This window comes from Epinephelus lanceolatus, chromosome 10, assembly GCF_041903045.1.
Source record: "Epinephelus lanceolatus isolate andai-2023 chromosome 10, ASM4190304v1, whole genome shotgun sequence".
NCBI lineage: Eukaryota > Metazoa > Chordata > Actinopteri > Perciformes > Serranidae > Epinephelus > Epinephelus lanceolatus.
In genome coordinates, this window is record NC_135743.1 from 34,489,042 (window position 1) to 35,473,792 (window position 984,751).

General features: G+C 41.1%; 21 protein-coding genes and 1 long non-coding RNA gene across 54 annotated transcripts; 13 read left to right on the top strand and 9 right to left on the bottom strand.

Moving 5' to 3' along the window:
* Positions 1-1,564: 1,564 nt before the first annotated feature.
* Positions 1,565-8,479, bottom strand: prdm13 (PR domain containing 13). Its single transcript, XM_033640107.2, has 4 exons — positions 8,194-8,479; positions 6,569-6,700; positions 6,345-6,465; positions 1,565-4,289 (listed from the first exon to the last, which is right to left on the bottom strand). The coding sequence occupies exons 1-4, from the start codon at positions 8,359-8,361 to the stop codon at positions 2,800-2,802; spliced, it is 1,911 nt and encodes a 636-aa protein (XP_033495998.1). The 5' UTR covers positions 8,362-8,479; the 3' UTR covers positions 1,565-2,799.
* Positions 8,480-14,546: 6,067 nt separating this feature from the next.
* LOC117265514 (desmin) lies at positions 14,547-18,781 on the bottom strand. Its single transcript, XM_033640043.2, has 11 exons — positions 18,558-18,781; positions 18,188-18,347; positions 17,840-17,989; positions 17,277-17,396; positions 17,089-17,184; positions 16,860-16,994; positions 16,660-16,770; positions 16,460-16,570; positions 16,186-16,310; positions 15,107-16,087; positions 14,547-14,874 (listed from the first exon to the last, which is right to left on the bottom strand). The coding sequence occupies exons 1-11, from the start codon at positions 18,779-18,781 to the stop codon at positions 14,778-14,780; spliced, it is 2,310 nt and encodes a 769-aa protein (XP_033495934.2). The 3' UTR covers positions 14,547-14,777.
* A 4,409-nt stretch (positions 18,782-23,190) lies between these two features.
* On the bottom strand, positions 23,191-25,494 carry tstd3 (thiosulfate sulfurtransferase like domain containing 3). The gene is made up of 4 exons (XM_033640044.2): positions 25,210-25,494; positions 24,945-25,112; positions 24,219-24,378; positions 23,191-23,827 (listed from the first exon to the last, which is right to left on the bottom strand). The coding sequence occupies exons 1-4, from the start codon at positions 25,346-25,348 to the stop codon at positions 23,770-23,772; spliced, it is 525 nt and encodes a 174-aa protein (XP_033495935.1). The 5' UTR covers positions 25,349-25,494; the 3' UTR covers positions 23,191-23,769.
* Positions 25,495-26,152: 658 nt separating this feature from the next.
* Positions 26,153-67,684, top strand: usp45 (ubiquitin specific peptidase 45). Of its 4 annotated transcripts, none has more exons than XM_033641731.2 (18): positions 26,153-26,459; positions 27,656-27,766; positions 28,251-28,420; positions 29,487-29,587; positions 30,824-30,924; positions 40,946-41,097; positions 42,399-42,494; positions 43,396-43,526; positions 52,949-53,036; positions 56,030-56,111; positions 56,429-56,520; positions 57,257-57,313; positions 57,519-57,650; positions 59,500-60,166; positions 61,145-61,242; positions 61,414-61,500; positions 61,656-61,800; positions 64,758-67,684. In XM_033641731.2, the coding sequence occupies exons 2-18, from the start codon at positions 27,664-27,666 to the stop codon at positions 64,886-64,888; spliced, it is 2,433 nt and encodes an 810-aa protein (XP_033497622.1). In that variant the 5' UTR covers positions 26,153-26,459; positions 27,656-27,663; the 3' UTR covers positions 64,889-67,684. The 4 variants fall into 4 exon arrangements, 3 of the variants coding, with proteins under 3 accessions (XP_033497622.1, XP_033497623.1, XP_033497625.1); XM_033641732.2 differs by having other exon boundaries at positions 42,399-42,491; XR_004502496.2 differs by lacking the exons at positions 57,257-57,313; positions 57,519-57,650; positions 59,500-60,166; ... (2 more) ...; positions 61,656-61,800; positions 64,758-67,684 and adding an exon at positions 53,893-53,955 and having other exon boundaries at positions 56,429-56,484.
* Positions 67,685-75,620: 7,936 nt separating this feature from the next.
* On the top strand, positions 75,621-83,783 carry pnisr (PNN-interacting serine/arginine-rich protein). 2 transcript variants are annotated; one of them, XM_033640700.2, is made up of 12 exons: positions 75,621-75,730; positions 76,257-76,365; positions 76,535-76,711; positions 76,956-77,191; positions 77,579-77,741; positions 79,196-79,377; positions 79,591-79,731; positions 79,828-79,927; positions 80,548-80,601; positions 80,962-81,156; positions 81,734-82,865; positions 83,427-83,783. In XM_033640700.2, exons 2-12 carry the CDS (start codon positions 76,278-76,280, stop codon positions 83,458-83,460), a joined length of 2,502 nt encoding a protein of 833 aa, XP_033496591.1. In that variant the 5' UTR covers positions 75,621-75,730; positions 76,257-76,277; the 3' UTR covers positions 83,461-83,783. The 2 variants fall into 2 exon arrangements, 1 of the variants encoding a protein (XP_033496591.1); XR_013492225.1 differs by lacking the exons at positions 79,828-79,927; positions 80,548-80,601; positions 80,962-81,156; positions 81,734-82,865; positions 83,427-83,783 and having other exon boundaries at positions 76,956-77,127.
* A 1,336-nt stretch (positions 83,784-85,119) lies between these two features.
* coq3 (coenzyme Q3 methyltransferase) lies at positions 85,120-98,257 on the top strand. The gene is made up of 6 exons (XM_033640075.2): positions 85,120-85,379; positions 87,330-87,467; positions 89,572-89,671; positions 91,644-91,913; positions 92,686-92,845; positions 97,572-98,257. The coding sequence occupies exons 1-6, from the start codon at positions 85,207-85,209 to the stop codon at positions 97,757-97,759; spliced, it is 1,029 nt and encodes a 342-aa protein (XP_033495966.1). The 5' UTR covers positions 85,120-85,206; the 3' UTR covers positions 97,760-98,257.
* Positions 98,258-101,051: 2,794 nt separating this feature from the next.
* faxcb (failed axon connections homolog, metaxin like GST domain containing b) lies at positions 101,052-120,653 on the top strand. The gene is made up of 6 exons (XM_033641499.2): positions 101,052-101,522; positions 105,841-105,976; positions 107,056-107,252; positions 112,739-112,956; positions 115,950-116,066; positions 116,616-120,653. Exons 1-6 carry the CDS (start codon positions 101,263-101,265, stop codon positions 116,939-116,941), a joined length of 1,254 nt encoding a protein of 417 aa, XP_033497390.1. The 5' UTR covers positions 101,052-101,262; the 3' UTR covers positions 116,942-120,653.
* A 30,195-nt stretch (positions 120,654-150,848) lies between these two features.
* On the top strand, positions 150,849-174,532 carry fbxl4 (F-box and leucine-rich repeat protein 4). 4 transcript variants are annotated; one of them, XM_078171963.1, is made up of 9 exons: positions 150,849-150,907; positions 152,714-153,349; positions 155,754-156,087; positions 158,598-158,842; positions 159,046-159,259; positions 163,196-163,267; positions 165,575-165,699; positions 166,123-166,310; positions 169,290-174,532. In XM_078171963.1, exons 2-9 carry the CDS (start codon positions 152,853-152,855, stop codon positions 169,451-169,453), a joined length of 1,839 nt encoding a protein of 612 aa, XP_078028089.1. In that variant the 5' UTR covers positions 150,849-150,907; positions 152,714-152,852; the 3' UTR covers positions 169,454-174,532. The 4 variants fall into 4 exon arrangements, with proteins under 4 accessions (XP_078028089.1, XP_078028090.1, XP_033496630.1 ...); XM_078171964.1 differs by lacking the exons at positions 150,849-150,907; positions 169,290-174,532 and adding exons at positions 150,951-151,355; positions 168,206-168,423; XM_033640739.2 differs by lacking the exon at positions 150,849-150,907 and adding an exon at positions 150,953-151,355.
* Positions 174,533-185,400: 10,868 nt separating this feature from the next.
* pou3f2b (POU class 3 homeobox 2b) lies at positions 185,401-189,188 on the bottom strand. Its single transcript, XM_033641245.2, has one exon. The coding sequence runs from the start codon at positions 189,072-189,074 to the stop codon at positions 187,929-187,931; it is 1,146 nt and encodes a 381-aa protein (XP_033497136.1). The 5' UTR covers positions 189,075-189,188; the 3' UTR covers positions 185,401-187,928.
* A 53-nt stretch (positions 189,189-189,241) lies between these two features.
* On the top strand, positions 189,242-206,017 carry LOC144464530 (uncharacterized). 2 transcript variants are annotated; one of them, XR_013492228.1, is made up of 4 exons: positions 189,268-189,392; positions 195,962-196,097; positions 197,130-197,237; positions 204,170-206,017. It is a non-coding gene; the product is annotated as an uncharacterized LOC144464530 (long non-coding RNA). The 2 variants fall into 2 exon arrangements; XR_013492227.1 differs by lacking the exon at positions 195,962-196,097 and having other exon boundaries at positions 189,242-189,392.
* LOC117266197 (proprotein convertase subtilisin/kexin type 4-like) lies at positions 190,160-417,721 on the bottom strand. Of its 4 annotated transcripts, none has more exons than XR_013492226.1 (21): positions 410,635-410,807; positions 409,563-409,738; positions 391,277-391,369; positions 378,745-378,826; positions 367,031-367,134; positions 360,793-360,898; positions 291,095-291,132; positions 289,292-289,371; positions 286,452-286,540; positions 281,428-281,600; positions 279,343-279,558; positions 278,580-278,683; positions 262,396-262,509; positions 228,535-228,645; positions 228,127-228,220; positions 223,629-223,814; positions 209,131-209,254; positions 202,562-202,731; positions 198,077-198,154; positions 197,103-197,355; positions 190,160-195,680 (listed from the first exon to the last, which is right to left on the bottom strand). XR_013492226.1 is itself a non-coding variant. In XM_078171966.1 (21 exons), the coding sequence occupies exons 3-21, from the start codon at positions 409,731-409,733 to the stop codon at positions 197,170-197,172; spliced, it is 2,319 nt and encodes a 772-aa protein (XP_078028092.1). In that variant the 5' UTR covers positions 409,734-409,738; positions 416,879-417,004; positions 417,668-417,721; the 3' UTR covers positions 190,160-197,169. The 4 variants fall into 4 exon arrangements, 3 of the variants coding, with proteins under 3 accessions (XP_078028092.1, XP_078028091.1, XP_033497135.2); XM_078171966.1 differs by lacking the exon at positions 410,635-410,807 and adding exons at positions 416,879-417,004; positions 417,668-417,721 and having other exon boundaries at positions 190,160-197,355; XM_078171965.1 differs by lacking the exon at positions 410,635-410,807 and adding an exon at positions 416,879-417,158 and having other exon boundaries at positions 190,160-197,355.
* A 68-nt stretch (positions 417,722-417,789) lies between these two features.
* mms22l (MMS22-like, DNA repair protein) lies at positions 417,790-437,868 on the top strand. The gene is made up of 26 exons (XM_033641246.2): positions 417,790-417,910; positions 418,564-418,761; positions 419,117-419,242; positions 419,436-419,488; positions 419,989-420,076; positions 420,205-420,382; positions 420,626-420,719; positions 421,009-421,139; positions 421,549-421,662; positions 421,752-421,928; positions 423,217-423,279; positions 423,384-423,503; positions 423,847-424,082; positions 426,286-426,502; positions 426,635-426,924; positions 430,944-431,125; positions 431,429-431,579; positions 432,576-432,712; positions 432,934-433,076; positions 433,359-433,515; positions 433,678-433,823; positions 433,995-434,206; positions 434,533-434,699; positions 436,083-436,179; positions 436,359-436,526; positions 436,700-437,868. The coding sequence occupies exons 2-26, from the start codon at positions 418,589-418,591 to the stop codon at positions 436,773-436,775; spliced, it is 3,696 nt and encodes a 1,231-aa protein (XP_033497137.1). The 5' UTR covers positions 417,790-417,910; positions 418,564-418,588; the 3' UTR covers positions 436,776-437,868.
* Positions 437,869-438,425: 557 nt separating this feature from the next.
* klhl32 (kelch-like family member 32) lies at positions 438,426-477,556 on the bottom strand. Of its 2 annotated transcripts, none has more exons than XM_033639968.2 (11): positions 477,364-477,556; positions 475,747-475,868; positions 471,125-471,302; positions 464,403-464,510; positions 455,866-455,964; positions 451,700-451,915; positions 448,631-449,357; positions 447,465-447,523; positions 444,672-444,864; positions 441,935-442,029; positions 438,426-439,629 (listed from the first exon to the last, which is right to left on the bottom strand). In XM_033639968.2, exons 2-11 carry the CDS (start codon positions 475,767-475,769, stop codon positions 439,468-439,470), a joined length of 1,860 nt encoding a protein of 619 aa, XP_033495859.1. In that variant the 5' UTR covers positions 475,770-475,868; positions 477,364-477,556; the 3' UTR covers positions 438,426-439,467. The 2 variants fall into 2 exon arrangements, with proteins under 2 accessions (XP_033495859.1, XP_033495858.1); XM_033639967.2 differs by having other exon boundaries at positions 471,125-471,305.
* A 1,258-nt stretch (positions 477,557-478,814) lies between these two features.
* Positions 478,815-491,122, top strand: fzd6 (frizzled class receptor 6). Its single transcript, XM_033641295.2, has 8 exons — positions 478,815-478,952; positions 480,272-480,698; positions 486,227-486,423; positions 486,516-487,095; positions 487,224-487,643; positions 488,293-488,441; positions 488,540-488,971; positions 489,209-491,122. Exons 2-8 carry the CDS (start codon positions 480,513-480,515, stop codon positions 489,366-489,368), a joined length of 2,124 nt encoding a protein of 707 aa, XP_033497186.1. The 5' UTR covers positions 478,815-478,952; positions 480,272-480,512; the 3' UTR covers positions 489,369-491,122.
* Positions 491,123-492,245: 1,123 nt separating this feature from the next.
* LOC117266313 (collagen triple helix repeat-containing protein 1-like) lies at positions 492,246-497,446 on the top strand. 4 transcript variants are annotated; one of them, XM_033641445.2, is made up of 5 exons: positions 492,264-492,443; positions 493,489-493,563; positions 495,235-495,453; positions 495,577-495,793; positions 496,937-497,446. In XM_033641445.2, exons 1-5 carry the CDS (start codon positions 492,333-492,335, stop codon positions 497,077-497,079), a joined length of 765 nt encoding a protein of 254 aa, XP_033497336.1. In that variant the 5' UTR covers positions 492,264-492,332; the 3' UTR covers positions 497,080-497,446. The 4 variants fall into 4 exon arrangements, with proteins under 4 accessions (XP_033497339.1, XP_033497336.1, XP_033497338.1 ...); XM_033641446.2 differs by having other exon boundaries at positions 492,271-492,401; XM_033641448.2 differs by lacking the exon at positions 493,489-493,563 and having other exon boundaries at positions 492,246-492,401.
* Positions 497,447-497,507: 61 nt separating this feature from the next.
* Positions 497,508-502,117, bottom strand: LOC117266312 (solute carrier family 25 member 32-like). The gene is made up of 7 exons (XM_033641444.2): positions 501,638-502,117; positions 501,370-501,520; positions 501,156-501,241; positions 500,042-500,196; positions 499,496-499,609; positions 499,155-499,300; positions 497,508-499,049 (listed from the first exon to the last, which is right to left on the bottom strand). Exons 1-7 carry the CDS (start codon positions 501,828-501,830, stop codon positions 498,923-498,925), a joined length of 972 nt encoding a protein of 323 aa, XP_033497335.1. The 5' UTR covers positions 501,831-502,117; the 3' UTR covers positions 497,508-498,922.
* Positions 502,118-504,902: 2,785 nt separating this feature from the next.
* dcaf13 (ddb1 and cul4 associated factor 13) lies at positions 504,903-520,976 on the top strand. The gene is made up of 11 exons (XM_033639919.2): positions 504,903-505,091; positions 506,094-506,293; positions 506,382-506,489; positions 506,602-506,691; positions 506,840-506,995; positions 507,167-507,244; positions 507,641-507,723; positions 508,259-508,423; positions 511,102-511,237; positions 519,105-519,268; positions 519,797-520,976. Exons 1-11 carry the CDS (start codon positions 505,022-505,024, stop codon positions 519,882-519,884), a joined length of 1,338 nt encoding a protein of 445 aa, XP_033495810.1. The 5' UTR covers positions 504,903-505,021; the 3' UTR covers positions 519,885-520,976.
* A 1,158-nt stretch (positions 520,977-522,134) lies between these two features.
* On the top strand, positions 522,135-689,099 carry rims2a (regulating synaptic membrane exocytosis 2a). 17 transcript variants are annotated; one of them, XM_078171967.1, is made up of 36 exons: positions 522,135-522,369; positions 522,862-523,056; positions 548,250-548,282; positions 549,167-549,259; positions 555,929-556,139; positions 556,812-556,823; positions 570,226-570,518; positions 606,041-606,987; positions 617,269-617,480; positions 618,742-618,861; positions 620,549-620,648; positions 620,805-620,928; positions 622,756-622,802; positions 623,102-623,214; positions 625,258-625,305; positions 627,535-627,665; positions 628,442-628,613; positions 628,960-629,113; positions 630,316-630,342; positions 631,930-631,998; positions 634,515-634,653; positions 634,966-635,067; positions 637,584-637,700; positions 640,898-641,083; positions 642,785-642,891; positions 643,255-643,287; positions 651,679-651,711; positions 653,835-653,935; positions 657,291-657,457; positions 658,031-658,270; positions 666,808-667,025; positions 683,896-684,037; positions 684,279-684,391; positions 685,928-686,029; positions 686,207-686,346; positions 686,472-689,099. In XM_078171967.1, exons 2-36 carry the CDS (start codon positions 522,878-522,880, stop codon positions 686,673-686,675), a joined length of 5,229 nt encoding a protein of 1,742 aa, XP_078028093.1. In that variant the 5' UTR covers positions 522,135-522,369; positions 522,862-522,877; the 3' UTR covers positions 686,676-689,099. The 17 variants fall into 17 exon arrangements, with proteins under 17 accessions (XP_078028093.1, XP_078028094.1, XP_078028097.1 ...); XM_078171968.1 differs by lacking the exons at positions 630,316-630,342; positions 634,966-635,067; positions 643,255-643,287; positions 658,031-658,270 and having other exon boundaries at positions 522,137-522,369; positions 628,421-628,613; positions 666,781-667,025; XM_033640888.2 differs by lacking the exons at positions 617,269-617,480; positions 625,258-625,305; positions 630,316-630,342; ... (5 more) ...; positions 658,031-658,270; positions 666,808-667,025 and adding an exon at positions 616,998-617,065 and having other exon boundaries at positions 522,139-522,369.
* Positions 689,100-692,309: 3,210 nt separating this feature from the next.
* On the top strand, positions 692,310-693,960 carry dcstamp (dendrocyte expressed seven transmembrane protein). The gene is made up of 3 exons (XM_033641100.2): positions 692,310-693,395; positions 693,486-693,818; positions 693,901-693,960. Exons 1-3 carry the CDS (start codon positions 692,349-692,351, stop codon positions 693,958-693,960), a joined length of 1,440 nt encoding a protein of 479 aa, XP_033496991.2. The 5' UTR covers positions 692,310-692,348.
* Positions 693,961-697,522: 3,562 nt separating this feature from the next.
* Positions 697,523-716,906, bottom strand: dpys (dihydropyrimidinase). Its single transcript, XM_033641265.2, has 9 exons — positions 716,520-716,906; positions 714,577-714,735; positions 714,186-714,365; positions 712,277-712,466; positions 711,780-711,936; positions 708,142-708,283; positions 704,377-704,519; positions 700,689-700,896; positions 697,523-698,250 (listed from the first exon to the last, which is right to left on the bottom strand). The coding sequence occupies exons 1-9, from the start codon at positions 716,769-716,771 to the stop codon at positions 698,191-698,193; spliced, it is 1,491 nt and encodes a 496-aa protein (XP_033497156.1). The 5' UTR covers positions 716,772-716,906; the 3' UTR covers positions 697,523-698,190.
* Positions 716,907-804,688: 87,782 nt separating this feature from the next.
* Positions 804,689-942,098, top strand: zfpm2a (zinc finger protein, FOG family member 2a). Of its 2 annotated transcripts, none has more exons than XM_033640726.2 (8): positions 804,689-805,113; positions 841,220-841,378; positions 849,831-849,932; positions 870,001-870,125; positions 891,056-891,167; positions 936,939-937,145; positions 937,816-938,043; positions 938,448-942,098. In XM_033640726.2, exons 1-8 carry the CDS (start codon positions 805,074-805,076, stop codon positions 941,012-941,014), a joined length of 3,540 nt encoding a protein of 1,179 aa, XP_033496617.1. In that variant the 5' UTR covers positions 804,689-805,073; the 3' UTR covers positions 941,015-942,098. The 2 variants fall into 2 exon arrangements, with proteins under 2 accessions (XP_033496617.1, XP_078028101.1); XM_078171975.1 differs by having other exon boundaries at positions 804,782-805,113; positions 891,059-891,167.
* On the bottom strand, positions 942,039-973,848 carry LOC117265915 (uncharacterized). The gene is made up of 11 exons (XM_033640727.2): positions 973,698-973,848; positions 972,876-973,038; positions 972,621-972,692; positions 972,383-972,459; positions 971,699-971,799; positions 968,596-968,712; positions 966,571-966,645; positions 949,009-949,147; positions 943,313-943,395; positions 943,111-943,207; positions 942,039-943,007 (listed from the first exon to the last, which is right to left on the bottom strand). Exons 1-11 carry the CDS (start codon positions 973,755-973,757, stop codon positions 942,840-942,842), a joined length of 1,152 nt encoding a protein of 383 aa, XP_033496618.1. The 5' UTR covers positions 973,758-973,848; the 3' UTR covers positions 942,039-942,839.
* Positions 973,849-984,751: the final 10,903 nt, after the last annotated feature.

Consider the following 984,751-nt stretch of genomic DNA (forward strand, 5'->3'; position numbering starts at 1 on the left):
CAGTTGTGTTCTCTCCTGTTGTGTAAAGTGAAAGGTGTTTGACTGGTCAGTGGAGTGGAAGTGTGTGGAAAGCAGCCGCTGACATGACAGCATACCAAACCTGCTGGAGTCCTCAACGTGCAAATCAGAAGCGGCGGCTTGTATTTTGCCACCTCAAGACTCCTGCCTTAAAGGAATACTTAACCCACAAAATTATCATTTGTATATCAGTTATTCACCTGTGTTGAGTTGAATTTATGAAGAAAACTATGTTTTTCTTACGTGCATTCACCGTGAACGAAAAATCCAAAAAATGGAGAAAATTCTCGATGAGCTGGAGTGAAGGGTGTCTGCATTTAACAACAGCAAAACTACATCAAAGCATCCATTTACAAACTCTCACGCAACTCCTGCAGTATAATCCAAATCTCATATATCCAGTTGTATGCTCAGTACTTCCCAGACACATGCATTTTTGCGAAAAGGTTACTATTTAAATTCTGCTTAACGGAAGAGTGTTTTCAATGTTTTAGCAAAAATTCATGTGTTTGGGAAGTACTGTGCTTTGACTGGATAAATAAGACTTGGATTATACTGCACAAATTGTGTGGGAATTTGTAAACAGATGTTTTGATATAGTTTTGGTGTTGTTAAAATAACCCCCTGTGACTTAAAATCATCAAGAATATTCTCCGTTTTTGGATTCTTCGTTCACTGTGGAAGCATGCAAGAAGAACTAAATTTAAGAATTCAAGGTAACACAAGATGAGCAGTTCATATACAACTGGTCATTTTGTGGGTTAAGTATTCCTTCAATAATTAATAAATAATCATTATCAAGTTTTTGTTAAGTATTATGGAAGCACTGGTGAAATGGAACTAAATGCATTTTCTCAAGTACTGTATTTAATCACAAATCTGAATTATTTGTACTTCAGTAATCCCATCTGATGATACTTTATGTTTTTTACACATTATTTTGAGTACTATAGCTACTTACAAATTAAGTGTCTATAAAAGTCTATAAATCTATCTATGAAACATGATGCATTGTTATTAAAGATTATTCTAACACCTTATAAATTGTTGAGAATTAGCTCCACCTGACACCAGAAAAACGGGAAATTCCACGCATGTGATTATATGATCATATTATCACCAGTATTTTGCATTGAGTACATTTGATACTGTAAATAGGGTACAATTTGCTAATAATACTAACTTTAATTAAGTAGTGTTTTAATGCAGGACTTCCTACTTGTAATCTGTATTTTTTAGTTGCAATATTGCTATTTTTATTTAATCCTAAGGCATCTTATAGGAGAAATCATTATTATTATTATTATTATTATTATTATTATTATGACTATTATTGTTGGCAGAAGTATAAAAAGGAGACAGACTCGTACAGCTTTGCTTCATCAGCTGTGCATTGACGTTTTCCTGCAGGCCCGACTCTCTCATTTCTCTGTTCAGCTGCACAAAACACCAAACCTCATGCATATTAGAGAACATCATCAGATGCAACATGGAAAACGTTGTTATTGATTTTGAACACAGACAAAAAAAGAAAACCTCAAACAACTTTTACGATGTTTTAAATTAAATTTATTCAAAAACCAACGACTGACGGGAGTAAAATATTGCGCTCATAGACAATATCACTTATAAACAAACGTATACAACACTTCTCCACTGAAATGTGAAATATCATACTTTACACTTCTTTACATAGGCTATAACTGCAATCAATACAATTTTCTTTCTCTAGAAATAATTCCTTAAATAAACTGGGCGCTGCTGCTGCTGCTGCTTGCTGCTTCTTTCAGAGCAGCGTGCCTCGGCAAGAAAAGTGCAAATTTAAGTCCAGTGTGTTTCTCAGCGAAGCGCGGGGGATGTCATGAAAGTATGTTCGTTCATAATAATCTTAATGCATCGGTTATGATGAAATAAAATGCCCATTGCTGTTTTTAAAGTGCAACTGACAGTTTAGAGGGGAATACGGGAAAGTTGTGATTTTTTTCACAATGGAAAAAAAAAACAAAATAAAAAAGAATCAAATTCTTTTGCAGTTTATAATTTCCCAGAAAGCGTCCACATGCTGAGTGATGGAATGTAGTGCTCTTTTTTTGGATCAGGCCTTTAGTTAATTAAATCCATAGATCTCAGGGGGAGACATGATACAAAAGACAGTCGTTACCTTTCTTTTCTTTTTCCTTTTTTTAATTTAAGAGGTAATTTAGTCTCATATACTGCCTTGACTTTCTTCTTTTTAAAAGCGACTGAAAGGCGATGTTGTATCATAGTTCTTGTGTTGTCTGCCGTTTCTTTGATGGTTTTGTAGAATTGTCAGTATTTTCAGACGCAGGAGATAAAGACAGATTTCGCCATTTGCATAAAAATATGAAAACAATTATGATTATTTGCATTATAGTCAAACGAAAATGTCTGCAGCATCTCTGGCAGACTTTTGTTCGGCGTGGTTAAAAGCGTGCCAGAACTAAAGGCCACAGGTTATTTGGCAGAGCAGGGGAACATTGTTGAAGTGTACTGTAAATAACAACTAAATATATCGATTTTTCCCTCCAATATGTCATGATAAAACACCAAACAAAAACAAAAGTACCCCCTAAATCAAAAGTAATATTTAAACTGCGATTTTTCCTTTTTAACTTTGGGAATGTTTGTGCCATGTTGTTCAGACGCCCTTGGGTCAGTAAAATGTAAAAATGAAAGGTTCAGTACAAGACTAAATGACGTGTTTTCTTGTGTACATAATTTAAAGTCAATGAGCAGTCTCTCTGTGGGCATGAAAACATCTCAGTCATTATTTTTGCTCGACTCTTGGTCGCTCTGGTCGTCGGTGAAGCACACGTCCACATCACTGTCATTGTCGCTCTTTTGCTCTGCGTCCTCGAACAGGCCGCCCGGTTTGTCGTCCAGTTTCTTGACGGTCTGCCCGGGGTGTCTGGACTTGACGTGTCTCTCCAGATCCCGCCTCCGCACCAGCACCTTCCCGCAGAAGTCGCACCTGTAGGGCGTGTTCCCCTCCGCGTGGAGCCGGATGTGTTTGTTCAGGTTGCTGGGGTCTCCAAACGGCCTGAAGCACACTTTGCATTTGAGCGGTTTGTAACCTGTGTGAGTCCTCATGTGGATTTTCAGGCCGTATTTCCTGGAGTACAGCTTGCCGCAGTACAGACACAAGTGTCCCTTTTTCGGCTTGCCAGACCCGGCGTTGCTGGCGCTCCCGGTGGGGATTGAGTCCAACCTCGTGCGGTTCTTCTCCGCGGCGATTTCAGAGAGCTGCTGCGTGTGCATGGCGATCTCCCGGTCGATGTTGGTGATTGAGCCCAGGTCATGGTTCAGTGACGGCGCACCAAAGTAGGACATGGACTCCGGGTACTTGAGGAGGTTGCTGAAGTGGAATTTGAGCGGATAGTAAGGTGAGCTGTACAGGAGCTCCCCGTTATAGACAGTGAGGGGCATGAGAGGGATGTTACAGTCTCCACCGTATGTCTTGACCCCGTCGAAGTGAGGGAGAGAGAACCTCTCAAAATGGAGTCCAGGGGGCATCTGGGGGTAACGGGACGGGGACAGGCCAGAGTGCATCCGACTCTCTACGTGCTTGAAAGCTGATGTCTCCTCCATGTGAGGCAGCAACGGGAAACCTCGGATAGCGTTTGTGCATGGCACCATCGGAGATGCGGAGTCCATAATTGCAGGTGCGCACTTGGGAGGGTGGTTCCCTCCTCCATTTAGAGTCTCACCTACATTGCGGATAGGTTTCATGTTTCCAATGAGTTTGCTGAATCCCAGGCCACTCAGCTTCCCGTTTGCGTCCTCTCTGGAGGCGTCCGCGCCCGGGACTTTGGAGATGCCGGTCGGTTTGAAGGCAGAGCGCACACCCGGGTGGAAGCCCATGCTGCTCAGAACTGATGATGTGGCGCCGAGGCCGAGGATGTGTCCCTGGTTCCTGGCTGAGGTAACGCTCATGTCGAGGGCCCTGTCCTGCTCCTCTGAGCTGCTTTTCTTTGACAGTCCCACTTTGTGTAGAAACGGCGAGGAAGCCACTGCCCGCCTGCCTGAGTCTGAGATGGAGGAGTTACTGTGCCCGCTCCTCGGAGAGGTGGAAGTGTTAGGGATGTCTCCAGACTTTGGTGACCTGCTGAAGGTCTCCGTGCCTCTGGCCTGCTCGCTGTTCACAAACCCCCGCCCGTTGCTCAGGGCGCAGTGGAAGTGGACGTGGGCCTTGAGTGTGTTCGGGTATTTGAATATTCTCCAGCAGTACCAGCAGATGTAACGCTCCTCACCTGTAGAGACAACAGCAAACATGGCATTAATGATCAGATGGATGCGGATCATTATGTCACACAACAGTACGTGAAGCCAGATAATACAATCACACAATAGTTATTCAATTATACAATGTATTCCCGTGCGTAAAATGCCTGGTCCGTGCGTAAAATGAAAATAACAGGTCTGGCAACCTGTAAAGAAAGACCTGTGAACGCCCACACAGACAAGTGACTCTCCTCTTCCCCCCAGTGCCTCTTTAACAACACACAGCAGGCACACATAAATTAAACAGAGGATAATAGAACATGTAAACATAATGCAGTGTTTAGCATTAAGGTCGGGGGTTGTTATATTAAAACATTGCATCCATGGTCCCTTGAAAATACCGCTTTAAATAGTAACATTTTTATCAGTCACTGCTGCACATCACTTGATATTTAGGGGGAATAATGAGTGCGATCCTGTTTCTAAGATCTGGTGCCAAATGGCAATATACTCAGGAGGCCAATTCAATGACCCCCAGCCGAGCACTCAGAGGTTAATATAGATGTAATGATTTTGTAATCCTCATACGGGCCATTGTTTATGATCGCCATCAAAAGAGCAAACGCCCTGCCCAATCTGGCGCTCAGAAACCGATGCATTGAATGCGGGACTTTCCCCGGTCTGTGCGCTTTCCCGTGGAAGTGACAGCAGCTGTTGCTTGAAATCGCAAGTCTTCAGAAACAATGGCTCCGGCCCATCTGTTGACGCCTAATAATGGGAGAGAGCGTATGTCCAGGAGCGCACACGGTGTGTTGGGCCGGAGAATCAGGGCAATATACACCCCATATAAAAGTTAGCATTCATTAGGCCACAATACCTTGACGCACCCACCTAATTTACCGTGAAGCACTTGTTTTTGAATTTATTTGCTTTTGAATACATGAATATTAATGACGCGATGACATTTGTTAACCTCCGTATCGCAACTGAATCACCAGCCTCTTCTTTTTCCAGGGTCACAGAGACACGACGTTTTATGCCTTTATTTTTTTCTTCTAGTGTGCTTCAAGCACCGTAATTACTTTTTCACAATTATTATTTTTCTCTCGATGCAACTTTGATATCATTCAAAGCTCAGTTTCTATTATATTTACTCAGTTAAGAGGCCCTTCCGGGTCTAAATGAAAATCATCGTCAATCGATGGAATTCCCAGCACATTTCCTCTCTATATATACGGATTAGTTCCTGTGTTTTGCCAAGATTGGGACATAATAGGAAATAATCCCAAAGCGTTACCGCCAGATTATCATTACCAACCCAAACAAACGGATTAAAAGACCAAACACAGATTTATGACAAAACTAATCCACACAGGAAACCATCAGATAATCTGAAATGAAAGAATATCCATGGTAATTAATGCCAAGATAATTCCTCATCAATTATATTTGATGTCCTGTGATGTCTAATATTTTTTTGCAATCGGATTTATTTTTGCTTGTCATTACTGAATTATTGAATTACAATGGCCCACACCAAATCACTGCTTATGTAGGCCTGAAGTAAAATGTCCTCCATTTATTCAAACAATTTGAACTTTATTTCCAATTGCAAAGCGATTCTTACATTTATTTTATTTTCATTTTATAAAAAAAAAAAGGTTGGTGTTTTTATGTATTCTATCTTCAGTAATTGAATAAATGAAAAGAAAGTTGCCTGAGGAAAAAACAACATGCAATTGATTTCCATCTCTGAGCGATACAGCAGGGACATCACGGGTATTGGCAGTCATTTAACTGTGCAGTGACAGACCTTTCAACATGTCGATGTGTCAGAGTCAGACCACAGTTTGTTGCATGACACCAGAATTAATAGTAAACAGCATTATGCGCAATAAAAAAATCAGAAAAATAAAATAAATTCAAACTGCTAAAGTTCTCTTTTTGCGTAGTAATTTGAATTATTATTATTATCACAACTAAACTCACAATTTACCTGTAGCTAATAAATTATTTCATCTCCAGACAGCAGGCCGTTTGGTTAAGCTCTCCCCCCCTGGATCATTATTAGCAGTCTCATTTACCTTTCTCGTCGTGCGTGGGAGTGGCCGTGGTGGGGATGTCGTACCACTGGGCCAGAGCGTTGGAGTACCAAACACTGAGCTCCTCTCCTGCAGGGATTTCTCTCAGCACGCGGTAGAAAATCTTAAATCATAAAAGGGAATAGAAACAGAGATGAAGTGTCCAAATGGTGGAGGGGTAAAATCTGACATTGGCCTTTAAAGAGTGTGATGTGATGAAAATTCACCTGTCCGCCAGGTAAGTCCGACACAGCCTCCAGGTTTTGCTCTTGACTGTTTCTGGCGGCGCGGATCAATCCGATCCAGTCTGGCACGGGACAGCCCGACTCATCCACAAACTCCCCCCGAACCAAACGGATCTAAGCCAGCAAACAAAGAGTCAGAGTGTGCGTGAGCTTCACTATGACTATGACAGGAATGATTGGGAATATGAATACCATGGCTCTCATAGACAAACACATGCAGGTAGAAGTTGAAACAAATACCTAAAGAAATACTTAAACGAGCACATTTTGCTGTTTTCCTCTCCAAAATTTATTTATATCTCAATTTGTATCGATTAAACTCATTTATTTGTTTATTCATATTTTAATTGAACGAATTTTCTCACCAGCATCGTCGCCCATCACTGCTGTCTGCAGTATTACCTGGAGGTGCTGCGGCCACGCATGACCAAAACGCGCTTAATGCGTCTTTATCCGCTCTGCTGGTAATTTACTAAAGAGAATGACACTCGGGCCTAATTGAGTTGATATGGGAAACGAATTTGAGGAGTGTCAGAGCGTTTCTAAACTGTTCAAGGACATTAAAGATCGAAGCGTGACATTTGACACAGAGATTGCACCTGATGATCGCCGGCGGCCCGGGGCCACGCATTTAGACGCATCAATCACAACCCGCTGACAGCTGCAACAATAACAGGGTGCGGTTAGAGCCGCAAATTGTTTTATCCTGTGCGTGTAAAAATAGCGTTTGAAAGTTGTATTTTTTTAAGCTGATTTTTAATTTATTTTTTTAAATTTCTGGAGACTTTTATTTTCTAATTATTTGCTCATCTGGACTTCCAAAAAAATACCACCACACTACTGTTATCCAGAACAACCCCAGTCCATTAACATGAATTTCCTTTAATTTTATCTTTTATCAGTGTTAACATTATTATAATAAGCATTTTTCGTAGCCCCAGGCTGCGGCCCGGCCTCAGTGGCATCTTTCTGTGGCCGGATTACATTAACATTAAACGGCTCATCGGGATAACAGGCCCGCCAGGCGGTGAAATGTGAAGCGGCTGAGGGCATGAAATCCCACACAGCACAGCCGGGTCGCCCATTAGGCCGGTTAAGTAGAAGCACAGACTGACAAGTCGGCCACTAATGGAGCGCAATTATTTCCAACTTGACAGGCCAAACCAATTAATAAGCGAAGGCCCGATGGAGTTTGACAGTGCAGCTTTAAAATCCAAATCAGTCTGTTTGTTTTTAACTAAAATTTAAAGGGAATATAAAATAGTGTGTTTGGATATTAAATGGGTTATTTTTGTAAGTGGTTGCTAAATTTTCTTACAAAAAAAATAGAAGAAAAATAGTAAAACTGTTTGGAAAAAAGTTTTACAGTAACTAAATTGGTGATAAATTAAAAATTAAAAGTTAATTCAAAAATAGCAACCCTTACTCAAAGCTATCCAGTGCACCTGAATGACCCGCATCACCTCAAAATATTTCAAAATAAGAGCCCTTTTCAGGCTGCATGGTCAAATGCATTAAATTAATCTAAAATTTAGAGATGATCATATTTATTTATTTATTTATTTATTTTTTTTAAAAAAAAAAGGTTTTCAGTGTTTTAAACTTACCTTCTTCTTGGGTCCAACTTCTTTACGATCCGACACGTACTTCCCGAGTTTGAAGATGCCCGGTACCGGTCCTATCCGGAGCCCGGCCGGGATGCTGCAGTCCGCAAACACACTGACGGTGGTGGACGCCCGGGTGGCTTGCATGGCGTGGGGTGAGATCAGAACCATGAAGACTGATGGAGACCGAGTGGGGAGAGTGCAGGGAAGGAGGAAGAAGAAGAGGAGGAGGAGGAGGAGGAAGATGAAGAGAGGATGAGGACCGGCCGATATCCGCCCTCAGAGTGACGCGGTGGCGTTAAGCTCTCCGGCTTTTCTAGTGATGGTGCAGCCAAGGTGGCCCCCCTCCTCTCCACACCCTCCACCCCTCCCGACCTCAGGATGCAAGTGTGTATGGGAAGGGGGGGTGCAGAGAGGTGATGCTGTGCTATAAGGTAGTTTAAAGGGGGCGAAGCGGTCCTGAGTTTGCAGCAGCAGTGAGGAGTGTGTGCGTGTGTGTGTGTGTGTGTGTGTGTGTAAGTGAGTGTGAGAGAGTTGGGCTCTCCCAGCAGCTGTGAGGACAGGGAAAACGGGCCGGCCTGGTCACATGGAGACTTTCCCTCACCCCGCCGCATAATGAATTGCTCCAAAACGGTCAAGAGACACAAAGGGCCAGGCGACCTTCCCATCCCCAAAATCCAATTTGTCAAGGGCAGAGAAAAGAGGGAGCAGAATCAAAGGTCCACAGCAACCATTAATCCTCAGCATGTGGCTTTGTCCCAGAGACAGTTCCGATATTTTAACTGACAAATCCACTGTATAATTTCTCCATAAATCCTCACCCTTTTCCATTCTTCCCTTTCAAGCCGGGTTTTGGAAATCAGTGGCTACTTTAAATCTACTTGGCTGGCATTCTTTGGGTTTTATATACTTCAAAGCGCTTTCTTCTCCCTCCTCCTTTGTTTCCTTAGTTTAACAAAAGAGCAGGAAAGTTTAGAGGACTTGTTAACTTCTATTGACTCTCGGCGTGTGCCGGGTTGAGATCAGGCAGGTACTGAAAAGGAACCAGCAGCAGGAAGAGAGGAGGAAAAAAAACCTGCACCATCTTCCCAACGCACACACACTTGTGGTTTTCTTGTCTTGTCCTCCTCATTCAACACGTATTTTCTGCTGCATTGATCTGCAAGGGTGAGGAGAAATACACATATAATTTTAGGATATTTTTGGTTAATAGCTAAATTCAGGCATCTGTTTTAGTGAAATATTACATTTAGAATTATTTTTTAAAGAATGGAAGGCAACAGGGCAATTCATAATATCATATGTGACAAAAAATCTTTATTAGGGGAAGATCAGAAATATTAATCATTCAGTATTTAATTTGATATGGCCATTTTAAATCCATGATTAATGCAAAAAAAGTGGAATATGATAGAAATGATTGTGATTAAATGATTGATTCAAGGTGTTCAACTAACTGGCTTGAGTGTCTTGATTGACTGATTGATTTTACAATATAATAAAATAAAAGAAATCATGTCCTGTCCTATGAAAACCATGTATCTCCAAAACTTTGCACGAGTTAAGTAAAGCTGCTCTGCTTTCACTTTTGTGACACTACATATTTCTGATAGTAGGCCTACAGCTGCTTTTTTATAGTTTATATAATTTGAAGTAGGTGGATTTTCCCATAGTAATTATTATTTAATACTATATATATGTAAAAAAAATAAATAAAAATAAAATAAAAAAAATTGCAAAAATATGGAGATGTATGATTTTACTGCAACATGATATTAAAAGTCAAATGTAACATTTGACTCAGAACTTTGAAGTAATGGCACCATCAATCCAGCTGTGACCGCATTCATATTATCATGGGCATAATATATAATATAATTCTGCACATTACTTCAGACCACATGACTTAAATGATTGATTCACTTGTTGGTTCACTTGTGTTAATGGCATGCAATCATAAAGTGTATTGTGTCTCCAGCATGTGGCTCAGTGCAGCAGGTTGTTTAAAGTTGATGGAGCCTTTTGATGATGCAGTGATGCACAGAGAAGAAGACCAAGAACCTGTGGGAGATCAGTGCAGACCATGATCATGTTGACCTCTGACCTGCCCACTGTGGACAAGTAGCCTCTAGTTGAGATGCCCCAACATCTCCAGGATATTATAACAAAGAATATGAAATGATAAAATGCTCAGGAATGATCAGTTTTATACCTTCATGCAGCATTTAGTAGCAATGATTAAAATACAGAACACAAAACCAACATGAAACACAATCTTCAGATTGAATCAGAGCATTCATTAATGTCAGCATAGTTTAAAATCTCTTCGTGTATAAATGTCTATAATAAAATGTTGTAAATAAACTAATAGACATTAATCTCCCTCTGTCTCTGCAGGCATCCCGTGTTGCTCCCCTCTCTATCTCCTCCCTGCGCTCCTCCACAGTCTCAAAGAGCCTGAACGACACGCGAACAATCTCATCAATGGGCGCAATGTTTGCGCCTGGCTGTGCGGAGAGGTTATTTATTAACGCCTCGCCATTTGCGGCTGGTTCCCATCCACCCCTGCGCTGCTTTTAAAGCCCCGCACTTCTCCACAGTGAAATTAATTATTCTCCGAGGAGGGAGGGGGGGCAAAGACGTTTCCTTTCTGTTTGCGGAGAAGTCGCTGGGGTGAATCCCCGCTCCACTGTGCGCTCCGAAGCCCCGAAGAGCGCTCAAAAGACTTGGTGTCAGAGTGAAAACAGTGTTGGGAGCAAATGGGATGGAAAATTAAATGAAATTAAATGGCTTGACCGGCGGTATTGTTCCTCCTTCTTTTTTAAAAGAAAAAAGACACATTAATTACATGGTCGGATCTTTATTCTGGGACAATATTGCGGAGTCCATCAACAACATTCCGCCAGTGCGCTTCTCTTAAATGAACTCTCTTTAATAAACGTAAATAACGAGCTGAGAAGAATCGGAGTTGGGAGAGAGGAGGGTGACGTTTTTATGAGCGGCCCTGCCTGGCTCTTGCCAGCCTTTTTTGGATTTTAACTGTTTAAACGGTGGGGCTCTGATTTAACTGGTTGGCCATTAATGAGCCATGAATATAGAGGAACAACCTGTCTGCAAAGCAACGCGGTAAATACAGAGAGCAATGCCCCACCAGGGATCTCCATTCATGCTCCCTGACTATACTTCAGGGGTGCCAAGGGTTCACCACCACCTCTCCTGGACTGGTTTCAATGGCCTACCATTTAAGACCCCTCTGAGCTCCGAAGAAAACACATTTTTTATGTCGACCCATAAACTTTGTTTGGGTCTATTCAGAAGAGCCCAATCATTGTCCCACTTAGCAATGTGGCCTATTTCTCACAGATTCCCACGTCTTAGAAATGACTCTGTGTTTGTCTAAATCCATTTATTTCTCCACATGCAAGCCCACACCTTCGGCACCTCTCACATTTATTTGGTCACACTTCTTTAAATTAAAAAAGAAAACTTAAATCCTCATGCTTTTTGGTGTTCTGGACAGGTTGAACTCTGTCCAGCAAAAGAATCAGAACTTATTATTCCTTTCAGATGTGAGCCCGCTCTCAGACAAAGAGAAAAGCTTCGGACAGGCCTGTTTATCTTATTCCTCGCCTTTCTATTCTTTATTGAAAACCACCGCCACCATCGAATAAAGGTGTTTTACTTTGTGAGAAACCTGGGGAAAGATGCAAGCTGCTCCAAGGGCAGACCAGCTGCCTTGATGCGGGTGGGACATTAGCGACGCGTTTGAATAGTAATTATGCTTGTATGGGACTCCCACCAGATGACATGATTGGGATTTTAACCCAGACTAATATTCAAAATCGCATTAGAGAGGAGCCGAATAAACGGCACCTGATTCAATGCTGTTCATGCGTGATTTCATTCAAGAGAGCCTCCTCTCTTTTTTCCCCCCGAAGTGGGCTGCACCATTTCGGTATTCAAAGTCTCTACAAAGTTTTTTGCGCCGGGCTTTTTCAGGCCGCATTTCCCTGACTTAAACTCACTTTGTCTCGCATGAGGAGACTTGGATAAAAGCGTGTGAAGTTGCGTGAATTGATATGTTTCGGTGTACCTTATAAATTCATACCTTTTCTCACTCGAGCGCCTCAGAAAGAAAGTGTCACTCAGGCCGATTCTCTCTGCTGTCCAACGCATTTAGCAGGAAATCTATTTGAGAAGTTCATTCCTAGGCAAATGTATGCAGGCAGGGCTCTGCGTGAATGGAGCAGCGTGTCAGCCGACCCTAATTGGGATTTAGCCACCCAAAGCATATGCACAAAGTGACAGAAAATCACAGGTTTCAAAGGGAGTCACAACTTTTGCCCTTCTTGTTGAATATGGGCAGCTCTTTCCCTCCGCTCAGAGTAGGCTGCATTTTTCATATAGGATGGAGGTTAGTGACCCAGTTGGCTCTGCGGTGTGTTTCTGCAAACTCATAGTGTGAGCAAAACAACTATAAAGGCAAAGTGCATGCTTAAAGACACGTAACCTTGACTGCATTACATGTTTGAATGAGGCCAGATGTTTTAGCCGAAGTCATGGTTATTATCTGAACAAATATCGGACCATTTTATTGCTTTATTTCACTTTTCATGTCTTGTTTTATATAGTAAAAATATAGTTTTTAAACAGGTTTGTAGCGGACCTTTTTATAATAATAATAAAAATAAAAATGAATAAATGAAATAAAATAATAATAATGATAATTTGCCCCATTAAAATGTGTCGTTTGAAATATTTGTAGAGAATGCACAAGCAGATTTATGTATTAAATTTTATATGAACATTTATATGACCTTTTGCAAATTTACGTTTTATTTATTTATTTATTTATTTATTTATTATTTTAATGATACGACTGCACTCGTCTTTTCCAGTGCGTCAGTGTTTCCACTGTGGAGACGGAGCACCATGGAGAGCTCCGCATTACGCACACACGCACACATACAGACACACACACTGTCTCCCTTGTCTGTTAATTATATTGATAATAAATTCCATCCCATCATATTGATGAGGAGAGAATTTATCTTGAACTTCACCCTAAATGCAAGCTATAGGCTGATTTATATGTATATACATGGTTCGGGTTGGATGCACATTGATAATTCGCTGTAACAAACTGTATCCTAATGATATGACCGTCTCCTCATTATATCTCCGACTGACAGTTCTGGGTTCAAACTAATTGTCTCCTGCGTGTCCGGGTGGGATGAGCTTGTGGAAATGATGTCCGAGCGAAATATTTATTATTTCAACATGACGTCTGCGCATAATCATCGTAAATGATGTATTAAGCAATGATACAATACAGTAAAATGTTGATTGGAGGCGCATTGGCTCTGACAATGTTTACGGTAATTTCTTGCTTTTATTTCAGAGGCCCTATTGCTTGTTTATTATTATATTGTTACTTAAACCACAAGTCTGATTGTATAAAAATTGGATTTCTGCATTTTTTTCATACCTTAATCCTTCAAATATTTACCATTTCTCTTGAGTGAGAAATGTAATTGTTTTATTGCACATATTTCACACCAAGCTCTCAGAAAATTAGGATGTTAACCCAACCCACATTTGAAACAGTAAATATTAGGCATTTAACATTTAAATGTGTGCTTTTCTTACTTTCCTTAAATACTTTGATCTTTCCCATCTTCAAAAGCAAAATATATTAGGGTTCCACTAATGTAGAAGCATCCCACTGTGAAATAATATTAGGATGTTCTCCATTATAATAATAATAACAATAATAATAATGTCACAATAATGTTATTGCTGCCATAATAACACTGGTCCCATTTCCATCTTTTGTTGCACTTTCTCTCAGAGGATTGGTGTGTTGCATGTCTCGGCTCGAAGCCCCTGAGCAGGACACTGAGTGTGTTTGGCATCTGCTGCCCAGATCCAATCGCTCCCAATCAGCAGCAGGAGGAAAAGGTGTGGATGTGGATGGAATGAGGACAGGAAACGGCTGTGTGCCGTCACTCCGCTGCAGGACAGAATTTGACTGACAGATTCCTTAGCCCTCCAGAAAGTGTCAGGGCGACCGCCTTGACCCTCAGGTGACTGTCTTTCTCTGTGTTTTTGCTGCCCACTACTTCCTTTTCCCCTTTTTTCACTCTTTATCCTCTCAAGCCTTTGCTATCAAAATATGCAACATCTCTTTCAGTTGTGCAGAATTACCAGCATTTCATGAAAATAGTAGTGATAACATTCAGTGTCCTTGTAAGGCACTTCAAACACAAATGCTAAAAAAGACATCAAATCAAAACAAAGACAAGGTAATTGAATGCTGATAGCTTTATTTTGAGCAAGTAGAAAAGAAGGGGGGGGGGGTGTGTGAGGCACACAAAGGTTTAGAGACCATGTTGAGTGCTGCTAGTGAGGCATATTTAAAGCCTATGAGGTGAAGGTTTCACTCTGTGGCAAAGGGTCATTCATGGTCTTGTTGTCCAGGGCAAAGGGCGAAGGTCAATGCCCAGACATGGGCTCTGGTCAGTGCAAAGCTCAGAGGGGTGTGGTGGTTTAAGGGCGGGAGGAGGTCATTTGGGAATTTGTGCTGCTCATTCCTCGTCAGAGTCATCGGCTGCGCCGGAGATGGTGTAGGTTTGTTCCTGGTGGTCCATCTCCACCACATCATCGTCCTCATTTCTAACTGTTCTGTAGGGGAGGAAAGGACATGCAGAGGGCTAAGGTAACCAGAAGAAGCTCATTGGACCTCTGAACCCCAAAGCAGCTGTATGCTAGCCTTACGCCTAACCCTATCATAACGCAGGTTAAGATACCTTAAGTCATTCTTTGTTAATCAAAGGCATCATTTTATGAGCTTTAGTGCTGCAATAAAAATAATATGTTTGAGAGAAACAAAAAAGATACCTGATGGTACCTTTACCTAATGAGCACTGTCCTCCTCTCCGTCAGCTCCACAGCCTGCTCTGCATAGGGATCATTGTTGTCGTCATATCCATTGGATCCATATCCCATCCTGGTACTGGTAGTGCCACCCATTCCTCCACCAATCTTCCCCTTTCCACCAGTACCTGAAAGTGCAACATCTCCACCCACACCCTCAGTTCCTCCACTGCCTTCGATTCCACCGCCCATTCCAGCAAGACCCATTCCACGATCTTTACCTCCATCCCCATCTATACCTCCACCAATTCCACCACCCGTTCCTCCACCAACACCACCAATTTCTCCACTGAACCCTGTACCAGTGCCGCCTATGCCAGCTGAACTTGCAGCACCACTACCTACACCCATTCCAACACCATCCACGCCACTGTCACCCATGCCTCCGGCTCCAAATCCCAAAGTTCCACCAACACCCACACCTCCAGCACCACTGCCCACACCTCCAGCCCCAGCGCCCACTCCTCCAGCACCAGTGCCAACACCTCCAGCCCCAGTGCCCACTCCTCCAGCCCCAGCGCCCACACCACTCATTCCTCCAGCACCCACTCCTCCACCAGTACCCACACCCCCTGTGCCAGCTCCTACACCTACACCCCCAGCTCCAAATCTATGACTACTACCAATGTCTGCCCCACCTGTCCTACCAGCAGGACCCGTCTTGTCATCAGGACCTTCAGCACCCATTCTTCTACCCATTCCTCCAGCAAGATTGCCTGAACCTGTGCCCATGCCTCCTGCACCTGAGAACCCCCCCATTCCTACTCCACTCCCCATGCCTCCAACACCTCCACCACTACCTCCCATCATTCCGCCACCCATGCCACCAACACCACCAACCCCACCCATTCCTCCTCCACTGGAGCTCATCCCACCACCAATGGCGCTCATGCTACAGCTGGCAAGAGACAGGGTTTGCATCATGCCAGAGAGCCGCAGATCCTCTCCCTCAATTAGTTTTCTGTAACAAAAAACAAATATTCAAAATGACAATATTTTTTCTTTACATTAATTTACATATATTTCATGGCACTAATTCTTAAGTTATTCTTCCTTCACCTGTATGTTGTAATCTCAATCTCCAGAGCCATCTTGATATTCAGGAGCTCCTGGTACTCACGCAGGTGCAGCGCAATTTTTTCCTTAGTGGATTTTAGCTCAAGCTGCAGGGCCTCAATCCGGGCCTAGTAGGTTAACAGAGCCATTAAATTACTGTACGAATGAATTCATATGGTGGCTTTGTGCCTGAATGCATGAAAGTAAGCATATATGTTCACAACTGACTCTGGTGAGATCAGGTGTGCATCCTTTGACTACATTAGCTTGTCTTTACCTGCAGGTCTTCCAGTTCCTTCTTGTACCTCTCTTGTGCCTCTCGGATCTTGGCCTCAAGAGCTTCATTCCTGCTCCTCAAGGCATCCAACTCACGATCTTTGCTTTGGATCTGGAGATATTTTTATATTCGTCATTGTAGTCATTCAGTATCAGTAGTTAGTTAAGGCTCATTTATTCAGTATCACTTTTCATACTCACATCCTTTTTGGCGCCTGCTATTTCATCCCGAATGCCTCGAACCCTATCCACGTGCCTTGATGTCTTACTGGTCAGATCTTCAAACTTGTTTTTATACCATGAATCCATCTCCTAAAAATAAGTGATGAAATATTCACATTAATTTAACCTAAAACAAAGAGAACTTGACTTCAGACTGTGCTAATGTGTGATAATCTTACCTGGAGATTTTTGGCTGCAATGTCGTCATACTGGGCTTGGATTTGCTTCAAAGCAGCTGCCAGGTCAGGTAGGGTGAATGCACTCTGAGCTGAGACATGAGCTGCGTAGATTTGTTTCATGAGCTCATCAATTTCCTGAAAAAATAAGAAATATTTAGCAATAATGAAAATAAAAGGCAAACTAAATACATAAGCTTAATACATAATCTTATGTGATGATGTTATCCACCTGCTGATGGACCCGTTTCAGGAATTCAATTTCAACTTCCAGCTGCTCCAGCTTCTTCTCCAAAGCAATGCGCGAGGAGGTGGCTTTGTCAACATCCTGAAGAGCACACACCATGATTATCATTCGGGTTTGGGACTGTAAATTAATTTGATGATTAAGGAGATATTGGTTAATAAAAAGTAACCTACTGGACGGAAGGCTTCGATTTCTAACTCGGCTTTCTTCCTCAGCTCCACTGCCTCCTCATATTTGATTTTGATTGCCTCTAGTTGAGCAGCTGTAGAGTCCTTAGCCGCCAAGGAAATATCCTGAAAACCAAGAAGCCAGAAGTAATGTGGTCGTCTATTAGATTTGGAGGTGTGTGCAAGGGTGTGTGCAAAATGTAGATCAGCCACTTTTGAATTTTGCATTTTATATCTTCATTCCTCTGTGTGTGTGTGTGTGTGTGTCTACAATCAAGCCATCTCATCTGTGAATAAAACATAGCTGATGACAGCTGTACTCCATGACACCTTAACACGCTGAGGCACCTCTCCATTTGCCTGCCAGAAATAAGCCTGTTACCAGGTAAGGAACCTTGAAAACACCAAGTTGACGTCTTGTATCGTTGCTTGGATGGATCTTTCACAGCTCAGTGAGGTGTAAACCTTTGCCGGAAACTAGGAATTCAGTCTTTATGCTCTATTGAGTGTCTGAAATGTAAAAAGAAAAAAAAAAGCGACAATGTGCGGCTTGGAGAATTCTGTCTCACCCGCTGAACTCTCATCTGGTCAGCAATCTTTTTCAGCTCTCTCAGCTGTTCCTCATACAGGAGGCGCAGACCGGTTGGACTCTCAAAGCGGTTCTGGTAGGCCTGGATCTCTGCTTCCAACAGCTTGTTCTGCTGCTCAAGTGATCGAACCTGTCACCACAAGAAAACCTGTGATTTCAAGTGTGTCTAAACCAGACACCACAATATGTTTCCTGTCCTTGTGCTCACAGAGCTGAGAATAATATGGTTCCATTTTTCAACAAAAGGCATTTTTAGCCAGGCCTGAAAAGTATATTTATCAGCACTGACGGAAGAAATAAAATGTGGTTAGTTTGAAAGCAGTTTTACCTTGTTAATGTATACAGCCAGTCTGTCATTGAGGATGATCATCTCCTGTCTTTCAGTTGTGCGGGTGCTGAGGAATTGTTGGTTTTCAGCTGCAGCCACATCCAGATCTACAGCGGGTTCTCCATTTGGCCCAACACAGACCAAGGCTCCTACACCCACACTGAAAAGCCAACCGTGAGCCAAGGACATGAAATTTGAAGAAGCGTTAGATGGTACTTCATGAGAAAATGTAAACGTAATAAAAGTATTAAAAAAAGACTGGAAAATAACTGAAAACTGCACTTTGCACTTTCACAAACATTTTACGGCAAATAATAATCTCACTGTAAAGCCTTCTATAAACATTGGCACTGTAGGAGACAGAGCTTACCCTGCTCCAACCATGCGAGTCTTGCGTGCAGCCGAGGCAGTCCTTCGTCCCATTGACTCCACACGCATGGTGCCGGCCCCGGCTCTGCAGGGGTAGCCAGCAGAAGCATGACGGGCATCTCTCCTGGTGGGGGATGGACTGGACACCCTGACCTGGTAGGATGAGCTGCTGCTGTCCTCGAAGTGACGGCGGTAGGATGAGATCCTCTCAGGGCTGCGGCTCATGGTGGCGGCAACGACTGTGTTTCCTCTGGTTCTCTGAGGGGTGATGAAAAAAATACTCACGCAGGGCCTGTCTGTGGTTTACTGCACTCCAGGGCACCTTGTTTGCTCTCCCTGATTGTCAAGCCAGTCTCGGATTTTATACTTCCCAATGCCAGTCATACCCCAGCTCTGTCAAAGACAGCCCAGTTCATGAGCCAACACCTGTGGAATCTAGAACCTCTGCACCAACACCAACAGATATCTGTCAGCAGCTTGTGAGGAGCACAGCTTGGCTGGGATAGCAGCTGACGGCATCGCCCATTGGTCTTTCTGCAAAACACAGAATGTGATCATGTATTGGCCTCCCTTTGATTGAAACCACAATGAGTTTTGCCAGGATAATGGCACATCCACCACCCCAGTGTCCACTACAGCACTGGGCAGCAGACAGGCAAGCAGGCAGGGTCCAGCAGCAGCCAGTAGGTGCAGCACTGATGTGATCTGCTCTGATGGGACGAGGGACTTTAATTGAATGCTGAGCAGAAGCTGCAGGGTGACCTGATGAGGCAGCGGCTGCAGAGGAACAAAAAGCCCCAGCAAGATTTGACATAAATTAATACTTATTTGTCTGATGTGTTTTCAACATATTAAAACCACGGCAATCAGAAAAAAGAGAACATGAAATTACTGCCTGTGAGGGAAAATAAGCAGGCAGAAGAAAAGGACGGGGGGGGGGGGATAAGTCTGGAGTTTATGGTTGACATGGCACAGTGATATGACGGGAGAAAACAGTGCTCATGTCCGTTTAAGGCGATTTTTTATTGTCACCATCAGGGTCACTTGGTCAGGGGTCAGTCCATGCTGCACTGCCCTTAGAATTTACAGTAAACAATAACTACCAGCAACATTAACCCTCATAGAAAACCTAAAACATACTGCGACAACCACAGAATAACCAAAACATTATAACCTGTCCTTAACTAGATATTAGTTCAGCATATTTAAAACACAAGAATCCAGCTTATGAAATGCTTTTTAATTCATTTTCATTCATTTTTTTTAATTTATTGTTCTTGTGAAACTCTGTCTTGATAGATTAAGCAAGCATCTATTCATTTCCATTGACCTCAGATCTTACAGCAGCATGGGACTTTTGGGAAGAGGTGGAATCAATCAGTCATGGGAGCAATCTGTTTCCACCAACCAGCTCTTTTAATGTCACAACCAAATGACATTACTCATTATTTAGGTATTTTTATTACAGTATTTGTGAAGCCTCACTTCAAATGCCAACACAGCTCCACCTCCCGGGTTTAATTTTTGGGAGCGTATCTATGTTTCCAGGGTTCTATGTTTCCCGGGTTCTATGTTCCCCACTTACACAAAAAAGTTTCTATGTTTCCCGGGTTCTATGTTGCCCGCTAAACCAAGCGGGAAACCCAGAACCCTCTTGGTGTAAGCGGGGAACACAGAAGCTTTTTTGCAGGGTTAAGTGGGGAACATAGAACCCGGGAAACATAGAACCCTGGAAACATAGGGATGACCCCTAATTTTTCATTCAGCTAAAAATAGCTAAGGGGAACACAAGATGAAGACGGTATGGACATGCTTCCTTCCAAAGTTATTTATTGTATTTTCCTAATTTAAATGGACAGTTGACCCTAAAATCAAAAATACTATTGTTTCCCCCTCTTACCTGTAGTGCTTTTCATCAACCTTGATTGTTTTGGTGTGAGTATTTGTGTGTTGGAGATATCAGCAGTAGAGATGTCTGCTTTCTCTCGAATATAGTGGGTATAGAGGACACTCAGTTTGTGATGCTAAAAGTGCCACAAAAAAAAAACATAAAAAAAAAAGTAATCAGCAATGTCTCTTTCCAGAAATCATGGCCTGGTTACTCAAGATAATCCACAGATCTTGTTGTGAGCAGTTTCATGTATCTACCAATCTACACCCGCCTACTGTATCACAAAGCAGAAGGAAGCGTGCATCTACTGCTACTTCAGCTAGCACCCTTAGCTAGCTAAGATTACAGCTCTTCCGAGTACGCCATTAATGTTCACGTCATGCTGTCATGAGCCAAGCCTTTCGTCCATGTGCAGATGCACATTTCCTTCTGTGCAGTGATACAGTTGGTGGATCTCTAGGTAGAAAAAAATAGTTCGTACATGAAACTGGTCACAGCAAGATCTGTGGATTATCTTGAGCAACGGGGTCATGATTTCTGGAAAGACACATCGCTGATTAGTCTTTTTAATTGATTTTTTGGCACTTTTAGCAACACAGTCTGAGTGTCTACTATACCCACTATAGATACCCACTGTAGAAAGTAGATATCTCTACTGCCAATATCGCCAACACACTGCAACCCACACCAAAACAATAAAGGTTAATGAATAGCACTACAGGTAAGAGGAAAAAATGTAATTCTGACTTTAAATTAGGAAAATTAGGAAAATACAATAAATAACTTTGGAAGGAAGCATGTCCATACCTTCTCAATCTTATGTTTCCCTTACCTTTTTTTTTTCGCTGAATTTTATTTTATTTAGCCTATTTATTTTTTAAAAACGGGACAATATGTATTAATAAACAATTACTTAGTAAGTAAGAGTAAGACAAGCAAAACAACATACACAGAGACATAGTAGACCAAGAGTTGTGAGACCATAGGAATTTTTAGATATCAATTTATAAAGTGCCTGAGTGCTAGTTAAAGTGACGAGTGCTAAAGTGTAGAGTGCAAGAGTGCCAAGTGCTAAAGTGTCTGTCTGTTTAAGTACTTGTTATATTGCACATTGCTCAAAATTGCATCCAATAGTAAAATGCTAGAATGAATTGCACTAAATAGTAAAGTGCTAGATTGAATTGCACAATGCCCATAGCACACGATTGCAGGTGTGTGTCTAAATACTGCACAAAAGTAGCATACATAAGTCTATTATGTACGCACTACTGCATAAAACTGAAATAAATCTAAAGTTAGACAAGTTAAATTGCATTCTGTTCACAGTCTTTTTCACCTGTTGTTTAAAACAAAGTTGTGAATCAAGAATGGTTCCTAAATACTTAGATTCTTGTACGAAGTCGATCTTTTTACCTTGTACAAAAATATTAGGGTCACTGTCAATACTCATCTTTTTTGAAAAGTACATACTAACAGTTTTAGAGATGTTGAGGTGCAAATGTGAACTGTTGAGCCAGTGATGTACATTAGTCATGGCATCAGTCAGTTCAGCAGCTTGCCTTTTGTTGAGAAGAGAATAAAAAATTGAATTCTAATTAGACTTACTAGATCCGCCTATCATATCACTGCGCAGAAGGAAATGTGCATCTACACATGGACAAAAGTAAACATTAATGGTGTTCTCTTCGGCTGAGTTGTTACGTTAGCTAGCTAAGTGGTGCTAGCTGAGCTAGCATCTGCGCAGTGATACTGTTGGCGGGTGTAGATTGGTAGAAAGAAAATAGTTCCTACATGAAACTGCTCACATCAGGGTCTGTGGATTATCTTGAGTCTCCGGGTCATGATTTCTGGAAAGAGACATTGCTGCTGATGTTTTCAGATGTTTTTTCTTTTTGGCACTTTGACCTCCAAAAGCCGAGTGCCATCTAGTTCCACTATATTGTAGAGAAGGCAGACATCTCTATGGCTGGTATCTCCAACACTTGACAACTCACACCAAAACAATCTAGACTGATAATAGCTCTGAAGGTAAAAGGAAAAATATGTATTTTTGATTTGAGGGTTAACTGTCAAAACAGGCCAAATGATATGGTAGTATACTTTAGTTACATGCTTTAGACTCACGGACCTGCTCTATCAGTTAAATATAAATCTGGGGTGCACCATGCCTGCTTGGAGAATACTGTTTCATATAGCAGAAATAGCATTAACACTTCTGAGCCAGATTATTTACTCATGCATCTGGAAAGTCACTTAAAGGTCAGCTTCCTATTTAGTGACAATGATTCAACAAGCAGCTTCTTACTTTTCTGGGGCACTTAGATAATTTTGAAATCTTAACTAGTCACAGTAAAATCATTATTGTGTTCTGTTTGGACTTTCAGCTGGAGCTGTAAAAGGGAAAGTTAACAGGGAACAAAGTCCATGGCTGTGGTCGACATACTGTTAATAGAGGCATTCTTCTCAGTTGAAAACAAACACATTCATTATCATGGATGACGAAGGGACCTGTTAATGTTCCCTGGAGGGTGGGTGGCAAATTCAGTGGATATTAGACATGGTCCTTCAATACCGTAGATCATCTTAGTCCCAGGGGCTGTCACCTCAGTAAGCCACTCTATGACTATCTGTATCACAGATAATTCAAATCCATGTCTTCTTATGCTGTTTTTACTAGACCTGATGGACATGCTCCATAATTTATTCTAAATAAATAAATAAAAATTCCAAAATACAAACAAAATATCAATATTAATAAATTGTTTTTATTGAATGAAATTGGCAACAACTTCAGTTGCATCCATGAGCAACAAACTATTCAATATTTACAACACATTTACTTGAATTGTTGAATTGTCCATATTATGCAACAGCCGACTTCATCTTAACACACAATCATACACAGTTAAGTAGTCATTTGCATAGATAGTCTGGATGGAAACAAATACTTGAGCTCTATTAGAACTCTATTATTATTTGTGGTACGGTTTAGAATAGTCACTGGTTACATATTTGTCTCTGTAGAAGTTGTAAAGGGTTTATAAATAGTTCTATGCTGAAATAAATTTAACTTCAAGTAACACTGCAGTAGTTATTAAGTTTTTTAGCAGCAGATGTGATTGTTGATGTGTGCTGAGCCCTCTGGTTTCAGTCTTTGGGATTCACAGATGAGGAAAACAATTTCAATTACTGGCTCTTAAAACAAAAGAAAAAATGAACTGTTTTAAAACCCTTTACAAGACTCCCTGTTACACAATCTCAGTTGCCAGTCTGATCTCAGCTAAGAGCTTTTAATATTGTCTTCTGTTTCATCATCCCTGGATCAGTTCTGTTGTTCATTTTTCAGCCAGTCTTGCCATCCACCTGGGTAATGCTGAACGCTGAAATGGAGCAATAAAGGAGGCAAGTGAATGCAATGTTGCATAAACAGAGGTGTGTCAAAAATTAAACTGCCACTGTGTATGACTTTACTAGTAAAAACATGCGCAGTATTTAATGGTTTCACTATTAGACTCTCTAGCATTACGCAACAACAGGTCAATGACCTCAGGTTGGTTAAACTTAATGCTGTCTCATAATGAAATATAACAGTCAGATATAACATTAAGCCATAAAAAAATGTACTTGTACTCTAGCCTTTTCCCAGACTTATTGAGAAGTGTTAGAAATATCTAACATGTACTTTACATGCACTACAATAGTTCAGTAATCTGTGAGCATTAATGATGAGGTGAGAAGCAATGATTTTGACAGATAGGAAACACATCTCACTCTTTGTATCCCAGCGAGGTGGCTGTGTCTAGTGCCGTCTTGCTCCTGATCCCTGCCAGGCAGGTGAACACAACATTATCTGTGTGTTGGGGCATTTTACCACCATACTTTTCATTGAACTCTTCCGGTGCCAGCTGGAGGGCAGTGTTCACCTGTCCCACTGCAAAGTCAAAGAAGCACAGACAGGTCAAGTATGACCAGCAGTACTTGAAAGATGTGCTGTTACATAAAACAAAACTGGTTGTAAGCAGTGTCAAAGGACTTCACCTAGATACACAGGACTATCTAAGGAATGTTTAACCACAAGCAAAGTTAGGAGGAGTGTCCTCCTACATCAGTTTAGTTTTAAGATGTCTGCTGGTGTCATCCATGTTGAAATCTATTAAAGTTTGCTGGGACTGTAATCTTTAAACAAATTTTCAAATGCAAATTTGAAGCAAATAAGTGTGCCACAATAAAAGAAGGCCTGCGATTATAAACAGAGACACAGTAAACCAAGCAACTACAACAGACCCCTTAGGGTTATCTGATCATGTATACAGCATGCTTTGAGTGACAGCCACATGGTTTAGGACTTTCCCAGATTTGTCCATGACCCGCAGAAAACCTTAACTAGTTACAAAGGTACTACATTAGTAGTCTTGTGATCTTACAAGTAGCTATGACGTGACATCTCTGCTAACTTAACGCTAAGATTCAGTGTATTATAGGAAGAACAACACTTACAGGGGACGTTAATTGACCCGGGAATGACGCCGTACTCCCTGAGCTCCCAGGGCTCTCTGACATCTATGACTATTGCTTTCCGCCCAGCCAGGAGCTGCTTCATCTGGTCATAGCTCACATCTGTGCTCGGTGGCGCTGAACTGAACCTGCGGAGCAGCGGCCCTGAAGCTGAAAGCAAAACACACAACATGCCACACATATGAACAGTTTTTCAAAACATGATAGTGAGTCAACCAGCTGACATTCACACGGACAGAAAGCTCACTTTTACAAGCGTGGCGGGTGTTGACAAGGCTGGACACAGAGCTTCGTCCTCCCTGGACGGAAACTCTAGACAGGACGGTATTGTTCCATAACAGTCGCGGAAGAACTCCTGCAAACCCCCAACACCGTCTGAGAGCCATATATGACACCCTATTATACTCTCTACGCTAACACTTCCTCAACACAAACCCCAAATTACAAATGACGCAACACTAATAGGTGCAGAAACTATTGGAATTCTCAATGCCAGTGCTCGCGCTTACCGAACAATGATCTGCGCGTGCGCAGAAATACGGATCACCAAAGGGACAAAAATACTTTCTCCTTTCCCATCTCATAAAGAGCAAACGTAAGTCATTCACCTGATCTTTCAAAGGTCAACTTATTGTGAACACAAATACGCGCTATGTGCCATAAGTAGCCAAAACCCGAAAATACTAATGAATATGACAGACATAATGCATGTATGTATGTAAATATATTGCATTTATAGTCTTGCGAAAAACGGAAAATTGACAGTCAAACGTCTGTCCTCATCTGACCCGCTATGCCCTGTGGTTCCATGTTGCATTCAAAGGCATCGTGCTACATCAGCTTTCCTGACCACTAAAGATGTATTGATAACATCAGCTGGTATGATCTCGACACATCTGTTTGTAGAACAAAGGTATCATAAACCGCACCATCAAAATTACTGCTGAAAATGAAATAATAATTTGAATTTCAGCATCCACGAAACAGAAATACAATAAAAACATCACATAGACACCTCGATATTTTCACAATCATTTCAAGTTTTTCATTTCTGTAAATAAAACAAGACAATAATCCGATCTCTGTAACTTGATACCGTGAAGCGTTAGAAAAACTCCTGAATGCCTCAGAACCTGTGGCGTTTTGAGATTTCCCATTGTTCGTGAATGCAGCATAAGGCCAAACCGAGCTGCCGTAGTGCGTCACATGTTGACTAGGGTTGCTAGCTGATGCTACCGAAAGCTTGAAAAAAATTACAAAGTCTAAGGCAAAGACGAAGAATTATAGAGACAACTGGACTGTTGTTGTCGGTGCGTTGTACTTTGCTTCGCAATGCCGTAACAGAGCAGTGTGTTGTTGGATAAAACACATCTGTTAATGTTTTATTTATTCTGACAGTCTGATGTAGCTAGCTTGTTTGCTGGCCAGGAAGAGTTGACATCTCACTGTTGGCTTCAGGATAGCTAACACAGTCAACATAGGAGCTAAAATAAAGAGGTGAGTTCATACGGCTATTCGCCAATTCTAATAGTGCAAACGTTATCCATTCATTGTTTGAGGTTCTCTGATAAACGACATGTAGGCCTCTTATTCTCACCTAAATTGGACGGTCTTTGCTAGTCGAGACTTCTCAACCGTGTTATTGCACATTCCTGAGTAGTTAACGTTACTCCTATTATAGTATCATATTTTATTTGTTTGGCTGTATCTATTGTCAGTGAAATATTATGCAGTCCGCAAGTATATGACAGTTACACACTTTCTGTTGTTTAGGCTCATCACTCCTGAATGGGTTATGATGCTTAAGTGGGATCCCATGTAAATGGGTTGAACAGTGGAGAAACGATTTCAATTGTAACCCCTCAGTGGAGCTGGATAGTGATCTTAAACCTATGAGCTACCACGGAATATAAGGTCCAAACAGTGGAATATTCTTGACAGGCAAAATTGTTCACCTGACCTTAATCCAATTGAGCAGTGTTTCACCAGCTAAAGACTACACTGAGGGTGTAAAGCCCCCAAGCACAAGCAAGAAGATGATCCTGGCAGCAGTACAGGACAAATATAATCAGGGAAAATATCAAGATTCTGCTGATGTCTGTAGGATGCCAACTGGTTTGGAAATTAGTACCTGCCAAATGCTGGTAAAATATGATAGATTTGTTTCACTTACCAGCCAAAAAAACTTTGGTAATCTATTGATTGGCAGGTAGATTTTGAAATCCACCCGCCACACTGGCAGGTCGACAAAAGCTTCAATTTCCAACCCTGGATGTAAGCCTAAGACAGCCATTGGTTGCATAAGATTTGCAAGTAGATTTGAAAAGAAGAATACTGTATTTAAATATAAGGTAATTTGACCAGCAAATTTGGGTGTCTTAAAAGTGAAATGTGGAAAAAGAGCTACAGTCCTTAGTTCATCTAGTGTGAGTGTAAATGTGCTCAAAATAATGTTTAAAGATGAATCATAGTGACTCATTCATTTTAGATCCACTGCACCAGAGTACAAAGGCAATGATTTATGTTACTGCACAAATACTTACGGATTGCTTTGTACCTGGTTTTCAAAGCATTGTGTGCTACAATACAGAAAATAATCATGAGAGTTATAGACTAGTGTAAGCTTATGCTATGTTGAAGTAGTTTCATTTTATATAGTAATTCCAGTGTTTGTCCTCCATCTGCCCATCCAGAGCTCCAGATGCGGCTAAAGGACCCCTTCTCTTTAAAAGCCGCAGATATGACTAAGCGGACTAATAAACCGAGGAAACCTCGAGATGAGGAGTCGTCAGATGAAGTCAGTGGTAAGTCACTGGAGCAGTGCAGGGCACCAGACTGTTAAAGTTCGGGTTGTAAGTTTTGTTTTAGCAGAGTCCAGTCTATAGTGAATGAGATTAAGTCTTTACTAATTGAGTGACCTCTTATTAATAATAATAAAAATAACACAATATGATTTGTATTGGAAATACAGAATTGTTTTTAACTGTACGGATACAGATTTTGTAATTTCTTATATATTTTGTAAATAATATTATAGATAAAATTTGACCCACTAGATCAGGGCACTATGCTGCATACTAATGAATCCACATCACACGAGTGGAATATCCTTAATGGGGAATTTATCTTACAATGGATATCTTTTCTGTGGGGATGTCCCACCTTATGTAATTTACATCTGTTGCTGTGCACACTATCTCTCTTTCAAATCATAGTGGCTCAGAATAAGTCCTGAAAAGGGATCCGAAGGTAAATTTCTCATCAAAGCATGTTTTGTTTTTTATTTAGGGTTGACTTGCCAGCATGTGAGTAAAGCAGTGGACTTGAGCTCAGTGAAGAAATCAGTGCTCTCCAGCGTGTGGTTGGTGTGCTCTGATTGCCTGAAAGAGAGGACCATGATTGATGGAGAGCCAGCAGCATCGTATGACATCCTGGTGTGCTTAAAGTGTGGCTTCCAAGTAAGAATTGTTTAGTTGTTTTTTCAGTGTTAAACAGTGCAAACGAAACACATAGCACACACTAGAACTGAGCAATAACTGGATATTACTAATACATCTAGAGTATTCTTTTTGAACATGGAAATTCCCATACACAAAGAGACATATTATTATTAGTAACCTAGAGTGACAATGTCATCAATGTTGTGTTCATTTGGATTTTTTTTTTTTGTGTATTTACTTGGTCATTTATGTACTTTTATGTTTATGTAAAATGATTAAGTACAGTTCAATCAGTAATGAAAACATTCAATGTAAATAACAAGCACCCCATTGCAATGAATTGTTGATTAGTGAATTATTGCACCAAAAATTCACAAAGGGGCAAGCACATATGTTGTCCTTTATGTTACTGAAGGTCATGGTTATCTTTACTGCTATATTGTAGGCAACTGGCCTTGCTTGAGTTTCTTGAAGACATTTCACCTCTCATCCAAGAAGCCTTTTCAGTTTTGACTGGTGTGGAGCCGCAGGCACACCCACACAGAGTTTAGAGCCTGCGTCTCTACAACAGTCAGTTAGAACTGAAAAAGCCTCTTGGATGAGAGGTGAAGCATTTTCAAGAAGCTCAAGCAACTCCAGTTCCCACTATATAGCACCTAAGATTATGTTGTCTTCTATTTCTTTGATTTGAATAATTAAACCTAAATTGTCTACACTGAAATCATGACAGATAGATCTTGATGTACTTTTTTCCAACAACACATAAATAATGGTTACTGTAAAACGCTGACAGTTTAAATGAATAATTGACACACCATTATTGTTCTCATTGGAGAACAAATACCTTTGTAATTCCATTTAAGAGAGAAAAGGATAAATATGTACATTTTCAGTGTATTGCCTTTTGCTAAAAGGCTTCACAGATATGAAGTATTATTTTCTACCCTTGTAACTTCAGCTGTAGCACATGTAAATTTGGCTTAATTAAGGCGGAAATGAGTCATGATCTTTAATCATGGCCATTTGCACTGTGAATGTATGTGTTGCTTGATTACAAAACATTTTTAAATGAATCATCTTACAGGGCTGTAACCAGTCAGGGATCCAGCACGCTGTCAAGCACCACCAAGCTTTCCACCCAGAGTCTCACTGCATCACCATCAGCTTGAGCACATGGAAGGCCTGGTGAGAAACTTCAAACTGCATTCATTGTTAACTGTAATGAAAAGCCAAGACTGCACACACTGCCAGTGTGTGACACTTATAAAGATGCTGCCAGTGTGTGGGTTTACCTAGAAAACAAAAGGTATTGGCGTCTTGATGCATGTCATACACCAGCTAGTTTGTTTGTGTTTTGCAAACATTGGTGAACTTGTGGTGTGACTAAATACAACGTAATGTGTCCATGAAGATTGTGACACTCCTGTAATGTGTCAAGTGTTGCCTCAGCCATATCTTTTAACCATGTTCATTATTTTTCCTTTTCAAATTGGGCAAACCTAGCATATAGTAAGTCTAAGTATAACAGGAAAAGGGAAAGTTTACCGAGGTTTTGCCAAGTACCAAGCTTGCTTAACCGTTATTGATGCATAGAGCTAAAAGCAGGTTGACAGTTTTTCACACACACTTTCACGACACATCCATTTTCTCACCCAATGAAAAACACATTAATAATTGTTAATATTGCAGTGCAAAAACAGAACTCTGATGGACAGACAACACAGAGCAGCACAACTTAACAGCAGCACCGTGTAAAACCCAGTCAAACCAGTTGCAGCTGGGTTTTGGATGCACATCCATTCGTGCTATTTGAGAAGCGGTACTATGAGCAGCCAGAAAGGATGAAGAAAGACTTGCATTACAGCAGTAATTTATTGTACATCTTGTAATAAATGACTCTCAGCCAACACTGACATCACCAGAGAGATCTTAGTGTGATAAAAAATTTTTTTTTTCCATAATCAGTTTGCTGAGAAGCACAATGGATTTCTGCTGAAAAAGTTTCATATAATAGTATAGTATATGTACACATTTGTGATTTCATTGCACATTACTGCATGGGGACAGTATGCTCAAATGATAGTGTAGCACAATGAAAATGTCTTAAAAGTCATTAACTAAATCAGTAAGTGTTTTCCTTCAGACATTACTGACACCAAGATGGAACTGTGACACTAGACCACGGGATGATTGTAACTTTTTTGTGGCCATGAGCCAGCAGGCCATGGTTAATGCTGAGCCCTGATTTCACTCTGTTATTATATTTGATTGTGTGTGTGTAAATGGTTTTTCTACTTCAACCAAGTAATTCTGTTCTCAAATAATAGTTCAATTCAACAATAATTTCTTGAGGGGTTTTTAGATTGCACAGTAACTTAAAGCTTTTCTGTGTGTGTCTGTGAACCTGTCTCATTGTAACAGGTGTTTTGAATGTAACGAGGAGCTCTCCACTCACTGCAACAAGAAGGCTTTGGCTCAGACCCTGGACTTTTTACAAAAGCACTCTGTCAAGGCAACATCAGGTGAGGTGTTCGGCAACCTCATGGAGGTCTGTCCCCTGACTGAAGAAAAAAAGGTTTTGTAACATACGCACATCTTCACTGCAGTTTCAGCACGACTAAAGTCAATTCAGTTGGATTTCCTTTAGTTTTGCAGCCTTGTCTGTTAAAGAAGAAAATTATTGTCCTTGAACACAGACAACCTGTATTGTTTTCAGAATTGTACATAATTCTGTGTATTTGCACTTGTGAACCTCAAACAAGGTTTCACAAGCTTAATGTCTTAGTATCCGCAGCCCTGTGCATCAGAAGCTAAATAAAATAACAATAACACTATAACACCAAATACCTGACTGGCTGTCTTAGGCTGAACAAAGTGACCTGTAATACAAATGAACTGACTTACCTGGTCACATATATTAGGTTCTGATGTCTTACTGTCGGAGATTCACTTAGTTATCAGGAAATGACTGCAGTACACCTACTCCCCCTGGTGGCAGTGGTTATCTGAACCCCTGGATTGAACCTGTCATCCTCAGCTTAGAGAGAGCAAACATGTGCATTATTAGGCAATATTGCAGTGTTGCATATTTCATATGGCTGCGACTACTTCTCCTTTGATTTACCACGCTGTTGAGGGCTTGCGGAGCCTTTTTCATGCCTTCTTATGGTCATGAAATTAAAATGTATCTTTGTCACTGTAGGGCAGTGTAACTGTCATATATGTACATAGCATCTTACTTAACTTTGATGGTTTTTCTTGTAAAATCATGAAAAAAATCAAGTTTGAAGAGAATTTGAGTTGTGTTATGTTCATACTGATATCTGACAGCCTGGCTGCCTACTTATGACTTACTCAGTCTTATGTCCTCTCACCTCGCTCAGGCCACCTGAGCCCTCCTTGCCCAGTCAGTCAACCATATTAATATAACCCCCCCCCCTTGCTCCTTTCCATACTTTCACACTCATACACCTTCTGTTCCTACCTCTCCTACTTTGTGCTGGCATGCTGAGAGGCCTCTTAACAGGCTGTGGGTGATCAGGGTGATGGGCATCACCACTTTCGGTCTCACTGGCCACCTCGGCTTAGCCCAGTGGCCAGAGGCCAGCCGCCCAGGCCCAGTCAGGCTGGTCCCTCATCAGTCTCTCAGCCACAGCTTCAGAGTCACAGGATTGACGCCGTCGTAATCCCCCACCCTCACCCCCACCCTGCACATCTCATGACTGCACACATTAGCGGAATTAGGCGCTTGAGCGATGCTTCCCGGCTGGGTTCCCTGAAGAACAAGAGCAGCTGCGTGCGGTTCAGCCACTGCTCTGTCGTTCTTTGTCTTTCCATCGCTATCTGTTTCTGCCCCTTGCTTCCTCTGTTGAGCCGCTGTATGTCTCACCACCTCTGGGCCTGTGTGCTGCACTAGTGGGAGCCAGGGTCCTCAACAAGTCAGAGCAACTGGATCCCAACAGCTGGAGCGCAGTAATTCTCAGTGGAAACACACACACACACACACACACAGAAATACACATACGCGGAATGTTGAAATTAATGTTGAACTCATGCAAATACACTGTTTTATTTAGATCTGTATTATAGTTTTGTTGGCCACTGCAAATGATTTTAGTTTTGAATTCTCACATTGTATTCTTTGCAACAGAAAGCACAAACTCTCCCTGGAACAAAATCTGAATAACTTTTATTCGCCAAGTACATTACATACCTGAGGAATTTGCAGATTCTTTGAGTAAAATGTGTTTGTAGAGAGGGCCTATAGTTTGTGTTACGGGCCCACACCCAGGCATGCAGAGTTTTAAGGAAAAACAGGACCTCACAACAAATTAACAAAAGCATTTAAATGAGATACTCTGTAGAGCTGATTTACAAATATACATATATATTTCCAGTTTTTGATTTCGATCTCCATCTCCTTCACTTTTATCAAACATATTCCTTCCCCATTACTCTTCATTTCGATTCCACCTCGGTCTTTTTCAGTGATGCAGTTTCTTCACAGTATATATAGTTTTTGAAGACAAACTAATACATACCAGATGAAGCAGATATGCAAAGGGGGCTGTGGATGAACAATGTGTGTGTGTTTTATATGCCTGTGTATTTGTGGAGATGCCCTTTAGTGGACATGGTACCGACCAGGGGTTTACGCTGGTGGGAAACGATCTACTGAGCTGGACAGTCGCTACCTACAGCTCTCCCCTTTGCCTCTTTAAATTACCTGTCACCTTTCCTGCCACCCAATTGTTCCACACCGGTCGGCCAACTGGGTATTGAAGCGGGCAGCCATTGTTGCAGCAAAATAGGCGGTTGTTGGCTGTTGAGGAGCTTGTGAAATTGCATTTCAGTATGAAGGCCATGTTTTCAGAAGAAGCTGCTGTTGTACTGTTTTTCCTATAGACCCCAAACACAAAAGAGCCCCAGCAAGGATTTTTTTTTCAGAATCTATAATAATTTTGTACAACAACAGCTCAGGGTAGAAAGAAAGTCGATTAACTGTGCTCTCTCACCATCAAGGCCTTCAGCTCAAGTACCAGAGTCCCAGTAAAAAGCAAATTGACCTCAGGGAGCTAGACTCCAGCTTGTAACACAGCTGGGGAGTCTTTGTGGCGCAAATTAAAATGTTGGTTCTGAATAGGCATCAGAGCTTGTTTCTCATTGAAATCTGTCAGTTCTGTCTTGTTTTATGGCAGTCATCGTTATCAATGGCTATATTACTATGTCATTTTATTACAGTACTGTCTATTTTAATTTTTTATTTTAATTTCAAAACTTAAAGAATTTGTCGTGAAATTCTTTAGCTTGATGCTGGTATGCTGTTCTGTTTTAAAAGTTAATTCTCTGTGTCTTCAGTGCATTTAGACATGGTTTTAGAAACATAATAAATTAAATTTCATTGCGGTGAAGGCTATATCTATATTCAACAGAGGGTCTGAACCATCTTTCCAAAAAAAATAGTGGCATAAAGATATTAAGCAATAATGCTAAATGTGTGTGTAGTAAAGCCAGGCCATTTAGCGAAAAATATCTATTGGCAAAAACAATAGATGATACCCATAACTATGTTTTCAACGGTTTATAATCACCTGAAAATAAGCATCGTTGTGTTTTTAGAATGAGCAATTTTTATATATGGAGTCGGTCCTTTTCCATGTAGTCCACCATGCTGTGTCAACAGTAGCCCAGAATGGACACACTTAACACTGGCTCTAGACAGGACCTTTCAGACTGGAAGACTGGAGAGGTTCCAGTACTGCGACCTCACTGCTAAATGCCACTAAATCACACACACTGGATCTTTAAAAAAATCTCTATGTAAATATTAATACATTTTCCCCCAAATAGTTTTGTAAAGGTATTAGCCCTTTTTTAATAAAAAAAAATTTTTTTTTTAATGAGATCAGACCTGTACCACTATTTTTTCGTGAAATAGGCACATTCTTACCTGATATTTTTACGTCCACGCTCCACTGAGCACAACGCAGAACTGTATAAAATCAGGTCCTGCACAGCTGCTGTGGTTTTCAGCTTCCTCTCAGACTTGTAGAATTGTTCTTTTCCATCATTCCCAAAACACAGTGACAGACTGCTACTGACAACAATGAAGGACACAGTCAAACTGCAAAAATTTGGCAAGTATGTTATCCCCTGTCTCTCAGCTACACGTTCACCTCCACACACCACTAATACACAAGAACCCCAACGCAAATGTTGCATCACCTGGCATGTCATTGAAAAAAAAATAAATATCAAGGTTTCAATTGATTTTTTTTGTCATTTCACCATTTGCAACTATATTCATTTGACTAAACCAGGAAAACATCAAACTTTGTAGTCACAACTAGAGCTGGGCAGTATATCAATATTATATTGATATCATGATATGAGACTAAATATTGTCTTTTGGAAAATCATAATATCTTACGTGTTGTCTCTTCCTGGTTTTAAAGGCTGAATCACAGTAAAGTGATGTAATTTTCTAATATTAGCACACTGTTTTAGCTCCTCTATTATTTGCCTTGTAGTCATTATATCCACATTACTGAAGATTATTTATCAAAAATCTCTTTGTGTAAGTATTTTGTAAAAGTACCAATAGTCAACCCTACAATATCGCCGCAATATCGATATCAAGGTATCTGGTCAAAAATGTCATGATATTTGTTTTACTTTCCATATTGCCCAGCGCTACTCACACCAGTTTATAGTAATGCCAGTGTTGGTCATACTTACTTTAAAGATCTTATCCTCAGCAGTACATCTAGACATCAAAATAAATAAACAATCAAATGAGTATTGTTGTTTTGGCCGAAATTGTTGTGAAAATTTCAGATTTTAAGCCAAAGGTGTCATTTGTATTTTTAAAGCCTAGTGTGCTGAATGTAGTGCCGTCATGGCAGGAACATTATCATATGTTTATGTGAGGTTATATTTTCATTCTGTTTTTGTGCAGTGGCTGATTGACTCTTTGGAGAGACACAACATCTCCATTTTAAAACTTGCTTCCAACAGAAAGTCATTTAAGAGACAGTTATGTGTACAGTTTGTCAGTTTTCGGAGATTGATAAAATATCTCCATTAACTTGTCCTCCTCTAAAAGACCGTTGTGAAAGCCTGAAGTAGACAATATATTGTTTTAGGATTACTGCACCTTCATTCACCTGGTTTTCTGCCCCTGGTTGTTGATTTTAGAAATAGTAGTCTTTAGTTTACTGTCAGTTTAGCTCAGCCGAGTCAGTAGCCAGCAAGATGCTTGTCCCCTGGTGGTGCTTTCATGGAGGTAATCAAGGGTGATCCTGTCTTTATTCCCACCACCGCACATGAAAGTAGGCCAGATAGTGCGTAGGAAAAGCTGTGTATGTGTGTGTGTTTGTGTGTGTCTGTAAGTAACACGGCACTGGGTTCTCTTGGCCTCAGATGGCAAGGAAACAGGCTTTTCGTGCCCTGCAGTCACAACAAATTAGTGAATTAATAAGACATTTGGTGTTGCCTGGCCTTCCTCTTGACTGCCTGCTTTGCATGAGAGAGCTGGCCTTGAACCTCCACACTGCTTCAGTTGTGAGTGAACACGGAGGCATGAAGCCCACTGGCCATACGATTCGACAATCTCTTTGCCCAACTGTGAACCAGATAAGGAAAAAGCCACTCAAAAAAGCGTTTGGTTTTTTTTATATATATATATGGAAAACATATTTTTACAGGCTTTTGTATTGGCCTTTATTGCAACAACAAAGTGTCTCTGAGACAGCACTTTAAAATTAAAGAAAGCAGCAAATATTGGTGTGAAACCAACTTAAGAGTATATGTTTTGTTTGTGGCATTGGATTGAGTTTGAAGTTTCTCAAATGAGCTCTGGTGATGGCCTCGCTTCAGCTTGTGAGAATGTCAAAAAATTGCAAACAAATGAATGACAGAAGGTTATGCTTTTTGAAAGATTTCAGTTGAGCTTTTGTTTTTTTTTTGTTTGTTTTTTCCTTTTGTAAGTAGACTAATGCTGTCCCCTGTAAAAGTAAACAAGGCCAGTGTTTCTTTGTGTATCTCTTGTGTGAAAAAGAGCAGGGAGTGCAGAAGGTGTTGGTGTACATGCGTGCATGTGGACAATCCTAAGCACTGTGATGCTTTCCTCTACCCTGGGGAAAGGCTCCACAGTGTCACTGCTGCCCATACTCGGTGGCTGAGCAAGGAGGGCCAGGTGGTGGTGCCGAGTGCAGCACAGTCAAGCGTGGACGCAGCGCATGCTGACATTTGCCTTCGCTGACTGCTGCAGGGAGAGGAAAAATCTGCTTTTCCATATGCTTGTGCTCGTTGCAACCCTTCCCTCCACCCACTGCCCCCCTCCATCCCACTGCCCCATTCTGCCCCCCTCTCCCTAGTCTTAACCAGATGGCTCCCTGAACATTGTTTACCTTGGGTGACGGTCCCAGATGCAGAGTGTGTCCATCGGCATCCCCATTCCGCCTAGTTAGTTTCCTCATTCCTCTGCTCTCTCTTAGAGGAAGTGCCAGTTGCAGCTCTTACACTCAAGTTACATTAGGTCTGTTAATTTTGTCGATCCTCTCACAAACACCACAAGAAGACGCACTCATTTACACACTCATTCTCTCTCTCAATTACTTTCTCTTCTGCTCAGTTGTTCACACTTGGGTAAACACATCTCTTCACACCTTCCCAGCCTCACACCAAATCCAGAAATACACAGTTTGTTTTCTCAATCGGGGCTGCAGTCTTTCCCCATCTCCACTTGTTTTCCGTGCGCTTTGCATGTTGACATATGGGTGCTCCCTTATGGCTGCATATTGAAGATGGAAATAGGCCTCCAGATGTTGCCAGCACAGAGGGCCAGATGCATTTAGCACCACTGGGTGGAGCGTCACAAAAGCATGTTGTCCCAACAAGCTGAACCTCACCCCGTCTTAGTCCCAAAACTACAAGACAAGCCCAAAAAGTCTCCCTTCATTTCTCATCAGTGCTGAAAATTTTTCAGTTCAGTGTAAGTTTACAGCAACACAATTGGTGCAGGCATGAAAAATGTGATAATGCAGCAGACCTGAAAGAGAGTATGAACTTTATGTGTATGTATGAACGCCCAACTGTGGCTTTTCTTCTCAAATCTGTTGAACAGAAAAGTTGCCCTTTTATCCCCATTCCTTTGAGTGAATTTGATTTAGTATAAAATGCAAATTGGCAGGCCACGAGTGAAAAGCCCACAGTTCACATTCCAGCGACTGTGACCAGGGCACTGCAGCTAATGTCCTTGGCCTTGAAGAGGAAAAGCTCACAGGGTAGCGGCCAGCAGTAGAGTTACCACTGCTGTAGGTTGAATAGCTTTTTCAATAAGTGTGCAAGGAGTGGTTCTATTAATTGAATATATTCAAGGGCAAGGCCATTGTATATTGAGGAGAAGAACGGTGAGAGTAAAGGTGCAGGTTATTATGATGATTATGATGGTTTACGGTTCAATTGAATTTCCTTAGTTTGGACATAAGCGGGTTCAGGCCAGCGACCTCGCTGCCAGCCTGCTCTCTTGACTGGCTTATATGGGTGAAGTGCTCATGGACCAAACTCTTTTTGTGTTTACCAGCATTTAATTGATTTCTCTACAGCCTGTAGGCCTTAAGGTACTGCCATCAGTCCCGAACTTGCCATTTTGTGCTGATATGTCTTATTATCTGCTTACTACAAAGGAACTCATAGTTTCATTTACTACACAGCAGACCCACTGAATTCTTTCAGGAATGATAACAATTTCATCAATCATTGTAGCTGTACATCATTGATATGAATGAAAATATACATCGTCCCTTGACTTCCACTTTCTGTTATATATTAAAGAAGAATTTGAGGGTTTTTTTTTTACCTTGTCATGTGGCTATACGGTTGCGAGTGAGCAGTAACTTTTGTGCAGTCTCCTCGCAGTGTATTCACAGATGCTCCGGTGTTTGAGATCTCCAACCACTCTAGGGAAGAAAAAAAAAACGATTTTCAATGTACTAAAGCGTTTAAATCTCTGCAATTTCCATCCAATCTGGAAAGATTATCAATCCAAACAATTTATGGAGCAGCAAATGGTTGGCAATATTGGAAAATATTTAATAGGTTTAAACATCGTGAACTTGTACCAGAACGATTAAGAACATTTATAATTCAGAATATTGTGTAAAACAATCATCAGAATATCTATGCAATTTTACATTCTTAATGAAAGACAGGTAGTTCTTTCTTAGTCCTACCAAGGTAATATTAATCAGATATTGATAATTTGGTATATTTTAAGCAATCCATGTGTCTTTCATTCAGTATTTATCAAGTAGTGATTTTAACTGAAACTGCTGCAGCCAGCCTGTGGACCCTTTTTTATGTTTGTTCGATGACATCTCGGCAAATACCAGTAGGTTACTGTATGTTGTGCCACAGAGATCAGGGGGACCATGTATTACTATACTGAGCTTGTCTTGTGTCATAGAGCTCATGATATCCTGCAGGAAGCGAAATGGTTGGGTTTTTTTTTTGTCATCTTAGTGCAATGCACTAACTGCACATGCAGCCTGTTGCAGCTGCTTCCCTCCAGAGATCAATAAAGTATTTCTTAGTCTGATTTTCTGGATCCGTCAAACTTCTCTAATATCCAGGGCTTGAAGTTCTCCGGCACGGTGCTGGATTTCCGGCGCAGGCGCAAGTGCAGCACCCAGCAGCAGAGGCAGTTTTCAGTCGCGCCCATGTTAACCTATCTGACTGACTGTCCACACAGGCCGCTGAGCAAAGCGGAGCGCCCACGGAGGCTCACGCACTGCAGTGCTTCAGTTCGGCGTCTGGTCTATTTTTCACACGAGCTGCGAGCGCTTCTGTTAAGCTGGATAGAGCGGATCGTACCAAACAGGAAGTCAGACACAGAAAAGACGAGAGAATCCGGCCAATTTTAAAAATAAAATACATTTTAAAAATAAAAGCCTGTTTAATTATGATGTTGCTTGTCCGTCTATAAATATTTGTTCAGTTTGGTCTAGACACGAGAGAGATGAAAACACACACACACACACACACACACACACACACACACACACACACACAGAAAGAGAGAGAGAGAGAGAGAGAGAGAGAGAGAAAAATGGCTACAGGTTGGGGGCTGCAATTCAGAGAGATAGAAGATGCCCCTTGATGTCAAAGGTCGTGAGTTCAAGCCTCAACTGATGTAAAATGTGGCATGCCCCTGGACCCCCCTAGCGCAGAAGGCCCTTTAAATTAATATTACTTTTTTTAACTAAATGATCTATAATTTGTCAGCAACGTGTTTCATCTCTACTTTTATATCTAAAATTTGTAGCAGTGTTTTAGTAGATTCCACTCTAAGTGAGGTTGCATATTTTGTTCTACATTGTGTATTATCTGTTGTTGCTTTTTCTGACTTAATTGTACTTGAAGTCTGCTCTGTGAATGTGTAGGCTGTCACTGGACAACAATGTGAATATTAGAACAGGAGTCTCTATCAGCAGATACTTCATGTAAATGAGTCTACTTAGGCTCATAGGCAAAAAACCTAATGACGGCATTTGTAACTTGTTGCACAAAAACCACTGCTCAAAGCCAATGTAACTTTTTGCCTCTTCTGACCATTATTACACTTGGATAACAATGAAAAATTTTGGAAAACGTGAAATATCAATTATCTGTTCAATAGTGAGGGTGTGGCAGCAAAGAGTTGATGTTTGACCCAAAACTGGAACTTAAATCTTGCGGACAGGTAGAAAACACATCATTTATTTTAGTTCAACAAATTTTGTGCATTAGGATTTGAACCCTCTTCTACTCTAGTCTCCATATTCAGGCTTCCTTGCAAGTTAGCCAAACAGTAATGACTAACACATGTCAGTGACATATTTATTGGTATTTAGTCAGTATGGTGTTGGCTTTTTTTGTGAGCTGCTGCCATGTCCTCAGCTCACACAGCGACACTACCTACTCTCTACTGTCCCCAGCAGACTATCTGTATGTGACTGTCAGCTTCTGACCATCTGCGTCTGAGTTTCTGTTTAAGGTTAGTTTTCATTGGTGATCAGGAGTAACAGCTGGCTGTGGACAGCCATCTCTTCTAACCCCAGCCCCCACCCCTTCCCTACTAACCAGCGGAAACTTCTACAGCTGTCATCTGCTTTCCCAAATGACCCAGCTTTCCTTCCAGCTGCCATCCTAGCACCGTGCTCCCAGCCCCAGTCTTGCTTCAAGGCTAAGTCCAGTGTTTTCTGTATCCTGCTGCAATCTCAATTTAAGGGAGGCAGACTTCTATCCTCAGTCTCAGCCAAATTGCCAACTCAGCCACCATCTCAGCTCAGTCTTTCAGCTTGGCTGCCAAGTCTTGTTATCCAGAAATAACCTAGAAGTAAAGGCCAAATCCACATTTTAAAAACTGAATCTTTTTGTCAAATTCAAAGACTAATATTTGTAGTTTCCAGTCTTGTATATCTCTTGAATCTTTTCTCCAGTAGACATTTTTGAGTCTGCACTGCTGTGCATCACTAACCTGTTTTGTTTTGTATGTTGCAGGAGCATCACCTAAGATCATTAAGCTGCAAGAGGAACCATCAGACTATGCTGACCCACCCAAAGGCAAGAGTCCAGCCATCAACAGCACCTTGGTCCCTGTCAAAGGCATCAATAACCTCGGTAACACATGCTTCTTCAACGCTGTTATGCAGGTTGGTATATGGTTCAAACATAAATATTTTCTGTGCATGTGTTTCTATAATGCATTTTGTAGTAGAAGATTAAATACCATAGGAATTAACAAAGGGTTGGTGTGATTAAAGGTATCACTATCAATCTGAAGCATGATCTCATTATTTTTTTAAGTTGGATGTCTCACTGCACATAGCCTTGCGAGCTTGCAAGCTTTGTCTCAAGTGACCTTAGACGCAGGGATTTACATTCTAACATGACAATATGAATATGTATGCATTCACAATGTGAAAACACTTCTCAAGTGCTGCCTCTGATGAGTCTGGCCTATAGTAAACCAGAATGCATTCTTACAATGACTGTGAGTGTAAACAGGCTTGGCCTTGAGGTCATTTTGAAGTATATCCAATGCAGCAGTAAATGCAGTGCCGGCTTGGATACGCTCACCTTCCCATACACGAGTGGCTCTCAGTTGGTGCAGAGCATGTTCACCATACAACACAGCTGTAGAACCCTGCCAGTCTTTCTCTGGTCGTGTCATGGTGACTGCAAACCAACATGCCTCTTCAACAATGAAGCTGTTTTTTTTTCCGCCATTTTGTTAATCACCCTCAGGGCCCTCCTTGTTGATTGAAATTTGAGTGAGCTCGCTTTATATGCTTTTCCCTCCCTCTCCCTGTCTGTTTGTATTGTCTCCTTGAAAATTGCAATCTTTTCGGTGAAAACACATAATTGTCAGAGGACGGGCTGTGTCTGCGCTCACAATGCCAGCTCCATTGTGTGTTTTCCATAGCAACTGTCTTCATTGCCAGGATGTGACAAAACAAATATCTCTTGAAAGGGAAGGAAAAGATGTTTCTCTAACATGAAGGGACAATGACTGCTTCAGGCTATCTCCTCACCAAGGATCTTCTCTACATTTCAAACTCACAGATCATAGATAGATTTGAAAGCCTCTTTCAGAATAATGAACTCACCACAAGTTTCCTAAATCCTTCCACAATGGAGATAACATTTCACACAGGTATTTTAATTGACCACAGTGGATTGCCACAAGCTAAGTGTAAATACAGTTTAATATCTTTGAAGGATTGTGACTTTTTTTTGTCCACAAATTGGTGTTGGGTGTTTTCATTTGATGAATAGTAAAATCAGACCAATTCGATGATCCAGTGATTCAATAGTATTTAGCAGCTTAGCATTTGTTGATGTTATACCATACCTGATGATACCTTTACCTAATACCATTCAATGCATCGACTGATTAAAATGGTAAATGCATTGTTAGTAAAACAGTCTGAAAATAATGTTCTCCCCACAGAACCTGTCTCAGACACACATGCTCATCGACCTCATCCAGGAAGTAAAGGACAAAGGCTACAAACTGAGGATCAGCCCCTCCGTCGATACCAATGTGGTACAATTTACTGTTCATCTCTTCTACTTTCCTGGAGCTGTAGTCTCCTCCAGACTAAACAATAGACTGAGCAAATTTAAATGACTTTGTCTTTGAAATTCTGATTTTAATGCTGTACCTGTCTGACTCATTGTGCCCTGTTGTATTTGTTACATTCATGCGATCAATGACAATTGACTCAAAAAAGCAACTGAAAATAAATGGTTTTAGTTAATTACAAATGCATATGTAAAGTTAATTCTTTTCTTTTTTTGGCAACTTTAAATTTAAATAAACAAAATCAACTGTCAGTTGTCCAAAACTGTCATTACATACATTATTTTGACACATTAACAGGGCGCGACAGTAATAATTGCCAGGTTGCCATTGGCAACCAATTCTCGGCCTTTGGTTGCCATTAGTGGTAATCACAATTTAAACACTAAAGGTAAAGACAACAAACAGCAAAACATGGACTCCAAAATAAATAAATTCTTAACATTTTTTGCATTAGTGATATTTCATATTGCTGTTACAGTCACAAATGGAACCAGACAGTGCTGCACGTGTGTTAATGCTAGTTGTGTATGCACAGGCATCTGTTTTAGAGATAATGACGGAGCAAATTAAGTTGCTTGACTGTAGGTTTGAAAGTTCAACTAACCTGTCATTAAAGACATTCTTTTAGGACACATTTTCATTATTAAGCTGACATAATTGCATAGTATCTTAATCACTCAAAATATGATGTGACTAAAAATGCAACCATATTTTCAGTTTTGGCAACCAAAAGCTGATGCCTGTTTGCCAGCCTGGCAACCAGTTTTAAAGTTAGTGTTCAGCCCTACATTAAGTGATAGCTGGATCCTGTTTTGTTAATGTCTTTTGAAATTAAGAAATAAATGTCTTATTTTTATTCCAGAGTCCACTGACAGTTACGCTGCCTGGTCCAGAGCCCCTGACTGCGGCCATGTTTCTCTTCCTCCAGAGCATGAAAGAACCAGGGAAAGGCCCGGTCAACCCCAAAATCCTCTTCAACCAGCTCTGCCAAAAGTAAAGCGCTACTCTTCATGTCAGCTGCCAAAAAAAAAAATCACCCACGATGTTGATACTTGCTTCAGACTCTGTATATAAATATTTTATCTCAGGGTTGCTGTAGCCGTCAGACTGTGCCATAATTGTTAGTGTTGCAGTTCTCCATCATCACAGCAGCAGTTTACAATACAGGAGCCACAGCTTTCACCTGCTTTCGTCCCCTCACTGTGGTGATGACCGCTGTAACCAGCCAGACCCAGGTAGCACCTGGTCCCAGCTGAATGCCTTTCACACACTCTGAGCTCAACATACACTAAACACACTACAAGCACTGTACCTTGTTAAATGTGTAGCAGCAGCAGCTACCTATTTGTAGCTCTATCTGCTACTTGCCACACTGCTGTGCCACCTGTGTCATATTTGATCCAGAGCAAGGTCTAACAGGCTGTATGACAGGCAGAAACAGCCCCACAACTGTGAACTGAACAGTTGTTTTGTTCTCTTTTATGAACAGTGTGAATGTTTGGTTGGCTGGGTTCTTGTTTGAGCATGGTACACTGCTGGTTGGGCCCACCCTGTGCGTGTGTATGGGAGTGGGGGTTCTTGCACTGTTTAGTAGTGCAGGTGGGTGACCAGGGCATTTGACATTGGATGACTGGGTACATCTCTGGTGCGGCTTTGACAGTTATTCTGGTACCTAGCTTTCATCAGAAAGGCCTCTGTGTGTGTGTGTGTGTGTGTGTGTGTGTGTGTGTGTGTCTGTGTGTCTGTGTGTCTGTGTGTCTGTGTGTGTGTGTCGGCTGCCACCTCACCTGGTACTGCCTCAGCCTGCTACACACATGCAGGCAATTGTGCATTCAGACAGCAAGCGTTGCGCACACCTTTATGCATTCATACGCTGCTAATTTCAAGTAGGGCTAATCTATTCCACTGACATGCATTTGAATAGAGATATATGACTTTAAGCCACAGCACCCATTACCCATATGGTACACTTATACCACAGGTGAACTTTTATTAAGGCCAGTAAATGCAGATATGCAGCCAATATCCACTTACATAATTTTCAATGATCAAATGGTAGGAGACAACAAATTTATTAACTATACATACAGTACAGGCCAAAAGTTTGGACAAACCTTCTCATTCAATGCGTTTTCTTTATTTTCATGACTATTTACATTGTAGATTCTCACTGAAGGCATCAAAACTATGAATGAACACATGTGGAGTTATGTACTTAACAAAAAAAGGTGAAATAACTGAAAACATGTTTTATATTCTAGTTTCTTCAAAATAGCCACCCTTTGCTCTGATTACTGCTTTGCACACTCTTGGCATTCTCTCGATGAGCTTCAAGAGGTAGTCACCTGAAATGGTTTCCACTTCACAGGTGTGCCTTATCAGGGTTAATTAGTGGAATTTCTTGCTTTATCAATGGGGTTGGGACCATCAGTTGTGTTGTGCAGAAGTCAGGTTAATACACAGCCGACAGCCCTATTGGACAACTGTTAAAATTCATATTATGGCAAGAACCAATCAGCTAACTAAAGAAAAACGAGTGGCCATCATTACTTTAAGAAATGAAGGTCAGTCAGTCCGGAAAATTGCAAAAACTTTAAATGTGTCCCCAAGTGGAGTCACAAAAACCATCAAGCGCTACAACGAAACTGGCACACATGAGGACCGACCCAGGAAAGGAAGACCAAGAGTCACCTCTGCTTCTGAGGATAAGTTCATCCGAGTCACCAGCCTCAGAAATCGCAAGTTAACAGCAGCTCAGATCAGAGACCAGATGAATGCCACAAAGAGTTCTAGCAGCAGACCCATCTCTAGAACAACTGTTAAGAGGAGACTGCGCGAATCAGGCCTTCATGGTCAAATAGCTGCTAGGAAACCACTGCTAAGGAGAGGCAACAAGCAGAAGAGATTTGTTTGGGCCAAGAAACACAAGGAATGGACATTAGACCAGTGGAAATCTGTGCTTTGGTCTGATGAGTCCAAATTTGAGATCTTTGGTTCCAACCGCCGTGTCTTTGTGAGACGCAGAAAAGGTGAATGGATGGATTCCACATGCCTGGTTCCCACTGTGAAGCATGGAGGAGGAGGTGTGATGGTGTGGGGGTGTTTTGCTGGTGACACTGTTGGGGATTTATTCAAAATTGAAGGCACACTGAACCAGCATGGCTACCACAGCATCCTGCAGCGACATGCCATCCCATCCGGTTTGCGTTTAGTTGGACGATCATTTATTTTTCAACAGGACAATGACCCCAAACACACCTCCAGGCTGTGTAAGGGCTATTTGACCAAGAAGGCGAGTGATGGAGTGCTGCGGCAGATGACCTGGCCTCCACAGTCACCGGACCTGAACCCAATCGAGATGGTTTGGGGTGAGCTGGACCGCAGAGTGAAGGCAAAGGGGCCAACAAGTGCTAAACACCTCTGGGAACTCCTTCAAGACTGTTGGAAAACCATTTCAGGTGACTACCTCTTGAAGCTCATCGAGAGAATGCCAAGAGTGTGCAAAGCAGTAATCAGAGCAAAGGGTGGCTATTTTGAAGAAACTAGAATATAAAACATGTTTTCAGTTATTTCACCATTTTTTGTTAAGCACATAACTCCACATGTGTTCATTCATAGTTTTGATGCCTTCAGTGAGAATCTACAATGTAAATAGTCATGAAAATAAAGAAAACGCATTGAATGAGAAGGTGTGTCCAAACTTTTGGCCTGTACTGTATTTGCGTAGGTGTAGAGCTCTATTGCCTAGTGAACTGACAAAAAAATAAATAAAAAACAATATTTTTACTTTTTTTAAAAATGCAGAGAAAGAACCAAGAAATCTCACACACTATTGAACACTTAAGCTCATTTCAGTTACTTTCATCTTTATAGGAGCTGCAAGCATCCAGGTATATATGGGATGATCAAATTCCCTGAGCATCTTTTACCAAGAATTAAAAAGTGGTGGCTTTGTTATGGGGGACCTCGTTAATTCTTTTAAAAAGAGCTCTGATTCCAACACACCAGGTAACCAATCCACGAAAGTTGTTGCGCACCAAAAAGTCTGCGTTAGATGAAAGGGAAAGGTTGAAAGTACCGAGAAAAGAAAAGCCCTGACACACAGTCATAGAAGCATATTGTGCAGTAGATTAAAAGATACCATAAAATTGTGGCTAATTAATCTGATGTACGATCTAAACATTGTAAACTTGTTTTAACAACTTTGAGGAAATTCTGATTTATAAACTGATGTTCATCACGATTTCAGCTGCTTTTTCTGATTTACATGAAAGAACTGGGGAGTAATCGCATTTTCAAGGCCTTATTCACTTAAATGCTATTTCCTTTAACACCCACAAAGTGTACATGATTGTGGCAGCTTTTTGAACTTGCCTGACCCCTCACATGCTTCTCTGAAAGACTCCTCCACACAGCAACTCATCTACATTCAGTTAGGTCTGAAGCTTTAAGCTGGAAGGACAGGGTCAAGAACTACTTCTGTTTACTGGGAAATTTTTCTCCATTTTAGTGACCTTTTGTGATGGGTACACGCTGTTAATATAGCCTATCATTCTCACTTGTCACTGCAAGCTATTGTCACTCCAAGAGGTTTGGATCTGCCCTTGGCCTGTGGGGGCTGAGAACGCTTTTCCATTTCTCTTTCATTGTCTTTCCTAGTATGTTGGTGCTGACAGACAGGTTAAAGGCACTGGAGGCCGATTGAGCCCAATTTTGTGTGAGTGTATGTGTGCGTTTCTGTGCACAATGCATTTGACCTCACCCAGCTGAGTACCCCACAGGCTGCTTCTTCCTCCTGCCAGCGGAAGGGGGCTGGTCTGGGCTCGGACTATTGCCAAGTTATGTGGGTTGGATGGTTAGCACCACACACTCTATCTGGTGCCAGAGAGGGTCCCAGCTTGTACCCAGGCCTTGTTTTACTATAAAGCTCATCAGTGGTGTCAAGACAGGGGAATAAAGACACAAATATTCATCTTTTTTCTCCTGGGCACCTGGAGTCTGAGGTCAGGGACAGTGGTTTTCATACAGCGCATCTACTTCTACTATTTATTGAGAATAGGATGCATTCTCTATGCATTTCCAATGCATAAGCTGGACAAAAAGGCCACACAGAGGCATTCATCTACACCTGCCTCTTTCAAGGACTGATTCAATTTTCAGGACGGCCAGTGGACACTTTCTTGTATTGCAAAAGATGAAAAGTATGCTGGCTCTCAGCTCCGTCCATGTGCTGCGTATAAATGTCCACATACCCACATCTTTCAAATTTTGGTTCATAAGCCTTTATGAGAAGCCTTACATCCCTGATAGAAATAGCAGAGGACAACAATAGATTCCATCTCGTTCTCTGGAATCCTGGACACACACACACCTATACTGACACACAAGCAGTACACACACACAAAGAAACAGGGTCGGCATACTGGTCTGCCCAGGATGAAGACCTTTTTCAGGTTGAAGAAAAGAGGCAGATATTCATAGTTGGTTACAAAAGTAATACAAACATTGGTTTACGTGCGCGTGCTGAGCCGAGAGCCGCAGTCTGGGAATTCTGACTTTACAGTCCATCCATCCAATCCATTCACTCCGGTCTACCTGTGAATGTTTGGAAACCTGAAAATAAGGATGTTGTCAGCCTCTTTATGTCTGAAATACAAAGAAATAATACCTGTGCAAATGAGCACAAGTTGATGAAGACATTGTTTACTAAGTGGTGCATGAAGCATCTCCTCAGGCTGGTGTTGATTTTTTGTCTCTCAGTCTTGCAAAACCTTACCAAACAGTACCATGTAATTAGAAAGAGACAGAGAAGTCAAGGTGGCATATAATTATCCTCACTTCAAAATGAGCAAGTTGCAGCAAAAGAGACAAATATCAGTCCAGTAAAAAAAACTGTCAGCTGAACCAAAAGGCTTATTTCATTACTCCCCTAAAAATAGGACAAAAGATAGTATTGTCTACATATTATGCCATATCATTGTGCTCTGTCTGGCTGTGTAGAAGGACAACATGCATCAAACCAAACACGACTCAGGCATCAGTAGTAACCACAGTCTTGCAGGGTATGTGTTTGCATTCATTTAAAGAAAGGAAACTAAAAAGAAGTATAAATAGAACTGTACCCATCTCCGAATGATGTCAGTTGAATCGGATTTGGTTGTTCAGTACCACAGTTCAACTATGCGTTCCTTTTTTTATGTACAGATTTTGAGAGTTTGAACAGGGTTTAGAAGGACTGATAATTCAAATCCTCGTCTTTCAGGGGACAGCCCTTCCATAAAATAAAAGAAACATTTGAAAAGGGTTTTTTGATGGACCAGAGGTTAATAGAGACAGTCTGGTCTACTGAACATTTTGATTATAAAAGGAAAAACTATTCAATTAAATGTATTAGCATTTAAACCTAAGAGGGCTTTGATTTCAGGTTGCGGTTGGCATACAAGCTTTTAAATACACCAGCATCTCATAATATAGCTTGCGTCAATATGACTTTGCATTTTTCATCCTTTGATATCTGTCACATAGCAACATATTCAGCCAGTAAACATGTAATGTACAATTTATTCTCTCTTAGTCGCCTGGGTGAGAGGTGGGAGTTTTATTGTTGGTAAGGATAAATGGTACAGTGACAGTCAGTCAGATAAGTGGAACAAATGTAGAATAGTTGCAATATACATTTTTTTGAGCATATTGCAACTCATTGAGTCATAGTTAAATTTCTTATGCCTATGTGTGAGTAAATGCTGATGAATTTAATATGTGAACTGTGTGCGGGTGCATTGTGTTGCTCATACAGTAGGTGTGTGTGTGTGTGTTTGGGGGGGGGGGGGGGAGCTTGTGTGGCCTTGTGTCTGGTACTAAGTCATCCGGCTATTAATTGTGTTAGCACCGCAGCTGTTTGCATTGGCCAGATTGAGAGCAGCGCTACAGGGCCCTTCTGCTTCTCTCCACTGGGATGAGCTTCCAGACCTCCTCATTCCCACTGATCCCAATCAACCTTTTAATTTTTTTTTTCTCTCTATACTTCTCTGTGTCTGTCTCTCACTCTTTTTCTGTCTCACTCATTTCCTTCTCTGTTTTGCTTTATATTCCTCTCTCTGTGTCTCTCTCCCGGGAGGTCGACAGAATAGTTAGCGGAACAAGAGGGAAACATTCCTTCACATGCTGTTCATTTTTAGGGTTGGCGAGCAAATGACATATGTGCTTTCTACCATCCCCACCCCTCCACCCACCCTTCCCCATGTGTCTGCACGAAGAGGGCATAAGAGACAGAGACTGTGTGTGTATGTAAGGGTGGGAGGGTGACTTTAGGCTCCTCCAGACCTCCTGCTTATGACCTGTGTTGAGGGCAGGTGGTTGGCCATCTCTCCCCCAACCACGGACATCCATTCTTGGGCCACATGTCAGCCTATCTCCAAAGGAGGATTAATTTTCAAATGAACTGGTCTAATAATTATGATTATGAATGTCATTAATGATTGGCTACAAAACAAAAGATACAACATTTGCCTCCTTGAAGTGACAGGAGATACGTTAATGCTACACTAAAAAGCCTGAGGACCACTGGTGTCCATCAAGTACCAGTGAAGGACCTCCACAGTACTGTTAAAGGATCTAACCCACCCACCCAGCCCCCGCCCTCCAAATATCCTTAGCATTTGACTGATGGTTTCTCAAACCAGTGATGTGGCGTCTCGGTGTGTGTTGTGCCCGTCGGACCAACCTGTCCTGTGGTTATGTGGCTGGCTCGGCCCAACAGGTTGCAGTGGCTCTAGCCTTGGATGCCCATCTGCCCCTGGCATCTGTCCTCACATCTGCTTCACTGCGGACGGCCAGGGGACGGACCCAAGGAGAGCCTCCCCTCTAACTGCTCTGACATTAATGTCCAGGAGGGGTGTCCACCAACAAAATGGCAATAACATGCTCAGTAAAATGTCAAGGCCAGAATGGCAGAGCTGTGGTTTGATGACCTGTTGTTATTATTTCTAAATAATGTTAATCTTTGTTCTGTGTGGAGCACTTTTGTCTTTTGATGGACTTCTGTGTTCTCCAGGGAGAAGGAAGTGGAACAAAGATTGCGTAAATTGGCTATGTACTTTAGTGAACTGTCTACCTATTAAGATTTCTTGCCAGCATATATTATGACTGAAAAAAATGCAATAGAGGATCTAATATATTAATCAGGTAATTGATTTAAATAATTTGAACTTTTTGCTGAAAGGGGAGTCATGGTGTGCTTAATTATGCCATCTCATATTCCATGCCTTCATACTTAACAAGATGTGCATTCTTAAAAAATATCAGACTCGCTAGCACACCGTGTTTTTGCTGGGAAAGGCAGTGTGGGGATCTTTGCCCATTAGTGTGTCTGAGACACAAACAATAAACAAGATGATAAGTAAGAAGCAAAAGATGCATTAAACAAGAGGTGTTGTTTTATTTTAGATGTACCTGATTTCACACGTTTTTCACTGTGTAGCAGGAGACAGAAGGTCATCCTGATAGGGAAATTAAAGCAAGCACAATCTTTACAATAGATACAAGGCTTCTTAGGTACAACTCAAAGCAGAGGCTAATTTCCAGCTGTGGTGCAGCATGTAGAAAGCTTAATGTACAATGACTCAGCTTTTGCCAGAATATGTTTAACAAACGGTTCACTCTTTCCTTGTCAGGTCTACAAAGTTAGATTACTGTCGCAATCAAAACGTAAAAACTAAAGTTTAACATGTTGAAAATAGGACTGCACAACTTATCGTTTAAATCAGAACTGATCATAAAAATACGTGGCAACGAATGTCATCACTGATAAGTTTGGTAGATGTCATGATGCACGGCACACGTCTCCTAAGGTGAGAGCAGTAAGCCGGCAAATGCTGCACCCTGTTTAGCACATGTGACTAACTACAGGAAATGCAGTCTCCTTTGTCTCTGCGGGTAGCATTTGATTTACCTGGGTGTGGTCAGTAGAGGTTTTTGTTCCCCAGGATGGTGAAAGGCATGACAAACCCTACTCTTCCTTACTCTGCCTCTGATTGGCTTCCCCTAACATTCTTACCCTAATCCTAACTGATCTCACTCTTCTTGCCTAAACTTAACCAGTCCAACCAACAAAGGCAATGAGTACTTGCTAATCAGAGGGAGAGGAGGGCGATCATGCCTCTGCCATCCTAGGAAATAAAATTTGGTGTCCTGTAGCCGGGCCCCTGATGAAGCCATTTTTTAAACTAACCTTTATAAAGCTGAATAGTTTTACTTTGGGGCCCAGCTGCACTGATCCATCACAAAACAAAATTAAACAGACGGAAGGTATTTCTGTTGCTTACATTTGCTTTTAGATTACCCTGTAATCATGTGTTTGTACATCAAAACAGCCACAAATCTGCCAGAAACGGCAGACTTAGCTAGCGCTTATTAAGTAAAATTAGGTCAGAGTCACACTGGAGTATGACGTAACGTTGTGAAATATTTATTTTTTTATTGTAGTGGCCTTGTCTGTACGTACTCTTCATCTAGCATACATTTGATTTTTTTCTTTACAAGGAGTATGTTTTGTTTTTGAATAAAAAGCTGGAAATAGATAGTTTTTCTCTTTTTATCCGATTGATAATCGATTAATCAAAGTAAAACACAGATGAATCGGTCACCAAAGTAGTTGTTTGTCAGCAGCTGTAGCTGAAAGTATGTTGTGAACTATGAATTTAAAACAAAAAAAAGAATAGGATTCAAATGTAGGAAAATGTGCTTTAAATATCTGAAAATATCGCTTTGCTGTGACAATGTGTGCAGTGTTTGAGTATGTAAGATGATTGGCTTTCATTCTATTCATGTGTTTGAATTTTGAGTTCAGAATGTTTCCTCTGTTAAAACGCTAAAAAATCCCAGACAGCAAAGCTGAAAGAGCCAGTTTGAATCTATGAAAGGAGAAAGTGAGTTGGATTTCTGATAGGGCTTTGATGAATGTCAATAAAGCAAGTTTAAAAACTTTGAAGACAGATTTGTAACACTGAAAACATCAAACTGTGAACAATGTAAGAGTGAAGCAAATTTTCAACCTTTCAAATCTTGAAATGTTTTGATATGTGAAAGGAATCAAACCTCATATAGTGGCCGGCAGGATTTTACAGATACAAAAGTGAAAAAGCCTTGAAAAGGGGTAATGGGAGTTTTCTCATTTTTTCATGTTTTTCTATAGATTTCAAATGCTTGTGTGGTAGTTTTCTTCCTTTTGACTTGATTGGGTTTGATCACATACGTCGTAAAAATGTATAACCTTAAATAAAGGCAAATATTTCTGGTTTTTCCTGCCAACAGGTCGTAGTCCTTTCTCAGCTATGTTCTGCTTCCTTTCACCTTATTTTCATAAGTTTCTCTGTCGTCGTTGACTTTCACCTATGTTTTACTTTGTTTGTTTCCAGGGCTCCGCGCTTCAAGGGCTACCAACAACAAGACAGCCAGGAGCTTCTGCACTACCTACTGGACTCCATACGAGTAGAGGAAACTAAAGTGAGCTTACATATACACACATACACCTGTAAAGGCTGTAAAAAGCTTAAACACACACTGTTTTTCCAAGTTCAGAATGTATTTGGTGTGGATCTTTTGTTATGTTTTTCAAAGTTTGCTTAAGTTTTACTTTTCATAAAAGAAATGTCCCTCATATCTGCAAAAAGTACTCTTTGTACCTCTGGTATTTGTGGGGTTTTTTTCCAAGTGCTTTTTGAACATTTGTTAGGAGAAAATGTGTTAGAAATGAGGACGCTGTATGTACGTGCTTGTTGGGTTATAACAAACCTTGAAGGAAATTCAGGGATTTAAAGACCCCCTTCAGTGACAATAGAGTCTTTAACCTTGATAACATGTCCACATGGTGTTTTTTATAGGCTACACCATATCCTGAGTAAAAAGAAGCAGTCAATGCCATGGCTGAGCATTTTGTAGAGAGGTTTGTGTGTGTGAAGAGAGTGAAGGTAAGCAGGTACACTGGAGCTGCAGACGAGTGGCTAAGATGCGGTGCTAATCTGCATATTCATATCATCTGTGCGTACTAAATAAGGTAAAGGTTATATAAAGAGTTATATCTGAGCCTAAAGCATGAGGGGATTTTTTTCATGGACAAAAAAACTTAAGTATATCATTCTGATGAACAGAGATGAGTTTTGGGGGGTTTATCATTGCCCGAAGGGGAACATTATAAATGGCTATTTCTTAGCCACATTAATGCTAACAACCCCATCATCCTCTATTTAGTGTTTTGTACTAATTGCATAGACTGTTTAAAGTAATGGTGAAGTTACTGTGATGTCACACATTGCTTTGTGGACTCCTTTTTTGAAGTCTTGAGGTTTTTTTTTTTTTTCAGGCCTGGAGATTGCTGCTTGGCTAATCAACAAATATTACCATGCTAACATGGAAAACTAAGATGGTGAATATTATATATTATACTATATTATATATAGTATTTGATTATAATATTATACATAGTAAATATCTCTATTAAAGCACTTTAACTGAAAATTGTAGCATGCTCACATTAGCATTGTGAGCACCATTGTGCCTTTGCACAGCCTCACAGAGCCACTAACATGGCTGTAGACTCTTAGTTTGTTTTTGTCTATTTGACTTGGCAAGTTGTATTTTGTTTTTTAATTTTCAAATGTTTGCTTGGATTGCTGTGAGACGCACTGCCTTTTTTGTACTACATCAAACCATTTACTGAAAAAAAAAAATCAGCAATCAGCAGTGATGGTAGTTCACTGATAGTATCATGCTAATACCTGAATTGTGGGGAATTCTGTGTTTGTTTTGAAAGCCATCCGAGCCTACTGTAGTTACAATGGAAAACATTCAGTTTGTTTGTTGGCGGCTGTGTGCTTTCACAAAACCCAGTATCTTGGTTTTGCTTGGCCAGCCAGTTTTTGTGTTTTAACCTTATGGTGCCATGTTTTTGGCAAGTACAGAGAACCCCCTCCCCCCAGGCCTTCACAGGGCAATTAGGAGACCCCACAGCAGCCCTTTGCATGGCTGAGCTGGCCCCTGTGGCCCCACCAGTGGCTATGTGAACCAAGGAGGAGAAGTTAGCGGGTGTGTTTAGTGGTCAGCCTCAGACCCAGGAGGGGCCGCAGGCTGGGCTCCCCTGCTCCCATTCAAACTTGTGAACACTGACAGTTGTGCCACTTAGGGGACTTGCAAGTGGCACGACCGGCATCATTGTGTGATCTTGGGAAACCCACAGCTGCTGAATGAGCTCCAGGGCCGTCCCATTGTGCTTGAGGGTCACCCACAGCCCCCTCCCTCACACATACACACACACACACACACACACACTCATCAGCCGATCTCCCAATCCAATCAAGGAGGTAAAGAGGGAGGGGGTACTGCGCCCTCTATTCATTCACTCAGAAACTCATTTATACAGCCAAGCACAGAGATACAGTGGCATTTTGGCCTGCATTGTTGAATATTTTTTACAAATGAATGCAAACATTAAACTAGGTACTAACTTTTCTAATGAAGATGAGATGTATCATAGAAGTGTTTTTGATATAGCTGGACAAACATGACACACACATTTTTTCTTAAGCTGACAGCGAATAACCCATACCTACTGAGTCTGAATAAACCCATTCATATTGAATTGGCGTATTTGAGATATTCATATATACTGATTAGATTATATACACATAATGTCCTGTGTGAGTGTGTGTCACAGAGAGAGACTGGTATTTTTGCAGTGGGTGTCACCAACCTTTTAGAGGCCCTAAGTGTTTGTGTTGATTGGCCATTAGTATCAGAGATCCTAATATGCTAATTTGGCCCCAGTCAATTATCACCAATTAGCTGAGACGGTAGGTATTACTCTCTCAGGGCATGGACTGTCCTTCTTCACCCCGTCTTCATTTTAGTTTCCACCCCTGCACCCTTGTACCAGCAACCCTCTCCACCTCCCCTAACCCCCTCCCTCGGCCCCATCCCGTGTGGGACAGTGCATGCTGTTATTTTGGGGAGGGAGATGGGGGGTTGCTGGTAATTAATTAGTAGGAGAGCTTCAGCCTGGTTTGACTGCTGAGTGAGTGGGGTGCATGCCGGCCAGGCTGGGATTAATAGGACTTTTTGACCTAAATAGCCAGTCCAGTGCGTGGGTCCCGAGACAATGGGGGCTGACTGGTCTCGACCACAGACACAGACTGTGGCCAATTATCTATTGATTGGTGCTTTACTGTGGCTGTGCCTCTTCACAGCTCTGTCACCAACACACTCACTGACCATGTCACCTTCAATAAGAGGGCGCCGTGAAGGACTTATAGACATACACATACATGCGCTGTTAATTAAGATCTACATGGTAACGTTTTTAGACAAGGCTAGAATTTGATATTTCACTAATGGATGTAATGGAGAGAATTCAAGAAAAACATCCCAGAGTGGATTTTATTTTAATTGATGTATTTATTTTGCATTAAATCTGCATTGTTCTGTTATTCTGTGTTTGTGTCCAGAGGGTGAAAGCGGGAATTCTGAAGGCTTTCAACAATCCCACCGAAAAGACAGCAGATGAAGAGACCAAACGCCAAGTCAAAGGTTCATATACTCGCTGCGGTGGATAAGATGGCTAAGATCAATAGTCCCATCTTGTGGCAGTTAATGGAAGTACAGCTCAGTTACTAATCAGGCAAAGGGTGGTTCGATGGAACACAGCACAGTATAGCCTTTGTTGGATACACCTTCACTGTTACCTGCAACGTTCTATTCATATGATCAACAAAACCAGTTATATACAGTTAGTCCTCAGCCTTTATTGGAGATATAATAGTGAGCAGAAAGGTTTAGTGGAGTGAATTGACAGGTTAATGATGACATTTTTCAATTAAAAACTATGTCTCTGTTTTTCCCTCTAGCGTACGGAAAGGAAGGTGTGAAAATGAACTTTGTGGACCGCATTTTTGTTGGCGAGCTGACTAACACAATTATGTGTGAAGAGTGCGAGCATGTAAGTGTATGTGGTTGAATTATAGAATAGTCTGTGTGAACCAATCAGGCAGAGCTCAATGCAGTGCCCTCAATGGAACACGTATGAAGCACAAGGTCGGCAAGTTCACACGTTATTCAGCCAACCTTGACTCAGTAGTGCCTTCAAATACAGTTAATGTAAAACCCAGTTAAACTGAAATTTCAGTTTGTTTTGCTACTGCTTTATTTAAACAATCACTGCTGGAGTTGCAATAGATTTCCAGACATTTTCTGTCACAAATTGAATTTGTCACTGGCCTGAAGTGAAGCTAACCAAGATTAGGTTGCCATTTCTCATCTTGCTTTTATATCCAAGCATCATTTTTAACTTTGTTACCCACAACCAAACTGAAAAACTGAAAAATAAGTCAGAGAAAACAGAAGTCAACAGAAAAAACAAAACCAAAAAGCCCTTCAAGAACCAGCTCAGACACCAACTGTTTGCAGCAGGCATTTACAATAACGTGGGGGCTCAGCTTCGAGTTGTTAACAAAGCAAATGTCACTATGAAAACTTATGAACATCCTTGAAGGTAGAGAGCACCAGGTGTGGAGCTGGAGAGCAATAAGCAGAGAATCAATTGCTTCCCAGATGTCCTCTTAGTCTTGTTGAAAATCAGCAGCAGAAGTTTATTAACAACTGGCTGTAATTTTGACTTTTTGAGAAGGTGATGAATATATTTGCTGACATTGACTTGTGTGTGATTTTTCTTTCAGATCTCCACAGTGAAGGAGGCTTTCATAGACATCTCCTTACCCATCATAGAGGAGAGGGTGAGCTGCTGCAGTTGTTCATAAGAAAATCGATAAAAAAAATATCAAAGGATGATAATTATCACTCTAAAACAGCATACCTATTTTATTGAGTAAGAAAATTGACACAGTTAGATGACAGGTTGAAGTGTTTTCAGAAGAAAAATTCTGCGGTATTGGTTATAGTTCAACTTTGAACTGATGATTCTTTATTTGTCAAACTCAGATATCAAAACCGTCCAACCCTGGTAGGCTGGGGAAGGGCAGCCGGGAGCAGGACACACACATGACTCACAGCGACCAGGTTTTTTCCGCAGCACACTCGGTCAACAGAAACACCAGGAAGCTGAGCGGGCAGGTGGGGATGTGCATGTAAAGAGTACTAGTGCTGCTTAATCTAAAAGTGATTTCTCATTAAGCAGTGATTTGCTGGGTTTGTGCATTTGATTGTTTCTGTATCATGCCAGTGTTTGGGTTTCTCCGTTATCTGAAGACAGGTGTAGGTAAACATGTTTTTGCGAAGTGCTTCAGCCTGGGCTTTAGTGTCAGTTTCTATTTTTCCCTCCTGAATGTGATTTAAAAGAAGACTAAGGCTGATACTTTAGATTCCACAAGGAGAAATTCTCATTGTAACTTCACCACCAATTGAAATACAAAGTAATTACAGGATGTCATATGTCGTATAATGTGGGTAAGCTGATAGCTGATGTTTTTCAGATCTGTAATTACCACTTCATATTTATTCAATTTGATTCTTATTACACATCCATGTCATACCCTATTTCCATGTTGACTCTGCTCAATTAAGACTCTACCCTTGCAGATAGGGCCACAAAGCTTACACAGTATTTCGATTCTGGCACACCAGACTACATCCACACTAATACATTTTTATTTTAAAACACAACTATTGCTACGCCTAGTGTCCACACTACTCCAGCTGACTACAAATGCAGTTTTGGAAGCCATACCAGAGACCTTTGAAAATACTGCTGGCCTTTGAGTTTGAAATCTTCGGTCACATTTTTGTCTAGACGGGCAAAACTGAGATTCTTAAAAACAATGAAGGAGACACCTACATTTGCTTCCAGCTTGGGTCTTATTAGTCGCAAAGTGTCAAACCAAAATATCATAGCTAGGTCTGCATACCTGCATATTGTTGCCATGGCTTCCTCCTGTGATGGATAATCCTCTTGGAACCACTCTAATATGACGCTAATATAACTCCCAATCTGTTTTCTGCCACTGCCAGCACCTTATACTCATTTGTTCATTTAGGTAACAGTTCCAACTTGTCCTCAGTCCAAGCAAAGAAATCTCTGGTTGTACGTTTAGTCATCTCCATGGTATTGTCTGTCACTAAGAAAAGGAAAAAAGCCTGCACACTGCTCCAAGTCACAACTGTGGTTTATTAGGACAACGTTTCGATCCAGAAGGGATCTTCGTCAGGTCAAAGGGAACGAAACGTTGTCCTAATAAACCACAGTTTTGACTTGGAGCAGTGTGCAGGCTTTTTCCCTTTTCTTGCTTGCTTGTTGCTTGTTGACAGCCTCGCACCTACCGGTGATGTGCGTATATCTCCTCCTCCTCTACTATTGTCTGTCACTAAGCAACCAGCCGCAGAGTAGACAGTTTATACTAAACAATTCAGGTGTTTTAGTATAAATGGAAATTATATCTAATGCACTCTTGTGTACGGGGATCATTGTCGTTAAAAACATAATAGTGTGGATATGACCGAAGCATTGCAGGATATCTCCTATGATGTACTAGGTGGAAAATGTTTTCCCACATCGCGTCACCAAGCTGTCCTGTTATTTCTTTCTGTTACATCGGGCCAGGGTCAGATGTTTTCTCACTACAATGTCAGTTTCCAGCCATCCTTACAAAGTAGCATGCAATAGTCTCTCCTCAGAGTCAAATGTGCTGCTTTAAGATGATGTAATCAAGGCACAGCATTTACAGCATCCCTTCCTCATCTCTTGTGTGTTTGTGTCATAGATATAGATGTTGGTATCTTTTGCATGCCTTTACTGGCAGTGTGAGTCCTTTTATTCACATTTTAGCTGTGCAAGAAATAGTTGGAAGATAGCCAGAGCAAATTTTATGAAAAAAAAAAAAAAAAATAATAATAAAGATCCTTTATGACCAACATGTAAAATTGCATCCCTGAAAGGGGCTCATGTATCTGTTCTTGTTTCCCCCAGAAGCAGCAGAGCAGGAAGTCTTCAAGCTCCGTGGAGGAGAAGGGAGCAAGCTGCAGTGTGGAGCGGGTGGAGGAGGAGGGCGTAGCTGTTGGATCAGCTCGTGGTGTCTCTGTTTGCAAGATGGCTGCTGCCGGCAGCCTTTCAGATGGCAGCGAAAGAGACTCAGGTGCTCAGGACAGCAGTAATGACGCTGACAGTGAGGCCTCAGAGAGCGAGTGGGCCCCACGCACCTCCTCCTCCAGCCACAGCCACGGGCACATGTCCACCCCATCGTCCACCTCCACCCTCACTCCATCCCCTACGCCCATCTCTGCCTCCTCCCCCTCGTCATCATCCTCCATGAGGCAAAGTGGTGCAGTAGAGCAGCTCGTCACTGCAGTGTCTAAAGTCAACCTCGGGTTCGCTCCTGGGGACTGCTCTCCTTCTACACACTGTTCTCAGGAGGAGCAGGGAGAGACGCAGTCACGAGATAACCTCCACCATCAACACCACCAGGGGGCCTTCCAGGCACTGTCCCACAGTTACACACCCAGCTCCAAGGAGTGCTCCATCCAGTCCTGCCTCCACCAGTTCACTTCTGTGGAACTGCTGATGGGCAACAACAAGCTGCTGTGTGAGAACTGCACTGAACGCAGACAGAAACAGCTGCGCAAGAGCAGCTCAGCCGGTAAGACAAAACATATGAAACAACAAAAAGCTGAGTGTTTCTAAATTATTGCCAGTGGGTATGCAGCTAGCGATTGTTTGTTATTATTGATTAGTCTGCCAGTTATTTTCTTGATTCATTATTTTGCCAGTAAAATGTTAGAAAATAGTGAAACCTATGCAATTTACCAGAGCCCAAGGTGACGTCTTCAAATGATGTTTCATCCCACTAAATCCAAAGCTGTCAAGTTTATTATTGTACATGACAAAGAAAAACATTAAATGATCACATTTAAGAAGTGTGTAACCAGCAAAGGTTCAGCTTTTCTCTTTAAAAAAAATTCAAAAACAATTATTTAATTATGTAGAGTTTCATTTAATTTTCTTTTGATTGACTAATCAAAAAATCAACTAATCGTTACAACTCTAATTGCCAGATTATTGTACATCTGATCATTTAATCACAGGTCATCCCCTAGGAAGCCCTTTCAGTGATACTTCATTTACAAAATCCATCTTTGAATATCAAACTCTCAACCACAGTATGCTCGATTGTTGGCTGTAAATAGTTTTGAGTTTTGTCCTTCATGGCGGCCGTAGGCAGCTTGAGTTCTTGCCAGTAAAAATAGATTCCAACAATGACCAGATTTTGCTCTGAAAGAAGTATCAAAACGTCCATAGAAACTTCTCAGTCTACTTCTGTGGTGCACTTCACTCCTTTGCTCTCTGATTGTGTGCTCACTGAGTTCTAAACACTCTGACCATGTGGAGTTCATCAGTAGCAGCTTGTGTTTACACACATCAGAACAAGTGCAAATTCTTACTAGTGTCAAGATGAAGGGCTACAGTCTGTAATGTCAATGAGCACTTGCTGTTTTCAGTGTTTGCCTCAATCACTCAAATCTTTATACAAAAGATTCCTGACTGTTCATTTAAATACAACAAAGTGTATTTTTTAACAGTTAAATCTGACATTTCTTATCTTTTGTTGTTGGCATAGACAAGAAGCTGGAGAAGATTTACACCAGCGCTAGGAAGCAAATGCTGATATCTTTGCTGCCTCCTGTCATCACGTTGCATCTTAAACGCTTCCATCAGGTGAGCAGGCACATACACACTGCCTTTTCGTTTTTTGTCACGCTGACAGGAAATTGTTGAGTGCAGTAGTGTGGGTGTTTGACATATCCTAAACAGTGATGTTGAAGGGCTTCTGTTGTGGTCTACAGACCTAAATGCTAAATTGCTGCCACTCTGGTTTTGTATTTTAAGGCAGGGATGAACTTACGAAAAGTGAACCGCCATGTTGACTTTCCCCTCATCTTGGATCTGGCTCCATTCTGCTCGGCATCCTGCAAGGTAAAATATATTCGGTGTGCTTGAATAAATTTTAGTTATTCTGTTTGTAATGAATGTTCTTGGTTGGTACTGTTTCTGGAGACTTCGATCTCTGTATCTTTTACTTTTTTAGCTCTGTTTCTCTTTCTGCTAACCTTCATTCTCCTTCTTTCTAGAACCTGGCAGCTGGTGAGCGTGTCCTCTACAGCCTGTATGGGATTGTCGAACACAGTGGCTCAATGCGGGGAGGCCACTACACTGCATATGTAAAAGTGCGCGCTCCCCAGAGGAAAACAGAACACCACCACAGGAACCTGTCAGGTCAGGGTTTGTATCTCTGAGCTCCTTTAAGACCTTTAAACTATTTCCTGTGTTAGCATGATTGTTTGCTGTTTGTGAAAGCAGTCAGTATTGTGCAGCAAAGACCTTGCTCCTTGTAACCTCAGAGATGTCCTCAACAAAGGACAGGATGAATTGAGGTCTCTGCTCTATAGATTAGTGTTGTCTACTTTTTTCTTTTCTCCTCTCAAGAAGAGTGTCCAGATTTGCACAATAGCGCTGGGAGGTACTTTTAAAACTCAAGGAAGCAGTTGTCCTCGCTAGACATTGTTGTTATTGGAGCCATAGGTTGGTGATGACACAAGGATCAAACGTGTCATTATGATGACCGCAGACAAACTGTAGTTCAGTCATGTGGTACACAGTATCTACCTGTTCTAACACCTACAGACTGTACGTGAATATTGAACATTCTTCACCTTAGTGCCCCTAAACATTGCCCTTTGGATGCTTTACTTGAAAACATTAAGTGAATGCAATGTTTAGAGTTAGGTCTAGATAGGGTGACCAGATTACATGTCACCAGAGTGAAAAATTCAGGACAGTCCCAAATCACGAATCCTGTCTGCTTGTCACAAAAATTAAACATTACAGTTACAGAGAATATGAACAAGCTAAAACATGAGCTGTCTGTACAATGAAATGCTGAAGGGACCTGACATGGTGACACAGTAATATTGGAAAACACTGTACTGAGATTATTGTGTACTTTTGCTGCTAAATTGTCATGAATAGTTGATAACATTAGAGTTGTACATGCCTCCGATACTGCCTAAAATGCCGTAATGGGTATCGGCAAGTACAGCCTATGACCAGTCCGATACCACGTAATGCCTCATGTCATTACACATACGCATGCTACAGGCAAACGAAACAGAAACGGAGCAGAGTTTAAAAAGCATTCTACTGTAGCCTTTAAAATGTCTTTTTTACCAAATTGTGTGGCTGCACTTTAACCTGTGTCTTGATCTATGTCAACACTGGATAATAATGATAAAAAAAAGTTTTATGGCATTCATTCTATTATTATGTATTTATTTCTTAATAGTTTACATACAGTTTTAGGAGTTAAGACATACAACAATTCATATGCCACCCATTTTTATTTTACGTGCTGGTATCGGATTGATTAGTAGATCAATCTTTTTTTTTCTTTGTCTTTTTTCTTTTTTTTTTTTTTTTACACCCTGAATCCGTGAAAATATTCTGATTAAACCACCTACGTGGGCTACAATTCCAGATTTTAGTTATTAAAAAATGTCCAGTTGTAAGAGTATATGTCAGAGCGTTAGTGATGTGTTTTCACTTGTCTATTGCACCAATCAGGCTTTCATAAATAACGGATTGTTGATGTCATTCGACCTTTTTTAAACCAGATGATGGAGAATGCAGCCACCTCTGCAGGAAGAATTTGTTATAGCTCTTACATTTCAATTACAGTCTTAGCTGCTGAGAAGACATTTAAAATGACTGTAACATACCTGTCATCTGTGTGTGATGTGTCTTATAAACACAGCCAGGACACTGTGCTTCATGTCATCCTGAATTCTATGTAATGGATGGTTTACCCATTGTTACATACAACACAGTCATTGGTTTTCTTTTTCCTCATGACAGACAGTTGACTTTATGAACAAAAATAATATTTTGAGCATTGACTTTTGACTTAGTTGACACTGATGTACTGGAGGCCACACCCACCATGGCCATATGAACATGCCCACCCTCAACTGCTCTGTCCTGAATTTCACCCATTCCCATCTGGTAGGGATGGGCAGCACAAGCAAAAACACTATTCGAAAATCATGGCAACTATTGGACAATTTTTCGATCCAGAACAAATGTGTTAATAAGCCTTTTAGCTATTTAAATTGTCTAATTGGCTATTCAGATATTCAGTGTGTGAGAATTTCACCAAAGCTAAACTAGTTTATGTCACTGAAATACAGAGATATATTTAAATCAAGCAGAGATGTCTCAGACATACTTCCCTAGACTATTTAAGGAGAAAGGGGCGCAACATAAAAAACAACAATTTCCTTCCCTCCCCAGTCCCCAAATCTGTCCTTGTAAGACTATAAAACTACAGTTTGCTCATTCTTTACACAGTTCCTCTTCTATGGCATTACAAGAAGTTTGCCCTACAGGGTGAACCCTGATCAAGATAAAAAGAAAATCCTAACATTAGCACTTAAAAAAACAAACAAACATGAAACAGGACACATAAGGTACATGAAAGAAAAAGGTGATATACTGTATCCCTACAATGTCTTACAGAAGGAGTATCTCCAGCAGATACAGTGTAACCTTTAATATTTACACTATGTTCAAGTTAGTTAAGGTGAGGACACACATTATGACTATTGAGCCGACCATGACAATGATTTGTACAGGACGACTAAGCAGCAGGACATTCAGACACAGCGAACTAGCAGGCGCACTCACCTCAGCGGGCAGGATACAGTGCACATAGCAAAACACTAAGCAACTGAATACAGCAATGTCAAGGCTTTTTTGTTGTTGTACTAATTCTTTTGGTGCCAGCATGTAGTAGCCAGTTGAGGAATCTCAGTCCAAGGCATTCTACACTGTCTTCACCCTGTAACTATCATGGTGGCTGCAGCTTGATTGACAGTTGCAGCAGAGTACAACTTTTTGTCCCCGTGTGACATTGAGAAGCTTTAAAATGTTTTGCGCTAGTTGGGCTCGGTCCGTCTTTTTTATCAGATGTATTATTTGAGCTTTGTTATTGTGGAGCCAACCTCTGACAGCTTGTTGTTTACCCACGCTGGACTTAAGTCCATTTTTCTTATTGACATCCCCGCCATGAGAAAAAAACAGCACTGCAGAGCTGATTATTTCTCAAATATTTAATCATTCTCTGTGTCCCTGCAATACTGACACTGAGTGTTTTTTTTTTTGTTTGTTTTGTTTTTCAGGTGCAAGGGAGGCCGGCAGCAGCTTCCAGGGCCAGTGGGTGTACATCAGTGATACCACCGTTCAGACGGTACCAGAGTCAAGGGTACTCAACTCTCAGGCATACCTGCTCTTCTACGAGGAAATGCTGTAACGTTACAAACAAAAGTACTTTTTTTCCGAGATCTCTGTTAAGCTTTGCATTATTTTGGTTCATGCCTGTACTACTCGTCATACTGTATCTGTGAGTGGGTGGAGGGAGAAAAGGGAAAGACTTCACTGTACACTCACTTATCTTACATGAAAGAAATGACCCTCTGTGCCATTTGCATATAAATTCTTAACTGAAATTGGCACCTCTGAATATCTTAGATCACAGGCTGTAAAATAAAGATGGAAGACATGACAGCTCCTCAGAAGTGAAGCCAAAATGTCTCGATTCTGATAGCAGACAGAACTGTCGCCTCAAACTCTTCTTACACACTGTTTTCATCTTCAGTCTGACATTGCATCTAATGATTTCTAGGGGGGGGGGGGGGGGGGGGGGATTCAATTCTCCCTAACCAATCACTAGAGACTAACATAAATGCCTGAATCTAATGCCATTTTTAGTCCACACCGATGCATAGCCATGCCAGTATACCTGTTTTAATGACTTACTTAGGCCTTAGTATTTCTTTCGAAACATAGGCCATTGATGAATAGTGTCCACCCTCGTAACATGTCTATTTTGCTGGGGTTTTCAACTCGTCAACTCGGTGGACTAGGCTGATTCCAAGGTCTGGACTCAGGCAAGTGCAAGATGGCAGCGCCTTATCTGGGATAGTTTGGCTTCATTTTTGAACAGTGAGAAGAAGTGCAGGTGCGTCTTCCATCTTTATATACAGTCATTGTCTTCAATATATAAAAAACAAGTTATTTTCTGGTTTTCATTCCTGTTTAAAAACCCTAACCTTTAAAAAGAGGTGCGGAGAAAAGTGTTACAGAACCTGAGCTGTTATCGTCTATCTCAGTCACAATCACGTGCCTGAGATATTAAGTGCATGGAGTTTTCTACAGTTACTAACAGGAAAGCAGAATTATCGCATGCTAAACTGCACTCAGCACTGACTAGTTGATGTCAAGTGTGTGTGTGCGTGTGCACATACGCACACATGTATGAGTGAATGAGTGAGTGAGAGACAGGGGAATGTAGATCTCAGGTGCTATGTGTATCATTTTCACACCAGTAAACTATTGCAACATTTAATTTTGGTCAGTATTACAGCTAGTGTAATTAAACAGGATGACTTCTCTGTCTGCATTCACCACTAAATATTTGTCCATTGTTGGTAGATTTGTTAAGTCATGTGCTTGATTCTCTGGCGATGGCAGATGATAGATGGTAAAAATGCCAAGAGAAAAATGAATTCAGGCATGTTTGTCCTTTTCAGTATAGAGAACGACGCATGAGGACGAGTCGCAATATCATTTATGACACAGTTTATGGAAAATATGGGCGTACATTTGAGAAACTCAAGCTGTTATAACACAGCACCAGTGGTAGAGCTGGGCAATATGGAAAAAATTAAATAACATAATATTTTTGACTAAATACCTCGATAAATATTGCAGCTATTGGTGCTTTTACTAAGTATTTACACAATGAGATTTTTTATAAGTAATCTTTAGTAATGGGGATATAATGACTAAGTGGGTAAAGACAAATGAAAGATCAGCTGAACAGTCCGTAAAACCAGGAAAAGCCAACACTTAGGATATTACGATATCCAGAGACGATATGTAGTTCATCACAATATTGATATAATATCGGCATATTGCCCAGCCCTAACCAAAGTTCTTTAACAGTGGCTAGTAATTGTCTCAGCCTTGCCCCTCTTTATTTATGATACTGAGAATAACCAAGCTATGACGGCTTCTAATAGTTAACATCAGCGTACTGGTTTTAATTGTTACACATAGCACCTTTAAAGAACAGCACAACAGTTATTTTACAGCCTCCTTTAAAAAGGATTGTCCTTTTTTTTTACATCAGAATGTATAAATGTAAGACTATCAGTGTCAGCCAAAGACGAGTTTTGCAACTGCAAGTCAGAGCAGAAAATCAAAACCAAACACACGAGAGGTTTACTTCACACAGTTTCTTTGACGTTAGTTCTTTCAAGGTCATCAGTATGGCTCTCGAGTGTCGTTGCACAAACAAACGCGCTCAATGTTTATCAGACCTACAAAGCGCCTTGTCTGCCTTCATTGTATCCCAGGTCTACTGTAACTGTGTAGGTGTGCTCACAAACCGATTAAGATGTTCCACAAAGAGTCAGCACCACAACAGACTGGCTTTTTATTCCCTAATGCTATCATTAAGGTTGAACTATAAAAAAAAGAAACAAACTCAAAGGCTTTGAGCCTGACTAGAAAACAAACATATTTGCTGTAATGTGCATGGGTTAATGTTCTAATGAATGTATTGCCTATCCTTGAAAATGTCTGTCAAATGAGCTGTTCATCTTTTTCTATGAAAATATTTTAGATGAAAACCTTTTTTTGTTGGTTGTCGGACATTTGCCAAAACAGTAGAAAGGAAACGTTTGAATATGTGCATCAGAATCTAAAGGTTTATTATGTTGTTTTTGAAACAAGGACAAATTCAGTGCCTGTGCTTCAGGTTTAAAATTCCTGTGCATGGTGAGAAGAAAAACATATGCAGAGAGGGATATGTGTGGCATATTTATGTACAGTACAAGTTACTGTAGGCAAAAATAAAAGAGGTTATATGTAATTGTACATACAAGAAACAAAACAAAACCATGGTGCTTCAGGCGTGCAGGGTTTTTCCTCAATACAGCTTTTTGTTTCCAGAAAATCATTTAATTTCCTTTATGAAATGATAAACATTTGGAATGAGTATAACTAGATACTGTATCAAAATAAATCTAATTTATGAACTGAATATTCTGCACTCCTCTTTCTCACTTCATCCACTGCTCTTGTGAACAAAGATCACAAAAGGAGAAGGTTTAGCTGTTTCTGCTTTGGACTTGATGTCATCCTGCTTTTATTCTAAGCGAGGTGTTGTCCACCATCGCTCTCGGCTGTCGCTGTGGATCCTGTGGCGCCATACTCAACCCATCCTCGCCAGTGATCGGCCCTGACGGGTGCAAAGCAGCACTGCTTCAGAACATGTCGCGAGCTGGTGAAGAGGAGGTGGGTGTGGAATCAGGAAAAGGGCAACGTCCAAAAACATCGCCTTGCACGTCATCTTGTTCCCACATGCAGTGACATGCGAGTCATGCTGCTGGAACATTAAAACAGGTTGTCAAGGCGCCACCAACAAAAAGAGCAAATCTTTTCTGAAATGCATTAGTCTATTTTTAAAGCGGGGGGGGCTTTTGGCTCGGGGACATGCTGCTGTGGCATTAGATGTGATTTAATCTCACTTAATGAAAGGCACCCTCCCCCCTGCGTGAGACAGTTGTAAGAAACTAATGCTGCAATGCTCATTACTGTCTACCTACCTACCAGCAGTGGAGGTTACATTTTACTGTTCTCACCATGCACGCCATTGTTACTCACCTAGGTTGACACCACACCACACAGACCCTGCAACACATTTTCTCACGCAAACCTCTGCACGAGCCTTAGGCTCTGCTCCTCACAGTGCATTTACATCACCACTATTCATTAACACCAACACAGCACATGACAGAGCACTGAACAACACCTGCACATAACCCCTTCCCTAAAACAGAGTACGCGTTAAACAGATTTCAGACATGTTTTAGGAAAATGGTGACACCCAGTAAGAGCTACAGGGCAACCGGACAGCAGTCACTTCACTTTACATTCTGTTTTTGGCTTTATTTTGCTGTGTTAAATGTTGCCATTGCGATATATCCAGCACACATGCTTAGAGTATGCTGCCCTCTACTGTTATAGAGACACATTTAAGCTTTCAGAAATATCAGCACATGGTGTGTTAAATGGCTGGATTATCACCTGAGCAAAGTGGACAACTGCCTCAGTGCCCCAGAGCTTTGTGGGCCAGAAGTCTCTGAGTTCACTGTGCAGCAGTTACTTTGATTGCAGTCTTCTTTGGTAATATCCAATATGTGAATTGAGGTATATACTTACATGGTTTCTGCTTTCAACTAATATCTTCTTGGGAGGCCCTGTGTCAAAATGTACTCTATTTTTCCAGTATTTTAGTTTTTTAGTTATGTATTATTTATTATAATACAGTGGTGGATGAGGTACTGAGATCTTTTACTAGAGTAAAAGTACAAAAATAGCATCAGAATGTTCCTTAGGTCAAAGTGTAAAACTCAACATGCAAGCAGCAAAGGGCTGCAAGCCAGATTTGAACTTGCAACCGCTGCAGCGAGGCAATGCCTCTGTACGCGGGGCGCAGGCACTATCCACTACGCTACCGACGCCCCACAAAGTATTCTGTTTGATAACCTGATGACAAGTTTTGGATTTTTTTTCCTGTAAAATAACAAGTAACAAGAGCTGACAAAAACATGTAGTGCAGGCAAAGTATTAAGTTATTTTCACTACTGATATTATACTTAAATTTAACTTATAGCCAAGGTGGGTTGGGAACCCCTGGAGGCTGGATTTAGGGTCCACAGCTCATTTACGCCCAGGTTCTCCTTAGTGGGTTAATCTGGCCCATTCTTGGCTTCACTACACTTAAACAGTTTGGTGTGCACCAAACAGTAGCATCCACCTGTTTGGCTGCTCAGTGTGGGTCCCAGTCCTACCTGTATTTCACGTCAAACCAGTGATTCTCTGGTACAAGTATTATCTGTCTATTTACACCCATCTCAAACACACAGGATGTATCACAAAGTCCTGAACTGTTTGTACTGTAGCATCTGCATCAACCAGGTCAGTCCATTCATCTCAAACTGTCCGTTTGTGTATGTTGAAGTAGTTTGTTGATTCAGTCTTTACTGTTCCATTCCTTGGTTGTTTGTGTCACCCAGTCAAGAAGTATTTGTTTTTTTAAACACACCTCCAGATGCACTTTCATTAAAGCTAAACATATACAGTATTATATGTACAATATACAGTATGCAACACAAAACTCTTGCATCATGTCTTAATGTTAATGCTGTTATCACAACAAACAAAACTGACAGTAACAACAATAGAGCAGTAAAATTATATTTCACAGAGGGAATTTCATTCTGTCTCTGAGTCGTCTTCAGGCAGGAATCAGCAGCAGATGTTTCTTTGCAGCCAACTGAAGAAGCCGCTGAATCCTCTCAACTTTTATGACCTTTGAAAAAGCAAAAGAGAACTCAACACAGCAGAAGTAACAGTGAACCACAGTGAATGGCCCTGATGGTTCAGACACAGGTTGACATGAATAATAATCCCTGCCTGTTATAGTGTGTTGCTGCTCTGTGACAGGAGGTTCATTTGCAGGGATCACAGGAGGTGGTGGCGCAGAAACCAGAGTAGGATCTGGTTCGGCTACTGGCTGTTCCTCTATATTATTGAAGCCAATTTTGGCAGGACGTTCAGCAGAGGGGGTGAGTTCATCCTGAGAGCTGGTGAAGCAAGCACCACAGCAGAGTCTGGTTCTGAGCTGGGTGCTGGCTGTTCCTCTACATCAGCCAGGCTAATGTTGGCAGGACGCTCACTACTGGAGGTCAGGTTGTCCTGTATTGCAGTGATGAAAGAAGGTTCATTACAGAGGGTGAGAGGAAGTGGTAGAGATGATAAAACCACAGAGGTTCAGCACTGATGGTCAGAGGAGCTGGTGGAGGAGTAATAACAGCAGAGTCTTGTTCTCTGAGGGGCTCAGTGTCCTCCTCCAGGGCAGGCTCCTCATTCACATCTTCAGCAGAGAAAGTTTCAGCCTCTGCACCATCCACCACAACTGCTGGCTGGATACAATCCACTTCTGTGTGAACCTGAGGCTGAAACAGTGCACAGATCTCTCCCACTGCAATGTCAGTGATAGGGTTCAGGACCTCTGTTGCAAAACAGTTGAGCTTCTTGACCAGGATGTCCTGAGTGTAACCCTGTCTAACCTCTTCCTGGATAGACATTCCTGGAAGTCATCTCTAAAGCAGCGGGAGAAGGTGACCTGAATGAGCAAAGTAGACACAGCAGCGGAGACATGGTCCTCAATGGCTTTTGCAGCTTCAACAGCCATTTTACTGAGCTGCTGGGAGGGCATGTTGAGGGAGGTGTTTTTAGGAGGTAACCAGAAGCCCTGCAGGACTTTTGGAACCACCTCCATCACCACCTCCTGTGGGCCCAGCAGTTTGGGGCTGGGGGTGTCCTGGTGCTGCTCTGTCAGGCTCCTGGTGTGCCTCTGAGCCTGGTGGATGATTGTGGGATGTCTGTAGGACACAGTCATTCAATGTTTGTTTTAAAAAGAGACATCACTACCACTGTGCTCTAACTGAGAGTAAATGTGTGTCAAATATGACTCACTGAAACTGAGGAGCGGCGGCCTCTGGACAGTTGAGCAGCCTTTTGGCTTCAGACTCAAACAAGAATGTTCAGTCACCAGTACAATCTAAACAAATATACAAGAGATCACGTGTCTTTATGTTAAAGTACAAGACTAAATGTATGAGACTTTACCAGTTATTTTATGTTGGTGTAGACTTTGAACTAAACTGGGTCTTATAGGAGCCGATGTGCCAGCCGATCTGTAGAGCCGCTCATATATGGGTGTGTCAGACAACATCTGAAGGAAATAATGTCGCTCATTAGTTTGTTTTTCAGAGGTTTATCTCCATCTGAAAATGTTTACAATCTAAAACCCTCTCACACACCCTGATGGGTCAGTAGATGCTTCGGCTTCGTTAAATAAACTGCATGGATATTCTGTAGCAGGTTTAACAGTCAAAGCGACAATGACATTTTTCAGTTCAGCAATTGACTCAAGAGTACTCCAATACAGTTGATCCTACAAGTGAACAGTGTGTCCCCAGGCTGAAGACTGAGCGAAGTCTGCAGAGAGATTCTCATAGATTCCACATTCTAGCAGTGTATGACATGCTTTATGTCTAGGTCAAAGGTCAGCTGACTGACCTGGGATGACCACAGGCGATAACGAATGCTATAAATTAAAAGAATGTACTCGGAAATGTCTGGATATATGTGATAATGACCAGATGGATAAAAAATAATCTACTTTGAGTACACAGCTCACATTTGTGCAATCATACATAAGCACAGAACCTGTCAGGGACCACCGTGTGTGTGTGCTTATTGAGTCTGTGGCTAATTTCCAACTCAGTTAACTACATTAAATAACAAAACTGGGCAATATGACTAAATATGATTATTACTAAGGACCACACAAAATATTTATTACAAGGATCTTCCTGCTCATACCAAAACTCCAGACTAACACTCCTATAATGAGTGGCTTTTGAATTTAATGCAAAATTAATTAAATAAAAAATGCATTCAACACTATTAGGCTTTTTTAATCATGTTGTAAATGAGATGGGATTAAAATACACATTGAGAATTAAAATCATGTTCCAGCTAAGTGACTGTATGGCACTGCAACCTACTGCAGAGTACTGTTAGAAGGGACATTAAAATAATGACTTCTTTACATCAGTACTCAGATGATGAGGATATTTATTAACCTGGTGCCAACTTCATGCTTCCTCTGAAACTTGGAGTGATGACCAAAGTGCTCTCTGAGTCGTAGTAGAAGTAGCATCAGTGGTAACTCATATAATACGTTTAACATATCACATTGTGATCCCAAAATTTGATTTTTTTGTAATCATCGTTTCAGGTTTGATGATATCTACCTACCATTGTCAAAGAGTAAGTCACACAAAAACATTCTAATTCATATTCATTGTAAACTTAGTTTGACAGGAAAGCAGGTTGAGTACTCATGTTCGTGTGTGTGTGTGTGTGTATAAAGGCTTAAATCTACAAGAATAGTATAGTTTTATTGATTATATCACAGAGTTATAAGCAGAGTCATGCACCATTTTTAGATTTTAATTACAGCAATCAGCGGAGTGAGTTCCATACACGTTTTAAGTAGTTCAGCATCACTGTGCTCATTATCATCAACCACATCAGCATTTAAATCACTGCAGTCTCTATGCTGCCTTTACGTGCTGCTTGAAAGCTCTTAGTTCAGAATGAAGACGTCATAGCGTAAAGTAAAACTTGGTTAAGTGGAGAAACTGCCAACAGGTGTGTAACTGATGGTTTAAAGGGGGACACCACTTAAATTAAAAGTTCCAATATGTTATTGTCATGACCAAGGAAAGATCAATTAATATTTGTGAACATGAGTTACACTCTCTCAAAGACAGAAACCAGAGAGGTAAGTCTCAAACTTATGATGTCACAGGGTATAATGTCTGAAGCTGCTGCATAGACAATGAATGGGAGACTGATGTTGTGAATCCTCGGGATGTTTTCTTTTTTAAACCCAAATGAGCTTTACTGTAGTGTTCTCAGTTCTGAAACACAAAATGTACCCCTGTACTCAGAATGTTCTCCTGGGTGCTCTCAGTATCATCTATGACATCTTTCCCGATTGACCTATGGTTAAGTCCCCCCTCAAACACGATGAGCCAATTACAGTGTGTATAGCCATTCCCCATACACTCAGACATTCTCTGCTTGGACATTCATTGAAATGCATTACAGAAAGTCAGTTTTGTTCGGTTTTAAGAGCTTTTTCAGAGATTTGAAGTTTGAAAATGGTCAAACGGTGTGCATGGGGTACATGCAACTCTGACACAAGGTATCCTGAGAGGCTGGGCGATGAGGTGTATTTTTTACCCTTTAAACCACATCTCTACAGAGAAAAGTGTCTCCTTTGGATAAAGTTGTGTGGTAACGTTAGACCACAACATCAACTCAACGTGAATAAGATTAACAGGGATGTCTACATCTGTTCTAAGGTAAGCCAACACCGCGTTTGAGGCAACATATTATTACTTTGCTGGAAAGAAATATAAAGTTATCTTTAACATCTCTAGCTAACGTTAGCTAAAGTTAGCGCCTAGCTGTGTTGTTCATCATGTCACCTTGTTTGCTGGGAGTTCATTAGCCTACTTTGTTCTAGTTTTGTACTTTGGTGATCGTACATCATTGTTAGCTGTTGTCCATAGGGCTCTAGTTAAGCTAACGTTAACTTCTGGAATTTAGCTTCATTAACTTATCTGTAATCGCAGAGATAACAAAGGTTGGCAAATGTTATGCTGAATGATTCAGTGTAAATACTGTAGCACCAAACTAGCAGAGAGACACTCTTGATAAAGAACTGTCTCCTGCGAAATGCAATGTACTGTGACACCTGCCATAGCGCCAATCACTGAATGTTGATAGTTTGTCTGAGTGAGTAGAGGGGGGCGTGGCTTTGCCATAGGTCAATTCATTGTCAGTGGAGCAGCTCCAGACTTTATATCCTATGACATCACTAATTTAAGTTTAAGCACTCTAGTTTTTTGATATGGGGGAGTTGTTCATCTTTACTAATATTTTTAGACAGTCGAAGACCTTAGGAATAAAATGTATGAATTTTGAAAATGGGTGAAGTTCTTTAAGTGGAGAAAGAGCCCACAGTTGTGTTTCTGATGGTTTAACTCAGGGGTCGGCAACCTTTACTATCATAATGACAACAGCATCATATAGTAACATCATATCATAAAGTAACACAGCCATTTAAGTCAGATTTGGCCTATCAACATTGCTAATAATGGCGGCCCAGTGATGCAGTGGTTGTCATTGTCACCTCACAGCAAGAGCATTCCTGGTTTGAGGTGGGGGGTTCGAATCCCAGGGTGGGGGAGCCCTTCTGTGTGGAGTTTGCATGTTCTCCCCATGGCAGCATGGGTTCTCTCCAGGTACTCTAGCTTCCTCCCACAGTCTAAAGACATGCAAGCTAGGTTAACTGGTGACCCTAAATTGGCCGTAGGTGTACATGTGAGTGCGAATGGTTGCCAGTCTCTATGCGTTAGCCCTGTGATAGTCCAGCGACCTGTCCAGGGTGTACCCTGCCTCTAGCCTAATGTCAGCTGGAATAGGCTCCAGCCCCCCTGCAACCCCTAACAGGATAAGTGGTTGGGAAAACTGCTTCTATGAATGAACATTATTGCAGATCTAAATGAGCATTCATTAATATGTTTTAGCACAAGATGTCTATTTTGCAGTAGGATATTTATGATTATTTGGTACTTTAACTTAGCAGCTTTGTGAATAAAAGCAAAAAAATGGGTCTTTGCACTGGATTTGTGTCTCTATTTTCCCCTGAGACTTTTCCCTTTTTGGATTTGGAATCCACAAGTGGCCTAGCTAGGGAGACCCAAGACTGCTGTAGCCATTGCTAGTGATGTTTTTAGAGGAAAAGGCACCAGGCTGCAGACGTATGACATATTTTAAAATTAAATGTTAAAACATTTGTTTAAATCAGTGTATAGGCTACACTTTTTTTTACAGTTGAAGTTAATAATGGTGCCTTTACTTTTGCCAGTTCCCCCAAAATGGAGGACACTTTGCATTTCTTTTGTGGACATGTTTTGTGTGTTAGAGGCAAAACTGTATAAAGAGGTTACAAGGTTACAGAACACTGGAAGAGGAAAAAATAAACAGCCCCAAAAGTGACACCAACACATCAGGGATCCACATACTCTAGACTCAAAGGCACTCAAAGGCACCATCTTACAGAGTCAGAGCATGTACTTTGTACAGTTTTCTAGTCAGGGACATGACGATGATGACTATCATTATTATTGTTGCGGCTGTTACTATTATAATAGGTATTCTTAAAATCTGTGTTCCTATTGCATGAATTGAATGAACTAGCCCCTCACAAGGCAGGCACAAAATAAGAACTGTATGAAAGCCTAAATTGTCATATTCCCGACCGCCTCTGAAGGCAGCAGCAGAGCCTCGGCTCACACACACTTCCTCTGAGCGGTTCACGGTGCAGCCATTTTGATTCGGAGCCGCAGCGCTGGAGAGAAACTGTCTGGAAAAGGTGGGGATTGTGTTACTCAAAGCACAGCGATGATATAAGTTTCATGCACACATTCCTGCCAGTCTGGATTTGAATGTAAATGTAAAGGACAATTTGTTCACCCGGTGAGATAATTGTGGTACTGTCTGTTAGCTTTTAGGTTTAGCTTCGCTAACGTTAGCTCCCGTTAGCTTGGGTGAGCTTCCTTAGCTCACAAACGCATGATCAGTGGCAGCTTTAGACTACGGCGTTTCACCGACCCCAAATTTATTGCAGTATCATGCGTCAGCAATGACACAATACCCCATATTACATAGCGTTTGTTTCCAGGAAGACGGTCTCTAGCTAACTGGAGTGGCTAAATACAGTTAGCCGGTCAGCTATATGAAACGTTAGCACTTAAATCGAAGCTAACGCTCGCTGTTTTGTGGCTAGCAGAGGAGACCGAAGTGAAATGTTATAGGACATAAACTGCAGCAGCTCTCGTCAACAAGAGATGCCAGTGGTGCAAATCAGCATCTAAATCTAGCTTCCCTGGATATTTTAGGTGTGAATCCAGAGGAGAGAGATGTGGGACCAGGGAGGGCAGCCCTGGCCGCAATGGCCTCTGAGCCAGCAGCAGTGGATGCAGTCTTTTCAGCACCATCAAGATCCAGGTGAGTAACTGATGCGCATGAGAGCATTTTTTTCTCCAAAGAAATGTGACTCTGCAGTGTTTCTTTGCACATCTACCCACTACTCAAACAGTGGGTAGATGATAATGTTGAGTTTCCCATCATCTGAAATAGCCTTGTGTATTGGTGTGTATTTTTTGCCTGTGTGCAGGCCAAGTGGACTGGGCAGCCTTGGCACAAGCATGGATAGCCCAGAAGGAGTCAACGGGAGCAGAGCAACAGCCTATTCAGCCCAATGGCCAGGACATCCCAGGCATTGAACCAGTTGGACAGGGCAACCATGGTGCCTTCCAGGGTGACCCTGCGTTTGGCAGAATGTGGCAGCCAGGTAAATTTTAACCCCTGAAATCAAAGCACAATTCTCTTTTGCTTTTTTCCTGCACTGTTCTTTTTTTATTTTCTGGTACTGGATATGGTACGGGAGTATTTCAGGACATTATTAGACTGAAGAGAATTCTGGATACCAAGTCCCTCTTGATGTTGAGAATTTTTAATAGAAATGTGTTTTGTGGTTATGCCTATATGTTCACATAGCTTTGGCTTTTGTTTATTAAGTATTCTGTCATTAACAGAATGGGGAATGCATGGCCAGCCCCCTCCTCCTCCACCCCCTGACCAGGCCTGGATCCCTCCAGGGTCAGGACCGATGGATGTGGTGAATCCCAGCGAGGACAGCAACAGCCAGGACAGTGTGGAGTTCAACTCTGAAGCCCACCACGGGGTTTACCCCCAGAACAGCCATGGGTATGGGGCACAGCCCGACAGCTACGCCATGGCCCCCATGGCCATGAACCAGTTTGATTATCAGGTATGCAGATGCTACAGTAGAAACTGTTGAAGCGTTTGGGTTTTAGTGTGACAACCAAGTAACACAACAAGGAGCAATCCATAGAAACTGCCGGGTCCCAGCATCTAGGTGTATCAGTCATTGCTTTCTTGATGCGGTGCAGAGGAAAGTGTTGGCTTATTGAGGATCCAGCATGGTTTGGTATTATTTTTCAGCTGCTTTCTTTTCTGTTTTTTTTTTTAACAGAACAGACATTCCAGTTTAGTCAGGAGTGATGGATGATTGTCAGCTAACTTAATCTGGGGAAAGATATCAACAGCTCCACACAGTGCATGCCACTTGGTGGCAGTTAACAGAGGACCTTCTGTACTTTGAACTACCTTTAATTTTCACTTTGTCTCTCCACAGCATGGAGCTGCCTCATCCTTCGCCCCAACACCCACAAGCTTCCACTCCCCATACTGGCAGGGTCCTCCACAGAACAGACGGGATACCAGACCACCCGGCTTCAGAGATCGGCCTAGATCCCCTATCCAGCTCCCTGTCAAACAGGAAGCCCCAGCAACACTAGGTAAGTGTATTTTCTTTCACTAGCCAGCCATTAACATTATCTATCAAAGACTGTTAAGGTGCATCGATAGAGAACACGATTTGTGTGGTCACCTCAATGAGGGTGACATCCCTTTATTTTTGAAGATAAAAAATATTCCTAATTTTATGACAAAGTAGGAAAATTGACTGCAGCAAGCCATGCCAGACTCGACATACAGAGCTGTTTTGTACTATCATTAGGTACTGTGCATTATTAAGTACTGTATAGTTTTTTTGCCATCATCATGTATAAGTTGTCATTAGTTGTCAGTTGTCATAATTAATGTGAAAGACATAAACAGCAGCAAAATCAATACACCCTTTTATCTGTCAAATTATGGAACTATTATAACATTAGCAAAAATGCTAAACATTACCTGATTCCAGCTTTTAAGTTTTGAAGAATTGCTGCTTTTCAGAACATTTCTAGGTGTGGGATTGTTGGTGGAACAAAACAATCAGTTTCGTGAGAGCACCTTAAGTTATGGAAACTCCAGTGGGCATTTTTTTTTTATTATTTACTGACATTTTATAGGCCCAATGAGCAATTATGAATATCTTCATTCGAGTAATCGATAAAGAGAATAATCATTAGTTGCAGCTGTATGTAACATACAGTGTTCAGATCATCAACTCATTCCTTTGAAAAAGTTTTCTATGGAATGGCGTTTAGAGCTGAGTGCTTGAAAAATGAAAGCACATCAATGCAAACAAACTGCCACTCAGTCCGAACGAAAGACAGCACTAAAGCTTTTTTGGGTAATAATTATTATTTTGTAAATGCTTTGTTTAGTAGGAGGTTAGCGAAAATAGTTGTGTTTGGATTTTCATCGGCCCACAAATGGTTACAAGACACTTGTATATTTCTGGATCAGTGTCGGTGACAGCATCCAACAAAAAGCTGCCCATGCCCAAATTCATTGCAGTAAAATGTATCGTTGTCCGTAATGTCTTCTGCACTCATACTTTAGAATGCCATTTTCACTGTTAGAAATATAGCTGGTTAACAATACAAGCAAAAAGAATAAGAAAGTTCTGTTATTGAGCGGCATCTGAAGCCCACCCCCGGGCAATCTAAAATGGCTAGTAGTTGTCCCTTGCCTCAAACTGTGTCACTGTCAGGTCAGATGATGCTGCTGGATGCAGGAAGAACAACAGATTTTGCAGCTGCAAACTCAGCTCTCTGGGTCAATATAGCACACACTGAGAAATGTATTACTTCAGTCGACTACTTTTAACATCAACACTGATTAGACATCCACAAAAGGTGGTGAATTTTCCCTTTGATAAAACAGGAATCAAAGTTCATCTCAGGAAACGGTCAGCATGGTAAAAATTCACTTACAAGTGTGTAGTGGCTCAAAAGGGGTTTATGAATCTTAACAACGTGGCGGTATGTGTTTAACTAATTTTGACCTTGTATTTCACCTTCAGATGCGGTAAAAAGGCGCACACTACCTGCATGGATCCGAGAGGGCCTTGAAAAGATGGACAGGGAGAAGCAGAAGAAGCTGGAGCGAGAGCGAATGGAGAAGGAGCGTGCAAAAGATGATGGCAAAGAGCATGAGGCAGACGAGGAAGGGGATGGGCCACGCGTGCCCCGCAAGAGTAAATTTGTAAGCAAGTCATTTTTGGCCTTGACAGCAAAACAGTTTCCTTTGAAAAGCAGTTTACACTTTTTGTGTTGTGTTTGTGATGAAAGGACTTCGAGGGTCATGAACCGTTTTCTCTGGCACATGTATCTGGACTAACGCAATGGTTTCCTACCTTCACAAATGATGCAAGCTTTGCTGCTTGTTGATTTAAAGCCTTGCCTCCGTCTCCATCAGGACAGTGATGATGAGGGGAATGATGACAATGATGATGAAGAAAAGGCCTCCATCAAGAAAGAATTTTCTGGTCGAAGCCCATCACCTCCTGCAGAGGACAGTGAACCTGAAATGACTGACGAGGAAAAGGAGTTCCAGCTGGTCAGTTTGATCATTCAGATGATCTTCTCTGCATATTATTTTGAAGAGGATTCATCGTAAATAATGTATTTAATGTTCTTTTACCCCTGTCTTCAGATGATCATCACAAAAACACTTCTGACAGAGATCCTTCTTGAGGTCACCAATGAAGAGATTCGGCATGTAGCCAAAGAGACTCACCGAAAAGCCACTCGAGGTCTGCTCTCGTCTTTTCCAGTTTATGCATCATCTATGCTTGTCACCAGGACATTGTATTTAAATCTGAAGAGAATTCATATTACATAATTATGTGCATAATAATATCTTTAAGTGAAACTCAATTATGCCCTGTAAACTAGGGTGATTGAGCGGCAATCATGGGCGCTATGTCTGATACACATTTTCAACCATTCTCTGCTAATGCATCAGAAGGAGAGAGAGCAGAGCAATGCTTTATACAAACAGTATTTGAAAATCTGCTCTTCTGGTACATGGTACAAGGTCCTGCTCAAAGACTTTATGATATGACTGAATAATTCTCAGCACTGAGTGAGAATTAGTGACTTCCTCCATTGAAGCGACTGTGCATTAGTACAGATTGGTTCTTTCCCTCCTGTCCGACTGTTTGACTTTGATTGTTTGACAGAATTGTGTTTGTTAACCCTTTCTCTTTTCTCTATTTTTTTGTTTTGTTTTTTTTTTCTTCTCTTGTTACCAATGACAGCTCTTGTGAATAGTGCTTTATCTTTGACCCCCTTCTCTAGCGACTCTCTTGCCTTTGAGAAAATGGCAGTATGTGTTTTAACATGTTGTTCCTGTTGTTGATGTGAATCAAAGCTCCTGCAAAACAGCTGGCACAGTCAAGTGCACTGGCTTCTCTGACTGGTCTCAGTGAGTATCCCTTTTTCTGTCACTGGGGGGGGGGTGGAAAGGAAAATACTTAAACTTATGAATTTATGTTGGGTAGGAACATGGGAAACGCTATTAGCACAACACTTAAAAGAAGTGGAATCTCAGAAGATAGAAGCATGCCCTTGAATTCAAAGTATTTCTATTAGTTTTTCTGTCAGGCTACATGTATTAGTTTGTTTTTAAGAGCGTTATCAGAGTGAAGTTGAAAATGACACAGGATTAAGTGCCTTTCAGTGGGACGGGGGGTTGGGATTGAGGGCTTTAAAAGTGAAACCTGATTGTGAGAATATGTCTTCGCCCTAACCAACACTCAACAACCCGGGGGCTCTGTTGTGGCAGGTGGGCTCGGTGACTATGGCTCAGATGAGAGTGACGACGAGGATGAACGCAGCGTGCGAGGGTCTGAATCTTCTGACACTGATGAGGAGGAGTTGCGCCACCGTATCCGAGAGAAGCAGGACGCTTTCCGCCGCAAAGAGCGTGAGATGCAGCAGCTGCTAGAAAAACAAGCACAAGAGGCTCTGCTTGCACGTGGTAAGACATGTTGCTGGGTCTCTGCAAGTTTAGACTAGGAACACACTACATTGCTTGATTGTGTCCTATGATGCTGAAACTATAATATTCAGAATTTTATTTTGCATATTTTAACTGCTTACATTCTTGATTGGCTTTTTCTGTTTTAATTAAAGTAGGAGTAGTAATCCAACATCAAAGAAAGATGTTGGTAACAACTTAATCAGGAGTTAGGTGGTTTACATATTTCAATCTATGCAAATGCTCACAATGGCACTAGTTAAAAGATCCAAGTTAGTGCTGACTAGTCTCATCTTGAACATCTCTTGAGTACAAATAGGAATGTCCGTTTTAGTTAAATTTGCTTTTGATAGCCCCTGACCGACAACTAACCGCTTGATTTTTAATTTTTAAAACACAACAGACTTGTGTATCCGGTCAAAAATATTCTTCACTGTGAACCGCTTAATGGTTAATCGTGGACATCCCTACTTGCAGCCGTAATTATCATGAAAGTTGTGTAGTGTGTTTCTAGTATTTACAGCAGCTGATATCTTCTTGTTTATTTTTGACCTGAGTCTTTGTTGTGTTTCTACAGAAGACATGGTAAAGGAGAGATTGAGCAGAGAAAAGGGGGAATATGATGAGGGCCAGCCAGAGAATCCACACAAACAGGAAGTAAAGGAGAGGGAGGCGGAGCCCTTGGTAGAGAGACGTAGGTCCCGTAGTGAGAAGGAGGGTAGCGAGAGCAAGCACTCGGGTAGAGGGAAGGAGCGATCAGGGCGAGGTGGCAGTGATTCCCCAGCCAACGGTCACAGCAGCAGCTCCCGCTCCACCTCCAGCCACAGCAGCCGCCGTTCTACCTCTTCCTCCTCGTCTTCTTCCTCTGCATCTTCCCGCAGTTCATCGCGGTCTTCCTCCCCACGAAGGAAGAGGCGGCGTAGCCGGTCCTCCTCACACAAGGCTCGCAGGCGCAGCCGCAGCCACAGCTCCCACAGGCATCGCAGCGATCGCAGTGAGAAGGTCAGGGACAGGAGAAGGAGCAGCGTTGAGAGATCAGGCCGCCACAAGAAAGATCGCAGTGATTCCAGGGAGCGCAGGAGCCGTAGGAGTAGATCCAGATCCAGATCCAGAGATAGAGATAGAGACAGGGGCAGAGCCAGAGCCAGAGACAGCCGCAGTCGCAGCAGAGACAGAGAAAAGGAGAAAGAAAGGGATAAGGAGAGGAAAAGGAGCCGGGATGGCAGAGACAGCAGTCATAGTCGTAGCAGCAAACACAAGCAGAAGGCCTCCAGCAAAGACAGGGAGAGGAGGAGGGAAAGGAGTCATAGCCATGAGAAAGACAAGAAAAAGAAGGATAAAGATAAGGATAGGGAGAAGGAGTCAGACAGAAAGAAAGAAAAGCCAAAGACTAAAGAGAAAGAGAGGGAAAAAGGAAGCTCCGTAGTAACAGAGGAGAACGGCAAATCAAAGAAGAGGAAAGAGAGTGACTCGTACACGGACTCTCAGAGTGACAAGCACTCCCGGCAGGACAGCAAAGCCAGCAAGAAGGGCTCCGCCAAAGCTAGCAAGAAGCGCTCAGACTCTGACTCAAGTAGATCCCCTACCCCTGAAGTTAGCAAGGAAAAGAAATCTAAAAAATCTAAACGTAGTCGCTCCAGGTCGACGGAAAAGTCTCACAAGTCTGGTAAGAAGGCAAGCCGCAAACACAAGTCTAAGTCGCGATCAAGGTAGTATTCGTTTATTTCCCTTTCTTTCCTACTGTATGTTTTTATTGTATGTGTCATTGTGATTTCTCTCCAGTCCTTTTTTATTCAGTATAATTGCAGTAGCCTTAAAAAGGAAAATTGCTGACTGAATGTTGTGAAAATGTACTGTCAACTGCAGTCACGTCGTCTTAACTCTGTAAAGTCAATTCTGATGCAATAAAAGGTTTTAATGCTTTTTGATGGTTTTATCTATCAAATGCAAATTTCAATATCTGTCTGTTGCCTTAGTAGAGTCCAGTAGTCTGTTTTGTAGCACCTTGTCTAGATGTGAAATCTTTCTTCTCAGATTAAGGTCCTAGTAATGCCAAAGTGAACCAAAGACATGTCTTGCCTTACACTGTGCACTGTAGGTTAAATGGGCTTCTCTGGAGTCTGCACAACATAAGTTTCTATGAATTTATGTAGTTTTCTATGAGAGTACAGCATGGTGGGCGGGGGGGATTTGTGCATGTTTGTATTTTGTAGTCTGCGTGGGAGAATGTGATTGGTGCAGTATTAATGTTATGTCCACGTCTCTTTCAGGTCAACATCTCTCTCCCGTCGTAGCAGACGCTGAGGAGCACAGTTAACCTCCCGATCTGTGCACTTTACCATTTTAAATTCCATGAGTTGAACAGGCTTGTCTCATTATAGAGGCAGTTGTGTAGGTGAACCCCGCTCATACATCTTTCATCTTTGTACATATGTTGTTATTTTTAAAGTGTGACTGAAGAGCAGGAGTTTTTGAATGGTAGGAGTTTTCACTTGTATCATTATGCAAAGCTTAATAAGACTCTGTGGACACTAAAAGCTCAAGTTGTAACATTTTAAACCAGAACAGGATTAACTTTTTTTCTCCAAACATTATTGTATGTGTCCAATAAAACTGTTTGTTCCTTGTCTTGCCTCACTGTCTCTTTTTCTTAATACTATATATAACAGTAAACAGCATGTCTTCAACACAGAATAACCTGAGACCTGTTACGGCTACCCATGGGTTTATAATAATTCATACTTCAAAGGACTACATGGTGAACACTTGAATAGAGACTACATACCTGGAGATGTTGCCCAATACCATCAGTGCAGCTGGAGATATTTCTGCTAATATAATGTGCTGCAGTGCAGATTTTACCTTTAAGCTGCTTTACAAAATAGTATAACTTCTCGTGAGAATATGAGATGCATTTCTAGAAACATACCCTGGAGCAACATAGTTTACCATATAACAAGAATACATAAAGCTTGTGAAACATACATAAAACTTGTGATTACATGGAAATGACATTTATAGTCATCGGATGTGACAAAACACTCCCATCGCAATTGTCAAGAAGAATTTATTTCACAAGTTGCTATATATAACATTTCCTCTCCTCGTTTTAGTGACTAATGAAGATAACACATTTGAAATTGGACCAGTTTTGAGTGTGACCACTGTGGGCGGCAGTGAACTGCAGCATTTGTGCACTGACAGTTTTGTTATGTCACTTACAGACTCAGATTATTGTTGTAAGGATCCCCACTGAGCTAGACCTTTCTGTTAGAGTAAGATCCTTATTTTTCAACCAGAAACCCCCAAATCTCTCTGTAAATCCACCAGATTTCATTGAAATAAACAATAGTTTTAGCAGGTATAAAGCCAGTGTATTTTCACATCTGACTGGATGAAGTAAGGTTTATTTTAACCAAACAAGAGAAGGTGATTGTTTTAACAGTGAAAAGACAAACCAAGATGGTTTATGTGAGTTTTATTTTGTTTCTATCTACTTTGAATGAAGTGTGTTTTACAATGATGAAATAACTTTTTTTAATAAGTGGTTTGGTGATGGCGATTTCAGGGCTGATTCTAGTTAGGGATAAAGGATCTTACTCTTTAACAAAAAGGTCTGTCTCTGTAGGGATTATTTCCACAATGTTGTCAGACACTTAGAATAACAGCCTGAGCCTGTCAGTGTCAAAAACAAGCACTGTCAGTGGTCATAAACTGACAGTGCATAAATGACCTGTGTGGCATCCTGTTGAGTAGCTGCCAGCTGCAACGCTGTCTCAATACAGGACCAATTTAAAAAAAAAAAGAAAAAGTTGTCTACATTAGTCACTTAGACAAAAACATGGCAAACTAGCTTTCAGGCTGAAAAACTTTAAAGTTGCCGTTTAATAAACCGCTTGTTGTCCCTCAGTAACACCAATTCATGAACAATAGGAACTAAAGTGCGTGTTGTTTCCACCCGAACTGAAAAGACGTGTGCACTTTGGGTCAAAGTGACAAGTGCTGAGAATACATTTACAGTAGCTAGCTGCAGGTTTGTGTTATGATATCATGTACGCTAATAAGTTTGGTCGCCTCGTGTTGGGGCTGTACAGCCGCAAGACGGCCGCGGTAGGGCGGAGCGGGTTCAGCTGGGCTGCGGTGTGTCAACAGCGGACACTCTTGCCGCAGAGGAGTGGCTGTGTGAGGACCCAGCTACATGCCACTGTTCCCTGTCGCTTCAGGTACAGTCATAGAGGTGCCACTTTGTTTTTGACTGCTTACCGTCACATGTCACAGTTCACTTATCCACATTAGGGAGGAAATGTGTAGCAGTAATGAGGGAATTTTGATCTCTAGAAATCTAACGTTATATGAAGGTAGTGAGCTTTTAGCATATATGTTTCTTTTAAAGCTGCAACTAAAACCTTGTTAGGGGCTTGGATATATACTGGGCTGCAAGAAAGATAGGATGCGTGACTAAAACCAACAGTTGTTTTCATACTCGATTGACTTGTCATTACTTTTTTGTTTAATCAATTGTTATATAAAATGTAATAAAAAAAAAAAAGGTTTCCACCACCATTTATTTCTTTGAACCCAAGGATGCGGTTTGTGTTATCCAAATAGGCCATTACCCAGATATATTTATTATTAAGTGATATTAAAAAAAGATACTCACATCTGACACGCTCAAACCACCACCAGTTTCAAAAAATATTTTTTGCTTTGCTTGATAAATGACTGAAATGTTAATTATCAGAATTGCCGTTTTTCTACTTCTCCCAGTTAAATTATTTCATCACCAATTGGAAAATTTTGTGGCACCATATAGATACAGGGGCTTTTAAATCCATGGTCCCAAGAAACGTTTTCAAGGTTGTATGCATCATTTGCTGTTGTTTGTACCCTGTGTTAAAGGAATACTTCACCCCCCAAATGACAATTTGTATATCAGTTACTTTCCCTGAGTTATGTTGAATTCCTGGAGAAATATGTTTTACTTGTCTGCCTGCAGTGACAAGTAATCCAAAATCAGGAAAAATTCTTGATGAATTGAAGTCATAGGGGTCCACGTTGAGCAACAGCAAAACTATATCAAAACATCTGTTTACACACTCTCACATGCAGTCATGCAGTATAATTCAAGTTCACTTATCCAGTTGTATGTTCAGTACTTCCCAAACATGCATTTTTGCTAAAAACCAATAGAGGCTAAGCCAATGCTCTACACCACTGGTGTTTAAACAGGAAAACCTAGTTGACGTGCTTTACATTACCGCAACAGTTGAATCAAAGTCCAGCTCAAATTGCCTTATGATGCACATAGTTACTTTATTTTACATCCAAAAACCTCCAAAGGTGAACTTTATCATACAACATCCTCATGTAACGTTCAGCGTCTTGCTGCACAGTGCTCAAAAACTGTTTTTCTTCTTCTGGTGGAAACACCTGCCCAGACACAAAGGTTCCTACCTTATATAGGTAAAACTGCCAATCACCATGAGACCCAATTCACCAAACGATACACAAATTTCATGATCTGCTCCTACAACCTTTGTATTTACTTGAAACGTGCCTATGCTCTCTAAAAAAGCCAGAGTCAATTGACCAAAAACGTAATTCCACCTCACTGAACACAGGAGCTGCTGGTCTACCACAGTCTCAGTTGGTAGTGTTTGTGTTACTGTGTGACTTTGGTGAATCTAATTTAACCGGATAAAACACTGAAGACCCACAATAACACAAACTAACTAACTGATCAAGGCATTTTTAGACCACCAGCTCCTGTATTTAGTGAGGTAAAATTACAATTACAATCAAAAGAACATGGTTAAATTTCACTTCAGTTTTAAATGGTAAGGTCTTTGTAAAAAAATGCATTTGTTTAGGAAGTACTAAGCATTTGACTGATTAAATGAGACCTGGATTATCCTGCATGAGTTGTGAGAGAGTTTGTAAATGGATATTTTGATAGTGTTTTTTGCTGTTGTTAAACTTAATCAAGATTTTTCTCAGTTTTTGGATTCTTGGTTCACCAGAGTCATGCGAGAAAAACAAAGCTGTGTTCACAAATTCAGAGTAACACAGGGTGATGTTTTGATACACAAATGATCATTCTGTGGGTGAACTGTCCCTTCAAGTCTCATGTTTAGCCATGTATGGTGTTGATGTGGTCCTGTCTATGTTAACAGTGCTCGGTCAGCCTCCCAAAGCACAGTGGATCCCGATGAGGTGAGACGGTTCCAGTTACTGGCCGGCAAGTGGTGGGATGAACAGGGAGAATTTGCAGCTCTTCATGCCATGAATGACCTGAGGGTGCCTTTTATACGGTGTGTGTTTGATGTATAACATCCATTTCAATAGTTATATTTTTGAAATACCAAGATGTCACACCCAAGTCACTGTCAACATGGGATTGACTGGCAGAGGCATCAAGCAGTTGTGTCAAAACATAACCTGGAGGAGATCCAGCCTTGTGGTATATGAGAGCAGAAAATACATCAGGGACACATAAAAGACGCATCAATTGAAAGTGACAAGATTCCTCCACGCATCAACACATTTTCAGCAAATAGCATTTCAACTGCCCCAACGCTACATACATTAATGTTTTGGGGTGGGCTGTGTCTGTTTTGATTGATAAGATCTGCTGTAGGGGCCCCACAAGATAATCATTACATTACCCATCCAGCCAAGAGCCCGTTGCTGCTCTCCCCTTCCCCCTCTGTGGTTCTGGTGGTGATGATGATGATGTGTGTTTGTGGTGACAGTATGACAGATCCAGTGGCAGTGTATGTCTGGCTGTGGCTGATTTGCCTGATATGAGTCTGCCCTCAGGGTGTGTCTAAATGAGACGCAGCAGCAACACCACTGCTACTGTTGCTGCGCTACCTTTTAGACTCTGACATTCTTACAGTGATACGGTCAATTCTGACTTTGGAAAACTTAAATTGTATTTATTGAACATGCTGTGGATATGGTAATAAAGACAGAACACAGACATCAGTCAGTATCATTCATGCATCCTGCTCTCTGTCCCCTCTCTGCTGATCTGAGTCACTGCCTGCAGGTCGGCTACCTCTGATGCGTGTCCTTCTTAGCTGAAACAGTTAGACTACACATGGACATCTTTCATTTTAGCTTGTTTTTATTAATTTGCTATAAGCCAAGCTAGCTTACCGTGCTTGTGTAAACATTATAGTGCTGGATGAGAGACTGTGGACAGAGCAGACTGAAATATCGCTTTTAAAATACAGAACACGTTTATCATTAAAGAAGTGGCTTTTTACTGGCCAAGGTATTTAAACAAGTGTAGCTGAGTGTAGAGTAATACTGACTTCATCTGCACTGCGGCCTCTCTGCTGTTCACTGAATCCACTCTGTGTTGTGTGTGTTTTTAGAGTGTGTCCGTTTACGTGGAGGTCAGATAGTAATAATAAATAATGTAATGGTAATAAATAAAACCCAAACTTTAAAAAGTAACGATAAAAGAACCGATAATGTCAGAGCTTATCAATACTACGGTCTTTAATAATGCCCCGGGGCTGTTTAATCCCTAGCTGGGCCACTCGGAGGTTGCTTCTAGGCTTGATATGTCCTGCAGGCCTGCCGTAGAGCCTACATCCTATTTTGTATAATTGTGCTCCAGCTGTCTTCATCATTCTGAATCCATGACACAAGAAATGTCAAGGATGACTCATTTGCACTCCTGCCACCTAAAAAGAGGCAAACATTGTCTGGTGTCACTATTTTTAAGTTAAAGTTTAGTTTAAGTAGTTTAAGATTACATTTAGAGGTATTTTTTTATTACTAGCATAATCGTTCTTCACATAGTGGCTCTTCACGTGGCTTGACATTTCACTCAGATTGCAGCTAAGTAGCTTTTGTCTGTGTCTTCCTGTGCCGTGGTGGGGTTGGGAGCTAGTTAAGTGGATGTCTGCAAACACCTAATCCTCTTGCCTTCACTGTTTGCACGAATGCCCTTGCACCCTAGCGGAGCTTTAATGAGGACGATGCACCCCCAGATCTTGGCCTGTTCTGCATGTTTAATGCCTGAGGCAGGCCGTGTGTCAGGGAAGGTAGGGAGGGAGGAACACAGGAGCGAGGTAGGGATGAATTTGTAGCCAGAGGATATTTGTCGTTAGCTGGCAGACACTGTAGCACATGGTGAAATGGCAGTGGTTCTGACAGAGGATGGTGTAAGCTGAATGTGGAGAATCTCACGGTCTTCAACACCACATACACCTCCTTATGCTAAACAGCATTACATAGGCTGTGGATGATTTAGAATACACACATCCTCCCCCAGTATTTTTTGTTTCAGATTCAACAGACTGTGACTGGAACATGATGTGTGTGTTTTGGAGAGTAAAGGGAGGACAGGTGCTGATCCTTTGATTTGAGTTTTAACCCACTGTTTGTTTACCTGTTCAGGGATAATCTGCTGAATGTGCACAGAACACGTCACCCTGGGAAACCACTTGGAGGGCTCAGAATACTGGATGTGGGATGTGGAGGAGGCCTGCTCTCAGAGGTAACTGTGCATGTTTCTTTTTGTGAGACAGATGCACCAACAGTGCACATAAGGACACGCAGACAAAAATATCTCCCACTATACATTCTCTGTCCGCTCCCAATTGCTGCCTTTCACATCACATTGAGTCACTGCTTTTCAGACAGCAGCCTGTTTCAGATTTTGCTTTCAGTGCATTACAGTGCCAGTCCTTTCACATACATACCAGTGGCTAAAGAACATTTAAACGTCAGCCTAATTCTCCCTTTCTTTTGATCTGACTGGTCTCAGTTTGGTGGAGCGGACAGTCGGTCATTTACAGTTGTTTATCTGTTTGTTAGTGTTGATAGCTGGGCAGCCAGGACAGGGCTCCTGTCTCTGCCTTTATTTGAACTGAGGACATACCAGCTGTGTTGTGTGATTTGAGAAGACAAAATCAGGTCCTAGACTTGCATGGCTCTGTCACACAGGCTGTCATGTTCAGACACAAAACCCCAAAATGTGTCTGTTAAGATTGCAGCTGTGGTTGTGTCTCTGGGTGTCTTGTCTCTACAACACTTCCCATCAGAAGAGATCAGCTGTGGGAGGATGGAGATCGGCCCCTGGGCAAATGCAGCTAACCACACATGCCTGTGTGTTTACTTTTGTCCAGAAGAGGGCATTGTAGCTCACATCCAACCACTTCTGATGCTTCTCACCTGCTCTTAAATGCTGTTACAGTGTTTTTTACAGCATGCATTTCTCCATACTGAGTTCACTCGAGCCCTGAGCTCTTCTCACAGTCTGTACAACAGCAGTCAGTGCAGACTACACTGTGGATCACTTTTAATTGCTTTGACACAGAGGCATTCAATGACCTCATCTTTCAAATTTCATGAATTGTTTTCTTCCTCAAACTTAACCACGACAACCAGCACCAAAACTCTGTGTCCAAAGTTATTTAAGGTATGTTTAGATACTATTAAAAAAAATCCAACATAACACAAAATTAGCCCATAAAGATAAAAAACAACTACAGTCAAAGTGCCTCAGATGCATTTTTGGACTGCCTTCCTGTACCATGGACTTTTACCCTGAGTGAGCTGGCCAGTCGTTGTTCTTATCCTCGAAGAGCACCTGATTTTTTTTATATCTAACCACATAGTGCCTTAACTCAGTGCTTCACTCCCTTTTTTCCCCCACAAAATTAGCCCTTTTGTGTGGAGTTCTCATGTTCTCCCCATGTCAGCGTGGGATTTCCTCCAGCTTCCTCCCACAGTCCAAAGACATGTAGGTTAATTGGTGACACTAAATTGTCCGTAGGTGTGAATGTGAGTGTGAATGGTTGTCTGTTTCTATGTGTCAGCCCTGTGATAGTCTGGCGACCTGTCCAGGGTGTACCCTGCCTCTCGTTCAATGACAGCTGGCATAGGCTTCTGTACATTGGGATTACTTATGTTACATTCAACTACATCTACATCTTAAAAAGCAAAACAAACCCATAGAGGAATTATTTTTCCTCGTGGAGGTGGAAAGTTTATGACCTCCAGCTACATGATGGTATCCTGCTTAGAGACATTTTAGAGAGGAGATAAGGTGTGATGTGGATGAGAACTTGTGGCCAAATACAAAAGATAGGGTATATTAACACTGTTTATATATACATTCATATATCCTTTGCATGTGTAAATATGTAGTGGATATATGTTTTGTTTTATCATTGGAATGAACTGAATATAGGGAAATAAAGCCTACTGGGGCATATTGCAGCATCTGTTTGTTTTAATGTAATCTTGGTTTACGCAACAACAACAACAACAACAACAACAAAAGAGAATAAATAAAAACAAAGACAATAGTGTTACATATTGTAGTGCTGCCAGATATTAGTGTCAATGTGCATTGAGTGACACAGTGTTAATGCTGGGAGAGAAATGTCAGTGTTGGGGTATATAAGTTGATCCTGAGATTTTGACTTTTCTCTGTCTACTCTCTCCTCCTTGTCCTTCACAAGCCCCTAGGTCGCCTTGGGGCAAATGTGTTGGGTATCGATCCAACAGAAGAGAGCATCAGCACAGCCCAGCTGCATTCGTCCAGTGACCCGGACCTTCGCGATCGGGTCTGCTACAGGGCATGCACACTGGAGGAGCTCTCAGCAGAAGAGGAGGGAGGAGAGAAGGAGGAGCAGTGTGTGGGCCAGTTCGATGCTGTCGTAGCCTCTGAGGTGGTGGAACATCTGGCCGACCTGGAAACATTCGCCTCCTGCTGCAGCCACGTGCTGAAGGTGTGTCCTGGGATAGTGTGTGTGTGTGTGTGTGTTTTCCTCCAGCTGTTAGCTCATGTTAGATGTTTCTGCACCAAAACAGTATGTGTCTGTGTGTTCATCTGAGCGCGTGCTAATGTGCATATGGTGATTTTGTTGTGTTTGCATCTGTTGTGTTTCACTGGGAATAGGTGAGCATGTGTTTTTATGTGTATGGGCTGCGTTGAACCTTGACAAGCTTTACTGAGAGCTGTACATCAATACTGAGAGCAGATGATTGTAATCTCCCAGGTCACTGGGCCAGAGGAGTGGAGATGGGGAAAGAGCCTAATCTTCACTTAATGCCTCTGCATTTGGTTGAGGCACGACTCCACTTTCTCTCTCTCTCCGGCCCAAATCTCTCACTCCTGCTTTTTTTGCTTTAAAAAAAAGTGTTTTGCTGCAGGGCGCCTATGCAGAGATGAATTCTTGTATTGTTTGGATTCATTTTACTGCACTCAGTCTTGCCCACTCTCTCTCCCTGTCCACTCTCCTCCCTCCTCCCCTGTTGTTGAAATTGTTAATCTTGACCCAGCTTGAACCTTGAGGTTTGGCACTGGCACTTTCTGCTCTCTTCCTTGGACTCTGCCCATCTAATCCATTCTATAAATACGCTTATTACTAAGGCAGCACCTTGCTTGTGTACTGTACCTATAGGGATGTGATCTCAACGTAAAATAATTTATCTGACTTAATATTAATGGTAAAAACTATAAATCGTTCATAAACTAACTCTTCCTTTTTCTGTGTGCAGCCAGGCGGCTCTCTCTTCATCACTACTATTAATAAAACCAACCTGTCATACGCGCTGGGTATTGTTGTAGCTGAGCAGCTGCTGCGCATCGTTCCCAGTGGGACACACGACTGGGAGAAGTTCATCAGCCCTGAAGAGCTGGAGCGCCTCCTGGAGTCCAGTAGGTCCCTCTAATTTCCATACTGGGGGGAAAGAGCACACACAGAATGAAGTGGGTTCCCTTTTAAACGAGAAACACTAGATGTGTTAATAATCAGCAAAAGTGCTCAGTAAGAATAAAAATGAATCATGTAAACACCTCAGTCAGAAAGTGGCTCACTCGGAAAGATATTTCATTCTGTAAACAAGGCCTGGTTTAAAAAGCACACAATGTGTTCAGTAGATACAAATTTGATATGTTTTCTGCACATGTTCATCCACATGCTGTTCAGTAGCTCTGGGGAGATTCCAAATTATGCATTTGTCTTTGGAGTAATAAGTGTTTGGGCCACACTTTGTTGGATTTTTTATTATTTTTTTTTTCAATAGGAAAAGGAATCACCAACCCCTGATTGGCTCATTCTGAGCTGCCAAAATGACGGGTTAAATCTAAAATAAATGTATTACTGAGCTCACCAGATGGGAATTTCATCATTTATAGGATCTGACATTATGTTCAATTCCCAGCTCTAAATATGGGTTGAATAAAGCAACATTTCACTGTCTAAACAAAATAAATAAAGAATAATATTTTTTCCCTTACAGGCAGTTACATTTGTTTACACTGTACTGGTAGGGGAGACCAGGGTTGGTTGGCACGTTTTCACTCTGCACTGTATCTCTCTGGTTTAATTTATGTGAGAATATTCTCACCAGCAGCAAATAAGATGTTGAGGTCTCAGATAAAAAATATGTGTTTTTTAATGTACACAAATGTTTTCTAAAGTAAGGTGATTTGTGATTAAAGTCATGTACATTCGTGCCAACAACACCATCAGGGGCATCGGTTGGGACAATGTTAAAATGCTTTATAAAAAAATGAAGCTACCAATAGAAACAATTTGAACATTTAAGTCTACAAAAAGAAAACGAGAACAATTAATATAATATCTGCCCATTTTTTAAACCAAAAAACATTTTAAGCAATTTATCAGTAAGAATAGACCCGTTTCCACTGAAGAAGTTCCTGGTACTATTTGGGGGGCAGGAACTACTACAGGAACATCCTCTCGCTTGGCCCTCTCAATCGCCGTGTCTCCACTGAGAGCGGAGTACGAGGAAGGTTCCTGTAAAGTTACGGGCTCTGGATGTGACGTAATCATTGCGTGACCATTTACCGGGGGCCGTAGGGACACCGTTAGCTGATAGCCCTTAGCGGTGTCTGTAATAACTCACTAAATGGCCCGTGAAAAAAAATATTTTTTCCAACGGATGTCTTAGTTACAACATGATTGAGTTAACTGGAGTAGTTTCATGTCGTATCCGACAACGGGAGGCTTTTAACAGATGACGTCCTGATGTTAGCTTTGCTGCTGCTGTTAGCTGTCCCTGTCAGCTGCAGCCACTGATGCTTTCTAGACATCGTGATTTCCCAAAACTGAATACATACCACACATATCAACACAAAACTGCTTTGCTAGCTCAGTCATGTTGTAACTAAGATGTATAGAATCTGTACCACTTCACCCTTGTTCTACTGCTCTCTGTAACTCCATCATGTCATTCTTCAGTCAGAAAATCCAGACGATCCACCAGCAACTCAGCTCACAACCCACCCTCAATGTCGTACCCGAACTTCCCCCTCCTACCCACTCTTTTTCCTCCTTCCAGCTCCCCTCCACCTCAGAAATTTCAGATCTTATCCGAAAGTCCAACCCATCCACCTGTCGGCTCGACCCTCTCCCCACAGTTCTGGTCAAAGCCTGCCTCCCTTCCCTGGTCCCTCTCATCTCTTCCATCATCCACTCCTCTCTCTCCACTGGAACTGTTCCTACACCATTCAGAACCGCTGCAATTACCCCAATTCTGAAAAAACCCGGTGCAGACCCCACCAACTTCAATAACCTACATCCAATTTCTAATCTCCCCTTCATTTCCAAGATTCTTGAAAAAAACAGTAGCAATTCAACTCCACTCCCATCTATCACACAACAACCTGTATGAACAGTTCCAGTCTGGTTTCCGCCCTCTCCACAGCACAGAAACTGCACTCACAAAAATAACCAACGACCTCCTCATGGCAGCTGATTCTGGTTTACTCTCCATCCTCATCCTCCTTGACCTCAGTGCAGCCTTTGACACCATCTGTCACACCACCCTCCTCAATAGACTATCCTCCATCGGCATCACTCATACTCCTCTAGACTGGTTTGAATCTTATCTCTCTCACCGCACTCAGTTCATCCAGCTCAAACACTTCACATCCCAACCTTCCCCTGTTACTTCAGGTGTGCCCCAGGGCTCTGCCCTGGGGCCCCTCCTCTTCATCATTTATCTTCTTCCCCTTGGCAGCATCTTCCGCAAACATAACATCACTTTTCACTGTTACGCGGATGACACCCAGCTCTACCTCGCTAGCAAACCCACTGCCAACCTCCCACCCTCCTCCCTTACTGACTGCTTAACTGAAATAAAATCCTGGTTCACCTCAAATCTTCTGAAACTCAACTCTGATAAAACCGAGATTCTTCTCATTGGCACACAGTCAACACTTTCCAAAACTGACAGTTTCCCCCTCACCATTGACAACTGCTCCCCCTCCCCCTCCCCACAGGTTAAGAGTCTGGGTGTCATCCTCGACAGCACACTTTCCTTCCAATCTCACATCAACAACATCACCCGGTCTGCTTACTTCCACCTACGCAACATCAACCGCCTCCGCCCCTCCCTTACTCCCCATGCCACTGCTATCCTTGTCCATAGTCTCATCACTTCCCGCCTGGATTACTGCAACTCCCTCCTCTCCGGTCTCACCCACAAATCCCTGCACAAACTTCAACTGGTCCAGAATTCAGCTGCCCGTGTCATCACCAGAACCCTCGCCATCCACCACATAACTCCGGTCCTACAGCAGCTCCACTGGCTCCCGGTCAAGTCCCGCATTGACTTCAAAATCCTTCTGCTTGCATTCAAGGCCATCCATAATCTTGCCCCCCCCCCCATATCTTTCCAGTCTTCTCCACATCGCCACTCCCTCTCGCACCCTCCGATCATCCTCCTCCATTCTGTTGACTGTCCCCTCCGCCCGTCTCACCACCATGGGGAGCAGAGCTTTCACCCGCTCTGCTCCCCGGCTCTGGAACTCTCTTTCACCCGAAATAAGGAACATCAGTACACTATCACAATTCAAGTCCTGACTCAAAACACACCTGTTTAAGATCGCCTTTTCCCTTCACTAACCCCATTTCCTGTTCACATCTAACTGTTTTTACTCGTGTGTACTTTTTGTGATTTTCTTTTGTAATTTTCTTTTAAATTATTTTAATTGATTTTATTGTGTACTGTGCATTGTCTTTTATCCATTGTAAGGTGTCCTTGAGTGACAGAAAGGCATCTAAGAAATAAAATGTACTATTATTATTATTATTATTATTATTATTATTATATCCGCTGGAAAAAATATTTTTTTCACGGGCCATTTAGTGAGTTTTTTTTTTACATGGCAGCGGAAGCTATATGAACGAGCTAACCCTCGTCTGCTGAGTTTTAAAAATGCCGGCTATTTTGTTGCTTTCTGTTGACATCACATCCCTCCTTGAGTATATCCAATCAGCACCAAGTAATCCCCAAGCCCCAGCCAGGAGTCTTTCTGGGCCGTTCTGAGTACCTACTCCGAGGCAGGGACTTGTTTAGCCCCCGTAAAAGTTCCGGAACTCTGTCCTTCGCGGGTGGTTCCTGCGGTGGAGACACGCACCAACGGCCCCGGCCCCGTAAAATTACCCCAAAGTTCCTGCGGTGGAAACGGGCCTAATGACTAATTCATTTTGCGATTGACCTTTCAGAATAATGATTGTTTTTAATATCGGCACGTCATCAGTATCGGCTAATATCGGCTTAAAATGAACTATCATAATCGGCCAACATGCTTTTTCTTATTTTGCACAATGAATGAATATTACATACATTGAAATGCATCGTATTTCATGTCCATCTGCGGGTGGGCCATCACACCACAGAGTATGCATGCATAATATGATGTTAATTGCACTACAGAAGAGACTTGATGATCACTAAAATCAGGACAGGAAAAAAGTGGTTATATTGATATCAGTACCGGTTATCGGTCAAATGAGTTTTTACATATCAGCATATCAGATATTGCCAAACAATCTAATGTCGTGCATCCTTTAATAGAATTGTTAGTCAGCTACCATCACTCATCACGGACTTTCAGATCTTGTATCAAAATATAGCTGATTTCTGTGTCTGTTAACTAGAAGTAACACATTTCTAATATCTCTAACAGTTTTACGGTACGTTTAGTCCACAGACATCTTTTTTTTTTAACTTTTGATTCTATAAAACTAAAATGCCTCCACTAGAAAAAGATAGTAACTTTGAGATGTTTTGACGAAGTATATTAGTTCATGTGAAGAAATCAGACTTTTTGATGTTACATTTTGCGTCTGTGACCTTCAAAGTAGCAGAAAATAGCTGTGTACCAACCAGCCCCTGTCTCCCCTACTCCTTAATACACATTAATTTAGTTTGAGGAAATTCAGAGTCACATGTTTAGTGTTGTAACCAGCCATTAAAATCAGCTGCACTATCACTATGTTATGTTGTTGCAGGGGGGCCCAGAGTTGAAAACATTCTATTATAGGTATAAAAACAAGAAGTTTGCTGTTGCTGTCATGCTGTCATTCTTCAGCCTCTAACCTCTCCCCATCCCTGTCATCCCCTACCAGATGGTTTCTCAGTACAGTCTGTTCAAGGAATGCTGTACAACCCAGTATCAGGAGCCTGGAGCTGGACTAACAGCACCGCCATCAACTACGCCCTCCACGCTGTCAAAGTGAGAGATGATCCCCACACAGAGTGGGCTGAGGAAAGCAGCTCCCATCCAGGGGATCACACTGCAGCCACACACAGCTGAGCCAAACGACTGGAGAACAACAAAAACAACAAAAAAACATTGATGTGTGAAGCCCTCACTTCCCCGTGGGTCAGCTGTGATGCAGCGTATGAGACTGAGGTTATCAAAGGCAAAGGGGCAAAGAGCCTGGAGACAGAATTAAAGATGTACTGTATAAGACTGCATTACGCTGTTGGTGTTCTCTCAGCCTTTGATTTACTATGAAGTGTAATCAGTTTAAGATGAGCTTTTCAAGGCAACTGTACACACTCTAATTGTGTTATTCAGTAGCAGAGCTATATAACCACACAGCAGCTGAGTTTGTAATGCTCACATGCATCATTTACAGAGTATACCGTTGAATCAGCTTCATATTTTGGGTAAAATATTTTGTGATTTGCCATATTCTCTACTGAAGTTGTTGCATTTCTGAGGAGTGAAAATACAACAGTGAAGAATCTGATAGATTTGGTCGTGGCTGAAAACAATAAATATGATTTCATGTTGTTTTTTGCTGCACACTGGAAGGCGTTTTTATCCTTTAGAAGATGTGTCCACATGAGGGTGGGACAGTCACTTCCTCTGGGATTATAATGGGTCTCATGTGGAAGTATTATATAATACAAAGTGAGCCTGTGGCAGAGAATAAGTCATGCTTGCACGATGTTCTTAAAGAGACCAATAACCAGGCTGTACATTGCTGCAGAGATGATTTTTTTTCTTCTGATGCAGCAGCTAAGAGAATAGATTTGGGGACTAGAGGGGGTGATGATGGGTTTCAGGGGTCCCATCAAAGCAAAGAATCTTATTTCCCCTCATACATGTTATCATTTCTATAAGACTGATAAACACTATATTGATTTGTATATCACTAAGGGAAATGGTGGAAAACAATGGGAACTCCCACATATCTCACATTGAGTGTGCTACTGTAGTGCCTGCGGTGCACTATTATTCCCACACTACTTCAGCTGTCTACAATAAACACTCCTGCTCTAATGCGCGCTCCCTAAAGCCGCGGGAGTGCGCACCTAACTTGCAGTAGCCATGGCTGCAGTGGGGACTTTGAAGTGCATCACCGTGCCTGCCATAGATTACATGCACACCGTCAGGTCATCCTGTTCTGGTTAAATACTCCAGCTCTTACCGACCTGGACAGATTGGCACCTGTTGGCCGGAGGGAGACGGGATTTGATTGGCACCAGGGTGGCACCGAGAGTGATGTAAGCTGTAGGATCTATTCGGGAAGTTGTCTCCATCCACCTCTCGGCATGCTCCAACAGATTCACAGGTCAACCGGTGGATTTATCCGTCAAGATGAATTTCTTCCTACACTTCCGAGGTTGTTGCAGAGTGAGTAGACTTTCCATTCTGCCTCTGATTACATCCATATATCTCCCATGTTTACATTATTCATATATTGATTATTAACTCAGTCTGGACCTACAACAGGTGATCTGTGACACCTGCCCTGAACTGATGTGCTCAAATTAAAAAGTTTCCTCCTCTGCATAGTTTGCAATTTAGCATTTTTAGACCTATATTGCACAAAGATTATAACACTTTTCAAACTGATCATTTCTACCTTTATTCATATGTTGGCCAATAAAGAGTTTTTGCGGTTTTAATCATTCAAATGTAAACAAGTAAACTACACACTACAGCAGATAGGTGAAGTATGCCATGGTCCCTGCACAGGCTGCCACACACACACTTTAATGTCTTATATTAACATCACGTAATGCTGTTGGACATAATGGCCAATAGGCTGTGTGTTCATCATGGTGAGCCACTGGTTTCACTGGGATGCGGGGGGCTCGTCAGGGCGGGGTGACTCCTCCGCTGGAGCAGACAATAGGCCAGCTCCGTCAAGCCACCACAGTTTGACTCATTAATACCGGATGTTGCTCGAGTTAGCCGTGAAAATAAAAGCATGAGGATTTTACACAGCGTTACTTTAGTTCAAATTGTAGGCCCTTGTTTACCTTGAGTAATTGGCTGTTATTAGGATGTATGTAAATGGAATTTTATAGAAATGATAGTAGTGTAATATCTGATGATAGACAGAAATTAGAATCCTAAATCAAGGTTCATGGAAAGCCCTTTTCAGAACTTAAATCAGATCTCCTCAAACTACTATTTCTATGGTAAATAATGAGGTGTCATGCTCATATATACCACAATATTTGCAGACATAATTATTATTTAACCAAAGCTGTGTGAAAAACTTACAGAAAGATGGAACAATGTAGTAAGCTAATATAAAATGTAAATTGTATATGACCAAAATCATGAACTGTGGGCTGTTTCAGGAAAGGCAAAATAATACAGCAGCGAATCAGGTTGTTTGAGCCTATTTGGAAAAAACTGAAGTGAACTGAAACAGCCAGTCTGAACATTATTAACATGTGGAGCTGAAACTATTAATCACTAATCACTAAACTAATCAGGAACTATTTTGATAATCGCATCATCGTTTGGGTCATTTTCAATTAAAAAGGGTGCTTGAAGTCCTAATTGTGAGGGAATTTTGTTATGTTACAGCCTGTAGCCTTGGTCAGTAAAGGAAATGGATGATAGTTATGCTTGAGGTCAGCAGAAGGCATAAAAGAGGCCTCGAGGTTAGGCTACTTGACCTTTGTTATGAACGCACTCCATCTATCATCTCCCAGTTGTTGTGGAGGGAGTACAGCTGTCCAGATAAGGGTGCCTAGCTGGTTCCGTTGCCATAGCTCCCAAGGTTAAGGGGAAGGGAGATTGCCATATGCCCCAGGCTCAAGAGATGAGAACATCGTTTTATGCATGCATGTGCATTTTGTAAGAAACATTTAATGTGATTTACAGTGAGCCAGGTGAGCGTGCTTGTTGTTTAAAGTTAGTAACCAGTAGAAACGTCACAAAGCCATACATCAGTACAGAATAACCTTATTTGGGAGTGTGGAGTGACTTGCAAGGGAATACTGTCTGAGTTAAATGCAAGAACAAGGCAAGGACACCCTCATAATCTCTGGACGACATACACATGAGTCTCCTGAGGTCTTAAATCATCAGCTTCAAAAGTTCTTCAACTCTAAATGACATTAGAAAAGATTAAAGTCACTGGAAAAGTTAATGCTCAGCTACTGAAAAGTAAGTTTTCTTTATTTACAAAAAATGTTATTGAAACTGAGAATTGTCACTCTTATTGCTGGTGTGTATAGAACATTGTAGAAGCCATCAAAACAACATTGCAACACCACCCCAGGAGTGACATTTAATTTTGAAATCTGTGACCGGAAGTGAGGCTGTTGTGTTTCTGGGTACCTTGACAATGTTCTGTACACCCTGCAAAGGGAAAGCGGACTGGGTGCAGAGCATCATCCAGGGGAGGGCGAGACGAGATGTTCACTTCTTGTGATTTTCTGGAGAAATATTAGCCACACCGCCGCCGCCATGCCGTAGACAACCCGCCGGGCGTGTAGATGAAGCCTAACGGGGACTACAGCAGGGAGGAAGCGGGGTGGCTGTAACCGAGTGGAGGGAGGATGTACTGGGCTGCTGGCTTCGCCTCATCCCGGCCGTGTGTGGTTGAACTCGGGCGGAATCACAGCCTGCCCCTGGGGCTGTGCGGCTCCGAGCAGCAGCAGTCTTTGTATGGCTATATCATCGCCTTCCCTCTACAGGACTACGGGGGCATCATGTCGGTTCTGGGCTCGGACTCCTGGTGGAAGAAGACTCTGTACATCACCGGGGGGGCCCTGCTGGCTGCTGCAGCCTACCTACTGCATGAGCTGCTCGCCATCAGGTAGGCACCCACAGCCTAGTCTGTTTATCACCATCACTGCTTTTTATTCAGCCCTCAGAGCTGTGATTGTTAAACTGCTGACAGGGACTGATTGGTCTCATTGGAATAAAAAACATGAATGGATATGGGAGTCCTTCCATAGGATGTCATGTCTGCGCAGATCTCGCGGTGATTGCTGCCCATCGTGTTTTCCTCCTTCCAAGGACACGACACTAGATGGAGGAAAAAAATAAATTAATAAATAAAAAAACGAGTCACGCGTCAGCCCGTGTGCCGGCTTTCGTGCCAGCTCCGTCGGCACCTGAGCGTGAATAAACGAAGCGCTCCTCGGGCGCTGCGGAGTCACACCGACCTTTATTGAACTCTATTGTGAAACACACAGCTGCTGCCTCGAAATATGCAAAGAAAACACACATGCAATGCACAGCCAGACGTTGTAATGAGGTCGGATTAATAAGAAATAACCAGGTCCTGATCAAGTGATTAACTCAGGACTATTGTTAGTGCACAGAATGCGTGCCTGTCAATGGAGGGATTATTTTTGGCCAGGCCAGTGCCGGGGAGTAAGTACATCCTGTTACAGTGGCCTGGTAGTATCTGCTTTCACTCCCCCTCCTCCCCTCCCCTCCGTCATAATCTGTGTAACCTTGTATTTCGTGCAGAAAACGCTGCTGCTGAATCACGTGCAGGCTACTGAGGCTGGACCCGCAGCCTGCCGGCATCATCTGCTGCTGCCATGTGATGTGTTGTTGGCACTGGCAGCAGCAGCTCTGCCACAGTCAGCTGTTGTTCTCACTGTCCCTCTCCATGAGAGATCCTCCTTAGTGTCCACAGAGCTCTCTAAGTGGCTCCTCAAAGAGATTTCAGCCCCACATTTAAATAGGCAGAAGGATGCACGGGGCAGATGAGATGAGGAGGAGGAGTAGGGAGGATGAGGATGAGATTTGGAGAGGTTTCAGCACCACGTGACTGTGGACAGCGACTTTCGAGACTTGGATCAATTTCAGCACCACAAGACAGTGGACAGAGACACAACAGGCACGTCACAGTTCATAGATTTTGCATACTGTATACATATCTCTATATACACTCAGTTGCCAGTTTATTAGGTACACCTAGCTAATGCAACAGGCCTGCAGCAAACCCTCCATTCAGCAATTGTTGAAACAGTTTTGCAGATGTTTTGATTCTACCAGCCATATTATTTTGGAGACTGCAGTTTGTAGTGCTGTTTAACTGTATTGTACTCCACATAGAGGTGTTTCTGTTATGCGGCGTCCCTCATTCATACACATGGGATGGACAAAATCTTACGAGGGGGGAGAACCAGAGGGGTATAAGTGACTTTTGACCAACTTTACAGGACAGCCAAAACAAAAAATGACCAGACTTTGTCCTGACTTCATTTATTGAATATTTTCAGCACTGTTACTATGCCAAATAAGCAAATGTTTCATGTTCATATGTTATCAGTGGTATCCGAAATGACACAATAGCTGACCCCATGTGAAAAGAATTGGAGGTCGATATGTAAAGCATCCATTGGTACCAATTTTGTGAGCATAGCTTGTCAGGAAATGGGCTAAATAATGCTCCAAAGTTATGGTACATTTTCTTGAACTCTCACTTCAAGATATTTGAAGGAAGATGGGTCCTACAGATACCCATGAGTCTCTCCTAAAATTGAGAAGGCTTGTTCCCAGTAAATGTTTTTTTTGTTTGTTTTTTTAATACAATCAGTGTACTACAAATTACATATTAAAGCTGTATGTTTGTCTTTTTAATGAAAAGGACAACCAGTGTATTTGAAGAACTACTAATCACCTAACATGTATTTACAGATACATGACACATCCAAACAGGATTGTGGTGGAACTATTCAGAAATTCAGTTTGGGCTTTTGGTTTGATTTGGTTTTGTGTGTCACCCCAAGAGAAACATTTCTGGGGGCATCACTGTGCATGGTTATATGTGCTATGTATGTTTTTGCCACAAAGTCATTAATGAACAAAGATGCCCAGTATGTTTTTATACACAGTTATACAGTTATATGGTGTTATATTGTATTGTATAGTGATGTTATTTAAGTTTGATTAAGTAACAACAATAGACTTCAGAATGGTCAAACATCTGTGTTGTTAGATCTCTTCTGAACAACCTGTAAGAAACTGAACTGAAAACAACTGTAGTCGTCTATTGAAACATGTCATCAGGTCATATTTAAAACCAGTTCTCATAAAATTAGGAAAGGTCTTGAAGTATATGATGATAAAGCAACGTTAAGTATGTTTCTTTATGGCTGTTAAAGAGGCCGTGGGTCTCTAGCACCAGTCAGTTTGTGCTTTGAACGATGTAGTCTCATTTTCATCTTTAAACAGAGGCCTTCTGCACAGCTCAGCAGGGAATTAGATGTTACCTAATCATGTTACAGCCCAGAGAGGTGTTGATTTAACTTTATTGCCGCTTTAGAGGCTGTAGTTTGGAGTGCTGTTGAATCGTATTGCTTTATACTCAGAGGTATTCCTACTATTTTTATTATTCACTTATATCACTGAGGATGGACTGAATATTAGAAATGAGTTTTAACAAAAACTGAACCTTCAGGAAAGTCTTATTGCAGGACTGCTGTATTAGACGGCATCATTTTTAGCTCGCCACATCTATTAAACTGGCAGATGATTGTATTATTCAGAAATAATGTTAGATCAGAGGTGGAGTACGCCCCCTGTACAGTTAGATTCAATTATTCAGACTTGAGGAGCTTTGGCCAGTGATAAAAGACATGCTAAACAGATCAGACAGACAGGAACAAATGATGCTAATGCCAGTTTGTAAAGCCTCATTTTAGCCCTGCCTGTGTGCTGCATGAATAACACCTGGTGTGGAACAGAGACACATAGATCAAAACTGTATTTCTTTTTAACTCTGGTTAGCACCTGTAGTGGCATAAAAAGCTTCAGCAGGCCATATAAGTGTTATGGAAATGGAAAATTGTTTGTTTTGTATATGCCCTATTTTATGTTCCTCTTGATGGTAACATTTTTTTATTGAAGACCTTAAGTCATCAGTGTCTGATTACGAGCAGATCTGAATCAAACATTATTCACATTTGCCACAGGGACAACAGACCCACAGCGTCCAGGGGCCACAGACAGAGAACAGACCATCAGTAGAGTAGTTTATAATTGTTTGTAATTGTTCAGACAGCAGGCACAGATGTCAAATGTCCAGCAGTGTGTTTGCTTAAAACTGGAGCAGTGTGATGACTCATTCAGTCGATAATTTCAATTTTAAAAGAAGCTCTTAATGCCACACACAGTCTTTTCCACATACTCAGCCTCAACTCCAAGAAGGCTTTTTTTTTATTTTACTCTGAAAAGAGATAGTGTTAACATAATACATTTGGTTTCTGGGGTCATTTTGGTTAAATTAACATAAACAAGTAAACATAGGAAATCATTTACATGACAAGATGACAGATAAAATCATAAAAACTGTAATCGACTGATTAATAGAATGGATTTCTTTCTCCTTGGAGTTCAGCCAGGACAACAATATGTAGGTCTGCACAAAGCTGTTGTTTAAAGTTAATGAAGTGAAGCCCCCGTGGTCTGAAAATAAAAATGTGTTGGTGGGTGGTTGAGAGCTCAGGGACACAGGACCCACTTGCTGTGTCACCATGCTCTAATAAACTAAGGGTTGTCAGAGCCTGAAACTAAACAGCAAGTCCCGCTCTCTGTGCAGATGCTGAGTCCTGTTTGATATTTATCTCACAGCACTGGCTGACCTAGAAAACAAGTAGTAAGACTGGTCGCTCTCAGCCAGACTGGTGACAATTTAATATTTTAATCAAAGGATGCGTTCATGTCTTTTAAGTTTACGCCAATGCTCTCTTTACTATTGTTCCTGCTGGTGTCTGAGAATCATCAGCAGGGTTAAAGCTGATATTTCTCCCTGAAGAATCAGCCACTTGCTGCGGTTTGTTTCTAAAAAGCATGAAATGCAATATCCACAGAGTGGGAAAATCCTTTAAAGCATTACACACACGAGTTAAGTGCTAAATTCTGCTTATTGTCAGTCAAATGATTCCTCAAAAGCAAATAAGAACAGAGGATAAATTAAAGTTTGGTTTGACACCATGGATTTTAAATTCAGATAGACCAGAATATGTTTAGGAAACAAAAAACAAATAAGAACATTTTATTCAGTTATGTTTTACAGTATGCATTGTAAACTGATCTGGGAACATAAGCTTAAGTAGATTAGTCCAAACAACACTGTCTGTTTACTAATGGCATTGTTTTCCTCATCTGTGTAGGAAGGAGCAGGAGCTGGACTCTAAAGACGCCATCATCCTCCATCAGTTCTCCAGGCCAAAGAATGGCGTGCCCAGCCTCTCACCCTTCTGCCTCAAAATAGAGACATACCTGCGCATGGTGGACCTGCCCTACCAGGTGATACTCAGCAGACTGTCTCAGAGATTGATAAACACAGAGCTACAGGAGAGGACCCTGATGTGCTCTTTCCTGTGGTGTTTCTGCACTACACCTCCCAGAGATCACTAAACAAACAGCCTTCCATGTTGTTTTTTCTGCAGGTGTATCTTGCATTACTGTAGCTGGTAGTCTGTAATGTGGTCATGCTGACTACTAGGTCCTTCCAAAATGTATACAAAGCAAAACTGCTTTTGCACTAGGTTGACCAGTGATTCCCAAACGATTTGATTTTTGACCCCTTGAAAGGAGTCTGTTTCTACTTGCAACCTTTCATCACTGATCCAACTTTTGCAGCTCAGTCAAAGAGTGAGTTTTCCCTCCTCAGATGGAGTTCAGTAGCCTTCATTGGCCTTGCACAGACTCACTTACTGGTACACATTTATTTATAGATCCAGCCTCCCCTCTTGTCTTTGTGGGTATATCTCTTTTAAAACTAGAGACTAGTTACTGCTGGGCAAACAGACGTCAATGTTCTCTGCCCCTGCAGCCTGGAACCACTTGCAGAGAGATTTGCAGCTAGATAGACTGATCCTGATTAGGGCATTTAAAAATGCAGGGTTTGGAGGCTAATTCAAGTGGAATTTGTAATTGCTGTCTTAGCTAGATCTTTTTCTCTTCCAGTGATTGTTTGTTACACTCACACACAGTTGGGTGACTTGTGATAGAATGGTCGAAATTTCTGCAGCAGAGGCCAGGCTATCCTAACTTTAAATCCCTAATATGGGTTAAGCTCCAAAAACAATGGATCCTACAATTCCCATAATGCAACTCAGTGGCATCTTACATTAGACCCTTCCTGCCTGGTAAACAACCACGTCTTTCAAACTCCAGCCCTCTAGGATTTCTGTTATAAGTTGTTGTGTTGTCACAGTGTGAGTAATATTCCTCATGATGAGTAAACTGGACTTTCTGTGTAAGATCAATGGAGTCACCCTTGAGAGATCCCAGAAATCAAAAAGTGGCATGTCAGTCTACGATAACATGCTCTTATTGTCCAGAAAATGTCAGTATTCATATGAATCTGTTTCCCTCTGCAGAACTACTTCGATGGGAAGCTGTCGCCACAGGGTAAGATGCCCTGGCTGGAGTACAACCACGAGCAGGCTTCAGGGTCAGAGTTCATCGTGGACTTTCTGGAGGAGAAGCTGGGTGTCAACCTCAACATTAACCTCACCCCGCAGGAGAAAGCTGTGTCCCGAGCTGTCACCAAAATGGTCGAGGAGCACCTGTACTGGTAGGGGAATCATATATGTAGAGAGTATGTAGTGTGGGAGAAGTTACAAATGTGTCTTTGGAAACCTGGTAGAAGCTGTGATTCCATTCACTGCAATCTCTTTTCAGTCTCTGCTGAATTCAAATACGAATCCAATTACTAAGCAAATTTTAGCTGATTTTAGAGGCAGAACACAGTGACTTTTTTATAATTTGAGATAACTGTTGTGCTTGAGGGCTGATTAAAATATGTACATTTATATTTACATATTCATAGTTAAAGGTGCAGTGTGTAGGATTTTGTGGTATTGAGCAGTGAGGTTGCAGATTTGCAACCAACTGAGCCAATTCTTTCTCAGCATGCAAAGATATTGCAAAAATATTTCTGACCGGTTACACATGTTGAGCTAATTTTGCTACTCCTCAGTTTACAGCACTGCGCACCACGCGTCTGGTGGGAGCTAGCTAGCGATGCTGCTCCTTTGTCAATTACCACTAGTAATACCATCCAGACAAAGCAGCGTTGGTGTGGAAACAAAGGCCAAACCTGCTCTCACCCCTTCAGATCAACCCGGTGAGTAAGCGACTCAAGTTTGAGCCCGAACCCCCTTTAGCATTGTTAACTAGGCCTATGTTATCATTGTTAGCTCTAGCAGTGTCAGCATGGCTAGTAGTGCTAACATAGTTAACAATGCTAAAGGGGTTTTGCAGCTCAAAATGAAGCCACTTACTCACTGGATCGACCTGAGGATGGGCACAATTTTTCCGCAGCAACATCCTCCCAGTGGAGGGATGGCCCTACCAGCAGTAACGTAAATGAGTGGCACCGCTAACTAGCTCCCAACCGATCCAACTGGTGCACAGTGCAGAGCAGCTAAGGCTATCGTTAGTTAACCAGTGGAGACCGGAGGGTGGGCAGTGGGGACTATGTTATGCATGTTAATGCAGCCAGCGTGCTGTCTGTCGGCAAAGATGACAAATAAAAGACAAGACATTTACATGACAAAACAATAAAATTTCCCCACCTCTAAACAGATAGCTCTTTGAAATGTGCTGCTAAAGCTCAATGTGTTAACGGAGCACTGAACTAAAAGCAAAGGCTTCTTGTGTTTCATGTCATTTCAGATGTTTTTGTTTTTTTTTCTTAAAAATTAGCCAGTAAGTTACCAGTTAATGGGTGTCAGGTCTTGGAAAGCAAAATTAAACAAAACTGACATCTCTAGTAAAAACGCAAAAGGCCCTCTCTAGAGCCAGTGTTTGGTTTGTCCTTTCTGGGCCAATATAGAAATCTGGCGGTGTACTGTAGCAGACTCTGAGGAATAAGATGCGCTATGTAGATATAAAGGGCTCAATCTAAGCTGACAAAAACACATTTTTTAGTTTAATTTGATTATACACAAATGAAAACATAGTTATAAATATTAAACTCAATTTCTTCCAATAGATTCCCATAAATCCTTCACACTGGATCTTTAAATAAATATTTTAACACCAATATTAAACAGTGTCAGAAACCACCCACACAGATCACTTTGAAAAACAACAATGGCACATTGATTATAACAGCTAAAAATTACATGTTGAGGTCTTTATTTCATGTGTTTTTAAGCATTATTTACGCAGCCCTCCAGCCCAGACTGACTCTATCCTTACCATCAGTATTGCGTTATCAGCCATCCTTTGCTGTGGTGAGTCACTCCAGTACCTCTGGGTGAGAAACACACTGCTGCTAGGAAATTGTTTACCGCTCCTCCCACACTCTCATAGGCTCAGAGTGTTTTCCATTACCTAAAAGCTCTATCCATCTTTCACTCTCCAGCCCACTCACACACACGCACACACACACTGATCTAACACGGTTTGATCCAGTGTGATGTGCCCCATTGTTCTCTATTTTATAATGTCAGGACACATTTTGAACTAACCCTGTGAATCTTAGTCGTCACTTACAGACCATTTAAGGGTTTTCATCTGTAAAGAAAGAGATGAAATGAGGATGTGACATGTGTGACCTCACTGTTTAGAAATGGTTTAGAAATGTTGTAATTGGATAAAATACAGTTGTGAAATTGCACTTGTGTGTGTTGTGAACAGCGAATTCTGTACAACATTTCTTCAAAGCAGCAGAAGTCATTCATATAACCCACATCCCCTCTCCCTGTGTCACCTCCTTGCTCTCCTTCTCTGCTCCTCCACCCACCCTCTGCCATGTTTGGACCCACATATAGACCTATTGATTGAATTATTTATGTCAGGGAAGGGCAATGTAGCGGCCTGGTTCCTCTTTGAAGGGCTACAGAGTGAGTGGCCAGCGGCAGCAGCATCTGATAGTTAGGTCATATACGCTCTGTTTCCCACCACCAGCCCTTCTGATCGATGATGCTATAAAAATAAGATAACAGGAAACTAAAGAAATAGCCTCTGTGGCAACTGTGCTTCATGCTTTATCCACTACTGATACTGAAGCAGTCACTTGAATTATTAATCTGTTAGAGAGTCAACAAAGACAACAAGCCTTTAAAGAATTAGATTTTTAATTATTATGTTAAAGCTGCTTTTATTAATATTTTTCATGTTAACAATGAACCAAATGAGTTTGTACAATGGGAATGTTTTTTTTTTGTTTGTTTTGGGTCAGGAGTTGGTGGAGTCTAAACCGGAGCTAAAAGGAGAGTAAGTATTGGTCATGTGCACAAATTTAGGTTGTCAGAAGTATCAATACTTCGAGCCTTTTTGAATACCACATGGTTGAAATGATACAGTCTCCATTAAAGGGGCTCTAAGCAAAATTAGGAGTGTATAAGGTGTCAGGACATTGTTCTCAGCACAGTGCTGACAGAGCTAACTATGTTAACCAGGGGAACAGGAAGATGGGCACTACACTTGTAACCACTGTAACCACTTGCTTTGGTACAAAAGACGTATTCAGTATTGCTTTTATACTAATATTGTGTTTAAGATTAAAATTCTGGTATTGCGACAACTCTTATATAAATGAATGCTAATGTTGTTCTGTGTCTACTGAATGTGTACATAGGCAGTTGCTTGCTAACATGTTTAAAAACAACATTATAAGGTGATAATATCAGATATATGTATTTTTTTACAGCTTTTTCAACTGCCCCAATGGCCAAAATAACTAATAAATGCAATTTTAAATCAAATTATTTCTGCAATATTTCAATAAAAACACAATTGGTTGGTCTAAGTAGTTTTCTTTTGGTTGGTTGGTTTGTTGCTGTCCTCTGCTGATGATACAAAGTAAATCATCCCACCTTTAATATTGTCCCTTTATGACTTTTACCAAAGCGGTTGTTACAGTGGGACCAATACCACTATTACTCACCATTATCATCTCACAAGTCATGACCATCAGCGGGAGGAAAACCTGCGGTCTAACCCCCTTCAAAGTGACTCTTGAAACAAAGGACTGTACATCCTCACGGGACAACAGATAATGTAAGAGGAAGTAATGTATGGCTCCTGGACAGTCACCACTCTCAGATGTAATGCAGGTCTGATGCTTTAATTCAGTTTCCATTGAGCGACGAGTCATCCAGAGTGATCCAGCAGCATGCAGGCAAGAGGCTCCCCCACAGTCGTATCATGGCTCAGGGGTTAACCTTGACCAGCAGAATTAAGACATGAAGCTTCCAGGCTCTCAGACGAGCTGTGGGAGAAATTCAGTATTTCCAATGTGGTGGTGTGAGAAAGTGTGTGAGGATATTGCAGCTTAATCTTGTTAGTGTCTACACGCACAGGCAGCTTGGCTGGACAAACATCCACGGTAGTCGACAATGAGTGTACCAAACATTAGAGATAGTTACTCTTTTTATTACGCTTGTTAATGAGATAAACTGTGTCTTATTGGTTTCCTTTATTAAATCTGCACCAGTCACAAAGGAGGAGATGCAGATAAATAGAAGCAGAGTTAGAGAGGGATTTCGAGGCTTTGAGTTGGGCTTGTTTGCACACACACACACACAGGATCTGTCTGTCTGCTGCTGTGAGACAAATCTCTTCTTGACGTCAGCATGGCTCACGTAGCTGCCCAGGTTTCTTTGTGTTTTTTTTTTATTTTAATACAAAGTAAAAGGGAATCTGAATGACTCAACAAAGAGGCCATACAATGCAGCAGTAAGTGGATTTTTTGTCCAAGAATTTTAATCCAAATCTGTAATGGAATTTTTGGGATATGTGCACAGTCACCTTTTCTCCTCTAACCTATTTTTGGATGAGAGGCAGCGTCACACTTCAAGCATTTCCTCATGTACACAACAGCAACCTGACAGTTTGAAGGGCTGGATATATGATGTTGTCTCCTGGCAGCGGGTTGAGAGCAGTATAGCTGATAAATGAGCAGTAAGACGGAAGTGGTGGTGCACTTGTATTGATTAGGAAGAGGTTAGTTGTCAGAACTGGAATTGCTGATAAGAAATTGCATGCTTGCGTAAAGAGCTGCTGTTAGTATCCTGAGATTATAGCGTCTCATCACGTGCTGCTAAAATCCTAGCACCCCAACCCAATCGTCAGAATAAATGTTCGCATGTTTCTGCCATCCATGGATATGTTAAATGTGTATGTTTTACATATAGAGGACATGTTAAAACGCTGTCTTTTTATGCTTCAATTTTTAGTTTTATGTCGTGTTCTGTAGTTAGATTTGGGCACAAAAAAACACCTGGTCAGGGTTAGGAAAACATCTTGCTTTGGCTTAAAACTATCATTGCAAAACACCCGCTAAACACAGCTGGACATGTCCCAATCTACTGTTAAAAAACACCAGCTTTGTCACTGTAAACACTGCCAGGCATGTCCTGAACTATCTGGAAAAAACATCCATTTCTGTCGCTACAAACTCAGCGCACCATGTCACAAACTGTCATTAAAAACATCTGCTTTTGTTGATCTCAAACAGCACTCTGCTGCTCTCTGCTGCTTGGCAGACGTCTTGCCTAGGTGTCATCATGTCATCCATTAGTCTCCAACAGTGGGATTCTGGTCATAGACATAAATGTTGGGGAACATTGTTTTCTGCTTTTACAATGTCAACCTGCTTCACATCTGTGTAGATTAGATGCTACTGCAAATGATGCTGAGGATTGGTGAGGCTATTAGAAGGTGTAGCGTTTTTGGTAGCAGTGTTTCCCTCAGCAGCATGATCCTGGTACTGTTGAGATGCTGATAACATTTTGTAGGTTTGGAAATAGACTGAACTTCCCTGCTGCTGTGTATTGTTTTGTTTGCTGATACATTTGGCTTTATCTCTCAATCTGATTGCGAGTTAATGGAGTTGCATAACCTGGTACCATCGAAGAAAGAGCAGAAGGAAGCAAGAACCTCTTACTTCTTAGTGAGACTTCACTCCTGCAAGTGTTAGTGGAACTTATTCTGGGTTAAAAGATCTGTGATGTAGGTAGTTTGGTGCCAGACTTGTTCGTGCTCTGACGCAGTTAGGCAACCAGTGTAATGTTAACCCAGTGTTGTCCGCTGTGTGTGTTCTTTCAGGACGATAGCCTACTGCCAGTGGGTGGACAACCTGGAGGAGACTCAGAAGCTTCTGGCGATGAGCGGCCCCCTGAGTGACACACTGAAGTGGCTGCTGAGCCACCTGAATGGCAGCATGGTGCGCAGGGAGATGTATGGCCATGGCATCGGACGCTTCTCGAAGGAGGAAGTCTATGCACTGATGGAGAAGGACATGAGGACGCTGGCCACGCTGCTGGGTAGGAAGAGGGCTGTGTGTGCATGTGTGTGTGTGTGTGTGTGTATGTGTGTGCATGCATGTGTGGCATTATTAATGCCACTTCTCTTAACCTTTGCATTTAAATGTACTCCGTTAAGACCCACTTACCTTATCAAATGTATGAGGTGGGATTACCCAAACTCTGTTATATAATCTGATAATGGATTAACCTTTTTTTTTGATAATAGAATTATATGCATTTGTTAACACAGCAGCAGTCTAACTCACCGGATGTAGACTGTGACCATAAGCCTGCCACTGAACCACTGATTTTGGCGGGCATTCTCCCTTCCTTCCGCTCTTTGCGTGTTAGCGTTTGAGTGTTAATGTTCTTTCTTTGTGGGGCCATTTTAATGACAGTGCTTGCCTTCCCACATGTAAACATTCCACCAAAACACCCCTGACACTATGTTGCAGGAGCACCGTCATTGCACCCTGGGCTTAGCAATGCTCAAGACGACTGTGACTGGTTTAAAGGAATAAAAACAAGCTACAGCATTTTCTTTTTCCTATAGCAGAAAGATAATATGTGCTTCCAGACCTTTCTCTAGTGCTGGCATAGCACTGTGGAAATAGGTCTGGCTACAGGAGACCACTACAGTACACATCTCTAGCCACTCATAGGAAGAGTTCTGTTCTGTTTTACTGGATAGTCTAAAATGTATTTAGAAACTCATTTTGGTGGATTATTGCGGAGAAATTTGGCAACTTTTCCGGAAAAGCTGCTGTGTTATTTCAGGAAATCAGAAGTGACACCCTAAAGAAAAATTTGTATTCATGTTCATGACTGTGACATCTTTATCAAGCTAATTTGTTACAGACTTGCTCGGCTGTAATGACCAAAGTGAAAAGTGTTGGATGGCTCTGACAGACTAATGTGACCTAATGAAGCATTAGTATCAATGACTAATAGGCCCTGACAAATTATCTCAGAATACATATGTACAGTGATAAATCCTGAGATGAAAAGGCATGTTTTATCATATCAGTAAATCATTAACATATGTGTCATGGAATTAAGTAGCATGCCATGTACATGTATCTTATTTCCTTGCAGACAAAATATCAAAGGTTCACTTATATGTCAAAACAAAATGTGTTTGTACTTAGTGAGGTGTTCTGTAGAAGAGATGGATGAAAACAGGCAAAGTTCTGGATGTCGGCCACAGGGATACACTATCAGTTTTCAGATGGAAGCAAAGAGCCAGATGCTGGAAAGAAAAGTGATTTGCATCGATCTGTTTGTGCCATTTCAACCAGCGACCACTTGTTGTAAAATGGAAAGTTATTCACAGAGCAAAAGCGTGGGTACACTCAGCTTCTCTTTTAATGTTTTCCAGACTCAAGTGCCAGATGTGTGCATCTAAAATTTGTTGTTGCTGCCCTAACTGCAGTTCTCCCAGCTTCAAGATGAAATTAGTTTACTTTGCAGTTTATTCTCTGAAGGGACAGGGAAGGAGAAGAGTATTGATTTAGCACAAGTCATATCTAAGGCCAAAAATACTTAATATCAGCTATTTGTACTTGGCCTGTTTGTAGTGTTTTCTCTGTTCTCTCTGACACAACGTGTACATGAAGGAGTACTTGACTTCATCTTAGAGAGCTGTAGGGTTTCTCCTGACAAAAACAACTGCATTAGAGTATTCTGATTACTTATTTTTTTGGCTACTAATAACGGGATTGTTAGCTTGTTTATTTCCATTTTGTTTCATTACTCTAAAACTGTAAAGGCATTTTTGATTATAAAGAAATGTTGGATTCTGTGTCTTATAAGAATGTTTAATTTGTGCATTGCTATGTAGTTGACCTGAGAAGCGTCAGTGCCCTTCGTACTTAGCAAGTTTTATGTTGAGAGGCTCCTGTCTGTCTGGAAGATAAGATTTCGACCGTGCTGATGCTCCTGAGTAACTCACAAACTTTGTCTGACTCTTGTCCGGTGAAGTGATGAGGCGAGGATCTGATTGACGTGGGACAGACGTTGTATCAAAAACAATGATTGTTTTGTACTTTAAAGGTCCAGTGTGTAAAATTTAGGAAGATTCAGTGGCTTGTAGCAGTGAGGATTGCAGATTGCAACCAGCTGAAACTTCTCCCAATTAGAATTCCTTGAGTGTTCATTGGTCACAGGAGGTTTTTAGGGGGAGCAGAATTATCTGCAGTGGTTCCTTCCTCTCCAAAACAAACAGTCCAGGTGATGTAAGCCAAGTAAAACACAGAGTAAAGAAGTTTCACAATTCAAATCAGTGTTTCTTCTTTGCTGTTTGGCATGTCACAGACAGGCCGCTCGCCCAGCACCTGCTACTGTGTGCTCACCTTTTTTCTCTGATAACTCAATGTGTGCTCTCCTTATTTATGATCCAGATGTTCAGAATTTTTACCATGAGCTGAAATATTCCTCCTTCTCTTGAAAATAAACGGATTTGGTGATTTAAAAGGGTGAAAACACAGATTAAAGCTACAGATTGCTAAAAATTGGTGTTTTTCCAATGCTTGGTTTGTCCATTCTAAGCTACTGTAGAAAAACATGATGGTGCAACATGGCAAACTACCCAGACAAGGATCTGCTCCCTATTTAGATTCAGACGGCTCATTCTAAGACACTGAGAAGACTACAGTTCTTATTTTCAGGTGATTATATGCTAAAGAAAACATACTTATTATATTATATTCAATTCTTGCCAAAATATCTCACTAAACCCCACTGGGCCTTTAAGTTTTTGGTATGCACACACGCTGGGCCAAAAGTGTCTCGATATCAGACTACTTGCAGTAAATAAACTCATACTGTATATTCATGTACGAAACCACCCAGGCTCCTTAAGTTTATTTTAATATTTATCAGAATGAAGACTGACAAGAGAACATATTTTTTTCAAATCAAGAATATTTTAAATAGGAAAGAAAGAAAGAAAGAAAGAAAGAAAATGTCTCTGCATCCAAACTTCAAATTGTTGTATATTCTCTGTCTTGTAGGAGATAAGAAGTACTTCATGGGCTCTAAGATGTCGACATTAGATGCTACAGTGTTTGGGCATCTTGCCCAGGCCATGTGGACTCTGCCTGGGACACGACCAGAGCAACTCATCAAAGGTCAGTGGATCTGTGGAGTACTCAGACATGAGTGCAACAGAATATTCTAATAATGAACTGAATGAATGAATTAAATCATTGCGTATTTACTGTAGATACTGTTTCTTTAGTTCAAGCTTGTTTTGCAGTATATAAGCATTATTTGTGCTGTCATTTGCAGTTTTCCTTGCTGGTTTGTCATAGATGTAGTTGTCTATTCCAGCCACTAGATGGCAGTGATATCCCACTGCAATGCAGTGCTGCTGACACAGGCTTTGATTGTTGCTTTCACATCTTGCACAGAGTAGGGAACACATGAGTCTCTTATCCTTTAGAAAGAAAAATCAGAGCTTGTAATGTGACAAATGAAGGTTCCATGTTGTCGTATTGATACATCATATCTGATAAAAGGACTCATAATGAAGAGATAAGACAAAATGTGTCAGATGTATTGTGATCATCTGTATCAGACTCAAGATGTCACTAAGCACCAATGCTACCTCCTGCTGTGTTTAACAGAACCTGTAAAAGCTTGCTCATGTGAACTTGTCATGTCTGATGTCTTTACAGGAGAGTTGATCAACCTGGCAATGTTCTGCGAGCGGATGCGGAGGAAGTTCTGGCCCGAGTGGTTCGTGGAGGTGGAGGATATTTATTTTGACGGAGACAGTGAGAGCAGCGGCGGCGGCAGCGGTTCACCTACAGGCTTGCTGGACTTTGGCCTCTTCTCCAGGACTGACACTCTGGACGACAGCGACGGCAGCTGCCACTCAGCCGGACACACGCACACACACTCCCCTGATTCTGACCACTCGCTCTTTGACTCAGATGTGGGCACGGGATCTGACAATGACATTCAGCTTAAGGAGGATATAATGCCCGACCTGGAGGTTTGACCTGAGAATGGATGCGACTGAGACTGACAGGAGATGAGAACTGTGTCGGTTAGCTTGAAAAATCTGGCAGTCTGGACAGGTTGCCAGATGGCAGCTCTCACAGCTGAAGAACCTATTCCAGCTCCTCCACCTCTAAACGATATACCTTCCTGATGGACAGACTGGGTATTAATATGCAGAGCATTCAAACTGAACCTCATAACACACATGCTACTGTATGGTTTGCCCCCTCCTGTAACATCAGAACTGTCCCAGTGGCAGTTTCTCTTTGCCTTATTTGTCTTGTCCTAAGATACAAAAGCTGGTGCGAAAGGTTAACACAAAAGAAACATCTCATCTCATGAAAAGCGCGGCAACGACAGAGGAGCAGTGCAGACAAGACAGGTGGCACTTCACTTGCTGTGAAACGACGCAACTAATCACCACTCTGCCATGTGTCTTAACGCACAAACCCATTCGAACAGGTGGAGATTGATCGTGTGGCTGAAAGTAACAGCTGCCGTGTCTCGGCTGTTAACCATCCGTGTGCTGGAGAGGAAACACAGATGACATCGAGTGCCAGTCCATGCTCTAGATTGATCCTTGTGTCATTTCCTTTATGCTACTATATGTGGGGAGAATCTATATCAAAACATAATGTATGTCTCCATCTGAAGACCACAAGCCGAGATGTACTCAGAGGGAAAGAGGAGCAGATTTGTGCCTGTTTTATTCACTGGTTATTGTCCTTCTTTCCCCCCATTTAGTAATTATTTGCTTGCACTTTGTTATGGGGAAGTTGGAGCTTTCAATCACTGGTTTTAATACCTCTTTGCTTTTAGTAACAAGCTGTAATTCACATATTTGACCACTAGATGGAGGCAGCAGTCAGCCTGACGCCTCCTTTATTCTGTAACATCAAGGTCATTCAACCCAGTGGACCTGCAGTCCATTAAACACAGCAAATAATTTCTTCTTCAGTCCTAAACTTTAATATTATGGTTCCCATTCATAGGTGACCTGTCACACTTGCATACTGCGACTGAGCACAGCAACAAATCAGCCTTAGTTCTTTCAGACTAAAGAAATGGGTGAAAATAGTCTGCAACACTTTTTGTTGTGATATAATTTATTATCAGTGCCACTTTGTTATTCTTTCTATATGATCTTATGTGTCAAATATATATTTTTTTTGTTAATCTTTGTGTTCTTATTGCTCTCAAAGAGAGATGTTATTTTGCACTAGTGGAAATTTATTTTCACCTTATTTCAACGGGAGAAATCTGCTGTGGAGGTGGAGAAGAGTACAGGCCAAATGAATGGGAAACATTAATGTGTATATCAGTAGTACAGGACGCTGAGTCTTCTGATAATGATTGTTATGCGAGGGTACCGTGCTGCTTATGTTAAGTTAATTTTCCTGGGTGTGAATGTCATCAGTGAAGCAGTTGATGAAGTCTTTGTAGAGACAGTCGGAATACCAAATCAACAAAACTCAACATCGCTAGTTTAAAAATCTTGGGTGTAAAATGGACCAAAATGTCTCGGGAGGTGTTTGCTTTTGTCTGTCACGTTCAGCTTGGTGGAAGTGCTCGTAATGGCAATATGATTGCTGTAAAAAGATTGTGGTGCATATAGAGTAGATGTGACTTAAGTTTCAGGGTCAGTTCACCCAAATTAGAAAAACTTTCCCACTTAAATCTTGTGGCATTGAGCCATGCAGATAGTTTTGGTTTTATTCCTAAAGGTTTTAAGATGTAGGCGTCAATGTGATTTCTGCATCTGCCTTGATACAACAGAGGGGTATGGATTTTTGTTTGTGGTGCTCAAAGTATCCAAAACAATTTCCGATGTATCAATTCCTGTTACTTTGGATTTCTTTGGCAGAAATAACTTCCCATAAAAATTTGTATGTCAGATTTTCAAAAATATCCAGCTCAAGCAAAGATAACTAACATGTGAATCATTCACATGAATTTCCAAGCAGCGTTCCTAAATGACTCAGGTTAATGTTACTGTAAGGTTGTTTTACAGTCTTTCAGTTAAGATTTTTCCATCTGTGGTGTCTAATTTAAAATGTGTTTCCCCTCGTTCAAACAATTTAGAATGAATTTAGAATGAAAAGTGAAAAGCCCAAGTTCCCAATGAAGTCTGTGGACAGTTTCTTTACTTAAAGCTAATCAGTATTTCTTCTTTAACAAAGGATCAAATGACAATGTGTAACGTTAAAGGAGTTGCTTGAAATGATGAATCCACAGAGAATTATCATCCTAGTGCAGATTCCCTCAGCCTTATGAAGCATTTTAGTGTCTTCTGACCAGTGGCACTCCTAAGGGGGGGCCATGGCACAATTCCTGGCTCACCAACTGGCCCCCTGGCAATAATAATTGGAGGTAACATTACTGTCTGTAAGAGGCTGTTGCATGTGCATCTTTTGAAACTAGACAAACTATAGCATACATTGGTACCAACCATGTCGACATAGCTAGTCAGGAAAGGGGCTAAATAGCACCCCAAAATGCGGCAAATTTTTTGGCAATGCAACAACTGGCATGGAAATTTTCCAAGGAGTCCTTTAAACTCTCACGTCAAGATAACTGAATGAAAATGGGTTCTGCTGGTACCCACGAGTCCACGAGGACAATCTACTCCTTCAAATTAAAGCTGTATGTTTTCAGTCCATGCACATCAGATAATTAGTAATATTAACTGTAAAATAAGAAACCAAAGTATATCAGTATGCAACTTTCCATAATGACATAGTTTTCAACTAGCCTATATACTTAAACAGCATAATGGGATCCCATAAATTCAGTTATGACTTTTGCTTTTGGTGTGTGACTCCAAAATTTCATTTCATTCTGACTCTGTATTTCTGTTTTACAGCCCCCAGTTTCACTGTGTGGGTTCACTCTCAATGATCTCATCAGCATCATTTTTAAACATAGCAGGCAGGTGTTTTATTAAATAAAAATCCCCACTGTATGCTATCTGCTCTGCTCCAAATGCCGACAGACAAAGTTAGTGACTAGTTGGTGACCATAGTGGAGCATTCAGCTGCGTGAGAGGCAGAGATTTCCCTCAGGAGTCAGTGCAGAACATTGGACCTACATTCTACTACTATCAGATGGCCAGAAACACGGCTCCACATGAATGCTAATGTTGCTCCGTGTCTGCTAGATGTAAATGTTTGACAACAAAACAAAATCTGACGGAAATCTGAGAGACTAATATGAACACCTGGACACACAAACCAAGACTATCTGCGTGGTTATGTAGCACTTGGAGAAGATATGTGAAGATACGTTGTTTCACAGTTTGGGTGAAGTGACCCTTTAAATGAGGAGCCTGAATGGATAGGTGAGTTAGTGACAGAAGGCAAGAGTTTGATCGAGATACTCAGACTCTGGAGACAACCTTCTTCCATCATGTCGCCCTGTGGTTCACATCCTGACCCAACCTGGCTTGAAATGTGTGTTTTTCAGTCACCTCATCCAGCCTGGGCATCATATACAGTTGGACTGCTTTAATCAAGCCATATAAAAACTAAATGTCTTGTTATTGGAAACCATGTCATAGCATTACTGCTGGGGTAATGTAAATATTGTACGTGTGACAAAGTGTACCATACTGTATGTAGAGCTGACTGACTGATCAAACTACCTATGGATGTGCAGTCATAAACTGGAGCGACTGGATGATTTCAATAAAGACTAGCTGTGACAATTTTAAACAGACGTTTGTTATGAGATTGATTTGCATCCGTATTATGTGTCTCAGGTTAATGAAATGCTGTTGATGTCATGACGCTGCTTTACTGAGCTCTGCACTGTAGTTTCGTAATCATAATAGCCCACAGATTGTGTTATTTTGTCATATCTCTGACTGTATTTTATGTGTGTGTGGTTGTGTGTTTTCAATCAGGCTAACAAGTTGCAATCATTCAGGTGCGGAGGGGGGCTGATTAAGACTCTGCCAGCTGCTGGAGGCGAGACAAGAAGAAGAGAGGAGCAAGAACTGGAAGAGGAAAAGTTGCAAGGAAAAAAAAATTTAGGGGGATAGAAGGAAGTTGAGCCAGGGCAAAGAGGCACAACAAAGCGTGGAAGTAACCAGGAGCGGGAGAAGGAGGGATAAAGAGGAGGAGAGGAGCAGGTGGTGGAGAGGAGAGAAGGGGTGAAAAGGCCAGCATTGAGGAGTGAAAGGATAGATAGGAGTCACTGGGGAGGAGGAAAGAGGAAAGGAGCATCAGGAGTTTTTCGTGGGGAGAGATGGAGAGTTGAAGTTTAAGAGGAGGAGGATGGAGGCGGCAGAAGGGAAGGAAAAGGAGAAAAGTCAATGGGGAGGAGAAAAAGCAGACAAGAAAAATAGGAGTAGGAATTAGAGGAGAGGAGAGGAGGAGGCGGCTGGGCTAGGGGCCCGGGGAGGAGAAGCGAGGGCCACGGATCAGGAACCAGGATCCCCGGGGACGGAGCAGGTGCAGGCTTCGAGCGAGGCCTTTGGGCCTGAAGGGGCTGCCAGAGCTTAAAACAATCTGCACTGCTCCTTTTTTAATTTGGCTCTCTGAACAGCCCACCCTCCGCACTGACTGTCTCTCCCTCTCTCCCTCTCTCTCTATGCTTAACAGATCAGCGATCCACAAAGAGGGGTAAACACACACAGAGCAAAATTAAAATCGGAACTCCCCTGGCACGGCAAAACAAATTAGAGCAAACAAATTACAGAGAGTCAACACACAAACAGTGGAGCATCTGTGGCTCTCTGGACTACTGGAGCCGGTGGCTACCTCCCACACCACCACCACCACCTATAGTACATGTTCACAATAAACTCTGTGTCAATCCTACACACTCTCTGCAAATTCTCTTCAAATCACTGTGACTGTCTGCGCTCAAAACCGTCCTCCGTATGCTGTTGTTTTGGTCATAGTTTTCAGGAAACATCTTCTATTGCATGTTTAAGATCAGCTTTAGAAGGTTTAAAAAGACACTTAATGGTTGGTGGATGTATGTGAATGAGCATCTGGGTGTCATTCAAAAATACACGTACAGTAGTGCAGTCTTGAATACTAATTTTCTAGTCTGTTCTAACTTTTTAATGTAACACACCTGCTTTCGCTGTTGTTGTGTGGTGCTGTTATTCATCCACTGTACTGTTTAGTGGGGCTATGAGCTAAATTGCTAATATCAGTGTGTTAACATGTTGACAGTGACGTGTCTACATGCTGATGTATAGCAGGTATCAGGGCTGGGTGAAGGAGAAAATCAAATATCATAATATTTTTGACCTCAATATTGATATTGCAACATATTTGTAGGGTTGACTATTGCTGCTTATACAATATATTTACACAATGAGATATATATGGGTATATATATATGGATATATGTGTATATACCCAGGAAAACACCTCACTGAGGATATTATGATATCCAAAGTCGGTGACAGTACCATATCACAATATCAATATAATATTGATATACTGCCCAGCCCTAGCAGCCATACTGTTACACATCTTCACCATCTTAGTTTAGCACTTTAGAATTTAATATTTGCTAATCAACATGAAACACAAACTACAGCTGAAGCTGATTTGATCCCAAACCGGACTATTGGTCAAACTGAAATTTTGACCTGATTATGGTGCTAGACGAAATGTCAAGATCATCAAAGTGATTACAACTCATCTCGTGGGGGACACAAATGGCTGTACCAAATTTCATCTCAATCCATCCAACTGTTGTTGAGATATTTCACTCACCATAAATGTCAGCCTCATGGTGGTGCTAGAGAAAAGGACAGAGGCAAACTAATGACAATACGATTCATCCTCAGGAGACCACGAATGACTGCAAAAGATTTTGTGGCAATTCATCAGAAAGTTTTCGAGATATTTTAGATTGAACCAAAGTGGTAGACCTACCAACCAACTGACAGTTCAGTACTGCCATCCCTACAGCCATGTCGCTAGCTTGGCAAAATTTATAGGCTAACATCAGGATTTGGCTCCAGTGCCAGGTGAATCAAAACCTTTCAGAGCTCACACAGGGGAGAAATCAGGCATCGCCAGTGCTCTGATGAAGAGCTGTGCAGACAAATAAATTGTATGTTTGCTATAGAGAGAAGTGTGCAGATGTTTTGATCTTTTGTTTTATTGCTATTTTTTGCATTCAGTACCTTCCTATCTTGCAGTAGTTCTGTGAAATTTTTACTGAAACTATAACTTATATAGGGAAAATCAGTTGTTAAAGAGAAACTGATACCATTTAGCTGCACTTTACAAATAATCTGCAGCTTGTACTCTTTATGTTCCTCGTCATTTTTTGGCCAGTTTCAAAGAGCGTGGAAACTTTTTCAAGAACAAAGTCAATCTGATACTACTTGGATCTTAATTTCATAGGTTTGGACATCATTTCTATCAGTTATGTAAACATGGTACTAAAAAAATAACTGCTAAGATCTGGAATCACAGTTACATTGAGACTCAGACACTTACTCCTACTTTGTTTGAAAGTGAGACTAAAAGTAAGGAAGTACACTAAAAATGTCTCTAATAATCACTCACTGCATAGGAACAGTCTGCACACACAACTACAGCAAGCACACTGGGTCAAAGCTGAACCAGGAATCACTCTGTAAACTGTGATGGTTGTTTACTACAGACAGTTTGGGTGATAATTTTTATTAGTTTTCATTTTCTCTACCAAAAGAGATTGGCTTGATTTGTCAGACTACTTGTGTTTCTTAGCCTGTCAAACTGCTGCGTTCCCAGATCTCAGCAATTACTTTGGTTAACACAAAGTTATCATAGTCGATATAAATGATGGCCAAACCTATAAAAATAAGATCCAGCTTGTAATAAAATGAAATTATGCATTAAGGGTTGGTGGAGCAACTAAAAATGTAAATTACAACGTAACTCATGCAATGCACTGCACACCACAGATCTTAAACAACACAACTACATAGTTTTATCCCTGTTCTTCTCCTCTGTTGTTACTGCTTGCAAACTAAGGTGAATACCTCTCTGTGTATATCATGTAACATTTTGCAGTTAAGAAAATATGGGAGGAATGATATAATTAGTATCTAAAAACCAATGTAAATTCAGTGAGTTTTGTGTTACACATGTATTTCATCTGTTACTGTGTGTGTATGTGTGTGTTTTCTTTTTGTGTGTGAGCGAGCTCAGTTGGTCTTGGCTGGTCCTCTCCCTCGGCCCCGTGGCCCCTCTGGCCCTCTGGCAGTGGCTGTGGCCTGTCCATCTGCCTCCTACTGTCTGGGTCTGGTGGGACAGGGGCCATGGAAGACCCCCCGCACCCCTCTCAAACCTCCCCCCTCCGAACACCCTCACCAGCCCCCAGGCCAGCTGCTCAGGCCCCAGAATCTGCACAGTGCTGCCAGGTGGGCCCCAGGACACGCAGTTGGACCCCTTCACATACACACAAGTACACGGAGGAGCACACAAACACACACACTCTCTCACAATACCAACACATATGCTCAGTAAGCCTCTTTACAAATGGAAGCCATACAACACACATGGTTACACGGGTGGCCCTCATGAAAAAAACTTCATCCCTCTCACACCCGCACACACATCGTGCATGTGTGCCAACCCTTTAACATACAGCCTTTGCAGGCTCAGGTGTTTCCCACAGCACCCTATAATGGTCTGAGTTCACAGGGGTGGGACACCAACAGGTGGCGCTGTTTTCTTTACTAATTACAGCTTTATTTATTCATTGGCATGTGGAAGCTTCCAGATGACTTTGGCTGGCTGGCTCATTCACAGGATAAAAGCCAATATGTGTGTGTGTGCGTGTGTGTGTGTGTGTGTGTGTGTGTGTGTGTGTGTGTGTGTGTGTGTGTTTCAGGATGCTTTATTCTCTCCCATGGGACACAAGCCATCACCTGCCTTTTAGTACTCATAATTTACTTTGCAGTATTTTAGATGTGTTCTTCCTCTGAGTATTCGGCTTCACTGGAACAAAATGAATTATGTTAGATGACATATTGTGTCATCTATAACTCTGTCTACCAATGCCAACAGTCCAAACAGGGTGCTTATGCAGCTCCTGAGCTAATAATGAATTAATAAACAGACTGAGTGACAGAACCACAACATGCTGTTTACAATAAAACTGTATCATCCTGTTCTAAGGTCAAATACAGATTTCCACAGCAATCAGTATTTGGACCTCTTTGAGTCTTTTGCTCACATGCTGCCACTTGGTCACATCTTTTAAAAACCACAGCATTACTATGCCAAGGACACACACATCTACTGTAGCTTCCAGTGGTGTGTAAAAACTTCCCACATTCTATTTTACAGAGATCAGTTTAATTGATGTTTCCATAAATTTTGATGGCTGCATAATACGTCAGAGCCGTACAGTTAAAAATTTGAGAATGGTCTTTAATCTTTTTCATAATTTTGTCACATGTCAAGAATTTCAGAAAATCTTTTTTTGTTTTTATTTATTTAATACAGCAAAGATCCATTCCCTTTTATCCAATTCAGACACTAATATCCTCTGACATACTTTTATAACATCCAGAGTGGATTACAGCAATGAGTTTTTCTTTGGTCAACCCATGACAGCAACAATAAGTCATTATTTGGTCCAAAATGCAACTGCCAGAGTTCTTACTACATGTAATGAGTGTGACACCTGCCCTGATGTGTTTGCTTTGGCAAACAAAAATAAATCCAAGCTGACTTCAAAACCTTCCCTCTGACTTACAAAGCTTTGTAATAAACTCCCACAAATCAAACAATATACAGCTTTTTCCTCTATGCTATGGTACTTTATAGTTTCACTGGCTGGGTTCTTTGATAACTAGTTACTGGAAACAAACACAAAGTGTGCTTTCATCCACCTGTTTTTACTGAGTGGAAGGAAAACTCGAAATACTGCAAACAAGTCTTTACACGTGGTAAAGGTGGGAAATTTGGTGTATCGATAGCAACAAAATGTGACAGTGCAGTGGAAACAGACTCAGTGAGCAAATCATGATGCACATAAAGCATGTAACTGTAAAGTGAAGCGGTAGATTCAGTGCAAAATAGCAGCAGATAAAAACATCACATCTGTGCGGACGGATGAGGAGACTGTGCTACCAGCTGTTTATCTTGAACCAACTCTTATTATGGAACAAGTGAATGATCTGAAAAACACGTACACAGCATATGTATTGTTTATACATGACAGGAGGGTTAAAGGAAATATTTAGATACTTTACTTAAGTAAAAGCACTAGTATCACACTGTAAAAATCCCCAAACACTCCAGTCCTGCATTGAAAATGCTACATCACTATTTACTTAAATATAAATTTTGCTTATTCTCGCTCTAGAGGAGAAATACAGCAATACGGCAAAACAGCAGCATGAGGACATAAAAACAGATCAGTAGAGAAACTCTCTGGAGAAACTAGAATAATATGTATGTGGTGTAAGAACAATTGCACACAAAATGCTCAAGCAAAGGACATAATGGTTCTTTGCTTGAGCAAATGGACATAATGTGTTTAGTGATTATTTCCATTATGTATTAATCTGCTGGCTATTCTCTCCATTACTTTATTGATCATTTGCTTAAAAAAATCAGAGAATAGTGAGATATGCCTGCACAATAACCCACCCACTAGCCAGAAGATGGCTAACGTTACTAGGGTACGATAATGGATATGGAAAATGCTCATTTTAACTTTCCGAAACACTATTACTTTTATACTGGTCGGCTGTCTGATTTATATCAAGCGAACAAGAATCTTTAGCTAATAAATGTACATTATAGCACACCTAACCCATTGTAACAAAGGATAACAAGAACATTAGCCTACGTTAGCTTAACCTGTTGTGCCGTCTTCTTTGTCTTGCCAACAGGAGATTGTCCTCTGTAGTAGCATTTCCTGAACTCTTGTTTTTCGGCAGTATTTCTCTTTGCTGCCCGCAGCCTTTCCTAAAACAAAGCATGTCTCATTCTTGTAATAAACAGCCACATACCTGGAAGAAAGAAGATGAATCACGCGTCTTGTGTCGCATTATGTCTCACCAGGTTGACTCGGCTACGACCAACCAGTAACAGCCATGCTTACATAAGGGGTATTGTTTGTGGTGGAAATGCTAACATTCCAGTACCATATCTGAAGGGTAACTTTTGGTTCCAAAGATACCATACCAAAACACACATAAATTTGCATGTTTTCTGCCAATTTTATGAACATCTGGTTAAAATTTGTGCCTATTAGTGACAATTTAGGCTACACATCCAGCAGATACAGAACAATGTTAGCATTAGAGCTGGGTCTCTTGGCCACCTGAAGAATACAAGTCCATTATTCACTCTCCTTTTAGCTTTGTTTTTGCTCTCCACTAACTAAAATGAAAATATCTGGTGTAAAGCTGTAGCATAAAGTCACCTGTTAGCTGCTGTGGGAAAAAAAAAAACCCTGTGAAAACCAAAACAATTAGGGTTCTGGCCCGAAAACTAATACAATTAATTGAATTTTGCTATTAAGCTCAGTAGAACTGAAGAAAATTGCAGCGTTAAGTGGTAATTCTCTGTGGGTTCATCGCTACCTCTGTCACATACAAGAAGTCATGGGATCCATTCTTAAAATAAAAATTCAACATTTTTAACATTTTTAATTTTTTAACCCCAGTCATGTTATATTAAGATTCTTACCTTTCAGATTCTGCCTGTGTGTGTATTTGTACACGAGTCTTAAGTTGTGTGTCTGATGTTTGAATTTTAATCTGTAAAGAGTGACGAGAAGTTGAAGTATTCTGTGATGGACGTGCTAACTTCTGTTCTCCCTCTTTTTCTCGGATTTTTTCAGATCCATAAACTGTCCAACATCCAAAACTTTTCCTTGTCAAGTTTCCTTCACTTTTGAAGATCCTTGGAGACAGAGTGAGTCAGAGTCTCCTGATACTGTGGTGTGTTGTGGCAGAGAGACAGAGACACCGCCATGGACCAGACCCTATCATAGCTCCCCTTCTGTCGACCCATTATCTTTCTCCCCCATGCTCCTCTTCCCTTTTCTCCCCTTTCCCTCCCCTTGCCTTCCTCTGGATGTTATCTCCAGCCGCTTATGCCCTAATACCCCAATTGTTGTACTGTAAAAACAATAATTAGCAATCCCAAACGAGACTGAGGGGCGAATTTAACAGCTTTCTTCTGATGTGTTTTTCCCCCCTCTTTTTTTCTCTTTATCTCCCCCTCCTTTTTTCATAAGAGCAAAGAGAGGTGGAGGGGGGGTTCGGGGAGGTACTGGCAAAGCCTCTTTAAACTCTCTGGTATTATGGAGGATTATTTTGTGCAGAGATCCTGGCTTGTGTGTCTGGTTTTTTTTACCCTCCTTTTCTCTTCCTGGTTGTGGCAGACACGCTAGGTAAACAGTTTGTGTCACACTTGATTGCGCTTGAGAAATTAAAAAACAGGAATGACAATAGGCCGGGGCTTGGGATGAAGACTGGGGGGACACTGACACCATAAGACCCTGGCTCTTTGGGGACCCCTGGTACGCCGTGTGACAGAGCGGCCCTCGCAGCCACAACAATACAAGACCTCGTCCTTCAGAGAACACTCTTCGCTCCCGGTCTCTGAGTCTATCTGCGCTGGGCCATCTGCTCTCCTTCTCTCTCTTCTTCTTCCTCCTCCTCCTCCTCCTCCATGACTGTTTGAATCTGGCTCAATTATTCAAGTGTTTACAAGCACAAACACTCTGCCAGGTTGGAGGTGTGTATGTGTGTGAATGTGTTTTCTAGACATATTCCCCCTGTGATTTACATACAGTCTGTGTATATACACATAGACAGTGCAACATCTGCGTCTGTCACTGAAATCACTGCAAAAGTTATAACAAAACGAGCCAATTACAGTTTACATTGAACGTAGCTCAACTAAGGAAAATGTTGCTAAAAAAGCTGATCATCAAAATGTTATTCTGTCTGTGTTGAAATGCAGATCAGCAGAGTGCTATGAAAACAGCTGTATAACACTGAAACATCCACCTCTGTGTTGAGGATCAATGCAGTGCAGTTTGGTTTCACCCCTATAGAGGGCAGTGTGATACTACAAAAGAAAACTGCTCCAAATATGTTTTCAAACACAAACATCGAGCACTGAACAACAGAGAGGTGTTACAGTGTTCAGTATTAACAGCCTATAAGTATTTCTACAGTGTTGTTTGTTGCTAGCTTCAGCTTTAAATAGCACCAGTCACAAAACAGTTCATTAAAGGTGGTAACATGTCAAGTTGTAGAGCTAACAGATTCAAGTTTAAGTTGGCGAGGCTGCTCATACAAGCCTATTTATGTTTGCTTTCTGTCTTTTATTATCTTCTTGTAAAATGTCCTGGGTTGTATAAATATTTTACCCTATTATATGTGTGTACAGTCAAATCTAGTTTCAATTCCAAATTAAGCTCAACAAAAAATACTGTAGCTAAAACTGCAGCTACACTCAAATCTAATGTGTAAATTTATCAGTTTCATATTAAATCACAGTACCTAGCTTTACCGCAAACAAAACAAATGCTAAAATCTAGCTACATCTCAAGTTTCAACTCTAAATTTAGAGTTTCAATTAAATCCAAAATATATGCCAAATAACCTCAAGCTAATACTAAAGCTAAAAACCTAACTTACAGGCAAAGAGAAATCTATAAACTTAAGGTCAAATCTTACTGCAGGAATACTCAACTTGCTTTGTGCAGGGGGAACTTTTGCAAAATGACAGGAGGCCAGGAGCCAGTTATTAAACAAACATTAATAATTAATATATGAATAATTAGCCTGAAACCTCCAGGGGGTCCTGGGGATCCTCCCCTGGTCCTTTTTATTTTGATGCTTTTTAGCGCACTATGGCATCTTTAAAAGTACATGTGCCTTCAAAAAAATTCCTAGTGTGAATCAACTTATTTTCATTGTGAATTAGAAAACACTCAGTAGGCCACCCAGCAGTAATCAGAAGCATTTACATGAACCTGAGACTAAACTTCATTCTACAGCTAGAAAAAAACTGTAAATGAAAAGGCTAAACTTCACTTCCAGCTTTAGGCAAAAGGCAAAAAAACAAAACAAACTCAAAAACTGGTCACCTGGAATTTTATTAAATGAGTCTTGTGCTTTGCATGTGAAAACTGAGTCTGTCTCTACCAAACAAAAGCATTGAGTGAGCTAAGAGTTCCTACAAAAAGGCAGCCATGTGACACTGAAATGCTGCTGTGGAAAGCAATAGTGTCAGGGCGGAGGAAGAAGTGGATACAGTTAAACTCTAAGGACACATATTGATGTTGCACAGAGGAAAATGCCTCCAATCCTCATTATTACAGGAAATTATTTCAGTTGCTTAAACACTGGGTTGAAACTTTTAGCCTGTAATGTAAAACACATCAGTCTGGAGTTTTGGATCATGCTCATGTAATCTGCATTTCAGAGTTTATCCACAATTCACAACTTAAAAACTGATGTTGCAGAAGGCTGAAGTATTTCAAACTAGTTTGTGCCTGCCTCAGAGACCCATGCCCCGTTTCATTTCCTTTAGTCTTTACTTTGTGTAGAAGCATTTACTTGTGGCCGGCCAGAGCCACAGAGACTAGCTTAAAGCCAAACACGGGCACTAACCCATTTATCACCCTGGGCTTTCTTGCTTTCTTGTTTGTGTTCTCCCTGTGTTACAATCAATCATGTTTAATTCAATAGGCCTCACTTTGCTAAATCAAATCTGGAGTTTTGGATACGAGTTTGTGTTTACTCGTGCAGCGCATTTGCTTATGATTATTTGCATTTGACAATTTAGCAGGAGTAAACCTGAGACAGGTTCCACCCAAACTGTCACACGTCGCGCCTCTGTCGAGGGACCAACCTGCACTGGCCTGCCTGCAGCTCGCAGGCCTCCCCTAATATATAATCTGTTGTTACACTGTCACCGCAAGGAGCACAACCAACCCCGCGGAGACGCCACCGAAATTCATTAATCTAATTAAATATGTCGTATTGCCCAAATGAGACGCTGGTATGGCTTTGCTGCAGGATAAGTGCAAAGTAAGGCTGGGTCCCACAAGAGTAGCATACAGCCGACGTGCGCTAACGCTACTGCGCTTCATTACACTCTTAATTACCTATTGTTTCTAACTAGTTGGTGGTGTTTTAATGAGAATCTACAGGCAGTTAAATGTAATCTAAATTTTCTAATCTACTGGTCCATTACCAAGGAGTCAAAATGTTATTGGTTTTGTGAGTAATCAGACTTTTAAATGGTGCTGATATCACTCCCGGAGGGCAAGGAGTGGGTTTCGACTGTGTAATTGAATTCTGTTTTTTTTCCCCTTCTCTCTTCTTCTTCTTCCTCTTCTTTTTCGGGGGAGCTGTGAGGAAGATTTTTCTGTTGCGGCTGGTCGCTCAGGTCGAGGAGCATGTCTTCAGTTCCGGTCGGATCACAAGGTTTTTCCGCTCACAGGTCACCATGGCGACCCCTTCAAGAAAATGTGTGCGTGTGTGCCTGCAGAATGTGTGTGTTTATGTGGGATGTGAATATTTGTGTGTGCGCATGCATTGTTGTGTGTGTTTCTGTGTGTTTGTGCCCCAGTCAGCCTCAGCGCTCTGCTGTGCTGTCACCTGCAGCCAGATAAGCCAAAGGATTTATCACCCAGTGAATTGCCTTTGAGTGGTGGATAAAATGGCTCCAATACATTCTCATATGAAAACGCTGCGAGGTTAATGAGAGCCAAATTCACAGAGGGCTAAATCTATTAGGTTTTCATGGATGGAATCAATCAACATGCACCACACCGGCTGATTTGTCATATTGAAGCATTGCCCGTTTGAATTCCAAAACACAATCCTCCTCACGGAATGATTCACTTTGATTTTGATTGCCTCTTCATCAAGAATATGACAGCTATGAACTAATTTTCTTTTCTATCATGTTACACACTTATTAGCTCCGGCTGTCCTTGGCAGATGACTGATTTTTTTCCTTTTATAGAGCGACAGTTGGATTTTCCTCTGGTCTGTTCAAACAGTCACAGTGTTCCTGTTTTCTTTTTAAATCAAATTATTTATTTTTCAGGATTTTCATTTACATAAAGGATTAGCCTTTGACTAATTAAATTCTTTTAGAGATGTGTCTTTGCACGCTCCTGCAGATGGATTTTCCCGATACTGAGAGGTGCTGCTTATAGTGGTTATATATATTTACATCCCAAATGAAACAATATATTTAAGATGATCAAGTTGAAGGTACAGTTTGACATTTTGGAAAATTTGCTCATGTGCTTTGTTGCTTAGAATAAAAGTGTAAATATCAAGCTACCACCAGCGGATATTTAGCATAGTTTAGCACAGGGAGAAACAGCTAGCCTGACTCAGTCCACGCTAAATCCACCTACCGGGACCTCTAAAGCTCACAAACTGACATAACATCTTGTTTGTTTCATCCTTACAGATGACAGAGTGTAAAAACAACCAGCCCATTTTCAGTACGAACTTGTCAAATACCGCTGCTTTGTCAGTGATCTGGGTGTTAGATAGGCCTACTGACGTTCAAAGACACCTTTCGCGGCAGGATAATACTAACCGGGCCGTGGTGGTTGTTGGTGCAGTGGCCACAAACCAAACTCGACAAATATGTCAGTGGACATCCGCCTAAGATAGCAACACACAAAGGCCCCATCCGCTGCGTTTACGGCAATAATGTCATATAAGGAGCTAGAAAGTCCCTATAGGCCTACTGTTGTGAATGTTAAGTCAAACCATGCTTTTGTTGTAAAAGGGAATAAACGTACACACAAGGTGTTTTGTAATTTTATTCATTAAAAAAAGACTGCATGCATCGAGTAGAAACTGTACATTTCCAGTGAAAACAGGAGGTTATTTTGAAAGGACACAATGCATGTTACAAGCATAAATTTACACGACATCCTGGAATTTCAATAACAGACACAGGAGGATATCTAGTATGTCATATGTAGATAAACACAGACAGTGGAGTTGGGATGGGAAAGTGTTGAAATGACACATTGTGGGGTGTATTTCTAGGACGAGTGCATTAACCTCCTGGTTTCACAGCTAGTCTCACAGTCAGTGTTGGGCTTGTCACTCAAAAAATGTAATTTATTACTCATTGCTCTTTATTCTTTTCAAAAGTAACATTATTACTTTGCATATTACTCCAACAGTAATTTGTTACACTGCTCATTATTTTACTTTTCCATTACACCTCACAAAATTGGTAACTACGCCATCTCTCCTCAAAATTCAGACTTTGCATGTCGGGGTAATCTCCAGTAAGTGCAGCCAAGGCTAGATAGTTTGCAAATGATTTTTTTTTAACCTAAGGGGTCTTCTGTAGTCTGTGACTGGTATTTTGTCAAGGATCTGTCTGAAAGACAGAGAGTTAGTCGTGGAGATATGCAACATTTCATCCTCCACATATACAGCCACAAGCTTCATTAGTTGTTTGTTGCTTGCAGCCTTCAGCTGTCCGTGGTTAAAGTCTGATTTGTTGTGATGTTTAGCCATTGTAGTGCTACAGCTGTCCTCCACCACCGCAGATGGCTGACCATTGGTGGGGTGTATTTCCTGGAACTTCCTGTCATTGTGCTGTTGTAGTGCATTTTTCAGACCGCAGATTTGAGGTCATGTTATTTGCAGGGGAAAGAGTCTTAGTACCACTACCTAGAACAATAGTGTTCTTGTCATCTTTCCACTTGACAAAAGTAGTGGGGATATTTCCAGCCACTAAAGGTAAGCATTTCCGTCTTCCTAGCTAGCTTGCTGCTTGCTGATGTGCATGTGCGATGATTACAAAAACAAATGCAGGGATGTGATTGATTGTTGGATTTCAAATCAGTAGTGTAGTGATAACAAAAGTAAGGTTGCAACAACGTATTTGGTTTTGGACTAACTGTAATATTATTACTGAAATTTTATGAGTAATTTGTTACACTACTCGTTACGGGGAAAAGTAATATTACTGTTACTGCCCAACAGTGTTCACGTTGATGACAGAATTGCAGGAACATGTCGTTTTCAAACTACGTCTTTTAAACAAACAAGATTTAAAACATTAATTAGTGAGTTTTAGAGGTGCTGGTGAGAGGATTTTGTGACCCCTGGACAGATCCAGGCAAGCTGTCTCCAGTCTTTATGCTACGCTAACTGCCTGCTAGTGGTAACTTCATATTTACAATATAGACATGAGAGTGGTATCGATCTTCTCATCTAACTCTCGGCAAGAAAGCGAAAAAGAGGATCTTCCAAAAATGACAAACCATTCCTTAAAACAGACTAAAGGAAGCCTAAGGGTCAAGTATCTGGCTAACTCAAAAGAAAAATCCTTGGAAGCCAAATTGCACTGATACTTTTGTGTCTGGTGAGCCAGGAGCTTCATTATTGTTTAGTGTGCTGATACCAGAGTTGATAAAGGATTTCCAGCAGCTCCAGTCTCCACTGGATTTTCAGATCTTTCTTCAATAGCTCTTTTCAGATGGCACCACGTACAGTATGAGAGAGCTGGCATCACTTTATTCTCTCCATGCAGATGCTGTGATGCTCCACCAGAGGAAATGTCTAATCATTGCGGTGAAAATAAAAAACAGAAAGACGCATTTGTCTTGGGCAGCTCCTACCTTTCTCTCAGCGCAGTGATGGATGACAACCTTGGTGTTGAGTGTGTGTGTTTGTCTATCGCAGTGGTGCAAAGTGACCAGGGACAGGCGCCAACAGAATAAGGCCCTGTCCCCCAACTAATGAGCAGCATTATTCAAATGGAGTCTTTGTTGTCAGTGCACTGCGCTGTAGTCCGCATGCTGCTGTCACAGGCAGCATCGCCTGATGCACCACTTCCTCATTTTGATGCTCTATCAGTTTATCGCCTATTGAAATGCATGTGGGAAAATAAGGCACCTTGAAACTGTTGGTAGTTCAGATTTCACTTGCTGTACTGTATGTACATCCACCTGCAGGTGATCACACTGTATGATAGTGATCATCTACTTAACATCCTCATCTTCTATAAACAATTAAAGGAGTCATTTTGTTGCACTGTAGCCCCAGAGAATTCAGATGAAAGCCATTTCAGAGGAGGATTACCCTCTGTGCTGCCAATACATGGTGTCAGCGCAGGATCAGACAGTAGGTGGGCACTGAGCAAAAGGCACAAAAAAGGCAGCAAACACAAAATGTCAACAAATAGAGAAATATCACCCAGTTTGTCTATCACACTGTGGAGTCACATGAAAAAAAAAGAAACGAGGAGAGGAGCTTTCAAGGCCTACGCCAGCTGACAGGAGGAGCAGCGGTGAATAAAGGAGGAGGGAAAAAAAAGATGGGAGTCGAAAGAGAAAAATCAGCCTTTCTACAAAGAAGGACGGGAGGAAAAAAGAAGGCAGGGTGTTGGAGGAAGCTCCTCCGACCGAGCCCATCTCCAGCTGTCACAAATCATTTCTGCTCGGGAAGTGAGGGGAGGCGAAATGTCAAAATATTTGAATAAATTCCACAGAAGCCTGTTGAGAGTGGGGCGGTGCGGTGAGAGGGGTATTGTTGGCGCAAATGGGGTGGAGAGGGGATGAGAGGGTTGGGGAATAAAAAGGTGGGGTTGGGGGGCAGTGGTGGAGGGGGTTTGCATGTGAAATAGCCTTCACGGACCTGAAGAGGAACACGAGTTAAATGGAAATCAAAGGTTTTGGCCACTGCAGTGATATTTGGGCTCATCTTAAACAATTTCCTCCCCTGGTTTAGATTACTGATAATGACACTGACAACATACAACATTGCAGATACGCTTTGCACCCTCACTGCTTTTGTGAATACAGCACAGTTCCTGATTTTTGGACCACTGGAGTCGCCTTGCCTTGCCTCCACATCTCTGTACATAATGTTACCTGCTTCTCTGAAATCGATATGTTGATGATATGTGTGTTTCTGCAGCACATCTTTTCATGCCTACTGCATGTGTTGATGTTAAGGTGTAACGTGTTGTTTTCACATCCTGTGTTTTTACTTAAAATATGTTTCCAGTTAGTTTCAACTGTATATATTTTATGTTCATGTCATATGAATACTCTACCAGTGTATTTTACTTGTTTCCTTGCACACTTTAATAAACCATAATCCATACATTTTTCCCCTTCACATATTTTTAATTAAGCCTCTTTAATGCTGACATTGTTACACTGATGTTATTCCCATTTGTCATATTGTTAGTATATTCTGCCACATATTTGTTTGCTGTATCCTATCTCTATTTAAATCTGCAAAGGCACCCTCGGGTGCTCCTCCATTGAGACTGAGGCCGTCATCGTCCTGCAGTGTGTCAACTCTGCAAAGGTTAGCAGCATTACAGAGACGTTAGAAGGTGAAAAAGTTCTCCTGCTTCAGGTATGATGTATTCTCTGTCTGTCTGTCTCTCTGTCTATTTGTCTGTCTGTCTGTCTGTCTGTCTGTCTGCCTCTTTCTGTGAAATACCAAAAAGGTAACAGCACCCGTCACTGAGGTGGGTTCAGGTCCTGTTTGACCATCATATTACCCATTTAATCCCCTCTGTCCAGGGAAAATAACATGGTTCCTGTTGTGGTGATTGTCATGATATTATACGATTATTCAAAGAAGTGTCCTCAGAGGACACTTGGACATATCATAAGTGATTGCTTTAAGGAGCCCCTGCTCCTCATGGGTTTAGGTAATAACTTCATAACAATATAGAAACCAAAATAATGCATGTTGCCGAGGTAAGGACATGATTTCTGTTTCTGTTCGTTTTCTAAAAAATTGGCAGTTCACCATGTCATTACAGCATTTGATGAAAGTGGCATTCCACCAGTTATGAAGCTCACTTTATTTGTAATGTTAATACTCAGCCTGTGAAAAAAGAGGTTTCATTTCTTATGGGGCTCTGGAAGCAGCTGTGTGGGAAAATAACCCTGATGATGTCTTCAAGGTTATTTTGGCACGGGCTAAGAGACGACAAAATTTTCAGACAAAGGCTAAAAAGAGTTTGAGAGACATGCACATGTACCACTGACAGTGCACAGACAAAACAAAAGATGCCACTGAGTTGCATTGTGGAACATATAGGATCCAGCATTTTTTGAAGCCTCCCTGAAATACTGGATGCTAAAAGTCAAGATATTGAGGTTTCTGCTGCAATAGCTTTTACTTTTGTGTCTCTTACAAGCCCCCTAACTTCAATGCTGATTTTCTGGAATACTCTCTTAATATATCGTAGCTTTAAAAAAAAGGTATTATTCAGTATTCTCTGACATAAAGCAATATAATGCACGGGCAAATGCAATGGGATTTTTTTTATCATCAACTTGCAGTTTCTAGACAGAACAAGGAGAGACTCTATGAGACTCCCGTTCTGTAAGTCTTTTCATGTAGTATAGAATAAGTATAGTCCAAACATTAAAGGGACAGTTCACCCTTAAATCAAAAATACATATTTTCCTCTTAGTGCTATTTATCAGTCGAGATTGTTTTGGTGTGAGTTGCAGAAATCAGCTGCCTTCTTTTAAATATACAGGAACTAGATGGCACGTGGCTTGTGGTGCTTCTCTTATAAGAGCCTTGACATTCTCACATCAACTATTTCATACAACATTACTCTGAAATGAACACCTCCACACAACACATTGACATATGTTAATAATGTGATGAGCTGTTGGTGGTTATTGACAGCAGAAATTTCAGCTAAACTCAAAATGTTTTGAAGCACATTTCTAAAGAGTTTTGGAAGGAATAAGTGGACATCCAGTGACTTTGAGATCATAGCTTGCATCGTGAACACAGCTGGACATCTGGCAAAATGGTGACATTTTTACTAGTGCTTATATATTTAGTGTTTGTGGTGCTTTGCTTTTCACCCTGCAGGTCTGAATTGAAGCCAACATCATCATGAGTTAATGTTTAGTTTTGCTTTTTTTCCCCTCTGCCCTCCCATTAGTATTTATCATGCAAGGTGAAGAGTGAATTAAGGACAGGTTCTGGTGATAAAAGGCCTGATGATGCTTGTTTGTTCAAAGTCTCTGAATGCATGTACTCTATCAGCCTGTGTGCATCTCCTCTCTTTGTTCAGATGATCCCCGGGGTGCAGCAGAAGTCGCAGGGTCAGCGTCTCCTCTGTTTGCCTCTGAACTCACTAACACTGTATTTAATTAGGCCTCTAATCAGCCACTAAACACACAATAAAATGAGACAATCTGTATCTGTTTACCTCCCTCTCAACTCTCTAACACACATACACACTCACTTTGCATATTTGCATGTATAGTTGGTAAAAAAAAAAAAAAAAAAAAAAATTATCGGGGAGAAAGATCAAGGTCATGACTCCTCTTCACACCCGATTCCCTGAAACCAATTAAACTGTCGGTCGGTGAAGTTCAGTTGGAGGACACCGACTGGAAAACAATAGCAGATGACAGCTTCTCTCTGCTATCTCTGGCTGGGTTTTCTTGCAGCAGTAATTATATTTGCAGATTCTGTCATTAAGACTAAAAAGCCGGAGAAGTTTTGTAATCAGTCAGACATATTCAAAACGTTCTGCTAAATGGCATTGTCAGCATTTGGAAACAGAGTCAGATGTCAAAGATTCTGAGGGAGGTCAGACCTGAGTGAGGACTCAAATGGTGAAAACACGTGAACTGCAACAGGACATCAATCATATGGGCTTCATGAAAGGCAAAAATTAGTAAAATGAAGGATCCATAACGTATAAACATGTAATGAATTACTGATATAACACACACAAAAAAAATTGCAGCATCATTGTGTTTGATCAAATCTATCATTAAGCACATGAACAAACCTTCACAGCATTTATCAAGTGTTTATACATGTGTACAAATCATTTGGTTTTTAAATGTTTATTAATGTGTTCAAAACTCAAATTCAGTTTTTGGCAATTCAAATTCCACTTACTAGATATATCCCAGTACTTTTAGCTGTGTGTCATGACTGTTGTTGTGGATAGAATTTGAATAGATCAATACTTTATTAATAAATGTAATTATTAAATATAACAGATTAATATTTTCTATCTTATATGATTACAAGTGTGTTGTATTGTAAAACCACAAGACGGCACCTGAGCACTGCGCTTTGGGGTTGCATTTTGATGCATGAAAGGCGCTATATAAATAAAGTTTGATTGATTGATTGATTGATTGTCAACTACTTATCAGCTGTTACCAGTTACAAATGCTTTGCAGTAGAAGTTATACTAAGTGTGAACACATGCATTACTAAATACTTTAAAATGTCTTAATATTGGCTTATTGCATTATTGTATGTTTAAAGCATTTATTATTATTGTTTATATACTTTTAATAAATGCTAAATCTGAGGGGTTTAAAATATAGTGTTACAAGACAAGTCTTTTTTTAAGTCCTCATGGTTTCATAAACAAAATGAAATAAATTATGTATTTTAAGCCAGGCCAGTTGTGTTGTTCTGTTATTTACTACTTGGGTCCAGACTGAAATGTCATGACAACAACTATTGAATGGATTGCCATGAACTGAGGTTCACATTTCCATGTTCTCCATCAGATGAAACCTACTGACTTTGGCGATCCTCTGACTTTTCAACCAACACCATCGGCTGGTAAAAGTTTTCATTTATCCTGTGAAATATATGTAACCTGAGACTTTTACTCTAGAGCCACCATGGGATTCATATTTGTGGTTTTGAATGGAATGTCCCAGCAACTATCAGATAGATTTCCATTAAATTAGTTTACCACATTCATGGTCCCATTGAATTACAGTAACTTGGTGAACATTTCCCTTAGTGCCATCTTCAAATCAACATGTTCATTTGTTCAATAGTCTTCACTAGTCTTGGTTTATGACCAAATATCAGGCTCCCAGGAAGTGCGCCGAGCTTTGAAGCTAATTTTTGTAGTGGCCAAAAAATGGAGCTACACCAGCTTTTTCCTATTGACTTACATGATGAAAGAGATGTCTGTAAATTGACAGATACATTTTTTAAAGCGTCATATTCCCTGAAAAATTATTCGTTTCACCATCGGGATTTAATCCAATAGGTCAGATAACGTTTTATCCCCATTCAACTTAACGGAGTGCTAAACCAGAAGTAGCTGTAAGTCTCTAGTGCACCTATAGGAAACGCAGCGCAGCAACAGTGTCAATCATCTGGATAACTTTATACGCAGTAATTGAACTTTTTGGGCTGAAAGCACCACTAACTTTGAACGCCCGCCCCCCCTCAAAGCTGTATCCAGTTCTCTTTATACATCCATGCTGAATAGCCTACCTGCAGATCTCATAACACTCCCAACAGCCTCAGATGTACAGTGTGTTTAGTGCTAATTAGCAAATGTTGGCATCCTCACATGCTAAAATAAGCTGGTGGACATGGTAGCCTATGCATTATAGGCTACCAGATAAACATTGACATTGTGAGTATGTTAGCATGCTGATGTTAGCATTTAGCTCAAAGCACTGCTGTGCTGAGCCGTAAGCATGGCTGTAGACCCTAAATCTTGTTATAATAAATATTCCAATGTTGTGCACTTCCCTTATTGACTTTGACACACGGTATACCTTCACAATGAGCGTTAACATATATCTTTACTTTTATTGTTTGGTTATTCACTCTAACAGTTGCACTCAACCCTGTCACCTCGACTGACTGATTAACAGCAAAGTAAATCTTTACTTGAGAACAACTGCACTGCCAACTCTCTGTTGTCAATCATATGCAACCCTCTCAGCCCCAGGTACTACACACTTTAACTGCCCATGTACGGGTTTGGCACTGGTGACATGCCTAAATGCATAAAACATGTTGGACTCACAGATATATTTAAATGTATGTGAATAATAAATGTCCTGCCACCTGGAAGTCATGTTTATAATGGCACTGACCACAGACCTGTCTGAGGTAAATTATGCTGTACCATAACTTATGAAGATCCATTTATAAATCACAAGCCTCTACAACGCCTCTACAACGCTTCACTCATTGTTTTTTTCCTGGGGAAGTCTATTAAAATAGGAGGTTAGCTACAGTGCAAGGCTGCCTATCATTGCCTCAATCTAAACCAAGATGGGCAGGCATGCCTGGATATTCTCAGAGCCTCATGAGACATTTTCCTATGTGGGCTGACCGTGCTGCAGCTGGGAGAAAGGCACCCATATACTGTTCTATACAAGCAATAACCAGCTCCTCAGCCTCTATGCAAAAAGGAAGGAGAGCAGCAGACTCGTTATTTAACTGGCTTTTGACAGCTGGGGCATAGCAGAGGGACAAAAAGTGTGCAAGTGCATGAATGTGTGTGTGAGTGACACTGAAAGAAAGAGTGTGTGCGTCGCTGTGTGTGTGCGTACACATGTAGCAGTGCATGTGCTTATGTGTGTGTCCATCCCCATTTGCATTTGTGTGTGCTCGGCCATGTGCATATGTATGTGTGGCACAGTGGACCAGAACAGAGCTCTGACAGTAGCAGGACTGCTGCTCGCTGATGCCTGCCTGGAAGAGCTGACAGCAGCCCAGCCTGTCAATCACTGAGCATGCCCACTAGCCCTCTATTCACATCATCCTATCTTGTTAACTCTAAATCTGGCTGGGCGCTGTTTATACACTCTGTGTGTCTTTGTATGTGTATGTGTATGTGTGTGTGTGTGTGTGTGTGTGTGTGTGAGTGAGTGAGTGGGGTGGTGCATCCTTTTCTCTGATGTGTTTCTGTGTTATGGTCTTAGCTGCATGGGTCTGTTTCAGACTGAGATCAATCAAGACAAAGTGATGAAAAGCTGGTACAGGGATTTCTAAGAAACACACTCCTCTGTGAGAGTTAATCCTCTTTTGTAGAAACAAGTCCAAGCAGTTGATTTAATGCATTGATGCCAAAGTGTAACCGATTATTCAACATATTCAAGAACTATAGTGTATTACAATCAAAGCACCTTGCAAGTCACAGACATGCCTCCTATCAAAAAAAGAGCGATTTAGTCACACTGGGTGTATTTTTTATCTTGAAAGTGGCCCACATTCTCTTTGATAGGCCAAGCATTGTTGCCATTGGGAGAAAGAGAGCAAGAGCTCTTGTAGTCAAAGGTAATTATCTCCTCCTGTCACCCACAATGGATGCCTGCTAATGAGAGCTGGACTCGTGATTGGTTGCCCGCGGGTCTGTGGAGACACTCGGCTCTTTTGGTTTTGACAATAGAGCATCGGTGCACTGCAGAGACAGAGTGACTGGACAAGTCATTCATCTATGCAAATGCCAGCCAAAATGTGACCACCACCGTACAAACACGTACAAGATCCATTAGGCTCTTAATTATCAGCCCTGTACCCCCTGTGGGGTGTGTGTGTGTGTGTGCACGCGCGCGTGTGTGTATGTTTGTGTGAAAGAATCTGTGAATATGAGATTGTGCACATGTATCTATTGTCTGCATTTACTTTTGAATACTTTAACTAGAGGTTATGGTGAAAAGAAAAAAAGAAGAAAGCACTGAATACTCAAGTCAAAGTACAGAATACTTTAATATTTTAAGATTGATTAATTTTTTAAAGCTGTATCACACCAACAATATTGCTGTAAATATCCAAACTTGCTCAATATTAAGCTCAGCAGAACTCCACACACTTGGTTAGTTTTGTCTGCTTGTTACTGCCTTGAGGTCTAAAATGAAACCCAATTTAATCCTATTCTTATTTTATTTTAAATTCTGATATCCAAAAACCCAAGGTCAGAAAGACTCCTTTTCATATGGTTGGACACAAGCAATAATTTCACCGTGTAGGCCTGCTCTACCGACCAGACTTTTATCACTGTATGACGTGTCAAATCATACACTGTATGGGACACTGTGTCATCATCACTGACGTATATTGAAATAAATTTGGGGTCGGTGAAATCTCAGCCTCTAAAGCTGCCTGTGATCATGTGTTTGTGAGCTAAGGAAGCTCACCCAAGCTAACATGAGATAACATTAGCTAGGCTAAAACTTAAAAAGCTAAAAGATAGTAGCACAGTTATCTTACCGGGTGAACAAATGTGCCTTTACATTAAAATTAAAATCCATACTGGAGGGAAAGTGTGAAGGAAACTTATATCAGCCCTGCACTCTGAGTAACATTTTTCCATCTGTTCCAGACACTTTCTCTCCAGCGCTGCAGCTCCAAATCAAAATGGCTGCACCAGTAGGATACTGTGAAGTGCAAAGTTAATCCTCGATTTTGGGGGGTTAAGGCAAAAACAAAAGGCGTATTTAGATCTTATTAGATCCAAATATACAGTAGTAGCCTTACATTAAGCACATTACTCAATCAGTACGTTTAATGTGAATTGCAGTATGTAATGGCAGCATTGAGACTGCGAGACATTCATGTGCTGATGTGGTTGATGATAATGAGCACAATGATGCTGAACAACTTAAAAAATGCGTGAAAATCACTCAAGTGATTGCTGTGATTAAAAAATTAAAAAATTTGAATTACACATTTGTAGATTTGGATGTATTTACACCCTCAAGCATACACACAGACCCCCATACCGATTTATGAACATGAGCAGCGAACCTACTTTGCTGTCAAACAAACACAAAGCAAACACTTAACTATGAGATCTAAGTAATACTTTTTAAATTAAGTACACTTTGGAAATGGCAGGTATTATCAATGCTGTTATGATTAAAAAAAATAATTTTGTGATCTTGTTTCATCATATGTCAGATGTATTATATGAATTACCGCTGATGTCACTACTACAACTCGGAGAGGAAGCTGGAACTCGGAGAGGAAGCTGGAAGTTGGCACCAGGTTCATAGATAGTAACGCAGATGCATTAAGCTAATATGCCTTTTGTTAAGCAGTAATGCAGTTCCTAGTACGTCAATGTTTACAATGATGTGATAGGCTCCCAGGTGCAGTGATATGGTGTAACAGAATAAGAGTTAGCCTGTGTGTGAGAGAGTTGTCTGTTGTCTGCTGTCTGCCGTACTGCATAGATGTAGAGTTGAGCCCTCCTCCGTTTGTGCCTGGGAGACACCTAATAGCCTGTCTTGGCCTGATATGCTAAGAAAGATTGTACACGTCAAACACTGTGTTGGTGAGTGTTGTACCTGCCTTGAAGAAGTGCTCAGTAAACTGTTGAACTGAATTCCCTTGTCGTGACAATTCTTCCCCGCCTCCACTGATGATAAAGAGTTTTAAGATCACGACAATATGTTCATTGTCTGATTATCAACAAGTAGAAGTAATTATTTTAATGTCTCTTGTAGCAGTAGTCTGCAGAAGGTTGCAGTGCCAAACAGTCACTTAGCTGGAACATGATTTTAACTCTAAATGTTAATTTTAATCCCATTTTGTCTACATCTTGATTAAAAATTAGCCTGGTAAGATTATCTTGATGACGTGAGTTTAACAATTTGTTTCGCTCTCTGTATCAGTTTGGACTCTGTGCCACCCCATCAGTGGGCGGGAGTACTCGCCTTGACAGACAAACTCCTTCAGCTAATCAGCGTAACAAAACACCAGGGAACATCTCTCATCACCAACGGAGCCAGTTGATAAATCAAGTGTGTCCTGGACAGGTTTTATGCTCATGTGTGATTGCACAAATGTAAGTTGTGTTACTTGCTTCTTTTTGATCCATCTGGTCATCGTCACACATATCCAGACATTTCCATGTGCATTATAACAGTTCATTCATAATGTCCCTTGGTCATCCCTGTTGTTTGACACACCCATATATGAGCAGGCTCTGCAGATCTGCTGGCACATCGGCTCCTACAAGGCTCAGGTAAGACCCAAAATAGTTTCAAGTCTACACCAATATAAAATAGCTGGTAAAGTCTCCTACATTACGTCTTAAAACAAAAAGACATTTAATCTCGTGTGTATTCGTTTAGATCACCCTGGTGACTAAACTTTTCAGGCTTCAGCAGAAAAACCAGCTCCCCTCTGAGGTGCTGAAGATATGACTGAGCTGCTGGTGGAGGAGAGCAAAAGCACACAGAGAGTGTAGTGAGTTACTGACACACATACAGTCCAACACTACACCTTAACTCACCCTTGCTGTTGTCTCCCCAACCTGTCTGAAATGATGACAGATAAGCTTGTGTTTTCTTTCTGTTTGAAGGCTCTGGGAGTTTGAACTGGAGGGCTTTGATGAGGCTGATGCCAGACCACTTCTCAACCTGGTAAGAACACAATCCTGAGACTCAACAGTAGGTTGAGTCAACTGTTTCATGACACTGTAAATATGTCAGATCTGCTCATCATATCTCTCTCCTTGTTTCAGGTGTGGGAAGTGAACACCAGCATGAAGATGAGGGATGCTGAGTCTGAAGCCAGAAGGCTGCTCAACTGTCCAGAGGCCGCCCCTCCTCAGTTTAAGAGAGTCATATTTGACACACATTTACTCTCAGAGGTAGTGAGTGGTAGTGATGTCTCTTTTGAAAACAAACTTTGAATGACTGTGTCCTACAGACATCCCAAGATCATTAGCCAGGCTCAGATGTGCGCCAGGAGCCTGACAGAGCAGCACCAGGAGGCCCCCAGTACCAAACTGCTGGGCCTACAGGTGGTGATGGTTCCAAAAGTCCTGCAGGGCTTCTGGTTACCTCCTAAAAACATCTCCTTCAACATGCTCTCCCAGCAGCTCAGTAGAATGGGTGCTGGAGTCACGAAAGCTGTTGAGGACCGTGTCTCCGCTGCTCTGTTACCCATGCTCCATCAGGTCACCTTCTGTTCCATCTTTGACGACATGGTCCTGACTATCCAAGAAAAGGTTAGGTAGGATTACACTCAGGACGTCAACTGCTTTGCAGCAGATGTCCTGAACACCACCACTGATGTTGCAGTAGAAGAGATCTGTTTCAGCCTCAGACTCACACAGAAGTGGATTGTATCCAGCCAGCAGACATGGTGGATGATGCAGAGGCCAAAACCATCTCTGCAGAAGGCGTGAATGAGGAGCCTGGTCTGGAGGAGGACAGTTAACCCTTTACAGAACAAGACTCTGCTGTTATTACTCCTCCACCAGCTCCTCTGACCATCAGTGCTGAACCCTTGGCCACCACTGCCACCCACCACAAACCATTCTTAAACAAAAGCCTGGATGAAGCAGAGAATGTGGCAGCACCCAGTTTAGACCTAGACCCTGCTGTGGTTTCCACTACACCTGCTGCGATCCCTGCAGATGAACCTCCTGTCATCAAAGCAATGCAGACTGAGCTGCCCTCAAGTGGAGAGCCTCCTGCCAACACTGGCCTGAATAAAGCAAAGGAAAAGCCAATAACCAGCCCAGAACCGCACTCTGTTGGCATTTCTCCTCCCCCTGCTCCTCTCAGCCTCCCTGCTGAGCCTCTTGCCAAAATTGTCTTTGATAAGACAGAGAAACAGCCAGTAGCTGGTCCAGAACCAGACTCTGCTGAGGTTTCCACTCCACCAGCTCCTGTGATCCCTGCAGGTGAATGTCCTGTCTCCTCTGCAGTGCAGGTTGAGCTGACCAGCAGTGCTGAACCTTCTGCCAATTTTCCCAGACATAATGGTTTGAACCTGGATGAAGCAGAGGAACAGCCAACACCCAATCCAGGACCACATTTCTTCTCCACCTACTTCTCTTACACCCACTGCTGAACCCGCTGCCAATATTGGCTTCAATAAAACTGAGGAACAGTCAACACCCAGCTCAGACCCAGACTGTGGTTTTCACTCCATCACTTCCTGTGATCCCTGCAGATGAACCTCCTATCACCTCTGTAGTGCAGGATGAGCTGATCATCACGGAGCAGGCAGTGAAGGTGAAGGAATCTTTCAAAACTGCAGCAGGCAGGAATTATTATTCATGTCGGCCTGTGTCTGAACCATCAGGACCATTCACACTGTGGTTCACTGTTACTACTGCTGTGATGAGTTCAAGCACTGATTCTCCTCCTTTGCTTTTTCAAAGGTGGTGGAACGTGGTGGAAACCTCTCCAACTGGTATGATAATGCTGGTATCTGTAATGCATTTATATCAATAAATCTTAATTGTCATCCTCCATTACTGTAAAACACACAAACTAGCACCCTTACAGTGCCTCCTTTAGGGTGTTCAAACAAGGACACCTTTGAGAGAGTGTATGTTTTCACCATCTCGTTAAAAGAAAAGAAAAAAAAATTACAAAGTTATTGGTCATCTTTCAGGAACACTAGACTGACGAAGTGCTCTAATGATTTCTACTTCATGTCATCTCAAAAGAAACTCCACGAGTGGTGTCTACAGCAAATGATCCACAGCAATACGGCTTTATGGGTTCAACAAGCCAGCTGAGTTTAAGATACATCAAAGCCAAGATCTGTGTGCTTTGCGAAACATCCATATGACAAAGGATGTTACCTTTGCAGAAGGAAACAAAATATGTCTTCAACCACCAATAACTCACCACAAATTGCTTTAACCTTTGCAGGACACAGCTGTGACTTTGTCTCATTGTATTTATGGGCATTGGAGTGTTTCCCAGACACTGAAGACATTGCCACCTTTTCTCTGGAGAACAGAGCCTCTATCAGCTCACATGCTATCTTCTTTTTTTTTTCCTGGGGAGATGATGATGTGTTTTCCTTTATGATCACTCCTTTTGCTAGCTCCACCTGAAAAGTAAAAACATGTTAAAGTTACCACAGAGAACAACCTCAAATATCTGCACTGAGAGAAAATTCTGTTTGTTGTTTGTCTTCATCAACGCTGGATGGATTGCGGTGTGAAAACTAACCCTTGTCTGCTGTGGGTGGAGGGTTTGGGTGGGGTGGAGTCACAGTGGAGGTTGGAGGTTGCAGAGAAGAGGCTTTTAGCACATGGAAAACTTTCACTTAGACTGCTAGTCCCAAAACAAACACACCTTTCTTAATATTTGTGAAAATGTTAATGTTTACACCCATTAAAGTTAATGCACCACTAGAGATGACATTACAGCGCACACATCCAGATTACATTAACATTATTTATTGATTGAACTACACTGTATCTGAATTTTAAGCTATCTGTTAATAATTAAAGTGGCATCCAGAAAGCAAGCAGAGTACAGAGAACATTGCCAGAAATATTTAATGGTTTATTTGGCAGTAAGAAATGTTTTCCAATACTTTGGTAATAAATTTAATTGTGGCAGATAATGATGCTGTTACAGTTTCAAATGGGAGCATTTGCTTGTTCATTGCTTTCACACTTCAACTGAAAACCTTTGTTTTTGTTTTGTTTTTTTGTTTGTTTTTTACTGTTGGTCAGGTGAAATAAATGTTTTTAATTTTAAAGGTCCAGTGTGTAAGATTTAAGGGGACATACTGGCAGAAATTGAATTTAATGTAATAAGTATGTTTTTCATAGTGTATTATCTCCTGAATATTAGAATCATTGTGTTTTAGTTACCTTAGAATGAGATGTTTATATCCACATAGCGAGCGGGTCCTTGTCTATGGAGATCACCATGATGCACCGCCATGTTTCTAAAGCAGCCCAGAATGGACAAACCAAACACTGGCTCTAAATAGGGCCATTTCATTTTTGTGCTTTCACATTGGCCAGTGAAGTTAGAAGCCCATCTGTGACAAGCAGCGTCAGAAAAAACAGACCTTTTAAAAATGAAACTGCTTTATTGAGTATTTTTACAGATTTAAAGAGAAAGGGACCTCTGCAGGTAATTCAGCTATTGCTTAAATCCTCCTGAAGATCAGGATCTTAAGTTATCAGAGAAAAATGATGAGCACATATTACCAGGTGCTAGGCTAATGGCCGTTTCCGACATGCCAAACAGCGTTAGAGAAGCACTGATTTGTAATGTGAAACTGCTTTATTCTGTGTTTTTACCAGTTTAAATTACTGAGTCCGTTGGTTTTGGAGGGGTGACTCATGGTGAAACCTCCTGAATGTCTGCATCAGAAATAAGGTGAGCACACATTCAGTTTTTTGAGAAAAAAGGTGAGCACACATAGCTGTCACTGGGTGAGGGTCCTGTCTATGATCTGCCAAACAGCATAAAAACGTGAAACTGCTTTATTCTGTAATTTTTTTACCGGTTTTAATCACCTGGTCAACAGGAGAGACCTCTGCAGATAATTTGGCTCCCAGTTAAAAAAACCTATTGAACAACTAAAAAGTTTCAGCTGGTTACCATCTGTAGTCCTCACCACCAGACACCACTTAAACTACTTAAATCTTACATACCGTTCCTGTAACACATCTCTTTGGGCTATTGTAACTTGCATCAGCCATGTTTTAAATGATCAAAATCTGGCATTTTATTTTATCATTTGCAATCTACATAGCCCTAGCTAAAAGTTTAGCTATGCATATACACACTCTTTTGATCACTCACTTTCCTCAAATCCTTCATCTCGTAGAGAAAGCAGGGTAACTCGAAAAACACACACACACACTTAAACTGTATAAATTTCAGTATTTCAGCAAATGCATGATTCAGTATAATCTACAAATTGTCTCTCAGTTGTTACAATAACAGCCAAACTGTTTTCTATTATCATTTTTATGCAGCAGTTAAAGCCACCTCCGCACTGTAAGCAAGCTATGGTCCTTTTCTCATATAAGCCCCTCAGGGCAGACCAGTCCCTTATAGTATTAAAAGCTTTATGTGTTAAAAGTTTATGTGTTAACTAAATGTATATTTTGATTATAAGAAAATTGAGGTCTTTATTTTGGAGTCTGAGCTGTCAACATGGCGACAATATTTTGATGGCAAATCCAACGAAGTGCTCTTACAGTTGTACCAGTTTGTGGTAATGTGGAATTTTGTGGTTGTCTTGACAACCTTAATTTGACCAAGAGTGACATTCAGATGTTTGTTTAATATGAATACCTGACAAATTTTCAACTTCAATAAGAGACAGGCATGTCGGTCTGGCATTTTCTTTCGTCAGCTCTCTCAGCCTGTGGTTTGCTCTGCAGAGCTTCATAAGAAATTCTGATTTGACTTTGTCCCCCATGTCAACGTCTCTCTCTCTCTCTCTCTCTCTCTCTCTCTCTCTGTAGCCTGCAAACAAACAGAGTTAAAATGAAAATAACAACTGTCAAATAACAGTTCTGGGTGAAACACAGAAAACAGATCACTTCTGTCCATAAAGAATGTATGTCCATTAATATTTATGCTTAAAAGAACATGTATTTTTGTGTGAGGAATCACTCTAGATCTGACATTGAACAAAAAATATTCACATAAAACTCAGTGCGTAAGGAAAAGCCTGGAAATTGGAATCATACTGAGAGATAGTTATTTTCAGTTAGATTAGTTTGGGCCTCATAACATAATAAGTATCGGACTGTGAACTAACCATATACTGATCATATTAAAAGTCACTATATCAAATAGCTAACGAGGCATGTGACAGATGATGCAACTTCATTAAAAAAGAGAGTATCAGAATTTTCTGATTTCCTTCCAAAAAGTTGATTCTAATCAAAATCTTATATTAATAGGAGAAAAAAGTGTCTGAGTCTAGTCAAAAACGTTGGTTTATATTACGTGTTGTTATGTCGTGCGTAAGTAAAAAAATACATAAATGTTAACAAAACCTTTAAATTCTCAAATATCACTCAGCATGGGTCCGTCTATAATCAAAAGAACATGCAAGAGGATTGGCTTTAAGCCAGTCTGTGTGGAAGCTCTCACTGACAATGTGTCACAAAAAAGATACTGCCAAAGTCGTTTATTTAAAACATTTTGTTGGCCTAAAGAAATGTTTGTTTGTTTTAGATAAATCATTTTGAGTATTCATATGAATTATACCGTTATTTTTGCAAATTAAGCTAACAGCCTACTGTAGGAATCTAGTGCTTACAACAAGGTTATATTAAAAAAATATATATATATTTTTCATGTTAATGGCTAGTGGTGGTATCGACACATCTCTGTAGAATCCTGACCGGATGTTGATACTTTGTTGTACGGAAGTGATGCGACATTTAATGGTCCTATGGAGCGCCCACCAACTACAGACGTTTCAAACTCGGTAAATTCAGTCACTCATTTTGAACGAAGCTGTCACAATGAACGTCGTATACTTTCTCTTTAGTCAGAATTTTTTTTAATTTAGATGGCAATGCCATGACATTGACAGTGACATGATTACTGACTTTAGTGCAGCAGTGGTGCAATTATGAGGATAAAAATTGCAATTCTGCAGAATTAATCACTTTTATCCTTAGCTGACGACACGACCTTTGAAATACACTTAGTTTAGTCACCATAACATCACAAAAACTCGATACCACACAAAACGGTGGTATTCCCAGCAATATTTTCCAGATGTGTTGATTATAATGTGCGCTCAGTGAGTATGTGTATTGTCCGACTGTTCGTGAAGGCATCGCAAGGTAAACGGTAGCAATGTGGCTCGGTGGTTGAACGGGAGGAAGAGGATTGATCCACATGATTGGATACATCGACCTACGTTTACCGTAATTTGAAATTAATTCCCCTTTGACTGATGGAGTTTGCAAATGTAGCTGCGAAGGCTATGACATGTTTTGACAGCTCGGCTTGCTTGTAAGCTAACGTGGCTAGCTAACGTAGACTAGCTAGCTCGCGAACAGCTTTTTAATGGTAACACGAACAACATTAGCTGAGGTAGGCAGCTCACCTCTCTGTCTAATGTCACTTCTGTAATTGGCATTTTTAGTAATTTTACTGTACTATGGTCTTCAGAAGACAACAGTTTCTTAGCGCTAGTTCGTGTTAATGTAATTTAACGTTAGCTAACGTTGCAATAGGAAATGCCCTAAAGTATAAGGTTTTGGGACAGTTAGCTACCGTTAGTTAATAATATGTAGAAGAGATGACATTTTACCAAACAGACTCAGTGTCAAACGGCACAGCCATTTCTCAGTAGCATTCATAAAACTGACTAGCTTGAATTGTTTGTGCTGTTTTCCCGTATGTGTAACGTAAACATTAGAACTTTTGTGCTTAGAAAAACATTCATGCTAAAGCGTTACCAGCATTTGTAACGGTAAACATTAACACATTTTTAAGTTCAGTTGTCTTCGAGTGTTGGCCCTATATGTAACAGACCTGTTTATCCAGTATGTATGGATACTAGTAGTTCCAGTCTGGCATGAATGTTGCTGTATGCTTTTGTTTACATCCTGATCACATGGGCCCTTTAAAGTCTTGCAAATATGCACTGCTTACTGTAGCCTACAGCTGTGTAACATTAGCTGCTTGATTTGAATAACTTGTAAATAAATTTAATCAAAGTGAGGTGTCATGTCCTGATGTTCCACTGAGCACAACTCACAGCCTGCATGTTGCTTGCATCATGAGGAAAGGTCATTAATAGAAACAGGTATTTTTCCATTGTGCTAAAGCAGTGGTACTAAGCTACCTTTTGCTAATAGGGCGGTTGTGGCAGATGTAGATTGGCAGTGTCACCACCTATCACATTAATGCCAGGTGTTTGCTAAGTAAGACAGTAGTCCACCTATGGTAGGACGCCATGTACCTGTCAATATGCTTTAAAAGCTACAACTTAGATCAATAAGCTTTACTTTAACTCTCTATAAGATTTGTCGTCTGGAGGTTGTCCTGTTAGTAGTACAAGGATTTGTTGATTGAATTATTTTTGGACATGGATGTGTCTCTATATTTTGTAAAGGTTTTATATACATTAAGCTACTAATCTTGATGGAACACATTCCTCCCCTTTAATCTAAAATATATAAGCATTCAGAATTATGTTGAGTTGTACTCTCTGGTGCCTCAGTCATAACTGCTGTCTTGGTGTTCTCACTTATGTTTGTCTTTGCCTAACCTACAGGTCATGCATGCAGCCGAGCCTCTAGCCCACGCTTTGTACACCCCCGGCCCTTGAGCCAGTGCCCTTCCAGTAGGTGGAGGCTCTTCCTCCCTCTAGCCTCTGTTTCTCCCCACTGCCCCCATCAGCCCCAGAGTTCCCTATGTTAACCCTCTTGAGCATGTTTTACTATATCTGTCTGCGGCGACGCTCCAGGAGTGGGACTCGAGGCGAGGCCCTGACCAGTCGGCGGGCTGTGGAGTCCGGCCAGCGGGCAGTGTTGCCAGTGAGTGTGGAGGTGGAGCAGTATGCCAAGGAGGTTCTGGACTTCAGCTCCCACTATGGCAGCGAGAATAGCATGTCCTACACCATGTGGAACCTGGCTGGGGTACCAAACGTCTACCCCAGCTCAGGGGACTTCACCCAGACGGCTGTATTCAGAGCTTATGGGACGTGGTGGGAACAATGTGCCAGTGCTCCGCCACCTTTCCGCCGCACCCCTAAAGGATTCCACAGCCAGGATTATATTGAACTAGGCTTTGAGGAGCCTGTCTACCCTACAGCAGTGGAAGTGCTTGAGACTTATTACCCTGGAGCCATCGTCCAGATTTTAGCCTGCTCTCACAACCCCTTCTCCCAGAACCCACCTACTGATGTCAGGTAAAGACAACCATCTGTCCAGGAAACCGTCATCAGTCATTCTCAGTGTGCCAAAAAAATGTTTAGATAATTAACACTAATAAGAAAACCATGCAATACCAGCAGGTACACATGACTTAGAACCCAGTCTTCTAGTATTTGGAATGAACCCTGGAGATATTACTGACTTTATTTGAATTATTTTGTGTTTTTTACTTGTATTATTATGCTCTTACTAATCGACCTGGCATTTGCAGTATTTATTAAAGTTGGCTTTCCTTTATTATTCCCCTTTGTTTATAAAAACATGCCATTGGATTGTTATAGAGAGTCCTCCATAAATAATGTTTATGGCTACTTTAAGAAATTGTTCAACTCCTACAGCATCCTAGCAGAGCAGCACTCAAGTTTCTGCTAACAGTGAAACCAAAAGGCACAAATGTAAGCCTGAAGTTTTAGTGGTAATAGTCTTAAGAGAAACTGTAAGCAGGGTAATATATAATGTTGTATTTGATTGATGAACTGACTGATATGATTAAGCACCTGTTAAACCTGATAAAACAGGGAACTTGTACATATGGTAGTTACTTTTGTAGAACCAACCTCATCAATTCAGTATTAGCTATGAACCAGAAGTGAACTTAAGCTGACTTTTTTACTCTGGCAGAGACACACTCTGTAATAAGCCTTAAGGAGCATATTTATGCACAACACTGAAATGACACTGTGTGCCAAATTTCAATTCATCCCAATTTGTCATTTATGTTTTTTTGGGCACAGCTGTATTATTAATGAAAAATGATTTATATTTTAATATGTTTTTGGCAGTTAACTCCTATCTCTTTTTTTTATCAACCAGCATACACCAGTATTTGTTGGACAGTCATAAAGTTTACAGTGAACTGGAATTTCTCTAGTTCCTTGTCTGATTCATAAAAAGAAAGATGATAAACAAGTCTCTTTTTGAAAAATTGCTTCTTTAGGCATGTTTGTCTGCATACAGGGGGCTGAGTAGGAATACAAGGTCAGCATCCTACATGAAAATTCATTTTCAAATGTTATTGGCTGGCCTGGTGTCCTTGGAGAGAGCCTCCATAAGAGTACCAAAAGAGAAATGGATTTCTAACCAGTGTCAAAATGAACATAATGAGACCTTTACCTGTTGCCAAAAACAAAAATCTGTTTGGTTCAGTTCAAACAAACTCATGTCCGTTTGCCTGGTTAATACAGTTGATTTGGGCTGGTGCGAAAGCTGTCAGTTGAACTCTTCCTCTGACTAAACAACAGAATTGAGACAGCTTGAAAGGGTAGGTCTCAGGTGCGGTTCCTTTGCGGTGTGAAAGCCAATAAACTAACCACAGGACTTCATGACAACAGATATGTGATTTTAGCATGATTTCAAAAGCTAAGCTAATAAAAAAATCCATCTGCTGATCATTAAATTTGCTCATAAAGCAATATTATAAATTATATGAATAAGAACATGTATATAACTATTATGTGCAAATCATTTGGTAACCATGGTGACACATATGTGCATCAGGATGGGTATTTTCCCTGATTAAAAAGCTGTTAAAACTGCTGTGCTTATATTCGACTCAGTGTCCTTTGTCAGTGCATTAAGTCCATTAAAAAGAATCTAACAGTGATCTCACAGTAATAAACCCCGAATCATCACTGTACAAGACGCCTCGTTTTCATCCTGTCTCTACCTGTATTTCATTATTTAATTTGCAGTCTAATAATGCTTATATTAAGTTATTTCTTTGTGAGCTCCTTGTGACACCAGCAAGCAGAAATATGCACATCAGAAACATTAAAGTGCTGCATAAACGTCCTGATGATGCAGGATGACAGTTGCCATAACTGTCTAGTCAACGACATGTCAGTCGCCACAACTACATGTTTACCCCTCTTGGTTCTTTTGTAAAAGGTCAGTGTGAACAATAAACCTGATCAGACGATGTATCATATTTTTTTTCCTTGGTCACGACTAAATGAACTGAACTAGAGATGTGAAAGCCCCCAAGGAATCCTACTTTATAATCATACTGTAATTATGGTATAACTCATATCCTCTGCAAGGCTATGGTGTGGACAGCAGGAGGGAACTAAAATAGTTAATCACTGCACATCAATCGTCCTTTACGAGTCTTTGCTGAAGATGTGAGACTGAAGTCAGGGAGTGCAATCCTGAAGGATCATGAATGTGGTCAGGTGTTACAAGACATATAAAGCACCATAGTGCCATTGCAGAGTCAAATAAATGACTGCACAGATCCAGTGGATGGTGTGCACAGTGCTACAGGTAGACTGGAGCCCACAAATCAACACCGTGTTACAGGTCTATTTTCAGGGGGGATAAAAAACTGTGATCAAAGATACCCACCTATGGCTTTACAGTACAATTCTATGTTTGTTCCAGGTGGGAGGTGCTGTGGTCAGGAGAGCCCACCAAGATGCTGACCCCCCAGGCACGTCAGTTTTCCCCCACCATCAAGCATATCAACTTCCCCACTAACCTGCTGCGTCTGGAGGTCAACAGCTCTCTGCTGGACTACTACACTGAGCTGGATGCTGTCATCCTGAGAGGGGTAAAAGAGAGGCCCATGCTGGCCCTCTATAAGATGCCTGTCATTGACATTAATGACCTGAGTGACAGCGAGGAGGAGCTGTCTGATGTTGGAGGTCCATTCAGACAAGGAGATAACAAGCACCAGAGGACAGGCAATGGCTACTTTGACAGACTGCCCTATGAGGTGATTACAGATGTTAACGATGTGTACACTCAATCACTCAGAGTAGATACACACAGAATTCAATTTTTGTTTTTCAGACGTGATTCTTTAACTGAACAGTTTTCCTCTAAACATACAAGTTTACATTTAGTGTTACTTATGCGACACATTAATACTTTTCTTTCCTTAGAAAATATTTGTAAAGCCGGTGCTTTAAGTGTTTTGAGTTCCTCATTCTTATCATCCATGTTTACCACTTTGCAGTCTTCTTCTTCACTGCCCATGTGCATTGCAGCCTTTCTTGACATATTATTGCCACCTGAAGATCAGCGGAATAGTGCGAAACCATTGGCAGGGCTGTGTATCATGGACCCTGTGAACGTGTGTATATGTATGCACATGCAAATAGGGACCTACTCATAAAAACACAGCTCCACAGTGCTACTAGAGGTCAAAAGCTCCACAGGATACCTTAAAGCCAGTGCCAGTAAATCTTGGGTGTCTGATTGCTTTTCACATTTAAGCATGAAAAGAAGTAACTTGAATTTTGTCGCATGATTTTAGAAATATTACAAATTTACAGATGTCAGTAAACTGCACAACCTTCCAGTCAGGGGCTTTCCCGTTGCGCGTGCTTAAATTTGGTTGCCTACAACTCACAGTTTTTCATTTTATTATTATTATTATTAGTAGTAGTAGTATTCGGTGTACTGTAAGCCTAAAACTAACAATATTTTTTGTAATTATTACTGAATCTGTTGAATATCTCCACCAGGTATAAGCTTAAAGGCAATCATGTGTCTGGTTGTGTGTTTGCGTGCTTGAGTGAGTGAGTGAGTGTATCTGTCTGTCCGCGGCTAATCTCACCAACTATTGAACCAATCAGCCCCATAATTTGTGAGCACATTTATGACTGTATGCTTAAGGACCTCTCATGGTTGCAGTGATTTACAGTTGTTCAAAACCCTAATTTATTAACTGCTCTGTTTTATACCCTCATTGGCTGCTGACTCCTCTTAACTAGCTGATAGGGGCCCCAAGTGATGAACAAAATCAAATAGCAAAAGCATAGAGCAAGAAAGGTTTCTAGCAGTCAGCTTGGCCAAAAACAATAAGCCTTACCGCCTGTTGTAGGCAACGTTTGGCCTTCGTCATGGCTTGAAGACTCACATCCATTGAAAAGTTTGGTCTCATTTTGAACAGGAGCCTTGGCAGATTAATTCCATACCTGATATGATATAATCCACTGAAGTTAGGCAGTTATCTCTGTCACCATTTTGACTGTAAGGGATCCAAGAGGGACAATTTGAGCATGTGCAGCTGCGTGGTGTATTTTGCTTGAGTGGCAGTGTTTAGCTCCAGGGGCCGCCTAGCGGAGATCTTTACGCTATGAGTGCACGTTTCTAGTTTTTTTAGTTATTTTTTTAGTTAGTTATTTTAAAGTCAATGTAATGTCATTAGGTAGCAGCCCAATGTGACATCTTCCAATTTCTTGTTTTGTCTGATCAACAGTCCAAAATCCTAACATGAAATCCTCACATTTAAGAAGCATGAGCCAGAGAATGTTTGTCACTTTTGCATTATAAATTACTTTTAATCAACTAATCATTTACTTGACTGTTTTAGCAGTAAGACACTGCAGCACATTTACATTTCATCTGCCTGACATAGAGAACTCAAGTAGAAAAGTTTTGCCTCTTTTTGTCACCTTATCCAACGAAATAATTCATATAATTATCTGTCACAATATTACATAGATTCTTTTAAAATGACTGCTGATCATAACTTACAATAATCTCCAAGGTCATCAGCAACACCTTGCCCTAAAATGATTACATGTGCCCCGGAGTGTAAATGCACACTGTAATAACAAGTATTCCACACAAACACACACACGAGCATTGTGGCTTGGACTCATTCTGACACTTGATCTTGTGTGCACTCACGGACACAGAGTCATTTTCATGCCATACAGACGTATCATGTTGTCTATAGCGAGCTTCAAAACACCGGCAGTACTCTTGATATTCGTTCTCTTATCTCCTCTCCAAACCACTGCCATTAACAGCAGTCTTCACAACCGCCGTGTGTTTGTTTCAGAAACACAATATAGCTATTATCTGTCAGCTGATACCCGCTTGAACACCGTGTATTGTTAATTCACTGCAACACACACTCACACGAGCACAGTCATTCTTTCTCTTTGAGAGGCACACGAACACAGTGCAAAACAAGCCGGCTCACCTCTCCACTGATCCTGCTATCAGTGCTTTGTGTCCCAGATAAACACTATTTAGATCTGCCTGACAGAGGGGACGCAATTAACATTCTCCAGACTACTCTGTTATTCTCTGTTCTCCACTACATTCTACTACTCTTCAGTGTTCTGTATTATACTTTGCTTTCTGCTATGTTCTCCTACCAGATCTAACAATCCTCTGTTTTCTCTCCTGTTTCTTTTTGTCTCCCTTCCCTCATCTAACCCCTTCCTTTCTTTTCTCCTACCCAATCTCCCCATCTTCCATCCACAGCTCATCCAGCTGATACTGAGCCACCTGACCCTGCCAGACCTCTGCCGTCTGGCCCAGAGCTGTAAGCTGCTGCACCAGCACTGCTGCGACCCACTGCAGTACACCCAGCTGAGTCTGCAGCCCTACTGGAGCCGGCTGAATGACGCCTCCTTAGGACACCTGCAGAGCCGCTGCACCCTCCTCCAGAGGCTCAACCTGTCCTGGACCGGCAACCGCGGTGCTCTCACCCTGACCGGCTTCAGCAGGTCAGACTGTCAGCGAGCCACAAGTGCTAGAAGACAAGGATGTGACCTTGGAAAACTAGCAAATACTCACAAGCATTTGTTTCATGGGGTGAAATGCTGAGACAAAGGAAACTGATTAAAACCTTTTCTAGGTATTAGGTTGCTGTTGTGGGATGAATTTATTCTTCTCATGTCTTTCCCTCTCCTTCCATTCTCCCCCTCAGCTTCATGAAGGCCTGTGGTCTCAGCCTGGCCTGCCTGGAGCTGTCTTGCTGCCACTTCTTGAACGAGGCCTGTCTGGAGGTCATCTCTCAGACTTGTCCCAGGCTGCAGGAGCTCAACCTGTCCTCCTGCGACCGCCTCCACCCACAGGCCTTCACACACATCTCCAAATTAACAGGCCTCCGTAGGCTGGTGCTCTACCGGACCAAGATAGAGGTAGGCACGGTCAACACTGTATCTGGGCAACCACAATCAGAATGACATTTTCACCTGCGCACTTACATCTGTCCTGTCCAAATACAGCAGGTAGACTGGTTAATGATATGTTTGTATTTCAAATGGCTGCCCTGGCTGTTTGTAATATTGGAATATAAGAGTTGCGTAGTTACCTTGTAGACATGTAAGGCTACACTTCTACACCTTTTCAGTATTAAATATGACTTAATATAGAGGGAATATCATGTCTAGAAGTAATAGTTGGATTCTGTTAACTTTGAAGAAGTTACATTTACTGTCATGTCAGATTTTCACAAGTCATTGAATTATTAGAATATATTGAAATAAAGAGATGTGTAATTCACAGCAGGAAAGGCTCAGGCTTTCTGATCAATTTTATGAAATATTTGGGAATTCTGTAAGCAGGTCAGTTAACATTGATAACGCAGTTGTAATGGATTTTCAAAATGAACATTGTACTGAGCTTTTATAGGACATCTAGTCTTTGTTGGCTTGAAATTAAGTTTTGCAGTTCATTTTAGAGCATGTAAGCAGCAGTTGACATATGTTTTCATGACATTAAGCAAACTACATCTGCTGATGAAGACTGTGTTATATGGTTGGAAGCTCTACGCTGAGAGTCAGTAAGTCAGTTAGTATAAATGGTAGTTTACAGTACAGATACAGTACATTTCCTGTGAACCGTATCTCTGTCTTCTGTCGCAACTATGTTGTAAGCTGGTCATGAGCACAAGATGCCAAAATCATCACAAGTCAGTATTAAAGATCAGATGCTAGGCTAATTAGCATACAGATGGATAAATCACATCTCTTAGCTAATTACAAAGCAGAAAAAAGGCCTTGGTGAGTATTCATGTTACCAACAGCAAAAAGACTGACATGCCTGGACCTCAGCATGTTCACTTGACATTAACATGAGCATCAAAACATGAGCTGTTTTGTGGTCACTCCTTATTACCCCACTGCTTCATGTTTTTTGCGTTCTCAATTCAGGGCAGTTCCTGTTATGAATTTTGTTTTGCTGCAGTGGTAATTGTTTTCTCTCTTGTTTGCAGACATTCTGCAGAGTAAATTTATCTAGTGCTGGCAGAGGAGATGATTGTGTCTTTGGAACTGTTTGAAACAAAACTATATAGTGCTGCTTCTGCTACAGGAGGTAGCTCGCATGATTTCCGGTGTACCAAGAAACTACAGTATGTCTACAGTAAAACACAGTAAGCCCAGTCTTAGTGGACCAGTTTTAGCTTTTCACCCTTTGCACCCAAGTCATACCTACTCACACCTCCTTGTCACAGGTTGCATACAGTAGGTCTATAAGCTGTGATTAGTTCAACCAAAGAGTGATTTCCCTTTTTTAGATTGTTTCATTTTGATGGTTTTTAGAGGCCTGAAGAGGAAAAACAAAGATTTAATCAAAAGAAAAGTGAATCATCTCAAGGCCCTTCAGACTTATTTTTTGACCTCTTGGGTGGTCCCAGTCCACAAGTTTGAAATAGGAGCATAAGCTGCTGGCTGCAGTTTGTTCTGTACATACTGAATAGCTTCATTTATAAGAAAATAATTGTATTGTAAAGGTTTAACCTCAGTTTGATAAAGCTCTCAGAAGCCCTGCCCTTAATGTCAAGCTAATGGTCTCCACAAGCTGCTGATTTGATGGTATGCGTTTTCGGTTGGATGTAGCTCATTCTATGTTGTTGTCTTCTGAGATGAACTGAGTCAACTCTGAGCCCAGGGGATCTTAAAGACCCACACTGCATGTGTTCAGGTTCAGGCCTGTCTGACGTGTAAAACCACTGTATTGTGTTTTGGTGTTACACCTCAGCGTTTCTCCAGTGTTTGTCATGTTTCAGAGCGGCGTCGTGGGCAGAAGGCAGTGTAGAGTTTCTGCGGTGGAGCCAGGCAGCGTGCTGCAGGTTGTTTATACCCAGGCAGACAGAGCAAGCTGTGTGTCTGTTTGAGACCCTGACATCTCAGCTGTCATTACCCTGTCACTGCTCTAATTAAATGGCTAGCTCGCCAGAGAGAGGCGTTTATAAAGATGCCAGCGACAGACTCGAGCACACACACCAAACACACACACACACACACACTAAAGGCTTTCACTTTCATGTCTGACACTTTCTCCTGCCACTGAGGTACATGTGTTGGCAGTTGCAGTGTTGAATTCCCATAACTCTATCCATGCTGAAGAGCCACTGGAGAGGTCTCTGTCCTCAGTATTCTTGACTTTGTAAGGAGACATAAAAACTAGCTGTTGAGCTGTATTAAATTCCCTTAAATACAATAAGTATTACCTGAGTGCCCCAGGCAGCAGACAGGAAATCACTTAGGAGGAACTTTGGATGACATGACTGGACACGTTTCCATTATTTAAGTGTATGTTGTTGTTTTAATATATAGCTTTTAGATTTACACTCAGATAAAATGTCTGGGGTTTAGTTTGTTGCAGAACATGTTGCTCCAATACAGCACTTATTTGAATCAAGTTTCCTTTTTTCCGTCTTTTCTGTGTTTTGTCCTCTTTTGTTTCCTTATTTGTTGTGATGCAAGGGTCTAATGACGCTTTTTCATTGGCACTTTTGGCCATGCTGGGTCAAACCATGCTGCGTTGATTTATGTTTCCATTACCAGTTTAAACATGCAAGTTTTTCTGCCCTAGATGGACCATCTCAGGACAGGGTGTCTGCAGGTTCTACAGTCTTACAAATGTCTTCAATTCTAAAAAGTCATGAAATAGACTTACATTTGATTTTGTCAGGTCTTGATTGTCACAAAAATGAATATTATTTGTTTTATCTATTTTTCAAAATGAGTCAAGCTCTTCTGCTTGATGGTGTTAAAAATCTTAAAGCCTACAACCGAACCAAATACTGTCTTTTTACTGTATACTTGCACTCACCTGTTGTAGATTAACCTAACTAACCTAAGCATATTACTGCATAAAACCCCCCTCTGCACAGTCCTACAAAAACAGTACCTACCTTTATACTTACCTCTAATTCTTTCAAAATGATCTTGAAAAGGTCTTAAAAAGCATTAAATGTAAGTGTCTGACACCTGTAGACACCCTGCAGGAGTCGGGTCAAAGGGCGCCCAACCGCCTTCAAGCAGGTTGTGGTGATGTCAGATGGACTTTGTCATCATTCAGTGTTGATTTTAGATCCATTCAGTCATTCCATTTCCATTTTTCAAGCAATAAACAGTAGACATCAAGCAAAATCGTAACAGCAGGCTGAAAATCCATGATTGTAAGTAGCTGGTTACTAACAGCTCATGCACAGTGCGATAGTAAACAACACTAAAGAGGGCGCTTTTAGGTGTCATAACTCAAGACAAGCGCATCATCATTTAAAGACACACCTTCAAACAGATAGCTCTGCTGTATGGAGATGCAAATCTTAAATTCAAAATGGGTCAAGCCAAGGCAGCACAGGCATATGGAAAAGTGGTATTGATGCCCCTCCCACTGTCTTGGAGGACATTCTGGCCAACCTCCTCAGGTGGTGGGCTGACATCGGAGGGTTGTGAGCTTAATTAAGCTCACCTGGGCGTTACAGGCTATAAAATCTGACCAATGTGTTGCCTCTGTCTCTCCCTTCCTACAGCCGACATCCACCCTGCATCATCCTCCTTTGTGTTTGTCCCCTCAGCACCTCCACAGCACATATGCCACACATCTCTGCATTGCTTGCATTAGTGTTATTGCTGATTTACACACTCCATTGTTCATCTGAGTTAACCTTAGTGTAATAAATTCTTTATTTTATGTAAAACTCTTGTGTGGAGTCCCTCCATGTCACATTCCCTGAACCAGTTTGTGACATTTATTACAAATCCAAACTGGAATGGATAAAAATTTTTGAAACAAAAATATAATACAGTACTGTTGTGTCTTTCTCCTTGTTGTCTCCGCAGCAAACGGCTATTCTGAGCATCTTGACTTTCTGCATAGAGCTGAGACACCTCAACCTAGGAAGCTGTGTGAGGGTGAGAATGTACACACACACACACACACACACACACACACACACACACACAAACACAAACACACACAGGAAGAAGTCCAAATAAAACACAATCTGTTAACTACACAACCCACCATGTGGCCTTGTTGGATAGCAGCTTGTCCAAAAGATGGCAGAGACATCAGTAGTGTAGCAATAATTGAGCTGCTAACAATAAACTGGTTGGGTGTTAAATCCATAAAGGGCAGTGATAATGAGACTGAACACAACTGAGTGAATACTTTATTGTCTATCTTTGATTTCAGCCTCTCTTCACAGTCCTTAAACATATTTCTCTCATTACTGACTGTCTAATGTCGGCCTTACACCAAATGACTTTTCAAGCAATTTCACTGTCACAGACTTATTTCCAATGTCAGAATAAAATTATGAAAGTTTGGCATTCCCGTCATCTCAATGGTTTGGTGAAAGGTGGTCATTAAACTCAGTGTGAGCTGTTTTTTAGTCTTTTCCTGTCTTGATGTACCGACAAAATCAAACGTGTTCAATGTTGTAAGTTTTTAGTCTTGGCTCATGCAGATACTGAAATTCAATGACATGAACATTGTCATCGACTAACAGCTGTGCTCTCTCAAGTGCCAAACAAGAAGCAGCAAACCAGGTAGATATTAAACATGGAGGGGATTCCAGGGGGGTGCAAGAAAGTCTCTGTTTTCCTGTGGAGAAGCAGGAGAAACTGGTGGAGTTGTGGAGTGAACAAGATTTTGTGTTTAATTTGGCATGTATCTGATCCACCAAACGGCACTTATTTTATGTAGAAATCTTAATTTTTGAAGCAGCTCGACTCACATTTCCACAGTCTCCTCCCACTAAAATAGCAAACAGCTAACCAATGGAGGCTGGTGGGGCGACACAATCCAAAATGTAAAGTTTGTACGTAAATACAGTTTATCTTCATAGATTATATTGATGTTGAATTGACAAGAATATCGCCGACATATGACACCTTTTATCTTGTGTCTCCAGAGCCGTGGGTTTTTACGGACACATTAGGAAATGTTAATATGTCCTACTTCTTAAAGGGAGTTTGGCGTAATATTTTCCACAAGGAGCAGGGTGGGAAATAATCTCAAAAGGAATCTAGTTGTATTCTTGCAAATAGTGACCCCTAGATTTTGCATACTCTTATAGTGTGTGACTAAAAACTCAGGTTGTCTTTAGATGTGAGAGGTTGTCAGAATTGAGTCTTTAAAAGTCTTTTCAAAGTCTGCTAGTGTGTGGTCGGCATAATATGCACTCACCTGGTCTCAGACTGACTGAGTGACTCAGTAACTCACACACCCATTTTGTCACGAGCTGTTTTTCCATCCAGTTGATGGATACTTGATGCAGAATTTCAAACTATGATGTAGGTAGTGAGAAAAGGTGAAAAGCAATTCAAAACTTCAGCAGTTTCCTCGAGTCCTCATTGGTGATGAAGCTATGCAGAACTTAACAATGGAAATGCATAACAACAGCAACTCTTTCAGCCAAAAGTTGTAATATCCGTCCACTTCTAACTCAGAGGAATGTTCTACATGCTGTCATTACTATGGATAAGGTGTCTGCACTGGCTATACGGCTGTTAAATTGTGTTTCTTTGCTTTCATCACTGGATGAAAGGATGAAATATGGCCAACATTAACTGACACCAAAGAACAATAACAGCTCCGCAAACACAAATCAGTTCTTCTCTCTGGTCAAGGTGTTCTCAGTCGGTGCTTTGTTCTCTCTTGTGGAAGTCAGGTTGTGTCCCTCAAACCAGGCGATGCAGCTAATCAGCTTTTCAATATCGCTACATTTCAAACGTTTCCTCAAAATACACAAGACAAGACAACTTATTACCTCGTTTCTTCTGACAGCATCATTTTCTCACTCCTGTAGGATATCCTGAAGGCAATTTAATGAATTCTTTGACTGTTTGACCTGCTGCGGAGGAAGAGCATTTTATGGTCACAGAATTATTGCCTCTTGATAACGTTGCTTATGACAGCCAGACATAGTAACCGTTTACAAATCATATCCTTACTACCAGCTCAGTGGCCTAGCAGTAGAGTGTCTGCCCTGAGAATGGGCCAGGTCATACCAAGACTATAAAAATGCGCTATCTCTGAACCAATTGCAACATTTGAGGAGGCTGCAGCAGAGTTTCATATTTGAGGCTTAATTTTAAAGCTGATGTGGAGTCTCCAAAGGCTCTCCATGAAGCACCAAACAGTCTGTTGCTCTGCAAATGTGTCACATGATGGAGAGAGTGTGAATACTTAACTGCTGCCTGTCTCCACTGCAGATTGAGGACTATGATGTTGTGGCCAGTATGCTAGCCGCTCGCTGTCGCTCACTCTGCTCGCTGGACCTGTGGCGCTGCAGAAACCTGACTGATCGAGGCCTGGCTGAGCTTGTCTCTGGCTGCAGGTAGGTAGTACCAATGGGTTCAGTGCTGTAAACACTGTTTGTCTTGTTTCATTTTCTTGCTTTGACTGTGCTGGAACTGTATTGTCCTCCTTCTTAGTGCTGTAAAGCAGTATAGCAGATGAAATGTGTCACTACACAATATAAATATAGTGTACAGACCAGTAAAGGCTACCAATATTCTCAGTGATTACCTTGTGCTTGTTAAATCTCATAGGAGCTATTTTAATTTTTTAAAGGCAACACATATAATCTTACTAAGCACCATTTATTTAGATTGCACTCTATACAGTTAACACATTGTAAACACAAACAACTCAATATGGCAGCTGTAGACCACAGAGGCAAAGCAGAGCTCATCTGTTTTAAGCGAGTGTCTGAATTTGTGGACTCCAGTGCTCTCCTGCCTGGTATGTGTTTGCTCAGGATGCTGGAGGAGTTGGACCTGGGCTGGTGTCCCACACTGCAGAGCAGCACCAGATGTTTCCAGCACCTCGCCCGCAGCCTGCCCAGCCTACGCAAACTCTTTCTCACAGCCAACCGCACTGTCTGCGACTCAGACGTAGAGGAGCTGGCTGCCTGCTGCCCCTCGCTGCAGCACCTCGACATACTGGGTAACCTCTTACCTTACACATGTGGATATATCTTCATAATGGGACTGCACCTGATGATTATTCTTTTATTGATTTATCTAACAATCATTTTCCCTTTAATCAACTAACCTAATGACTAATTATTGATTATTCTAAAGATTATTATTTTATTAATTTATTTTTTTTCTTTTTTTCTTAAAAGATTATTTTTTGGGGCTTTTTGCCTTTAATGGACAGGACAGTGTGAAATTAGGAGAGAGAGAGAGAGAGAGAGAGAGAGAGAGAGAGAGAGTGGGGAGACAACTCACCACCGCTGCAGCAAGGCATCGCCTCTGTACATGGGGCACTTGCACAGCTACCGATGCCACTGAAGATTGTTTTATTTATTGATTAATCCTACAATTATTTTGTCAGTTAATCATCTAACCTAATGACTAATTTATTGATTAGTCTAATGATTATTTTTTTATTACTCTATTAATTCAACACCTATATTACCCAAAAGTAAATAACAAAAACATGTCTCATAAATATTTAAATATTTTATTCAATCATCTTCTCTTGAAAATAATCACGATGGCAGCATATTTTAAAATTACTCCTATTTCTACGTCACTATTGTGTTATGATAATAATAATAATAATAATAGGCGCTATATGTCAGATACCTTATCAGAAAGTACTGGACCTCAAATTTAAAAGCATTGCTGTAACACATACATTAATTTAATAACTGTATATCACAGCAGTCCTTTCCGTGATCTAGAGAATCAGTATTTTTTCTTAAGTACTTGACTTGGCATGGTTATGACATGGATTTATTTAATCACTGGAGTAATATGCATTTAAGATAATTACTGGCAAATGTATTTTTGCATCAGTGTTGGGCGAGGAAAATAACAAACGATTTACAGACTCTAACAGCGCACTGTAATGTTAGCCGTTTTCTTGCTCGTGTATGCCGCTGAAGTACACAGAAAATATAAAACTGTCAAATAACAACGTCAAATGTCATACGTGGTATCATTAGTAGTGGTGCAGAAAGTTTAAGTGACTACTACTAAAAGTACTAACAGAAACACGTTCAGCGTGTTGATAATCCTGACATATCATGCTTGGGTGGGGACAAAATGTTAACAGAGCAGTGCTGTCTGCTGCCGTCTTAACAAAGAGCTCCGGGATGTTTTCACTTCGAGTGTCTGTGCGCTACAGTTATTCTCCTGTGAGAATGCATTTTCACTTTGTAGGCGAGGTTTTCAGCTGCAGCTGGTTCTCCGGAGGAATCCATGCTTTCTCCAGGTGCAGCTTACTTTATCGACGTGCTTTCGTAATTGGTGACGTCAATTAGGTTGATGAATCGCCCCACCCCTACGTCATAATCATTGGTCATTTATAGATCTGTCATGATAATTAGGTTATGGTCTTATCAGGGTCAGCAAAAATGATTGAGGTCATATCCATGTATTGTACAGCATGATATTGCCCTTGTGTTTACATGCATGTTTAGAAGAATGTCACCAAAATTTTAGCTAATATGAAGCCAGAATAAACAGCAGGGTTTCCGACCAAAGCGCTAAAGCATTTTTTTTTTTTTACAGCACCTAAGACGAGTGAACAAAAAGAAAAACTATGCTGAGACATGTGTCACTGTCATTTCTGATCAAATTAAAAGTTCATTGCTCTTTGCAACTGCATTATTAAGCTATTGTATTATCATTATATCAGTTTCATAACACGGGTCTTAACATTGACATTAATGTTGTTTGTTGAGGTTATTTCTAGTACTAAATATATTATCCACCAAAAGTGGCTATCATGACAGACCTAGTCATTTATTAAATATTTGTTAATGGTGTTCATAATCAATTTATTTGACTTAAGCAACTAATATGTTTCTCATATATCTTGACATCTAGCACTGTGGAGCATGGTTGGATGTCAAAGTTAACAGCAGCAGACCCAGAGGAGCCTCTGAGGACAGAATCACAGCCATGTTAATATGTAACCATAGCCATATGTTTCATGGCTCGATGTCAACAATGTTGCCTTGTTCTTTACGCATGGCTGTCATCACAAGTGTGACTAAGGGACTGTGTCAAAGAATCATGGAAATAAATTTGCATGGTGCACTTCATGTGTACATGTTCCTGTTTTTTTTTTCCCTTTGATTTGAATTTTTCTACTTAAATTTCAAATTTAAGACTATCATGTATACACTTTTCTTTTTCATGATCATACCTGTAAAACCTTTTTTCCCCTCACAGTTCTTGCATGATACTTTGCCCGCAGTCAGTTACAGTCTTGTGAGTATGCAATGTGAAAGGTGATTGTTGGTATGATCGCTCATACCACACTCACACTGATGACTTGGCCATGACAGGTGGGAGCTGTGCATATTTTCTGGGATAAACACACATATTTTCCGAATGCTTGCATTTATTTGTGACTTTGCAGGGTCATAAATTGAGGCATCACTTTACATCGCACATGTCTGTGGCAAATCCCAAGTTTGCATTTGAGAATTTCTTAAAAAAGTTAACTGCGAACAGAAACCCAAATAATCTGCTTAATATTAATATGAATAAAATACTGCTCGCTAAGCAACGTTGCAACAGCATCCCACCGCAGTAACTGCTGTGCACAAACACTATAGTTCCAGTTGCATAAGGTGATGGGCTTGGCAGGAGAATAGCATGACAGGTGTTTTTCCCGGCTGGCTCTGCTGGTGTGGCCGTTACAGGTGTGCTTTAGCAGCTGGGTTGGTCTGTATGCTGGAGGGTAAATTATATGGTGCAAGTAATAAAGACGATGCTTGTTATTTGGGTCTGGACAACATTATAGGTGTCAGTTGCAGGCATAAGTGATTTTTTTTCACTTAATTTACTCAGACGTTTGCAGATGCCGTTTATTGTTTGTGTGGATTTACTTACTTGATCTCATTTCTCTGTTCTTGTTATGTTTTTGTCGTGTATCTTTCTATGTGGCTGGCCTCATGTTCAGGTACACGACTGGTGAGTGCTGCCTCACTGAAGAAACTCCTCCAGTCTTGTCCACGACTCCTCCTCCTGGACGTCTCCTTCTGTTCGCAGATAGACATGCGGGTCGTTCAAGAGCTCTCCGGCCTCTTCCCCAATGTGGCCATCAAGAAGAGCTTCACTCAGTGACCCCAGCGCCGTCTCATTTCCCACAGTCCAGAGGAAGTAAGAGGAGGGAAGTGCTCGCCAGCAGATACTGCCCCAAAGTGAATAAGAGGCAGGTCAGATGCTGTAGGAGATTGCTGACCCGCCTGCATCTGTATCACAGACGAGATCTTCTTTTAGCGGATCAGTAAATACAGCAGTTGCGCTGGGTGAGGAGGTTCTTTGGATTAACTGTCTGAACACAAACAACCACAGACTTGCAGTCACAGGATTAAAGAACGTGAGACTTTTTAGTAGTTATGTTTTTTGGACACTTTAAATCAGGGTCGTTGCAGTAAAGCTGCTACATCTTCCCAGAATCTGAATCACCACTCATGTATTGCCAAGCAACACAAGGCTCGGAAATATGCCTTGGTACTGGGTGCAAAACACAAAACAAAAACATTTGTGAGCAATCCTCCTTTGAACATCTTGTCAGGACAACAAAAAGGGACAAAAAATGTGTGAAGCATACCCTTATTGGAAACTGTTGGAAAAGCTGCTGTAGGATTTGTTAGTCTCATATTTATTTTAGCTGGTAACATAATTACAGATCAGGGCCTTGGTCAGTGCCTTGTCAGAATGTGCAGCAATTATGCTGGCTGTTGGAATGCACAGGGGTCATTCTGAAGGCATCTGACAACATCAAGCCAGTTTGATTTAATTGTAAGAAATCATACTTGATGCTTTTGTGTTTGAAGGTATCAGGAGCTTTAAGGGTGAAAACAAAGGAGTGAACGGAGCCTTATTTCACACTGTGTTGTGTGGATTATGTCAACTTAAACCTTAATGCAAGTATCACAAGTTATTTGTTGTGAAGAATCATACACAAGGATCTCAAGTTGAAAAGAAACACACCACAAACTGTTGTTGCACCTGAGATTCACTGTCATGTTTTCATTAGAAACATGTAAGAACTTGTGAAAAAACAGACTAACAGAGTAACATTTGTTTTAATTTACACATGAGCTATAAATGCAGAAGTAGAAAAAACACCCAGGGCATCAAATCAACAGACTGACTCATTTAGAATAAAGCACTGGGAAGTGACAGTCCAAAAATATACAGTTAACAATGATATCAACTGCAGCAAATCCTCACATTGGAGAAGCTGAAAAGTGACTGAAATTTAATACAATAATTAGTAAATTACCCAGTTTGCAATTAGTTGTCTGTCAGATCACTTAAAAGTTAATCAGCCAATCATTTCAGGTCTAATAAAAAAACTATGTCTAACGTAGCAAATCCATTAAAACATTTCTGATAGCATAATACTGAGAAGTCTGCAACCACAGCAAATGTGTTCCAGTTAAAGGTATACTATGCAGGATTTTACTAAAATGCGATGTATTCACTCCAAGACTGCCCCCTGAAAGTCAGAGATTCGAATCATCAGTTAGAGACCCCCTGCCAGTCTGTGTTCAGTGTACTTCTGGGGAGGCTTTGGCCCCCAGATTTGCTGCAGAGTGAGCGCTCTTCACTTTCACACTACTACAGGCAGCTGCAGACACAGAGGCAGCTGTCTTTCGCTGTTTACAGACAGTAACTTAGAATTCCTGCATAGTGTACCTTTATTGTTTCACTACATTTACCCTACAGATGGATATGATAATGATTTAGTAATTAGGAAAGAGCTTTATTTAAGATTGTGGCGTGGTAGGTGCCTTCTTTATCGACTATGACACAACAAGAACTACTTAAAACTTAACCTGAGACTTTGATTGGATTAGATCTGTAGATAACGTCACCAGATCCAATGTGCCTGATTCAGGTCAATTTCTGTTTTAAGTCTGCCCTTTAAATTAAACAGGGTGCTTCATTGTTTCCTTTTTGGTTATATAAGAACAGTTTACATTGGCCAAGTCAGGAAAAAAATCAGGTCAGGGTTTTAAGTCAGCCAAGGGCAAAGTAAAAGGTAATATTGGATTAATAACTGTGTTTGCTTACAGATCATTATTTTCATTCGTAATTGCTTGGCTGTGTAATTTTGAAGGAATAATGAGTGATTTTTGCCTCCAAAGATAAATGATTAAGTTCGAAAGTCACCAGTTCACAATGCTTTTGTGATGTTGCGTGCTTTTCCTGTTGTCTTTCACGCCAAGCTGTCTGTCACTGCTGTTTGACTACAGCCACCTATTTAGGTATTTACCTACCAAAATGAAGCTCCAATAGGAAGGAATACTGTGGAATAAGTTGAAGATAGTACGTTAAACGTTGTTAGATATTCTATGTGACCTCAGTATTTTGTCCTGAAACTCAGGGGTTTTAATATTTCATCTGGTTGTAATTTTTTTTTTTTTTTACACATACTTAGCTCCAAAAACCAGCACAGCAGACATCTTTACAGAGCGCACTGAATCAGCTCTGAGGTTATCTGTCGTCAGTGTTGCTCTTAAACAACAAACACACATGAAACAAACGATCACTTAGCACTGATGTAAACGTTCTAGCTTATTGGGTTGCAGTAATTGTATGATTGTGAAAACATATTGCTGTCCGTGATTATTTAATTTTTTGTAATATATGAAGCCACAGTTGTAATGTGACAGAAGTGCTTACGAAGCATTTCTTTTTTGAAAGAAAAAAAACTTGAAGTTTTATTTTAAGCACATGCTACTGTACTAGTCAATATTTGTGCCTTATACTCCTGTTTGAATGTGGTGTGGTGTCCATGTGGTATAGATTGTAGTGAAGTGCTTTGCTTATACGCCCTTCAACCAAAGTAATACGCAGAAACCTGGTCTTTAATCCCACAACACTATATGACCAGTTTATACGCCATATACTCTATATCAGCCATGGTAATTATTATGCAAAATAATATTTATTTATACTTCCCTGTGTGATAAAAATGTTATGTAAACTCGTTATCCTTATATACACAAATAGTAACACACATTTGGGGAAAATCAGTGGTTTTGATTTTATTGCCCAAATGAGAGGAATGATATTAGTTTCATCTTACTGCATTCAGTTTGTCTGGCCTAACAGACCACAAAGAAGAAAGGGTAACACTTTACTTGAAGGTGTCATAACTATGACATGACACAGTCATGAACCTGTCATGAACATTATGTACATGTCTTAAACGTTTATGACTGCTGTCATTAAGTGTCATTCGGTTTTTGTAATGACAAGTTGACATTGTTTGGCTTGTCTTGATTATGACAACTTGACATTAATCAAAGTGGCATTACCAGAAGATCTCTTTGTCATGACAAGATGACATTAAATTTGTTTGGGATGTCCTTATTATGACAGCTTGACATTAACTAGGATGACATTACCAGAGGATGTCTTTGCCATAACAACTTGAAATGAACAAGAAATGCACTTCTTTTTGTGTTTATGACAAGTTGACATAATGATTATTATTGTTATGACAAAGACATCTTCTGGTAATGTCACTTTAATTAATGTCAAGTTGTCATAATCAAGACAACCCAAACAATGTCAACTTGTCATTACAAAAACCGAATGACACTTAGTGACAGCAGTCATAAACGTTTATGACATGTTCATAATGTTTATGACAAGTTCATGACAGTATCATGTCATAGTTATGACAGTGTCATGTCACCCTTATGTAGATACCTTCAAGTAAAGTGTTAGCAAAGAAAGTGAATTTTTGTCATAGCACTAAGCACAAGCAGCAAACCACAAAGAATGGAAGCAGAGGGAAACTGTTAACGTAGCACCGTCAACTGGAGAAAAAGTGGAGATAAAAATGTAAATGTTGAGCTTTGGTGCTGTGAATGTGAATATTGGGAGTGCCAGACAGGTTGTGAACACAGAACTCTAAAGTGAACAAGACACAAGGATCTAGTAGTGACTAGCTTGCTAACTACAGAGATACTTTGTGTGCATAAGTTGGTTTTGAAGCATATTATGTCTTTTCGCTTTTGAAAATGCACTGTAGCATGTGCTGTAGCCACCACTAAGAACACAGGTCATGTTCTTATTTTGGGGGAGGGGTTGGTATTTGAAAGACCTGAAATGACTTAATGTTCTGTGAATACACTCAAATTACATTTAGTTGTGTTTTTAAATCTTATTCTCATGATGTTTTAGAGGTAAAGGAGCTGTATGCGACATTAAGAGCTTATCTTTGATTTTGAGTTTGAGCTGTCTGCATGTGTGGGTCTTACCGTGGATATGGCTGAGCTGGCGGTTAGCAGCTAACAGTGCATACAGCTCCCTTAATATCTCTGAATGTGTTACTGTGAATCCTGGCTACAGTTTTGATGCTAGCAGTTACCCGCTTCCATTCTTTGTGCTAAGCTAGGTTAAACATGCCACCAAACAATCTTTGTCCTGAATGCCCAGATTTTAGATCGATATCAACCTTCTAATGTGAGCGTGGGTTTGATGGGAAACCCCACAGTGCTGGAGTGTCCCATTAAAATTGTACTTATGTTGAAATGTATATATTTTCAGTCTGCTTTGTGTTTTAAACAGAATGGGTGTGGTAACAGTGTGACACACCAGCCCTCCCATTCAGATGATGCAAGTATTACTTCAGTGAGTCGAAAGCAGGCAGTTAACAATGAAAGCTTATTCTAGCTGGGTGACTCTAAGCCAAGAAGTGCATCGACACATATGCCTGTCCCGCCCAAATCCAGGCAGTCAGTTTGAATATATTTTGAGATAATTATTTCTCAAATGACTATAGCAACACAGTGAAAACACTGACAATGTATAGTGTGTACAGCAACTATCTGCAACGGCATTTATTTAATAACAAAGACTATTTGAACATTCTCAGATGGTCACTGTCTGACTGATAGAGCAGTTTGGTTCAACACCTCCCGATGTTTGTGTTGTTTTAGCTCCCTACCTTGAGTGAGTGGAACGGCCCTGCTTTTCTCTAATGAATATGCATTCTCTTCTTCTCCTACTCTGGATGTGTGATCAACCTTTGTGCCATTGGTAGGATATGCAGTGATGCTCCCTGTGCTGCAGTGTGAAAGCCACTGTTGTGTGAAAAAGATTGTACCTCTGTCATGATGAAACTGGGTGCTTCACTTTCACCAGATTTTAAATAAACTGGAGGCTTACGACTGATGCAGCTCTGGGCTCTGTGTCTGTGTGGCTCCTTTTAATGCTCTCAGCTCCTCTGATCCTGGAAGGACATGGATATGATAGGAACCAGACGGTAACAACAAAGTGTGTACGTTGCTAGAATTGACTTGTTAATATTCAATTTTCCCTGTCTCTTTGGCTTCAGTGAACAGTGCATCATCGCTGGCAAACCAAATGAAAATTGTTTTATTGTATCGGGCTGAGGATTCATAGGTAAAGTTGTGTCGGTGTGATTGGGGAAAAAAACAGTCTCCACTAAGGGCTGCACGATATGAGGAAAATATGCGATAAAGAATATCAAGATCGTGATAGTACCTGCGATAAATTAACAGAATTAATGGGAAACTTTAGTCGTTTTGAGCCTGGACTCTACTTTCTAGGGCTGCACCCAACTCAGAAATATGAAGATTTGACAATATTTTTTGTTGTTTTAAAGTTTGAATAGGTTCAGCAAGACGCTTAGTGTGACAGCGTCATTTAAGTATTAGAGTAAACAAGCCAACTGCGTCAACGACAGGTCAGAAATGTGCAACATTTCTTGACAACATAGATGTCAAAACAAAAGCCAGAAACTGTCGCATTAAGTTGCAGTGAGCTGTCAGTTCACCATTTAGTAGCAGAAGAGAAGATGTTTTCTCAGAGCCTTTCTCTGTGCTGCTGCCTGCATGTTCACAGCTCCCTGTACAAGAGTAGCGTGAAAGTCAAGGGTGCTCACTCTGTAGCAAAATCTTAAGGACCAAAATGAGGTACACTGCACAGCACACTGACTAGTAAAAAAAAAATAAAAAAAAAACCTTGACTGCTTGACTTGACTTGATTCTCAGTTGACTGAGGGGTCTCTGACTGATTATTCGAATCTCTGACTTTCAAGGGGTAGCCCTTTTTGTGTCTAAGGGCGCATTCACACCAGGATAGTCCGGCGGACTCGATTTGATTGGGAGGGGAATGCTGAAAAATTTCACACTGTCATTTGGTTCGGTTCACTTTAACACTGCACTTTTTAAAGCGGACCAAACCGCCTGGACGTCACGCAGTTACAACAGCTGCTCATTTGGGGTATTGCCCGAAACTACCACTGACTAGGAAGAAAAAAAGCATGAGGAAGAAGAAAACCTGGCTCATCGATTGGCCAGGACCGAAAATGGAAATCCATCCCCTTCAGCCGGCTTGGTCACCACAAAAACAATGGAGCAACACCTAATTTATATCAATAAGCGCCTGCACCTCCTCCTCACTACTCTTGTTCCAACTTTTTCTTTTTTTTACCTCTGTTTCTCCTGGTTCGCTCTGTTGGCTTTGTTTGTTTTTTTCTACCCAAAATGCACTGCGCTCTAGGTCACTTCCTCTCTTTGGTTCATTTCTTCTTTTTGGCTTGCTGGATAGTCAAGCATTTCCCACTGTAAGCGAACCGCACCAGGGTTCACTTGCAAGTGAACTGAGACCCCCAGTTTTCAAGCGGACCAGGGTTCGCTCGTTTGTTCCACACCAGAGTCGGAATGAGCGTGCACACCACTCCAAACGAACGGAACTATCTGTGGAAGCGGACCAAATACCGCCAGTGTGAGTTACTAAATGAAACAGCAATTTTATGAAATAGGCCTGGTATTTTGACACTGCTGCAGTGAAACATGCAGCAATGTAATCCCTTCAGCCAACTTATTATAAGTGTGTGACAGCGTTACGAAAGGATCCTATGCAGAAATGAAATACTGTTCCTTATGTTTCACTATTCTGGCCTGTTTGTTATTGTGTGTAACCAGATCTCACTCAAAGAGAGGTCTCATTCTGAAGTCTCACTTTTCCACATTGTTGAAATCAGCTAAATATTCAGCCATGACACTGAAAATCTTTTAAATAACACTAAGCTACACTTTCTGTACTCCAACAGTAACATTCTTCCCAGCACTCCCCTCTCAAGCCCTTGCTAACGTTTCCAATGTTGTTATCACCTCTTATGAGATTTCAGAACCAGACTTGGTCACTATAACCAACAGAGTGGTGAAAGGTAAGGAAAAATACTTAATTTCTCGGTATGATCCTTTCCATAATGTTGTAAGACACTTATAATAACAATCTGAGCCTGTCAGTGGCAAAAACATGCACCTCAAATATTGATGGTGCACAATTGCTTGTAGGGATTACAATACTGGGCCAATTTCAAAATTTTTGTCTCCATTAGTCACTTGACAGAAAGACATTAGAAAATATGGACAAGGCATGGAGGGATTACTGAATGGGCCTACTGGGCATAAGCAACTCCAAAAATCCCTGGGTGCAATATCGCAGTCTTTGGTGATGTGTTGCCAATGACAATAAAAAACCCCAACAAAAAACAATATATCGAGCAGCCCCATCGTCTACTGAATCCACAACAGCTAGTGAAGCCATTAGTCAGGATGACTGACTGGATAGTAGTGGTGGAATGATCCTTTTTGCCTTAACCCTCTGCCATTTTACAGTCTATTAATACCACAGAGAGAAGTGACATTAGCTTGTCTTCTTAACGGCCTTTTAATGAATTGTTTATGCCTAGTTTAATGATGTATATTGTGGCCCTGTAATGTGCCCTAATGACGGAGAACGAGGCGGCCTCGGCTGAAGTATTAATTTGGACTGCCTCCCCAATGATTATTCCTCAGCCAACAACACCACTGCTGCTGCCTCTGCTGCCGCTGTGCGTGTGAGGACGGATACAAACGTGATTCATGGAGGCTTTCCGCTCCGCGCTACGGCTTGATTTCTTGCTGTCACGCTCCTCTATGAGGCTGATATATCCAGGGGGGATCCACAGCAATTAGTTCAGCTTTTTATTTGTCTTTCAAGAGCTTACAGACGAAGCTTGATGAATCTGCACGGGGAATATATGGATGGAAATATTGTTCCTGAATAATAAATCCAGCATTACAATGTGAGCATGGGAAGGGTTAAGGGGGCTGGCACCAGGTTGCCCTATGCTTCATTTCTTTCTTTTCCTCTCTCTCTACAAACCACATGAGTGACACCAGAACATACCTTGACAAATATGGCAGCGCCCCACCGGTGCAGTAATAGTCCTCTCTTCAGTGAGACACGTGTCTGCAGAGTGCTGTGGTGTGCCTCCTCGGAGCCGTCCTCAGGCTGGGACTCGACAGGCCTCAGACCTGCCTGAGGGAGGCCTCACTCTGATACCCATCATTATGTGGCTTGGTGTTCCTTCTCTGGTTTCTCGACTTAGACTCTAGTAATGAAGACATCCCTGTCAGTCCTCGCACTGCTGTGTCTAAAGCTTATTATTTATGTTTTGTTTTTGAGGATATTGTGAATGTCAGTGCAGAGTCCTTTAAATCCAAGTAAATACTATTATCCATAGGTAACTTTTTGAAGTAGCAGTGATGGGCGATGTTTCTTTAGCCAAGTCTAAAGTCCACGAGGATTTTTAGTTGTAAACTTTGTCGAACTGTGATACCCTGGTGTAATTACTGTAAATAAGTGACACTGGAGACTATTCATAACTCTGATCTGATGCTAGTGGTGCGGATATAGTGCTAGTGTTTCTCAGAATTAGGACTGCATGTCTCATAAAACTCAGCGAGTTGCAGCAAGTCTTTGTTTGTCTTTTTGCTCGAAAGTTGTTGTGTTTTTTAAGGCAAAGAGCACATGTGTGCAGAAATGTGTTCTAGTCTAAAGGTTTCTAATCTACCATGTGATCCCTCATTACAGGTCATGTTCTCAGTGTGGATGTGAGTAATGGTGAGTTCAACCAAAGTGTTGATTTCCCTTTTCAGTTTGTTTCATTGAAGGATTTTTAGGTAGCCTGACATCGCCAGACCAAATCGCAAATGCAGGTTAGTTTGGAACCTCTCAGTTCATTTTGGATTTCCAAGGGGCGTTATCAGCGACAGTGGATCAAATGCATGTGGATGCAATTGGATAGACCTACAACCAATCAGAGCAACAAAACGTGTGACAAGGCGCTGAAGTACGGACAAATGTAAACAGACTACAGCATGCAGAGATGAGCTGTGATGGTGTAGCATCCATATGTTCGTGAGCGAGTGTCGCCGTTTTTGCCTTCTGAATTCCAAAATAGTTCAACGGAAAGTTTCACATCAGCTGCAGCCACCTTGGTTGTTTTCGAAAATGCCTCAACATCACACCTTTACCTTTACAGACCCAGGTATATTCCCACCACAGTGTCCTGGCGCAAGGATGTATATGCCAAAACTGACATCAACATGTACTTTGCTTAGAACGCGAAGGCTCCACAAGTTGTCATTGACTCAAACACGTCCCGTATTAGAGGGATCGAGGTTGACTGAAAATCTGTCCTAACGGGGTACATCAGCCAGAGCTAAGAAAGCCTGAGCTCGCAGATTCGTCAGATTCCTGGGCTACTTTTTAGGGTTTTGGGAGATGAAAGTATCCGGTATTACATTTATGTAAAATGCTTTTGTATTTTCTTCCTTAAACCTTCTTCTGGCTCCACAGCTTTATGTTGGGACTCCTTAAGAGGTCTTAACCTTCAGGTTGGAAAACACTGGAATAGAAAAACAACATCCTTTCCATGTTGTGTGCAAGAAAGCAATCCAGTGGATTCCCCACAAAAAGGCACTTTGGAGACGGGTCTGTGCATCTGAATTATTGAAGAGTGTTGTCTGGATACAGTGACCTTAATGACATCTTTGTTTCCTTGGAATAGAACAAGAATTGAGTAAAAGTCTGCATGAGACTGAGAGCATTTTTTAGATTGTAACCTAAAAGTTAGAGTCTTAAAAGATTCCCCCAGTTTAAGTGCATCTTTAAAATAATATGTGCATTGAAACTAATGAAAAACAAGAAAATAAATACTGTATACTTTGTAACAGAACTTTATGTTATCTACTGTATTCTGCTTTGTGTTTGTATATCTATGTTTTCTGTTTTACCAGTAATGACATGATAAATGTTTCATGTTTTTATAATTCTCTAATATGGATGATATGCAGTGAATGTTTATATATGAACCTTACATTTTCAAGTAAAAAACAAACAAACATAAGTGTGTCTAATTCTGACCACGGGATCAGTATGGATGACAATAATCAACCATGTCTCACAGTTGTCAACAGCAGTTGGGCCTGGCTCAGACTGAATCAATTCCACTCACCAATGAAGGCCATGAGATGCAGTTGAAAGCTCCAAAAAGCTAGTAAGTGGACCTTAATTGGGATAATTTATTCACGTGAGAAATTTATGGTAGATTCTGTTAGATAAGGATCATTTTGGTAGCACTGCCTTGTGTGTTACATGCATTTTGACCTGAAGTAGCACCCTACCAGGACAACTTTTAATTCTGTACCTTTTCATAATCTTTGTTAATTGTAAACTCTAATGAGTGCTGTCCATCTGAAGCTTCCTGTTCCCTCTGCAGCCTTAAACAGAGCCATTTAGAGGCTCATGGTCGTTGTCAAAGAGGATCTGGCACAGGAGCCATGTGAGATGGCCTCGCTGAGAGACGAGCATGTTTCACAAACAGGCCGAGCAATTATAGCCTGAATAATTACGCGCTGAAGGGGAGACACGATTCGCCCCACTGATCAGCAAAGTTCATGTGAAGTTATAATTAAACAATAACTCGTTTACAAATGAACGCACACACGCATTTGTGTACTTAAGTGTGCAAAGTGTAATTAGCTGCGATGCATCTGAGTGAGATTGAAGAACAACAATGTCAAATGGTGGAATTATGTTCTGCTCGTGAGCTTGTATCACTGTTATCTGTGTGCTGGGGGAGGAGGAGGAGGAGTGTGTGTGTGTGTGTGTGTGTGTGTGTGTGTGTGTGTTGGGGGGGGCAAAGAGAAGAAGACAGATTGAACAAGTGATTGATACAGAAGGCTGATTCATCCTCACACCATTCAGAGATGGACATGATGTCTGACAGGGGACCTTTATGCAAAGACATTAGATGAAGATCTGTGAGGAGTAAATAAAGTTAGCCACAGAAACATTCATTTTCTAAATGAATGCAATTCAAAAACTAAAATTACCCCAGGAAATCATATTGAAACATTACATTGTTACACACAATGCTAAATTACATTATGTGATCTGAGTAAGATTATGTTTTAATGTTGTCTCTTCAGACGACAGACAGAGAAATATCTGCCTATTGTTCAGTGACACTTTAATTGCTCTCCCTCTTTTTAAATGACGGCTGAATGTGCTGAGTCAGTGTTAAAGCATGTCTTGACAACAGAAAGAGTAGGGGAGAGTGGGGTCGGGTGGGACACAAGATACACGTCCTTTACTTACAGACTACTTGAACAGTGATGAAATTATTTTGAACCCTGAACACATACATATATCTGCAAATAATTTTCAAGTTTTTCAGAGCCCAACCAAAATGTGAAATGTGCATTTTTCCCCAAAATTCTGCCTTCTCAGGCTGGTTGGGACAGTGGGCAGGGTCGGCTTGGACACTAAGAATGAAATAGAAAAAACTGCAGTCTAAATTTGAACACCTTATATTTACAGTGTCACTTGTTCACACATTTCTTTAAGAAAATTAGAACATTTTTAAATTATTATATTTTCAGAATTACTGAGATATAGAACTTGGCTGTCTTTTTGAGTCACTACCAATCAGCTTAGTGTAGTTTCTGTAGCCCAGAGGTTTATGTAGACTATTTGGTTTCATTTTGCAAAAACAATTTGATAGTTTTATAAAAGTTACATACCAGTAATTGAACTCTGCACATTCAAAATATGCTCAGGGGTTGAAATGTAGGCCTCTATATGATGTTCATGCTTACTTACAGTATAAACAATACTGTTCCAATCGACCCCACTCTCCCCTACTATATGTCCCACTTCACTACCTATAATAAATGAAAATAATGCTGTTGATTAACAGCTTTAAAAACAGGTTTACTTACAGTGGAGGCTGTTTTAAAGCAGGCTGGATGGGGAGAAGAGTGGGAGAGCACACAGTAATCCTGATAACCTGATAAAAATGTGAGTAAAAGACACTTCAAACAGATTGAGCTGATACCCTGCTTGATGCTGCCAGGCATGCCTCAACAGGCTCTACAGGCTGAGATGTCCTTTAACATTCAGCGTTTGATTTTCTCAGGAGCAATTTGCAACAATAAGCGCAAATCTGCAAGGCTGATGTGGAGTTTGGTAAAAAAAAAAAGGTCTGTAAAAGCTGCGTCTGGGTTATTGTGATTGTCTTGCTCCAGCTGCATTTTTTACTGTTGAGTCTAGGGCTGCAACCATAATGATTACTTTTGCTGTGAATTGTTTCGTCTATTTAAATGTCAGGTGTTAATAGTAACATTAATGATGGCTCTGTTTTATTCAAGTGTCCCAGTAAACCACAACAGCGTGACAGTGAGCCAGAATGCACATTATCAAGACCCTGAAAATGAAGCAGATACATGGAATTCAGCCATCATTCATTTTATTATTTAGATCTGTGTTTGTCCTACTGTGACATGTCAGATGTCCTCTGTGGAAAAGGCCTACTGCTTGTTTGTCCCATCAGTGGTCCAACAGCTTAATGTATTAATTTTAAAGTAATATCAAAGTGACAAAAATCCTCAAGTGGAAGTGTTTTTGTTTGTTAGATAACTTAACACTGTTATGGTATTCTCTACCATTTGGTAGAACACATTTCGACTTGTGATAAATGGCACTCTACAAAACAAACATCTCCAGAGTGAACAGCAGCTTTCAGAGTCTTTACAGTGGCTTCCTTCCTGGAAATTAGCTGCAGAAAAATCAAAATGGTCCTGTCCTATTTATTTTCATTTTACACGTTTTACTGAGCAGAATGATGTTAACAAATAATCCTCCAAGACATCTGATAACTTGTAAAAACTTCCTCTACCAGTAAGTTAATGTTTCTCACAAAGACTGCCACTGAATACAGTGGCTTTCCAGTCAGCAGCTGTTGTTGCTTTGATAAATCTAATGTTATTCCATTGTACATCTATTGAAAAGATTATATCAGTGTGACTTTTCTGACATTTCCCAAATGTTTCTTTTGAAAATAAATCCATGTGTAGGTAAATCCAGGGTTATATGACTCAACAGAGTCAAGTTTAAGCACAATAGCAGCCGCAGATTGCAAACCACTTTACTCTGATCAGTGGGGACGGTGTTGCTCGAAAACACAGAGATGTTTTGAAGAAAATCACCAGAAGAGAATCCATCACCCAAAAATCGGACAGATGAGCAGCTCCGATCTCTTCTGTAAACTGTACTGACTTATTTTTTTTTTATCCATATTAGTTTTTTTATTTAAATGTCTCATGTTGATGTTATATGTAAAATGTTTAATTGCTTGAGTTTTACACTTTGTCCTCATCCATAAAAAGAGATGTGCTACTAAAAACTGTCTTTTAATTCACTTAAATTGAACCAGATTGTTGAAAGTGTGTGCAATACAAAAATATATACAGTACTGCAGTATATGTATAGGTATATGTATATTCCATTGAGTGGGACCATACAAGGACAAAACAATTCATCTGTTATCAAAATTACTGATATCTTTCTGTTTATCAAATAATGGATTGAGTGATTATCCCAGCACCAGCTGAGACAATAATAACAGAGAAATCAATATGAAAATATAATTATTTTCCCCATAAAAGAGCCCTATCATAAGTCCTGCAGGGACTGACAGTGGTGTGTGTGTCTGTGTGTGTGCTGTACTAAATATGAGCAAGTATGATTTAGCTCTACAGATCTACAGAGACCTATCATGTCTATTGACCTTATTGCATGCTATTTTAATATGCTTTTAATTACTTTGATCCCGACTAATCTTGTTGAGAAGGTCTCTACTATCTCTCTCATATTTGTTATGTAATGACAAAATGTTTCCACATCTCTGTCAGACAGCAAACTTCCCCATTATATTATAATGTTAATATTACATATTTCTGCCAAAAGTTCATGATTTCGCACAGATTTGAATATTTTATTGATTTTGGACCCGACCCTCACAGACAATAAAATGACATAACAGCTTGGACTCACCCTCGGCTCATGCTGCTGTCGCTAGATGGCGCTAGAGCACCGACTATTCCCCCTCTCTGTTCCTCCACAGCTCAGCTTCACAACACTGGAGCGTGTGTGTATATGTGTGTGTGTATTTTTCTTCCCTGGGAGCCTAATGGGAAATTTCAAGTCACCTAAATAAAAAGGAAGGTGTAATTAACGCGACGCGCTATTAATTGCATCTGCTAGAGAGCGGATGAAGGGCACGAGGGCGCACTTTTTTTGATTACTGGGCTCCACAAAAGTCTACTTCAGAGATCAGAGAGGGGGCTTTATTTCCGGGTGTCGTTTCGTGCCAGGCATCCAAATGGCAGGTCAAACGGCGAGCGATGATGATGCAGAGAGGGACATCTTTTATTTCCCTGCGTCAACAACAAAACAGCATGTGGAAAATGATACTGATGCACTGTTTGTAATGTGTAACACCTACTGGATCTCTGAGGGATAATATCCACTGTACCTATTAGCCCATATAGAAGTAAATTAACCATAGTGCCGTTGATTAAAAATACATTCTAGTCTATGAGAAATCACAGTCTGGTGCTGGGAATTATGGGAATATTACGGGACATTTTTCACAAGGAGGAGACGCTATTTTTATGCCAGTATTCTTATCAAAAATAAAAATAAAAAACGACATCAAAGAGCGACACTAGTTTTTCTGTATGATCAGCTTAATTGGTCAACGCCATCAATAATCAATCAGCAATAGATTCCCAAACGATTTGCTTAGTAATGCTGAGGTAAATCTCTCACTCATCCACACAGGCTCATCCTCTCCAGCATCAGGGCTGGCACCTTGTGGGATGAAATGGAGACGAATCCGATTGTAATTAATATTATGATGATAAACCACAGAGGGCAACACGTGTGACATTATTTCTGTAGTTAAGCAGGAAGAGGCAGGGAAATAACAACTTTGTATTCTGGCTGTCAGCTCCAAAATAAAATGAGCTGGGATAGATTTTTAGAGAGATGCTCATACAAATATCACACCACAGCATCCTGTGGGAATATTATAGAGAAATTACATATCATAGTGAATAAGAAAATACCATCAGGGTCACCACTGTCAATATCGCTGTCACTAGAAGTCCCTGCGGAAATGTTAGAGTGAGTTTTTTCTTATAAGAGCATTTTTTAAATCAACTGATGCAGAATTTCCTGTTTTAGATGCAGAAGTGTTATTTTAAAATTATTAAAATCTCACAAGGTGTGATGCGTTTACTGTCCGGGTTGTTTTGTCAGTCCAAGTGATGTAAGATTTAAAGCACAAAATGGCCAAATTAATGCAAGTTTTTGTCTTATGTTTTTTCTTTTTTGCCTTGGACAAAGCTACAGAAAAAAGCATCTGTAACCCAGGGCAGAGAAATGATATTAATATTAATCTTTGTTTATATCTGTATTATTCTTTTTTAGTCCGCAATACTGAGTGTGCAACAGAGAAAGTGACACATCTAGTTTCAAATAAAATAGCAGTGAAATCAAAATATTACAATCTCGGACCTCTTTCAGTCTTTTAAGGACCACTATTGGTCCTCGGACCTCACTTTGGGAACCCCTAATTTAACCCTAGATGGAAGCTGTGGTTTCCCCAGCCAAAGCCAGTCCATTTAAAAGCAGCCTGGGGCAGAAACAACACATCATCGGCTCACAATCTTCCATTCATCAGCCCTGATTTTCTCTCAGCCATTAATTCCACCCAAACGAATGAGCTCAAAGCAAGAAGCATATTTTTTTAACACCACAGATGTCAAGCAGACAGTCAAGTCACTGCAGCAGCTGAAGTCAAAGGGAAAAAAATAATACATTTAGCCTCGACGTTGGAAAAAAGCTGTTTAATATCAACCCCATTATTTAAAAATGTGCAAGTCCGTTGGTCATGTGTCAAGTGATGAAACACCAACAGGCGTTTATCACCTCTGCTTTATCTACCCCAAGTTCATCCAGTGAATATGACATAGCCTATATCCCCCCCAAAAAATAATAACCAAACGACTGGTTTAACAAGCAATTAAACAAAAACAACAAGAAAACAGCGTCGGATTGCTACAGGTCTACATCCCACAACTTGGATTTTTCCAGTGAATTATGAGTTGGATCGATTCATTAAAGCTACTGAGGAAGGATTTCAATGCCATGGTCGGTTCTGCTTGTTGTTTTCTGCAGGAGAAACATAAATCAGGAGAGGGGGGGAGGAAAAGCTGTTTCCACATGAGAGGAGAAAAAAAACACAAGTCCCTGGATATCTGTTTTTGCATAAAACGAAAAGCAAGCTACTGTACGGAGAAAAGATGTATATACATTTAGCTGTGACGGTTTAAGCTGTGGCAATCCCGCTGAAAAAAAAAAAAAAATCAAAATCAAAAATATGTCTCTCTTGTTCCCTACAAAACAAAAGCCTTCTCGGTGTCATTTCATATAGTATATCTCGCACTTTGTGTCATCTATAAAAGCCATTGTATAATAAATTACAATCTCATTAACAATACTAAAAAATAAAATAAAATGTCTACGAGCAATTTTCCCCATTGTAATAAAGCAACATAGACGAAGATGAACAAAATGGCTGAAATGAAATGCATGGCAACGACCTCACAAACAAATTAAAATAACAGCATAATAGTAATAATGATAATAATAATAATAACAATAATAACAATTAAAATAATTATAATAATAATTTTGATCATATGCTGCAGTTTTTGGAATGTCACTAAATTGTTTTCTGGGAGGAAATCTAAAGGCCTTATTATTATTTTTCATTTCTAACACACTCATCATGTTATTGTTATCCCCGTTTTTATCCTCTGTCGTCTGATTCATTGTGGACAATAATATTCTCTACAATAGTGTTATCGATTAATCTGAATTCAGTCTTAAAAGCACTATATTTTGATTGGAAACACAATCTAATGTAATTTCAGAGCGGGCATCAAATGGCAAAACAGAACTCCTTGGACAATTTAAACAAATTAAATTGATTTCACATTAAAACATATTTAGACTGAAAACACAATGCGCCACAAAAAAATTATTAAACCCTAAACGAGCATAATTTCGGCAACAAAATTAACGTTAAATACACAAATACAAGGCAGTAGGTAGGTTATGAATGAGACTGGATTTAAACAAAAAAAAAAACCCTCAACCTGTTTGTTCTTGAAAACATCAATCCAAAAAAGTGCCCCAGTGAAGAAAGAAAAAAAAAGGGATGAAGCCATGACTTTTAAAGTTATACAATATTTACAAAAGTGGATCCAAATGTTCTGTGAGAGTTGGTGACATATATTTTTTCTGTAGATATCTATATATCTGTAGCCCATCCTGCATGTTGTGGAAAAGTGCCAGATAATCCAATCAATCGCCACGGAGCCCTTCCTGAAGCTGGGAGACTCTCTGAGGGGGGAGAAATATCATTTAACGCTTGCTTTGTGAAAAATATAATGGACTTTGTGTTTGTACTGCTGTTTGACTTACGATAGAGGTCATACACTTTGTAATCACTGCACTCGGGCTAATTATTGGAGAGTTTAGCCAGTGAGCTGCACACATATAGTAATAATAATAATAATAATGATAATAATAATAATCTGTGTTCATAACTAAATCCTGACCTCAGTCCTCACAGAATAAATAAGAGCTGGATGGCCTGCAGTTTCCCAGCAGTGTTTTGAATGAAAGCGGCTCTGAGCTGCCTGGCTGACAGATGGGACTCAGGCGATGCTCACCCTCAGCTGGACTCCACTGGACTGGGGCTGCAGCCTTTACTGGCCTCCAGTTTACTCCATTAACGCAGCTCCCCTGACCCCCCCCCCCCCTCTGCACCACCCTCCCACCCACCCACCCATCACTGCTGGACGCACAATTTAGGGCTACAAAACTAAACGCCTTTGTATTTGCTTTCCCTTTTTACGCACAGGAAAAAATGTGTTCTGTGATTTGATAGGTATAAAAGTGGCGAATGGAAACCATTCAGCTATGCTTTTCGTCTAAAACCAGGTATCCCTCCTCCCCTCCCTCTTTTTTTTCGTCAAGTATAATTTCAATACACAATAGGGGCTACACCTTGAAACTGCGTCGACTGGAGTCACAGTGCTGGGCATGTATCCTCGGAGAACACAACACAGGCTTATGTTCCTTTAGCTCTGGCAGAGGAAAAAAATGTCCTGTCCTCCCCTCACTCATTTTCCATTTCTCAGATATTCACTGCAGATATTGTGTAAGTACTCACTGCAATCTATTATACATAAAACACCCACTATAGCGTCTCATAGTTCAGTGATTTATATATAACCTTGGGGATAAATAAAAAGGATAAACATGTCCTGGAGGAGCGGTCCAGCAGAGTTCATTGGACCGGGGTCTGGACCCCGTGGTGCGGCGGCGTGTCCCCGTACACATCCTCGCTCCCCGGCAGAGCTCCTCCGGGAGGGGTCATGCGTTTCTCCTTCTGTCTCCTGTTACAAAACCAAACCCTCACCACTTCTTTCTCCAGGTGCAGACTGTCCGCCAGGCCGATTATTTCCGACGCTGCCGGTTTAGGGCACTTCAAAAAATGGCTCTCCAAAGCTCCCTTTACGCTTACCTCGATTGAAGTCCGTTTTTTCCTTTTCCTCCCCTGCGCCGCGATTTTGTCCAGGCTGGTCGGGCTGCCCGAGGTGGAGTCCGCCTCCTCCAACCACTTGTTCAACAGAGGTTTCAGCTTGCACATGTTTTTGAAGCTGAGCTGCAGGGCCTCAAACCTGCATATGGTGGTTTGGGAAAACACATTTCCGTACAGGGTCCCCAGGGCGAGTCCCACGTCCGCCTGCGTGAAGCCCAGCTTGATCCTCCGCTGTTTGAACTGCTTGGCGAACTGCTCCAGGTCGTCCGAGGTCGGCGTATCCTCGTCCGAGTGGTCGTGGTGGCTCTGCGGCCGGTGCTGGTGCTGATGCTGGGACGGAGGGTGGCCGTGTTCGCTGAGGTGCGGGCTGTGGTGGTCGTCATGACTGTCTCTTAGGTTGTGGTGGTGCATCCCCTGCCCGCTGCCCGGGATCAGCCCGTTGACGCTGAAGCCCGGCTGGGAGTAAATAAGGCTTTGGCCGTTCGTCGTGGCCATGCTCGGTATGTGCGCCGCGGTGGTGGTTCTCCACGCCCGGCCGTCGTGGTGGTTCCCGTGCGTCTGGTGCACCAGGTGGGGCGGCCGTGACTGGTGCTGCAGGTTGCTGCTGGAGTTGTGCATCTCGTCCCGGGCGCCCTGCACCGCGGGTTTGATGTCCTGCTCCGCGCCGAGCGGGCTGGAGGACCACGGGGCTCCCTCTCCGTGGGACAGCGCAGTGATCCACTGGTGTGCGTGGCTGAGCGTGTGGCTGTTGCTCTGCAGCGGGTAGTCGCTCTGCAACAGGCTCTGCGCATCCCGGTACGCCGTAGCTTGCTGCATGCTGCCGGGCTCCGAGTGCACGATGGATGCGCTGGAGGTGAGGATGTTGTAGTGGTTAGACGCTGCGGTCGCCATGACTCTCGGAGCCGGACTGGTCGCTCTTATTAAAGGAACCTCGCATTTGACAGATCCTCTCCTGCCCACAGGCGGCTCTCAGGCGCTCTGCCAAGTGGACGCCGAGGCGCACCTGGACTCCGCCACGCCCCCGCTGCTCATTGGACGTCAAAGGATGATGGACGTGGTTACCAAGGGCAACGACGCAGCGATTGGCTGCGGGGAAGTCTCAACAAACACTACTCTCTTTGTTGGAGAGGTGCGAGTTGAGGCTCCCGTGGAAGCGGAGAGCCGGAGTGCAGCATGGGGAGACGGAGCACCGGGATCAGCAGTGCAACTGTAAGATACAGTTGATTTACTTTGATAATCATGTTGTGTGAAGACTCAGGCTGAGGGTAGCCTAGATCCAGAGACCAGCTTCCCCTTAATGGGAAGATTAAATAAGCTTGTGTGTAGGATATACAACTGTTTACTGAGGTAGACTTTACATTTTGCTGTTAATTGTTAACTGTAATTCTGCGCACATTTATGATACTAAATGTTATGGAAACGAGTGTGTAAAATCCTATTTTGATTAGGCGATGTAAACCTTTTTATTGCAGCAAAAGCTGATAGATTTCAAATGACAGGCATATATATAATCTGCATATTCATAGACGAGGCCTATAACAGAAAAAATGCAGTTTAATGTTTTTATGAGTGCTGCAGTGTTGCAAGATTACTGCTAAGACGCTGTAGGTGTATGCATATTAATATGTTACTTATGCAGCGTTATATGTGTGTGTGTGTGTGTGTATGAGAGAATATACTGAGTATTGATCATCTTTACATACTCCATCACTCAACCATTAGTTTGAAATTAAAATAGCATAATTTAGGCATTGAAGTTTGAAGCTCATGCACTTGTGGAACAAAGAAAATAGTCTGAAATCTAATTTATTCAAACCGGTTTTAAGACAACAGGCAGATAAAGCACATAGTGTCCTGTGAAGTTCACTTTGTTATTGAGATGTGAGGCATGGTGTGTTGCAGGAGAAATACATCAATAATACAACTAGTGTGCTTTCTAAATCGAGATATCTTACAAAGGAAAAAAGCTCAGGCACTTTTCAAGCAAATCAATTTTATTAGGTAAAAATCTTCCTTGTAATAAAACGTGAATAAATTGGATCAAACTGTGAGTAAACTGGACAGTGCTGGACCTCATATGTTGACTTATAGTCTTCTCTTATCTGTCCTCGCAGCATCCAAGTAAGTTTTATAACAGTTTAAATTGACATGTTTCATTTAAAAAACAATGACCATTGGAGTCCATTATGTTCCTGCAACCTATTTTAACCACTATTAATGACAGTATCCTGTAATTTTTACCAGCATTCATCAGTGTTTATAAAAGTGTAAGTTAGTACATTTCTCTCAATGAAGTCTTGTAAATGTAGACATCTATCATATGTCCTGACTGAAAAACTTTTAACAGCCCATAAAGTAAACAAATCCACTTTTGTATTCTGCCAGGCTGTAAAGTGAATTAACAAGCCTGCACAGGGAGGAGTGGCCTACACACAGGCTGGATTTGAGGTTCTATATATAGCTTGAATGACTTAAAAGATTTTTTTTCTTAAAGATTGAAAAACACCATTTATATGGTTCCCAAAATGCTCCTTTAACACATGTAGTTTGAAGCATTTCATGTGCTCCTAAATGGTTGTTTACAGCACTGTAAAGGGTCTTGGTGGGTGGTTCAGCAGTATTGAAAACCCTTTAGGATTCTTTACATCACCAAAAGAGATTTTGAAATTATTTTCTGGTCCTATATACAACTATTTTAGAGTTAATAGTGTGTGAAAAGCTTCTCTGGCTGCTCATCATCCAGCAAAAGTGAGAAAAGACACAAGTGAAGAGGAGGATTAAGTCCAGACTCAGGCCTCCAGTCCAGGGCAGGGAGGGCAGGTTTCCATCCCGTCCCAGCTGTCGTCCCCCCAGTGTCAGCTTCAGGGACCAGGACTTTGTCCAGAGAGGGGACATTCCTGGCCGACCGCTGCTGGTTGCCATAGGGAGAGGTAAATGAAACAACAGCAGTCGCGTCGCTGCTGCCCCCCCCTCCCTGTTCCTGGACTATCTAAAGGCCTCTATTTAGAGAGGCTCTCTGCTGCGGGGACAAAGCCTTCGCAGGGATAAAGGAGGGAGGGGTAAAGAGCACAGGGCCTTGAGAGGGAGAAAGGACTAGAAGAAGTGAAAAAGATGAGAGATTATGTCTGTCCTCAAAGCTGCTCCTCACACTGCAGTGAGATAAAGCAAACTGTGTGAAAAAAGAAATTACAAACAGAACTTCAAAAATGTTGTTTGGCAGGAGTATGTTTCAACTTGCTAACTTCTGAAGCAGCTCCTTAATTTTGAACAGCAGAAAACATTAATAACTCCTACTGTACAGATGCAATTAAAAAGCACTTTTGGTCGGTCTATGGCCTATAACAATTCAATCCACCAGAAATTAAGTAATACATACTGGCCACAAATTAAACCTATAAATCAATGGAGACAGTTCTTCAATATCCACAATTTATAACTTCTAAACTATGCAAATGACTGAAACTGTAATTAAACATTTTATTTAATAACTTGGACCGAGCAGTAAAATTAAAAGGCAATAAAAAAGCAATTATCAAAGAAATATTTTCAGCCAAAAAAAAAAAATTCAAACTGTGCAGTAAAAACAGAAAAGTCCACACAGTGAATATGCACTCTCACAAATCATTCTTAGCAATGTTAATTTATTCGAAAAGTTCACACAAAGACACATGTCATGTGTGTAGACTGAGGCCTGAGAACAATACAGGGACATGCAACAAAGGGCAAGTGCTAATTATAAAATATTCTCTGTTCCCTGCTTTATATGACCTGAACTGGTGCACACTGATTTAAGTTGTTCTTCAACTTTTCCTTTGTCTTGATGCTGCTTTAGTGGCCAAAATACACATTGTTAATCTCTGATGTTACAAAGATGAATGAAATATAAAATGTGATTATGCTGAAATAAATTTAGGGACACAAAGTTGTATATCTGATGCATAGTTTGTTATATTCATCCTTTAAAGACACAATGTGCAACCAAAATGTAGTAATATTTCAAATACAATTAGAAATTGTTATGACTTGTAATTATTAGAAAAGTCACTTTTGCAAGGATAAACAACAGTAATTAGACGTCTGTGATGTTTTCTGATTTTGTTGGTCTGTTTACATTAATAATATCTGTAAACAGTGATATAACGCAGGCCTATGATGATCAGTCGAACACAAAATGCTCCTATTCCATGTGTAACTCGAGCTCTTCAATTAAGTATTACTGATTGGGCCTTTAATGGGTCTCATTTCATAGGCTAATAATCCTTTATGGATGTGAATCCAGCTGCACTGATAGCACATGAAGCTGCCAGGATTTAAGTCATACGAGGAAAAGTTTCCAGGCACGGCTCAGTAATTCATTCTGGTAATATTGAACATTATTGTGGCGTAACATTGAAATCGGCCAAATCAAAAGAACATTGTGGTAATTAGGCTGTAATTCAAGGAATTACCACATCGCCACACAGGCTTAAATAGTCGTGTTGGGAGAAACGCAAAGCACATTATTTTAATGGTGTAATATGCAAACTATGGCTCGTTTCAATTACATGGCTTAACAATGCATAAATGATGCGAGCCTTGTTATTTGGACTGCAGGGTCCTCAGTTATTCAATCACTCAGAGGGGCCAATGTTAGGGGCCATGCTGCCTCCTCTCGTACAGTAAAAACACAGCGCAGAGCAGCGAGGGCCGCTGCCAAACTACGTTTAAGGGAATAAAAATGAACAGCAGAGAATGTAAGCGTTAAATTAACAGTAGGATAATTATATGACCCATGTGCTGTAAAGATTCAATTTCTAACGCTCTAATTAGGCGACTGTCTCCCCATACATCAGCTCACATCCCTCTGCCAATTTCTCACCAGAAAGCGTCCTGTGAGCGGAAATAATTAGATTTTATTAAGACACGGCTCGTGTAATAAAGAAAATCAAAGGAGGGGCTGGTTAAATATGATATGTTTTTAAAATCATTGGTTGTTCCACACACACACAGTCCACTGAGCCCCATTTAAAGACAAGGACAGTTGAGTCCAAACTGGAGGGAAAGAGGCTGGGATCCATCTGTGTAACTATATTAACCTATTTAATAAACTGGCCACTGTCTACAGGAGGAGAAATATACAGTAACTTGTGGTCTCAACTCCTTCTTACGGAGATATAGCACATGTGTGATAACTTTACAACAATGCTATACAACATTACTGTAGGTAAGGCTGCAACTAATCATTTTTGTCATATAACCAGTGAAATTTGCCAATCACAATTTCCTAGAACCCAAGATGACATATTTAAAGTCCCCCTCCAGTTAAAAATTTGTTTTGCTTATTGTTACTTGACTGTGATGTTGGAGCTTGACTGTGCCGAGTGTGACACTAGCAAGCTGTTTTAAAGTTCATCTGCTGTAGAGACGTTTCTCCGAGCTCATCTTCAGTGTAACACCTGAGTGTACCAGCAGGATTTTGTGACATCACAACTAGTCTGGAGCCAATCATGTTCCAAATTTACAAGTGCGAAGTGGAAACTGGAGCCTCCCATGTACATACACTGAGAATGGACTTTTCAGTAGATAGGAGACATCTTGTGTCTAATAGTTAAAGTGTGTAAATAAAGCGCATTTACATATTCATAGATACTTTTCCAATGATGAAGGAGTAGACGTAATTTCAATTTTTTGTTTGTTTTTGTGTGTTTGTAAAAACCATATGGGACACAAATTATTATTCAGAGCAATATTTTTGTGTTTAAAACATGTCTGGAGGGGATCTTTAAACTGCTTGTTTTATCAAACCAACAGTCCAAAACCCAAAAATATTCAGTTTATTATCATAGAAGTTGAAAAAAAAACCAGCAAATTTTTACACATTTGGGAGGCTTGTTTTTTTTTTTTTTTTACCTAAAAAGACTTGCATATAAATTACCTGTCAATCAACTAATTGTTTCACCTCTAACTATGTATATGGGTAGGTATGTGCTCCTATTGAATACTGTTATGATATCAGGACTATTACAGTTGGAGATATAATCCAATGAGGTACAGTAAGATGTTTACCAACTTAGCATTTAGTGCCACAAAGACATAAAATAGTCCCTGTTGGAGCATAATTGGTTTATTACAGTCTTGTCTTAAGGGAACAATCATCACTAATTGAGTATTTCGTTGCTTGGCTTCTACCACCTGCCACAACTTTGACTTGTTTGGCTCATACCAGACCAGATACAAAATCAGAACAAATTTTCTTTAATAAACACGATTGTATTTTCGAAATTAAAGATATCCTGGGTTATAACAAAGTAACTTGCATCGTGGAGTATACAGTAAAAGACTAAACATTCAATACTTTTTAATCAAGTGCAGATCAATTGCTGCAAAGTAATAACAGAGATGTCATGTTGTCGAGGTTTTATTTCAGATTAGCTGTTCAGATATCAATAATTCTCGTCAAGGCTCGTTTCAAGTCTTACATAACGGGAGCCGACCCACGCCTTTCATCCTTACTGTAATTGTTGTGTGCATCAAAGAGAGGGAGATTGACAGGCTGTATGGGAGGATTAATACAGTGGGTGAGTGACTACACACTGGGTCGGGAGGGAGGAACAAGAGAGAGGAGAGGAGACAGAGTAAGATACGGGGTGAGAAGGAGGAGAATGAGAGAAAAGTAGAAGAGGACAAAAAGTGGGGAGAGAGTTAACGAGAGGGAGAGCATTAATTGTGTGCATTGTGCCGGGGCTCTTTTGCTGAGTGTGGCTGTCGAGGTGCGGGCGCTAACCCCTCCAGCAGCCCGCCGTGATCTGAGCCAGCTCTCAGACTGCTGTATTCCAATGCAATTAGGCCACTCAAAGGCCTGCTTAAAGCTGCACCCACACACACACACACACACACACACACACACACACATAGACTCGCACACACTCAGATAGCAACAGCCCCTGTGGGTCCCCTCCATTGTAGCGGGGAGGTGTATTCTGCCCCTCTTTGAGGCCCTGGATGAAGAGACCACCCTGGGGAGCAGAAAAAAGGGAGGATTACCTCTCTTTCTGTCCCCTTCCCTCTGTCTTTCTCTCTGTCTGTCTCTTTATCTTTCTTTCTCTTTTGGTTTAGGAGTTCACCTCTAAATCAGCTCATGCAGGCACAGAGCTGAGCTTTGGTTAGCTCCTCCAAAGAGACACAACTTGGGGAGTTTTTGCAGGAGGAAACAGAGGAAGAAGAGCAATGAGCCATTTCTGTGATGGATGTCATTGTGGGACTGCTTTAGCAATATCACTTTCCTCTTCCTCTTTCATTATTCATACAGTCATATATTCCAACAAGTGGCGTGGGGCGTGTAGCTCACTAGCTCGTCCCCGTTGGCATCGGCGCCGCAGCCTCAGTCAGTCAGTCCCCTCTGTGTGCTGTATTAAGAGAAAGCTCTTCACGATAGCAGAGTTCTCTTGGCTGGGTTTCAGCGTGTCTCATTCCCCAGAAAGCATTTAAAGCAGATTACCAACCTAACGCTACACCTCCCTAATAAGAGAAGAGAGAGAGAGAAAAAAAACCTGGCACATTAACACCTGCAATACTACTCAATGGCATCAACAGATTAACGAGGTAATCCACACAATGAGGTCTTTGATTCGTGTGGTTTGGCAGGCAATAACGCCAGGCATAATGCACACTGTTATTTCAGACCGTCCCAGCACGAGAAAACCTGGCAGAAGCCGTTCCCTTTTTTTGTCTTCCCGTCAGATGAGCTTTTGAAGAATTTTAACTCGTGCATCTGGTGTGTTTGCCTGTTTCCTTGTCAGAGAAATAACCTGCTGGCTGCTCCTGTGGCACACGTGAAGGGAGAAGGGGAGGAATCACAGGCTTTCCGAAGGCTGTTTAAACAGCAGGGCTGAGGAGCTCTCCCTCGTCTTTCCCCCCATTTTTCTGCATAAGGACGTGCGTATAGGACGAGTGTGTGTGCGTGTGTGTGTGTGTGTGTATGTGTGATAGATCTCGCAGTCCCATTGCTCATGTGCGGCTCGATTAGCCCCACGTGCCTCGTTCGTCAGACGTGGAGGCAGAGCAGATGGCAGGAGACGCACCGTGTTACCATGCTGCGGCACTATGTAACGCTGCTCTAATTGAAACATCAATACTGCCCTGTCAATACACTACTGCTACTTTACAAAACACCATTACCTACAGACCTGCACTTGACTCGGAAACACTGACATCTTTGTTTCACAGTGAGATGCACCGGTTAAAAGTTTCTGTCTGACTCCAAAATGGCAACAAAGTAACTTTTCTCAACACGGTCTGTAACGGTTTCTGGTGTTTTTAATATCCTAATTTCAATTAAACACTCCAGTTGATTTCTGTTTGTATACAGCATTGCGGTGGTAAAGGAAGCATGCAGAAATAAGAGAGAGAATTTTTCCTCTGTAGCATCTCCGCTGTGGCACATTTTTAATGAATTGATAAAAAGTTGAGGGAGTTCACATGGCTGTGATCAGTAATTCGACGATATCGGAAATTCAGTGGAGAACAGAGAGAAATTAGGCGGCTAGAAATTAATTTGCTATTTGTCCAACTCAATGAGGAGTGACACAGCCCCTTTAATGAATGGATAATCCATTTCTTATTGCACTGAGCTGAATTCACCCTTCAATGAAGTGGAAAAAGACAAACATATCTTTCACTAACCTTTGCAACATCTGAAAGCAAAGCAAAGGAGGGGGGGATGAGTGTAGGGACCTGCTCCTGAGACTATTTGTTTTTGCAGAAAGATTTATATGTTTGTGTGTGTTTCTGTGGAGAGTGATTGAGTTTTAAAGCCAAGCTAGGAATCCACAATAAATAATCTGTGCCAACACTGAGGCCACACAGTCAACGTACTGTACATGGAATTGATTCATGATCAGTTAGCTTTCTGCACAGTGGAAAATAACAGTCTTTATTTACCCGTGGTTCATATTTTTTTTTCTTCAGTTTCCTGCCCAATGCCCTGTCCCTTCTCCTGACTCTCTGCTCACAATTTCTCCTCCTCCTGGATCTGACGAGTCTGCCTGTTGACAACATCCTGGAGAACCTGTGATGGTAAGGGCCTGTGCTCTCTGTCCACATTGTCCCTGATGGTCTTTGGCTCATGAAGCTCCTGCACAGCAGAAAGTCTTGACCCCATGGAGGACTTCTGTACAACATCTGTCTGCTGTAACTGTTGGATATAGAATGACAGGAATATGAGTGTGTGACATGAGAAAACTTCACCTACAGGAAATTATTGTAGTAGCATACAGTAAAAGCCACCAGGGCTGCAACTATTACTTTCAACATCAGTTAATCAAATTCTTTGTTTGGTCTAACCAACAATCTGAAACCTAAAGATGCTCAATTAGTTATCACATAAGGTAAAGACAGACCTCACAATTGAGAGGCTGGAATCAGGGAATGGTTGTTGTTTTTGCATGAAAAAAAAAGACAGGATGAAAGGATTAACTGATTATAAAAAAATGTCAGTCAGCTAATCAGTTAATTGATGAATTGTTTTAGATGTAACAGCAGCCTGTAAGAAATACAGTGGTGGTGACCAAATGGGGTAGCATGAAAACACACATTTATCTCATTTACAGAATCACATTGTTTCCTTTCATCTCTTCCACAGTCGAAAACAATCAGTAAGTGCATTCCCATCCAGATGTTTTTATGCACATTTTTAATTTACGCACAAAAAGTCAGAGTGGAAATGCAGTACATCTGAAAAAAAAGATGTGGCTCAAGAGAATTTCAGCCACCAAATGTTAATGTTGATGAACTACCTCCTAATATTCACACAACAGCATAGTGGATGAAGGCGTGCATTACTTTACATTTTCTTCTACCAGTTATCTGGATGGAAACTTGACTGCAGTATCTGGACTTGTGGTGCTGAAGCTTACCTGGAAAGCCACACTGGACGCCAGGGGCTTGTTGCCTGTCTGTTTATTCAATGCTAAGTCTCCAGAAATCTTCGACATCTGGAACAGATATTTGATGTTAAAGACAAATAAATGGCAGGATAGTGCAGAGTCATGGACCACATCCTGTTCCTAAGAATGACACCCAGGATCACAAAAGAGGAGTCACTGCAGTTCAACTTGCATTAAGGTGGGGGACTCTAAAGAGACAGATTTTAAAAAGAATTGTCAAAATCAAAGCAGCAGAGGTCAGGATATGCTGACTTCTAGTCCCTAGTATAGGGCAAGCTCCAGAACACTAGGTACTACATTTCCCATAATGCAACCAATAGAACCTTTTCATTCATCCCGCCTTCTGTACAACACCCGTGGCTTTCAACTTCCATGCCCAGAGGTTACTGATTTGTAACATAGCCTTTTCTGTTAAAAATTGCAAATCTGCATAAAGAAACCTTATGACATTGTCGGGGGTTGTTTTCTCCCAAATTTCCTTCAGAGTATTCTGTCTACAGGAGACATTACACAGCAGCTTGCACAGGCTAAGTGGCGATGACAAGTAATCTGACCTTTACATCTATGTGTAAAAATCTGTGGAATGGCCCTTTAATCCGATTCTAATATGCCATGATTTATTTATAGTTGTTGTGGTACACTATTTGTTCTTGTTAGGACTCCTTGAGGTCCTCCATCTGTTGCAGTTCACACCAGCACCACTTGCAGCAGGGGTTGTGACTCCTTCGACATCCTTTCCCCCTCCTCACGGATGTCATGAGTTTAAAAAAAAAAAAGCACCAGAAGTAATCTGATTCAACCCTGTTTTCTCAAGGAAAAAGACAAGGACAAACAGCTGAATTTGAAATCAATCAAAAACTGGCTCTGTCCACGGGAGCGACGTTTCCGACTCTGGTTACGATTTGATCTTGGCTCAAGTTTTCAGTGAGTGTTGACGTCTCAGAGTTGTGAGGAATCCCGAGCCGGCAGCTTACAGCGGGGGCTTCAGTGATACAGTATTTACAAGGCATGAGGAAGTGGGAGCGCTGCAACAGACGGCACCGTACACGGCGCTTTCAATTATTTCTCACAGCATTCATGAAAATAGAAGCACAGCGGGGAGTACAGTATGAACAGCAAAACTATAAAAAGACATGGAGCGAAAAGAGAACTCCCAAGCTAAAATAAAATGGCATCGTATGCTGTTGTTGGTGGAGAGCTGAGAATAGTGTATGTCCCAGAAATAGGAGAAATAGAAATAGTGTGGTGGAGTGTAGACAAGGTAAGCGGTGATGGAGCAAAATCCTGAGCATAAATAATTGGAGTCAGGGTTGAATTTTTTTAAGAGCATTTTAAAAATTTATTTTGAGACTGAAGTTGGTCTGACTTAATGAAACTCTGTGTAAGAACCACTTGTCTGAGCAGTGGTCCGGGCCTGTTGTATGAGTCATGTAGAGACAGTCTGCCTTTCTCCACAGGGGAGAAACACTTATCTGACTTAAGAATTTGAATGCCCTAGTCTGAATGAGTTTAGAGTCTAAATATTTTTCCAAAATGAACTAAAGCAAAAATAGAATTGTCAGAGTCTACAGCCACGCTAGCAGCTCTGTGAGGCTGTAATGCATTTGAGCTAAATGCTAATGTCAGCATGCTAACCTGCAGATGTTTAGTAGGTATTAACATGTTCATCCCTTCAATAATTAGCACTAAACACAAAGTACAGTTGTTACAACTCACTGTGAGTAGCTCAGAACTGCGGTTAAAGTGTTGTACAGCACCACCTGCCTTGCTAGCTACGTTTCCATCAAAATAAAGTAAATCTGCACAACTGCTTTCCAAAAATAAAATGATATTTTGCTTTCGTATGCAATAATTCGGTAGGAATCAACAATGAATGTTCAGAAAGGTCCTGAAACCGAGACAATGCCTGACAAACAGCATACTAACTTCAACACATTTAATATTTGAGGTTATGTTTATAAGATTCAGTATTTCTGTTACACAGGCTACACGCAGCACTGGAGGAAAGTCTCAGAGACGCTCTGCCCAGTTAGCACGAGCTAACACAGCAGCAGCAGCAGCTAACATTGGACACCAAGCGACTAAAGGGTCCCAACAAACTCACGCAGACACCAAAATGGCTCGATTCAGTCATTAAACCTGTTAATAACTATTAGGTTGCGTTAGCTGTGTGATGCTAACAGTTAGCCCTGTCACTGTGTGTGTGTGCATGTGGACTCACCAACTAAATCCCTTCTTCACCTCATGGTTCAGCTCAACTCAACTCAATTTTGGTACCAGAGACTTAACAAGACTTATTCAATTCAGTATAAAAATCCATAGGTCTTTATGCAAGTAACATCACCTATAATGGAGTCATTAATCCTTCACTGTCACATTTACTCCTTTTTGATCACAGACTTTGTTTTTTGCCGTCTGACTTTACATCAAACCAATCTCTTAATTTTTGTGCTGCCGTATCCTCTGTGCCATGTCACAGCGTCGACAGCCGCAGATGTATTCCCCATATTTTCTGATCCTCTAACACCAACACTGACACTACTTCATTTGTTTTTTTTTTCTGTTGATTTTCAACAACAGGGCTTCGAGCTTCGCAATATTAAGTTTTTCTTCTAACTTTTGCTTGAGATTCTTGTGAATTGAACTTCCTCAAGAATAAAGTGGAACAGGCAGCCTTATAAAGCGTTGATTCTAATGATCAAAACCTCATGAACAGGTGGCATTCATTAAGTTCAAACAAGCAATTTATGTCAAGTCTGTGCAGTTAGGAGAGTTTGGTGAATCTGACTTGAAACACTCGTATGTAAGCCTCGCAGACGTTTAGGGTAAGAACACGAAAATGTTGTTGCATGAGGCCCAAATGAGTCATAAAGGATAATTGTGGGCTGTATTTTTGTAGTTTTGGGTGATGATAACATATCAAATCTGTCTGATTTGCTCTTTTTTTATAGATGTCACCATGTTCCAAATCAGTTTTATTTATTACGCTTTAAAATGATGACCAAAACTACAGAAAACAACAAAGACCCATGTGGTGATAAACCATTAATATCCCTCAGGTTAAAAGCTGGCAGATTTAGCATATATCCAAGCACTGGAATGCACACACCTACACCATATCCTCTCTGTCCTCTAAGTCATCAACAGAAACAGATGACAACCAGCTTTTCCCGGAGCTGATCTCTCTCCTCCCTTAGATGAGAAGCTGTTAGTGAGGGAGAGAGCGAGAGCGAGAGAGAGAGAAAGGGAGAGAGAGGCTCACAGACAGAGATGTTTGTTTCCCAGCCCTTCCACCATCTCTGTGGGACGACCCTCCCCATCCACCCACCAACCAACCAACCCCCCCTCCCAACCTAGTGGATCAAACAAAGGACATCATTTGTAGGCCAAGTCTTTTTCTGAGCGTCTCTCTCCTCGGCTCTGCATACCAATCCAATACAGCCCAAGGAAAAAAAGCCACGCCGTGCTACGTGTGTGTATATGTGTGTGTGTCTGGGCCGGGGGTTGGAAGGTCTGTTTGCCTCTCCGCCAAGCATCGATTTATCCTTTTCTCCAATTTATTTCTCCTCCTTGCCTCTACGATCCATTCAGATCTGCCTCTAGGGGAGGAACTCGGGGTAAAGACGTTGTCAGGGCTCGTCGTTGCCTCCTAAGACCGGCTCAAAACTCATCTACAGGCCCGGGGACTGTGTACCCCTACAAGGACATGTCAGGCAGCAGCATGCACACAAACAGCGCTACCTGTTGTCCAGCAGCACACTTTTATCAGAGCTGTAATTGGCCTCATAATGCAGCGTAAAGGACACAGATTGAAGGCTTCAATGATTGTGAGAGGATAATGCATTATTAGTCTGAAAGGGAATTATATTTGTTTCAGTTCAGACACTGTGCTGAAAGATGATTCAGTAGACCACAAAATGTCCTCTAATTTCAAAGAGGAGTTATACCCTGCTCTTCTTTCTGCAGTAACAACTGCTGGTGAAGCCAGAATGATATTTAATTGTTCCTCATAATCAGGCCTAGACTCAGTACGAGCAGATATGATCAGAATAACAATATCTCAAGTCCCCATTCAACTGTCTCCGTTTGTATGATTCTGACATTTTCAGATGTTATTACTCAGACTCGAGGATTTGTATCCTAAAGCCTCGGCGGTGACGACAGCGTTGAACAGAAATGCTGCATGTGCACAAATCCCACTGTCGTACCCTTACACACACACACGCAGACCCACAGACACACACGTATGGCAGAGATCTGTAAGCCATTCTTCAGTGTCACAGTGAGCGACGCCTGGCACATCCTTACACCTGAAGTTGATCAATGCAGATATGTCCAGGGGGAAATTGAAATCCATAGGAAATTAGGCGGCGCCAGTGATTTATTGGAATAGTAAATCACAGTGTGTGTGATGTGTGAAACATGCGTGTTCCCGCACTGTGTACAGTACCGTACCTTGCGTCTGGCCGGAACAGTGATATCAGCAGCCTGTACCTTCCTGTCTCTCTCCATTTGGTAGACCCATTGAATCAGGTCGAGAGGTGGGTAACGGTCCCTCTGATACACCTCCCTGTGAGGGACGGGGTGACGCGACCCCATGGACACAATGCTCTGCAGGGGTTCCTCTGGAGAAAAAAAAAAAAAGAAAGCACAGAACTGCTGTTAAAGCGGTGCATGGCACTATCTGCCTCAGTAGCTACATTTCTATCCAAATGTCAAGTCAATTTTGCACAAATGTTTGAAATGTTGCCAAAGATATGTCTCTTAATACATTTACTTTGCTAGAGCAATAAAAAAATAGTTTTGCGGGATTTTGCTGCGTATACAGTACTTTAAGTTACAATCCTTTTGAGAAATCAATTCCTGTTTTTAATACTATTTATGATCAGCAGAAGCTGTTCAATGTTTTTTATTTCTGCAATTTACCCTCTATATGGTAGTTTTTGTTGGTAGTGATGGAGTCCGCCATTCCTGCCATTTCCACCATGAGGGACTGGCAGCAAAATTTGTTTTATCTCAGTGCTATCCATCCTTCTTCAGCCATATCTGAGCTGAACTGTGACTTAATACTTTTTGCTAATGCCAACCAAATGTTTCCCACTGCTGCTTCTTTACACTGAAGGCATTATATTAACAGAACTTAGCTTTTATTGTAAAGAGGTCACAATAAGATGTGAAATAAAATGACCACAAAAAAAGAAGTGAACTTGTTAGTTTAATGAAAAACCAGTTGTGGCAATTCAAACATGACAGCATCTTGTACGCATGCATAACAAACAGGGAACTCCACCTTATAAAAGGTTGTGATAAACAAATATTTCAGGACATTTTTAACAAAATTCAGACATTTTAAAGCGAAATCTTTAATAATTAGACAAATGTGTTTCAAATTCAATTCATTGCTAAATTTCTGCTGTGTGGTACAACACTTTTATCATATAAAATGCATTTGCCATATTCATTCAGCCTTTCTAATGTTACATTTTGATTAAAAAATGACTTTGTATGGAGATGCCGCCATTCCCTCATTGTGTATCACATTCTCTAAAGTGTAATACTGTGGGCTGAAAGAAAAAAAAAACTGAATCACAGAACTAATCTTATGTTTTACCTTAACCATAAATCAAAGTTTTAATCCTACACTAGCCCCTTCAAGACCATGAGCACCAAAATGACCTCACTTTAGAGGGTTTGTCCTCAGCTTTCTACACTTGAAGTAATCTGATCCTTTTAAGAATCAAACTGTAAGACAGGCACACTTGCAGTACAACGAGAAAATCAAAAATATATACCCGACATTGAATAGTTGTGTGGGTCTCTTAGAGGAGATTGCATTCATGCATGAATGTTCAAATAAATCCAGGAGGATTTTCTCGAGAATAAAACAGAGATAGTGTGTAGTCTGAACTCCGACTGAAGAATCACCGCCCCACACACACACACACACACACACACACACTCCCACACCCCTTCCCTTGCTGTTTTTTTTCTTTTCCAGGTACACTGCTTGTGTTCCAGCTTGTTTTTGTCCTGCTTTAATTGCTTTTTTTTTTTTTTTTGCAGAGAAGAAGAAAGACAACAACAAGGCGGCGAGGGCTGCAGCTAATGGAGAGGCTGTAATTGTGAATGGAGGCATTCATCTGGAGACGTCGTCCGTGAATTGCGCCGCACAATACGCAGCGGCGGGCTGCTCAGATCACCAACCAGTCACCAAACACACCCAGATGCACACATATAGACGCACACACTGAACCCCTTAGATCACTGGTGCTCAGAGGAGGAACGTAATCACACCTCGGCAAAGAGCAAGACACCGATCAGGGGAGGAGCGAAGGAGAGAAGGAGTGAGGAGCTGAGGGGAGAGCAAGAGGAGAGAAGAAATAATACAAGGAGAGAGGAGGAGAGGGAGGAGGAAGAGAGAGCATGGTGAAATTGATGTTTCCTACCATTTGATTTGGGCCATAGAGCCCAGGAGGCAGATCAGATAGAGCCACATGCGCACACAATCTCTCTCTCTCTCTCTCTCTCTCTCTCTCTCACACACACACACACACACACAGATATAGAGTACATGTAAACACAAACACATGCACACAAGCATGCAAACACATACATTCTGTGGACAAACTCACAGACATGTAAGAAGCACATCATGCATATATCGACACATACATGCAGGTAAGCCTGCATACACACACACAGACACACACACACACACACACACACACTTTGACAGACAGGAAGACACAAAAACACATATATTTAAGTTACTATACATCCTTATAAACAACTTGTCAGAGCTCAGAGAACCATCTCACAAACCCCATGCTTCCTACTATCTGGTGAAACAGTAAAACCCACACACACACACACACACACACACACACACACAAACACACACACACACACACACACACCCTTCAACCAAACAAACGCCATTAAGCCAAAACACACAGAAACATGGCTTAAAAAAGACACAACAAAGCCTACATGATGGTATATAGAAAAAAACCCTCTCATCTCAGCGAGGCGAGACGAGGCACCTGTCAGCGCGGCGGCTCCTGCTACTACAGAGAAACATCAGGAAACAACAACTCAATTAAACACACCATCCCTGTTCAATTACTGCCACATAATCACAGCAATTTACCTTCACTTGCTGCACAGCCACCAAACAAACACACACAGGGGCAAACACACGTACAGAGATGCAGAAACACACACAAACACACACATGGACGAGGCCGGATCATAAAAGACACCCAGGCTGGAAATGGAGCTTCATCCTACACATCATGAGCGTAGAGCTCAGTCTTTGGTGTCTGCTGGCTATCTGGCCTATATGAGAGATGGAGCATGTTGGAAGAGTGCATTATAAATGGACTGCTGATTTAATGTAGCTCTATAAACAATTACATTTACAAACACGTCTAATACATTATAAATGATATCCTGAGTACCAAAGTTTCTGTGCTGTAAATGCAGCTGACTTCACTTTAAGGTAGACAAAAGTACATAAGGAAATTTGGCACCTTCTTGATGATGAGATCATAGCCATCAAAATCACCAGTCAGTTGCCATTATGTAACAGGCCCATGTGATTTGGCATGTATTATGTCAACTGTTAAAGTAACAGAAAAGAGAAACATATTTTCCAACAATAAACCCAAAATTTATTTAATTGTTCCTGTGTTTTTTTTTCACGAAAATTGGTGATTTGATCCCCTTCAGAATTCTGTTTAACTTCGTTTCAGGTCACACAGCATGTACGCTTTATTAAGTATACCTAACTATAACAAATACAGTATAATACAAGCAACTGTCATTAAATCCTTCCTTCATGAAGGTTGTGTTGGTCAGTGTTTGTTGAAAGTGTTTTAAAGAGGTGTCAATAAAACTGAATGATCATTTTGGAGGCTGCGGTTTGTGCTGCTGTTTAATTGTATTACATTATACCAATGGTTCTCAAACTGTGGGCGGGCGCCCCTGGGGTGGACATAGAGCCACTGCAGGTGGGGTGTGGAAGACCAGGAGAAAAGTTGAATCAATATGATGTAAGCAGGGAAAATAAACGAAGAAGAATTAGCTGATGCAACATGATGACCTTTATTTTAAAAATTCAGTATGGATCCTTGTTAATTACGTGCTTCTCCAATTAATGTTAATAAATGATAAAAAAAAAATTGTGGAGTGCACATAATCTTCTTCGGCATTGAAAGTGGGGCATGACAGAAAAAGTTTGAGAATCACTGCATTATAATGAGTGGTGTTCCTAATATTTTGTCCGCCCAAATTAACATACATAGGTCGACAAAAGTCTCTCTAAAGGTTTCAACAAAAACTGAACAGTATGACCTACTGTCACTGCTGTTGTAGACTGCATTAGTTTTAGCTGGGTACACTAAATAAATCAGCACCTGTACTGCTTTGTTTTTATTTCAGTGAACTACAGATGTGCCAGGACTTTGACAGAGTACACCACAAGTCACAGAAAATCAGTATATATTTTTTTACATGGTGATTTCTACTCCCACTGGGATGTGTGTGTACTCTGTGATAATCACAAAGTTGACTGTGAGCAGAACAGAAATCATTAAATCACCCCACAGATCCTTTATTAACACTAAAACTTTCTGGACAGTAAGCGTGATTTTTTTTCTGATACCCAGGTGAAATTCTGACATTCACAGGTGCTCGAAATGTAAGTTCTGAAGTTAAAAGATAAGCAATCTTAAGTGACACTGTGCTCTTGTGGCTGAATGGGAGCAAATCCCTGCAGCATGATTCCAAACTCTGATGAAAAGTCCACGATTTGGAATTACATGTTTGACAAACACATATAGGTGTAATATACAGGTGCCATACTGCACATACTCTGTTCAGGTCTCCAAATACGTGTGGCCAGATAGTTTATGTGGCTCCATCCGGAGTTTGGTCTCTCTAACTCATGAAATATGATGTAAAAATAAAAAACACATATTTACTATATTGCCAAGATGAGTAGGAGATTGATACCACTCTCACGTCTGGAACTCAGGGTTCCCTCACATTTTCATGGACAAAATTTCAAAACTTTTCTACGACTTTTCAGGGACTCATTTTTTAAACATATCAGATTCAAGCTCTATAAAAACATAATTTCAGCTATAGCTGACATACATGAGGAAGAGATGGAACTCTGGGGTAAAATGAAGAAAAAAATGTCACACTTCGTTAAGTTGACAGCTTCAGAAAATAAATTTGCTGTTATGTTACATTATATGGAAGGTTATCCACTGAAAACTACTGCAAACATGTTATCATACACAACCATATTCCATGACTTTTCCACAACTTTTAATGATTTTTACTAATTCAATGACTTTTCCAGGCCTGGAAATGTGACTGTGAAAATCCATGACTTTTTCAGATTTTACATGACCATGGGAAACCTGGAAAATAGAGGTTGGAGACAGTTAGCTTAGCTAGCATTACAGCTGACCTAGCTCTGTCCAAAGGTAAAAAGTCAGCCTCCAAGCATCTCGAGTTTTTATCTAAGCCAAGCTCAGCACCCTCTGGCTCTGACTTCATATTCAGTGTACAGATATGAGAGTGGTATCAATCTCCTCATCAAAGCCTCTGTAAAAAGGAGAATGAGCCTGTTTTCGAACATTTTAAATAATTTTCTTACATATTGATATATTTAACAATATTAAAATAGTAAAGTAGTATTCAAATATATTCTACATACAGCATAACAGGACCTTGTCAGGAAATTATAATCATTAAGTGACGGTGTGAAGTTCAGACCTGGCAAACTACAGAGTGATGTCATTGGGGAAAATATCGAGGAATAGCAACACTATAAGAACCTGTGAATGAGTAGTCTGTGTGTGTGTGTGTGTGTGTGTGTGTGTGTGTGTGTGTGGACAGCAGATTGACTAACAGCTTGAACTTGGGTTAGATCCAGGAGCACGGGGAGGGATACATGGATGGATGGAGAGAGAGGGAGAGGAGGAGGAGGGAGAGCATTGATTTCTCAACAGAGAGATCAGCATCTTGACAGAAAGAGACGAGAGAGCAACAGAGCAAGACGCGCACACGCTCCACACGCACACACAGACACACAGAGACACACAGAGACACACAGATAGAGAGGGTTCCCACTGTGGCCCTCTGGTGAAATTCCATGACCTTTCCATCTCTTTCCAGGTTTCCAGAACTGAGCTGGAGTACTTCTGTGCCCTAAAAGCATTCCTCCTTCTTTCCCTGTCACCTGGTTTTGTTAAAGATTGGTTAAAATCTAGGTTTTAATGCTGATAAAGAACAGACAAACTGTCAAATGTATCCATATGTTAAATTTCCTAGCCTGAACAGTAAATTTGTTAAGGTCCTTGACTTTCCCTGACTATCTTTCAAAAGTCCATGATATTCCAGGACCTCCTTGACCGGTGGGAACTCCCGTTGACAGAGATCAACAGGAAAGTCTGGTTCAATGTCTCTCTCCCAGCATGCCTCGGTGATTTTAACAACCCTAAAACCCCCGACAGGGACACGGAGGACGGTGCTGTGGCTTCGTGCTGGTATGGCTAACAAGGTGTGTGTGTGTGTGTGTGTGGAGGTTGTGGGCACCGGGGGAGCTGACACACATCGTTGAGGAGGGGGTGGGATTGGGGAGAGGGTAGCCAGGGGTCACGCTGTAATTACACATCACAGTCCCTGTGGTCAGTGGCCCGGCTGACTTCCACTGACTACACTGACTACACTGCCTCAGCCAAAGAAGCAGAGATGGCAGGTGCAGGTGGAAGTGCGGGGTTGGGACATTTCTGCTCTACACTTGAGGAAAACTTTAGAACATTAGAAGTTTCTCTTAAAATACTTGTTTAATTTTTCCATTTTCTGCTTTTTATTCAACAGAATAATTCAGTGGGTGTTGTTTTTAAAAAGTAAACAAAGTAAACTCAGAGCATGTGTTTAACCTCTACAGTAACCCTGCCTCCATTCTCACCTTAGTTTGCATGTGTGTGGTTGACACTCTCACATACCGTGTGTGGTCCTGTGTGGGTGGTAGGTGCCGTAGAGGATGAGCTGAACACTGAGCAAGGCTCCGGATGCTTCCTTGTCACTCGACCTCGTACAGCTCCTCACTGTGCCTTTGTGGTCAGTCACCTGGAAATAAACATAAGCAGGGGCATCATTTCACCAAAAAAAAAACCCCACACTGAGTTATGTGGAAAACTTACTTGTGTGGACTGAATTCATTAAGAAAAAAAAGAGGAAATAACAAAAATGCCGGGTGTTATCATTTGGTTTAATGTAGTAAATTATTACACACTGCTCAGTAAACTATTCCTGACACAAATATGGTTCTACCTCAGGTTGAAACCAAAGTTACTGTATAACTTCTTGGTCATAAGCAGTTTCTACAACAATAGTGCCTTTAAATGATACATAATTCCACTGCCACCATATTCTTAAAAAACTAAATAGCAAATTTTGATCTTTTCAATAAATTTGCCAATATTCGATTCCTCAGATGCTCCGTGGTTCCTTCTCAGCGTGCATCTATGGGAAACTATAGAGTGCCTTGTTGTGAATCCTTATTTTGGCATCTCTCTCTGTTCAGGGGATCAACATGTGGCACTCCTTACTTACAGATCTCAAAGTGGATCATGACTTGAATCATTTTCAACTCAAGCTGAAACAGTTTTTAAAGAGAGATCAGTCATTTAGCTATGAGTGATACGGTGTCATTAAGTTTTATGGTAATTTTATTGTATCACTGTTTGCATTTTATGAATGTGATTTGTGACTTTGAATGTTTGGTGTGTTTGTGTGTGTGTGTGTGTCTTTTTATCAGAATCAGAATAAGGTTTTTTGCCAAGCAGGGTTTAACATACAATAAACTTTATTAAGAGGAAATGGAAATAGAGAGAAAGAAGAGAGAAGAGAAAGAAACATATATAAAGAATAGAAAAATTACAATAAAAATATGAAAAAATACTATGAAAATATGTCACATGTATCTGTTTTCTAAAGGCCCATAGAGGAACATTTATTGCAAACTATCTTATATACCGCCTCCTCTATCTTCTACTTTGACACGTTACATGTTACACCTGCCTCTGAGGGCTTATATCATGTAGTTTGATTCTGGCATTAGATTATTGCAGAGGTGTGGACTTGAGTCACTTCACTCAGGCTTGAGTCATGAATCTGATGGCATTATAGAAAACTAAAAAAGAGAGACCTGTCATTCAACTCTGACTTTAACACCATTATTAGTGGCCTCACTTTAGCTTTTTGACTCAGAACTTGCAATGGTATCCTCCAGGATCCAAGGCAGGATCAATCAACAGACAGATCATCATAACTGGAAACACTTATTTGAAACATTCAAATATAGTTGAATTATCTGAAACTCCCACTTATAGTAATGTTTAGCTAATCACCGAAGCAGTTCTATATCAGAACCACTATTTGGATTACAGAAATAGTTTGGATCTTTTGAAGTGGGGTTGTATGAGGTACTTATCCACAGTCAGTGTCTTACATAGAGGGGATGGTTGTTGGCATGCCACCAGTTTGAAGAAGCAGCATGATGTACTAATGTGGGCAGGGGGCAGCAGCCAAATGTATTTTAGCCACCTAAAAAAATATATATATATATCCATTTAAGCGTATGCAACATTGAGAATAGTTTAACCCCTGTACCTAGATGCAGACAGCCCCTTCCAACGGACTAGCTTGTTAGTTTGTATTATTGTGTGACTTTGGTGAATCCCAACTAACACAATAACACAAACAAGCTGGTTGAGGCAGCGGTGGACCGGGAGCTCCTGTGTTTGGCAAGCTAAAATTACTTTTTTTTTGGAAATGGAGTCTGGCTCTGAAGAGTACGAAATAACAGTCTCAGTTCCCTGTCAGAAATCACTGTCTGACAGGAAGTTAAAGCAGTGAAAATATTATACATACACTTAAACTGGTATTTCTTTCGGTGCGACCTTTTTATGTGGCTAAAATAAGTTTTCCTGCTGCCCCCAGGCACAACGGTGCATTGCTTAGCTTCTGTGGCGGTAATCCAGTGTGTTTCTCCAAACTGGGGGCGTGCCAATTGAAATTTTATGTCTGTAATACACTGACTATGGATAAGTGCCTCATACAGTCCTACTTCAAAAGATCCAAACTATCCCTTTAATGCAGCTTTTTCCATTTTTACAAATAAAAAAAACATCAACCTAAATTTAGATTGTATATACAAACAACTGCTTGATGTCTTACTCCAAAAAATACTCCAGTGCAGGTCAAAGACTTTACTCCATATAAACTCTCTGCATTTGCCAAAGCCGTTGTCCAGCCTGCATGTATATGTGTGTGTGTGTGTGTGTGTGTGTGTGTGTGTGCTATATATGTCTGAGAGTGTATGTGTGAGTGCTCCCAGCAGACCAGAGGCCAGGCATGGTGGCCCCCAGCCGAGTGCTGCATTGATTTGTTGTTGGTAAACAAACAGCTGGATGCCACAGGTGGATCAATATGCCTCGCATGCCTGCCAGCCTCCCAGCATGCCTTTCTACTGGGTCGACATGGCTTACCGAGGAGCTGCGACCCCGCTGTCGCTTGGAAACCTCATGAGTCAAATATTTTGAGTTGCCTGATTGTTTTTAATTGAGCTGAAGTTAATTTTTAACATAAATTTTCTCTCCTGACACAGGGGTCCATGAAATTCATTAATACTGTTATTGGAAGCCATAACTTTACAAACACTTTATTATTCTACAGTAAAACATCACATTTTCATGTCTGGTAATTTATGGTGTACTGCTGGCATGATAGAAATGATGTTCAACTACAGTGGAAAGAAAAGTGTGAGAGCTACAAGCAGATGAAAAGCAGGGCATAAAGGAAGGAGAAATTAAACTGACTTTTAGACAAAAGAGAGACAAAGAAAATGAAAGGATTAGCAGAAGCAGAGGAACAGAGGCGAGAGGGGAAGGATTTCAAAGCCAGAGAGAGAAACTACAGACAGAGGAAAAAAAAAACAGAGGTGGGGGGGATTAGTGATGGGCGAGAGATGGCAGGCTATCGAAACGGGTGAGTGTCAGGGAGAGGAAAGTGATACCCAGCGATAGAGGATGAGCCTGAGAAGGGAAAGGGGTTCAAAAAGAGATAGTGAGACAGAGGCAGGCAAACAGAGGAAGACCGAGAACACCATCGAGAATGACAGTAAAGGAGACGCAAGGGTCGGAAAAAATTAAGAAAAGGGAAACATGACTTGGCACCTGTTTGGAGATGACACTTTGAGATGAAAATTTGATGTTGGAGGCAATGCCAATAAGTTTCTTGAAACTCAAAAATGGCTCTCTTTTTACCAAAGTTAAAAAAAAAAAAAAAAAGCTCTGCTCTGCACTGATGTAGCGGCTGCCCTGTGCCACCACAGTCTGCTACTGCTGGACACTGAGCAGCTCCACTGGGTCAGCTGTACCCCAGAATGAGCCTGCAACTTTCCTGATATTCAGGCGACACTTAGTATTGCTCCTTTTGCAACAAATTTTTCAAGTTCTGCATATTTCACTACCAGTACCTTCACTCTTGTGATATTAATGAAAGTGAGAAAAAAAAATAGTGTATCCGCCCCCTGATTCAGATGCACTCCCAAATTTAATGGGTTCTTCCACCAAGTTTCATGACAACGACGCCAGCAAGTTTTCCGCAATCCTCAAAACCCCATTTTGAACCAAAAGCATAACCTCCTTGGTGGAGGTACTAATAATAATGATTACCCAAGGTTTGCCGTGAATCACAAACAGTTAGGAGAGGGGAACGACAACTGTGACTGGGAATGAAAGCGACTGGTGATAGAGAGTTTTAGCAGAAACTGACTTCTGCAACTTCTAAAAGTACAGTTGTTACTGAGAACATTAACAATGGCTCTGTTCTAGTAAGCCATGGCTGTGAGCAAGCATGTACAATAGCAGGACCCTGACACTGAAGCAGAATTCAACCACCTTCATTATTAACTCCTATTTATTATTACATACTGTGACATGTCAAAATGTCTTCCAAGAAAAAAGGCCTATGACTCATGCTAAAGTTGTGTATTACATCACTTCCAGCTCTTCATAAAGGGTGAAATGAAATCAGTATTGAATTTGCCTGTCGAATCTGATTCTTTTGAACTCCTAATCAAACCTGTTAGGTTCACTTTTCCACAAGTTTACATGAAAATATTAATAATAACCTAATATTCAATAACTTAAACTCAAAGAATGACTTACAAAGAACTAAAACATGTATTTGCTTTGCTCTTTTTTTCTATACAACTGTCTGACACAGATCACTGCTAATAATGCTTAATGCTTTTTCTCTTGCCCAAAATTGGCCGAATTCTAGACTTGTTTTTGCAAAACGTTAGGCGAAGCCCTCAATATCACATTGGAACACTGTCCGTTGATAGACATTTTTGGTGTACCCCCTATACCAACCAGCCTGACTAGGAAAAATTCAGATGTTGTTGCTTTTGTTTCGCTTATAGCCCACAGACGAATTCTGTTACAGTGGAAGAGCCCTAACCCTCCTTCTCCTATATCTTGGTTGAATGACTTAATATCCTTTCTGTCATTAGAAAAGGTGAAATATTCTCTCAGAGGCTCGACTGCCAACTTTTACAAAAGATGGCAGCCTATCATCTCATATGTAAACAATCTTACCTTTCTGGATCTAAAATGATTCTTTATATCCTGTGAGGTGGGCACCCTGAGCATCCCTCCTATCGGGCATACCTCCCTGTTTTATGTCATTTTATTTATTTTATTTTATTTTCTTTTATTTATTTTTTTGTGGTCTGGTTACTTAACTTAGCTGCATGTATATCTGTCTGTTATTTATTTTTATTTATTTATTTATTTTATTATTATTTTATTCTTTTTATTAAGTTTGAGGGTGGGTGGGAAGTGGAAGGAAGATGTTGCTTTGTTCCTGTTATAGCACACATTTTCCAAAAAGGGGAAAAATAACTGTGGAACACAGATTTGTACCTTGAGCTTGATTTCTGTATGACATTTGTTCCCAATAAAAAAAATGAGAAAAAAAATGCTTAAAGAGGAGATTTTAAAAGATTTGATTCAAGAGTTGTTAGTCAAAATGTGTTAACATGTCCAAAAAGGAAAAAACTTTATCATTTTACTTGTTACATTATTCTTGTCCTAAAATGAACTGAGGTGAATACTGTATGTGTAGTCTAGTAGTCTACAATTTCTTCTTTTGAGTGTAAACGTAATAATGATACTGTTCTCTCTGCAGCTGATATTATCATAAATTTCACTTATGACACATGATTGGAACAACATCGACAAACATTTTGTGTTTACACCAACATTTTTGTGATGGTGGAAAAGCATATAGACCGTCACAATCTCTTGAGAAATAAGGATAAACAATACTCATAAAGCAGGTGTACTTGTGTGTATCATATGTAAATGTTTCATTAGAACGCAACCCTGCACCTACCAGAAACAGATAAATTATTATAATTCTTTATAATCTGGCAATAAGACAATACAGAGGTAAAACTTATTTGGCAAAGTATAAATAAATCAGCCTTATTACCTTCACCCACGGCACCTCAGAACGTGGTACTGACAATCTGGTGTAAAATGTGAAACAGGAAGTTGCCAGAAAAGCACACAGTACTCACTACACTTACTTTCACAGAAAAAAAGAGAAGCTTCAAAATAAAACCCTAAAAAGGAACCTGTGAGCGTTGGCTGTGTTGGAGCGGGAGGCAGAGTCAGATGGGAGGGGAGGAGGAGTCTTGCTGTGTCTACATATGTAAAGCAGCAGGGAAGCAGCAGTGTGTCAGACTGAGGCTCTGGCCCAACCTGGGCTCCTCGCTGATCCCTCCAACACATCAATCATCCAAAACAGGGCCATCATGGCCACATTGCATGCTGGGAGACACACACGCTCAGGCGCGCACACACTGCAGCATACTTAGACACAAACAAGTGAAGTATTACACACTGGGTTGGATTAGCACAAACGTTTAAATTGTGTACATGCACACTCACACTGCACAAATATGGACTGAATTGCAAAAACAGGCGTATATGTTCTGAGGTAAGACATACAGATACCTACAGTGTCACAGTGCACACACACACACACACACACACACACACACACACACACCACACACACACACAGGGATGCAATTACACGACCGAACATTCTGTAACACACACACACACGCAAGCACACACTGAAAGAGTGCACATGACACATACAAACAGCTACAGTGCAAACTATACACACATGCACACACACACATGAGCGTGCACACACAGAGTAACACTCTCTGTGCCTCCCAGTCTCACACAAAGCACGCAGACAAACAGAAATAGGTATCCTGTGCCCACAGGGTGCCCTCGCCCCCGACCATCTGTGACGGGTGCCAACACACAGTGGGTGATATTTACATGGAGACCCAACCCCCCTCCACACACACACACACACACACACACACAGACAAATAAAAAAAGAAAGAAATACCCACAAAGGGCCGCTTGGATCGCTTGATCTCCCAAAACTCATTAAACATGCAGATATATGCAAATATATGCACCTCTAGAAATCCACCTTGGGCCAGAGTGTGTGTATGTGTGTGTGTGTGTTTGTAGCTGAAAGTACACGTTAGTGAGAATGTGCGTGCGAGTTTGTTTCAACTGTAGCAACTACCGAGGCTTCGACAGTGTGTGTGCCAGACTTGATGCTGTGTGTGAGTTAGTTAGTTACTGTATGTGCTGGTAAAGTGTGTTTTCACATTTGTTTACCAATTGTAAGAGGTGCTTCTTGTTATAAGTAAAGAATCATAACCATAATCATTACCTTTAAAAGTAATAACACTACATTTAGAAAATCTTATAAAAAATAACCCTTTAAAACTAAAAGTTTCCATTGTGCTTCTGTTTTCCTCACCTCTAGTTGTCTCAGTTTCAGCATGGATTACACATAGAGGACAAAGCTGTGTAACAAAGTCCCACTCCCACACTTCAATCTTTATAAAAGTAAAGTAGCAACATTAGTTTTGCAATTAGTAAGTCATAAGTTAGTATGCTGTAACCACCCGCACTAACACCCACTGTACCTGTGCTAAGTGTGGATCAAAACAACCAGCTAATGGAATAAATTATCAAAAATGTGTTAACATGTCTTAAAACAAATAAAACAGTGTTATTTCAAAATGTCCTGACATTACCATCATTATAAAGGGTGCAGAGGCACGTACAGCATCTAGTAGTCTGTTGAATGTTTTGTGCATTGATTAACTTTGTACTTAGATATATTTTGTAGGAATTGGGTGAAATGTGTTCATTTGCAAGCTTAACAATGATACTGATAATTCTGCACTACAACTACCAATAGTTATTCTACATCTTTAATCTAAATAACATCTTTAAATATGGGAAAGTTAGTTGAACACGTAGAAACCAGATTGCCTATCACAACACCTACGAATCATATCTAAATGTCTTATTAGAATCACTTTAAAGGGACAGTTCAACCCAAAATAAAAATTACACTTTACCTCTTACCTGCAGTGCTACTTATCAATCTAGATTGTTTTGGTGCGAGTTCCAAAGATATAAGCGAGTATTAAAGATATAAGTTGTAAGATGTCTGCTGTCCGTTTAATCATGGACGAGAGGCTCATGCTCACTACAGCGCGAGATGTAAACATTAATGGCGTCCCCCTCTGCTGGGCTGTAATGTTTACTAGTTCAGCAGTGCCAGGTGAGCTAGCAGTAGATGTACGCTTCCTTCTGTGCAGTGATACGGTTGGTGGGTGTAGTTTGGCAGAAAGAAAATAGTACCTGCATGAAACTGCTCACAGCAAGGTCTGTGTATTCTTGAGTAACCGGGTCATGATGTCAAAGAGACATTGCTGTTGAGTTTTTCAGAAATATTTTTTGGTGCTTTGAGCACCACGAGCTGAGTGCCATCTAGTTCCATTACATTGGAGAGAAGGGAGACAGCTCTATGCCCGATATCTCCAACATTTGGTAACTCACACCAAAACAATCCAGACTGATAAACAGCACTACAGGTAAGAGGAGAATTATGCATTTTTTTATTTGGTGTGATCTGTCCCTTTAAGTTACAGAAAACCAGGGTAATATTAAATAATTTCTTCAGTGAATATCAAACAAACCGCATCATATACATCCCAACACTGATTGGCTAATATTAATGTTTCCTATTGGCTGCAGGCACTGATCAAACTCCAGTTATCTGCTGGTTATTCCATTCGTCACTATGTGTTTGTTTTTGTAGGTGACTCCAGATGGGGCATCGGGGATGATGATGGTAAACATATGATCCGTCAGTCACGGCCTGCGAGAGTGGCTGTTTGTGTGTGTGTGTGTGTGTGTGTGTGTGTGGCCACAGTGCTGCAGGCTAAATAGTGCCATTATATTCCTACAGCAACACTAGTCACAGTCAGCTTGAGTCTCAAAGTCCTCTGGGATATCAGAGATATCTCTGCTCAAAGAACGCTGCCACCCTGCCACACACACACACACACACACACACACACAATCCCTCTGGGCATGGCAGCATGGAGCCAGGTGGGGTAGAAGAGAGGGCAATGCATGTGTGTTTATATTTCTGTGTGGTTTTTTGTGTTTGGCACAACAATGCAGAAATGCTGCCAGAGTCACATCACCAATTAAAGAGATGGTTTATTCAAATGATAGAAGAGGCATTTCATCTTGCCTCTGATGGACTCTAATAATGCAAATAGTTTTCATTTTCCGTGCACACATTTTGAGATATTCCTAAATCTCTGTTGAGCAGGGCTGTTGCAACAAACGCAATATCACAATACTGTGCTATTGACAAGCCAACTGCAGGGGATGGCAAGCAACCGCCACTAGCACTATGTTCATGTTTTTTCTTTTTTTTCATGAGAGCACCGTGTATTTACTCTCTGCTTCAAACACCAGCAGTGTGACGAGGTGCTGAGCATCTATTCTGTGCTGAGCGCTGCACACTTGTGTTTTTTTCTAGTTGCTGAGAGTTGAAAAATGTTCAGCTTTGGGTAAAAGGCTGGGGCCGCTCGTCACTCTCACTCAGTACCTAGCTGTCCAATCACAGTGAAGGAGGGGCTGGACAAATATCACAGAGACCAACTGCAACATTGCATTGAGAAGTTAATACTGAACCCACACAGACCGGTGGGTCTGTCTTCTCTCCTTACGTGCTTCTGCTAACTAACTTATTTGTAGAAACAACAAAAAAATGACAGACTGTTGAGCCACCCTTCAGGGCTATGCACAGTCCATTTTTTCGTCCAAAATTGTTGCATGACTAAAAATAAATATGACCTCACGTTGTGGCAATCATGTTTGCACACTGAATCTAAAACTTTTGTCCGTCATAAAAACAGGTTTGATTTTCTGCATTTTTGGGCAGCGGGACACAGCCACAGCAAGACAGAGGTACAGGGTATTAATTATATTCAGATAGCTTCACGTTCAACAGGTGAGATAGTAATATTCAGGTGAATAATGATGACGAGAAGGAGGATGTGGACCGCACACAGAATGTGGACAGACAGGGAGAACAGCTCCGCCCCTCATGCAGCTGCGGTGCCAAATGCAAGACAGGGAGGGAGTGTTTACAGCCAGACAGGTAACTCCAATGGAGAGAGGCAAAGGAGGAAATGAGTCTTTTCATTTTGTCACGTATTGTGAATTTTACACTGAATAGAACAATAAAACGCATCAGAATCAGTGTGCGTCTTTTTTTTTTTTTTTGGATGACGGATTTAAAAAATACATCCACAAAAAGACGGAGTCAGTGAGAAAATTCCATCACTGTGAGAGCCCTATCTGTTATATTTCTGCCTGCACACCAATACGGTGGAGAAATGGTGGAATTTAGCTTTTGGTGCTCACTGCAATAAAATATTACATTAAAAAAAATCCTAAGTAACATTTCTTTCCAGTAGGGATGCACCGAAATGAAAATTTGTGGCCTAAGCCAAATAAAATTAAACGCTTGGCTGAATACCGAGTATCAAATACCGAATGCCATTGTTTAGTTTTTCATTAGTTTTTGCAGATGAACCCCCTCCAGATTAGTGTTGTCATGGTACCAAAATTGGAACCCACGGTATGATACCAGTGAAAGTATCACGGTTCTGAGTAGTATCACGATACCACAGTGAAAATGAGGCAGATGTGCCTTTTGTCATTTATAAAAAGATAAATCACTTTTCTATAATACATCAATGATATTTCAATGGAATAAATTACTTACTGACTTATTCATACTTCAAAAATAGCATCAATAAGTGATTAACATAGGGGGGATCAAAATAAAATAAATAAATAAAATAAAAATCAAGCAAAAATCAACCAGCCACCCTCCTCCCCTGACAAGTAAAGAACAGTCCCTAAAGTGCGATTGGAATTTGAACTTATCCCACAGTAGTGGTACCTGAGGTACCGTAGTACTACGGTACTCAAATATTATGGTATCATATGTACGGTGGTGTTTTAGTACCGTGATCTACCGTTGGTACCAGTATATCCTGCAACACTACTCTAGATAGTTCAGTATTACATTCTTTGCAAACCACCTTTCTTCTATCACTCTCGAACACTTTGAAATATTGCCACACTACCGAAATTTTACTCCGCCTGTCACCGCATGCTGTTTGATTGCGTCATAAAACACTCCGCTATTATTCGGCCTTGCTTTTCACTTATTCCACCGAATACCAAATGTGTGTTTTTTTGCAATATTCGGCTGAATATATTCGGTTACCGAATATTCAGTGCATCCCGACTTTCCAGAAATCGTTTACTTGTGACAGCAAGTTCTTCTGCTTAAAATTGCTCACAGTGTGTTCTATGGATTAGCCGAAGTAATGGATACACTTCATTCAGGAAAGAGTTGTTGCCGCTGAATTTCTTGAAGGTCATTTTTCAATGCTGTGAGCCCAACAAACAAAATTCCATTCACCTCTATTTCATTTGGGGTGGAGGGAAAGATATCAAAACTACCGCATATAATTTTTTATTTGGGTGAAGTGACACTTTAAACTAACCCAACATCAATCATAAATACAGTATACTAATGGCTTGCCTGTCATATTTTACAGCTTCCAGTATAAAGTTACCTCTTAGCACATGAGGACAGAAATGCTCTAAAGAGATGAGAGAGGGAAGGTAAAAAGTACAGTGTGAAATAACGGACAGAGCAAGAAAGAGAGGAAGGATAAAGTAGGATCAAGGACACTGCTTATGAACGATCTTTAATGGTTATCATAGATATTAATGATTATATATCATTTTTTTTCGAATGCTATATAGTTATGTCATTGCAGTTTAAATCCACACTGTGCAGTGCTGGAAAAAAAGCATATTCTATATTGTGCAATACTGCCTGCAATATTGTCTCTGATAAACAGCACTGAGTTGAGCTAAGGCACCACAGATGGTAGAGCGAGCACAGAGCAGATATGAGAGGAGAGAGAGAGTGTGTATTTCCAGCCCCGCGGTCTCGTCTCCTTCACAGCGCTGGAAGGTCAGCCGAGCCTTGAGCCATAACACTCGCTCCCTTTTCACTTCAGTCCCGCTTTTATTCCAGCAGCACCACAGCGCTCTTTGACAATTGTCATCATGACGAATCAATATAGACTCTCCACAGACCCCCCTACCCCCTCCTCCGCTGCCCTTGAGTTTTTAAACACTGATCCAGCAGATAGTCCAGTTAAAGTCTCTTCCCAGGCCCTCCATTTTAAGGTTTACCCTTCACTCTCTACCATCCCTGCTTCTATCTTTTCTATTAGTCCTGTGTGTCCCCTGTCTCTCTTGTCTTGTCCTCTGGTTCTCTCTGTGTGTCATTTCAAGATTTAACTGGCATGCCATGATTAAAGAACCATGATACATCAAACTGTTGTACTTGTACAGGTGACTAGAATAGTCCTTACACGTTCCTTCAGTGGGACAATTGGTGGACTTAAACTTTGGGTGACCCATGATATGACATCATCCCTAATAACAATTTAGAAACAGAGAGATTTTACCATGTAAGTTTCTGTTTTAGGTGTGTGTGTGTGTGTGTGTGTGTGTCCTTTTTCTCTCTCTGCTCCTCCCTGTGTTGACTTTAAGCGTTATAACACGTCTTATTTTCAGGGCCCTGTAATTGTGATTGTGTGTGTACATGTTTCTCTCCAATCCATGGTAAAGTTGACAACCAGCGTAAAAACCAATCAGTGTGTGTGTATGTGCTGATTAGCGGTGTGCTAAGGCATGCGGCATGTAAGATGTGAGTGTTAATTCGTGTTGCGAGCATCGCAGTGACTTGTCTCGGCCCTCCGGTAATGAGCAGCGGCGTCGTTATGTGGCTCGGCTTCACGGTGTTTCCTCCCCGTCTCTGTGACATACTGGGCCGTGGTAATTGGTCACAGAGGGGACAGTAAATCTGTGCGAGGACGTGGGAGAGACACAGAGACAGAGAGAAAGAGTGTGTGTGTGTGTGTGTGTGTGTGTGTGTGTGTTTGTGTGTGTGCAGGAAGAGGTAGGTGATAGAGGACAGGGGGTGGGTGTCTTTCATCTTCACAGCTTTTTCTCTGTAAACCTCCAACTGTTTACAAGGACTGATGCCTATTTGCGCGCGCGCACACACACACACACACACACACACACACACACACACACACACACACACACACAGTCCCCCCCCCCCAATTGCTACCACCCACACGTATATACAGTAAATGACCTCAGCGCGCTACTGTCTGTGAGTATGGATTCTAATCAGACGTCGGCAGTATTGTGTCTGTCAAACCCGGCCAAGGTTACTTAACCTTCCAGTCTTAATTTCCCTTCCATTTTAGCTCCTTCCTCCATATCAAACATCAGCACATCTATGAGAGAAAAAAGGAAAAGAAGAGTGCGGGGAGGAAAATGAAGATTGCCATGCTTGGCTGAAACTCGGAGATGAAAGTAGAGGATGATTCACATTGCTGTGGCAAAATGAACTGAACCGAGCTGAGCTGTGCTGGGCTGGGCTATTTTTAAACTTCTCTACGCCGCAGCTACTGGAAGGGGACAATGTGAAGCAGAGCAATTCATTTCTATATCATGAGAGAAGGTATGTGAAATATGGTTTGCAGGAGGGTATGTGAAAATTAGTATAGGAGGCTTTGCCAAGAAGATTTTTTGGTGCATTGTGTAAACTAGTTGAGTTAGTAATTGCTTGAGAGATGCAGGAGAAGTATAAATTCCTCACCATATTCAAAGTCACATCAAAGGACTGGGATATGCCAATAAAGCTGACAATTTTGAGGCCATGTTGAATGATATACAAGCAAAGAACCTAGCTGAATGAAATGTTTTTATGGTAATTTCTACTTTTTGTAGAGCTTAGAGTAACCATTCAGTGTTATGGCTCATTTATGCTTAACGTTAGATACAGAGGTACAGTCGGATGTAGCCTTCTATCCGTACTCTGCGTTCATCTTTTCCTTATTTGTGCATGTTTTCTGAGAGCCTATGGATGCAGACAAAACAGAGCAGTACCACCAGAGATCGTGGAGGCAGTGTAGCAGACTTTAAGATGGATACGACTGCAGGAGAATACCGTGAATATCGTGAAATTAGTGAAAAGAATTCTCCATCCACATGTCGGGATATATATCATGGCTTCACAGACCACGGCTGTCAACAACTCTGCCCCCCGTGTAATGGTACGATATTATGACCTCCAAAGTCGCCTTGTTTGTTGATGTGTAAAGCTTTTGTCTCTGGCTGTATCTATGCTATCATAAACGATGCACGGTAGTATGAGGGCAGTGACGTTTACAACAACTAAACAGCCAAATCTATTTTCATTGCTAAAGGGAGTATAAAGGTGCCTTCTTGTTGAGGCTGGCTGTTAACAGTTGATGGCATTGACGTTCAAAGTTAAAATATTCTAACTTTTGTTATGGAATTTGTAACAGATATTATGTGGCTCCTTTACACAAGGTGAAAGCACAGGCAATCTTAACAATTAGTGGACATGACTGCAATAATTACATAAAATAATCTTATCTAATATATTCACCACTGCAACATATCCTCATGCATGTTTTGTTTTTCCTGTGCCATCCAAAAGGGGTTCTCTGTCTGCTGTCTACCATCTGCTAGTGAACGCAGCATAAAACAGTAATTAACACTGACTGAAAACCAAGAATAAGCAGGCTGAGGATCTATAGCCATGCTCACAGCTCTATTAGGCTGTAGGTGCAGTAACTAAATGCTAACATCAGCATGCTAACAATGCCAATGCTAATTTGGTGATGCACAACATGCATAATGTTAACTGTGTTCACCATCTTAGTCTAGCATACTAACATTTGCTAATTACCACTAAACACAAAATGTATCTAGTGTAGTGTAGCAAGGTGCCGCTAGTCTTGCTTAAAGTGAAAAACTACAAATAAAAAGCAGGAAAGCTGATGGCAGCGCTGAAAGTACATTCTCTCTCTCACCTTGATGGTCCAGAGGCCTCGTGGCTGCTCCCCCCAGCAGTGCACCGTCATCAGGGTCCAGTTTTTCAGGCCAGCAGTGGAGGCGTCGTTGGGCCGTGTGTCCAACAGCATTGACACAGTGCTGGCTGGAGATTCCAGGCTTATGGAGAGGTCACCGCGACACACGGTGCTGATGCTCACTCTCACCTGGTGAGAGACAGGTGGCCAAAAATAAATGAAGGAAAGAGGTGTGAACAAGGAGATTGATAGAGAGATAGGGAAAACAAGAGAGACAAGGTGAGGGGACAGAGACAGAACAACATGTAAACATGTTATCTTTCAGGTCATCAGAATATGGCTCCCTGTGGCTGTTTACTGAATGTGAGGGAACTTAGTGAAATAAAGACTAGTCATTTAAACACAATTTACTTACTGATAACCTGCATTTTTACCTAAGATAATAGTTTGACATTTGACGTATTTGCTTTCTTGCTGAGCATTAGATAAGAAAATAAATATCATTCTCATGTCTGTACACTAACTATGAGGTTGGAGCCAGCAAGCAGTTAGCTTAGCTTAGTATAATGACTGACAACGTGGAAACCAACTATGCTGGCTGTGTAATTAGCTTGGCGAATTAAAATGTTATGTTTGGTTTGTTTAATCCATATAAAAAACACGTGAAAACAACATTTTTTAGTTTTTGTACTTGGTGACTTTCAGCTGTACTGTTTGCATGGCAACTCTACAGTGACGACAAGTTTCCAAGAAACTCTTGCACCCGGCCAAGAAATAGTCCTGTACATACACCCCCATAAAACCATTTTGTTGTTTTTACACTTTGGTTTTTGTACAATTTAAATAAACAAGACGTTACCCATTAATTAGTGACATTTAGGCGTGCTGCTAGGCAGATTATGTTACCTGTAGATAGAGAGCTCAGTTAACTGTTTCCCTGTTTCCAGTCTTTGTGTTAAAGAAAGCTAGCGTCATATTTTGTGTACAGACATGGGAGTGGCATCAATCTTTTCATGACACTCTCTGCAAGAAAGCAAATATGCATATTTCCTAAAATATGAACAATGCCTTTAAATGTGAAGCAACACCAATTCAGACCGATCACTAAAAGGACTGGATTTTGGTGATCATTATTAATATGTGTGACACCCAGATGATTAGGCCAATACGGTAAACCTGCCAAGTTTAAATGCAAATCTAGTCAGTCTTGTCTGAGATACTGTACATGTCAGACAGATGGACAAACCAATGATCTGTCCTCTGTCCCCCGAAGATGAAGACAAAGACAAGTAGGGCACAGAAAGAGAAGACACAGTGAAAAAAGTGGCTGAGGGGAATATTAGCTAAATGATTTAAAGACGCACATGCAACCCCTCCAGCCCCCCACCCCAATGATTCCCACCCAGTAAACACTCTCCCTGTCCCTGTTCATCACAAGCAGCACATCTGGTGTGACAATGGCACATCGCAGAGAGAGCCGCCAAGCTGCAAAAAGACTGACAGCCCGCTCCTGTTTACAGCGTGTTACCACGGCAACACGTCCATCAATCACACCTCGCAGCGATGGCCTGACCCACGCTTTCTGCCAGGGAGCAGAGCCGCAAAGATGAAGCCTTTTCAATTTACATGCTGACACACTCCCGCTCCCTCTCTCTCTCTCTCTCTCTCTCTCTCTCTCTCTCTCTCTCTCTCTCCTGCTATTTCACAAGTACACACAACACACTCACAAACGGATAACTCGCACAAACTCAAATGTGCACGTACACAGACACGCACAGTACGTATGCCTGCTGACACAGTCAAACATAAACACATTTGCATGTATGTGCCTGTACTCAAGAAAACAGTTTTGCCATTTTCTGCAAATGACACAGCCAACACATTACACATCACAGTATGATCCTTTTTTTATCTCTTCTATTCTCAGATAGATCACATGACAAAGAAACAACGAAAACGATTTGTATGAAAAAAGTGTCCCTGATTGTGGACAGAAGTTAAGTTTTCAAAACACTGATGTCTTAATTTGTATGATGTCGAGATCAGGAGGAAACACTTGAGGGCTGTAAGAGGCAGTTTACAGCAGAACCACAATACAAGTACACAAGAAAATATCTATACTGTTGGTGAAAAATGACCATTTCACCTTTCCACATTTTAAAGGAATAGTTCCACAATTCTTAAATTCTTATTTGCTTTCTTGTCCTGAGTAACATGAGAAGATGAATGCCACTCTCTTATCTGTCCTTTAAATATAAACCTATAGCCAGTTATCTTAACTTATCATAAAGACTGGAAACCCTGTAAAGTCACAACAAGTTGTGGTTTAACAGGGGGTATGTGCGAGACTATTTGGTACGGATTAAACAAACAAGATATAACATGTTCATCAGCCCCTCCAGGATGCAACACAAATTCAGCCAATCCCAGTGAGTTTTGCACAGCCTTGCAATTTTGTCCAATCACCACAACTTCACAGCAAATTTGACTATTTAGAACCGGTAAAATCTCATTTCACTGTAGCGCTGTGCAGTGTATTGATCCGTTCAGCCCACTCTCTCTTTTCTCTGTTTATCATGATGCTACTGTGTGAGCTCCGTGCCTCCAACAGTCACACACAGTGACAGGGCTAACAGTCACATGGCTTATTTTATAGGACTGTAAATCACCAGTTTCATCACGATACAATATTATATCGATTCTCTAGACAACGGTACAATATTTGCTGATATTACAAAGTCTGCCACGATACGATTTTGAGGCAATTTAGGGGCCTATGACAGATATGAGATGATATTATATGCCCATTTAACACAGTCAGTTACAGAGGAAGCTGCCACACCTTACATTTATGGTTTGGGCCATAAAAGATAAAAAAAAAACTCTAACTGCTTACATTCAGTGAAGTTAACTTTAAACTGACTCCACTAGCACACATAAAACAGCACATGGGATAAGCTACCATTCAGGGATTTCTGCCAGAAAGTCCTTGCTGGTTGAAATGTTTTCATTTTAACACAAACCATCATATGTTTCCTAAAACATCAGGACTATCTGGCTTAAAGCCCTGAAGGCAAACTTCTCCAAACAGCCATGAAACATGGATTAACGACAAGATGATTTAACAAAAATATCAACTTCAGCTCAATAATAACTGTCAAGGTTCAGGGACGAAAGAATTGTTTTTTTTGCTGGTCACCAATTATTAGCTTAAAGGGAAATTTCAGTTTATTTCAACCCGTCTCCTATCGTCTTAAATTCGTTTCAAGTGACTAGTGACATAGAAATAATAGTTAGCATGTTAGCCGTTAGCCTAGATACAGCCGGGGCACATTAGTAGTGTCAGACCTGTTAAAACGTAAGTGAACGGGCATACCATCAAGTGCAAAGTTAGTCCACTAAACAAGCTTTTTTCCACAAAGACCGCCTCATATCGTTAGGATAAATGTCAGAGAACATATAGAAAATGACATGAAAACGTGTTGTCTTACCTTACTGGTGTGGTGCCATGTTTGTTTACCATTTAGCTCTGCATGGTGTTTTATCTCGTAACAGCATTGTTAACATTCACCATGTGCTCTGTCTGCTCTTACCTGTATTTTCTCCGAAATCCAAAATATTTCCACGCTGCTGACTTATTCCCAATTAAATAACGTTATCCTCATCGTCTTTCTCTCAGCTGCTTGCCATCTGCCCGCCACTGTTTGACGGCGACACAATCTTTCAAAATAAAAGCGTTTACTAACCATGACCGATATAGATCGATGTTTTCACTTTGCGTCGATGACATTGGATTGCTGATCATTTAATCGATATATCGTTCCAGTTCGATGGATTGTTACACCCCTAGTATTTTACCCAACAGGTTTAACAACAGATTTGAGCCGTTTCTGTGTCTGTGTGCGACTGTTGGGACGGCTCATTGTTGGATGTTATCTGCTGCTGCTGTCTTAGCTTGTGCTAACCAGGCAGAGAGATCAGGAGGAAAGCAGCTCATGGAGACAGTCCTTCAGTGCTGCATCAAATGGCAGAAACACCTGATCACTGGCAATCAGCTGTTGTCTCCCCACCTCCCACACCATCACAAATAGATTGTAATTCTATGGGAAACACTAAATGCTCATAATGATAGGCTCAGCTAAAGCATCACAATTATTTTTTAAATTTTCACTTGCCCTAGCAATGGCATTGGTGAAATCAGGCATTTCTGGACACAACAAACCCCAAAACAGCCCACAAAGTCCTGAGGAGATTGTTTAATTAGTGAGCTGCAGAGGTGCTTGCAGGTGGATTTTGGTACTCATGGAGAGAGCCAGGCTACCTGTTGTTTCTAAGCTACGCTACTCATGAAGCTGGTTATAAAGCAACTAGCTTTATATCTCTCTATATTTTCATACTAAAGTTATTCCTAAAAAATAGAAAAGATAGAGAGATAAATAGATTTTCGAACAATGTAGTACATGGTCAAGCCATCTGAGTGTGTTTTGAACTGCTGCCTGACCTGAACGTGCTCCAGAGTGTTGATCTCATTAGTCCTCCCATGGCAGGCCTCTGATTGGATGTTCACTTTGACAGTGCCTCCTGGAGAAATGATCCTAACCAATAAACACCATGTCAGTCAGTAGCCAGACCTCTTTCTCTCATGCTTATCAGACACACATACACATGCATCCTCTCTTACAGACAAAGCAGTGACAGTGTAGGTGACGACGAGATGAAAGATTATTGATTCCTGTTCTGTTGAAGACCATAAAGTAATGTGACACAACTAGGAAAACCTTGAAAGAAAACATTAAGATATAAATGACAATATATAAGCAACAAAAATCAGTAAGACACTATACAAATAAAACATCAGCAGCTATGGGGTTACATAAACATACAGTATGTAGTCGATAAAGCTTTTTACCTGATAGGATGGACTGTAACTTCTTGCGTGCACTTCCTCTGTGGGGCAACAGTGTTAAAGTGCACGGCTTGCTGCACCATCAGCCCTGCATCCAGCAACCCAAAACCATACCTGAAACGAGAAGGGGACGTGCACTCCATTATGTACTGTGTTTGTGTATACAATAAGGAAAAGCATCCTTATATGCTCACACACATGAACTGGAGGCTTTTACGTGGGCAGCTGAATGTGCTGCAGAGGAGAAGAGTAAGTGCTAATGGCTCCGACACGAGGAGGCAACAAGTCATTGACGAAGATGATGTTGTCCTCTGACACAATCGCTACCCGCTCTGTCCGGGCTGAGGCTGAGGGCTGCTGTTTGTACCTCCCGTAATTGCCTGGAGGATTGATTCTGAACAATGTGCCATCTCACGGACTGTAATCAAGCCTCATTATTCATTCTTTACCACCCCAATCTGGGTGCTGGAGACACAATGGCCGACCCTTAAGCGGCGTTGCTGCCTCGTGACTGTATGACCACTGCCTTTCTTACTTTCTCTCCTCCACTTTATCGCTCCTGCTTTGCCATCTCTTTACGTCTCTTTTGAATCATCCGCTCTCATCTTTCCTCTTTGCCCTCTCTTTTTTTCACAGAGCAGCCTGCTATTCAGCGTTCTTTTCCTCTCTAAATTCTCCTTCACTCTCCTCCATCAAACCTGAATTTCTTGCATCAGAACTCTTCTCCGCCACTTCAGTGATGCTGAAATCGCAGTCCTCATAAGTCTCTTCTTAATTCTCCCACAAATCTTTCATTTTCATGCACTTCTTCTCTTTTCACTCTTGTTAAAATCACAGTCCTCAAACTGAGTAACAGGGCTGTAACAACCTTTATTCTCCCCAGCCCCTCCTCTTGGAAATCCAGAGGGGGTGACAAAGAGCTAATTTCTGCCATTATTACCATACAGACCTTATGCCGTTAATCTGCAATAAGTGAAATTCATTATCCTGATGACGGGGTCTCTCGGAGCAGCAGAGAGAGAGACAGAGACAGGAGAAAGGAGAGAGCTGATCAATAACTCAATCTGCTGCCCTGCATGGGGCTCCATCTCCGCTGTCTCAGACTGTCAGTGTCTCTGAGGAGGAGGGGCAGGAGCTGCAGCCCACACCGTCCTCGTCCTAACAGCACGCCGCGCGATCAATGGACACAATCTAATCAGCCACTATCACCACCAATGACTTTTAGCATGTAGGCCCAGCATAATAGCATTAGGCAGACGGGTGTGTGGGGCTGAGGTGCGCTGCTGAAGTTCAAGGTCATTCGAGGGGTTTGTGAAAGCTGTGAAGAGTTGGAGCAAAACACAGCTGACAAGAGCTGAATGCAGAAGACTAGACCAGCAAGGAATTGACTGACATGGATCCTTCTGAAGAATTAAGAACCTTAATGTGTTTTTATTTGGCTCGTCAAGTTCCAAATGTGCTACTACTAAATGATTTGAGGTAAAAAGTGTCTTTATTGAGGTATCAATGTTTGTTAGAAGTCACCAAAAATGAACTGATTACAAGCAACTGTGATCCTGAATGCTCCCTAATACATATTTAAAGATGCATCCAAACTAGTTTTAGTGTTGTTGCATAAACTTTGCTCTGCTGTTATGAGAAAAACTAAAAGACACTCTTTGAACTCACTTCCTTTTTAAAACGATTACTTCATTTGACTATTGGCGCTGCAGAGAAACACAAAATGTGTTATGTAGAGAGGTAAGGGTTACATGTAACTGGGGTTTCAAGCCAGAACGACACATGTCTTAAACCACTAGGTCAGGGGTGGCCGTGGCTCAGGAGGTAAAGCAGGTCGTTCACTAATCGGTTTGGTTAGATCACAGGCGGTTCGATCCCTAGCTCTTCCAGCCCACGTCGAAGCATTCTTGTGCGAGATATTGAACCCGACATTACTCTGGATGGTTGTTCCATCAGTGTATGTGTGTTTAAGCTGAGTAGCAGGTGGCACCTTGTGTGGTGGCCTCGGCCAGTATGTGAATGTATGGGTGAATGTGACATGTAGCAAAAAAAAGTGCTTTGATTGGCCAGATGACTAAAAAGGTGCTATACAAGTGCAGGTCCATTTACCGTAAGACCACACCCCATACTCACTGAAAACAGACCCGCAATGCAAGGGGGCGTTATTTCAGGTAACGCTGAGACAATGAAAGAGCATCAGAGAAGGAAAGTTATCATGGAAACAACAACTTTATCTTTCATCACCACAAATGCAGGATGAACAGTAGAAATAGTGTTCATACTGAAAAGTATTTTCTAAAACAGCAGGGCATTACAGTTTTTAACAAACACCATTCAATAGGAGTAAATAGTGTATTTATTAGGAAATATTTTCACCAGCGGATTAAGCCACATTTTGTGCACTAGTGAGCATTAACAGTACCAGGAAGGTAAATGTTGGATTGACTATAAACAAACCACCATGTGTGTGTTCATGGTATTGAATGAACTTGTCACCTTGTGCAACAGTGTGGCATTGGGTAAGTTTGATACTATATCAGACTTCGGCTAACTGACAATACCTGATTTCAGCTTTGGTTTTGATCATTACATGGAATTTGTTGACAATTTAAAAAAAAAAAAAAAACCTGAATATTACCATATCTATGTACTATTAGTGAATCGTTGTTTACAGTTTGTAAACATAACATTCAAACTCCCTACACAATGTTGGAATAGGAAAGCCCACACCTTAGCAAGCTAACTAAGTTAACTGCCGGCATCTACCTGTCCAACAGAAAAAAGGCCAACTCAGCGCTGCTCTTTATCCCCATCCTCTCTTTCAGTGGTCGCCAGCAAAAGTGAAAGCCAAACCCAGATTCACTCTCATTTTGGAATGAGCTTTGTCTGCTTGGCATACGTTATTTTGTTTGTTAGGAACTCCTACATACTGTAGTATACCTGTAAGTACAGAGCCCACACAACTGTTCAACATGGCACTGCTCAGTGGCAGATTCACCAGAAAGAACACCAGAAATAGGCACTTGGGCTGCCTAATGTCCCGGATATATTCAATGTGATGGGGGCCATAATCACCATTACATTGAATGTATCTTATTATGCTATTTAGATCATTAGCTCACAAATTAAAGGGGAAATTTGCCACCTTTTATGTAGATGTCTAATAATTGTTGGTGGTAAATGTAGACAATTGAAGCAATAAATTCCACGTGTGTGCTATATCGACCGAGAAAGCTGCTTGTAGAGCCGTGCCAGCAGTGCCTACATGTACCAGTATGCATCACATGCTAGTCTTTGCTTATGGTCCCTGCCAGCCATATCCTCTTGCAAGGTGGGGTTCACACAGAATCCAGAAATGCCGGGAAGCACTGCCCACTTCCTTTCAGAGCCCATGTTAACCAACTGAGGTTGATGCACCACAGTGTGGTGCACAGCTTCGTGGCCAGTTTGTGATGTGCGGCAATAGTTTTCGCATCTGGTGAATTTTCTCTGCAAGCCGCATGTAAACACACTCATAATATATTATAAATCAAATAAAGGATATCTTATATATAACATATATGATCTGATTCTGATAAATGATAAAAGATGCAGGGCTTGCTTGCCAACCCTTCTGATTTTCCTGCTGTTCTTCTGGAGTTTTAATTATCCTTGTTTTAACCCCCACATTTCACAGTTTCAAAAATCAGCCCATCCACTGCATTTATAAGAAATAACCTTGCTGTTAGTTGTGCCCAAACACAGAGCAAGAGAGACAAAGAGACGCACGCACGCACGCACGCACGCACACACACACACACACACACACACAAGCAGATGGACAGACAGACAGAGTCAGAGAGACACAGAGAGAGACAGAAAATAGTAGAATTGCCTCAGCCTCTCTCTGCTGCATTTCTACGGCTGTAAACTCTGGCTCAAATGCATACGTCTGAATATCTGACTTTGCCAAAACATTGTAAAATGTCCATAACATTCTCTGTAGTCATATTTTAGGAGGCCATATTTGCAGTTGGAAATGTAGCTAGTCTGCAAAACAAGCAAAGAAAACAATAAAGTTCCGCTTTTGAGTGGCATCGAGAGCGCACCCCCAGGTAAGCCAAATAGTCTGTAGTTCCTCCTCCTTCCAACTACATCACTGTGACGTTAAATGATGGCACTGGATGAAGAAAAACTCGCTCAATAACATACGCACTCAAAGTTTACTGCTTCAGTAGACTGCATTTACCATCAACACTGACTGAACATCCACGTAGAAGGTGGCAAAATTTCTCTTTAATGCACTAATACAGAAATATTCCTCTGTCAGCTTACATGTCTTATGGTCTATTAATATGAAATCTGTATCTGGTATTTTGAAGACATAATTCTTAGCTAGAGTTAAAATAAGGTTCACGATTAGGTATGAAGATTCTGTCATGTAGAGTTCTGAATTTATCGTGTCATCATGAATTAGGCACTTAGACATTACATGTGTGAATATACTTTAGTTTAATTTCTCAGTCTGGCTGCCTAAAATTATTAAGTACAATGAAATACAAAAGCAGTAACAATAGATCACCTAACATATTTCACAGTGGAGAAAACTGATACCTTGACTTCTCATAAAACAGAAACTGTTGGTGACCGGGGCTCGCCACTCTGCTCCCTTTTAGTGATTAAATATACCCTCCCCACCCTGTACCCCTTAGTGAGAACTCTGCACCTATTAAATCCTACAGCTCCCGCAGATCGATCGGGCTTGCCCCAGCTCCAAGGCCATAAACCCACACAGGCATATATCTGATAGAGAAAGCTGCAGGAAACAGGTTTACCCACGATAGAACATGATGAAAATGACAGATTTTATGTCCCCTGCCATGTCAGTGAAACACCACCGCTGAGCTGAGCCGCTCCCCAGCCCTTTCAGCCATCTCATCATCAGTAGCAAGAATCGCAAAGACTAACACACTTTCAGGGAGAGCCTTGTGATCTCTCCCAACAAAAATGCGCACAGGATTTATCGCTGCTGTGGTGTGTGACACTGCGGAGTAGTTTAGTTACAGGATTTGTACATTTCCCTGTAATGAATGTGATTGAGATGTTTGGAAACACTGCAAAAATGTTTAAGATTAAAATGTCTTTAAGATGAAACCCACATAATGTAATTCATATCAAGCAATTAGTCAGAAAACATAGTCATCATATTTTCAACTTGTTCTCTCTCCACCTCCTGCGTGGTCGGAGGGAGGTTGAGCCAAGCCGACTACAGAGTGACAGCTGATCTTCTGTCCACGCAGCACGAAGCATGTTAAACCCCCGACCCCCCGCCTCCACACATATCGAATCTGCGGCCCTCGCATTTTCTCCATCCACTTTCACTCCTCGATAGCGCATGCCCTTGCAAACTCTTACTCCCTCCTTCTTTTTATCCATTAGGATGAAGGCCACTCCCCCCCACCTCTCCATGGGGCCTCTTTGTAACTGTCGAGGAACCCTTTTCACTTTTTGTTCTGCAGGCCTTCCCAGGTCCTTTCTCTGTTGATATTCACACCATCTGCCAGCAGTGGAGGAAGGTGCACACAAACCCAACTAGCACGGAGACATCAAGATCTCCAGGGTTGAGGTCCTCACTTCGTCTTTGCACACGGCATTAGAAACACAGTTTTAACAACTGGTGTGCTGCAACCAACACAGATTTTTGCAGCCATCCAGGGACCTAGCTACTGCGGTCTCACCCCTTGTTTGCAGTGGTACGTCCTGCTAAGTCCCCCCCAATAGAAGTGGCTGTAAAGAATCACTCAAGCCGCACTAAGCAGCTGCCTGTGAGTTAGGTCATTTTCCCAGGAGCCACAGAGTGGGCATTGGCAGGACCTCAAAAAGAGGGGACACCATCTGTTCAGCGCCTGAAAAGGTTGGTGACACCTTCTGTGGTACCAACAACTTCTAATTAAGTGGCCAGGAATGCAGTAGCAGCTCCAGCTCGTGATTGGTGGGCTTGCTTTAGTTATCCTGACGACAACACAGTAGACCCCCAGTCAGCTTCACGCACCTCTCCATCACATCTGGCCATTGGCTAATGAAAAATGAACGAAGAGAGAATACAATAAACACTTGATGAAGGTGACACATGACTGGAGCAGCCAACAAAAACTATATTTACTTTTGTTTTCTCTGATTTGTGTCCCTTTTTTGTACCTCTTAATTGAATGTTTATCAGGAGCATTGAAAACTGCATAAGCCCTGTGGTCAATCCCAGCGTGGTTTGTTTCCGTTATATCACGATGCACTAATTTCATTAATATTAGGATTTAAATGAAATAACAAACGGACTTAACGTTCTTCTGATTTCCATCGCTCTTACAGCCAAATCTGCTGCTCAGAAATGTTACTAATTAGGCTTATTAAGTAATTAAGAAGAGGTCTTAATTATATCTGCGCCAGTGGGACCTGCATGGCTGTAACCATGAAATGCTGTGCCGCGCTGCTCAGCTTTGTTGGTTTGGTTGTAATACAATTTCCCTCATTTAACTGTTCTGAATGTGTGTTTCTACAGAGAAAAAAAAGATTTTGGAATACATTTTTAGGCTGTATTAGGCAAATATCTGTCTGGCTTGAAATTACAGAGAAAGAAACACTCAGCAGGCTTCAACAGCACGGCCTCAAAATGTCAAGCGAATTACCTTGCAAAGAGTTAAAAGTTTAATGAAATATATTGCGGGGAGGAAAATGAGGGGTTTGGCACAGGCATGGACTTAGTCTCAGGAGAATGGGCACCAAGCGGCCCTCTCGGTCTCTACAGCCATCAGTCAAACTAGCAGCCACCCGTCCCCGTCTCTTACACAAGGAGACTTCTCTAGAAGCCACAATGATCTATACCCCATGACCTCACTCTCAGTGTCCAACATATTTTGATTTGTAGCTTGAGTGTTATTCAAACACAAATTCAAAAGAGGATGAAATTCAGCAGAGAGCTTTTGTTGGACGCACACCAAGGTACAGTCCTTTTAGATGTCTCTGCCCTTGTGGGGGGAGAAGAGAGAGAGAGAGAGAGAGAGAGAGAGAGAGAGAGAGAGAGAGAGAGAGAGAGAGAGAGAGAGAGAGAGAGGACTGAGTAAGCGCCGTGCTACAAGCTTGGCATAAGATTCCCTCCCGGGTCCCCAGTGCTTTTCTTTCACTCTGGACAAAGCAAACACTGAACCAGGAGCCTTTGTTTGCCTCTTCAAAGGGACAAGTTTTTGATGCCATATCACTAAATGCGATAGAGCAAACAGAAATGAAATGTTCAAGAACAAAGTCTGTGCTTAACAGGTATGACATCTGCTACATGATATCACCATGGAAACCACAAAGAGTTCGAAAGTTCTGTGTTCTATTTGAAATATTACAAAATATACTATTATGCCTTCAGGTTACAGGTCCCTTTAAGGGCATATGCCATTATTTGGACTATGGCAAAGACCTTAGTGAGCCTAGAACGTAACATGGAAAGCGGACATGCATAAATAGTGACGTTACTTTTGTTTAGGGTTATAAATCCCCAAGAGCTTCAATTTAAATAGTTATTTAGGATTTGGGAGGGGAAGAGTTATTTGAGAATATAAGAGAACATAATTTGTCCATTGTATTTGACTATGTTTTACAGCTGGGTTCTCTGAGATCCCACAAAGAGGTGATACATTTTCTGTCATGACTTATGAGACATGTCATTGCTTCAAAATCATGTTTATAAACACCTGTCAAAAATTTTATAAAAGTCATTAAGTATTGAGGTTAAGTATGTTTCTCAAACTGTTAAAGAGGGACCTGGGTTTCTCTAACACAACATTAGGGTTAACCAAATACCCTAAACTTCAATCAACAGCCCTGGCTATTATTAGCTTCAAAGATTGAATTTAACCGGGACAGGAATCTATATTAGATGGGCGTTTCACACAAAAGTCTTGCTCAGCAATCACAGGAATAGCTTACTATCGAACTAATTAGTTTAACCAATATTACTAATATTTACATACAAATCTGACTATCTGGAAATATCAGTTGTGAATCATTCATTTGATTTTGCCCTGAGAGGCCGCGCATCACAGACAGAGAGAGGCTCCCTGTAAACCAACACAAAACCTCTTTATCGAGTTAAAAACAATTTACAACTACAATCAGATTTTATGAAAAAGCTTTTCGATTATTTTGATTAGTGGACCATTACGGACTAAAGGAATGTAGGCTAAATAATCGAGGAATGGACACATTCAGATGTTGTGACCGCATCAGAGGTAGGAAGTCACCACGTTTTTTTTATTTTGTCTCTTTTGTCTCGTTTACCAGGTCGGTAAATCTGAATGAAATAAACTATACTTAGGTGGTTTCTGTAAAATGAAGTGAACAATTGAATTTAAACATTTATATTTGTATGTGCATTCTGAGTAGTTAAGTAATGTTAGCTCAGGTGGATAGGTGATGTCTCGGGCTTTGAGATGTTTTATACATTCAAAGAACTTATTAAAAATTGACCTGCTTTGATGCGTTAACAGCAATCAGACCTGGTGTCTAATTAAGACCGGTGTTTACTTTTTAAAAATCTGTAGCCACACCTGGCTATGAATGTTTTGCAGGACTTTGCTCAATACGGATGTGGAAATGTGATTTTTCTATTTAGTATTGCTAAAAACGGTGATATGGTGATGTATTGGTGGAGACTTCTGAGCTCTGCAGACTACAGAGCAGATTTTAAGTTGCCGACAACTTGCTGCAAGCTAACCATGGTGGTGACATAATTTAACTCTGAACAAGAAAAAAGAAAAGAGGGGTGAGGAGGATGCTCATGCCGTTGTGGAACTTTATTTTGAAATTTCTTCTGTTTTTCAACCCCCCTAGTAAAATATCAAAATTGCTACTAGTACATGAATTATGCATCAGTGGAGGTTTGGAGGAGCACAGGGTCCCAGCAACCCCCCACTCGTCTTGTAGCACAGTAGGGTGGAGTGGGTGATGTCTGTGTGTGTATGTGTGTAGGGGTTTGGGCGGAGGGGTGTACAGGCACCCCTCTGTTTGCCTGCTGCACCCCCCTGCCGGGAGACACGGCACCCCCTGCAGGAGGTGCAGTGCTCCGCTTCCCCTGTCCCTCGGGGCGAGTCGGTGTATGTCACACACAAACACACACTCAGCTCATTCAGCCCAGTTTATCTGCTGACCCATCAATCAAATGCATATCCACACAAACAAGCGCACACACAATTAACATCAACATTTTGCATCTGTGCTTACAACTGCAGTGCAACAATACTTCAGGCTTGCAAAGGAAAGAAATACTTTCAACCGAGTCACATTCCACTCAAAACTAAAGTTCCAAGAGAGGACATTAATAAGGAATAAGAAGGAGAGCTAAACACTGAGATGTCATGCCATTTGTTTATCTTAATAAACCTATTATTTCTAAATAATGCACACACCCATAAAGAGCCTCCACTTCCTCTCAATTACCCAACAATTACCCACACATAGATCCACTCTCCTTTCACAGGAAACAATATCATTGCATAGCTACAATAATATTAAGTGATAGTGGGATTGTTAGACTGTGGATGAGCTATATCTGTAATCTTCCCGTGCACACACTCACACAAATATGCACACACTTTCTCTCTCTGCTAAAACACATGTACATAGACCACAGGCTCAGTCACGGAGTAATTGGCTCAGCAATGAAAAAAGAGGAGGTCTGGATAATTAATTAATCTATCTGGCTGGGGCAGAGACGCAAGGCCAGTTTTACAACCCCACTAGGGAGACGGAGGGAGAGAAAAACAGAGAGAGAAAGAGTGGAGGAGAGAGAGTGGGGGTGGGTGGGGGCTGCCCTGGGACGATCTATGGCCTTCTATGAAATAGAAATAGCTTGCCAGAATGCAGTGGGTGTGTATACACTCACATTTTACACACAAACACACACATCTATTCCATTTTCCATGGATCTGTGCACCCTGGCACACACACACACATATAAAGACAAAATGACAAAATGCATACACACTCTCTGAACTTCATATTCATTGAGATTTATAAAACTGACAGAGTTGCGAGGTTATTGATCTTCAGTCAATTCACAGACAGACAAAATGGGAACAAACCTACTCTCAACATATTTTCCAAAGAAGATTACACTGCTTTATTTACGGTGATAAATGTGGGAAAATCACAAGAAGAGAAAGCCTTCTGATAAAATCCTTCCCACTGAAAACTTGTAAAAACTTGCTCTGTATTTCTTGATTCTTACAAGGGCACTGACTATCAGATTTTTGGTTTCTTCTAATTTTTTTTATGATTATGGCTGGGTATTGAAATCCTTTATTTTTTTGTTACTAACTGAAATGTGTGAGCCCATTTGCACGCAGGGACTTTTCCAAAGGCCAAAAAACCATCTCAGGGTTGCAGGAATGTTACCTATTGTTCCTGGTGCCAAATAGTCCATGCTCCAGGGTTAGGACTTTTGGATGAGCCAGAACCTTTCAGGGCAGAATACGGGGTGCTCAGAATCACTTTCACATCTGCATGTCTCTCGTGTCATTCCCTGCATCCATTCTAATATCAGAGTTGTGCAACAATACAAAGAAAGAACAACATGACTCAGTGTTATTTCCTCAGGTGTGAAAATTGCTTCTCAAACACTGGAGTTGTTTTTAAAAAGTTACTGGACTAATTTGCCTAAACTTTAGAGTTCTTCAGATGCAGTGGAAAAGCAAACACGGATGCACAAGTGGGAGTACAGTGCCTGATTTATTTCTGCTGCATTCACATGCTCTTCGAGTGGTCCCATTTCCTGAGTTGGGAAGTCGTTTATGAGCTTTTTACTTGTAATGAAGACACAATGTTGATGCTACAAAGAGGATGTGTTGTATTTAATTGCTCAGACTGTTTAACCTCCCAGTGAAGGTTCAGATGCTATCCAAGTGTGCTGAAACAATCTCAAGCTTTATATTACAAAGTGATTTTATGCCAGAATAGTTGCTGGACCAGTGGCCTGCGTCCCCTAAAACCACTTAAATATTGCTTTACGTTTGTTATCAGGGCTGATGCTCATAATTACCTTTTCCAACTAATCTAAGTCCTTCTGCGTGGACATCTAATAGCTACAGCCTAACAATGTATTACAACTTAACATGTGAGCCAAAATTAATATGTAATATATAAATTATTAAAAGTTTCTTAAAGATCAAGATCAAGATCAAGATAGCCTTTATTGTCATTGTACAGACACCTATACAACGAAACTGGGAGTGACACAACTGAAGGTGCATTAGGACTAAATATAAGAACAAAAATAAAACAAGTGGAGACAACCCAAGACAAACAAGACGAACGAGACAAGAGCATACAGGTCATTTACTTTCCTACGCCATGTTTTTGTGACATCAGCTTGACAAGTCATGTACCAAAATTCTCCAAGACCTAAGATGTTCAGACATGAGGGGGCGGTCATGTGAATTTTCCAGATGGGGAAACTCGTTTATCCGATTATTCCAACACCACATGAACGCAGGGTTCAGTCCAGTTCCTGTGGCATCTTGGTTCCTGGAACTATTTGATCACAAAGCGGCATTACTCTTTGATCAGACAGTTGCTGATTTAAATACAAATTTAGCCAATTTTAAACTGTTTTATCAAGGTCAACTTCTTGTATGACTTTGTGTGTGTACACAACATTTAACATTCGAGAACTTTCGCTTTGTCTTTCAAATGAAAAGAAAGTTTTTCCTTTCCTTTATATTTAAGTTTATATATGTTTTTTTAAGTATTGTTTTGTTGTTGGTACGGCAACTTCTGTGCTGAATACACACTTTAAGATAAAACTTTTAATCAATATGCAGCCTGACTGCTGGCAACTGAATGTTTTATTATTCTGTGTTCCCTCTCTAAATTTGGAAGTTTTGTGGGTTCGTGAACGCAGCTCAGGTGGAACTCTTCATGAGTACTTTTTTTCCCCCTTAGCAGCAGTTTGAGTCGCAGAGTGGATAACTGGATCAGATCAGATCAGATCAGATCAATGGATGGAGAAGCAGCTGCTGCAGAGGCATGTGAATGCAGACTTTTAGACCCAGCACAATCAACAGTTAAGTTTCACTTTGACTGTGTCTGACGCTCTACTGCTCCCTCTATGGCCAGAGTATGCTCTGCACTTTGTGAGTAAGGTGCAGTGAATAACCGAACAGTATATATATTACAACAGCACTGCCAATGAATGGTCCAGCTCCAAAAATAAAAAATCAATATGTGACGGCAGATGTTGTCATCGTGGTGGGCCGCCACAAATAAATTAATGTGCGAGAAACCCTGATGTTATTTTACCCTTGAACAAATTGTATGACAGAGTTGATGACAGGTAAGGGGCACCTAAATGCCTAATGAGGCATGTATATATATATATATATATATATATATATATATATATATATATATATATGAGCCTGAACCTGACAAATTTGAGAGCCTTCCATAAAAGCAACAGAGTACCATATTGTATTGAGAACATACTCCTCTTACAAAAATAGTGTCAAAATACACTTCTTGGCTGCTTAAATACATACACTTCTTGGCTGCTTAAACCCTGGCAGAGGAGTGAGATGAAGAGTGGAAGAGAGGAGTGTTGCTTTTGCACAATCCCAGACAGTTTGTCTGTCAGACTCAGGAAGGGATCTGGAACTTGAGAGTATTCTTTCCCCCTTTTTTCACCACGAGCCTGTGTTAGTGGTTGTCAGATCTAACAACAGGATGGGAGAATACAACACACACACACAAACACGTACACACACCTCAGCTGAGGAGGGAAGTGGCAGGTACATCACGTCTATGGTAATAGAACAGCAGATGGAACTGGCAGGCACACACAGCACCTTGTGCTTTGACACAAACACACACATGCTCTTGCATGTGCACACACTCACTTGTTCATACGTTACAAAAATGCACTGACACAAACACGCAAGAACAAGCTGCTTTTACCTGACGGTGATGAAATATCACGTCTGAAAATAAATAAACAGCCATAATCCACACATGTGCTTAACAAGATGTGAGTTTGAATCTCTCCCGTCAGTGTGTTGAGTGCAGGCCAGCTATAAATGGCTTCTTGCTCATGAGGAAGGGAGAAGTGTTGGTCCTAGAAGGTGTTGTCTGCTTCTGACCTGTCTCTCCAGGGCATCGTATGAGCGACGGTGTAGCTACTGGCCCTGATAATCTAAGAGATAAATCATCTTTAGTCACTCTCTAACAGCCTGACAGACAGACAGGCCTAAGTACCTGGGAGGGTGGCAAAGGGACACTTTAAAATCTCCAGTGATGAGGAGTATTGCCGAGAAGAAAACAGTTAGCCGCCCCAAGCTTCCTCCTATCCCCCCGAGTCTCTGGCTGCCATTTTGGCTGCGTCTCAAGGCGCTATTCCGGCTCTATCTCATGTCACCGTTCTGGCTGTCGTTCAATTCTCACGTTGGCTCTCGTTCAGGCTTCCATTCTGGCTCTGGTTCAAGCTCCACAGTGGCTGTGTTTTGGGGGCTTCATTGTGGCTCTGTTTCAGCAAACCCCCCTCCCTCTCCCTTCCTCCCCCTTCAGTTTTAGCACCCCAGGTAGCTGGCCTCCTGCCCAGCCTGCTGATCAGTGGGAGATTCAGGCTCAGGCCTTTTGTTTGGGGTGGCATTTTGCCTTTGTTTTCCCATCTCGCCTGTAATCTAAACACCCAAAACATCTCATGCTTGACAAATCGGCCCTGAGACGAGGGAGCAGCGGAAGACAAACGGCTGGAAGCGGTTCAACCCCAGGCAGGACTGATGGTGTCCGACTGGGCCTGACCTCCCAAAGGTTAAAGACACGTTCACTTACAAAGCAATCAATTACCCAGGCTGTGTGGGCGCTTTTAACCAACCTCCCCTCCTGCCTTCTACACAGCCGGCGTTATTGATGAGGGTCCCAGTGTACAGCACACTCCAACCTGGAGTGTGTATTACATTTCACAATTGAAATAAATCTCAGATTCTTGGTGTTAGTGCCTACCTGAACCTCTCTCCTGCTTTATATCGTCTCTCTCTCCCCCCCTCCTCGCCTCCCAACACCTCCTTCCTCCCTCCCTCCCTTTCTCCCTCCTCTCTGCAGGTTGTTGTAGCAGGTTTATTCTGGTAGTTTGGGCTCTGTGGGCCCCGGCAGGCCCCTCAGCTGTTCCGCTGGGTTTGTAATTACCATTTCATTAAGAATGACAGTTTCGGGGGTTGAAGCACCATTTCATCCGGGTCTCGTGGGGAAGGCGCTTGCCAAATTTCCAGCGTGAGTGGCAATTATCTCTCTTCGTGTCTGCAATTCACCATTTTGTACTTAGTGGCTTGACAACGGCTAGGAACATTTTGTTGGAGTAATAATAGGTCTGGGATATTTACACTGTAGCCCACTCAGGCTCAGCTCTGTGAACAGACTGATATGAGCTATCAGAAGAGATAGAAACAAACTAGAGGAAACACTACAGAGACAAGTACTACACTACTTCTTTGGCTTGCGTGGAGCCTTGAGAATTGATTCAAGGTTCAATTTATTTCATGTATAAGGTCATTTGGGTTCTGAGTAAGTGCTCATGTAGTATATTTTTATTTTGGATTCAATCATCATGTGTTTGTTTTACTGCACCTCTGCTTCTTCTAATGTTTCTCTTTTGGCCAGTAGGCAAAAATGACTCGTAATCTCAGTGGAGCAACTTAGTGCAACTATAAAAGTTAAACTAAGGCATTACAATTGTTTTTTCATGCGAGGAACATCTAAAATGTGTAATATAGCACTATTTTAAAAACACCATTTATAAATATATCACTACCTACAAGGCTGAACAGAAATCAGTTTAAACTATGTATGTAATGCACATGTACAGTAAGTACAGCAGCAGAAACTCAACCACTTTACTTGTTAACATCTTTCCTTTTTATGTGATCTACATGACCTTCATTCTCTTTGAATGCCAGCATTTTTATAATTGCCATCTCTTGTCTCTTAATGTACAGTTTGTACACTCATGCATTCATCTGCATGCCAAGGTACGTGCATACATGTGCGTCAAATGGTAGTCTGTCTTATTACAATACTCACATGCCCACATGTGATTAAAAATTGCTTGGTGGCAATAATTATTCATCCTGGCCTTGGACTGATCCTTTCACTAGTGTTGTTTAAGTGTTAGAGAGGGAAGACACAAGCTAAAGCCCTCGATTCATGTAAAAATGCACTCTAAACTCCAGGCAAAGCTAATGTGAGGCTTCAGCAGTCTGTGTTAAAAAACTCAAGTGGGTATCCTCTGATGTTGCAGTTTTTTAGTGACAGTCTTGGTGACCTGTCATCCTGCAACACTGTAATTCTCTTGACCAGACCAGAATTGTTCAGACTTCATCAGTCAGAGATACCAAAGAAGGGACACCAGAAACAGAAGAATATGCATCCTATACCATAATATGGGGGAAAGAGTGTCATTAAGTAAAAATTAATCAGGTATTGTATTACCCCATATACTGTGATTGGATCATGTTAAGGTCTAACTTAGTCTCAGTTTCAAGTCATTTAAAGGATAACTGAGACCCATGTTTTTGCATTGTGGTTGCTTTGTAAACACACTACAGGAAATAAACACAAAGTACAGGCTGGGTTATGCCAGAAAAGAACTGATTTGTAACTTCCACAATCAAAGGCAGAGTTAAAAGATTCAATTTAACGTGGAAATCTTAAACACAATAAGTGATATAAATAGCTGTGATACATATGAAAAAAAGAGAACTTGTGAAAGAAGTTCAAACCTTTCTTACTTTCTCACTTTCACACATCTGTCCAATCACTGCATTAAGTGAGTGCGAATTACAAATGGTAAATTACGGAAACTTGAGAAAATGTTAGTAGCAATTCTGAAAGGTGTGGGCAGAGGGGGTTTCAGAAGCTATCCTACCTTATGACAAACACTTTAAATAAAGTGAACTGACAGCTTTAAGCAGGTGAGGAGTGAACACGGCCTGAGAAGAATAAAGAAAAGTTTCAAGTGACTTCCCGTAGAGAGAAGTCAATTAATAACTAATAAATTTACAAATATAACTAACATAAATACTTCACCCACAAAACAATCATTTGTGTATAAGTTACTCACCCCATGCTACCTTGGATACTTGAAAACTTTGTTTTTGCATGCAACAAGAGCAAAACTATATTAAAACATTCATTTGCAAACTCTTGCACAACTCGTGCAGTATATCCAAGTGTCATTTATCCAATCATATATTGCAATTTTGCAAAAACCTAAATAATTACAACAATGTGAGGATGAGTAGTGTGCCAGGCAAGTGCATGTGTTTGAACTCCGCCCATGCATTCCTTTCAAATCCCGCCTCCTAGCTCGTTCATTGGCCAGGAAATGACAAGCTTGGGTGACTGACAGCAGAACTTCATTTTAGTGCATACAATTTTTGTCTGTTCTTGATTTTGTATTGGTTTTCCCAGGACTCTGACCATGCTAAGCTGCAGTGAAGCGACATAGTAACACACAAGAGGGAATTTTGTGGAAAAGATCTATACTGCTGAAGTCACGGTAGTCCAGTATAGAAGACATTTAATATCACAGAATGAGGACTGTGAATTTTGTCCACGATTTCTTCCAGTGTAGTTGCTCTAGACTTCTGGGCCAATGTGTACAGGACGAATTATAATAGTAGCCAGTAAGTATTGCACCAAGAAAGACTTGAAAAAATCGGAATGTTTATTGTTGTGAATGTCTGTGTAAATGACAGCAAATGCGAGACAGGAAGTGTGCGAGCCTTTTAAGTGTGTGTCTGTCTCAGCGTTTACTCCTCCCTCTTAAGAACAAAAAAATGGCAGGCGTCCGCTGTGCTGAGTTATAGTGACATGACTCACGCGATGTCTACTGCGAGTGACGACTGCAGCTCTTTTAATTGCATGTCTGTGCTGAATGATGGGATACTTAATTCCTACACATTCCACACAATTGCTTTTCACACTGGCAGAGGCCTGGGGAGGCAGCGGAGGCTTTTTGTGGCCATATGGAGAGGGAGGCAGAGCCCGAGCTGAGTGATCGGGAGCTTACCGCCTCATCCCTGCACCAGACTGGCTGCTATACTGTACTGAAGCTGCAGACGGGCACATGAAGCAGCACGACTAATGAAACACATTCCACACACACCGCAAACCACACACACACACGTGCATGCAGCTGGGATGTGGTTAGATTTAATTTAGCTTTAGTCTCCATAACACACTCACAGATACGTAAGCAAACACACACTCACCAGTCGTCTCTTAGTTGCACTCAAACACACACATATGCACATAAACAAGCTCACACACATTTGCAGTCTCTTACATAAAAACAACCAAACGCACAGCAGAATAAACACACTTTCACACATGGTCTCTAACACACGCGCACACACACAGACACACACAGTCAGCTGTATAAAGCGTGTTGACAGTCCTGTCAGCTCATGGTAGCACCATCAGGCTCCCTGCTGTCCTGTGAATGGGTCACTTCTCCTTCTCCTTCATCTCTCTTATCACATCGCCTGTTTTCTGTTGAGTCTGGAGTAAGAATAGCGCTCTAGTGCTACAGTAATTGGATAGTGCAGTAACGCTCTGACCCCAGCTTTTGTGATATTGGATTCTAAGTGGCTGATGAGTAACTGGTGATGTGGTAAAACCAAGCATACTGAACCAACATGTCGTTTAAACTACCACACTGCTCAGCACATGTTCTCTGAAGTCGTCCAGTGAGTCTATAGTCACGCTAGCTGCAGCCTGACTAACTGAGACTTTAATTCTCAGGCTAAGGAAAACTAAAAGTCAAATGTTTTAAAGACCCCCACCTCTGAAAGAATTGGTTTTCTTCTGTTTGTGTCACCTAAAATGTCTGACCTTCACTATACTGACGTGTATCTGTGCAATGTTTGTCACTAGAGAGGTGTTTTCACATTCCTCTACCAAAGAGGGCAAGGCCTGTGCACTTCTACTAAAATCTGAGATTCAAGCGCATACCCCGGGCAAGCTAGATTAGATACACTACTACTACTTAGATGGGAAACACATAACACTAGGAGAACAAACTTTTACACAACACTGGCAGTACTATAAAAATCTCAGGCAGACGGAATTTATCTTTCAGCACACTTTGATTAGACCTCTGTGATACTAACTGATAATAATGTTAACACACTGTAAAAACTAGTCAATAATTCTGTTAAGCTTAGTATAGTAATATGTTGACATTTGCTATCATGTAAAATAGTATGAAAGAGTTGAGGCTGATGGGAGTATCATCACTTTGAAGGTATTTGGTCACAAGATGAAGAGTTTGACAAAAAAGTTCACGAAGACCATGAATGTTTGCACCACATTGCATGGCAGTCTAGTAGACCGTTATCATGACATGCTGCTGTACATGAAACATCAGAGGATCACCAAAGTCAGGAGGATGCATCCTCTGGGAACCATGAATATCTGGACCAAACTGCACAACAATCCATCCAATGGCGTTTTGCAATACTTCAGTCTGGTCCAAAGCAGTAAACTAAAAATAAGGTTTCGTTGTCTTGTCATGTCCTTAACACAGTATCAGAGTTTTTTTTCACTCTCACACAGTTGCAGTGTGTTTCTACACTTGTCAGTCAAACTGGTGTGTCTAGCACCGGCATGTGAGACTGAAAATGTGAAAAACATCAGTCCCTGCGTACTACAGGATTTTTCCTGGGAAAGTCCTACCAGACACTGTTTGTTCAGAACTGCAAACATTAAAGCCTTCATGACTTGGAGGTTCATCAAAACATTTTTTGTAAATTACTTAAAACATATTGAATGCCAGCACAGGTATTAGCTATTGGCAGAATTAATGCTAACATACTGCTATTGGCTTCAGATGTAACGGTTAAATGTCAGCTCCAAGAACAGCCAGGAGTACTGTTCATTGATGTGACCCTGGAAATACCCTGGCCCCCACAGACCCCAGCAGGCCCCTGTGCATGCAAAGTAAGGATAGAGAGAGACATATAGAATATATGGAGAAAGACAGAGAGCCTGCTAATGCATTTAGTAGCCAGGCCTCGTTTAAGAAAAGCCCTTAATGACTTTAATTGATCTTTATTAGCTTCAATTAGTGAGGGACACTGGGGGGAAAACAAGGTTGCGATTCCTGCAGATAGATCAGAGAAGGTGAGTGGGATCCAAGGGAAGTCTAGGGGAGGGGGAAGGAGAGAGAGAGAGAGAGAGAGAGAGAGAGAGAGAGAGAGAGAGAGAGATAGAGAGAGAGAGATGTACAGTCTGTGTGTTCTTGTGATTTGAATTAGTTTGTAACGTTTAGTCTCTTGAGTTCACGCTGTAGATTACTAATGAAGTAAAAGCAGTTAACATGACTCACATGACGTCCTGTCGTCCTGCAACACAGTCAAACCTTATGGTATGGGTATAAAAAAAACTGGGAAAGAAAGGTGCACATTGTAATTTGCTCAGTTTGTGCACACAGACACTTAAAGTGTGCCCCAAACACAATACCGGGCCAGTTTTAGAGGTGGCCACAGTGGCACAAACTGACGTGAAGACACGATCATGGGTGTTGAAAATCTTTTAACTTAAGCAGAATCTTGCGCTCACCCCGGGACTTTATGGATTGCTAGCTAGAATTAGACACAAAATGAGTGTGTCCATTTCTAGCTAGCACACTGTATGTCTGTGCACTTGATACACAGGTTGGTAAAGGCAAATCAACATGGACTGCACTAAAGGTCCAGTGGTCAAATTCGTTTGAATGATGTGACCGCACTTTTAAAGGGATACAGAACAGATACTGATCTCAGATTTCCAACTACTCAAGCTGCAATGCTTTTCAAGCTTGGAATAGGTTCCTATAGGTTGGTAGCATCGACATAAAGTGGGAGTCATACATCGTGTGGCTGGTTGGTGGACGGCTCAATCCACTAGGATGTCACAGCAGCAGTCTATGAACAAATCACACAGTACAAATAATAGTGCAATAAACAAATGCCAAACACAACTACGAACATGTAGTAGTAAGTAGAATTACTGCTGCCAACCAGTCAAGTTGCAGTTTACATCCATGTCTGTACAGACTCCTAATATTTGTAGTAAAGTCTTTAAAGGAATTTATTAATAAAAGCTATAAAATGTATGTTTTGGCAAAATAGAAGTTTAATTATATTTACATGTATGGTTCCAGTGATTATTTTCCAGTGAGAAATGTGCATCTATTTTACAAAGGTGTACAGAGGACTGAGCTTCGCCACACTGTCCAAATCACCTGAAGCTCAAAATCAGCAAAACCCACGAGCTTGTGGTGGACCACCAGAGGAACACGATAGAACAAAGTTGTAGCCTTGACATCGGACAGTGCTTCAAACATGGATATTTCTGCAAATAAGCCATATATTCTGTAATGTGAATGCTTAACACATCTTTGACCTGGCAGCACAGAAGATCTATACACTCAGCATAGTTTCAAGGTGGATGCCTGGAGGTAATTAGTGTTTCCAATTCAGTATCTGACCAAATGTCTCCCCGTCTGTTCCTGAGTTATGACACTAAATAATTGCCAGAAAAGTGTTTTCGCCAAACATCATGATGTCACAGTGAAGCTGACCTTTGACCTTTTAGATATAAAATGTCAACACATTATTATTTTATCCTATTAGACATGTGTGTAAACATTTGTCATAATTAGCGTATGGATTCTTGAGTTATGGCCAAAAATGTGTTTTCTTCACTCAAGGCCTTCTTGAGATATCACGTTCATAAGAATATGACAAACACAAGGTCACAGTGACCTTGACCTTTGACCACCAAATTCTAATAAGTACATCCTTGACTTCCAGTGAATGTTTGAGCCAAATTTGAAGAAATTCCCCTTAAGGCATTCCCGAGATGTTGCGCCACGAGAATGGAATGGACAGTTGATGGACAACCAGTCACTGGCACAGAGGCATAAAAAACTAGGCCCTTTTTGGTAAACGTGACTGCATAATGTGCATATTCCTGAAGTAACATTTTTTTAAATACAGCCCAGAGAATGAAGGCAGTAAATATTTGTGAAATTTACTAATACTTTAAATAAATAATAATAATGATTATACAGTATATGCTAGCTGGTACTGGAGTGGAAATTCCTGTCTCCACCCCAACCCTACAGTCCCCTCATCTAGTCCACTATCCCATCCATCCCTTCCTCTTCCCAGCACTGTGTTTGTGTTTCTAGGGGGAGCTGGCTGACCCCTGACCCCGGGCTAATGAGAGCGATAACGAGGATTAAAAGGGGGTGACTGGAAGGTGTCTGAGAGTGGGGTTTAAACAATTACACTGGGCTGCCAACATGCCTTTCTTCATGACTCAGGAAATTACAGTCTCCCTCTCTCTCTCCCCCCACACTCTTTCAGTCGGCACACAAAAGAAAGGGCTTATGGAAAATAATAAATTATCTCGGGGCCACGTTAACTTGGATGTAAATCGCCGGGCAATTATGTTTTAATAGCCCTTTAAAAGAATGAGTAATTGGACTGACACTACTGGGGTTGATCAGGCTCACCCGTCTCTCTCCCTTTGTGCCCACTGGCAGCGAGCTCTGTGTGTCGGTCAGCCTACAGGATGAATGTATGTAAGGTCTCAGTTAGCTTGAAAAACACTGTAACGGTAATATCAGAGAATCTGAATGACTATTATCATCATGCTCAAGTTATAACTCTACTGTGGTAAACCAAGCAATATCAGTATTTTGTTTTTCATTTTGTGTCCTCTGTCTTTATTGCTTAAATGTTTTGGCTCTTCACTTCTTAGAGATGACTTATAAATCTGGATTTTCTCCTGATTAAGTTTTTGTTTTATAAATAGTGCTCTTTGGTTCATCTAATCATCCATTGTGGCTGTCTGTGCCCTCAGCAGATTCTTTGTCTGTTTATGCCAAACTAAACTTTACATAAACAGTAATGCAACGCTACTTTTGGTATATGCTTATTTCTCCAAAACATCAGAAGTTGTTGGAAATAATCTAGAATATCTCTGTCTCTGTAGTAAACTGCAAATTTATACTCTTTAAACATGTACACTACAAGTTTAGCTGATAACAAAACACACACAAAATAACAATCTTTGAACCGTTTACCAAAACTTATCAAATAATAAAGTCCTAATGATTTATGTTTGAACTTCTCGTCTCCAAGAAGGAGAAGATTTAGTATAAACAAAATCTGTTTATGTTACAGGTGAAAATGAAGAATGTGGATGGTGAACAGTGGGGAAATACATTCACAATTTCACAGGTCAAATTGCAGGAATTTTCTTTAAATATAATCTGAAGCATCTGCCATAAAAAATGTTGAAAGCTAAAAAACAAAATACCACTGACAAAAAAATATGCCATAACAGCTCACTGGACCATCCTGTACAATAAGAATAGATGAGAATGCGCATGCAGTGGGAGGGCGTTTATACATTTGTCAGAAGTTAGCTTGGGCGGTATTGAGGTATTAAGATATACGGGGTATTTTTAAATCCCAAAGGTATAATTTTCAAAACAGTTAAAAATACAGATGCTCCTCTTTCTATTAAACCGATACGGAGATGCTGTATTGAGGCGATGTATTGTAGTGCACAACATCCACCACCAGAGGTCAGTAACTACGTTACATTATATTATTATATTAAAAAAACAGCATTGCAGGCTACAAAATTACATACGTGCTACAGTAACTTCTATCACCAACAGCTTAGTTTTTATTTATTTATCTTTTTACACAAATATTGTCATGTACCGTACACCCCAGTGAAATGTAAGGAAGGTATGAAGATATCAGAAAAATATATAGCTCAAGCTAAAAGCTCTCTTGGCTACTTTGCAGGCATCCCCAAAATCTGCTTCCTGTCAATTGTCAAGTTGGCAAGGTGTCAGGCTTCAGTATGCAGTCATGGGGTAAAAATACAGTAACACCACCTGTAACACCTGTGGAACATCAGTCAAGCATTGTCCTGCACCACCTAGCAAATCTGGTGATAACTGAGGAAACATTTTGAAAGATGAACCTCAAAGAATGTCTGAATGTCCATATCAAAAACTGAAAAAATCCAAAACTACCTTTTTTTGTAATTATCATCAAGCATATTTAGTTACATTTGGGAAAATCTGCATCATGGAAAATCATGCTGCTTTGGCTACCAGCAGTTCCTGTTTGCACTGCGCAGTTAATAATTTGGATTTACAGAAATTTAAAATATAGACAAAGACTCTGTTATCACTGCAGACAGCTTGTATAATGTTTGTGTGTTTGGATTTGACTGTGTTATGACTCTGAGAGGAAGTGGTTTGATGTGTGTGGCAAATTGTGTCACAAAAAATGTAACTTATGTAAAACTAATGTAAAAAAAAAAAAAAAAGAAGACATTCTTAAATAAATAATAATACTGCAAAAGTCTGTATCTGTTCAGGACACATGTTCATCTGAGTAATGTATTTATAATCATTTACATCCCCCAGCAAATAGATTTTTAACGTCAACAATATGTATATGATGAGTACAAGTCATGTATGTAAGTGTTTTTGTATCTGTATGACATAGAAAAAGATGTCTGATAAGAACCTCCATCACTATAATCATCTCCACACACATGCACACACACACAGAGGTGAGCAAGACCTGGCCATCTCCCTTTGACCTCTGACCTCTGGCCCGGACTGTGACCTGTGGATGATCGGTGTGTGTCTTGATTTGGCCACCATGGGGGGAAATGGAGGCAGGATCGATGTGAGAAGGAAAGAGATCACAACAGGCCAAACCTGGTGAATCGAAAACTACCAAATAAGACTGGAACAACACGAACAGCGGGGGAAGGAGGAGAGAAAAAAAAAGCTACGAAAAATGAGAGAGGAGAAAGAAGACACACAAAAAAGGAAAAAGTAGTGATAGAGATCTGAGGCTAGACTGCGTCTGACACACTAGAAGGAAATAATCAAAATCCTCGGCAGGATGTCGGACCTTACTGCAATGAACAAGCAAATGGTGGGATAAACCTATATTTATCTCCTCTACTTTCATCTCAGGAGGAAGACAAACGGGGTAAGAAATTGATCAGATGAGCATCTGTTAGGCTTGGCAACAGTCACAAGTCTGCAGAGACGGTTTTTAAACCCCATTTTTCAATCTCATCTCCATTACTGTCAACGCTGTGCGGGCACTTAAAGGACTGTTCCACAGTAAAAGAAGAGAACGAGAGCTGTATATGCAAATGCAGGCCACTGCACCTCACATCTTCACCTTGTTAGTGGTCCCTTTAAGATAGAGGTTCTTTAATTCCTGCAGCCTCAGTAAGTGCTTGACACAGACAATTTGTGCAGTGAGTCTCCACAGTAGTAATGGAGTAAAAGAATAAAATGTTTTTTTTTCTTTGATGATACCTCTTGATATTCAAAAATTAAGAAGGCTATCTATATCTTATAGCTGCAAAATTCTTGGTATATCTTTATGGAAAAATAATAGAGGTCAACTAATATGTGTTCTTGATGGTCCATACTGAGACTAACATTTTAGCACTGCCAGTGAGATGGTAAGATGGAAGTTTCATTCAGTTAGTGGATCGCTCAAATTATTTTAGTTGAGTAGGGTAGACAATAACAACCAGCACACCCTCTAAGGGCCACTTGCAAGCACTTATACTCTGTGTGTGTGTTCAGACTGAACTAGGGCTGCAACAACTGATTATTTTAACTATCAATTCAGAAAAGAGTAAAAAACATCCTGTCCAGACAACAGTCTAAAAACAATATTCAGTTTACTATGTTGTCCTCAGACCACTGCTGTTTTAATGTTGCTTTTTGAGTCACACAGGTTTTGGGATAAATGGGTGTTAAAGAAATGCAAGGTATTGTGTTGGCGTAGTCTTGTTGCTATGTTATGAAGAGAAGATGAAAAATGATTTTGGAAGTCCACTTTGATTAATGTATCCATTACTTTTTAAGATCCTTGGACACACAAACACTGGAGTGTGTTAAACATTTTTGAACCACGAAATGTTATCATGATGACCGTCACTTTAACCTCTGTTGAGACATTCACGAATTACCTTGTTCATTTTATGAAGTAATCTAGCAGGAATGTGCCATTCACATATTTGATTGGACACCATTGCTGGATGACACTGTATCATGCAAAAATTGAACCAAGTTAAACTTTTTTACTGGTCAACCCTATTTTTTTTCGCTAAAACTCTCTCTCAGTCAAGACCCCTGATGAGACATTATAGCAATGTCATTGAAATGAATGAGAAAACTGGAATTTTCAGTGTTAAATCATGGTAAAACACACATTTAACTCACACAGATATGATGCTGCCCTGCAGACACTATTTGTTTGGTTCTATTAATGTCTTAACATTGATTTTATATATTTTTATATCCCTCTAATTTTCTATTTGTGTTAAGTCTCAACACACCTTTGGTCATCTCCACATAATATGTTTTTAACAGCAGCATTTGAAAAACATCCTGTGGCTCCTTAAAGGTCTTTACACACCAGGGGCATGATAAATAAACAACACGATACTCGCCTTTGAATATTCCGCATCAAAACTGTCCATACAGGCAGCAATGTGGACTTGGGACAGTTGCAACACTAATTCAGTTAAAGGTTGTGATGTGAACAGATTCACCAGCAGTGATGCAAATTTGCAACACTATCCTATTGACCCAGAGCAGCACCTGGCAGCCTGTCTGAGGTAAGTTGTTGTATAACCTAAGCTACTGACAACTATTTTATTTAGTTTCCTTTTACTGAAATCCTCAGATTGAGATTGAGTTCCCTCTGGTAACAGATACACAGTATGCATAGTACATTGGGCTTTTATTGTGAAAGGGAAGGAGTGAATATGTGATAGGAGTGATACATTTTTTGTCTTTGTTTGGATTACGTGACAACAGAGCCTCCGTATTTTATAATCTTCAAAGACAGGTGCAATATGATTGGTTGGTGCCTTCATTCAAGTTGTAAAAGCTCAGTAAAATCGACCTTGTTCCAAAAAAATTATGTTTCGCCATGAGGTGCTGTAAAAAATAACAAATGAGATACGCTCTCAGTTAACATTTTACCGATGAGGTCAGCATCAACATTTCTGTTTTGTATCTTCACTTTGTATCTGCAAAACATATTTGCTGTTGCAAATTAGCGGTATATAACAATTGTATCTAGGAGACAGGGTTGGCATTAGAATCATGATGATTTATATGGATAAACAAATATTCATGAAAGGTGTTACTGCTTTTCGTTGATGTAGACATTCTCAAAGAGGAACCATATCAAAGTGGATCATACTGATACTAGATAAAGATCCTTAATGCACTCACAGAGTTTTCTACATCCTATGAAGCACCTGCTGGTATGTGCCTGTATCTTTTTGTAGTGTGTCTCTGTGTATCCCTCTTCCTCTAGCTCCCATCTTCTCTGTGTTCCTCACTGAGGCTCTTTTATTCCCTCCTGAGCGGCTCCGTCACCCATGTCGCCGGGGGACAAGGAGAACGTGGCGTTTTCCCTGGATCAAAAATTTATGAGCAATTAAAAGTCGGCCGACGCCCGGCATCCATCAGCCCTGCGTGCTGCTGCCAGGCTGGGTGAGGGGGACTCGCAGTAAACCACAGGCTATATACTTTTATATCTGTTTTCCCTCCAAAGAGGGAAGGTTATGACAAAATTATGTTTTACTGTCCCCGGTTTCTGGCGTGATGTAGACATCTTTCACAGAACAGGCTCGTTGGAGGTCAGAGCCCCTGGAAAGGAGGGATAGAGAAATGTGTGTAAAAGTGTGTGTTGTGTTTATGTTGGGTGATTTTTTTCAAACCAGTGACAGAAGCCTTTAACACAATAGGAATAACATAGTATCTGCTCCTCTGGTCGATCAGTTACCGAGAGAAGAGTGACCTAATTACTCTGTTGTTTATTACTGCAGAGCTCTGATTTATTCCCCTATGCTGATGTAATTTCAACACTGAGTCTTTCTCTTCAGCAAAGGCAGCAAGACACTTTTTTTTCAAATACACAAACACACACACTCGTGCACAATGATCCATTGCGACACACCTAATACACAAAAAAGCACGCAAACTCTCATACATCAACGCAGTCACTCTTTCACTTTTTCTGGCTCCTTGCGACAGGCCCAGACTCATTTGCATCCTTAATTGTGTTGTAATGTACTTTTAATTTGAAAATGGAGGCAATTAATTATTTTGATATGGAACAAAATGCCGCAAATGTAAACACTCTAATAGTTCTCTGTGAACAGAGTATCATTTTTCAAAAGAGGGACTGAATCTTATCTAATTCTTTAATGCCATACAAGTTTTTTTCTCTTTTGGTAAGATACTGTTTTACCACTCATGCATTCTCCTTGATATTCACTTTGTCTTTGCAGAGAGGGCAGCGTTTCTTTGATCTATTCCGCCGCTGTTATTTTCTATCTAAATCTCCCACAGGATAATTACTGTAGTTTCACCTATGCTATCAGAAGAGATTAAATGAAATTAAGCCTGTTTGGACATTCTGCTTCTTCTCCATATGTCATCCCTCCGGTACAAGCCGCTAACACCAGACTTTCTATTTCTGGGTCAGGGAGGCTTCAAGTGGAGATGTGAATCGCAGATTAATTTTTTTTTTCCTCCGTCAACCATGTGATCAATAGGTGTCAGTGTTCAAAGGATAGCAAGCATTGCTGGAGGAGAGGAGAGGAGGGGGGTGGATCCATTTGTACAGGCCCCTGGAAAAAACTGACACTTTTGCTCCCTCAACCTGATAAACTCACCACGGAGAGGAACAGGATGGATGCTGGTTATTTTTTCCCCTCCTTTCACCCATCTCCATCACCTTTTCCCCCCGCATTCCCTTTCTCTCCTCTCTCACACACAAATTTTCTGTCCTCTTATATCTCTAAACCCCCACCCAACCACCACCCCTCACCCCTATCTCTTTCACTCTCTCCCTTCTGATTCTCCTGAGGGTGCTGGGAGCTCGCTGACATCACAGCCGGCCTGGCAACAGCCTATAAATTATGAGTGACAAGTCTTTGGACCAATAAAAGCACCACCATATTTCATGCACAGTAAATCTGATTGCAGATTGCTCTGGCGTGTGGCGGCTGACATGTTTATTGTCATCATGGTGGTGGGAGCTGAGGATGAAGGGGGGGCTTGGGGATGAGGGGGGGTCGCTCCCCAACATCAGAGTTTCTAAAGCTCCCAGTCTATATGGAGGTCAAACAGATGGGAACTCTGGGATGCAGGCGACCTCTTACACCCATCCAACAACCCCCCTAAATCCCCAAACACACACAGACATAAACATACATTCACACACATCAATGCCAACTCAGCCAACATCTATAAGGCAGCTATTTTTCCTTCAGCTTTTATAAAGCCACGCAACTGCTTCTTTCACTGCAACCATCTGTCCTCAATCTGCACATGCTCCCTATGGAACTTTTAAAGAGGTTCTGCATTGATTTTACTTATTAAAAGCAAGACTATGTAACTTTTGAAAGAAGGCATACACATTCTTCCTCTTACAAATGTACATTTTAATTCATAGGCAATAAAATGCTGTCGCTCAATTCAATACACTCTGGGCTTTTGCTGCAACAGTCTCTCTTGTTCAGGTATCACAGTAGCACACCAGCCAATTTGTGGAGCGGTGCATATTTGAAGGCATTAACTGACACCAATAGCACACACAGGACGTGTCATATGGTCAGAGGAAAACGTCGAGGTACAGTAGCCACGATCTATGGAGCACATGTGATAAAACTGCTGCTTTCCTAGAGAGCTGAGGTATGTTGAAGCTGGGACATACACTACACCTTTCCCTTGCAATGCTCACTTAGGCCACAGGGTACAGTGGCTAAAAGAGCCTAATGCATCACAACTTACAAAAAGACACACAAATAGATAAAACAAAAGTGAATAAAGAAATGCATCTCATTTTAATTATCCATATACAGCATTACAAAACACGCTGCAAGTACAGAACTGCTCCAAGGCAAAGGCAAGACAATAGAGGTTTCCAGGGGACACAAAAAAACTGTTGAATGCATTGACCTCTTGTAAATAATGATTGAAGCTCACAATGTTTAGTTTCTGATAGTGTATTACTGGACATATACACCAGGCATTAGTTACTAGTTTCTAGGTTTTAGCATCCAACAGAAACCTCTACTGTGTTTTACCTTTGTTCAAATATTTCTTGCGACTTGCACCTTTTCTTTTCATGAGCAGGCTTTTGCTTTATGAACAGCATGTTTCTTTATGTATGTGTTTAAACAGGTTAAGGTGTTTCTTAATTCATCTGTGATCACCTATTTGCATGTGTTTATTAGGTTGCAGTGCACTGACCCATTTCACCGTAACAGTGGCTGCTATAAAGGGCTGGGTATCTCTTAAAAAGTTACAATAGAGTGTGCCAGGGCTGACGTAAAAAACCCGGAAGTTTAGCATCGCGCTGGTTCCTGGAAGAGAAAGTGAATGTCATTTTTGCATTGCGCTTTGGATTATGTCAGAAAATAAGCTCTGTGGCTAACACAAGTTTATAATACTTACAGGTTTTGTTCAGCGAGATAATTTTCAGATATGAACACCTTTCATACCACATTTGAAGCTTAAATGCGATCGCCAGAAGTAAAAAGCTAACGTTAGGCTTTAACGGACTACATGACTACTCCACGGTTGCATGACTCTTGACGTCACCGCCACTAAGCTTTCAACTGATTTCAGCCGCTTTATTTTAAAAACATTGTATAATGGGGAAATCGGACTGTTTAAGCTAAATAAGAAGCTGTAATGGCAGACTGCCAGCACTCTCGCCTGTTCGGGGGTGATGACGTTTAATGTCCCCGACAGGGTTTGTAGTCGTATTGAGCAACTTGTTAGCAACCGCCTTTTTTACGACACGTAAAAGCTTCAAAATTCACAAGCAGGGTATTTACTGACGTGTTTTATGTCGTAGAACAAAACCTGAAATTTGCTTAAGCTTTTGTTAACCACAGACCTTATTTGAGGCATTTTACCAAAATCCCATTCAAAAAACGTATTGACTTTTAGACGAGAGAACCGGAAGTGCTAAAAGCGCTAACGGAGTTCCGGGTTTACTGGCACACTCTTTACCAGTACCAATACGAGTGCTCTGAAAGTGATAAAGATATGAACAGAGAACTTTATTTGATACTTCTTTCTGATACCTATCACGTGAATGGACGCATTCAGTTGTGTAAAATGCCACCAGACGCCACAGGCATGTAGTATAGCCATACTTTCCAATGCTTTGGTGGCATTTCAGCAGTCTGAACTGCCAACTCAAATACAGCACTCTTGATTTCACCACAACAGACTGTATGGGTTGTAGTTGCTGCAGTAGTGGCCAATCACACGCTGCAGCCTGTGGGAAAAACCACACAAATAGTCTTCTTTTCTTGATCTGGGATCCAAAAGAAGCAGGTATTGTCTGACTTGAGAAGTTGGTACAACTTGGTACTGGATTATTTTGGTTAATACCTTAGAATTATTGAGTATGGAGTACGGATAACCAGCCTTAATGCTGCACAACAAAAGTTATAATCATAATTTTAATAAATCATTTCAGCGCTGCTTTTGCACTGTGGTTAAAATAATTATCAGCACTGGGGTTTGTCTTTTCTCAGTTTTCTCTTGATGAAATTTGAATTTCTTTTTTGCCTATTTCGCAATGTTGGTTATCACTGCTAATGCCAACTTTTGTTCCCTTTTCAATTTCTTCCAAACAAAAATAGAATATTAAAAATCACTTTCTGAGTGGAGGACCTCAGAGAGCCTGAGGACTTCTCTAAGGAATAGGACATGTGCTTCATAAACTGGCTAAATCACCACTGAGTCAACTGCAACAACATGTAAAAACATGTGTATTACATACATGACAATATACAATGATCTGATAAACAACAGCCTACACTCACACAGTATACACCTACAGAATCCAAAGAAAGGGTCACTAACTCCTCACTATAACCTATAGGCATTCAGTGTTATCTTCAATTTTCTTAAACACGGATCCTCTCATTACAGATATCACATCTAATCTTTAATGTATCGCAACAACCTCATTGATGCTAAGTGACCCAGTGCTCATTGCACTGTCTAGTTCAGCCGTCCTTCCCCATGCAATAAACCATTCTTCATAATTAGCGTGGCCGCTACAGTATGATCTGGGCATTACAAGTCCTCAGCCGCAGCCCCTAAATGGACAGATTTCAACAGACGCCTGCTGGTGTGATCGGCATCATTATATTTTAATTAATCCATTCTTCTCACAGCAACACAGTAATTACAATCTATTTTATGACACGACATGCTGCGAAAGAGGGGATGGAAGAGAGGAACAGGAAGGCAGTGAGAGGGAGTAATAGCCAGAAAAGGGAAAAGAAGGGGAGAGGAAGGACGGGAAAAGAAACTACAAAGAGAGGTGAGGGCAGTGAGTTAGAGCCAGCGCGAGGAGAGGAAATTCTAAGGTGAGTGAGACAGAGAGCAGAGGAAAAACATCACAAACGCTATGACTGATTACCGATATGTCATCGCCCGGCTGACATTGTAAAAGCATTGTAAAAGCGTTTATACGATGTCTGGAGGAGCATGGGGCTCACTCTCTCTCTCCCTCCCAGATTCATGCTTCATACAGTCAGCGGGAGAAGCTCCATTTCCTCCAGCCTCTGTCTATATAAATCAGAGCAGGTACGGACACTCAGACACGCCGTGGGTGTGATAATAACATTAGAGGATTACAATGACACTCCTCCCTGGACAAGATCACCTGTCTCAACTGTCATAAAACAGCTGCTTTTTGTGGTTGAAGCGCTTTATATGAGGAGAGCGTGTAGGTGTGTGTGCACATTAAAGTGGTGTGTGTGCATGTGTCAAATACAGCAGTGAACAAGTGGAAGCGGACATTGCGTGATCCATCGTGGACCATTTACGAGAGTACACTTGTAATAAGTAACACCTGAGTTTAATACATAAATCTATGACTTGCAGCTAAACCTGACTTTAAATTAAATATATTATCTTAAACAAGCAGTTCTGTGTCACAGAGGCTCAAAAAGAAACCTTCAGGCCACTTACTATGGTTTATGCAGGAATAAATGAATTTTACGCCATTTAATTTACCTGAAATTATCACAGTTAGAGACCATATAGGGATAATTACTGTAATCATACATTTCATAACCACAACCATACACAGTTTATTTAACTATATAATCATACATCTGCCCATATGTGGAAATATCTTTAGGGGATCTTTGACATATTACACAGACGTGGAAATATGTTCACACTCACAGCCATGTCATGCACCATACAACACTGGTACAGCTTTCTGTATCATTCTTAGTATCACCTACTAGATAGTATCACCTTTTTTAGAGGTTGTTGATCTGATACTTGGTTTGAAAGAACAATAGTTAAGAGTCACCATAAATCAGTTAGTGTGATCCAGTAACTTGTTAATGACAAGAGTTACAGATAAGAAGGTTGCTTAGCTTAGCAAAAAGACTGGAACAAGGAGGGTGCAGCTAGCCTGGCATACTATGGCTTTACAGGGGGTTATGTGCCAGACTATTTCTTGGCAGGGAGCAGTAACTTCCTGAAGTCTTCACTGGTTGCCTGGCAACCTGACTGTGGTCAGGAAGTTACTGCTCCTGGCCAAGAAAATAATCTGGCACATAAACAACCGTAAAACCACAACTTGTCATTTTTACACTTTGGTTTTTATATGGATTAAACATATAATATATAACAATTATTAGAGGTGCTGGCAGGTTGATTTTGTCACTTTTGGACAGAGCCAGTCCAGCTGTTTCACCTGTTTGCCAGTCCTTATGCTAAGCTAGGCTAAGCTAAGCTAAGCAGCTGCTGTAGCTTTATATTTACTGTAAAGACTGATACCAATATTCTTATCTAAAGTAACTCTTGGCAAAAAAAGCAAATAAGCATCCTCGCCAAAATGTTAGAACTACTGCTTTAAAGAGACACAACCAAACCTGATTGGCACATGTTGCTAGACAGCCATAGCAACAAGTAATCAAGGGTTTCAGCCAAGCATGGTAGTTCACTTTTTATAAAGAACAAAGCTACTGATATGTAAATTAAATGATTATTGCATCCATTTACAAAGAAGCCTCATTTAAAAAGTGGGCAGAATGACCCCCTTTACACCTTGCATTAAAATGAGTCTTGCATGCAAATTGTATCTAGATATGATTTAACCTGATTATATGTACATGTGTTATAAATGTGTCCCAGTGTCCACTTTGAGATCCCATTGAGATCAATGATCTGTCTAGTTCAAACAACCAAACACAGTCTAACCGGTACCGCTAATGCAGTGGCATTTACACCCAAGTTCAATATGGCCACAATGCATCCCTGACCACCTGCAGGAGGTGTTTGGATGATCTGATCACAATCCTTCCTCAACGTATTTGGGTGTATTTGCACCTGTATTTTCATGTGGTCAAGCACTATCTGAGTGCAATCTGATCACCTGCAACACATTTTAATGCAAGGTGTAAAGGGGTTTGATTTTTTGGATAGGACAGATCAAGTGTGAAAGGGGGAGAAAGATAGGATAATATGCAGCATAGGGCCATGGGCTGGAAGCAAACCTGCAGCCGCTGCGGCGAGGGTTAGTGCCTTTGTACATGGGGCATCTGCTCTACCCCAGGGGAGTCAGTGCTGGTAGTATGCTAGACTTAAATGTAACCCTGATGGCAATAACACATTTGTGTTCAAAACCATTAAATGTTTGCATTGATGAGTCACAATACCTATGGTGAACGTGATATCCTGCTCCGTTGATGCTCCACCCAGGCTCTTTGGGGTCGGGGATCTTTGCTGTCTTAGCGATCAGATGCTGAACATCCCTCCATGTCAGCTCGGGACTGGGGCAAGAGACATGAAACAGAATATCATCAAATACACCCTTCCTTCGGCCCGTGTTCTACACCGACTGATACCACAGAGGAAACACTTCAACTCTGCTTGATACTCTGAAAAGAAACCTGCAGGGAGCTCAACATGGGCTCCAGTCTTGTGTTGAAAGAGGCTGGAGGACTGTTTTATGGAGCTTACAGCACATTCTATCAGGCACCAATGTAATGCTCATACTGTATTAATGCGTAGGTTTATTGATACATAAACTGCTGCAGTGAGACACTGCCATACCTTTTACAGCAGGTCCTCTAGACATAAAAGCACCTGTTTAAGTCAAGCTTACGGTTTTAATAATGGTGTCACTAAAAAACTGTGAATCCAACAAAGAATATTTGAGACTTTAACAAAAGAGCCTAGAGAGTCGAATGCAGAAAAAGTCTTCTTTTTAATCCCAGGCAGGGGAATTCTAATAGAGCGGACTCAAGTGTCATGTCAAGCAATATACTAATGGAATCCAATTAAGACCTTTAAACTGCGCCGAGAGCTGGAGGATATTAGCTCAGTTTTCTATAACAAAAGACCAAAGGGCCGTCAACGAGGGCTTTTTCAGGATATAAAAAGCATAAAGGAAATTGGGTTTTTCTGCTTTATCCACTCATTATTGTTCCCTAAGAAAATGAGTTGAATGGAGTATAAGAAAAACCGCTTGGCCACCCATTCTGAATAGCCTTTTCTCTTTCTGAGAAGAAGTTCCTCCACTGTTTGTGTAACATCCGTACATAGACAGTGGTGTCTCCAGTACAGAAGAACAGAACGAAGGTAATTAAAGGTGTGCCACATAATTAGACCTAATTTTTCCCATCATTAATGACATAACTGCAATAAATCACGCATGTCTTCTCAGCCAGGTTAAGGTATATCTTTGTAGTTTTACCCTATGTCTACACAAAGATGTGAAGAAAAGGCCTTGGAAACAACTAAATCACAAGTAGCCGCTTCATTGTTGTGCTGTTGAGTGTTAGACATCTCAGGAAATATCAGGCACAGATATAAACAGATGTATTCCATTCACGTATTGGAAAAAACGAAGCAGAACAAAAGCGAGGAGAGAAGCTTTCATTAGCAGCATAAAACAAAACCCCGGCAAGCAGCAAGAGCAGGCAGCTAAAACAACATGATAGGAATAATACCAGTAACACTAATAATAGACGGATAGAATGAAACAAAACACAACGCACAAACAATTATTTTAAGCTTTGATTTCAAAGGGATTGGAGTATATGTGAGTCTGTGTGTGTGTGTAGGGGGGGAATAGGCTTTGTACTTTTGAACTGTTGCTGCTCGCTGCATGCGTCTGTGTGTATGAGTGTGCGTTCTGTATTATATATTAGCGGCAGCAGCGTGATTCTGTTATGAGCACTCCCCCACCTCCATCATCAGCACCACCACCACCATCACCCCTCTGGTGGAATCAGAGAAACCCCCGCGGCCCCGGCTGGTTTGCATAAAGCAAACAAAATTAAATTTGCTTTGCTAAATCAAAGCATGTATGGTATTCCAAGCCGCTCTCTCTGGGACAAATTACTTCAAACGGCCTCCTTTGTATCATAACAGAATAAAAAAAAAGAATCAGCCCAATCAGCGGCTCTCCAAAACCCTCGACTCGGGAATTAATTATTGAACCGAGGGCTTTTCTCTCTCCTAGCAGTCCGCGACACAGATCTATTTATTTTGGAAAAGTCGTTTTGCTCTTAAAAACACACTGCTGGCTGAGAACCCAGTTTACTGCTATCTCTCTCTCTCTCCCTCAATGTTTTCACTCCTCTTTGCTGCACAGCCCCTGAAGGGACATGTGAATAGGTTTAGGCCACGAAATTAATCTGAAAACCCCACGACCAGCATCCACCATAGTGCTGGTTAGACAGAAGTATTGCTTATGCTGTAATGGACTTAAGATGAACTGAGCTGTTAACTTGCGAGGTTTCTTTCACAGAGAGGTGGCACTTTTTTCTTTGCACTACCTCTTTGTATGAATGCTAGACCATGTGTTCTCTCCTCCTGTTGGTTTTGGTTTGGCTGCAAGAAAGCAAAAATCACCATTTATGAAATCTGATATGCAGCTCAAGTGGAAGAATAAGGACTAAAGCAAGGGATCATTGAAGATGATTTTCAGGGTTAGTTGATGTTAGGGTTGCAGAAAAATGTCTGCAAAAAATTTAACGTAAGTTAAGTTAAATACAAGTACAATTTCAACAAAGAAACATTTTATAATGTACTTATTATGGGAGAAGATGCATATAAAAATGGGTTAATTGAACTACTACATGGACTGCATTTAGCCACACACTCTTTAATCACATGTACAGATAATTTGCCAGCATCCCATTAACCAGGAATTCAATAAAATTACAACCTTCTGCGTGCACAGTGCATCACATGTGCAGCCCACACTACTGCCAACATGACTGCACCATCTGAGCCAAATGACTACATGCTTTCATGTAAGTTTTATATTTAGCACTGGAGTGAACATATTTGATATTTTTTATGATAATTCAGTTAACCAGCAGACAGTAGCGTAAAAAGTACAAAGTTTATAACTTGTTCTTCCAGAGGTTTGAATAATCTCTTTCTATTTATTCTTTATTGTAAAAAAAATCTTTTTATACAGTAGTTGTTAGCTTTAAAACCCAAGTTTGCCTGGACCCCACACTGTTGACAGATTATGTCTTCTTATGCTGTAATAAAAGGTTTGTTTCTATCTGGATATGACATGATAAATACAGCCTGAGCAAATAGCCGTTATATTTCCATCTTACTCACATTATTTCTGGCTGAGTTTTGCAACCCTAGTTGTTGTTTCTATTTAGAAACCCCCCTAATTATTTATGACACATTACATGTGATTATATTTAACATCAACCTTTTTCTTTATTTTTAAAATACAAATTCTAGGGTACCAAAGCTGTAATTGGTGAACAGCTGTACTGTGGCTGGCGAGCTAACGTGCTAGCTAGCCAGGAACATGCTACTGTGAGCCAGCTACAATAGTTTTCCAAACTCCAAGCTTGTGATCTTGGTGGCTGAACAGGCAATACAGTAAGTTAACAGACTTTATTCAAGATAACTCAAACCATGGCTCTTTTGTGGAGCAGGTACTCCAGCAGTGGAGGGTTATATAAAAGTGGATGGTGCAAATGATAGCTTTTCCATTTTTGGACTCTTCAGTTTTCAATGGGCCTTTTAAATGGGAGACATTTTGGCTTGTCACAGTAGGAGAAGCATGTGTGCTTAATTCCATTTAGCAGTTTCAGGGTCCTGGTATTTTGCATTCTGCCTCACTGTCACACTGTCATGGCTTACTGGAACACTTTAACAAAACACAGCCATCGTTAATGGTATTAGTAACACCTGTGCGAAGTTCAGCGATGTGAAGATGGTCTGCTACGGTGAATCACAAGTCAAAGTTTACCTGAGGTGAAGTCAATGTGAAAGAGTTGTGCAGACTTAAAATGAATCGATTTCCCAATTGGGCTGTTTTAAATGCTGGTCAGGTCAAACATAAAACACACCTTAAGAAACACTGGACTGATTTCTTCCTGGGGCTGTTAGGTTACTTATAAACAAAACCTAAAGTAACTGAAAACTGACATATGACAAACATTCAAGTCATGCATGCAAGAAACACTACACACTACAACTTAACTTTAAACCTCCAAAGAATAGACAGCAACAGAAGAAATAGAACTGACATCACAGACAATCAAACGACAGCATGCTGTCCAGCACACCCATGATCACGACTGAGCTGCAGCTCACAGGGCTGGGGCAAAGCACAACGATATATGAGCCTCCTCCAGACCCTTACAGCCTTCTTCCCCTCGCCAAGGCTCACAAAGCAGCACAGCAGCCGTCACAGTGAGCACACAACTGTTTACAAATCCCCAGTTAATAGGATCAGGCCTCATTGACTGGGCTGCTCCGATGTGTCTGATGTAATCTATTAGCTGTATGATAGTCAGTGTCTCAGTCCAATCGATAACCCTGGGCCTCCATATTGCTCCACTGTGGACTGTTACTCCTCTTTAGTGCTGCTTAGAATGCAGACTTAGTGACTATAAAGTGTGCGTGTATGTGTGCGCGCGCGTGTGTGTATGCAGAGGTTTGTGTCTATCTACTCCTCCCTGTGTGTCAGATCATGCACTTCGGTGAATTTCTAATTTTTAATGTTGGAGTGTGTGTGTGTTTGTGTGTGTACAAAAGCTGTGAAAGGGAAATGTGTATGCAACTGTATTATGGAGTGTAGTTTATATATGTGCAATGTAAAATCATGAAACATACATACTGTAGCTGGTATTAAGGCAGATGTTAATGCTGTATCACTTCACGTTGCATGGATGCATGTGGGAATTACGTGTGTCTGTGTGTATGTTGTATAATTATGTTGACATTTGTAATATCCTCGCACCTATACACGGGTGTATTACTGTACAATGGTGCATATGTGTGTGTATTAATGCAGCTTTACAGTAGATGGCATGTCTGAAAGTGCACGTTTGTGCACATTTGTGTGTGTGCGCACTGTGTTTGTGTGTGTCGGAGTGTGTCTGTAGCTGGTGTAACTGGGTTTCCAATTAAGTTGAACCACAGGCCGGATCAATGCTAGTCCTCTGTGTGCAGGAATGAGCAGCCCTGGGCCCTCAGAGCATGCCCACGAATAATTTATCACTCACACGAGGCCCAGGCAGAGAGGAGGAGGAGGACGAGGAGAAGGAGGAGGAGACGGGGAGCGCAAGGACAAAGTGTCCAGCCCAGGGGAGAGAACGCAAAAGATGGGCAATCGAGGGGACAGAAAGATGGAGGGGTGAAGAAAGAGAGAGAGAGATCAGGACTCAGAGGAAAACACTGTCAGCTCCTGATCATTTAGAAGCATAACACTCAACGTTTTTTGTCTGGTAAACAACCACTGAAAAAGAAATTCTGCAGGGAGCACAAGCCACATAATTCCTTTGAATACAATATATTGTATGTTTGCAAATGCTGTAAGAAGTAACAAAAGATCACAGTGGGTGACATAGGATCAGGCAGTTTTCCAGTAATTGCCTTGTGCAAAACACATATCCAGTCAGTGTCATTTACTTCTAGTTTCGTGTAAGGTTCTGCTGATTTGATTGTTTATTTAATTCTTAATCAGTACTATTTCAAAGTGATTAGAATGGGACAACAGGACTGAATATCACAATTTCTCTGTCTTACAATCCTTACTGTAAGAATCAGAGTATTACTGTAGCATTGTAAGTATTATCAGTTTGTAGAAGGAATCCAACAACTACCGACTTTCACCCAGGAGGCCAGTGTTCACTTCCCGTAACATTGTAAAGCCAAACCCTGTTCTTTTCTCCAAAACCCAACTACATGCCCAACCACGTGCTTTTGATGTGTAAACCCAAACGTGTTTGTTTGTTTGTTGCTGAAGTGGAAAAAAGTCAATTCACAGCATTGTATCAATGTAGTGCGTTTATTTTGAAAGAGACTGTAAATGGTAAATGGTATATTTCCTGTGAAAACGGAAAACAGACAATGCAAGTGACAGGCTGAAGTTAGTCTCGCCATCAGACAATCAGAGATCTCCGCCTTCTGATAGTCTGGGGACACTCCTTTCTAAAGTGTGTTTAACATACCGGCAAACGGCCGGCAACAAAGCAACACCTCTTGCATTTTTGAAAAGGACACGCCCTCCCGGAAATGTGCGCCCCCCCTTTTCTCGTCCGCAAGGAGCTTGAAAATGGATGCCGAGAGATTTAACTCCGTTTTGTGAAATGTGTGCTCAGTCCACAAGATTGTGGAAATGAAGGACTTACAACGACTTTGTTTAAAACTTTTAACGCAGGACAAAAGCCATTTTGTACCGCTACACGTGTTTCTAGTCGGACTATGTTTACGAGCACAAGAGTTCAGCAAGCCACCGAAGGACCGCTCTGCGGATTTACTATTGGTTCTGCAACGTAGGGAGTTTTTTTAAACTCTGAAATTGTATCCGCCCATCTAAACACAAAATCAGGGAGAAAGACATCAGTCTTTAGTTAAGCAAAGCGTCTAAAGATTGACTTGTGAGTCTAGGCTGAAGTTGACATGGCATCCCAGAATATCAATAACCAAAGCAACCAGGGTACCTTGCACATTATATGTCTACATGGAAAGTCCATGACCAAATGTCGATACATGACGAGGTCAGAGTGAGAATGAGTTGGTTTGCAACTGCCCTTTAGAACAACACATAAAAGCATTTTCAGAGCCAAAAAAGTGTTAAAAATCATTGCTGAACAATAAATGTGCCCTTTGATTTGACAACATTATGGTTGAGGTTTGGTGTAATGTTGTCAGGGATGGTTTGGGTTCAAATTACAACTTAATTAAGGCTAGGGTACCTTCAACGTCATGGTTACAATAACAATTGTGTGGTTAAGTGTTAAAGAGCAATTGTGGTCATGGTAACAAAAAAACATACACATACAATGTGAAAGGTACCCTTGGTGCATTGGTTATTGACATTCTGTGACACTGTGTCAGGTTCTCTTCCTTTCAAGATACACTTTCGTTTTCACAGGAAATGTAACATTTACATACAGTCTTTTTCAAAATAAATGCAGTACGTCGGTACAACAATGCAAATTGACATTTGGGTTTAGGCAACAAAAGCACGTGGTTAGGTTAAGGAAAAAAGAATAGGGTTTGGCTTTATGATCTTAAAGGGCACGAACACTGCTCTCTCAGGTGACCCTCCGTGTTCGTTGGACCCATCTGCCCCACTTGGACTTTTGCCGCCTTAACTTTTGTCCTTGTCCTGACACGTTTCCCCCTGATGCTGCTGGGTGGCGTTAAACTATAACGGCAAACAGCTGCATATCATGCCGATTGTTAAAGGACGTGTTTTTTTCGTCAGTTTCTGACGCCGCAAGTCACTGCCTAAGAGCCGTATTTCGACAACTTTGGAGTGAGACAGGGCTAAAAAAAGACCTTATAGAGCAACAGTCCCTACATGGATTGTTGCTCTATAAGGTCACCAGACTTCCTCCTTTGCTCACGTCATAAGTCTTCAGCCTAAAGGGCTGTGTCATTTAAATTACTGATACTGTCATTTTTCTTGGAAGGATAGTGTCATCGGATTGGGATCAGTGCCTACACCGACCTCATTAAGTGCATAGGGTATTGGTGACATGTCCCCAATCAACATCAAATACAATTTTCTGTTCCACTGTTCAACTGCTTTCAGAGGGATGTCGTATGCTGTAAAGCTCTGTGAGGCAAATTGTGATTTGTGATATTGGGCTTTATAAATAAAATTGATTGATTGATTGATTGATCGATTCAATTGATAAGTTAATATATATTTCCTGCACTTTTTGTGCAGAATTTATTTTGAAACTTCGTTTGAAAAAGCTTGATAGACCATCCATGAAATAGGACTAATATTACATCTTCTAAGTAACAAACTTTTTAAGACATCTTTTAAAAACACTACTGTGGGAGCTACATGGTTTAGAAGTTTGATTTTTGTCTGGAAAAACAAACACTGAGTCATGCACAGGCAAAGTTGTTTGGTGAAGAGGTATAGCAACATGTAATTAAGATGAGAGAAGACTTTTTGTAGAGCTGAAACTCAGTGCTGTTTGTTAAAGGAGCTATATGTAAGAAATCTAAAGCAAATAGTCGTAAAATCATGCTAATATGTCACAGAGACTAAGGAATAATGTTAATATAACATACTGATCTCACCGACAACAACAGTACAGCCAGAATATTCGCATTTAAAAAACATTTTTACAGTCCGCAAATCATGTTTATGTTTTGAATTTGTGGGACACGACTTGCGGCAGTATTTTGAATTTGAGTGCAGTAACCGTTTTGGCCACATTCTTACATACAGCGCCTTTAAGTCTCTATCTGCCCCCAACACCCAGAGTCATACAGCAGGAACAGTGTGTGGCAAAGGGCTGTGTATTGGTAAGAATCTGGCAATACTATACATATCATGATACAGTGGTTACAATTCAATATATTGTGATACTGTAAGCAAGGTCATATACTGCGATTTTTTAAATCTAAGTTTAGGGAATCTGTCAATGCTAGCAGTTCGCCCTTTATGACTCTTCTACAGGCTTGCATTCTTTGTGTTTAGGTTGGGGATATGTTGTTATGTTGGAGTGGAAGAGTCATGTGGCTGAAAATAGATTACAACCTTTGCTATGTAGCTGTCAGGAGTTTAAACAAAACACAAAATGAACCAAAGCCATTAATCTTTGCATGTAAACTATTAGTTTAAAATCCATAGTGTTCTGAGAATCAATACAGTATCAAAAAACATGATGTCCAATACTCAAGTGTATCGATATTTTCTTACACATGTTAGACAAGTTGGATGTGATGTGTCTTTGTTATGAGGTTGATGCACTGTAATGACACAATTTTATAAATCTTTAAAAAATGCAAATGAAATGTGTACAAGCCTAAAACATGTTTATTCTTACGTGCATCCTTACTTAAAGTTACGTACTGACCCGAAGTTACTGTCTCATGTTAGCTCACACAGATCTTAATTAGTTAGACACAGAGAGGTTTATAGATTTCACATTTTGAAGAAAAGAGCTGGTACTGGATCAGTATCTTGAGTTTAGGTCGGAAATATCAGAGAAGAAAAGCTGGATCACTTCATCTCTGAATATTTGTAATTTTGTGGCTTGAAAAGATCTGATTTAAACATGTGGTGTAGCACCAAATATGAGCCATCATCAGCTTCAACTCAAACATCAGTAATAGTCTTCACTCCATCGTGTATCATGGACATATTTGCTGCCTGAAGAGATTGATGCATTTACATTTTGCCTAATGCTTGCTTCACTGAAGCTCAGCATGTCCAATTTTCTTGTTCATCTCTTTTTATTTAACAGAAACTGAAGGAGATATCACTAACAGTCAAGCTTGTTAGTCAGCAGGGTATAATGTGTTGGTACAAGACAAGCAGCAGTTTAAACCCCACTGTTTCATCCCAGGAGGCACATCTTCTGCTTGGACACTTCGCGTTAAAATCTTCTGCAGAGGCACACTGCAGCTTTAGTTGAAAGGCAGAAAAACCAACACACACATGGTTGTACATTTACAGAGAAGCACAGAAAGGCCTACATGTAGAGACAAACACACACAGTGGAAGCAAAAACGTGCCCACACACATGCATGTACACATATTCATAAGGTGGTGTATGACCCACTGCATCATAACTGCACAAAAACACATATAGATGCGCACAGTTACAAAAAAAACATACAAACACTCATGCAGACTCACACACACACACACACACACACACACACACACACACACACACAGACTGTCCCCACCCTGTGGAGTGTCAGAGTCCAGTGTTCTCTCCGTCTCTGTTCATAGTTCGTCTCTATTAATCTCGCAGTAGCGAGGCATGGACTGGTAAGACGCTCCGCATCGCTCTGTAATCTTCTCTTAATGTGCTGCACTCTAAGCCTAAGTGAACCCATTTGGAGTGACTGTGAGCAGACTGAGATTCCTCCCATGTTATCTGAACAAGTGTTACTAATGGGTTTATCAATTAGGCCAAGTCCAATAACTGCATGCCTGCAATCTCCTTTAAATACACTCCACCGGCGTAGCCCTGATTCCTGTGGTTAATGAGTACATGTGTACACAAGCACCCATGTGTGTGTGTTTCTGTGATGGACAGTTTGGATCTTAATGCCTGTATTTATGTGTGTGTATATTTCTGTGTGTGTGTGTGTGTGTCTCTATGACTAGTCCAGCACCATGTGCTTATAGCAGACAAATGAATGAGTATGTATGTGTTCAAATATAAATCCCTGTGCATGTGTGTCAGCATATAACTTGTGCACAAATATTGTATCCTGTATATTGTTGAGTGTGTTTATTGCCTATGCACCCCACCCCAATATTGGCACAATATTCATACATGTTTTGTAGTTTTGATGATGTCTATAGTTGATCATATTTTCCAGTTACTTAAAAATATGCTGCTCTGGCATACAGCTTGACTTTAAGGACTTAAATGAATAGCTTATATTGAAGTGTTGAATTATTTAATAGCTACTAAGTAATTCTTGGGAGCCCGGTTGCAGCTGGGCTAAAGTTGTAAAAATGAGAGTTTCTTTGTTGGAGGATTGGTTCAATATAGCAAACTAAGATTGAGCAGAGAACTGTCATACAGAAGAAACCTACAGAACAAAAGAAACCTGTTGAATCCTACATTACACAGGGGCTTTATCAGCTGATGTAAAAAGGCACGGTTAAAAATGAGTTTCACAGTGATGTATCAGTATCATCACATATAAGGCATGTAGCCAGGCTCTGTATGTTTTTGTCAGAGGTCATGCATGCCAGTGACTTTCAGTGCATTTCAAATGAAAAACATTAGTGCAGGAGACGCCCTCACTGAGGACGAGTGTGTGTGTGTGTCTGGCAGAGCATTTGAGTTGAGACCAATTAGAGAGAGTGGATTCACTTTTCCGTGTACTCTCCCCACTGAGATCACTGGCTGATTACTCCTTAACTCCCCACAGAGAATGTTATATACATTATTCCTCTTATTCATTCAGTGCACACAGGCGGTAGCGGAGAAAGTGGGAGAGGGGAAGTAAATCAATGTTGACAGAAAATTTTAGTTAATTTAGATAAACTATATGACTTTTATGCTGTTGATAACTCCAAGGTAAAATTGTCATATTCTGTAGATACTTTGAGAATGAGAATTACCTTAATTAGGCAGTTTGTACTTGTATGTATGAGGTCTAAATGTAAACCACTGATTTATATGATTAATCAGTCATATTTTATTTATTTTAAGAATTTGGAATCTATCGAATAAAATCCATTAACAACCTGTATTGACAAAGGCAATGGGAGCTACCTTGGAGTACCAGACTAAGAGTGGATGATGTCTCATGTCACGAAATGGCTAAATTGGCTAAAAGTTTAAAAGAGATTAAAGGATTATTAATACATGGGTGCTGTGTGATTGAATAAAAGTCTCACCCAAAATGGTTCACCTGACAGCACAGGGCAAACTGGGGCTAAGGAGGAGACAATCCATCTTTTCAGACAGCCCAAATGAACTCAGTAAAAGCAGGACAGGGTTGAGAGAAAATGGACATCTGCAGGTGTCAACATCCCAGAACATGTGGTGGAATCACAGTGAAACCAAATGTTGAGCTCCAAATGGACAGACTGGATGAATGAATAGATGAAAGAAGAATAAAGTGACAGAGAGGCTGACACGGTGATAAAGTGAACAAACAAACAGTCAGAGACAGAAAGACTGACAAATGGGACGAGCGAAGAATTGATTTACTCTGATGGTTTGTTGGACAGGTGTCAAGACGGATGGACGGAGGCAGATGGAAACACAGACAGACAGGCCAACATAGTGTCAGAGAGACAGATAGACAGTGACACCCTGACACTGTCAGGGCAGCAAAACACTGGAGGGTACCCGGATAACATAGCGTGTGCCATAGCATAGAGTGGCGCAGAAATGAGTCCTACAACTCAGAAATGACATATGGTCTGTGATTAACACAAACTTAAGAGGCGTTCACATTTTGCTCTACAATATAAAATACATCAGTAAATTTCCCACTCCTAAATTCTGAAGCCTTCACGTGCCCTACAAAAGACAGGTAGCTAGTGGCTAAATGAGACGACAGAACGTCATCATGCTGAACACGGCTTTACAGCCTCTTTGTGGTGGCAACGTTGAAGCGACAGTGGTGTAGTTTGTTTATAGCCTAATGTTAGCTTTTTGATTCTGGCGATTGCATGTACGATTGAAAAAGTGGTTATTATTTTAGAAGATCATCTTGCTGAACAAAATGTGTTAAGTATCATAAACTCGTGTTTGCCATAGAGCTTATTTTCCACAATAATCCAAAATACAATGAAAAAATCCCATTGGCTTTCTGTCGAGGGAACCAGGGCAATGTTAACTTCCACGTTGGCTTAAAAAAAAAAAAAAATCAATTGCAGCACTCTATTGTTGATGATATGATAAAAAAAAAAAAAAAAAATCATATTGTGATGGCTGCAATATTCCAACTCGTTAACATAATGATGTCATACTGTTATGCACAGCAACAACAAACATGGCTTAAATCAAAATTGCTATCAGCTCGGTGGAGAAGCTGTTTCGAAGTACATGTAGGCTATATGCTAAAATGTGTAAGAACTGACTTCAGAATAAAAGCGACCTATCTTGTGAGCATAATAGTCAATCTCACATTCATTCAACAAGTCAGACAGTCAGTCTGTCAATAATGAATAAATCAGTCAATCAATAAATAAACTACATGATAATTAAAACAAGCAACTACTGCCTGCAAACTCAATCTCAGAGAAACACTGAATTTCAGTTGTGTAAATAACTAGTCAAACATAATTTCGAAAGACCAATGTGACTTCAAAATGACAGTTCACCACCTCAGAGCATCACTCCAACAATATTAGGACATTCTGAGGCAGAATTTCAAAAATATCAAGATACATATTGAATATTGCGGCACTGCCCAAAAATATTGAGATACTATTAATAAACTAGAGCACTCGGAGAGTGCAGACCTCTGCCAAGTAGCTCGGATTTCCCGCTATTTTATTATTTTATCCACTTCGCTTCAACCGATCACCACCAAAATCATTATCATCTGTTCCTTGTGCCATTATCAACCTTTCATCAAACTTTCATCAAAATCCGTTCAGAACTTTTTGAGTTATTTTTCAGACAAACAAACACACAAACGCCAGTGAAAACATAACCTCCTTGGCGGAGGTAACAATATCCCCAGCCCTACAACACTGACAACATCACACTGTACGCTCATTTTGTATCAAACCTATATGCTGCAATATCAACTGTTCCCAAACTGTGCAATGTCATAACATCTAGTAAGTGCAATTTTCCAATTTGCTTGCATTTTTGATAAATTAACAAAGATAAAGGAAAAGATTGCAAGAAAAGTTGAGCATTTCTCATAAGACACAAGAAAAGCTTAAGAGTACAGTTGCATGAAGAGGAAATGGAGGTGGAGATAATGAAGTGATTGACAGAGGGATTAAAATCTGTAATCCCAAAGATATGTATTAAATGTACTGTCATGTCTGTATACATATATATATTTGTGTATATACATGTGTGTGTTTAGGGGCTTAGGGATATATGAGGCAGTTTGTTTCTGATGAATGGGGATCAGAGAAAAAGAAAAACTCCAGGTTTGCATGGGTGAGTGAGAGAGTATGGCAGAATATATGAGTGAGTGTGTTTGTGTGAAATGTGGGGAGAAAGAGTGAGACACAGAATGAGCAAGTGTGAGAAAAGGAGAAAGAGAGAGAGAGACAGACCCAGAAAGATATACAGACGGAGAGAGAGAAGCCAGCTCCATAAAGACGTGAGCAGAATGCTGCCGATCTGAGCCAGAGAGGTGATATATAGTTTAGTCAGTAGCAGCGGGTCACGACAAAGCCTTTAACAGTAATGTCCTGGGAGTCGCCTCGCCCAGGGGACCCGCGCTCCATTTTACAGCCAAGCGACTGAGACTGAGGCGCTGTGGCATGACAGCTGGAGCAGTAAAGCCGGCCTCTAGTACCATCCATAACATGAAGGAGGCGTAGACGCCGCTGATACCGCCACAAAACACCAGGCCCGAGGCCACACCGACAGCTGGCGAGTTAAGAGGGATGAAGAAAAAAAGGGGGGGCTTGGGAAATGGTAGGAAGTGGCAGACGAGACAAAGGAGGGAGAGAAGGAAAAAAAGAGAAAAGAGATATATTTGCAGATTTAGACAGACACAGAAAGAAGGGGCCGGAGCTAAAGATGATCTACATCAAAGGAGGGAGTAAGAAAACAAATAGAGAGAAGGAGAAATGGGGAGGAGAGATAAGGTGCAGCTCAAATGGACAAGGTGCAGAATTCTAATATAAAATTCTTTCAACAGTTTCTTTCAGTGCTGAAATGACAGAAAATTAATCTTTAATAATTTGCTATTTGAGTAATTGTTTAACTCACGTGTAAAGCAGTATTAGGAAACACTGTCTCTGTCTCACATTGTCTTTTTAGGACTGTCAGCTGGACACAACAATTGAAGACATCTCATAGGTCTCCAGGATACATTACACAAACAATTAATTGATAATCGCACAAATAATTAATTAAAAATAGATTAAATGACAAGTTCAGTAATCAGTGTATCAGAAGGCAGAGAGGGGCTGATGGGCGAATGACTTGAACAGACTAACAAAGCCGTCTTCTTCAGAAAAGACAAAGACGAGGTGTTAAGGAGGGACATGGATGAAAATAATTTCTGTAGAAGAAAGCACAGGGGGGGGAAATGGGGAATGTGGTCTTAAATATGAGAACAAATGACACTGACAGCTCCACTGGCAGAGAATAGAGCCAATCAATCATCAATCACAACCATGACAAAAAATCAAAGTAAATGCATCAGTACTATGGACTGAAGCCCCTCAGACAGTAAGCTTACACACTGCTGAAGTGTCCTTGGGCAACACACTGAGGGACGAATTCACAAAAGGATTGTGTGGCTTTTGTGGCCACAGAATCAGCAAAAATAAAAAACTGTGTAATTCTAAAAACACTCAGAAAGGGTGAAATGCACCACGTCAAAAACAGTGTCTCCGTGCTCCTTAGCTATTTTCACATACTTGAATTTGATAATGTGCAAATATTCAGCCTAAAATTTCCCCTTTTCTCTGCAAATGAGACCTGATGTGAAAACGGTCCAATTCCCAAAGATCAGCGCTAGCCACACACAGTTTCAGTAAAATTATTAACATCTTCAGAGAGTTAGTGGTAAGCTTAATTGGCATCACAGTATACCAGAGATTTAAAAATACAGACGGTCCTCTTTCTATTTAACTAACACAGAGATGACGAATGAGGCGATGTAGTGCACAGCACGCGCCACCAGAGGTCACTCTCTACTGGTGGAACAGGCAGTTGAGCTGAGAAAGATGTTGATTACGGGTGGTAGGGATAATGCTACAGGACTGTGAAAAGTTGGCCAGCGATGGCCAAGAGAGACAGCAGGGAAAAACAGCATTTTCAGATCTTTCTCAGTGAACTATGGGTTTATTTTAACCAAACAAGACTTGATGATTATTGAAACAGTGACAACTACCTAGGACAGTTTCAATGAGTTTTATTTTTCTTTCTGTCGAGTTTTTTCATGACGGGTTAACAAGATAATTAAGCTCGTCTTAGTCTGTTGAAAGAGAGAAACTTGAATTACAAATGTGTAGATTTCAGTTTCAGTTTAATAAGGAAAATAGTTGAAACAATATTTCCTTTTTTTTATATTTTGTGAGTTTACTAGACTAAAAAAGCTAAGAGAGTTTGTGAAATGTGCAGAACCTGCTGCTGGGGCTGTGGGGGTATTACATTTTTTTTCCTCCATACAAATACTGTCATATACCATATACCCTGGTGAAATGTCAGGAAGGTATTAAGGTATGAAAAATAGATAATGCCCAAGCCTAGTTGGTGGTAACTGAAGTGCATTCATAAGAGATGCCACACCCAGCACTGCCCCAAATGTGCCTTCTCTCCGTCACATTTAAATACCTTGCCTGAAGTTTTGAGGATGCCTCTGCACCCCGTTGGTCAGGACCCTTTAGCCCGCAGTCTGAAAATTCTAGTTTTCTTATTCTCTCTGCTGGTGTTCTGCGTGCTTTGCTTTTGGCTCAAAGGCAATATTTATACTTTGCCACCTGGATAATTGCAATCAGACGCAAATAAGGGCAAATTGCTGCAAAACTTTATGGGTGTGTTTGTGTTTGCTTATCAGCACAACAATATCCTTTGTGAATCGGACCTTGAAAAAGGAAAGATAGCAGTTGCAAGTGATGTGCGATTCATAGTGTGATCCATTCTCTGTGAACTTGCCCCTGAGTCCCAACAAAAATCAATAAGGTATCACCGTTATTGTTGTAGTATAACAATTGTGCAGTATGACTGGGCAGAGAGACACTCACTTTACTTCTAACATAAGAGCCAGAATCCCAGCAGCGGTCGGAGCAGCACTGGATGTTCCTGGAAAGTGTGTGACACAGCCACCACCAATGTTGGTCACAGAGACCTAAAGAGACAACAATCCAAACATGTCACAAGATACAACTATATAGACGCCGTGTCAGTAAATAGAGTGAAAGATGGGCACGTGTTTTCTCTAACTGCTCATCTGAAACGGCTTCCTATGGGAGGGTTTTGGGATAGAGTACAGCTTTGCAGAGGAACATGTCAACACAGTTTTACAGTGAAGATAATTAAAAAAAAAACTTGGGTCTAGTCTGACCACCTCCTAATGCGGGGTGGAAAAGGGCAGGCATCTCAGCAGACAAAGGTGATATCACACTGATAAAATTGGCCTTTCTGTTTCTGTAGCCCTGGAGTTCTTCCTGTCTTTTCACTGTTACTGTACCTCCCCCATCAACACCTCGGCTCCTTCCTCTCCCTTTCTCAGCCACTACAGCCATGCTTTACCTCCAATTAACACTCGTTTGCTTCTATGTGTCTGTGTGTGTGTGTGCCCAGCAGTCACCTAGGTCATTTGGCAGGCCTCTATAAATATCACACCAGTCGCTGCTCTTTAACAGGCTTCTCACAGCTTACATGAGCCAAAGAGCAGGGCTGCTGGCACACACACACACACACACACACACACACACACACACATATACACACTCATTAATGATAAACACTGTTGTTAGATGTGTGAGGCGGTACATGCACACTAACCAGAGGTAGTGAGCTTCCCACGCTGGCCCCTGTCAGAGTGACGGCCATCACACCGGGGCAGGGCTCGCCGAAGTAGGCGGGCTTTCCCAATTGAGAGACAGCACCGATGGCAATGTTGTAGATGGAGTTAACATAACCATCTGCACCGCAATGGTCACGCTGCATTCCACCATTACCTGACGCCCACACAAAGATGCTGCCCTTCCCACCTCGGCCCTGACAACACAAACAGAGAGACGTCAAAGTGAAAGAGCAAGTGAAAAGTGGATTTCATAAAGAATGTTTCCATCTAGCGGTCAGCAGAGCATTTCAAATAGCACATATGAAAAGAGATATCACAGTTTATAGTTACACAGGGCTCAATCACAGGGAAAAAAAACATAAGATTTCTTTGTGAAAATCCATATTTAAGATTAATAGACATTTTTTTAAAAGGTCGCTAGGATGGGGCAGGTGGTTATTTTTTGTTAGAGACAGTTTATGATGGTAACTTTACTCTTTCTATGTAAAGATGAAAACTCTTGTGGATAGTAATGGTTGTACCAGGTGGATATTAGAGAAATTGGTAATTTTTACCTTAAAGGGAATTATGCGTTTCTTTATTTTCTGTCATAAAATGTCACAATGTTGGATGTTCATATTAAACATGGCAAAATGTTCAAATAATGAGTTGAAAGTATGCATTAGTGATCCCTGTGAGCAAAAACATCAGGTTTCAGGTCGTTCCGAATTCTCTGTTTCCAATGGTTTATTCTACTTTGGCTCTAAGCTGATGTCTGCTCGTAACAGATTTCTTCATCTGCTCCAGACACACAACTGCAAGTGTTGACATTACATAGCCTACACTGCTACATGTAGCTACATGCTAACATCAGGGAAACATGTAGTCCTGGTTGCTGAAACTGTTAATTCCTCCCTCATTCCAGATCATATTCCTGCTGAACATGTCCAGTTATATTGTAAAGTCTTTCATTTGTGATTTTCAACTGGAGACAGTGTGCTATACACAGTCATTCCCTGGCTGCAAGTACACTGCTACATGTATTACGTGCTAACCTGAGGGAAAAATGTAATCTTGGTTCTTGATGTTAATTTCTCCCCAGTTTCAAATCATATTCCTGCTGGAACATGTCCACTTGTATTTAGAAGATTTTGATGGTGATTTTTCACAGAAAAAAAGTGCCACTGGTCTCTATTGCACTCATTCCCTGGCTGCAAGGATGGTGCAGAGATGCAGAAATGTGAAAGACCCAGAAATGCCGACCAATCAGAGTAGACTGAGCTCTTTTGGGAGGGGAAAGACAAAGGGTGCATACAGGTGTTCCAGCACGGACAGTACGAGGAAAAATTTTTGAACATTAAAATATCAAAACACGTATTTGTAGAAACTCAAAATACAAGTATGAACTTGAAAAAAAGCACAATAGGTCCCCTTTAAGTTCTGTTTTTAGTTGTTTTGATGTGTTGAAATCTGTTAATGTCAGCACCATATGGGTGAAAAAATGGGGAAGCATTACTCTCTCATATTTCTATAAATTCACAAGGACAGATTATACAAATCAAAACTGAAAGTAAACTAGGATGGATAATAAAGTGGGCCTCTGGGCTCATACATGTGAAAGAGGACTTATGATGTTCAACTGAGAAATTGTAATAACTTGTGATTTCAATCTCAGGGACTTCAGGGAGGCATTGGGCCCTTTGAACCCTTGGTCCCTAGGCCAGTGCCCAGTGTGTATGCTCAGTAATCCATCCACTACTCTGAATGAATAACACAATAGGTTTGTATCTCAAAACACCCAAGCAAGCTCATGCAATTGGAATAAACACCTATAGACTGTTGGAAAAATGAATTCTGTATAGCCAAGTTTTAACTGGACAAATTTTCAATTTCTCTAAATCCCTCTCTGATCTGAAACATTTCTATTCTGTAAACTCTTGAAAAGAAATAGCTGTGTATTTAAATCCATCTATATAATCTCAACACTCGACATTTTGCCCTTCCAATCTCAGCTCCACTGACAGTGAGGATGTCTGCTTTACATCTGACAGGCAGCAGTGTGAACTTGGAGATGAAAGCCGTGCCTTGTGAGTTCCTAGCCGAAGGGCTTGCGCTGTCAGGGTGTGCGGTCCGTCCATCTCGGCGCCGTTGTCCCGCGGGCCCCAACTGCAAACGTAGATGTCGATGAAGTGGATGTTGAAGGTCAGAGCTGTGGCCTCCATGGCATCAGTGACAGTGCCGTCCAACAAGCGGATACCTGGACGGATCGAAAAGGTCACATGGATCAGAGTTTGGAGGAAGGCTTGTGGAAAAAAAACAAAAAAATGACATTTTTCAAAAATGTACCAGAATTTTACATCCTGGTGCTGCTTCAAAACAGACAAAAGGATTGTGTTTTATGTTGTAAAAGTTAATGTGATATGGCCATCTACAAAAAGTTAATACAGTAATAGAGCTGCGACACAATACTGGTGCAAATGTCTGTATTTGTGTTTTATTCTGTGCCTATTTTATCGTCTGTTTACTCTTCTTTCAGATAACACTGTCTCTGGGTGTACTTCTTTGCTCTCATCTCCGTTTTCTGTCGCCGTATGACTTCCATCACTGTCTGTCTTTCTGTCTGCTCTTGCTATATTTTTATTTTTCTGCATTTCCTCCATGACTCAACGAATTGTGAGAATCTGCAAAGAAAGTGATGGCAGTGAACCTGGCCACTATCAGCTGTAAAATAAAACTGCACAATTTCTACCTTTTGTTTCTTTCTAAAAGTGGTAACTGGCTTTAGTTTAGCAAATATTGGCTCTTCAAGCTTGCTGGTCTGGGTCTGCATTGCTGACAAGCTATCACATTTTTGGACATAATGGCTTTTGGGTTGGGATTTTTTGCTGGATTATTAGTCACCAAGGGCCCTTTAGAAATATCTATCAGCCCCTATAGACTGAGAACCTGTGCTGGGTTTTTGTGCAAGGAGAGCTCAATCATTTACCAACTACCTGCAGCGCAAATTAGTGTTTGAATGTAAACTTGTAATGTAAATGTAAAGTTTAATCCATCTGACACCTTTTATAAATTTGCTCTTCAATGCATAAATTCAGAAAAGAAAAATGAAGGCATTAGCATTCATTTCATATAGGCCTATGATTTATTGGAGTGACAATACTGCTTGCAATACTTGCAACATGAGTGCAGCCAGAGCAGCCTAGGTTGCCATGCAATGTTATATTTTGACATCAGTGGATGACCAAATAACTATAGTGAAAGAAAGCTGAGACAAGTATTCTCTTCTATTCACCTCCAGGGAGCCCAGAGGGCGTCATACTCACTTACTGTGCTATCAAAGTTGAGAATGGCAGCAAAAATAACACCCCAATATGCGGCATTCACATAGTACATGGTTGGAATTATGGATTACTTCACATTATGCAACATCTTGTCAGTCTTCTACTGAAGCATTGTAACAAAAAGAGGCAGTGGTTCAGGCTGAAGCCAAAAGTGTGAGACTTCATTTTCCAACATGGAGACTGGACACTTGCCGTTAACACAACATTCAAAGTATTACATCACCTTATAAGTTGATATGGCAAACTTACAAATCCAGTAGACACAGAGCAACATTAGCATCAAATTGTAGTTGTAAGTTATCAGAAACATTTCATCTCATTTAGCTCTGTTTTGGTTCCTACCAACTCCCATTATCACAGACAGCTTTCATCCCTCAAATGGACTGATCAACCCACTGCCGTCGAGAACAAGGTTCAGCAGCATCAGGGTCAGAACAACAGGACTGTGCAACAGCTTCTTCTCACAGGTCGTTAGGCTACTGAACTCTTACTCCTCCCTGCAGACTGCTGCAGACACACACAAATGGTCTGACAAAAAGTCAACTTAATACTTCTTGTGCTACCGTGAAGTGCTGTGTTTGTGCTTGTTTTTTGTCTTTCTTTGAGCTGACGAGCTGACGCAGCTCCGCAGAGCTGAGGGGAACTGCAGAGGTGATGATTCTTTTGGATTTGTTACTACAAGTGACCCCTCTAACATACAAGAAGTCATGTGACCTATTATCATTACAAAAATACTGACCTAGCCACTTTAACACTGCTTAACTTAACATGGCGGATAAGCCGCTAACGGTATATAGTTAAAACAAATGAGCACCTTGCAGACCCCCTGATGGAAATACACATAAACAAGTGTGAATTCCCAATAGCTGTGACTTACATACTTAATTTCTTTTTGGGCACAAACTGTGGCTGCCAAAATTTTTGTGGACAGACCAACAAACCAATCAACCAACTGAGAGAACAAGCTATAGAGCCGTTGCGGTGGCAATCAGGAAGTAGAACTGCAATATTAGGTTCTCATCCATACACCTGTCTGACCCAATCACGAGCAGTGCCATTGAATGCGATCACACCAGTTGACTACCCTGGAAACCCAGAGTTCTCGCGAGAGTACAATTTGAATTTGCTCAGCGAGTCACTCTGGCAATCAGTAATGATGCTCATCACCCATGCCGCTGGAGCCAAGCTGCACCAATCACATCGGTGTATCTGATATAGGCGGGCCAGAGGCGAGCTAAACAGATGACGACAGCACTGTGACTATGAAGTCTGAAATCAGTCAGTAAACATTGCAAGATGGCTACGGATGAACACCACTTGTTTGAAATGGCTTTAGCCTCTACAATGAACGAGTTAGACTTGGCTTTTTCTCTAAAAGAGGAACAGAAGACGGCGCTTGAATCTTTCCTTTGCAAGAAGGATGTTTTTGCTGTTTTGCCGACCGGATACAGCAAGAGTCTAATCTACCAGTTAGCTCCGCAGGTAGCGCTCTGGATACGTCACCCCGTGTATTGTTCTGATTGGTCGTAGTGTTATCCAATTGCGTGCAGTGATATTTTCAAATGCGTGCTTGGTGCCGCCCCTCGAGTTGGGCCATTTGCATTACTCATAGCCAGACCCTAAATCTTTCTAGATTTGGGTCTGGATTTCCAGGCTACCAGTTGACACAAACAGTTGCCAATCATGACATCACCCCCACTTTTTATAGCATCAAATCACAAACATCCATTAAAAATGATTTATCAGGCTCAACTTGTTGTCTTTCATCATAGTCACTCAGTGTAAACTTTCAAAACAGCATCAAATCTAACAGGACCGCATGAATTCACCGAGAATTTCAAATACATTTTCTAAACACAAGCTAACAGAGAGGTAAAGCTCAGTCAGTCCTCATTGTCACGCAGTGAGCACAGGTCTCAACAGCACCCAGTAGTTCGACATGCATCTTTCATTTGGGTCTTGCCCCTTCATCTCCTGCGCGCCAGACCCTGTTTATGAGTCGGGATAAAATAGACTCAGGGAGGTGAAATTAAGACTAACTGTGGAAAGAGATTCCTGGTCTTGCCTCCCAAACAGTTTTTTTCTGTTTTCGTCGATTCTGCCAGAGGGTCTCATCAGCCTCTGACAAATGAGGGAGGGTCAAGGGTTAAAGATCACAGAGTTCAAATGTCAGAGTTCAACCAAGGGATTCCTCTATTCATACTCCATGTCTCGTGTTGATGACACCACTGTATGAGCGTTCATACAGCTGCGTCCAGATCTGAGTGCTGTGGGAAATTTTCTTACTCAAACATATCATGTACTCCTCATTAACTTGTGCTTTATAGCACTCTTAGAGTATCCTATAAAAATCTTTGATTTCACAACAGAAAATGGGCTATCTTGTGTATTCATCCCTCACCAATGTTACAACCAACACTAAAAAAGCCATTACTGAGGCTCCCACTAAAAAATGAGCTGTTAAATAGGGTCAGCACGGCTCAATAGCAGCCAGTCACCGTGTAGTCTCTCACTGTCACACAAACCCAAAGCCATACATGCACACGAAATAAATTACATACTCTTTTTCTTTCTCAAGAAATATTTAAGATCACTTAAAACCAAAACTTCATCTTAAAGACTTTCAAACAGATACATGATGCTACAGATACATGACTTCACAGTTGATGAGGTTGTTTTCAGCTGTAATTTGGCAACATAGACAAAACTAACACAGACTGGGTAAGGCTCTAGCAAAATAGGAGACTACCAGGACTACAAACTAAATCAACAATGATTTTCATCATTCATCATTTTCTGCCAAATTTTTAGAATGCTATGCTCAAAACCAACAAGCATTAAAATGTTAATTTCCATCCATCCATTTTCTAACCGCTTATCCTCTTGAGGGTTGCGGGGGGCTGGAGCCTATCCCAGCTGACGTTGGGTGAGAGGCAGGGTACACCCTGGACAAGTCACCAGACTATCACAGGGCTGACACATAGAGACAGAAAACTATTCACACTCACATCTATGGACAATTTAGAGTCATCAATTAACCTATCCTCAAATTGCATGTCTTTGGACTTTGGGAGAACCCCACGCTGACACGGGGAGAACATGCAAACTCCACACAGAAGGGCTCCCACACCTGGGATTGAACCAGGAACCCTCTTGCTGTGAGGCAACAGTTCTAACCACCAGACCACCATGCCGCCAACGGCATGCTTAGTTGTAAATTGCATGTTTTTCCTGTCAAAAAATGCAGCACTGGAAATGCTATTTATTTATTTGTTTGTTTTGTTTTGTACTGGAGATCACTGCAGAATGTGGGCCAAAAAATGAGTTTGAAGTATTTCATTATGACATCATTCAATGCATTTTGTTTAATTGTTTTTTGAGGTGAGGTTAAATCAGGTCTAGTTCAAAGGGTCCTTTCACAAATCACATTTTATCTCTAGAAGAATTAAAAAGTGAGAAATTAATCAATCTTTCATGTGCCCTTTTATTTTAATGATTTCGTTTTTGCATCAATGCAGAGAGCCAAACAAATCCACCTTGTTATTGTTAAAAATATTGTTCATTTAAGCATCGGTCATCCAGATTTTAGTTGCTTTTTTTAAGTGACTTCTTTTTTCATTATCACACAATAGTGGTTCCTTTTAAGAAATTAAAGGCCTACTACAAGTGTGTTTTGAAAATGCCATGTCATAGTCTTGGCCACTGCAGTATACACCCACAATGCACTGCCTCCCACTGTCTTGATGAGGCTGTATTGTTTTCCTCACCTCCGATCCTGGCATTGAAGGCGATGCCCACACCGCAGTAGGAGTTGTTGGCCTCCATGGCAACTACCCCTGCACATCGGGTACCGTGACTGAAACAGAGGGGGAAGATGTTAGCCACTTACTGAGACTGAATATGCAGAGATGTGAGTTTTCCTTTTTGTTGGATGTGTTGACCAGAGCACACCCCAAATTAAGCCTGGGCAGACAATTACATACAGTACAGCCTGCAAATTCAGACTGGTGGTTCAGACAAACACCAAGATATTGGAGACTGCAGCTGAAACCAAGGAAAGCTTTCTGCAGCTGATTTTCTGTTCATACACAGCACTGACAACACCGTAATATTTCTTGACTTGACACCACATGTATGTAGCTGTTTGCATTTACTACATTTTCGACATATGTTAAACATATTTACAGTAATAAACCAGTAATATTATAATGACTGTATAATATCCTTCAGTGGGCTAACTGACCATTTGTTAAGCATGCTGCTATAGTTAGGCTTGTTAAAGCAGGGGTGCAGAACTTCCACCACCCTCCTCTGTCAGTGACAATAAGTACATAAACACTGTTGACGCATGCAGGTGAGCCTGCTGCATCTCTTCCGCCCCCTGGAACGCTCTCTTCAATTAATTTTTTTATTTTTACTTTAATCCTTTCTCTTATCACAATATTCCTCTTACCACATATGTTTGTTTTTTTGTTGTTATTTTATGGAGAATCCACTCCACAAACTTTTCTTGGACGCTTCTTAGGATTTCCCGCCTCTACCCACATTAGCTACTGCTCCGTCTCTATGGTCTTTCCCCCTTCCTTTAAAAAAAAAAACCCCAACTATTTCTATCATACATGGTATGGGATGAGACATCAGAGTCATGCACATACCTATGATGCACTGAGAAAACAAAATAAATGCAGTTACAATAGAAAAATAAAACTAAAACAAATGTAACCTAAAATTTAAAAAATAACCTCTCCTCACTTTCACTCTGACTGGTTGATTTAAAACGAATCACTTCCAGTGTGCCTGCTTGGGAAAGTTGCCACAGGCACCACAACTCCAGTGTACTGTGAAATACAGTACAGAGAGCTTTCCCTCATGGTGATAGACTTCATCAGCATTGTGGGAACTTGTTTGGCAGTAGCTTGAATGTAACAGACTTTCATTTATGTGTAAAACTCCAGCACCCTAGCTTTTCTTTCAAGTTTAAGTTAAGTTTAAGTTTATTTACTTTATTAATCCCTCTGAGGGGAAATTCAATGTTTTCACTCTTGCTTGTCAATTACACACAGGTCCGAAAGACACACACATGCACAAACAGGACCTATACATGCACAAAGTGGAGAGATGTCAGAGTGAGGGGGCTGCCCTTGGTGAGGCGCCCCGAGCGGTTGGGGGGTTTGGTGCCTTGCTCAAGGGCACCTCGGCAGTGGAGGTGAACTGGCACCTCTCCAGCCACCAGTCCACGCTCCATATTTTGGTCCGGACGGGGACTCGAACAGGCAACCCTCCGGTTCCCAACCCAAGTCCCTATGGACTGAGCTACTGCCGCAGTTTACAGTGACAAGAGTGGCAGATTTACCACTGAAAATTATTATTAATTTTTGGAACAGTTTGGTCCTTGATTTCAGGCAGAGATAGGCAAAAGCGGCCTTTCTAGATTCTATCATCTATTGTACAGCTACATAGGTAATTATGCTAACATCACATCCATGAGTTGACTAAAAACGTTTTCAAGCTGACTCGTTTTCAAAGGAAAATTATGTAAAATGTGCCGTAAATATTAGGGCTGTGACAATAACCGCATCACCGCAATACTGCGGTCACGTGATGCCTACCGCGGTGAAGAGGTCATCACCGCAAAAAAAAAACAAAAAAAAACAAAAACTGATTCATCATGGCGGCGGATCTAGTTCCCAAGCCAAATGTTAAAAGAATACTCCGACAATTTGGGAGTCATGCCTTTCGCTATCTTTTTCATATTGAGACAACATGATGGATACCTAATTATTTTTCCTCAAAGTCAACCTGAGATTCTCACGTTCACAATGACATTATTCGACTTCATATGTGGAGCTTTTAATGTAAAATGGTGATCAAAGAGATGGGCAGGATTTCTGTTTGTATTTGAAAAACATATTTCAATTTGAGTATTTTCAAAAATTCAAATGTAAGTTAAAACAAGATACATTAGAGTGGAATTATTTTGAGAGAGATTTTCTCAATGATTCATGAGACACACAACAAGACTGGGTCAAAATCTAGTAAATGGCTAGATTGTTTATGAAACACTAGAGGGCTTATATTTTAAAAACAAGGGCTTTTAATTTGAAACAGGATGTTGTGGCATTCACTCAGTCACAAACTCACAGATTTTTGCTCTAGCACTCTTGACCAGCTGTTGCGGTTTGTCCACAAACTCAATGTAAATACATGTTAAAATTAAGAACAATACACACAGACACAGTCAGACAGCAGAAGGGACCTTCATCCTCTAGAGCTGTACCCACTGATCATTTAACACAACTCTGCCCTCCCCAGCTCAGCTTTGTGATGGATGTCCCTGCAGGACTGGTGGAGGCTGCGCAGACATCAGCCAGTACTGGAGGCAAGTTATACTAATCATGATAGCTTGTAAAACGTCCTATTGGTGTTAGTTAATAGGCCTAACTGAGAAACTGGTCAACCTCTAGTTTGCACCTTACATTAGAGCAGCTAAATACACCATTTAATCCACTTCTTACACATTTTCTCTTGCATTTTTGGTTTCAGAAAGACTAAATTGGACAACTCATTGACTCTCCTAAGAACAGAAACACAGGACAACAGTCATTACCTATTCTCCTCATCTCTGACAGGCATGGGATCATGGGACAGACCGTGTGAAGCACGCAGGTCAAAACTTCCGAGGGCCTCCTGTAATCCAGACAGAAAATAAATGGAACACGGTGTAACACTCAACGCAAAACATCAGAGCGACATGACAGGAAATGAAGGAATCCTGTGAAAAAGTCTTGATACTGGCACTTGAATTAGTCTGTCAACATTTTTCTCCTGACTGACGGCAATCACTGTCACTGAGGAGATGCCTGTGACTGTGTCTGTGTGGTTTATGCGTGCCTCATAAAAGTGAGCATGTTTGAATGACTTGTTTGCCAGTGTATATAGGCATAACAGGAGGAGGATGTCTTGGCAGCAAACCGTACAAGAGCAATTATGTATCTCTCTCCAGCCAGGCTTATCCATGCCAGACAATCTGCTCTGACAAAGTACAAGTTGGCCTGTGTGCTTCAAACTGCCTATAGGATTATAAATGACAAGGCAGGAGCAAACAACACTGCCACTCCACATATGCTTTATGGCTAGCCGGTGTAACACCAGCCTAACAGAATAAAACAGCTTTATGACTATATGAGCGTTTTATTGTCTCAGGTTTTAACTAATAGAGAAGTTGGGCCGTTTAAGAGAAAGTCAATACTCAGATTTCAGTCTAATTAAGACCCAGGAATGTTTGTGTAAACAAACAGCACTGATGGAAAACTATAACCTTATAAAAAGACTGCAGAAATTACATTGCACACCCATCCCTGAGATCCACTTGGCTGAGATCACTAGAATGACAACATTTTACTGCCCAGCTGAAAGGTCCAGTGTGTAGGATTCAGGGGGATTTATTGGCAGAGATGGAACAGAATATGATAAATACGTGTTCTTTAGTGTATAATCTGATGACAAAAACAATCATTGTATTTTCATTACCTTAGATTAAGTTGTTTATATCTATGTAGGGAGCAGGTACTTGTCCACCATGTTGCACTGCCAGACAGACAGACAAACCGACCATTGGCTTTAAATGGAGTCATTCGCGGTTTTATACCAGCTGCCATAGTTTAAGGCACCTGTGCGATGAGCAGCGCAAAAAAACCCACTGATTTTTAAATGTGAAACTGTTTATTTCATGTTTTTACTAATTTTAATCACTGGGTCCATTTGTTTTGGAGAGCAAGAGACCTCTGCGGATATTTTGGCTTCCATAAGAACCATGTGAATGTCTGGATCAGAAAAAAGGTGAGCATGCATTACGAGGTGCTAGGTTAGCAGTAAAGCTGTAATGCGCTGAACAGCATTGGGAGAACACTGATTTATAATGTAAAACTGTTTTATTCAGTGTTTTTACTGTTTAAATTGACAGGGTTTATGTGTTTTCAAAAGGAGGAGACCTCTGCAGAAAATTTGGCTCCTTATAAAAACCTCCTGAACATCTGGATCTTAAGTTATCAGAGAAAAAATGTGAGCAGACATTAGCATGTTCTGGGCCAGCACCTCGGTTTGCAGTGTAGGAGAAACATTGACATGTATCGCAAAACTGCTTTATTTAGTGTTTTTGCCTTATTTTTAAGGTCTGATTGTTTTGGAGAGGAAGAGACCTCATCGAATAATTCAGCTCCCAGAAAAACCTCCTGAACAATGACCACTGAAGGAATCCTTAGATTATATCTTGGCACATGGGAGAAGTTTCAGCTGGTTGCAATCTGCAGTCCTCACCGCTAGATGCAACTTAATCCTACGCACTGTTCCTTTCAATAAGATACGGTAGATATCAATTATTGTTGGAAAATCTCAATTTGAGTTGACTTACAAAATTTTTCTTCAGGTCCTTGTTTGTGTGATCCACCCCTGAGGATGACAAAAAAGAAAACGTAATAAATGAGTCAAAATCAAACTGTGATCAGGGTATTTAATACTGAGAGGAGACATCTGATGCTCTGGACAAAGAAGTTAAAGAAATCAACTGCACATTTTGATGTTTTGGTATGTCAGAGCATGCCTAAGTGCACTCATTGTTTCATTATTTTCTGTGGAGCCATGTAAGAGCTGTTTCAAGTCATTTGTGGTAGACAGGTTATTAAAACTTTGAAATTTTGAGTACCCTGCTAATTGGTGTAATTAATTTGCCAAACTGTAACGGTGAAGTTTTGTCAAGATCCAGGCTTTGCTGCATGAGGCACTGCACATGACTGATGGATGAGTGAATGAACAAATGGGCACCGAATAATCTCTCGTCCCTTCAAATGTATTCATTTTGCCATTTTTTCCCTTCTTTCCTTCACTCTGCACCTTTCCCTGCATCTTTCTTTTATCATCCTCTCTTTCCACATCAGTTGCCTTTCTTTTACTTGCCCCCTCGCCGTCCTCTCCCTCTCCTCACCCCGACCACCACCTCCTCCTCCTCCTCCTCCTCCTCCTCCTGCATCTCTGCTGCATCAGGGCTCCTGTGGTCTCAGTGAGAGACAAACGAATGAGGGCCCCAGGAGGGCCGCGCCTGCTCTGCCAGACATCACTCACTCTCTCTCTCTCTCTCTCTCTCTCTCTCTCTCTCTCTCTCTCTCTCTCTCAATCACACACACACACACACACACATACGCACACACATACGCACACACGGGACCTGCCAGCCTTTGTCCCATGCAGGCAGTGCCTCCGGGTTGTCATGGTAACTTGCAGTCGGTTTTGCTGTTGAGGCCTGATTGTGTTGAGCTCAGGCGGGATGGAGCCCTGGGTGGGTGAAGCCTCATTGGAGCCTGCCATGCCATGCCATGCTGTGCCATACCATGCCAGGTCAACCTGCTACGTCCTCTACATAACCACTAATGCTTTATTCTCTCCTTGTCCACCACTCTCGATCTTCCTCTTTACATGCGATTTGTTTTACATTCTCTTTCTCTCTCTGTGTTTTTACCCTGGTTGGCGCTACTGATGCCCTGGGTCTCTCCGACAGTGAAATATATTTTTATTTCCTTGGATAAATACAGAATTTTATGAGTGTTAAAGTTGCATTCGTTCAACTGCTTTCATCCACATCTCACGATCTCCATCCACAGATGCAGTTCAGATTTAAGGTTATTTTGTCAAACAATTGCATTTTACTGTATGCTTATAGCAAGTGTGGCTGAGTACAAGAAAAATGTAGCACCAGTTGATACTGAACATTTTCATAGATTTTTAGTTTCTTATTCTCAAGGGAACAAGAGAGAGGGCTCTCTGGCCAACTTTCCTCCTTGCCTGAGCCAAGTTGGATTTCCACACTGAACACAAGGCCAAGCGAGGATGCTGGGCAGGTTTTTTGCATACTTTTGATTTAAAGAGGTATATCGAGTGATACTGCGCTATGGGCCAACATGATGTCTTCATATGGAATTCAAGTGATTCATTAAAGAGTTATGAAATGTCAGATATCTTTTCCAAATGCCCCCTCATGCTGATCTGTTTTCCTTTATAATCTTCCAGCTTCATCATCAGTGAAATCAGGAGACTCTCTTATATTCCTCTGCTCCAACTCCATCTCTTTGCTCCAGGATTTGTCCTTTTCAGTTCAGAATCTCCAAGCCTTAATTCTCTATGAAGCTACTCTGTATTTTTTTTTATGTATTTATGAAACTATGCACAACAAAATAGTCACTTAAACGCGAAGACATCCCCCCGATTTTTGAGAAAAACATAATACTGCTGAAAAGCAAATGGACATCAGAGGTTTTTGGTGAATAAACATGCTCAAGCATATACCAGGGCCTAGATGTAAAAACAATGTGAATGTGTAAAACCCATGTGTGCACCTACACATAAATTGTTTTTTACAAAAGAAAACTGTGCAGTGACAATGTACGCACAACCTGTAAGTAGTGCTGCAGTCACAACTATAGATATGCAAACAGATGTTTAAGGGCTTTTCTACATCTATTTATGGCATTAGTGGGAGTGGAAATGAGGCACATGTATGTGCATGTGCACCTGGTTTCAACATGACAGAGATTTATAAAACAGAAACATCCATACGTACTGCTTTATAAATTAGAGGAAGAGAATTCACTTGCACATTTCTGTCTGTGTGTACACACAATTTTAGTGGTGAATCTATATATGGTTTTACGTATCCGGCCCCAACTGTTGCTGACATTATACCCCCTTTTACGAAGCCTCTTCGAGACGGGAATTTCACAGCGTTATGCCACCTTGCTGTTCTGTATAAACGGTACAATCGCAGAACGGGGGTACAGAGTTGTGTCGCCTTTAAGCTGGCAGAAGAGGCAGCAACAGTGGTGAAACAACCTCTGTGTAAAAGGTACAGCTGGCAGTACAGGACCATCAACAGGATGGGTGTGAGGTTTACACAATGAGTTAATTTGCAACAAACACCGGGAGATTTTAAAAGCAGCTGATAGCAGTTAGCAGCTAACTCAAAGAGGAAGAACTGCAGCCGAAAATGTCTGCAAATTGGGAAAACAATGAGGTCCTGGCATATAAAAGGGATGGTAAATGATTGTTATCCCCATGTTAATGCCATTGTTATTGTTTATAAAGACCTGCTAACTAGTATGTTTTATGTAACACTTGAGGCCAGTGCTGTTGTATTACATGTCACGCCTCTTTTGATCCATGAAGCTGTCACGCTGTCTAAAATCACACTGGAGCTGTATAATGCCACTGTTGTTTGATTCTGTGTAAAAATGCAAAGGTGGCATAAAGAAGGGAAAAAAAACATTTATTTTACTACCTGAATGGATACAACTACAACTACAACTAAGGGTGAGTGGGTGAATGTTTTTGTAATTTTGGTGAACTAACCCTTTAATGTTCCCCAGTAGCTACATGTAACAGTAAACGACAGTGAAAGCAAGTCTAATCACAAATTATTTCAAGGTTTTAAAGGAAAGAGTGCAACCTGAATATGACATTAAAACTCATTTTGGAATGACCATCTTTTTCAGTCTGGGTGAGGTTCCCCTTAGTACATAACTGCAGCTCTATCAACAGTGGATCTCTGCTGTAACATTAAAATAATTGCTTCTCTGCAGGAGGCAAAGGAGCCTGCTTTATTAAGAGTTCATCTTTGTTTCAACTAAGTTATGAGAAAGATGTCTTTGTGTGCATTTATACGTGTTGTTGTGCTTCTATGTATGTGAGTGAGAACCTGCCAGAACACAAAGACAACCACACAGAGTCACCTCAGCATTTACTTTGTGATGGAGACATCTTTGGGAATTATTAACGTCATGCTGCTTTGGAGGGAACAAGTAACAAGTGAGCAAACAATGGTGGGGGGAGAAGGAACGGAGAGGCAACAGAGGCAGGGGAAGGATGATTGGACCCAAACCCCATTGGACTGACACTGTGTCACTCTGTTACTATGAGTATGAGTGTGTGACACCAGTGACAATGGTAAGAGGAGGTGACCACTTTATAACCTTAAAATAAAGGGATCAATATGCAGTAAGTTGACAAAACAATGCAGGAAAAAAGGCAAATTACAGGCAGCACTAGAAAAAGTAGGTTTTAAGTTTAGTTCAGAACTGGTCACTGGAACTTCAAAGTATGTAGTAGGATAGAGACAAATCCAGCTTCTGTGTGTCTTGATAATTGATGCAGATACTTTAGAATGGGTTTATGTGTGCATATTTCATACACACACATAAGAGGGTTACAATTGTCTAACCTGTCTGAGATAAATGCACTTTTCAATTAACTTTTTAATATTACGTTTCAGCCCCCTAACTCTCAAACCATTTTTTTAGATTACAAAAGGCTGATAACTGATTTAATATGACTACCAAAAATAAGATATGACTATGAGATGCCATCCATATTTCTGGCCTGATACACTGTGTCAATGCGACTATACAGTAGTCCACCTGTGGAAGAGAAACGTAATTTTAAGTGTTGTCTGCATAAGTGTGAAAATTAATGTTATTGCTCTGAAAAATCTTGCTTTACTGCAGCATGTATGGGCAGAACAGAGAGGGACTATGTATTGATCCTTGTGGTACACCACAGGTGGTTGGTCTGATACACTGAAGAAGGCTTAGGCCGAAACGTTTGTTTGTTTGTTGGTTTGTTTGACCGACTGTGTGTTGCCCTAGTAAATTATACATTTTGACTTTTTTGTCTTTTGTGAGTGCTGTTGCCCACAAGTTTTTTTTGGAATCATTCTGCAACTTGCACCCATTGTTTTAAAAATATTGGAGTTGTGCGTCCTCCTTTCTTCAACTCCACAGGTGATGCCGACCTGCTTGGAAGATTGCAGTGCAGATTAAAAACAACGCTTTCTTGCAAATTTCTTGCAAATAGGACCTGCACCAGGACAGGATAATACCCAAGAGCCTAACTTGGTTTATCAACAAAACAGTGTGTTTAACTGTGTTAGAAGCAGCAGTGAGACATAATAATACCAGAACAAAAATTTTGTCAATGTTAGTTTTCATTCAAAGGTAATTCAGGACCTTAATGAGAAGCTGTTTCAGTACAATGATGGGGGCAAAATGCTGACTGGAGATTTGTCAAAATAGTATTTAAACTGATAAAGTTGTTGGTGGACAATTTTCTCGATTATTTTTGTAAATGTGATATGGGTCTTTAGTTGTTATATGACATGTCTGCCAACCTACGGAAGATCTCATTGGCTGGGCACATACATGAATTCATCTGCTTTTGCATGCTTCTCAGCAGTGGACAGGTTTGAATTGGGATTGACACGTGTACAGCATGAGCACATGTGTGCTCAGAGGTGGTGTGTCGCAAGGGTCAATTTGAGCATCAAAACACTGCACCTTCAAGTATTTACAAGTATGATCTGAGTGGAAAAATGCATTCAGTCAGGTGCATTCACTCAGGTGGCACCATACTGCCATAAATACAGCCATAAACGCACTCCAACACAGTCCAAGGTCTTCTGAGTGTGAAAGTAGAAAGCTACGTCCCACAGTTAGATGAAACACTGTAGGTGGTGGAGCCAATGCAAAACCTTCCATGAATACAAATGCTTTGAACCTGGCTGACCCAGTCTAGATTGTGATTGTGCGCGTGTGTGTGTATGTGTATGTGTGTGTGTGTGTGCGCACGTTTGCTGCTCTGCATGTGTGTCAGCATTCAGCGGCAGCAGCTGCACTCTATCTCCTTGCTCCCGCAGCATTCACGCCGGTCTTCGGGGTCAAATACACACACAAATCAGCCACAGAGATGTGTCGGAGGCCATTTTGAGCCGATGGTGAGTCGTGCCTGAGCCACCGCTGAGACAATGAGCCGACATCACTTCAGAGGAGGCCCCCGCTACACCTGGGGCCCCCCGGCTGGCTCTCGCCATTTAGCTCTCCTCTGTAGGAGTTACTGAACAAAAAAATAGCAAAACTCCTCATGCTGCCTCTGCTGCTGAAGGGTGGAGTAGGAGAAGGACTAAGACACATGAGGCAGGAAAGCCATAAAGAACTGATAACAATATTTCTGTAATGAAGCTGCACATGGCTGATAATTTGCCTTTGCAAGTGTGAAAAAGAAAAGGAAAGGTGTGTGTGTGTGTGTGTGTGTGTGTGTGTGTGTGTGTGTGTATGTGTGTGTGAGAGAGAGAGTGCTGCAGAGAGATGGGGTGTGTATCACCACCCGCCACAGGTGAGACTTCCTGGCCCTACACCTCCGTCTCATTAATCAGCTCGGTATTTAAGAAGGGCTGGAGTGAATACTTGCCTGTAATTAGCTGGCTTTGTCAAGGACGTGTGCGTCCGTGTGTTTGTGTGGGTCTAAAAAGTGAATGGCAAAGAGAGAGATCTTGGGGAGAAGACGGAGTTTGATGAGTGATACAGGGCGGAAGGTTTGATACAAGGGTGTAGAGGGAGCGTGGGTGATGGAAAGCCTGGCGCAGGGAGAAGAGGAGAAGCGGACAGGAGCGAGAAGACAGAGAAAACAAGTTGGAGGAAGAAGAGAGATGGAGAAAATGACTGTTTAGAGTGGTGGGGGAGGTGAGAAAAAAATAAACGAGAGAATACAAGAGAAGACTGGAGGGAAATGACGGTGTGGAAAAGATGCAGGCACAGACAGGGACAGAGCAGAGGGTATTTGGGGATGGAGAAGAGGTTGACTTCTAAAGTGGAACATTAGTATTCAAGTGGCACGCATTCGCCGCCCCCTCACCACACCCCGCTGCCCTGACTGCCCAGCGGCCAGCTCTCCTCCTGCGGTGGACCCAGACACGAAGCTGGAGGTGGCAGAGGAAGTGTGTGTGCCTTGGGACTTAAGTTCATTGAGACGCTTCCTTCAATGGAGATCTCCACTTTAGAGAAATGTCTTTGTTTTTCCATGGTGTGTGGGTGTCAGTGTGCTTTCAGCTGTTACTTTGCTGTTATTACCTGTGCAATTCATTATCAAAATTTTACCTGCGAGTTAAACATTTTCACTCAGCCAGTGAGCACAACTTATTTCTTGTTACACAACACAAGTGCAAATCTGTCAAGTGCCACACACCTACATACACAAATAATGATCCTGGAGGGCAGACACACACCAGAGCAAGAAAGTGAAGTCAGACTGATCTGTCAGGTTGACCATTGTGGCCAATGAATGAGCGCCTTGTTAGCGGCTTATTTATCGGCTCCGCTGTCTTTATGCACCGGGGGTCTGTTGTTGCCAGAGAAGCTCAGATCTTAGAAGTGTTAAATCTACTTTTGAATGTATATTGATGCATTTATTTATGGGATATTGACCTGAAATGTTTATCAAATGATGCATTTCATTTGTTACTGATTTTATGTCAATACACAAAAGTTGTTTGTGTTTGTGTGTATGTTTTGTGTCCAGCAATATTGCCACCACCTCAGTACAATGAAGGTGAATGAAATTTTACTTTAAAAATCCACTTTACTCCGGATAACTCACAAACCTCGTCATAAACAGTGCATTTTACTGAAAGAAATATGCACAGACTGTTCCCAGCAATTGTTGTGGATTATACGGAGTAAATGAGATACTACTTCTGCAGAGAGGTGATCTTGTTGAATGTTTTCAAAATTTTCACAACACTGAAAATGTTGAAAACATTCAACAAGAGTGCCCTTAACAAAATTCTCCTCACCTCCATTTTATCAGGCTGGAGGCAGAAATGTCAGAGATGGATCTTTCAAAACCAGGACAGACAAAATCAAGACTATCAGTATGGCTAGATGCCAATAGAGGTGAGCGAGAAAATACGTTCATATTCATTTCATGTAACTAGTCAGATTTTTAAAGATTAAGGCTGACGGCTGATGTTATTCTATTTTTTTTTATTCTATTCACACTGTTTCCAAGTAGGGATATAAATCTTTAAAAAAAAAAGGTAAAAAATATAGTATCATTAAAAAAGGTGAGTAATTTCCTAGAAGAGCTGGGTACTGGAGTTTTAGCAAACCAAACCAGGACTATTTTCAGCTGTGGAGTAATACTTGTTTGGTGCAAAAGTCAGATACGTGCATCAAAAATTTTACTTTATACTTTACGCCAAGAGAAAATTTGCCAAACTAACGGGTGCAAACAAAGTCTTGTAATTATTACTTTACCCCTAACGTATGGGCACTTTCCTTCCTCTGATGCTCCTGTGTTATATTTGTTGCATGTATAACTGCCACAGATAAATATGTTGACTTCTTCTGTGAGCTATTATCCCCTCTGCTGCTTCTGCTTGAAGCCATTGTGATGTTGAAAATCTTAAAAAATGAAAGGACAAGCAACAATACTGAACGTCAGTGCCAGAACTTAACGACACCACCCAGTGATATACAGTTGGCATTATTCAGCATGTCTAATAAGTTGTTAATTTTTCATGAAATGAACTACCCTCTGGGAAAAAAGGGGTGACTTTTTTCTCAGTGTTTGACATATCCACTGGTAATCCCATTCGTCTCCATCAGCATCACTCGACACACATCATGGTGTACAGCTCTCCATCTATTCAAATTCATAGCTCCCTGCTGCAGTGTCTATGTATATGACTTCCTTTTCTTCCTGCTTAACTACCTCCAACTCCTCCTCTGGTCTCCTCCACTGCTTTGCTCTCATTTGACTAATTATATTCACGGAGAACGGTGTTGACAAATTCATTTTGAAATCCATTAGTCCCGTGGCGTTGTTTAAACAATGTGCACGTTAATGTCCATTGCTTTAATACCCCTGATTCACATTCTAATAGCCGTCTGATAAATCAGGTTATCTGCGACACCTTCTACACGCCGTGAAGAGCGGAAATTAGAGAATTATTAACTATTCGTGGTGTTCTGTCGTGTCCGGGTGTGTTAGGGAGAAGAGGAGAGGAGATGACAGAGCGGAGGAGGGAGAGAGAAAGAGAGAGAAAGAAAACAGGGAGACAATGATGCACAGAGAGAGTGAGAGAGAGAGAGAGAAAGAGAGAGAGCAGAGGAATTAGAGAGATGGGTGAGGTTAAAAAGAGACCAGAGGGAAAAACAGAGTAAGAAAGAGATAATAAGGAACAATGAAGAGCAGCAAGACTAAGTGACAGTAAATCTATGAGACTAAGACAAACACTAAAGAAGAGGGACTGAGGGTAGAATATGGAAAAACATGCAGGAGGAAAACAAGTGGAGTGTCTACTTTAACCGCTTGTCCACTTTATCCCCACTTTTTACATATAAACTCAATACTTCAGTATACAACCTTATGAAATGCTGTACAAACTGGACACTAAATATAAATCACAGGTGAGTTTGTATCAGAGCTGAAGCAAATAAATGGATTTACAAACATCCACAGGAAAAATGGAAAGGCTTCCAACATTTGTGTTATGCATTTTCCATGTTATTAATTATGAAATAAGCGCTTAAGCGTTACATTTACTAAAACACTTCACTTAAGTGCAATTTTGAGGTTAGGCTTCTTATAGTTTACTTGAATATTTCCATTTTTGCTACTTTATACCTGATGGCTCTATATCTTGGCGGGAATATTGCACTTTTCATTCTACTACATTTATTTGATTACTAGTTATTTACTAGTTATTTTGCATATTCATATTATTGATACAAAATATAAATCAAGTAATAAATGTTAATGTATTATTATAGATTAACCTACCCAGCAGTATATAAGGTCATTAAATGTAGCTCCTCCTTTACCACCTGCAACATTAAAGTGATGAACACATTAATGTGTCAATTAATACAATCCAATAACATGGTATACATATACAGTATTATTTCAATAGCATAATGAGTACTTCTACTTTAGTAAAAATTTGAATGCAGAACCTTTACTTTTGACAGAGTATTCCTACACTGTGGTTTTGCTACTTTGACATAAGTAGAATGTCTAAATACTTTGTCCACCACTGACTGTATGTCAAATACACACCTGTATACCTGTGTATACTGTGTCTATCCCTCCATCCATCCATCCATCCATCCATCCATCCATGGATCTATCCTCTACTGTAGCCATTCATCCCTAGTCTTAGTCATGGGCTATTATGTCTGTAATAGGGAATGAGTAATACACCATTTTATTGCTGAACATGATAAAACACTCACAATAACCTGATCAAGGTAAATTTCCATTATTGGGATAATCATGAAAATCGTATCAAGAAGCACCTAAAGAGACTGCTGGTTGCCCAGCAGTCTCTTTAGGTGCTTCTTGATACGATTTTCATGATTATCAAGAAAATCGTATCAAGAAGCACCTAAAGAGACTGCTGGGCAACCAGCAATAAAAAAGACTGCAAATACAAGTTGCATATGCATCAATCTCAAAGAATGCAAGAGATCTTAATCAAGCATTTACATACTTTTTAGGATTGTTTAATTGTTTTTCAATAAAAAGGATGTGTCATGCAATAAAAATATCTGTTTCTGCTTCTTTCTGATGAGTGGCAGGTTAATATTGTGAATCGTAATTATTTGGCCAGGATAATCGTTGCATGATATTTTCATACTGTCCCATGCCTGGTCTGTAATAATAGATTCATCATGTCCCTTAAGTGGTCATGCTCAAACCCAGGTTGTAATGCTTACGAGGCTCCCAAAAACATTTTCTATTAAGTGTGTGCATTTTTGCAATATTTGGAATACGGTCAAAAAAAGTCACTGTAACCAGGCAATCAGACTGCAATCATCACTGCATTAAAATAACGCAAAAGGACTCCATTCTTTCAGGTATTGGTGAAAAATACTACACACTAGCATTTAGTATGGGAAAGGATTTTCCAACTCTGGAAGGTTTTCACAGTGACAGTTGTTTTTCTTTAATCGTGGCAACCAGCAGAAATATATGTATTTGATTTGCCAACTCAATGCTTTACCAAATGAAGTTACATTGCGTTCCTGGATTGTTTTGACAGTCTCCTGCATTGGCATCCCCACAGCGCCAACCCAGTGGTGTCACTGAAATGAATGAGGGGGCTGCATTTTTTTCCCCACAGTGATAATGTCTGTCTGAACACCCTAATTTACAGAAATACTTGGATGAAACGAATATATATATATATGAACAAGTCCTGCCTCTCCATGCTTGTTCCTCCTCCTTACTGCGTTGATCAACCTCCTTATATGAACTTTCTTTAAATTCCCACTCCCTCCTCCATCTACTTTTGCGCTTCCAACTCCACTTTCACCTCCTCCCTCCTCCTCTCTCTTGCCCAGGTCTCCAACCAAATCCTGGCTGCCTCTCCTACTCTTCCTCCCTCCTCCTTTCTCCTCCTCTCAACACCCGCTGAACAGAAAGAGAGAGTCTGTTAGTGTCAGTAGCCCTGCCTGTGGTGTCTGGTGGAGTGTGTGGATTAGACACATAGGCCTGATTAGCTGCTTGTTTACCGACCAGCACCACCACTATCACGACCACGGGGCTTCAAGGGCAACACCAGTGGATCATCTCCCCACACACAGCCAGACAAACACACAGAACACAGCTAACAGACACACTGCGTTGAGCACTTCTAGCGTGCTTGTGTACAAGTGTCTGTGTGTGTGTGCGTGTGTAGTGTGAGTGCCATCGTGCCCCCGTTGAGTCGCCCACCATGGCACAGGGCTCTTAATTAAGAGGAGTGTGTGTGTGTGTGTGTGTGTGTTCTGGGGGCGGAGCAGCTGGCAGGAGGCACTGGGGCCAGAGAACATCTGCAGGAGGCCGCAACGCAACACGCCTGCACACACTCACACACCTAAACACACACACACACGCACAGACAGAGGCACCTATACACACATTCACAGGCATATGAACGCAGACAACTACACACATCGTCGCCACTTGGCAACTCACACCCTCGAGAACACAGAAATACACACTTGCAAGCACACACACAGACCCGTTGAACGCTGCCATTGCCACTGCCGCCATACCAGTGGGACTGTCACCATAGCAACCCAGGACTGGTCATGTCACCCTGGTTTAGTGAGATGGGTGACAGCGAGAGAGAGTGAGAGATAGGCAGGCGATAAAAAGAGCAAAAGACAAAGACAAAGAGCGAGGGGCATTAAATACCCTCCACAATGCTCGCCTCAGTCTTGTTTTGAAACAAAAGGGTAAAGAGAGAGAGTGAAAGAGGGGGAGAGAAAGAGAGAATCCAAAGGCGTCTCATCCAGCGAGCAGCTCTGGATGTGAGGAGGTCAGCAGCTTTGAGGACTTCAGACACACCACAGGGCCCTCAGTAGTCAGTCTCCTTTTTCAATAAGTCAAGAGGAGCTGTTGTGTGTAACACAAATACACACACACACACACACACACACACACACACACACACACACACATGCACGTGCGCGCTTGTGATGTCATCATGTTGATAGAAAGCGAAAAGGTAGAGAGGGATTTTGTCCTTACTATGGGGCAAAGGCTACAGCTGAGGGTAAAGGATTAAAGGATCATATCAGCCTTGGTGAGTTTTCTTTGTCTCCTGCCGTTATCTGTGTCAGCCCATATAAGAAATTTACTTTAAAGGGACACTCCACCCCAAAATTAACGCCACAGATTTTTCCTCTCACCTGTAGAGCAATTTATCAATCCAGATTGTTCTAGTGTGAGTTGCCATGTGTTGGAGATATCAGCTGTAGAGAGTCTTCTCTCAAATATAATGGAATTACATGGCACTCTGCCTGTGGTGCTTAAAGCGCCAAAAAAATACATTTGAAAAACTTAACAGCTATGTCTCTTTCAAGAAATAGTGCCCTGGTAACTCAAGATAATCCTCAGACCTTGTTGTGAGCAGTTTCATATTGGAACTGTTTTCTTTCTACTCAACTACACTCGCCAACTGAGTGCTTTGAGCACCACAAGCTGAGTGACATCTAGTTAGTCATCTAGCTAGTTATATCATCATCATCTAGTTATTATATTTGAGGGAAGGCAGACATCTCTACAGCAGATTACCTCCAACACTCAGCAACTCCCTAAAGAACAATCTGGCTTGATAAATAGCAGAGGTAAGAGGAAAAATATGTTTTTTTTATTTTGGGATGAACTGCTCCTTTAGCATCAAGCGATCTCTCATTACATAAAAATACAGTAAAACTTAAATTAAAAGCCTTGTCCCAACTAAACGTCCAGTTCCTTTTACTAGCCCAGTGTAGATGCACATTTTGATACAAACATGCTTGTCTCAAATAGACGCCTGGCCTGGTTGCCAAGCAATTAATTTTTTTAACAGAAGTTCTTCAGATGTATAAAACCGAGTATTTGGCTACCTCAAAATATGTGACCATTCCTGAATTATCCTGTAAGTTATTCAAATTCCTTTAGTCTGGAAGGGTCCTAAGAGCAAAAGAATCAAAAGGGTTTTCTATAAAAAGGAATCCAAGTTGTGAGAACTGTCTTTACGGGATAAAGTGGTGTTGCGTCGGTGTGCTGGGTGCCGCTTTTCAATCTCTCTCTGATGTGCTGTCTGTCAGAGCTAGATCAAATGAATGATTTATAATTTATATACCATCTGTAGCCTAACTGTTATACAAGTAACATTCATACTGGTTTAAATAGACAAAACGAAACCAACGAAAAAATGCGTCCTTCGATGTCGGCATGATACGCAGCCAGTTGCCATTATAGTTTAATGGCGGCATCGGGGGGGAAACGTGGCAGATTGGTGGTGTTGTACCAACACAGTACCTTTATTTTGAAAAAGACTGTATGTGAATGTTAAATTTCCTGTGAAAACATAAGCGTATTTTGAAAGAAGAAAATGCATGTAACAGGCAGAACTTGACATGGTGTCCCAGAACATCGACAAACAACTCACCTAGGGTACCTTGCAAGTCGTATGTGGATGTGGAAAGTCCATGACCAAATGTCAATATATGAAGAGGTTGGTGTGAGAATGTGTTGATTGTGCATTTACCTAAGCAAACACCACAAAGTGCATTCGCAGTCTTGTATTTTTCTTAGTGGAATGCCAGAAAAATTTGAGTCAAGTCAAAATATTGCAAAATGTTTTTAGTCACACTTGAAATATGTAATCCTGTTGAGCGTTTAATATTGAGCAGTGTGTCGGATTTATACGACAGCACCTTCCGCTACAATTTGGAGGAATACCAACACTGACAATAACACTGGTGTATCCCTCTGAAAATCTGGTGTCTGAACTTTTTTTCCCTGTGGAAAAATAAATGTTAGTATGAGCAACTGTTATGTGTTTCCCTGAAAGATGAAGCGAGATACAGACCACCAATCATCCAGTCCACGGCCTCATTTGTTTACAGTAATTGCACCAGGGTATCACTATTAATGATGTGATGATGTTTAAAGATGGGACACGGAGCACCTTTAAATCATCTTCTGTTTGTGTTTAGCATGGATGTTCCATCACAGCGTTACATAACAGAGGGATGAGCTTATTAGCTGCTAAAGTTGATTTGTCAGAGGAATAAGTTCATGTACTACATAATAAAACTCAAGTAAAGAAAATGCTGTTGCTTTAGGAGGCATTTAGAGGTGGTGAGTATCTTTTGGTTTAAATTTAATAAAAAGCCAAAGGTTAGCAGTGAAGAAGGCAAGGGTTGATTTAAAGTGATTTCTGGCTACTGGAGGAAAAAGGTCAATAGTACCAGTATGATCCCTTGAGTCTCTAACTATCTGTGCATGAATTGGGAAATGGTCCATAACCACACACGCAAGGACACACACAAACACACATCACTGTATAAGCTTCTGTAGCTTATGTATTTATGTCAGGCTCAGCAAGTGGCAATGTGTGTGTGCATACAAAGCCTTGTGTGTCCTCTTGTGGATACACACATGTGTGATTATTTTCATATGTTCATGTATGTGTGTCTTAGAGAGAGATGTAGTGTGGCATGAGATTTACACATATTCATTAATCAATATTTGTGCTCCTTGGGCTGTTCCATACAGTATCGATTTGCAGCCAGAGCCTAGAGTATAGGCTCTTGACCCTTGACCCCAATAAAACAATAATATACCTCCATAAACTACAATGTGTCCCCAGTCTGCACTGACTGAGCTATTGAACTGGAGAAGAAAACTACATCAGTCCAGCCCAATATGACAAATGAGTGAATGCTTCTGAGCTCATTTCACTGCCAATAAGGACCTATGTTATGAAAAGTGACATCTATATCCATCAACAGCAGATTTTTGGAGACTTACGGGACTTGTACTGATATATTTGTGAAGTGGCAGGAATTATTTTAGGTGCACAGAAGTACAAGTCATGCTCATTTTCTGCTAAAACAACATTAGGTGACTGATATTTGGAGCACTTCCAAGGCTTGGATGAAGATAAATCTCACCTAGTTGAATCATCAGTGCAAGAAAACAAAATGTCAAAAGGGTAGGTAAAAATGTGTGGCGTTAACTCCACCTGTATTTCTGTGAGATATATCTAATTATTGAGCTTAAAGTGTTGTTGTGTGCACTGCTAAAGTCAAACTAAGATGAGGATTACATTTTGTAGAAGTATTCAGTGGTTTAAATCTGTTCCCTTTTTAGATGCTGGGTCAACGGATGAATTCACAACTATGGTCGGTGCAGTGCTATGTGCCCAAGCGTTTAGAATATGCTACACCTCCGATTCACATTTCACAGCTGAGGCTCAGATTGGAGGCATCTGATAAAGAAAAAAAAAAAAAAGCTACATAATTTCTCAGAAACAAAGCTGAAATAATTTAAACAAATGATGACGGCAAAACCCTATGGTACTGTTAGATTATCCAGCAAACTACTTTACCTCTACGGTGACAAACATTTGTGAAATCAACAGCACAGTATTGTCTGATTTTTTTGGCCACTTGGGGGCAGCAGAACAAGCTGTTAACACAACACTGACACATTATCAGGTTATAAAGTGATAGGATGAGGTTGTTAACAACTGGCTCCTATTAACAGTAAACATCCATCAGACACAACATTAGCATTCATTTGAAGTTGTGTTGGCCAACTTGTGTTTCTGACCAATAAGTCCAACATTTACTGTGCTTTTGGTTGGTTTGGTCGCCACCAAGCAGCAACCTCTGGGGCTGAAAAATTAAGCCACTTCCACGTACCACAAACTGCAGATCTTCTACAAATTTCTCATTGACATACTTTTATAAAAAAATCTCTGTCAAAAGGAAAATGTTAAATGCAATTGAAGCACTGTCAAGAGCATGCCGAACCCACATATAACTATGACCCTAAAGCCTAGCAAAGACAAAGAAGATGTCAGCCACTCAGAAGCCTGAAAAAAGCTATTACCAGAAGGCTACCTGGAGCAATGACCTCTGTGGGGCAGTCTGATGCCTCTGTTTCAAAAAAGTTACTGCACAGTTATGTACAAATATTTAAGAAGTCCTGTTAGCAAGGTTAGAGACAGTAATATTTTGGTCATGTCAGCCACTGCACAAAATGTTGCCTCATTTGTGATGCCTCACAAAGGAGATAAAGATGCACACTCTGCTATTGTGAGCCAAAACTCAGTTTTGTCTGTCTACATGGCAACACTGAAAACAGAGTTTCTGAAAACCTTACGAAACCTTTACGAAAGGTTTGTTTTTAGTGACCTTAAACGCAGTTAATGTGTGGATAAAAACACATAACAGTCAGTCGGCTGTGGCTCATAAATCAGGGTTCTTACACTTTTTCACCAATGATTTTCCATGACTTCTCCAAAACCTTTTACTGAATTTCCATGACCAAAAGAAATTGTTTTATTTCAATGGGACCACCAAAAACTAATTATCGTAACACTAAGTAAAATTAGGTTTACATCTGAAATGTATGGTGCCTCTCTAAAACAAAAAACACCAGACAGGCACACTTAGATACATTTTCTCATATTTTAATTCCAACGGTTTAATATTTTTGTCAATGTCTCAATAGATAAAAATGCCATCACATTTTCTGTCAGAGATAAACAGAGAGAAATAGTGCATTGGGGTAGGAATGCCAGTGCTAACTACTTATTACCCAGTAATCAGAACATGAGTTGTCAAAATAAAAAAAAGAAATAACATAAATAAATAAAATGTTTGGACTGCAAATGGTGGTTTAGGCTTTCGTCAAACAGCACTACATATGCCATTTGTTGGGACACTTCTGACAGTAAGAGTCTTTTAAGTGCGGAGCAAGCCCAAAAGTACAGACATAGGAACAATGGTTCTCACCACAGGTAAATTTCGCTGCAATCTGGCTGTCCGGGAACATGGCGGCGAAAAGACGGCTCGTGTTCTTGGATGACTTGAATGAGTAGTGTGAATTCATGATTTTTTGTGCCCACAGTATCTCTGCTTTGAGGACTTCATTTTTTGCAGAAACGTCCAGAGTTGTCTGCTTTGTTGCTGTGGAAACTCCTCACAGCATCAGCGTTCATAAACTCACCTATGGGTATTGCGCTGCTAGCAACTGTGGCTGGTCTCGTGCTTTTTCCCCTTCAAGTGGCTAACGAGCGCTGCCTTGCCCATATTTGAAATGTCAAATGTTTTACAGCACAGTTTGCATTTGGCATGTCTTGGGTCAGTGTCTTTTGCCAGCCATAATTGGTATTTATCCTTAAAAAGCCATGTATTATCAGGGCTTCGGTGGCTTAGTGGTAGAGCAGGCGTCCCATGTACAGGGCTGCTGCCGTGGCGGCCCGGGTTCGAGTCCAGCCTGTGGCCCTTTGCTGCATGTCGTCCCCTCTCTCTCTCCCCCCTTCACACTTGGCTGTCCTGTCCATTGAAGGCAAAAAGTGCCCCAAAAAAATATCTTTAAAAAAAAAAAAAGCCATGTATTATTGAAGCTGCACTTCCCTGGCATTTTGTCGGCATCGTCCGTTTGCTAGCAGAAGCAACTCCAGGCTAGTGGGCGTGCCTGCAGTTCCTAGGCGCGTGCACGCCACATGCCCAGTAACACAGACTGAGCCAGACTGAATAAACTTTTCACACCACCAAAATATCATGACGATCCGTGGCAATTTACATTTTATTACAACACATCAATTTTGTTTGGATTAATTGATGAAACTTTATATATATTTCCATGACTTTTCCAAAACTTCTGAAAAAATATTATTTTCCATAACTTTTCCAGGGCCTGGAAATTGCATTTTAAAATTCCATGACTTTTCCAGGTTTTTCATGACTGTACGAACCCTGATAAATGTTAAATGTGTGAGTAACTTGATAACAGGCCGAAATGAAACTTGGCTGTGGTCCTATCAAAGTGCTTTCTGCAAAACGTCGCCTGTACTCAAAGATTGTTAAAGTTGATCACGTCACATTGCATTGACCAAGGTTAACTCTCATTCATATCACATTAATAATTTAAGTTTACAAACTTAACATTTTTGAACTAGAACCTTAACTTAACAATACCTCAACTATCATACTCTTAATCAAAGTGACTGAAAATGGGTGTCAAAATGTTTGACGTTTTCCTCATTCTTTTATATTTGTGTTTCTTCCAAGTCTGTAAAATCTGAAGAAACAGTATTTTCTGTTCGCTCTGCAGGGAGAAACAGCAAAAGCGACATACTGTAAGTAATACAACTGAAGCACTGGTTTAAATTTGTGAAGATTCGCTGGAGAAGAAAATCTGTTTTGTTGCCATAACTAAACCAGCACAGTCAGACTGAGGAAATAAACATGTTATGATTAATTTAGGGACTCTTACATAGAAGATCATAATAAGGACATAATCTGTGTGTAATCTGCATGTTTGTGTGTGCGAGTAATACAGTAATGAAGCTGTGCTCTGGTTCCAGCAAAATTCAGCATTAATGATGGACCGAGATCAGCTCTAGCTGTGGGATCAAATACTCCGTCTGCTAAATAATGTAGTGTACGGGGCCGATGACAGTCCCATATGGACCAGAGAGAGAGATGTTGGAAGCCTAACATATAGCAGGTACTGTAAGTATGTCAGCAACCACTGTTAAACACTGGGGCTGGAGGAAGCATCACTGCCAAAAATATGTGTGTGTGTGTGTGTGTGTGTGTGTGTGTGTGTGTGTGTGTGTGTGTGTGTGTGAGGCTGTGTTTGTGCAATAGTGCACGTAGAGATGAATGTGCGTTAGTATTTGTGTTTGCGACTATGTCGGCAATGTGTGTCAGTCATCAATAATGTATGGCTCTTGGTTCTTCCCTCTTCAAAGCTAGTGACGCTCTAGTGTTCCACATAATTAACTCTCTCTCTCTAACGCACACACAAACACACGCGCACACACAGCTAAATACAGTTGAGGAAACGACAGACAAGTATACAAATATAAATGAGCTCAAATTTTAAGACATCCACAGAAAGTCCAAACAAAAAACCTGTCTCAACCTCCTTTTTATTATGTAATTGTGGTGGAAAATGACTGAAATGTATATATAAATTTGCTGAATCACTGTTCAATCAACTGTTGGATAGCTCAGAAGGGACACTGCAACATGAGGACATATTTGACATGAGGAGGTTCAGACTTTCCATTCGTAAAGATTAGAGGACCTCGGGGTGTCTCAGTTTCTTCAAATACACTCATTGGAAACTGGTTCTGATTAGACTTTGTTGTTTAAAAGAGAAGACAAGAGAGATAAGGAGAGCCATTAATGCCCCTCCTTATGTCCTTATTCTCACTGTAGGTTTGCTAAAAGTAGGCTGGTGAAGGGGGATTGGTAACCAAATCCTATGCTGCCGGTGTAAGTTGGTGTCTGTATCCTCCTGGTACAAGAACTTTGATAAATACATTCATGTAAGACAATGGAGACGGAGCAGAGTGATTATTTTTTTTACACTATACCATTAAAGGTCTTCTGTGTAGGGTTTAGTGGCATCTAGCAGTGAGGCTGCAGAACTGACACTTCTACCGTGTACCAAGCCCATAGGATTGCAATGGCTGCTGATACAAAACATGCTAAAAACGCAAATGGCCCTATCTATCTATCTATCTATCTATCTATCTATCTATCTATCTATCTATCTATCTATCAGTGTGTGATTTGTCCATTCGGGGCTACTGTAGAAACATCATGGCAGACTACATAGAAGAGGACCTGCTCTGTTTGTAGATATAAATGGCTCATTCCAAGATAACGAAAACAAGTCTTATTTTCAAGTGATTATAAACTAATGAAAACATAGCCTAGTTCTAGTGGATAGTTTCATGATATATCACTAGTTTCTATCTCAGACGTAATTTATATCATACAATATATCTTTTACAGCAATCAACAACAAAGTGATAGATCAAATGGAAGATAATGTCCTCTGCCTTGGCATGACCCCATGTAATTTTGCGGATGATTCAAAAGCAGAGTAACTTAACTTCAGAAAAAGGGTCAAAGGTCAAGTTTAAACTCAAGATTTTAATGTAGATAAACAACTTTAACATACGAAAAAGAATTGCCACATTTCCAATATTATGCCTACTGTGCAATTTATTTAGCTAAACACCAAAACAAAGTCATTACACTCTTATGTGTTATGGTCTGTTGCCTTCATAGGGCAGTAAAACTCAAGGGCAAACTGATCTGTCAACATAAGATGCTCTGATTTGAAAGTCCACTTAAGAAAAGACCATTTTCCTAAAAACACTGGAGATTAATTTAGATTCTAATTTTGACATGAAATGACGTGGGAAACCTATATTCAGTAGATTCAGCCACTCATTTAAATCTATGGTCCTTTCACAACTTTCTACATCTATGATCAAAAGAGACAAAAAGATACATTTATTTGCATCTGTATCTGTATCTGTCCATTCATTTACTCACTAATTCACTACCAGGCTACAATGGAGCCTATCCCAGCTGAAATAGGGCGAGAGGCAGGGTACACCCTGGACAGGTTGCAAGACTATCACAGGGCTAACACACAGAGACAGACAACCATTAATGCTCACATTCACACCTACGGACAATTTAGAGTCACCAATTAACCTATCCCCAACCTACATGTCTTTGGACTGTGGGAGGAAGCTGGAGTACCTGGAGAAAACCCACGCTGACACGGGGGAGAAGGGGGGCTCCCTCCTGGGATTGAACCAGTAAACCTCTTGCTGTGAGGCAGACAGTGCTGACCGCTACACCACCGTGCCACCCTCATGACAGTGCATCCTATTTGAATTAAAAACATTTCTTATTGTATTTAACCCTGTTTGAATCAAAGCCTGTTTTTCTTATTAGCAGCATGTGCCACATCAAAAAAGACCAAATAAATAATAAATTGATATGACTTAATTATTATCAATTTATCATATATTACCTGTGTATCCAAAGTCTGATTGTTAATCATATTAAAAATAACAAAGGCACCATGAATAAAAACACATTCCTGTGACTGAGTGTAAAAATGTTGTATTTGTGCAGTTTATATACAGGTGTCATGTTATGTAGAGGAACACAGATGTGAACACAAATGCAGGCACAGTGAAATAAGTGAAAAAAATAAATAAAATAAATGTTGCCCAATGAAATAATGCCTTCAGTTGTTTTCAGATGATGTCACTTTAAAGAATTTGTTTTCCACCCTTTACAAAAATCGATGTCAGTTAATGGCTTCTTAAAATGCCAAAACTAGCTCCAATCTGTGACTTAATGAAAATAACACAAATGTTGCCATCAAGTCAAGTGTTTTTATACCCTACGACTGACTCCTTTACAGTTTACAGAACACACAACAACAATGTGTGATGACATCACGAGCACAACTTTAGATGCGCTGCCACAGCATTTTAAGCCAATTTCAGTCATCTCTAATGGGGAAAACTAAATGAAGACTGAGAATGACAGACGATCATTATTCAGGAAGAATAAATGGCTAATAAAGAAATAATCAGGCAAGAAATGCAAAGATGGCCAGAATACATTTTTGTGTGTCTCATTGGATTCTGCTATTTGAGCTTTTATTGAAATGGATTAAAATAGTCAGAACGACGGGGTGGCGAGGATCTATTTTCTGACAATTGTGTGCTTTGAAATTGTGCTTCAGCGAGGAGGGGATGTGTAAAACACACACAGACAGACACGCAGAGGCACATCTGCACATGCATACACATACACATACACACACACACACACACACACACACACACACACAAGAAGTGAGTGGTGTTGATGCCAGCTTGGAGTGATGGTAATATCAGAGACTGGAGGAGCTGCTAATGAACAGTGCGAATGGGAAGAAAGGCTCCAGCTCAATCCACTAATTGCCTTAAAAGCTTTTCATACAATTTACCCTGTCAACAGAGATGGTGGTGGTGTGAGTGTGTGTATGTGTGCGTGTGTGTGAGTGTGTGTGTGTAGGTGGGTGGGTGGGATGTGGGATAAGAAAAAGAGATAATTCTGAGAAAACATATTGTAAGAAAGCGAGAAAAGAAATGCACAATGGTTTTACACCTACGCAGGCCCAGTCAGACACACAATCTCACACATACACCAAGTCGTCTTATTTAGTTGAAGCCAGTAACATTTAAAACTACAGCCAGACATTTCAGACACTCCAAAAGAGTCATAAACACTGATACACACACTCGCCCAATCGCTCATTCCAACACACATACATTTGCATATATAGCCATATCTTTTACACACACAGACACACTGCTCGCTCTGTGCCACACACCACGCTGCACTGCAGTGGGGCGCTGTAGCACAGCCTGGACCTCATTAAAGTGAAAAGCCTGCTGAGTGTTTTAAGCAGCATTAAGGCAACAGCAGAGTCATAAATACAGGTAGCTCTCCTCTCTGCTCTCCAGTACGGCTCCCTGGCCTATTGCTCATAACACACAGCTCAAGGACCGGAGCGACACACAGCACAGCACTGAACAGGCACACAGACTTCTCTGTGGCAAAGACTTCAATAAAACCAAGCTGTCAAAATCTAAATATTTCTACTGGCCCACAGCACTCAAAAAGTCTGGACATTTAAATGAACAGAAAGTATTCAGGAAATACTAGCTGTTATCTGAAAGAGCTGAGCATTACAAGGCAACTTAGTCAAACCTCTACTGAGTGTATTTAACACATTTTTCAGTGCTTTCAACATTCACAGTTAAAGTCTGTAAGCCTTTTTGCCCTACTACTATCTCAGTACCAAAACATCCTGGTGCTTAAATGACAGCGTAAATGCATCAGTTTGCCCCAGCTTCATCCCTACTACTGTTTGCTTCACTATTAAGCCACCAAACCTAAAACCAATACATTTCAATGGTATCACTGGAATCAGCAGGCAAAATTAATTACAAGCATGTCTTTGGTGGAGAGTTCAAATTTGACATGTAAATTCAAGCCACTACGTGACTAAAGCTGAAATGATGAGTGAATTAATGGATTAGTCAACTGAGAGAAACATTTCTTTGGAACAATTTTAATATTAACTAACTAATTAATCATTTATGACCTTTATTGAAGAAAAACGCCAAAAATTGTCTGGTTCCAGCTTCTTCAGTGTGAATGTATTGATTATCGCAGCCTTCTGTGCCAGATAACTGAATATCTTTGAGTTTTGTACAAAGACTGGGTTGGACAAAACAAGATTTTGGAAGACATTCCCTCAGGCTCTGGGAACTTGTGATGGATGGATTTTTTTTTATTATTATTTTCTGACATTCAAAAGACTAAACAATTATTCAATTGACTTGCCTTTATTTGTGACTTTGGAAACAATACAGCAGCTTAAGAAAGAAAAATCTAAACAGAAGGTTGCCCACAGAGATGTGGTTTTTTATAAGATCAAGCGATTCATCATGAAAATAATCACCAGATTAATTTTTTGTCGCTGCAGTCATGATTGTTCTGACAACTACTGTACGAACTCCAAAAAGGGGGAAATCAGTACCTATGTCACCAAGTTTCCAGTGCCACTTTATTTGCAGAATTGTGAATAAGTCAATTCTGCACCACTTCCTGATGTGATCAGGTACCAGGAACTTCACACTACTGCACGTGCATGTGTGCAAGCATTAGATGGATACCATCAAACACCCACACATACATGTTCTCCTACATACCTCTATAGTATTTACCATACAAATACAGTAAATCCCTTCTGTGTGTTTCCATAGTTTGATGTAAGGCTTTGCACTGTGGAGATCTTCATCTTCAGTGGATGTGCATCTTCGAGCACCCAGAGTTTCCTCTGTATGTATGTGTATGTGTCTGATGTTGATTGTATGGGTGCCTTTGCTGGCAGCCAATAGTGAGACAGTGGCAGGTCATGACCAGTGAGAAAGGGACATTGGGGGTTTGGCAGGGCTGTCATGGGGCGACTACAGAGGTCATAGGGGTCCTGGGTCAATTTATCAGTCGATAGATGGATGGAGGGTGCGATGAATAGGTAGGTGGATACCCCCAAAGGGCTGATGATGAAGGGCTGATGGTGACGAATAGAGCTGGAGGGAATGATTGGGGGTGTTTGTGTAGGAGGAGGGTTGCACGTGTGTGCATGTGCTCTGTTTTCAAAAGATGTGTTGGTGCATTTTTGTATGTGTTTGTGTCTGTGTGGAGGTGTGTGTGGAGGTGTGGACATCCTGTTCAGTGTAGGTGTGTGTCTCCAGTGTACGGAGGCCTCAAGACCTCGGACTCCTCCCTGGAGTCTGACGTCTGTCAATACAGACAGCATGGAGAGGCAGCGCTGGCCCTGGGTCAACACCAAAGCCAATACCTGAAGACAGGCAGTACACACATGTGCATACACAAGCACCAGGATAACACACGTACACACAGCCGGCAAGCCAATAACTGCAGCCCATTATTGAGCTGGCCAGGTCCAAGTTCTGACACGAGCCACAATTAACCCTTGAATCCTCAGCGGGCTGCTGGGTGTTCATTCGGAGCGGCTAACGAGGCTAAATGTAAGAGCAGTGGCTTCTGTAATGAGACAGGATAACTGTGCTGTGTTCCAGCCTGAGCGGGTCAGCTCTCACTGGCCCTGAGGATAATATCCTACTTCCAGATTCAGGTTAGACCTGCTTTGCCTAGAATTACCTAGTTTAGCTTCTGGAACAGGTACAGTTGACTGTCATTGGACCAATAAACCAAACTCCTCTTATCTCTGTCACACACACACACAAACATGGGTGGCAGCCTAGAGGTTTGAGAAGCAGGGTAAAGGCTGCTTTATGCTTCAAACAAAGTGCTGTTCAGAATGTCTATCTGCACTCAAAACCCTTTTCCCAAGGTAGAACTGAGAGGGTGGTGTGATTTTTTTCATAATTATCCATCAGCTGTGTTGAAATTGAGTTTTAACCAACCGTGTCATCATCCATTGGTTGGTGAGCTACCATTCTGAAGACTTGAGTTTGGTATTTTAGCTTTCGCCATGTTGGTTATTGAAGCCAGAAGTGACCATATTTGGATCTGACAGAGAACCTGAAACATTGCTGTGGTAACAACTTGTCAATCACAAGGTAGCAACACCCTAAGAGAGGCTACATCCACCTTCTTTATACAGTCTATGGTTAAAAGGCTTTGTCTTTACTGCCCAACACTAAAGGTTCAAGCAAAAACTCTTCATCTTCATCTGCATTTGTGATTTGCTGTCATTTGAAGTTTAGTTAATGTACTACAGCTTCACCTAGACTAACTCCCAAATGTCCACTGGATGTGACAACCTTGTGTTCAAGCTCCATCAAAACAGCAACTCAACATCTCCACTCCTCAATCTTTACACTCAAGGTCTATTTTTTCCAGAGCATTGTGCCACTTTGTCATGAAATTGGCATTTTTCTTGTTTGTTTATGTCACTTCTCTGAAATCTGTGAGGCAGTAGTAGGACTACCAGGGTTTTCCTCTTAATACACACTATTCAGGAAATACACATACAAAATAAGAAAAGTACATCAAAAAAGTTACTGCATTGATTGTGAAAGAGCTGCAAATGTATATTAAATTTGCTTGTACATCACAAAAAATGGTGGGAAAATGATTTCAAAAATTTTGCAAAAAGGGATGCTGAAGGGCAGACTGCTTGAACACAGTTCTGAAATGTTTCCAGTGGACATCTGAACCACAATGAAGGCGTCATCAGAAGACAAACCAGCTGCATCCAGTAGACATCTGAGGTTAAGCTTCTTAGTGTTCTGATATAATTCCCTCGTCCTTGTCAGCAAACATTTCCTTAGCACTTCCTGCACCTGTCTCACATTAGCATGTACAGTAGGTGCCCTAGGAGGGCTTTTACATTCAAACAGCTGTGGCAAGTCTTGAGTCAGCCACCAAGAACCACTGGTGCTCCATAAAAGTTGCTTCAAATCTGGATTTATGTTCTGAATATATTTTCATTTTTTCACTGAATCTGTTTGAATCAATGTGAGGAATGGACCTAATTACAGCTCCAACGATGTAAGGGAAAGTAAGGCTAATCTAAAATGTTAAAGTTTTCATTTTCAGGAGCAGTAAAATCACTTAGCCTTGAAAAGCCTGACAAAATCTCACATGCTCACTTTTAGTCTGGAAATCATCCAATGAGAATCACTTGAGTCCAACAGGTAGAAGCTGGTCCAATGAGCACACTGAGCAGAGATGATGTGCTTCTTGAAAAGTCTTAAGGAACAATTCATACAGAGGGATGTAGATAAATGAACCATGAGATCGGAACTGCAAAGACAGAAGGTGATAATGAGGCACCATACAACATGGCATACTTGGATTATACTGAATTCGTAAAGGTTATAGGCGGGGCTAGAAAGGAGATTCAAGAAAGTGAGTAGCACTTCTTCTCTTCTCAGCCACAAGCAAAGCTGTTACTATCAGCAACTACTAACAAGTAACAAACAACTCAAGTCAAACTTTATTATTTCAAATTTAAATGATCTAGATCATTTAACTCCTTCAGATACCTTCAGATAAGAGACTGTGTTTGGAAATTCTTACTATGTTATGAAACTATAGCTGGCTCCATACTTAGATCCATTGTCAAGCTCTCATCATGTATTCCTTACCTTGTAGCTATCCTTAACACAGCTCTTGGATGAAAAGATGGACACTTCTCGCATGTGAGAGAAGGAGGGGGGGTTTAAATATCTAGCTTGCAGAAGAACAATGGAATCATAATGAATCCTCTATTAATGTCTTACCCTGTCTTATGCAATATTTAAAATAGTACATAGTTTCCACATCTTCGAACCTAAGTTAAGTAAATGGTTCCCCTTCTTTTCTTCTCTGTGCCAACCTAATGAAGCTACTCTACCGCACTGTTATATAATGTGTCCTAAGATTCAGACTGGTGCAACATGGTCCATATAATATCAGAAATTCCTGATACAAGAAAGAAAGAACTTTTATTTTTAACACTTCAGAGACATTTAACAACCTCACACTGACTGGCTCATAGATGACTCAACACCCGTTGCCTTATGCCAGCTAAGAAATGCTTATTGATGTTATGGAAGGGTAAAGACATTCCTAATGGTGAAATGTGGCTTGATGATCTCGTCAAATACTCTTGAGGTGGAGAGGATTAGATATATTAGAAATGAGCAGGTGAACTTATCTGATGCCATCTGGTAACCTTTCATTCAATATTTGAGGAAGAATACAGTCTAATGCTATTTGCAGATTTCTTATGCCGATATTATGTAGGATCCTTAATGTAGGATTTTGTGTAGGGTGTCTATGGGTTGGTGGGTTGGGTGTTTTTATTGTCCTTTCCTTCTTTTCTTCTGCTGTATTATATTTAAAATAAGCCCTAAAAAGAGAATGCTGTCTGTATTAGTTTTGTAAATTCACTAATTATCTTTAAATTGCATTTGAATATCTACACTTGTATAATCACTAATGACTTGTGCATACTCTCAGTAAAATGTTTAAAATAAGCATTAGTATTTCTGATGGCAAAATGTACCATAAGAAGAAGAAAAACGTGAGACAGGCAGTGGAAAAAGTGATTTGGGAAAAAAAATGTATCAACCAAGAAGAGCCACACTACATTCCCCTTCTTCTCAGTTCTATTCCTCTCTTCTCCCCACTGTTTATTTTCCACCAGGGCCGTTATCAGACGCAAATGTGCGGTGAGCGGAAAGGAGAACGCAGAGAAAATAATTACCCTCTGCCTCAACCAGCTGGTTTGTTCATAAACACGCAATTATGATTTCATGGCAGTCCATTATATACAAGCCACTCCAGGGCAGAAAGCTCTGCCAAGGCGCGATCACTGAAAACATCTTAAACACTCTGAAACGGCTACTACCTCAGCTACTGAGTGCAATTTTCTGATTTGCTTGGCAGCTCCTCAATAAGAAATCAATTATGCTGTGAGAAATATGAGCAAAAAGTCCTGTACAGCCAATGTGCATGCCCTGGAAGAGCTCTACATAGCGACCACACATTCAGGACTGGGGGCAGAGGGGCCATTGTGGGTGTGTGAGGGGGTCAGTCGCATTCTGTCAATTTATTTGTTTGTTCATCTGTTGTTAGATATAATATTTCAGCGCGGGTGATTGGATCTTGATTGAATGTGAATTGAACCTGTGCTTTCTAGCAATTTGTAAAATTACATCATTTGCAGACTGGTGCTACAATTACCAGACAGACAGATGAGATAACACAGATCTAAAGTATAGAGAAAAAGGATACAGATAAATAGAAACAACCAAATCATATAAATATATCAGATTTTATTTAAATGGTTACTGAGACTTGTAACTGTGACCTTTTTCATGTGTGCTCAACAAGTTATAAGCCGATGCATTGTTTGTGCAGGATGACATATATTGTTGTCACGTAGAGGCATTTAATACCTTTACATGTACATTTATAAGAGCTGAAAACATGGCACAAAAATTGCAAAATAGTGTTCTCACAATATCTCTGTGTTCTTTCATTCATTTACATGCACACCCACTGTTTCTGTCTGCAGACCTGTCTTTTGTTTGTTTTCTTTTCGTTTTGCCTTTCATATTACCCTTGTCCTATCCTTCATTCTGATCACATCTCATTTTTAAAATGGCACCTGGGCTCCACTGTCTACAATACCATTGTGCCTTCCATTTCTTGTCATTCATGCCCAGCTTCAGAAAACAAAAATGCCTCACAATCTGGTGAGAGGAGTGAAAGAAGGGCTGAGAGAGGAAGTAAGCTTGGTCCCAGAGTGTGTCTGTACCTTCAGCATTCTGCTACTATTCCCGCCCAGGTTTTTATTTAATATACTTTAAAATAATGTCCCTCACTGTCACTGAACTTCATGTTGCAGACATTTCAGCAGTCAAAATTAACTGACATGTATGTTTTTGCAGTGAACTAAGGAAATGCGGAGAAATGTGTCTTCTAATGGCAATTACGTCTGTCAGTCGGTTGGTCTGTTCATCCACGACTTTGGACTAGATTAAAATATCTCTATCAACTATTGGATGTTCTCCAAAGTATGAATCCTACAGACTCAGTTATATCCTGACTTTTTCTCTCGTGCCATACTGACACATTTTGTTTGCTTTTAGGTGAAATGCACGGAAACATAGTGGCTAGATCAACAACTTCAGACTACATATCTCTAGCTAACCTAGCTTGTTGACCTCTCTGCTTACACCGTCTTTTAATAATTAATTGCCTGTGGGATGAATGAAGATGTAAGAGTCTGTCTGTTCCTGATCAATATACTGTTTTCACTGCTTACTTTTCTTTCTGTAGAACACACAATGTGAAATTACTTTTCTTTGACTCTCCTGTTTCTCTGACCTTTATCTCTAGTCCCTCTATGTGTATCTAAATCACCTGAGACTTGAGTGCACAGATCTGATTGGCTGAGTAGCATCACATGAGATGATTTAGCGCATGCAACTAGTCTGTACGTTTCCCAATCAGCTAAACCAGTGCTACAAATGCTGCAATGAGCAGTACAGCCTCACAGAAACACTAGCGTGGTTATGGGCTCTTAGCTTTGTTTCAAAGTAAACAACAGAGGTAGTGAACACATCGTTCCCTCATTACTATCCTCATTCTGTGCTGCACTGCTACAATTTTTGTGGCATAACATCTGTATTTTGCTCAATAACTCCGATCTAACAGTGCCATTCAGTTCAGAAAGATTAGGTAAAAGCTTTCCTAATCACACATAAGTTATGAAACGGTGGAATAATTACATTGTCATAATCCATAACTAAAATGAAAAAACATGCAAGTTACTGAGCTTGCAAAACAAGCTTTTTTTTTCTTGGTTCCTTGCATATATAATTTATATTTTCAATGTATATCAAGCTAATGACATCAATGTTTTATTTTTTCAATGTATTACATTGTGTCTAATGCCCTCTTAAAAGTACTAAAGAAAAGCACCACATAGATGAACAACCTCTTTCACACCATGAGACCATTTTTGTCATAGTGTAAGTCTTAAATCTCACCGTACACTAATTATAAAGTTTCACATTTTAGGTTCTGTTAACACATCTCAGTTGTGCTGCACCACTGACATTTCTGACTGCTGAAATAAAATTTCATTATCACATAGACAAATTACTTTTCAGGCATAGGACTGGATGACGTGAAAGATAAATAGGGGACTTATTTTCTGAAAAATCTGACTCTCACTAGCGAGCAATTCAGTCTAGTTTGACTATAGAGTTGTTAACACCTGCTCTTCATTCCATTGTCCAGGTACTTCCATATTCAATGATTTGAACCTGTCCTGCCAATTTCAGCCACAGTAGCTCTCAAATTCACTGCCGCTTATCAAAAATCTTTCATGGAAATTAGAATCTCTGCTTGTCTAGTTATTATTCGCAAACACAGTTGGTGTGCCGTAGTGGAGCCTAGTTGAATGGTGAGTCAAAAGGAGTGCAGCTAAGCAAAACAAGTCAGAGTCATCTAAATTTAGGTCAAGATGAGTTTCCACCTACTCCATCAACGACAGATTCCTGTGGACATCATCAACTATTCTTCCTTTAAAGTAGAGCACGGAGCATCTGTGGTGAGCTGTCTGCCGAGTTTAAACCCATTCAACATCCGCTGCAAACTGACCAAAGGATCAGAGATATCTCTGAAAAGAAATTGCATGGCGTGTCAAGCTTGCCTTGAGTTATTTCTTGTTGCTGTTAAAATATTATCTGATGTACTGGGCCACTGGATGTATTCTTGTTCTCTCCGTCAGACCTCGACCACAATGTGGTGACCCTAAACTGTGGGTTCAAGAATGAAACCACTCTGTTAAAGCAGCAGAGAGAAAGAATGAAGCGACTCAGGCAGGAAACAACGGAAGAATACTGCTGGCAGCAGGCTGACAGATGCGTGGCAGCAGCCTCCAACAGGAGCACACACATTGTGTGCATCTCTATGGGAGCCACCTCGGTGCATTGTGGGAGTTGTGCCTCAGCAGGGGGGCGTGTCACTTCCTGGTAGGAGAGACCTCACTGTTAGAGCAAAGTCTCCCGGGATGTTTGGCTTTGAAATACTGATGCATTGTGGGATCCGGGGTGTATTGTGGGGAGCGGTATGCCCAGCGGGTGTTGTGCCTGTGTGTTGTCCCGATGATTGTGCGAGAGGCTGTGATGCACATGCACACACGCGTAGACACACAAATACACACACCTCTGGTCTACGGATACACAGTAGCCCAGCAGGATTCTGCCTTTGTTGGTTTGGAATACACACAGAGAGTTCACTCTGCGTGTATATATATGTACTCATAAACACAGATCCTGATACACACACACAGTACACAGATTTACACGCACTCAGTCTCACAGAGGGAGTAAAACTCCCTGATGCTCCTGCTGCAAACACATGGGAGAGAGATGAAAGACTTTCACATTCACAGCAAGAAGCCAAAGATGGATCTCTTAAACTTCATCCACTGACTTCCAGCTTCACTATCAATACATACACGGTTAACACATTTCCCAGAGCTTATCCACACCATAGCTACAACATCCTCAGCTGCCGCTCCCAGCCTTCTCCTCAAAAAAGGTGGAAGTGTTGCTGTAGTCGAGCTCTGGCCATCCTCAGCTCATCCAAACCCCTCTGCATCCACACCATCCTCTCCCCCTTTCCTCCCTCTGCGATCAATGCGCTCCTCCAACCTGGACTCACATCAAAGTCGCCCACTTCCCTTCACCCTCCATCGCCCCCCCCCCCCTCTCTTCTGCACTGAAGGTTGGCTGATCCACAGGTAACCTTTTTCTCTTTCATTCCTCATCTCTGTCTTTCTTTCCCTCTCTCCCTCTTTCCCCCTCTCCTCCCCTCTCTCTCTCTCTCTCTCCCACAGAACCAGAGAGCATCAAAGACTGCTGGGCCTCACGCCAGGGGCTCCCTGCTAAGCAACCTACCCCGGACCCCCCGCCAACATCAACCCCCCTAACGCCACTGCACCTCCACCGCCACTGCCTCCTCCTCGCTCCCCGCAAAACCCGCATGTAACACACACACACACACACACACACACACCGGCGTATCCACCTCCTGCCAGGCCCCCGATCAGCGGTGGCTGCCCCACGCTGGCTGCACATACTGTAAACAACAAGCTGTCAACAGGGCTCAAGTGTGCCAGCCATCTGATGTGACCTATGGAACAGAAAGCTGGCTGTGCTGTGGGGCTCAGGGCTCAGCAGGGGGGTGGTCAGGGGGTACTGTGTGAGTGTATGAGAGCGAGGAAGCTTTGAGTCTGCAGGTGTAGCAGAGATGGACTGGGTTGCTCTCTAAATATCATGCCAGTTTTTAACCGCAGTGACCGCAGTTCAGACAACACAAACAACACATTTTGTTTAAAGCAGGATGTTAAAGGTTCTCTAGCATTTTAAATGATCATTAAATGAATCATTACCCCAGAATTGAAGGACAAAGCTATGCTGTAGGCTACACCGTCACTGACATGTGCTTTCTCAAAAACAGAAACTACTATACGTGTCAGGGCTATGGGGCACGATTAGGGCACATTGAGTTGGCAATAACTTTGGAGATTAGGTGGTATGGGCTGCATGTGTTTTCCCCTACAAGTAACCATTTGTAAACATGCTCACTAACTACTAAAAGTAAAAGTTAAAGCTAACTCATGATTCACCCTCATTGGTGTTTCCCCTGTAGCTGCAGATGCAGCCTTTTCCTCATCTCTGCTTGAAGCTAGCAGGTCAATGCTACATTAGCAAATCCCTGACCAAACTGTCTGCTGTCAAGTTGCATTGTGGGTTTTGTAGGTGCCAGGAAGAAAATTGTGTGGCCTTAAAAAAAGACTATCTCTGATAATGCTTTATCAATCCATCTTTATCCATTTTTACAACCATTCCATCTTGAGTCTGACAATGTTCTAGGTATTCAATGCTAAATTGCTGGAGTTCTCTTTAAAAGAGAGTCTCAGTACCGTCTCTACCTCGCAAAAACATTCCCACTGCAAACCTGCTCGGCATGATCACTGCTCTCCATCACAGTGAATGAAAGCGTAAAGACGGCAAAAGCAAGGCAGCAGTCTTCTATTCAGTAATGAGACAAGGAAAAATAGCAGTAACCTGGACACAACTCTTGTTCTGCAAGTACATACATTATCGCTCATCAGTATATCACAAAATATATGTTTAAGAGAATGGATACATAACAACCATGGGGTGCTGTATGCTGAGGCTGCCTCACCTGTAGAACAACTGTATCTCTGGCACCAACATAACAAGGTATTCTGCTAATAGCAGCACAACTTCATGGTATAGCTTAAAATGAAACATTGCATGGAGGCTCCCCATAATCCTTTGTGTGTTCCCTTGATGGGGAGTCATGTAAGACCAGAATTAAAGCACAATAGGGCCTGATCACAAACATGTGAAACATGCGAGTAGTGTTGAGGTGGTACTATCAATCAGTGAACTTAAACAACTCTGAACTATAAATCAAAACCAACACTGCCGCTATTTACAGTATACTGTTTACAACTTGTGTGTATTATGACTCTGACTTAATTGCAAAGATGCACTTCATTCAATCTCCCACCATCTTAACCAGACTGTTGCTATCCCATCCATGGTAGGCCTGTTGCGATGTGCAATAAGGTAAATTTAAAGGGAGGCGGTAACTTTTCCGGCCGCGATTAATTGCCATATTCATGCGTTTGTTTTCCTCGTCTCTCTCCACCAAAGAGACTGGACGACAAGAGCATTCACTGCCGAGCATCGTCTGGCAGCCAGGTGAGTTGGTTCATTAGCGTAATGAACGGAGGGAAAGCTCTTGTCATCAAGTGTCTTTGTGTCTGTGGGGGAGGCGGGGCTATGGGCTACACACACACACACACACACACACACACACACAGTGCGATCTTCGTGAGGGGGAGACGAGGCGGAGAAGAAAACAGAGAGTTGAGCGTAAGAGAAAGACAGGGAACTTGTTCCTAAACCAAATGACACGGCCCCTGTGTGGGAGTATTTTGGATTTAAACCAATGACAGAGGGGAGCCCAGTAATTTGGATGAGCCGGTATGCCGTGTTTGTTCTAAAACCATCTCAACAAAAAGAACAAATATGACCAACTTAACTGCACACCTGAGAGTGAGAGACTGACAGTCAATTTTTTTGTATTTATTTATTTATTTTGATATTTTTATGTTATTTCGGATATTTAAATTTTTTTTGCATTGCTAAATATTCTTGTTAAATGAATGTTTATTTCTCTTTAAAAGGGTGTACTTGCATCATTATGCCTTTATTATCATTATATAAGTTTATAAAATGGTCTAAAAACAGCAAAATTACAACAATAATAAGAATGGTCTTAAAAGCACAATATTACACAATATTATCGCTTATCGCAATAATTTCTGATGCAATTAATCACCCAGCAAAATTTGTTATCGTGACAGGCCTAATCCATGGTACTAATGGTGTTATATATCAATTTTGTATTGAATATTGCACACTCAGTTTTGTGATTTGCTGGTGAAACAATGTTTAAACCTCTCTAAAAACTGATTTTTTTAATAAAGTTTTTTAGAATATAACCTTTGTTTTAATGGCATTTTGATGTTGTAACAGATTCTAAAGAATCTACTGGACATACAGAAAAAATTAAAATCATTTACATACATTACCATATATGTGTGTTAACTAATGAGATGCCACTGCAATAATGGTGGATTGTTTACTTCCATCAAAGTCAACCTTTTTTCCAGTCCACAAATTGCTATGTTTTTGTTGCCACAGGAGTAAGGATGAGGTCAGGGTGGGTGGTGGGTACACACATTGCTGGAAGTTTGTAGCTGTAGATATACATCGGAAAAGTTCATGTCTTGTGTCACTTTTGACTTTTTCAGCATTGAGCAAGATGGTGATTCCATTCCCTTAACCAAGTGCTATGAGCTGGCTCAACATAACAATATAAACATTAATCATGCTTTAGATGCTGCAAGCAATCAAATAAAATACACTGACAAAGAACATAACCTGGGCAGCGCTATGTTCCTTACAAACATATATGTTTTCATTTAGGAATCAAATTGCATATAGTCACTACAGAGTAACACATCAAAGAGGTAAACAAAACAACCTCTAAGATGTATATTTACTTGTAAAAATTGTGCAAAATGGGGGGTCTAGTGTAATTATTTGACCAGAGTCACAAATCTCCATTACTGCCTTCAACAATCCAGGAGTCACTTACAATATCCTGTATCTACACTTTGCTTGTAGTACATTATCCAATAAAATCTAAATTCACCATTAAACTCCCGACAATAATGGGCTAAAGAGATGGCTACTCCCGCTGACTTGATAATGACATAATAGGCCATAAGGTTTAGAAAATAATATAACTGCACCAGTATTGCATACAGATTTGTAAGTTCCACGGCAAATATTAAACATTAAACAGTATGAAGAAAAATAATGGGAAATCCATGGGAAATCATGAGGGGATGAAAATATATACAGTAAGAGGCCGTTGGTGTGGAAGGTAATTGAGCATGCAGTAAAAACCACAGATAGGAGGATTCACGCTGTGACTGAGATAGGACGTTGTGACAATCCTGTATTCAACTCCTCTCTTCTCAAAACGAGATTTACGTCTGATATCCTTTTTCTCTGCACATCCTGTCTTTTGACACAACTTGTACGACTGCACTCAATCGCTGTCTCCCTCCCTCACTATTGTCTATATGCTATTATTAGTGTCATCTCCCACACTCTTCCTCCCTTCTCCTCCCCATCCCACCCCCCCATGTCTCCTCTCAACTCACACTCAGATTTGTGGCTCTTAATATTGTATCTGTCTACCAGAAGGACAGGAGCACGGGAAATGACATGTTTCCGCCTGGGGTGAAAAGACACACACATACTCACTCGCACACACACACACACACACACACACACACACACGCAGATAGCACACACTAAGGCATCGGAGACTGCGTCAAGCTCACAATGTAATTATGGGGAAACAGAGCAGTCAGTTACACACCTGAGTGCAGCTCGGATCAGAGCTGGGTGTTACTCTGACACTGATGGGGAAAGCCAGGAGTTAGTCTGTTAAAACACAATGACAGACAGCTACATCTACTGACATGGCCGTGCTGACAGAACAAATATTTGGACTGAGGTGAAACGGAAAAGGACGAGCCCCGATGTAGAACATGAAGGTGACACTGCCGTGCCATTCATGCATGTGAAACGTATTGTACAGATGTATGTGGACCAAGATGTGTAATAGAAGAGATTACACAAGCTTATAACAAGTCCTCCACCCATGTCAATTTCCCATGGACTGACACTGTCTGTTTGGCTGCATATAGAGCTACACAGAAGTCTGGTGCTGGAGCTGTAATGTAGATCATTTTCCCCCAAATGAATAAGCAGTGAGTGTTTTTTTCCCTAATGTGTCATAAAGAACTGAATGTTTTTTTCCAAGATACCTTTACAAAGAAACATACCTTAAATTTCACTCAAGTTGCACTGAAAAGAAAAATGTTACAGCATTAGCCATAATCATAAGCATACATAACATTACATTCAACTGGTAAACTTTGCAGCCTTAAAGAAATAGATAAACATTTTAGGAAATGTGCTTTCTTTCTGAGAGTTGAATGAGATGACTCTGCTTTCAGGTCTGGGGGTGTTGGGTACTGAGCTGTAACCAGGAGGCAATTAGCCTAGCTTAGCATAGAAATTGGAAGCAAGGGGAAACAACTAGCCTGTCTCTGTTTAGATTGAAAGAAAAAGCTACCAACACCTCATCGACTGCATCTTGTTTGTTTAATCCTTACACTAAAAGCAATGTAAAAACAACAATTTATGTTTTTTGGGGGGTTACATGGTGCAGCTATTTCTTGGCAAACAATAAGCAGGTGCAGTGACATCCTGGAGTCTTGCTGTCAGAGTAAAGTAGCCAGGCATGTAATGCTGAAGCGCTAAAACAAAGAGTCATTTTTACATTTCTGTTTGTGTATGACTGAAACAAATGAAATTGAACCTGTTAGTTAGTGAGCTTCAGAGCTCAGAGAGGAATAATTCTGAACAGGCTAGCTGTTTCCTCCTGCTTCTCGTCTCTCTGCTGAGGTAAGCCTATCACCCCCTGGCTCCATCTCTGTACTGCTGCATTCATGTAATGTTGGGAGAATAGGAAAACATACAAGCTGCCCATCATTGTAACTTGGGTGTTCATGCATTGCTTCACAGTGGTTACCCCTTTTTCCTAGTCCTGTAGTAAATGAGCTACTTTTGCGGTTTAACTGTTTTTAAGTGGTTCATTAAAGGGACAGTTTACCCCCAAATCAAAAATACCCATTTTTCCTCTTACCCATAGTGCCATTTAGCAGTGAAGATTGTTTTGGTGTGAGGTGCCAAATGTTGGAGATGTTGGCAGTAGAGGTGTCTGCCCTCTCTCCAATATAATGGAACTAGATGGCACTCAGCTTGTGGTGCTACAGGTAAGAGGAAAAATATATATTTTTGATTCTGAAATGAACTGTCCCTTTAAGACGTGAAACCAGATACAACGAAACTCCTTTTAAATTAGCTAAATCCATTGTATTAGCATTAATATCGGATTCTATGAACATATAACTGGGAGATTAAAACTAGGATGCTGACATGTACGTTTTTCAAACCTGGTTGCTCATAATAATGGGCTAAACAATATGATGTGAACACCACATTTACACATAGACATGAGAGTGGTGTCAAACTTCTCCTCTACCTCTCAGAGAGAAAGCTGATCAGCATATTTAATTTCATAAAAAAGATATTTCACATAAGTCAAGTTAAGGCATAAATACACTGAGTGCATTTGTTCAGGCCCTACTAGAGGTAGATGCTATAGGAACCCATGTGAGACACACCTCTGACTCTATAAGTTTCCCCAAATATTGAGCAGACTTATGAATATCACCAAGAGCAGAGTGTGAGGCCCTCTCCTGTTACTGAAGCCATGTGAATAACAGTTCAATGCTGCCGATGAAATACATTTCCAATGTTTTGGACTCCGGCTGATGTCTTTTTATTACCTGACAGCACCACAGACTGTTCTCTGCAGCTGCTTCACAAGATTACCCTGTGACCTGACAAAATCCCTAACAGAGAATCCTTCAGTAAACGAGCTGCTGGTTTAGTGTATCAAAGCTTCATCCTTTGCCACTACTGCTAAATGTTGAGACCAGGTCAGGTCTTATAGTCTGGTGTTGAATATCCCCGACAGGGTTAAATATCCCTGATAGTGTGGTAAATAATTTCTTTTCTCCAGATTCCTCAAACTGCATTCTTTTTAATACGTATTTCTACTCATCTTCACTGTTATGTACAAAGCCAGTTTGATACCATATAATTTATATATTTCTCCAACTAAAAAAGAACAATTGTCATCAGACCTAATTTAAGAAGACTGTGAAATACCAATTCAAAGAAACAGACTCCAGCAAAGGGGTTCAGTGAAAACACCAACCTACCATGCTCAGTGGTTCAGAGGCATTCACTGTGACAGACTGCATTTGACTTGTATACGATAGCACCACCTACGCTCTAACCATATTACCATGCATACAGAAGCACACGGTTTGAGGAGAGCATGATGTACTGTATGTATCAGCAGTTTCTCTCTAGAACAATAGGTGTGTAGCTCATTAAGGCCACGGTCTGCCATGTTCACGCTGAACCTTATCAACCTCTACATGACATAACATGACTGTACAGCAGCGCCAGACTGAGGGAATGTAGAGTCAGTGCGGTACAGTATTCTGATTCATTTCTTCTTCTGTAATGCGCACCGTTCACTTCTGTCTCTCTTTGTTCTGTTTGCTGTAGGTTTAGTATTCTCACTCAACCAAATGGAGGAAGGATCCTTTTCTTTGTGTAACATCCCTCCCTGATTTGAGTATGCATACATGTGGCTGTGTGTGCGTGTGTGTGTGCGCGCGTTCGTACTGTACCACGAGGGACGAAAGGGCCAGTTTGATAAATGGCTTAAATAATGAGGAGTCCCAGGAGCTCTCAACTTAACTACAGCGTAGGACTGCTGTGAATGAGATGTAGATAGATACACACACAATCTGCAGCGAATACCATAAGCTCACAATCTAATCTTAAAATCATACATTTGTTGTGTGCACACAGTATTACTGGCATCAAAGAAATTGATAAAAATAAACAGTGTAGTTAGATGTGTTTCTTTGCTCAGCAACACAAAGCTTAAAGCCAGAACATGCATCAAACAGTCAAGGTGTCATTAACTGTCACGCCTTGGTATGTAAACAACTAAGACCATTCTTGATGTCATTACTGCCGGTAGTATTCTGTTGGTGCCTCTAAACTCTACTTGATACTTACTCTGATACCTACTGTAAATACAGACACCTTTACTTTAATGGTGATATGTGCTAACAAAACAGTGGTGCTATATGCAAAACCAGCAGTAAAAGGCAGATTGATAAAAAAGCTTCGCTGCGTTGGTTGCCATCTAAGTGACTGATATCATGAACCTAATCACAATCTCGCAAAAGTTTATCTGTAAAAATTTCAGCTCACCACTGAGAGCAATCAGCCTCCAAACAAACAAACATTCACCTCCAGCTTGCTCGCTACATCAGCTTAAAATAGGGAAATGAGTCCGCTATCTTGGGATCTCATTTATTGAGTGGCTTATTTACCCAATTCCGATTCCATGTGCATAAAAATATCAAGTCTAACTACTATTGCTATTGATTATGCCAAATATATTTTGTGAGAGCAGCAGGAGGTATGTTTCTGTATTTATTTTATTCAGCAGGACGGAGAGACAAACAAAAGCAGTATCAGCACAACTTGAGACAATCCAATAATCATGTCTGGATTTAAAACATGGTTAGGTGATTTTTTTTAAAGTGTAGTAAACTTTACTCTGAATGGAAACCTCAATATATTCACATGTTCCTTAAAATATTCCTAAAGTAACTTCTATTTGTAATTAGCGTCATATTCTGTAACTTTATACAACTTTGAAATCAGTTTTAATAATATACTAACATAGCGTATATGATGTCACTACTCAGATGTGAGTTTAATATTTTTCCTGTCCTAGAGATTAGCACAGCAGAGATTTGTCCCAAATGCCGCCCTAGTCAGAGCTTAACAAAGCAGGCAGAATATACACATCAGCATCAGCAACAGCAAAATGGAGTTCACACACTGCTAATGGTTGTTATCATCTGTTTACCTTCATGAAACTAGAGGCGTGTTGAACTAATCTGATACCAGTGCTGTTGTTGTCTGTTTAAATCTGGACACCTCACTGAGTGAAACTTAGAGAGTTTATGTGTAAGTGAAGCTGTTGTCGAGATGTTCATACACCAGCATTTGTTTTTGGCTTGTGCAAACTTAAATTATACTGTCCTACAAGGTGTGTAAAATTAAATTGATGCAATTTTCTGCAAACAGGGCCCCGAGGCCCTGGAGTGATGCCCACTGATATCAGGTCAGCTGAGTCTGTGATGTCTTTTAAGTTCTTCCTAAAACATAATTTTATTGGGGAGCCTTTCCTGATTTTACTTGAGTTACAGTTCCTTTGAACTGTCTTTCAGTTCATTTTTTCATTTTCAAGTGTTTTTATCTGTTTCCTTTCAAAACCTGTTGTTTTTGTCTGCTTTTTTTTGTTGCCTTGAAAAGCACTTTGTAATGCTGCTTTGAAAAGTCCTTTACAAAAAAAGATCAGATTAATTTTCTGAATATGGTAAAAAAAAATTGTGTCTGATGTCCATTGGTCACATCTGGCCAATCTGATGACAAAGGTCAGCACTGATTCAGACACTGATCTATCAGTGGATCAGAGCATCACTAAAACCTGTAGCTTCTGTCACAAAGAAAATGCTGAAAACCATATTTTCTTTCCCTGGGGTCAATCTGTGTTCATTTGTTTCCTCTGTCTCTTAATGAAAGAGGACTGACTAAAGTGGTTTACAGTATAAATAAGGTTTTCACTCTCAGCTGACACTGGGAAAATCTGAAATCCTCCAGCAACCATTTGCAAAATGTCTCACAGCGGCATAAAATGTTTGCAAAGAAGCTGCTAATGTTGAACGTGGTAATGATGCTCAATGTTATAATGTTACAGCACATGTAGCACCTTTAAATGACTGCATATGTTCTGTGTCTGTGAGCGTACACAGTCAGGTTTAATATTGTGCCAACACATCAGAGAAAGAAAAGGAGAAACAGTAGCAGACATAATGACCCAGTGAGAGAAGCAGCAGTGTGGGTAGGGCTTCAGCACCAGGCACAGGGTACAGCACCCTGCATGAATATCAAAAAGCTCCCTCCCTTTGACCTTGAGATTAATATTTAAAAGCTGGCTACAGTCTACACACACACACACGTACAGGCGTGCACATACACACGATTCACTGTGTGCCCCGCGGCCAGTGGTGCACTGAAGTCTACCTCATTAACTGACTGTTCTGTTCTGTTTCTTGTATCTATAAATACTGTATAAAGGAAAGCTGATTATATACTGTATGTGTTATAATAGATGTGGATGAATGACATAAAGGTATCATGCTGATGTATTTCTAAACTCAGATATCCAAACAGCACATTGTTATTGCATGTCTTTGCCTATAACTGTAATTAATTATCTATCTAAAGCATGTTTGTGTGTGTATGTTCATTTTTATACCATACATCACAGAATTTAAAAAAAATGACAAAGAACACTGACTGGAAAATACAAGAAGGTAGAACACAAATCTAAAACGATCTATGATCCTTTAGAAAATGGTTGGCAATAATACAAATTGACATAGCACTAAACATGTAAAAACACTCGCTCTTTGAACTCATTCAACCTTTAGTTTTATCTTATTATCTGACTGCCAACTGTGCATTTTTGAAATAATCATCAATTCTGACTGGCATTTCGTGGACGTACGAATCATGTGAAACAGCAAATAAAAGGGATGAGTAAACAGAAAATTTTAAATGCTGCTTTTGCCCACAGAGTTTAGTCATTTTTGTCTTTCTTTTATTGGACGTTGCCCTGGTGTCCTTTGGTTCATTTCTACTTTTTAGTCTCTGTGGTACAGGAATGCATATTCTGAGTCTGCTGCTGTTTAGGATGTGGAAATTGTGTGGTACTTCACAGTTTTTAAATTTATACTACTTTGATAAACTTTAGAAGCTGTCACACATCTGTGACCTGAAATGCCTTGGTAAAAGTGTTTTAAAAAAAGTCAGATCTAATTACCTTAAAATGTGCTGCACTACTTACCTAACTCAAAAAAAGAATCAAGACAAACTCCACAAAAACATATTTGGCTTTGCCCTTTGGCTCTAATTACAGTGTTGCCTTGAAATCACGTGTTAGGCAACAAGCAGATCCTGTATCAGTACAATGTTGAAGTCTGACTGACTCTCGTGCTTTACATTCATTTAATTACATTACTTTCCTTCACCACCAAAACAAAAATAGCGCATATCTCATTGTGTAATGAAAACGGTAGAAAGTTATCTCTTGAAATGTAAAACAGGGAATGTAGAAAATTAGCAAACAACTCCCATCAAGCTGTCTGGGTTTGTTGTGTTTGCACTGCGAGACTGTCTGTGAGAGACTGCAGCTTAAAGCGGATTCATTTAAATCAAATCACTGTTTGTGTTTTCGGGATAAAATGTGAGCTTGTTTGGGTTTTGGACTATAGCTTGTATTGTTTCTGTATCATAGCTCTTCTCGTTTCACTTTTGTATCACTAGGAAAGAAACAGGAAGAGCTCGGTGACCACGTTTATAGCTGCTGAACACCGACTGCTGTGATGTCTGTGAACAGTTTTTCCAGTACTGTGATGTCTTATGTTAAATATCCAGCTCTTCATCTCTGTATTCCAAACAAGCCATGGTTGTTTTTACTAATAATATAAAACCCAATATCATGACATGCTTAATATATATAACAGTGGTCAGCAATGGAGAACAGCAAAGTTGTGACTGACTGGTTTCCATTTCTAAAATATCAGCGGTCAGGGCTATTTTCTGTTTTTTATATTGGACATTACATGATTGATCGTCACTTTTTCTAACACCCACACTCATCTCACTTCCTTTCTTGGGTGGGTGTGGGTGCAACACAAAACTCACACACAAAACACACACATCATAATCAGAAATCCCCAGCAACGCACAAACACACACACACTGTCCCTGCTTGCAGCTCTTTCTTCCACCCAGTATGCTCTAACCCACTTCTGTCCACCGCTGTGAGGGATGAAAACAAACACACAAACAAACAAAGTGATGAGCGGACGTGACGTCTGAGGCTTCGCTTTTGTTTCATCTTCTTTTTCTTGTCTGTTCCTCTGTGTTTAGCGCAGTGTGTGAGGCCCCGGTGCAACACACTTCTTTATGGAGAGACGATGGGGAGGCAACCTCACTGCCAGAGCAGGTTTATTTTGCCAAGTGTGTGATCAAAGCGTGTGTGTGTGTGTGTGTGTGTGTGTGTGTGTGCACCTGAGTGTATTAGTGCCATGAGAGTTTGTGTGTGTATTGTAGGTGTGTGTGAGAAAGACAGAGAGTCTGAGCAGCAGTTGTTGTTGGTATACTGGTTTTAAGTTGATATATTTGATGTGAAACTGATGATTTGTAGCAGATGGGTCAATGTGGATATTATAACATTATGTTGCGAGCATATAGAGTATTTACATATATAAAGCTGCAGTGCCAACTGCATGAAGCATTCAATTTGAAACTTTAACTGCAATTTTCTTCAAACAACAACATAATGGGACCTTGTGGGGGGGGCCCATAGCTTGGTAGGTAGGGCAGGCATCCCATGTACAAAGGTAGTGTCCTTGCCGCAGTGGCCGTGGGTTCGATTCAACTGCATGTCGTCCCCTCTCTATCTCTCCCCTTTAAGCTTCAAAGTGTCATGTCATTAAAGGCAAAAAAGCCCAACAAATAATCTTTAAGAAATAAAAGGAACCTCGTTAATCAACCAAAGTAATAAAAACACCAATCAAATAATGATTCATAATATCTGATCTAATAGCTGACAGGTGATGTATAACAATGGACGGAGACATGGCAAACTGCCAGTGATCGCAGCAGCTAATCAGGAGCCAAAGGAACATAAAAAAAAGACAAGAAAAAGATGGGTCACACACTCTTACTCCCTCTTAGTTTTAAAGGTCCTTGTCAGGGCAAAGTGACAACACCCTGACAGCTCATGTACTGCCCTCAGTGATGCACTGTAGCTGGTGTTGTTACCAGGAACTTGGCTGTCAATCAAATGAAGGGACAGGAGCTTTAGCTCAGAGGCACTGAACTAAATTCCAACTGCAACAACTGTGACCAATTTTGGTAAGCTTTCTAAATATTGAAAATGAACATGGATTAAGTTATGAATAATCAATAGTTAACAAAGTGGGGTTTAGCAATATATTAGTGTTGTCAAAAATATCAATGTATATTGATTCTGAATATTTGAGACAGTTTCAATACTCATTTTCCGCAGTACCAGTACCAGCAGCGCTTTTTCACTCTCATTATTGTTAATGTTTACTACAGTTATTTCACTGTTCTCTGCTACTAACCGAGAAAAGAAAGTCATTGTTGTCATCTTAAAGTCTTGTAATGTGACAATTTTAAGTGTTATGCCTTCACTGTCAACTATCAAATGCTGTTAAATATTGATATTTTTCAAGGTATTGTATCAAAGTTAGAAATTCCAATATTGTGACAAAATGACAATTTTAGCATGTTGTATGTGAGCAGTCAATTTAGAGAGGAATTCTAGAGATCTTTAGTCATCTGTAATGAAGGTTGTTTTCAAAGAAAACATTAAGACATGTCACAGTAGGAGAAACATAATAAAATGGATGATGGCCAAATTCAATTAAGCTTCAGTTTCAGGGTCCTGATATTGTGCATTCTGGCTCACTGTCACAATGTCATGGTATACTGGGACACTTTCAGAAAGCGGAGCCATTGTTTTAGGTTTTTTATATTTTTTAAAAAGGATTATAGCACATGGAATGACAAAATAATGTCAATTCAACAATGAGAATCAGTTTTTTTTTTTTAAAGAAACACAATATCATATATTCAAAGTACTGTGCATCTCAATGGATGAGAAAAAAATAAAGCCAGGCATGCTTTATGCATTTAAATGGTGTAAACATACTGATAGAATGGAGCCTTTGTTAATATTATTCCTGTGCTTCAGTCTAAATGTCTGCTGTGAAAAGGCCTATTTGTGGGATTGTATTAAATCTACATTTTATAAGTGTGAACAGTTGCACAAATTCTTATGGAAATTTAAAAGACTTTGTGGACTATGAGAAAAGATTTCTCAGTTATTTCCAAAGTTGCACCTTCTATGGAGAGACATTAGAAATTAGAGCCTGATATTGGCCAGGCCACTGTAATTGGCCAATAGCAGCTGATCTGTATCAACTTAAATATCATCAGATGTTTATAATACAGGCTTGACCTCGCCACACACTCCTTTTTTTATTGTACAAATTCAGTTTAATTTATGATAGTTCCAACTTTTCAAGAAAGCATTTTTAATAGGCTTCAATTTAATACATTTGAATCATATTATATATGTATATATATATATATATATACACACATACATATATATATATATATATATATATATATATATATATATTGGTCTCTTGTAGAACCAAATTTATGGATCCTTACAGAAATGTTAATGCTTTGTGTATTTGTTAAAAAACATTATCAGCCAGAATATTGTTATCAGATCTTCTAAACTCTAAAATGTTGCAATCAGCTTAAAGTATTCAGCAAAGAACTCTTTGTATCCATACATAGCATCGAAATTTTTATGCTGATGATATACACAGGTTGTGTACTGTGTATGAAAGCGGTCTTGTGTGCATCAAAGCCACAAAGGAAAACCAGGCATGGGGTACAGTATTGACATGTCACACATCCAACATGATACTACAAAGCTTCTCTCTATGATTGCATCCCTCCCTCTATCTCCTTACTCTCTCTTTGCCTTATCTTTCCTTCCGGTGCTGCTCTCATTCTCTCATACACTCCCTCCCCCTATCTGTCCTCCTTCTTCTTATCCTCCTCTCTCTCATCTTCTCTGTCTCTCTCTCAGACATGTAATATCTCTTAGTATCTCCTACTTACTTCCTGTACCTTTCTGTTCCTTCCGCTTTCACAACATCTCCTCTCCCTCTTTCCATTTTGATATCCTCCACTCCCTGCATCTCCTCACAGCATCTATGAACACATCCCTCGTCCCCACTCCCTATATTTATCTCTTCCTTATCTGGATCTCCCTCTCCTTCTCTCCATGCATGCCTATCTGTCTGTATCTGCTCTCTCCCAGTCTCAGTGGACTCAGCTCTCGTAAGGGAGGGTGCAGAGGGACGAATGAACCTGAAATGGTAAATTGTTTATTTCTGACAGCTCAGCGGCTGCATTAAGCACCAACCCGTACCCACTAAAACCCAATGAAGGTAGCAAAGTAAAAGAACGGAGAAAAAAAAAACAAAAACAAGTCATATTCATCACGGTAATTGTGTGGGCGCTTTGGGCGCGCGGGCGGTCGGGTGCCGATGAGGGATGGCGCTGCTCATGGGCCTTCCGAACGTCCATGAATCACAGCCAGAGTCGCTCGCCGGCCCTCAGCCGCCATAAAACAAAAGATGGAGATGAAAAATGCAGCAATTAAGTGATTTGATTTCTTCTCTACCCTCCTGTCCTCCTTTCTACCAGCCCCCTTTTTGGCCACACACACACACACACACACACACACACACACACACACACACACACGAAAATATACAAACTGAATAAAAGCCACTGACTTCTCCTGTGCAAACCCTGCAGCACATGCAAAAGAACATACACTGGCATACAGACACTGATGTGCACACAAACACATCTAAACACACAAGTACAAACACATGCACACAAAACATACACACACTCTGCATTTCAGTTTGTTCCTGTCACACATGCTCACAAGGGAATGAGGATTTACTTCTTATATATTGAGTTTATTATGTATCCAGCTCCAGGCTTTAGGAAGCTGAGACGCCTGCAACACTTAAATAATAAAGTGAATCACCTTGAGAAGCTTGGAGTGACAAATGGGTTGGTGTGAGGGATCCTTATCAGTGCAACAACGAAAATCTGAAATCATCTCTGACCAATAAACTGCTGTAGCCATGCAGACTGATCACAAAAGCCTTGCATTTGTAGTGATGAACCTTAAGGTCTACCTTATGTGTGGCTGAATGTAGCTGGTGGTGATACATTAAATTGTATTCTCATTAGTCCTAAGATATCCTCTACTACAAAAGCACCACAGAGCACTGTGAGCTACAGTTTCAGGAGAAGGGCTCATTTAACCAAAGCAAACAGCTTTGGCAATGTTAGCTTGCTAATTAGCAAGCAGGCTAGTTTACAAAGCAAATACTAGTCACAACAAGCTTAGAGCTAGGAAGTTATTTATAAAGCCTGTTGAGGATGTTAAAAGGAACTGCAGTGATTTAGTATTGCACTTCCAGAGGAACAGTGTTTGATCACATTTTCTCTGCAGATTAACACATGCTGGCTACCTGTGTGTATTAAGTGTCCAGTGTGGGTTACTGGGGTCAAACAATGGGCCTTATGCAGGGAGCGATATACAAACTAATCTCTCTCTCTCTTGTTCATATCCACATTTTGTTCTTATATTGGTAGTACCCATTAATTTCTGGGATTTACCAATATTTTCTTATGTTTGATCTTTTTTGATCTGAGTGAAAACTTGGTGGTTGAGAGCATTCTTATCAAAATGGGAGAAAAACATGTTGCTTCATTGTCCACAAATGGTTTTGATAATGTTTTAGTAATTATAATGATGAATTATTAAATTTATGGGCTAAAGAAACACCACTGGTCCATTGATCCAAAGTAAGACTATAAAACTTTGGATGATATTGCGAGTGTTCCGCTCCTGCATGGCTTACAAACTGCTCTGAAATGCCTTGGCCATACAGGCCTCACACAGAGATCTCGTTTTTAGAGATCTCACAGATCTATTTGATCAGACAGATGAATGAGTCGTTTCAGATCGCAAAGAGCTCTGCTTTTAAAATCGTCTTTTATTTTTAGTTACTGTGCGTCCCTTTGCTGAACAGTGTCGGAATGTGACTAAGCATGTTTACTCAAGTTCTACAGAAGCAGTACACATTTGAGGTACTTTTACTTTACTTGAGTATTTTTATCTCATGCCATTTTCTCCTTCTACTCCGCTACACTTCAAAAGAAACTACTGCACTACTTACTCTGCTACAATTATTTGATAACTTCAGTTACCAGTGACACTGCAAATTAAGATTTTTTAAATTGATTTAATTTTTCTTCATTGATGACTTTTATTTTCAATACTTAAATATTTTTCCTGCTTTTTTTACCCTGTTACTAGTAAAAGCCCAGCACTGAAAATTTTACTTAAGTAAAAGTATGTATTTTTTACAGCGTGGTGTTAGTTCTTTTACTAAAGTAAAATATCTGAATACTTCCTCCACCACTGCTGCTGACACGGCTTTACAGCATCTTACCGCCTTTTATTTGGTGGCATCTCTCAAATTCGTTGGCATGTGCCACTGGAGTATTTGCACACAGCTTGACAAATGCCCTTATGTAGTGTTTGGGTGGGGGGGGGGGTTACTTATACAAGTAGGTTACTTGGGATCCAGTGGAAATCATCTCTCTGTACACCTGGGTATAAGCAGATTCATCTGGTTAAGAACGTTTGGTGTATCTGGTGATATGTCTCTTAGTTTTTCTCCTAACAGAGAATTCAAAGAAAATATAGAAACAGAGGCTGCTGCATCAGGCCCAATGTGTTGCAGTGCAGCCAGTGAGTGTTGCAAGTCTTTGGTACAAGTTAAGCTCCAAAATCACTGGATCAGGCAAACCCATAATGCCACTTAGTCTTTTGATGAGACCTTTCCTGCCTAGTAACCTCCACAACTCAAAAAGTTTATAATGAGCAAACCCCTCACCCAAGCTTCAACTTGATAAATTTGCTAAATGCGTTTCTATCAAGTCAGAGAATAATGATTTGTGACATCCATCACTCATGTGACATCCAAACAAATTATTCAGATGTATCATTGATAAAATGTTACATTTTTGGTCTAAACAGCACATGTCTATTAGACTTTTGTGTACTGAAAAACATATAAGCTGTTAATTACATTAGTTTCCTTAGAACATGGACTGCCAGGGAGGTTTTGTTATGGTACGTCACCTGACAACAACAATAATTAACAAGTTTTTGGCACTGACTTGAAACTTTCTATTGAGCATCACTATCTCTTCCCATGTGCCTCTCTGGAGCAAACGTATTAGAACAATTTACCTCCTACACGCTGTAGTGTGGAGACTATATTTAAGCACTGCTCTCTATGAGAAATGTGGATGCTTTAACATTGTTTAGCATGGGGGGGCTTGCTTAATGGGACTTGGCTAAGCATGTGTAATTAAGAGCAGGGGTAAGTGGTGAGTTGCAGAGTGCATAGTGTGTGTGTGTGTGTGTGTGTGTGTGTGAGAGAGAGAGGGATATGGTAGCAGCATCAGGCCATGATGGAGTGCTTTGTGGAGCCAAACACCCATTCAGCAAGCTGTGTGCTCATTAATCCTGCCAAACTCCACTTGTTACATGCACGCACAGGAAATCATGAGGCTAGGTAAACAGGGAACTGCTGCGATCCATCACTGCACGCCAGCGAACACAGGAACACACTGATATGTAAGTGAACACACACACACACACACACTAATGCAGTGCACATGCAAAATGATAAGCTCACACCCATACAAACCTACAGTATAAACACTCAGCTGCACAAACCCGACAAATACACAAAGATAAACAGATGCAAACTAAATCATCATTCAAATTTTTATCTGTTATCTTACAGTAAGTACATATATCACTGTTTCTCCCATCAGAATGTTTTCCTTGCTTTAAGTTGAGATGTAAGAGAGACAGTATCAATCCAGAAATAGCTCTCTGCTGTACGTTACAGAGAAATCACATCCAGCGCTGGCAAAGGCCTGCACGCTATTAGTAGAAAGAAATACTGCCACAGAGCCTGGAAAGAAATCAATAGAGCTTGACCCCAGTTTGACCTCTCGTTGAATGGAGAAGTTATGGTACCACACTGGCCTTGACATTAGCTTATTTGATGTGTATTTTCCCAACAACAGCTCTCTCTGCTCTCCATCTTTCTTTCCTTTCTTTCCCCTTTTTCTCTTGTCTCTCCCCACTTGCTGCAATTGCTTTGTTTCCCCTAAATGCTTGTGAATACATACTGACATGCGCACAACCATGCACGCACACACACACACACACACACACACACACACACACACACACACACATCACATCACATGACAAATGCAGTATAGGGCCAGTTACACAGCCCAGTGGTTAGATGCAGTGTTGGAGCAGATCTGTTATATCTCTACGCCTGCCTGGCTGGGGCATTTACTGAAGCCATCAGCAAAACGACATTCCATATATCTTTGACAGAGAGGGGAACAATACTATTTACACCAATTTAGCCCTCGGAGGGGCTGGGGGGTTGGGGTGTGGGGGGTTTCCAGTTAATGGGTAACTTTTTTTTCTCTTCTTGTTTTAACATCCACTTTTCAAAATGGCCACCCTTCAGGGGGACAGATGAGACACGCTCCCAGACTGCTACGCACATGCTAATAAACTCCATTACAAGGCATGTAAAAAAAAACCCCCAACAAAACAAGGTAGCGCCTACGCAAATGAATCTGCTTTCTATTTCACTACACTCCCTCATCACACTCACACTATAAGCTGCTAAATAAGATACTAAATCCTTGTGCAAATAGACCTGACCACAAAACAACCAATGCAATGCAAACACAAACAGCAGAAGTTGATTTATTTTTTATGATTACAGATATAACAGTTACAGCTTTCACTCTCCTTTTAATCTCTCCTTTTTCCATGTCATGGCGCAGCTGCACGGTTCACCCAAATGAGCAACTCCTAACATTTTACTCAGCATGGTCCAGTCCAGGAACACAAGACCTGATAAGGTTAAAGGTCATGGGTCACCCAGGGGCCAATCAAGGGTTAGTGGTGGAGCAGGTTCAGGTTTGGGCTGGATGTAGAAGGTCAGCGAGGTCAGGTCACGTCAGAGAAAGGGCTAGTTGTCCGCCGGGGTTAGTAAAGGGTGACAAGAAAATTAGGGACTATTTTCCCAGAATGTAAAAACTGCCATGGGCATACCACACTGTAGGTGTAGGAAGAATATTCATAGAATCCTGTTTTCAGCATATCCCCATATCGGTTTTAATATGTCTAAATGTTTACTCTTGAGTGTTTGACCATTTTTACAGTGCTGACCCAAACTTATTACTGCAAGACCCGTGTGTAGTAGCAGATAAGGACAATCCATTGTGTTATTATGTTATTTTAATGGTCTGAGGAACAGGAGCACTGATGCCGGATGCTTCGTTGTAACATTAAAGCTATCTACTCACGCAGTGCTCCACCTGCTGAAAGCTGCTCTGCACTCTGAATTAAGCATGGAGCCTCTGTCCTGCATGTCTGATGAGGACAGCCTGTATCGTCTTTATTTATAGATTTAGTACACTGCTTCATTCACACTTATTCTTACAAGCCTAAGAGTCTACAGTCGCACCAGTGGTCCTACAGGCACAACAAGAGCTTTGAGCTAAAGGCTAAGATGCTCAACACATATGATAGCACATTTAATATTTACCACAGTGTTACTGAGCTTACGGACCGTGGGTCAAATCTGGCCCTGATGGGTGCTGGGTGGCCCCCTGGCCATTTTCCGGTTCACAGTGAAAACAAAAAAAAAATGTTAAGTGTTTTTAAAAGCGGCTGCTGTCACCACAGTCCAGAGCTGTGATGATGGGCAGATGCTTCGGTAAATGTCAGAAGTTAAAGCTAGATGGCGCCATGTAAATAACTGCATACTGCAGCAAGACAACAGAAATCACTGAAATTACCATAGATTTCTACATATTTGGACAATTTACCAGTTGTCTGAAGTTTGGTAGAAATGTTATCGCTGGCCTTTTAAGCTGCTGGCGCTATGTTGTACAATTCCGGGTATTCAGACACCAACATTTTTCCTGTAGCTCCATCTTGTTGTCTTTCTGCTTCCGTGAAGCCTGCTCCCTTTTATAGGATCAGCCTAAGCCAAAAGTCTACTGCCACAATGGAGTGTGCACGTCCAGAGCAAAATCTGTGCACATTCACATGGGCAGGTACCACTTCATCCCCCTATGGGCATTTTCAAAACTGCTTCTCCTCTACTGCCTTCCCCCCATTGAAATGACAGCTGGCAGTGAATTGCTACATGGAGGTGTGAAAGCAGCTTAAGGTGCCAAAGTGCATATCAAAGCATCAAAATAGAGCTTGTTTATCAAAAAAAGTGCCAGTAAAGGATCCCCTGCAATCCCTGACTGAGGTCCGTGTTTCTCTAAATGTCCTTAAATCCTCGAAACACCCCTGCATACATGTGCAGGGCTGCTGACGGGCCCCTGACCTCCTGTCATATTGCAAAATTGGCCCTCAGGCAAAGAAAGTTGAGTATCCCTGGTTTACCATGTTTACCGTCTGACTTTAGTGTGTTAGCATGCTAACGTTTGCTAGTTAGTGCTAAACACAAAGTACAGCTGAAGCTGCCGGAAAGTCATCAGTTTTAAGGTTGGGCTTAAACCAAAGTATTGAACATATTTAAATGATGACCTTATAGAACTAGATAGGAAGGTAAAGGATCACCAAAGTTATTAAAAATTCATCCTAAAGCTAAGGGAAACATTAACGTCTCTGCCAAATTTAATGGCAATTCACCCAATAGATATTTCACTCAAAACCACAAATGTCAACCTGCTGTGGCGCTAGAGAAATTCAGGGGATCAACAAGGTCAACAGGATTCATCCCTAGAGGGGTGCCACGAGCATGACAAAAACTATTGTGTCACGCACCTAAACAATCAACTTCAATTTTAGCTTTAAAAACAAATGGAAACTGATGCAGACAAAAAGTTTCATCAGTTGCATTACCATAATAGATGTCATTTTAAGGTTGGACTATAGCTATGACAGTTAACATAAGTTCACCCCCAAATCAAAAATCCATTATTTTCCTCTCACCTGTAGTGCTTTTTTATCAATCTACATTGTTTTGGTGTGAGTTGGCAAGTTTTGGGAGATATCGGCCATAGAGTTGTCTGCCTTCTGTCCAATATAATGGAACTAGTTGGCACTCAGCTTGTGGTGCTCCAAGTGCCAAAAAACACATTTGAAAAACTCAACAGCAATGTCTCTTTCCAGAAATCATGACCCAGTTACTCAAGATGATCCACAGACCTTGTTGGGAGCCGTTTCATGTAGGAACTATTTTCTTTCCACTGAACTACAACAACCATCACTACCACACCAATCATATCACCGTGCAGAAGGAGGGATGCATGTACTGCTAGCTATGGCAGACATAGTGCTGTGATACATTGCTTTTTCCTGGCAGTAAGGAAAAAAAATCAATCAATCCAGCATCAGCCCTATTCAATATATATATGGCAAAAATAAAACTAGACAAGCAAAAACATTCCAGAAATTCTACGTTCCTACAAATAAAACCCCCCCGAAAGTCGAGCAGATTTGGACGAGAGATAGATTCCATGCATTAAATCCTGTAAAAATGTGATGAACTGTGCAATAATGACCAAAAATTTGCAAATTATAAACACAGTTTGTGAAGATATTGGAACTGCAGGCTAAAAACAAGCACATTTTCTTTTTTACCAGGATCCATTTTTCTTAAACCTTCATAGCACTTCACAAACAACTGCAGAGATTTCGGTGAACATAGAAGTACAAAAAAAATAATGGGTAACAGCTCCCTTTAGACCTTTTTCCTCCTTCCATTTTAGCGCCTTATAAACACAGAAATGACCCACTGAACGCTTGGAACCACTGTATCAATGCCTGACTGACAGAAATGGAGCTCTACCTCCCTCCTGCCCAGCCTACACAACACAAACAGACTTACAATGAGGCCTGTATGAATGGAGACCTGTCAATCACAGGAAACCCATCCATCACCAGGCAATATACAAATGATCATCTCCTAGAATCATATTCACCAGGCGTGAGCAAGTACACACACACACACACACACACACACACACACACACATGGGTACTGTAGATAAATGCACAGACACAAACAATCAAACACAGGCATAAACAAAAATACACACATTCACATACAAAATGCACATAAACATACACACAGCCCATCCAAAGCGTTGGTGCCCAGACTGTAGAAGTCATCAGGGACCTGTAAAGCATTACCCTCTGTGTGACTCGAGCCACTCCAGAAATAGCCTCTGTAATGTATTCTTACCGCCACCGTCTCTTTTGCACAATAGTGCCCTTAATAACACACTCCATTTCTGTTGGCATAAATAAGGGCTCCATTTCCATCTTATTTCATGCAAATGAGAGTGCCGGCGCCCAAACAGGTAGTGGGAGTAGTGTGTGAGTGGAGTGTGGAAGTGTGTAGTCGCTGAGTGTAGTGGCATGATTGGGGACGAGTGAATTCAAATGAGCGTTGGAGAGACCCCACAATGTGCCAACGACTCCCACGCCAGCCTGCCAACTGCGTGACAGACAACGTCACTTACGGGCCCCGCAGCCTGCACAGGGTGCCATTACAGGGGCCTACGCAAAACCAATATTTATCCAGGCAAATGGTTCTCTGGAGAGAGATTATTGATGCAGACACTAGAGTTGCATTCCGGTAGTAGGCGCTGGTGCAGCCCACTACCATGACATCTCTCTGATTTGCTGATGGCATTGGTACGCTGTGTTTTGGAGAGCAGTGACTGGCTCCCATTTTTGCTCTTACCACTCTAAATACAAGCTACCCCAGCAAGAGGCATCTGGATTGACAGTGTTTCACAGTGGGGATCATTTGAATGACAAGGACAGGCTCTTCTGAAAACATGTCTACGCACAGATCATGTAAAAGTGCTATTTCAAAAGCACTGCTATGCTACACCTGCTGTGACATCACTGATGAAGGTGTGGCCAGAACTTAAACCGTGCACCCTGATCCAGGTCCCCATCCTCCACTTTGCTCTGCTTGGTTATAACTGCACTTTCATCATGTTGCCTGCAATTAACTTCTTCCTCTTTTCACGACTTGTCTCTTCTCCTGTGTGAAGGGTATCTCTGAGTTCTGTCTCTTGTGTGTATTTGAAGTCCGTCCTCTCTCCAGGTATCCTTGGTACAGAGGATGTTTTGTAGTCAAGGTCCCACCAGCAATTATTGGCAGCACTCCGGACGGTGCTCGATGTCTTCTCTCTGATTTTCCATCTTCACCCTACTTCTAACTCTTAATAGTTACTTAAAAGAATACTCCACCAATGTAGCATTACACTCCTATAACACTGTCTGACTTACAATGGTTAAAAAAGGATCAAAATAGATACAGAACCAGAGATATCTGTCTTTTTTATTCCAAACATTCCTCTTTCTTGTCAAAACCTGCCACCTACCCAAAATGCAACTCACGCTGTCCGCTGACAGTTCAGTCTGAGATTCGGGTGTCTTATGCTGAAAGCAGCTAATGTAGTCTCTAGTCACTAGCCTCAAACAAAGATGATGAGCAGGCTACAGTGGTCTGGTAAGCTCAATTCTTTCTAACAGTCCTTCTAACAGTCTTACAGTCCTGCTGCTGAAGCCTATGCTGTCATCTGACATTGGCTCCAGGCTACTGCCACCCTGCAAAAAATAAGCAGGTATAGAATGGGTTGGCGGATTAATGTATGGGTGTATATGACAACTATTCTGAATTAACAGGTTAGGGTATAGCAACAATGCCATTTCTCAGAAATGTAACTACACATCAGGACAGTGAGTACAGAGATAACATGTGGGGCCCGTAAGAACTGTGATTTGAGATTGTGGATTGTGAAGACAACATTAGGGATGTGGAATCTCCTATGCACGGAGGCACAGTTACTGGGAATTTGTAACTATTAATATATGTAATTATCTGTTATCATTAAAACATGATATGGCCTGATCAAGTACAGTACATCTGTGTTGTTGATATCAACAGGTGTAATCTGACAGACGTTACATATTTAATGTAAGGTTACGTAATTAATGTAAAGTTACAGAAGTTAGATTTAGGCAAGTAAAGTTACTGTGGTTAGGTATAAGAAGAGAAGCATAGTGATGACGTACCTTAAAGGGCCAGTGTGTAAAATGGGTTGAAAACAGTGACAGTGGTCAAATTCTAGATTGCAGGGCTCACTCGCTCACCCCTCCCGTCAGGTAAATGACGGTGGCCTTGTAGGGACAAAAAGCCTTGCGCACGAGTTTTTCAGGAGTAGGTCTATCTAGCGACGAGGTGAATGTTTATATAGAAATCTAAACCATGTTACGATATTGTAATGACTCCCTCACAAGCAGGAGACCAGAGTAGCATTTGGGAAAAAGGCCAGTTTATTTGAGCACTCCAAAGACTCCGGTAACACTCCAGGGGGTAAAAGACTCCGTCCCAAACTCTGACTCCTCTAGCGTAACAGACGCACTTCATACACACATACTCGTTTACCATACCGAGTGGGGACCCCCTCCCCTCTCTGCTCCACCAATCTCCAGCCCGCACACTGACTGACAGCGTAGCCTGTAAACAGAGCTCAGCTGTTTATTTAGCCTAGCAATATCTCCGGACTATAGTAGCTGCAATGGACGACTTTGAACGCAATTTTGAAGAGTTTCTTGTAGCGGACACAGACCCAGAGCCATACCTGTTTGAGCCGGAGCATACAGATGAGGAACTCCATGTGTTTGATGCTGAGCGGGTGAGAAGAGAGGCTGAATGCACAGAATAGGATTCGGTGCTACCATCGTTGGGGAGATATATCATCAGGAGGAAAAGCACCACAGAGAGTGCATCACAAGGAGTGAAGTTGCGTCTTCTTTTCCTCGCAGATGATGGTTCGGGTTCATTCTCTCCTGTTGCGTGGTAAGTGTGGTCCATTCGCAAACTTTATAACTAAAAAAACTTTTCACTACTCTCTATCGATGAACTACTAACACTCTCTGCTGTTTCCTCCTCCTTCTTCCTTCCTTCCGCTGTCTTCGTTGGTTCATTTATACACGCGTACATATACATACATATACAGTACAGGCCAAAAGTTTGGACACACCTTCTCATTCAATGCGTTTTCTTTATTTTCATGACTATTTACATTGTAGATTCTCACTGAAGGCATCAAAACTATGAATGAACACATGTGGAGTTATGTACTTAACAAAAAAAGGTGAAATAACTGAAAACATGTTTTATATTCTAGTTTCTTCAAAATAGCCACCCTTTGCTCTGATTACTGCTTTGCACACTCTTGGCATTCTCTCGATGAGCTTCAAGAGGTAGTCACCTGAAATGGTTTTCCAACAGTCTTGAAGGAGTTCCCAGAGGTGTTTAGCACTTGTTGGCCCCTTTGCCTTCACTCTGTGGTCCAGCTCACCCCAAACCATCTCGATTGGGTTCAGGTCCGGTGACTGTGGAGGCCAGGTCATCTGCCGCAGCACTCCATCACTCTCCTTTTTGGTCAAATAGCCCTTACACAGCCTGGAGGTGTGTTTGGGGTCATTGTCCTGTTGAAAAATAAATGATCGTCCAACTAAACGCAAACCGGATGGGATGGCATGTCGCTGCAGGATGCTGTGGTAGCCATGCTGGTTCAGTGTGCCTTCAATTTTGAATAAATCCCCAACAGTGTCACCAGCAAAACACCCCCACACCATCACACCTCCTCCTCCATGCTTCACAGTGGGAACCAGGCATGTGGAATCCATCCGTTCACCTTTTCTGCGTCTCACAAAGACATGGCAGTTGGAACCAAAGATCTCAAATTTAGACTCATCAGACCAAAGCACAGATTTCCACTGGTCTAATGTCCATTCCTTGTGTTTCTTGGCCCAAACAAATCTCTTCTGCTTGTTGCCTCTCCTTAGCAGTGGTTTCCTAGCAGCTATTTGACCATGAAGGCCTGATTCGCACAGTCTCCTCTTAACAGTTGTTCTAGAGATGGGTCTGCTGCTAGAACTCTGTGTGGCATTCATCTGGTCTCTGATCTGAGCTGCTGTTAACTTGCGATTTCTGAGGCTGGTGACTCGGATGAACTTATCCTCAGAAGCAGAGGTGACTCTTGGTCTTCCTTTCCTGGGTCGGTCCTCATGTGTGCCAGTTTCGTTGTAGCGCTTGATGGTTTTTGCGACTCCACTTGGGGACACATTTAAAGTTTTTGCAATTTTCCGGACTGACTGACCTTCATTTCTTAAAGTAATGATGGCCACTCGTTTTTCTTTAGTTAGCTGATTGGTTCTTGCCATAATATGAATTTTAACAGTTGTCCAATAGGGCTGTCGGCTGTGTATTAACCTGACTTCTGCACAACACAACTGATGGTCCCAACCCCATTGATAAAGCAAGAAATTCCACTAATTAACCCTGATAAGGCACACCTGTGAAGTGGAAACCATTTCAGGTGACTACCTCTTGAAGCTCATCGAGAGAATGCCAAGAGTGTGCAAAGCAGTAATCAGAGCAAAGGGTGGCTATTTTGAAGAAACTAGAATATAAAACATGTTTTCAGTTATTTCACCTTTTTTTGTTAAGTACATAACTCCACGTGTTCATTCATAGTTTTGATGCCTTCAGTGAGAATCTACAATGTAAACAGTCATGAAAATAAAGAAAACGCATTGAATGAGAAGGTGTGTCCAAACTTTTGGCCTGTACTGTATATAAAGGCATAATTATAAGGCTACGAAAACCAAACGAATTTTATTTTATAGCGACTATACACTTGTATAAACATATTAATGGGTAGAATATTCAGATTCAGATTGACAATAAACCATGCCAAATATTACACACTGGCCCTTAAAGCCCTAAAAGGGCTAAAAGTTCACACAAACTTAACACAGCTCTAAACAGTGGTCTCCTGGGGGAAAGACCTGTGTTTGTTGACCAATTCTCCACCTCAAACTGCTTCACTCCCGTCAACGAATTGGTCTTGTCATTCCAGCCTCCCCAAATACGTGGTGTATACACAAATCATGGGCTTATGATTACGTGGGATATTTACCAATTTTGGTGCTTTACTTTATGTTGGAAAACATACAAACAGTGCATAATAACAGCTTGTATAGTTTACTTATCACTACATCATGTGACTTTACTATACCACAGATACACTGTATATGATCAAATATATTGCATCTGAGATCATATTTTTTTCAAGAAAGCGCCTGCAACGCCAGCAGCGATGCCAGTGGCAGCCACTGATTATTGATGATATTGATATTTCACCCAAATACTAAATATGAGGCTCCCTTTTGTTACAGTCATCTCTCCAATATTTTCTGCACTCTGCAACAACACAAACTCTTTTTTTTCAGACCTAAAAAAGTTAGATTTGTATGTGATGCAGTGGCCTCAAAAAAAATCTACCCAAAATCATATTTGATTTTTCAAGAAGTACAAAAACAGCCTATGATGCCAGTGGCAATGCCAGTGGCAAAAACTGATTCCTGGGGCAGATTACTGTATCTTGCAGACTTGCTGACTGTTTGTTACCTCATATTGAGGTGTAGGATGGGTGTGTAAAAAACGTATATGTTCTGTTTATGTCAAAAATTTTGTAATCACTGTATGTATTATTTAGTTTTTGAGTTTGTATCTATCTTCAGAGTCTTTACTCTACACTTCTCAGCAATATGTTGTCAGTGTGGGTGGTTTTCTGACAGCCTTTTCCTTGGGCTTTATTCTGTTGATGAAGTTTGAGTTTCATCTGAGTTTTCTACTCTATCTACTGCTGTTCCAAACACATCAGAAGTGTAGGCAGACATGTAGGCATCACTTTCTGTGCAAAAGACATACCCAGCATCAGGTGTTTACAGCAACATGAGAAAAACTTAGCTTCAGTCACCAGTATTTTATATCAATCAGTGATTCGATGACACAAAATGAGCATACATTTCTTTAGTAATTTTTACTTTAACTCAGTGGAACCAAAGTTGATTATGATTACATAACACATTTGGGAAAGCCAGCCCTCGAGGAGCACTTGGTAAAGTCGGGGGAAGTGGCAAGTAGAGGTGGAGAGGAGAAAAGGTTTACAGGGGTGGATGCTGGTCAGATAAAACAGCTCCATACTCACTTCAAGGAAAGGTTAATGTCTCTCTCTCAATTTCTCCATCTCTCCCTCCCTCGCTTTCCCAGCTGAGGTCTGTGTGACTTACAGCAGGTCCAGACTGCATTAGATTAAATCATAAATTACCCACCCACCCCCATATCTGCATCCCCCCCCCCCCCTCCCTATCTCACTCTTCCCTCTCCCGTCCTCTCCCTATCTCAATCTCGCTCTCCCTTTATTCTCCTATATTCCATTCCCCATGTATTTCTCCTGCTCCCCCACTATTATTTCTCCCCAGCTCTAATCATTATTCTCTTTTCTTTGCCCACCCCCCTCATTTCTCTTGCTCTCCCTGTACTCTAAAATATGAATGCATTTCTGTTAAGAGGACTGCTACAGTGGGTTTGGACAGCAGGCCATGTGGGTAAAAGCTTCCTAGTGTGACGTGTTGTTTGGTCTCACACTGCGTCTTTGAGGGAGGGTGTTGCAGTGTGGTATAGGCCTTCATGTTAATATGTTTCTGCATGCTGTCCTGTTTTCTCAGTTTGCTATGAAAATACCTGGATGGAGAGATTCTGGTTAGAAATCCATCCTGGAGATGATATGGGTGTATGTGGTACACTGAGAAAACTCTCCAACTTATCAAGCAAGTTTTAGCCTTTTAGTCAGCTTTATGCTTTCCAAAAACAAAAAAACAAAAGTAAAAGTGTTAGGAAAGCATGAAACAAGGTGTTTATCTGCTACAACTTAAATGTTAGCATTTTGTGCTAACTAATCTACCGAACTTTTTTACCAAAGCCCACAACCACATCATTTCTAACTACAGCAGGATCTGGGGTAGCAGGTGACAAAAAGAAAGACAAGCTCATCTACTGTGTAGCATTCTCCCAGTGTGTCGAATTTTAGGCCAGTGTTAGCAGCCCTGTCCTCCTCTTTGTTAGACTTGGGGAAATGTACACTCACTCAAATGTACAGTCATCTTCCAGCCTGTTGTTGCTACGCGGCTATGGAGTAGGGACGAGATCACCTTAAGTGTCATTTGTAGCAGAAAAGCGGCAAATTAAGATAATTTTCTTTGTGACATCAACATGCCAAAGAGCAGCTGGGTGAGGCTACCTGTATGACTGACAAGACTAGACAAATCTAAGTCTACAGCTTTATACCATCCCAGCTAAGGAATGACGAAGTGAAAAAGTGGCTGGCAGACATCAAGAGGTCTCACATATACACCTTAACACCTATTCCCTGAGTCAAATGACACATATAACTGCTCTACTCATTTCTTAACAGGTGAGAATGATAAACAAATCTCATACTAATAAGTCCTAATAGTGATACTCTAAGTTTAAAGTACTTTACTCAAACTCAAACTCAAAATTGGTAAGGTAGCGATCTCATGTAAGACAACCTAGGGAATGATTCAAGGGCCAAGTGAGTGACTTTTCTCTAATATCTTGCCTTATATCACCAGAAATAGCTTCAAAATAGTTGAACGCCATGTTGGCCTTCATATACTTCAATCAAAATGTAACTCAAAGTTGTGAAATTAGGCAGATGGGATGAAAAACTGATGCTCATTCAAGATTTTGCATTGTACAGACCCCTTTCCCCTAAATAAAGATGGCAGCAATCTCATGACGCCACATTGACTTCAGTTATACTTAAAAATGCAAGGAAAAACTAACTCTACACTGCAATAATGGGACAATGTTGTTTCTTTATTTCTTTTATTTGTTCTATATCAGTTTGTGGGGAGGCCAGCTTTTTGCACAAACATATGAAGCTTTAGTTTCAGCAATGCCAGATTTTTTTTAAAGGATGGTCAAAATAAATAAAGGCTTTTGCTAAGATGAATTTAAAAACAAGAAAGAAATGAACAAGTTGATTTGCAAGGGACATTCTTACAGACATATATGATGACTTCTAAAAAAGAGATTTTTTTACAGTGTATGAATAGATTGGAGAGGTGTGTGTGTACATTATGGGGACACTGAGAATACTAAAGTGGACAGACGAACACATACTTTACGAGGATGCTCGCAAACATAGAAGGGGTTTCTGGGTAATTGTAGCTTGCAGAGGTTCCCAGAGGACCCTTCTGTACACCTCCAAACTCTACACATTGTGTATATTTGAGGTTCTGTAAATCAAACTCTGAGAAGTTTTACTTTGTTTATTGTTTTATGTATATTTTTGTTTAGTAGTCCTACTTTCTCGTGATGCAACAGATTGCATCTTTTGGTTCATTTATTTGCTGTGTATTCTACTTTTGGTAAATGCGGCCCTGCCCCCTAGTGCACACATTAATGTCGTGTCCAAGTATGATGACACACACCTACGTGAACGTCTGCACACATTGTCAGTTATTGTTTATAGAGTTACAGGCAGAGAGTTATGTTCCAGGTTTAACAGAGCGTTGGTGGGATATGTAAGAGCCCAGGCAAAAAAAAAAAAAACATTCCCTCCATTCAACCCCCACACACTTTGCTCCACCGCTCTGCTGGAGAAAAAAGGGGAATAAAATAGAGTGACCCTGCCACTAGCAGCTCTCTTTTTCCCCCACTGTTCTCTTCTTCCTCCCCCTTGCCGTGTGAAATCAAATTTCCATGTGGCTCCCGTATCTGTTGCACAGCGAGGTGATTTATCAGGGATGCAAAGAGCATGCAGAAACAATCTTTATTACATCCATTTCCTGCTTGTCAGCCGGGATCATGTTGGCTGTTCATTAAAGGCACGGCGCAGGTGAGGAGAATGCATCCCGATGCCTTGATAGATTGTCTGCTCCCCTGTGGTGACAGCAGCTGGATGGATTGAACAGCGGGGGGCAAGGAGGGAGGAAAAAAAAGCGCTGACTCCGTCGCTCCCCCTGTCAGACACACTTTTACATAGCCGGCCAGTGTCATTTCTACCAAACAGCCCCACACACATACATGCACACGCAGACTTCTGACACTCTTTGGACGTAAGCCAGGAGCCTGCCTTAATGCACGGATGCATACACACACCGTGAGCATGATGAAAAAATTGGAGACGTACACATTGTAAAGATGAAGTTTATCTTATTATGCAGTTACCAGCAATGGCTCGCTCTGTTGAAAACACTAGCCTGATAAACGTCTATGCAGATAAAATATACAGCATTGACTGTGACAGACGTTTTCCCAAATTCAAAAAAAGGAAAAATTATAAAAATAAACGTTAAATTTAATAACCAAAAATTACACTCATACAGGTACTTCTGTGTTGCTTGGCGACCAGTTTGTTAGCTACCTGTCAATGACTTTGTTGCTTGGTGGGGAAAGATAATCATGATAATCACGCTCTTATTTTGTGCTACGTCAACAGCAGCCGGCTGTGTGTTCAGTGGTTTGTGTGTTAACACGTTTTCAAATGCGCAGTGATTTGGGAAATTATGGCCTGTTTTGTTCACACTGCACACAGAGAAAATACTGTGTGTGCTCAGATAGTAGTAATAGTAATGATACAAGTCATCACACCAGTATGTGGCTAAGTTAACACATACAAATCACATTGCATACCATTTTAGTTTTTCAGTATTAGTCAATTAAAAGCAAAAGCTGCTCTTTATACCGTAAATTTTGATTTGTTCTTTTCTATGGTACATTTGTGGTAAAATTCAAAACACCAGCTGCTGAGGAATCCCTGTAAAATATGATGACTAAATATTTTGGATGACTAATATTTTAAATCTTGTAATAATGCTAATGTTCAGCTTAGCCTTCAGATGACGACATCCCAGGTGCATGGTGCATGGTGTATCATGCCACCACGGATTATGACACACTGACCAAGAAAGCCAATTAAAAATGTACACTGCAGTTCTAAAAATACAGATTTCATTATCCAAATTGACTTTTTAAATATGCAAGGTTTCTGTAGGACACTGACACTCAGTACAAATGTAGACATGCATCATGAGCAGACAGTAAACGCTTTTCATGCTGTATGAACACACCTCATTAAGTCAATCAGCTGAGACTGTAGAATATCAAAAATACAGCTTTGCCTCTCACAGCAGCTACGTAAGCCTTTATAATCAGCCATAAAATGTTTTACCACACACACACATGCAGTATGACAACATAAACACAGCTCTGCATCTACTGTATCCTGGCCTCGCTTTATTCTCTCAGCTTCTCCATGCTTTTCAAGGTACAACTATAAAATCCCACCATCTTCACCTTACTGTGATTCCTAAAACACAAAAAAGGAATGGTACAATGTGTGTATCTGCCACAGAGTGCAGCAAAGAGAGGTAGAGAGAGATGACGGAATTGGCTCAAATTGATGTTTACCTGTATATATCCTACTGTACACAATGTACTGTTGTGATGCTCTGCAAAGACAACAGCATATCCTAAATGGACCATTTCCTTGCTCTTTGCAAATCAGTATGACATAATCTGTCCTGCATTATAGGAATCTCTCACTGAATTATCTTTGACACTGCTCGGTCTTCTTTGTGTACATCTCCCCCTATTTTCTTTCTCTCTTTATCCATCCATCCATCCATCCATCCACCCACCCACCCACCTTCCTTCCCCAGTCTAATTTGTGTCCTATGTCTCTCTGTGTACCAATGACATGTAATGACAATGGCATAAGCGCCAATCAATATTTGAGTGCTTTTGGGCCGCCTGGCCAGGAGGGATGGAGGCCACTGTTGATAGCAGGGTGACGGGGACACTGTGGGCTGTCATGGGACAAGGTGGGTGGAAGGTGGATGCCATTTCACTGATGAATCTATAGCTTTAACCCACTCATGGCTAATGACTGCTATTTATGTTGATGTGCACTACATGTGACAGTCGTTTTTTATTCTTCCAATGAAAGGGTTCAACGGGCTCATCTATGCGAGCGTGCATTGAACGAGTTGTAAATGTGGACAGAAAGTTGCTATTTATCAAATAATGAACAATGAACAATGATAAACATCAGTTGTTTCATTATGATCTGCTTGTGCAAGTATAAGCTCTGTTACACACAGGAACACTCCCAAAAATTGTATTTATTTATGGTCAACCCCATCTCTTTAAAAGACTTAAAGTTGAGTCACTTGTAGTGGACAATAGAAACTACATGAGAGAAACAAAGATGAAAACATCACAGACAACAAAGGGAAGATACTGTAGCATCCCAGCTGCGGGCAGGCAGGAAAGCCTCCCAGCATGTTACTGCTGCTGCTGCTGTATATTTTCTCAATTTATCGCTTGGTCTATAAAACATGAGAAAACAGCGATAAAAGCCCATCTCAACATTTTAGAGCTCAAGGTGACGGCATGAAATGTCTTCTTTTGTCCAATCAACAAACCAAAAACATTCAATTTACCACAGTTCTCACCTTTGGGAACCTGGAACCACATTTTCAGCCATTTTCCTTGAAAATTGACTCAAACAATTATTCAGTTATCCCAGTATAAGAACTCATTTTTCTGCTAATCAACTAAAAAAGATACAAAAAAAAAAAAAAAAACAATAACCATAGTCACCTCAGTAAAATTTTCCTCAATAGAACCATAACAAATGTTGATTAAATGCTCAATATAGTTAGACCACCCATTCACCAGTAGAGATGGATGCTAATGCACCTAAATCCTATCAGCCACCTGCTATAAATGACAAGAAGTAGTAGTAATAGTAGTGGTAGTAGTAGTAGAAGAACAATAAGATGTGACCATCAACCAACCTAATGTGCAAAGTGACGGCGGGTTCACACTGAATGTGAAAGTGCTGCAAAGCATGTGGATTTTCCTTGGGGCGCTGACCGCTTGCCTTTGGCGCCCATGTTAGCTGATTGGGCTGTTCACACTGGACACATCATGGCACCAAGTGCTCTGGCCAGCAAGCCATCTGCAGCTATAATTTCAGTGTCTGGTTTATTTTATCTATCAGCTGCCAGAAAATCTGGCAAGAAAATACACTGATAATCTATTTTGAACTATATAAAGTTTATATTAGATATATAAAACATGTGACTATGATAAATGATAGCATATGCATGCATGCTTCCACAAATTCATCAGTTGTGTCTAAACAGAGAGCGAAAGAGATGAGAAGAGCCACACACACACACACACACACACACACACACACACACAAACACAAACACACACACACAAACACAAACACAAACACAAGCAGACAGAAACAGCGCTCTACATGTGACAGAGCAGAACTGCTGCTGACCATTGTGGAGAAATGCGCCTCTGGTGTGAATGGCCAGGTGAGTGCTGACGGGCAGCTGTGCAACAATTAATAAATCTGGGCACTTGCACGTCCAGTGATAACCCAGCTGCAGTAGTCGACTCATCTAATGCTACTGGTAAGTTAGCAATTTAGCGTGACTCACTTGCGGCTATTTCATTAGAATAATGATATAACAAAGTGACGAAAGGTAACAAAAATAAAACTTAAATGCATTTCCGTGTTCATGATTTATGACTGAGTCATGCCAGATAGACTCTGATTGGCACTGAATGATCCACACTACTTCACAAAGTCATTAAAGTCTGTCTTTTGTTATTGTTTTGATTGAGGAACAGCAAAAACTTAACCTGGGAGTTTGTTTGGGGGCTTTCTGCCAAAGCCCTCTCTAGCAGAAATCTATTCATTTTAACACCCTCCACAACTTTCCTCCCTAACTTGAACCAGGGAATCCCTTTCTGAAAGAAAGTCCTCCAGGCAGACTTTTCCCACAGAGCAGTAATTACATACCATGCATTTCAAAGTTGTATAGAAAATACTGACCAGAGTTGAGCTTTTTTTCTATTTATTTTGTTGACATTGTCAGCTAAAACACTTATAAAACGCCATCAACTGTCTGTATGAAGAGTTTGACATGCTGCTTACTAGAAAAAATTTTTTTTTGTCTATTTTTGATTTTAACTGTTTTAAATCAACCTCAGATTTGTGAAATGTTCTGCTGTTTGGCAAGTGTTTGTCTTTTTCTGACAATAAAAAATAGTTCAAACCATTAATGCCCCATCTGGTTTCTTCAACTCTCACTCAGGAGCAAAAATCAGCCTTTCATCTTGAAAGAGATAATCACTTGATATCAAAAGTGATAATCATTGATATTGACTAATGCAAAAATGTGTATCGTGACATTTTGGGCCATATCGCCTAGTCATACAAATATAATGTATGATGTCAAGCTTTCTCTCTACAAATGTGTCTAATGTTTCATAGCTTAAGAACACTGGATTGCCACAACACTGTTAATATGACACTTCCACATCAAACTTAGATTATTAATATGCTTTTTAAAACAGTTTTAGCATAATAGAAAATGTACCTGCTTAGTGTAATCGATCAGAATTAATGCAGACTGATTACAACAGGATGTCATTAACAGATCCTTTGGATCTCCTACAACTAGAGGTGCTCAGTGATAAAATCAAGATGTTGATGGCACAATTTCGCTCTGAATAAAATTTTCAAAATTTAAAAAAAAAAAAAAAAAAAAAAAAAAAAGCAAATGCACATCTATAGGAACAAAAGTTGACAATCTATCGATCACTTACATGGCTGACAGTTATTTTGTGTGTTTGTAATTTAGGAATTGGATTATTCATGATTACATTATTGTGCACCAATAGTGGTTTGTCGGTACATGGGTGGAAAAAATGGTTCTTAAATGTACACACATTCTCAGGCACAAGAAGAAATTCATAAATCTGATTTTTTTGCATAGAAATAAGCATATGCACGTTTCTTGCAAATAAAATGTGCATGTGCACGTTGGTAAATGAGGCACTTGATTTTATTGAGCTCTGCTTTTAAAGGGTCATGCTGATGTCCATAGAATACAGTAATCAAATTAATCTAATGCAGAAATATCTGATGGTGCCATTGTGAGACAATAGTCTGGAAGACGAGAGTCAGAAGCAAACCCAAACACAGGCATACAAATTGAAGGTGGCATGGTGAATGTGAGCCGACCTCTTGTAGAAGGCCGACCTCAGATGCCAATTACATTACCTCTAAAACAGAGGGATTGGATTGAAGGGTGGAGATAGAGAAGGTGGGAGGAGGAGGGGTAGGCGGGGGCGCTTTCACTCAAAGAAAAATAATTTATTTCATTGTGATATTAAAATCAATAGGCATCGATTGAAAGGTGGCTAAAGGTGAGCGTGTACATGATCCTTCAGCTGTGAGAGGCAGACTGTCCGAGAGGGAGGGAGGGAAAGAGAGAGAGAGGAAGGGAGGGAAGGAAGGGAAAAAAAGAAAAAAAAGAAAGGTGGCCAGAGGAAGGAGTCACCTCCTAGTTAACAAAGAGGGAACAGGAAAAAAGAAGAGGAAAAGACCAAGAAAATGAGAGAAAGAGAAAGAAAGAGACGGAGAGAGAAAGAGTGAGGGAGCTCTTGCCCGGTGGAATCAATACAGAGAGGTGGAGCAGAGTACAATAGCCTCAGAGGAGAGGAGATTCAGTGGTGCAAGTCTAATACTCTCTGTCTCACACACACACACACACACACACACACACACAGACATTAACACACACACACTCCCCCCCTCTCTGAATCCTTTTTACTCTTGCTTTCGCCTGACATTTCCCTCTATATCCTTCCTCTATTTAATTTCTTTCTCTTTTTCTCTCGCTTGCTTGCTCATTCTGTATCCACCCTCCATCCCTCGCCACCAATACCCACACACACACACACACACACACACACACACACTGAGTAGCTGTCTGTATGCAGAGGAATGCACAGCAAAGAGAGGGCCCTCTGTCCACAACATTCCACCATAATAGCAGCATCTTTTATCAAAAACAGACAGCCAAGTGAGAATCAACACACATGCAAGCAGATAGACATGCATGGATGTGAGTGGAGAAAAAACACACCCCATACAAATATGCCATTTCTTAGAATAATGCCACTTTTATAGGACATTTTCTCAGAGTCCACTGTCACACACATGCTGCAGAGTCAGAGCCACTTGGATGCAAAAAAGAGTGTCGCATGAACACTTTAACACACACATACAAAACAGCACACTCCGACACTACTCCAGCTCTATCAGCACTTGAGACTAGTGAGGCTTCAATTAGTTCTTGATGAATGAGCCCATAAGATGCCGCTCTCTCATTTCCCTTGTTGCCAGATATCCCAGCAATCAGAGAGAAATGAATTCTCATTGTGGCGTGACTGAGACGAAGATGACGGTGGTGGTGGTGGAGGTGGTGAAGAAGGGGGGAGGCACTAACATAAATCATTCACCCTCTCCACAGAGGGCCAGAGTTCAGATTCATCACACCAAACTTGACAGGTCTTCGCCAATCTCAAATTGTTTTGGATAGTCGCAAACTATTGCTAAGCACGAGTCCTGTTACAAACTAATGTTTCGTGTTTGTACACATTCTTTATGCCACAGTGTTCTTATTTTGGCCAGCAACTCTGTATAATTAATCTGCAGCATTTAATAGGCATGCTGTACCTGTGTACCTATTTAAAGATTCAGACAGTCTGTGTAACAGTGAAGGTTAAGACTCACCATCGTCAATGATGCTGACCACTACTCCATTACCGGTGATGTTGTTCCTCCAAACTGGCATCACATTCAGGTCAAACCCGCCGGAGTTGTACTCACCCTGTGCAAACTGACAACACACATAACAACATTATCACGACTCAAAAGGTTTGATGTTTATTGTAAAACATGACTCCAAATGCAACGCTCATTAACAGTAAGTGTACATGTAAAGCCAATGGTTATACAAACACAGTTGCCAAAGCATTTTCATTGGACATTCTTTAGTTTGTTGTTGTTGTTGTTTTAAATTTGCACCATTTTGTAGACTTTTTGGTTTGGTAAAATGGAGGTTATATTTATGCATTTCAGGCATGAAATTGCACTTGTGTTTCTGCCTGCTCGTCGTTGTAGAGCATTCATCTGCATCATCCTCCTCTTCCCCTCTTCCTTTTTCACTTCCTCTCTTTAGATCGTGGCATGTATTTCTGACGTCTCCTTTATTCCATTTCTGCCATTCCTTACCTGTCCTCTAAATGCTGTTGCAGCTTTCCTGGTGAGCCTAACTGCTCAGGCAGACATGTAACCCCACCCGCAGATACTATTTTCTTTTTGATATATTCATCCTGCCTCAACCTCCTCTACACATTGCACTGTAACGTAGTGCTTTATTGTCATCCCCTCAAATAACTGATAATTGAATCAGAAAAAACATATTCATGTCGGATTACAGTAACATATGTGGGCTTGAATCCTGAGTTTGTAATAGCTGTTACATTGTTACACTGCGTTACCTGATGGTGCATCACTTTGCCACCTCTGCAAAAGTACAACCTTTGCTGTGCCAATAGTAACAGAGAATGTTGATAAGACCTGTTGTAAATGGTGCTTTCTACACTTGAAAAACAGTATGAACATTTCTCTCTCTTCAAAATGATGTGTTTACACTTTAGCCATGTTGATGACAGCAGCACTTGTTGCCACAAGTACACTTTTGCTTGTAAAGGAAGCAATTTTAATATCAATTCTAATTTGGCAAAGCACCCGTTTAACTCCTGCAAAATCATACATTTACAGATATTCATAGCCTTTGACTGCTGTGCCCTTATTCATCTGTTATCTACTACAATTGTCCTATCCTGTAGCAGTAGTAGTTTTTTGGTGGTCTGCGTATTGTATGTGAATACACTTTCTGCCGAATCTGCTTTGCCTGCATGGATGTACACACTGGCTGTAAATTTAACATGTTCATGTCAGAGAATGTGTCCACACCCTTCTGTATTAGTGCACTTATACACAGTGTGTGTGCCCACAAGAAGCCCAGAGAGTTCATGAGGAAGTCACACAGAGAGATCTTTCATCCTTGCACTTGAAACCACAAATCCACCCACCCACCCTCAAACAAACACACACACACACACACACACACACACACACAAAACACAGGCATGGTGAGGCAAAGGAGCCATCGGTACAACTCCCATGAGTCTTGGTGGCCCCACAAACTACATACATCCACTTGAAAACACTAACGCCTTCATACAAATATAATCACACACACACACACACACACACACACACACACACACACACACACGCACACTGTAACCATGCAACTTACAATGGTGCAGATGTACACACACAAACTATACACTTAAAAAACACAACAGATACACACACAGATAAACACACACCCAAAAAGGCAGTGAACAAACTGTCTTACCAAAAATGTCAGCAGCTGCCCACACACACACAACCAATTTGATATTCAAAGTGAGTATTTCAAGAGGCTTCAACTCTCTGTTGTTGTTATCATGATGAAGAGAGAGAGAGAGAGAGAGAGAGAGAGAGAGAGAGAGAGAGAGAGAGAGGGAGGAAAGGAGTACACAGTGGGGGGAAAAAACGGCCCAGTGTGGGTAAGGCGCACGTGTGTGTGTGTGTGTGTGTGTACTTGCAAATCTATCTAACAGTGGACCTCAGAGACACATTCACCGACAATGTCCTGACATGCCAACAGGAGACATTTTGAAGGTCCGCTATTCGTTGTGCTTTCAAATATACTAACATCATTAGGTGTAAGTGTTAAAGTTCGTAATTAGTACTGCCCCTGCGGGCTGGAGCAGGGATTAAATGACTCACAAACATATTTTTTTTCACACTTTATAATATGGATTATCACTTATACAATTCGTAGTATCAGTAAATTCTGACGGGCAGTGTACTGCTTGTGTGTTACGTTAAGAGAAATGTTACTTATCGCTGCAATTAGACTTTAGCTTGTTAACGTGTTGTAAAATATTTCAGTGGAGGCTTTGACTGCATCCCTGTTGCTATGGTTATTCATCTTAGTTACAGGCTGATACAGCCAGCGCATTTATTTGGAACGGTGAACAGACAGTTTCACTGGAAGTACTTAGGAGGTGTCCTGTATCAGGCAGTGATGGACATCCTGCAGCCAATCAAAAATAAGGAATTCACCCAGACTATGGAAGAAATGTTGAAAACAATAAAGTTAAATCAATTACTGAGAGACAAAAAGAAGGTCTTTGTATCTATTCAGTTTTTGTTCACCACAGACTGTTTCAATGTAGCCTATGAAGGGTCTTCCTTTGATCAGTAGACATTAGTCAGGGTTGCACAGTCCACTATTTGCAATTTTTTTTCTACAAAAAAAACATTCTTGCATTTATATTAAAATAAATTGTCTTGTTTAAAGAGACAACAGATAGCATTTTTTCCTAAATATACCATTATGAAAATAATGTAGGTTGCACAGGGTAGTGGCCACATTAAAATCAGACTATCAGTGTTTACATAGGTTACTTAGTAGCTTTGCAATCTTTGTAATAAGCTTCTGCTACCGGGGGCAAAATTTCGTGGAAAAAAATCTGCTTTACGGCAGGAAACCCATCATGTATTGCAAAACTGGTCAGTCAGCCAATCAGGGACTGGAGCTGGTCCTCATGAAGAGTTGGGCATGAGATAGTTGAGTCATGAGCACAATGGCAGATGGACAAAGTTTGGAAACAAGTGAAAAACAGCCTAGCAAAAGAAAAGGAGCTCCTCTGTCTGAGGAGGCAAAGAAGAGCAAAAAGGAGAGTGATAAAAGAAGAGGGAAAACAAGAGTAAACCTCAGTCAGGCGTTCAAGAGATGGAGGGAGCTCCGTGACCAAAGAGGCTTCAAAACCGATGTCCAGCTAGCTTTCTTTCTAATGGATCAGTAAGTAACACAGCTAAATGTTAGCTAGACAAGAGAGGACTGTACTGTACTGGCTGCTAGTTAATTCCTAGCTGGCCAGCATTGCAAATCACTGCAACCAGGGACCGGGTAGCGAGTGTTGGTCGGCTGACATCCTCGTTGCCATTCTATGGCAGCCCTCAGACAGTGATACTGTGCATTCTGGTCTAATTATTTGCATTACTATTTGTTTTTTTCTTCAGATAAATCTGATAATTGTTGCTCGGTCTCTTGACTCATTTATTTAGTAGAGTGTCCACACACCTTCTCATTCTACATATACATAGAGGTATACTGGTGGCTTTACAGCCTACATTTTATTGATTATCTCTGATCTCCACGGTCAATTTGGTCATTGCGACAGTGCGAGCAACACCGCTAATGCTTGCCTCTTTAAGTTACAAGTACATGATCCACACTTGGTTGGTGTAGAATGATAGTCCACTGTTGGTGATGTAGGACTGTGTGTGTGTGTGTGTGTGTCTCTGTATGTGTGTGTATGTGAGAGAGACTTTGTGTGTCCATGTGTATGTTTGTGCATGTGTTCGGGGGGTTGCATCTAGGGAGCAGTGCTGCTTTGTAGTGTGTGAGAATAAAGCAGATGAATGGAGGCAGCTAGCAAGCAACGTCCACCAGAGCACGAGGACCGGCCCTGGGGAGTGCACAAACACACACACACAAACACATGAAGGGTACACAGGCACACAAATGTGCAAAAAAATAGACGCACACTTTTGTGAACTAAACCCTCAGTGAGGCATCTTGATCGCTGACTCACTTTATACACACACACACACACACACACACACACACACACACACACACAAAGTGAAAGCCAACAACACAAGCTTCACACTTACACACAAACATAATCATGCACAGAATCATAACTGTTCTCTGAAGCACTGGAACACAACCAATCGTACAATCCTATCTCATATACACAGCATGTGTATATGTTTGCACACACACACACACACACACACATATGAAAATAAATATCATGTATAGAGTTGTGAAAAACTTCATATGCAAAACAAGAGCACAAAACACACACTTTCTCTATGTAGAAGACACAAATGCAAACAGTAACCACAAAACAATCTCTCTGTCTTTATCTTAGCTGCCCCTCAGCTATAGCATACAAACACACTCTCTCTCTCACATACACGCACACACACACACACACACACACACACACGTACATCATCCACAGCAAGCACGTCCAGGATGCTGCATGGATTTTAGCAGCTTTGAACAAGCTCCTCTGGAGGAGCTGGACTTAGCCAAAGCAAGGCTACAATAGAGTCCACTTGCCTTGTGTGTGTGTGTGTGTGTGTGTGTGTGTGTGTGTGTGTGTGTGTACTGCTCACCCATGATATACACACCTGCTTTTAGCAAACATACACACCATGATAGCATACATACACACACACACACACACACACACACACCCACACATGTATATACACACATCTGGTCCTGGCAGGCTACCAACCCTGAGCAGATTACTGACCCTTAATCAATATCCACGTCCACCAGAGGCTAATTAAACACAACAGAGCGAGAGCAGGGAAGGAGGGCAGGAGAGAGAGAGAGAGAGACAGATAGAGACGTGTTCTTAACTTGAGTTTAAGATGATTATGTTCTGTTGTTTAGTTTATGTAATCAAGCTATATAGTTAGGGTTAGCTATATTGCATAACCTGTTTTGCATCTTTTGAACAATTTTATGCATCATACTGTGTTTCATAAACAATCTCCAAAATTTAGAGCGGTGACTATTTGCAACAAATCACACTCACGCAGAAAAGCTGTGTCAGATTTTTCTTTCTGCTTCATATTCCCCCTCATCTCTCCTCCTCCCTTCCTCCATCTATGTCTCTACCACTCTCCGCCCCCATCCCAACTCTCACCCCACCATCTTGCCCCGGGAGCTGAGGTGTCAATCAATCTGTTGCCGGTTGCCGTAGTGAATCCCTAACCCCGCCTCTCCTCCTCCTGGCTCTGTCAGATTACACCCTCGCATGTCAGTCAAACACATCCGCCGTGTTGATTGGCTGAGCCCTGCCGCCCTGCTATGTGTGTGTGTGCGTGTGTGTATGTTGGGATACATGGCCATACCATACCGGAAATCTATTATAAATACATGGAATTTTGCTGTTGATTATATTTTAGCAATGTAAGAATTATTGAAATTCAAGCTTTTTGTGTGAATCAGACACAGTGGACAAATTATGTAATGAGTCATGGTAACACAAACACACTTAAAGGAACAAGAAATAAAAATACTCGATAAAATGTCTCAGTAAATGCTTCAAACAAGCAAAGTCTGGCTGCACTGCTACAGGCTCAGCCAACTATTGTAAAGATGTAAAGAGGTTGTGCATAAAGCACTGTTATTAGTAGCACTTTATGTAGGGAGTGGTACATCTGCCTGGCGAACAACGACTTAATTCAAGTGCATAGAGTGCATGGATATTACAAAAATAGGAAGTTATCTTTAACAGTTACATAATGAATGAATCCTAAAAAGGGCTGTAAATGGTGCCACTGAATAAGCTGGACTGAGGCTGATATTTTGTGCGAGAACTTTACTGTAACAAATACAACATTTTTATATCCAAACACACTGTTTTTTGTACCGTTGTTGTTGTGCACAAACACATATCGGTCAAACCACGTGAACAGGATTCTGCTGAAGGGATGAGCTTGTCTTGTTGCAGCACAGTTTGTGTGTCAGTGTTGCTCCGAGCCTCATCAATCCCCGACATCTGTCTCAGTTCAACATGGACAACCCCCTCCACCTCATCTCTCTCTCTCTTTCTCCCTCTCTTCCTTTCTCCATAATCTGCCTACCTCCCTCTATCCTCCGTCTCCCTCTCTCCAGTCACACATGAAAGCCTGCCTGACTTATGCCTGTCAGAGGAACATTCTTCACCATGAGGACAAGAGCTGAGAGGAGAGAGAGGAGGCTTCCAGATAAGACCAATGAACACACAAACACACACACGATTACACCCACCAGTTCCCACTGCATGGGCCAGAGCGGGTCATTGAAGGTGAGGGACTGGTCACTCTTATTCTCCCCAGGCTGCCTGTCAGTTGTAGACTCTCTCCTCCGGAATCCTGCAAGCACACAGACCCATCATTTGTGGATGTGTGTGTGTGTGTTTTTTCTTGTTTTGAACTCTGACTTCAGGAAGTCCCCGGTCTCCAACCAATGGTGAAAGGCTTCCCAGATTCCCCTTCTCTCCAGTGAGGTGGAATACTGCCGAAAGATTACCATATCATTAGCATATAATTAGCATCTCATTACGGTGGCACAGCTTGGCTCACTGTCTGTCCATGTGCTATCAGCTCATCAAGGCCTGCACCTTTCTCTCCATACGCTATGTACACTCGCTGCTACTCTCTCGCGCTTTCTTCACATTTTCACCCCTCCACAGTGCTCTCTCTCTCTGCCATACACTCACTCTCACATGATGGATATGAATCAATTTGTTTCATAATACACTGTATGTACTGAAAAATTAATTAATATCACACTAGTTGTTAATGGGAAGCTCTGTTTCTGAAATGACCTTAATAAGACAGTGCAGACAAACATCCATGAATATATTCCAAGCATTAGTATTAATTAAGGGTGTAATGCTACATGTATTGATCCTGAACCATTCAATTTGGTATGCAACTTTCTGTGGTTCCTCTGAACCGAGTAATTGCTGAAGCACCCCTAAATTGAATCCCAGCACCCCTAAAATTTGAGATACAGCATCGTAGGTCATCGTAGGTTTATGTTGTTGGGTAGGAGTCAGCTGACGTTTTTTCTAGCTAGGCAACGTTACAGGTGGTCAGTACCACTGTCCTCTGTTTGAATTGGAATGAGAGAGGCGAGCTGGTGTGTCATGTGCATGTGTTAATATTAAAGCCAAGGTGCTACTGACTAGCTAACTGACTGGATGCCCATTAACATTATAACTCCTATTGTGTGTATTTATTAATATTATTTTGTAGATTTCAAGCACTTTTATTTTTTGAAGTGTATTTTTATTTATGTATTTATATTATATAATACAGACAAGAAGGAAAAAGGCAGAGACAAACATTGAAAAAGTCAGTTACTGTTAATGTGTTACATGTTGTGCATTGCATTTCAAATAAAAGTCCAAAAAATAAGTCCAAGGTCCATTTTTGGTATTTTTGGTACTCACTATAGGGGGCTGGTTTACTCCAGAAACATACATACTGTTTATGTATATGTTGAGGAGCTGCTGTATCAAAATGAGTTATCCTCCCCCAGAAATTAGGGTTACGATATGTTTCTTTTATGATTCCAATCCATTCCTCTTTTGCTGTGGCTCAGCATTTAAATAACTTTTATCAGATTTGATGGTTTAGTCGCAGACTTTCCCAAAAAGTGTTGTGACTTTTCTTTCACAAATGTGGGAATAAAATTGAGTTAAAATGTACAAAACAGTCAAATTTATTTTGCCTGCCCGGGCAGCTCTCTAGGTGCTCAGCACCCCTAAACCTCTGATCCTAGAATCGCCCCTGCTGACACATTTACCTACTACACTTTAATTAGGTCTAGTTCTTCGCATGTGTACAACATAAATTCTCAAATTAGTTTCCAGATGTACAGTGTAATTTACATACAGAGTGCTGTGTTGGAAAAGTTACTTTTGAAATTTAACAGGTTAGAGATTACTAGTTATGATGAGGTGAGGCCTAGCAGCCTTATTACAACCAAAATTAGCTACAGCCAACATAGGGAAAATACCCCAAGAGTCAGCGAGAGCAGGGGTGGAAGATGACTCACAGGTGGATTACACGGTAACAGACATTGGAAAGGACACGACTATGACTTGGACTGGTGACTCAGTGAAGGATAGGGGCACGGACCTATCCACCAGTGCTAGAATTAGCAGCACTCAGGGCAAGGTGAGCGCATCGGTAGAGGGCAAAAGTAGCATAGTTGAGAACAAGATGCTTCAGGTTTGTCCTTGCGGCTGGCAGAAAGTAACATCAGTGAAAGGCCTCAGAACTCATCAGGGAAAGAAGAAGTGTGTGGCAAAGAAAGGGCAGAGTAGCCGCATTGATCAGTACTTCCTAAGAAGTCAGTCGAGTCAGTCGGATGAAGTCCAGCGGCAGGTAGAAAACCACAGTTCGCAGGATATCAGTAACGCTGCCACTGAGGAGGAGGGGGTAGTAAGAGAGGATGCAGGTGACACTGAGGCCAGTATGCTAGCCAGAGAAAGAACTATGGAGCAAAAGGTTAGAGTTAGATGGCCTAGAGCAAATGACAGTAAAGAATGGGAGATAGTTAATAGAGACTTGTCAGTAATCTTGAGTAGGCTTATAGGAAATGCAATACAAAGGTTAGAAAAGATGGGAGATATAATGTATTCATATGGTGTAGAGAGGTTTGGTGTGCATGAGAGAAAGAGGAGTGAGAGGGTACAGTCAGGTAAGTCTAGGCGGCAGAGAGAAATAGAGAAGTTAGTCAAGGAAAGGAGACAGTTAAGAAAGCAGTGGAAAAAGGCTACAGAAGAAGAAAGGGAGGGAATTAAGGTGTTGCAAGAGGAGTTGAGAAGCAGGCTAGCAGTTCTTAGAAGGGCGGAGCATCTCAGGAAAAAGAGGAGGAAGAAGGAATATGCTAGGACAGGTTTTTTCAGGGACCCTTTTAAGTTTGTTAAAGGATTGTTCAGCCAGGAAAAGGGAGGGCAGCTTAAAGCAGAAAGGTTAGAGGTTGAAGAATATTTGAGAAACATGTATTCAGATTTGGAGAAGAATAGGATAGTAGGTTTCCCACCTGATATCCCTCCATTAGGAGGGATAGAGCATGAGATGGATGTCAGGCCACCTAGGTGGAAGGAAGTTCAGGAGGTGGTCAGGCGTGCAAAGGCTTCTTCGGCCCCAGGGCCTAATGGAGTCCCCTACCGGGTTTATAAAAGCGCGCCTGATACCCTTAAATTTTTGTGGAAACAGCTAAGAATAGTTTGGGAAAAACAAATTATACCAAGAGCATGGCGTAGGGCAGGGGGTGTCCTCATTCCTAAGGAGAAGGAGTCTGTGGACCTTAGCCAGTTCCGGATGATTTCTCTCTTGAATGTGGAGGGGAAGATTTTCTTTAGTGTAGTAGCGCAGAGACTAGCTAGCTACTTAGAAAGGAATAGCTTAATAGATACCATGGTGCAGAAGGCAGGAATACCAGGTTTTTCAGGGTGTTTAGAGCATACTAGCATGATCTGGCACCAGATTCAGGCAGCGAAGATTAACAAAAGGGACCTACATGTAATATTTTTAGATATTGCAAATGCGTTTGGTTCAGTACCGCACAGCCTCATTTGGAGTGCGTTTGACTACTTCAGAGTGCCACAGGTAGTTGTTAACTTAGTGAAAGCATATTTTCGGGATATTAGGTTGTGTCTAAGTACAGCAGGTTTCACAACAGGTTGGCAGAGGCTAGAAATAGGCATCATGGCAGGGTGTACAATTTCTCCATTAGCATTTACTATGGCAATGGAAGTAATCATCAGGGCTTCTAAGTGGGTGGTAGGTGGGGAGAGACGGCAGAATGGGTTGCATCTTCCACCAGTTAGGGCTTACATGGATGACATGACACTGGTGACCACAACAATGCCATGTACAAAGAGGCTACTAGAGAAGCTAAATAAGAACCTCAAGTGGGCCAGCATGAAAATCAAGCCTAGTAAATCTAGAAGCATCTCGATATGTAGAGGGAAGTTAAGTGATAGGAAGTTTGTCGTAGATGATGAGGAAATCCCAACAATTAGGGAAAAGTCAGTAAAGAGCTTAGGTAGGTGGTACAATGTAGAGTTGAATGATAAGGAACAGGTGGTGAAATTTAGAAAAGATGTGGCTGAAGGATTGGATAGAATAGATAAATCAGAACTTCCAGGAAAGTTGAAGTTGTGGTGTTTGCAATTTGGGCTATATCCTAGGTTAATGTGGCCATTGTCAGTTTATGAAATTCCAATATCTGTTGTGGAGAGAATGGAAAGGTCGGTTAGCTCCTACATTAGGAAGTGGTTGGGCGCTCCTAGGTGCCTAAGTAGTGTTGCATTGTATGGAAAAGGGATACTTCAGCTGCCAGTATCTAGTTTAACAGAGGAATTTAAATGTACCAAGGTCAGGACAGAGCTCTTGTTATCTGGGAGTAAGGACGTGGTAGTTAGGAGTGTGGTTCCAAATCCAACCAAGGGGAGGAAGTGGAACCCAAGATCGGCAGTTCAGGAGGCAGAGGCAGCTCTTAGACATGCAGAGATTGTAGGTAATGTTCAGTTTGGCCGGGGAGGCCTGGGGCTTGGCTCAGGTAAACCGGTATGGAATACAGCAGGCCTCAAAGATAAAAGAAAGTTGGTTGCAGAACAGATACGCAGACAGGAAGAGATAGTAAGGGGTGCAAAGGTAGTGGCCCAGGCTAAACAGGGACAGTGGTTGAATTGGGAAAGTGTAGAGAAGAGGAAGCTTAGTTGGAGGGACCTGTGGAGTATGGAGGAGAATCGTATTAGATTCCTGGTAGGGGCTACATACGATGTGTTACCAACCCCCCAGAACCTAAAACTGTGGGTAAATGAGGACCCATCATGCCCATTGTGTTCACGTACCGCAACTTTAAAGCATATTTTGTCAGGCTGTAAAGTTGGCTTGTCACAAGGCCGATATACATGGCGACATAATCAGGTGTTGAAATGTTTAGCTGCAGGCATCGAAGGGAAACGAAGACAGGTGAATTCAGAAGGTGTTAAGGATAGGGGCTTAGTAATTCAGTTTGTCCGTGAGGGAGAGAAATACAGAAGGGATAAGTTAGTGAGGAGGCAAGGGTGTGGCCGCCTAGAAGGTGCTTGTGATTGGGAAATGCAAGTAGATTTAGGGGGAAAGCCTGTTGTTCCTCAGGAAATAGTCTGTACCAGGCAGAGGCCTGACTTAGTGTTGTGGTCAGTGAGTCAACAGATAGTTTATTTCATTGAGCTGACAGTTCCTTGGGAAGACTCAGTGGAAGAAGCCTATGAAAGAAAAAAGCTTAGATATGCAGACTTAGGAGCAGAAGCTGAGCAGCGAGGATGGAAGACTAGGATTTGTCCAGTGGAAGTGGGGTGTAGGGGATTCATAGCAAGATCAACTGTCTCACTCCTGGGGGAACTCGGAGTGCGGGGACAGAATTTGAGGAAGACAGTGAGGGAAATGTCAGATGAAGCAATTAAATGCAGCCAGTTTATCTATTACAGAAGAAATAATGTCAGCTGGGGGCCAGCAGGGGGAACTACTAAGCAGGGCACATAACTCCTTGAGATCAGGTGGAGAGATCCACTTCCTGTCAGGAGAAATCCAGGAAGAGGAAGTATTTAAGTGTGGGAGTGGCCTATTGGAATCCATTTTGTTTGAGGCCATGCGGCAAGGTGAGTGTGCTTGCTGATCCTGTAAGTCCAGTTAGCTCCTTTAACTTTAGCTTATATTGTAGTTATGCTATGTAGTGTGTGAAATAGAGTATGGTGAATGTGACAGGAAAGCTAGTATCAGCATTGCTTCTGCCTGGAGCTCGCATGTATGGAGCCTGGGTTTGGTTGAAGATGGCAGTGCTGTTTGGGCTGAGAAAGCCATGTGTAAGTAAGAAGGAAATCCAGGAAGAGGAAGGTTATTTAAGTGTGGGAGTGGCCTATTTGAATCCATTTTGTTTGAGACCATGCTGCAAAGTGAGTGTGTTTGCTGATCCTGTGAGTTCATTTATCTCCTTTAACTTTAGCTTACATTGTAGTTATGCTATGTAGCGTGTGAAATAGAGTATGGTGAATGTGCTAGTAAAGGTAGTATCAGCATTGCTTCTGCCTGGAGCTCGCATAAACGGAGCCTGGGCTTGGTTGAAGTTGGCAGTGCTGTTTGGGCTGAGATCACTGTCCAGCCTCCTGGAGGTGTCATTGTTGTGAGGGCTCGTCCTGGGGAGGTAGACTGTACAGCCTAACCCGGCGGGGGAGTGTGATAGCCTAACAAGGCTTCCTTCCCTGGGTCTACCTCCTCTGTGGTAGTATAGGTAAGGTAAAGGAGGTTGTTCGGTTAGTGTGGGGAGCAGTGAGACCTGGCATTAGGGGAGTGTCTCTGGGACGCCAGAGATCACTGTCTAGCCTCCTGGAGGTGTCGTGGGACTAACTAGACGAAACACCGGTGAAAGGAGGTTCCCACCCGATGACCCCAAAGACATGTTAGTTATCACTGCTCACGGGTCTATATAGTTAAGCCTTGCCATAATAGCTTATCGTAGGGCTTAGGAGGATTATTCACTGAGTGCTGATCCCTTTTTTTTTTTTTGTTTGTTTTTTTTTGTTTTTTATTAGAGCACAAACTTCTTGTGTTTATTTGAATCCTGTTTAAAATGTAATGTGTAATGTAATTGTTTTAAATACTTCATCAAAGAAATGTAACAAAATTTTTGCCCAGTTTAAAACATTTGATAATAAAGAAATAAAAAAATGAAGTAATTAAAATATTATTTACTTTTCTAATAATATAGCTAAAACGTCTTGCATTAGTGTTGCACTTAAATTTGTCCCAATGGCTTTGCTGATCCGCATTTTCCGATAATGTGCCAAAAGAAGATATTCCTGCACTGCGAGAAGATGCAAAGGAACAGAATGAATGTTATATCCTACATGTAAGCCTCTCGTAACCACCAACATTGTGATTATTAACCATAACTTCATTACATTTTGTCTCAGTAAATGTGGCTGATTACAATTACATTTATTTTGTTTGTTTTTTTATTTTAGGGCGGCTGTGGCTCAGAGGTAGAGCAGGTCGTCCAACAAACGGAAGATCAGTGGTTCGATCCCCGGCCCCTCCAGTGTGCATGCTGAAGTGTCCTTGAGCAAGATACTGAACCCCAAGTTGCTCCTGATGGCTGTGTGTGTGTAAATTGGTGAATGTGACTCATACTGTAAAAAGCGCTTTGAGTGGTCGGATGACTAGAAAGGCGCTATACAAATGCAGGTCCATTTACCATTTAATGTAATTGCATACTTCTGTTAGATGTAACTAGTTACCATCCAATACTGGACACAAACGAGTAACTTGGGCAGGAGCAGTCTCTGATCTCATTTAGATCCATTGTTTCAGAGTTCTCTGGTTTCCAACAAGAGCGATAGAGTAGACCAAAATCTATGTGCCAACATTAGTTAGCCAAACTTGGGTCTCTGGAAACACAAACAATTATATTTGCTATATCTTTCACAACAGCATCAGTGTGAATATATTATGGTTTACAGTTACCCAAATCGATATCAGACCCAGGGATAATTAGATCCGACCCAAAGTGTAAGAACAGACGGAGAGGGAACACCGATACCAGCAGCACCATGATGTGTTTTTAATTAACATCAGATGTGGTCAAAAAAAGCAGAGATAAAGGACTAATATCCAAAAATAATTTGTTTGTATTCTTTAAATTAGAGATGTCCTAGCTAGGCTGATCCTAAAAATTGGTAGGATCAGGGTCATTTGGGTTGTATTTAAGAAAGATCCATATCAGCTAAAATAACGCAGATCAAATGCAGGTCCTTTCTTAACTATACCCTACTGTGTCCCCCACAGCCTGCTAATGATGCAGCACTGGTCTACAGTGCCTATAGCCTACAGTGTGAGCACAATCTAAGTGTGTGAATGGGGTGGCAGATTGTATCAGCTTGCACTAATTAACGTATATACCATGAGTGACTTGATGGCAGAACAAAATAAAACTTGTCTGTTGTTTTGACTGTAGTCAGACGAAGATCTTATGTGAAGGAGTTAAGTCCACTCTGTAATACCACTGTACAAGAGGTGGACCTAATGTTTCTGTTGTCCGACAAGTCCAACAGAGTAAGATATGCATCTTCTCTCTGGCTGTTGACATTATGTCGCTTCTTCCAGTAAAACTTTCAGTCATATCTATAATTAAAGCTCATCAACGTAATAAGTCTGAAGGAGGACCTCGAGTATTCATTTGAGATTAGGTGTACCAAAGTCTGTTATGATTAAATATATATCTGTCAATGTGTCTGATACATATTCAATCAATAGTTGGTAAGCACAAGTATCAGATCAGACTGGCAAATATCTAATATCAAAGGACTTGGACTTTTAAAAATCATCATCATTTAATAGCATAATTATTACTAATAATACAGACAACACTCTCTTTCCCTCTGATCCATTCAGGTTTTAGATTCACACACAGACCCAAGACACTATCCAAACTGATTAGCCTGAGTACACCTTGGAAAGGCCAATAAATAAAATAAATAAGTCATCATTTCATTCCTTTTCTTTCTTGATTGCCGCGATTGAGACGAGAAGGTCTATACCAGCCTCAAGTCTGTGAATCATCTACGTAGCTAAAGCCAGGGGGATAATTAGAATAGCATAAAGACTAGAGACAGGGAAAAACAGCTAGCATGGTTCTTTCCAAAGGTAAAAAAAAAATCTGCCTATACCACCACCTCCAAAGCTAACTAATTAACATGTTACACCCATGGTACCAATACTGGTCTTACTAATTGTATCCTGTGCTTTAACAGAGCTAGGAGTCCATAATGAGGCTTTTTCACACTGCCAAGAAACTGTGTTTGGCATGGAAATGATCATATTTGAGATATTCAACACTGGCACACGGTATTGAACATTGGCAGCTTCAATCTAAAAAATACTAGTAAGAAGCATTAGACTTGAAAAGTTCACATTGGTCAAAACATACAAGTACACTTTCTTTTTCTCCTGTATGCGAATGCACATGCAACTGCACTGTTCATCCACCACGTCCTTGCTTTTTCATCTTTCTCTCTCTCTAACTCGCCTTTATATCATCTATCAGAGCAGAGGCTGAGCGACACTGTGAGGATGATGAGAGAGTGAGAGAGACAGCACCGCAGCAGGACGTGAGCCAATACATTCTTGTGCAAACACACCCACCATTTCCCAATGCACACGCACACACACACACACACACACACACACACACACACACACACACACACACACGATAACGCATAATACACAATAATACACATATGGCTGGACTTAAAGGTATACATATATATGTATGATGTTAATATTAACAACAGACATGAAACAGCTGCAGTTGTTATACTGGTTTCATCAGCGAGGTTCGTCATCATAAAGGTCAAAAATGATATCTCAAAGGCATTTAGGAAAACATATGTAGCAAACACACATATTCAAGAAAGCCATATGCTCTTACATTTAGGGCTGGGTAATATATCAATATTACAGCAAAATCATGATATGAGACTAGATATCGTCTTATATTTTTGATATGGTAATATCGTAAGTGATGTCTTTTCCTGGTTTTAAAGGTGGCACTGGCAGAGTGAGGAAATATTCTGAACTTACCAGATTGTTCTTGCTGTTCTATTATTTGCCTTTTCCCACTTAGTCATTATACCCACATTACTGATAATCTCATTGTGTAAATGTTTTTTTGAAAGCACCAATAGTCAGCCCTACAATATTGTTGCAATATCGACGTCAAGGTATTTGGTCAAAAGTATCGTGATATTTCATTTTCTCCATATCGTGCAGCCCAACTTACGTACATGGATAAACCAAATACTGTAAACATTTACAGCTGTGTTTATATACACCTCAGTTATTTCTTTAACTCTACATACCAAATGCTTTCTGATACAATTCTAAAACCAAACTTGACATGAACGCCACCTCTAATTTTAGGATGTAGACTTTTACTTTGGTAAACTTAGTATGGGATGAAAAAGAATTCAGTGTGTTATTCATGACAACTAATATAGGAAACATGATGTTACAGTTTAAAAGTATAGCATCATGCCAAAACAACAGCCACAAGTGAGCAATGTCATCTTTACAACTCTTTTTGCAACATTTGGTCATATGCTTTCCTGTTTTAAATGTATACAACTGAATGTAATGTGATCATGAGACAATTACAATGACACACATTTGCACAAGACTATTCTGAGGATCAGTGACTTGTCAGAAATACTAAAGTATATTATTGAAAAAAAAATGTGTTAAGTGTGAATACTTACATTAAGTGTAATTATTCTTTATGGATATTTAATTGTGCAGTTGAGACTTTGTAATAGGTTAGTTGTCACTGTAGCCATTAATTCTGTTATGTGTCTGAAATAATTGCTAGACAAGTTGAACAAACCATTACAAACTGAAGAGGTCAAAATCAAAAAGTATTCTTTGTGCGATATCAAGAATTGTACTCAACAAAACTGAGTACGACAAAATGCACTTCACACAGCCAGACACAACAGACTAATGAGAAAGTAAAATTTGTGTTGACAGTGTTGGTGGTGGTGTTGGTAGGTATTACCTGGTAAATATGTGATAACAGGAAAACAAATATTGCAGATTTACCGCAGCAGATAACACAGTGGAATTGCTCAAAAGCTCTGCTGGTGTTGCCTCCACTGCAAACTAATTTTGTTAGGTTACACTTGGGCTGTAGCTATCCAAATCCTGGGGAAAGCACAATGTATTTACTTGAAGTATCTTAAGGCTGTGAAAACATGGGAATTTACTCACTAGATCTTCAGTTTTGTCACGTTTTTAGTTTTTCATCTGTGTGTCCGCACACTATGAATTCATAGTATACGAACACACCCTGGGGTACACCTCTACATCAGTGTAGCAAGGTGAGAAGGTAACCCTTATTTTTTCAATCAGCTTCTTATAATATGTATGATGGGGTCCTACATGAACACACAATTTTCTGCCGGAAATAGAGCAGTTCTTGATATTTCATGTGCTATTTCTCTGTGCTGGGAGGCACTCAAGTACTTCTATGCAAAGCAATATTTTAGTGAGCTTGTCCTTTCTTTCTTTCTTTTTTTTTTTATGTCGGTTGATACTACTTGATTGCACCTCTATTTAGACTGTTTTAAAGGTCCAGTGTGTAGGATTTAGGGAGATATATTGGCAGGAATAGAATATAATACAATAAGTATGTTTTCTTTAGTGTATAGTCACCTGAAAATAAGAATCATTGTGTTTTCTTTACCATAGAATGAACCATTTATACGCATCTACATGCGGAGCGGGTCCTTGTCTGCAGATATCTACCATGTTTCTACAGTAACCCAGACCAGACAAACCCAACACTGGCTCTACATAGGGCCATTCGCATTTTTGTATCAACCACTGTAGTTAGAAGCCCCTCTGCATCGGAAAAACACTGAACAATAAATACTGAAGGAATTCTAACCAGAGGAAGTTTCAGCTGGTTGCAGTCTGCGGTCCTCACTGATAGATGCCACCAAATCCTCCTAAATCACACACACTTGACCTTTAACACTCTGGTTATGATAATATGGAAATTTGTTTTTGATTAAAGAGGTTTTAGGGAAAAAGAAATTCAGAAATAGCTGTGAAGGCGTTTGTTTATGTTGCCAGGCCACTGTCAATCAAACTGAAATGAAAGCACACCCACATTGTCCAGATGAAGCAAATTAACCAAGTTAAGTTAATGAATGACGAGGTTCTTCCTTTCTGAACTTTAATTTAGGCTTTTTTTTGTGTGGTGAATAATTAATGTTAGAGGAAAATACTTTTGTTTGCAGGGGCTTTAACCCACCGGAGGTCAGCAAAAACAAGACTTTCAGTTGGTGCTAAGTTCCTCTTTAAATACCTGACACGGTGATGTGTCACTGGAAAGAAGCATGTTAACTGAAAACTTACTGTGAGTGGTCCTGTGGTCCAGTCCTGACACAGGAACCCTCTTGTCTCTATAATGACTGTGCTGCCTCTGCACCCAGTGAACCTGGAAATCATAACACAGTAGTAATGTATTACTTTAAAATATTAGACATTTAACTTTTAGTCTGTTGCATTCACTTCCCTTTGAAAAGTTTAGTGTCCACACCTTTGCTTACTCAACAGATGCTCATGTACTACAGCTCTCACAATCTTCAGCCATTTCTGAAGTCTTATTTTGGCTTTGTGCGGCTATTTGTCTCGGATTGTGGATTAATGACGATAAAAGTACATCAGTGAGAAGCGCGGAGAAAATGAAATATTTTGCTGTATTCTGTTTCATTCCACTTTGAAAGAGAGGGAAAATCCATAGCGCAGGGAGAGTTGGGTATCTTTATGGAGGAGAGTAAAAGGTTTCCTCTTCATTAGTTCAAAGAGGACTCGCTCGCTCTTTCCTTTGCAGTTCCATTGTCCTGGGTTAAAAGCAACGAAAACACCCCCGGCCTCACCTACACCTCTGTCCTCCACAGCACACAAGCACACGCACATGTACAGACACACACACACACACACACACACACACACACACACACACACACACACAATTTCTTTCATAGGCCTCTGCTTGCAGCTTTGATCTGATAAGAGGCTGGTCCTTGTGAAGGTGGGCGCACTAAATCAAACAACAGATCACAGAGACACACGCTCACACAAAAACACACATATCAGTGTCAGGCCACTATTGTCCTCTTACACTTAAATCAGAGTGGAAGAGGTTGAAAATAAATACTATTGAGAGGCGGCTGCAGTCTTTTATGTCCTAAAAGCCTGCTTGCTTTATTCCCCCTTTATGTTCTTCAATTAGACTCAATTAACAAGAGCTGGTCTAAACTACCCAAGGAAGACGGGGGTAGGGTAAGGGGGGCTGATAGACCTAAGAACACTTCATGTGTGATATTAAACACAGAACACCTCAGACAGGAAGTACATGTGATACATACAGTATACAGTTCTGCTAATGTACTCACATTGGTGTTTATATTAGGCTGATCATAACTGCAACTACAAGAACTGGTATTTTTCTTCAAATGTAATCAGAATTCATGATGCAACATGCAATACTGTAATACGCTCAACCCCCCCCCCCGTATGTATCTAAATTTCCTTTAACTAAACAAAGACATACACACAGGCAACAAGGATGTGACTCTGTGTGTGTGTGTGTGTGTGTGTGTGTGTGTGTGTGTGTGTGTGTGTGTACACAACTACCTTGTAAAACCCCTCCAGCCCCTCCTCTGGAGGAGCAGCCAGGACACGGTGATCAATACACATGATAGGGAGCTAATCGCTCTCTGTCAAACCAGGCCCTGCCAGCTACTAATGGCACACGCTCACTGGGGAATGTGTGTGTGTGTGTGCGTGTCTGTGTCTGTGGGTGTGGGCCTTAATGGCAGATTGAGACTCGTTAGGGAGTGTTGCTCAAGGTTAAACTCAGGGGACGAGGGGCAATTGACCACACTGTCTGTGACACTGACCCCTCCACTGTCGGCGCATTCATCATCCAGCTGTGACATATAGGCAGCACATACACACACACACACACACATACAGATAAAAAGTACAGATAAGCCTACATAGCACACACAATGCACTGCAAATGACATCACCAAACAGAAGCGCACATTTTCTGAACAGAGCTTATTTCAGTGGCTGCCTAGTACATGCTGTAATACTAAGTATAGTGGTGTAACTTCAGTGTGAAATGCAAAAGATGCTGATATTTCTCCCTTCAAAATAAAAGCCTGGTTAAATAGAAAGGGAGACTGATCGAGCCAATGACGTTTGAGATCAGTGAAAAGAGACAAAGGCAGGACTATGAAAAAAATAAACCTTATTTGGAAAAATTGTTTTCCAGCAGTGAGGAAGAAAAGAGCCGTGGAACACTTGCATGATTGAACGGCTGAGGTAGAACTGACAGAGACACAATGTGAATGCGTGGAGGAGGAGGAGAAGAAAGACAGTAAGATGGAGGGAGTAAAAGTGCGTGCGTGAATGTGTGTTTGCCGACATCCCATGAAGAATACACTGTATGTGTGTGTGCACAAATGTAGCTCTATAGAAAAGAAGTGAATGATTGAGGAAGGTGGTGAGACAGAAAGTGTGTGTGTGTGTGTGTGTGAGTGCACATAATACTCCCATGTCTCTATATGAATGAGTGGATGCGGCGAATGGCAGGCAGCTGCAGCAGTGTGATACGAGCCGAGTCGCACAGATATCAGCGCTGACATTTTGGGCTTCGCTACCCACCCACGGCCCCCTGGGAAAGTGATGGCGATGGCAGTGGCAGTGGCCGCATGCCCCCCAACCCCCCCCCCCCCCCCCCGCCTGTCAATCACAGCGCTGAGCCTCCTGAGGCTCTGTCGGCCCCGGCCTGGCCCTGGCTGGACCCATGATGCCACGCAGCAGTGAACGCGCCACATGACCAACCGGCACCCAGACCCTGATGCACCGCTGATCCCTATCTGGACCTCAACCCCCCGTCACCCTCCACCCCTACCCATCTACTCTCTGCCTCTTCATTCAATCTCTCATCTCTGGCTGCCAGGCTGATAGCCCTGACCACAGAGAGGAAAAAGACAGAGGAGAGGGAGTGTGTGTGTGTGTGTGTGTGTGTGTGTGTATGTATGTGTGTGTGTGTTACAGCAACTAGAAGATGAACATTGAAACAAACACAGAGGCACGTAAAAAAAATGAGTGAGCTCTACAGTCGCGAGCAGCAAGGATAGGGAGGGAGAAATTGCATACATTGAAAGAAAGGAGAAGGATAAGAAGGAGATACACTTTGGCCCCTCCTCTAGCCTTCTTTTAGGGCACCTCTTGGCCTCCTCTCCCTCCTCCTCACCCTCCCTGCCTCCGCCCTCCCCACCCACCCCCGGGCCCTCTGGTGTGTTGCTCACTCCATTGTGTCAGCCTTCAGAAGTGCTCAGTTTGAGTGGCAGGCCGTCACAGATCAGTTCCCTGCTAAAGCGGCCCGGCAGGCCAGGGTGACGGGCCAGGAAGGGATCTAAGTGGGGTTTATCAGCGCTTCTTAACGCCTCTCCGGCTCCCTGACACAAAAGAGAGGGGGTATTAAACATCTAAAGCAAACCAAAAAGCGTGAAAGCTCCTTATAGGGCCGCGGGATTGCGGATGTGACTGGAGTCTTTAAAAAAAAAAGAGAGAGAGAAAAAAAAAGCAAAAAATGTGGAAAAAAAGAAAGAAAACTAAGGAGAGAAAAAAGCACACAAATGCTTCAGCAGTGAGGAAGCATTGAGGGAAAATTCAAATGTATTTTCTATCCCGTGTGGATAGAAGAGTGGGTGGGAGAAAGAGAGACAGAGACTCAGAGAGAGAGAGAGAGAGAGAGAGAGAGAGAGAGAGAGAGAGAGAGAGAGAGAGAGAGACAGAGAGAGAGAGAGAGAGAGACAGAGAGAGAGAGAGAGAGACAGAGAGAGAGAGCCCATCTGTAAAACTAGCTAAATAATGCTTTCTAGCTCACCACCTGTTTTGTTTGTGAGGCTTAATGTAACAGCCATATATATGAAACTCAAGGATATTACATTTAAAATTGAACATTAAAAGTAAGTACATTCAAAGTACCCAGGTATAAAGAGAATATAGGCTCGTCAATGACAATATAAAGACAATAAAGCTTCAGTGAATAATTTCAGTCTGAGAGAGGTTGAATTTTCACACTCAAATCTTCTCCGTAACAAACATTCAAACACACAAAGTGGTTTCCAGACCTTCCATCACATGGTGAACAAAGACCAGGTGTCAATACCAACTTTTTAAACAATGTGGATCATTAACAAAAGTAAAAGAAGCAAAAGTGAATAGACTTTTTTCACAGTAGACACTTCACATGTCATTGTAAGAAAAACACAAGTCCTGCTAACAACATTAACAATGCCTTATTTCTATCTAAGTGTCGCTGTAAGCTGTGACAGAAAACCAGCATGCACAACATCAGACCCCTGAAACGAGCTCGCCTAAATGGAATGCAGTCATATAATGTTAATTCTTACTTCTGTGGATTTTCTACTATTACATCCTAAAATTTCTGCTGTAATAACGTTCTGTAAGCCTTTTCACAGAATATGCTCACAGTGCCAAAGTAAGAAAAGCACAGGTGTAAGAAAATGAATGATGGCTGAATTTGATTTAACTGCTTCAGTTTTAGGCTCTTGGTGTTGCGCATGCTGGTTTACCATCATGGCTTGCTGGCACACTTGAACAGAACTGAGCCATCATTAAAGTTATTAGTAACACCTATGCTTTTCCCACTAGGACAAGCCAAAATGTCTCAAAGTGAAAAAAAGCTTACTGCTTCTGTTTAACAATTGGGAACTTTGCAGTTAGATTTTACCCAAAAACCTAAAACCTACATTGCCCAAATCAAGAGCCGGATGGCTACTGTAAGCATCTGCCTTGTTGGAGGACATAGTATGGGTGACACAAACTCCAGTCTTACGGGCTTACACACCAGCATGACAAATCAACAACACCAAAATGTGAAATACTCGCCTGTGAATATTTTGCATCCAAACTATTTATACCAGCAGCAATGCAAATTTGCAATAGTTGTAACACTTACTCAATACAAGGTTTGATACAAATAGATTTGCTGGGAGTAATAAAAATTTGCTACAACTACAGGGATACTGACCCAGAGCAGTGTGGCAGTCTGAATGAGGTAAGTTTTTGTATAGCCAAAGCTACTGTTTAGAGAATTTCCGGTAACACTTTACTTGAAGGTATCTATAAGAGTGACATAACACTGTCATAACTATGACATGACAGGGTCATGAACTTGTCATAAACTTTATGTACATGTCATAAACTTTCATGACCGCCTTAGTTTGGGATGTCCTTATTATATAAGGACATCCCAAACAAATTTAATGTCAACTTGTTATGACAAAGACATCTTCTGGTAATGTCACTTTGATTAATGTCAAGCTGTCATAATCAAGACAACCCAAATAATGTCAACTTGTCATTACAAAAACTGAATGAAACTTAATGACAGCAGTCATAAACATTTGTGACATGTACATAATGTTTGTGACAAGTTCATGACCGTGCCATGTCATATTTATGACAGTGTCATGTCACCCTTATGTAGATACTGAATTTCCTTTTTGCAAAATGCTCCAAGTGAATTTGAGTTTTCTCTGGTCAACAGTTGAGTAGAGTAAGCTAGGGCTTTTATTGTGAAAGGTGAGAATCAAAGGAGTGGATCTTGCATGCGCTGCCTTTGTCAAGGTTGAAAGTAGTAAAAGTTTGCTGTTTTAGTTTGGACTTCAAAGCCTCTGTGTTATCGTTGTTTTATACTCCTCATAAATAGGCATACAGTAATGGACTATTGCTTGTATTCATTGTGTGAAAGCTCAGCAAAATCAGCCTCTTTCCGAAAATTATTACGTCGTTTTGTCACTGCGTAATATTCATTATAAAAACAAACAAACAAAAAAACTTCCCCCAAAATGTAAAGACCTTTACTGTTAAATGTAAGTCAATGCTCCAGAACAAACTCTCAAGGGACATCCTCAAGTCAAACTTGTAAGCTCATCCTAAATGGCTGAGTACATTTATTCAAGTTTTCACTGCACACATAAAATGTGAATAATTGTGGTTGTGTCCAAAATCCCTTGTTTACTCATTCAATATTCCCTGTGTAATGCAGTGAGCAGTCAAGTGGGATTTTGGACATCATTATGAATTATCTTTATATTTCATAACAGGTGTAGTGCCGCTTGATGGTAATTTTCTATAAAATGCAATGACTTATGGGTCAAGAAAGTAATGAATATGCCATGGACACTACTTGTTTCGTTTAACTGTGGGAATTGTTGAGGTATCTCTCTAATCCAGGGGTGTCACACATACAGCCCATGGGTTTCAGCAAGTTGAACAGTGAGTAGCCCACTTCATGTAAAATGCTGCTTCAGAGGCTTTTCCACCCTGACCAGAATACAGTTCTCTGAAATAAGAACAAATCCTTACTTTGGTTATATTTAAAGATAATGAATATTGTGCAAAATGTTGTTAATCAGTACAAAAGAATCTGTATAAGACGTCTGTCTCAAAAAATATTGGTGGGACCCTATTGCTTAGGCACTGCCCAAACCTTTGATTTGTTAATGGTTCATACTTTAGTTTGGTGGTGCAGTAGAGTGGAAATGTAGGGAAAAATGTACATGTAATGACAGTTAGTAGTCAACTGACTGAATGTGGACAAAAAATTGACATATTGTTGAAATTGTACTTACTTTTTTTCTCAGGCTGTTCATCATCTGTTTTGTAAATGAAGGAATGTTTTCAGAATGTATACTTCCTTGCACTAAAATAAAGGGAAATTTGATGTTATTCATAGGTTATTATTCATACACTGGTTTTACTGGCCTAGCCCACTTGTAAAAAAAACTGGGCTGTATGTGGCCAATGAACTAAATTGAGTTTGACAACCCTGATCTAATCAATTGAGCAGTGTGAGACTAATGTTTTGTTAGTACGGTGCAAAATTGGAGGAGTCATGTTCGGTTTGTTGATTGGCTGACCTTGACTTTTGGATGTTTACATCTTCCTTTGTGGGAAAAACTGGCTTCTTCTTACATAACTTGGTTCAGTTGTTCAGTCTATATCGTGATAACTTCACAACAGAGTTCTGTTGGATATGTCTTTGATTTCTCCCACTGCTAAGAGCTTTATTGCTGTTCAGATGGCAGAAACAATAAAGCCCAGCTTCTGCACATCTGCAGCTTAGACTAACTAGACAGACGTTAAAACAAAGCAAAAAAGTCAAAGGACCGGGACAGAGTCTGCATAGTTGTTTTCTGTATGTGTGTATTAAGTGTGTGGTGCACCAGCAGGGACCAGTGAGTGTATGTCAGGAGCTGGCAGGGGGTTAGTATCTGAGACATTTTGTAAAAGGTCAGTGGAGAGTTCAGTCAGAGACATGTCTGTGTGTTTGAGAATGAAACTGCAAGAGGTACGATAGTTAGGACGGTTAGGGAGAGGGTCAATGAGGGAAGGTGGAGCCCAAAGTAAACAAGGTACTGGCAAAAAGAAAGAGAAGCACTTGTATGTTATTATCTCCTGTCGTACCGCAGCCCTATGTGTGTATGCGTTAACTGTCTGGTGGTTTCCTGTGGGGTTATATTCCTGTGTGCATGCTCTGTGTCTGTTTAAGTCTGAATGTATGCGAGCTGTTAGCTGTGTAAATGTGCATGCGGCATACTGTGGCCTTATCTGTGTGTTGTCTCTGAGCCCTCACATGTTTGTGTGGAGCTGTTTTCCACAGCCCTTCTAATTGTGTCATTAGCAGGGCGATTAATACAACAGCTGATTGTTGCTTTGCTGACAGAGGGCTGCATCGACCGGGATTACATGGTGGCAAAACCTCCTCCTCCTCTGAGAAACCACCATGGACCTCCATTCTGTGTGTGTGTGTGTGTGTGTGTGTGTGTGTGTGTGTGTGTGCGTGTGCGTGCTGTAAACGGTAGGCTGTTATAATACAGCTCTCCACATGTGAGCCTCAGAGCCCGATTCCTTTGGACTGCTTTGACTCAGCCAGTGTTTGATATGAGCTACAGCAGCTGTTGCTGATTGCACTGATTTATGAAGTGTGTTTATTATTCCTCTGTTATGGAACACAATCATATTCATGAGTTCAACTGAAATTTCACTTAAGTCTGTTTTAAAGAAATGAACAATAGTTTCCATCAACTGTGCTGTACATGTATTTTTGATAATTTGTTGGCCATGGTTCCACATTATTAATTACACTTAGCTGACAATTGTGGGAGTCATTTCTACAATATTACTTTAAAATAATCCTTTTCCTTCCTTTTCCTATATTCAGCACAGGTACTATATTACATGTTACTATAACAATATTAGATAGATCAACACACATGCAATGTGCAGAAAATGAATCTATCTAATATAAATTTTGGGCAGATTTCATATCACTATAGGAGTGACAGGATTATTTATAACATATTAGGATGACTCTTGTCAAAAATAGTTTTCAGTTATACAGCACTATTAACATAATCCAGCAGGTGTGTGATATAGCATATATACAGTATGGGAAATGAGCTTGACAGTTCATTCTTAACCTTAGAAACCAAGGTGTCTAAAGGTATCAGACACTTATATTTAATGCTTTTAAAGACATTTTCAAGACCACTTTTAACCAAATTTAAGACTGATCTTTGGACTTTAGCACTATTCGGAACGGATTAGCATTACATGGGCACGTGGGGTAATGTCATTTTACCACAGGATGTCAGTAATATTAATGGCAAATTCGCACGGGATAAGAAATATTAGTAAAACTACCACAAATGGGAGGGGTAAATCCATTCAAGCACCGCCGTCCCCTCCTGTAGTCACGTGCGTATGACGTTGCTTTCCTGTGCGTACCACACTCGAACACACTTGAATCGTGTTCGTCGTAGGCCCACAGTACCTGAGGTTTCACACGGACTTGTCCGACTGTGAAGTGCAAAACTGAGTGCTTCTTCAAGAGCCTCCATACTTGAAAATCCACGAAAAACCACTTGTAAACAGGATATGACAAAATATCTACACACATATTTACTGCTAGTCTATTCGCACGGGATTAGTATTACCTGAGGTAATTGTCTGGGACCCTTTTACAGAAGGTAAAAGTCACGGTAATCTTTACTGACATCCTGCGGTAATGATTACTGATATGGCACATTCGGACGGGACTAAAATCTCTGGTAATTATTACTTTACCCCTTGTCCCTATGTAAAACTAATCCTGTCCAAATAGGGCTTAATCATCTTTTTCTTATTCAAACACTGCAGGTAAGTATTATGGTAAGTATATGTGGTCCTGTGCAAAGGTAAGTTTTATATAAGAATATGGTTAGTTAAGTGAGTTAGGACAATCTACATTTTGCCAACAGGTTAAGCTGCAAGTTTAAAGTGAAAAGACAGTATTAGGTTCAATGGTAGATTTAAAGATTTGTTACATCAGGAAGGTGGACTTTCATGAAGAGGAGCTTGACTCTTTTTGACAAAAAGAAATTAAATTTAAATTAGTTAACATGATTGTTGCAATTAAGACCTAACCAATGCACATCTAAGAGTATCTAATGACATTTAAGGCCTAATATTTATTTTAAAAAATGAATTTCAAAAACTTTTTAAGGACCTGCAGACACCCTGGGAAACAGCAGTTGACAGAACAATCTGCACTTAAGGTCAACTTACTCCCTTCTTCTGGTGCTTCCAATCATATCACATATGGTCCTCATCAGCAAATCAAGTTTGCTTGCTTGTCAGATAACTGAAGATATCGAAACCTTCCATTATTTTGCAATGCTTTTGTTTCAAGACTGTATGTACACATCGGCTTCAGACTTGAAACAACTGAGCAGACTTCCTCCACTGATGATGACTGTGTGATGCTGTCAAAAGCTCCAGGACAAGCAAGTAAGTGGACCTTGAGCGGCTTTTGCAAAGTCAATCTCACAAAGCAGAGACACTTATATTTTTCATTCAGTTTGTTCAGCAAGCAGATGTCACTCCAAAGCCATGCACAGAGCATTCCAGTTTAGCCAGGGTAAATACAGTTCTTCTATTTGCTGTGTTAAAATCTTAAACAAGGTCTGTAAAGTTAATGTATGTCATGCTGTTACTAGGATAAACATTATGTGAAGCTGTTATAGTCTACAGTGAGAACCAGATGGAGGCGATCCACTTTAACCAGAAAGCTATATATCATTTGAACATTTCTTTTTAATTTATTCTACAATTATTTTTGTCCACCTAGTTTTATATTGTAAGCATGATAGTTATTTGGTGGTGGATAAGAAATTTTGTAAAGGGTTTCTGCTGCTCACTGCACTGTATTTTAAGTTACAATCAAAATAATTTCAACATTTCAACTGCACATCAGCTTTGGGAAAGAAAGAAGACTTTCCAGTCAGGAAAGACTTTGTCTGACCTCCCCTTCAGAGCACGTTACTTGAATATCCATCCTTTTGTGGTGAGATTTAAGAAGTGATTTTGATGGCAGATTAAATAAAAAGGATGCTGGTTTGTTTGTGAAGCTGAGAAGAAAACGTCAAAATCACAGCCACAAAATGTAACTGACCTTTCGTCATTCTTCAGAGGATGCAACCTGAACTGATGTTGCAAACACATGATTTCAACATGATTTTGCCAGTTGCGGAAGTTTAAACAAACACCTTTTTTTAAATTCAAAACTTCACGGAGAACTATGACGACAAACAACAACTCGGTTTAGTTCCACTTGATATCTAATGCATGAAAACACCATTATATAATGCTTTTGTTACACAGTGCTGCACAAGTAAATCTTTTAGTAAGTCTTTTATTTTAAACAAATGAAATTCCTTCCAAAAGTAACACACTCAACACCTTGGCCATGGCTGGATTATGAGACAATGGGCCCCTGGGCACAGATATGCAAAAGGCCCCATCACCCCTCCTACATAGGAGCAAGAAATACAGACTTTGTGGTGCGTTTGAGTCTTTTTATTATTGTTTTGCATCTCTTTGTAGTCATTATGCATCTTTCTGAGATAATTTTGTGTATTTTTTGGTCATTTTTTTGTCTCTTTGTGGTTGTTTTGCCCCTTTTGTAATTACTGTGTTTTTCTCTCTGCAGTTCCTTTACATGTTTTATGGTTATTTTAAGTCTTTTCCTGGTCAGTACGTGTTTCTTCCAGTGACATTTTGGAGGCGAAGGCCAGCGGGGCCCCTGGGTCTGTGCCCTGTAGCCTGTTCAGTAACCCATCCACGCCTTATGCATGATGCCAGGATTGGTATTTTACCATATTACTTGAATACCGTTTTTACCTCAGAGAACAGTTTAGGAAGCATTACACTAACATTAACACTGTCTCACTGTTACGGCTTACTAAACATCGCATGGTGCACTAATTAGGCAGCCCAGTAATGTAACCCACCTGCAACGCAATGCAAAGCACAGTGTGCAATGCAGAGCGAAAAGCAGCACACAGCTCTGTATAGACAGAGGCCTGGTCAGAGGTGGGTGGATGGAGTATAGCTCACGCTTTGGCAGCAGGCCAGCTGCTGTAGCCAACACACAGTAATTGTGTTTGGCAACACATAACCCACCATAAATACATCCTCCATATACCTATTACAATATTGACTGTTTTCAGCCTTAAAAATGCTAAATTAAAGCAGATTCTATCTGATTGTGTAAAGGACTACGGCATTATTTTAATAAGTTTCCTACAGGGCTCAAGTTAGTGATAAAGATTTTTTTTCTTGCCTTGATGCCAAAAATGATTAGTGCACATAAAGAACATAGCCAACAAACAGATTTCAATACAAGGCATTTAAGGATGCAACAGCACCCGCTTAGGAGATGCAACGTCTAAGTATGCAATTGTTCATTATCCCAAAACATTATTTGTGCAATCCATTAATTTTAAGACTCATTACGAAATGTGGGACATTTTGGGGGTGCAAATTCATTTTTACCAAAAGTTACGATGGTAGAAAAGTAATTAAAGTAACAGTTTAATGAAATCATGAACCATACATGGAGTCACTGGAGATTGTGCATAAATTACTTCAATTAATCACACGCACACTGATTCAGATGATAACTCTGAATCACAAAGTTGGGAATCTTCTCTCACTTTTACTCTCTGTCCATTTCTTTCACTTGCTATTACTTGTGTGTTTTGGTGCCTGCGTGTGTGTATGGATGCACCATTGCTTTGTTTGTGTGTGTCACTGAAGGGGCAGTGTGTTGGGGAAGGGCCAAAGGTCTGGTGCACCCTGGAGAACGGACAGGGCCGAAGCCGCATCTCCTACCCTCCCTCCCATCCCTCCTCCCTCACCCTGTGCTGTCATGGGATGTCTCCGTGGGTGACGGTTTCCCTGGCAACCGAAGCCCTGTGAGGAGGCTGCATTGTGCACTCCGAGGGTGATGCAGAACGGCTTGTTGAAGGTGGCGAGGAGGGGGGGAGGGGGGGGGGGGGCAAAGTGATATCGGATGGAACAGGCACACAAGCTACACAAGCAGGGTAAACAACTTTCAGCCATTACTCACCACATGGCTCTGTTTCTTTTTTTCATCCTTCTCGCTAATCAACACTAGACCCTGATTAAAACAGCAACGCCAGCCAAATGAACTTCCATTTGCATATACATGCTGTGTAAAATCAGAACCGATGCCAGAGTGTGAATTCACCTTGACGTGGCCGTGTTAAATGTATCAAACAGTCACGTCTAAGTAGCTGAACGCTCTGATTTGCTGTAGTTACAAATCCATTTCCCGCTGTGTTACACAGACAGTGCGAGTCAGGCCAAAAAACAACCTCAGAGCGGCTTCTTTTGGGAACCTGCAGCTTGATCCCCCTCTTTAGATCCTAACGTGTGATGGGTATTTTATATAGTGGAGTTTATTCAAAGGAACAGTTAAAATACTTACCCCTCCTGTGTTTGAAAGACTGTTCTCAAAGGTGGCTCTATCAGGGCGCCCCCTGCTGTCTCTAAGGGTGTACACATCCTCCAGGCTGCCAACCTGTCAGCATAGAAACAAATGTTGTGGTCACCTTCAGGACATAAAGGGTTACAGAACATGTGCTCTGTTGAGTGCCTTTTATTTAAGAATTTGTTAGAAAGATTGTGCCCTCCAAAGCTAAGGATATGATAAGAATGCAAAAGACGCTTGGAAAATCATACAAGTGTTTTCATCATTACAGAGAGACCAGTACGCGTACAGTGTGAGGGTCAAAGCACATAACGCATTCAGCCTTAATCACCCATATGACCCTTTGCACAACATGATATCAGCGTATCCCCTCCGGCCATCTGTCTTGTGTGGGTTTTTCTGCGAGAGGTGGGCCGAAATCAAATAGCACACAGTTTATCTAACCTTATCCTGGGCTTTTCATTTCCAAGCCTTATAAACTCAAATCGTATTGACCGCCTGGGAGAGTTAGAACTAACTAAGTGAAATCTACTCGCCGGCAATTGTGTGCAAGGCGCGCGTTGTGTGTGTGTGCATGTGTATGTGTGTGTGTATGTGTGTGTGTGTGTGTGTGTGTGTGTGTGTGTGTGTGTGTGTGGCTTGCTGATTCTATCTCCCTTCACATTCATTCTCTCTATTCTCTGTCCCTGAGGTGCATCAGGGCTGAGACTGCAGAGTAAATTGTCCCAAATTGAGTTCCTTCTTGCCGGCAGATACAGGCCACATCCCGACCGTTTAGAGCGAGAGAGAGAGAAAGAGAGAGAGAAAACAATCACAGCACACATCACTCGCTTGAAAATTTTCTCTCTAATTTCTCTCTTTGCCTTTCTTTTCTACTCACCCTCCCTGTCTCTCCCTCTTTTCTCTCTCCTCTGCTGATTTCCCTGCTGCCTCTCTTTCTTCTCCCGGCACATTATTCTTCTGCTTCTCCCTCTTTATATCACTCTCTGTGTGTCTTCCCTTGTCTTTGTCTGCTGAGATAGGTACACATCAGTCTTTCCTTGCTCAGCTTGGCTTTTTCCTTCCTTTGATGATTCTCTGCCCTCCTGCTCATTCCCCTTCCTCCATCTTTTTCTCGTCTTTCTCCCTTGAACCACTGCTACTTTTCTCCATCACCCCCACCAACAGTTTTTCCTCTTCCTTCCCCATGTCCTTTCCTCACCCTGGTTTCTATCCCTCCTTTGCTCTCTCATCCCACCCTCCATGGCTGGCTGTACCCGGTGACATCGTACCCATCAGCGCAGACCTCCTGGGTGGAGGAGTCTCGCTCTGACAATAATCACACAGTAAGTTTAGAACGCTGGCAGCCCAGCTGAGCTGAGCTGAACTGAGCACACGCGACTCCCCTGACGCCGGCACACTCCATTTAACTCAGCGGGGGAGCTGCAGGCTGGCTGGGGCAGGGATGAAGCCCGAGACAGGGATAGGGATGCCATAGGGTTTTTGGGATAGGGGGGCACTGGGGGCTGGTGATGGAGCAGTGACTGGAGACAGATATGGAAATGGGATGAGGAAGGATGGCTGGAGATGAAACTGGTGCTGCAGGGGATGGACAGGGGGTAAGGTTTTGGACTTTTGGGTTTGGGCGGAAAGTGTTTTTTTTCCCCTCTCTCTTTTTTTAAAATGCTCATGTCACCGTCTCTGCATGGAATGATAACTCCTCTCCACTTTCACTGCATGCTCTCTGCAAAATCCCCCCTCTCTCTCTTCCCTTAGCTTTTAGGGTGTTTATTTCTTGTACTGGCACCAGGGTCATAGAAACTTCTCTTCAACTGGAGAACTGAGTTTTCAAGCATTTACACAACAAAGATCCCTCTTGCTGAAGTCCCTACCAGCCCCATGGGTGCTGTAACTAACCTTAACCTTTGATCTCACTCAGAAAAAAACAGCAAAGAAAAAATAAACTCCCTCTTGGAATCAATTAAGAAACACTGATATTTTCTATTTCTTACCGCCATTCTCCCAGAAGTGAGAAGATAAAACTGGAGATTTGAAGACTACACATAAGATTGGAACAAGCATAACCAAAATTGTGGCAAAATCAAAGGTTGCTTCACCCAAATTTATGATTTGCTTTTTTCCCCCATGGGTCTTGACTGGTGTTTCGCAACACAGACAGCTTTGGTGCCACTGGTCCAGGCTTTGGGATATATTTCTAAGAAACTTCTGCCACATTAATACAATGGAGGTTAAAGGAATTTCATTTGAAGTGGCCACAGCATCTAAGAAAGTCATTTTAACTCAACAGCATTGTGTTGCTCCTTGGCACTGCGCACTGTGGAGCTCTCCATGGTGCTGATGTGTGTCTGTGGCTATGAGCAGATAGGGAGCCAAGCTGGGTGGTTTCTCTCGCTTCTCTCCACACCAGCGGGAAGTCCTAGCCAAATTCTTGACTTTACCTGTTGCCTAATGTTTGTTGTGTTCAGCACCATAGATTGACAGATGTCTAGTTATAGTAGTTAGATCTAGTTAGAGTCAGTATTAAGTTATTGTCTAATTTACTAAGAAATATCTCCCCCTTTTCTCTGTCAGCCTTGTGTGTTTTAAGTAGCCTGGCAAGCTAATGGCCAGAATGGCAAAAAGAAAAAAAAAACAAGGTATCACAGCATGTGTTTGTGTCTCAAATTTGGCAGCACCACTAATGTTCACTTGGGCCTTTTTTTAAAGACCCAGGTGCATGCCAGCTTCAGGTAACAGTTTAAGGCTCAGTTCAAGTTAAAAGCCATGCTGGCTGAAGAGTTTTGTTTAACCAAGATAATATAGCTCTTTAAGTGATGGTAAATGGACTATAATTATACAGCGCTTTTATCCAGAGCTCTTTATAGTACTCATTCACACACACACACACACACACACACACACTGGTCTAACCATCAGGAGCAGCTCGGGGTTCACTGTCTCGTTCTGTGATATGAGAGGAAAACCCAACGATTAGCTGACGATCTGCTCTACCTGCTGAGCCACAGCCGCATCTCCTGTGTCCAGCCTTTAACTGCACTGTAGTCTTCAGATCTCACCATCAGCAGTTTCTATATGGATTATTTTTTCAGTAGGAAGTTGTTCAAGTACGGTATGGACAATCAAGTCCATATACATTATATTGTGAAGAACATATTGCATTTGAATCCTTTAATTACAGTTTTTCATTCACATCCACTGAAGTGGGAGCAGAAATCTAGAGGCAGATATCTCAAATGTCAGAAAATATAAGCATAACTATTTGGCCAGGTAGCACTGCAGCTAAGTGAGACAATCTGTCTTTTGTAATCTGTGTGAACCAACCCTTTAAATTGTAATAGCAGTCAGCGACCCATAAAAACAGAGAAACACTTCCTGCTAAATGTGTCACTTTGACAACTTGACATTATTGACACTGGCTGTGCATAACGTACACACAGTTAAAACTACAGCTGTACATGAAAATTAGTGAGCAATTTCAATCCAAAACAAACACGCACACGCCCTCACAAATAGACACACACCCACATCCTCGTGCCCTGCCAGAGCAGGTTCACAGCAAAACAATATGAGGCCAATCAGGGGACCATTGGTATGGCTCTCCCTCTGCTAATGAAGGCACTTTGAAAAGGTAATCTAATTCACCAGCAGCAATTAAGGCTGGGAGCGCCTTGTCACTATCAATTATCCGCTCCTTCACTCATGTTCTCCAGTGTGGACGCTGAGCCTGCCTGACACACAGCACTGTCGGACAAATCAACCCCATCAGCCAGCCAGTCACTGAGAACACTAATCATGAGAGTTTTCAAACACACACACACACACACACACACACACTCAGACACACAGATAGATACTGTATGCTTGAATCATTGCACGATGAACTAAGTGAGCTTGACCTAAATTGGGATGTCCTGCGGTCAGAGGTAGATCTTTATATAGAGGGTCCATAAACAGTATAGATACTGGATCCTACAGAGTGCTACTGCAGGTGGCATGCTACTGTCAAGTGTTTGGTGTGTGTGTATGTGTCTACAAAGTAGAGATTTCAACTTTTTTTTTGGTCTAATGGTCAGACAAAACGCATTTGAGGAATACTGTTGTTGTTGTTGTTGTTGTTTTTTACCATTTTCTCACATGTTATAGATCAAACAATGAATGAATCCAAAAATAATAATCTGTACATACATCGCAAATGAATCCACATTAAATGAAAGTATTTTAAGACAAATATTCAGCTGTGAGAAGGGAAAGATCCAGATATTGTAGATGCATCATATTGTTAAACAGTGCCCATTCTTATATTTATCGCTATTAGTTTGATAGTCTTTGGTTTTTAAATCGGATAAATCAAACAAAATATAGTATTAACCCTGTCAGATTGTAGCATCTTGTGTTAGATTTCATGGAAATATAGTAAACTCTAGAGAGCTTTTGGATGGTGCAAGCCTCCAGCAAGGTTAACAAAATCCTGTAAACTGGCCATTTTATTAATGATTTAGTTTTAATTTATTCTGGAGAATACAGTCCAGATGCAGCAACAGGGGGCATGGACCTAAGCAGGCAATGGACTATGTGTTCTTGCGGTCAGAGCTCTGGAGGGTTGAGCCACACCAGATCAAAGTCCTGATTTAACCAGTCGATGACGTCATCCCCAGCCAATCTATCATATTCTGCTGGGGCTTGGCAGAAACTCCAGTGTGCCTGCTGAGCCAAAGAAGAGGATCCTAGGAACATATTCTAAGCTGATACCCAAAGGCCCTGGGAGATGGGCCCTATCACTAGCACCACAAGTGCTGAGGGTCATAGTGGATGTCATCAGCACAGGGATTTCTCATAGCAAGCAGCAACAACCAGCGAGACAGTCCAATCACCTTGGTCAAGTCCAGCAGGAGGGCTCCTTGCTGCAACACAGACCTGGAACACAAGGTTGCCCATGGGAGACAGGTTAGAGTCCTTGTCCAGTGATCACATCTAGATGAGACATGGACCTGGTGCCTAAAACAAAGCAAATGGTCCTGCTGGAGTTAACTGTTTCTTGTGAAGACCAGATAAAGGAGGCCTTTTATAGAAGGAGGGCCAAGTACGAGGGGCTGTCAGGCGAGTGCCAAAGCAGGGGATGGAGGACCCAGTATGAGCCCATCAAAGTCTGGTGCAGAAGCTTTACAAGCCAGTCACTCCACAGGGTACTCAAGCTCCTTGGGATTACAGGAGTGTTCAGCAGGCAAGCCGTCAAGATGATCACACATGCCGAAGCGAAAGTGTCAAGGTGGCTGTGGACCACACAAGTTACTTGGACACAAGTCAGAGCCTGATTACTCCTGGCTGGGTGGCCTGTGTGAGGGTTTCTGATGTTAAAAGACCTGAAATACCCAAAAACCACAGGTAATATCACTGATGATGTGTGCAAGTTGCATCGAAAGGTGTGTGAGTGTGTGTTTTTGGATTTTAATTGATTTGATCTGTAGAATACACATTGTTATGGAAAATAATGCTGATTTTTTAGACCACCTAAATCCTGGGAATATTAAGGCTCTGACTGACATGAAACTGCTCATGACCACGACGTTACAGACATCTAAATTTCCTTTGCTACCGTAGTGCCAAATATAAGAGTAACATCCCCTGGAGTTATTATGTGCATATGTCAGCTAGATTCGGCTCACAATGCATTTGGGAATAATGGCAAAAAAAAGACTGTGGCAACTGGTTACAGGAAGTTGTATTTAAATTTAAAAACAAATATTTAAAAAACTATTTTGGGGAGGGATCTCAAACTTCGTTGTGTGAAACATTTGTTGAAGATTGAATGAAAATTACTGAAAATTCAACAAGGCAGACAATCTGTCTGGAGGGAAATAGGTGTGCAGACATGAATAGATATGTAATAAGTTATGGAGTCACAAGCAAAAATGAAAAGAGCTTTATGAAGAGCCACCTGGTGCTTACCACAGCAAAGACTAATCCATTTGTGTTTGTCCTATTGCAGAACTTTGTATCAAAATTCATTAAAACCTGATAAATAGCATTTCAGACTAAACACCCACATGCTACTTGTTTATTATTGGTTAACTGCAGTGATCCAAGTTCAAAGACATATTAACCACTTGAAAGTCCTTCTCAGGTTTTTCTACAATAAGATGTCTGTGACATTGATATTGTACACAGGAAGACACAGCACCCTGACCTGTCGCCCTCCTCTCGGACTGAGGACAACACCGCAATTCAACTAGACCTTCAGACTCCAGACAGAGGTATAAGCTGACAGACAGGACTATTGAAAATGCTCTTCTCAAGGTCTTGATTGCTTAACTGAATCTCTCCAACTAATGACCTTAGTCCAAGGCACTGATGAAGAGGGGATTAGCATAACAGTACTGCTGCTGTAAGGAGAGCGCTGCAAAGCTTTCAAAGGATAATATGTGGGCTTGACTGCTGCTGCAGGAAATCAAAATTCCTAGGTACTGAAGGATGTTAATGATACATGAATATCAATTTACTGCTATCTGAAATGTAAATTCAATCAAAGATTGTAATCTTTAAGTCCCATTTCACAGGTATTAATATACCATCATTAATAACTCTTGTCTTGCTTGTATATTAATTTAGCAAAAACATAGTTTTATTAAATAAACTAAAAAAATAAGTTTAATTAAAAAAGAAGTCTAGATCATCAAAAGCTCTCTTATAAGCAATGGGGGCTTAAAAGTCCAGCATGTAGGATTTAGGGCAATATAGGTTGGCAGAGATGGAATGAAATATATGTTTTCTTTAGTGTATAATCACCTGATAAGAACATTGCTACCATAGAATGAGCTGCTCATATCTACACATCGTCTACAGAATCCGCCGTGTTGCACCACCATGTTACTACAGTAGCCCAGAAGGGAACACGCATTCATTGGCTCTATATGGGGCCATTCACATTTTTGGTTCAGCCACCATAGATAGCAGCCCCTCAGTGACGAACCAAACAGTGTTAGAAAAAGACTGATTTGAAACATGAAATGGCTTTATCCTGTGTTTTACCGCTTTTAATCACCCCCTTATCTGTTTCTTTTGGAGAGGAGAAGACCTCTGCAGATAATTCTGATTACGATAAAAACCTCCTGAACAATGAGCACTGAGGGAACCCTTACTGGGGGTTCACACTTGGCACATGGGAGAAGTATCAGCTGGTTGCAATCTGCAATCCTCACCAGTAGATGCCACTAAATCCTACACACTGTTCCTTTAAAGCTTAAAGCACTGATGAAAGAAGCAAAAGAAAAGGCTACTAAAAACATCCCAGAACGCAATATATGGAAATGACAAAACTTTAAGGTTTTCAGTTATCATTTGTAACTGAATGGAAAGAGGAGTAAAATTAAGATGATTCAGATTCCAATCAATCAACAATGTGCATGTTTGCCGAGGTTTTTTTTTAGTTCATGTGCAAGATGAACTGTAAAAGCTGCCGCATAAAACAGCAATTCTGACCTCACATCAACCTAACATCACCTCCTGTCTTTTGTTAATAAAGACTGCAGAGACTACCAGCTAACCAACATGCATGCCTTTTTTGCCCCCATGTCAGAGGAAACAACCCCGTCTGTCTTGTGTATTTGTAATACAAAAAATATCGCAGACAGACAATGTACTAATTGCATTAACATAATGTACTAGACGCGTTTTTGTGCAATTAAAGTCTCCAAATAACCTGACTTGCATGCCTTAGGACCTGGAGGTGGAAAGCCACAGACATGGGGAGAACATACAAACTCCACACAGAAAGACTCCAGCAGCCAGTGTATTCAAACACAGGACATTCTTGCTGCAAGGCAACACTGCTAAATGCTTATTTAACTATTAACTGTATTGATAGAATGATAACCAAAACATTTTCCTCTAACTTCAGATAAGGTACTTAATGTGCCATCGTCCTTTGTATTAATTAAAATAAGTGAAAAAACTAAACTTTTTGAGATTCTTCAACACAACTGAAACATCTCATTCAATATGCTGTACACAGTATATTATGATATGGAAACAAAATGACTTGGATCAGCTGCAGTCCTGGCTACTACTACTGCTGCTGAGAGGAACAACTGATAAAAAGCTCCCATAAGGAGTAAATATTGGACTTAACAATTCTGGACCCCAACCAAAAATCACTGGCAATTATGCGAGTTGGAAGTCAGAGTGAAAACAGGGAAGAATAATAGATTAATCAATTAAAGAACTGAATTCTAATTATCCCATTGTGGCTTTTTATTTTGTTTTACCTAATGTGCAGCCTCAGGAACAAGTACAGCTACAGTATAAAATTCACTGTGGCACACTGTATGCTTTGCTGGGTGCTGTGATGCCTGAGTACAGCTAAAGGTTAACAGAACACGACATACTCTTCGAAGACACCCAACAGTAATTACCAAAAGAAACAGTATTATAAATCAAGAGAGGAAATACAGAAATACAAAATCTACCTTAACTAAAAAAAATCCTTGAGCTGCTCTCCACTTACAAGTTGAGAACAGCTCAGCTGGTTTCTCCTCCAGCTGAGACACTTGACAAACTAAGGACTCTAAAAGCTCTAATTAAACTCTTTGAGAACTGCTTAATTTTATTTGCCATTGAAACAATGACAATCTCAACAATCATAAGTCTTGATTTAAAAAAAATGTCATGAAACTGGATAATTATTAAGGCAAGTGTTTGACGTTCATTTAACTGTAAAAGCTTATCACAGGAGCCAGGTGATAAGAATGGTTGCCAAATGATTTCATAGTACGATACATTGCTATTATGTTAGGTAGTATTTTTGTTATGTGAAGTCAAAGCATCAGTGATTTCTCTAGATTTACTTTTGTTCTTCCACATTTTTCTTCGTGTCTGTGTTTTCTTATCACTCTTCACCCGTTTGTTATTGATTCCTGTGGATAAGAAATACCTTCGTTCCCTCTTCAACTGTCAAATCAGATTATCATACTGCACAGCAGATGATTGAAGGACCCAAGCATCACAATTCAAAACAACACACTTGAAGGAAAAAAGCAGATTTAAGGCACTGTGAAACACACAAGCTCAACAAGAGCTGCAGATACTGTGATCCACTTGTTCTGTCTTTTGTTCCTTAATGTCTTTTTTTAATATTTTGTTTATTTTTTATGTTTGTGTCCTTTCATTTTCTGACAATTTCTTTTTTGTTTGCTAAAAGAGCTTTAAAACATGACTTGATATGAAGCCTTGTGATGATCCGTGAGAATTGTTGGTAGCTCCTTCTTTCCTTTTATAAATCTGCCCACCTCTGCATTAAAGTTGCCTGTGTGTCTAGCACTGATGTACCCAGATGTGACACCTATGGTTCTTTTTTTTTTAAGTAAACAATGAATTTTTTTACTCCAAATGACACTAAAATTGATGACAAATGCCTGTTACGAGTTAGCAGAGCTGAAACTGATAACCTTGCTGACTTCTTCCGAACGTCTTACTGAACTTCAATTTACAATATCAAAGGGAAAGCTACCTGCACTGCACCGAATGCCAGACAGACCAAGTTAGGGACTAGCTTATGAACATAGTGGAGCCTTTAACAGCGAAAGAGACAGAAACTTCCCTTTAGAGATGGTGGAGACCAAAACAGAGCTAAAAAGGACACTGAACATTGGACTAACATTTGTCCGATAGGCAAATATCGAACTCCAGATCAATCAATCATTTATTTGTCACATGGAACCATACTGGATACATCTCCAGTTAAATGTGATCCCATCAGCTCCTTCGACTTAGGCATTGCAATTTAGCCCTTTTTGCCTTTTCTTACACTGTAGGCTGCTGCTTTATAATTGTCCTCGTCTTTGGGTGGTTCTCCATGATTTCTGGTTGTGGAGTGATTTAAATTGTATTTTGGGTACAGTTGCTTCTGTCGTTTCACAAATTCAATCCACCACAAACTCACTGAATTCATGGATGTCATCGGTGATGTCAATAGCGGTGTCCTGGAACCACTCTGGACTCTGATTGGCTCTATGTCTATCTCTCGTGTCACTGGGGGGAACATCATAGTTTGTCCTCTTGCAGAACTTTGTATGTGGCACATGCCTCCTCTCCTTCACTAATCAGAGTCCTCTATTTTTTCAGATCGGCAAATAGAAAAAGAGGCACCTGGCTGAATGGATCTGTCCAGGACTTAGCCAAGTCTTGGTGAAACAAAGGATATTAAATTTCCTGATAGCTGGCTGAAAACTGAAACAGCATGGAAGTTGCCCCGTGTTATCCAACATCTGCGCAATGGCTTAGGGGTGGCGTAATGCAACATCACGGGTTACAGAAATACGTAGATTTGCAAAAAGTGTCTCAGCACGTCGAAAATAAATTGAGCTGCTTCCGAAAAAAGCTCCAGAGAACAAGCTGCAGCTATAAAAACTTCGCCTACATGTGAAAGTGACGTTACAGCATGAGCCATCTAACATTATTCAGCTGTTTTTATATTTTCTGTTTACTTTAACGGACATGCACAAGTGAGAAAATGGCTTAAACTAAAATTACAGTGCATTGTTACAGTCTGTAAACCATTTCAGTTCCTTTCCTCGCCCAACACCGATGCAAAAATATATTTGCCAGTAATTATTTTAACAGCATATTACTCCAGTGATTAAATACATCCATGTCATAACCATTTGAAGTTTTAGGTCAAGTACTTAAGTAAAAATACTAATTCTCCAGTTCAGGGAAAGGATTGCTGTGATATAGTGATTAGATTAATTTATTTGCCACAGCTATCATATTGAATTTGAGGTCCATTACTTTCTGATCAGGCAACTGACACATGGGGCCACCACAGAGTTAGTCATTGTAAACAAGTGGTCTCATCTGGTTACTGCTATTATACCAATATCAATCAATCAGTCAATATCAATAATCATTTATAGATTATTATTTACAGACCACTGTAACTACAAACACTACATGCTGGCATTAACACAAACTATGAGCTTTCACCAACCTCAGCCAAAAATATTATAAACAGCATAGTTCAAAAAGCAAACACTAAAAGCCCGATTTGTACTCCAGCATCTCATGGCAGTTCAGCAGAGTTGGACTTTGAGTCATCTCAGTGCTGAAGCATCCACAGGACGCGTGCCCCACTGCTGCTGACGGCCTCCAACCGCCAGACAGAAAGAGGAGAGAGCAACAGAGATGGAGGGAGGCATGGAAGGGAAAAGCATGAAGGATAAACAAAAACAAACACAGACATCAAGAGTCATTGAAGCAGTGTGTGAGAGCCACGTGAGGCAGCCCACCCTATGGAGAAAATAGCAGCTGGTGTGTATACTAACAGCCCTACAGGGGCTGTGGCCTCCGCAGCCCCAAATATGGAGAAGCAGAAAGGAGAGATAGGAGGAGGGCTGGGTGATAGAGGGGGATGCTTGGGGCTAAATGGGGTGAGCAGTTAAGCCTTGTTGGTTACAGTATTGGCAGGAAATGCAGGAGATGGGAGGGAGGGTACTACAGTCCATATCAAAGTGACACATACAGAAAATTATGTTTTTTTAAAGAGAGATATAACTAGTTTAGGATTGGGCGTTGAGTTATTTAGTATAAATCTTACATACAGATTCTATTTTTTTTTATATCTTTGTGCTTACCAAGTTAATTGCTAATATTTAAGACTGTAGCAACATCACCAAAGAGACACCCAATTGGGCAAGAAACTTGGCCAGTCAGATGATCGTACAGGTTGTAACTAAACCTCCAAGTTCTGCCAAAGTTGTGATTATTTCCCCACAAAGCCAAAAGGGATGTGTCATCAGTGGTAAGGTGGTGAATTAGGGCTGCTCGCTTATGGCAAAAATCATAACCACAACTATTTCAGTCAATACTGAGATCACGATCATTTAATACAGTTACTCATTGACTTTGGATACATCATGCATTTACTGACCTTAAAAAAGTGGATTTTTAAAATATAATTCGACTGAAAAACAGGCTTGACGTAAACTACACATGCCACAGCCTGGCTGAGTATCAGTTTGGGCTTTTAGGGAGGGGTGAACATGCACTGCTATAAAGGAAAATGGTGCGATTTATAACACAAGAAACGAGAGAGCATCATTGCAGCACAATAATCCTTTTCACTAGATTATCCTGTTTTCCTAATTGTTGGAAGCCAAAATTGTAATTGAAAATAAAATCTGATTAATTGCCCAGCTCTGAGGTGAACAAAAACACACTTAGGCACTCATACAAATCCTCAAAAACAAAGCTGATAAAATCCTGGATTACAGAAGTACATAAATTAACAAGAAAAGACCAAAATGGAGAAAAATAATCCCCAAAAATATTAGAAAGAAAAAAAAATTACCTGTAGACACCCACACATGACAACAGAATGTGGAAATGATTATGAAAGATGAGCCCACAATGGTCTTTCATCCAATCCATTCACGACAAAAACTGTCATTGTTCCCCAGTTCAATTAAATTCTACTAAACACAATTTAGGGTTAAAAGATACCAAAACTATGCAGTAATCCAAAATTATGTATACTTATGTGGAATACAATCAATACAGCACATCAGCATTAACTCTGGATTGAGGCTCCCTACAGACACTGACGGTAACCTGAGTGAAATCAACTGACTCATTTCATAGTCTTACAATGAATAAATGAGATGTTACATGAACTGGTGGCCAAAGGGTGTAACTTATTATTGTTGTTCAGTGTGTGAAATGTCTAAAAAGTTTGTTTTTTCTTTATGTCAAAGGGGATGCCTTTGAATTGCTACTTTTTCTTGACAAAACCAAAACACATTTAATCTGATATCGCATACCACAAAGAAAAGCAGCAACAAATGTGCTTAAAATAAATTAAATTAATTGATTATTGGATTCAATGTCAATTTATGCTGACATATAAATATACAAAAATATTCTCTTTTCCTGTACCATTAGTTTATAATATATTCAGGTGCTTAAAATGTGCTGTACTGTGAATGTGTCAATGTGATGTCATTACATACGTGGGAATTAGCTGAGTATTACATAAACAGGCTTACTGCACTCTACACCCAGGTACTAAGTTATTACATTCCAAGTTTAAGTTGCTACAAACCTGCTTCACTTATTTCTGTCCTTCATGGGTCCCACTCAGTTAGGAGTTAAGCAACCAAAATAAAATCCCCTCTCTGCAGCAGAAATCATAAAAACTCACAATTAATTCAACCGTGAAATATAATTGTCCTTAGATGAAAACAATCTGCAGTGATCTGCTATTTGAATATTAAAACAGACATGCACTGGAGTCCACTGTCACATTTCACAGGTTTAGACTGTATGTGTTTTCTGCAAAACTTTCTCAGCTTCTTACTTCGCTGAGGAAATAGAAATCACTGAGCAGAAGATACACTCTACAGCAGCAGTAACTGACAAACTTGTCGTAAAAGTTCATCCACAAAGCTTATAATAAACAACAACTTCATAAAATCTGGTTTACTTTCACTTATTTCCCTCTAAGCTCTTTTTATAACCCATTCAGAGCAAAGACTTGTTGTTAAATCCAACAGCAAAGCTATGAAACATGAAATTTTACAATATTTCTCAATATTCCATATCACCTATGAGAGCATTGTGTATGAGCGTGTTTGTGTGCTTCCACTGCCACTCGCTGCTCTTGTCCACCATCTTCCTTTATCTTCTTTATCTCTCTCTCTTTCCCTATCGCTCTCTCCATTTCAATATTGAAGAGAGTTTTATTAAGGGCTAGACTCGGGTGTGCTGAGGCGCTCTCAGTAATTTTCCTACAAAGTGCTTTAATCCATCACACGGCCAACATGTGGCCTTTGCAGCCATACATCATCTCAGCCCGGGGAGAGAGAGGAAGGGAAAGAGAGGGAGTGGTAGCATAATTTCTGCTCTCCTCCTCCTCCTCCTCCTCCTCCTCACCCCCTTCTTCTTCTCCTTCTTCTCCTTCTTCATCTCCCGCCAGAGTTTCCCACCTGGGAGGGAAACCACATCTTCTCCACATATTCCTCAGTCAAGTCCTCTCTCCATTTACAAATGAGAGTGAGGCATGAGGGAGGACGGAGTGAGGGGAAGAGGGGGGCGGCGGTACGCAAAGAGAGAGAGAGCGAAAATGAAAGAGATGGAGATAGCCGTGAGTGAATGAGTGAGTGAATGAGTGTGTGAGGGAGAGAAAAAGAGATAAGGGAAATGGAGAAAAGCTTACTGGAATGAATTAAAATTGGGGACAAAAGCGGGTGAGAGGAAGTCAGACTGTGTGTGTGGGTGTGTGTGTGTTGTGCATGCTATATGCACAAGGTGTGTGCATCTGTACTTGCGCGAGGAAATAGAAATAGGAAGAGGAGTAGAGTTGGGGGAGAAAAAAAAAAGTGCTGCATTTCCCAGCATGCAGCTGGTGCAGCGTTGCCCTCTGTGTTGCCCCCGGCCAACACCTGCCTCCATTTCGCTCTCTCCACCCTCCTCGCGCCGAGGAGCAGCGGTGAACTCTGGGCCCCCTGACTAATGGAATGGGCCCTCTCTTCCAACCATTAGAGGATTGGTGTCCCTTTTCGCGCCCCTGGGTGCCCTACGGTACAGAAAAGGGAGAGGAAGGGGCGAGGGAGGAGATGGTTGCACGTTGGCCTTTTTCCTTTCGCCAGACACACACACACACACACACACCTGGCCATAACATAACAGCCTGAAGTAATCCAGCCAGAGTAAGGCTTGACATAGCTTAGCATCTGACTGAGGCTATTTCTGAGAGGATATTAGAAATTCTGAATTGGGTGCAGCGCTGCGAGGTTTCAGAGAAGAAGCTCTCTGAATGTGTACGACAGCGGCCCCGGCTGATCGTGGAGCATTTGTGTGATTTCATTTAGCCGGTAAATCCAGTGCTCTGCCTCAATTACATCTGCTTTACTTGGATGGAAAACACACCTCGTGAGTACAGAGGGAGGAAAGGGGAGTGGAGGGGAGGGTTGGGGAAGTGGGGGGAAGCGTGGAGCGGATTGGGGATTGAATCTCTCGATGAGCTGATAGCACGTCCGCAGACAGCGAGCCAAGCTGTGCTGTGGTAATGTTATGCTAATGATATGGTAATGATATGGTAATCTGCCAGCAGTATTCCACCTCACTGGAGAGAAGGGGAATCTGGGAGGCCTTTCACCATTGGTTGGAGACCGGGGACTTCCTGGTGTCAGAGTTCAAGACAAAAACCCTGCACGCACACACATAGGCACACACACACATACACACACACTTAATTCTTGAAGCAGTGATCTCAGCGAAAATAAAAACAATGCAACACATAGACCTAATCTGGCTTTAATCGGATTTGCAAACTCTTAAGTAAGCAAGAAATAATACCTGTAAACAATGCAGTATCATGTGATGTAACTTAAAACTAGGTCGGCTGTATTGTCAGCAAGCCTACAAGCTGAGGCTTCTTTTTAATCAGCGTGTAATATCAAGTCGCTGTGCTGTTGTTTTGTGCAGGCATAAAGTGAAACAGAAAATCATCTATTTTAGATCGCGATCAGGTTATTTCTTTTTTTCTTTGTCATTGTGTGTGAAACCCTGCACCTGTAATGGCTGCCATTACCTGCCTAGTCAGAGCATCTCTTTCTCTCTGGCTCATAATGATTGCATTAAACCAGCACATCCTTGGTTGGAGATGAGACTCGCCATTGTACGACAGTAATCTTTGAATCCACGTCAGTACTGCCACACAGCCGTAATAATTACAAGCAAGATATCCCTGGGTCGACTGCATTTGTTTATTTCTTTATTTAAATTTTGCTACATTTCACTGCATCATTGGAAATGAGCCGACCGATTTAAAAGGAATGCTGACAAACTACAAGCCGTCTTTAAACATGTCTAAATGAGCAAGGTGTGAGACAAGTGAAAGACAAATGTGGATAGATAAACTTCATCTCTTTGGCACATTTAAAAATCATAAAGACTGACAGGAAATGCTTCAATGCGTCTGCTACCAAAAGAGGCACCTGCAGAAAGGAACTGCAGTGGATCAGAGTAAATCTGCCCGTACGGCATAAAGACATCATCGTGGGTATTTTGCTTTGTTTTTCTTTGTATTGTACAGTTGCAAAATGGATATGTCAAGTCTGCACAATGGAGAGATGAGATGACATTTTCCTGGATGCTGTACACTAAATCAAAGAGACCAACAATATGTTGAGTGCCAGCGTGGAGACATTTGATTCCCATTCCACTCATGCGGCATTACCACTGGAATGCCAGCAGACATCACAATCCTCCCAAGCTGGCGTAGGGCTTGACAGACTTTTCATTCCACTTCAGTGTTTTTAAAAAATATATATATCACAGCAAATTGTCAAGCACTGGCTTCTTCTTGATATTACGATATTTACAATATTTGACTTAACAAAGGCGATTTAGTGTCAGTGACATTTAGCATCAGCCTCTGGCGACAGACAGGTAGAAGAAGCCCGTCAGCAGATTGGACCTGGGGGGGATCGTGAAAGTGGGGGTTGTCTGAGGCTTTTCTCAGGATAGACCTGGACACCTCATTAACACAAACATACTGACTACACATCCTTGACAATGAATTACTACAGAATCACACTGCAGCATCCTTTCACTGATTTCTACAACGCCATAGGATTCTTGCACCATTTCACAAATGTAAAGCCATAAAAACAACAGAAATAACTACAGTTATTGCAAATTTGTGTTTCATAGCACCGTGTTTATGCACACGTAAATGGGAAGATGTTTCTGCTTTTGTTTTGGTCATTACAAGTACATCGGGGGGACTGTCAGTGGTGTATAAAAGAGCAGAAAACAATGCAGGAAGAGGCAGAGGTGTTTGTGCGCATACATGAGGGACAATGAGAGAGAGACAGGCAGAGAGGAAGACAGAGACGGGGGTGGACTGTCCAATACACTCCTGATAAAGGTCAAAGAAATGTTTTATTCATGATCCAAGCAGCAGCAGCAGCAGCAGCAGCATAGGCAGCAGGGCCAAGGTTGAAATGAGCTTGTGTCCCCGCTCCCCAGGGCCAACGCAGCACACAGCCTCACACCAGGCCAGCGGACACTCCTTCTAACTCTTATCAATAATGTCAAAACACACACACACACACACACACACACACACAACTCCTGTATCACTTATCAATAACTTCATATCACAGTTTTTTGATTGTCTGCTGTGAGCAAAATCGATGCTGAAATGTGCATCTGCCGCCAAAGAACAAAGTGCAATACGCTTTAAATGAATGAAGTGAAACTAAAACCTTTTATGGGGACTCTTGGGAGATGTCATGTGGGCTTTTCTCACCTGTAGGGCTCTTTCTATAACCAATTATAAACACAACTATGAAAATGAAAAACATAATATCTAAAAAAAATCAAGATGGATCATGCTCACTGTATTTAAGGTCAGGCACTTACGCTATCTGGGTGCTTTACCAGCAGAAATTTCCATGATGGATTGCTTACACAGTGTTTGTTATCAAATAGTACATTCTATCCCAAGAATCTGTGTTGATTCTTTGAAAAGAAGAACTTAAATAAAAGAATCCCTTTTTAAAAATCCTGAATGTAGCAGAGCACAGCAGGAACGGATGTCAATTCATGAGGGCTCTTACCTTTTAAATCTTTCTGGCTGTGAACCTTTCATAAAAGAGAATCAGAAGAAGTTCATTTCAAAATATGTTATGCCCTTGAACAGCCTCTTTGAACTCGCTCCTACAAAAAAAAAAAAAAGGACTGTATTCCACCTATCCAAGACCTGCTCCGAGCCCCTATTTTTTATTGCAGCCGAGAACATTTTTTGAAGGAGCTGACACACTTTCAGGCTCAACAACCAAAGTAACCTTTAAAGTATTGATGTGGATAAATCACATCTAGTCTTCTGACAAATGGAAAGATTTCAGCATGACAGATTAAAACTCAGGCAAATAGGTAAAGACCCAATCATCTCCAAAGACATTCAACTGCAGCCAATTCCACATACAGGAATTTTGCACGTGCGTAAACTAAGGTGTGTGTATATGTGTGCGTGTGTTCCTTTCTATGTGTCTTTTCATATGTGTGTGTCACTCTCTGTGGACGGCCTACTGTATGTGTCTTTGATCAGATAGGAAATATTCAGAAACGCTGCTGTAATTTGATGAAAGTCAGATATCCCTCAAATAGGAAAGTGAAGTCAGCACTTTGGCAGCTCTTCAAAAAAATCTCAGGAACCAGATTTAGCAAATGTAAACTTCAGGCTCATATGTGGAGACAGCAACAGGGGTTTTAAACATGCACTGACCCGTTGTACGAACTCCAGCCTGTGCTGGTCCGCTAGAGCTCTGGCGGCTTTGATGCCTCCGTCCATTTGCACTGCATAGAAGACATGGCGGTTGGTCCCACGATGCCCCTCTGTGGTCACTAGTTTCCTCTGCAGCAGGCAGGCGAGCACCAGCACAACCGCTCTGAACATGGAGCCTTTAAAAGGAAGATAAAGGAGAAAATGACTGACTGGTTTTAAAATTATTAGATGTATTAACTAATCTTTTCACAGATCCATGTTAATAATGTATGTTTTAGGACACTATGTCAGTCTTAACCCACATTCCTGCATTGTAGAATGATGTTAGTGTGTTTTAGGAGTAAAAGCAGTGTGGCCGCCTAATGAAAGCCTTCCACAACACTGATGCACATTAACATCCCACAGTGAAAAAAGTATGTTAGCAGAGCTGCAACTAATGATTATTTCATTTTCCATTCATCTGCTGATTTTGTGGTTAATTCATTTTTCATATTGTCTATAAAAGCCACAAAATGTGAAAATATGCCCAACGTGACATATTAAAACAGCTGGTTTTGTCCAACCAGCAGTCCAAGAGCCAAAGAGATTCAATTTACTATCATATATGACAAAGAAAAACATTAAATTCTCACATCTAAGAAGCTGGAAACCGCTACTGTTTTTTCATTTTCGCTTGAAAAAAGGCTGAAGCAATTACAATAATCAAAATAGCTGCACATTCTTTTTTCAGCTCTACATGTCAGACATCATTTAACTTTTAAAAACTGACACACAGCAGTATTCAGGACCCCACTGTATATGCTCTCCCTCCATTGGTTCTTCATAATGTCTAAAAACTCACATTATAAATATCGACATTAGAAAAACACAAACACCTACGATTTTAAACATTACCATAACACTCCAAATACCATCTAACTACACACATGAGTTTATAGAGTGTGGGATTCAGCATCTCAGCGCAACAGTATTGAACATTGGCAATTGTGAAACAATTTGCCCACAGCCACCTCCTCTGTACTTTTGCATGAAATCCACAGTGGCTGCCACCTACAGCATGTGAACCACCCACCTGTAGCCACGGAGAGTGAAACGTCCAGGAGAAATCTTTCACCCAGTGCGATGAAAGCTAGAACTCTGGCATCGGGGGCCCCAAGCGAGACAACACACTCTCTCCAGTTCCCAACCCACACGTTTAATCTCCTGGCCTTGATGCAAATGCTTCTGAGAGCAGAAAAACAGCGGCGCTCTCATTGTGTGAACTAACTTCCCTCTTTAAGCAAAACAGGAACTTTATCAGTCTTTTCTCTATGCCTGCGCTTTCCTGTGAACGATGATGGAACAAAAAGTTGTCACTTCACTCTTCTCGGTATCTACTCAACAAGAAAAATACCCAATGTACTATTGAAGAGCATTAATTGCTTAGACTCCCACTCCTTCCCCCAGATTATGTAACTAACATTTACTGTCAATTTCTTTATATACAGTATATACATCACTTTATATTGAATGCAATTAGCAAAGAAATTATGCAACCAGCTGTATTCAGTCAGTTCTTTTTCCCATACACACAGCTCCTCAACATTAAAAGACTGCATCAAATTCAGGCTGCAACTATTAGTCCATCAATCGATTAGGCAATTGGCAAGAAAATTCATATGCAACTATTTTGAGCGTCTGTTGTTTAAGTCACATTTTAGGCAAAAGTGTTGCTCTGTGATGTTCTGTGGTTCCAGCTTCTCAAATGTGAACATCTGCTGTTTTTGTGTTAGTCTTGAACTAAATATTCCAGAGTTTTAGACTGTTGGTCAGACAAAACAAGCTATTTGAATATGAAAACTTGGGCTTTTGGACATTTTTTACCTCTGACATTTTACAAATCAAACAATTCATCATTTAATTGAGAAAATAATCAGCAGATTACTTGATAATGAAAAAAATTGCTCAGTCTTACATCTAATCATCGTTATGAAACCTAGTGTCTGCAATCTTTGTACTTCTTGGGTCTATTTGGGCACTTTTATGCCCAAAAACACCCACTAACATACAGTAAAGCTCAAAACTGGAAGATTAAGATCTCTCACTCTATATATAATTCTGTTTGTATGTTTATCTGACTTCCCTTCAAAAGCAAAGTGCCTCCTCCTGCAGCATTTTCCCCCCAAACAACAAACAGTGCAGCTGACCACCGTTTAAAGTCTACAGCATCATTCAGCTCCAATCTCCCAAGCCGCTGATTGAAATCAATAACCTCACTTGGGGCTCGGGCCCCAGTCAATCCCACTGGAGGTGCAGGGCCGGCAGCGTACACCCCACCCAGCGAGGAGCGGGCCTCGGGCAGAGATGGAGTAGACAGGGAGGGCGAGAGGGAGGGAGAGCACATGAGACTGGAGTACAGGAGAGCCACACTGAACAGTGTCAGGGCCTCGGGGCCTACTGGGACGCTGATAAAGTACCTGGACATTTTTATAGACAAACTACTTATTTCCGTCCTCATATCGCTTGGGAAGACTGATAACTTTATATTCCTCTCAGGCAGAGGAATGAAAGGAGGGGGGGCCCTTTCAGGAGTTTAATTGATCAAACTGTAGCCACAAGGGTTTTTTTCTGGAGATAAAAGGGACTAGCACTCTCCCCTGTACAATGCAGAGATCTTTTAGAAAGCAGACCCGATGAAAAAAGAGAATGTAACTCATTATGCAAAGTCATTACAGGCCTCTGACTACACTCCTTAAAGAGAGGGAGTTAATGGCGGAATTGTATGGTACAGGATTTCCAGAGGTCAAACTACCGGTCATAGGATAACATTATTTTACAGTGTCCAGATTATTACTCTAACCAAACTTATAGATGGCTGTTTTGAAGTCAAACTATCTTAAGTGTCTGACAACAGTAAAATATAATTTTATTGCTGCTCACAGGACAGCTTGCAAGGGCACGGGAGTCTCAATGTCAGCAAGCATTTTCAATAGAGTAGAATAGAACTTAAAATTTCCATCAGAGCAGAAAATATGTCTTTGTCTCACCTGTCAAGGCAATAAATACAGTAAGAACAATGTGTTTTTACTTGTTGGTCAGTAAAAACTAGAATTACTGGCTCGCAGTTGTATGTCACCAACCACTAAAGTTGCAGTTTACATCCATGTCTACTCCGACATTGCCTCAAATATGAATGTTGGCGTAAATAAGCTACATATTCTAAAACATGGATGCTTCATACACATCTTCAGCCCAGCAGCCCAGAAGATCTATAAAATCAGCAGAGTTTAAGGATGGGCACTCAAGATTAGTGTCACCATTTCAGTAGTTGACCAAGTGCCTCCCCTTCTGTTCCTGGGATATGGTGTTAAATAATGTACAGAAAAGTGTTGCTGCAGAACATTATAATGTCACAGTTAAGTTGAACTTTGACTTTTTGAATTTAAAATGCAATCACTTGATTATTCAGATCTATGAGACAGTGTGAAATATTGTCAGTTTGCATATGAATTCTTGAGTTATGGCCAAAAACATGTTTTGTGAGGTCATGATGACCTTTGACCGCCAAAATGCAATCACTTCATTGTTGACTTTGAGTGGACGTTTGTGCCAAAGGAAACTCCCTTAAGGCCATCTTGAGATATCACATTTACAAGAATGAGATGGATGCAAGATCACAGTGACCTTTGACCACCAAAATCTAATCAGTTCATCCCTAAGTCCAAGTGGACGTTTCTGCTAAATTTAAAGAAATTTACTCAAGGTGTTTAGGTGTTGTCTTTAGATATCATGTTCATGAGAATGAGACGGACAGACGGACAGACGGACAACCAGAAAACAAAATGGCACTGGCATGAAGGCACAAAAATGATCACAACATGCCTCATAAGTCATCAGTAATACAGGAAAGTATGTGAACAAGTTGTTACAGGTAATTGAAATCTTCAGGCACAGGGACATTTCATGTTGTAAGTTTATAGTGATTGCATAAAAAAACAAACAAATCCTTTACATACATTATTGTTTACCAAATATGTTCTATAGCGTTGTTCAGAAGGCATTACCTCACATTCAGAGTTGAGGGGGATTCAGTGTCATTAATATACAAAGCTTTCCTGTACCCAGCAACATTACACAGTGCATCTTGTGATTTTTGTCGGTGCCCTACAATTCTCTCCATCAAACAACTTTAGTTAACTTGTTTTTGACTGCCACAGTCAGGTTAACATACCAGACTGGGATATAATGCAATGTATTTGAGCAGTCATTGAGCGAAGCACAAATACTCACACCATATTGTTCAGATAATTATAAGCAACCACGTCAGAAAAACAGTTCATGTCAGCTTCATAGTTGTAATTGTAAATCAGATATATTGGGAATTTCTGACAGCACCAATGTCTCCCACTTGTTGAAGAGAACTGCGACAGTTCTACAACTGAATCAAAGCCAATATCAACACTAATAGCATCAATTACTCTAATTTAAAAGGAGGCAGACGTTGTATCTGATATAACGTGTTAATAAGCTCTTCCAAATATGCTAGCACAGCAAAAGTAGCTAACTTCGGCATTTTATTGATGTAACTACAAAGTTACCACCAATGCTTCCATTTTGGAAGGATACATGAATTGTTAACATTCTGCAAACAGTGCAGAAATGCAGCACAAAGCCCTACTAGCAGCTGTTCTGGAGGTGGCCATAGCCCATGGCCATGGGTGGGGGATGAGGGGCCAAAGAGAGGTGATTCACATACACAGGTATTATTAGTTATTTGAACAGATTAGACCTCAACTCATGGCAGTGTGGGTGTTTACAAACTGTGCTTGATTATCATGTCTGTGACTCCATCTTAGCTTTGTTACACCTTCTAGCAGGATAATTAATACCTTTTTGATGCTGAACGCCTTTTTCCAAAGGCCAATCGACAGATAAAGGAAACTTCACCTGCACTGGCTGGTGTTGCTTTATGAAGTAAGTACGCCGCAGGTAGCTAGAAAGGGCTATGTTAGCGACCAGTGTTTTCAGGTAAGCTATTTAGCCACTCAGTCCTCAGATTGCTGCGCGGATGTTAGCCCAATCAGTACCCTGGACCGACATGGACACACACACATCTTAATTGGTAATGTGAAAAGTAAAATGGGAAATGCTGCTTGGTTTAAAATATAATGTATAAGGGTCAAGGTTCACTTATTGTTTTACTACAACTTTACTAGGGTGCACAACAAAATGCAAATTGTTGTCCCTGTATGCTACACAAGAAATCAATCGTGAATTCGAAATAGCTGCGACCCCATTCACTCATGCATTCACATACATTCACAAATGCTTGAACAAATTGAGCATTGACAAAAACACAAAAGGTGCCAATAAAAAAGGGAAAAAAAGTTACATTTTAAAGTGCAGTATTCTACAGATTGTCTTTCAACAAACTCATAAAATCCCTGACCGCCATATCGTAGTCTTTCGCAATGTGTTTATTGCGCACGCTGACACCGCAATGACAGTAAAAAATATTGTGCGGCCCTACTCGCTATGATGTGGGGAAGTGGCAAAATGGTATTTGGTGCTTGTCTATCTGTCTATTTGTGTGTGGTGTGTGTGTGTGTGTGTGTGTGTCTGTCTGTCTGTCTGTTTGTGTGTGTGTGTATTTCTATAAAGTTTGGTCTTGTGTGCATCTGTTTCATTTGGCAGTTTTTGTTATAGGCCCCTCCCACTTATAGAACACACCTTCACACATACACAAATTGATTCAAATTCAACCTCTTTTGTGGCAAAAACTAGCTGCGGCAAAAACCCCCAACATTTTTACGATGGAATATGGAGGATGGGGTGGAGTCGAGGAGTCTTGCAACCTGAGGAAAGAAGCTGCTCTGTAGTCTGGTGGTACAACAGCGGATACTTCTGTATCGCTTGCCAGACAGCAGTAGGGTGAACAGGCTGTGGGTATTGTCTTTTAATATCCTTTGGGCTCTGTGTAGGCACCTCATCTCACTATTATCACTGACGCTCAGTAAGTGGGTACCAACGATATTCTGGGCAGTTTTACTCACCGGCTGCGGAGCCCTCCTATCCTGGGCTGGGCAGATTAAATGCCAATTTGTAATGTTTCCAGTCAAGATGCTTTCTGTTGCTCCTCTGTTAAGGTCGGCTAAAACTTAGCGGGGAAATTTAGCTGTCTTAACTTTCCTTACAAAACACAGCCATTTCTGAGCTTTCGTAAACAGGATGGAGATGACAGGTTCCCTGTGATGATATAAAGCTTTATGTATTTTCTTAACCTATGTTTAGTTATTTAAAAAATGATTGTTTTTAAACTTATAGCATTTATAGTTGTGACGTGTCCGATAACCTTTCACTACTTTTTGTCAGTTTCAGGGCTCCATCGAAAGCACAGGCATAACTTATAATGTTAATAATGGCTGCATTCCATTTAAGTGTGTGCCAGGCCCTGGTTATGGGCATGCTGGCTCATTGGCTTGGCTGACAGGGACACCTGAATGTAACAGCGCCATTGTTCATGTTATAACTAACTTACACCTGTGATTTTCCTGGTCCCCTTTATTACAGGCCCTGTACATTGGGACAATTGTAACAGTGGGCTGACGGTATTTAAATCAGTTTCGCAACCTGTGCACATTTGATAAAACCATTTAAATACATTGTTTCAGTAACTGACACATTGAAGTTCATGATATAGCAAATTGGCTGCTGCAGTGTAATGAATTTTTGATGAATTGGGAGAATCAAAAAAAAAAAAGTGTTACAACTGTCCCTGGTCTCCCCTAGGTCCACCAGACTACAGCCTGCATGAGGTCTAATCAGGCAGAAATGGGAAACACCTGTGTGGGTGTATGTTTTTGACTTCTGGTTGTACCCACATTGTACAGTGGGTCAAAATTCAAAATGCTTCTGTAGTAGCCCGTCAGTAGTGGTAGTATATTGGTACAGTATTCCTTTACACACAGTTCATTAAGTTTATGATAAAGCCTCAAAAGGCTGCAAGTAATCCCAACAGCAGGTTATTACTGCATCCATTATAGGCATCAGATCCTTTCACTTTTAAGGATGGGGTGGATTACTAGTAAGTGCATCCAGGGATTGGTCTGAATTAAGTTTCAACTCGTCATTTTTTTAGTCCCAGTCTTGAAATGTGGTTTTCACAGACAAGGAAATTCACCCTGGTCCAGTGCATCAAAGCCTGGAAACGAGGCTACATCTGAAGGCGAGGGGAGGGGGGGATGAAACAGGTTCAAACCTCACTCCCTCCATGTACTACGGTGCAGAGAAAGGATTGAATGGGTTTGTAGCGTAGTGACAGAAAAAAAAGCATTTACCTTTCCCTTCCAGACGACAGAGCCTTCACACAGACGGACTGCCTCCTGTTGAAAGCAGAGCGGGAGGTCCATGTATCGTAAAGAAAAAAAATCTTCCGACGCGTCCATTTTTATTGTCTCCACTGACTGCTGGTAACAAAACGTGCAAATTAGAACATGCAAAGCACCGCATCTATCGTACATCTCCTCACTGGACAAGTCAAACGTGCAGAAATAACGAACTGTAAGTCGACAAAACGAGCACATCCACGGCGTGTGGCGGAAGGGGGGATTTTGTAAAGATGTGAGAATGCATTAGAATGCAAGAAATGGTGTGATGGCGAGAGGGACTGTTGGGAGAGACAGATCTGCATATGGAAATTAGGGTTAGCGTGGATAAAATTCTACTTAAACCGCTGCATTGTTTTGTATGAATTTGGGCGGGACCCCTGCAGAGAGATTGAGGGGGACAAGAAGAGACTTTGACATAGTCTGTAACATTACGAAAGTCATGGCATGGTGCAGGTGCTCGGGTTAACTGTATAAAAGCCATTTTATTGGCATAAGAAGTGTATGCTTTAACGTTATGTTTTAATGATAATTTAGAAATAAAAAGCAGTGTTCGTAGCGTGTGTTTCTTTTAAGGCCATGTATTTGGTGTAAATTAAACTTCGACTGGAACTCTGACTAAACACATTTTGGTAGGCCAAAATAAAACATTGACTTTGCTCTTTAGCAAAACTCTTGAGAAATACATACGTTAAGTACGACACTACTGTTCAAACACATACAGACAGTAACATATTTTACCTGGAGAAATAATGCGACGAAGGAAATGGGTCGCAGTGAGACCTCTTGTTTGGTGTTGACAGATCCCGCCCACTATGAAACTTCCGGCCAATCATCTGGCGCAGGGCAAGTTTGCGCATGCGTGTTGCGGACGCGCGGGAGAGACCGAAAAACCCAAACAACGGAGTCATGACAGCAATTTAGTCTTCATACTTTGCTTTGAACCTACGGAATATTACATTACATAAGAAGCCGAAATACGAGGTTTGTAAATGTTTCGACTTTTGTGTTTCTGGAGGTGCTGCTGTGTTTCGTTTCCCTGTTAGAAATACTGTTATTTCAGTTTATTAACGCGAAGTGTGCATTCAACACTACGCAGATACTAGTTAACGTTACTAAAAAGTAGTTGACACTAAGATAATAAGGATTTCGCCTTATTTGCTGGCACATACATGAGCACACATTGTAGAGAGACTTAACCTTTGATAACTGCTGCGGGTAATTTTACACACTCGTGTCATGGGGCTGCATTGTGAGACTTAGCGTGCTGTTATGTAGCATAATGTGACCACTACAGATTAGGTTTTGACACAAGGCAACAATTGCTTGATGTCGAAGGTTAGTTTATACAAATGAAACCTCACGTATCTCAGCTGTCTACGGAATAATGGCAGCTTCAGTTTGATTCAAAATAAAGTTCTCACGTTGTATGTATTTTATTGTAATGGTCTACACTGTGTAGCAAAACCTCAAGATATATTTTTGATACTGTGCACTGTTTTGAACATACACACTAGTATGCTCATGTTTAATCGCTACAGTATGTGACTGTCTGCTACTTATGTGTGCAAAAACCCTTATCTCTGTTTTGTAAAACAATCTTGTGTTGTCTCAATACAATATTTTTGTCATTAAAGGTGATACTAATTCTGTACTGGCAGCATGGCAGACGACTTCAGCCAATCCCTCACCCCACCAGTTTCACCCTTCGCAGCAGACAGCCTTTGTGAGCTGACTCCAGCCCAACCGCCATGCTTCTGCTGCTCTGAAACAAAGGAGGACCCCACTGGACCTCTCTCCTCAGAGGGGTACACCGCAAGAGGCTCCCTGAAACGGTAGAGTCACTGTCTGTCAGTTCACCATAAATACACACACACACACACACACACACACACACAAATGTCCCCATTTCGAGGTCAACAGTTTTCACTATACCTATTTTGTGCCAGAGAAATGGTCCCAGTGAAAATCGTTGACAGCAACATCTGTGGATTAACCTGAGAAACTGGGTCATTTTCTGGAAACAGGAAACTACCCTTGATTTTTTTCAAAGGTCAGTTTTTGATGCTTTGAGCCAAGCGAATGAAATTCCAGTCACCTCCATTGTGAGAGGGTGGCAGAAGAAGTCTCCGCGGCTGAAAAACCTCAGTATATCAAGTCTTAACTGACGTGAATGCATCCACTCTGTAGGCTGCTGTTGCGTCTTGACCCGGCCCCTGCAGAGTATGAGACAGACACAGTGGAGATCTTTGGCTTCTCGTGGGTAACAGAGACAGCATTGGTGGAATCTACAAAGCCACTTTTTGGTCTGCTCAGGTGAGCCAAGATGTAAAACAGATCTCAGTTACATTTGTCTTTCTATTTAACACATTTTACCCTAATCTGAAGGTCATTTTCCATGGCACCAAAAGCTCAGAAATGGTATTCTTTAGAACTAATTTGTTTTGAAATACTGTCCGCCATGGGTCTTACATGTCACTGGTCTTAGTTGATCTTTGTTATATTTCAGACAAAAGGTTTACAGGCTGGAGTCCTTGGTGCAGTCCAGCTCACATGACTTCGGTAAGCCATTATTTGCTCAAATGAACATTCATCTTATGTGTTACTGCAAAGTCTTTATGTGTTTATGCAAACAGTCAGATAATGTCTGTAGTGTGAACAGGAAATTTACATGTAGTTTAATATGCTCCCTCAGATGTCTCATATTATGAACTTTTAACCATATTGGCTGTAGTGTGGGTTGAACCCAAGACCTTTAAATTGAGGGGCATTTGGTCTGACCACTGAGCTACAGCATCAGCCAAGAAAACTGCTTTGCACAAGGAAGAATTTTCCTGAGGATAAGTCTCGCCAGCCAGAGACCATATAAGTACAACATACAGTAGAGACATTAAGGCTAATTTGTATGATTAACTGAGGAGGCAGCAGAAACAGCAATGAATGATAAAGATATAATGAATTCTAAAAAAATAAATTCCAGTGTTTTAGTCATATCTGATACAGTGGGCATGTTTTACATAAGATTTAGGACTACTGCCCACAACATTCATCATGTGTTGTAGGTCAAGCAGGCAGCCTCCACTATGAAGCAGAGGACCTGAGACAACAGTGTGTTTCATTTCTTCAGTATGTCAAAGTCTTCTTGCACAGGTAATTCTCAATGTTTAATGTCAAAGCCAGTGGCACAAATTTTAATGTTTTTATCTATATGTTTAGATGCTGCTTTTATCGTATTTGTTGGTTTATTTGGACACACGTGTCTTTTTGTATTGGTTCAGATACCTGGAACCTTCCAGCTCCATGGATACAAGTCATTCACACCCTTATGAGGAGCTGGAGGCCCAGCTTCCCTCTGCTCTGCTGGAGGAGCTCTTTGGCATCACTCTCCTCATAGGACGACTCAAAGACCTGCCTGCCAACATTCAGAGTGCCTTCACTATATCTAACCCAGGAAAGGTGTGTGTTATACATAGGCATCAGGGGCTGTTGTTGAGGTGATAGGACTATTACACAGGTGCAGCAAAAGTGTGGATAACATAAATGTAAGGTTTCAAGAAGCAATGGATACAGTATGAACTGTTAAGAAAAATTACCTATATGACCACAGTGCCCATCACCCTGAACCTTACTATAACTTGAGAAAATATTTTCAGCAGATTTTCCTACTGTTGACCTTGAACTTGGTGCTTCCTCCCACAGATTTTTCCTCCCTCTTGGCATTTGTTGCACCTTCATCTTGATATCCACTGGTCAGTCTTGGAGATCATTCACCTACTTGGCCACAAGATGCAAGGTGTGTGTCCAGCTCTTGCAAGGGAATGTTTAAACAGAATTTAATCCATTGGAAGATTTATTATCGAAGAAATACTGTGTAATAACATGAAAATGTGGAACTGTTGCATAGATACTGCTACAGAGACACCATTATCTATTCATAAAAGACAGTTTGAATGGTTGTACACTTACTGGTGTGTTACATCTAACAGCTAGCACAGTGGGCAATAATCTCCTGACTTGTAGCTCACAGTGAGTCATTATCATGGAAACAGGCTTTTAGTAATTTTACCTGTTCTTCTCTCCAGGCCAGGTGGTGTACGCCCACCAGTTTGTGAACCTGACGGGAGAGAATCTAACCGATACCAGTCTGTTTGAAGAGCACCTGTGCAGTCTGCTGTGTGACCTAACTGGTCTGGCCATAGGCAAATACAGCAAGGTGGGCGGCTGGCCACAACTCATTACATCTTACTGTTGAGATGTACCAGCAGTGTTTCTAGCTTGTTTTTAGCTCATTTTTGTATAATATATGTTCATTATCACATTTAGTGCTTGGTTAATGGAAAATGGATGGGAGCAGCAGATGGCACATACTGAATTTGAATTTCGCATCTTTCATTTTCCCCAGAATTTTATCCTTTTTAGGGTGGAGAAGCCTCTGAAACAGCATTAGTATTGGATGATAGTAATATCAAGCCACGTTGTTGCATGCTGAGTACTTTTTAGTAATACAAAATGTTATCAAACTAATTGTTAACCTTCATGTCAGTGATGGACCCCATGCATTTTTGTTAAAAGAAGTAGCAGCTGGCAGCTTACTGTGTGAAATGGATCCTGTTAATTTCTAGGTGAGACCTACAGAGGCACTGAGCAGCCATCACTACCTTTGCACCTGCACCAAAGAACTTTGGATCCTGCTCATGCACCTTCTGGAACACAGAAATAAGGTGTTGCACACACAGGTAATGTGAATACGCATGCGTTCACAGTTGCACAATAAAAGATAACTCTGTCCATAACCCTAAATTAACCACTGTGTGTTTCCCTCTAGTCTTTCTGGAACTACATGAACTCGTTGTTGAGGCCCTTGGTTTCAGGGAAGCCAGCAGCGGAGCAGTTCAGTGGCCTCCCCATGCACTGCAAGGACCCTCTGGGCTTTACATGGTGGCTGGTCACTCATGTAGCAATGCTGGGGCAATACAGTCGTAACGGCACTCTCCAGTACGAGGTAAGAGACCAAGAATAACAATACTGACAGCTTAAAAAAGTATTCCACTGCTAGAAAGATTGTATTTTCATAAAGCTGGGCTGTCCATGCAATAGAAAGACACAACTACTTTTGAAACTGGAGTTACATGACCAGAGAAAACAATGAAAAAGGGCTCTGGCATTCACTTTTGCTCAGGAGGTAGAAAACCTACAGCTGTCAGAACGCACTGTACAGTACTAGACCAATAAACGCTCCCTCTGGTTGGTGACGTAATGTGTGCTCGTCTGTTTGACACAGACAACACTATGGTGGCCGGCTGGTAACAAATGATCTCATATTACAGTTAGACAGTAAGCTAAAATATGTTTCTGAAAAAATTTTAGGTGAGAAAGCAGCATTGCAGTAACAGAATCTCGGTTTATATTTGATCAACACTGTCAAGTTTTACCATTTAATCTCAGTTTTCCAACCTTCATTTTGCCAATTCAAGAAAATTACAGCCAAACAGTACACTAAAATATATTTTTTAAGGCAAGAAATAGGCACTGCTGAGTTTTACAGTCTGGTCTGAGTTTGAGACAGAGAGAGAGGGGTGTCTCTCTCACAATCCTCTTCTATACTCTTTGTGTTTGCGGTGGTGGGCATATGAAAATGTGGAAGCACAATCTGTAGTTCAAGCAACAGCCCTAGAGCCAGCAAAAAACTTGGATTTTAGCTGGCAAATGAGCAGGGAGAACTGGGTGCCGGCAAGACGGAGGGAAGTTTACCACAGTTCATTTAAACATACTACCCACACTGTTATGGTGCAAAGCTGACTGAAACTTGGCAACATATCCCTTTAAGATGTTGAACTGCAAATATTTCTCTTTTACTAAAAATGCATGTAGGTGCATCTTATTTCATCAAGTAGTGCAACGTCAAGACAAGAATTCTCCAAAGAAGTTGTAGTTTTGAAGACATTTTTCCTGTCACCCGAGAGGCTTCTGCAGTTCTAAAATAAGTCTTGAGAATTAATTTGTCTTGACACTTTAATAAAGACGGGTGCCAAACCTAGACACGTTGGTGAAAAGAGACAAATTACATTAGACTTTGTGTGGAAATAAGTGAGACTGATGATGACGGTGCCTCCGCATTATCAAGAGCAGGTACTCTGATAGCAGTCCGTGTCTACTCTAATCTTAAATATGAATGCAGGAGACACACTTATGTTTCACCAATTGATCCCATATGTATGATTTAAAGAAAACAGTGGGTGTTGTTCAATACTGTGTTTCAATGCATCATCTTGTTTTATCTGCACTCACAGAAACATTTCGGAGACAACTGGACTTTTGTGGAAGAGTTACTCAAGTTAACCTGTAACCCCAAGGTCAGCACTGCTTCTAGTTACACATGAGTTTTTAACCTCATTGAAGAAATGTAGTTTTAAACGGAAATTGAACAGCATGCGTTTGTGTCTGTGTTTAATAACAGGGAGGTCTAGCAGAGGAGCAGGTCAGGATGCACGTCCACTGTTGTCTCAGTCTCTGTCTGCTGTGGGAACCGAGCACAAGTGCTGTCTCCATCCTGTGGGACTACTACAGCAAGAATCTGGTGAGCACCTACCTTCAGAGGAAACTGATGGTGTAATACAGAAGATAAAAGTTACTTATACTTGATATGCTGCCTCATTTTAAGCATATCTGCTACAATCAGACCACCTTTAGCTTACTTTCATAATATAAATTAGCCTTATGGCCACTTTCTGAGATGATAGTTCACAATTTTTTATGTCTTTGTCTTGGATGTTCTAATTGCTGTCATTTTAATAGTTTTAGCATATGTGATAAACTAAGTTATTATTAGTTCCATCATATTTTTTGGCACATTATCCTATAGGTTAGAACCAGGGCCGATACAGTTATGATATATATTATACTCTTTCCCTCCACCCCAGAGTGCTTCATTCACTGTACCCTGGCTTGGGATGTGTGGTGTGGGCACATTGTGCAAGACGCCCCTGGCTCTGTTCGAGCAGGCCCGCAGCTGCTGCTCCCCCTCTCCCCTCCACTCTCCAGGACACACCCAGCTCTACCGCTCAGCCAACTCCTTCCACATCTTCCTTCGAGTGCTGGCCCTGTGCCTCGCCCAGGACAGGGCTGGTGGAGTCCCACAGAGGCAGATCAAAGGAAGGTAAAGTATAGATGGAAGGCTGGGAGGCTTTGTAGCTCTCGCTCCTTCCCATTCACTTCCACCATAAAAAGTAGGTCTCACAGCCAGGCATTTGACTCAACACCGTATATAGCGCATATAGTATTGTGGAGGAAGAGAAGATAAAAAGGGAAAACATGGAACAGAAGCTGTGAGAAATGATTACTAATCAGGACTAGGCTTTGTAGCATTCCCTTTTCCCCTTGATCTTCTAATGTGTGATGTGTTTGGATTTGTGTGTGTATAGGTGCATACTTGCATGAATACACAAACAACATGTGTGTTTGCTCACTATCATGCATTTCAGTCTTGTTTGTGTGCGTGCCAGGTGCACCGCAGTCTCCCAATGCGTCTTTGATATTTACTCAGGCCCCCCAGTGGAGCAGGTGTCTCAGGAGTCAACCACCTGCTCTTCAGCACAGACCAGAGCCAAGGAGCCTCCTACTGATGCACGCACACACATACACACACTGCACCTGCTCCCTAGAGCAATGAGTGAGACCACTGGATGGAGGGAGATAGAGAGAGAGTGTGTGTGTGTGTTGTGTGTGTGTGTGTGTGTAAGAAAAGTATGAAATAAGAGAGGAAAGATCACAAGCTAATGTGCACATCAGAACCGAGCGCTGGACCATCCTATATCCCAGGCCGGCTGGGCGCCAGAGAGAGGCAGCCGTAGATAAATCCGCCTAATGACTTCCCTCTGTCTGGAATGTGCTCAGTAGCACTGCAGACATGGGGGCTAATTAGCTAACGAGCGTGGCGGTTAATTCGCCTTAACGAAGCTGTGTTGGTTTCCAACACGGATAGAGGGGAGCTTGGGTGGTGGGGAGTGGGGAGATGTGGGTGGTAGGCAGTCTGGCAACAGCCAGACTGGGCTGGGACAGGTCCAGATCCCCCCCCCACCCCCCACCCCTCCACCTCCCTCACCACTACCTCCTCCCCCTCAGGAGGTGTGAGGCGTGCCGACTGTATCGCTACAACATTTCGGCAGCGTTCCTACTCCTGGCCGGGCTCTGCGGGACACCCGTGCCGACCGCATTAATGGGATCGACTGCGAGCATGTTGATCTCCAACGCCGGGAGTTAGGAGCATCTGCTCGCCTCCAGAAAAAAAAGCTGTCCGGAATAAACAAACAGACAGACAGGTTGGGAGAACACAGAAAATCCCCACTGCTGCCTCCCAGCGCGCTGCTTATATCCCTGTTACATATTACCCATTCATCTATTTAAATCTCCCTCCTCTCACACTCTGACTGCATGCTTGGCCACCTTCTCCTTTTATCGTCCTCTGTGGGTGTAACTAAGCTGATTTCGGTGTTAACCTGGTCTTTCTCAGTTCCTTTCTCGTTTTTCTCCACTCCTTTATATCAGTCATACTTCTTACACCGAGTTTGTCTTGGGATGCTGGCTGTTTGTGTTTTGACCCAAACAGCAGCTCGACTCACCTGTGTGGGCTGCATCTGTGTTTGGGAGGTGGGGTGTAAAGGAGGAGGGGGGGACTCCAGCCTTCTGTGTTTTCCTGCCAGGCGAGCAAACAGCAAGCTGGATGTGTGGCAATGCATGTGTGTGTGTGGTTTTATTGATCTCTCTCTGGTGTTGCAGTAAATTGGTTTGGATGTAGAGAGAGGGACCGAGCGCCTACTGCTGTGTGTCTGAGTGTCTCTGACATTTAACATGATCTTTAAAGGCATTTCTCCACAGTGCCCGCAGGATCTAACAGCGTGCTGGGTGAGAGAACCACCCAGCACGCTGTTAGATCCTGCTTACTCCCTCTCTCACTTGTTCTTTCTCTCTCACCCACATACACACACACACACACAGGCCGGGCAGCCCAGCCAGCCCAGCCAGCCCAGCCTCTCCCCTGGAGCTGAGAGGGCGATGGAGGCAGGTGGTGGGATGCACGGTGGGGGTGGAAAGTTCAGTTAGTCAGCATTTAAAGTCAGAGGTTTCAGAAGAACAAATCACCTCAGAAGAGTTGGTCAGTGGAAGTAAAGAACAACTGAAATTGTATTTTAAAAAAAAACAAAAAACAATTTCACCATTTTGTTGCACTGGATTAAGTAATACCATAAAGAGCAGGTACACATGTCTGTGTCTCTGACCACTTTTTTCTTTAGCAGACCATCTTGTGCTACATTTTTAAGCTTTTGTCTCTTTCTCCCTCTAATGTTCCTTTATGTTTCCAGGATTTATTTCAAGTTCTCCTCAAAGAAGATGCAGGAGCTACCAGAGGCAGGCCTCATGAACTTCCTCCTGCTGTTTCTAGTGTTGGCCAGGCAGGTAGAGCTAGAGGATGTGGCCAGCAGAGCCTGTGAGCTGCTGGGTTTCCTTCCCTCTAACTGCCCCCCTGGACACCGGACCCTGATCTGGAGGGGACAGCTATCACTACTGTTGTTGTTCCAGGTATTGTTTGTCAATCAGAAATTGTATCTAGGAGTGTATTGTTGCAAGCCAGGCATACAACAAAGGCTTTTTTTTATGTACAAATTCCACCACTTCAAGATCTTTTGACATCATGTGATGTTTTTTTCCCAGGAGAGGGGTCTGGATGTTGGTGCACAGGCTAGCTGGTTGGCCTCCTCCTTTAATGAGACAGCCAAAGAGTTCTACAATAAGACCACAGAGGTCTCTCGCAGACTCGCCCTCTGGGGGCCCCTTGGTTCTTACCTGGAGGGTGTGGCTGAAGTGTTTGAGACAAGCACCAGTCTCAGCCTATCAGAGGAAAAGCTGCTCAATGAAGGATTTGATTGGTTGTTACCTGCTTGCCGGGTCTCAGAGCTGAATTCCACCCTGGGCTTTCTGCAGATCGTCCTCGCCCAGCTCAGGTGAGACAGCTGGTGAAAATACTCACCAGCTCCCAAGTATCTCTTACTTTTCCTCAGCTTCTCTCATTCTTTTCTTTCACTGATAGCCGCTCCCTCACAGATAGTGGACACATTCAGACAAATGTTTTCTGGCCAAGGCCAAGCTAAGCTTTTATTAAAATCTGATAAGTGGCTACAGCGGAGGAGACTGATCTCTTATGCTCTTCCCAACCCAGCCCAGAGTCCACTCACTTCTCATACTGACAATAGGTGGATTGTGCTGTCAGCAGGAATGAGTGTCTGTAAAGACCTTGTGTTGCGTTGAGGCCCCTGTTAGTCTCAGCAGACCTAGTGGCCCCCATGTCACCCTCACCAGGTGCTGGTGAAGCTCTGAGTAGAGTTACAGGCCCAAGGGACCCTCCATGGACCCTCTTGTCGTCATGGGGACGGCAGCATTGCTGTGAGCGCGTTGAGAGACCATGGTCAGTAGGGCGTCAGGACGGGTTCAGCTGTAGGACACGGGTGTTCGTTACATGATCGACCCCTGTTGAAGGTCAGAGAGCCACAGCTGAAACAGTGTCTGTTTATATGGGGAGGTGGAGGCGGGAACAGGAGGGAGAGTAGATACAAATCAGGTGAGACTGGTAGGCTATGGAGTGAAGAATGATGTGTGATCTTTTACAGTGTATTTTCAGTGAAATCTGTCACCCTGCTTTTCAGCCTTTTAGTTTGCAACAATCCTTAACTTTACAGTTAACCACAATTACTAGTTTAGCAAGTAGCACTTGTACTTTAAATGACCTGAAGTAGGTACCTAAAACCTTTTTGAATCAATGTACCAATATGTTAAAAATGTTACTGAAATCTTGGACAACGGCTAACGTAGCCTGTCAAAATTGAGTTATGTTGGCAGTGTTAACACAACTGTGCAAAAGAAACAAAGTGCAATAACCACCTTTGTGAAAGTAAAATCAATCAATCAGGGTGGTGTTGTAAGCTGTCAACATAACATTGGCATTTTATCAGCCTATAAAGTTAAGAGTTGTCATTTGGAGTCATGTGTCTGTCAGTCAATGTAAAGGATTCACTGTCCTTTAAGCTCTGTTTTGGTCTCCACCAATTCCTGAAGGAAGCTGTAAATATAAGTGATGATTATCTGTGGGTACATCACTACGAGTGACAGCTTTCACATTACACATCATTTTGTCCATTGTTGATATTAAAATATTGATCAGAGAAGCTTTAAACCAGAAACTGTGTTATCAAAGATGAATTGAAGAAGTTAACAAATCTGAGTCAGCATTCAATTAAACAACGTAGTGCTTAACTTTTTAAGCTAAGCTAAGTTTCAGAAAAGTATAAAAGGCCTACTATGCAGGAATTGTTGGTTAATGTTTGTAAACACAACATTTGTTGTAATGGAAAAGCCGATGTTATAGCAGGCTAACTAAGCTAGCCGTCAGCAGATATCTGTCCAACAGAAAACAGGCCAACTCGGCGTCACTCGTCTTCCCCATCCTCTCCTTCAGTGCTTGCCAGCGAAAATCAAATTAAAAGCCAACTTCAGATTCACTCTTGTTTTGGAACGAGCTTTGTCTGGTTGGCGTTTCACCTCACTATACTTGTGGTTTTTCAGTACTGTGTCTACAATTTTTGTAGCTTCCTACTGGATGCTGCTGCTTCTACCTTGTCACTACCTTTGTGTAAAGTCCTGACATCACTTGCACTGTATTATCAGCTGAGGGCTACATGACTAGGAATGTCTCAAACCTAGCAAAGTAAGAAGAAGATAGAAGCCGGGTGTAGTGTCTCTGCAGAGTAATACATTGCCACATAGTGGGTCATAGTCATGATTGAGAGGGATTACCTTTGTAGGAGTCTATTCAATGCTTTTTAGGAAAATCCTGCATACTATACCTTTTAAAGTTTCTTACCTAGCCCCAGTGAGTACATATTCCAGGTTTCGCTGCATTTCTCAATATGCATATGCATTTCTTAAATAGTTTTCATGCCTTTAGAAATATACTGGGGGCTTTACAAAGCAAAAAGTATTACTGCCACTTTATACTTAAAAAAGGTTAATAAATGAGCTGAAACACTAGAATAAGGACATTGTAAAGTTAAGTGTTACAGAGCCCTCTCCCTGATTCATGTAGGTGTATGATTGCTTTAATTCTCCAGTGTATACGTTTCACCCTCTCCACCCTGTGCACACACAAAAACCTCCACACCTGCCCACACACCAAAAGTGAAACACGAACCTGCACTCCTCTCTTATTCTGATGCTGGGCTCCCATAACATGGTATCTCGTTAGCTTTGCTAATTCCCAAACTTCCCATCTCAGATCTCGGGGTTGGAGGGCACACATTAGCACATTAATGGCCAAGAAGAGAGAGAAGAAGAGAACTCCCAGAGGCCCTCTGTGTTATGGCCCGGACCACGCTGACCCATTTAACCAAATAAAAAAAAATACCATGTTCTCTCTTTCCAATCCGTCCCACCAAATTAAACATAATTCTTCAGCCTGGCAATTCTCGGTATCTCTTTGTGATTAATGCCTTTTCTTTGACACAATTAATGGGCAATTATGTAGCCTGGCAAATTTAGCCTGTGCATCATTATGTCTACTGAGAGCCGTGTGGAATCTGCACACATTAAGAGAATTATTCTGCCAATGGCTGAGGCAGTGTAGGGTCCGAACAGTCACTCTTGATAGCCATTGCCATGGTGCTGAGGCAAGAAGCCAGTCCTAGGCATAATTTCTCAGTTTTATTCCTTCCCATGACCCTCTGCTGTGGGAGAGTGGGGGTGCCGCTGGTTGATGAGGTGAGCTGGCATTGGCACACCATGTTGGATCTGTTTTCGGTACAAACAATTAATCCCCATCTCCTTGGCTTGATAAAATACAAGCCTCCCTGTGAAGAGTTTTCCTTGGTGAGCATTAAGACCTTTTACCGGATATTGAGCCTGTCTTTTCAAAGTCAAGGACAACGGTTACTTGTGGGAAATTTAGTAACAAATACACCTATACCTTTTGATAGAGATATATGGACAGTATTAAACAGAAAGTGGACATGGATTTAATTCAGCCTGTGCCTGCGTGTGTGTTTGATGTGTCTCTATCATTATTAGGATGCTATATTTTATTTTATGTCTGTATATTGGATGCAGCTGGGGGAAAGGGTTAAATGGGGTCCCTAATGGTGTGTTGGCGTTGAGTGCGTGAGTGTGTGTGTGTGTGTTTGTGTGTACACGTTGTAAGAAGCCGCAGTGAGGAGGATTAAGTGGGGTCTCTGATGATGTCTTGTACAATGAGGGTTGATGGGTGTGAAAGGCCCATTCCGCAGTAGTAACGAGGCTAATGAATTCAGACTCTAATCGATTGTCTCAGCTCTCTCTGGATTAGATGCAACCTTGCTGGAAGGGAAGGCACTGCTGAGGTGTGTGCGTGTATGTGTGTGTACCATAGTAGCAGCAGACAAGAGTGCGTGGTTGAGGATGGGATAGGAAGGGGGGGTTACTAGTTCCTCTGTCCTTTCCTCCTTCCACAGCACACCTCAACCCCGCTTCCCCACACCCCCATCCGGGCGAATGAGGGGGACAGGAGGATCATCTCCAGTCTAAATGAGATTACAGCTCCTTCAGCTGCTTATCTGGGCTAATGCCAGCCACTGTGGGGCTGCTGTAGCGGCTGGGGCCAGGGCCAGGGATGAGCCAGAAGAGCCAAAGTATAGTCTGTGTACAGGGGATCAGCATTAGGCTCCACTCTATGCCTATAATATCCTCCTCTCCTTCCCCACCTCTACCTCCACACTGCAGCGCACCGCCGCGCCCAGTAATCCCCCAGGAGAGAAGAGAGGGAAAACACATGAAGAAGGAGAGAAAGAGAGAAACGGGGGAGCAAAAGGATTTGAGAAAGTAGAGGGCGGAGTTGGAGGGTGTGGGTGTTGTACACAAGAGAGAGCGCTATGTTTGGATTTAGCATCGAATAGATTTGTTTATCTGCTTTCATTGTGTATGTGTGTTTGTGTCCTTCCAGACGGGTCCATCAGCGCACTGACCAGTCAGCACCCACCTCGGCTTGGGCTCCTGGTAACACCAGTGTGGTAAAAGAGCGCCACCAAGCGGTAGCAGCTGCACTCTGGGCACACTTCTTCCCTTTCCTGCGCAGCCTACGCCTCTCCCAGACCCCTCCAGCACAGCTGGCAGATGCTGCTGCAGGTCAGTGATGCCCATTGGGAGGACAGAGAGACAGACTATAGGGAAGAACGGGCTGCAGGAGGACAGCGTGGGGGAGAGCTGGAAAGAGTTTTGGACGAGTTCAACCAAAATGGATTTGAAATAGCTGATTCTATTTATTTTGTGCATTTTACATGAGGACAGACAATTTTAAGGGCAGAGAGAACAGTAGTAGTTAGGGAGGAGGATAAGAAGATGTAAGGATGCAAAGATTCAGAGAATGTAAAAAAAAAAGATGAATAATTGAAAATAAAAATAAAAAATAGAATAATTTCATATTTCCAGGCTTCACCCTATTGGCCTTCGACCTGCCGAGTTCGGCTCCCCAGGACCTTCAGCCCAACCCAGTCCAGTCCATCATGCAGTGCTTTGGCTGGGACGACATGGTTCACCCACTTCTGGTAACTCGCTACCTTCCCCATCTGCTCCAAAACAGGTACAGTTAGCCTTTGAGATATACCCTTTGTGCCTTTTACCTCAATCACAAAGCATTTTCTATCACATCACTCCTGATGGGAAAACATCAGGTCAATCAGACAGAGATGATGTTCACCTGTGAACCTGTCAGCTTCATCGTGGTAGATACCACTCGACAAAATTGTTTTGGACAGGTCCTGTAGGTGTATTGGGTGGTATCTAATTAATAAATTAGGCGGCACGCGTCCTTGGTATTATTAAATAGGTTTTAATGAAAGAATTTGCTCCCATGCCTCTAAACAGAATACAAAGTGTAGTGCATCTTCAAAATTGCACTCAAGGGTACAAAACAACGTGACTGTTTCAACCTCAGAGGTCCTCTTTAGACAGTGCCAAGTGATATTACGGTGCTACACCTGAATATAAAGCCAGAACAAGGACACTAGTTGTATTTATTGTTTAGAAGTACCAGCCTGCCAAGCCTCCAATCACTACAGTTTGAGCTGTTAGCAATATGTAATTTATGACATGAAGTAATGGTTTCGTTCTTGCAAAGATTTAATTAAATTATCACGCCCTAGATAGAAATGTTCACCTCCCTCTATCCGTCTGGACTGATCATTAAAAGCTATATGTCAGCTCAGAAGAATCTCATAGAAAGAGGTTTTTATCTGTTTTAGACACAAGTGTTTTTGGGCGTTTATGCATTATTTTAATAAAGATTTGTGACTTGTCAGATTCTCCTGTCAGAATACAAATATATGACCACTTGAGCACAATGACACATAGAATGTAAAGTTTAACATTGACATTAATGTTAAATGTGTTTGCGTGTCCTTTTTAGTCACATCCATCTTTATGTCTTCATATCATGTTTGTCTTTGTTTATCAGGAACTTGCTGCTCACATATCGAATGCATCTTCATATCTTCATCAGCAGTGAAGATCAGTAAATCCAATAGTTGTTTGTAACTACCCAAATTTCACTTGTCTGAAATTATTCTGTCTTTTGCAGTGAGCTGGTGTCCTCACTAAGCAGCGATTCTGCCACTGTTGTTTCCGGTTCGGCACAGAGTCTATCAGTTAGAGCCTGGTTCCGCTGTTTTCTACAGCAGCACCACAGGAACCAGGATGGGTCCGACAGCAGAACAGGTAATGCCACTGAGAATGCAATGTGACAAATAAATAACCATCCGTGTGCACCAGGCAAGATTTACTTTGATATAGGTATATGTGGAATTTCTGGCATATTTCAGAGAGGTGTATCCAAAAACAGTAGTGATATAAACTCTTTGGGTAAGACAGGAAGTATCTGGGGATTTTACAAGTTACATTAAAACACCCATTTTTTTTTGTGCCTGCACTGCTTCCAGGCCGGGCTGTGGAGGAGCAGTTGTGTGAACTGACCCGACTTGTGCTGAGACTTCCTGAGGTGGACAGTCTTTTGCAAAGAGCAGGCCTCCAGCCTACGGCCACCAGGCTGGAGCCCACTTCAGCCCTGGAGATGTTTGTCAAGGTAAAGGGTGCTTACAGGTGTCAGACACACAGAGTTTCTGTTGGATGTCTATGATTTACACTTTAATATCCCTGAGATGTACCCTTTTCCTCACTTTATTTGTATAAGACCTACTGTACTCAGCATATCTTTGGTCTTATTTGAAATTCATCCCTGCACTTTTACTCAAGTCTGCTCTATATGTGATGTATGCTCAGCATATCACAGTCATAGCAGCCTGTATTTACATGCAGATATTTCCATGAATGTATTATTTTCTTATCTGCTTTCTCATGGTGTCAGGCTGTCGGCAGTGTGTACAGTGGACTGCAGGTTTTGTCTGAGCGTTCAGCCATGGTGACCAGAGCCCTGGGCTACATTGGTGATATCCTGAAACACATTAAACCTTCCCTGGTCAGCAAGAACCAAGAGGGACTGCAGCTGGTTTACTGGGCTGTTGGTAGGTGCAGAGCCCATGTACTTTAAACACATTTTTAAATAGACAGAGCTTTAGGTACACTTTGTTTTGTTTTGTTTTTTTTCAATGTGGTCTCAGTCACAGACTTTACTAAGGAATCATTATAGATTTTAATGTGACTCTGTTTTGTGCCGTTTGATTTAGGTTGCATAGTGAAGCACTGGAGCCCCCTGCTGGCCACATCCAAAGCTCAGCAGCTACTGTTTCGTATTGTAGACGTACTGCTGCTTCCACACAACCTCACACAGCAGGACAAAGCACTCAGGGACAGCCTGCCTCTATATTTACAGGTTAGGACAAACATATATTGTACACTGAATCATGTCTTGGACAATCACGACACACAGCTGGCCTGAAGGTGTGTTGGTGTTGTGAAAAAGATCTGAAATGCTAATCAAAACCCTTTCATTGCTCATGTCTGTAATTTCTTGAGATGTTTTCACTAATTTATTCTCCTGCAGGGTCTGTCAGTGGCTTCCAGCGTGTCTCAGTCACAGGGTGCCCACCTGAAGCAGCAGCTCCGCTCTGTTACCCGCAGATATCTGGACCATTTCCTTCCTGCCTCTCCTTCAGTGGGTGTCATCGCCAACCACCCGGTGCTTCTGAGTGCCTGTGAAGCCAACCCAACAAGCCGGGGAGTAGCACTGAGGAGGACCATCCTGGAGGTGCTCTGGTAGGTCTCTCCAGCTGGGATGTTGTTTCCCTGTCATGACCTCCAAACCACCTAACTCTGAGACTGATTTCATATCCAGCTTGTGTTTGGATATGACTCCTGACCAGCAAATTAACATGTGCAATGTGTTTCATAGTAAAAGAGAAAATAAATCAAACTGATAAATGGCAGCTCAGATTTCATATTTATTTAGTTGACTGAATTTTAATCAGCAATTCTTGTTGATGTGACTTCTTGTCATCCATTATGTTTCTCCACAAATACATTTATTAAACTTTGCAATTCTTCATCAGAACTATTGGAAATGTTTCCCTCCAATTTTACAGCGCAAGCTTCCTGCAGTTTAAAGGTCATGCCCCTCCGCCCCGGCTAGCGGCAGTCCTGATGTTCCTCTTAGAGCTTCTGAGACGAAACAGTGACTCAGACCCTGCCCTCCTCACTCTGCCCCTCCCCTCACTGCTGCGCTGTGTGATGCTGGTCAACGAACCGCAGGGTAAGATCATGCTTGTGCATATCCATACGCAATAATCTGGAGTTTATAAAGTGTAGTTTTTCTAAATTGAGTTTGAGTGCCTTCTAATTTTCGATACGGAGGGGATCCTTTGGCTCACTTGATGCCTAGTGTGACTGGGATTGGTACTCAGAATATCCTTGTCTGGCAATCTGGCAGTCAGTGGAAGACACAAATTGAATGCTGTGAAAGAGAACTTTCAGTCATCTATATAACTGCAGTTCTCTGAGTATTATCAATGAGTGTCTCACAAGACCACCATCCATGCCCATGTGTAGAAAGGATGATGTGCTGTGGTGTTACTTCGGGTTTAAGGTGAGCTTCTGTATTCCCTGATATCATGACCTTGTCATAGACCATAGAAAAATGTGTCAGCCAAATTTCAGTGATTAAGAAAAACCAAAGTATATAAAATTACGTTTCAAAATCATGAAAAAATCAGCAATACACTCTGCTCTGAAACACTGGCAGTGTGTCCACTGAAGTAGCTGAAATGAAGGACAAGTAGCCACACAGCAACAGGCTCTCATTTAGCAGCAAACAAAGCACATACACACAGTAGTGAGCAAGTAACTGCTGGTGGGCCAGGTAGCCGATTCGGGCTGAAAGTTACGTTAGTGATGGCTGTTTAGCTTGTGTTGATATGAGTGTGGCATTTAACAAAGATGTTTATTCATGTCATTATTGGAGTGAAAAAGCTGAGAGAGCTTGTTGAATGTTAGGAACTCACCACTTTTACACAGAAGGTGAACAAGATGACACTGATGCTATGTGCTGTAATGTTAATGTTTATATGGTGGAAGAGGGGTTAACTTAAAGACGGCTCCAGTGTGTCATTGAGTCATTTCAGGCCCACCCAAAAACTCTTTACACAGAAATGGTGAAAAACAGTTTCACATTTTAACTACACAGTTCTCAGTCTTTTTTTCATACATGTTTTCAACAAGTATTTTCTGACACATATAATGTGTTTCCAAAGAAATCTCTCATTTATCTCACCCAGACTTTAACACAGTGAGGACTTGTCTTTCTAGGATCACATGTGCATATCTGTTTGTTTGTATGTGTGACTGCAATTTAAATTAATCACAGCAAATGTTGAAATCCTATTTTTTTCTCCTCAGACTTCTAAAAAAATGAATCTGGCCTGCATTTGCTACAACTTCACTTCACTTCCAACTCAATAAATACTGTAATCACAGTACTTACTATCAGTGAGATGGTTGCAAACATGTCCTTAATGCTTACAATTTTCATCAATCCTCACTTTGGGGCAAATTATACAGAAAAAAAAAACAAGTTTGTGTTTATAGTAATCACTGAAGGGCTGTCTAATGATGTGTGTGTGTGTGTTTTTCTGTGCAGTGAGGAAGACGAGCACAGATGCTTTACAGCTTGTGGTGGAGCGATGTGCTGCTGCAGCTACAGAGGGACCGTGCGAGCAGATGATCACTGTCTTACGGTAATTGACAATAATGTCTAGCATTAATAAAAATCTGCACCTGTATTAGAGCTGTGTGGTGTTGGATGCACAAACCCTGATGTAGGCACTGTAGGCACTGAGTCGCACTATCTATATTACATTAAAGCCTATTTTATCCTTTGTGGTTTTTACCGTTCGTGTAATCCCAATGCTCCCAGGTCGTTTGTGGAGGAGAACGAGGGAATCTACGACAGGCAGGTATACAGTGTCCTGGAGACAGTGGCTGTTTTAGATCCCTCTGTGGTTCAAGCTCTCATCCCCAACCTATCTCTCAGTCTGAGAAACACTGAACACAAGAGAGGACTGGGCAAGAACATCACCTTGAGGTGAGCAAGCACATGAATCACATCCTGAAAGCCACGCAGACAGCATTCATCGCCTTTAAACTATTTTTAAGTTGTCTAGACAGCATGCAGGTATTGAACAGGAAATATTCTGTAGCTGTATGCTTTATTGAATGTGTCCACTAATGCGACTAGTCCTTCTCTCTGTGTAACAGGAGTGCATATAAGAAGTTGCTGTGTCTCCTTGGAGAGAGTGGGCAGGCAGAAATAAGCAGTCTGGAAGCGGACTGAAAAGTTTTTTGTTTTTTTTTTAAATAAGAAGAAGAAGAAGAAGAAGACCAGCTCCAGGACGTGTCACCAGATCCAAGAACCACATTTAGTCACACCAACCTTCTTTGTTGTGCCAAATGTCTTAGTTTGGTCTTTAAAAAAAAGTGCATTACAGTGCTGCCTACAAAATATGAGCATTTAGGGCATCTCATTAGCTGAGTTAACATTAAAGGGACAGTTCAACCCAGAGTGTTGAAGATATTGGCCATAGACATGTCTGCCTTCTCTCCAGTGTAATGGAACTAGATGGCACTCGGCTTGTGGTGCTCAAAGTGCCAAGATGATTTCTCAAGATAATCCACAGACCTTGTTGTGCGCAGTTTCATCTACCAAACTACACCTGCCAATTGTATCACCTCAAACGAAGCGTGCATCTACTGCTAGCTCACCTAGCACCTCTGAGCTAGGTAACATAACAGCTCAGCCAAGCAGAAGGCCATTAATATTTACATCTCACGCTGTCACAAGCACAAGCCTCTTGTTCAAGAGTAGATGCACGCCTCCTTCTTCACGGTGCTTTGGTTGGTAGAAAATAGTTCCTACATGAAACTGCTCACAAGTTCTGTGAATTATCTCGAGTAACTAGGTCATGATTTCTGGAAAGAGACATTGCTGTTGAGTTTTTCAAATGTATTTTTTTGGCACTGTCAGCACCACAAGCTGAGTACCAACTAGTTCCATTATATTGGAGAGAAGGCAGACATCTCTACAGCTGATATCTCCAACACTTGGCAAGTCACATCAAAACAGTGTACACTGATAAAAAGCACTACAGGTAAGAGAAAAAAACTGTATTTTTGACTTTGAGGTAAACTGCCTCTTTGAAATCTTAACTGCTGGTGTAGTATGATGGAAAAATATAGCATGAATACATGAAACTGTAAATAACTGAAATACATTATCAGCTGTACTTTAAGAACTCTGAATGTCCTTCGTGCATTATCTTGAAATGTGCCAATCATGGACTGCAAGCAGGTTGTATATAATGTACATATTGTAAAGAAGGTGTACCTTTTCACTTTGGCAGATGCATTATTAATAAAATAAAATGTGCTTATATACATCTCCAGCTCTTCATTTCAGTTCAGTAGTGAGGACTGTGAGCACTGAAGTGAGCCCAGACTATCTGTGCTTATACCATCAGGTGCTGGATCTGTCTCTACTCAGTTGGCACTCTGAATTACAGATTTGATGACAGTCGTGGGCGAGCCCAAAGAGTTCAGTAGCAAAAAAAGAGAGAGAGAAAAAGTAAAGGAGAGGAGTACTGTTTGTTCCAATTCACTCTCGCCTTTCCAAGTCGCAGCAATCTCTTGCAATCCGGCTTTAGTTTGCACCTAATCACATGAAGTCTCACTCCTGTCTCCCACAATCACCAACTCCCATTTTCTGTCATTGCTAGTCATTTTCCAGCCTCATCAAACTGCAATGCATCGCTTCATCTGAGCGACTTTCTGCTGTACTGCATTCCTTTTCTCCATCGGTATCAGAGGTGGTTGGAGGAATAGAAGAGAGGCAGCAGAAGTGATGCTGTAAATTAGTGCTCAGTTATCTGTTGCGGCTAGATAATTCACCCCATTAACAGTCCTTATAAAATACATTCCAGATGAATTCATGGAGCTTCTTTATTCTGAAAATATGCCAATATATCCTTTCACACACATGTTTTGGATAGAAGAGGTGAAGTGCAGAGTGAAATTTTTTTCTTTTGGTCAATTTTGCTTTGAAAGTCAGCACAATGGAGTGTTAGTATAATATCATAAACACTTCTCTGAATGATGACAATGACCAGACATTCATTTAAACATAAACAGTCTTAGGTCCTGAGCATAATAAAAATTTCAAACTCACTTGCACTGGTCAATAACATACACATACAGTGGTGTGTCACTGCTGATGCAGAAAATCAAGTAATTATTTTACCTTTTATTTAAGTTAAAAAATGACATGGGTATTTATCCACTGATGGACTTTGGGCTCTTGACACTTGTCAACCCAATCTGTAATTTCAAAGAACATGCGAGTCAATGAGAAAACAGGCTTTGTTCTCCATATCTAGAAAAACATCCTGCACATGTTTTTCAGGCCACCAAAGTGATAATAGAGGTTTAATGGAAATGTTATACAGTGATTTTAGCTAGAAAAGCTCCTACAGCCCTATGATGGCTTACAAAGAGGACAGTTTCTTTGAACTCCTGTGGACAGTCGAGCAATACAGTAATGTTTCCACAAGTCACTTAATTGGTACCGGAATTGTCATTTTGTTCCTCTCTTCTTTGGGAATTAAAATCCCTCAGGAGTTTTTTTTTTTCTTAACTTGCTTCGCTGGACATCATGAATGATGTCTCAGTCTTTGGGGAAATCCAACAGATATGCTGTATTATTGTGACAGCCACTTGTTTCTGAGTTTACTAGAAGCTTGCAGAATAACATGGCTCTTGTAGTTCAGGAAAGTATTGTTATTACATCTGGGTCTCAGAGAAATCCCCGTGCACTTGTGTGACAGGGATGGCAGCTTCCACAACGATTACTATGATCAGGTACGTTTTTTTTTTTTCAGCCACGTTTGCAAATACTGACGGTCCAGGTTTGAGTTGAGGCTCCTCCACACTCTGGTTATGTGTTCATGTTTGCTGGCGTTTTGTTCACTGGTGGTTTAAACAGCACCTATCCTGTGATGGGGTACTTGTAGAGTCTGTAGGTTCGGGCAGGTGAAGTAAGGAGCAGGCAGGAAACATGTTGCTATCCCATTGGAGGCGAAAGGCAGCGTTGGCCCGTAGAAAACCTCTTCCTTCCCCTCCGTGCTCAGATCCAGCACCTGAAAGGCAAAACATATTTAGTAATATTTGGTTTTCCTCATAAACCACCTTAAAGTACATCAGTTTAAATATGACTTAGTGGATTATGTAACACGAGTGTTGGCCGGTCAGTCAAACAACAGAGCAGACTAGGTCACCAATGGCACCAATATGTTTACACATAATACGATGAATGTACATGTTATTAAAGCCTCTGCAAGCTCATACAAACACAAAACTCTGAAATGAAGTTTTCTGCTGAACACACTGAAAAGCAGAAAAAGCACATTAGACATACCATAAATTTCAAACCATGCTCTTCCCCACACTACAGTCACATTTTAGTAACTGAAATATTTGAATATTATAAAATATTTATTATTTTTCATGGCTTGTGTAAGCTTAACTAGTTACAAAATACAATATTTCAGACAGCACGTGAATGCAACATTAAAGTTAATCTTTTTAACATTGTTAAGACACCTGTACAGATATCTTCAATGGTACTTTTTTATTTATTTATTTATTTCGTCATGTGTCGTTTGAGTCTGTCAAAAATGTATTCCTCCCAGCAATAATTTGGGTCTTGTCCTATTGTTAACTGGAAGGGCATTCGAAGAGCGCAGACTTCTGCCAAGGCCAATAGTCTAGTCTTCTATGATATGCAATTTTGCAAGTGCAACCACTATATATGTTTGGATATATTTCGAAAACTAATCTCAAAATATGATTGTGTGTAGCTACAGCCTCATCATTTTACTTCTAAACTGGAAATACTTAATTTTTCCCTGATATCTCTGGTGGAGTTTCTTGCAGACAATTCAAATTTGGATGTGAGTATGGCTTTAAGACGCCCATATGAACATTTCCATAGCCACATCTTAGTTTGAGGGGGAAAAGCATTACAATTGTGGTTATGTTACAGTTGTACCAGTTCTGCCACTAAATATTTCACCCCCCAAATAACCATTTTTATATCCTCATATTACATTGAGTTTGTGAGGAAAACTTTTGTTTTTCTCGCATGCCTCACGGTGAACATAGGATCCAAAAACAGGGAAAAGTCTTGATGAAATTAAGTCATAGAGGTCCATGTTTAACAACAGCAAAACTGTAGTGCAGTATAATCAAAGTTTTATCTATCCAGTCCTATGCTCAGCACATCCCAAACAGATGGCCCTTTCTGACGGGGAACTGAACTAAAAGTGAAACTTAACTATGCTCTCGTCAATGCCAGACTCCTTTGACAAAAACAGTAATTTTATCTTGCTAAACACGGGAGACTCTGGTCTACTGCTGCCTCAATCATTGCGATTGTTTGCGTTATTGTGTGACTTTGGTGCTTTAAAGGTAAGTTCAGATTCACCAAAGTTTCACAATAAAACAAACAACCTAGCCGACTGAGGAAGTGGTAGACCAGCAGCTCCCATGTTCAGTGAGGTAAAATTACTATTCTTGTCAATGGAGTCTGGCTTCGAAGAGTAGATAAGTTTCACGTATAGCTCAGTTCCCTATAAGAGAGGTCTGTCTGTTTGAAGATACTGAGCATACAACTGGATACATGAGACTTGGATTATACTGCACGAGTTGTGTTAGAGTTTGTAAAAATATGTTCTGATATAGTTTTGCTGTTGTTAAACATGGACCCCTTTTACACCAGTTTACCAAGAATGTTCCTCATTGAAGATTGTTCATTTACTGTGGAGGCTTGCAATAAAAACAAAGTTTTCTTTACAAATTCAATGTAACATGGGGTGAGTTACTCATATACAAACAGTCATCTGAGGGGTGAAGTATTCCTTTAATAACTGTTCTCCAGTGCTTCATAGTGACTGTTTCCTGTATGAAGTTTTAAGACTTAATGTGAAAGCTACTCCAGATTACTGGTACCTATGAATGTGGATTATGATACAGAGTTATCATACTTCTACAATTGGCTATGTTTGGTCACTATTAAACTTTACTCACACCTACTGGATATTGAGATGTATGTCATTTATTCCATAAAAGCTAAATGCCCTATCACAATGTTGACAAAAATGACAAATGATTTATGTATCCGCCCCTTGATGCGGATCCACTCCAAAATGTAATGGGCTCTTCCTTGGTCCATGCTACAACCTTCCACCAGGTTTCATAAAAATCAGGCCAGTGGGTTTTCCGTAATCTTGCTCACAAACAAACAGACAACATTTAGTGTGCTGCTGTTTCACTTCACTGTATGAACAGCATATCATCAATAGAAAAGCTTAATTCAGATTAATTTACCTAATAAACTGATAGTGTCACAACTGTTATTAGGATAAATCTAATGTCATCTCTCACCTGAATGCATGCCAGAGGTTCGTTTGTCCAAATGGAGTATCCTCCAACCACATAGATCCTGTCATCGTGGACAGCTACTCCGGACTCGTTTTGACCTGAGGACGACAGAGCCGACACAATGCTTCACTGTGCCAAGCAGAGGGCATTCTGACAGTGTGACTTCTATGTCCCTCGGGAGGCAGAGAGAGAGAGAGATAAATGGAGAAAGATGGGGCAAGGGCGGGAGTGTATACAGAGCCGAGATTGAGCTCCTGTTCTCTTTCCTGTGACTTTGTCTTAAACTTTCACAGATATCACAGGAGGACGGAACAAAAGAGGAAAGTCATACAGGAGCAGAGAAGGAGGGAGAAATAGTAAAGTCACCTGAACTTTAAACCCTGTAAGCTTTCACTGAAGAGCGTGCAATGGGAGAATATGACCACTTCCTACAGTATATACGCATGATAGATTGCACCTCTAGTGCCTTGAGGCTGGTGGAGGTGGTACTCCATCCCACCTCCACCAGCCTGGAGGCTATAGATGCAGCATGCCCACGGGTCCAAAGTAGGGATATATGTGTTTTCATGTATATCATCCTACCGCCCACTCACAACTAGCAGGGAGGCAATATGTGTTGTGTTTTTATCTAATGAGAGAAGCAGAGAGCTTCACTCAACCTATGAGGCACATACAGTATATCATTGGGATTAAAAATGTACTGCGTTTGAGATAAATTAGCATTAAAGCCCCATAGACTTATTTCTCTGTAACATTAAATATTTATGTCTACATAAAGCTACAATCAAGTTTAAACTTGATACAGCTTAACACTCAGAAACTCACTTTAATCAGGTTGAATTGACAATGCAAAGTATGTTTTCAGGGCTTTTGATAGAAAAGTTGACCACCTGAGGAATGTCAATCCAATATTCACTCCGTTTTGCTTTCCACTAACTCCTGAGGGGAATATCTGGCCCTCCAGCTGCTAAATGCTCCATAATGTTCACATGTTGCTTACATAGTGAAGTTTGAATAGTCACAACGAGAGCTTCTTCTTCAGCTGCCGGATGAGACCAAAACCAAAACTAGAAATATTATGAGGCATAAAATCTAAACAATGAGCGGAAAGACATTCTGAAAGATCCTGTTGGTAACTTTTATAAATATAATTTTTTGACATATTTGCTGACACTGTCACTATATCCATTCCACACAGTTGAATATGAGACAGATAATCTGTGAAAAAAGTCACGTCCCTTTGCCTTATGTATTGCCTCTGATGGTATTTGCTAGAAATGCCTGAAGGAAAACAACCAGTCAGAGGCGAGGAGTCTTTAATGCAGCTGTCAACTATATCAATCATTGTTTGTGAACTGCAATCAAATTGCAAATCAAGCTTCTGTTACTGCATTGCCTATTTCTCACTTCAGAATCAGAAATCAGAGTCAGAAATACTTTATAGATCCCCAAGGGGAAATTATGATTCGTTAAGCTGCTCCAATATAATGAATAGAGAATTTTAAGAAGTAAGAATAAGAGAATAATGAAATAAAAGTGTGTAAATATAAAGCAATGAAATAAATTAAAGCAGAAATGAAATGTGCATTAAAACAAATGTAACTGAAATGTAACTACAACACATACATCAGTAGAATAAAACAACAATAGAATTAGAGTAAACATGAGAAATATGTACAGTTATGTGGATTGTATGTTGAAGAGACACATTCAAAAGGTTAAAAAATGATTGCACAATTGAAAAGTCCAAATGTCAGTTTATTGACTCAGAGCGTCTGACACTGAGGGAAGAGTTGACTTCCTGTGGCGCTTTGTGGTGCATCAATGTTTTCAGAAACATATTTTAGTGTACTGTTTAGATGTGAAATGAAAAAGTTTGGCAAAAGGTTATTCTTATAAAAATTACCAACTGTAGCTTTAAAGCTGAGCTAAACTGCAGAGTCATAATGCTCGGTGAGTTTATCACTACAAACGACTCCTCTCACATACAAGCGGTCATATGATCCGTTGTTCATATAAAAAAAATACTTATAGGTGCTTAGAAATATCTCTACTAAAACTGAAAAGGTTGGCTCCAGAGCTGAAGATGTTCAAATAAAGTTAAGCAGCCACACTGGGCAATTTCACCTGTTATTATCCCCTGATAGCAGTGACATATGACTTTGAATTTCAAGGACTGCAATACCCATAATTTACATAATGTGACACTTTACAAAATGTTTCATGTGGTGACAAAAATCAACCATTTTTGTTACTTCCTGTCTCAACGGATTCCTGTGTGTTAACTGGTTTTCTGGCAGTGTGTGTGTAGGGTCTCAATTAAATGGGATTGTTTACTGTTGCTCCCACAGTTAAAGCAATAGTACAATATTTTGGGAAATACATTTATTCACAGATGATGATAGAAACAAGGGTAAACAGCCAGTGTTTGAGCTAACATAGCTGTCTCCTGACTGTAGCTTTATATTTAGTGTACACACATGAGAGTGGTATCAATCTTCTCATCTAACTCTCAGCAAGGAGAATAAGTGTATGTCAGACTTCCTATAAATGCGTAGCCGGCTATTTTACAGCATTTTTTCAGTGTGATGTCCTCCTATGTTTCTGTCTATAGCAACACTGAAAGGAAAGAACACAGTTTTGCTGATCAGAGTGTTGACCAATTGGTTACTGTCTCATCTCAAGTATAAATCTGTTAGTGTATGCACGGTCACATGTGTGGTTTGTTCACTTTGCCCACCCGTGAGGAGGCTGAAGGAGCAGCGTGTCCACTGGTCCAGGTCCATGTTGTAGGAGTCGATATGGCGGACTAGTATGCGATCGTTGTTGTAGTCCAGGTCGTTCCCGCCGAGCACGTAGAGCTGCCTCCTCACCGCCGCCATGACGTGGTAAACTCGCCTCTGCAACATGGGACTGCGGGCCAACCACTGGTCCTGAGAAAGGAGGTGGAGGTGGTTGGAGAAAGGATTAGGGGGGAAGCAGATGGAGGGGAAGAAAGAAGGAAGAAAATGATTTGATGCAGATGAGAAGGAGGTGAGATGTGGTATGAAGAGGGAGGGAGAGAGAAACAGAGAGGGTGGGAAGGGAAGGAGGATGAATAAGAAGATTAATATTTAAGCATATCCATGCATGGGTAATTGATGTATGCTCAGTGCTAAGATAAATAACGTGACACTGGAGCTCTGGTTTGTACTAATGACTTCCCTCCCTATTTCTAATCATATGTTTCAGCCACTCCATTTTACACCGAGGATCCCTGCTCATTTCACTAAGTGTGTCGAAGCTTATTTTGTGTCAGTGTGTGTGTATGTGTGTGTGTGTGTGTTTGATTGAGGTAGAGAATGAGGAGTGAATATGTGTGTGTGTGCGTCTGCTGGGAGCTGACGGGTGGCCATCTGTTGAGGGTAGAGTGGGTGGGGGGTTGCTGTTGCTCTGGCAGGTGAACGTAGATTCATGGTGAATACAAATGAGACTCTCTCCCTCTCTTTTTCGCCTGCTTCTTCGTTCCCTCGCTTCCACGCCAACGTGTACAAACACGGACCCATATGGCTATGCACCTTACACATATACACACTGCATACCTCCATACTATATACAGCCTCACCGAGATCCGGCCCTCTTTAACAGCTGGCTCATATACTTACACAAACACAAACGGCAGCTTCCTACATTCCACTACAGTTAGCTGTGAGTACTGAAAATACAGAAATGATACTTAATCAAATTCATCCTCATCCATGATGCACTAAAGACCAACAACATAGATGTATGTGTATATATGAGTGTTCACTTTGTATATAAGATAAAAAGGTTGTAACCTTGTAGAGGCAATACTGGGAGGATTTACATTAAAGGAGCAGCACTGATATTTTTGTAACATGAATAATTCACTACAAATCACAAATACAATACTTACCTGTGGATTAAATTCTAAAATAAGCTGTAGAGTTTCACATTTTTTATGTAGTTTTCCACGATGCCATAGGTGTACATTCATTTCCATATGGTGTAAAAATCAATTAGCAGGCTCCATCACAGCGAACATAATGTCTGCATTAATTTTCTGAAAAAAGCCATTATTGCTATCCTAATGCTGTTTAAGCGCAGATTTTTTTTAATGCATGCTCTGCATCACCTCCCAACAGTAATATTACTTTGACAAAAATGAATGCACAGTGAACACTTACTGTCATGTTGTGCTAATGTTTGGTTATATAACCCAAATTTACAAATTTGTCTCAGCAATGGCTGGTTGTAAATTGTAAATTTGTAAATTCTGTACATTTGATTGTACATTTGGCTTTACAATGTGAACACTATAGTGACACCCTCTACCCTTACACCCTTATTGAGGTCAGGAGGAAAACATTTATCAGTGGAGAAACAAGGGGGATAGACAGGGGATAGACAGAGGACAGATACTTCTTCCAGGACAGACAGGCATGCAATACCATATACAGCGAACAGCTTTGTGTGCACAGTCGACAGAAAAAGCAGCCAACTGCACTATGGAGACACACAAGTTATAGTATTATGTAAATAAAATACATTACTTATAATTTGTGACATGACGGGCAACACAACTCAGGAGTAAGCGAGTCTGATGACTGACTGCGCACAACTGAAATAGCGTGGGAGTTTCTGGCACAAATTCACCAACTTGCAAGGTGCATGGAGAAGCAGTCTTAAAGGATCAGAACTATAGCAACACTTGTAGTATGGAGAACATCGGACCAACACATTTGTGGCGGACCCTGATGACTGGTGAGACTGTTGCCAGTTTGCACACTGCTAAAAACGTGTGTGGACTGTATGAAGAAACAATTTAAGTGGAGTGCTGTCCTACTCCTGATTTTAGACCCTGATAAAGGCCACAGGCTGAAACAAGTTGGTCTGATGGTATAATTGTCCTTCACACCCTGAGTGTTGCTGGAGTTTTGACCCATTCTTTATAGAGCTGGATGAACCCGACGGCTGCATGGAAAGCAGCCTTTATCAGTTGATTTCTTGGGTCACTTTGTGGCAGCATGATGAGCTGTAAACACAAAACTGACTTGTTTTCATATGGCTGGCTGATATAGCAAATGTGTTAGCAGACAGTTATCTATACACATCCAGCAGACATGCTACACACATTCATTTAAAGTCATGTTTCTGGCTAACTGGCACATGTTAAGTCTAATATCCACTCTTTTTTAGCTCTGCTTTGGTCTCTACCAACTCCTGCTGAAAATATTAATCTCTTTAGTTCCTAAAATGCTTAACACCAGCCAACTGCTAACTTTGTGTGTCTGTCTTTGGATGCTGGTCTTGTTGTGTACACTGGGTTAAAAATACAGCTGCTTGCTGCTGGAAACAGTGCTGATGAGAGCAGTGAGACTGAACCAAAACAGTAAAACTGCAGGCCATAAAACCAAAAAATTAGCTACAAGATGCTAAAAAATTCCAAGGAACTGATGGGTCCATCACAAGAAAACCTTTCACACTTCCCATAAGCACTTAAAGGACGAGATCTAGATCACTACACAGTTACCTGTTCTGGGTCATACACCATCAGTCGATTCTGGTACTGAGCTGTGTTCGTCACCCCACCTGTAACAATCAATCAGAGCAAAAAATTTTGGTACAAATGTGCATAAAGAAGTGTATATCTGAACAACACGTCAAGAGTGTGTCTGTTCATGTATATCAAAGTGGACAACTTTCCCCTAGCATTTCCAAGTGATATTATTGTTGGCGCCATTGGCTGAAAGACAACTGGATCACTTTCAGTTTTCCACAGAGACTATCAACTACCAATAACACAGGGCGCACTGCATTTGTTTCCAAATCTCTGTGAAGAAATAATGAACACCAATTTGGAAATAGGAGAGAAGAAAGAAGCATGTTCACTGAAGAGGTAAAGTGAAATCGTCATAACTTTATATTGAGTAACAACATAATTTGGGTATTGCTTCCAACAAACAAAAACTGCCGCAGGGGTTAGCGTCAGGGGGGAGGGGAAGTAGAAGAAACATTAGGAGTAAAAGAGTGACTTTATTCATTTAGTCTGTGAGGTTGACATGAAAGCAGATGGAAATTCTTCAGTAGGTGTAAAGAAAAATAAATCTTTTATTCCATGTTTTGTAAATGCAAGAAACTGCACAACGGTGACGTGATAACATCACCGTCTCTGATGTCAGCCTGACATGAAATTATCTTTTTTCTCCACTGATATTATGGCTAATGAATGTTCAAATTCTACTGCACACTTAATAGATTACCATTGGGGGGTTTTTTGGCTTGTGAGTGAAGCAAATCTACCAGCCACTTGCAGCCTGCACCCTGATTGTGGAAAGAAAGCCCTCTAGGGATAGCTACTGGGGAAAACAAAATCACTATCCTGTTTCTGTTTTGGTTGCACATTGGTTGGTGCATTTCCTTTGCGCCATAAATCAGGGCCTTTATTTTCCCAGGAGATCGTACCCACTGACTGACAGAATTACATAGTGAAGGTGAGGCCTATAGGAAACCAATTTAAATGCTGATAGTGTCATTATTCTAAAGCTATTATATTGTGCCATTAACATTTGCTTAATAATGATAAGTTAAAGCACAAAACATGTCTATTTCCACTTTAATGTGTCGAATCAAGGTAAATGTAATGCATATGTGACAGTGTGTAAGTATCTTGAGTCTGTCCTGTTTATCAGTGTATACCTGAGACCCAGAGCAGGTTGTCAGCCACACAGCCGGCGTGGCAGGACAGTGAGCGGTCGAAGGGTTGGACAAACATCCATTTGTTCCTCTTGGGACAGTAGTGCTCCACAGAGGGCAGCACCTGCCTCAGCTCGTTCCTGCCCCCGACTGCGTACAGGTACTGACCCAGTACACCCAGGACAAAGTGTTCTCTGCAGGCCTTCATGGGGGCAATCTCAGTCCAACAGTTTCCCCTGGGGTCGTATCGACAAGCAGTCCTCACAGCACACGTCCTCCCAGTCGAATGCTCCACCTCCCCACCCACAACAAATAGGAAGTTCCCCATTACGGCCACACAGTGGTGGCTGCGCCCAGTGGGCATGGGCGCCAGCTCGCTCCAGTTCGACCCACCTGCAACACGTACATGCTCTTGTGCAGCCGGGTTGAAGTACCGCAGCTCCCTGACTCTGCTCACCTCCCTCTTTCGCCCGCCAGCTATGTAAAGGGTGAGAGACTGAAAGCGAGGCCTGGTGCGGGCTGACTGACGGAGGGGCTGGGCGAAGGTGGCATGGTGGTAGTCCAGGGCCTCCTCCACAAAGGCGGCAGCAGTTGGACTGGACTGGACCAGAGCATGGCTACGGGCAAGGTGGTGTAGTGTGGAGACGTCCATCAGGCCATAGCGGACATGTTGGAGTAGATCCTCAGTGTACTGGTAGCGACAGTCGTGTTCCAGCCACAGAACGACCAGCTAGAGACCGATCAAATACAGAGATAAGAACTGTGTGAGTTATAGACTGTTTGAACACTCGTTCCCACCTTCACACAAATAAAATAAAGTTAAATGTTTCATATAAAGTTATCTTAACTAAAATTCAGTATCATACGTAGGGCTCGGTCCACTCATTAAGTGGTAATGATAAATGTTTGCTTAGCACTGCAGACCTTTAGTTAAAAAAAGGAGTGACAATGTTCACCATTTTGCTGTTTGCAAGAAATTTGGAAATTACTTATACAATTTTGAATGCACAGTTTGATGCAGTCCTTTGAAAGAGGGGATGGGAAGAAGGATGAGGTTAGGATGGGGCAAGACAAGAGGTTAAGTGGATCAGAGACAAAGAGGGAAGGAAAAAAGGATGCAAGAGGAAAGTAAAAGGAAGTAAGAGACAGTATGAAGTCGGTCTGAAATTAATGAGAGATCAGGGAAAATATGTTATATGTTGCTAATCAGAATTATTGTTCTAGAAACCTATAGGCTATTATGGCAAGACTTAGGCAAGCCAGCGCTGCATCCATACCTCCCAACACTCACTCACACAAGTATTTAATCAGCAGCATTCAATAAGCAGACTGTAAATATCCACAGGCACCTTCCTTTGTTTAATGCAGGTGAACTGGGTTGCAGAGAATTTAATTGAACTTGAGAGCAGCGGAAGGTTATTTAGTTGCGATGAGGTGCGAGTGTGGGCGAGATGAGTGGAGATCACTGATACCATTATCGGGAAAACAAAGCGGTTTTTAACGTCATCTGTGCAGAGATGAAGAACATGGTACAGCACAATGAAGTCAAGTTTTGGGGTCGTGGAGGCTGGTGACATATTGTTTTCAGACATGGATGCTGATGGACAAATCCGACAAAATTAACAGCATCACACCAGACATCCAAACAGAGCTTGGTGTATGAAGTATAGACAAATACTCAGTGTGCACCAAACAGATTTTCCTTAATTTCCTCTTCAATCCAATCTAAAGGTGTGAATATGCAACAAACATGCAAGTCAGGATCATCTTTTTGTGGTATCTGTGCCACTCTCCTGTCTCTACCTCCCTTTCTCTATCGCTCACCCCGCCTCTCTCCTCCTCATTGCTCTGAAGTGACAGTATGTGTGTGTGTTTCTGAGTGTGTGTGAGCGTGTGCACTACGGCAGCTGACTGTGAAGGTCACGCTGCATCACGCAACTTCCTCAGGGCACAGAATAAATCAACTCCTTCTCCCTCCTTCCCCTATGCACTGAAAGAGAAAGTACGAGAGCATGTGTGTGTGTGTGTGTGTGTGTGTGTGATAGGGAGAGTTAGACCACAAAAGACAGGGAGAGAGAGTGAGGGGAAGAGATAGTGAGAGGTAAAGGGAGGGGAAAAGCTACAGAAAGGCAGAGCAAAGGATGGCAAGAAAGACGAGAGAGGAAAAAAAACAAAGCCAGAGAAAATGTGATTTCAAGAGCGTGAGAGACTCTAAGAAAACTCTGAGTGACGATGATTGACTGCCAAGCTATATCGGTCCGGCACTGGCGTGCACGTCCCCCTCAACCCCCCCACCCTTTCGGACGACGGCCCCCGCTTGCCATTCGCTTCCGTCTGATGCCCAAATTAACCTTCTGGGCGAAGTGAAGGAGGCCCAAAGCAGCCTAATCAGAGGCTGATTATGGCGGCGGCGGCTGGCTAAAGGGTCAGGGTAATTGTGCCATCAGAGGCCTGATTGTTTTCAATCAGACGGGCGGCCGAGTGACAGCTGGGGGATTGGGGCCCTGATGGAGCCGTGGTGGGCCTAATCAGAGAAGAGAAGGGGAGAAAGACAGAGAGGGAGAGAGATCGGAGGGGGAGGGCGGAAGGGGGGAGGCTGATTGGTGCAAATGAACAGTCAAAACAGTAAGTCTCCACCCCAGCACTACTGCTTCACTCAGTCCCGGCAGTTCATGAGACATGCACACGCACATGCACGCTCATATAGATGCATGGACTGATGCACATCACACATGTGTCCATCACATGAGGACAAAAACAATCCTTCCTAATGCATATCCTCATTAATACAAACAAAGAGTGTGAGATGCAGCTGGCAGTGTTTAATTTGTTCTTTATTAGTCTCTGTGTGTGCTGTGCATTGTGTCATGCATTTCTATCTTTGTGTGTGTGTTATGACCAGAATATTTCGGCACCAAGATGCAATCCGTTCCCATTCACAAGCTGAGACAACCGTTTCTCACTGTATCTTTCAAAATATGACCATAACACTATCACTTCAATCCCACATCCCTTACCTCTACTTCCATGACCACTTACACACACACACACTCACACACACACTTTCAGTACCTTCCATATCTCCTCCTCGCTCAGAGAGGTGAGGCGGTCGCTCTTCAGCACCTCCCTGAGGAGGCGGTAGGGCAGCTGCAGGGCCTCATCCTGCCTGCTCTGGCTCAGCTCAGACAGATGCTCCACCAGGAAGCCCACCACGGCCTCCTCTAAGGCGGGGAGGTGGAACAGGTCGGCCACGCGGTACAGCTCCAGGTAGTTCACACTGCTCAGTTCCTGCAGGGTGAATACATAAACATACAAATGAATGCAGGTATTCACCAAAAAAATGTTTTTCTTTGTACTTACAAACAGCAAAAGATATATTATAATTGATATTATAATCTGGAAAGAAGCATATTTTGTCTAAAATATACTCATGTAAGACTTAATTCAGGCTGTAATTCTATAGGAATATGTTACTAAATTATAGTTATTTTGTTTTTATTTTTTTAACTCGCAAAGAGCAGTTGGACATATATGTTCATCCCTGGTACATACTGTAGATACATGTGTAAGCTATACAGACAGAATGCATACATTAACTGTGGGCTGATTTTAATTTCATAGTTAAAGGATAACATTAGAGATGCAAAATGTAGAGACAGACAGATAAAAATAAAGAAGAGGAAAGGGGATAAATAAAAGAAAATGAGGCCCAAGTAGTGGAATAAGACTGCCATCTTCTGGCTGTCCTTCAGCACATACAGTACAAACATGCATCAGCTCAACCTGTAACAATGAAACACCTTCATTCCCTATTTAGAGTATACAAGCTGTTACCATCAGATTGAGCATATAGGGTGCCGTCCCTCCAAACAAACCAGGATCACAGATCATTTGTGCTCACAGGTAATGCACTGTTGAACAAACTGTGGAAGTAGTAACTGAACGTATGTGTGAGAGGATGCTGCACCTTTTGATACTGTATGTAGAGCACTTTAATTATATGTAGGTTTTTTTTGGTTGGTGGTGGTGTTATGGTACACAATGAATTTCTGAAAGGACTGATAAATATGTTGGTGAAGATTCTAAGTCATCTAGGTCATGGTAATCTTGACTTTCTTGAAGATGTTTCACTTGTCATCCAAGAACTGAAGAAGCTTCTTAGATGAGAGATGAGAGGTGAAAAGTCTCCGAGAAACTCAAGCAAGTCCAGTTGCCTACAATATAGCACTTAAAATGACTGATAAATATCTGTTTATCTATGGATCAACTAGTCAGGTTTTTTTAAAAACAGATAGTTCACACAAAAATTAATTTCATTACTAATTCTACTATTTTACAGAAAAAAACTACATAGTGTGTATTTTATTAAAAAATCATAGGATTAAAAACAAAATACATTTATGGTCTTTATTAAATATTAGAATGATGATTACACAAATAACAACAGTAACTATTTCACATTCAGTCAAAACATGTCATTAAAATCATTTCAGATAAAGCACCATACACAGCTAGAGTAGCATTGATCAGTCATTCAATTTTCAATTAACTGAATCCTGCACATCTGTATCCATCATATGAGAGGCAGATGATCCTGACTGGCTGATATATCTGATTTTCAATCAACTGGTGAAGTGTGTATCGGGAAATCAATGTTATTGGTGTGGCTTTACCATCCACTCACACCACATACCACATAAAACAGTGAGCTTACATATGCTCTGCAAACAGCCGTGTCAGCAGGTAAGGAGATGATTAAACAGGTAAATCAATGACATTATTCAGGAGTTTGCTGTTTTGCCAATAGTGAGGTATGGACTGGTTACTACAAACCAATGGAACTGAAGCTTCAGCAACCACCAGATGGCACATTTGAGCTAAGCTGACAATTGTGATGTAACTGTGAGGACTTGGATGGGAAAACACAGAATAAAAAGATTACAGTCTGGTGGCAGGGATTCAAGATGCACAAGATGAAATAGTAGATGTATTTAGTACTGTGGAGTATGTATATGTATGTAATTCAGTGATTCTAAAACCACGGCAAAATGCATTGAATTCCAGGGAAACATAGAATGGTGTATCAAAAACCTCAGAGTGGTTCTGCTCTGCAACAACCTCAGCCTGATTTGTCTTTATCTGCAGCAGCTTTTGGCTGCGTACCCAGAGGACAGTAGGCTGACTTTGCCTCTATTCCAACAGATCCATCTTAGGCTCTGGGATAAAATACATAAATCAAGTGACTGGGTGGCCTAGTTCTTGAAGAGATCTGGACTCAGGCACCTTAGCTGACAAGCATCCACCCCACCCAAGTGTCCCTGAGCAGCACCCTGAATCTGTTCTGGCTCAAGTGCCCAAGTCTCCATCTGACTCTGAGCTTTAACCTCACATCAAAACTAGACCGCAGTTGATGGGACATTGTTAAATTTTAAAATTCATAGTAAAATGACAAGTGTTTTCTTTGGACATGAATGACTTTTCACATCAAACTTTGCAGTGACGTCAGCTTGAAGGAATAGTTTGACATTTTGGGAGATACACCTATTTGCTTTCTACCTGTGAATTAGATGAGAAGTTCCATACCACTCTCTCATATCTACAGGCTAAATATGAAGCTAGAGCCGGATGACAGTTACCTTAGCATAAAGACTGGAAGCAGCAACAGCTTGTCTGGCTCTGTGTACAGGTAAAAAATCCACTTACTACCACCACTGAAAATCACTATATTTTTTTGTTGCAGCTATAAGAAAACACCTTCTTAATCCAGCTTGTTGTTTTTGCACTTCTGTTTTTGTATGGATAAAACAAATGAGTTAAAACATGTTAATAAGTGAGCTTTAGAGGTGCTGGTAGGTGGATTTTGTTACATTTGGAAAGTGCCAGGCTAGCTGTTTTCCTGTTTCAAGTCCATGCTAAGCTAAGCTAAATGTCTCCTGGCTCTAGATTCATATTAATGAGTGTATTTCCCCAATGATGAACTGTTCCATTGTTAATGTAACTGCAGCTGTGGTCAGCACAAGCATCACTTGTTTCTTCACTGTTTTTCTACAGTAATTAGGGATGATGAGAAGATTATTAGAAACGCCCATTTATATATACATCACTATCATGGTTATGATCTGGGTTTTGGAGACTACAGTTTATGGTCTGTGACAAGGCCATGTCAGGATTTTTTTAACAAAAGTGAAGCAGCCAGAAACAGTGTATTCACCATAATCCCAATGTAAAAGTACAAAACATAATTTTCCATCACAACAACGGCACTTAACACCATAACCTGAAAACCCTGCCCAAACCTAAGAGGGGGTCAGGGAGACATGCCTCCCCACCCCAAGATTTTTTTCCCCATTTATGGCAGCCATATGCACTATGATCCAAGCCATTTGAGATAAGACAATTCTGTACATCATCTGAAGAAAAACATGATAACTGCAAAGGACAAAGTCACCCTGTAGAGCCTATATCCGTTTTTGTATCTGAGTGTTCTCCAGCTGTCTTCATCATTCTCAAACCATAACACAACTAATGTTTAGGATGACTAATTTTCACTCCTGCTGCCTAAAGAGAGGCAAAAATTATCTGATTTCACTCCTTTTAAGTTACGAAACATAGGTAGGGTAGGAATTTGGTGCAAACAGCATTAGCAGACTGAGTGTTAAACTGACAAATTTGCTACATTTGAATCCATCCCATAATAATCTGTGCTGTTCCAATTGCAAATCAAGGAAAACCCAACAATGCCAAGTAAAAGTGGCTTTAAATATTCTCAATTGAATATAAGGCCAATAGAAAAACATTTACTCGATTATTTCTTTAGGGAATAGGATATAGTATAATATTAGGATAAACAACATGGGCATAAATTATTATCTGAATGATAAAGTTAAAGGTATTTTATAAACCTAAAAGATTCGAAGCCCCCCTGCTCCGCCTCTTCAGTGCAGCTGAGAAAAGGATTCTGATATTAATGCAATACCTGTGTGAAATAAGACATAATATTAAAGCTACTGCACTTCAAGTTAAGTGGCCCATTTGTACATTTTCTTGATATTCCCAGCAGACAGGATCAAATCAGCCGACTGTTTGTAAGTGGAACCCACCTCTCAAAACTCCACGATATCACAGGATTTCCATTAACCTTATGGGAACTCTGTGTGTGAAGAGATTCTTCCTCTGATTCATCTTATTATGTCTTCAGCTCACACACAAGAGGACAGTGTGTGTGTGGGTGTGTGTACCTGGATGAGGTAGTGGGAGCAGAGGCTGAGGAGCTCCAGCAGCTGAAGGTGGCTGCCTGCCGACAGGACGTCCTGGATCACCGTCGGCTCCAGCAGGATCTGTCCAGAGGAAACAAACAAGGTCATTAAGTCTCTGTTGTTTTTTTTGTATCTCAGTTTCAGATTCACTGCAGTTGGGCTGCAGGTTATTTTCAGACTCATTAACTTCAAAGCATTTTTGTTCTTTTTTTGTTGTTGTTGTATTTTTATTGTTATTTGGTATTGTTTTAATCATTTAGAGGAAATGAAATTGTACGCATAAGTGTACACTGAGCATGTTTCCTTTATGATTATAGGAAGGTACTACAGGTCATATATAATATGTATATAACAATTGCCCCATAACCCTTTATCTAGCTGATGCTTTTACTGAAAGCATCTCACAATAAGTGCATTCAACCATGTACAATAAGAGACAGAAAAAGATTTTTCTGTTTGATTTTTGATTTTATGGGCCAAGGTGCAGTCTAAACAGATGGGTTTTCAGTCTGCGACAGAAGATGTGAAAAGTTTCTGCTGTTCAGAAGTGAATGGGGAGCTTGTTCCACCATTGTAAAGAAAACAGAAAACAGTTTGTTGAGCAATAGCCGGGCCCCTTTTGTAGTGAGGGAGTAGCGAGACGAGCACAGTGGATGGGCTAGGGTGTGCGGTTTGGCCATATCCTGGATGAAGGATGTATCTACAATACACAAGTGTGTGTCTTGAGTCTAATTAAAATGCATACCTGCAGTCTTTAGAGAAGAGACCCATCTTATACCAAGACTGCTTCATTTATTTTGTTCAATTAAACCCTCAACTTTCCCGTATTCCTCACACTATTTGTTTTTAACATTTTTCTGGGAAAAATGTTTTCCGATGTTTTTCCCTTAACAATTATAGAGCTGGTTAAAACAACATAGTGATGATAACTTTGGTGATTTCCTCCTCTACCATTGTAAGGTCAACGTAATTTGTTAATCAATATGGGGATCATGATAAATACTGTACTTGTTTAAAGCACAGATATGCCTGAGTACAGCTTTAAAGAGCAGCTGGCATGGTCGGTCTGTAGGCTCTAAGTCTTATTCACTGTGTGCAGTTTAACAAAATAGCAGGCATTTTTCCTGTGCAAACAGCTTTTTTTGGCATAATTGTTATCAATAGTTTATGTTCTAAAAAAGGTATGAGGAATGTTTGGAAAAACACGAGTGCATGACTGTGTGACCTGAGCTGAACTCGCTTAAGTTTAAAGCCAGGCAGCAGAATCTAAAATTAACAAGCAAGTTTTTTTTAAATCATGACGATGAATAATGGCCAGAAAGGTTTTTTTATGCAGAGCATTATGATGTCACAGTGAAGCTGACCTTTGACCTTGTGGATATAAAATGTCATCACTTCATCATTATGTCCTGCTAGACATTTGTGTGAAGTTTTGTCATAATTAGCGTAATAATTCTGGAGTTATGGACGAAAACATGTTTTGTAACCTTTGACCTTGGGGGTTGGGGCTGAGGAGTGAGGAGGTTCAGCACTTTTGCATTGCATTGAATAGTATTACAATTTGTTAAAATGTGTGATCACATTAGTTTAACAGCATTAAAAATACATATTTTATAGTTCTTCAAAGTTCATTGTGTTCATATTTCTTCAGTTAAAAACGTAAATGCATGTTGTCCACTTGGGTTGACATTTTAAAAAAACTGTGAAAATGCATGATTTTAAAAAATGAAGTTAGTATTTTTCATGCCTAAAGAGGAATAAAAAAATCTTGAATGAAGTGCATAATTCCTGCATGAAAGGGATAGCAGCTACTAGTGACTTTCAAAAGTGTCTTTCTGTTGTTCATTTTCTCTGTTCGCCAAAGTGGCGGATGGCCTGATGATGTTTCCTGTCACTGCCAACAATTTACCCCCCTTTGGCAGGTGGCAGGTGCTAATTTCAGACCCTGCCAGGCAGTATACTATATATCTTATTTCCTTTTTTGAATCACTGAGAATTCTGTCTGTACAACAGATTATTGAAAATGTTTAGATGGTGCATGGAGACAAGGAAAGTGAGTGTGGCAGACTGCATAGCATAACAAGAATTGCTCTACCAATGTGCTTGATTCACCATTATCATCCTCCCACCAAAGCAACATATTCAAGCAATTATTATGGCACTGATTGTGCCAGAATGCTTCCTGTTAAGCTGAATGAACAGCAGCTGAAATTATCTGCTGAAAGCTTCCTTCTGTTTCCTCCATATTATCACCCATATGCAACATAAAGCTCTGTTATACAGCCAACTCATAGTGCTAGGCTGTCAGGAGCTGAGCCAAGTCTTATGTGCTTTATGGAGGGTAAACTGTCCTTTTTTGTGTCTATTCTCAGCGCACAAACACAACAACATGGAGTTAAATATTATATAGATAACTGGAATAACACCTCAATCAGACTACACATGCTCCGTGTTACCTCTCACACAGAGAACTCACCTACTCCAAATAAAATGTAGTTTGCTTTTAAAGGGCAGGAACAAACCTTTGATAATCCATTCAGCAGCTCTGCCCTAGATAGCCACAGAGCCGTGACTGCATCAGTAGTGAAAGTGTGAAAAATGACTTCATCATTTGTCTCCCTCATCTCCTACTACTGTTGATACAGTAGTGGGCTGAATATTGTTTTGCAGCATTCATGGGGATTGTTTGAGCTGAAGCCTTCTCATTATTTATAAATTTTGAAAAGAAGAAAGGAAGCTCCTGTTTTTCATCTTCTGTTTGTCCACTTATTGTAAATGATGTGAGGAGTCTGCATTGGTGCTTAATCACATGCTTTGTTGCACATTATTTGGCCACTTCTGCATTCATGTAAACAGTTCTTTGGAAATCATCGAGCAATTTGTTTATATGTTCTAGCTACTTAGGAAAATTCCCAACAAGTATTTTTTGTTACTCTCTGCAATTAGCTGCATCTGCACATTTATCACAGTATGGTTTCCTGCCAGGCATGGGCAGTCGTCCTGTTAACCACCAGCGCATCCATAAGCTCAGATATTATGATAGAAAGCAGTAATAAGTGGTTATTTGCTTCCACTACGAGAACCTGTATGCACTGAGCCTCAGTAGAAACAGAAAGACTTCAATCTTTGATCAACAGCAGACAAAAACTCAAATCTCTGCACCTGTTTTAAACATCCCTACTTTTGTTAGATGAATATAACCTGAGGTAAACATGTGATCAAGAACAACAATGCTCCATTTTCTGTTCTTCTTTGACTCATTCAGCATCCTGGCAGGGAGCAGCAGCAGCAGCAGCAATGAAGGCAACCTGAAATAATAACTGTAATAACCGTAAGTGAACACTCTTCATATCCTGCTCTCCTCTCCACTCCAGAGGCCCACTACAGTTAGAGCACTTCAACCTCACACAGCAGAAGTCAGTTTTATAACACCGCGGTTGGTTCAGCGTGGGAGTACAGTGAGCTCTTGTGTAAACCGACGTTTATTGCGCTTGTTACTTGCGAGCTTTCACCTGGAGAAGACAAAATGAAAGGAGGCGCTTGTATGGCAGAATATAGATGTCTTCTACATGGGATCTGACCCATGTAGACTCACTTCGCTTCACACTCTCAGCTCTGAAAAATACAAGACTTATGGTCTGACAAATGTGGGTAATACAACTGTGGTAACAATGCAGGATGTTCCAGTTGCTTCATTGATTGAGATATCGGCTGCAGTCTTAGCAGGCAGTAAAATCTTACTGAAGTTACTAACTGACTTCCAGTCTCAGAGCATCCTGTGGCAGCATGTCTCTTCACTCACCCTGCTGGCCTATGACATGTGGCTGAAGGATTTTTAGTAGGTCATTATTTACGGTGTGGGGATAAGCATATTGCCCTCATCTCATCTGCTATCATCTCCTCTGGGCAGACGGGGGCTGAGCCAACCAAAGCAGGGCGGCTTGCAAGCCTGCTGTTGACCTACTTACACTGCCTAACCGACTCACTCTTTGCTCATTTCCACTGTGGAAATAAAATTAGGAGTAATTACAAAGTTCCTGGCCTCTCGGTGTACTGCATAAGCTGCTATAGGCTGCTTATTGAGCTGAGCATCGCTGGCACTAAAAAGGTCAAAGACAGTTATTAGAAATGATCACACACTTATTCTTTGTTGATGAGGTGAGAAGGAGGCGAGGGCACTGACCTCATCCACATCCTTATCTTCAGTCGCTGTTTAAGAATGGAAATGTAATACTGTGCTCTTTGCTTCTGCCTTCTTGAATTTAATTGTGCCTCTTATTTAGATCCCAGAATAACTTATAGCAGTGTGACCACAGAGGACAGAGGACTGAGCGATTTAAGGTAAAATCTGATACAGCACCTACACACTCCTGGGTAACACTGGATCGAAAGGCATGAGCAGGAGCTTCTGATGCTGAGATTAAAGTGGTAATCTGCAAATGCTCTGTTCTGATTTATATTGGTGACATATTTGGCAATGGTGAAAAGTAACTACTGTACTTGTAACTATAATGTGTAACTGTAATTCTAAGGTACACATACTTGAGTATTTGCTGTTTTTTTGTGGATTTACATGTGGTCTGCTTATAAAATCTGATGCATTTTGGCAGATTAAACTAACAAACAAAATATAAAATTGTTCAAATTGGCTGAACCAGCACCATTAAAATTCTGCGAGGTAGCTGAGGAGGCATGTTTGGCTGAATTCTGCAATGGTGGCATGCCAGTTAGCTTTGCCATGGCAAAGTTCATGGCTGCACAGACACAACTGTGTAGCTAATTCCGCCATCAATACCATCATCAGAAATGCACAGCTGTGATGTGCCTGATCACAAATAACAATAAAAAGGCCTACCTGAAAGAAAACAGAGGATCTGACCCACTGGTGTCAGGACAACAACCTACTCCTTAAAGGGAAATTTCAGTTTATTTCATATTTCGTACCAGGCAGCGACATTCTCCGTCAGGATGCTCTCAATGATGCTGGAGTAGAAATTCCTCGGCATTTGAGGGGATACCAGGAATTTCAGATTCAGTCTCTGCCTTGCCGTTCTCACCACTGAGTCAGTATGCAGCGCCCAGGTCAGGCCCTTCAAGCTGCTTGAAGCTGTCCACCCTCTCTGCCAAGGACCTGTTGATATTAAAGGGAGACATAATTCCTTCCCAAAGTCTGCTTACACCTCCTTAGTTTTGCTGATGTTAAAGGGAAATTTTGGTTTATTTCAACCTGTCTCCTATCGTCCTAAATTTGTTTCAAGTGATTAGTGACATAAAAATAATAGTTAGCATGTTAGCTGTTAGCCTACATACAGCCGGGGCGCATAGTAGCGTCAGACCTGTTAAAATGTAAGTGAACAGGCATCCCTTCAAGTGCAAAGTTAGTCCACTAAACAAGCTTTGTTTCCACAAAGACCACCTCATATCGTTAGGATAAATGTCAGAGAACATATAGAAAACGACATGTAAACGTGTTGTCTTACCTTACTGGTGTGGTGCCATGTTTGTTTACCATTTAGCTCTGCTTTCCAAAGCGCAGCCGAAATATATCTCGCGAGCTCTAGATAAAGCCCAGCTGGATACTACTCCAGGTGAAGGTGTCTCGTCCTCGGTCACATCCAGACCTTGAAAATAAGGCTGCAACCGATCCCATTCCTTGCAACAGAGGCATTCCTCTTCTGTGGGCATTGGGGTACAGCATCCACAGGCACACCACCAATCTCCAGAGCTATGCAGCCTTGCAGCAGCCATTCCACCTCTCTTGTCCTCTACCTGTTGCGCCTCTCTCTCTCTCCTCCTCCGTTCTTCAATTTCACGAAGCTCTTCCTCAGTATATTCTGGCTCAAATAAATAAGGGCGGCCATCAAACTCTGCAAAATCAAATTCCTCCTCCACAAAGTCTAAGTCTGGCAAAAAGTCAGCCATTATTAATCTTTCATAAAATAAATGAATGAACTTTTCAGGCTACTGTCCGGTTCTGCCTTCCAGCTGTTGCTGCTTGTTCTCGCGAGATTTCAGGTGCAGTATGAAATCGCTGCTTGTTCTCGCGATATTTCGGCCGCGCTTTGGAAATTAGAGCTAAATGGTAAACAAACATGGCAGCACACCGGTAAGGTAAGACAACACGTTTACATGTCGTTTTCTATATGTTCTCTGACATTTATCCTAACGATATGAGGCGGTCTTTGTGGAAAAAAAGCTTGTTTAGTGGACTAACTTTGTGCTTGATGGTTGCCCGTTCGCTTACGTTTTAACAGGTCTGACACTACTATGCGCCCCGGCTGTATGTAGGCTAACGGCTAACATGCTAACTATTATTTTTATGTCACTAATCACTTGAAACAAATTTAGAACGATAGGAGACAGGTTGAAATAAACCAAAATTTCCCTTTAACATCAGCAAAACTAAGGAGGTGTAAGCAGACTTTGGGAAGGAATTACGCCTCCCTTTAATATCAACAGGTCCTTGGCAGAGAGGGTGGACAGCTTCAAGCAACTTGAAGGGCCTGACCTGGGCGCTGTATACTGACTCAGTGGTGAGAACGGCAAGGCAGAGACTGAATCTGAAATTCCTGGTATCCCCTCAAATGCCGAGGAATTTCTACTCCAGCATCATTGAGAGCATCCTGACGGAGAATGTCACTGCCTGGTACGAAAACATCGCCGAACAGAACAGGGAGGCGCTTTAAAGAGTGGTTTGTTCAGATGAACATAGGCCCTGATTTACCCTGCCTTGGTTACGCTAGGAGAATCATTTAGGATCCCAACCACACTGATAACTGCCTTTTCACCCTGCTGAGGTCAGGAAGAAAGTACTGGTGACACCAGGCCAGCACTGAGAGGCTCAGGAAGAGCTCCTACCCTCAGCCACAAGGATCCATATGTATTCATATGATTTCATGTGAAGAATAAATTAAATTGAACTGAATTGAATACGTAAAGGTTGTCACATGTGCTTGGTCAGGTTGGCTCTCTCATAGCTTGATGACAAGGTCGCTTTGGTGACTGACAAGGAAAAGCATAGTACAGGTATCATGTGTCTTAGAGAGTGGTGTAAGCCGGTGTTAACTTGCTTCAGAGCGCTGTGAGGAGTGTGTGGGTTCAGGTAACAAGCGTGGTGCTTCTGGGAGGCTGGAACACTGTGGAGCTTTCTTTGTGTCGTGGGCCCAACTCAACCAAACACCAGTTACACCTTGTGAAGCTGTAGACTTGACTGCAATCTTATACTTACACTCAGTTTCATACTGGACACATTTTCTTTTCTCTTTGGTAAGACAAGTCAGTGATAAACTACATGTGTGAAAAAGTTTCTGACTCCAAAGGGGCTGCTAATTTGTGGCTCAGGAAGTAGAGCGGTCATCTACCAATCAGAAGGTTGTGGTTCAATCCCTGGCCTTTGCAGTCTACATGTTAAAATGTACTTGGGCAAAATACTGAACCCTGAATTGGTGTGTGAATTTGAATATTTATCTTGGCACCACATATAATAGCCACAACCACCAGTGTATGGATGGGTGAATGATGCTTGTGTTGTAAAGCACTTTGAGTGATCGCTAAGAGCAGGAAAGTGCAATATAAATGCAGTCCATTTACCATCTATCTAATTAGTGGCTCTTTGTAAGACTAGTGGAACCAGATAAACAGTGATGCTGGCTGGACTGCTGAGTGATTCATGACACTCAGGGATTAGCCACTATAGGTTAGCCCAAGCAGTTATAACATATGAGGCCTGAATAACTCACCAAGTATGTGCGATTTACCTGGGACAGAGTAGGATTTAAGGAAAGTGTAAATGTCGACAGGGTCAGGGCAGGCTTGCCCACAGAAATCACTGAGCCTCTGAAATGGTCCAGTGAAGGGCCCCCCCAAACTGCTTTACTAAGATCAGCACATGTGGCCAGTCACCACATTTTGTTTTTGTCTGTTTTTTTTGCAGCAGTTGTGTACTAAGTAATACTACTACAAAGTAATGGTGAATATTTTTTTTTAACATTTTATTATTAAAATAAAATGTAGTTACCATTGCTTGTGTTTTGGATGATTACTGCTGACCTCCATAGGCCCTCCTAGCAGCTGGCCCCCAGACAGCTTACCCTTTCCCCCCCTTATGTGCAGCCTTGGAACAGGGTTAGAGAACAGTGTCGCCTGTCAAAGGGCTCAGTAGCACTGCAGGGCCTAATGATAGGTCACAACATCACTTAGCATAAATACTGGGCTTCCATCCAAATTCAATTCCATTATGTGTATCGATCAATAATTTCACTCATAGCACATTTGTACTTTCACTAATGTTAACATATGAATGCATGATCTTTATATGTAATACACTCTTTTTACTTTGAGTTATTGCGACTTTTGCTAAAATAAAGGATCTGAAAGATTCTTCCACCACAGCTGTTTAGTGGTTTTTGAACAGCACTCGTCAGCTATCACCTCCCTTTTCTGTAGATGATATTACAGTTTCTGTAGGCAATGCTCTTCTCTGTGTCTGTTCAGCTGTTGAGGCTGTGGCTCAGACTCACCTGTCCAGTGTAGGCGAAGTCCAAAGCGTGCTTCAGTCCAACGCTGGTCACTCCTTGCAGAGTCACTTCGTCTGCCTCACTCTCCACCATGCACAAGCTGAACATAGCCTGATGACACACAGTCAAAACATGGAGGTTAGCAGAGGGAACCCCACCACAGAGATATCTTACCTGACATTTTCTGTCTGGGTTGGGACACTGCATTAAATAATGACCAGCAATCACAGACGCTGATGGTAAAATTTAATCCAGCTTTGTTCTTCCACTCCTTCAATGTTGACTTTGTAGGCTGATCATATTAGAAGTTGTTCCAGCAATAACAGACTGAGAAATTGTTTTTGTGTGTGTGCGTGCTGAAAAAACAGCACCAGTTCATCAAAACCTGCCAGACACAACATCCTAGAGCCCTCCTGTATTGATTCACCGGCCTTGGCCCCGGTGGTCAGCAGAAATAAATAGCACAATCAGTACTTTCTGTTGCACGGCCTTCTGTCTTTCCCTGCCTCCGTCACGCACACATGCATGTGCACGCCGCACTCCATGTGAAATCAAAGCGGCGGACGCAGAGTCTGCAGTCTGGCCCTGCTGTGCATAAGTCCAGCTTGCTGCTTGGTAATCAAAGCTATTGACTGGTGTCACACCATGAGGGGATGACAGTGATTGATCAGCAGAGCACAGCAGAGTGGCAGGGAAGAGTGAGAGGAGGGTCAAAAGTGGCCATGATGAAGATCAACACTACCTGTCTTCTCAGTTCTAAAGGGACAGCAAGGTTACAAGGCCTATAAGGTTGTAGTTAAGATTTTTCTTCTGGATTGCAATTGGACAAAAAGAGACCATAAAGTGCTTTTGAAAAGTAAATCCAGCTGCTGTAGACAATTTCTTTCCCCACAGTTTCCTTGCCTCGGGATAGTGATCTAGCTAACTTGCAGTTCCACATATCTTTTTAATCACAGCAGCAGTTTGTAGCACAGTCACTCCGCACTATCTCTACTCAGAGACTGGTGCATAACAGCATTAGAAGCTTCAAAGGCCCTCAGGCTGGCCAGTTAACATACCATCTCTTTCTGTCATGAAAACGACATTCATTCCTCCCAAAACTCATCCAATTCTCTGTGATTCATAGCACCCATGAACTTTAGCCAGGCACGAGCCCCTCCTCTGGCAAATAGACCCTCTGTATTGTGAGGGTGATGTGCGAGACAGGGTCAACTTGAGGCCACACTGAGTTTTAACCAAGGCATGCACATCTCTCCTCGGAACTCGGCCTTGTTGATTCATCACTGCGCTAATTAAAAATCCACCGGTCCACCGAGCACAGGAAGGCCTGTGGCTCAACCTGGGGTGTGAGGGCAGCTAAGCTGTGGTCAGTGTGTACATGAGTGTCAAACAGGCAGCACGAAAAAAGGAGACTACATCAAATGGAGAAACTGCTTAAGCATTTTTGCTTCCTTGTTAGTGTTTGTGTATAAGCGGAGAGGTTGAGAGAAGGTGCCCCTGAGAGTGTTCGCGGAGCTGGTTGCTTCCGGCATGAACGCTCCTGACCTTGGTGGAGGAGCTGAGCACGAACTCATGATGACGGATGGTTCCTCTGACTTGGGATATAGATCCAGCGCAGGGACACATTGAGCCACAGAGCCCTGCTCACTGCAGTCCTTTCACATGATGCTGCAGTGGGGGCGCAGCGCTGCAGTTAGTCTGACCTGCCAGGAGAATTTATGTGTCTGTTTGTTGTGATCATACCAGGGAGGTCTTGTGACTCCCTTATGCACCCTGTGAAATATTACAACATTCAGTGAGGTTGTTTTCATGTCTGAGAACTGAAATATGGGCCTGTGGCTAAATTTACAGGCAGGTATATCACAGAAATCCTGACATCTTACATGGAAGACTCAGCTGCTGTTTTTCAGATGAGTGCAAACATCAGTGGCTTCTGACTGACGCTGCTGCTGGTATTATGTGCCAATGTTCTCTATCTTAAGTCTTGATTCCCATCATAGAAAGAAGAAAGCAAAGTTTACAAGGGTTCAGGGTGTATTACAGAATTTATGAGAATTACTTGAGAAACTAAATATGGACAGTAAAACATAAACCCTTACAAAGATAGCACCAGTTGTACTGATAATATTCTGGTGTGTTTTCTGAGGGCAGATCAAAATGTTGTATTAATTTATGTTCCCTGCTCTTCAAACAGGGCTCTTAGATAATTAAGGCTAAAAAGTTTTTATCAGACCGAAATGATCCTGTCTATTTTAATCCAGCTAACTTGGTTCTTGAAACCTATTTAGAGGATTATTTCTTTTAAATCTTAGATGAAGTTGTCTTCAGTAGCAACCATTTGAAATACAGGCAACATGAGTAGAAAGACAAATCCAAGATCAGCTCTCCATCTGATTTGGCTGAGTGCTGATCATATGATTGTAGTTATAGGACATTTGTGTTTCATAACTGTTAGTAGTGTTTGTGTGTTTTGTGCTCCACAATGTTTCCACAGATCTCACACTTCCACTGTTGTTATACAACTAGTTACTATGAGTTCACTGAGTTCATTAAGGATGACTGCAATGACAACAGCTACAGATAACTTTTAAATCTGTTTTGAAAAACTGAAAATCCAGGCTTGTTCCAAATTATCAGCAATGAAATTAAGCTATTTCAGTTATCCACATACAGAAAACAGGGCCATGCCTTTCCATAGATAACAGTCCGTGTATTACTAACAGTGAGTGGTAGTCGGCACACCCCCACTTTGGAGAAGCAGGCAGAAGTACCACTATGGAAGCTAAGCAATGTACTGCTGTGGACGGGGGCAACAGCAAAATGTATTTTAGCCACCTAAAAAAATCAGTATCAGTTTAAGTGTACACTATATTAAGAATATATTCACTGCTTTACCTTTACATTGGACAGGGAACTAAACTTATCTATGATCTCTTAAAAGACTCCTTTCACAAAAACAGTCATTTTACTTCGCAGAACACAGTTGCTGAATTGCTGGTCTACCCCTGCCTTGATCAGTTAGGTTTTTCACGTTATTGTGTGACTTTGTTGAATCCAAACTTACTCTTTAAAACACGGAAGTCACACAATAACACAAACAAACTAAACGACTGAAGCAGCAGTAGACAAGCAACTCCAATGTTCTGCACGGTAATATTATCATTTTGTTCGAATGAGTCTGGTGGCTGTGAAGACAACACAGTTAACGGCTTCAGTTCCCTGTTGAAAAGGGCTGTCTGACGGCAACGTAAAGCAGTGAAAATATTCTAAATATAGTGTACACTTACACTGATATAGATTTGTTTAGGTGGTTACAATACGTTTAGCTGCTGCCCCCGTCCACAGCAGCACATTGCTTAGCTTCTGTGGCGGTATCCATTCTGCCTCTCCAAACTGAGGGCATACCGACTGCTGTCCACTATAGGTCATACAGTGACTACGGATGAGTACCTCATACAACCCCACTTCAAATATCCAAACTATCCCTTTAAAAATCAAAATAAAAGCAGTAAACACAAGAATGTGTTAGATAGGTTTTTGCACCTGCAAATATTGGGAGGGAAAATCCATATTTCAATTTGGAATGGGGCACTGAATGCGTAGACCATTGAATTTCTTTCTCTTCACAGGCCGATTAAGGTGGATAAGGTTAATACAGAATGCTGTGCACCAAAATGTCCCCTCATGGATCGATTCACAGTATCACATTATCAAATCAAGCTTCATCGGAAGGCACAGACGACTGATCAGCTAAAAGTCATATACTGTAAAGTCCATCTTAAAATAGAATTGTCTTCATAAAGAGCAATAACAGCATTCTGAGCAGGACAGGTTGCACGTACTGCGTGAGATGTCTCTTTGAGACAATAACAGCTTTTGATATGGGTTCTGTCCTGACTGCAGGGCTAGCAGAAAATATTTCTCTGTGTGACAAAGACAGCAAGGAGAGATTCAGTGCGTGTGTGCTTGAGTGTGTGGGCGCTCTCGCTAAGGGTGGTGTGTGATGCTGGTGTGACTGATTTGGCTGAATCTCCCTGAGCCGTCCAGACGTCTTAGTAATGTGACAGCACTGGAAGAGGCAGGTGACACATTCAGGACAAGTCTCAGGTAAACAACTCACGCTTGGTCAGGTATTTCATTACAATCACTCAAGTCCGCTGGGCTAGATAATGTGTTATAATCACTGCTACGTGTGTGTCTGAGTGTGAAACAAAGAGGCAGAGAGAGAGAGAGAGAGAGAGAGAAAGAAAACACAGTTGCTTTTCACGACACAAGGCACCTTCATCTCCTCAGTAAATGAGCTAAATGAAACCCAGCGGTGGAGTCAGATGACAAACTGATGATAATGTTGTTAAGCCCCTACAGAGGAACAGGGAAGCAGAGTGAGATTTCTTGCTTACTGTAGCAGGCTGATCTAATAATCTGAGTACTGGAACAACAGTGTTGCTCGGCTCAACTGGGACTCGAAAGAGCGGTGCTTAAAAATCGGAGCCGAAGAACAAAAGAATAACAAAAGTGAAGAGGACGAACAAAAGGAGGAGAGGAGTGTGACTCGCCCACCCTCGACTCTCCGCAGAGAGAAGTAAAAATAACCTACGTGCTCATACACACAAACTCACACACAGGAGGAATAATCCCTGGGCAACTTGGACATATTTAATCTGCCTCTCATTTTCAAGAGGGATTAATTTCTACTTCCTAATCTACTCAGTGTCCCTAAATCAAATCTCATCTGTGCACTTTTCCCTGTGCGGCCCATCTCAGCAAATCTCCTGTCTGGCTGTCTGACAGCGTGAGTCTACCTACAGCTACCTCTGTGGCTTAGCTTGAATCCAACTGAAGCCTAAGCAAGAGAACAGCAAACACCAGGGCTCTGTCCAGGTGGGCTGGTGAAGGATGATCTCCTGTAGCACTTTTAATCTAGACTGAAGCTGTCACTGCTTCAGATTTTGTACCATCTGTACATGCAAACTTGGCCGCTCATTGTCTCAAATGTAGTTCTAAAAATTAAGTTTCTCCAAGACTTTTTTTTTTTTTTCATGGCAGCATGGTAGAGCCCCTGAAGCAGCATTCAAACTATTGTGTGGCCCCATAACCCTTCAATAATAATCTGTGCTAATAAAGTTAGCAGGGGAAGACAGGTCTTGTGGCTGTTTTAACAATCTACCAGCAGTGAAGTTGGTTATGTAACACATTACTGTCACCTCTGTCACATCAGCAGTGGGCTACACTGCCTGACTGATATCTGCTTTTTATAGAATGGCAAATATCAGCTTGATAAGTGTGAAATCCTTTCAATCAGTCCAACCACTGTGCATACAAACAAAGGAAGTGTGTGTTCAGTGACAATCCAAGACTGTGGGGGGACCCAAGCAAAGAAGTCCATCAAGACCCCTGCCTTTAACATCAAATCCTGTGCCATCATCTTGTTGGTGTACAGGCTGGTTCTCATGCACTATTTGTACGTTTTCCTACAAAAATAAATCGCCAAAAATTCATACATATTCCATGTAATCACGAGCCAGTAATTTGTGCATACAGTAATTGTGGACTTTCCCCCAGGAGACCTGTGTTCACCTTGAGTGAACTTTTAGTCATTTTAGGGTACGTCCTCACTGTGTTTTTTTTTCCCTAAACCTAACCACAGTAACTTTTCTTGCCTAAACCGACCCTTTGTAACATTAAGGACAGAACGTCATTCTTGGAGTGCTAATTCATGGGATATCATAAGACCCATTGTATAAGAATATGTTGCAGTCAATTCTCCTTACTCTTGTCGTGATAAGTGAACTCTGACTCCTATTGCTCTTTGCTGCGAGTCAACTGCTGTTGTACACGGCAGACATTTTCAGTTTGTAATGGTAGCGCCCATTGTCTAACTTCGTAAAAAAAAAAAAAGCTAAAAAAGCAGTGGGAATGGTGGCCAAGTAATATAATCAGTGTATGCCCGAACACCAACCAGTAACACCAGTAACACCAGTAACACTGAGACTACTGCAGCAAGCCTGGTTTATAGTTGTCATTAGACAATACGCCAATATAATGCTATCGGGGCCTTTTCCCAATTTTTTTCTGGGGAGGCCCCAAACATTTGCCTGGTTTGCCTCTCCTGATGCTATACCCCTGTGTGTTTAATTACAAGCCCACATAATCTTCCTACAAATGAAGTTAATTTGTTAAGTTAGGTTCAGGAGCAGGACCACACCTCATCCACACCTCTGATTACCTGCCAAGCCAACTTTTACCTGGTCAACCCAGGTATGTCTCAGAGTTCTCTTACACTCCCTACCTTATCCCGACCCCATCCTTTCCTCTGCAAATACCTACCCACATTCCTCCATCCTCTCTTCCCTACTTCCTCATCTCTTCTTATTCAGTCTGGCACATACCTCTCCAATGTCTCATTCTAGGTATCATCTGGGGGCCTGTAATCAGCTGGGGTGGAAAAACGTCTACGACAGAACCTGCGCACTGAGTCTCCCTCTACCCGATCATCAGTACATCATCCTCCCAGACCAACCTAACAGAAGACATCCCTCTTCCACCTTAACCCCCCACTTACAACCATTCATCAGTCCTCAACAACTAACACCTCCTGAATTACAATTAAACCTTTTAATGACATATTTTTGTGGCATGGTCTTTGCTGGTGAAATCTTCCTACAAATGCTCATTTGTAAGAAACAGATACATTTTGAGGGTATATAATAAGGTCCAGGACTTACCCTGAAGTAATCGCTGCACGCTGCCAGGACGGCTTTGTGGGCGTGGAACTTCTGCTCACCGGCGACCAGGGTGACGTCACACAGCAAGCCATCCTTCCTCTGCTGGTTGAGGGCAGAGAGGACCAAGTCCTGGTGGGACTTTGACTGACAGAGCCTCTGTCCTGTCAGCATCTCCCTACTGCTACACACACACACACACATACACACACACACACACACACACACACATATATACAAACATATACATAAGATATGTTGTTACACTAAAGTTGAACTCGTAGATGAGACAAGGCTCTGGTTCTATTGATAAAAGTGATACTATTTAATAATAATACAACTACCACCTACTACATGATTACTATGTCTAACTTCTTCTACTGTTATATCACTCCTGCTGGTACTGTGACTACTGCTACTACAGCTACTAGCCTACTATTAAAATTATCACCTTAACACACACATCCCTTTTGGAGAGAGGCTGCCTAAATTAAAACAAATTAGCTATTTTGCTAATTACACCCTTGCAATGACTTTGGGTATGAAGCTTTTCAAGGATTCTTTTTACATTTTTGGACAGTTAGACTGCTTTGACAGTGGCAGGAGGAAACTACCACTTTGGTTCATACTGAAATATCTCAACGATTAACGGATGAACTGTCGAGAAATTTGGCTAATTTTGCTACTTTCTGCTAATTAGTAATTGTTAGCATACTAGCACAATAATCTAATAGCATACACATTGTGTGTGAACTAAGTCTGGACAATACGGAGAAAATCAAACATGACTTTTGACCAAATACCTATTACAAACACATATTGTGATGATATTGTAGAGCTGACTACTGGTGCTTTCACAAAATATTTACAAAATGAGATTTATTTTAAATAATCATCAGTAATGTGGAAATAATGACTAAGTGGGTGAAGGTGAATGATAGAACAGCTAGAACAGTCTGGTAAGTTCAGAAAATCACATGACTTTACTGTGAGCAAATTTGCAAATCCTGGGAAAGTGAGGGAATGACTCGCCCTACTCTCCCTATGATTGGCTAGTACTCGTTGCCTTTGGATTGGCTAGTACTCGTTGCCTTTGTTGGTCGGATTGGTTAGGTTTAGGCAAAAGGAGTGGGATTGGTAGGCTTAGGGTAAGAATGTCAAGGTAAGTCAATCAGAGGCAGAGAAGGCGGGCCATTCCTTTCACTGTCCTAGGATTCACAAATTCTCTTACTGTAATGCAGCTTTTAAAACCAGGAAAAGGCAATGCTGACGATATTACAATATCCAAAATCTAGGATAATATTGACTCTCATATCACAATATGGTTATAATATCGATATATTGTGTTGCCCTAATGTGAACATTCACTAAAGAGCAGCATTAATATCGTCATTGTGAGCATGTTGCCATGCTGATTGTTAGCATTTAGCTCTAAGCTACCCTGGGCCTATAAAGCCTAACAGAGCTGCTAGCTCTAAAGTCTGTTAAGATTTTTGATGTATAGTCCTCAGTTCATTGTAACTCTATTTTTATGAACAGTCTGAAAATGACAGACATGAGTAAAAAAGTGAGTCAAATACAAGTTGTACATTGTGCTAGTATCCCAAGGGGAGAACAGGAGGTGGGAGAAAGTAATCTTCGTACAAGATATACAGCTAAAATAAAGGTCAGTCCCAAATGTCACATTGCATCAAGACTTCAATTAAATTAAATGCAACGTAAAACAGTTACACTTTACTTATCACACTAAATTCTTTACTATGAGTAAAATTTCCATGAAGTCCTCAAACTTAGGCCACACTATCTGCCCATTATTATGTGTCTCACAGTTCTCCAGTCCGATTCTTCACGGTTGATGAGAAAAATACAGTGACTACAGAACTGGTTGGCTGACTGATGGACGGACTGACTGCATGGATCCATGTAGCAGCGAATATACCCAGTTTTCCAACCCATCCTCAGTCCCCCTCAGCTTTTAGCCATCCATCAGCAGCGCGGCCCCCTGTCCATCCAAATCCATCTCTGTCCACTTACAGTTGCAGCCATCACTCTAAATGCTGCTGTCTGCCAGGAGGCTGGCTCTGTCACCTTCATGGTGATGGGGTGTAAGACAGAGGAAATAATGGGTGTGGGTGGGTGGGTGCGTGTGCACACTGTGGGCCAGAGGTAGGATGAATGATGAGTCAGGCTGTTTGTTTGGTCGTTGGACTGTGCCGGAGGGAAGAGCCAAGGGAGAAAAGGACAAAATTGCCGTGCTGGATGAGAGGGAAGGGAAATTACAGGATTTAGCAACTCAGCGAGGGAGAAGCTGTATGGGGGATTTGAAGAGGGATGGAAGCCTTTGATGCCCTTGATGATAATGAATATGTTAAAATATAAGATGAAATATCATCTTATAACTTTCATCAGTATAAAGCTATAGAATATGATGTACCATGCTCATTTAAAAGGATACTCCAGTGATTTAGAAATGCACTTAAATAAAACTGGTTGTTTCATAAGAGGCAGATTTCTTTTATAAGAATGGGCAAAAAAGAAGCAACAGAGGCCAAGACAGTTTTCCCAAAATGCAGCCATCAGCATCTTTTGACTAGACTGTCCTTGCCCATGTCTTTCAAACTCCACGTACCCAGTTTGTACCATGGGCTTTAAGTTAAATGGTTGTTGTCTCCAAGCTTGAATCATGGGTCTTATTTTTCTTAGTCTTGACTGAGGTCCTCCAGAGCCACAGAGGACATGAAACAACTGTTTTCACAGGCTGAATGGTGCTCCTCAGAAGTAGAAAACTGACCTTGATCGATAAAATTGGTGGAGCTCTGCTTTAAAACCACAGTGCAATTACAGCATCTTTCAGCAGTGAGCACTGCTGTCTCTCACAGGGTTTTTTTTATATAGCGACTAGAAAGCAGCAAAGCCAGAGATGCCGAAAATGCTTCACATAGTGGTTTTTAAAAAATGAAAGAAACATTCTATTCAACAAAGCAACAGGTGGACAGACCGATTATAGACTAGTATTCTATATTTTGCTTGTTGTTAATTAATCCCATGAACACACCACAACCAGCAACAGCTGACCCTATAGACAGGTGCTGCCTGTGTAGCTGACAGTGACGCACCCAGAAATGTTTCATAGGGGTGGCCAGACGGAGCCACTGAGAATGCTGGGGTGGAACACCAAAATCAAAAGCCATGACTGAATTTCAGAAAGTGAATTATGCTGTTGTTGTATATAGGCTGGTGAAAACTATGTCTATATGGAGTGTTAAAGAATCACATACAGGTTTCTCATTTTGCAGTTAATCTTCGAATTGATCTGATGTACATAGGCTAATATTGGTATAGTTAACACTGTCAGTTCCGCAACAATCCTGCTTTAATATGTTATGTATCTTTACATGTTAGGCGATTCATTGTTCTTCAAATTGGCTGGGTGTCCCTCTCTTTAATAAGAAAAACAGCTTCAATTTGAAGGAGTACATTGGTTGTAAGGAACAAAACATTTGCTAGGAACAAGCCTTTAGTTTAGGGGAGACTTGTGGGTACCAATACATTTAGATATCTTGAGGTAAGAGTTCAAGGGACCCATCATTCAAAATGTAGCCTGAACTGGAAGCATTATGTAGTCACCTTCCCAACAAGCTATGCTGACATGGCTTGTACCGATGAATGCCTGATGTTGTCTAGTTTCACAAGATACCACTGCCTTCAGCCTAGCTTTCAAAATGAGTGCACCACAGCCTCTTAAATACAGAAATTATGGCCTCCCATCATTTTTGCCAGTGGTGGGGCCAGCAATTGTAGCAGGGGGGCAACGCCCCCCCTCCCATTGGTGATACCACCAAAGCCTGATATATCTCATTCCTCTGTGCCATAGAGCTCCACTGGTTTCCAGAAACAACTGTAACAACCACATCAGTGAGCCACACTGTTGCACTGGGTAACATCTTCATCACAACGAGCATGAAGTTTATTTTGAGTCAGTCCCTCATACACTGCTCTGCTGCTGTAGATACCCAAACATGTACCATATCCACAGTTAAAAATAATCCACAAAAATGTATAAATATTCTTCTGTTTAAGGAATTTCTGCTTTAAATTACAATGCCAGCTGTTTAAAGTAGTCATTTAACCTTTTTGAAATATGAAAATATAAATTTTGACCCATTTTATAAGATTTACGCCAGTAGAGAATATGTTCAGAAGGAATTAATGGGCTTGAGGATGAGATAAAGACATGCTGCACTGACAAAATTGAGGGAAGGATTAACACGTTGTTGGCTTTGGTCCTTGCATGGGATTTGATTACAAAAATATCAAACACACAGTTTTATCTTTTATGTGGGTTGACTCTTGTCTAGCCTCTATTACATCCAAACAGAAAGCCACTGGAGTCTGCACACTGGGAACACCCTTATTGAACATATTGATATTGATCTTCCATGGATCTTCCCCTGGTTAGAATAAAGAATAATGCTCTTTGTCCCATCAGCAAATTTGCTCAACTACTTAGTACATTTCTCAGTGCATATACACTAACTGGCCCTTCAGAAGGGTTTCCGTTTGTGCCATGAGCCATGAGCATGCATCTATGTGTACAGTATGTATGGACAAACCAGGCCACTTACCTGAGGCTGGGTTCAGAAGGCATGCCCCTAGATAAAGGAGGAGGAGATGATGGCGGAGGTGGAGGGGAGGTGCTATGTGGCTCCTGAGGACTGTAGTCTCCTCACTGGGAACATACATCAGCCTGATAGGACAGAACAGCACGTCAGCTTTACTCAGTCCATCCACTCGACCCGGCTGCACTGTGACAATCTCCAGCGCGATGTGTGAAGGGATGCAACCCGCGCGTCAAGACTAATGCTGACTTGTCCCTTCCCTCAGCTGCACCAGGCTTGACTTTGACAATTCTTACAGCTGTTCTTTCAAGGCCTTTTCATGTGCAGCACAGCGGCTGTGACAGCCACAGGCAGCTAGACTTCAGAGAAGGGAATAAACAAGCTCAGCACTTCTCAAAACAAGCTGGGAGTCCAAATTACACCAAGTCCCTCTGGTGTAGCTACAACCTTAACATAATGTGCTACACACCTGAATCTGATACCTCTGTCTCCTGCGAGATAATTACCCAGCAGGACAAGAGAGAAACAGAGGTCAGCACAGAGGCACTGACATCCAAGCTGGTCTGGATACTCTGATTGGAATACTACTCACTCACCATACAATAAGTCACCCCAGGTCCTCTAATATGGTCTCATATAAAAAAATGAGGATGCATGTGGTTCGCCTTAAGTGTAGGGCTGAGCGTACAACTGGCTGCTCTTGAGCGTAGTCCCTTGTGAGAGCTAGTTATTGATCTGTTCATGAGTGACCTTCAGATACATGGCCACAGGCAACAACTACTGAGTGATGAGGGAGAGAAGGAGCTTATCATCCTGAGTCCAAACCCTGACCAGGCCAACACATGCTGCATACATTTCATAGCTTCACCTAAATAAGTTTTGATGATGTGGTTCTTTAGAGAATGAAAATCAAGCAAATTTACTTTGAAATCAAGGATTAAAGATCACACCACTAGTGTAAATCAGCAATTACATTAAATGTCTCTCTTTTCAGTGATCACTCTCTATCTTTGTCTCCATAAATGTTCGCAATATGGGCAGCTTATAAAATATTGATTGCAAATGACATTGCATTCAGCAACATATCCCATAGCTTGGGAATTTGTAATTGACACATAATGAGTAAATGGCATCATTTTGGCGTCAGAAAAGATTAAACATATCCGGAAGGTGGATATATTTAGGATGTGATAATCACAACAAGTAGGCCATTGTTCCCTGCAAAATACTGTAATCTCCTGACTGAGAACAACCACAGTGGTAAATGTTGTCTTTTTTTTTACGGACAAGAGGCAATTAGGATTTACCCACGAACAGCGCGCAAGAAGAAGGGAGAAGAAGGAAAGGTTTGGGTTTCCAGAGAAGCAGACACCATTAATGCATTAACTGTCACTTTCCAAAAAGCTCCCAGCTGTCAAAAGGTCTCCTAGCAACAGGCCAGCGCCTCGGTCCACAAACTATGGGAACGGAGAACAACCTCCTCCGTACGAGCAGAATAATCCTGTTGCATCCATCACATGGCGCAAACACACAGTCCCAATTTCTATATAGAGCTCCTTGCGGTTGGCAGTAATTTACAGTATTCGGCTCCCTCTTGTCTTATTATGCCACAAGCTTACGCACCTCATATGAATGTGTTCTGAGTCAGTCCGGTCCCCTCTGGCGGCGTCTCCCGTCCAAATGTCATTTAATGTCCGAGGTTGGTCTCTTGTCCGTCCGCGGCGAGAGGAAAGAAGGGCGCAACGGCGAGCAGATGCGCTCAGTTGTCGCGGACACTTTATTGGTTACACTGGAGCACCTAAATTGTTACATTATAACCCCGCCTCTACACGGCGGTCACATGAATATGGACACAGAGGGGATACAGCGCCCCCAGGTGGATAATTGGGACACAGCAAGTAGTGTGAATGCCTTTATGTTTACTACATACAGTATGATAGGCGCCTGTAGGAACACCAGGGGTCCTCATAGGATCTCCAGCGGGTGTACAGCAAATGAGGAATAGTCTGATTAATGTCACTGTCATTTAACATCACGCTGCTCCACTAATGACTGTCTAATATAAGAAAACAAAGCATATAATAACTTACAGGGTTTGTGTTACAGGTCACTCAGTTGTGATACATATTGGGGTTCAATAAAGGTATGTAATCTGTTTTGCCTAAAACATGTCTATTTTCGTATAGAATATTCCGTGGCTATATTATATTAATTATATTAAGTACCCCTGGAGGTATTACTGGGTTTTAGTCCTTTTTTAGTCCTACACATCTGTGACTTCCATCTAGTGGTATATAGGAAAACTACAGCATCCTAATCCAATAACCGCTTCATCTCTCCATAAAAAGCTGCAGTACCTCCTGTTGATATGGATTGAACAAAAAAGTTCAGTTAAAAGGGTAAAATTAACATACACGTTGACTTTTTCTGAAATGAAACCTGAAATCAAACTGCTGTGACACATTTTAGTTTGTCAGTTTCCATTATTACTTGCACTCTCCATAACATTTGATCTAGCCTTTTTTTTCACGCATGAAAATATATAAAACATGTCAGGGAGTAGGTGTACGGAGATAGAATTTGGCAGCAATTGTGGAAATGATGCTGCAACACAATCAAATACAAAAAAGAACAATAGAAGTACCATTGTGTATAAAATCAAAGCAGAAAAAGGAAGAAGTTTTTGTTATACTTTATTAAGGCAATGAAATAAAGGTAAACAACAGATGAGCATAAAAGCAGGTTAAGAAACATTAAAAGATCAAGGACTTAAATTTAGTAGATAAAGTTTTGTCCGTTTGGTCTTGTATTGTCCCATTATTCATCTACCCATCTGCACACATGCGGCGTTCAAATACTCCCGTCATTTCCCTCACCCTTCCATATGTAAGTGAGTGCTTACCATGCAGTTAGAGTCTTAATATTATTGAAACTTTCCAAAGTCTAAAAGTCTTTCAAAAACACCAAAAGGTATACCTCAAGACCCTGGATTTACATTCGACAGTAATTGTTTTCCGTCTGCGTGTTTTAAATAATCCCAATATTTCCAACCGCACCTGAAGGCAGCTTCACTTCACAGCAGCCCGACAAGAAAAGACGGAGGGACTGTGCCGCAGCCTGTCGCAGAAGACACGCTACCAAAATTCCCCACAGAATTGCCCCAGCCAGCATCCATGTAGTCAGCTGTTACACCAACTCCTGGGCGTTTGGGGGTAAGTGTTTGTTTTTTGTTTTCAACCCTCATAGTTTTTTAACTTTGTTGCCCCGAAGTTGTTTGCGGCCCCCGTCCCGTGGCAGCGACAGAGGCAGGGATGTTTACTGTACTCTCTCGCCGCCTGTGGCGTCTAATTTACGGGAAAACGGCTTTCCTGCACGCGATAGGCTGACATAGTGTTAATATTACTTAGCTTCGGGGATATGCTAAGTCCTAATGACATGTTAGGAACTCAATTAAGTTGTTTTTACCAACCTGTACACGTGTGCTTGTTATATTGAAGCATTGTTGTTGGTCGGACGTGTCAAATATTTGCTTTGCTAACTTTTATTATGTCTTTAATAATTGCTAATATGCTAACCGAAGTGTTAATGCTAATAACCATGCACAATAATGTATACCCCAATTCTTATATTATTTCAGTGCAGCTCTAGAAAGTTACAGGCCTACAGTCTGCAGATAGTTTAAGGTGGTAACGTAACACATAAACAGTGATGTGGTAATGTAAACTCTTACCACCAGTGATCAGCATATGATAACATCAGTAATTCAAGCACCCACATAAACAACTCATGTCTTTATTCTTCAAAGACCATATCTTCATATTAAAACTTTAAATACCAATCACTTGTTTTAATACACGCGTGCACGTGTTAAAATACAGAGTTTAATCAGATCTAATATCCATATCTAGTCCAATATGGCCCCTCCATGAAAACCTAAACTTGCTGATACTTGGCTTTTGTGTCTGTCAGGCTTTCATGATTCCTCCTTATTATTCACGTGTGTGTAGGTGAAACAGTGACACTTTAATGTGAAGTTTAATGTGCTTTAACAAGCTCAGACTCATACCACTGAATCAGCCTGGATCTCCAGCATTCCTCACCCGGTGTAAATGCATGCACTTAAAGTGAACATAAGGATTGACTGGATTTTGGTCCCGTTAATTTAATCTGACTGATGTGTCTCTAAACAGTCCCAAACTGGAGCCTGAGGACATCAAGGGACTTGAAGCGGTGCCCAGAAAAATGCTTGTTTAAATTTCATTTGCTTAGCTTAATTTAACCCTTTAGATAATAGCACAATGAGAGGTTGTATGGTAGACCGCTTTGATTAAAGGGCTTCAGTCTATCCTCTGCTCTGCAATTCTGTAGTAAATACAGTAATAACCACTTGCCAAAATCTTCTCAAAGAGGTTCCTGAAGACATATCTTCCTGAAATGTGGTTTGTGGTCCAAAAAGAGGGTTTTGGATAAGTTTTAGTCTATGTGGAGCTTAAAGTGTAAACCAATCTCAATATAAATGCTTTATTTTCAGGGATGTGGGATTCCTATCTGTGACCCAGAGGCACATGCTGATCAATGATGGGAATGTTTTACCTGCTGCTGCGTCCATCGGCTCCACTAAGATGACCCCAGGAGAGGTGAAATGTGGATGACAGTGTGAGCCAGGGGAATTCAGCGTTTAGGCCAAGATATCCTCCCACTGTGCCAAAAAGAAACCTGTTCTAGTTTACACAAAAAGGAACCTTCACACTCACTCCCAATCAGCTGTCGCAATGCCAATGCCAGGACCACTGTGGGCGTGCCTGGCTCTGGTATGGGTGGGAAGCTGCAGCGCCCACAGCTCGTTTACCTGTGAGCCCATCAAAGTGCATCGGTGCTTGGGGATGCCCTACAACATGACCTTCTTTCCCAACATGATGGAGCACTACGACCAAGATATTGCAGCCAGTAATATGGAGGTGAGTCCTCAGAACATTTCACATATGAGTGTGTTGATGCATTACATTGTGCCAGTATTGGCCCTGTTGAGCATTAGCCAATCAATCTTATTTACTGCCAATATAGTTTAGGGTTGTTGTTTTTTTCCTATCAAACTGTCTGTAAAAAGTGCAGTTACATTTTATAATATACACATACTTTATGTATTATTTGATCAAAACTTTTCTTCATTAGTTCTTAATTTAAAGATCCAGATGTGTTACAGATTTAATTTTGCCTTTTAATCTTGATGGCAAATATTTGTCTTAACATTAAACACTATTCAAAACCGCAGAACTTAATTTTAAATCCTTGGGGACGTCCAAAATTTTTTAAAGTAGATATCAAATATGTGAGGCTGAATTTGGGGGAAAAATGTTTATTTAGCTTCAGTGATGACCTGGAACACACTGAAACAAACATATTTGTCATACTGTCATACAGATTGGGAAAACTCTGCTTTTCCTAACCTTAAAGTGCTTTAATTGGCTAAATTTGTGTTAAGGTGTTTCACAGCTGCTGCTGACCCACCTTCTCATAAGTATCTCATTAGTTTGGTTTGCATCCAGAGTTGTAAATATATTGACCAGTGATAGAAAAAAAAGATTCCTCTGCTTGTAAATAGAATTATTATTCAAGCCACATTTAACAATGATGAATATCATCTCAAAATAATTGCTATGATTAGTGCTATTATTAGTGCTGTTAGTGGCTCCAGTCTATAAATGTCAGTGTCTGTCAGCCCTCAGAAGAGCATATTGATTCGACCATAATTACCACTTTGTAATGGTCATCAACAGGCAAAGACAATTTACCAGCCACAGTTTGTCCACAAATCGTGCCTGGTTGTTATAGAGCACTGTTTAGTAGATACAATTTTGAAATTGTATTGTTGTGAACATGAAACACAAACATTGAAATATAGTGGTGAGAACTACTCATTAAGGTTCTTTTAACAAGAAAAGTAGATTAAGAAAGAAGAATATTCTTAGGCTCAGCAACAAGCTGCTGCACAAGGGAGTAGTTACAGCGGAGGGGTTACATACACTCAGGTCTGAGCATTATTAAGCACAATTTTCTCTGTAGTTAAAGTTGTCTCACAATTAAATCACCAGGATTATCCCTAGAATAAAGACACCATTTGTTTGAGGAGATGCTGTTTATAGCAGTAGTTAAAATCTAGTTTGTGCAAAGCAGTTTTGCACATTAGCAGTCCAGGTAGGATAACTTTTTGTAGATGATTTTTTACCATGTTGTTATGTATGCAAGTATATTTACCCAGGACAATGCTAGACTATTTCATTATGTGATGCTTTGTATAAAAGGATGGGGAAGAGATGCAAAAGATGTTAAGTTGGCTCCGGTCTGTTGTTGAGCAGATGTGTTTCATTTTGCTCTCATTGTCGAACTGAAATTGCAGTCCATTTATGCTAAGAAGTCAATGTACTATATGTCCTTGGTAGTTTTTATTAGTGTACTTTTTTGATTAAAATAGTAATAACCAACAAGCAGATATTTTTCTCTTTTTTTATTTTTCTGTTGTAATGGTGCCTGCTACATTAGGGTTCCCAAGGTGGCTTGAATTTTGGTTCCCACTGACCACACATTGAACTAAATACCAAGCCAAATTTGATAGAGGTGATATCTGTGCGATATCTAAAAATAGTTTGTGATATTGCTTCAAGTCCTACGGCCAGACACACAGCTAACCAGCAAGGGGGGCCAAAGTTGTTAGGTATCACTTCACCTTGAGCAGTAAATAATATATGATTCTATACGTTAACCATTGGCATGATACGAATCAGCGAGTAGCACACAGAGTGCTTAAGTTACAGGACCTCTTGTTGTCTTGCAATTTTTCATCACCACAAGTGGACTGATGAAAGAGATCTACGATCTCTAGCTAAACAACCTGCTTTGTATAGAGAAGCGAAGTGCCTCCCCTTACTGTGTCCTCCATGGGACCTTATTTTGGAAAAAATATTTATGGTAGTCAACAGCGAAGACAGATAATATTTTGTTCTCATTTGAATTGTGCCATGAATTACATATATGATGTTTGTCCATTCAAAATATAACATTAAAAGTCAAGAAAGTTGCAGCTTTTTGTAGGTTTGTCTTAGTACCATTTAGTTTTGTGTGAAACCACTGAGAGAGCTACACCTCTCGTCTCTCGCTCAGCACTGGGTGTGTGGTAACAACAGGAAACAAAAGTAACACTGTTTAGCCAAGCTTGCTAGCTACCACTTTGTGAGTAGTCTACAAACAGGATGTTTCCTCTGCATGTTATGCGATGTAAGGGGACAGACGTCTTACATTTCTAATGGTACACAACCAGTGCTACATGTGCTTGCTGAAGAAGAGGGGAAAATGGTTTCTATCATTGTTCTAAGGCTATACAGGACCGTGATTTGGTCCAGTCAGTAGTGCAGCATGATAGTTGACAGCAGGTCCCATAGCAGCGACAGCATTCAAATGTCAGTCAACAGTTGCCATAGGAAATGACTGCCCAGAGACTTGAATTTCAGTCGCTGTTTCCACAGACATATCCAAAAAAGACTTCTACCTCTTTTGAATAAATTGGAAAGATATGTACAATAGCTGCAGTATCATTATTATTTATATTTTCTTACACAAAAATCTGAGGGAAGTTAAAATATCAATGTCAGTCACTGGCCTTGTTTTTCTAACGTGACTGTAGACCAAGTGTTGTCCTGTGTCCCTCCTTAGTTTCTTTAGTTGTGTCATCCAGTGTCCTGACATTCCTGAAGGCCAGGGTTTGGTTACACACATTTGGTGTCATAGTGTTGAGCGGGAACAGTGATCTGTTGAAGGAGTCCTTTGTGTGGCATCTGGCAAAGGTATAGGCTTCTTATTTCACAGCAACCTTGGCCACGGGCAACTTCATCGACTTTGTTGTGAGGGGCCTTTGATATCTGGAGGAAGGGGAGGGACACACCCAGCCTCGCACAAAGCCTATCCTGCATACCACAATGAGTATTCTCTCTCTCTGTTAATCACTCACTCACTTCCCCCCATACACGGTCTTACCTCTACGCTACTGTCTCCCAGGTGACAGGCTTACACTCTCTGGCCTACATTCAACATTACATACTAAACATAGCTCTCTTTGAAAGCATGCTGTGATTTATCACAAAGCCGTGACGCTGTAATCAGGCAAACTTCTGCTTCAGTATGGGCTCAGTCCAGCCTATCAGTAGGATTTTCCACAGGAGGGTTAACCTTTTTCCGCCCTTGGTCCCAGATTCCACCAGCGTTTGCCAGCTTTTGAAATAGAAAAGTTTGAAGTTTTAGAATACAAAGAGACTGGAAAGACTAATTGACGTACTGTAACCGACAGTGAACACTGAGGGTCTTAAAAGTTGGAGCAAAAGTTTGAAAAGTGATTTTCTGGCCATTTTTTGAATCATTTAATCCTTGAAGTACTTTGCTATGAATTTCTCTGCAGAGGATTTTGTCATTAAGAGCAACTCAGCTCGACTTGTACCGCTGATCCTGGTTGAAGGTTCCTGAAATGAGGGCAGTTTTTACAGTAACTCTGCCGTAAAGCAAATAAAGGTCAGATTGTTGAGCAATGGGGAGCTCATTGAGAAGGAGTCCAGGACCTCCACCAGAGAGAAACAAGGACGCTTACTGTCAGAGAGGGCAAGTCCAGACCCCAGAGACATGGGCCTGATGCCAGACTGGATTTCAGAGAAAAAAGAGGAAAGGAAACATTGAATAGTGGACTGTGTTGGAGTGTATGTGTGTGTTTTGTGTACAAATATTAGCAGTATAGACTGACACGTCAAGTCTTTCTGTGCATTTTGGTCTGATAATGGTTGATGAGGTTTAAACAAAGACACCAGCATGCTCTAACACATCCACATGGTGTTGGTGCAGTTCTCAGTGAACAAAGTATTTTTGGGTGATATAAGTGGTTTAGCCCTACTAATAAAGGAACCCAAAAAGTATATGCTTACTCAAATCCAGGGATTTAGAAACAACATGGACATGATCTGGACTTGTTTAACTGGAATGAAGTTGTCTTCAGTGTAAGCTGTGTATGTCACTGATAAATCCACATGTTTTGTGCTGCAGACACACTAATACCGTGGCTCAGCAGCAGCCAAACCTATCAACAACTCTGTGCATTCCAGCCTTCCTGGCCTGTCGTGTGTTTCCAAATGTCCGGGCAGTCATTTCCTGCCACCTATACCACACCCCCCACCTCTCAGTCCTCAAGCTCTTGACCAGTGTGTTGAAATGGAAGAATATGGTTCCCAGCCAATGAATGGGCCCCTTTGTGTGGAGCTATAGCTAAGTTAATACTACTGTATAAAGCAGTGGTTTCCCAAACTCTTTTGGTTTGTGAACCCCTTAAAATGAAGCAAAGTTGTCTTGTGACCCATACTCACCACTTCTATATATCTATATGGGTTATTATAACTACTATAACTAGGTAAACCAAAGTCTGGGTTTTTTCCCTCCTATTTTCTCCTACAGCCCTAAGGACATGAAATTCAGATTTTCAGGAAAAAAAAACATGACAAGGTTGAAGAAATGTCTAACACATAAATATTATTTGATATAATAATGATAATAATAATATACTTTACTCATGCAACACCTTTCAGAACAAACTTATTAAGCACTCCTCATGGTTGTATAACTGCTTTTGCCAGCTCTGCTACTCTGTTAATCATCATGCAACCCTTTATTCCCATTTATGATGTCAGCTCATGTTATGTTACTCAGTCACAAAAGGCTCTGTTTCCCAGCAGTGGGTGGCATCGTCAAAAGTGTTTTTGTGATCCCAACACTACCATTGGAACTGTCTCTTAATACTGGCCCAAAATGCTATTGGATATTGACGAGTATGCAAGTCAATGTGCCAAATCCGATACCACAGTTTATTAATAAACTTTAATGTAGTTTCATACCTGGATAAAACTTTGAATTCTTTTTTGCCGTTCTAAAATTGTAGCCCACACAGCAAGTTGTGCCATGCAGCCACTGGCAAGTACGGTTTGACAGCAGTGATGAAGAATTTGTTTCCTGTAAATTCTGTAACATTAGTCAGCAATTTGGTACTTTCTATGGCATTCATTCTCTGTATGTATTTGTTCAAATTTTAGTTTAACTGAGCCATGCCGTATAGCAATGATTGCAATCATATCACAGACATACAGGCTTAGCACTGTACAGCTCTTAATTTTCTTCTCAATGCAATGGTATCAGATCAGTACTCAGTATCAGCTGATACAAAAGTTCAAGTATTGAAATTGGTATAGCGAAGGAAAAAACTGAATTGGAACATCTCTACCTACAGATTGCTACTGTCTACCTGAAATGATCATGTTTTCAGGGGTGAAACTAATAATAACATAAATGTAACATATCCACAGAGAGCAAGTCCATGTATTTTGAGAACTTCAAGCATGGATCACAGGTTCTCATAGTGACAAAGTAGTTTTTAATACAACTTAATTTTTCTCTTCACCTCTAGCCATTCATGCCTTTGGCAAACCTACACTGCTCTCCAGACGTCCACCACTTCCTGTGCAAAGCCTTTGTCCCAGCATGCACTGAGGAGAACACAGTGATCCGTCCATGCAGAGAAGAGTGCGAGGCCGTTCTGTCTGACTGCGAGGAAGATATCCGAATCTTTGGTATCACCTGGCCTCCTGAGCTACAATGTGACAAGTACGAAAAACACAATTACAGACATCTCATAAGAGCAACACCAGTGGTTCTTGATCAGACCATTGAATGATTTGTTTGTTTTTTCCAAATAGATTGGACCCATGTAGCACTGTTGGTGGGTCGGCGCTTCCTCTTACCACCCCAATGAGTCCCTCATCAGCTAAGAGGGACCTTGGCTTCTGGTGCCCTCTGCAGCTGAAGACCAAACCAGGCCATGGATCATCATTCCTGGGTGCCCAGGACTGTGCTCCACCTTGCTCCAACATGTACTTCAAACCCCACGACATTGAATTTGCCAAGACCTTCATTGGTGTTTGCTCCATCATCTGCTTAGGCGCCACACTCTTCACCTTCCTCACTTTCCTCATCGACGTCAAACGTTTCCGCTACCCAGAGCGCCCCATAATCTTCTACGCCGTCTGCTACAGCTTTGTCTCGCTCATATACTTCATTGGTTTCTTGCTGGGGAACAACGCAGCCTGCACCAAAGCGGCTCATTCTACCGGTGTGGATACAGTGGTGCTGGGCTCTCAGAGTAAAGGCTGCACGCTGCTTTTTATGCTGCTTTACTTCTTCACTATTGCCGGTATTGTCTGGTGGGTCATACTTACCATCACCTGGTTCCTGGCAGCTGGACCCAAGTGGAGCTGTGAGGCCATAGAGAAGAAAGCGGTGAGGTTTGAGGAATTTATGAACATCTGTTAGTAGTGAATAGCAAGAAAGCACAGCTAAGAAATGTGGAATATAAATGTAAAAATAGACACTGTAGAAAATATTGATCCATGTGTCCTCTGTCTTAGGTGTGGTTCCACTCGGCTGCCTGGGGGATCCCCGGGGCGCTAACTGTCATGCTGCTGGCTCTAAACAAGGTTGAAGGGGACAACATCAGCGGCGTTTGCTTTGTGGGGCTCTACGACCTGGACGCCCTGCGCTACTTTGTCCTGGCTCCTCTGTGTGTGGGAGTCATTGTCGGCCTCTTCCTCATCCTGGCAGGCATCGTTTCTCTCAACCACGTCCGACAGGTCATCCAGCACGACGAGCGCAACCAGGAGAAGCTGAAGAAGTTCATGATCCGCATCGGCGTGTTCAGCTGCCTCTACCTGGTCCCGCTGGTCACCCTGTTAGCCTGCTACACCTACGAGCAGAGTCACCGCAGCACCTGGGAGAACACCTGGATCAACGACCGCTGTCAAGAGTACAGCATCCCCTGCTCCTACAAGGTAGCTGTGGCTTATTCACTTGCTGAAGGTGTTACTGCTCCCAACAAGCAAAGGACAGAGGACATATTAGAAAAAAGCTTTCCAACTCATGTTTATTGATGTATGTTGATTGAAGGTCTGCAGCTAATGTCAGCTCAGTTGACAAAAAAATGACACTGCAATCAGTTGTTAAAAAACATTTAAAGGAACCGTTTACCCCAAAATCAAAAATAGATATTTTTCTTCTTACCTGTTGTGCTATTTATCAATCTTGGTTCTTTGGTGTGTTAGAGATATTGACATTGCAGAAGGAAGCATGCATATACTACCACTTGTGACAGCGTATAGATGTAATGGAGTCCTCCTTCAGCAGAGCAAAAACAACATCTGTCTATATTTTGATTTTAAAATGGCTGTCCATTTAAAAACCACTTTCTCTCCAACAATGTCATTTGTAATACATAAGCTATTGTGTTCTGTAGTACAGTGTGAAAATAATCAGGAGAGATTGTGTACAAAGGACACTGTAAAAGAGGAAAACAAAGTTCAGTTCTCATGCCCAAAAGTTCAAAAGCTTGATTTTGTCTTAAGTCAAAAATTGTTTTTTCTAGTTTACGCCCACTAAATCACAAGGATTCTATTATGGTTTATGTGTGTCTCTTTGTTCCAGACTACAGAGCACGACCGCCCCGACCTCTCCCTGTTTCTGGTGAAATACTTAATGACACTCGTGGTTGGAATATCTGCAGTGTTCTGGGTGAGCAGTAAAAAAACCTGCTCTGAGTGGGCCTACTTCTTCAACAGGACCCGCAAGAGAGAGTAAGGCCACGTCTTTTGTCCTGTCACATGTTCAAGTCCAGTTTCCATGAGAAGTAAACATGTAGTTTCACCATCCCCTCATGTTCTCTGATCCACAGTCCCATCAGTGAGAGCCGGCGGGTGCTCCAGGAGTCCTGCGAGTTCTTCCTCAAGCACAACAGCCGCGTCCAGCACAAGAAGAAGCATTACAAGCCAAGCTCCCACAAGCTCAAGGTCATCTCCAAGTCAATGGGCACGAGCACTGGCGCTGCACCCGCCAATGCCTCCACCGCTGCCACTACAACACATCAAGGAACCTCTGTGCTGGGCAATCACGAGCCCCGTGTACACGGTTCTCTATCTGAGGCCTCAGTCAGAGATCACCTGGACAGGGGCACCTCCAGCCGAAGCTCCAGGAGGGGGGAGAGAGAGAGGGAGAGGGAGAGGGATAGGGAGAGGGATAGGGAAGGGGGAGAGAGGCGTAGCAAAGGGGGGAGTTCCTGTAAGATGAGCAGCCGCTCAGAGAGCATGCACAGAGTCCCAGATGGGAGGTAAGTAAGACAGATGTGAAATACCATTGCCACAAGTGTTAAATGTTGTTTTGTTTCTGAAAAGCACAGATGTACCACTTAAACTAATTTCAGTATTCTGTGTGTTGATATAATATACATTTCTATTATATCTCAGCTGTTTAGGCAGCTTATTCCTCTGTCATTTTTTGTCATACAGAACTTTATCTGTACAAGTAATGGCCTATGATAATCTCTAATGTGTCCTGGCTGCTTTAGGATGACTCCGAGGAGCGAGCTGTCAGAGACCAAGCACGTCTCCAGTGGACAGCAGCATCCAGCTTTAAACCTATCACACAGCAGCAACATCCAGGGCTCCAACCAGCTGGTGCACCAGGTGCCTGAGGAGAGCAAGGACACAAAGGACAGCACCTGCTGAGACGTCTGACGCACCTCAAATGTGTTGGAGTCGATTCAAGGATGGATGGATGCACAGACAACAGTCACACTTGATGCTGTTTCAAAATCACAGTTCCCATTTGTGTCATACATCATATAAGCTTTGTGCATCTGATTATGATTGTATTAGTTACACTGTAGTCAGTGATTGTTCATTGCCTGCAAAATGTAATACACCAAATCCAATGTGGTTTTTTGGACCAGAATCTGACGGAATATTTAGTGTGAGTGATGGCTGTGTCTTTCAGCTTTACTGAGCTTTTGGCCATTTAGTATGTACCTGAATATTGCAGCAGCACACTGTGGTCCATCAACACAACTACCAATGTTTTACCAATCACAGCATTTTATAGCATGCATGAAAAACTTAAGCTCTGCTGTTCTGTAGATTAGTAGCTCAGTGCCATAGAATGCATACTAGAAAACAAATGCAATATTTATGTAAATATTCTATTTTTTAGAAATGAAGTCTTTCACTGGACTAGTCACTACACTGAGAGTTATGTTAAGAAAGGTCATGATGTTGCCGAACATTCAACTTAAAGGTATACTATGCAGCATCTGACAGTTCCTGTTTGTTAACACAACATTCAAACCTGGCCCCTCCTCACTTCACTGCTTGTATGTACATCGTAAGCTACGGAACTATCTAAGGAATGTTACATTTGTAATTGAAAGGCTGATACTTAAAGCAAGCTGCCAAACTTTGGCACCTACCTGTTCAGACCAGACAGACCAACTCTAGGCCACTCTTATCCTCTCCGTCAAAAATCCTGCATAGTATGCCTTTAAGGAAATTTTCCTGTGGTAAACAGTTTTTTCAATGCCTTATTGTTCTTCCTAGAAAGATGATTTTTCTCCAAATGTCATCTTGTAATATACAATGTGTGCTACTCCTTAAAAAAAAGGCACACTCTTGAACTTGATATAGTTGAGTTTTAGACAATGTTGAACATGTGATTTTAAGTTCTCTTTCAAAAACTTGTTTTGTGTTTCTGTTTTTTATTTCTGTTGTACAAACACTTGTAATGCAGATGTGTCTTCAAAGAAGTCTCCTGTCAACTTGGATAAAGTATAGCTTTATAGTTTTCCTACAAAAATGTGCCTGAGAAGTTTCTCATCTTCAGAGAACATCAAAGAATACCCAGATGTTTTGCATGTGTGATGTCTACCTGTGTTCTTAGACTGAGCGTGAATTCATATGATTTTAATCAAATCGAGGAAACAAGTCAAACAGGATTTGCACTATTTGTCAGTAGAAGCACAAACCACTAATTATTAAATATGAATAGTCATAAACAAAAAGAGAGAATTTGGGGCTATTTTCAGGGGTTATTTATAACATATGGTCACAGACTATATTTTTCTCCCTCAAGTACTTCCAGAACAACTGGTGTGATTTATGTGAAAATCTGTCATGCTGTACTGTCTATTTTGCTGTGCAAGGGTTGATTCTTCCCTTGAGGCTCTGCACCTTTAATTTTTGTGAGTCACAGGACAGTTATTATAACACCAACTAAAAGGGAATTCTTGTCAGTCCATTTCTGTTGTATATTCTTATTCTGGCATGTGGACGGGGGTCTTGCTTACCATGTACCTAGACTTAGTGTAGTCTACAAAATGCTCCACACAACTTTTTGAGCCTTTTTTTTTTACTGTTTTTATGTAGCCTATCTTGTCAGCTGAATTTTGTATCAATCCAATTTCATTTTAATAAAATATAATTGAATAAAATTTGTATTTGTGTGAGTCATTTACTGCTTTTTATGATGAATTTTTACTTTAGCACCACTAATATTTTCACACAGGCCAAATAGTGTACACAAATCTATCCAAAAAGCAGTGGCAAATCTTCCTACACCACCACCACCAGCCTGAACCACTGATACAAGGCAGGATGGATCCATGCTTTCATGTTGTTTATGCCAAATTCTGATCCTACCATCTGAATGTCACAGCAGAAATCGAGACTCATCAGACCAGGCAACCTTTTTTTTGGTGAACCTGTGTGAATTGTAGCCACAGTCTCCTGTTCATAGCTGACAGGAGTGGCACCTGGTGTGGTCTTCTGCTGCTATAGCCCATCTGCTTCAAGGTTTGCCATGTTGTTCGTTCAGAGATGGTCTTCTGCATATTTTAGTTGTAACATTGTTGCCTTGCTATCATCTTGAACCAGTCTGGCCATTCTCCTCTGACCTCTGGCATCGACAAGGCATTTTTGCCCAGAGAGCTGCTGCTCACTGGATATTGTTAGGGGATTTTCGGACTCTCTTTTTCAGACCATCCTTTGTAAACCCTAGAGATGGTTGTGCGTGAAAATCCCAGTAGATCAGCAGTTTCGTCTTGACCATGTCTACATGCCTAATACATTGAGTTGCTGCCATGTGAATGGCTGATTGGCTATTTGTGTCAATGAGCAGTTGAACCAGTGTACCTCATAAACTGGCCGGTGAGTGTATGTACCTATATTAATAATAAGATATATGGGAAAGTGTATGGGTGTATGTGGAGATTGGCAGATTTGCACATACTGTATTCTTTCATTTTTTATTTTGTTGATTTCTCATCAACTCGATCTTGTTCATGATCAATACAATAGACACTGTACAGAAGATAATAATTTTTTAAATTTTAGTTGTTTTTTGTTTTTTTGGGGGGGTGGGGGGGGGGGGGGGGTGCTGTATGTGCTAGGTCCGGCACTGCCAAAAAAAAAGTAAATAAAGAAAAAGAAAATAAAACATGACTGACTCACTTATGCAGCCCATATGAATATCACAGGGATGTTGTGATGCTTTTTTTTCCCTCACAGAATGTTTCTGTAAATTGACTGGCTCCTTCCTTCTTGTCCTGCCCTCATCTGGACTAAACTGTCTGGAGCTGGAGTCAAACTGTCGCTTCAAGCCTCTCAGAGCGCGCGCACAGTCCGTCCGTTGTCTGCTGCACGATGTCTCCTCTCACTGCCCGCTTGCTGCTGCTTGTCTGCTTGGCTTTACCGCTCTATGGCGTGGAAAAGGTGAGAAATAGAGGATACCGAAAGGATCCTGACGCTGATAAGGTAAGAGAGATAAGCTGAAATAACCATGCGGCCGCTTTGATCATTTCTAAAAGTAGACTCTGTGCCATTTCCAGGAAGGACTTGTGCGTTTTGGATAGATGTTGTGATTTCCCATAACCAAAATGCTTCCAAATGGAGCTTATTTGAAATGTTAATAACTACAGCAGAATGGCTTTATTGTCATTTATCGCGCTTTGTTGTCTTTTTAATGCATCTCTGTTAACATCCATAGGGCACATTGCATGTTATATTCATAAAACTCATCCTGGGATTTCTTCTTCTTGTGGCATGCCAGAAGTAGGCCTATGTTTAAACAAGTGATTTCCCAAAAAGAAAAAAGTAATATGCTGATTCATCCACATGATCCACATGTATGCTTACAGTGCAATGAGTGTGGTCACCACTTTGGCATTATGGTCTCCAAAATTACCTGGTCCCAGCAGCAGATGAGAAATGCTGTTTTATAGCTTTTGTATGGTCAGCTGGTTCTCTATTATTCCAGGCCTGGCTGCTCTCCAGCAGACTGAGTGGACAGAAAAAAACCCTAACAGGAAGTTGGGGTCTGGCTCATACTGTCTGTCTCTTTGTTATCTTTCTGGCTGTCTTACTAGTTTATAAGCAGTTATATGATTTGATTTTTGGAGGAATTCTGTCTAATATTTTAAGGCTGATACATGTATTACAATATATCTGATATGATCAACAAGTCCACAGCACCCAATTCACACCAACCCCAATCTTAAGACTATCTTTGTCGAGAGTTATATAACCCTCCATGCTATAGCCTAGGTGGATAGTGAAGGAACAGAGTGGACACACATTTCTCTCCTCAATCTCTTGGGAGTCAAATGAAAGTGAAACTCGTGTTTATTTTACTGGGACTCTGTGGACCTCCCCTGGGGACTCCCAGAAGTCTGCGTACCCCACTCTGAGAACCACAGAGCTCAAGCAGTTGCTCTTATTATCCTCCAAAGTCATATACCACAATTGAGACCACAGTAGGGGGATGTACTGAAAAGCATCTCATGTTACCATCTGTATCTAGTGCACTGGAAATGATGCAGAAAAGCCCAACTGCACTAGACACTCTGGAGAAGGAAGATCTGCTTATATGAACGTGGTAAAAATAAAATTCTACTTTGCATCCTTCCATGGTCCTGTACATTCACAAATGTCTGAGGCATTATATCTTGCTGTGCATGCTCCAGAAGAGCTTCAGTCCTTGTTTCAGTGTTAGCTATTGCATGAAATACAACTGATTCCTCTGCACTTTGGGGGCGAATGCAGACTTTATGCTTCAGTTACAGTAATTGGCTGTGTGCTACTAATATTCAGAAGAGCTGGAGTGTAATTCCTGCAGGCAGGCAGCACCACTACTGCAGACTGGAAGCTAATATTAAAGTCAGCTGTGTAGCAAAGTGGACAGAGGTTCCATTCATTAGTCTGCTTTGAAATGTCTCCAAAAATCCAACCCTTAATAAAACAGTCCTCCTTGCTGAATGTCTGAATATCAACCAAACGGACTCTGTATTTCCACATTTTGTCACCCCATTAGCCAAGGTGCCCCTTTTCCTTGAGGACAAATTCCACGTCTATTACAGCACATGCATACCAAACCACAATCTACTGGTTTCATCACAGCCTTCCCAGTTTTCCTTAAAGATGATGTCAGATCTCCAGGTTGCTCCAGCAAAGCCACTTAATGGCTAAAACAGACTCTTGACCATCTGCCTCACAGCAGCTGACATAAGAATATAGTAATTCCCCCTACTTTTACACATTTTCCAGATTCACATCATCTGAGATAGATTTTTCTACTTCACCCCAGAGACTCAAGTCAAGACAAGATGTTGAAACTGGAGTTAAAGCTCTTTGTTCTCCTCTCCTGCCCGGGGACTTTTTTGCCTTTATTCCTTTTGGCCATGTGCCCCTAAAACTGCTCCACAGCTGCATGCTGAGCAAAAGGGCAGCAATGACCCAACAAAAACCTAGACCCAAATCCTCTTGGCATCAGTGTTTGCTTAAGGGCGAGGACGCACATCTACGTGTCAGTTTATGTCTGTCCTGACTAAGGAATGACTAAATGACACTTACAAATCACATAACCAAAATTAAAACCCAACTCCAACTAAAAAAAGCCTTAAGAGCTAACCTACACACTGTAATCTGCTGGTCAAAATGGCTCTTTGAAGAATATATTACACCAAGCTATTTGGATCTTCATTGTGTCTGTCTCTGTATGTGGTAGGGCAGTTTTGGCAAGCTCCCCCGTCTCTGTGTGTCTCCGTGTGTCTCTGTGTGTGTTTGACTCAGCTTGAGTAAGACGCGGCATCTGTTTAAACATAGCAGGAGATTCAGCTGGACAATGAATCACACTGATAGATGTGTGGCCAAACACCTACTAATTTAGGCTGTCTGAAAGCCCTCACTTCCTCATTAACACACAATCTGTCATTCACTTGCTTCACGGCCTCATGGTTGCTGGTTCTATTGCTTTGCCTTGGTTTGGATCCCATCTGTTTTTACACTTATTACAGTCCTATGGCAGTGTATTTGTTTATATGACTGGTAAATGAGGTATAATCTGGCTTCTTGTGTGTGATGGTTGGATGAATGGCAGCATTTAGGTGTCCACAGTGCATGCAGACCAAACTGAGACTTATCCACCAGGGTGAAAAAAAGAAAATCTGAAACAGGAAGTTAGATAACAATAGACTCTGCTGTTGTTATTGCATGCTTTTTTTTTACTGTCAGCTTCCATCACTACTTCCTCTTCTGCCTGTTTTTCCAGTATGGCAGTTGCATGCAGGGGCCAGCAGGCACCCCTGGCAGAGAGGGTAACCCTGGAACCAACGGCATCCCAGGAACACCGGGCATCCCTGGACGTGATGGGCTCAAAGGCGAGAAGGGCGAGTGCATGAGCGAGGTCTTCGAAGAGCCGTGGAGGCCCAACTACAAGCAGTGTGCCTGGAACTCTCTGAATTATGGGATCGACCTGGGTAAAGTAGCAGTAAGTATCCTGATACCTTGAACGACATGTGGCTGTCTGTTTCAGCCATTTCACTAATTGTCAAACAGTATACAACCACCACAGTGTGTAAACATGGCAGCATTTCCCTATGCTGTGTTGCAGGACTGTACATTCACCAAGATGCGTTCAGACAGCGCCCTCAGAGTCCTCTTCAGTGGTTCTCTCAGACTCAAGTGTAAGAACGCATGCTGTCAGAGGTGGTACTTCACCTTTAATGGAGCAGAGTGCACAGGACCCCTGCCCATCGAGTCCATCATCTATTTAGACCAAGGAAGTCCTGAGCTCAACTCAACCATCAACATCCACAGAACATCCTCAGGTAGGACTCAAGTTATTGACTTTGTTGTGCAAGAAACCTTAACCAACTATACTTTTTCCAGTGCTATACTGTATAATGCTTGAGTTTAAAGCAACAGAGCAACATTTTGAAACACGCTGATCTACTTGCTTGCTAAGAGTTAGGTGTTAGATGAGCTTTAGCTGGAGCCAGCAGCCGGTTAGCTTGACTTAGCATAAAACTTGAAGCAGGAGTAAACAGTTAGCCTTGCTCTTTCTTATTTTCAAGATAATTTTTGGGGCATTTTTGCCGTTATTTTAAGGTTAGCTGTAGATAGACACTACAACTGTAGATAGACAGGGGATAACAAGCAGCAAAGGGCCGTAGGTCGGAATCTAACTCAAGCCTCTACAAAGGACTCAACCTATGTCAGGTGCACACTTACCAGGCGAGCTGAGCTTTGGCCTAGCCTGGCTGTTTCTAAATGTGAAAAAAATCTGCCTAACACCTATAAAACTCACCAAGTAGTTTCATGTGTTTAGTTTAGTCCTCACAAACAAGCTATTCAGGCTAGCTGTTCCCTTTTTCCAGTCTTTGTGCTAAGCAAAGCTAACCGGCTGCTGTATGAGTGCGATATTGAGATTTTCATCTCTCAGCAAGAAAGCAAATAGCATAATTCCCAAAATGTCAAGATGTTCCTCCAAAGGGGCAGTGTGTTGGATTTGGGGGATCTGCTAGCAGAATTTAATATTTATTATTAAGTTTTCATGACTTTATAATCACCTGAAACCAGGAATCACCATGTTTTCGTTGGCATAGAATGAGCCCTTCTTATCCACTGGCTCTAGAGAGGGCATTTCAGGTTTTTATGTTACCGGAAGGCCATCATGGGTTCTTTTCACACTAGGAAAGGGAGGGGTGAGTGAAGGGGTTTTTCATTGGTTGCAATCTGGAACCTCACCACTAGATGCCACTAAATCCCACACACTGCTCCTTGAAGTGGTTGTTTAACCTTGGACTGTGGAAGCTGGAAAGCTTTGTCAACAATCTTTTAAGTAAAGTTACACCCTTCCAATTTGGAGAGTTTTATCACTGTGTCAGAAAACCAAACAATTAACAGTTGCTGTGTCTGGAGACAGTTTGGGTGTTCCCTGAAATTCATTTGTCTTTTTTTTTTCTTTCCAGTTGAAGGCCTGTGTGAGGGTGTCAAAGCGGGGTTGGTGGATGTGGCTGTGTGGGTGGGGACTTGTGCTGACTACCCCAGAGGTGACGCTTCTACAGGGTGGAATTCAGTATCCAGGATTATTATTGAGGAACTGCCAAAATAAAAGTTTTAAAAAGTTACATGTCAGGGAGGGCCCAGTCCTGGTAGTATGACAGTGTGTTATCTGGCCCTCTGAAATAATCAGGTATGGTTTGCCGAGGCGTCACAGCGTCACTGTTGGTAACTTGAATGTTTTTTTTGTTTTTTAAATGCTATACTAGTTGACAGGCCTATAAACAAGAATACTGTGTCATTCTGTCTACCAGAAATAAACTTTGTACTGTAGCTTTTCTGCTTACGGGTGCTGCTGGTATACACAGTAAGCATTAACAGACATTGTGACAAGACATTGACAATATTTAAACTGTACTCATGTGACATGTTTCTGGTCATTATTACTGTTAATAAAATACTTTTTTTTTTTTTAAGAATTTGACTCAAAGTTAATGACTTCTCATTATGATTGGGAGCTTCGAACTACACTGCACTTACTTAATGTAGCCACAAAGTAATACATTTAATGTATTTTTATCAAACATGACAATGCAGATGAATCACAGTTTGGATTTTGTAACAAAATGTTGATAAAGCAATGTTACAATTTGTTGCCAGCAAACAAATTAAATGTGGAATAAATGTACTGTATTGGTGTGTTAAGAACAAAAATCATGCCCATTGCTGCAACCTGTTTACATAAAAAATAATAATTTAAGAGACAAACTGAGGCCCCGTCTACTCGTATAGATATTTTTGAAAAAGGAAATTTTCCCCCTCCGTTTTAAAAAATAAATCTGTCCACATGACCTTCCTTTTACAAAATATCTCTGTCCACACTAAAATGCAAAAACCACCCCTAACGCTCCTCGGCGTTAGCTGCCTTCCTCCTCACAAAAGTAGTAAAGTGTACAGGACAACATCATGTTTTTTAAAACTCCTGCTAAAGATCTCATCACCGTTGATTGCTATTCAATTAAAGGATGGAGGCGCTCACTCCAATATACAAGTGATGCTCTGTACATGCAAATGTTTTCCTTCTAAAGCTCATAGACAACCATCCCACTTTGGAAAGTGTCCCACCATCTGCTGGTTCGATCAGGTCTGATTCAAAACCGTTGTTTATGGTGGACTTTGAACTGTGGACTCTGAGGTGGAGCAAAAACACTGGGTGCAGCAGATGCCTCTGTTCATCCGTGAAGTAGTGCAGCAATGCTAAGTGTATATATCAAGTAATCCTTAGACCAAGCAGTGCTAACAAAACTTTACCAAACTGGTAGTCCGCCATTGTTTTGAAAAATCTGCACCTTAGAAGTCATTTCAAAAAGTCTCTGTGACCTAGTTTTAGTGACCTAAAACTGCATGTGGACGAGAAGCCAAAACTTAGAGGAAAACATCCATTTATATAAATATCTGCATACATGTAGACAGAGCCTAATATTACATACACATGCAACTGAACCCTGAGAAGATCTCGAATTTGTTGTTAATAATCAGCTTTTCATATTTCATCCTGTGCCCTTCTCTGACACCAAAGAACATAAAATGTAAACAGAATTATGATGAAATATTTATCAAAACTCTGATAAAAATGCCGACTTATGCATCATTAAAAAAACAAAAACAAAAAAAAAACTAACAGAACGTCAGCTTGTTCTCTGTCATGACGAGCAACATGCTGTTCTCTAGAAGTCAAAGTGTTTGTCATGTGTCTGGAAATCCACCGTTGGTTTCACTGCTCCATTTGGCAACATTTTCAGTCATTGTCAGTGCAGATGAATGCTTCTCACATCGCCACATTCACATGTACACTGCGCACAGAGTTCGGCTCCAGTCTGACGTGTTTCTCTCTGTATCTCTGAATGGCACCCAAGTGTCAGTGTGAGCTCAGAGTCTTTGCAGCTGTCCAAGCCTCATTTATTTTGTCCCATAAGGTAGCGAGACACATTCTCATAAACTACAAAGGTGATGCAACAGGCAGGAGTGACACGAATTACGTTGGGGATGATGCCTTTGTAGAAACCCTTGGCGCCTTCGTTCCTGCAGAGACAGTAAAAAAAAAAAAAAAAAAAACATTACTTATCGGCTAATTTTAGAGAGTAGGAATGCATGTTCGGCCCCTTTGTGAGAGGATCAGTATCATACCTCCATGTCCGTCTGATGACATCAATAACTCCATTGTATCTATTGTGCTGGTCTTGCAGGCGAGCTCGCACCACCTGATATGGGTATGTCGTGGCCACAGCAAATATTTTGGATAATGCGGCCATTGTGATATATTCCAATGCACTCTGCACAGATAAACAGCCGGAGAGAGACGTGAGCAGAGCAGAGTAGGCAAACTGATGAATCACTTCTTCAGCTGCTAGTTACCCACTGTGGGTTCAGTCCTATTACACTTCAAAGTTATGAGCTTTATGCCAGACTTTTATTAAAGACTGAGCATGTTTCCAGACAGCCTGTGGCTCGCGGGGTTAATGACTTACCAGCTTGGCATCTGAAGGCACTTTCTTGTATTTGTTGTAGTCTCTCTTGAGCTCTTCATAGGCCATGAACTGCAGCGCCCCGTGAGATGTGCCAAACAGACCAGGAACATAACCCTTGGACAAGTACATGCTTTGTAAGTCAGTCTTTTATGACACACAAGTATACCCACAATGCATTATCTAGAAATGCACACACTATGACCCTCCCTGCCTTTTTTAAAGACTTTCTGTCAGATTTCACTGGGTAATGTGGTAGCAGTTATCCTGCCAAGCCAACAGAACACACATTCAGTGTAATACTTCTCTCTGTTATTACCATTATTCATGGCTTGTGAGGTCTCTACTATGGCTACTATAGGCTGTTGATGCCCTCTAGTGGTGATCAATAAACCAACCAATCAATCAAACTTTATTTGAGTGTAGTAACTTTTACTTTAGTAGTGTCTGGAAATTCCTCTACAAAACAGCCTACCTGTCAGTGAGTAAAATAAGCCTTGTGTGTAATGCTATATTACATTAAAGTAGAAAAATACACTGATGTTTAACCTTGTATAGTCCTGCCATTCCCTCGTGGCGGTAGATCTTGACCAGAGCATCCACCATCCCCTTGTACTGTTTACTGGTTCGGTCAGCATTGTACTGAAGCACCAGCCGGGTCTTGGTCACCCAGATTGGGTTGGTAAGTGTGAGTGTCAGGATGCCTAGGTGAGGACAGGAAGGTATTGTTAAAACAAGGCAAACAACATTTTTCAAATACAGACTCTCCAAAGTACAATCAGTGGCTAGGTAGACATGATTGTTAACACACACAGCCAGCTTCGTCAAATGGTGCATTTTTACTGTGTGTGCCTCCAACTGAAGATCTAAGTCCTTCAACCGCGGATCAAGTGTTCGCCTCAATAGGAAGAGGAAGAGGCATGATCTAAAGTGAAGCTGATTGTAATGTGGTGGTTGGTGCCAGACAAAACTGCTCTGCTGTTTTTGCAGACCACAGTTACTAGAGTTCACACAGCATGAGATGATAAACAATACATTGTCATTCAGCGGTGGTTCTTGTGCCAAAACATCCAATTAATGAGACAGCAGAAACAATTCTTTCAAGCCAACAGGAAGACCACATCTACACATTCCTCTCAAATAATTACAAAACAGTGATTAAAAGGAGGTTTTGGCAATCATACCACTGAAAGATTTCAGCTGGTTAAATACATCTTTATATCTGTTGTATGGCTGCACAAATAATCAAAATATTATTGAAATCCCATTATGGCCAGGCGCAATATTTTTTGACAAAGGTAAAATATGTCACAACATACCATTATAAATGAAGCTCTGTAGTATACAGAGATGTCTCAACCTACAAATCAAAAATGTTTGTTCTCATGCCGTTTAAAGCAGCTAAAATAAACCCTGTCTTTCTCTTTGATCCTCTTTGAAGAAACTAAATTTGCTCAGCTCCTGACTCCATTGGCCAACAAGAAGTAGATGCATGTGACCCTGTGTGACTTTAATGAGCTGCAGGCCTGAGTACTTATTTGTTTCTGCTTCCTTTCAGCTACGGCCAGCTCGGAGCAGTCCTGTCTGCCTGTTGCTGACTGTGTGCTAAGTATGTGAGTGTAGCAGCTAGGCAGCAGCGTTCACACGCACGTGTAGGACTAACCTGCTTCGGCTGCAGATACCAGATGCTCTGTGGCACTCAGTTCAGTTTCACGGCCATCCTTTGTGTACCCTTTGATTGCATTGTAGCTGTAAGGGAGGATTAGTGTGAGAAAGAAGACATGTAACAGTTACAGATCATTTAAGAGGTCAAAGCAAGTCATGAGAACTATCATGGTGCAGGCATGATCCAACAGGTTTATTAATAGCTTACGTACAAAAAGAAGTAGAGGCCCCAAGATGCTCCAGCACCCCAGATATTGGGTGTCACTCCTTGGTAGAGTCCTCTGAGTCCCTCCTGCTGCCACACACTCTTCATACAGTGCAATATGCCACTGTACTTAGGTCTTAACTCCAACCCATCACTCACTGCATTAAAAGGACAGCAAACACTCATAACTCATTAGCTGAAGGAATGACCCATAACAGCATTGTACCGTTGCCATTAAACAAGTCCATCTGCAGAAGTGTAATGCCATACAGTACCTGCAAACCTGATTTTGACCAGGTCCAGTGGGTGCAGCACCAGAGTTGACACCACTCCTCCACTGAGTCCTGCTATAAGGTTTTCTATCTTCACATGGGTGAACATCTGCTGGACACGTCCAGCTAATGAGACAGCAGAAACTGCTTTGCTGTCTGTCATGTTGACGGTACGGTGGTTTGGAGCTGAACTCATGTTTAACGGTAATTACCCTGGTTAGCTCCTGACGGCTAACATAGCACTCTGTAAGGTAACGTTAAAATCTCACTCTGTAACAGTTAGCACTGTGACGACAGCTCATGGGCCCTGCTGACACTGCTAGACTGACGGAGCTACCTGCCTCAACCTTCCGCATCTTCACTGGACATTAGCAGCTGGAACACGTTTTCAACATGTGGTAGCGGTCCATGGCTGAAGTAACCTTTTTCCAAAATGTCAAGCAGCAATGCCACTGCACGACCTTGCTGTTAGTATTAAGTAAACGTCAAAGAGCCACAGGGAAGAGCGGTGTTTCCGGTCGGAACCTTCAAAGTAAAAGCATTTTAGACGAACGATAACATGTTGTTCGGTACAGTCCTTATGGCTTGTCGATAATAAGCGGGCTACAGTTTATCTTGTTTTATCTTCTTACATTCACACCAACATACGGCTAGACAGACTGTAGCACATTTTAACCTCACTCTGTTACACTAACACCTGTCCCCCGCAGAACAACGTCAGGTAGGAACTAAACTCTGACTCTTATTTGAGGGAAAGGGGACGTGGAATAGCCACTTAAAGGTAACGTTACACATGACAAGATATAAATAAAATAATAATAATAATAATAATAATAATAGTAATAATAATAATAATAATAGCGTTATAAACGATACCGAAATAATTACTCTATGCAATAACGGTGCAAAGTTACAATGTGGAATAATTCGTGCTAAAATATTCATCTGTATGCAGTATCCTGTAACACATAAAGTAGTATGGTGACTTAAGTAAGCAGAATGACCTAAAATATAGTGTGTACAGTAAGGCACATTATTTCTGTTTTTTCTGAGTAGCTTACAGCACAAAAGTTGTACTGTACAGATGTCGCAGTGTTGAGGAAATCACAGTGAAAAAGACACTAAAGTAATTTTACATAGCTTGCCAACTCAATATACTGTATGTACAAATTTGAAGATTATGGAACTTGGAAAGGCCAAAAAACTTTTTTTCACATGTTCTTAAGTCATAAACACGGGACAGAAAAAATATTTTAGAGCAGACTTTGAAAATGGATCACGAGATTTTTTTTTCTCATCAGCTTCTGCAGGGCTTTAGGATGGACTTCTGTAAATAGAGTCTTTAGTTTCTTGAAGGAGATACAAGAGGAGTATGTAAGAAATGTACAGAAACACAGATGATTAGCAGAATAGGAAAAGATGACAGAGGAAGCTCTGCAGCACAATTATATAATTTTCAAACATTTGTCGAACTTCTGCCTTTTTTTTATGCCTCCAAACCGGCCAGAGCCATAAAGTTTTCAGATTGTTTATCCATCAGTCCATCCCATTGTCGTGAATGCATATCTCAAGAGTGCCATGAAAGATTTTTTTTTTTTTTTTTCAAATTTGCACTTGGACTCAAGGGTGAACTGATTAGATTATGGTGGTGGTCAAAGGTCAAGATCACTGTGACCTTGCATCCATGTAATTCTTGCTAACAGATATCTCACTAACGCCACTTGGGTATTTCGTCAAATTTGACACAAACATCCACTTGGAGCTAGCGATGAACTCATTAGATTTTGGTACTCAAAGGTCAAGGTCACTGTGACCTCACAAAATATGTTATTGGCTATATCTCAAGAATTCATATGCTAATTATGACAGAATTTCTACTACTACTCAAATACTCAAAAGCCTAAGAAGTGAAAAACACTTATGATTGAGCTTACACATCATGTGTGCACCGTGTGAGAACAGGTCACAAGTAAAAGAAAATGTCTGGAAACCATTGATCTATAAATTGGACTTATGAACCAAATTTTAACACATAAAAAGTGAATTTGAATTTAAATCTTTACACTTCTTTTTCATATAAATTAGAGAAAAATATAACTGCTGTAAAAAAAAAAAAGTGGCAAATAATTAAACCTGGTCAAGAAATAAAAAAGAAAAAGGATTCCTGCACACTGTTGCCAAACTTGCAAAATATTTAATGGGACAAGGCAGCTACGTTTCGGTCATTACAACCTTCGTCAGGCAGAGTTGAAGCACTAGGTACAAGGCAGACTTAAATGATAAACAACTCAACAGGAGTAACCAATCACAGGCCAATTAATCAGCATCACAAGCTGTGTGGGATTGGAAACAATCAACAAGGTATACAACCCATCCAGATGACATGAAAACAATTATCATCATGAACAAAGAGAGTTGAAAAAAAGAAAAGATACATCAAAAATACATTTAATACTCAAAATTCATAATGAACAAAACCAAACAGTGTCAACATATGGACCCCGATAAGAGGTAACGCTGTATAAAAAAGTATTAAAGGGAGGAAAAACAGTATTTTAAAGGGAAGAAAAAGTGCAGATTTAGAATCTAAGTCTAGGAGCAAATCTAAATTATGTCAGCAGTAAAATCAAAAGGGTTACTGCTGTCACAACAAATATATCACAAAAGAGCAGTGATTATACAATAGGTGAATATTTAGAAAAATATATAGTAAACATATCTATAAATAAAGCTCCAGATGACCCAGTCGGTGTAATATGCTCTGCCAAGAGGAGCTTCACTGTCTGGATAATAAAAAAAAATAGTTTTTTCTACACACCTGCTCAGGAGACTCTTCAAAGGTGTGCATGAGCCTTTTTTTTGACTAAATAATTCAACCTAAAATGTGCTAAAAGATCATTGATATACATTAAACACTATTAAACAATTGTATTTTATTGTGGCAGCTGTGTTAAGGTTGTGTGTGTTGATTTGGTTGAACGCGGTTGAAAAGTGCATTAAAGACAGTTTATCTTAATATGAAGTGACGCTCCTGATTTTACATTTCAGTAAAGACAACAATGAAAGTTTGATTTAATGTTAATTTAATTTTGATTTCAATTATTAGATTAAAATTATTATTACTTTTCAATTTTATTTTAATTTAATAATAGTTTGAAGAACAAATTGTTGTACTTCCGGTCTTGCTCTGCTAAATTTTGCACCTTGACAGCTGTTTCTTTAGAGTTGTCAGTGACGCAACTGGGAGGACTGGACATCCCACAATGCACCGCGGTCAAACGAGTTTCTTCTTCATCAACACATGGCCAGTGCCTGCAAATATTTATCTTGTTTAACTTCAACCTAACGGCATTTTTAGGCGTTTGTCTATTTTAATTCCTCTGCCAAATGAAAGTTAAAGTCCTCTCGAGGAACCCGGACGATTATGTCCGGGAGACCAAACTAGATATTCAGCGTGGTAAGTGATAAACTTTAAACACGGATAGGTTGAAGCCATATCGCTACTAACGATAGTAATGCTAGTCAGTTTCCTCAGTAAACACCAGTCACAGGTTAGTTAAATAAGACTAGTTCAACTATTTATTTTACAAGTCCGTGCATTGTGACTAAAACAGACAAAGTCACTGTCTCTGGAGAGACTGACGTCTATAAACTTTGATTTAAATTTCCATGTATCAGCTAACAGCTAAAACATTAGCATCAATGTTAATGAATGTAAATTGTAGTATATTTGCAGCTCCAGTAGGTCATATGAGATAAATTAAACGACTACGAAGTAAATGTGACATGTATATGAATTACTATAATGACATATCACTGTAATGACAGGTTAGTTTAATCCAATGAGTATTATACATCTGTATTTTCAACTGAGGCTAGCACTCAAACAATGCTAAACATAAAATCCACTGTGTATTCTTAAGCCATATTGAAGCTGTGTGGATATATTTTTACTCTAGGTGGCTCTATTGTTCTTCGATGCTGCCTCTGCTGTGACCTGCTTACATCTTTTAAGAAATGAATATCATCATATATTCAGAGCAACCATCTTGCCTCCTCATTTAATCTATAGCTGCATGGGTGACATTATTGCCCCCCTTTATTCACTAAAAACACAGCCAAGATTCCATTAGTTCCACAAGCCTTTAAGTATCTAAACAGTTAATGCTCTAGCACTTTATCCCATGCACTCTGGCCACTCTGTCCTGGTCTTAAAAATGTTCAGCTGGTCTGGTCTGTCCCCCTCCCTCTAGTATTTGTATGGGCATACGAATGAGTACATCTGTTTTGTCTACGTATGTGTATAGATGATATTCTTGTATGCGTATTAGTGACTTTGTGATAGTGTGATAAACTGCCTTTATGATTATGCTGCAAACCAGTTTGCCCATGGGGACAAATAAAAGTATCTATCTGTGAGAACAAAATGTCCTTAAGCAGTGACCACTCTCCTTTTCAGTTCCTAGGAACTATGACCCAGCACTCCATCCGTTTGAGGTGACTAGAGAGTACACCCGGGCTCTGAATGCCACTAAGCTTGAGAGGGTGTTTGCCAAGCCGTTCCTGGCCTCTCTAGATGGACATAGAGATGGGGTAAACTGCATGGCCAAGCACACCAAGAGCCTCTCCACCCTGCTCTCTGGCTCCTGCGACGGAGAGGTAACCATCTGCCAAAGCAAGTGACACTGTACACACAATACTACTAAGTGTTTAGCTCATTCATGACATTGTTTTGTTTGATTCATAGGTTAAAGTGTGGAATCTAACCAAACATGAATGTGTCCGCACACTCCAAGCACATGAAGGTTTTGTCCGTGGAATGGTTGTCCGCCATTGTGGATCATCCTTCTTCACGGTGATGACTGCCTTTCAACATCTGAATAGAGTTTACTGAATTATTTGTCTTTCATTATTAGCTGACCTCTAATGCAGCTTGTGTTTTATATCTCGGCTCATGACTGTAACAGGTCGGTGATGACAAAACAATAAAGCAATGGAAAATGGAGGCACCAGGCTATGGAGAGGAAGAGGAGCCACTCAACACTATTCTAGGCAAGGTGAGATCAGTTGGCATTTGCTGTAGTATTATTATTAAAGACAGTTGTGGTAACATCATGATAATGGAAAAAGGTGATTGTGACATCAAAGGGTCAGTGAAATATGTTTTGATTATAGTAAAAATGATTTTTTGTTTTTTTTTTTAAGACCGTTTTTACAGGACTAGACCATCACCAGAGTGAGGCTGTGTTTGCAACATGTGGCCAGCAGGTGGACATCTGGGACGAGCAGAGGAGCAGTCCAATCCGCTCTTTCACGTGGGGCGTAGACAGCTTCAGCACTGTCCGCTTCAACCCTGTGGAAGTAAGACACCATGTATCCACTACACTCAGACATGCCTCCTTCTGACACAGAGTGAAGATGTTTAACAATTTGTCCATGTCCAGACTCACATTATGTTGTTAATGACAGACTCACTTCAATCTGCCACTCTGCTGATATCTTTAAAGTTAATGGTTTATTTTCTTTCCACAGACTGAACTTCTTGCAAGCTGTGCCTCTGACAGAAGTATAGTACTGTATGACATGAGAGAATCAGCACCACTTAAAAAGGTAGGGTCTGCTATTCATGTGGTACTAATGATGTCAGAAATATTGACTGATACATATAGATTATCAGTATTTGAAAAATTTTCAATACTCATTTTTGGCAGTGTTGATATACTGGTACCAGCTGCACTTTTTCATAATGTTAATGTTTACTACAGTTATTCTGCGATCCTCTGCCACTAACCAAGAAAAGAAAAGTTGTTGTTGTCGTGTCATATCCTTGTTGTATTTATCTCTATTGAAAAAGTGTCAGTTTTTCCTGATTGCATTGAAAATGGTATTGAATTTTGCTATTCTTTAAGGTTATGTATTGAAGGTTAGAAATGTACCTTTCTGTCTCCCCATTTCTTTACAATGACATGATATGATTAATATTTGTGTTTTCATTTTCTTCTATAGGTCATTATGACAATGAGGAGCAACACAGTATGCTGGAACCCTATGGAAGCCTATTACTTCACATGTTCAAATGAAGACTACAAGTGAGTTGAGGATGTTTAAGATTGTTACAGAGTTACTAACATGCTTATAGTATTGATGTTTGCATGAAAGGAGGTCTCCTGTTTACGTGCTAAGGAGTTCACACTACATTTGTTGATTGATTGCTCTTACCAAAAGTATTTTCCAGTGGAAAAACATTTAGTTTTATTACAAAGTAACAGGTTATTCAGCAGCTTGGTCGTAAACAAAATATTCTGCCCTCTCCACAGCTTGGCAAATAGATTCTGTTACCAAAAAGGTTCCCTTTCTGAAGCACAACTCAGATTTTATAAGTTGATGCCATTTCACCAAAACAAAATTCCTAAAATCTCTTATGTCTTCATAGATAGGGCAATTAAACGAAAAATAACCTCATTCTCATTTTCACCTACAAATGTGAAGTCTAGCTTTGCACCATTAATAGATTTTCAAAACAGATAGGCAATTCATGCACAGTCCCATGCTTGTTTTACTGATGTGCTTTCCCGTAAACCTAAGTTTACTAGTGGGGCTAACTTTGTTTCTTTGTCCCATCAGCCTCTACACATATGACATGAGGTACCTGGACCGGCCAATCACAGTGCACATGGACCATGTGTCTGCAGTGCTGGATGTTGACTATTCTCCAACTGGGAAGGAGTTTGTGTCTGCCAGTTTTGACAAAACCATTCGCATCTTCCCCAAGGACGGTGGCCACAGCAGGTTAGTATGACCCGAACCACCAGTTTAAAATGATTACCAGTGTCATTGTATTGTATATTACCTGTGAGTCTATTACTATTTCATAATTAGTCTCATAATTCCCTCATCTCAAAGTCAGTGTTTTTTTTTTTTTAATGGGTTTTTGGTTAGATGCTTGAAATTTGAGGTTTTTATGCATCTTCAAAAAGGCTGTTGCTAACAAGCAGCTAAATGAGACTACAGAACTTACTGAAAAACGTCATCCCTGGAGCACTCTACTGGCTAGCAGAGCTGATATTGGTTGTTCATTGGCAAAACTAATGCCACTAATTAATGACGTAATGGTCCAGAACAAATAGCCATAGTTGTGTGACATGAAACTGTGTAGCATCACGCATGGGCAAGTTGGACTGCTACATAAATAGATCATTTTGTGTTTGAATGCAGTTTAAACTTGACTGAAAGCAGAAATAGGGTACTTTTCAGCCAGTATAGACCTTCATTACAGCACACATTGTGACTCATTATATTTGGTATAATACGCACGTTACTAATAACTTTAATAATCATCTCAATAAATCAAGCATTCCATTGACATTAGCCAGTTCTAGTGCCCTGCTGTTTCACATCTGGCTCACTGCAATGGCTCCCTAGGACACTTAGGCTGAATCCAAATGTCCAGACTTCACCGCACTTGCAGACTTGCGGGCATTGCGGGCACGTTCCCGGGAAGTCAGGGAGTGCAGAGGGCTTTCTAAATCCACAATTTGACCAGTCCACAAGGTGCCTCAAGTGGACTTTCACAGACTTCCAGAGAGTCCGCTTGGGGTGACTGATTAATAACCCACAATTCATTGCCATACATACATGATGTTGTGGTTTTTCAATTGCTGAAAAAATGTATGAATGTGTAAAATACATATTGATAGTCAGGCCTATTAAAATGTTACTTGAACTGTGTAGGCTAGAGATAATATTCAACCACACCATGATACAGAAATATGTTAAAGTATAGGCTGTAAAGAGAATGAAAATTAATTTTATTATTGTGGCCTATCACACTGCGCAGTGTAATAGGCAAAAAAATTGGCAGAAAAACAGCAAAAGAAGGTTTCTAATGTCAGTAATACCCAATTTATTTAGTTATAGTCCTGTCATTTACAAACATTTCTGTTTTTGAAAATGTGTAGCCTATTAGGCTATATAGAGATGTATTAATACATTTTTGTTCAGTCACAAAAAAAGGGTATATATAAGATTTACATCTTGTTGTCTGCAGGGACAGATGAGTTCAGCACTATTCATCAATTTATGTGATATATATATATGAATATGACAGCAGTGATAGTTGACTGTTTTCACAGCAATGAGTAAAACAATCTTGAGGGCTGATTATCAGCCGCTTGCAGTCACTGCCCTCGCAGACTTAATGTGATGACAGTAAATATGTCACACTACGTGAAACTGAAGTCTGTGAGGGCTCAGTCCCCAAGTCCAGAGGGTGGACATTTGGATTCAGCCTATATGAAATTGAGCCATCGTTATTGTTTTTAGTTCCACCGTGCTTTCAGCCTATTTTCACTCCCAACTTTTCAAATACTGGCGCTTTGTCAGTAGTCATCGGCGTCAGAGACGAATGCACAGAGGCACCCTTCTCAGGGGTATGTTACGCACCGGGCGGCAGCAGTTTGTAACACTGTCGGCAACTACCGTAGTGTAAAGAGCAAGAAAGTCCATAGGGCAGGAGGGAGGGGAGGTGAATGGGTCAAACAAACTCCAGACTTTCACCCGGGAGTCCACTGTTTGCGTCCAGTGTAAATTTAAAGACAAACCATGATGTTTGTTTCTAACCCTAACTATGTGCTTTTGTTGCCTAAACCTCAGGAAATAAACCTATAAATTAAGTGTTTTTTCTACATTGCAAGTTCATTTAAAAAAAAGACGGTATGCATGTAACAGGCAGAAACTGTACATTTCCTCTGAAAACGGAAGTGTATTTTGAAAAGACACAAAGTATGTAACAAGCATAAATTGACACATCATCCCTGAACATCCAAAACTGATGCAGGAGGGTACCTAGCACAACCTATTTAGACATGTAGGTCCACTGACAAAGCGGCGATATTTGACAAGTAGAGATGAGAGTGTGTTGGTGCTTTTGAAGTTCTATGACGACTCAAAACATCTGCTGTTAAAAAAGGTCTCTTATGACTATTTTCTGTAAGCAAAGGAGTAAATAGTGTGATGTTATACAATCTTTGAACCCGTCGGCTAGCGGTCTGATGACAGTAAGCCTCTCTGGGCAATGGCTAATGTTTTTGGAGATCCATTGTAGCCAGCGGATATCTGAGCCTAGACTTTCTGTTCTGTGCGCTGGTCATTTTGGCTAATCTCTCTAAACGTATATCTGCATATGAAAGCAGATTGTTTTTTAAAAGGCTAATAAGAGCTAATCAAGCTTGATTGGTCAATACTTGTTAGACTCCACATGGACTACAAGCAGGAAACCAGAACGCTTGCATTACCAAAATCTTGTCCTGTTGCCTACAGATTCTGGATTCATATGCAGATTTTGGTTTATAAAGAATAAGTGTTATACAAGCACAAAGTGGATGGATATGTCTGTTTTCTATCTTGTATTAGAAAACAGACGTGTTGCCTTATTTATTTATCTTTTTTTTTTCCTCTTTTAAATTCAGGGAAGTCTACCACACCAAACGCATGCAGCATGTCATCTGCATAAAGTGGTCATCAGACAACAAATACATCCTGAGTGGTTCTGATGAAATGAACATCCGACTCTGGAAGGCCAACGCAGCTGAGAAGCTAGGGGTGGTGAGTCCTGCCTTGTCTTCTCTGTATCATTCCTGCTTTCGCTTATATTTTCAGCGTCAATTGTTCTTTATATTTAAGGCAGTTTTCAGCTTATTGGCTGTTTCTTGGTGAGCAGTAAGCTGGGGTCTGTGTACCAATCAACAGCGGTATTTTCCTCAGTTGTCAGACGCACTGCATACTGTATCTGCCTCCAGTGTATTACCTGATCTTGTTTTATGAGTTAGCTGCATTCTTCGACACAGCCATGGCAACGAGCCCACCTCGGCAGGGCAAGAGTGGGTGACTATGCCAACAGCAACGGCACTACTGTTGCCAAAAGCCCTGATGGATGCTGACTTAGGGTAGAATCACTCTCAATAAGTACAATGTACCAATTGGCACAGTGGCTCTTGTGGCAGGTGGAAGTCCAAAAAACTCAAAAGCTTGTGCAGTTGTTGGACAAATCACCAACAACAGCTTCAACTAAAAGACTTTCTTTTTCCAGACAACTCTCTGCAGGCTCATAATATCTTGTTAAGTGAGTACCACATGTATTCAGATAATACAGGCTTTGTTTGCAGAAATTACAGCCTTAATGTTATGTTATGCTCAACTGTCAAATAAAGCTCCTGTAAAATGCTGGGAAGTGTTCCAATGCCCCAAATCCCAGTTATGGCTGAATAATAAAGATCAATGCCATCTCATGTGCCATCTCCAACAGCTATCTTTCATTCCTAATCGGATTCACTCTTGCTTATTCTCTTAATGCAGCTTCAGAGTGGAAAATTGGCCCGCTTTTGGCACTTGTTTTACTGTCACTGTGTAGGAGAAGATTTATTCGCAAGCTTTGCACTTAAAGAGATCAGACAAGGGCTGCTCCTATCAGCAGTTTAAATCGGCCAATCACTTAAAGCGGGCCACTCTGAACATAATGAAGCATTAACAATCAAGTTGTACTGAAGGGGTCTTTAATTATCAAGAAATGCTGAATCAAGGATTTGTCTGTCGAGATCAGGACTTCTCTACCAGCTGCTGCACATCATGTGTTTTTTTGACTCATAACTTTGCACTCAGTGACCTTTGACTCCAGTGTAAATTAGACCCTTTGTATTTTAGGCCAAGACCTAAAACATGTTGAATCAATCAGTCCCTATTTCTTTTCAATCAGGTAAAATGTATTTCCTCTGCTCTGGAAACCCTTACTCATCACTTTTCATCGATCTAAGGTTGGAAATCCAACTGAATCATTTTGAAACGTTTGGATTGATTGTCATTGATGAGATGTGTTACTGTTTGACTTGTCTGCTCCATTGATCAGATAAAGAGGTGCCACTCTTGAACTATATTAAGGTATTTACAGTCTAATGAAAGAGATGTGGCATAATTAAGGGATAATTGTGGATTATTATGAATTTGGTCATATTTTAGGTTTGTCCATCATTTCTGTTAGTTATGATAGCATTGCACTTACAAAATCGATTGCGGGCATCAGAGAACACGGTGACATCGCTTAAAAGAGATCAGAAAGGGTAACAACCTGTCTACACAAACCATGGTGTGAAAGCAGTGAAGAAACACGTACTTTAGTCCTCCATCAGTGTTCAGCCACAGTACTGCTGTGTGGTCACCCGTGTCAGAACCCAATACTCAGTCAATGTAGTTACACATGTAAAACAGGGGAAAATAGACTGGAAGCCTAAAAAGACACTTACGTGTGAGTGAAACTCGAGCCATTACACAGCCGGTGTAGACAGCTGTATTGATTTAAAAAAAAGAAGTGTATCTGTTGCTCGGACATCTGTGAGCTGGGTGAGTGGAATGTGGCTGAAACATCTCCTGTGGATGGAGCACAAGAAACACAAGCAGTCAGGCTATCATAAAGGGTAACTTGGGTATTTTTTAACCTGGACCCAAATTTTCCATGTTCTTGTGTCCAAGTGGCTAATATGCACACCAGATTTTAAAATTGGTTCAGTATGGAGTGAGTGGGCTGCAGCTGGCAGCCACAATACAGCCTGCAATGTAACCACTCAGGGCAATATGCACCTTCAATTTACATCCACTAAAAGTGTGTGTTTTTGCCACTGACAGGCACTGATTGTTATTAGAAGTGTCTGACAACATTATGCAACAGATTCTATTTAACTGAACAGTGATTTTAGCGTGTATGGAGCCAGCACATTTTATATCTAACTGGGTGAATTAAGAGTTTATTTTAACCAAACCAGATTTGGTGATTATTGGAACAGTGGAAAGATGAACCAAAACATAATTGTTTCTGTTGACTTTGAATGAAGTCTGTTTTACAATGATAAAATTACTGCTTATTTAAATGGAGTCTAATAGCTTTGGTGATAGTGATTTTGGGGTTGTTTCTGTTCAAACAAAAAGGATCTTACTCTTTAACTAAAAGGTCCATCTCTGTAGGGTTCCTTTACATAATGTTGACAGAACTTTTTAATAACAATCTGATCCTCTCAGTGGCAAAACGAGCACTTTTAGTGGATGTAAACTGAAGGTGCACAAATGCCACGAGTGGTTTTATTGTGGCCTGTTTTGCAGCTGGTGGCTGCAGCCCTCTAGATCAATACAAGACCAATTTCAAAATTTGCTGTTCCCATTAGACAAAGGCACATAAACATAGAAAAAGAGGGTCCATGCTAAATAAATAGCAAAGTTACCTTTTAAAAGACTACTTTGCTCATTTATCATTTCTCTTGTTACTCTGTTAGTCACACATGTAAGACAGTTAAAGAAAAGGGTCAAAGTAAATGTAGTACAACCAGAGATGTTGCCTTTTCTCATCCAGATATTCTCCGTCCTTGTCTAAACATGGTGCCTACATTAATCCAACAATGCAACCACTGACAGTTTGGTTTGAGACTCAGGTATGTTGTTCTTCTCTAACTCCTACCCTTCAGATGTTTACATTTTCAAACCTGTAGACCTCAGAACCAACCAACCAACGTTGCCTCACTGATGGGCACAATCAGTGGCGTTACCCTTTAGATGTTTTAAACAAACCTGCAGGTTAACTAAACTTATTTAAATGAGAAAATAATCACAAACTGCAAACTCAGCTTTGATTTACTTTAGTTGCTGTAGTTTTACAGTTTTCTTTATCAAAACTGATGATTAAAACATTGTGAGTGTGCTTACATTTTGTTTTAGCTCCAAAAAAAGTGGTTAAGGTAATATGGCAAAACAGCTGGATTCTTTCTAACCTGTGTTCCCAGATCTCAGCAATTACTCTGTTGAATTAGTGTTATCATTGCTGATAGAATACCTAATATCTCTGCCACTGGTAAAAGAACAGCAAAATGATTTTGATCTAATGTACGTTTACAGTAAAAGTGGCAGTGACACCTCTTCTCAATCTGTGCCATTCTGTTTGTTGCTGCATTTTTAGCTCACAGCAGTGCCTGTCGTCTGTCAAGTCTGCGTCTGCTTTCTTTGGACGGCTGTGTCTACAAGCTATTTTAATTTTCATCCGCACCCGAACTGCTTTTAGAACATCTTGATTATTGTTTTTGGGATTTTCTAGCATGGGTAGGAGTTTTTGGCATCCCTGCAGTAGACTGTGTACATCTTGGTTTTTTTTTTTTTTTTTTTACCACGTCTAACAGAGCTTCAGTCGAATTACAGATAGTTTTTGCACCTTGCTATAGCCAGGTCAACTTTTGGATAGAAAATATGACAAAGTGGTTTCAGCTGATCAGTCTCAGCAATAAAATTTCTGTGATTTTTGCAGAGTTTCCATGTTGCTCCTTTCTAATAGCTGTCTCCACTCACAGCAGTAATGCCTCTGTTGTATTTTCACACCCACTGAGTCCCATGTTTATTTGACTGTCTTTGCTAAAAAAGTAAAGATCATGCGAGCCCCACTAGCCAAACAAAATCCAAGGGAAGCATCATCCTCTGCTGCCTCACAGTCATGTTGTTGATTTCATACAAATCGTGTTTAGCAAGCTAACCATGTGTGTATCCAGGCGGAATTAGTTTAGTCCAACAGGATCAGCATCTAACAGCTCTTCTCCAACAAATTGAATCTGAGACAAATCATTGCTTTTAATTAAAATAAAAGCCTTGGAGGAGGGCAGCCTGAGCCAAGATGAGTCCGAGTAGCCGGTGGTTTTTATGAGACAGACGGAGAGGGAGGGATGTTGTTGAGCTGGTGTCTTCACTTTTTAACAGACATTGATTCCGTTTTGAATGAGCAGGTTGTCAAGCTGAAGTTACTGCTTACTGTACTGGCCAACGCTTTATGATGTAAGACAGCATACCGCAACTGTCAGTAATTAACAAAATACCACCTGAGCTGAATGGAAACGACATCCTGTGGTCAGCATCAAACTCATTACCGTCTACTGGAAATTCTCATTACTGGAATCAAGGCATTTAGCAAAACACCTCAGATGTCACTTCTCTCACCATGGGAACCCAAGATGCTATAAGTGACATAATTCACGTTCTCTCAATAGGTATAAATACAACGTTACAAGTTAAATGCCTGTAACAAGGTCTCTGACTCATCTCCAGAGGGAGTTTCAGAAATGCAGAGTTAGCACGGGTCATCCTCTGTTGCTGGCACTGATCTCCAGCAGAAAGACACAGTCCTCACTAAATAAAACAAGACCTGTGTTGCTTAAAGGACATCCTGTAGTCAAATAAATTTTGACTGGTGTCTCTCAGAAACGTTTTGGGGAAATAAGCTTATTTGCTTTCTTGCCGAGAGTCAGGTGACAAGATTGATACCACTCTCATGTTCGTCCGTTCAATATGAGGCTATTGCCAGCAGTCGGTTAGCTTAGCTTAGCACAAGCCTGACTCTATTTTAAAGTAACAATCTGCCTACTAGCATTTTTCAAGATGTGGGCAGACACTGTTTGGCTTAAACCTAATTTTTAACCCCAAATTAGTCTCTCCAGAATAAATTTACAGTCCAGCCAAATTTTTCTTCAATCAGTTTTCATTTGATGTGCGGTTTGAGGGAGGTCACGCACTTTGAGCATGATTGCTGTCAAACGATCCATTTTAAACTGTAGTTAGATTGTTTTAATATTATTGGGGTTGTATTTTTACATGTTCTGGCTAAAACATGTCTTGGCTGAGACTGCTCTGATATAATATTGAACTTCCCCACAGAACAGACAGACCAGATTGCCAGCATCTTCCAGCCATCTGCGGCTCTATACATAAATGTTTTTCTTCTTAACTTTCCTTTTATAGTACAGTTGCACAAAGTAACGCTGCCTTTCTCTCTTTTTGTTTGTTGTTGAGGATGGGTTTGGCTTGTTTCATTTAACTTTACTGGAACTGTCACTGGACAAACCCAACTGGGGGCTCCAGGGTTAAATTCAGTGTTAGCACCAGTCAATTGATCCTTACAGTGTGAGTTATTAAAACATAGTATGAGTTAACACGACGTTTAAGATCTATAAAATTGCACTTGTAACTTGTTGGGGCGACCTCTAGCTCACCTGGTAGAGTGTGCGCCCCACATAAGCTGAGTCTTTGCAATGGCCTGGGATTGATTGTGATCAGTGACCCTTTGCTGTGTGTCACCCCCTCTATCTCCCACCTTTTCCACTATGTGGCTGTCCTATCAATAAAGGCAAAAATACCCAAAAAATATTCTGTAAATATTTAACTTGTTTGTTTAATCCATACAAAAACTGAACTACTATTTCATGGCCTCACAGTCACTTTGCCATAGCCATGTACACCTCCTCAAAAACTGTAATTTCACCATCGCCTCAGCATCCCATTTCCCTACCAGCAGCCATGTTGTTTTCTTTTATTGATAACCTTGACAGTTCCCTAAACTAAACCCAGTAGTTGACAAAATAATGTCACCACATGGTCTGTTTGGTGCTCCGGAGCTATTTATCACATCACATGGTTTTCATCGGAAGATAGAGTTTGCCCAATTGTCATGGAATTGGTAAAGACAAGTTTGAATCTTGGCTTGTAAGCCAACATGGATGAGAAGTATTGAAAGTTCTGAGATTCCAAACTTAATGTGCTGATGAAGATCATGTGATATGAACAAAAGATTCAGAATACCCACCAAATAGATGTAACATTATTTTGTCAACTGCTGCTTCCAAGGCCAGTGATAAACATTGTATAGTATAGAGGACTTAATAGAAATTTAGGCTGTTAGAACACATTTATGGAGTCGAATACTGATCAAATATTGGAAGAAATTAATACCGCTTGAATGCTAAAATTACTATTTGAATGGGTTTTTTTTCTATTTATTAATGTGTTGGCTAAAGTAAGCAAATCTTGGCCTGTAAGTGTAATTACTACTTAGCCACAAAGCTATCACCTGTTGGAAGTAGAGTGCTTTTCCTGTAGGCTGACACGGAAGTTAGCGTTGCTCTGGTTTCCTCGTCAAAAAACCTAATGAGATTTTTCTATTGGATTTTGGATTATTGCGGAAAATAAGCTCTCTGGCAAACAAACATTTACTATACTTAAATGTTTTGTTCAGCAAAATAACTTACAAATGAACACCACTTTCATGATTATTGAAGCCTAAATATAATCACCACATGTAAATAAATTTCTTTTAGGCTATAAACAAACTACACCTCAGTCACATGACCTCACGTCACCAGACTGTAAAGCTGTGTTTGGCGCGGCGTGGTGTGACAATGTCTGTAGTGTCATTCAGCCACTTCTTAGTAACCGCCAAAATACGTAGAAGCTTTTAAGTTCACAAGTGGGGTATTTACTGACATATTTTATGTCGTAGTACAAAACATCAAAGTCTCCTAAGCTGGTGTTAACTAGCCTGAGTGTCAGACTGAAGCTCCCAGAACCTTCAGTCTGACATTGCCTCCATTGAAGGTGGTTTACAAGGGGGAGGGAATTTGATTTTTCCCTAACCAATCAGTAGAGATCAACAACTCACCCAGAATCTGACGTCATTAGTATCCATGCCTCGGGGGTGCCGAAAACAAGTGAGCATTGCCCGTTTAAAATGTCTCCATTGTCGTGCACGCCCAGCTGCATCACCGTTAATCCAGTTTAGCAGCTTCCTTAATTTGGTCCTCCATTAACGCGAGTAGTTGCGAAATACCTCGATAGCATCGCTAATGTGGTCTGTAGGATCTGTAGCGGTCGCCATTGTTGCTATCCTCACCAGTTACCTACCGGCGTTCAGCTTGACTTCAGCGTGGCTCTGATTGGCTAATTGCTAGACCCGCCCCCACCCCCAGCATTCATTGGTCTGTCCATCGTTTGGACGAGATAAATCGCAAATTCATTGCAGTATGCCAGACCAGAGATGCAAGCCTCGTCAGTTGAGTGGGCGGGGTCTATGATCTGGAACCAGGCTAGGTGTTAACTACAGACCTAATTTCAGGCATCTAACCAGGATTCATTCCTGGCGGACTCTATTCCAAATGTGCACTGGTAATGTTGAAATGCCCTCTGTTGGACAGAACGTGTAACAACCACATGCTGGTGGTAGCATTTGCTGTGCATAAGCTGGTGTATAAAGTGCATTGGTACAGAAGATATGCCTAAGTCTCTACAATTTAGCATTTAAAATTGTGATATACATGAAATATTAAAATTATTAAGGAATAAAATTTAAATGGGATCATAGAGGAAGACTGACAGCTCAACCAAGACTCAGTTCCCTTTCAAATGTGTCTTAAGTTATTCCAGTGAGCCAGCACGCATCACACCAGGACCTACTTTAAATGGAATTCAGCTGTCATTATTGTTTTTAAATACACCTGTGCTTTTCCTACTATGATATGTCAAAATGTCTGCTGCACAAAGGATCTATCTTCTCTCATCTTTCCCCTTCTCTCTTTTCATTTTTAATTCGCCTTTATCTGACCAACTCCTCCTCCCTTGTGTCGTGCAGATGGCCCCCAGAGAGAGGGAGGCTGCTAACTACAATCAGAAGCTGAAGGAGAAGTTCCAGCACCATCCGCAGATCAGACGCATCTCTCGTCATCGACACCTACCCAAGAACATCTACCACCAGACCAAGGAGCTGAGGATTATGAAAGAGGCTCGCCGTAGGAAGTATGTGTTCTTTATTCTTTGCCTTTTCTTTTGGAAAAGGAGTTGCTTATTTATCTATGGGAATGATATGACACACCCTTACTGCACATGTGGAGGTGATGGTGACTTGGGCTGTTGCCAGGGTCTGTCTGACCCTATGCAGTCACACCAGCCTAATGGAAAATTTCTCTGATGGGACTGCCCCCTATGACATGGTCTCAGTAGCCCTTACATACTCATTTACAGCTTGTATGGTGGATTGATTGTCCCAGTTTGCCCCGCCGTCCTGTGATTCATAGCTCAGACTGCGTCTCTTTTTTTCCTAATTACTGGCGGTATTGTGACACGTCAGCCATGTGTTTGGACTGTGAATGATTTACTATCCATGCTTTATGCATTATTTTCAAGGTACATTAGTGTAGTCTGTGACGTAGGTGTTAGGTCAACAGTCCTCCTGCTCTCTGTTTGCTCATCTTTCTCTCCATCCTCTCCTGAATATTCTCACCAGCAGATTGGGTTATTCACAGCTCTTCCTCTTTTGTTTTTCAGGGAGAGGAATGTCCGCAAGCACAGCAAGCCTGGAACTGTTCCTGTGGTGACTGAGAAGGAGAAGCATGTTGTGACTGTGGTCAAATAGGCAGAGCAGGAGGAGAGAACAGGAGACCAAGTGGCTCCATCAAGAGATGAGGTGGAGCCCAAGATCACACCTACATGGGACATGCTCAGACTACTCTCACTTAAGAACTGGGGGAAAAAAAAGTTTTAGTTTGTCAGTGTGGGAAGGACAAGTGACCAGTTCTGCATCGTTTGAAGTACAAGGACACAGACTGTTAATACATACAAACATTAAATCTTGTTGAGCATTATTTCTGCCAAGAAGGCAAAGCTCAGCTGTACTTTTCACTGTGCCGTTGTTGCAGGAATACCTTACACACAGTACTATTTTTCCTGTATTTGAGTGACTAATGACACATTTTTCCTTGAGCAAGTGTGTATTTTTTATCACAAGATCCACGACAATTTTGGAAGTTAAGAACAGAATAAATTAATCCAATATTTAAAGATTGTTGCATGATTTGGTACCTTCTTGCAACATGTTTTCAGTGTGGTTTCACATGATACAGTTTTTCTATGAATGATGTGCAAGAGTTGTGCTATAGTTGATTATTAAAACTACCACAGGTGGCATATAACTTTAAGTATGCTTCGAATAACTTGTCATCCAACAGCTTTGAGAGGGGGAAGTGTTCTGTTTGGATTGGCCACACTCAAAGGCCTGTGGAAAAGCCTGCTGTCATAGCCTCATCCTGACTGTATCCATGTTCGCTCTTTAAGAAGTCTGTCTCTTTTGAATGTCTTTATGGATGTCAATATTGCACACATTAGGACAGTCTTTCCATGATCCAGCTTCTCTGAGAGTGAAGTTTAAATCCCTTCTTTGTTTCTACTACACACCCGAGCAATCGCTCTGTAAAGTGTCTGTGATTTCCATATGTTTTAGTAAGTTCCAAAAATTGTCAATGTCTGAAAATCGGACAAATCTTTCCTTTAAAGCACATTCGTGCCTTTAGAAAAATTAGAAATTGTTGTATATCAACAGAAGTGACCATTTAAAGTTTACTTTTAGCCATTGTACTGGACATGCTACCAAAATCTTTCCATGGTGCCCCTCAGTTTTGAACCAACACTCTTATTTGCTGATGTATATTAATAATAAACTTCTAAACTAAGCTTTTGTTGTGAAAAAACAAAACATTAAGAAATCATGATCTGAATCATTCAGAATTCAGAGTCAACACTAAGTTCCTTCTTGTTTGACTTGTTGCAGCAGCTCACTGTAATGGTACTAATTTACTTAAACAGCCCTAATAAGGTAGAGACTATCCTCTTAATGTTAGCCTTCAAAGCCTATCAACACTGCGGCCTAAGAGAGAGAGAGGGCTGTATTTGGGAACCGGTTGGTGATGAAGAGGAAGGACCTTTAAGTCAGGGATCAGAACTGAGAAATGTGTATAGGTTTTTAGTCACCTGGTAAATGTGTGCCACAGGAAAGGGTTTGCAAAGAGGTTGAGACAAATATGATGGTGGGATTAAAGACTGAGGCATCTTGGTATCTAGAGCTACTAAAAAAGCCAGTTTCGTTTTACAGTTGTTTGAGTCAGTTTGAAATAGGTGTGCAAGCAACAATCAATTTTAAGACTGATTAATCTACAGTTATTTCCTCAATTGATCATTTGGTCTAAAAATGTCAGGAAAAAAGTGTCAAGTTCATTATGGCATATTTAGATTGTATGTGACCCAAGTCTTGAGTCTGATTTTTTTTTTGCCATTTTTTGCTTAAAATGACATCAAAAATTTGACCATTGTGTAAAAAAATGTCCTCACAGTGAAGTGCACTGACACAGATGGAGCTTGTGCAACTGTTTGAGCTTTATTTTCCTCCATTTGTCATCACAACATTTCTCACATCAGCTGGCACCAAATCCAGTGTGTACTTCACACTATCAAAACAGGACTGACTGGAACCACATGCCACACCTGCACTTACACTCACAGTCACTAGTCATATTGTGTATTTATCTTCCCACTTCACGTTTCCCTCTGTCACACAGCTCATGATCTGGTTATGAAATATGCATCATGCTCTTCCTGGTACAGCGTTGTTTGCTCCAGCTGCACACAGCTGCTGCTCCACTCCGTGTTTTTGCGGCTGCTGTCTGCCTGCTGTCAATGAACATCCAGCGCGTCCTCTCGGCTTTATTCTTCTACGTGTTTCCATCGCTCCGCCTCTTCTTCCTATCTGGATTTTTTTTCCTCCCCTCTCTCTCTCTCTCTCTCTCTCTCTCTCTCTCTCTCTCTCTCTCTTTCCCCCCTCCCATCTCTCTCTCTCTCACTCTCTCTCTCTCTCTCATTGCATCCATTTTTGTGCATTTAAGAAATCTCCAAGAATTACCAACCTGGAGGAAAGCGAGCTAACCGGAGTGACAGAGGAGGGTTAAGGACTCCAAACGAAAACAAACAAGGACGCACCGGGCATCTTTTATTTCACCATGCGAGTAAAACCTCTCTAAAGGATGGCAGCGATGGGTTAGACAGGATTTAACATGACTGCAAAATAAAAGGCAAGAGTTGTTTTTTGTATCCTCTGTATTTTTCTACTTTTTCCCCCAACCCCTGGATGGATGGAGGCTTGTGTGTGGAATACCTGAAGGCTGTAGCCTACAGCCTTTGCACTCATGCTGCTTTTAAGGGCATCTATTTCTAATCCTGAGCCGTTTCTCTTTCTGAAATGTGTAAATTGTGCGCTTCAGCCTGCAACAGCTTTGATATTGCGAATCCCCTGTTTGCAGGCAGCATCCACTCGGCTGCAGCGTTATTTGATAAGCACATTATGAGCATTTAATAGATGAGGATGAAGCCTGTAATTAATATTTTGACGCTTATGTGTGCAGCAGTGTAAATGTGTGCATGATACTCCTAACCAAGATGTCATGCCGCCTGTAAGCCACAGTGCCTCCAGCCCCAACCCCACCGCCAATTTGAAATTTGACGGCATGAAATGTATCAACACAAAAAATGCTGCTGCTTTGACGGTGCTTTTCTCGTCTTTTTAGCCACTGTGTGTAAAAGATGTCTGCTCCACACGGGCCCCGGGGCGGCCCTGGCCCTGCTGCTGCTGCTACCTCAGCGGCCGGCGCCATGCCGGAGATGCCGGACCTCAGCCACCTCACCGAGGATGAGAGGAAGATCATCCTCGGTGTCATGGACCGACAGAAGAAGGAGGAAGCGAAGGAACAGTCGATGTTAAAGTAAGGAAACAGCGGAGGTATAGAGGAGGCTGCCGGTGCTGCTGGCGGTGTATAACCCCGGGTGTTTGTGGCTTGTTTGCTATTACAGTGTGAATTTCTGTAATTGTCTCTGTGTGAGATGCTGCTGGATCATGTTGCCTCTTGACATCCAAGCCACAGCTGAAATAGTCGTGTACTAGCCGGTAGGACCAAGGTGAGAGCAATCTCTCCCTCGCCTGGTCGCCACCTCTCGACTCCCCCCTCTTAGAAAACACTTTATTTGAATGGCTGAGTATCGTTTTATAATGCGGCACACACTCCAGCCTCTTTCCCCTGCACTTTGTTGTAGCTGTAGCTGTACTATAATGGGCTGGGTTAGCAGCAACGGGCGCCATTTTCACGTAAAAAGCACGCCAAATTGCTTAACCTTTCCCCACGAACGTCACCGAGATTACACAATATGACACTGGAAAGATCATTTAAGGTGTCCTTTGTGGCAATGGCGCACGCGGGGTGTGTGTGATTTCAACGTTAAAGTCTCGGTAGATCCTGTCGCCCCCCCCCCCCCCCCCCTTCCTCTTGTGTACAGATGTCGCTCGGAGCTGTTTCAGCACCACGGCGCTGTCCACTGTAGGGTTTGACTTTTTAAGGTGGACCGGACTGTTTCCGCCATCATCGCTTTAACCTTTACTGTGCGAGCCATAACTCTGCTTTATGGAGGAATATTACACTCTATCGTCCTGCCCTGGCTATAAAAAACACACTCGGTTGATGTATTGTTAGTTAAAAATTTGTTTTGACCTTCTTGGAGAAAGCAGGCTAATGAAGAGAGAGGGGTTGCCTTAAATGTTTCCATCCTGTTGATTTTCTTGTAGTTTTCCTTCTTCAATGAAAAAGGTGCTCATACTAGCATGTCCACAAACCAGTGTTTTGACTTTTTGAATGCAGCATAGATATTTGGCTCTGTTTGAGGTTGTAACTTATCTTAACTTATCCATATTTCTGCTAGAGAGCTGTGGCAGTGTTACTGTTGCTGCAGCTAGTGACATTAGTGTGACAGATGTGTGCTGCTATCACTGGGAGCTTTTTTAGAGCTGCTGTTTTCCCATCATCAGGTAAACACTTGCGCCAAAGCAGCATTCCTAATTTAGTGGAAGTTGTGCAACCCCTACCTATAGTGCTGCTGCATGATAAACATGACTCATGTACTCCAAGACACGGCTACCTCAGCCGCATGCTGTGTGAATCATCCAGGCCTTTTCCGCCTTCCCTCCCCTTTCACTGTCCCCCCCTCCTCCCCAATAGCTGAGTGTTTTTCCTATTTCTCTTTCTCTGAGGTAAAGGGGATTGTCAGTTTTAGTCACTCTTAGTCTGACAGTGATGTCAATGCCTTGTCATGACTGAGCATGGGCAGAAGAGGCTGTTTTTTTAGCGAGGGACATGACTGACTGACTGACTGACTGACTGTCTCACTATAATGTTAGGTAACTCTGATTGCAGGCCACACAAGCTGAAAGCATGCAAGACATCAGAAAGGTCAAAAAAGCCTGAGTGTCATTTGCTTGTGTGTTGATTTGCATTAGAATTGTGTTTCCAGTATGGCTTCTCTCCTGCATGCCTTGGTTACCTGGGGTGTTATCTCGCCAGCAGGACTATACTGCAGACGCTTAACAGCTGACAAAAGACATGAAGTTAATACTAAGAGCTGGCTGCCACCATTTTGTCATGTTTCAGAGATTCTCATTGGTTCAAAACACGTGCAGGGAACCTCTCGACCCCCTTTTGGCCTTATAGTAAAGTTTTCTTTCACTATTTCATACAGCATTTACTGCATTTTTCTATACGTACAAGGTGACTCATCATGAGTCATCCTAACAGTAAATCCCCACTTTCTTTACCTATGATTCACACAAGCATGACATATCCCAAAGCAGCGTTAACATGCTCAGCCCTGGCATAGGTACAGCTGCAGTGGATTAACTTGTCATTGGATGGTTCGTAGCATTTCCAGCAGTGTCAGAAACAAACACCCACACCCACACCACCCTATAGCCTGTGCGTCGGCGCTGTCGCAGTCACGGTCCAATCCCACAGCGGCTTGGATGTCTTTTCGGGAAAGTGTCAGTTTGAACATCGAAGTGTGTAATCTAACAGAGGGAATCCTGGGAGGATAGAGGGATGGAAAAGAGAGAGGGAGAGAGAGGAGCCTCCAGCTGCAGGGCTTGCCAACTTGCTGTCATCTCACTGGAGGTGCTACAGAGAGCGTGGATGGAAATCCAGTGCTGCTGACTCGCATGTAATTAGCTACTGTCTCTTAGCCTGCTCATTCTTAGCAGGCCTGTGTATGTGTGTGTCTGCATGTAGAAAATATGCTGCACCAATGAAAACTGATTTCCTAAAGTCCATAAGGCAGTGCTCCAAATATCTATAGCTCGTTCTTAGAAAGCTGCATCCATAGAGGTGTATTAGTATATTTCTACATACAGAAACATGTTCAGAGTCGCTACAATTAAGCATGGCTCCAGGTGCAGGAGTTCCATTAAACTAAAGATGCTGGAGCTCCATGCACCAGTGAGTCTCTGAGCAGTACAGCAATGATGGTTATGGGACCCCCACCCCCACCCAGACACTTTGTATCCCACAGGCAGGCATCAGCTGCCTGTGATGGGGTGACCCACAGAATGCCCGGGGCTCCACTTCTCCTTTCTCCCTGCTCCTCCAGTCCTCTTGGGCTGCTTTCTGGTTCTGCTTGGTGGTGAGGACAGGGGTCAGGAGGGGGTAGTAATGTTCTCCATCCTAACTCTGACTTTCTCTTTCACACCTCTCGTCTCTAACGCTTTGTCATTGTTTCTATTTCTCTAGCTGCACATAGTGTCACCTGTATTATGAAGTCATGAGCTTTAATTTGAGCACACGCACATACTCTGTCACCACAGAGAGATGGTGAGCGAAGCGTCCCAGTAAATATCCCAGTTCGACCTCTTCCACGTGACAGTGTTCAACTCATGAATTGGGGGGACTGTGTCATTTGCTCAGGGACCTCCTTTGACAGTGCTAATTATACTGGCTGCTTTGTAGGAGGGACTCCCACTGTGATGCAGCTATTCCAAGGCTCTGAGGTGTCTGCTGTGCTGACATCTATTTGGGCACCCCCATTTTTATTGCACTAGACAAAGGATGCCCTGAGTCCCCTTTCTGTCTCCTGTATCTGGAAACAGAAAGTGTATCAGGAGGTTTTAGGATGTTTTATCTTAGAGATTAATGTTTTTTTCTAAAGTCCCCTATTTAAGAAACTTTTTTTTATCCCTGGGCCCTCAATCATAAATACATAATACATTTGAATTTTAGTATTGACTTTAACACTATTTTCAAGTAATGCTTCAGTAATATTATCTACAATCTAACTGTGTCATGTCAGTTTAATAATGCTGTGACAGAGACTCAAATCTAACCTAATGACTTGACTATTACTACATATGCTATTATCAAAATATAACCTTAGTAAGACTGTGACACTACACCTGTGTACACCACTTACCTTAAATTGGGGGACTTATGAGAGACAGATTAAAAAACAATGGTCCAAACTGAAGCAATAGCGAAGGCAATATCCTGACTTTTTCTCCATAAAATCAAACTCCATAAATCCTACAGTTCCCATAATGCAACTTCATAGACTCTCTCTAGATTCTCCCATGCCTGGTGAAAGCACATGCGTTTCACTTAGCCCCCGGTTTGTAATGTAAACTTTCTGTTAAAACATTTGTAGTTTCAACCTAATGACGTAATCAGTATTTATTTCAGACTTTGGAAAACTCTCTCGAGAGCCACAGAACACATTAGGCAGCTGTTACTCTTTGTGTCGAGTCAACTGATCTTGATGTGTTAAGTTTGTGTAGCATCCCTTTAATTTTTCATTTATTGCCCTGCGCTATTTAAATATCACCATGTTGCCGTAAACACTGTTACACCACCTAAACTATCATCCCCGTTTACAGGGGTCCCAGTATTACACAACACTGTACACTGGGAAGTAATAGTAATGAATCCAGTTAGACAAGACATTCATTATTTAACTTGGATATTTCATAATGAATGGAACTATAGCATAACTGAACTGTTTACATGACTCTTTAAGGGGAGCTATGAATGATATGTTAGTGATGCTACTTGCTACAATGATTTAGAAGAACATCATGTTGCTGGTTAGTACAGAACACAGCTATGGTGAAAGGTGTAGGGGGTTGGTGTGTGTGTGTGTATTAGACATGAAGAGCATTGACCTAGAATTAGCTTTGATTGATCACATCCCATTTCCTTTTTCTGCCACCGTCCCCACCCCACTCCCCCCGTCACACATGCACACTAACACACACTTCTTCCCCTGGTCCTGGTCATTTATCTGATAGTGCTAGAGAGCTCAGTGTACCAGCTGGGGTCAGAGTAGAGAGGCCCTGTGTCCCTGGAGGCTATAGGATCTCAGCCCCTCTGAGAGAGTAGGGAGCACACACACACACATACACATGTTATAGAGGCCTAGGCATCAAAACTTCACTGTTTTTTCATTTGTTTTTTTGGATAGATTTTCTGGCGGAAGACCTTAAATAAATACAGACAAAGTGAACACAACTTGGTGGACCGACACAAACCTGGCAACCTGAGGAAAAACCACTGTGTCAGATCTGCAAACAAGAGCGAGAAGCAGAGAAACACTTCCTGGTACACTGTAGCCTGTGTGTAAGGAAAAGACAAGAAAATTATTTACCAAAATCTAAGCTGAATATCAAGAATGAAAAAAACAAAAACAATTATTTTGAAACTGTCTTAGTCATGGAAGCAACAAAATATGCAAAATATTAGAAAACCAATGAAACAAAACTTAAAACTGTTCTGAGCTCCTTTTGGTTGCATCTGTGTAATGCAGTGTACAGTATGTTGGGTGTTGTGTAGTGGTGTCGTTTTCTTGCAGTCTAAAGGATTATACTTCCACTGTAAACCCTGTACAACCTGCTGTAGCGATACTGTACACGGCCATGTTCATGCCAATAAAGCAAATTTGAATTAAAAAAAGAAGAGAGAAGAAGAGAGAGAGACCTATGGTTGTGAAATGAGGCGAGGCAATGCTCAGAAGCTTCCCACTGGACAATATACTGTATACACACACTCTTTCTCTCTCTCTCTCTCTCTCGCTCTCTCTCTCTCTCTCGCTCGCGCTGCCTTCCTCTTGTTCCCTTAGCTCACTCACCCATGCTCCCTTGCCTTCCCATGCAAAGAGCAGATTCTGTCATGAGCGTTCCACAGACTCCCATCCCCCATCACTTTCCCCAAGGGAGAGAGGGAGAGAAAGTGTAAGAGTGGATGCTGTCTTGACTCCATAAAGCAGAACACACGCCAAATGAATACATCATCATGCTAATTAAAGTAACAATGTGTTTTGGTTATGGAAGGCTGGCACGTTGTCAAGTAGTTTGGCTCAGCTGGACAGGAAATCTGGTTAGAACACAATTGCCATCATTAAAATGATATATAATATATGCAATTATATATTTACAAGGTACTCATACGCTGTGTTGTTGTGGGGCTGAAGTTGTACTATTTTCTTTATAGGAAAAGGCTGGTGTTATTTTTCTTGTGTATTTTTCTTGTTGCCAGCTAATTTCTTGAAAAGACTAAAGCAAACACAGCGTTTTCCATCTCCGTACTTTCTGACTTCTCTGTCTGTGGTGCTCAGCCGCAAACTTTTTTTGGTAGAACCCCAGAGCAAGCTGAACAACACACACATGATACATGCATTTTTTACCAACACATTCTCACTTCCAACTTGTCAAATACCAACAGCAGCCCGTCATGTCAAAATATGACACGATAGGTACCCCTTCTACATCAGTTTTGGATGTTAGGGGATGATGTGTCAATTTTAGCTCCTTTCACGCATCATCTCTTTACAAAATAAACTTCTGCTTTCACAGGAAATGTACAGTTTCTGCTCGTTAAATGCATTCCTGCAGTCCTGAGGTGCCAGCTAGCTAACCTCGTACCCCCTATACAAAGGCTGCATCCTTCTTGCAGCAGCCATGTGTTCAACTTAAACCCATGGCTGAGACCTGGTTAAAGTTTGTAGTTTGTTTGGCTCATCCACCTCCCCTCCTGCCCGCTCTATGTGGACTTTCTTGCACTTCATACCACGGTAGTTGCCTGGAGCATCAGGATATGCCACAGCCCAGGGTGTCACATACTGAAGCTAAAGGGTGTTTCTGTACATTGGTGTCTAACATTAATGGGCCACCGGCTTGGGAGGGAGACCGAGTTGTTTTTACGTGTTAGCAGACAGTTACAGTAGCAACAATAGCACTCACCTGAGGTTGTGTTTCTGACCAACTGACAAATGTAAGTCTATTATATAATATCCACTCTCTATCTATAGCTCTGTTTTTGTATGTCATTTTCTTTAGCTTGCCAAATGCTCTACTGTATTCACTAGCTAGTAGCTAACTTTGCCATGTGTGCCATTTGGTGCTGGAAGGTAGTGAGAGAGAGGTGAAAGTGAAGCAGCAAAGTTTCAGGTCCTAAAACCAAAACAATGACCTGAAGGATGCTTATATGCTGCACTGAGCTGAGAGGAACTGTAGGGTGGGGTGATAAGTCACTGTTAGGTCATCTTGACAAACAGCCTTTTTACACATTGCATACACTTATTTGACCAATTGTTCACATAGAAATATTGATTTTTGTAGCTTTAAAAAGGCTTGTATTTGCAAATATCCCTCAAACAGGAGGATTTGGTCGAGACAATTTTCATCATAGGGTTGGTGCGCTAGAGAATATTTATGGCAGTGGTGCGATGCAAGTGTGATTGTCTAAAAATAAACAGCAACAATGCTAATGTTCAGGATGATGAAGGAACATCACACCAAGTACAATGGTGTGGCTCATGAAGGTGTTTTTAATAGTTTTTGGACAGAGCTCTACAGCAGGCTTCGGCTGCACAAGCAAAACTTGTTAGTAGGATCAGTTCGTTGTTGGTTTTTGTTGTTTTTGTGGGATTAGTTGATAATAGAAATAACTTGTTTCAACTTATTCTAATTATATTCTACGTTCTGATGAGTCTCTTATCCATTTTAGGCTGGGCGAGGAAGGAAAAGACGAAGACATACGAGGCTAAGCTAAGGCGAAACAGAAAAGGAGACGAGAGGGCAGGACGAGAGGAAAGCGTAGGTTAGCACAGGAGAGAGGAGAGGAAATGAGAGGGGATGAGGGGACGAGAGGAGAAGAAGAGGACAGGAAAGGAGAAGGGGGCATCAGAGAGAAAATGAGAGGAGAGACATTGACGTCTGAGATGCTATCGGGTCTTGTTGCTGATATGACAGCCTCAGTCCCCATTGACAGAGCAATCAGCCTGCCATCTCCCATAGCCTGCTATTCTCTGGCATGGCACAGCACAGCATCGGGCTCTATTGTCTCTCAGGGCTTTGTTCTAAATAACATCTGCATTTGTCAGCATAGGTTTTATTCTTCTCTGGGCTCTTATCCCTCAAGCAAAGTTTGAAGGGATTTTCCTGCCCCTGGCTGTGCAATTTGAAATGCCCTTGGCAAAACATGACAGTAGGAAAATATTTTAGAATGAGAAGTAGGTTGTGCTAACCAGCACAAGGGATGTTATATATTTTTTAGTAATGTATAATAAAGTGTGCACTGCAACACCAGGCAATTGCTTTTCACTGTATGTGTTAAATAATTAGTTAACAGTGCCTTAAGCTGCTGTAATTTTTTGATAATGAATTGTATTTAAGCAGCTCATGCTGGATTGGCAATATTATAAGCTGATACCTTGTATAATCAGTTCAATTCCACAACTAGAGAAAGTATTATTTCTCCATCTAGCATGCAAAAAATGTGATGCAAATTATTAATGTACCCAGATGAATAAATGTTCAAAACTATACGATTGCAGTGTTAGGGACTCGTGATCCTGGACTGAATCAGAACAGAACCCAGCCACAGCTCCAGTACTAGAACATCTGGCCTGTTGTTACATAAGCCTCTCAGCATGCTGTGCAAGAGTAGCCTGAATGAGAGCAACACAATGTGATAGAAATGCCGATTGAGCTGAATAGTAGTTTACGAAGGGGGGAAAAACAGACAAAAAAGGAGATGAATAGAAAATGCAAAAGGTAGCAGCAGCCAACAGGAGTAGAGAGAGTAGAAACGTGAAAGCAAAAGGGGATCACTTTATCACTTTTATTGCCCATCCCCCGTCCCCATCCAGCTTGAGTAGAGTCAATGCAGAGGAAGATATACAGCATCTGACCCTCTGAGGGAAGCCCTGTGCTTCTGAGGAACATATGTGCCTGCTATAGAGTAGCTGGCGGCGTTGATGTTAAATGCATCTTCCCCAAAATCTTAAGGTGGTGTGATGATGCAGCTGAGATTAATCCTGCACAACGCACTACTTTCATTTACGCTTTATGATTGAGGAGGCGAAACAGGAGACATATTTTTAGATTTTTCAACCTACAAAGGGAAAACTGTGGGACAGGTGCTGTGTCAGTGTAGATAGTAAAGCTAGTGAGGTGTGGTGCCTTTTCTCTCCCCTGTGACATTCCCCCAGGGTTTGTTTTATGATTGTTGAACCCTGAAAGGTCAGAGGAAAAGACATCTCTCCACTCTGTACAGCCGAGGTCTCAAACCACGTGGCCTGGAGGGCCCAAATTATCTTCTTACTCTGTGGATAATGTGTGAATCAGCTAAATCAGTCACAAACCCGTGACCAGGGTTTGTCAACTCCACTGCAACAACAGTAGAGTCTACTTTTGTGTGTGTGTTTTTTTGCATGAGTGTCTGTGTATCCCTTCATAGTGTGGCAGTTGTGCATGCATCGAAAGAATTTTTAGTGAGAGGCTGAGAGCAGGAGAGGGAAACAGAGATACCTGGATAGAAAAGTAAGAGACATTTAGGAGGCTGCTGCACGGCCAGTTACTAAAGGTGGAACGTGGCACCAGGTCATCTCAAGCTGATTGCACTCAAAGAGTGAGAAACCCTCATGCTGTTAGTTGGACTATTAATAGGGGAGACATTCAGCTTTCTGCAGTGGCCGGCAAGCAGCCAGGCATCTAAACAGGCAGCAAGGCCTGTGGCCATTTAGGCATCCAGGAAAGCCAGGCAGCAAAGCAAAGAGGCTTACAGAACAAACTCCAACCACCAGTAAGACACAAGACCTCGTCATGAGGAGAGAAGATATTTAGTTAATCATTAGAGAAATTGATAAAACTCATTCTTATTCTTTTGTACTTTGTTAAATAAATTATTTAATGTTATTTAGTGATTTGAGAAAGACAGAACAATTTAATAAAGCCAGACTTGGTCTGATTGAATTTATATTCATCATAGCTTTGTCAGTTTTCTGATATCAATTGACACAATTGTTGTAAAGTGGCCAAGTGTTGTTTGCATGCTCCTTATGCTACTTATAGCAATTTTAACAGCTATATTGTAGCTGCTGGTAATGAGAGAAAAATAAGCAAATGCATCTTACAAAACTCTGCAGAAGTGTTGTCACTAGTTGGTCCACTTATCAATAATTTGTTGTAATTCATCAAATCTAAGCAGGTTAGTTGGTAGTTTGTGAGGCAGCAAAAAGAATCAAAGGGGAATAACAAGCTTGCTGCTGAGTATTAAACGGAAAATTGCTTATAGAATTGTAACAGAAATTTAAGCTGATACAGTTGAAGTAACACTTTATATATCTTGGGAAATGAGGTGGATTAATAGTTTAATTTTTAGAAAAAACTACAATTACTGCCTTGCGGCCCAGTTATATGCCTCCCCTAACCAGTCAAGTTGCTTTGAGTATGGATGTTGTTGCAGAGAAGTATGTAGATGCTTCACACACATCTTCAGCCTGGCAGCACACAAGATTTATACAATCATTATAGTTTCTTATTTATAAGTGAGCACCCGGATTTGTGTCACCTTCTGTTCCTGAGTTAGGACGTTGTATAATGGCTAGAAAAGTGTTTTTGCAGAACATTATCATGTCACAGTGAAGTTGACCTTTGACCTTTTGGTATAAAATGTCATCACTTCATCATTTTTATTCTCTTAGACATTTGTGTGCGTAAGAACTCTCGAGTTAGGGCCAAAAACGTGTTTTGAGATCACAGTGACCTTTACCTTTGACCACCAAAATCTAATCAGTTCATCTTTGAGTCCAGGTGGACGCTTCTGCCAAATTTGAGGTAATTCTCTTAAGGTGTACTTGAGATACTTGTGTTTATGAGAATGGGGTGAACATATGGATAGCCCAAAAACATAATGCCTCTGGCTGCAGCTGGTGCGTGCGGAGACATAAAAAGAATAGTTATGAATAGAAAAATAACAACTAGTTTAGACAGAATTGGACTTTCAACTTTTTCTCCCTGCTTCCAGTCTTTATACTAAGTTAATCATCTGCATGCTCAAGTTTTATATGTTGCTTACAGAAGGTAGAGGCCAAACGGTATCTATCATCTTATCTAACTCTTGGGCCAAAATGTTGAACTATTCTTGATTTTTTTTTCTACAGCTCAAGCTATGAATCTATCCCTCATCCATTTTCTGCCCCTTGCCTGGGTCCAGGTCACAATGGTCATATGCAAAGCAAGGATGCCCAGCTCCCCTTATTCCTAGTTTCTTCCTTAAGTTCCCCCTGCAGGATTCCAGAGTGTTTGCAAGGTCTGTCAAGTAATTTGTATTTTCATCCACACTTAATTTCTTAAAACTATTGTCTTTGGAGAAGCAGTCTAACAGCCACACATTTCAGCTTTAAGGTTTACACCTAGCAGGCCTCTGCTATCACTGTGGCAGCAGCTAAACTACTGTCCTCAGACATTAGCATATCAAGTGAATGTTGCTGCCACTAACAAAGGAGTTTTTTTTTAGACCAGGACACAAAGTTAGAACTTCAGTACAGTTAGACTCACCCTAGAATGCAAGCTCGTGCATTTCATGTGGGCCACTTTAATAAGTGCTATTTTTGGTAAACTAAGGCTCAAAATAAGCTTGTTTTCATGTTGCAGATTCTTAAAAAGAGGCACAACACAGCACAGACCCAGATTCTGACCCTGCAGCGAGAATGAAACTACATAGAAAAGTCTGCTGGATATGAAAATATTAAGTTTACAGTTTAGCTGCTACTAACCCAAATAAATGTTAAAACAAAAAGAATAAAATTACAGCAAGCGATAACATGACTTGTTAATAGCCCCCCCCTCTCCAAGATGCTTTGCTCTGTGTGAGTCCGCGTGCTTACTAGCGGTAGTTTACACAGGGCGCTGTAATCTTTCCTTCCCTGTGTGTATTTGTGTGTCTGTCCATGTTTTGCTCACTCAAGACTCAGCTGGTTGGAGCAGGTGCAAGCTGGTGACTCAAACACATGGATGCTGCCGAGCCGGTCCTTCTAATGCTCCTTTGTGTGGCCAAAAACTCGACCCATCCAGTGCTTTCTGTAAACAAACACAGCCTCCCTGTGTTCGTCCAACACGCGCGCGCAGACATACTACACTCTCAATGAAACGCCCACACACACACAGTGGCTCCGTAGAGAGGCAACCAGACAGTAGAATTTATTATGTAATGACTGGTGCAGTGATTCTGTTGGAAAACTTTACATTTGCTTATGCAATCCCTGCTGACATCATAGGCAATTTTATTTAGAAAATACCTGCTGTAATCATATGAAATCTTTTTGATGTTGCCTTAAAACTGCTTGCTTTTAATGCTTTTTTAATGCTTTTAATTTGCTTCCTGTTTGCCCAGCACATCATTTATATTACAACTGCTATTGCTCTCTTGTGCCATCATAATTCTCCTCTGTTGAATTGTTTACCAGTGTTTAGGGGTTACATGTCTAGAAGCATTACATTGCTTTACATGTACAGTAGATGTTGCTGTAGGTAGATTACAGAAGCAGCCGACTGACATAAATAGGGGAGGATAAAGAGCAGCCGTTATCGTAACGTCACTAATGCAGCCGAGGCCCTTATATAAGCCTACTGTTTGAACACTACACACAGGCACAACCATGTAACCTACACTAGGACATACTGTACAGTGTATAGACCTACTGCTCACACTGCCTAGGGCTGGAGGTGGCTTTGTGGGGAGCTTTAAATGCATTTATTCCACAGATTCAGTATCTGTATGTGTGCACGTGTTAGTGTATTCACGGTTGCTCGGGTCTGTGTAGTCTTGCGTGTGCTACAGTAGGCCTATCCACTGTGAAAATAACAGTGAAGAGGCCTGTTTTTTCATCCCCGTCATCTGACACTGATCAGGAGAGAGACACAGAGAGGCGATGTTGTGATCCCGGGATCGTGCTCCTCGACCGGAGTCTGATGGAGGATCTCCCACTAATCCCTTAATATCACTCGTCCCACTGAGATACTGCTGCCATCGCCATGGTGATGATGAGATGGCCTGAATGTGTAGTAGTGGAACGAGGAGGGAGGGAGGGAGGGTGGGTGGGTGGGGGTGGGGTGTTGCTCCACAGAACCATAGAAATCCTCCTTTGTGAAACATAAATACGATCATTTGAAGTAGTATCTCAAAGGCAGGAAACGCAGGCATTTAAAGTCACCAGGCATGAGGCGATGAGGAGGGGAGGGGGTTTGGCTGTGTTTGCTGTAGACGGCGAGTAGAAGCTGGTCGCCTTATCCTCGAGTGGGCAGCTGCTTGGATGGTTGGTTGGCTTTAAATCTGTGCAGAGAGGCGGCTAATGCAAGGGAATCCTTTGATTTGGGATTTCGCAGCAGTCAAAGTCAAACAGATCTTTCTGCCGTCGGACAGATGTTGAGAGACAATGAGTTCAAGTTAATTTCAGTTGTACAGTATTGTGGTCACATCTGTTTATTTGGCTGAACGTGCCAGCCTTTAAAGCCCCCATGATATGTCTTATGTGTTGTATGCAGAGTGTGGACTCGAGTCACACAACTTGGACTTGAGTCAGACTCGACACAAATTTCATAACTTCAGGCTCGACTTGGGAAAAAAAAAAAAAAAAAAAGACTTGCAACTTGGACTTGGAATTTAACACCAATGACTTGTAACTTTGCTTCGAACTGAGCCTTTCACCCAATGTCAGCTGGGATAGGCTCCAGCCCTGTCTTGACAAGGGACTTGAGTGCAAAGACTTGAGACTCGCAAAACAATGACTCCCTCCCACCTCTAGCTGTCTGTGATAACTTGATGAGGTAACAGATAGCTCAGTTCTAGGGTGTGTAACATCATATGGCGTCTACAGCCCAGCAATATTTTAGCAAAGTGATGGGTGTAACCTGTTTGCAGTGAGCTGATATCGGATTGCCCCTGTGTACGCTGTATACAGTTTAGTTAAGCTAATAGTGACGTGCTGCTGCGATGAATTGGGACAGGAAGGAGTAGAACAGGCTGGGCCAACAATAGGCGAGGTATCTATTACCTCTCTATTGTTAGCCATGGACGGGCTATTATTATAGCCCAGAGTGAGACACAGACAGCTGACTGCAGTTTCAGTACAGCCCACCTACTGCTCCCAGCCAGGAACAACAACATCATGGAGAGGTTTCTGTATGTGTTTGAGGATGATGGGAGGTGAGGGCGAGGGCGAGCAGCACAGAATTGGAGTACGATCATGATCATCACTAATTCTACTACAATTAAATTTTTTTGGCCGATGCTCTAAACAAGTGTAATATTTTGGGATTAAACCTGAGATGTTCCAGCTACAAAGACCAGGAGGAAAGGCTGAAACTAGGCTTTTGCTGACTATGAGACTGGAAATAATATGGAAATAGTGAGACTGGACAGAATTGGTGCTCGAGGAGTGGCTTGATGCTTCACCGTGTGTAGAATAGGCTTAGAGGAGGACATGGAGCTGCAATCAGCCGTCTCTGTCTGGCCATTGGAGCTAGAGATTGGGCTAACGCGGAGGGCGGTGACCTCGCCACGATGGGGTTAGGGCTGAGATTCTAGAGTTTTCCCAGTGGAGCTCTTGTTGAGCCGTGTATGGGAGGAGTTGTGACGTTAGCATGGGACAATGCAGTTGCCAAGAAAGTGCTGATCACAGCCAGAATAAAATGTATCTGTGTCAGGATGAATAAAGTAGGCTGACAGGAGAAGCAACCAAGCATTCACATTTGTACACACACCATTACCAAAGCAAACAAGCACATATGTGCAAGAACACAAACACGGTGTATCACTGCCTCTGACTAAATGTTGCTCATATAGTTACCTTTTTCACTGCACAATAAACTTGCTGTATTAAAATGAATATTGTACATGTGTTTCCTGTAAGCCTTGCATGGAAATACACTTGTGAATGTGTGGGCTGCTGGGTGATTAGCTGACTCTTTGCCACTTGGAAATCTCTCAGGAGGGGAGATATGGAGCAGCTCAATTGAATCCTGGCAGGTAATCTAAGGAAACAGATGGATTTTAGTTATATTTGGCAGCAGATTAGCCACTTCCCCGTTGCTCAGAAAATCTGCTGTTGCCAACTCTTGTTTGACAATCTGAATATTAGTCCTTGGTCAGGAGGTCTGGCTTGCGCGCTGTTAGATTGCCTATTCTGATGAGTGTGCCCCGCGGATTCAATCCTATCTGTGCTTTCTAAGGCCCAGCTGTGGTAGCTGGCCAACCCCTCCACACCGAGGCGCTTGCCCTCTCGCCGTCCCTCCTGCCCTGCCTATCGCACGGTGCCAGCGCCCCGTGCCAGAGGAAGTTATCAGCACTCTATCCCCTGCCCCTAATCCTCTCTGAGGTGGAGAGAAAGTGTTAAGTAGCACGTCTTCTGGCATTTATTAGAGAGGTAGAATGAACAGGTGTCTCAAGACCTAATCGTCTGTCTTTAAACGAGCTGCTATTTTTAGCTCCTCTTCTTGGAGATTTTCGGTAGAGGTGGTACAATGGGGGATTTCTGTTTTATATATCCTGCAGGGATAATGCTGACACGGTCATGTTGATTTTCCTTATGTGGCTGGGTGGAGTACAGTAACACATTCTTAACAGGCTTTGGGGGAATGTCATGTGGGTGGAGTTTCTGATAGATTTTACAATGATTACATTTACATTACATTTTCTTCTTTGTTAAGTGTTGTTTCCACATTTTGGACATTCCCTTACAAACACACACAATAGGGAAATCCTTTCACATTGTGTACACTACATTAAATGTAGGGCTCTTTGCATGGGTGGAATATGGTCTCAATAAAACTATTAAATGCAAAGAAATAACTCAAGGCACACTGTAGAATTTGAGCAAAATTAAGATGCTTTTGTGTTAAATGACAGTCTGTATTTAAAATGACCAACGTGTTGCGATCAAGACAGGTATTCATCAGGGTCATTGTCAGCAGTGGCTTACACACCTATATTGTGTTACACTATTGAGCAGAGTGGGAGGATGGTTCTCTGTCAATCTGTAAGCCTATTGCTAAAAAATAAGGAAGTGATACATCATCAATAGAAGGGAGAAAGAAGGAGGAGGGAAGAGATTGTATTTTATGGAATTAAATAAGCACAGTACACCTGAATTATTCAAAGAGCACCTGTATGTTATCACCACAAATACCCAGCAGCGCCTCCTCTCTATTGTCTTGACTATATTAGAATTCTTTTGTTTGGTTATGCCTTAAATAATCTGCACACAACACAGTTGTCCAAATGGCCACAAAAAAAGAAGAAAACCAAAACAAAAGACACAAATTGAATCCCAGAATGCACCTACATGTACAGACAAAAAAGAAAGAAAAGAAATTAAAGGGGTTACTGTAAAATACTGTAAAATAAAACAAACTACGAATAGCATAGTATAGTGTAGTGTAGTATAGTTAGTAGATATTACACAAATATTATATGCATTTGTATAATAAAGATATTATACAAATAGTACATTTTTTACTATATTACTACACACATTCACCAATCTTTGATTTTTCCATTTCCTTTGATAAAGGTGATAAAAATGATATGCTTAGTATTATACCTTTGCTGGTGTCAAAGCTCAAAAACATGTCAATAGTCTGGTGAGATTTCTTATTGTAAAAAAAGTATCATTTTATTTTGCAAAATTTATGTGAGCCTTTTCTTGCTTGGACCATGGAAATATAAAATACATGCATATGAATGCCCTGTCATACTTGACATTTTATTTCAATTAATATCAGAAAATTGTTTTTTTGGTGTTTTTTTTTTTTTTTTTTCAATTTAAAGATTTTAGATCAGCATTATACATTTTTTGACCATACCATAGAGTGAATGTGTGGCCTTTAAAAATGTGGCCTTTTATCAGCATTAAATGATTCTTCCCAAGACAAGAACCGAATTCAGCAGTGCCACCTCCTCCAGTGATAGATTTCCCTGTAGGTCACTAGCTTCTGAGTGATTTCAGACTGACATTAACCTCTTCTCCTGGCAGTACGGATTGGCTGGGATGGTGTTAATGATGTATGTATTTGGTATTTACCCACTGACCCAGATTACTCCCTTATGATCTCATTATCACCCAGCATGTAGTGGACTCAGAGGGCCTACAGGGTCACTGTTTAGCCATGAGATCCCTTATCACAGATTTTTTACTCCAGCCTTAATGCCAAGACGAGGTTGCATCTCACTAAATCATCAAGCATTGTGGGATGTCAGTATCCTACTATAATATCATTTGAGGAGACATTGTATCATTTCATTGTAGCAACTCTGCTAGGATGTGCTCTCAAGTCAGTGTGCAAAGAGTCCAGAGCAAGCGACTACACAGATACATGCAGATCTAAATCTATAGTGAAGACACCTCCATCAAAAACTAACCAGCGTCCACTGCAGCCTCCACTCACATTTCAAGGGATATTGATGTGTTGAGTTGGAAGTCATGTTCAGGCTTGTTTCCTTCTGCTCATCAGTAAAAAGTCACACTTTCCCCGAGGAGAGTGCTGCTACTATACATCTACCCACATCCCTACTGTTCTTAGCTGCTTCACCAACATCTGGCTGACTTTTGAGAGGGAAACAGAAAGGTCCGGAGCAGCTGCAGTTTGCTCAAAGACAGGATTAGAGGGAGAGAGAGAGACCTTGGAGTGACTGGCTGGGCATGCCCGGCACACTTTAGGCAGGGGAGGTGGTGTAATTGGAAAGTAATTACGCCTTGGGTGGCATGTGTGGAAGCTCAGTACAGCGTGACAGAGAATACTGTGTGTGTGGGCCTGCTGTTAGGGCCTCGAATGAACAGAAGTAGAGTATTATTGTTGATGGACAGCCAGCAAACTGATGGAGGTAATTTTTCATGTCATTTTTGACATTGATTAGATACTGATACAGCAGCTTACACAGAGAAAATGTAGTGTTTCAGAGCTGCATTATTTCCTGGTGCTGGAACTTAAATATCTCTTTATAGTAATAGTGTAAATGAGAAGCCTGTGGATTTTTATTCCTTAAAGGCTCTATAGTTGACATTCAGGACATTAATAAAGCAGCAAACAACAATTTCCATGTAAAAATATAGTGGAGTAATGGTGCCCTGAGCAGAGAATAGAGTCATGCTCCCTCTGTGTGTTAAAATCTGAGCTTCTCTGTTCTTTGTTTTGGTAGCTGGCCACATGCGCATGTTAGTGCGATTAAGTCCCTCCCTTTAGATCCCACTGGCTAGCTAATCGCCCCTGCTCTGCACTGTGTATATATGGCGGTTCCCGTGGATAACAGGACAGTGCTGTCACAGAAGTGTTACACCCACCTTCCGGTCCCCCTCCCCAGGTTCACACTATTAGCTCTGACAGCACTGTCGCCATTGTTAGCACTGCTAGCACCATTAGTGTAGCAAGTACTACTAGCCTTGCTTTTTCGGCACAGCCATCTCCACCTCAGAGGTGAGTGCCGTCTGCAGGCAATTCCAGCCCAGGCACTGAATGTGGTTTATAGAAGCTTTAAGAGTTAATGTCACAGCAGTGCTGTAAATACTCATTAACACACCAAATGTGTATTAATTTATGGCTGAAATAGTTCCCAACAAATGCATTATTATACAGAGAAGCAGGCAGATTAACAAATTGTTTTCTTTTCATTGAATTTGTTGAGAGTGAGAAAAAACATCACACATCACATGAAAAAGTATGTGATCTGGCTGTGATGTTGGAAACAGTCAACCAGTCACCAGCCGGACCAGTCTTCTCATTTAACAGCTAAACAGTGAACCAAAAGTATGTCTCTAAAAACACTGAGGAGAGAAATAGGCAACACAGTAACAGAATCTTGATATATTTGATCAGCGCTGCGTAGTTTGACAGTTTTACCACAGTTCACCAGCAGTAATTGACATGATGACCGGCTGTGTTAGAGACTCCTCAGGTCTGATTGGCTGTTTTTGTTCACGTGTGGTAAGGCTATTAGAAGCACAACAAGGCAATGGAGAAGGCATATCATCTGTCTCATTTAGTGCTGTGTGAATAAAGTTTCAGCAAATATGACAAAAGTTACCAACTACAGCTTTAAAGCTGCACTGAGTAATTTTTTAGCCACTTGGGGGCAGTGCAACAAGCATTGACATGATATCATCTTACAAAATGTTTAAAAGGTAAACATGGACATTAGCAAATAATTGCCTGCTTACGCATTCAGCAGATACAGAGCAACATTCACTTGTGTATATGTCTGATGAATGTACACAAGTTAAATATTCACTCCGCTTAGTTCTGTTTAGCTCTTCACCAACCCTGAGGGAAATATCTGGCTCTTTATCAGCTAAATGCTCCACTATGATCCCCAGCCAGTGGCTAACTTTATCTGTCTGTCTGTTTGATGCTGGGCAGGTAGTGTACAGTGGGTTTATCAAGCGTTAATGAGAGCAGTGAGACTGAACCAGAAGGCGAATTTCTGTTTCATAACATGTTTCTTTAGATTCACAATGGCATTTGTTTTCAACAAAGCTTCTGTAATTTATCAGTTGATTTGACAATCTGTGCCTAAATGTGTTGACTACAGTATGAATGAATGATTGTGTCCTCTGTGCCAGCAAGTCTTTACTTGGCATCTGAGCTGTATGAAGAGGGCTGGGCTCTGTTTCTGCTGCCCATCAGAAGTTGTTAGATGCACATTAGATGTCGCTGGACCTGCTGTGGTGCATGTGCCGTTATGCCAATCTGTTCTGGATGTTTGGGAATGTAATGATTCAGGGCTCATTGTACAGCTGTCACATCAGTGTATTTGTCTTAACACAACTGTGGCAAAGGGGTGGCTGTGGGTGAAACACAGACGGAGAGATGGCACGATTTTGCAGCAGGTATGTTTTAAGCATCCTCCTCTCTCCTCCTGCCCCCTCTGCTTATTAGCAGCGATATCTTCAGAGGACTCAGATTAATTAAATCTCTGGGATCTTACTAAAATGTTTGGGTCCTCGTGACAGCCCGCTGTGTAATTGTCCTGCTGTCTGTGCAGAAGGAGCTGGATCAATCCAACTCTCCCAAGGATCTCACTCCCATCGGAGTTGAATGAGATCCTCAGCAAGAGAGTTGCAGGCTTGTTTGCTTTTACATGGAGACCATGTTTTTTGGCATCGCAGCGTGCATGTTTTGGTTTGCCTTTCCTGGGGGGACAGAATCAGTGTTATCTTCCAAGTTAGTTCTTAAAGGGGCGATGCACAAGCTTCAAGTAGATTTTTGATTTTGCCAGCATCTTTGGTGCTAAGCAGTGTAGCTGTGGTGTTTTGAGTGTGCAGTCCACAACATGCACAGCAATGATGTCCTCTCATTTCCTGTGGACGATGTTTGTGCTTGCCTATAGTGTTGTTTCTTCATATCCTCCACCGTGGTGGGTTATTGCTGCTCACGATATTTACCCAGTTTGCGTGAGGTTAGTGGTGTCACTGGTGTTAGTGGTGTGTGTATCAGAGACAAGGGACTCAAAACACATGGCATGACTCAGGATTTGAGACTTGGTTGACTAACATTGATAACTGTCTCGACTTGACTTGGTATTAATGACTTGAAATCTGACTTTTTATAATTGGCTTTTCATTTGATATTTGCATTTTATTTTGTTGTCAATCATGTTAATAAGAAGACAACAGCGTTATGCAAGATCTGCAGCTCAAAAATCAGTGACACAACTATAACAACATCCAGCTTCTTTGTGTTGTACTACTGCTTTCACTTTAGAGCCATTTAGAGCTATATTGTAATATAAAAGCCCCACTCTCCAGTGCTGTTCATTTAGATGTTTTTTATTGATTGCCACAAAATGTCAAATATCAAATGTGTTAGCAGGCTGCAACAGTTTTTGCTAATGTTGAAAATTAAAACTAAACTTTATTTTTATTTTAATGCATTTCATGTGGAAACTGGGGTAGATCATCAGAGTCTCATATGACATGTGATTTGCTCTACTTATAGCAGGGACTCCACTCGACTTGCTTGACTCTCACCCCAGTACATGGGACATGAGACTTGAAGGTAAAGACTTGAGACTTGCTTGTTACTCACACATGTGTGACTTACTCCAACCTCTGGCTTGTATCATTGAGATAGTCTTACCTGGTGAAAGGCAACTATGAAAAGCTGTCATGAACCACTTATAGTTTCAGCTTCTGTTGTGTTTTAAAATTCATGATAATAAATTGACAATATAGACTAAAAGAAACCTCAGACTATGACATTAAAACCTGATTTTACAAACGCCTTTATGCAATTACTTAAAAGATTCCTCTTATGTCTGCTAAAAAAATTCCTTGTCCAAAAATCTGCTGATTACCTTCTAGACAAAACTGATTAATTGCTTTGTCTTTAAAATATCAGACATTTATTTAAATGACAAATACAATTTCCCAGAGCACAAATTGACAGTTTGTTCATTTTGTCCAAACAAAAGTCCAAAATAGTCCAAACAAAGATATTTAGTTCACAAACAACAGGAAAAAAGGCAGAAAACATTTGCATGTAAAAAGCTGGTACCAGCAAAGGCTGGGTATTTTTGCTTGGAAAGTGAATTGAACAGTTAACTGATACCAAAATAGATGCTACTTAAATTCTCTGCTGATTAACTAATCAATTAATTGACCCACAGTAGTGCGGAGCATCCTGCCAGCTGGTCAACTGCATTTGTAGATGACTAGAATGAGACCAGCATGGTTTGGGGGGAATAAAATAACAAAAGCACTACGTTATTATCTCACACTCTCAGAAATAACATTTCACTTATTTTATGTCTCTCTTCCTCCCTTACTCCCTATTTTCTGATAGGTCATTTTCAGAATTTGAACCAAATGGCATAAAAACTACTCACACATTCCCTTATAGAGCTCCAGGAATCTACTGTAGTTCTTCGAAGTTTATGCTGCACATCTGTCCACTAGAGAGCAGTGTAGCATCAGTCATCATCAGACCCGGCTGCTTCTCCATGCAAAGCCAGTGAAGCAGAGAAGGTGGGAACCCAAATACAGAACAAAAATAACAACAGAGACTAAAAATAACAGCAGCATGTGGCTTGCTTAGACTTAAAACTGTCACTCTGAAATAGAAAAAAAAAAGAGAATCATACATTGAGACATGTGGATTCTCTACACAAACCTTTTCCTTAAACCTTTACTCTGTGCAAGTGTGTTGTGTGTGTGTGTGTGTGTGTGTTAGGGCGTTCATGTGAAGCAGAGTGCAGGTTAAAGAGATGGAAAACAGAGACTGTATCTGCCCGGCAGGCCTCCTCAGCAGCCAGGATACTGAATACGTCACTTGTGACATTTTACACTCACTCATTTTACTGCCCCATGTCAAATAATACACCCTGCACTCACACTCACATATGCACACGTATGAGTACAGTACACACATGGATATGGGCACACATAGGCGGATAGCCTCACACACACACACTTTGTCCGGCAGCTGTCCAGGCAGGCAGGCAGGCAGGCAGGCAGGCAGCAGGCAGCAGGTTCCATCAGATAAATATGAGGCTTGTAATGCGACCACAGAGACGGGGCTGATGGGATCAATAAAGAACGGCGCTGCAGGTCATCAGGAGAACACAGCGAGAGGATAAATATGGACTGGCTCATCGGAAAACAGAGCAGCGAGACTGATGGGTACACAGGACTATATCTTCTCTCGTGTGTTCTCTCACCCATCTGACACAGATCAGACAGACAGATTTCTCACTCTGGTGTGCTCTACCTCTAGCTAAAGTAGACTGCTGGGAAGCTTCCCTGCTGATGCTCTGCATGACAATTGTTTGAGCCCTGAGGAGTTTAAAGGCATCCACGTAGTGTACACACTGGGATTAACCTGAAGTAATTTTACTTGATGGGCTGCTGTTTTTAGTAGACATTTTATTCATTGTCAAATAGCTTTTGTGAATGAATTGTCAGGCACTTATCAGATGGAGTATGTATGGTAACGCTACATAGAATGCTGATGTTTCAAAGGCTTTTTAGTTCCAGCAAAAATACAGTTATGAAAGAAATAGTTGATACTCTTCGTTTGATTTGCTGCTTATTTGTGTTTTATATCATCATAATTTGAATATATTTGGGTTTTGGACTTTAACCTGGCAATATGTGGACATAACCTGGGGAACCTTGGAATTGTGACGTGCATTTTTCATTATGTTTATAACACTAAACAACACTGCTGCTCGTATGAGTCAACGGATTTCTAAATCTTATGTATCAGGTCATTCATTTAGATTGAGATAAGTAAATGTTGCTGAGCTTTAGTCAGAAACAGACAAAGTCCAATTAGCACATTCAATTTTACACAGCTGAATATGTATTTAACATTAGCAGTGATGAGGTGTGTGAAGTTCTGGCAACTTGCCTCTGTTTTGCTTATAGTGACATCTGCTCTTAAACCAGGAGAGTGGGTGAACTGGCAGCTTTAGTTAGATGGTGTACAGATGTTAGACAGTCATGTGGTGATTGCTGTTTGTGTGTGTGTGTGTGTGTGTGTGTGTGTGTGTGTGTGTGTGCTTTTTAGGGCTGGTTGTGGTGTCTTGGTTATTCTGCATAAGAATAATTCCACATGAAGAATGTCTAATGTAAATGCATGTTTACTGAAGCTGTATATGACAGTTGCAACATTTTGGACAGTTGCTTCTCCTGTTTCTGAGCCAATGTGGTCATTAGAGAGAGACTCTCCTAAATAGATTTTGTTGTAAGAGATAGTCATAGCGATTTGCCATTTTTTGGCCTTTTGGTTTTGATTTAGTCTGTTTAGTTTCCATTTTATTTGCACAGGTTGGTTGTTTCTGCTGCCAGGCCACTGCAGTGGTGGTGAATTGAATTTTGCTTGTGGTGCACACAGGATTTAAAAATCATATTTTCAATGTCCAACACAGTTTTCATAGGAGCATGTTTTTGTATAAATGGCAGTTCCAATGAAAACTGTAAACACTGAGATCTGTGGATTGTCCAGAGTAACTAGGACATTGTTTGTCTTGCTGTTAAAATATTTAATTGTAATTTTTCTAAACTTGGAGCCCCATAAAAGTTAGAAAGTGAGAAAATATGTCTTTTTGTCATCCAGGTGAACAGATCCTTTGACCCTAGTTTGTTTTCATGGGTGTTAAAGGGACACACTTATTTTTCCTCTTACCTGTAGTGCTATTCATTAGTCAAGGTTGTTTTGGTGTGAGTTGTGAGTTAGAGATGTCTGCCCTCTCTGGAATATAATGGAAGTAGACAGCACTCAAGACACCAAAAATTGCATTTGAATAACTCACTAGAAATGTGTCTTTCCAGAAATTATGACCTGGTTATTTAAGTTAATCCACAGACCTTGTTGTGAGCAGTTTCATGTGGGAACTATTTTCTTGCTACTAGACTACCTCGGCCAGCGGCATCACTGTGCAGGGGAAGCATGCATCTACTCATGGATGAGAGGCTCATGCTCATGACAGTGCGTGATGTAAATATTAATAGCGTCCTTCTAACCTTAGCTAGCTCTGTGATGCTAGGTGAGCTAGCAGTAGATGCACGCTTCCTTTTTGCGCAGTTCAGTAGAAAGAAAATAGTTCCTACATGAAACTGCTCACAACAAGGTCTGCGGATTATCTTGAGATACTGGGTTATGATTTCTGGAAAGAGACACAGCTGCAGATTTTTTCAAATGTATTTTTTGGGCACTGTGAGCACCACAAGCTGTGTGTCACCTAGTTCCATTACATTTGAGAGAAGGCAGACATCTCTATGGCCGACATCTCCAACACTCAGCAACTCACACCAAAACAATGTAGATCAGTGGTTCCCAACTGATGCAGCCACTGGGTCCAGATTTCTCCGTAGTCATTAGTTCGAGGTCCCATTGTTAAATACATTTAGTTTGGCCGTGTCATTGAGCTAGTTTGCTGTCTTTGTCAAGTAGCTGTCTGTTAGTCACTCACTCTACAGTGTGAGTCACTTGCGGTCCATACAGAATGGTTCTACGGCCTATGTTTGGACCACGACCCACCAGTTGGGAACCACTGATCTGGACTAATTAATGGTACTACAGTAAGAGGAAAAATATGTATTTTTGATTTGGGGGTGAACTGTTCCTTTAATGGCCATGCTATCAGTCATATTGGAATCTAACCAAGCATGTGTTGATCAGCTTTGTTGAACTTTACACAGAATGAGCTCCTGCCTCCATCCTCACCTTCTGATCCAGCTCAGTGTGTGCAATTCAAGGCAGCCCTCAAATGTCACTCAGCTGGACTGCTCTGCTTGCTAGTTACTCTGAACTTGCACAGATGTGTGGCTATATTTCTGGGATCTGGTGGGCTCATGGTGAAGGGAGCCAACATTTAACATAAATTTTTCTGAGAAAAACTGAACAAAAACTTGCAGTAGCGTGGTGGACTGGTGCTTGAATCCACCCTGATGCCTTAAAAAAATAATGTAATGCCAGTGATGAGAGAGGGTGTTACTCACATGAAGCGATTATTTTTAAGTTTATGTTGGTCCAAATCACTTACTACCTTCACCTCATCTTTAAAGTCATTCTGAATGTTCTTTTTTTCTCCATGTTGTTTACTTCATCACCACTGCCATCATTGCATTGTCCTTTTCATCAAAGCATCATCTATAATATCCTGAATATTATTCATATTATAGTTGAAGTATTATTTATGTCATACACATCTTAAGTGATATCAGTTGTGTCAGTATTTTGTGTCGTTTGGATTGTTTTCCTCATCTCTTTGTGTTCTGTATGCACTGAGCTGTGCACACCTTTTATTTTTTTATGTTTTAGGATCAAAGAAGAACCAAAGCCTCAGCCGGCACAGTAAGTAAACTGCATTACCCAGAGTGCTCTAGGCTTTGACACTTCTTCCTGTCAGTCGGTGCTGTGTGCTTCATGTGGCTTTCTCCTCTCTGTCTGGGAGGAAAATGAAAGAAATGTCACTAATGTCATGGAAAGCAGCTGCGATAGCACAATGATGGTGCAGTGGCATTTTTTATTTTTATAAGCTTTATAATGAGAAGCATCAAGCAGATTGTTGAATTCCCTACTGGATACTAAACAGCCGACTTCCATGACATCAGTGACGACGGCTTTTCCTTTCTACCAGCTTTGTTATAGCCAGGCCCTCAAACCCTTTTCCCTTGTCCCTGGTCACCAACTCTGGCTGCCCATTCTCATCCAGTGTGTCATCTGCACTCTGATTGGCTTGTGCAGCCTCGTACTTCAATCGCAACTGTGGACTTGATGCACCTGCCCTGTACTGTAGCTGCATTTTGACTAAATCCACCTGTAGGGCTGACTGGTCTGTTAACCTGACCCCTACTGCACCACCAGGCTGGAATAAATGACACTCTTGTTACCCTCAGCTGAGCGTTTGATGCAGCTCTCATTTCCATTGGCTGTAGAGCTTTCCTGCTTCTTCTCTCCCTCCCTCTACTGTAAGTCTGTCTGTATCATCTTTCTTTCTTCTTCTATGTTTCTCTCTGTATTTCTGACACTGTGTCTGGTTGTCAATGTTCCACTAATCGCCGCTCTGCCCGTGTCCCGGCCTTCTCCTCTCTCTGCGCTGGTTGAAGTGAATGTCCCTGCTATTGTTCACCTCTTAGAATCTGACCCGCTTCCTAAAAACACCCTTTCAGGACAGATTGTTTTCTCCCATGATGACTCATTGCGATGTTCCAGTCACACTTTGCTTATTTGAACAGGTGGTTTCCCTTTAGTGGGATCACTGAGCTGGTAAATAACGTCCTGCAGCCCCAGCAAAAGTCCCAAAATGACAAGGAGCCAGAGCCAGACGCGTAAGTAATAGTACAGACCCCTTTTGATCTCCTCCCAGCAGGCAGTAACATACAGTGGTGACCCCAGCAGCTGGACGCACAGTATGTTTGACCCTAGTGGATATTAGACTATGTTTGTTGAAGCATACGAGGAGAGAGTAGTGGTATGGGAATGGTGTACCGTTATGGATCCTACTTTTATAAATAACATAATAGCAATACTTTGTGAGGTGGTACCAATACTTAACAATATACTAAACTCATAAAGAATTACAACGAATATTGTCATAAACTTTTGTGTGTTAATTTGCCCTGGTACTATTCCTTTTATGAAACGAAAAAGTGGCCCAAAATAGAGTTTGTTACATGTTGTTATATACCACACTGAGCAATATTTATTTTTTTCCTCATCATTTGATCTTTTTGATCTCTAAATATACTTGTAATGCAGATTAATTTGAATGGTGAAAAAGAGAAATATGAAACTACAACAACCTATTGCCTCCAGCAGTCTCACAGCTGCTATAGGGCCTCCAAAATAACCATGTGACCAAATAAGCCAGACTTAACTAACGCAATATGGTTAAGGTTTGGAAGTTAAAAAAAAATTTCATTAAGGTTGTTCCATGAAATTTATCTACAGATTTAGTTTGTCTCAGCACTCAGAGTTTTATTTGTTGTCATCCAATCTAATAATGGACGTCTTTACCACCGTAGTTAGCTGCCAGGTAGAATAGAGAACCAAGAGCACTGTGGACCTCAGTTATCTGGGGCTGGCTGCAAAAAGATGTTGCAAGACAGACTGGTCTGTAGAAATAAACCTGTCTAATGTGTCTAGTGTGTCTGTAAAGAAAAAGAAAAAAATATATAAAGACTGATATATTGTAAGCCTAAATAGTTAACAGCCAAGGACCAGGCTAGGCCAAGACCTGTCTTTGAGCTGCAGCAGTCAATATCACCTGCAGACAACTGACTTAAAAAGAGAAGAACCTAGCTTGTAATTTGCAGTGTGCGATTTTATTTATCCAATCCAATCCACTTTATTTCTATAGCACATTTTACAAACGGAGATTTCCAAAGTGCTGCACAGAAAGAGAAATAAAATACTAAAAATACAATACTAAATAAAATACCAAAAACAGTAATGTAATCAAAGAGCAATAAATTAAAAACAATAAATAAAAACAAATAAAATCATGAAGAAAATCAGTAAAAGAAATTAAAAGACAACAGAAGACCACACAACTCTCATGCTACATTAAAAGCCAGAGAATAAAAGTTAGTCTTAAGACGAGACTTAAGAAGTTTCAACTGTGGGGGCTATTTTAATCTGAGGGGGTAGGGAGTTTCACAATTTAGGGGTGACCACAGGGAAAGCTTGGTTGCCCCTGGTTTTAAGTCTGGTCTTAGGGACCACGAGCTGGAGCTGACCAGTGGACCTCAGTGATCTCGGGGGTGTGTAGATTTGAATGAGGTCCGAAATGTACGTAGGGGCCAGTCCATTCAAAGATTTAAAAACAAACAATAAAATGTCAAAATCAATCCTAAAACGAACAGGAAGCCAGTGCAGCGAGGCAAGAATGGGGGTTATGTGCTCGTGTTTCTTGCTTCCTGTTAAAAGACGAGCCGCAGAGTTCTGGACTACCTGTAAACTAACAGGGCATTTTGATTAATTCCTGCATAAAGAGCATTACAATAGTCTAAATGTGAAGTGATAAAAGCATGCATCACGTGCTCAAAATCATTAAATGATAAAACAGATTTAACTTTTGCTAAAAGCCGAAGATGATAAATTTGACGACAGCGTTTATTTGTTTGTCAAGTTTAAAATCTGTATCCCTTATGACGCCAAGGTTGGTGACTGTTTATGTGTTACATTGAATTCATATATTAGTTTTTCTGTTGGAGTAAATGGCAGTGAGTTGCTTGAAGCCAGTCCAATTGTCAGAATACATGTTGGCAGTGAATGTTTTTGCAAACCATGGGTACATAACATTTTTGTATTATTATGTAGCAGAAGCTGAAACTTTTCAACACTGCTGTGGTTAACATGTGGTTAGGTTTAGGCACATAACCACTCGCCTATGAAGGATCATATTTTGGCTTAAAATACGTAGTTTTGGTGCCACAATTCCGACTTGAAATGCAGCGACATCTCAGTAAAAACACCTTTTCGTGGCACTATCGCGGCTGGAAACACATGCAATGTCTTTGTAAAAAACTTCTTCTTGTGGCACTATCTTCAGTGGAAACATGGCGATGGGTCACTAAAAAACACCCACATTTGGTTGTTATAAAGCCACTGGAAACATAGTGATGATTATAAAACAACTGGTTTTGTTGTTTGTTGATCTTAATGGTCTGCAGTAGACCAATGGAGATTCGCAGACACCTACTGTAGGCAACAAGCCATCCACTATCCCTTCCACCTCTTGATGACAAAGTCAGCTCATATACTGTACTATGTCACTTTGGAATTGTTGATATGATACGTATGAATTGTACAAACTGGTTTGAAGAAATGTACATGCCAACATTTTCTTCTGGCGACTGGGTTGAGAAGCTGTAGCATAGTCAGCCATGTTGTAGAATGAGTTTGTCACTTCATGTGAAGACTTTGAGGATTAGAGTTGTATCTGTATCACCTTCTATTTGCAACATGGTCGGCTGTTTCTTTGCTAACATTTATGAGATTCCAAATTCTGTAAAATGTATGCACTGTACTGCATACTGTACAAAATCCCAATATCACTGTAGAGCTATCTGTTGGGTATTTATAATTGTAGGGAATGGTGAATGACTACACAAGAGAGAATTTTGGACACAACCTACAGACTTTTTTTCACAGCAGACATTTTGACTATTCATAGCTGGAATAGTGCAGGCAGAAATAATAATACTGGTGGTGGCTGTCTTCCATTATGTGTCCCTGTAAGCCATACATGAGTCAGCATTGCCAATACCAGGGCTGTGGAACATGCACACCTGAATGGCATTTTGTCATTAATTTCATTTGTTAGACCTGTGCTTTTCACGCTTTAACAAGTGAAAAAGCTTGTCTAAGGAAGGTTAAGCGTTGCTAAAGACCACAGTAGCCTTTAGAGGACACATGCTGGAAGTGAATGGTATGTAGCAACTTCAAGTAAGTTTTAATTTACCAAAAATACATAGAAAATGTGTCCAAATTTAATGTGTTTACATGACTGTATGTTATGTAAAAAGGCTTGCTTCCACACAAGCCCTCAGAAAAACATCACTCAACTTTGCAGCACTAGCCAGCTAGCTTTAGCTAGTTTTAGCCTTATTTTGTTGGTTTTACAACCCACAAAGACAAAGTTAGGCTTATACAGTTCAGTGTAAATGCTTCCATCAACTTTGTTTCCAGCAGCAGCAGCTGAATGCTTTTTTCCCCAAGCACAAAATCTCTGATAAATCCACTATTCTCTTTGGCACAAAATGGCAGCTACACAAAGCTAACACCTAGCTTGGTTAGCTTAGCTCGCTTGAACAGTTAGCTTGCTAAAAACATATTTTTTACCACAAGTTTTTGAGGAACAAACCAGAACAGAAAGAAGAATGGGTATTAAACGCTGTTTATTTGTCAGTAGAAACTTTACTCCAAATACAGTAAACGGTAGTGTTCTGTGTCTGCTAGCTAGACTCGTTAGCTAACTTGTTAGCAATACCAGTTTGTCAAAGCTGTGGGTTTGTGAGCTTGTGTGGAGTTTTTTCACTGCCAAAGCAGCTACAGTCAATTAACGCCATGTCAGCTTTACATTAAGTCAAGAGCAAGAAAACTTTGTAACTATGATATTATCATTCACTACAGAAACACAACCTGAATGTTATCAGTTTACCTTGTTTTAGATTGAAGGAATTTAAGAAAGGTGCTAATTTCCCTTTTAATAGATGCTATAAATACATACACATATAAGCCGGTTAATAGACTGTTGTGTCTTTGCTTTTAGTACCAACATGATGTATTAAGGATGACAGAGGAGCTAAAATTCAGTCCAGACATTTTGTGGCAGAGGTAGAATCCAGTAGCTTGCAGAGGGTTTGTAGTTCACCCGCGCTGTTGGGTCTGTCATATGTCCAAGAGAGAGGCTCAGGTTACCGGCTGTGTGTAGCTGCTCTGGTGCGGCCCAGAGGTAAGAGAGCTCCGATACGCTAGCATGGGATGGGACAATGAGCAGCGTATGATTACTCGTCAGTAGTGTCACCTACATTTGACCGTGTTTGACCGAATAAGCAAACCCTCTGGAATGGGCCCTGTGTACCAGCTGCCTGCTGCCACTGAGGTCTACTCTTACTCCACGTTTATTCTTTGTTTTCCTTCCCATGCCTCACTTGGTAACTCATTCCTTGTATTTAGATTTAAATTTTCTGCACACCGCATCACTTGCGACCTCTCTCCTTTATTTATTTATTCTTTATTTTCGTCTTGCGCCTTGATATCAGTCTCAATGGGCAGCATAGTGTCAACATATTTACCACAGACTACAGTCAAACTTGTAAAACTATCACCTGTGAAAATTTCCTTTTAAAAATGTTTTTTAATAACCTCTATTTAGCCCCCAAAGGGCGAATGAGCCTTAGAAGAGGTGACCTGATACAGAGGAAGGGAGAGGTAATCATTGGTTATCTTTAACAGCTCTTCTCAGTGACCTTGTCTGTCAATAGAGCATTGGCCCTTAGTTCATGTAGTGGCCCGGGATCGAGCTCATGTCTCTGTAAACGTTCGAGTGTAAGGGGAGATTAAGTGAGAATAAAACACGATTGTTTGTAGTCTTATTTCCTTGATCCTTGGAAACAGTGGCTTTACCTCTTGTATCACAGTCTTCATCACTCTGTTGTCAGGCCCTCTGTCAGTAAATGAGATTTGGTGGGATCTGTTGAACAAGGCTACATACTAATCTCTGCTTGGTAAACACACAAAGGCTGTGACACAATTAGCCCTTTAATCCCTCAGTGGGTACAACGGGGGGCATGCCAGTGGCACTCCATCTAATGTTAAGATGGCACAGAGACTCGCTCAAACACGCAGATAGTCTTCAGGTGGTGCGTGGCCATTACATTTGGGCTCTAAAGGTCTGGTTGTGGGTAAAGGAAGCACATTTATCTCAAACGCAGAGCTGTATGTGGTAAAAGGATAGCGTTGCTCAATAATTCACAAGTGCTAATGAATGTTGCAGGGGATATGTGGGGCGAAACCAATTCTAATCGCCATATTATGAAGTCAGCCCAGTGTTTAGTTTCCAAGGAGACGCTCAATTGACATGTGTCATACAAAATGCATGTGAAGAGACCATGCAGTTTTTTTCAGTAGCCTCTCAGGACTTGTTAGGAGTTAAGGATCTACTGTATAAGATCAGGTGTAATGTATCAGTAGGAGGCCATCTATAGGACACAAACAGTAACACAATAGACACTGTACTAACAAATGCATTGTTGGATGGTGGGCTCGTCTTTGTCACCAATTGACACCAAGAATTTCCTATAAGGAGCACTATCGAGAAATAATAATTGTGTGTATTAGTAATATCATTATCTAACAGTGTGCCTCTAGGGTGTTCTGTCTCACCTTACAACTGTCCTGATATAGAAACACAGGTGCAAATGATTCATTAAACACAGGGGAACCTGAGAAAGTGGAATTAAGTGGTGTTCTTAAACTTGCAAAGCAAATTTGATACCCCGCCCTCCCCCTGTTTTGGGAGGGGTGCGGTATCAAAGGACGAGCTTAACTTTGAAGCTTCTGAGGTCATGGTGTCTGCTTTTCCTTTCAAAATCTCACACTGCACATGTCTGAGGTTATATCAGTTAGTCGGTCGATAGTTGGAGCTTATTGTGTAAGTGTGATTTTGAGAACAAAGCTGAACACACGAATCAGACTGGTGGAATTAAGAAAGATAATATATAATCCAACTCTGCAATAAACACATGTCTCGCAGTTAGACTATAAGAGAAAAATAGATATTAATTAATCCTGTATGTCAATTGTGATTACACAAAAGCATACATCATATTAGTGTATGTATAGCCTTGCGTCACCAGGCTCTTCACATAAAGTGAAGAGCCTGGTTTCTATTCACTCTGGATTTTGTCTGGATTCTGGTTCCGGTCTAGAGAGCGGATGCCGAATTCACCAAATTCACCAAAGTAAAAATGTTCACCAAAGTAAAACTTTAAATTCTGGCGCACCATCGATTTGAGGTGATGAGAGGTGTAAGAAAATCGATTAACTTAATGGCTTGGGGCTTTTCTTGTAAATTATATTCTTTCACCACATTTTTATTAACTTGGTTCCTTTAATTTGACGGAAAGGTGCATCCATCGAATTCCGGATCCTGTCTCACTCGGCCTGGTTCCGGTTCCTTACCAAAACGGCCACTAACGGCCCCAGACTAGTGTATGTATAGTTATTTAATTAGAACACGGCACTTTATGTAAAAAACAAGGTAATATACTGTGTCCTAAAGTCAATGTTATTCTTACAAATGTTTGATTAAAAGGCTCATCGAGGGCATTGCAAACCAGCATAGGCTATAAATGCTGTGGTATGTAGCATTGGCTCCTTCTTGTCCCTAACAAGCATTCAATAAATTAAAAAAACACAGCCCTTTTTTTAATAGGTCACCAAACCTTCTCTTCCTTTTCCTAACCTCTGTCCTTTCCCTTCACTTACAGGAAGTTGCACCAGCAGTTTGAATCGTATAAGGACCAGGTTAAGAAGATGGGGGAGGAGTCTAAGCAGACTCAGGACCAGAAGAGCGAAGCCCCAACCTGCGGGATATGCCACAAAACCAAGTTTGCCGATGGCTGTGGCCACCTCTGTTCATATTGCCAAACGAAATTCTGTGCTCGGTGCGGAGGACGAGTGTCTCTGCGGTCAAATAAGGTAACACTGGCTTGTATGCTCGGTATTCAACATTTATAAGGACATACACACACACACATGCAGATGTCCCACCCTCAGGCAAAATTTTCCCTACACTACAATTTGAAATCCAAGGTTATGAAACATTGCAGTGAAATCATAATCTGGGAGATGAGCCAACAGTGTCTCTAATGGCAACTAATGTTTTTCAGATTATCAGCATCTACTACAGTCAGTAACTCTTTGCATGCCTGTATTCTAATTCGCATCACTCTTATGTGTTGATTCACAGCTGAAGTTTCCTTATTCATGTTTACTGTAGCTTACAGTTGTTCTGTTTCACCACTGGAGGGAACTATTCCTCCTTTTCTTTTCCATAAAGGAACCTTGTGGGTGCTTTAGCATAATGTGGCACTCCAGTGCCAAACTAACCTCTGTAAAATCCCCACCACAGACTAAGCCAAAGCTTTAAGTATTAGACTGCTTAAATTTGAATCATGAGCTTGAGTGTTTTTATGTGATGCTATCCAATCCTTTGCTGTTGGAGTATGTGACAGTGCTACCAGGACCTACTAATGCCACTCACAATCTCTCTCCCCCTATCTTTCCTACCCCCATCCCCCACCCCTCTGTCTCCCTCTTTCTTTCTTTCTTTCTTTCTGCTGCATTCCTGCTCTCATGGAATTGCAACAGGAGGACAAAGTGGTTAGCAAAATCCTTTTCTGCATTTCTTGGGACTGTGTCTGAACACAAACATTGTTCATGAAATGCTGTGATATGTATATATACACATACAGCAGCCATAATGACATGAAACAAACAAGAAAAGTCCTGATTAGTCTTTGTCTGTGCATCTATATTGCTCGTCTGAAATAAACACAAGATAAACAACATTAGCTCTAAGTACTGTTTTCAAGAGGGTAAAAATGTTTTTGATATTGTGCTTCTCAGAGATACAAATATATCTTATGTGGCTCTGGGGTGAGCTTTACAAAGTGTGAAAACATAACTCTAATGATGTCATCTGGGTTACAGCAGTTTGGGATTGAGGGTTTTAAACAAATTGGTAACACAAGGCCTGCTTTACTGGTATGAATGACATGGGTGTTTTCCAGTATATATGACAATATAATGAAAGACATCATCGTGTTGCGTTAAGGGAATTGTGGTGTCCAGCATATTTGGATTTAGCCCTCCTCTGTACAGATTTTGACCTTTTTGTTTATGCTTTTTAAAAATATTTTTCTCACGTGTCCTAGAGCTTTGTGTAGGTGCAGTTCTAAATGATTGAATTACCGCCTTTCGCATAATATTGAGATTCAAATTAGACCCCTCTCTAAACATGTAGTAGGTGGTAATGTACCCGTAGATCTAATTTGAATTCCATTCCTGGATAATGTTGCTTTTTAATAATACGTTCTCCAACTAGCTTTTCTAATCACACTATTGGTAAAGCAAGTTTTGATCAATATGAAATCCCACACCAATCCAAATTATCCCAATTCAATGCTAACATGCAGTCCTGCATGTGGTGTATAGAACAATATAGATCAGAATGGGAGAGCTATAATGAGTAATTGCAGTACTGAATACCCTTGGGGATTACATATAACTGTAGTGCTCTGTTTGTTCAGTTAGTTGCACAAAGACAGCCAGATGAACATCTCACAGGGGTCATTCCACTGTCCTTGTATATGTATGACATAGATTTCACAGAGCTGTCTTACCCCTAACCTGCTTGTGTTTAGTTGTTGACTGCCAAACAGTAACTAAACAGTCTAGAAGCTACACTGGAGGCAAGTACAAACCAGTAGGTTTGATCCAAACAATGGAGCAGCAGGAACACTGGGAGAGACCTCTGCCCTGCTGCTGCCTCCATTGCCAAGACCCCAGTTGTACAGGCGGCCATTGTTCACCGGTAGATAATAGCTGGGAGATCGGTTACCTTGTTGTACAGATGGTGTTGAATAATAACAGTGGCAGCAGGCTGGCGATGGACAGTCAGGGCATTGGCAGAGAGGCCCTGGAATGTGCCAGTGAGGCAATGCCAGCTATTTACCTGGTGGTGCCCTGGCCTCCTGACACTCAAGGTCAAATCTCCATATAGACCGTGGATGCTGATGAGTATATAATATTCATTAAAAATAAATTCAGCAACACTTTGTAATCTAAGGACACCCTATAGTAGTCTATACTGAGATACAGCTGCAAACCGCAAAGGAAAATGCAGGAGTAAACATTTGATCCCAGTTCAGAGGAGTCACTCCACTATCTCTGTGCTTGACAATACTGCCATATTTCAAATATTTTTGCAGATATGCCTTCAGAATGAGTTGAAAATCCAAGAAATTGCTTATACATAGACTTGTCTTCAGCAGGGGAGCAGAGTAAGCATTTATGGCAGGATACAGAAGTTCAGATGACAGCGTCAGTCAGACAAACAGAGAGCCAGTAAGGAAATGAGCAGAAGAGGTGGCGAGAGTGTTAGGGTGTAAACAGAGGTTGGTTAGTTCACTAGTCATCCTGTCACATACACAGCATGTTCTCCATTTATCTGGTAATAGAGTCCAGTGTTTCCGGGCTGACAGTCTTTTAGCTGAGACCAAATGAAAAGGTCACTTTAGATAGATTGATTGATTACTGTAGTAATCCTAGTGGGAAATTTAATCATTACAGCAGCTTAGAGCAAAAAAAGACAAATAAGCAAAAAACTATACCATATTTATCAGCAACAACTTAGATAGGTGGGACATTTTTTCAGTACAGTATATACATGTGTGAGGTGGCCATAACGCAATCGTTTAATTTAATGCATAATTGAAATGTTTATCTGAACATTCTGAAAAAGAGTAGAACATATGTAGATTTTAGTATTTCAGAGGTTGGTAGGTTGCTTTGGATTGTGAATGTTGTTTTATGCTAGCTGCACACTATTAGCCAATAGAGAAGACTGCACAGCTAGGTAAGTGATAATGTTTACACAGTAGCTCACCTGGACTATTGGGATATTTATTGCTGATTGTTTTGTGTGTTCATGCTTGTAGTCCCAAGCTTTGATTACTCTGCCACAGACAACGGCCCACGTTTTGGTATACCCAACCAGCTTGTCTGAAAGCTTGTGTGTCAGTGAAAGAGGTGGCAGTGGTGAAATCTGCCCTTTTTCCATCCGTCTACTCTTTCCCTCTCTCACAGATGGTGACAGCAGTGGCGAGAGAGATCTTGTTCTGCGAAACGCCATTGAATATTTACAAGTATCTATGTCTGGCAGGGTAGCGGAGCTATGGTACACTGGAATATGATATATCGGGGCTGAGAGTTAAACAGCTGGGAAAAGAATTTAAGCGTTGGCCCAACTGAAGACTTATAGTTCTGCTCAATAACGTAATGTAATCTTTAGCTGAATCCACGACTCATTTGATATATGGTCACAATTAATCACTATGCCTTATCACAACAAGCTGAATAATAGATATAAAAGTACTGATAGAATATCTGTGTTGATAACAATCACTGCTCATTGATTGTACCAGGTAGCTTAGCCTCTACAGTAGATATTTGAAGATCAAAATACAGAGGGACGTTTTTGGGGTGAAAGTATAAAATGCCTTTGATATAGATAAACTGTGTGTCGGTGTTGTGAAGTCTTCAGAATCCCTGCTTGTAGCGGTGGAGCTCCCCACCATTTCCTCTGATGTGGCTTCAAAAGGGCCTGAGGAATCAACAGTCTCTGGGGAGGAAGTCATTTGTGATTAAAGCAACTCTTGAAGATGTTACATGTGCTTCTTGGCCCCTCAACATTTCTGCTGTAAAATAGAAAGGGAAGTACTACAGTACTTTAAAGGATGTTGGTGAATAGCATATTGTTGTGAATGAAATTGACTTGTGAGTGTCTAAACAGCACCACAGAAAAAATGATCATCATTAGAAGACGCCATATGGACTCTCTTTGTTCCACATGTTGCAGCCTGTTGGACAGTGTATTCCAAATCACTTAATGATTGATTTTAAAAATAGAAATTCATAATTCTTAAAAATGTGTTAAACACATCCAAATCCTAACTAGCTATTGGACTAGCGATGTTAACACAAAGAGCTATTAACTGCACAAATGAAAATAATTTGTTTTGGTGCAGTAGTTAGCACTGTTGCCTCACAGCAAGAGGGTTCTGGGTTCAAACCCGCTGGCAGCTGGGGCCCTTCAGTGTGGAGTTTGCAGTCCAGAGACATCATGTTAGGTTAATTGGTGACTCTTAACTTTCCTGTAGGTGTGTCAATGTGAGCGTGAACGGTTGTCTATCTTTATGTGTCAGCCTTGTGATAGTGTGACAGCCTGTCCAGGGTGCACTCCTCCTATCGCCCAGTGTCAGCTGGGATAGGCTCCAGCTCCCTGCAACCCTGAAAAGGATAAGTGGTTCCAGAAAATGACTGAATGGTGCACATCATTTGCTTTTATGCTGCAGAGTTTGGAAACACATGACTAAGTATACATTTTCCTCAGTTGTATTTGAGGTTTTTTATGTTTGCAGAAAGATGCACAACTCTGCATTTTCCAAATTGGCTGTACAAGGACTTTTAAAGGGTGCTAACGTTATCTTTATTTCCCCTGAATCTAGACAAAATACTGCAGGGGCAGATGATGGGCTTAAGTTTACTTGAAAGTGCTTTTTGCCTTTCAGATGATAATGTGGGGGCTTGATTTGGTTTGTCAATACTCCCAATTTAACTAAATCTTTTAACCGATATGCATCCCGAATCTACAACACAGTTATTCCCACAGTACGTAAACGCAGCATAGTTTCTGACATGTTTGTGGTCACATTTGTTTGTGACCTGGCCCCATGACTTCATGGTCCTGCAGTTGTCTGACATCATGAAGAGAAATGCATCACGATGACAACAGCTGTGTTCTGTTTTTTTACTGAAGCCCAAGATGTGTTCACAGCACAGACCGAGTCGGAAATGACAAAGTGAGCTTGTTACCGCTAACACAGAAAAAGCAGTGACAGTCAGTTTTCTGCATAACCGCGGTTCTCTGTAAGTCTATTGGACTGTGGGAGCAGAGCTGGGACGCGCCGCATATGTAATGAGCTCTCATCAACTCCGGCACAGCACAGATGAACTAATACAGCGTCGGTGGCAAATGTAACGTGATTTGACGCGTTAGTGCTCGGCTCACATGTTTTCCCTCCGTAGACCTACTGACATTGAGTCTGGGAATGTTTGCACGGCATGATGGATCCAGTGTAACGATTCAGGATTGGAATCCGTTAAATGAATGGCGTCTTTGGATGCTGTAATTGCTTAGTTGATAGAAAACGGAAAGGAGGACTGCGTTGGTTTTATTAGATCGGATGAAGTCAGTAGAGTCCCTGCTGTAACCTTCACGGTGCTTCCAGCCGCCGCTGTCCGGCAGGCAGCCTGTTGTGTGGACTTGGAGCTGTCCGCGGTGCTGAAGGTCGGCTGTTTCTTCATTTTCAGGAGCGGCGGACAGTCGTCACCACATTATAAGGACTTAAACACAGCGATCTTTCCGCACAGGCACAGTGTTTTCCCTCAGCGGCACCATGGGTAAGCTGAGTGAGCATGAGGCTGCGACTGCATCGCGTTTTTCACCGGTCATTTTGTTTGTCAGAAATGTGACCATTACAACACTCAAGGGGAATATGTGCTGCTGTTTTTCCTCCCAAAAAACCTGTCCACAACCGATTTCAGCCGCATACGCCCTTTGAAGATAGAGCATGTATTTGCCGACATCTGATAATAACATTAATATACTGTATTTGTTCTTTCAGTGAGCGCGCGTCATGTCTGTTCAAATTTTGCATCACGTCTATGTAGCCTAGGTCTGAGAGAGGCTGGTGGGGATGTGGGTCTGACAGACATGAGCCATTTCTATGTAAAACCATCGGATTTCTACAGTATTTCCCCTCCTCTTCCTCGTGTCTCTGAACTTCAAACAAGGAACATAAATATTCATCAAGTCTATTATTATTACTGGCGCGCACACTAAAATTAGAAGCTCATTAAAATGTAATTCACCACGTGCAGTCAGTGTTGGAGCATGTGAATGTAGGCGCTCCCATTTCATTCTCATTGGCCGCCAAATGAATCGCACCAAAATGCCTTGTAAACTTTTAAATCTGAAGAACTGACCCAAAAGTCCACGGGGCAAAAAAGAAAGAAGCATATTATCGATTGGATTTAATTGTATTACAATCTGCATCTATGTAACATGACTATAGAGGAAGAATCTAAACAGGACCATGCACTGTGTATAATATTAAACTGCTCCCCAAAATAACAGTAAGATATATCTGAATAATATATATTGGCCTACATACTGCATGTATTCTAATCTCCATCATTGCAGCCCATCACACTTGTGCAGCCCCCATCTGTGGCAATAGTGTGCTCTGGAGTGCATGAGATAGGATCCTTGCATTTGCTCCTAAGCTGGACTCAGTCCAGACTGGGATGTTCTGAGGAACACTCCACTCCCTGAACAATGAGTCTTTAATGAGTGGTTCAGTTCACCTCGTTTCAGGTGAAGGAGAGAAACACCAAAGCAATATGATACCTATGACAGGTCATCTACTGCCACATCAATACTGCAGCATGTGCCATTTGGAGTTTTTACTTTAATTCTTTTTGAAGATTATTTTTATGGTATTTTTGCCTTTATTAGTTAGCTGACAAGGAACTGCGAGAAAGAGAATTCACTGAAATGTGGTTTCCGGACGCAATCAGAAGAGGGGGGTCGTGGTTACAATGTATGCATCTTGGAGGACTGGTCAGCCAGGACGCCCACGTCATTTCTTTTGACATAAATAAAATGAATGTTGGAGTAGTGGCAATCACTAGGGCCCTAAAGCCCTCTGTACATTTGAAATAGCTTCCTGTGAAATCAAGAGAATCATTTTAGCAGTCATATTACATATACAGTTGAATGAATGAGTGAATGCAAAATGAATGACAAAAAAAATGTCATTGATTTAATTTAACATTGGAGCTGGCTTTCTATTTGAGCTCACAGTGATATGCCTGTGAGGATACTGCTGATTCACTCTGGAGCCTCTGTTAAGTAATGTTGTAGTGCAGTTTAATGGCCACAAGAGAGAGCTCAGTGCTCTCTCTTACTGCAAACCTATCTGGTTTGTGTGTGTGTGTATGACTCCCTCAGGAAAATTTTGAATGGAGCAGGCAAAAAGGGAACATGTTAAGAACATTGCCGAAGGGTATATATTATTTTCCATATAGTCACGCGTAGCATATATACTGTATAGGGTAGGTCAAGTCACCATAAAAGGCCATTTTCAAAATCTAAACCACAACATCTTTATGAGACAGACTATATGGCACACATTTTTTTTTAGAATAGATAAATGTTTACTGGCAAAGATAGTCTGTCCTTCAATGGCATCATTGACTGATTTTTTTTTTTTTCATCTCTCACTCTTCTATGCAAACACACATTGTGGAAGATTATATTTGCTGGTATCACTGAAAACACCCTCGTTCTGAAGAGAAAGTATTAGAAAGGAAATTATTTATTGATCCCATGGCACTGGGTTTTTGTTTCCCTTAATTCAGTGCCTCAGTAAACAGCCTATAGCACATTTAATAGAGTATATATCTTCCTGGTGTTTGCGACGTGTGGTAGTGCCAGGTTTTTAGCTTTCTATTTTTAGCTGCAGGTTCAATGACTATGAAATGTGCAAACACAGGGAGAAATGGCCCTGCCCAAGGGCCGCAGCCCCCAACCCCCTGCCTGCGCTCAGCCGTGAAGAGTTAAGCTGAAGGGAAGTGTGTGTGTGTGTGTGTGTGTGTGTGTGTGTGTGTGTGTGTGTATTTGGAGAGGCTTGGGCAGAACGGCTGCAGTGAAAGTGAACATACCTCTGGCTGTTACAGCTGCTTGACCTGTGTGTGTGTGTGTGTGTGTGCGTGTGTGTGTGTGCCACTGTGCATACATGCATCTGTTGTGGAGTCTTTGTGTCTTTGTGGTCTATTAGGGAATAAGGGGCATTACAGTTTCCTGTCAGTGTGGATTGAGCTCACACCATCTTTGGCCTGCTTCCCTAGATGGACTGTTAGCAGCCTCATACTGTGTGATGTCTCTGCCAGTTTGACTAAAGACAGAAAAAAGTGTGTAAATGAAACAAAATGTTTCTGTTATTGTCTAATGTCTGGTGAGATATGGCATGGTTAGATTTTTCCTTAAGTTTTGGTCATTATAAGATCTGAGACGTGAGAATTTCCTGTCCATCTTCAACTGTTCTCATAAATAAAGGCCTAAAAACCCAAAAATAATCTAAAAAAGTATAATGCTAAAGACCATTTCAACCCAGATGTTGAATTAATTTTGCATCCCTATCTTAGACTACTTTTCCTACTAAGAAAAGCCTTAGCCCATATTCCACATGCTTCTCTATCAGTTGATAAAACTTTAACCTCCTGGGCCAATGTAGGTCTTTCAAATCCCTTTGGATAATTTCAAAATGCACCGTCATCAAGCTCAAAACAAGGCTGTTTTTTATTTTGCAGTGCATGTAATGTTTTGGACATATGAAGAGTCAGGCCAGCAGTGACATTTTCCTTACTTTTTCCTCATCCATCCTAATACACTGTATAAACATCCATTTTCATTCTGACTCTGTTCCAAAGTGCAAATCATATTCAAGTATTGATGTCTGAGGCTCAGTGTGCTCAACATTTACTGGACCTATGCGTGTTTTTGTCTGCCGTGTTTTTTTGGGGCTACTAATATGCTATTAGGTATTCTCTGATGAGATAAAAGAGCTTGACGTGTGCAGTCCAAGGGCTGAGAATATGGTTAATTATTATTGGCAGACCAGGGAGGTGCACAGCAACTGACTCTATGTTAATTGCAGTTTTGAGGGGTAAATATGTAGGTCATAGACTGAAGATTTCTGTGAAGGAACTGTGCTGTTTGAGAGAGAAGGGCAGATTTTAGTAATTAACCACAGCTGATATGTAAATTGTTTTAAGAATAAAGCTTCAAATCTGCATGTTGTATTTCATCATTATATTATTAGGATACAGTTGGGAGTTGGGAAGTGAATTTAGTTTTGAAGTGGCCTCCATATACCCTACCACCTTCTGTATTACCTCTTTGTATGCATACCATCCTTTGTGTCATATACAGTACAGGCCAAAAGTTTGGACACACCTTCTCATTCAATGCGTTTTCTTTATTTTCATGACTATTTACATTGTAGATTCTCACTGAAGGCATCAAAACTATGAATGAACACATGTGGAGTTATGTACTTAACAAAAAAAGGTGAAATAACTGAAAACATGTTTTATATTCTAGTTTCTTCAAAATAGCCACCCTTTGCTCTGATTACTGCTTTGCACACTCTTGGCATTCTCTCCATGAGCTTCAAGAGGTAGTCACCTGAAATGGTTTCCACTTCACAGGTGTGCCTTATCAGGGTTAATTAGTGGAATTTCTTGCTTTATCAATGGGGTTGGGACCATCAGTTGTGTTGTGCAGAAGTCAGGTTAATACACAGCCGACAGCCCTATTGGACAACTGTTAAAATTCATATTATGGCAAGAACCAATCAGCTAATTAAAGAAAAACGAGTGGCCATCATTACTTTAAGAAATGAAGGTCAGTCAGTCCGGAAAATTGCAAAAACTTTAAATGTGTCCCCAAGTGGAGTCGCAAAAACCATCAAGCGCTACAACGAAACTGGCACACATGAGGACCGACCCAGGAAAGGAAGACCAAGAGTCACCTCTGCTTCTGAGGATAAGTTCATCCGAGTCACCAGCCTCAGAAATCGCAAGTTAACAGCAGCTCAGATCAGAGACCAGATGAATGCCACACAGAGTTCTAGCAACAGACCCATCTCTAGAACAACTGTTAAGAGGAGACTGCGCCAATCAGGCCTTCATGGTCAAATAGCTGCTAGGAAACCACTGCTAAGGAGAGGCAACAAGCAGAAGAGATTTGTTTGGGCCAAGAAACACAAGGAATGGACATTAGACCAGTGGAAATCTGTGCTTTGGTCTGATGAGTCCAAATTTGAGATCTTTGGTTCCAACCGCCGTGTCTTTGTGAGACGCAGAAAAGGTGAACGGATGGATTCCACATGCCTGGTTCCCACTGTGAAGCATGGAGGAGGAGGTGTGATGGTGTGGGGGTGTTTTGCTGGTGACACTGTTGGGGATTTATTCAAAATTGAAGGCACACTGAACCAGCATGGCTACCACAGCATCCTGCAGCGACATGCCATCCCATCCGGTTTGCGTTTAGTTGGACGATCATTTATTTTTCAACAGGACAATGACCCCAAACACACCTCCAGGCTGTGTAAGGGCTATTTGACCAAGAAGGAGAGTGATGGAGTGCTGCGGCAGATGACCTGGCCTCCACAGTCACCGGACCTGAACCCAATCCAGATGGTTTGGGGTGAGCTGGACCGCAGAGTGAAGGCAAAGAGGCCAACAAGTGCTAAACACCTCTGGGAACTCCTTCAAGACTGTTGGAAAACCATTTCAGGTGACTACCTCTTGAAGCTCATGGAGAGAATGCCAAGAGTGTGCTAAGCACTAATCAGAGCAAAGGGTGGCTATTTTGAAGAAACTAGAATATAAAACATGTTTTCAGTTATTTCACCTTTTTTTGTTAAGTACATAACTCCACATGTGTTCATTCATAGTTTTGATGCCTTCAGTGAGAATCTGCAATGTAAATAGTCATGAAAATAAAGAAAACGCATTGAATGAGAAGGTGTGTCCAAACTTTTGGCCTGTACTGTATGTCATCAGTATTTTCATTAGATGTACAAAAATATATGTGAGGTATATAATATATACCTCACCCTTTTTTATTTGTTTTAGCAAATCTGTCTGTAAGATGTTTACACTCTTTGACAATTGTTGAATGCAGTCTTAATTTGAGGACTTAGTTGCCAGGTAATCATGTTTACTTTTGTTGTAATTGCCACAATATGAATAGAAAATATGGCAAACTAAGCCACTTTGAAAAATTGGTTAATCTTGGGTTATTTCTATGTATTGATAACCTGTCTGATCCAAAAGGGTGTTAGCTATGACTTTCCCTGTCTGAGGTGGTGTACCTGCAACCCCTGGGGCCCATGGTATCTAGTAATGTGTTGGCAGACCCCTAATGTTAACTACTGGATCCCCTCATGCAGAACCTGCTGTACCTGAAGCACAAATCCAACAGAAGGAAAGTAGTGTTTGTTTCTAATGGCCCTCTCCATGTGATCATTCCATTTTTAGATAAATTCCTTAGACATACTTCATTTTATAGATATAATGTCAAGCAAAATACAGTTTATGTGCCTGCTCAAACATGTGTACTGTAAGTATGTACATGTGTTTAACTTCCAGGTGCAGGAAGTGATGTGTGGTTGATTAGCAGAAAATCTGGCCTTGGTGGCTCCCGGGTCTTAGGCGATGACTCATGGTTCACTGCAGAGCTCTCACCATGACCCCAGTTAAAGAGGCAGTCATGGCCTCACTGGCTACACTCCTCTGGGACACATAAAGTACAATTTGTAGCCTCCCTGTTTCCATTGTGTGTCAGCACAGTTATAGCCCATCTGTAACATTGATAGCTGGTCATAAAAGCCTCGTGTCAATATCACATCGGCCAGTACATGTTGCCTGTGGTGTGGCTGTCAAGCTTTTTTGCACTACATTTGAAATTTGAAATAATCATTGCTAGTTGGCTTGAGGATGTTTGCCATATCCACATGTAGGAGTATGAAGTAAAATGGCCTACTGTTCATGTGCCGAAGTGATTTTTCCTGTGTTTCCATGCTCTAATGCAGAGAAAGCACAGAAGTTACTATCCTGCTTGTTTCTGAGGTGCTGCATCGCTGACAGGAAAGTCTTGGACATTCTTACAGTACTGATCCATGACAGAACTGGTGATGACAACCTCTGCAGTGTTGCCTGTCTACATTTTTTTCCCAAACATGCAATATCTACCGATAGGTGCCAAGTCAGTGGTCATTCTTCCTTGCCTTTTTTTTTTGTTGCATCGCTGCTACCTACTTTTTTCTTCTGTATTGTGTTATGGCAGTGTGACTATATAATGTATATAATAACAGCCTAACCCAAAATGGCTGTGCTTGACAGCTATGAATCATAGTTCCCTGTGTGCTTAACCTGTAATTATTTGCACATATGGACCTCTGATTCCAAATGCCAATTATATCTTCCTATTCAAACACACAGAAACAGATATTGAAATCACAACCACTGAATCCCAAACACACTGTACTTGTCACTGCTATCTCACACTGTTATTCTGAAGAGGATGTAGACAGCTGCCAGCTGAGGGCTTCACAAGGATGGTGTAATGGTGTGGAAGTTTATGAAATTCCTCCCAGAGTTGGTACAAGCACCCTGCCCTGACCAACCAGCAAGCTAGTTCAGTGACAACAACATGATCTCCCACTGACTTTCCACCCATAAACACTGACATGTTTAATGACTCAGCCAGCCACACTAGAGGCTGGGGACTGAATCTTGAGTGGTGTAATTGGACGACTGCTTTTTTTTTCTTTTTTACTCCACCCAGGCACCTCATAAAAATTCTCATTTTTTCCTTGTGTGCTAGTGTAAAGACTTAACACGACGTGCTACAGGTTGCCAACCCCTGTGATTATTTGTTGGGTTTCTTCCACAGCAGTCACTACTGTTCTCTGTACCACTGGGTGCTTCAGGTCCAGCCAGCCACTGAGATAAGCAGTTGTGGTTTAGACTATGGCTACAAATCCAGCCTTTGAACAGCTGCAGCCAGTAACTGTACAGACCAGCACAATTTAAGTGAGTTCAGTTAATCTAGAAATAACATATCAGTCAGTTTTTATTTGATTCACGGCTTACTGAAAAAAGGCGAGCTACAGACCAACTGATGGTGGGTGAGGCAGCATTCAGAGCTCGCTCACACTAATAACAGTAATGCACTGACTCAGCACTGGGACTGTAAAGGCAGGGAGTGTGGTGGGGGTGGGGGGCTGCAGTAGTTCTTGGCCGCCCTACTGGCCGTCTGGCCTGTCAATCACTTGGCAAGCTCCTTGTCTTCTCAGACGCATTTAGATATCACTTTAAGTTGCTCAGTGTTAACAAGACAGGTGTGGTCACCTGGAGCAAGCCTGAGTGAGATTCAGGTTTTATTGTACCAGATATCAGCTGATACACTTACTTTACAAATAAAACCATGGATGTTTTCTCCACAACATAAGTCAAGACGGGATGCTGAGCTTTACCATGCAGCATGTGTGTGTTTGTCTGTGAACATGTGTGTGTGTAGTGATCAGGGCTCCTGTCTGCTCCTGGATTTATGAGGCTAATGTGGTGAGCTGGCTGCTGGGACTGCAGTATAGGGCAGATAAAGGCACGACATCACAGAGCAGTAAAAACCTCCATCTCTTCGGTCTTTAAAACAGAAAGAAAACGTTGCTATTTTTTTCCATTTATCTAACCAAAGTACATTACCTGCAGTTGCATTATCTCTACTTACTGTACCCTCATTAAGTAAAATCTCTGCAATTGGTAGTCTTGAACAGTAGGGTCTGAACTGTTGCACTTTGCTAACCAGAAACAAGGGATTCATTCTAATGTGCTGCATCATAAAGAATAAGAAAATTTGCTGATGTTCAGCATGAAAACTTATCGCGTTTTATCCGCACTAAGATCTACAGGGGATAATCTGGACTCACAGACTAAAATTGTATAATGATAACAATAAACTGAACCCATTTCACCCGTCAATATCAAAGGCTGCTGCATGTGTAAAAAAAAACTTCATCATTCACCTCATCAACGTAAATTGTCAATACCTTTTAAGAACGTTGTTGCTGTGGGGTGAAAACTCAAAATTCCAAGTTTCTTTTAGTTTTTGAAATCTGACTAGTTAGCTAGTGTCTGAAAAGTTGACATTTTGGATGTAAAAAGATTTTCACCCAGCAACAGCGATACAGCTTTACATAGCAATACCCAAATCACTCCATTACAGCTCATCATAGGCTCTATAAGACAACCTCTGCCCGCCAATCACCATTCCAAAATATTAACAACCCTCTCTTCTTCCCTGCAGGTTATGTGGGTATGCAACTTGTGCCGAAAACAACAAGAAATCCTCACCAAATCGGGGGCGTGGTTCTATGGCTCGGGGCCTGGTCAGGTGCGGGGCGTGTTTGAGGGTGGGCCACAGGGGAAGAAGGCCAAACTGCAGGACCCGTCCCTGTACCCCTACCAGGGAGCCTCAGGGGACTTGACACCAGCGTCAGACAGAAGCAGACCTCACAGCGGGCTCCTGCCCAGACAGGCGTCCCTTGACAACGGATCGGGGCTGAGGTACTCGGGACCCGGCGACGCACCCATAGACAGGTCAGTTTGATATGCGAAAAAAAGCATACACATACTGCATGAGTCACACAGAGTAGTTTTTAGTATTGTGTAAAGTCAAGTAGATTGTTTGAAATAATATGTCACAGATACAAAGAGCCTACGATTATATGATGCCACTTCATGTACGTGCATGGATGTAACTGTATGAGAGCCCTTTTGCATTAGCAATGAGAGATGTGGCAGTTGTACAGGTAGTGCAGAACAGTGATTCAAGCCTAGCACAAGAGCAATGTCTCCTAGCAAGCCAGTCAAGGCCCCATATAAAACGACTTGTACATGGAGCCCATGAGGCCTATAAAGGAGACAGAGACACAGATACTGTATCTGGCACTAACTCAGCAATTCTACAACAGTCATCCACCCACTCACTCCCTCTCTCTCCTTCTCACGCACGCACATACACACACATGCAGCGCAAAGCACATATCAACACAGATGGTGTGAGCCAGACTTTGCTAGGATTGTAAGCTGAAGAGTGTTTGCAAGAATTCATACTGTCTTTACTTTTGAGAGAAACTGCATTTTTAAAAACTGAAGTAAAGTCCTGTCCTTAGGAATGTTTGTAGGCCAGTTCGGGCACTGCAAGGCTTGGATACTGATCATTATTAAGATGCTTCTGGAGTAGAAAAGCAAGAGTGGGTCAAATTCCAGTGCAGTACATTGTGTTCCATTTGTCATATGCACTAAATGCCCTGTCTGAGAAGCACACTCTCAGACGCTGACAATATGGACATGCTGTGTTTGTGAATCTTATTTCTGGCTGCTTATTTCTTGATGCTGGTGTCAAATAAGGTAGTTACTTTGATGTCCACATGGGGGCTCCTTCCTCTTTTTTCTTCCAAGGGGTTTAGAGAAGCTCATAGTCGATATCTACACACTCTCTAGAAATGTATTTCTACAGCAGACAGGCAGAGAGCCATTTCAGAAAACTTCTCTCATGTACTTGTTCACTCCCTCTCAGAGGGAAATGACATAGCATTTGTTAAGTGCAGCCTTTGACTTTACTGAAACTAGACGAGACTTATATGTTGTCATATACAAGCTAATTAAGACTAATTAAGACTTCCCCCCAGAATGTTTTAATTTGTCGTCAGTTTGGGACAACAAGGGTGATCTGTAAAGTGAAATGACTAAGGTCATAGTGGCAGTGGTGAAACTCTGTAAGGGAACTTCTCTCTCCTAGTTAGCCCTACATTCTGTACACGCACATAGAGGTTTATAGGAGGTGGTGCAATCGCAAAGGAGGTGAATTTGACTCTATCCCAATCCAGCCCATGTCCCTGTTCCTATTCTCTGCTGTCCTTGTAAATGTACACCTGGTGGGCCACATCCCCCACTTGTCTACAGCAGGGACAAACCAGCATGCACAAGCCTGTTCCCACAGTATGTTTGGAGACACAACTCATTAGTTCTGTGTCCTCTCTTTGCCATTGCAACCTTGGTATTTACTTCTTGAAACACTTAGAACCTGCAAAAATGGGAGAGCTCCTGGGGAATAAAAGTGTGCTTGGTTTAATTGCCTGATACTTTGCTCCAAATGGATGTTTTGATGGATATATCCAACATACCTGCCCATTAACCAGCAGTGAGTGTTGGAGATAAGTGTACATACTTTCAGTGCTTTCACAGTGTGATGAGGCTGCTGTGCAACTATGACACATACTCAGAAGCATTGTTATAACTCCAAAATAGACATTTTTCTCCCGTCTTGGTGAAATTGTGTTCCTATGCTGTCCTTGTTATCCTCATCCATTATGTTTCTATACTCTGAATACACACTGCACAGTAGCACAATAAAAAGCAGAGCATCATCTGTAACTGCAAATTGTAATCAAAGCTACACTGCTATAAACCTTTAAGAGTGATGCAGGATAACAGTATTTTGTGTCTCAGTGCAACTGGAGTACATTATCCATCTTCTCCTCAAATGGCTGGCTGCTTTAAGGTGGTTTTAATGGATGATCAGACTGACTATAGATCAGACTATAGATCAGACTGCTCCGAGCATTCAGTCATCCAGTCACTTTCTGTTCCAGTCCAGGCCCTTGCCACTGTATATTAATTGATTGCATGGCTAGAGAGGTGGAGATGGTACAGGGGAGCGATTCTCGCATTGGCATTGCCTACATACGCAGTGACACAACAGGAAACTGGCTGTCTGAAAATTCATGGGATAATGCTGATGATGGATAGCAGAGAGTCCATAAATAGAACTCCCACTGCATAAGCACCAAAACCCACTTTCATTAATCTTAAAGAATGTTTAAATTAACTCCTGGATCTGTTCTGCTAAAGAAAGGAGGGGAAAAAGCTGACAGTCTATTTATAAGGAGAAATAACTTGGGAAGGCTTCTAATTTATCTTGGTCTCAGAGGTGTCATTTGAATGAATACACAGATACGCTGGGACAGCTGCAGTGTTGGGTGAGGCTGATGAAACAATAATGATTACACTGGGATTGGAACATACTCACTGGTGGAATTTCTTCAGATTCTGCATTTTTTAACACATTCAGCTGAACAGCAGAGCCCTTCAGCTTGCCAGAAATGTAAGAAGATGAAAAGGAACAAACTCAGCCTGGCCTGGCCCTTTAACATCCAGCCCAACCCAGCCCATCATTGTGTAGTTTAACCTCGTCTGTCTCGGTACAACCCCAACCCATTTAGCCTTAAAGTAGTAATTAAGTAGTAATTTCATCAAATAATTCACATTGGCATGCAGTTAAGTTTTGTCTTGTTTTGATCATCATTCCTATCATTTAATGTGACATTTTCCTGCCAAATTATGACCTGATGATGCTGCAACACCCAAAACTTTTCAGTGAAGTCCAGTGTGCAAGCAACAGGAGCAGTCAGACACTGAGAAAGATTTAAAACAAATCCTCTGTTTGACTCTAAACCCTGTAGACTCGAGGTTGGCATACCTTATAATTGTTCTTTACACTGTAAGACTGCATTTGCAACAGCTACAGTAAATACAGTAGGTCATAGCTGAAATACAAACTAAATCTTAAAAATCTAGTGGGCACTTACAGCAGACAGTTGGGTAACAATGTTCGGCTTAGTAATTTTAGCTTTGAATAAGTGGTTTGTCTGATAATATGATTAGTCTGAACTTATTTGAAACTTATCACTTTCATAGTAGCCCTGTGCACTCAGTCATAAAGCTGGTTTCAGCAGCATGTCACGTCCCCACATCTCAGCGGAAGGTGTTTGTGATGACATTTCACAGTCGGAAAAGCACAGGTGTACATAATTTAATTAATGATAGCTTAATTCCATTTAGTTGCCTCAGTTTCAGGCCCCTGGTTTACTGTCACACTGTCATGCTTTACTGGGACACTTGAGTGGAACAGAGCCACCGTTAATGTGGCATGTCTGCTTTGAAAAATGCCAATTCATTTGGTGGGTGATATGTTCCTGTAACTGAAAAATACAAAAATATGACAGAGGTGGTTAAAGTCATGGGTCTTTTATTCATATTTTCATAGCTTTCTCATGTGTTGTAAAGAATTTTCCTTCAACTGTAACAAAAAAAAAAAAAAGTTCAAATTAATGCAGTGTGTCATGTAAAGATTTGTAGTATCTTTGCTTGGAAATCTCAGGGGCTAATTTAGAATTTTCCTGGGGATGCAGTTGACCTGTGAATGGGAAATTGACTATAATGTCTTATATAAGAGGCTGGATAGTAACTGATGATGAATTTCAGGAACAGAAGAATTTCATGAAGTTATGCAGAGAGATCTGTGAGCCATTATCATCACTCATCTCTCACACTTCCTCTTAATGAAGTCTGCATCATTGTGCTAACTAACTAATTATTGAATAGCTACCTATGTTCCTACTTCATACACAAGGCATCTTCCTGCTAAAGTGATCCTTTATATCTGCATGTAACAGAACTAATTTATTGAAAACCTTCAAAAAGATTTGTATGACTTACTTAAGACATTTCTATTGTCCTGTAAAAATATTCAGTCATGTCAGATTATTTATTTCAGTAGCTTTAAGGACTCTCTTGATCTCTCTTGAATTTTTTTCGACTAATTTTAACTCTTTAAAGATACATGCAACAACCCACTAAAATAGAAATAAGTAAACCCCTGGGAACTCCCCTCTTTTATGTGTGCCCTTTCCTCACAGGCAGACACTCCCTTTTAGAGGTATTAGGACTGTCATCTGCTATTACTGATGAGGAACTGATGCTCTGAAGCCAGAGATGGAATATAAGAGGAAAAAAACCTGACGACAGCATCGCCTCTCTCCCCTATATTGTACTGTGCGCGTCAAGGAGTGCATGAGAGAGGATGGAGAGATATGGCAAAGAGTGCGCACAATTGCATATCAGCGCCGTAGTGTGTGTGTGTGTGTGTGTGTGTGTGTGTTTGTGCGTGCGTGTACGTGCATGTACGTGCGTCTGCTAGCGTGAGTGTGTGCTCTTCATAGGCGACGGGAAATATGAGTTGCATGTGAGGCAGCAGCTGATGCGCCGGTAAGGGATGCTGCTGCTGCTGGCTGCCGTATAGGATGCTTCTCCGCTTCTTCTCTCCTTCGGGCGCTCCTTCGCCTCTTCCTGCACACCGAGAAGCGATTTTTGCCACAGCGAGAAGAAGAAAAGGCTCGTTACCGGCACCGGCACTACCTTATTTTTCTCGCTTCAAGTCCGAAGCATTATGACCGAAGGATCCCGCCCGAAATGCGTCTCATTTAAGGACACTTTTTACCAGGAGCGGCAGGAGAAATATGGAACTTGATCGGCGTCTTTTCTGCGTCTAATGCGCCCCCGGGAGATAATAATAACAAAATACTGAGGAGGTATATGTGTGGAGGGGGGCGTCCGGAGAGAGCGCAGGCTGTGGGATGTATTGTTGCTGAAAGGAAAAAGGGTGATCATTTACTGAGGATAAAAGAAAACGGAGGGGGAAAATGCAGTTTGAGACATTGCGTCAGTTCTGTAGCTCGGTTTTATCACATTTCAACGGGGCTTTCTCGGCGCCTCAGAACATCTTGCAGACGGAGCTGTTCGAGCAGGCGTTGAGCAACATTGGGTGAGTGATTCCTTTGTAAAGAAATGCCCTGATTTATGAGGAAGGGCTTCCCCGTTGGTATGTCAAACGAATATTGGGGGGTGGGGGGTGGGGGTTGTTGCGTTTATCGATCGGCAGCCAGCCTGCGTAATAACAACCTACAGTATAGTACTGTTGCTGCTGCAGATATTTCCTGGCTGGATGATGGGGCCGATCAGTGATGCTGCCGCGGTTTGCTGTGTGCGCGTGCGTGCGCGCACATTTACCGGGGAGGGGGGTGGTGGTGGTTTGGGGGGGGGGCGCTAAAATGAACCGTTTAGGTAGACTGTGCCCATGCCGAGGTGTGACTGTGCTGTGCGCGTAGCCGTGTATGTATGTGTGCGCGTGCGCGTATGCCCCAGCGCACCGCTGCTGCAGCATGTGTGCTATACTGCCTCTGCTGCTGCTGCTGCTGTGCCTGAGAGGAGAACATGAGGGGGTGAAGAGGATAAATGTACATTTTTAAAAGAGTCCAGAGCTGGAAATGAGTGGAAACACCACCCCCAACACACCAACACACACAGTCACACACACCTACACACCCACATCTACCTACATGCTCAAACACAGGCCATTATGGTTTTGGAGCAAGGGAAAGTAACATAACAGGTAGGAATTTTTTGGATACAATGGTGACAAAACTGCAGTCAATCATTAATAAACATGCATATTATATAGATATTACTATGAATTACAAAATGTTGTTCTTGGACTTTTCATCATTTAAAAAATGTAGTATTTTACCACCTATTAGCTACAGTATCACTGCAACACATAGGCTTACTGTATTTGAGAGAGAGAGAGAGAGACAGAGAGAGAGAGAGAAGTTGGATCTCACTTAGATGCATTGGAGCATATTATGATTAGTCTGCTAAATGCTCCGTTCCCCCACGGAGAGGCCCCTGGTCATCTGGCCAGGCATGGCTGTTAGACACAGTCTGCAGACTGCAGAAGGGCTTCAAACTTGCAAACAGACTCACGTTCCTGCAGCAGCAGGGCCGAGAGAACACGCAGGCCTCTTTTATTTCTCTATATAGGCGCAGGCCCCATATCTCCACACCATGCACTGTCTGTCTCTGGGGACTGCAAGTCTTTCCCTCTTGTCCCCCACCCTACCGTCAGAAATAATTTACAGCATTGCTGGGCTCTCTGCCACCTCACATTACATGGCCAGAACACTCAGCCACTGGAAGGGCTGAACAGGGGGCTCTGTGCCTGGAAACTGTGATCCAGCAATCATCACATCTGACTGATTAAATTGAACTTATTTTCCATCACTACCCTTTTTTTCTTCTCAGCAAATTCCTCTGGTAGAAACAGCCCCTAAATAGTAGCTGACAACAGGATTGATAAATTATTATATTGTTATATATAGTTGGTTGATTGGTACAACTAAGTGGTAGAGGGTGTGTCTTTACTTTTAACACTGTTCCAGGGCCTTGATGCCAGTGTCAACTTTTATGTCCACAAATTTCTGGGTCTGTAAGTAGTATGATATAACTCACTGGCACAAAACAACAGCACAACTCTCTGCAAACCAGCAGTGTGTGCTAGCCAGCTTGGCCATCCATTCGATCAGGGCTGTTTGTGTGTGAATCTGTCTTTCTCTCTCTCCCTGTTTCTTTTTGCCCAGGCCAGGCCTGCTAATGGGCTGTATGCTTTTAGATCCAGCTTCCATGTATTATGCATGTGTGCGTCAGGAGAGGTCCTAATGGGGTGTGGGGATCTGTTCTTAGAAGGCCTGAATGGTTTTGAATTGAGTGGTCACTACATTTAAACTGCAACCATACTTGCCCCCCCTCCTCTTATACACACACATGCACACACCTTCCACCTACCCCCACCCACCCTTTGTGCTTGCTTCCCTGAAATGCCTGAGACCAAAGTGTGTCTGTTGTCAGACTGGTGCACAAAGCGATAGAGAGGACATTATTGAGTTTGTGGTACACATCATATAGCCTTTCCCTGTATGATCCTTTTGAAAAATGTGTGATGCTATAAGTGGGATATGAATAGCTGCATTTGATTTTCTGCATAGATGCGATGTATTGAAAGCAGCAATGTGTTTCAAATCCAACATATTAAATAAAACCCATATTGCCGCTGCTTAATGATTCCAAACGGGCCGCACAATCTTGGGTGTGATTTTAGTGAGTCATCCTCACACTCACAGCTGTTTACTTCATCCCACATTCTCATACATTGTTCTCCTGCAGTGACAGCAGATTTGCAGCTGTGCACCTCTGCACTCTATAGTGTATATGTGCCGTACAGTGTGTATAGTCACAGATTGGAGGAAACACTGAACGTTCCTCTGAAGTGGAACACCCCTTCCCCCCCTTCACTTGTCCCCTCCAATGATAGGGTTGCTATAATGATAAGGTGTAATGCTTGATCAATAGAAATGGTGATGTATCCTCCCTGTCTGTGAATCCTGATGTTAGCAGGGTTCCAGGGCCTAATTAAAAAGACAAAGAGATGCATGTAACAAGTGATGTTATTTCTAACAAAGTTACATAAGGTGTAAGAGAAAGACAGGAGAGTGAAGCAAGTCATTCTTTATTTGCTTTATTGTTAATTTCCATCTCTGATCTTTCCAGAGACACGGTTTCTCTATAAAATGTTTTGTCTGCCTTGACAAGTTAACACCTTTTAGGACTACTTATGTTTAGGGCAGATTTCAACATGATAAAATGACAGTAATTGTATCTGCACTGTCTCAGAGTCTGTAGCCAAATATTCTGTAAATTGCTGTAAAGCCAATTTAATGATGGGACCTGAATTTTCTCTCAACCTGAGTTGCTTTTCAGCACTGCATTTGTAGCAGCTAATTTGTCTGTACCAGCCCTAGATTGAGCCAGTTAAGCAATGTGTGTTTGTAAGTGCAGTGGGCATCCTTTCACTATTTGCTAGCAGAGCAGTGTTACATAACAGACTTTGAGTTCAAGCAATCAAATGAACCTGATTTTTTTTTAACAAGCTACTGTGATGTTGAAAGGCAGATAACCTACTGGAATAGCAGTGTTTTAAACCTTTATCTTTCCTTCTTGGCAATACATCACTGATTTAAGCTGTTATCAGAAATATTAGAGGGCTGTAATAATGTCACCTGTAGCTGATGGTGCACTCATTACCTAGACATTTTTGGACATGTCTGGGCATTTGTTTCCATGTTCTTGTGTTTTGCCTTAGGTCTCTTTGGTGTGTAAAATCAGTCCTGCCTCTGGAACAAATAGAATAAAATAGAGAGAAGCATATGAACTTACATATAAAACCTTTATTTAATCATGTAGTCTTAATGAGATCAATATCTCCTTTGCAAGACAGACCTGAGTAAAGAAAAAGAAACATAGCTAGACAAATCAAAAATACCAGACAAACAAAAGTGCATAACACTCAGAGAACATAGCTAGACATAATAAAAACTCATACAGCATCAGCGACAATCACAGACATCATGAAATAGATTCAAAGTTTTCACTTCCAATGTCTTATGTTTTCCATTGCACTATGCCATAGAATGAATTTCAAAATGACATACTGATATGGCTGTATTGACTTCATTAACTTCGTTCAAAACTCTCATCCAACCTCTCGTGCATGTACCGTTCAAGGTACTCTGATTTCTACTCTTACAGCCTATTGTCAACCTGTGTTGTATTCATAGCAATGAGCAAGTGTTGTGGGTGTGAGGTGAGAGGAGCTCAGCAAAGAGACAAAGCAAGGAAAGAAAACGGAGAGAGGACGACAGAAAGTACCAGGAGGAGACAGGAACACCCAGGCATCAGTCACCATGGTGACAGAGCTGTAGATGAGGCAGACATAGCGGGCTACAGCTTGTGGGACTCTGAACCCCTGGAGCCCCAGATTCATGTTGATGTGACACAACTGGGGGAAAGGAGAGGAGGAAAATAAGAGAAAAGGGTTAGGAGGAAGAATGGAGGAGAGGAGGAGGAGACAGGTTGCAGACCTAGAAACAACAAAAGACAAGGACATGGATCCACAGCAGTTCCTTCCTTGTCCTTTCACAGTCCTGGACACTTGGGTTGATTAAGGTGTATCCACCTTGATATAACATTAGCCACATTGTAGCTTATAACATTTATCCTTCTTTATCCAGGGTAGGTTGACTGAGTCTATGTTTTGTTTTCCATCAAAGCCCTGCTTTACATTCCCACAGTTACACATTAACGCTTTGAAACCTGAAGCAACATCAGTGTTCTTGCGCTGCTTTCAGACGCCTTCCGCAAGTATTTAAACTTTTGAGCCCTGAGTAAATTGGTGCGATTTCTTTCCAAAATATGGGGGAAAAGGCAATGAGCAACTTGATGAGAAATTAACAGAATTATTATACTTTCTAAGCCCTTTTTCCAAGTCATTTCCTTGTTTGTTTTTAACTTTCTTTATTTATTGCTTTTTTTGTACTAATCTTGTTTTTAATTTTGTCTTTTTAATAATTTCTTGCTAACTTTTTGGATCATTTCTTCTTTCATTGCTCATCTCCTTCTTCCCATGTTTTTAAAAGAAATCAAGCCATTTTGCTCAGGTTTCAAAGGGTTAAGGCCTTGCAGATGCAAAATCAAGCTGACCGAGCTCCTCCACTGGAGCTACTGGTTAGAGTTAAATGCCTCGCTGAATGCAAGTCCTACCCACATTTTCCCAGCCAGCCTCTAGACTACCATCACCTCTTTTTTTCATCTCTGTGAGTACTATAAAGTAGCATCTTGAGGGTTTAGGTGTGGGAGTCAGACTGAGACTCAAACTGTATCCTCAGTAGTTCTTATGCAACCTCCACCTCCCCCCCAACATCCCGTCACACCTCGCCCACGCTCAGCCCACCCTCAGCCCCATGGTGTTGTACCCGGGTGTTGGCAGCACTCAGCAGCTGTAATTAAGCCGGCCCTTTATTGGTTTTGTCCTCGCCAAGGGAGATGTGCGCAGGAAGAAGGGAGGCCCTGGTTTATTGCCTGGGCGTCTAAGAGAGGGGTTATTATGATTGCACGCTGGAGAGAGAAAGAAAAGAAGTGGATAGAGAGAGAGAGATAAAGTGGAGAGTTGGAATGATAGCAGCGCAGAGGAAAAGGGGATGAATAGTGCGAGAGAGACAGCAGTAGAGGCTGAATCGATATGCTCAACTCCTCTCTGCTCTCACCAAATCATATCTCAGCATCAGACAGAGAGCGAGGGAGGAAGGATGAAACAGAGAGCATGGGAGAGAGAGAGAGAGAGAGAGAACTGGTAGCTAGCGGTGGGCTGTGTAGCCAGATAAGCATCAGGCTAATGTCCCCGGCCCCAGGCCTGCTGCCACTGCTGCTAATGCTGCTGCCCAGAGAGGGAGATGAAATTGTCTTTGCAGAGGTTTGGTTACAGGTTGCTACAACGTGGTTCTGTGGTCAGAGACAAGCGTGATGTCACCCAGTAAGGTGTACATTAACATATAAGTTAAATGACCAGCCCATTTTCAACAGTGAAACAGGATGAGGAAGGTACAGAAAGGGTCATGGAGCAACAAAGGAAAGATAGTGTGGGCTCTTTTCATGCTTATGGAGCGAGACTGATTCCCTCAATGGCTGAAGAGGCACATGTGTGCATGTATTTGTGTGTGTGTGTGTGTGTGTGTGAGAGTGCGTGAGTGACCCTCAACCTTTGATGGTTGAGTTACAGTAGGCATAGTATCCTCCCAGTAAAACTACATTTCAGTTTGGCATTAGGAGCCACTTCCAGTTTTGCCTCAGGTCCTTAACTTCTTCCTCCCCTCTCTCCACTCACTGATGGACTTAAGAGAAGGCTGCAGAGTGGCATAAATGTGAGACTCAGCTCCTCTGTGTGCATGTGTGTCCTTGTGTTTCTTTGTGAGAGTGCATGTGGCGGCACTCATATGTTCATGTGTTTGAAGCCCAGACCCTAGGAGGTATTTTTTTTCTCTTGAAAGACTCTTTTTTTCTGCTCCCCAACAGATGTCTGATGTCATCTTGTTTTTAAATAGCCAAGAGAGGGAAGAGAAACTGCATACGCCGCATGGATAGTGCTTTGCTTTCAACCATATGCCTTGATGTGTGATGGTATTTGTCAATGTCAGTAGCCATTTAACAGTTTGTAGAGGGGTTAAATTTGCCTGCCTTTGCTGTAGTAGCTTGCGGCCAGCGTAGGATCTTAGTGGTGGTGCATGCACATATGTTATTCCACAAATCCTCCTCTAGCCTTGATGGTCAGTGGAGTTGCTAATTGAAAGCTTGAAAGCTTGAAGGCTCTCTCTTCCTAAAGGTATTTCACAGCATCATCATTCTTGTTTTACATTTGATTTATTGATTAAAGAGGCTTATAAGGTCAGACCTTTGAAAGGTCAAGAGGTGGACTTTATTAGCTAAATCCCTGTTATTCAGTGCAGTGGAGTCCACACCACACAACTGAACAAACATTTCAAGCCACACTGTCATTGAGTCCATTTACAGCAAGTAATTTCTGTGAATCCATTTTAGATCCACCATTAGTTTAAGACTATTTTAGGGTCTATATGTGCTAGTATTATGCTCTAGGAATTTGTTTTTTTGTAATTTAGTGATTCTCCTGTTACTCTTTCCACACCACATACCCAAAGCACAATTGATCTGATAGCATAATATCTGCGTGCATTGTCTCATGAATGGGAAAGCGACTGCTTTACACGTAATCCTGTTGCTGTGCCCCAAATCCAAATCTATTTCATGCTCCAATTTATTCAATTACCAAAAATACACTTGAAGAAGCTGTGTGATAAAGCAATAATGAAAAAGCTTAATCTAAACATCTGCGTCTATCCAGCCCATTGCTATCATCATCCGTCTCATCCCCAGCCCATGCTCAAATCCTCTTTTGCAACACTGATGGTATTTCACAAGCTCAATGAGATTAATTATTTCCATATTTTGCAAACATTGCACCGTGTGCGCAGCTCCCCCGTCTCCCCGCACGTGTACAATTAGCTCAGTTCATTTGTGTTGCAAATGAGCCGGCCCTGGTGGTGCACGGAGGCCTCCCTGGGCTTCTCCTGCCACGCAGCGGAGAGGAGAACCCAGCCGAGGAGTGATCAAAAGCCTCCTTCTCTGGCAGGCAGATGCTGAGTAAACACAGAGAAGAAGAAGCTCCAGTAACTGTCTCCTCCCGCTTCCGCTTCTCGCGTTCATTATTTTTGGAGTCTGCTGGCTGGCGTTAATGAAACCCCATGTAATATTCATTTAATTCCCAGTGTTTACTAGTTCATTAGGTTTTAGGATAGTAGTTGATCTGATCTCCAGGGGTGGCTAGGAAGAGGAAAGAAGCTGACTTTGAAGATTTTCCCTTTCTCACTTGCCGGGCTTCCTTCCATCTATTCATATCTCTCTCTTGATCCTGTTAGAAGACCATTCACAGTCCTCCTGCTTACGGAATTGTATAGCATTCCTCTTCTCTTGCCTGCTTCGCCACACTTCTGTTCCCATTTGTTTAACTTTAACTCAAGTTTGAAGGCTGTTTTGGGGTTCTGGTACAGTGGTACATAAAAATGTAAACCAAGGACCCAATTACTGTGACCATCTGTATGAACCATAATTGACAGACCCCATCTGTACATAATACAGAAGAGCAGAGTGCTACTTTCTACAACGTATGTAAATCTAGGAATTTAAGGGCAGAAAGGTGGGTAAATGTAATTCAGCTGATAAAAAGGAGGTTCACCATCTCCCCACATCTCTGGTTGAAGTTAACTGCAGATGTAGATTAAATGTTTTCTCAGACCAAGGCCCCTCTGGCCCGTTCAGCTCCCTGGCTCAGGGCATGTGTTACAGACGCTGTCCTATGCAATTACAATTAACCCACACAGCCCTTTGGTCTGGGGCTCGCTCTGCAAAGGTCTGACCGCGAGTCCATCGATTGAGACGTTGGCTTGTCAATGCCATTGAGCGCAGTAGAAAAGGTCTTTCTGCTGAGCACACAGGGACACAGCAAGTGACTTTTACATCAGATGAAGAGGAAAGTCGAAACTTTGTCACAAATCACGAATCTTTTGAAATGTGGCAAACACTCCAACAGGTAGTGTTGCAGTTGTGTTTGACTGGGAAAAATATGAGTGGATGCTGAAGAGTTAATTTTCGATTTATTAATGATCAATTTAGCATTTTTTCCTATCTTGCCGTTGTTGAACTCCTACTGTCTGCATTGTTAGTATGATTGGGTTTTCCAAACCAGTATTGTTGGGGAATGAAGCAAAAGCATAGCTCTAATGAAGTAAGTATTAAAATGGTCATTAAAGAATAGAAATATATCTTTTGTGACATCTTGTTACGTGCTAAAACTTGTGTAAAGTAACTTGAGTTTCTTTAATTTTTCACACAAGTATCTTCCCTATCTATTTCCTTGTTGGCTTTCCCAAACTCTTCAATCCTTGTACTTAGCTGCACAATGTTTCTTTGATCTCAGTGTGTGAGAGTGTGTGTGTGTGTGTGTGTGTGTGTGTGTGTGTGTGCGTGTGTGTGTGTGTGTGTGTGTGTGTAAGTGAGAGAGAGAGGAAGAGAGAGAGAGAGAGAGAGAGAGAGAGAGAGAGAGAGAGAGAGAGAGAATGTGTGTAGTGACATCTCTCAGACAAGGAAAGTGTTTCAGAAAGTGGCTCGGGAGGCACTGTCATCCCATTATGCACAGCTTTCTGTCTGCCTCCAGGCAAGCCTTCTAGCAGCCGATCTGTTTGAATTCAACTTAAGAGAGACTTGCAGGAAAAGGCAACGAAACTGGAATGGAGAAGATGGGGAGAACAGCAGTTTATTAATTTGAAAAATGCACTGAAATAAATAGCATTTTCAGAAAGTCACTGACAGAGGAAATATTTCAACATGCTTTGCTAACTAGTTCCAGAACAGTATCAACAAAATGAGATCATCAAATGTGGGTGCTCCAGTGGAACTCACTGTACACGTCTCCTATTGCTCTGCTTTTCTGCACTTTCTCAAATGTTGCACGCCTAATCTGGCACATTGTTGGACAAAAACTGTGTGGCTACTACAGGTGGAGTTTGCATTGGTTCAGGGGACTAACTGAACCCCCTAGTGGCCATAGCCAAAAATGCATATAGGGATTTTAATAGTGTCTATATATATTTTTTTCTAAAACCACAGATGATAATTAAATATCAGCCTTGTTGTGTCTTATTATTTACAGTTTAAAAAACCAACAAGTAATTTTTTTGTGATTTTTTTTTTTTCTTAACTTACAAGAGTAAATTATGTCCTTCATTGAGACAGACGGACTGTGCTTCCTGGCCACGTGTGTGTTCGTAAATCCAATCTGACACCACATTCTTAATTGAGAGCGCTTTTGTTTGAATTTCTATATGAAAAATGTCCGAATGCTGTCCCTAATGCACACACGGCATTTATAGCCTAGGTTACTCTGCCACTGAGAGTTCCCTGCACACTACAGACCACTCCTTGTTTAAAAATACAGTATATGCTAAGGCTCATATTAGATGCCATGGGGTAGGTCTATCAATGAGCGTGCAAAGCTCATTTCTGGAAAATTGCTAGTAGCTGGGATCTGTATCTGGTTTACTTTCGGGTTTTGTGGTTTGTGTGAGTTAGGTTCCTATGGTAATCCTCCCAACATTTCATTATTCATTGGGCATATTAGTTATTATTTAGTAACTCTCTCTCTCTTATTAATTAGTTTGATTATGCCCAATGCCCAGCCACAGAGATGCATTGGGGTAACTTGGCTGCAGTGGCTTCCATTCCCTATGAATGTAATTGGAGAGAGCTTATGCCTTCTTTCCCTGGCAATCTGTGCTTCCAGTTTAGGCCACTGTTTGTGACAAGCAACATTCAAGCAGATGACCACCCTGTAGAAAAGAAAGGGGCAATAAGGAAGAGGTAAATACTATTTCACATTATTATTATTAATAGTGATATTTCTGCATTGAATCATCTCATTAATGCAGACGGCTAACCCCATGTTCTTTAAACTGGTTTCACAAGGTGTGAAGTGCCCCCTGCCACACACACACTCACACACACACACACACACACACACACACACAGCTTTTAGTACAGTAATCGGTTGTATTATTATTGTTAATTTATAAATGATGTGTTAAAAATAGCTGCTGTGGTGATAAACGTGAACTGCGCTGGATTGCCAGAGGCAATATGCAGTGTGTACTGCTGTGGAACAAAGGCACATTTAAATAGAAATGCAGCAGTCAAGTGGGCTCCCTCATGTTATCCTTGTGTTGTCTCTTCATTGTGTAATTGCGGTACTTAAAATTCAGTGTTTTCTCTGCCACAGAGTATGAACACTCATAAAATACTTAAGCTTGTCACTGTTGCAATTTTATCAGAACTATGTTTCACTGTTCATCATGTTGCATTAGTAAACTGAACCGCATCACAAAGCAGTGCTCAGTTATATTGGATTTAAAGTACATTCAGGTATTTCGCACAACCCGACTGGAATTTTAGTATTGTCCAGCTTTAACTCTCCAACCTGCTCTGGGCTTATAATGTGCCCAGAAATGATATGGGCATGAATGGACCTCAGTCTTTCTGGTCTTCCTTTCCCCTTTCTTGCTTGAAACTTCTTTCTTCAGAAACACACGTTTATTCTAGCCAGAGTCTGGCAGTAGTTACATTTTGAAACCAAGTGGTGTGTGGGAAGTTTGTCTACAGTTCTTTGAATGTGACTTTGTCTCTGACTCAGCAATACTAGTCACTGCAGGCTTCATCTCGGTTAGCCTCAGTATCAGGACCACTTCCCTTAGGAGGCTTTTACAGTACATCAGAGACCTGGATCTGGATTGGTGTACACTTGACCCTAAAGTCCAGTTTGTTTGATCAGTGTGAATGCTGTGTAATGTGCCCGAGCATGGTTCGTCCATCCATGCCCAAGTCCATCTGAAAAGGTGGTCTTACTTGGGTACTCCTGGCATCAGATATGAAAACTAACTGTAATGAATGGTATTATTTTTGATGGTGTCAGTGAGTAGAGCAGCCACCTGTCTCCTCTGCATGCAACACGCCATGGCCATGGGTGATAAAGTAGAAAGACAAATGAGAGGGTTGCTCTTGACATTGTCTCTAAAATACAAACAATACTAGGCATAATACCAGGACTGCCCTCTGATAGTCAGAGACTCAAATCATCAGTAGGAGATCACTCAGTCAACTGAGATTGCTTCGAGCAGTCTTTTTTCTTCATCCCCAGATTTTGCTGTGTGTGTGGGCGGTAGGGCTGTACCCAAATATTAAGATATTCGAATATTCGTTTCTATGGGTAGGTATTCATTATGAAAATTTGTTATTCGATATTCGTTTTTTTATTTACTTTTTTTTGTTTTTTGTTTTTTTTTACATATTTTTTTTGGTGCTAAATGTAGTCTTTTTGTTGTTGGTAAATGTAGGTTATCAATAAAAATCAAAACTTTTAAATTACATTGTTAAAAATGTGAAAATATAGTATAGCCTACCAACTGAGCTTGTGCGCACGGCATGCTTAAGCGCATCCGTCTGAGGCTGTGGATCAGTGCCAAGTTTTACCACTTTATCACTATTCCCTTTTTTCTTTTGAATTTAATATGAATTATGGAACCGTTTTTGTCAATGTTTGTTTCCCCCGTTTTGTGCAATAAATTATTGTTTAAAGTTTCAACAAGTTTCTTTTGGAGTGGGTGACACAAGTGTGTTTTGAAAACGACCGCGGACTGTCATCTGCTCAACGCATCAGTACCTTCGGATGCCATGACAGTAATAGCCAATAATGTCAAAATATCATTTACAGACCGATTTAACAGATAATCACTGCTGCACGACCCGCAGGTCCATTTGTGGGTCCCGCGGGTTACGGGTCGACCCGCGCATCACTACTCAGCTCAGTCTATAAGGCTGTACACAACAGTAAGGCTATAGACATTATATTCTATTGAGGCTGGCGTAACCACCAGTGCATCGGCTCTACAGTGCACGGCACTGCTGATTAACCATTTTATTGCGGCATAGAGTGTCTGCCAGCAACCAATTACTTGCAGAGGCTTCCTACAACTTGTTTCAGCGGTTCCGATTTAATCAGAAGACAAATTAAACAGGATGACTAGCCAATGTGAAAATCAAAAGAAAGTATAGAATAATGTATTGAAGGAGACTGTTGTGCCATCACATTTTTTTTGTGGTTTGAGAGCAAAGATCCGGTCACCGCTGTGCAAAAGTCCGCAATACAATTAGGTCCGGAAAAACCCCGGAGTCCCCTTCATCATCATCATTAACGTACCTATTAGTCTTTCAGCACGAATCGGCTACCCAGACCCCAGCAGTTCCTGCTCACTGTTGTGGGTGTGTGCTGTGATAACGTTAGCTGCTAAACAACAGGCTATAGCTGTGTAGCAACTCTCGTTCCCTGGCTCATGGGGTTTGTGTTGTGCAACCATGTGTGTGCTGCTGGCTTAGCTGCTAAAAAGAGTCTCTCTCTGTGCAGCAGCTTGTGCCTTGGCTCAGGGGTCGTGTATGGTACTGTGCTACCGGGTTAGCTGCTACGGAGAGTCTGCAGCTGCGTGGTGGCTTGTTCTTTAACTTGTGTTTTTATCCACCTCTCTCTCACCATCAACCTCATAATTCACAGCAAAACCTAAGTGGCTCTAAACACCAGAACTGTAGGTTATCGAAGGATCTTTTATTCCTGGTCTGGTAACGGCGTTACTAACTATCTTACAACGAGCTAGCTTAACATAGTGTGCCTCCCAGTGTGTCTCACTGTAGCAGAATGTTTTGTTTTGGGGTTGTAGGGGTCAAATAGCATGCTGCTTGTTCTGTGGTGTGGGCTGCCTCATTGAGCTCATTGGCACTGACAACATTATATTAAACACAGTTTAAGCTGAACATTTTATTTTCCAAATGTAATAGGATAGTTCAACATATCATACGGTTTGTAATTTGTATTGAACTGAAAGCTTCGAACCGAACGCTTCAATACAAATAAGAGTATGATGACACCCGTACTAACAACTAACGACTTCTTTGCACTCCATTGTATTCTCTGGTGTGTGGTAGGGGTGTCAGCTCTACATGTATGAGATGTAGAATTAGGTAAAGAAGCTTTTTTTATATATATTTTTCTAGGCACTAGTGAAGGCAATATTAGCAGGTCTGTTGGTCTGATACTCTGGTCCAGAGTGAAATATCAAAACAGCTACTGGATGAATTGCATCATAAGCTGACCGGAGATGGTCAAATTATTCAGCTGTCCAGCATTAATGACAGTATACCTCTACATCTAATGATTGTCCAGACAAGCCATACGTTGAGATTAATGCTAATATTAGCATGCTAACATGAGATTACTGTTAATGTTAGCATGCTTACAGTACATTAAGTAAATTTTAGACAACCCATTATAAGCTGCTACATGGAGGATAAGACCTTTTCATTAAGGTAACATTATGATTTTCTTTATATGACACATTGCTCCATTAAAGCCAGTCTGCTAGCTTTTACTGTGTATTTATATGTAGCTGAAATTTTGTAGAAGCATACCCTCCTTGTCTGAAAAGATAAATGGCATGAGCAGGAGTAGGATTATTATTTGGAATTTAAGAACGTCAAGTGAGTCCAGAGGTTTCGTGCAGAAATGTTAGATTGCCATTGGTAACACTAGATGGCGGGTTCATTTTCTCCCTCCATTTGTTCGCACAGGGCAGAACACTGTGAGGACAGGCATGGAAAAGTGTTGTATGGAACATTAGAGGCCCAACCTTGAACCCAACATGAAGAGCTGTTTAGCCTGGACCCCATCACCATTTGTCAGTGATGACTGGACAATAACCAAAGAAACATTGCTCACCTGTGAAGGGACCTCATAGTCCTTCTTCCCACTGACTGGCTCACACTTCCTGCAGCTTGTCTGTCCCCTGTGCATATACCCATTCACCCTGCTTAGTCTTGTCGTATATTTGGTACAGGGAGGGCTTGGCTGTCTAGCACATTGTGCCGTGCTGCAGCAGTCTTATCTGTTGACAATAATAGACTCAGAGGAGATGGGAGAAAAAGAGAGAGAGAGGGGAAAAGTGTGGGGGGAAATGGAGCGGCTGACGTGACAAGTCAAGACCAGCCCGGACTGCTGCTGGTTTGCCAGGAGGGTCGTCAGTCCGTCCAGTCCCAGTGATGCTATTTTGGGCAGCAAGGATTATTAAAGCATCCTCTGACTCACCCCTCAGCTTTTTTCATTACCTCCTCACTTTCTGTGTAGCCAGACAGCCGCGCAGCGTCACTGCCTTTGATTTCAAATGCAGCTTGCTCACTGGAATGAAAAATGCATACTTAGCAGAACCAAGAAGAAATTCATGGGTGGAGAAAGAGAGAGTGAGAGAGAGAGAGAGAGAGAGAGAGAGAGAGAGAAAGAGACAGTGTGTGTGTGTACGTGTGCATTCAATTACTTGTGTGTCAGAGACAGAAAGAGATGGGAAGACCGTAGTTCTTAAGACATATTTTTCCAGTGCAGATATACAGCCCAGTGTTTGGTTACAGTAGAATTTGCTGGGTTATGAATAGCTTTACAAATCTCAATATGTTCTCTACACAGAGTACTTTGTACAAACGAACAATGACTGATGAACACTGAGTAGTCAACATGCTACAGCACAGCAGCAGGCAGGAGGGGAGGGTCTCCATGGATATTCCCTCATGTTAAGCTGGAAAGTCTTAGTAATGTGTTTGCACGTGGGGGATGTCAGTGTTAAGCTGTGAATAGTTGTTGCACTCTGTTGTTTACTCATTTTATGAAGCCATAACTTTACCTGTGTGTGTGATTGTACAGCAGGATGATGCATGAGTGCTACTTGTAGTCAAGCATAAAAAATAATGCAACACATATGTTACTTATCACTTCCTGAAACCCCTTATTTAGCTTTTGCTGACCTTTAGTAGTTTAATTAATTGCAGTGATGTAGCAGCATACTCCACGGTGTGTCAGTGCACTGTGACATCACTGTTGAGTGTAATTACAGGTGCAACAAAGCAAATTTTGGACCACACCCATTAGCGATGCTGGATGTAGTCGCACATGCAACAGACTTGAAACTTTCAACCAGATAAATCGGTTCTTTTCAGCCTGGTGTCTGGTTACTCCTTTAAATATAATTCACAGCAATACTCTGAATCCTAATGAAAAAACTGCCTTCTTTACTTTATGTATTTGTTGTTCAATTATAGGGACTTTAACATAATGCTGCATCACATTATACGTATGTGTGGGAGTGACTATATCCAGTAAAAACAAGAGAATTAAGCAGTCAGGACCCAGGGTAAAACTAGTTGGCTGCGACGACTTCCAGCACTCTGCAACCCTGCATGGGATAAGGATTTTAATGGATATTTTGTATACTGCAGTGTTAATTTGGCAGCTATTTTAGTTTTACTCTCAGTCTTTAGATGAAAATGCTTATTTATTTTAGTCACATTTGAGCCTTTTATTCATTATAGTTTTAATCTAGTTTTAGTCAACAACGACTCAAAACATTTAAGCCCAGTTTCAGTCAATAAAAAGTCACTACATTTTAGTCAACATTATATGCTTACAAAACCCTTTTTGCATTGAAGCTATCATGTTGTTTTCACAGTACTTGCTGTTGATTTGGGACATCATCACCTGTATCGCTGGGATTCTGGGATTCGGCACACACAACATATTCTCACTCCGACCACATCACATATCGCCGCTTGGTCATGGACTTTCCACGTCTACATATGATGTGCAAAGAAGCCCGGGTGTATCTGTTGTTGATGTTTTGGGAATGCCCGGTCAACTTTAACCTGTTACATGTATTGCGTCTTTTCAAAATACGCTACCATTTTCTTGGGAAATATACAGTTTGCATATGGTCACTTTCAAAAGAAACTTACTCTGTCAGTACAAAACTGTGATTTCACAATTTTTTTCCTTCAACAACAAACGCAGCATTAAGTTTAGCCAAAAGACGCACGTGGTTAGGTTTAGGCAACAAAAGCACTGACTAGGTTTAAAAAAAATCACAGGGTTTAGCTTTACATTCATTCTACTCTAGGGTGAAAGTTGCTTATTGTTGGACCCATCCACACCCCTCCTGCTTGCCCTAATTGGGCTTTTCGCCCCTTAACTTACGTTGTTGTCCAGCCGTGTCTCCCCTGATGCTATCAGGTGCCGCGTATCATGCAGACATGAAAGGATGGCTTTTTTCATCACTGTCTGATGCGAAAGTCACCACTCAAGTACAGGTATTCAACAACTTTGGAATGAGACCAGGTTGGCACACATCCCTCAATCCATTTAATCAATGACAATACTTGTTCTTGACGGACAGACTAGATGCAAAATTGTGAAAAATATTGTGCATTTTGAATGTTTGATAGCCCACCACTAATATTTTAGTCTAGTCTTAGCAAGGAAAACAAAACATACATTTTGTCATAGTTTTTATTACACAAGGTCTATTTTTAGTTCATCAGAGGCTCGTCTTAGTCATGAAAAAGGTCATCCACCAACACGTCATAGTTTTCTTTAACAAAATTAACACTAATTACAAATGTCGCTTTTTCCTGCCTCTTGCAAATATATTTTTGCTCTACCATGCTTTTTCCAAACACCTACTGAAGAGTTACTTCCTGATATGCCTATTTAAGAGCAGACACTGTTACTTGTCATAGTAGTATTAATATTACAGATGGCTCACTACCAGTGTCCCACTAAGCCATGACACTGTGACAGTGGGCCAACACACACAATACCAGAAGCCTAAAATTAAAGCATCCAAATGGAAATCAGTCATCATTAATTTTATCATTTACAGATGTGTAAAAAAAAAAAAGATATTTTCCTACTGTGACATGCCAAAAGAGTCAATAGAAGTGAAGCTATCTTTTATTCAGAGCAAGTCAAAAGCCAGTTCTTATTTCCCACATCGTCACACAGGGTGTTATGTGGTTTCTTTAGAACTAAGATGACAGTGTCTTTCATGTGGTGATGAAGCATTAAGGTCTGGTCACAGATGAGTGCCAATCACGTGTATCTTCTCATAGGTTCAAATACTTGGTAAAAAATGTTAATTACCCACCAGTTTTGAGGTGTTGATTACTTACAGACCCTCCAGAGGACACTCTGTATCGCACACTGCAACAACTCTCTGTATTACACTGCAGCTCTGTTCAACTCAAGCTGTAGTCAGTAAGCATAATTACAGACAGTAGTCCTGTGCTGCTCCAAATTTGCCCCTGTGAACTGTCTGGTTGTGTGTCTGCTCAACAGAGGTGTTTGCTTTATTAAATTCCAGCTGTGATGTGTATTTTTTTAATGCATCGGTGTTCTGTGCAATATGACACATGCTCTGCTCCTCTAACCTTTCTCTGTAGGGAGGGGAGAAGCAAGCAGCAGCGTAACAGTCCTGACTTGTAGCTAATCTTAATGGCATATTCTGTTGGGGCTTGGCCTACATAGAGTGCTAGCGGTGCCTCTTCTTAAAAAAGAGACCTAACAGGCGGTGCAGTGCGGAAGACGTATTAACCATACAGAGTATAAACATGAACACAGAAGGCACCGGTTGGTCTGCTCCTAGACAGGAGGATAGAGTGTGTGCTCTTGGAGCCAATTAGTGAATACACTCACAGATCTGCAGACATTGCCAGCTGAACTGCGAGATGTGGGGCTGCACAACTTTATGTCCACTTCAAACTTTCCACATACCAGGGAGACTACATTGTGGGAGTGGCTATAAAGTGGTCCCATTTACACTTGTCTTATCAAGTGTAAAATCCAGATTTGATTTAATACACTTACTTTTACACTTAGCCTCTCTGTTAGCCATTTCACAAATGTGATAACTATCCATGTTGGTTTTCCCAAGCTATATGCAAATCAGGTCAGCCACAGGGTGGTACCAGTGCTTCAGATGCTGTTTGGTGAAAATGCTAGAGGGAGAATAAAATATGCTTGTCATAACTAAACTGCTAAAGCACTTGCAACTGCTTTTGCTGTTTGTCTGGGATGCTACAGAATAGCAAATGCTATCTGTAAAGGAACACAAACACATAAGTGGGATTGATGGAAATAAGTGAGCAAAAGTTTAACTCAGTTTCATGGGTTGTTCTTGCTCCCTCACTCACATACATCACACAGTGGTTTCACTGATCTGGAATCAAATAAATATGTTGTAATCAAGCAGCAGCCTTTTGGGCTAAAAAATAAAGCAAACGCTTAAGTGCAGTTCCTTAAAATGGCCACATGAGGCTGGCTCCGAAAGCATGTCTGTGAGGTGTCACCACTACAGTCTATGAGTCAGATCCATCCCTTGTTCCTCTATAGCTCCACCCTCTTGTCCATATGTGGTTACTACTTGCCTCCAAAAAGATGCTGACAGTGGCTTACTGATGTAGTAAAGGCAGAAGGAGTAAAGTTTACGTATGCATATTAGAGATGCTTGTACACCTTTTAAACATCTGGCTAGAATGCATATTAAATCTCCCTCTTGTTTCAATCCAATCCAGTTTATTGTCAACAAACTGACATATTATTATAGACAAGAGGACAAGACTGTTGGCTGATGACTTATAATTTGACGAGAGTATAGATTTGGTGGAAAAGCTGTTGGATAACTTTACTGCCATGTGTATAGCAGTTCCTATCCAGTCCTCAAGTATCTGCTCCCCCCCTGCAAGTTACTTGTCCATCTTTTCTTTTACAGCCCTGATACATTTACATCACTGGCATACTTCTTGAAGCAGTAGAAGCAGATGTACCTGAACAGTGTCAGCATCAAGTGTGAGCTCTTAAGTAGATCCGATGTGCTGGAGTGAAAATACAGAACAAAATCTTCGCAGGACAGGGCGTACTTGAGGAGTGGGAGGACCATTTAACAGCACCATGGGAGATTTTATTCCAGCACAGAACAAGAACTGTTTGACTTTTTACACTTTTGGAAATGCAGATTAGATTTAAACTGATTTTAGCTTGACACAATGCACATTGACTCTTCTGTTCTGTATTCTTTTAAAAAAAGAGTGATGCCAGTGAGGGTGAAGGCAGAATTTTCTGTTGCACTATATGGCATTTATGTTCAATGCTGTTGTATTTAAAACTAAAAAGCAAACAAAATGCATCATTACATACAGCATTGTGACAAACATTCAAACTTACCCAGTGTATTTCAGGGTCTTTCTCAGGCCCACTACGCCATTGCTGATGCTCTGAAGTTGTCTTCTTGTCTCTTAAAGTGGCAGTCAGATGCACACTCTGCTCAAAGCTACCCAGAGCCCTGCAGCCTGGCTCCATTCTTAACTCTGTGGTGATAAAACACCCCCAAAGGTCCCTTACCATTTCCCCTCCTTCCAACCTCCATCCTGGGAAACACTGTGTCAACAACCCATCGCCCACCTGCCCTCCCTGATTCCACACTCCTGTCACTCAGCTGTCACCACCACCATCACAAACACAGCATACTCCAGTAGTGTATCTTCAGCAGCATCTCATGGGAGGGCTGAGATGAGGAGAGAAGAATGAAGGAGGAAAAGCGATTGGAGAAACATGGTGACAGATGTGAAATGTGTTGAGGCAGAATAGTGAAGAAAAGAAGGAGGAAGAAAGACTTTAACAACACCCAGATACAGCCAGTCATAATACATCCACCCACATACACTGGGTAGACTTATCAAACCAGGTCACTGAAAAACAGCTACGTCATCATGGTGCAGAACCAGAAAAAAGTCTTTGATCCATTTTGTAATGCACAGAAATTACGGGGTAGAGAAATCTCTCTATCTCTCTATCCCTCCCTCTATCTCTGTCCCTCCTCTGTATTTGATTTGATGCCTGAAAATCCACCCTGTGGATAAAAAAAAAAAATACATAAACCATGTAATTTGTTCAGTTTAAGGATCATAAGACCTCAGGCTGAATGAGATTAGGTGAGACCTCCTGCTCTGCTTGCAATTGGTGATAGATGTCAGCTAGTAATCAACCAAGGAATGTAATCCTTTCTTAGGCAGAGGACTGCTGCTCGACCTCCAGCCAATCTCGGCAATCACATGATGTTGGCGTTAAACCCAAAAGTCAGCTTGCTTTCAGGCCCCCAGAAGCCTTTGCAGCAGGGTCATAAACTGTGCCATCCATCCAGATCCAGCAGAGTGACGGGGCACTGTGGGCGCAGCAGACCGTCAGAAACAAAGCAGGTCGTGCTGATACTACAATATCATTTGGACATGAGGAATTGCAGCTAAACCGTCGAGTTGCTGCAGGATTTTAACCTGTTTTGATTGTACTAGGTAACGGGGGACGTGGATGTGTTTCTTTTACTCCGAGGGGCGCCCCACATACACTGCGACCGGGCTGAGTCAGTCTTAGAAGGGAGCATGACGCTGCATCCGTAAATGGACTGTTAGAGGCATTTTTCCTCCTCTTGTCTCTTCTTCTCTGATTGCTTGCGGTTGAGACACGCACATTCAGCTTGTTTTTCTTCTGTTCTTGCTTTCTTTCTGGTTATCTCATTTCAATAGAGACCATTCCAGGATGTATTGTTGTCATTAGAGGGCCAGATTACTTCTAAGAGGAGAACTTTGCAACACGGCGCCACTCATTTGTTCTCATTTGACTTCTCTCCATTATCCGCAAAGTAGAGGTGGCACAATCCCCACGGGGGCAGCGTTGCATTTTCACCTTGATTGCTTTTGGCTTTCTTATTTAACATGTTTCTTCGGCAGCAGCAGTGGCAGAGCAGACAGAGCTGGTGTCACACACTCAGTCCGAAGAGTGCTGCTGCAAGACTACATTTACTGCTGCTGTCTGCAGATCATCCGTAGCCTTCTAGAAGTAAAACAAGGACAGTTTTTAGTGCTGGAGGAGAGAGGATTGGAAGAACAACAAGGGCCTGGTCATAGGCTCTGAGCCAGCACTGGTACTAGGTATTTTGGATTTGACTGGACGGCTTTTGTGAGCGGTTTGTGCACAGAAGGCCATGTGTTTGCGTGGAGCAGCCAGACAGAGATTTGAACTGAGCTACAGCCCAGGATCTGACATTTACTCTCAGTAAGGCTGATTATATCTCATCATTTAGTCTGTAGTTTGGATGTAGAATGTATGATAATGCTGTGTGGTAAAATTGTTTATTTATTGGTCTTACAATTAAAGGTAGTATGAACGTAATCATTTAAAGTGTATAATTAGTGTCTCGTGTATGTTGTGTTTCCTTTAAATAATAATAAGTCAGCTTGCATGTACAGTAGGTTGTGCATTTGTGCATTATAATTGTTCTTTTGCTGTTACATCTGTAGTTAATTCTAAACAACAGTGGGGTAGCTTTCTTTGCCTCAGGGATAACCGTCACAACAGCATTAAAAAGCAGCAGCCTCATCATGGCATTTTATTTATATATGAATATGTATATTTATTTATTTTTTCAGTGTGTGCATGTGTCAAGGTGCCCACACATGCAGCTCGGGGCATGAAACCAGCAATATCTGTGAATGCTTCATCACACTACATTGTCTTTTAATTATTGATCTTTGTACTTGTAGTATGTCTTTGGTTTTAAATTGAATAGCAACACATTTTCTTGGCAAATGGGTGTGGGATGAAAGTCCACATTTTCTAATTCACTTTCTATGGAATTCTTCAAGACAGGCCAGGACATTTCTGTAGCATTCATAAATGTATGTTGTGACACATTTTACCTTTATCAAAGAATTGCAGCTTCTGAGATTTGGTTATTGCACTTGGCCATATTGTGATTTCAATAATATTTGATTCATTTTGCAGTTCTAATTTCTAGGGATTTTTTGTTATCTTCAAGTGCATTCTAAGTTGTTTCTTCTTCTTCTTCTTCTTCTTCTTCTACTTTTTTTAACTGGAGATGGATGAATAGTGCAATTAATAATTGTGATCCCATTATTGAGCAAATGAATAATTATCATTTTAGCCAGTATTGTGCATCAATAGGATGGCATAAAGATCATGGACTGTCTGTGTGAAAGAAACGATTGCTCAGGGCTCAAGTGTTCTCTCTGTACAGTAAATTGATTACTACCCTGTGTGTTGCAGATGCTCTGTCTAAATGTACAGTACAGGCCAAAAGTTTGGACACACCTTCTCATTCAATGCGTTTTCTTTATTTTCATGACTATTTACATTGTAGATTCTCACTGAAGGCATCAAAACTATGAATGAACACGTGGAGTTATGTACTTAACAAAAAAAGGTGAAATAACTGAAAACATGTTTTATATTCTAGTTTCTTCAAAATGGCCACCCTTTGCTCTGATTACTGCTTTGCACACTCTTGGCATTCTCTCCATGAGCTTCAAGAGGTAGTCACCTGAAATGGTTTTCCAACAGTCTTGAAGGAGTTCCCAGAGGTGTTTAGCACTTGTTGGCCCCTTTGCCTTCACTCTGCGGTCCAGCTCACCCCAAACCATCTGGATTGGGTTCAGGTCCGGTGACTGTGGAGGCCAGGTCATCTGCCGCAGCACTCCATCACTCTCCTTCTTGGTCAAATAGCCCTTACACAGCCTGGAGGTGTGTTTGGGGTCATTGTCCTGTTGAAAAATAAATGATCGTCCAACTAAACGCAAACCGGATGGGATGGCATGTCGCTGCAGGATGCTGTGGTAGCCATGCTGGTTCAGTGTGCCTTCAATTTTGAATAAATCCCCAACAGTGTCACCAGCAAAACACCCCCACACCATCACACCTCCTCCTCCATGCTTCACAGTGGGAACCAGGCATGTGGAATCCATCCGTTCACCTTTTCTGCGTCTCACAAAGACACGGCGGTTGGAACCAAAGATCTCAAATTTGGACTCATCAGACCAAAGCACAGATTTCCACTGGTCTAATGTCCATTCCTTGTGTTTCTTGGCCCAAACAAATCTCTTCTGCTTGTTGCCTCTCCTTAGCAGTGGTTTCCTAGCAGCTATTTGACCATGAAGGCCTGATTGGCGCAGTCTCCTCTTAACAGCTGTTCTAGAGATGGGTCTGCTGCTAGAACCCTGTGTGGCATTCATCTGGTCTCTGATCTGAGCTGCTGTTAACTTGCAATTTCTGAGGCTGGTGACTCGGATGAACTTATCCTCAGAAGCAGAGGTGACTCTTGGTCTTCCTTTCCTGGGTCGGTCCTCATGTGTGCCAGTTTCGTTGTAGCGCTTGATGGTTTTTGCGACTCCACTTGGGGACACATTTAAAGTTTTTGCAATTTTCCGGACTGACTGACCTTCATTTCTTAAAGTAATGATGGCCACTTGTTTTTCTTTAGTTAGCTGATTGGTTCTTGCCATTATATGAATTTTAACAGTTGTCCAATAGGGCTGTCGGCTGTGTATTAACCTGACTTCTGCACAACACAACTGATGGTCCCGACCCCATTGATAAAGCAAGAAATTCCACTAATTAACCCTGATAAGGCACACCTGTGAAGTGGAAACCATTTCAGGTGACTACCTCTTGAAGCTCATCGAGAGAATGCCAAGAGTGTGCAAAGCAGTAATCAGAGCAAAGGGTGGCTATTTTGAAGAAACTAGAATATAAAACATGTTTTCAGTTATTTCACCTTTTTTTGTTAAGTACATAACTCCACGTGTTCATTCATAGTTTTGATGCCTTCAGTGAGAATCTACAATGTAAACAGTCATGAAAATAAAGAAAACGCATTGAATGAGAAGGTGTGTCCAAACTTTTGGCCTGTACTGTATGTGCGATAACCCTCTCTTTTTTCCCTTTTTTTTGACGTAAACCCACATCAAATGTTAATGATTTGCAACCACAGGGGCTTCCTGCTTGATCTCAGGCCTTTCATCATAGCTGATATGGAGTTACACACACATAAACACATATAGACTGAGAGAATGACACAGTTAGACAATCTAGTCCATTCACAGCCTGGGAACTGGGCTCTGGCTGTGGATGTTTCTGATCAGATCCCGTCAGTAGGTCAGAGCGGAAACACATCTGACGAGGCAGAGCGGGACAACCTCATTGCAGACAGACCCACTTCTCATTACACTGCAGTGTATCGGGGAATTTCACCGATTGGTTTTTGTGTCATGTTGCAAAAAATAACAGCATATAAAGGTTTTATCGTGGCAAGCATGTCGGGTCACTTCTAATCTTTTAGGGTCACACTTTTTAATCTTTCAGGGCCATAGTGTAATCCCATGATTTTTGTGAGCCATGGATTTGATACATTATGCTGCTTTTGATAAGGAGAGTGTACTTTAAAAAGATGATTATAATATTGGAATTTAGAAGCACAGGAGGTGTATAAGGCTGTGCTGAAAGCAAAAACAGAATCCATGTTTACACAGCATGTTTGAGACATCACTCTGTGCCTTTTCTGGTTCAGGGCGAGTATGAAGGTTTATCCCTCTGCATCACAGAGATGCCTTGTATGCTCCTCTTTTGATGTAAACCCATGATACTTTTTCTTACTCAGATATCAGCAATTACAGCCATTAGACCCCAAAGAATGTCCATGCTACACTTCACTGGAATTGTACCTTCTATAATTACATGTGACAAATATCAAGTGATTGTTTGATCATAGGTACATGAATCTTTTTTTCTCTGTTAGATATAAAAGTCCTTCTACCAGTAATACACTGAGGCCACTGTCACCCTCCGTGAATTGAATCTTATTGTCATCACCGTCCTTGTCGCCAGCTGAATGAGGCCTCGTGATTCACACACTGGTACAGTGGAGAATTTCTATAGTTAGCTCAGAATAGGACAACAGCAGCAACAAGGGCTGCTCTTATTCCCACAGCAGGAATGTACTACACTGTCCCGTTCAGACAGTGAACATGCCACTCTATTGTCGGCCTGTTTGGATGATTCACTGCCGGACGATTTTCTGCACACCACGCTGCCTGTGCTGTGGCTCAGTGCCATGTCTGCGGTGACATCACACACGCATCTTGCTATATAAGGGAATGTGATGGGGGGAGCACGTCACCGTGCAGTTTGTGACTCAATCGTTGCAGCAGCCAGGCTTCTGTGCAGCATCACGATCCCATGCTGTTCTATTCTGCTACTTCACGCTTGAAGCCTGACAAGGTTGGCTGAATGCACCATGCACACCAGCTGCATGTTTAGCAATGGGTCACAGTTAACTGGCATCTTTCCCACTTTTTTTCACGCTTCTTCTAATTCACATACATTGTCGATGATCTCCTCCCTTTCCCTTTTCACATTTTGTCTCTCCCCTCTCTATCTCGGTCTGTGTCACTGAGGATGGAATGCAAATCTAAGATCAGCAGAGTGTGTTATGGCAGAGCTGTGGAGAGCTCAGAGGTATCTGCAGAGAGGCTATTACAGTAGCAGTGGCAGCTGGAGCAATGGGGGAATAATGCACAGTACAAAATTTAGTGCTGCGCCACCGCTCTGTTGTACTTACTGAAGGCTGGGTAAGGGCCGACAGTGTTAGCATCAAGATGCAGATGCTGATGGAGCGGAGTGTGGTCGTTAGCTTACTTGCTAGCTGCCATAGACGTTTCTGTGTTTGGACAGGAAGGACATACAAGGCTAAACGGGAGCAGGGAAATGTGATACTTGTGTCAAGAGGAGTTAGAACTCATCAAAGGGCAGTTTGTTAATGTTTGTTGTAGCTGCTATGTGCATGTACTATGAGCATGTGTGTGCTCAGGGTGTAGCATTCCAAGACAACATCCCAGAGGAGACATTAGCCTGAAGCCCTGAGGACATGCTGAGAGCCAAAGTGAAGCATTTCTTAGGCAGCCAGTGCAGCACACGTAAAACACACACAGCTACAAACAAGGAGGCATGCACAAGTGAACACATGCTCTCACATAACACACCCCTCCATCATCATCAAGTCACTATAAAAAGGCGTTTCTCATTCTCATCACACACTCCCTAACCCCCCCCCCCCCCCCCCCCCCCCCCCCCCCCCCACCCAACCACCCCCCCCCCCACACACACACACACACACACACACACACACACACACACACCACACCACACCACACCACAGTCTCTCCCATCCAAGTCATGGCGCCTGTCCCCTACTCCGCCTGTTTCCGCTGCATCTTTGGTGCTAAGATGTTGTTTTGTTCTCCATTTGCAAGAAATCACTCATCATGCAATCAGTTTGTGGCTAATACTGTCCATCTTTCATGTTGGATTTTCTGTTGATGAGGTAGTGTAGTAGGTGGTGGTATTTTCTTTAATTGTTCAGATGTGGTGTTCATTCTCTCAGAATTTTACAGGGCAGCGCTCCCTGTGTAATTTTTTTTCCTTTGGAAAAACATTACTTATATCAGAAATTTACAATGGTAATTCTGAATACTTTTATTAACTGGCAATGGGTTTATCAGTATTACTTTTGTTTCAAATGCAGGCAGTTATCAAGGCTGCATTAAAAGCTTTTGATCACTGAAGGAGAGAAAGTACAATCCGAAACAAAGCCCCAGCAGCCAGTTCTTAACCCAACATTATAGGGCTTGGCAATACATTAACATCATATCAATATTGTGATATAGACTAAATACTGTCTTAGATTTTGGATATTGTAATATAGTTAGTGTTGTCTTGTCCTGGTTTCAAAGGCTGTAAAGTGATGTCATTTTCTGAACCAGACTGTTATAGCTGTTCTATTATTTGTCTTTACCCACACAGATATTACATCCACATTACTGTGGGTTATTTATCAAAAGTCTCTTTGTGTAAATATTTTGTGGAAGCACCATAGTCGACCCTACAATATTGTTGTAATATTGATATAAAGGTATTTGGTCAAAAATATAGTTATACTTGATTTTCTCCATGTTGCCCAGTGCTACTGTTACTTACACATCCAGCACAAACAGGTCAACACTGGCATCCTGACAGAGATTGATAATTGGCTGAAAGCTGCATAGAGCTGCACTAAGATTCTCAGTATTAGTAGTACTAGCTGGCCTTTCACATGACGGAATTCAGTTATGATATAAAAATATTGCTAATAGTTTATTATCCTCCTGAGACCTCAGCTTCTGCTAGGTCTACATTTTTAATGGCTCCAAGCTGTTTGGGATCAGTAGGACCTGATAAGTATAAAAAACTAAACATTGTCTTTGGACAGGAAGTAGTTTTGGAAAAAAAAGATGTTTTCATATGAGGAGATTGGGTTTATTTATTTATTTATTTATTTTTTAAGATATTTTTTGGGGCGTTTTTGCCTTTAATTGATAGGACAGGTAAGTGTGAAGGGGGAGAGAGAGAGGAAATGACATGCAGCAAAGGGCCACAGGCTGGAGTCAAACCCTGGCCGCTGCGGCAACAGCCTTGTACATGGGGCAACTGCTCTACCCACTAAGCCACCGACACCCCAACATTGGGTTTATTCTTAATAGTCACAGTGTGTAATAATGTATAAGAGTTTATTTCAATGTTTTTGAGAATGCTTCAAATATAATTGTCTGGGGATTTGTTCGTTTTGTAACTCTGGATGAATTAACTTGTTCTGTACTCCAAGGGATGTACTTTTGTCTGTGAAGACAGTCACACCTAATTGGTCCCCAACATCCTCAAACAAGATGATTGTAAACGCTTGTTACTATTGCTAAAATTTGTAAATGTTTTGAAAAATCAAACTACAAACATTAATAATAATTATTAAACAAACAAACAGTTTCCATTAATGAGAACAGGTCTAAGTTAAGCAGAATGAAGTTTACAGTGCAGCAAACCCAGAATGTGATGTCCTCATATGAGTACACAGGGTCTCAGGAGGATATGCAAATTATCTATATGTCAATGTAGCATTTAAAGCAGCAATAATTGATTTTTCTGGCCACTTGGGGGCAGCAGAACAAGTCATAAACACAACACTGACATATTATCATCTTATGAAGTTGGTATAGTGAACAGATTAGCAAGCAGTTGACTATTTCATCACCCAGCAGTCTTGGAGCAACATTAGCATTCAGTTTGAGTAATGTTGTCAGCCACTTGCCAAAGTATGTATATTCAATTTCCTTTTAGCTGAGTTTTGGTCCCCACCAACTCCAGAGGGAAATACCTGTTTCCATAGCTGCTAAATGCTCCATTATATTCACTAGCTAGTCGCTAACTTTGTCTTTCTGCTATTTGGTGCTAGGCAGGTAGTATACAGTAGGGTTTAATGAGGAAAAGAACACTTAAACACTCAGTCAGGTGATAATTCTCATCACGACGAGCAATCCCTTATTGGTTATTAAAGCTTTAAAAAAAGCTGAATAGTCAATCACTGACGAATTCAATAAACCATTAAATGCATTTCTGTAGGATTTTTGCTGTCTGGGGATTTTTCTGTAACTGGCCCAAACAATTGAATATGTCCTTCCTGTTATTAAGTAAATCTTTCTTTCATGTACTAGTGATCCCAAAATCACAATTTGTGCCGTACTATTGCTCAACTTGTGCCTCCCTCTAACAGCCCATATTTGAACTGTACAGTAGTTCAGGAACTATACACAGTGCTCATACATCATTCTGTCTCTCCTTAAAGCTGGCACTTCACTGTAGTGAGATTATGCAGTGCTCAACACAGAGAACACAAAAGCATCTTTTCCACATGTGCCTCACTGCCACAGCGCTGATATCTATTGTACTTTACATTTATTATACTCAGGCTAACCTGACTGGTCTGTGATACAGTGGGCAGGGACCAAACCTCCTCTGTGGTTCAGTGAAGTAGCCAATCACACGTGAGGAGTCCTTACCTTGGCCACCAAGCAAGGCTGGCAGCAGTGATTTATGAAGCCCTTTGAAATTTATGGAAAGTTGTCATGTACAAAATTAAAGGAATGCTTCACAGAGCTTTTTCCTCACCAAAATGTCATTATTATTTTGGAGGAAAAGTGGGAGAAATGTAGTAGAAAAGTGGCTTATGAATAATTGATTCTCTACAAAAGAATAAATGCATTAATGCACAGTTAGACTCCTCCAGGCTTTTCACCCACTTCCTGGCTGGTTTCCTTTCTGACAGTCAGACAATGATACAAAAATGATTGATAGCTAATTTTACGAATATAGGGCTCCTGACTGCAACTATATCTAAAAATATATATAGGAAGTTGTATTTTTTTTTTATTGAAATTTTCAACATAACTGCAAAATTTACTTCTCTTCAGTCTTGTTTCAAAGAGGACTACTCTATGTTATGAAGACACATGATTTCAGACAATGTTTGAAAAAACTGTGTGAAGTATGAGTTCAATGATGTTGTGATTTTATTCCATACCCTTACTTAGTGTTGTATATTAATGTTTTTTAAGTCTTGGGTGGCGTTAGATGTTTTCACCTGAAGGAAAAAGGTGGCAAGATAAATAAATGGGAACTTTGCTCTGAGGTTCATAAATTCAGACAAAACTCAGGCACGTTGTTATTGTCTCTCTACATCCCTTCATGTCCATTTTACTGTGCACACAGATACAATCTGTGAAACTCTGAATCATTTATCAATGCACTGCTTTCAGTGCACTGTCTGGTTCCTCATCTCTCTGCCTTTGCACGCGCGCACACACACATACACACACGCACTCACACTCACACTATTAATTTGGAAATACAAACAGGTCATATCCAGGCAGGCTGTGCTGTTAATCTTGTGTCATCCTGTTGTTTATAATGCATTGCAAATGATGATGATTTAAGCACCTATATCAACAAAGTAATCAGATGCTATCAAAATGAAAATGAAAGATTGCCTATGGCACTAAAAGAGTCAAATATCAGATACAGCATTGTCTGTGTGAAGACTGCGCAACCTTCTAAATCAAATTCAATAATCAAACAGGATTTTCACAGCGTGAGTGTATGTTTTTCTAATGCAAATACCTGTTTATGTATGTATTTAGAGAATGCAGGCTGCATTACATGTCATACTGATAAATAGGACCATCTCAGGAAATATGTTTTTCCTTGCACATGTTGTCTGTACGATCTAAAGGTTACATTCTGTTTGAATACATAGTGTGCTGAAAGGAGAGCATTAGTCAGCCATGTTATAGAGCATGTAGAGTCTGTTGCAGTGTGAAGAGGGTGTGGTGCTGCATCCTGCTGCTTAGTCCCATTTCTCTCCCTCTGTGTATGTGTGTGTGTGACAGAGACAGAGCAGGCTTTCATCAGGTTTTGACAGGACTGAGGCCTACACAGTGCAGGGCAAAGTAAAGAGAATCTATAGATCACAGACTGTATTCTTCAACCTCAGCAGAGTTGCACAGAGATGCCTGATAAAACTCTGTGAGGCTAATGTCTGACTGATACCTCACATTTCCACCTGCACACAGGCAGACACTGTATGCTCACTGGACATATAAATAAGCACCAACATGCACACACAAACCTCAGTTGATCCATCATATATAATGTGTATTAAAAGAATCAGAAGACATACAGTTCAAAGTGGACCAACCACTAAGTTCCACTCTTTTGTTCCTGTCTCCCTGTCTTTGATCTACAGGAAACGAAGCCCATCTGCATCCAGGGATCCAAACCAAAAATACGACCAAAGGGAGGGGGGCGACCACTCACAGTATGCCCCGACGGACGGCGGCATGCCTAGATCACCGTCTGACTATGGGGATGGGGACCCTCGGCGGGCTCCGCGGGGCCCACACATGTACCCAGACGTGGATGCTGCACGGATGGGCTACCGGGACCGGCGGGGCCCCGGACGCTGGCACTCCCAGGAATACCCGCTGGACCAGGAGCTAGATGGACCCAGCGAGTATGACCTCCAGCGGCAGCGCCAGGAGGAATTCCAAGCGCGCTATCGCAGCGACCCCAATCTGGCACGCTACCCTGTTAAGCCGCAGCCCTACGAGGAACAGATGAGGATGCATGCTGAGGTTGGCCGCCTGAGGCATGAGCGCCGCCATAGTGATGTCTCCCTGGCCTACACGGAGCAGGACGACCCAGGCCCCATCCGGCTGTCCCGTCAGCATCTCACCGAGCGCCGGCCGCCTATGGTGGGACAGCGCTCCTACTCCGTCGACCGCTCCTCCCCTGGGCCCATGGGTCCTGGCCTTGGAGGCCATAGAACCTCCAACCACAGCCCCCCGACGCCACACCGTAGCCCTGTGCTGGGTGACAGATCTGGGGACCTGCGGAGAGGGGACATGGGTGGAGGCGGGGATCCCATGAGGAGGCAGCAACACCACTTGGATCCCAGTTCAGCTGTCCGTAAGACCAAGAGAGAGAAGATGGAGAGCATGTTGAGGAATGACTCTCTAAGCTCAGACCAGTCGGAGTCAGTGCGCCCACCACCCCCCAAGCCCCACAAAACCAAAAAGGGAGGAAAGATGCGGCAGGTGTCGCTGAGCAGCTCGGAGGAGGAGCTGGCTACAACACCAGAGTACACCAGCTGTGAGGACGTGGAGATAGAGAGTGAGTCAGTCAGTGAGAAAGGTAGGAGCCACACACACTGCCAAGCTCACTCATTTTCACTCTGCTACTTTCTCTGTTTATAGATAGATTTATTTTGTGTTCATTTATACCAAATGCACATTTCTCAAATGCTTGTCATGTAATTATAAATCCATCCTTTCTAGTATTAGACTGACATATTGTTGTTGGCCTCGTTGGTGGATTTCATTTTGTTCTGATTTAATTTAATTTATTGTTGCTGTCACATGTTGATATTGATTCTTGCAGCTGTTGACTCAGATATAACCTTCAGATTCCCCAGTCTACAGTCTCTGTATAAATTCTTTGTGTGTTTGTATGTCTATATGTGTATTTGTATGTGTAGGGCTCATTGTTTTTGAGACCAAAAATCTTTAAATTTATTTGTGTTTTTAGATTAAAAAAATCTTTTCAAAACAAAAAGTTAAAACATAAATAACAGAAAACTCTGAAGAAAAATTAATGAAAACAAAATTTTTAGCAGAAGCACTAGATTTGCAGTTATTTTCTTTTTTTTTTTAACTTTGGTACATAATCAGGCGCTCATTTGTATTTTCTCTGCATATTTTACTTCAGTTCCTATTTTCTAAGCTTAATACTTTCTTCACTGAAAACTGAGGTCAACAGAGAATTATTTCTGGAGGAAACACCACAGCTTTTAATCTGTGTGGTAACTGTGTTTAAAACTGCTTCTTTTATAAGATCCTGGCATTTTCACTAAACACTATTTGAAAATCAAAAATAATGAGCCATACATATGTGCAAACCACAACTGCATTTTACGTGTGTTGTCTATGAATCTACTCTAACAACTCCCATGCCTTTGAGGAGGACGTTTGTGCACTCATGAGCCAGCCAGATTTGTTTCAGTGTGGATGAGTGGCTGTGATTTGAAATGAATGTAAAACTACTGCTCACGAGGCCTTCTCCGTATTGCTGTCATCTTGTGGCACACTTTGCCAGGTTCTACCACAGCTGGTTCACATGGTCAGTCCATTGTGCTGACAGTTACATAACTGACAGAAAGAGGGAAACAGGGAGAGGGCTGGGGTGAGGGTGTCGAGTGAAACAGGGTGAGCTGAGTTCATAACAGTTCAGTGTTGTAGGGAATGAATGAATGTTATTATAAAAAAGGAGATAAAAGAGCTGAAGCTGATTATATGTTTTCCTGCAGTGTACTGTTCCTCTTTCATCAGCTTTGACTCTCATACTGTAGTGCTACCACCCAGATCATACCAATGATGTAATTCCTGGCACAGTGGCTCTTTACAATGTGGCGATAGGATTATGGTTCAGTCCAATGGGGAAGGGAGCAAAAACTGGTCGTGGTTGGGGGTTAAAGATAAAAAAAATTCATGTCATGTCTCTGCTCAGGGTTTATCAGAAGTGAGAGTAAGTCACACATGCAAGTTACAAGCAAGACTGAAATCTTAACCTCTGAATCTCATGCAAGTGCCAACACATAGCAGTGAGAGACAAGTTGCGTTCCTGCAATAAGTCAAGCAAGTCATGTGTATTGCTGGGGGTATCTTCTGGGTTTTTTTCTGATACCTGTGTTAAGTCGATACTCTTAAAATTGTACCAGAGCCAAAGCGATGCCTGAACTGATACATTAAAAGGCACTCAACAACGTGAGCAATCAACAATTTTGATTAAATACAAAAGTGTAATAACAAATTTGCATAACACATTCACATAATAAATAAAACCTAACCCAACTACAATAATTAAGAACGAAAAAACAGTTATAGTACTAATAAAAGTAAAATAAATTTTGAGTTGGGATCAATAATTGTCTCCCAAACTGAGGAGAGACTCCGCAGCCAGACATTTCTCCATTATCTGTTTAGAAGTAGCTGAGATTATCATTATGATGAGAATAGCTGCTCCACCTTAACAGTCCACCTTGAAGGAGCCTGGTCAGTTTCCAATGTCAGGCTAATCACACTCACCACTTAAGCTTGCTAACATTGGGGTTTACCTGCTTTACTTTAATCAGCAGGTGGTAAGCAAGAAACTGGAACTTGTCTCGGGTCTTGAGGATTTTTAGCATTTATTCAGTTACAAATAACCTAAACTGTCTCCGTTCGCAGCAGCATCACTATCACATGTGTGCTCCCCCTCTCGCAGCCGCACACTTGCTACACACACAGTCTATCATAATGCAGATTTTGGTGCCTCATTTCACTGACAGAGTCCTGTAGGTACCAGTTATGATATAGTTTAGGTACTCACCTTTAGTCACGTCATATGAAGTCAAGTCATATGAAATCTGATCTACCCCAGTTTCCACATTTTCTGTAAAATAGTTAAAGATCAATTATTTTCAGCATTACTTAAAATTGTTGAGCCTGCTTACACCTTAAGAACAACAATGGCAAGTGGGGCTCTGAAATTATAATAAAGCTCTTAGGGGCTCTCAAGTGAAGACAGTAGTACAACACAAAAAAATGTGTTGTTGGTGGTCGTGTCACTTACTACCCTCATCAACCATAAAATCCTTGAATCCAAATCTTATTATTTTTGGACTAGCCCCCTCCATGCATTGGCCTCTGCTGTCCTAGTAGGTTGTCAGGTTTGCGTATATTCCACTAGAAATCACCCAATCACACGTTTCAAAAACAAATATAGCCTCTCAATATCTAGAAGTCAAGTCTCAAGTCATGAATACCAAGTCAAAGTCAAGTCAAGTCTTTGATCAGTGTTAGTCATGCAATTTTCAAGTCCTCAAGTATGTGACACAAGTCTCACCCACTCACTAGTTTTAGGGTATTCACTGGCTGTTTTGCTGAGTTTTCCAATATGATCTGCCAGTTTTATTTCAGTGACTGTCATTACCCAAAAACTGTTTAAACATTCAAATAATAATGTTAACTATTCATTCATGCAGTGGGTCTAGTTCACTACAGTGTGCCTGATTGAAGTGGTATGCTAGGTAGTGGCTCCGCCTGTCCTGTCCCGTTGTCTAACTATGACAATAAAATAGAAATGGGCATCAGATTGGTTATGGCAAATATCCTACCTGGCCATAGACACACACGCACTTGTCCAACTGTATAAACGTGCACTGGCAAGCCAACAGTTGGAGTGACTGAATTAAATGCCACTTTGCATAAAATCAACATCAAAAGCAATTGTTTAGGCTGTTAGCTTCTTGACTGCTCCACCTGCTTGACAGTTGTCGTAATTGCAAATTGATTTTGTTGTCAAACCTGTAATTACAGAGGGCTTTACTTTATGTTAAAAGAACTAAACACAAAGAAAGGGGGAGGCATAATTGACAAATGGAGGAATAAAAGATAGAAAGGAGGAAGGTGCAGTAGCACAGTTTGCTTTTGTCAGTAGCACCAAAGCGCCTGCCACATGCTCAAAATGTTTAATCTAGAGGAGAGGGGAGGAATTCAGTTGGTCTGCGCTGTTATGTAACTGTTCTCCTCACTAAAGGAAGCAGCCCAGCACTATAGCGCTACATTATTGATGTGGGAGTTTCCAGGTTTCCAGGTAGCCATGGAACAAAAATAGGGAGAAAAGTAGGCTGTTTTGAGGGTCAGAGTTTCTGTTGTTTCTGTCTGCTTCTGTCTGCCTCCTCCACAGGTCAGCCTGTGTAGGAGAAAGAGGAAAAACAAAGGAAAGAGCTGAACTATTGACCTGAATAAGTATAGCAAACCACACTAGCTACAGAACTTCCTCGGACAGCTGAAAATGTGGAGCTATCTTTGGTCTCTATTTGGTTATAATTGGCAGTTTCATTAATTTATGACATAATTAAGGCTGCTGTGATATGGTGCATGCAGAGAGTCTGATAAATGGTTCAGAAAATTCTACTGAACCATTTATTTTAGACCAGAGTGTCCTTGTTTGCACTCTGTCAAGTAGACTTAATTATATAACAGACAGCAGAGAGGGGATCCAAACTGCCCCAGATTTAGACATGTGTCATTCTAACAGCCATAAAGAAAAATCAGTCAGTATTGGCAGCACATAGAGTTTACGAATGGAACAAATTTAGCATGACTGTGGAAATGGGAAGGATGTATTTCAGCTGAACCAGGTTGCGCAGGTGTTTTTTTAATGCTCCCATGAAGGCACCACTCGTGATTTACACCAACTTTTCAGTCTTAGAGGCTAACCCAATCAAGGAATCTTCCTGTATGTACTATGGCATGCAAACCAAGCACTTTTCAATTAGAAATCGTAGAGAACATTTACTCTCACCAGGAGTGAGACAATAAAAAAAACAAACAAAAACGGAGCAGGGAAGCAAAGAACACCAATGGCAATTGCCTGTGAGGCCACAATGGGAGACAGATGAGAACAAGGGCAGAAGGCACCTTTTGGTCATACGTGGCCTGTCAGCATCTTGGGTGTGTGGACTTAGCTTGACTGGGTCTGGAGAATGGGTTTGCAACAGCAGGCTAAGCAGGGTGCATGTCATGCCCTCAAATTTCCGACACCCCAAGGGGGGCGCTGAGTAAGGGGGAGGGCTTGATGGAATGAGAAGGAAGGGAGACCAAGGGGAGGAGGAGACTGGAGGAGAGAAGGCGTGCCAGCTGTAATGGGCCTGGCTTGTGCCTGCGAGCACTGGAGACTGATTTATCACGGTGGTGCTCTGCCTGTGTTTTCCTCCTTATTGATTCCCCTGACATGCAGTCTCATAATAGTGCCGAACAGACAGAAAAGGAGAGGCTGGCTGGCTAACTACAAGCAGAGAGGTGGACATTGTGTTGTGACAGCCTAAGTTACATCCTCAATAATGGCTTCTGGGATCCGTTTTTGCACCTCAGTAAGTCTGTTGGGTTTGTGGGCTTTGCTTTCTAGTTGGATGTTAGAAAATATTCTTATTAATTTCATAACCTAATGGGCAATATTCCGGTGTTTGTGCTTAATAGTAGAAGTTAGTTGTAGGGCTTTTGTTTTAGGATATAAGTACATGTTTTAGATCTGTCTTCACCAGGGGTTTAATATGACACTGTATCACCTTCCTAGCATGGTGACGATGTTTAAACATACACACAGTTTCACCCCTGCCTTTTTTCTGCTCTCGCCCCTTGAATTGTAGTAAAAACAGCATCAATAATTAATGATCCAATTAATAGTTTACACTGGTTTTTATTGAGCTGTCAAAGTGATGGAGAGCCTGCTGGTGGTGAACTCCGCCACTGCCTGCGCTCTGCCTTCGCCCTGAATCAGCACTTTGCAGGGCCTCGGAGTTGGGGCGAAACGGCAGGGCTGGGCACAGATTGCTGATGCTCACAATTTATGGCCGTGATGAGTTTCCTGCTCCCTGAAAAACCACACAGTGCCTCGCTGGGGATCAGTGCCCAATTGTGGTATGCCACTGTTAATAAAGCTTCAGGGAAAGAAAGGGGAAAGACTGGATGTACCTCCATGTTGGCGGCCAATCAGATTCTTTTTGACATACTTTGATTGGGGTGGGGGGGTGGAGGAGTTTGATTGGAGGAAGAACAGGCACAGGTAGAGGTATAACCATGACTGATAAAACTTGAGATGAGTTATGTAGCATCTAAAATTAGTCTATCTATAGCTCTAATATCAACAAATAAATGCAAACATCTCACTGTTTCAACAGAGGTTGATTTACATGATATGTTTCTTTCTCTTCCTAATCATAAATGCAGGCTTTAAGCTGTTTGGACTATCATGGCCACATCAGGCAAGTGACTTGTTCAATGGAGAGTGTCTACCACGCTGAACTGGGCTCTGGTGTTTATGCTGCCGACAGAATAGCAGCTGGGAGGCAAAGAGGGTAATCACTGTTGTCAGCTGTTGGTTAGAGGGCCGCAGAGGGCAAAGCCTGTCTGGGGACATCCATAATGTTTTATCACAGTGCATAACTGTGTACAGTAAGTAGTTTTAGCACTCCCCTAGACTGATAGATGGATAGTGATAGCAGAGGGAGAGAGGGAAGAAGGTCTGTTTGTTTGGCTCAGACTGACCTTGCAACTTAGGCACAACTCTGAAGATGGAGAAAGTTGTAAGTTTGGAAATGTCACTGGAGAGTGTTTTACGCTGTCTGGTATGGATATTGATATTAATATTAATAAGATTGTGTTGAAACAATAAAAATAGCAAAGGTCAGAAGTGCAACATTTTTGTAATATAAAAATGTGCATTGTAGAAAATGTAAATACTCAACTTCTGCTTTGCAAAAATTCTATCAAAAGCTCTGTCCCCACTTGAATAATGCTACGGAAAATATGCTAAATCGAATATTGGCACACAATATGGCTTTATTAAAACCATATTACAGTTTATTACAAGTTAAGATTTATTTTTACAGTTTGGACCATCATTACTATAACTATAATCACATTGCACCCGCCATCTCCATGTTAGCGGATGGGACATGGGCCAAACTAAAGCATCAAAGTGCATGTCAAGTAAATTTTTTAAAGATGGTCTCTGTCATTTAAGGTTGTCCTTATCATGCTAATGTTTTTGTTATTCTGATAAGTTTGGTTTTAATTTGTCATTTGATGCTATGAAAAGAGGGTGTGATGTCGTAATTGACAGCAATGTGTGCCAATTGGTGTGCCTGTGATTAATAGCACTACTTGCGATTGGTCAGACGAGTATATGGGTGGGAACTCGATATCATGGAGATGGCTACTGTGCGAACTCTAGCTCCAGATGACGTCACCAGCTCAAGATGGCGGTAGCCATATCGGGCATATTTTAGCTTCATTTTTGTACAGTGAGACGAAGTGGAGACGTATCATCCGTCCTTATATACAGTCATTGATATCAACAGTTACTTTATTGAGTACAATGTTATCATTATAAAGTGAGTAACAATAGACAAAGCCATGACACTAAAACCTAAGTTGTAATAAACCTGAATTCTCCCTTAAAACAGGGTCTTTTTTTGTCAGTATGTTAGGTGCTGTATTTCTGCATCATCTGTGTTCGAATATTTAAGCATGTGGCTACATTCACTCCCAGTGACACTATCTTTACACAGCATTCTTTTTCCGTGCAGCTTCTTTTTTTCTATGTTGAAAATCCCTTCCTCTTTATCTCAAGCCCCCCTCGCCTCCTCCTCCTCTACATTCAGGAGCATATGCAGGCTATTTTTATGCCTTTCCATCAGAGTTCCCTGATTTCCCTGAGATTGAATCCTCAGCCAGATAATGCTTGAAGGAGGCCTGTCCTGTATAGATCCATTAGGTTCTACAGCTCTTTGCAGGGCAAGTGAAGTGTGAAAAATGTGATGTATATGGCCCTGGGGTTGCACAAGTGCAGTGTTTTCAGATGACCTTCCTGTGCCTGCGGCCCTAAGGTTCACTACAGCTACATGCTACATTTATGTAAGCACACATATCAACAACAGCACATGTACAAGTGGGAGACCAGGGTCTGCTGAATACCTGTTAGCACCAAAAATAATTTATTTGTTATTTAAATGACCACAATTTTTTATATGCTTAAATCATTCACTGTAATACTTAATTGTAAAATAACTTTCTAGTGTAAGAGATAAGATTTAAATGTCCAGTGCCTCTTCATACAAGGATGTTAAATGCAGACAAATGCCTCCCACTAATGTCTCAGGACAAAGAAATGTTTCTCAGTGGTCAGGCAGACAGCAGTATCTCTCTGACAACTGAAATAATTTCTCCCTGTCTTTGGACAGCCTCAACCTTCAGTCTCCCTTACCTCCCTACTACTTTCTGGTGGGAATCTTAGAACCACCTTCAGATTCAATATTTTTCACTCTTTTTAATTAGCTTGGATTTTTAAGCCTCTTAATCAAATTGAAAGCGCTCTCCATCTCTCTGCTCTGTGTATCCACTTGGGAAAACAAGTCCTTTTGCATACATAGCTTTGCACCAGAACAAATACTCACAGTGAGTTGCTGTTTGTATCATAAGATGTGTGCGTCTGCTCTTTTTAGCTGTTTGTTTTGACGGAAGCATCAAATCTGCAGCAAGAGATAATGTAGGGTTATAGGTCTTGATTCCTCGCCTGAGGTTTCTAACCACCATCAGTTCCTCTCTAAGCCTCCAGCTGGACTGATGAGAAAAAGTTAAAAGAAATCCCTGAAACCTCCATCTGTACCACCTAATGTCATTATAACCACTTGCCCAGCCCTTGTTTCACAAAGCTGTGTGTCCACTGGTGTTACTACAGAAGTTGTAATCAGAGCCTCATCTTTAAAAGGTCTCCCTGGTGCACTTTAGATTGAGGTCAGTTAAGGCTGTGTGGCACTGCAATCTGAATCCCCAGTTAAACACATTAGAGGTCTGCCCTGCTCCCTGCTACAGATGCAGCTACTGTAGGATAAGATAGCATTATGCTAACTTTGTTTGAACAAAATGTGAGTTGTCTGCTGATTTGTATTTAGGAATCTACCAAAGAGCTTTTAATGGTTGCTCTATGGAAATTAAGATCAAACTAAAAGATGTTTCAGTAGAGAGAAGAGTAAATAATAGCTGAAATATTTGCCTTGTTTTCATCAAAACTCCTCACTGATTGTGTTTGCCTAATACAAACCTGCACCTTTGAACCAATTAATGGAAAAATACACACTTGTATTCCAGTTGCCTGACAAGTGATCATTAGGTTCCCAGGAAATGATTTAGGGTTTTTTTGTAAGCCACCCAGATGTTGATGCATCTTGTCTTGTGATTAGTTCAGGTGGTAAATGATGGCTAAAACAATAACCACACTCATTAAATATATGGCATTATTCCTGGTATTTTGAACTTTGGCACACCTACACTTTAAAACACTGTAAGTAACCCAGATACTCTAAGGACTGGGCAAAATATTAATATTATATTGATGTAGTGATATGAGACTAGATATTGTCTTAGATTTTGCATTTAGTGATATGTTGTCTTTTCCTGGTTTTAAAGGCTGCATTACGGTAAAGTGATGTAACTCTCTGAACTTGCCAGACTGTTCTAGCTACTCTGTTATTTGCTTTAACTCTTTTCATCCTTATACCCACATTACTGATCATTATTTATCAAAAATCTCACTGTGGAAATGTTTTTTGTGTGAAAGCACCAATTGTCAATTCTACAGTATCATTGCTTGATATTGAGGGTTTGTTTAAAAAATATTGTTTTTGTTTTTTTTGTGTTTCCGTATCGTTCAGCTCTGCTGTAAACAAATGAGACTATGTTTGAGATGACTGACAGCCAGCTTCCCATGGAAGTGGCATTAGTGGAGGAGTCTTTTCATGATGAAGACCACATTTCCTTAAACCCTTAAATTTCTTTCTCTTGCTGATATTGTTTATTTATGCCGCCACTCCTCATCCATAGTCATATTCCAGGACCAAGACTTAAAAGAAGAGTGATTAATGGATTGCAGTTATATCGTGGAACAGCTCCTTTCCTTCTATGCACTATTCCTTGGTATTGTAGGAATACAGCATGTTTCACAATAAATCAGACCTAATGTGAAATGCAGTGCTGAAGCCAGTAGAAGTTGAACTATTCTAAAACAATGTCACAGGATAAATTCTGATGTTAACACCCATAATGGGAGCAATATTAAGAGATGGTCCTGTCTGTGTTGAGTTGGCATCAGCATCTTTACAAGGGTAAAGATGGATGTAGGACAGATTTATTCTGTGTCCTGTAGGAGCGATGAGGACAAGGTGAGGGAAAAATATATAGTCATGAATGTCAACACTGATACTACTAAAAGTGGCTGAGAATGCAGGATTGTGTCTTTCCTTTACTGTACAGTGTAGAGAGTGGAGGCGGTCAAATCATTATTGATCCTCGATGTATTATTACCTGAGCTGCATCTTTCTTTCTCCACAGGGATCTTAGAGTTGATGATCAACTTTTCAGTTTAAGCAGTATGTGAGAGTGTGTGTGTGCATAAATGGATGTTTGGATGTCTTGTTTAGTACTGTATTATGTCTGTGAGTTTGTCTGGCTGTTACTACCTGTATGTTGTTGTTCGTGGTGTCCTCACTGGTCCCTCTTGCTGTCCTCTCTCGTGTATGTGCGCCCTTTCCCCCCACCTTACAGGAGATTTGGATGGCCATTGGTGGGACCATGCGTCTTGGCATAGCAGCGAGGCCTCCCCAATGTCTTTGGTGAGACATGTGGAGCCCTGCCTTGACCTCCCCCCACCCTCCTGCCCCTTAACCCCCATCTCTCTCTCCCTCTCTCTGTCTCTCTCCTCCCCCCATCCCCCTCTCTCCCAGAGTCTTTTGTCATTTCATGTTTCCTTCGTTTTATTTACACCTTTGCATGTTGTTTTTCTGTTTTTCTTTCTGTTTTTATCCCACACCTGTAGGGGACAGTCAAAGGGGAAAAAGAAAAACTATTGAGCAGACATTTATGTCCGAGCCAACACACACCTTATCTGAGAGGCAAAAGAAAATGGTGCGCTTTGGGGGACACTCATTTGAAGAGGACTTGGCATGGTGTGAACCGCAGGTTAAAGACTCGGGAGTTGATACGTGCAGTAGCACTACCCTAAACGAGGAGCATAGCCATAGTGAGAAGGTACTGAGACAATCTAGCCTGCATTTTGTTATTATTATTTATGATCTACCCATCCAGTCTTTGTTTGCTCTCTGTCACTCAGTGTAAATAGGTGAGATGTTTGTTTTTTGGATTTTATTTGACGTTGTTTAAATTGATTTCTCTTGCGATTTCGTTCCTTTTTGTTTTTCGGTTACTTTTGGCTCCACCTTGCTTGGTGTTGCTGAAAAAGTCTTTTGGGGGCACCCTCTCTGCTTGCTACTTGTACTTGCTGTTTTGCTCCCCAAACAGAAACTACACATCTTTCAGTAGTTGTTAAAGAAGAGCATTGACACACAACCTCTCTGTTTGTCATGGCACACAGGAATGTGGGTCTCTCCTAGTTGCATGCTCGTTCTCCTCCGTATGTTGTGTTCTTGCTCTACAGCGGTCCTGTTTAGTGCAGTAGGAACACCTTTACTCAGGCCCGTCCCTCTCACTCTGCTGCCCTACCCCACAGCACCCAGTCCAGACAGAACCCGCCCCCCTGCCCAACTTTCCACTCACTTCTATAGCAAAACCCAAATGATTGTAAGCACACGAAACAGGGAAGACTGGATTTGTTTTGCACAAAAATGAAAACATTTGTTTTTCTTTTTTCCCTTCCACTGCGCGTCTGTGATTTCACCCTCTCTGTGTCTCATGCTTTATTCTGTGCCGTCTATTTTTCATCCTTTTTGATATTTAAACTGGCAACTCATGGTATACCTCATTTGTTCTTGTATCATAGATGATCTTTTTCCCCCCTTTTCGCTGTCTGCTTTCCCCTCAATACTCCACTTGATGGTGGTTGTATGTTTGTGTGTAGTGAGACTCTGGTCTTCCTGCTCCAGTTTGAAGAGCTGGTTTGAGGAGGAGTGTTGGGGCTGCTTGCTTTACTCTGCATGGGGCGCTGCATGAAGCTCACTCCACCCTCACACTGGCAGGTTCACACAAGCTCTGGAAATAACACCTAACACTGAGGTGTTAGATGTTATTTTTCATCAGTAGTTTTGTCCATTATTAGCTTGAGAATACAATAATCCACCTTGTAGAATTTAAATAACTGAGCAAGTTCTGATCTGAGAAATTAAACGGTGTTGATGACGCATCTGAGTTTGTGTGAACTTTCTTCCCTGAGTGAATAAATACTTTCCCCATGCCCCCTTTTTGCTGTGGACAGTTGTCTGCTTTGGTCTAAAGTAATCAAATTCAAGTGGATGAGTTGTTAAATAATAGGTATGTTGTTGCTCTGACCTTGTAGCACCCGGTGACGTGGCAGCCGTCCAAAGATGGGGATCGCCTAATAGGGCGTATTTTACTCAACAAGCGCATGAAAGATGGAAGTGTGCCTCGAGACTCAGGAGCTCTGCTTGGTCTAAAGGTGAGCTTGTAAAGATTCTGTCTACCCATCTGTGTGTGTGTGTGTGTGTGTGTGTGTGTGTGTGTCTGAAGGTGTGATGCAAACACATCCAAATACTAAACAAACTATGGTCCTGGACGATCAGACTTTCTGTTATACAATCATCATTATACTTACAGTCGGGTTTTAACATATGCATATTTAGCATATAGTAGGCCTACACAAAATATGTGTGGGAAAATGTTACAGGTACAGCATTGGTTGTACATTTATGTTAACAGTATTATAATTTTCAGCTGTGAATTCTACTATTCTGTTATTTTTGTGTGTGTGTGGCTCGCTGATTTTCTCCTTAGCTTCCAATTATTGATCACATCATAGTGCTACTCAGTATTAATATTCATTAAAGACTTGATTATGTTCCTGATGAATATTAATGAGCAGTGTTTCATATTGAGCTGTATAATTTTCTGAACTCACTCACATTGAACTACTTTTAATGAACTGCATTCGGCAGCCCAGAGGAAACAAGTCGCTCTGCAACCTGTCACTGTTGCCCGAATTTGACAATTAAAGTATTATTTGTTCTGCACAGTTAATGCAGTGTTATATTTTGAATTGTACCATCACAGTTCCCTAGGTATTCACATTTTATGCTTGATGTGTGTATTTTTCTCATGCCTTTAGTGCTGTACAGCCTCCCTCTGTTCATCCTAATTTTGCATTACATGATTTAAACATTTTAGTCTGTTACTGCAGTTGTCATGACAGAATATAAAAGATTTTCTGTTGTGGTAGATTTTTTGGTTTCCCTTCCCTTTTCACTGGTGCATAAATCTGTAGGTGGTGGACAATGGTTTAAAAAAAAAAAAAAAAAAAAAGCTGAGCAGCCAAAGTCCAGAGGAGCATGGTGGGCCATGAAGAGAGAGAACAGAGAGCAGTAGGATGGGGAAAAATCATTACTGATTGAATGAGCCTCCTGAAATGGCATGTTTGTGTCTTCTCAGTGCCTCCGAGCGTTTCTGTCCGCTCAGCAGCAGCCAACCAACTCGGCAATCCAGCCAGTCAGTCCATCAGTCAGGCTGCCAGCCTCGCCCTCACTGTCCATCTCTCTCTCTCTCTCTCTCTCTCTCTCTCTCTCTCTCTCTCTCTCTTTCTCTCTTTCTCTCTGTGAGCCTCCTTCTCTGGCTCCTGCCTGTTACATAAAGCCATTTCATTTAGCAGACTTCCCTAAGCTCCTTTGTATGTTGGCATTCAGTTGCCATTAAGAGGGATTTTTATTTGTATGATGCCCATGTAAGCTGAGCAGAGTGGAGTACAGCAGCTCAGGACTGTACAGTACGGCTCTAGCCCACGGGCCTGCACTGTTACAGAACCACAGAGCAGCTCCAGAGTGTGTCCCTGGGGAAGAAGCCATTGCCCTGAACATTTTTTAAAAACAGAAATGCACTTTTACGATTGACCCCTCTCCTTAATGCTTTCATTGAGGATTCATACCTTGCAGGCAAAAGCTAAAGCCATGACATCAACAAGATACTTTGAGGGAAAACAATCTGTCCTCTTCTGCAAGCTGCAATGCACGTGATACAACTTCATAGGTTTTGTCATTAAGAGTTTGCGTGGCACATGAATGCTACAGTTATAAAAATCCAAGTTGAGTTCTCACATTTATTTCAGTGCTAATCCAGTTACCTCTCTTCTTCTACAGGTGGTGGGCGGCAAGATGACAGAATCTGGTAGACTTTGTGCTTTTATCACTAAAGTGAGGAAAGGAAGTCTAGCAGACACTGTTGGACACCTTAGACCAGGTATTGAAAACACACACACACTTTTATAGAAATGTAATTAGTTGATTTGGTAGTATTCAGTATGCTCTGGAGGAACATGATCATGTGTGTTTTCTACACTTGCATAGAATATTAAAACATCCTATGTGACATTCAGTATCAATGGTGTTTTTGCAGGTGACCAAGTGCTAGAGTGGAATGGGAAGCTTTTACAAGGAGCCACATTTAAAGAAGTTTACAATATTATTCTAGAATCCAAGCCTGAGCCGCAGGTGGAGCTGGTGGTCTCACGGCCTATAGGGTGAGAGCTCACAATCACTGTCACACACACTGTACTCTTCACAAGACTGTTGGGGCAGAATGTTATTCAGTGGCACCCTCAGAAATTTGGCCAGATGGGCCCACTGAAAATTTTGGGGTGGCACACCAAAAGCCCATAACTTAATTTCAGGATTTTAATTATTCTGTTCAGCTAATTAAAAACTATGTCAATATAGAGACTTCATGGACTGTATACTGATATACTTTGGTTTCTTATTTTACAGTTAAAAGGAAAGCTTTGCAACTTTTATGTGCATATCCAGTGGTGTGTCACAAGCTCATGCCCAATGCATCCTGGTACATGTAGTCATTACCGGTACAGCTCTGCAAGCAAAACTCTATGTTCTCAGTAAATATTTCCTAGGGATTTATTGCTTCAGTTGATTACATTTACCATCAACACTGATTAGACATTCACATAAAAAGTGGCAAATTTTCTCTTTAACGCTATTATCTGATGTGTGTAGACTAACACCAGTGCAGTTAACATTTTGAGTTTCACAACAATCCTGCTTTAATGTGTTATGTATCTACACATGTCAGGTGATTCATTGTTCTTCGAATAGGCTGGATGTCCTTTTCCTAAAAAAGGACATATATATACAGCTACAAATTGAAGGAGTACATTGATTGCAAGGAACAAAAGGTTCCACCAGGAACAAACCTCCTTAAGGTTAAAAACACTACACAGAGGCCTCTTAATATTTTTGATCATTTTCATGAGGAGGGGGGCAGCAATGGTATCAGGGTGGCCCCTCATGGCCACCATTGGTGGTGCCACTGATGTTATTGAGCAGTAAGGGGCACTGGCGTATAGTAACTCAGGTGGTAGGCACAAGGAGTAATTAATTACAGAATTAAGTTTATATTACTTTTTTAAACATCTCAACAGGCACAGAGTACCTCGTTTCTTTGGTTACATCATGGCTTAAATCTTTTATTTTTATGTCAGGAATAGCTCCAGAGTCCAGAGTGTCTACCCACCTCTTACCAAGTGAATACCGGGAGAGCTTTCAGGCTCATGTGACCATGGAAATCAGTTAGAGAGGATAATTATTTTTATTAAGTTAAATGTTGTTCTTTGGGTGTTTCAGGTGTGAATCAGTCACTCAGATAAGATAAAGATTTTTTTTTTAAATAATTCCTTACAGTAGACATGAATGACCAACATATATATTCCAAACTAAAACCAATTAAAGCAGAAATTATTCATCAAGTTGTGACTACATCACTTTAATCCATATTTTTTCTGTAAAGCAATCACAGTTCTTTTGTCTGTGGGCTCATTCAGGCCACGTCATTGCCTGCATTGCTCAGAATAACTTTGAATTGAGTTCTCCATAATATGGAGACTTGAATTAGGAAATCTGAGAGGGAATGTAGCTTGTGTTCTCACAGAATGTGTTTGTGAACGAGTGGTGCTATCTTGTTTATTCAGCATCTGTTCCCCTCTCCCTCCGGCTCTGTCGACTCTGTCGGCTGGGCCCTCATATGGGACCGTACAACACCACCCAACAAAATGAGAACGTGCCTCCTCACTTCTTCTCTCTCCTGTTCTTGTTTTTGAAAAAGGGAAATTGTGGGAATAACCAGTGACACCTTTGCTTTGCTTTGCTAACCAGTGACACCTTTGCTATATCTGACCTGCATTGTGTTGCTGAGGGAGCTGCTGGGTGAATGAAGACTAATGCGGTGCTTATGGTCATTAGAGCACAGTGCAGTCAGCATTAGCTCAAATTGATCCTTTCCATCCCTTCCTTCTCTCCTGTCTCATAGACTCATGCTCTGTCTCTGTGTTTTTTTCCAGAGATATTCCAAGGATACCAGACAGCACACATGCACAACTGGAATCAAGTGAGTCTTGTCAGAATCTTTAGCCTATTTCATTATCCCATTTTATCCTATTAATCAGCCCAGAAACATCAAGTGAAGTAAATGTCTAAGAGTTGCTTCTGTCACTCTGCCTCTTTGTGTCTCTGTCTTTCTCATGGCATGCTGTCTTGCCTTCTTTCTGTCTCTCTTCTTGTCCACGTCTTTCTGTCCTCCATACTACCATCCCCCTCTCTCATTTTATCTCTTGGTGTTACTAAAACCACAAACTAAAGCCAACATCACTACCAAATCATCTAACTGTGTCGTCTCTGCCCTGTCAGGTTCGAGTTCTTTTGAGTCTCAGAAAATGGATCGCCCGTCCATCTCCGTCACGTCCCCCATGAGTCCCAGCATGCTGAGGGACGCCCCCCAGTACCTGTCAGGACAGCTCTCAGTAAGTGACCTCAGCATGACATACAGACCACATTTGAAATCCTCTGGAGGGACTGAACTGTAAGATTGCTTTGCTATGAGTAATATGGATTCTTAAGTTCATATAAGTATATTTTGGGATGCACTACCATACTCACATTGTGCATTTATAATGCAACTCAAAGTGTAACCTAAATCCTGGTTCAAGCCACTGGGCTACCAGGCACAGCTCTCTCACTCTGCCTGTTCAGCTGGCCCTTTACCAACCCAGCACAGGATTGTAGATCAGGTTACTGTGTGTGTTGTCCATTATCTAGTGTAAAAACCCTCCTGGGGTAAATGGGTAAAGGGCTGCATTAAGCAAGAGATAAATCAACTCTCAAATTTAGGGTCCAGCAGGGAAATAGCTTCAGCATCTAGGTCAACACCTCTAGGACACATTTTTCTCACAACATTGGATTTGAAGCCTGATACTACTGCCAATCCTCACAATCTTAAAGGAAACGTTCACCCCAAAATCAAAAATAAACATTTTTCCTTGTGAGGCTCATTTATACTCCCTTCACTTACATAAATAGATTCATTAATTTCAAAACATCAGTGTCCTCATACTTCCATACATCCTTTATGATGGCATAGATACATCCACTATATAGCTCTAGGGGGCAGAGTCAAAACTTTTCGACAACAACAAAGATGGCAACGCTTTACCTTTAAACAGATGCAATAGAATAGATGGCGTTGGTCTGTGAGGCCATTAAATACATTGGTAGAAATGTGGACAAAGAATACTTTCCACTTACCAGTTCGTTCCATTCTGCCATTTTTTAAATGTCTTTGTTGTCTCCTAGTCGTATCTGGCTTGAACTACACTACACTGCCTCCACGATCTGCGGTGGTACTGCTCTGTTTCATCTGTATGTGTAAGCTTTCAGAAAACGTGAACAAATATGGATGAAATGAACACAGAGGACAGACAGATGGCTCCATTCATGTCTGTATACATAGCTAATGTTGAACATGAATGAGCCCTTACCTATAGTGCTGTTTATCAGTCTAGATTGTTTTGGTGTGAGTTGTTGAGTGTTGAAGATATTTGCCGTAGAGATGTCTGCCTTCTCTCAAATATAATGATTATCTTGGGTAACCAGGTCATGATTTCTAGAGAGTGATATTGCTGTTAAGTTTTTCAAATGCATTTTTTTGGAGCTTTGAGTGCAACAAGTTGACTGCCATCTAGTTCCATTATATTCAAGTCATTTCTACAGCCGCTATCTTCAACACTCAGAAACTCACACCAAGCAATCTAGATTGATAAATACCACTACAGGCAAGAGGAAAAATATGTTTTTTTTTTAATGTTGGGTGTGAACTGTCCCTTTAAATTTTGAACATTTCCAAGTATTATTAGCGTTTGGTGATTTGGTACATCAGGAAAAAGGCTGATTCCAATTGCTGTAGTGGACTGTAGTCATTTCACTTATATTGATACCTTGAATACTGTGTCAGCCAATTAAAAATAAGCTCTGCAAACCCCAGTTTCTGGCCAGATGCTTCATATGTTTCCAAAACAACTGATTAGTGAAACAGTTCAGTTCATTGACTAAACCTCGTCAGATCTGCAGTGCATGATGAGTAATTCTACACAGTAAAGAGCTGTCAATATGATCTTTTTGGAGCAGTCTTAAATTGTGTTTAGGGATAACAAGGGTTTAACGTGACTGTGACGCAAGCTCTGAAGCAGAGGAGAAAAGGTCCAGAGCAGAGAGAGAGATATGATCGTGAGGCACTGATAATTACAAAGGGCCTATGCAGAGCAGAGAAGCTCAGGGATAACTAATCAGAAAAGCAGAGAAGAAAAACTATAATAAAGAAATATGACAAAGTAAAATAAGACTAAACCCACTGGCCTAAATTGCCCATCTAAAACTACAAACTTCTGTTGTTGTTTAGAGTGTATTGTGAGTTTTTGTTGTTGTTTTGTGGGGTTTCAGTTTTATTGCATTTTCTTTTCTTTTTTCTATTTCTTTTTCTTTTTTTTTGCTGTTTAATTTTGCTTATCCAGAGCCAAAGCCTTAGTAGAAGAACAACGCCTTTTGCCCCTAGGGTCCAGGTAATGGGCCCTGTCTGAAGGGCACAATCTCTATTTGGTCTTTGCTCATTGACTGTTGACTGGCCTTTTTTCTGTTTCCATACTTTGGAAAATGCATTCGCGGGGAAATGGCAGCTTCAAGTTTCCCTCTCAGTGCAGTGCATTGTGTCATTTTCTTCAATTTGATTTCTTGATATCACTGCTATGATGAGAGTTATTATTACTCATTTTAACCCATTCACCTCATTATTCCTAGGTAGTGCATGCTCAACTAATCTGAACACATTTAAAGAGACACTCTTCCATTGCCTAATTTGACACCAGTACTTGACCGTACTTTGTGTCATGCATTTTAAATCTTTGGCAATGCAGGAGGGTGTCTCCCTGAACTTCCTCAGGACAAAGGACTTGTTATTTTCTGCTTCAGTGTGACATGAACCCAGGCCTGGATAATTCTAACCCCCCACACACCTCCAGGAAAACTCCTCCATGTGCGAGATGAAGTAATGTTTATTAGCAGCTTATGGTTGATGGGTCTGCAGTTTCATGTTGCAGTGAAAAGATACCAAGTTCACCATCCTGTGTTGAAAACCAAATTGCATTTTCCCTTCCAGATCAGAGTTTAAGCAAATTGTACCTCCCAAATAGCAAACTCCAAACGTGGCAAAGTTTTGAAGGCTTTCCTTCGCTCTGAGGGTCTCCTTTAATCTTTTACCTTTAATATCACTCTGTCTTTTCTGTGCCTTCTGTTTTATGACATCTAGTAGAAACACTTTGTGTGTATCTGTATTCTTTTTTCAGTTAGCTTGAAGGTTAACACTCGTTCTTGGAATTTTGGATATTTATCTGTGGTGTTGTGCTTAAAAGTACCCTCAACAAGCTCTTTATGGATCTGATGTGAGAATATTATTGTTATATCATGCATGGGTTTTCAAATTTAGAGGGGTCTAACATGGACATTTAGTTTGAGTGGCGGTAATTTAAAAAGTAGGGTTTTTTTTCGTGTGTGTGTGTGTGTGTGTGTTCATGTGTATACTCTTGGAAAAGCTTGTATGTTTCAGTTAGTTGACTGTAAAGCCACTTAAGTTTGTGTATTTCAGTAGTTCACTATCAAACCACGTGTACTGATATAAAAATCACAACATCAAGGTGAATATTTTCAGAACTATTTGACCAATTCACGAACAGTAAAGTATATTCTTATTTGGCAATATCTGGTATTTTGGTGGGCTTCAAGTTGAGAGATGATTTGGTACAATTTGTTTTGCCATAAGCCCTCTGCAGTCTGTTTTTGCCTACATGAAATCTATTGACTTGTCTTGAATGCTCTTTCTTGCGTTGCTGCATGTGTAGCTGGTATTTTCAAATGGTGCAGACCCTTTCCATGATCATATTTTTAAAGAAGTATGGACAAGAGCTTAGAAGTTTTTATTTCTCATTTCATCTACTTTCTGTAAGGCCTCAGTTGGAGTGTTTCCTTCTTCTAAGTGTCTTCTGTTGCAGTCCATACTTCCCTTTTAGTGTGAACTGTCCTCTATTCCTCTTGCAACAGCATGATTGATTTCTCCATATCAATGCCCATTGAATATCTAAAGAACACTATGAGAGTGGTCACTGGTAGACAGTATCATTTCAACAGAGCACACTGTTAATTTGAGAGCATGTTGTCTTTAGCATTTCACCTCAGTTCACTTCAGTTAAAATGACATTCAGGCCAAATGCATTCAATTTCACTCAGTAAAAAGAGAATTTTTTAATGACATACTTTGTTTAACACTCGATGGAAAAAAAAGAAATACACAGATGTGTAATAAGCATAGCACCATGCACAAAGGAACATATTTTTTATTAAAGGAGGGTCTCTTTAACTACAGAGACTAAAATGTCACTCAGATTTTAATATCTCATTTTGACATTTGTAGCATTATTATATCATATTAACATTGATACAGTAAGCCCATATTTTGAAGGAGCACTTAAGCTCTGATAAATTGCACCGCCAAGCATGTGAGCTGACACCACCTTAGCAGGAAGACTTCCTCCTTTTCCCTGAAGGGTGAATACAGGAGAAGATTCTATGCTGTAGTTAAATGTGATAGGTCTCAATTAAAGAAGACACAAGTGCACCTGTAATAAATTTATTTATAATTTGATAAAGTTGTCTTCTCCTGCATTAGTCCCTCTTGTGTGTTTTACTCCTGTTGGCCCTAAGCAGTCTCTCAGCAGGATTGTTTTGCTCTGCCCCTGCAGGTCAAACTGTGGTATGACAAAGTGGGCCATCAGCTAATTGTCACCATCCTGGGCGCCAAAGACCTGCCACCCAGAGAAGACGGCCGGCCCAGGAACCCTTATGTCAAAATCTACTTCCTCCCCGATAGAAGGTAAGAGAAGGAACAGTTAATATTACCATTTTACCCACCCACTCATATAAAGGTCCAGTGTGTTGGATTTAGGAGCATCTAAAATAAGAATCATGGTGTTTTCATAACCCTAGAAAAAGCCACTTATTCTATATCTACATTCGTAGCGGATTGTCTCCCACTGAGTGTGCCGTGTTGTTCAACAATGGCTCTAAACAGACATATCAATCACTGGCACTAGATAGGGTCATTTGTGTTTTTGTGTTTGCAAGTCAGCCACTGTAGTTGTCCCACACGCTTGACATACGGAAGAAGTTTCAGTTCTGCAACCTCACTGCTAGATGCCACTAAATCCTCCACACTAGGCCTTTAATGTCACCTCAGTTCAACTGAACATTAGTGGGTCAAACAAAGTTATTATACATTTTAGAATATGGATTGTGTATTAGTGTGGATTTTTTGGAACAGTGATGTGATGTCACAATATCATGTCTCATTGTTTTTGGCCATTAGCATCAGGAAGGCTTTCCAGATATATGTGGATGCATCTAATTACTTTGTTGGTCATTCACTGCAGTTTTGCATCATGTTAGGCAGTTCTTTGTCATGCACTGATAAAGACTGCAAGAAGCGGAACATTTTCTGGGGGATAGTACAATCATCTCGCCATCTCATTCTCATCATCAGCATGTCGACGTGATGTGCTCTGTGCTGTGTTGTGTTATTGATCTGTTGTATTCGTGGCTCTCCCCTATCATGGTTGTAAATAAAAACAGTTTGAATTATTGTTCCTCCAGCGACAAAAGCAAGAGGAGAACAAAAACAGTAAAGAAATCCTTAGAGCCCAAATGGAACCAGACCTTTATGTATTCGCCGGTGCACCGGCGGGAGTTTCGGGAGCGCATGCTGGAGATCACATTGTGGGACCAAGCCAGGGTGAGGGAGGAGGAGAGCGAATTCCTGGGAGAGGTAAGAAAACTAAACCCCACCCATCAGGGACACTCACTGACAGTATCTCAGCTAATCCTCTTGAATGGGGTCAAGCTCTTAATAAAGCTCTTGGCCCTTACAAGGTTTTTGGTGGCGCAGTCCTTGTCCAACATGGACAACGGCTTTGATGTTTTTATTTACTGTGTTAAACCTATACGATAAATAAACACACCTTGGCAACAGTGAAGGGACTGATTCTAACTGTGGGTGCTCTATGAGTACTGTGGCAGTGTGTGTTGCTGTATTTCCATCATTGAGAAAAACTATATTAGTTTTTAACCACTAGAATGAAGACATGTTTTGACCATTTTTTTTCCTCTGGTAGATCCTCATAGAGCTGGAGACAGCTCTTCTGGATGATGAGCCCCACTGGTACAAGCTACAAACCCACGATGTGTCCTCCATCCCGCTCCCACGTGCCTCCCCGAACACGCAGCGCAGGCAGCTCCATGGAGAGAGTCCAACACGACGGCTCCAGAGTATGTAAACCATCACTGACACATGTCACACACCTCTTACTGATATCTTCATATCAATCCATATGCTAACCATCAAGCTAGACTTTAATAACTTTACAACTTTACAAAAACAAAGACAGGACATAATGTCGTGTGACTATATTTCGAAACTTACTCAACAATCTTTTTAACACTTGTGTACACCAAGTCCAGATTATGTGGCTACAAATTAAAGTAAGAATGAAGAATAATTGAAGACATTTTTCATTTTGTTTGCACTGCCCATGTGAACATAGGGAGGATCATTCTGTACTTTTCATTCTGATCCTGCAGTCTTAGTTTACCAGCATAAACCCAGTGCAAGAAATAGGGCACAACATGTGAAATCCTTTAAAGACAAAAATATATTCCAATGTTCAGGTGATGCTACTGTGGCACTGAGTAGGTCAATTTATGTTGATTTCCCACAGTAAAAGTGTTTTTAAAGGTATACAATGCAGGATTGTCAGTTACTGTTTGTAAACACGCTCACCAGAGAAAATGAAAGTAAAAGCCAACCCCAGATTCATTCTCATTTGGCCTTTCGCCTTGCTATATTTGCATTTTTCTACACTGTGTCTCTTGGACTTTTGCTGTTTATGGTCTGGCACCTGGTCACTACCTTTTTATAAAGCCCTGACCTCATCTGAGCTCTGTGGGGTACACAGCTATAAACGTTTCAAACACAGAATATAAGAAGAAAATACAGGCAGAGGAGAGAGTCTCTGCAGATAGATACACCGCCACGCGCTTCTTGTGGGTCATAAGCGATGGTTGAGAAGGATTACTTCTATATAAGTCAATGCTGACATGGACTTTGTTGCCAGAACTGGCATGCAAGGAACAATGCGGTTACAAGACAGCCAGTGAGTAGTGTTCAGGTAAATAGAGTCAGGATAAAACCAAGATGACTTCAGTGATTCCAAATTCTTTCAGTATTTCAGTAATTATTTCAAGTGAGTGATCAAGCTCTGTTCCTTCATATAGTAGATCTAGGCTTGATCAGTTTTCTCATTCCTAATAAGTATAATTTTTGCAATTGTTCTTGTTTACAAATAAGGGTCCAAATACAATATGATTCTGGTCCCACTGGTTTTATCAAAGCTTTAATATCCGTTGTAGTTTATGCAGATTTTGTTTTTGTCATGCATGTCACATCAACCTTACTGCTTCTGTTTTTACAGACAAAGGCTCATATTCATACAACTCAGGTAAAGGCCCCCTGCGCTCGCAGGCAGTGCTACTCTGTGGAGCATCTGAGTATTCTCTGTCCATGCATCCTTATGCCCTGATTCTCCGCCCTTTTCCCATGAAGGGTGCATGTCTCTGCTACCTTGCATGATATTCAATGAGCGGGATCTGGTGTAAATTTTACACTGCTTGTTTAAAATCCACACAGGGTATCAGACACGTGCACACTCCAGGGAAACAGAGATTTAGGACACAGTGGTCTCTCCCTCTCTGTGTACTCACCTGTGAACTATCTCACAATCCTATCCCGCAACCCAAAACTGTATCCTGCAAAGCGTGATGTTCTAAAAACCCAGGCCAGTCCTGGCAGACACAATATACTTTGATTTTGACCACTTGTTTTTCCTCTGTGATGCATATTTTCTTTTATTATTTTGCCCGCTACCACTATTTCCCCCTTTAAGAATGCACAAAATATTTGTCAAACTTTGCAGCCCATTCTACTTTGCTTGTGTTTGTGTGACTATTTTTGTGAGTATGTTCTTGAAATTGTCATGGGATACATTAGATGACTCTGTTGCTGGTGTGGCACTTACTTACTATTCTTAATCTTTCAGAACAGTGGTGATATATTTTGTTAGAGAAAGGGGAAAAAAACGCTTTGATTATCTTTATGCATAAAACATAATTTTCTAGCATCGTATTTCCTCTAACCAAACCCCAAAATAGCTCATTTTATGGCCCCTCTCTCAACATTGTTACATTCTTTGACCAGATACTGGTTAACATGCTTTAGAGGACTGTACTGTAGTCTGTGCTATGCAGGACTGCTTCACTGTGCTGCTTCTACAAGACACTTAAGGCTTGCTCGCTTCCCCCACCAGGATGATTTTCTGGGCGTTTGTGTAAGTGTGAGGTGAAAGAGCTGACAGCTGTAAAAAGTCTCCAGCCAACTGAGATGAGAGGTTGGGAGCGGCACTGCCAGAGTGCAGCACTTGTCATTTCTGATAAAGCACACTTGTCCAGCTGATTTAAGTTGACTGAACGGTGAAGGTGGTAGGGGGGGCTTCAGGGAGGGGGTCATTCTTTAAAGAGAGGGGGCAGGGAGGGGTGATAAGGCTACTGGGGGAGATGAAGAAAGAGTTGTGACACCATATCACTTTTCCCACCCCCACCCTCACGTGTAAATTAAATGATTGAATGTATCATTCAGGAGTGCCACAGCTGAGATGAAGAGAGATATGTTGTTTTTCGTTGAAGTGGAGCAGTGAAATGCAGCATTATTCGTTACAGCTGGCACATAGTTTCACATATATTATACAAAACACTCTCTTGCTGGACTGTTTGTTGTATTTGTGGAGTGCTGTGATGTGAGTACATAGGGTGTATGTCTTATTGGATACCATTAGATCCTTCAGTTTAACCAATAAAGATTACAGTCAGACCAAAGAAGCTAATACAAAAAAATGGGTGAATAAATGAACTAGGGAATGAAATGACTTCTTCCCCCTGCAGCCCCTTCTTTTTCTTTGTCTCCTTATTCAGTTCTGCACTCCCTTGTTTCTTCTGTGTTTTCCAACATTTCTCTGTGTCTCTTTATTTTGAAGGATCCCAGAGGATAAGTGACAGTGAGATCTCAGACTATGATTGTGAAGATGGTGTTGGGGTAATAACAGGTAATATATTATTGTCATATTAACACTTATGAGTGCATGAAATCACTCCACTCCAGCCAGTCTGGAGGTGAAGTGACAAATAGTTTTTAATGTTTAATGAGATGTTTCACCAGGCGATATTGTATTTTTTAAAGTTTATCTTAACCTTCCCAACTACATGTCACCATCCATCAAATGCTTCCTAGGCTTGAACAGCGTATAACACTGTTATATATCATATTAGCAGGGTAAAACGCTGCAGCCCATCAGCAGCAGCAGCACAGCGAGGGAGCACTGAGATTTTGTCTGCCTCTGCACTGCTAGTTGCTGTTCTGCTGTACTCACTGAGGCTCCAGCAGCACGCCCACGCTGCACATCAGAAAAGGAGAAGCTCTGCTCTGCTGTTACCAGCCAGAGAGACAGAGAAAAAGGCAGAGAGAAAGACTGAAAAGTACTTGAAATGTGCCCACATGAAAGATCAACCTCGAAGGAAATTATTCTGAAATAGTTGGCAAAGCCACAAAAACAAATATACAGGCTTGCTTTTGTTTTCTAATGCAAACGATAATGTTGGCAAGTGGTTTTCTTTAATATCCTCTTTCAATTAAAATCATCCCTCTTTTTCTGTCACCTAAAGACCAAAGAAATTCTCCTGACCTTGTTTGCAGGAAAGCTGTTGGTAAATTGCAGGATGGAGACTGCCTGCACTGTTGATTTAGCGTGTGGTAATGTTTCATATCCCCATTTGCAGATACTGGCCAGAGAGAAGAGGAGAGGGAAAGAATGTGAGACATAGAGAAGAAATGCTTTGGACAGAGAAGAGAATAGATTCAGTTACTGTAGCAAACGCCTGACAGACAGACAGAGCATCAGCCTGGGCTCACTGATGATACTGTAGCTGAGGGAAATCCCCCTCCAGCCTCTTTAACATTCTCATCAGCCCCTCACTGCCTCACCATGCCAGTCACCTTCACTTCATTCACAGTAAAGGAAAATACCCCTTTGCTCAGCTCTGGTCGCACCCTCCTCTTAACACAGGCTCCAGCACATCTCAGTTTAGCCTGCAGTCTTTGCATTAAATTGCTGACACTCTTACTTTCAAATGGGGAAGAAAAACATGTTTTCTTTGCATTTTATCTTATGGTACATTAACTGCCAGGTCTCTAATTGTCTAGTACATACAGCACAGCAGGCATTTTTAATAGCAAACTGCACACCAGTAATTAATGAGCAGGTTATGCATACTGAATCCTGTTTTACCAAATATAATTTCTGTTATTGGACTCTGTTGATGCAATAGAAATTTAGAAGTGAAAAGTCAAATTTTTAACATTTGTACAGTACATTTATCTTGCTTTGACCCTCAGTTGTGTTCCCCACTTTCACTCTGATGCAGCCCACTCCTCTTGTTAAATCCTATTAATTGTCAGTAAAGGTTTTCCTCTTTGTATGTGCTTAACAGGCAGACTGTACTCATGCGTGAAGCAGCATGTCAAGACGAAGAATAGATTTAATTTGGCTCTGCATGGAAGTTGATTGCTCTGCTGCAGGAGGCTCTGTGTTGGAGCTGCTGTTTAGAAATGGCAGATGTGTTCTTTGTTAAATCTAATCTGCATCATAATGAAGCAAATATATTGTTCATTTATTCTTTTTTGTAGTTTTTGTTTATTAGAATCTGTATGAAAATGGTAGAAGTACAGTATGTGGCAATGTAATATTCAGTATTTCAGAATCTGACTTGCATCCACTTGCAATCAAGAAGGATCATTTAGTTTAAAATATTGTTGTAACCATTATGCACAGCTGCCTCCCATCTTATCATATTTATATGTCAGAATTCCTCAAGTGAAGGTCAACATTTCTTTATGATTGCCTCCAATTTTTCCTACCTTTCCTACTTTTCCAACTTTTGATTCAGGGTTTTCTTTAACTCATTTTAATGTGCTATACACTCTATTGAATATCAATCAACTTTAATAGTGCTAGGCATTGACCTTAACCACGGCTGCTAGCCATGTCTGATTAACGGTTAATGAACTCTTTCAAGTTCAGTGGACTAATCAGTCTTGCAGAGAAATTCATTATAATGTTTCTGATTTTCTAAAAGGCTATTTTCATGTTTAATGCACAATGTTAACACAGCAGATGAATTCCACCTTTATTGAAACTTAGTCCTCATCTTTTGGAATATAGAGACTCAGCATAATGAAAAGCTATGCCTGTGTAGATTAGCATTTAGCACAAGTTTTATAAAGTTTGGTCTGTTTCTTCCATGTTATTACAGGGTGGGTTTAAAATGGATCTGCAGCATTAACTATCATCATTTTTATTATCAAGTGCTGCAGAGTAGCTATGTCACTCGCAGAGAATTCGCACGGTGTTGAAGTTAAATTAGCATATTTTAGTGTTACGATTGTATTTGTCCGCTGCAGTATTTTTGGTTTCAGAACATTAATACAAAACCATATTGAAAAACCAAGACCCTCTCCCTCTTCATTGTGTCCCTCCATCCTTCCCTTTCTGTCTTGTCTTCACAGACTACCGGCCAAATGGCAGAGACTTCCAGAGCTCCACATTGTCTGTCCCTGAGCAGGTGATGTCGTCCAACCACTGCTCTCGGTCGGCCGATATTAACCGGGCACGGTCGCGCTCTCCCAGTGTTCCCCCACCCTCCAGGTAACTATTGCTCAGTCCTCTCCTGGGCTTCATGTCTGGGTGGACACTATGTTTTGTTTTCGATATGGATGTATTTAACACCCTGTTGATATCTTGTTGAAAGAGGATGCCTTAATTTTGTTGCTAAGGGATCTTCAGGGTTAAGGGATTGTACTGACTTCCAAGTGCCACATCGCCCTTATGTAGGATGCAGTATTTCACGCAGTTACTGTGAACACCTCACATAAAAATGAGGCCCCCTGGCCAGTAGGGGGCAGTGTATGTGGTGTTTAAACTACATGAGGGGTGATCCAGTCCACTTCTGTCACACAGCAGAAGTCTGGACCCAGCCTTTGACCTTAGGCCTTCTCAGTACAGCTCCTCCACTAGAGTGGACCACCACAGTGTGTCCGAAGATAACTACTCACCTGACAGGTACACACACACACTCCAGCTTACACTTGTGTGCAGTGGATGCATGTATATATGCGGGCATGCATGAACAGATGCTGACAAGCACAAGTGGGGGCTGTTGAGTAGTCATGCAGGAAGGTGTTTATGCACGCATACACTTATGCACGATGCCGTCTGCCTTGAACTCTCTGGAAGATGATGTTGTGTGTGAGTACTTTTAATCTTTCTTCTATTCCTGCTGTTAAAGAGCAACTTTATCTATTCCTTGGAAATATTTAATCATAATATTTTTGAGCTGATACAGTGGTGTAGATTTCTTTTACCTTAATACTTGCTTCCTCTATATTCCTCTCATCATATATACAAACATTATTATTCCAAAGCTCCAAAAGAGAAATGATCTAGTGAAAACAAACAAACACAGCAAATAGCCAATAAATAGTATGATCCGTAAAGATAAAAATGAAGTTGTCACTAGACTGATTCATCAGAAAAGTTGTATCACAGTTAAATTCCAACATAACCACCAGACTCTGGTAAGACTGCACTGCGTAAGAGGAGTAATTAACAGTTAGGTTTTTCCATCTCAGAATCAGGAGGCTGAAATTATGCAGGGAACATTTGGAGCCAGCGCTGCAAATGCTGCAAACAGTATACATTATTTGCATGTATCTCACTATCTTTATGGAAAAGGTGGTCAAGGGGAAGTGGTCAGTTATCCTCCATCAGCACTTATTTTCTGTGAGGGTTGGAAAATGTTGCTCCAAGAGTCCAATCATAGCCTTGGCACTGCCAGGCCGCAGCTACTTTCCCAAGTCCAATTAACTTTATTTGATATTTCTGAGGCTTGGTCTAAATCAGTGTCAGACGCAGAAAATGCACTTATCTAAATTGTCTGGGACAGTGCTCACTTGAGTTTATTTCAGATGCTTTAATTAACAGCGTCCGGTTATTTATTGAAAACAGTTGAAAATGACACAGGAAATGAGTCATGGAGAACTTGGAATTGTACCAGAACTCAGACGATAGTAAAAAAAAAATCTCATCTGGAATATGCATAGCTTTTTGTGATGCTGCTATTTTGGTAAAACTTGTATCTTTTTGTTCTCTGTATTTTCCTACTTTTTATATGTGTCTGTAAAAGTAGAAATCTTCTGTAATGTGCATGGTCTTATGTTTTTTAATCATTCAGTTGAAGAGACACCAAGTGGGTTTAGGTGTTTGGACTGTGCTGTTCTGTTCTTTCCTGCGTGAATGCTGCTGGTGTGTTCGGTGTACCACTTTCATCTGTCTGTGTGGTGAAGCTGAGGAAGACATCTCCTCACCATCCGATTTCTCAGCCTCTCTTATCTTCCTCGCCTGTTTTTCCTCTTTGAAACTGTTACATCAACCTTTCCTATGAGCTTTCTCGGTCTCTTTACATCCTATTTCTTTGAGGAATCTCTCGTTCTCTCTCCCTTGGTTTCCTCACCCCTCCATCTGTCTGCCTATGATTCTGTCTATCTCCAATTCTTTCTCTCTCTCCTTCCTTTCCTCCTCCTCCTCCTCCTCCTCCGCTTCTTCCTCGGCACCATCTCAGATCCATCTCTGTCTTCTCTCCTCCCTCCATGTGGTTGCAGCCATTTTCTCACCCTACCTCGAACCAGACATACTCAGCCTCTTGATGATCCTCAAAAGGACCCCAGGTAGACTTTTACCTGAGCATGCATGAAGCCCCATCTCTGCACCTTTCTATCCCAACACCCCCTAAACTCCAGCCTATTTCAATTGGGTGTTGAACACATGGCACTGGCACTATGGCCTAATTTCTATCACTACAGTCTATGCCTCATACTGTGCTTGACAGCTGTCCTCCAAGCTTAACTACACTGTGTTGAAGACATCACACATGTTTTTTGGATGCACTGAAGAGGCTGCTTCTTATTACCAGGCCATTGTCAGTGCCTTCAGTGTTGTGTTGTGTTGTGTTGTGTTAAGTATATATTTCCTCTGAAAAAGATCAAATATATACATAATTTGTGTTACTTTTTAGTAGAACAGTATATTGAGAAAATGAGTGACTCTGTGGCCATACACTTCATCCATCCAGTATCAGCTTTTTCTCTCTTTTCATTATCTCAGTCATTCCCATAGAAACATTCCTCTCATTTTGCTCCAAAAATGTGCCATGTGAGCAAGTGTGATTCCATGATGAGCAAATTCCTCATTCCTCTTTTTGTTCTATCCACTGAAAGAGTGACCATGGCAATACTGAAAATGGATAAGTGTTCTATGGTTGTGAACTTTTGTCCAGCAGAGGTGGTTTCTCCTGCAAACATGTTACATTCATTGTATAGTGAATAGCTTTCAGTTTATATGTAATCACTGTGGATCTGTGAAATAAGCATGTCATGACACAGAACAGAGTGAATCTGTCGTGGGAATATAGAAGGTGTACTCCAACTTTTCTTCCTTTCCAGGTTATTTTTTTTTCATGTTACTTCCCCTTTTGCTGAAAAAATTAAAAATGCTGACCAGTTGTGATATTTTTTCGCCAGCCGCAACCATCGCGTGTACCCAATCTGCAGAGAGGAAGCAGTCAGGTTACTGCGTTCCACTAGGATGGCCCGCGCCTATTCTGAAGGCGCCTACTCCTCCGACTATGACTATGAGAGGTATTGACATGCACTGCTGCTGCATCTGTGCATCCGCCATCTTGTGGTCTCCTCAAGTTGTCCCTCGTCCGTCTTTAATTTATGCGTGATCGTACATGTGATGACAGAAAATGATATCCTGTCTGATATCGGTTTTTGTTACAGCGTCATCACAGCTCTGAAGTTGTGTAGATGTGAAATAATAATACACAACTGCCTCTGTATGTTGAGGCTCAGAGCTATTTGTGTACACTGGTTGTTGAGTAAAGTGCTGGCCAGTACCTGATTGTCTCTTCGTGGATGTCCTTGTTTATGTACCCATGTACATTTTACCAACAGCAGTATGTTGCTCAGTGGTGTGTGTGAATTGTAGTGTTGTCCTTCTTTACATTCTATTGGCAGCTGCTTATTGCTCACCAATGGCATCGCTGATGCATTGCTCTGGGCTGCACAGTAGCTTTGTAAATTCTGTGTGTGCCCTTTGGCTTCTTGTGTCTGGCCAGAATGGGTTGCCAGGCTGTTCCAAGCACCCATAGAAAGGCCTGCTGACACCCATCCATCTCCAGGACCCACGCCAGCGTCCTGGTGCACCAATAAAAAGAAAGAACTTGCATCGTCCCCCCCTTCAGAGAAAAGCTGTAAATGACTCCACTTTTCTCCGTCTTCAATCTTTCGCCTGCTGCCATCTGGCTTTCAGTCAGGAATAACGTGACGTTTGTGCCATTTCTCTCCTCTCCAGGAGGAAAAAAGTGATGAGTCCTCAGAACCCAGCCCGAGAGCCTGACTGACTTTATTAAAGTGTCACAAAGTTTCCCTGAGGCCTGGCTTGGCTCGACTTCAGGCTCAGCCTATAGCCTAGATAGCCATTAACGAGAGCCCTCCGTCTTCTTTTCTCTTCCTTTCTTTCTGTCTGAACCAACAGAGAAAGGAAAGTAGCTAGCATCTTCACAGAGGTTATCCACAGAGGAATAGAATAGATTTCCCTCCTCTCTTCATACAGACACAGTTTGTTTCTGTCTGCAGACAGACAGAGTAAAAGCAACACTGAGAACTGAAAAGAAATGAGGGCAGAAGTAAGAAACAAAAGGCAAATGGAAGAGGAAACACAAACAGAGATGGGCCTTTTGGCAAGTGTCTTAGCTTAGGTGATTTCCCCCAAGAACATGAGAAAATGTTTTTCATGGTTCTGTTGTTTAAGTGCATCGCCCCAAAGTATACCCTGAGTGGGACAAAGCCTGCAGCGTATACACATCAAAACAGCAGCCTCTCCAAGCACAGAAAACTAATACTTTGGACTCCATTTGAATCCAGTGAGAATATGGCAAGCGGTGCCATTCAAGAGTGCAGTATGTGTATGTCATGATTATATCCATCAAATTGCACCTAATGAGAAGTTTGATTTGTAACGGGCATAACCTTCGCATTACCCATAAATCCTTGGCCATAACAAGCTCATGATGTGAATCCACTAATGATTATGTTGACCATCACTGTAAATGACTGTAGATAAAGGATGTTAAAGGCTATTTAAGGTCACTCACTGATGAGCATTTGTTTTGCTATTGGAGACAAAAAGGACATCTCCTCTACTGGACAATTTTTCATACTGCAAAAGGCTACAGACACTACAAGACTCTGACAAGATTGACTTAATTAAAGGTCAAATAACTGAAAAGATTCTGAAGAAAAAGTTTGTCTTTGACATTGTCAAACATTGTCAACAAAGTCATGTTTCAGATGAAATCTTTTGGTGTCTGTTAGCCTTATTAGAAGCAGCTGACACCTATTTGTATTGTGCAGACACCAACATGTCTCCTGCGCTTTAGAATAAAAATGCTATAATGGTTTAATTAAATCCTGTTTGTCTTATTAGGTATAAAAACTGTGGAACATTAGAAAGACTCAAGATTTCTGAATTTGTACAGTTTCACAAACAGTGTGTATGCTCTAAACCTCTGTACTCATGAAAACCCATGTCCAAAGGCCAAGTTGAATATTTCCTTCACTTGTTATTATACGTGCAGTGTGATGTAGTATTATGAAAATGTTTTTTTTCTTCATCTTAAGAAACCTCACCTGCTCTTTTTTTCCCTCCAGCTCTTCAGATCAACAAGATTTGCCTTAATCCTCACTGTGCCAAAAATACTTATCACGGCTGGGCATTTTTTAGGAATTAACAGATATAACAAGCCAAATGCAATGTAAAGATACACTTCACTTTTCCCTCACATTTCACTCTACCTCAAACAGACTGCAAATGAACACTCACCCACCATGTACAGAGAGACACCACATGGTCCCTGCCAGTTGTGCACAACCTGAGGACTTCACTGTTTTGTCACTACAGAGACCAGAAACCACACAGGGTCACTTAGCCCTCTGTCTATACTGTCTACCCTTAAAAAAGCAATTCAGTGACTTATGGAAAATAAATGACAAAGCTGAAATGTTAAAACAAAGTAAAGAATTGCATGTTAGTTGAATGAAACTGTCAACTTCACATGCGATTCTGTAACATTGATTAACGTTGTTACTGCTGAAACAGGTTGGCTTTTAACATTCAAGTGTTGTCTACTATTCTCCACGTGTTGCAGAATAATTCCATTATGTCACTTTAAGGGACTGTACCTGTATTTCTGCTTGTTCTAGTCAATTTGCTGCAAATCATATATACTTGTCATTATGACAGACCAGTTTCCAAAGCAGGCTGCAGTTTGTTTTAGATTTTTTTAATGTGTGTTTTTACTTTACATGCAGTCGTGATATACATGGATTTCAGTACAAGAAAAGTAGTAGTTCATAGCAGTGTCTAGCATGTCAACTGCAGATAGATTTAGAAATCTGCATCTACATTACAGTGCAAATGCAGTGAAATGTAAGCATAACAAAAACACACATGATGTTCATTCTGAATGCCTTCTTAAGCAAGTGTCAAGTTAATTTCCTTACAACAGCAGGTGGTTAAAACAGGTTGAGAATTTTGACCGAATGACGTGGAAAATGGTCAGCAGTAATGTATACATACTATGTGATTTGTAGCACAATTGGTTTAAATATGCAAAAAGACAGGTATGTTACTCAAACACAAGCACTATTAAGGAGTTTTGAGAGTGCAGCAAATTTCTTTCGCCCTCCATACTGTCCACGCTGCTAGCATACTGTCCCTGCCCTGCTGGGGCCTCACTGAGTGCCTGCCTATCTCTCAATAACCTCTGTAGGAACCACGGAGCCATGGATAGACACGAGTATCACAGCAGGTCCCGCTCTGCAGACCAGCGGCCCACTATAGAGCGCCCCACATCCCGCTCGCGCTCCACTGAACGCCCCCACGACTCTTCGCTCATGAGGTCCATGCCGTCTCTGCCATCTGGGAGGTCCGCCCCCCCCTCACCTGCCTTGACGAGGTGTGACCCAGATTGGAGACGCTAACCAGCTTAGCACAGGAGCAGACTGGGGTTTTAGTTGTACAATCATTTCCCTGAGGCACAACTACTCTGGAGGGAGAGATAATTTAAACATTTGCTTAAAACATCAATAAGTAGACTAGAAAACTTAAACATTATGAGACTAAGGCCCAGTGAATACATTAAGGCTGCTAACTGGGAATATTCAATATAGACATACAGAGGTCTTAAAACTCAGTTAGTTAGCCTATCAACCACACTAGCTACATAGCTTACCCAAATAGCTATATATTAGGCTATATAGGTAAGCTAGTTAGAATGGAGATTCTCCTGGAGGATTTTGTCAGTCATAGAAGTCAATCAAAAGAAGTCATTATTTTTATATTCTTATGTACTGACAGTTGCTTTTTTACTTGATAATCTACAAGTCTAGTTAGAAGATAGCTACTTTGTGAAAATCTCTGGTTCTTTTACCCAAGCACTGAGTATTAAAACAACCAGTATGATTATCTCTGCTCCCAGTGCAGCTCTGCCTCTGCTAAATGTTTGCATAACTAGAACCTTTGTAGAACTCAACCAGTTTAGACCCCGCCCCATGAGCTCCCACCCACCCCAAGCCTGACTAACTCACAGAATGAACCAGAAAAACCACATCACTACCACCTACCTCCCACCCTTCCCAACACCCTGCTACCCTGCCTCACCTCACTTCACCCCACCCACCTCCCCCTCACGACTACCCCACCACCCACCCAGCCACTTTCTGTTTTGTCCCCAAAAGCACCGGTGCTGCATTTTCTTTACACATGTTCCAGGCACGACAATCCTGACACCGTAGATGGCGTGCTGATGTTTTAATTTGGAACACACTGCTCATACGCTTGCGTGAGTATAGCAGTGATGGGCCAACATTTTTTACTTTGATTTCATTACTAACATCAACTGATGCTGTTTATCCTGTGATGGCATTCTATTCTTTTCTTCTTTTGTTTTGAGTTGAAGCCTTTTGGGGGCAGTCTGAACGCATGGTCGCACTGGTCTGCTGTCTCTGCATTGAACTCTTCTCTCCTTGCAGCTTGATGAGTCGACTGTACATGCGATTCACACCTGGCATCTTTTATTGCAGCTCAGTTCCCTACAGTTGATGTATCCCTCCACTCCCATGCCATGTGCCAAACATCATTGCTGTGTGCATCGGTTTTATATTTGGAGAGTCAAGACACTTTGTAGATTTCGATTTCAAAAAATCAGGAATCTTCTTCACAAAATTACTAAATGTGAAAACGTAATGTGAAACTATGTCAAGCTGTAAACTGTTTTTATTAGGTCTGTCACATAGAAAGTTCAGCTTGCAATCATTAAACAAATACGATGATCTCAGTTTCACATTGGTACAATTGCTGTCACTGATTATCTCCAATTGAACCTGACAGTAATACACAGCAGAACACGATAATATGTGATGTAACATATCTGCTTTTTTATTAAACTGATCCTACATGAGTAGATTAAATCAAGCAACCCATTATAGTAGATAGCTTCACTTTTTATGTTAAGCTTTACCTTCAAACTTCAAACTGAAAATTTCTTTACTTTATTCACACTGTGATGTGGGTGCAACATGGCTAGGCCCTGCATCCACTATCAGATCTGGTCCTAATTTTTGTCTCACCCTATTGTCCACCACTGTTTGTCATGTAGGGCGCATCCTCGTAGTGGATCAGTCCAGACCAGTCCCACCAGTACCCCTATGTCCAGTAGACGAGGACGGCAACTCCCACAGCTTCCACCCACGGGGAAAGACAGAAGTAAGTCGTCTGGTTGTTTCCTATTTGTATTACAGGGTTACTGTTTGTGAAGGGACATACAGGTATGTCCATCAGTATGATAGCGTGTTTCTGTTTAAAACCTTATATAATGTAGCTTTTATTTGGTGGCCCACCTGATTGGGGCTAAGAAAGAGATTTGGTTTTACAGCAGCTGCTGTAACACTTCACTTTCAATTGAGACAGAAGGGATTCGTATTTGCTGATGGCATCTTTCAGTATAAGCTCTAGATCAGATCTTATATGCAGGGGGATTTTTCTTTGTTGTTTTTTGTTTCATTGGTGTTTACTTTTGCCTTCCATCCATAACATCTCTGCTCGGCTCCTTTTCCATTTCTCTCTCAGAAGATGGAGACGAAGGAACAGAGCCTTGTGAAGGTCTGTACCTGAATGTATGTGTTTAGTCTTTCAGACTGGGAGTGCTGGTTGAGCTGCACCTCACTTTGAAGGACCAAACCCCGTCTGCAATGGCAGGTGACTGGGTTCATTGGAGGCTAAGCTTACTCTGTGCTCCTTGAACCCTCCCTCTGTTGCAGCTGTGTTATCGTACAGTTTGGGTGTCCTGTGCCGTCATGTTCTACTAACCTGTAGGCCTGTCTGGATTCTACTATTGATTGTGCCAGTGTTGTGTTCAAATGTAGGCTCCCTGTTTGAATGTTTTGAGTTATACTCTAGATGTTTTTGTATTTGTCTGGCAGAGTTATTCTAACTATTTGGACTGCTGAGATACTTCACCAAATGCTTTACTATCTGTATCACATAAACAGGGTAAAGTTAAGGCTTTGAGCTGCGATTAAGGCACAATAGTTTGAACTTTCTGATGTCTTCACAACTACAAAGTGACATTTGAAGTCCTATTTGTTCCTCAGCACTCCTTTAACAAATGTTTTGTAAATGTGTTGTAGCGGCTTGTGATGTGTATTGTATGAAGAACTGTAATGAAAGCAATGATTATTGTACCTGTATCTTTGAATCAAGAGGCAGTGAAAACCAAAGACTGATGTAGCTTTGCAGTGATTGGAGGGAATGACTGGGTCAAAGATAGACAGAGGAGAAAAAGCGCAGACAGTTCTGGAGAACTTGTCAAAGCACTCGTAGAACTCTTTCATCATTGTCAGAGTCCATGAGGGCTTTCCCTGTCTTCTGTACGGCGGCCAACAAGCCCGTCTCCCTCTCTCTCTCCATCTTCCTCACGCTCTCCTTTGCTCTCTCTCTCTCTCAGTCCTGACCTCCTTCTGTATCTGTGCCATCTTTTTATCACTCTGAAGCTCTCTCTGTCTGGACCTCTCCGTCCCTTCTTTGTGTTCCTTTTTTCTCTTTATTCTTGTCCCAATCTCTTTTTCTACCTTTTCTCTTTGTCAGGGAGTTTATACTCCCTCACTTCTCTTTCTCTCCCTCTTTCTTTCTTTGTGTTTGTGTGTGTCTCTCTGTGTGTCCTTTCAGGACAGTGGCAGTGTGTGGGCAGTGGGGGGAAGTATTGATCTGCCCTTGTGCTGTAGCTCCTACAGAGCTGTATGGCACTCAGCTTATGTAATGCAAATGTTTGTGTGTGTGTGTGTGTGTATGTGTGTGTGTGTGTATGTGTGTGTCTGTAGCATTTTATGGACTGAATCCATGTTATTGCCCCTCGCTGATCACAAAGAAGAGCTAGATTGTTGATAAAACTGCTATGGTTTTATCTCGCTGCTGTACTTTAAAGTTTAGTCATACCTTATACTTTCACAAATCTAATGGTCTTGTTTGTTATTGGTTCATGTGTGGCAACTACTAAGAGGGAGCAGGGGAGGAGCTTGGGGCACCTGAACCCCAAAATGGTCGCCAAGGTGTGTAACAATACAGAAACAGCCTGAAAACAATCCTGCAGCAACGTGTGTTTGTCATTTGTCTTGAAATATATGACGCTGCTTGAGTTTTCCTTGAAAAGAGTTCATGAAGAGTTAAAAAAAGAATTTCATGTTCATTCACAAAGAAGATATTAAAAGTACAAGCTCTGCTTAGGAGTTAGAATCTTGTTTTGTTTTTGGATGAGAGTAATGTACAGTATGTGTTTATGTACAGTACATTCATGCACAGGCTTGAATGAACGGCCAGACTGTTGGCAGAAACTGGAATTCCCCACAGTTTCCACTTCCTACTTTCCCATCTGTTTATGTGGCGTGCTTCTGTCCTTTGACTGTGTGGTGCTATTACTCAACACTGCCATCGCTGTAGTGCTGACTGACTTCGTGGACACAGTGTAAGCTTTCTGAAAAAGCCACATTCTCCTTTCAGATAGTCTATAATCATTGTGCTCTGACTGATATTCTGCAGGCCAAAGCTGCTGTAAGAGGGTCTCATGTTGGATAATGAATTTAGCAGCAAATGCGTGGTGCAATTAACCACACATTGTACAGTTTTATTAACCAAAAGTTTATAGCATTTTTGTGCGGCATCTCAGGATAGTGCTGTGTTTGTGTGTGGATCTGTGGATGTATGTGCATCTGTGTTTGAGCACATACAGAGTGAGTTGCCTCATTAATGTGACTTACAGTACCAGTATAGGGTTTCAGAGCTCCATCATTTCATGAGCCTCCATCTGTCTCTCCACTAGCCGCAGACTGTGATGAAAAACCCCAAGGCCCACCGGTAAATGGGAGGAAAGGCAAGTCCTGTGAATAGTGTGATGGCGTGACTTTACTGTGTGGGCTTTCTCAGTCAACACAAGTTCTTCATGTGTGACATTCACTAGCATCTGCGATTCTTAATACTTCACTACTAGTGGTGACTCTTCCTCCTTATTTGTCGTGGCACGTTTATATAGTCAAACTTATCTTTGTCCACATTTTATATATTATATATACTAAGTGTGCTTAGCTCATGTTGAGTTGATTTGGAGTGATCAAATTAGAGAGTTTAATGTAGCTGAAGCTGATGTTAATATGCACAGAGTGCTGTCGTTGTGATCTCTGCTGGTCTGTCCCTCTCTGACTTGAGTACTCCCCAAATCTGCTGTCTGCTTTAATAGAAATTAATTCTGCACAGCTCCACCTCATAAAGAAAGAGCTCTCTATTTCCATTGTGAACTTGCCAATCATTTTAATTAGACATGGATTATTGAAGATGCACACACTCACACACACTGCACAGTACTTCCTTAAGATTCAGTCATACATACTCATATTTATGGCTAGTCATACATACTCATATTTATGGCTGTTTGCAATTTTTGTTTAAAAATTAGGATAAATTATTGCATCTCAACAAACAATAATTAAGTTTAGTGTTTCCTGAATTCTCTGCATTTCACTTTGCTATAGAAGCACTGCAGAGTCTATTCTCTCAGTTTTTAGAACCTTACAGACTATTACATCTGTTGGCCAGCAGATGGAGCAAAGTTCATTATCTTTGATGAGGAGCTGTCCATGATTTCAGTGCTCAAGTGGCAACGAGGTCTTTTTCTTTCTTACCAGTTCTTCCACTGGCCTCTGTCATCACTACAAAAGACATGTATAGTTGTTTTAATATGTAAACTGTAAATTTAAAGGTGAAATCTTTCCTTCACATTTTGTGCAGGATTGTACAAAAAGTTCCCTCAATAATCCAAGGTCTCTAAGATTTCTATAGTCTACCAACCGGTGTGTGTGTGTGTGTGTGTGTGTGTGTGTGTGTATGTCCATATATATATATATATATATATATGTATATATATATATACATATATATATATATATATATCTGTATCTGTGTGCGTGTGTCTTGCTGTAGAAGTGACATGGGAGGACCAGCAGCGAGGGTTGAATGGCTCTTTGTCCGATGGAGGGACACAGCCACAGCCCTCCCTCACTGACACAGGTTGGTTGGTCTGGATGTGGATTTCTGACACTGCAAAGCCATATATCACTTTGATAGAGTATTTGACTTTTTTCACAATTAATTGGATGAGTCCATGAAGAGAAACCAACTAAGTGAATGTATCCAACTGTTGTGATAGAAAAGAAAAACCAATTGCCCTCCAGGGACAAATAAAAGTTTAAAGGTAAAAAAGGCTGTGTTGCTACTACCTGGCTGTACCCTTAATACATGAAGCTGACGAGGTACAGCTTCCTCATGGCCTAACTTAGGGGTGTCAGACTCATTTTAGTTCATGGGCCTCCACCTCCAAATTTTGGCTTTCTTTTAGTGTTAAGAAGTACATTCTGAATTTCTGTTCACCAATATTGTTTTAAGATAGAAGTCTTATACAAATTCTTTTGTACTGAAGCTGCTGATTGACAATATTTTGCACAATGTTCAATATCTTTAAATATGATCAAATGATTATTGTTCTTCAAGAGAACTGTATTCTGGTCAGGGTGGAAACCCTTTGAAGCAGCATTTTACATGAAGTGGGCTACTGCTTAACTTGCTCCTGAAACCTGGCACCTCTTAGCTTTAACATATGTATCAATATTAGGTGGGCAAAGTCATCCAGTGGTTGCTAATTGTTTGCTAGATTTGATTCACTCACCAGCCAAATAAACAATGGTACTCTATTGGGTTGATGGCAGATTTTGGAATCCTTTCATCACAGTGTCAAGTGGACAAAAAGGTAAATTTCCCACCCTGCATAACAAAAACTGCTAAAGGTCCAGTTTGTCAAAACTGTGTATCCATTATCTACAGTTTGTACTTGAGCAAAGCACTGGAACTGCTTACACTGTCAACTGAGTGTGTCACTTCAGAGAGGATTGATATTAACTCCAGTTTTCACACAAAGAAATGATATGAAAGTTCAAACCAGCTGTTTTAAATGTACCCATGGTAATTCATGTTTTCCTGCATACCTATTTTAATGTCTTAAAGTAGAGATTTGAGAACCACGTGATTCAGCTGCATACTGCCGGAGGAGGTGTGGAGAACCCCAAAAATTTTTTTAAGGCTGGGATAAATGTCTAGAGTTAAAGATCATTGGAATTGGATCACAGGAATTGAGACAAATTAAAATTGAATATATGGAGACAGCTTTCTAAAGTGTCCTCTAAGATAACTGCTTGAGAACTACTTCAAAGGGACTTTTCATCACCACATTTTCAAAGTAAGATTGAAATTCTTCATGTGAACAGTGCAGTTACTGCAGAGCAAGAAAAGATAATCAGTTGTTTCATATTGATGGACTCATATAAAGGTGTGCACCTTCAAAATATTAAACAATATTCTATCAAAGTGATCTCTGATTGAAGAGTTTTCCTGCACTGTCGTTCACAGTTTGTGTGGATTCTTATCAGCTGGATTTCAGCTTTGCCAAAGACAGACCTGGACAATGTGTAGTAGCAGCTGGATGTAAGAAAAATGTTAAAAGAAAAATAGATAATGCAAAGAGAGTGCGCTCTATATATTTTGTATGTGCCAGCAGAGTGATTGATGATAACCATGAGGTTGCCCAGGTCGGCCTCTGGATGGCGTCCCCCTGTTTTCCTGTCTCTCCAGCCTTTGTGTGATTTTGCGGTGCAGCATGGAGCTAATGTTTCTGTAGACATTCTGATCTCTTCATCATCACTAAGCATTTGAAAAATGATTTAGGACAACACATTTATTTACCCTAAACAAAGAAAAAAGTGTCACAGAACAGTGTCACACCTAATTTAATTAAGTTATGTTTTATGAGTTGCTGTCGTCCATTGACATACTGCGGGAAAGCATGAAATGTATTGCTAAGGTAATGACACCATGGGTGTCTTGAGGTGCTGCGTTTGCTGTATTGGCTCAATGTGCTACCATGGAAACAGGTCTTCACCCCCCTTGAATTAAGCCACCTTATGCTCACCTGTTATGTAACTTGCTGATATGTTATGTCAGGATCTTTGCTGCGGTGGCTTTGCACGCAATTTTAAACAGAGACATCGTTAAATGTTAAAACAAAGCCAGAAGAAACACGGTCACGTGCCTCAACTTCTGATTCTATGAGCATATTAACTGCTAACTACTTCACTATTAGCATATAACTGCATGCAATGCTGGTGTTTTGGGCTAACTAAAGCCTGAGCCTCCCGCTGCCTGAGATTCAAACTGTAATGAACAGTCAGTCTCTTACTTTCTCCTTTGTCCTCTTTGTTTTTCAGTCTCTGTCTCTCTTTTAACTCCCTGGTTCTCCTCCTTGCTCTCCTTCTCTTTGTTTCTTTATATTTTCCACCTTAATGTATCCTGGAAAGGCTGACTGAGCATGATCCTCTTTACCACCTTGATCACACTCACATTACTTTATACTGAAAGCTATCTCCAGGCAGGTCAAGGCCTCTCAACAGTGATTGTGTGTGAGGGAGGAATTTTAATTACAACCTTCACCACCAACTGTTATTCACTATTTCCCATACCAGTCATTGATTCTGTGCTCCATAACAAGCACACACCACCGCCAACAACAACATCAGCAACAACGATGCTGCACTTACATCAGATGCCAAACACTGAAATATGATCAAGGGATGATGTAGGGTTTACATAAACTTTTCAACTAGCTTTTTGCAGTTGGTGCAGTAGTTCAATTTTTGAATCTTTTCTTCTATAAACATATGGACGAAACTAAACATGTAGGATGATATTGCTCTGAAAGTCACGTTGCATGTATTTCATCTAGGATCTAAGATATGTACATGCCTAGTTGACCACTCAATGTTGAAACTGAACGATATGTCAGTCCTGGAGAAGAGAAGCATATAGACAATAAGTTGCATTGTGTTTTTCTGTTCTATTATATTTGGTTTCTATGTACAGGGAACTAGGGAACACCTGATTTTAGTAAAAATTTTGACAAAAAAAGATTTTTATTATTAATTATTGATGATGCACAAAGACTGCTCTGACTGTTCACATAAGAAACATTTAAGTTACTTGAAGAACGCTTGACAGAGAAGAGAAAAGCCAAATGTCTGCTATGATATGGAAATCAAAATTCAGATTTAGAATCATGGAAGTTGAGCTCATTTTTAGTATTTGTCAAGCCTTAGTAACATTGACCTGACCCATGCTGCTATTTTCTATTGTGGAAATGTAGGTACCATGATAGAGTAAAAACTGAATACTTTGGAACATCTAACTTTAGCTTGCTGTTGTGTGTGGAGCTGGGGTCTGTTGTCTTGGAATAGTTTATCATTTAGAGGCTGTTAAGTTAAATATGAGATGTTAATACCACGCAGTATTAACCCACAGGCCACAGGAGACTTTTCCACACTGACTTGTTCTAGTTTTCCTCTCCCATCTCTGTCTTAATATATCACTCTCTTATCCTGATGACCTACATGATGCAGCTGAAGTAAGGAGAAAAAAAAATCACTTGCTCTCTTGATTATCATTTGACTCTCTAATGAGATGATGTTAGCTGCCACAAAGAGATGAAAGCTGGTGAGGCAGATGTTTCACATTGTCTTTTTATTCATGTGACACTTCATTATTCACCCTAATGGAGTACTAATTGTGCTAAATGCAAATTCAGTGTAAGGGGTATGAGAATTAAGTCTGATTGGAGTGGGCTCCTTTTGCCCTCCCAGCTGTCACTGTTGGTTTTTGTCAGGTTCAGACTCCTGGACGGAGATTAGACAGGAAGGTTGAAGAACAGGAATAATCGAATGGTGGACAGAGGGGGCAGCCTGACTCCGAGGAGGGGTCACAGAGGCTGCTGATTACAGACTGACCTCGATGTTGTCCCCACGATCTGAGGTCATGTGGGTCCACGCGTGGTTGCTTACACAGGATCAAAACACACACAGAGAACATGATAGAGAAATTACACCACATTTCTTCTTTGGGGGGGAAAGAGAAAGAAAACAAAATCCTCCTCAGAATATTCAGGGTCTCAGCAGGCTGAGAGGAAAGAAAGAAGGACATGAGTAATACGAAAAGGAGAAGAATATGTAATTTGAAGCAACAGAGTTGCCTGAAAGCAAGGAGTCGATCTTGTTGTTGCATAACTGTTTTTGAGACGGATACTGTAGCTGACACTGTGCGTGTGTGTGTGTGTGTGTGTGTGTGTGTGTGTGTGTTTGAGAGTGCACTGTTGCACTCTGCTCAGGTTACGTTGGAATTTTTGTCAACTTTCACGTTTTTTGCTGAAACTTTGTGAGGTAGTCGGCTCTCTCTTTTGTGCGCTCGCTGCTCTGTGCTTTCAGTTTGTGTTGTTTTGTGTTTTTTTTTCTTTCTTTTATGTTATTTTTCCAGGCTGTCTCCTCACAGTTGCCCCATGCAGACTCAAGTGACATCCACTTCTCCTTTTACCCTCCTTTCCTCTCCCCCCTCTCCTCCGCCTATCCTCAGAGGTCTCCAGTTTCTATCTGGTTGGGAGCATTAACATCTCTTTACTGTTTCAGCTCTTTTTCCTTTAAAGCACAGAACCTCACCTTCCCAACCTCTTCCCCCCTTTCTGATCTCTAATAACTAAACTCTTAGCCTCTACCTCAGCCTCTCCTGGCCTCGCACCCTCTTGCTCTATTTTGACTTTTCACTGTGCCCATGGTGGAGTTTGTGTGTTCTTGGTGTACTCTATGATTTTGTTTGTGTGTTCTGTTCTTGTTGTTTTGTCATTGTCGTGTCGTATTGTTGTCGTGTTGTGTCCCTCCCTTCCTCCCTCCCGACCCTCCATCCTCTTCCTCTTCACTCTGAGCCTTCAAACCTGGCGTACTCGGTGATCACGGTGATGGGGTCACCCTCCCTCCTTTCCCCCTCTTCTCCTCGTCTCCCGCCCCTTACCCTTCGTGCATCCTCTCACATCCATCTTCCTCTCCTCTGTCTGTGTCTGTCCATTCTGTGATGTGATCCCAGAAGACACGGACTCACCAGGTTGGACGAACTCAGGTCTGTCCCTTCTTCTTCTTCTTCTTCACCCTCTTTCTTTTCTGACTCAGCCTCCTCTTCTTCTTCTTCTTCTTCTTCTTCTTCTTCCTCTCTGACTCCCCACCCACCTCCCCTCACCTCTTTTCCTGCTTTGCTCACCTTCATTCTCTTGTGCTGTTTGCGCTCTTACTCGTTCTGTAGATGATGCTTCCGGCTTCTTTGTCATTTCTTTTTCTTTTGCTGCGAATAGACTGTGTCTATCATGATCATGGTCATGCTACTGTGGTTTCTTTGCTGCTGGTCTTGACATGAGACACTGTGTGATTTTCTACCTAGGAAAAACTTGCTGTCAATGTATGGCAGAATTTCCTTATTTGGATTACTCTCTCTGTGGACACATGTTTTCAACAAATTTATTTTGTAGCCTGTTCAAGTGTAAGTTAATTGACAAAAACAAAACAAAAAAACAGAAAGGAATACATGAATGACTATATTTTTGATTATCTGGTTCAAATTCACATTCACTTTAATATGATAAAATGACTGACATTCAGGGCATGAATTCAGTTTTATACCTTTGACAGGGGTAGGCTAGCTTTCTTTGAGTGTTCACCAGCTAACCAGCTGCTAACTCCAGTTTCATATTTACCATAGAGACATGAGAGCGGTATCAATCTTCTCATCATGCTCTTGGCAGGAAAATTAAAAAGTGCATTTCCCACAATGTCAAACTGTTCTTTAACTTCATGATATCATGTCCAATTACTTTCTGTTCCCTACAGTTGGATGGCTATGTTTAAAGAGGTTAGCAGTTCCCACACTGTTTATTTGACTGGGCTGTAAAGACCCTCAAATCACAGAAAAGCTGCAGCTTTAACCTCGTAGTCAGAGGACAAAGTCACCACACTTTCAAACCACGCTGTAACTTCAAAAGTAGCATAACTACAATAGCTGAAGAAGTTTTTAGGTTGCGAAACAATCACTAGTTCATTGTGACATAACAAGCAGTTTATTGATTGACAGTTACATGAAATGACCCTGACCCTGTCATTTAGAGAAAACTAAAGAAGTAGAAGTGTGTAGGCTGTGAGATGTTACAAAAGCAGTGGTGACACTGTAAACAATTAACCAAGAGAGGCAGAGAATGAATTCACTTCTAATGAGATTAGTTCACTTTGCCTCACGAATGCAGTCATTCATTTGCTCTCAGCTTGTATTGCTTTTCTTTGTCCGTGTGCGTGTATGTATGTGAAGCTATAGGCATACCGTATGCGTGCATGGCACTTGTATGTGTGCAATCATCTTCACTTTGTCATTGCCGTCATATGACACAAAAGTAGAGACAGAGAGCAAGTGGAGAGAGTGGAGACGCAGGTACAACAGGAAAGTCATAATTCGGTGGTGAGTGTTTTTGCAGAGAAGAACACATGCAACAGAAAGCATTTGTTGTAAGGTATTATTTTATGTTTTATTTTCTTTTTAGTTTAACAAAATGTGCATAGTTCTTATGCAGTGGCATTAAGGTTCAGCTTCTGTATTGATTATGGCATGAGGTTTGTACAGTGCAAATGCGCTTGCAGCAAGATGAAACAAAGCACATTGCTCAAATTGAATTTAGGAGGAGATGAGGTGGACAAACAGGATTTTGCAAGCCTCTCACTTTGAACTGAGAGGGATGCGCTGGCCAGTTTAGTTGGATCATTCAGAAATTTTGGCATTTATCTAGAATCCTATGTGTCCCAACATGGGTCACAGGCATTGTTGAAGGTCATACACTTTGTTTACAGTAGTATTAGTGTCCAAAGATTCTACACTATGAAGCAGGAATCAATAAATTGTGCTAATTGATTATTTTTCAATCAAAAAGATGTGGTTAAATGAGCCTGAAATTGTGACAGTTGATACAAATGTAGCTGTTTTAAATGTTACGCAGCTTACCTTTACCAGTCAGTATTTTCTGTTTGTGTTTGTGTTTCTTTGTTAATACAGTCGACCATTCAGCTTTATCCCATTAGATCTGTCCTGTCATAGCTCATGGCTCATAGCTCAGCAGAAGCTTGTCTCTCACCATAACAGTATGTCCCTCCATCAGGCCTTCCTCACTGCATCAGCCCCATCTGACAGTCTCTTGTCTCTGTGCTTAGGTATGGACATGGAGGAGAGGACCAGGCAGATGAAACTGAAGATGAACAAGTACAAGCAGGGAGCGGGCTCCGACTCCAGACTGGAGCAAGACTACCACAAGGTAAACATGTCCATGGAGTGCCATGGAGTGCTGAAGCATGCTGGATGCATGCTTCAGCACTCCAGAGTCACAGAGAAATACATATACCTACATTATACTGTTTGCATGGCTGCGCTGTGCAAAGGCCATATGGTACGCTTTGCAAGCAGTCAAGCATGTGCACATGCACATATCAACATCATACTGCGCATGTACATGGATGTTTGCATAGTGTACACACACCCACAGGTAGAGTTACACAAACATCACAAAACAGGTAATCACTCAACTCAGTTTAAAGGTGGGTTTTCACCACTGAGTGAGTTTTACTTACTTACTTTTACTTTACTTAATTTTACTTACTTTTTTTAGGCCAGTTCACCCAAATCACTAAAACCTAAATATATCTATCTACACTTGCTCCTGGTGACAGTGAGCCACTGTATGTAGATAGTTTTACTTGACATTCAAATGAAAAAATACATTTGAAAAATTAAATTAGGCCTGGGGATTGTACAGAGAACCTGGGGCAAAGTTTCTGGAAATACACAATGCTGCTTTAAGCCATACAAACAAGGCATGGCTAGATACAAGGCATGCTAATTTAAAGCATTTTTTGTGATGATAGCCAACCCTCATTAACTGATCATTAACTGCAAACTGACGGTGTCTAAGTGTGTGATTTTACCCACTATTTAAAGCTGGTAAAATCATATTTAATCTTAGAGCAGCACACAGGGTATTGCTTCGATCAGCGCCTCCTTGCGCTGCTGTTGCTCTCTCTCTGTTTATCATGACACTACTGCTGTTAGAGCGTGAGCTCCACGCTGGGGACGTCATGAGTCCGCCGGCCCTACACGTGCACAGTTACATGGCGAACTGTTATCATCACCAAATGGCTTTGGTGTAAATGTGGGTTTATGCGGACCATTGAACAGCTCAGGTTTGGATGTTAGCTGCTGCTGCTGTGTTAGCTTGTGCTAACTTGTCAGATCTTGAACTGACCACTCTGTGTAACAGAAAGTTTGCTGATCCTTTCTTCCAGTAAAGAGGATTAGTATCTACTGAGGCAGGGATTATCTCTCGTATAGGTGTCCACCTCTGCCTTTGGGTCACAAGCTTGTTACGAAGATGTGCCGTAGCTGTCTCCCGGTAGCAACATTATGGCATTGCTATCACGACATTGTATGACTCCAGCTTGAGCAGAAGCAGACTCCACTGTCTCATCATCTCCCCCTATAGTGCCAGTATATTATATTTAATAAATACTTTCAACTGTTTAACTAAAAGTCTTTATTGGTTAAAACTAGTATTCTTGGTCAGTGGTTAAACGGTTAATTATTAACACCCCTGCTTGATACAATATTAGGTAAGTGAGGAAATATGTTTACTCTTTGTCATTTGGGTGAACTGAGCCTTTAAGCCTTTTGTTGTAAATTCGAGGAATGTGACAGTGAGTGTATGCAGAGTCAAGTGTTTACTACTCTGCTCGGGAGAGGTCCTGAGCATGTTTAGAGAGCGTGGCCCGGGCCTGGTGTGTCGCTGCAGTCTGTGCCAAGCCATACAAGACAAAGTCTGTCTTCCTTTTAAGTCTGTGGTATGAGAACTATTGCGTTTGAGCATCCAATGTGTTCGCTAGGAGTCTATAAAAAGCAGATTGAATTGTGAGGTGTCCTTGTCTGTTGAACATTATCCTCCATGCAAGTGCCATTGACAAAGCAATGCTCTAACTATAATTAAACAAGACTCATGAGCACTTGCTCTTAAAACCACAGTTACTGTAACACTCAGCTCAGGTTCTCTTACAATAAACAGTCTCCAGAAGACACACACAGGATATTATATACACATCCAGTTCTACAAATTTTCTTCAACTATGTTGACACCAAGGTTGTCATCCCAGTTGAACTTAAAAGGAAGCCTTAGTGTTAAGAAAGATTAGTAAAAATCTATCACTGATTTTAACATTATACAGTACAGTCTGCCCTCCACTGTTGGAAGCACTCAGATCCTTTAGTTAGATTAAAGAAGGAATACCACGAACACATTATTATCAGCAAGTTATACTTAACATATTAAAAGTAAAATGACATAACGTATTCTATACTTGGATTGTTTTATTACAAATGCATTAACATGTAAGCAGGTAAGGCTGGATTACCTGTCTGGCCTGGGGTTCCAGACCCCAGCAGCCCCAAATACCTCAGTTTACCTGTTTGTCATTTGGTTGTATGTTATTTAATAATTTTTATAAATAAATATTTTTAATAATTTGCGGCACTAGAGTACATTTTTTAAATAAGGTGGGTCCTACTTTATAACCTTATCTCTGTAGCCCTGCCTTGTAGAATGCCGCTGTGTCAAAACCTAGTTTTAAGACCTAATTTTAGTTGATACTGTGCTCACATAGTTCATAATCATAAATAAAGTTGTGTTTACTTAAACCGCTTCCAACTAAGTGACACAAAAACCCTGAAAACCTCGGCCTCTGGATCTTGGGCATATAATGAAGTAAATGAGAGTTAAATCTAGTCATGCTCTATTTAATCTATAATGATTTTTTTTTTAGATGTTTTTCGTTTAAAATGTTGATCTGCAAAGTAACTTTTAAGTGTTGTTGTCAGATGAATGTAGCAGAGTGAAAAATACAATACTGTCCTCCAGAAAGTAGAGGAGTAGAAGTATAAACCAGCACCAAATAGTAAAACTCAAAAAAATGTTGTCATACAAATCATTGTCATTTACTGTTCTGTTTCTGGTGACGTATTAAGAACAAGAGCCAGCTTGTCAAAACTCTCTGATCAGCAGCATTTATCACCAATTAATAGATGCTTATCGAAAGGTGATTGATGCTGATATTTTAGACAGGACTGTCTTTTCTAAATCCTCTGACCATACTGTGCCCCTAGACTCAATTCAACCCTCAGAATTATGTTTCCCTACTAGTTGAATTTCTCTTTGTCTTTGGTCTATTTGACTGAAGTACATAAAGTACATCTGACCTTTAAAAAGGCACACCTAATACGCCTTATGTAACAACATCATCCCTACTCGTTCTTTCTGTACCATTAGTTAAACTAATAAGTCTACATCATTCACATTCAACAGCCCACTTAAGCAGCAGAACTTATCTTGTTCAAGACTGGTCCTTAAAAAGCTATGGGCATGTGAGCAATGTTTTGTTTTTACTTGAAGTTCAAGTCAAATGAGTGTCTCCATTTTACAGTAACCACATTTAAAGGGAATATTGACTTAAAATTGTTGGACTTGTGTTTTGCCAAAAGGAATGCACAAGTCAAGCACCAGAAATATTTTTGTGTTATAAGACATCACCACAATAATAATCTTTTATGCTCTGTTTGTGTCTTCTCTGCAGCGATCGGGCAGAGATCCACGGGGCTCAGATAACCTGTCGGCAAAGTCATCGGACAGCGATGTAAGCGACGTGTCCGCTGTGTCGAGAACCAGTAGTGCCTCTCGGTTCAGCAGCACGAGCTACATGTCTGTCCAATCAGAAAGGCCGCAAGGAAACCGCAAAATCCGGTAGGCTGATGTCTACCCCAGGGGACCTTTGTCTGACTCTCTAAACCCATCAAGCTGTTATCAGGAATGGACAAATCCCCCTCAGCTGTGAAGTTGTCTTTCCATATAAGTTGCCAAGTCCAGACGTTTTCAGTTTTGAAATGGTTTGCACCTGGTTAAAACTTAAAGAGGAAAATGCACTGCCTAGCACTGTGTGTCATTTTCTTACTGTGATGAGTTCAGGTTTGGCTCTGTTTTAGAAAAATCTGGAACCAAATGGTTGAACTCTGCTCACTCAAGCTGTGGGGGAAATTTGTCCATATCTGGCAACATACACTGAAACATAAAACACATTGCATCTCTTCAGGTGTTGTCTCATATCAAAGCAAAAAAAAAAACATTCATTTGCATGGTGCTTTGCTGTAAGTGTACATTTCTGTTTTCTGTTAATTTGAATCAGTCTGCTTTTGATCTTGGCTGCACTGTCTCTCTGTGTTTGTCTTTCTTTCTCTCGTCGCTGACAATATTCATGCTTTGTTTGGTTTTCTTTCTGCTTTGCATGTGCTGCTCTCTTGCTTCTGTCTCCGTCTTCAGCCAGTTGCGATCAAGGAGCCAGTCTCGGGAGGGTGATGAGCAGTTAGGGGAAGTGCTAGAGGAGGAGGAGGCGGGCGGGGGAGGGGGAGTAGAAGGGAGAGGGGCGAGTAAAGAGGGGAGATCGCAGGGAGGGAGGAGGGGCTCAGGGGGGAAGGTAGACACAGACAAGGAGCATCAGGAGGATTTGGTGGAGAACGAAGAGGACTTGCACCAGAGGAGTATCTCAGAGACTGACCTCAGGTAACACGTGTGTGGCAGCCTCTAACTCTAGACTCCTACTAACAATAATGTAGACCTGTAGCTCCCAGTGGCCAACTGACTTTTGCACGTTTCCATGACGATGTGCAAAGCAGAGTGTGGTGACTATCCTCCACCCTTTAATCTTGTTAACTGTGGCCCTATTAACACCTACCAATACTAAAATGGGTCAGGACAATTATAGTGAGCTGACAACAGTGTGGTAACCCATACAGCCTGTGCCCACTCAAGGAGCAGATCAGATGGATGTCAGAACAGTACAACAAGCATTCAAGATTAAGTAGCAGTTCACCCAAATCACAAAGGGAAACAAACATTTTTATGTAGCCATGCAGACAGGTTCAGATTCATTTGCAGGGATTTTAAGATATCTTCTGCAAAAATATGGTATAGAGAAATAAGTGTGCATGTACCTGTGTGTATGTATAGATGGGAGTCGTGATTAGCGGGGGAAAGTAAGGGGGATGTTAAGATGAAGGAAGGAGTAAGAGTGAGTGTTATCATCCTATGTAATCTAATGTAGCAATCTATGTAATATAGAAAGGAAAATGGAAATGCTTCCTTTATTCATCCCGGGAAGGAAGACATGAAATTTGACAGAAATACTTAAAAAGTATCTTTGCCCCACCCCATTTCAAAAATAACACAATGTCTCGAATGTCTGTTCATACAAACAATGTCCTGGTTATTCAGACTAATCCACAGACCCCACTGTCAACAGATTTAATTGAAGACAGCTTTCAGCTTTGGTCAAAAACAGTGGAAACTACAGACATTGAGGTCTGAGGATTATCCTGACTAGCCAGGACATTGCCTCTGGAAAGATATGCTGCTGTTTTAAAATGTAATTTTTGAAAATGAAATGAAAAATACAATACAGTGTAATGTGAAGGTGAATCAAAATTCCATTTACCTCCATTGTCTTGGGGTGGAGGCAGAAATTTCAGAGATGGACATCTCAAAACCTCAGTGAAAAAGTAAACTCCTCATGTCTGCATGGCAAAATACCAAGAAGTTTAAGTAGGAAAAAATAAAAACATTAATTGAAATATACCTGCAGCAGTGTGATGTAACACTTTGACCCACTTTTCCAGCAGTTTTATACATCTGTGTGGCACTGTAAAGGCATATGACAGTAACAATGCTTTGGTTTCTCCAATTATCCTTTTGTTGCCAAGTGTCTGTCTAATGTCGCTATGGTTACCTTTGCCTTGTGTGCCAATTTGAAGAGTAAAATTTAGCTCAGAGATTTTAATTGTTTATATTTCATCATGTTGCATGAAAAACTGTGGTTGTATTCCATTGTAATCAATCACACATACATGACCAAAGCCATGTATGGAAATCTTTCCTTTTTAAGTTGATGCATGCATCAAACTGTGGTTTTAACATGTTAAGACTATATTTAACATGACACAATTTTACTGTGGCCACAAGAGACTTTAATTTCTGAAGACTGCAAGACTAGAAGGTTTAAAAAGTATGTCAAGAGCAAATTCAAGAACACATTTTGAATCCCACAGCAGGAGGAATGGTTAGCTTACACCAAGATGTCTTCACTATCAAATCAAATTCACAGCAGGATCCAAGTGGGTGCTTCTTACCCACATTAGTGCTGCTCAGTGTCTGCTTGGACTTGAGAGATAGCACATTAGGATAAAAGCTATACCCTCTTATGTGTGACTAACACTGCACTAGTCTGATTAACACACATCTGATTAGTCAACACACATCCTACATGTGTGGAAGGCCAAATGCACATAGGAGTAATGTGAACAGGTCCTCTGGAAGGTATACAGGTTTATTATATGCGTAATTCATTTGTAGATACAGATTAATGCCAAAAGAAGCTATAACAAATCTGTGATAGTACAATGTTGTCTGTTGAGGCTGCAGTCTGTGTTGCTTTACTGTCTGTCTGTGCTGCTCAGTGCTGGGATGTTGCGTCAGTATTTTGTCTGTCTGTGTTTTTCACATGCTGTCTGAGTCCTACAGTGTCGCTCTGCACCTGCAACTTGTCATCCCAAACCTCCCACATTCCTCCGACTACTCCTCGACATGCCAAGAACATTTCTCTCTCTCTGTGTAACACCACAACCCCAGTGACTAGCTACATTCACTTTCAGTTAAATCACTGGAAACTATAATTAATGTGATTAAAATCCTGTTTTGGCAGATACATCCTGGAGATATGTCTAAATTTAGTTACAATATTCCAGTTTTAGACAATGTCTTCCTCTTTAACTGAAAGTGAGCAACTCTTATCTGTGTGATCAACCCCAAATTCCTTCATGACAGCTACAGTATAAATCTGTAATATACATTGCATTCTCCTTTTCTGGGGCAACAACACATGAGACAAAATATACAAGGATAAAAAAAAAACCATTCTATTCTTAATACTCATTGAGGTTTAGAAAAGATGTTCATGTGAGTGTTGCACTCAGCTTTTAGCTTTTATAACTGATGTTAACACAGTGTGTGAAATAGCTCCAAATGAATTAAATGCTCAACAATAATTCTATTTTTAATCAAAGGTAGTTACACAGTAGTAATAGCTGAATTTCATACTTTTACCAAATGATAAAGTCTGTGGACAGTTGTGAAACAAGCGGTTGCTAGGAAGCAGTAAATGTTAATATAGGTCATTTTCAGTTATCCAACGTTTGGACATTAAAACTGTTTACACCAGACTCCAATCAGAACTTGGGACATTTTATTAAGCTGGAGCACCTTTTTTTTTGTGTGGTCCTGCTTTATGATTTGGTCGTATGTGATGTGAGTCACATTGTGTCAGGATGATTTTCCATGCAAAAATGTCAAACATTTGGTAGGTCCTGCTTCTCAGATTTGCTGATCTTCATTGTATGATATGGTGGTAAACTGAATTTCTTAAAAAAAAATTTTTTTTACTTTTGGTTGTAAAACAAAAGCAAATAAATGACATTACTTGAAGTTCCGTGAAACGATGATGGCCAATTCACAGACAATACGATTAATTGATTGAATGAGAAAATAATTTGTGGGTAAATCAATAATGAAAACAATTGTTAGTTGCAGCGCTGAAGAAGTTTTAAAGAAAGAGTAGTTTCAGCTATCTGTTGGCATTTAAACTAAATACTACAGGCCAGAAAAAAGATATAAATGCAAACATATGACAATCTAGAAGCTTGCCACGTCATAAAGTGTAGCATTGTGTATATATATATATGCTCCCAGTATGTTGCCAAAATAGAGAGGCCATAATAGAGAGGTAGATGATGTTTTTCACTGTCATAAGCTTAGCAGTGTGATGCTCTGTTTGCACTGGGATAAGGAAATTCTATTTTCTCTGTGCTGTTATGTAAGCTCTGCTGGTGACAACACTCACAGATGAGCCTGTACAATCAACGTAAACAGTAAACAGGGGGCTGAGCCTTACTATGAGAACCTAACGGCTGATAGTGAGAATACAAAGATGATCAATGCTGTGTCCAGAGATGGAGCAGAGAGTTGTTGTGTAGTGGATAAGATGCTACCTGTCTGGAATGATTAAAGATTCATACATTTCTCTGCTTATCTATCAGAAACATTGCAACTAGCTACATTTACTTATGAGTCATCTCCTGTGTATTGAGGTCACAGTGTAAGTATACATCTGCTACACATTAAACAGGCCTGTTCACATTAGTTTGGTGTATGAACATGATGATGGCCATATGTGTTTTCAGTCTAGGAGCGCTTTCACTGCACAGAGAGGAAAATGCGAAAGCACTGCTGTAAGCTGATGTTGCATTCAGTGGTCTCCAGGATAAAAGGAGCTTTCCATCAGCACCACATCACCTCTGCTCCTCCATGTCTCTTCCATCCAATATTGTTGCCTGGGTAATGGCTTATTTATGTAAGGGAGAGTATAGACTGGTGTTTTGAAGAACAGGGGCTGATCATTACCAGTAGGAGGTGGGGTTGTTTACTTTAACCTGTTGGTCCACTGACCTCATTCAACAACAGAGAGAAAGAGAGGTCTGTGTCTGACTTACCTCTTCAGCTGATAACATTTCAGTGATTAATCATTTCAGTCTCTGACAAAAAACTTTGGAGTTGTGTTGACAGCCATGAACGCATGCTAATGCTCTGGCCTGGGGCACAGTTGCCATGGTAACACGTTTTTCTGCCTCACCTAATAAAGAAGCAGTGATCCCCCCTTTGAAAGATGAAAAAGATGAGGGGATAAGTATGGGAGGACAGGATGAACCTTCCATGACTTTACATTTACATACAGCATTTATAATCCAGCTGTCAAAAGGTTTAATTAGACATTAGACAGCTAAAATACGATTATACAACAACTATACAACTAACTGAATGTTGCTTGGCAAACATATTGTTGTTCACAGCAATATTTCCTATATCTAAACATTGCTAAAAGTAAACTACATTGTTTTGTAGTAATGCAGCTTTTTGGGGCCTGTTTTTATCTAAAGGTAAAGTCTTCAAAGAAACAATCAGTTGTTAACAGTGACTTTTAATGGTCATCTTTTGCCTTATGATGATCAGAAATTGAAAGAGATAGCCTTTTCATTTAGAGTCTGTATGTTATTGTTATCTTACATTTAAAGTGAGCACAGTGTCAACACTTTCGCAAGACATTTCCAGGTTCTGTTTTGCCTTGGGAACATCTTGGCCTACATGGAAACGCATGGTGAGCAATCTGGATGACGAGGAACACTATGTTCTTTGGGCTGAGGCTGAAAATCAGAAATCTCCGGAGAGTCCCGCTGTTCCAGGCAGGCACATTACGACAGTAAGACCAGCCCTAGTGCCAAGACCTTTTCAGAGGGTAGAGATACAGTAATGAGAAGGGGTGTTACAGGAACAGTGAGCACATGCTTTTATAAAGTTATGTTCATCACCAGTCAATTAAAGGTAATTCAGTATAAACATTTTTCATGTTCAGCCAATAGAATTGATCTATTTTGATGATCAACATGCCTACCGTAACATGCACAGTATAACCATTAAGAAATTAGACAAATACTTGAGTCCTGGGGGTTAAACATATGGCCCACTAAAGGGTCCAATCTTGCCCACTGGATGACTCTGCACACCTAATATTGATGCACTTGTGAAGGCTAAGAGGTGTGAGTTTTCAGGAGCAAGTTAAACAGTGAGTATCCTGCAAGTTACACTCCTGCTTTAGTCTGTTAAAGCCAGTTTATGAATTTATACATTTACATCAGAAAAATGTGTCTGTTTATTCCACTGAAGCATATAAAATACTGCATGTTGAATGAGGTTTTTCCTATAAGGAAATGACCCTACCGCACAGGGCTCCATATTGCCCAGCCCTACCCTGCAGCATGTAGTTTAATATGCATTTGTCCATTTAAACCAGCGTAGTTTTGCTCAGAGTCAGTGTGTCCAGTTAGAGCAGTAGATTAGTAGCACAGTGGCACCAGCAGGATGTTTGTCAGTTCAGATGAAGAGAGCATGTTAGACAAATTAACATTTTAAACATAATATTTGGACTGCTTCCTCGAGACTGCAGTAGATAAAAACATGTTGACTAGTACAGTGTGTTCAGTTAGACTAGAAGAACATTTGTCCCATTAGATGAATACACTGCATCTACTTTTCATTACTGATTTTTTTTTTCTATTTAAAAGGGCCTGGAATATCTCTATGCTCACACGTTTTAACCTCAGTGGGCACTAATTTGTAGAGGCAACAATGACCCAGTCCCCCTGACCTTGCCACTGTGCTGATAATTGATGTAAAGGAAGAGGCAGCATTATTGGCCTGTGTTGACCAGATGAAATGCAGCCTCACTGTGATGATAGTGAAAGAGCATATTTTAGAATGTCACCTGCACCATGTCGGCCCATGGTGTTGTCAGGCGTTGAGACGCTTGAAGTCTGCTTCAAAGCTTCTGAGCTGCATTAACTGATCAAAGGCACTAATCCCCCAATAAGCATTCAATATTTATGTATTAAAGTACAGGCTGATCCATAACAGAAGCCACTGGCATTAGAGCTGGCATAAACAAAAGTCTTTGTACTGCAGGCTGAGATACGAGTTGTGTGTACTCTTGTAGCGCACATCTGACTTATTTCACCACCAGCAGGCCACCAAAGTAAGATGTATAAACCACCAAACTTTGTTTCCTTTAGAATTCAAAAGTGGCAGTTCATAGTTTTTTCATCAGCAGTGAGAAGATCAATTTGAGCAATCATTTTTGAGTTCTCATACACTCATGAAAGATTAAGTGGCAAATATTTATCATCTAACTCCTTGAGAGCAAGAGCCGCTCTCTCATAAAGCTTAAAATCATAGACACCAGGCTTTGAATGCCTGATAGATTTGGACACACAGAGTGCTGAAGCTCCAGCAGTGGTAAACATTTAAATTAAAAGCATCACTCACCTTCAGTGTCAAGGTAATGCAGTACTGCTGCCTGCACCTGAACATCCTCTTGCAGTGTCAGACGTAATCTTGATTAAATACTGATCACTTTCTTAACTCTAAGACTAAGGAGTTGAACATTAATGTCTAATATATGAAAGAGCAGAATTTAAAGGAGCCTAATTGAAGTAATTGATGGAGTCAGTTGTCAAACTGCATTGATTCTCTCCCATTTTAGTCAGCATGTCTCTCCATAAGTTGCCTTTATAAGACAGTTACATGGTGGAGGTCAGACACTTTAATTAATGAACAGTAGCCTGAGGGTGCTGCACATAACTCATCCCATTAAGAATGCAGAGTCTATGATACAGAATGTAATTTGTCTCTTAAAGATAATTTTCCTAGCGGAGCTAAAATAAGACCCTAATTTGGACACTGGCCTATTTCCTTTCAAACAGGAAGAGCTGGAGAATAATGCTGATGACAGGCAACTTTTCTTTTTGTTTGCAGTTCAACGTAAAAGTACTGAGAGTCTGGTCACGACTCAGGTGCAGAGAAGTTACTTTCTACTTCCAGGTGTATATGAAAGAGAGCAAGAGCGCACTAAATGTTAAATAGAATGAAGTCGCATTCTCTGTTATCTCTAAGTGGTATATAAATAAATTAATACTTTAACAAGAAAAAAACAGACACTTATCAAGTGTCAACTCATTGTCATGCTCATTAAATTGTAGTACATTTGGTAGAAAATATTTCAATAAGAATAAATGGTTAAGTTTCTAACTATTTGTTAATATATTTCCAGAACCTTTTAAATTGAACAATAGACTGGAAGTTCAAACAGCAGGTCGCAAAACAATCACAAATAGGTCCATTAGCTGTTCTGGAGCTTTCAACCATATCACACAATTTTCCTCAGCAGATGAAGTTGACAAACACGTATCCATTTTTCTGAGGACTTTAAGGACACATTGTCTGTGTCAGTGTAAAAGTTGAGATTGAAAGATAAAGGTACCCTGTGGAGTGTTTAAACACTAGTAGTGCTATGCAGCAATGTTTTACATGTTGATCCCTGTATCGTTTGTTCTTGTACATGTGAATGCAACCTGGTCCTGTCTGTGGTTTCACAGTATTCCACAGGTGGCAGTAATTTGCCAAGAAATGCAACACTGTGCCAGAAAAGGCAGCGAAGCAGAAGACTGAGAGCAAGTGAACATGGATGTAAATATTACAGCTTACAAACCTTTGAGAATAAAGGTTGTCACATAGTTTGTGAGGAAGGAAATGCATGTGCAGGCAATGCAGGAAGTGAGGACGGTCTAACACATTTATTAGACCTTAAAGAAACTCACAGTGTGTTGAGTAACAGTGAATGTAAACGGAAACTTTTTATTGTCTCACAAGAAATCTCCACAGGGTACCTTTTATTCTTGAACTTGTAAACAGCAGTTGGAAAAACAATCCCACCGTCAGTATTTGTTTTCGGGCTTTGGCTTCTATCCCACTTAGATCAAGAATTAATTTTCAGTCTCAGTTCTTTAGCCAACATGAACTCCCTTAAATGCTCAGAAAATGGAAATTCAAGCGCTAATTTTGTGCGCACTCACCTTAACATAATGATTGTATATGTCACTCACTCACTCACACAATTCAAATCTCACTCATAGTGCACACTATATGAAATGACTAACTACATAGCAAATAAGAAATCTGGTAGTACAGTGACACTACAAAATATAAAGATTTAACAAACAACTGTCAGAAGTCAAAATGACAAAAATACTTTAGTTAGTGCACAAAGATGTAAAGAGCTAAATACAGTATTAATAATCTTTCACGATATACATTACATCCACTTTAAGCCCTAAACTCAGCTATACTGTAAGTCATGAACTCCTGTACCTGAACTCTGTCCTTCTCTCCTTTTCACCCCACGCCTTCTCTCCTGTCCCTCTCCTGTCCTCTCTTCTCTCCTCTTCTGTCCTCTCCTCCTGTTACCTCTTCCATCATCTCTCCTTTCACATCTCCTCCACTGGCCTCCTCTCTCCTCTGCCCTGTCCTCTCTCTTCTCTGTCCTCGCCTGCCCCCCTGTCAATGGTGGTGGCTGACAGTGACTTTGCATCCAAAATGAAAAACAGGCAGATGGGCTCGTCGGGTGGGATGAACATGACCAAGAGCACAAGCATCAGTGGCGACATGTGCAACCTGGAGAAGACGGATGGTAGCCAGTCGGACACGGCGGTTGGCACGGTAGGCACTGACGACAAGAAGAGGCGCTCCAGCATTGGTGCCAAAATGCAGGCCATGGTTGGCATGTCGCGCAAGAGCCGGAGCACCTCTCAGCTCAGCCAAACAGGTAGGGCATCCAAGTGCACGGCCAGTGTACTGTATGTATGTTCATATGTGCATCTGTCCTGTGGCCTCTTGTTCTGTCTGTGTGGGTTTCTTTGATGTTTTCTGTTCTGAATCTGGAGTTCTAATACTGCAGCCCTCTCTTTCTCTCTCTCTCCTGCAGCAAGTTCTCTTCACTACATTTTATCTCAAAGGGCTTTTGGACACTGCACAGTCATTTTCTAGAGATAAAGACAACAGTATGATAATTGTTATACTCTTTTCTCTCTTTCTTCTAGGTAACAACTCTCCTGGGAATTCCTCTCTCTGTCTTCCTCACTTCTGTTTTTTTTTTGTGTTGTGGTAAAACTGCTTTGCACTTTTTGCCACATTGATGACTTGCTTGTCACGGGTCAGGTTTTGTCACCTTTCTTTATGTTGTGATGCTCTTTTGACTCTTTTCCAGTGTAAAACACTACCTCACACTGTGTATGCCGTTTTTTGTATTGGTTTCTGTGATTGCATGTGAGAGTGTGTGCACATGTGAGATATAGACAAGAATGGATGTGTTGTGTGGGTTGAAACCTATTTTCCTTTAGCTGAATGCAACAATATGTATTAGTCTGCAGTGAAAAAATAACACACGGGCTATTACTTTTTTTCACTCTTAAATTTTTTTTTCTAGTGTACTTTCTTTTCAAAAATGCTCAATAACCATTTGAGAAGGGTTGAGCTGCATTAGCTGGCGCCAGGCAGTGTGAAAATACAGCCTAGCAGGTGGCATGCAACACTGTCTCTGATGGAGAGACGTGTCATGAGAAGGTCAGTGGACTGGTCCACTTCCCCTCCGCAGCCACAGCTCTCTGGTGCATGTGTAAGCATCGAGGGCCTTTTCATCTTGTTTGTTCAACCTTAAAGTGGTCAATAATTACTTCTTCCCATCAGCACTCTCTGATGACACTGGCTTGATAGCGTGGCAGTTGAGGGATGGTTGTAGAAAAGATGTATGGTGAGGGGAGATGAGCAAGAGAGTGAGAGCGAGGCAGTGTGCTCACGTGGCACTGCACTGCCCCCCTGGCTCGTGATTTGATCGGCACATGAGCTGCTGCTGTATCTCCGTGGGTTAATCATCTCTAGTCTTTAATCATATTAATATGTTAGTCAGCAGTTTTTTTGTGGCATGTAGATATGGTTTATATAGATGTGGCTGCTAGAGGATAGAAGTAACTGTTCCTGTTCAGTAACTGCATTGTGAAGCAGTTCTTCAAACCTTGTGTTGTTGACTAGTAATGATGGTTATGTTGCTAAATAAGACGACTCTTCTGGAGTCTACTTTTGGGAACAGACAAAAACCAACTGACATTTGTTCCGATTTTTATTTTAAGATACCCATTTGAACAGTTTCACACAATCCTGGGAAAAAATTACACACACACATGCACACACTCTTTCCCCATGCAGACACAGCATAAAGTGAGCAGACTGAATCTCCTGGAGCTATTAATATTTCACTCTGTGCTTCTAAGTGCATCAGATGGATTTTGTGAGTGCGTGCATACATCTGCCTTTCTATATTCCGGAGATCTGTATTTGGTTCTGCACCAGCACAAACACTGCCAAGCTGCCTTTTGCCCTACTTAGTGTGTTATCCTGAGAGGTTCATCACCCGCTTGAAGGGTGCATTCAAAGGATGGTCGATTTTAAGAGACTGCTCGACAGTTTGCGTGCACTGCCAAGTGCTGGTGGGGGGATGGGCAGATCAGCCGGGCAGATCAGCCAAGCAGTACGACTCTGGCTTTGACACACACAGGTTAGTCAGATGGAATGGATGTGCTCCCAGGTGGCCGGCCTTGAGTAGTGTGTACTCTGTTTGCAGCTCTGGACTTGAACTGCTGGTTTTGTCCCCTCAGGCACTTGATTTTTCAGGAAATACAAATGTATCACAGTCTGAATTATGTTTGTAGTGTATGAACAGTCACAACTGCTTCATTTTGTAAACTGCACAGAAGTCTATAATGCCATAACAAGACTTGAGACTGAGTGCAAGGGGGGTATAGAGTAAACAACGGACAAGAGAGAGAGGAGACTTTACGTGTCCTCCTACATGTGCATTCAGATGCAGAATGGTGACTCTAACTGTGACTGATTTATTATTGATTGTATGTAGCTTTGACTAATCATATACTCAAACAGGGGCGCAAACACACCTGTGATAGAGAAAGTTTTTTTTTTTTTTTTTTCTTAAAGATATATATTTTTTTGGGGGCATTTTTTGCCTTTAATTGATAGGATAGTGAAGTGTGAAAGGGGGGGAGAGAGAGAGGGAGAGACATGCAGCAAAGGGCCACAGGCTGGGGTCGAACGCGGGCCGCTACGGCAACAGCCTTGTACATGGGATGCCTGCTCTACCACTAAGCCACCGACGCCCCGTGATAGAGAAAGTTACCATATGTTCAAGAAATTATTTAATTTAAACTTTTTAATCAGAAATAAATTAGATGTTATCTCTCCTAAGAAGACATTAACTGATTATAATAATTTTTCCTGAGCAACAGAAAAGTTTCACAGTCAGTGCTCAGTGCATTTACATTGGCTTTGATATTCACTTAAAATTTTTTTGAAAAACACATTTTGAAAATGTTAAGCTCATGCACGTGCCTGTTATTGGTGTTAACGTTGGTCATCATGAGCAAGCTGAAACATCAATTTGATTGATTACGCTCAATTGTCCCATCCACCAGTCAGCAGTCCTCTGGTCCCTGGTACATTATATTTTAAGCTCAATAGAGAGCCGCTTTATTCCCAATACAGCCCAACCAAACTGCTGCTACACAACCTGACTCAGCCAAAACCACACAGTAACAATCAGATCTTGCAGGCTTATTGACAATCCATCTCCATGCATTAATCTGTGCTTTTCTTTGTGTGTTTTCCTTGTGATTGGCATCTGAAAAATAGGCCTGATTTCTCTGTCTATTAATTCCGCTGCATTTACTATCTGTGCTATATATTCTCAGTGGGAAGGCTGTCGTAAAAAGGGATGCTGATGAAGATGTTGTCAGCATTTTACAGTACTGACCTACTGTTCAAATTTTCAGTTCAGTTTTATTGTGAATCATCACTGGCTGTGGTGCCTTCTTATGTTTGTTGCTTAAAGGTGCCTATTGTTTTTTCATTTTAAACAACTACATTTCATTTTGCATAATAATGATTAATTATTTGAGTAATATATTTAATATAAAACATCATTATATTTTTTTCAAGCACATTAGATACACATATTGCCTAAAAAAAAAGTGCTTATCCACGTGTCTATCTGTCTGTCTGCAGCTAATCTTGTATAATACTGGACCAATCATCAGTTACCTTTTGTGCCCATTCATGACTGTAGCTCAAGGACCTCTCATGGTTGTGGTTATTCATAATTGTTGAAAAACCTTATTTAACCTTATTCACTCTGTTTTATACCCTCATTGACTGCTGAGTTCTCACCCAATCACAACTGGCTGGTGGGAGCTGTAAGTAATCAACAAAATCACATATCAAAAGGCATTGCTGATAATTGGCTAGGGTGAAAACAAGCCTTACCCAGCCTGTTGCAGACCACATTTGGTCTTAGTGTGGGAATGACATCCATAGAAAAGTTTGGTCTCATTTTGGAACTAGAGCATGTGCAGATTAATTTCATACCCGATATGTAATGATGCACATAAATTAGGCACTGCCATCTTGACTGTAAAGGAGCCAGAAGGGACAACTGAGTGAGATTCAACACCTCTTGGTTTTGGAGAGGGAGGTTTGGAGGGATTATATTGGACATTTGGTCTGAGGTTTGTCTCCATATAGCCTGTGGCTACACTTTGATAAATTAACCTACAGTCATGCTTATTCGCTGGACACACAGCCTGCCCTCTCCTCCCTGTACCACACCCACGAGACCCCAGACACACATGGCCGAGATCTGCCCTCTGCTGAGTGCGCTTTTCTTCTTAGAAATGTATATCCCCCCATTCTTGTGGTGTGTGTGTGGGGTGATCTTCTCTGTTTTTACATATGAGTTGCATGGTGGAAAAGCAATAAGAGGGCTTTCTCTCTTTTACAATATTGCAAAATTATTAAGCTATTTTTACTACCATCTTTACACCACAGCTAGTAACATTCCACCTCATAATACATTCTCGCAGTTTACCCCATACAGTAATGGCCTCTGTCTAAGATGCCTGATCGTGTCCCAGAAACATTATCGACAGCACACTTTACAACTCAGCACCAGCCTCTCACTATTAAGGCTGAGGAGGTGAACAGTGCAGGTAATACAAGAAACTGGACCCTAATAGACATAAACAGGCGAGATTGCCCACAGGGATATAGAAATAAGAAAAAGATGGAATCACTTGGGAGGATTCTGAATCTGTGGGATAATTCATTGATGGAACCATCTAGTTTCCTGTTCCCTTGTGTGCAGCCTTGAGTATTAGTGTGTCTCTTCTTATGTCCTACTTTTCTCTACTGTATCTGACCCTGAAAGAAGCTCACTTTTTGGACCAGCTGCAAGTGTATCTGTTGTAGAATTAAATGAGGACAGTTCACTCATTATTGAAGAGAAGGCACCGCATGTTGCCATAGCATTGATTCTAAAAGTAACCTGTAAGCAAGCTGTTGAATCATTGTCCTACTTTTGCTTGTAGGAAAAGAAAAGGTTTGATTAGATTTGATTAAGCACTGAGGCATTCCCTGACAGCTCAAACCACACTGCTAAGAAACTGTCAGTGATGGTTACATGTATGTTCTGCAGTTATTTTATACCTTAAGTGTCAAACTATATGATCCAAGATTTACTGTGCTCTAGATAAATGTTTAACTTTACTAAGAGTTAAATGTTCCCTCAATAAATGAGGGCATGTGTATGCCACTTAATGTGACTGACTATGCCCAGAATAGCCAAATGTATACATGAGAGAGAGCAATGCACTGGCTGCCCCCTCCTCTCAAACTCCTCTCTCACTTACACCAGATATTGACGTAGTTTTGGACCTCCAAGACAGACTGTTTTGTATGTTGTAAAAAAGCTGAACTTTGAGCTTTCAGCCGAGGTAATTTATCTTCTGAGTTGGGTTCAGTGCCTATATCAGCAGCTCCTCCGCTAGCTGAGGCTGCTAATTAATCTCCTAGGGGGCCAGAGCAGACATGCTGCTCTCAGGATGATGCATGAAAGGAACACAGTAGCACAGGTACAGCTGAGGCTGGACACCAGTGCCCCACTGCTTTCCCCCCATCCCGCCTTCTACCTCACTTATTCTGTCATTCCCTCCTAACTGACATTTGTATCTCCCTGTCATTATTTCCCTTCTCTCTCTTTCCCTCCCTTTGTCATTTCACCTTGTCTTCTCTCATTCATGTGTTCCATTAGCTCTAAAATATCTCATCCTCTCTGTCTTCCCCTCTCCTCCAGTTTTCTCCCTCCATCTCTATTAAAACAATTCTGTGGAGGACTTACAGCTGTTAATCAGCCTGAGCTCTAAGACGAGCCATCTCTGCAGTGACCTAAATATGTGTGGGTACATTGTAGGAGCTGAGCTTTTGTACCTCCTATTAATGAAGCCACTGCCATATACCAAAAATACATCACAGCAGAACAAGTAACCTAGATGCACAAAATCTTTGTGATAATATTTTCCTCTGACTCATAAATGGCCCTGTAGTGTGATGTTAAAACTGCATTGTGCAGACATCAGCATGTTTGTTGTTGTTATATCCTTTAGTTATATTGTGATGTTAACTGTCAATCTGAGGTCTGGCATTTGGCATTTTCTTCTTATAGCCTGAGCCATCTACCATGTCTGTTCAAGTATCTGTGTGTTCTGGTGCATTTATTTTACAGCTTTGAGACTAACACTGCTGGCATTTAAACTAATGGCTAAGTTTAATCATAATGTATTATACTTAAAGCCTTCATCCAATAGTAAGATGCTATAGGATGCACCAATTTACTCTATACAGTGCGTCATGTAAATGCAACAAAGGGCTTTGGTTTGCAGAGGTAGGGTATCTGTTTCTGTGGATACTGTACATCCTGTCCCAGATGCTGTGCACCTGCAGCATAATCTAAACACATTAGGTCAGCATTAAACATGAGACCGTTTTGGCTGCATTTTGTCATCATGTAGATGTAGTAGCCTTAAGCCTTGCAGTTGACTGAGAGTGAAGCAAAGTAGTAAAATGTGAGCTAGCTTTTTTGCCTTTAATATGTATTTAATATTTCACTGTCAGGCTTTACAGTGGCAGAGCTGACAGCCGCTAAAGACAAGGGTATGCTTACTATTTTTTACTTTTTTTTTTTTTTTTTTTTTTAATCAAAAGCAATTTAGTTCCCTCAACACATTTTTAAGATATTGCTCTCTGTACCTACTTCACTGTGCACAGAAATGAAGTATACTTTTCATGGTATTTGAATCACAGGTTAATCTTAGACTCAATCTGTATCTGAAATGGTTCTATTGAAAGTGTCGTGTTAGAATTACTGATGACTTTATATTTATTCACGAGCTATAATGTGAATCAGTGTTAGTGGACTAAATCAATTTTTTTCACACAGAGCAGCACAAGATGTGTCTCTTAGCAGACACGGTGCTTTGTACTAAGAAATTAAGCAATGTTCTTGTTCTGAAGATGTTTTTTTCTATGTTGTGGTAATTATGCAGGAGCATAATTTAGCTTTGATCCAAGGAAAATGTAAGATCTACTGATGTTAACCCTGGGTATACATGTACAGTAACGCAGCAAGCTGTGGAAATGAAGATGAGTACATGTGTGGAAGCACAACTCTCTGTTCTTTGCTGATGTTGCTGCAAACTCAGTATTGCCAGATGAGAAACACTATTGTTGCTGCTGTTGAAAAGACTTCACTGAAGTGAAGTGATTCATTTTTGAACAGCTAAGAGCACACAATATCCTTTTTACAATGTCCTCTTTTTTAGCACTGTGGTAATATTCATGACCATGTTGTGTTGTTTTCTGATATATATTCCGTTAAACAGATCATGTCAGAATTCAGTATGAATAAAATTTAGCAGACCGCATGGAGGACAAACTATTTCACTGATGCATTTCAAGACAGCAGTTTAATGCTAAAAAGATACATTTTTGGGTGTAATATCACTTTAATACAGTACATACTTATACATATATATATCTCCATGAGCTCAGCTTCAAGCTGTTGATTCATCTTCTAAATGCTGCCGTGCTCCACCAGCTGCTCTTTGTTTTCTGCCTGCAGTGTGGCTCATGCTCCACAGCCATATGTCTCCTTTGCCTGAGTCTGAGCCTTGGACACAGTTGTATAGTTCTGTCCCACATTTCAGTAGAGTACATGCATGCCATATTTCTGAACTGGACTAAAAATGGATTTCCACACTGCATTTTTAGATTTTTGACTGCTGCTAAAAATATGACTTCCTCAAATAAAGCTGTCAGTCAAAGAGGAAGCCTGATGAGACATGCAGTGAGAAAAATATTGTGGTAGTCATGAAGCGTGAGCGTGATGTTTCTGCTCTTCAAAGGAATGGTTAAAAAGACGCTTATTTCCTCTTTCGGTATGAGAAGTAATCATACCAGGGTGACATGTTTGAGTGCAAATTTCACGCACAAGGGAAGTTTCTACATATCACACTAGTTTGTTGTGACTGTAAGAAAAAAATCAGCTGTGGTGATGTCAGTAGTTTCTATCAGGGTTTTTCATATGCACATATAAGGCTTGGCAGTATTTAGATCCCCTTTCTCTCTCTTGTTAGCTCTCCATCTGTTATACTTTCAGTGTTTGCACCACTGAGAGGCAGGAGGCAGCCAGGGGACACACTGTTCCAACTGTTATACCTCCTGCACTTCACATTTCAAATATGCCTCTCTTACCTCGTACCCTCCACTAAAGGTGTGAACCTTTTCAGTGAAGGTGTGAAATGAATGTCAGGACACAGTGTGTATACATGCTTGAATGTGAAGTCTTTTATTGTATGACACGTGAGTCATTATATCGTCAAGACTGAATCTAATTTCTCTTTAATTGCATTAACAAAGCATACAACATTTAAAACTGTATTGATAAAAAAAAATGTATTATACACTGAATCATAAGGTGTCTCTGGGAGAAGATGTTGAATCTGGTGACAAAAGGAGGACTAGAATCCTGCAGCTCTATGAAGCTTTTAGCCTCTTTGAGCTCTTTTATTTTTTTTATTTTACTTTTTTTTTTAAGTGTCACTGCTCGTATTTACCTCCATGCACAACATTTTTCCAGCAAAATAATCTGATAACTGGATTTCAGGCTACTTTCTTGTACCAAACATTACACAGACAAAATGAGCAACTAGCTGGTAAGGACAGATGAACATTCAGGAAGTTAAAGATTCCAGTGTATTATGATATTCTTCGGGGTTGGAGGAGACCAAAAAGAGCTAAAAAAAAAAAAAAAAACCCAGTAAATCTTGGACTCACATTCTTCAGGTGAACACGGACATGACTACATTCTAATGTTGCTGCATTTCTGCTAGGTATTTAAGTATAGAAGTACAGTAGGTAACTGATGACTAGCATGTTAGCCTTAACTTTTTAAGGTGTCAAAGTGGCCAAAAGTCTATGAATGCAGCTTTAGTGAGTTGTAAAGTGAGACTAGAAGCTCAGAGGTGATATTATATCCTATTTTGTAATTAAAGCTATTTCCCTTTACAATGCTCATCAGATTTGAGCCAGACACAAGAGGGGAAACTGCACTTCCAGACTGCAGGACTGGCCTGTATCAAGGTAGGCAGCAGGGAATGTAAACTAAGAGAAGAGAGAGCACGATTGCCTACGTTTGCGCGTGTAGTGGTGCGTGTCCTGGTGTGTCCGCATTTAAGTGCTCAAAGTGTGTTTGCTTGCATCCGTGCATGTGAGTGCCAGGGTTAGAGTCCTCCATTAAGCTGTGTTTACAGTGTGTAGGGCCAGAGTCGCTCTCTGACGCTTGGCCCGGGCTGGGATCATCAATCAGAAAGACTTCCGAAGGCTTCCGGCTGTGATCCCTGCTGCCTGCCAGACGGACCTTACATATGACTTCTGGGATATTACACTCTTTTGTTGTTGTAGTAGAATTGGCAGGGTTGTTCAGATTCCTGACTTCTGAGGTTTGTCATAGTTAGTCTAGGTATGTTGCACTGTGTGCTTTAATGTTAGTTTGTACTAGTCATGCTTTTGGGAAATTGGAGAGATCCCCACATGGCCTAAAATGTTGAGCTTGATTCCTACTTTTCTTCAGGCAAAGTTTTGAACTTCTTTGAAATGCTCAATGTTTAATAACTGGGTTTTTAATTTGTTGATAATATTAAGTATCTGGCAATTAAACGTGTTCTGGTTGTTTCCATGTGATGTACAAGCTATTTTCAGAATCCACCTGCAGTTTTGAACAGATGTAACTACAATTAACCATAATTATTTTTCTTCGACCGTTATGTGTTAGGTGTCAGGTATATCACACCGATGCCTGTATCTCTCTCTGTTATTGTACAGAGGATGGGTAAGAATAAACTGCAAAAGTGCAAAAGTTGAAACAAACAACACGTGCCCAACGTGGTGTTACAGTCAATGCCTCGTGAATCTACTGTCACCACGTTTGCAATGACACATTAGCTGGGACTTAGACAGAGGAGAGATGAACATTTTCTTAGGTGCTTCTGGTTATCATTTTGGCCAAACAAGGCTGGCTTGGACAAAAGGCAGTTCATAGAAAAGGATGTGGAAAAAATCTTCTTTTGCTATTTAATTTTCATCAGGTACTGATAATTTATTGTTGTTGGCTGGCTGACAAAGAATTAGCAGGCAGAAGATTGTGTAACTCGAGGAGCCCAGTGAAAGATTTATAACTACACAATTGTCTTATTAAATCTTAGACATCCTCATAGTTTTATTACTAATGGTAGATCATAAAAACTTAGTCAAAACAATGAAAGTGTGTTGAGGTTATGATTAAGATATAGGTATTTTAAAGTAGCAATGAAAACCTTTGATAATGATAATAAATCCATCTTTATAGTGGAATATCATTAAACAGAAAACCTGTTAGAGACACCATCCAGAAATTTACCAATTAGCACTTCACACACAGTAGAGGAGAGGATAACAGGAATTGGGTTTTCAGTTCTTGGTCAAGTACCACCAAGTACTGGACAGATAAATTCAAATTTTGAACAGATGATGGCTCTGGATAAAAAGTTAAGGGCTCAACAAAATTATTACAATTCATCCTAGAGGGGAACATGAATATGGGTACCAAATATTTTGGAAACCCATCTGACAGATTGCCAGAGTTATTGGGATTCATTCTCTGGGGTCCATGAATATCCGCATTTTACCCAGTAGTTGTAAAGACATGTCACTAAAACTCAACAATGTCAATCTGATGGTGCTACAAGAAAGGTCACAGGATCTCCAAAGTCAATTACCTTCATCCTCTGAGGGGCCATGACTGACTGTGCAAAATGCTATGGCAATCCAACCAATACTTGTCGAGATGTTTCAGTCTAGTGAGAGCAACACAATGACTCTGCCATCCCTAGAGCCACACTGCAAGTATCGCTATAACTTACAAAACATACATTATTCTCTCAACTTCTTTAAATGAGCCTTGTTTTTGATCCAGTAAAATCTAGACAATCTGTAGGTCAACGTGACTGTCTGAGTTAGCAGGAACCCTTAATGATATCCTTTCATAAAGAAAGACTGTAATAGGACCCATTATAGAAATGACCCAATTGTTTGTGTTGTAACTGTGTGTGTTTGTCCAGTTTCCCCCTAGCTGCAAATGTGAAGTGTTGTTTTTGACTGTGCTGACCTAGATGAAACCTGCAAAGGGACACCATGCATTAAGAGGCTTCTTCGTGGAAGTAGGTTGCAGTGTCTCTTAGGGTGGAACTTTTGCCTTGGCTATAACACCACAGGGAGCTTGCTATATTTATGATGATGCAGAGAAGGACCATAATTGTCCTGTACTGTGCCTATTCTGCCAGACACATGTTCAGAACAAAAGCACCACAGTTGGTTCTCTGGCAATGTGTCAAAGCAACACAGTTTCGCTTCGTTTTTTAACAAGCTGCAGTAGTAACAGTGGATAGAGGGGCTGAAGTTTAGTTTAAAGCTATACATTTGCTTTATGTGTTACTCACACCCTATGCCAGTAGCAGATTTATCAGTATTTCAGGGACCACCTATGAAGAATTCTTTTCTCTCAGCACCACTGTTGTAGCTTTCTGCTCTGGACTGTTTAAAATAGGCTGACCTCGGGTGTCCACAAATAGTAGAAATGGACTGAAAAAGGGTTCATGTTTAAAGAAGTTTGACTCTAATTCAAACAAAGAGTTGTCTGATTGTTTGAAAGTATGGTTTATGATTAATCAGGGGAAAACAAAGTTCTTGTAACACAACATACGTTATGTCACAGGGGTTGTGGAGAGAAGACGGATGAAGTCTTCATATGTAAATATGATCGTCCACTTCACACTCTCAGCAACTGTGTAAACAACCTGCAAAAGCAAAGTGAATTTCTCCGAATGCACACAGCACAGCTGTGTTATGGTGGTTAAAAATGACAGAAAAATAAACTAGCACAGTTTGGCACGTGAGCTTTGAGTGTCCGCCATGTGGCTGAGGCCCTCTCACCGTGGAGCAGGGCTGTTGGCAGACCTAATGACAGCTTGTTTTCACAGCCTTTGTGGATAAGATGGGGAGAGGGAGGGATGGTGGGACAGGGGATGGAGAGAAAGGAATAACAGTGGTGACTAGCACAAAAGAACCAACGCAGCAAGCAGAGGGATGAAAAGGAGAAAGCAAATGATAAAAGGAGAGGTTAAAAAAAATTGGTGAGAAAAGAAGTGGGGAGGGAGGGCTCAGTATCTCTGGGTAGAGCTTGTTCACCCGCAGAGCCAGCCGAGGTGCGCCTGAGCAGCCTGGCTCTCTGATTGGTGGCGCGCGATGCAGCTCTCTCCCCTCCCCCCCTGAAGAAAGAGGTGCAGTAGGAGCGTCAGACCCAGACAGCACAAGACTCAGCTACTGAAGCAACATTTATCTGAAGCTCTCCCTAAGATGCATTCTGCAGAGCATTTAAGGACAGACTAGATGATAGCACAGACCCAGTCTCCTACGACATAGAGTCTCCTACTACTGGACTTAGGAATTTATCAAACAGATTAGATTTGAATTGATTTCAAAACCTTTACCAGTAGGATCAGCTAGAAAAGGCAAAGCTGACGTCTAGTGCATTCGATTCACCGCATTGAGAAGGACGGCCACTGGTCACCATGGGCAGGCAGGGGCACGATACCTCTGCTGCGGCTCCTGGGATGCGGATCCAGCGCTCCCAGAGCAAGATGAGCCTGTCTGCATCATTTGAAGCACTGGCTGTCTATTTCCCCTGCATGAACTCCTTCGATGAGGAGGACGGAGGTAAGATGACATCTGGGGTAATGTCCCAGCAGTGGTTGCTGACTGGGGGTGCAGCAGAGCTGTTTAAACTGAGGGGTGGCAGACAGGGAGAAGATGGATTTAGGATTAGTGGGAAGATGCAGAGGTATTGATCACAGGGAGAGCTGGGGTGGGCTGAGAGATGTAATTAGTTTAATTAAGATGAGAGTGTACTTCAGTTAGGATAATAATGTGTTGTTTGTGCTGTGTGTACTATGTGCAACATCATGAATTAAAAGTTAATATCTATGCCTTTATCATTCAGGCCAGCAGTTTGTTGTGAAATATACAAACTGCTTCTGTTGCTACTGCTGCTGGTGGTGGTGTTAGCATGAACGGGGAACCAGTCAGCTGACATACTCCATTCATGCTAGTCAATATCTCCTTTCCCCTTGATGGTTTTAAATCTGACTGAATAAAAACAAAGGATTAAGTAGCTAGACTGAATCATTGTTTAATATCTTGTGGGCGGTAGTGTTTATTTAGCTTAAGAATACAACATGCTCTATGACTGTTGCTTCCTGAACAGTAGTGATGACGCCTACTGTATGTTTATATTTGTGCCTCTCATGATGCTTCTATCATTTGCTATTCTAGTGACAGGGGGATTTATTCACAGAGAAATAGAATAGGTCATGGATTTGCAATGCAGGACATTTATTCTTTTATACTTATCTCTTTTTTTTTTTTTTTTGGTTGCCTGACCATGCCAGCTTTATTTTAGCTACAGCTTCACTCACATACAGTCAGGTCCATAATTATTTGGACAATGATACAGTTGTCGTCATTTTGGCTCTGTACACCACCACAATGGGTTTTAAATGAAACAATGAATACCTGCTTAAAGTGCAGACTCTCAGCTTTCATTTAAGGCTTTTTTCAAAAATGTAGTATGAACCGTGTAGGAATTACAGCCATTTCTTCACGCAGTCCCCCAACTTTAAGGGCTCATAAGTATTTGGACAAACTAACATAATCATCAATTAAACAGTCAGTTTACATACTTGGTTGCAAATCCTTTACAGTCAATGACTGCCTGAAGTGTTGGACACATAGGCATCATCAGATGCTGGGTTTCTTCCCTGGTGATGCTCTGCCAGCCCTTTACTGCAGCCGTCTGCACTTCCTGCTTGTGTTTTGGGTGTTTTGCCCTCAGTTTTGGCTTCAGCAAGAGAAACGCATGCTCAGTTGGATTCAGGTCAGATGATATGACTTGGCCATTGCACAACATTCCACTTCTTTGCCTTAAAAATGTCTTTGGTTGCTTTTGCAGTATGCTTCAGGTCATTGTCCAACTGCACTGTGAAGCATCGTCCAATGAGTTTTGAAGCATTTGGTTGAATCTGAGCAGATAATGGTGCCCCAAACACTTCAGCTTTCATCCTGCTGCTCTTGTCAGCAGTCACATCATCAATAAATACAAGAGAACCAGTTCCACTGGCAGCCATACATGGCCATGACATAACAGTACCTCCACCATGCTTCACTGATGAGGTGGTGTGTTTTGGATCATGAGCAGTTCCTTCCTTTCTTCCTTCTCTTGTCTTCCCATCATTCTGGTAGTTGATCTTTGTTTTATCTGTCCATAGTATGCTGTTCCACAACTGTACAGGCTTTTTAGATGGTTTTTGACACACTCTAATCTGGCCTTCCATTTTTAAGGCTAACCAACGGTTTGCATCTTGTGATAAACCCTCTGTATTTATTCTAGTGAAGTCTTGTCTTGCTTACAAGAGCAGCAGGATGAAAGCTGAAGTGTTTAGGGCACCATTATCTGCTCAGATTCAATTAAATGCTTCAAAACTCATTGGACGATGCTTCACAGTGCAGTTGGACAATGACCTGAAGCATACTGCAAAAGCAACCAAAGACATTTTTAAGGCAAAGAAGTGGAATGTTGTGCAATGGCCAAGTCATATCATCTGACCTGAATCCAACTGAGCATGCGTTTCTCTTGCTGAAGCCAAAACTGAGGGCAAAACACCCAAAACACAAGCAGGAAGTGCAGACGGCTGCAGTAAAGGGCTGGCAGAGCATCACCAGGGAAGAAACCCAGCATCTGATGATGCCTATGTGTCCAACACTTCAGGCAGTCATTGACTGTAAAGGATTTGCAACCAAGTATGTAAACTGACTGTTTAATTGATGATTATGTTAGTTTGTCCAAATACTTATGAGCCCTTAAAGTCGGGGGACTGTGTGAAGAAATGGTTGTAATTCCTACACGGTTCATACTACATTTTTGAAAAAAGCCTTAAATGAAAGCTGAGAGTCTGCACTTTAAGCAGGTATTCATTGTTTCATTTAAAACCCATTGTGGTGGTGTACAGAGCCAAAATGACGACAACTGTATCACTGTCCAAATAATTATGGACCTGACTGTATGTACTCACACTCCCACTGTTGGCTACCAAGCAGCTCGAATAGTCATTGTCTTTTCCTGTCTGGCAGGGCTCAGATTTGAGGGCAGAGACCTTCTGGTGACAAGCCAGCTTGTCTGACTTTTAGGCCCCTGCTGCTTCATGTTGCCAGATACTTTACAAAAGTGCTTGGCTGCACACCCTCCTATCTGTGTTGATAATACTCCCGTCTTTGGCACATTTACCTCATCTGCCACCACGTTAAATGCAGCTATAGGTGTATTTTGGGCCATAATATAGGTACATATGTATGTGAAATGTTTGTATGGGAATTTTGGAGTCTATACCACAGTGTGTTAATTGATCAATTCATTATAATTTGCAGTGAGAAAAAAATCAGCAGTCTTTAGTCGATGCAAGATCACCCATATCACAGTATGGGCTGTGTACCTGTGATTTTAATCAGCAGTATAAATGACAACGTGCATCTCGTAATTTGTGCAGCGCAGCAGGAAATCAGATTTCTCTTGCTGGCTGTGTTTTCAATGTTCATTGATAACATCCGGCTGGCCACTGATTGTCAGAGGTCTTTGAGCAGCAGTTTGCTACAGACGTCAGAGACGACCTCTGTGGCTTCGTCTCCTATTGTAAAGTGTGAAGAGCAGGAAGAGGAGGCGGCGGCTGAATAACCGAGATTTCAAGGCTGAAAGGATTCATGTCTGTTTATGCCTGTGTGTGTGTGTTAGATAGGCTCAGGTTCATCTCTCTCCTCCTCAGCCACGTCTCTGACGTGACAAGGAAGGAGAGAGGAGGAGAGTGAAGACAGCGGGCCAGTGATGATGCTGGATTAGAAATGCTGTAGTCTAGATGTGATTCATCCATCATTTTCATGGGAAATGATTAAGTGAAAATTGCATAAGGTCTATGGATAGCCCCTGTTTGTCCAGACTTTACACCTGGGGGCTGCAAACGGTGGAGTGACGGCAACTCTGTGTTATTACTTTCTTCTGGCTTTGCAGTGATGATATGGCCTCTGGGAAATAACATGATGCCCTCATTTTTCATTTGCACATACGAAAAAAGAAATTATATAACTATAATAGGTGCAATAATACTTCATTAAGTTGTAAAATTAGTCTTACTGTAGATCATCACGATGCTCTATTTCATGTTTAAGGTTAGAGATCATTGATATATTCCAGGTACTAACATACCAGTTTAACAGAGCTAAATGGCTAAATATCAAGTGAAGTATCTAATACTAACATACTGTGATTAATGTGTCTGATTTCATTTCTAAGCATGATTGCTGTATGATGATTTATGGAGGAAATGCCAGTCTTTCTCTTAACGGGTATTAAAATGAAACATAACTTGTGTAGCTGTGTGTTTGTGTGTGTGTGTGTGTGTGTGTGTGTGTGTGTGTGTGCTCGTTGCCAGGCGTGTGTCTATAGTGGTGGAGCATTCATACTTTTGTGTAGGTACAGTATGTGTCTGTCTGTCACACGCGCAGCCACGTGGCCCCACACGCAGGAAGGCAGGGTAGAGATGAGCAGCAGCAGGGCTAATGGTTGGAGTCAGCTGTCGTCTTGGATCAGCTAGGATGGGGGGCAGACGCTAGATGTTTATGGGTGGAGCATGGAGTCACTACGGCTCCCACAAGACCGCCGAAGGCAGTCACTAGCACAGCGCAGAGGAGAGCTGCACACGTTGCTCTGTTCAACAGATACACAAAGAGCCGTGATTCTGTTGCACTCGTTGAATGAGTGCCCTTGTCCGATTGTCACAGTGAAATTGCCATGTTCTTTCCCAGAATAAACCATGCTCACGTTGTGCTACACAGATTGATTTCCATTCACAGAGTAGTCTTTGTGTTTTGTTTTCCCTCTGGAACGGATTTTCAGATGAAAGAGCAGGAATGTCAGAAATAATCCATGTGAGTGCAACTCGCTGTATGAGTCACAAAATGATGCAAAGTCATGGATTGACAAACTCTGTCACTCTTTCTCTCCCTCCCTCTCTCTTTCTTTGCGTGTGTTATTCTGCGTGCAGAAGCGGGAGGTAAGAAGTTACGTAGCACGATCCAGAGAAGTACAGAAACAGGCCTGGCGGTGGAGATGAGGAGCAGGATGACTCGGCAGGCCAGCCGGGAGTCCACAGACGGCAGCATGAACAGCTACAGCTCCGAGGGAAAGTAAGAAGACTCAGATTCTTAGAGCAGTCAAAAAGCTCCTGTGTATATATTTTACTGGGAGCGGCTTGTATATACACAGCAAATAATTCAAAACTTGATTTGATTACTCACATCTTCACTCTTGGTAATCCTCCCGACATGTAATTGGCTACAGCCATTAGCTTAACTACAGTGGTGTCTTTTATCAACAAAACTGGTCTTTTCATCTCCATAGTAACCAGTGTGCCTTTCTCTGTTTCAGTCTCATCTTCCCTGGTGTGAGGCTCTCCTCAGATGCCCAATTCAGTGACTTTCTGGATGGTCTTGGCCCTGCTCAGCTGGTTGGACGACAGACGTTGGCTACTCCACCTATGGGTGAGAACAACAATCTGTTCAGCACATTTATATGGTAGTATGGTAATCCTTGGAATCGTTCTTTGCGTGTAGAAATGACCATTTGTATATCAGTTACTCACCCTGTCACAGAGTCCTGCACGGGTCCAGTTTTCAAGATCTGCCCCAACCCGACCCGGCGACGTACAAACCCGCACCCGAACCGCAAACCCGCGCATCAGGCCAATTAGTACCGCAACCCGGTCCGACCCGTTGAAACACGACCCGCAGCCCGACCCGTAACCCGGATTTAAAGTAATCATTTTGGGTCATATTGGCTGAATATTGAACAGCACATCGCCACAGTTAAGGTGCCAGTAAGTAAACAACGACCTGAATGAACCAAAGACTCTCACAATAAAAACCTGACTTGACTGTGTTCTTCTCCCATACGAGTGTAAAAGCACTCGTTTGTTACGTTTAATGTTTTTAAACTTTTAATCTATGTAAAGGAACTTTACATGTGTAATAATAGACTTACTTTCTGTCCAGAGCGACGTTCAGCAGTTACAAGCCGTCACATGTTTTTAGAATCCATCGAGGAGAGAAGTAATCCATCAGGGAAACATTATAAAGTGATAGTTGTACGTTTTATCCATTTATTTCTCAAATACCTAAATAATTATTTACTGTTTTGGAAGCGGCGCTTGTTAGACGGTGGCAGCCATGTTGATTCTGTCGTCCAATCACAAAATTGTGTTATTAGATGGTGAAACGCGTGTCAACAGCTGAACCAGTGACCGTTGCGAAATAGCGGAGGCGATCCTCAGAGAGTAAATAATGACCAAGATAGTTATCTGTAGTTTACCGAACTAATGACTGATGTGTTTATCTAAAACCCGCGATCCGACCCGCATGTTATTTTTCCCACCCAGATCCGAACCCGGGAAAAAATATTTTTTCAAAACCACCCGCAAATCAGCTGCTACCCGCGGGTACCCGACCCAGTGCAGGACTCTGCCCTGTCACATTGAATTTGTGAAGAAAACACTTTTCTTACATGAACAAAGAATCCAAAAATGAAAAAAAATCTTTGATGAAGTCACAGGGGTCTGCATTGAACAATAGCCAAACTATATCAAGACTTCTAGCCACAAACTTTCACACAGCTTGTGCAGTATAATCCAAGTTTCATTTATCCAGTCGTATGCTGAGTACTTCCCAAACAAACAGCCCTTTACGACAGGGAACTGAACTGAAAGTTAAGCTTATATGCTCTCTTCAAAGCCAGCCTCCCTTAACAAAAAGTAATTTTACTTCGCTGAACATGGGAGCTGCTGTTCTGCTACTGCCTCAATCAAGAATTTGTTTTATTGTGTGACTTGAGTGAACCTGAACTAACTCTTTAAAACACCAAATCCACACAATGACTCAAACTTCGAGGCAGCGGTCAACCAGCACCTCGAATTCAGCGAAACAAGGGGCCAGTAAATGACATACAGTGGGGAGAAGTATTCCTTTAATAATCTTGTAAGGCATGCAGTAGTGTGCTAAAAGTTATGTTTTTTTTTTATTCAGGTGACATCCAGATCGGTATGGTGGAAAAGAAAGGAGCACTGGAGGTGGAGGTAATCAGAGCCCGTGGCCTTGTGGGAAAACCAGGTTCCAAGGCACTGCCAGGTAATTTAAGCTCTCACACTGTCATTGTCGCAGCCAATTAAGCACTTATCTCAGAAATCCACTGTAAATGTTGTTATATAATGAATGAAATAGCATGTTTCTTCAGGGCTGTGGGAGTAGACTAAGAGGTCGTGCATTTTCTTGACTCTCCTCTTTCCTCCTCTCCTATCTTCTCAGCACCATATGTAAAGGTCTACCTTTTGGAAAACGGAGTCTGCATAGCCAAAAAGAAAACAAAAGTAGCAAGAAAAACCTTGGATCCTCTTTACCAGCAGCAACTGCCGTTTGAAGAGAGTCCAGGAGGGAAGGTTTTACAGGTAAGAAAGGTCTCACAGGAATGAGAGTAGAAACTCTGAATCAGCCTCACTGAAACTTAATTTTTCACTGTTTAAACTTGTTTCATCTTTTTGAGTCATTTCTTTTTCTGTGTTCTTCTCCGCAGGTCATCGTTTGGGGCGACTATGGACGTATGGACCATAAATCATTCATGGGAGCAGTTCAGATACTGTTAGACGAGCTGGACCTGTCCAACATGGTGATTGGCTGGTTTAAGCTCTTTCCTCCTTCCTCATTGGTGGACCCTACTCTGGCCCCACTGACAAGAAGAGCTTCCCAATCCTCACTGGACAGTTTCTCTCGATCATAGCAGCGTGTGGACTGATAGCGTTGTTGTAGCAGCCAGTGTTGCGATTACAGGTCACGCCCCCCGGTTACACTGCATGCTTGATGTTGTGTCTTCTGAGCCTGTTTCTAGGGGTGCAAAAAACGTGATCCTGTGTTTTGAGCAAAAACGTCGCGCACATTGTGCACGTGGCGAAGCGTGTTGCAAGCGCCTGGCGGCCGGGATTGCCGGGTGTTGTTGTTGTTTGGAGGAAGCTGGAATGAACTCCTTAGCACGAGGAATCCGTCAGTTCCAGGTTTTCATCCAATTCGAAGCCATGGGGGTCCGTACTGGGAACTGCTAAATGAGTTCTACAGGAGCCCTTTTCGAATGAAAAATAAATGTTTTTGCTTTCTTTTCTTTTTTCTTTTTTTGTTTTCATTTGTTTTTTTCTTTTTTTTTTCTTTTAATGTCAGTGTACTTGTATCTGAAGGGGGTGACAGTGTTTCTAACCAGATGCTTGGTCACGCCACGCCAACAGACCTAGCTGTGTAGATGGAGTTTTGGAGACCATCGCTTTGGGTGAGGTGTGTCCCAGCTTGTATCCACACTCCCCCAAACCCCAAAAGAAAAGTCCCGCATACTCTAGGTTTATGTACTGAATCAAACCGTACTGCTAAATCACAAGAAAGACTTCAAAGTTAATCAGAGGCAATATTGAAGTGGCTACCATCAACACTCCAGATTAAAGAGTAACGATCCAAACCCCATGAAAAAAATGTACAATCTACCATCATTCTTTCTCTGTTGATATATTGTATGAAAATTAAATGAGAAAAAAATATTTTTTTTTCCTTTTTAGTTCATTTGCATGGACACAAATTTAGCTGAATTAAAAAAAGAAAAAGAAAATTATTTTCTTGAGGCTGCAACTTGCAAAAAAAGATGAAGAAAAATAAATAAAACAGATCAGCCATTTTCAACAATTTATATTATTTTTAAAGATAAATTTCACTAGTGCATGGTTTTCAAGGGGAGTGAATGCAACATCGTGATTAAAAAAAAAACAGACATTGTTTATCATTCTTTAGACCATTCATGAGTCTGTGTTTTGCAGACGTGCAGATAAGGGAAACTTAAAGGAAACTTTTGGAGCTATTTAACAGAAAATGTTTATGTGACAAAAAGTGATAATGAAAATAAATGTAAATGATTTATTTCATTGTAAAAGGCTCACGCCTTATAAAGATAAACATTATGTGCAAATTGTACATGTTTCTCTTTTTCTTCCTTGTCCCAGGGTACTTCTCATTGTACTATTCATTGCTACCATCGTTCAGTCCCCTGATATTGTCCAGATTTTAGGACTGTTGGTTCATTTACAGTTCTGTATTGTTTCAGTATGTATTTTATTTTGGATTTGATTTGTTTAACAAGCATGTTGAAAAGGATTTTCTGCAACATGGCTTGGGCACACCTTACAGTAACTCAGCATGTTTTGATAAAGATGATATTTGGAATTTTTGCAGTTTCTTGTACAGTGCATGTCAACTTCATTACTTTTCTCCCTCACCTTAAATTGAACTCTACAACAAATTAGTTCTTGGTCTTCTGCGGCCACTTATTGAAGTTTTATCAAAAAACATTCCACCCCCAAGGTCATATTTTCTTTCAGGTTTTTGAGGGAAAAAAAGTGACAAGGAAAATATTTTATATTTAATGGAGGTTGACGAAACAGTTGTGATTGCAAGTGTATTTTATTTCAGTATTGTTGACGAACATGCAAAAATAATCTGTATTGGTACAGCAAGAGGTCTATACCTAATCAAGAGGCAGCAAACATGCAAGAGATGTATGTTGCTGTGGTTCAATTTTACAGGCACTGTTTGTGAAGATGAGCTAATCACAAGTTCAAATAAGGGATATTGCCACAGAAAATGTTTTTTTCTTGTTTTAATGAAAATGAAATTAATTTACTATATTTTTGTTAGTTTTATTTAAAAGCCAAGACCAGTTTATTTTTTATTTTCTATTTTTAGTAATTATAAATACTTCTCATGTCTGGGAAGTATATGAATCTTATAGTTGCAGTATGTCTGAATGAAATTGAACTGAGGCATTATTCCTTTTCCATATGACGATAACGCATTTTAATGTCCAAGAAAACCTTTCGCTTTAACAAGCCACAGTATATATTTTCATTTTGATTTTCATTGTACATACCTTTAGATGTCAGAATTTGAATAAACAAGCTACCATGAATAGACTGATAGACTCTTTTGGAACAGGAAAAATGCCTCACATGATGACAAAGACATATGTTATTTATCCTTTTGAATGCCTTTTAATTTTCTCTTTTTGGTGCAATGTGTTAATGCCAAGGCTATGTCTTGGTTAAGTATGGTTGAGTACAGAGATTTATGTAAGTTATTTTTCAAATTAAAAAATAAAAAATTGATATTACACTGATGCTACGTGTTGGGTGATAAGATTAACACATACATACACAACATACTTCATACAGAAACTGCAGAAAAAGTATGTATGTACTGTACTGTATTGGAAAATCTGTGGTTTGATCCCTGGCTCCCTGTCAAAGTATCCTCACTAAACTATCCTGGTCGCAGCTATAAAATAATAGTCAATATCAATATAGCAGAGATTGAAAAATCCTAACTGTCTTTATAGGTCAAGCTCTAAAAACCCTGGATCCTCCAATTCCCATAATGTAATCTTTTGTCTCCCACACCAGGGAAATTTCCACATCAACTCAATTGCTCCATGTTATACCAGATGTATGTTGTAAATCTGTAGACCCTAAAGAATCATCAGGGTCATATTCTTTAGACACTATGCAACCAACTGTAGCCTAGCATGTTCAAATTATGATAGTTATCTTCATGAATTTATCTCAGGTGGGGGAGTTTGATAGCTCCATTTATCCAACAGAAAATATTTAATGAATGCAGTCAGCTTGGCTGATTGTTGTGTAACATTAATATTACATCTTCTGAAAAAGCCAGCAATAAGTAAGATAAGAATTGATCATGATATCATTCAGCGTAGACCTACCTTTCTTGTTTCAAAGGCAGAGTAACTTGGTTCAAAGACAGACTAGCTGAGCTTCCTTTCACCTTCCACATTCAAACAAAACAAGCATGTACTGTTGCCAGCTGGCTAAGCTTGTTAGCTCATAACCTGATTTGATTATTAAGGCCAAACACAGGAATGACACTGCTAGCCGGCCAAATATGCAAAGGATTCACTTTTGTGAGTAAAGACATGTTTGTTTGTTTTTAAATTCACTTTTTAATTAACTTTTTAATCACTTCTGTATGACAACTGTGGTCAAAGACTCTCCAGTCAGGCTTGTGACTCTGTGGGACACTTAGACACAGTGGTGCTTTGAGCTAAATGCTAACATTAGCATGCTACCATGCTGATGTTAAGCAGGTGTATAATTTACAGTTTACATATGGTGGCTTCGTGTGTTAGCATGCCTATATGCGCCAAATAGCACTTCACACAAGGAACAGCCACTGCTGATGGGAATGTACTACAAACCAAATACAAGAACTAAACACATTGAAACATTGACCTGATGATGGTGCTCATTCAGGGCAAAACCAAAGTAATTATAAGTCATTTCCATCCTTAAAGCCATGCAGTTAGCAGCATGGCTAATAACAAGCACCTATTAGTGTTTGACATATAGTAGATTAGGTGAGTTGTGTTGCAATTGTGGCAAATTACAAAGCTCCTGAAAAATTAAGCATAGCGTTAGTTCAGGCAGGACACAATGTCAAGCTCAGCTCGCATCCAAGCTACATCAGCTGATCTCAAACAGTCAATCAACTGATGGAGCAGCTGATTGATGATAGGGAGTCAGCTGATAGATGACATGATTCCTTATATCATTCAGGGCACCCTATTTAAACTGCTTTGGCCTGCCTACTGTTGCTGCTTCCTCTGCAAGCCGCTTTGCAACCTGCCTCCACCTCACTTCCTCCTTTTCATGCTGTGTCTGACTTATCAATGAGTACGTTTACATGGACAGTTCAATTCCCTTTTCATTCAGAATGAAAATTCATTCCTATTAAATGTGATCTTGTAAACACCTAATTCGGATTGAAAATGGCCAATGTGATTGAAAATTCAATCCGATGTAAGGGGCTGGAATATTCCGTTTCTAATTCCGAATGAAAGAATTTCTCGCACTTGTATACCCTCATTCCTCTTAAAGTTCATTCCAGTCTTTCTGCGCATGCTTGTTTCCTTGCCCTTCTGGCGCGATGACGTATATAGCGTGCATAGCAACGGGCTGAGATAGAGCAGTCCGACTTGTTGCACTCACCAGTTTCCATTCACCAAAGCACAGTCTTCTATCTCCCTTCTTCGACCTTCTACCTCCCTTCTCCTCCTCAGCAGACGAAGCATTAGCAGAACAAGGTTGTTGTCGTACTGCTGCTTCAAGAATATAAGCAAAACAAGCCCGAAAAAGGCACTAAGAACGGCGTCGTCAAGCATCTTGTTATCTGGAGCGAGGACTACAGTGTTTTCTTCCGGTAAGCGTAAACATGTAACATCCGCCCCGCCCCCTATCCAATCAGAAGCCTTCCCTGCCCCAAACCTTGCGCGGACCCGAATACAGGTGATTAAAAGGCGATTAAACTGATCTCCCATGTAAACCCTCATTCGGAATGAATATTTCCCATGTAAACTACCTGGAAAGACTTTAATTCCAAATGATGTCATTCAGATTTATTTCATTCTGAATGAGAAGCCATCATGTAACCGCACCCAATGTCATCTCTGTTTGTCATTGATGCTGGCTCTGCTCTGTTCCCAGGGGGTCTTTGCAGCTATCCATGTCGGCGCATGGAGGGGCAGGGAGGTTTGCCTCTCTGCTTCAGGCTTTCCTCATTTGCACATGGAAGGGTAGACAGGTGTGTTGTCTCTGCCTTATCGCTTTCCACGTAGACTCGTGGAAAAGGCTTTCTGCGTCGGCCTGAGGAACGGTAGAGGGGGCCCAGAACAGAAAAGTTTTCTTTGACTAAAGTGTTCTTGACTGAATTAGAATTTTTGGTAACACTTTACAGTAAGGTACACAAAAAACAAGTAGTTCCCTCAGTCATTATCAATTAACTAATTATTAACTAAGGATTAGCTACTGTATGACATTTGATTGGGAGTAACTCAAGAACTGATCATTAACTAATGGTAAGTAACTCATTCCTTCCTCATTAGTTCCTTAGTAACTGCTCGTTTTTCGTGTACCTTATTGTAAAACCGTAAAGTGTTACCAATTTGTTCTCGGAAATCCTATTTACGTACTGCTGTGAAGAGGTGTCTTCTCTACTGTCACTTAAAAAAGGTTTTGTAAGAGCTTTTTTATCAAGTTTACTGTATGTCTTAAGGTGTATGCAACAGTAATCTGAATTAATTCATACATTAGTGGCATACAGGCTTACAATCCTCAATACAAGACAGAAGTTCTCAAACACTGTCAGAATGAGGCCATGTATTAGTCCATGTTTGCTTCTGCTTTTGGTTAAAAAATAGGGATGACTGAGAGATGACAGATGACTGAGGTTTGAGGGGACAGAAGAGTTCCTGTTTTAGCTGTATTTAAGAGGAATGCAAACTGCATGTGTAAGAATAGATGTCAAGCTCCACACACCAAGTTTGTACACTGCTTTGTGATTTTATTGTTCCAGAATGCTGCTCTCATGGATTGCAATAAGACAGAGCCTCGAGGATATCAGTTATGTGGCTGTGGATGTTTTCACAACTGGAAAAAGGGATGGCTTTCAAAGAACTCTCATCCTCCTCTTCACCTGTAGCTTCTCTAGCCTCCTGCTGAGCTCCCTGCTCCTCCTGTACCTCCTCTTCACCCTAAACTATGAGCTAGCAGTGGCTGGAGGGATTGCTGCCTGCTTTGGGACACTACTCACAGTTGCCCTCTTCCTATCAAAAAGAGTAAGGTGCTTAGGGACACTATTTGTGATCTCAATTTTCATGAAGAAGAGTCGGAACCTGCTCCTCACCGCTGGGACCAGTTTAGTAGTTCTTAGAAATATCCGCAACACCTTGGAGAACCTCACAGGCCTGGTCGGGAGTATGATTTGCAATCTGAAGGCCAAGAAAGCAGCCATCGTCGCTCCGTTCAGTAACTACGTCAAGTTGTTGAAGTGGCTGGGGAACATGCTCAAGGGGGTTACAGATTTGGGGGTGGTGAACCTTGACTCCAAACTCAAGGTTTCACCCAGACTGGAATCAGAAAAACTGAAGGGGAAACTCATTGAAGCAGAGCAGCAGCTGAACGAGACTGTGAAGTATGTGCAGTACCTTATGAATACAGTCTCCTCTGTGACCGATAAGATGTTTCCTGCCATCAGCTTCCTTGTGCTCATGATGTTTATAGCGCTGCACATAAAAAAATACTGCAATGACATGAAATACCAAAACAGGTTTGTGAGCAGCAGATTTGTTCACTTTGACGAGAAGCAGAAGGCGGAAGGAAAGCCCCACGTCCTCCCACTCACACCAGAGGAAGAAAAGCTGTATACCGCTGTCCCCTCCGCCCGTCCCACCACCAGAGAGGGGAGAGCTATGCTGAAATTTGGTGTTCCAGTTGTCTCCCATTTTGTATCTTGGGTCATATTTATAACTGTGGATGCCTTATTGTACTGCTTTGTTGATATTGTAACAACAAAGCTATCAGAGCTGGAACCATTCCACGTCCCGCTGTTAATGAGCATCAAAGTAAGTATGTTTGTGAAAGATGTGTTATTAATGTCACAGTATTTGTTCCAGTCAAACAGCCACTGAATATTCATTTATGTTTCTTCTCAGGGGATTGTAACTTTGATAGGTATACCATTTGGTGAGGAAACCCATCAAAAAGACTTTTCCTACTCTGTGACCCTATTTGAGAAGCAATGTCTTCCTAAACCCAAGCTGCTGCTCTATAACTCTGTCGTCCCTTTGGCTGCCATCCTGCTCACACTGCTCATTATGGCTCTGATGGCTGCCAAAGTGGCCCAGCTCAGGCTGATTATCTGTGAGCAGTTCTTCTCCACCGCTGCAGAGCAGAGAGTGCAATACCTGCACGCCAAAATTCTGAGGAAGAGATTAAAAAAGAGGAAGGAGAAAAACAACTGCAGCTCCACATCACTCTATTTTAAGGTATGCATTACTGTTTATCACAAAGTTAAGTTGGTAAATCTCTGTGTAGAATGCATAAGGCTGATTTGTCTTGTCTTTCCAGGCACATTTCTGGTGTCCGCTGCTCTTCAGGCCCAAAGAGGATCCGCAAAGTATTGTGTGAGGAAGTTATTCTTTCTGCTACATAAATTTTTTATTCTGTGAATGACAAAGCATACGAAAACACACTGCAGCATTGTGCTGCACTATTTTAGGATCTGTTCAAGGCTTTTTAATAGTGCTGATTGTAATATTCCGTTAAATAAGCTGCTTTACGTTATTTTTGATGATTCTGTTTACCGCTGATTCAAATCAGAACTATCTGGTAGAGTACAAACTGTTGGTTTTAAAACATGTCTCCAGATGGCTGATAAAAGTGTCCCACAGGGATCAATAATAGGCCTTCTACTATTTATACATAAATGATATTTATATGACCAATAATATATGACCATTTTTCATGCTGATGATAATGTTTTATGTGCCATCAGCTCTAGCACAAACCTGCGGTGTGCCTCAGAGCTTAACGTACAGCAAGTTAAGAGAATGCATGCAAATAGACACCACACAAGCAAATAAAGAAACACAAAAACTTCAAGTTGACTACATGTTCACAGCATTGAGAAAATGTGCTGGGAGAAGCTTCATAACAGAAACTGTTGCCAAGGGAAAAGTGATGCACACGGCTAGGGCATGCATGCAATCATAAATTAATGAAGTCAGCTATCCATCAGTGGTGCTGGAATATGGCCTAAATTAAGGGTTTTTTGTGCTTATTTCAACATTGTGATGACATGATTTAGATGTTATTGCAGATATCTGCTTTCAACCTAACATTAGCCTTTTCCTTATTATTATATTCCATATTATCTGATTCATGGGATCACATGACAGAGAGTCAATTTTAATAACTTCATTAGCCACAAACCATGGCAGCAACGAGTGTATCCCAGCTGTGTGCATCCTGTTTTATTGGCTGTAAGCCATTTCTGTTGTGTTGTGAGCTTCTTGCACTGCTTCCTCTAATGCTGCATGTGTGTCATCAGATTAGTGAAGATGTTTCTTCATTTTCTTGTGTCTGTTTGCATGTGTTTTCTGAATTTGCAGTGTGCTGAGGTTTCAGTGCTACAGTACAAACCAGACCTCCAGGTTACAGTCTGACCAGATTTCAAACTTGTTCTAAACTCCAAAAAGACCAAATGTATGCTTTTTCCCAAGAGCACTGAGCTGTTCTTACTCCGATCTATGCTGATTATGGAGATCTAATAGATACTGCACAGCATACAGAGTTTAAACAATCTACTATACTATCTTCACGGGATTGTGTCAACATCCTGTTTACAATTTGTACAGCTAAACTAAAGCAGTTAAACTGGGAGACTGGTTTCTAGTACTATGCACTTTACAACTGGACTGAACTGATAAATGAAGGACTTAGTACATTCTGATATTTTTTGTATTTGTGACCATTTCAGTGTGTGTGTGTGTGTGACTGCAGTGTTTTTTTTTAAACTAGCCTGTACTTTTTATATTCCATGGAATATGAAAATAATAAATGCGTGTTGCTCGAACACTGTGCCCCATTACTTGTCTCTACCTGCATTGTCATTCAGCATACTTTAGTAGTTCATTGAGTTACATCATGTTACATAACTGGTCATTCTGCCAGTTGACAATAATGGTAACCATGGCGAATGGTTTATAGATGGAACACTTTCACATTAGTAATAGCCAACCAAACACAGACCATAAATGAAGAGGTTATAATTCAATTTAGTTCAGCTTCAATCAGCTCTCAGTGACTAGAAATTTCATTTTATTTGTCATGGACATTACATCATGATTATTACATAACAAGGCAGACGACAGTATTCTGTGATGAGCGAGCCCAAACTGTGACCATAATCCACTGCAGGATATACCATATATATTTAGGTTCAATGCCACAGTAATGCCAGCTAACCAAATATATTAAACATATTAAATCCCATAAAAGCTCTAGACTTGTTCAAGGCATTGAAATAAACAACTTGCATGTTTCATTTTACTTTGTACCTTCAATTTAAGTATACACTTATGGATTTATGGTGACTGCAGTGAATCCTATTATTTATAAGCTCTCGGCAGTATTTGTCTTCGATAATAGATCCTGCACCAAACAGCTTCCAGTAATAATAATCACACAGAGGCAGGCTTCTGTATTTTACCTCTGTGTGTCATGCTCCCCTGCAGAGTGTAGCACAGCAATATTTGCTTACATAATCTAAGACAGATGTCCCCTACATGCGCAGTGAACAGGACTGTCCTCTTTCCACTTACGCACTGTCGCTGTTCATTAATATCTCGCAGGTGTTACAAAGAGGTATGCATTTTTAACATCATGGTACTGTGTGTGTGTGTGTGTGTGTGTGTGTGTTCCTGTATTGTTACCAAGCTACCAAGAGTGATTGTGATTAGACCATGGGTGATAGTATGTGCAGTATGAAGGTATTTTTTTAGATTGAAGGACAGCAATTAAACAACTGGTTAAAAAAAAAGCTGACTCTTTACAATCCTCAGTTAGGTTCAAGGTTCATGTATTTTCATTCTGCACAACAAAATGCAAAAATATCTGTATGGTAGAGTTCTGAGGATGAGTTAAAGAGTGTTAAAGCCTGAGGAAATGCTGCTCTGTGGTCTGGTGGTACGACAGTGGACACTTCTATATCGCTTGCCAGACGTCAGCATGGTGAACAGGCTGTGGGTATTGTCTTTTAATATCCTTTGGCATCTGCACAGGCACCTCACTGATATCACTGATACTCAGTAGATAGGTACCAATGATATTCTGGGTGGTATTAGTCACCGGCTGCATAGCCCTCCTATCCTGGGCCGGGCATTCCATGACACTTTGTAATGTTTTGAGTCGGGATGCTTTCTATGTCTCCTCTGTAAGTTGACAGGACTTTGGCAGGGGGACTTTTGCTTTCTTAAGTTTCCTTGAGAAATACAGATGTTTCTGAGCTGACAGGATACTTGACATCTGCCTAGTGAGCAGACAGAACTTACACTGCGTAATGTAAAAACACGATAATGTGTGGTTCTGTGTTGCCTATTTTTTTAAGGCAATGACCTACTCCAGTTTAGTTTTCCTAACTCTAGTAAAATGGTTTGACTTATAAATGTGTTTTCATTTATGAGGAATTATGTTGATTCCACATTTAATATGATTCATTACCTCCATTTTTAAAAAGTTATGTCAACAGTAAAACATTTCCAGTTTATTCGTCCTTGTTATTTGACTTTTATGACCACCAGTTATAATCTATAAAAGCCTGTAAAGAAAAATCCAGTAGTTCTCACTGTTTTCAGTTCTCAGGCTCAACTGTACAATCCCACACCACCTCTTCCACTGTCAGAGACAAGAGGAAGGAAGTGGTACAGCTCAAGGATGAGTAGGCCTTCTGTGACTCACACGCTGCCACTGACCCGTGTGGCAACCTGATAAGCTCACATTATGTCTCAACTGGCCCTGCGGCATAATACCACGCCAGCATGCCAGCCCAATAGGAAGCTGCCACATGATGCTCGGTGACAGCCACAGACCTTTTTTACCATGGGAAGGAATGAATGCAGTCCATACATGGGCATAGATGGAGCGCATATGATAATGTGCCATCCTGCTGAATATGCAAATGCGGAGTCAATGTAGGTCAACAAAGTAAATCTTTATACTCTCATGCATTTCAGTGCATTTTAATGAATATTTCATCAAAGGGAAGGATGCTTTTGGGTGAGAATCATTAGCCCTGTTACCAATGGCAACAAATATTTAGAAAAACGGGAGAAAACGGAATCAGACAGACAGTTTTAAAAATTATTTCATTACACCATCACCACAGTGATATGCAGAGATATAGAAGTGATGAAAGGTTATACCATGAAATCATGCATAAGCCCTATATTCATTCATTACAGTGAATTACTTGATTGCATAATGCATGTTAGCGCAAATATAATTTTCCTCAGCACAGTGTGTTCCACCAACCTGTGTACTGAGCGCAGCTGGCCTGGAAACCTCACACAGTTAAACAAATATAACAAAGGTATTATCTGCCAACAGCACATTGACCTAAGTGTTAATCAGAGTTGACCTTAACGCCAACATCATTGCCTCCACTACACACAGTGATTTAAATGACTGAATAATGTATATATGACTTGCAGAAATATTTTGAGAGAGATAACTCAGAGCAGGTTAATTAGGGAGACAGCATTCAGCATGCAGCACTGCTTTGGCTTTGGTAGCTTCTGGATTGTACTGGAGACACACAGCTGGAGAATCAAAGTGCCTTTCATGTTCCAGGACAGTTGTTCAAACAGAAATGACTTTGCCGTCATAGGGCTTTCTGATCACAGCTGTAGGTTGCCCCACCTGCAGGTCAAATACAAAGCAGAAGGAAAGGTTCAGTGACCTTTGTGTACAGTATCTCATCAGGATCTGGCTGCTTCAAATACAGCATATGTCTCAATTTCAGTCTTCTGAAAGGTGCTTTACACATAAGCAGCATTTCTGTGTCTTCTGTTTTAATTATGACACTCACTTAATGAACAAATAATGAATCAACATTATCAGTAAATACTTTTAACCCAAGCTATCTCTAGACCGCTGAAGATCTGGAGTAAAGAGAGTGAGATGAAAAGGTCAATGCCATTTCCATATCTGTAAAGTAAGCGTTTTTGCATTTCCTTAGAAAGCCTAGATCCGCTGAAGGTAAATGACAAGACCTCTAAAGCAGATGACAAACATGTTATATCTTGTTGGTATAATTTGTACTACAAAAATGACAAGTTGAGGTTTTTGGGGTGTTATTTCCTGGTCTATTTCTTGGGTGAGTGTAAACCTGTAAACTAATGTTTTTTGTCCACTTGGAGGCATCAGAAACAAGTTGTGGCATCAGGTACGTTACAAATCTAAGATCAACTGAGTGGTGCATTTTTTTGCAAAAAGTTGCATATTTTCGAATCCAGCAGATGCATAGTAACATCAGCATTTATTTTGAGTCATGTGTCTGGTCACCTGACAAGAGTATGTCTCAAGTCTTTGCACACAAGTCCCAAGTTAAGTCTCAAGTACTACTGATTGTCCTAAACAATTCATAATGCAGTCTTTACCAAATGTAATGCCATATTAACAACAGAGTAATAATTAACAAAAAATAGGAATGCTTTGTAATATTGGTATTTGTCTGTTAAAACAAGTTTGTCGGAAGTTGTGTCTCCATCTATAATTTTCAATTCAGCCTTCTTAACTTAAATTCATTACATATATTCTACAGTTCTTCCGTACTTCCATACATTAATTACTGTGTGAAGTTTTAGGGAAAAACATTAAACGATCACTAATCTAATTTTCTTACTTCACAAGAGAGTGATTAAAATCATAAACATGAGCCCATTATCCGACACATAAACCATTCATAAATTCACAAGTACTCAAATTTAGCAAAGTTGAGGGGTGTCGGTGGCTTAGTGGCAGAGCAGGCGCCCCATGTACAAGGCTGTTGCCACATCGGCCCGGGTTCGAGTCCAGCCTGTGGCCCTTTGCTGCATGTCACTCCCTCTCTCTCTCCCCCTTTCACACTTAACTGTCCTGTCCATTAAAGGCAAAAAATGCCCAAAACAATATCTTTAAAAAATTTTTTTTAGCAAAGTTGTAGATTTTAGAAATGCCAGTGATGTACAAAGCATACACCAACATGTTACCAGACTGCATCCAGAGGTTGTTTCAAATAAGAGGATGTCAGTATGAACTGAGAGGGAAATGTATGTTCACAACAAAGACCAGAACAAAAGTAAAACAAAGATGTGTTTTAGCATATGGAGTTAATTTGTGGAATGGTTTAGAAATGGAAATGAAAGTGTGTAAAACACATAACCAAATAAAAGAATTAAACACAAGATGATTAAAAAATATAAAACTGACATATGAACACCAGAAATGGGTTTGGGAATTGGGTAGAAAACAGGCATATTTAATGTATATATAGTTAGTTTTTGTTACTGTCTTGTATTGCTCTGTATAATTCAAAGGGAGCTGACAGAAATAATTAATGTTAAAAGGGGTGGGTGTAATAAGCTAAGTCTTCAGCCTACACCTTTTCAGTCCTGTTCTGTTTTTTGTTTATCTTTTGTTTTAAATCTAAAAAAAGACATAACTTAATGTTTATTTACTGTCTATCTAGCAGTGTATTTGAGTTTTATAAGTTAGAAAATGTCCAAACTAAAACTAACCCTAAACCTAGAACTAAAACTAAAACTAAAGCTAAAGCTAAAACTAAACTAAACTAAATAAGTTGTGTTGGAAGTGGTTTTTGAGTTGGTTAGGTTGAGTCTAAAGTATTTCAATTTGTGACTTGAGTCGAAGTCATACAGTATGACTCAAATTCACACCTCTGGTATTCATTCTCTTGTAGCTCTGTGTTTGTTCTCCATGATGTCCTGAGGGAAATATGTGGCTTCTAAATGCTCCACTATGTCCATCAGCTAATCTGTACTAGCCAATTAGTATACAGTGGGTTTCTTGGGTTATTTCACTCAAAACAGCTGCCTGCAGTAGCTGAAAATGACACTATGAGAGCAATGAGATTGGACCAAAAGAGTAGAGCTGCAGGCTGGAAAACTAAAACCATGAGCTGAAAGATGCTAAAACACTCCGCACAGCTGAGGAGAAATGTAGTCTCAGGTGAGAATTCTTTGTAGGTCTTTCATTATGAGCAACTAATTTCACATTACACACCATCCTTTGACCCATTTTTAAAATATAAAACTGATTATAGCAGCTTTAACAAATACATGTAGAGCTTGACTGACCTGATCCCTCTGCTTGACTCTTTTGTAAACATATTCAGAGAAGGGTTTTCTGTGGATGAATTTGCCATGCCCTGCTGAGGCGTTCAGCTGGCCACGCTCATAGACCACTTTGCCTCTGGAGATGGTGATGACAGGGACACCATGGCACTCCATGCCCTCGAAGATGTTGTAGTCCAGAGCCTGGTGGTGAGTCTTGGCTGATATCTTCCTGCCAGGACACAAAAACACAACTACAGGTTTGCAAACAGCTATTTAAAATGACTTTAGAACTAAACATCTTTATCACATAAAACTCTTATGATAAGTGATGTAATCACAGTATACTTTCTGAATACCAAGCTGAAAAAAGACAACAGAAACCAACTGTAAAATTTTAATGTCCTTATCTGACACTGACTGAATCAGGCCAAGATGTACTCGTACACAGCATCAAGCTGCTGCGGCTCACTTACTTTGCAGCAACAAGCAATATAGTGTAAATGTATTATTTACAACTTTTGCTCATGTGATGCTCTCTTCTCTAGAAAGGCCAGAGTGGGACATTGGAGAGGAATGAGTTTTGAAAAAGAGACACAAAACAGGCACCCAAACAAATTTAGCACAGCTGCAATAGAGTTTATTGGCCAAAATGATTAAATTATTTGAATTATTTATCTAAAACCACTCATGGCAGAACTGGCTTTATTCAAGTTTTATGTAAAACTAATAATTTAGTACTATGCTGGTACTGCACTGTGTTACTGCTGTGATCTCTCTCCCACCACATGGAACAAGTGTGAATGGAAACAAATACCATTTTATGGTTTTTACTCTATTTATGTATTATTGTGCTACTCACTGGAAATACTATGCTTTCTATTCCACTACATTTAACCAACAGCTACATTTACTAGTTATCTTGCATAGATTTTTCATAACCTAAAAGACACGTGATGAGCTTGTAAAATGCATTATTAGCAAATAAACTACCACACAATGTAAAGTGAGGTCGTTAAATGAGCTGTATTCGACATCAGAGCATATCTATCCCTCTGAGCCATGATTGTCTGCACATGGCACTCAACATGGAGGTGGTACAGCTGGCAGCTTACAGTGCTAAGGGCACAAACAGTGCTAACAATGGCCACGGTGCTGACAGAGCTAATGATTTGAACGTGGGTGGGCAGGTACACTTTGGCAATGATGTTGTTCTGCCACTGTGGGTTGCCACAGTCTTATCAGCTATATGAGCGCAGTGCAGAACAGCGGTGAGCTACCCAGGGTGATACGCATGCAGGGAGTCACATGCACTAATATGCATGCCAGACTGTCTACCACAATAAAGAGCAGAGAGGCTCGAATTACGACACTTACAGAGGGAGCATGACCTCACTACTCCACTATGCCTTACATAGCAAATTGTCTTTTGCTGGTATATTAATGCTCTGAATGTAGCATGCAACTCTTTTAAAATTAGCTCCATCTCGACCAACCATAACAGCACGCAATATAAGATTCTTGACCTTTTGGCGGCAACAGAAAAAAGCCTTTAACACAACATGTAACACCATTTAAATTAACACGGGGAACATAACATAGTTACCAAACATCCAGCAGGCATTTAGTTTAGGAGTTGTGTTTCCAGTCATTCTCCTTCAAACTCTGTTGTTTGGTCTCCACCGACTTTTGAGAAAATATTTAGTTTTTCAGCTGCTGCTCAGTTTTTTAGAGTTATTTCACTGTGAACAGCTGCCCAGTGTAGACAATAACAACGCCAAGAATGGTGACAGTGAACTAAAACTCTAAAGTTAGTGACATAAAACCAAAACAGTGAGCCAAAAGACACAAAAACACTCCAGAGTTGGTTGATTTTTATCTGTGTGGTCATTACTACAAGTGAACCCTTTAACATACAAGTGTAGTTGTGATCCTTTGTTCATAAAAATTATTGAATTAAGTAGCTACAGAACCTGTGTACTTCCACCACTGCATGCAGTCACTAATAGTAGTTGTATTAACCTACTGCACCTCATCATTAGGGTGGTTTAAGGGCTTTCTTGAAAATGCAGAAAATTTCCAAGAGGGAGAGCCAGTTACATTTTAGAGTAGAATAATCCAATGCTCTGCACAGTACAGAGTGATGAAAGACTGAAACAGCAGGGGACAGTGAAATAGATCTAACTCAGCCAGTTAAACACATTGGATATCTTTTTCTTTTTTTTAAGTGAGCCCTCTTTCCCCCGTTTGCACACATGCACATTTCTTGCTGACTTGTTAAGTCAGACACCATGCCCAGTGTGCACTGACAAAAACAAGATGCGTCCTCATTATTCAAGTAGCCCAATTATGAGACACAAGGCAAGTGACTGAACTTCCTAGGCGTCTGTGGTTATGCAACCGTTTGTGGCCCCTGGTCCCGGATGTTATGGAGTGACACTTGTGCTGAGGGCAATTAATTACAAAGTTTCACAGATGAATTCACGGCTGCAGCAATCAAACACGAGGTGCTGTCATGCTTGAAAGGCATTATAACATCCGCAGACACATGGTAAAAACAGAACACACACACACAGTGAGACAAACAGGTGACGTCCGAGGACAACAGGCCTGACAGGATTGAAAAACTGTAAATTCCTCCACAGTAAGAATTGTGAGGGTCTCACACAAGCTTTTTCAGTGTTACCAGTGAATTAATTCACAGGAAATTACACCGGAGTGTAATGTGTTCTTCTCCAATTCACATGAGCGGTTAGTAACTTCCCTGAGGGGCTCAGCCCAGATTCTGCAGCAAACAGAGCAGTGCTGTGCCATTCTAGGTTATATAAGACTTACTGTGCTAGAGTATGCAAGCTACTAGAATGCAAACTGTCCTCTGTGCCTGCATCTGTGCATGTGCTCCACAGAACAGCATACTCTCCTCCGCTCTATATCTGAGACTTATAGAATGAGAATAATAAGAAAATAGAAACAATCACATGATCAGTTTTCATATGCAGCCTTGCGATATTCTGAGCAGGTTACTGAAAATAGCCTTAATGCTGTGTGTTTTATCTACTATGAAAATTGGTTTAGCTCCCACGTGAAATATTCGTCATCTTTAAGATCCTCACCATGACCCAACAGCATCATCCCACTGATGCTGTGCACATCTAGCTTAAGTAAGAGTGTTAAAATCCTTCCTAAAAAAGATAACAAAAAATGGAAAAGAATGAATCATTCCAACAGTCTTGTTTTTTTACTGACAGATGTGATTCATATGTAAATTGTGTTATGCTTTAATTAGCTGCTGTAGGTAAGTGATGATGACATACCCTGACTTCTGGAGAGAGCACAATCAGCTTATGTGTGTGTGATGAGGTGGCACAAGATGAAAGATACATCACTTCTCTTTTTTAGTTGCCTTTATCTATACCTTGCATGCTTTACTGCTAAACTTTATAAACCTTATCTTATTCAATACTATACTTGACACCCTGGAGGCAGGCTTTCAAACCTGCCCAATGTTTCAGCAGCACCATCTGCAGTCTGCACCTGCAAGCAGCTGCTGATAGCACTGGTAGAAATGGTTAACTTAGTACTAAGAGATAAGAGAGCATTCAGAAGTCATTGGAGTTGTACACAACTAAGACTTTGACGAACAGTGTCCACGAGTATTCCTTTCCTGCTCATTTCAAAAGCTAATGCTGGATGGCTGGAATCAAGTCCTCACCTTGTCATCTTGGGGTCCCAAATAACCACGTCAGCATCCGAGTTCTTGGCAATACGGCCTTTCTGTGGGTAGAAGTTGAAGATTTTTGCTGCGTTGCTGCTGGTGACAGCTACAAATCGATTCTCGTCCATTTTGCCGCTGTGCTGAAGAAGGAAACACACAAAGTAGCCAGTTGGAAAAAGGGGCCCACAGTGGATGACAACAAAATACAGAATTAGCAGGCAAAAGGTCAGCGCCTTACTGCAGCAGCAAGCAACTCGTTTCTGCCAAAATATCATCTAATGTGTGATTTGTAAGCACTGTGGAATGTGGTAAATCTTCTCAGTGGCCTTGGTGCAGCCGAGCTAAAACACTGGCGTCTTCACAACAGTGAGAAAATGCAACGCTGGCTTTCTGCAGCAATCTGCAGCTATTGTAGAAAAACAGAGACACTTTTAATTCAGTAAAAAATAAAATGAGTAGAATAGTTAGTGCTTACTAGGGCTGTCAAACAATTATCTTTTAAAATCATGATTAATTGCTGAATTTGAATAGTTAATCTTCACATGTTCAAAATCCCATTCTTTTGCATTTCAAAACAGTTTTGATGTCCATATTTATGAGATAAAGCAAATCTTAGAGTGTGCTGATTGGGATTCACATGAATGCAAAGAAATGAACTTCATGATCATGACTTTTAAATTTATTTGCTTTAAATCAGTGCTGCACTGTGACAGCAGTGTGGTCTTGAAACCATGACTAGGAGGCAGGAGACAACTTTAAAGTGCTTATTCTGGGAAATACAATGTTGTTTGTTTCTGTTTGGGGTTTTTTTTGGAGATGATTACACTGTTCCAGTAGAGAAAGTGCAGTTACTCTGATATAATTTTGATGACTCACTGATGTCCAGTGATCCCAGGTTAATGTGACAGATTTTGCACTTATCAAGAGTTCCAGTGTATTTGCTTTCTCTGAATCATACAAGTTCTGCTTACAGCTTTCTTGAGAACCACTCATACAAACACCTTCACGCTCTACACTGCACTTCTTTCGGTCCTGAGCAACACACCTCGGCCCCAAACAGCTATAGATTTAATGTTGTTTAGATATGAAAAATATTGAATTATGTTGCTATTGTTACTCATGTTTCCAGACAGAGATATGTTACTGGTTACACTGCAGATTCAGATTTTACTTCCAAAATGTAACAATTGTTGAACAATGTGATTTACGTAAACTTAAGCACACTGTGCCTTCATTGCTTCATATTTTTCTCCTCCTGCCCTATGCATCCTTGAACACATGCATTAAATTTTTCAACGCCTATATGGCATAGAAAGAAATCAGAAACACTTGAAATCATGTAAACTACAGCAAATAATTTATTTCAGTGGTCTAAGTGCCACAGAATAATTTGAGTGTTGAAAAAACTTTCAAAATCCTGACAATTTGCTTTAGAAGACAGCCAAAGTCATGGACAACAGTCTGGCTTTGAATATGCTCAGATTAGGCATATACAGAACAATTTTCTGAGAGTGCAGTTATTGAATCTTTGGAGACACTACAGTGTGTAAGAGTGATTTTATTGAATATTTTTTCCAATGAAAATTCCCCCAAATAATGCAAAAGCACTTCATTTTGTAGTATAACCAACAGGAAACCATTGATATGTGAAGTGATTTTGGGGACACTACATGTCATAAGATTTAAGTTATTGAAAATGTTTGTACTCCCTTTTTGGTGTTGCACTTAGTATTCAGTCCCTGCTCACTGTCTCACAGCCGGCTGTGCTCATAGAGACACGTTATCTGTCCAGCTTGGAGGACAGCTCGTTTTGATGAAATGTAGTTCATTATTATTGTTTGTGTCCCGTGCCCAAATCGCACCAAATTCGACACCGCACATCCTTGGTTCCCCAGAAATACACCTGCCAAATGTGAAGTAGTTCAGATGAACGGTTCTCGCGTTATGCGGACGACTAACAAACATACAGACAGACTCCCTGCTTTACAGTTAGCCTATAGTGGTGTGTCTGTGGAACTCTGCAATTACACCGCCTAAACACTGGTGGGGTTTCTGTAAAGTGCTGTGAAGTTTAAATCACACATTAAACATGGCTGAATAGCTTCAGTTTCAAACGAATTACACAAAACTGACATCATTATCACTCACAAGATTCACTAACAAAACACTTTTCTTTTGCTGGAAACGTTTTCCCCACAAATACAACATGCTAACGTTATTAGGACAAGGTCCTAGGTCTACAGCATTTTACATTGTATAAATTAGCCTAGCGGCTAGCAGAGTTTCCTCTGCTTATATGAAGGCAGGAACAACAGCAACATTTAACAAAGGTAACATTACTTAAATCGGCTCAATTCCAATTCACAACATTAGCCAAAAAATGAATGGTCTCTCACTCAACACGTTTTCTCCACAAATACAACATGCTAACATTATTAGCATAAGCGTATGATATTTTACATTGTATGAATTAGCCTAACGGCTAGCAGAGCTCTGCTTATATGACGGCAGGAACAACAGCAGCATTTAACTAAGGTATAATTACAAATTTCGGCTCAATTACAACTCACAACATTCACTGTAAAAATTACTGTCTTACACTAAACACTTCTTCTCCACAAGTACAACATGCTAACATTATTAGCATAAGCCTATGGTGTTTTACATTGTATAGATTAGCCTAGTGCCTAGCAGAGTTCTCAACCTATATGAAGCCAGGGATGACAGCAACATATAAAGTAACATTACAAACTTAGTCTGAATTACAACTCACAACCTTTGCCAAAAAAGTAATTGTCCTACACTCAAGTTGTTTTCTCCACAAACACAACATGCTAACATTATTAGCATAAGCCTATTACATTTTACATTGTATAAATTAGCCTAGTGGACTTCTTTTCTCACGAGTCACACATAGGACTTGAATTGTAGGTCTGCAGTCAGTTGCCATCCATTTAGTAAATGCTGTGGTTAACTTCTTACATTTAGTTTCATCCACAAGTCTATGGCGACTCGCTCACTCAAAAACAGTGCCAGCTTTGGCTATGACATTGCGCGCTGACATCAGTCTGATAGTGGCATCTGTATGGTCAGCTTTTAAGCGGTAGCTCAAACTGTAAGTATTTTGTTGATATTCTAATTTAGTTTAATACAAGGTGCATATTACTTTTGAATTGTCAACTGAGCCATCCAGTTTTTTTTTTTTTTTTTTTTTTTTAAGTTTAAGGACCCACTCAAAAGTGCAGTGAGGTATTCTTAGACTAATGTTAAACTAGATGATGATGTCCCACTAAGGGTTAAAAAATGTACAATGGATCCCTGCCCACTGTTATGTCAATGCATAATGAAAGCCACAAGGCAGCTTGAAAGGGGCCCCTGTAGGAACCTTGTGATTTGAAATGATACTATGCATATATGATGCATATTCCCCAAATTATTTGGCCTCCACACACGATGAGTAATCAATCTTGACTATGCATCACAGTAAAACGTATCAAGCTGACGTAAGAAACATGCAAACAGGGACTTTTAATCTAAAAAGCACAGTTGAACTTGTTATGTTGTCATTAGCCCAGTTTCATACATCGTTTTATTCAGCCCACTGCCACATCGCTGCAAACTGTGTAATTACATGGATAATGTCAGGAAGCTGCGTAGTAGCTGTTAATGGCACAGCATGCAGCTCACACTTGTGCTGTTTCAGACTCAAGTGTCAATGCTGAACACTGTCAGATAAAGTGTATTCATAATGTTATGACTTACCACTCCTTTCTCCCAGATGACAGACATCCTATCCTCCACTCCATTCACTCCATTTGGGATCTTGGTGAAGTCGTCTTTGCCGAGAGCCTTCTGGCACACAGAGAAGGTGCAGTTGTCCGTCCCCGTCACACTGAGATCATCGCTAGCACATTGATGGATAAAAACATGTATGGATGAATGACTGGATAGATGCTTGAATAAATAATTAAAAATACAAAACAAGTAGCAGTAGCCATAATTATTTAATAATTACTGAAGCTGAGTTAATATGCAAATTGGAACATTATGTAAATTCTGTCAGCTTCAGTGTCTTCTCCTGTGTCACCCTTAACTGCTGAAATAAATTTGAATATATGATGTTACCAGGATCACAGCGAGTGTAATGTCTGCCGTGTCCACACTGTAAAACACTGAGCTGCGTCTCTTCAATAAAAGATGCTACACACATGAAATGTTTAATTATTGATATCTGTGAGATTGGTCATATTTGTGCATCTGCTAATACGTTTTTATGCAGCCTGTAGTTGTGTGACGGTGTTTGTGCTGACAGTGTGTTGTCGTCTGTCCACTATGGAATGCGCTGTCAAAAGAGGAGCAGGCCATATATTATGAAGAGGCAGAGAAGAAGAGACAGCTCCATGTACAGCAACACCCTGGCTGGTCATCTGGAGACAATTACGTATGTACACTCTGCTGACATACAACTCTTACATGTAAAAAACACTACACTAGAGTTTATGACACAAAGTCACTGAAAAGAGACTTGTTTTTAATGTTTTTTAAGGTGGAAAGTCTAAAGTAGTGTTTTTTGTTTGTTTGTTTGTTTAGGGCTGAAAGAGAAAGAGGGACAGGAACAAGGCTGCCAAAGAGGCTGACGGTAAGACAGTATTTCTGTGGATCACAGCGTCTTTCCATGAAAACTGAATGACATGACCACATGGGATCACACTGGACTAATGTGAGATCACAGATTGTCAAAATACACAGAATAAGAAGCAGCATCTTTTACTGTCTTTTATTGATCAGTGTTTTTGTTTGTTTGTATTGCAGCATCTGCATCTACATCTGAAGAGGTCACCCAGCCACCTAAGAAACTGCGTGTGACCCCAGTGTACATGGGTGTCACACAGGCTCCTGACACACAGACAGATGTGGCGCAGCCTTCTACTTTGCAGAGAGGTGTGATCGAGGCTCCTCCCAGGCAGACCAACCTGATTTGCCATTCCATCACACAGGCTCCAGAAACCATGGACGTGTGTGACAAGTGAGACCTGCCACAGCATCAGGCTCAGCCTCAAGCTCAAGCTCAACCACAGGCTCAGCCAAAGCCACAGCCACAGCACACGACACAGGCTCAGCCAAAGCCACAGCCACAGGACACGACACAGGCTCAGCCAAAGCCTAAACCACAGGACATGACACAGGCTCAGCCAGAGCTTCACTCACAGTTTCAGCCTCAGTCACCCTCCTATTCAGACACCTACCTATGTAATGTAGATCTGTCTGATCTACTTGATCTGTTCTGATCAGTCACATGCGTTGAGGGTGAGGTTGAAGCGAAACAATTCTCAAAATCCTCCCAAATCCATCTTCTTACAATTGCTTTATATTCTAAATAAAAAATACTTTCATTTTACTTGTTGTTTTATTCTGTCTTTTATTCTAGACTTATGTTATGACAGTGTTATGAAATTTGGACTCTACGTGCTCATTTTCAAATTAATGTTGTTAAACAAAATATTGAAGTGAAATAAACTGAGAATAAAATTCCCAAAACTTTAAGCAGCCATTGTTTGTTTTAATCTGAGCGTTCCACCTTTAGTTCACCTCACACCTTCAGATGACAACAGTCTACACCACACCTAGAAAATGTCTGCCTTAACACAGCTGACACAATAAAACACATATGTTTAATATAATATATCAGTATTTTCTCATATTTAGCATATTTTAGGTTTAACCCACTGTTTTCTTTTCCCATTTTGCTGCACAGAATGGGATTCGGTGCTACTGCTACCATCGTTGGGGAGATATATCATCAGGAGGAAAAGCGCTGCAGAGAGTGCATCACAAGGAGTGAAGTTGCGTCTTCTTTTCCTCGCAGATGACGGTTCAGGTTCATTCTCTCCTGTTGCATGGTAAGTGTGGTCCATTCGCAAACTTTATAACTAAAAAAACTTTTCACTACTCTGTATCGACGAACTTCTAACACTCTCTGCTGTTTCCTCCTCCTTCTTCCTTCCTTCCGCTGTCTTCGTTGGTTTATTTATACATGCAAAATGCGTTCTCTGGCTGGCTGGATTGTCCGCTCGGGCTGCCGTACATACATGGCGGCGCAAGATGGCGACCTCTCTAAAGCAAGGCCCTTGCTATATATATATATAAAAGCATAATTATAAGGCTACGGAAACCAAACGAATTTTATTTTATAGTGATTATACACTCATATAAACATATTAACAGGTAGAATATTCAGATTCAGATTCAGTGACAGTAAACCATGCCAAATATTACACACTGGCCCTTTAAGAGCAGAGCTGTCTCTGAAGTTGCAGAGTTATAGAGTTATAATGTATGCTCAGTTTAGTCAAGCTTAGTAACAATTAGGATCCTCAACTCTCACTGTTGAGTCACAAGGAATAGTTTTGTCATTTTAAATCATGAGGCAGATAGATAGTTCTAGGATGAGATTTTCACTCACATCCCTTTACATTTAGCTAAAGGGCAAAGATTTAAAATTTAAATTCACTGTTAGTATGTTTTCATTTGTTTCATAGATTTTCTATAGATTGGTGGTTTCAAACATTTTCTTGTGGCCTGTTGTTACATGAATCATGCAGTTTGTAAGTTCAATTGAAGAGTAATTTTCCCTTTTCAGATTTTTCCATTTGACTAGTAATCTTAAGTGCATTAAGTGAGGAAATTATAGCTTATAGTGTTTGACAAAACAAGGCAAAACTTTGAACAGATGTTTGAATAATAGACTACACTGTACTGCAGAGCTTCGTTTGTCCTTCCTTCCTGTTCTGCCAATAATTTGTGTGTTACGATACATTCCTTGTATACTCTTTCTACTCCTGTATCTGCTTCAAAAAATGTAAGTTATTTTAATCCTACTACTTTCTATTCTTTTGTTTGCTCTGCTATTTACAGAAGCCCAACAATGGCAAATGTGATTTTATTACTATTTTTACACATATTTTATATGTGACTTTAGTCAGAGTATTTTTTAACTTTTTTTCTTGCAAATGTATGACTTTATAATCTAAGAGAAAGTTCTGTGTTTTTTATTGGACTATTGTGCATGTAAGATCAGTCTGATCTTAATTGTTTTATTTCATCTGTGAAAATGGCAAAAAAGGAAAGTTTTGGCAGGTGAATTTATTTATTTATTTTTTAAAGTGTTTCTTGTTGTCATACTTATGTCGGCCACACGAGGCATAAATGGCTAAATGCATTCATATTTTCTTTCAGGTGAGTTTTAATCTCTCCAAACAGTCTAAACACAAGGTACATATGTGTACCTTATGTATCATTACTCTACAAAAACCCAATTGCTCCAAAACAGACATGCTAAATTACAAGGCACACTAATCGGTGATGATATTATTGGTTGCTAAGCTTTCAGTTGCACCTACTTGGCCAGTAGGTCCATGAGATACCCAGGGGTGCTGGGGTCAGGTCTGAGGGGAGGACCCATGACGAAGCCAGCGGCATGGGCCCATTCCTGGTGCCAGTAGTGAGTACCGTCAATGCCCAAACCAGCTGCAATAGGCTCCCCGAATACCACGTGCCCTATAGAGAGTGAGCAAAAAAAAAAAATTCTTTTTTCAGAGGTCACATGCTGACACCAAAGTAAGTTCCACCTGCTGAAGAAGACTGCAGGATATGAGTGAACCTTGGGTTTAGAATCTTAATCACTTTTAACAGACTTTTCCACCATGACAACAAAAGAAATCCCATGGAGACATTGATTAATTGACCTTGTCACTTTTTTAATTAAAAGAAAAGACACTGAATACCAGGATCAAATATTAACACTGATATTGGTTCTGTCCTTTAAAAGGCCATGTAGGGCCATCATTTCCCGACCTTGCCATATTTCAACAGCAGGGGGCAGCAAGCCCACACTCACCATCTCTGCGTGCATTGGACAACACCTTGGCAGCAGATTTGCTCATGACATGCACCACATACAGGGGGCAGTTGACCGCACTGGCGATGGTGATGGCTCGCTGGGTGGCTTCGGCCTCCACCTCCTCCGGCCGACACATCTCATGGCCCTCTGGCCCTGTGATGCCCAGGGACAGCATCTTCTTAGCCCCCTGTCGAGTCCCAGCGGGGACAGGAACAACAAGGAGAGCAGAAAGGTTAAAGGAGATGGAGGGATAACAACAGCACAGTATCTGTCCAGGCAGAGACGAACACAATATAACTAACACAGCTGTAACTGAACTAACATCAACTAATAAAGTCAGTGCAGTGCATTAAAACATGTTGAACCTTATGTGTTGAAATTGGCTTTACTTACTTACTGCTTGTCGTCCCACAGACCCCAACAGTGTATATGTATATAAGATAATAATTGCAAAATTGTTATCCCCCCTTTTCTTCTAATCTTTTTAAAGTGCATTTGTAGACAGGTATTAAAGTGGTGACCCTTCCTTTTGTCACCAACTGGATTTGCACATATGGTGAAATTGACAACATATGGAAATGACAATAAAGCAACAAGTAAGGGAATATTTTGTGTTTTATATGTCATATGTGCTATGCATGAACAAATACATATCAATTTTGTTTGACAAAAAGTAATTCATAGACAAAGAAATGTACAGTATGAGTATCTGTTCAATAAAAGCAATCTTAATAGTTATTTTGGATTTTAGGGGGAGCAGTGCTACATCAAATATACAGCCAGCACCAATCACAGATGAAGAATTATCAAAATGCACTGTATTTAATGATGTTGTACAGCTAGAGAGCCCAAACAAAAGTTATTTATGTTTTTTCTGGAGACTTCTGAAATGTCATCAGTTCATGAAGTACCATGCTGTAATCATGTGTTCTCCACCACTACAGACCCACATTTCACATCTTTGACATTTGCTGCTTCCTAGTGGTGAACTGTTGTCATGACATTTAAAAAAAATGAATTGGAAAATACAAACACATTTCTGAGAAATAATTGGCCATTTTGACATGTCACAACAAAAAGGAGGCTCTGGAGCCAGCACATCTAAATGAAACAGCACATCTAATTACACTGGTGCTTTTTTGGAAACACCATCTCAAACTACCTTTGGAGAAAAGGGCTCTTGATTCTTGCGACAGTCCTGAACTCTTCTGGTTAAACATTTTCTGCAAGTAATAATGGACAGAGCAAAGGCTGCTTTGGGTATTTCATCACTTTACTTTGCTTCACATTTGCTGTCATTATTACCACAGACAGCATCAATAGACCTTGAACCACCTGGAACATGTAGTGACCCCTGGTTCAGTCAACATGTTTCTTAATTCAGATTTTTCAGAAATTACAAAATGCAATTTCTGCATTTCTGTTACAGAATACCACTGAATTTTTATTACTATTACTGCCACAATGTCTCGTCCTATGTGACACTTAATTGTATCTTGCATTAAGACACACATAGCTACCATCAGAGTTAAACATTAACCCATCAATATTTCTGGACTGTGGTGTGTTTACTCATACATTTTATTTATATGACCTGACTTTACTTCAGCGTTCCTGATAAAGAGGACAGCAACACAAATGCCTCTCTAGGCATGGGGTGATTAGGACTGATGAGCTGACTGAGTTCTTTTTCATGCATTCATTTCTATCAAATTCTTAATATTAACCATATTGCTTTAGCTAAGAATGGGAACACAAATGGAAACTATTACTATTATGGGTGAATGTGAATAGTTTTAAGTTACTACAGTATTTGTTAGACTCTGTACTAACACATTATTTGCACTATAAACAGACATACTTCACTCTAGTTAATAAACAGATTATCACATTAGCTCCTACTAACCTCTGCAATCAGGTCTCCATTCTCAGCGTGCACCTGAGCTATAGCGCCGATCTCCTTACACTGGGAGAAGGCAGTGTATAAATCACAGTCCTGCAGCATGAACACACCTTTATAGACCATAAACATCTTAAAGGAATTGACCCCCTTCTCTTTGGCCAGTGTCTCCATCTCTTCTTTGACCTAAAGGAAAAAATAGTTTGGAGACATGCATGGAGGAATAGATGAGTATCTTTGATTCTCATGCGCAGTATCCCTCTGTAAAAACAGGATTTTTTTATTCTAAACAGACATTTGTGTGTGGTGCAATTTTTATTTGGAATTGGCAAACATACTCATAAGCTGACGCTTTGGCAAAATGAGCTGTGTTTGTCTAAATGATGTGCTAATTCACCTTGTCACTCCACCATGTGACAGCGACATGCAGCGAGTAGTCGCAGCAGACTTTGGGGTCAGCTTTCTTCCGCCAGCAGTTGTAGGCCTCCAAGAGTGACTTGCTTTTTTGGGGGATGACAAAGTCCATAATCATTGTGGTCCCTCCTGCCAGAGCGGCCTGACAAAAGACAAACATTACCACACAGAGTCAGGTTAAAATTGACCTTAGTTAACCCTGCAACATACAGCACCTACCATGTATGTGAAGCCTATAGCGCTTGGTCTTTGCCAGGCATTTGTTCAGAATGCTCACTAATATTGAGACTGTAGTGTACAGTGTTGTTCAGTCAGTGCTGGTGAGAATATGCTGCTACATATTTGTTATGTTTCCCTTTGCCACATCATGACATTTTGCAGTGCTGTGACTGATGCATTCAGACAGAGACTCTCTGGCCTCTGTTAGTTGCTTCATGTCGCCCTGACACCTCAATTATAACACTTCTGACTGTCGCACTACTAATAAAGCTGACACAAACTGCTAATTTGTATTTGATTTATTATGACTCAGTTGTAAAACAGCCTGTTAAACTGCACTATACGAGGTGTAGACAAAATAACATACAGGAGGAACTCTGGTGCAAAGTAATATGTTTTGATGAGGTTCTTTGTTCAAAAATACATTTCTACACTTTTCGGATTCTGTGTGTGCGCCCTGTCCTTAAATCCCTGCCATAAATCTAAGTTAAGTCCAACAAGTTCAAAATATACTTCTGGTCAAACCCTTCAAAATAAAACTCCAGCATATACAAATACAAAATAATGAATTACAAATACTACAAATGGGGCATCAGTAAAGCAAATTGAATACACTGCAAATTCTTACACACCCAAGTTCATTACATTAATTTCTATGGCAGTGTGGAAAGTGGTAATGCCTTAACATGCATAGTATCATTTAAATTAACATGTAGGCTACTGACCACAAAAGACTAAACATAAGTCACAAAACCTATGAAAAGGGGCAGAACAACTCCAAAGGGACACAAAACGACTAAAAAGTAACACAAAATGATTACAAAGGGACATTCAACAGCCACAAGGAGATGAAAAATGAAAAACACATAAAACAACTAAAAGGAAACACAAAATGACTACAAAGAGACACAGAACATCTAAAAGAGACACAAAAATACCCCAAGGAGACACAAAATGATCAAAACCACAATCTGACTAGAAATAGAAGCAAAAGCGCCACAAAGTCTGTGTCTTGCTCCTATACGTAAGAGAGGTGGTGGGGCCCTTTGCATATCTGTATATCTGCCCAGGGACCCACTGTCTGATGATCCTCATGACTGCACCTTAGTACACTGCTGACGTTCTTTTCCTTGAATATCTCTTGTCTCCATCTTCTACTCTTCAATTCAGGGGCAAATATTGCGCTCCTCTAAATTTATTTGATAACTTTGGATGCTGACTAATTTGCAGAATCAGACTGACAATAGAAAATATGGTCACCAAATTAAAAAAAAATATTATGTGTTAGTTAACACTGTATTTGCAGGAATGTGCGCAAGACTGACATGATACTGGTATAATTATGACATCACATCCTGCCATGAACATGACTAATCTTAATCACAGAGTATTTTTAAACTATAGTATTACTATTTGCACTCAAAGCTTTTGATGAAGTACTTTTGGTAGCTTGTGCTGCCAGTTTATTCTAATGTGACACAAGCAGCCAATGCAAGGTGGTGATGATGAGGAGGAGGAGGATGAATATGATGCCTCTGCTATTTTAAGTAGACTCGGCTTTGTAACTTGAAATAAATTAATAATATAAATAAATAATTTAATTAATTTAACTTCGGTTATTATTCTGTTTGTCTCAGTCTAACTTGACGCACTTGAATGCGTCTGGAGCCAGTCACTTTCTGTCTGCTGCAAATCAAATATAGTCACCTTGGTACCGATATAGAAGTCGTCCACAGCTGTGGTGCCCATGAATTCAAACTCCATGTGTGTGTGCGTGTCGATGCCGCCGGGGATGACCAGTTTATCGGTGGCATCGATGACTCGCACTCCCGCTGGGATCTGAAGATTCAGCCCAACTTCTACTATTTTCCCATTTTCAATGTAGACGTCGCTGATCACGGAGCAGTCTTCATTCACAACTTTACCTCCTTTTATCAAGATCCCGCTGGGCTCTGCCATCCCTGTTGTGCACAACTGAGAGACTGTTTCAAGTCAATTAAAGAAAAGAAGCCAGAGTTTGTGCAGACTGGAGAGAAGTGACTGCAGCGGTCTGACACTCGTCTGTGTGTGCAGTAAGTGTGTTCAGAAACTTAACCATGTGGGTCAGTTCCAAAGTCCATGTGAGGACCTCATCCACAGATAGGCATTCAGGATTATTCAACTCCTGACCACTGTTGCCAACTCCTCAGTAAGAAAAGTAGCTATTGGCTGTCCTAAAAGTCGCTAGAACTCGCTAAATGACGTCATCGCCTAATTTGCATAATTGTCCATATGCATGTAATTGTAATGGCTGCTGTAGGAGAGAGGAATAACATTGTGGGAGAGACAAAAACTGAGTAAAAAAACACCCTGAATATGTTTAGAACTACAAATGAACCTTTTTTCAGTGATTTATATTAGACAAAGAAAATTTTACATTTACATCCCGCCCTGACTGTAAACCAGGTTGGGATCAGAGCGATAGATCAGCCAGCGGCGGTTCCGCGCATGTGCGACTCACTTGCAGTCTGGACGTGGAGGGGTTAACGTCTCCTGCTCTGACTGCTGCTGGGAGGGAGGACTGGGCCGTCTGTGAGTGCTTTGGGGCGAGAGAGGAGCTCACGGCAGCATCCGCTGCCCGTTGAGAAGACTAAGAATGATACGTGCTCTCACAACAGAGTCTCCAGAAGTCTTCAATAACATCAGAAAAAGTCGCTAGATTTGTCGCTAGTCGCTTTTTTGAAAAAGAGTCGCTAGAGGGGTCTGAAAAGTCGCAAAATATAGCGACAAAGTCGCTAAGTTGGCAACACTGCTCCTGACACTAAAAGGAAAGGAAAAGAAAACGGTGTCCTTTTTCAGACCCCGCTCTGTTACACAATAACAATGGGGTTGTATTTAACTCAAAGGTCCGCCCGCTTCATCATGGTTTGGGTCATATTACTTTGAAATGTAGTCAGTTGCTGAATACAGTTTACATAGGGATTTCTAGTTATGTAATGCATTGGACTACAAAAAAAAAGGTAATAATCTCAATGTTTTTGGATTTCTTCAAACTCAAACATTGGAAATATTGCACCTTGTCCAAAAAGAAAATGGACGCAGGCACAAAAATCTGAGCTCCACAAAAACTCCCTTTTCCTCTTAAAACATCTCAAACGTTTCCAGTGCAAATAAAATGCATTTTACATACTCACGACTTACAGTTGTTAACCCTTATTAAAGGAACACATCAACCACATAATGACCAATATCAGTTACTCACCCTGTGTTACTTTGAATTGGTGAGGAAAACTTCATTTTCGTGCATGCAGTGAATGAAGAATCCACAAAGGCAATTATTCTTCATGAATTGAAGTAAACTGGGTCCACACATTACAACAGCAATGTAATGTTCTCTTTAGCTGTTAGTGTGTTTGTGTTAATTTCCTGTTTTATTTTGAAATCCTGTTGTTTTTGGTTGATGTCTAGTTTTACTTCCTGTCTATGTTCTTTTCCCGCCTTTTGATCACTCACCTGTGACTGATTTTTAATCACCTTCACCTGTGTATATATACCATGCGTTTTCATCAGCCCTCTGCCAGATTACCATTGTCTCCCAGTGTGTTCATGCTTTCCAGCCCTGTGGATCTAGTTTTGTTTGCCTGTTTTTTTGGACTTTGAAGACTTTTGGAATGTTACTCTTGGAATTGCCTTCCTTTGGATTCTGCTTGAATTTTTGAGTAAAGAACTTTGACTTTCTGCATTTTTTTGTCCTGGGTTTTTTTTTCTCTGCATCTGAGTCTTTTCTTCTGAAACGTGTCAGCAAAACTATTTCAAAACATCTGTTAACAACCTCTCTTACAACTCCAGCAATATCATCCAAGTCTGACTTAATCAGTCCTATCCTCAGTACTTCCCAAACACATGTATTATTTGCTATGATAGTGACTTGTCTTAGGAACCCCATGTGCTAATGCGATGCTGCAAGACTGCTTTGAGTCCACAGACTGGGACTTGCTCTGTGAGCCGCATGGGAAGGACATCAACAGCGTGACTGACTGCTTCAGAGAATACATCAAATTCTGTGACAACACCACCCTGCCAACCCGGACTGTGCGCTGCTTTCCCAACAACAAGCTGTGGATCATCAGCAACCTGAAAGTATTTCTTAATAATAATAAGAAAGCCTTCGGGTCTTGGGACAGGGAAGAACTGAGGAGGACCACAGCGTGATCTGAGGAGGAAGCTGAGAGAGAGCAGGGACTCCTACAGGAGGAAGCTGGAGGCCAAGCTCCCACAGAAAAATGTGAGGGATGTGGGGACTGGAATGAAGGAGATTAGGCTTGTGCTGATTTCCAGTTTAACCGGTTCGGTCCGGTTTAATTTAATTTTAATTTAATTTTTTTTTAAAATTTGATATACTTTGTTAATCCCTCTGAGGGGAAATTCAATGTTTTCACTCTTGCTGTCAATTACACACAGGTCCGAAATACACACATGCACAAACAGGACCTATACATGCACAAAGTGGAGAGATGTCAGAGTGAGGGGGCTGCCTTGATCAGGCGCCCCGAGCGGTTGGGGCGTTCGGTGCCTTGCTCAAGGGCACCTCGGCAGTGCCCCGGTTTAAGAGCTCCACCTGGTTTAATTCACGTCAACTGGATAAACCGGAGGAGAGAGGAAAAAAAAAAGGTTTTTCACATCAGTGGCGTGTCAAGGGACTATATTCAACTTATCTTGCATTGTAACATGCATTATGACAACTTAATAAGGTTTATGTTTGTTTATAAATGAAGTGGAGGAGCCTACAAGTGTTTTGTTTAGTTTGTCTCAGAGGCTTCAGAGGGACTCCACAGCTCCGCTCAGCTGTCTGCTGCTGCTGCGAGAGATCAAATTTCACTGGGGGCGGGGAAAAGTGCGAAGGAGTCAGCAGTCATTCAGTTTGTTGCCCTAGTAACCCGTTTCCACTGAAGAAGTTCCTGGTACTATTTGGGGGGCTGGAACTACTACAGGAACGTCCTCTCGCTCGGCCCTCTCAACCGCCGTGTCTCCACTGAGAGAGCGGAGTTGGAGGAAGGTTCCTTGGTGTCCTTCTGCGTCTTCTTCTTCTTGTGTAACCTTGTGTGTATTGGCGGTTAATACAGCATTACCGCCACCTAGTGGATAGGCCCTGTTTAGACGACAACGGTTTCTCTAAAAACGGAAAAGTCTGTCCTTTGTGTTTTAAAAAACTTCTGCGTTTATATGACAACGTTATTGAAATGATCCCCGTTCACACGGAGCCGCAAAATCTACTGGAAACGCTGTAGTATGCACGCCAGGTCAATGGGTGGCAGTGTAAAATTGCAAAGCAACACCACAGCATGATGGCATGATGGCATGACGCCATGCGCCTGCGCTGAAGCGCCTTCCTCCACAACACGGTGATTACAAACCAAAACAAAGAAGACACACTGGGAAAAGCATGCACAGATAACTTTGTCTGGATGGACGACGAAGTGGAGTTGCTACAGTAACAGATCTACACTTCACTTCAAATCAACAGGGTGAGCAGCACAAACAGAGCTCAGCATTGTTGTTGTTACGGTCAACTTTCTTGCGCATGCCTAGTGACTGTAACCGTAATGCGCATGTGCGAAAAGTCTCCGTTTTCAGAGGAACTGCATATTGCAAGTTTAAATGACAATGGAGATACTGCCCTTTCCAAAAAGTTGCACTCTGGAACCTGTTTTCAAATCTCAACTAAAGTTTAACGTTTTCAGTTGAAATTGTTGTCGTATAAACGGGACCTTAGTTCACAGCCCTCTGCTGGCTCCTCCACCACCACCCATGCACACCCAGACCTCCACACACCCTCTCTACCACCAATGCTTCCCCCACTCCCGTCCTCAACAACCCCTCAACCCCCAAGCTCTCTGAAGATTATCTCGCTGAACAAAACCTGTAAGTATCATAAACTTGTGTTAGCCACAGAGCTTATTTTCTGACATAATCCAAAACGCAATGCAAAAATCACATTCACTTTCTCTTCCGGGAACCAGCGCGATGCTTTTGACGTCAGACCTGGCACACTGTATAGACTGAATAAACTCATTAAGAAGGCTGGCTCTGTGATTGGCTGCAAACCGGACTCATTTGGAGCAGTGGTGGAAGGAAGGACATTGAACAAACTGTTATCCATCATGGATAATCCTGACCACCCTCTTCACCACCAACTGGACAGACAGTGGAGCTCTTTCTCCAACAGACTGATACAGCTTCGATGTCTCAAGAACTGATACAGAAAGTCATTCCTTCCCCAAGCCAAAATGCTATATATTACCTCACCTCTGTCTGACAGAGAGCACCCAGAGCTCTCTACAGTCGGTCCTCTATAGCTTAATAGTTACAATAATTTGTTTGCACTGCTGGTCATAACTTATTGCACACTATTACTTATTGCACAGCTATTTTGCATATTTTTACTACCTCACTTCTCACTGTGTTGTGTATATAATTGATCTTCTTTGTCTTACTTATATTTTTATTTTATTCCTGTGTATTTCTCTTGTATATCTTAAATTTTAGTCATCCCAATTTCATGTAATCTGTAACTGCTCAACCCTGTAGCACTCTGGCAGCTGCAACACATATCTTCTGAGCAGTTTCCTCCATCCAGCCAGTTGTTCAGTAAAAAGTAATACACTTAACTAGATATAAGTGCCATCAACATGTAGGCTAACACAATGGAAGTTATTCCCAGACTGGGCAAATTATTTTCTGGTGTTCTTCACTGAACCCTTTTTCCTTCTGTTCTGCATCTTGTGGCAAGTGTACTGTGTGCCCTTCAAGTACCCATCATGTACAATGCACACAGCACACTACACACAAAGAACCCTTAACCGACACCTGTAGTGTAACCTTATCACTGCTGGGAGGAGAAACGGTAGGACTTTACCTGTTTTTGTTGTTTACACTTGGAATAAGCTTGCTTAGGTCTTTCTGCCTGAAATCCTTTTCTACCAAAATTTTTTCCCCTAGTTTTAATCAAGACATTCCTTTCTGGCAGACAGCCCTCTGGGCAAACTTCTCGCAGCAGGGCTGTTACCAGAGTGTGGACTAAAAACAAAAAGGATTTTCTTTAGTAGAGCTGAAGATACAGTTGGGCAGTTGTCATTTAAAAGCATATTTCAGCCAAGATGCTGCGGCATGTTAAAGTTGATGGTAATCCAGTGGGATTAGGAATATTAATGAATCAAAATCAAAGCAATGAAACACAGAAAGTGTGTGTTATACTAGAGGAACTTTGTAGAACATTGCTACCTTAAGACTATAGCTCCCTATAAAACCTGGTATACATAGTCTCTGGTTTTATTTAATCCCCCCAGTGTGTTGAAGTAGAAACAGTCTTAACAGTGACTCAAAGTGCCACAGATTTAAAAAAGAAAAAGAAAAAAAGGGGCCATTAAACCGATGCTAATTAAAAAAGCGTGTGTGCCATGTAGAAGCAGAACTTCTTGAAAACATTACTCTGTCATATATAACTACATACACTTATACTAATTCACATAATATATTTTTCCAAGAATGCAGTTTGTCCACAGAGATAAAAAATTGTACTGATGTGGTTCTGCCAGAGTTCAGATTAGGACAACTCAGCTGCCAAAGTACCAAAGTACCAAAACTATTTACACTGTCTACTGGACAGTCCAGTTGGGTGGGAGCCCAAGCCACCACACACTGACTAAGATGGTGTGATGTGGTTGAGGCCCTAAAAAACTAGTGAGTGGACCTTTACGTTGAGGTAATTTTAGTCTGGAAAGAGCAAGTGAGTGTAAGTGGGTTCAAGTGTGTCCTTACACATTAGGAAGACATTGTGTCTGTAAATGTTCAAGACACTTGTTGGGCTTTAGTGTCATTTTTCACATGTGGCTCTGTTTGGAACTTCAAACAATGTTATCAGTCACTTTAGCTGTTCTGGAGATGGTTGAAATAAAGATGCACCAGCTGACTCGCTGTATGTTTCACAAATCCACAAAATTCAGCAATATTTTGAAAGTTAAATTTGATGAAATTGCATCTTTTGAATATGTCATTTAAATGCACTCAGTTTCCACTCTGTTATTTATGCTACATCTAGCTAAAACTAATGCAATCTAATACAACAGCCCTGCAATAAATTTTTACCCCCATGAGGGTTTAAATGTAAATTTTTGTTATAGACTGTATTATTTATTTATTTTTTATTGGCAGCTATATCAGTGAGGGTAGGCTTAAACAGTTTTAACAAAAACTGACGGGAGAATTTACTGCTGACCTGTTGTATTAGACTGCATTAGTTTTGGCTATATACCTATAAAGTGTGCCAGTAAACCCGGAACTCCGTTAGTGCTTTTAGCACTTCCGGTTCTCTCATCCAAAAGTCAATACGTTTTTTGAATGGGATTTTGGTAAAATGCCTCAAATAAGGTCTGGGGTTAACAAAAGCTTAAGTAAGTTTCAGGTTTTGTTCTACGACATAAAACACGTCAGTAAATACCCTACTTGTGAATTTTGAAGCTTTTGCGTGTCGTAAAAAAGGCGGTTGCTAACAAGTTGCTCAATACGACTACAAACCCTGTCGGGGACATTAAACGTCATCACCCCCGAACAGGCGAGAGTGCTGGCAGTCCGCCATTACAGCTTCTTATTTAGCTTAAACAGTCCGATTTCCCCATTATACAATGTTTTTAAAATAAAGAGGCCGAAATCAGTTGAAAGCTTATGGCGGTGACGTCAAGAGTCATGTGACCGTGGAGTAGTCATGTGGTCCGTTAAAGCCTAACGTTAGCTTTTTACTTCTGGCGATCGCATTTAAGCTTCAAATGCGGTATGAAAGGTGTTCATATGTGAAGATTATCTCGCTGAACAAAACCTGTAAGTATCATAAACTTGTGTTAGCCACAGAGCTTATTTTCTGACATAATCCAAAATGCAATGCAAAAATCACATTCACTTTCTCTTCCGGGAACCAGCGCGATGCTAAACTTCCGGGTTTTGACGTCAGCCCTGGCACACTCTATTGTATGAACATGGAGCATTTTTTTTAGATACAAGCATTTGCAAGTATACTAGTTGCAACACTGTAGCACTGCTGGTATCAGTATCCCTATCATGGACATTACAAAGCCATAAGCCAGGGGCGTAAATATAGACAGTACTTATCAGTGTCATTTCTGTTTGTCATTGATGCTGCTCTGTTCGGTTCTGTTGCTGCTGCTCTCTCTGCCTTAGGCTTTCCACGTAGACACATGGAAGGGCAGGGAAGTTTGTTCTCTCTGTCTCAGGCTTTCCTCATTTTTGCACGTGGAAGAGCAGAGAGATGTGCTCTCTCCGCCTTTGGCTTTCCACGTAGGCACGCATCAGGGGGGAGAGGTGTGCTCTCAGAACAGAGCCATACCGCCACATAAAATACTGCAAGTTCCCTTTGATTAAAGTGTTATTGACTGAACAGGTCTGCCCATTGGTCCAATAGCCCATTGGTCTGACAGCCCATTGGTCCGACATCCCATTGTTCCGACCATATTAAACCCATTATTACAAAGTCCCATTGTTCCGAAATCATCATGATGCCCTGTGGTTAAGGTCTGGTTAGGTTTAGGCACAAAAACCACTTGGTTAGGGTTAGGAAAAGATCATGGTGTGGGTTAAAATGAAAAAGAAAGTGGCAAACACATAAGCCGTGAGCCTGCTTCGCCTCAAGCCTTTCCCAGCTGACCCAGAGCCGGTCGCAGCGCACCATCAAGGTAGAAATACGCCCACCGGGAGCCATTCAGCACCGCGGAAAGCTCCCCACACAACCCGGATCCCAGAGTTAATAATAGGAGGTTATGGTGTTTCATTCTCTCCTCTCTATGACACTTGTATCTCGACCAGTAGCCTACTTTTGTTGCGTTGCTGATCCTCTATGGTACACAAATACAGTATAGCCTAGTATAATCACATATCGGAACAACGGGACGTCGGACTAATGAGAGATCGGACTAATGAGAGGTCGGAACAATGCTACGGCACCGACTGAACAAGTAAAACCATGAATACGATTAAAACCATTCAATTAGATGACCAATTTCTTATTTTCTTTTATATTTTTGTCATATGCAGGTATGCCGTGATGATTGTTGGGTAACATGTACGGTCATGATGTTGATGTTGCCTAATGTCAAGTCTCTATTTGATCATGTGACAACACAATAAGGTAACTAGTTAAGGCGCAACATCTGTCAAGTCTGACAAGCTGAGTATCTGCAAATCCAGCAGTCATGCCTTTTAAACAAAAAATGACACTAAGAAAGGACAAGAGAGAAACAGAAGGAGGAAAAAGTACCAAAGCTACCTAAATTGCCAGTTGCCAGTGATGTGTGTATGCTTGCCTTATAACCATTAACTAGTGTACACTAGGGCCTGTCAAAATAGCGTGCACTGGGGCCCATGGTAATGACCTTAAGCCACTGTCTATAGTGGTTAAAATTGACCTCAGGTCATGTTACTGTACTGTTTTATACTGGGAGAGAGCTTATAAGTAAACAAAAGAGCAGCAACAGAATTTTTCGGATCATTGTTGAATTATTGTGGAATGTAAGCCAGACATAAAGCCATTGAATGGTATGCAATTGAGAATAGTTGCCTTCTACCCCTTAACCATGCTTTATACGCCTATGTTGTATTCATAGTCTCGTCTCTTTTAATTTCTGGAACAAGATGGCACTCAGCTTGTGGTGCTCAAGGAGCCAAAAAAATGCATTTGAAAAACTCAACAGCAATGTCTCTTTCCAGAAATCATGACCTGGTTCCTAAGGATAATCCACAGAATTTGTTGTGAGCAGTTTCATGTAGGACTATTTTCTGTTGTCTTCCTACTGAACTATTCCCGCCAACTTTATGACCACACAGAAGGAAGCATGCATCTACTCCTGGATGAGAGGCTCATACTAATGACGGCGTAAGACCTAAACATTAATGGTGTGCTCCTCAGCTAGCCAACCTTAGCTAGCTCAGTTGTGCTAGGTGAGCTAAAAGTAGATGCACGCTTCTTTCTGTGTGGTGATATGTTTGATAGCAGTAGTTCAGCAAAGAAAATAGTTCTGACATGAAACTGCAATGTCTTTGGATTATCTTGAGTAACCAGGTCATGGTTTCAGGAAAGAGACATCACTGTGGAGTTTTTCAAATGTATTTTTTTGGCGTTTTGAGCACCGCAAGCCGAGAGCCGTCTAGTTCCATTGTATTCGAGAGTAGACAAACATCTTTACAGCCAATATCTCCATTGGTCTGCAACTGACACCAAAACAATCTAGACTGACAAATAGCTCCAGGGGCTCTATCCCTATGAATAGTCCTGCAGTGGAAGGCTCGTTATTACAAATGACTATTTTAAAGTCATTTTATCCAAGCGGCAACCTCCACGGCTGATGAGTGAAGCTAATGCCGAAGTGCCAAAATCTGCAGTTCATCAACTGGCCACTTGGAGCTGGTTGCAAGGCAGAGCAAATCCCCATAGACCCATGTTTAAATGCCCAACGTTACAGCTAAAATAAACATGTTTACAGCCTGGTACAGAAAAACGGTTTTGGCTTATTTCATCATTCATGACAACAGTACGGAGGGTGATTGTTTTTATTACTATCCCGTTTAAATGTTATTAAGGCTTGAAGTTTGCATAAGTAAGGGCATGGACACTTTGACTGACAGGCTGTCAGCTTGGCCTCACTGCAGGCCACTCAACTTGACCTCTTTGCCAGGTGCTGTAGCTGGCTGGCTGGAGCCTTTGGAAGATTTTGTTTGTACAAATACTGGACAAATAATATGGCTTGCTGTACAGATAATTGTACCAACTGACCATCCAAGACACCAGTGCTCCAGTTTTTCAGTGAGTGATAGCCTATTCTATTATCATTACACTTATTACATTGTATTTATTTTTGATGACTATGACTATGACTTTATCCCATACCCTGACCCTAAAAAAGACCCTGAAGACCTCCTGTGACTGTTTTGCCTTCTTGTCCTCCATCTATACTCACAGGGACACTTACCCTTCAATATTTGGAACTTGTGCATTTGCATTCCTGAATTAAAAACATGAAAGTACGAGAGGACTATTATTTGGATATATTTGGATATTTACACTTAAAATGATGCAGAAAAGGCACAAATTGGTGCATAAAAACTCACCAGATTGCAGGAAATTAAGTTTTTACTTAAAATCTTCTTTCAAGGGACACCCAAACCCCGTTTCATTTGTGTCCCTGCCCCCAAAGTTGAAAAGAAACCTGTGCCCTTGGAAAGAATGGAAACAGGGGATGTCACCTCAGTTATGCAATCTACTTTTTGCATTTACATTTTTGGCTCTTTGTCCCCATTACTCTTTACACCTTTTTACAGGACACATTTTATAACATGACATTATGACAGGAAAAACACTGGGGAAAACTAATGACTTGAATAATGGATCTATTTCATTAAGAAGGTCCGTAATGCCACACTGCTGTGGTAAAGTACATTATTCATATATTCTATGGTATTTTGCTTGAGGAGGATCTGGGACTGGTCATCAGTCAGAAAACCTGTGACCACAATCACTACTTCCGTCCCAAAATTTGAACACTACAGAGGCAGAGAAGCTGACTGGTCAAGTGATTGCATGTTTATGAATTGTTTATATTCACCATTTAAAAAAAATCCCCAAATTCAGCAGGCTTCTGATAATGCTGTGATATCCCTGGAGCATGCAACTGCCTCTCTTTCATGAAGAGTTGTTAGCCACTGGGAGAGATTAGCATTTTACTGCAGTGGATTGGTTGTCGGCACCGCATCAGTCCAGACAACTTTTCTCATCCATTAGTGTATTACGAAAACAAGACACATTGGAGAGACAAAGATGCATGCGCTGGTGAGATAAGCGCACGCACAGGGCTTAGGAACACCTAACCTTCACAGTTGCAATAAACAATAACATGTGACTTAAGAGGATTTACATAAGATGAGAGGAGTAATCAGAGGGAGTGAAAAACCAATGAGGCAGCAATGGCATCTCCTCAAAAGTCTCTGTGTTGCTGAATGAGGAAAGTTGCCATTCCGCTGGATTTAGAGGAAGGCTGTTGTTATCATTTTATTTCCTCCACCAGCACTACAAACCAACACAGATGTCACTTTCCTTTCGACTGCATTCAAATTCAGTGAGCGCAGCGCCGAGTGTCGACAAGGTAAAACTCTGGCATTAGAAGGGCATAGCATGCACAAAAAGTGACATAAGATAATGCTCAGGCAGATTATCAGTGCTCTCTGCTCAGGCAGCAAGAGGCTTGTTTACTGTGTTTGTGCTAAACTTCACACATCACACTGCAGCGACGGTAAGTATGTGTTAAAGATACAACAAATCTGAAACGGAAAAGAAGCCAGATTATAAATCTGTTGTTTTGTCATCTCTATAGCTGTTTTAATTATTTTCTTTTGGTAAAGCAGAGGAGGGCTTTCTAGGAAATAAATCAATGCCATGTTTCTTCATTTTTTTATCTCTCATCTGATTAGATTTCATTTAAATCTAATCTTGTCAGAATTGCTTGTCTTGTATTCTTGTCAAACAAAAGGAGTTCTGTTATTACTTTCCTTTTATCCAACTGGATTAAAGATAAAATGCACAGAACACATGTCTGTACAAGCAGGTAAGAGACACACTGTCAAAGCAAAACACGGTTGCTAAGTGGAGCTATTTGGAAAATACAACTCATTATGCAACCGATGACAACCCCAACATCCAGTCTAAGCTCCCTTGGTTTAGCCTGCCAGCCTCCACCTGTCAGCTGACCACCAACTTCCTGACAGACAGGAAGCAGCAGGTGAAGCTTAGCACCTGTGCACCCTTCCCCGTACACCAATGACTACACATCCGGGTACCTCTCTGTCAAAATCCCAAACCTGGCTCAAAATATACTTCAAGTTGTGCAAGTGATAGTGGACTCCCCCAGCAACCACACCTGGCACAGTTGAGTTGATTTGAACTAAAGCTTTTGGTCTCTGAGATCTACCATCTTTTAGCGTCCAAATGTGGGAGATGATCATAAAAAAAGCTCTTCTTCTGCTTGCACTTCAAGAAGTTTAACACGCCACAGAGCTGTTGATAGTTCTCTCCACACCAACCTGGACTTGAACATTTGTCGAATCAGGAAACAGGCAGGGACATTCAGCACAAAGCCCTCCCACCCTGTCACAACTTATTTGATCTTCCCTGGCATGTGTTACAAGGGACTGCACTACAAGACAGGCAGACACGAGCAGTTATCCCACAGGGCACAACCCACTGATGAGTAATGCATTCATTTATGTGAACGTGTTACCAAAGGTTCTCAACAGTAATCAGCAAATACATTTGCAGATGTGTATATCCATCTGTACACAGTCACTCATACAAAAGTGTCCTCTTATTGTACAAATGTTATGCCCCCTTTTATTCACAATGCAGGTTTTGTATATAAACAGTGTGTGCATACTGCCACCTCTATTTAATTTATTGTATCACTTTAAATTCATGCAGTTATTTCCATTATTCTTTGCAATATTATGCAATCTTGCAGGCATTGTGCATACAGTCACCAATCAGACCTAAAGTGTTTATAGCCACTGCATTATTATTTGTACATATATTTATTGCCTGCCTCTATTTCTATACCTTCTTTTCATTTTATAACGATTTATTTTATTTCATTTTTTATCTTTATACCCATTTGCCTTATTTTAAAAACCCCTCTGTATGTTTTTTTTGCAGTGCATGTAAGTACATTATGTGTGAGTCAGTGACCTGATTCTGGTCCTGACTCTGATTCTGAATATTCATACACACAAACGAATGGTTCAGGATTGCATTACCACTAATTGTAGCCCAGATGGCAGTGTTCTCCTCAGCTTGAAATGGAAATATGACCTGCAATTCTGACTGCTGAAATATTTTATTGTACAAAAAGAAAATGCTCAACACAAATACCGGTATGAAATATGTTGGTATAGAAAAACAGAGTCCATAGTAGGATTTTTGTATGATTAATATGCTGATATATGTTAAACAAAATGAAGTAAATCAAAGTACAAGGTTTGGAAATTTTTGAAATATATGTATTATTTTTGATCCATCTCAGATATTGATTTAATATTGTGAATGGTTTAAGAGACTAAATAGATTATGTGTTATGTTAACCACAAATCAGAAATAGCAGACACATTGTTAAGTGTCATGTATGGCATCAACTGAATGATGTATTTAGTGGTAATTTGCAGCCTTAAATTAGAAAAATAAATATCCATGTAATAAGGCTTCAAATGCGACACAAAGTGATGTAAGATTCCCTGACACTTTGCCTTCGAAGACACTAGGAAGTCTGCAGCTACTTCAAAAACATTTGTCAGTCACATTGTTGCAGCTCAAGCATCACAAGGCAGCTGTTAAGCAGACTCTAAAAATGTTAAGCTTCCAACAATGGGAGGCAGAAAATGTGAAGGGAAACAATTAAATTACGCCTTGCATGAAGTTTGCTTTTCATTTTGTGAGGCAAATTTAGTGCCATGGTTAATCATTATGCTGTTGAACACGATTTGCAAAAATATTCAAGAGCTTTATGTGCCTCAGTGCCCCTTCTGTATTGAAAAATAATGGGCCTCTATCCAATTAAAAACTGCATTAAATCTCTAAAGTATTACATGCACTTTACTGGTATCTCTCTGATTAGGCTTTTCTGCATGTGCAGATGCTGACAGCACACCGAGAAAAGGGGCTTTGACTGACTGCTCCCTTTTAAATCTAGTTCAGGAGTTCAGGATTTTTATGGATACAGAAGGTGCATGCATGTATTTACGCTGGAAAATGAAACATTTTCCCTCAAAAATCTGAAATCTAAGAGAAATCTTTGATGGAGAGAAATCAATTTAAAGTGAAACATAAAAAAGTCATTAGTATTTGAATGAAAAACTGTTTCATTATGTCTGACAGGCAACATGTTATTTAGACTGTGTTTTCCTCATAATTCAGTTTCAGATTTTCGTAGTTTTCCCAAAAATGGTTGAACAAAATGTCCGAGATGATGCTGAATGAGTCCTCACTGTGATACGTGTTGGGATGTAATAATAACAAGCTTTTTGTATTCATAACAGCCCTTATGTTTTGATTCTAGCATTGATAGGCAGTGATTCATTGTTCTGCAACAGAGGCGCCAGTCCAACATGTGAATGGATGATTTATGTGACCATCTGTTTTGTTTTGATCATAATTTGATTATCTCTTTTTGTGTGATGACGTTCCATGTCAAGACCCATTTTGTTACACACATGCACACACTGTAAACGCCCCCCCCCGCCCCCCCTTCCCAAACACATGTGCATGCACACACCCACACACATGCACAACACAACTTTGGAATAATTGGGCTGCCTGTCTCAAACCACACAGTCCACATCCACACCCTCATTCTTTTAAAAACTGACCAAATTATGATTACAAGTAACGAGCAGGATAGTTGCACAACCGACTCACTCCCACTATCTATTTGTGTTAATTAAAAGATTTGCAACTACATGTGTCTGCAGATAATCAAAATGTCTTCTGCAGCAGCACTCCCAGATGCATCAGCACTCCAGAGCTCATTTGCTTGCTGCGATCTCATGTTTGTTTAGAATTAATCAATCTACCCACAATTGAGTTAATTAATTAGTGTTTTAATGCTACTCTTTATAATTGCAGTCAGATGAGTCTGCAGACAAAGCAATCACATTAATGCAAATACAACAGATAATTGTTATCCAAACTTCCTCAGCAGCAGCAGGGGAGAGCTCTTACTGTACTGTGGAAAGCTCGTCCCAGGTCGCCCTGAGGAAGCACTAGATGGCACCATTGAGCAGAGTTTCTCCTCTCTGTCCTCTTGTCACTTCCTGGATATTGTTCAATTAACTGTCCTATACTGTCCTCACTGAGTGGGTGTACATATGCATTGAGGGATAGATGACACGAGGGTCCCCGTGATACCCTCACTCGTAGATGAACGTCTATTAAGTGTTGCAGCGACAAAATAAAAAGGTCACTGTTTCCAACAAGTGCAACGTACAGTACATCCTGTTTAAAAAGTGATATTTGCATGTATCTAAAGGGAGCGCTTTCCGTGTCTCTCCGCTCCCCTGATAATGTTTAATTTGGTTTTCCACAAGAGGTATCAACGGCGTGACCTTAGAGGCTTCTTTCACTAAATGTCAGGGGCTGTGTTCTTTTCAGGAACATTTTCCACAAAGGTTGCCCAGTGTTTAAAGCATCTTTTACCCATTTTCCTTGCATCTATGACGAATAAATTCCAACAACATGCAGGCAGGTCAGCATTTGTATCTCTGTTGGACATAAAAGACTAAATAATGCATTCTTAACATCATATTTAGGAATTCTGCAAAAAGAAAAGTCCATGTTTTTCTCTCATTTCAGTAAGAGTAAAAAGTTTGCAACACTGCTTTGTTTGCATTGTTACTCCTTAAAAGTTTCCATCATTCAAATTTTATTCACAGCATCTTCATCATCATTATCATCACCATCATCACCATCATTAACCGCAGCTCATTTTGAATTGCATGGCTTTGTAGAGTACATTTTTGTTTACCCAGTTCCTGGTGTTTTTCAGGAATATGCTAGTATCATTCGGCAGCCTCTCAGCAAGAGCCATTATTCCCTCATCTCTTTAGTTTATCTCCTCTGATGATCTGCTCAGATAGATATGACAGCTGAATAAATATGCAAACGTAGTGCGCAGCTCCACACTTCACCACAGAATTTCTATTATGCTCTCAGATTTAGAGACGAACAGTATATTGAGATAACAATGGGACTCTTTGGGGATTTGGTGAATGGGGGTTTTTCTTCTTTATCATCTTCTGATAAACTCGGGATATCAGCTGAAAAAATCAAGACACTTCTTGCTCATTCGTTCAGACTAATTAAAAGTCTCTTTTCACAAATCTGCTGTTGATACTTTCAGAAGAGATATTTGAATATCAGAGAATAAAATGGGATTCATAAAATCACACTTTCATTAATTAACTTAGTCACCAGTGTCATGTCCTTTTACTCTTTCACCAGCTCTGCTGTGTCCTTCAAAATCTGTTTTATTTCAAATAAAGATGTTTTCAGTGCTGTGACCCAATTACCTGTGAGGTGTTGGGGAATAAAAGGAAGGACACAGGCTATTAAATCAGATCGTTAATAAAATGTGAAAGTTTCATTCAAAGGAAAAATAATAGTCCTTTGAAAATTTCATCACAACTGACCATCAGTTATCCTCTGGTAAATGTAAGCATTTCAAAATGTAAAACGAATTTGAATGTTGTGTGTATAGTTTTGCTCCTAATCCACACAAACAAGATTTTACAAAATAAAAGTGCAACAAAAAAATTGCAAAACAAATATTGTCATAAATATATTTTCATCTTCAGAATCACAACAGGCACTGATTGGTGCACTGTTGGACTTGTGGGCATATGTTGCCTTTTTATAGCATACTGGTGACTATCTCAGCTTTAATACTTTGGGCTTTCGCCTGGCCCCCAGCTCCCAGCATGCTTTGAAACATGTAAGTCTCTTTTCAATCAGTTTTTGAGCATGGCATCGATATTGGCTACATTCGTGGCAGAGGAGGCGCTTTGGCAGCTCCGTTTGAAAAGAATCGCCATGGGAGGGGTCGGCTTGACCCAGCTTTAATGCAAAACTGAAAAGGAGAGGAAACAAAAAAAAAAAAAAGCTACTATATTTAACCAAAACTGCAGCTTACTCGGAAAACACATGATAATGATATCCTCTTAACACTCCTTGCTGCAGAATTACAGCCCTCACAGCAGCAGGGGCCAAGATTCAAGACTAGAGAGAAGACGCAGTTATTACAGCACAATCATTTTGTTGTGACTGTGTTCCTGGCCCCGTTCACCTTTCTTGGTCAAAAGAGCAACACTACAAAATGAGCAATTAATGAAGCAATGCTACGACTCTTTCCCTCAGAAAAGGGTGCATTACCCTCAGATCCTAAATAAGCACTTGTAAATGTGATTATTTTCTTGTTGGGTTGGTGGTTTTAAGGGATTTGTTCCTGCACCACAGTTATGTTAATTGAACTACAGCGTCATGTGCGCTAGTTTGACGACATTTATCTTAGTTTATAGAGCAGCAGCAACAGCACTCCCTCAAGAGGAACTGTAACTTCTCTTTGGTTAAGACTGAGTGTCCACATGCAGCTGCTCCTTTCTCAGAATATACTCTAAAAATAGATACATCTTCCTTGACAGGTTTCTTGTTGTTTTTGCTAAATCTTAATTAGCGATTAGTTAGAATAATTCTCAAACTGCTTCTTTTTTTTCCCTCAGTGGAGGATGGTCTGTTATTTTAATTAAGCAGAGGTCAGAATTATTAACTCAGCAGGAGTGTGTTGAGTGAAGCTGTGGAAATCAGCAACAACGCTACACATCGTGCCACTCAACACACCGATGCACATTTTATCTCCCCCTTCCCTTCGCACCAAACTGTGAAACAAGGGAGGAAAGGCAGTCTTAGATGGGGGAGGGGCGTTTGCTTTATGTTATGTTGCTCACTGATTCCTTTTGATTACTTACTGTCTTTCCCCAAGCCCCCATCCTCCTGCTTGTCCCAATGGTTGGATGATGATACAGCTCAAACCAGACCCCTGATGAGAGCATCCACTGGGTTTAGGAGGTGGGGTGTGGTGCAGGAAGAGAAGTTGAAGCTATAAGAAAAAGAAAGAAAGAAAGGTTGTGTGAAAGAATTACAAAAAAATGAAAGTGGGTTCTGAGGAAGGAAAAAGATGGGATAATTAAAGGAGAGTGTGTGTATCATGCAGCTCACGCAGAAGAGGGCTGATCAGACTATAAATCAAAATGTCTCTGTTATATCTCGGTTCAGATCTTTTGACAGTATATTGCTTGTTTTCCTCGTGCAACATGGCAGCAGGCTTCACATCAAGCGGATAGATGTACAGTACATATAGATTCCATTTTCAGCCTCCTCTTAGATGGCGAAATCTAAAAACACAAATGCTATCGAGCCAGTCAAATCCACTCAAGACTTCACCCAAAAAAAACTTCTGCTACTTTTAAAAGCCTTTTCTTCTTGGCTTAATTATGCACTTTAAAACCAACTTAAAAAGATGATGCATGGTAGATAGCTTATTAGTTAAATTGTGATTTGAATTCCACAACACAGTGACTCAGTTAATATGTAAATACAGAGAAGCAAATGCTAATTTCCGCAGCACAGAACAGAGTTCATTCTTGGGTTTTATTTGTTAGAAATCTCTGCAGGGAAAGATTGCAAAGTGTTGTACATTCTGTCTGTGGCCAAAAGGCAATTACTGCCAGAAAGCTTTTGACTCCTCCTGATTATGTGATGCCTTTCAAAAAATTACACAGATTTCACATCACATGCTGAGCATACCTCGGCTTCAGTTGGGAGCCTCAGAAGAAAATCCTGACATTCATGCGCACCACCCCCAAGTCCCGTATCTACTGTAGGCTTTATTTTGTCTGTGGGGACGATGAAAGACAAATAGAAGGGGGTACCGCTTCCACTCCCTGGTCAGCACTGCAAAAAATATCCATCTTAACAAGTCATTTAGTGTAGTCCTGATTTTTTAATAACATAAAGTGACAGGTCTGCCAGTAAAGATGGCGAGCTCACCACTTTCTAATACAAATCATCTTTTCTTGACACTATCAGGGTGATGAAGACACTGTGTGTTGCAAGTTATTTGCATGGCAATTATGTTTGACCGTTATAAACAATCTGTGTAGGTTTATTTTACATTTTATGCTCAATGGCCCAAACTTTTGAAAAAAGGAAAGGTTCTACATCCAAAGTAATTTTCTAGACTGGAACTAAAGGAGTTGATGACTGATGAAAATTGATGATTTTATTGAAAACATTGACAATGATACAAATTCAGACTAGCCAGACTCAGCTTTTAATCTTGTTTGAACTTGTTGAAAAGCTAATTTTACCATTAGCTTCCATGCTAGAGAGCTATCTTGCTAATATACAGTACACAGCTCAGGCTATTGTTAGTTAGCAACAATGAAAGTTATACTTAAAGGTTCAGTATGTAGGCTTCAGGTACATCTATTGGCAGAAATGGTATATAATATTCCTACGTATGTACCTAGCCCAGAATGGAGTAATCAAACAATGGCTCTAGATAGGGCCTTTTGCATTTTGGCATTGGCCTCCATAGTTCTCATGCACACTTGGCACACCAAAGGTTTCAGTTCTGCAACCTCAACACTAGAAGCCACTAAATCCTACACACAAAACTTTTAAAGTTACAGTCTTGAACATCTCCATTTCCTCCTCTTTGGTTGCAGCCATGGCAGTAAGTGGTAACTGCAGGTGTGTTCTTGGATTTCACCTCCCAGAGATCCAAACAGCGTCATCTTTGTGACGTCAGTCGGCCATGGTAGCTGTTAATTTGCAACCCTAACAGAGACTGGAAAAAACAATACACTGCTTCACACACAAGTGAGCTGAAGGGTGAATCTGTTCCACCTACCCTCTGTGGCGGACCAACCACTGCGAGGTGATGGAAAACTCGCCACTAACTGTGCTCTGCTTGTGATTTTTCCCGAGAATGTTGAGACAATCAGTTTGTAATACTGCAAATGCAAAGACTTTAATCACCATTGTGTTATCTTATTTGGCAATAGATAGTGACTTAACAGACATTTATTTAAATGAAAATCCTTGAGATTATTACCATAAAACTTAAATCACAAGCCCATGCTATTATTTGCTTAAATCAGTGAACTCAACAGGCTTATATCTGGGACAGGTGTCTATATGGAAGAGGCCTTTAATTCCTTTTACGCAGAACAGTTGCTTAGCAAAGATGGGAAAATAATAAAATCGTTTAATGTAATGAACCCATATAATTATACTTGTATAAAAATTTGGCTTCGAATAACATATTAGTTACAAATCATTCATTTAATCCAGCTCCAACAGACAAGGCATGAGAGAGAGGAGCGTTATGACCAGTGTTGTGCTAGTTACTGAAAAATAGTAACTAGTTACTGTTACTAGTTACTCAGTTACTTAAACCAAAAAGTGAGAAAAGTAAAAAAAATAACAAATGGACTTAGGACTCTTTTCTTGGCGCGCCATCACGCCATGACCTTGACACACGCGCACTAGTGTCATGTATAGTCTGAGTATGTCCTGGCTGTAGATGACTGAGTGGGGACGCTAGAGGGCGCTCGTCGGTCCTTTTTTTTTTTTTTTTTTTTGCAGTGTAGTTTTTCTAAGCCACAAAGAAGACAACGTTGCTAAGAAGGATCATGTTTTGGGAAACTCAACCCTGCAGCCCAAAACATTTCCTAACTATTGGCTTGTAGCTACATCACCTAAGCGACAGCGAGTGGAGTTTAACCAAGGGACTGTTAGACTACAACTTGACAAAACAAGTGAACGGTATAGGAAACATGCAACTGTCTTCTACAGTGGAGTCACTCGCTGTCAGGCAGCTAAATGTTTTACAGCTATGGTACTTGTATACAAATATGGAAAATGAGCTAAAGAGAACATTTGAAGAGCTACATGATGGTGTCGAGTCTGTCGCCCACCACAGACATTGTCTGTCCACAACAAAAGCATCCTCGGGATAACAATGGATATCACGTCACTGGATATAACATTACTGGGACTAAAAATCTACAGAAGCGCTTAATGTAACGTTACAGCACTGTGGTGAGGCCAGCGGGTCGACAGTGACTTCAGAGATGGTGAGAGACGTGTTTCATTAAGATGCTCTGGTAAGAATTGGTCATATACCTCTATCTGACTTGACTATCTTTTATTGTTTAGGGCTAAAATGTTTTAGTGAAAGGGAACTTCATTTTGTGAAGGAATACTGCATGCTGTGCGCTGTTTTAAAACCTGGCCAAAAATAATGAAGTAACGCACCATTTGGTAACGGTAACTGAGTTACTGAATTTAAAAACAAACACTTTAGAGTATTAGTTACTGCCAAAACTAACAGCGTTACTGCCCAACACTGGTTATGACACTCCTCTTACAGCACTGGAGGATAATGGCACAAGACATACTGACCCAACACCACTTTATCCTGTTAAAATAATATTCACAACTTGGATTAATTTTTTTTTAAAAAAACCCTTTGATTCTTTTCATGAGTGGACCCTTATGGACTAAAGGAATATAAATAACTTACCAGGTAATGGAGGAATGGGCACATATTCTGACTTCAGAGGAAGGGGGCCATCATTTTTTTTCGTCATGCCAGTAAATCTGAATGAATTATTCTCCGGTGCTCATGGTTTCAATAAAATGACTTGAACGATTGAATTGTGGAGAATCTAACTGAGCTAACAGTGTGTACCATCTCCATATTGACAAAACTTTAAACATTTATATCTGTATGTGCAATCTAAACAGCTAACTAACGTTAGCTCCAGTGGCTCCAGTTAGGGTGAACTGCCTGTTGTGAACTGCTTTGCAACCAGACCAGGCTTCTAATTGAGACAGGCCTTTATTTGAAGTAGGCGTAGATTTTGGAGGAGGAAAGATAACTGCTGACAAGAACAACAGCAGACATGGGACATTTGCAAACGAAATAACAATGTTAGTGAAACAAAGCAATAATTTTTTTATTTTTATATACTTTATTAATCCCCGAGGGGAAATTCAATTTTTCACTCTGTTGTCAATTACACACAGGTCCGAACACACACATGCACAAACTGGACCTATACATGCACTAAGTGGAGAGATGTCAGAGTGGGCTGCCCATGACAGGCGCTCTGAGCGGTTGGGGGGTTTGGTGCCTTGCTCAGGGGCACCTCGGCAGTGCCCAGGAGGTGAACTGGCACCTCTCCAGCTACCAGTCCACGCTCCATATTTTTGGTCCGGACGGGGACTTGAACAGGCGACCCTCCGGTTCCCAACCCAAGTCCCTATGGACTGAGCTACTGCCCCCAGTAGCAAATTGGTAATTTGGTAAGAACATTTTTTGAATGTTTTATGGTTTTGAATTGTATTGTTAGTAGAACCTATTGAATTGCAGGCTATTCAAGTTTGTTTGTGAAAACCTTCGATGCGTCCAAATTAAAAACATGTAGATAAATTGTTGTCTGCACCTGAATATTGAATGACTCCCTTCAGTGTATGCATTGTGTGCACTGAAACAAGTTCAGACTAAACTCTCTGTTTAACAAAATCATTGCTTTGTGTAAAACCCTGGGAGTAAGGACCTTGGAAAATAGTTCTCATAAGCTCCTATCAGAAATCCACCTATAGAAAATTCTATGAAAATGTTTTATATAATTAAAGTACATTGAGGATGATTGTTATATCGACCAAATAAAAGGCACTTTTACTGTACATCAGTTTTGCTGACCTACAATGTGGAAACTCCAAATCTCTAAAGCACTCATATTGTTGATACCTCATAATTCCACATTCACCAGTGGCATTTGTCACTTTTCTACAAATACTTCCAAACTACACCGTTAACCAGTGTAATGATTTGATCCTAATGGGAGACTGTTATCAGCTACTTTACTAGACTCAGCGCCGGATGGAATGGCTCCTTAAGCTGGATACTTTTTGCAGTGTGCCCTCAGAAGCGTTCAGGTTGCACCAGCGTCAGTCAGGGGCCTCAACACTGACTGACACTCTGCGAATGATAGTGAAATCTAGCAGGTGCATTTGGCTTGCATACCTCTGATCAGTACACCACTGTGCTTGTCTTCTTAGCTTGCTCTGTAATAAGCTCCTTCAAAGATCAGTATGTACACCCCCTCCCCACCTCCCTCCCAACTGATAAGATCTGGAATATGTAGTTCTCTCCTTCCCTTTATTCCCAACTCTTTTCGTTTTCTTAAGAAAATGTCAGTTTAATCATATCTTAATGCTTTGATAATAGGGTTCTTTTACACGGGCGAAGAACAGTCACTTCAGTGTCTTAAAAGCCCAGGATGTGGAGGGAAGGAGAGAATGTCTCTAAATTAAATTTGCTCGGGCCCTGCCTCAGTGCCGTGTATGTGCATGTGTGTGTGTGCATGTGTGTGCGTGTGTGTGTGTCTAACATCGGAAACTGAGGCTCTTTTTCACCCCTCTTGACAATCACACAAAACATGTAATTGTTTCATGTGCGTAAGTGGAGACTATTAATATTTAAATGTCAACTTGCTTGATTTAAATAATTGTGAAAGTTTAAGTGGAGATGAAACAGGGATGTCAGTACAGGCCAAAAACCTGCCTCTTTAAATGTATGTAGTGTGCTTTATCTTTACCGCTTTACTTTAGTACTTCACATAATGAGGTGCAGAGACAAGTCACTTGTCATATGAGACTGTGTTAGCTTTTTTTTCTTTTTTTTTGCCTGGTATATTTCTATCTTAGCTGTTTTGGATATAAATTATTTCAACAACAAATCGCCAGAAGGAAACGGCAAAACAAGAGTGAACAAATAAATTATTTGTAAAGTGTCACTGCATGCTAACGGAGAAGGAGGGAACGCAATGGTCCCCAATGGAAGTGCGTGTGCAATTGTGCAGGTGTGAAGCCAGCTGCTGGGCTCCTGAACGCCCCCCACTTCCCCTGTCACTCACAATGACAGGCAGGTGAGGCGGCGAGCGCACACACACTCCCTACAAGTACAAGTGCGCAACTGTTAAGGTGTGTGTTACTCCGACGCCATAAGGGAACTGTGCGCTGAACTTATGCTACTCAGAGTGTTGGGGAGAAGGAGAAAAAAAAGTTGGTGTTAGGTAAAGGCGCTGCTACTCAAACAAACCCTGAAATTGGTTTGCATTGTGGAGGAAGAAAACTTGGAGCAGCACCACCCACTTTCAGCCATTTAGACAGTGCGAGAGGGAAAAGACCAGAGGGCATATTTAAACAGCCCTGTGGCTCTTCCATGTTGCTGTCAGTCCGCTGTGAGACCGAGACACTGCCGGCTTCAGCATTGTCTTGACCTACTTGTGACTCGTTATTGCACTGAATTAGAGGGATGGCTGACAAAAACAGCTCAACAAAGGGAGGGGAAAAAAACAGCTTAAGAACAAATAGCCATTTCTGGTGGAGTTTTGAGTTCTAATCAGTGAAGCAGAAGCCAGCGGAGAGCAGGGGAGTCTGCGCGCAAAAACATTATCTGCGTCTCAAGATGGATCCTTGACTAATCCCGCTGTCTGAGCTCAACGCTCCCAAGATGCTCAGAGAGGAGAGAAGGAATACTGGAGGAGAGGAGGTGGTGAGGAAAGGGGACCATAGATCCAATGAAAAAAAAAGAAGAAGCCAGTTCAGTCTTCCCACAGGCCAGTGTCAGTTCAGGGACAACATTTTGGCCCTAATTGCACTCTCTCCAACAGCAGCAGATTATGGTTGGGCACCCCCTTGTACGCCCAAATCGACACTGTTAGCTGCTCTAGATCCTTATTAGCGTCACGCTCATTTTGGCCAAGTATTCAAGACTCCAGTGTTACCATTCTACGAAAAAAGCATCATCAAACTGCTGGGAAGACGTCCCCCTTTCATCTTTTAATTAGTTAGTTTGCATTGGCTGGTACAGTAAGTGGCGGATTTGTTATTTATTTGCTGAAACACAGGCTGCCACATTATTGTGTGGCTCCACGCAGGCTGCTGTCCTCTTTGATTCAGGCTAATGGAGTCCCACCAAGCTACATAATATGTGCTGTATGAAAAGCCTTCTAATTCCAAATCATCTTAAAGGAGCGATGCGTCGTACAGCAAGAGAGAATGTCTGCACAATGACAAAAAAAGAGAAAAAGAAAAGGAGGGAAAGAAAAGAGAACACAAAAACTCCATGTGATTTCGCTTGGACATGAAACCAATTTGTGTTCAGAGAATCATTTTACTGCCATTTACAGTAAATGATTAAAGGGGAGCTACTTCACACTGATCTCTCGCACAAAGCTCACTAAGCAACTGTAGCTAAAGATTTTGCATTCACAGTTGCGTTGCTATGATTTTGTTGCAGAGATTGTAACAATTTATTGCAGCACCATAATCACCTATTTAACACTGGGAGGGGGGGGGGGGGCATTTCCAGTCTAATGCAACCTAGCCACTCCTGAGGGGTCTGGTGGGAATTATCCCCAGGATATATCTTTAAAAGATCAGGGGTCAGTGTTAGGTTTGATGACTGAGTGCAATTTTAGGGAACCAGGATATTACCTAAGGGCTGCACAATAAAAGTGCATACGCTATGATTTTCATCTTGTACTTTGATTTTTTATGACATTTTTTATGACATTCTAACACTTAAGAAAAACAGACACTGATATATCGTACTTAACCCTCATATTATATTCTAGTTTTCCACTTTTTGATGTATTTGAAAGTAATAAAATAGAGAGACAGTGTTTGACATTGATTGTACCTACCTTCAGCAGTCGAGCAATGACTTCTGCTGGAGTATGGCAACGCCACTTGGACAAACAGCATACAGAACTGCAGTACGCAGCAGTGGTTGATCTTGCCATAGGTGACATAGGCAGCTTGTCTTGGCACCAAAATCCCCACACCCCCAAAAATAAAATCCAATGTATAGGGTGGCTTACCCAGGGCGCCAACTGTGCTAGGTCCTAAACTGGTCTATAGTAATATTAGAACCAGCAGTAATAATAATGGATATTTGTCAAGTTGATTTATCATTATGATTACATTTGCAAATGATAATTTTGGACAGTGGTGTGTGGTTGTCTGTTGTAGAATAGTATATAGTAATAGTAAATATTTATTTATTGAATTACTGCCTATTAAAATTACTGCCTAGTTTTTTGAGCTCACAGTTGTATAAAATGGTGATTTTGTACTTTGATTGTGCGCTAATTTTCAAGCAGAGGAGAGAGATTTCATGAGGAGTGAAAGGAGAGTCCAGTGATGTGGTGAACAAGCGTTTTAAGCTGTTGCAGACTGCTGCTGCTTAACAGGACTCTGTCACTGGCACTCTGTAAAACTGTCAGGGTTACCATTGAGATGAATCTAAAACTGGCCACAGGGTTATTTTTAGACTTGGCTGCAGGATAAAAAGTTTCTGAGCCCCATAAGTAGGTCAGCTCAAGTGGTGTTCAGATTGCTGTTATGTACAATTACTGAAAAGTAGCATCTCCGGTCGAGAGTAACTTTTAATCCAGTGAATGAGCAAGTAAACTTCTCCCTCACCAACTTTTTAAAAACATCTTCCCCTTAATCCGCAAACAGTTTGTTCTACAAGTTGGTTTTGTCGCCGTACCTGACGTGAACGTTGTGTCAAAAAACAGCTGCTGTGAATTTGTACAGTTGCTGCGTTTTTTTCTGCCGGCTGGAGATTTATACAACAGATCTGATAGGTTCCTACAGCTACTGTACGTTTCTCTAACCTCAAGTATCTTAACAGCGCTGTTAGTGCTAATACAGAACATGCATTAGAGCACCAATCCATCTAAACATGTATGTTCAACCTTGTTTTTCAGTATGTTATAATAGGACAGCTAGGTGCTGGGGTAAATTTGAATTACAAGTGCATATTTGAGTTAAATATGCAGGGTTTCCTTTAAAGTAGTGTGTGTTTTGTGTTTGCTGCTGGCCCATGGTAATAGCAGAAAATATCTCACATTTTCCACTGCTTTTATCTTGCCAGTTCAAACCTTTTTACAATCATGAAGTTCAACGGCAGGCTTCCATACAGTTACTGTATACCATATTAGGCGAGCGAGTGCGGTCAAATAAACCCCTGCTGTATAAAGGCGCTATATCACAACTGTGTATTCAATTGCATTAATTGAATAACAACCTGAAGGAGAGCAGGTGACAGTGCTGGAGTGAAAATGATGAGCGCCCGTTACAGTGGCGCGGCCTCCATTCCAACTTTGACAGGTAAACAATCTAATTGATTTTCCACAGAGTCTTGCCGGACTGTTCAATGCCATATTTCCAGTTTAAACGCAGACCATTCTCCGTGTTTGCAGAACAGACAAGCCCGTCATCTGTAGCACTGAAAACATGTCAAGTTAGAACGAGTAATTTGTGGTGATGAATGACAAGTGCAGGCTCCTGTTCAGTAGTCTGAGCGCTCATTAGAAAACACATTTTCAGATGTCACCAGGCTTCTGTGTTTTTGTACTTTTTGGGTAGAATAAACAAATATTGCTTGAATACTGCAATGTCACAGAAATGAGCAGAAGGAACTTAAACCTCAATTGACATGTCTCACGCAGCCGACTTTTTTGAACGTTGACAGCCATCTGTGTGGATTCCTTTCACTCTCCACTAATGAGCTGTGGGTTGAGGAGACCCAATCTACACAGGCCTGTCCCTGGGGCCCTGTGCAGCTGCCGGGCACACACACTCATGTGCGTGCACACAAACACACACACACCCCTCCCTCACACACAAACACACAAACACATACAGCCACCAGCTTCCCTCTATGTTTGAAAGCACACTTTGGCTAACTAAGATCTGAAGTCGCACAACTTCACATAGAGTATATGTTTTCTTGCACCACACACATTCCTGTGTGCCAACTAGAGAGCGTAAAAGTGCCAACAGCAGAGTAAAAGAGAAGAAAAAAAATGTATCCAAACAAAATATGAATGCTGCACATTATGCTTTGGTTGTGGCAGGAGCGTAATACAACTGTTGAGGTTTTTTTTTTCAGAGATGTGAGATAAATTATTTAATTTTATACCTTCTGTCTATGTGTGTCTTTGTATATGATTGTGGGCATGTGTTCTCATATTTCTGAGCAGTAACGATGTGTGTATGAGAGCGAGAGAGAGAGCCAGGCAAACAGACTGGGAGACTTCATGTGTGGAAATGGAGACAGTGCAAGAATATGCTATTAAGTCAAAGTTTGCGCGGCTATTCACGCTCTCCCTCCCTCACATTCCCGTACCTGTAAATGTTGTGACAATGTGCGGAAATCTATTTGATCCCTATCACGCACAAAAGCAGATGAGCTGGAATGCCACTGATACAGTGTGTGAATAGGAAATGACAGGAAGAGCCTAATCAATGTCCCCCAGGACTGGCAACCGCCTCGCCTTTGTTTCTTTTTGTAAATACAAGCCTCTTTAACATCACAATATAAGCCATTATCTCGCCTGGCAAGGTAAATTTTGGGGGGAGCTGTACAAAAACATACATTTTCCCTCAGCTTGGAGCAGATCAGTCGGGTGAGATCTAAAGTCATGCAAATGTTACTGCAGAAAAATACTGGCAAAACTCATTCTAATTATTCCATATCAGCACATTTGCATGGAATGGATTTTTTTTTAAGAAGGGAAGAGTTTATGATCAGTGGAGCTTGGGCATGGGGGCTGTTTAGGAATTCACAGCATTTTGATCTAATCACAAAATCAAAATATTCATGAAACACAATGATATCTCCCTGAAGCAGGCGGCTAGCCATTAATTTTCAAATTCAGGTAATTTATTAACACTTATCAGAGGCTGAAAAAGCCTTGCTCTGTGTTTGTAAAGTGGGTGAGAGGGAGAGAGGAGTTCGAGAAAACTGATTCCAGATGATTTATAACGGTGTGCTCGGTGCATTTTCAACCAGGTATTCAATTAGAATGTATGTCCAATTTTCTATTCTAGATCTACAGTTAAAAACTCTATTAAAGCACCATTTTCCTTAGCATACATATCTATTATCAGCGTTCACAGCAAATTTGATAACTCTGGCTCTGGCTCTGTCATTGTGCTCTTTTTATGCTCATTGGTCTCTTTCTCTTATTAATTGGATGAGGTTTGACTATAGTCTACAAGATGCTGCTTGGACATATTTTTCTAGCCTGTGAACACTCACCCTCAGTATTTGCTCTGATGAATAAAGCCATCACTACAGCTTAAAAATCACAACCAACATCACATTAACCACCACAACTGCTGTACCGACCATCCTCTAAGCCCCGCCTCTGTTTGCTGTGACTGTAAAGCTTTTCATTTATATGCATATTACAGTAATGGTGACTAATTTCCAAAACAATGGGTCCTTGATTTAGGAAATGTGCAGACAAAGCTTTGCATTACTAGCTGGCAATCATCGATTTTGTTAGCTGTCGCTGGCAGATTTTATCAGCTCCATGAGTTGGCTATACCAGAGAATGTTTTGAGTCATTTCCTGTATCTATGTCACGTAGGTTTCACCACAACCATGTCCCTGTAGGAGACTAGCGGCAGGTCTTGAGTCTTTTCACTCATGTACATGAGTGCAGATTATGACTGAAGTATATTCGCTTAAGTAAATATTGCACCCATTTTTCACAAGCAGCAGATCTCCTGAACATCGTGACATTAAAATGTCATTTTACAGATAGACAAATCAGGAGAAAATTAACTTTGCTCGAGACCTGTATTTGTCTCAGCAACACACTCTCATTAGATCTGGCAACAACTGATATCATCTTGTACTCGGCTGATATCAGATATCAAGCTTGGAGATAAAAATGAGCAGCAAAAAAGGAGCAAACAATACATTTCTATTGTTTTTAGTACGGTATTGCTTTAAATCTGCTTATATTTATCAGAATGACATTCACAACCAATACGTTTTCACTCGAGCTGAGGCTGTACTCAAAAACTGTTCATACGTTTTCCAACAAAAAGTAATGCACCCAAATTCTTACATATCCCACATAACCATGAGCCAGTAATTTGTGCATGACCCACATATTTTGGATCTGGGATCATGTGATCAATGTGCTGACAGAAGTTAACAAAAAAGCCATCCTGAGCGGTAACTCTACCTGTCTAAACTTAACCTCCGTAAGTCAATGTTGAGGACGTAACGTCATTTGCGGGGCGCTAATTCATAGGATATCATACAAACTGTTCAATGAGGACATGTTGCCAAACTCCTCAAATATCGGAGCTTTGTTGTTGGACCTACACAACAAAATATGCACGTTCAGGGATGGAGTGTTAATTTACTCTTGTTACATGCATTGTGTCTTTTCAAAAATACACTTCAATTTGCACAGGAAATGTACAGTTTATGCATATTATACACACAGGGCCGAATTCACAAAGAATGAACTGCGGCCGCTGATAGCACCTTGAATTGCACTTCACTTGCACCCGCAGTTTGCTCCTTATTAACGTCCTATTCACAAAGGATATTGCGCTAATGATATACCAGCGCAAACACGCCCACAAAGTTTGGCAGCTAAGTGCAGTTTGCCCCTGATTTGCTCCTGATTGCAATTAGCCACATGGCAAAGCTATTTTTTCACTTAACTGCGTGTGGCTATTAGCGCTGGTATTAGTTAGGCTAATTAGACTTTGTTTGGCAAAGTACTGAATACTGTATACCCGCATGTAGTGATGTCTGCTGGTGAGTCAGTCTAACAGTGTTGGATGGGTTGAGGCTGTGGATTTGACCAAGTTTGACCACTTTATCACTATTCCCTCTCACTTGTAGCTGTTTTTTCGTTGTCTTTTGAATTTAATATGAATTATGGAACCGTTTTTGTTCACATTTGTTTCCCCCGTTACGTAAAATAAATTATTGAAAGTTGCTTTTAAAGTGCGTGACAGTAGTGCGTTTTGAGAACGACCGCAGACTGTCACCTGTTCAACGCATCAGTATCTTCGGATGCCATTAAAGTAATAATGATTATAATAATAATGTCAAAATATTATTTACAGACTGATTTAACAGACGATCACTGCTGCCACGATCACTGGAAAGTCTGGGTGAGAGGCTTCCACAGAGGAGCACCCAGCTTGCACCAGCTTTCTAAAGACGTTATTTACTTCACTCAAACTGCGTGTGGCTATTAGCGCTGGTGTTAGTGAATTAGACGTTGTTTATCAATGAGGCTCATTTGCATAGAAAGGGGCAATTTTTGCGCCAAATATATGCATATTACCTCATTTAAATATGTGCAAATAACACCGGAGCACCGAGGCGCAATCTGCTTGGCAGCGCAGTTAGTGGAGCATTTCACCCTCTGCGCCTGCTTTGTGAATTAGACAGTATCTGTTTGCTCTATTTTTACCGGTTTAGCGGCCGTAAAAGCCACCCAATCCTTTTGTGCATTCGGCCCACAGTCTTTTCACAGATTTACAGATTTAGGCAACAAAGGTACATGGTAAGGTTTAGAAAAAACATCATGGTTTGGCTGAAAATCAGTACGGTTGTAGCTTATGTAATGTCACATCACGTCATGTATCATGCTACACATACAAGTACACTGCCTTGTTATTAAGCTAACGCTATTGACTTTTGGTTTCACCTGGTAAACAAAGAGTGAGCTACTGGGTGAAAATCGGGAGTTTGTTTGACCCATCCACCTCTACTCCCAATCATATACAGACTTTTTCACTCTTTATACTGCAATAGTTGCCAGCGGCGTCAAAAAACAAACCACCCAATGCGTATCATACTGCCACGAAGGGTGCCTTTGTGCTTCAGTGTCTGACAGTGAGATCCACTGATAAAGTGTTGGTATTTGAAGAGTTGGGAGTGAGATCGGGCCATCACAACCCTTTAAAACACGTTAGGAGACAGGAGGGGTATACCATTTCATACAATTGGCAAAGCTCGTAATGCGTCATCTTTTCTTAAAGAGCATCTTTGGTTTAAGTTGGATTCTCAATATTGTAAGGTCATCAGATCACATGTAAATGATCCGTGTAACAACCATTTGGACCATTCCAGGTTAGTTAGTTGAGCCTTTCATGCTTCAAGCTGACATGTTTTAAAATGTTTTAACATTACAAGAGGTAATGCTAGCTTTATACTGCAGGTTGTAAGCTAGCTAGTGGGACATATTGACCCTTGCAGCTTGGCATTAGAACAGACAAACAAAGTCACATTTTTGTTTTTTATAAAAAGAACATCACCTTCAAAACCCTTTCAATGCTGAGTATCTCTCTTGCTAGAGCCCCAAGCCCAACTCTTGTGTAGAAATCCAAAGCTTGATGGGCTTGTTGAGCCTTGTAAAGCATAAGTTTCATCATGATACGATATTAAATAGATTCTTTGGACAACAATACAACATCTGCTGATATCAAAAAGTCTGCCACAAAACGATTTCAGTATCATTAAATATACTCATTGTCTTTTTCTTGGCTGCTTGCCATTGGGAAACTCAAATTAAGGGTGCATCTTAAAGATGATGATATGTATCAATGTTTTTACTTTGCAGTAATGGTATAGGATTGTTGAACATCACTGAATCATTGATCACTGAATTGATACATCGACTCCAGATTGAAGTATGGTTTCACCTCTGTTAGTTACGGTTGCTAAGCTGTGAATGAACCGTTTGGGGGAGGGGTTTAGCAAACAGTCAGTTGTCATGAGACAGTATTTCCTTTCTCGTGATAGTTGCTGCTGTCTGTAACAGTCAAATTAAAGTCACTGTTCTTAATGACTAATTATCTTTTGTTCCCTTTGATTACAGTCATGAATATAAGACACTGAGCATCAACAAAGCATTCATTTATGTTGTGTAGACCTCAGATTTTTGTAGCCTACAAGTGAAAGATATATTCAATAAGGTGAAATGTTGAGCAACAGCTTTAGATAGAACAGACTGTCAACTCAAGCCATCTGGGTGTATGTGAATCCATCTGGGTGCATGTCTCCTGAGGAAGGGAGTCAACTTCTCTCAAATGGAGCTTATATCATGATGCTATATTTCTTCAAAGTACTCAATGTTTCTTTCTCTACTTTAAATCCACAATGCATCTTTGATTCTTTTAAACAGGTGAAGAGAGTGAATATCAATGAGCGTTCATTAACATGCACTTTGAAGCTGCATCTATTATGGGAATATGTTAATAAAGACAAAAAACACTTGATTAAGTTATTGTGAATCATATCTCCCCAGAAATAAAAAAAAACACATCTTTACATGCTCAGAATGAGTATGGAGACTCTCATTGCATCACCGGAAAATCATCAAGGGGATTGTGTGGGTGTTTTTTCTTAATCATTCTACTCCACTGTGCCAAGATTATATCTCATACCACCCATTGTATATTTAGTCATTGCAAGGAAACAGCCAGTGACACATCTTCCCACTGTTCCACAGACAAAGTGGTCTGGGGAAAAGGATGATCCAAGGACAGGGTTAAAAAAAACAGAAGGCCTGGATCTCTTTGTCTCCCAGTAATATTGCTGGGTGGATTCAAACAGCCCCTGAAGCTGAGCTGAGCCGAGCCCTGAGCTGTGATCGTGGTGTGATAACAACCAGATGGATCAATACATGTGTTGTAAAGGTTAAATGATGTTATGTTGTTCGTTGTTATTGGACATGGCATGTCACACTACATGATACTGACACCTTTTCCTGCCCTTCCTCTTTCCCTGCTCCAGGTTGGGTTGAGGTTGAGGCCCCGTGATGATCCTAAGAAGAGGGTCAAGTGTTGAAGCCTTCGCCCACTCAGCCAGTGAACCGTCGCTCACCACAGTGATTTGTCCAGGCTGCAGTTTAAAGGGCCAATAAATAAAATGGTTACTGCCTCACAATCAAAATGACCATAAAGCTTTTTAGCTTGTTCATCATTGTTTACTTTAATTAGCTATCTCATGTACATGTCTTTACATGTGTCAGTTTATCCAAATCTGAAATCATCATAAGAGCAACACAGTTTGCAAACATAATGTGTAGATTATGCACCGCAAAATGATTATATGACAGTAGCATTCAACAAAACAAACACACAAAACATAAAAATGCTGAATCTTTGTGTTCTTCATGTGAAATGTCAGCTAACATTTGATTTAGGACGGTAATTTTTTTCAGGTTAAAACCACTGCATGTCAAATTTAAAACAAACCTGGCACCCCCCTAGGGATGGTAGTGAAAAGAGACACTGTGGTGCACCTTGAAATGAATGAGCTTAATGCATCAATTTTAACTGCAGCCGTCTCATTTTCCTACAAAAAAGACTTTTGACTAATTTAAAGAATGTTACAATCATTAAGATTTTACTCACATTGGCTGTAAGGTCAGGGTTAAGATTTGGGTAAAATGTTGGGACTAGCCTATGATTTGTGCATGGTTCCTCAGATTCCACATCCATCTCACCAGCTACCTAATTGCATGCACCCGCTGCTCCAGCTGTACATCACTCACTGATTAGCTGGCCAGAATGAAAACCAGCAGCTCTGAGTGCAGCAGACCAGGATCAAGTAGCACAGGGTTAGAGTTGACTGACTAAACTATTTATTTGAAGGCGCTGCACACCCACTCAGGTGTTTTCAATTCGGGCTGATTAGACCTTGGCTCATGGTGAACTTGGATGGAGCTATAATGGGAATTTGATGAGGTCACCAAAATATATACACTTAAAAGAACGATAAAGGTGTTACCTGTCCCACCCCAACGTGCAACAGAACTAACAGTAGAATAAGGGAGGTGTCAGTCAAGTAAAGTGTGTGCATATACACACAGTCAGGAGGAATCAATTCAAGTAAGTGTGGGTGTATTTCAGTGTGGGGAAAGACGTATTGTTCCTCTGAACTAAATTGTTACCTCTCCATCTAGATAGTTTTAGGTAGTATTTAGGTTAGGTCTGGAACAACCCAATTGCCAGAATAAATGTTGATGTTTTATGTTTCTGCAAACAGCCACCGATATGTTGCATCTGAACATTTCATATGTAGTGGATGTGTTTACTTTACATTAATTTATGTTTTAAAGGCACTGTATGTAAGAATGCCGAAACGGTTACTGCACTCAAATTCAGAATACTGCCGTAAGTCGTGTCCGCCCCCCCCCCCCCCCCCCCTCCCCTACAGATTCGAGGTTGCTGGACAGCGGCACGCTGGAGACTGATTTGTTTGCCCACAGGCGGCTGCCGTGGCAGGGCTGTGTCACTGCGTCTTTGATCTTCGGTTTTCCAGCGGACCGTTTGAGCAAGTCCGTCTTCTCTGCTGCTAACGCTGCTGCCGGGATAGGCTACAGCTGAGGAGACTGCTGCTAATGCTATGTACCGGGACACTGCTAATGCTGCTGCTGGGATAGGCTACAGCTGAGGAGACTGCTGCTAATGCTATGTACTGGGACACTGCTAACGCTGCTGCCAGGATACAGCTCAGGAGGAACCGACTGCTAATGCTATGTACCAGGACACTGCTAATGCTGCTTGCCGTGCTGCTGTAGCTCAGTCCTAACTGTAACTGATGCTGAGACTCTACTGACTGCGTGACTGGTAGACGGCGGTGGGTGGCGCAACAGGCCAAAACACAAATTCAAAACATAAACATGATTTGCGGACTGTAAAAAATTTTTTTAAATGCAAATATTCTGGCTGTACTATTGTTGTCGGTGAGATCAGTATGTTATATGAACATTATTCCTTAGTCTCTGTGGCATATTACAATGATTTTACGACTATTTGCTTTAGATTTCTTACATATAGCTCCTTTAATTTTCCACTTTTAATTTTTTTGACAACATTGTGGTTAATATGTAATTAGGTTTAGGCCACAGACCGACGTTTGGTTGCTAACTCTTGTTAAAAAACATCCATTTTTCTAGCTACAAACAAGTCTCGAAGTGTCATTAAAAAGTACCTGCTTTTGATGCTACAAACACGGTTGAAAACATTAAAAAAATGTGGGAAAAATGGTTTGGTTACTACAAACACGTTCTAGGCCATTGTTAAAAAAAATACCCACTGTTGTCGCTACAAACAGCTGAAGAATGTCCCAAACTTTTGTTAAAAAAAGACCCGGTTTTGTCGCTACAAAAAGGGCTGGACATGTTCCGAACTTTTGTTTAAAAACCATCTGCTTCATTGCTACAACATGGCTGGAAATGTCCTGAACTGTTGTTAAAAAAACACCAGGTTTGGTCATTAAAACACAGCTGAACATGTCCCAAACTGTCATCAAAAAAGACCAGTTTTATTGCTGCAAACATGGCTGGGTGTGTCTCAAATGTTAAAAAATACCCACATTTGTTGCTACAAAAATGGCTGGAAATATCTCAAATTGTTGTGAAAAAAGATCCGCTTTTTTCGCTACAAACACAACTGGACATGTCCCAAACTGTTCTTAATGAAAATCTCCTTTTGTCAATACAAACACATTTCAAAAACTTTTGTTAAAAAAGAACTGATTTGGTTGCTGCTGAGAGGAACTGCTAAATGTCCCGAGCTTTTGTTAAAAAAAACACCTGGTTTAGTAGCTACAAACACGGCTGGATATATCCTGAATTGTTGTCAAAGATGACCTGCTTTTGTCACCACAAAAATGGCTGGACATATCCCGAACTCTCATAAAAACAAAAAAAAGAACATTGCTTTTGTTGCTACAACACAGCTGGAAATATTTTGAACTGTTGTTAAAAAACACCCACTTTTGTTGGTCGCAAACAGTAGTCTGCTGCTCTCTGCTCCTTGGCAGCCATCTCATCTTGGAGTCGCACCATTTACCATTCCTTCCTCCTGCTGATGAGATGTATCTGTTTTGATGTATCTGCCATCATCCCAAAACTATGGAATTCAATGATGTTGAATACCCCCCCCAGAATGGTACTTTGATCTCCACCAACTCCTGAGATGACAATGCAATATTACTGAAACATTTTCCTCCATATTATGTGTTTTCAGTTCTTGAACTACAGTTTACAAGTAAAGACTGACCCTCTAATTACAAATGCTAAATTATGTGGGACACATTTGCATTTCTTTGCTTTCACTTTCCGAAATGATTACCTGGAACTTGAGCATTTCATTCACCAACTGTACCATGTGTTTACCCTTAATACCATAGAGGACTATAGCTTACATTACCAGTCACATTAGCACACCCAGCAATTAGCAGCTTAGTCTTTACTTGGCTGCATGTTGACGACTCCGACTCTTGTTTCTGAGGTGCGCAACGTGGCAGTCCTGGAGGATTATCAGTGCTCCAAATTACATAACTGAACTAATGAGATACATACTCACACAGTTTCAACCCCTATTCCCACCGGATGCCTCACTGGCGGAGTGAAATATTCCTCAGCTCCCTGTGGACTCCCCGCACATCCCCGCCTGTCTGGGGAGAGGAGAGCAGAGGAGGCGAGTGAGCACAGGGAGGAAATGTAGAGAGGAAATAAATGGAGATGTATCGTCACCAAAAGGTCTGACTGACAAGTAGCTAATATGCTGTAATTGTTTAGCGAGTGGATTGGAGCCTCTCTCTACTGTGAACCAAGGTGAAAACGACTTCTGAGGCTAAGTGTTTGTTGCACTGCAGGTTCTTTTCCGTTGCTGATGCCTCATTAAATAAAGGCTAAAACAGGCTCAAACTGCTGTGTGTATGTTGGGGATGTATATCAACAAACCATATTGCAGGGGAAAATGGCTTGTTATAATAGTTGCCTGTGGACAGGGACCCTGAATATTATTTCTACCAATTCAATACTAAACAGTGTGATTGTTGACTTTGTGATAGTAGTGAAACTGAGACCAAACAAGCACTTTGGGATGGAATAGCACTTAAACCATTGGTTTCCTCCACTCTCTCACACAGTGCAGAAAATTGAGGTCATGCTGTCATTTGTATTCATGGTAATATGGCACTGCAAATAACAGTCGGGTTTGTTTAAAGTTCCATGCTCCAGATGTATGTTTATGCTTCTCAACCTGGCACCCAATTCATTTTGCACCAACGACCACTCTGCTTGTAAATCACGGCTAAAACCACAACCTACTGATTTATACCAGATAAGAGGAACAAAGCTAACATATTGTTTTGGTGCTATTTCTCCGTGAATATGCCTCAGACGACACTGGTTCAAACACAAAGCCTGCTAGTCACACCAAGTATGTAAAATATTGGTCACGCTTGTACCTGTTGTCTAAGTTATTACTTGTTATATTTACTCCATGTGACACTGCGATCAAGGGAGACTCAAACACAAGGACGACTGTTCACACGACCGCTTTTATCAAGGAATGTAACTCTCAGACAAGAAGTGACAGTAACAAAGATTTAGAGGAGACACATATCATCAAATGCCCAAACCCAAGTCACAAAAATACACATTAGCCTTAAAAGCTTGTAGGCCCCTACTTGGTATTTGTATTCAATCTTTACCACACTGATGAGCAGCTAAATGCAACTAAATTTGCTCTAGTACAACACAAGATGTGGAATTAAAGTCCATCCTAATAAAAAGAGGAGACAACCTAACTGGAGGGGACAGATTCACTGCATTATTTATCATGTTACAATGAGCTTATCCCGTAATTACTGCATGGTAATTCCCTTATGGATGTCATCTGTGTTTTTTTCCCTCCTCTCTCCCCATCCAAATTAAAATCTACACTCGCTTCTTTATCATTCTAACTACTGTATATTACCTCTAGTACTAATAATGAGGCTTTTAAAAGACACTTACCTCAAAAAGCTAATTGTTTTTGTTTGATTTTGGTGACACTTTATCGAGACTGGCTGTTAATTAATAGCAATTATACATTAACTATTAAAGGAGGCACCTTATTAATTAATGGCCTCAGATGCAATTAAATTACAGATGCACACACCAATTTAGCAACCAACTTTCCTTAATCCTGCGTAATTTCAAAGGGATTTCAGAAAGGGGGGAAAGTGATTCTATTATTATGGCTGCAGTAGGTGTTAATTAAGAAGTAACTAGCGGGTGCATCTAATATGGATGCTGTGTGTGTGTGTGTGTGTGTGTGTGTGTGTGTCAGAGCAGGCTTGGATTTAGGCTGGGTTTGTGGGGTGCTGGGTATTTATGCAACAAAAACACAACATGGGAATTCACCCCACACAAACCGAGGCCACATTTCTGCTCCAATAGCGAGCTATTTCACTGATAGAGCTGTGTTCACTCATGCTGCCGCTTGACTTGTATGTTTCTATCTGCACTCTCCCTCTCTTGCTTTATTCTGTATGCTCCTCTTTAAATCTGTATCTTTGAGGTAGAGTTTCCATTTTTGCTTCGGGCAATAAGAAACAGAGTCCTCATGCTGTTACTGAATCCCCTCGTTCATGGTTGAATGCTTTTTTTGTGTGTTTCCTACCTTCACAATGAGGGGATGGATTTTTCTTTCAGACTGTCACTTTATTAGGTACACCTGCACGATGTAATGCAATCAAATACAACAGCTCTGCCATTAATACCACTTTTACGAAGCTCGTAATTTTTCAGTGTTTGTTGACGCTGTCAGAAAGGTAATAATTCTACTTTATGTGTATTAAAGAGGTCATAGTGGGTGATGCTGGTGTTGCACTGGGGGGACTTATATTAAAAGGTGTTTCTAATATTCTGCCCCTCTCATCAGAATTGGAATAAGATTTATTACCAAGCAGGTTTTCACTTCCAAGGTATTTGCTTTGGTCTTTGGTGCACACATTAATAAGTAATAAACATATTATGATAATATAAAAAGAAAGGTGAAGTACTGTGATGTAAAACATGGATATAGAATAGAAACACTGCAATACAAATAGGACTTAAAATCAATGACAAAATAAATATACACAATAAAGCTGTTTCAGAATGAATAAGCTACACAGTTTTGTGCAGGATGTGCAAAAATATTAATCAGGGGATGTGTAAAAGTTCACAGTATAGCTGGTATGTGCAATGCACAGAGATAATAGTCCAAGATGTGTGCTAATGTGACACATACAGGCAGTGTGTCATGTAGGTAAATGGGGAGGACAAAATATTAGAAACACCTCTGCAGTCCATGTCACCATTGCAAACTACAACCTCAATAATAAACATGTACTCAGGCTAATGCCTCTCTGGCCATGTCAATCAAAACTGAACATTATTATCTTTGTAAAGGCAGAGCTGTTGTATTAGATCACGTTATATTGCACATGTGCACCCAGTGATTATTTGTTTTAAACAAAGAAGGCTTGCAGCATTATATTTGCTTTGTGTACAACACCATATCCACATGTACAGCTTTTTTTTTAACAATTTGGCTGACTATCCATACACTCAAAAGGTTTGTGTCTCAGGTTTTCTTTACTAGAGGTAATCATGACCAAATCCATGTCTATGACCCTGCTGTGGAAAATTCTCTCTGATTACAAAATGCCTCTTTTTCCCCCACTTTAAGCCCGTGTAAGTATACACCCTCCTCCAATAGTCGGACTGAAGTCAGGGAAACAAAAAGCAGCTCATGGGACCTGGATGTACGTTCACCATCTCCCTCTATAATGTTTAGAAGAGGAATGCAGCTCATAGGGGAATATCCAAGTCAACACGCACGCTGTCCGATTATGTTAATAGTAAATCCAATTATGCACTTATAGCATAATGCTCGAGAAGGAAACTAGGCTTGTTGCCCATGGGGTCCTCAAGAAGTGGGACCGGTGTATGTTTCATTTGCAAAATGGTGGAATCAATAGTTTTTTCATGCTCTGGAGACATTGAGCACACACTGTAATTACCTCAATGTCTGTGTTTGTTGCATCAATGTCAATTAAAATATTAGGAATGGTCAGAGAGGTTGGGAATCCTAATTTATTTTGCAAAATCTGCTTCGCAATAATAGAGAGCAGTTTAGAGCTGAAACAATTAGTTGAACAATCAATTAAACAATCAACAGAAAATTAATCGGCATTAATTAGTTGTCCAAGTGATATTTTTAAAACAAAAATGGCAAATAGTTTCATTTTCTAAATATGAATATAGTTAGTTGCAGTCCCAGAACAGTTTGTTGTGGCTATGGCAGGTTGTGTGACTCTGATTTTACGTTAAAATAGCTTCACTTATAATTTGTCATCACAGTCTGGAGTGCGTCCTGCTTTGTTTCTGTGTTTCTGCATTATATGCACATGTAGCTCTGGCAGTCCTGATCCATGTGATTCAGACATTTGCTGTTTATGCTGTACATGAAACGCCCTCTAAAACACCCAACTGTCTGTGTCCACGCTAATTAATGTTTACTAAACTTGAAAGCCTGTATAGGCTACACTGGGAACCACAATTACAAATGTGCCTTCAACAACAATTTGTTTCTTGGGTGACAGAGAACATTAAAAGTCTGACTTAAATGAGCGTACAAAGCTAACAAACACATGTATTAAAACTATTTCAAGCCCATTTTGATCCCCCAAGACATCCTATCAGTAACAAGTCCCTGATCGGAGAAGAAACTGCACAACACAGTCAAACCAGCAATTAGTGCAAATTAACAGACATTTTCAAAAATGTCTTTGCTTAGAAAATGGCTGCTTTGTAGTTCAAAAAATTCCCACTTTGGCCTTAGAGTTGGAGTGTTTCCAGCAAATGCTTAAATCCTAAAATAAGTACTGCAATCTTCTGGCACAGACACACTGTAATGCTTTAAAAACAATTTAGCAACTGTCATCGCTGTAATTACAGTAACTAATTACCATCCTCAGCAAACAAATAGCTTAACATAATACGCAGGCCCAATCAATTTTGAAGAAATGCAAATTCCGAAAGCAAAAAAAGGACATTTTGGCAAACCTGAAAGAATTACAGGGAAATAACACTTTGTTTTATCCACACATAATTCCCAGGGAATATCATATCATAAATATTTGCATTCAGTTCTTATCAGGACATTTGCATTTGCTTCTTATCAGTCGGCAAGCCAGGCACTGGCAGATAGGGAGAGCTGCCTCCACGCCATACACACATTTCTAATGAGTCACGTCGCAGGCTGATATCATATTTTGGCTAGAACTTTATCACCAAAACGAGGAGGTCATTTTCTCCTGGAGTTGGCTCATCTTGGAACTGTCTTTGAGTTTTTTTTCCCTCTGATGTGATTCAACTGAGATTCATTTTTTAAAGCCCACAAAAAGGATTATTTCCTCTCCTCCCCCAACCGCAACAGCCCCATATCAGTGGCACGTATGCTTGCAATGATTATCATTCTGTCATAAAATATTTCAGTTTTATCAGAGTATTATTTTATTTGCCACAGCATCCCTCGGAACAGAGACTCTGGGGAAGGGAAGAAAAAGCACACACACACACACACACACACACACAGACACACGCACACACACAAAACGAGCTCATCTGCATGAACAGCAGTGGATGACAGGCAGGAGACTCTGCTCCACCATCTCATTTTAGTAGACATGTGCAACAGTTTCCAGGGGGAAAAATTAAAGTAATTGTTTGATAACATTTTCAAAAAGGTATTCCACAATAACAATTTCATGGTGCATTGCAGAGTATAATTATAAATCAGCCTTTTTTTTCTTGGACAGCCAAGGAACACTGGGGGTCAAGTAAAGTATCCTAGTCAAATTCTCCTCTCATTAGTGCAATCGCTTCTCTCTGCTAATTATTTCCTCCCTCTCTCTCCCTCCCTCTCTCTCCCTCTCTCTGGATTATCCTGAGCAACATGCGGCATTAGGCCCAATGATGATTTCATACATTTTTTTTTTTTTTTATTAAAATGTGTTGTTCTTGCAAATATGTTTTGCATTTTTTACAGCTTGATGTGACAAAATGTTAAACATTCTTTTGATGTAATGTAATCACGCATATGTCAAAATGCATTTATATGCACGCTCTGCTTTTTTATGCAATTGGGCAGTTGACTTTTTTTTCCAGTTTGAGTTTTGTATGCAATTAAAAGGCAAAATGCATTTCCCTGCCCACAGTGAGGGGGAAGAGAAGGGGACGTGGAATAATTGAGAAAATTCAAACACAGAGTAATCATGAAAATGTGCTGTAAGGAATGGATGTGACACATAAATGATTTGCTCTCCAAGTAATTCACATGTAAATCCAAAACAGAAAATGCCAGTGAAATGACAGGGACTCGTGATTAACGGCGGACAACAGCAGTGGCTACTCCGAAACAAACCAGGAAAACGATAGTAAGGAGTGTGACAAAACTAAAACAGAGTCATCCCTCCTCCTCTCATCTTTCTTTGACTGTCTTTTTTCTGGAGAGGATAAGCTGTAAGGAAATGCGAGAGGGAATGTATTCATCTGCAGCCCTGCCTGCTGGAGGTGGGTCTCTGAGCTTTTTCCCTCAGTCTTCATTATGGCTGTGTGCCTGCTGCAGCTTGGAGGAGGGCAGCTGGATCACCTTAAGGATTCTCCTTAAATCTTATCTGAGGCTTTGTTTAAACAGAGGAGGGGAGACATTCCACTGGGCCCAGCTCTGAAGATCTATCAAGCAGCATTCATATAATCAGCAGCCTCTTTTTTTCCAAGCAGCCAAAAAATGAGGAAATTTGGATCCCTAATAGCACAAAGTACAGTATTCCTATGTAATATTACTGTACTGAAGGCATCAAAAATGTGCACCAAAAATGTGACTGTAAACTTGGAAAGACATAGTCTGTGTTACTTTTTAATTTTTTTCTCAGCAGCACATGTTGTGTCAAACTGTTCTGCTATTAACACCTCATTAACATATTTGATGAAAAATGACACAATATGTGGTGTTAAAAAAAAGCTGAGCTCGCAGGTGTGCAGCCCTGAATGGCTTCTTTATGGCGAGCAGTGCAAAGTATGTAGACATTATAGCTGACAGTGTCTCAACTGGAGCTCATGTTTTGGATTGTCCAGCCCCAGGCACACAGCCTGAAGTCTGTGCGGATGGTGGCGGCCTCCAATGCCTCCACAAAGCCTGACAGACTGAGTCCAGGGCTGTTAACTAGCTGTAAACACCATGATCTACTGTCGTATGCTCTGCTCTGGCCCACACTACGCAGGCACATTAACTGTTTGTCCAGCCAGTGAACTCTAAAATCTTCCTCTTTGTCTTTGTTACAACAACCATCAACCTTCTGCAAGTTTACCCTACACTCTCACTTTCAAACACTTTAATTACTTCACTGAAACACAGGGCCCCTTTCTCCAGTGTAAGGCAGGCATTACAGAAATGTGCAATGACTGAGAGCTTTGAATGGTTGAGATAAAATATGAATCAATATGTGATTTCAGCAGATACGAAATATGACTGCTGTAAGCAAACTACTGCTGCTGTCTCACATCTTCATCTAACTTCATTAATTTCTGGCAGCTAATGTTTAATTTTTAATGAAGGTTTTTGAAAAACAAATTGAATGCTACGCACTGACAGCAATGGTTGTAGTGTCCCGTGGGATCCTTGCCTTAACTGAAATATCAAATTCATAACAGCCTTTTCTACTCTTGTTGCTAGAGGATTTATACCATGAAAAAATGTCAACCTTCTTACATTTGGTTTGTGGATTCAAACATTGATTAACTCAAATGTTTGAAAATATCAAAAACTGTTGGCAATAGTCCACAGTTCACACAACATGGCGACTAGTTCTAATGTATTTAGATAAGATGGTAGCATGCATGTTTCTACTGTGGGCTAATATATACCTCTTTACCCTTTTTTTTTCCTTTTCTTTTTTAAATTCTTGTTTTGTTTCATTTTGTTGTGAGTGCGTGAATTATCGATATGTTTCAGTGTCTGAATATATGTGTGTGTGTTTATGTTCATGTGTATGTATCATGAATATGTATATGTATGTACAGTGTATAGGTATTAATCTAATGTGTTATTGAAAATAACATGTGCAAGTGGGTCAGAGCTCTGTTGAGGTGGGGCTTAAAATGTTCAAACACATTAAGTTAAAATGATCAAACACATTAAGTTGTATCCTACACACTGTTTAAACAAACCTGTAGAATCTACTCAAAAAAAGTGAGGTAGCAATTTGCACTCAGTTTGATTGAGTAGATCTCATCTCATGCCTTGAGTAAACAGCACTTAAATTTAACAGCTATGACTCACTAAAACTTATTAGGTGAATAATACCAAACAGTTTTCAATACATTACACAACTGAATACTCATAAAAAGTGAGTAATATTTAAATCTTGATTGTAAGTAGGCAGTTGTTCATCTGTGATGAACATTCTAATTATTAATAAGTAATCATCATGACTAAATACCCAGGTAATGTAACTTAATTAATTAAGGGAGGGTTAGCTTTACCTGAAAAATTGTCATACACAGGAGACAATACTTCATTTATTCATTAATTTTCCGTAATCGCATAGGGTCACAAGGAGGACAGAGCTTATACCAGCTGACATTGGTACATCCTGGACAGGTCGTCAGACCATTACAGAGTTGAAACGCGGAGACAGACAACCATGTGCGCTCGCATTCACACCCATGGACAGTTAAGAGTTACCCATTAACCTAATGTGCATGTCTTTTGACTGTGAGATGAAGCCAGAGAACCAGGAGAAAACCCGTGCTGCCTCAGTTACACCAGTGGGTTCAAACCTGAAACCCTCATACTGTGAGGCGTCAGCACTAACCACTGCTCCACGTTGCCACCCAGAGACAGTACTGACAATACATGTCATTTTTTTATTGACCAACTGACCACAACATGCTCAAGTGATTAGTCTGTGTCAACTAACAACCAGTGACCCAAGAGAAGTATGCATAGTTTGAATACAGCTAAAGACTTTCCAGTCCCACAAATGAAACTGGCTTCACCCATGCTGCATGGGCGCTGACACATGCGCATGTTGCAGTGCAGGGATTATACGGTATATGGAGTATTTTATATTTTTTATATTGCAGTTGTTACTGCTAATAAAGAGTATGTATTGCAGTTGTTACTGCTAATAAAGAGTATGTATAATTTACCCATTATTAATTATTTCCCTTGCTGAATAATACACTTGATTAAAATGTTAATGATATGCATGGGTTTTATTTACCACCCTCTGAAATTCCTTTTACAGTGCAGACATTATAACTTCTGTTTATTATGACTGCAAAAAATAAAAAACAAAACTAAAAGCAAACCTCAGTTTATGGTTGTTACAAGGCTACTGTAACATTTCCAATTTGGAGTATGAATTTTTTCCCCACACTTATCATATGTTGAATCATTTGAGCACTAATGTATAATAAACTTGTACTCTATTATAATGAACCTAAAGTGTTCCATGTAGCACCTGATAAAGTGTTGTTGTAGAAGCATAATGAACCATTTCCCCCTTTTGATATGAGTTTCCTTTTAGTCCCAGTGTGTGTATTAACGTCTGTGAGAGCTAGCGAGCATATATTTGTGTTTGGTATGTTATATATGTTCTAGTATCATCACATTCATACACTTTTAAGCATATTTTAAACATCAAACTATAAGTGGACTGTGCAAAATATATGTTTACATTTGGTATTATTCTTTCCTTGTGTGCTAGATCACAGGCATGTGCTTTTATTATTTGTGACAGGTAGTGTGATGTAAAAAAGTCTGCACATTTGAACCGAAATAAGCTTTTGACAGAGTTATATTATGTAACATGGTTTAAATAGGAATAGAGGGTGAAGTCTGTAATGAAGCTGTAACTTGTGAGTACGCTGGATTCATTCATAAGAAAGTTTGATTTAATTACATGGAAGCCAGGTCAAAAATGGCCTCGGAAGTTGCCACTCCACCTGTGATGAGTCGGTGTGATTGACACTGATCGATGATACCCTGCAGGATCAAGTTCAAAGTCAACTAAAAACAGAGGAACAAAAGGAAATAGTAAAAAGAACTAGCTTTAGAACAGCTTTGAAATCAGTTTTGAACAGACATGTGAAAGTGATTCACGCCATGATTTCATAACACAGTGCAGGTAGCAGCGATTGGATGACTGCAGATGTAGTCTTATCTTCCATTCTGGCACTATATTTACATGGGTTTTCAACATTTGTGCAGCCTGTGGTGTCATTATCTTTCAGAATGCTTGTTGAGCAGCATTACTGGAGCCTGGTCCTGCAGCCATGGTTGGGCCTTGCCTGGTACATGTGGGGTCGGCGCATTAGAGGCCAAGTTACCAGCCGCTCTCAGAGGGGGGCCACTGTCCACGCCGACTTTTACAACTGGTGAGCTGCCATCAAACCAAAGCGCTGCTAATCACAAACTCATGAACAGCTAAAGGCCTCGCAAATGAGCGCAGAGATGGTGTTATGGTGTTTGCAGAGCACGGCAGCCGGGTGCCCGTCCAAATCAAGAGGAGTTTCGGGCCAGTCTTTGTCTGAGGATCTCAGTTTGGCCAGCAGTCCAGCCCCAGCAGGGACCGGGATCTAGAGGATTTGAGTAGAGCTTCGGCAGCTTTTAGAAATAAGCTTGTTGGGGAGACGGTGCTGTACAGTACAGCGGTGGATCACAGTGAATGGAGAGGAAGTTTAGAAGGAGCCGCAGCCACAGAAATAGAAATGTAGCTGTTTTATCAGCGTTAGTTACTGCATGTATGACACCTTGATAAGATCAGCGCCATATATTACACCATTCTGTTTGTCCTGATATGTGAAGACTTACATCTGCAGTCTGGGTTGGAAGCTTCATACTGAACTCATTCTTACTTGGGTAAAAGAAGCAATACCACTAAAAATACTCTGTTACATGTAAAAGTCAAGGTAAAAGTACAGTAGTAGCATCAGCATAATTTACTGTAGGGATCATAAAAGTGCTCATTCTGGATAAAATGATTGTGAATGTGACATTACATTATGTAAGTGTAACTGTTTGATGTTATGTCAGTTACTGTAACTCTAGTAGTCCTTTATATGTGTAGCTAGTTATTTTATGAATTATTGAACTGAATGCATTTTTCTTTATGAATCCCCCTCATCCTCATCCCTCCTGTTTTTTCGGACAGTATACATGGTATGTTTAGAATTAAAGACTTGAAATGAACTAAATTATTAAGAGAGAAGAGTTTTAATCATAAATCAGTATTTCACTTTCCTCAATTAATTAAAAGGAGAAAACATTGTTCCACAAAAATGGCTTTGTGTTTTTAACATTTCAGGTCAAGTCTGTGAGTCAAACTGAAATTCTAATAACTAAAAGCCATCATGAGCAGCATTTAACCATTGTAGCTGGCCACAGTAGAGCTCATTTCAAGAAAATTATGTATGTGTATATTTATATATATATATATATATATATATATATATATATATATTTACTCTATCAACTGTTTATTAGTCTAATCTTTAACAGTCCATCATATTTTATAAGCTGCTCTAATGTTCTGTATGTAAATTCTCAATCACTTAAGTCAGTTGAGCTGTCAAATGAATATGGTGCTGTCAAATGAATATGGTGCAGTAAAAAGTGCTTTACTGGCCTCTAAGGTAGTGTAGTAGAGTGATAGTACAGAGGTGGGACCAAGTCATTGATTTGCAAGTCACAAGTAGGTCTCAACTCTTTGCACTTAAGCCCCAAGTCAAAACTGACAAGTCCCGAATCAAGTCCCAAGTCCCACAGTTTCGAATCCTTAACAAGTCACAATGTGCTCTTTACCAAATGTAACAAAAGCATAATAATATGTTAAATTTAGAAAAATGATGAATGCCTTTTAAAAAGTGTATTTATTTGTTAAAACAAGTTTCTTAAAACAAGTGTGACTCAACCATAATAAAAGGAGTGTTGACATTGTACTTCCATAGTATAGAGCACTATTATCCAGCACCACAGCAGAATGAATTTTGCATGAATCTTTAACTTCCCAAAGTAGCTTGGGCAAAGGTATCAAGTATTTTCAAGACTAAAGGCTTAAAGGGATAGTTTGACATTTTAGCAAATTTGCCTATTGCCGTAATCCCTATAGTCATATGAGTATGTACATTACCTTTAATTGTCAGTGCCTGTTGTTCTGAAATCGGTGGAGCAGAGCTGCCTGCTACTCAGTGCACAAAGTGGAGGTGAACGGTACAGCCCCTTCTCTCCCTCAAAACTAATCAAATACACCATCAAATGACTCCAAAATGCTCTAGTGGACAACACATGGCTTGCGCATTCCCCACGCTATGAAATAATAATATATAATTATGTAACATTACGACACATGAAGCAAATACTCGGAACTACTTTCTTGAGTAAACCACTGGGCGGAGTGACACAGTGCGCACCTGAGACAGTGCCGTAGTTATTGCTTGCAGCCTTGCATTTGCGGTATCGTCAGCTGGACACACCAGAAAGTTTGAGAAAAGTTTACAGAGTGTTGTTGTAAATCATGGTTTACACATGCATTGTAAAAGGTTGCAGTAACAAGCCGAAGACGTGTAGCAGAGTGAAGTTACACGTAGTACCGACCAGTAATACGGACAGGATGAAACAATGGCTATTTGTGCTGGACATCGACCCCAACACGCCTGTGGAAATGGTCTGGAAAATGTTTGTTTGCTCCAACCATTTTTTACCGGAGGACTACAGTGAAAGGATGGAGCGCAGAAGCTCAGGAATGGTTCAAACGATTTTCTTGAAAGATACTGCCATACCATCTGTCGGCATCACAAAATGAGCAGACGTGGTAAGTGAGCGTTGTGTATTTTGCTCAGCAATCTCTCTGCTGTAACGTTACCTCCATGTAACGTTTACCACGCATGGTAAATAAGGCTAAAATGCAAATGTTGTTGTGGTTATGTTATGGGAGTATTGTTGGGAGTAAACAGATTGCTAGGGAACATTTTATGTTGTTGTTCCCTCAGGAGTTGTGGTGATTTATGAGTGTGGAGTTAGCATGTTCTCCCCGTGTTCCGGTGATTATTTTGAGGCGTACTCTCGTCCCATCACGACGCTGAAGTTAGCTTCCGATTCGCCAGCTTCCGATTCGGCACTTAAGGGGAAAGTTAAGGGGAAATTAACTTAATGTGCAGTGCGACTGTTTGTCCACTGATTGTCTGTTTTTTGTGACACTTCTTGATGTGAAAACATTTTAGACATTTTAAGGTAAGACATTAACTTTGCCTGACACCCACTATTGTATTTGTGAAACATTTATTTTATTTGCGAAAATGCTAAAGGGGGAGATTTCACTGTTTCTGTTTTATACCTAGACCTCATTAGACCAGGTCCAGATCAAAAACCACTGTACCTAGACTTCTCAAATCTGGCCTAGATTATCCTACAGAGGCTAAACATTCATTCAGACACAGTTTCTGATTTGTGAGACCTTTATTCTATTTGTGAAAATGCAATAAAGACACATTTCACAGTTTTTTCAGCATATAGACCACTTTGGACCAGGAACTGTGTTATAATGAATGTTTAGCCTCTGTAGCATAATCCAGTCCAGATTTGAGAAGTCTAGGTACAGTGGTTTTTGATCTGGACCTGGTCCAAAGTGGTCCAGGTGTGCCGTTCACCTCCATTTTGTGCGCTGAGCAGCGGGCAGCTCTGCCCCACCGATCTCAGAACAGCAGGCACTGACAGTTAAAGGTAATGTACCTACTCATATGACTATAGGGATTACAACAATAGGCGAATTTGCCAAAATGACGAACTATCCCTTTATGTTCAAGTGAAGTCATGAACCTTTGGTGTTAAAGTCCAAGTCAAGTTGCAAGTCCTCTTTGATCTTGTTGAGTCGAGTTTAAAGTCATCAAATTCTCTCAAGTCCACACCTCTTGCAACATTGATAAGATACGTCATTCTTAAAATGATTTTATTTATCAATTACTCGTCCCATGTTACATTGAATTTGCGAAGAAAACGTTTTTCTCGCATGCCTCCATGGTGAACAAAGGATCCAAAAAAAAATCTTGATGAGCCGAAGCAGTGGTGTAATGCCGGAATTCCACTGGATGCGTGTCCGTTGCGGAATGGCTGTGCTGGTGTTCCGCCGTCCGTCAACACCCACCGGCTGCGTTTGCTGTGCGGAGCGGTGCAGCTCCGCCGGACAGCGGGAGTCACGAGATCTCGCGAATTCACAAATTCGCATGATATAACAAGACGTAGTTTCTATAAACAGAACCACAAAACCAGAGTAGTAGTAGGAAGACATCACGGTGCACCTCCATGATTAACATCTCCAAGTCCATGGTGTCAACGGGGTGAAATGACGTCTGAAAACCTCTGACCTGTTGACTTCAGGCCTGCCTTCGCCCATTATGACGTTTTCAAGGTGCAGTGCGGGGAAATATGATCCGACGTGAACACTGTGTATTTTATTTTGAAAATTAACCGGATGTTTTGTTTCTGTGCACGACTTCCTGCCCCGCACGATCTGCTCTGTGCTGAATTGCTGCATTGTGCTCCAGCGTCCGGCAAAAATAGAAGTCCTGCGTATCGGTTGCGGAGCCGGAACGCAGCACAGCCACAGCCAGTGGAAACACACACATTGACTAGAACTGAAAGGTATTGGCTCCGCTGCCATTCCGGAGCACAGACGCAATCCACACGCATCTGGTAGAATTTGGGGGTAAGGTAGTTACGACGGGCCCCAGTGCACGCCATGATGGCAGGCCCTAGTGTACGCTGTTGAGCACATATTCTCTTGCCTCAGATGATCAGAGACTTAGTAATGGATAACATCAGCATACATATTACCCAGCAATCATGACTGCATATGTGGATATGACAAAAAATATCGAAGAAAATAAGAAATTATTAATTTAATTTGACAGTTTTAATAGCCTAGTTGATTTACAGTTATAGAATAAGCATATAATTTTGTTATAGATGTTACTGACTTAGAAATAAAGAAAAGATAAACATGACAGAGATGGGTTTGCCTTTTTACGGGCATACTGTATATAACAAATGGCACTGTGCTTAATCTAATGAGGGTTACTCTTTGAACACAGGTATATTTTGCAAGGTGGCAATCACTCAGGATCCATTCTCCACCCAACACATTGATGGAGGGCCCACTCTCTCCACGGGCCCCTGTGCAACTGCACTGCCTTCACTGTCTATATTTACACCCCTGAATTGAAGTCAAAAGCGACCTTGTTTAACACCAGCAAAACGATATAAAAACATCTGTTTGAAAACTAGTAGTAGTAGTAAAATCCAAGGCTTCATTTATCCAGTCTTCGCATGGTTAGTACTTCCCAAACACATGCATTTTTGCTAAAACGTTACTATTTGGATTCATCATTAACCGTGGAGGCATGTAGGATAAACAGTTTTCTTCAAGAGAGTGACATGGGCTGAGTAGTTGATATATAAATGATCATTTTGTGGGTAGAGAATTCATCTAAATCAAAAATACTTAAGTAAAATGCAAGTTCCCCAAAACTGTACTGAGGTAAAGTATTTGAGTAAATGTACGTGACTACATATCAGTATTGTAAGATTATCTGCATCTTGTGTTGGGTTTGGTATTCAGTTGGTCTGAACATGCCCAGTTCTAGTTTGAACATGCCTAAACCGGTCGTGACCACAGACAAACATTTATAAATCTCTAAACCTACATTGTTTCTTGTTTCAGATTGGTCATCTTTTCAGCAAGACTCACAAGCTGTACTAACTGAAGTGCTCTGCTTTGATAATGCAAGGCCACCCTCCACTATGACAGAGCCATCAACGCTTTCTGTAACCCTTTTACTCAGACGTTGCCCACACACGCGCACACACAGAGTGAAAATTGACTGTTTGGAGCGGGGGAAATAGCATATGATGGAAGACAGGGACGGTGCTGGGTGGAGTCAGGCTGATTAAGTGATTGTGACCATTCTGTTACTGAAATGCTTTCTTCAATCCTGCAGATAACATCATCCTTGGGCTTTATCTTTGTTCTTGAACTTATTTTAAACATTCCCCTCTGCTCTCTCTTCATTACATACTGTCCTCTCCTTTTGGCATCCAGTTTCATTACTGGCGACTTATCTCATACATCCTTCCTTTCTGTCACTCTGTTTATTGTGTGGCAGGGATTTTAAGATTAGCTGTTCCCACATACCCCTTAGCACTACTGTATAATGAAGACTTGATGCACCAAATCAGTATAGGCCTGTGTGCTGCACTAGGAAGGAACTAAATATTTATTTATAGTTGAAGTAAATTAATTAGACTATCTGAAGAAAGATAGCAGCAAAAGGCTGTGCGTTTAATTTGAAATGGCATATCTGCAATGCATTTTTTCATTCTATAATCCCACAGCAAATACGCTGTCTGCTCATATGATATTACCATTCGGAGCAGATTATTTGCATATAGGTTGCAAAGTATGAAAGGATTTCTGATGTTATTTTGATTGATGAAGAAAAGTCTGCATTGAATCAACTGATATGGTGTCGTCCTATTAGAACAAGACCAGGCTGCCTGGTTGGGATTTAGGGCTGAATGCAGCGTCCTATTTACAGCAAAGAAATCAAGGCCTCATCATGCTCATATCTGCTATACACACAAGTCATACAGTTGTGTTGATGAATGAGGATTGCTCCTCAATGGCCCCTTTATAACAGCATGAATGCTCCATTAGAGGGACATTTAAACATATCACCAAATGCATCCATGAGTATGAAGACACGAAGACAAACAAGTGGAATATGTTGCTCTCAGCTTCTACTGTCACTTTGATGTGATGTAACTGAAGCAGCTGTGGAGCTGTTGCAAGATCAACTTGTTTGGTGCATGCTTGCTGTTTACTGCCCTTCTGTCCCTCTTCTTTTAAGGCAAGACAAACAACATTGTCATATTTTACTGCATGAATATCATGTGTAACTACACTTTCACAGAATGAAATGGGTATTGAACAACTCTGGTATGTTAAGAACGTGGGTATGATATAAAAAATAGAAGAAGAGCTTATACCTCACAAATGACATTTATGAAATTTTATGTCAATACAAACTGATTTAGAAATATACATTCATAGATTTGATTCCAGTTTCTCTGTATGAATTTTGGCTCTTCTGACTCCATTATTCATTCAGTCTTTCTGGTTTTGAGCAAAAGTTAACAAAGCTGTATTATTAGAGCACATTTAAAGAACAATTTGTGTTGACCAAAGTGCTAGAAAATAAACAAACTCAATTTATTAACCAAAATGAAAATAAGCGGGTGAATAACAGTGACACAAAAATAAAGAATTAAAGGGTCTCAAATGCAATTTTAAAAGGTGGGTCTTAAGATGGGATTTAAATGGGGAAGACATAACTGTGAGGGTTAAAATGTTTCACGGTCTGGGAGCAGCAACAAAAAATGCTTGACAAAAAAAAAATTCTGTTTATGTACAACTAATTTGCAGCAGCACATAAAGGAAATGTAATGCCACCCGGATTAGGTTTTCTGTTAACATAATGAGGAAATGTTGTTAATTGATGTATCAGGCAAGCTGCAAAAATGTTGATACTGAACATATCAGTAAAATGTTCACTGACATTGTTTTCATTTGTTTTCAGCCAAAATATCTCACAATCTAATTTCCACTCATAGTGACTACAATGTTATTCAAAGTTATGTTTAGGCATTCATAACCCTTGGTTGAGGTTAGAGAAAGATCCTGATCTGGTTTAATACAGAAAAAGTCTGCAGTTATTTGAGACACAACATCATTAGTATCATTAAGTCCAAACCATAGTATTTACCTAAGCTCAACCACAGTGCTTTTGTTGCCGACATCTAACCATAAATGTCGGGATACAAACCCTGGACTTTGCTAACCATTCATCCACCCCAACTACATTGTACATGTGGTACATAATAGTTGTGTAAATCACCAGTTTAATCAAGATACGGTATCATATCAATTATTTGGACAATGGTACGATATTTGCCTATATTACAAAGTCTGCCACAATCTGATTTTGATCCAATGTGATTCAGGGGTCTGCGATCGATATGAGACAACATCATCTGCCCATTAAACACAAGCGATTACAGAAGACGCTGCCACCCGTTTCTTTTTTGCTTTTGGCCATTAAAGATAAAAACAACACATAAATAGTTTAAATAACTGTGACCGCTTGAGTGTGGCAGAGTTTCTTTATACTGACTCCATTAACACACATTACACAGCACATGGAGAAAATTAGCCTTAAGGGCTTTCTGCCAGAAAGTTCTTTGTGGAAGAAATTTTCAACCAAAGCAATAATCTATTTAATAAAACTTGAGGTCTATCTGTCTTAAAGCCCTGTAGGCAAACCTTTCCCAACAGCCATAAAACATAGATTGACAAAAACATCTTTTAACAAAGGTATAAAATTCAGCTCAATACCTACTATCTAGGTTCAGAGACATCATTTGTTTTATGCTAGTCACCCATTATTAGCTCAATCATAGAGGCTAGCGGACTTTCCTCCATTCATATCTTAACAAATTACTTGTATAGTTCATACTTTTTCTTACTCACGGCTAGTTTAAGTCACTGTATCTCCCGACAGAATAGCACTTTTGAATTTCAGACTGCATGCACGTTGTTGAAATAGAGCAGCTAAGGTTGCTGTAGTGGGAAGTTGGGGGAGTGAGAGGGAAACATCCTCCTGCGGCGCTGGGGCTAACACAGTCTCCTTATCAGCTCCTTAATCATAGATCAATAGAGAATATTGCAACTTTCACCACAGTTCATTTAAGGAGGACCACTCCAAGGAAACGTGTTCTTTGTTTAGATTATCAACAACCAGTGCATCACAGATACTTGTTTCTGGATGCCAACGTCACCTAGCTGAAAAGTTGTCTATTTCCACTTGAGAATGTTGATTGAAAATGTAGACTTCTGTTGATACTTTGACTTGGATTAGTGTTAAAATGGATGATCGAGGAACAAGGCTGCCCGTCCGGAGGACAGAGGCACAAGACCCTTGGGAAAAGTATGACAAGTGGCCTGGCTCTAAGCCCCTAAGGAGCCTCTAGCAAAACCTGTTAACCCAGGCTGTGATCTACTCTTCCACTAGAAGAACCACATTGAGAGCAGGATGTCAGTGGGTTCTGTCGGCTTTCCTCCAGTGTCCACATACCCCTGGATAAGGAGCCGTGGACTTTGTTTTGTTTTTTTCCCCCAGAAGTTTCGTGCCCCTACGCTCCAGACAGGCGGACTTGTCCCTGTGGACCATCCATTTTAGCATTAACCCTCGACAAAGTATAAACAGACAGCAACATTTTTTATCAACATTTTGAAGTTGAAATAGACAACTTTTCAGCTAACTTAGCTAGCATGCTAGCTGTGCTGGCTAATGCTGGCAGCCAGAAACAAAAAACTATGATTCATTGTTTGCTAATTATGCTATAATTTCAACAAAGAAAAAAATTCAACACATTTCCTCATGGCGGTTCTAAAATGAGCAGTGGTTGAAGTTACTATATTCCATTATGATCAGGGAGCTGATACGCAAATGCTAGCTAGCGCTAGCATAGTTAGCTAGTTGAAATGTTGACTATTTCCACCACTGTGAAGTGATTGGCTGAATTAAAAACTGATACGTTATTGACTGACGGGATTGTGAGCCTCTGATTGGCCACATTAAAAAAAAGGATTGACAGATACCCCAACCTCACGAGCTTGCACATGCACACATCTAAAACGGCGGCCGTGGAACTCGTGTATGCACATATTTAAAATGGTGGCTCTCCGGCTCTGCAGGGGGATGATATTGTAGTGAGATGACAGTCCAGGCAGGTAACGCTACATCATGTTTTATCTCATAACAGCATTGTTTACATACGGCATGTGCTTTGTCTGTTGACCCCTTTTTTCTTCAAAATCAAAAATATTTCCACACTGCTGATTTATTCTTGAGTTAACGTTACCTTTGTATTTCTCTTGGCTGCTTGCCATCTGCCTGCTGCTATTTGATGGTGACACAGACTTTCAAAATAAAAGTGTATCCTGAGGATGACGATAAAGATCAATGTTTTCACTTTGCATTGATGATACTGGATCATTGGTCACTGAATCAATATATCAATCCAGATTTATGTTACATCCCTAGTACATAAATGTAGCACTTAATTCACTAAAACGAACGTTGCTTCTCAAAATCCAGGTAGCAATTATATTTGTCACCAAAACGTAATTTGGAAAACTACGAAGTACTGTATGAATGTAACTTCTTGGAGACAGGGTTGTGCTCAGTCACCCTACGACTTGTAATGCTGAAATCAGAGACTGAGGGGTCGTAAGGAATGAAGGAATTGGAGATGTAAGATTGTGCCAATCCATGCAGTTAGAAATCCAAAAACTGATATGTAGTATTTGGAGCAAAAGTTACATTTTTTCCTCAGCTGTGTATTTTTTCATGGCATTAAAAAATATGACAAGTGAGTGTACACGTTTCATGGTAGCCTGGTAAGACCATCTTGATGATGTGAGCTCAACATTCTGTTCTGCTTTCTGTATCAGTCTGGACTCGCTGCAGCCCCAAGCACTTTCAGTGAATGGGAGTACTTGCATTAAGAGACAAACTGCTTCAGCTAATCAGCGTAAGAAAACACCAAGAAACATCTTCATCACCAGTGGAGCCAGTTGATAAATCAAGCTTTTGCCACATTCAGTCGGAAGAATGGTGAAAAACATAATTTCTCTGAGAAACTGCACGAGTGCATACTGTTGTTCTTGTTTAATTGTTGTTAAACAAGAACGGCAGTAGCTCAGTCCATAGGGACTTGGGTTGGGAACCGGAGGGTCGCCGGTTCAAGTCCCCATCCGGACCAAATGCAGAGTGTGGCCTGGTGGCTGGAGAGGTGCCAGTTCACCTCCTGGGCACTGCCAGGGTGCCCTTGAGCAAAGCACTGAACCCCACCAACTGCTCGGGGCGCCTGACCAAGGCAGCCCTCTCAGTCTGACATCTCTCCACTTTGTGCATGTATAGGTCCTGTTTGTGCATGTGTGTGTATTTTGGACCTGTGTGTTAATGACAACAGAGTGAAAACTTGAATTTCCCCTCTGGGGGATTAATAAAGTATATTAAAAAAAAAAAAATTATTGACTCTATTTCTGCAATAACTTATAACACCATTACAGTTCTGCAAGCTGCAGCCTGCATTTGACGTCATCGTCACATTGCAGTAACTGATTGGCTGCTTACATTGTCAACCACAGTGCAAATCTCTGGTTGGCCCTGATTGGATTCTAATGTCTAGGAAGTGTTTGGGGCAGCACCGAGTCCAGACTGAGAGAGAGAATGAAACATAATGTTGAGCTCACGTCACCAGGAGGGTCTTACCTGGCTAGTTTCATGGTAGCCTGACAACTATGTTATATGTATAAGTCCTTCCTTCAATAAATAAGAGGAGAAAGGTATAACCTATGGTGTCCTCGGATCGGGTATCGGCGCCGATCACATTATTTTTACAAAATCGGAATCGTAATAAAAGATCGGAGGAATCAAAACAACAACAATGGTCAGGTTTTTCATCTATGTTGTTCACTGTTGCCTCTGCTTTCCAATGTATAATGTGTGGCGATCCTGTATATTTTATAAATATATTTGTTTATAAGACAGTCAGCTGATGGCTTGCTCGCCTCCAGACACTGAGGTACCTCCAGACACACCCACCGGTGCTATAGCCAGTGGGATAGCTTGTTCAGCTGAGCCCAGGTAGACCGGCCCCTACATTATGCTGCTCCTGGCAGTATGGCGAGAGTCGCCGGCGAGTGAGAAATGAGCCAGAAGTCCTCTGCGTATTCGGCCCACCACGGCATTTTACACCGCTCAAAGTACGCGAAATAGGTGCGCTTCCTGTGGAATATCATCCATCCGGTCACCGCCCTCACCTCAGAGATTCCTCCACGGATATCAAGGGGTCCTACGGAGCCTCCACGCCCGAAACAACACCGGAGCGTTATGGTATTCACCCACGGTCCCGTGATTTGGCAAAAGCCGGGGGTTACTTTCAGTTTCATTATTCCTTATTTGGAACTTTCGGGCTGGGTTGATTTGTTGTTTTGAAACTGAAGTCAGAGCAAACAGTGGATTTTCTTTACCTCCTTGTTTACGAGAAAACCTGGGGTGGAGGTTTCTTTTGTTTAGCTAACTGTGTGGATTGAACTGAATTGAACTGTGAACTGTGATATGTTATTTGGAAATCCCGGAGTGGAATTTTTTGTTTGATCTGGATTGAACTGACTGCGCTCGCGGAATTTCTGCTCTCAGATTTCTGCACTGTGCTTGGTTTTTTTTGTATAACAACCCAGTCAAAATCCCCCAACCAATAGAATACCAGATTTACTGTTGACCAATGAAATGATCCCTGCCTCCTTGTGGGCACGCTCGCTTTAGTTTTAGAGCGTCCGTCCGGGCGGGTAAGATATAGGCCTATTTTGTTTGTTGAAGACAAGAAGAAGATATTTAATTTGTTTACATTTTGTGCTGCTGAACCACTGATAAGCTTTTTGGATACTATTTAAAAAAAAAAAAAAAAAAAAACCTTATGGGACAACTTGGATGCATTCTTTTTTTTTTCTTTCTTAATGCTTTGCAAAGTATCGGATCGGACTTGGTTTCAAAATAAAGGACTCGGATCGGGTCTCGGATGCAAAAAAAGGTGATTGGGACACTGATCCTGGATGTTTTTACTGGCCCTCCGCAGTGTTTCCCAGTGGTGTTTGTGCCACATCTCCTAGGTGATTTTGCTGACCCTTCACAGCATTTCCCTGCTACATTTCCAAGTAGTGTTTGAGCCAGCAAACCTGGGTGGTTTTCCCTTACCTGTACCTGCTTTTCCAGCAGCTTTTTTTGCTACCAAAAGTGGGTGTTATAAGCTATAACATAATCTTATCCTAACTATAACCAAGTGATTTTGTGCCTTGACCTAACTACACCTTCACCACAGTGTTGTTGACAAATATAACGTATCCATGGTTTACGGAAATGTACGATGTGAATATTTCTTGTGGCGTTTGGGTTGTCTAGCTTGAATTTTGGGCTATCTGAACAATGGGCAGTCCTCAAACATGCTACAATGGCCCATTAAGAAAACATGCTGCAGTTTCAGAAATGATACCAATTCAAAACCACAAAAATCCAAATCAAATAAAGAAACATGTTGCAAATATAGAAATAAGCAAAGTCAAAGCACAAAGATCCTGAAAACAAATGTAACAGAAAAAAGCTGCATATCCAGTCAACACAACAGAAGTTCTCCAGGCCTCTAGGAGGAGCGCCAAGAGGAATTGTTTGATTTTTGACCTGATAGAAGGAGACCAGATGCAAGAGAGTGTTTGGGTGCGTTCCAAATTGCATACTTTTTCTTTTCACTTTTAGGTACTGCAGCTGCCCTTTAAAAGTATGTACTGTTGCACACAGTATAAACACAAATGGGACATAATACTCTCTCATAATATTACGCCCTGAAGTTTGACCCTCTTGCTTCTATATCCGTTACCTTGGAGATAAACAAAAGCCACTTACTGAGTTCGTCAGAGACGGATATCAACCAGGAGAGCTCTGCTGTTGTTGCTTTGCAATGGGTACAGTTTACCTTAAAAGTTATAACTGCACAGATTGTGGATTCTAACATATTTGCGACAGTGAAATTACATCTGCAGTTCTCTGTCGTTGTCATTTTCATAGTTGTAACGTTTTGTTGTTTGTAATATTTATGATTATTTAGTTTACCTAAACAATTAATATTCCTATTATTACTATTTGACTGGTCATCAGTTACTTGAATGCACTGTCATCCGTCATTTGGACTTCTGACAGCTGTCAGTCAGCAGTCAAACAGCTGTCATTTGTTTGCGGCTCTGTCGATGCAATGTATTGTCTGCTGCTCAGAGGATTGTGGGTTACAGTAGCCAGAAAAGCATGTTTGCTTGCATACTGCAAAATCTACCGGATGTAGTACAACATCCTGGTATTTTTGGCATACTGCATTTGACATACTATTTGTTGGGACATACTAAATCTTGTTCTGGCATACTATATAGTATGGCATTATGGGTATTGGAATGCACAGTTTGTTTTTTAAGCAGGAAGGAAAGTGAAACAAAGAGGCGATATATAAAGGTAGACATACTTTTCTACTTTTCTACTTTCTACTAGTCCTTTACATTAATGTGCTGCCCTTTTTTAGTATCGTAAATTTTCGTATCCGTTTTTGAATCGGCATTGTTTCTGAAGCTGCAGCTCGTTTTTCCTAATGGTAATGTTTTGGGATGTTGTAGCATGTTTGCCCTTATTGACCTCTGTAAAACGGCCATGGGGGAAGGGATTCCTTAGTTAATAAAAAAAATAATAAAAATGAGGGGGTCTAAATAAAGTCATTTTTAATACAAATTTCAGAATGTCAAAACAACCTCTAAAGGATAATTGGACTTTTCTGAGTCCTGCCATGACAGATGAAGCAGACTTTATGAAGAATATTACAATTGGTTCCTAACACATAAAGGCATATATTGCATTGTTTAAACATCTTAAGGTCACTGCTTTATTTCAACTGAAGATTTTGTTACACCAGTTTTATTGTCTGTCATTGATACAGACGGAAAACATGAGGTCGTCATAACCTCATGACCAAATGATACCGTCACCATTTAAATATCTATAAGTGTTGCATGTAAGAATCTTCCAGCTTCCACCCAAAGTGATCGGGTGTCTTTTTCATCTACATCATATCAACCCTTGTCTGCACCACAAAGATGTAATTGCATCACTCAACAAGCAGGTTAAGAGACGGGGTTGGAGAAATTAACATTTTTTTTCTTTATATTGCAGATTTCCCCAGTTGTTTTAATAACCCATCTCAAACCTGTGATCTAATCTACAGGAACAGTGGAAGTAATTAAAGTTGAAATTAATTACCGTCTGTGCCTGATATTCTAATAACGGCTTTGAGTTTTGTAGCAGGAAGTTGATATTTTGTCATCCGTGTTTTATCTCTCACGGCCGTGCGTGATTGTCTGCTCTTACAGATTATTAATGTAGCCAGGAAGGGAGCAGGAAATGGCAGATAAAGGCGGAGAGACTTTCCTTTCTAGCGCTCCTCCTGACCACAGTGGCCCCTCTTGACAGGTCCAAGCCCCTCCTCCCCTCCTCCTCCTCCACCAGCCCTCTTCTTTTAACAGTCCCTTTATCATGACAGTATTTAGAGGAGATACCGTAAGACTGAGCAGGCCTTACGACTGCTTTTGATAGAAATTATACAATTGTTCATTAGTGGCTAAGATAATGCCCCCCCACACACCCTCACCCTCAGCCCTGCTTTCCCTTTGGGATCTCATTTAAGACCCGCAGCGTTCAGCAGTGCATACTGCAGGGGCTATAGATGTGACACCACACAGGACCTGCCGCAGACAGTGCAGCTGGAAATGTCAAGTTAAGTGAAGGGAACTGTTCGGCCTGCACACTCTAGTAAGCAGGGTACGTACCTCCCTGTGGGGTGGGTGGGGGTATGTGTGAACGTGGTGCTCCCACTGCCTGGGTCTGTCACTCTTACAGTGGCTATCATGTTTTTAATGGAAAATGGTCAACTAAAATCAAATATTAAGCTTTGATAACCATGGTGCAGGAGCAGTGCCTTTTGAAGTGGAAAAAACCTTTCAGCTCTCTTTATACTGTATCACTTTACACCAACTCAGGAGCTTCAAGTTGCTTGCAGACTCGTGTTTGCACCACTTGCCTTCAAGATAAATTCAACCCTTGGATACTTATGCACTGTTAGATCTCATCAATCTGTGCTGTTCGATGCATTTCAGTGGTGAACAACTGAGCACGCTGTAATTCTTGTTAATTGATATATTTTTTGTTGTTGAACCCACTTTCTGTCAAATTGCTTCATCTGCTTCTGCAGGAGTGAGAAATTCCCCACATTTCTCAGAATGCTTTGAAACCCTGAGCAAACATACCTTAAAGCGAAGGCTATGAAACTTTTGAAAGAAGAAATAACACATCCTGCCTCCTGCAAACAGAAAGTTAAATTCATAAGCAGTGAAACACACCCTTGCTTTACATTATACACTCAGAGGGTTTGCTGCTACAGTCATACTTGGCCTGACATGACTGGTAGCCTATGGTGGCAAATATTAGCATGTTAGCAAACTTTAGATAGATAGTGTTTTTAAATAACATAATTGGGTCTTTTCACCAACTTAATTACAGTTCTGTAATTATGCCACTATTCCCCCACATTTTACTATTCACTACTACCCTTTATGTGGGACTAGTGGCCACAATGACAGCAAGAGTTTCACAGTCTTGAATTAACGTGTATTAACAAGTGGACTGTTGCTAAATTGGTGAATTTGTTGCCTTTTTTGTTTTTCAGAAGCAACAGCTGTGGTGACTCTTTACAGAAGGATAAATAAAAAAAAAAAAGTATTTGTGATCAGTTCCACAATATCTATACCATGATATCTTTTCAGGAACAAGCTGTAGTGTAATGTCTGGATGTCTGGAATAGGCTTAGAATTGACATTTATATTAAAGAAGATATATTAATTGTAAAGTCTGAGGTCTTCATGTGCGCAATTAAGAATATAACCGTACTCCAGTAGTAGGATTTAAAGGCGTTCCTGAACAGTAGCGTTTATTACTAGTTGCAGCAGCGGGGCTAGGATTAATTTCCTCTTGTGAGTCTATGTGTGTGTGTTGCCATGCAAAATGTGGTCCTGGAGACACCTATGATAGCAGGAACTACCATATTGGTCGTTTTGAGTACTTCGCCAGGTGTTTATATGTCTGTTTGTCTGTGGACAGATATTGTCAGTGTCATAGTGTCACAACCTTACAAGATGCAGTCACAAACTGACTGAGTTTAAAGATGAGTTTGGTCTGAGCCAGGGTGGCGCTGGAAGTAGAAGGGTAGAAAGTAGGGAAGGGGTCATTGCATCAGGTGATGTTGAGGATTCATTTCATTTTCTGTTTAATTGTCCATTGTTTTGTTTGTCTGTAGATAATATATTGGCTTTTTATTTTATGTTTTAGTGCAATTTATATAAAAGGCATTGCAGCTAAAACACCATGTCCATCATATAACAACAATTTCTGATATAGATTAGATTACAAAATGTAATCTGTATCAGAAATTGCAGCTAAAACACCATGTCCATCATATAACAACAGTTTCTGATACAGATTACATTTTGTCGCTCTTCTTTTTTTTCTTCTTCTTTTTGTGGATCTGTACATTATGATATTTCATCTTGGTTACTGTTGATGTCAATCAGCCAATCAATCAATAGTCAACAGTCAATGTGATTATCTAAAAAAACTCTTTCCTTGGACAGTTTTGGGAAACTGTTGCATAGATGTGGCAATATCTTTAGTAATGGCTTAGCACCCCTTACTCAACACAGTGCATCTTACTGCTGAGTTGCATTCCAGGATATTGAGGCTACATGGAGTAATTGGTATCTTTGCTTCTCCATATCTCCATGTACATGCTGCTGCTGTGGACATGACATCATATTGTCTGACTGGCCGCTTATCTGGTGGTATTAAAAAACGTAGTACCTCCTAAAAACAGTCACACAAATATGATGAAATAAAAAATATTCTAGGATGGACATTTTTCATTAAGAATCAATTTGTAGTGTAACCCGTGTGTCTATCATCTACTGTTCAGTAGAACAAAAACTAACTGGTCAGTCAGTCACAATGTAAAGGGAAAAAAAGAACACAGCAGAACTTGTCTTCCTTGCCAAGACCGAAGTTGGGTGACAAACAGCCACTTTCCCCCTGTCTCCTGGATCAGCTATAAGACGATTTCAATGACATGCAGAAGATCAACTGTTGGGAGAGTGAGGACTGCGAGACAGGGGCTTAGAATCGCGGCCGGATCAGAATGAGATGAACATACAATCAGAGGCAAAGCCACACGGGCTTATCTGCCCTTTCACGATGGCTGTCATCATTTGAGAGTTCCCTCGGCTGCTCCTCCGCCAAGATGAGAAGGCTTTCTGGCAGAAGCGGAAAGTTTCTCTTTTCTTGCTTCAGGAAAAGTTTTTGGAGGAAACTTGCAGGGCCCCCACAAAGGAACACATGAAAGTCGTCGAGAAGGGGGTAAAGCAAAAATGAGAAGTCAGGAGGTGTCAACCTGGGTGAGAATAACAGAATCAAATACAAGGAGGGTGAGATATCAAGCTGCAGGGCATACAGAATAAGATTAAATAATGCATGGATCTGTGGAGACATGGCTTTAGAACACATGCAGGGTTTTAAAATAAAGTTTTTTTCAATTACAAGCTGCGCTTCTCTCTCCCTCTCTCTCAATTAGATCTATTTTTCTGATATTCTTGAACATTAAAAAATACTTTTCATTCCAAGCCTCCCCGCTGTGATACTTCCTGCCCACATACAGTATGTAGCTTAATGTAAACCTGCGGTATCCTTCCAAAAACAGACCTTCATCCCTTGAGTGTCATTTTGATGTGAGCTACTGATGGACTGCCGGCTCACTTGGCATATGTCACATATACTTCATACAAAACCTCATTTGGCATTAGTGTTGTCGGGCTGTGTGGGAGATCTGTAACATGAGATGGATCCATTTCAGTGCACATCACTGAACATATCCCATACAAGGCTGCGGCCAGTGTTTATAGCTTACCCCCTGTGAGGTATTGGCATCCAGTAGCGGCTCTATATCTGAGACAGTATGGTGGTTGTGTAGTCTTTTCCCATGTGAGCCCTGCTATGCGAGGTGATTAGAGCATCTCTGTCAGTGGCTGAGGGGACAGATGGAGCAACAGAGGACTTTCTGGAGAGGCTATGGTAATTAGGAGTGAAAGGAGAGAAAATGGCGGCTTCAGAGCAACTGGGTTCAGGGAGAAGCTTTAAACAACACTATTCAAGTGGTGCAGGGATTTGTATGCCCTTTGGCCAGTCAACATGGCATTGTTATGTTCATGTTAACATGTTTTCACATGCTGTGAGGTTCTCCCCACAGTATTAGTATTGTCACACAAAACTATTTATGGTATACAGAAAACACTTGCCTTTTTATGGGCTAACAGTACAAATGATTGTACATGCAAACATACATTAAAGGATGAGTACAAAACAAAGTGTTCACAGTGAGATGCATGGACTATAATAGTAGTGCCAGACATGGATGGCTCAAAACTTGGGGAAATTAAACCAGTGGCAAGAGCACGTGGTTAGGTTTAGGAAAAAAGATCAGGGTTTGGCTTTATAATCTTACGGGATATGAGCACCGCTCTCTCAAATGAAATTGGGTGTTTGTTGGACCCATCAACCACACCTCCCACCCACCCCACTCAGAGTTTTGCCACCTTAACTTCGTCCTTGTCCCGCTGTATTTCCCCGACGCCGCCGGGCACCATTAAACCGTAACAGCAACCGACCACGTATCATGCCGATGTTAAAGGATGCCCTTTTTCATTGGTTTCTGATGCCACAAGTCACTGCCCAAGCGCCAGATTTTGGTGATTTTAGAGTGAGACTGGGCTCAAAGAAACACTAGCCGTATCACCACACAGAAGGAAACATCTACTACTGCTAGCTCACTTTGCACGATTAAGGTAGCTAATGTAACAGCTCAGCAGAAGGGGACACCTTAAATGTTACAATTCTCCTCTCGACTTTGAATGGATGCACACTTCCTTCAGTGTGGTGATATGGTTGGCGGGTGTAGTTCATTCATTCATTCATTTTCTGTAACCACTTATCCTGTTAGGGGTCGCAGAGGGACTGTCCACTCTGGACAGGTCACCAGACTATCACAGGATGTACCACAGACAACCATTCACGCTCATATTCACACCTACAGCCAATTTAGAGTCACCAGTTAATCTTACCTACATGTCTTTGGACTGTGAGAGGAAGCCAGAGTACCTGGAGGAAACCCACGCTGACACGGGGAGAACATGCAAACTCTGCACAGAAGGGCTCCCCCAACCCTGGGATTTGAACCCTCCACCTGGGTTCAAACCAGGAGCCAATGCTAACCACTGCACCACCATGCTGCGAGGTCTGTAGTTCAGTTTAGTGGATTATCGTGAGCAACTGGGTTATAATTTTTGGAAAGAGACATTGTCATTGAGTTTTCAAAAACATTTTTGGCACTTTGAGCACCACAAGCCGAGTGCCATTGTCTTTGAGAGAAGGCAGACATCTCTATGGAAGATATCTCCAACACGCACACCAAAACATTTTAGATTGATAAATAGCACTACATGTAGAAGGAAAAATATGTACTTTTGGTTTTTGTAGTGAACTATCCCTTTAAAAATGAATTAACAAAACCAATGGCCCAATGCCAATGAGAAAATGTTATTTATTTAATTTTGCTAAACTCACCCTGACCTGTATGCTACTTAATTATTAAGACCACCAATACCACATATACTTACATCAGCATGGCATTGTTACATTCCTGTTAGCGTGTCTCTTTCACATGCAGTGTTGAAATACAAAACAAGACAAAAGATTCTTTTGAGAAGCGAGCTGAAAACTATTATACATTCAGACATCTGCTGAAGGTTAAGTTTAACCACATTACAGGAAGACATTTCCTCACTTAGGCTACCGTGTTATAGCAAGACAGATATTTCTGAATTTATTTGCCTTTGGGTTTTAAGATACTCAACTTGATTTCTGCCTCCATACCAATTCAAGTGGAGATAAATACAATTTTCACCTCAAAAAGCACATCTAAAAAGTCAAGTGCCACATCTCTGCTCAGAAACAATGTCTCGGTTACTCTGGCCAATGCACTGACCTCTCTGTAAACAGCCATGGGACTATGTTTTTGGCAGAAAGTTGTTCTAACATGGGCATTGTTTCTACAAAGGCAGTGCTATTATAATTTCAATACTGTAAATACACTTTCATTCACCTCAAAATGAGATCTCATAACCTGGAAGACTAAAACCAAAGAGGCAGCATGACTCAATGATACAGACATAAGTGAGAAAATATTCTTTATATCGTCCCTTTAAAACAGTTATTGATCTTTTTCCTATACTTTCAAAAAACATCAATTTCTCTGTTCTTTGAAATCATATAAAATACAGCATTAGCTCATCACTGTTGAAAATTTAAACAATCATTCCTCCATCTGCTACACACACAGACAGACACACACTGAGGAGTTGGTCGTTCCTCCACGTGATTAATTGCTTTGTCAACTATCAATCTCCAGCACCATAAAATAGCCACAGGACCTGCAGCCAGCAGGTTGCTGGTGAAATGATGGCACTGAAATCCCCATGGGGCACATATTAATGAGGCTACAGCGAGAGTTAACAATTCACCATTAAAATGTAATGCATTCTTTAATTAATTAAGCTCTCATTTATAAACATCCACCACTTCTCTCTCACTCCAAATTTGACCTAACAATAGAGTGCTTAATGTTTTATGGTGGAGGCATAACATATTTAAATGCCATTAATACATGAACAGCAAGATAAACATGCTCAAAAATTCTATTAGCAGTAATAGGTGGCGTCTCCGCAAAGAGTGTCCCCCTGTTTTTAACCAAATAATTCCAAATTAATTTACTTTGCAGCTGCCAGTGCTTGAATTTGACTTAAATAAGTGAGTATTTTTAGACTGAGAGTAGGTGGACTATCACTCTTTTTTAGTAGATACACATGCAATCAAATGATTATCTTCCAACTCTTCCAGATTTCAACTAACTGAGGATCTAATTTCATGTCACACATGCTCAATAAAAAAAATCAAATTGGCTCCTAAATTGGTTGGTCACTCCAACATTGAAAAATAGGTCAAAGTTTCCACAATCTGAAGTGTCCGCTAGGCTCTATGATTGCAGATTGATATGTGGGGGAGGTTTTTTTCTCTCTCTCTCTTCCTGGCAAGGCAGGAGCTAGAGATCCCAAGCACAGTATGAGTTTTTAGGAAATGTTCATCTCTAAAGTATGATTTTACCCAACTAAAGAGGAATGTGGACTCAAAAGTCAAAAAATTGGCAGAAGTGATCTAAACAATTTGATGATGAAGGATGATATTTGTTTCTCTATTTTTTGGAGGGGGATAACATTCCTAATTGTGATCATTTGGTTGTTTGGATTATCTTAGGAGTAAAAGAGCTCAAATTAATGTCTCTTTTTGGACAAAGGATCATGTAACACTGCTGTAGGTGCAAATCTTAGATTTCAAGTTAAGTTAAAGCAAAGCAGCAGTGGATCTTGAATTAATTCCATTATGTTTCAGATGTATGTGAACGTGCTTACAGCTTAATTCAGTCAATATGCAAATGTGAGTTTTCCGGCATCAGGCTGTTGGTGTGAATTGGTTGGGTTCAACCGAGCCAAACAGCTCCGCCACAATCATTTTGATGTTAATGATGTCTGCAGAACTGCAGCGTCACCCCTGTGATTTAATCAAACCTAATTTGGGTCAGTCCATTTTGGCTGCAGCTGAGCACCTCAACATCATCATTACGCTCCTTCAACCCAACCTCTGCGCTCACCTCGCCTCCACGGAGCCTGCACGAGCCTGCCGGGCCACAGACAGCTGTTCGTCCTCTGTCTCGTCACAACCTGTCCTGCTTTCGGACATGGGCTCGCACATTCTCGAGTTTTGGTTCTGAATTTCACCACGATCCGAATCAGAAATGAGACTTTGTGTTTAAGATTTCACTTCCAAGCTCTCTCTGCCTGTGGGACCTGCTCCTTGGGCTTTTCATCAGCTGCCATTTTCGACGGCATGCAGTAATTTCATGGCTCATTGCAAGCGCTGAAAACCTTTGAAACTGCAAATGTTAACTTTGCCTGGCCTGGAGCCATTTAGGAAGCGATTAATTTAGCAAACAGAAGTGAGCCACTTTCTCCTCCTAGCCTGCGCATAATTTTTTGGGGCTTCTATCTGTATTTGAGTAAGAGTGAGCAATGTAATGACGGTTCCTGTAATTGTGGCAGTGTGAAAATGGTTCCTACCTCAGCCTCCACTATCTCCCTCATCTCTCCTGGCTGAGCCTCGACAGCCTTGTACAGTGAGAGCACACGCAGATTGAGAAGAGGTGGAATCACTTACAACGTGCTTGACCTTATTTCTTGTTGCGAGGTTGTTTAAGCGTGCGAAAAGAACATGTTTGTTTGCAATTTCAGCACCTTTGCCAAGTGATGCTGTGCTCATATTTGCAAGCCACTGACTGAACAGGCATTTTGTGATCATGACTATTCCATATCTTTGATGGGAATGTGATAAGGGAGTGACAATTCAATTTAGGAAAAAAAAAAAGAAGTGAAGACAGTATTGGGAGTGTGAAGCTTTTTGGCTGTGGTGCTCTCAGGAAATAGTGCGGATCCCAGTGAGAGGCTCTCAGTGTTTGCCCAGTATTCCTGGAGGCTTGTTTTGTCACAGACTCTGTGCAGCTAGGCATGGGAGAGGCAGAAGGCAGCGGGTCGGCCAGCCTTCCCCCACAGCTGTCCTCCTCCATCCTGGCACTCAGCTCCACCAAGCCAATATGAAAACAAATTCTTGTCCCTCTTTGCAATTAATTTTCCTTTGCCGCGGAAAAAAAAAAATCAGTCCTGACAACATAACATATAGCAGGTTGTGTACAGAAAATCTGGCTGTACACAGGAGCAGGAGTAATTTTTCACTCTGCTGGGAGCAGTTGTCTCGCACATATTCCTTCCCATGTGCATATAGATCAGTGTAGTCCAATGAAGTGGTTAAAGTAAAAAAAAAAGTGCACCATTTTATTTCCACAGGATGAGGCTGTGATCATTTTAACTAGTTAGAAGTATAACAGGGTGCTTTAATATTCAAATAATCCTTATTTTTTATATTCCCAATTAATATTTTTATTCCAAACTTTGCAAAGATGCATTTTAAGGCCATCTTATACCACTTATTTACTTTTCTGAAGCTAATAAAAGAGTCAGATTAAGCAAACCAAGCTCATGGGAGTCTAAAAAAATGCACGTTTAGGGAATAGTGAGGTCAAGGGGCAAAAACGACAAAAGAGAGAGCGGTGGGAGTAATAGGAACAAACAATGACAAAGATCCAAATTCCTATTTGCCTCTTACATTAACACCATGCATGTGTGTGCGTGTGTATCCGCGCAGTGTTTAGGAAACAACTGCTTCCTTACCTGGATGCCCTGTAACCACATCTGCATCCTGTTTTACCGCGGCCACACTGCAATCTCCCCCACACCATTAATTTTACTGAAAGCCATTCACAATAACCATGAGATACTGGGCAGCGGTGTTCAAACGTTTTCTTCCCCCTTCTTATCATAAAGGTCCCACATGTCTTGGCAATATCCCCAAAATAAAAAAAAAATAAGATAAATTTGTCCTAATTACGTCCCTCGAACAATGTTGTTTGACGGCCAAAGACATCAAATTAAATACTATTTTGATTCCGCAAAAGTGGTGTCAAGGTCTTATATTTTCATTGCAGGTACATTTGACTGATAAATATGAGGGAGAGAACAGTAATTATAGGGTGGAAATGACATCAGAAATTAAGCAAATTGTGAAAGGGTTTGCCTTTAAATGGGTTTGAGCCATGAATTAAAAAGACCATTAACTGGGAAGAGGCAGGTGTTATCCTCACTGCCCAAAACAAAACAAACAGAGAGGGGGGGAGGTGAGTGTGTGTGTGTGTGCGGGGAGGCAGAGATGCAGGTGTGTGTTGTTATCTATGAACAATCCCATGTCATTACCAAGTGAAGGTGTATTTAGCTGATTTTCCCCAGTTTCAGTACTGTGGTAATTTGTAATGTATTGTTCCATAAATAAACTAGACTGTACTAATATGTCCTTTACATTCAGTGCTGGGAAATTATCATAATACAAACTAATGTGATTCTGAAATTCTTTCTCCTTGTTGCCGTTGCTTTCTTTTTTGCATGTTCAACTTCTAGTTTATATGGAGAAATGGATTTAAAATCTCCATGCAGTGTCATTGATATGGCATATACTACCTTTTGCATTTTTCAGTATTTCAATAAAAAGTTCCTGCTCTCCACTTCTCTGCACTATATATCTTTCTCTGCAAGCCTGCATGGATTCAAATCCAACTTTAAATTGTACTACAAGCAAATTGTTGCATAGTGACACCACCAGATATCAAAAGGCAGAGGATCAGAGTCTCATTCCACCCCATTTTGTGTTGCCATAGTTTTTTTTTCTTTCATTTTTTATCAAACCTGTGTCTGGTCTTTTCATGAGCCCAGAGAAATTTAAAGGTGATGAGAGGTCCTCTGCCTGATAGGACACAGGGCCAGTGTGGTGATCAGACAAAATTACATCAAGTTTTCCCCTCTCGACTATGCTTGTCTTCTTTTTTTTTTCATTTAATCAAAGCTCTTGCAGCCTGATGCTGCCCTCTCTCTGGGCCAGGTGTCAAACGGTTTCCATTGATGTCAATGTGGTGGTAATCACAAAGTCTATCCACAGATGCCTGCTTGCACCGGCGTTTCACTGGGGCATCGCATTCTCCGCTCAACACCTTTGAGGCATGTAAGATTATTTCTGCAATCTGAAAGAGAGAATAACCTCTAGGAAGAAACTAAATCACAATATAAAGTAATTAAGCACATTATCAACGTGGAGGTTAATTAGTGAGACCCTATACGCCAGCACCACTGGTAGCATTGCAAACAGACAAATGCTTTCGTTTTTTTGTCTCTTTTTTGACCACACTCTCACACATGCACACACATACACACGTGCACATGCACACACATTGACTGGAGGCGGTTGATTGTCACTGTTTGGGGCTCTGAAATTGATTAAACAACTTGCAATCCAGTTTAATTAATGGAAACTATCTGTAGTTCAAAGCTATTTAGCTGAATGTTGTGCCTTAGCGCTGCCCTCCTGTCTCATTTTGCTTAGACAATCGTAGAAATTAATTGAATTCCAGCGTTACTGTATGGAATAACCTTAAAACAATCTTTGATGTTATAGCCCATATTTAAAGCTATTCTGTGTATAAACACACACATCCTGAGGGTTGATATACTGTTAGCCAGTGTTTATCCTTTAACATGAAAGAACTGTGCCAAGCTGTAATATCACAATACAGGGAAGACAACATGCCCAGCCTCTATATCTCTGAAGTGCAGCTGAGTCCAAAATGGCACATTGACAACAACATACATAGTTGCTGCATAGAAACAAAAGGCAAGGCATTCCTAATTATTGACAAGCAACATATATTTACTTTTCCTCATTTCAAAATGATAAGTCCTTCAAGCTCCACTCAGCGTCTGCAGTGTGAAGATGTCCCTATCAAAAACTACAGGCGTACCTGTTTGTTCAGGAAGGCTTGGCAAGAAAATACCCTCCCTTCTGTTCCAGCACTGGGTGAAGCCATTAACCAACTTAACTTGACTTTTTTTTTTTTTTTAACACACATCATATTTTTGATTACTCCTTTTGTGCTTCATATCTCATTTCATTGCACTAGAAGTGGGGTTTTAGGCTGTAACTTTAAATGTAGATATTTTTATCCTTGTTTCTTTGTTTCTTGTTCTTAACCCTCTAAAGAAGTGGTTTCCAACCAGGGCTACTTCTACAGTTACCAGGGGGTCCAAATAATTAACGCAGCCAAAAGGAAGAGGAAATTATGAGTTGTTTAAAAATATTTATCTACATATTTGTGCATGAGGAGGAAAATCAACACACAAATGGGATTATGAATTTGAGTCTTTGGTAAATTGGTGTCTAAACACCACGTTTGTGAAATGTAGTTAGCAACTTAGCAAAGAAAAAGTTATTTGAAATAGTGGCCAAACCAGAAATAGCTTCTGGGTCCATCATGTGATGCCATTGGGCCCAAAAAGGCTTTATCCCATAGAATTACATTGTGAAAGAGACATCTGTAAATCGGTAAAGAATTCTTTATTTATTTATTTTTGTTTAACATCATCTGACTCCTTTCACTATCGAGGTTTGATCCATTTGGTCCCATGACATTTTGAAAGTCTAAAGAGCCACACAATTAGATCATTTAATCCCCATTTGAGTTAGTGGAGTGCTAAACCGGAAGTTCGCCGCTTGGCCACTGGGAGTCTCTAGTGCACATGCTCTCTGGGCCCACTTATGCAGAAGATTCAAGTAATTTTATACCCTGGAAGTTGAACTTTTTGGCTTCCTACGCCACAGAGCTAACCTGGAAATCCAGATGCCCCGCCCCCAGCAAATTTGAATTTGCACTGCACGGGGATCTGGCCCCGACGAGCAGAGCCCGCTGAATCGCCATCGGACCAATCAGATCAGTCTATCTGACAGAGGCAGGCTCTGGGCAGGCGTAACATGATGAAGACTGCGCTATACGCACGAGTCAAAAAGTAAACGGCCAAGATGACAGCTGCCAAAGGACCGTGTCCATTCAATTTAGCTTTGGAAGAAACGCTTGAGAGAGGGACAGAAGACTCCCCTGGACCCTTCGCTTCCAGGGAGGAAGTTTTTGCCGTTTTGCCGAAGGGATATGGCAAAACATATTTATATCAGTTAGCCCCACTGGTTGGCAAACAAATGGGGCTTAGTGCAATGAATACGTCACCTTGTTTTTTTGCTCTGATTGGCTATCGTGCTATTCAATTGCGTGTGGCGGCATTTAATATGCCTCAGTTAGTGCTGCCCCTTGGGTAGGAAGGGTGTATCGGTGAGGGCCAGATTCAAAATCTTTCTAGATTTGAGTCTTGATTTCCAGGCTACCACAGAGCTACTTTCAGCTGAATATACGAGGCCCATCCTCCAATGCTGTATCCAACTGTCTTTATACATCCACCATCTACTTTGCACCCAGGCAGATTCTCACACATACACACGAATGTACTGCTAACTTAGCTAGTCATTGATGCTTGGATGCCAGGTAGCTGAGTTAAGGTGGGTCACACACTGTCACCACAAAATGTTCAGGAAATTATTGACCGAAAACAAAGCTCGGCATTTAACTAGCAAAAGTGTTCATTTTTTCTTCACTTGTTTCTTATAGTCTTCCTGTTTTCATACGAAGTCTCTATACCAACTGATAGCAGCTGCCTCACTGTTTGGTTAGCTAACTATTAAAAATAGACCCACAAGACTGTCTGCAGCCTTACTGTCTTTAAGAAGCTGTGGCATACTCATTTTTTAAGCTGGGTAGCTTGTAAAGGTAGTGATGAAACTGGACAACCTAAGGCATCTGTTGGTACCAACCACATTATGCTAGCTTTTGGGGAAGGGGGCTAAATAATATTCCCAAGGCGAAATTTTCTCACGAAATATTGCCCCAGACATGAGGAGTGCTTCTTGGTTTGTTATGTGTAAAAAAATGTGTGTAAACAAACAGTGTCATCTAGTTTTGAAGCATGGGCCTAAGGCCCAATAGTGATTGTTGATAGTAGTAGAAATGATTGGACAGTGAATGTGGTTTATTGAAAAATACAGAGGGGTACTTAGACCAGTGGTTGCCAACTGGTAGGTCACAGTCCAAAATTGTGTCAAGTTTGTAAAAAACACATTTTATTTTGAAGTACAGTGAATTTCCGGCACATACCTTTTGTTTAGAAGTGCAGTTTCCTGCTGTAAGTTGAGTGTTTAACAGACAGCTACTTAACAGAGACAGCAAACTAGCTTGATGACATGGCCAAACACAAGTATGACGCTGAATATATTAAATTCTGTGTGTGGACCTTCAACTAATGGCTAAGGAGAAATCTGGACCAGTTGGGAACCACTGACTCAGACTGTCCTCTCCACTTTAAGAAATTCTCTTTATGATTGCTTGTAATTGCAGTGAGTGGTTTTTATTAAATATGTCTCTGAATTAGTCATCAAATTAAGTTCTGTACTTTCAGCTATTTAATATCTTCTAATATGTGATCTGGGGTCAAGCACTTCCTCTGGGTGAAATTACAAAATGTACCTAAATTTTTTTTTCATGGTAGTTTCGCCAGATAAAACTATCAAACCACTTGTACAGGAAATGACCCTTCGGATAGTCCCATCTACATTTTAAATGCTTCTTAAAAGGCGTATAAAGTAATAAAGCATTGGAATAGTATGCTTAAACCATTTAACTGTTGAAATAGTAAGCTAAAATAATAAATGAACAGTTGAAAAAGGTCACCAAAGCAATGGATAGAATATAGGAATATCCACTTTCTACCACTGCACATGATAAGCAAACATGAGCAAAGTAACCGAGGACTGAAAAATCACTTGTATGAAAAGAATGTTGTAACAATATCATGCTTTACCTAATAGTGCTAAATAACATCCACTCTATAATCCATTCATAACATGTGGAATATGACAGTCATGTTGATGAAGAGGTATTACAAAGTTAACCGGACAGGGTTTTGGGAATATGTGTCTATAAATAAAGGTGTCTATCTCTGATAATGTGATTAACCAGTTTTAAAATTTTACTCAGAAAGAATCTTTTCACTGCTGTATTTGGTTCTGTATCATAATATATTTTCAGATCATTAGCGTATAGAATGTATCATATTCATATCCTCTACAAAACACATTGTTAGGAAAGACAATGCAACCTACAGAGCGTCTTGTAAATGAGAATATTTTAAAATATAAGTATAAAAGGTAAGCTTAAACAATAATAGGCTGTATCTTTAAATGCCAATTCAAAATTTAAATAACCTGAACACTGATACCACAAATAATTTGATATAAATGCAAGATATCAGGCAAAGTGACAAAAATGAGAGACTTCATTCTTTTTTAAAATGAGATATATCTCTATGTGCCCAACAAAAACATGTCAAACAGCTGCTTGCTCGGCCTGAAACTTAAAAGCAGGATCAGACAGCCTTCTTCACCCCCTCCCCTTCCTCCCTCTCTTTTCTCTCCATCCTGCTGCCCCTCCCCCCCTCTTTTTTTCTTAAATGGCATGAAGGTTGGGATGGCTCTGGTCCAAGATCATCGCGCCTGAGACCACACAGATGGGGAGAGATAAAAGTTCTCTGTGAGCTGCTTACAGTGCTGCCATTTTCCACACAAGTAGAGGGGACGTGGGGAGGAGGGGGTGGGGGGGAGCCACCTGCGGCCGTGACATCACCGCCTTATCACATATCATGTATCACCTGCAGCTCCACATCAAGCCCAAAGAGACAGATTTCATCTGTCATCTCTGAGAGGATCTCAATATAATTTACTCTGTTGATCTGACATCCAGAGGAGAGGAGTAGAGTTGCCAAACCTAATCTTACAGATGAGGACTCTCCTCTTTCTGCCCAGTCATGTCCTTGTGTGCCGTTGTAAGGGGGGAGAGGGGTTGGCATATCAGATTTAGCTGTTATTTGAAAGCAGCATGTTGGGTTAAGTGGCTCTTGTGGTTTCATTTCTCTGTAAACTCAACACATGTACAAGTGGATGTACTGTTTCTTTTGTTCCAAAGAAACATCACATGACTTCACATGCTGCAATGTTCCAAAATGCCAAATTTTTAAAAGGAAAAAAAATGCCCCATACATGATATTTAATACACACAAATGTGCTCCTGTCTCCACTTTTGTGATGCCAGTGTGTATGACTACAATGGAATAACTTTGTAGGCAAGTATGCAAAAAAGAGATTATCATACATAAAAGCCAGAAGCAAAAAACACAAGTGGTATCAAAAAGCATAACCTAATTAGAAAGACTAATCAACTTTAATGTCTTCATATTTAAGGGAGAGGGAAAGGATAATTAGTCTTGGGGTTCAGTCTCCTTTCCTCTGCAGTCATGCTACTAACAAGAGTTGATGCTGTCTAGAATGGCCACCCACATATAACAGCTAATTGCAGGTCTTCGCCCTCAAGCACCCTTCTAGTCATAGAGACAACAGGGAAATTGGCCATTTCAGCTGTGCTGGGTATCATTAATAATTAATGGCACTTTCAAGAGTCAGACTGTCCCTAAAAACCTAAGCAAGAGGTGCTGTGGGAACTATATGCAATGTGTCATTTGCTCTGATAGCAAATATAGGCTTTTTTTTAGTTTGCAGCCGAGAACTTTTTTCTCCTCTCCTGAATGCTGTTTATATTTTAGGAGTGGTTTTGTAGTAGGAGATAACTACCACTCTGAGATTTGCCACATTTTCAAAATCATGATTAAACTATCAAGCACTTATTCATAAAACAAGCTCAAATTGAATGCATATCATATACTTGGGAGTACATTTCCTATAATTCTAGATATTAGCTACAACAGAGATTACACACACTCAAATACAAATCAGTACTGACTGCCATATCTGTTACAATAACTGATGCACTAACAGAAAAAAAAAACCCAGTGCATTGACTCTAAATATGTAGGCTACTGTAAATGGACCCTGATGTTCTGTTTGTGATCCTGCAGGCACAAGGGAAAGTTTCTTATGAATATGATTTGGAACTGATGACATGTGTCAAAGGTCTGCTACAGATAAAGAAGCAAAACAAACATAGCTAAATACAATGGATTTTCATATGCACTATATGTGATAAGTGTTGCCTGCACTTTCTTTGCTAGCACTCTCTCTTCCAAATAACTGGTCTGGGAGTCATTACTACATACATTTAAGGACAATGATAACCCCAACTAAATCCAGAAAATAATTAATTTGGTTATCATGCTAAATTTGACCAGAATAGTACGGAACTAAATATGCTACTCCTATGTGACATTTTGTAGAGTATATTAAAGCAAAATCAGCAGCAGCTTGCCAAACAGTAGCACATTAGGTATGATTTTTGTGGTTTAAAAAAAAAATTAGGCCTAGAAGTTTTTGAAAGTGACGGGGTCAACAATGAGATTTTACAATGAGAATACACCTCAACTCCAACACATTGGTATTTGATAAGAAAATGATACAAAGTTTTGCGATAATAATAAATAACAATAGTATTATTTTTGTTTTGCAGTGAAATAATGAGGTAAGTGTCAACAAAATACAAAATGTGTCGCATCATCCAGCTGTTATTGTACAATACTGCTGCACTTTAGCTGCATGTTTATGAATCTTCTGACCATATGGCAGCTAATCATTATGCATTTTATATTAATAATTGTTTTATAAGGTTGCTCAAGTGAGGGATGAAATAATAAACTAATAGTTTCAATGTTCAAAACAGTGAGGAATAATAATAATAATAAATAAATAAAACAACTAATAAAACAGCAGCAAAAGAGCAGCAGTGAGGACGATCACATTTCCCCTCCTAGGAAGTCATCCACAGCACTGTTCAAGGGTAACCAACCACTGTCTTATAACTTTATTATTCTTTCTTAATCGGTTTATAAATATTTATGAATCGCCAAAGCCACCCTGACTCGCAGCTGAGATTGAAGCTGGAGCCGAGTATGTACATTCCAAAGCAGCCATGGGTTGGAAGGAGGGAGATAGCGTGGACAGGAGATTTGTGACAGAGCAGAGCATGAAACCCATCAGTTGATGAGTGGAAATCCCTACTTTCTAATTAATAGAGGTACACAGGCCAGGGGGATAAGAAGGATCAGGGAAATGAAATCAGCAAAAAGATACCATCACTCATTTCTGAGGTCCATTGTCACACTTCAGAATCTGCTGTAATGAATCACTCAAGCATTCTGCAGATACATTTGAATGGCGGGGAAAATTCATTGTCCGGTGGAGAGCATTCGATAAGGATCTTTTCTCTTGCCTCTCCCTTTTCTTCAGCCTCTTCTCTCCCTCTTTTGTCAGAGGGTCCTCTGATCAAAAAGCGAAATCAAGGCTCAAGCAACAGGTGCACTGTCTGAAAGGCTGCCGCAATCTGCAAGTGAACTGGAAAGCTATCTCGGATAAAAAGACAGATTCGAGAAGTTCCAGGGGATTTGCTTGTTGGGGTCAGCTGAAAAAGTGGGGATGGGGTAAGATGTTGGACTAGGTCCATAATTTACTAAAGGAATGTGACAGAACAATTACAAAACAGAAGCTGGAATGAGTTTGAATCACTTTCTTATACACATACTGTAATAAACTCACTCCCCTTTGACTTGAGATGGAACTTTAAATAAAACAAGAGAAGAAAACACAACATGACACCACTTATATCTTTTCCACCCTTTGTTTGGAAGTGTCGCTGGGGGCATGATGTATGATTTTCAGTGCTCTTATGACACCCAAAGTGCTGTTGCTAGGATATAACATATGTTTTGGTTCCTGCACACTGTCAAGATGCAAAATTCAAGCATGTGAGCATGGGTGTAGATTTCAGGTGAGGACGCTGGGGACACGTTCCCCTTAATATATAGAACATTTGCTTTTGTTCCCTCCCAATAAAAACATGAAAGTAGCAGAGAACTTTGATTTTGCCAAAAGTAAAGACATTTACACTATAAGTTGATGACGAAAAGGCACAAATTGGTGCATTAAATTTCACCAGAATGCAAAACATGTAGTGTTTGCTGCTCATTTTCTGATGGACGACCCCCTGTTTCATACAGTATGTGCTCCCACCCCTCCAGTGTTGAAACCAAATCCATGCACTTGCATGCGAGGACAAAGCCAGCTGTCATCCTACTCACCCTGCATGCATCATTTTTACATTTTACAGTATAAGCTTGTAAATTCTTATGTGATGGCTGCTTTAGCATTGACCTTTGACCTTAGTGTTGAATGTTTTTACCCGAGGTGTCTTAGAAAAGAGGTCTGAAACCTCTTGCCTGTTTGTAACCAGCTGTACAACATTAACAGTTTAATCTGCTCCTCTTTAAGGAATAAGAGAAATGCAAGCATAAGCCCGGCACATATTAGCTGCTGCTCACAGAGCTGGCAGGCTGAACACAGCTCCTCAACATCCTGGAATGCACAAGTGTGATGGTGAAATCTTGAGACGACATGAAATGAGAAACAAAATGCAGCATATATCTTTCCATATCATGCATCCTCAGAGGGGATTTACCACAACTGCCTTTAGACATTATTATTCTTGTTTGCAAAATGCACCAAGTGCATGTTTTGAAAAAAAAACAAAAAACAAAAAAAACCCACAAGTAAGTAAATATACAGTAGCTTCTGTCTTCTCTCTTTAGCCTTTGTCTTTGTTTGCTTTCCGAAGATAATTTAAGTTTTCAGTTTCTAAGTAGTTCAATCCAACCCAGGGGAGCTATCCCCCTGTGAGACAAGATTTTTTTTAAACTTCTTTTTCCCTTTTTTTTTTTTTTAAATCAACCCTTATATCCCAATGCAATTATTTAATATACACCCACTCATAGTCTGCATATGAGATATGAATATAATTGTATGTTACTTTTTAATTACAGGAAAAATCTAACTTGTAAGATGATGGGCTGGAAGGTGCCACTGCATTGTTATTTTTTTTCATCCTCGTTTTCTGATTATGTGAGCTGGGCTCCTTTGCTAAGCGATGATAAGCAGAATTTCCATGTTCTCTGCATAATTAATCCATCTTTGCCTCTCTTCATGCCAACTCTGCCGTTATCGCCTGCACATGCCTGAATTGCAAAAGAATCCTCTCTTCAATTGGAACTTATTGATATTCTAAAAAAACTGGAAATCCTCAAATTTAAGCCACAGATTGTTAAATGGATTAATTTCGCGGCAATCGCAAGCATCTAACGCGGGGAGACAGGCAAAGCAAATTGAAAGTATCTCCTGTTTGTGGAGTTTTAGTCCCAAATGATAGGGTTTATTGGCATGTTTTTTTCTCCATAGTCAGAAATTACCATTTATTTGCATGCCATAAAATACTTTTATATGGTTGAAAATTCAGAGGAATTTCTTTCAATGCCTGTCGTTGGATTCCTGATAACAACTTCAGCTCCTCACATCTGGACGCTTTTGATACTGGGTGAAAGGAATGTCTGAATATTTAATATTTTTATCTGTTTTCATCGATGGTTTTACCATTAAGGATGGCTCTGCTGTTTGCATGGAGCCTGGCAGATGTAGATTTATTTTCTGAGCTGTCTACGGCCTGCCTTTCTCTGAATATATTGATGCATTTTTCCATTTTGCTGTGCACTGATGCCTCTGCATATGTAATAAACCAGCAGACACACTTATAAAATACATCAGCAGACTGGATTATAATGCTGCGTTTAGATGTGGGTCCTCAGTTACTCATGCACATATAGGAAAAGGGGGAGAAAATCAGCAACACATATCAAATGTAATTTACTTGACCTCATAAAAATGAATAATGTTTAAATCACAGGATGTCAAAACACATGAGGTGCTCATGTATAGAGCAGCAAATATGTTATTTGGACACTTCACATACAAACCTCTGACATACATACAAACAGTGACATATGGAAACATGGACACAATCAACTATAATGTCACTTCTGAACTGATGTTAATGGATTTACAGCCACAAGTACACTAAGATTAAAAAGCCTGTTTTCCTTAAAAAGATTTCATAGATGTAGGAATAATATTAGATGAGATAAATTATAGATATCATAAACCGTAAAAAATGAATATTCTCTATATTCCTTGTAGTTTAGATTCAGCATTTAAAGTCAAAGTACCAGCTTATCTAGAAGCTAAAGATCTTTGCTTTCACATTTGAGAAGTAGTATCCTTCAGATTGTGTGGGCTCTGTGATTTCTTTTTTTTTTACTGTAAAACTTTTAATTTAAGAAAGTTAATTTTCCATGAAATGCCTTGACAAACACTAAAATTGTCAGCTTAAGATGATCAAACTTTGGAATAGTTGTTTAATATTTATGTGTTCAAGTTTGCTAACTTAATCCCATAAGCCTGGGAAAGATGGTTAGATGCCATAATTAGTATTAACTCCAGTTTCCCCAGTATCCTACTGTAAATGTGTACTGACCGTGAATTGGTTGTCAACAATGAAGGTGATAAGATCTGATTGTGAAAGTTGTTCAAATAGGTTTTCTTTATTTTTGCTCATTTTTTCTAGTATTGTTTGAAAATGTATGTGCAGCACTCTGGGTCTGGCTTATATGAATTTGTGGTGTTTTGCAAGCCAAGCCCATGCAGGCTGGGCATAGTTTAAAAAATGCATTTATTTATTATAGGCAGGAATTATATATTTACACAGAGGTTTCATGTGATATGCAATAACCAGAAGTGGTAAAGTGTTCTATATTATGCAGTTACCATCTGAGAGTTGACATATCATTTTTCAAACATTACTTCAGATCAAATCCAGTCCACCCTCTTACCTTTGCCCCTACAGGACAAGAGGTGCAGTAAAATGGAAACAAGACTCTTCAGCCCCCTTTGTCTGACTTTTAATGCAGTTGTTAATGATATATTTAGAAAGAAATTATTAAAATTACAGATTTATAGAAGAAATTGAGCTTATTTCTTTATGGATAGCGGCTATTATTGACTATTTAAAGGTAATTTGGGGGGTAATGTTAAAGGTTCCCACTGAAACTCACTGATTGATTAATTCAATCTACAGGCTGCATTCCCTCACCTTCCACTGTCAGATCAATTTTTCTACTCATTAAATAATGCAACGTTATTATTTTAAGAAATGAACTCCTTGAAACGAGTATGGCTATTTATGATTTTAATCCATAAAAGGCTTGCTGCTTATCCCCTGGAGGTGTCACAATCTCAGCTTTTGACCACATAAAAAGACACTGAGATTAGCAGCAAGAATATACTGCCCCGTGGTTCTCTCCTCCTCCTCCCCCTCCTCTACAAAGAGCCTTTATTTACAGATTTACACACTCCCAATGGGAGGAGCATAGTTTGTTCATCCCCGCCCTCTTTTAGTATTTTCATCACTTGCCTATAGACTTTAACGTTTTGGTGTAATCTTAAAATGCTTTGGGGATGTGTGGCATTTCATTTTTTTGAACGTTCTGACTTGTTTGCTGATCTGTTTTTTTGGGGGGGTTTTGCTTGTTGTGCTTTGTTTCAAAGCGCACTGCATGTTATGTATCTCCCTGGTAAACGGGACGGTTGGGAAGGAGTTGGGGAGGGTAGGGTACTGGATGGTGGTGCGGAGAGTGAAGCCTCCCTGGAAAGAGCTGGCGCTGAGGCCTCCAGGGCCGCGGGTGGTTTTGGCAGCCCGGCCAGCGGAGTGGGCACTCTCTCAGACATCTGTTTGCTCACTGCTGCTGGAGCTGCTGGCTGGATGGATGGATGGGGGTGCTGGAGAGCTGGAGCATTCAGCCACAACCAGCACCAGCATCTTACCCAGGACAGACAACAGCAACTCGACATTACGGCTATTAAAAGTGAATCATACTAATGTAGTGTTATGTCATTTGTAGAGGTGGTGTCCTTGCTATGAGAGAAGCAGGGGTTTTGAAATTGTGGATGTTTGCATTGGGATGCGGTGCTACATCCAGGGCATTCAAGGACACATACTTGAATAGAAAATCATAAAGAATTATGGGACATTATGCAAAAACAATATAAAAACTGTTCAGCTATATTCTGGCACTGAATAATGTTCTGTTTTAGTTCCCTCTCTTTCCCTCTTATACAGTATACATTGAGGACCTAAACAGTTATATATGTGCCACAGCTACCCTGCACCTCACATCACTTTACTCCATGCACACACACATACACACACACACACACACACACACACACACACACACACACACACACACATGCAGACACACACACAGACGTTACATCCTCTGGAGACAAACCAATCCCCAACAGCCAGAGGGTGACACCACAGCAGGCAAACTCATAACACTGATGTCCAAGTTGAGCTGCTGAGGCTGCTCTTTAAGGATGGAGCCCCTGTCCAACCGATGGCTGTCACTCCCAGCGCCACTGGACATGTGTGATCCCTTAAAAAAATCAACCTAGTAATTTGTCATGCCAGACTCCCCGTGACATTACTCGGTCAGCACAGCAGCTCACTTAAACAGTGTACGAGGAAGACTGCAGCTGTTCTAATGGCAATAATTCAATTCAGGATCGTCATAAAATTACCACAATGCTGGAATAACACTGTTTTATATTTAACAACTGGCAGCACCTGGTGAAGTTACTGCACATGTAGATCGTTTAAGATTTAACTGGCAGATAATTGTTGTGCTGTAACTTTGTTACAATACAATCACATCATTTAGGGACTGTACAAAATTTAATAGGAGGAGTGAGAGTCAGAAAGTGGGAGGGTTGTTTATTTTTTCTTCTTGCTGAAACGAGGGTACTCTAACATTTTTTCTGTGGAGCAGGGGAGAGCCTTTTGACTGTTTCCTCATCCCAAAGATAGATTTTATTTCATCTCCGTTTAGAGCTGAAAAAATGTCACATATTTACTACAAAAGGGTGGAATTCTTTTTTGTGTGTATGTGCCACAGGTTATAAAGGTGAGGAAAAGAATATCATCTGTGTTTTAGGGGTTTATTTGGGATCAGTGTGCCAGTTTTGAGAAACAGTATACATGTGGTTTTTTGTACTTATTAGTGTCTGAACATTCAGGCTCCAAAGAGTGCATCTTAACAGAAAGCATAATAGGGTAAAGTAACATTAAATGTTAAAATGTGTCATTCAAAATGACAGTGACAACTCTTGTTAAAAAAAATACAGAATGGCTGGAATATTCAGCGGACAGGACACCTCATTTTGTTATGTTTGCCATCATATTGGTGGGTATTGTAAAAAAAATATTATTCCACTATGGTTTAAACCAGAGTACAACATCTCTAATATTTTGTATACATGTACTCATGAAAAGCAAAGTGGTTTGTATCAATATAATTTGACATATTAGAGGGAGGGTCATATAAAAAATATTAAAAATGCTATGGGAGGTCTTGCATTTAAAAAACCAAAAGGTAAATCACGAAGTTCAGCTGCCTCCTCCTCTTCCAAATAATTTTCGCACAGTCCCTTACTACTGTGTAATGTTATAACAAGAGTACAAGTCATAAGTTTATGCAAGGATGGCACCATACCACCAAGCGTGGGGTACAGCAACATGTTTACTGACAAAAAATATAAAAATTCACTTTTTAAATAAACTGTGAAATGACGGTAAAACTGAGGAAAACTTGTCATACATCCGCTTCACCTTCTTCTTGAACATGAAAAAAACCTGCCATTGCTTGTGACAGAGCTGTCAATAAATAATCACATCAGTCGCCAAAACTTTATCTATTATTTAATATCAACATGTCACTCTCACAAAAATATTTTCAGGCTCTGAGTGAGACACTCAGCTCACAGACATGTTGACGTGTCCTCAGTCAGAAGACTATTGGGCATAGCAGTGAGCCGTAGAAACATCTTTTGTTCTGAAGCGTTTTTTCTTTAAGAATGAACATGATGAAGCCACCAGACAGCCCACCTCCACTGCCCCAACACTGAATGGCATTCCCCAAATGTGACTTGGCAGTTCTAATCAAATGATTTAGCACATTAAATCAACCTTTACCCCTATAATCAGATTATGTGGGTGCACTGCGCAGCATCTCCACAGCATACAGTATACCTTAACCTATTAATATGACCAACCTTGTGTCAGTGATTTCCCTTGCGATGGAAACAGTATCATGTTAATTATCACAACCATCTGGTCTGAGCAGTGAAAAAAAAGCTTTCTCTTCCTCTCGCAGATTTGTACCTGTCAATCAAAGACGGCTTCAAACAAGCCACTGGGGCTCGGGAACAGCAGAGAAGAACCACGCTCCAGTCTCAGAGGATTTAGGAGTGGCGTTAAATTAATCTTCAGCTGGCAATTTGACTCTCCTCTCTCACTATGTTGTTGCTCTTACCACAAATCATTATTGATTTTGGTGCTGGTTTCCTAATATGGCCAGTAAACGCTATTTATGGATGTTTAGCGTAGTAATTTTAGAGTGTGTGTGGGGTGGCTTTATTCTAACATTTTACAGGTTGCAATGTGGGTTTTTGGATTTTTATCATGTGTGTTGAATTTGTACAACAGAAAAACACACTAAAATCTTTAACTTAATTTATTTTTAAATTCTCATACGTTTCTCACTTGTTGTTAATCCATTTTAGGTTTTTTTTTGTTTCAAATAGATCATCCTTCTCTCATTTTTCATCCAAAACTCTCTGAGTGTGTACAGTGCGACAAAGCTGAGATACTGAAATGATTCACTGCCTATGACTACCCCCATCCCATGACATCACTGTGTTTGGATCATGACCAAAGCTGTATGTGAAAAGAAAGAAAAAAGGAAAACACACAAAAAAAAAACTTTAGCCACCAGAGGACAGGGGGTAAAAATGCAGAAAGAGACAAACCAAGGAGGCTCGCAAGACAGATGCTCTCCTCAAGGTGAACCACCGCTGACCCGTCTGCCACATAAATTATTCTGTAGTTTCAGACTCCATTCCAAAGTTGTGGAATTGGGTTACAAGATAATTTCACAGGCCACTTGCTTGTCTTCCTTGGCAGTCCAACTGGCTAATTGAAGAGAGTGATTTCCAGTTTGGGCAACTATTCAGAACATGGCAGTCAAAATCTGAATGATTTGAAGGCTCTCGTTTCCTCACTCTCTCGCTTTCTCTCTTTAAATATTCTGAATATTTTTTCTCGTCCATAGACAGACTAATTGTACGCAAGGAAAAAAATGCTCTGATTGACAGTTTATCAAATATTGATAAATAAACAAGGCTTTAAAAGCGGAGTCTCTCATTGGAAATCTGCTGCAATCATTTAAATATATTTTACAGTAAAAAGTTGGACACATTTTTTTGTTTAAAGCTTAATGCAGCAGGCTTTTATAAACTGTATAATAATTTTATCTAGAAGATTTTGTGAGTGTTTAAAAAAAACTAAACTGTGGGTTACTACTCTCAGCTTTTAGGAGGTCAAGAGGTCAAGTCATTTGGGGTCATGGCATCCCAATCCAGATCAGCTCTCAGAGTGCATTATGGGGGATTGTGTGGTCAAACTGCAACTGAGCTAATCCTGGTGTGTTTAACCAATATAGGCTGAGATTTGTTGGTGATATGACCAGCACCACATGCTGTATTAAATTATTAAACCCTAGTGCAACACTAAAGGGTTCTCCCTTAAACCTCTTTTTCCTTTTTTGCGTAATTGATATAAAAATAAAAATGTAAATCTTGCAGATCATATTAAAGCAACATCAAACTGATGGCAAATAGGTCCTTTAAGATATAAAGCTGTGAGAAAATGTTTACCTGAGATAAAGGCGAGGCAAATTATTTTTTTCTTTTTGTTTACATTGTGAGTGCGATGCCTGATGATGATCCCCGGCTGGAGCTCTCCTCGCCTCCATCTCCGTTTACATTTACCCCAAAACACGGGCGCTAATTAAGGGCGACGCTAATTAATAACTGCAAGTTAAAGTAATTGTGGATCAAGTGAAGTTCACCGAGCTGCGGCTACGGTACCCGGGGAGGAACAAACCTTATCTTCAAACAAAAGCGCGAAACGCTTTCACCTCCCCAGTCAGTCCGTGGTGCGGATCGCGGCGAAGCGCAGCCTCATCACGGAGCACGGTGCTGAGAAAGAGTGAGAGAGGGAGCGCGAGAGAGGGAGGGTGTGTATTCGCGTATGTGTGTGTGTGTGTGTGTGTGTGTGTGTTTGAGAGAGAGAGAGAGAGAGAGAGAGAGAGAGAGAGAAAGCCAGAGCCAGAGCCAGAGAAACGAGAAAGATAAAGGAAAGACAGACGGAACGATAGACTTGTGCGTAAAAAGTACCGGTGCCCCCCTTCTTTCTTTTTCTTTCTCAATTTCCATCAGACAAAAACCCAAACCGGCTGCTTGGATGAACCAGAACCTATCGATCTGTCAGTACTACACCTGGATTCACTGACCAGCCGCACAGCAGGCATGTCCCGAAGGAAGCAGAGCAACCCCAGGCAGATCAAACGTAAGTTTTTTTGTTGTTTTCTTCTTTTTAATGTTGTCTCGCCGCTACACCGCGTCTCCCAGCTTATTAGAGTTTGCAGAATATTGTAATGATAGTGACCACACTGAAGCTGATTCAGCAGCGCTCAACTATCGCCACTCATGTGTTGCCTGCCACGGTCCATACGCTCCAGTCTCCCTCCGCAGATAGCCTATGTTATGTTTTTGAAGAGATGATTTACAATCCAAATCCCACGGTGCTGCTGGCTGAAAAGTTTCACCGCTGCTGCCAAGTTGTAGCAAAACGAAGTTATTTTGTTGCTTGTTTGATGTGACTATTCCAGTTTTCGTCCAAAATTGTGTATCAGACGGTGCATCACTTTGGTGTGCACACTAAAGCTTTTTACGCCAATTAATCGCCAGTAATTCTGCATTACAGGCCCCTAATAGATCCCGAATCTGTAGTGCGAGACTGCTTTAAAAGGCCGATTTGTTTCTCAATTACATTGATAATAAATGTTCTTATTTGGAGCACATAGACACACACGTGCCTCACACACACTTGATTTTTCCCCCTTTTACACTTACACACTCACTTGCAGGTGTGTGTGCATGAATACGTGCACACACACTTTTCCAAACTTCACACTATGGCCCACACTGGTTATAAATATTGATCAGCAGTGGTTATAGCTGTACCTCATGGTATGGCAGTCAAAAAAGCAAAAGTGTGGCAAGTTATGGCATGTTTTAATTTTAATTTAAGAAAGTGTTACCCTTGTCTCTCAGCAACATAGTTTTCACATATTTGATTTTCAAATTAGGGTGAAAATATGAACTGAAATATGAGTAAATATTATTTGTTTTTCATGCACTGAAATGTTAACAAAGTGTAACCTCGTGGTCCACATTAATTCAAAAGTAGGTCATATTCACACTGTTGAATTTTAGGCAAAATAAATATTTTTTTTACCAAAGGTTTTAGACAACTTTTTGTCATTTTATTGATTTTAAAGAGCCTGCTGATCATTCTGAAATATGAGGGGATTTGCACAAACCCACACACACACACACACCCACACATGCACATGGACATAAACACACTTTCACATCTGAAATCCAACTGACATGTGAGTGTGTGTACAGTGTGTCCACTGTACACTGTTACTCTTAGCTGCTGCTGTTCACAGGCTAAAAGCAGGCTGTGGTTACTTCGGGGTCAAAATATCAAACATCAAACCACTTCCTCTGATTTAACTCACACTCATGATCGTGTTTATCTGTGCTTCAACATATTATGGAGAATTCACAACTAAGGCAACATTTGTATGTGTGTGTGTGCGTGTGTCAGTGTGTGGGTGTGTGTGTTTGCGTGTGTGTGTGTGTGTGTGTGTGTGTGTCTGAGCTCACATGCATGAATTCATGAGGGCATGTGCATGTTGGTATACATACTTTTTTTATTACATTAGTGTGAGACAGATCCTGCAACACGAGACGTTTGTGTGTCGACATGTTTTGTTTTACACGTTATTATTTTCGTTTCACCTCTTTAATATTTATGGGTCGTTCGTTTTTAAGAGAAAAGTTTTTAAGGCAGTTTTGTTTGGAATCTGGGTTAATTTCTTGCTTCTTTAGAGAAGGAAATAATTGTTTTTATTAGTATTTTTACTATTGTATTTACATTTTAATACAGTAATTAAAAAAACAATATTTATATGAAACATTTTGAAATCAACCAGTTTAACTTTTTATTATTTTACATTATAATAAAAAGGATATTTTTTAAGGAGCTTTTATGAATAAATATTGTTTTTTGCACTCATTTTTCAAACAGTTAAGAACAGTTTGCTGCAGAATAGTTGCCATAAACTGTGAATTAAATAATTTTTTTGCAGAAACATCCTTTTGTTTTAACTATCTTTGAGTTCGTATCCGTGTTTTTGCTGGCATCCACCACAAACCCGCAACCACTTCTAATCAACAAAGAAGCACGACAATGTATGACGTGATAGGCCCACTCATCTCTGGACCAATCCCATTGTAGCATCCAAATTTTGTCGTCGAGCGAAGGAAGTCTCAACGTTTGCATTACGTCTTTGTGACCTGGCCTTGTGTGAATTAGTATGTCATGTGTAAGATCTTGTTAATGCGGAGCCGGTGTGCAGCCGTATAATCAAGCTCTAGTTAGAAACAGAAAGGTCACGAGGAGCCTAGATCCTCTCTCCTACCCCGGGAACTCTGGGAAAAAGGCAGAGGAGGCAGTGCACAGAAAGTCAGCACAGACAGTCATTCTAAAGGACAAAAAGGTTGTTGGGCGCAGTCCCCCCCCCCTCACCCCCCTCCTCCTGCATACATTGGACCGTTATCTAAAATTGTGATTTATGCAGTATTTTAATATTTTGCTTATTCTTTCCCCTTGGGTGCTCTCTGAGCGGTGATAAAAAGGCGATGCTGAAAGAGCACCATTAATTTGCTCCGATGACTGGGGAGATAAGGCCAGATAATGGGAAAGATAAGCAGAGAAGATATACCATCAGAAACCCGATTATTACCATTAAAATTCCAGCCCAGCAATCTGCAGCTGGCTGATAATTCCTTCTCCGTTTCCACCACTTTGGATGATAAGGCAAAAAATAGTCACTCAGTGCTCCTTGATTAGGCTGCCTGGATATCCCGATAATACAGTGATAAATTATGTATTTTCCCCTCTTGTTTTTTTTCTGTGAAACGTTACATCTGATTTTTATATATATATATATATAAATAAATATATATTTCTGCCCCCCTTTCTGTATCCCCCTCCCCTTGTTGCTTTTCCAAGAAAACGGAAAAAAAAAAAAACCCATACACTTTTATTGTAATAAGAGTTTGATAGAAAGAGGAGATAGCGGTGGAGGTGTTTTGTGTGGGAGCACATATCAATGTTATCAGCTCATCTCCCAGGGCCAGCTGCTAGCTGCTGTTGTTTTTAGCCTTATCACCCTGTGCCAATATGCCAATAAATTGCCCAGATTGTTAGCCGTTCCAAGGCGGGTCAGTAGAATTTGACAGGAATGATGAAAATATCGCTGATGCTCTGCGGATTGCGATTAGCTGCTGTAATATGATGTGTGAATTCCACCAAGCTCCCTCTATCCTCCCCCCCCCTCCCCACCCCCACCCCCCCACTTCCCCCCGCCCCCCTTGCCTCTCCCCAGCTGCTGGTGGTGTCCATACCTCTATTCGTACTGAGAGGAGAACATTTTGATGCTTAATAGGAAGGAAAGATATGAACAGGCTGAATTGAAACCAGGCCCCTCAGAGTAATTTTTCTGTAAAATTGCCCCCCAAAGTTTCGCGGCGTAAAGGGGAATCTGGATGATGTAGGGAGCGTGCCTCCGCCAGTGTTTATGGGAACATATTGAAGCAGCCCTCTGAGGCCATGGGCGGACATCTAATGTCAAATGTGCTTATTAAACTGACTTAGTGTTCTCCCTTTTACTGTTGTCTTCACCACATGGACCGTCTGAGAATTCATGTTGCTTCCTTTTACTCGACGTTGTCCAACCAGAATCAAGCACCATACTGTAGTGATTATACTGCTCTTTTACTGTAAGTTTGTATAGCACCCGAGCAGCAAGTGCACCAGTCCCCGGAGCTTACCACTATGTCATAGTGTCCAAATGCCTAATCTTCTCATGTGATAGTGATCTTACATCTGTAAAGCCGCTCCACTGCAGTGTACAGTAATGCTTTTTTGTTATTTTGTTTTATTTCTACCCATAATACCTTGTGGATAAAGTTGGAGCTAGTACTGCTTTGGTAAATAATGCTCTTCCTATTCCATTGTCTTAGATGCATTGTTTCACTAATTCATATTAAGGCCTTTGAGGAATATGATGCCAACTGTTTTCGTGCTGTTTATTTGTAATTGTTTACTGTTTATACTGACCACCAAGTGTCCTTAAATCTAATCTAATGTATGTACAACCCTTGGATTATTATAATAAGGTTGATGCTTTTCTCAACTAGTCAGTTTGGATCTGAACGACAGCCAAACAAGCTCCTCTGCTCGAGCTTAAAGTCTGTTTTTTATCGTAGAGACCATTTTTTTCCATCTCCGCTCTACAGTTAATCTTTCCAACTCCTTAGCATAAGGCCACTTTATGTAACGTCAGCATACTGTTTACCATATCAGGTGACATTTCTATCTTTGAGGGGCATTTATCAGAAGCAGATTACAGTAGTAAGGGATAAGGGGAGTGTTTACTGAATTGACTGCCAACATCCAGTATCTGAATTTGTGTGTGTGTTTGCTTGTGTATACATTGGTGCATGTACAGTATGTGCGTCGAGCATGTGGCTATGTGTTTTAGCAGAGGGATCGGAGCTGTTAGCTTGATGTTATTTTTTTTTTTCTCAGGGAACAGACTCCTCGTCCATATTCTTTCTTTTTTTTTTTTCATTGCAACTTAGCTCAGCTTTTGCTTTCTTATATAAGGAAAGCGTGCTGATGCTGTGCATGTCGTATACGCTGCATCTCACCCTTGGCCCACAAATGCTGGCAACTCCAGCAGTCAGATGTTTTGGGGGTGTAAAATCAAAAAATGTTTGCATGCCAGCCTCCCTGTATATTTAAGGGTTTCTCTTTCATTGGGTGACAATCACGACGTGTCTCTTGTGTTTCTCTTGTTGATTTCTGTCAGAAGAAGAATGGTTGTTGAATGCCAACTTTCCCTCAAACATCTGTTCCCTGCCAATAACAGCTTGTGCTGTTGCCTCGTCTTAGCTGAAGGATCCCCAATTGCCTCCTCACTTTTGACACAAAACAACAATGCAGATGAATGTCATCTTCTTGTAATGTTTTTTTCTTTTCCCATTGTGTCTAAAGTACAATGTTTCTCGCATCGAGAAAGTATTTACAACGCTGCTATTACTGCTTATGTCACGGGCTCTGCAGCTATAGGGAGAGGAATGTATAGCAGCTGCTGTTTCCTTTGTTGAAAACAGTGCTGTGTGATGTGTTGGATGAGCTGGGGTTGGCAGGCGATGGACTGACGGTGCCTAATCCTGCCCTCTCTGTCGCTGTAGCCTGCAGTGCCTGGACAGCAGTGTGAAATGTGGGCAGGGTTGCTGCAAAGGTGGAGGTCACTTCCTCATGCGGTTTCCTCTTTATCTTCCTCTTTCCTGAATTCCACTGCTATTATTCCAATAACCGCCGGTCCAAGCTGTCACCATTGTGTTTTAATTCAGGCACTGTGGCTGCCACCAGTGTAAACAAAATGTTGGAAATATGTACAAAAACTTAATCTGCGTTTATTGTTTCCGGTTGTGTGTTTTCTTTTAGATTTTATGCTTCAGTCCCTCACCGTATTCCTCTCTGTTTATTTAGATTTGATATCAATGATGCCCATTGAGCCCCCAGGTAACAATTGACTTTCAGCCTGCTTTAAGTTAATAGCCTTGTCTCTTGCTTGTAGGGATCAATATTGGTATTAATTAATCACCATTATCAGGAGCAGGATCTGGTTCCATTTGTTGTTACATCAGCAAAATATCAATAGAGAAAGTGGACTCCCTGATCGTCATGGCAACTTCATCTCTTAGGTCAAAGAGAGTTTATCTTATCTTGCTGCTGAGAGTGGCAAACTGCTTAGGAATCTAGTTTAGACTCAAAGATCATTGATTTAAGCCTTTTTTCACCCCCACCTTGTTGTTTCAGGAGAGAGAGGGGTGAGGAAAAAAAAAACACAGAGAAAGGCAGCATTCTAATCACAACAGAGATGTAAGATTTAAATATTGATGTCTAAAGGCCATTACAGCAAAGAGGGCCTCTGGTCTCGCTGTTGTTCAAGTACGTCCTTTTAAGACCCAGACAAAGCTTTGATTATCAGAGGTGTCACCGTGGAGTATGTCTGTATAGCTGACAGTGTGGGACTGCAGGGGAGATCAGTTTCCTGCAGCCACTGCCACAGAATGTTAACAGATCATGCTCTACATCCTGGTATTTCTACAGGCCTCAGCCTACAGTACATCCTGGTACTCACTGTTTACATGGGGCTCGTTATAGAGTGACTAGGCAAAGTGTTGTCGATCTGATGAGATTAGTTGATTTACAGGAAACTAATCTCCAACATTTTTTTAATAATCAAGCATTTTACTGTTGTAGTTGGCCATGGTGCAAATTCTCACTTTTATTATGTAGTTTTTAACAAGTTTTCTTGCGGTTGATCACATGTTTTGTGGGTTGCATTATAATCTTGGAAGGTAACTACAGCTGTCAAATGAATGTAGTGTAGGGATGTGCACGATTAGTCAACTAGTCGATTAAACATTGCTACTTTTGCTAGTCGGCACCAGGAATAGTAGTCGCATTAACATATTAAAATTATGATTTTATGCGATTGTATTTACCCTATAAAAATAGCAATAATAAGGCAGATTTCCTAAAGATTCATTTTCCTAAAGTACATTGTTTTAAATAAATAATAATATCTAACTTTTATTTAGTGATTTGGTGTAATGTTTTGTAGGATAATGTGCATGTTCATAAGGCACAGTGCAAAGTGCCACACGTTTCAGCTGCATTTAAAATATGATTAATGATCAATGTGATTAACGATTTGATGAAATTCTATTAGGAATTTAAAAGCATAACAACTTAAAGGAGTATCATGGTACAGAAACCCCACAGGACAGGCTTGGACTTCAAAGCATTACTAAAAACTTTTATTTCCCAAGTGGTCCCCGATGGAAACAACAAACACAATACATGTGAAACTTTTAAGTTTTTAAGTTTAAACTTCTGTTTAACCATCAGGGAAACTAGTAAATTAAATGTATAAAGTAGTATTAAATTTAGATTCTCAAGTAAAGTATCTCAAAATTATACTTAAGTGCAGTACTTTGGTAAGTGTGCTTACTGTAGTTACTTTCCACGACTGCCCAAAACAAAATAGTGGTAGTTGTGTTTTTTTGTCTCAGCATATTGATATTTAGCTTGCATTCAGTTAATTGTTATTTTTGGTCAGTATTTTTTCATCTCACATTCTTTTCAGCCTGCACATTTTTTGTGCAGTGCAAAACAAAACACCAGCGTGATTAGGAGTTTGACTAATGAGCAGTGTATGTGTGTAAGAGTGGAGTGGCTACTTCTCATGGGACGTTAGGTCTGGTCTGAGCTATTTGGGTGGCGGCAGGCCTGGGTGCTTGGATGTACCTCATCATGCTGCAGAATGCTCCTCAGGGTTGGAGCAGAGAGCAGGGGCACTGCCTGCTTTTCTTTTCTTTTTTTTTTTTTTCCTCTTTTTGCCTCCGGGACACAATTGCCTCATTTAACATTCTCTATTTGGCCCCTGCCAAGAGGGGAAATAGCCAGGGTGAGTAAGAGAGGCCGCCACACATCATGAATTCTTCTTTCATTTAACTTGCACAGTCCCTTTTCACCTTGGTGATGCACATGGATCAGGAATGAAGATATTGCTCAATTAAGGGGATTTCTGAGGTTGCTCCTGAGGTATTGCAGTTATTTTTGTGCCATGCCGAGGTTCTGATGTATCATGGATATGGATATTGGGTTCATCACATTTGTGTGATGCTTTGACATCTCCATAACCCAGAAGAGAAACAGCTCTGCGCCTGCAACAGGAACTTGCCTCTGCCATATTCAAGAAAGAAAGTCTGTCAGTCTTCTGTTGTGGGGATGTAAACAACTTTTATGTGTGTATTAAGATTCTTTTTGTTTATTTCAATTTAATTAGCCACAGTTAATCAAAACATTTTCATGGAATATGTCAGAATTGATATTAGGGTTTTGACTGAATCTTGGATGAGAGAAAGGAAAGGGACTCCTTGGAAATATGACTCACGTTTTGCAGCGGGCATTGTCACAATATGTTGTCAGCAATATACAGTAAAATTATTGGCCAAGCCTTGACTTTGACTTCAACCACATAAATTGCCTCAGTGATTAAAAATACATTTTTTTTCTTAATAGAAGATAATGAAAGGGGATAATTTGGTGAGCACCATTTCCAGAGCAGGATAGTAGCTGGCACACCAGAAAGTGACGCCCTAATAGCTGTTCAGTGTAAATCTCTGGCTTGGCAGGAATTACTGAGGATGTATTTGTGGTGGTAGTAGGGGGGGGGGGCAGCACGATGCAGAACTTTGCATTGGGATGAAATGCAGCCGGCTCTATAGTTAAGGGATAGGTGGCAACAGAGGATTAAGTAACAAGCTTTTCAGTTCAATTTGTACATCAGCATTTTCCGCCAGACGAACGACACAAAACACGCAGCATCTTAAGGCCTCGGTGGAAAATCACTAATGACAAAGCTTTGTAAATAGATAAACAATTTATGTCAAATATGCTGAAAATATAAAACAAACTTCAAAATATGTTAATACTTTAAAGAGGCTGTGTTTTGATTTGCACCATTGCAAAGCTGGTAAAGCTGTTGACAGCACAGCTTACACATCATGTGATCAGAGGCCATATCTGCCTGCATGTGATTAGCAGCGAGCACCGCTACAGAAATAGCCATAATGGAGCCACATACTCCAATTGGAACGCTTTTGATGATGATCGATTATATTTACTGTAAATTATGCAAATCAGATTAGACAGAGTGCGTGCGATATTGGACAGTGACGAAAGGAGTGACGCATTGCAAAGTACACGTCTCCTGCTTCTTGTTATTTCAAAGCAGGCTTTGTGAAGTGACAGAGTAAACATCCGGAGAGAAATACAGCCGCTATTATTTCAGAATCAGCCAATTTTCTTTTCTCTGTGTATTTCAGAGAATGCTTATCTAGTAATTACTAAAAACTGTTGACATTGAGCAAGCGCTGTAGCCAACTAAAATGCCTTTTTGTCTTACGATATCAGATTGGATTTTTATCTTAGGTTCACGCATTCCTGAAAACCACAGATAACTGGCTCAAACTCCTTATTTCCAGCATGAGTGTAGAATTAAGAGCCTCATTTTTGAAAAAAAAAAAAAAAAATACAATCATTACACCCTGCGTTCATGTTTGTGGTGAAATACTGATGATATTTTCTTTCCTTCTGGTTCAGTCTTGAATGTGTCTGTGAATCTCCGAGACATACATTTGACCATAATCAAGTTTTTTAAGCTTCAGAAACAGGATAACAACTGGGTCAGATGATAAGCCCGGGCAAAACTGGGGAAAAAAAAGCCTCCTCTGATAGACGAGGAGAAAATCTGATTGATTGATGTCTGCTGGCTTTGCCACCATCACAAGCCAGTTGACAGTTAGTTTGGGATCAGATGATTTCACTCTTAAGATTGGGGTTGAGGGGAAGCTAGGCAAATATGAAGGACACAAAGGTCAATGGCTTCTCTCCTCCTCTCTGTATCTATCTCTCCCTCGCAATAGCTTGCTTTGACAAACTGTAATATGTTGCTAAGCTTTGTGGCAGCAGGACACATGGTCATAGTTTGTACAGTAATATCCTATTGCAGTAATCTCGCAAGGAATGATTGAAAGTGCTGGAGGAATCTGGTACTAGCAGGGACCCGTTGACATCATCAGCTGCTGTGGACTGGCAGATGTCTCCTGACTTGTTTGAACTGAATTTTCCCATGGGATTGAATAAGTTAAACAACAGCTTTGACTCGGAGTGAATCTGTTATTGTAAGCAGGATCTGATAAGACGGCACCATATTATGAGTTTGTGTAGCAAAGAGGCCAAAAATGGAATCTCCAGCGAGTGTCTCTCTGTGGTTTCGGAAAAAGACGAACATGGAACTGTGACAAAGGATGATTGGATGCATATTGTAAATAAACACCCAAGTCTTTCACGATTGCCTCTCAGTCTCTCCATAAAGATGTTCCATACAACATTTCATCTGTGCTCGCTGCTTAGATCGTGTATCACTAAGATGAAGTGACAAGGCTTGCTCTGGGTTTGACCCCGTGTGGCAAAGTAAGAGTAACACTTGGATTAGCTTTAACCAAAACAAACTCTTGGAAGATATTTTTTTTGGTCAGAACAAGCCGTAATATTGCCAGTGTTTGTCATTTTGTTCCTTTAGCTATTGTTATGGAGCTGAAATTTAATAAGACGGGCCTTGGGTGCCCATAGTGATGCCTGTGATATTAAATAGAAGGCCTCGGTTCCTCTGAGGGTCCATCTCTAATAGACATGTCCATTAGCTTTGTATGGGGCTGCTTTCAAGATCAAGGTCTCACTTGTAATGAAGTGCCTATGCAAATGCAACTCAAATTCGACTATTGTGAATCACTTGTTTTAATCAAGTTTTTTACTGAAAGAAATGTAGCCTCCATTCAGAGCCACTAACCAAACAATAAAAAAAGGATAATCCGAAGACAATCCCCATCCAAATGGAACCGGACATCATTTAGGGGAAGAGACAACAACTCTTTGTTTGTTTGAAGTGGCTGATATGACAACCTTCTTGTCAAAGACTCAGGGCGAATAAAAGGGATTTGTAATTACCATAATTATCTCTTATATGTTTTCACCTAATGATGTCCATTAAATGCTTGAGGCTTCATTTAGAGACTGCCTCGCTGTAGGTTGGCATGGACTCATAATACAGCATGTTACATTACACGGCGCACAAGTAATGAACTTCTTTCATCAGAGATGTTTATCGTGCAGTGCTTCTGGGGGGAAAAGCCAATATACTTCAGCTTTTTGTTACTGTTGGATTATAACAATTCTCATAGTTCCCACTTATCTTTCAAATTTTCTCTACATGTGATATCAACCCAATTGGCTTCATGTCTAAACAGGATGGCTCTCTAATCTAGACCGCTGTTCGTTTCATGTAAAACATCTCATTTTGTGGCTTAGGCTGGTGGCTGTCTTATCGTTACATAATTCACTGCCCTCTCCGTGATTTTCTTTGTGGCAATTTATTTAAATTCCCCCATGTTTATATATTTCCTGTCTCCTTTCATTCAAAATGATTGCCTTTCATAAGTTCAAAGACTCATCTTCAAGACTTTTGGTAACTTTACAGATATGAATTCACAGTTGGGAGAACGAGAGAGAGGGAAAAAAAGCTATTTTGTTGGAGAGCAGAAGAAGTGGGAGTGTTAGTGCATGTCCATCTCTGTCTCGAGGCCGAATCCAGAGGTTGAACTAACCCCGATCAAAAGCGCAGATATAGCACTCTAACAGTCCACACCTCAGCAAGTCCAGCGTTTGAGAGATCATGCCTGAATACATGTGTGCTGTTCTGCTCCTGCGCTAAGGCCCTCAGTCCTGCATGTGGCTCTGCTCCTGTGGTTGCTTTGGTCTTTGTCCGCCACCTATCAGCATATCAGCAGTGTCTCTGAAGCCCAGTTGTATAATGCACCATTTATGGCTTTGTGGAGGGAGATGGCGGTCGGGCGGCGGAATAGCTCCAGGCCTTCCCCTCAGTGAGTGGATTAACGGCGGCCTGCTTTAGCGCACACTGCCGCGGTGTGAAATCGGCCCCGCTTCGGCGGCGGCAATGAGGCTCCCTCTCTCTCTTTCTCTCCCTTTTCTCTCTCTCTGTTTCCTCACCTCCATGCAAAGCCTCTCCCAGCCATCTGTGAAATGTGGAAACTCTGTGTCTAAGTTGAGTTCAGATCCCATCCCCTCCGTCAAGCTGAGGCCAGGAAGCAAATGGGCAGGCAGTCGGCGGAGGGGGTTTGCAAGGGAGGAGGGAAGGAGAGGAGGAGGAGGAGGAGGGTGGTGGTGGTGGTGGTGGTGGTGGCGGTGGTGGTGATGGAGGGGGGGGATCAGCTCACTGATGTCGTGCCGCGTGTGCAGGAACCCTGCCTGTTCTCCGCGGGCGAGTTGGAGGAGGGTCCAGGCCTGGGTGCCGGCCGAGAGATCTCTGGTTCCTGCTTGCAGGTCCAAATCCCCCCTCTGTGTGTGTCTGTGTGGAGGCGAGACGGTGGCACAGCTCCCCTGAGCCCCTGCCCAGTCCTTTGAAGATAAGATGGTGATACAGAGTCCCTTTCGGTACGTCGCTAACCGATGGTCTTTGTGTGACACACATGCCTCTCTCCTTTGGAGCCTGCAGCTAAAACACCTATGGTCTTTACTGAAACGAATCGGCTGTATGGCCTCAGGTCAAATTAGATTATGAATGGGTGACAAAATCCTAGATCGTATGTTTAGGATATTTTTTTTTCACCATTTCATGCTGATAACGTGGACTTCTGCTGTGGTTGATATTGTATTTCTATTTGATTTCCCTTCACTGAGAAGAATCACTTTCATAAATTCTCCTCATACAGTCAGTGCTGACTTAATTTTTTCAGTTTTCCATGGCAACGAGTTGTCATCTTAACTCTGCTGATTTCTCTGCTATCTGAGCTGTATTGCTCTTGATCATGACAGTTTTTTAAACACGTTTTCTCCTCTGCATTTATAACCATATTTTTGTGGCACTCGCAGGCCAATTCTCCCACTTCTGGCTCTCCACAGCAGCTTTTCACAAGAGCGACCATCATAATCAGGTTTTTGAATTATGAACTCAATATTCCCTTTACTTTTTTTTCTCTATCCTGTGGCTTTGGGGTTCTGATCTGTGCATAATGTCTTGTGATTGCATGGCATTATGGTGGTTTGGAAAGCCGAATCGAGGCCCAGCCACACATCATCTTTCCATAGACAATGTGGATCTCTGTGTCTCTCTGAGCTCATCAGGGATGGGGCGTTGATTGCTTTTTGATACCCCTCCAACGTGGATGAGGTCCTGCATACATCAGCTAATTAGAATGTACTTATAGTAGTGTGTGTTTGTGTGTGACAGACCCCACACTTCTCATCAGATCCTCAGCCCAAGTGCTCTAACCACACTCACTAAAGGCTTTATCAAATTCCCGACAAGGAAAGAAAAGCTATACAGTGCAGGGCTGGGTTTGGGGGGGGTGCGGGTGGGCGAGTGGGTGGAGGGGCTGCGTGTGTGTGGGATTTGATGTCAGGGAAAAATAAAACACAGAAAATGAAAAGAGAATGTATAACGACAGAAGTTATTTCAGTATTTGGGTGAAAATTCCACAAACCCACTTTATATACAACACATATAGGGGAAAATCTGATGACAGCTGTCGAGTGTAAACTCTGAAAAGATGACTGTGTTTAAGAAGAAACCACCTTGCTACTGTTCCAGACCACATTCGGTCGAGTCTAACATACTGGCAGCAGTGGAGTTAACTTCATCCCACTGTAGCTAATGACGGTCGCTTTGCTAGGAGCTCTGAATGGATGGCACAGCAGCGGGGAGGGAAGTTGCAGCAGCTAATTAGGCAGCACAAATGAGTGAGTGGTATCATCCCATGCACCTTGATGATATTATGGTCGTGGAGCATCAGAGAGGGACCTGGGGAAAGTTTTGCTGTTGCCTCACTGACTTTTTGGATTGCCGGGCATTTCAACAAGGCCGTATTAGTCAAACAGCTTCCCTTCCTCTGCCTCACACACACACACACACACACAAACCCCTGCTCACCAAATGTCCTAGCCCGTGCTATGATCTGTGTAAGGTGCTGGGGAGTCTCTATATATTTCATAAAGGCATCCTATTACACCCCCATGGCTTGTGGGGAACAGTACACTGTGGTCTAGTCCCCAAGCAGCGGAGAATAAAGTGTAGGACGTGGCACTGGAACAGAAATCTAACTGCTGTTTCCTCAGGTAATCTTGACTTGGATCTTAATTCCAATAAAGTGTTTTTTTTTTTTTTTTTTTTTTTCACAGCATAAGCCAGATCCAAGCAAGAACACTCCACTCTGTATTTCTGTGGTCATACTTTATTGAATATCATTTCAGATAAGAGGTGTAATCCTTTGGGTGGAAGTGATGTATATTGACCAGCTCAGTGATAGCGTTACAGTGCATGTCTCTGATCTGAAAGCAGTAAATAACGATTTGTGTCATCGGCTCAATCAAATGGCGTGGAATATTGAATACTGCTCTTATTCTTTGTCAGTCTCCAACTTTGTCAGAGTCTGTCTGAATATTTAAAATGTCACTGCCGGAGACAGGAGAGATGCAGGTAGTTGTTTCTTCTGGGCTGAGTACAGCAGATACTGAATTTTAAGTAGTTACATGAATGGCTGGATGAAAAGGCTGATCAATTAGCTCATCAATTACTCAATCAAATCAGTGATAAGTGATAAGGGCAGCTGTCAGACTGATCTGCTTCTGATATGAGGCCAGGTGGTGGTAGAAGTATTCAGATCCTTTACTTAAGTTTCAAATACTACACATTTCTCTGTAACATTAGATATTCATGTCAAAATAAGCAACAATCAAAGTTAAAGTTTAGGGAAAAAAATGTATTTAATTAGAGTTAAACACTCTAAAAGCCAGCTGATTTGACAGTGGTTTGGCGACATAAGCAAACAGCCCCACAACTGTCACCAGATTTTAATCCAAGTATTGCTAAATTCTGATTGTGAGCGTCAGTGTGATGTCATTTTATTTCAACCAAGACCCACCAACTTCAAATCAGTCTTAACAAGCACAGAGAAAAACCACAAACACAGGAGTGTCTCATGAAACAAAAATTGATTTAGTGTTGGCAATGTTGATACAGGACCCCATCACTCACATCAAGAAGTCTCTTGAGAAATTAGGTCTAAAAGCAGCAATGCAACAACATGGTGGTAAAAAGTATTAACAGCTAGATACAGCCAAGTACACTGAGTATAGTATGAAGTAGGACTGGGCAATATATTGATATTATATCAGTATCGTGATATGAGACTAAATGTCGGCTTAGATTTTGAATATCATAATATGTTGTCTTTTCCTGCTATTTAATTACAGTAAAGTCATGTAATATTCTGCACTTACCAGACTGTTCTAGCTGCTTTATCATATGCCTTTACGTAATCATTACATCCCCATTACTGATGATTGTTTATCAGTAATCTCATTGGGAAAATATTTTGTGAAAGCACCAATAGTCAACCATAGACTGTAAAAATAATGAATGTAGCTACTGTGAATCCACCCATCGGTTTGTGGACTCCCGTTTTGAAGTCTTGAGTCCATCATTTTGCCCGTCACCATCCTAGTTTTTTTGGAGCTAGAAATGACCATATTTGGGCAAGAGGCTGGCGCTGTGGAGGAGTGAGGGCTGGATCTGACTGAGAAGTCAAGGACACAATTGGGAGACAACCTGTCACTCTAAGCAGCCTGCCCTAATTATGCAGAACTTAATAAAATAAAATGTAAATGGGTGAGTTATGTAAAAACTCAACCCCCGTACAGTTAGCTTGAAGAGGCAAATTAGCTATGAAAACCAACACCATTTTTTGTACAAGGCTGTAAACATGTTTGTTCCTGCTTTAACGTTGGGCGTTTTAACATGGGTGTCTACAGGGAATAACTGGCTTCTGGAGCCAGCCTCAAGTGGCCGTTAAAAGAACTACAGTTTTTGGCACTTCCATGTTGGCTTCATTTTTCAGCCTAGCAGGTTGCTGCTTGTAGTCAACCCTATGGGTTGTCACAATATGGATATCGAGGTACTTGGTCAAAAATATCATGATCTTGATTTTTTTCTATATTGCCCAACATTAGTATTAAGTAAAAAGAGATGTTCTGATACCATTTTTGCCTTCCCGATACTTATTCCAATACCTGAACTTGTGTATCAGCCGATATCAAGTACTGATTCCAATACCATTGCATAAAAAAACCTGAAACTAAAGCCTTGCATACTGTACATGTTGCTGACATTTTGCTAACAGCTAATGTTAAGCTAGGTGTGAAACTACTTTAAAGTTTATCAATAAATGATGTGGTATTGGGTCAGTGTTTAGAGTAGTGTACTCGCCGACACTGGATCCAGCTTTCTTGGTAGTATTGGAGGCATTTATGATATTGGAATCAGTATTGGAACAACTCTAACAGTAAAGGGGGTACCTCACATCAGCCCCAGTTAAGACAATATGACATTGTATTTTAACAATCTGGATAAACACATCGGTATACTGTAGCACAGTGTGAGGTAAATACATTGCTAGCAATGCAATACATTTTATAAGCCTAACATATGTTCTGATTGTAAAATATTTTCATAGTAACTGGTAACTCAAGCTGTTACATTAATGTAACAGACTTAAATGTACAATATAGAGAGTGCTACACCTGCAGTGAAATTTTATTAAAGTTTATTTATTCATTCAGTTGCTTAAGTATAATATTTGAAATGTGCATAGAAATCAGATTTATATCTAAACAACTGGTGGTGTAGCTACAGTTAATTATTTGTTTTGGCCGGCAAATACACATCAGTAAATGTTCTTTCCTCTCTGAGCAGTGTGTTGGAGTTCAAGCAGTGAGCCAGGTCACTCAGGTCAATACGACACTGTTACAGTCTCACCTCTCAGAGTGACTGGGTTTCTTCCATCAGTAGAGAGCAGCCCTCTCTGCTCCCACATGGTTCATTTCATCAGGGTTTGTTTTATCTTGACTGGCCAGGCACACGACCCCTGAGCACTGATAGTCCAATAAGACTGCAAGAGAGCATCACCGGGGCGTTGTGGAGACTGAAACAGAACTTCACTGGGTTAAGTTTTCTTTCCCATTAAGTTTGTGTGTTTGTGTTTGCATGTATGTGTGTGTGTGTGTGTGTGTGTGTGTGTGTGTGTGTGTAGACTGATTGACTGACCTGCACATGTTTCGGTTTGAGCAAAAGTTCAGTTTGAATACTAGAGTTTGCTGGAATTCCACATGAATGGTGACAGATTTAGCATGAAATATGTATCATGAATTAAATGCAAATTCATCTTTGAGGCATTTAAAAAAAATATAGAATTTGCCAAAGCTGCGGTAGAGCCAACACATCTAATTCTAAAACACAAGAAAGAAAGGACTGGCCGATATGCTCAGAACTGTTCAATTTCATGAGCCTGCAGAGAGTGCCATGTTTACTTTCCTTTGCATAGAAGAAGAGAAATGAATGCTCTGGGTTCCCTGTAAAGACAAACATGAAAGGAATCACCAAGAGTTCTTTAGGCCCTTTCTCTTGTGTTGTGTGTAATGCAGCTTCTTTACTGCCTAGGTAGTCTCTGCCATCTGACTGCTGTTTGAAGTCAGCAGAAGTCGACAATATTTGCTTTTCAGCAATTCTCGCCCACTGTGTCTCTCTGTTGCGTTTGAAAGTGTGACCAGTGTGGCGTCTATCAGTTCACTCCTTGGAAGAAATGGCTTAAATTGGGCGTTTGGTTCGTCAGTGGTTTGACGATGAGGTCTTTGCAAGTATGGAGTTGGCGTTCATTGTTGTCGCCGGGTGAACATGATTGACAGCTACGGGTGGAAGTGGAGTTGGGCAGTGATGGGGAAGTTGGACAGAAAGGGTGGAGGGTGCAGGAGTAGCCTCAGCTCGGACCTGCTGGGGTGCGATCTCACCAAAGCGCCAAGTGTGGGCCAATCTCAGTTTACCCCCCCAAACCAAAAAAAGTGACAGAGGGTAGAGGAGAGGGAGACCATGGGATAGAGGGTTTGAGAGAAAGAAAAGGGGAAAAGGTGCTAACAGTGCCAGACAGATACAGACAGGCCAACTCACGAAAATGATCCTCCCCCTCATTTCATGTTTTTTTAAAGGGTTGGGTAATTGTTCAGTACCAGTGCCAATACACTTTTTATCCCGTTTTTGAGGAATACAAACATGTTTTTCTGAAAAGCTTTTTTGTACGTTTACCAAATTAAGTTAAACCTCTCATCAGTGTTTAATTAAAATACTGTCTTTGTAAAATACTGTCCAAAGTTAGCAAAAATCATTATAGTACACAAGAATAACTATCTAACCAAGCATTTGATGGCAAGTTTGAGACTCTATGCTGCAGAAACATTTCAGTCCATACTCAAAAAATACAAGATTTAATATATATTACATATTTTCTGTGCTCCTGTGCTCCCTCTCCATCAAACTTCTCTGTGGCATCTCCTTTGCCTTGTAACAATCACATCCTCTTACCTAAATGACAGATTAGGTTGTTTGCCAATGACTCCCAAAATAACATATACGATGGAGAGTACAGGAACATACTAAAAATGTGATTAACATTGGAAAATGGATGCAGTTATGCCCCAAGAAAGATCGTGGTTCGGGTTAAAATAGGTACGTAAGTTACCTTATAAAATATATGTGACGTAACTGAAGTATTTTATGCACGTAATGTCGGCTAAGTGTGTTATGCAAGTTTATTTATTCATTTATTTTTTCTTGGATGGCAAAAGCATGACCTGCCCTTCTCTGCCTTGCTCTGCCTCTAACTGGCTGACTCTGACATTTTTACACAAACCCTTACCAATCCAATCAATGAAAGCAACGACTACTTACCAATCTGACTGGCTAGCACTTGTTGCCTCCATAGGGCAGGTCATGCCTTTGCCATTCTAGAAAAAAATATTGATGTATATGGTACATTCTTGAAATAAGTGTTGACTTTTGGAGGTTTAGAAAAATGGTTTGGGATAACATAAATAAATTGTTTATGTAATTAAAGTGACGTACGTAAATGACCTTATGTTACATACATGACATAGTTTAAGGATGTTATGTACATGACCTCAGGTAAGTGTGATACGCAAGATAAGTTTTTTTCATTGAATGATGAAGGCATGACCTCTCCTTCTTTTCCTTACTCTGCCTTTGATTGGCTTAGCCGGACATTCTTACCCTAACCCATATCAATCCAACCAACAAAGGCAACAAGTACTAGCCAGTCAGGGAGAGATTAGGGCAAACTGTGCCTTCACTATCCTAGGAAAAAAAAAATTTGGTGTATAGTATGTACTTAAAATAAGTCAACATTGACACAATCAGAGTTCTCCTGGGTGAAAGTCCTATGTTTGTTTGACTGTTCTCATGTGCTGTACTTACACACACCTACCAAAAGTAATATACCACAATTCAAATAAACCCCATGTAATTATGAGCCACTAATTTGTGTATAACCCACTTGATGGGGAAGGCTGCGATCATGTAAACAATGTGCTGACGGGAGTAAAGAAGGAAATAGTTTTGCCCCAGGAGACTGGTGTTCAGAACTATGTTCACCAAGTGAACTTTGACTTATTTTATGATACATCATCACCATGATTCTTTTCCTATACCTAAGCCACTTAACTTTACCTTAAATGTGTAACTTTTGTGGGGGGCTGATTTGTTTGCTATCATATGAGCAGTTGTACGAGGATACACTGGTTTGTTTGACCTATCCGACCACCAACCTCCTTCCTCCTCCCAAGAAGTCAGGTGGCATAGTATAAAGACCCTTTCTCACTCTTTTACTATGTTTCCTGACCTCTTCCTTCGCTCTCATCATAATTACTACATCCACTAGAGGTAACAATAAACGTAAACATAGGCTGTAATAAACTGCTTGCACAGATGAACTATATAGACGTTTTTTTGGTGAGGGCGAGCTGCTTGTAAAATACAGTCCTGCCATGGAGCCCACAAAAATAAGAGATGCTCATATATTCCCAATATACTGTACTGTATGTTTTCCCAGTTCAGCAGGCACATCTTTGTGGATTTGAAGCCCAGAGTACTATTTCTAATGGCATTATCCAGTGGGTGTGTATGAAAGCTGCTCCTTTTCTCTAGTGGGGTTGCGTGTGGGTGGGTTAGAGGGGAGGCTGGGAGGCTGCAGAGACCCCAGCGTTATCAGCACCAGATGCAGGTTGACTTCAGACTTTCAATGGAAGGTAAAGAGAGAGAGGGGGGAAATTAATGAGAGCCATAAAGCCAGCAGGATAAATAATTAGCCAACTGGTCCTAAGATCCGTCCTTTCATTAGCAGCCACAAATAAATTCTCCTTGCAAAGTTTGTTTGTCAAAACTGCAGCCTGATGTCGTTGGCTGTTCTTTTTGTTGCCATTGCATGCATGTGTGCATTTTTAAGATTCATTTGTTGGTGTTTTGCTGCGCTGTCCCTCTTCATTTGTCATGTATATCCGAGTGACAGGTTTCTCTGTCCTGCCACCGATAATTGGCCGGACCAGTGCTTCCTCCAAACGTGTGCAGCACAGACAGACAGAATAAAAGACAATTCAGCTGTCATAGCGTTCTTCATAAATCATCTGGATGAGAGTGTCATATTTGTGTCCACATTTTTTGTTTAGAATAATCACAAGAACATAATGTTGCTTGTTTACTCGTGGCTGATGTTCCCCAGTTGAGCTTCTAGAAACAGTGCGGGCTGTAAAACACATTGCTTTGTGCAGATACAGAACCAGACGAGCCTCAAACCGCATTTATGTCCGACAATTGATGTCATTCCACTGAACTGATTGCTACTTTGCCGTGCCCTCGTCAGGATCAAAGCTAATTTTTGCTGCATTAGAGGACACTTTGTGCCAGTGTACAGTGTGTTGATCTGGAGTGTTTACATGCGGTTCACTCCCTGAGGATTTTGTATTATTGTTGTCACACTATATGGAGCACAGCCACTTGTATTGTTCTAATACTCCACCGGTAGATTTGAAAAGAGCTGAGCAATCACGGAAAGACTTACATTATCCTCCAGTCTTTGATCGCTATTCATGTGTCTGGGCTAAGTAATCTTCCCCTCTAATCTCATTCACAGATATAAATAAACAAGTAATGCTCTAAACGAGAGAGAGCACACGAGTGAACATCCAGAGGATTATGGTAATTTGTGGATAAATAGAGGTGTTTAAAAAATGTGACTTTTTATTAAGAAAGTTACTTCTTTAAAAAAAAAAAAATCGTTTTTACAGTCCATGAACCCAGAGAAATTAATCAGTAAATTGTATTTCACTCAAATATTCTGCATGAATAGATGATGGAGTGATGATCTTTTAATGTTTTTTGGCAGATTTAGACACTGTATTAAGCTGCTACATTGTTCAATAAGGTACACTGCATAAAAGTCAAATTCCCCTGGGAATAATTTAGATGACAGATGCTTCAGTGTTTGCTCACTTTTGATTAACAACTTATAAATAAAAGCCCCAAACGTTAAATACAATCCAAATCAACGTGTCCATATTGCCGATTGATTTTTAGGACATTGCTCTTTTTTTTCTCATCTCTTCCAACTTGACATTTGGAAAGTCAGAAATCAATTATGTCTCCTTCCCAAATGAAAGGCGGAAAAAACTAGTTTATGACTTTAAAGTCAGCCTAGCTCGCCTTTGACACGGCACATTACAAAGGGAAAGGAAAATCACACTGCATACCTGATCCATAAAAAAAAAGCCTTTGAAATGGATTGCTGGGTGGGATCCAGTCTGGCACAAGTCATGGCATTGATGGCACAGCCCCTGGGCGCAGGGATACTTGGCCTGGACAAGACGGTTGCTGGGCCCGTATCAGTGGGCACTGGCCCATCCTCTGGGAGCTCCTAAGCCATGCCGTCTGAAGAAGAACTGATGGGGTTGGCAGCACATATGGGCATGCTACGGGTTTTATTTCAGTCAAAAACAGTCTCGATGTTATCGCCTTCAGTCACCAGCACAGCAGCATGAGCGAGGCTGACCGAGATGATTGGGCTTCACAGGGAAAAAAACCTGCAAATTAACTTCAAAACAAAAACTTTTCTTTTGTCCCATCTGCACTGTTTCTTTAGTCTTACACCGTACATACAGCCCAGGTGCTCAAATCTAATTGCAAACCACCGTTTCTATCTTCCATATTGTGTTGAGTTGACAATTTGTTTCAGCTAATTGGAAAATTTTGTGTCGGCCATTCCTGCTCAAAACATCAGCCTATCATAAATGACACTGATATGATAAGCGTGGATTCTACTAGCCTTCACTGTTTTTCAAACCAAGACAGGAAGTTGACAGCTGCAACAGTTTTCAGTAATAGTTAGTTGATAAGCATCCACGGGGTAATGAAACTTCCACCTTTGATGAGAAGTTGAAAAGAGAGTGTTTCGCTGTTGGCTTGGCAGAACATTAGACATGGCTGCAGGCAGGCAGGGGCAGGCGAGGGATCGAGCTGTTTTAATAGGGCTCATCCAGAGGTGACGAGAGCACTGCATGCACTGAACTGGAGGTGTGAGCTGGGGCTGCCAGTACATATCTTTTGTCTTTCATTATCTTTATTTCCTTATTATTTTAAATGGCCGGTGTGTGTGTGTGTTTTTTTTCTTCTTCACTAGAAGCTTTTTTGATATCCATTTAGATTGGAGCTTCATTAAAAAACCTCAGACAATGGAGTGACTTCTAATTAAGAAGCGCCGCATCTGGCCCCTGGCACCCTATCCCGTTGTTCCATCTATTTTGCTGGGGAGAATTCATTTGTTTCTTAATTAAGAAAAACACCAATAGCGTGAAAAATCTGCTTATGGTACCTGAATCCTAATTAGTTAAATAGTGAGGGGAAGGGGAAAACACATTCCAGTAGCCCTAGAAATGAACTCAGAGCTGATAAAAATGAACTAACTAGCCTTGCATAAATCGAAGCTGGGGAGAAAGTGTACCATCATTATGGCTAAGACAATATGCAAACTATCTTCAAAGAAATCAAATTGCCGGAATGTTTTCATTTGCATGTATTAACCATTAACATAATGAGGAGAAGTGACATTGGACCCGGATTGTGTGTCTGTTCGGATTGATAACTCTGCTGCATCTGCAAATAGTCTCCTCTGCAAAATTATGCTAGCAGTCAAATCAGTGTTGAACTGTGGAGGGAGAGGGAGAGTGATGGAGAGAGGGAGAGAAAGACAGAGACACAGAAAGAGAGAGAGAGAGAGAGAGAGGGAGAGGAGAGAGAGTGGAGGCTTTTGCTTTTTTCCGTTTTATCAGGGAGCTCTGTGCAAACCTGCTGCAGTGTTGAATCGGAGCCATCATCCTCTGACAGCTATCCTTAAACAGGAAGGGGCTGCGAGTCATTGTCTCTAAGGCTCTGTGGAAAGCTGCTGCTGCTGTGTGTGATTCCATATGTGTGTGTGTGTTTGGGGCAGGGGGACGCAGGGGGATGTGCCCATGTGGCTGCTAGCTGGAGATGGACCTCGAGTGGGCACACTTCACACTCTTCGCCCCCCCCCCCCCCCCCCCCCGCCCCCCCATACATATCGGACGCATGCACACACACGTCTGCACACAGACTTGTGCATACATGTGTTGTCCCCCCTCCTCCAACCTTCCAGGATACCAAAGGCTCACTTATCTGTTCCGTAAAGACTCGCCATGGCCCACATTGGCGAGTTGGCGGGCAACCAGCCAAATCCACTGTGTGTTCTCGTACTGCAGGCGTCATGCAAAACACTGAACTGTCTTCAATATTCAAAATAATTTTTCCAACATGCTACTTCCCAGGATCAGCCTCTTAGGTCAAATTATTCAATTAAGTGTCTGTTTATTACTGATACCAAAGCTGGGTGGCGGTTCTACTTATCACCTTTTTTGCAGATTGGTGTTCTCGCAGAATACCACCATAAAGATTGCCTTGGCTGTAATTAAAATGGCACAGAGACAAATTTGGCGCAGGGCTAAGACACGAGGAAATGAAGGAGGTAGGGGGAAATTGCAGAGGCTACATTCTGTCATCCAATGAAAAAGTTGAGGCTGTAGAGCAGCAGCGTTATTGTCAGAGCACTACTGTACACCACATAGGAGCAGGTATATGAATAAAAAAACACAACCTTGTGGTGGTGGTGTTGTACATTTATGTGCAGAATATGGTCAGGAAACAGGGGCTGTTCTTTGTGGCTGTGACTGAAGCAAGTAAACAGGAGTCAGTAATGGTTTGTGTGGCAGAGCGGATGCTGTTTAGACGTCCTAAACGCCAGCCGGGCTTGCGTCCATCCACAGGCCTGTGTGTTTGATGAGCTATTGGCAGGCTATGGGGACACGTGTTCCCGTGCCTCGTGGCAAACATACCTTTCACCGTCTTTGACTCCACAAGCCTGTGTGACTTCTCAGGGAAAAAATATGAAAGAAATCAAAGCGCCAATAAGCTGAGGGTGTTAAGCCAGAGAGAAAAAAAAAAAAAGAAAAGAAAGACCTGAGCGACTTTGGATTTTGACAGAATCTTCATGCGCTCTCTGACAAAAATTTGCATTGTTATCACAGATAACTGGTGATGTTTTTACTTGGTTGTACATTTTTGTGAAATATGTAAAATGTAAACCGAGCCTCTAACGATTCCCTTAATGACGCGGATCTTGCTTTTTTCCCCCCGAATCGCGTCTTAGCGGGCTTCTCAGTGCAGGATGTCTGATATCTGAATATTAAAAGGGAGTTTCAAGCTCATCTGCAAATGTGATTTGCACATATCACACTTCTGCAGTCGTCAAGCTGCTTCATCGCCAAGCTTCTGAGCAAAGAAGGCTGGGGAGGGGAGGGAGAGAAAAAAGAAAAAGAAAGATGCACATATGGGTTGCTATTGATGTATTCCATTTCTGACCTAATTTAAATCCCTGCCAACAAGCTCATATGCATACTGTACATTTGCTAAATTACAGAGTGTAAACCTTGCCTTCTCACAGAGACAGGTGTAAACATCAATGTTGTCATAATGCACCACCAGTAAATATGATAATCGCGCCATGCTGCAATAGAGCACAAAATAATTTGGACATCATTTTGATGCCTGAGGGGCCCGGGGGAATGCCCTCCAGAATGAAGGTGGCCCATTGACATGCTATACACGCCAAGATATAATTATGGCAGCCCGTCTTTGTTCCTCCCAAGCTTCCTCTCAGAGCACTAGTAATTTGCTTGTGATTTTTTGGTATTCTTTACGATTGAGTTATTCTCTGTGGACTTGAGTATTACATGGGTGTAAATGAAGATGGGAAGAAGCTGCTCTGCTGCCAAATCCCAAGTTCAGAAACTGTAAGTGTAATATCATAACAGCAAAGTTGATGCTGGTATTTTGCAGAGCCCCCAATTTGAAAATTGATGCGGGATTGTGACACACCATTCCATACGATTTTTTTGGCGCCTGCTCTAAGAGTCATCGGCGTGCTATCTGTGTGGGACATTGCTGATAATAAGGGGCAATGCCAGAATATCTTTAGGGTATGCAGTGTGTCGAGCTGCGGTTTGTTGTCATGATAATCCCCTCATTTGTAATGTCGGGATCAGCAGGTTACGGCTCTCCACTTGCCTGCCATGTCAAGACTTGGGACTGGCGAGGTGGATTGTCATTTCTGAAGCAATATTTTGACAGCGCCTTCACTTTACTCGTATGCCGCGGCTCAAAGGTCAGAGCTGTGCCACTTCCATTTACTGTGTGTGAACACTCAATCCCTGAGGAGTGGAGCTCTCTACATCTCCCCCTGCATGAGTCTTCTCTCTCTCTGACACACACACACACACACACACACACACACACATGCACGTAGTCCTTCTTTCTGCCTCTCACCATTTAACTCACTTGTTTTAGGAGATAGATGTCAAGGCTAGTCCCACACAGAGCTTTATAGTGGGTCTAAAGCTCCCAAATTGAAGGGCAATTACGACTTATAAACCTTTATAATTGTGTAAATGGAAAAAGGCAGCTCTGTTCAGTTTAGCTCACTGTGATGCCTGATTTCCCCTCCTGCCATCATTCCAATTAGTGTATCGCAAAGACAGCCACCTCTCCCTCAGTCACCGCTGTTCCTCACTCACCTCCTATCACACACACTGCTGGGGCTTTTTTTTTTTAAAACATAGTCTGGTATGATTGTTACAACCGCACAATGTCTCAATGGTGTAGCTGTCATCCATTTTCCTGTGTGCTTAGTGCCACTCCTCAGACACCGAGGCAGGTTATGTCAACCAAATAAGGCACTTGTCAGTAACACAAAAAGACATTGTTGCTGGTCCATTGTTACCTGCTCTGCCAGCTATCATATAGAAAGTGATGGAGTGACGGTGTTTTGGAGCGCGGTGCAGGCTCCAGAGCCCCAGGGGTATTATGGGTGTAAATCTCCCTCACACAGTTCTGCTCCAGGCCAGGGAGAGCATCATCATTAGCCAGAGCAGATGGAGGGGCTTCAGCACTGTTTTCCTCTCTCTTCTGTCGGACTATACTGCAGGAATCTGGTTTGATACAATGCGAGCGGATTGGAAGCAACAGCCAAGCGAGACAATGAATGATGAAATCCACATGAAATCAGATGAAAGCTACAGTACACACATAAGAAGGCAGTCTGATTCATCATTTATTTGTGAAGTGATGATAGTGGAGGTTTGTTTAAGTGCTGTGTGTGTTCATACAGTATGCCTGTGTTCTTTTGTTTTGAGGGCAGCTGGAAAGTATCATGTAAGGTAGGCTTTGACTTCTAATGATGGCTATTAGAGATTAAATGATTAGTCGAATAATCAATGAGTCCATCAACAGAAAAAGAATGTAACTATTTTGATAACTGGTTATAGCAAAAAGTGATTTCTCAGGCAAAAGCATCAAACAGTTTTTGGTTCCACCTTCTCAAATGTGCGGATTTGTCGCCTTTATGTGTTTTACATTATCATAAATTAAGTGTCCTTTAATTTTGGTCAGACAACACAAGATATCTGAAGACGTCATCTTGGCCTCTGGGAAATATTTTCTCATGTTTTAAGAAAGATGAATCAAGAAAATATTTCGTCCGATTGCTCAATTAATGAAAACAGTTAGCTGCAGCCCTGAAATAGAGCTGAAACAGTTCCTCGAGTAAATCAATTACTGAAAAGTATCGATGCAAATTAACTCCATCAAAGCATTATTTAATCCACATTCCTATATACAGCACACTGTGTTTCACATGGATGATTATTACTGTGGCACATTGCGTTAACGCTGTATACACGTGACATGAAGAAACCTCAGTAAATATCATACATCCATGCTCAAAATAGAAGACGTAATGTAAGGGCGCAGTTTGCTAAATGATGGAAGAGAGATAATATGACGAGGGGCGAAGAGAAGAGACGGACCAGAGAAAACAACAGAAAGTGTCCAAAGTTCAGGATCCTTTCATGCTGAAACAAAACAAATACCTTGTACAGTGAGTTCACAGTAAAATCAAACTAGCCTACAACAATAGCACAACTTAAAAACTTCAGCATCTCAACAGACATCCAGTGCACGGAGTGGACCTGACAGAAGGTAACGTTAACATTAGCATTAATGTTAGCCTCCCTCCAAACTCTCTGTGCCTGTAGCTCCACGCTCATCCACCTGCAAAAGTCTGCCAGAAGATACGAAACCTGGGAATCCCCACCAGCGCATAGGGAAACCACATATCGTTGTTCTGCACAAACTGCCCACACTGCAATGACTCAAAGCTCTTTGGAAATCGGTGAAGTTCCCCATTTAAGACCGTACGTCAATATAGTGGCTGGTTATGCTTTCATGTATTGACTGCAGCATTTTTTCCCTCTGTGTTTGTTTTCTTGACCAAAACTATTCATATAACCACATAACCAGAGTCACACACACCTACAGTACTTTCATCACAGTCGTGCATAAAATACCCCAAAAAGTAGAAGTTCAGGTGTTGTAAGTAGCAGCTGGACTCTGGTCATTCTATGCAATTCAAGCAATAAAAATATAGATTTTTCTAAAAAGGAAGCCAATAAGTTTTTCATTTAATTGACCTGTCGTATTTTCTCCTTTGTATAGCCTATATACTATTGCCCTTTAATAAACCAAAAGTATGTATTTGAATTGGTATTACATAACAAATCTGTGTTTATGTTTTATATCTTGAAGTATAACTTTTGTACACCACAGTTCGTAATATATCGCCCAGATTTTTATTCTATGGCAGTTTCCATCTATTTTTTTTAGAGTAAGCTGCTTTTTCATGTGATGAGCCATCCTCTGTATCCAATGGTATCTGAGACTTTGAAGTTTTTTTTAAATTACAAAATCAGTCAATTAATAACAATAAAATTGTAGGCTTTCTAGAGATTTTTATACTGGATTGCAGCACATGACCGATACCAGATATTATGTAAAATGCCAGTATCAGCCTGATATAGCAGCATGATTCTGAGCAGCTAATCAGTGCAATCATTTATCAATGAGGAGTATTTATCTCCAGCAGCCACTAGCTCCCCATTGATGCAGCAGTATTTCACAGTGTGCTAGAGGCCTGCTATCCAGGGAGCAGGGAGTGTGTGTGCATGTGTGTGTGCTGTCTGAAGCACTGGCAGAATCCTAATCTTCCAGCAAGAAGCTTCACATGGCCAGATCAAGAATTAGGAGGGAGGCTGAGGGGTGGGGCGGTGGAGGGAAAAAAAAAAGCCCATCTCGTTCTGTGTTTTAAAGGACAGTGCTTTGAATGTCATTTGACAATTTCCTTTTAATTAGAACTAATTTACAGAAAGATGCCCACCAGCTAATCTTTACAGGATAATTAACTTCTATTTTCTTTACTTTTAATTAAAAAGTGGAAAAGATTTAGCTGATCCATAAAGAATTGTTCTTTTGAAATGTTCATCAGACTTCACACTTCTTTTGGCATTGGTAATATTTAGATCCTATCTGCTGCTCACAGTCTCCACTGAGTTATTGCAATGATTTTCTCCCCCTTATCCGAGGTATTAAGAAGTGGAACTATCAATAGTAGAAATAGGAACCAGAGGAAAATTAGAATTGAATTAATGAAGAATTTATTGCGAAAGGAACCCCCCATCCTTCATAATGCTGGAATGAAATTGACATCTTAGATATATCCATTTCATAGAAATTCCTTGATGGGAAAATATTGTTTTATCTACATTATTTGATACAGTAATCATTTTTCTTTTTTCTGAAGGCTCCCCATTAAATTCTTTGAAATGACGCTAGACTAAAAGCTAATTGTTGCAGAGGCTGCGTTCACAATATTGCTATTTCAGCCCCCTTAGACTCGCAGGCCACTGATTGTTATGAATATGATGCTTTTCAGGTTAAACAGCAACCTCTTATTAAGCACTTAAGACAAAGCAAAGCGCCTGGTGCTGCTACAGGATGAAAACTCTCTCATCCTCATCAGAGCTGGTGCAGAAAAGTCTTTTCTCGCCACTTTTAGCACCTTCCAACAGACTTTACTTAGTGGAGATAAAGTGAGCCAATATGAGGTGAGCGTGCTGTAGACAGAGCCTCCACTTGTCTGCAGACGAGCCAATGGCTGAAGATGGATGCCCCCACTTAACCATGATAGCTCCCTGGAGGAGCCTCACTCAATGGCTTCATTAAAAGTGAACGTTCTAGTGAAAAGCTCGCTTATAAACCAGTAATTAAGACCACACATATTTTACCTGCTTTGTTTCAGCTGTCACATCCGGTGTACAGGCACATGGTTAACTTTTATTTCCTTATAAGTAACAGAATGACACTAATAAATCATTCAGCCACAGGAGAACCAAGTGTGTAACAGGAAGGAGTCGAGGATGCTTAAATACAACAGACTGGCCGTTTTAACAGCATTTTAATCTGCCCGTTGCCCCTGCAAAGCAAATGTTACCCTGCAAGAGAGGCATTAGTTAAGCCCATATTACTTGGAAGACAAGCTTTGTGACTTTTATGGACCAAACGTTGTACCAGTGTCCACTTGGACGTGCGTGTGTGTATGTGTGTGTGTGTGAGTGTGTCTCTGTAAACTCTAGAGAGGCAAGTAGAGGCAGCAGAGTGAAGCAGGACCCAGCTAACTCCACAGAGAAGCTGGCTGGCATCTGCTGAAGCCCTCGGGCACGCTCAGAGGTGCCTCCAGCATTTTAATGGCATAGTCAAATGCCAGCATGTTTTCATGCCATTCCAATTCAAATTCATTGGATAAAGAAGTAAGAGCGTGTTATTCCCCTTCAACAGTCCAGACAGAAACACTGGGCGCAACAACACAGAACTTAGCAACTCCGCAAACATGCTGGGATCCAACGTTGTGTCTGATTGGAATAAGATACTCGACCAGAATTATGTTAACAGTGTTTGTGAACAAAAATAATCTCTGTCATAGAGGGATAACATTATTCTGCATCTGGGTAGCAATTTCACACAGAGTGAGTGATATTGACAGCGATACTTTTTCCCAGCCGATGGGTGTGTCTCAGTCTACTGCACAAAGCGTAAACGTACAGTAATGTAAACTTAGCGGGCCATCTGAATGCATGATGTCATCAGATTGCATTTAGATGCCTTGTCATCTCTAGCTCCGCAGCCCCACTAAAGAGGGTGCATGTGCACATGTGTGTGTGTTTTACAGAGATGTGAATACATTTATTCATCCCACCCCCCCGATGAACCCGCACCTCCCTCCTTTTCACCGCAATTTCCAGACAAGCGTTGGTGCTGAGTTTTCAAGCAGTTTATTGACTGTTGATTGTAAGTGCCCGAATTTAGGAAGGCAGCCATTTCTAATCACGAGAATTACATTGCTTAGCAACCGGAAAATCAAGTTAAACAATACCATTGCTTATTCTTGGTCACAGACTGCAGCTCTGAGAACACATCAGTCTCCACTGAAGCTGTTCTGCGCTCCTCCCAGCGCACACACACACACACACACACACACACACACACACACACACACGCTTACACACAAGCAGCCATTCACAGACAATATACAAATGGTAATTTACTTTTGACTTGTGTTACAGCATTAGCTCCACATTTAGTTTGATCACAGCGTACAACTCGGAAAAAGGCTTTTTTTTAGTAGCGTTTACGCAGTATGAAAAAGATGTTAGAAATGAAAAATTCCTTTGAGGGTTCCTGTAGCATATTAAGCTATTAAGAGTTGCGCAAATGGTATCTATTTCATTACAGTGATCAAGGATTAAATTAGAGGCTTGAGCCCTGTAACATATACACTAAGTCTCCTCCAAGGCTGAGGGAGCCCTCTGCTTCCCAAAGGTCATTAGAGCTGAGGAGAGAGTATGGCCCCCAGTCTCTCCTTGCCTCTCTCCACTTTCTCCCCCTTCTCTTTCTCTGTTCTATCTCTCAGCCTTCCCAATGCTTCGTGCAAGATGAGACGAAATAGTTTTTTATATTATTCACACTTTGCTGTCAGAGAGCGAGTGTTTTTCTGCAGCCGTGGAGGTAAACATATGAATGTGCATCTAAGCCTACCTGGCTTACAGCTACTTGCAACCTGAGACAAAGCCTATACTTCCTCCCCCGCAGAAGTTTGAAGAGTCCTGCAGAGTATGTGTGTGTTCACCTGGAAGTGAGGAAGGCCCAGTATCAGTGTTGGCACAAAAGACCAGTCACTGGGAGCGGAGTTGGCAGAGGTTGAGCCGTGTGGCCCTGTTGGATTTTAGGGCTGCATTATGCATTCATGTTTAGTCTCAGGTGCTACGTTTTATCCCCAGGCCAGCTTGGACACATTTTCAATGGACCTTTTGGATGAAAAACTGTATAGGTGGGAGCAAAAATGATTTCCATGCTTATAGAGATCTGCCGCTTTGTTCTGTCAGATTCAATTACCTCACCTCTAATTAGGGAGCTATAGAGGAGGCTGGGTTTGTGATCCACACATCACACTGTGGAGCCTGCTGATAATGTGAGGTATCGCTATCACAGCCCGGCCACAAGCTCCCCACATTGCGGACGGCTGAAAAAGCACGCCATGAAATTAGCAGTCACTCATACACTTTTGCACATACACACATACTTGTTTAGAGCTCTTCTGTTTTTTTTTTTTTAAAGTGTGAGTTTCGGAGGCAAGGTTGGCATATCTGTGTGTTTTTTCCATTTTCTGTTTTAGTCCACTGAGGCACAGACTCATGTACAGAGTGTTTTCCTGAAAGATATGCTCATTCCTCCACCTCTGTCCGTACTCCTCTCTTCCCTGCTCCCCTTCCTCGGTGACTCATTAATCCTCTGTCCATCATATGGTCTCAGAGTATCACCCCATTTTATAGACTCAGTGGGGGCATTACCATATCCCTCTCCGGAGCTCCACTCCGCATGGCCGATCCCTATCAGACAGAGGCCATGCCATGAACAAAAGAGCCACTGTGATCAAGCCTGCATTCAGCTACCAATGTCTCTATTAGCATTGGCTGCTCCTGCCTGCTGCTCCTGCTGCATGACTGTTTGAACAGGGCTGAGATTTCTCTCTCTAGTCAGCAGAGGAAGAGTCTGATGAATGCGGATGATACAGTTCAGGGCGGAGGGTGTGGATGACAGGGCTGTGGGGGAGGTGGGCTGCAGGGATACGTGGACACTGACCCTGATTGAGAGGAAGTTCAGACGGAGTGCAGTTTCCTAAAACATCCTCTTAAAATTGAGCAGATATGAGTCTTTGTGCTGGGATGATTTCAGCAAACCAAGCCTTTCTCTAGAAAGTAAAGCCCATGAATTAGCACTTGAAAGTCTGACCTGAACAGCTGTCAGACTCATGGGTAAAGAGAAAATTGTAGGACTGCGACTAATAATTATTCCCTTTATTAATCTAATGATTATTATTCATGATTAATTTATTCATTGTAGTGGTTCCCAACCTTTTTGTCTTGTGACCCCTTAAAATGAAGGAAAGTCTTGCAGTGGCGTGAGGTGGTTACGACTGGCCCCAATGCACACCAGTCACTAGTTATACAGCACATGCACACACATCATATGGCCTACGTGTATTTTACAATAATGTATCTTATTGCTGCTTTTTTGTGTGAAAGACATGGCTGCTCGCTTGGCTTGCAGATGTGCTCAGCCTGTCAGTCTTGACAGGTTTTGCAGCCATAGCTATTTATTGTATTGTATCAATGCGTAAACAAAAAGACACTTTACACTGGACAACATCAACATACGTATTACCCAGAAATCATCATTGCATATGTGTATATGAAATTATTCATTCAGTTGAATAGTTTTCATAGTTATTTAGAATAAGTATATCATTTTCTTATAGTAGATTGCTGCTGACTATTTTACAAAAAAAAAAAAGAAGGAAAAGGGAACCATGACGGAGATGGGATTGCCTTTGTGAGGGCATATAAAGAAAATTGCAACATTTTCAATTTATGCGGAGTTCTTCTTTGAACACAGGTGCATTTCTGAGGTGGCATTCTGAATCACTCGTAAGGGCCCATCATCTGCCCAACACATTGTTGGAGGGCACTCTCGTTCTCCATGGGTCCCTCCTCTCCAAGGGCCCCAGTGCTGCGCTGCCTGCACTGTCTATGTCTCATCAGACTAACAACAGGTTATGGCTCATTAGAAATGGTTAAGTATCCACAATTCTATAGCAAAGTCAGATTTTTAAGTATGAAACATAATTTTGTGTAACAAAAACACTTTATTAGTCATGTATTAATTATTAATTCATTATTGTTATACCCTTATCATCACATGACCACCTCACATTTATTTAGAATCCTTTGAGGTTCCAATTTGGGACCCGTCAGTTACGTAAGGGGCAAAAAAAATGCCCTTTACCAGTTCTGTGAGCACCGGGTAATGTCTCCGTATGTCAAAACCCCAAAAATATTCACCTTAAAATGATATTAAACATGTATCAAATGGCATTTCTGCTGTGTAAATTAAAAAACCTTGGTCAATCAATTATCAGAATTGTGGTTAATTAACTTTTTGTTGATTGGCTGATGAAATCAACACTATTTTTTAAGGGTTGCAGAAATGTATCTGCATGTTTTGAAAGCTTAGAAGCATATTTCACATTTGAAAAGAGCCATTTAACATTGTTTTTTTCTATGTAAACAGTATAATAGTTTAAGACACCCACATGGACCAAAGAAGGGTTTGTGTTTGTGTTTATATTACAAGGACAAGGCAGATGCAATAAGGAAAAAGATTACCAAAAGATTTCTGAGCAAGTTTCCAAAACAGTGTTTCCTCTGTCTCTAATTCCACGATTTACAGATGTTTGTGTCTGTTTTAATGAGCACACCATTCTAAAGCAGACTGTGTTGTTTTCTGTGGCGACGTGAAATGCGGACGCTCTCTCCGCGGTGTCATTGGCCATCTGAACTCCAGAGGAGGCTCGATAAGAGGGTGAGGCAGCAGACATTCCTCTGGCCCAATTCGTCAGCAGACCCCTATAGAAATGCACCAACAAGCGCGGGTCACACAGTGAATGTGACAGGATTTTAAACAGTACACAACTAAATATAGCAGGAACGCCACTATCAGAAAATGAGTTAGGAGTGTGGTGCTAGTCGTTTAGAAAGTCATTATTCTTATCATTGCTGTCTCTGAAATAATTTCAGGTCTCTCCATGCAATGAATACTGTATAATAAACTAAACATGTGAGAATGCGCACAAACTTTGGTAATCTACGCAGTACCCAAGAAGTAGCCATCAGACCCCCTTTAATGTCTCCGACTGGGTGGAGTATTTCATTTTTCCATATTCAGTAAGGCCTCCAGTGTCTTTATCAGTTTGAAAATGCTCCATTTAGTTACTATCTGTTAGAGTGGGGAAGTGAGATGCCCTTATTCTGAGTCTATTAAACCTCAATTCTATCTCATCTTATCTCCCTAATCTTTGTGTCTTATTGACCATGAAGTTTATCTTTAATCTCCCTTTACCCTTATTATCGCGCAACACTGTAGGTCTATTTTCTATGGTGCAATGGTGCTGCTGTATTTGCCGGCAACAGAGGAAGAATCGTTTAGTTGTACACACAGTTCTTATTCAGCTGTGTAATGGAATGTGTACAGAGTGTGTGTATAGAAATGTATTTCCCCGCTTTCTTTCACACTGTCCTCAATTGCCTTGGCAGGAGCTTTTAACGCCAGTCATACAATCTCCCCTTGATACTGCGATATTTATCTCTCGGTATCATCTTAAGCGATGGTAGACTCATCGAGTCACTTCACGCCTCACTTCACTCCTCGGCGAATCAGCAGAAGGCATCAGATAAGATCATAAAACTGTATCCTAATTTAAAAGCAGCACTCTGCCTCCGCAGTGTCTATTAGAGATCTGTGTGCTAATTCTTTTCATGTCCGGGGCTCCTGCAGATGTAGGCTTCTACAAAGGAGTAATTTATAAGACTAATGAAAAGAGCAAGCAGTTTGTGGACATCAGGGGGGTCTTTTATGAGGCTCGGTGCGGGGAAGAAAGAGAAACAGGAGAGGCACACCAGCCCCACTTTCTGAACTGAAATTATTGCTTTATTAAAGCTGAGGGGCTCACTCCCGCTACAATAGAACAAACACATTGAAAGGTGTCGAGAGGATATCAGTGCACTCTGTTTGAGCTCCAGAATGATGCACAAGAGGCTGCAACATAGCTCATGTGTGACAGACGGAAGCAGAGACAGCATCTCGCAGGCAGTGATGGCAGCACTTCTGATATGATTATTCCTTTAAACACTGCTCAAGATGGAGATTTTTTTTTAGGAAAATGACGCAAGTTTCTTGTATTATTTCGAATACAAACTAACCTTAAACTTGAAGTGTTCCATCACTTCTTTTGCTATGTTAATTCATGTGCAGACGCTGGCGTCGTGTGTTGGTGGGAAGGAGAGGTGTGCAAGATGCACATTATCTTAATAACATTCGAACGCCGGATGAGATGTTTTTTCAGAACTAATACAATTCAGGTAGCAGTACAGTAATTCCATCAACGCCCTTGATTGAAGCAAAATGGTAATATGCAAATACAAAAAGAGATGTACAGCTACAAGCAAAACTCTGAAATCATTTAGATTTAAAGAAATAATATTGCACAGAGGGGGGAAAACATTAATCACACGGAAAAGTGTCTCCTTTAAGATTGCACTGGTGTATTACCCGGAGGCATGGAATGTAAATGGAAAATCAACATTGTACTCTGTGATAAGGCTAACAAATTAATAAAAGTATTTTCTTTCCTCCTCCCATGCTGATGCCTGTGTGAAAAGTCTGGAAAGGAACTTTTTCCCCCCCTTTCCTTTTCTGTGTGAGGTTTTGTTTTGCAGGTAGCGGATTAACATCAACGCTCACCTTGGCTGCAAGTCAGCTTGTTTTTCAGAAAGCACCACTGTCTCAAAGGGCTTTTTCAATAGCTTTAATGGAAGCACCTTTGTAGAATATAGCAGTAAAATAATATTCTTTATTGACATAGCCTTATCTTTGTCTATACTGGATGTCTGAACATGGAGGGTATAGACATACCGTGCTGTGCTGCGCTTTGAGTTGCATCTGCATTTGTGGTATCTCAACAAAAGAACCAAGAGGAGGGAGCTTTTTTTTTGAGAGCCTGAAGGATGTGATGAAACTGCTCAACATCTCCCTTGTGTGTGTATGTATGTGTCTGTGTGTGCGTTCCCTCAGGTCCTCTGGAGGATGGCCTGGAGGAAGAGGAGGAGGAGTGCGTCTCCGAGGAGAACGAGCTCCTGGCCAAAGACGAGTTCTCAGTGGAGGAGAACTTCTCCACTGAGTTCGAGGCTGAGAACATGAGCTGTGAAGACATGGAGTACTTCTGCAACAAAGGTGAGGACCGTTTACTTATTGGTAAAAAGGCCGTTCTCCACAAGCACCTTACAGAGCTCTTTTTAATACCTAATGTGTGACAATATGTTAAGCCGCCCTTGTGCCAAGCATCAAAAATAAGTTAAACTCCTGCTAATGGCTTCTAATAAAATTCCTCAACATGTTCAAATCAAACCTGGCAGAACTTGTATCCGTGTGAGAATTTCTCCCGCATCACTGCCTAGAGTTGAAACTATCCATTCTGATATTTGATCCCGGCAATCCACCCAAGAGCAGTGGTTTGATCTGAGAGAGAGATGGCATCGGCAACACTGGCTCTCCCTCTGTGATAGTGCTGTGAAGGTGTGCTACGGTACACCAATGCACTGGAGAGCGTAGCACTTCCCTTTGAGCCAGCGCTAAAGCTCTGTGAACGCTCAGCAGCACCTGCTACTGCTCGGAGGTCCAGCACTATAAAGCGCCTTAGCATCGCCAAATGCGCCCGAGCCCTCTTTGAACTCCAATTCAATTAGATTGCTTCTTTGTATGTTTGTTTCATTTCGGTCACACCTTGCCATCACAGGAGCTAATTTGTGGTCTGCTCCAGGTTACAGTGTGAAGATGACAGACTTGTCCCGCCTCCCTCCCCCCCAAACTCCCCCTACCACCCCCACCTCTTCCTACCCCCCGGTTGCGTGGCTTTCACTACCCCAGGTGTCCCCACTCTTACTGGCGCACGGATGCCATAAATTTGACTTTTTAATGAAGAACCAATGCTTTGAATGTCTGCCTCCTCTTTCTCCTTTCAAAGGGAAAATTGTTTAGAATTATTTCTTCACACTTCTAAACTGATGTGCCTCGTGGGATTACATTATTGAAGAAAAATAAATCTTTCATGTTTCAGGTAGGCTATGCCCCGGTAATCGTATCAATAATGTTTTCCTTTTGTTCTCAGGGAAAAGTTGAACGGCGCAATTGTTCGGAAATTGCAATTACCAGCGACGCTTCGTTTGCCTTACCCTTTGTCTCCATCGTAATGTGTCCTTACACAAACTTCAAAGTGAAATGTATGGTCTTGTAATAACCCAGTAGCTATGAAATAGATGGTGCAGTACACACTGGTGGTTACAGCTTGAAAAAAAAAAAGTACAACTTCTGAAAATCTTCAAAGAACCTTGTCAGAGCCGTTTGATATTTTCATTGTTTTGGATAAAACCATGTGAGGAACTGGGCCTCAAATCTCCTTTCAATGTTTATGAATAAAGTCAACACTAAATAGCAATCCCAAATGTCAAATACTACTTTTTGGGGAAAGCGGTAATCTGTTCCTTGTCATACACAAGCCTTGCTAGTCAGATTTTTTTTTATTACTTTGCTATCTAAGCTTACAGAAGCTAAGTCTCCCATTGCCTCCTAAGACCTAAATGATGTACTATCCAAATTTTTTTTTTTCCTCATGGCAAGTTGTGCGCAATCATCAGGTGTAGCCATTCTCCCCATGATCCCTTCCTCAATTAGATCTATTTAAAACTAATGTCGGAGTGGCTTAAATTTACCCCACTTATGTGAAACTGCCGTGAATTAAACAGGACGCAATCCTGGCGGCATTAAATGGTTTAAGTGTGTTATTCCTCGACTATAGGAGGAAAAAGAGAGCCCCCTTGATTAACTAAACCCTCTCAAATGTGATGGCGTGCTGTAATTAGCCCTGTGCGGACTTGAACGTGGGTTTTAAAGCAGCCACTCATCCCATGGCCTTTATCTTCTGCTGCTTCCCGGAGAATAAGGTCTCCCGTGTAAGGTTCCTCCACTGAGCAGTGACTCTCTGGTCTTAGCTTAGCCTTGTATCTGTGTAGTCACTCTCTGAAATGGGCTTGTCAGGGGGACCTAAAACCTCCATTAAAAGTTTCAGTCTATAATAGGTATTAAAAAGCTGTAGGAACACAAAGAGGAGTACCAATTTTCATTAACATATGAAGCACTTATTAACTTTGATCAGAGTGCGGTGAAGTAGCAAAGCCGCTTAAAGGCGCAAAGGTCAAGAAGTTGAATGCCACCAAAGACTCAGTCATTTGCCTTACCCTTGCAGAAAAGGGACTCCCCAGATAAGTGCATGGAGCACCTTGACGTCCCATCTTGGTCTGAAGCTTGGGAACCTCTAAATTGGGTGATGGTTGACTCTATAACCTGTTTAGTTAATGGTGTCATGGCTCTCCATGGTTTTTGGTGCGTTTGAGGAGGTGGTTTGTAAGATGCTGGTATCACATACAGAGTCCTGTTAGTCCTGAATTGCAACATCAATTATGCTCAACAGTATAATGCAGTTTTAAAGGAGCAGTAAAACATCGCCCAGCATATTTTCTCCAAAGCTCTACCGTATTACCTATATTAACGGTTCCTTACCTTTTAGGCTTGTGATCTGATTGCAACCTTTATCACTAGTTGCGTATGTCCATGGGTTGTGACCAGCTCAACAAGAGTTAATGTTGTTGTATATGGTCCCTTTCTCACTGGAGAAAAAAAACACTTAAACCCACAAATATGTTGCTTTTGTCTTAATTGGAAAAGGTTACAATCTGCATTAATTCCTAGGACAAATGACTGCAGTAGTCACAGGTATTTATCGGCTGCAGCTCTGATCAGCAGTGATGGAAAAAAATGTCCCCCCTGTTTCAGCACGACCTGCCACAACAAATTCCATCCGTCCCCATTCTAGCAGTGATTGAACATCTTTTGAAATTAGTCAGCACCAAGTTTGAGCAAGACACCGCTGTAACATTTTCACTGGCCTCTATGCTAATTTACACAGTTTACTAACCCAGTTTTCCAGCGCATTCATGACGACGAACGCGACACTACAGTAACAAACAGAAAGGGCTACTTGTATACTGGCAATGTGAAAGGAGTATATCTATTTTTAGCAGGTTTAACCATGTTTAAAAAACCCAGGTAAGGGATAAGAGGGTTTCTGAAATATTTTAGAGGCCTAAAAGGTAAATTTTTAATTCACAAAAAAACAATGAGATGTATGTATGAGAATAAAACTTTTCTAGCAGAACAATGATTTTTGGGCTTTTCTCTCTATTTGTTGTCTCATGACCCATCAGCAGTGCAAAGTAATTGAAAAGGGGGTACTTAAGAACTATTTTGAGGTACTTTTTCAGCACTTAACTTTAGTATTTCCATTTTATGCCCCTTCAACTTCAACCTCATGATGTTTCAGAAGGAATTATTGCACGATTTACTCAACTACTTTAGTTATTAGTTACTTTGCAGGTTCAGACTTTAAATGCAAAAAATGTGATCAACAAATTATTCATGATGCATTTTTATTGACTCACCTACCCAAAGTGGTTAAAATAGTCTCATCTAGATCAGTCATGTCAATGTGTCAAAAATCACAATACAATATTATGGATTAATATTTAAAGGGTTCATTCCTCAAAATGGGTGCTTTTTCTTTTGTTACATTAAGTAAATTTTGATAATGATACTTTGATGATGACAACACTGTATTTTTACAGAATTAAACTTCAGAATGAAGGACTTTTACTCGTGGTGTTTACATATTTTTGCAGTGTTTTTACTACTTTTACTTATATAAAAGATCAAGAGGTCAGCATTGGGAACTATCAATAGTAGGTTCATTTTTTTACTTTTGTGTTACTGCCATAACTAAAAGATATAAGGGATGTACTTCTGAGGAAAATATATTGAATTCTTTGGGTTTGATTACAGTCAAAAATTTGAGTTTCAGAAGCAAAACCTTTTTTGTGGCTGACTTTGTTTGCCATGCCTGGGAAAGAAGGCAGAGTATTTTGTTTGCGACTGAGCAGTAAGATGTATGATTTCTTCTGGATTGATTACTGCAACGATATTGTAATGGTGTCTTCGAACAACATGAGAGTTGGACAAATGTTTGTGCATGACACAAAAATGTCCATACACAGCAATCAAAGTCACAACCAAAAAAACTCTGATACACATTCCAAAAATAAAGATATCAATCAATATTATCAATAATAACGATGAATGTGTACGCCTAAACTATTGCAGTTACAGTTGTAGCACTCATCTACCATTAAATGAATGTCAGTGACACTCCACATAATGTTAGTGAAACAACATACATGGGTGTGAAATGAAGCAGATTGCTGGAATAGCAGAGCCCCAGAGAGAAGGAACTGTGTTTTAATAAACATGGAATTAGAGGGGGTCTGCAACCTATTGAGAGCTCTGTGAGAAAAAAACGGTCACATATCTAAAGAAATAACCTTGGCTTTCCCTGCGATTAAAACAGAATCTTACCTCAAACAACTTCTCCTGCTCGGTCAATTTCACATTTATGGAGCTCTGCTTGTGAAGAGCCCTCAGTCGACTCCACAGCGAAGATTTATACTCTATTGACACACCTGGCTCCATAATTGTGAGAAAGATACCTTTTTTTTATATACACTGAGTGGCATCTTTTTTACAGAAATTGTGAAATTTCACCTTGCTGTTTCACCCCCTCTTTTATTGTTGGCTATCTGTGAAGTTCAGCACAGGGTGTTGCCACAAGCTGTTCCCTTTGTGCGTTCCAAGTGTTGTCTGATGACAAATGACTTCCTTAGTTAGCTCTGACAGTAAATTTACATGTCATTTCATGTATCTCATTTCCTCGATGTAAAACACCTTTTTGTGAAGTAATACGACATGATTTTTTTTCCCCCAGCTTAAACTATTTGATTCTGACGCTGTTGTGAGTGTTTATGTGTCAGGAGACATCAAGCACAACTAATGTGAACATATTGCACTCTTCTGCACCGTTCTCCTCAAATTACAAAAATTATAATGCAGGCGGAAATGTTTTATCACAGTGCAAGTGAGGAGTGAAAGCTCAGGACTGCACACACTGTACTTAACAACGCAAATAACAAACCCACCTTGACCCTTCAAATAACCTCTCAGTGAGTAATTTGACTTGCAGCGGTCAGAGACGTACAGTAACAAACAGAAAGTGGCAGAATTAATTATGCCACTCTTTGTGTAACACAGAAGTAATCAGAATCTCCAGCAACACAGGAGGAAGATCTCCTTGGCGCTTTCGCCACAGCTGCCAGTACCCAGAATGGTAAATGTGGAATTTTAATGCACAGTTGATGCTGGAGAATATGGGGAAATGCTAATTTGTGGTGCGATAAGATGAATCGAGTCATCCCTTTAGCCCCATTTGACTCAGTGGAGGAAATTAATCATTAATGTTTGTTAAGTATGACAATCTAACTGGGCCAGATCTACATGCTCAGAGACTGAGGCAGAGCGAGATAAAGACCCAGGCTGCAGACAGGGAGGAAAACTGCCAGATTCTGTAATGATGGGAATTTATTGGCATTTAAAGAGACAGTGGCAAGGCATTTCACTAATAGCCTCCCTCCATTGGAGTGCTCTGCCTGCCACAAATTGCATGCAATTCAAACCTATTTTTCAGATAGCGGAGAAGTCTTACAGCTATGCTTGACTTTGGTGAAAAAGGTTGCTTCCTGGAATTGACTTTATCTGTTGAAGCATAATCTGCATCAACAACCAAATATGCAGTATCAACTGACTAGCACTACCACTGCTGGGGGGATGGCGGGCACCCCCCTGCCCCTAATATTACATTCTGAAAATCATTGCCAGGCTCCAGTACTAGCAAAACTGTGATGGGTTTAGAAAAGTGGCAGTGGGTTAAAGTCATCGAGCCTAGAATTCAGTAACATATAGAACCGTGCAATCTCATGTGAAGACTTAAAAATACTTATACTCCATTTTGCAGAAATTGCGACCTGTCTCTAGACTCAGTGGTCAGGATTAAAGTGCTCTGAGCTCCTTAAAGTCGCACGCAAGAGATTGACATTTTCAAGGGCTTCCTTGGCAGAGACAATGCTAAAAGGGAGAGAAAAAGCCAATATGACTTTGTTGCTACCTTGCTCCAGGAATTGTTTGTGTAAATCGCCTATAAGCTTATTGACCTGAATGCGTAGCACGCTGCGTGTGACTGCGATTTGGCTAGAGAGCTGTCCTTTGATAGAGCAGCGATAGGGCTGATTTTAACAGCTCACTGGCTCCTCTTGCATGCCCGCCAACCCTGCACCCAGCAGGCCGCCTCGCCTCCCCACCACCCCCCCTCGTCCCTTCTGTTCTGTTCAGCCTTCTCTCACTCAACCTTAAGTATCTCCATTTGATTGCTCAGGAAAAGGAACCTAAGCCAGATGTAAATTATGATCTAGGTGATAATGTAGAGGATGATCATTGACAATCTGTCTCTCTTGATAAGACAGCAGAGGGTTTCAATTCAAATTATGAAACATGGCAGAGTCCCTATTACTTACAGCGAATGAAATGGAGCACCTCAGTCAATCTGTTTCCATATCAGAAAGGTCAAAATTCCTATGTTGTTTAAAACCATAAAAACGGGTCTCCATATTCGTCTGTATTGCAGGTTTTTATCAAACCCACACTGTAAGCAAAAGAGTGCTGCTCCAGCACTTCTTCCTCTGCTGTGCTTTTCCTAGTGACATTTGTGCAGGAAACTTCATCAAAGCCCTGTGACATTGTTCCCTGTGAGGTTGCCTGGGCGATTGTGTTTAAAATGCATTGCAAACTGTGTTAGATAGAAGGCAGAAAATCCTTAATCACTGCTTAATTAAGGAATCATCTTGTAGCTTCATTTCCCGGGCTGTAATTAAACACTTCCAATACGTTTCGTTACAGGGCTTAACATGTTCGCCTGAGATCAAGGTAGTGCCTTTAATGTTATCTCGCCAGCTTTTTTTAAACTCCGCTCCATTGGAAGGAACTGTTGATATACGCCTTTGTTATCCTCGTCATAATACGAGCCTAGTATGCTAAAGAGGTTCTCCAGGCCCAACAATAAATAGTGGGGGAATTTAGTTGAGTGGGCTCCCTGATAATATACTGGGAAATGGAAGGAGTGCAGGGAGAAATCGCCAGCCCAAGCAGACACTTGCATAAGCAAAACTGGGTCATAATGACCTCATGTACTGTAAGTAGGACATTTCTGCAGACTTCCCTTCAGTATCACTTTTTTTCTTCGTATACATCTCTTTTAGTGTGAGGCAGAAAGCTGACATCCTTTTGGCAATGTTTGCTACCTTCTTTGAAGTGAGCCATGTCAAAAAAAAGCTAAACAAGCATGGTGTGTGTGCTTGATCTGGAGATTAACCTAACTGAGGACGGACGGCGCTGGAGTGAAGTAGTGTGTGTCCCGTGGCAGTTGTCACTGGAAGTGTGATAACTAACACTCTGAAATGCTTTTTTGGAAGCTGTGGGGGGAAAATCAGATACAGATGTAGTAAACAACCACATGCCAACAACGTGTATGTATGTCCTATCATATTTGGTGACAGGTGTGATTTTTATTACATGCTGTACAAGCCACATCTTTACGATATATTGTCTTTGTCATCCTAATATATTCACATTTAAATCTACACATCGATCCCTTTTTTTCCTTGTTGAGTGTGTGAAGTGTAGTAATCCATTGTAGTAATCCAGGCCTGTCCTTGACCGTTCACTATTGGGTTTAAAACATCAAAGGGATGAAAACGATATGGTGACAAAAGTGAGAGAAATGTTCCTCCACAAACTATCAACTACCACTACATGCCCCAAGCAGATTTGCTCTTACTTGCCCGAGTTTGGAGAGACACTGTGCAACCACTGTGTCAGCCACATTGGATTTATTCAGAGCACCACACTAGGGGCACCTACTAAGCACTGATTTATGTGCCTATAAACTTTGAGTACAAACTGTGCTTACTGTAGACATGCAAAAATAGATTTTTTTTTCTTTTTTACAGTAAGTGCATCTTGGAGTGCTCAACAAGCGCTCCGGTCCGTGTTACTGCTGCACACTCGGAGGTGGAGTCTGTTTAACAAGGTCTTTAAGCACTTACATCCTGGAGAGAGATACCCAAATATCCCTTAGCATGGTCTGTGTGAGCCCCGAGACTGTAAATCAGCCCTACATCCTATAACACACATTCTAGCTCACTCCACAATAGATCAAACGGTAATAAATAGCCACCTCTCTCCCACACATTGCTTTCCTTCCTGTTCCATGGGGCTTCCTCCTGTTCCTGCAAGCTCTCATGGGAACTCCTTTTACATAAAAGTTTGCAGCTGGACCTGGTGAGCTCACTGCAAATATACATATACAGAACCATAAAAACACACATTCGCACACAATGACAATGTCTCATATGACTTCAGATTGTGATATGCTCAAATATTACAGGAAAGGATTATAAAACTGAAAGATTTTTGCTGGGATAATATCCAAATTCCTAAGACTCTACCCTTTGAAAGGGCAGCACAGTCCATAATGTAGTGCTTAATTAAATTAGGTGTCCGAGCATTAAATTTGGATTGAGTGCTTTTCACTTTGTCTTGTGTGCTTTATGGGACTTCCTTTTTTCCTGCTTTGCAGGAGAGGAAGATGGCAACCGAGAAGCAGGAGAGTCAGAGATGGACGGGCCGGGCGAGAAGACCAGGCATACCACCGTGGGGCCAGATGAATGGGATGGTCCAAGTAAGAAAAGTCTTCATATCACTTTCCTTGATAGCATCTTAGGGCCATCTGACAGAGTGAGAACTAAACTGCAATGCATGCTTCATAGTTTGAGGTAAGGTGTTTGAGCAGAAAGATGCATCAAGATATTTACAGACACTTCTGGTTCAAAATTAAGAAAGCATTTTGTCTTTTACAGCAACCATAGATGGTCAAACGAGTGGGAAGTCTGTATGCTATATAACAAGCTACTTTAACTGAATGCTCACCCACCATTCACTTAACAGTACATTCAATTACCAACAATTGCTCGCTCAAGAAAAAGCAGGTCTATCACTTCTTTTTGTACAGAGACCTCTAATGCAATGCAGATGTAGCTTTTTTGAAGAGTATACAACACATTTTTTAATCTTGTTTTGCCCTTTTACTAAAAGTAACTTCATCAAAGTGATGGATAATACATTGAACAAGATAGTTGCACAGCAATTACTGCTCAGCAATAGCCTGCACCCACACTGCTGAACACACAAAATGTGATTCCTTTTAATGCATAAAATGACCTCAAGAATTTATTGCAGGTACATGCGTTTGTAGAAAAAAAGAGAGAGAGAGAGAAAAGAAGAGAGAGAGAGGGAGAGAGAGGGAGAGAAAAAAGTGGATTTGGGCAAGTTGTGCTTGCTAGCTCAAAGCCCCCCGGGGTGTGTATTTTATACTGACAGTGAATCAGTGTTATCGCACCTATCAGATAATGCATTTATCATTAAATTTCACATTTGCATTTAAATCTGGGGAAGGAAATGAGCATTGCTGGCTAAAGATAAGAACGCCGGGACGACAGTAATAAACCATCACTGTGATCAGTCAGGAGACAGGGCTGAGGGGGTCAGCTCAGAACTATGGGGGCCATGACAAAAAGAAGGCATCACATGCGGAAAAAGGCCCTTTTGGGCGAGAAAATGCTGAGCTTAAAAATACTGCTTTGAAAAGGAGGGATGGATGTAGCATGACTAGATGTATGACTGACTGTAATTATCCTTCCCCCCTTCTACTTAGCCATCAGAATGAGAATTAGAGGCTCAGAAACACACTGCTGGACAGGCGGCGGAGAGAGAGGAGGGAGACTTGAGTTTTATGGGAGTAAAGTGTCTCTTGCATACAGTGAGGATGGCTGAACTGCAGAGGAGGTGATGTGAGACATGATGCCCATTTCATGTTTTACTAAACCACAGCCTGAGTGGCTCCGAGTTATCAAGCGACATCCAGTTTGAAGACTTCAGCACTGTGTCCTAATCTCTGCTGTATTACAACCTGAAAAATGTCACTTAGCACATGGCTGCATCCAACTAAAAGAAACATGCTAGTACACATGTACACATTCGAAGGAAAGCATGAAAATTGTGTTGGTGATCAACATGTAACTTACTCGACATCTCTATGATATGATGACTTACACAGAGGCATTCGTGCCCCTCCTCTATTTTCTCAATGGGCAGCACAGAGTGGGCAGAAATTAATCTCGGTGCATAATAATGCCATTCACTCTCCCATCATGGCTGCCATGAAAGGTCATTTCCCTTTTTAATTTTTCCCATTGTGCTGGAAAAGTCAGATGGGCATGTTATAATTTGAATAAAGAGGGGAATCAGACAATCAGATAGGAACATTTGAAATGACATGACTTCCTGTTCAAAGCGATTAAAAGCAAATTTATTTAGTTTGAGACTGTCTACCCTTTAATCTCTTTGTAAATGTTCAGATAGTTGAGCATTCAAAAGTTCTTTGTTATTCTTTGGCTTAAGTTTAAGCAGGTGTGATTATGATCACCAACAGATAATTTTTAATCACTGCGAGTGTGCATCTGAATAGGATGTGTAATGGCCGTTACATAAAAAGAGAGTGAAGCCTTTTAATGAGGTGGGCTAACTCGGAACATGCCCACCTGCTTTGGTGATTCTATTGAAGCACCTCCATGCCGTTTCCCTTTTGCTGAGTAACAACAAAAGCCTTTACAATCTACATCCTTTAATTGAACTTTTTTTTTTGTCCCTGCATTTCATCTCCACTTTAGTAACTCATGTCAAGTGCTGTCCGCGATTGCCCCCTGTTCTCTGATTGTCTTTCTGTCTGTAACAGCAGAGGAGCGTACAGAATGACTCACTATTAATCTGATAGCTGCCTCTTCTGTGCTGTGCAGAGTGCTGGGTCTCTGATGTGGAACACCCAGCGAGTTCCCTTTCTCTCCTCTCGTCTCTACAAGTATGTCCTTAAGCAAATCTGCACACTGATCTTCTGTTCATTTCTCGTCACGGATGTTTCGCAATCAGCTGCTGATTTGGGAGATAGCGTGTCATGCTATTCTATTCATTTTCATGGACTGGCGGTGATAGGGATCTGACTCTGTCTCTCTCATTCTCTCCCACTCGCTCTCCTCTAGGCTAATTGGGAGTGGTGTGTGTTAGCTAGCTAACTCTGCTAATGAACTTGTTCTCAGCCTTATCTAAATGCGTGCTCATGTAAACTACACCCCCTTCTGAAAGTCATGAAAATCCAGGGTTCGTTAAGAGCGCTGTAATTATGATCACTGCCATTTCTACTGAAAGTGTTCAGCCTGCAAGATCCTACTTGTTTCAGTGTGGTATTCAGTCAGACATACAAAATGTTAATCTATTTTTACAAACCTATATAAACTGATGAACATCTGAAGCAGGATTGGAAGTCTAATGGCCTTTAATTATAGAAACAATATTCCAGTCTGTGTTTTCCACCAGTGACGTAATGAAGTTTGGCTGATTATACATGTAACTGGTGAACACGAAGCTGGTTGAAGTCATTTATATAAATTCATTGAAAGAAAGCATGTATGCATAAATATGAATCCCACTACATTTCTTGAAAAAGCAGTGGGACTGCGCAGTGATTGGCTAGTACTTGTCCCGCCATTGCGTCAAAGTCAGAGGCTGTTAGGGTGAGGGCAGTGAGGTCTTGGTTACGGCTGTAACAAGCCAATCACAGCCCGGTTAGGTGAGCCTTGCCAAGAAATACAGTGGGATTTATAATAATGCAGCATGTATACATGAATGTACTCTGCATGTTAATTAGTAGCAACATTAGCCAGGATTTTGGGCTAATTAAGTGTTAATCAATATTTTCAACAAAAAGTAGAGAAGAAAATACAATACAACTTTATTGTCCACCAATGTGAAGATTTTCCAACGTATCCTCATACAGTGGTTTGATTGATATCCTACAAAACCGTACAGTATGTATGATATCCTATAAATTAGTGCCCCACGAATGATGTTACGTACTGAATGCAGACATAACAGAGGTTAAGTTTAAGTGAATATAGTTACTGAGGTTAGGTTTAGGAAAAGAAACATGGTGATATCATACCTTAAAATGACTCAAAGTTCACACAGTTTCCAAAACAGGTCTTCTGGATAAAGTCCTGTGTTTTGTGACCCAAGCACCACCCCAACCTGCCTCTGTCTTTACTCCCGTTAGCCCGTTGGTCAAGTGATTGCAGCTTTCCCAAAGACACAAATTACTGGCTCATGATTACATGGGGATATGTATGAATTTTGGTGCATTACTTCTCATTGGAAAACATACAGACAGTGTATAGAACAGCCTGAATTTTTAAAATTTCAAATAATGAAACATTATTAAAGGGACACTCTATCTAAGTCTAAAGATATTTATAATTAAAAAAAAACAGCCTGTAATACAAACTCGTGGCATGAACTTTGGAAGTTGTGGTCATTTAACACGCATGGAGGTTCTAATGAGATGCAATTAAGCGATCAATTATTATGGGAGGCTTTACCTATACTTAATACTAAAAGTGAAAACATCTCAGGCTCTGCTGCTTTGAGTTTGACCATTCTTTTAAAAATTTGTTTGTTGTGAATCCAGAGATATACTCGCTTTCTGCTATGTATGGTGGCTGCCTTGCTGACCTGCATCCTTGGTACACATCTGCAAGATGCAATAAGCACATGAATGATAGGGGGAGTGTAGCAAGAATAAGAGAAAAATACTTTCCAATGTTACAGCAAGTTTGATACACACTATCCACTATGGCACTGCTGTCGCCTTTTTACCATCATGATCCAGGGTGATCTCAGAATTAGTAATAAAGTAACCTCCTCAAGTGTTACCATGTTTATTGTTTACATGATGCAAATCTAGGAGTTCAATACAGTCTCTGGTGTGCCCCCTAGAAGAATCCTCCAGTAACACACATAGTCCATTTTATATGGTCAGTTCTGAGCAGGACGCAGCCAGTTGTCAATGCAAACATGTGGTTAAAGTGCGAGTATATCTTTGGTTAAAGTCCCCCAACCTTTCTGGTATGCAATGCAATATTAGGTTGCTTGAATGCCCCCTCAACACAGAACATTAGAGACAACATGTAAAACAAGCATTATTGATATTCTGAATTGAATTAAATTGAAAATTCTAATCTCAAAAAAAGAATAATATCAATAGTAACGTACAGGTACATTACAGTAGTCATGTAGCTGTCAGTTTGCAGCTGAGGTGTTAACATTCTAAATCCCGGCGTGGTGAAACTGTACTCTTTAACTCCTAAAGTAAAGTAATTCTGCCTTTGCATCACACATAGCGGTGAGCTCAGGATCCAAGATATTTCAGCAAACACACATAAAATAAGATACACAGCAAAAAAGGAGATACAGAAGGAGGGGGTGAGTGTGACAGAGAGGTAACAGAAGCCATGTGATCACCTTGTCCACAAATCTCTTCTCTTGGCTGTCCCTAATGGCCGGCGTGGCCCAGCTTGCTCAGCTCCTGGTGCCAGCTGGGCATCGGCCAGGGCGAGGCAGGGGTCAGCCGAAGGAGTGGCCATCTGAGAATCTACCTGACGGTCAGACCCAGACGGAGCACAAGCAAAGACAGCCCCCCACCACCCCCGCCACCCTAAAAACCATATCCATTTTCATCCACCCCCTTCCTTCCCTTTTAAAGACATCAAACATGCACACGCTGAAAACGCAGCTTCACTCAGATGTAAAAACTCTTGAGTCTCATTTTTGACTCCAGCCAACCCAGAAGGGTCTGTGGCCGATCCTTCTTCTTCCATTCTCCCTCCCAAAAAAAAAAAAAAAACAATAACCATTTCAGGTTTAATGCACATATGTCATGCTAGGAGAATTGGAGGACCAGATGGCCACGATACTGTGGCAGGTGCCTCAACAAATGTTTGCGGTTGCCCGTGCTGCTATTTATATCGTGGTGAAACACAGACACGCAAATATTTGCAAAAGGACAGTGGGCCCTTTTTGTTGGGAGTCAAAGTGATCAGCAAAATAAACAGATGGGATTAAACCTTTTGGGCATCAGTCACCTGAACTTTGAAATTCCCTCAGTTCATCTAAAGAAACTTCTTGTTCTAGAGGAAAATGCTGAAAGGTAGAAGATGATTCTGTTTAATTGTAATCAACAGTGCATAATGTTCATATTTTTGCATTTTAGTCACGGAAGATTTTCAACATTTGGCCCCAGCTGAACTAAAAGTAAACTGACCCAAACTCCAGCATAAATACAGCTAAAAACTTTTAAATTCCTGCACAGCGACAGTCCATTTGAGAACAGTTCAGTCAGGTTGCTCTCAGTAAACAAGGCATTTTCTAACTCAGCACCCAAGTCCATTATAAAGTCAGGGTGTCGTCAAGGAAGGAGGGGCGAGCCGAAATGAGAGAGAGAGACAAACGGAGCACCCAGATGCAGATTAGGCTGCAGAAGATGAGGGTGTAAAAGGGATTTAATGGTAGGATGGATTAGAGAAATCCTTGTAACAATGTTAAATAATTATGGTTCCAGCCGAGATCAAAGCGCCATTGATTGAACCCCTCAAGCCTTCAGCACACAGAGTCTTGGAAAGCAAAGATTGGTAAACTAGTGCTCAGACCACTCCGGCTGCTCCAGTTAAATTGGATTGGAAATATTAGGATATAGATGAATCCTTCAGGAGGCTTTCGCAAAGCTTTTGTCACCGGAAATGTAGCTTGGGAGCGGTATGAAAGGTTTGATAGTGTACTGTCTCGACAGAATCATAAGACGAGGGTGTCGCAGCTGTCTCCACTGATACCTAAGCGTTTTAAGTAGACTTATAGACACACTTGACTGTTATATCAGCAAACTGAAAACTTTCAGCACAGGCTTTCATTCAAGGTTTTATTTTTTTTCCCCCCCTCGTCTTGTAATCAAGAAATTTGGACGTGCATCATGGCAATTCTCTCTCAGAAAAGGAAAGGTTTTATCTCGCTCCTCCAGGGGTTTATTCAAAGTCTTCAGACAAGTCTCACAAAACATGAATGACACTGAGATTGCTGATACTGATGATGAAAGTCCATCATCAGCTTCTCTGTGAGTTCTGGGCCCTGAGTGATGTAAAATTAAATTGCAATCAAAGTGCTATGTGTAAACATTGTCCGCCTTTTCCAAATACATTTATTCCTTAGGAGATTGCTGATGAAGGCTTTATACTATATGCATCACCTGTGTGCAGAGAATACACCCTCCCCCACTGCCACACACATATTTTTTTTCTCACAAATTCACAATGTGTGATTATAATGATGAAATATGCAACAAGAGATTAGACAAATCACTGTACTCCTATGCTGCATCGTCTCGATGCAAATTTAGTCACTGATCCGCTATACTAAGAGGCTTTATGAGGGAACTTCATGGTTGTTAGTTATATAATCTAAAATAGGGCAAAATGCAATCACTGTTCTTATCATCTGAGGAAGATGTCACTATATTCAGTTCTAGTTTTGTGCGGATACGTGGGATGTGGCACACTAAGAATGCCTTTAATAAAATCATTCACTTCCAACCATTTTGTCCACGTTTCAACTGAATCTGTGTCCACTTACAATGCCGTCTTTTTACTCTGATTACTTACTATTTCACACTAAGAAGTCCAAAGAATTGAGAAGAAAATGAGAGCTGTTGCTAAATATGAAGCTGACTTTAAGCGCGGCTGGTGGTGCTGTTTCTGCCCCCAGGGACTTGACATCCATCGCGTCTTTCTTTAGCTCTCTGAATATGTTTGTTCTGCAGTGCTTACCCTCCCAGGCGCTGTAGCTGCACACGTTTTTCTAAGAGGTATCATTGTAATTGGTTGAATATTTGATGTGTGTATTTAGCATTAACATGGAGACACTCGTGCAAGCAGTGCTAGGGGGATATAATGCTGGGTAAACTCTGGGTTGCTCAACTGAAACTTACTCGCATGTGGAAATTTTCATTTCTTTTAGCTCCATTTTTAAATAAAAGTATAGAGTATATTTGAGTGGTTTGTACTTCTTTTTCTTGCATGAATTTACAAGGCTTTTTTTTTTTTTGCCGAATCTGGATACACATGCTTCAAAGAGTTTATATGCATGACTCAAATCCATTGAGTTTGGTCACCTCACATTATTATTTGGCCATAGGAATGCACTCACTCCCATCCAAGCCATATCTCTCCCCAGTCCCCAACCCCCTTCTCTCACTCTCACACACACACTTGTGTACAGCCTTCACACTGATAGGTATTGATATCGGAACAGTGCCCCCGCCTGTGAAGGCCTCTCATTGGTGATGAACAGCTGGGCCCAGCTTGGCCCCGCTGGTCACGCCAATTCCACCTCCTCCTTTTTTTTTCTGTTTAGGGGTGGTGGGGGGTGGGGCCCGCTTGTCAAGTGAATTAAAATACCAAATAATAGTAATAATAATGATAATAAAAAGTTAATAAAAAATGGCATGTTCCTCCCTGATTGTGCGGGTGTTGTGGTATTCAATTATGCAATTTTCATTGGCATATTAATCATCTTTTCAACAAACAAGCCGCCGTTAATTAAAGCAAAGCATGGATAAAGACGTGTTGCCGGATCATCACTCCGTTTATCACCGCGCACAGACCCGCAGTTAAGTAAATTCAGGCTGTGAGATGAATTTCAATGGTCTCCCTGTTTCTTCCTCTGCGTGTTTGTGTGTGTATGTGTGTGTGTGCGCAGTTAACCATGTATTTATGCACATTGTGTTTGGAGGTGTGGTTAGTGACGTTTCATGTCAGTCTGTGTGGGAAATCACATATTACTAGCGGTTGAGAATTACTTTAATTGTTTAATACAGACCTCCTATTCATGTGGGAGGTCTCTCTTTTATCGCCCCCCTTTCTTCTTCTCACAGATTTGAATGTTAAATTCTCTTTGATTATGACTACCACTGTTCAGATGAGTCAGACTGACTTCAGTTGAGTAAATTTAGATTTTTCCTTTGCCTCTCAGTGGCCACACTGAGCATGCAGAGGAGGCCAGTGGAACTATATGACATCTCTGTACACAGAGGACAGCTCTGCCCATTTTCCTTGTCTCTTTTTCTCTTGCTTTTTGTGCCGCCTCTGTGCCTTGCTCATTGGTGGGAGGGGATGGAGATTATTCAGGATCTGGTAAGATATGGGCTTCTCTAATCATAGCTCAGTGCCTCTACTGTCATTCAGTCACTAAATAGAAGTGGGGGGAAAATGTCTTGGTGACGGGAGCAGCCAGACAGCCATGCAAGTACTTGAGTTCCGCCAGCAGGAAAAAAGAACTCAAGGCATCTGTAGACATGTCGCCTTGTCCCTGTCCCTCATTGTGGTGCAACTTTATCAGCACCAGCCGCTCACCCACTTGCTAAACTGGAGGGCCAGTCGTCTCTTAACTTAAACATAAGATCTTTGTGGTTTGAAGCACTCGGCTGCTCTGCGCCCCAATGTGGATCTGAAAGGCAAACACGACTCCAGTGTCGCCGTCGCCCATCACAAAATCACACCTCATGGAAAACTTGTTTCTGCTGTGTTAGCTCGAATCTAAATGCACTCAAACAGACTGTTGCACTGGAGCAACATCCCCCCCTTCCCCTTCCCCCCTCCCCAAAGAAGAAAAAGAGAGGTGATGGAGAAAGAAAGAGAGAGGGAGGGAGAGAGTGAGGAAGAGGGAGAGTGGGAAAGAGATGGAGATGGAGGAAAGAGGAGGAGGAGTGAGAGAGGGGGAGAGAAAAGTCAAAAACCTCCACATAACAATGCCGGAGAAAAATCAGAACATTTTCCACCGAAAGATGGGCCATTTCCAAATCCTTGTGCCCTATCAGACAAATTAAAGTAAATCAAGCATGAAATGAAGCAGAAGAGCCCGGAGATAAGGCTCCTTTAAGTCGTTTACAGATTAGGACAGAGAGAGAGAGAGAGAGGGAGAGGTGCATCTGGTCTCTGGCAGTGAAGGAGGCTAGTTTCTCATTTCACAATAGCAGCCTGTGTATAGGATTACTCTCCCCTGTCACCGACATGAGGAGCAGTGGGGGAATAGACGTCCACAAAATGTGTCTAAATATGTCCCCTCAGAAATGTTTCGAACCGAAAACCTCTCAGTGTTGGCCAGATGTGACATGTGATAAACAAACATGTCACACGCGGTGTTTGACCTGGTGTATTTGTTTGTTATTTCATTCGCCTCTTCACCTTTTCTTATGCTCAAGTGGCTTCATCACCGTGCGGCTTAAAAAATTCAAATGAATTCAGGATTGGCTGAGCCGCGTCACGTGATTGTACGGCTGTCAGCTCCTATGCGCATGTTAAGCACGCCACAGATCAGGTTTGGGGGAGGCGGGAAGGGGAGGTGGCGGAGGTGGTGTTGGTGGCGGTGGGGGGTGTTGTACAAATTATATTCTCAAAATGTGATTTTGTTTTAATGTTGCATCGCTCTGTAAACTGGGTTGTTTAATATGTACGTCGTACTTCTATTTTCTGTCTTACATCAACAGATTAATTGCTGTTTTATTTTAGTACTCGCAAATAATCAAAACATAATTATGGAGCTAGTTGCTCATGGAGGAATGATATTTTACAGTGCGCGTACACACACACATACACACACACACACAGGCAGGCACACACACACCCCCATCTCATTCATGCATGCACGCAAATGCAAGCAGGAACTAAACAACCCCCCCCCTCTTGGCACACACATGCCTACTTACACACACACAGGCACCCACACAAGGCAAGGGTGCGCTGCTCTTTGATGCCGCCCGTCGAGCTCTCGCTGGATTTTGTTTCACTCCTTTCGTATCTCTTTTCTGGGAGTGATGAGAGGTGGGCTCGGCTGCGGCGCTCGGCTCGCTGTGAGAGAGACGAGAGCTGGCCCGCGTCGCCGGGTAGCTGCTCTCCAAAGCCTCGACCTTGACCTTCCCGGCCCAAGTCTTAGGTTTAGCTCCTTTATCGCGCTATCTCCAGGCATTTAAAAATACTCCTGAAACTCAATGATTTAACCCGCTTTTACGCTGTTCACATCAAAACTGGATGAAAAAAAAAAAAAAGCTTAATCCATCTTATCTGTTGACTGTCAAACTGCTCCGGCTAAAACCTACTCACAAAAGACAACTAGGTCACCCAGGAAAAAACAGAATTCCCCGTTACCCAGGGGAAGTTGCAGCCTGGTAATTGACTTGGGAGGAGATTCAGGAGCACTTTAAAAATAGTCTCTTCCTGAATTAACTGCAGAATATCAAGTCTTGGAGGTAGCAATGTTTACTTGTGTTCTTTGCTAAAAAGTTGTTTGTTTAGATATTTCACAGCACAGTCATATACAGATTATTCATACCAACCTCTACCTATAGTTCCTTCCAAATATAACTATTTCATGTCATGCTGCATTTAACACACTTTATTTATGGCAAGACTGAGCAGACAAAATAGCAACTTCCTTTTGCAGCTAAAGTCTTAGTCTTGTTATCCATCCGTCTCAAATACATGCATTCCTGATGCACATACCATCAATTATTCATTCATCCTGACACACTCAGGTGGAGTAACGTCCTTTTGATGGTTTTGAAATTTTAAGAAAAGCATTTAAAATAATCAGATTCCGCAGGAGTGGTGTGTGTCCTCTAGATGTTGTCGGCGATACGCTGATATCTCAGTGTGAGGACAGTCATTCTTTAGGTTTCGCTGTCTCCCTTTACATGCTATCAATAGAAATTGCAGTGCTTCTCTAAAGATGGATGTCTCTGAGATTGTTGTCAGCAAGCCTGCTGCTAACTTCGCCAGGCTTTTGATGAAACGGAGTGCTTCACTGCTGGTATATTTCAATTGTTCAATGACACCAAACAACAGTGTCAGTGTTGGTAATGTACTGCAGGACCAAGTTCTTGTGTGTGAGTTAGTGTGCGTGTGCAGCTGAAGTTTCTCAGTGAATTACTGCAGTTCAAATTCAAAGAGGGTCATGGGCATTGCAAGATCCTGGGTTGTCTTTGGATCCCCATAAACACTGAATACAGTTTCCCTAGAAATGATCTCCATCTTGGACCAGTCCATTGCCAATTTACAATGCCAATGCAGGAAGTAGTGTGCTGATTATGTAGCGAGGTGGAAAGTAAGTGTGCTGAGGTCAGGGTGGATGGGCATGTAGCGCATTTGACTTGTCACAGCCCTGTCGCCGACCTGCAAATAAGGTTTGCCTTTTCATTAAAGGAGTAGTGTTTGCTCTCTGGCAGAGAGTTAGATGAGAAGATTGATACCACTCTCTTATCTGCTCGTGAAATATAAGGCTACAGCCAGCAGCCAGTTGGGTTAGCTTAGCACAAAGACTGGAAACAGGGGTAAACAGTTAGCATGGCTCTGTCCAGTGTAACAAAATCCACCTATTAACATCTTTAAAGCTCACTTAGTAACATGTTGTATTTTTATCTGCCCAAAAACTTGAGTGTAAAAATAACAATTTATCATTTTTGGGAGGGTTATGTGCCAATCTATCAGGTAGGTGTGAGCGGAGAATTTAGGCGAGTACTAGGCTACTCAGAGACAAGAAGCAGGTGGCTTCATAACACACTCTAAAAAGACAGATTTTCATTTTTGTACTTCATTGGCAGGGCATTGCTTGCTGTTTTCTCCTGTTTACAGTTGTTATGCTAGGCTAAGCTATCCAGCTGCTAGCTGTAGCTAGAAGTATGGGGGACAGATTTGAGAATGGTATCACTTTTCCCATCTAACCATCAGAAAGAGAATAAGGGCAATTCCCAAAATGTCTAACCAATGACAGTGAAAATGAACAGTGCATCTCCATTTCCTCCCAATGTAAGCCAAAATATCCTGGAAATGGGCACTGTCATGTCACACTGGTGACGTCATTTGAAGTCAGAGCAGTGTGTGATCTCCGCTAGATCAAGTTCCCTTCCATACACCCATTTGACAAATCGCAAGCAGTGGCATTGATTGCAAGCAAAACGATTGACACACAACTGTCATTCATGACCCCGCAAACCCCCTTTTGATAGCATAAATTAAGTTAGATAAAAACAGTCTTTTAGAAAAATTTGTTTGACATGTACCTCGATCTGTGTAGTTTGGAGATGTGCAATCTGCTAACAAGAAGGGGGCGGGGTTTGTGACCTAAACTGCAGCCAGCTACCAGGGGGCGATTGAGATGTTTTGGCTTCACTTTTGGGGAGCTGTCAAGCCGTCCATCTTTATTTTCCAGTCTATTTGTCTAACTGTGGCTTTTGCTTTTTTTTTGTTACCATGCAGAGATATTCTAGAAACCACAAATGTTTTCAACATTAGCACTGATTTGTCAGTAGTGCTCAATATCAGTGTTTTGGCAATGAGGCTGAATCACCTGTATTCGTAGCTGCAACCTTGTCTTCTAGAAATGAAACTTGTATATTAGGCTACTGAATATTTTTTGTAATTACTTTGTGGTGACATCGTAATCGTTGTCTGAATTATGTTCAGAGACAACATTTCTTAAACACTACAGAATCATAAGGAGGTGGTTAGGACTGTGAAAAAAAACACTTTGGTTAAGGTAGATTGTGACCACAGTTAAATGTTATGTTATGAAAAGATAACAGTGGAAAATAATACTGAGGTCACTATAACTGGATAGCGGAAAACAAATGAAATACGTTGTCAGTGAATATTTTGCATACACATTCATTATCAACATTTTTGCGACTTGCCAGGTGCCTTAAGCGGCAACATTTTGTCATTATGTTAATAGAAAGCGTAATTCACTCAGTATTATGTTTCCCTCAAACTTATGCTGTTTCAAATTAGTTGTGTATAAACATAATTTCTAGGAGACAGGGCTGGTAGTCTTTGAAAACAACACTTTGCAAGCATTGTCGGTCCTTCTACAACAACAGCGTGGGAGTCCTCTAACCAAGGGACCCACCCCCCCCCCCCAACCCCCTGCTCAGCCTGTGTGGAGTGTCACAGCTAAAATGCCCTAATCCCTTTGGCTTGTTTAACTCTTTCCCCCCAAAGCCCTCCACAGCCTGAAAACAAGCTGGACCTGAAGGGGTGAATCCCGCTACCAAATCACCCTTCCCTCCTCCTCCTCCTCCCCCCTCTTCTTCATGTGGCCAGACTCATGTGGTTGCCTGGAAACTTGCTCTCCAGTAAACGGTCAACTTTCTCCCCGCTGTTCAGGGCCAGAAGCAGCCACATCTCAGCAGGTTAGGGCGGGTAGGAGGGGGGACAGAGGTGGGTGAGGAGGAGATGAGGTGGCGTTGCTGGTGGTGGGGGTCCTCCACTGTTTTAAAACAAGCGCCTTTCTCAGAGATAATAGTGTGGGCTGTGGGTTATAAATGATGCATTTTGCTCACTAGGACCTGATAATAGCGGTTTGGGTAGGGGCGGAAGAAAGTTCATCGCTCTCTTATCAAAGCTCTCTGACATTTCTCCTTCAGCTGTAAAATTTCATATCACATATCTGCTTTAAAGATGTGGCACCTTTTGTTGAACCGATACAGTACATTCCATTTCACCCCATATGCCTCTCTCATGGTATATTAATTTATAGCCCATTTGCTGGCTCCATAACGCGGCCTGTCAGTGGAGATGACTGGGATTCAGTAAGACATCTGTGAATTGCCACGCACAGGTTATTGAACTTTGTACAGCAGACATTTATTTGCTTTGATTCAAAAGTACTGCTTGATATCAAGAGGGATCATCTGCCGTGTGAAGCTGAAGCATTTTTGCCCACTCGTCTCTGCTGTTGTCGTTCTTTGTTTCCCCATAACATCCGCCCTCACTGTTAATAGGCTCAAGATAACTGGAGAAAGGTGAAGTAAACCATGAGCTCGGGCAGCAATCAGGGTGTTTTTTTAGTGCCGTGGGCAATTACTTTTCCTTGAAGTTGGTTCTTTGAACTAGTTAGAGAAGTAAAATTCATGTTGAAAATAGCTCGAACAGATCCATTGCTTTAACAAATGTTAATCTGCAGTAGCAAGTTGATGATGTCATTTGTCATCTCTGACCATTAGCAGAGACCTTACTCCGGGCCAGAAATTATATTAAGAAAATTCAGGCTTACACTTCATGTGCATTAATAGAACCATTCGTGGTGAAATGTGAATCTATCATTGCATTTCAAAGAATTAAGGGGAAGAATACTTAAGTTGCAGCCTTAAATCAGACCTGTGTGGACATTGTAGCATTTCCATTAAAGGTCCAGTGTGTAGGATTTAGAGGGCTATATTTACAGATATGGAATATAATATACTAAGTGTTTTCTTTACTGTCTAATCTCCTGAAAATAAGAAAAAATGTGTTGTCATTACCTTAGAATAAGCTGTTTATGTCTACGTAGGGAGCGGGTCCTCATCCCCAGGGTTCACCATGTTCACTGCCATGTTTCTACAGTAGCCCAGAACGACCAAACCAAACTCTGGCTCTAGATAACTCATGTCTAACATTACTTGAAATGCATTGCTTGTATTACTAATTCAGAACGTAGTGCTGTATTGCATGACTGTTGAAACTCCACTAGCATCAGGTGATACACGTAAAACAACACTAGCAACATGTTATCGCCAAGGCCACGCCCCCTTTTGGGGGAAATTAACATTAACAAATTAACAGGCTTTCACTCTAAGCTCTGGGACACATAAGATACATGAATATTCACTGTCAGTGTGGTAAATCCCTTAATGATGCTGGTAACTGCTAGCTAACATTAGCTTGAGTGCTAGACTACTGCAGTACAGTCATACAGTCCGGCAGCATCAGACTGTCATCACCAGCGGTCAACTTTTTGTTTTTATTCAGGTTTTTGCATGTGCTCAAGTTCAGACAACTTCACAAAACAATCATTAGACATGTCATAAAACAAACGTTTCAAAATTGTAATCCAAGCACGTTAAATTGAATTGACATCTACAGGATCTTTGATTTTCTATCCCCTGAAAGGGGCGTGGCCTTGATGTTTTTTGAAGTAGGTCACCTGTATGTGCTGGTCTGCTCTATTGGCATATGCAGCTAGTTGGCAGCTGAAATGTATTAACAAGCGAGTAAAGTTAGCAGTCTGTTTTTCCACAATGGCCTGGGAAATGTGAGTTTAATCATGTATGGCTGTATCAATTTTGAGCTATAGGTTACCATATTGTAGAATAACATGAAACATCTTTATTCAGTGTTTTTACTGGTTTAAATCACCTCACGTCTGTTTGTTTTGGAGAGGAAGAGACTTCTGCGAATAATTCGGCTCCCGGTAAAAACCTAATAGGGAATTCGAGCTTGGCACATGGGAAGAGTTTCAGCTGGTTGTAATCTCCAATCCTGCTAGAATCCACTAAATCCTAGATACTACTTCTTTAAAAGAGTAGTTTCCTTTAATCTTTAATAATGTGTCACTCACAAAACAGGCTTGATATGAACTTAAGCTTATATGCTTTATATTGGTTTAAATCTACAGAACTTTGTTTTAAATCCAGGGGCGATCCCAGTGTTTCCAAAGATACCAATGATACCAAACTTCTAGGGAAATGTGTACCAAATTATCCACAAGAATCATCTATACAGAAGTTGTCTTTTTATTTACATGGTAAAGTCATACACAGGATGTACATGTAGTGAATACCAAGCTTAGTGTGAAATAAAAGGAGAATTTTTCATGTTAAGGCTATGTTGAGAAGTGTTAACATTAATATTATTTAAAAGTAGAAAGCGATAGTTCACCTCTTTGAGGGTCTCTGTCTGTCACTTGTCCATACCCATTTATTCTTTAAATCATACCAGGCTGGCATCCTGCCACTAAGAAACTCATTAGTATTCAGTCTTATGCCATTGAAGGGAGAGATGAGGTTCCCTTATTCCTTTACACCATAACAGAAAAGAAAGACAGGACACACATACACACATAAAAAAACAAAAAAAAACAAACAGATGCCAGCGTGGAGCATCTTGGGTGCTATCTGAGGAGGATCTCTCCACACAAAGGGACATTCATTGGTCTGCCAAGTATCTGTGGAGTGCAGGAACAGACCCTAGACTCTAGCGACAGATGATGATCTTATCGAAGGAGGGGTGGGGCGTTGGGGGTAGGTGGCGTTGGGGGGGTGTGGAGGGTGAAGGTGGTGGAGAGGGGTTGGTTGGGATTCGGAGGAGGGGGTACAGCTCTTGAGCCACATCACGAGCCCTGTTTTGCCAAGTGTGTGGCATTTGAGAATTGGATGATGAGGAACGTTGAAGAGAGAACACAGGCGCTGGGTTTGTTAAATCTCCTAATAGCCCATTATGAGCTTTCCTCTCGGTTCAGTCTGTCATTTGCAGTTTGACGGTTTCAACACTGTGACTTCTGTATTAGTACAAAAATGTATTTGTAACAGAGTTGGGATTTTGGGGGCTTGAAAGAAATTGAATTATCACCATGACATCAAGAGTTTTTGCAGCCGCAATTATGAAAATTGTCAGTAGCCCTGCTGATAACAGAACACATCTGTCAGTATATTTTTTGCAATATAACTAAACCTGTAAACGCTCATAGAGAACATACAGACATTGCATGAAGGGAACTCATTATTCATCCACGGGTGTTTTTGTGGAGATCTTCCACCAGTATCTGCAACAGATGTGACAAGCCATCTGTGAGCCAAGGTCCTCAGGCAACATTTGGTGTGAGATGCACACAACTGGCACCTAAACATGGTGGACCACAAACTGCACAAATTGAATCGTACCCCCCCACCCCCCACCCTTCTTGCACCTACACTACCCATTACCCCCATTTCACTCCGAGCATCCCACCCAAAACAGAAAGAAAGGGGAAAGGAAAGGAATCAGAATCGTTGGCTGGGGATGGCTTGAGCTGTTTGTCAAGCGGGGCTAAACAGGAACTTGCATCCAAGCGGTTAAAGGCCGTGGGTCTTATCTGAGGACAAACAGAATGCATCAAGCGGTGGCTGTTGCTCTCAGTGATGACGACCAGCTGTGCACCAATGTTTAATTATTTCTCTGTAATGAGCTTACCCACCTTCCACTGCAGCACCAGGAAGACAGCATGCAACAGCAGGAACACGGGAGGGGAGACGGAGTGAAAGAAAGAATAAGATAACGCTGTCCAGATTATCTCATTTTTGGGCCTATTCCAAAACTGTGCCTGCATTTTTTCTAAAACATACATAAATGTTTAGACAGTGTTGCATAGACCAATTATCTATCTTATTTATCTACCTTTGACAAAGATTTGCTCAAACAAGTGAATTTTTATTGTGGGTGACATTTAACTTTTCACTGTTAACAGAGTGACCACCACTGATGAGTATATGATCAGCAAGGTGTTCTTTGTGGTGGGTATTAACACCAGCTTGATGTTTTGATCATGTTTATGCATGCAAAGGAGCACATAAGCGCACATTTCCATACCGGCAGAACAGACCGACACAATGGCGTGCTGCAGATACACGGCTGATATTTACACAGTAGAACAGGGCTGAATAGGTCATTATACCACATACACATCAGAAAGTTCAGTGATCACTTCAGCCCATTTAGCATGAACCCAATGCCCTGAATACTTATTAACCACATGTGTGAACAAATAGGTTCAAAGACACAATGTTAACAACTCATGTAGAGTTTAATAATACATTAGGATTATTAGCCTGGCTAGATAATATAAAGTTGGTAGACTGGCTTCAGTTGAAGGATCCCAGAACAGTAGATCCAAGACACTGGTCAGATTCAACTTAATCAGAAGGAATTTCAATCAGGTTGAGAGGGGCAGTGTAAACCATTGATCATTTGTTCAGTTGTAAATTATTAGTGCCTTAAAACCACGTTCTCTGTTCTGCGCTTGTTTGCCCCACATGGAAGTAACATTAGTTTGACAAAAGGGGTGCATGCGCAGCCCTTGACATGCCATAACAGTTGTTTCCACAAGCCTCTCGCTGCTGATTTTGAAAGAGAGTTGTTTTTAACTTCAAAAAATATTTTCCACTCTTCTAGTGCTACATTCTTATGAGTGCTCTTTGATTTTAAGACTGTAGTCATATGTAATGCCATTGTTCCAGGCTGAAATGTAGAGCCACTGGACATAACAATCATGCATTGCTACCAAGCAACCTCCAAGGCTGTAAAATGAAGCCAAAGCCGAAGTGCCAAAAACTGCAGTTCACTGAATGGCCACTTGAGGCTGGCTCCTAAACATTCTCAAGCCCCATATACGCCCATGCTAAAATGCACAAATAAACAGCTGGGATAAACATATTTACAGCCTGGTACAAAAAAACGTTTTTGGTCTCTATAGCTAATTTCAACATTTGTGAAACCTGTGGGGGGTGAAGTTTTTTAACTCACTCATTTACATCCTATCAAGGCTTGAAGTTACGCATATTTATGTGCCAGGCCACTTGAGTGATAGGCTATTTGGAGGCCTCACCGCAGTCTATGAGTCGCTGCCACCTCTTGCGACTCCATAGCTCCAGTGACCAAATATGGTCAGTTCTGGCTCCAAAAAAACAAGATGATGACAGCCGAAATGCTAAATGATAAACTGTAATGTCTACTGATAGTTTGCATATAAGGTATTTAGGGGACAATTTGATTTGAAGCTACAGAAAATAACCAGGGTTACACTCAATGTTTCTTAATACTAAATTAGACAGAACAACTTCTTCTATACTGTATGTATTAAATAAATTGAATTTTCTCAGTACGGTTAGAAAGAAAACCCTCTTCTTCTTCTTCTTCTTCTTTTGTTAGGCTATATTTACACAGATTAGACACAGCAAGCAGAAACAATTTGCACAAATCAAAAAAAGATATATTCTGATTAAACGTTTTGGGGCATGTAAACATACAGCTTATCAAATCACTTTATTTAGAGTCCATGTAAACAGTTCAGTTGGAATCTGTAACCAGAATGATTTCAGTCAGATTGAAGAAAAATTGTCCATGTAACCACAGCTAATGATGATATTCTGTAGTGACCCTGATCTCTGACCTCCGAAAGGTCAGTCCATGGATCAAATGCTCATACATGATGAAAGCCTGATAAAAGTCTTGGTCCTAAAAAGATGTCCTTTGTTTCTTGTGTCCAGAAAGTTTAGAAAACCAGAACTTGTAGCTACAGATGTCTGAATCATCAAACTTCCTCTAACAGGGTTCTCAGAGTTGTCAAGGCAACCAGTCAGAAATGTACAGTGGAGAATTTTCCCTTTGTGACACACACACACACAAACACACACACACACACAGGGAAACATCCTCTCTGGTAAACTATGTCACAGCCTGCCATGGGGTTTATCATAACTATTTGATTAATCACCATCCCAAAAAAGTACACTGAATCTAAGAGATAAGATAGCGGGGGGTGACAGGGAGGTGAGCACCGGTAGTTCTAACAGTGCTATCCGGTTTCACTGTTAATTAACTGGAGCTCTGCACAGCACTAACAAGGGCCTAGTCTTCCTGGAGCAACAGAAATAGGCCTGCCACGAGCTGCTCTCGCCAGCCAGCGAGCCTGCACTGTCTCACAGAGATTATCTCAACACAAGACACCTTTCAAGTAAGGTTAGCGCGCCATGTGTCTGAGGAACACCATCAGATGGATGCTCACTTGATTTGCTTATCCATTTTGAAAAAGCTTGGCTTTAACCTTCACTGTTTACTGCTGGGCTTTGAGGCAATAAAGTGATCGCACATGTAGGTTTGCAGGGAAAGGACAATGAATGAACGTCACTGTGATTTGATGTGGAACTTGTGTGCTATATAGAGCACTATAGCTGACTGCTTCTGGTGTGTTTTTAGGGGAGCTGGATGCGTTCCTTAAAGATGGCGAGCGTCGGATCCACAGCCGACAGCAGCTCCCCGTGGGGACAACATGGGGACCCTTCGAGGGGAAGATCGAGATGAGCACTGACAGCCCAGCACTGGTATGTCCTTGTTTTAGTCAACTACTGGATCATTTTGAATATTTGGGTACCACTGTGTAATATTAGCCAACCCCAACAAGACGGGCTCAAAACAATGGTTAGAAATGAGTGGATTAAATGGATGTCATCACAGAAGGCTGAAGTTAATAAGATCAGAGTGATTGAAAAGTTATTTACAGCAAGAGGACCCAGACTCAGCAAAACAAATCTTATCTGGCGCACCCTTCCATTTTTTTTCAGGCCTAAACAGAAAGTAGCTGAACTCTGCTTGTCTTTAGCTTCGTCTATGGCTAAGAGGCCACTGCCAGAGAATCTCAGACAAGGTTACCAGTTCAGCAATGCAGTTCTGTGCCTGATCATGCAATGCTTAAAATGAGCAGTGAAGTTTTAAAATCAATCCTAAAACGAACAGAAAGCCAGTGTAAAGTAGCTAAAACAGCTGTAATGTGATTAGAGCTTTGATTCTCTGCCCAAACCCAATTGGTTGGGCCGTAATTTCTCAATATTCCCCTGGGCGTGAATCGGTTCAGGGTTCTTGCCAATTTCCTGGTGTTAGAGCATTCTGTTTCCATATGAATGAACGGTTAAGTTACACTTTCACTTCGCTTGGCGCTCTGCTGCTCCATATCCAGAGTACGACAGAGGGTGTGGTGCTCTGAACTGGACGGTATATTCCAACAGTGACACAATTTACGAACAGTCCAGTTTGTGCCAGAGTGCATTTTGGCACATGGTGTGGCTATTTACAAATGCACTTTAGCTGACTTTAGCTTGTAATAAATGTTTTTATATTAAATTACTGGGGAAATTCAGTTTTTAATTGGACTCTGGCCCAAAACTGCCGCCATGGTTTGGGCTTGGGTCAAGCTTGGACAGAAAGTATGTGGGTTCATGTAGGTTCAGGCCTGATTTTTTTTTTTTTTTGGAAAAAGCTGAATGAAAGCAAGGAAAAAGAGCATTGCAGTAATCAAGATGTGAGAAAATGAAGGCATGTATGGCAGCTGTAGTGTCCACTCATTGTTTGCATCTTTGCAATGTTCTTAACTTGGAATCCTGGGTCTCGTGTTAGAACATGATGCAGGCCAATACTAAAAATGTCTGTTTGTAAGATTTAGCTGAACAAAGGGGTTAGCTATCGAGTTTTTTTTAGAATAAGTTAGACTTTATTGTGTGTCATAACAGTGTCATAACAAAGTCAGAGGGCTTTATTTGTAGGTGAGGTATACCTTTAATGTTCCTGATGGGCAATTTGAGAAACAGACACTAGTCATGAATACAGCAAAACATATGCTACAAATGCATAAAATGTATCCAGTATCCCACACTGTCAGGGGTAAATCATGGACATTAAGGGTCCACTTATATATAATGAGGCATACTTTGTAAGGTGTCTTTTATAAATGGATTTTGGTAGGTGGTCAAACTGTTAATTGGTGAGGTGGCCCACATGATGTTGTTATAAATGATTTGCTTCAGATGGATTAAATAACAATAATTGATTATTAACTATGATTACACGATGAGTTACAGCTTTTAATGCCTTTCCAAAGTATACCTTATTAAAGGGTAAGTTCAAAGTTTCACAACCTGGACCCTATTTTACCATGTTTTTATGTCTAAGTCACAGAGATGGTAGCTGCAAAACTGTTGTCACTTAAATGTCACTGACATGTTTATTATTTTAAGTGTATGACAACATAGGATCCCTACAGAGATAGACATTTTTGTTAAAGGGTAAGATCCTTTTCTGTCTAACTAGAAACAGCTCTGAAATCTCTACCGCAAAATGCACCAGACTTTAAATGTGTATTAATTTTGTCACTGTAAAACACACTTCATTCAAACTCGACAAAACCAAAATATAACTCTGAAAAAACATCTTGATTCATATTTTCACTGTTCCAGCAATTGCCAGCTCTAGTTTAGTAGAAATAAACCCTTAATTCATCCAGTTAGAGGTGACAAAATGCTGACTGTATGCACAGTAAAATTACCGTTTATTTAGATACGGTCCAGTGGAATTGGCATTTGCAATTCGGGGTCTGTCTCTGTAGGGATCCATGCCATAAGTTTTCACACGCTTAGAATAATTACCTGAGCATGTCAGTAACAAAAACAAGCACTTTTAGTGGATAAAAATGTGACGATGTGAATGTGTTTCAAGTGGTTACATTGCAGCCTGTTTTGCCACTGCCGGTTGCAGCACTCTGGCTCAATACTGGACCGGTTTCAAAAATTGTTGTTCCTATTAATCATTGAGACACAAAAACATGGGGAAATAGGGTCCAGGTTGAAAAATACCAAACTTACCCTTTAAAAAGTGTTTGTTGTTTGGACTAAATGGATAATTAAAACCTGCAGTGATATCACTTTATTTGGTCAAACTTTGCCTTTAGCAGCCATAGAAAACATGATTACCAGCAAGTGCGACATCTAAGGACCATATTAATGACAATTCCCATGACATTCAAACCTATTGAGGTGACTCTTCTGGGATCTGACTGGCCCCCAACAAAAGCCTTTGAAGTGCATCCATTTTAACCATTCAATCTGCATATTTTATTACAAAACACTTTAATTGGTGGATTTTGAGCTCAGTCCAGGCTTCAATTGAATGAAGTCACAATCCATTATTTTTGATGTTAGCCTGCTCACAGCAGCTTTATATCTCTTGTTTCAAAGATCCCAGCAGAGGCTTGTGTTGACCTGCTGCTCTGGTGGAGTGACAAACCCTCCATGGGTTTGATATTCCATTCTGCATTTGGATTAATTAAGAAATTCCTATTAAAAAGTAACCAAGCTCACATTCATCCTGTTAAGAAACATAAGGAAAAGTCCGCAAGGATTTTGGACTCAGAGGCCCTTCCCCCCATTTTTCCAGATTCCTTAAACACATAACTTTATTAAATCATTTTCGGAGCAGTTTCGACTGTTTTCTAAGCTCCCTTCGTGGTTTTGAAGTCATCAGTGGCTTTCAATAACTCAGGCCGTATTATAGCCATGAAATATGGCTTCTCTCAGGGTAAAGCCAGTTATCCTTGGGCGGAAAAGTGATTTGACAGAGCAACACCTCAAGTTGCCTTCCAAAGTAACACACTCCATATATTTCTCCAGCAATCTCTGCATGAATTTCCCTGAAAAACATCCAAAGTCAACCTTCAACTGTCCCCAAAATGACCTGCACACTCACCAAGCTGTGTCATATAAATTATCTCTGTGAACTGTTTGTTGCTTGGGTGCTTTTTTGTAGATGCAAACTTTACAAATTCATCCCCTGCTGAACTAGATGCATAAACTGATTGTTGCTCTTGGCGAGAGTGAAACGTTCTTAACTAACTGCCCTCTGAGGAATTCATCGCTGCTTTCCAGATCCTCCTCAGGTTTTTTTTTTTTTTTTTTTAAGCGTGCAGGTGCTGGTCATCACCTGTAATAGGCTGTGGAAGGGTTACAGAATATGCCAAACCTCCCTCGCAATTAAAAGCCGAGGAAGAAGCTTTGGCATATTGCCTTTAAGGATCTCATGTGTGTCTATTCTCCTGGGGGCCCTTTCAATGCTTTGCTGCTTGCCCTCCTCCTCTCCGAAGTTTCATCTCTCAAATGGGGTACTGGCTGTTAGCAGCTTCTCACTATCTCTCATTAAAGGCTAGGTCAACCCAGCTGGCATGTTTTGTTTTATTGAGCCTCCTTTTAGGGTTCAGTATAACTTTTTTTACTTTGTTTCTTAAGCCAGAAAATATCAGTCAATTCCAGTATTTTCGCACATCATGAGGGAATCATCTCATTTACAGTAGCATAGTTTTATTTTCTTTTTTTATTGAGCTGTTGCCTTGTTAAACATGCAGCCGTTGGCAACATCCCTAATGTGGTGCTGCATTTATCTCAGTTATTTCAGTGGGAGGCGAGAGAGTTGTGCAAATCTTTAAACACTGACACATCAAGACAGGAACAAACCCTGATGCCTCACCTGGAGAGGGAAAAGTTGAAATAGCAAATGCGAGTGTGAGGAGGGAAAAAAGAAGGAGAAGGGGGGAAAAAAGCCTGGCTAGTTTTGATGCATGTCAGGGCGGCCAGTGCTGCAGAGCCAGGTCAGAAGGCGGTAGAAAGCGTTTGAGGTAGAAATAAAGGCTCATTGCTTCATGGGTCTCTACCTCAGCTAGGAGGCACTCTCAGTCATTCTTATGAAGTGTGACCTCCACAGACTATTAAATCTCCTTTTACTCTCTTAGATTTTTTGAAACCATAGAGGTGAATGAATTACCCGAAGGCAGCCAGGTAGATGGCAGGAGTGACACCTCTCTCGTGCCTGAAACACATGACCCGCTGGTGAGATATTGATATGCCCTCTCTGAAATCAAACATATTTTATCCCTTCATCCAGACACGTCATTTAAGATATGACTTTTTAGAGGTCAAGCTATTTTTGTCGAGCCGCTGCGTACGGTGCACAGGTCCGTTTCTCAATCCTTGGCATCACGCCCAGAGAGGGACTAAAGTGTAATGACTCCTTAAAGTGGCTTACAGTAAATAATGAAAATACAGTGAATTTAAGCAGCTTTTGCATTAAACTGGACGTGAGCAGCACTTTGGCACAAGCAGAACCGTTTAGGAGCAGAGTAGGTCCGGCTGGTGTCTGGGGAGTAGTCCTGTGGAGTCTGATAGAGAGGTGGGTAAGGATGGGAGGAGGAGAGGAGGAGGGTTACTGGTCCCTAGAGGCAGCAAATGGGAGCAGGAGCTGGCCTAGCTATATGTGCTGTGGCGTGGGAGCTGATGTGGGCTGGCTGCTGCTGGTGGACGACAGGCCTCAGTAGCTGACCGGGAGTGATGGATGATGCTGAGAAAGAACGACGAGTGGAGCGTTACATGCAGTTGTCCAGACAGGCCTGGAAAGAGAGGTATAAAGCTTGAAAAAGAAAGAATGAAAAGCGAGAGAGAGGGAGGGGAGAGAGAGGAAGCAGGAAAAAACAGAGGGGAAAAAGCATGACAGGAAATCTGGGCATCTGCAGGACAGAGATAGGGTCACATCTCGACCGTTTATCAAAGAGGAAAGCAGATTTCACAGCTGATGGGTCGGCCGTGGCAGGTCTGTAGACCCCAGGGGCTCAGCTTGGCATGAGGGACTGGAGTTATAGTTATTGCTGTTGCAGACCTGTTAACACAATCACATTGCGCTGTATTGGACAGTTCATATGCCTGGCCTTACTGTGGTATTTTTATAGGTTCTTTATCACTGTTGGATCATACAGACTAAATACGTTTTAGTCCAAATACGGAACTTGTTTCCATGTTGATATTTTTATAAGACGATAACAGACTGAGATGTAGCCAAGGCAGCCTTAATCGGAGAAACAGAAGGTTAAACAGTCTAAACTGAAAATTAAGCAGCTGGACAGGCTTAGAGCACTTTGTAGCAAGTAAGGCAAAGGTGAGCAAGGCAGAGGAGGTGGGGGCTCAAAGCTAGTAACAGACAGCAAGACAAAAAATAAATCCTTAAAGAATAAAACACCCAAGAGTTGGCGTTGTGCTGCTGTTGTCAGCCGCTTTCTCTGCTCTGTTCCTCTTCCTCCTCCTCTCCTCTCCTCTCCTCTCCGTCTGACTGATGGAGCTGCCAGAGTGCCGTCTCATCCCTCACTTCTCTCACTGATCAATCAGACCATTAGACTCCAATTACAGCCGCAGCCCCGGCGCAGGTGAGCGACGAGCACATTCAGCCGGCTGCCGACAACGCCTCCGCCCGGCTTCCTCGCACTCTCCAAATTAACGCAAATTAATAGTGACACTCAGACATAAATGTCTGCAATCGAGGGGCTAAATTAACAGTCTGGGTCGAAGCTATTGAGTAGCAGGTGTCTTTAAAAGCGGTAATTACCTATGCTGGACAGAACCGGGAGGAGAAGGTGGCCCACGGTTTGCCTGGAGTAAGAGGCCTGGCCCCGGTGAGCCTGGCTCCCATTGTAGGTGTTAATAATTGATTGGGAGGCGAGCTATTAATGAGCAGCAGATTTAGAGCTCTGTTGTAAATGTGTGTTGATGAGGGTGTTGCCGCCTCTTGTACAATGCCTTACCAATGCTAATTACTGGGGCTTAGTCAAGGTGCACTGTAATGAGTCTGGATTCAATAGAATTGTGGTCTGTATGTGTTTTGAGGGCCTTTTAGCGCAAATTACATGGTAATTGTGATGCAGAAGACTTGCTTAATTCCAGATTAAGATCTATCAGGGCATTTTTTTTATCTTGTCCTCTATCTTAATATACTTGTTGTATACAAGCTACATTTGCTGTGAGCATGGGTTTATGATAAAACAAATCTACTACTCTAATCTCTTTTTTCATACAAGAGTCATGAAACAAAGACAATGATGCGGAAGGATGCATAATAAAAGTCAATAAGTGCTATAGGCTAATGTAATATAATAGCTAATTTAGTCTTAACATAGTATTACAGAATTACCCTTGAATCAAACATCATCATAGTCATAATCATACTATGTTTTATGTTGTTCATATAAAGGCTAGGTGGAATATTTAGTGTTTTAGAAAAGCACTTAAGAAGAATACCTCTGTTACATTTTTGTCTCAGTCTGTGGTTTGAAATGATTAAAGGTACAAAATGAGCCCTTCATAAATTCTCTTAAATTTACGGGTGTTAAGTCTCACACATATTTTTGCTAAAATGTGCATGAGAGCATAGCTATTAAACGCTTGCACATGTGCACAACGTCAAATGTGTGTTTTGGGTCACACTGTGGTGTCTGTGTATGTGTGGGAGGGCATGTGCGAGCGCCTCGGCGTGCGCGTGCAGACTGCTTGCTGTTTTTGGCTGTGAACAGAGAGCTTTAGCTTGTAGACTACAGAGGAGCGAAAATGTCAAGATACTGTCCTAATTTTCACCTGGGACAGAGAGAGAGGCAGAGGCTGTCAGCCGATGGAGTGTGATTATTGTGTAATTTAGTACAAGGGTAGGAATATGGGCCTGTGCAACCAAAAAATGCTCCAGAAATTATTCAGCCCATCACTCAAGCCATTTATCTCACCCCTTTTTGCCCACCCTCTCCCTCCAATATGTTTATTGTTAGCTACCCCTAAACTTTAACAAGTGGTGGCAGATTTTTCTGTTTCAGAAATTATATTTTTCTTCTTGTCATTGCTTCATTAATCAAGAGGAGGCATTCTGAAAAATGTTTTGTTTTGGAAGCTGCAATCTATTTTGTGTGTGTGTGTGTGTGTGTTGTAGTTAATCTGCGCCCGTGGCAGGTTTCCCCTCCGAAACGCAGCGCTAAGCAGCGGTATCGCAGGCCTATTGTTGTAGCCTCTGTCATAGCAAGGAGAGCCTGATGCAGGCCTGGGCTCGCCTGATAAGGAAAAGAGGATTCAACATGGCTGGAAAGGAGAATCAGTGGGACTTGAGAGTGGAGTACGGATGGGGCAGATGCGCTCGCACACACACACATACACACACATACATACAGACTCGCACAGACATACAGAACGATGCACGCATGTTCTACACACATACAGTCACACATGAGCCGACACACACACAAATCATCACCATCATCACACTGGCACATGCCCAGGCAATTATTTACAGTAACATCCAATTACATATGCAAGAAGGCACCCCAGGATAGGACCTCTCTGTAGTATAGCTGCTAAATGGCACACACACATGCACATCCTGAAATATGCATGCATGCACATAAACAAACAAACCATTAAACTAAAAAAAAATGTCCAAGTCCAAACATTTTGATTTATGTTTGCATTTAAAGGTGGCCTGTGCTTTCTATCTGTAAGTCACACTGTCTTGGATATGGTTTGAAAACGCCAGACATTATCAGGACTAACAGGATTTGAATTTCTGTGTTGGACACACAAATAATTTTGGCACAAAGAATGTGGCTTCATCTAATGAAATAATGGGCCCAAATTTTAGGCGGAGAACCAATTTGTGATTGCATGCATCAATTATTTCTTGGGTTTAAACCAATATCAGGGCTGGGGTCTCTTCAGATGGGTAAAATGGTAATTATCTGGCCTGCTTTCCCTCGCACAGTGTCATCCATATATTTATCGATGGCATTATCGATGGTTTTCATGTTCTTACATTAAACGGGGGGGACATCAAAGTAAATGCTATTTAAGTAGCCCTTTAAATCTGGGCTTTTCAACACAGATCAACATGACATTGATGTCTGTTTGTGAGTCAGATGGTAATGGATTGCAGGCTGTGGCAAAAGAAACTCACTACCGTTGTTTTTGTTTTTATTATTGCCATACACATTTCTATATGTTTCCCAAGCCTGCACTTTAAAAGTTTCCGTGTGCACGGCTGGAAGTCATTGCCACCCACAGCTCCATGTATTAGCCGCGAAGCACTCAGTCAGTCAGCTAGTCAGAGCTATTATGGCCACAGCCGAGCTCCACTGTTTGAGAGATAATGCATGGTTGACTTGATCTACAAGTGAACCTGACATTTTGCTGTCCTTACATCACAACACAACTACCCAAACTGATATGGCAGGTCCCCTGATAAGCAGAGCAGGACTCACTGATTTGCTTTGTGCTCACTGTAATGGCTGCATGGTTTCCTCAAACATGCCCAGGATACAGTGACTAGATCAACACACATGTTAAGACAGGGACCATTTGCAGCATAATTCAGTGTTCACTGTTTTAATGATTTTTGAGTAAGTGTAGCATTCAGATCTATAAATACGTTATTTTCTTCTCATAATTACAGCAAATGGTGCTGAAACTGAAACCATGGGTGGAAGTGATGGTGGCAGTATTTTCCAAAAAATAGGACCATATTTCTCAAAAACCAGGTTGCTGATATCACAAGGATCAAAGCTTTTCTCTTTATCTTCTAAAATACAAGATAAACATTAAACACTGACAGTATCCTTTCACTCCTCTATACTTTTGCTTTCATCAAATTAAAAGCACCTTTATGCCACTTAATACTTCCACTCCAAAACATTTCAGAGGGAAATATTGTGCTTTTTACTCCACTACATTTGTCAGACAGCTGTAGTTACTGGCTAGGCTGTAGGATTTGTTTTAAAATCTGAGGGAACACATATGAAATAGTGGGGTTTGGGGTTCTGCTGCCAGAAATTTTTGATCAACACTTAATTTTTGGCTTTCTGGTGAATTTTAAGGCACCAATTTGTGCCTTTTCTGCATCAGTTTAGGGTGTAAATGTAATGTTTAAATGTTTCATGTTTAAAATGGGGGGACAAATGCACATTCTAAATATTGAAGGGGACTTGTTCCCTGTGTCCCCCCTGATATCTACACCCTGATAAGTGGTGACTGGATACTTTGCAGATTTAATATAAACAATTAATTACCTTTTAAAATACAATGTAATTATATAGATTAAATTTAAACCTTATAATGTAATATGTAATCATAGAACACTCAGAAGGATATTATTTCTGCAGAACGCATGATTCCCCATTGACACTTTAAGTACATTTAGCCTCTGTTTAACTAGGATTTTGAACGTAGGACTGTGGCTGGTGACAGAGTATTTTATTTATTTACATTGTTTTATTGCTACATTTACTTAACTAGGTAAAGGATCTGGATATGTTTGCCACCACAGCCTTTTTCCGGTTTCATGCAATATATCAGTGTTGGAAGATGTACTCAGATCTTTTACCAAAGTAAAAGTGGTAATACAACAGTGTCACAATACTCTGTTACAAGTGGAAGTCCTGCATTCAAAATCTTACTTCAGTAAAAGTAAATGTATAAGAAAAAAATATTTTTATAGTGTCAAAAGTAAATACTCATTTTGCAGAATGGCCCATTTCAGAATTATACAAAGTATTTTATATTGGATTGTAATTATTGAAGGATTAATGTGGATTAACTTTAAAGGCTAACTTGAGTATCATTTTACCTGGACCCTGTTTTGCAATGTTTTTGTGTCTTAAGTGACTAATGGAGACAAAACTTTTTGAAATTGGTTCAGTATTGAGCGAGGGGTCTGCAGCTTGCAGCCGTGAAACAGGATGCAATGTAATGTTAATTGGCAATTGTGCACCATCAATGTAGGTCCACTAAAAGTGCTTGTTTTTTCCACTGACAGGCTCAGATTATTTCTCTAAATGTCTGAAAACATTATGGAAGGGATCCCTCCAGAGATAGACCTTTTTGTGAAAGTGTAAGATCCTTTTTGTTTCACCATAAACAACCACGAAATCGCTATTGTCAAACCCACCAATCTCCATTTAAATACGCATTTTATTATCATAAAACACACTTCATTTAAAGTTGACAGAAACAAAATAAAACTTTCAAAAAGCTGTCTTTGTTTGTCTCTCCACTGTTCCAACAATCACCAACTCTGGTTTGGTTGAAAAGAAAAAAAAAACAGAATTCACCCAGTGTGATGTTAAAATATGCTGGCTCTTACCCACTTAAATTATAGTTTATTTAAGTGGAATCTGGATTTCAGAGAGCGATTGTGGAACTGTTTCTGGCAAACAAAAATGATCTTACTTCTATCACTGTAGGGATCTTTTCCATAATGCTGTCAGTCACTTAAAATAACAATCTGAGCCTGTCAGTGGCAAAAACAAGCATTTTTTTTACTGATGTAAACAAATGCCCAGAGTGGTTATGTTGTAGCCTGTTTTGTGGCTGCTGGCTTCAGCTCTTACTGGACTAATTTAAAAGACTGTTGTTCACATTTCTCACTGAGACACAAAAACATGGGGAAATATTGTCCAAAATGAAAAATACCAAAGTAAACATTTAACGTTGCAGCGGGTAAAGGTGGAGCTCATTTCAATGACAGTATACTATACTGCAATGTAGCTTAATCTATGATAATAATTAATTTAATAGTTGATTTATATTTTGTATAAATAATCTATATATGCAAAGCAATTCAAGCTGTCAGATAAATGTAGTGAAGTAAAAAGTTCAATATTTGCTTTCTGTTGCAGGGGAGTAGAAGTAACATGAAATGAAGTAAAGTACAAGTACCCCAGAATTGCACTTTTTTTTATTATTTACATTTCACCACTACATAAAATAATGTCTGCCACAGATTTCTATCCAAATCTGATTTGGTTGCACTTTCTACAATATTCATTCTAAGTATTTCAATTCCTGAGATAATTTACGAAAGCTAAAATGTTCATCATGATGCAATTTATTTATTCTCTGCCACTTTTTCTGTAGAGGGTAGATCCATATTAGATGAATGTGTGTCATTCTGCAGATTTCACACTCAGGAAACATTGCCCACGTCCCTGTAATGACACAGCTCCATCCTCACAGACTCTGAAGATGTGGCCATACTGTAACAGACATACAGGCAGTTGTCGTCCTGCAACAGTGTGTTTAGTCATTGCTCAGCAACAGCAGCAGCAGAGCAGGACCAGTGATGACTGAAAGCCCCAGTGAGGCTCCAGGTCCTAGGGGGCCACTCCTCACACCCGCAGGGCTTGAGGGTGAGCTGGGTGTCCCTGTCCCCCCTCACAACTCTCTGGGTGTTTGCTGTCTGCTTGTGGCCCATCAGGGAGCGACACAGTCTGGATAGCGAACTGTCACACTGAAGATGTACTGTCTGCATGCTTATGTTTTCTGTACGTCGTAAACCCACACAAACAGCTTGACATGAACATTAACATTCATGAACAACTGTTCCATTTGGGATAGCATAACACTTAAACAAGTCACACGCTATCACTTACACACTTATCTTGAGAGTTTTAGGAATTTGAATGGCTGCTTGCTCGCAGCAGATTTGCAGAGATGCTTCTTTAGTTGTGCTATTACAAACAAATAAGCAAAGCTAGGTTTCAGTCTGTACAGCATGTTAGTCTGACAGGCAACAATAGTCAAGCTTAGAACTCCCTGGCTTCACACATATCGCCTTGTTTTTACAGTATGCAATATGTCTTCCCAAATGAATGATTATCCAACACTTCAATACACAACAGACCTCTATTGCAGCAAAGGCGCAAGAGGAAGAAGAAGAACAAGAAGAGGCAAAAAGAAAGAAAAGTGAAACAAAGTTGAGTGGTGCCAGCTGCTTTGCCATCTGTCACTGTCATGGCTGCACTTGTGATATGTTGAAACAACTTTCTTGAAAAGTGGTGCAGATAATCCTCAATTGTTTCCATTTGCAAGCCCCTGATAGTCCTCTCGGTCTTTCAGTACAAAGTGAGTTCAGAGCGGGACTCGATGGTTACTTGAAGTTGGCTGACCAATCTCTCTATTAGCTGTGATTGTAGAATATAAAGCTGCCGTCCTTATCATCTCTTTTAAAGCAAGTATAATATTTAAAGTTTCACTCTTCCATGTTTTGCCGCTGGTAATGAGACTTTAAAACATCACCAAAATGATATATGATTTACAGCAAAGACCTTTCTACATAAGCAGTAGTGCCCCCAAGAAGGGGCCAGGGGAGACCCCTGCCCCACCCTTATCCAAACGCTAGCCCCCCCTCGGCAAAAATATTTGGTGAGGGAACAGTTGCCATGACCATTTTCAAAAGAGATCCTTGAACTCTCACCTCATGATATCTGAATGAACTATGTACCCACAAGTCTCTCCTATACTTGAGAGGTTTTGTTCCCAGTAACTGTTTTGTATATTACATCAATTTACTCCCTCAAATTAAAGCTGTATATTTGTCTTTTTAAGGAGAGGGATAACCAGCCTATTTGAGAAACAGTGAATCACCTGATATGTTCCAGCATCAGTCTGTGCACATCAGATAATTAGTAATATCAAAAGTAAAATGAGAAACTAAAGTATATAAGTATGTGATTCCATAACTCTCCATACGTAGTTTTCAGCTAGCCTATATACTACAACAGCATAATCAATTCCTAAAATTCAGTTTTGGCTTTTGGTTTGGCTGTGCCACCCCAAGATTTTCAGTGGCTCTTTCTGGCCACCCCTATGCAAAATTTCAGTGGGTGCCACTTTACAGGAGCATTGTCACTCTTAGAAATTCCGCAGTTTTCCTCCTCTCTTTCCCTCTTGTCACATTGGCGAGGGAAGTGGAGAAGCACAGAGGCTTCGCTTGCTTCACCTCCTTCAGAGAAAGAAGGACGGCCACCCTACAGGGAGGCAAACTCCTGCTGGTAGACCTTGATAAGTCCTCGCTGTCCCCTGTCCTGGCCTTAGCCCTCTGATCCTCAGCCTAGTTGGCTCAGGGCCTACCAAAGACAAAGCCCTGTCAAAATGACTCCGGACGGATGAACAAGCGAGCAGAAATTTCAAGTCTTCTGACACACACAAAAAAAAGGTTAGCATTGAAGATAAGAAAGCCGATAGGTGCTGGAAGAGATGAAGGTCTGGACAGTGTTCATTCGCTCCCTGGTGGTCCGAAACCACCTCATTAGATGGATGTGTATGAGGCTGTCAAAGCAGGAATATTATACCACGGGGTCGTCAGCAAACTAATTGGGTAACAAAGACCATTTCCAGCCCGAGAAACCCATCTTTTAACAGTCAGTGTGCTGAGACTCTGATAAGAGAGTTCACGTCTAATGCATTTAGCGAGGGGCGAGTTCACCATCTTTATCTTATTTACTTAACTTGGTGTAAATATTGTTGGTCTTTTTACGGTGGATTTAGTCAGACCCCATTTCTCTGAAGTGCACCCAGGGATCAAACTATTGAACACTCCAGCAATATGGAGATGATCAGGTGGTATGCAAATCACAGATACCTTTGTTCAGTTGGTTAGTCATTAGAACAAAGTTACATGTGATGCATTTCATGTGTTTCTTCTCTTTGTTCTTTGTCTCAAATGTTTTCTAAAACTTGTTCTTCTTTGTGTTTATTGTAATTATTATTCTCTACACTTTGATATAGATAGAGCTCAGTTTCTAAGCCAGGGGTTGAGACTGGCTGCATAGAGTGAGAGAAATATAAAATCACATACAGTAGATGCTATTCTCATGCATCATGAAACTTATAACTCCACCAGAGAAGAGAGGGGAGTTCAAAAGAATATTAAAATCCAATACCTAAAGGGGGGCGCGGAGGTTTATCTTAAGTCAGGGGCTTTATTCGAGCATCATGCCTACTATTTTATTGTTTGTCTTTATTTACTGCCTCTGACTGATCCTAGTCTTCCATGTGTGGTTATGAGAGCAGGGATTTGTTGTGACCCCATTGACTGATTGACTCTTGAGTTCCCTTTCTCCCTCTTTGAAGAAATCCCCCAGTCCGCATGTTTATTCCCGACAGAGAAAGAGTGGTTCTGTCCAGAGAATATGCCACCTGCCACCTTGACCCCCAGGGGCCATGGTAATATCCATACAGGGGAACATTACTGGCTCCGGGTTCCCTATTATGTTCCCTCACACAGCTCCTCGCTGCTCAGGGAGTCAGCCCTAACTTACATGCAAAAGATCAAACAAGTCCTTCCCAATTGAATTCAAATGGGAAAAAATTCCGAGTAATTCAAACAGTGAGTAGTGAAGCGACGGGGCAGCTCTGTCCCCCTGACCAAAGCCAAACACAAGAAGTACATGTGTGCATATGCGCACTCTACCTCCAAGATATGATTAAGTCCTGGAGCACATGCATTACAAATTCAGCTTTCTCTTGTTTACAACTTCAAATACTAGTTCTCGGGACATACGCATTATACATAGTTACGGAGGTACACACACTTTTACTTGTGAAGTTGAATTAAACATCCTCCGCTACAAAGAAAGTTGGGGACATTGTTGTGTGATGCTGAAGGGCTGGGGAAGGAAAGGAAGTTTTGACTGAATTGGTAGAGAGTGCAGGTGATGTAGAATATTAAAGGATAGAAAGGGAGAGATGACAGAGGATAGGAGATGAGAGGAGCGAAGGAAAGGAAATTAACAGAAAGAAGAGCAGAGGAGAGGAAAGGAATAGCAGAAGGAAAAGATTGGAAGGAAAGGGAAGCATATCAAAGGAAAGGAAAAGATAGGATAGGAAAGGAATAGCAAAAGAAACAGGAAAGGAAAGGAGGCAGGGGTGGAGAAAGGGTTGCTTGTCTTCAGGGCAGGTACAGCTTACATTAAACTGTTTGGCTTTAGAGTTGGAGCACCTCAATGTCCTGAAGGTCTTGAAGAATGGAGTATAGAGGATAGAGTACCCCCCTCCATCTGAATCTCTATTCTTCTCTCTTCTCCTCCCTGATTTAGTAAGCAGCAGATTTAAAAAATATACAAAAATAATACAACAAAATAGAAATAATTTCTAGATGTGTTGTTAATGATTTAGCATTCCTCCTTAATCAACATCCGGAGCAGCCAATCACCAGTCTGCCTTATTACCAGACACACTAAACATACAGTAATCATGCAATGCCACCCATAGTCAATATAAATACAGCCACTGTGAGCATTTCAATGGAGTGAAATAAGTAATAGCTAATGCAGCACATGAACTTTGATGCTTACAGTCCAGTCAGCAGGATAAAAGGTGATTTAAATGAGAAAATATTTATTCCCCATAGCGCCGCCATGATAGCAGCAGCCAAATAAAGGCACATGCGCACAGTGATGGGTGTCCCTTTAAAGATTCCGGGAACAGCAGTGACTCTCTCAATTTAATCGATTTTAAAATGAAAAGTCAATTTAACAAAGTTGAAAAGAGAAAGATGGGCTAAGGGAAGAAAAAAGCATTCTCTTGCACTCAAGCAGTAAACTAACTGCTGCACAGAGCAGGCAGAGATTTCAGCTGAATTATCTCCCACCTCACATTTGCTCTTAGGCAAGCAGTTTAAAAGCCAAGCGATTGAGCCAGTGATCCAATTTGAAATGCAGAAATGATTAGAGCAGCTTGCCTCATTTCATATCGAAATTCTCTGATTTATGACAGGGCACCAGCCAAGATCTATCTCTAAAGGGAATTAGTGTGCAATTCCTGCATATTTCTGTTATTTAGTCTCCCAATAGCAGATGCTATAGCCTTAGAGAGAGGGAGAGAGGGGGGAGAAAGACGGAATGAAAGCAGTATGTAGGTATCTTTTCATTTCAGCAGATGTAACCATGGCCATTTAGAAGAGGAGAAAATGACACAAAAGCAGACTTGAGAAATGAAGGTATTTCTCACTTTATGTAGGATGTTGACTGAGAATCTTATTTCAGGGTGCAATGAAAAACACACGGCGCCTAACTACGCATATGCACAGCTTCTCCCGGCATGGATAGCAGTGGGAGAACGCAGACTGTGAGGTTGGCTTTGGCTGTTTTATTCAACAAAAAAAGACCCTTGCAACCCATCCATCCTTGAGGCTAAGAAAATATTAATACGCGGAGCGATAACGAGGGCTAGAGGAAAATCTCCCTTAATGAAATTTCCAGTTGACCACATGCAATTTGTTTCATCGCAGTGAACAACTAATTGCAATGGACGTTATCAAGGTGTGAGTGTGCTGTCTGCTGTAAACTGACTGGTAAAACAGGTACAAATCCTTTATCCTCACTCCCATGTTAGAAACAGAGAACATATAAACTTGACATAACCCATACATAAGCTTGTTTCTTTTTTTTTGTTACGTTTATACTGCTAGTATCATCTGAAAAGGACATAGCACTCTAAAATTATTTGGGACAATGTGTTGCAGTGGTAACACAGGGTCAAACAGGGCACATTCAGTGCCCTAGGCTAGCCCCCCATCCCAAAAAAATTGAATTGTATTATTACATTTTATGTGTCTTGTATTAAATAGAATAAGAGCGAATTACAAATGACAAAACCAACAAATAAACAACTTAATAACAAACAAAAACATACATGCACATTTGCAATTATCGTCTTCCTTTTTTTTTGTACTTTGCCCCATGTGGCTTTTTTTTTTGCATGTTGTCCTACTCTAACGCACACCACATGCAATACAATAGGGGTGGGGGGGTGTTTGGTGCCCCCTATGTCGCCTGTAGGAAGATCCGTCTCTGGTAGTGTAATCTAGAGGAGACAAAGTTAAATGTTTTTATCAGCGATTGAACTGAAATCTTGGAAAGTAGTGTTTTATCAGGGGAAAAGGGAAAAACGTGCACTATTCAAAACATGTTAATACCATTATTTGACTGGTGTTTTTGTTTCAAAATGGCACTACTTCATACCGAGTGGGTGTTGAAAGCGGGATGTATAAAGCCAATGAATGTGTTGAGATATTCAGACGGAGTGGTTTTGATCTCTCAGTTGTCTAAATCCTGCAGCTGTGGGATCAAGACGGATACAGTGCCAGTCAGTGACCTTGGTGGAGGAAGAAAAAAAAAAGCCATGAGGAAAATAATCATTCCCACCAAGGTTTGTATCGATTTCACCTGCCCTGACCATGAAGCGGGTTAAGAGTAGCCAGTGGTGTTGAAATGGTCAGCAGTGATATCATTAGCTTGTTGTTTACACAGGGAAGCAGGGAGTTAGAGGAAGGCTGAGTGTCACAAGCCACTTTCTTCTTCACCTCCTTCAGCTGATCAGAGGATCATGGTATCAAGGAGGGATTAGTAGCGACTTGGGATTTGTGTGATTGGTTAATTTATTGCGGTGATGGCAGGTCTTTCATCTATGGCAACATTTAATCAGCGCAGCCACAGAGGCTATTACAGGTTAGCTCCTTTCTGGAGTCAGTCCGGCTGTGCCATCAGCTCTATCACAATTCCCCTGAAATTTCCAAATTATCTGGAACAGGCTTTAGCTTCTCAGTAATAAAAATTAGAACAGATTCCTGATAGAAGCTTTTGCTCACACAGGGCCAATTATAAATAGTACAGCCCTGCCTTGGAAGAGGGAAAGGGGAGGCAAAAAAAATCCAACTCTGAGAGATGTGCGCGGAACTTATCGTTCAGCCTCTGCTCCGCTCTGATCCAAATCCGTGTGGCTGAAAATTTATATTAGATTTTATCACAGAGGCCTAAGTCTAGAAAAATCAATGAAGGTTATCTTTTATGTTGCAGCAACTTGTGGAAATATTGATTTTCATTTTATAGCGAATTTGGAGCATCAGTTTGTAATCACTTCCTCGCTGACTACACTGTTTTGGTCACTGTATCTCTTACACGAGAAACGGTAACAGAGCTCAGGAAAAAAAAAATAATAAAAATACCGGCAGAGTATTGAAACCACTGGAGTGAAGGCAGAGGGTGGATAAACCATAACACACTACATAGACAGGAAGGCCAGAGTTTTTTTACAGGCTCTGACAGGGATGATAGTTTGTAACCTGATATTAAACACTGTATCTCTGTAAAGAAAATGAATGTTTACTTGTTTTTAATACCTTGTCATTTGAATCTATTACAAAAACCTCCAAGAAACATGTGATATTAAAAAAAATTGAATTTTCTTTTTTAATCTGGGATTAGCCTCTAATATATATGCATATGCACAGATTTTTGTAAGTGACATATTTAACTATCCAACAGGGGTCAGCAAATTTTACAGACTTCCCTCTGTATTCTGATTTGGACAGGAAAGTGCTTCCATACGTCACATCCCCTGACTGTATGATTATTAGGTAGAAGAGGAGTTTGTTTCCATAACCTCAGTTTATCACACGCCTCCTCGCTCCAGGGAAATCTAAATTTTCTGCCTGTCAATCTGCATTTCTTCTGGCCTCGACCACTTAGGCCAACTGATCCGGGTTGTACAAATGTTTTCATTTGCATCTGCAGACGCTCCCTCCCCTGCGTTGATGCCACTGCGTCTTAATCCTAAATATGTTGTGTGCAGTTGCATTTCTTTGTCTGTGTGACGTCTGGTACATGCAGCATGCTTACAAAGCACATGGGCCACTATTGTCAGGATGGATGCATTATGTAAATCTGCACTGAGAAACTGTCATGGCTTGTTGCTGCTCTGTTTCCAACAAAGAAGAAGCAGAGAAAATAGTAGTAATTAACAATTAAATCAATATAATACACAATACTCATAGTCAGAATTTTAAAAGTTTCCTTATCAGCAGTAACTAAAGGAACAATTGTGATTGCTGTAATCATTTTTTTAACAATTTCTCCTGATTTCTAACAGTAGGGAAGATGTCTAGTTAATGTGGTATTTTGTCCCTGTTGGCTACATTAAGAGCAGCTGGAATATCATGAATTCCCAGAGGCTCAGAGGGACGGCAGAGAGGCCTCTCGCTGCTGAATAAGAGATGGCTCCAGTCTGGAGATCTAAGGAAGGGTTAATCTGATTCCCATTTCAGATAGTCGTCCTAGCAACAATCGGCCGGTCTGCTCTGCTCCTTTGACAGGGGTGTGAGATTTTCAGGTTAGCCAGATAGAAGACTTTATTGTGAGGCTAATTTGAAATGTGAAATCGAGGATGACTTAAATTACAGAGGTCCTCTCTCTCTCATCTGCTGCCAGGACAGGATAAGAAGATGCCAGGAGAAGGAATAAGAATATCAACAGACACAATTTACTGTCTGTGTTTGATCAGTTTGGCTGTGTAGTTTGCCAATGTGCAGAGCTAAATATAAATATATACATACATATATACTACATAGAAACCTGTCTTTATTTAATGTCTGTATTTGTTTGTTTTTTTAATTTGCAGACAAAATCCAAACAGATTGCTATCATCTCTAGGAGATGTATTTGCTATTTGTAAATAATGCTCTCTAAAAAAGTCAGTTTGTCCTCCAGCCTCAGACTAGATAGAGTTCATGGAAAGAGAAATGGGCGGCTGAGGAGGAGGAGGAGGAGGTGGAGGGGGCATGCAAGCGCACTGCCGGAGCACAGTGCTCATCTCTTGTGCATATCTGTGCCAATTCAGACCTTTAACATGCTCAAGTGACATTTGCATTTATCCTTGAAGGTTGTTGCCTTTTGCGGGGGAGAAATAAGTGAAAAGCACGAGAGAGGACTAGTATTTTTCTGTTGCATTAGGCAGATGGACAGTGTCCTGCCTCAGATGGAAAAAGAAATGAAGTGTCGAGATTGCACCCCAACCCATTTTCTCTTAGCTAAACTATTTCTGTAACATCCTAATGAAGGAGGGCCCCGGGGTTCAAAAGTAATGGCCTTGAAATACTGACATTTTGCCTTTGAGTAATAGGCTACTGTACCCAGCTGCCTGAGATGTTGCTACCACCACCCCCCTAAGACACACTCAACACCACCAACACTCCATTTTGCAAAAAGAAAAGAACCAAATAAAATAAAACAGAATAGAAAATCATATGAGGATACGTAGAGCAAGCCAATCCAGTGACACTGCAGCATGTGAATCCATTGTGGTGGACGTTGCACTCTATCTCCCTGTTTTATTTTTTCTTTCCGAGGAATAAAACTCCACGTTTGACCTCTGACCAAGAAGAAAAATGACCTTACACATTCAGAATAATTTTTCCGGCATATTATAAAAACTCTAACCTCAATCGGCCTTTGAAATGGATACTGATTCTTTAAATTCTTCCCTGCTTGTTTCAGGAAATAGTGAGATCCTGGCGATAGCGAGGCACAATGTGCCCAAAGTTCACCGCTGAACACTCGCTTCCTTCTCTCTGAAAGTCACCAGCCTTTTTCTTTCTTTCTTTCTTTCTTTCTTTCTTTCTTTTTTCATAATTCCCAGACACCTTAGATGTTCTTCTTAATCTGAGAGATCTGCTGCTGAATCACTGGGTACAATCCTGGATGATTATTCCCCCCTTTTTTTGATACAATGCAGGCTCTTGCACCCATTTGTCACCACTCCAACCACTGTACAGCCTTTGTCTGTAGGCTATCACACACACACACACACACACACGCACACACAAAACCTGCTCAAATCTATTCTGCATTGTAAAAAAAAAAAAAAAAAAAAAGGATTGGGGTGGACTTGAGTTGCATGGTGTATAGTTTCTGAAATTGTCTGTTTATGGCCATTCAGAGCAGCAGAAGAGCGTAACTCAGTGGTTATTAATGTTTCTTTAATCACCAAAATAAGCAAATGATTAGTGTTTGTTATCTGTCCCCGTCCAGAAGACGAAGAGCACAGTCCCGGTGGTGCTGAGCGCTGGCCCCAGGTGGCTGCTGGATGTGACTTGGCAGGGAGCGGAAGACAACAAAAACAACTGCGTGGTGTACAGCAAAGGTAAGCAAGCAGCGCCGGCATCCCGTTATCTCTCCGCAGCGCAACACACCACACCACAGCACCGCCGCAAAGACACTGACAATCCTCCATCCACTCCACTCCTGCCTGTCTGTCTCTCCGTCTTTCTTTTACTTTTTCTCCTTCTCTTTCTTGCTCTCTTTGCTTCTCAAAGTCACAAACACACACAAATAATTGCATGTACACAGCTGCAAGGGCACACATACATACACACGCTCTCACACACCATATCTGTTTTACTCCAAAGAGTAATTTATATCACTAAAACTCTGATTAGGAACTGAGAAACATCACTTGACACACAAAGTTAATGGTCTTTAGATTTCACAAGGTAATTAATGCTCCCTTTTTTTTCCTCTTTTATACTAAGTGAATCCCTATCTCGGTGCAGATAGCGAGCAAAGCACAAGTGGAGATGGGCTTGCCATTTTGCTTCATTTGTTCTCTCGCTAATTCATCCAAGCTTTATCTGTATATCTTTAATAAATCAGACATATTCATACAAGCCCCAGCAGAAATGGATTTATGTAAATAAGTGGAAAGAAATACAACATATCTGTCAGGAAAATCCATGTTGTTTATTCAGCCTCCACCCTAAAAGCACAAAAAACCCAAATGACCCACTGTCATAAAGATAAACTCCTCAATCTGCCGCATTGTGTCCGGCAAACCCTCATTAAAAACAGCCCAACATGGATCTGTAGAGAGCCTGGTTTGTTGCAGATTGTATGAGGAGATGCTTAAACTGTATACAGGCCTGACACTACAGTCTGTAGCTTCACTTCCCATGAAAGCACAAGGCTTCTGCAGCTATAATTGGGTCTTGACGGGTGTTAACCAGAGAGACACAGCAAAAATAAATACGTAAATAAAGATGTGTTTTGGATTCCAAAGGGTGAAGGAAAGGGGCTCCATTTATCACTTTTCAAAAATGATTACCCCGTGACAATACCCCCAAAGCTGAAATGGAGCTTCTTCTCCCTCAAAGTGAATAAGTGGCAGGAGTGGGATTTGCAACCCGGATTTTCAGTCTCCCAATTCTCATCTACTAATCACTAGACTGCACTGGGGAGTTATCCTCTTAACCGGCTACTTAACTTTGTGCTCTTTATCACCAAATCATTAAAGTTTTGATAAGCTGTGAAAGAAGATTATGCACTTCTTTAAAATCTTCTAATCTTTTTGCTCAGAGACTGACTGTATGAAACAAAAAAAGAGGGCAATAACAGGATTTCTCACTTTTTTTTTGTTCAGAATTTCCCTCCACCACTCTTCATACATGTATCCTCGAGATAGCATCACATACTGCAGAGCGAACGCAGCATCATCACCTCAGCTGTGTATCGCTGACAGCTCCTTTGTTTGTCACTTCCAGTTTGACCTTATTAAATTAAACACAATAACATCTGCAGACGTCCCCTTGTGAGAGTTGTTCTGTGTTGTACTGAATATAAGTTCATTACAGTAAATCCCCCACAAGAATCTTCACACGCTTGCCAACTGATAATAAACGATAATAGAGTGGATGTTGAATACAAAGAATTAATTTAAATCTCAGAGTAGAAGTTAAATATCTCTTGTCACCTCATAGCTGCACTGTCTAAGACATCATTAAGCTGAAAAACAGCATAAACGTTAGATGCCATTTCATTCTGTTCATTTTTCTATTATTTAAGCATATTCATGAACAAAGGCGTAGGTTTTGTTTCAGCTTTTGGGTGGACACATGTGAAACAGGGGTTTGGAGGTCCTCTGCCAGAAAATTTCCTGCATTCTGGTGAATTTTTATGAACAAATGTGTGCCTTTTCTGCAAGAATGTTACGGTGTAAATGTCTATAATTTTGTCAAAATTAAAGTTCTGTGCTACTTTAATGTTTTTATCGCCAGGGGACAAATGCACATGTTCTAAATACTGAAGGGGACATGCCCTCTGCTTCCCCCTGAAATCTACACCTATGTTCATGCATAGAAGACTTAATTTAATTAACAAACCTGTCTTGAGTTTTCCCATCATGAAACTTTTGACTTTGAAACGAATGCCACAATAACTATCACATATCTGATACTACTGTGATACTACAAGGTACAAAAAATTCAGGCTGTGTAATTCCATACTTGACTCAAACAGCTTTGTAGCAACTTTGCCACAGAGCTTTGGATAAATTGGTTGGGTGTCCGTTTTTCTCGGCTCTCTATCCAAAATTGTTCCACATTTTGCTCCTGGCGACTTTTTTTTTTTTTTTTTAGGTGGACTGGGAGTAAGTTCAGAAAGTGGTGAAGTGTTTGATGCCGTTCAACTGTTTGACTCTTGCATCCAGACTGATTTATACCGCTCATTCTTCTTCATCACCCTCTTTTAAATATTCCAATCTGCATGTGTGGGCACCCTCTGGAGGTGACATTGAAATTGAATGTCAGCGTGCTGGAAATATCAAATCTTTGTCAAATTCAATTTTGAATTTGGCCTTTTCGCTTCAGTTTTTAAGCTGTGCTGGAATTGTGTTTATCGTGTCGACACTAGTGTGGATCAACTGAACGGAAAAGAGTCCAGCAGGAACTTTCTTCCCACCTCGAAAAAGCTGAGGCCAAGATTGTTTATATCTTCACCCTTGTGCTGTTTCTCCTCTGTAGGCTGCTTCATTGCTCCCTGAGATGCGTTACTTATGGAAAACAGTGAATATCTCAATACACAGTATGCTTGCAGAATATGTTTTGGCTTACCTTTCAGTGGTCTCGGCTTTCTTTATGGCTGCCTGCAAAGATAGTAGCAGTTCACTTTGGATGCTTGCCAGTTTGAATCTATGGGGGAGTATCTCTAAGTGAGGACTGGTGATTGGTTTGAGTGGCTGTAGCTTTACTGTTGGGTGTTCTGTCTATGATTTCTGCATTACATTTCGTACAAGTGCTCATCCTCTATCCCCGAAACTTGTCATTCAGGAAGTCAGAGAAATATGTGGAGAGGGAGAGAGGACAGGATTCAGCAAAATGATTCCTCTGAGAGTTGTGTTCCAGCAGTGTGTTATGTATAATACATGCACTGGAGTGTGTAACAAGCAGCAGGGTGGTGTATTCAGGTCCCCCACGGGGCACCCCTGGACATCAGCACCAAGACAAGCTAACCCTATAGTGTCAAATATAGATTTCTTTGCCTGTTTTTTTAAGCAACCTACAGTTCCAGCAAAACTCTGTCCTCCCTGACAACTTGTATTCTGTTTTCCTGTCTGTATCATTTTATCCAGATGAACAGAAAGACAGCAGCATTTCATCCATCTCAAGAAATTAGAAGTCAAAGACTATGAGTAATGTTTGAGGCATTTAAATGTCTTAAATTAGGATTCACGGAGCCATTTCATGAATATAAATTCTTCTTTGAATTCCTGTTTCTTAAAATGAGAGGCAGCGAGAGCCCCGAAGAGGAAGTGGAAAACTGCAATATCTGTTTTTCCCAGGCTGTCAGCATGGCCCTGTTTGTTTTACATTAAACTCCCAGGAAGAGCCTTAGCAGCCAGCCATTACTAAAACTCTCAACTCTACTACTGCGCTAACTCATTATCGAGAAATCCACCTGGAACTCCCACAATGCTCTCCTCCACACTCCGACAGTTTCTTTGAACCCCTGAAGTTATAGAAACAGGCAGCAAGTCTGCAGAGTAATTATATGTTACAGTAACGCCACAGACTGAGGAGAGAGAGGTAGAGGGGGAGAGGGAGAGAGGGGATGACAGACAGGGACCCAGAGAGAGAGAGAGAGAGAGATAGAAACCTGTGGAGAATTTTCTGTACAGATAAACAACAGATTGATAAACAATGCAGCTGGAAAGTAGGAGAGATTTAACAGAGAAAAGAGACTCAGCCCCATTTTGATTTTTTTTCTAACATCTCCCAGTTGAATATGTTACAAACAGAGGCTCTGTTCAAAAACTGCAAACCTGCCTGATTGGAAGAATTTTAGCAACTGTTTGCCAAAGTGACCAAGCCTAACTATGATGTAGTCAAACAGCTTTTGAAAGGATAAGTCTGCTGTTATCCTATATTTATCATATAGTGAGCACACCCCATGAGAGGAACAAGACCAACGATGCCTTTATCTTTCCCTCCAAACTTCCCTAACCTGTGTGTGGCACTCAGCCCCAAAAGCCCATGCCTTCTGACAGTGAAGAAGTTGAACTACAGCAAAGATGTCCTATGGAGAACTCTCATTTGTTTATTTAAAGATACAGAGTAGTAAAAGTAGTTTTAACTTAACTACTTTGTAAAAAATGATCAAATTGATAATGTCCATGTGATACCAAATTAGATCAAAATATAATACAGTAAAAAGTCACATGCCAGCAAGTTAATGCAAAAAGTGTCCACTTGCTTGCTTTGGAAAAAAGTGCAAAGATTGTCAGCTTTAGTTTTGTTTAGACCGAATCCCCGTGACGTCACACTAACACCTCTGGGTAGACAGCTGGACATTGTTTTTTGCAGAGATATGTCCAGCAGTAAATGTAACGTTTAAAGATATATTGTTAAACACAGCGGTCCGACCTATCTGACCTTTCTGCTGTACTTGTTTTATGTACCATATTGCTTTGCTAGCAACTTTTAGAAACTACATCTACTCAAGCAATGTACTGCTGTAGACGGGGGCCATAGCAAAATGTATTTTAGCCACTTAAAAGACCCACCTAAAAACATCAGTATTAGTTGAAGTGTATGCTATATTTGGAATACTTTCACTGCTTTACTTTACACAACTGATCAAGCCAGCGGTAGACCAACAACTCCACTGTTCTAAAATCACTGTTTTTGTCAGTGGAGTCTGGTGGCTTTGAGGTAACAGTTTCAGCTCCCTGTTGATTAGTGCTCTCTGAAAGAAATGTAAGGCAGTAAAAATATTTAAAATAAAACATATACTTAAAAATGACCGATTTAGGCAGTACCATTTCATTTTATGTATGTAACACGGATTTCTACCAGGTTTTCTACCTGTAAGTTACCGCAAACAAACATCATGATTGGGCTTATGCAATGTCCTTTAGTCAGACAGCTGCCTTCCAGAAACTAGAGCCCAGGTGGGGGTATTGCACCAAGCAGGATTACTCAGTTAGCCACCATGTAACAACTTATCTGAACATTTGTTAATAAATAGCAATCATCAATACTTAGGACTAATTGTGGTCAAAGGGGGTTTAATTACAGTAGAGAAGCAGTGGTAAAATAAAAATTATAAAAAACATTCGTTTCAATTTATGGCCCAAAATTTTTTGTAGTTTCAGTAGTAAACTACACACAGAATGGCCAAACAGTAGGCTAATTGAACTACTTGAGTCACGATGCAAACATGAATGTAGTTGAACTACCAGCACACTACTGCACATTGTAGTTAAACTATTTGTTTAATTATGCCTAGTTCACTGCTACACAGCACTGTCTTTTGAAGGCATAAATCTTTAAAAACATGACTTAAATATGCTAAATCATTTCCTAAAACAGCTGGGCACTGTAGTTTTTAGCAAATGTTACTCAAACAGGAGTAAATTGTGCAGTTGTTGGGAATTTTCAGCAGCGGATTATTAGACATTTAGTATTTGCAGTAGTAGGATGTATGTGGGACTGAAAGAAACAGTGGAGCTTTATGGCACAGAATAATAATATGAGGCAATTCATGTTAGTTCAATTCATAGTTGGCGTTTTTGGGTATTTTAATGGGATTTGTTGACAGTAACAAAAACACAGAATACCACAGCAATATACTTTAAAATGTGTGCATTTTTGAAGTTGCAGCAACATTTTATTTTTAGCACTGAATTTAATATGTTTGATCATATTTGCAGAAGAAATCTAAAATCCCTGCAGCATATTACAGTCCCCTTAAATAAAAGCTCTCCATTTGCTGAAATCAAACAGAGTCAGATCTGAGTGTACAGTTAAAGACAAGTGTCACTTTTAGCTCTAAAGTACAATGTATGACTTCATTCATTCTCAGCGTGAGCCTCCATTGTGCTTACCCCATTGTTACCTGATATCAGAGCCCATTGAAACTATACACACTCAATGTGACCACATTATGTGGCATTATTCAGAGGTCACCTAAACTTTTCAACTGTAAGCCTCTTAAGCCAGACCACATTCAGATACAGCATGTCCAATAAGTCTCCAGAGCAACTTAGCCCATTGTTCGTGCAGAAATTGACCAATGTAACTAGGCCGTTTTACATAAGCCCGGACAGTGTCGAATTAGCCAACTCGCTGTGTCTTTGTAATATTTCATATTCTCTAAGTCTTCACAATCAGATCCTTTTTTTATGCCTTCATTTGCTCTTTCCACTGCTCCAGAGCTGTAGACCTCTGAGGCATAAGATGAACTAGCATGACCTGCCTGGACAGATGTATCTATTTGACCCTCTTTAAAATAATAATAAAAATAAAACCAGCCTTGCAATGTGCTGCCAAAGACATTTTTTTCCCACCAGAAATGAAAAGGTAAATCTGCACTGCTCCCTGGCAGCATGCAGCATTAAACAGTGAGAGGAGAGGACTCTTACAGTTCAAAATTTAATTGTTCATTTCAACCCTCCTCTTTTAAAATGACTGCGGCGAATAGGAGGTGCGAGGGTTATTATCTGTTATCTGGGAACATAGCGAAATAGTGTGACTGAATAATAACTAAACAACTGACACAATGTAAAAATTTCATTATCAGTGTATTAAAACAAAATTGTACCCTAAAGGAGTCCCCACCACAGCTCCGAGCAGCCGACTAATTATGTTTAATTAAAAGACAACAGATCAACAGAATCGTTTTCATTAGGAAATTATTAATGATTCCTCTGCAACAATAATTGATTGCACTGAGCCTCGCGATAACTCGGTACGGTCAGGCTGGAGTGAGCCGGGTGCAGAGGAGTGGCTGGTTTAGGCATTTGGCAGCAGTTTGAGTAGCGTGTCTTGTAGCTGAAGCTTCCACATTAGCAATTGAGGAGAAGTTGTAAAGCTGGCTTTATGGAGAGGAGAGGAGGAGGAATGGAGTGTGTGGTGGGTTAAGGACAGCAAAATCCAAATCATACGGCGATCTGAGAGGACTTAACCATCCCACACATGTATTTAGGAGCACGGGCATTCATGCACATACAATCACACACGTTTCAGCACGCATGACTAAGATGGGGACACACACTCTTATTATTTTCTCCTGTCTCTGTCTACAAACATATTCAAGAGGGCGTTTTCTCTCCATTTTTTTTTCTTTCTGCCTCACTCGTAAGCATATAAACTACACACACACACACACACACACTTTGCTGCTGCTCCATTCAGAGCCATGTGAAAGACGTCAGCTCCAGACGCTTCCTCCGACAGCCTTTTATGTGCATTGTTCTCCCGCCACGCAGGCAGTTTCCCTGTGCTAGACAGTATAGCACAGGCACCAGACACCACACTCTGCCACAGCACCCACATTCACTGCACAGACCAAACGCCATTACCGAAAATTTGAATAATGGCTGCTGACACATATATGTCCATCTGCATTCAGCGTGGACTAAGCCTTAAGACAAAAGCAACAATACGGGGAGGAAATGTGAAAGAAGTGATGGGCACTGATGAGGGACAAGATTGTTCTTTTCATATATCGCCACGTAACAATTTGTAGCTGCAATCCGCGTGCACATTTTTGAGTATGCGCTTGTGATTTGTGTTGTGAGTGTGTGAGTATAGCTGGTCGTCCTTGTATCAATGCCACAGAAGGTGTCAGGCTAATGAGCGTGGGCTGTCCTTAGAGCAGGAGGGTTTGGGTTGTGCCATTCACTCTGCATATTTAAATGCCTTGTAGAGCTTAAGTAGGCCCACTTTTCCATGTCAGGGCAGCGTTCAATCCTGCTGCGACCATTAATTATGATACCATTGTGCTCCAGTGTGGCTAATAAGAGTGATGTATTGCACCCTCGTGGCATTATAATCATCTGAGTGAAGTACCTGGACTACACTGAGCTCGCTTTAAGCACCACATTTAAAAAAAAAGAGAGAAGAAGCAGAAAAAAACAGTGAGTGAAGAGGAAGCTTCTTCCCTCCTCTCGGTCTCCACTGCTGGCTGCATTGGTTAATGCTTCTACATGAGAGCGTGTCACAGATTTAACTTCTCTATAATTGTATAATCAATGGTGAGAAATGCTTCAGTATTGATCATGCGGGAAGGCTGATTGTGGGTCTGGGACACATGTGAAGTCACTTGTGCTCAAAATAGCAAAAGTGCGCAGCCATCAAAAGCAGATACGAGTCACTGTTTTTTTTTAACTTTTTCCCTCCATGCATGTGCACTCTCCCTATCTGCACTGTGTGAGAATGTTATATGAGTTATCTGCATTGCTTTCGCAGATATCTCCCAACACAGAACTGCTTAAGTGGATTTTGAGGAGCTGCTTCTTAATATTTGGAGCATGTCTCCCCAGTATTGAATGTGTTCAATACAGATGGGGAAAAAAGATCCCATTTTATTACATTAATCACTGCAAGTTAATGTGATTATATGTACTTTATATTTCCCTTCTTAACTTCCCCTTGCCTTAACAGCATAATCAATGACCGTTTTTATATTCATTGAAAAATTCCACGGATATGAAAATAAGCTTCTGCAAGGTTTTTAATCTACTGCGGGATCTTGAGTCAGTAATTAAAGAGTCCATTCTGCGTGTGTCTTCTAAAAGCCCTTAGCCTGCTTTTAGGCCTGGGTATGATGCAGCCCACCGCCCCCATCTCTGCTGTGGTAAGTAGGTGTGAAAAGCATTGTCAGTGTGCTTCAGGATAAAGCCCTGCTGTTGGATGCCATTGGTCAGAGTCAAACCCCCCCCCAACACACATATACACACACAAGATCCTGGAGCAGGTTGAGAAGAAGAGTGTGTATGTGTTCGGGAGAGGATGCAGGGGGTCGTGGAGGGGTGTGTGTGTGTGTGTGCAGGGATAATCAGAGACAAAAGCTGAGAGCTGGAGAGAGGGGCCTTTCTGCACATCCACACAGCTTTTTTTGGAGGGGGGGGGGGGGGGGGGGGGGGTTAGTGGTGCCTTTTTTTATCAGGCTTGAGGGGGGTCACAGTGTGTATGTGTGTGTGTGTCAGAGAGAGTGAGCAAGAGAGATGGAGGGAGAGAGATAGAGGAATCACTGGGGTGGAGGGGTGTTTAGATCGTCAGTCAGCGTGATGGAAAACCACACGGTTAAAGTCTCTCTGAGGGTTGACACAGGACTGCAGCGAGTGGAACTAAACAAGTGAAACTGAGTCTAGGTGAAACTCTGATGCACTGAGGGAGAGAGCAGATGATCATACTATGAAAAAAAAGCCCACAGTGGAGGGAAAAAAGGACATGACAGTGGAAGAAAAACATACAACGCTGACTGGTACAATGATACCACCGGCTTAGAGAATAGAGCTACTGTAGAACAGTTCCATTCAAGCCTTATGGGGCCTGGTGGAGCAGGACCAATTTTTCCTTTGATAATGTATACCCCTGCAAATCAATTTTTAGGTTGGGCAAAACATAATCAGATTTTCTCTGAAGAAATAGCTCGACACATTACAAAATTGTTTTGTGGGGTCGCCACTGTGTTCATGCAGGAGAACTCGGCGATAACCTTTATACATACCTTTGCAGCTAATCCATTTTATTGATTGTACATCCACCTGCGTGGAAAAAAAAAACACAGAGCCCCTAGTCTTTAGAGCGCCGTATCAGTGTGATATCACAGTTTTTCTTTTCTCATTGCAGCGCACGGAGGAACATAACCACACGCCACCTCTAGCATTAGTACCTTATCTGTGGGTTGTTTTATCATGCTATCTGGTCAAGGGATCTTAGCTATTCTACCCCTCTTAAAGTCCAATGCCATGGGTAAGGACACAGGGATGCATGAGGTGGGTTCAACAATGAGCTTTAAAGGTGTAGCTGGAGCAGTTTGGAAATGTGATACGTGTAAACTTGTAAGTAATCCTGCTAGAAGCATGGTTAGAATAACTTGAGTTTGAATCATGTGGGGATTCTTAAGAAACATTGCAGTCAGGGTTGGTTTTTGACAATCTGTTCGTCAACCGAGAGAACCAGGTTTGGTTAGAGACTGTCTGAGGTTTGAGGTCACCATTTAGGTTTTAAATTTGGGGAAAAAAGAACTCTGGTGTTGGATTGGTTATCAGTATTGGCAGATGCCCTGAGCTGAAGTATTGGAATTGGTGGAATAAAGGTATGACTGAGCTAAACCAACTAGAATGCTTGGTTGAAGCTATGGTATGTTTATGTGTAGTCAAAGAAAACACTTGGGCGAAGTTTGGGATGGTTGTGGTCAGGGTTAGCAAACTCTGCTCTCCTGCATAAAAGACTGATGCGGTACATGCCCACCAACCTGTTGTCCGTACCAACTATGAAATAAGGCACATTCCATAGGCAATATGAGGGGGGACAAGGGGGGAACGTTACCCCCCTCATTAGCAAAATGACCAAAATACGATCCCCTTGTTAACCTGCCATCCCTGGGGTTTGAACCCAGACACCGTCCTTTCAGGACCCCAACCTATAACCGATACATTAATGGCCGCAGCATTTGTAGCACTGTTTTAGCGACCAGAAAAACTCACAGACCAAATTCATGTGCTAATCATCGCACGTGATGCTATTCAGCCAATCGAATCCGTGCATTCCGAAAGGCAATGCAACTCGTGTGAGTGAGATACACACAGGAGGAGATGAGACAAGAGAGACAACAGTCGCAGCAATAAATGAGGCAGAGGAAAGTCATTTTGCATGGTGTATTCTAAAGAGAGAAAAGTAGACAGCGAAAACTGAGCTTTTAATCAAGAATGGACCAACACTTACATGTTGATTCTTCCCACGGGCAGTTCAAAAACAGCATGTCTCAACATATGTTCCGAGACAGTGGCGATTATTAAAAGGGCCAAGGTGAAGTGCCACTACGAGACAAAGCACAGAGCATCTTTTCAGCAAACATACCCACTCAAGTCTGAACTGAGGGCGCAGAAAATAAAATAGTTGGAGGTGTCCCCCAAGTTTAAAATGAACAAACTGAATACTGCTGACATCTGTACCATTTCTGCCTGACTATGCTACACACTATTTCTTGCAGTGGCAAGAACATTGGAAATGTACGAAACTGTGAGGTGCAGAATCATCCAATACAGATGTAATTCCTTGGGATGCTGTGCTGCTGATAGACTGTAGATCAGAGAACACTTGTGGGTTCATTCAGAGGGCAATGACCTGTTTTGATTCTTGGTCTGATTTTAAATATGGCAAGTTCCAGTTCCAGTTAAATAATAGCACTGTTTTTTCACCTTTTTTACAGCCTTTTGTCTGTCTTCATTTTGACAGTGATATTGGCTGCTTATGAGCTAAACCCTTCCTCTTCTGGGTTGCTTTAGTGCCTGAGCTCTGCTGACCTCTGCCTGTCGGCACTGGGTGACAGAGATGGGTGCCCCTGTTCCTTGTGTGCACTTTCTGTGTGTGTGCTAGAGAGAGAGAGAGAGAGTGGACAGAGCCGCAAGCGAGCAGACAGCCGTGCTGTAGGTACAGTAGTGTAGAGGACTAGACATCAGTGTCGTCCAGGTCAGACAGGGCCATCCATTCTCGAAGCCCCAGGGAAGAGGGAGAGAGAAAGAGAAGGAAAAGGAGAGAGAGAGTGGAAGAGAGGTGTGTGTGTGTGTACAGAAAAAGAGAGATGGAGGGGTGGTGGGTGGCGGGGGGGGGGGCATTGATGCACTGTTTCTCTTAACTCTGTCAAAGCCACTCCATTGTGCTCCCCCGTGCAGTGAGTGGAAACCAATCTGTCATCGCTCCACTAGCCAGCATACTAGAAGAGGGTTAGACTGCTGGAAACACAAGTCTATTCAATGTGAAATGTAACTGGAATCTGAGCCCTTGGATAGCTGGATTGAAAAAAAAAATTGATGTAAGATTTTTGAACTCCGCTCTCCCACAGACTGTGAAATGGAAGCCGTGAGTACAGTATTTGGGTCTGCACGAGATAGGTTTCACTATCGTATCTCTCCCTTTTTTCAGAGAGGTGATTGACATGTTTTGTTGATGGAACTCTATCCAAACCATGTGAGGTTTGCATAGGCATGAAGGGCTCAGTTAAAACCTCAGACACACATCCTCGCTCGATATTACCCAGCAGAGTTGGCCTCATTTGTTTAAGACTTCATTTTTTTCTGGCATTGACAATATTTAGACAGTCACAGTCACAGAGGGGTGAGTGAGTAGCAGAGACAAAGTCTTCAAGTGGAGCTGTAAGGATGTGAGTTTTCTTTCCCCTTCCCATATCCATGTTCCCTTTATACCTATCACCTATAGAAACCGAGCATCACCTGACCAGCACAGAAAACATGACCACCTCTCCTGATGCCCTGAGCTCTCTAAGCCTGCATACTGTTGAATAGTAGCTACTAATGCTATGTTCCGATGCCATTTGGAGTCACTTCTTCCCCTCTCCTCGCAGGAATCCCCCTTGCGCCATTTTCCCTGTAATCTCCCCACTCCTCTCTGTTATGGGGTGGCTCGCCCGCTGCTCCCGTCACTATTCCCCAGCCCCTCTCCTTCTTACAACCAGCACCTCCACCATTTTAATCCCTTTGACCCAAACCCTGTGTGTTTCCCTGTATCAACAGCTCCTGGAGATTACATCCTGCTTGCCTCCTCACCGCTGCGTGCTTCAGTCACCGTTGGCTGTAGCTGGCTAGTGCATGCTAGGGTCTTAGTCAGACACTGCTGGGTGTGATAGCCACTGTGGCTAGTTAGCTTGGTCAGGGTCATAGCCAGAGTGCAGGCAGCTGGAAGAGAAATGAAGGTGGGAAAAGGTGCATGGGTACAAAATCAGAGCGGCATCAGAGGTTTGGGCCTTCTGGAGAGCTAGTGGAGACTTTAGAAGGGCTCTGACCTCAAGTAGAAGTTAGTTTAGAAGGGGGAAAAAACCCACCAGACTTTGGGGAAATGAAAGAGCATTATTATTTGATTATTTCTCACAATTACCCAGTGGCGCCCCCAGAAAAATTTCACAGTTGGGAGAAATTTTTCTTGAGAGCTTTGGTGGGTTAAAATGAATAGATTCAGTAAGAAAGGGCTAACTTGGAGGAAAACTTCTCCCATGTGCAGATTTTTCATAGGGGTGACCAGATGGGGCCACGGAAAATATTGGGGTGGAACACCAAAACCAAAAGTCATAACTGAATTTTAGGAATTCCACTGCAACTACTCTCATTGTTCCTTTGAGCAAGGCAGCTAACCTCTATCTGAGTCACTGGAAGAGTTTGGTGGGCAGCAGTAGAAGCCAAGAGTTCTTTCGCCATGTTAGAATAAAAGAATAAAGGTGTTAATGTAACGAGTAGAAAAGAAAAAGCACACTGATTTCACATTTCCTTGGAGGAAGAAGGAGAAATCTTAAATGTTTTTGGTGATATGCTTCACTAAGGATTTTTTTAGGGCACCCTGATGGCCTAGGGTTTGAGGTGTCGACCATAAACTGCCACTTACCTATATTGACTCCAGCCAGAGACCTTTGGTGCATGTCAGTTTCTATCTCTCTTTCCCATTGTTTACTGTTATCTATGTCTATATTGCTATGATAAAGGCCTAAACACCCAAAAATTGAAAACTACCGTTGTTTTCTGCATAAGGATTTGTGCTTTACTTATTTTACAAAAGAACTGACTTCATACAATATACAAGATATTGATATTAAAAGAAAAATATACTTTGAAATTGAGCAACTATTAGGATTTTTATTTATATATATATTTTTTTAAAAAGGAAATACTCCACCTTGAATAGAAATGCCTACAACCTGTGTACTTTAAAGTTTGTGCAAAGTTCATTTAAGTTGTGTTTTTTTTTTTCATTGTTTAGTTGTATTTATTAAATCTGAAGCTTTAGAATAATTTCATATTGAAATCAACCCCTAACAGACTCTGTATACAACACTTTGTATTGGTATTTATTCTGAAGCACATATTTGTTCATCATGTCATCATATCACTGGGACAGTATAAAATACAAAAGTGCCCCATTGCTTTGCACCACTGCTGTCTGTACAATATATTAGGACAAATACATGTGTGACGCTGACATCATATTGCTAGATATCTGGGTAATGTAGTTCTTCAAAAAATATAAAATGACATCCCTTGCTGACATGTGGTGCTGCCAAAGTTGTGAGGTGCAAGTGACTGATGTTATTTTGGAGGTAAAACTGAAAGTGTGAATAATTGAAATGATGTGTATTGCCTAGTTAATTAAATATACTTATTTTTAAACACTTTCTTAATATACTAATATTTCAGGAAGAACTATGGTGAACTGTAGAGTCATTTTATTGAATGTAATGTTACAGCCATCACACCCCTGGATTAAATTTTTATGTTTCACTCAGTGTGAGCATCATATAACTTCAAAGAGGTGTTGAAACAAGCAGATAGAGAATACATATGTGATATTTCCATACAGTTCTGGAATTAGTTTCTCCACATTTAAGCTACTTTAGGGGGAAATTAAGAGGAAATCAGGGTTCGAGAGGTTATGGGAGTTATCTTGAAACAGCCTGTCAGGACCCTTCACTGCTTCTGCATAGCTTGTCAGAAAAGTGAAGCAGCCGTCAGGAGAGTTCGAGCCGGTTCTGTCGTTCTGCCGAGGAGCAGTGTGTGCTCACAGAGGGCCCCTCCTCTTTCATGTAGTGTTTCTGGTAATGGGTTAGGGCTTTATTGATGTGAACTTATGTGATCATTGCATAAAGAACTACCACTTCTCTCTCTCTCTCTCTCTCTCTCTCTCTCTCTCTCTCTCTTTCTCTCTCTCTCTCTCCCCCTCTCTCTCCTCCTGCTCAGTTTTCCTGTGGGCCACATTAAATCAAGCCTCCGACCTAGACTCTAGTTAAATTAAACCCTATCAGCATGTTGCCCTCTCATATCGGAGAACAGGCCTTTATATAGACGGCCTGTAAAGGGTGATTAGTCAGTGTTTTGATTAAAATTCAACCACATGTGTGATACTCTGGTGGAGCCAATCACCTCCTTCTCTCCCTCCCTCCTCCTCCTGTCTCTGTCTCTCTGTGCATAAACATATATTGAGACATACATGCACACACACACACACATACACCAAACCCTCCTCCCTCTCTCCCTCCCTGTCTCTGTCTGGCCCGTTCTCATGGCTCAGCAGAGTGCAAGGCTGATTTAAGGGCCCTTACAAATGGGAAGGTTGCAAGTGAAGACAAAAACCAGAGACAAATCACACCACAGCAGTCTCAAGGTTTCTACTAAACCTATTCAACTGGAGGGGAGCGGCAGAACAGTGAAAAATATATACACACTCCATCCTGTCAGAACGCTTTTGGCTTATCTTGAGTGACTGTCAAGGCTGGGAATATCAGGGAATGGACAGAAATATATAAAATTAATAAGCCGCTGGATGTTGTCGGGAGTTATGATGCTTCATAAATCCTGGTTTGATCATGGCGGACAAGGCTTAAACCCACAGCTTCCTAATGCGCACAGCAGTGTTTTGGACTGGATTTTATTCTGTTTGGGAGATAGAAGCCCTTAGCTGGCAAAAGTAAGATTTATCATCTCCCTATCCCCCCTCTTTCTTTCATGAGTGACAAATATTAAAAAGAAGGCCTGAGGGAAGTTGGCAGCCATTACCACCTTTAATAGAAGGGCACAGGCGTAGCAAGGTGAAACTGGGGCCAAAGGCAGAGAAATGCTATTCAAAGAAAAGAGAGAGAAGCAGGAGAAGAGGGAGAAATTGGTACTAACTTATCAGTTGTACTTCCTTTGTCAGGTCAGGGGTCTTGGAGCTTTTGTTTGTTTGTTTGTTTCTTATACTGAAAGGATGGATGCTATCTCTGCCGCCATCCAAGCAGGTCTGCTCTGTTGAGCGCTGCAGGTAATATTTCATGTCAGGAATTAAGCAAGCCTACCCACCGACTCCTTTCTACAGTTAGACGGCCACCGCATCCATCATCGTCCCCTCTTCCTCTTAAGAGTGTTGGCTTCAGGGGTACAATACAACTAGGTATATTTACTCAAGTACTGTATTGAAGTACAAATTCAAGATACACCTGACAGCTGATAGTTAATAGTTACTATGAAAATTGTGATTTAACATACAAATCACATGAAAAACTTTGAAAATAGGGGGCAGTGTAAAAGCTTCCCCACATATGATTTATGTAAATAAACATTTTAAATTTAAATAATTAATCAATTAGTTGAATAGTCAATTACCAACGAATTATTCAGCAAGAGTTTTGATAACTGTGTAATCTTTAGTTAGTTTTTCATACAAAAATGCCAAATATTTTATGATTTCAGCTTCTCAAATACGACAATATATGACTTTTCCTTATTTTAAATCACAATGAACTGAGTAATTTTAAGGTTTGGTCCGCTAAAACGAGACATCTAAATGTTTCACTTGAAGCTCTGGGTAACTGGGATGGACATTTTTCCCACATTTCACTAAGCATGCAATAAATGGATTGATAAAGGAAATAAGCATCAGATTGATCCATAATAAAAATAATTTTACATAAATGATATAGTTTAAAAGAAACTGGTCCACTTTAACCAAGTGCTATATTTAACGGGGACCTATTATCCTTTTCTTTATTTTCTGCCATATTCATATAATGTTACAATGTTGGATGTTCATATTAAACAAAGTTTCAAATAATGAGGTAAACATATGTAGAAGAAATCCCTGTGAGCAAAACCTCGGGTGTCAGTCCGTTCTGAACACTGTTTCCAACGGTTTTTTTTTAATACTTTCAAACAACCTAATGTCAGTTCATGACAGATTTCTTTATGCAGCCATCTGCTCCAGGCACGTTACTGCCAGTGTTTTATGTAGCCTTCATTGCTACATGTAGCTACATGCTTACGTCAGGGAGACATGTAATCTTGGCTGCCAGTGTTGTTTATATCTCCCCAGTGTCAGATCATATTCCTGCTGGAACATCTCAGGTCGTGTTTACAAGCTTTTACTGTTGATTTTTTTTTTTACGGTTGAAAATGCAGCTATACTCCATTACAGTCATTCTCCAGCTGCACAATGCTACATGTAGCTACATGCTAACATCAGACAAACCAGCAGCCTTGGTTGCTGATGTCGTCAATCTCTCCCTGATTACAGATTATATTCCGGCTGAAAAATTACCTGCTGTGAAGATTTTGGTTTGGAAGCTTTTATTGGTTACTTTAATTCAATTCAACAGAACTTCATTTATCCCGAAGGAAATTCTTGTGCCAGAGGATGCCTCAAAATACAGTAAAACTACACAAACCACAGTTTAATGTTCACAACCAGAACAACCAGTGGATTCCCCAGGTCAGGGTCACTGACTGGGCCCAGTTTTAGAAACAACAGAGTACTGAGTTTCTGGCAAAATTTACAAGTATACAAGATATATAAGAAAGCAGAATTTGATGTAATTCTCTATTACAGTCATTCCCTGGTTGCAATGATGATGCAGAGATGCCAAGGCCACAGATGTGGAAGACCCAGAAATGCTGATCAATCAGAGCAGACTGGATTTTTTTTGGGAAGGGGTCTTAAAGAGACAGGCACTGAAACAGAACATCTCAGACAGAGCGTGAATACAGGTGTTCAAGCACAGACAGTATGGGTAGAATAAAGTCTTTTTTGAACATGTTACCATGTGAACAGGTTCTAGGAGATACACAAAAGACAAGTGTGTGAACCTGAAAGTGAGCGTATTAGGTTCCTTTTAAAATAAATAAAATAATGATAATCTAATGATACACAATATAATAGTGTATGTAACATACCGTACATGTACCATTAGATACACCAACAAATACTTATGTATTTATACTTAGGGAACATTGTCAGTGCAGAACCCATGAGTATTTACACGGTGGTATTAGTACTCCAACTGAAGTAAAGGATCTGAATACTTCTTCCATGACTGGTTGGTTCTGTGTGGATCACTTTCCTGTCAGGGGCTTCGGGTGTGTAAATACGACAGTGGAGAAAGAGACTAATTAGACCACCATGTCTAATCTCCAGGGCTTTACCTGTCAATAAAAATGTTGTCAGTGAAGATGAAGTCTCTTTAAATGAAAGGCTTGGCAGTTTTGATATGTAAAACACATGTCACAGTGTTTCATTCAGTAACATCGCAATGAGACAAGTTGTCAACAGAAGTAAAATGACAACAAAAACATCTTTACTGGACTAAATCAGAATAATGGCATTCTTATTTAAGACTTGTTGTGTTTTTTTTTCTCCCCCTTGTTCTATTTGGGAGAGGTCATGCTTTTTGAACACTAGTTGTAGTAAGTAAATTTATTCCACTTATTTCTTGTAACTGCACGAAAAAGTAATGAGGTGTTGGAGATAAATATATGAAGACAATAAGCCATGCAGTCCTTTTTCTGTAGCTGCTTTTGAGTCAATTAGCACATTTCAGAGACTCTGAAGAATATCGCTGCCTTATGTAGCTCCTCAATATGCAGCATCTGACTTTTATCCAATTACATTATGTGAGGTCTGTGGGCACGCTGGGTACAGAGCACATAATGGAGGATGCCATCTTTGGTGTGATATTCTTCGACACTTTTCCATTGCATATGCCTATGGCTCTCACTATGAATTATTCAAAGGCTCCATCCACACAGAAGAGAGTGAGGAACTCGGCTCCATAGTAAACAGATTTTCTGCTCGCCATCCTCACAAATCTGAAGTGTAGGACATTGTAAGTACCAAATAATTACACGGTGGCCTCTTTTCCCTCCTGTCTGAGTCAACCTGGACTCAGAAATGCATTTGGACAGAATAATATTTTGTCATCGGTGAGTTAATTGAAGTTTGGTAGCTCAGGACCTCCAACTACAGATGACTGAAGCTGATGCATGAAGATACATGAGGATTCGTCTTTTTATGTAATTCCATGTAAAATAATCCACTATTTAAATATTTCTTATCCCGTTCTTTTTTTTTTTTTTTTATCTCATCAAACATATTTGACTCAGGAAATGACTCCAGAATGGTTACAGAATATTTGTGCTCCCTGCTCTCCCTCTGTTGATTTATTAAACCATAATAGATAACGGCCCTAGAGTTTGACTCCGGCTATGTATAATCACTTTAGTTCCTCACTGGCTATTGTGCTGTGAAATAGAAAATATGAATATTACATGGGTTTTAAATTCCGACAAAAATTCTTTTTTCCAGAACAAGAAAATTGACATATCCATTGCATTACTGCAGCGCCCATCTTTGGCTAATGGAGATTTCACATTATAGAGCTCACATTATAGCACCATGAAATATGCTAAGCATTTAAGAAAAATGAACTTTTTAAATAGTCCATCAGTGTAAAGAAAAAAGAGGGTCTATGAGATTTTTTTCCTCTCTCTTCTCTGCTTTGGGGATTTGCCCTGACCTTCAACTGTTCGTATCTTCCAGTGCAGATCTGTGGCAGTGACACATGTCATGTGTTGGAGAGGATTGAGGAGGAAGCAGAGGAGACAAGAGGGAGTGATCTTGGTCTGTAGCCCAGTCAGAGTCGGAGTCCGCCCTCATGTCAAAGGATGGGCATGTTTGGCCCAAAACACAGACTGAACCTCATCCACTAATCTCAGCACAAAAACACCTTTGGGTGGCTGACGGGGAGGCGAGCGAGCGAGCACACACATTTTTTACAATGTCGGAAGAACACAAGAGGGTTCAAAGCTGCCCTTAAATTCTTGGGCTGCGGGGAGGGATGGCTATACGGGGGAGAACAAGAGAAAGAGTGACGGGGAGGGGGAGAGGAGCGTATCTCCAGATTCTCCTCTTGTAAAGCCGACCTGGCTGAAGCAAAGCCAAGCCTCCCTTTCTCCTTCGTATTCTGCTTTGTAGGAAACCCTCCACGTTTTCCGCCGCGCTTGTTCTCTCCCACTCAGTAGGAAAACACAAACTACAAAAGAATAGATGCTCTTCATAAAGAGTCAACATCTTAAGGATCCCCCTCCCCCTCTTGAATCTCAGGTTCACTATCTTGTAGTTGAAAGCACATAATCACATGTGAATGAAGTTAACACACACATCGACCTGCGATGTTTCTTTGCGTCAGTGCAACGCTTGACTGAACACTCCCTTTTCACCCAGACAGATTGTATGAAGGCGGTGGAATAATTTGTTATCGACTCACCGAGGCTCTGAAATTGAGATCAAAAATCAGCAAACCCCCCCCCCAAAGATTAACATCTGTATTTTACAAAGATGGCTAATGTCACACGGTTGACAACTATCATTATGTCCTGGTTACTTTTGAGAGTACTTATCTTTAATCATCAAAAGGCTGCATATTACCTTTTGTTGGGAGCTAATTGATAGACTGAGACCTTGTTGTCTGTATGCAGCATATCAAGCAGACGCTGTGACTTTCAGCATGTCTATAAATAAATAAATCATAAAGTTTGTTTTTCTCCCGAGTCAAAAGAAACCTTTTCTTTGTCTTTGTGTTTAGCGCCTTTTTGCATCGACATGAGGCTAAAACCCCCGAAGACTACAACGTTTAGGAAAGCTCCTAAATAGCGGCTCTGAAGCTAGGTTTGAGCTTTGTCATCACGCTTGAAGAATTTCCTTTTAATGTACTGTAATGTGAAATTCAGTGGGGACAAGTTTAATTGAGTTTTACACAAACCAGTTGGGAGTAGCGCTGGAAGGTAGGTGATGTTGAGGTTTTTAATCTCTGGCTCCGGAGAGGCTTGTTGACGGAGTGGTTCTTTCTCTTTGTGGAGAAAAAAAGAGGAAGCCTAAGAAATGATACATCCATGGATAAAACCAATTGGCAACCCTCAAAGGGACGGGGGGTGATAAGGCAAATCCAGCACTTGTAGAGAAATAAAAGAATCCAACTGTTCATTAAAACGGGAAACAAAACAGGCGATTGAGAAGGAAGGCAGACTGCTCAGTGGAGGAGTGAGTGAAACAGACAAACAGAGCCAGAGATATCAGAGGAAAGGATTGGAAAATAATCAAGGATTTGTGAGGAGAATTAATAAGGAAGATAGGCACAAATAAGCATTTTTTTCCTGACTCTGTGCAAAATTAGGAGGGATGGACTACAATTATCAAACAGGGGAAATGGCATAAGCTACATAGACACCTAATTATAAAGGATAACCTAGATATGAAGGTTGCTGTCTTTTTATTTTACACACTTTGACTGTGAGGCGGTGGGGTCTTTTGTGCTCAGTAAACCAGATATTCATTGGATAGAGAATATTCAGAGACTGTTTAATATAGTAGTATTCTCTTATTCTCTGCCAGCAGACTACATTCTGTAGTATATAATCCATTGAAAAGAGGAATGATTTTAACTTCACATGAAAGCTTTTTTTTAACCAGTGGAACAGTATTTAAACACAGGGAGGGACAGATGATTTTGTAAGATACAGCCAACAATCAGTTGAAAAGAATACATGTAACTACAGTTATGATTCCCTTATATTTTTCAGAAGTGTAACAACATTGGTTTGTGCAGAAAGTGGAGCTTAAGCTTTTTCATCGTTTTGTTTAAATTATATAAAAATTGAATGAGGTTTGGTCTTAAGTGTTGACTTCAGAATTAGATTGTTTGGACATCAGATTTTAAAATGTCTGTGCATGCTTTCCTTTAAACTTAGGTCTCTTCACAGACAATGTGCTGGACAGGCGGACTCTCCTCTGATGTTGTTGCTGGACTGTTTATTTCTGACAGTAATTCACCTCCTGGAGGTTAGTTGACTCTATCACCTGATCCAGCTCTCGGTAATGAGGTTTGGAGTCAGGGACTTAAGGTGATACAAACAAAGGGGTAATGAAAGACTGAAGAGGAGAGGTTGAAGGAAAGGCGAGGTGGGAGGGGAGGGGGAGTAAGGGAAACTGGCAGTGAAATAATCAGCACTTGTATGATCGGCCACTGAGACATTCCATTGGTGTTTTGTGTGAAAGAGAGCCATTCATCAACATATCAATAAAAATATGGAGCAGATTATTATTGTGTTTGCTTACCATGGGCCTCCATCGTAAATAATGGGTCTGCCGCTGCTGCCTGTATTAATTATAATTAGAATGCTGATAATGTGTGTGCTCTTTTATTACAGGAGCTGAATCAATTTTACAGTCTTATTCAGCCCCACAAGGTCACACAAAGTTGCCAGGGTGAGAGATGGCTCTTTGTGGAGCCTTTCTGCAATCAGGGCAGGGGCCAGCAGGCTAGAGAAAGACCCAAACTGGTCAGATAGATGTCTCAGCATCTTCAACTACCATGAACTTTTTGCTTCAGTGTAGCAAATTCATGACAGGGAGGGAGTGTTTGGAAAGAATGAACTCTTTCATCAACATTCATTGATATATAACCAGTTTGAGTTTTCTTTTTAAAAGTGCTTTAATTGATTTTTTCACTCTAAATTGTTGGGGCTAACCTGTTAGGTCTAATATGTGCTCTCTTTTCAGTTTTATTTATATATTTGGGTCTTTAGCCTGCTAGCTGCCCCATTCACAAGCTAGTCACTAACTTTGTTGGACATTTTGGGTTGGGGTTGTAACCTGCAATGGTTTATCTGAATGTTTTTGCTGAAAACAAGCTGCTGCTACTGAATAAAAAAGTAATGAAAGCAGAATTTAGGGGCCATACAATCAAAATAATGAGTGAACGGAGTGAACACATTCGTCCATCCATTGAAATGGTAGTATTTAATGGTTATTAGCCTAGTTCTAACCTTTTAAAAAATGCTACTGCATACTGCAAAGAAAGGCCTTATGGCTATTAAATGAATGACGTAAGACATGATTGTTTGACATATCTATCATAATGCTTCACCTGCTGGCCTGCTGGTACTCTGAATCCAACTCTGCATTCGCATTATCTGCCTCCCTCAGCTCTTCCTCTCTCTACTGTCTCTCTTTTGCATGTAGTCTGATACCTATATGTTAGCTAACAAAGACTGATTCATGTAATAGCATAATATTGGGCATTATTGTGCAACATGATGCAAATGTGACAAGTTGTGCATAGTTCAGAAGCATAGGTGGAGACAGTTATTCACGCAGAATCCCACTGGTTACACCATTTGTCATTAATCATGTCCACAACTTAAAAAAACTCGCACTGCACCAGAACCCTCAACAGTCGGCAAGAACAGTGTCACATGACAGGGGTCATAAAGCATCACTTTGTGTTACATTCAATCACGTTACTATTAATATTTTTGATTATTTTTGTCAGTTTGTTGTAGCAAAAGGAGAATACGGCTTTTTTCCTCCAAAGAGGGCAAATGGGCTGTTTCTCTGGCAACTTTAAGTACTTGTGCACAGAGGGGAACTGCAGGATTGGATGATTATTGGTTTCATCACTATGAGTGCCCTGGGCTCTTTCACATAAGTCATATGTCCATTGTGAAAATAACCTGATTATTGCAGCTTTAAAACTGATTTTGATATTTCAGCACTTCACAGTTCTGCTAAACAAGTATTTATGCATATTATAACAAGGTTTATACTGTATTACTTATTTCTCTCTTACTTTCATTAACCTCAGATAAGCAATCCTGGCATGCGTTGTCAAAGTGGCCCCCATGTAAAAAGCACATGACAGATTACTAAGAGGAACTGGCAAAATGCTTTTTCCCCCAGTATGGTTCTTGGTGGGTTTGGTTTGCATTTGTTGACAGTTCACAGGAGAGAGTGTGTTTTGGCCAAATGTTGAATCTCAACTTAGTCTAAATTCATAAGGCACCCCACTGGTTTGTTCCTCTGTTTCCCTCTTCCTCACGAGTTAGACTGTCAGATGGCCCAACAACAATGGATCTCACCAGCCTATCAGCCGGCTCCTACCTTTATAGCTCGCTGCGTGGCTTTAAAGACTGGATTTAGCATGGCTTGGCAAGGTTCAAACCAACAAACCATGCCACAGATTTTTTTTTTAAATCTACATATCTGTTTGTCCTGTTTTCACATTTGAAATGCATTGCGTTCAAGTTGCCACACATTAAACTGGCCTCCTCCCACTACGAGTCCAAGACCACAGTGGTTTGTTTCTAATGTGTCTTCTCAGTGAGTCACCTGTTAGAACAAATAAGCTCATAATCTTTACAATAAACATGATCATCCTAATTAATGTTATGCATACACTGGGATTTGTCCAATTAGAGACGCATATTTATATCCATAGGATGTCGTGTTTCTAAATAGCTACGTAGATATGTTGCTATTAAGAGCAGCACACATATTTGTATATAATGCTCAATCTGCATTTTATGAATAAGCTGCTATCAGTGAACAAACATTTTACATATTTCATTTGCTACTGCCTCCTCTGCCCGTTAATAATTGGGTGTGCATTTCCTTTCTGGGTAAGTTGTTGTATTTTTTTGCCTGTGAATGTTAAAATGACCTTGTGTTCCCCTGTGAATGCGTGCATCTGTCATGAAATTATACATTCCATCAGCCCTCATTGAACTGGGCATTGACTCTGTGCCGCAGACTCAGGCTCTGGCAGTGAATCTTGATTATGGATTCTGTGATATTGTAAATGACTTGAGATTCCTCTGAATGTTTCGGATTAATCGGTTTGTGCAGATGTGGTTCCTTTTTTGGAAGGCGCCATCTTGAACAGTTGCTCATTTCCATTCCGCCATCACATTCTGCATACAAAGCAGATTTCCAGATAGGTAATCCTTGTAAGGTTTTTAGACGACAGGTTATTAGAGGATTGAGGGTTGTGTGTGTGTCTGCCTGTGTGTGTGTGTGTGTGTGTGTGTGTGTGTGTGTCTGCGCTGAGGGAAATTATGTACATTTTTTAAGTTGGTGACAATGAGCTGTGTCTCAAGGCAGGAGACATAGTAACTGTCTCCTTTCACTTCTCACCTAACAACATCCCACCCCCTTAAAAATGAGCACATAACAGGTACCCAGACACACACACACACACACATACGCACACACAATCTCCACCTGCTCCCCCTTCTCCCTCTCCACCACCGCCACCCAGAATTCTTTGAAATGCCTGAGGCTAAAAAGCTGGTTACTCTCCCCTGGCTTGCAGCTCACAGCTCTAGATTATTCCTGAATGCCAGAGCTGGTCTGCCCCCATCATCCTGCAAACATAACACCCACCCCCCGCCACCCATCCCTGTCTTAAACCTGGCTCTACCTGTCACCTGTCAGACGCACCCCACCTTTAAGTGGCCAGTTATTTTCCATTGGTTTTAGATGTCTTTCATATCATGGCTCATTAAAGCGCAGCACAGTAGGCAGCATATTTACATAGGCTACTGGGGAGGTTTTAATTTGCGTCGGTACAGAGCATGACCGGAACTGAAGAGTGCAGCGCCAAAATGACTTTTTCACGACACCCCCCCACTACCACCACCGCCCTTCCACCGCCACCCTCCCCTTCCTCATCCATTCCCATATGAAAACATGTAGCTGGGGCGTAATTGCTTGAACGGGGCACAAAGACGGAGACAGAGCCGTCACCGGGGGGACTGAGGTTTCTCCCAAGCGACAGACCGGGAGGCCAATCAAAGCCAGCGATGAGCAGTCTGTGGTTGTGATCATTCTACTGAATATATACCATTAGTCTCCTCAGAAAGTCCCAACTCTTTCAGCAACTGTGTAACTTCCTCATTTTTACTCACTTTGTCTGGCTACTATACTCACGAGTCAGTCCAGAATCAGACTATCCTGCCATCTGCAGCTCCACTTTCATCCCAGTAATGGCTGTGTTTATGTTTATTTAGTTAATTAGGGGGATATTTCTCACTTTCAAATTGATACTTTAATCATTGCAGCTGAGCTTGAGGTGAGTTTTAAGTGTATTTAAAGCAGTTAAGAGTTGATATGCATCATTATATTTCAAAATGTTCCTTTTTTTCTTCTTTCTTCTCTGTCTTCTTACAGTTTACAGCCAAAATAAGTCTTTCACAAATCTATATTTTGGTCTATACTTCCAAATTAGGCTATAGTGTGGGTGCTTTGTTTGCACAGGCACTATGAAAGGTTTTTTTCTTTTTTTGATGGCAGAGGGAAGGCCCCTCTGCTAAATTATTTACATGACAAGATAGTCAAGCTGCCAACTTCTGCAATTCTATCTCAGACTGCATATAGCAGAGGAATAACGTAATTTCCCTCAGACAAGATTTTCAGCAGAGATTCCCCCAAAACATCAGACCTTTCCCAGTTCGCAGCAGAGACTCCCGTATCAGTTGAAGATACCATTATCAGTCTCCGGTTCAAGATTCTATTCAAAAAGACAAGGAGGAATAGAGGCTAATATTGTCATAAGATGCTCTGTGTCACTCCCAAAATGCATGGAGCACTGGGAGATTCGGCAGTTGCGGAGTCCGCTCCTCAAACATTTGCTCTCCTCCCACATCTCTCTAAGGACACGGCGCTACAAACTGGCTCCTGCAGATGCACTCCAAATAGCAGGCTGTTCATCATGCAGTGTAATAGAACAGGCTCATTCCCCAGCTTCCCCAGCCCCCCCACCCCCAACAATCCCCCTGCCCATGTACCCCCCTCCGCCTCTTCCCCACGTCCACCAATGCTCCTGCTGGCCCTACATCCCATCGCAGCGCTCCGATATCAATCAACAGCAATGAGGCTGGCTCCGGCTTCCTCATCATCCCAAACAACGGCGTGCCGCCCCTGCCCAGGCGCCGCCACACCCCGGCAAAGATGGCCGGGATGCCGTGCAGGACGGACGGACAGACAGGGAGGCAGGCAGACAGACACGTGGCCATGTGATTTCAGTGTAATTTTGGAAAGCATATTGTCTAATTTTGCCATCTGTCCGGGAGGGAGCGATGGCAGCGTGGAGCTCATTTGCCGTCTGCTTGCTTTATTGCGGCTATACAGAACAAGTTTTTGGAGCAGGATGCAGGCCCGGGTGTGCAGCCCACTGGAGCTGGGAGGCGTGTCGATGCAGGCATCAGGTTCCCGCCACTCCATCATGGGCTACTGTGCGTCTGACATTCAGAGACATGTGCAAAATACCTCAGAATAAAACCTCTCATTCAAGCGCTGTTGCTTCAGTTATAGATGTAAACAGCGAAGAAGTTAAACATGCAGTCTGAGAGCAAACTCTTGAGTGTTTGCCGTCCTCAAGTTTCCGAGAACAAGTTGGGAAAATGTTTCGCACTCTGTGACAGTTTTGAGTTTCTCTCATACCACCAGGCCATTATGAATTTGGTCCAGTTTGCGGCGAATGGTCATATAGACACGCACACACACACACACACACACACACACACACACACACACACACACACACACATGCATCGCTGTCACACATTGTGGATCACGTCTGGTTCAGCTGCTCCTTGGCTCTGACATTAATACAGAGCAGATTGGTGGAGATCTGCAGCCCTTGTTGTTTGATCTTTCCTCCTCTTGCCACATTTCCTGGCACTGCCCCCCTGCCACACCGCGTGGCGCAGGCAGGACTGGCATGGCCTCAACGTGCCTGCCAGGTTTGTTCTCTGTCTTCTTCCCCTTCCAACTTATTCCCTTATGCCCGCTCCATGGATTCAGTTCTGCAAATTACAAGAGCTCCCCTACCCCCAGCGACAGCCCGGATTCAAGAGACCTTCAATCTACCAGTTTGTCTTCTTCAGAAAGGAGTGTTGCTACCTCGGCCTCCGATGTGTCACTCGCTTGCTTCTTTACATGATAATTGTCCTCTGCACTGAATTAGGTTATTGTCCTCGTTCTTGTTTCCAAGTTTAGCTAAAACATACTCTCCCTGAAAATCTTTTAGGTACAAATTCTTCTACCAAATATTAGAAGTATTAAGCTGTGAGGCCATGACTAAACATTAGATAGCGACCAAGCCTCACCTGAGAACAAAAGACATCCCTTAGCCAACAGCAGCCACAGACTCAACTTGAACAAACACTGTATTCTCTTATCAAGACCCCCCCACCCCCCCTCCCATTTTCTATTTACCCAGGACTGTCATTTGGCCTGTAATGCCTTGAGTCTCAATAGAGAAATTGTTTAAAATGTCACAATCGAATGTATGAATTAAAAGCAAATACATCTTAGAGGTAAAGGCAGCATCAGTGCCTCCTGTATAATCTGAAGTATTTGTTCAGAGAATAATGTCTGGAAGCGCCACACAATAGTGTCCTTTCTCTGTCATTCCTCCCTGGGTTGTGATCAGGATGGGTGGGAAAAAAGCACAAGCTAATTTGGTAATAACACTGCCTCGTGATGTCGGCACCCAATTTGCACGGTCTATCTGCCATTTTACAACAATCTGCCTTCCCTTTTATGAATCGGCATCAGATCTCAGCCTTATCTTCCCCCCTTTTTTTGCGTTAACCACTTCATTTGTGACTAATGGCACACGCGCGATCGTTATCGTTCTAATTTATTCCAAGTTTAAGATGAAGGGCCGGATAAGGTGCGAGAGACAATAAGTTGAAAAAGCCAGTGTGATGCCTCAGTTAATGAGGCACATCGTCTTTTTATTTTTTTTTTTTTTTTATTTTTTTTTTTTTTGGCGCCGCCGGGGTCAAAAGCAGAACGCATGCTGATTGAGAGAGAGGGGAGGAAAACTGAGATGGCAATTCAGAGAAAGAGAGAGCAGAGAGGGAGGGAGGGTGAAGCAGGGTTTTCTTCAGTGAAAATCAGCTTTTGAAGGAGATATAAGATCATCAGAGCTTTGAAATAGAAGCTCAGTTAGCACCTGGAGATGAAGGTTAGCTGAGGCCTTCACGGGAGACACTGACTCTACATGGATATGGCTGATGTCTAAGCTCAGGTAGCTCCACCTTCAAATAGACTGGAGTGAATCAGATGTGACTATTCCAGCTCAGTTGCCAGAAGAAAATGTTGGCACTGTGTATTTCTGCAAACTACGAGTACATTACATTAGCACATTTCAATTGTATCATATCAACATTTATGAAGTGATGTAATAGCTACATACCACTGTTTGAGAGCAACAAACAACAAAACCAGTTGTTTTTTAGCGAGACATCACTGCATTTCAATTGGCTTTTGAGGCACCAAACATGGGTGATTTGTAGCGACCTGTTGCTGTCTTTACGGCACCCTTCAGGCACGAAAATTGAGACAACACTGCTTTTTCAGTCGAGATGTTGGCACAAAAATCAGTTGTTTAATATCCAGACATTGCTGCTTTTCCAGCTGGGATAGTGTTACAAAAATCAGTTGTATTTTGCTAAGACAGTGCTGCTGGTCGGGCAGGGATATTGCCACGAAAATCAGTTGTTTTTTCCCCACATATCACTGCTTTTCCAGCCAGGGTAGTGGCACTAAAGTAAGTTGTTTATTGTCCACACATCACTGCTTTTCCTGCTGGGATAGTAGCATAAAATGTGGCTGTTATTTCCAAAGGCATCTTTCCTGTTTCACCTGGGATTGTGGCACAGAAATGTGTTGTCCTTTGCCGAGACATCTCTGCTTTTCCAGACAGCATATTGGCGCAAATATCAGTTGTTTATTGCACAGACATCACTGCTTTTCTGGTGGGAACAATGGTGTGAAAATTGTTAGGTTTTTGCAGAGACATCACTGCTTTTCCAGCCTGGATATTGGCATGCAAATCTGTTGGGTTTTTGTTTGTTTGTTTGTTTTTTTGCCGAAACATCAAAGTTTTTCCAGCCAGGATAGTGGCACAAAAAGCGCTTGTTTTTTTCCCCGACACTTCACTGCTTTTCTGGCTGGGATCATGGCAGGAAAAGTGTTTTTTTTCCCGAGACATTGCTGCCTTTTCGGCCAGGATTGTGCCCCCCAAACAGGGTTTTTTAAGCTAAATTATAACTTTTTCCCAACCATGACTAAGTGGTATTTATGCCTAAACCTAACTTTGCATTGACCACAGCGTTGTTGAAACATAAGTTTCAGTATATCCACTACATAACAATGTCCAAATGTATCATGTCCAAGGTTTGCAAAATGTACAATGCTGTTAATTTTTTCAGATAATTGGGAGACTATTCAGAGTGAGCTGTTAGCATAAAATCCAGAGTCCCTTAACAATCTTAAACTAGACTTTTTGTACATTTTTATTTGTTGGATGTTATTTCTTAGCACATTTTGTGGAACTTGTGTTCAAACAGAATTTTGTCTGTTTCAGTGACCTTCGTAAGTTTTTAGTGGTTTGCACCTTTAATAGACAATACAGATTTTGAGCATGTGTAGATGGATGTTCAAATTGTTCTGAGTTAAAGCTGTTTGGCTACCAGGGTTAAAATTGATTTTCAAAGATCAAACTTTCATTTGTGTATTTACAGTTTGCCTGAATATCTTTGAATTGATTTTTTTTCCATCAAGGCCTCCATATTTAAAAGGATATATTTTAAATGAAGGCAGCCCACAGATACATAACTAATGATGAACACCATTCATGGGTTTGGCTACTCTTCCCTCTCCATCCGCGGAAGAATGAAAAACGGCTCTCAGGAGTGAACATAGCGTCTCCTAATGTGAAACACAGGATCAGTCTGTCTCTCAGGCCTCCTGGGCAACATATGGAGCCCTCCAAGTTAGTGTTCAACTTCCCAACGGCTGTTGTGAGAAGTGCTGCACTAACTGCAGCCCTCAGAGAGCTAATTAGAAACCCTTGTGCATAAACCTTGCTTGGAAGTTGCTGTGGGCTGCACCAGCCCAACCACGGCAGGATCTGTGCTGCCTGCAAGATAATAAACAAAATTTGCATATAATGTCAACGTTTGGCAACCTTCAGCGATGGCCTAGATGCTCTCGTGGCAGCCTTTTGAAACGCATCGATCAAAAAAGTTTGGGCAAAACGTCTGATCATTTATAGCCTTTTGTATGTGAGGGAGATGTTTGGATTCATTCAGGCGTCTTTCCATTAGAATTCTGGATGCCTAAATCCTCACTAATTATCACTCCCACCCTCCAGTGGTTTAAACTTGTGATTTGTAGCAGATAAAAAGCCCCACATAAGAGATCCCTACAATACATATTTAGCTGCGGAGTAATTAAGCTGTATTAGACTTCATTCATACCTGCCAGAGTGTAATACTGCACTGTTACACAGTGACGCTTTCAATTAATGAAAACGTCTAAACCAGCATACATCTGGGATCACTATGCAGGGCCTAGCACGACTGTATTTATCATGCGCTGTAAGCCAACACAATTACACAGACCTAACATAGTAATTGCGACGTAGCAGCTCTTACAATGGTAGAAATGGAATTACCTTGACAGAAAGCGTTACAGGGAAATGGAGGAAGAGGAGGAAAGGAGGGAGAAAAAAAAGAAAAAGGCACAACCTTTTACCGAACTGTAAATCATGCTTCACTTTTAAGAGGTGGGAAAATAAATAATGTCTGAAAGTGCAATGATTTCAGTGATTTAGGGGAGCTTTTGAGAAGCGTATTACTAGAGGTGACAGCTTGTGGGAGATAGGCAGGTTGTGTTAAGAGGAAAGGATAAGAGGCTATGACATTATGTCTGCAGGGTTAAGGTGTCAGAGTCAAAGCGTGAACCACTATTACTGGATCAATACTTCTCAGTTTTGCACTTATCTCTGGCCCGATGGTTAGCAGCAGCTTTTCTGGATATACACAGGGACTAAATGCCACTACTGAGAGGGGGACTGCATACCTGCTCCATCTTCTGCAACTGGAGAGGAGTATTGTAACAGGAAATGTTAAATATTTGAGCTTCTGTCTGCAGGAAATGTTAAATTCTCCACTGAGTTGACTCCTGAGTTCAGTGAAGGCTGAATAAAGATCAGCAGCAAAGAGCAGGGTTTAGGTTTTGTTTCATCGTTTGGGGGGACACGTGAAATGGGGGGGGGGGGGTGTTGAGGGTCCTACCCCAGGAAATTTTGAAGGATAAACACTCAATTTCCTGAATTCTTCTGAATTTTCTGCATCAATTAATGGTGGAAATGTCTTAAATCTCATCAAAATAAAAGCCCTCTGCTACTTTAATGTTTTTAGGGGGGGTTGAAAAAAGTACATGTTCTAAATGTTAAGGTGGATGTGGCCTCTGGGTCCCCCTGAAATCTACACCTGTGCACGCAAGTCATTAACGATCAAAAATGTAAATATACAATCATGTAACTAACTGTTCAGCTATAATATCTGCAAGTTTGTACACAAATAAATGCAAGTACACACATGTACCTGTGTGGCATGTATGTACTGACCAATGCAGACAAACTGATGTGCAGAAACACACAATATTATATTTCAACATTTCTTTTTAATTTTTGGAAAGGTGTTTAAAAAAATAAATAACGCTGCAGCTTTTGTTTAAATACACATTATGTTTGTCAAGTACTGCTGCTGAAATGTGTCCTAAAGGAAAGTGAAGTTCATCCTTTATGCTTTAGGTATAAAGACAAAAGTTGTACACATGTCATGTCCGCTCCCGCACAGGAAAAAGAAACATTGTCACAGTCAGAAACAAGAAAAAAAAAGTGTGTACTTTCAAGTCTTTCATTAAACTTCTGAAGCCTCTGAGTTAATCCTTGCTGTACATAGAACAAAAACTCAGCATTCAACAATTTAAAAAAGCCAAGAGAAAGAGAGAGAGAAGAGAAGAGAGGGAGAGAGAGAGAGAGATGAGGAGGAGGTGGGGAGGGGAGGGGGGGACTGGCCTGATCGCTACATATTCATATTCCTATGCAGGCGTTATCACTTAAAAGGCTTTCTAATTACAACAACAAGACAAAAACTCCTTGGATTCCTTCCAGACCCGCTAAATGATAAAATAAGCTTGCACTCTCTCTCCTTCTTAATCTCTGCAAAGCACCTTGGAGCCTCATCTCCCAAATACAGGCGAATGAATGTGAAAATGCCATTTAGAGATGCAGGTGTGACATTTGATAAGAAACTTCTGGATTAAATATGTTCTGCTAATGAGGAACCCAGCTACCCCATCAGGGCAAACTATTGGTGGGATTGTGTGCGCGCTGATAACATTCCGCACGCAAACATCCAAATTCATTATTAATAAACAGCCGCAGTCTCTCTATCACACAGAAAGTCTGGATCCTTCAGTGGAGAGACAGGGATGTTGCGTCTCATTAGGAGAGGCTAAGGAAAAGAAGGGGGAGGTACGGGCGGGGTAGGGCTGTATGTGGCGGGGTAGGGGTATCAACTGTTTTCATATTTAGCTGTTTGGGGCTTTTTTTGGGGAGGAGGGGGGAGGCAATTTCAAAGCGTATGTTAATGGTGCATTGAATGTTGGAACAAAAGGGTTGAAAGTTTCAGGGGATCTGGCAGTGAATGTAATTCTCTGGCTATAGCTAATACGGAAAAGAGGGGATAGCAGGCTAAGCCATTGGTGCAGTAGACTGGGAAGTCCCTGGCCCCAGCTTGACATTTATAACGATTTGGAGAAGATTAAAGCCGTATTACTGCTGTAGTCCATAATGTGGCTCTGTAATGAGGTGTGAGTGCATTACCGTCCTGCGGAAGTTAGCGGCTGTTTCAGACCTTTGAAGAGAAAGACACAGAGAGAGCGCTTTCAAAGAACACGGATACTTGACTGTACTGTGGTCATCTCCAGTGAAAGGCTCTGAGGCTGGGAGCCGGAGTGAGAAAGGACTCCAGAGGCCTGCCAGTGGAAGCTGAGGCTGCCACCGTTGAAGACTTGTCAGTCTAAACCAGCTTAGTTCAGCCAGCCAGCAAAGTGTCTCAGACTGACAGGCAGCACTTTGTTATTCGGACCAGTAACTGGAGGTCCATGTCTGCTGCCTGGAAATATTTTATATTCAAACAGAAATTAGAAATGGAATGTGTTATTTCAGGCACAGCATATAGCAGTGCACTTTTTTTAAGGTGCATACAAACTCAAAAACAGCTTTAGGAATTCTGCCAGCTCTCTGTTTTGACAATTATTATTTTGGCCTGGTGGCTTTTTTTTTTCCCCCTTTTTTTTTTTTTTTACAGTACATAGTAAAAAGGACAGTGGTGCCAATTCTAAAGCCAGCCACGGGAAAATGAATATTCTAAAAGGTGTTAAAAAATGCATGCGTTATCTGCAAAAATAAAAAACACAGGTAATTTTTTTGCGTTAGTGTGTGCAAATGAAGGTTGCAGGTGTCGTCCGTCCATTTAAACGCTCTTTATGATGTTAATTAGTTGTTAGCGTAATTTTCCAGCCTCCGCCATCAAGCGTGAGAAGTTCAGAGACCTGCTGTTAACTGAGAGTCAGTGCCATGGCACCGTTTCAAGAGCTCCCAAACAGGACGGCCAGTGATAACGAACAGGTGATGGGGCCTGATGCCTATGGCAGCAGGATATTGCAAAAGACAATTGAATTCGTAGGGAGAAATGAATCTTCCGGACAGCATATCAAATGTTAAAACAACACACATTGCATGCAATTTGCTTATGCAGAAGGGTGATAAAGTGTGCTTATTTAAAAGATAAACAAAGGGGGGATCTAGTGCAGTAAATTGTGCATGTGTGTTTATTCCCTATGAGTAACGCCAGAGGTTTATAGTCCCAGACACAGGCAGCCGTGCTTTATGGCTCCTCTGTTTGTGTGATAGCAGTATTTATGATATTGGAATTTATGTTGTACTGTGTTCACACTGTCTGTGTGCTAGTGGTGGTCTGTATTTAAATGCACTTAAGCAGATTTGGTGTTTGTCTTGTGTTTGACTGAATGCCTTTGAATGATGTCACTTTTAGCAAGAGGTCAGATTCATTATCCCCTCGTGCTTCACACGAGAACCAGGCCTCCCAAGGTTAAATTCAACATTCCAAGTTTTTTCTCGAGGAGTGAAAGCCGTTCGGATAGAAAGGAGTTTCATCTCCTCAGCCCCCTGCTTCAGCTAATCTTAACCCCTCGCAATGACATTTCCACTCCGGTTCCTCCGACTCCAGACATATTTGCTCTCCCTTGCTGCTTGTGTCCTGTTAAGATTTAAACAGCAAACATAAAATGCGGCAAGATAACCTGCGAGAGAAAAAAAAAAAAAGCTTTGGAGAGACTTGACTCCGAACATTATTTTAAAGACCAGATCTGAGAGCTGCGGCGCAGCAGTCGGGAGCGATTATCTGCTGTGATCCCTCTCCGATGCACCAAAGTCATTCATCTGCCGATCCTCCACCCCCCGCACACACACGCGGCCCCTATGCAAAGGCAGACCCCTAATCATGTCGACACCGTGTGTCAGTGCCGTGGATGAGCAAGGCCTAGAGATGAGAACGGCTCTGTAAACATGGGCAGGCAGCAGGGAGCTTCCCTCTCCCCCCACGCTGCTCGGAATAAGCAAACGGGAAGATTTAGGGATTTTGCCGGGGCCCAACTTTGTAGTATCGGCTCAGGGTCTTTTTCGACGTTTTCCGGGGTGCTGCCTATGGGATATTGTTCTTAGCTTATGAAGTGCCGCCCGCCCATTATAAGCTGTGTGTCTTTGGTCAATAGTATTACAATTTTGGAGCTAAATGTTCTTCTTTTTTTCCTCCCTTTGGATTTAACTCTTCAGTTTCTGCTGTGGTCCACATACTGTCTACAGATTCTGTCATTGACCTTTGCTGTTGACCTCTAACATTCAGATTAACCACCAGAATCTTTATGAGGAACTCTTATTATACAGCCGCAGCCATTTTCATTTGACCTCTATATTCATTGAAGTCAACTTTTTTTTCCACAGCACTGTCGATTATGAACTATCATGACAGACTAGTAAATCTAGTGTGCATCAACTATGTGCATTCCATAAACGAGCTAATACAATTGGCTGTATCAAATGGGATGTATATTAACAAGTCTACTGTGCTCTCTCCCCTGTCAGGATTCTATTATGGAGCATGCTCCCGCCCCTTGTTTTGATACAGCGGTAATTTAAAGACCGATCTTAATTGACTTATTTTTTCCGCATGTCTGTCGGAGCTTGTGCATGCACTGCAATAAGAGTCTTGTTTCTTTATTGGGCCACACACAATGTACTGAGTTCAATTTTACCATTCATAATGAATGCAGCCTCGCCATTCAAATGCAGCCATAAGCACACAGCAGATAAGAATTTAATTAAATGTAGATTAAAACCAAACAGGAAAACACACTGGCTGATAATTTTTTATCACGTCCCCTGGTCATATTTTTTCCCCCCCTCATACTTTCGACTTGTTCTTCCTTGGGCTACATCTTTTCAGCTTGCCAAAAGTGGCGAAACACCTCACACATCTCACCGTGGCGCCGTGAGATTGTGTAAAATGCAAAACGAGGGGCGGTCACACGATTAATCAGAATCCTCGTGTCTGGGGAGGATGGGGGCTGGCGGAGGATTGAGGGAGGGGGCGTACAGGGGTGCAAGGAAGGAATTAGTTGCTTCATCCCAAATTTGCATCATATTCCAAAGGACAATCCCAACACTGTAGGCAAGGGGAAACATATCTCGCTCTCTGCAGGAACAATTAAATATTTTTCTACAATGCGGAATAAATGTCACCTTCAGTATCAAATTGTCCATACTTGCTAAACATGGTGTTACAGTGAGTGCCTGGAAAGCATGCCCGAGCAGGGAGAAACCACTATTTTAGATGTGGACCACAGCCTCAGCTAACATACTGTAACACACATTCAGGAGCTGTTCACCTCAGGCACTAATAGTGTGTTGAACTCCACTGGGGATACCAGTGAGCAAGAGACAACTGCAGCCTTGTCAGGGATTTCCCACTATTGAACCCGGGTGCTCAGTTACATATTAAACGCATATTTTTTAAAGGTTTGCATACTGCTAGAATTTCCCTCGGTCGTGTGTTTTAATTATTATGAAAACGGCCTTCTCAAATATTAAAATGCAGTCCTGGTGTTAATGCTCAAGTATTTAGATTTTTTTTTTCCAGAAGAAATACATTAATTTCCAACCATCTGGTGTACTTATCATGTAGCATATTTCACTTGCATCCAGCTTTTCTAACAGTTTCAGACAGCTGTTGGCTTCGACATTTACCTGAATGACTTGAAAGATAAATCCTGCTCTTCAAATGACTGTTTTTTTAATCAGAGGTGATGGTCTCATCTTCTGCATGCATACACAGATTCTCAGTGATGTGCTCAGAGTGGAAAATACCAAATTTGCATGATTGTAAATTTGAATTTGCTACAGTAGTAACACAAGTGTTGCTGCAGCAGAAAGGTTAGAAACATGCTCTTGGTAACATGACAGTGGACTTTAGCACTCGTGCCATCCCTGCCACCTCCACAGCGGCTGACACCGCCGTGCCGCTGCCTGCCTGGCTGTGCCCGTGCCCGCCTGCCCACCGTGCTGGTGCTGCAACTCAGTTCCACTCTATTACCCTCACGCAGGCGATTGGCCTTTTCTGTGGGGAAAAGAGCAATTTCCTGTCGCAGTCTGTTTGATCAAGTGCTAAACCCTTGTGATCAATAGAGAGACAGATGTCGGCTCCAGATGGCCGCGTGGTGATACCTGGGGCAGCGCGGGGGCTTGCCAGGACGACAGAATGGCAATGAGCAAGGGCAGCGGCTGTGCTCCCGATGCACCAGCCACCGAGACACAATGTGACAAACGCAATTAGGCCTTTTAGCTGCAGATTATTTATTTCTCTTGCAAACCGACAGAAAATTTAATTAGCACATACTTTAAGCAATATGTAGAATTACAGGGGTGCAGAGACAGAGGGCATGCTGGGATGTTGCACCGGTGACTGGTGTGTGTATGTGTGTGTCAGAGTGTGTGTGCGTGTCTGTATTCTTTCTGTGTATTGCTGTGCTGGGAACACCGAATTAGCATGCCTGTATATAAGGCACAGAAACACTTTGCAAAAGAGAACTGTGTATGTTTCAGGGCACAAATCATGTAGAAGAACACATAAATTCATAAATTCCATTCCTCATGACCAGATCAATAATGTTGAATTTCAAAATGGATGACAGGTGCATCTCTCTGGCTCTCTGTCCTTCTGGAGAGGAAAAAATAACTGCCAGCACCAGAAGGCCAAAATAGACCTTTCCAAAGAGGAGAGACAGAGGAGGAGAGAGGCTCCCATTTTTTAAACGGCAAGCATTTGCATTAGGGCTGGCATCCACCATACACCCCCCCTCTCCACACACAAACACACACACTCACATACATCCACACACTTAAAAAACACACAGACACACTGACTGGCCAGCCAGCCCATGTGGCGTAGGGCCGGAGCCATGTTGGAGGAACCACTGAGGCGCGTGGCAATGGCGCGCCGCTCTCCCAGGAAAACCAAGCTCACCGGCGTTGGCCCTCCGCCGTTCACCTGCTCCCGCCGAGGCATGATGGGTAGGGGGACATGGGCCACGGGGCCGCAGCTGGAGGGGAGGGAGGGGTAGGGTCTGCTGCGGTGCTCAACACAGCGGCGCCCTGTCATGAGGGGTCTTCTGGTCCCATTAGCAGGGCTTGGTCAGGATGGGCCCCCAACCAGCCTGCCGCCGCAGCGGGGGCCGCAGTAAACACATGTCGACTGGCCACAACCAGGACACAGGCAGCACTACCCGCAGAGAAGGATAGCTAATAGAGTGCTCAATGGGACAAACCTGTCCAAATAAAGAATAAAGCAGTGTGGAGCGGAGAGGAGAGGAGCCAGTCAGAGCTTTCCTTTAATAGTCTACTCCACTTTACTGTGGACAGGGAGGAGCTGACTGTGTGTGGCAGCTAATGAGGGAGAACAGCTTTGTACTGTAGGAATGTGTGGCTGTTATTGTCTCAGACTGACAGCACAGAACTCACATGTGTTACCTGCGATATAGAAAGTGTAAAATGTTCTCATTTGCTGAGGACGTTTTATTAGTTTGGAGAAAAAAAAATGAAAATGTTTTATTTAGATACAGGATTTTTTTTTGAGCATCCTAAAATATTTTATTTATTTTTTTAAAAGGTGATGTTTGGAGTGTTAAATATTCCTCCATTCAATGAATTTCAAAAGGAAATAAATAAATTTGTATAAAATAATAAAAATCTAAATATTCAAGCTTGGCATGGCACTCTAATAGAGAAAAAATAGCTGCTAATTCACATTTCTAATTTTGTTCCTCTCTCAAAATTATTACAACACTATTACCAGGCAAACATCCCCCTGCCAGTATCGTTCTCACTGTATTGAAAGAGCTACACGAGTCTCCAGAGACCAGTCACAGAAACGTCTTTTTAATTTCAAAGTGAAACATTTAATTTTTACTCACTAAAACATTTGCTGAATCACATCATTGCTACATTTTTTTCCATCTGTTTTTGTGTGTGTGTGTGTGTGTGTGTGTGTGTGTGTGTGTGTGTGTGTGTCTTCAAACAGTTCATAAACGTGTGTTGAATGACATTGTTCGGTGCTGTGCTGCTTTTATGTCTTTGTTGCCTATGAATGTATACTATAGAGAGAGCGGCATGTACGAGGCTCCCCTGGGAGGACTTTTTAATTTGTGGATTCTGACCCGCGTGCCATTCGCTCGAGGCCATCCATGAGCTGTACTGGCTATATCTGCAAAAACACTTGATGCTAAAATTAGTTTGGACGCTGTGGTGCAAAAGGGGGGAAATCTGGGGGTTTGGGGTGTCAGGCAAGACAAGGCAAGTCAGGGCTCTGTAAACACATATTTACTGTTACAGTATTTATTTCTCTGGAAAACAGTTTTTTTTTCTTGCTGCAATTTTGAAATTTTAGAGTCAAATGTAAAATGTGTTAAAAAGTGATAAAAACATTCAGACATGCTTGATTACTGCCATTACAGAAATGCAGCGACTACAGACAAAAGATTATTAAACATAAAAAAAATAATCATAGACCATTTTAGTCCCACATTTACGCTTACATTACGAGGTAATTTCCAGGCAAGTTAAAAGAAGGTCAGAAGAATGTCTTTTGATCCAAATACATTTCTCACGAGAGTAAGATCTTTAGCACCTACCTGCAAGGATGTATAGGCAGACTGGCGTCTATGCTGCTCTGCCATGTCTGAGGCGTCTCTGCATCATCACAGCAAAAACATCAACCTGCTGCAGCTTGAGCATGAGAAGAGTGCCTCCTAGTGGCCGAGACGAAACATGAAAAGGAGGAGGTGGAAGGGAGTGAAGGAGAGATAGAGCGGGAGAGAGTCAATCTGTGTCAGTGCCTTAGTGAAATAATAGTAGAGTCAGCTAATTCTAGTTTAGTGTACCGTCAATAATAGTAAGCTTGTTTGACCCTGTGAATGATGTTCCTGCTCGGGTCTAACTCAGCGTTTTCCTCCCTGCGCCTGCTTGCTTGCTCGGGATTGTGATGGCGAGCTTGACAGCCATGAGTCATCCTAATGTGTTCAACTCTGATGATCCAGAAACAGTCCAAATATTTACCAGTATTCATGAGGAAGGTTTGTTTAGTGTTTTGTTGCAGCACCGTCTGCTGTCAGGTGCAGATACAGATATTATTCATCCCACAATTTGTGATAAATATTTTCACAAGATCCAGGGGAAGTTGGCTGGGAAGTTGTGATTTACTCCTACAATGATAAAGCTTTGTTAAAAAAAAAAAAGTGGTGGTTAACAACACGGAGCTACTTGATATTCGCAGGTGCGAGGAGCTTGTTCCCATTTGACCAGAAGGAGTTGGAGCTGATTTGAAGACAAGAAGAGTAGAGGTCTTTAATTACAACCCTCTCTGTGGCTTCAGGCACCACTAGCCTCACTTCACAATTAAGACCAGCAGTTAGCGCAGAGCCAATAGGCAGAGACGAGGACTTAAAGGAGCAGAATTACCAAACCAAGGAAAAAAGAATAAATCAGGCTTGACAAAGGAAATGACACACTAAATCTGGTGATAGAGATTCAAAACTTTTGCTCTTTAAAACATATAAAATAGTCATCCTCTTCTCAGCCTCTCCTATTTCTGAAAGTGCACCTTTGTAATACATGACCCCACGATGCATTCAGGTAACGCCAATGGACCACTGTTAGTTCTCCCAGAAGCCCCATTCAACCCCTCCCATAATATGTGGCTGTGGTGCAGTGGGACTGTACTCCAGTGCTGTAATGGCCTCTGCAACGGTAATGTGTTTGGACAGATGGGAGAGGCAAGTGCTGATGTGCTTAACTACGCATTTTACAGCTAAACTATTAAAGAGTTGTGCTGTTTACACACCAACATTTGAATACCTGTCTTCAGGCCAGTTTAATTATCCGGGCCCTTCTGTTATTTCTGCCGCTTTGTTGTCTCTCAGCTTTTGCACGAGGCATGAGAGATTTGTTTGCGGCTTCATTAAGATATGGTGGTGGTGGTAGCGGTTTGCAGGGAGCCAAAAAAAAAAAAAGGAAAAAAAAATTATTCCTGCTCAAGTATCTCATGCTCTATTCTCCCTGCCTCCCCCCATACATATACAGATACTGTACACATCCGTTTTCTTATAAAGTCATTTAAAGTGAGAAAATTAAAAAATGCCCTGTGATGCCTGCACTTTGAAATCTCTCAGGGCTTTAGGCAAAGGGGAGGGGACACGCGCCCCGAGTCCCTGTGATTCATCCTGAGACATTTGATTAGTTTATAAGTACTTATAGGAGGAAAGGGTTTGCATTATAATTTTGTTTCATGAATTCCTTCATATGTTCATCTTCAACTGCGTGTTCAAATAAAGCATTAATCAAAGAGAAGAGAGAGAAGAGGGCATTTAGCCAGCAGAGCCATAGTCTCAGGGCCTCAGTGAGCTGGTGGATATGGTATTGAGAGACTGTAGGAAGCAGTGGTTTTTAATTATCTGGACTACGTACAGGATGCCGTTTTTGATTGTTTTAATGAGGCAGCTGGCCTATTGTCTCCCCTTAATTCCTCCATTGTTTTTAGAATATGTCATAGTTCTTTATTCTTTTATCAGGTGCTCTGCAGGAGGATTTAGACAATAGCCTTCATTCCAACTGCATTGGCCACTGCACAAAGGCAGCTCACTGCAGACAGTTAGCAGGCAAACAAGTGCAAATCACAAGCTGCACTTTTCCCAGCCTTTCCCCCAGTTTCACGACTTACGCTTTTGGACTCTCACTCTAACTCTTGACCTCCTTCTCCCCTCCTCCTCGCTCTTTCTTTCATAAGGATCATGCCATTGTCATAGGTGGCTCACCTGTGTTTCTGTGATTTAAATCACTTGTCACGGAAAGGCTGTCAGAGGGAAACAGCCATGACCAATCTTTCCAGAGAGCTCCTTCATGTTTTTGTCTGTTGCCCACCGGACGCCTCAGTGCCGGCTGTTTTCTGCGCTTTGCATCTCCATATGTGCATAAAAATAAAGTGTGTCTGCACATTTGGATGCATGGATCAGTACATAATTGCATTGTAGGTACGGATGTGTACTTGCATTTGTTTATGTGCAACCTTGCAGATAGCTGCACAGTTAATCACGTTTGTATATTTGCATATTAGAGTCTTAAATGACTTGTGTGCATAGGTGTTGATTTCAGGAGGAGTGCAGGGGACACATCCCCCTCAATATTTCAAACATGTGCATTTGTGTCCCCCAATAAAAACTTGAAAGATGCATAGGGCTTTTATTTTGACAAGAGTAAAGACATTCACACTATAAATTAGTGCGGAAGAATAAAATGAATGCCCCCTGCATCTCATGCATGAAAATAACATGTTTCTGCACATTAGTTATGATGCATTAGTCAGTGCATACATGCACTGTAGGTATGCATGTGTACTTGCATTTGTTTGTGAGCCATCTGCAGTGTGAATCACGTGTTTGCATATTTATGTTTCAGATTCCTAAATGACTTATGTGCATAGGTGTAGATTTCCGGTGGATGCAGAGGACACATCCCCAGTAGTAGAACATGTTCATTTGTCTCCCCCAATTAAAACATGAAAGTAGCAGAGGGCTTTTATTTTGAAATTGAAATTTTAAATTAAAGACATTTACCATCATAAATTCTTGCAGAAAAGACATAAATTGGTCATTAACAATAAATTGCATCTCCATATGTGCATGAATATTTCTGCACTATAGTTTGGATGCATTGGTCAGTACGTGCATGTGTATGTGTACTTGCATTTTTTGTGTGCAAACTTGCAGATGTTATAGCCCAACAGTTACGTTTTAGATTCCTAAATGACATATGTGCATAGGTGTAGATTTGGGTTGGGGGGTAGGGCACAGGGAACTAGCCCCCCTCAATATTTGGAACATGTGCATTTGTCTGAGGACTGTTAAAGATATTTACAGTATGAATTGATGCAGAAAGTGTTTGATGCTCAAAATTTTCTGGTGGAGGACCCCATAAATAAAACCTCCAAATGTGCAAACCCCCTCCAAATGTGGAAACATATGAAATACTGATATAAAGCTCAGGATCATGATGCATTAGAGAATACAGAAGACATATAGATACAACATTCCAGTAAAACTGTCACAAATCTGAGAGAAACAGCTGTGATTTCTAATTGTGATGACAATGTAAGTGTAGTTTAAACCATAATCCTGCAGCCCGAGTACATGTATCTTACCACCTTGTCTTGGTTGAGTGACTGTAACAAGTGCTGCCTCAGTGTTTTGTGCAGCTCAGTAAAACTGGGACATGCAGTCCTAAAACTCACTTCCAGCGTTCTCACACACAACAGATGGATCTGTAGCATTCTTGGCTGAAGGGATGCAATCTGAGTGCATATTCTGCTGTCAAAATGCAGTAAAAACATTTTCATCAGACTCCACATAATCTACTTCATTTCAGCTGAGGAGAGCATACAGTATCTTTGATTTGGATTGATCCAAAAAACACTGATTTGTATCTGAGCATCAGGGCCTCGTTCATAATTCTCTTTGTAAGCTGAGTGCGTCTGAACTAAAAGATCCATTCGGAGGAGAGAAACTTTTGTGGCTATGGCTGCGATATATTCCCCGCCATTGTCGGTGGCAGTTTGTATCTACCTTGATGGTAACTTGGGCAGACAGTGGAGAGGAGTTTTGTTATTTTAATTAGGAGATAAAAATTCAAAGGGCCTCTCCAGGCAGTGTGTGGTATGACAGAATCAAAACGATGAAGTGGAGCGGCCTGAAGTGTGTGTCTCGTCACAGCAGATTGGCCGACAGATAGGCACTGCTCTTTAAAGTGGCGCTGACATGCACACGCTCACGCTGGCACACACACACACGTACACACACGCTCACGGGGAGGAAGCCTGCACACAAATGGGACTTTGAAAGATAGCATATTTTAATACTATTTCACTCCTTTGACACGTTTGTGCTGGTCTAATTTTCAGTGCTTCACCAGCAGATAGGAAGGGCTAGAAAGGTTTTAATCAAAACAGCGATGTGAAATATGAAATATTCAATTTTGAATTAAAATAATGGGGCAATTCATTCAGGAAACTTAACAATGATTTATACATAAGGCATGCTGTAATAGTGTAAAGTCATGGTGGCTCTGTTTTCATCAATTCCTAGTAAATCCACAGAAAAGTGGCTTGTTTTCATACACAGCCTTACTTGAGCACCTTCCCCGTGTCTACAGGGCGGTTTTAAACCTGGTGATTCATAGGTTTTGTGTAAACATGAGTAATCAGTGTTGCACATGTGTGGGGGCTTTCTCGCCGCGTCCCCCTGCCTTCACACCTCTCCTCAGGACTCTCTTTGTTCCACATCAGCCAGGGCTCAAATCACATGTCCCCTCTCAGCCTGACACTCCGTCGGTATGTTTGCACATCTTTGAAAGCTAACAGCGTGCTTTAATTAATTGTCCAGCTTTCCTCAGAAACAATGTCCTAATTCTGCCATTTAGCAGGAGCGTATCATAGTTTGTTGTTATCTCCCCAGCCAGATTTCTGTAAATAGTCATATTAAAAACTTTAATCTCTTCAATGGAAAATGAAGTGCAGCTGAAAAGCCTGTCATGTGCTGAGATAAATATTATCTAAGCTAAAACCTTCACTCTCTCCCGCCACCCCCACCCCCCCAACCCCCCTTCCTTCCTTCCCTCCTGCCCCCTCCCCCTTTCTCTGACTTAATGAATATGTTCAGAAGATTTCAGAGGAATGCTTAATCCCAAAACACAACAATCTAATAACATGAAGGACCTGTCTCAGTGTTGTAGCTGACAACAGCACTGTAGGCTATAGTTTACCCCAGCTGAGGTTTGCCTTGCTTCTGGATATGAGCGCTAGTAGCCTAAAAAGACGTTTGAGTGATAGTAAAAAGAAAGAATTTAACTTATAAAGGGTTTGATCAACCAATTTACAAAAACATATTTTCCCATTTACCTTTGGTTGGACAGTTTTGCTTTTATTTGAACGTGTTTTAGACAAGTGTCTGTGTGGAGGTGAATGGTATTTCATCTCTACTGCTCATTGCATTGAAAAATGACATTTATAAAGTTAAAAAGCAGTTTGTCTTTCCAGAAACAGTGTGCCTCTGTCTGCAGACCTCACTGTGAACAGTTTTCATTGGAACTACAGAAAAAAATTGTCCTTCTAAAAACTGTTGACAGCATCCTCTGTCCACTATCCAGAGTAATGTGGGCACTGATTTTGGAAAGACATGTTGCTGCTGAAATGTTTAAATGTCATTTTTCAGTTCTGTGAGGACCACAAACAAAATTCCACTCTCCTGTTAAAGCTACATACTGTTATGCAACACGCCATTGAAGTAGAGTCTTTGAGAAGTTGTGCACACCATCCACAAATATAATTTATGTTGCGTAACGCCCTGACATTTAAGTCCAGAATTACTCATGTGTACATGCAGCACAGCTTTTTCCTCTCTCGCAGCAAGCGTTTAAATGTCTCCTCTATCTGTGTTTTGTCCAGGTGGCCAACTATGGTGCACCACCACCAAGAACATGATGGAGGGCGAGGAGCTGGTGGCGTTTGCGGTGGACTTTGACTCGCGTCTGCAGGCAGTGAACCACATGTCTCTGAGCGAGGGCATGTACCCAGCCAGGCTGCTGGACAGCATCCAGCTCCTGCCGCAGCAGGCCGCAATGGCTTCCATCCTGCCCACTGCCATCGTCAACAGTGAGTGTCCGCACACCAACAAGAGCGCACGAGCACGGAGCTGGAACGAGACGTGCTTTTGTTTAGACACGCACAATTGCACACGCATGCTCTTGTTCTTTCTCCCTTTCTGTGTGTCTCTCTCTCTCTCTCTCTCTCTCTGTCTCTCTCTCTCTCACACACACACACACACACCAGCCCACAGCCTGCACTCAGTCACCTGCTTAACAAGGAGCGTCGTCTCCGCCGGGCGTAGATTAACCCAGATGAGTCTCTGCACTGGAGATAAGAGCCATCGACCTTCAAGTTTTGGGTTCACATAAACACACTGAGGCTCGAACTAACGTGTTAATTGCAAAATACACGCCTCATGCAAATAGTGTGTTTGTTTACTTAGCGAGGGCTATCTGGGTTCAGCTCAACAGGGAGGCTTCTGTAAGCAGATGGTCCAGTGTTCTTGTTTGCCCTTGAGAAAGGGCACCAACCCAGTGGTAGCAACACAGCGATATGCAGCAGCTGAGGATTTGGTGGAAAAGCCTTTTAACGCAGGCTTTGAGAGTCAGAACTGTAGAAGTAGAGAAGAGGAGTTTGCGTGTGTGCAAGCTCTTTATCTTTATGCATAAATATGAAAGTACTGTATATATCCTGATATCATGTCCCCTTTGTCCCATTCCTCTTCCCCCCCTTCCAGAGGACATCTTCCCCTGCAAGGCATGTGGAATTTGGTTTCGGAGCGAGAGGAACCTGCAGGCCCATCTGATGTACTATTGCAGTGGGCGACAGAGGGAGCCAGATACGGTGGTGGAGGAAAATGACACCGGCCCCCATCAGACCCCCAGTATGTGCCCCTTCCCACAGTGCAACAAGAGCTTCTCTGGAGCCAGGGCTCTGGAAATGCACTTGAGCACCTCACACAGCGGTGAGTGACAATGTCATGGATCAAAGAGCTTGTGCAGAAAACAGATTTTTAACAACAGATAAAAAAAACAAACATTGTTTTAAATATTATGGTTTTTGGAAATGGCTACTTTCAATTCATTTTTCAAAGAAAGCGGGTTTAAAAGAAAGTGTTTAAGAAAAAAAATGACACAGGGGCAGAGTTTTGCACAGGTTTGGAAAAATGACTGTCATTTCTTTTCAAAAATATACATATCCTGCTGTCAGCTAGCATAGCTGACAGTTTATCCTTGAGCAGGAAAAATATCTAGTGGATGGGAATAAGCTTGGCATAATGCATGAGCGTTTGATGGTTTCTACAGTTAACTCTAAAGGAGAAGTGGGAGGCGAGATTCTGAGCATTTCTCCCTTTTATCTCCTTCACAGGTGTCAAAATGGAAGAGAGCCTCCCTCCTGGCACCAGCTTGAAATGCACAATCTGTAACTACACGGCAGATTCTCTTATTACATTCCAGCATCACATCATGTCTCACCTGTCACAGGCGGCCTTCAGATGCAATCACTGCCATATCAGCTTCCAGAGCCACAGGGAACTCTTACAGCATCAGGACTTACATGGGCACGGCAGCAAACTTCACAGGGAAGGCGACGGCACCGAGCATTCCCCCAGGGGGCCTGAGGAAAGCCTCCAGCAGCAGCAGCAGCAGGCCCGCGCTGAGCTGGCCAACAGGAAGGATGCTCTGCTGGGAAGTCCCAAAGGGGCCCTCAACAAGGAGACCAGCACAGACGGAGAGGCTGACAAGGCTGAGAAGAAGCCCATGCTGTCTGTTCAGAAGGGAGAGGCCCACCCAGGCAGCAAAGCCAGTTTTTCTTACACTAGGATCAAGTCTGAGCCCTCCAGCCCCCGGCTGGCCTCCTCCCCTGTGCAGCATAACATGCCTACATTTCCCATGGGCCCCTTCTTGTCTCAGTTTGCTTTCTCCCAAGACATTTCAGTAGTCCCGCAGGCTTCTGAGATTCTGGCTAAAATGTCAGAGCTAGTTCACCGGAGGCTGCGCCATGGAGGGAACAGCTACCCCCCTGTCATCTACAGTCCTCTCATGCCCAAAGGGGCCACCTGTTTCGAATGCAATATCACCTTCAGCAACCTGGACAACTATTTGGTCCACAAAAAGCACTACTGTAACAGCCGCTGGCAGCACATGGCAAAGTCCCCTGATTTCTCCGCCCTCTCAGATAAGGTTCCCGAGGCGGTGAGCCCCAATAGTGGTCACAGTTCTGTTAGCATGTTGACCAGCTGCCACCCCACAGAAGCCGACAACCACCTCATGCAGTCTGCCTGTCTGAATTCCAATGTGTTGGACATGATCAATGCTGGGGCTAAAGGGCCTGATAAGGATCTAGCAGGACAAGTGAAGAAGGTCTCTACCCCAACTGGGGCTGAGGAGAGGCTGAACGGAAAGCAGATGGAGGGAAAAAGCCCCAGTACGGGTTTGGTGGAAAGTGACAATGACCCAACCAAGACAACCTGCGATGCCTGCAATATCACCTTCAGCCGTCATGAGACCTACATGGTCCACAAGCAGTACTACTGTGCCACCCGTCATGACCCACCCATGAAACGCATGTCCAGCAACAAGGTACCCTCCATGCAGAGAACCGTGAGGAACCGCAAGCGCAGGAAGATGTATGAGATGTGTCTCCCCGACCAGGACCACCAGAGGCCCCCTATGGGTCAGCCAGGTTTCCTCGGAGTTCCTTCTATGAACCCTTGTACATCCCAGGAACCTGTAGAGAGCCTGGCAGACCGCTTCCACCCACGCTGTGACATCTTCCCTGGTATGGTACCCAAACACCTGGAGGCCTCTCTGACTGTCACTAAACCTATTCTGGCTCCCAAATGCAATACAGTAGAGCAGCAGGAGCTGGACGCTCCCATTGATCTCAGCAAAAAGTGTTCGCCAGTCTCTGACAAGACATGTAGCTCCCCTAAAAGACTGTTGGACTATCACGAATGTGCAGTGTGCAAGATAAGTTTTAACAAAGTGGAGAACTACCTGGCGCACAAACAGAACTTTTGCCCTGCAACAGCCGCGGCTGCCGCTGCTGCTGCCGCCGCTCAACAACAACAACAGCCACAACAGCAGCAACAACACAATGAGACAGGCAGCCTGGAGCCGGCCATGTTTCCAGATGTTAAGAGTGAAGGCAATAACAGCCCTGATGACGTCTACGATAAGAGCCCAGGCAAATGTGAGAAGAATGGCAACGGGAAGGTGATGGTGCAGAATGGAGGCATGTTCCCCCCTCACCTGGGGCCTGTGCCGGGACTCAAGCCTTTTGCTGAGCCTCAGCTCATCCCATCAAAAGACGAGAACAAGAATATGTTTCTGCCCCACTGCCTTTATCCCGGAGCAATAAAGAAGGTGAAAGGTCCCGAGCAAATATCGCCGTATTTTGGGATAAAGCCAACCGATTATGTGACTGGGGGACCAGTGATGCAGGGAGAGGCCAGCGAGCAGGAGCAAAGTGTTAATGGGGGAGGAGGCACAGGCGGAGGAGGAGGAGAGACAGGAACAACCAGAGAGCAGGCTCAGCAGCCTGCTGCTAATGGCTGCCCCCACCCTGGCAAGGAGCCCCTTCCCTTACTGCCCAAAAACCGGGGCATGGTCATCGTCAATGGGGGGCACAAGCCCGAGGAGCGTTCAGGCACAGCTCCACCGCAGCAGGAGAATCAGCCCCAGCCAGACGGCCAGCCTCCCAATCCCTCACCTACGTGGGCCGCCGAGAACCAGGCCGACTCCAACGAGAACATGTCGCCTTCCTCCAAGTCTCCAAGCGAGGAGGCGGCGCCCGCAGCCAACAAAGGCGTGAACGGCTCTGGAAGTGGCAAGTACTGCCGCCTCTGTGATATCCAGTTCAACAACCTGTCAAACTTTATTACCCATAAGAAGTTTTACTGTTCATCACATGCTGCAGAGCATGTAAAATAAGTTGAGAAGAATAAGACATGTTCTTCTTTTCCCTCTCACACCTTTCCCCAACCTGAACTTTGAACCCCTTTTTTCTCCTTTGTTTTGGTACACTGTTGTGTCTGGAATAGTGCATCACGCAGTGCTAAACGCTGCTTGTGGACAATCAAGAGAAGCTTCTTCTTTCATCGTTTTAAGACTTAAAAATGCAAAACCATTGGTTAAAAAAGAAAAAGAAAAGAAAAATGAATCAAGAATAATATTGGTGCCACTTTCACATTAATTTATTTTACAATCAGTATTAATAGGAGTAGTGATCTTAATTTAAATTCAAAATGAAATTTATATCAGAGTTGTTTGTAATGTTATTGTATAGTCATTCTTGTGTAGCACACATATTGTTTACACTGTAATGTAGGCTCAATGAAACAAATAGACAATACAAAAATGAGATGCATTTTAGACACAAAAATAGCTACTGAGGCACTTGTGTATTCTTATTTGCTGTACCAGTTTCTGTATATGCCCAAAATGTCACTTGCAGATTGCTACTAATGACTTGTTTGCCTTAAAAAAAATCACCATTTGGGGGTGATAACCAGGCACAACCCTGCATCTCACATTTTGGCATATACACATGGCTTTGCATACATATGTGGCTGTTTGTCCCTGTCTCTTTTCTTCAACTCAGATGTGGATGTTTTCATGAGGATGGCAGCATTCTTGTATAGTACTCGTATTTCTGTTTGATGATACACTTTGGTCTCCCTTTTTGAAATTTGCTCTCAATGCAATACTTTGTAAATGAGGGAACATTACTGAAAGCAGTATTATGAAATGGGGACTGTGCATATAATTATTTGTAACCCCATAGGGAAAAAAAAGAAGTTGTACAAGAATTAAGTTTATTGCTGACGAACAAGATGGGTGGGAGGTCAGTGGGGATACTGATGTAAAATGATCATTCCAATGTCCTGATTATGGGAGAAAATGTTTCTTAAAACGTTGTTGCTATGCATGTATATGGATGGAATTAAATTCCAGATCTGTTGGAAATTTTTATTTTGATGTGGTGTCATAATTAAACTTAAATCCTCAGGATAAACCAATGCTGTCTGGTCTTTCTTTCACACTACTGTATACCCATCAAAACAGATTGCCACAAAAACAAGCACAGTACAGTTAAATATACACACAAAAGTACATAAAGATGGATTTATAAAAATCCAGAATAAGCTTTGCAGGCCACACTCATCTGTTCACAAATTATAAAATGAATCAAATCAATGCAAGTCTAAAGATACAGGTCTACATCTGGTTGTGATGTAACTCAATTATATGCCTGTAACAAATGACTGAAGCTGATGCAACAGAGAGAGAGGAACTCGATGTACCTTTCCCCGTGGCTATAACAAGGCAGAATATTAAAACAGAGCTGAATGAGATTAAAAAAAAAAAAAAAAAGTATGTTGGACAGTGGTTGGACAGTGACGTGTGTGGCCTTTACACTGATAAGGAGTAATGTATTAATTTTTGTCTCTGGCCAATCAGGTAAAGAGACTGAAATAACAACTTGAAAGATAAGATTTTCTGAATCTAAGACAGCAAATATTTCATCACACTGAATACCCTCCAGTTATTTTCAATTTAAAAGCTTCCAACGCAGCAGAGCTGTGCAAAAATATGTTCAAAAATTGACTTCTTGATGAACCCCACCAGACGTGTACACAATCTCTACAGATTGCTGAGAGGTAAAAAGATAACTTGAATATTTTATTGAATATTTAAAACATATTCAGTGATTACCCTGTCCGTGTCTGGGGTATTGTTACATGTTGGCCATGGGTCACTCGCTCTGCTGTTTGGCTTGTCGTCGGTTGACTAGCTTCCTCAGGTGCTGGCTGATGGCAGATGGCTTGTTGTAGATCATTCGGCGGTCTGCTCCTTTTATGTGAATGTGATTGGCTGATGGGTAGGACTCCTCCAGAAACTTCTTTTGAAGCTTAGCTACCATCTGTCCAGGGAGAGAGATGATTTACTATGGATTTTACACAACCATTACTACAGTATTGTCCTGTCACTGAACAGGAATTAATAATAGTAGTAAACATGCTTACCTGGTTTAGATGTTCTGGTATTTGCTGGTCAAAGGAATCCCCGGTGATCACACTCACTGTTGTCCTGCTGGAGAGGGGCTTAAATTTTGTGATGTCCCTTTAAAAACAACAACAGAAAATTTCAGTGTTAATTTTGACTTCCATACTAAACATGCAAACAGCAGACCCATCCAGAAGATAATGACAAAAAGGGTTTCCATACCTCACTTGAGCTGCACTTTCATTCAAAAAGTAATGCTCATCCACAGCACTGCTCTGGTGGGCAGGGTTACTCAGGAGATATTTCTATAAGAGATGAACACATCAGTCAGAAAATCTAAAATGAATGAATAAATCACTTTCTATTTAAATGTTTTACACCACTTTTATTACCTTCAGAGGCAAGTGAAAACTAAAAGAAAGCCAATACACATGGTACTGTATACATATGTCAAACACTGTGGACCTCATGCAATAAACAATATGAGAACATATTTTCTTTTATTTTTGTTTGTATCCATGATTTGTTCATATTTTGTTATTGATTTCTGGGATTCACCACTGTTTTCTTAGTTTTGCTTTTTTCTTAGGTAAGAGAAAATTTTGCAAGGGGTCGAGAGCACTCCCAACCAAGAAAAGAGAAAAACATCTTGTTTGCACAGTCCACATATTGTTAAAAAAAAACACACAAATATCAAATTTAAAATAACTATATATGTTTTTGGAGTAATCGAGACTGGGTTATTAAATAAGGGCTTAAGACATACTATAGGTCCACTGGATTAAGTCCATTAAGAACATTAAATATTGCATGCATCCATCTTCTGAATGGCTTAGATGCTTTGGTCATCCAGGCCTTATGCAGGGAATGCACTTCTACAGCTCGCACAGATCTATTTGATGAGACAGATAAATGGTGGCTTGGCTGTTTCAGTTGGTCAAAAGCACATTTTCTTTTTATTTTAGTTACTGCTGCTTCCTCTGCTGATGATACTTCATTTACAGCATCAGAAATGTTTTGCCATTGCTGGGTTTTGATTTTCCAACACCAGTACTGATTTGCACACAGCACAACACCTGCCTTTCACTAGAGGATCAACGATACGATATTAAGATACTTAAGTCACAATAGAATATTGCTGCAATTTTAAATATGTTGCAATATAATGAGTATTGCGATAAAATCAACTGTGATATATTGCGATTTATTACCTTTTTTGAACTGTAAAGTGTGTCCCCAAAGGAAACCTTTGTCACCATCTGTTTTATCCAATAAGATCAAGTTTTCGGTCTGTTCATCTCACTTCAGCCATTTTTTTTGTAGAAGCAAAATGTATCTAGTGGACTGAAAAGGCAACTGATTTTATTATTCTAGTAGGCCACCTAAAGTTCAATTTGTGTTTGTCATATTAATCATTTATATAATAAAAAAAAATCGATACTTGGCACTGTTTGACGATATGATACTGCGACACAAAAATATCGCAATACTATACTGTAACCATTTTTTCCCTCCAGACCTAGTGTTGAGGGGGTGTTACCTATGCAAATAGGTTTCTCATGATCAGATTTAGCACACATGAGTAAGAGCAGATTTGAATGGCTAAAAACATTTGGTACATTGCAAGCTGACCTCTCTTGTTTTTCTGCAGCAGCCCTCTATCCACTAAGTGACCGGGCACTCTGTACGTTGTTTTATCTCTTCACAGAAAACAAAGATGAAATGCTGCTGCATCAGGACGAATATATCAGATATAAACTTCAAATGGCAAAATACATGTTTTTTGCTTAAACTATTATTATGAATGCTGATTTCACAATGTAATGGCTAAAGAATAGGTTCATCATTAGCAATTAGACTGGTTCCCTATAAGCCTCACTATAAGCCCACAATGCAATTCTGTCTACCACCGGGTATGACCTCAGAAAATAAAGGCTCAATTTACAGCACAAATGAAGCACATCAACCCACTGTGCAACAAAACAGGAAGAGGATAGCACTTTTGTTTTCCCCGTTAGCTATTGGTAGCTTATCACTGGTTACCAAAGAGTATCAATGTAAGTTCTTAGCAGTTACTATCCCAAGCAGCGGAGATGGCAAACGGTTAAACAACCAAAGTAACTGTAAAAACCGTGGTAGTTGTTAGGCCCCGAGGAAAACGGAAAGTGATCTGGTTGCCTTTACGACAGTGGTGCCAACTATAATATCACTTGGAAACATTGGGGAGGAGTTAAAAAGTTGTCAGTTTACACTTTAAGAAATCAAACATTACAACATACGTTTACAGAAATGGCAACGTGTGCTGTAATCATTCATCTGTTACATCAAACTGACTGGGATGTCTGGCAGACATTTTCAGGAAAAGCAGGTTAAGTGTGCTTAATAACAAAATATTTCCTCTGAACATTTTTACTTATTATTTTCAAATAGCAGGGACTTGTTTTAGAAGTCGCTTAGGAGTAACTTACACTACAAGGCAACTTGTTGAAGAACAAATTCAGAGAATAACTCCATGGACACTGACTTTAGCAATCCCAATAAAAGCTTTGTTTAGTTAGTCTATTGGCAGACATGTTAATTGACCTATTCCACAGTTGTCCCCCTTTAGCCTATCATCACATGGCCCCCATCCCACATCACCACATACTGACAGTTTGGGGGGCATTTTATGCAAATCCAAAAAACAAAGCCACTTTGTTGTGCACTTTGTCACTACAGTATCATATATTATAACTGCACTTACAGTGTGATCATATTCTGACTGAATCTCTGAGACAGAACTGCTTCACACATTTAGATCACACGATGCGTCTGCATTGTTAAACTAAGGCCTTGCTAGCCAGCCTGCTTGTTAGTAATTTTTTTCTGTGTAAGCACAGAGTGTCATTAGTGCCATTTCATCCAACTGAGTATTTTCATTTTTGTTGGGGATTACCATCCCAAGTTTCAATTTAAAGAGATATTTAAGAAGTCTTGTATGTAACTTTTTTTTCTTTTTTTGCCTCTGCACCAGCGATAGCCGGAGCCGAAGTTGTCTGTCTGTCTGTCCCATTCTAGTGAAGACAATATTCAAGGATGCCTTCAGGTTTTTTTTTTTTTTCAGATTTGGCACAAACATCCACTTGGATTTAACAATAAACTTTTGGTGGCCATAGGTCAAAGCTCAAGGTCACTGTGACCTTACATCCGTCTCATTCTTGTGAATGTGATATCCCAAGAAGGCTTTGAGGGAATTTCTTCAAATTTGGCAAAAATGTCCACTTGGATATGATGATAAACTAATTAGGTTTTGGTGGTCATAGGTCTGACTTCAAGGTCACTATTACCTCGCAAAACATGTTTTTGGCCATAACTCAAGAATTCTTGTGCTAATTATGACAAACAAATGTCTATTGGGATATAATGATGAAGTGATGGAGTTTATATCCAAAAGAAAAGGTCAACTTCACTGTGACATCATAGTGTTCTGCATCAAACACCTTTCTGGCCATTACTCAGTGTTATATCTCAGGAACAGGAGGGGAGACATTTGATCGGATACTAAATTAGTGACACTAATCCTGGGTGTACACCTTGAAAATGCTTGTTGATTGAAACTGATTAAAGCTGATTGTTTAGATCGTCCATGCTGAGAAACTTGAGACTGGTGCACAGAGGCATACAACCGCGGGGCGGTAATTCTAGTTTAAACCTTTTTATGTAGTATGGAATCAGAACATGGTACAGTTGTCTATGTTCACTTTAAATCTAGACTGGCAAGACTGCTATGTGGATCTGCTCAAAGATTGTGAGTCATACGCTTGAGTCAAGTTTTTAAACGGTATTTACTAAAAGAATGTTGTCTCTGGCTGGACTCTTCTTACATTTCATTTGAAGAATATCAGCTTTTGCCATCACACAGAAGACTTAGAGTCCAACAGGCGAGACTGAAGAGCTTGGACTCTTTTGTTCCTCAGTCTGTCAAACTACTAAATCAGAGTTTGGGGTCAAAGTGGGGTCAGTGTACCTGGGTTTAAAACTGAATGTAACAGGGGGATATTAAATTGTTTGCTCTGCATCCACTTTTCGTAATGTCTGATGTGATATGTAATGTTTGTAGTATAGTTTTGTTGTTGGATAAAATTTTGTGTTTTGTATTTATTTATATGAAATAGTATACGTCTTAGGAACAAGACAAATTTGGGAAAATATTCTAACAAAGCCAAAACAAATCAAATCAAATTTCCAAGGCGATTTGGAAGAGATGTGAATATGAACTACAAGTCAATTTGAATGCACTGAAGTCTGTGTTCAGCTCATTCATGGAGCAGCGCCAGACAGAATACTGATACGACTTGGTTCTCTGATTCTCCAGCTCAGGGCAGGGAAAGTTCACCACGCTACCGGAGAAGATGTGAATTCTCAAACTGAGCCAAATTCCCCTTTAACTGTGTCTATCACCCACATGCGATGAGACTAGATAGCTTCGGTGCCGTTAACATTGCAGCAAACAATTCTGCTCCAGTTCAATTAAGCAGTGGTTACAGAACATGCCCTTGAGAAATGGACTGCATGCTCTATTGAGTCCCCCAAGCTGGTGAGTGTGTGTGTGTGTGTGTGCGCATGTTATAACCTTCACTAGCCTGTCTACAAAACCTTTCTCCGTCCTTGGAGAATTCAAGCACAATGATGTCCTTATCTCCTTGGCAACAACTGTAATACTTGAAAAGCTGAAATAGGTCCTCTCATCACTACTGCCATCGAATCGTGGGTGGCTGGCAGCAGAGAACAAGGCGTCTTAACGAACTGTTTGTGTCCATCCCAAGGCAGGCGTCATCACATCATACAGACAGCTGCAGCAAAAAGGTAACACTGAACGGATGTTAGGAGTGTTCAGAGGGTCACTGAAGTTGCTTCCCTAAACAAGAAAAGCTTTAAATGCAACAACTACGAAATTAGCTTTCTTGCAATAATCTCTCTGTCTCTGTGTCCCTAATGCTCCGTACATGAGTGTTTGTCCCCCTGCTATAATAAGGTGTCAGTCTATAGCATTACTTCATGTTTCCATAGATATTGGTTGTTGTTCATCACCAGAATCCATTACTTCTCCTCTGCCTAAGATGTTTTCCATAGCAAGTAAAAAATAACTACAGAACTACATGACAGGCAGATGTGTCACAGCTGTATGTATGTGTGTGTGTTTTTAAAACAGATTCACGGCAGATCTGAGTGCGGACAAGCGCAAAAAATAAAAACCCTCTCCTGTAGAGAAACTTCATCTGCAATACACAGCAAAAAGCGTGTAGCTTATATTAACAGCCTTTTCCTCACAGACTGTATGACCTGTCAAAAGGCTGAGTTTACAATATAGCAGACGTCAGAAGATACAGTGCAATTGCAGCGTCACGTCAGCTCCAGGAACGGGGTTCAATTTTCATTTATTTTAAAATGACGTCTGGCTTCATATCATGCCAAATTCACAGTCTCTGACGATATGAAGACAAACGCCTCTGCAATCATCATACATTCGTATCTGTGCTGAGGAGGAGACGTGATTATTCTCACACTAGCACCATCCTGTGGCTGTACAGGAAAGATGGGAGGAGGGCCTATCACTTTTTCCTCCATATTCTTAATTAGGGAGCCCAGAAATTGTTTGAGCAGAGGAACGAACCAAGGTCTTGTCTTCAGAGTACAGAAATGTAAAGACTATGGTATGATAGCACCTTTCTACGCTGATGGTTTGATATATTTGTCCCTTAATCGTCCCTGACCTGCTGTGCCACATTCAGACTGACACAAAATTAAAAAGAAATAAATTGAAAAAATATTTCTGAATGATTTTCTTCTTAATTTCTTGAAGAATCTATGTCACAGCCTTTGGGGCATACTTCATTGTAATGTGTGAGTGTGGTTGTGTGTGTGTTTATTAGCCTGACCTGGCGCTGGATGACCTCCTCTGAGACATTTTCTCCTTTAATAGTCGGTTCCATCGCCCCCAGGATAATCAGCATGCGGCTCAGCCCTGTGGCTGCTGAAAACTGCCTGGCTTGGAGCGAGGGCAGCAGCTTACCATACCTGAACAAACACACACACACAAACATTCACACGCATTTAACGTCAGCAGGACACAAACTCAACTATTGAGGTCTACAGTTAAACCATAAGTCACTGTGATGAGAATCAATCAAGTCTTTGCTCGGGTCAAGCAATTCACAAGTCAAGTCATATGAAATTCTAAAGATCTATCCCAGTTTCCACATTTAAATCAGTTAAAAAGACAATGGTCATGAAAAGTTTTTATTATGAACATTAACAAAAACTGTTGCAGCTTGCTATCACCTCATAAATTTTACTGATATTTGACAATTTGTGGCAATCAATAAGAAGCTGCCTAAATGAACATCAAAGGAGAGTGGAGCTCTAAAATCATAATCTAAAAAAAAGGGTGACATAGCCTTAATTTAGAGTTAGTTTTCTGGCTAAATGTTATCATTTTCGGACTAGCTCCCCTTCAAGATAGCTGCCTCTTGCATTGGCCTCTGCTGGTCTGCCACATCCTAACAGGTTGCCAGATTTGTGCGCATTGCACGAGAAATCACTGCGTCATGTTTCAAAAACAAAATGTAACTTCTCAATATTTAGAAAAAAGTAAATACTTAAATAAAACTGTTTCAAGTGTAAGTCAAACCTCTGAAGTCATAAATACCATGTCACATGTCACCATGTTAGTCAAGCAAGTCTGAACCCTAAACACATAACAGTGACATATTAAAGCATTATAAAAGGTTCTATCTACATGTTATACAAATAATTGCCTATTTACACATCCAGAACACATGCTATACATTTTTAATGAGTAAGCTTTTTTTTTTTAACTGAATGGCACCAAGAGCTATGGGAGACTGCAAAGGTTCATCGCTAATAGAGACCCATTTCAAATTGTTACTATAAAAACAACTGATCAGTGCAGCTTTTAAGTGTAACCCTCAATGCCAAAGTAGGCCTCTATCATATTTTTTTCCAATAGTCTCCAGAGTACCTGGACCTGTAAACAAAAGATCAAGTCAGTTTTAATTTGTGCTGCTCAACAACATAATGTTCTGAATGGCTTTATTACAAAAAGGATGATTTCATGATCACAATACCAGTGACTCAAGCAAAGTCATACAATTCCTCCAGCCTCTTTCAACCCAAAATCTCAAACTTTCTCTTCAAAAACATTTGCCTGGGGAATGAGAAATACTCTTTTTTTTTGGCAGATGAGAGAAGAAGAGCTGTGGGATTTTGTAACTCAGGAGGCCCAATCGGTCTCGGCTCACTGGTGCTCTGAATTGGCTGGTCTCAGCCTGTGGAGCCCAATCAATAGTGCCGTGCGCCTGCTGCCGCCATCGCCGCGCTGCGCAGCCTGCCCCTACACGCAGCCAACACACTGTAGATCAGCCCCCCTGCACCGGGAAACACTCGTCCCCTGTCTTTGTCTTACTCCTGATCTGGGCCAGACTTACAGCTCTGTGCTCCTCTGTGCCTGTATCAGTTTCTGTCTGCTATATTCATTCTTACAGCACATTTAATACCTGATAAATAGATAAGAATGATCCTAATAAAATATAAACTGATATGGTACAGCAATGCAACAAATGCTTTTTATGTCATCTGATTATATTTTGATTGTTTACCAATTAATCAGTAAAATGATCCAGTCTATAAGAGGACCCCTGATTTTTCCTTAAACCCATTTGTGTCCATAACTAAATATTTGGCACATTCTCTGGGCTTGGCTTAGCACAAGCCTGAAGAGATTTTCAAAGTCAGACAAACTGTTTGGCTGAAAAGTGGTCCCATGTGCCCAAAGACTAAGTATAGCATCATAAGAAAATAGCTGTATCTCAGAAACTACAAGGAGCACCATCAAGGACTTGGTATCTATGAACTCATAACAAGTTGAATATCTAAGATATGCAAACATATGCAGTGGAAACAATATTTCATAGTGAAAACATTTATCAAATACATATTTCACATTTTCCCAAAATTTTCAAAAATCCTAACCGACTATTGATAAAAGTGTGATTTCTCATGTGATTTAAAAATTTCAAAGTTGGACACTTTTGCACCAGATTCCAAGACTTACCTCATTAAATATAGTCTTTGGAAACAAAATACCACTATGAGGTGGGAATTTGTGTTTTTTGTGAGATGTCTCAACAGTTATTGGATCAACTGAGATAAAATGTGGTAACAATATTCATGTAGTTTTATTACCTTTGGAGATTGATTAGCTTTTTGCCTATATTTGATAGGGGCAGCAGATATACAGACAGGAGATGTGGGGAGAGTAGGGCTGTGTATCATTTAAATAAATTAAAATACCAATATCAATACAAGTACCCTTAAAGTGATACTAATACCAATACAGTTCATCTTTGATAACTTTTTTCTCTTCTTCATTTGATACCCATCACGTGAATGGGAGCATTCAGTTGCATAAAATGCCACCAAACATGGAGTGGAGCAATACTTCAGAACGTTTTGGGGCCATCTCGGCAAGCTGAACTGCCAACTTAATCAAATACACAGCACTTGACTTCACAATACCCCAGACTGTATGGGTTGTAGCTGCTGCGGTAGAGGGCCAATCACATGTCGCATAAAATCAAAGAATGCTTGCTGTGATTGGCTGTGAGCAAAACCATACAGTTAGTCATTTTGTATCAAATGCAGGTATCTTTTCACTGGAGAGGTTTTGATACGACTTGGTGCTGGGTTATTTCAGTCGATACTTGAGATATTGAGTGCCAATACCCAACCCTAGGAGGTACAGATTGATATGACAACTACAGACGTTGCAGTTATTTGCATGTGGTATGCACATTACCCATAAGGCTATCGGAGCACTCCAACTTTGATGCTACCATGGCTGTAGCCTCTTGCCACTTAATAAATGTCTAAACAGCTGATCATTTATCAGAATCCTCAATGATTCATTTCTCTTTCAATTGACTTTTCAGTACAGAACTAAAACTTACTAATACTTGAGTTGTAACAGTATCTTATATCACAGCAGAAGCCAGTAGTGCATGTTACAGTACACTTCATTTTACAACAGACTGGTTCAGACTGACACAGACTGGCTGCTTCACTGCCATTACACTGATCATATCAAACTTACATCATAAACATTCACTTTTCTGTTGTAAAAGAACCCATTTCATGTGCAGTTGATATGACACGTTGCCACCTAAAGAACTGTAGCTTGACATATAAAGCTGTGCTCCGGCAAAGCATGATTGCACTGATTGGTCAGATCAAGCTGATACAAACAGCGGAGAATGGTTGTTCAACTGCTACAAATAGCTGTGTAAAGATAACCTATCTGCCATATTCAGTGCCTGCAGGTCAATAATAGATACATGCAGAGGGAGGGGGGAGAGAGTCAACTGTTCTAATTTTCAGTCTTCACTCAGACAGAGAAAACTTTTCAAATCAGACCTCCGCAGAGTGACATTTTGACATTTTCATCTTCCTTGCCACAGTTTTCCCCCGAAGTCATTCTGGCACCACAATTTAGAACTGACTCTTCGACCTGGCTCTTAAGGGACTTCTCAGTCTCTGCACATTTTCCACCTGTCACCCTTTTCCTACCCCTTGATTCCAAAAATAAAGGGGGGAAAAAAACCTCTTTCCCTATCAGCCCCCGAGTTCGAATCTGGTCAAATCATTCCTGGGTCTGGCATTGAACATTATTTCAAGGATTCTCCAGCCACCTGTCCTATTCCCTCCTCTTTTTTCCATTTTTAATTCTGCCCCGGAGTGAGGATTATGCGAAGCAAGGCATGCGTGTCAAAGGGAAATTTAGTGGGTAAAGACAGCCAAGATTGGCGGGATGAATTAAACAGATAACGGGAGTAGACGAAGTGGGGGAACCATGTAGAGCAAAACGCCTCACCGATGTTGGTCATTTCAGAGGGGCTCTTTTTTTTCCCTCCCCACAGGAGCGAGGAGGCAATATCTAAATTAATAAAGTGATGAAATGAGTTTGTGCCGTGGACTTTCTGCTGTTTGACTTTCCCATCTGGATTAGTGCAGGCTGAATGGACGCTCTGTTACTTTTGTTACAACTGCGCAATTCACTGTCGGAATTTGGCCCTGTAGTGATAAGGCTCCCCTCCTCCTCCTCATTACCATCTCATTTCATATGCAGGGCCTCTGTTACCTGAGAGCCTGCTCACACACAAAACACGAACTATTACACGAGCTTCTGCCAACTATTACAATGAACAGAGAACATTTAAACACGGACTATTACATGAGGCTCAACTAACTATTACGCCAAAGAACATTTTTTAAAAATCTGGTCTCTGCAAAGACTTCAAGAGACTATTACAAAGAGAAGGGCATATGGACGTGGACAGGTACATGATGAGGCCTCTCACTCTCACATAGGCAGGACAACTTGGCCAAATTTTAAAGAATTGGAATCTTGAGTGACTTAGAATCAAGATCAGGGGCGGGGGGGGGGGGGGGGGGGTTTGGGGCTCCAGCCATGAAAATATTGTCTCAAAGGCCCCAAATCTTTTAGGTTTTTAGAATACTTTCAACTTTATGTCATTCAGATAATACTACATGCCCGTGTTGTTTATCCTAATATGATATTCCCAAAATAAATCTAATATAACTAAGTAAATCTTCTTCTCTTTGCCTAATATTCAATTCAAAGTATTAAAGACCACATTTGGCATTTGTTGAGCTTTCCTTGATTTGCAATTACAGCTGCCCATGGCATGGATTCAAATGTAGCAGATTTGTCAGCTAAACATTCATTCTGTGAACTCTACTCCAGTAAAAATAGGTATCAAGATTAGTAATGTTGTTTATGCCAAATTCTCACCCTACCTATGTTATGTAACTTAAAAATAGTAACATCACACAGTTTTTACTCTCTTTAGGTGGCAGGAGTGAAAATTAGTCATCATCAGCACTTGATGTGTTCTGGTTCAAAATGATGAAGACAGTTGGAGAACAATTGGATGAAAAATACGATGTAGACTCCACAGGATTTTTTTTTTCTTGGCAACTATCGTGTTTTTCCAAAATGACGTTAGGATTTTTAGGCAATCTAACATCTCAAATGGCTTGAAAAACTGTGACCACAGCTGCCATAAATGGGAAAAAATCTCCCCGCACAACCCTTGTAGGTTTGGGCCCTGGTCAAGATTCATCACAGCAAAAAGTTGACGCTGACAGAAACATTACACACACAATTTTACATGGAGCAAAACACAAGGCCGTCATCCCATAATCAAATTTAAATTTGTAATGCACAAGTGTTATATTATTTTACACAAGAAAAAATGGTCTTGTGTTGAAAGATTATTATTATTGTGTTGGTTTGGTGCTTGTATTAAGTTGCCTTGTCATCTGCATTTTTGCAATTCTACTACAAAGAAAATAGGTCTTGGAGATTTTTGTGTTAATGTTTGACATTTTTGTACTTGTTTGTTATCTGATGTCTTTCTTCATGTTAACTTCAACTAAACTAAAAGATGACGAAAAACACTTCAACGTGAGAGAGTCACTGTAGAGAGCAGAAGAGAAACTGCAATGTCCAAATTTTGATCAGTAAGTTAAGAAACTTCCCACTGACATTTTGTAACTATGCTAATAGCTACAAATCGAGCCTTGGCACAGATCCTTCGTCAACAGTATGGCTTCCTTCATATGTTTATATCACAACATTATCCAATATTCCTGTTTGTTTAATATTTATGCCTTTTAGAAACACCATTTCCTAGAGGCTCTAAACGTTTGCTGGCTAACCATCACATGCAGGGGTTAAACTGTTAAAGGTATTCTATGCAGGATTTTCCAACAGAAAAACATGTATGGACTCAAACAAAAGTAATCCCTGTAAATAATCACTTATGACCACCTAGAAGACTGTGGTAGGGTATTTTTCTACAGAGACCCCGCCCTCTGCCTGAATCTTCCTCATTTTCTTCTTATTTTCCTGTGTTTGGGACGTTCCTGGGTACGCAGTTGAGGTCAGAACACAAAAGATTAGCACCCAGAAAATAAGCAGCACGCATCCAAGAGAAAGCTAGAAAAATTGCACACACACAGTGCCAAAACAAACAAACAAAAATATAGTGAGGCAAAATGCCAAGCTGAGTGAACGTGGGATTGGCTTCGACTTTTGCTGTTGATACTGTTTGCAACACTGACAGTTCGTGTATACCTTAAATTGTTGGCGAGTTTTATGGCTATGCACGAAACCAGATTATGATGATGTAAGTATTCACACTGCCATGCTTGTAGTTTAATCGGAGCTGTAGTTTTGTCCGTGCTTACAGAGTGATCATTGTTTTACGTTGTTAAAGTCAAAAAGGCTTCAATTTCTAATAGTAAGTGCTGTAATGAAGTGGATTTGTCTTAGAAAATGTAAACCACAGGAACAGGCTTCATTTCTTCCAGTAAAGCAATATAAGAAATAGTGAATGAGAGATTGCAGAGAGTGGAACGGAGGCAGGCCATGTGACGTCATGACCACTCTGTCAAGAGGAACTTAACAACCAGTAACCCAGAGCTTCCCATTACCTGAACCTGTAATGACCAGAAATAGATGACACTATGTTGACTGCGGGACCAACATCATCAATTCCCTGCTTGGCATGTAAGTGTGCCAACTGCAGTGCAGGTGACAGAACAGTGGAAAAAGTCTGACTAATATAGATTCTAATATAGTTTTTATTTCTACTTATATCACTATTGCTACACCAACAGAAGAGCCTACAGCTAAAATTCAGTGTTTCTTACACCAGGAAAGATTTTAAAGGCAAAAAAAACTTTAAACATTGTTCTAGTTTTTAGTATTATGTATATATTGCATAATGTATATATGTATATATATATACACATATATGTGTATATATATATATATATATATATATATATACACATATATAGGTGGTATATGGCATGATACCAAGGCGGCTGCCAAGCAGCAGACAGCAGGAGACCACAGATTGAGACCAGTAAACAATAAAAGCAGGTATTTTAAATACATGCTGGGACATTTCCAGACATTTGGTATTTGGTATTTTGGTATTTTGAGCCAAAACATGACCTTTTCCTAGATGTAACCAAGTGTGTTTTGTGCCTAAACCTAACTACAGCATAGTGACCACATAAAATTGAAAATTGAGACGTAAAGAAATATAAATTTTCAACATATCTGCTATATATGAAATGTATAAATTTAACATATGACAGGCACAAATGTATCATATCGTTGGTTTTCAGAAATGTACAATACCACATTAATCCAGCCATTGGGTTGTGTGGTGAGGTGCTGATCACTGGAAGTAGACATGAAATTATGGAAAAAGTGTTGCACACAGGTCAGAAATGCATTTCTCTTTTATTCAGATGGCAATTCATCCCTCAGGCCTTCTGCAAGATCGACAATCATTTTTGTAATTGCTGATTTTGAAGAAGGTCTTAAGGTTGAAAAGTCATGTATTCCAACATGATTATTGTACATTCCATTTTACTACCATATCTGCTTCAGAACTACTCTCATAATGAAACTTAATTGCCATTCGTTTCACTTCAATCATTCAATTTGAACCACTGATCAAATCTGAGATGTGGCAGCTCAGTGGTCTGGAACCAGGATACTTCACTACACTTCATACTATCAAATGGAGACCAGTCATACTTTAGGTACAGCTGCAACGTTAGGTCATGGACAACTTGTCAACTGCCCAAAATGCCAGACAACTACAATATAAAGACAAAAACCTCAGCTCCAAGGTGTACTACCCAGTATGAACACAAGGTGTCATTCTTGCACCACAGCCGATGTCAGGCTGATCCCAGGCTCCCGTTTGCGCTCAGCCTTCCTCCCTACATCAGTACGATAGATTACACTGGGGTAAATACACAGGGACCGCAGCAGCCCTGATTCAATAGTGGAGTGTAACAGCAATAGTTACGCTTACAGTGGTTCTAATTACAATTAATTGGCATTCCTGGCTCGTCTGGGAGTCTCTGGATGAGGGGGAGGATCTGGGGAGGGAGGGGGCAGCTGAGTCAGGAGAGGACTGAGGGGGGAGGCCGACATACTGGGAGCCATTACAGAACCACACTGTGAAGAATAATGAATCGCACACTGTTGGAGCCTGCAGGGTCAGATACAGCAAACCCTGGTCATACATATGCAGGTTGTACAGTATATATCATATATAGTATATTCCTATGATGGTAATACAGTGTTCTATAATCCAACTCATGTTTCTATCTTCACCTGAAGCTGAATTATCACACAAAGAAAAGAAGACACACATGAAAGATTTCCAGTTTTCTTCCTGTTCTTTTCATTTAAACTCAACCAACAGTCCCTGCGTCAGGCTTCTGTCAAGCAGCATCTTTTTCTATTGTTTCATTTTACGCCCTGCTGTCCTAACATTTCTTTCTCTCTTTCTTCATTCCTCTATCTCCATCTTTCCCTCCCTCCATCCATCCATCCATCGGCCCATGGCCGGGTGATTGCTGCCAATCTCATCCGAGGATCCCTGGAGGGGTTTAGAGCAGAGCTGTGCTCCAGTGGGTTATTGAACGCAGCTCACGGTGAAAGTGAATGGGCTCTGAGGGGGAGACTGGATATGTCATCACTGGCTGCTACTGTTTACCAATGAAGGAAGAGCAGATGAAGCGCACGTAAATGCTACGAGATTATATAGTGCTGCTTATGGAGTTAAATTAACTACTGTAGCATCCAAGTACTAAAATGTTAAAATATCTCAGCAATATAAGTTGCAGTGAAGACGAAGGGAGAGCAGAGGATGTCAGAGCTGTAAATCTATCCGCTAACAAAGTGCTGTGAGGAGGAATAGAAACACTCTTCCTGTCCCTCATATTAAACCACGTCTGGCTTATAAATCAAACCAAGAGACTCTAAACGGTCGTCAGTCAAAGTGACAGTCATACGCTGCCTGTCATACAGAGCAGGCTCCAGGTGAGCTGCAAAACATGTCTATCTGCTCCACACTGCAGCGAGCTGTGTGTGTGATATGCATACTTACATTATGTACGTGTAGAAATGTTTATGTGATCAAGGCTTTTTGTGCGCCATTGAGTGTGTGTGTGTGTGTGTGTGTGTGTGTGTGTGTGTGTGTGTGAAGGCCTTGCTGAGCATATTAATGACAGGTTGGATGATGAATGGGACAAAAAGTGTCATTTTCATTTGGGACTCATAACTCAATCAGGCTTCCATCCAGGCCTGCAGCCACAGCTGTGAGGCCGACACTGTGATACCCACCTCACACACTCCCCCAGCATCATCTATCCACACAGACATAAAAGAGTATGCACCCAATATACTGTGGATTTATGTACCATATAAACTAGAGCAATCTCACTTGGAATTCTTCAGCCACATACCTTAAAAAAGATCCGAACTACAGACTTCATGTCTCAGCATCAAAGTCAAATTACCACAGAAGTAAAAGAAAAACAAAAAACTATCACTTAAAAGAACGAAGATGCAGAGGGAAGGGATGAGGAGACTTTCAAGTGGTGCTCCTGCGAGGACTGAGTTGCACTAAACACAGTAATGGTACATTAAAACAGAGAGTTTGCCAATCAATCAGCATTCATTAAATTGGAGGGACCATCCCATTAGACGAGAGCATTCCCCACTGTTTCTGCTCTCTGAGCAAACATATTCCCCATGGGGTAAATTAGTTTTACACTCCACACACTCACTCACTCACTCACTCACACACACACGCACACACACACACACACACACACACACACACACACACATATATGACTGTAGAGAGACAGAAGACACACAGACTCACACTGTTAAAAAAACAAACAAAAAAAAAACAAACTGATGTTTCTACCGTAAAAAAAAAACAAAAAACTGGCAGCGCGGGTTGCTAGATTTGTCGAACTTTTTCTACTATTACGGTAAAAGAATATTAGTACTTTTGATCTCAGTTAAAGTTAGTTGATTTTATATTAAACCGTATGAATATGAGTTTTTATCATAAAAAAGAAATGCTAGTTTGCAATAGAATTAACAAGAAATATGCTAAATTCCTTTTTTTTAATACAAAAGATTAAAGAATTATCAGTGGTTCCTTCAGTTAGATTTATTATGACCTTTAATGGCATTTGTCTAATTCCAGCTGGAATCTCTGACCAGTGATGATTGTTCTAAAATACAATATATGGCAACAAATGTGTTGACATGTTATTCATGGATTGGGCTTGGTAGACAGTTAACATTTGTATTCAATGTGATTTTTTTTTTCTTGATTACTCAAATGCTGTCAGAAAATAGTCAAACATTCCCATTACATTTTCCTAAAGCCCACAGTGACATCTTCTTAGGTCATGTGACAGGTGTACCAGTTTGGACAAACCACAGCAAGGCCTGCTGTTAGCTGTTTCTGCGATCTACTATTCCTCTCTGCAATATTTGAAACTGACCTGCTGACAAATCAGTGCACAGATGCTCATGACAAGTGGTCCTCAAACTTTGTTCAATAATTTACCCCCTTTTAACTAGTTTTTCAGCTGAGTACCAGCTGACTAGTGCATAACATTTTAGGTAGAAACACACAGTTACTGGGTAAATGTGAACAAGTTGTTTGTTGCAGCTATTGACAGTTTACGGCAGTTAATGACTGCATTGAAAATAGGAGTAGTGAATATAAATGGGGTTTATCAAACTCACATTTACACTTTTTAATGAACTTATTATGTTATAATACTCCTGCAGTACTCCAGTGTACCCCTAGGGCTACATTTCTACTGAAGAGCACAAACACCTGGCATATACAGTACAGGCCAAAAGTTTGGACACACCTTCTCATTCAATGCGTTTTCTTTATTTTCATGACTATTTACATTGTAGATTCTCACTGAAGGCATCAAAACTATGAATGAACACATGTGGAGTTATGTACTTAACAAAAAAAGGTGAAATAACTGAAAACATGTTTTATATTCTAGTTTCTTCAAAATAGCCAACCTTTGCTCTGATTACTGCTTTGCACACTCTTGGCATTCTCTCGATGAGCTTCAAGAGGTAGTCACCTGAAATGGTTTTCCAACAGTCTTGAAGGAGTTCCCAGAGGTGTTTAGCACTTGTTGGCCCCTTTGCCTTCACTCTGCGGTCCAGCTCACCCCAAACCATCTCGATTGGGTTCAGGTCCGGTGACTGTGGAGGCCAGGTCATCTGCCGCAGCACTCCATCACTCTCCTTCTTGGTCAAATAGCCCTTACACAGCCTGGAGGTGTGTTTGGGGTCATTGTCCTGTTGAAAAATAAATGATGGTCCAACTAAACGCAAACCGGATGGGATGGCATGTCGCTGCAGGATGCTGTGGTAGCCATGCTGGTTCAGTGTGCCTTCAATTTTGAATAAATCCCCAACAGTGTCACCAGCAAAACACCCCCACACCATCACACCTCCTCCTCCATGCTTCACAGTGGGAACCAGGCATGTGGAATCCATCCGTTCACCTTTTCTGCGTCTCACAAAGACACGGCGGTTGGAACCAAAGATCTCAAATTTGGACTCATCAGACCAAAGCACAGATTTCCACTGGTCTAATGTCCATTCCTTGTGTTTCTTGGCCCAAACAAATCTCTTCTGCTTGTTGCCTCTCCTTAGCAGTGGTTTCCTAGCAGCTATTTGACCATGAAGGCCTGATTGGCGCAGTCTCCTCTTAACAGTTGTTCTAGAGATGGGTCTGCTGCTAGAACTCTGTGTGGCATTCATCTGGTCTCTGATCTGAGCTGCTGTTAACTTGCCATTTCTGAGGCTGGTGACTCGGATGAACTTATCCTCAGAAGCAGAGGTGACTCTTGGTCTTCCTTTCCTGGGTCGGTCCTCATGTGTGCCAGTTTCGTTGTAGCGCTTGATGGTTTTTGCCACTCCACTTGGGGACACATTTAAAGTTTTTGCAATTTTCCGGACTGACTGACCTTCATTTCTTAAAGTAATGATGGCCACTGGTTTTTCTTTAGTTAGCTGATTGGTTCTTGCCATAATATGAATTTTAACAGTTGTCCAATAGGGCTGTCGGCTGTGTATTAACCTGACTTCTGCACAACACAACTGATGGTCCCAACCCCATTGATAAAGCAAGAAATTCCACTAATTAACCCTGATAAGGCACACCTGTGAAGTGGAAACCATTTCAGGTGACTACCTCTTGAAGCTCATGGAGAGAATGCCAAGAGTGTGCAAAGCAGTAATCAGAGCAAAGGGTGGCTATTTTGAAGAAACTAGAATATAAAACATGTTTTCAGTTATTTCACCTTTTTTTGTTAAGAACATAACTCCACGTGTTCATTCATAGTTTTGATGCCTTCAATGAGAATCTACAATGTAAATAGTCATGAAAATAAAGAAAACGCATTGAATGAGAAGGTGTGTCCAAACTTTTGGCCTGTACTGTACATTTCCAATAGCTGCTTCACAATAAAAGCCTCCCACTGGTTTACCAAAAGACAACTTCATCATCATTTTTTGTGGAGCGCTTTGCCCTCTATCAATAACAGTACAGTAATGACATGAAAGTGCAGGTAGAGAGAGAGGAGGGAGATGACATGCAACAAAAGGTCCCCAGCTGAAAGCTAACCAGGGACATTAGTGGTTAATTGCCTACGCCTAAACTCCTCAGTCAACAGGACACCTCTGCAGAAGAAAAACTTTTAATGTAAAGCAGCAGCAGGAAATGTTTGCATCAGCAGTACTTTAAAGGTCTAGTGTGTAGGGTTTAGTGGCATCTAGTGGTGAGGTTGCACATTGCAACCAACTGAGACTTCTCTCGTGTGCCAAGTGTGTCAGAAAACTATGGTGGGCTGATGTGTTAACATGAATAACCCTATCTGGAGCCAGTGTTTGGTTTGTCTGTTATGGACTACTGTAGAAACAACATGGGGGACTCTGTGGTAGAGGACCCGCTTCCTGTGTAGATATAAATGGCTCATTCTAAGGTAACAAAAATATGATTCTTATTTTCAGGTGATTATACACTGATTGAAACATAGCTATGAATATTATATTAATTTCTGTTAATATATCCCTTAAATCCCACACACTAGACCTTTTAATGCAACTCCAATACAGCTGAAATGCTAAGTAAACAGTAATGAGGCTACTATTTTAAAGCAGAATTAGTTTGAAGCTATAAAAAACTGCAAGCTGAACACAGAGAAACTAAAAACAGAGCTTCCTCTCTAGTCACCAACACAGACACACTTGTGATAGGCCGATCCGTTAAGCCCAAGATACAGTTTGTTTGAGGACGGGGAGACGGTCCCCAAGTTTGCCACCATCGGCCCTGGTACCATGTGGGACTATAACAGCATGACTTGGTGCAACTATACCCTGCTGTGGGAACACAGTTGATGTGGAGTGAGCCAGTAAAGTGAAAACATGACGTATGTTCCTATTAGGGGAAATCTGAATGTCCCAACATACAATAACATTTTAGACAAAAGTGTGATTCGATGTTGCAGCAACAGTTTGAGAAGCACTCCTTCCTGTTTTAACATGACAATGTCCCCATGCACAAAGCAGCCAGAGCCCTGACCTCTACTCCATTCAACACCTTGGGAATGAAGTGGAACTTTGAATGTCACTCAGCAACAATAACTGACCTCAATAATGCTCTTGTGGCTGAAAGGGTGCTGTCATAGCAGTGTCGATAGCTTTGGAGTGAGAGGTTCTTAAACACATATGGGTGTTTTTATAATCTCTTTGCTTACTTTTGGTCATGAGGTGTGTGTTTCATCCTAGTAATGACACAAAGTAAGGCGATGCAAGGGATGCTGTACATACATAGTAAGGAGTTGTGCTGAAATGTGGGGAATGTTCCTGTCTGTATTCGAGTGGAGAGGTGCAATGCCTCCACTGCTTGAGCTGGTGAAACAAAGACTGACAGCACTGAGTGACTCAAACCAATGGCTCTCATCCAGAGTGTAATTTGTCCAGACGTACACTGGGGCTTCTCCTAATCTCTGATGCTAGACCCACTGCTTGATTTTTCATCAAGCAGCATTATCTTTGCCCGCCAGGAAATGAGACACATGCTGCAACGTCTGCAGAGGAAAATCCCAAATCAGAAAGTTGACCCCTTACAACAAGTGCACACGAGCAAATGCCTACACACGCGGACACGCACATAAACACAAGAACGCCATTCTCGGGAGATGGTGGCAATTCATTTTGTAAGATCTAACAGAACTAATTTTGGGAGTGAGCCTCTGTTAATGAGTGGCTCTTTGATGTGTAAATCCTCGGGTCCCAGTGCAAAGCTGATACAGTCTCCCCACAATCCTGCTCAGGTGCAGCCCTGTTCCCCTCTGCAGTACTTATCTTGTGCACCGAATACTGTAACACTTCTGACAGCCTCACTAAAAAAAAAACAATAGAAGAGGAAAATAAGCACATTGACGAATGCCATTGGCAAAAGGATGCCGTGATGCGTAGAGTTGTGCTGCATCTCCTCTATCTTCATACTGTATATGTCATTCCTGTTTCTATTTTCACTCTCCCATGGACATCAGACACCGATGATAAAATTATTTTTTACGCCGTAAATGTAAGTCTTTGGTTCGTTTCATTTCTCTATTGCTTCTCCACAGAATAATTGGATTGTGGCTGCACTGTCATGTACTCAGTGAAATGAATGCCTATTAATCAGAGGATAATTGGACACATACTCCTGATAAATGGTGCTGCTCTACTTTGAGTCACGTACAAATTAGGCCATTTTAAGGGATCCATTTCTTATCTGGCTTGACTCATGCTTATATAAGATGTGAGCTAATACTGGTGGACGGAATTACAGATGCACCAAGTCATGGAGTCATGCCCAAAATGAGATTACTTGATTTTAGTTGATTTTTCCTTCCCTCTGTAATGTGAACTACTGGTTCTGGGTGACATCACAAAATATACTACGTGAACAGAAATATAGTTTTTAACCTCTTTTAAAACCACTTTGCTACCATTGATAAAACTTGTGAAGGAAATATTAACTGCAACAGAAAATAGTGAATATACCATGGGGGCATAAAAGCAGTTGACACTATTGACCATGGCTTACAGTTTACTAGTAGAGGGATTTCACACTCCTGATTAAGTATCTAACTTATACATAGGTATTAATATCTTCAAATGACTCATATAAAATGTCTAGTGTGTAGGATCTAGTGGTGAAGTGCAAAACTGAAACTTCTCCTATGTGCCAATTGTGTAACAGAACTACAGTGGCCAAGGGAAAAACATGAATGGTCCTATCTTGTGCCACTGTTTGGTTTGTCCCTTCTGGGTGACTGTAGCACAACACGATGGACTCCATGCAAGAGAACCCGCTCCATGTATAGATATAAATGGCTCTAAGGTTACAAAAATATGATTCTTATTTTCATGTGAATATAAACTAATAAAAACATAGGTATAAATATTATGTACCATTTATGCAAATATATGCCCCTAAATGCTACAAACTGAACCTTTCATTTAATTTTTGAAGGTTACTTTTGGGTTTCCTCAAGGCTCAATGATAGAACCACTATTGTTTATTTTACAAAAAAAATAAAATAAAAAATACAAATACTAAAACAGTGAAATCCATGTTTTTTCATTGGATTTAGGATTATTGCAGAAAATAAGCTCTGTGGCAAACAAGCGTTTATGATACATACATGTTTTTCCAACAAGACAATCTTCACAATGTAAAAGAATTAAAGAGCTAACGTTAGGCTATAAATGATCTACACCACAGTCTCTTGACGTAACGCCAACCCCACAGCGAAGCTCAAAAGCCATGTTCGGCGTGATGACATTCTGTAATTTCATTTGACCCCTTGTTAGTAGCAGTATCTTTTAAGACACCTAAATGCTTCAAAATTCCCAAGTGGGATATTTACTGACATGTTTTAGGTTGTAGAAAAAAACTGAAAGTCTCTTAAGCTTGTGTTGACCACAGGTCTTATTTTAAGCATTTAACCAAGAGCCCATTTAAAAAGCCCATTGACTTTAAGACGAGGGGACCCACAGTGCTAAAATGCTACTGTAACACATTTCTTGGTTTTAGGACTAATTCCTGGGGCACTCTATGTTGATTTGAATGAGAATGTCCATTCTGCTGTTGCTATATTTCTATGCTACTGTACTACTTCACTTACTGTGTTCAAGTATGGGTAATTACTTATAAAAGAAATACAAATCCAATTGTATACTACCAAAAAGGTAAATTTATTTCTTAACAGGAGTAGCGAGGATCTGAACCTGTAGCACACTTTGTAGCTTTAAAATTGAATATAATGGACAAATGGAAAAATGTATGATAAGAAGATAAGCAATATGTTGATTTTCATTGAGAGAAATTATTATTCTTTTTATGTTTTTTCACCTCTTTTAATCACAATTTTAATGTTTAATTCTTTACAGAATAAAAAAAAAATCAAATGATAGACACTGCTGTCTTAAGATAAAAATATCTAATGGGTTTTGAACAAAAAAAAAAAAGCCTTCTGATCTGCTTTGTAAGTGAAAAAACAAACACTACAGATACACTCCAGAGATTTGTTTATTATGTAGCCACTGCTGCTAGGCTGTCAGTGACATCTAAAAGATTAGCATGGTTTGCTAAATTATATAACTGATAAATTATGGTCTCTTCAGCAGTGAAATACCTTTAAGGTTTACACATGACACGCTTTACTTTTAAACAAGATACTGAGATACTGTTAATATTGCATAATTGACACTCCTACCAACCAACATTCCTCCTCCACTCACACTCCCGGTTATCATTAATAACAACCCGACCCCCTGTATGATAATTAATGCATAATGAGATATATGCTGTGACAATGACTACCACTTGACATATATCTCGCCTGGAGGATTAAAGCAGTGTTATTACACTTTCTGTCACTCAGTCCCGAGCACCGCTGAAACCCTCGCGCTCCCCTCATCTGTTTCATACTAAAAGAGTGTGATCAGCTAATGAGTTTCTTTGGCCTCCAATTAATCATGCTAATGAGCCCCACCCAGCAAAGATAATCAACTACTATCACCATAAAAGCCTATAAGGGAAGAGTTTGGAGCTTCACTTGTGAAACATGCTTGCGTCTCTGCCTCCACTCTCCTCATCCTAATCCTCTTTCTTGATACATTTCCCTTTTTTCGTCTCTTCCCTGCCTCTCGCTTTTTATCTGCTCCTCTCTGCCCTTCAGAGCTCCTTATCGTCCTCTCTGCTCCTTTCCACGCTCCTCTTTTCTCAATCTTCTTTTCCATTCCACTTTTTTCACATCCCTCTCTAGTTTCTGCTTCTTCAACATCTCTCCATCTTCTCTCTTCCATTTTCATCCCCTGCTCCTGCCTCCTTTCCTCTCCTGTTTTTTTCCCCACAGTCCTGTCCTCCCTACACCCGAGAAACCAGCTATAAACTCACCAGTACTCTTTCCACTGTTCATCCTCAAAAACGTCCTCTGGGATGGGATCAATCAGCACCAGGTCTGACACTTGCCTGAGGACAAAGAGAGGACACACACTCAGATGAAGCAAGACTCATTGACTACCCTTGTCCACTTTACCCTCCTGGCCCAGGCCGTAATGAGTGTGAGATGGATGGTGTCATCCCGTCTGTCTTCCTGTAGATTTGTCGGTCCTCTGTCCCCACAGACAGATGACCACACATCAGCTACACCAGTTCCAGGGGCAATATTTCCATTTGGAAAGGTGTCATCCACTCACCACTACTTAATTTTCTCCCTTAACGGCAGCAGCATCATGCCTGATTAAATACTAAATCTTTCATCCCTGGTACGGGCTACTTGTCACGTTAATCACTACGTTAACTCTGAGATGGCTGAGTTATGGGGGATGATGGGAATGGACACTGGAATATATTTCTTTAAGTGTGACTTTGGGAGGCACTGTAAACCATATTATATATATGCAGTATGCAGTGCCTCCCAAACTCACCAGCTCTATTAGGTAGAGATCAATTCACTGATTGGTTAGACACATAAAGAATATGTCTGGTATATCATTATATCAACAAATCCAATCAAAAAGCATTAAAAACATCAATGAGCCACTCTGTTGCATTGGGTGACATGTTCCTTCATTACCATGACCACACACACTTAAGTTTATTCAACCTCACATACACCATCCTGCTGCCAGAAATACACAGGCTTAGGCTGTGGCTCTGTCTGAAACAGAGAATGAAGCTCAGGCTGAGCCTGTGTCGTGTCCTATGGCTTAGGCTCTGGGCACAGGCTCAGCCAGAGCCTAAGTCACAGGACACGTCACAGGCTCAGCCAAAGCTTCACTCGCTGTTTCAGCCTCAGTCATCCTCCATTCAGACACCTACCTATGTAATGTAGATCTGTCTGATCTACTTGATCTGTTCTGATCAGTCACACATGCAAACGTGTTGAGGGTGAGGTTGAAGCAATACAAACAATTCCTCAAAATCCTCCCAGATCCATCTTCTTACAATTGCTTTACATTCTAAATAAAAATGTGAATACTGGGGTGTCGGTAGCATAGTGGATAGTGCCGGCGCCCCATGTACAGAGGCATTGCCTCACTGCAGCGGCTGCAGGTTCGAATCCGGCTCGCAGCCCCTTGCTGCATGTCAGTCCCCACTCTCTCTCTGTCTCCCCATTTCACTCTCTGTCCTGTCAATAAAGGCAAAAAGCCCATATAAATAATCTTAAAAACAAAAAAAAGTGAATACTTTCATTTTACTTGTTGTTTTATTCTAAACTTATGTTATGACAATGTTATGAAATTTGGACTCTACGTGCTCAAATTTTAAATTAATGTTGTTAAACAAAATACTGAACTGAAATAAACAGAGAAAAAAATTTCCAAAACTTTAAGCTGCCATTGTTTGTTTTAATCTGATCGGTCCACCTTTAGTTCACCTCACACCTTCGGATGACGACAGTCTACACTACACCTTGAAAATGTCTGCCTTAACACAGCTGACACAATAAAACACATATGTTTAATATAATATATCAGTATTTTCTCAGTAACGAGTGCAACAAATGGTATTTTAGCATATTTTAGGTTTAACCGTCTGCCTGTGTTGTATGTTAAAGCATTTTTCTTTCATTTATATAAAACAGACTCTAAACCGATTGACTTTGCATTAACCACATTTTTATAAGTTATTTAAACCAAATTTAAGAGCAGAGCCGCTCCTGAAGTGTTAGAGCACTAATGCATTATAGCTGCCTGAAGAGTAAACAGTTTTAAATAAGCAGTTTTATAGATGTAATTTGGCACAAAGTTACAAATTGCAGTTTTGTAAAGTTAGGGGACTCATAAGATACAGATAATAACAAGGCTCCTCAGGAGCCATAGATGATATTATACAACTCCTTTCACAGGCTGAGTAGTACCCGTCATGACAAGACCTTTATGCGTATAAATTGTATTTTCATGAAACAATACTTACACATCATGAATGTGGCTGTAAAACCTGCCATTGAGTGTGCCAAGCTCAGAGCCCACCAGGATGAAGGGCTTGGCTAATCCAGCAGCCTGCAGGAGTCGGTGCAGATCATCCACCATCCTGGAAAACAGCAACACTCATTTGTCTCGGCACAAAACCAGGACGAGCTGCAAACTGGGCCAGCAGGTTTATTTATTCAGCTAGGTGGGACTAGGTCTCATCATTAATCTCATTAATTTCTAATCTACTTGTTCAAAGGTTTATCAGGAGTCATATTGAAAAGCAAAGATAACCTAAGAGGAAAATTAGAGTTACTAAAAAGAGACACAAAAATAAACTGCAATGCTAAAACCCAAATGACTGCATAAAGGAGGGGACTGCTGGCTCCTTTTTACTGCAACACACAGGAAAAAAACAATCACAAGCAAACTTCTATCATCGGAGGGAGCATCATCATTACATGAGATGCAGCAGCTCCTCTCTGAGAGCCATCTGCTGTCCTGGGTTTGTTGTGCTAATAAATCAAACCAGATGTGTCACACTGAAATGAAGAGTTTTCACAAGACTCCCAGGGTTAAGGTTAGGTAGTCATCAAACTCCTTGAGATATTGAATTCTGGGATATTGATTGCTTGCATCCCAAATGGGCAGCTGCCTGCGTCCTGGGCCAGATGCCAAGGTAAACTAGACTGCTGACCACCGGTGAACGACACCAGCTCATCCCTGAGGCAGATTTAAGGTTTGACAAACATGTTATGATGTCAAATGCAAGAAGATTAGAACCCGATCCCACGACAGTGTGAGGCTGGGCAGAGCTATGGTGTGTTCAGCAGGGGAAGGAACTCAGTGTCCACATATCAGTCTGTGCTGGCTGCAACATGAATGAGAAATCCCAAACGGCCACTTCATCATGGAAATATTGAACTCCAGTGGATAATTACTGTGCAGTGGTAAATAATGCAAAAGTGAATGTGATGTGTGTTACTGCACTGAGTGTGGTGTAGCTCTAGGGTTGGTCTGTAGCTTGTGTGACAGTCTGATAGATCTATTGCAGAAACAATTAACTGATCAATGGAAAATCAATCAACATACTCACAATAACGATGCTAGCATGCTAATGTTAAACAGGCATTATTTTACTATTTTCACCTTCTTAGTTTAGCATGTTAGCATGCTAGCATTTGCTAATTAACGCTTAATGTTAAGTACAGCCGAGGCTGATGGGAATCTCATTAGTTTTGCAGGTATTTCATTATAAACCAAAGTCAAACATCTGACTTTATAATGGTGCTGGTTAAAAAAATAGGCGGTCACCAAAATTCATCCTTGGGAAGCCATGAATTTTATGTCAATCCATCGAAGAGATGATGAGATATTTCCAAAAATTACAAAAATTGGCTTGATTCAGTTTCTCAGTTGTAAGAATCTGTTGATTTGTTCTGTTCTTTATCTTTATGCATAGGCGGCACTGGGGGGGAGCTTGGAGGTGCTTCAGCACCCCCAAAGAAGCCCATAGCACCCCCATAGCACCCCCAAGAAATTCTCATTTTTTCACTGTCACTGAATAAAATTGTTTTTGTTCAATTGTGTGACATTATCTGGTGGTCATATTATTAATAGGCTATTTATGAATAGGCTAATGCATCAATTAGCGAATGTACCATAAATAATGTATTATCGGGTGCCTGATAATACATTATTTACGGTAGGTCCTGCCCAAGAGCAGCACCTGACCCCCCGCCAGGTTGAAGTGATTGCGGAAACAGTGTGTCGGGCGCTTTGATGAAAAAATGGAGCGATTCTTGGTCCCTAAGCGGCCTTGTGTGATCAACCAGGATCAACCAATTCAACCAAATAGCAGGAGGACCAAAGATCTGGATGCAGATAAAATCATCAATGCCTTTGCAAGCAATCACAATAACAGACACATCGTTCTCCTGTAAAGACGTCCACACTGTGTGGCCCCTCTAATTCCACAATGTGCATGATTTTTTTGTTGATTTGGACTCTGCATGCTTATATTGGTAGGCTATATCCACAACTCCTTAGCACCTCCAATTAATAGTCAAGCCCCGCCCCCCAATCGTATCACCGAGAAGGTAGCGTGCATCTACCGCTAGCTTATGTAGCACAACTGAGCTAGCTAACATTACAGCTCAGCTGAGGAGGATGCCGTTAATGTTTACATCTCACTCTGTCACATACACAAGCCTCATGTCCATGCATGTTTCTGTTTGCACAGTGATACAGTTGGCAGGTAAAGTTCATTAGAGAGAAAATAGTTCCTACATGGAACTGCTCACAACCAGGTCTGTGGATTTCTTGAATAACCGGGTCATGAAGACACTGCTATTGAGTTTTCATAACAATTTTGTTTTAGCTTTGAGCACCACAAGCCAAGTGCCATCTAGTTCCATTAATACTGGAGAGAAGGCAGACATCTCTACAGCTGAAATCTCCAACACTTGGCAACACACAAAAAACATTTTGTGTGTTTGGAGGTGAACTGTACCTTTAACAGATTAATTTAAAAAAAAAATCCAGATGAATGGATAATAAAATAGTTGCTGTTCCCGATAGTCGTCCTTTCAGTTGTTTAGCTCAGGTAAGTATCCTCACAAAAAACTGTCTTGGTTGTTATATAGACATTATGACAGTCATCAGCAGTTTTTGTTGATGAGGGGGAGGAATATGACTTGCTGTATCTCCTACAAAAATATCTGGCACAGCCCAAAATATTTTTCCTCCTGCAGCCTTGGTGACACAATCATTACAAAAGGCATATGTCAACCAAAGAACTCTCCAAAGTAGATTTTGGCTACCTGCAGTCAGCACTTAACAGATCCAGATTCATCTGCACCACATCTCATTCAACATTTCCACAAACTAATTTTACAAACTCAGCTACAACAGATAAATAAGACAGATGGCCCTGCAGGTGTAAAACAGCCCACTCATTCATTCAGATCACATTGTGGCAGTGATAGCACCAATTAGAAACAATGACATTGTGTTTACAATGTAGAATTTGTGTACAGCAGAAAAATGCCAACCTACATTTTAAATGTTACACTCAAAATGACTGCCAACTTAAGTAGCATACTGACCGTCCAGTTGTTGACATCCCCCAAACTTTCTCAGTTCCTGTGGTTTCATTCTGCATCAACCGCTTGCTGAAGCCCAGTCCCATTCTGTCATAGGTACAGACCTGAGCAGTGGGACAAACAGGATCATCACAAGTTTATGGGAATTTTTCAATAACATCATGCTCTCAATAAGGACTCAGCCCCACATTATCCTGTGAAGGTCCTTTAAAAATGCATGATGGCAAAGTAACATTGAAAAATAAGAGGTGGTATACACAGTGCACTGTAAGTTTGTTTTTGTAACTGCTTATGTGATTCAGTTGTTAGGATGTATCTAGGCCCTTTCCCAACAAGCCTGTGACCTCATTTGGGTCACATTTCAGACAAACAACATGGGGCAGGCTGTCAGCCCAGACTTTCTGCTGTACTGAGTCCTTGTTGAGCAGAGAGGACGTGGCAGAGCCACTGCAAGGACTGTCCCTACATGACCCTGACAACAAACAACACTGCTGCATTAGTAGTAACTGACTCTAGACAAAGGTCACCACAGTGGATCTTCTTGGTCAAAGGCAAAAGCAATGTCAGTGTGCTAATTCACCTGCATGAGATATATTCACCTGAGGTATGTTGTTCAGTTCTGATGAGCCCACTTGTTTTAACATAGCCATTCAATACAATTCATGCTAATTGTGTCAGTTCACTCACCGTTGTTAGTGTGGCCACAGTTTCTTGGACATGCAACCAAACATCTGAGGACATTCCAGCTGGTGCATCAAGTATGACTTAAGAAAGGGAAACAAACTGGTTAGGTTGGGCTCAGCAAAACAACACAAACAAGCCTCACAGACATTGAAGCATGTGCCAGAAAATATTCATCCTGTTTCATAACTTAAACGAAAACCAGTCATGGCAGAACATAAAATACTGTCATAAGATTTATTACCAGCTGGTTGTCCTTTTCCTTTACACAAAAGGTGCATCTTTTGACCCAAACCAACATCAACAATCTGGCCATCTGGATGTAAGAGGGAAAAGGACAGAAAAACAACAGACTTTGAAAACTTAACAGAAAAAAGTACTGACAGTCTCCCACTAGAGACAGTCTAATCAACACATTTAATTAATATATTAAAAAAGTTTTTTAAGTTGATATGAAATCAATTTGAAAGAGCAATGACTTTGCCTAAGATAAGAGTACCTTTAGGCATGAGCATCTGTCCTTCTCTCTGCAGCGATGCATAGTTGAGGAAGGGAGGGACGAAGATAATCAAGAGTAAACACTTTCCAATTGTCATGAGCACAGAGCCGTAAGACGCTCTGCCTTCAGTTACAGCTTGGCTGTGCAATTTTTTATCCCGATCCTAATTCATGTAGAAAAGAAAATGCAATGTTAAGTCACACATTGACCTGTTGGAAAACATTCATATTTTTTTTACATACAGTATATATTCATACATACGTTCCAACTGTACATGTATGATATCATTTCAGCAATTTCAGTTTCCTTGTCCTGCGATAATATTCGGTTGTTATCACAACCCTAAAGGTTGCATGAGGGTATCAGGGTGACCATAGTGTGTTGTGGTAGACGATTAATCTTTCCCCAGGTAACTGACATATATCGTTGTTGTTTTATTGCTCTGGATGCATGCCGAATTAAAGAACAGTTACTAACATTTGTTACAAAATGATTCCGAAGAGGTTTAGGGGTGAGTGAGCTGTGAATACGCAAAAAGGTGTTAAAATCGCAGTTTTTTGAAGGACATTCGGCTATTCTTCTCTGGGTAGAAAACTGGGGGATAATGTCGCATACTGTGTCATACTCCAGATAAAGTTAGCAGTGTAAGATCAGTATAAGAGCAGGAAAACGTCAATAGCAGCCCTTTATCTGAAAGAACTAGGACTGGCGAACAGATTAACTATTTGCTTTTGGAGTCAGTCAGCTAATGTTGGCTAACAGAGCTCTGCTGTCACATGTACAGTAGCTATCAGCAGCTGGGTGTCGTTAACGTTGCATTACCTTTTTATCATCATTGACACGTTCATTGTTTGATGCTTGAGCTTCCGTTCTTCTACGCATTATGAAACGAGGTGTTGTATTCAGCTGTAATAGTTCACAAACTGTGCAGAATCATGTACACAATGAATGAAATAGTAGCAACTTCCTGGTGGAAGTACAGATGCCGACAGGAAACAAACTTTCCCTTGCGCGTTGCGCTGCTGTTACCATCTACCACAGCACATTGTGCTCAATGTGTACTTTAACATTTATCAGTCTTTTCCTTACTGTTATTTATGAATTACCTTACTTTTATATTTACAGCTCATATTCCTAGTTGTGTTTACTGACGTCCTTTTAATTCATTTCACTGTCAAAACGAATAAATCAAGTTTTAATGTCATCAATAATTTTTTAATGTTGTCAATTACTGTATATTTAATACTGTATGTACTGTATATTTAATATTCATAACATCTGGTTGTTTTACCTCTACAGTAGGCTATATATCGTTCTGCCTGGCATACACATGATAACAGCAGTACAACTACTGGCCTGCAGGAGTCACTGTATCCTACAAACCAATCCTATATTCTACATCACAATGTATTGCACTCAACAGCGAACACAGCGGGGTTAACATTACATGGGCTCATTATCAACATTTATATAATGCCCTAATATAAACTACAGGTCAATGACTAAACACATGGAAAACTTAGACTGCATCTTAATATAACCAAATGACGATAATCAGGAATTGGGGCTGTGATTGCATGTCCTCTACTCCTCTCAGAACAAACACTCATCATGTATGATAACACATTTATGGTGGGCACGACAGCTGCTACCGAGACAAGTAATATATGCAAATTGCTGTTTTTATGCAGTCATACATGTGTGGCGCGTCAAAGAGTGCTGGTTTGCGTCATTCGGGGACTGTGACATCCATACTAATGAATTCTGCATCATTCACACAGACTTTCACACAGCACTTGTTGTGAATTGGGCCTGCAGTTTGGCTGTGCTCCACGTCTGTAATCACCCACACATTTCACACCCCAGGGAGACATCAGATAATAAAGCCTAATGGTTTTAGGAAAAGATTCAAGTTGTAGGCAACAACAGAAACACGTCATCAGAGAGGGAATATGAGACCTTATTTTCGTTTTCATTCACAATCCTGAGTCCAGTAGCTGTAAAGATGCATTTATTTTATTTTTTTATATTTAACATTCACAATAGAGAGTACAAAGCCAGACTGCCCAGACTATTTATCCAGTAAATTTGTGTCTGTGTGAAGCAAAACCTTAACAATAAAGCCTGTTTAGATAGCAGGTGACTGGTGACTGGAGCCATGTAGGGAATTCATTGCAGTAATTAAAAAGCCCGGCTGGACCGAAATGATGAATGTCAGGTATTGACTCACTGTCAGGCTGGTTGTTTGTGTATATGTGCGTGTGTGCGTATGTGTTGTTTTTGTTTCAGGGTATCCAGGGTTGATTAAAGCTAATGACGCAGGGCCTTCTCTGCCTCTTGCTTCTGTTCCAGCTCTGCATAATTAGGATTGAGAGGAGGATGGTCTAATCAGACAAGTGTGGCTTCTCTCTGCAGTTTGTGAATGCCATTCAAACGGCAGTCTCTCGGCCCTTGACTTCTATGTGGCCTGTCAGTCTTTACAGCGATGAACAAAACACACAGGTCGTTTGCTGGCTGCCTCCTGTGGGAAATCAAAGACAACTCGTTCCATCAAAGATTTGGACTTAATAACAAGATTCGCCACAGTAACAGAAAAAAAACTCCGGTGATGCATGATGTCCTTGACTGCTGGGCTAAAGGTTGGTATTTGTCGTTTGTCCCTTGGATTACCGGTGCAGAGTTCAGGGCTTTACACATCTCTGATTGTTGACAAAGCTCTAAATCATACCCATGGAATCCAGCAGTGATTGAACCCTGAGGTTGTCAGACATGACCTGCTATGCTTTTGTATGATTGCTTTCTTTTTCAAATACACTTTCCCTCTATTCCCTCTGTAACACATTCTGTAAAAAAAATCTGTAATATTTCTACAATATCCCTTTAGGGATTTACAGTGCATTTGCTGTCCTGTTGTATTTACAGTGACCTTTAATCAGTAGTATTATTAAAATCATCTCTTGTATCAGTGTAATCACGTAAAGGTCCAGTATGTAGGATTTAGGGAGCTATATTGACAGGAATTGAATATAATATAGTAAGTATGTTTTCTTAAGTGTATTCTCACTTGAAAATAAGAATTGTTGTGTTTTTGTTACCTTAAAATGAGGCATTTTTATCTACATAGGGAGCGGGTCCTGCTATGGAGTCCACCATGTTGCACAGCCATGTTTCTACAGTAGCTCAAAATGGACAAACCAAACACTGGCTCTAGATAGGGCCATTCCGGTTTTCATGTCAGTCACTGTAGTTAGTATCCCCTCTGCAACGAGCAGTGTTGGAAAAAGACAGATATTTTTAAATGTGAAACTGCTTTCAGGTGGATTTATACTTGAGTGTCAGCTCTATGCAAAGCCTACGCTGTTGTGAGCATTTATACTTGCGCTGGTGTGTCTGTCACTCTGCAGTTACACCTCCAAAACGGTAGTTGGCAGTGGAGTTTTGTTAGATAGTTGATTCAAAACACGCCAAACACACATTAAACATGGCTTAATAGTGACATTTTCAAACCCAAGTACACAAATCGGCTTCACTATAACTAGCAACATCTACAGACAAAGCACTTGTCGTTTTCTGGACACATTTTCCCCACAAATATAACATGCTAATGTTATTAGCATAAGCCAATGGCCTTTTACACTGTGTAAAATAACCTAGTGGCTAGCGAAGATTTCCCCTTATCATACGAAGCCAGGGACAACAGCAGCATTTAACAAAGGTAACGTTACAAAATTTGGCTCCATTACAACTCACACAGTTCAAAGACACATTTCCCTAACCATTACAATATGCTAACATTATTAGCACAAGCCTATGGCATTTTGCATTGTATAAATTAGCCTAGCGACTAGCAGAGATTTCCTTTACTCATATGAAGCCAGGATAAATCACACACAGGACTTAAAATAGGGACTTTTCTGTGAAATAAAGGTGAATAAAAGCTTTGTTTCCACTTAGGGAATTGGTTTTCAGCTTACAAAATACACAGCAGGTCTGCATCATTACAACATGTACTTACATTTTTGGGAAGGGCAGGTCAGGCCACAGCATACTGTAGGTTACGGCGTTGTGTCTGCATTGATGCAGAACCTACATCATACTGTGGGTACAGCCTTGATTCGATGCAGAAGTATAAATCCCTCAGGAGTCAGTGTTTTTAGTGGTTTAAACCTTAAAGTCAGTTTGTTTTGGAGAGGAAGAGCCCTCAGTGGATATTTTGAATCTTAACTTTTCAGAGAACTTTTCAGAGAAAAAAAGGTGAGCGGACATTAGCAGGTGTTGGGCTCGCAGCTTGTCTCCGATGAGCCAAACTGCATCGCAGAAACACTGATTGGTGACAAGAGAATGCTTTATTCAGTGTTTTTACCAGTTGAAATCACCAGGTCAGGTTGATTTGGAGAGCAAAAGACTTCTGCAGATAATTCCACTCTTGGTAAATACCTTCAACGTCTGGATCAGAAAAAAGGTTTTAGCAGGTGCTTGTCACAGAGACGCTGAACAACATTGCAGAAACATTGATTTGTAATGTGAAACTGCTTTATTCAGTGTTTTTACTGGTTTTAATCATTTGGCCCATTTGTTTTGAAGGGGAAAAAACCTCTGCAAAAATTTCAGCTCCCAGTAAAAACCTTCTGAACAGTGAACACTGAGGAAATTCTAACCGGAAGAAGTTTCAGCTAGTTGTGATCTGCAGTCCTCATTGCTAGATGCCACTTAAGCCCCTTAAATCTTACATGCTGAACCTTTAAATATAGTTATGTGATGATGTTTGTGAGTAAACTGCTCTTCATAAAAAGGGTGCTGTAGTTTCTATTTGTTTGGCATTAACATAATGTCCTTTAGCGCCCACGGAACAAGAAGAGAATGTTCTTTATAGTTGGCTGTGTACACACTGCTATTCTAATTAGACATTACTCATATAGAACATCTGCCCCCAAGACCCATGTAACATCTTCACACCCATGGTGCACAGAGATGAAAAGCCATTCCCTCAGTGCCAGGTCACCTTGACACCATCTTTGCCATTTGTGCCATGTCTGGAGGCAGCAGCCATTTTTAAGGCGTCGCTTCATCCCCCTCAGCCTTGACATTCAGCACACAATGCATTTCATCCTTAGTTACAGGGCACCTTTCCCACACAACGGATATGGGATAGGACAGCCAGTAAAAATGAAGATCAGAGCCTGAGTCTGAGTGCAAATAATAATCAATTATTTTGACATTTCTCACATGCCTGTGCTTCCCAGGCCAGTTTCAGCTCCCCCCAACAAATGCTACTCACTTTTGCCCTTTGCTTGATCTCAAGCCACGAAAATTGGTTTCTGAGGTAAATCACATCACAGCGAAGCATCGGCACACAAGCAGGAGACTTTACTACATGTACATGAAATCAAATGGTAATTGAGATAGCATGGCAGGCGGATAAAAAAGCCATTTCCTGTTTGTCTTATCTGTTTTGTCACATAGAGCAGGTTAACCAGGTGACATTTCCGCACTGGGCTATCTTTATCACCAAAGGCCATCACCAAATTCTGCTGCGGCATTCATATCTCACAACATGTTGGCTTGCCTTTATTAAATCCACCTGACTCAATGGTGGTATGATGTTCCAGAGCTCCATCTCAAAGGGAAATCTTGTGTTAAACAGAGGCTGTGGCTTTTAGCAGCTCTGGGGATGGCAATGTCAGTCGTCAGTCCACCACTTTGGTCCAGACTGAAATATCTTAACAACTATTGAATGGATTACCATGATATTTTGTACGGACATTTTTGCCTAGCGGACATTAATCCCCTGACAATTCCTCTAGTGCCACCATGAGGTTAACATATGTGGTTTTTAATTAAGTAACTCACCACCAATTGATGGATTGCCAAAAGATATAGTATAGACATTCATGTTCCCCTTAGGATGAATTGTGATAACTTTTCTAATTTGTCCTTGGTTTATGATGAGGTACTTACAAAACCAATAACATTCCCATCAGTATCAGCTGTAGGCCCACTCAGTGTTTATTGCTAATTAGCAGACATTAGCATGATTACATGCTATATAAGAAGGTGGGCATGCAACATTATACCTGCAGGTGCAGCATTAATGCCAAAACTTTCAGACCATAATTATAAGCAGTGGAGTGAGGCAAAAACATCCATGTCAGCCTCCAGCTTGTAATTCCAAGTTGGAGGTAGGGCTTGGCGATAAAATGATCTCAAAACATGATTGCAATAAAATGTATGTCGATGATGATGATAAACTATAGTTATTTTTACTAGATATGGATAGATCTAGATAGATCCAAACAGCGTGTCATGCAGCAGAATTTAACAGACAGCTATCAGTCAGTCTGCAGTGTTTGGGATTGTACACACCCATTTTTCACTGCAAAGTTTGTGTTGAGGTGAGTGTGCCGAGGTAAGAAGGAATTGAAAGTAGCGTGGACAGAATGAAAAGATGGGAAAATGACTGGAAGTGAGGAGCAAAGCAGCAGTGAAGCTGAAGAAGCCCGCGTTATCCTCAAAAACTGACAAAATTGTGTATAAAAAAAGTTCCCCTAGTCAATAATGGTGGTTTGGCTACTTGAAAAGTGACGGACAAAGACGGTCGTCGGTTGGTGCCAACCAGGACGGGAAACACAACAAATCTTTCCCATCACCTGAAAAGGTGGCATCCCAGGAACTACACTGAGAGCATGAAAATCCAGGCCAAAACTGCAGTAAATCCACCAACAGGTGTTACTCTGTGGCCTAGCACCTGCTGCTGTGGGCAGCGCTAGCAGGGCTGCACCAAAACAGCAACCAATAGTGTCCTCTTTTACCGCTGTATGAGGGGCCATTGAAAAAGAACAGTAATATAATAGATGCAGTGTCATTCTTTCATTCAAGAAATTAATTAAAGTGCAAGACTGGACTTCAGATACGAGCTTCCAGGCAGGAAATATTTTTCTCAAACTGCTTTGCCCCAGCTTTATGTCGAGTGCCGTTGGAAGCTGGAAAATCATTTGGTTTCTTCAGGTGTCACACATTATCAGGATACTTTTCAAACTGGCAGCATTATCAATTTATATATTGTGATAGATATCGATTTCGATCAATAAAAATTATCGTGGTAATATTTTTTGCCATATTTTTTGCCAATAATAAGATAAGATATACTTTATTGATCCCCCAGGGGGGAAATTCAAGTATCACAGCAGCACAAGACAATATCAAAGGACATTAGATAGAATAAGATTAAAGAGAAAAATTAGAAAATTAAAATTAAAGATAATAAGAGATAATAAAAGATCAAATAATATTGCTACATACTAAAAAATTGTTGAATGGAATAAAGTGACAGGTGGTGGATAAAGTGACATTATTGGACAAATCCAGGTCCGTTCAGAGCTAGATGTAGCTAAGCCAAACTGCTGTTGTACAGTCTGATGGCAGTGGGCACAAAGGAGCGTCTGAATTGTTCAGTCCTGCATCTGGGTGGGATGATCCACTGGCTGAATGAGCTCATCAGCCACAGCTCGTTGTGCAGGGGGTGAGAAGGATTGTCCAGGATTGTAGAGATTTTGTCCTTCACCTTCATCTCAGGCACAGTCTCCAGACTGTCCAGGTCCAGTCCCACCACAGAGTGGACCTTCCTCACAAGTTTGTTGAGCCTGTTGACCTCACCAGTCTTAACTCCACCCCACCAGCACACTACAGCAAAGAAGAGTGCACTGGCAACCATAGACTGGTAGAAGGTCTTGAGGAGCCAACTACAGATGCCAAATGATCTGAGTCTCCTCAGGAAGAACATCCTGGTCTGTCCTTTCCTATAGAGGGCATCTGTGTTATGAGTCCAGTCCAGTTTATTGTTGATGTGGACCCCAAGGTACTTGTATGAGTCCACCATCTCCACCTCCTCACCCTGGATGGTTACCGGGGCAGGTTGCCTCTGGTTCCTCCGGTAGTCCACCACCACCTCCTTAGTCTTGCTGATGTTGAGTTTAAGGTGGTTTCGGTTGCTCCACACGACAAAGCTCTCAATCAGTCCTCTGCACTCCTCCTCCTCATCATCACTGATGCATCCAACTATAGAGGAGTCGTCGGAAAACTTTTGGAGGTGGCAGGAACCGGAATTGAACCGGAAATCCGAGGTGTAGAGGATGAAGAAGAATGGTGCCAGAACAGTTCCTTGGGGCACCCCGGTGTTACTTGACACCACCTCAGATACGCAGCCATCCACCCCGACGTACTGCGGCCGGCCCGTGAGGTAATCCAAAATTCAGGCAGTGATGTCCAGGTGAAGTTGCAAATCCAGCAGCTTGTCTCTCAGGAGGCTGGGTTGATAACTGCCACTCATCGAAACGAGCTACAGAAAGTGTCAAAAATCTGCTGGCAGCATGGCTGCAGGGCAACATGCCGAGAGTTGCCTTATAACAAAATCCAACATTAGCTCATAAAGAGCAAGTCTGGCTATTTTAACCCTTAAATGTTAGATACCTTGGGTCTTAAGCCATTTTGCACTCATATATACACTCATATATATAAAGCAGATTAAGTCATGTATTAAAGCTATGTTGCTTGTAAACTTTTCAGAATGTATTATTAATGATAAAAGACAATATATACATATACATTTTCACAAATTATGATATTTTTTACAAAAAATGTATAGATGTCAAAACAGTGGGGTTTTTTTTTTGTTTTTTTTTTTACTTATTTTATTTCCTTTTATCAAGTGCAGTAGTACAGTACAATCAGCTTTTGAGACACTTACAGTAGTACAGGCATAAATGTTAAGGGTCTGTCCATGGGTTTTGGCCTTCCATCAATGTCCATATGTCCGTTATCCATATATCCATTGTCCAAATATCCATTATTTCAAGAGGGAATGGGAGGAAGAGAGAGAGAGAAAAAAAAAAATAAAAAAAATACAATAAAATAAATAAATAAAGGTAAAATAAAATAAATAAATAAATACAATTGTTCACATTTAAATGAGAAGAAAATAGGAACATCATTCTCCCTTCCACTTGGACCATACTGGTCAGCAAAACAATATTTTTTTTATTTCAAAATACATTTATATATTTTATATTTACAATGTACTACTGTATCTCACACATATGCTACTGTACCTTCTCATACCAAACTTCAGTAAATCAGCAGAGTGATCACAAATCACAGTCGCTTGCTCGTGGTCATTGCACCATTGTGCGCAATGTGCACACCGCTCCACTGTTTCATGGTTTCATGAGTACCTCAGTTGATCTTTTCTGTGTCTGGACAACCCTAAGACTTTTAGAGCATTCATCAGCTTTTGGATGTCATGACTCCTCTTTCCTCTTCTCCAGTCACGGCCAACTGAAGACTGAGGTTTTCCAGGAAAGAACAACACTTGTGATCTTGATCTTCTGGCTTCCCGAGTTGGAAATTTGGCTGGGAAAACTACTTGTGTGTTTATAGCAGCAAGGTTGAGACAGCTGAGGTAACCATATGAGGCTAACTCATCAGTCCTCACTTTAATTGGGTCCACAACTTGGACATTATTCTCATGCTCCAGTTCCAAGATAAAATAAACAACTTTTTCATCACTGTTTCTGTACTTTTTCATAGTAACAGTGAGACAGCAGTGCCATCATAAGGCCAAACAGGAAAACATTACCCACTGACACTTGCATCCAGCCCACAGATCAGAAATTTAACTCTTGCTTAACTCTGATTTCTGGCAATTGAGGAGACTTGAGAAAAACACAAAGAACAAGTTATGCATTTAAGGGTTGAATGGAGTCATAGTTTATTTCTGTCTGCTTTCACTTATCAACACGTGTTAAGACAAAGTACTTAACATGGCAAAAACAGCAATTGTAATGATGTGTCAGTGCTCCTGAGTTGGAGTAAGGAAAAGTTTTCTTGTTATTTCCAATTCTTCACATACGCAGCATTAACATCAGCTTATCACTGTGACCGTGTTAGCATGCTGATGTTAGCATTTGGCTCACAGAGCTGCCACTATGGCCATAGACTTTTAGTCTTGTTGTTACCAGTTTAGTGATGCTAAATGAAGGAAATATCTCAATTTCCCTTTTTTTCAAAGTAGATTTGCAAAAACAATCCCTCTGCCCAGGGCTGCATGATAATATTGGCATGTTGTCACTGACTGGCATCTTAGGTCGATATCAGCTTTAAAATGAAATATCTGAATCGGCCAACATGCTTTTTCTTATTTTACACAATGAATGAATATTATATAAATTTAAATTTTTTAAGTATTGTATTTCATGTCTCTATCTGCTGGTGGGCCATCACGATAAGAGTATGCATGCATAATATGATGTTAATTCCACTACAGAAGAGACTTGATCACTAAGATTAGGTAGGGAAAAAAATATCAGTATTGGTATATCGGTCAAATGAGTCGTTACATACAGTATCAGATATCAGCACAAAATCCGACATGGTGCATCCCTACTTCTGCCCAATATATATAGCCAAGAGGAAGAATATGCTAAAAATGCATGGTTATGCCTGTCATTTAAATGGTAGGCTTATATCACTAAGCTGAAACTAGTAATTTCAAACATTTCCTCATCACTGAGCGACAGTATTTAATGTTCTCTGTCAAATTTCTTGCTACACTGCTTCACTACAAATACAACCCAGAAGGAGCAGTTTATAAAATAGTGACAAAATGTTTTGGTTTTTTTCCATGGTGTTGCAACCACAAAATGAGATACTGTCCAATTTATACAGACCATGATGTGGGTCTATCTCATCCAACCAAGAGGCAAAGTCACGTTAAGTTTTCATTTGAACTATTCCATTTAGCTTTATTTAACATTACAGGCAACATCTTCCAAGTAATTTCACTCAGACTCACTCAGATGAGAAATTCATACTTACTGGCTCTCTGTAATTCTCAAGCCAAATTAATTTGTGCAAGACTGTTTACAGTTTTATGATGGGTGTGAGAATAATCACACATACACACACATACCACTAAATGTTATTGCCGCAATGAAGTGCCTCTTTAACTAATTTCTGATTAATGAATTCTGCGTTCCATGAAAAACAAGAGCGCATCGTGTGTTTGTGGAGTGAAGAATATCTTCTGCACTAATGTGCGTGTTTCTGTTTTATAGATGATACAGTGTAAAAAGGTATACAGAGGCCCTTCCTTTGACAAAGCAAGCTATTTCTCAGGAAATGCACTGTCTCCCTCATTTATTTATGAGTGAGCTCTGGGGTGTTCAGGAGGGTAGGCATCACAGGCATCAGTCTTCAGCCCTCTGTCTTAGACTGCATGTGGCGCTCATCGATTTTAGCCCCTCGCTGCAGAAGTGCACCATCAATCAATACAGTAACAAGTCTTCATTTATACTTGAGAAATGCAGTTTCCAACTCAGTGGGCACAAAGTCCTGGTGTTGTCAGTGTGGGCGAGAAAAAGGCTCTGGTCTGTGTTTGGCCTTGGGCCTCATCTGCCCAACATGACTGTACATCACCAGCATGACACAACAACACATACGACATCAATGCAAGCACATGAACAGAAACATTTCAAATGTGTGGCGTTCACGTGGAGTATTTTCTGCAACCTAGGGTCCCAACTCTGAAACAGTTTGATATCTATATTGTGTTTTTTCTCTTAGACCCACAATAACAACTTTATAGTGCGTGAGAGCAAACCCTTGCTAAGGAAGCAGTGATTTATATGAGGCTGTGTTCTCACAAGGCCGCACATTTAATGTAAAGCAACAGCCCAAGGTGTTTTCAATTCATCTCTGCCAGGACTTTCTATTTTGCAGGCTTCTACAAACATGACTTTGCAGAGAAAAACTATTTGCTGACAGTAATAACATTTGCCACATTCAAGGAAGTTACCTTTAATCCAGATATAATAGTTCATAGA

What these genes read in the sequence shown, in the direction of transcription:
- prdm13 (XM_033640107.2), bottom strand. Translation starts at nt 8,361, where the DNA reads ATGGTTCTGATCTCACCCCACGCCATGCAAGCCACCCGGGCGTCCACC. An exon ending in AAGTTGGACCCAAGAAGAAG is followed by an intron (nt 6,701 to 8,193) that starts GTAAGTTTAAAA and finishes TTGCTGGCTTAG; the next exon opens with ATCCGTTTGGTTCGGGGGGA. An exon ending in TCCCACGCACGACGAGAAAG is followed by an intron (nt 4,290 to 6,344) that starts GTAAATGAGACT and finishes TTGTCTCTACAG; the next exon opens with GTGAGGAGCGTTACATCTGC.
- LOC117265514 (XM_033640043.2), bottom strand. Translation starts at nt 18,781, where the DNA reads ATGAGCCGCAGCCCTGAGAGGATCTCATCCTACCGCCGTCACTTCGAG. An exon ending in TGGCTGTATACATTAACAAG is followed by an intron (nt 17,990 to 18,187) that starts GTAAAACTGCTT and finishes TTGTGGTGACAG; the next exon opens with GTTCGATCACTTGAGCAGCA. An exon ending in TAGCAGGCGCCAAAAAGGAT is followed by an intron (nt 16,571 to 16,659) that starts GTGAGTATGAAA and finishes AAATATCTCCAG; the next exon opens with ATCCAAAGCAAAGATCGTGA.
- tstd3 (XM_033640044.2), bottom strand. Translation starts at nt 25,348, where the DNA reads ATGGCTCTCAGACGGTGTTGGGGGTTTGCAGGAGTTCTTCCGCGACTG. An exon ending in CACCCGCCACGCTTGTAAAA is followed by an intron (nt 25,113 to 25,209) that starts GTGAGCTTTCTG and finishes TTTTGCTTTCAG; the next exon opens with CTTCAGGGCCGCTGCTCCGC. An exon ending in ACCTCGCTGGGATACAAAGA is followed by an intron (nt 23,828 to 24,218) that starts GTGAGATGTGTT and finishes GCTCCATTTCAG; the next exon opens with CGTTCAGCATTACCCAGGTG.
- usp45 (XM_033641731.2), top strand. Translation starts at nt 27,664, where the DNA reads ATGCGGCTAAAGGACCCCTTCTCTTTAAAAGCCGCAGATATGACTAAG. An exon ending in TTCAACCAGCTCTGCCAAAA is followed by an intron (nt 43,527 to 52,948) that starts GTAAAGCGCTAC and finishes GTTTGTTTCCAG; the next exon opens with GGCTCCGCGCTTCAAGGGCT. An exon ending in TGTGTGAAGAGTGCGAGCAT is followed by an intron (nt 56,521 to 57,256) that starts GTAAGTGTATGT and finishes TTTTTCTTTCAG; the next exon opens with ATCTCCACAGTGAAGGAGGC.
- pnisr (XM_033640700.2), top strand. Translation starts at nt 76,278, where the DNA reads ATGTGGGACCAGGGAGGGCAGCCCTGGCCGCAATGGCCTCTGAGCCAG. An exon ending in TGAACCAGTTTGATTATCAG is followed by an intron (nt 77,192 to 77,578) that starts GTATGCAGATGC and finishes GTCTCTCCACAG; the next exon opens with CATGGAGCTGCCTCATCCTT. An exon ending in TCACCGAAAAGCCACTCGAG is followed by an intron (nt 79,928 to 80,547) that starts GTCTGCTCTCGT and finishes TGTGAATCAAAG; the next exon opens with CTCCTGCAAAACAGCTGGCA.
- coq3 (XM_033640075.2), top strand. Translation starts at nt 85,207, where the DNA reads ATGTACGCTAATAAGTTTGGTCGCCTCGTGTTGGGGCTGTACAGCCGC. An exon ending in GAGGAGGCCTGCTCTCAGAG is followed by an intron (nt 89,672 to 91,643) that starts GTAACTGTGCAT and finishes GTCCTTCACAAG; the next exon opens with CCCCTAGGTCGCCTTGGGGC. An exon ending in GGAGCGCCTCCTGGAGTCCA is followed by an intron (nt 92,846 to 97,571) that starts GTAGGTCCCTCT and finishes ATCCCCTACCAG; the next exon opens with ATGGTTTCTCAGTACAGTCT.
- faxcb (XM_033641499.2), top strand. Translation starts at nt 101,263, where the DNA reads ATGTACTGGGCTGCTGGCTTCGCCTCATCCCGGCCGTGTGTGGTTGAA. An exon ending in GTCGAGGAGCACCTGTACTG is followed by an intron (nt 107,253 to 112,738) that starts GTAGGGGAATCA and finishes GTGTTCTTTCAG; the next exon opens with GACGATAGCCTACTGCCAGT. An exon ending in ACCAGAGCAACTCATCAAAG is followed by an intron (nt 116,067 to 116,615) that starts GTCAGTGGATCT and finishes ATGTCTTTACAG; the next exon opens with GAGAGTTGATCAACCTGGCA.
- fbxl4 (XM_078171963.1), top strand. Translation starts at nt 152,853, where the DNA reads ATGTTAACCCTCTTGAGCATGTTTTACTATATCTGTCTGCGGCGACGC. An exon ending in TTGACAGACTGCCCTATGAG is followed by an intron (nt 156,088 to 158,597) that starts GTGATTACAGAT and finishes TTCCATCCACAG; the next exon opens with CTCATCCAGCTGATACTGAG. An exon ending in ACCTAGGAAGCTGTGTGAGG is followed by an intron (nt 163,268 to 165,574) that starts GTGAGAATGTAC and finishes TCTCCACTGCAG; the next exon opens with ATTGAGGACTATGATGTTGT.
- pou3f2b (XM_033641245.2), bottom strand. Translation starts at nt 189,074, where the DNA reads ATGGCGACCGCAGCGTCTAACCACTACAACATCCTCACCTCCAGCGCA.
- LOC117266197 (XM_078171966.1), bottom strand. Translation starts at nt 409,733, where the DNA reads ATGTTCAGAGCGGTTGTGCTGGTGCTCGCCTGCCTGCTGCAGAGGAAA. An exon ending in GGTCAGCATCATTGACGATG is followed by an intron (nt 291,133 to 360,792) that starts GTGAGTCTTAAC and finishes TGTCATCCTCAG; the next exon opens with GGGTGGATCACACAAACAAG. An exon ending in CTTCAATGCCAGGATCGGAG is followed by an intron (nt 281,601 to 286,451) that starts GTGAGGAAAACA and finishes CGATCCGTCCAG; the next exon opens with GTATCCGCTTGTTGGACGGC.
- mms22l (XM_033641246.2), top strand. Translation starts at nt 418,589, where the DNA reads ATGGCAGACGACTTCAGCCAATCCCTCACCCCACCAGTTTCACCCTTC. An exon ending in GCTGGTCAACGAACCGCAGG is followed by an intron (nt 434,700 to 436,082) that starts GTAAGATCATGC and finishes TTTTCTGTGCAG; the next exon opens with TGAGGAAGACGAGCACAGAT. An exon ending in GGCAAGAACATCACCTTGAG is followed by an intron (nt 436,527 to 436,699) that starts GTGAGCAAGCAC and finishes TCTGTGTAACAG; the next exon opens with GAGTGCATATAAGAAGTTGC.
- klhl32 (XM_033639967.2), bottom strand. Translation starts at nt 475,769, where the DNA reads ATGCCTTCTGAACCCAGCCTCAG. An exon ending in ACTTCGCCTACACTGGACAG is followed by an intron (nt 455,965 to 464,402) that starts GTGAGTCTGAGC and finishes TCCTCTGGACAG; the next exon opens with ATCCTGCTGGAGCCGACGGT. An exon ending in AACCTCTGGCATGCATTCAG is followed by an intron (nt 439,630 to 441,934) that starts GTGAGAGATGAC and finishes TTTGCCTTTCAG; the next exon opens with GTGCTGGATCTGAGCACGGA.
- fzd6 (XM_033641295.2), top strand. Translation starts at nt 480,513, where the DNA reads ATGCCAATGCCAGGACCACTGTGGGCGTGCCTGGCTCTGGTATGGGTG. An exon ending in TTGCAGCCAGTAATATGGAG is followed by an intron (nt 480,699 to 486,226) that starts GTGAGTCCTCAG and finishes CTTCACCTCTAG; the next exon opens with CCATTCATGCCTTTGGCAAA. An exon ending in CCTGAGCTACAATGTGACAA is followed by an intron (nt 486,424 to 486,515) that starts GTACGAAAAACA and finishes TTTTCCAAATAG; the next exon opens with ATTGGACCCATGTAGCACTG.
- LOC117266313 (XM_033641445.2), top strand. Translation starts at nt 492,333, where the DNA reads ATGTCTCCTCTCACTGCCCGCTTGCTGCTGCTTGTCTGCTTGGCTTTA. An exon ending in AGGATCCTGACGCTGATAAG is followed by an intron (nt 492,444 to 493,488) that starts GTAAGAGAGATA and finishes ATCTGTATCTAG; the next exon opens with TGCACTGGAAATGATGCAGA. An exon ending in TCGACCTGGGTAAAGTAGCA is followed by an intron (nt 495,454 to 495,576) that starts GTAAGTATCCTG and finishes GCTGTGTTGCAG; the next exon opens with GACTGTACATTCACCAAGAT.
- LOC117266312 (XM_033641444.2), bottom strand. Translation starts at nt 501,830, where the DNA reads ATGAGTTCAGCTCCAAACCACCGTACCGTCAACATGACAGACAGCAAA. An exon ending in GGTCAAAATCAGGTTTGCAG is followed by an intron (nt 501,521 to 501,637) that starts GTACTGTATGGC and finishes CTTTTAATGCAG; the next exon opens with TGAGTGATGGGTTGGAGTTA. An exon ending in TGCCTTCAGATGCCAAGCTG is followed by an intron (nt 499,301 to 499,495) that starts GTAAGTCATTAA and finishes TTATCTGTGCAG; the next exon opens with AGTGCATTGGAATATATCAC.
- dcaf13 (XM_033639919.2), top strand. Translation starts at nt 505,022, where the DNA reads ATGAAAGTTAAAGTCCTCTCGAGGAACCCGGACGATTATGTCCGGGAG. An exon ending in CAAACTAGATATTCAGCGTG is followed by an intron (nt 505,092 to 506,093) that starts GTAAGTGATAAA and finishes TCTCCTTTTCAG; the next exon opens with TTCCTAGGAACTATGACCCA. An exon ending in AAGGACGGTGGCCACAGCAG is followed by an intron (nt 508,424 to 511,101) that starts GTTAGTATGACC and finishes TTTTAAATTCAG; the next exon opens with GGAAGTCTACCACACCAAAC.
- rims2a (XM_078171967.1), top strand. Translation starts at nt 522,878, where the DNA reads ATGTCTGCTCCACACGGGCCCCGGGGCGGCCCTGGCCCTGCTGCTGCT. An exon ending in ACCCACGGGGAAAGACAGAA is followed by an intron (nt 642,892 to 643,254) that starts GTAAGTCGTCTG and finishes TTTCTCTCTCAG; the next exon opens with AAGATGGAGACGAAGGAACA. An exon ending in CAAGGAAACCGCAAAATCCG is followed by an intron (nt 657,458 to 658,030) that starts GTAGGCTGATGT and finishes CTCCGTCTTCAG; the next exon opens with CCAGTTGCGATCAAGGAGCC.
- dcstamp (XM_033641100.2), top strand. Translation starts at nt 692,349, where the DNA reads ATGCTGCTCTCATGGATTGCAATAAGACAGAGCCTCGAGGATATCAGT. An exon ending in CGCTGTTAATGAGCATCAAA is followed by an intron (nt 693,396 to 693,485) that starts GTAAGTATGTTT and finishes GTTTCTTCTCAG; the next exon opens with GGGATTGTAACTTTGATAGG. An exon ending in CCACATCACTCTATTTTAAG is followed by an intron (nt 693,819 to 693,900) that starts GTATGCATTACT and finishes TTGTCTTTCCAG; the next exon opens with GCACATTTCTGGTGTCCGCT.
- dpys (XM_033641265.2), bottom strand. Translation starts at nt 716,771, where the DNA reads ATGGCAGAGCCCAGCGGGATCTTGATAAAAGGAGGTAAAGTTGTGAAT. An exon ending in ACTTCTATATCGGTACCAAG is followed by an intron (nt 714,736 to 716,519) that starts GTGACTATATTT and finishes GTCTTTTGTCAG; the next exon opens with GCCGCTCTGGCAGGAGGGAC. An exon ending in TCATCTGGGAGAAAGGAGTG is followed by an intron (nt 704,520 to 708,141) that starts GTAAGTCATAAC and finishes TTCCTTCTTCAG; the next exon opens with CACAGCGGCAAAATGGACGA.
- zfpm2a (XM_033640726.2), top strand. Translation starts at nt 805,074, where the DNA reads ATGTCCCGAAGGAAGCAGAGCAACCCCAGGCAGATCAAAC. An exon ending in CTGCGTGGTGTACAGCAAAG is followed by an intron (nt 891,168 to 936,938) that starts GTAAGCAAGCAG and finishes TGTTTTGTCCAG; the next exon opens with GTGGCCAACTATGGTGCACC. An exon ending in CTTGAGCACCTCACACAGCG is followed by an intron (nt 938,044 to 938,447) that starts GTGAGTGACAAT and finishes TCTCCTTCACAG; the next exon opens with GTGTCAAAATGGAAGAGAGC.
- LOC117265915 (XM_033640727.2), bottom strand. Translation starts at nt 973,757, where the DNA reads ATGCGTAGAAGAACGGAAGCTCAAGCATCAAACAATGAACGTGTCAAT. An exon ending in ACAGATGCTCATGCCTAAAG is followed by an intron (nt 972,693 to 972,875) that starts GTACTCTTATCT and finishes TCTTACATCCAG; the next exon opens with ATGGCCAGATTGTTGATGTT. An exon ending in GAACAGTGGAAAGAGTACTG is followed by an intron (nt 949,148 to 966,570) that starts GTGAGTTTATAG and finishes GTGTTTGTTCAG; the next exon opens with GTATGGTAAGCTGCTGCCCT.